The sequence below is a fragment of the Hemiscyllium ocellatum genome, chromosome 12 (assembly GCF_020745735.1).
Source record: "Hemiscyllium ocellatum isolate sHemOce1 chromosome 12, sHemOce1.pat.X.cur, whole genome shotgun sequence".
Taxonomy (NCBI): domain Eukaryota; kingdom Metazoa; phylum Chordata; class Chondrichthyes; order Orectolobiformes; family Hemiscylliidae; genus Hemiscyllium; species Hemiscyllium ocellatum.
The window spans coordinates 62,111,167-63,113,757 of record NC_083412.1 but is presented as its reverse complement, the minus strand read 5'-3'; the positions used below and the strand labels follow the sequence as shown (position 1 = coordinate 63,113,757).

The window sequence follows — 1,002,591 nt, the reverse complement described above, 5'->3', positions numbered from 1 at the left end:
GAGGCATATGGCAGTTATAGTCAGCTGGGGATTCAGTGAAAACCTTGGTACAAGGGAGGAGAAGTATACTTGAGGGAAATCAGGAGGGCAAAAGCTGGACTTGAGATAGATTTGGCAAATAGGGTTAAGGATAATCCAAAGAGATTCTTTAAATACATTATGGGCAAAAGAGTAAGTAGGGAGAGAATAAGGCTCCTTAAAGATCAACAAACCTGCCTAAGTGTCAAACCACAGGAAACAGTTGATATACTAGGAAGAATAAACAATGATATCTTGAAAAGTGTCCATACTGGAAAAGGAGGTGCTGGATGTCTTAAAATGCCTAAAGGTGGATTAATCCCCCTTACCCAATCAGGAGTACTCTAGAACTTTGTGGGAATCTAGGAAAGCGATTGCTATGTTCCTTGCTGAGATATTTGTATCATCGATAGCCATGGGAGAGGTGCCAGAAAACTGGAGGCCAATGTGGCGTCATTATTTAAGAAAAGTAGTAAGAAAAAAAAAACAGGGAATAAATAACCAGTGATGTCAGATGTAGGTAAATTATTTAATTTGAGGGACAGGATCGACATGCATTTGGAATGGCAAGGATTGATTCAAGATAGTTGACATGGCTTGAAACATGAGATATAATGTCTTGCTAACTTGATTGAATTTTTTGAAGAAATGCCAAAGAGGATTGAAGGCAGAGCAGTGGGCATTGTCTATATGAACTTGAGTAACGAGTTTGAGAACCATGATAGACTGGTTAGCAAGGTTTGATATAATGGAATCCAGCAGGAACTAGCCAATTGCTTTTCATCATTTATATAAATGATTTGAATATGAATATAGGAGGTATGGTGAGGAAGTTTGCAGATGACACTAAAATTGGTCATGTAGTGGACAATGAAGAAGATTATCGCAAAGTACAAAAGGACCTTGGTTAGATAGGCTGAGGAAGGGCAGGTAGGGTTTAATTTAGAAAAATGTGAGGTATTGCATTTTGGAAAAGCAAATCAGGGCAGGACTTATATATTTGTAGGGTTCAGGGGAGTGTTCCTGAACAAAGAGACCTAGGGATGCAGGGTGGTGAAGGTGTTTGGTACTCTTGCCTTCATTGAGTATAGGAGTTGGGATGGCATGTTACTGCTTTACAGGACATTGTTTTGGCTACTTTTAGAATACTGCATATAATTCCGATCTCCCTGCTATAGGAAGGATGCTGTGAAATTGAAAGTATTCAGAAAATATTTATAAGGATACTGCCAGGATTGGAGAGTTTGAACTATATGGACAGGCTGAATAGGGCTTTTTTTGCCAAGTGTGTCAGAGGCTGAGGGGTGGTTAACAGAGGTTTATAAAATTGTGAGGGGCATGGATAAGGTGAATAACCATGGTCTTTTTCCCAGAGTAGGGGAGTCCAAAACTAGAGGGCAAAAGTTTAAGGTGAGAGGGGAAAGATTTAAAGGGACACTGAGGGGCAACTGTTTCATGCAGAGGTTGGTTCATGTATGGAACAAGCTGCCAGAAGTAGTGATGGAGTTATAACATTTAAAAGACATCAGGATTGGTATACAAATAAGAATGGGAGGTGGGCCAAATGCTAGCAAATGGGACTAGATCAATTTAGGATGGCATGGACGAGTTGGACAGAAGCGTTTGTTTCCATGCTGTGCAACTCTGACTAAACAAAAGTTGTATTTGAAAGTACCGATGACTTCTCCATTTCTGTTTATCTAAGTGTATGTCATAGCTTCCTCCTTCTATTCCACAAAATATTGGTTTGCGATTCGAATAAGGATGCATGGACTATGGTGGTTCACAAGTCACAAGGAAAACTGTTACACTTTTAATTTATGGTTACTGATATAATAACTTTATATCTGAATTAATCTCTTTAATATTTTCCTTTCATGTTCCATCATCATCACCAACCGTGCCACAGCATGGAGGTGCAACAAAGTTAACAATCACACAACACCAGGTTATAGTCCAACGGGTTTATTTGGAAGCCTGATGAAGAAGCGGTGCTCCGAAAACTAGTTTCTTCCCCCAAATAAACCTATTGGTCAATAACCTGGTGTTGTGTGATTTTTTTTGTAAATATTTTTGAGTACAAAGATTTAAAATTTTTTACAATATTCCAAAATCACTACAAAATAGTATAATCACCTTATAATATAATGACAATAACAGAAAATAATACTACTACTCTATTCCAAAAACCACTGGGGGGAGAGAGAAAATAAAACCTACAAGAGCTACAATTCAATAAATAAGTAAGAAAAAAATTAAATTTAGGGCTCTTCCCTGCCCCCCCAGGTGCCCCCGACCACCAGACTCAGCCCTCATGTCTACACGAAGGCCCTGATCAGTATAGCTGACAAGTCTGCATCTTTATAATTTAGAAAGGGCTGGTTTAGCGCCCGGACACTGAAGCACGCTCCTCTCTATTTCCGATGTATAGGAGTCTTTTTCTGTATAAAATTCCTAACCTGAAGTAATGAAAGAGATCCTTCTTAGATAGCTCATATTTCTGACTCAGCTGCTCAAAACACATCATGACCTCTCCGTCAAATAGAACTATCAAACAGGAGACTCCTCTAGACTTCCAGAGCTTAAAGCTAGAGTCCATCAACCCTGGTCGAATCCTAACATTCCCACTAAGGGAGTGAAAGGGGAAGTATTTTTGTAAGTTGCCCTCACCTTTCCAAATCATTCTCCATGCTTTACCCGTGTTAAGGACGTTCGGATTTCTGCAATGGTCCATAACAGTCCTCCGTTGTCTGTAAACAACAAATTGATGAGGGGACATTTTGCTTGGGAGCTCTCGATGTCCAACCAAATTAATCGCGAGTCCTGGCAGGCCCAGTCAGCTACACAGTATAGTAAGGGACTCAATTGATATTTCTTAAAAGTCGGGAAATCCAAACCTCTCATCCCCTACAGAAGCTCAATTTGGCAAGGTTAATAAGAGGCTGCCTGTGATGCCAGATGAAAGATCCAAGTCAACTGTAAAGCCTCTGTAGTGCTCTGCCTAGCCAGCATCAAAGACAGCATTCCCATGGGATATCATAAATGAGGAAGAACATTGATTTTGGCCAGAGCTATTCTACCCAACCAGGATTTCAGAAGATCCTCCCAGTGCCGAAGGTCCTGCTTTATCTTCTCTAGCAACTGCACAAAATTAGCTTTATATATTTGATTGAAGGCAGGGTGATAAAAAAAGTCTAAATACAGGAAACCTCCCTGTGACCACCTGAAAGGAATACAGGTTCCATCTCAAAATCGGATATTCTAGTGAGGCTCCCTCACAGGCATGGCCTCCGGCTTCATAAAATTAATTTTATACCCTGAAAACAAACCAAATAATCACTTGTATAAAATGGGGCATAGATGTCATCGGATCAGTGTATAGAGGGTGATCTTATGCCTGCCTGACCCTACCTCTGGGGCAGTTATGTTGGTATCCCTCTGGATGGCCTCCACCAGTAGCTCAATCTAAATAATAGTGGTGAGAGAGGGCACCCTTGACAGCTGCCTCTGCCGATATTAAAATTATCCAATCGTATACCATTAGTGAGAACCGCTGCTTTAGGATCACTGTGTAACACTGCCACCCACCTGGCAAGAACCCCTCCAAGACCAAACCGCTCCAGCACGTAAAAGAGGTATGGCCACTCGACCCAGTCAAACACTTTCTCTGCATCCAGGGAGATGACCAAGCTTGGAATCAACCCTTGCTGGCACATCTGGACCATATTTAATACACTTCTAATATTATTAGTAGACCTATGACCCTTAATAAAAGCTGTCTGGTCCTCTTTTACAATGAAAGGCAAAACCCTCTCCAACCTTAACACCAGCATTTTCGACGGAAGTTTAAAATCCACGTTCAGTAACGATATGAGCCTGTACAAAGTGCAATCCTCTGGGGCTTTCTCTTTCTGAAGAATAAGAGAAATATTTGCTTCTCTCAAAGAGGATAGGAGGCAGTCCTGATGTACATTTCCAACAGTGGCCCAGCCAGCTTGCCTGTAAACTCCTTATAAAACTCACTTTGAAATCCATCTAGTCCGGGTGCTTTACTACTCTGGAGCTGCCTTACCACCTTCTGTATTTCTTGAATTGTCAGGGGGTCATTCAGAAAAGACGCCTGCTCTGAAATTACATCCAGAAGATCCAGGGTTTTAAAAAAGGATTCCATCTTCATCAATCTGTCCTCACAGTCCTCTGACAAGTACAGCTCAAAGTAAAACTTTCTAAATGCTGCATTAATCTTTTTGGCATTGCAAGTAACCAGCATTCTCTCTGATGGGTGTAATAGATTAGGAGGCAGTCTTCTTTCTGGCCAAGTAAGGTAGATATCTACCTGGTTTATCACCACACTCAAATAATCCCTTTCGGAAACAAAGATTTCCCTCCTTGCTGTCTGGATGTGTGCAGCATTCAAAGTAGCCCTGAGGTCTGTAATCTGCTGCAGTTTAGTTACAGACGGTCTGTCAAAGTATGCTAACTCAGCTGCAGGTGAGCCTCAAGCAAACGTTGCAGTTCTCCTCTCTGCCACTTCCGGGTCGCAGAGTAAGAAATAATCATATCCTCTGCATACGCCTTGACAGTCTCCCACAGCAGTGATGCTGTACCCAAATTAATGTCCCAAAAATTTTTAAATTTCCATGACAAATACTCTATAAACTTGCTATCCTTCAGGAGGAAAGCGTCCATGTGGCAGTGCTGCGAGCCGATCCTGTTACCACCGCCCTTGATCTCCATGTACACATGATCAGAAACGGCTATGGTCCCTATTCTGCAAGATAGCACCAAATTCAAAAAGGTCGATGGGACAAAAAACATGTCAGTTCCAGTGCAGCACTTATGTGGATTGGAGAAAAAGGTGAATCCCTACCTTAGGTTGAAGACATCTCCACACATCCTCCAACCCCAGCTCCCTTTTTAGGTCCATCGACTGCCTGGATTGCAGTGATGGACCCACAAAGCCCTTAGGTATCCTGTCCACTTGGGGGTCAATAATATGATTAAAGTCTCACCCCATAATTACATGTCACGCCACAAGGGCCATCAACCTGGAAAGCACATCCGTTAAAAATTTGAGGGGGTGTGCTGGGGGGCAATATACATTCAAAATCCCATATTCTTCTCCATGTATTAAAGTTTTAAAAATTATAAACCACCCATATTCATCCTTAATTTGGTCTAACATTTGAAATGGGACATTCTTCTGGATGAGTATAGCAACTCCTCTGCTTTTTGAACTAAAGGATGAGAAAAACACCCATCTGAACCCTCCCTGTTGTAACTTTAAGTGTTCCTTATCGCTTAAATGTGTTTCTTGCAGCAAGGCTACATCGCCCCTTTCCTTTCTAAGGCTTGAAAGTATCTTTTTTCTCTTAATTGGTGAATGACTCCCCCTTAACATTCCAGGTGCATCATTTATACGAATGGCTACCGTGATCGTCTGAAACAGTCCATGACCCCCCGGGAGAAAGAACCCCACTCATAGCACACCGAGTGAAAACCATAATCAGTTCATATAAATTTAAAAATACAACTTCCAAAACTACCAAATCGAAACAGCTACTTCCACAACATACCAACATATAACACAAATGAAACGATTCTTTCCCCCTTGTCCACGAGAAGAGGGGGTTAAAATACCAACAAACCCCTCCATGGCTCCTTCTATCTGAAGCCATGCCCCGCCCCAGACAACACAATGTAAGAAAAAATACAAACATCTTATAACAAGAAAATTATAAGTGGCCACTCAACCCTTCCCATCTATACTGTAATCCTAGGCACTCCTGGTAGAACAGAAATATATAATCTCCTCCCGCTTCCCCCCAACCGCTCCCCCCCATCCCATACCAGCAGAGAAAAACAAAAGGAAATGATAAGAAAAATTGAACAAAGGATGACGGGAGCGGGGTGAGAGAGAGAGAGAGAGAGACGGGAGAACAGAGAGAAAAAGAAAACAAGAATCAATTATGACCCCCACATATATTAAAAAACCGCCTCCGACAACCAGGTATCCTAGGCAAATTACAGGAAAAAAAACATTATTGTCCATATTATTCAAGTCAGCCAGTCTATTTTAAAGCATCCAGGAAGTCCTTTGCCTTTTCCGGTGAGTCAAAATTGAACACGGACCCTCCATGGTTAAAAGGTAATATTGCTGCATATCTAACGGAATACTGGATATTCAAGGCTTTTTATCTCATTGAAGACCGTTCTCTTATGAATCACGAACTGCAGAGAAGTCTTAGAAAAACATAATTCATGATCCTCTATATATCAGAGCCTGAGGATCCTTCCCCAGTGCTCTAGAAGCTTCCAGCATCACTTGTTTATCTCTATAACGCTGGAGTCACACTATGGCCAGGCGGGGGCACTGCAACCTGTTGGGCCCGCTTGACCCGCACCTGGCCCACCTTGACTTTCAGCTTCAGACACTGCAGGAGCCATTGCTCCAAAAAACTGACGAGCTGGCCTTCCTCTTCCTGTTCAGGAAGCCCTCACCAAACAGATGTTCTTCTGATCACCTCGATTTTCAAAGTCGTTGACCTGTTCCTCCATGGCCCACACTCGCCATTCCAGGGCCTGGACCCAACCCGTCGAGGATTCCACCACGGTCTCGGAAGCCATGGCCCGTTGCTGCACCTCCCCAACACGCTGCCCAAGGGGCTGGATCTCCTGGGCATGCCAAAATCACTTCAAGCCCGGCCTGAGTCTCCTTCATCACTGAATCAATCTTCTCTTGATGTTTCACAAACACCGAGATCAGGCTCGGAGTTTGCTGCATAGGTAAATCCCCTGGGGCGATTGCAAAAGCCTTCGCTGTGGCCACCGGCATGTCTGTAGCTGCAGGTGAGTGCCCTGCTTTCTGTGATCCTTGTGGTCCCTTCCTTTTGGTCATTTTCTTAACTATTTTTATCTAACACTGAACAATTCTAGGGGTCAAAAAATAACTATTTTTACCACATTGGGTAATAAAGGGAGGGTGAGTGCACCACTTTGCCTGGGCTCTAGTGCAAATCTCAACAGGGCAGATCTACTGGGTCGCCACCATCTTGAATCCCCCCCCCGTTCTGTGATTTTTAACCTTGCCACATGTAGCTTATTATGTTGTCATAAGAAACTAGTTAGAAGCAGCTCCCATATTTGCGTGATTATTCTCCATTCTCAGTCAGGTTGCAGACAGAGTATTCCATTTCCTGGGATGGGTTGGCTGGGGGAGGCTGTTCGTCTTCTCTCTCCAATCATCTCATTGCTGAAGTAATTGAAGATCATGGTGAATTGTGAGAAGAAAAAGACTTAAAAGGGACCAGAGGGACCAACTTTTTCACGCAGACGGTGATTTGTCTGCCTGATGAAGTGGTGGATGCAGGCACAGTGCCAACATTTAAAAGACATTTGGACAGGGACATAAAGAGGAAATGTTTCGAGGGATATGAGCCAGATGCAGGCAAATGGGACTTGTTTACTTTGAGAAACTTGATCAGCATGGGTGAATTGGACTAAAGGACCTATTTCTGTGTTGTGTGACTCTAAAACACATTTCATTGTTTCTATGGATGTATTTCAAAATGATTGTTAATCCATTTTTCAGAATTCTCTCGCAAAGTTGGACTAATTTGGACCAATTCAAACTTCCTTGGTCTGTGTAAATGTAGTATTATGGACATGTGTTTTGAATTGCTTTAATTTGAATAATATAACATACAAGTCAAATATATGAGTAACTATATGGTAGGAAACATATCATGACTTTGTATGAAATTCACTCTCTAATATATTGATTCTGTTTATTACTAACTTTAACTGAGTGGCTGGTGGAACAGTGTTTTTGGGGTTATATGTAGGCCATACTTCAAGTGGTTTGGAAACACTTGCCTGTATGCCATGAGCAAGACAGGTTGATTTTTTTTAAAAAACAGTCTGTTAGTACACAGATTACTGAATTCAATTCATTATCTTTTTAAAATTAGTTCCTGAAATGTGAGCATCCCCAGAATTTACAGCTTATCCCTAATTGCCCTTACAAAGATGGTGGTGTGCTGGGGGCAAATGCCACTGGATTAATATTCCTGATGTCCAGGCCATGGGACATAGATTCAGATCTCACCACACCAGCCAGTTAGTAAATTTGGAATATAGTCTCAGTAATGGTGACTGCAAAGTTATTGATTGCTGTCAAAACCCATTTGGTTCCCTTCTGTCCTTCAGAGAAGGAAAACTTACATGATCTGGTTTACGTGTGACACAAGACCAGCTACATTGTGGTTGACTGTTAACAGCTTTCTGAAGTGGCTCACCAACCACTCAGTTCAAGTGTAATTATGGATGAAGGACCAAATGGCAACCCAAGAAAGTTCACCCACAGTGATTTTGGATTTTGATCTTGTGACAGTGAAGGAATGGAAATATGGCTCCAAGCCAAGAGAGTGGGTGAACTGGACAGGAACATGCAGGTTGTGATGTTCCCATGCAACTACTGCTCATATTGTTCTAGCTGGTAAAGTTTGCAGGTTTGGAAGATACTGTTTTCTTGTGCAAATTTTATTTTTCTCAACATATTCTGTCATGCTTGTCACTTGTGGCTTAAAAGTTGTTGCTAGATCTCAGGAAGGAAATTGTTTGTCACTGAATTTTCAACCTTTGAATGGGTCTTGTCGCAATATTTATAGTTACTTTGTTATGACACACCTCTGGGGCAGGTGAGATTGGAACATAGTCTTTCTGACCCAGAGGTAGGAACACTACCACTATGTCACCAGAGTTCTTATAATGGTTGGTCCAGTTCTCTGCTCAGGATGCTAATAACAGGAAATCTGGTGACAATAATGCTGTTGAATAGCAAAAAAGAGATAGTCTTTGCCTAGTATTTCTGTGGTATAAACGTCATTTGAGACTTTTCAGGTGAAGCCTCAATATTGTCTCAGTCTTGCTGTAACATAGATAGTGATGCAATCCATTCCCATGTAACCTCTTTATCTTATCTTCACAGCCTATTTCTTCAACAAACTTGGAGATAAATCACTCAGAGACTTAATTTAAGTCAGAGGTTGGTGATAGAGACCCAAGCACAAATTCTTGCAGTGTTCCACTGGGTATAGCCTGCCATGTTAAAAAATGACCTGTTTGTTTCCTCAATGCTGGATCCTGCTAATGTAAGTCCTAATCCTATGTGCTCTGATCTTGTGTCATAGCATCAATATTTATAACATTCTTCTCCCACAACTTCACGAATAGTACAGAGAGAATGTATACTGCTTTTGACTAAATCATTGTATAAAATAGAAGCTGGAGGGGACAATTCTTGGAGGATATGAAATAGCTTAAACCTCAATCCACAGTTTACAGCCAGCAGAAACCACATGCCAAACTCCCTTGTAATCACATGATATTGGGAAATAGAAGGCCCCATGAAAAAATGATGGGAGTATTGACTGGAATAGAATAAATGCAGTGTGGCAGTTGCCAGATTCTACTTCTGATTGTCATATTTATGCTGGAGATGAAAGTATTGGAATAACTTCCAATTCAGAAGTGCCACAATTTCAGGTAAAGCCTACCTGGTTAAATAGATTCATTGATGTGGCCTTGTATTCTTGAGAAACCAGATTCTGAGAAGTGAAAGAATCTTTTCGTAGTGGTCACTTTGCCTTGAAAGTTATTTTTGCTGGGAATGTATCAGTGCCTATACCTAGATCTATATTTAATTCGTATTTTAAATCAGTCAGGTTTCAGATTGTGTATATTCCAACAATGGATTCATAGAAAGGTACTAGAAATAATTGACAGAAATTCAATCAGATGTTTATTGCCCATTAACTTTATCATTGTGCAGCACATCCTCAAGTAAAATTGAGAGTTTATTTCTATTACTAGGATATTGAACCAAACTGAATGGTGAAAATCCACGTGGGTGATTCTGCTAGCTGTTTATATGCAGCGTGTTAAATTACACGATTTCTAGATTTTTAGCCAGTAACTAGGCACCATCAAGACAATACTTTTTTCGGCTATAAAAAAACTTGGAACATTGTAACAGATTACCCTGGTACAGTTTTGTTTTACAAAGCTAGATCCACACAATGATTGTTTCCCAGCATATTTCCATGGAATTTTAATCTTCACATTTCGACTATTAATGCTGTTTTTCCAATGTATATTTTAAATGAGGTTTATTCCTCCAATATCTCATCTGAATAGAAAGCATCACCATTATGCACTAACAAACTTATACAACATATACATTACATATACAACATTGTTATGTACAACCATATACAGTTTTAATTCTAGAACCTACAGAAATGTCAGTTCATTGAAGTGCTTAAGTAACATTGAGGAAGCATTTTCAAATTAAAACACAGAAATAACTACATCAGGGTTAGCTATTGCGATTGTCACTGCTAGCTATTCCTGTTAGAATGCTGCCCTTTAAAACGTTACATGGAAACATCAACTTCTTGCTAAATCACAGACATGCCCGTATGGCTAAGAAATAGGGTAACTTTCTCTTCCTGAATTTCTAACAAAAACTTTCAAACTACCTTATTTCCATTTTTTGGCATTAATCTTTTTTAAAACTCATTTTTCAAACAGTTGTGTTATGTAATAATGTAAAAATGTTAATCAGCTATCCAAATATTTTGTAGAGCAGCTGAATTTGGTACTAATACACGTGTATTTTTTTAAAAAAATGCATGGTTTTAAGCAGCAACTCAAACAAAAAATTCTGAACGGTTGTTAAATATGTTTTAAAATTGTTTAGCAGTATTTCATACTGCTATGCCCATTTTTGCAATCCCAACCACTATTTCCATGCCTTGTAGGTTCACAGCCCTATCTTGACATAACTATGAGCATCCTTGAAGATCTAGATCAGTGAAAAGCTTATGTTGATACCACTACAAAGAACAAAACATTTGAACGTATCACATTGAAACCAATAGTTCTAGAATAAGCTTCACATTGCAAAAGTAAAGAACACCTTACAGTGATTCAGACAGCGGAATATTAAACAAATAAAACTCCTCCTTATTCCATACATTCAAAACTGTCAACGAGTACCATCATAATATCACATGCGTTTTGTAAAGGGAGTATAAGGACAAATCATGTATCATGAGTATAATGTAGGCTCATACCTTCGACAAGATACCAGTGTCTAATTAATTAAGTGTGTAAGAAATGATCATTTCAGAATTTCTGATGCCAAAGGTGACAAAATAGTGTCCAGTTTTATAAGAGTTGGTTAAAGTTGTAATCTGCACTATTTTGTGTTTGCGAATCACTTGTCATATTAAAGGATTGGATATTCAATTACTCATGAAAGAATTGCTGTTGTTCCACCTTTTTCCCTTCCAAAGGCATCACTAATGAAGTTTCTGTCCTTAATGTAACATTGTGATAGCTATTTATGGCTTCTGTTCTTTCTAACACAAATGTCATTGATACACAAATTCACAAATATTCAAATACAATCTAATAAAATGTAACACTAATACATTTTCTTTAAAGATAGTATTTGAATTTTTAAAATCTGATTGAAGATTTGTAGCTCGGGTATCCGTTGTTGTGGTTCTGCTCGCCGAGCTGGAAGTTTTTGCTGCAAACGTTTCGTTCCCTGGCTAGGGAACATCATCAGTGCTGTTGGAGCCTCGTGTGAAGCGCTGCTTTGATGTTTCTTCCGGTATTTATATTGGTTTGTTCTTGCCGCTTCCGGGTGTCAGTTTCAGCTGCAGTGATTTGTATGTGGGGTCCAGGTCGATGTGTCTGTTGATGGATGTTCTTGCCGTTTCCGGGTGTCAGTTTCAGCTGTAGTGGTTCTGCAAACTCCATCAACAGACACATTGACCTGGACACCATATACAAACCACTACAGCTGAAACTGACACCCGGAAACGGCAAGAACATCCATCAACAGACACATCGACCTGGACCCCACATACAAATCACTGCAGCTGAAACTGACACCTGGAAGCGGCAAGAACAAACCAATATAAATACCGGAAGAAACATCAAAGCAGCGCTTCACACGAGGCTCCAACAGCACTGATGATGTTCCCTAGCCAGGGAACGAAATGTTTGCAGCAAAAACTTCCAGCTCGGCGAGCAGAACCACAACAGTATTTTAATTTCCATGATGCATTAGATGAAATGATATGTATTTGAGATAGTGATCATTTTGTTATGTAAAGTTCACTTGAGTGATATGTTCTGATAATGACCCAGCTTTGCTGTGTTAATATCACCAAACTACCAGCTTTTTCTGTCATTTGCTCTATTGAAGCTAATAGCAGCTTGTCTTGTTACCTGCTGAGTAAAACCGAAATTCCAGAAGTTGCTGTCAGTGAGCACATATTCCTCTATAAAGGTGTGTTGCAGAAGGCTGACACATACTGCATTCTCTTTTGCTATTATGACTTGATGAAAAACTCCACCTCTACACTGTAAGCCTTGCTGTAAAAATCCTTGAAAAAGTTACAACTCATTCAACAAGGTGTGCCAGGATTTTTAACAATGTACTAACTTTATAATTACTGTTAGACATCTTCACTGGCCCCTGGAAAATATTTTTATATTTGTAGAATGTCAGATTGCCCCACAATGATAAAAAGATAATCCAATTTTTGAAAACTTTGTTCGTCTTTTTTATCTTTAGTTTATTGCTTATCTCACTATATTTGGACTGCCTGAAATTTTGAATTAAATGTCAAAGGATTTTAAATGCTTTCAACTTCCTGATCTTCAAAGGTTGACATTGCAGTTGCTGGATGCAAAGACATGCCTTTGAGTTGCTGCTAGATTGAAGTTGCCAACAGGAAATGCGAAATTCTTGCCCTGGATATTGCCAAGCTCTCAAGCTCTCTTCGAGGTCAGCGTTCAGTGGCAAATATCCTTGCTTTGCCACTGTCCACAAATCCCAGGCAAATGCAAACTGAAAAAAACGGTGCCATCCCATGTATTTTAAAATTTAAAATGTGACTTATCTCAATGGTATATATTAAGAGAAGGAAAATACAAGCACAAGGAGGTTTTATCAAACTTGACTAATACATATATGAGAATTGTTTAAAAGGTAACAAAGGCTCCTTTCAAGAGATATAAAGATTTTTTAAAAAATAAAGCTCTTGCATTTGACCAGTATGGAGAGAATTACCATCAGGCAGGGAAAAATCCACAGCTTAAATATTGACACATAGAGACATTCTTGAAATAATTATTTAATCACCAAAACCTTATGTTGAAAATAACTGACTAAAATATTTACACATAACAGAGCAGGAGACTTGCATACAACATCATTTTGGTGAGTTCTGTTTGACTCCACTATGAAACAGCAGGATGAAAGGTTATATACATAACTCCCCAACATATAACTTCCAGTTTCCTGGGGACGGGGGAGAAAAATTAGTAGGGAGGGAAATCTCCAATAATAGATTACACTCATGACAATTTTGTAAATTTCCTATCATTCAATTTTAGAGCCAAGTGCTACTCTTAATTATGCTAATACAAATGTCAAGAAATAATGAAGACAATTTGTATCATTGTTGCTCTAAAGTATTGGGCAGCAGAAGTTAAAAACCAGTTGGTGAGTAAGTCATGCCAAATTACTGCTGTGTTGACATTGCCTCTGAATTTTCCAGATGGTTACAGTTCTTGTCAGAAACACTTGGTGGCATTATACACATGCAAATAGTGGTCAAACAATTCAATAAAGAATCTAAGATTTTTAACCCAACAATTCCTGCTCCCCGCTCAATTAATCATGGATAAGCAGATCCTTGACTTCCGTCTGGGAAATTTGTTGGAATATTTAAAGGCAGTTGTTGTCGATTTGGGACCTCATGGACTTTGGAGTGTTATTTATCGGCTGCTGCAGGTCATTTTGTCTGTTGTTCAAAGTTTTAAAAATTTTTAAATCATATTTCAAATTCTAATGACCTTGCTATTTAATACGTTACGCAGGCCTTTCACAATAGCCCATTTAGTTTCCAACCTCTGGATTAGTGATCTGATTACTGGGGACTGCAGTTCATTCTGATGATTTACCAATTTGATTATAAAGAATTCTCATAATTCTTGCACCTATGATCTACAAAGTGTATACAACCAGTTGTAAAAGCCAGTTTCACAAATGCACAGGTGGATGTCAGAGAGGAAGGAGCTGCTTTAGGCCAAGGTGCTCGCAATCACCATCCACAATGGGATGAATTTTACAGTGGGGCACTGACTTTGTTTGCCTTGGATTAAAACCTTGGGTGGGAACTCCCTGACTTTAATGACCCAAAAGTGGGTCTTTGATCCTCAGACACCAGAGCTGGCAGGACGAGGTCATAGCCACTGACATAGTACTGCACACAGATTAAACAAAACAAGTACAATGGTCACCTGCAACCCAATCCGACCGAAATGCCTTTTATTAAACTCCAATCCAGTAGTGTTAGCTTTCCATATGAACAATGACACCTGATGGAAAAGAAATCTGCAGAAGGCAGTTTAACCATGCTTCCTATTCAAAATTCCTGTAATTCTGGATAGGTTTTCTACCAAATGGCTTCAATTCTTCAGTAATGAGCAAAAAGTGAAAAAACAGGCCAAACCTACTCAGGGAGCCTTCTCAAAAGACAGGAATGATTGTATTCAAGCAATTTGCACTGCAACAATTACCCTGTTGATTGCAAAATACAGCTCTGCCTTGTGCTGCTGCAGCTAAATGTAGGCAAGAGACCAGTGTTAGGGATGCTCAAGCTTACTTCAATAGAATGCTGAGTAATGTTGACCCACATTGGCCCAACGGCCATTCAGTTCTGAGAGATGGAAGAAAATCTTCAATAATACCAATATTCCCATTCACAAAGACTAAAAAGTCTCCCAAGGAAGTGATTTAAATCAAACCAACCATCCTGGGAAAGAACAGGTAATATTCATGCAGCTAGCATCAACCAGCTATTTAGATTGAAGAAATTATGAAACATATACAGCATTAAAACATTACTGAGCCAACATGAGAGGCTTTAATCTCCCTTGAAGACAGTGGACAATGCTCAATTGAATTCACAGAGCATTTGTAGCTACCTGGCCCACAAATAGAAAATAAGGGCAACTCAAAATAAAACTCTGACAATGAATTTCAGCCCATGAACACAATACAATACCGTGAATTGAAAATGAATTCCATGTATTGAATTTCTGTCCCAGATTGCACCTATAACACCATTGTTTAATTGCAGAACAGTTAAACAAATGTTGATAGATATGCCTTGTTATAATGCTTTATATTTCAGGGGTAAAGGGTATTGTTTTGGGCAATGATAACGATTAACAGTGACATTATAAATGTAGCAAATTGATCAACCATGTTGACAAGCAATTCTAATCTAACAAAGATTGCATGATGATCCAAAAGATTGATTGTTCACTTGCAGAGTACAAACATGATGAATAACAGCTGATAGTGATCGATAACCATTCTTTCACTTGTACAAGATATTCAAAACTCACTGCTACGGGGCTTTCGCATGCACAAAAGAATGCAAATAATGAGGTATTATCAGTAAGCTATTATCTAAGCCTTTGACAGTCAGTTAAATCACAAGAAAAATGTATTGGAGCTATGGGTCATTGTAATAAAGTGCTTTTCTTACTGGTTGTCATTTAGGAAACTATAACATTGGTTCATAGACCATTAAAAAGCTACGGAATGCTTTTAAGTAACCATGAACAGAAATGCCATTATCTGTGATTAAAATACAAAGATGAGTCTGATTTTATTCATCCTTTCTAAGAGCATGTCATTTAATCTGAGATCATAGTTTATTTGTGGAACAGCAAGCTACCATATCAGATTGTTTTCGCTTAGTCACCTAAAAGTGATTAACAGAGAACTGAGAAGGAAAAAATGTACACTTATAGAATACACTCCAGTGCAGTGACAATTATTGCAGAAAATATAAGATTGGAAAGGAATTATCGAAAGGAGCAGTTGCTAAAGGGTAGTTATAGTGGGGGACTTTTGGGCTATTACCCGTGGGATGCTACAGGGAGAAGACAGGTGAGTGACACACAGTGAATTACTCCTTCAGAGAACCAGCAGAGACAACAGGTTGAATGGCTCCCTCTCTGCTGAAACTATTTTGTGCTTCTATTTATAGACCGGGATTTCAATATACAAAGAATGGAGATGGGAATAAGTCCTGAGTTGTGTTTAGGTAAATTAAGATCAAAATCTTTCTTTTCCAATTAGGAAGGAGGCGTTGTTGGATCTAGTGAATGAGTTCAGTAGGAGAATATTTAAGATGCATGAAATTATGTTAGCAATGGAAAAGGAAAAGGAGAATTCTAGCGTATAAATAATTCCTGGGAGAGGTCCAATTTTACTTAGATGAAAATGAATGCAGCCCAGGTGTGTGGGGATAAAAGATTGGACTACCTTTAAAGAGGAAATATTTCAGTTACAGATGAGATACCTTCCCTCAAGCAGAAAAGGTAGAATAAATGAAGCTAGTGTTCTCTGGATTATAAAAAAGATAGAAAGCAAGAAATAGAAGACACAGATGCACATAACCAATATCATGTTGATAACTAGTGATAATCAGATTGTATCTAGAAAATTCAGAGAACAAATGCAAGAAGTAAGATAATCAAAGAGTATGAGAAGAAATAGCTAACCTAAAAGAAAGTCCAAACATTTTGTATAGGTATATAAATAGTAAAAAGGGTGGAGAAAGGAGAGGGATTACTTAGAGGCCAGGAACAGGATTTAGGTATGAAGGCAGAGGGCTAAAGTACTGAATAAATGCTTCCCATCAGTCTTTATCAAGGAAGATGCACTAGCAACCAGAATCAGTAAAATCATTGGATGACTAAAAATTGATTATAAAAAGAAAGTCTACTAGTATTTAAAGTTGGTAAGTCACCAAGATTGCATAAGATTCAGAAAATTCTGAGGTAATCAAAGGTAGAAATTACAGAAGCACTGGTCATTTTATTCCAATGCTCCTTGGATATGGAGGTGGTGCTGGAGAATTGGGGAATTGCAAATGTAATACCCTTGTATTACAGTAAAGGCTGCAAAGGATGAGCATATCAATGACGGACAAGTCAGCTTTCTTATATAAAGCAGTTTATAGCATTGACAGATGTCTTGAGAAAAGCCTCACCTGTCGGGATATAAAGGACTGAAGGGCTCTTGTGGTAAAGTGGTAGTTTCCCTATCTCTGAACCAGGGGACTTAATTCAAGTCCCACCTGTTCAAGATGTATATAATAACATCTGAACAGGTTGATTCAAATATACCTACAAACACCCATTGTTGGAAGAAACTAGTCAATGTTCATGTTATTCAGTGTATTATGTACAGGACTGTTTCAGTAACAATAATATGTAGTTATGTCCAAGCATAGTCAGTGGCCTTGCAAAGGAATCTCATCTACTCCAATGAAATATAACTAATTATTAAGTACAATGTAACAAACCCATTCTGTTTATCAAGACTGTGTGGACAGCTTTCCCCATTTGGCATCAGGAACTTAGACCAACCAATAAGAATGGAAGCAGTGAATAAGGTATCCCAGATGGTTCTGGTGGACACAGCCACAATATATAGTACATTAGAAAAGTAAGAGGCTGGAAGAACACAGCAAGCCAGGCAGCATCAAGAGGTAGAGAAGTCAACATTTTGGGTATTAACCCTTCTTCAGGACTCGAAAGGTCCTAAAATAGAGTTAATAACTGAAACTTCTCCACCTCCTGATGCTGCCTGACTTGCTGTGTTGTTCCAGCCTCCTGCCTGTCTACTTTGGATATCAGTATCTGCGGTTTTTTATTGTCTCTATATAGCACATCAGCCTTGCTAGTGGAAAAGCTTTTAGAAATTAGGGGCTTGATTTTTCAGTGGGGAGTGCTACAGTTGCACCACAGTAATATTACTCTGTGGCTGGCCTTAATAAACCAAGGGTCAACCTCTTCCACTCAGTGGAAGGAAGTCTTGCCCTTGAGAACTGGCAACCAATCTAACTGTTCAACAATTATTGCAGTCCCAGCAACATAAGAGGAAGACTAGTGGGTACTGCAAGGAGGCCCATAAAAGATAGAGGGTGGATACAAGAGACACTAGAAAGGGTGCTCTTGATGTGCACAGGGACATCACTATATACCTCAGACAGTGAGAAAAAATGCCTCCCCACTCTTATTCTCCTTATACTGCCCAGTATATTGTGACCTTAATGGACCCAAGGACAGATGCTCAATGGATGCCCTACCATTGCATTTTTTGAGGAATGGCCAAAATGTGATGTTAGCAGTTAAACATTTTTATGTGCCCTTAAGTAAAAACATGCTCGATAGTGGCCTAGCACTGGGATAATTGGAGCCGGACTATAAGCCACTTGGACAAAATTTGATGAATGAAGGAAAACTATAATGGATTTTTTCAACGGGCAAAAGTTAAGAGTTCAACAAAGTTGATTAAGTTTATTCATCAGATAACAGAGTGGGTTGAAGGAGGTAATCTGGTGCACATGAGCTTCCAAAAGTCATGATAATAAATGTCACAAAATGAGCTTTTCAGCAAAGTTAAAGTCCAGGGAATGAAAGTGGTGGGATGGATAAGATATTATACATTTGACAGGAAATAGAATAATGGTGTTGAGTTGTTTATCAGGATGGCGCAAGCTATATAGAATGGTATGCATTTAAGTGTTGGTATTAGGGTGACTGCCCTTTGATAATTATGAATGAACTCTACTTTGAATTGCACGATACAATTTCAAAACTTACGAGTGATACAAAACTTGAAAGTATTGTAAATTGCAGGAGGGATACTGCAAGCAAGATTTCAAGAGAACACATCAGGCTGGTTGAAAGATTGGACATGTGCAAGATGAATTTTAATGCAGAGAATTATAGAGTGGTACATTTGGTAGGAAGATAATGAAAGGCAATACAATTTTAAAGGGTGTTCAGGTGCAGAGGCCTAGAAATATATGTGGACAAATCACGAAGGTGCCAAGGCAGGTTGAGAAAACAGCAAAAAATATTACAGGATTTTGTGCTTTAAAAGTAGAGCCAGAGAGTACAAAAGCAAGGATTTAATGTTGAATCTTTAAAAGATTAAGTTAGGCCTCAACAGCAGTATTGCACTCATTTCAAATCTTATTTTAGGAAGATGATGAAGGATTTAGAGGAAGAGTGCAGAAAATATTGATTAGGATAGTTCCAGGAATGAGGGATTTCAATGGCTTGTATATATTTACCAGCTCTCTTTAGAAATGAAAAGATCTATAGAAGATTTGACATGCAAGTTCAAAAATCATGAGGTTACTGGACAGAGTAGATAGTGAAATAATATAATCATTGGTGGAAGGATTGAGAACCAGTGCACACTGATTTCAGGTGATTGGGAAAGAGACTTAAACATGAGAGAAGTGATAATAAATGACTACTCTATTCTATTGTACTCAGCAAGTGATTGGGTTCTGCTGGAGAGTGTGTTCTTAGTTCAATCATGGCTTCCAAAGAGGAATTGAATTACTAATTGAGGAGATCAAATTTTGGGAAAAAAGAGCAGGGAAATAAGAATAGATCTATGGACTGGTAGAGAGCTAGCGTGGGCACAACATGGCCAATAACCTCTTTATGTGCTGTGACCATTCTACAATTACAATTGCATGGTGACAATATAAGTATGAAGAAATATTCATAGTTATCTTATAAAATAAATAGATTTTGATTAAAAAAGGAAAATCCAACTAAGAAAATCAAGACAACTCAGTTGAATTTCTTGGCTCAAAAGATTATTTCATTAATGTCCATTTATTCTTGGATTTCTCAGAGACTGAATTAACAAAGGAATATTGTTCTTTATTTGTGAGACAATTAGACGTTATGGATATTAGTAAGATTTAGCACCAATATCTTCTAACCATAGAGCTATTAATAAAAGATTACAATTTGTGATCATTTCTTTAAATATGAAATTAAATATAAAAAAGTAAATTAGCAGGTTATTTTCTTATATAAAGATTATGGCAATAATGGAAGAACAAATTGAAAGCACAATTTGATTTAATTGATCATATCATTCATTTATTATTAATAATAAGCAGGGAGAAAAATGTTGCAGAAAAAGATCTAGTTTTGTTAAACTATCAATAAGGATTTTTCTTTACTTTGGGACTAAATGGCAAACTTTACAACTATTTATCTATGTACTTCCTAACATGAAGGAAAGAAAACTAACATTGTCTCCCACGTTCCACAAGTTCACCTAGAAGTGATTGCTTTTGGTGTGGCATTATGAGACACTCCATTGACAGCATTAACCTGTACTTTTAACAGAAGGGGTAAAGGTCCTTGAAGATTAAAATTTGACAGAATACAAACAACTGATTTACCTATAATGTTTGAACCTAATGCCTTTGACATGGACACATCGTTTTCAGTTTGCATCATCTTCTGCCTTCTTTGTAATCAGCAAATTGGATATATCTGGGGCAGGAGTACAGCATATCTGAAATCTTTGTGATTCACTCAAGAATTTTTATTTTTCAAACTTTTTAAAAACTCAATACAATATTTTTATAAAAATACTATAAACACTGAAATAAAAATGCAGAATTGAAATATTCATTATTTGTTGATGTATTCTAGAACTGAGCATTTTCACTAGTGTTGGAAGTAATGAGAAAATGCATAAAGTATTATTCCTACAACGCTTAAGACCCCACATGGTTAATTTCTAATATCAGAGATTCGAGGAGGAGTGGGGCATGGAGAAGGAGGAAAGAAAATGTCAAACAGCAAGTTAATGTTCAACAATTAAACAGAAAATGGTGTAAATCCTTCACACATCAGACATCGACTATAAATCAGAACTAAAGTTCCTGCTTGATTATCTTTCAGCACAACTGTTACTGTTCATACCACTTGCCAACAGAATTGAATGGTAAAAATATGAAGGAATGAAAAGGTAGATCTGACTGAGATAGAAGTACAGAAAATGCTGGAAATACTCAGCACATCAGGTAATATGTGTGGAGAGAAACAGCGATAACATTTATCTTAAACAAGGGCACAGATTTTTGCAGAATTGGCGAATCCATAAACTATCCATAATGCACCTTGACCCTCAATTCAACAGTCCTTCCCCCATTTATGCTTACAGGATATGGAGGTGCTAGTGTTGGACTGGGTTGGACAAGGTCAAAAATCACATGACACCATGTTATAGTCCAATGGGTTTATTTGAAAGCTAGTGTTTTCAAGTAAACCCAATGGACTAAAACCTGGTGTTGTGTGATTTTTGACCTTATGCTTACAGGGGAATGGAATAGTAAATGACTCATATGGAAGAAACTTGAATTCAGCAAGCCTTTTTGAAGTCAGTACTGAATTTTAACAGGCCTCATATGAGGCTAGCAGGCTCTTTTGGGAGCCAATACAGACATGATGGATTGAACGACTTCTTTCTGTACTGTAAATTTCTATGATTAATTTTCACCACAGCAATGTATTATCTCAGTGTGACAACTTTTTAAACAGGATATATAAAATGTTCATGAGAATCAGATAAGGTCTGTAGAGATTTTACATTGTAAATATCCTGTAATCTCTGAAAAAAATGCCTACCTGTGTCTGAGTTGGAAAGTTAGTAATTTCTGTTTCATTAGGCATTAGCAATATGTGAACTAACAATTATCATTACAGTATTACTGTTTGACTGGTTCATTATCATACTGTTGGGAAGGGGGAAGCTAGCAGTTCACAGAGCTCTATTGACAGATCAAAGAACTTATTCAGGAATTTTCTGTCTTTGGTGGGATATATATAAAAATAATTTATTTTTTTATAAATGAAGCGTTTAGGTACTTGAGGGTATATAAATGTATTGAATGGAATTTTATCAATGCAAGTTTAAAAGAAAATACAGAGCATATTGTATTTGATACTTCGAACTTGATTTTATTACATCTCAGAGTGCTTCCTGACAATTGGCTCATGGTGAATACTGGGCAAGTAGACATAGGCTTTTTAGGGGTAAAGTGTGATGGATGGGTAACATTGTTTGCCATGAGTTAGCATTAAGATGACATAGGAACTATAATGAGGTAATGAGGATGAGTGATAGGTCATGTGAGTACATGGTTACCTGAGATCACAGGGATGGATGGAAGAGCAGAGGTTGGTATGGAGAATATGGGGGCCATGGATTGGACATGGGGATTGATGAGAGGTCAGAGCTAGAGGGGCCTAATATTCAAACACACAACTGGGACAAGGCCTTTTAACCAGCTTTTTCACAATGAATGCAGACAGTTATCTCTGCTTCACTATCCACAGATACTGCCTGGCATGAATATTTTCAGTATTTTCTGCTTTTATTTCAGCTTTCCAGCATCTGCAATATTTTGTTTCTGTAGTAGTTATGATTGAACTTATATTAACCAGCAGCATTGGTCAGACTGGGATTATAGGTTAAAAAAACCCCCTTTGTGCTAGGAAAGCATGTTCCAATGTTCTAACACTGCATCTGCTCTCTCCATATTATATGCTTTGAATGCCCTACAAGAAATTAAAATTTGTGTGCTAGAGCACAATTTCTAACAAGTTTCATTTCATAATTAAAAGCTAAATGCAATGACTGTCTTCTCCGAGAAAAGTGATAATGGATGCTTCACAGAACATGGTCTTCCAACAATGGAATTATGCTGTTATACTGACCCTTCAATATCATCACAAGCACATAAGAATAAGACTTGTTGAAGTTATGCTCACAAATAAGGACATCTGTATTGCTGGTGGAAATGTTCATCTAAGAACTGGCAAAGATGGCTCAAAATTCCTTAAAGATAATTCTTAATTATTATTACAGAATTGAAATGATTGCTGTTTGCAAACCATGTACTAGAAATAAAGAGGTAAAATACTGTAATACATTGCTTCACCTGAAACACATGAACCACCATGATGTAAACTTACAGTTTATGCACTACAAGACACTGCAACATCCAACAAATAGGGCTCAATTGAGTATAGCCCAAACTTTCTACTTAAATATATATGTAGACTGTAATTTTCAAGATGTAGATCAAGTTGGAATGCATAATTTAATATTCAGTAAACAAAATCCCCATGTTCATGGCAGATAAATCATAACTCAGAATGCATAATCCTTATAATCAAACTCCTTTTGTCTCCAACTAACTGATGTTTGCACAGATTGTCATGTAAATAAAATATTAAGATTAGGAAAATATCAAACAATGCCACTGCACCTGATTAAAAAACAATATGGCAGCAAAATACCCTTATAATGCTTCAATCTCAAGGGTGCATTATATTACCAATTTAATACTAAAAGGAATACTGATCATGTGAACTCTGTTAAAACTTGTCCTTTGCAAGTGAAGTGACAGAGGTGGGGACTGTCCCATTCCAAAATGTGAAACTTAAGTTGATGGCTCGTTGGAAGATTGATATACTGGCAAGCAGTCAGAATTCTTGGCAGCAAAATGACAAACTATTCCAATTGTCACCATATCAATATTTATCTAGCAGTAATTAAAACAGAAAATGCTGGAAACATTCCAACCTTTTTCTGTTTTTATTTTAGCTTTCCAACAGCTGTAAAATGTTGCTTTTGTTTCTTTCATTAGTGTCACATTAGTCATAGCCATTAAAGTGGATAGTATTAGTTTCATTTTGGATATCTGAGAAATATGTGTGGCAAGCATGAAGCTATATTCATATTCTGATTTATTTAGATTTTGCATCCGTTTTTTCTTCTATTCACTCTATTTCAAAAAAAAGGTAAAAGTGAAATAAGTTGACACAGTATTACAGCAATTTAACAAACTGGATCAAAGAAATTGAGGATTCTACTGACTAAACCAAACATAATCACAGCAAGATAACACAGAATGTTTGGGCACCCAAAGTGCATTGTTCAACTCCTAAAAAAGTATACAATCTTCTGTAATCTGAATAATGATCGCTTCCCATAGAAATGCATGCAGAATAAGATATGAGCAAGTTTGGTTAGGTCCTCTGATTTTCACCAGTTCGTCTACATTCTGGTAAAGAAAGAACTGCATCAGTTACATTGTACAATCTGCTGGTCTGAGCTTCTGTTCAACTGCTATTAACATCAAATGTCCAGTGTATTATTTAACAATACCAGAGCAATATGCTAATACCGAGCAGACTGTGTGGCAAAGGGAATCTTTAATGCAAATGAAAGATTCATTGCCAGGTTATCAATTATTTGACATGGTTACCAGTTTGCCAAACAATACATTCAGTCAACCATTCAAATCAGCCCACTAATTAGTCAACCCTCTATTGTAGTCACATGTCCATTTTGGCTTTGCTATGCAGGTTTAAAAATAGAAGTATTTTTAATATTCTGTTTATGCTAGAAATTAACCCCCCCTCCTCCCCCCACTAGCATGCTTTTGTTTCTCATCATAAGGGTGGTGTTTCTTCATGCAAAGACGTGTTGAAGTAGGTCAATTCTATAGGAGCCTCTACCGGTTACTTCCAGGTTTCCTTTCCCCATTCTGTGTTACAAAGCTTTACTTAAACAAAATGTGTGTACTTTTGCAGTTCAGCAAACTAGAAACATAATGTTCTAGGATTAATTCCTAGTAAAATAAAAGAATAAGACCTCATGGTTGAGCTAAAGGCTTAACAGATGTTGAATTTGTGGACTTGATTTATTTTTCCAATCATATTTGAGAATGGGGATTTAAGAAGAAGTCATTTCCTTTTCAGTAACCAGTGGAAGAAGACAATGTCCATTTCCTGAATGGCATTATTGAATTAATACATTGTTAAGAGCTCTTGAAGTCTTCAGAACTGATACCATTTCTTATCTCTGCATTTCAGCATCAACTGGAAAGGAGAAATGAAAATTCCAAGTGAGAGGCTATCAGAAACAAAACAATGACATAAACAACCTCAGTAACATTGTTTGCACACAAAAACCTGGTTTCTGATACAGAGGTGTGTAGATCACGCCACAAACAATCAGTGTTCAATTTTGAATGTTAATAACTTAAGAGGAATGAATTTCTGTCATTTTCTGCCCAGATACATCAGGTTGAGCACGTTACCTAATTTGAGCTGAATCAAGTTATTTTTCTCTTTTTCTGGCAAGTACCGTTTTTGTAGCACAAGCCTAATTTAGAAACACCTATTGGCAGGAGCTTGTGCCTGAAGGAAGACAGTCAACCAGAACCTAAAAATATCAGCAATGGCTTTGAGCCCTAGAGGTCTCTTTCTCACTTGTTTACTGTGTGGGAAAACAACTTATTTTTCAGAAGCACCCAAAAACATTGCATCCAGTTATTATTAAATACTACTGTTGAGTATGCTGGAATTAGGGATAATGCCCCTTATTAATATAAGCTTATATGTTAGCCTTGAGAAATGGAGATCTAAGAAAATAAGGCAGGTTCCCTTGTGACATCACTTCCATCTGATTAGTGTAACACACTTCCAGCTGCTGCAGATATGCTGAACTCGCTGACGATTTCCAGAAGTATTGGAACAATATTCAGGGTTGGACGTTATGGAGGGCCACCTCATTTACCTCTACTTTGGTTGAGGAAATAGAAACTCCTCAAGTATAAAGGAAAGGACAACAATTTAAGGTAGGATATCCAGGATTGTAATGTGCTATTTAATCAGTGCCTCTTCCTCATGCAGGAATATGGCACTGTCTTCATTTAGATTTTTGTATTGGTTGCATTTTAAGTTTTCCCAGTTACCTTCTTTCATGCTGACAGTAACTGTTAGTATGCAGGATAGCTAATGTGCTCAATTCTAATTATATCATTTGATATTGACAAAAAGGGTATTAGTGAGATTTGTTACTTTTGAGAATATTCAACCTATACTACATACATAATTAGCCACCTGTTAGATCAGTTTAATGATGCTGCTTCAACATCTGCCTGTTTTACTGTACAATCTATTCCTTTAAATACAAGGATGCTTAACTGAGTATTGGAATTCATTTTTAGTGCTATTTTTACTATTAGTTACACTGTTTCATTAAAAATAATGGATAATTCATTTAAGGGAAAACATTGAATGATATAATGAAAAATTTGTTTCAGCAACATTTTACAGATGTTACATATGATTTGTCATAGTAAGACCAAAAGACATGGAACAAAAGTTAGCCATTTGGGCCATTGTGTCTGCTCTGTTATGCAGACCTAATAACTCTCAAATCCACTTTCCTGCTGTTTCCCCAACACCTTTGATTCCCTTACAAATTAAAAATCAGCTTGTCAATCTTTGTCATGAATGAACCGGCCTTTACCACAGAGGGCTGGTGAGAATTCCACAGATACACAACCCTCATAAGAGATGAAATACCTCCTCATATCTTTGCGATCCCTTATTCTCAGATTATGCCCTCTGGTCCTAGACACTTCACAAAGGGAAACAACCTTTCTGCATTTAAAACCTGTTAAGTCCCATAAAAATCTTGTATATTTCAAAACGGTTGACTCTGACTCTTCTACATAGCAATGAGTACAGGCCCATTCTACTCAACGTCTCCTCATAAGATATCTGGTATCAACCTAATGAACCTTTTGAGGTCTGTCTCCAGTGGAACGACACCTTTCCTTATCTTAAGGTCTGGAATATCATTGATTGAGGGTGTCTGCATATAGAACACAGAAATTACAGCGCAGTACAGGCCCTTCGACACTTGATGTTGCGCCGACCTGTGGAACCAATCTGAAGCTTATCTATCCTACACTATTCCATTTTCATCCATATGTTATCAAATGACCATTTAAACCCCCTTAAAGTTGGCGAGTCTATTACTGTTGTAGGTAGTGCATTCGATACCCCTACCACTCTTTGATTAAAGACACTACCTCTGACATCTGCCCTATATCTATCATTCCTCAATTTAAGGCTGTATCCCTTCATGCTTGCCATCGCCATCCGAGGAAAAAGGCTGTCAATGTCTACCCTATCTAACTCTCTGATTATCTTATATGTCTCAATTAAGTCACCTCTCAACCTTCTTCTCTCTAACGAAACCAGACTCAAGTCCCTCAGTCTTTCCTCATAAGACCTCTCCTCCATACCAGGCAACATCCTAGTAAATCTCCTCTGAATCCTTTCCAAAGCTTCCACATCATTCCTATAACACGGTGACTAGAATTGTATGCAAGACTCCAAGTGCGGCTGCACCAGAGTTTTTTTTACAGCTGCAGCATGACTTCTTGGCTCCAAAACTCAATCCCTCTACCAATAAAAGCTAACTCACTGAATGCCTTCTTAACAACCCTATCAACCTGGGTGGCAACTTTCAGGGATCTGTGTCCATGGACACCACAATCTCTCTGCTCATCTACACTATTAAGAATCTTACCATTAGCCCAGCACCCTTTATTCCTGTTGCTCCTTCCAAAGTGAATCACCTCACGTTTCCATCTTAAACTCCATTTGCCACCTCTCAGCCCAGCTCTGCAGCTTATCTGTGTCCCTCTGTAACCTGCAACATCTTTCAGCACTATCCATAACTCCACTAACCTTAGTGTCATCACAAATTTACTAACCCATCCTTCTTGCCCTCATCTAGGTCATTAATAAAAATGACAAACAACAGTGGACCCAAAACAGATCCTTGGGATACATCATCAGTAACTGAACTCCTGGATGAACATTTCCCATCAAAAACCAGTCTCTGTCTTCTTTCAGCTAGCCAATTTCTGATCCAAACCACTAAATCAACCTCAATCCCATGCCTCTATATTTTGTGCAATACTATGGGGAACTTTATCAAACGCATTACTAAAATCCATATACACCACATCAACCACTTTATCCTCATCCACCTGTTTGGTCACCTTCTTAAAGAACTCAATAATATTTGTGAGGCATGAACTAACTTTCATAAAACTGTGTTGACTATCCTGAATCAACTTATTCCTTTCTAGATGATTATAAATCCTATCTCTTATAACCTTTTCCAACACTTTACCCACAACTGAAGTAAGGCTCACTGGTCTATAATTACCAGGGTTGTCTCTACTCCCCTTATTGAACAAGAGGACATTTGCTATCCTCCAGCCTCCTGGCACTATTCCTGTAGACAATGATGACTTAAAGATCAAAACCAAAGACTCTGCAATCTCCTCCCTGGCTTCCCAGAGAATCCTAGGATAAAACCCATCTGGCCCAGGGGACTTATCTATTTTCACACTTTCCAGAATTGCTTACACCAACTCCTTGTGAAACTCAATCCAGTCTAGTCTAATAGCATGTAACTCATCTTTCTCCTCGACACCATAGTCTTTTTCCAGTGTGAATACTGACGAAAAATATTCATTTAACGCTTTCCCTATATCCTTGATTGGCACTGATCTTTCTCTCGTCATGCTTTTATTCCTGATATACCTACAGAAAGCTTCAGCGTTTTCCTTGATCCTATCTTCTAATGACTTCTCATGTCCCCTCCTGGCTCTTCTTAGTTCTCTCTTTTAGTCTTTCCTGGCTAACTTGTAATTCTCAACCACCTGAGGTGAGTCTTCATGTCTCATCCTAACATAAGCCTTTTTCCTCTTGACAAGAGATTCAACTTATTTAGTAAACCACGGCTCCCTCGCTTGACCACTTCCTCCCTGTCTGACAGGTACATATTTATCAAGGACGTGCAGAAGCTGTCCCTTGAACAAGCTCCACATTTCAATTGTGCTTGTACCCTGCAGCTTCCTTCCCCATCTAATGCATCCTAAATCTTGCCTAATCGCATCATAATTACTTTTACCCCAGCAATAACTCTTGCCGTTAGTACATACATATCCCTTTCCATCACTGAAGTAAACATAACTGAATTGTGATCAGTATCACCAAAATGCTCACCTATCTCCAAATCTAACACCTGACCAGGTTCATTACCCAATACCAAATCTAATGTGGCCTCGCCTCTTGTTGGCTTGTCTACGTACTGTGTCAGGAAGCCATCCTATACATATTGGACAAAGACTGACCCATCTAAAGTATACAAACTATAGTATTTTCAGTCATTATGCACTGTCTCTGAGGATGCTTGCTCCTTATCTTTAAGCAAGAGGTCCAAAACTTTGGTATTCTAGCTGTGGTCTGATTATTGCCTTGTATAGTTTTAGCAAAACTTCCCTATTTTAATACTCCATTTTCTTTGAAATAAAGACCAACATCCCATTTGCTTATTATCTACTGAACTTGGATACTAGCTTTCTGGGATTCATGGGCAATTTTGTCATTAATTGAAAAATTACATTTTTACTTGAAGGAAAATTGAGTTCTTTTTAACAAACTTGCTTGGATTTCTGGGGGATTTGGGGATTGATGATTTCCAGGTTAACAATGATGTTATGGTTGAGGAGATTTTGGAAATACTTTCTCCAGTGGATGTTTATTGCCTTGTTGCCCTTGAGCAGTTTCTGTCAACCTTCAAAGTGCAGAAGGTTTAGACCATGGAAGCTTGAGCTATATGGTGCATTGGTGGTGCTGAAGAAATCTCTTGTGTCACTGGGATCTGCCAGCTGCTCTTTTTCCAAGGCCTTATTAGTCGACCATTTGTTTTTGAGCTCCCTTACCCTCTTCTGAACATCTGCCTTAGCTTTGGCATTGGCCCCTCTTTTGGCCTTGCAGTTGATGTCATTCTGCCTCACAGAAGGCTGTCTTTTTCCTGGAGATAAGCTGTTCAATTTCTTCATTTGTAATTCTTGCCGAATCTGATCTTATGGTTTCTGGACTTGTACTGGAGGATGTTATTGCTGGTACTGAGAACGGTTGATTTAAGCAAACTCCAGTGTTCTTCCATGTCCTCTGGGTATTCCTGAGGTAGGTTTTTAGTAAGTGAGGCCTGTTGCATAGTGACTTTATCATCCAGACTCTTGATGTCAAATCTTGGCCAGGAGTCCTTCTTCTGAACCCTCCTCTTTCTGTGTAGTCTGATGAGCATCGTGGAATGGATAACATGGTGATCTGTCTAGCAATTTTCTGAGTCAATCATAACTTTGGTGACATTCACATCCCAACAGCCTGGAGCAAACAACAACATAATTAATGAGGTGCCATTGTTTTGATATGGGTGCCTCCAAAATGCTTTGAACTTGTTTTTCTACTGGAAGAAAGTGTTTGTGATGGTGAGGTTGTACACAGTGCATTTTGTGAGAAGAAGAACTCTACTGGAGTTGATGTTGCCAATACCTTCCTTTCCTATGTTGTCATTCTAAAAGGTTGTGGCATTGACCAACCCTGGCATTGAAGTCTTCAAGAAGTATTATCTTGTCTTCCTTGGAGATGCTTGACAACAGTGTCTCAAGGTTGACATAGAATGTCTCCTTTACTTGCTCCTCCAAGTCAAGGGTTGGGGCATTAGCTCTCACAACTGTAGCCATCTGGTTGTTGTTGAGCATCAGATGGATGATCATGTGCTGGTTGTTGATCCCCACAGCAAGTTCAGAGAGGTAACTGATAAGTTCATAAGCTGCCTTTCCTTTTCAGAAGAAGATGTAATTACCTTTCACCTCTTTCAGTTGCCCTTTGTCTGTAAGGTGGGTTTCGGAAAGAATAGCTAGGTCAATCTGGCATTTCTTCAGTTCTCTGGCTATGATCACAGTTCTTCTCTCAGTTCAGTCTCTGTAAGCTGGGTCCATTGGGTTCTTACATTCCAGGCTCCAAAGTTTATTATTCTTTGCTTCTGACCACATGTGGGTGATCCATCTGGATGTGGGAATTCAGTTAGAGGTTTTGAGGCAAGCTGTTGTTAGGGCACCTTTTCCAGTTGCCTATACTGGGCTGAGCAGAGCGGATCTTAAACTCCATTCTGCTGGAGTGTCACTGGACCTGAAACATTAACTCTGATTTCTCTCCACAGATGCTGCTGGTTCTGAGTTTATCCAGCAATTTCTGTTTTGCTTTAGATCCTAAGCAGGTAGCTCAGTCAAGGGCACAGCTGCTGAAAAGCTCTATCTGCCGCATCCAGGAGCAAGACGACTGAACCTGACACCCATCACCTAATGTATCAGTTTGTGACTGAGGGCTTCCAGATTTCACAATCCTGCCCAAAATACCACTATAACTTTTGTCTGGAATGTAACTAGGATTGGTACCTCTTGGGAGGATACCAGTGTGTGGAGAGGCTGGTGCACACTCAGCTGCCATACAGACTTTGACAGATAGGGGTCAAAACCAAGTGGCATGGAGACCAAGACAATTGCATCCCTTTGCTGTGTAGCCTTCATCTGCCTCACAATCAGTGTGTTGCTCTAACTTAAGTTCAGCCATCATCGTCTGTCTGATCCCCCATTGAGGTCTTCATGGACTGTGCTTTGTCTGGAATTTCCCCTTGGTCTTACTGTTATGGCTGACCCCACCAGGAGTTACATTTCAGAAGGTTTAGCTCTCGGGTGCATTGGTATGCACAAGCCTCTCCACCCCAAAAATGAGGTGATCCTCAGAGATGTTATGTAATAATATTATGTAATTATGTATTATGTAATAATTATGCCAAATCATCTATCTTTACCTGAGAAAATATTTTACAGATGGAATCTTATTCAAGAACATTAATGTTGCAGATTTTTAAACAAAAGTTAATTTTTTCTGCTTGTGTTTTTCCATTAATCCCATGTGTGTCTTTGTAAAAGAAGCTAAATAATAATTTAGAAGTATTTTATATTCACTTTTTATTTCCTGATCTTCTGTGTTCTTCAACAGATTTGTTGAATAGTCTCTTTGATTTTTCTGTCACAGAAGTGCTGAGATCAAGTAGATGTAGAGATTATTAGTAATCTATTTTGCTTTTATCTTGTGCTTTAAAGCAATTCTGCTTTCTGTACATTGAAAACTGTCTGGACTATCTTTGGCTGTGAGTGACTGCAATATGCATTGTAACTGAGGATGCTTGTTCCTTATCATTAAGCAAGGCTCTTCATCTGTTGACACTTTATTTGTATCTGCACATGGTTTATCAGGTACAGTTTTCTCTTCAAATGCTGATTCTAAACTGGTCTCTCTTACGGATGTTGGAGTCATGTGTTCAATTGCATCATGATGTACATGAATCACATTATACACACATCACTGACAAGTGTGCTATAGGTTTCTGGATGTGAAAGATGCACAGTGAAAGCTGTTCCTTCATTGCTAACTGCTAAATTCACTTCAGTGAGTTTCTGATGCAAAAATCCTATTTTGTGAATCTGAGTTACTGTCACTCTAAGTTATTTGCATCAACTGGATGTTTTATAGGATGTTGTCATTTTTAGCGCAAATTTGTCATCTCATCATGTTATCTATTGACTCATCTATACATGGATGACATCAGCATTTTCAACTCAGATCCACTGCCAATGCATAGATTCATGAACATTTGTGACTATTTTGAATTGTCTTTTGGGGGCAAGGTAAATCAAGGCAAGAGTGACACCATATACCTTGGCAGCTGGGCCAACCAATCCTTTAGATCCTACAGCGCCATGTCAGATTATCTGAAAGTGCTAGGTATATGATTTGGATGGGCCCAGGGACATGTGCAAAACTTGGGAGCAGTGTATCGCCAAAATGTGATGGAAACTGGACAGATGGGAGCACTGCTCCCTCTGATTGTGGGTAAAAAGCTGGTCATCAAGTGTGAGGCACTCTCTCTGCTATTGTACACGGTGCAGCTCTGGACTATTCCCCAAGCTTGAGCCATTGCAGTTACCCAAGCCATCTTCTACTTCATCTACTGGGAAACAGCTAGGAAATATTGGTAACAGTATGAAATAATTCACTCACACTGGATTGGAAGAACCTAACCTTTCATTTGTAATGTTAACCTGGGTGAGTTTGGGTTTGGCTGAGGGCTTAGATGTTAAAGCTTAAAAATTTCAAAACACATTTTGTCCAAGTAGTCACCTCCAAGTTTCACTGAGACATAGTAGTGGGGTGGGAATCCAACCCATTCCCAGGTGAGGGACTGCTACTTAAATATGCTAAAGAGGTTAAAAGCTTCAAGTTTAATAGTGGCCTATGGATTTCCAAATACTGGGGATTCCAGGGGGAAGTGAGGACTGTGGACGCTGGAGATCAGAGCTGAAAAATGTGTTGCTGAAAAAGCGCAACAGGTCAGGCAGCATCCAAGGAGCAGGAGAATCGATGTTTCGGGCATAAGCCCTTCTTCCAGGAGGACACAACAGCCTCAGAAAGAAGGTAAATCCCCCTGTCTTTGTGCAGGTGCGGGTGGGGGGAGGAGAAAGGAAAGAGAGAACGAGATCAGAACTGTTTTCTCTACAGGTCCTCAATATCTCCAGACAAACTCATAGTGAGGATTGGAATCTTTTGGACACTTAAACTGGGGACCACAGAACTGACATCCCATCCTCCTGGATCAGATCCTTTCCCCAATGTCAGAATGAGGCACCTCTGGAATTAAACGACAGCTTTGGGATCAGGACTTGGACTCTCCACATGAGTTAATGGCCAGATGACCTAGTCTTGTGTCGTCATTCAGGATTTTCTCTGTCCAGCAGGAAGCAAGCCCATTTATCAGTTAATGACTTCCCAGTGGAAAACCTGTTTGGGTCACATGACACACGGTAAGGTGTTGTAGGAAAACCCAAATTTGCGTTTTCTCATGTGCTATTGAATTTCATGAGCAAGTGAAAGTTTCATCAGTGCTTCAGCTCAGAGACTGACAATGAAAGATCAGGTCAAATTTTTCTCCTAGCTTTCCAACAGTTATTACAAGTATAAAGTTTATAAAATAGTTATGATTTGGAGCTCTTTAAGGTAAAATGGAAGGAGGAAGAAGTTCATATGACCTGGCCAAAGGTCTGCGGAACAATTCAGTGGTTTGGCTGCTGTGGAATTGAAAGGACCGTAAGTCAAGAGGTTTGTTGAGAAGGTACAAGATATTCACATCCATTGAAAAATGCAAGAGCAGCTCTGATGACTGAGGAGATTGTTCGTTTCCAAGTCTTACATGACAGTTTTAGGAATATTAGGCTTTATAAATGGTTAATTTAAAGTCTGTTTAATTTCAAGTTAGAATACAGTTGGAGTCTGGAAAATAGCTAATTAGCATTTATACCTGAATACAATGTCAGGTGTGATTCAAGTTGTCATAGAAATGGCTTTGAGAAGGAAAGAGAACTAAGAAAGTCATTATAGGATTGTCTTAGAGGTTTTCTTAACATAACACATCACTGAACCTCTCAGACAAAGTCAGTCTACAAAAAGCTGAAATAGAGGAATAGGGGATAGCAGGAATATTGAGACAGATGTTGTGTACCTGAAGCAGAGAAAAATGATGATTCTCTTATTCAATACACACTGCAAGTGGGAGCTTACATTCCGATTGAAGAGAATGCATCTGTGGGAACTTAAAAGGAGAATGGAAGATTTACATATTTTGGGTTAGCTAAGGAACCTCTAGTGTCAGCCTCAGAGTTGAAGATAGACTCTAATCCCAGAACTATCTGACTGATCCATTTAAAGGGAGTAAAATAATAACTGTGGTATGAGATTGTCAGTTGTGTTCAAAGTCAGAAGGAGAAATTCTCTTTATTGCAAGATTAAGACAAAGTTCCTTCTAGTTTGTTTGTCTTAGAACTTGAAATCTTGATATGTGATCTTACGTACGCAGTCCCTAGGAATTCAAATGTTTTGAACTTGTTCATGGGATATGAAAATTGGTGGCCAGGCCAGCATTTTTGCTGAACCCTAAATGCCTTGGGGCAGTTAAGAATCAATCTTCTTATTGTGGTCAAAGTCACATGTAGGCCAGACCAGATAAGGACAGCAAATGTCCTTTCTTAAAGAAAGGACCTCAATGACCAGATTGGCTGTTATGACAATTAACAATAGTTATGTGGTCACCATTGGGGTAGTTGTTTTGTTATTACAGATTGACAAAATTCAGATTTCACTGATTGTAGCAGGGGAATTTGAATCCATGACTCCAGATCATTAACCTGGGTTCTGGATTCCTATTCCCACCATATGACATTCCTGATATGTCACCACCTCTCCCTTTCACTTATTCTATTTGTTGCAAGGTGAAAATTCTTTAAGTAAGTGTTTTTACCTCATGTGCATGTTTAGAGAATGTCTCTGCACTCGCCATCATGGCTGCAGTTCGGTCTTCCAGTTCACCCAGTCTCTGTCCACGTTCATCCAAAGCAATCCGAGCACGGGCTAGATCTCCAACAACTCCGGATGCTGCACCCTTAACTCCCTCAATTCCACCAGGTCCAGGGATATGTTGGGCAAGAGTCCGAGATGCCTTGCCTGCTGAAGCTTCACCAACTAAAGAGTAGAAATATTAGGAAAATATATTTACTGGATGGTTTTCAATATCCCAAAAAACAAATGCCTACATTTATTTTGTCCAGAGAGTGGAAAAACATATAGCTGGACTTTATGATTTTCTTAATTTCTTCTGTAGTGTGTTTCAGCAGGACATTTAGGAAGCTATGCCAAAGGGATTAAACAATTAAATGGATATTGCATATGTTTTGAAAATTATTTTGATGTTGGAAACTGTAGCTAAAGCAAATTTGCAGGTTGATTCTAGGGTTTGTGATAATGGAGCATTTCTCGCAAGAAAAGGAGATGCTGGTTGTATAGTGCTAATATCACCAGATAGTAATTCAGAGGTCAAGGCAAATGCTATTGGAACACAAATTCATATCCCACTGCATTGGCTTAAATTCAATTAATAAATCTGGAAAAGAATGAAAATCATCACATACATTGTGATGGTAAAAATGAAAGTTATAATTCCAGTGTCAGGATGGGTGTGTGGCATGGAAAGTAACTTGCAAGAGTTGATGTTTTCAAACGAATGCTGCTCTTGTTTGTCATCGTGATGGAGGTTATGGGTTTTACAGATGCTGTGGAAAGAAATTTAGTGAGTTACCATAATGAATTTTGTAAACCATTATACTGCAGGCCTTGTGGATTGGTGGTGGAATGAATGAGTGTTTAAATATAAATTTAAGAGCTCTGTCAAAGAAGTAACAGCCTTCTTCAAAGAGTTACTGGACCTGAAACCTAACTCTGTTTTCCCTCCCCAAATGCTGCCAGAGCTGAGATTTTCTAGCAGGTTTTCGCTCGTTTCGGATTTCCATTATCTGCAGTTCTTTGGGTTTTTTTGGGTCAAGTAAAATGTGTTCACTGACAGGTAGGAAGTTATGAATGGTACCAGTGTCTTTGACCACCAAATGTATACAAACTGTCATCAACTGCAGAAACCCTGAGCTCCAGCATTGGCAAGAGGCACTGTGCCATGGGCTTGAGAGCCAGGTGGATAGCATGTTGGAGAGGTGATCACCCTACAGCTAAGATCTTGCAAGCAAAAAGGGATGGATGAGCCATCAGGCAGTCCAAAAGAATAAAATAGGTAGTGCAGAAGTTTCTCCCTCAGTCTAGTGTCCCAAATGTTAATCACTTTTTCATTGGTGAGGGCATGGTTCCTTGGAAGAGTGCTGTCAGAGCTATGTTTATGACTCAACAGTATAAGGGAAGAGAGGAAGAATAGAATAGATTATAATGCATGAATAAGAATATTAATCGGGGATTCATTAGTTACGGGAACGGCTAGAGTGTTTGTGGTCCTAAATGTGGCTCCAGGATGGAATATTGCCTCCCTGGTTCCATGTACAGTGATATCACAGAGTAGCTGCAGGACATTTTTCCAACAGATGAACAGCCAGGAGTGCCAAAGTGTTGGTCGTAGAGATATTCCATAGAGATTCAAGAAGGAGGGGTAACTTCATTTGAAACTTACAAAATTCTTACAAGGTAAATTAGAAAGGGTATGAAAATGTCTCCCTTGGCTGGGAGCCTAAAACCAGGGGACATTGTCTCAGGATAATGAGAACGCCATTTAAGATTGAGGGATTGCTTCATGCATGTGGTGACTGTTCCGAATTCTCTACCTCATTGGCTGTGGAAACTTAGTAATTGAGCAAGATCAAGACATAATTTGATATATTTCTAGAGACAATTGACATCAAGGGATTTTGAGACGGAAGACATCAAGGATATTGCAGGAAAGTGGCATTGAGGTAGATGGTCAGCCATGATCTAACTGAATGAAGGAGTAAGCTCAACAGACTATGGCCTACTCCTGTTCCGATGTTGTTATATGTCTGTTACTTTGAGTATGTGAGCAAGGGACCCAACAAAAATGAATGATTCACTCAACATCTCAGTACTTATCCTGTCAATCCCATGCATGATTTTAAATATTTCAATGAAAGGACTTCTCAATCTTCTAAGGTCTAGAGAACTTCGACCCAATTTACTCAATTCCTTATCATTGGTTCCAAGGATGTGTGTTGTTCCATCTGGTAAATCTTCACCATGTTACTTCTGAAGTAAGAATATCTTTTATTAAATATGGAGGCTTAATGTCTACATGTGTTTTCATTAAAATTCTGCACAATTATTGTTAGACTTATTTATTATACTTCAACATCCTTGCTATTTGCTTTCATAATTGTTTGCTGCACCTACATACAAACATTGTGTGTTCTTTGGAATTTGAATAGATATTGGAACATATTTACTTACTCCATAGCAACATGCATATATTATGAAAACACATAGCTCACTTAAAGAAAAGAAAAATAAATTTTTAATTTGAGAAGAGGGGAGGAAGGCAAATTGGTACAAAAAAAGTGAGGAAATTTGCCCTTGCATCATATTATGAAACATAAATTTGAACATAAACCTATCCTTATTTTACTTATCATATAAAATATTTTAATGTCAAAGTGTCTGACCAAAAACAGTGTAAAAGAATGTTTAAATGATGACAATTGGGAAATGTTGTGATGGAAATGTTGGATTCCTGAAGGAGGGCTTATGCCCGAAACGTTGATTCGCCTTCTTCTTTGATGCTGCCTGACCTGCTGCGCTTTTCCAGCAACACATTTTTAAGCGCTGATCCCCCGCATCTCACTTTCTCCTAAAGGTTGTGTTGACATGCTACAGCACCTCCTGACCAACTTACATAACTCTTCTCTGTCAAATGTTTGTCCACTTCCACCAAACAGCCCCTTTAAGAAGCCTCTGTTTTGGGCTTCTGGAGTTTCAATCGGGGTAAACAAATCTCCAAGCATTTCCTGAAAAAAGTGGAAATTAAGTGTCAATAACCACAAATTCATGAATAAAAAAGGCAGCTGAGAGAAATGTAGTTGACTAGTTGTAATTATTTAGCTATGACAATTAATTGTAGCAACAATAAGGAGACAATTCACCAGAATTGTTACTGTGCCTCTGGTTGCAAGGCTTGAGGCAGCCCCGTAATTAATCTTACTGCAATTACCAGTGAGCTCAGATACCTACTATAATACAGTGAACTAATTTTCTTCTATTCAATTTGGTCAGTAACCAAATGGTTTACAAACAGTGAAGCAATATAAATAGATTTAGATAAGCCACTTTCAATTAACATGAGTGATATATATTACAACTATACTTAAATTCATGGAGTTTTATTTGTTACATTTTGTTTTCAACAAGTTGTGGTCTTAAGCCAAAATAAGCAATTATTCCCAGAGCTGCTGCTGCTGCAATGCACAGAGTGTCATTCTAGCTGATATTAACTATTGAAACCATTCAATCATAATTTGGGTGAAGCCAGAAATAACTTTTTGATCTTGAATTTTCCACCAAGTTGATTAGTTTTTTTTTAAACATAGGGCAATCAAAAAGAAAGATGTCCAAGGAAAAGCATTTAATGTAATTTGTTCTGAAAAAAATGTTTTGTTAACTTTAACATTACTTTGTATATTATCTTATAGTACAAAGTACAAACTACTAATGTGATATTTTCTTTCAGTTTTGTGAGGTAGGTTTACTGACATTTCTATATAAAGAACAAAGAGAATTACAGCACAGAACCAGACCCTTTGGCCCTCCAAGTCGGTGCCAATCATCATGCCCTAACTAAACTAAAAAACAAACCTTCTTCTCTTATTCAGTTCTTATCCCTCAATTTCTTCCCTATTCATGTAACCATCCAGATGCTTTTTAAATGTCACCAATGTGCCTGCTTCCACCATCTCTTCTGGCAGTGTGTTCCAGGTTCCTACCACTCTCTATGTGAAAAACTTGTCTCATACATCTCCCTTAAACTTTCCCCCTCTCATAATGAAGCTTTGCCGCCTTGTAATTGAAACTTCAACCCTGGGAAAAGGCCTCTGACTATCCAACCTATCTATACCTCTCATAATTTTGTAGACCTCTAACAGGTTTCCTCTCAGCCGCCGTCCTTCCAGCGAAAACAATCCTACTCTTTTTAACCTTTCCTCCTAACCAATGTCGTTGAGACCAGGCAACATCCTGGTGAACCTGTTCTGCACTCTTTCCCAAGCTTTCATGTCCATCTGGTATTGCAGCGACCAAATCTGCACACAATACTCCAAATGTGGCCGAACAAGGGTTTTATCTTGCTGCAACATAGTTTGCCAACTCTTGTACTCCATGCCGTGGCTGATGAAGGCCTTCTTCATTACCTTGGCCAGAAGAAAGAGAGGACTGCAGATGCTGGAGATCAGAGTCAAGAGTATGTTGCTGGAAGCAACAGCGGGTCAGGGAGCATCTGAGGAGCAGGAGAATCAACATTTAGGGCATCAGACCTGATGAAGGGCTTATGCCTGATAGGTCGATTCTCATGCTCCTCAGATACTGCCTGACCTGCTGTGCTTTTCCAGCAACACGTTCTCGATTCATCACCTTGGCCAGTTGTGTTGCCACTTTAGGGAACTGTGGGTCTGCACGCCCAGATCTGTCTGTATGTTAATGTTCCTAAGGGTTCTGCCATTTACAGTATAATTCACACCTAAATGTGATCCTCCAAAATACAACAACTCGCATTTGTTTGGATTAAACTTCAGCAGAAACTTCAGAGTCCAAGTCGCCAATCTATCAATCTACATCCTGTTGTATTCTTTCACATTCGTCGGAACTATCAGCAACTCTACCAATCTTTGTGCTATCTGCAAAATTACTAATCAGACCATCTACATTTTCCTTCAGATCATTTATATATACAACACACAGAGGACCTAAGGCTGATCCCTGTGGATCACTAGTTAATGGTCTCCATTATGAAAAATACCCTTCCATTGCTACCCTTTGTCTTCTATGACCAAGCCAGTTTTGTACCATCTAGCCAGCCTATCCCCAATCCCATGTGAGTTTAGTTTTTGTACCAATCTGCCATGAAGGACTTTATCAAATGCCTTACTAAAGTCCATATAAACTACATCCACAGTCCCTCCCTCATCAATAGTCATAGAGTCACAGAAATGTACAGCACGGAAACAGACCCTTCAGTCCAACTTGTCCATGCCGATTAGATATCTCAATCCAATCTAGTTCCACCTGCCAGCATCTGGCCCATATCCCTCCAAACCCTTCCTATTCATATACCCATCCAGACACCTTTTAAATCTTGCAATCATACTAGCCTCCTCTGGCAGCTCATTCCATTCATGTACCACCCTCTGTGTGAAAAAGTTGTCCCTTTGGTCTCTTATATCTTTCCCCTCTCAGCCTAAACCTATGCCCTCTAGTTCTGGACTCCCCACCCCAGGGAAGAGACTTTGTCTATTTATCCTATCCATGCCCCTCATGATTTTATAAACCGCTACAAGGTCACCCCTCAGCCTCCAGAGAAAACAGCCCAAGTCTGTTCAGCCTCTCCTTGTAGCTCAAATCCTCCAACCCTGGCATCATCCTTGTAAATCCTTTCTGAACCCTTTCAAGTTTCACAACATCTTTCCAATAGGAAGGAGACCAGAATTGCACGCAATATTCCAACAGTGGCCTAACCAATGTCCTGTACAGCTGCAACATGGCCTCCCAACTTCTGTACTAAATACTCTGACCAATAAAGGAAAGTGTACCAAACACCTTCTTCACTATCCTTTCAAGGAGCTATGAACCTGCACTCCAAGGTGTCTTTGTTCAGCAACACTCCTGAGGACCTTACCATTAAGTGTGTAAGTCCTGCTAAGATTTGCTTTCCCAAAATGCAGTACCTCACATTTATCTAAATTAAACTCCATCTTCCACTTCTCAGCCCTTTGGCCTATCTGATCAATATTCCATTGTAATCTGAGGTAACCCTCTTCGCTGTCCACTACACTTCCACTTTTGGTGTCATCTGCAAATTTACTAACCACATCTCTTATGGTCACCTCCAAATCACTTATGTAAATGACAAAAAGTAGAGGGCCCAGCACCGATCCTTGTGGCACTCCACTGGTCACAGGCCTCCAGTCTGAAAAACAACCCTCCACCACCAACCTCTAACTTCTACCTTTGAGCCAGTTCTGTATCCAAATGGCTAGTTCAAAAATCTTCATCGCCTCTTCAAAAAATTTAATCCGATTGGTGAGACATGAACTTTCCCGTACAAATCCATGTACTTTCCCGTACTCGTCCAGTTTATTCCAAACTATCATACATCTTGTCCCTCGGCATTCCTGAAGAAGGGCTTATGCCCGAAACGTTGAATCTCCTGTTCCTTGGATGCTGCCTGACCTGCTGCACTTTTCCAGCAACACATTTTCACCTCAGCATCTTTTCCAAGAGTTTTCCCACCACAGACATCAGGCTCACCAGCTGATAATTTCCTGGATTATCCTTTTTTCATTTCTTAAACAAGGGAACAACATTGGCTAATTTCCAGTCCTCTGGAATCTTACCTGTGGTCAAAAAGGATTTGAAGATATCTGCTAATGCCCCAGGTACTTCTTCCCTTGCCTCTTGAAGTAACCTGGGATAGAATCCATCTGGCCCTTGGACTTCAAGATTAGAGTGTTGCTGGAAAAGCACAGCAGGTTAGGCAGCATCCAAGGAGCAGGATAATTTACTTTTCTGGCAAAAGCCCTTCATCATTCCCAATTTTCCTGCTCCTCGGATGCTGCCTGATCTGCTGTGCTTTTCCAGCACCACTCTAATCTCTTGACTCTAATCTCCAATATCTGCAGTACCTACTTCTATCTGCCCCTTGGACTTGTCCACCTTAATGCAATTTAGGATACCCAAAATTTTCTCCTTCAATATACTGACATTCTCACATACTCATCCCTGATCTCAACATCAGTCATGTCCTTCTCCTCGGTGAATACCAATACAAAGTATTCATTTAGGATCTCTCTCACTTTCTGTGGCTCCACAAATAACTTCCCAACTATGTCCTTGAGTGCTACCCTCTTTTTCTAATAAATGCATAAAAAGCCTGGGATTGTCCTTGAACCTGTTTGCTAAAGACATTTCATGGCTCCTTTCAGCTTTCCTAATTCTGCATTTAAATTTCTTCCTAATTTCTTTATATACCTCAAGGGCTTTATCAGTTTGTAGTTACCTAGACCAATTGTATGCTTTTTTTTAACCTTTTGACTAAGCTTTCAATTTTCTTGTCATCCACAGTTCCTAAGTCCTGCCATTCCTATCCTTCAGGTTTGCAGGGACATGCATGTCCTGCACTTTAATCAACTGGTCTTTAAAAGAACAAAGAAGAACAAAGAAAATTACAGCGCAGGAACAGGCCCTTCAGTCCTTCATGCCTGCACTGATCCAGATCCTATATCTAAACCTGTTGCCTATTTTCTAAGGGTCTGTATCCCTCTGCTCCCTGCCCATTCATGTATCTGTGTAGATACATCTTAAATGATGCTATTGTGCCTGACTCTACCACCTCCACTGGCAACGTGGTCCAGGCATCCACCACCGTATGCATGAAGAACATTCCACACATATCTCCCCTAAACTTTTCCTCTCTCAATATGAATTGTCTCCCACTCTGAAAAAAGCTTCTTGCTATCCACCTAGTGTATACCTCTCATGATTTTGTAGACCTCAATCAGGTGCCCCCCTCAACCTCCGTCTTTCTAATGAAAATAATCCTAAACTACTCAACTTCTCCTCAGTTAGAAACCTCCATACTAGGCAGCATCCTAGTGAACCTCCTCTGCACCCTCTCCAAAGCATCCATGTCCTTCTACTAATGTGGTGATCAGAACTGTAGGCAGTATTCCAAATGTGGCCAAACCAAACTCTTATACAACTGTAACATAACCTGCCATCTCCTGTAATCAATACCCCATCCAATGAAGGAAAGCATGTCTATGTCTTCTTGACCACGATATTCACCTGCATGCCACCTTCAGGGAACAATGGATCTGAACACCCAGATCTTTCTGTACATCAAATTTTACTCAGGACTTTTCCATTTACTGTAAAGTTTACTCTTGAATCAGATCTTCCCCAAAATGCATCACTTCGCATTTGCCTGGATTGAACTCCATCCGCCCAACTCTCCAATCTATCTATGTTCTGCTGTATACTCTGACAGTCCCCTATCTGCTACTCCACCAATCTCAGTGTCATCTGCAAACTTGCTAATCAGACCACCTATACCTTCCTCCAAATCATTTATGTATATCACAAACAACAGTGGTCCCAGCACAGATTCCTGTGGAACACCACTGGTCATGGTTCTCCATTTTGAGAAACTCCCTTCCACTACTACTCTCTGTCTCCTCTTGCCCTGCCAACATTTTTATCCATCTAGCTAGTTCACCCTGGAACCCATGTGACTTCACTTTCTCCATCAGCTTAACACGGGGAACCTTATCAAATGCCTTACTGAATCCATGTATATGATATCCATAGCCCTTCCCTCATGAATCAACTTTGTCACTTCCTCAAAGAATTCTATTAAGTTGGCAAGACATGACCTTCCCTGCACAAAACCTGTCTGCCTAACTGATCAGCCCATCTTCTTCCAAATGGGAATAGATCCAATTCCTCAGTATCTTCTCTAACAGCATCTCTCCAACTGATGTCAGGCTTACCAATCTACAATTACCTGGATTATCCTTGCACCCTTCTTAAACAAGGGGACAATTCTCCAGTCGTCTGGAACCTCACCCATGTTCAAGGATGCTGCAAAGATATTGCTAAGGCTCCAGCTATTTCCTCTCTCCCTTCCCTCAGTAACCTGTGGTAGATCCCATCTGGACCTGGTGACTTGTCCACCTTAATGCCTTTTAGAATACCCAACACTTCCTCCATCCTTATGCCAACTTGACCGAGAGTAATCAAACATCTATCCCTAAACTCAATGTCCGTCATGTCCCTCTCCTCAGTGAATACTGATGCAAAGGTCTCCCACATGCCAGATGTAGATTTGCCCTCAAATAACTACTCCCAATCAAAATCTCCAGTTTCTGTCTAACTTGAGTGTAATTGGCCCTTGTCCAATTAAGCACTCTCACCTGAGGGCCACTCTTGTCCTTGTCCATGACTACTTGAAATCTTATGGAATTATGGTCATTAAGCCCAAAATGCTCTTCAGCTGAAACAACACTCACCTGTCTTGGCTCATTTCCTAATACTAATGCTTGTATGGCATCCTCTCTTGTTGGATTGTCAACATATTGTCTCAAAAAGCCCCTTGAACACATCTAACAAATTGTTCTCCACCTGAGCTGTTGGTTTTGAGGGAGTCCCAGTCAATAACAGGAAAGTTGAAGTTACCCACCACAATTACCCTGCTTTATTCACATCTTTCCAGTATCTGACTATATACCTGCTCCTTTGTTACCTGGGAACAAAGTTTATAGAAAACGTCTAACATTGTGATTTCATCCGTCCTATTCCTGAGCTTCATCCAGAGTGCTTCACTGCAAAATCTCTCTGATAGGTCCTCCCTCAGCATAGCTGTGATGTGATCCCTAATCAGTGATGCAACTCTCCTAACACTTTTGTTTCCATTTTTGTCATAACTGAAACAGTGACATCTTGGATTGTTGAGCTGCCTGTTCTGTCCCTCCTTCAACCATGTCTTCATAATGGTAATATCATCACAATTTCATGCAGTAATCCATGCTATTAGTTCATTTCCCTTACCTGTTATACTTCTTGCATTGAAGTAAATGCACTTTAGACCTCCAGTCCCTCTGAGCCCCATGATCTCTCTCTACCTGTTCTTACTCTGCGCTATGCACATCTCAGTCTCACTTTTGTCCCCAGTTCCTGCACTTAATGGCCTGTTGTTCTTGTTCCCACTCCCCTGCCACACTCCCCTCCTGAACAGCTCTAGCAAATCTTCCGTCCAGGATGTTGGTGCCCCTCCAGTTCAGGTGCAACCTGTCCTTCTTGTACTGGTCCCAGCTTCCACTGAAGACATCTTAATGATCCACATATCTAAAGCCGTCCCTCCTACTCCAGCTCTGTGGTCACTTGTTCAACTGTATTCTCTCTCTGTTCCTAGCCTCACTAGCCATGGCACAGATAGTACTCCTGAGACTACTCCTGGTAGTCTTGCTGTTTAGCTCCCTACCTAACTCCCTAAATTGTCTTCACAGGACCTCTTTCTTCTTCCTATCTATGTCATTTGTGCCATCGTGGACAATAACTTCTGTCTGTTTTCCCTCCTGTTGAGGTTGTTCTGTGCCACTCAAAGACATCCAGGACCCTAGCACCAGGGAGGCAACATACTATTCCTAGAGTCTGATTCACAGCCACAGAAATGCCTACCTGTGCCTTTGTCTACTGAGTCACCTATTATTATTGCTCACCTGGACTTTGCCCCACCCTGCTCTACAGAAGAATCAGTTTCTTTCTGATATCTTTCTGATCAGAAAAAAGTTATTTTATGGCTGTTTATTTGACTGTGATATAAGAGTAAATCGTCGAGCACCATTTTGCACTAAATCATTGAATTTCAGTTAATATAAAATTCTTACCGACTATTTAACAACATATATTATACTATCTATCATGTTCTGGAAATATTCAAAATTCAGTACAATATTCATGCATACTAATGAATATATTCCAACGAGTGGTGATGTCCTTTTTTTCATTAAAATTCACCATGCTACTTTAGCTCGCTCAGCTCATAAATTATGAAATACTAAATTAGAATTCGCAACTTCTGGCAAGAATCCCCAAATGGAAGAGCAGCCATACCTGAAGGTTTTCACACATATCTTGGCTGTAGGTAATTCGCTGGATTTCAGTGGGGGAGCTTAGATACAGAGCTTGTCCACCATTTGTAAAACAGAAAGTTCGTGCTATTCTCATATCAGTTAAAGGCAAATAGTTTACATCCAACAATGGGCGAAGACTTGGCAAGCTATAGTTTAAATGTAAACAATGCTGAGAACATGTGTTGTAGAACATCAAAGAACACCTCCATTTTATACGGGCCGATAAACTTTAAAGAATTATTTTGTTTTTAATTTTTTTTTCACAAACTCAATATAATTTAAGGTAAACTAAAGATAATCTCATTCATAATATATTTGGTAAAATATTATAATGACCATTCACCAATTACATTTATTTTGCTGCTAATAAATGGAAAAGAGGAAAATATGGAAATGAATGGTAGTACGAAAAGGGAGGAAAATGTATGTGATAAGGAAGATAAAGCACTTAGAAAGAGATAGCAGTAGAAATGTTTCATAACAGCAGAAGCTACTGATTGTAATACTTTTAGTAAAGAATTAAGTGAATGCCATTTAGACATGAGGTTATCGTGAATAATGTATTAAAAGACTAAATCAAAGGCAAAGTAATTTCCACTCAGATACAAATACCTGTATTGTACAACTTGGCTTCAATTTAATAAGGAGTTGTAACTGAGCAAAAACAAAATTCATGACACATAATGTCATTAAATTGGTGGTAGCATTATTATCTGATTTTAAAAATTATCTTGGGATGCATGGTTGGAGCTCCAAATTGCAGCAACTTAGATTAGTGGTCTACCGGATCACTTAGTTCCTCATCCCATTAAATTAATTATGTCAATTATGCTGCTCAGGAAAAGTTAAACAGAGATCAGGAGTTGCCAGAAACAGGAGTAGCAAAGATTGTGTAAAAGATTTAAGGTAGGAATTGAAGAGAGTGTGAATGGCAAATTGTTATTGGCATTAGAGAGAGAATTGAGAAAAAGTATATAATGGATGTCTTGAACCATTGTCCCTGAGTTCTTATACATCTCAATTGTAGTTTCAAGAGATTTGAAAGGAATGAGAAAAATGGGAGTAATTACTTGAAAATATATAATACAGGTTTTTATGAAAAGGTTTCATAAATTTAAGTTTTTACAATATTAAATGGGAGAAATAAGAAAACTACAGTGGGGAATCAAGTGTACTACTTACAATACATAAAAGTTACCTTAGAGTCATAATATGTCCATTAGCACAGAAGCAGGCCAGGCAGATGCTGTTGCACAAAGTTACGACATCTGCTCGTAATACAAAAGATGTTTCAGTAATATTGTGTACGTAGAGACAGCTTTGAGAAGGGAGGGAATAGACTTTAGCCTGTTTCTCTGAGCAGAGCACTACATACTGGTGATCCCCCATCTCCTGAGAGGAAGGTGGTGAAAATGTCACAAGTTTCCTTTTCCGTCCTTTATCATCTTTATCTTCATTGTTTGGATCCCTCCACACTTCGTACGGAGGGTGTATTAGACTACCCAGAGAGTCCAAGAAGGAAAATGTTAGTAGAGCTCCTTTCAACATTAACACTGTTCCTGGAAAAGAGATAAATTAAACCTATATGTACTGTCTAGGAACTCCATTATCACTAGTAAAATTCATTACATCAGTATTTCAACAATATGAACATATTAACTTTCATATCCAATAATACCCCTGTCACACCTAATTTCAAATAAATGTTCTATTTGAAACATGTATATCAAATAGAAATTGGACAATGCCATAGATTGTATAAATTTTAACATTGCTTGTGTAAAAGTCATGGGTTTATTCTTCACAAAGATGTTGCCAAATTCAGTTCCTCTCAATGCAAGGAACCAGTGGCTGAAAGCATTAAATTGTGTGTGTGTATCCTGGTCCAAACATAAGCTACTTTCAGTTGCAGGTTTTTTCTTTTCTTGAAAGCTGTATATATGTAACTGAGTGATAAATATACATTGAAATAATAATTGTGGTCCTTCAGTAAATCTTCTTGCACTGCTGTAGGCTTCTGAGACTCTTTACAGATTCTTTACAGATTGGCACAATTCCAATGGAGATTGATTTCTCCATTTTAATATTCGAGGGCTTAGTGTCAGAATTGGGAAAATTCTGCTGCAGTTGAGTAGGTGGAAATGCACGCTTACCTGACTTCCATCTCTAGAATAGGTGAGAAGTCACTCAGTCTACAATGACCATGTTAATAATACTAAATGCAAGTTACATTTTGTCATTGTATAGCAGGATATATTGAACTTGCCCAAAATGCATTTTACCATAATAGGAAATTGGATAAGTACAAAGAAAATCTTACCACTGGGAGAGACCATAAGTGGTTCCGAATATCTTTGTTCCTCTGGAGGTAAATTCAAGGAGATGACGAGCACTGTACCCAAACTGGTACCAACCCATAGACAAGGTGAAAGGGTCGAGTCCATCTTTCGGCTGAAGGACTCCATAAAATACAGAGCAGTTATAGCCTCCTTTGATTCTTTGTCAATGCTGGAGACACTGGAACTTCGGGACCGGTTAAAAGAATTTTCTTTACTTTCTGCATAAAATCAGTGAACAATAAAATCACCTGAGGTTTAGGAATAATTGAAAAAATAGCTTATACAATACTTCTACATGATAATATTATTAACTGATGTAGGGTTTGATGAGCATAAAACTCCAGAATGATGTGCATATAACTCAGGTTCCTGAATTGTTTGTTAGTTATGTACTAGAATTCATTGTTATCAGATCAATTAAGAACATAAGAAATGAGCAGGAGTAGGTTCCCTCTAGCCTGTTCCATTATTCAATAAAATTAGAGATGATTTGGGTGTAGAATATACTCCTCAGACACATCCAAATTTCAACATTAAACAAGCAAATTTTCAAAGAGTTGTACAGCTTAAACTGTTTTATCAATATTCAGCTGACCATTAAGGAGAAACTCTATGTATACCCATGAAGTGTTCAGAATTTGCTTTATTCTGCTAAGCGTATGTCTGAACTAATTGTGATAGCATTATGAAGAAATTAAGAAATTACACTCTCTTCACTTCTTCCAAGTAAAACTGCCACATGGGGATGTAATACCAGCAAAAATAAGGGAAAGTAAGTAGATAAATTTAATGGCACAAGACTCATCTTGTGGTTTTATAAAAAAAATTAATGGGTCCCTCGTTAAAACCCAGTGCTTGAAAAGGAATCCTAAAATGTCCTTTTTATCTTGTTGTACCAGCATCCTGCTTTGCTTTCCAATTGACAGTAAATTAATCAAGCAATGGTTGAAAATAATTTTATAAGATCATTAGCACTACACTGCATTATGGATGAATGTTGGTTGAATTGGAAATCTTGAGTGGTTTGAATTTAGCCATTATTTGTCTGTTCACAGAGACCTGAGTTTGGTCTCAATCAAACATTTTATTTCAGAGAATGGTTTATAATAAGGATTGCCATCAAGGAAATGCTGAGCCATCAAGAAAGTCCCAATTTTGCCATAGGGTAAAGTGGCTAACTGCAGCCAAAGGCTCCTATTGCATTGGGGAACTCAAGGCAATATGGCCACCAGACTACTTTTCCACACTTCTAATAGCTCACTTGACAAAAGTTGTGGGGCAGTATTTCATATCCTGTTGTCTGGCAAACAGTGACTTAAGCATAAGTTTTTAAAAGAATTAAAATTTGAAGCTGAGAAGATACTGAGGGGGAAAAGTAACCCGAGTTATCTGGAAAAGGATAATCTATTGTTTTGCAGCATCAGGATAGATATGTGTCACAGCTCTTTTCTGGTTTCGAGTCTGGATGAGTTAGAAAGTTTTGGCATATTTCAATCTCTGACAATCTCACTGGCCTAGAGGTTTCTCTCAACATAATATTGACATTGTGGCAATTGCTCTTATAGATAATGCTCCAGCTCAAAGGACCCCATTCATGGTTAGAGGTTTCTGCCTCAGCTGCACTGTTCCGCTATTACAAAGAACAAAATGTTGATTTTTGTGTATTCATTAAATGCCACAAAGTTGCTATATTTTAGGGCAAACTAAATTTACTCCAGAATGTGAAGCATTATTACAAGTATAAATATGCCTTTTAAGGACATAATAAATTAAGTTAATGCTAATCAATTTCTCTGGCGCAGTATATTAACTATAAGTGGATCTCATTTCTTTAAGTACTAATTGGAAGTTTGAGAAATGACATTTTACTATGATAAAGGCAGTATACAAATGAAAGATATTATTAGGGAGATGCAGATAATTTCCGTTAGTTCAATTTCAGATTCCTCACTGCTTCTACTAAGATATTATCTGAGTCTGAATCCAGAAAAGAGCAGTGCAAAAGTATTAAAAGTTTAAATATTCACGGACAAGTCTAATTATTGGCATATGCCATTAGAAGCCCTGCTACCACAACATCTGGAACATTAATAATGTGTATGGGAAATGCTGTGGTTAAATGTTTGTAATGTGCATTTCACTTTTAAATCCAGAATAACAGAGCTATTAACAAATCTTGGATATGACTGGAAAAAAAGCGTTTTGTAAACGCTTCATCAGGACAACACTTGAAGTTTAAAGTAAAAGGAAACAAACATATCTTACTGTATGAGAAAAAGTGTGCACATCGGTAGCAAGTGGAGTCTGATTAGTAGTAGTATTATTTTGGAAAATACACTAGTTACTGCTGACTAACAGTTAACTGATGAAGAGCTTATGCTCGAAACGTCAACTCTCCTGCTCCTCGGACGCTGCCTGACAGGCTGTTCCTTTTCCAGCACTACGCTTTTTGATTCTGATCTCCAGCATCTGTCATCATCACTTTCTCCTAATTAACTGTTAAGCTTGGTTTAAATTTTAAACCAGGTGGCTTGATTCTGATTGGTCAAGACACTTCCCTGTGAAATGAATTAGAATGGCTGTCATCTATTGAATTGAAACAGGTGCAGTGTGTTTACGTTAATTCTGTTGCAAAGAATAGTGAGGCTCTTCTGGATTCATTCATTCCAACTGCTTTTCTTTCTTCTTCTCTTGCTTTGTTCCTAAGTGTTTTTTTAGTTTTGTTTTTTTCTCTACTTACCTTGTCTACTTTGTACCTCAGTCCATTGTACCTAAGATGGCACCATGAATGGCAACATTGCAACTTTTCATTGTTCAGTCAGTGTGTTCTTGTGCAACCCCATATTATAGAAATATCATGCTTTAGAAACAGTACTTAAAATGTTGGTGTTGTCATTGTGTTACCGCCAACACACATTTTAAAAGTCCGTGCTGTCGAAACAGTGCCCCCAATTTGTCAATCATGTTACAGCAAATTTGTGTTGACAAAATGTGCATTATAACAAAATACCTGAACTCTTGCGCCCCTGTCCTTGAGTATGCATGACAATAAATCCTAATCCTATTTCTAATTCTAATCTGATATATACACTGGGCACTTTAGCACCAAAAGTGATGATCTTAGGTGTGTTCGAGAGTTTGCCCAATATGCAAAAAGACATGATCAGATCATGGCAGCCCCGCTATCCAGAAGGATAGCTTTATTTATTTCAGCATTAAGCTTCCACAGTGAACAAATGGATAACTTGTATTTACAAAGTCACCAGTCATCTAGCTCATGGAATTCCAATGTGTATTTTGGCCAGTGAATGTAGGTTTGCAGGAGACAGTAGTAGCAAACCATCTGGGCAGTTTCTCAACTGGACATTAAGGAGAGAAAGTGCATTTGATTGCACAATTTCTAAGGTGAATTTGTGTGCAGATTGGGGCCCATTAGAATAGAATCATTACAGTGTGGAAATAAACCATTTAGTCTATTAAGTCCATACCAACCCTCTGAACAGAATCCCATCCAGGGGGCCCCCAGCCCCACCCTCACCCTGTATTTCCCATGGCCAATCCATCTAACCTGCACATAGAATCGTAGAGATGGTACAGCATGGAAACAGACCCTTCAGTCCAACTCGTCCATACCGAATCTAGTTCCATTTGCCAGCACTTGGCCCACATCCATCTAAACCCTTCCTATTCATATACCCATCCAGATGCCTTTTAAATGCTGCAATTGTACCAGCCTCCACCACTTCCTCTGGCAGCTCATTCCATACACCCACCACCTTCTGCATGAAAAGGTGAAAAGGTTGCCCCTTAGGTTCCTTTTATATCTTTCCCCTTTCATCCTGAACCTATGCCCGCTAGTTCTGGAATCGCCCACCCCAGAGAAAAGACTTTGTCTATTTATCCTATCCATGTTCCTCATGATTTTATAAACCTCTATGAGGTCATCCCTCGGCCTTCAACGCTCTAGGGGAACAACCCTAGCCTATTCAGCCTCTCCCTATAGCTCAAATCTTTCAACCCTGGCAATATCCTTGTAAATCGTTTCTGAACCCTTTCAAGTTTCACAACATCCTTCTGATTGGAAGGAGACCAGAACTGCACACAATATTCCGAAAGAGGCCTAACCAAAGTCCTGTACAGCCGCAACATGACCTCCCAACTCATACACTCAATGCTCTGAGAATAAAGGAAAGCATATCAAGCATCCTCTTCACTAACCTATCAGCAACTTGACCTACTCTTGGGAAATAAGGTAGGGCAGGTGACTGAGGTGTTAGTGGGGGTGCACTTTGGGGCCAGCGACCATAATTCTATTTGTTTTAAAATAGTAATGGAAAAGGATAGACCAGATCTAAAAGTTGAAGTCCTAAATTGGAGAAAGGCCAATTTTGACGTTATTAGGCAAGAACATTCAAAAGCTGATTGGAGGCAGATGTTTGCAGGTAAAGGGACAGCTGGAAAATGGGAAGCATTCAGAAATGAGATAACAAGAATCCAGAGAAAGTATATTCTCTGGATGTCAGGGTGAAAGGGAAGGCTGGTAGGTATAGGGAATGCTGGATGACTAAAGAAATTGAGGGTTTGGTTAAGAAAAAAAAGGAAGCATATGTCAGGTACAGACAGGATAGATCGAGTGAATCCTTAGGAGAGTATAAAGAAGGTAGGAGTATACCTAAGAGGGAAATCAGGAGGGCAAAATGGGGACATGAGATAGCTTGGGCAAATAGAATTAAGGAGAATCCAAAGGGTTTTTACAAATATGTTAAGGACAAAAGAGTAACTAGGGGGAGACCAGGGCCCCTCAAAGATCAGCAAGGTGGCCTTTGTGTGGAGCCACAGAAAATGGGGGAGATACTAAATGAATATTTTGCATCAGTATTTACTGTGGAAAAGGATATGGAAGATATAGACTGTAGGGAAATAGATGGTGACATCTTGCAAAATGTCCAGATTACAGAGGAGGAAGCGCTGGATGATTTGAAACAGTTAAAAGTGGATAAATCTTCAGGATCAGGTGTACCTGAGAACTCTATGGGAAGCTAGAGAAGTGATTGCTGGGCCTCTTGCTGAGATATTTGTACATCAATAATCACAGGTGAGGTGCCAGAAGACTGGAAATTGGCAAACGTGATGCTACTGTTTAAGAAGGGCGGTAAAGACAAGCCAGGGAACTATAGCCCGGTGAGCCTGACCTCGGTGGTGGGCAATTTGTTGGAGGGAATCCTGAGGGACAGGATGTGCATGTATTTGGAAAGGCAAGGACTGATTAGGGATAGTCAACATGGCTTTGTGCGTGGGAAATCATGTCTCACATACTTGATTGAGTTTTCTGAAGAAGTAACAAAGAAGATTGATGAGGGCAGAGCAGTAGATGTGATCTATATGGACTTCAGTAAGGTGTTTGACAAGGTTCCCCATGGGAGACTGATTAGCAAGGTTAGATCTCATGGAATACAGGGAGAACTAGTAATTTGGATACAGAACTGGCTCAAAGGTAGAAGACAGAGGGTGGTGGTGGAGGGTTGTTTTTCAGACTGGAGGCCTGTGACCAGTGGAGGGCCACAAGGATTGGTGCTGGGTCCTCTACTTTTTGTCATTTACATAAATGATTTGGATGTGAGCATAAGAGGTACAGTTAGTAAGTTTGAGGATGACACCAAAATTTGAGGTGTAGTGGACAGCGAAGAGGGTTACCTCAGAGTACAACTGGATCTGGACCAGATGGGCCAATGGGAGAAGTGGCAGATGGAGTTTAATTCAGATAAATGCGAGGTGCTGCATTTTGGGAAAGCAAATCTTAGCGGGACTTAATGGTAAGGTTCTAGGGAATGTTGCTGAACAAAGAGACCTTGGAGTGCAGGTTCATAGCTCCTTGAAAGTGGAGTCACAGGTAGATAGGATAGTGAAGAAGGCGTTTGGTATGCTTTCCTTTATTGGTCAGAGTATTGAGTACAGGAGTTGGGATATCATGTTATGTTTGTACAGGACATTGGTTAGGTCACTGTTGGAATATTGCATGCAATTCTGGTCTCCTTCCAATCAGAAAGATGTTGTGAAACTTGAAAAGGTTCAGAAAAGATTTACAAGGATGTTGCCAGGGTTGGTGGATTTGAGCTACAGGAAAAGGCTGAACAGGCTGGGGCTGTTTTCCCTGGAGTGTCGGAGGCTGAGGGGTGACCTTATAGAGGTTTACAAAATTATGAGGAGCATGGATAGGATAATTAGATAAAGTCTCTTCCCTTGGGGTGGGGGAGTCCAGAACTAGAGGACATAGGTTTAGGGTGAGAGGGGAAAGATATAAAAGTGACCTAAGGGGCAACTTTTTCACGCAGAGGGTGGTACGTGTATGGAATGAGCTGCGAGAAGATGTGGTGGAGGCTGATACAACTGCAATATTTAAGAGGAATTTGGATGGGTATATGAATAGGAAGGTTTTGGAGGGATATGGGCTGGGTGCTGGCAGGTGGGACTAGATTAGTTGGGATATCCGGTCGGCATGGATGGGTTGGACCAAAGGGTCTGTTTCCATGCTGTACATCTCTGTGACTCTATGACTCTAACCTGTGACTCCACTTTAAAGTATGTATGAACCTGCACTCCAAAATCTCTTTGTTCAGCAACACTCCCTAGGACCTTACCAATAAGTGTACAAGTCCTGCTAAGATTTGCTGTCCCAAAATGCAGCACTTCGCATTTATCTAAATTAAACTCCATCTGCCACTGCTCAGTCCATTGGCCCATCTGATCAAATCTTTAGACTGTAGGAGGAAACCAGAACACCCGGAGGAAACCCACGCAGGCATGGGTACAATGTGCAAACTCCACACAGATAGTTGTCTGATGGTGGAATCAAACCCAGGTCCCTGGCTCTGTGAGGCAGCATGCTAACCACTGAGCTACCATGCTGCATGTAAGGAAATTCTTGCAAGTAGCTGCCGATTCAAATATAGTAGATGTATCATTGGGGAATTGGTTTAGCTCAGTTGGCTGGATTGTTGGTTTGCAGAGCAGTGTGATACCAACAGTGTGGGTTCAATTCCCATCACTGGTTTGAGGTTACCATGAAGGAATCTCCTTCTCAACCTTTCTTCCCTTGCCTGAGCTCTGGTGGCTCTCAGATTAAATTGCCATCAGTCACCTCTCTAATGAGAGAGCAGCCCTATGGTCTGGTAAGACTATGGTGACACAATACACTACAAAAGAAAATGTATCATCCACGTACTTTAAACATGGAAGGTCAGGTGTCATTCCATTGAAGGCACATGATGGGAATACATCAATATTTTGGGATTATGCAGCTATGTGGGGCTAAAAAAGGAAGATATTGAAATTCAGATACTTCCTGCGCTAAAAACGATTGATTGCCAACAATTGCTGGGAAACTAATCTTTGGAAGAGACTACAGGACCTCTTTTTTGATGGTTACCGAGCGACCCTGGCTGGGTTTAACGTCTGCTTCAAACATTTGGGGCGGGGAGTCAGGAAAAACAGATACGTGGCAACAGGAAGCAGTAAGGCTGCCAGGATCATGTGCGCTCTTCCTGGTTGAGGTTAGTAGGAACCTGATAGCCTTATCTCAGCATTTTGTCTACTTTGTAAATCCCAAGGACCTGATCTATGACCACTTTGTAAAGTCTTGGAAATAGCTTCATTTCCTTCCAAATTAAAGCTTTCTTGGAAACTTTTCCATTAATACGCGACTATTAGGACTTAGATTTTGTCAATAAGAAGCTTGTAGGACTATAAGAATTCATTAACCTTTTATCTTTAGTTTACAGATGTCTCTTTACCATTTTTCTCTTTTTAAAATATCATCTATTTAGATTAAAAGGTTTTAATTTTGGATTAAGACATTAACCAGTTTTTCTATGTGATTTAAGAACATTTTGTGTCAAAATAAACTGGTATTTTGAATTTATTTAAGTCTCTCATTCTGAATAGCAGTTCCAAAGGGAAACAATTGACAATTTTAGTGATAGAATCTACACATTTATGCTAATGGGCTTTATTATCAGCCCATTCCTCCCATTATGTTTCTAATGGGACCCAATACAGAGGGTTTGCAAGAGTTGGGTTGAGTGGGGATCCCATGGCAATAGCATCTATTGGGGGATACACTGTCTTTAAACTGAAATTAACCTTGTGAGTTGCTGAGTTCATAAGTTCAATGGATACTAATTCATATAATACCCAACATCTCTGGATCACCATGAAAGAACATACAACATAGATACTGTATCAATACAATGTGTGACAGCTATTCTCTGTTTAATTTTTCCCAGCAGTATGTCTTGATTAATCAGAGTCAACTTGCTTCATTTAAATTTTAACAAAGCTTGACAATTGATCATTATTAGTATTAACTAGTGCATCCTCAAAGGCAATGCCTCTATCAATTTCCCAACCAATCAACATTCTCTTTGCATACATGTAAACATTACGCTTCCTTTTACTTCGGTAATTTAAAAAAAAATTGTCCTTGTTGAAAAGTGCCACTTTTTCAGCATTATTCGAGTGGTGTACTACCAAACAGCTACATTTCTGGATATCCTGCGGTGTGATTATTAGTTCTAATGCACTGGATTGCACCATCAACATATTATTCAAATTTCCAAATTTTGAAGTTCCAAAATGAAAAACTTAATATTTATCCCTTAAGTTCACTAATCGTAGGTCAATCATTTGTCACTTACTGATGCAATTTAGTCTTACCTTTTTCACTCCATGAATATGAGGAAGCATGGTGCTCATCGTGAGAGAAAATACTGATGCCATGCAATTGCTGAAGCATTGCCCGTCTGGAAGTGTGGCCTACTGTCCCAAAAGGCATGCAAAAGGGACATTCATTATACAGCAATCAGTCAAAGCAAAATTGCCTACAAATACATGCAAATTCCATTACAATCAAGAGATGCATTCAGGCATTGGAGGGAAATGTAAATTGTTTTAAGCTTGACTGATGAAAATGTGACATTGGTGCCTCCAGAACGTGCACAGTAAATTTCCTTGCAGCAACCCCTGTCACATTTTAGAAATCAGACTAATTTAGTCTGATCTCTGCTCACCATTGCTTAGAATAACGTGCAGACATGCACAATTAATATGTTTACTTTAGAAGCGAGTAACTGATATCATCAGTATGGATACAAATGCTGAGTAAGCAACTTCATTTTTTCTTATGGGAGAGTGCAATTTGTTTTTTTTATTAAAACTGATTAAAAACCAATTGCACATGTAATATCTTAGTATGGTAGATTCAATGATTCTTCACAGTAAAGGTTTTATTTGGATATTTTAGTTTGAGCAAATTTTAAAAAGTTGCAACTTGTTGTTTTTGACAATAATGGGATGAGGTAGTTTTGTGGTTTTGTTACTAATCTAGAAATTCAGAGGGCTCAAGGACTCTAGAGACATGCATTAAAATCCCATCACAGCAGCTAGGAAATTTAAATTCAATGACAAAATACATTTGGAACACAAAGCTAAAATCAATAATGCTGCCCATGGAACTACTTAGTCCTTCAGAGGAAGAAATTCTACCATCCTTACCTGGTCTGGTTTACATGTGACTCCTGGCCTACAGCAATGTAGTTGACTCTTAATGTTCCTCTGAAATAAAATATAGGAGCATAGGAAACAGAAGCAGGTGTAGGCTATTTGACCCATTGAGCCTGCTCTGCCATTGATCATGGCTGACCATCTACCATTAAACCAATTTCCTCCATTCCCATATTCCTCAGTGTATTTAGTGTCCACAAACCCTTGATTTATTTTGTGAACATGTTCAATGATTCAGATTCCACAGATCCTACTAGATACAGAATTCCAATGATTCATCATCTTAAGTGAAAAAATTCCTTCAATTTTTACCTTCTCCAATGCTTCACTATTTATTTTAATATGTAGAGAAAAATTTAGAACAGTATATCAACTGTGTTCTAACTAAGTTCCAATACAAAATTATTAAAACCTGTTCCAGCCAGGTGGAGACAGGGTTTGGTGTTTGCAGGGCAGAAAGTCTTGGAAAAGGACACTGAGTTAGCATTTTGACTTCTTCAAGCCCTTGTCTGGCTAGCCCCAGGATGCACTCAGGTTCCAGTGGGGAGTCCACTGATGGGAAAGCAATCCAGGTGATTAAAGAGGCAATTAAGAGCTTTTCAAAGAATTAAAAAAGGTTAAATCTTTACCCTTTTTTCTCAATATGTTATCCATACCCCATATCAGGTTGTGACCTCAACAAGGTCAATGAGGTGGCAGATGTACAAAAGGACTTCATCAGTGAAGCTGACAAGTCTTCAAATTGCAAAGTACAGTTTGTCTGGGCCCACTGTTCTAAGTTGGGGAGGTATGTGACTTGGAGGGGAATTTACAGGAGATGACATTTTCATGCATCTGCTGATTTTGTCCTTGTTGGTAGAGCTTGTGGATTTGGAAGGAACCTTGGAGAATGATTCCACTGCATCTTTCAGATGGTACACACTGCTGCTAATGTCGATTAGTGGGGGAGGGAGTGAATATTTGTTGATGTAGGTGAAGTGCCAATCCAATGGTCTGATTTGTTCTGAACAGGGTCAAGTTGTTTGAGTGTTGGAGCTGCTCTCATCCAGGTAAATGAAGTATATTCCATTACACTCCTGACTTGTACCTTGTAGATGGTGGTCAGGCAGTGGGGAGTCAGGAGTTGGGTTACTCCTTGCAGAATTTCTAGGCTTCTGTAGCCACAATATTTAGATTGTGGTCTGTTTTTTGTTAATGATATCCCTTTAAAATGTTGATAGTGGGGAATTTCAGTGATGGTAATGGCATTGAACATTGAAGGGAGAGATGGTCAGATTTTCACTTGCTGGAGAAGGTCAAGAAATTGGTGCATGAGCACAATATAAAAAAAATGACAGACTTTAAAACCTATGATAAGTAAATAAAGAAAACTAATTCTCAGTTGAAAGGCCAGTCAGCAGAAAAGCTGAATGAAATTCATTGCCTGTACTTGCAGTTTGGTTGATAATGGCAGAGCAATAATTACTGAATGAGTACCCTGATGTACCACAGGAAGTGAAAGGCTATAGGTTCATATTCATTACCTTCAAAGCAAAGGTAGTTGTATTTCAATTCAGTTGGATATGTGACCTTTTCTATGTGCAACATAATTAATAAAAATAACACTATTGGAGTGCTATTTTTCTAATCTCCAATGGCACGTTAACTTTGAATCATTCTGACTTTGGCTCCTTTTACATCTCCTTTCCTTCCAATGTCACTCTTGGTGGACATCATTTTAGTCCTTGTGCTTCAGAGTTCCTTCTGTAAACCTTCATAAGATCTATCTTTCCTTGGTTTCTCTTTGAAACTTATTTTGGCTTATTGTTCATTTAATGTCTGCCTGTCTCTAGGTTATTTTTTACATTAAAGATGCTACATAAACAAATTTTTATGAAAAAATGTGTTTATGTGTTTAATTACTCAGCATTTGTTTTTTGATAAAAGTTAAATTGGCATGATTCTTTTCAATCACTTAGAGTTCAGGATCAGTACTTCTGAAGACTTCAGAATGCAAAAGAAATGTTTCTATTTCTACTCCTATCACTATAGTCATTTGGAGATAAACGTAATAAATGTTTCCCCTAACAATACATACCAGGTTAACCAGACTAATCATCAACTGAGATTTTAAGAGCAGCTGAGTGTTTCATGGTGACGCAGAAAACAAAGAACAAGCCAACAGTTCAGATAGTTTCTAATTAACCTGTTCAGGGATGATGTTACTACACAAGAGGGTGACATGGTGGCCCATTGGTTAGCACTGCTGCCTCACAGCACCAGGCACCCAGGTTCGATTCCAGCCTCAGGTGACTGTCTGTGTGGAGTTTGCACATTCTCCCTGTGTCTGCAAGGATTTCCTCCAGGTGCTCTGGTTTCCTCCCGCAGTCAGAAAGATATGCAGGTTAGGTGAATCGGCTGTGCAAAATTGCCCATAGACTGCCATTGCCCACACTAGGTGAATTAGTAAGGGGTAAATATAGGGTAGGGAAATGGGTTTGGATGTGTTACTCTTTAGAGGGTTGGTGTGGATTTGTTGGGCCAAAGGGCCTGTTCCCACACTAGGGATTCTAAAAATAAATAACTCTGGAAGAGGTGGAACTTGAATTCAGACCTCTGGCTCTGAGGTAGGGACATTACCAGTGCACCACTGAGACCTAAGGTAACAGTATAAGGTTCAGCCTGATATACCTCTTACTCAGAAAGTAGCTTTCCTCACACACACTGGATCTCTTACTGGTTAATTGGATTACTTGTCAGTTGGCATAATAACTAATTAATCTGCTATGTACTTGTATTTTGTGAGCAATTTGAGTTTTGAGTCCCTTTTACAAAGTTGGGTTTGATCAGTTGAAGAGTTCACAGCATTAGCAACAGCTAATGCCAATATTAAAAGCATCATGTATTAACAGCATCTATAAGATCTAATATCCATCAAACAATAAAATAAATGCAAGCATTAGCACATGCTAGAATTGCTCACTTATGTATATTTGGTTTATGCCTGATGAGATGGAGTAAAATCCAAATACTAATAGAATTCAACACTAGCAAAAACATCAGCATCAACAACAGGTAATGCTTCAGTAACAGAGGTTTGCAGGGATAAGCAAAAGACATGCACACATTGAAGGAAGACTGTTTAAAGAGACAGAATCTCATCTTCCTGAACGAGTTTGATTAGCAATCTACAATTCACACTGAATGGAATCATTGGGCAATATCTTACTTTTTTTTGGCTATGTCTGAGTTGCATCAATTTTTTTTGAACTTGTCACTGCAAGGCTGAGCAAGGTCTCTTCCATCTTCCAAACTCACCTCATTAATTATCAATCATGCCCATAATTTGTCTGTCAAGTCCAACCTAATGGAAAATTAACATTTATGTGAAATCTATTAAGGCATAGGGGAACAAAGGAATAAGGGTCTGACTGGAACTAGGGGTATGGCGATTAAAAAGAAAACTGTAAAGGCAAACCGACCTAATAGAGGACTTACAAGGCTAGTTAAACTACCTTATCAGTAGTCAAGAAAGGAGAAAAACAACTCCATATATGGAAAGGAACGCACATGTTCCAGGCCTCTAGCCTTGCAGGTATTGATAAGGAAAAGCGAATTATAGTATAAAGAGAGTGTGTGATAGCTATCAAAAACCCCTTACATGAGGCGTCTTGCCAATGTCTTGGGTCCCTTTGCAAAGGTCTGAAATAAACTTTTTCTTTGCTCTTGCAAGCACTTGAGTTGAGTTGATTTAATTTCCACGACAGTAAACTTGGGGGCTTGCCTGGGACCCTGCGACTGGGGAAGATTCTGAAGGTTCCCAGGAGACGCAGGCACCACTGTCTTGAAAGAATTTCATTTCATCTCAAGCGCTGATTTGGCCCCTTTGCGCGAGAAGGCTGGGAATCTGTGGATGGCTCTGGCCTGGGATCCGAATCGAATACGGTTGGGGTAAGAGCCATGGCTTAAGTAATCCTACATAGAGACTCGTTCTAAGAGAATAAATAAATCAGGAGGAGGGTCCAGTGAACTCTCGTGCGGTATTTGATCAAAACTCAGGGAAAGGATTGCCATCTCTAAAGTGTTTAAGAGACAGCAAGTCTAAGGGTGGTTTTAGACTTGGAGCCACCACTGGCTGAGTTGGACTCGCCAAAGATGTACCGGGTGAATGGTTTCTTGGTGTACGAAAACCAAGGCATTGAGGCGGAACTGCCCAATGAGAGGGGACCTCTGGAGGTAAAAGCAAGTCATATTGGCAAAAAAGATAACAGTACCGTGAGGGAGAGAGAAAGCTGAACACTTTTCCAATAAAGCTGAAAGTGGGCTCCAGCAAGAGCAAACAAAAAGAGGATCCACAGAGGACTTGGAATGGACAACCAAAAATACAATTCATGCTAAATAATTACAGCCCAGAGTCAGTAAAGCAGCTAGAATTGTGGATCAAAGAATGTGGTTTTCCGGAGGGAAGAAGTTTTAGCAAAAGGCAGTTGGAAAAACTGAGGTCACAGTTGGAGGAGAAAGAGAAGGAGAGACGGAAAGGAAAAATAGAACCTGTGAATTGGAGTGTTTATAACATGTGGAAGGCTGAGGCTGATATCAGAGAAAGGAAATCTCAAGTAAAAGACAGATCAAATATACATGCAAACACCAGCGCACATGCAGACGCACACAGAAACCAACCTAATGAAGGTGTACAGTATCTTAAGTCTGTTCCAGATCCTGACCTTGAAGGCAGCCCTCCGAGACCAATAGCCCCCTACAAGATCTGCCTCCGTACAAGGAAGAAAGAGAGCAAATAGTGACAATATCTATACCTGAGGCCCGAAGATTCCAAGTCAGCGGCTGCCACCTCAGAGCCTGCTGAATCATCAGTAGCATCTCATACCAGCAACAGATCGAAGCAAGAATCCCAAAAGAAGGACGGCCACTCCAAGATGGAAAGGCATCCAGGGCCTGTCTGCGATCACCTCATGATGGGCGATGGGTTGGACGGTGAGAGTACTGACGCACGATCACCTAACCAGGTGGTTCTGCAAGCACCAATGGTTGAAGTTGCAAGTCCAGAAGGGTACCTGATGTTGGTCCACCGGCTATGGACCATGAAGGATTTGGAAAGTGCCTATGGGCAGTTGCCTGACCCATGCGAGGTTGGAGGTAGTAAGTTCGCTGAAGAAGTGACAAGGTTCTGTACCAAGTTCTGTCCCATGTTCGTCTCCTGGGACGAAACCTGGGTGCCGATGTCACCAAAATCAAGTATAACTGGCCAGCTGCAAACGTCCAGAGCAGCTGACCCGCAAATGGAGTAGAACAGAGACATTAATGATTTTGTCACAGCGCTGGCAACCGCCTATAGGGAGGCATTCCCAGTACGAATGGACATGACCAAATTTGCAATGTGTAAACAACAAGAAGGTGAGACAGTGTCCCAATATCTTACGCGCCTCACTGAAGTCCATAATGCCTACAGTGGACTGACGCCACCTGAGGACATAATGCCGGCAGAAATCACGGCGTATGAGGCACACCTGAGGAACAGCTTCATCAATGGAATGAAGAACAAAATAGCAAAAAAGGTAAAAGAGACATGTATTACTTGGGATACAAGAAAGCTGAATTTGATAGAACAACTCGTGATACATGCTGAAAAATTGCTGGCCCAAGAGAAGGATAAGCGGAAACTAAAGACGGAACAGTGAACACATCAAGCTCAGCTTACCATTACGCAAATGGTAGCCCAGCCATTGGAGGGAGGTGCTGCAGGAAAAGGGAGAGGCAGAGATGGAGGTCGCAGAAGAGGAAGACGAAGAGGGGTTGGCAGAGGTGGATCTGGCGGGTGCTTTGTTTGTGGAGCAATGGACCATAGGGTGAGGCAGCGCCCATACAGACAGCCTCAGTCAGCCCTGGAGGTTGGACAGCAGGGTGACAGATGGTGGAAGGCTAAGGTGGAGGTGGGCAGCCCACAAGGTACAGGTAAGCCTCCTTCCTTTATGCTTGGCAATGAAGACTCACTTTTGCTAATTTCTTCTACTAACCTTATGGGCACTGAAACATGTCCCACCTCCATATTGAGCACTGAAATTGCAGAGTGTGGACCATATGTTCAGTATTATGATGATGCGTATGAGTCAATGCCTACCTCTATGTTATATGTGGAAGGTACCTCAGTTAGCTTTTTGGTAGATACAGGGGCAATATATTCAGTCCTTAAATTAAGCCAGTTCAGAGAGTTGATGCAAATAAAGATGCATGGAAGGTTCCTGAACTCAATGGGTGCATCAGAAGTCGTGATACAAGAGAGATTTACCGCACCCCTGTTGTGTGAAACCAGTAATGGGGAAACATTCCAATTCTCATTTTTGTTATTGGAATTCTGTCCTTTAAATCTGATGGCTCAGGATTTCAGAGTGAGACTGGGGTTCGATTTACTCAGTACCCCAGCGGGTTTGCAGGAAATAGGAAAAGAAGATTTACCAGTGCAAGCTGTAAAATATGACTTGTACCCTGATGTATGTCTATGAGTGACGATTAAGCCAGAGAGCGATAAGTTCAGTGAGTGATTCACTTGCCCTGGAAGCAAGTAACCATGTTAATCCTATGAGAGGGACTGGTTTAGGAGACTGGTTAAATCAGATCAGTTGTTATTGTGCAAATTTTATTGGAATAATCACAGATGCGCAGTCAGTGTGAACTTATCTAAAATATCTGTGATGACAAGTAGATCCAATCTTTTTGATTAGATTAGATTACTAAGATTAGATTAGATTACTTACAGTGTGGAAACAGGCCCTTCGGCCCAACAAGTCCACACCGACCCGCCGAAGCGCAACCCACCCATACCCCTACATTTACCCCTTTTACCTAACACTACGGGCAATTTAGCATGGCCAATTCACCTGACCCGCACATCTTTGGAATGTGGGAGGAAACCGGAGCACCCGGAGGAAACCCACGCAGACACGGGGAGAACGTGCCAACTCCACACAGTCAGTCGCCTGAGTTGGGAATTGAACCCGGGTCTTTGGCGCTGTGAGGCAGCAGTGCTAACCACTGTGCCACCGTGCCGCCCACAAGGCTCTTTTCCTCACATGTCATTGGCGAAGGTGTCCAGCGACGGGTGGCAGGATTTGGGACCATGGGTACTAAAGGCACAAAAAACGAGAGATTGGGTCTTGAGGGATGATGTGGCTATCTGGTTCAGTGAAGATATGTGGATATATTGGAAGAAACTAAATTGGCTAACTCAGGCAGATAAGTCAGTCCAGGTAACCCCCGCTAGCCCTGAAGAGCCTAGGAAGGTAGCTTGGTGTTTTCCTAAGGTAGAAGTCTCGGACCCAAGACTGAGAAAGGCCCCTACTGAGATGTGGGAAAAAGGCAAACATGATGTGGGGCTCATTTGAGGCTGTGAACCCATAAGAATAACCCCAAAGTATGAGTATCGTCCTTGCAAAGCACAATATCCATTAAAACCTGACGCTATAGAAGGAATTACTCCAGTCTTTGAATCCCTCCTAAAGGCTGGAGTGATAATCCCCTGTGAAACCTCACCAGTGAGAACGCCATTTTTCTGGTCAAAAAGGCGAACCAGAAATGAACCAGGTGAACCGGAGAAATGGACGTTTGTTCAAGACCTGCAGGTAGTCAATAATGCTGTTGTTCCATGCCCCAAATGTTCCCAAGCCCTATACTTTATTGGCTCAAATTCTGCTGGACAGTAAATGGTTCTCTGTTTCTCTGGTTCTCTAGTACACCCAGATAGTCAATTCTGGTTCACTTTTTCGTTCAAAGGGAAATCGTATACCTTCACGTGACTTTGTCAAGGTTACTGTGAGTCCCCCACTATATATAATGAGGCCCTATGCAGGAGTCTGGAGACTCTTGTTTAACCCTGGGGTCAGTGCTTTTGCAGTATATAGATGATTGCTTAATAGCAGCACCAACAGAGGAACAATGTGAGAAAGATACCCTTGCGTTGCTCTGCCACCTAGTGAGGGAAGGGTACAAAACAGGTGAAATTCTTAGGACACTTAATATCTGAACAAGGGAAGGCCATTGGTCAAGACAGAGTCCAAGCAATTCAGCAAATTCCAAAGCCTCACACGAAGAAACAATTCCTATCCTTTTTGGGCATGTGCTCCTACTGTAGGATGTTTATACCACATAATGCAACCCTTGAATAGCCCTTAAGTGACATAGCCCATGGCAAAGGGTTGCAGAGCCAGACTCTGTTGCAGTGGACCCCAGAGACTGAGTGTGCCTTTGTTGAATTGAAAAAGGCGCTCCAAACCACACTTAGACTGGGATTCCACATCCAAACAAGCCTTTTGTACAAATGGTAGATGAGAAGCGTGGCTGCATGACATCTGTCCTGTTGCAGGATCATGGGGGAAAATTGAGGCCGGTAGCTTATTTTTCAGCAAAACTAGACCCCATAGCGGCAGGATTGCCTAAATGCCTGCGAGCGGTGGCTGCAGATGAAAAGGCTGTTGTAGTGTCCAGGGGCATAGTCGGCTATGTTGAATTAACCCTGCTGGTCCCACATGCAGTATGCTTACAGCTTTCTGACCATAATACAACACATGTCAGCAGCATGTTGGCTCAGATACAATACTATGTTATTGGAGATGCCTGACATTACAATAAAGTGATGTAACGTCCTTAACCCTGCTAGCCTTCTCCTCACAGAAGGAGACAGAGACCTACATGACTGTGTCACTGTAACTAATGACATTTGCAGCCCTAGACCAGACTTGCAAGATTCACCACTTCAGAATCCGGATATGGAGTTTTTTGTGGATGGATCAGCATTCAGGAGCAAAGAGACAGGCCAGAATTGTTTTGGATATGCTGTAGTAACTACCCATGAGGTAGTCAAAGCGGGATCACTCCCTTCTCATCTGTCTTGTGCAAACAGCGGAGCTGATTGCCTTGACTGAGGCATGTAAATTGGCTAAGGGAAGGACAGTGAGTATTTACATTGACAGCATATATGCATTCGGGGTTGTACATGATGTTGGAAACATGTGGAAACACAGGGGATTCTTGACTTCCACCAGAAAGCCCATCGCAACCGTGGCCTGATTTCTGACCTCCTGGAAGCGGTTCCATTGCCCAAATCAATCGCTGTGTGTAAATGTGAAGCCCACATGAAAAATAACGATTACATATCTCAAGGCAATGCAAAGGCAGACTCAGCGGCAAGGATGGCAGCTCAGCAGCTGTCAAGTGATCAGTTCGACATGTGTATGACAAAAAAATGTACCCCAACAGCAGACATACAGGAGTTACAGTCGCAGGCCATGCGTGAGTGTATAAGGGCAGGGTATAGCATGAGGGAAAGGGTGTGGTGTGGCCCCAATGGCAAGTCCTGTTTACCGCGATCATTATTCCCATTCTATGCCAAACTGACACACAGTAAGGAGCATGTGTCAAAAGGGGGGATGTACAACAGCATTTCGGCACATTGGTACACTAAGGGATTTGCTAACTATTCCCAGAAATATTGTGAACGATGTGTTATCTGTGCCACTAATAATGTGGGGAGGGGAATACAGGTGAGTCAGGCAGCACACTCCCAACCCCAAAGACCCTTTGAACATTTACAGATGGATTTTATTGAACTAACACCCAGCGAAGGTATTGCCTTGTAATAGTTGATATGTTTTCCAAATAGGTGGAAGTATTCCCCACGTCTAAACAGGATGCCAGTGCAGTAGCCAAGCCTTTGATAACTGAAATAATTCCGATATGGGGCATCCCTGAAAGGCTCAGTAGCGACAATGGAACACCATTCGTCAATAACGCCTGACAGCAGATCAGTGATTACTTGGGAATAAACATGAGACAACACTGTGCCTACTACTCAGTGAGCGGTGGGGCAGTGGAAAGAGAGAAGGCTACCCTAAAAAATAAAGTGACAAAATGCTGTGAGGAACTAGGGGTGACATGGACAAAGGCACTTCCAGTTGTGCTAATGTATATGAGATCTAGAACGAGAGGAAGAGCCAATCTTAGCCCGTTTGAGATTTTGTTTGGTAGGCCGCCCAACATAGGGATTGGCCCAAGACCTAAAGTTAGACAAATAATAGACCACTGTGAAGATGAGATGCTATGTTACTGTATAAAACTCTCTACACTTTTGTCTCAAATACAGAATCAAGTAATGGCAGCACTTCCCCAACCAGCAGAAGGGAAGCTGCATGATTTAGAACCTGGAGACTGGATAGTGGTCAAAGACTTCAGGAGGAAAAGCTGGAAGGCGAGAAGGTGGCTGGGACCGTTTCAAGTGCTCCTTACAACACAGACAGCTGTTAAGATCGCCGAGCCACGTGGACACACGCCAGCCATTGCAAACATGTAGCCGGACCTGAGGAGACATCAGACGACACTGGAACCAAATAAGTGCAAGTAGTGAAACTCCAATAACCAGACTGGACTTATATATACATAGGGATTTGTATGGTTGCTAGACACCTCATGCAAATATGGGGCTGCCCCAGCTCACACTGTTAGTAAGTGCCTCGGCAGGACTACTCGTAAAGGCAGGGGCATCTGGGATACAGCCACAGATGGTTATCTTAACCGAGGGTGCTAAAGGGACCTTTACATGCGACCCATGGCTGTTCAGTAACCGGGATGACTATAAATGGGACGATAAATACTTATGCAGGGATCCTTGTGGTCCCAGTGACTGGCACTTAGTAGTGGCCATCATGGCTACAGGGACACCTGACATGGGAAATAGGTATTCTATTATCAAGGAAGGAGGTGCCAGGGCACAGGTAACAATAACCAACACTCAGAAGAGTGATGATGGAGCCTGGTGGTGTGGAACAGATAGACCCTTCTCTGACATCTATAGAAAGGTGAATATAGTGGTACAGTCGCTCCCCCGAGAGGCAGTGCAGAGGTCCTACAGGAAATAGTAGCACTAGGGCACGGCAACCAACCAAACCAAATCATTGACCTAACCCCCAAGCAGGGCAGAGGGTATTAATGTCACGTCAGAACCTGGAGGCAGCCGGCCGGGGCTCGGGAGCAAGTCTAACTGGGTAGTGGAAATAGCCCTTCATGAGATAAATGGTGTAAATGCGATGCCAGTAGGTTGGGAGGTGCGAGGGGCCATCGCTAGATGTGAAGTGAACAGAGCTTGTGTCTTGGCCCTAATACAACACCAGAGATTAGAGGTTGGCTTCTCTTATTGGATATGTTTGCACACAGCCCAATGGCGGACTGCCGGACTAATTACAGAGAGCCTGGCAAGAAATGCTAGCGGTGACTACCCTGACCCTGATAGGGGGAGCAGTTAGGGCAAATCTCACGCCACCACCTGAACTCAAGGCTAACTGCAGTCCCAATGCTGACACGCTGCCGATCACAGCCTTCCATATAGTGGAAGGTAGGGGAGAAACGTGTATTTGCACAAATCAGGGGAGACTCCATTTGGGTATCTCCCAGTGTACTACGACGCTGTACTTGAATAATGACTCTTGCTCAGCAACCTACGCAAATGGTACGATCATCAATATTACTTGTTCTTTTATCAATAATCAGACTATAGTGGTGGGTATAATATGAGCCTGTGGAGAGAGAAGGTACCACCCCCCGGGATGGAAAGGGTGCTGCTACCCCGCGGTACTGTCTACTGGCACGACAGTGTTCGTCCCAAAGGTCAGAAACGGGTGAACCCGAAGGGATATCCCACGGCATTGGAATGGATACACACTCGCAGACACCTGGACTACACTCAGAGCGAACATTGGGTGGTCTATTCTCTTGGGAGCAGGGACAACGGTGACAATAAACAAGATTAATGGCCTGGCATATAGTGTATTACTGTTAGCAAATGAGACGGAGGAAGGTCTAACACTCATTAATACTGAGTTAGCGGCAATAAGGGAAGCAGTGATACAATATCAATTAGTACTAGACATACTGGCGGCAGAGAAAGGGAGCGGCTGCAAAATGTTATGGACCTCATTCTGTTTTAATATTCCTGAGGATATCCCAGAATATCACTAGTGTAATAAATCATATGAAGGCAGCAGTAAGACCGCCTCCCCCAGCAGATGACTTCTGGTTCCAGTGGAATACCTCCCTTTGGGGAGGATAGGGGTATTGGATCCTACATGCTCTACTAGTTGTGGGACTAGTCATACTCATAGTGCTGTGTATAGGACACTATTTGTGTACCTGCCTACGGCATTTGCTTGTGAGTGCAGCGGGATACCAAATGGTAAAACGATCAGAGGCCCCATAGCAGGAAGACCCGATTGCGTGGATCCCACCATACAGTAATGCTGAAGTGTGTGATGTGTGAAAATGGGCTGTGTACAGGGCACACCAGAGCAAGTGACGATACCGCCAGAAAGCTGTGTTATAGGTAGATGGTGTCTGAGGAAAGGCCTGGTGCTCCCTAAGCAGTTTGATGTATAGTTATCTGACTGTGTATATTTTTATGTCATTGTTGTCATGAAATAACCAAAAAGGAGGAAATGTAATGAGAAATTAACATTTATTGTGAAATCTATTAAAGGCATAGGGGAACAAAGAAGTAAGGGTCTGACTGGAACTAGGGGTATTGCAAATAAACAGAAAAATGTAAAGACAAATCAACCTAATAGCAGACTTACAAGGCTAGTTAAACTACCATATCAGCAGACAAGAAATGAGAAAAACAACTCCATATATGGAAAGGAATGCACATGTTCCAGGTCTCTAGCCTTGCAGGTGTTGATAAGGAAAAGCAAATTATAGTATAATGGGAGTGTGTGAAAGCTATTAAAAGCCCCTTACATGAGGCATCTTGTCACTGTATTGGATCCCTTTGCAAAGGTCTGAAATAAACCTTCCCTTTGCTCTTGCAAGCATTTGAGTCGAGTCAATTTAATTTCCACGACACCAATTTCCACTCCATCTTAGCACTAGCCATCCTCAGAACTACTTCCCATACAATGGATATCTGATGAAAGACCAGAATCCATCGTGCCCATGCCATCTTTGAAGGCTCATGGTGCTCATGGCAAACATTATCCGTTCAAAACTGGCTTGTGTGGTTGCTCACGTTTGCGTTGGACAGGGCACGTAGTAGAAAATTTATGCCCCTCTTTGCAGAGGGATGCAATGGAGTTCACGACACCAGACCATGCCATGCCTGGTTCGAGGTTCCCATCTGGGTTAGAACCATTTCAGCAGTCTACAGAAACGCATTGCACTGTAGGAAGAAGGCCAATATTTTCCTCCATTCCACCAGGGTAAATGCCACCACCTTCTCTCTGACACCTCACTTACTCGATCACTGTTCCTGTACCCACCTCTCAAAAAAGACTAATGCCTTACCACTCTCTATCAGATGCAACACCTTCCCTCGCTTGCTTTCACCCACCCCAACTCCAATACCATTCATCCTGCTTACCTCTGCACTGCCTCCTTACTTTCTCAGGACATCTCCCCACCTGCACCAAGAGTAATAGATGTGCCACACGTTTTCATCTCCTACAATACCTGCCACTCTATCTTTACAGGAACAAAACAATCCACAATATTGCAGAATGAATCAAGACAGAGGGTTTGCTGCTCAACATTCAGCTCCTCACCTTTTTATGAGGGCAGGATGTCCAACAGATCCTGGACTGGTAGTAGAAGCTGCCCTTAACTTAACTAAGAACTCCTGAGCAAAGATTATCTCCTTGACTTGACTGACTTCCTGACTTATGTTTGCATGGAGTGGCAAAGCAAAACAGCAGCATTCCAAACCTGGTATTTCTGGCTAAAGCAGCAAAGCACAGAAAGGCAAGGTGAGGCAGGGATGTTATGAGCATGTAGGTTAGAGGAAATGTTGTACTATGAAAATAAGTGCCCAGAGTGCTGGGTGCATGTCTCTGCGTGCAAAGTATCCTTGCTGTAGCGTTACAACAATTATAGTTGTTGGTGCAGCCTAAGATGGAGCATCAAATTGCAGAAGTATCCCGGAAGTTCTTAAAGTCTGTCACTATCTATAGATGAGGAGTGTGTGTGGTCGGTGTAAATAGAACGTGCCCTGAAATGTTGCTGATTCATTTTCAACATGGTTGTTCAGAGAAGGTGGTGAGCTGTAATCACCAGGTACTCACTCTGGTCTCCTTGTCAAGTTTTCCTGATGTTGAGCTTGTTTGCTAAGATGGGAAGCTGAGTATTAATGAGGTGAGCTGGGCTATTAATAAAGTGTTTAACAAGCAATAACCACTCCCAATTTGCAGCTTTCAGTTGCCTAGCATTAATCTAGTCATGTTGCTTGTCAAAAGCACTACAGATGGTGTAAGTTTGTCCCAATGTGTCTAAGATGGGCCTTGTTGCATTTGTTGTCCAATTCTGTCACATACCTTGTCATAGGACATGTTGCTCAGACCCTTGAGATTCTGCCCAATTTCTTGTCTCTCAAAGTTAAATAATTTTGTCAGACATGAATGTGAGTCTGAAAATTTTCAGAAATTAACTTGTTTTTCAATGTTTGAGGTACCAGAATAATACATTTTCATTGTAAATGTTAACAGTTGGCTGGTTCACCTTTATTCCTCAATTTTCAGATTGTTTATACAGTGAAGGAAAGTAATCATGTTGGATTAAAATGGCAAAGCAAAGTTTCCAGAAACTATAACTAAACCATCCTTCTTTAAGATTAGAATGTAAAATTCTGCTGTAAACTATTGTAGATTTTTTTTCCCTCTGAAAATAAAGTCCCAGTAAAACTATGTTATTGGTAACAATCAATACCCTCCAAATCTGACTCTAATAGTGATTTGCAACTTATATCCCTCAAAAACAAAATTACTTAGCAAAAAAGATTACTCCAGCCTTCTCTAAAATGTCCTCTGAAGAAAAAATGTACACTTCAAACACTTTTGATTTCTTTTTAACAGAACCAGTAGTTTTTGATAAATCTGTTACTATTTGGGTACATATCTTCAAATGACCAAATATTCCCTTTTTTGAAGGGTGGCAGATACTTTAAGATACTTGTTTCAAAAGGGCATGGAGAATATTTCTGCATATACTGTTCAAATAGAGTCTATACTTCAAATAACTAAAATTTGCAATGATTATATTGTTGTATATCAGTCCTTTTAACATGCATGTTTACAATGAGAGGTAGTCTCACTGAATCATATAGGATTCTTAACAGGCTTGACAGAGTAAATGCTGAGGGGATGTTTCACTTATGGGGGAGCCTTGGACCAGAAAGCATAGACTCAGAATAAAGAGTGTCAATTTAAGACTGGGGAGGAATTTGTCTCGGAAGTTGAGAGTCTATGAAACTTCTCAGCTTGGAGACAGAGTCCTAGTGTGTGTTTAAAGCTGAGATAGATTATTGAGCAGAAGGAAATTGAGGGTTACAGGGAAAAGGCAGGAAAGTGGATATGAAGAATATTGGATCAGCCATGATCCTAGTAAATGTTGGAACAGGCTCAAGGGATTGAACAATTTACTCCTGTTCCTTTTTCTTAAGGTTTTTTGTTTATTCAATAAAGAGATAGCATGAAAAGTGTAGGGCCCTACCCAGCTCTTTCCATCAAAATACACATTTACAGTCTGGTCCAATCTAGTGTTGCCTAATTAGTTTTCAGAAAAAGTGTGGAAAGCCTCATATCTGCTCAGCTAATTAATGAGTTGCATTATGGGAAGGTTTATCAAAGAAGCTTAATTTAACTTAAACACAAGCAATTTAGCATTATACAACAATATTTGTCATGTTTGGTGGGGGACATTACTGAAATGAGATCTCTTGCTTTGTACTTGAGATTACGTTGCGAGCTGATACAAGAAGTGATATAATTAACTAAGTGATTGGTAGGAGGACCAGGACTTGAATCTTCTCTTATACTGTATACAGAAATGGATGATGTATATTTTGTGTAGTATTACTAGTGTAGAATGACTAGGTACTGACCTACCTAACAATGTTGTATTGCAAGATTTCATTTCTGCTGTTAAGTACCACTATAAATAGTGTGGCAGCTACTTAGCTAAAAGTCGCTACTATAACAGAATCTCCTGTTCTTTTCTCTCATCTCTTTGTTTGTTTGTAAAGTGACATTTTCTACATGTCCAAGTGTTCAAAATTGTTCATTATTATTTTAAAAACTAGCTGTACAAACTTGCTTATTTTAGTCTAATTTTCTTTCAATATTTGTCATTGAGTGGTCCATGTACTTTTCTTGATGCTTTGATTAAGTGTATATATCTCAACTTTGTTCATTAAATTGTCATCTTCTGAAAAGCTGGATAACATTTAAATTAACTAATTACTGGAAATAATGTTTACAATTACAAAGTGGGTGGATCAATTGAGACTTTAAAAATACTACCAACAATGAAATTATCATACAAACTACTTCATAATCACACAATTCTGATGATATAAAAAACACTTCATATTTTCAAGACTGCACAAAACATTGGACTAACGTTAACAGAGATAATTTTAACACATACATAACAACAGAATTCTGCAAAAAGGATGGGCTGGATTGTGATAAATTTTAGGATTTGGATTTTAAAATGGAGGGAGATGGATGTGGGTCATTTATATGAAGGTTTTCTTTTAATAAAAACAAGATCAGAGATTATTTGGACAGTAACATAAATATTATTTGTAAGAAGGCATCTGACTTAGGTCAATTGCCTAGCAAGTTGATGATAATGAATGAAATGTTTATACTATTGAGATTATGGTAGAGTAGGCAGAGCAAAGCAAAAGAATCAATACAGTTCAAGGGAACAAGTCACGTCAGAGGAAGTGGTTTCTTGTTTGTGAAGTTGCCAAGCCAGTAGAGCTTGTACGAGACTTCCAAGTTGTTAGAACTGAGAAAATTTAGGCATCAGTTCATGCCAGTTGACTCAAAAGGAATTGTAAACAAAAGATGTTCTCAGCAGTCCTAGGGAAAGAAACTGGGAAGCATCAGTTATGTCAAGTTTAAAAAAGTTGAGATCCTAATGGTATTTCTCTGGGATTGATTCTCTGAACATATTTCTGGATTGTTATGGAAAACAGGTTGAAACTTTAAAATGGCTGTGTTAAGATAGTGTTTTTATATACATATTATGAACAGCATAAAATTTGGCTGTTCAAAATTTTGTCTTGGAATATAATCTCATGGTAAAAGTAACAAAGGCCAAACTTTCTTTCTGTGTATAGGAGAAAAGGCAATAAATTTTGATTTTTAAAATGCCTTCACAAAATTCATAGGCAATAATTTTAGACTGGTGTAGATGGACATCAAATATATTAGACATATACTTTCTTTTACATGGTCTTGCTTCTAATGTAATGGTTCTATTTCTTTATAATTACCCAAAACTCTTACCTGTTAAAAGGACATTTGGGAGCATTGGATTTATTACTGTACCTCAGTAATACATATTTTGGGCAGAATTGTGCAGAACTTACAATTTGCTGATCTTTTAACTAAGCTTCCCACATCAGGTTTAGTAATTGGGATAGTGAATTTGTTGTGAAATTGAACATAATTGGTACTTGACACTTTGCCGAACAGAAATCCTCTTTTTGGTACCATAATTGGTAACTGGCCAATTAAATTTCTTTTTACTCGAATTAGATACTCTGTCACTGTTAGGGATCCTACAGCCATCCTAAAAATGGAGACAACAAAATGATTTCCCTCCTGGGTAATGATTATATATTCTATGACTGAGCATAAAGTGGTATCGCAATTCTTGAAAACTGCAATATTTGCAGCTTTCTTTCGTGAATTAACAACACAATTGAGAGAATATTTTTCAAGGGAATAACAGACAACAAAATATATTTAACAGAAGGAAGGATAAGAGAAGAAATTCATTTCACATCTAATTTTTTCTCCCATGTAAAAGTGACATAAAATCTCTTAATGTTGCAGCACAATCATGTGCTTGGTTATACTTGCAGTTATATTGACTCATAACTCTACCTGTTTAAGCCATCCCTTCAAAATGTGATAAACTTCATAAATATACACATAAAGGTCCTGCATTAGTAATTTAAAGAATCTGAATGTGAAATTCAAATGTAAATAACCTGGATATGCTCAATCTAAGTGCACCAGGCATTATCAAGTCATTCAGCATGGAAACAAATCCTTCAGTCCAACTTGTCCATGCTGACCAAGTTTCCCAAACTAAAACTAGTTCCCTTTACTTGCATTTGGCCCATATCCCTCTAAACATTTTCCTATTCATGTACCGATACATGCTATTTATGGATGGCATAGTGGTTAGCGCTGCTGCCTTACGGCGCCAGGGACCTGGGTTTGATTCCAGCCTTGGGCGACTGTCTGTGTGGAGTTTGCACATTCTCCCTGTGTCTGCGTGGGTTTCCTCTGGGTGCTCCAGTTTCCTCCCACAATACAAAGATGCACAGATTAGGTGAATTGGTCATGCTACATTGCCCATGGTTTTCAGGGATGTGTAGGCTAGATGAATTAGTCAGGGATAAATGTAAAGTAATAGCGTAGGGGAATGGGTATGGGTAGGTTACGCTTTGGAGGGTCGCTGTGGACGTTTTAGGGCCAAATGGCCTGTTTCCACATTGTAGGGATTTTATGATTCTATGATACCTATCCAAATATCTTTTAAATTTTGATACCGTACTTGCATCTACTACTTCCTCTGGCAGTTCATTCCACATGCGAACCACTCTCTGTGTGAAAAAGCTGCCCTTCACGTCTCTTTTAAATCTTTTGTTTCTCATCTTAACAATATGTCCCCTAGTTTTGGAATCACTTACCCAAGGGAAAATACTTTTGCTATTCACCTTATCTAAGCCCCTCATGACTTTGTAAATATCACCCCTCAACTTTCTATGCTTCAGTGAAAAAGGTCCAAGCCTATACAACTTTTCCTTCTAACTCAAATCCTCCAGTCTCAGCAACACCTTGGTGAAATTTTTCTGAACCCTCTCCAATTAATAACATCCTTCCTACAGCAGAATGATGAGAACAGTACACAGTACTCCAAAAATGGCCTCAGTAATGTATTGTACAACCTCAACATGATGTCCCAACTCCTATACTCAATGGTCTGAGCAATGAAGGCAAGTGTGCTAACCATCTTCTTAATCACCCTGTCTGTCTGTAATGCAACTTTCAAAGAACTATATACCTTAACCCCTCAGTCTCTCTTATACAACACTATCTAGGCCCTACCATTAACTGTATAAAGCCTGCCATTGTTTATTTTACCAAAATGCAATATCTCACATTCATCCAAATTAACCTCCATCTGCCACTTCTCAGCCCATTGGCCCAATTTAATCAAGATCTCTTGGTAATCTTATATAACCTTCTTCCCTGTTGACTATGCCATCAATTTTGGTGTCTTCCACAAACTTACTAACCACGCCTCCTAAGTTTCCATCCAAATCATCTATATAAATTACAAACAAAACTGGACCCAGCATCAATCCCTGCAGAACACCGCTGGTCACAAGCGTCCAGTATGAAAACTAACTCTTCACCACCACCGTCTGTCTCCTACCATCCAGCCAATTTTGTATCCAATTGGCAAGCTGTCCCTGAATTCCTTGTGGCTTAACTTTACTAATGAGCATCCATGCAGAACCTTTCAAAGGCTTTATTAAAGTCCATGTAGACAAAGCATACTACCCTGCTCTCATTAACCTTTTTGATTACGTTTCCTAAAAATTCAATCAAGTTTATGAGGCATGATTTCCCATGCACAAAGCCATGCTAACTATCTTTAATCAGTCTTTGCTGCTCCAAATGCATGTAAATCAATTAACTTCAAAAGAACTGCTGGAGACTTGATGAAAAAAAGTCCAGAACATTTTCAGTTTTTATTTTGGTGGGCCTTCTGGATGCATTAAAAAAAATTCCAGGTATATTACTGGTACTCATTTCAAAATGATCTGACTTGCATTCAGGCAGAGTTGGAAGGGCATAAAGAAACATTATTCTGCCAATTGTACAGCCTGTTTTGGAAGCAAGTCAAATTTCTAGGCACCAAAAATTGTTTAGCAGTTCAAGAAATTCTGTTCTTGCTTCTGGGTGCAAGCAGTGTTTGCCAATTATGATTATTTTGTCGAAGTATGATAATTTAGTTTCTCAGGTTGGATGTTCAACAATGGCTGGGGGCATGTTGCATAAATACGCTGTATTCAAACATTGCCAAATTCCGTCACTTGAATTATAATTCCTGTCGGCCAAACAAAGAGGAAAACCATATTTACTGTCTGAATCATCTTCTGGCACTTGACTGTGCCAGTAGTATTGAAAAAAAACCTAAGTTACAATTGTACTATCAAAACAGCAAGTGTTTATCGTAATTGATTTCCTTGTTTCTCTTTCTGTGGTATCATTGTAAAGCCAACCTTTAATATCTCAACCTTTTATATGAAACCCTTGATAAAGAATGTGAGTATGCTGGTCACCACATCATAGTCAAACCTCATCATCTCACTCAACAGCTATAAAAATGGAAGTCTAGTAAAGGGTTGATTGTAAGTGATCTGGAATGGAAACATTGGCTGAAACTTCTTTCCCTAACACATGGTTGCTGGTGACATTTGGTTGGAATTAATTAAATAACTAGACTGAAAAGTAAACTTTGGATCTTTCTAGTCCAGATATTTAAATAACTTAATGGATAATTTGGTAAGTCCCAGGGGAGCCAAGAAGTGGCATTTAAACTAGAAGAGGTAAAACTGAAACAAATAGCTAATAGCATCTATTCTCAATTTCCAAAACTGCTATTAAAGGACGAGGACAGAAAATGAAGGTCATCCAATCAAGGCATTAATATATTGAAGACATTAGAAAGGAAAATTCTTAAACAGAACTTTTCAACAATCTATTTAGTTGCAGAAAATAAACAAGTAAGTCGTAAAATGTAGTAATGATCTTTTTAAGCTTGAAATTCAAATATAAATATATGATATAGCTTTGCAAGGCCACAAGTCCATTGAATCTTTCATTGCGTAAACTGTACATAGAAAAATGATGTTTTTCCTCATTTGGTATAAATGAAAGCCTGGATTGCGATACTTTTTCTGTCTCTTTTGTCAAGGTCAGCCTGGAGACTGCTGAAGGATGATAGCTACATTGTCTCGAAACATATGTAGTGCTGACCAATGTGGTCAAAAAATGTTTTTGTGTTATCTATGCATCAAACGTTACTTAGAATTTCCCACATTTCATTCATGATTTATCAATATTAGACACTCTTTTATTGGCTGAAATAGCCATTAAAGAATGCTGTTTATGGGTCCAAAGTGGCTACTACTGCATTGTAATATCAAATGAGCCTGTGGGGAGAACAGTTTAGGATCACAAAGGAATGAGAGCTAACATCTAGTCCTCCTCAAAGGTTCTGTAACTATGTCTAGTGTCTAACATATCAATAGTAAGCTGGAACTATTTGCTAACAAATGATTAACTATATTTTATAAACAGTAAGAGATTCTTTTAGTTAGACCAGGAAGTAGTTTTCCTCTGCCACACAAGATGAAACAGGCTTTGTGGTTTCCTAAAATTAAAAGAAGATGGTGGCAGCAACTTTATTCATGAACAGCAGCTCACAAAATGGCATCCCACACAACAAAGTTGCTTGACTATAAGAAGTACCTTTGGCCAGTATGCTGAGATACTGCCTGAAATAAATCAGGATTCAAACAAATAAATAAAGATTTGTTCTATTTTACATTGTAGAGTTTAATTCTCCTGTAAAATATTATCACATTACAAAATGTATTTGTATCATACTTACGTTTGATATGCAAAGAGATATAGTAAAGTTTTTCAAGCAAATATGGTGTAAACCTTGACAACTCATTTTAGTAAAAGTATCCGTTTAGAAGTACTTAAAACTGTCAAATTTGATAGAAGAGCTTCTTGACTATAGAAATTATGACACAAACTGCCTATAGAATTGGGAAATACTGAAAAAGAAAATCTCCATAAGTTAATGGTAGCAAAAGCTACTTTGAATATAAAATTAATAATGCATCTCAGAAGACACCAGTTACATTCACATTCGGAATGTGTGATAAAAGGGTAAAATGCAGAATAAATAGGGGCTCTGCCACCAGTAAAGCTTCCTAGGTAACAATACATCTGATTCAATGATTAAGAATAATCACCCTTTGAGAGGACAGCATCATTTCACATCTCCAAGAACGGAGGAGAGAGATAAAGCAGAGATGACAATTTGTCAGAAGTATTTTCATGTTTTTCAGAATTTGCCTTTTTCCATGCAAAGGTGCAAAAGAAAGCAAAAATACATGCAGTGACATTTACTACTTACATTTTAGAATTTAGAGAATTAATCTTGTTTAGAAATACTATAATGGTTTCTTCACCACAATCCCCTGATATACAATTTATCCATGTTGTGATTATTTTCAAATGTAATTCAGTGACGGCTTGTGAATATGAAATGAACCATTGTACACAAGTACAAGCTCTTTCCTTAACCCATCTATCCCTGCTGACATATTTTAATTTTAATCAAATTTACATTTCAATTGGCATTATATGATGAGTGAATCCTAGCTGGAACTATAAGTTACAAACCTAAACGGAATACAGAATTAGCCTGCATTTTTAACCTGCAGAGATACTTCCATTTTTTTCCAATAAAATAATATTGAAATTTTGACCTATTAATCAACTGTTTGCAATTAAATAGTATTCAGGTCCCAAAGGAATATAACTTTTGTGGATTACAACTCATTGAGCTGAATTTTATGCTGGGGACAGAATGCCTATCCCTGGGAATTGCTGCCATTTAACTGTGGTGACCATAGCTGAGTTTACAGATAGAATCTCAGGCAAATGAGGATCATTAGCACTATGTGAATGCAAGTTTGGCATATTGCCACTGCTGGGGTAGCCCATTGAGAAGTGTAGGAGGCCATGATTGATAGTAAGGAAGAGGTAAAACAGGGATGTGAGGAGTGCTATTGGGGAAAGAAGAAGCATCAATGTTCACAGGGATCCTGAAAAAGAGGCAATGCCCATGCTCATCCAAATTTCACGTGGCAAGTGGGTACTTAGTGCCTGTCTCCCCAACACACTCAATGGTGTTGAGGGCTCCTTAAGGGGCAATAATTGGGAATAGCAATGCTGAAATGTTCTATAATTTTACAAAATCCCTGCCTCCTATTCCAAACCTGGGGGACTGTAAAGTTTTGGTCATATACTTTGGTTTCAACATAATAATGATAACACTACTTAAGAGTTATATTAAAGGTCTCAGTGATTGGTTAAATATTTATTGTCTATGCAATTAAGAAATACTGACTGTTATTTCAATTTAAAATACTCTGATGCATCATACAGTACTTGGAATTTATGGTTTTATTTTTAAATTGATAAACACAACTAAGGATTTCATCTGATTTTTCTCAGTTAGAATGACTTTTCCCAAGATGAAAATTTATCATCTTAAAGTATAGATCCAAATAACTGGGGGAAAGAGAAATCTCTCACAAGAAAACCATGGTAGAGGATTATATTAATGAGTAAATTTTCTGAAAAATACATTTTGTAAATAAGGATGGGTTTTGTGGCAGAATTCCATTTGACGCATCATCTGGTGGCAGCAGAAAATGTTTTAACTTAAATCATTGTTCATCCATTGGTTTGAATTTTAATTGGAGTTATTTTGTTTGAATAAGGCAATTTTCACTGGTGGTATAACCTCCATATTCTACATTAAATGCACAAGACCAAGCAGAATCAGATTTTGGGCATGCAATACCTGATGGCCAGAGCATCTGTGCTGTAACCAAATGGCTAAATCATCAGTGTTAGGAGTCATATTGCTTCCAGTTGGTGGTTCCTATTTGATTGAACATATTTGCTGTTCCTGGATCTCACGTGACTAAAATCAATGGGAAAAATGAAGATGCATACACGTATATATAAACATACACACACTCACACACCTTCTGTGTGGGTGACAGGTAATGAGATTTCCATGCAGGCTGCTGATTGTGCTTTTCGAAATGGTGGTCGGCCTGGCCCTCGACGATTCAGCTTTGAAGTATCAGCAATGGAAAGACGCTTCCCGGTATTGCACGGTTGGGAAATAGGACTTGTGCAAACTCCATTGACGTGATCTGTAACAAATAGTTTAATTCACAATTAACTAATTGCATGTAAATAGCATTCCTTGATATGTCAGTGCTGTACTCGTTGTTCTCTGCTATATGTTTATGGTGAGATGCAGGGAATATAAGTATCAAAATTTAAATTATAGAATCATGCTGGAATTCCAGTGGTCTTTCCTGTGACTGAAGGTAATCTTATCACGAACAATATTCAATAATTTTCTGTAACTAAATTATTGAGCATTGGAGTAAAAAGCATTGTGACAAGAAAAACGTCAAACTGGTTAAAGTTTCGAGGGTCAAATTACCAATTCTTGCATCTACTTACTATGTTTCCGTGGCTTTCATGATGCTAGCAGTATTTCCGTGTGGAATAAACTTTCTGAGGAAGTGGTGGATGCAGGCAAAGTTACAATAGTTAGAAAACACTTAGCTAAGTTCATGAATAGGAAAGATGGGAGGGGGGTTGGGATGTGGGCCAGGAGCAGGTAGGTGGGACTAATTTAGGATTATGTTCAGCATGGACTGGTTGGACCAAAGGGTCTGTTTCCACACTGTATGATTCTATGACTGTCTTTAGTAAAACAACTTCAATTTTCTCAAACAGTGACTTCCCTCAAGGTTTCTAATTAAATGCTGTTTATAGATAAAAATGGAAATCCAGATTGAAAACCAAAACTGACTTAAAGTAGGTCAACTTGTCTAAAGTAAGAAAACTTACTTTGTTGAATGTAGTTTGTTTCTTTTGGATACCTAGAAACTTGAATTGATTTAAACTGCAGAATATTCATACTACAAAGGCAAAACACTACGATACTGTGAATTTGGGTTAAAGCAGAAAATACTAGAAATACCCAGGTTAAGCATCATCTATGGATTAAGATAGAAACAGAATTGATGTTTCAGATCAATAACCTATCATGATATAATAAGATGGTTTAAATATAATTTTAAAGAGAGCTGAAAGTCTATATTCTAAATGCAAACAATAATTTTGAATGCTTCATAATAGACATTTTCAGTAAGTTAACATCAGATTACTCATGATGAATTAAAATGCTTACTTTTGTGAAATAATATTGTATTAGCTGTGTCAATTAAACATAGCAAAGTTATCACACTAATACTTATTAAGCAATATTGTTTAAAGGAAGTCAGTATAAAATGTTTAAAATATTGCCTGATTCAAAGCAGATTTCATATTTTGCAATATGCAAACAGGTTTGAATGGAAATTCTGTGGGAACAATCACTTTGAAACAGTTTGCAATTTGTGATATAATTTCCAAAGTGGAAATTATTCTCTCATTATGTTTTTGAGGCATTTCAATTATTATGTTAACTTGAATATTAATGTTCTCAAGCATTAGTGAGGATAGTTCCTGCTCATTTCTCAATTTTTTTGGAAACCAAACTGACTAAAAAGAGAACGTACACCCCAGTCCAATACCAGCACCTCCAAATCATAAAAAAACAGAATATCAATGTTTACGGCAGTTATTCATGTTGCAAAAAGTGGAAAATCGTTTTCAACAGATATTGGTGTTAAGAAGACTTGTTCCCAAACTATATTAGTAAATTAAACTCAGAAATCCTTAAAATTTAGAAGTTTAGCAAATACAAAGGAAGTATTTGATGAAATACAAGAAAACATGAAAAAAAATCTGCAGAATGGATGTATAATTAAAATCAATTTCAATACATATGTGTAAGGGATATGTCTTGTTTGGAGAATAAGGAAGCCACATGCTGCTTTGCTGATGTGTTTAAATGGAATTGATGAGCAAAGAAATCTGACAGTACAGAAAAGGACATCACAAAGACTGCAGGAATATTTAAGGTCATAAGCAAAGGAAAACAAGAGTTTAGGGCTTATTTTGTAATTTATTTCTATAAGTATTGAACTGAATAGAAAAGGTGTTTTGTTTATCTAGTCAGATCAAATTTGGAGTACTGTGACAATTTTGGTAGCCATACTATAGCAAGGATAGAGAGGGATATGGAGTAAATGTAAATCACTTACTCCATAATTTTCTCCTTTCTTTTTGTGCAATTCCAGGGACCTGAGAATGTAGATATGCCATTATAATGGCATAGGTTTCTAGGAACTCTGGTTCAACATTGCCATCCCAGCTCAAAAGACATCAAGAATATCTCCTTTTTAAATCGTACATAGAACAATTCTGTAAAACATTGAGAAATTCTAGCTTTTCTGTCTAAGCTCCATCACTGACCAAAAGACTAATGGAATTCTGAGATGTACATGAGGAAGAAAATATTTGACTAGCTGAATTACGTTCAAAATGAAACCCCACCCAGTTTAGTGTGGTGGTCAAGAATGCATAAATTAAAAAGCTCCTTTAATATCTGCCTGTCACTGTTTTGGGAAATAAGTTCATCAATTTGTGACTCACAAATGCACAGAATGATTTCCGAGCATCCCATCCTTGAAGAAGTGTGGGAAAGGGAATTATTTCAGAATTTTTAAAAATCATGTTTTACTTGGACAATACTTAGAAACATAGAAATTCTCGGCACAGACATAGACCATTCAGCCCTTTGAGTCCCAATTAAATCTTTCATGGCTGTTTGCACACCAATTCTAGTTAGCTGCCTTTGTTGCCTATCACTTCTTGAATAAAAGTCAACCTATCTCAATTTTCAATGTCCAATTGTCTCAGCATCCACAATCTTGTGTGCAGAATTTCATTACTCAAGTTTATCCTGGTCTTTGGAAGATAATATTAAAAAGTAATAATGTATAGTAAATTACAGTGAACAAGTTGACCAGTGACAGATAATAGCATTTATGCATTCACCAATTTGTTCTAACTGGCACTTCTTCTTAATGATGTTTACATCTCATTCCTCTAGAAATGCTAACATTAAATTTTTTAACATTATATACAGCATTAATCAAAAACTTTCCAATATTTATTAGCTTAATGATTTTTAACTTCAATTGCTTTGTAAAGCTACTTTAAAAAATGACAGCATCAAGATTCAGACAATTATTTTAACAAACATTGTTAGGGTCTCAGGTAATGTTTTGGATCACCATTATTGCATCTTGTATTGTCACAAGACTTTACATCTTAACTGTTATTCATGATATGATTTTTAAAATACTTCAATGGGTTGGAACTGTTTTGAAAATTGGAGCAAACTGCTTAAAAATGCAAGGCCAGCTTCCCAGAAATATATCTTAGGTCTCAGGAATTCACTTAACAAATGCAAAGTATTGGGCATTAGACAAACCTACAATTGGACCTCTTGAAACCTGTGTTCAATCGGAGATTTCAGGATCATTTTGCCAGATAATTGGTGAGAAGCTGCTATCATCTTTTAATCTCTGTGAAGAAGTTAGCACCTGGTTCCCACAGAACCAGCTATAGACAGAGATCAGGGTGTCAGGGGGAGGTGGTTGAAGAGAGGAGACAATTCATCCCTTCTTGCCTGGCCTTAACATTGCAAAATAACAGCAAGGTTCAGTCTGCTCTGCTATTCAGTCTGATCATGGCTATTCTTTCATTGCATTGCCTTTTCTCCACACTATTCCTGCATGGTGGCTCAGTGGTTAGCACTGCTGCCTCACAGCACCAGGGTCCCAGGTTCAATTCCAGCCTTGGGTGACTGTCCGTGTGGAGTTTGCACATTCTCCCTACATCTGTGTGGGTTTCCTCCCATGATCCAAAGATGTGCAGGTCAGGTGAATTGTTCATGCTAAATTAGCCCATTGTGTTAGTCATAGAGGGTGGGTTACTCTTCGTTGGGCCAAACGGCCTGTTTCCATACTGTAAGGAATCTAATCTTTATTTGCTATGTATTTTATACCACACCATTTGGAATTTTCCATACTGGAAAATTTCATGAAAACAACCCATGAAAACTCAAACTGTATCAAATGGTGGAACCCAAATGATAAACACCATTAGGCTGAATGTTCCTTCTTTTTTGGCTGTTATTTTTTGGGAAGTTTCTTCACGTTTCCTGCCATGTCTCAAAGTCACGTTTCTAATGCAATCTTTCGCTGCTCACCTAATTAATATTGCCATGGAGCTCTATGGCATGCTTCTCATTTTAATCACAAGGCAGCAGAAGCTGAGGCTCACCATTATTAGGACCAGACACAATTCATGGCACTAGTGCCACATTTAAACACTCATCCATGCATTACGTAAGCTTGCAAACCAGAACTGTCCCATATATTCTGTTGCTCCAACAGTTTTGTCCCAGAAAGGGAAACTTGCAACCCATTTTGCAGAAAGGTAGAGTAGAAAGGAAGGCTTCCATTTTTCCTGCAGACAAGCAAAGTAGGCCATGGCGCCGGAAAAGCCAGCCTGGATGCAGAGAGTTGCCCAAGTGCACCAGAAAGTTCATGATCTGTGCAATGCAATGGTAAATACCACAATATTCTCTCTGCTACATCACATTCATTCTCACTCTAACTGTGCACCAAGGCTAATGGTCTTTTGCTGTTTCATGCAGCATCTCTTCTTAATGGCTCTGACCTACATCATACTGCCATACTACTAACCTTTCCCGTCACCACCAACAGTTCCACCAGCCACTTACATCTCTTCCATTCCCTCCTTTTGTCTCATTACAGGAGAAGATGTCACATAACTGGGCAGAGAGGGCCAAGATGGCTAGCACGATGATTGACATCATGTGCTCACGCACAATGAGAAGATCATCCCAAAGATGGCTGAAGAGGACTGTGACCACTTGTGATGCTGGGATCTCTATGTCCATGCAACCAAGACTGCTTTATTGCTCTGTTGTGCTGCCCTCCCATTATCGCCACTGAGAATGTTTTTTAAGATGCTCATGTTTCTACTCCTAATGCACAACTAATTGTCTCTCTTCTGTCATGCAGGCAGCCATGGCACCGAGATAACCTCCTCCCGAAGAGGTTAGCCTTGAGCCCATCAGCCTTTCTTCCACCTCTGAGGAAGATGCCACCAATCCCTCAGGATGTACTGGTGAGACTTTCTCCTGCACCCACCACCAGCTCAGAGATTTTCACCAGTGGTTTTTCTTTCTAGATTGGAGTCTGGATCACACCTAGAACATTTATTAGCACATCTCTGCATCTGATTGAGGGAGGAAACCCCCTTTTTTTGGCACTCAGAGGACTGCCAGAAATCAGGCATTTTCTCAGCCCCAGGCAGATGATGACCCCCATTGTGTCAGCCATTAATAACTTTAGGCAAGTGCACAGACAGTCACAGGAACAGCAGGCAAGTTTGTCAGAGACACTTAGTGAACCAGATGAAAGATTGGAAGAGCCCAACAACATTATCAATACTGGGTTCTGAAGAAAGATCACTGGACCTATAATGTTGACACTGATTTCTCTCCATTGATGCTGCTAGACCTCCTGAGTTATTCCAGCAATTTCTATTTGTGTTTATTATCAGTGCTGTGCTGGCTTTGTTTGACTGACTCCATGGACAGTTTGTCAATTGTCATGGAAAGCCAGATCCTGTGGAATGCACAGTGGCTGCTAGAAATGCTTGCAAACCAGCGATCTATGACTTTAGCCATTGGTGCTCAGCAAGAGGCCTCTGCCTCATTCTAGTTGCTTTTTTTTAAGAGACGTTCTCCCTTCATGTGAAGCCCAGCCCTACAGATGTTGGAGCTGAGGTGGCTAAGTGTGTAGCAGGAGAGGATAATCGCATAGCAAGTGTGGGCTTTCTAGCCACAAATGCCCAGATACTCAAATCTTCCAAGTCAGCAGGCTCCCTCCACCCAGCTATCCTGGACTGCACCCAGACACTGGGAGGGCAAGGAAAACAAAATTGTTCTAAAGCACACGTGTAGCGCAGGTAAAATAAATAAGTATTGAAATGTCTGGATTCTCATTTTAACTGTAGGTCCTATGCAAGTGATTACCTTGGTTAGAGTTATGAAGCTTCTTTACATCTCAAAGATGGCAGAAGTTCTTTTTTATTCTCTTATGAAATGTGGGCAGTACTGGCTGGCCAGCATTTATTGTCTGTCCCTAGTTGCCCTTGCGAGCAGATTTCCTATATGTGAACCAGATGGCAGTCTGGTTTGTATGACACTGCTTACATGGGCCATATACCATCAGGCTAGCTGTTAAGTCCACATTTTATTGAATTCAAATTTCACCACTGGCCATTGTGAGATTCAAATCCAGAACATTACCCTCCGGTTTAGGATGACTGGTCAAGTAACATGACCTTATGCCGCTGCCCCTCATAGGAGAACTTTTCCCATCGTGACTCTTCTAGGATCAGTTTGCAGATGTAGGACTCAGAACAGGTACAACAGGTAATACAGGATAAGCAAAAAATGCTGGTCTGGCCAGCGGGGCCCTCATTCAATAAGAAAAAGTCTTTAATCAATAATTCATTCATATTGAAGGAAAATGCTCTCTGTAATAGTCACTGTTAATTTGGTAGAGAAGAAAGCCTCCTCCTATGTCTGCTACTAAACTATAAAGTTCCAGCCTGTTTGCAACCACTCTAGATAATGCTAAAAGTGTAGGTGATTAGGAGAATGCACAATATTTTATGCAGATACAATGATACAACAATGTTGGGCCACAGATAACAAGCAATGATGGGAAGAAACCAATTTCATTGGCAAAGCATTGCTCATCATTGAGAAGCAGAGGAGAACAATGAGGTCAAAGGTAATGTGATGCCTTGCATACGTTACACACTTGTGGTTACATTTTAAGTGTGACTGCGCTCACTCCTGATTGCACATTTCTTGAGGGCAAGGATAATTGTGTCTTACAAAGGAATGCACACACATTCATAGATGTATGATATCCAATGTTACCTTAACATCTAATTCTACTTCTTAGTGCACGTTCTGGTGGGAAAAGATGCTGCAAGCAAAGCCTTTGTCACTTTAGATGTTGGAGTGATGTGTACTCACAAAGCTGAATGAGTGTGTAATGTTTATGCAAAATTGTAAATGCTGAAGGTTGAAGATAAAGAATATGTCTCAAAATGTCTCTGAAAATGATAATGGTGACAGGACAATTCACTATGAAGCTCTCAGATACAAGATCATGAATGAAGCCTCAGAGATTATCATTACCTAGTGTCGTACATTGCTATAACCCTGTTTGAATGACTGCTATTCTCTATCTGACACACATCAGAAGACACAAAGTCCTCATTCTTAAATGTTGTGAAGCATTCAGATAGTTGTTAACAATACTCAGTTGCAGAATAGAAAAGACAAAGAGATGGCAAACAAAAAGCTGCACTTACTTCTGACACTAAACTAGGGATAAAGTGAGGACTGCAGATGCTGGAGATCAGAGCTGAAAATGTGTTGCTGGAAAACCGCAGCAGGTCAGGCAGCATCCAAGGAGCAGGAGAATCGATGTTTCAGGCATGTTCCTGAAGAAGGGCTCATGCCCGAAACATTGATTCTCCTGCACCTTGGATGCTGCCTGACCTGCTGTGCTTTTCCAGCACTAAACTAGGAATGCCTGCATTTGCAATAACTTAAAAATATAACTAAACAGAATAATGTCTTCACTCAATTCATATATCTTGGAAGTAGATATAAGTTAAATTCTAAATAAAAACTGAAAGAACCGCAGATGCTGTAAATCAGAAACAAAAACAGAAATTGTTGAAACAGCTCAGCTGGTCTGGCAGCATCTGTGAAAAGAAATCAGAATTAATGATTCGGGTTCGATGATCCTTCCTCCGAGCTGACAGGAAAACTCATTATGAAGCTTTCAGATACGGGATCATGAATGAAGCCTCAGACGTTATCATTACTTAGCGCCAATACATTGCTATAATGCTGTCTGAATGACTGCTATTCTTTATCTGACACCCATTAGAACATAAAAAGTCCTCATTCTTAAATGTGGGAGTGATACCATGTTTTGAAGCATACAGATGAGTGTTAACAGTACTCATTGCAGAATAGAAAAGTCAGTACTAAGGAAGGGTCACTGAACCCGAAACATTAACTCTGATTTCTCTTCACAGATGCTGCCAGACCTGCTGAGCTTTCCCAGCAATTTCTGTTTTTGTTTCAGTTAAATTCCGTTTGTGCCTAATGATGTTCCTTCCAGTCAATATCCTCATCTTCATCCTCAGATGACTACTGCCACTCCCCCAGCTTCTCAGTGTTCATCACAACCCCTCTTTGCCTGCTCCAGTTGTGAAGAGCACAGTATGCTAAGATTATGTAGCACACTCTATCTCGAACATACTGCAAGGCACCACCAGTGTGATCAATGCATTTGAACCTCATCTCGAGAAGCCCCACCATCTGTTCCATGACAGCGCTGATGGCAGTCAGTTGCACTGTATGTGTTCCATCTCAATCAGTCGGTATTGTAAAGGAATAGTTTAGTACCTGTCTCCCACCAGTGATCCATGGTTAGCATTTGACTCTTGAATTAAGGTAGCAGTGAGTCATCAATTGCATCATGGCAGTTACCAGGATGTTACAAACTTCAAGGATGTGGCAATGGTATTGCAGATGTGTTGGGCATCTTTTCCTGTTATAATGAGGTACTTCCAAAGCAATTTGTTTAATCTGTAGCACCCTGCACCTGTGGAAGCCAGCAATGTTGGAACATTCTGTTGCTGGGGCTGTAGTACTGAGCTTGTGATGAGCTAAAGATGTGTTATCTTCCACAAATTACATTTGTAACATCCTTGATACATTTATGGGCTGAGGATTAGAAGTTTCCAGACAGTCTCCAGTGGATCCTTTGATTTGACTCTTAGAAGCTTAAAAATTAAGTGCACTTTGATGAGCATCCAGTCTTTCACAATTCAATTGCTGCTCCAGCAGATCACAATTCCATACATTGTCCTGGGATATTCACAGTCTGCACCTACACTTGGCTTCATTCATCTCTGCAGGAAATGACAGAAAGGACAGTAGATTCCACCTCTCCTCAACCTCCTCCACATCCTGAGGGGACCTTCTAATGCAAATACTCCCTTTGAAGTTGTGGGGGTGGTGGTGGTGGTGCTGCTGCTGTTGTTTCTCTACATGTTGTCACCTTTCTAACTCCTGACTTCTGGTTGTGTGGGGTTGCATCAGCAATATTAGAACCTGGCAGTGCTGGATTCATTCAGGATGGGTGCACTGATCCTATGTGGGAATGTCAGGCAAAGAACAGTTTCTCAGTGATGTGAATACTGACCAGTTATCACAAACAAAAATATGGCTTTATCATAGGTCACAACACACCATGGCATTAAAGGCTCCCAAACGGAAAGCAATATCATGCTTCTACACAAACCTCTGACTTATTTTATATCAACATGGTCCTTATCCAACACCTTCTAAGCCCTCAACCACTTCCACCTAGAAGGACAAAGGCAGCAGATACATTGGAACACCATCACCTGCAAGTTCCCCTGCAGGTCATACACCATTCTGACTTGGAAAAATATTGCCGTTCCATCACTGTTACTGGGGCAAAATCCTGAAATTTCCTTGCTAAGAGCATGGTAGGTCAACCCACAGCACATGGACAGCAGTGGTTCAAGGAACAACTCACCACGATCTTCTCAAGGACGACTAGGGGCAGGCAATAAATGCTGGCCAGTCAGCAGTACCCACGTCCCATGAATGATTTTTTTTTAAAAAATATATTTTTATGAAGAAAAAAATAGATTTTTAAACATTACAACAAATACAAAACAATGCAATTCAAAACAGTACAAAAAAAGTTCAAAACTAACCCCAAATAATAAATAAATTCCCCAACCCACCCTCCTATACGAATGTATAAACATATATAGAGAAGTATAAAATTTTTAAAAAGCCTAAACTAGCTATTTAACTAACTAAATAAATACCTAACAACAAACAAATAAATAGTAATAACTCAGGCCAGCCAAACAAAACACTCATACATTCACAGTTCCTCCTCCCTGGATATTGGACTCATGAAACACAATCGTTACAGCTATATAAAAGCCCTTGTTAGTGTGGCAGATAAATCTGTGTCCAGGTATTTCAAAAAGGGTTGCCATGTCTTGTAAAAATTCTCAGTTTTGTGGCGTATCACATTTGTGAGAAAATCCAAGGGAATATGCTCCATAACAATCATCCGCCAACTTGACAGGCCTGGGGGGTTTTCTGATATCCAACCCAGCAAGATATTCTTCCTTGCACAGAATGTAAGAATATTGAAAAGTTTTTCCTCATGCGAGTCTGCAGGAAATACAGTGGGTAGGCCCAAAAGAAGTGAAAGAGAGTCCTTCTCCACCCCTACACCTAAAAACCTCTCCACTGCAACCACCACAGCGCTCCAGTATGTTTGAAGCCTGTCACAAGACCAAAGACAATGGATAAGAGTACCCGTACAGACCTTGCACTTGGGACACGCTGAAGATACCCCTGGTTTAAATTTTGACAAACGGTCTGGGGCTAAGTGGACCCTGTGGAGAATCTTCAACTGTAAAGCATGGGTCCTATTGCAAATTGATATCTTCCTTGCATTCTCCCAAATATCCTCCCATGCCTCTGAAGAAACTTCAACACCCAGCTCTCTTTCCCACATCTTGCAGAGTCGATCAGACTCATCTGAGGTGGCACCCCCCAATTGGTGATATAGAGAACTGACAGAGAGTGTACTCTTAGCCCTTAGTATCCCTCTTTCTCTGTCAGATTTGTAGGGATCAGTCAAAAGTCCACACTTTTTTTGAATAAAATCCCTAACTTGAAAAAAAACGAAAGAGATCTCTATTAGGTAACTCGTACTTCCGTACTAACTGGTTGAAGGACATCATTACATCTCCCTCAAATAAATCACCCATGCAGGATATACTCTTAGCTGCCCAATGTTTAAATCCCGAATCTATCATACGTGGTTGAAAACTCGGCATACCCACTAAAGGTGTAAACAAAGATGTTTTGCCAATATTACCTTCCCTCTGCTGAATTGCCCTCCATGATTTAACAGTATTGAAGACTATTGGGTTATAGCAATATTCCCTAACTGTCCGCACTTTGTCCAAAAACAGCAAAGTGGTAAGGGGGCACCTTGCCTGGGAGGCTTTGATATCTAGCCATATTGAAAGAGGGTCCCCACAAACCCAATCACATACATAGGTCAAAAGTGAGCTTAATTGGTAATATTTAATGTCCGGAAGGTCTATTCCCCCCAATCTGTGAGGCAACTGCAGTTCGGCTAATTTACTGAGGGGCCATTTACGGTGCCAGATAAAGGAGCTGAACCAACTGTCAGTCTCCTGAGTGTTTGTTTATTGAAAATCAGGGGGAGCATCCGTATAGGGCATAGCAAATGAGGGAGAATATTCATCTTAATTTGCGCTATCCGACCCAACCATGAGACTGGAAGTGCCTCCCATCTTTGGAGATCTTGTTTAATTTTTTCAAATAATTGAGTAAAATTGGCTTTGAACAGCCAATCCAGAACTGGAGTAATGAAAATGCCCAAATACACAAAACCCCCCTGTGACCACCTAAATGGGAATCTATAGTCACTCTCAAGAGCCAACTCTTTCGTAAGACCACCCATGGGCATAGCCTCTGATTTAGCAAAATTAATCTTATACCCTGAAAAAGCGCCAAATGCGCAAATGCATTGTATCAGGCAAGGCACTGAGACTGTTGGATTTGTCAATAAAATTAGAACATCATCTGCATACAGCGAAATCTTATGTAATTTTGACCCCACTTCTGGAGCTGATATATTGAGATCCCCACGAATGGCCTCTGCCAACAGTTCAATCACCAACGTAAAAAGTAATGGTGAAAGGGGACAGCCCTGCTGGCTGCCCCTAGAAATATTAAAATTGCTTGATTGTACCCCGTTGGTAATGACCGCAGCGAGAGGTACACTGTAGAGAACCTTTATCCATCTTATGAAAACTTTGCCCAGACCAAACCGGTCTACAGTATAGAAAAGGTACGGCCACTCAACTCGGTCAAATGCCTTCTCTGCATCTAAAGAAATCACCAATCCCTGTATTGACTGCTGTTGGCATGCTTGAATTACGTTAAGCAGCCTCCTAACGTTATTGGACGATCTGCGACCCTTTATGAAGCCCGTCTGATCCTCTTTAATAATAGAGGGTAACACAGTCTCTAGCCTTAACGCAACAGCCTTAGAGAGGATCTTAAAGTCCACATTTAAGAGCGAGATGGGCCTGTATGAAGCACAGTCTTCCGGATCCTTCCCTTTTTTAAGGATAAGTGAAATATTGGCCTCTCTCAGAGATGGTGGGAGACATCATGACTGTATGAATCATTAAACATAATCAGCATCGGGCCTGACAGTATACTTATAAATTCCTTATAGAATTCACTGGGAAGTCCATCAGGACTGGACACCTTTCCACTCTGAAGCTGCCTCACAGCTTCCTGCACTTCTTGCTCTGATAATGGGGCATTGAGAAAGGACTGTTGTTCGGGAGTCACACCCAGGAGCTTCAGATCTCTAAAAAAGGATTCCATTTTGGCCTGCCGCTCCTCACAATTCTCAGACGGATATAACTTAGAGTAGCATCTCTGGAACGCCACATTAATCTTTTTAGAATCACATGTTAGGTTCCCAGACCCTTCCCTAATCGCTGTAATGGTTTGTGGGGCACTTCTCTTTCTGGCAAAGTATGCTAAGTATTTGCCTGGCTTGTCACCATGCTTGTATAACTTTTGCTTTGCAAAAGCCAGCTCCTTCTTTGCCGTCTGCGTGAGAACAGAATTTAGTGTAGACCACAGTGCCGTAATCCTCTGTGGTTTGACCAACGAGAGTCTGTCAAAATAGGCCTTGTCGGCTGCTTTCAACTGTTCTTCAAGGAGACGTTGCTGCTCACCCTTCTGCCGCTTCCTACTTGTGGAATATGAAATAACTAACCCTCTGGCATAAGCTTTGGCAGTTTCCCAGAGAACAGATGAGCTATCAACCGAGTCTATGTTGATGTCTAGGAATGCCCGAAATTCCCTAGAGAAATACTCTACAAACTTGCTGTCCATGAGAATAAAGGGGTCCATTCGCCAGTACCTTGAATCCACTGTAACATCCTTAATTTTAACCATGAGGTACACTGGAGCATGATCAGAGATGGCAATATTACCGATCGTACAGGATGCCACCAGATCCAGGGTTACCACAGGGGTCAGAAAAAAAATCAATCCTCGTGTGACATCTATGCGAATTGGAGAAAAATGTGAAATCCCTACCTGTAGGGTGGTGACACCTCCAGACGTTCACCAACCCTAATTTCCCACACAAACCCAATAACTTTAGTTTGTGCAAAGGCTATCGAGGGACCATTAGGCAACCTGTCTACTGTGGGGTCCATGAGGCAGTTAAAATCTCCCTCCATAATGATGTGCCAAGATCTTGAGACTTATCAGTTTAGAAAAAGCATCTACCAAGAATTTAAGAGGATGAGCTGGGGGACAGTAAACATTTAAAATGCCATATTCTTCCACTTTATCAAGGCTTTAAGAATTACAAACCTCACATATGTGTCTTTAACACATTCCAACAATTTAAATGAGAGATTTTTCCTAACCAATATAGCCACTCCCCTACTTCTGGTATTAAATGATGAAAAATAAACTCAGTCAAAGCCATTCTGCTGTAATTTCAGAAGCTCCGTGTCATTCACATGTGTCTCCTATAACAAAGCGATATCCACCTTCTCCTTTCTAAGACTCAAGAGTACCTTCTTCCTCTTAATTGGTGAGTGACTTCCCTTGATATTCCAGGTTACATTTAAATTCCAGAGAGGAGGAACCCGAACCACAAATTGCTGAGCCTTAGTATTGCATGGTCCACCAAATATAAAAACTACATAAACTAAAACCTCTACATTTAATAAACATACAAAATTATTAAAAATAAAAAACAACAAAAACCAGAAAACAAACCAACATATAAAGCGCCAATAGCACTAAGTAGGGGAACTCATCCCCTGCCTGGAGGGGGCAACTACCCATCCCAAACTGCCCATAAATAGGCATCTAACCATCTCAACCACCTTCACTTCTCCCAGCTAGAGCCGCATCGCAAGTACAAGCCCATAGAATATCAATATGAATAAAAAAACATTCTTTTATAAAAAAAAGGGGAATAAATACTCCACCCATCCTTTGGTAAATCCTAACTTAGAAATTTAAAATGTACATCTTAACCACCGCCAGACATAATTTGAACCAAATTATTATCGGTAGAGGAAAAAGAAAGGGGAAAAACAAAGCTCCAACCGGATTTCCTCCATTTTTTTTACAGAATGATAAACGCATACCCAAGCAACAATATTTATGCATACTACATTTGTTTAAATTAGGTTATTTTGTCCACAAAATCTCTTGCGTTCTCCAATGTGTCAAAGAGATGCATGGATCCATCTAAAGTGATCTGAAGCACTGCCAGATATCTCAGGGAGTACTGAATCCCAAGCTCCTTCAATCTTCTCTTGACTCCATCATACAATTTTCGTTTCTGGATCACCGCCACTGAAAAGTCCTGAAAAATCATGATCTTAGACCCCTCGTAAATTAGGGCCTTTGGATCCTTCCCCTGAAGTCAGTAAACCTTCATGACTCTCTCCTTATCCTAGTAATGATGAAACCACATCAGGAAAGGACAAGGGCGTTGACCCAGACCCGGCCTCCGTGCTGCGACCCGGTGAGCCCTATCTTCAATCCTCTCGTGCCAGTCTCCAAGTCAAGGAATTTCGGAAGCCAATCTTCAACAAATTCTGCAGGCTGCTCACCTTCCTTACCTTCAGGCAGATCGATGATCCGAATATTTTTTCTCCTGCTCCTGTTTTCAAGATCATCCACTTGGTCACGCAAATTACGAACCTGCGCCTTCAGGGCTTGGATCTCTTCCTTGAATGAACTGGCATCAGCTTCCACCACTGTGACCCTGCGCTCCACCTCATCCGTCCTCTTCTCCAGGTCTCCCAGCTGCTGCTCATGCTTCTGCAGCATGAGAGCGACTGGAGCCAGCTTTTCTTCAATCTGTTTCCCCAACATCTCGCGAGATTGCGAGAGCTGGTTCACCAGGTCCTGGAGAGTACGGCTCTGAGGCTGCTGCAGGCTGAGCTGCAGACCCAGCCTCAGATGCTCCTCCTCCCTTTTTAGGCATTTCTGGATAGCTGAAAATACAGGTAAGTCAATTTTTAAATGTTTCTTGGGGCTCCATAATCTTTCCAATGCCCCAAGAAATCCTGATGACCTGGGTTGGGTGGGTGAAAGGACCGTCCTGCTCCTGCTGCGATGCAAAGCTCTGCAGTGTGATCTTCTCAGATCGCCGCCATCTTAGATCCCCCCCACGAATGAATTTTTAACAAAAATCATGTCTAGAATTTAGAAACTTAAGGGTTGATCTGATCAAGATATTCAGAATATTAACACGAAAAGCCAGGGTAGATGAAGATAAATTATTTCCATAGGTTGGGCATTCTAAAACTAGGGGGTTTGTCTGAGAATTAGGGCCAGATTTTCATGAGAGATGTTAGGAAGTACTTCTACACATAAAGGTAGATGTTCGGAACTCTGTTCCACAAATGAGGTGGATGCTGGATCAGTTAATTCTTAATCTGAAATAGATACATTTTTGTTAAGCAAAAGTATTAAGAGACATGGGGCAAAGGCAGGTACATAAAGTTAGGCCTCAAATCAGCCATGGCCCAATTTAATGGTGGAACATATTTGAGGGGCTGAATGACCTGATCCTGATCCTGTGTAGATGTAAGCAGTACAAACCTCATTGCAAAACACCATTTGGATATTGGAATTGTGGCAGGGTTATTCTTTCATTGTCCCAGTTGTTAGTGCATCTAAGAAATACAACATTGAATATAAAAGCCCATGTTCACACACATTTGCAGTTCAATGTGAGAGTATAGCAGCTACTAGCCTTGAGCAGCAATGACATCTTAAAATATCCTTGAGATTTGGTGACTGACCATGATTAATGGAGTGATTATGATTACTTGTTGGTCAATGCATAAGCTGTATATAATGTGATGGCAAGTGTGTCTAATTAATGTAATTGCCCTTTGAAGGGCCTCACATTGCAAATATGTCCATCCCACTGCCACCACACAAAACAAACCAACATTACTACTATAAGTATACTGACAGCTATCTTTCATTATTATTGTGCTGTTGGGATTCGGTCGAAGATGGCATTTTATTCAGTTCACTGATGATCAGAATTATCAACCTCCACCCTCCCTGTTCCATTTTGTATTGTATTCCTGTTAAGCCTCTGTTTTTGAGCTTCTCCTGTTCAACCCTTTTATTTGACAGTAAATACTCTGACTTTCCCCCTCCACCATGCTTACTATTACAATTCACTGTCCCCCAGTTGAACCTTGGATGATGGTGACCTGTGAAAACCTCCTGCAATGTTCTGTGCCCTCTCATGTTGTATTGGATCTTACCTTTTACATTACCTTCACTGCTATTGCCCCTCAGTGTAATAGCATAATTCAACTTAAACCCAGACCTGAGTTCCCCACTTTTCACTGCATTGCATAGATTGACCCTTGATGTCTTCTGCCCTAGTTCCTAGGACTGACCATGGCTCACCATCTGGACTGACTTGAGGACAGCCTGATTGAACACAGCATAAGCCCCTGACTGATCTCCTTAGAGCTCCCAGAGTGGCTTACCTGTAATTTTCAGATTGGATAGAGTTGACCTGCAGGACTGATCTTCAGATCGTAATTGCACCAACTGTCTGACTATGGCCAAGTCCCTGGATTGACATTGGACAATGTCCTTGACTGAGTGTTGCAGACTCATCTGACTGATCATTATTTCCCTTTACTCCATGAAGAATTATTGCTGTAAGACTTTCAGGCATGGCATTTTGATTTAAGCACTTGTATTGTGTTGGCTATGCAAGTTGCTGGCATACATTGACATTGACGTATTACGCTGCTCTAAAGCATTATATCCATCCCTTTGACTGCTCAGTGTTAGTGACCTTGACAAGCTGCTTGGCTTTCTGTCTGTGCTAAGAAGCAAGTGAAGCCAGAGATGCTATGAGTCTTTAAGTTCTCATTGAAGCAGCAATGTACTATAAGGCAAGCAAGGATGCTGTGTACATTCAAGTGATTGAAAAGTGAGTAAGTAAAAAGAAAGAACCAAAAAATGCACCTTATGTAGATCCATAAGATGGGTGTGTTCCCCGGTTCACAGAATGATCTGACAGGAGCATTGCAAGGTGAGGTGTCAGTGAGTTTCAAAGTGCAGTACTGAATTCCTGAAGTCTATGATGAGTTAGACTGAGATCAACAATGGTGATATGCTGAGGCTGACATTTTGTTGATTCCAACTTCTGTGGTTGAACAGGAGAGGCAGACACTGCCCATGGAAACATGTAACAAGATGTCGATGAATGGAACTTAAAGTGGATACCCAGAGAACAAGCAGTAAACTGCATCTGCCAGGTAACCACCCTGACTCTCAAGTTGGGAATAGGCACCAACGAGTTTATCACCAGTGTTATAGGAGAATCTCAAACTGCATAGAAGTAAGGCAAGATTAGCTAATTATGAGATGCAAATAAATGGTTGCTATTTAGTAGCAAGATTCTCAGCCAGCTTTTTAAACTAAAAGGGGAAAATTGAAAGAAAAATTCCAATGTCGAAAACGACATTTTTTTTTATTCTTGCTCTATTTTCCCAAATTTCTCATCATTGCCAATAGCACTCAAATGCTGGGGAAATTCCATCGGATGTTCCAAATATGCATTCAAGCAATTTCTAAAGATTACACTCTGTGGAAACTTCAACAGCATTCTCTGCGAGAGCTGGTTCACCAGGTCCTGGAGAGTACGGCTCTGAGGCTGCTGCAGGCTGAGCTGCAGGCCCAGCCTCAGATGCTCCTCCTCCCTTTTTAGGCATTTCTGGACAGCTGAAAATACAGGTAAGTAAATTTTTAAATGTTTCTTGGGGCTCCATAATCTTTCCAATGCCCCAAGAAATCCTTTCTCCTCTCACCCTAAACCTATGCCCTCTAGTTCTGGACTCCCCCACCCCAGGGAAAAGACCTTGTCTATTTATCTTATCCATGCCCCTCAGAATTTTGTAAACCTCTATAAGATCACCCCTCAGCCTCTGGCGCTCCAGGGAAAACAGCCCCAGCCTGTTCATCCTCTCCCCATAATTCAAATCCTCCAACCCTGGCAACATCCTTGTAAATCTTTTCTGAACCCTTTCAAGTTTCACAACATCTTTCCAATAGGAAGGAGACCAGAATTGCACACAATATTCCAACAGTGGCCTAGCCAATGTCCTGTACAGCTGCAACATGACCTCCCAACTCCTGTACTCAAAACTCTGACCAATAAAAGAAAGTATACCAAACGCCTTCTTCACTATCCTATCTACCTGCGACTCCACTTTCCAGGAGCTATGAACCTGCACTCCAAGATCTCTGTTCAGCAACACTCCCTAGGACCTTACCATTAAGTGTATAAGTCCTGCTAAGATTTGCTTTTCCAAAATGCAGCACCTCACATTTATCTGAATTAAAGTCCATCTGCTACTTCTCGGCCCATTGGTCCACCTGGTCAAGATCCTGTTATAATCTGAGGTAACCTTTATTGCTGTCCACGACACCTCCAATTTTGGTGTCATCTGCAAACTTACTAACTGTACCTCTTATGCTCGCATCCAAATCATTTTTGTAAATGACAAAAAGTAGAGGACCCAGCACCGATCATTAATTGAGTTATTTCATGTTTCTACAGATTTGTTACTGTGAAACTTCAGAGCTGGAATTATTTTTTACTATATAAGGATAATATAGAATATCTAGTTTAGGTCACCTGTGAAAATCATTTTCATATAAAGATTTTGTTATTTCTATGCTTTGAAAATATTTTCTCTTGTGCCGTAAACTGGAACAATTGTCTTTGTCCTCATTTTGCATCTTGTGATCTTTCCTTTTCTCCTACTGTACTCTCCATGTTAATTTTGTTTGAGATGCACTTCTTGCTGTTCCGCTCCTATTTGCATCAAAATGCTGATCAATTCTTTTCTAGGTACTCTTGTTAGCTGATGTTGCTCATGTTCACCTTACTTGAGGTATTCCTCTCCACTGTTTCAAATCCATAGTCATCACTTTTCTTTTTCAAAACTACTCCAATAATACCCCTTGTCATTCCAACACTACTCTCAACTCCAATATCACTTTTCTCTCTGAAATCCTTAAACATATTGCTACATATTCAAGTCTGTGGCCAACTTCCCTGTAATTCCAAACCCGATTTACTCAATCATGTTTCTACTCTTGTCACAATACTGGAGTACAGGAACTACAATTGTATCGGGCCTTGGTGGGACTTGTCAACTCAGCCACATTATGGAGATTTAAACAATCCTTGGATAAGCACATGAATGATGATGGGATAGTGTAGGGGGACGAGCTGAGAATAGTTCACATGTCGGCGCAACATTGAGGGCCGAAGGGCCTGTTCTGCGCTGTATTGTTCTATGTTCTATCCCTGGGGTACTCTGTGCAGTTTTAGTCTCCTTATCTGAGAAAGGATGTTTACAGGAATGAATTAGATATTGTTCTTCGGGCTAAGGGGATCAAAAGTCATGGGGAGAGAGTGGGAATGGGGTTGAATGACCAGCCATGACCATATTGAAAGGCAGAATAAGCTCAAAGGTTGAATGGCCTTCTCTTGCTCCTATTTGCTGTTTGCTGTTCAATCTGCCTGCAGGCTTTCACACAGTTGACCTACATTATTCTCCTGCAATGTCTATCTTTTGTTGTCCAACTGGGAAGGATTATGTCTCACCCGTGTTCCACCTTATTCTTAAAACTAAATCAGAGAACTAATCAAATTTAGATCCCACCATCTCCTAAACTGGGATTTGAACTAATTCCCCCAGCACATTGAAGTGTTTCTGCTCAAAAGCTTGCTTCCACTCAGGCTAGATATCAGCTCCATCAGTGACAGATTTAAAGGCTGAGTGGGAGGGTGGTGACAAGTAAAATCTAGTGGATAACCAAACTGCAGGTGAAATTGATTTCAAGTGGTGGCCTGGCAGCATTTCCCTGTGCAACCTAGTGGAGGAAAGAGGTGTGTTCCTCCTTAATAAGTCCAGTGGGTCCATCAAGAACCTATCCATGCTGTAACAACACCAGGTTTCCCTCCCTAGGACTCTCAAATCTCTATTCTGATGACGATGGTGGAACCTGCCAACTTAGCATATGATGAGATCCCAAATGTTAAATCTGAGTTAGAATGTGTCAGAATGTTACACAGGAATGCATTAAGGACTGGAGAGTTTCTTGACATATCATGAAGTATCCTACCCTGTAATGCAGGATAAGAAGATCTTCAATTCCAAGAAGAAGGCCAAGACCAGACAAGTGGATGATTTCAAAGGACTAGTGGCTTTTAAGAGGAATCCCTGAAAACTATAGGTGAGCAAGGCACTTGTCCATTTGAAGCTGGCAAGACTGGACTAGCTAGCCAGAAGAATAAGGATGCCTTCAATATGGTGTTAAGACATCAGATTATTAGATGCATGTATAAATGTTTGGTTACCTGATTGGACTGAGCTTCTCCTTAAAGTCTGTCTAGTTGTTCAACACTGCAAGTCATTCCCATATGTGAGCAAGGCCAAAGCGCATACTAGAAACAATGATGAAGATGAAGAATACCCAGAGGATGCATAGTTGTTTGTCTCTCCTTCATCACCCTCTTATGCTCATGCACATTTCAGAGATTCCATGTATCAAATCAAATTACATGTTGGTGATCATGTTATGAACACAGCCTAGTAGCTGAGGAGGTTGTGTTAGTTGAGGTTCTTGACCGGGAAAGATGTTGGCAGTAAGATTCATGCTGAGCCCCAGGTAGATGATGGGTCTCTGGTCTCAGCCACAGTAAGTCTACTGAAATTACAGGCACAAAAATGAACAAATCTTGGAGGTTCCAGCAACAATGCAGAACCCTGCATGAATGGCAGAGGAGTTCAACAAGCCTCAACTTCTGTCATGATTCTGGCACATTAGTGCCTGTTTTCTATCACAGAGAGCTCAGCAACCACTATGGAGAAGTACATATATGATGGCGAACATTTGTGAGGACTTCCATTCTGACATTCTGGCCATTGACTCAGTAGACCATTGGCTATGTAAGGGGGACTGAGGCAATAGGACCTCCCTCCAAATACTACCCCCTTGTCCACTCCCCCACCCCACCCCCTCCTCCCCATTCGCTAGGACACAGGGAAATGTCATTGTTCACCAAGCAAGAGGAACAGATCCAGCCAAATTTATTGAAGCTTTCCTTACAGCCTCCAGTAAGAGAAGCCAAGGAGAGTGCCCCAGTTCCTGTGCAGTAGACGTCCAGTAGGCCAGGGCTCTCAAGGCCACTGGATGTTAATGGACATTTAACAAATGTATGGCAAGCAATGAAGCATCACTCTTACCAGCCTGCCTTATGAACAGATGATGTTAGCATCACAGCAAAGCATAATGTTGTAAGGAAACAATTAGGACCTTTTGAAGGCTCTAAGTCATGGCTAGTCTAACATCACTTTAATGCACAATGATGCAATGAGACATTGAGAAGTTATGTATTTGTGCATATATTTCACTTAACAATTGTTTCATGGCATATGGGTATTGCTGGCTGGGCCAGCATTTATTGCCCATGCCTAGTTACCCACGAGGACACGTTGGTGAGCTGCTTTCTTGAACTGCTGCAATCTATTTGATGTAGGTACACCAATAATTTGTAAGGGAGGGAGTTCCAGGATTTTGACCCAGTGACACTGAAGGGAAGTGATGTATTTCCAAGTCAAGGTGGTGAGTAGCTTGAAGGGAAAATTGCAGGTGATGGTGTTCTCATGTGTCTGTTGCTGTTGTCCTTCTAGATGGTGGTGGCCATGGGTTTGGAAGATGCTGTTTGAGAAGTTTCGTTGTAGTGATGTATCTTGTAGATAGTGTGTTGGAGCTGTTGTGCTAATGGTGGATGGAATGATTGTTTGTGGATTTGGAGCTAATCAGGCAGGTTAATGTTCCATTAGTGGAGAAAACTACTAATGTTGTAACTGCAAGTAACAGCCTCAATTGTCTAGCTTTACCTGTTGCTCAAATTGTTTGGGACATCTTACCCTTCCAGAGTAATTTTGGGTACAATGGACATTTTGGGCTTGTTCATGATTTTTCTGTGCTATATGGCAAGAAATGATTTGATAAGAATTGTTACTAAACTGCAAGATTCAGGTCCTTGACCCAGCTCTGCCATTCAGTAAAATCATAGCTTATTTGTTTGTTTTGTGTTTTTCATTCCATTCTATTCCCCATAATCTTTGATTCCCTAGTCTATCAAGAATCTACTTCCCACCATAAAAAAGACAAGAAAAAATAATTACCTCTCCCATCTCCACCAGCTTCTGAGACGGAGACTCCCAACTTGTACAACCATTCATGAAAACATTCTTCCCATCCCTGCCAGAAAAGGGTAACCCCTAAATTTTAAATGGTGTCCTCTACTTCTGGATTGAGTCACAAAAGGAAACATTCTTTTCAGGTTAATCTTATCAAGAGCATTGAAGGGCTTTCTTTCTTAAATTACACTCCCTCTCACTCCTTGAAATTCCAGTGAAAATAGTCCAGTCTATTTAACCTTTCCTTCTAAGACAACCTGCTCTTTCTAGGTATCAATATAGTAAACCTCCTCTGAATCACCTCCAATGCATTTTATCTTTTATTAACTAAGGAAACCAAAGCTGCACACAGTATTCAAGATATGGTCTCACCAATATCCTGTATCACTAAAGGATGACATCCTGACATATAAAGTTTAATTCCTCTTGTAATAGAAAGGATAGTATTCCATTGGTTTAATTACTTGCAGACTAACTTTTTATGATTCACATATTTGAACCTCTGGATCCCTCTGAATCTTGGAATTCTGCAGTCATTCTCTATTTTAAGTGATATACTTCTTTCATAGTCTTTCTGGCAGGTGAACAATGTCACAATTTCCCATATTATTCTTGAACTGCCAGATTTTTGCTCATTCAAACTTACCAACTTGTCAAGATCATTCTGCAACTTTTTATGGCCTCTACATAACATAGTTTCCAACATATCTTTGTGTCATAATCAAATTTAGCTACCATGCCTTCATTTTTCTCATCCAGGCAACTGAAAAAAATTGTAAAAAGTTGAAGCCTCAGGACAAAACGTGTGGGATTCCATTCATGATATGCTGCCAACCAGCCAGCAATCTTTTATCCATGTTAATGTTACTCTCTACACCAAGTGGTCTCATTTTGTGCAATAACTTTTATGTTGCACCTTGTCAAATGCCTTCTATAAATCCAAGTTCAGTACATATATAGGGTTCCCTTTATTTACAATGCATATCATTCCTTCAAAGAACATCAATAAATTAGTTAAACAGGATTTTGCTTTCACAGAACCATGCTGACTCTTCCCAATCACATTGAGCTTTCTTAAGTGCCTAGATATAACACACTTGATGACTGATTCTACATATCTTCCCATGACAAGCTAACTGGCCTAAAAATTTCTTGTTTTCTAATTCCCTGTCTTCTTGGACAGAGGAAATTTACTATTTACCAGTCTGGTGAAAGCTTTCCAACATCAAGAACATTTTCAAAAATTAACTCCAACACATCTATTACCTCATTAACCACTTATAAAAACCCTAAGATAAAGATGATTGAGATCTAGGGACTTGTCAGCCTGTAGGTCCATCAGTTTACTAAATACCACTTTCCCAGTGATTAAGTTCACCATGTTCTCCTCTCACCCCCTGATTTAGTGCCATTACTGCAAGATTTTGTATCCTCTGTATTGGGAAATATTTTTTATATGTCCAGTTAGCTACCTCTTATACTTCTAGTTCTTCCTGCTCAATCTTTAAGCAATTTTCTGCAATTCTTAGTATTCTGTCCAACTATTTGACCTTCCACTCATTTTCCACAATTATTTGCCCTTTCTTTAGATTTCATTTCTTTAATTACTTTTGGTAACCATGGATGGTGAGTCCTCCACCGAGAATTTTTCAAAAAAAAATTCGAATCTGGCCAATCAGTTTAAATTATATGCCAAAAATATCAAATTCCACTCAAGTTTGAATTGAGTATATTGACAATCTTATAAGTCAAAGACACAATCCAATGCTTTAGGGGTATAAGACAAGGGAACATTGAACAGTTGAGAGGAGAACAGCCAAGCTACCAGCATGTAAAGGCTGCCTGCAAAATTGCTGTATTAAAGGTACCTTTATCGATCAGCAACCTGTGAGACAGAATTCCCAAGAAGAAGAAAAGAAGGCAGAAATACAGAGAAGAACCAAAAGATGCCTGGCTTTGAGGTAAGAATGTTTGCTTTGTAAATCTTAATTGGGAGTTTTATCAGACTAGTATTATAGAAGGGAAAGTAAAAGATAGGTTAGAGGAAGGAGTTGTAAATAGTTATTAGTTAATTATTCTCTATTATTCTTTAAGAAATAATGTTGTTACTTTAACTAGTTCTTGGCCTCTCGAATTTTCTCAGATTACTGCATGGGACAAGTCTTCTCTGTGTTGCTGATTTTAAATTAGCAGAGGGGTTTATCCTGTGTCATAACAGTTTGGGAAACTAGGGGTATGATTTTCGTTTGGGGCACGAGAAGTCCCGGGTTCAAATCCTGGATGAGCCCCCAAACTGTTATGACATGGGGTAAACCCCTAATTTAAAACCAGCAACACAGAAAAGATGCATCCTGTGCAGTAATCTATGAAAATTCAATAGGCCAAGAACTGGTTAAAACAAAAGTAATAACTTTATTTCTTAAAGTATAACAGAGAATAATTAACGAACAACTATTTCCAACTCCTTCCTCCAACCTATCTTTTACTTTCCTGTCTATAAAAGGAGTTTGATAAAACTTCCAATTAAGATTTACAAAACAAACCTTCTTATCTCAAATCCAGGCAGCTTTTGGTTCTTCTCTGTATTCCTGTCTTCTCTTCTTCTTCTTGGGGATTCTGTTTCACAGATTACTGATCAATAAAGGTACCTTAAGACATATATTTTTCAGGCAGTCTTTACGCGCTGGTAGTTTGGCAGTTCTCCTCTCAACTGTTCAATTTCCCTGGTCTTATACACCCCCCTCCCCCCACCACCACCAACACAAAGCATCGGATTGTGTCATTGGCTCATAAGATTGTCAATATACTCAATTCAAACTTGATTGGAATTTGGCATTTTTGGGGTATAATTTAAACTGATTGGCCAAATTTGAATTTGTTTTTTTGTCTCATAGCATCTCAGCTAGTGCTATCTGTTCTGAACCAAATGTTACATTGTAAAGTTTCCAGCACTCAGTGTGCTTGTCAAGTTCTTCACTCTCTTAAAGGTACAGTACACGTCTACACTTCATAACAATATCAAGAATTAGCTGATGACAGTAGATTCTATAAAGGCTATGGGTCATGACAACTTTGCAGCCATGAAGACGTGCGATCTAGAACTTGATCCGTTCCTAGCCATGTTGTTCTAATACAACTACAAAATTGCCATTACCTAATTAATGTGGGACATTGCCCAGGTATGTTCTGTGCACAAATGCAATGAAAAACCAACCAAGCTGATTACCACCCATAATCTTTATTAGCCAGGTGATGGAATGAGTTATCTACATTGCTATTCCTCGGTTTATTCTCTCTGTCCCTTCCTGTCATTCTCTTTCCTTTGTTTCCTATTGTACTATCTTTTGCTCTCTAGCCTTGAATCCACTTGAAGTACTACATCTACATAAGCTTGATCTCTCACCATAATCTTTAGTTTTAGTGCTGTTCAGAGAATACACAAATATCTGGAGGTGGCGCATGGCTCAAAATAGAGTGACTAACTTCCACTTCCAACTTGTCGATCTTTGTTCAGAGGTAAAATTTTTGATCCTGAATCAAAAAGTTAAAGACTCAAACCCCATGTCAGAGACTTAAGCACATGACCTAGGCTGAAATGCCAAAGTGGTACTAACAGAGTGCAGATCTGGTTTTTGGATAAGATGCATTTAGGTTTGGGCCTTACTAAATACTACCAGTGCTCTGGTGCTGAACAGGTACCTCACAGAAAGGGTAGAAAATCAGTCAGTTCCCATGTTAAGCTGGTTCTTTGGGTGTGGTCTTGAATGGGCTGGTAATGAGCTAGGCTTTCTTGCTGTGAACCCAACAGGAGTTGTCCTGCTCCTCAGACTAAAATAAAATTTTGAATTATCTTCATTTGTTTATGAGTAGCGTACAGCAGTCATTTTTTGGGATCACCAGTTTGGCAGCTTAATGGTCTGTATTAAAAAAATGCATTCCTGAAATTTGTAATAAGATCCGAGAAACCAACTCAGAGCTATTGTTTGCATACTTAAGCAGTTTGTTTCAGTCGAGTGGGTTCCTATCCAGTTAAGGTCCACCTGACAGCTATAAGTTGTGTCTATCTAAGCAACACACTTGGGTTTCTACAGTTAAACAACTGTTTTCATGCAGGAAATGGGTAAAGTGCAGGTGATAACTACATATTTTGCAATTTTAGTGAATCATGTATGGCATTATATGATTCCTGAGATGCTACATTTTCTTTAGCAAAACACCTTTTCTAACAATGGGCAGAATTTCACATGGGTGAGTTGACTTATTTGAGTTCTTACATCAAGATCAACAATGCAAGAGTGAAAATTTTAGACAATTTATAAGCTTTCCCATTTTTGCAACATTGGAGTGCCTAAATATTGTACTCACCAGAGAATCAACTATGGCAATTCAAATTTTTATAATATTGTGTGTATAAGTGCACCCCTGAAATTGCTTATGGTTTTCACGGATAATTGTAGTGAATGCTAATCATTTCATCATAATTTCCACAAGACATTCCAGGTCATAGTTTACTATTATCAGAAAAAATGTTCTAAAAAACTAAGAATACACATGTGATATCTGCTCAAAACAATTACCATTGAATATTGAATAAGTTTGAACCAAAAACAATGAGTGATCTGGCTTTATCTTTGTTTCAAGTTCAAGTTAAAATCGGACTAATAAAATTAGTTCAAAATACATAATTTTGTAACAGTTTGAAATTTTATATTCATTTCTGATTTTACTTCAAATAGTTCAGATATAGCTAAATTTTTAGATTCTAAAGATATAAAAACATATGAGAATAGTGCATAAAAAAGGCATCTGTGATGACAGGTCAACTATGGTATTGTTGAATGGCCAAACAGGCTTTGGGGAATACTGAATGGCCTCCTCCTGCTCTGATTTCTTATCTTGCTAATTGTTTGTGTAAGATGAACTATTACCATTTTGCAGCAGACTTGCACAGTATAACCCATCCTAAAAGTTACAGATTAACTGATTTCTGTTTCAGACCTTGGTGCATTGCATAACTATAACAATTCCCAGTTTGTTAATTTTTTTTGATTTAATTGAAAAATATTATAAATCAATGCCTCATGACATACCTTCATAAATGGTTCTAGTCCTCTCAAAAGCTTTCACTGAGTTTCTTGAAATAGTTGCTTTTCCTTCTATACAGGAACTTTTCACAGATCCTAGAGAGCAAGATGGTAACTGATTCCTGAATTAAAACTATAATCTTTTGACTGAATTTGTTTTACTATAACATTTATGGTGTATTGAAGACAAAATATTTCCTCAGAGTCTTTTTGGTAAGCAGTAAATGCTGTTTTTCATTCCTAGTAGTTTCCCAGATTTGATTTTCTTCTCAATGGATATTTCACACTAGCAATGAATTATATTTCATCCATCCCTTGCTAAAGTCAGATGATGTGAAACGATACAGTTTTCCATAACTACCACAATTTTACTTTGCAAAAATGCCTTTTAATGGTTACTCAATGAGCAAGACATTTCAGGTTTTCCCTTTCCCATTCAAAATGGAACATGCCTCTCTCTGTCTACTGGGCTTCCTGAGAATTGGTGAAACTGTTAGTGGCAGATGGACTCAAGATTTTAGAGTGTTTTTTTTTTAGAATGGTTAATTTTTATTATTGAGTAGCCTACCAAGCTCTTATAATTATTATTAAATAAGATAACAGACAAAAATTAACATCGACAATAATAACACATTACTCAGTTGGACGGTGATATCTTATTACACACACAGCTTAAATCATTAAAGCTTTATTGTATTTGTGTTTCATTGTTCTGCACAAATCATACAACCATATTAATTAATGTTTAAACATGATGAAGCATGACATGAATGTCATGAAGCCTACTTTTTTTTTAACATGGATAACCATGCAAGCCCTGCTCAGGATGTCTGTGTTTGTGCTGAGAAATTAATGGAGTTGGAACACCCTTCCTCACTCCTTTGCCTCAACTCTGGTTGGCTGACATTCTACAAGCCCCAGTCCTCCTTGGCAGAATGATGGACAACTTGGGTTGATGAAGTAGAGGGAGAAGGGTGCTAGTTTTAGAATGGGAAGGTTGGGGTTGACAGTGGTCCTGTGAATAAGTGGTGAAATGAATGGAGTGCAGAATGAAAGTGGTCTGGAAGGCATAGAGTGTCTCTTTGAATTGGGACAATTGGATGTGACTGTTAATATTCAAAAATTGACCTCAATTCATAAATCATTATAATAGGCATACTATGCAAACACATTGTGCAGTCAAAACTATATGAATCATTAACGTAAGCTATATTTCACCTAAAATTAAATCTGTTATTAAGATGTCTCTGAATATCAGGACTAATTGAATATGATTCTTAAATGTTTCTAATAGCACAACATTGCAGTAAACCTATCCTTGGAAAATGTCAGACTTGTTGACAGCAAATAAAGTCAAGTCTAAGTTCCAATGATATGTAAATAAAAATTGCAGCAAATGCAATAACTAAACTATTAATGCAAAAATAAAATTGCATGCATGTTATCAGGCTCACTTTCAATTAACACAAATTGAGGGGCCAAGAGTTTTTGGTTAAACCACTTTTGGAATATTGCATGCAATTCTGGTCTCCTTTGTATCGGAAGGATGTTGTGAAATTTGAAAGGGTTCAGAAAAGATTTACAAGGATGTTGCAAGGCTTGGAGGATTTGAGCTGTGGGGGGAGGCTGAATAGGCTGGGGCTGTTTTCCCTGGAGCGTCGGAGGCTGAGGGATGACCTAATAGAGGTTTATAAAATTATGAGGGGCATGTATAGGATAAATTGACAATGTCTTTTCCCCGGGGTGGGGAGTCCAGAAATAGAGGGCATAGGTTCAGGGTGAGAGGGAAAATATATAAAAGGGACCTAAGGGGCAACATATTCAGAGTTGTGCGAGTATGGAATGAACTGCAAGTGGAAATGGTGAAGGCTGGTACAATTACAGCATTTAAAATGCATCTGGATGGGTAAATAAATAGGAAGGATTTGGAGGGATATGGGCCAAGTGCTCACAAATGGGACTAGATTAGGTTAGATCTGGTCAGCATGGACGAGTTGGACCAAAGGGTCTGTTTCTGTGCAGTATATCTCAATGACTCTAAGAGTTAGTTTCTACAATTTTGCTGAGAAGAATTCTGACTGAATTATGCAACCAATGAACTAGTTCCTATGAGTACCTTGCATTGTATTTGGACACCACAAGCATTTTTAGCATACAATATATTATTTTTCCTGTTAAATGTTAAATCGTAGCATAAAACACAATTAACTAAACTGTTCACAACTCCAGTGTCATATTTGACCATGATGATCTTACTCCTATATATATAGTAGTCTGATTACTAGTTTGTTTATTTCCATCTCAATAACTTGCAGAAAGCAGACTGTGGTATTAAAAGTGCCTTTTTCAGGAAGGCAGCTGGTGACTGGTGCACAGGTTCATGTTGGGATCATATCTATTCATGTTATATATTAATGATCTGGCGAAAAGAACTCGGGGCATTGTTGCAAAGTTTGCAGATGACACAAAGATCGGTGGAACGAGAGGTAGTGTTGAGGAAGCGGGGAGGCTGCAGAAGGACTTGGACATTCTTGGAGAGTGGGCAAAGAAATTACAAATGGAATACAATGTGGGAATGTGTGTGATTATGCATTTTGGGAGGAAGAATATAGGCATAAACTACTTTTTAAATGGGGAAAGGCTTCAGAAATCTGAAGCATAAAGGGATTTAGGTGTCCTAGTTCATAATTCTCTTAAGGTTTCCATACAGGTTCAGTTGGCAGTTAGGAAGGCAAATGCAAATGTTAGCATTCATTTCAAGAGGGCCAGAATACAAGAACAGAGATGTACTTCTGAGGCTGCACAAGGCTCTGGTCACACTGCAGTTGGAATATAGTGAGCAGTTTTGGGACCTATATCTAAGCAAGGATATGTAGGCAGTGGAAGGAATTCAGAGAAAGTTTACAAGAATCTCCCAGAACCAAGAGCTTGTCATATGAGGAGTTTAAAAGGTTGAGGGTGAATCTGATTTAAACTTCCAGAAGATGGGGAGGCCTGGGTAGAGTGGATGTGGAGAAGATGTTTCCACTTATTGGAGAGACCAGGGCCCAAGAGTACAGCCTCAGAATGAAGGAAAACCTTTAGAATTGAGATGAGGAAGAATTTCTTCAGTCAGAGGGTAGTGAATCTGTGGAACTTATTGTCATAGCAGGCTGTGAAGGCCAAGTCATCGAGTGTATTTAAGACAGAGAGAGGTTCTTGATTGGTAAGGGGATCAAGGGTGATGGGAAGGAGCAAGAGAATGGCCATGGCCATACACTGGTGGTGTAGACTCTATGGACCAAATGACCCAATTCTGCTTATATTTCTTATGATCTTATGGTCTAATAATTGGCCCCAATATCACCCTTTGCTAATTAGGTCTCTGAATTAGATGAATCTGCTTCTGAAGCCTCAACCAAACCTCTGTTACTCAAGACTTAATTATTCCAAAGCTTCCATCCTCCAAAACTAAAATTATCCAAAATTTTACCACCTATGTCCTAGCTCACACCAAGTCCCACTCCTCCAACAAACAAAAAACAAAACTTCTGAAGAAACATAGCAGGTCTGATAGCACCTGTGAGAGAAAACAAAGTTAGTATTTTGAATCCTGTTGTCCTTTTCAGAACACTTATCCATTATTCCTGTGTTTACTGGTCTCCTTTGCTCAAATACGAGCTTTAAATTTACGATTGTAATCCTAGTTTTCAAATCTCTTCATGGCATAATCCCGTCTTAATTACTATAACCACTCACCAGCCCCTAAACCCTCCAAAAACATCTGCATGCCTTCAATTCTTGATCATCAACTCCACCATTGGAAGCCATGCCTTCAATTGCCAATACCCTAAACTCTGGAATATATGTGTCCTGTTTCCCTTCAAGAGGTTAAATCTAGTACTTCGACCAAGCATTTCGTTGGCTGTCCTACTATCTTCTAATGTTATCTGGTGTCAAATTGTCCTATGAAGTGTTTTGGAATGTTTTACCATATTAAGCGTGTATCTAAACAGTTAATGTTTTTGGAAAATTGAAACGTGTTTCAAAATTTCAATTTCCCTCTACAGGGTTGTATATATGCAAACTTAAATATTAGCAAATCAATGTTCTACTGCACTTCTATTATATTTATTTTGTTTGCGACACTAAATCATTTGGCAGGATTTGATCAATAAAAACAAAAATGCAAACGTAATAGGAGGAGAATTCATTTATTTTCTCATCTTACTTTGTAATTATTAGTGATTGTGTTTTTCACTTGTAAATGTCAATTTGTATTGTCATCAGTGGGTCTCTCAACCTTTCACAGTATTTAGATTAGCATGACTGTAATGGCTGAATATGGAATACATAAGTTGCTACATGTATTGATAACCAGGCAACACAACATTCATTAGCAAATATTTACAACAACAATATTCTAAACATTATCTACTAGCATTTTACTGTGTAGTTGCAGCCTGTGTAATGAGATGCCAACTAGTGGCAATTCCAACTGAGTAGTGTATTACTGGATGTATGGTATATTGAGCTTTAACTCATGGCAAGTTTGACATGAAGCTTGTGTTGTTTGAAATTTGGTGTTGGGTGATGCAGTAATTTTCACTGTGGTTGGGTCTTCTTCACAGCAAGCAGGGTTTTCTGCCCAAAATGTGCTAAAAGCTGAAATTAACAGCAAAGCTGAAAATGCCTTGTTAACAGTTTAATTATTTCTAATTGATATAAACTTGCAAAGGATTTTTTAAAAATGTGGTTTTAATGAGAATAAATATTAGAATAAGACGGAAGGTTATCCTAATACTACTAAATAGGCCACAGATATGGTTTGACTACCACATTACAGGAAGAATATGACTGCACTAGAAAAGAGAAAATAGAGAACACTTAATTTTGTTGCCAGGACTGGAGAATTTTGGCTATGAGGAAAGATGAATAGACTGAGATTTTTTTTGGAACAGGTAAGACTGATTTGAGACGTATGAAATTGAGTCATGTAGGTAGAGTGAATTAGGAGGGACTTACTCCACTTGGCAGAGGTTGATAACTAGGGTGTATAGATTCAAAGAAATTAGTGAAACGATTGGCAGGGATGGTGGGAGGGTGTATGTTGAAGAGAATATTTTTCAAATTGAGGGTAGTGGTAATCTGGAGTTCAGTACTTCAAAGTATGTTTGGGACAGAAACCCTCATTCCATTTAAAAATACTCAGATAATCACTTGAAGTGCCAGAAGCTTTAATGATTGACGAAGTGCTGGAAATTGCAATTAAATGGGCCAACTCCTTCTCAGCTGAAGCTAATATATCGGCCTAAATCATCACCTTCTGGGTTTCAATGATTTGAAAGTGTAAACTAAATAATAATTCTTGTTTCTCATTTTCATAATGGTCTATGCCATTTCACCTGCATAAATAGGTAACTGACTCCCTGGTGTGAGTTTTATCATCAGCAGCTGATCAGATGCACCATGGTAATCCACGATATGATTTTCTGTCCTTTTGTTTGGGACTGCAAATATCCTCACCTGATATTTCTCTCCTCATCTAAGATTGGGTGTTCAGGGAGGAGAAAATGAGGACTGCAGATGTTGGAGAGTTGGAGTTGATAAAGCGTGGTGCTGGAAAAATCACTGCCCGAAATGTCAACTCTCTTGCTCCTTGGATGCTGCCTGACCGGCTGTGCTTTTTCCAGCTCCATGCAAGATTAGGTGTTTACTATGTGAGGGATATCATGTACACAAATCTGTATCATATTCCTCATAATGTGCAATGTATGTAACAGTTTGCATACAACTACACACAATTGCATCAATGAATTATAAGTGTGGCTAGGTACCTCTTTGAAAATTGTTGGATGTGAAGTCAGAAAGTTGACATATTATGAAATAGGAAGTGAAGTCAATTTGAGCATTTCATTTGCACAGGCTAGAAACCAGAATTAGTTTATAATTCTATAGACTAGAACTCAGTTGTCCAATCTTATTGCACAGGGCAGGGTGAGGAAGGGGTGAACATTTTGATTTTTCTCTTCCTTGGGAGGTGGAGAGTAAATTTCAGACATACATGTGTTGAGAAAGACGACAGTAAATATAAACTTCAAAAAAATCAAAGGAAATTAATTCATCATTTTAATTTCCCACACTCTTTTCCGTTGGTCCCTTTAACACCCTTCCCCCTCTCTCTTACCTCCTCAATCTGTATGTTTTACTCTGTCACTTTAACTTCAAGAAATAGTTGATGGGACAGTTCCTATAACACTATTATGCTACCCGCAAGATTTTGTGTTGAAATGAAAGTCGCCAATTTTTTTTTCCTTTAAAGAAACTTAAAGTATAATTTGGTAAAAGATGATTTTTTTTTAAAACAGGTAAGTTTTTCTGTGCAGAAATTCCCATTCTGTTATGTGCAGAGTTCAAATTGAATGTGCCTCTGAAAGTCTGATTGAGATAATTGGAGTGTCCTTACTGAATAATCAAAAGGAAAAACTACAAGGCTGACCAAATCGGGCCAGCACAAACCTGATCAATGCCAAAAGTATTTGGGAAAGATAAGTTCCTTTCTGCTATCCAACTTTCTTTGCCACTCATCTCCTTCCCTCCTCTTCATAGGGAACTATCTGAGTGAGCTACAAATTCAACAATCAGTAAAGCAGACATCAGGCTGTTTGAAATGCTCTGGCAGTCCATTTGTAAGACTAGAAGGAAACCTTGTAATGCTTGCCAATGTTAAACCAAAGAAAGTCAAAGATAGAAGACTGACAGAAAGAGACAAACAGACACACATGGTCCATTCCCCTAAGCTACATGTTTCTATTGATTGTAATTAAGGTTCATTATTACTGAAATAAGAGCCTCTTACAATCTTTATGTTTTTAAATCACCTGCTTAAAGAAAGGAAAATATTAGACTCATGAAAATTATGCTCAATAGAAACGGAACCCTTCCATCCATCCCACGCCTGACTAGAAGAGGGAATGTGTCCTGTTAAAATCCATACAATAAGTTACTCACCTCATTCGTACAATGTTCTTGCCTTTAGGTTTCGAAGGTTTTCTTGAGATGTTGGTGTAGACTCCTGTTCCTCCAGCCACTTAACTGACTGTTGGTGATCATTTCCACTCACCTGAACCCCGGTATAAATCTTAGGTTACTGAAATTATGAATTTAAATGAGGGCCAAGAGTAAAAGTAGTTCAGGTCTCATTGGCATGTAACTGCAAGACTGGTGTCCCTCCCACCCCCTCCAAACCCACACTTGCCCTACACTGATTGGTAGTTATCCAGGGATTCTTAAAAAAAGAGCATACAATCAAACACAATAAATCAGATCCTTATAAAGGGATTTTTTTTTCTAACCTGAAATAAAGGAAAATGAGAAACCAGAATTGTGAATATTATTAAGCATGTTGGATTGATTTTCCTGTTAGTGCTGAATGGAAAACAGCAGACCTGAAGTGTGCTCTGCCTGCTCAGACATGAATGCCTGAAAAGCTTACAATGTCCCGTAGTACAGTTTATTCCACCCCCTAAATAAAAAACAGTTGGAGTTTGACCCAGACAAGTAATTTCTGGAAAACAAATCAACAAGAAATTCTGTAAAGCAGCATCCTATTTGCTCCCAAGAGAAATAGCCTGCACTTCTGAGGGAAATATTTTCCTTTCCATGTGAAAACATATACTTTAAAACAAAGTTGAATGGATGGAATACATTATTTTACAAATTTTAAATTTGTTTGTTATAAATTCGGGTCTAAGGTGGCAAAATAAGTGACTTTTTAAATAAATGACATAAAACACAAAATTCAAGTAGATTAAAAAAATAAAGAGGGAAAAAAACAAAAATAGTTAGAGACGAGCAAAGTATTAGCTGACCATAAACAAAGTTGGCATGCAGCTCTAAGAAGATATTTTTGTTTATACTTATGAAATTAAACATATTTCAGTGTAATCTAGGCCTTTCCTGGAGCCCAAATAACCAGCAACTTTGTTTGGTTCAGTTTGGCTCACCTCAATTTGCTGGATTTGCTCATCCCTAACTTAAATAACCTGAATAAACAAACTGTCAGCTTTCGCCTACCGTACCGAGATCAGTCTTAAGATCTGTCGGCAGACTTAACTTTCTTGGTCCTTTTACTGAAACAACAGAAAGAAAAACAAAAGGTAACATTAATAATAGAAAACAAAATTTGCAAGAAAGCGTGGAAAAAAATTGTACAAAGATTGTAATGTTTGATAAAAGGGAAGCTGCACTGGACGACTGAGATCTCCAATACCTCATACATTTGCTGTTTTGCCCTTCAACAACACTTAGAAGCCAAATTATAAGGATTGATTTTTTTCATATGTTCAATCTATGGTTACTGTTTTATTTTTGTTATATTAGAAAAGCAACCCTTTTTCATTAAGAAAAATACACAATAAAGAACAGAAGTATTCAAATGACAGCTTCACAAAAGTAGAGCTATTTGATTTTATGAAACTGAGGGAGACAAAGAACGCAGTTCAATTCTGGTGGCCTTCAGATATTAAAAAAAAACAGAATTTGAGAAATGCATCATTGGACACCCTAAAGTACGTGTATTGAAGGTACTTTATTAGTCATTGGCATGACAAGTTATAAAAATTTGTATTTGGTGACTTTGAAACTGTGTGCCTCAAAAGGCAACGGAGATCGGTCACTGAATATTTTTAAGGTGGAGGTAGATAGATTCTTGATCGGAAAAGGAAATAAAAGTTTACCAGGGGAAGATGGGATTGTGGAAGTTGGAACACAAACCAATCAGCCATAACCTTTTTGCATGGTGCTGAAGTCTTGGAGGGCCAAATGGTCTACTTTTTCTCCTAATTCACGTCTTCATATGCATGTATGAGTGAACCATGTTCTAATAACAAAATATGATATTGAGCACTACCTTTTCCTCAAACAAATGCAAGCACTTGTGAGCACTGTGCAATAAATGGATCATAATAGATCCTCTTGTGATAAAGTCACAATTTTGAGAGTCATCAGTATGAAAATCATATTGTAAAATTAATGTGAAATCCTTCAACATTAAAATATGTTCCATATTCATGTAAATACATTTACAAACAAAAGATAATTTAGTTGTTTTCTTCAATAGACTTATTTGCAAAAGAGAGAGGAGTTGCAAACATGCCTCAGAAGCAAAGCATCTTGATGAAGGACTCCTGCCTGAAACATTAATTCTCCTGCTCCTAGGATGCTGCCTGACCTGCTGTGCATTTCTAGCACTACTCTAATCTTGACTCTAATCTCCAGCATCTGCAGTCCTCACTTTTGCCATCAGAAGCAATATGTTGAGAGACATACTGACACTTATGTATGATATTAAAGGTGCTGTCCACCATTACAAGACACATGTATAAACCAGGATGAATACTCTCCACTTGCCTGGATGAATACAGCACCAACAACACTTAGGAAGCTTTGCACCATCCAGGACAAAGCAATCCATTTAAATGGCACTACATCTACTACCTTCTATGTATACTACTTCATCACCAATGTACAGTGGCAATAATGTGTATTATCTACAAGGTGCACTGCAGCAACTCACCTATGTTCCTCAGATAGCACTTTGAAACTTACAACTAGATGGCCAAGGGCAACTGATGCATGGAAACACAATAACTTGCAAATCCCCTTCAAGCCACACAACATCCTGACCTGGAACGGTATTGCTGCTCCTTTACTGTAGCTGGGTCAAAATCCTAAAGCATTGAGAATACCAACATCCTTTGGACTGTAATGATTCAAGAGGTCAGCTTACCACTACCTACTCCAGGGCAATTAGAGTTGGACAATAAAAGCATGGCACTCAACATCCCATGAATGAACAGCTAAAAACAAACTCAACACAGAACACTGGTTGAATCAAATATTTCCATTGCACACTTCAGTATGAACACAACATTAAACAGGAAGATCAATGATAAGGTGTAAAAAAAAATCATTACCATTAAAACAAATCTATAAACTGCAGGTTTAATAATGGATTTTTACTGTTCATTTTCTTTATCTCTCTTCACTTGTTTCAATTGTTTAATAATCACATTTAGCTGGTGGACTAGGGAGTGAGGAGAACATTTTTTTTCTCAATTTCAATGGCAATGCCACTTACACCTCAGTTGTGCATCTCATAGGAATGAAAATGTATGATGTAGACTTTTCAGTCAGCAACAAAGCAATGACACTGATCATGAAAAAAAGTTGCTCACAAAGATCTGAAGATCTCTGTGGCAATGAGCTTCCCCTTCCCAAAGGCAGTTTAAAATTGTCACTAAATCAAAAAGATCTCTTTTCCTATGATGTTAGCAAGCGGTTAAACAACCAATTACTTTGAAGTATTCACAATACGTAAAACCGGAAGTTAAAAGCACTTAATCCTTCACTTTGATATTCAATTAAATGATTAAGCTTGGTTTAATACGGAAGTTAAACTAAAAGTAAAGTGTTTTGAAAATATAATTTATATTTTGAAATTTGCAATATTTAATCAATTTGGAGAAATTTGAAATGACACAAATATGAAATTGGCATTTTACGGCCAGTGAGTACTTTGAGAAGCAATTATGAATTCAGTTCTTAAAACCCAAGTTCCATCTCATTCAATAAATTGTAACTTGAGAATTTTATCAGTAAGACTAGCAATATAAGAGTAGAAGTTCTTTTCAACTGATTTAGATTGGGGGACAAAAACAAATAATATTTGAAAATGTACATATTGACTGTACTAGTCTTCAATTTTGAAGTTTCAAGATGGGTCAAGACGAAAATGTCTCATTTGTCAGTTTTATGGTGGTTTTTCTTTTGGCATCCTCTGGTAGGGCATAAAATGACCAACAGTAATCACACAATTTCTGTGTTACAGTAAATATGTTGTCTGTTTCAAAAGAGTAATGGCACTAAATATTGACAGTTTCATCTTGATTACCACTTTAAAATTTAAGTCAACATTGGGGGAGAAATGTATGCACACACAAGTACAAGTGACTTGGAGTTTCAGTGGAAAATCCCACAGAAACTAAAAGACAACACTTGTCCTTGTTTTATGTTTTATTGTTCTGCATGTCTCTTTTGCTTCCTTTCTTTTTTCTTCATAATTCTTTTCGTCTTTTGTTTTATTTGCTGCTTTTGGGTAGGAAATGATAGGTGGTGAGAAAGGAAATAAGCTGCTGGGCAGAAACAGGCCACATTTTCTCTGGACTTATCTGACATTCAAAACGTATAAGCATTGTCCTCATAAGCATTGCTGTCCTTCTTTCTTTGGGATCAATATTGACTTTCTTCCAGATTTGTGGGTGAGATGACAAGATAGTTCAACGTTGAATCTACATATCCAGCTGCAGGTGTTTAAATAGGTGGGTGGCTGGGATGCCTGGGTTTTTGCAAACTCCTATTTTTTGCCATTGACCTCCATTGGGGTCTGTCAGAGACACTCTCAATATAGCACTATTGCAAGGCTCAGACTAAACAGCTTGCAAAAACTGCCAACTATTTAGCATGACAGCTTCTATTTACATAGAACCTTTAAAATCATAGAATATCCCAAAGTGTTTCATATGAACATTATAAAACACAATACAACAGAGTCACATAAGGAGTTATTGGGTCAGATAATCAAAGGTTGGATCTAAGAAGTAGGTTTTGAAAGATTTTCTCAGAAAGCCAAAGACACATTGGCTTTTTTTGGAAGGAGATTGAAGTACTGCACAAAGATAGAAATTTCTTTCTACCACTGTAATGGGACTTTAGTACAATAACATCTGGAATATTGTGTGGCGTTTTGGTCTCCATATTTAAGATATACTTGCACAGGAGGTTTGTTAAATTGGTCCTTGAGATGAAGGGATTATCCTATGATGAGGCTGAATAAGCTAGTCCTGTATTCTCTGGTATTTAGAAGAATAAGAGGGTATTTCATTGAAACATCAAAGATTAAGAAGAAGCTTGAAAAGATAGAGATTCCTTGAAAATTAGGAATCCTACAGAACCATTTTTCATCAGAACCATTAATGATTGCCGAAACATTTAGATTTCAAAATCAGAATCTTTTATTTTCCAGTTCACAGGAAATACAGCCATTCTGACTCAAGATTGGGATACAGACAGACTCTAATCTCACTCCTCTAATGCACTGTCTGAGCTGAGATGTCACCAGTTTTTTATAAAACATTAAATTATCTTGAGAATGTGATAACTTGAAATTGGTTCTGGGATTTACATATTAATGAACCCAAACCTGCAACCCATTCTAAAAGATAAAAGACTTAACAGCAATCTAGATTTGTTCAATATATTGTATCAACTGCATGCATGACACTGTGATCTTTTGCTACAAATTCTGTGTCTTATGATCCTGCTCTACATCTACCTCCAAAAGCTAGTACTTCCAAATAAAGCTGTCCAATTTACATGGGAACCCTGATGGGCTCTCCAAGTTACTTCTACCAAAAGGACAGTCCTTACTTAGACATTTTCTATTTCAAACAAGTAGAGGACACTTTGGTTATAGCAGGACAAGTTAATAACTACCGTAGAAATGACCCACTACTATCGAAAGTGATGGATATGGTGCTTTGTGGTAAATTGGAAGCTAGAACTATCCATACATGCAGAATGTATCCCATGGGGAATGAGGGTCATCATTCCACCACAGCTAAAACATTGTATGTTAATTCAACTACATGAAGGTCACTGTGGCATTGTCAGAATGAAGGGTTCAATTTCGAAATTGAGAAGGCAGGAATATCTGCAGCTTGTAAAAGAGTTTTCAATCCATCTATTTTAGCATCATTACACCTATGGGAATAGACATAAAGAGGTATGAAGGCTGAGTTGATTTGTCTGTCTGTCTCTCTGTCATTATACTAGCTAAGAGTGAATCAATTCCAGAAGTAGAAAAGGCATGAGAGAAGATTTCATAGAACAGGCAAAATTGGACAGAGTTACGGAAGCAAAATAATTGTCTTTTTGGTAATGGCACTAATATGAAGTCAGAAGCTCTTCAGTGTCAAACATGATACTGAGTTGCAAACAAACTAGCTTAATCTTGGACTACTGCCAATCCTGGAACAGAATCAGCAGCTAAAGAAAGGAAGTTTGGGCAGAAACTAGAAACAATGGCTTCAACCATTCCTGATATTTAGTTGGGGGAAATTTCTGCCTGGACTACGGATTAGCAATTTTGTAATTTAACAATAGTACAGGAGTTGAAAGAGGTTGTGGTTGTGTGGTAGAGCTGGGTGTCATCAGCATCCAAGTGAAAACTAGTGCAGTGTTTTTAGATGATGCCAATGAAGGGCATCATGTTTTTGAAAAATAGAAGAGGGTCAAGGATAGATCTTGGGGACACCAGAGATAATGGTGTGTGAGAGCTGGAAGAAAAGTAATTTGAAATGGCTACGATTAGACAGATAAGAATAGACCCAGCTGGGAGCCGATTTATCCAGCTGCAGCTATAAACTTCTGTGAAACATTTGAAAATCTTGCAACATGTCCCATTTCATTGCTAGACACAACCAATTACATCAATCAACAGTGGGACCCAAGGACAATAGCCATTTTAAACAGGCTGTCTGCTGCAATGTTAATGTTGATCAAGGAATGACTCTTACAGCACAAAAATGCATACAGCCAAAATAGGTCTTCATTAAAAACATCTTCATCTACAAGTATAATGATGTGAATCCCCAAATACTCCTTTATAAAATGATATAAACCCCACCCCCAGCTTTTGTATAACACCCAAAACACACCTTTGGTAGGTACCCATGCCAGAATCCCTGTCTCTAACATTGGTAGGTTTGTCACTCATGACTATAACTTCGAGACTAAGAAAATAGCCTATGCCCTTCTTCTTCCTACCAAAGTGCATAACCTAACACTTTCCTATATTGTATTTCATCTGACACTTCTTTGTCCACTCTCCTAGCCTATTCAAGTCTTTCTGCAACCTCTGCACATCCTCAACATTAACTGTCCCTCCATCTTTGGTTGATCTGCAAACATAGCAATAAAGTCTTCTGTTCCTTCATCTAGATCATTAATCATGAAAAGTTTTTTGTCTCAAAGCAGACTCATGTGGAACTCTAGCTGTCATCCTGAAAAATACCACTTTATCTCTATTCTCTGCTTTCTGGTAGGCAGCCAATCCTCTATCTATGCCAGTGCATTGTCTCTAACACCATGGGCTCTTGTCTTATTTCTGGTAGGATTCAAACTCATGTCTACAGATTATTAACCTAGATATTATCACTGTACTACCACCCTCCCGAATCCTTGAGATTTCAATCACAATCAGGATGGTGGAACAAACCAGGACTGATGCAGCTGAATCAACTGAAGTTGAAAACATTCATGAGGTAGATCTGTTAGACTTTGGACAGAGCCAGTGTGAATAGCCGTAATACTAAACTCATCTCCATATAACTTAATACTGTCCAATCCCCCTCAGTTCAGGAATTCCCCACTTATGTTTGGGTGACCACCCCCATGCCTTCCACATCCTACATGACTTTTGTTTCCCTGGCCCCCAATGCCTCATATTCACCATGGACATCCAGTCCAGATACACTTCTATTCCCCAAGGCCTCCAAGCCCTCCGTTTTTTCCTCGCCTGGCGCCCCCACCAGTACCCTTCCACTGACTCTCTCATTCGTTTGGCTGAACTGGTCCTCCACCTCAATGATTTCTCCTTTGAATCCTCCCATTTCCTCCAGATCAAAGGGATAGCCATGAGCACTGGCATTGGCCCCAGATATGCCTGTCTTTTCATCGGGTATGTGGAACAGTCCATCTTCCACAGGTACACTGGCACCATTCCCCACCTTTACCTCCACTACATTGATGACTGTATTGGCGCCACCCTATGCTCCATGAAGAAGTTGAACAGTTTGTTAATTTCACCAACACGTTTCACCCTGATCTTAAGTTCACCTGGACTCTTGGACCTTCCTCCCCTTCCTGGACCTCTGCATCTCCATCAACGGTGACCAACTCAACACGGACATCTTCTATAAACCCACCGACTCCCACAGCTACCTGGGCTATATCTCCTCCTGTAAACATGCTATACCTTATTCCCAATTCCTCTGCCTCCTCCGCATCTGTTCCCAGGAGGACCAGTTCTACCACAGAACACACCAGATGGCCTCCTTCTCCAAAGACTTCAATTTCCCTTCCCATGTGGTCGATGATGCCCTCCAATAGATCTCATCAAATTTGGACACCTCTGCCCTTGAACGCTGCCCCTCCAACCACAACAAGTACAGAATCCTCCTGGTCTTCACCTTCCATCCCACCAACCTCCGGATACATCGCATCTTCCTCTACCATTTCTGCCACCTACAAACGGACCCCACCACCAGAGATATATTTTCCTCCCCACTCCTATCTGTATTCAGTAAAGACCATTCCCTCCACCACTCTCTTGTTAGGTCTACAACCCCCACCAACCCACCCTCCCCTCCCGGCACCTTTCACTGCCACTGCAAGAATTGCAAAACTTGTGTCCACATCTCCCCCCTCATCTCCCTCCAAGGCCCCAAAGGAGCCCTTCTCATCCATCACAGATTTACCTGAACTTCCACACATGCCATTTACTGTATCTGTTGCTTCCGATGCAGTCTCCTCTACACTGGGGAGACAGGACTCTTACTTGCAGAACATTTCAGAGAATATCTCCAAGACACATGCACGAAGCAACCCACCACCCAGTGGCTGAACACTTTAACTACCCCTCACACTCTGTCAAGGACATGCAGGTGCTGGGTCTCTTCCATCATCAAAACCTAACCATCCGATGCCTGGAGGGAGAACGCCTCATCTTCTGCCTTTGGACCCTCCAAACACATGGGATTAATGTGGATTTCACCAGTTTCCTCATTTCCCCTCACCCCACTTTATCCCAGATCCAATTTTCCAACTCGGCACCACCCTCATGACCTCTCCTACCTGTCCAGCTTCCTTCCTACCTATTCGCTCCACCCTCCTCTCTGACCTATCACCATTACATTCACCTCCATCTACCTATCGCACTCTCAGCTATCTTCCACCAGCCCAACTCCCTCCCATTTATCTCTCTACTCCCTTGTCTCATAAGCCTCATTCCTGATGAAGGACTTATGCCTGAAACGTTGATTCTCCTACTCCTCGGATGCTGCCTGACCTGCTGTGCTTTTCCACCCTCGACTCTGATCTCCAGCATCTGCAGACCTCGCTTTCTCCTGAATAGCTGTAATAGGTAACTTCTGTAGATGAGCAACTACAAGTCGCAAAAAATCATTATCAAGGATAGCCAGACAGTATTAAAGAAATTCATGGGAACATTAGGTCACTTTGGCAATATGCATATAAACTTGGTTTATCACAACAAGCCATTTTCAAGTAATTTACAAGTCCTAATCTAGAAAACAATATAGTGGAGTAACATGACCACTTTACAACAGGGATATATGGGTATTGAATGCACAAGAAAGCTAGCATGTGAATCTATGTTCTTACCAGGGATAAATCAGGATATTCAATAGCTCATGAAATACATGCGAGGCCTCGAAATGTACCAACCCCAGCAGTGGTGATGGGGGGGGGGGGGCTCTAAATCCACACTGTGACTCATCTATTCTTCGAACAAGACTGGAAACTGACTTATTCACATTGTGTAGGGAAGTTTACATCCTTGGTATAGATTACAGCTTCAAAATTCCTTAATTGTTCAATGACTTAGCAACATGTATGCTAATTCTTGCTGACACATGAATTCTATTTTCAAGTTAGTCAGTCCTACAATGGATAGCATTCACTGGCAAACCATTTTAAGACATGTGTGCTAAATGGGGAATTACCCACATCACATTGTCAACCCATTAGCCACACTCAAACTGGTTAGTAGAACACATGTTACTTACTATCAAATGTATACTCATCAAATGTTGAGTAACAAAACAAGAGTTTCATGCTGCATTGCTACATATTCATGCAATATCAATGAAGAAAGATTTACCATCCCCAGCACAATTTCTGCTTGAAAGGCAAGTGCAAATGACCTTCACCTGCAACCATTGTCTTATCATTCTGAGACACCAGATATTCTTCTTCAAAGATAGAGGAGAATGAATAAGATAAATGGCCAGTGAACAGTTTAGAACTATCGCAATTGCTCACTAGGCTGATAGTGTGAGTTAGAAATACAAATACATTTACTTGTATTACAGCAAAAATTTCTAATATGCAACCAGCTAAGATTGTACTAAGTAATTACTGATTATAATGCTACATTGCAAAGAAACAAAATGTAGCTCAGACCAATGTACAAAACACCATACATAAACAGAGTGAGGAAGGAATTCTCATCATGATGATTGAGCAATGATGTTGAGCAACAGCAGCCAGCAGCAAGGCAATCAAATTGTTTACCAAAAGCAATGAACTGTGAGCATGTGCAATCAACTCAAATGGGTCCACAACCATCAGATGAGGAGGAGTTATAGAATCACAGAGTCATACAGCATGGAGACAGACTCTTCGGTGCAACTAGTTCAAGCTGACCATGTTCCAAACTAAAACTAGTCCCACTTGCCTGTATTTGGTCCATTTCCCTCCAAACCTTTCCTATTCGTGTACTTAGCCAAATGTCTTTTAAATGTTATAACTGTACTTGATCAATCACTTCCTCTGGCAGTTTATTCCACAAACGAACCACTCTCTGTGTAAAAAAGTTGCCCTCATATCCTTTTTAAAACTTTCTCCTCTCACATTAAAAATATGCCCCCTAGTTTTGAACTCCTCCACCTAGGGAAAAGACCCTTTCTATTCACCTTATCTATGCACCTCATCATTTTATAAACCTTCATAAAGTCACCCTTCAACCTCTTACACTCCAAGTGAAAAACATCCCAGCCTGTGCAGCATATTTATAACTCAAGCCTCCTATTCCTGGCAACATTCTGATAAATCTTTTTCGAACCTTCTCCAATTTAATACTATCTTTCCTGTAGCAGGACGATCAGAACTGTACATAGTACTCCTGAAGAGACCTCACCAATGTCCTGTACAATCTCAACATGGCCTATACTTTGTCAAATCTTCAAAGGGTTACCTTGAAGATTACATGGTCAATCTAACAAATGTTTTATTTGTTTATATAATTAACAAATTGATCACATGCCTATGTATAACTATATGTATCAGCTTGTGAATTGTTATGTCTTTAAAAATAGTGTGATGTTGTGTTATAACCCACAGTTAATATGCGGATAGAACAGTCAAGAACAGAAATAACTGAAGAAATTCAACAGATCTGGCAACATCTGTAGATAGAAAAAAAGAGTTAACATTGAGTCCAGTGACCCTTCAGAAGAATCCATTCTACAGATGCTGCCACATCTGCTGAAGTTTTCCAGAATTTCTTGTTTATGTTCCAGATTTCCAGCATCTGTAGTTATTTGCTTTTATTGTAACATAAGAGACATGCTTGTGACATTATAACTATCTTAGCATTTGATGTCAGGGTATTAAGATCTTAATCTCCATATCAACTGGGACCACTTGAAGAATGACGCTGTGAAAGCTTACTGGTAACTGAATAGCTTAATACCAGCCCAGATACTGAAGTGCTTGTGTCACTCATATTTGTCTATATCAGGAGCAGTAATAAGTGTCTGTTATGTCTTTCAATACCACAATATCCACATCTAGTTCTTTTCTTACAGGAACTAATGTAAGCATTGCCACATCAGGTACAAATACATGCTGGAGGCAAGACCCACAGTGGTGACATTTTACTATTAATTACCCACAATAAGCAGCACCCTAATGCCATGAGCAAACACTGAACAGCACAGGGAGAGTCAGCAGTGTGTAACATTCATGCAACACGCAGTAGGAGTTTACTATGCAGAAATGAATCATGAATCTTAATTCCTAAACATATTTTCAGGGGTTAGACAATTTCTCCTTCATTACATTTAAAATTAATATGTTTTCTTTGAATTTGTTCAACATTAAATGTTTTGGATCCCAAGTTAAAATAATAATCTATCATTCTGAGTAACTGTTATTCCTCTTTTCCCTCTGGCACAGTTGACCTCACCACCGTTCTCAATGCCTTTGCTCAGCTGTGTCTCTCTGTTTCATTGGCCTCATATGGTTCCACTACTAATAAACTGATTTTAGTTACATCCTGCACTGTTAGCTTGAATAGTTCCAAGGACATACCTTTGGTCCACCCAGCTACGTGCAACACACAGATCCACTTTTCTATCAGTTCTCTCAACCTCATGTGCTTAAACCACTGTGCTGTCAAATAGCTTGTCTGACATCAGGTCATGGATAAGTGATAATATCTTCAAATAGGGGTGGGAGGAAAATACAATATGTAAATATAAACTGAGCAATATTATACAATAACTGTTTATTTCTGGTATGCAGAACTCCTATGAGCAATTATTCACCATAAAAATACTTGGACATCCTTTCTCTCCCTCACAAAGCATTTAAAAAGCAGTATGTACTGAAATGCAATATCAAATACCTTCTATGCATTGGAAAAGTGTCCAAAAGCACTTCAATAGTGTTAACAGATCCAAAAAACTGAAAATAAACAACAAATATATTGGAGATCACTTCATGCAGATCCATGTAATGAAAGCAAGATGGGCAGTTAAAGTTGGTGCATCGATCCTGCTGTTTCCTAGTTTGACTTGTTCTTCTGAGCAGGTAGCAATGATTTATTTTAAGCTGGTTGGAATCTTTTAATCAAGTGTGTAGATCAACATCCGATGACATTATTGAGCCTTCATTATTGAGTGCAGATTATGTTTTGGCATTTCAATCAGGAAAAGGTAGCAGGAAGAGGCATCAGCATTAGAACAGTACAGCCAGGCTTTTTTAACTTGTCTGTTGGGTTTCACTTGCCTTGAGCTTTTCTCCCCGACACTAGGAAAATCCCTCCCTATGACTTACCTTGGTGATAGTGACCATACTTTTACTGCTAATTGCCAGCTTCCTACCACCTGAGGATTCACTCCTGCCCACCAGCCTGCTGTCACTTTTCAGTTTGGGCAGGTAGCTGGCTGGTCGAATGTAGCTGAGTTCTAGGATTTAAACGTAAACTTAACCATACAACTCAGTAACATGTGTATTAACTAATCTAATCAAAACAAGTTGTCTGTTAATTGGGCCTTTTAAACTCTCCTGCATTTTACAACTGTACATATTAAATTATCCAATTTGATCTCTGTGGGGTATAAAAGAGCAGGAACAGATTAACTGCCTGTTATACATGCTGAACAATTTTCATTTGCGTTATGAAATGTCATTTAACAACAGTTGATCCACTGATGACTGTCATTTACCTTTGAGTTGGATTCTAATGTATAGAAAAAGGTAATTATGTGACGTGTACTCACCACAGGCTTTGTGCAAATTATAAAGTATTTATTCCACTGAAATGTTATGACTCCTCGCATACAAAGGAGTCTCCACGGGAAGTATCAGTGAGCATTATGTAAGACTTCCTTTTAACATCTAGCAATTTGAAAATGTTGAGAGATTATTTCTATTTAATCCTATTTGTATTAGCTTGCCTTGAATTTCTTATTTCATTAATCTTTTATATTTAATTTTAAATTCATTCTTGTGATATTGTTGGATAGGTTATCATTTAATGTCCATCCCTAACTGCCCGAGAAAAGGTGCTGGCTGATTGCATTCTTGAACTGCTGCAGTCCTTGGGATGCAGGGACATCCACATGCTGTTAAGGTGTTCCAGGAATGTCACCCAACAACACTGAAGGAATGACATTATATATCCAAGTCAGGATGGTAATTGGCTTGGAGAAGAACTTGCAGATGGTGGTGTTCCTTTGCATTTGCTTCTCTGGTCTTTCCAGGTTTGGGAGGTACTATTAGAGGAGCCTTATTGAGCTATTGCAGTGCATATTGTAGATGGTACTGACTGCTGCCACTGCACCAATCATGTAAGCTGCTTTGTCTTGGATAGTATCAATCTTTGAATGTTATTAAAGGTGCACTCATCCAAACAAGTGGAGAACATTCTATCAAACTTCTGACTTATGCCTTGGAACTGGGCAGGGAGACAGGAGGCATGTCAGTCTCTGCAGAATTTCTAGCCTCTGACTCGCTCTTGTAGCCACACTAATGTATGGCTAGTTCAGTTTCTGGTAGCCTCCAGGATTTTTAAAATATTCATTCATGGGATGTGGGTGTAGCTGCCTGGGCCAGTATTTATTGCCCATCCCTAATTTCTTTACTTGACTGGCTTGTTAGTGTCATTTCAGAGGGCAGTTACAAGTCTACCACACATCAGGAGTCACATGTAGGTAAGAATTACAAATTTCCTTCTGTAAATTACATTAATGAACAAGATGGTGTCTTTTTTATAACGATCAACAATGGATATGTGGTTGCCATTAGGTTTGCTTTTAATTCCAAAATAATAATTATCATTAATTAATTAAGAAAAAATTCATCATCTGCAATAATGGGATTCAAAGTCCCCAGATTATTAATCTAGTGACAAAATTACCACACTCTGTCTCCTCTTGGCTGAGTCTCAGTGATGTTAATGCCGTTGAATGGCAAGGGACAATGGTAAGATTCTCACTTCTCGGCAATAGTCATTGCCTGCTATTTGTGAAGCACAAATGTTACTTGCCACTATCAGAGCAAACCTGGATGTTCTCCATGTCTTGCTGGTGTTGGACACAATTGCTTCAGTATCAGAGTTGTCAGGAATGTGTAATGTTCATATGTGAATATCCCAATTCTGACCATATGATTGAGAGAAGATAATTAATGAAGCAACTGAAGATGATTGGGCCAAAACAACCACTTTGAAGAATCCCTGCAGAGATGTCCTGGGACTAAGGTGATTGCGCTCCTATGCCAAAACCCGAAGACAGCTCACTGGATCTGAAATATTAACTCTGCTTTTTCTCCACAGATGCTGTTAGACCCACTGAGATTTTCCAGCAATTTCTGTTTTTGTTTCTAATTTCCAGCATTTGCGGTTCTTTCGGCTTTTTGGTTAGTCAGTAACTATTTGTCTTTGTGCTAGGTATGTTTCCAACCAGAGGAGAGTTTCTTCCTGATTCCCACTGACTCCAGTTTTGCGAGGTCTACTTCATGTTTCACTCGCACAAATGTTGCCTTAATGTTACGGACAGGCATTTCCACCTCTGGACTTCAAGTTTTATGTCTATATTTGAAACATCGTTATAATAAAATCAGTGGCTGAATGTCTCTGGTGGAACCCAGACTGAGTGTCAATGAGTACATTTTTGTTTTGTAAGTGCTGCTTAACAGCATTATCAACAACTACTTCAATTACTTTGCTGAAATTGAGAGCAGACTGCTAGGGCATTAATCGGCCAGGTTGAAATGACCCTACTTTTGTGCACAGGTAAGAGCTGGGCAGTTTTCCATGTTAGTGGACAGCCAAACAGATCGAATGTTTTAAGTCTGACATGACTCACTATCATACTCAAAATATTAACTCTCACTCTTCTCCAGCAATTTCTGTTTTGATTTCAGATTTCCAGCAACCATAGTATTTTGCTTCAATTTTCCACATTGTTAGATCGATGCCAGTGTTGTAGGTATACTTGGCTAGAGGGGCAGGTAAATCTGGTACACAAGTCTTCAGTATTATTTTGGAATGCTATAAGGGTCTATAGCCCATGCAATAACCACTGTTTCTTCAATTTAATTGATTGAAGATAAGCATCTGTGATTCTGGGTCATCAGAAGAAACTCAAAATAGATCAAGCACTCAGCACTTCTGGCTGAAGATGGATGAAAATGTTTTGCATTTTGCACTAATGTGGAGGGGTCCTCCTGCATTGAGGATGGGGATATTTGTGGAGCTTCCTCTCCCTGTTAATTATTTAACTGCCCATGACAATTCACAATTGGTTATGCTTAGCCCTGGCAATCACATTTATATGAGTAGTCTTTTACTGTAGCTTCACCATTTGACCACTTCATTTTTAGGTAATATGATATTGTTTCTGGCATGCCTTCTTGTACTCATGAAACTACGGTTGATGTTAATGGTGGAGTGAGGGATATGCAAGATCATAAGCTTGTATATTATGGTTGAATACAAATCTGTTGCTGATGACCCTTAGAGTCTCATGGATGCTAATTGAGTTGCTAGATCTGTTTGAAATCTAATCCATTTAGCATAGTGATAGAGCTACACTACACTATCCTCAATGTGAAGATGAGACTTCATTTCCACAAGAGTTATGTGGTGATCACTTCTACAGATATCATTACTGGTGACTGATAAAAGTTTTGAGGATGAGATCAAATAGATATTTCTTTTTTGTTGGTTTTCACCCATCACAAATCCAGTCTAGCAGCTATGTCCTTTAGAACACAACCAGCTCATTCACTAGTGATACAACTGAGCCACACTTGATGGGAGATTGAGGCCCCTATCCTGAGTCCATTTTTTTACCTTTGCCACTCTCAGTACTTCTTGCAAGTGGTATTCATCATGGTGAAATAATGATTCATCAGCAAGGGTGCAGAAGGTGGAAAACAACAGAAGCCTTCCATAGTAGCAGATTTCATACAGTCTGGAGTAAATGCTGAGGACTTCCAGGACAATTACACCACTGTGCTGTTACCTTGGGTGGCTTTGACCTGCCGGTATGACAGATCATGCCCATGGACGGTGATGTTGGGTCTGGGATGTTGTCTGTGTGATATGACTCTGTAAATATGACTATGTTAAGCTGTTGCTTGGCTGGACTATAGGACAGTTTTCCCACTTCTTGCACAAGTTCCAAAGTTTTGATAAGGAAGATTTTGTAGGGTCAGCGTTGTATTTTCTGCTGCTGTGGTCCCTGCCAAGTTGTCGACCTGGTTTCATTATTTTTTTCAGATTTTGTAGTTTTGACTTTGAGTGGTTTACTGGGCTATTTTGGAAGGCAATTTAAGACTCAAACACATCACAGTGGATCTGGAGTCATATGTAGGCCAAACCAGGCAAGGCTTTTTCCAGTTTCATGTGGAATGTTGGCATTACTGGCTGGCCAGCATTTATTGACCATCCCTAGTTACCCTTGATAGCAGATTTCCTTCCCTTTAAAGGCATCTGTGAACTAAATGGCAGTCTAGTTTGTGTGACAATGTTTACATGGTCACCATTAGGCTAGCTTTTAATTCAAATTTCACGATTAGCCATAGTGGGATTCAAACTCAGACCATTAACCTCCAATTTAGGATTATTAGTCAAGTAACATGACCCTATGCCACTGCCTCCCTTAGGAGAACTTCTGCCCACTGTGACTTCTCTGAGATCAGTTTGAGAAATAAAACTCAGAACATGTTCAGTACATGGTGGTATAATGTCTTTAATCAATATTTCATTCATACCTATGGAAAATGTAATCTCTGCAAATTTAGTATAGAAGGGAACTTAGTCCTGTGTGTGCTACTAAATAATAAAAGTTCAGCCTATTTGCACCAACTCGACGACGCTAATTGTGAAGGTGACTTGTATCATGCACAATATCTCAAACAGATATAATGAGACAACAATGCAGGCCACAAACAACAAGTAATGATAGGTAGAAACCAATTACCTTTACCTGAAGTGGGAGATTTGCAGCGTTCAATCTCCAGTGATACAGGGTTATCGAGAAGTTCAGTCAAACCTAAAAACAGGAATAAATAAACAATTATCATGGTATTAGATTAAAGAATAATGTTCTTTAATTCCATAACTAATGCTGAAACATTATCGGAGGATGCTGAAACAATAATTCCAACTGAATAAGGCATTATTTAAAAGGTTATGTACTGTTACACATATTAAATGTACATAAGACTTGATGCTCCAAGCCAGAACTTTCAAATCTTTGCTTATATTACCTTTTCAAAAAACCAATGATTTTTCCAAACAAATGGTCTGTCTCCAGAGTAATTCAGAGAATTGGAAGATTAATAATTTTGATTCCTCTGCAACAATGTGACAAGAGTTTAATAAAAATGCAACAGTTCTGGCAGCATACATGGAGCAAGAAACAGAATTAATGATACAAGTCCAATTTGACACTTATTTAGAAAAAGAAAGATTTGCTTTTTTTGGGATGATTTACAGTTGCAGGAACATCAGACTGTCATGGAATAGTCATAAATTTTATGCAATGATTGAGCTTCGTATTTCACTAACATATTTTGATTAGACACTGCTAGAAAATGTTCCGGGTCTGTATTCATTAAATGCATCGGTCAGTCCAGAATACTAGGCGAAAGTGAGGACTGCAGATGCTGGAGATCGGTCGAGAGTGGTGTGCTGGAAAAGCACAGCAGGTTCAGGCAGCATCCGAGGAGCAGGAGAATAGATGTTTTGGGCAAGAGTCCTCATCAGGAATGAGGTTTGTGAGCTGAAGGATGCAGAGATAAATGAGAGGGGGATGGGGCTGGGGAGAAGGTAGCTGAGAGTATAATAAGTAGATGGAGGTGGGGGTGATAGGTCGGAGAGGAGGGTGGAGTGGATAGGTCAGTAGAGAGGTCGGAGAGGGGAGGGGAGTGGAGTGGATGGGTGGGAAAGATGATGGACAGGTAGATCAGGTCATGAGGGCGGTTGCTGAGTTGGAAGGTTGGAACTGCGATAAGGCGGGGTGAGGGGAAATGAGGAAACTGGTGAAATCCACATTGATGCCGTGTGGTTTGAGGTTCCCAAGGTGGAAGATGAAGTGGTTAGGGAGTGGCGATGTCTACCTCCACACAGCTCATGTCCTAAGTAAATGATTTTTAATGGTCTTCAACAAATCTACATCATTCTAACTGGTAGTTGTGGCAGAGATGACCAATTCCAATGAGCTTCAGAAGAGACCCAAGGTAACGTTAATGGCTCCCCACAACAGGACTTCTTTAATCTGAGCAAAGACTGACTCAGCTCAGAAAAGGTGAACCTACATGCAGTCCTGAAAGAACCTCCAAAACACAACTAATGGGTAAGTCTTCAAAATATACATAGCTGAATGCAAAACTGAGAGGAACAAGTGTTCCTCCTGATCAAAGATTTTTCTTGAAAGAAGATCTGGTAGCACTACCCACAGCTATACCCTAATGTAACTATCCACTCTTCTTAGCTGATTACCCATTCCTTCCATTTTAAATTAGCACCTTTCCTCGCTCAGTCACCCACTGTTCCTAGCCTTATTATCAACACTTTCCCATTTAGCGACCATTACTAATACTTTCCTGGTTATTCTACATGCCTGTACACAAATGATTTAATTTGATTTATTGTAGCCACATGTACCTAAGTAAAAAAAATTGTTTTGCAAACAGTGCAGGCTGATCATAGCAAACAGGACATACAAATTACAAGGTGCTGAGACAGACCAAGGCATACAAGATTATGGCAGCACAAGGAGGCAAAGCAAGCTCAACATTAGCAAGATCAACTATTTTAAGTTAGAGAGGTCCATTCAGCAGTCTAATAACAGATGCAAGAAGCTGTTTTTGAACCTTTTGGTGCATTTGTTCAAGCTTCTGTATCTTCTGCCTGAAGGAAGAGGTTGGAAGAGAGCATTACCAGGGTGGGATGTGTCTTTGCTGATGTGGGCAGCCTTTTCATGGCCATGAGAAGTGTAAATGGAGTCCACGGATGGGAGGTTGGCTTTTGTGAAGGTCTGGGCTGTGCACACAATTTTCAGTGATTTCTTAGGGTGGTCGTCAGACCAGTTGCTGATTCCTGATGAAGGGCTCTGGTCCGAAACGTCGAATTTCCTGTTCCTTGGATGCTGCCTGACCTGCTGTGCTTTAACCAGCAACACATTTTCAGCAGTTGCTGTACCAGGCTGTTATGAACCTAGATAAAATTGATGAAGGTCCTTATGGATATGCTGAGGTTCCTAAGCTGCCTGGGGAAGAAAAGGAGTTGTTGTGCATTCTTTACTGTCACATCTATGTGGGAGGTCCAGGACAGATTGTCAGTTATCATCTTTTCTTGACACTCTCGCTCCTGTCCACCTCAGCTCCATAGATGTGGATAGGGGCATGTCCTCCCCCTTTCCTTCTGAAATCAATGATCAGTTCTTTTGTTTTGCTGACATTGAGAGAGAGGTTATTATCAATGCACTATGACACCATGCACTCGATCTCCTTCCTGTGATTGAGTCACTAGGATATTAGAAACTCGATCATTTAGGTGCAGAGATTCTACATTGCTCCCAATGACATGCCCAAAAATAGTGCGCTTGAATCTTATACCAGTCTGTTAGAGCAATTTTCATTTGTTTTCCTTGAAGTAAATGTGAAACAGATTTGAATTAAAATTATAATGTGGATTATTTATTTTGACAAGAGAGGAAATCCTGACATCTCCTTCTAACATCTGCTTAAGCTGAAATAAGGCCAGATAGAAATCAAAGATTTTACAGGAGATGTATATAAGTATCACTGCATTCTGTCTGGACTCTTTAACAGAAACATGTATTATCTTTGTAAATGAGGTTTAAGATGTGATTTATGTGTGATATAGATACACTTTTTAAAAAATCATTAATGGGATATGGACATTGCAGACTGGGCCAGCACTGGTTACTCTTGAAGTGGTGGTGATGCTTAAACTGTTGCCTTCTTAAACTGCTACAGTCCATTTGGTGTAAGTACACCCACAGGCTATTAGGGAGGGAATTCTACGATTTTAACCAAGTGACATTGAAGGAACAGCAATGTATTTCCAAGTCATAATGGTGAGTGGATTGGTGGGAAAGTTGCAGAATATGCACTAATACATTAGTTATATTATTGTTTATAATCGGTCTTCTTCAAATAGTTCTTGTATAATGTCAGGCAGACAGTGATTGTTCTTTTTTGTGTGTAATAATTGGCAATCACATATAAATATGTTCAATCACTGAACACCATTATAAACAAATAGCAGAAATAAAACTTGAGGTTGATCCATCCAGATCTCACTCTGACATATGAAATGAGATAGCAGACACTTGAAGGTCTAACAGAAGTAGTTCTCCTATGGATTAGATGCTTGATGCGATTACTGAAGACCTATTTTGGAATTAAAATGATGAAAACCTGAAATTGATGTGTTACCACATTAATTAGCTGAGCTTCAGTTAGAAGTGAAAACAAACTTGAATTGGAAAGAAAAAAGCACGTAATGAATGAAAGGAGTAATGGAATGGGGAGAGAAAGAAAAAGGGCACTAGATTTAAGAAAACTTTAAATTGAAAGAGAAAGAAAAAGAAATGGAAGTAAAATTTTAAATAAACTTGAATTTTAAAGAGTTGGAAATCATGACTTTGCTGGAGAAAGTCTTCGTACAGGTAGACAACCCATTATCTGAAATCCCAAAATCCAAAAAGCTCCAAAATCCGAAGGTTTTGTGAAGTTTTATTTTCTCATTAAAAAGGCTGTTTGACGTGCAAACAGTTAACTCAACTCCACATCCACTTAATGCGTGTCATTCAGATGTGACGGGGGACAGCACCGGCAGGCCTCAGTTCTGCGTCAGGGCCCACAGTACTCACAGTGAGTCTGCTGTGCAGTAAGATTTTAAAAAATTTCATGGGATGTTGGCATTGCAAGCTCAGCCAGTATTTATAACCGATCCGTTATTGTCATGGGAAAGGTCATGAAGAGCTGCCTTCTTGAACTACTGCACTCCTTGAGGTGTAGGGATACCCATTAAGAAATGGTTCAAAGACTTTGACTCAGTGATATTGAAGAAAGGCAGCATATTTTAAAGTCAGAATAGTGTATGGCTTGTGGGGATTTGGCGGTGATTCCATGCAATTGCTACTCTTGTCTTTCTAAGAACAATGTTTGGAGGAGGCTTAGTGAATTACAGCAATAAATAATAGTCACTTCTGCCACTGTGCATCCATGAGAGGAATTAATGTTGAAGATAGTAATTGATATTTACTCAGGGAAGTGGAGTGCATTCAATTACACTGCTAAACTTATGTCAGAGTGCCTTTGACAACTTGAGAGCTGTATTGACTATTTGTATTTGAGCTACAATGAAATATGCTAAGCTATTTTAAACTGGCTGCTGATGCCAGCAGCATGTGATTGGATTTTATTGACTTATGCAAATGGTGAGGTAGCGATCAGTCAGTCAGTTTTTCTGATGCACACTGACAGCACCAATAGGAATATTCCACGATAGAAAAATAAAATTTGCATTTGGTACTGGCCTGAAACATTTTGAAGTTTACTCATCCAACTACTCGACAGAGGCTGTTATTTGTGTAATCGAAATTCTCTCGCTTTCCTTGAAAATTTTATAACAAAAATTTGAGGCTGGCGTTTAGTGCAACACCCATACAATTTGAAAATCATTCATATAGCAAGAAGAAACAATATCACAACACAACCTGTATTAAAAGCAAATATGAAGGAAAACAAATGTCATGATTAAAAGGGACTTGTGTTAGATAGAATTATCGAAATTAGGGAAAGATGTAAATATAGATTAATTTTTGATTTTTACCATGATTGATGACAGAGGGACTGAAGTTTGTTAATTCATGCATTTTAAATGTGGGCTATTTACTTAAGTTCTGCTCCAAGAGTGAATTGTTCAACGCATTAGAAACGAGGTTAGACAAGAAACAAGGTGTTTTATGAGACAGAAACACAGAATCACATAGATCAGGCAGAATAAAGAAGGTAGCATCAAAAGATTGTAGAAATCTACCAATAGGAAATCAATTACAACCATGCCCATTGAACAAGAAAACTTAAGTAGAGACTAAGTGACTCTTTCCTGAGCTTTGCATATCTATAAGATTGCTAAATCTTTCTTATTGATATATGTAATCATTCCATTGCAAGCAGTTCTTGTGCAGTAAGATAGTGTCTTCTTCCCCTTTTGCTTTGCTAAAATTACATTGACAGCCTCTTGTGAATATGTTCAGTGGCTGACCACCTGTGCTCCCTCTAAATCTTTTTTCCAATATTCTCATTATTGACAACATTAGGAACAAATGCCCACCTGGACACCAAAACTAGAAACCTGTTTCAACACAGTTATATACAATGTCATTAAATTACATGCTGTCTTTTAATCAACACTTAATATACAACTGTTGAACATCAATTGAAACACTAGAGAAAAACAGTTGGTATAAATTGACGATATGTTGAAAACACATGAACACAAAGGCTGAAGACTCAACATTTCAGCCTTATCTGTATTGTTAATAACTATTAAAAATACTGATCCAGCTTGCTGGTCTAACTTCCCTGAAAATTTATTAAATACTGAGCTGGTGAACAGGAGGAAGGCAAGCACAGCCCTGAGCACCTCTTGGAGAGAAATTCAGCTGCATATCTAAAAATCAAGATGAGCGGAGCATTCTTGGTGCATACTCCAGTTTTTCTTCTAAATTAGCAAAGTGGTTCTAAAATAGGCTTTAAATTCTCATTCTCATATTCAAATTATCCAATGTCTATTGCAGTGATTTCTAAAGGTCCATTGATTCAAAACGGCATGTATTAGAGTTTAGATGCAGATTGAGCCCAAATGATCTTGGTGTGTATTCCCCTTGAGTCATTGCTGATTACTGTGCAAAATGCTGAATTTTCTTTGTCATCATGAACACAATGCAAATTAACACAACTTAATATGCAGATGTATGCTTAATGGGGGGAAAAAAGTTACCTACACACAAAATATCAGAAAAGATAGCAAAATTAATTCATCTGTTGATTATTTTCAATAAACATTAAAACACCACTTGAAATGTCACACATGAAATGGTTTGTAACGTAGCTCTTCTTAAATAAATAATTTATTGTTAAAATAATGATAGTACTCACCATTATTTAACTGCAAATTGCCCAGCAAATTCAAGTGATGGCAGATGCAAAGTGGAAATTGTAGTCTGTCATGTGCCATTATACCATTAGTACCCTTTAAAAATGGCATCTCATTCTCTAGCACACCATTCAAATATATTGAACAGTGTAATGTATTATTACAAGTACATATGAATGAAAATCACCATAGGAAGTAAAGCTTGTCCTTTCCAATCTAAATAATCTTATTAGCAGCAAAATAAATCTTGTTTATTTCCGAACATCTCTGGTACTGAAACTTAAACTTTGCAAGCGCTGAGGTCTCATTCATTTAGTTTTTAATTATTTTGAGATTTTATTTGAGTTGCAATTTTATTTCATCACTCATTTTCTTCTTGTTAAGCTTTCTTTCTAATTCCAATGTTTCTCTCATTGTCTGAATTAAGTTTGAAACTATATTCGATACTTACACTTCCTTAAGACTGGATAATTCTTCAGTCTGATTTAGGGATATTCATTATTATTCATACAAATGCCTTGTACAGAACTCTGTGACTTTTCAATCTTTTATTTATCGTAACTAGTGCAAACATGCATGGAAATTAAATGGAAAAGGGCAAGTATGCGATTTGTCAGATTTGCTGTTGTTTGTAGATGTTCTGTCAGCTCCTGAATGAGAAGAATATGTCACGCAAACATCCCAAAAATGCTGTACTGAATGTGTAAGTTATTTCAAGTTTACTTTTTCCCTGAAAGCTTTTAAAACTCCACTCACTGATAAATAAAAAACAAGTGTAATGACAAATCACATCAAACGAATCAAAGACTTGGATTCACTTGCCATTTGTGAATTTGTGGTGGGTAATCTGAACTTCTGACAATGTGAAATTGCTGTTAAACATCTATTATTTCCCCCTTGGATCTACAGACACTCATGGAACAGAATGAAACGCAAAGTGTTTCATATGCATTTGTTGAGGTTTTGTTGGTGGATGATATAGTAAGGTGGGACTATCGTATAGGCATTGAAACTAGGGTTGAATAGGCTATCGAGTAAAAGGTGAGGTCTGCAGATGCTGGAGATCAGAGCTGAAAATGTGTTGCTGGTTAAAGCGCAGCAGGTCAGGCAGCATCCAAGGAACAGGAAATTCGACGTTTCGGGCACAAGCCCTTCATCGGGAATGAATAAGCTATCTAAAATTATGATATTGAATTCTCAATTTCACTAATGAATGCCCTATAGCTGGAGAATTGGTGTGACCCAGGTGATAGCATCATATTTAAGGAACATAAATTTAAAAAGAGTAAGATGTCTGTTTGTATTTGAATGTTAAAATTTTTATCCTTTTTTACATGCACACAAGCTATGAAAATGAGTTTAACTTTCAATTTGGCATTTGGAGAAACTGAATTCAGTTTTTGTTAAAAAGGGAAACAGAAAAAGAATTAGATTGTTGATTATTAACTTTCCACTTAAGTGCTCAGCAAGACACTAACTATAATTTTCCAAAGTTTATTTGATTTGGGAACTATTTCTTTAGATTGAAAAATTGCATACATCATTCCACCACTTCAGAAAGGTGACAAGAGAGAAAGAAGGGAATTATAATTATTAGCTAGCCTGATATCTGCCATCAGGAAATTTCTAGATGTATAATTAAGAATAGAGTGACAGAAAATCATGAAAATCTTCAGCTGATCAGTGGGTTCTAGCATGGATTTGTAAGAAGTAGGTCATACCTGATGAACCTCATTGAAGTTTTTGATGATAAAGTAGTAGACAGAGGAATGTCAATGCCTTAAATGATATGACTTTAAGCCACCAAGTTTGCTGATTATTACAAGCTTAATTATTTGATTACTCCAGTTGCTTTTATGTGTAAATGTTTGGTCAATGTAGTATAATCCACCATTTCAAATAGTTCTCAAGCAGGAGATTATAATGATTGCATTATGCATCAAGCACTCTGACAGTACAAGAACACAGACTGCAGTTTCTGGGTGCCATAGGTTAGTGATGCGCATAGATAAAGCGCTGTGTGATTATACATAAATGTGTTATGATTCCAATTTATATTCCTACTGGGCAAATCAGATTTCAGAGTGAAAGTTAGCCTGAGTAATTTGAAATAAAACTAAATATAAAATCGACCATGGTGATCTTCCACTGAATCATAGGCAGTCAAGGCTGTAGATTTGGTTTTAACAATAAAAGTTTATCACAAAAATAAATAATTTAAATAAAACAAACCAAGTTTGAAATATTTCAAAGTACATGGCAAAAAAAAATCCCATGTACTCTCCAACATCATCAATTTCAGTTTCTCAAAAATTCAGAACAATTCATTCTCTATCAAATTTGTACATTTGATTTAACAGCTTCTTCTTTGTTCCAGTCCTGAGATCTGTGAGACCCTTCTGTACCACTCATACAACTGAGTGCTTAGATTTCCTCAGTCTCAGCATTGTAGTCTCAGCAGGGCTCAAACCATCCACTCCTGATTTGGAAGCTTTATAAACTGTACTCTTTCACTGAGGAAACTTATTTCCTTAATTACTCTGAACAGGTTTGCTTTTCTGGGACAGGATATACTTGATTCTGACCCCAATCAGGTCACCTGCAAACGGGTCAAAAAGGGTTGAACTAAATTTTTAAAAAAATATTTATCTTCGATTTTGTTAAGCTAATGGCTTGAGGTTTACTTGTTATGGTTGTAAACCTGCACAGTATAAACAAAATTCCCTGAACACCAAATGGTTTAAAATTATGGTTCCAGAGAGATTGACCAGTTATTATTTAAACCCTTCCACAAAATAGACCAACAACCATACGCAACTAGTTTTAAATCCAAGACACAACAACAAATTATATCTTTATTTCTGTAATATTACTTCTGTAATGAAAGGTATGTCTACAAAATACAGAATCAAAATATGTACTTCTCCTGAGATATTTTGAGTGTACAGGGCTTTCATGGGACCACTGCAGAAGGATTGTATGCAGTTTTGATCTCCTTACCTAAGAAAGGATACACTTGTCATCGGGGGATGCACCAAACTTTATCCTGGGATGGCAGGTTGATTGTATGAGGAGAGATTAGGTTACCTAGGCCTATATTCAGAGTTTTGAAGAATGAGACAGAATCTCATTGAAACATATTACTTCTGATTCCATGAGAATTCAGGAGGTCCAGAGTCAATGTCGAATACTTTCAGGGTACCTCATGACTGTCTGCCGCTGTGCTGTCTGTTCTGATGGTGTAGGAGGATGGACAGACTGGATACAGAGGTTTTTTTTCCTGTTTGCATGGAGTTGAGAAAAGAGTGGGGTGGGGGGTGGTCACAGTCTCAGGATACAGACTGATCATTTTGGACTGAGATGACGAGAAAGTTCTTCATGAAGAGAGTGGTGAACCTGTCAAATTCTTTACCACAGAAGGCTGTGGAAGCCAAGTTACTGAAGATATGTAAGAAAGAAGTTGAAGATCTCTAGGCATCAAAGGTGTTGAGGGGTATATGCAGAGAATGGGAGTGTGGTATTGAGATAGAAGCTCATTCATAATTGTGTTGAATGATGGAGCAGGATCAAGAGGGAAAATGGTCTACATCTCTTCCTATTTTCTATACATTTATGTATTATTTATTTAATACTTGCTAAATTTAATAAATTCTGTAAGGTATGAATAATTATGAAGGCTGATAAAACTTTAGATTGGCTCACACAAAACTCAACCAAAATACATAATCATAACTTACATTGTCACAGCTAATATCATCACCATCCTTGGGTATGTCCTTCTATAAAAGCAGAACAAACAGTACAGCGGTAGACAGTCATGAGGTACCCTGAAAGTATTCGACATTGACTCTGGACCTCCTGAATTCTCATGGAATCAGGCCAAACATGAAATCAAAGAGATCTTACGGTTTTTCAGCCTTCAATAATTAATGCAGATTTCTAACCAAACACTTCTGGTCTGTAAATTGTCACTTTGTTCAGGTGATTTATTTTAACTACTTTGAATAATCAAAACGTCGAATTCTCTATTCCTGAGATGCTGCCTGGCCTGCTGTGCTTTGACCAGCAACACATTTTCAGCTGCAACAATTTAAGAAACTAGCTCACCATCAGCTTCTCAAGGGCAGTTAGGGATTAGCAACAAATGCTGGCCTAACTACTGAAGCCTAGACCTCTTGAATAAAAAGAAACAATAAACTAGCTGTACCTCTAGTTAACTTGCTCTTGTTCAGCTAAAAAAACTATCATTTATCCGTGAACAGAACAAATCCAATCTTTCAGTCTACTTTCAATCATCAGAAAATTGCTGGAGGATATTGATGACAGTGCTATTAAGTACCACTTATTCATCAATAACATGTCCACTGATGCTGCAATTGGATTCTGTCCTTTGCAGTCTTTGTTCCAGTTCAGCTAGAATACTATCAACTCTCCAAGAACGTGGAAATTGGAAGAAAACTCTCCACTGGATGGAGTCATACCTGGAACAAAGATGGTTGAATCTGTTGGAAGATCATCATCTCAATGTGACTGGAAAAGTTTCTCAGAACAGTGTCCTAGTTCCAACAACCATCACTTGCTTTATGGATGACCTTCCTTCCATCATAACTTGAGATGTGGGGATGAAGAACAATGATTATGGTGCTCAGTTCCATTTACAGCCCTTCAGATAATGTTCACATGTTCCTATGTTCACATCTAGCAAGGCCTGGTCAAATTCAAACTTGGGTTGTTTGGGTTGGTAAGAAGTGATCAAAGTGCTAGGTGGTGATCATCTCCAATGAGAAAGAAAAAAGCAAGGACTGTGGCTGCTGGAAATCAGACAAAAACAGAAATTGCTGGAAAACCTCAGCAGGTCTGACAGTATTTGTGGAAAGAAAGCAATATCAATGTTTTGGGTCCAGTGACTTCTTCAGAACAGTTCTGAACAGTAACTGTATCTGAAACAGTAATACTGCTATCTCTCCACAGATACTGCTGAGCTTGTTCAGCAATTTCTGTTTTGCTTCTGAAATAAATGCACAGAGACCAATATCCTATCACCAAGTCACTCTTTATTTACATGTGCATGGTACACTAGCTGTGGCCAGCCAGTTTGGAGTCAGTACCTGAAGCAAAGAGATTTTGAATCCCTTGTTTACATTAGTCACCAAGGGTCTTTGATTGGCCCAGAGTAATCAAGGATCTCATAGTCAATATGATCTACCTGGTTCCAATCACTTTAGTTTTAAATGAGAAAGAGTCTATTCGCCTCTGCTTGACATTCAAGGACAGTATCCTCACTGATGCTCTCTCCATTAACATCCTAAAAGACATCAATCATTAACAGCTTAATTGGAGCAACCACATTTATACTCCAGGACAGAGGTTCAGAATTATGTAACTCATGTTGTGACTCACTGAAGCCTTTGCACTTAGAGAGCAAACATAAGGCAAGAGGCCATACGCAGGTTGGATTTAAAAGAAAAGATTCATTCCAGCAGATGGGTACTCCTTAGTTTGTGGAAGTTATCAGACCATTAAAGCTGGGAATAAAAGTCTTAAGGTATTTTAGCTTGTATATATATCTCAAGGAGAGATAGTAATGAAGAGGATCATATCTGGAGAATGTCCAAAAAGTTGCTGAAAGGAAATGCTTCAGACCTGTGAAAATTTGTTAAAAATACATTGACAGCCTTGTGTGAACATGTTCAGTGGCTGACCACCATGGTAACTGAATTGCTAAAATAAAATGCATGGTCTATTAAGCTAGGTTTCCCTCTGGAATCTGACTTGTCCTGAATTACCATCAGCTGAGATCATAACAAGATGAATATCATATGTGTCAATTAATTATGTGTTACTTCTGCATATAGGACATGTTGAAAGTGAAGATTTTGTTTTCTCGAGTATTGCAATAAGACTTCAAAAATAGTTAGAACAGCTGTTATGCTATATTTGAGATTGATCCAGTTAATTTACTTCTAAACGACATTTTACTATTTCTGTGTAATTTAACTAAGTTGATACTGTATAAAAATTATAAAAAATGACAATCTATCATCTAACCTCTGAAATTATACAGCACAATAGAAATAAACTAAAATCATTTTCTATTAAACCATTTACTATTAAACTATTTACAATGCAATGAGACAAAAATGAAATGCAGCATTGCTATGATGTATAAAATTAAATACAAGATGAATTTGATACTGTGTTTTCAACACAGAGGATTGTGTTGTTTCTGAGATTTAATGTTTTAAATATGAACAGTTCAAAGATTCAATGTTGTGATCCTCATCCATTCCAACATGCATACTCAAGCAAATAATTAGAGGGAAGCAAATGTCAAACATACCTTCACAGCAGCCAAGGCTTAATGCTGTAACAGCAGCTTTTCAAATTGGATAGTGAAGGGAATGATGTAATTTAAAAAAAGAAAAACAAATATTAAAGATGATCTTTATTAAGCCATTCTTAGGTATATTATTTGTCCTTACCCCTAACAATGTCATACATGACTCCAAAGGCTAATGGAAACCTAAGAAACTTGGATTATGAATGACCATTGATAAATTACTTGCAAATTGACTGAGCTTTGGGAAGATTTAAACAATTTTTCTATTCATGATTTTGTCAAGTGAAAATGGGAATAATAAATAAATTATTTGACTGGAATTGAACTTTTCTGCCAAATACACTTAAAAACTTGATTACTGTTGCATAAAATACTATCAACTTATTATTTTCTCTAACAGGAGTTTCTAATTTCAACTGTAGACTTCACTGTTTATTCAAATAACAGAGATCACTCAAGGACACTGTCTGCATGATAGGAATGAGAGAACTTTGAAACAAACAGGGCCTTACAAATCATGAGATTAGTCGCAGGAAGCGCATACTGTAATTAATATTTGAAAATAATTTGAATTAGGATAATGCATAATTCCAAGCATTACAGTATGTCTATCAAGTTGCCTAAAACTTTGGCAATCTGCATTGCATAGCAAACTATTTTCTTTCACCTCATTATAAAACTGAAATGCTATATACTCTGGATATTTGAAATAAAAACAAAAAGAGTTGGAAATTCCAATTTATTTGTTTTAGATTGACAAACTTTAGTCAGAAATTTTTAAAGAAGCTACAGATATAATAGGTTTTAAGCAAGGGAGAGGGAAAAGAGCAAAAGGGAAGTTGTGTGATAGAATAGCAGGCAGGAGAGATTAAATGAAAAAAAAGGATGCAGGTTCAAGGGAAAAGGAATTTGTAATTGAGCAAGGAACAAAAGATGCTTCTAAAGATGCCAGAAAGGGAAAAGAAGATCTTCACGAATGGCTGCTGTATAAAAACAAAACAAAAATGAAAGACTTCTTCCAATTTAGTATTTTATATTTGCTACTCATGACGTAGTAACCTCTATACTGGGGAGATCAAATACAGATTGGATGACTCATCTTACACAGCCCTCCATTCATTCTGGAAGCATGACCCCAAGTTTTCAGTGACCTGTCATTTTAATTATTTTATTGTTTAATCTCTGCTGCCGATGTATACGGGTCTGAAAGGATTAATAATCCTTGGCATCATCTTTAGTGTTGGTGTCAAACAAACTTGTAACAGAATACCTTAAGATTTCATGGAGTAAGATTCAATATCGTATCCTCCTCTGTAACAGTGTCTTATCATATGAATATACCCTATAACTAGTTGCTAATGTGCAACAAACTATATCTTGTTATCTACAAGAAACTCTTCTATTTATACCAGAAAGTGGTTTTCCTCTACAACACTAGACCAAGCAGGCCCTGTAGTTCCCTATGCTTAAAGAAAATGGTCACAGAAACCTTCATCATGAGCAACAGCTCATACAGCATATTGAACTGGCATTCCATATCAATATTTTAGGATTTAATTTGATTTGAATCCAGCCAGTGTGGATTTGATTTGATTGCTCATACTGTACATGGTGACTAGCGATGTGACATCTTCAGCGTCCACTTTAAGTCGCCTGTTCATTACAGTCAGTCACAGGGAAAAGCTGAGGAATTAAGAACCCTACAGAAGAAACCCTCATAGCAATTCTCAACAATGAAGAATACTTTGATGAACGATAACCGCATTTCAAGCCTGCTGAAACAATAGAGTTAATAACTCCCTGGGGAAGAATAAGTTGCATAGTGGAATGAAGATCAGTCAGAGCAGTCCCAAGTCAAGTTGGTGAGTGAACAAACAGAGCCTCAGTGAATAAAACTCAAACTTCCTGGTGGGCCAGAAGAAACTTTAGAAACTCACAGTAATCTGGTTTGGAAATGCAAGTTATAAAATGACTTTCTACTGAACTCAGATTAATCACTGTCACCATAGGAATAGGCACAAACATGAGGCATAGCTGCAGAAATGGAAGTGTAGGTCTACTAAAAAACGTCAACCAGATCTAAGGAGATCACAAAACTAGTAATTAAAATGATAAGGTTAGGCAGTTTAAAAGCCTAAATATACCTGGACGAATGGAGAAGGTAACTTTGGGAGCATTTTATTAGGCCATCGAAAAAATGGGAGATTCTTCATAAATGCTATGATAAAGGCTGGTTACTGAAACTGTGAGGAGCAGGAATCAACCAGTAAAAGGGGAATTATTTATTAAAGCCACAGGCAGCGGGCATCTTTCAGCAAAATTGTTAATACAGAATCATTTATTAAGCCAGGAATGGCAGGATTCCTGCAGTGAAGCCACAGAAAAAAAAGCAGGAATCCTCCATTTACCCACAAAGGGTGAGAATCCTTCATTCTCCTGGTAAACCAAAGGAAAATACTTCAGTAGAACAGCAATGACCAGCAGAATTGCTCTTATTCTGAAATAAAAGTCTTGTAAGAAAACAAACTATTTAATAATATTAGGAAGATATAGTAGGGATAATATTGTCAGGAAGACTTAACTTCAGAGAGGGGCCAAATAGAACATCGAACTGGATATCCTCAAGAAAACAATTTCTGAGATGAGGAATAGCTTCTGAGTTGGATCCAAAAGCAGAGGCTGAACAAGTAAACATGCATTCATACAAAATTGCAAGTATAACTGATGACATTTTAGCTTTCCAAACGGTGAAAGAAGCAACAGATACTTTTGAAGAATTACTGAGTGCTTTTGGCAATTACTCTAACCTTGGAGCTAGTTTAAAAAAAACTGCAAAGAATAAGATTTAATATAAGAGTTCAGCATTCACGAGAATCCATAGATGATTTTGTTAATGAAATCTACAGGTTAGCACTGGAATGCAACAATGATTTCATCAACTTCAAATTCATAGGAGATATAATTATTGAAATGTAAAATCTTGAAATTGTTGATGTGCCATTGTCAGATTTATTGAATTCCAAAGAAGAGCCGATTCTCAAAAAGACATTCAGATAGTGAGTGAAACAGAACTCCAGAAGCTGGACCTAAGAGGAGAAATTCAACCTTGGCATGGTGATCAATCTTTTAAGCATAAAACCAAAAATAACTTGCCAGAAGCCAATACAGCAATTAGGATAGACACTAGACATTAAAAATCCTTTTCAGCATGGTGGAGCAAAGAAACCTCAGGTACAGTTAGTGCTCAGCTATCAAAACAAATATATCTGTCTCAAAGTAGGACACTTTCAGAAAATGCAAAAAAGGGGAAAAGAATTTCAGAAATGTGAGAAAGTAAATAGCAACCAACATAAAGTTCTTATTCAAGTGGAATTATCGAAACAAAAGGAAAGCCTAAATTGCTCCTAGAGGAAATAAGTGAATAAGACTTTACATTTTGGAGTGCTGATATTTAGATCAATGGTTATCTCACCAATTTTAAGTTAGATAGGGGTGGGTCTCATTGAAAGTCTCTCACCATATTATGAGTCATGATTAAAGAAATGTTCCAATGTACAAGAAGGCCACACAACAAAATACATATACATGCTTCATAATCAAGAATCATTATTCTGGAATAGGAAAGCATGCCTTGACCTCAATCTTTTTTTAAATGGCAGAATGAGTCAAACTAAATAAACTTGGAGATAGTGAGGACTGCAGATGCTGGAGAGTCAGAGTGGATTGGGGAACTATGTTTGAGGGCAGAGATGCGGGAGATGGAGAAGATGTGTTTGGGTGTATTGTTGATCACAGGAGAGGGGAAATTGCAATCCTTGAAGTAGGAGGACACCTGAGATGCTAATCCTGGCAGCAGATATGGCAGAGGCAGAGGAATTGGGAGTATAGGGTTGCATTGTTGCAGGGGGAGGTGGGAGTTAGTTGTGGGAGGCAGTGGGTTTGTAATAGATGTTGGTGTTGAATTGTTTGCTGGAGATGGATATGGAGAGGTCCAGGAAGGGGAGGAGGTGTCAGAGATGGTCCAGGTGAATATGAGGTCAGGGTGGAAGATCTGGATGACCTGCTCAAGCTCCTCATGGGAGCATGAAGTAGCGCCAATACAGCCATCGATGTATTGGAGGAAAAGATGGGGGATGGTGCCGATGTAACTGTGGAAGAGGGAGGATTGAAAGGAAAAGTTGTTAAGGGTGAGGACCAGTTTGGCCAGGCAAATGAGAGTGTCAGTGGAGGGGGACTGGATGGGTCTGCTGGAGAGGAAGAAATAGAGGACCTTGAGGAGAAGGTTAAAAATCACACAACACCAGGTTATAGTCCAACAGGTTTAATTGGAAGCACACTAGCTTTCGGAGCGCCACTCCTTCATCAGGTGATAGTGGAGGACACAATTGTAAGGCACAGAATGTTTAGCAAAAGCTTACAGTGTGATGTAACTGAAATTATACATTGAAAAATACCTTGACTGTCTGTTGAGTCTTTCATCTGTTCAAATACCACGATAGTTTCACTTCTTTCATGTGCAAATCACAAAACCTTTTTTTAAAAGTTGCATTCTCAGGCTAGCTGTAACAATTGATGTTAGCTAGACAATATGTTGAAGGTGTTAGCCCCCTGTGTTGTCTGTCTATGCCATGATGTTTAGATCGATTCTAATCTAAAAAGTGAGATAACAGAGTTTTACATGAATTCAGGCAGTTTTTGAGAAAAGTACAATGTAACTCTGAAAGTACCAATTCACCCCACAAAATATATGCGTGCATGTGGGTCTTTGTCTGTTTGTGCATGTGGTGTCTGTCTGGGTTGGGGGTTCTGAGTGTGAGAGAGTGTATGTGTGTGTGTAGTGAGTGTAGAGTGTCTTAAGTCTGTGAGGGGATGCATGTGTGAGTGTGGGAGTGTGTGTACGTGCCTGGAGTGGTGGGTTGTGAGTGTCTATGAGAGAGAGTGTGTATCTGTGTGCATGAGTGTAGAGCGGTCTAGGTATCTGAGAGGTGCCTGTGTGAATGTGGGAGTGTATGTGTTGGTAAGGGTGTGTGTGAGTGTCTGTGTGCGTGTCTGTGTGTATGTGTGTCCGTGTGTATAGGAGTGCCTGTGTTTGTGCGTGTGTATGTGAGTGTGTGTGTGTGTGTGTATAGGAGTGTCAATATGTGTATAGTGCAATAGTGGTCACCTGTAATGTGACATGAATCCAAGGTCCCGGTTGAGGCCCTCCCTATTGGTACCGAACTTAGTTATCAGCCTCTGCTTGGCCACTTTTCGCTGCTGCCTGTCCCGAAGTCAACCTTGGAGGATGGTCACCCGAAGGTCCAAAGTCAAATGTCCTGGGCCACTGAAGTGTTCCCCAACGGGGAGGGAACATTCCTGTCTGTTGATTGTTGTGCGGTGCCCATTCATTCGTTGTCGTAGCCTTTGCTCAGTTTCCCCAATATACCATGCCTCAGGGCATCCTTGCCTGTAACGTATAAATAGACAACATTGGCTGAGTCACATGAGTACCTGTCACGTACCAGATGGAAGGTGTTCCCACGTGTAATGGTGGTATCCATGTCCACACTCTGACATGTCTTGCAGAGCCTACTGTGACAGAGTTGTATGGAGTTGTCCTGAGAGCCGGGCAGCTTGCTACGAACAATGATCTGTTTGAGCTTTGGTGGTTGTTTAAAGGCAAGCGGTGGAGGTGTGGGGAAGGTCTTGGCGAGGTGCTCATCCTCATTGATAATGTGTTGCAGGTCACGAAGAACATGGCGTAGTTTTTCAGCTCCTGGGAAGCCCTGAACAATGAAGGGTATCCTGTCGGTTGCAGCATATGTCTGTCTCTGAGGAGGTCATTACTGTGGCACGTCGGAACTGGCGGTTGATGAGTTGAGCATCGTTCTTGTGAGGGCATCCCTGAGTACGTGCCCATCACGTTCCTCCTCATCTGAGCAGATCCGGTGTACGCATAGGGCTTCTCCATCGGGGATAGCTGATTTAAAATGTTTTGGGTGGAAGCTGGAGAAGTGTAGCTTTGTGAGGTTGTCTGTGGGTTTGCGGTAGAGTGTGGTTCTGAGGTGTCCATCCTTGATGGAAATGCATGTGTCCAAGAATGAAACAGACAGTCGATAGTAGTCCATGATGAGTTCGATGGTGGGATGAAACTTGTTGATATCACTGTGTAGCTTTATCAGTGACACCTCGTCGTGGGTCCAGAGGAAGAAAATGTCATCAATGTACCTGGTGTATAATGTTGGTTGGAGATCCTGTGGAGAGAAGAAGTCTTGTTCGAACCTGTGCATAAAGATGTTGGCATATTGGGGTGCAAATTTGGTCCCCATGGCTGTTCCATGTGTTTGGATGAAGAACTGGTTGTCAAAGGTGAAGACGTGATCTATGTTGGGAACGATGAGGTTGGAGGCTGTGGGTGGGAAACCCCCTAAGGCAATGAGGTTGTGGATGATCTTGGGGATGATGGTTTGGTGATGAGAGGTCGTGTTGTAGCAGGAGGTGTCAGCTAGTTTACGTTATCTTTGGCAAGGTAGAGGTCAGGGCTCTAAACTACCACTGTATCTCCCTTGTCAGATGGTTTGAGGTTGGGCCCTCTGCCACTCCTGCCACTTATAATCTGACCCCATCACCAAAATGGTATTTCCCTCCCAACCTTGTCTGCTTTTTGAAGGGACTGCTCCCTCCGTGACTCCCTCGTTAGGTCCACACTCCCCACCAACCCCTCCTCCACACATGGAATCTTCCCCTGTGGCCACAGGAGATGCAAGACCTGCCCCCACACTTCCCTTGTCACCTCCTACCAAGGTCCAAAGAATCATTACAAGTCTGGCAGAGATTCACGTGCATTTCCTCTAACCTGATTTATTGCATCTGGTGCTCCCGGTGTGGTCTCCTGTACATTGGAGAGACCAAGTTCAAACTCAGGAACTGGTTCAAGGAACATTTATGGTCTGTACACTCCAATCAGCCCCACCTTCCAATTGCAGCCATTTCAACACTCCTTCCCACTCCCCCAACAAAATGTCCATCCTCGGCCACCTCCACCGTCAACACTAGACCACTGGAGGAAGAACACCACATCTTCCACCTCAGGAGCTTACAATCATACTGTCTTAACATAGAATTCACCAGCTTCCAAATTTTCCTACCTTGTACCACATCCCAGGTCCAGCCCTTCCTCTCTACCCCACCCTCTCAATCTGTCCATTGTCCTTCTCACCTGTTCTTTGACCAATCACAGCCATCTCCTACCTGAATCCACCTATCACCATCTCACCCACCTTTAGCCAGCCCCGCCCCCCAAATTATTTCTCAGTCCTCTTCCCATCCCCCAGGCTTGATGAAAGGTTCTGACCTGAACTATTGACTCCCCCCCCACCCCCCCCCCCCCCCCACCCCCCTTCTCCTCTGATGCTGACTGATTTTCTGTGTTTTTTCCAGCACCACTCTTTATCCACTCAAACCATATCAAGTTAAGGATCTGATGGTCAAGGAACAATTTGTAGTATATATCATGGGTCTCCCTCGACTCATGGCTGAATAGAAGCCAAACAAGAATCAAATTAGTTTAGTTTTTAGGAATAAGTTGTATCATACTTTGAATAAAATAGGTACATGTGATTATTCTGAATTAACACAAATGTTTTCAAACTAAAAGAGCCAATAGGCTTGTGAGGATATATAACTGTTGAGGTAGTCAATGATCAGTGTACTCCATTTGAGCCAACGTACAAATTTATAATTGATGTACCTCAGAGTGCAACACAGCTTCTTGAATAAAATAGCTATGACTGATTCAACTCTGATGTTAGATGCTGAGGTGACTTGGGTGAGACAAGTTGGTGTAGTGGACAGCCAAGAAGGTTAACTCAGAGTACAACAAGGCCTGGTTCAGATGGGCCGATGGAGTGGCAGATGGAGTTTAATTTAACTAAATGTAAGGTGCTGCATTTTGGAAAGGCAAATCAGCGCAGGATTGGTACATTAATGATAAGGTTCTGGGGAGTGCTGCTGAACAGAGATCTTGGAGTACAGGTTCATAGTTCCTTGAAAGTAGAGTCACAGATAGACAGTATAGTGAAGAAAGTGCTTGATACGCTTACCTTTACTGGTCACAACATTGAGTATAAGGGTTGGAAGGTCATGTTGCAGCTGTACAGGACATTGGTTAGGATACTTGAGGAATGCTGTGTTCAGTTCTGGTCTCGCTGCTACACGCAAGATGTTATGACATTTGAAAGGGTTCAGAAAAGATTTATAAGAATGTTGCAAGGGTTAGAGGGTTTGAGCTATACAGAAAGGTTGAATAGACTGGGCTATTTTCCCTGGAGCATCAGAGACTGAGAAATGACTTTATAGGTGTTTGTAAAACCATGAGGGGCATAGATAGGGTGAATAGTCAAGGTCTTTTCCTCAGGGTAGCAGAGTCCAAAACTAGAGGACATAAGTTTAAGTGAAAAAGGGAAAGATCTAAAAGGGACCTAAGGGACAAATATTGCATGCAGAAGGTGGTGCATGCTTGGAATGAGCTGCCAGAGGAAGTGGTGGAGGCTGGTACAACTACAATATTTAAAAAAGCATTTGGAGATATATGTATATATATAAATGAGAATAAGAAGGGTTTAGAGGATGTGGGCCAAATGCTGGCAAATAGGATGAGATTAATTCAGGATATCTGGTTGGCATGGGTAAGTTGGACTGAAGGGTCTGTATCCCTGACTTAAAGCTCTGTGACTCTAAGTTCAAACAGAATATTGGACTTTCTTATCTTCCCAGGTAGAATCCTCAGTAATGTAACTGGTATCATGCCAAGTCAGAAGCAATTCTCAAATAGCAGAACTGAGGAATTAGACATGCTTGTTTCACCAATAATGTAATCACTGAGGAAAAATGAAGAAGTCCAAACTAATCAAATGTTTAAGTACATCATAACATGCTTTAGCATACTGTTATTGGAAGATTAAAAACCTGATTCTGATTGAAGATGTAGTTGTATAAATACATGGAGGCCACAACTTGGAAGGAACAACAAATGACATTCTAAGGATGAAGTTGCCTGTTCAGAGATTCAGGACCATGAAAGAGGCAATTACCTGTTTTAGCAATGAAGATATCCTCTGAAAAGGCAATCCAAGAGATTAAAGCTCTTCCAGGTGAAAGGAACCTACACTGTTGGGAAGAGAATCAAAGGCAATGGTCTTCTACCTAACAAACTATCTGTCTTCCAAGTCCAAAGTAAATACACACCAGCAGAATTGTGAAACATGCAGGTAGCTTGAATTTGTAAAGTCAGAGATTTGTCAGGGAGATGGAGGTAGAGATGGTGTAATTATATGCAAAAATGTAAATTAATGATGATAAAGCGTTGTGTGAGGAGATGTACATGGGTTTGAAAACACTTAATATTTGGAATGCTGTAAGCATATGATGACGTCATGAATTTTTGGGCAGAAGAGCTTAAGATCTCAAAGGAGTGAGATCTAACATTTTGTTTACAAGTCACAGTAACAATGTCTGTCATATCAATGTAACCTGGAACTAGTTATTGGCATGCAATAAATACTATCTTGCTAATTAAAACAGGTTCTTTGAGTTAATCTGTGATGTGAATTCCTTTTACCACACTAGACTTAGTCCCTACACTAAAAAGAGGATGGCCATGGTATTCTTTATCATTAATAGTAGCTCATACAGGATAGTGAGCTGGCCTCGTGAGACAATACTGCCTTCCACTTGATCATAAATCTTCCCATTTGTTCTTCATTACTTTCCTCTTCCCACCTCTGCTTGCTTAAAAGCTGTGTAATGCTAACATTTTCCAATTCCAAAATGTTCATTCTATTTTTCTCTCTAAATCTGCTGCTTGATCTGTTGAGGGTTTTCAGCATTTTCTGTTTTCCTTTAGCTCCATGCACTTGATTCACAACAAGGCATAACAAAAGCATGACTGCTTATCTATTTTATTCTGCAATAAAGTTGATCAATATTGCTGACCCAGTGGAACTCAATCTTTAGAGCTATCTAGGTAGAATGCAATAGAGCAACACATTTGGCAATTATCAGTTCAATAGGTCTCCTTATGTATATTTTTCAATCAACTTGTACAGAGATGTTATGGCACACCTCTGGAGCAAGTGGGACTTGAACTTAGCACTCTTAGTCTAGATAGCAGGACACTATCACTGCCCACCAGAGCTTACATTTCTTCCTTAAAACCATCTAATTGAAATTTGCAATCTGGTCTAAATCAGGCATCCGAAGTAACTATCGAAATTGGCATGACTTTCATTTCTGAACATAGGGTACTTAAGATGTCAAATGCAAACCACTCAAAAGAAAGCAGTTGTCCAGGATTTCTGGGGAATTGATTCTGGAGGTGGTTCACTTCATTGCTGCAATTAAAATATATGTAAATTTGTAAAGTTAATAAAAATTAAGGCCACTCTGGCTATTTTTCTTAATTATATTTATTTTATTATTCAGTTGGCACCTGGTCCTGTGGAAACCAGACCATAGCACTATCTACTACATACATTATAGATGCTAAAAGTACTGACCTAAATGCAAAGCCAAGTGGGTGAACAGTGCTCTGCCGTTTCCCATATTTAATAAAAAACTGCAGCTCATTCCCCAAACACATTCACTGCAATGCTCTAGCCTCTAAATTTTCCCACCACCATTTCCCCTCACATTGTTTCCAATATCTTGCCCCACCTTGCTTTCCAACCCCCACCCTCGAATTCCTTTCCTTGGCCTATGTCCCTCATTATTGTTTAGCTCAGATTTGAATTTGGCATTCTGTGCATCTCAAGTTTATACCAAACGAAATCACTCACAAAACTATAAAGATTTAAAGAGGAAAAAAAAATCAAATTTTAAACAGTTTGCATGAAATTATGCAGTCTTGGGACCTTGTGGCACAGTACATACCTCTGGGCCAGAACATCCAGCTTCAAGTTCCACCTTCCTTGAAGTTATGTCAGATAGGGCAAGTAAAAATGACTAAATATTGGGCTCAGAACTTGTTTAAGGGGGTCTTTTGGTGTCATGGCAATCTGTCTGCCTCTAGACCAGGAGATCCGAGTTCAACACCCACCTGATGCAGTCATGTATCTTAACATCTCTGAAGAGGTTGATTAACAATATCTACACAGCAATCTTCAGCGAATCTTTACATGTTATTCATTTGATTTGCTCCTTCTTTGTGATTGGCCTTGCTGGCCCTTCTCTCTCATCTTACAGCAGGGGAATAGAACTAATTAGGTAGCCCTTTTAAAGAGATAGCATGTGCAAGTTGGGATAAATAGCTCACTTATATGCTGTGAAGCTTCTGTGGCACAATTCTGAGAGTGGTAATTGTATATCAATTGGGAATTATATTCAGATGATGAACATCAACTGGAGGTCACTTGAACACCTATAAATATGAATAAACTGAAGCTGTTATTGGGTTTTGAGAGGTGTTTTCAAAATGTGTATATCTTCATTAAAAGCTTACAAGTGTAATGCCCAGGCTCCAGTTCTATCTTTCAGTGCCTGGATATCTATAGTGTGGAACAGGAAGAACCCACTAAATGGATTGACACAAACAGATCAATACAGTAATTTGTTGTAGTGGGGGAAGGAGATTCTAAAATAATTTAAACTAAGAACGATGGAAAATATAGTTTTGAATAAGTAAATAATTGTGCCAGTAGCATTAGTATAAGGGATATCTTAGCATACTGAGCAAAGTAGCTGAAACTGAAGAAAATTAAATAAGCATGTGAGTATGCTTCTAGTTATATCTATGTGTAGTGACTTTAATGCTTAGACTTAAGCTTGCATAAAGAAGGAAAAAGTTTTACTGAAGGGATTATATATAACTGCATTTAATTATGTTAATGACTGTTAGTCAGCTAAATATTCACCTAATATACTTTACATCAAATGAAATGTACCTATTCATAAAATTAGAAACTTTAAGTATCAGTTCAAGAGATAAACATAGTGGGGTGACTCAACAAAAGTATTGGTCAGGTCACCACTTGACTGACAGATTCAAATCATAATAAAGTTTTTTGATGAGTGTCTATGAAGATAAATATTTGTTTTCATAAGGGATTAAAAAAGTTAAATGTAGTGTAGTTAAAGAGTATTCTTTAAACAATGAAGTTATCAATTATAATTTCAAGCAGTATTTTATTTCATTTCAACATAGGTCATAAGGTCTGCCCTTGGTGGATATTGGGTGTATTGGCATAGAAGGTATAAGGGCAAAAGGTTGGGCACAGGCTGGCATGCATTGGCACAGAGCTAGCACACTGGCCATAAAGGGCCTTAGGTGGGTATAGGAGCACAGGTTGACATAAGATTTAGAGGCTATGGCAGGAGTTGATGACAGCATGAGATGGCTTCGGCTGACACACATAGGGTATAGAGAGTGTACGGGGTGAGGGGGATAAGGGTTTTTTTCTTAAAGCTAGGAAGAAGTGGTAGAGCACAGAAATGGGACTTTCCGTCTCTGTACATGGAGACCTGTGGCAGTCTCTAAACTGTTTCTGGGGATGACAGGTTTGACTCCAGTTATTAGCCAACTTTCTGGAATGAAAATTAGAACATCCGGTATACTTTCTCCCAAATCGGGAAATCTCTGCAAATTCAGGTCTAATAGTAAAATTAGACAATTCTTTGAAGGGATAAGGAGAAAGTATGCAAAAGTAGTACAGGAGTTGTCACAATATTGAATTTTCAAAGAGTCTTTGATATGGTTAATAATATCATGATAAAGACCAGGAACTGTGAAGCCAGAATAGCTGAATGGATATTAAATTCTCTAAAAAACACAAATCAGAAGAGGAGTAAAGGATAAAGGATAGAAAGTGGTGGGTACTGGGAATACTTTTATTTATATTTTACGATACTGATCAGAACTTAGGAATAAAAATCTTAAGACCAAAATTTGCCGATGATGCCAAGCTAGGTTTATACTTAACAGTGACAAAAAAGAGCATCACAATACAAAAAAGCATTAGTGAAATTGAAGACTGCACTATTCAGTAGCAATGAACTCAAATATTGATATATGTGGTTGAGTCAAATATTCTGTTTGAACTTATCTCTTCCAAGTCACCTCAGCAACTAACATCAGAGTTGAATCTGACATAGCGATTTGTTCAAGAAACTATGTTGCACTCTGAGGTTTATCAGTTATAGATTAGTCAACAGGCTCAAATGGGGTTTGCTGTTCATTGACTATCTCAACATTTATTTATCCTCACTTAGTCTGAGCTCTCTTCAGAGTTGATATAATAAATTTTTTTGTTAATCTAGTATAATCACAGGTACCTATTTTATTGAAAATATGAAACAATTTCTTATGCTAAAATAACTAAATGCAATTGATTTTTTAGTGGCTGTTCAGCCATGAATCTAGGAAGCCATATGATATTTTCTACGAGTTGTTCCTTGACCACAAGATCCTGGACTTTATATACTTTGATTCACTCTGCCATATGAAAAAAAAGTGGAAGTCAAGACATGCCTTCCTACTTCAGAGTGAGGATTCTCGATTGTGAAGTATGTATCGGTTTTCTTTTGCTATGTGGCACCCTGTACATGTAGATATCACTGAAGTCAGGAGCCAGAAATTGTCCTGATGTCTGGGAATCAGCATCTATACCTTAGAAAATGGGATTCTGAATTATGTTGTAAAGAAAAAGAATCTAGCAATATAAGTGAAAATAATAATTAAATACAGCACCACAGATTAGGAAAACAATTGAAAATGCAAACAAAGCACTGCGATTTATTTCTAGGGACATAGAATTCAGAAGCAGGGAACCTGGTGGTTAAACTTGTACAGGATACCAGGCAGGTCACATTTAGAATACTGTACATAATTCTGATCTCCACACATCAACAGGATATAGAAATATATAAGGAAGTACAATAAAGATTTGCAAGGATTAGAACTGAGATTACAGCTGTAATGCAAGATTTAACAGATTGAAGCTTTCTTCTTTAAAAAAGAGACTTAGGACGAAACCTGACAGACTTTTTGAAGTTCTGAATTAGATTAGATTACTTAGATTACTTACAGTGTGGAAACAGGCCCTTCGGCCCAACAAGTCCACACCGACACGCCGAAACGTAACCCACCCAGACCCATTCCCCTACATTTACCCCTTCACCTAACACCATGGGCAATTCAGCATGGCCAATTCACCTAACCTGCACATTGTTGGATTGTGGGAGGAAACCGGAGCACCCGGAGGAAACCCATGCAGACACGGGGAGACTGTGCAAACTCCACACAGTCAGTCGCCTGAGGCGGGAATTGAACCTGGGTCTCTGGTGCTGTGAGGCAACAGTGCTAACAGTGAATAGTTTAGGCAGAGTAGAATTGAGAAAATGTTTTCATATAAGAGAAATTACAGGCTTTGATTACAAGATTACTACCAATACATTCAATGGAAAAGTAAGCAAAATATGTTTAACTTGTGGGGTTGGAATGTAGGTGCTTTCAAATGGAAACTACATTTGTACATGAGTTAAAGGGAATAGAAAGATATGCAGAAAGGTTGAGATCGGCAGACGAAAGGTGACAAAACACATATAGAGAATAAACACTAGCACTGATTAATTGAGGTGAATTATCCAATTCTATGCTTTATATTCGATGTAAGGTAATTCAATGCTATGATTCTACTTCCATTTACAATTCAATTTTCCAATATGATGGAATATACACCTAAAATGTTAATAATCTGCTTGACACAGACTTGACAGATTTCTCAGATGTTTCAGCATTTTCTGTTTTTCCTTAATCAGGCACTTAGTTCTTGTCAAGATTAGTACATTAATAGCAATGACTGGAATTGAGTATTCATGAATGAAGATGGTAGGTCTGTCTACATTCGAAATTGACTGAGTTTTGCACTACAAAAGCATTTGGGCTTCCGCTAATACTGCATGTTGAAAACAGGTATTAGCATAATGCAAAATCAAAAACCTTACTGGGAGAGGAAATTAATACATTTGTCAGGGCATTCTCAAGTCACATCTGCCTAACAGCGCCAGGGACCTGAGTTTGATTCCAGCCTCGGGCAACTGTCTGTGTGGAGTTTGCACATTCTCTCCATGTCTGCGTGGGTTTCCTCCGGGTGCTCCGGTTTCCTCCCACAGTCCAAAGATGTGCTGGTTAGGTTAGTGTTAGTGTGCCCTTAGTGTTAGGTGTATTAGTCAGAGGAAAATGAGTCTGGGTGGGTTACTCTTTGGAGGATCGGTGTGGGCTTGTTGGGCTGAAGGACCTGTTTCCACATTGTAGGGAATCTAATCTGTATAATTTTGACAATAAATTAAATGTTAATATTTACTTAGTTTACTTTTTGCACTTTTCTTGATGCTTGTGTTTTGCTAAAACAAAACGTTTTATTGAGGCTGCTTGTCTTGCAGTCATCAGGATAATTCGCAAGAAAACTAATGAAGGGAAAACCAACATTTATTCTGAATGAGGGGAGTGACAATTAGTTGACACATTGATTCTGATTGGTAAAAGGACTACCACGGAGAAGACATCAGTTAACTACCAGGCTGTTTAAATTTTAAACGAAGAAGATTAACTCTGATTGATCAAGTCATTGTCCTGAGAAAAAAAACAGCAAATACCTGTCACCTATTTTATTGAGCTGAAACAGGCACAGTCTGTGTACATATTTTTTCTGTTTGCAAAAAACAGTATAAACATACGTAGCTTCCAGTGCATGTAAGTACACCACACTGTGAACTCAAATGGCAATCCTAAACTGGTTGCCAGCATAAGTTTTCATATACTTGGATTATCCATCAAATGTCTAATTGTAGAACTACAATCTCATTTTGTTAGTACTGTAGGTATGGACTGGTTGGATGTGATAAGTAGTTTCCTTGCTGTGAATAGCTGAAGAGTTTGCTGTTTAACATGACCCATCAAACTCTGGAGCACATGGTCTACAGATGTGGCACCACACTGAGACCGAAATTCATATATCTTATTATTTATTTGTATGATAGGCAGCACATCCTTTTGGCTTAATGGATCCAGTAGCAGCATGTCAGTATCAGTAGCAGCTTCACTGCTTGTTAAAACATCTGAGATATCTTAGTCTTACAGGTTAAGTTGAAGTGGACTGAGCACTTTTCAGGACAAAAGTTTGGGGATCTTAATGAATCTGCCTGATATGTAGGGAGAAAAGATCTGATCAGGGTAGCCATATCCTGCAGGATATTTTGATGATCCCTGTATTTGCACTAATTTTGCACAGTGGACAAATGGCTTGGGCTCTTTTTATGAAGTTGTCAATAAGGCCAATCTTGTAACATGTGAAATAGGAAACCTAGTGTGTATATTGACCAGTAAAATCGGTTTGCAGTAGATGGTACAACAAAATACTTATGGTTGATTTCCTAATCAGGAAATTGAGGCAAGGGAGCTCAATTGACTATTTCAAACATGAATTTGATGGCAGAATGGAGTCCATTAAAACATAAGTAAACTCTGACATACAATTGCAGATTCATTTATAGAAAAGTCTATCATCTACACATTGGAAATATGCAAGGAGTAAGAGTTTAGGTGCCATTCCATTGAAGATACATTTCTCATGGAATTCAATAAAGGTATTTGTGAAAGCTGAGTCTAGTGGGGATTCCGTATGTGGTGTTGTTAAAACGGATTCGACTGTGTGGGTTTATAAGTTCAAAGAATACTAATTCATACAATTGTGGTAAGCTTAGATAGCCAATGATCCTCTAAGACCATCACATCTGGTCTTGAAAAGTGCCTCAGATTACCCTAAAGGGTTGACCTGTCTATCACACAAATTAGCAACTTTGTGTATGAATTTCAGAACTGATGTGTTGCTAGATATGTATATCATATGACCTAAAGACAATGGGGTTGTATCAAACAGCATATCACTTCAGCTGCTTGTAACAGGTAAGGTAATGACCATACCCAACCAGCTGGCACTTATGAAGCCTGTATTATACCAAGCATTAGATATTATTCCACAATTGGACAATATTTGCTAGATAATCCTGAGTGTGCAAAGAATTATGTTGACTACAAATTTAGGATTGTCAGTTAGGCCTTTAGTGATACTTATTTGTTTGCATTGAAAGCTAAATGTCTTAATGCATAATGCCCTGTCTTTGCAGTGTGAAAGAACATGTAGACACACAGCACTTGTTTCAACTCAACAAAATAGGTGGCAGCCATTTGCTGGTCAAAGCAATACAATTAATCAACCTGTATGTTAAAATATTTAAACAAAGCCTGGCAATTAATCATCATTAACTTGTGCATTCTTTATGGTAACACTTCTACCGATTAGTCCACATGCCAACCACTCAGCTCAGCCCTCTCGTGTAGTATAAATGCTGATTTTTCCCTTAAATTGATATTCTCCTGAAATGTCTGGATAAGTTCCAGGTGTAAAGCTTTGACAAGGTATGTCTTTACAGAATTTTAGTATTGCTGAACTACCAAAGGACTATTATATTTTTATGTCTTACTGCCCAGCAACTGTCGAGAAGATAGTCAGGAAAACAATAAATTATAAGATGTAATACTAACAGTGGTGAGCAATTGGGCATTAATATAATTACAGAAGGACAGATGAAAATTCTAATTAAGTGATCAAAAAGAAAAAAGTCAGCTAATGACTATTACTGAACTAGTTTTATAGGTGAGCTGATACATATGCTACATTCTAAAATAAAATATAAAATAGTTATACATTAAATTAAAAGTCAAATATAGTATGTTCACTTTAGGTTGCAATACGTTCACATTTGTTTTTCCTTTGGTTCAGTTTGATTTCAGGTCCTCAATCTCATTGGATGGGATTATTTCCAAAAAGATACAGTCAGCCTGATCAGTTTTTGTTTCATTAGCATTACAGATCAAATAAAGTGCATCTGCTTCAGAGGAGTGAAGCCAAGAAGAACATATACTATTTTCTCCAATCCTAATTTAATTAATATATTTGCTGAATAACCCACTTAGCTATGTAAGTATTTACAGTAGATGAAATTGGAGAACTTTAATGCATCTATTTTCAGTGGTCTTCAAACAGATGCTCATTGTCAGACTTCTGACTGTCTCTGAACAATAATTACATTATGTGTGATTCACAAAGATCTTCCATAGATTAGGTGTATAAAATCCACAAATCATTTAATAATCACAAATATTTAGTTACACAATTGTATACTCCGACGTACATTCAGAAATGCTAAATTTATTGGCATCTGATTATATGCTTTGCTTCTTTTAATCTAAGTTAATTGGAGTTAATTTTGTTCTCTTCTTAGCACATTATGTATTTATATCATGCAAAATTTAAATTGCTGAAAACATTTCCAGTAGTAACTGAACAAATCCAACCTTGGCATGTTAAACCTGAATTGGCATGAAAAGAGCTGACCAATTAACTTAATTAAGATTATTTTGCACTTCAACTCTGATTGTATGTAGCATCTTCTATATTATCAATCACTATATCAATAAAAAGCCCCAGCTGACTATGAGAGCTGTAAAAGTTGGGAAACACTGGCAAGTCTGATACCATGCTCTGTACAGTGGATTCCGCTTGATGTCAACTTAAATTATGAAGTTCATCTGTAGTATTGTCATCTAAGTTATTTTAAAATTCACAATGGAATTTGTTTATTGTGACTTCATGTCTGCTGCTCTTTTAATACTGCAAGGATCTATTATAATTGTTAACCTATTAATGTCTCTCTATACTGGAATTATTACCTTTGCAAAGGACAGCAGCATTCGAGGCCTAAAGTAATTGATTCTGAATTTACAATGATTTTATCGTTTACCAAAATATCAGTTTTGCACATAATTCTTAATGAAAGATTTTCAACTGCCAAAGTGACAATTGCAAGAATCCAATGTACCAAATACTTCTCAACCTATTCAAAGTTTGGGCATATTATAGACCATACTTTTTTGTTTTAAGTTACTATATGGATAACTTGCCATATGGAAGAGTACTGGTTAACTGTCAATTATACATATGTGAAAAATAAAAAGAAATTCAAGATGCTGTGACAAGATATACCCAATGGCTTTATTTGGAAAGCAGGTTTTTATCCATGTTTTTTGAATGATCATTATGGTAAATTATGATCACTTTAAATTGGAAATATATCAAGGAGCAATATACACTATTTTCTTTTCAGTTGCAATTCAAATATTAATTCTGCCAGTTTGACCCCTGTGGCAAAATGATAGCAGTCATCCATTTAAAACAGAATAAAATATGGTCTACAGACATGCATGACTTACTCTGATAAGATGCACGGAGCCGTTTCAGTGAGTAAAAACTAGAGAGGCCACGCATGCAAAGACTTTCTGTCAGCATGCCAAACCATCACCAGCAGCAGGCAGGCAGAGGAGAGAAAAACAAACAAAGGCTAACGTGAAAGGAAGTGGCACCTAGCTGTCAAGTAGCAAGAAGCATATAGGAGAAACTGATAACTGAAAAGTAATGTGTTCATTGTATGCATATTGAAGATAAAGCCATTCACCAACAGTTAGGAACAGTGGTATGAAAGTGAAACCAAGCATTAAAATGACCAACACAGGTCCATACAAATAACTGGATATATTTATAAATATGTATATATCTGGATGAATCTACACATATATATTAGTTGAGAAAATGAGATCATTTGTAACATTCTTTACACATAAGTATCCTCAAAGCTCTAAAATGATTGCCCTGGAAGTTGTGCACACTTTTGGGTAAGTCATATTGGCTGTCATATTGGTGAAGGTGTTTGTGTGCATGCAGTAAATGGCTGCTGGAAGTATGATCAGTCATCAAGTCGCACTGATATGATGCAAGATCTGCCACTTGGTGCCCAACTCTACAGCTAATACCATCTCTTAAACTCACATAGTTGAATGTATATTCAGCAATAGGTTATCTCGCACACCACTGGCATTAGTAAAATGTATCATCAATATTTTTTCTTCATTCATGATATGGGCTACTAAGTGGTGGGCTACAAAATTTAATGCCCACTTCCAATTGTCCTGGAGAAATTGGTGAAATGTCTTCTCTATCCATTACCTTATGGTGTAGATAGACCCAGTAAAGTCAACCTAGCCACAGAGGTACAAAAGCACTGCTATCTCATTAGAGAGAAACAATTAGTGGTGAGTTTAACCTGAGGTTACCACACCACAGGTGAGGGGTGTGGTTAAAAGGGAGGAACATTCATTTTGATCTCAGCTGATACAGGAACTGAACCTGCACTGGTGGCCTCACTCTGCATTGCAAACTAGCTATTTAGCCAGCAGTTAGCTGGACAGCTAATTTCTGATACCCACAGTATGGGTTCAATTCCTGCTCCAGCTGAGGTTACCATGAAGGCCCTCACTTGGGGTGCGGTGACCCTTGGTTAAACTCACCACCAATAGTCTCCCTCCAATGAGTGAGCAGCCCTACACTCTTCTGAGCCAATGGTGACTTTTCCTTGGTGGGGTTTCTTGGCTCAGCTGGCTGGACAGCTGATTTATGTTGCAAAGTAATGTCAACAGTGTGGATTTAATTCTCGCACTTAATGAGGTTGCTATGAAGGACTCTCCTCAAGCTCTTTTCTTATCTGATATATGGTGATTCTCAGGTTACAAGTACTATCAGTCATTTCTCTCTAATGGGAGAACAGCCAATAGTCCAGCAGGACAATGGTGACTTTACCTTATTTTAGGTAGACTTGGGCTGTTATTAGTACATAATCATGATCAAGATTTTGACCTAGTGGTGATGAAGGAACCGTGATATGCATGGTGGGGTCTTGGAGGGGAACTTACAGCTGGTGGTGTTCCCATACACCTATTGCTCTTGATTTTTAGGTTGGTGAGTTTGAGAAGTGCTGCTGAAGAAATCATAGTAAGTCTGTGCATTATACCTTTCAGTTGGCACATATTTCAGCAATAGTACATTGGTGATGAAGAGCACAAATGCATAATATGATTCATTGGTTGTCAGACAAGCCAGATTTCAATGAACTTCGTGAGTATTTTTGGAATTGCACTCATTGAGACAAGTGCAAAACAATAAGTTATACCTCTGAATTTTGTTGTGTAGGTGGTCAACAGGCTTTAGTGATTGAGAGGTGCGTAACTTAGTGCAGAATCCCAGCAATGTATTTTCTTTCGTAGCAAGAATGTTAATGTGACCCATCCAATTAAATTTCTAGTCAATGCTGTTGCTAAGGAACCAAGCACTGTACAGTCATCTACACATATTGCTACTTCTAACTTTTAGGTGGAGGGAAGGCCATTGATGAATCATGATTGAAAATGGTTGTGGAACTTTGTGGAACTTCTGTAGCTACATCTTAGGGCTAATGCTTGGCTTCCAATAAACACAACCATATTTCTCTGTGCAAGCTATGACACCAGCCAGTGGAAGGAGCCCCTCAATCCCACTGACTTCACTTTTACTTGATCACACTTGGATAAATGTTGCCAAAAGGAGTCATTTTTGCTTCACCATTGGAATTCATCTCTTTTATTAATGTTTGGACCAAGGTTTTAGAACATAGAAGGATACAGCGCAGTACAGGCCCTTCGGCCCTCGATGTTGCGCCGACCGAATCCTACCTAACCTATACTAGCCCAATAACTTCCAAGTGCCTATCCAATGCCCGCTTAAATGACCATAAAGAAGGAGAGTTCACCACTGATACGGGCAGGGCATTCCATGAACTCACAACCCGCTGTGTGAAGAATCTACCCCTAACATCTGTCCTATACCTACCACCCCTTAATTTAAAGCTATGTCCCCTAGTAACACCTGACTCCATTAGCGGTAAAAGGTTCTTAGTATCTACCCTATCTAAACCCCTAATCATCTTATACACTTCTATCAGATCTCCCCTAAACCTTCTCTTCTCCAATGAGAACAGCCCCAAGTGCCTCAGCCTTTCCTCATAAGATTTTCCTACCATTCCAGGCAACATCCTGGTAAACCTCCTCTGCACTCGTTCTAAAGCTTCCACATCCTTCCTATAGTATGGCGACCAAAACTGCACACAATACTCCAGATGAGGCCTCACCAGAGTCTTATACAACTGCAACATGACCTCAGGACTCCGGAACTCAATTCCTCTGCCAATAAAGCCCAGTACACCATATGCCTTCCTCACAGCACTATTTACCTGGGTGGCAACTTTCAGAGATCTGTGTACATGGACACCAAGATCCCTCTGCTCATCCACACTACCAAGTAGCCTACCATTAGCCCAGTAATCCATCATCTTGTTATTCCTACCAAAGTGAACGACTTCGCACTTAGCTACATTGAATTCCATTTGCCACATTTCCACCCAGCTCTGCAACTTATCTATATCCCGCTGTAACCTACCACTTCCTTCCTCACTATCCACAACTCCACCGACTTTTGTGTCATCCGCAAACTTGCTTACCCAGCTTTCAAGTCCTTCCTCTAGATCATTTATAAAGATAACAAAAAGCAATGGTCCCAAAACAGATCCTTGTGGTACACCGCTAGTAACTGCGCTCCAAGATGAACATAATCCATCAACTACTACCCTCTGTCTCCTTCCAGCCAGCCAATTCCTAATCCAAACCTCTAATGTATCCTCAATGCCATACCTCCGAAGTTTTAGCATTAGCCTACCATGGGGAACCTTATCGAACGCCTTACTAAAATCCATATACACAACATCTACTGCTTTACCCTCATCCACTTCCTTAGTCACCTTCTCAAAGAACTCAATAAGGTTTGTGAGGCACGAGAAGACTGGAGATGAGCTGAGCCAGCAGAACGCAGGTCATTGCTGAATCAGTCCCAACACGTGACACCATTTTGCTGATGATTGAGAGCAGGCTAATGTTATTAATGGCTGCTTTTAATTTATTTATGTGCAGGATAGCTTTGGGCAATTTGCATACAGCTAAGTATAAATTGATGTTGCAGCTGTACAGAAAGTGTTTGGCTAGATATGCATCTAGTTTTTTAGTGCCAGAGTGGGATAGTGTCAGTGTCCAGAATTTTTATTGCACTCAATATCTTCTGTCATTTCCTAATATCAAAGTCAATTAATCACCTTGTGCATTATCTTGATTGTCTTCTATGTGTCAATGCTTATCTGATGCTTTTACAGAATGCTGTGCCGTTGGTTGCATGAAAGCTACTCATGTAGTTCTGGGCATAGATTATATATTTCAATGTCTGGCAATAGATTGAGCTGATTTCTGACAGTCATTGGCAGGGGAGTGGCAAAGGTGGAAGAATGAATGTTTCCCTCCTGAGAGATGAATAGAAAGGACCACATACCAGAGAGGCACTGTCAGTTTCTTGAGACAATCCCCTGCTGTTATACGGATGCCTGAAGCTGATAATTTGGCTTGTCAGGATTATCTTTGGATAGATTTGCTGTCACTTCCCCTTGTACTACTCATCCATGGGACTTAATAGTATTAAATACTAAAGGATTAACCACTTCAACAGAAGAGGCACTTACGTGAGTACCGAAGAGAAGTTTATTACTTATTGTTAAGTAACCAACCTGCTAATTACACTATCACTAGGTTGGAGACATTGCTATCTCTTAAGAGATAGAAAAAATAGGTCTGTGCCATATAGCTGTCATGTGTAGAACTGACTATCAACTAATAACAAACTTCTCCCACAGGCAGTTATTTATATATGAGTGGGTTGAGCTAGTCAAAAGATGTCAAGCTAACCCATTCAGGCCAATTGTCTTACACAACATGTACCTCTATCCACTCCTGCCTCCAAATAAGCTGTGTTTTACACATTACACAATTGAAAGTCAAAACATCAAGTTTTCAAGATTCCACCAAGTCCTTTTTACTAATTTAATTGATCTGGACGTTTGAGGATTCTTCCATACTGTGGATGTACTGGGTTAGAGAATTGGTATGTTCCTGTGTTGCAGTAAGTTCAATGACCTGTGTTCCACAACCGTAGGTGCTATCTCTTCTCTTTGTTACCTCACACTTCTTTCTATCTCTGTCTTTGCACACACCTACCAAGGCTATTGGTCTATCTTTCTCACTGTTGCATACAGCATCTTCCTTCAGCGGCTCTTTATTCATCTCATTCTCCCAAACTACTAAAACATTCTGCCCTGTGTACTTCCTACTCACTCACTGGGGTCACCTTGTCACATTTTCTGCTCTTGTGTTGCTGTTACCAGCTTTTCCAGCCACATTCATCTCACTCAATTCCTCCTTGTGATTCATTGGATGGAATGTTATGACATCGAGATGAGAGGGCGAAGACAGGTGGCTGACATTCATGCTCTCGATCCTCTTCAACCCCATACAAGGAGAAAATACTTGTTGCAGAAGACTAGGACTACTTGTGTAGATGTTGAGCCCTCCAAGTCAAAGCAACCAAATAGACTTCATTGTGTTATATTGTGTTACATTCTAGCCCTAATGAACAACTAATGGCCTCTTTTCTCTAGTGCAGGCATCAGCAGCACCCACACAGCCTCCACCCCAAAAAGATCAGCTCTTCATCCAATCAGCTCTGCCTTCACCTCTGAGGAAGAAGTCGCAGATCCCTCGGGGATGTATTGGCAAGGCTTTCTCCTACACCGTCCATTAGCTCAAAGTGCTCCTCACTGTTGGACTTCCTTTCTAGATTAGCAGCATAATCAGGTGAGGATGTCACTGGTATATCTCCTCAGCTGGTCAAGGAAGAACCACCTAGGTCACTGGCACTCAGAGGGCTGCTGGAGATCTGTTATCTGCTCAGCCCCAAGCAAAGGTGATTCCATAAAGTCAACCATTAATAACCTTTGTGCAATCGCATAACCACTTCCGCCCCCACCAACGCCACTCACCTGCATTCTGCTGACATGCCCCCCACATATCCCACTGTCACCATTCCCGGCCCCCAGAACCCTGAGGGGAGCACCACCCCTGCTCATGACTCCACCCCCATTCCCCCCACCATCACACTCACTCCAGTTACTGGCTCTGCCCCCACACCAGATCCCAGCTCCCAGTCCTGCCGAGTTTTCACCATCCTTCCAGACCTTCCCCTCACTGAGGATGAACGATCAGTCCTCAGCAAAGGACTCACCTTCATCCCCCTCCGTCCACACATCAATGAATTTAATACACGCCGTGACATCGAACACTTCTTCTGCCGCCTCCGCCTCCGAGCTTACTTTCACTATCAGGACTCCCGACCACCTTCTGAGGACCCCTTCGCCCACCTCCAACACACTGCATCCACCTGGACACCCCGTGCTGGCCTATTATCCGCCCTCGACCTCTTCATTTCTAACTGCCGCCGGGACATTAACCGCCTCAACCTGTCGACCCCCCCTCTCCCACTCCAACCTCTCACCCTCACAATGCACAGCCCTCCAATCCCTCTGCTCCAATCCCAACCTCACCATCAAGCCAGCGGATAAAGGGGGCGCAGTGGTAGTCTGGCGCATTGACCTCTACACCGCTGAAGCCAAACGCCAACTCGAGGACACCTCTTCCTACCGCCCCCTCGAATATGACCCCCCCCCCCCCCCCCCATCACCAAGTCATCATCTCCCAGACCATACAGAACCTCATCACCTCAAGAGACCTCCCACCCACAGCTTCCAACCTCATAGTCCGGGAACCCCACACTACCCGGTTCTACCTTCTTCCCAATATCCACAAGCCTGACCAACATGGCCGACCCATTGTCTCAGCATGCTCCTACCCCACTGAACTCATCTCTACCTACCTCGATACTGTCCTATCCCACCTAGTCCAGGAACTCCCCACATACGTTCGAGACACCACCCATACCCTCCACCTCCTCCAAGACTTCCGTTTCCCCGGCCCCCAATGCCTCATCTTCACCATGGATATCCAATCCCTCTACACCTCCATCCACCATGACCAGGGCCTCCAAGCCCTCTATTTTTTCCTCTCCCGATGTCCCCAATAGTACCCTTCCACTGACACTCTCATTCGTTTGGCCGAACTGGTCCTCACCCTTAACAATTTCTCCTTCGAATCCTTCCACTTCCTCCGGACCAAAGGGGTAGCCATGGGCACACGTATGGGCCCCAGTTATGCCTGTCTCTTTGTTGGCTACATAGAACAGTCGATCTTCCATAATTACACCGGCACCATTCCCCACCTCTTCCTCCGCTACATTGATGACTGCATTGGCGCCACCTCATGCTCCCGGGAGGAGGTTGAGCAATTCATCAACTTCACCAGCACATTCCACTCTGACCTTAAATTTACCTGGATCATCTCTGACACCTCCCTCCCCTTCCTGGACCTCTCCATCTCCATTAATGACGACCGACTTGACACTGACATTTTTTACAAATGCACCGATTCCCACAGCTACCTGGATTACACCTCTTCCCACCCTAACTCTTGCAAAAATGCCATCCCGTATTCCCAATTCCTCCGCATCCGCCGTATCTTCTCCCAGGAGGACCAGTTCCACCATAGAACACACCAGATGGCCTCCTTCTTTAGAGACCGCAATTTCCCTTCCCACGTGGTTAAAAATGTCCTCCAACGCATCTCGTCCACATCCCGCACCTCCACCCTCAGACCCCACCCCTCCAACTGTAACAAGGACAGAACGCCCCTGGTGCTCACCTTCCACCCTACCAACCTTCGCATAAACCAAGTCATCCGCCGACATTTCCGCCACCTCCAAAAAGACCCCACCACCAGGGATATATTTCCCTCCCCACCCCTTTCCGCCTTTCGCAAAGACCGTTCCCTCTGTGACTACCTGATCAGGTCCACACCCCCCTACAACCCACCCTCCCATCTTGGCACCTTCCCCTGCCACTGCAGAAACTGCAAAACCTGCACCCACACCTCCTCCCTCACCTCCATCCAAGGCCCTAAAGGAGCCTTCTACATCCATCAAAGTTTTACCTGCACATCCACTAATATCATTTATTGTATCCGTTGCTCCCGATACGGTCTCCTTTACATTGGGGAGACTGCCTCCTAGCAGAGCGCACTAGGGAACATCTCCGGGACACCTGCACCAATCAACCACACCGCCCTGTGGCCCAACATTTCAACTCCTGCTCCCACTCTGCCGAGGACATGGAGGTTCTGGGCCTCCTTCACCACCGCTCCCTCACCACCAGACGCCTGGAGGAAGAACGCCTCATCTTCTGCTTCGGAACATTTCAACCTCAAGGCATCAATGCGGACTTCAACAGTTTCCTCATTTCCCCTTCCCCCACCTCACCCTAGTTCCAACTCTGCACTGTCCCCATGACTTGTCTTACCTGCCTACCTTCTTTTCCATCTATCCACTCCACCCTCCTCCCTGACCTATCACCTTCACCCCCTCCCCACTCACCTATTGTACTCCATGCTACTTTCTCCCCACCCCCACCCTCCTCTAGCTTATCTCTCCACGCTTCAGGCTCTCTGCTTTTATTCCTGATGAAGGGCTTTTGCTGCTCCTCGGATGCTGCCTGAACTGCTGTGCTCTTCCAGCATCACTAATCCAGAAACAGGGATAGTAGGCAGCCTTGTCAAAGACTTGGTGGTGATATTGAAGGTTGAAGGAGTCCACAGACATTATCAGTAGCCTGCTGGCTGCAGCTTGCACATTTCTAGCTGGTTCCATTGACAGGTCAGTGGCCACCATAATAAGCCAAATGCAGCAGAGTACCCAGTGCTGTCAAAAATACCCTCAGACCTGCACTCCATTGTTTAACCCTCTGTGTTCAGGATTGACAGGGCAACAGGGGACTCCTCACTGAAGAACAGGAAGGAAATCAAAAATGCTCAGAAAGTATATGTGGCACTGTTGTCATTTCATTGTGCATACAAATATATATGCATTGTAAAATCATCACATCTGATTGACTGTCTTTTTAGCAACAGGACCAATTTAAATGATTGGTCTGTCAGAGTTAAGCAGCTTCTTCAGACATCTCCAGGAAAACAGGAGTGATAGTTGTCAGGCATTGCTTATCTCTAAGACATATCCTGATAGAAACAGATTTCAGACAACCTTAAGCGCTTACATTCATGACTGCAATCAAGACATCTCACTTGGGAAATTGTTGAATGCCAAATTAATGTCAACACTTTGTAATAAGTCCTTGCCACCAAAGAGTGACCTGAAACAGCATCACAATTGAAGTGTCAGCGAGCACCATAGTGCAGCATAAAGTGCTGTTGTCTTCTGACTTTTTCTGATACCAGCTACAAAGATGTGGTGAGGTGTTCAGCTGATGTTGACTTCCACAGACGAAAAGTGGAGACGATCACGAGATATTGATGAATGAAGATGAGCATGAAGTATCAGAGAAACAACTGATGTGCTTCATCCATCAGGTAATCACCTGACTTTCAAATAGGGGATTGGTGGCATCTAGTTTGTCAACAATGACTCAAAGAATCAGACACTGCATAGAAACGAGGCAAGATAAGCTAATAATTAGATGCAAAAATGACTGCCATCTAGCCATTGAAACCGCAAGGGAAAATCAGACTTTTTCCCTTGATAGCAAGAATCTGATATTTTCATTCTCACCATATTCTCACTGTTGCTCCTACTGCTGAAGGGCTATGAAAATTGTGCCCAATGTTTTCTCCTAAGATATGGGAACTGATCTATGTTCCTTGGATGTAGAATGTACAACTGACCAACAGCAACCTAGAACTTTTTCCTCCTTCCGAAGACAATAAGAGTTAACCAGGTTTCAGGGCAACAGCCTCATACAAGAGGAAAGCAATGGCTAGTGGTATTATATCTCACTGTTCGGCCTGAGACCCAGGAAATGTTCTGTAGACCGGGTTCAAATCCCACCACAACAGAAGGAGAATTTTAATTTAATAAAGATCTGGAATTAAGAGCCTAATGATGACCATGAATCCATTGTTGATTGTTGGGAAAAACCCAACTGGTTTTCTATTGCCCTATGCGTAAGGAATATGCCATCCTTGCCTGATCTGACCTACATGTGACTCCAGACGCCAGCAATGTGGTTGATTCTTAACTACCCTCTGGGCTATTAGGTATGGGCACTCATACATGAAATAAATTTTAAAAAGTGACATGAGCCAATGTTTGGTCATGGTTATTACTAGGTGAGTTCTGACAGTGTGGTAAATTCAATCGTGTATGAAGCTAATGGTTAGTTGAGCATGGACTTATTAACTTTGATTGCTCACGTGAAGTAATTGAACTTGTTGTGGCATTACATCCAGGAATCTTGGGCTCAATTGCTGGAACTGACCTGTATGACTCATTATTCCCAGTGCCTTATAAATATGTTTCTGGAGTGCTTCCTGTCCAAATCCTTCACCAAAGCCTCTACTGAAGTGTTGAAAGCCTTTGAGCTTGCCTTCTGCTTGTTTTGCTATTCTGCTATGTTTGCCAGACCAGAGTTGTTTCCGAAAGATAGTCACCACCTACTCCAGCCACAATGCATCATCCTATTAACAGATACATGCTAGCTTTAAGTACTATTAGTTACTCATAATATTACCCCCTGCTGATGGATCAAGTCAATCAACATCATGGTTGATGATAGCTGGCCTTTGAAAAGAGCATGTAGCTAAAAGGTAAGTATGTAGCCAGCAGTGCAATCAACAAGTTTGGTTTAATGGCACAACGAGATCCCCAGGTCTGATTTTGATTGCTATAAAATATAGCCCCTAGAATTTAAATCTACCCCATACCTCCCCTGATTTTTATTGAAAGTACATGTAATGCAAATAAACCAAAGATAAATGCAATCATGAAAAGTTCCCCGAGTTTTTTTTTTGGTTAACCAGTCATAATTTTCGTCGGGCTACATCTGCTGACCATTTGTAGTCAATATTTATGAAATCCAGCCAATGCAATTAAAACATAATAGATATGTTGCCTACTTGAATTGATCTTTTCTAGCCAAATACCTCAGCAAGTTTAGACTGGTCAATTGACCTTTTAAAGTTATTTAATGATTAAATAAAAACCGAAAAAACTGTGGATGCTGTAAATCAGAAACAATAACAGAAATTGAGTGTCACTCGAACCAAAACATTAACTATGACTTCTCCCAACTAATGCTGCGAGATGTGCTGAGCTCTTCCAGCAATGTCTATTTTTGTATCTAATGATTAATCTAGCTTTGTCTTGATATTTTCTGCTTGCCGTTCATAACTATCTTAAAGACATACAATATCCAGAATAAGTTATGATTCACTGGCTGTCCCTGTATTTGATGGACATGTAGAAAATGTTTGACTTTTTAAAATGCTCTCTCAACTGTCTTTTGAATTTTATTTTAATCTTGCAAACATAGTAATACCTTTAACACTGTATTTTTAATTTTAAAAATTGATTTAGAGCATCATGTGAATCATAAATTTTTATCATGTCAGTGCCATAATATTTACTATATTGCTTTCAAACAAGAAGTTGATGTTAATTTACTTCTTAGCCAGATGGTTATGTTTGGTTCTGAAAAATAGCTTACACCTATGTCTTTCTGATTCTATGGCAATTCATAAAAAGGGATGCACTTATGAAATTTAGCACAATCAAATTTGTGGTGCTTTTTTTAAAGGACACAATTCTTTGATAATTTCTGAATAGATTTAAATTTCATTTGGTGTTTCTGAACTTGATTTTAAAACAATGTAACTTTAAAACAAAAAATACTCAAGCGATCTTACTTGCTTCAAACATTTATGAGTGTTTATCCCTTTCCTAACAAGGTCACATGAGTCTTCATTCTTCTTCAATCAGGAGGGTTGGAGGTTCCAAAAAGCACATGCTTTTATGATCAACTTGATGCAACTTCATGATTAATCAAAATCAGTAGGTTTATTGTCAGCAGAAATATAGAGAGAAGTTAAATCAGCACTGCTTAACCAAAATAAGAAACTATACTGCTGAGGGAAAGGGTCCAATGACACTTTCAGTTGCAATGGATCACTTTATTAGAGTGAAATATGTTTTCACTATGCAAATAACAACATACTCATATTTAGAACTGATTCATAAACTAACTTTTTGGCTGATACATTTCAGTAAATAAATGAAGTAAACTTCTGTATCCAGATACAATGTGTGCCCAGTAATCTGGTTGAGTAATATGAGAATCAGACAGTTCAAAGGTGTGGCTGCAAAAATACCATGTTGCAAAACAACAATACTACTGTAATTCCATATTCACTATTAATTAGAACAACTGTTTACTTGCTTAAAACATTAAAAGATCAATTCAAAAACATTCTAAACATTCCAAAACTAATTCCTGTATATTCAAAAGACTGGAAATGCTAATTAGATATGGAAAAATTCTTAAAATTTGTACAAATAAATCACTGATTAAGTGAGGAAGGTTCAGTTAGGTACAGAACTTTGATTAAGTAAGATAGACAACATTGTGTGGTAGATGGCATTTAAAAAATAAAAGTAAAATGGAAATGTCATTATAAGCACAAAGTATAAATGGCAGGGGATGCTATCTCTGTAAATTCACGTAAAAGTTTCTACTATATGATTATTAGTAAATGTAGATTTAAAGTTGCATTTATAAATGCAGCAATATTAGCAAAACAATTGTGACGTCAATACAATGAATATACAAGACTGCAGTAGTATATTTCACTGATCAATTCTGTTCTGCTGTCTTCCTTCAGTATATCACTTCCTTTGAACAGGTGAGCAGATACCACTTTATGTGCACCAAGTGAAAGAGGAAATAAAATTATGTAAATAAGCATAAATTCATGCCATGTTCATTCAATCACAGCAAGTGACAGCCACTATAACCTAATATATTTGGATTTTACCTGCATTGAGCTGTTTGCTTTTTCGAGGTGATCTAAGATGCCGTTGAAATGGGTCATTTGTACCATAAAGTTCAATAGTTCCCATGCTGAGTAGAGTGGTCTTTTGCATAAAGTCCACAATTGCCAAACCATTACAATTTCCAAATGCCACACTGCAGGAGAGGTACAAAGAAAAATGGTAATATTTTCAAACTGCACAAATAAATTAATTTATTTAGGATGATGCAGGCTCCTACGCCACAAAGATCACAAGGTCATTACAAATTCCAATTAAAGCCACCCTCCGCCCAAAACCTTGAAGTTTAAATGATGTCAACTCATTGATTTTTGTTTTCTTTGCGAGAGCCCTTTTCATCTGAATTTTCCAGTATCAGGCCTACATTTGTCTTTTGCACTTTAAACCTATCAGCTCTTGTTCCACTGTTACAACTTGATTACATGTTATTTTCTGGATTTATCATTTCCAAACCATATATTACTTTGGATACTTGTGAATAATTCTCAGATGTCTTCATTAAAGGCTAAACAGTCCAAATTATTCTAATCATTCCTTTGCACTCTAAAAATGGCAATTAATCTTGAGACTCTTTTTAGTTTTCAGCTTTTTAATGATTTGTGTCTTCATGACTTGAAATGGACAGTGCTATGTCCAGAGCACTGTAAGATTTGACCACAAATTCTCTGACTTTCAATATACTGTTTTGAGAATTTGGGACAGAGTTGCATCTTTGAGACAGACAGCAGGAGCTAGGAAAATTTCCACTTTCATGGGAAGTGCTAGCTCTGGAGATTCCAAGCTTTTTAATGGGGTGGGGGGAATGATTGAGGACAGTTAAGCAGGACATGCAATTCTGGAAACATTTCAGACGCTGCCATGGGGTTTGTTGGATTTGTAGATGGATGACTAAAAGGAACTGCTGGGAATTTGTCCCAGCTGTAGTAAAGAATAGAAAGGCCCTGCAGCATTTATCATCAGATCACCTCAACCTTGACATATTCTCAATGCTGAAAATGTGTAGCTGGAAAAGCATAGCAGGTCAGGCAGCATCCAAGGAGCAGGAGATTCGATGTTTCGGGCATAAGCCCTTCTTGCGTATGCCCGAAACGTCGAATCTCCTGCTCCTTGGATGCTGCCTGACCTGCTGCGCTTTTCCAGCAACACATTTTCAGCTCTGATCTCCAGCATCTGCAGACCTCACTTTTTCCTCGAAGATATTCTCAATGCCCTTACATGCCTCCCAAATAACCCCAATATTCTTCATGACCCCATGCCAAGAAATGAACCTGTTCCCAATCCCATGGTTCATCATTCCTCTTTGTGCCAAAGTAAGCATCTCCAAACATTTTCCAAGGACCCTCAGGCCCCATGAAAGCTCTGTCATGCAAACAAACTCCATTATCCTTCATGCCCATTTACCAATACTCACTGATTCAAGGTGATGGAACCTATAGTCAGAGTTGTATACATAAATATAAGCTTCGGAAAAAAAATATAATTCATTCATAATTTTTCACTATGGTCAAACAAACTCCCTTCTATTAAGGGACAGTGAAAGTGTTAATCGTTCAGATCCTTTAAATTTCAACACCTGAAAGACATTTGCAACATTTGTAATCAAAATTATGGGCTTAGGTTCTTCAATATTCTAATGGCTGTCTGGGTGGGCAGTTAAGAATACATAACGAGAGCCCAGCCAAGCATTAGAATATTGAAACAGGTGGTCCCAGGTTGGCTGAAAATTCTGACTGTCTGATCTCTAACAATTCACAATGATTGTTTACATAAGTCTGTTGTTTCAAGTATTTTGAAACTGAAACGTTAAAGGATGACTGACACTTTAACTGCCCTTTGGAAGAATGAACATTTTAAAAAATATAGTGAAAAGTTATGAATAAGTAATAAGGGTTCAGTGTTTCTATACAGTTTATACTTAGTGAATGGACACAGAAGTCCCATATCTTGACAAGGGATCCATGGGGAAGAGTTTCTGAATTCAAAAATGTTTCATCATGCAGACAATAATTCACAATAACTCTTATGTTTCAAGAACCACACCCCTTTAAAAACCTTGCCCCAACTTCATGAAAATTGAAGACAATCATGCCATATCTTTCTCTGTAATGAAGCTGTCCACGTTGGGAATGCCAAGTGCAGATTTATGATGCAAGCCAGCCAACACCCTTAAATCCCCATTGCAAATCCCAAAGCCTGGAGAATGAGAAAGGCACACAAAAATTGCGTCTGAGCTGCCAATTGTGAAGAGCTTCTGAATCAACTCAATGTGGCAAAAATGTCAACATTTGATTGATTTAGTTAATTGCTTGCTTGGAAACCTGGATGCCCATAAAACTCCTAGGTTTCTGAACCGTTTAATTATTACATAATTATCTATTTTTCATCTGATCACATTTATAAATGGATGTCATATTTACGAAGTACTGCCTTCTTAGCATTTTGCTTACACACTTATACAATTACAGACAAATTACAAATGTCATTTTTACAACCTCCAAATTAGATATTTTAACTTGACAAAATGTCCCATTTTTATACATGACATGTTGAAATGAAGTCAGATTTAATTTAGCTTTACAGTCAATTTGATGGAAGAATTGATTGTAGTTATTAGCATTACAATACTGAAAGAGAGAGCGAAGTGAGGTACTACAGGTATGTGTATTATGAACATTGCTGTTCTTGGATTATTTATATATTTGTGAAGTTTATGAGTGACACAAAACTTAGTAATGTAGTAAATAGTGAGCAATATAGTAGCAGATTTCAGGAGGACATAGACAAATTATTAAAATGTAAGTTACATGACAGATGCAATTTAATATGAGTAAATGCAGGTTGATCTATTTTGGGAGAAGCCCAGGGATAGCTAGTAGCATTTAAATGCTATGATTTTGATGAGAGTGCAAAAGCAGAAGAATCTTGAGCTGCACATTCACAAATCTTGAAAAGTGGCAGGTAAGTCAATAATTCAGTTACGAAAGCATATTGCATACTTGGTTGCTAAATGAGAACATCAAATATAAAAGCAAGGAAGTCATGCTAAACCTTTAGAAATCATTTGCCAGATGTCATCTTGAGGACAATCTATAATTCTGGGTATGACACTTCTAAGGGACAATGTCAAGGCCTTGCAGAAGGCACAGAAGAGTTTCCCAGGAAGTTGCCAGAATTGACAGATGCTCCAATTTTGATTAGAATATCTACAGACATGCTTCTTTATAACAGGAGGGTTATAAGGAGATCTAATAAAAGTATTTAAAATCATGAATCGATTTGAAAGAATAAATAAGAAGATATTGCTTTCAGTTGCAGCAGGGTAGGTAACCAGAAGATACAAGACTTATGGTAATCGACAAAAGAATCAAAAGAGACATGAGGAAACAAGCAGTGATTTATCATAATTTAGAATGCATGCCTCAATGTATTAGAAGCAGATTCAATAACACTTTTCAAAAGGGAATCAGATAACCACTTGAATTTGGCAATTTTGCAAGTTTTTGAGGAAACAGTAGGAGAGTGGGACTAAAAAATAGCTGGCTCAGACAAGAATGGTCTCCTTCTGTGCTATATCACCATAAGATTTCCATCAAAATTTCTCTGCATTAATAGTAATAGAGTCCCTATTGGAATTTTAGATGATTACAACATCCACCAATTAGAAGTATTCTGTTTAATAGCTGTGGAATCTTAAAGAATAACAGAGTGCACAGTCACTTTGGTGAAAATCTAAGATCAGATTATCAAACTGAGGGAAAGTGGCATTATCTTCAAAACTTAAAAGAGGAACTCAGATATTGACTGGAGACCCACAGGCCAATAAAAAATTCCTGTCAGCCACTGATTTTTTGCTACTCATTGATCTTTCCTTTTAAATTTAGTCAAGGGTTGCGAATATTGTTGGCTGGGTCAGAATTTATTGCCCATTCCTAACTGTCCTTGAGCAGGCGCTAGTGAGCCACCTTCTTGAACCGTTGTGATCCAGGGGAGTTAAGTATACTCATAGCACAGTTCACAAAGGTGTATCAGAATTTCGAACTTGCAACAGTGAAGGAACTGCATTATACTTCCAGGCCAGGATGATGATTGGTTAGATAGGAATTTGCAGGTGGTCTTCCCGTGTATTCGTTGTCCTTGACTTGTAGCTCATTGAGATCTCGGTTTGGAAGATGCTGTCGACGGAGCTCTGGCAAGTTGCAAATGGTGCAGACCCACTACCATCACTGTATGTTGGTCATGGAAGGAGTCAGTGTTAAAGGTGGTGAATGGGAAGGCAATCATCTTTATCTTGGATGGAGTCAAATTTCTTGAGTGTTTTGAAACTCCCCTTTTCCTGGTAAGTGAAGAATATTCCATCATATTCCATACTTCAATTTTGTAGATGGTGGTCAGACTTTGTGGATTTAGGAGGTGAGTTATTTGTTGTGGATTTCCTTCCTTGAGCTTGCTGTTGTGGCCATGGAATTTAAACGGCTGGTCCAGTTAATTTGCTGTTCAATAGCGAGTCCCAAGCTGTTGATAGTGAGGGATTCAATGATGGTAATGCCATTGAATATCAAGGGGAGATGGTCACGTTTTCTCTTGTTGGAGATGGTTAATTATTTTAAAGATTAGGAATCTTTGCCTCTGGGAGTCTTGCTTAAGGAAATTAGTTTAGGTTTGAACAATTAAAATTGTTTGTATGCACAAGTTGCTGTTTTCATAAATGAGTGTTTAACAATGATATGTATTTTGCAGCAGTTTAAGTGCAGTTATGAAGGTATATGGTTTTCAATAGTTCAGAGGGCACAGAAAATAAATCTTGAAGCTGAAAAACCATTATTTACAACCTGGCTAAGCAGACTACTTGACATAGTTATTTTAAAAATCTGTTCTAAATCTTTGAAGAAGTATAAAGTGGTTTGGGTTTATGGAAAAATACAATTGTGAACTCAAGAAGAAGGTTAACTTAATAACATCATCCATTTTATGTGCATCTTATGGAATGTAGTAAAGTGAAGTTGGGCAAACAAGTGACACTTCTACTGTTCTTGCATAATGAAGTCAGAAGTCACATGACCCCAGGTTATTGTCCAACAGGTTTATATGAAATCACAAGCTTTCGGAGCATAGTCCCTTTATCAGGTGAAGTGACGAAGGGGCTACATTTCGAAAGCTTGTGATTTCACATAAACCTATTGTACTATAACCTGGTGTTGTGTGAATTCTGACTTTGTCCACCTCAGTCCAACACTGACATCTCCACATCATGGCGTTCATAATGAAGAAAATTAAAGTGTTGAACATTCTGAACAACACATAAGACACCTGTTAATACAGCCAAGATAGTAGTGTTAACCTGGAATGTGCATGAGCCAGAAGATTGTGTTCTGGTGTGTTTGATTGCCATTGGCAATGCTGAGCCTCTGTAGGAGCTTGGAAAGATGACAAAGCTCTGCAACACATGTCCTGCTGGGCTAAAACCTTTAGAAGCAGTAGTACTGTCTTATCGGCAGTTAACAAACAAAGCTTTCTTGACAGAGTTGGTGCCATGCCAGGTACAACAAATGTGGCTTAGATATCTCATTCCTTTAGAATTTCTTTCCTCATGTTTTCCTATTTTAACAATGAACTAATATATTTTGGGTATATCCAAATCAAACCTAAATTGACGTTACCTTCATTTGCTGTCCTCATTGGATTATGCAGCTTCTACAAAGAGGCCTTGTGGCTTTCTGAGCTCCTGTGAAAGATGGTAGAGGAAGAGCTCCATTTTCCCATCTGCTCCTGTCCTGCTGTAGCCCTGCAAATGATTTACTTACAGTCTGCTTTCCAGTGACTTAATGGGAAACAATGGTGTTTTCTTTATTTTGTTGGGGTATTTAAATCTAAGCTTACAACAATGAATTAATAAAAATTCTTCCCCATAAAATGAGTCCACAAAATACTCATGCAAAAATTAAAGCAAGTTTGATTAAAACATTACATGAAAATATTTGTTTAAATATTATATATTACATAGAATATACAGCACAGAAACAGGCCATTTGCCTCAACCAGCTCATGCTGGCATTTAGGGTCTAGTTAACAGTTCTCTCATCTTTCCTTTTCCAAATCAATCAGCACAACTTTCTATTACATTCTCTCTCATAAGCTTGTCTTATCTCCCCTTAAATGCATTTAGACAGGTTGTTCAACATATGGCCCTCAGGACAGAGTCTACTTTTTAAAATCTGACTTGACGACTTTTCATAAACCTGTGTTGACTGGTATAGAAAAATTAAGCTCAAGTAAATGTTAGATTTTTATTCTTCCTCGTTAAATCTAACTGCTGAGTTATCACGCTATAAATTTCAAAGTTCTTAATTTCAGCATCAATATATACCTGATGTTTATCCTCAACAGCGGCCCTCAATAATACTTACCTAAACAAAGATGCCAAATCCCTTGGTTATTGAAAAATGAAAATTAACATTGAATGTCAATTCTTCAAAGGCTATTGAACTGTTAATTTTTCAATTGAATTTCGTCATTTTTTTTCAGTTATTGAAACATATTGTGTCTGTTTTGTAAAAAGAACATAGCTGTTTTCAAGTGATATTACTCTATAACAGCCTAACAGGTGACTTAAGAATCAATTGAGCAAACTCGCTGAAACAAAACATTAGCGGGTAAGAATTTTTCTTCAAAGCTTCAAGCAACCAAGATAATATTTAAGAAATATATAAAACAACAGCCAAGAGAGAGAAATTGTTGTTGAATGAAGAATTTGTGAAAGATTACTTGGGCATATTTACATCTGTTCTGATAAAAAGTCAGTGATAGAGAAACCAGCTTTTTACGTCACATCATTGTTTGCATTCTTACAATCATATATGTTCAAAATTTAAAATTCACTGATCAAAAGACTGAATATCTGTCATTTTTAGCACCCAATGAAAGAGAAGAAATGAATGATACAGTTCAACTGGCAAATCTTGTACGAGAACATGTTCAAAACCGTTGAAGAAGTGTGACCAATCAAAGGCACAACAAAAGGACAAGACACTTTCAATGAATAAACTGAGTCTTGGTGAAATTCAGTCTTTTTGAGGACAAAGTTTATGAATTAACTAATGTTGGAGCTTCTGCGATGTGAAGTAAGCACAATGAACTTGCTCGTCCAATGCTTAGATCAATGCTTTGTAAGTCATCACACCTCACTACATCATTCACCTAGTACAGCTGTGAACAAAGGGCTTGGCATGAGACATAGGATAGAAAAGGCCATTTCTACATGCAAGTTCCAATTTAATAATGCCAGCAAGAATGCATGCTAAACCAATAAAAGTATTCTGCTTTGATTGACAGCTTGAGAGATGAACTCAAAAAATTGTAGATTTCTGGGAATGCTGTGATGAACTGAAACTATTTGGAATAATGACACTGATGCTCATGACATATTACAAATGGACCTTACTTGATCTGAAAGGACAGAGACATGAAGATAGCTTTTGTAGAGCATGATCTTCTAACATTTGATAGTCAACATCTTCTTTCAGAATCTTATGCAAATCTATCAAAACATACCTTTCAGTTCACAGCAATGTTTGGCAGCACAAAATGCTGTGAACAGCCTTTTTCAAGAATTTAAAACTGAAAAGCAAAATCAAGATCACCCAAGACAGATGGACATCAACTGGAATACTTTACATCACCATATAAAGTGTGTGAGCAGATGGATTACTGGTGCAAGCAAAACAATGCCAGCTATCTCACTAAATAAGTCCTCAGTATAATGATAAGAATGAAAGTTTATAATCTCTCTTGAAGGTTGTTCATAAAAATGTACATTTTTTCACTGTTTGATTAATAGCAAGATAAATTTATAATGCCTTATGTTTACAAAATTTGCTCACTAAGCCAATGAGTAAGAAAACTATTGAAATGCAAAACTGTTTGGACAGCTCTGATCTAGAATAGTCACTCTAGCCATCCTGTAGTAGGGAGTTTCACCTATTCACCACTCTTTGAATAAAGGTATTCTGAATATTTCCCCGTTGGATTTCTTGATTACTGCCTTATATTGATGGCCTGCAATTACATTTGATCTCACAAGTGGGCTCATTGTCTTTTGATACAGTGTATCAAAACTTTCACAGTTTTAAAGACTGTTATGGTCAGCCCACAGTCTTACTTTTTTTCATGAGAAGAGATGAGCTTATTTATTTAATTGTGTATATATACTCTCTCATTTCTGTTAATCTCCTTGTAAATGCACACTGCACCTTCTTCGGTATTTCTTTTGCCTTGTTATAACATGGCAACTGAATGAGAACAAAATAACCTTGATTTACAGAGGAACCTTGATTATCTGAATGACATAGGCAGGGAGTATTTTATAATTCAGATAATCAAATGTTTGGATAATCGGATGTGGATAACACAATTTAGCCAACCATGGGGACCTTGCGATCTTGCCAGATAATCCGAAATTTGGATAATTGAATGCTGGATAATCGAGGTTCCTCTGTATATGGTGCCTTTCCCAACTTTAGTATCAACAAAAATGTTTTGCATCTTTTTCTTAAAATTTGTGAAATGGATAAAACACAGCAGTCAAATCAGACAAATTCCACACATCAACATCCAGATAATAACCAGACAATGTGGTTTTAATGATAATGTTTAAGCAATAAGTATTGGCAGGGACAATATGGAAAACTACCCTGTCCTTCTTTGACACCTTCTATGGTGTCTTTAATATCCATCTGAGAGGGCAGAGAGTTTAATGTCTCATCCAAAGGACAGTACCTTCAGCGGTGCAACTCTTCCTCAGTATTGCATGTAAGTATCAGCCTTGACTATATGCTCAAATCTCTGGAGAAAATTCAAAGAACTCAATGGCTTCAAGTTTCCCTTGAAGTTATTCAAAAATAGACATTGTAAAAAGAATTGCAACTCCAGTGAAAAACCCAGAGAATTATGTAATGCATGCATTTATAATTCTGTATGAATTCTGACTTTAATAAGGCAAGGGTTGACATACAACCTTTTGACACACAAAATGCAGTGAGATGGAAAATTATGGGCATAAAAGCGTAAGTGTAATTGTCTAATTCTTCTGAATCAATAGAATTGGTGCCCTATAATGTCAAAGCTAACGTCAATTCAAGATATGCAAAATGTATTATATAAATAATAAAGTACAGTATTGCAAGCATCTGAAATATAGGGACCATGTCATAAACAAATCTGGATTTACTAAATACTGTATTTGATGAGATATATTAGCGTTGATTTAAATCCATTTTCTTATATATCACCGACTGTACAAACATTAATCTGTATAAGCCTTGAATACTGATGATGACAGAAGTTTCACTGAAGTACACATTTGTTCATACACTCTTGAAATTGTTTGTACAATTGTAAAACATGAACAAAAAAAGAATCGAATAAACAAAGAACTAGCAATCTTAATCTAATCAACTGAATATCTCCTTTTTTACCATTGTGCAAAAACTACATGAAAACTACATGTTTGAACACCTGGCCAAACATCTGGATTACTGTTGGTGAATGGTTATACTTTTCCAAAGGAAGAAGTCTGTGTTACTTACAGGCCATAGGCAGAGCTCACTGCTAAGCTGGTGATTTGTTGAGGTGGTTCTCCATCGACCCAGACCATCTGAATGACAAGATCAGCTTGGTACCCTGGAGCCATTCTGACAGGTCGGGTTTTGACCCTTTAATGAAAAATCAAGATTATAGTGTTATGGACCAGGCCAGATCACCTCAAAACATTTTAAGAAGGTAACCCATAACCTAGCTTTTCTAGTTGTTTTATGCAGATGTAAGGTGAATATTCCAGGAGCGATACAGGTGGTCAAACCACTAAGTTTTAAACAACACAGAATTTATTTACAAAGCACAAATCATGAGTGTAATAAAATTTGTGTGGACTTCCTAGAACACTTGTGAAGATCAATACCATCTAGGTCAAAGTACTTGATCAGCACTCCCTCCATCACTAATGGACTATCAGCAGTGTGTACTACATTCAAGAAGCAATGAAAGAACTCACAAGACTCCTTGCAGGCATCTACTAAATCTGAAGTAGGATTGGGATGAGAAGCAAAAGCATGTGATTCCCTGGCTACATGCGAATGGACAAAATCCATTCACTAGAATCTGATGAATGGGATGTCATCCAGTTTGTCAACAGCAGATAATCATTTGGGATTAAAGGTGTGATTCACTTTGTAAAGGGCTGTGGAGAAGGTAAGTAGAAACAACTTAGAATCATCGAAGACAAACAGAATACTATTTGTAAATAAAAACCCCAAAGAACTGCAGATGCTATAAATCAGAATCAAAAAAAAAGTTGCTGGAAAAGCTCAGCAGATCTGGCAGAACTTGTGAAGAGAAATCAGAGTAAACGTTTTGAGTCCAGTGAGGTTAAGTCCTGAGGAAGGGTCACTGGACCCAAAATGTTAACTCTGATTTCTCTTTAGAGATGCTGCCGGACCTGCTGAGTTTTTCCAGCAACTTCTGTTTTTTGTTTCAGAATACTATTTGTAACATTCATTCGGGCAGTTTTGATATTACAGCAGGGGCACAGGGATTCAAACAAAGATTTGAAAGAGTTGACGCAGAAACTGGCTGTTCAACCAATTAAGCCTGTAACAGAATGTTTTGAAGAGTAATCCAATTGGTTGACTCTTCTAAATTTTTTTCCCATATCTCTGCAACTATTTCTCCTTTAATTAAGTGTTCAGATCCATTTTGAAGGCTACTACTGTGCCTGTTAGGTTGACAAGTACAGTGTATTCCAATTTGCAACCATCCAGTGTGTGTATTTTGCATATCATCTCTGGTCCTTTTGCCACTGACAAGTGTTTTCTTGTCTACTGCATCACAGGGAACTCCTTTTGGCAGCAATTTCAATCTAGTTATCTTTGGTTATGAATGAACAAAATCAGCCATTTGTAACTCATCACAATGTGCATTGAACGAGCAATCTCATTCAGTCAAACTACAAACTTATTATGCTGCAAGATTGGCTGTTGAAGTTAAGGAGCAACGTGATTATACAAAAGGAACTATATCTTTTATCTAACCTATGGTGTCCTTAGTGTACTGTTTTTCACTGGGGCCCTAAAGCATCCAGATTAATGCATATAACAGTAGTAATATTTTATGCTCCAAAGTACAGCCACTTTTTTGACCTATATATGGGGTAAATGCTGCTAGCTCGAGTAATAAATTCACATGTAAAGGTGTAGCAACAGAGCATGTTACAGCAACTATGATTATAGGGGCATTCCAAGTAGAGTTTTCACCTCCATTACACAGGGTCTGGTGACCTATATGTCCTTCCATCATTTACATTGAGAGTATTGCAATGTTGAACCCCAACCCAACATGCAAATTGTGATTGAGGAAGCTCAATAATTTTATTGTTAGTTGTAAGCATTATCTGCAAATGTGTTGCTGGTCAAAGCACAGCAGGTTAGGCAGCATCTCAGGAATAGAGAATTCGACGTTTCGAGCATAAGCCCTTCATCAGGAATAAGAGAGAGAGAGCCAAGCCGGCTGAGATAAAAGGTAGGGAGGAGGGACTAGGGGGAGGGGCGATGGAGGTGGATAGGTGGAAGGAGGTCAAGGTGAGGGTGATAGGCCGGAGTGGGGTGGGGGCGGAGAGGTCAGGAAGAGGATTGCAGGTTAGGAGGGCGGTGCTGAGTTGAGGGAACCGACTGAGACAAGGTGGGGGGAGGGGAAATGAGGAAGCTGGAGAAATCTGAATTCATACCTTGTGGTTGGAGGGTTCCCAGGCGGAAGATGAGGCGCTCCTCCTCCAGCTGTCGTGTAGTTGTGTTCTGCCGGTGGAGGAGTCCAAGGACCTGCATGTCCTCGGTGGAGTGGGAGGGGGAGTTAAAGTGTTGAGCCACGGGGTGATTGGGTTGGTTGGTTCGGGCGGCCCAGAGGTGTTCTCTGAAGCGTTCCGCAAGTAAGCGGCCTGTCAGTAAGCATTATCTGACAAGCTGTATGCAGTTAGGTATCCAAGCTTAATAGTAGCAGTATGGTCAGTGCAGATAGGATGATGGACCGGTGATGCTGTCATGCAGATGCTGCATTGGTCTAAAACTTCTGGGGCAAATGTTTTCAAGCTGAAGTGGGGATGGGAACATGTCCAACTCACGCTGTGTGACATAAGATGGCCTGTTGCAGAAAATTCTGGACGTTTGTTCAATGTACAAGATTGATTTTGTAAAGGTGTAGCAACAGAGCATGTTGCAGCAACTGTGATTATAGGGGCATTCAAGTAGAGTTTTCACCTCCATTTCACAGGGTCTGGAGACCTATATGTTCTTCCATCATTTACACTGAGAGCATTGCAATGCTGAAACCCAACCCAACAAAGAAATTGTGATGAGTTACAAATGGCTGGAATAAACTTGATTTTGTTGTTCAAAGAACTTTTGGAGATAAATGGGAGGAGGGTGCACCTGGGGGAAGGTAGCTAGAAATGCAGTAAGTAAATGAAGGTGGGGGGGGGGGTGATTAGGCCGATTAACCTAACCTCGGTTATAGGTAAAGTTCTAGAATCTATTGTGAAGGATGAGATTTCTAAATTCTTGGAAGTGCAGGGTTGGATTAGAACAAGTCAGCATGGATTTAGTAAGGGGAGGCCATGCCTGACAAACCTGTTAGAATTCTTGAAGAAGTAACAAGTAGGTAAGACGAGGGAAACCTGATGGATGTTACCTACCTAGACTTTCAAAAGGTCCTTGATAAGGTGCCTCACGGGAGGCTGCTGAGTAAGGCGAGGGCCCATGGTGTTCAAGGTGAGCTATTGGCGTGGATTGAGGATTGGCTGTCTGACAGAAGGCAGAGAGTTGGGATCAAAGGTTCTTTTTCAGAATGGCAGCTAGTGACAAGTGGTGTCCTGCAGGGTTTAGTGTTGGGGCCACAGCTGTTCACTTTATATATTAATGATCTGGATGAAGGGACTGGGGCCATTCTTGTGAAGTTTGCCAATGATACAAAGTAGGCGGACAGGCAGGTAGTTCTGAGGAGGCGGGGAGGCTGCAGAAAGGTTTAGACAGTTTAGGAGAGTGGTCCAAGAAATGGCTGATGAAATTCCATGTGAGCAAATGCGAGGTCTCTCACTTCGGAAAAAAAATATACAGGGACGGACTATTTTCTAAACGGTGAGAAAATTCCTAAAGCCAAAATACAAAGTGATCTGGGAGTGCGAGAGCAAGATTCTCTAAAGATTGACATGCAGGTTGAGTCCATGGTTAAGAAAGCAAATGTAATGTTGTCATTTATCTCAAGAGGTTTGGAATGTAAAAGCAGTGATGTGCTACTGAGACTTTATAAAGCTCTGGTTAGGCCCCATTTAGAATAATGTGTCCAATTCTGGGCCCCACACCTCAGGAAGGACATACTGGCACTGGAGCATGTCTAGCAGAGATTCACATGGATGATCCCTGGAATGGTAAGCCTAACATATGATGAATGGCTGAAGATCCTGGCATTGTATTCATTAGAGTTTAGAAGATTGAGCAGAGATCTGATAGAAACTTACAAAATAATGCATGACTTAGAAAGGGTGGGCACTGGGAAATTGTTTCCGTTGGGTGGGGATATTAGGACTTGTGGGCACAGCCTTAGAATTACAGGGGGTCAATTTAGAACAGAAATGAGGAGACATTTCTTCAGCCAGAGAGTGGTGGGCCTGTGGAATTCATCACCACGAAGCGCAGTAGAGGCCAGGACATTAAATGACTTCAAGGTAGAGATTGATAAATTCTTAATCTCACAAGGAATTAAGGGATATGGGGAGAGCACAGGTAGATGGTGTTGAAATGCCCATTAGCCATGATTGAATGGTGGAGGGGACTTGATAGGCCAAATGGCCTTACTTCCACTCCAATGTCTTATAGTCTTATGGTCTTATGATAGTGATAGGTCAGAATGAAGGGTGGAGCAGAAAGGTGGGAAGGAAGATGGACAGGTAGGACAATTCAAGAAGGCGGTGCCAAGTTGGAAGGTTGGATCTGGGATAAGCTGGGGGAAAGGGCGATCAGGAAACTGGTGAAACATTCATGATGAAGAGCTTATGGTTGAAACGGCAACTCTCCTGCTCCTTGGATGCTGTCTGACCTGCTATGCTTTTCCAGCACCACACATTTTGACTCTGATCGCCAGCAACTGCACTTCCTCCCAACCGAGAAAGGAAACCATTCTACTTTTAATCATTTACTTGGACACAGAGATACTGAACATTCTACACCATTGTACGAAATGCAAACTTGTTTGCCTTGAATGGGAAGGCCTTCACACGATCAGCAACACCTTAACCTACACCCATCTAAGAGAAATAATGGACATTCAAAACTATTGGAAACTTACTCATTTTAATTGGAGAACCATTCACGTGTCATCTAATACTCAGGTAGCTCATTGAGCCCTGAGAGGAGGAATGACAGCTCAGTGATCAAATCCAGATTTGACAGGAGATAAGAGAAACCCACAGTCAGTATAACTGGGGGACCCTGATCTCTGGTTTATATTCAGCAAGCGATCCAGGCAGCATCAAGAGAATCAGCCACTGCCAGTGACAGACTCAGGAAAAGGAGAGCGAGCAATCTTCTCATCCATGAACCTCCATGTACTGATGTGAAGTGACTGGAAAGCTGAGGGACCAACTGGGGGCAGCACAAGCAACATCCACCACTGTCCAAGCCAACAGAAGCCACTTCAGGGGTGAACATAAAGTCATTAGGACCCTCTGTCCCAGCTCAGGAAGATAGGGTAGGAAGGGCAGGCTTCGGGGCCAACGGTGCAGAGCACTCCCCAGGGAAGGGAAACAGAGCAGGACCTCAAGATTCAGGTTTACTGTCTCTCTCTTCTCCCCTGTCACCCAATAATTAATAGCTCTCTGTAATTCAAAACTCTCTGTACCAAGTTGGCGCTGCAAGAGTTAACTGGGATGTTAGTAGCTGTCAGACAAGTCTCATTTCACTTGATACATATATTATTTTTTTCCCCAAAAACTCATTTTCTTGTCAGCAATTGTACATAGTCTCAATTTTACTTAATAAACTCAGAATTTTCTTTGCGTCTGAAGCATCTGCTTCCTGTGTTTTTCACCACATATATCTCACTACACAAGCCGAAAATCAGAACCAGGGAGCTTTTGTATAATAAGCCAACCAGCACTCCCTTTAGAATGGTGACCACAAAGGCAAGGGAGTGAATGTAGTGCTCGGGGGAGGCAGGAACAATGGTAGGTGGAAGAACGATTCATGGAAGTGGAGCAAGTGGGGGAGATCAACAGTTGCGATGATTATAGAAGTGGCCATGTTGCTCCTGTTCTCATTGGATAACAGACTATACAAGGCCCTGTCTGCGGACAGTAAATGGGGATGTAATACCTTGGCAGCTGTCCAGCAAGAAATTCTGCAGGCAATGGGATTAAACAATGGGAGTCCATTTTCCCGTGTGGAGAACATCTTACAGGTGACAGGAAAACGTCCGCAGGCCTTTACTGACAGGCTGTGGCCCTTATATGAGATTGCCTGCGGAGGGAACCTGGAAAGGGATAACCTTAGAGGCGATGGCTAGGCTCGTTGTCTCTGCACCCTGGTGGTCAACAGCTTACCGAGGTTGCGTGCCAAGGCTGAACTTTGGTTTGACCCTAAGGACCCTCAAATCACAAAGGAATCCTTGGAAAGACAGTTCGGGGAAGAGAAAAAGCCCAAGGGAATGATCTTTGAGATCAAGCCCTTCCAGGGTAAGAAGGAATGGCAACAGGAGAGAAGTAGCCCTCCCAATTGGAAGGGTATGTTTTGCGTGCAGAAAGGATTGCCTCAATCCCCAGAGGAAGAGGGAGGGACAGGATTCCTCAATGGCCACCTGAGAATCAAGTTCTGTCTCACAGAGACCCTCAGGCATTATGGAGGGGTTCATGGAAGCACTCAGGGCTGTCCTGGAGTGGGGGAGGGTGGAGTAGCAGTAGCAAAGGGCGTAGGAGCCCCAAGTGCCTCACTCAACAGCAACTCCGAGCTGGAAGGGTTCAGAGCTGAGGACCTGGCAGTCCTCAGTGAACTGGCTAACCAGAGGCTAACCAGAAGGTCAGATCAGGATGGTCTGATCCCTGGGGATGGGTGGCACTGTACAGTTTGAGTTGTGTATATAGAACTGTTTTGGAACTACCTTGCTTTTATTTGATGTGCCATGGTTTGGGCAAATTTTAGAGTTTCATGCCATTTTATAGGTTTAAGTTTGGGTAATGTTGAGCCGAGCCTGGGAAGGGCTGAAGGGTGAGGCAATGTTTGTGTTGTGTCTTACAGGATGGAACCTTCAGAAATGGAGCGAGTGCTGATGCTGGTCACTCTGATCGAAGTCAGCACAGGACACAGGACCAGGAGGAATCCCTGGTCTATGGATGCTCAGGGGGGATGGGAACCCAACGTCAGCACCAGCAGTAGCACACCTGGCACTGTCTCCTGCTCTTACCAGGGAATGAGGCCAGGGTGGCTTGGGTTGAATTTCATTCAGTACTTCAGTCCCACTGGGTTCACCTATGTTGGGGGAGTGGGGAAGGGCATCCATTCCATGCCTGAGGATAAAAATAGCAGCTTCCTGGGTTAGGGTGGCAGAAATTAAACAAGTATGTCTCAGTTGCATCTGGGATATTTTTCAGGTTGGCACTGGAGGCTCAGGAAACTGAGCAGAGATACTGACTGGGAGCGACTGGACCAATGATGCTTACCGGGTGATCATGGGGACCCAGGGAGGGGTGAGCATCTGCTGGGATAAATAGTGGGTGTCTGATCAGGGAATCTGTGTCTGTATGTGGGGGTCAGAAAGGATCTGTCCAGCAGGGGTGTCCATTGCTTTCAGCTGACAATGGCAGAACAACAGGGATGGTATCCCTTGGGATAAGGGAATGGACTCCTGCAGAGTCCCTAAACCCCTCTACCACCCTTAATGTCACTGAACTCAGTGTGCTTCCCAGGAAGCCCCTGCCTACCTGCCCTCCTATCCTAATTCACATAGACAGGTGTCCCCCCACCACCGAGACCCCCGGGAGCGGCCTAGTTCTAATCCCAACTGACAGATTGCTATATTGGGGCGTGCACTATGCCATTGTGTCAGTAATACTGAATTTAACAGAAGTCCACTTTCCCGAATGGTGCCCAAGGGAAACCGAGCAGCTGTACCAGGCCTTGCTCTGGGAAATGTTCTGTAGGTTTTCTGAACTTGATTTTGGGGAAACAGACCTATATGCTTTCACTAGAGAGAACATTGACCAGTTAGGTGTGGGAGGACAGAGAAGGGGGATCTGGAATGATTTGGCCACAGGATATAATACAGGGTCATCAGTCCTTAAAGGCATGAATGACATTTAGCTAGCCCTGCAGATTAAGGGTTTGAAGGACCAACTCTGCAAGATTTTGGTGGAGAAGAACACAATGGTGGGGACAGGACTCAAGGAGGACCAGGCCATGACAGTCCACCGAAAGGAGATTATTGCTGAGCTGGAGAAACACGCCAAGACAGTGAACACTCTAATTTGGGAGGACAGGAACAGTTCGAAAGAGGCTACTAGGAATGAGGCGTATGGGTGCTTGGTTGCTGGGTGAAGGCTACAGTAACCTGGAGGACCTGCAACAGAGCCAAGTTCCTTCCCAGATTAGCAACAGGTGCTCCATCCTTTCAGCAGTTTACTCAGCCCATGCAAGCTCTGCCTGGACTGGAGGCCTACCGTGTCCCTGTAGATTGCAGGGGATTTCACAACACTCTAATGGGGATAGCCGTGCAATTGCCAGTGATTACTGCAGCCTCACACCCCACACCCAATTTACAGGGTGGAGAATATTGGAGTCATTTGTGGAGGAAAACATGTCCATTTCAAGACGGTCCCACTCTATGTCATAAAGTGGGAGCATTCTATGACAGGGACTGATCTGTCAGAATGCTGGAGCCGGGCACATGCAATACTGTGTCACCAGTACTTGAACGCCTTCTCTCAACCCCAGTGAGGATTCTAAGCTGTGGAAAAGGAGCCTATAGCCTGCACTATGGAGATGATGGCATGGGACTGGATTCCTCCACAGGTGGCACACTTGACTGGTGGGATCTATTGTATCACCAGCAGCTCCGGTACAAGCAGCATCTGACATTTCCGGTAGTGACAGCAGTTTTTCTTTCAAATCACAAGCAGAAATTCAAGTGGCTCAAGTATACATTACCCTAATTTCCAAACCCTCCACGATTCATCCCGCTGTAAGGGACAACTTCACCAACCTGTTGGATTATGTGGCCCACTTTGGATACCTATTACCCCCACTCCCGGAATGCCTCATGTCCCTGTTCAGGGCAGTAGAAATGTTCCAAAAGCACTTCTATGCTATTGAACAAACTACAGGGAAGATGGGGAGGGAGACAACCAAATTGACGGCACAGTTATGGTGGGACATGGAGGTTAGATGTTGAAATCCCCACCTAGATCTGTGTGATCTCCCATGGTTTGGTTTAATGATAGTTGGGGCTGTATCTGTTATGGGCCAGCTATCGGCCAGGTGGAGAGCTCGCAGGTCCTGACACCACAAAATCTTCAAAAGACTTGACATTCCGGGAGGAGGGGTGTGGCAGAATTAAGAGACGTGGCCTTCTATGGGATACGTTTGTCTGGTATAAGACCCGATCAATGTAAACATTTACAATTAACTTTATGATTTCCTAATCCTGTTTGTTTTCTTCTTTTTGGGGGGGGGTGTGTGGTGCATCACTGTCTCTCGCCAGAGTAGTTTAGGTAATCTGGGAAGCTGGTTTTGAGGTCCTGATGATTTTTGCCCATCCAAAGTGATACTGTACCATGGAGCGTATCAAAGGGGGGATTATGAGGTGGGGCAAAAATTCCCATTAGTTAGTCTGGACTAAAACCCTTTAAACTTGGGACATGAGTTTGTGGAATTCATATTTGAACTAAGATTCACTGAGTTCTCTGGCTGAGACAAACTAGGCAATATGCTAGCCTAGGAGCAGCTGTCTGGAACAGGTTTAACTTGTAAAGCTAAAGAAAAGACCCCCAGGAATGCCTGAGCTAAAAGACAATGAACACCCGCCTGCAGAGCAAACAACCAAGACATTTTGGAGCCTACAAAAATATGAAACCATTCAACTTTTAATCATTTGTTTGGACACAGAGATACTGAACATTCCACAGCATTGTATAATATGCAATCCTGTTTGCCTTGAATTGGAAAGCCTTCACACTATCAGGTTAAAAATCACACAACACCAGGTTATAGTCCAACAGATTTATTTGGAAGCACTAGCTTTCAGAGCACTGCTCCTTCATCAGGTGATTGATGAAGAAGCACAACTACCTGATGAAGAAGCAGCGCTTCGAAAGCTAGTGCTTCCAAATAAACCTGTTGGACTGTAATCTGGTGCTGTGTGATTTTTAACTTTATCCACCTCAATCCAATACCAGCTCCTCCAAACTATTCACATTATCAGCAACACCTTAACCTACACCCATCTAAGAGAAATAACGGACATTCAAAACTATCCGAAATCCACTCTTTTTAATTGGAGAACCATTCGCACGTCATCTAATACTCAGGAAACTCATTCAGCTGAGAGAAGAAGCAAGAGCTCAGTGATCAAATCCACGTTTGGTGATAGAAAAAGGATACCGACGGGCTTATGCCTGAAACGTCGATTTTCCTGCTCCTTGGATGCTGCCTGACCTGCTGCGCTTTTCCGGCAACACATTTTTCAGCTCTTCAAAGGATACTGACAGTCAGTATAACTGGGAAATCCTGATCTCTGGTTTATATTCAGTAAAAGGTCCAACCAGCGTCAAGACTCAGGAAAAGATGGAGAGCGAACAATCTTCTCATCCACGAACCTCCACATACTGACAAGGAGTGACTGGAGAGCTGAGAGACTGACTGGAGGCAGAGTCAGTGACATCTGCCATTGTCCAAGACAAAAGAAACTCCTTTAGGGATCAACATAAGGTCATCAAGACCCTCTCCTCCAGCTCAGGAAGGTAGGGTAGGAAGGGTGGGCTTCGCGGCCAATGCAGGGCAGAGCACTCCCAGGGAAGGGAAACAGGACAGGACCCTGGGATTCATGCTTACACTCTCTCTCTCTCTCTTCAGTCACCCAGTAATTAACTGCACTCTCTAATACTAAACTCTCTGTACCAAATCGGGGCTGGAAGGGTAAACTGTGATGTTAGTAGCTGTCAGACAAGTCTGACTTCACTTAATGCATAGCATTGTTATTTTCCTAAAAATTAATTTTCTTGTCAGTGATTATATATATTCTCAACTTTATTTGTTTTAATAAAATCAAAGGTCCCTTTGCCTCAGGAGCATCTGCCTCCTGTCTTTTTCACGACACCACATCTCACTACATAAGCCTAAAGTCAGTACAATAAATTGACCAGCACTCCTTCAAGATGCAACTGCTCTTAGGTAAATTTCAGACCTGTATGTGCAAAGAGTAGCTTTCTTTTGAAGGCTGGACCCTGACAGCAGCATCTCTGTACTCTTCAACAGAACGAGAAGCTCTGCGTGACCTCCTCCCAGCTATTCTCTCACCATCCTGCCATTTGCCCCTGTTACTCTTCACGTGTACTGCATAATTCAGCAAGTACAGACTGCTCTAATTTCCTATTGTACACAAGTTGAAAGTTCCTGCTGGTGATTGTGAAGAATTGTTCAAGTGCCAAAATTTTGTCAAGAGGTTTTTGCTCTCCAAATATAATGTTCTACAAGCTGTCAGTCTTCAGATGACTAGCAAGAGGACAAAGGAAAAAAAGATTGGCATGGCATGGAAAGGTCAGATAGTGGCAAATGATTGGCAGCATAATGCAATATAACATTTTCACATTACCTGCATATGTAATTGTTTCAGGAAATTGTGAGGGAAAACATAATAGGTAGACACACTGCAGAATATGAGCTTAATTTTACCATTGCACCTCATGCCAATTGTCCTGAGTATACTTTTTCCTTCTAGCCCATTTGGGTGAGAGCTTGGACAAAATCTGCATTCTCTGTCAATTCTGCTCCCCTTCTTAGAGTCATACATTTAATGGAGATGTGCAGCACGGAAACAGACCCTATGGTCCAACTAGTCCATGCTGAACATATATTCTAACCTAATCTAAAGTCTGGTTGAAGATTTGTAGCTCGGGTGTCCGTTGTTGTGGTTCTGTTCACCGAGCTGGAAGTTTTTGCTGCAAACGTTTCGTTCCCTGGCTAGGGAACATCATCAGTGCTATTGGAGCCTCCTGTGAAGCGCTGCTTTGATGTTTCTTCCGGTATTTATAGTGGTTTGTTCTTGCCGCTTCTGGGTGTCAGTTTCAGCTGTAGTAGTTTGTATGTGGGATCCAGGTCAATGTGTCTGTTGATGGATGTTCTTGCCGTTTCCGGGTGTCAGTTTCAGCTGTAGTGGTTTGTATATTGGGTCCAGGTCCATGTGTCTGTTAATGGAGTTTGTGGATGAATGCCATGCCTCTAGGAATTCCCTGGCTGTTCTCTGTCTGGCTTGTCCTATGATGGTAGTGTTTTCCCAGTCAAATTCATGTTCCTGGTTGTCTGAGTGTATGGCTACTAGGGATAGCTGGTCGTGTCGTTTTGTGGCTAGCTGATATTCATGGATGCAGATTGTTAGCTGTCTTCCTGTTTGTCCTATATAGTGTTTTGTGCAGTCCTTGCATGGTATTTTATAAACTACATTAGTTTGGCTCGTGCTGGCTATTGGGTCCTTTGTTCTAGTGAGTTGTTGTCTGAGTGTGGAAGTTGGCTTGTGTGAGTCCTAAGGGTCGCAGTAGTCTGGCTGTCAGTTCTGAGACGCTCCTGACGTATGGTAGTGTGGCTAGTCCTTTTGGTTGTGGCATGTCCTCGTTCCGTGATCTATCTCTTAGGCATCTGTTGATAAAGTTGCGTGGGTATCCGTTTTTGGCGAATACCTTGTATAGGTGTTCCTCTTCCTCTTTTCGCAGTTCTGGTGTACTGCAGTATGTTGTGGCTCTTTTGAATAGTGTCCTGATGCAGCTTCGTTTGTGTGTGTTGGGGTGGTTACTTTCATAGTTTAGGATTTGGTCTGTGTGTGTTGGTTTCCTGTGTACCCTTGTGGTGAATTCTCCGTTGGGTGTTCTCTCTACTAACATGTCTAGGAATGGGAGTTGGCTATCCTTTTCCTCTTCTCTCGTGAATCGTATTCCTGTGAGTGTGACGTTGATGATTCGGTGTGTTTTTTCTATTTCTGTGTTTTTGATGATTACAAAGGTGTCATTTACGTATCTGATCCAGAGTTTGGGTTGGATTTGTGGTAGGGCTGTATGTTCTAACCTTTGCATAACTGCCTCTGCTATGAGTCCCGAGATTCTCCCGGAAGCGGCAAGAACAAACCACTATAAATACCGGAAGAAACATCAAAGCAGCGCTTCACAGGAGGCTCCAATAGCACTGATGATGTTCCCTAGCCAGGGAACGAAACGTTTGCAGCAAAAACTTCCAGCTCGGTGAACAGAATCTAACCTAATCTAGTCCAATTTGCCAGCACTTGGCCCATATCCCTTGAAATCCTTCCTATTCAACTATTCATTCAGCTGCCTTTTAAGTGTTGTAATTTTACCAGCCTCCACCACATCCTCTGGCGGCCCGTTCCATACATGTACCACCCTCTGAGTGAAAAAGTTGCCCCTTAGGTCCCTTTCATATCTTTCCCCTCTCATCCTAAAACTATGCCCTCTAGTGGAAGAGAAAAAGTTGCCATTGGTTGTATTGTATGTTGCACATGTTTCTGAATAGAATGAAGAAGTGATCCTTTGCAAAGGAGTAACCACACTGTAAAAGCAGCTTATGTGGTAAACCTGAGAAATATATCAAACTAATGAAAGGAGAAAGGAAGCGCAACTGTAACAGGAAAAAAGTGACTTGCTAAAGCAGATTAGTGATCTTCTAATGTCCCATTGATTCTGTGAGGAAAGTTTGAACTTCAATCCATTTTTGAACTACCAAGTTAGCAGAAGGTGCTGTGGGCAAGTGTAATCTATAAGGATGGAGATGGAAATGCTATATGCTCACCAGGCTTTTTGGTAACTCTTCTAGCACTGGATCCAAATTCTGGGGAATTATGGAATAGGTACTCACAATATCTTCCACATCACTTCTTCAATACACTGGTCCCCTGCTTGAGGACCAGGTCTTGCTTGCAATCCAACCAATCTAGTGGCATTGCACCACTATCAGAGCTACACCACAGCATCATTATCAGAGTCTACAGAACTCTTGCTTGAGGCATTTCAAATTTATTCTAGCAGCATCTTAATGGCAGCACCAAATCCAGGCAAGTACAATAAAACCTCACTTTAAAAAGTACATTCACTCTTTAACTCCGGAAATCCTGCCCTCAGATTTGGCAGACTGTTCATTACCGCTGAAGTTGTGTGGCTAGCCATCATTCTGATCCAAATGAGGCCAAACTTTGGATGGAAGGCTTGGTAGTTCAAAAATGGATTGAAGTTCAAACTTTCCTCACAGAATCAATGGGACATTAGTAGATCACTAATCTGCTTTAGCAAGTCACTTTTTTCCTGTTACAGTTGCGCTTCCTTTCTCCTTTCATTAGTTTGATATATTTCTCAGGTTTACCACATAAGCTGCTGAAAAATATATTTAGCTGTTGGTTATTGCTTACTGGTCTGTACATCTATACTTTCCAACTTTGGCCCTGTTGTTATCTATGATTTTCCTTCATTTTTACTTCAACATTTGTTTACCATTCCCATGATTTGCACATATTTCTTTCAATTGTTGTTCATTCAGTTTTGTGCTGTTTTTCTAAATAAGCCTTTCTTTTTTTCTTTTGCTTCTTTAGTTTATCCTCTTTGTCAACCAACTATTATTCCATCTTTTTCTGAGATATGCCATGCTTTTCAAACACATTAACCTTTACTACATTTACCAGTCTGGGGTGGATATTTAGTCAAGCAAGGATGATGAATGCAAACTAACTGCAATTTGAGAAACAAAAACTAAACATAAAGCATCATATAAGAGAATCATTTAAAGATAAACACACATTGAAAACAAAAGAGAACACATTAATGTGAGGAAACACCTCAGGTCTGTCAGAGGAATTATAAAAAATGAGCAAAGGAAATGGAGGGTCAAGAAACAAAATGTGTAAGGAAAACAGGATACATTTATATGATACCTTTCACTTTCAAGATATTTCAATGTGATTCACAGTTGTCACTATTGTATCTTGACTCCACAAACAACAAAATTAGATGACTTAATTTGTTGTGTCATGTCTCCCAGCCAATAGTACACATAAAGTCACAGAGGTGTACAGCTTGTCCATGCTGACCAGATATCTGAAAATAATCTAGTCCCATTTGGGCTATATCGCTCTAAACCCTTCTTATTTATGTACCATCTAGATGCCTTTTACATGTTGTAATTATACCAGACTCCACCATTTCCTCTAGCAGCTCATTCCATACATACACCACTTTCTGTGTGCAAAAGTTGACCCTCAGGTTCCTTTTAAGTCTTTCTCCTCTCATCATAAACCTATGACGTCTAGTTTTAGACTTAATACCCTCGGAATTAAAACCTTGATTAGTCATCCTTTTTATGCCCATCAGATTTCATAAACGTGTATAAGGTCATCCCTCAGCCTCTGACACTCAAGGGAAAATAGTTCTAACCCATTCAGCCTCTCCATATAGCTGAAACCCTCCAATCCTGGCCACATCCTTGTAAATCTTTTCTGCACTCTTTCAAGTTCAAGAACATCTTTCCTAAAGCAAGGAGACCAGAATTAAACACAATATTTAAAAGTGGCCTAACCAATGTCCTGTACAGCTGCAACATGACATCCCAACTCCTATACTCAATGCATTGATATACTAAGGTCAGGGAAGCAAACGCCATCTTCATTACCCTGTCAACCCACAACTCCATGTTCAAGGAACTACGAACCTGCACCCCAAGGTCTGTTTGTTTGGCAACACTCCCCAGGATCCTACTATTAAGTCCTGTTCTGATATTCCATACCAAAATGTAACACCTCACATTTTTCTAAGTTAAACTGCAGGCAGTACTCCAGGTGTGGCCTCACCAGTACCTTGCACCATTACCTCCCTGCTTTTAAACTCAATCCCTCAATTCTATTTGCCTTCTTAATTACCAGGTGCACCTGCAGACCAACCCTCTGTCATTCATGCACAAGGACACCCAGGTCCCTCTGCATAGCAGCATGCTGCAATTTTTTACCATTCAAATATTCTTATAGATTCTTATAAAATCATGAGGGGCTTGGATAGGGTGAATAGACAAGGCATACGATGTGTTAGCTTTCATTGGTAGAGGGATTGAGTTTCGGAGCCATGAGATCATGCTGCAGCTACAACACCCTGGTGTGGCCATTTTTGGAATATTGTGTCCAGTTCTGGCTATCGCATTATAGGACGGACGTGGAAGCTTTGGAAAGGATTCAAGAGAAGATTTAATAGGATGTTGCCTGGTATGGAGGGAAGGTCTTACGAGGAAAGGCTGAGGGACTTGAGGCTGTTTTCATTGGAGAGAAGAAGGTTGGGACGTGACTTAATTGAGACCTATAAGATAATCAGATGGTTAGATAGGTTGGACAGTAAGAGCCTTTTCCCTCAGACAGCAATGGCTAGCATGAGGGAACAACCTTAAATTGAGGAGTGATAGATATAGGAGAAAGTGAGGACTGCAGATGCTGGAGATTAGAGCTGAAAATGTGTTGCTGGAAAAACGCAACAGGTCAGGTAGCATCCAAGGTGCAGGAGAATCAATGTTTTGGGCACGAGCCTTTCTTCAGGAATGAGGAAAGTGTGCCAAGCAGGCTCAGACAAAAGGTAGGGAGGAGGGACTTGGGGGTGGTGGGTTGGAAGTGCGATAGATGGAAGGAGGATAAGGTGAGGGTGATAGGCCGGAGTGGGGGTAGGGGCAGAGAGGTCAGGAAGAAGATTGCAGGTTAGGAAGGTGGTGCTGAGATATAGGACAGATATCATAGATAGCTTCTTTACTCAGACAGTAGTAGGGGCATGGAATGCAGTGCCTGCAACAGTAGCAGAATCAGCAACTTTAAGGACATTTATATGGTCATTGGACAGACATATGAATGAGAATGGAATTGTGCAGGTTAGATGGGCTTCAGATTGGTTCCACAGGTTGGTGCAACATTGAGGGTGCCAAAGGGCCTGTACTGTTCTATGTTCTATGTAAATTCCATTTGCCACTCCTTGGCTCATTTATTCATTTAATTAAGGTTCCAGTGCAGTCTAAGATAACCTTCTTCATTGTCCACCACCCCATCAATTTTGGTGTCATCTGCAAACTTACTAACCATTTCTCCTGTTTTCACATCCAAAAGTTTATATGAATGACAAAAAGCAGTGGACCCAGATCTTCTGGCCCAGAGGTAAGAGCACTATTATGGCACCACAAAACTCCTCTGGATGATATGAGGTATATTGCCGTGCTGATTAAGTGAAAAATAAAGGCAAATGGATAACATTATGTAATCACTGCATTCTCAACTGCTGAAGTAAAACATGAAGTAGCCTCATTCACCACCCCGTAATTTCAAAAATTCTGTTACTTATTCTGGGTGCTGCTTTGTTAACATTGAAAGTGAATTTTCAGATTAATATGGTGATCCTTAGAAGTTATTTTTGTCGCAGTGACTTACAGGCTAATCCTAGACTTGCGCTGGCTGCAGGCTCCATGACATGATGGTTTGACTATTGAAAACTCCTGATTATGTGTGACACACCCCACTGATTGACAGGGCTAACCCCCTCCTCCTCCCTCCCCCCGACAGACTTGAAAGATGACTGTGACCAACCGACCAGTTTGACTTCCAGGACTGACTGTGACTGACTGATTGTGGTAATATACCCTGACTGACTTTTCATACTATGCATGCCCTTTCACATATTACCGTGCCTTTCATGTGCATGCAGTATTTGTGCCACATAAGCTGCAGGCACATGCAAAATCTCTGACATTCATGCAGCAATGTGACACACAGCGACATGCACTACACCTTTCATTTTGACATTTCACAGTTTCCTATAGCTACAGATTCCTTACATGACATAAAAAATAGCAGCAGGACTAGGCAATCAGCCTCTCAAGCTTTTCCTTTCATTCTATAAGATCATGGTTGATGTGTTCCAGACCTCAACTCTTCTATTGTGCCACTTCCTTATAACCCTCACTCTTAGATATTCAAAAATCCATCTGCCACCTTTTTAAATACTTAGTGATCTAGTCTCCATATCTCTCTGGGCTATAAAGTTCCAGACACTCACTACTCTTGGAGGGAAGAACTACTTTCACATCTCAGTTTTAAATGAATATTCCTTTATTCTGCAACTATGTCCCCTAGTTCAAGATTCTCTAACAGCTTCTCAACTTTTATCCTGTTGGGCCTTCTCAGAATCTTGTATGTTTTTATAAGATCACTCCTTGTTCTTCTAAAATCTAATGCAAAATGGCTGAACCTGGTTAGATGGTCTTTAAAAATTAATCCTTTCATCCCAGGAATCAGCCTAGTGAATCTCTCTCTCTCTTGATCTGCCTCCTATATAAAATGTTAATTCTGTTTGTCTCTCCATAGATGCACCAGACCTGCTGAATTTCTCCAGCACTTCCTAATTTTGTATCAATTCTCCAGAATCTGCAGTTCTTTGTTTTATTTTAGTAATCATTGTAATATGTGTATAGGTTCTCAGCATTTTTTTTATTATTAGTGGAACTTGGATGTCACTGACTGGCCAGCATTTATTGCTCATCCCTAGTTGCCCTTGAGAAGGTGGAGGTGAGTTGTCTTTTTGAACTGCTGCAGTCCACACACTGTAGGTTGACCCACAATGCGCTTATAGAGGGAATTTCAGGATTTTGACCCAGTGACAGTGAAGGAACAACAATATATTTCCAAGTCAGGATGGTGAGTGGATTGGAGGAGAACTTGCAGGTGCTCCCATTTATCTGTTGCCTTTATCCTTCTAGAAAGATGTGGCTGTGAGTTTGGAAAGTGCTGCCTCAGGATCTTTTTTGAACTTCTGCAGTGCATCTTGTAGATAGTACACACTGCTGTTACTGAGCATTGGTGGTGGAGGGAGTGGATGCTTGTGGATATGGTACCAATCAAGTAGACTATTTTGTCCTGGATGGTCTCAAGCTTCTTAAGTGCTGTTGGAGCTGCACCCATCCAGGCAAATGGCAAGTCTTCCATTACATTCCTGACTTGTGCCTTGCAGGTGGTGGACAGACATTGGGGGAGTTAGGAGGTGAGTTACTCGCTGCAGTCTTTTTAGCCTCTGACCTGCTCTTGTAGCCACTGTATGTAGCAAGTCAGTTGATTTTATGGTCAATGGTAACCCCCTGGATGTTGATTGTGGGAGTTTACTGATAGCAACACTGTTAAATGTCATGGGGCAACGGTAAGATTGTCTCTTATTGGAGATGGTCATTGACTTTTTTCTTGGCATGAGTCTACTCGTCAGTCCAAGCCTGGACATTGTCCAGATCTTGTTGCATTTAAACATGGACTGCTTCAATATCTGAAGAGTCACGAATGGTTGTACAATCATTGGAAAACATTTCCACTTCTGACCCTATGATGGAGCGAAGGTCATTGATTAAGCAGCTGAAGATGGTTGGGCCTAGGATGCTACCCTGAGGAACGATGGGCATAATCTCAGAATAAAGGAGTCACCCAGTCAAGAAACAAAAGAGAAAGAATTTCCTCTCATAATGTAGTCAATCTGTAGCATTTCCCACAGCTAAGAGCTTTTATGGCTGGACCATTAAGTATATTCAAGGCTGAAGAAGTTGATCCCTAATCAGCAAGGGGGTTGTGTTGTGGGTAAAAGCAGAGACAAGGATCCACCAGCTCAGCCATGATTCCACTGAATGGTGGAGGCAGACCCACTGGGACAAATGGCTCACTTCCGTACCTAGAAGAAACATTAACTCAAGAACCAATGATGAGAAAAGACAACTGTAATTGCAGCAGAACAGTCTTGATCTATCCATCACCATACACAGGCATAATACAGAAAAAAATTGTTCCACTGACTGGCGTAGACATTTGCCCCTCTTCCTCCAGGGTATACAGACGTAATTAACTTTGTGGTGCATCATAAATAAATCCAATACTAATATCACTCATTGTACTTGGGCATTTTGCAGTTGGGTGTCCCTGCTCCCACTGCAATTGGTGTTAAAGCTTGGATCTTACTAAAATTTACATTTAAAGGGGAAATACATTGTCTTGTATCTTACTGGACCATAAGGGAACCCGAATGATCACACTCCAAAAATAAAACTTCTGTAATTCTTGAAAGGTGGTGACATTAATATCATGTCATTGCCTCTTTTTCTCGACAAACGTGGCTTCCTGCTTGGATTTGATTGACTTAGGTGATGCAAAGTATTAACATTTATTATGTTTTTGAATTCTTGAGGAATATTTAAATACAACGTAGGAAGGTGATACTTTAAATAGAAAATACTGCAAATTTCATATAATTCATAATATTTGGCCTTGACAAATTAAAGAAATTCTTTTGTAGACTATAAAAAATTGGGCATTTTGAAAAAAAACATACAAAATATTCAGTGCACCAAAGATGAAATAAATATATGCAACTTTTGAAATAATTTCAAGTACCAACATGCATTGAATATTTTCAACCAGGTTTGCAATGTTCCAATTTTGATTCTACACATGAGTAAAAATATATTTTTCATAAAGGTAGTGATGCAGTAGAAAGCAGAAGGCTTTAGGGAGCCTTTCTTTCTGCAACATGATTATGAACTCCTGTTGATTCACTGCACAGAACATTTTTGTTTTTTCAAAACTTCCTTGCCACTTGAATACAGATATATCAGTGGGGAAATTAATCTCACACTCTTACTTGAGACATGGGATGTTGTCCTTTAATCCTTCTGATGTTAATGCATTTGCACTACCAGATAATGCAGAAGTCTTTGAAAAGGAAAGTTGTGAAGAAGTATCAGTGATTGGCTGTACAGACTCAGGTTCAGGGGTAACAATATCTTCAACATCATACTGTAATCGTAGTTCCAGAGCCTAAAAACACAAAGATTTCAGTAAAATATTAAGCCCAATTTCTTGCTTTATCAATTAAACTTTTTTTAACAAGTATACTTAAGCTGCAGTTTTCCCTTCAGTAATTTTCAGTTAAACATGGATGAGAGAACTGGCAGGAGGTTTGTTCTCAGGCCTCCTTATAAACACCACAGTGTGAGTAAACAAGGGACAAGTGCGAGAAACTGTCTGCCTCCAGCTGCCAAGTCTGCACAATACCATGGCTGAGTTGGCAAGACGAGCAGAAGTCTGATCTTTCTCTAGATTTTGATGGGAGGAGTCATGTTACACTAGTCTCATTATAATGAGATCTGAGGACCAACATCTGCTGAAATGTGAACTTCACCTCATTCTGTATCCCTGCACAGCCAAAAATAGCCAGTTTGGAATTTCTAACACTACACATTTTCTATCACTCTTCAAAATAAATGAATCGTTTTTACATGCAAAATTGAATGCATACTAAAGGGAGGATGAGGAAACCATGGTTCAGCATAGTCAGGGACAGCATAAAAGCAAAAGAGAAAGCATATAATGTGGCAAAGGGCAGTGGGAGGCCAGGTGATTGGGAAGCTTACAAAGACCAACAGAGGACAACAAAGAAAGAAATAAGGAGGGAGAAGATTAAATGTGAGGGCTGGCTAGCCAGTAATACTAAGAAAGGTTACAAGAACTTCTTTAAATATATAAAGGGCAAAAGAGAGGCTCAAGTGAACAACAGGCCACTGGAAAATGATACTGGGAATGGGAAACAAAGAAATGGCACAGGAACTGAATAAGTACATTGCGTCAGTCTTCACATTGGAAGACACGACTAATATTCAAAAAATTCAAGACAGTCAGGGGGCAGAGAGGAGTACAGTGGCCACCAACAAGGAGAAGGTGTTAGAAAAATCGAAAGGTCTGAAAGTGAATAAATCACCTGGACCAGATGGGCTACACCCTAGAGTTCTGAAGGAGATAGCTGAAGAGATATTGGAGGCTTTAGTAGTGATCTTTCAGGTATCATTAGAGTCAGGGAGGGTCCCAGAGGACTGGAAAACCCCTAATATAGCTCCTCTGTTTAAGAAGGGAGTAAGGCAAAAGACAGGAAATTATAGATTGATTAGCCTGACCTTTGTCATTGGTAAGATTTTGGAATCCATTGTGAAGGATGAAATTTCTGAATACTTGGGTGTGCATGGTTAAATAGGATAAAGTCAGCGTGGTTTCATCAAGAGGATGTAATGCCTGACAAATCTAATAGAATTCTTTGAGGCAGTAATGATAACCTATGGATGTTATCTATCTAGATTTTCAGAAGGTCTTTGATAAAGTACCGTACAGGAGGTTGCTGAGTAAGAGAGGCACCCATAGTGTTACAGGTAAGATAGTAGCATGAATAGAAGATTAGCTGTCTGGCAGAAGACAGAGAGTGGGGATAAAAGGGTCTTTCTCAGGATGAAAACCCGTGACCAGTGGTGTTCCACTGGTTGGGACCAATTTAAATATTAATGATTTGAAGGAATGTCATGAGGGCATTCTGGCTAAGTTTGCAGATGATACAAAGATAGGTAAAGAGGCAGGTAGTATGGAGGAGACAGGGATGTCGTAGAAAGATTTAGACAGGTTAGGAGAGTGGGCAATGAAGTGGCAGATGAAATACAATGTGGAAAAGTATGAGGTCATGCACTTTTGTAGGAAGAAGAGAGGCATGGACTATTTTCTAAATGGGGAGAAAATTCAGAAAACTGAAGTGCAAAGGTCCTGGTCAAAGTTTCTCTTAAAGTAAGTTGCAGGCTGAGTCAGTAGTTGGGAGGGCAAATACAATGTTGTCATTCATCTTGAGAGGACTAGAATATAAAAGCAGGGATATACTTCTGAGGCTTTATAAGGCTCTGGTCAGACAACAAATTTGGAGTATTGTGAGCAATTTTGGGCCCCATACTTCAGGAAGGATGTATTGGCCCTGCAGTGAGTCTCAGAAGGTTCACCATCACAGGAATGAAAGGCTTAACATATGAGGAACGTTTCAGGACTCTGGGATTATATTCGATGGAGTTTATAAGGATGAGATCTGATTGAAACTTACGGAATACTGAATGGCTGGGACAGAGTGGACATTGGGAAGATTCTTTGGAACAGAGATAAGGAGAAACTTCTTTAGCCAAAGTGTGGTGAATCTATGGAATTCATTGTCTCCAGGCTGTGGAGGCCAGGTCATTGTGTATATTTAAAACAGAGTTGGACAAGTTCTTGATTGCCAAGAGGATCAAAAGTCACGGGGAGAAAGAAGATCAAAAGTTATGGGGAGAAAGTGGGAAAATGGGGTTGAAAACCTTATTAGCCATGATTGAATGGTGAAACAGACTTGATGGGCTGAATGGCCTAATTTCTGCTGCTATGTCTTATGGTCTTATGGTCTAATTTTTAAATGCATGGTAACTGTGGGTGCTCTAGCAACACAAAATACTTTTGGACCTCACTCTCCGCTCTCTCAGAAATGTCAATTTCCACAGTTGTTGCCAGGCAATATAATGGCAAATAGGGCTTCTGCAGGCAATACGTAACTAGTTAACAAGAAGTTAATTTAATAAAATACTGAAAATTCAGGGAAATACTCAGCTGTGCAGGAGAGACAGAGTTAATGTTGTTGGTTTATAATCAACTAATCCGGTTATCAAAACTGGAAAAAGATAATGATAACAGATTTTAAGCAAGTATAGACACTGAAAAAGGAGAGATAGAGTGAAGAACAAAAGGGAACATATGTAATTGGGTGAGTGTGGGAGATAATAAAGGACAAAAGGAATTATGGTGAAAGGCAACAGGAACTGGTAATAAGAATAGAAAATACTGGAAATACTCAGCTGGTCAAGCAACATCTGTGCAGCGAGAAACAGAGTTAGTGTTTCAAGATGATGGAAAATATTAGAACAGAGAAAGTTAATGTAATAAAATACCTCAACATATTTAATAAAAAGTGGTGAAAAAAACAAAAGTTCATCAATAAGAGACACAGAAAGCCAAAAGCAAATATTGACAATAGAGGAGTAAAAAACACATGACATTTGTGCACAGAAAATCTTGCAAAATAAGAAAAGAACTTGAAAGTGAAGTAGATATGGAACAAAAAACAAAATACAAACAAAAAATGGCACATTCATTTGTCATAACAAGTAAAAAAAAAAGTTGGCATTGTTCAGTCACTGATGTATTCAGACAAAAGATTTTGGAACTAAGTTTCAACCTATCTCCCTATCCGGTAGACACTGTATACTGATAAATGTACTCCATATTGCATGTTCTCACTGCTGTGCAGGAAATGGAGAGTGTAGCTAAGATTTGTAGTAACCAAGGTCAGTGCTAAGATCAGAGCATTGCGAAAGAAACAAGCACTGTCTGAACAAAAGATACTGTCCAGAAACTTGTTCAGCTTCATTAAAAATGTAAGAAATACTGATAACAGCATGTGTTCATGTAGACTGTTTAAGGCAGAAATAACATCCCAAGGTAAGGTGCAAATTGTGAAAATAAAGGTCAGAGTAATCAGAACAGATTAGAGGGTGAAGTTAAAATAAAAATTCACACACCAACACTTGTTGAATGTAACCTGGTGTTGTGTAAATTTTTAACTTTGTCCACCCCAGTCCAACACCAGCACCCCCACATTGAAGTTAAAGTAGCAAGCAACTGGCAGATTGAGGTCATACCTACAGTCAGAAGAGAAATTTCAAGGAAGTCACCTAATCTGTAAATGATCTTCTCAGTTTATTAGTGATCACATGCCAGCAGATAAAATGGTGAACTTGAGTAGAAGCACTGAATTGCTGACTGTCATATAAGGCGTGTTTTAAGGCCCAAGGTAGTGGTGTAATATAATATAGAGAGCCTGGTTCACACAGGCCATAGGCATCTCTTTTCATTGGGGAGAGATTATTATTTATGTATAATGTAATGTAAACTGTATGATTTACATATAATGTTTAATGTTATTAGTGAGATTGAGTTTCTGTTTTTTGAGTTAGTAACTGGTGAGTTTTCTGTGTTTCTGAAGTTAACAAATAACTTGTAAATATTTATGTAGCTCTGATAATTTCTTTTTAAAACAGATTTTGAAGCCTGACTTTAATGGGTTTTTTGCATCAGACTTACGTTTATTTAGATTGTCTGCAACCCAACAAGATTAGGAATGGAGCCTCAAGATTTGTGGATAAGTTCTTAAACTTGGTTCTTTTTTGAAGGATGAAGGGAAACATTCATAGTTGAGAGAGAGATTTAGTTTCACTTTTGACATTGAGTGGGGCAATCATGTGAAGCTCTTGAAATAGGATGGCTATGTAGAAAAGTTCTTCTGAGAACAGAAGGATGTATTGGGAAATAGGTTACCTTTGAGTGAGGAATTGGTATTAGGCTCAGGCCAGAAGGATTGGGATAGAGCTGTAAAGAGGTCATTTAAAACTCAGGCAATTTAAGATTGTCCTCAGAAGAAGCTATTACAGTTCCAGTTTAAACAGCGAAGTCACAGGTGATTAAAATTTATAGAGGTGTCAGAGGCAGTGCAAGTTGAGAGTATTGTACGAGTGGTGCTTTGCATATTGTGTGAGTGGTATTTTGAGTACTACACAAAGCTATATATTTTCTTTTCAATTTATAAAACAATATTTTGGGATTAATGGGATTGTACTTCTATTGTGTATTTAAAATTGTTTGAATTGATACAAAAATGGTTAGTTTCATTTCTTTTGTTGTAAACTTTTTTATTGTAAAATCAAAGTCTGCAGAATTGCTAGCTTATGTTCCAATGAGAGATTACTATGTTAAAACAAAACCAAATTTAAAAAAAAATCTATCAAGCCAGGTTCCTGTCATGGATCTGACTTGTCCATCAATAACATCAGCTGGGATTATAGCAATAGCATGAGGATAGCCATTCCACAAGTGTAAAGTGAGGAAACAGCCATCCATGCACTTTCACAGCTGAGACAGGGATTGCACCCGTTCTGTTAGCTTCAGTCTTAGCTTTATTCTGCACTACACTTTAATCATCTAGTCAACTGAGTTAAAGATCCATGGATAGAGGTGCAGGCACAGATAAAATGTTGCATCGCCTATGTTTGCAGGGAAAGAAGTCAGGATAAGAAGAGTTGGAAATGGAGTGTTAGAAGAATGGACATGATATTATAGAGTGACCAAGGTCTCTGAAAAGCAGGAAGGAGAAAATATCTCTCTGCCTCCCCATAATGACTTATATCCTTTAGTCTTTCTGATACTTCTACACTATCTCATTGTTGCCTTCTGATTTGTATAAAATATCTACAATGCATAGTATTAAAAGTATAACTGAGGTCAATATACATCATAAATATTAAAAGTGCAGTGGATGCTGCCTGAACTGCTGTGCTATTCCAGCACCACTAATCCAGAATCTGGTTTCCAGCATCTGCAGTCATTGTTTTTACCATCATAAAAATTAAGCCATTTTCAGCTGTCTAGAAAATAGAAAAAATGTAACAATAGATACTGTTATCTATCTCCCCATTCATCAAATGTCACCTAATTAAATAAAATTCACTGTTGGACTAATTGAATATAATGATATATATGACTTCAAATAATTTGTATTTAGTAATTATCAGCTATAATTTACATCTGTCCATTAATGCATTTTTAATTTAAATTTGCAAATGCATAAAAATTACAGGAAAACTAAAATAGTATCTTATGAAAGTAGTATTTTAGTCTGTCAACAAAACAGAAGGATGAATAATACGTCTGTAACTTAGAGACTCACCACTAACTCAACAGTAATTTCATGTTTGCTGAATCGGTAAACAATCACATGTGCTGAAATGCCTGCGACACAGAACATTCTGCTCTCTGGACACCAACTGATCATTTGTATAGCATATGGATCCTCTTCTACAATCTCTGCAATCTGCTTTGCATCTTTCACTTTCTGCTTTTCAAATACTTTGGAGGTTTTCAGCTTGTATAATACTTGAAGAGTAACTAACAAAACACAGACAAAAATAATCAAATTAGTTATAAAAACAGCAGCAATAGTGAAACAAACAATTAAAAAGTCAAAGACAAATTGTATTTAATACTCATTGGTTAAAAAAAAGTACTTTCTTCTCAACCTTCTATTAAGGTTTTATATCACTGAACCAGATTTTCCTCATAGAAGTAGAAAATGGGAGGTGGGAGTATTTTCAAATCAAAAACCCACCCATGGTACAAAACTTATTAAGCTAAGATTTTTACCCAGATGAGCTCTTAATTGGCATTGTTTCTTATCTAATCAAGGACAGTAGCAGGTTCTGAAATCTAAAGGAGCAGTCATAGACCTTCCACTAGCATTGGAGAAACATTCAGCTGCAATACAAAGTAAGTAACTTTCAGTCAGTTTTAAAAATTATTAATAAATAGTGATTTAAAAAATACCAAAGGTGCTGTGGTATGGGCTTTTGTCTCCACCAGGATATTTGTACCTGAATAGGGAATATTCATGTTAGCTCCTGTAACATAAGAACTAGACATGGATGATGTCATAACAGAAGTTTACCACAGTTCTTGATATGCATGCATACTACGGTCACAGGCACTTTATTGACTGGGTAAATACTAGGTTATTTGGTCATGAGCAGCAGCACTTTTCCATCAGCAAATCATGCTTCAAGTGGCCCCAGTTAAAGTGGAATCAGAGACATTTAAAACCTTTGGTCATATGCTATAATATAGCAATGATATTGTGAGCACGTCCCTTAAAGGCATACTGTATACTTGCTGTAAGTTGGAAGACAACATTTCCATTTTTCCAAATAAAAATGAAATCTTAAACAGATATACACAGTGTTACGTTCAATAATTACACAAACAGGTAAAATAGTTTTTACATTTGATCTAGGGATTGTAGATTAGTCTGGAGAGATAAATGTGTTTGATTGCTCTTGGTTGACAACTTGGTTGTCGTCACTCGACTTCATTGTACAATCATTGTTAGTGCTCTTCTCCTCACTAGCTTTGTGCATCATTAGTGTATCACTATTATAAGTATACTTTTCCCCTGACTACCATCCCTGGCATAATATCAGTTTAAATGTTAACATGACACACTTGCTGATACCTTTCCTGCCTGGAGTACTCAATACATTATTCAGATCATTGAATTAAATTTTCATTTGATAAGGTTCAGTCAACTTGCTTTTAATTATTGCTCAGGGACAGGCAAAAACACTAACATCTTGTTTCAGGGATAAAATTTCAAACCTTGGTCTTTTGATCTGCTCTAATTTTCATTGAGCCAGATTTTAATTCTAATACCAAGCTATTTGATTACAAACAGCAGCAGGCTTCCATCAGTGTGTCATACTTCAACTGACCCCAGGTAAGATAGAGTTTGGAACTGTTATACCTTTAGGTAACATAGTACAATAATGTTTTAAGCTTGTCCATTAAGGGTATACTGCATACAATTTGTGAAACATTACTCCAGAATTGTGGAGACCGATCATTTGGGGTGAACACCTCCATGCAATGCAGCCTTTAGTTTGATTTGATTTGATTTATTGTAGTCACATGTACCTAAGTCCATGAAAAGATTTGCTTTGCGAGCAGTCCAGGTGGATCATAGCAAACAAGGACATATGGATCATAGGCAACTTAGACAGAGTGAGGCACACAGGTTACAACTGCACAGAAGGTGCACAAAGCAAAAATCAACATTAGAAAGATCAACGCTACTTTAAGTTAGATAGTCCTTTCATCAGTCTAATAATGGTAGGGAAGAAGCTGTTCTTGAATGTGTTGTCACACAGGTAGGCATGGGAGGGCCTGAAGGCCTATAGCAGTTGTTGTGAAGGTATAGAGGTGTACTATACTTTTAAGAGAGTTGTAGGACTTAGCAAGCACACAGAGTGCTGGAGAATTTCAACGTAACACTTGGTCCAGCAGCTAGAAGTACCTGAGTTGCCATGAGACAGACACAAATTCAAATTCGGCCAATCAGTTTAAAAAAAACAATGAAACAATCTGATGCTTTGGGGTATAAGACTGGGAAAAAGTGAACAGTTTGAGGAGAACTGCTAAGCCACCAACACATGCAGAATAGCTCTCTTAAAGGTACATTTTTCTATCAATGAAACAGAAACCCTAAGAAGAAAAAAAAGACTGAGGAAGATACAAAGAGAAGATTTGACAGCTGGCAGGTTTTGATTTTTGAATTTTTTGATAAATCTTAATCAGGCATTTTATCAGACCTGTACTATAGAAGGGAAAGTAAAAGATAGGTTAGAGAAATGAGTTGTAAATAATTGTTAGTTAATTATTCTCTATTAGACCTTAAAACAAAATAAAGTTGTTAATTTTTACTTTAAACAATGATCTTTGGGATAGTTCTTGGCCTCTCAAATTTTCACAGATTACCGCATGGGGATAAATCTTTTCCGTGTTGCTGGTTTAAATTAGCAGAATGAGTTTACCCTGTGTCATAACAATTTGAGTGCTTTCGTCCAGGATTTGAACTGGTTTAGACAGATTTGAATAGATTTGGGGTACAAAAAATCCCAGCAGATTTAAACACTTGCAGGATAGTATCCTACATCTTTAAATAAAGCGTAGGTGAAACAATTTGGTTTATTTTCATGACTTGTGGTTGATTAAATTAGAATTAAAAGAAATTATTCTAAAAATTGCTGAAGAGGTTCTGGGATTTGAAGATGATTCTCAAGTTTGCCAAGAAAGTTTAGAAGGAAAGAAAAAGGCCATACTTTTAGAATTAGTAAGGAAATTAAATTTGGGTTTAACCAAAGACAAAAGTAGAGCTGAAGTTGTCAGGGAGATACTCAAACACCTAGGTGTGTCAGAGAAATAGACAAGTGTAGTATAGGGAGAAAAACTTAAATTACAACTGAGGAGAATGGAGTTAGAAGATAAACAAAGAGAGATAGGGAGAGAGAAAGAGAGAGAGGATAGAGAGAGAGGAAAAAAGGGAGAGAGAAGAAACAGGGAGAGAAGAAAGGGAGAGATAAAGAAAAAGAGAAGAAAGGGAGCGACTAAAAGAGAGAGAATTTGAACTTGAGAAGTTGCAACTTAGTCAGCAAAGTCAAGTTAACAGGATGGAAATTTAAGGAGAAGGTAGTGATATGTACAAACATATCAAAACCTGAAGCCTTCTTTACTTCATTGGAAAAATTGATGAGGCAGATGGAGTGGTTCGAGGATTTATGGGTAATGTTAGTTTAGACTAAACTGGTAGGCAGAGCTAGTGAGGTATTTGCTGTGTTGCCAGATGAGGGGTCAAGAGATTATGAAGAGGCTAAACAGGCTATTTTAAGTGCTAATGAATTGGTACCAGAAGCATATGGACAGCAGTTCAGAAATACAAAGAAGAAACCAGGTCAGACCTATGTTGAGTTTGAAAGAATTAAAAATAGTCATTTTGATAGATGGGTGCTTGATTTAAAAATAGATAAGATCTTTGCGGCTCAAAGAAAGCTTATTCTGTTAGTAGAGTTTAAAAACTCACTTCCAGAGATGGTAAGAATTCACATGGAGGAACAGAAAGTTCAGGAAATGAGAAGGGCAGCAGAACTAGCAGATGAATATATGTTGATGCATAAGACAAGCTTACTGCCAGAAATTTGTCCTGTGAGGGATAGATATTGGGAGTAGAGGAGATCTTATACTATGAAAAAAATAGAGAACATTGGTAAGAGTTTAACACAGGTTGAAGAAGCCCAAGAGGGTGGGAAAGGAGGTTAAAAGACTCAGGTGTTTTGACTGTAATGGAGTGGGACACAGAACAATTACAGTGCTGGTGATTTCAGAAGGGCACTGGGAAAAGGTGTTTTCACTGCCAGAAAGTGGGACACATAAAGTCACAGTGCTGGTTGTTAAAGAAAAGGATTGTGGGAAAAGCTGTTTAAAAGAAGCTAAGTCATTGGCATTTGTGAAGGTAGTATAGGAGACCCCCAAAAAGAGCCGAGGAGTTGCGTGAGAGTGCAAAGCTTAGGTAGGGGCTGGGTATGGAGTCAGTACCTGATCTCTATAAAGCGTACACCCTTGTGGGTAAAGTTTACTCAGAAAGAACAGGGGAGAAGGACAATAAGATATAATTTTGAGAGACAAGGATCTAACTAGTTGCTGATAGTGAGAGATGAGCAAATATGCACGCTTTCTGATCTGTTACCCGAGAGTGTGATAATTTGTGGGATAGCTGGACAGAAATTTAGCATTCTCAGGTTGCACTGCCAACTCAGCACTGGGGAAGTAACGGTGGCAGTGATTGACAGAATGTCAGTTCCAGGAATTCAGTTTGTTCTTGGGAATGATTTGGCAGGATCCGAGGTGGGAGTGACACCCTTGTAGTAGAAAAGCCCAAGGAAGACCAAGAAATTGATGAGTTAAAACAGAAATATCCTGGTATTTTCCCAGACTGTGTAGTAACCAGATCTCACTATCATAAGCCACAGCATGAAACAAAAAGTAAAGAGAAAGATGAAGGAGTTGAGGTTCAGTTAGTGGACACCTTGTTTGACATAACAGTTCAGGAAAAACCTTTACAGGCGGAGGGTCAGACAGAAGTGTTCAGTCCTGAAAGGTTAAGGGACTTGCATCAGCAAGACAAGACAATAAAAAGTATATACGTAGATGCGTACTCTGAAAAGGAGGCAGAGAATATTCCGAAGGGTTATTACCTGAAAGAAAGAATCTTAAGACATAAATGGAGACCACAGCAGGTTAGTGCAGAGGAGAAGTGCTGAAATGCACCAGATTGTGTTGCCAGTAGCATACAGGTAGGTGGTGTCATGGGTAGAATGACCTGTAGGAGATCATCTAGGGGTATGAAAAACTCAGGCTAAGGTACAAAAACATTTTTATTGGCCTGGAATGCACAAGGATGTGGTTAACTTTTGCTGTACATGTCATACATGGCAAATGGTAGATAAGCAACAGGTAGTAATAAAACCAGCACAGTTGTTGCCAGTTCCCACACTTGAAGAACCTTTCACACAGGTTTTAATTGATTGTGTAGGTCCCTCCCGAGAACTAAAAGTGGGAACCAGTACTTACTTGTCAACCATAATGGATGTGTCTATCAGATTTTCGGAGACATATCCATTACGGAGTATAAAGGCAAAAACGGTAGTAGAGGAGTTAGGAGCTTTCTTCATATGGTATGGGCTACCCAAAGAGATCCAGTTGGACCAAGGGTCAAATTTTACTGCTAGGCTGTTTAAGGAGGTTATGGATAAATTAGGTATGCATCACTTTAAATCCAGCTTATGTCATCCTGAATCCCAGGGAGCTTCAGAAAGGTGGCATTAGACCTTGAAGTCCATGTTGATAGCATACTGTCAGGATTACATCAATGATTGGGATAAAGGTATCCAATTCATATTGTTTGCCATTAGAGATGCCCCAAACAAATCTACTCAGTTAATATTCGGTCTTGAAGTGAGAGGCCCTTTGAAATTAATTAAAGAAAAATTGTCAGGACTAAAGTCAGAGATCTCACACTTAGGTTATGTATTGGAGGTGAGGGAGAGACTAAATCAAGTAGGTGAGCTAACTAAACAGCACCTAAAGAGGGCACAGTATAGAATGGAACAGGTGGCTGATAAAAGCTCTGAGACTTGAACATTTTTCTGAGGGGATAACATGTTACTACTGTTACCAGTGACAGGGGATCCCTTCAAAGCAAGATCTAGTGGTCGCTATCAAATTGAGAAAACGTTAAGTCAGGTGAACTATCTAGTAAAGATACCAGATAGAAAAGAAAGGTATGTCATATGAATATGTTGAAACTGTACTATACTGGAGAGAAAGAACTGGATAAATGGGTGTTAGTTACTGCCCCGCAGAGTGAGGAATCAAATTCAGATGATGCAGAATTTGACCTGCATCAAACTAGATTAAAAAATGAAGAAGTCATCGATGAGTGGGATAGGTTAGTAAGCTATCTGTCTCATGAGCATAAAACACAGTTGAAAGATTTGTTACTGCAGTATAAGGACATATGTAAGAATCAGACGGGGAGGACTGATGCTATTGTACATGATGTAGACATAGGAAATACTGTTCCAATAAAACAAAACCCCTATTGGCTTAATCCTTTCAAAGCCAGACAGGTCCAGAAGGAGGTAGAAGACTTCTCGACGAGCACATCATCAAACCAAGCCAGAGCGAGTGGAGTTTGCCGATCGTCTTAGTTCCCTAACTGGACGTGACTCAACAATCCTGCATGGATTATCGGAAGGTCAACGTCATTACAAAATCAGACTCATATCCAATTCTTAGATTGACTACTGTGTCGAGAAAGTTGGACAAGGTAGTTACATCACCAAATTGGATTTATTGCGTGGTTACTGGCAGGTATCTTTATCGGAGACGGTGAAATAAATTTCTGCATTTGCAACCCCAAATGAGCTATATCAGTTTAAAGTGATGCGCTTTGGAATGAACAACACACTTGCCACATTCCAAAGCCCCATGAACAGTTGTGGCTGGGTTAATAAACCTTGCAGTCTATTTGGATGATGTAGTGATGTTTAGTAATTTCTAGAACGATCACATGGTACAATTGGCAGAGCTCTTTGAATGACTAAACTTTGAATGAATAAACAAAACTGAATTTGTGAAAGCAGAGGTGCTGTTCTTGGGACATAACATTGGGTCATGGAAGGTTGACCCCATGGAACACAAGATGAGGGCGATCGAGGAATGTCCACAATCAACCTTGAAGAAAGAGATGCTTTGATTCTTAGGAGTCAGTGTTGTCAGCAGTGTAGTGGCACTGTTAACTAATTTGCTGAAGAAGAACACAATGTTTCGGTGGACAGAACAATGTCAGGAGGCATTTGATCATTTGAAAGCAATATTAACCACCAAACCAGTTTTAGCACACCAAACCTTTCAAAATGTTTTAAAGTTGCCATTGATGCTAGTAACATAGGACTTGGAGCTGTACTGCTACAGGAAAATGAGGATGGGACAAGTCAGTTGGTTACTTTTCGAAGAAACTCAACATCCACCAAAAGAAATACTCCATGATCGAAAAAGAACTATCGAGTTTAGTACTGGCCTTATAACATTTTAATGTGTATGTCAAGAACAATGTGTCGGACAATGTACATGAATCACAATCTCCTTACCTTCTTAGAACACTTTAAAGACAAGAATATGAGACTATTCCATTGGATTCTTATGTTACAGACTTTCAATGTACATGTACATGTAGCGCATCATAAAAATGTAACTGCAGATGCGTTATCGCGGATTTAACTGATAAATTTTAGATGAGATTTGTATTTATCCAAAGTTACATATATATGAGAAGACATTAAGATGAACTTCGATTAAAGTTATCTGTACGTTATGGTAATGTGTTTAAAGAATAGAGAAAACATGAAGCCGTCTTTTCATTATGATGGTTCATTTGTTCTTAAGGTGGGAGGTGTTATGAAGGTATAGCGATATACTGTATATTTCAGAGAGTAAAGGACTTAGCAAGCACACAGAGTGCTGGAGAATTTACAATGTAACATTTGTTTCAGCAGCTAGCAGTACCTGGGTTGCTATGAGACGAAATCAAATCCAAATTCGGCTAATCAGTTTAAATTATGTCCCAAGATACTAAACTCCTATCAATTTTGAATTTGCTATTTTGACAATATTAAAACCAATGAAATGATCCAATGCTTTAGGGTATAAGAGCAAGAAAAATTGAGCAGTTGGAGAACAGCCAAGTCACCAACAATTGCAGACTGCCTACACAATAGCTCTCTTAAAGGTACCTTTTTTTTTATCTATCAAAGACCTGTGAAACAGAAACCCTCAGAAGAAGAAAAAAGACAGTCGAAGATACAAAGAGAAGATGTGACAGCTGGCTAGTTTTGAAATTTGAATTTTTTTGGTAAATCTTAATTGGGCGTTTTATCAGACCAGTATTATAGAAGGGAAAGTAAAAGATAGGTTAGAGAAAGGAGTTGTAAATAGTTGTTAGTTAATTATTCTCCGTTAGACTTAAAAAAAATAAAGTTGTTAACTTTTACTTTAAATAGTGACCTTTGGGTTAGATTAGATTAGACTTACAGTGTGGAAACAGGCCCTTCGGCCCAACAAGTCCACACCGACCCGCCGAAGCACAACCCACCCATATCCCTTACCTAACACTACGGGCAATTTTAGCATGGCCAATTCACCTGACCCGCACATCTTTGGACTGTGGGAGGAAACCGGAGCACCCGGAGGAAACCCACGCAGACACGGGGAGAACGTGCAAACTCCACACAGTCTGTCGCCTGAGTCGGGAATTGAACCCAGGTCTCAGGCGCTGTGAGGCAGCAGTGCTAACCACTGTGCCACCGTGCTGCCCTTGGCCTAGTTCTTGGCCTCTCCAATTTTCACAGATTATCATTCAGGAGTAAATCCTTTCTGTGTTGCTAGCTTAAATTAGCAGGGTGGGTTTTCCCCATGCCGTAACACAGTACCAGTACTACACCTGCCACTAGATTTCTGCCTTTGCACAATAAAAACTTGTTCTTTCTGCTGTCAAGTTGACCTTTATCTACATTTAACATGGTTTGTCACAAGTCCCTACTCAGGCCCTGAATCTGCTTTGGCCAAGATCGAGCAATTTGGTCTCATCATTTTTGTGTCCCATCCATCCCTATTCCTGATCTTAATGTGCTTGAAAATTCTGTCTTTGATCTTTGTATCAACATTGTATTCTTTATGTTAGCTTCCTGAGAACGTTCTTTGCAATTTTGATGACAAAAGACAATTTGATGGTAACTACTGTAAGTAAAGGCAATAAGACATTAATGATAAAAATAAAGTTCAAGTTTTAACTATAACTTTTTGTAAAGCACCACTAATTTTCCTTGTTCTGCTCTAATTTTCCTTGCTCTTTCCAGTTAGGAGAAACATCCTCTCAGCATCCAGCCTGTCAAGTACCTTCAAGATTTAATCTATTTTAATATGGTTACTTCTCACTCTTCTCAACTCTAATGGATAAAGGACCCATCTGTCCAACCATTTTTCATAAAATAATTCTTTAGCCTAGGAGTCAGTTAAATGAATCTTCTCCAAACCGCTCCAAGTATAATAATATCCTTCCTTGCATAAGGGACCAAAAGAAGTGTGGTTACAACAGAATCCTTAGAACTGTAGTAAAACTGTGTTTTATTTATTTATAGGGTATGGGTTTCACTGGAAGGCTAGCATTTTACCTTCAAGTAAGTTTCTGTAAATCTGGAGTTACCTGAAGACCAGACATCCATACTTCTATAGTCCACTCACCTTGTCATGAACAATAATTTGCCTTCCTCATCATTTGCTGTACCCATATCCCAACTTTGTGATTTGTGGTCCAGGGTACCTAAAGCCCTCTGCGCTTCAGAGTTCTGCAATTTCTCACAATTTAAATAATATGCTGATTTTCTATTCTTAAAGCCAAAATGCACAACCTCATAACTTTCCACTAATACTCCATCTGCCAAGTTTTTACTTAGACACTTAAGGTAATTTATTAGCTGAACATCAGCAGGACATTCTGAGGGCCAATGTTATTTGAAATATAGGTGAATTGTGTACCCAGAATAAAATATTGACCCACGAACAATGGTTAAACTTGAGCACTATTAAGAAGTTGGCAGCACTGATAAATGCATCTTATTTAAAGCAGCCATTGGAATTGATGGGAAAGTCTTATCCCACTCCCTTTGCAGAAGAAGAGACAACAACAGGGAAAAAGCTCGCACAGATAGAAGAATGTCCCAGCTCAGCACCCTTCTTAGTATGGAGGAGGTAGGACCATGCTCGCGCAAGGTGACATTACCTGAGGATGAGGATCATGAAAAATTGAAATATCTGTAGGAAAGGGTAATAGGACTGAATTGTGTAGAAAGGGACAGAGTGAGATCCTCCACATATGACAGCATGCGAAAAACATAGCTGTGTTGCAGGGAATCTTATCAAAGGCTTTTTTTGAGATTTCTCAAGGCTTAATTTTTGATGTGTGGACCACTGAATTTAATAAGCTTGTTAGCAGGCTTAACAGGTTATTGGAGGAGAAAATGAGGACTGCAGATGGTGGAGATTAGAGCTGAAAATGAGTTGCTGGAAAAGCGCAGCAGATCAGGCAGCATCCAAGGAGCAGGAGAGTCGACGTTTCGGGCATGAGCCCTTCTTCACTAACCCAACCTCCACTCCCGGCACTTTCCTCTGCAACCGCAAGAAATGCAAAACTTGTGCCCACACCTCCCCCCTTACTTCCCTCCAAGGCCCCAACGGATCCTTCCATATCCACCACAAATTCACCTGCACCTCCACACACATCATTTACTGCATCTGCTGCACCCGATGTGGCCTCCTCTATACTGGGGAGACAGGCCGCCTACTTGCGGAACGTTTCAGAGAACACCTCTGGGACACCCGGACCAACCAACCCAACCACCCCGTGGCTCAACACTTCAACTCCCCCTCCCACTCCACTAAGGACATGCAGGTCCTTGGACTCCTCCATCGCCAGACCATAGCAACATGACGGCTGGAGGAAGAGCGCCTCATCTTCCGCCTAGGAACCCTCCAACCAAAAGGGATAAACTCAGATTTCTCCAGTTTCCTCATTTCCCTCCCACCTTGTCTCAGTCAAATCCCTCGAACTCAGCACCGCCTTCCTAACCTGCAATCTTCTTCCTGACCTCTCCGCCCCCATCCCCTCTCTGGCCTATCACCCTCACCTTGACCTCCTTCCACCTATCGCATTTCCAACGCCCCTCCCCCAAGTCCCTCCTCCCTACCTTTTATCTTAGCCTGCTGGACACACTTTCCTCATTCCTGAAGAAGGGCTCATGCCCAAAACGTCGATTCTCCTGCTCCTTGGATGTTAACAGGTTATTGATCAGGATTAGGCCAGTTTCTGGATTTTGGCAACCCCTCTTCAGAAAAGCGATTGATCATTATATCAGCAGAAGGAAATTACCTGCCCATGCACTTCAGTTTCTGCCCAGGTTTCGCAACCCTCTGACCAAAAGGGAGAATATATTTTGCATCAGACACAGCAAGTTTAATAGCATTAAGAGTAATCCCTTTTCCCCCAAAACATGCCATTTTGAAATAAAGCTTTAGTTCCTGTATGTTACAAGTATGTATAAGCCAGTATTTTTTTACACAATTCTAAACAAAATCTAACTTTACACCACAAAGCTGAAGTGATCTTGCAGTATAGATTGCAGTGTTTCAGATGTGGGACAAGCCTGTCCTATCATTGCTCAATTGGCTCATATAAAACATGCAAAACAATAATAAAATGCTAGTTACATTTAATGTTAAATAAATTTATGAACAGGCCTCTAAGAATTTGAACATTCCCTGGAAAGGTTTGAGGTTAGATACTTACTGGCAGAAGCATCCCAAAATTTCAATGAGCCATCTGCATGCCTATGAAAAACGGAAGTTTTGTTACAAATGAAAACTAATTGACATCAGGATGTAAGCAAATGGATTAGATAACTGCAAGTGCAATAAATAAATTAGATGGTAGCTAAAAAATTGTGATGGGTGTAATAATTTACAAAAATTGGCTTTATTATCACAGAAATATTTTGTACATCGTTACTCTATAAGTGGACAAATGGACAGAACAAATAAATCCATCTGAAGAATCCAATAAACAAATGATAATATGAAAAAGCAATTTGCAATTCGATCTAATTCTTCTCAAAGATTTACTTAAGTAATGAAAAACTGTTACTGGCTGTCAAAAAAGTATGCCAGAGGAAAAGCACAACTGTACCATGCTAATATTTTGTTTGAACAGATGTGTAACTGCAAAATACTCCCCAGAGGATATGCAGACATAACCTATTCAATATAAGGAATTATACAGTTTTTAAATTGACTGAAAATAAATTTATATTTAACAATACAATTATTAAAGTCTGAACGATACAAACATTGAAGTAAAACTTCAATCTGTACCTGATCAGGATATTTTCTGCAAAATCTGAGCAACAACCTTTATTAATGACCACTTATACACAAAACTAGGATTACAGCATACAGTTTGCCATTCATACAGATTACAATTGTACCTTTAATCTACCCTCCTTGGTTCCACAACTGTCAATAACTGGCTTTGATTTGATTTATTGTTGTCACATGTACCGAGATACAGTGAAAAGCATTGTTTTTGCATACTCCACAGACAGATTGTACCATATAAAGTGCATCATATAGCAGAACAGAGTGCAGAATACAGTGTTACAGCTACAGAGAAGGTGCACAGAGAGAGATCAACATTAACATTTGAAAGGTCCATTCAAAAGTCTGATAACAGCAGGGAAGAAGCTGTTCTTGAATCTGTTCATATGTGAATTCAAGCTTTTATATCATTTGCCTGAAGGCAGAGTATTGAAGAGAGTATAAACGGGGTGGGAAGGGTAGTTGATTATGTTGGTTGATTTCCTGACGCAGAGGCAAGTATGGATGCAGTCAATGGATGAAGCCTGGTTTGTATGATGGACTGGGCTGTGTTCACAATTGTCTGTAGTTTCTTACAGTCTTGGGAACAGCAATTGCCATGCCAGACTCTGATGTATCCAGATAGGATGCTTTCTACGGTGCACCTATAAAAATTGATAAGGGTCTTTGTGGATATGACAAATTTTCCTTAGCCTCCTGAGGAAGTAGATATGGTATTGTGCTTTCTTGACTGTCATGTAGACATCCATGGTTCATGAATCTTACCTTTCCTATCCATTGCCTTCAACGAGACATGCCTATCCCGCACTATCTTTAACCTATCTTTAAAAGCATCCCACATATCAAATGTGGACTTCTCTTCAAATGGGTGAGATTCTGAATGATTACTTTGCATCAGTGTTCACTGAGGAGAGGAACATGATGAATGTTGAGATTAGAGATATAAGTTTGATTCGTGTTGGGTAGACCAGAGTTACTAAGGGGGACAAATCCCCAGGACCGAATGGGATCTATCCCAGGTTGCTGAGGGAGGCGAGAGAAAATATAGCTGGGCCCCTGACAGATATCTTTGTGACATCCTTAAACACAAGTGAGGTGCCGGATGCCTGGAAAGTTGCTCATGTTGTCCTCCTGTACAACAAGGGTAGTGGGGATATTCTGGGTAACTATAGACTAGTGAGCCTGATGTCAGTGGTGGGAAAGTTGCTGGAGAAGGTACTGAGGGATGGAATCTATTTATATTTAGAAAAGAATGGGTGTATCAGTGATAGGCAATGTGGTTTTGTGTGGGGGAGATCGTGCCTTATCAATTTAATAGAGTTCTTTGAGTGACCAAGTTGATAGATGAAGTAGCGGCTGTTGATGTCATATACACGGACTTTAGTAAGGCGTTTGATAAGGTTCCCCATGGTAAACTAATAGAGAAAGTGAAGTCACATGGTGTGCAGGGTGTTCTAGCTAGATGGATAAAGAACTGGTTGAGCAACAGGTGACACAGTGTAGTAGTTGAAGGAAGTTTCTCGAAAGGTGACCAGTGGTGTTCCACAGGGATCAGTGCTAGAGCCACTGTTGTTTGTGATATACATAAATGATCTGGAAGAGGGCACTGTTGGTATGATCAGCAAGTTTGTAGATGACACAAAGATTGGTGGAGTAGCAGAAAGCATAAGGGACTCTCAAAGAATACAGGAGAATATAGATAGACTGGAGAGTTGGGTGGAAAAGTGGCAGATGGAGTTCAATCCAGACAAATGTGAGGTGATGCATTTAGGCAAGTCTAATTCTAGAGCAAATTATACAGTAAAAGGAAGAGCCTTGGGAAAAGTTGATGAGCAGAGAGATCTGAGAGTGCAGGTCCATTATACCCTGAAAGTTGCTGCACAGGTGGATAGAGTGGTCAAGAAGGCATATGGTATGCTTGCTTTCATCGGACAGGGTATTGAATATAAGGGCAGTTCATGTTAAAATTGTACAAGACATTGGTTCGGCCGCATTTAGAATACTGTGTACAGTTCTGGTCGCCACATTACCAAAAGGATGTGGACACTTTGGAGAGGGTGCAGAGAAGGCTTACAAGGATGTTGCCTGGTATGGAAGGTGCTAGCTATGAAGAGAGGTTGAATAGGTTAGGTTTGTTTTCTTAGAAAAAAAGGAGATTGAGGGGGGAACCTGATGGAGGTTTTCAAAATCATGAAGAGTATAGACAGGGTAGATAGAAATAAGCTTTCCCCAGGGTGAAGAATTCAGTAACGAGAGGTCACACTTTCAAGATGAGAGGTGAAAAGTTTAAGAGGGATACATGCGGCAAGTACTTTATACAGAGGGTGGTGGGTGTCTAGAAAGCGTTGCCAGCAGAGGTGATAGAGGCAGGCACGATAGATTCATTTAAAATGCGTCTGGACAGATGCATGAGTAGGTGGGAGCAGAGGGATGCAGATGCTTAGGAATTGGGCGACAGGTTTAGACAGTAGATTTGGATCGGTTCAGGCTTGGAGGGCCAAAGGGCCTGTTCCTGGGCTGTAAATTTTCTTTGTAATTTGTTCTATGAGTGGACTTGGACAGATTATTGGTGATCAACATTCCGAGGGTCTTGATACTCTCAACCATTTTCACATCAGCACCATTGAGGCAGACAGCATGTGCCTTCACGCTGCTTCTTGAAGTCAATGACCAGCTCCTTCATTTTGCTAGAGAGATTGTTGATTTTACACTAAGCTGCTAAGCACTCGATCTCTTCCCTATACTCTGACTAGTAATTGTTTGAGTTTGACCTACAACAGTGATGTGGCTTGAGCAAACAATTAAATGGAGTTGGGGCGGAATTTGGCCACAGTCGTGATTGTATAAGGAGTACAGTAGGGAGTTGAGAGCAGCCTTGCAAGGCACCAATGCTGAGGATTATCATGCAGGAGGCATTGTTGCCTATTCTTACTGATTGCAGTCTATGGGTCAGGAAATCAAGGATCCAGTACAGAGTAGGGAGCCGAGACCTAGCTCCTGGAGTATTGAAATGAGTTGCTTGGAATTATGATGTTGAAGAAGAAGCTGTAGTCAATAATAAGGAGCCTGACATGGTATCCTTGTTATTCAGATGTTCCAGGGGCGAGTGTAGGGCCAGGGAGATGGCATCTACTGTGGGTCTGTTGTGTTGGTAAACAAATTGCAAAGGATCAAGGCAATTGGGTACGCTGGAGTTGATGTGAGCCATGACTAACTTGTCGAAATACTTCACAATTATGAGGTTGAAGCTACCGGCCACAGTCATTGAGGCATGCTGCATGAGTTTACTTTGTCACTGGGATGACGATGTCTTCTTGAAGTAGGAACATACTTCAGATCATAGTCAGCAGAGTTTAAAAATGTCAGCAAATACTCCCGCCAGCTGGTCTGCACAGCATCTGAGTGCACGGCATGGAACTCCATCTGGGCCACTCGCTTTCATGGGTTCACTCTCTAGAAGGCTGATCTAATGTCTGTAGCACTGACTGTGGGTACATGTATATCTGAGGCTGTTGGGACAGGGGATATTGTTACACTGACCTTCTGTTCAAAGTGAGCGTAGAATGCATTGAGCTCATTGGATAGGGATGTATTGGAGCATGTGATTTGGTTCAACTTCCCTTTGCAGCTCATTATATTTTATAAGCCTTGCCACAAATGACTGGTATCCATGTGGTTCGTCTGGATCTCAAACTTAGTCTGGAATGGACGATTGGTGTCTCTGATGGCCTTGTGAAGTTCGCACTTGGATTTTCTGTATAGGTCAAGGTTGCCTGACTCGAATGCCTCAGATCTGGACTTCAACAGGGAGTAGATCTCCGAGTTCATCCATGGCTTCCAGTTGGGGAACATGTGGATTAATTTCTTCAGCACGCAGTCTTCTACATACTTACAAATGAAGTCTGTAACGGTAGTGGCATACTCATTTAGGTTGGCCACTAAGGTTTATCTACCAATCTCAGTTTTCACATATTCAATTGACTTAGATATAACAGATTTTCGGGCACAGGTTTTCCGGTTTTCCACTTCCTATTGTCTGAAGAGGTTATAGAATCATAGCGTAACACAGCACGAAACAGACCCTTTGATCCAACTTGTCTATGCCAACCAGATTTCCCAAACTAAGGTAGTCCCATTTGCCTTTGTTTGGGACCATATCCCTCTAAACCTTTCCTATTCATGTACCGATCTAAGTGTCTTTTAAATGCTGAAATTGTACTTGTCTCCACCACTTCCTCTGACAGTTCGTTCCACATACGCACCACCCTCCAGATACACTCATTGTTCTAGAATCGTCTGCCAGAGGAAGTGATTTACTTAATTGGCCTAAAAAACAATTAATTACCTTGAGTCCTAAATTAGATCTCCTTTAATGTTCTCTATTCAAGGAGTGCAATTCTAGAATATGCAGTGGGAATTTATAATTTATATTTTATCTGGAACGCTTCACACTCAATTATAGTATTCTCTACCTCATTTGTTGAAGTGTTGCTGTTGATAGCAAGTCTGCGATGTAATTTGCTTCCCAAATTTGCATATCACATCCAGTATGGAAGTGGAGAAACATTCTTTCAAGGTGTTTTGTTGCAGATAGTAATGATTTGAGAAAATGCTTTGAAGTGGCGTGTGCTCAAAATCAATGAGCACTTTGTTCCTAAATGTTCATAAGCAAGGACAATGGCCAGGAACCCTTTCTCAATGTGAGCAAAGCTCACATCTGTTATAGACCAAGCCAGATCCCTCAAAAATGTTTCAAGAAGGTAGCCCACACACTAATTCTGCTAGTTGTTTTAAGCAGGTGTAAAGTGGATATTCCAAGAGAGAATCAGCTGGTGATTTAAACAAAACAGAATTTATTTACAAGATTACTGTAAAACAAACAAAAGAGAACAGAATACCGAATAACTTAACCTATTCGAAAATCCAACAGATCATCCCAACTTAATGATGCTGTTCCAAATACTTGCAACAAATGCTATAAACACCGCTTGGCATCAGAGGTAAAATCAAACACAGGTTCTTACAGGATAGAAGTCAGACAGAGAGTATACCAGCCTCCACCTATTTCTTTGGTTCTAGCAGCTGTTTCCACACTACTGCTAAAACCAAACCAAATCAGAGAAAAGCTGCGCTGGGACAATTGGTCACTCTCCTTTCATTATAGACATGTTTTTTTAAACCTGAAAGCCTTCTGCCTGAGGCAGTCTCTGTTGGCTATTATCAAATTGGCCCTAAAACCCTTCACCTCCAGACTTTTCGAAGTCTGCGTCTTTTATGACATCTCAGAACAAAAACAAAGGACAGTATAACCTTGTTAAAGCAGCAGCTTCATCACATATTTGTGGTGCATTTGTTTACATTAGTCATAACGCTGTGCATGCAAATGCAACCAAGTGTCCTAGATGCATTAGGGTTACTCTGGTTTGGTCCCAAAGTCCAACTCTTGGCTAAAACGATAAAGTAAAATTAAGTGCAGGTTTCAGTAATGAGAAAATGTAACAAAAGGGGTTAAAATGCAAAAGAAGCCTGTAATCAGTAAAGTTAGTTTTCTCTTTTATTATCCAAGCTTTCACTTGTACTTGTCTGCAGCGATGGTATCTTCCAAACGTTCGGCTGATATGAACATAAGTGACTTCTGTATGCATCAAATGTGCAGTTATGCAAATGACTGAATGGCTTTGAAAAAGCACTTAGCTTAAATGAAAAAGTAAGTCAAAACACTGAAAATTTCCTTGAACCTTTTAGCTTAATAATGGGGTAACTATGGTCCAAGTGCTAAACTCAATGAGGAAGCTCAAGGCTATTGTTTTTACATCCAGCAAGATATCGGAGACTTATCACATGATGTGAATGACCCTGGCATTCAAATAAATGTGAAATTCTTGCTATAATTGTGTCATTAACATATAGCTATTGGCTCACTTCATGTAAAGCAAATTTTCAGATCTCGGTCAACACACACACGATATAGAGCTTAAAAATGTGTTGCTGGAAAAGCTGACTGCGTGTGCTGTGCTTTTCCAGCAACACATTTTTAAGCTCTGATCCCCAGCATCTGCAGTCCTCACTTTCTCCACACATGATACAGAGTCATATAACATAGAAACAGATGCTTCAGTCCAGCCGGGCTATGCCAAACATAATCCCAAACTAAACTAGTCCCACCTGGCTGCTCCTGGGTCCATATCCCTCTAAACCCTTCCTCTTCATGTGTTTACCTAAATGTATTTTAAGAATTGTAACTATGCTGTTCAGCTTTTGCAAAATCCAATTCACAATCATATATTTGTTAGCTTCTACATGCAACACCAGTTTTGCATCATCCTTTCTTTTCAGGAAATATTATTTTAGGGGTTACATTAAAGCATTTCATAAAATATTGGTTCACAAATTATAATAAGCATTCTGTAATATAAATGTAAAATCACTCAAGAAAATTTGACTGCGCAGTTTTTTACAATATGCACCAAATAATTTCCAAATGAACAATGCAAAAGAGGAATAGTATTCAATTGAAATTCTAAACATAGTTTAACATTTATTCCGAAAGATGTTTTTTCAACTTCTATGCATTTGCACCAGTAAAATAAAACAATTAGCAATATCAAACTATTGATTCACACACTGTTTATGGTGTCCTTACCCAGTTATGATGACTTCAGGGTACGTTTGTGCACCCAAATTCCATGTGCCACCAGCAATTGGCCATTCCTAGCAAAATACAGAAGCATGAAATCTTAGACTGGTTGTAAAGGAAGATTTTCATTTTTAACAACAGACATTATTTCTTAAATTGTTAAGGTAACTTTCACATCGAACCAAAGCTGAATCATTAACTTTAATAGTCTGAATCTATTTCCCTGAACTTGGCATAATTTTTACCAACTCTCCTTTATTGCTTAGTGACGATTTCTGACTTTCCAGATCAGCAATTCTTTTTTATAGGTTACAAGCAATGCCCATGCTGGCTTAATTTTTAAAAATTAATTCACACGATGAGGGCATCTCTTACAGCATTTATTACCCATCCCAAATTGCCCAGAGGGCAGTTAAGAATCAACCACATTGCTGAGAGTCTGGAATCATATGTCAGCCAGTCCAGGTAAAGGTGGCAGTTTCCTTCCTTAAAGACATTAGTGAACCAGGTGGGTTTTTCTGACAATTGACAATGGATACATAAACATCTTTAGACTCTTAATTTCAGATATTTATTGATGTCAAATTTCAGAACATCAACAGGGCCACTGGATAAGTAGTCCAGTGATAATACCGCTAGGCCATTGCTTCCCCATAAATGTAAACTGAGTAAGGCGAATCAAATTCTGCCAACTATGTTGTGTCTTGGTTCTTTCAAAAACAAATAATGCTTTTCAGAAACCATGTTACAAAGACCCCCTTCACATGCTTCTCCATTTTCTTTCTGAAGCCACAATTAAGCCTGCCTCCACCATCCTTTTATGCAATGGATTCCAAATTGTAACTACTTGGTGTTCAAAACCTCTTTCCTCTTGCTCTCTTTGGTTCTGTTATCAATTTTCATTTAAATTAGTGTTCTCTGTTTCTTAACCATTTCTCATCTGGAGTAACAAAAAGAAGTGTTCTCAACATAGATCGATGAGTAAACACTCCATATTTTATATTGTTCAATAAGTACTTTAAGAAGTAAAAGCTAAAAAAGTTCTGCAAATAGGAGATGCACCAATGATGATTGCTGACCGCGTGCGCTCACCGGTAATGTTTTTCTATCTGTTCATGCATAATTATGTGCAATTTTAAGCTAATTTTTAAAAATTAAACTGAAAAATTAAAATAAAACTTCTAATTTGTTTAAAATTTTATTTTCTTAACTGATATCTGCTTTGATTTGTTTCATTGCATTATTAGATACTTGTCACTTTGTTTAATTATATTTATGGGAAATATAGCTTCTAGTGTGCATGCTCCAGGTATTTGCAAATGAACTATATTAATCCTCATAAATTAAAGATAAAACAAAATTATTGATCTATTTAGACTATCTCAAGGACTTAGAATGCATGTACAAGTCAATAAAGGAATTTATAAAAGAACTGAAGGAATTTAAGAGTCTATCGCCAATTACAAGGGAATATGAGAAACATTTATAATTCTATAACATTTTTTAAAGTGCATGACTTTCAAATGCATTTTAGAATCCCATTAAAACGTATCAAATGCTTAGATGGAAGACAGTTTGTAAGTAAATGAAGCATTGAATAAAAGAGATTTTGAGAATGTTCATTAGTGGAGAAAATCATTGACCTATAGACTGGTTACAACATACAATTTCAGCTCACCAAGCCTTTGCCTGCTCTCTAGAAGAGTAATTTAGTTAGTCCAACTTCCTGGCTTTATTCCAATAAGCTTGTCACTTCTTTCCCCTTCAGGTGCTTCTCCAATCTTCTTCTGAAGCCACAACTGAGCCTGCCTCCACTATCCTTTTTGGAGATGGTTTCCAAATTGTAACTATTTGGTGTGTAAAACATTTTTTTCTCGTGTTGCTTTTGGTTCTTTTGTCAATTTTCCTTTAAATAGATGTTTTCTGGTTCTCAATCATTTTCCTGATGAGATAAAGGGTTTTGAATAAATAGTGGGAGGAAAGGCTCTTGTGGTGCAGTGTAAGTGTACTTGCCTCTGGGCCAGGAGGCTTGGGTTCAAGCCTGCTCACAGTACTCCAGATGTGATCGCACCAGCACCCTGTACTGCTAGTTGCTCTAGTGTTATTATACACCATAACAACATCTATGAACAGGTTGATTATAAAAAGTGTTAAAAGGTGGGTCAAATGCTTCAGGGTAAACACTTGAAGGACGATAAAGGGGTAACTGAGAAGGAAGAGAGACTAAGTTGAAAGGGCTGTTACATATGTTACAACAATATCTTATAATTCAAGGGTTATAAAATGCTTGAAGTACTGAGATTGTGGAAAGTGTGGTATAAACTGTAAATTATTTCTTCTTTCTTTCATTATAACGAGCAAAAATAAGACGTTCTTTATCAGATTGACAACTTGAAAGCAATAAAGCTCCACGGGGATTAGTGCTGGGGCCATAACTGTTTATATTATATACTAATGATTTGGAGAAAGAAAGTGAATGTACTGCAGCCATATTGGCAGACAACACAAAAATAAGTGGAAAAGCAAGTTGTGAGAGGGATATAAATAATTTACAGGAAGATATAGATATGTTAAATAAGTATGCAAAATGTTGGAAGATGGAGTATAATGTGGAAAAATGAAAAATTGTTCATTCTAGAAGGTAGAACAAAAGATCAGAGCATTATTTAATTGGAGAAAAACTGCAGAAAACTGCAATACAAAGGGACTTGGAATACTTGTGCACAAAACACAGAAAGCTAGCATGTAGGTAACAGCAAGTAATCAGGATGCCTAATGGGATATTGGCCCTTATTCCAAAGGGAGAAGTATAAGAGTAGGGAAGTCTTACTGCAACTGGACAAGGTGCTGGTGAGATCACATCTGGAGTACTGTGAGCAAGCTTGGTCTTTCTATTTAAGGCAGTTTAAAGCATTGGAGATAGTGCAGAGAAAATTCACTAGGATGATCCCTATTTGGAGGGATTGCCTTATGAGCAAAAGCTAAACTCTACTCACTGGGGCTTAGAAGAATGAGAGGTTATCTCATTGAAACATAAAGGTTTTTTATAAATTAGATTCCCTACAGTGTGGAAACAGGCCCTTAAACCCAACAAGTCCACACCAATCCTCCGAAGAGTAACCCACCCAGACCCATTGCCCTACATTTACCTCTGACTAATGCGCCTAATATCATGGGCAAATTAGCATGGCCAGTTCACCTGATCTGCACACCTTTGGACTGTGGGAGGAAACCAGGGCACCTGAAGGAAACCCACACTCCACACAGACAGTCGCCTGAAGCAGGAATCAAACCCAGGTCCCAAGTGCTGTGAGACAGCAGTGCTAACCACTGAGCCACTAAGCCACCCTAACCTAAGGGGCTTGACAGGGTAAATGTTAAGAGGATGTTTCCCCTCGTAGGAGAGGCTAGAACTGCAACGCATAGTTCAGAATTAAGGTGCACCAATTTAAGATTGAGACAAGGAGAATTTTCTTCTCTCAGAGAGTTGTAAGTCTCTGGAACCCCTTGCCACAGATGTTATGAGGGAAGAATCCTTCTGTATATTTAAGGCTGAGATAGGAAAATTCTTGATCAGTTGGGGAATCAAGGATTAAAGGAAGCTGCAAGAAAGTGTATGTGAAAAATATCAGATCAGACATGATCCCATTGAATGGCGGAGCAGGCTTATGCGGCTGAACACACTACTCCTGTTCTTACTCTTATGGTCTTGATATTGCTGTCTACTTTTTAGATTCATGTCCAATGTCCTTAACCTAAGATGCATTTCTGTCTTTCCTGGTAATCTTTGATGTATATGTAAATTACCTTGTCTTTATATCTTTTAAATTCAAAAGCTTGATTGCTTCTTTGGATCTGAGCCCATTGCTTCTATTTTCCCACAGTTGCCCCTGAGTCCCATATTCATTCTCATCAGCCATTCCACTTTTCATTTCAGCCATTACCCTGCCTTCCATAATAATGTTGCTAATCACGATTTATGTCACAATATTAAAGGATAGGTCGATAGAGACATTTAAGGGGATATTTCAGAATACTCAGAAAACATACATTCCAGGGAGAAAGAAAGGTTCTACTGAAGTGGTGCATCATCCATGGCTAACTAAGACAATTAAGCATAATGTTATAAAGTTGAAGGTGTGTACTGTATCTTGAAGGGAGAGTGATTGCTGTTTTGAACTGAGAGCTTACATGCGCCTGTGATATGATTAGATGGCAGTTCCAGAGTTTACTGGAAAACTGAAAATATGTAACATTTGGCTGTGAAATTGATTCCTGAGTTGATTGCTGTTTTGATAACAATTCAAATTTAACCAATCAGTTTAAGTTGTGACGAGGATACTAAAACCCAGTCAAGTTTGAATTTATTGTTTTGCCAACATCGAACCATTGAGATGATCCGATATTGGGGATATAGAAATGCGAACATTTTGAAAATTGGAGCGAGCAACTGTCATTGAGACAGTCCCAAGAAATTGGGAACACTCTCCGTCAAAGGTACCTTTTCATATGAAACATATTCGCAGTAAAAAGCCAGGAGGCCACATTTAACACAACATAGTGTGGCATCAAGGAACCATTGCAAAACTATAGTCAATAGGAATCAGGAAAACTCTCTGTGGTTGAAGTCATATCTAGTACAAAAAAAGATGGCTGTAATGTTGGGGTCAGTCATCTCAGCTGCAAGACTGACATCATTGCAGGAGTTGCTCAGACTGGTGTCCTAGGCTAATCTCACCTTTTGGGTCCTGTATGAAAACTAGGATATGACAGAGCAATGCAACCCCTCAATACATTGATTGAATCTAAGCTCTGGAATCCTGCCACAAACGGCCATGAACTACGCTGGACAATTAAGCAACTAGCAGGAGGAAGAAGCTCTCCAGATATTTTCATTATAAATGACAAAGGTGAGAGCGACCCTTAACATCAAGACTCCATTTAATCTGGAAATGGAGGAATGATTCTCACATTTTGGGTCCTGTATAAAAGCAGAGAAATATTCTCCCCAGAAGGGCAGGGCTTTGTGAGATCAGGAATAGAGTCCATAAAAACAGGAAGAACACAGAGATTATATCCTCAGCATTAACCAAAGATGAAGCTGCCTGGGAAAGATTGAGAATGAATGCCATAGGAAACTGTGACTCTGAGGAGACAGACACAAGCATCTGTGCACTTGTCACCAAATACCTCACAAGTTTTGCTTTACTGGAAGCTGAATACCCAGACAACTGCACTAGGACTACTGGGTGGCAGCACGGGGAGTTGCACTCATCTGCTAGACTGTGACAAATGATGAAATTTCTTCCTATACTGGATGCACTTCAGTCTAACATACTCCTTCTGCTTAATGTGTCTCCATGCAGGGGTGTGTGGCCTCTTGCTACTTTCCCAAAAGCAGATCACCTTCCATTTCCTTAGAACCCCCAGGAGGACCTGCAGATCTCAATATTGAATTGAGACATTGTCTTTATCTCCCCACATGATTCTGATGAATTTGATTCAATTGTGTTCAAGTCTGGAGGCACTGCAGCATAACAGCAGCTACAGTAACACCTGACATGTTCTGCTTTAATTGGACCTGCACTTGAACACTCCCATATCCATTCCTGACCACGTGTTCACTAAATGCCACTGAATCCTTTTTTCGGTCAAGGGGTACTTTCCTGAGAATTTAGATCAATGACTGCTTTCTCTTGAGTGCAAAAGGAGATCTCAGTCATAATCCCATAGAATAAAGTGCAGTAAGTGCAAGTCAACAATATAGGTCGAATACTCTTGACAATTAAGTAAAAGTAACAGAGCAATCTTGGAACAGAACTAAAAGTGGAAGTCCTCATGATCAAGCTGCCAATAATAGTAATAATCAATTAATAAAGTTGACAAAACAATATTAATTGGATAGTTGCAGAAAATTTGAACTTTCTTCTGAGGTACCAGATAATGGGCAACTAGCTTTGTTACATTGTCGACACAAAAGGCAAAAATGGTTCTGGTTACTTGGAGCTTTGAAGAATCACTGGATGATGCAGATGTTAGATTGCAATCTCCCATGAATATTAGAAAATTAGGCAAGTAAACATGTGGCTAAGGGATTGGTGTGGGAAAGAGGGATTCCACTTCATGGGGCATTGGCATCAGTTTTGGATCGGGGGGATCTGTACCGTTGGGATGGTCTCCACCTGAACCGATTAGGTACCAATGTTCTAGCGAAGAGGATAAATAGGGTGGTCAGTAGGACTTTAAACTTCTGAGTTGGGGGGAGGGGAAAGTGAAAGCGACAGAGAGTATGGCGTTAAATGGAAAGATAAGCAGCAGGATAGCATGTGTCCAGGCGGATTTAAAATTGAGGCAGACTGGGAATGCAGAAAAAAGCACGGATAACTTAGGACATCATATGACTTCCAATATCTCTAATGATAAGAAAGTTAGTATTAAGGCACTTTACCTGAATGCTCGTAACATTCATAACAAAGCAGATGAACTAATGGCACAAATAACAGTGAATGATTATGATGTGGTAGGCATCACAGAGACTTGGTTACAGGGGGGTCAGGACTGGCAGTTAAACCTCCAAGGTTTTTCAACGTATTGAAAAGACAGGGAGGTGGGCAGAGGGGGTGGGGTTGCCTTGTTAGTTAAGAACAAAATTAAATCTATGGCATTGAATGACATAGCGTCGGATGATGTGGAGTCTGTGTGGGTGGAATTGAGGAATCACAAAGGCAAAAAAACCATAATTGGAGTTGTGTACAGACCTCCTAACAGTGGTCAGGACCAGGGGCGCAACATGTACCGGGAAATAGAGAAGGCATGTCAGAAAGGCAAGGTCACATTGATCATGGGAGACTTCAATATGCAGGTGGACTGGGTGAATAATGTTGCTCGTGGGTCCAAAGAAAGGGAATTCATGGAATGCTTACAGGATGGCTTTTTGGAACAGCTTGTCATGGAGCCCACAAGGGAGCAGGCTCTTCTGGACCTAGTGCTTTGCAATGAACCAGACTCTATAAAAGATCTTAAAGTAAGGGAACCCTTAGGAAGTAGTGATCATAATATGGTAGAGTTCGGTCTGGAGTTTGAAAGAGAGAAGGCAAAATCGGATGTAATGGTGTTACAGTTAAATAAAGGTAATTATGAGGACATGACAGAGGAACTGACAAAAATAGACTGGAAGCAGAGGCTAGCGGGGAAGTCAGTATAGCAAAAATGACAGGAGTTTGTGGGTATAATTGAGGACACTATACAGAGGTTCATCCCCAAGAAAAGAAAGATTATCCGGGGAGGGATTAGACAACCATGGCTGACAAAGGAAGTCAGGAAATGTATTAAAGAAAAAGAGAGATCCTATAAAGTGGCCAAAAACTGTGGGAAATCAGAAGATTGGGAAGGCTACAAAAACAAACAGAGGATAACAAAGAGTGTAATAAGAAATGAGAGGATCAAATATGAAGGTAGGCTAGCCAGTAATATTAGAAATGATAGTAAAAGTTTATTTCAGTACATAAGAAACAAATGACAGGCAAAAGTAGACATTGGGCCACTTCAAACTGATGCAGGAAGCCTAGTGATGGGAGATAAGGAAATAGCAGGAGAACTTAACAAGTACTTTGCGTCAGTTTTCACAGTGGAAGACATGAGTAATATCCCAACAATTAAAGGGAGTCAGGGGGCTGAGTTGAGTATGGTTGCCATTACAAAAGAGATAGTACTAGAAAAGTTAAAAAGTCTTAAAATTGATAAATCTCCTGGCCCCGATGGGATACACCCTAGAGTTCTGAGAGAGGTGGCTGAGGAAATAGCGGAGGCATTGGTTGAGATCTTTCAAGAGTCACTGGAGTCAGGAAAGGTCCCGGATTATTGGAAGATCGCTGTTGTAATCCTCTTGTTCAAGAAAGGATCAAGACAAAAGATGGAAAATTATAGGCCAATTAGCCTAACCTTGGTTGTTGGTAAAATTCTAGAATCCATCATTAAGGATGAGGTTTCTAAATTCTTAGAAGAGCAGAGTCTGATTAGAACAAGTCAACATGGATTTAGTAAGGGGAGGTCATACCTGACAAACCTGTTGGAATTCTTTGAAGAGGTGACAGGTAGGTTAGACCAGGGAAACCCAGTGGATGTGGTCTATCTAGACTTTCAAAAGGCCTTTGATAAGGTGCCACACGGGAGGCTGCTGAGCAAGGTGAGGGCCCATGGTGTTCGAGATGAGCTGCTGGGATGGATTGAGGATTGGCTGTCTGACAGAAGGCAGAGAGTTGGGATAAAAGGTTCGTTTCTGGAATGGCAGCCGGTGACGAGCGGTGTCCCGCAGGGTTCAGTGTTGGGGCCACAGCTGTTCGCATTTTATATTAATGATCTGGATGAAGGGACTGGGGGCATTCTAGCGAAGTTTGCAGATGATACGAAGTTAGGTGGACAGGCAGGTAGTACTGAGGAAGTGGGGAGGCTACAGAAGGATCTAGACAGTTTGGGAGAGTGGTCCAAGAAATGGCTGATGGAATTCAACGTGAGCAAATGTGAGGTCTTGCACTTTGGCAAAAAGAATAGAAGCATAGACTACTTTCTAAATGGTGAGAAAATTAGTAAAGCCAAAGTACAAAGGGATCTGGGAGTGCTAGTCAAGGATTCTCTAAAGGTAAACATGCAGGTTGAGTCCGTGATTAAGAAAGCGAATGCAATGTTGTCACTTATCTCAAGAGGGTTGGAATATAAAAGCAGAGATGTGCTACTGAGACTTTATAAAGCTCTGGTTAGGCCCCATTTGGAGTACTGTGTCCAGTTTTGGTCCCCTCACCTCAGGAAGGACATACTGGCACTGGAACGTGTCCAGCGGAGATTCACACGGATGATCCCTGGAATGGCAGGTCTAACATATGAGGAACGGCTGAGGATACTGGGATTGTATTCGTTGGAGTTTAGAAGATTAAGGGGAGACTTAATAGAGACGTACAAGGTAATACATGGCTTGGAAAGGGTGGACGCTAGGAAATTGTTTCCGTTAGGCGAGGAGACTAGGACCCGTGGACACAGCCTTAGGATTAGAGGGGGTCAATTCAGAACAGAAATGCGGAGACATTTCTTCAGCCAGAGGGTGGTGGGCCTGTGGAATTCATTGCCACGGAGTGCAGTGGAGGCTGGGACGCTAAATGTCTTCAAGGTAGAGATTGATAGATTCTTGTTGTCTCGAGGAATTAAGGGCTAGGGGGAGAACGCTGGTAAGTGGAGTTGAAATGCCCATCAGCCGTGATTGAATGACGGAGTGGACTCGATGGGCCGAATGGCCTTATTTCCACTCCTATGTCTTATGGTCTTATGGCCTTATGGAATAGAAAAGTAACCTTAAATCTTAAAATGATTTTGATTACATATTCATGGGAATGGCAGATCAATAAATGCAAAAGCTACATTTCTGGAAGGTGATACTTTTCTACATAGAAGTGTTTCTGAAATTGCCCCAAGGGTTAGCAAATGCTGAAGAAACTCTATGAAATCTAAATAAATGAATGAGGCATCCAGGGTGTAGTATTTCACATTGCCCTCTTTTGATGAACATAAATTATTTTTTAAAAAAAGCAGATCGCAAAATATTTTATTTGTATCATAAGGGAACATGTTTTGGCATCTTCATCATGCATTTTAATTTCTTATGGCGTCCTAACAGATCCTAATGAGATTCAAATAGCCATGCTATTGACAAAATGAGCATTACATACACTGGCCTACAGGGACTGAAACTACAAAAAAGTTAAGAGATTGAACTTTATGGCATGTGTATCTTAAGATAGTTGATTAGCATGCTAAAACATAATGGAAATTATTATTTTTGCAGTACCAGGCATTTATCCCAAAATAGGTCAATATAACAGGACACTTGGGAAACATTTAACAAATAAAATGCAATGGTACATTTGCCAGCAGTAGAATAGTCTTACTGCACCAGTATAAGCAAGAATAAAGTACAGTCCATTACCTTTGTGCTATATCCCTGTTTTTTTTGTTGTTTCGCTCCGACAGAATAAAGTGCAGGTATCAAATCAGGAGGACAATCGGCAAAATATGCAGAGCAAGTCACTGGAGACTCATGCAGATCCATTGAATATGGATTTTCAAAGATTGGAAAACTGACCAGAAAAACCAAAAATAGTAATATATTTTAAACAGTAAAGAAACTTTTATATTCAAACAATTAAATCATGATTGTGGTTAACATAAGACAGAAACGAAGGACGGAATTTGATAGAAAATGTGATATTAATTTGCTATTACTTCCATGAGTCCTACCCTGTACACCTCAATACTGAATCAGGTGAACACTGTTACTTAAGGATTTTATTCTTCTTCTGGATGAGTGGCAATAGTTGGAGCATCTGATTGGACATCCTGTCATCCAGGAAGGGTCACCCCATTGACAAATCAAATCCCTGTACTGACGCCTACTCCTTTCCAAGACTGGCTGTTTTGGTTTTAGTGAACCCCACAAACCCACCTTCTTCCAGGGCTTCTACGATCTCTACTGGTCCAGGTCTATTGCCGTCCTAGCAATGACTACCACCACTGGGACTAAAACACTGTGGCCCTCTGACTGATTTCAGCTTACTGGCCAAAGAGCTGTTGGCTTAATGATTAGTCAGCAGCCTTCCAGGTTAGGACTTCCACTCTTAAAGGGCCAGCATAGAACATATAACATAGAATATAGAACATAGAAAAGTACAGCACAGAACAGGCCCTTTGGCCCATGATGTTGTGCCGAGATTTAATTCTAACGTAAAATATAGTAACTTAACCTATGCACCCCTCAACTCACTATCCATGTGCATGTCCAGCAGTCGCTTAAAAGTCCCGAATGACTCTGCTTCCACCACTACATCTGGCAATGCTTTTGGAACACTTCAATAAATGTTGAGGCAATCATCAATTCTACTATCCACTCTAATAGCACTGCCTTTGAAAAAATTGCATTCATTGTCCCGTTTTACAGGATCTACTGATAAATAGATCTATTGATTTCTGTGGCTTTTGTCTGGAGGATATTAACTCTAGGTGATGAATTTTAAAACTGTCTCCCACATTCAGCTGATCTTCTAGTATTTTCATACCTTTGCAAGTTCATTCTGATTCTCTTTAGATATGCCTGAGATATTGACTCTGTTTAACTCACGTTATGGAGCATTGCTGGATCCTTTGATTAACAAGTTTGAACTCAGATAGAAGAACCAAGGCTTTCTGGTTCATTGTGGGGAATTTTGTCATCATTCTTCTGCTGTTCTTTTGTCTTTTCAATTTATATTTAATTTTATATTGAACTTTGTGCACCACTCCCTTGGTGCTTTCAGCACTAAACTTATATTTCCTTTTTTTTGGTTTGAAACTTGTTTCCATGTGCATTTTGACGACTCCACACTATCCCTTAATGCAGCCCACTTTTCCTTTCTTTGAATTTAGGCACACTTTCTTTTGGTTTGACATGGGCTGACTGGACATTCATTTAAATACAAAATAGTTTTTAGATAAGGTGGATTTGATTTCGCTGGCACCTGCATGAAACTGTCCAAGTTGGAGATACTTAGTTTGAAAAAAAAACTTATTTCCTTTTTTTTGTACTGTGGGATCTTCTGGATTGCTGTTACATTCTTTTTGCCCTGTTCCTTTTGGACTTCGAGTTGTAAGGCTGATTTATTCTTTGTTTTATTTTACTATATCTAAGCTGTGCACCGTATAACAATGAAGTTCATGAATTGCAGTTAGATCTCCAGTGGGTTTATTTACAGCTAAACTAATATATACCTAGTTTGATCCACAGACTTAGCCTATTCTGTGAGTGATGCAGAGCACAGAGCTTATTCTTATGTGAAAACATTTGGATAATTGGCTCATTTGTACGTTGAGCTCTTAAAGGGACATGACTCCAAATGATAACACAACAATGTTTGCAAATATAAAAGTAGGGCTCACTGATGTAAATATGTCTGTGTAAATATACTTACTTGCTTTGCGTCAGATCGACAACAATCAAATCTTTTTCAAGTAGCACAACAACTGCATAAGGTTCTTGAAATTCTGTTAAGCACAATTAAACAGAATCTAATTACATTGCAAAAAAAAACAGTATGTTGTAATTTGTACATGGAATACAGGTGTCACTGGCTACTTTTCATCCTTAATTGTCCAGAGAGCAATTAAGAGTCATTCAGGTTGCTGTAGGTTTGCAGTCACGCTTAGGCCAGATCAGGTAAGAATGGCAGATTTTCTTACCTGAACAGCATTCATGGAGCAAATGGGTTTTTAACAACAATTAACAGTGGTTACATGGTTGCCAGTAGGCTAGCTGTTTATTCCATACTTTTATTGAATTCAAATTTATTGTTCTATTATGGCAAGATTCAAACCCATGTCCCTGAACATTATTTTAGATTATTAGTTTAGAGGCATTACCACTAATGCAACCCCCTCCCTCTCTATACACAGAATGGAACTGAATGTCTATAGAATATACATTTCCACAAATTAAAACTACTTATTTATTATGTTGATAGACGTAGGGGTCTCTGACTGGGGTAAAGATTCAATGATGGCAAGATATTTTGTTAAATTTATCAATATTTATCACAATAAATCAAAATTAAATAACCAATTAAATGCGCATTTTAGTTGAGAGAGCATCAATACTTTTTCTCATTTTTTTTTCCTGAAGTGTGGACATTGCTGAGATGTATACACACTTCTTGAATTAATGGTTTGCTCTGCCATTTTAATCACAAGGCAGATTTCCCATCTTAAATTCCAACTCAAGATGGTGGCATAGTAGAGTTCCTGAGCCAGAGCCTGTCCGCTCCATCTCTTTTTTCTTCTTCTCTTCGTTACATGTTTATTTTCCTTATCTTCCTTTTTTTCTCTCTACTTAACTTCGATCCTCACACAGATACGATTGACTCCTGGCCTCATGGCGACCTGGCATGAATTAGATGGACTCCAGCATTGAGAAAGCCCAGTGCAGACTCAGTCTAGAGGAACCCAGAGCAGACATGTGGACTCCTGGGCTAGAGGTGAAGCCCAGTGCAGACGCATGGGCTCGACATGATGTCCTGTGTGGCCTCCTGCGCTCGAGGTGAAACCCAGTGCAGATTCTCGGCCTTGAGATGAAGCCCAGCATGCACTCCTGGGCTCAAGGTGAAGCCCAACATAGACTGCCTGCTTTAGAACCTCAGGACTGTAATGCTGAACTTTTATCTTTTTTTAATTTTACTAATTTATACTAGAGATAGTCAACATGGTTTTGTGCGTGGGAAATCATGTCTCACAAACTTGATTGAGTTTTTTGAGGAAGTGTCAAAGAGGATTGATGAGGGCAGAGAAGTAGATGTGATCTATATGGACTTCAGTAAGGCGTTCAGCAAGGTTCCCTATGGGAGACTGATCAGCAAGGTTAAATCTCACGGAATACAGAGAGAACTAGCCATTTGGATACAGAACTGGCTCAAAGGTAGTAGACAGAGAGTGGTGGTGGACAGTAGTTTTTCAGACTGGAGGCCTGTGACCAGTGGAATGCCACAAGGATCGGTGCTGGGTCCTCTACTTTTTGTCATTTACATAAATGATTTGGATGCAAGTATAAGAGGTACTGTTAATAAGTTTGCAGGTGACACCTAAATTGGAGGTGTAGTGGACAGCAAAGAGGGTTACCTCAGATTACAACAGGATCTTGACCAGATGGGCCAATGGGCTGAGAAGTGGCAAATGGAGTTTAATTACAGAAAAATGTGAAGTGCTGCATTTTGGGAAAGCAAATCTTAGGAGGACTTATACACTTAATGGTAAAGTCCTTAGGAGTGTTGCTGAACAAAGAGACCTTGGAGTGCAGGTTCATAGCTCCTTGAAAGTGGAGTCACAGGTAGATAGGATATGAAGAAGGCTTTTGGTATGCTTTCCTTTATTGGTCAGAGTATTGAGTACAGGAGTTGAGAGGTCATGTTGCGACTGTACAGGACATTGGTTAGGCCACTGTTGGAATATTGTGTGCAATTCTGGTCTCCTTCCAATTGGAAAGATGTTGTGAAACTTGAAAGGGTTCAGTTTAGATTTGCAAGGATGTTGCCAGGGTTGGAGGATTTGAGCTATAGGGAGACGCTGGACAGGCTGGGGCTGTTTTCCCTGGAGAGTCAGAGGCTGAGGGATGACCTTATAGAGGTTTACAAAATTATGAGGGGCATGGATAGGGTAAATAGGCCAAGTCTTTTCCCTGCGGTCAGAGAGTCCAGAATTAGAGGGCATAGGTTTAGGGTGAGGGGAAAGATATAAAAGAGACTTACGTGGCAACATTTTCACACAGAGGGTGGTACGTGTATAGAATGAGCTGCCAGAGATTGTGGTGGAGGTTGGTACAATTGCAACATTTAAGAGGCATTTGGATGGGTATATGATTAGGAAGGGTTTGGAGGGATATGGGCCGGGTGCTGGCAGGTGGGACTAGATTGGGTTGGGATATCTGCTCAGCAAGGACGGGTTGGACCAAAGGATCTGTTTCCATGCTGTACATCTCTATGAGCTGAAAGATGTGTTGCTGGAAAAGCGCAGCAGGTCAGGCAGCATCCAAGAAGCAGGAGAATCGACGTTTCGGGCATAAGCCCTTCTTCAGGAATATGCCCGAAACGTCGATTCTCTTGCTTCTTAGACGCTGCCTGACCTGTTGCGCTTTTCCAGCAACACATTTTTCAGCTCCGATCTCCAGCATCTGCAGTCCTCACTTTCTCCTAGTACATCTCTATGACTCTAATACTGATTTTTAAAACTGTATTACTTCTTTATTTTTATCTAATATTTTTGTACCTATGTATCTTTGTACCTAAAATGGTGCTGGAAATGGCAACTTTGTACACTTTTCGCTGTACTCATGTATCCCTGTACATGTGACAATAAAACTAACTCTAAACGTGTATCCCAGAGGTCATTAGTGATCCACACATTTTAATAACCATTAATCTTGCTTTGGTCACTGAGACTAGCTTTTATATTCCACATTTATTAATTGGTTTTGATTCCCCCAGCTAGTATGGTAGGATTTGAATATATGTTTCCACAGCTTTACTCTAGGCTTCTTTCTTACTAGTCCAGTGATTTTGTCACTATGCTATTGTTTCACCCCACTTGCTACTAATGCAAAATGAGGTGGACATGTAAGCTGCGAGGAAGACTCAAAGTGATCACAAAGAAATTACAGATAGGTTAATTGAGTGGACAACAGGGTGGGAGATGGAATACAATGTTACCTCCACGCCAAATCTTCTCTATAACTATGGCATGTAAAGCCCATATGTTTAGTCTTCATTTTATTTATTTTTGGCATTACACTATAAACCCAACATTGAATGTAAAGAGTAGTACAAGTTAATGGTATACAACTTCTTTCTCTGTCTTCTTCCATCTTCATTTTGCATTGTTTTGAACAGTTTGCAGTGTGAACAGTTGTACATTGCAATGGAAAACTTGACAATCACACCACGTTGAGGCAATTTAGTTTAGATACTCCTTGCAATTCTAGGTACACGAGGACCCAAAGTCATATCTGACTATTTTCAAAGCCATTTTTAATATATTTTGTCAGGGATGGCACTATAGTTTTACATCTTTGAAAACATTATTCTGGCATCTTGATGTGTTATACTGAAAACTGAAATGGTTCCATGTTTTTTTTAAATAGACTGGGCAGGAATTTCTAGGCATTGCACTGCTTTTCTCAGCACATTTTCCCAGAATTGGCTAAATCAGAACAAAAGATTGAGCAATTTAATGTGTGAGTTACATGCAGTACAAGTGCATGTTCTGTGGCCTTTTAGGCTTATTTAAAAATGTGTGTCAGATTGCAGCCATACCTCTAGACCAAATTAATCAATTCTGGTGATTGCATCTAATCAGGACTCATCGATGAGGCTTAAACTGGATGTTTTGACTGCAAATAATTAATTACTATGTTTTTAAACTACTTAAATAGTATTCAGCCAATGTAACTTGCAAATAGTTCAGAATGGTTTTTAAAATTGTTTTCAGTTATTTAACATTTGATGACTCACAGGTGTACCAAAAACTGATTAAAAAGTTAGTAAATAATAAATCATTTTAATATTAATCTATTAATAAAATGCAATATATTAATAAAGTTGAAACATATTCATAAAAGCACATCAATTTTTCACTTCTAATTAAATCAGGTAATAAAAATGTTGTAAAATAATTACTGGAAGATTTTACATGATGCAAAATCTCTATGACTCTAAATACATTTGAGGAGAAACTTGGGGGCAGAAAGCACTTTCCACACAAAAAAAGTGAATGCTTGAGTGTAATTTCCATCCCAGTTGCCAACTGTGTCCAGAGTCGAAACTCTTGGTTAGAGAGCTTAATGTGCACAGAGAACGGTTAGATCACTTTAAACTTTAACTTTTACAAATAAAAGGACAATGGAATTATTGTGAACTTTCCTTGGACCCAATTGTTTACACTGATTTCTCTTAACATTTATTTTTATCTTCCAGTGTATCCTCAATATATTTTGGTGTAAGCTGGTGACACCAAGATCAGCCTAAATTTCATTATATACCTTTAGATTTTATGCTGATTTGAGCAAATTCTGGGCTATTATTTCAAGCATAACTGCACATTCTTTTTAAAGAGTTCAGTAAAACTCGAACAGTTGACTTATTCTTACCATTTGGATACGGTGTTTCACAAAGAGCTAGGAAGTCCACTATTGGATAATCCATTTCCAGCACTGTAATAGATTTGCCATGCATAATTGTCAGGCTTGGTCTTCTGCACCCTTTATCATAGGAAAGTCCTCCAGAAAATATGATAAATGGTTCACTAGAAGGTGAAAATCATACAGCTTACAATTGATATTTACTTAATAAATTAAATATATACTTTTTTCAGTATTTGTAGGTATCACATTTTGTTGCAGGTAAAAAAAAAGTCTTAAAACTGGTTATTTCTAAAGTGTAACTTCAAGAAATGTTTGTCAGTTTTAAATGCCCCTGAACAAGCAACAATGTCAAGCTCTAATTACTCATAGCAAATAAACTTTTGTCTCTCAAAAGACTAGGCAAACTGAAAAACAGTTCCAGCTTCAGAGCAGATTAATACAGTCTATTGGGCATTACATAGTTTTTTAAAAAATATTCATTTTGTGGGATGTGAACGTCACTGGCTGGCCAGCATTTACTGCCTGTCCCTAGTTGCCCTGGAGAAGGTGGTGCTGAATTGCCTTCTTGAACGGCTGAAATCCACCTGTTGAAGTTGACTCACAATGCCATTTAGGGAGGGAATTCTAGGATTTTGACCCAACGACAGTGAAGGAATGGTGATATATTTCCAAGTCAAGATGGTGAATGACTTAAAGGTGGTGGTATTCCCATTTATCTGCTGCCCTGGTCTTCTAGAAGGAAGTGGTTATGAGTTTGGAAGGTTCTATCTGAGGATCTTTGGTGAATTTCTGCAGTGCATCTTGTAAGTAGTACACACTGTCACTACTTAGGGCCAATGGTAGAGGGAGTTGATGCTTGTGGATGTAATGCCAATCAAGTGGGCTATTTTGTCCTGGATGGTATCAAGCTTCTTGAGTATTGTTGAGGCTGCACTTATTCAAACAAGTGGAGAGTAGTCCATCATACTCCTGACTTGTAGATGATGCACAGCTTTAGGAGTCAGGAGGTAAGTTATTCGCTGTAGTATTCCTAGCCACTAACCTGCTCTAGTAACCACTGCATTTATGTGGTGAATCCAGTTGAGTTTCTGATGAATGATAACTCCCACGGTGCTGATAGTGGGGGATTCAGTGATGGCAACACCATTGAATGTCAAGGGTTCATAGTTAGATTGTTTCTTATTGGTGATCGTCACAGCTTGGCATTTGTATGGCATGAATGTTACTTGCTACTTCTCAGCCCAAGCCTGGAATTGTCCAGATCTTGTTGCATTTGGACACAGACTGCTTCTGTGTCTGAGGAGTTGCGAATGGTGCTGAACATTGTACAATCATTGCCAATCATCCCCATTTCTGATCTCATGGTGGAGGGAAGGTCATTGATGAAGCAGCTGAAGGTGGTTGAGCCTAGGACACTATCCTGAGGGACTCATGCAGAGATGTCCTGGAGTTAAGCTGACTGATCTCCAACAATCATGGCCATCTTCCTATGTGTCAAGTATGATTCTAACCACCAGAGGGTTTGCCCCCAATATCCACTGATACCAGTTTTGCTTGGGTTCTTTGATGCCACACTCAGTCAAATGCAGCCTGGACATCAAGGGCGTCACTCTCACCTCACCTCTGTAATTCAGCTCTTTTGTCCACGTTTGAATCAATGCTGTAATGAGGTCAGGAGCTGAGTGACCCTGGTAGAATCCAAACTGGGCATCACTGGGCAGCTTATTGCTGAGCAGGTAATGCTTGAATGCGCTATTGATAACACCTTCCATCACTTTACTGATGATCAAGAGTAGAGTGATGGGGTGGTAATTGGCCAGCTTGGATTTGTCCTACTAGTTATGTATAGGACATACTTGAACAATTACCGGAACAGCTTTGCTAGGGGAGTGGCAGATTCAGGAGCACGTCTTCAGTACTATTGTTGTCAGGGCCTATAGCCTTTGCAGTATCCAGCACCTCCATAGCTAATAGCAGGGATGTGATAAATCAGCCCAAAGCATCTCTTTGCTTGGGTGATCAATACCTGGGTATGGAAATGCTTCAATTTAGCTTAATTTTCAATTCCATCAATATGAATATAAATTGGCTGTTTCAAAAAGGTGTAGTCCATTCATACTGAATAATCTTAATGAACCAATTACCTGACTTCAGCTAATCCGACAAAAGCAACATCACAATGGAATTACAAATTTTCTTGCTTTTGTGAAAAAAACTTGTTCTTTGGACGTGGGCATCACTGGCTAGATCAGCATTTACTGCCCTCCCCAATTGCCCAGAAGGTAGTTAAGAATCAACTATCTTGCTGCGTTTCTGGAGGTACTTGAAGACCAGCCCAGGTAAAGATGACAGATTTCTTTCCCAGAAGGATGTTGGCTGTTTAATGAAAATTGACATTAAGTTTACTTTGTACTGAGAATTTTTATTGAATTCTAATTTCAGCATTTGTCACAGTGGGTTTTGAGCTGATGTCTGATGTTGTGAATGAGAACTTTGAGGAGCCGAATTACAGGTTTGAACAGATCAAGATTGATGAAGTTGATGCACTGGAAATTTTGGCAAACATTAAAATTGATAAGTCCCCAGGGCCAGACCATATTTATCCCAGGCTTCTCCAGGAAGCAAGCAAGGAGGTTGCTAAGCCTCTGGCGAAGATCTTTGCTTCCTCACTCTCCACGGGAGTCGTACCGGAAGATTGGAAGGAAGTGAATGTTGTTCCTCTTTACAAGAAAGGTAACAGGGAAATCCCTGGCAAATACAGACCAGTTAGTCTTACGTCTGTGGTCAGCAAGGTTTTGGAAAGAATTCTGAGGGATAGGATTTATAACTATCTGGAAAAGCATAGCATGATTAAAGGCAGACGGCATGGCTTTGTGAGGGCAGGTCATGCCTCACTAATCTTATTGAGTTCTTTGAGGAGGTGACAAGATAGGTCAACGAAGGTCAAGCAGTGGATGTGGTGCTTATGAACTTAAGCAGGGCATTTGATAAGGTTCCCCATGGTAGGCTCATTCATAAAGTCAGGAGGTATGGGATACAGGGAGATTTGGCTATCTGGATTCAGAATTGGTTGGCTGACAGAAGGCAGAGAGTGGTTGTAGATGGAAAGTATTCTCCCTGGAGGTCAGTGGTGAGTGGTGTCCCGCAGGCTCCATTCTTGGGCCTCTGCTCCTTGTAGATTTTATAAATGACTTGGATGGGGAGGTTGAGGGGTGGGTTAGTAAATTTGCTGATGACACAAAGGTTTGAGTTGCCGTTGATAGTATCGAGGGCTATTGCAGGTTGCAGCACGACATAGACAGAATGCAGAGCTGGGCTGAGAAATGGCAAATGGAATTCAACCTGGATAAATGCGAAGTGATGCACTTTGGAAGGTCGAACCTGAATGTTGAATATAGGATTAAAGACAGGATTCTTGGCAGTGTGGAGGAACAGAGGGATCTTGATGTTCAAGTACATAGATCCCTCAAAGTTGCCACCCAAGTGGATAGGGTTGTTAAGAAAGCATATGGTGTTTTGGCTTTCATTAAGGGGGGATCGGGTTTAAGAGCTGCGAGGTTTTGCCACAGCTCTACAAGTCCCTGGTGAGACCACATTTGGAATATTGTGTCCAGCTCTGATTGCTCTACTATAGGAAAGATACAGAGGCTTTCGAGAGGGTGCAAAGAAGGTTTACCAGGATGCTGCCTGGACTGGAGGGCTTGTCTTTTGAAGAGAGGTTGACTAAGCTCAGAATTTTCTTTCTGGAGAGAAGGATGAAGAGAGGTGACCTGATTGAGGTGTACAAGGTATTGAGAGACATGGGTAAAGTCAATAGCCAGAGACTTTTCCCCAGGGCTGGACTGCCTGGCATAGGGGTTCATAGTTTTAAGATATTAGTAGGAAGGTATAGAAGAGACATCAGAGGTAGATTCTTTACATAGAGAGTTATGAATGTATGGAATGTGTTGCTAGCGGTAGTGGTGGAAGCAGAGTCGTTAGGGACATTTAAGCGACTGCTGGACATGCACTTGGACAGCAGTGAATTGAGGGGTGCATAGCTTAGGTTGTTTTATTTTACATTCTGATTAATCCTCGGCACAAAATCATGGGCTGAAGGGCCTGTCTGTGCTGTACTTTTCTATGTTCTAATATCAGTTTTGGACACTGAATTGCCACCCTATTCTCATTCACACTACACCACTCCTGTTAATGCAACTCCTAAGCCAAACAATGGATTGCACAGTTTTTAGTTGGCTTATCCAAATTCTAAATATGATTAATGTACAAATGTAAAGCAGTCAGTTACAAACCTCCCTGACAAACACAACAATCAGGGATTAACGATAAGGAAAATTCCCCAATTAAAAATAGGACAACTTGTAGCAAGAAATGTCCACTGAAAACAAGAACATGCTGGAAGTACTTAACAGCTCTGTCAGCTTCTCTGGAAAAAGGGGTAAAGTTAACAACTGGATTTCACCTGCACTGTTCTCTCTCTGTCTTGCTCATTCTCTTCCTCAGAGGACATCACACCCCTCCATTGATCTAATAGTGATGGGAGGAGTTCAATTTCTCTTTGTAGTGTCACTTTTCCACTGGACACAACATAAATTCAATTGTTTGACCCAGTTCCTGATATGGCCAATTGTTTGTTTTCTTTATATTAGACTTAGAGTAAAAAAGATAAAGAAAATAGTTTTTTTTAATAAACACAAATTATTAATTTATTGTAAAACAAAACTTATTCGTGCAAGATGTAAAACTGATTAATACACATGGTGTATAATATGGAGAATGGGGAAAAATGGATACCTCTGTCGAGATTTGCTTTGGGAAAAATACTTTTAGCCAACAATACTTAATTCTTGAAGGATAAAAAGGATAAGATGTAGAATGTTCAGATGGCAGTCAATCTGGTATTCTGGCACAGTCAGACAGTCATTAGACACTTGCAGTTGTCTTTGTGATATTGCAGATGTAGCTTGCTCAGGAAATAGAGTATTGACAGGTCTTCCAAATGCTCTTCAAGGAAACAATAAAATTCCACACTGGAATCATATAACAATGGTGTTTCAGAAAGGCCAAGAGAAGAGCTGTGTTTTCCCCAACTAACATCCAAAACAATATCTAAACAAGACAGTCATCAAATCCAACCAGATTTTTGAGTCCAAGCAATTAATTGAAGTTATATGATTTCCCATAAGTATCTTTTAAAAATATCCAATGTGTTCTTGTATTGATATTTTTAAAATCAAAAGGTCCAAGAATTCATAGAACTTGAAGTAAAAGCCATTTTCCATAATGCTTCAAAATTCACATTTTCAAAAGAATATGAAGTGCTTGTAATAATAACTCATCTAGGGTTACTTTCCTTTGTTGGACTATGTTGTGCAAGATTATTTAAGAAACTTTGATAGGTAACTAATGAAGGACCTGTCCCAAGCAGTCAAATAATTAAAACATATTTTAAGCAGGTTGATACGTTAAAAATGATGTATCATTTTTTATTCTTTGGGGTGTAATCCATCGTGCATGAACAGTATTGAAGAGAATCAACTCAGAGCTTTTCCTCTGTACATCATGTTCATGTTCATGTTACAGTCTAAATACTGCCCCCTACTGTGGAAGACAATGTTGTTTTCTACCTTTCTCTGATCAGCAAATAATTTCAAATTCTGCCAGCAACACATCACAATCCTTCTACAAATTCTGCCTGACCACAAATATGTCAAAAGCTGAAACGTATAGATTGGCTCTTTACATAGTCTGTAAATAGCTTTAGTATAATCCATCTTATTTCATCATTTCTGCTGTTTCAGATCTTATGATCTAGTTAAAACCAATGGGATTTAAAGAAAGGTTCAAACATTCAATGTTAACTGAAATAAATTATCCATGGTTTAATACAAATAAATGTTACTATACAAGAAACAAGACACAGCTAAATAATCACTGTTTTAGGTAAATAGTTAGATTTAATACTCAAAAAAAAATAAACACATTCACATATGTTTCAGACTAAAATTCTCAATGGAACCTCTCTTTTCTCCTCATGGCTTACCCCAAATGGTCTTTGACTATTTATCCGGATTTTGAAGGTTTCTGCACTTCCTGGGGTTAAACCACAATGCCACAGTTCTCTGGAATTCATTTAGATTTCTCCTTAGTGTTCTTGCTATTCTCAAAGGTCTGAAATTTCATGGGGATCCTTGTATTAGATAATATCTGAGGAGTTCTTCAGTTTCTGTTGAAAACCTCTTTACTTTGGAATTCTTAGCTTAAATGTAGGCTTCACTGCATTTTTGCTTAATGCCTTGACCTCAGAAATATTTCTGATTTCTGATAGACCTTTTCCTTCTAGTTAACAGCTGCTTTTCAGCTCTTAGTGGATTCTTTGGTTTTCTGAACGCTGAACTCAGGTCTTACACAAAAGAACTCGGATGCTTTCAGCTCCAATACTAAAGGTTTTCTGGAAAAAAACTCCCATAGACAGCTTTCCACAATTCAAACTGAGATTCCACCCTTAGTTACTCATCTGAATGACAACAAAGGATATTTAAGCTGCCTGACAGATTTTTAGGTTAATTAACTTTTCAGAAGACATTTGGAAAATATGGCTTGTACACTAGTTGACCAACTTTTGCATTCTGGCACTGCAGCAGCATATTGATAGCAGTGTCTCCATGATCATGCATGTTCAGCAAGTTAGGGTGCATAAAGGGAATGAGCTATGTGGACCAATCTGGTTGATTAATATGCAGACTTTGCAAGATGCAGCAACCTCTGTTTCTTATACTGCACATTATCAGGTAGCCCTTCAGTACTGCTTGAAGCATTACGATTGAATTTCATAGTCAATTAGTTTTCATTGTGAATCTCTTTGTATTAAATTAGGGTATTTCTGCAGAATGAAGGAACAAGGGTTGTTTAGTTAAAAAATAACAATTTGTATTTAGATATAAATATTAATACTGTAAAACAAATGTAGTAAAACATTCCAAAATGCTTCATAGGAACATATACCAAAAAAAAAGAATAATATGCTTATTCTAACATCATAAAAGCAAGCAATCCCAATCCTTTATGCACCTTTTGGCGATATTACTAGTACATATGAACAAGCATACAAGGAACAATGGACACTCATCTGAGGTTGCTCTACCATACAATAAGATCATGGCTGATTTGATTTTAACCTCAACTCCACACTTCTGCAACTCCTGATAATCTTTCATCTCTTTGGTAATGAAGAATATCCCTACCTCTGACATAAAAAAATTTGAAGATTCTACATCCACTGGCATTTGAAGAAGAGAATTTCAAAGACTGAGAGAACTAAGGGTCATATTTAAAAATAAAAGGTTGCCCATTTAACCTTTTATTTTTAAATATGACCCCTAGTTCTAGATTCTTCCACAAGAGGAAACATGCATCCTCTTGAAGTCCATGCTGTTGGAAAGTTTTTTGTCCAATATGCCTACTACTATACAATATAGTTCCAATGCTAGAACTAATCTTTGAAGTCACTCTCCGACCTCCAATTTTCAGTTTTGTTCTAAAAATGTTGTCACTTCTTTTCATGCAATTCCAATACTTTCTTGCAATTCATAATTCTTCAATCAATGTTCTGCCTATTCCACACCTCTGAAATGGCCTAATTCAGTCTTGTGACTGAGGTGTAATGTTTCTCCTCAGTTTTCATACATTCTCTCCAGTCTTTTACACATTTAACTTGCTTTTCTGATGCTGTTTCTCCTTCCTTTGTGGAAAAAGGTGTAATGCCCTGACTTGGTTTCAGGCTTACCTATGCAGTAGGTAGACAGTTGGAGTCATACCTGCCACTTAGGAAAATGGTTGTAATTGTTGGAGGTCAGTCATCTCTGCTCCAGGATATCTCTACAAGATGAATGTACAATAGATCAGCACCACTGTGACTCCTCAGATACGAAGTAGTCCATTTTCAAATTCAACAAGTCCTGGATAATATCCAAGTTTAGGCTTAAAAGTGATAAATAACATTTGCAGCACAAAAACGCCAGGCACTGACCATCTCCAATAAAAGACAATCTAATTACCACCCTTTGACATTCAATGGCATTACCATCACTGAATCCCCCACTGTCAGCATCCTGGGGGTTATCATTGACCAGAAACTCAAATGGACTTGCCATATAAATACATTGGCTCCAACATCAGGTCGGATACTAAGAATACTGCAGTGAGTAATTCACTTCCTGACTCCCCAAAGCCAATCCATCATCTACATGGTACAAGTCAGGAGTGTGATGGAATACATCCCATTTGCCTGAATAAGTACAGCACCAATAACACTCAAGAAGGTTGACACCATCCAGGAAATGCAACCAGTTTGATTGGTTCTATGTTCACAAACATCTACTCCCACCATGACTAATGATCAGTAATACCAGTGTGCATTGTCTACCGGATGCACTACAGAAATTCACCCAAGATCTTTGGACATCACTTTCCAACTCCACAACCACAGACAAGGGCAGCAGATACATAGGAAAACCTCCACCTGTAAATACCCCTCCAAACCATTCACCATCCTGACTTGGAAACACAGAGGAATCTCGATTATCCGAACGAGTCGGGCAGGCAGTATTTCTTTCAGATAATTGATTATTTGGATAATCATTTTGACCTTAAACAAGTGAAGCCATACTGATCTAATGCTATGGTCTACCGGAAAGTTTGTTTAAATCTATAATTGTGATTCTACTATTTAAACAAACTAATCTTTGCATTCTGCAAATTGCAGGTTATGAAATCCCAGCATTAAGCAAGGTCCCAAACAGCTTTTACAATCACAAGAGCATTTGTCGGTTTCTGCTGAACTCAGTGTTGTGACAGAAAGACAGAAGCATCGTCTTGCGCATGTGTTTACTTTCTTTGCCATTTGTTTTCATGAACAGACTGATAAAGTGATGGAAATGAAGCACTTACTTTTGCAAAGGGCTGTGTGACTAACCCTTACGCTAAAAAAAGTGCAGTCGCTGTTGCTTGGAGTGCTTGTGTTTCTTTTTTTTTGCCAGTGTTTTCACATGTTCATCAGTACAGTTATTCTGAATTTACTGACCTCCTTGATGTAATGTTTTAATGGGTCCTTAAACTCTTGTTCAGATAATCCAAAATTTGGATAACCAAGGTTTCTCTGTATATTGCCACTCCTTCAGTGTGGCTGGGTCAAATACTCAAATTTCCTTCCTAAGGACATTATTGGTGAATCCACAACACTTGGGGCTGTATCAGTTTGGAAAACAGCTCATCACCACCTTTGCAAGGGTAACTCAGGTTGGACAATAAATGCTGGTCCAGCCAGCAATATCCACATCCCATGAGTGAATTAAAAAAAGGACAAAAAAATAACCTTCAATGGCTTCTTTATTGCTCCCACACCAATATCTCTCAAATCCCTGAAGGCATGAATTCTAGTCTCTTCTTATTTCTTATTTACATACTGCTCCTCAGTGATCAACAATATACATGTTCAAAATGTTTGCCAATGCCGTTGGGATCTGTCACACCACCCCTCCAATGCATCTGCATTATCAGACTGCATGCCAAATGTACAATCCTTGATGAATTTCAATTTCCTCCAGTTAATGAGACTGAATTGATTGAATTTGATTCCCACTGCAAGTTTCTTTTCCTCAATATCCATTTCATTTCTCTTCCTGACCATTGTTTGAGGCTGAACCAGACTATTCAGGTCTTTGAGTTCAACTTTTAATCTCATAACCTGCCCATCACAAAAATTGCTGAATGTGTCAATAATTTTGTCCACCTTTGTGGTCTCTAATGATTTGTCTGTTAAAATGCTTTGTTGGCTGGATTTACATCTTCCATAAAGTTGAACTCATCCAAAATTCTGCGATGGCATCCTTGCTAGCAGTAAATCTCAGCTATCACTCCTGTCTTCACTGACTTTCTCTAATTCCTATTCAACCAATACCATGTTTTTGAAATAAAAACAAAGTTCTGGGATTAAGTATAATACATCTGGCAGAGAAACAAGGCTGGATTAGAAAATTCCCAGCTCAGTTGCAAGCCTCAGGGAAAATGTGCCTGAATAGGCAAGATTTCATTCCAAAATAGCAGAAAGATGATTGAGTGCACACTGGAGTCAGGCCCACCATTCTGGGAGATAGTTTAGAGACAGTTACACTGCTTGCCAAGTGATGAGGACTGGTCAATAAATCCACCTTGGATTTGTCCCAGTTGTTTTATTTAATATCAGGCCTTGTAGCCTCCAACCTTGACAATCCAACACCAACCACAGATATTCCCTGCCAACTCATTCTTGGCCATGCCTCTCACTGATCTGGCCTCAGCATATGAACTCAGTTATTGACTTAATCTTTGGCTCATATCAGAAGGTAGATCAATGACACATTCTAACGTGTATAGTAAAATGCAGTATTTGCATACATCCCTGTATTATAATGATCATATACAATGTGGTTGCAGTCATTCCCTCCTAATCAGTACACCCAATCCTGTAAAGCACCTTATCAATAATGGGCATCCCCATGGTTAACCTCAGCTTCATATTGTTTAACAGGCACTATAGACTCATAGAATCTCTACAGTGTGGAAATAGGCCTTTTGGCCCAACAAATCCACACCGACCCTATGAAGAGTCACTGACCCTACCCTATTACTCTACATTTACTGCTAACCTACACACCCCTGAACATGATGGACAATTTAGTGTGGCCAATTCACTTAACCTGCACATCTTTGGACAGTGGGAGGAAACCAGAGCACCCAGAGGAAACCCACGCAGACATGGGGAGAATGCACAAACTCCACACAGACTGGCGAGGCTGGAATCGAATCTGGGTCCCTGGCACTGTGAGGCAGCAGTGCTAACCACTGAGCCACTGTGCTGCCCTGAAGTTCAAAGGGCAATTAGGGATGGGCAATACTTGCTCCCACAGCTAAAGATGCTCTTATTCCACGTATGAATAAAAGAAGTGCATAACCAAATTCAGAACTTCGCCTTCCCCAAATAGTTTCCCGACCACTTCCTCTACCCTATGTCCCACATAGTTCTACATGTCCAGCAGATAGAACACAACTGTGAAGAAGGCCTTGGAAGCTTTCTATGCATCATATTCAGTCACATTCAAGTTAATTGCTATACTCCATGGAGCCTCTCAGGCAGGCTTTATCTGGAAAGATAATTTGAATTCTGTTATTTATTTTATCTCAGGTGATGCCTTTATCAAATTCAATTATTCCTCTTATATTTCCCACTGTCCTAATTATGTGTGTAAAAATACAAAAGACATTTAATTCAAACTAGATGCTATAAGATTTGTAATATTGATTTCTGTTACAAGGTCAGTTATAAAGTGTTAAAGTCATACAACTATTTCTACTTCAGCAGTTTGTGGTTAATGGGCTGTGAACAATCTATTTTTTTTCAGGAAGTATATGACGATGCTGCTCCTTTAACAAATTTATGTTGTCTTTGGTTTTTTTGCAAATGGGTCGTAAAGGCAGAGATGTCGATACATCTGAATTGGCTACTTTAGTAATGGCTAACAGATATCGCCCAAGTCAACAGTCAGAGGAAGCCTTTAGGGTTTTAAAAACACAGTTGTGCAAAGAAAGGGAAGTGGCCAGTTGTCCCAGCTCAGGTTTTTTTTCTAGTTTGGTTTAATTTAAAACTGCTGGTCAAAGAAAGCTGCTGGGAAAAAAAGGTTCCCGGATTCAACAGAGATTTTCTGGCTGACTCTTTCTCTGGTATGTCTCCTGTAAGAAACTGTGTTTGATCTTTCCTTTTTTGACAAGGGGGTGTTTATGGGGATGTTGCAGGAAATTGGAATAGCATTATTAAGTTACAATAGAGTTGCTTTGGTTTTCAGATAGGTTAAGTTATTCTATAGGGCTTATTCCTGCTGATGGGCTTTTGCCCAAAACATCGATTTTCCTGCTCCTCGGATGCTGCCTGACCTGCTGTGCTTTTCTAGCCCCACACTCTCGACTCTAACCTCCAGCATCTGCAGTCCTCATTTTTGCCTCAGTTATTCCATATTCTGTTTTCTTTTGTTCGTGTTTCATTTGGTAGTCTGTAAACAAATGGCATTTTGCTAAAACTGAGTGGTCTGACCAACTGCATAACTCCTGGAATATCCACCTTAAACCTGCTTAAAACAACTAGAAATGTTAAGGTCTGGGCTACCTTCTTGAAATGTTTTGTGGGGGGGGGGGGCGGGGGGGGAGGGTTCGGGGTGCCTGGTCCATAAGACATAAACAAAGTCATTTTCCTAAAGCTAGTTAACTTCACATCTAGGTCTAAATGCTATATCTTTAATACTTTTATTAAGCATTGGTTATATGTATTTTTTTTATGTTGAAACCTAACCTTTTGATTCAGAAAGATCTTGAACTAGAACCTTTTTTTAATGTTCTAAGTAACTTTAAAGAAACACTATAATTTTAGCTGTCATTTTGATAGCTGCTTTGGGAATTACATTACATCTTGCACCTGGTGTTCATCTATTTACTGGGATAATTATCCTTTCATTAATGAAGTTTGGGGTTGGTCACCTGTCTGTATGCTAGCATACTCTTATTAAAAGCTGTCTGGAATTGCGTACTTATGGCCTTGGAGTAGGTTCATTCAAAGATGTTGTCATTTTGTTTAATTAAAGGCTGGAACAGACTACAGAGGAACCTTGATTATCCAAAGGACACAGGGTGGGAGTATTTCACTAGGTTAATCGAATACTGGATAATCGAATACCGGATAACACAGTTAGCTAAGCATTGGGACCTTGTGATCTTATTTGGATAATCTGAAAGATGGCTAATTGAATGCTTGATAATTGAGGTTCCTCTGTATTAGTCTTGTTTATCACCCCTTAGCCATCTTGTGTTTTAATTCCAAGACAGGCTGCCTCTTTTTGTTGTCAGCCATTTTGTATAAGGAAACATGGGCCAATTTGTTATAAGCAGGCACAGGTCATTCCCCCCAATGGGTGAATTCCATTCGCTGCACTCACGTTGATTATATTATTTTAGAGCATGTGCTCAATCTCTTTTTGAACCTGTGTTACCTTTAGAGGGTTAAGACTATAAGGATGTTGCTTAATTGTAATAACGTTTCCTATGTCTATGCCATGCATATTTAGATTAGATGATTAGTGTGGAAAAAGGGCCTTTGGCCCAACCAGTCCACACTGACCACCCGAAGAGTAACCCACCCAGACTAATGCATCTAACACTATGGGCAATTTACCTGACCTGCACATCTTTGGATTTTGGGAGAAAACCGGAGCACCCGGAGGAAACCCATGCAGACACGGGGAGTATGTGCAAACTCCACACAAACAGTTGCCCCAGGCCTGAATCGAACCTGGGACTAACCACTGAGCCACCGTGCCGCCCACTTTGATTAGTACTCCCCCGTTTATTCACACATATTTCCACATGTGATTGTAATAACTCTTTCAGGCCATTTCAATTTGCCTCTGAAAGGTAACTCAATAAGTTATCCCATTATTTTCAGAACTTCCTCATTGCCCAATTTAATTTGTGGAATGTCCAATTTAGAATTATCTGAACTTAGTTCTTTACCTTGTGTTGTAAAGTAAAGCATTCTCCGTTTGCTTTCCTTTCCTATCAAAATATCTTTTGAGCATGACATATTCTATGAGATTTGTTTTATCTGTTGTTCTTATCAAATAATTCACCTCATTCAATTGCCTTTCGATTTGAATAAATCTTTAAAGGTTCACTACCACTGGGAGTAACATTTTGCTCCACTCGCAAAATTATGAATTTTTGATTTCTTGACTGCTTCCTGTTTCATCACATCCTGTGTTACTTTTAAATACTGTCTAGCTAACTCATCCCCTCTATTTAATTTTTCCCTAAAATTTGACACATGTCATCTTTGAACTCTGACTTACCAATTTTCCTTTAATTAATTTCAGTGGTCCTCTCACCTCATGTCCAAAAACTAATTCAAAAGGACTGAATTTGGTTGATTCATTAGGCACATCCCTAATTGTAAAAAAAAGTACAAATGGAATTTATTTTTCCCAATCCTCTAGGTAGTCTTGAATATAAGACCTCAACATGGTCTTTAACGTCTATTGCCACTGTTAAAGCTCCCTGCAATTCTGGATGGTATGCCATGGAATTGAATTGTTTTATTCATAAACTATCCATAATTTCCATAAATAATTTTGATATAAAATGTGACTCTTGATCCAACTGTTTTTCTGTGGGTAGAAAAAGATTTTAGTAATGCTTCTGCAATTCTTTTAGCCATGATCATGCGTAATGGATAGGAGTCTGGAAACCTGGTAAACACATCCATTATGTAGAGTAAAAAGTGAGGACTGCAGATGCTGGAGATCAGAGCTGAAAATGTGTTGCTGGTTAAAGCACAGCAGGTCAGGAAATTCGATGTTTCGGGCCAGAGCCCTTCATCAGGAATGAGGAGAGTGTGCCAGGCAGGCTAAGATAAAAGGTAGGGAGGAGGGGCTTGGGGGAGGGGCGATGGAGATGTGATAGGTGGAAGGAGGTCAAGGTGAGGGTAATAGGCCGGAGTGGGGTGGGGGCGGAGAGGTCAGGAAGAAGATTGCAGGTTAGGAGGGCGGTGCTGAGTTCGAGGGAATCGACTGAGACAAGGTGGGGGGAGGGGAAATGAGGAAACTGGAGAAATCTGAGTTCATCCTTTATGGTCAAGCATAAGACGCTCTTAGAGAGACTATTATTTTGGAGGAGTTTAAAAAAATCACTTCCTGAAGTGGTGAGACCTCATGGAGAAGAGCAGAGCATTAAGACTGCAAAACTAGCAGCAGAAAGTTTAGCAATCTCAATTATTCTGATTACATTCCAGGCAATTGTAAATGTAGAGCTATTGCTGCAATTATTTGCCCTTTCTCACAGACACAGGCAACACCAACTTCAAGTTGCTTGCCAATCCTGAGAGCTTCTTCAACCCCCAGAAAACTCGTAGCAACTGAAAAAGTCATTATTACACAAGGTACACCTTGTTTAAACCAAACAAATGCAACAGCTGAAAAAAAACCAACACTCACCACTCACTGCCTTTGACTCAAATAATCCTAAACCCAATCTGGAATTAGAGATTTTGATCCCTACAAGAGCCTCCAGTTTGTTATGAACCTGAACAAACCCCTTCAAAATATATTAAGAAGGTAACCTTGACCCTAACTTTTTTTTAATTTTAGAGGCTAGTGTAAGGCATTGCATTCCAGATTAAATTCGAACTCAGCAAAAAGCACTTTATTTTTACATCACAGCTAAAATACTGACAAAATAAAAATAAAAGAACTGGCTAACCAAAATAATACATATATTAACTACTACTAATTAACTGTCTCAATATAGTAACAGCCCATAAACACATCCTTGGCAAAGGCAAATTCTGTACAAAAGATTGTCTCACATGTAATGCTTGCAGCAGGAAGCGAACCCCAGCTTTTACCTGTAACAGAGAGAGGAATAAGAGCTCCCGCATGCAGCTTCAAAGTCCCAGCAACTGCAGAAAGCTAAAACTAAAAATCTCGGTTCTGTGGGAGTTTGACTCTACTTTTCAGGCTGCTTCTGCTGTTCCAACTGTAAAATAAAAACCAAGTCTTCTCATGCTGTTTAACTTATTGGCTTTGAGCAGACTGCCTGTACCTCGGTCTCAACCTTTCTTCATTAAAAAAAAGGATAAAATACACCTCTTAAAACCATAGTATCATCACAGTCTCCACTTTCCCTTCTGACACCTCACAACTTGGCTTCTTTGTCTACCAAAAGACTATCAATTCAATCATCCAGCTACCACTGTATTTTCTCTATCTCTAGATGTCGCCTCCTACATATAGATGCAGTAAAGCCTCCTACTTTTATATTTCATTCCCATTGCAACAAATGTCAACATTTCCCTGACTTTCCTAATTATGTACCAGAACATCAAGTCCTGCAATCCTACTCTATTTTAAGTAATATACTGCCTTTCTCTTCCTCCTGCCAAAAAGGAAAAGTTCACATTTCCCACATTATATTCCACCTTCCAAATTTTGCCCATTCACTTAACCTATCTATATCACTTTGTAAACCTCCTCTTGATGGCTTACTTTCTTAATTATCTTGGTTTGATGATGAATTTAAGTCATTGATAAGGATTATAAATAATTGTGGTTGCAGCACTAATCCCTTTAACATTTCACAAGTTACAGTTTGACAACCTTAAAAAGATCCATTTATTCCTATTGTCTGCTTTCAGTCAGTAAAATAATCCTTTCTCCATGTTAATATGTTACATTATTCACTATATGTTATTGTGTAATGTAATATCTTTGAAATTGAACCTTATCAAAGGCCTCTTGCAAATCCAAGTACATTACAATCATCCACCTTGCTTGCTGGATCCTCAAAAATTCTAATAAATTTGTTAAACACAAAATTAAAGTTTAATGCCATTCAAGTATTTTATCCCCAATAAAATCAAACATTTCTATTCATGGACTAATATCAAAAACAGCTAATCCCTTAATAACCTTGAGGAAGTGTTGAACGGTGAGTTTACAGTAACCTCCCACCCCAGCCCTAATTGTAACAATGTCGTAGAAGCAGTTAAGCCCTCGTCTTTATGTTAACCAATGACTATTGAAATTCGAGGTACAAATTGACATTATCCAGCTTCTAGAGCATCTGTGTGTCCACCATGAAGTTGTAGAACACACTCTACTAGTTAAGGATATTCTTTGAATGAAAATGAATCTACTCATTCTGTGCACTGTGTTTAAATGGACCAGTTAGGATAGGCCTGTATGCATCATGCCTTGCCTGCTTTGGTGAAAATGGCAACTTTCAGAAACGGGACTTCCTGAGTCAGGCACTGCCTGCAATCTTTAAAGGAGAATTCTGCATTCTTGTGAAATCAACCCAACATTTCAAATTGAACATTACTTATCTTTTGTAACATTTGACTCAAAATGCAAACTCAATTTCTCTTACCACAATCACAACAGAGATTAGTAAACATTTTGTAAAAGTACAGAAATTAGACATGCCAGTTACTTGTTAAAAGAGCCACAAGCTCCAGTGGCATAATTGGTCAGTACACTGTACTTATATGACAGTGTAGAGGCTTGTGAAATGCTGAGGTTGTGAGTTCAAGCCTCAGATAGCACAGTTTTGAACCAGTAAGCTGTGCACTGTCAGAAAGGAGAGATCACATCAGGAGTAAGACAGTCTGAATGAGAACGTACTCAAGGGAATTTGGAGACAGAGTGGGAATTCGGTGCAGAAGGGAAGAGTCCTTTATTCTTCCTTTTTGTTTGGCTCATAGTTGGAAAGGTCATTTTACAGGATAAACTGAAGCCTGGGTTTGGCGCCGCAGCACAAAACAAAGAGTGATATCACAGGAAAACTGTAAGTTCATTGGTTAGTAATAGCTATTTATTTATTGTAAATTACTTTAAGATTGAAGATAAATAGGGGAAATATTTACAGGTTAAAAACTAAAAGACCATTATGAAATCTGTAAAACAAAATTAAGAACTAAGTAAATAAAATAAAGATGCAGGACCAGGCAATGTGCTGTAAGTGCATGATGTGGGAACTGGTGGTGGACTGCATTGTTTTTCATAGTGACCACATCTGTAGCAAGTTTTGGTTGCTTGAAGAACTTCTTTGATCACCCTTATTTTATCTTCTGAAGTGCGATCTGACTTATAGCCCAAGTAGGTCACTTTGGGCACGGGAACACACATTTTTCCCTCCTGAGGTGTACACTCACCTTGGAGAAACATTTATGTACTATGTCCAAGTTCTCTAAATGTTCTTTATTGGTCTTCCTGGTTATTGGTACGTCATCCAGATAAATGGCACCTTGAGATAGACCTTGTAAAATACTCTCCAATCTGCTGGAAATTGGCAGTCTCGTATATTGGTCCAAATCCAATTGGGCGGCACGGTGGCACAGTGGTTAGCACTGCTGCCTCACAGCGCCTGTAGACCCAGGTTCAATTCCCGACTCAGGCGACTGACTGTGTGGAGTTTGCACGTTCTCCCCGTGTCTGCGTGGGTTTCCTCCGGGTGCTCCGGTTTCCTCCCACAGTCACAAAGATGTGCGGGTCAGGTGAATTGGCCAAGCTAAATTGCCCGTAGTGTTAGGTAAGGGGTAAATGTAGGGGTATGGGTGGGTTGCGCTTCGGCGGGTTGGTGTGGACTTGTTGGGCCGAAGGGCCTGTTTCCACACTGTAAGTCTAATCTAATCTAATCCTTATGGATAGCAATTGTAGCATACTTCTGTGAATCCTCATCTAATCGCAAATGCAGGTATGCACAGCTCGCGTCCAGCTTTATGAAGGTAGCCCCACCTCCACCAGCTTTGTGTATGCCAAGGAGTCAGCAGCAAAAAGAAGTTTATCATTTGTTTGAAGTCCCCCCAAAGGCAAACCTACCCATTGGACTTCACATTAGTACAACTGGCACTGCCCATTCCACAAACTGGATGGATTTGATGATTCCTTCACTCTCTAGCTTTCTGATTTCTGCCTCTACATTTGCACATAAGGCAAATGGCACTGTGCAGGCCTTGCAGAATTGTGAATTTGCTTCCTGGTCCACATGCAAGGTGGCCTTGACCCCTTTGATAGTCCATAGACTTTCTGTAAAACTTCCAGATATTTAATTAGGACTTCACTCAGGCAGGTATTTTTTAATTCAAACATGCTAAGCCAATTAAGTTGAATCCTTCCTGACTAAATTCAAGGCATCTAGCTTGGGCCTGACCCTTTTACTATAACCAGAGGTAACTGAATCAGCTGCTTCTCAGAAAAGACTGGAACCAAAGTTGTACCCTTAATCGGTAGGGGTTCTCCCGTAAAGTTTTTTTAGCCTGGCTGAGGTCTTATGTAAACTTAAGGGTTGGAGTCCAGAACGAATTTTGCTAAAGACTGGTTCTGCAATCTGTGATATTGCCACACCAGTGTCGATCTCCATTAAAATGGGTGACCATTTAATCAGATTTTTATTTTGATTGGTTCTGATTTGGATGTTGCTAGGCAATTTAATTGTTCCAAACCAGCTGTAGGTGGACTTTCCAGGGTGTGCACTCTTGTGGATACTGCCCTATGAGTTCCCTTAGTCAATTCAGCCTTAATGGGACTCTTTTGCTGTCTTCAGTTCGCACACCGGCAGCAAGTATAATGGCATGCTGGCCTGGATCCTCAAGAAAATATTAACCATTCGGCCAAGGCTTGGGTTTGTTTTAGGATTTTGTTGTGGGCTGACCTAGAGCCCTCAGTTTAGAATATGTCTTGTGTGAGGTTATTCCTGCACTCAAATGGTGTTCCCAAGCTCAGTCGGAATTCTGTTGGATTACCCCATAATGCATAAGCTCCACTTCCGAATTTTCCAATGATAAAGACAGTTGTAATGTCTGACTAAAGTCCAATTGGTGCTGTTGCATGGTTACATCATTAATCCCACACATGAAATGATCTCTCAGTATCTTATTTAGGATTCAATCAAAATCACATGCCTCTGCCAGTGTCAAAAATCCCAACACAGAATACCCTAACTTTTGAACTGCTGAGTAAAACCAAAAGCATCTCAGAATTAAAGGAGGTTTGGTGGTGGTGGTGGTGGTGGGTGGTGGTGGTGGGTGGGGGTGGGGGGGGGGGGGAGGGTCATAACATTTCTTAGCTAACTCTTGAAGGGTTTTAGCATCTAGTGGCCTCACAGAAACTTAGGTTCCTAATAACTGAAGAAACTACGGATCCACAAGCTTTCAGGAGAATTACTCCTGAAGTTACTTACCGAGAAAAATTAATGTACTCTTCCCACAAACTGGGCCCAGTCTTTGGTGGTAGGATCAAATGAGTCAAGCTTCCCAAATAGTGGCTTGATGCCAAAAGTGCTTACCCCAACACAAAGACGGTTGTTGCTAGCGAATCTCTTCAGGAGCATATTTTTCTCTCATTGCCACTGAAATAACTCCATGAAGGCTGGCATCTTGTAATTAAGTCACCCTTTTTTTTCACATGTGCATAGTAAATGTCACTGACATAGTTGGCTCAGAGCTGGTTCCTTGAGTGAATGGAACTCCTCATGCTCCTATTTATATCTGTCAGTCAGAACTCCCTGACTGGACCAGATTTACAGCTCCAATTAGGGAACTCAGATTCTATGAGCTCCATCTGACTGACCTCATTCCAATCACTACATTTACAGTCCTGGAGACCTGCAAACTTCTGAGAGGATGCATTATTACCAACTGGGGAAGATTAAAAGAGAAAATAGAAAATAAAAAGTTTCAGAAACTAAATTTTATGAAGCATTTTTGGGTAAGATTGTTCTTTATGTGGCTGTTTCTGCACTCGCTGTAAGCAAGAGAATCCAGTAGTGTAACAAAATTAGAATTAAAAACTCAGCATGTCGAGTAATACCTGTGTAGAGAAAGCAGAGTTAATGTTTTGAGTCCAGTGACCCGACCTCAGTCCCTGGACTTGAAAAGTTAAGTCTGCTTTCTCTTCACAGATATTGCCAGATCTGCTGAGTTTCTCCAGCAATTTCTGATTTTATCTCAGATCTTTAGCATTCAGAGTTCGTTGTTTTCATATTGGTGCAGCAATGAATTGAAATGGTGCAATTGAAATCTCTTGAATTACCGGACATACAGATGAATTGAGGATAAGGATTGGACAAGGACAAAAATCATTGAAAATACTATGTAACATTCAGATAATAAAGTGCCATCGTTCACATAGCAGAGTTGCATTTCAACGTTAATGCACTATTTCAATCTCTGAAAACTATTTATCACATTGATTTTCCTTCTGTCATGCCAAATTAAGTTCCAAGATGATTGGTCCAAAGAGATAACAGCAGTAAGTATTGATAAAAAAAAGTACTGATGTGTCAGGAAATAATTGAAAGGCTGTGCAAAAAAAATTAAACAAACAAAAATAGCAATAGCAGCAGTTGAGAAGAATTACACCAAAGCAACCACAAAACCTGATCCAACCAAATTTAGCAAATTCGTTTGTGATTGTTGAAAAACTGTTTTTACAATAGTTAGTACTTTACACAGGTAGTCTTAAAGATGCAAATAAACACAAATGATGGGACTTACCTATATCTACACGTCTTATGATCTACTTTTAGGATTGGTTTACATGGTTCAGGCTTTTTTCCATCCCGTTGGACTTTTCCTATTCAACAAAAGATCAAGATACAAAAAACATACTATAACTATAAATAAATAAATAAGAAATATTTCTTCTTCTAGGGAGGCAGTCTTTCACAGAAACTAACATAATACTGGCATGGACACAAATAATTCTAGTATTTAGACCTGTTCAAATTGGCTGTTCTTGACATCTGATTTGAATTTGTTATTTTTATTTATTTTTGGGTTTATGCCCTATCTTTTCAAGGAGGAGGATGTGCTGTCGCTGGGAATAAGGCAACAACAGATCAGTACATAAAGCACATGATGAAGCAAAGCCCTACTTTGTATTTTCCTGTTACAAAATCCATCCAAAATCAATTAAACGTATGGTCTGAGGTAGTGGATGTGTAAACTGTAAGAGCAGACAAGATACTTGATCTTTGTTTTGTTTTCACTGCATGTTCACTTTGCTTGGCATTTTGTTACTGTTTAACAGCAAAATGAAAATGTACTATGTCTCAAGGAAATTGGAACTAAATTTAATTTAATATTGATTTCCATCCCTCTTCTTGGTTTACCATGCAAATGTTTAGTCCATAAGACAACTTTATCTTTATAATTTCACACAACATATCAATATTATCTATAATGCATGTGGAATTTTCTAAGTTAATAGTTGTGGCTATCTTGTAAGAAAGTATACACGAGTTAATAATCACAGTCCAAATCTGGCCTACCACTTTTAATTTTTACAGCTTCATGTAAACATTCCTTTTTGCATCAGTTCAATCTCTTTTCACATTTCCTTCTCTCTAAATATTAGATTCTCACCACCTTTCTTGGCTTCTTACTAATTCTTGCATTTGCTATCATCTTCATCATGCTCCCGAATTTATATAGTTCTCAAATGGATCCTTGCTTTATTTGTTGCAGTTCCTATCAGGTAATTCAGTTGATGGTTTTATATTTGCACCTTACCGTTAAGAGAATTCACATTTAAGGACTGCATGTGCTCTGTGTACAAAATCCTGAGACTCCAGTTGACATGTGGTTTGATTTGAGTCTACAAGCCGGGCACACACAAATCAATTGGTGCGCTGCAATTCCTGCATCATATCTTGTAACATGTTTTACTATTTTAAATATACTATTGACAGTGTTAATCAAACCCTGATGAAGAATTATTCATTTAAGTTTCTAAAATTCATTCACAGGACATGGGCATTGCTATTGCCTATCCCTAGTTGCTGTTCAGAAGATAGTGGTGAACTACCTTCTTGAACTGTTTCAGTCCATATGTTGTAATTATTAGACCATTAACACTAACATGATATGGTGAACACTAGTTGAAAACATCAATTCAATCAATCCTGTCATGCTTGAATGGTCAGTAAGCAAGTTAATCCACAGGTGAAACACATGGTTGTCAGTTTTAAATTGTGCTAAAGTGCACAAGATAATTCTTGATATTTTTGTTCATTACTGTGCCAGAGACCAATAGACAAATTCCTATGGAAAGGATAATTTAACTCACTTGAGAAAGGCAAGTGATCAGTGTGTAGATTGATAGTAAGCATGGAAAGAATTGTCAGAATGTCTACAAAATTCCCTCGTCTAAGGGACATTGAATTCTACTAAAATGCCTGCTAAGTGTTTAAGCTGCATTCAGGACTTTGGTTTGTAGATGTTGGTTAGTTGGTTTCTGAATGTCTGATACAGAAAAGAAAGCCATTAAAATCTGCTTTGCAAATGGTAATAAAGGTCTATATAAATGTATCACATTAGGGTGTTACAGCTGTTGAAAAGCTAAAAGATCCCAAACATATGAACAACATTAGAAGACTAAGTCAGAGTCAGATTAAAAATTCATATGACTAAAATTCATGTCATTTAGACAGAGGTCTGTAAAATCCGTAAACTACATTGTGAGCAGACGCAGAGAAAAGGGATCAAGGTGATTTTTCTGGTAGGGAACTAGCAAGCAAAGTTGTTAAGTTGATGACTGCATTCACCTATACAAAAGGTTTCCAGAAAGGCTTGCTCTTCAAATCGAAGACTTTTGGAGTCAAAAAACTACCAAGTCTGGACACAGGTGTGAAGCAAAGTTGACAGTTTAACAAAACTTACAGTCCAAAGCATGAATTCAACAGTTGTAACAATTACTAAGAATATCCAAAGTTACAAGATATGTGGAAAATATGGTCTTTTGCAATGTCCCAAGGAAATGCCCAGATAATAATCAGTTTTGCAAGGTATGTGACAGAACAGAACATTTGCAGAGGCATTGTGCAAGAGCAAAGAATTATGTTGTTACAAACAGCCATGCACTGACCGAAAGAAAGTGCACAAAGGAGATCTTCAAGTTACAATAAAGATCATTTGGATCCCACCGGGGCAGAAAATAGAGTCATCAATGATCTGGAATCCAAGAATATACACAATGAGAGAAATGGTGGTGAATACATGATTCATTGATTAACACTGCAAATCCCATGGAAACTAGCAATGTCATCACATTGTCTAAGTGTGTGAAAAATTTCAAATTGACTGTCCTCAGAAAATTATTTGCAATGGTTAAAATTGACATGGGGCATGGTTATATGCAAATTCATAAAACATGCACTCACAAAGATAGGAAGTGAGGACAAAATCTGCAAATATAAAACTTTTAGCATACTATGGTTCACCTATTTTAGTTGAAGGATAGAGTCATAGAGTCCTACAACACAAGGACAGGCCCTTTGGCCCAACCAAAATGCCCATCTACTGGCACCATCCCCCACCTTTTCCTCCGCTACATCAATGACTGTCTCGTCCTCCCACAAGGAGGTTGAACAGTTCATCCACTTTACTAACACCTTCCACCCCGATCTCAAATTTACCTGGACCATCTCAGGCTCCTCCCTCCCCTTCCTAGACCTCTCCATTTCTATCTCAGACGACCGACTCAACATGGACATTTACTATAAACCGACCGACTCCCACAGCTACATAGATTACACCTCCTCCCACCCTGCCCCCTATAAAAACGCCATCCCATATTCCCAATTTCTTCACCTCTGCCGCATCTGCTCCCAGGAGGACCAATTCCAATACCGAACAAGCCAGATGGCCTCCTTCTTCAAAGACCGCAATTTCCCCTTTGACGTGGTTGACGATGCTCTCCACCGCATCTCCTCCACTTCCCGCTCCTCTGCCCTTGAATCCCACCCATCTAATCACCACCAGACAGAACCCCACTGGTCCTCACCTACCATCCCACCAACCTCCAGATACATTGTATCATCCTTCGTCATTTCTGCCACCTCCAAACAGACCCCACCACCAAGGATATATTTCCCTCTCCTCCCCAATCAGCGTTCCGGAAAGACCACTCCCTCCGCGACTCCCTCGTCGGGTCCACACTCCCACCAACCCAACCTCCACTCCTGGCACCTTCTCCTGCAACCGCAAGAAATGCAAACCTTGCGCCCACACCTCCCCCCTCACTTCACTCCAAGGCCCCAAGGGATCCTTCCATATCTGTCACAAATTCACCTGCTCCTCCACACACATCATTTACTATATCCGCTGCACCCGATGTGGCCTCCTCTACATTGGGGAGACAGGCTGCCTACTTGCGGAACGTTTCAGAGAACACCTCTGGGACACCTGCACCAACCAACCCAAATTCCCCTTGGCTGAACACTTTAACTCCCCCTCCCACTCCGCCAAGGACATGCAGGTCCTTGGCCTCCTCCATTGTCAGACCATGGTAACACGACGCCTGAGGAAGAGCGCCTCATCTTCTGCCTAGGAACCCTCCAACCACGAGGGATGAATGCAGATTTCTCCAGCTTTCTCATTTCCCTTCCCCCCACCTTATCTCAGTCCCAACCCTTGGACTCAGCATGCCTTCTTGACCTGCAATCTTCTTCCTGACCTCTCCGCCCCCACCCCCTCTCTGGCCTATCACCCTCACCTTAACCTCCTTCCACCTATCGTATTCCTAACACCCCTCCCCCAAGTCCCTCCTCCCTACCTTTTATCTTAGCCTGCTTGGCACACCCTCATCATTTCTGAAGAAGGGCTTATGCCCGAAACATCGATTCTCCTGCTCCTTTGATGCTGCCTGACCTGCTGCGCTTTTCCAGCAACACATTTTTCAGCTCTGATCTCCAGCATCTGCAGTCCTCACTTTCTCCAAAATGTTCATCTACACTAACTCCATTTCCTTGCACTTGGCCCATATCCTTCTAAACCTTTCCTAAGCATGTATTTGTCCAAAAGCCTTTTACAAGTTGCTAATGTATCCATCTCAACTTCTACTGGCAGTTCATTCCATATGCGTACCACTCTCTGTGTAAAAAGGTTGCTCCTCAGGTTCTTTTTTTTATCTTTTCCTCTGTTATACTTATGCCCTCTAGTCCTCGATTCCCCAACCCTGGGAAAAAGACTGAGTGCACTGATCATATCCATGAGTTTTATGATCTTATACACTTCTATAAGATCCTCTCTCAGTCTCTTAAACTCTAAAGAAAAAAGTCCTAGCTTATACAGACTCTTTTGACAACTCAGACTATTAAGTCCTGGTAATATCCTTGTAAATTTCCTCTGCATTCTTTCTAGTTTAATAACATCCTTCCTATAGCAAGATGACCAAAACTGAACACAATATTCCAATGTGGCCTCACCAATGTCCTGTACAACTGCAACAGAACTTCCCAATGTCTATACTCAATGCCCTGACTGATGAAGGCCAATATGCCAAAAGCCTTCTTCACTGCCCTGTCTACCTGTGACTCTACTTTCAGAGAACCGTGCACCTGAACTTCAAGGTCCTTCTATTCCACTACACTATTTAAGGCCCTACCATTCACCATGAAACTCCTACCTTGATTTGACTTTCCAAAATGCAAGACCTCACACTTATCTATATTAAACTCCGTTTGCCATTTCTCAGCCCACTTCCCCAGTTGATCAAGGTACTAATGCAATTTCTGATAATCTTCATTAGCCATGACATTGCCTATTTCAGTGTCATATGCAAACTTACTAATCATGCCTTGTAGATTCTCATATAGATATAGATAACAAACAGCAATGGGCCCAGCACTGACCCCTGAGGCACTCCACTATTTCACAGGCCTCTATTCTGACAAGCATTCTTCCACTATGACCCTCTGCTTCCTACCAACAAGCCAATTGTGTATTTAATTTGCAAGCTCCCCCTGGATTCCATGCAATCTAACCAACCAGAGCAGCCTACCATGTGGAACCTTATCAAAGGCCTTACTGAAATCTATATAAACTACGTCTACTGTCCTGCCCTCATCAACCTTCCTGGTCATTTCGTCAAAGAACTCTAACAAATTTGTGGGGAATGATCTCCCACACACAAAGCCATTCTGACTACTTCTAATCAAATCCTGTCTTTCCAAATGCATGCATATCTTATCTCAGAATCTTCTCAAGTAATTTCCCTGCCACAGATGTTAGGTTTACTAATCTATAGATCCCAGTCTTTTCTCTGCAGCCCTTCTTAAATAAGGGCACAACATTCACTACCCTCCAGTCTTCCAGGACCTCACCCATGGCTAATGATGATGCAAAAATATCAGCCAGGGTCCCCAAAATTTCTTCTCTAGCTTTTTGCAGTATTCTTGGATATATCTGGTCAGGACCAGGATATTTATCCATCTTCACACATTTTAATACATCCAACACCTCCTCTACTGTGATATGGACTGTTCCCAAGATACGATTACTACCTTTGCCAAGTTCCCAAGTCTTCATGGCTTTCTCTACGGTAAATACAGAGGAGAAATATTCATTGAGGACCTTGACCATCTCCTGAATTTCTACACATAAATGTCCACTTTGGCCCTTTAGGGGTTGTATTCTCTTTCTATCCCCTACATTCCTCCAGGGATTCCCTTGATTTTAGCTGCCTGTACCAGAGCCATACCTCCTCCTATTTTCTGGTCAAAGACTCAATATCCCTTGTCATCCAGGGTTCCCTATTCCTGTCAACCATATCTTTCACCTCACAGGAATATATAGACCTTGAACTCTAGTTATCTTACTTTTAAAGACTTCTCACTTGCCGGAGGTCCCTTTTCCTGCAAACAAGCTACTTAAATTAAACTGTGCAAGCTTCTATCTAATTCCAACAAAATTTGCCTTGCCCCAATCTAGAACTTGAACCTGTGGACCAGTTTTGTCCTTCTCCATGAGTATTTTAAAATTAATAGAACTATTGTCACTGGTGCCAAAATGCTCCCCCACCTTTGTACACCCCGGTCCAACACCGGCATCTCCAAATCATGACTGTCACCTCAGTCAACTATCCTGCCCTATTTCCCAAGAGTAGGTCGAGTTTTGTCCCTTCCCGAGTAGGACCCTCTATATACTGCTTGAGGAAACTTTCCTGAACACACTTAACAAATTGCGCAATTAATAAATAGTTTGGTGGGCAAGTACAATCAATTCACTTGGATGTTGCATATGTTCTATGTGATAGACACAAATGGGCTAGCAATTACAGGTATATTGTGATAGACACAAATGGGCTAGCAATTACAGGTATATCAGTGTGGTGTGACCTTGTGCTAGTCACAATTCATGGAATCAGTCAAACATCAGTGTCACATCAGGAACTGCATCAGGAAACACTTGCAGAACTGAATACGACAGAAAAATGGAACCTTTTTTTCTGAATTCGTGGAGCTAACACCTCAGCTCTCTGTTGTGGTGAGAGAAATAGAAGTTCAAGAAGATAAAAAAGACTGAACATCTAGTTCAGGATAAATCCATACTTGACCAGCTCTGAGATGATGAAATCTTTAGGGGATATCTCCCCTCAGCCTACAAGCTGTACAAAATGTTGAAAAATGTGAGGGAGCAAGATAATCTATATTTATATCATTAATCCATTCTAAATATTGCCAGTTATGGGACACTGCCAGTTTAAAAGAGCAGGCTCAGTGGGAACAACTACATAAATGTCAGCTTAAACTCAGGCAATGCTAGGGAAAATACAGATCTGCAGAAACTGGTGGAAATGAATAGCATAAAGAAAAAGAAGCAGTAAATCACTTATGAGAGAGTCCTTTCAGAAATAAGTGACAACAAATTGATATTCTAGTAAAATAATTCAAGCAGGATGTAAAGGAAGTCACAGAACCATTTAAGTAGCCTGGGGAAATGATACTGGTTTAAAAAAACGAAAGCTATACAGAGAGACTGCATAGTTATTAGAGAAGGTTATGAAGGAGATGTATTGGACCTGGCTAAAACATAAATAGAATTAGAAAGTCTATTAGGGTGCAAAACCAAGTTTCAAAATGAACTAAAAGGTTTTAAGAAATAAACAGTAAATACCAAAAATGCTTGAACCACTCAAAAATAACTGATTAATCAATGGTTTGAATTAACCAGACACTAAAACATTCTGAGACAGCAGCTGCAGCTCATTAAAGATAAATTTGACAGGAGAAACAAGATGACAGATGACATCACTGATAATCAACTGCACTTCCATCATGAGGTCTGCATATACAAGCGGTCAGTATTTCGTTTAGTTAATCGAATGCTGGATAACATAGTTTAGCCAAACATCGGGACCTTGCAATCTTGCTGGATAATCAAAGTTCCTCTATTGCCTGTCCATGATTTTAAATTAGACAAGATTCCCTACAGTATGGAAACAGGCCAATTGGCCCAGCAAGTCCACACCGACCCTTCCAAGAGTAACCCACCCAGACCCATTCCCTGAACCTATATTTACCCCTGACTAACACTATGGGCAATTTAGCATGACCAGTTCACCTGACAATGGGTTTCAAGATGCTTTCAACATAGCCAGAGAGGTTCCCACACAGGGTCCCATTACCTGATATAATGGGACGTCCTGATGTGTTGGCTTTTGCATCTTCGGAAAGCATAGAAGTCCCCTACGCGAGAAGTACGTGGGATGAGAGCACGTAGGGAACCCTGAAGGACTGGATCTTGTTGAGATGATTAGATTCCCTACAGTGTGGAAACAGGCCCTTCGGCCCAACCAGTCCACACTGACCCTCTGAAGTGTAACCTACCCAGACCATTTCCCTCTGACTAATGCACCTAACACTATGGGCAATTTAGCAAGGCCAATTCACCTGACCTGCACATCTTTGGATTGTGGGAGGAAACCGGAGCACTCGGAGGAAACCCACGCAGACAAAGGGAGAACGTACAAACTCCACACAGACAGATTTGAACCTGGGACCCTGGTGCTGTGAGGCAGCAGTGCTAGCCACTGAGCCACCATGCCGAATCTTGATCAGTTTAGTTCATGGGTGTGTTCTTTGGTCAGATTGACCGATAGTTGCCTGTAGTGTTCCTGGTTCTTCAGTTGTTGGTACGCTTCTTTGCAGTGGTCCATTCTATTCTGAATGACAATGGCTCCTCCTTTGTCTGCTGGTTTGATGACAATGTTGCTATTGGTTTTGAGAGCATGGATGGCACTGAGTTGCGTTCGGGTGATGTTTTACTCTACCTTGTGGGTACGGCTCATGAATCTGGCATTCACACATTTCCTGACAGTTTGAGTATACATGTCAAGCCCAAGGCAGCGGCCCTCTGGATGGGTCCAAATTGACTCCTTCTTTGGTTGATCCTCTACGGATCTCTGGGATGACTGTTCCGGTTCATTGGTTGGCTCATTGGGATCACTATTGACATCTCGCAAGGTTGCCCTGAGGAATGATACATTGGCGGGACCAAGCAGATGTTATGCCAATGGCTGAATGGACACCGCACAACAATCACCAGACAGGGATGTTCCCTCCCAGTTGAGGAACACCTTAGTGGTCAGGATATTCAGTCTCAGATCTTCGGGACAGGCAACAATGCAAAGTGGCCAAGCGGAGTCTGATAGCCAAGTTTGGTACCCATGAGGATGGCTTTAACCGGGACCTTGTGTTCATGTCACACTACAGGTGACTCCACTGCACTACACTCTCGCATGTACACAAACACACACTCTTACATACTCACACAATCATGCAGACCTTCTCTCATACACATGCTCTCTCTCATATATACACACATACACCCCCACACCCACAACCATACATGCACCCTCTCACAGGCTTATACCCCATCACATTCACACACATGCTTTACCAAGCTTGCACACATGCAAACACACATTCTCTCATGTGCACTCACAAGCACACCCTCACTCTCTCTCCCCTGCACACGCACACATAAGTGTGTGGGGTTAATTTGTATTTACAGAATCATATTTGCAGATACATTCTATTTTGCTCAAAAAATGCACAACCTGTAGGCCATCAATGCAGGCAGTCAATCCATATAATATTTTGTAAATTCACTTTAGAAATAGAACCAGTGTAATTCAAGATTGAGATATAGACAGACTCTGATCTCACACCTTTAATGCATTGTCTGAGCTGAGATCTCATCTTTTTTTTATAAAACCTTAAGTTACCTTGAGAATGTGACTGTTGTTTTGTTCCTTGACATTTGGTGATCACTGATTTGAAATGTGTTCTGTTGTCAAACACTATTTGTTCTGGGATGCTGAATAATTAATCGTCATATCAGCAACTGCTGTACACATGTTGCTACATAATGAAACAATAGGAAATGAGGAGAAATAATCCAGCAGGGGGCTGTAAATCTTCCCCATGCAGTGCGATGAAGTCTGTTGTTACTTTTGTTCAAGAAATGGATCGAGCATCATTTGGATGTAGAAGCTCCCTCTGCTGCTATTGGTATGTTCAGCCAGCTTCTCATGCTTCACAAATTGTTGAATATCCTGATCATCCGAGGTTAGTACACAAATGCATGTGCTAGCTGTCTTGTGAGTTTAATATCCACATGTCCCTTGTTTAATATAATAGCTTAGTGCTGTGTTTTAGATATTTGAACTTGTGATATATCAAGTTTGTCTCTGTGTGGCCAAAATTAACTAATGTTCTCAGGCACTTGATTAATATTGTCATGTCATCCCTGAATAACGATCTTTTGCAGATCCTACAGATTATGTTCAGCAATTGCCAATTGCAACAGTTTACACTGGTCAAATTTAACAAATTAATGTTGGTAATGTTATCAACTTCATCATTAACAGTATCAACAAGTACATCAACAGAAACATTTTGGTCTTCCTGTGGATTTGGTAATCCATTCAACATGGCAAATGTAATCATCCTGGTACCTGGTTTGCATTCACTTCAAAGTCAGTCCTTTGACAAGTAGATGTTCAATGTGTAGTGGTGCATTTGTTAGTTACATTCAGCAGGTATAGCTTAGACTTCTACTGGCTTAGACCTCATTTACCAATGTTTTTTCACCAAATCAGGAGGTGTGAACTTGATGCTAAATGCAGGAGCTAATGACTCCATATTTGAATAGTTTGCTTGAGCAGATGACAGCGCTTTTGAAACAGACATTTTATGTTACAAACGACACATGCCTATGCTTTTTTTGATGCATCCATTTTGAGAATCATGTCTTTCCTGACGTCATAGGATTGCAGCAAGCATGAATTTACTGACCGAACCTGTTTGAAAGAATCACAAATGGTTGTCTTGCTGCCAATAGGGGATGTTTTTCCTGAGCAAATCTTGCAGTGGCGATTTCCATTGCATTGGAATATATAGAGAGAGAAAGTTGAAACATTGAGTCAACATCGCTGTTCCTATTTATTCTGTAGAGTTGGTATTTGTTTAACATCTTTGGTATTGCTTGAGGATAAGCTCTGAGTGCAGAGTACTGGAACCTCATAAAGTCTATTTGGCTGATATTGATCTGTCAGTTTGTGCCATTAAATACCAATTCATGTCATTGCACTATTATCACTTCTAGGTTATGGTGATGCTCTGCCTATGTTTTATCTTTCACTGCAAGTGATATTGTGAGCTATGCAACTGCAGGTACATTTTCAACAAACCAATCCATGTGTTGTTGGAACAGATCTTGGCTGGCTAATAGCTTACAATCCCTACATTGTGGAAGCAGGTCATTCGAACCATCGAGTTCACACCAACCCTCCGATGAGCATCCTGCCCAGACCCCCCCCCCCCCACACACACCCCTAACCCCATACTATCCCTGTAACCGTGCACTTCCCATGGCCAATCCACCTAGCCTCCACATCCCTGGACACTACAGGCAACTCAGCATAGCCAATCCACCTAACCAGCACATCATTGGACTGGTAATCGTCAGAAATAGTATATCAAAATATTCCAAAATACTGTAAGCACCTGATTCTTCAGCTACATGGACAAAGTTTGATAGCTTTGCTTCACATCCAGTTGGAGAATAATATTCCTCTGGAAAATTTAGGAATTAATTCTTCCAGCATCAGTATTTTATGTGGCCACTTTTTAACAGAAAGGTTAAGGTACCTTGGATCTAGGCATTATCTTAATGAATCACATTTCTTTAAAGCATATATGATGGACTTGTACCAATCTGTGTGATGGTCAAGCTTCCAAATTATACCATTTTGCTCCATCTCATTCAGTTCTGCTCAAAGATTCTCCTGAATGTGCACACTGCACATCCTCAGAGAGCTGATAAAAGCGGTTGCATTATTCTTAAGATGCAATATTGCACCACCTTTAAAACTGCCAATCATGTCAAAGTGGTCACGGTACAGGTGTCTAAAATCTGGTTTAAATGTGCCATGCCTGGTTTGAAGAGCTGCTGTGGTGTAGTGAAGTGTCCCACCTGCTCCAGAGATATGTTATAACATGTGTTAGAGGGCGGCACGGTGGCACAGTGGTTAGCACTGCTGCCTCACAGCGCCAGGGACCTGGGTTCAATTCCCACCTCAGGCGACTGACTGTGTGGAGTTTGCACGTTCTCCCCGTGTCTGCGTGGGTTTCCTCCGGGTGCTCCGGTTTCCTCCCACAGTCCAAAGATGTGCGGGTCAGGTGAATTGGCCATGCTAAATTGCCCGTAGTGTTAGGTCAGGGGTATATGTAGGGGTATGGGTGGGTTGCGCTTCGGCGGGTCGGTGTGGACTTGTTGGGCCGAAGGGCCTGTTTCCACACTGTAAATAATCTAATCTAATCTAATCTAATCTAATCTAATGTCTGAATAGGTTGGTTAGAAAATACCTCAGGCCGGCTCTGCTCCTGGCTTGTTTCAACACGATGTGTGTGGTTTGAGTATCATGAGTTGTGACTACATTGAATTCTGTGCATCCTGGTAGTCCTATCACTGTTTGCCTGTTGATATTCAACAGGTAAAAGATATTGGGAAGTCAAGGTAAGCTTGCACTTTGGCACTGCAGTGCGACTCTACCAATACAGAGTTGGTGATCTGTTACACATTGTGAGACAGTTGCTTATAGGTTGTACCATAGAGTGTCAGCTGCTGAGATACATGTCTTTATGGATGCATAGTAGAAGTATGTTGGCATTAACTCTCTTCTTGATGTTAATATAAAAGCTGTGTTCCCCTGCCTTTTCAGAACAAATAATGTTAATGGTTTTAAAAGCTTCAGAACACTTTATAACATTGACATGGTATGTGAGGTTAACGATATGGAAAACTTGATCATCTTCTGAAATTTACTTTTCATTTGGTTGGCTCATGGATGTATTTGTATTTGTGTATCTTCTGAACATTTTCCTCACTCCCAGTGTTGTGGAGTTGTACTGTCTTGCTAATCACCTGTGTTGCGTCCTTGGGTATGGTTTGGCCTTAGAAAGCAGAATTCCTGCACATATGGGGCCAATGTCCTTAAGTACCACATGCTTTACAATGTCAAACAGAGCTGGGCATCTTTTGAGGAGGTAGGATGAAATGCAAGTGTTACAAATTATTTTGGCATGCTGTGCATTGCTGACCTTAGCTATAGTGTTGGCTGCACCTAAAGCATGCAATTGAGTTGGTCTGCCACTAGAGTTTCACACTTGCATCCATGACGTGTCAATGGAATGGCATTTTCTTTGCTCTGAAGATCCTTTCCAAAGGCTTTTATTGCTATGGAGTCAGTTATTAATTTGATAAGCCTCTCTGAGAGTTGTTTTTTGGGAAAGTAACACTAAGGCCTTTGATTGGGCATTTGCCAACAAACAGGTGAATCAGTTCTTGGTGTTGCTGTCTGTATGACATGAGTTGGAGTTTGTTAATCTTGAAATTAATTCTTAGCTTGAGCTGGTGTTCAAGAATCTTCCAGATATTTTATGGATGTTTCTGATCATCCACAGAAAGATCAGATGTATTAATTCTGCAAAGTTCCTCTATACTGGTGGTAAACAAGATTGTCAGAGATTTTTTCTTGAGATCATCTATCATTTGATCTGTAAAAGTAAACTGCCTGTGGTGCTTGAATATATTTAATTAAGTAAAAGCATCAGTTGATATCTAATGTATAATTAGCGTATGCCTTCATTTCTTTTTGGAGTCTTTACTTTTAAATTAGTATGTAGTATTTAGTTTTTTTTACTAGTTTTGGCTTTCTGCCCTTTGTTTTTTTCCTCTTATTTCTGTATCCCTTTAGTTTTCTTGTTACTGCTCCTTTCATAGGTTTTGTCCCTTAAAGAGAGGTGCTTTTAGAACTGGAGGCTTGGAGGTTTTACATTGCTGATTTGTAATTCAGGTTTCAGATGCTGGGTGGCATTCATGCCAAATAAGGACTGATGACACCACAGGGTTTCGCTCTACCTTTGTGCCTATTTGGAGAGGTAAAGTGGTGAAACCACTTAGGATATAGGTGAATCTTATTAGTGTAGAAAAAAAACCTTCTTAGTGTTTTTTAGCTGTATTTTCTTTCAGAAAGTTTTATAGTTATAGCATTAGGAACATTTAACTGCCATTTCTTCCCTCAGAGTGGTAAGCACTTTTTTTTTAAAGAGCTAGGTCTTTCAACTTGAAAAACATTTATGTTAATCAGAAAGAATGTATTTGAGAAGTGATAAAAGATGGACTGAAATAGACAAAATCTGTAGCTGCAAGGTGGAAATAGAGATTGCATTGTGAGGCAGAGTTCTGTTGAAGCAGTGCCAAATCTAGGTTCAGCGAATTGGCATTGAAGATTGTATGAGTCAAAATTAAGAATCTCTGGTACAGAGTGAAAAATTAAAACTGTATAGCAGTTCAAGTTGAAAAGATGAGAATTTAAAAAAATAAGTAGTAACCCAAATTGCAAGTTGTATGCCATAGGACAAGGATGCCACAAGGTGTGGTCAAGCATAAAAATGAAACTAACAGGTTAAGAGAGAAAAATCACATAATCTGGGTGTGGGGGGAGATCTGGGGAAATCACAAACCCAGCTATTTAAAGCAGAGAAGCATTGAGTAATTTAAAGAAGTGAACTATTCTGGTCTCACATAGACATTTTTTGGGAGACTACATTAAAGTTGGGAAATCCTTCATTCAAGCCATGAAGGGTGGGAGAAACTTCTCTTGACATCCAGAAAAGGCAGGTAAAACTTACATTACTGCTGGTTAAATGTTGAATCATCTTCAAAGTTTGTGAGAAGATTTGTAGCTCGGTGCTCGTTGTTGTGGTTCTGTTCGCCGAGCTGGGAGTTATCTAAGAACAGCCAGGGAATTCCTAGAGGCATGGCACTCATCCACAAATTCTATCAACAAACACATCAACCTGGACCCAATATACCGGCCACTGCAGAGGACAGCAACTGACAACCAGAAACAGCAGAAACAAACCACTATAAATGCCGGAGGAATCAGCACAGAAGCGCTTCACAGGAGGCTCCCAAGCACTGAGGATGTCACCTAGAAAGGGGACGAAACGTTTGCAACAAAAGCTCCTAGCTCGGCGAACAGAACCAGTTGAATCATCTATTAAAGTCGTAAAGAGCCGGAAAAACCACTCGAATAGAAGGAAAGTACAGGAGAATTTCCATAAAATTAGAAATCCTTAAGGAAACAATGTTTGAGAAGAATAGCTTCTAAATTGGGTACTAAGTCAGAAGCTGAACAAATAAATGCATTTCTGTACATGGTTGCATGTACAATAGATGCTATATTGCTGGCCATGGGGTAAAAAATGCAATAATAAAATTCTTGTAAGAATAAGATTTAACAGAAGAATGCAGCATCCACAAGAATCCATAGATACTTTCATTACAGACTAGTGAACAGATGTAACTATGGTAACAAAATCAGCATTCATAAGAGAACATTTCCTAAAAGCATTATTGATAAATCCTTGTCAGATTTATTACAGTACAAAGAAGATGTTAATTTTGAAATCCATTCAGTCAATTAGTGAAGTGGAGGTCTCAAAACAACACAGACCAATTCTAAGAAGAAAAAATCAAGCTCGACATAAGGGGTCATCAAATTCTATTTAATTCTTCAGGTACAGAACTATAAATGACATATGTGATATGCCAATTCAGCAGTTAGGACAGACATCAGACTCTAAAAATCCTTCCCAATGTTGTGAAGCAAAGAAACCTCATAGATGTGAACAACACCCAGCTATCAAAAACAATTGCTTTTGCTATAAAACAAAAATCAGTCAGAATATGTGCTGAACCAGGACCTAGCTTCAGAAAAGCAAAAATATGAAAGAATTACCTATACAAATATCTGGAGGAGGAGACAAACCCAAAGTCTTTCTAGGGGAAATTGGTAACTCAGACCATACATCTTGGCAAACATATATCTATGTCAAAGGACGACTCACCAATTTCAAATTAAACATGGGACAAAGTGACACAATATTTTCAGATAGTGAGCCTTGGCTGATAAAACAAAGTTTACAGCTGGTAGAAGTTCAACTATATTATTTGGGGAATTGCATGTAATGTTAGAGGTATGCTATGGCTAGTCTTCAACCTAAAGAATGCCAAATTCTACAAAACTTTTATGCACTTCAAAACCAGGAATTGATGTCAATCTCACTTGAAAGCTGGAAGGGATTTAAAAAGTCAAGCAATAGCTGGTCAAGACACAACTGGTCAAGGAACAGCTAATGGAAGATCTTGCAGAATTCTCAAGATCATGGAGTAATCTAAACAAAAAGCAGAATCCAATGAGATTAATTAGTTAGAAGTACTTTTTAAAAATATTCTCAATAAGTTGGAAAGTTGTGACCATAATGATTTGGTGTAAATGTTTTCCAATGCTATCAAAACTGAAGGGTGTTCAGATTTGATAGATTTCATAGATCAGAGCTTTAGGGAAGTAGTTACTCTGAAAGTTCAAGATAGATGGGTGACAGTGAGGGGGAGTGGGAGGAGGAAGCCACTGCAGGGACCCCCTGCCGTCATTCCCCTCAAGAACAAGTATACCGTTTTGGATACTTGTGGGGGGGGATGACTTACCAGGGGCAAGCAACGAGGTTCAGGCCTCTGGCACGGAGCCTGGCCCCGTTGCTCAGAAGGGAAGGGTGGAGAAAGGTAGAGCGATAGTTCTTGGGGACTCGATAGTGAGGGGTACAGACAGACGGTTTTGTGGGGGCGACAGTGACTCACGTTTGGTATGTTGCCTCCCAGGTGCAAGGGTACGTGATGTCGCTGATCGTGTTTTCCGGGTCCTTAAGGGGGAGGGGGAGCAGCCCCAGATCGTGGTCCACGTTAGCACCAACGATATAGGTAGGAAGAGGGGTGAGGATGTCAGCCAGGCTTTTAGGGAGCTAGGTTGGAAGCTCAGAGTTAGAACAAACAGAGTTGTAGTCTCTGGTTTGTTACCCGTGCCACGTGATAGAGAGTCGAGGAATAGGGAGAGAGAGCAGTTAAATGCGTGGCTACAGGGATGGTGCAGGAGGGAGGGATTCTGGTTTCTGGACAACTGGGGTTCTTTCTGGGGAAGGTGGGACCTCTATAAAAAGGATGGTCTACACCTGAACCTGAGGGGCACCAGTATCCTTGGGGGGAGGTTTGCTAGTGCTCTTTGGGAGGGTTTAAACTAACTCCGCCGGGGCATGGGAACCTGGACTGTAGCTTTAGGGTACAGGACCTTGAGTGTAGGGAGGTTATGAATAATGCAGCGATCTCGAAGGAGGGTGCCTGTAAACAGAAGGGTGGATTGAAGTGTGTATACTTCAATGCCAGAAGTATAAGAAATAAGGTAGGTGAACTTGCAGCGTGGGTTGGTACCTGGGACTTCGATGTTGTGGCCATTACAGAGACGTGGGTAGAACAGGGACAAGAATGGCTGTTGCAGGTTCCAGGGTTTAAATGTTTTAGTAGGATCAGACATGGGGGTAAAAAAGGGGGAGGTGTGGCATTACTTGTCAAAGATAGTATTACAGCAGTGGAATGGACGATGGAAGAGGACTTGCCATCTGAGGTAGTTTGGGCTGAGGTTAGAAATAGGAAAGGTGAGGTCACCCTGTTAGGTGTTTTCTACAGGCCTCCTAATAGTCCTAGAGAAGTAGAGGATAATATTGCGAGGATGATTCAGGAAAAGAGTGAAGGTAGCAGGGTGGTTGTTATGGGGGACTTTAACTTCCCAGATATTGACTGGGAGAGCTATAGCTCGAGTTCATTAGATGGGTCGGTGTTTGTCCAATGTGTGCAGGAGGGTTTCCTGACACAATATGTAGACAGGCCAACAAGAGGTGAGGCTATACTGGATTTGGTTCTAGGTAATGAACCAGGCCAGGTGTTAGACTTGGAGGTAGGTGAGCACTTCGGGGACAGTGACCACAACTCGGTGACTTTTACTTTAGTGATGGAGAGGGATAAGTGTGCGCCGCAGGGCAAGAGTTATAGCTGGGGGCAGGGAAATTATGATGCAGTGAGGCATGACTTAGGATGTGTGGATTGGAAAAACAGGCTTCAAGAGAAGAACACTAATGAGATGTGGGGATTGTTCAAGGAGCAGCTACTACGTGTCCTCGATAAGTATGTACCAGTCAGGCATGGTGTAAAGGGCCTTGTGAGGCAGCCGTGGTTTAGTAAGGAATTGGAATCCCTTGTGAAAGGGAAGAAGGCGGCATATGTAAAGATGAGGCGTGAAGGTTCAGTTGGGGCGATAGAGAGTTATAAGGTAGCCAGGAAGGATCTAAAGAGAGAGCTAAGAGAAGCGAGAAGGGGACATGAAAAGTCTTTAGCTGGTAGGATTAGGGAAAACCCAAAGGCTTTCTATAGGTATGTCAGGAATAAAAGGATGACTAGGGTAGGTATCGGTCCAGTCAAGGATAGTAGTGGGAAGTTGTGTGTGGAGGCGGAGGAGATTGGAGAGACACTAAATCAATACTTTTCATCAGTATTCACTCAGGAACAGGACACTGTTGCTGATGTGAATATGGAGTCACAAATGATTAGAATGGATGCCCTGGAAATATGCAGGGAAGAGGTTCTGGGAATATTGGAGAGGATGAAAATAGATAAGTCTCCTGGGCCTGATGGCATTTACCCTAGGATCCTATGGGAAGCTAGGGAGGAGATAGCAGAGCCATTGGCCTGGATTTTTATATCGTCATTGTCAACGGGAATAGCACCAGAGGACTGGAGGATAGCGAATGTGGTCCCCTTGTTCAAGAAGGGGAGTAGGGATAGCCCTAGTAACTATAGGCCAGTGAGTCTGACTTCAGTGGTGGGCAAAGTCTTAGAGAGAATGGTAAGGGATAAGATTTATGAACATCTGGATAGGAATAACGTGATCAAGGATAGCCAGCATGGTTTTGTGAAGGGCAGGTCGTGCCTCACAAACCTTATTGAATTCTTTGAGAAGGTGACTAAGGAAGTGGACGAGGGTAAAGCAGTAGATGTTGTGTATATGGATTTTAGTAAGGCGTTCGATAAGGTTCCCCATGGTAGGCTAATGCTAAAACTACGGAGGAATGGCATTGAGGATACATTAGAGGTTTGGATTAGGAATTGGCTGGCTGGAAGGAGACAGAGGGTAGTAGTTGATGGACTATGTTCATCTTGGAGTGCAGTTACTAGCGGTGTACCACAAGGATCTGTTTTGGGACCATTGCTTTTTGTTATCTTTATAAATGATCTAGAGGAAGGGCTTGAAAGCTGGGTAAGCAAGTTTGCGGATGACACAAAAGTCGGTGGAGTTGTGGATAGTGAGGAAGGATGTGGTAGGTTACAGCGGGATATAGATAAGTTGCAGAGCTGGGCAGAAATGTGGCAAATGGAATTCAATGTAGCTAAGTGTGAAGTCATTCACTTTGGTAGGAGTAACAAGAAGATGGATTACTGGGCTAATGGTAGGCTACTTGGTAGTGTGGATGAGCAGAGGGATCTTGGTGTCCATGTACACAGATCTCTGAAAGTTGCTACCCAGGTAAATAGTGCTGTGAGGAAGGCATATGGTGTACTGGGCTTTATTGGTAGAGGAATTGAGTTCCGGAGTCCTGAGGTCATGTTGCAACTGTATAAGACTCTGGTGCGGCCTCATCTGGAGTATTGTGTGCAGTTTTGGTCGCCATACTATAGGAAGGATGTGGAGGCATTGGAACGAGTGCAGAGGAGGTTTACCAGGATGTTGCCTGGAATGGTAGGAAAATCTTATGAGGAAAGGCTGAGGCACTTGGGGCTGTTCTCATTGGAGAAGAGAAGGTTTAGGGGAGATTTGATAGAGGTGTATAAGATGATTAGGTGTTTAGATAGGGTCGACACTGAGAACCTTTTACCGCTAATGGAGTCAGGTGTTACTAGGGGACACAGCTTTAAATTAAGGGGTGGTAGGTATAGGACAGATGTTAGGGGTAGATTCTTTACACAGCGGGTTGTGAGTTCATGGAATGCCCTGCCAGTAGCAGTGGTGAACTCTCCTTCTTTATGGTCATTTAAGCGGGCATTGGATAGGCATTTGGAAGTTATTGGGCTAGTGTAGGTTAGGTAGGATTTGGTCGGCACAACATCGAGGGCCGAAGGGCCTGTACTGCGCTGTATCTTTCTATGTTCTATGTTCTATTTGAAAAGAAATGCAAAGAGGCTGTAATCGAACAGAATGCCCCACTTGCGACAATTAAAGCATCCACAACAAAATTGAGTCAAATTGCAACACAACATAATGTACAATTAATTATGACAAATTCAGTTCTGAAGAAGGGTTACTGGAGTCAAAATATTTACACTGCTTTATCTCTATAAGTGCTGCCAGATCTGCTGAATTCTGTGGCAATTTCTGTTTTTATGATAAATTCAGGCCGCACCTTGAAGGCTGAAGTGACTAGAAGTGGACATGTTTAAGCAGAACATCTGACCACCCTACCTTCTAAAGAAGAATCTTCAACAACAAGATGCATATTACACCAAGTATGAATGAATATTTAAAGAGCACAATTGAGCAAGTGATCAAATTTATTTTACCAAAATTCAATTGGTGAAGGTAAACAAATAAGAAATAAAAGGTCTACTATTTCAGCACATATCTACTGGCAAATTCAAAACAAACATCCACTGACACAAATTGAAGATGTGTTGCATAAAACCTCATAGAATACACACAGAGACGAAGAAACAAGCAATGAATGACTAAAAGTTCAAGATAATGTGCCGAAAAAAATGCCTATTATAGCAAGGATTGGATTGTCTGCAAATGAAAAACCAAGAAATTAAAGATCTTCCAGTTCCAAGAAAACTTAGAAACCTCAGCCTCTTAGGAAGATAGTCCAACACAACTACCTTCAGTGCAACAAACTTTCATTCTTCCAAGTCTAGGCGGATTACATTTGGGCAGAATAGTGAAATCTTCAGATTGCCTGAATTTGTATACTCAAAAGACTTGGGGTAGGTGGGGTAGTAGCAAATGTAAATATAGACAAAAGTATACAGTAATAGCTGTTAGAAAAAGCCGGGGGAGATGTTATTTATGGAACTGCAAGGTTCTGAAAGACTTAATACTTGACTGAGTGCAATAAGTATCACCCACAGTGAGGTTGTAAGGGTTTGGTGAGAGAGTAGACGAGGATTTCTTAGGAGGCAGACCTAAGGCTAAGTCCTGCTAACAGACTATAGTAATGTAGAGCCTAATCTTATAACCTGTAAATAGTCTCAGAGAAGAAACAAACTACGTCTTGTTTATATTTCAAGACTCTTCTTGTTAGGTCAAAAGGAGGCTACTTTCAAACACAGTAGACCACATAAGCTCCTAATGAACCCATATACTGAAAAAACATGGATGGCAGCACACACAACAAAGTTCAGTGGCTAGAAAGGGTAGGCGGGCAGGCTATTAGGAGAAAGTGAGGACTGCAGATGCTGGAGATCAGAGCTGAAAAATGTGTTGCTGGAAAAGCACAGCAGGTCAGGCAGCATCCAAGGAGCAGGAGAATCGACGTTTCCCCTGCTCCTTGGATGCCGCCTGACCTGTGCGATTTTCCAGCAAAACATTTTCAGGGCAGGCTATTAGGTTCATTCAGGGTCTTATTAAGAGTCTTCCAAAATTTCCATTCACCCCTAGTTCCCTGATATGATAAGAGGCAGATCAACTGGTGGTAGGCCAGGATGCCAGCACTACTTGCCGTCCTACAGGCCTTCTTCGCTTGCTCAAGGAGGAGTTTTCTCACAATCTAATGGAATAGCATTTTTTGTGGGTCTTATTGTTTTAAAAATGACTGAATGGGAACCTTCTTTTTTGAGATCCAATACCAGTTGCTTGTCTTGTACTGAAACTTAGATTTCCTTGAAGCTGGAGGCCTCTGATTGGCCCTCCAGCTTTGGACGTCTACCAACAACCCTTAATTGAATAGGGATTGATCTTCACACCAACTAAGGACACCCACTTGAAAATCTTAATGTTAATCAGTGTCCCCCTCAGAAGCCAGGTTTGATGCAACAACAAACTCAATTCCTTTTTCCCGCTTCACTGACAAAATGCAGTTCCTTAGGCATACTCATTTACAATATATGGGTGTACATGTCTGATAAATGAAGAAACACATTCCTATAATAAGCGGTGAGATGGAACAAGTGGTCTAATACTATATGCTGATTTGTACCTAACTCCATTTTCTTGTCTTTCCTTCAAATCCCCTGATACGCTTGCCAAACAAAAATTGATCAATTCCAATAGCTCTAATTATTCCAGCATCCACAGCCTTTTTGGAGGTAAAGTGTGGAAAAAGATTTCAAAATTGCTATTTTTTTGTGCAAAAGAAGTTTCCCGGTTTGGTTCTGAAATGGCCAAGCTCCAAGTTTAAATTTATGACTTAATTCTAAAACTTGGAAGAGGAATTTTGCAGAATTTTCATCACCAAAACTACATCTTTCTTCAGTTTTATTTTCTGCATCTCTTTGGCTGTTGCAGAGGATTGCCACTTATAAATTCTAATGTGGTGCTTAAGGGCAGACAAATTCTCAAATGCAGAAGATATCCACAACCTGCCCATGAGAATGGAATTAGAGGCATAACACCTGTTTGAAATCCCATTTACAAAATTGGGCTGTACTGAACACTGCTGGCATAGGCCAATGGTATTCAGAAAATGTGATATATTTGTGATATTTTTGGTAGTCCCTGAAGGATTCTTTGGAGGTTTCCAACAAAAAAAAGTTTGAAAAAAGCTCACTTAAAAATGGGGCCACAATGTGCACTGAACTATGGAATACTGTTGTCAGTCTCCACTCACAGCTGCCTCCTTTCACTCCATGTGCTCACCCCACTCTTTCCTAGTTATTTCCCTCATTATTTCTTTGTCACTTCTTCTAGTGCTCCCTACTTCTACAGGACTCTCCCTCGTACAACTTCTGAATGCTTCACGTCTCTCCCAGAACCTACCTACATGAGGTTGCTGATGATTTACTGAATGTAAATGAGGCCGACTTGGTCTGGCACTGGGATCACTCTTTATGTTCAGCTCAAGATTCAGTTCAACTCATAGGCCACCAGAAAGCATCTATTTTAGCAATATCCGAAGATACAGGAAAATACATATGTATGCTATGTCATTTTTTTCAAAAACATTATGCAAAGGTAGTATACACCTACACTTACCTATTAGCTTTCAGAAGTGCTTACCATGTGGTACTATGATCTGAAAAGGTTTGCTTGGGTTTTTCAAGTTCCAAAGGGTTAAACTACCATCTGAATGGCTACACATGAATTGCCTCCCTTCATGATGCCAGCTGACAGAATGGATGGCCTATAAGTAAAGTTATAGTGAGTATATTATATTCTTGTGAGTAATATATTATGCTTTATTGGTGTCTTTGAAGCAATATATTATTGATGTTACAGATCAATATACCCTTATACTTTACATTCATTAAATAATGGAAAAAAAAATAAATGTAATCTATTTATGCACATTACATTTGACACCCATGCATACTGATTGCTAAATAAGGCACTCCATTAAACTCTGATATGAAATTATATTGTGTGTGGAGATAACAATACAAAATCAATGCTTTATTGTCAAAACGTAGGACAAGCAATTGTACATAATCTAATCCTTACAGTTTATTATGATCAATCATCATGTTAGATATTCTCCAATTCATCTGCCCTCCAAATCTGTATCCAGGTCTTTTCTCAGCCTATCTCCTTCTGCTGAGGTACACCATCACATGCCATCAATTCATGATTCCATCTGCCGCACACTACTGTGCTTCTATTTGAAATAGTTGAACCATGCTGAGAACACCCTCCCCCTACTCCATTTGAATAGTTATGCTGAGACCATATTTATTGTAGGCACAAACCCAGTATCATCCATCTGGAAAATCTTAAAATAGCACAGGGGGCAGCGACTTGACCTAATGGATGGAAAACTAAATGCTTGAAAAACATTCATGGATTGGAGGCAGTTCAGAGGGTTTATTAAGTTATTTCTGGGATAAAAGCATTATGAGGAAAGATTGAGCAGTTTGGATCTACATTCAATACAGTTTAGCAGAATGAGAGACGATCTTCATGAACCATACATAATTTCGAAGGAGGTTGATAGGATATTTAATGAGAGAACATTTCCCTCATGGGGTAATCTAGAACTAGGAGAGCCATATCAGAGTAAGGGGACTCTCATTTACAATGAAAATGAGGAAGAACTTCTCTAACACAATTATTATCTTTGGAATTGTCCACCTCAAAAGCACTGGAGACTAATTTATTGAATATATTCAAAGGTATATCAGTCAAATGGTTAATGCATTCTGGAGTCAAGGATTTTGGGGCAGTGAGGAGTGAAAGGGGTAATAGGCCAGAGAATGCTGTTAAGGCCCCACTCAAATCAGGAATAAAAGGGCTTTTCTTACTCCTATGTATTATGTCTTATAGCGCTTCCAGGTTCCATTCCTGCCCTGGAAATCTTCCTGAAGACAGCCAATTAAGAGGCAACTTTTGTATCCAATGGGAGGATCCTTGAGGTTGCAAACCCATTTAAAGATCTACAGCTCTGGAAGAATGGCAGCCTCGTCAACAGAGCTGGGCATAACTGCAACTGAATGGGGGTTATCAGAATGGTCGACATTCTCTGAAGAAACTCAAATGATTTTAACAAGAAAATCTGGCCCCCTCTACCTTTTGGCAGAAATTCCCACCATAGGATGGCTATCATAACTTCTTCTATTTCTCTTAGAAGGTTTTCCTTTTGCTTTTTGAACTCCCCTTCACATGTGGACCTTGGAGCTTCCACCACCTGATGTTCTGACTATATTGTGTCTGCTAACATTTTGGGCTTTTTTTTGTAAACAGCCCTGCCATCAGCACTCTATGGTCAGCACCTTGTTTTGAAGATTTTCTGGTCCTTTTGTTTCCTCTGCATATTCTTAGTTCCTTTTCACATAAGGTGGTTTCTATGTTCTTGTTACTAAGTATTTAGCATTAGCAGTTGTTATAGATTAGATTAAATTACTTACAGTGCGGAAACAGGCCCTTCGGCCCAACAAGTCCACACTGACCTGCCGAAGCGCAACCCACCCAGACCCATTCCCCTACATTTACCCCTTCACCTAACACTACTGGCATTTTAGCATGGCCAATTCACCTAAACTGCACATTTTTAGATTGTGGGAGGAAACCCGAGCACCCAGAGGAAACCCACGCAGACACGGGGAGAATGTGCAAACTCCACACAGAGAGTCGCCTGAGGCAGGAACTGAACCCGGGTTCTGGCGCTGTGAGGCTCTTTCTTCATTTGCTTCTCTGAAATTATTCCCGCCATTGATAAGCAGACTTTCTCACACTTCCTCGCTTTATCCGTCCATTTAAGTCATCCACATCACAATCCTGTCATTGCGTAGTATTATTTAAATTACATTGTCCATCTGTTCTCAAAATTTCTCATCCTCTGCCAGTCCACATTCACACTGTGATGCATAACAGTTAATTATGCATCACATTTCCACCTGAAATTCTATCTTTCCTTTGATGATTCTGTTACTAATTTTGTTCGTCTTTAGCACACCCCTTGTCCTTCATTTCTATAGTAAGTGTGATTCCAACATCATTTCTACTTTCACCCAATCCATGATAGTCAAGTTTGTATCCACTATCAATTTCTCTTGCTTTACTAATCTTTCACGTTGTTTCTGCAGTCTCATGATGATTATTCCTTTTTTCAGTATTATGTCAATTATTTCAATACTTCTGACTACCAGGGTTACTGACTGTGGACTTGCTATTTTGAGTTTGGTTGTCTTTTCACCTCTCCAGCAATTATCACTGTAATTCTGCATAAAGGACACTTGCACTCACTGTACCACTGGGCTTTTGCTTGATCATTTACTTGATCATATACCTGGATGCTCACAACATCCATTATTTGCCTTTATGCACCTTGCCCCTCAATCAGAGATGCCACGCTCTCAATATTGCTGTATTGTAACGCCATTCAGCACAGATGAGATGTCAGGAAACTCATTATGGTTGTCAGCAATCCTTGGTTAAGTCAAGGGAGTTAGGTTTTACTAAGGGGTCCCAGCATAGTCAGTCAATATCAGTCCAGGAGCTTGGGCACAGTCAGTCAACCAATCAGAGCAGGATTCTCCTCATAATGGGTGTGGAGCTGAATGCCAGGCAGCCCACCACCTATTGTGACTCCTTCTGCCTGATCATGGGCTGAATTACTCCAAGGTATGAGACAGAGAGAGGTAAGTACTGAGAGACGTGAATGTGGCTGGCACCACTACCACTTTTAATGTAGGTGAGATGGTGTCCCAAGCAAGTGAATAGGCAGCAGACAGCATTCAGGTTTATTGAGTAATAAGAGTGGGTTGGTGACAGTGTGTTAGGGAAGACATTACAGGCAATAGTAAGTATACTGTTTCACTCATGGTTACATCCTCCTGTCCCTCACTGCTGACAAAAACAGATTATTCTGTTTTAAGAGGTGTGACTATCCTCAGTAAAATACGTTCTGATGTTTCTCCCCCTTTCTTATGTTATGCACTATCTGCAGTTCAGCTCTTAGATCAATAATCCTGAATTGGAACATCTTAGATGCTTAGGGCGGCATGGTGGCTCAGTGGTTCGCACTGCTACCTCACAGCACCAGGGTCCCAGGTTCGATTTCAGCCTTGGGTTCCAGTCTGCGTGGAGTTTGCACATTCCCTGTGTGGGTTTCCTCCAGGTACTCTGGCTTCCTCCCACAGTCCAAAGATGTGCAGGCCAGGTGAATTGGCCATGCTAAATTGCCCATGGGACATTAGTCAGAGGGAAATGGGTCTGGGTAGGTTACTTTCGGAGGATTGGTATGGACTGGTTGGGCCGAAGGTCCTATTTCCACACTGTAGGGAATCTAATCTAATCTAATATCTGCAAATATGTTTGTCCTGGAATGCTTTGGCATACAAAATCTCCCATTTCTACAGCTGCAACATAGCATTTGCTCTGCTGTTGCTACCTATCTTATTTAGTTAATTTCATTTTTTAATTAACTGAATAATTCCCAGGTAAATAAAATTTACTGTGCTTATTAAATGCTAGCACCACCTACAACTGAAACTGTACTATTCTTAATTACAAAGGTTAGTTTTCTAAATGTTTATTTTAACTATTTTATTTTATATTTTATTTATTTTAGTTTTAAACCAGTGTTATAACCCAATACGTGGTTGCAACACTGCATTGTGACTATGCTGATCACCCATCTAATGTTATTGCCTCAGGTGGGTTGAAGGTGAGTTCAATGCCTAATTAAAGGCATTGTGTTTCGTGAAATGGCAGATGATGTCCATTGCAGCAGAAACATCAGCTGCAGATTGCAGCCAAGTAAAGGGCCTGCCACTGCTTTGTACAAGGGAGTGCAGGTATTTGGAGTGTTAGGTGAATTGGCCATGCTAAATTGCCCATAGTGCTAGGTGCATTAATCAGAGGGAAATGGGTCTGGGTGGGTTACTCTTCAGAGGGTCGGTGTGGACTGGTTGAGCCGAAGGGCCTGTTTCCGCTTTATAGAAAATCTAACCTAATCGAAACCCTCAGCACTCAGCGAGTTGGCCAATTGGTCCATCAAATAGCATAATACTGTGCCTAATCATGCAGTAAAATTCCACATGTCAAAAATGATTCTGGTTCAAAAAATGCTGTATATTAATGTGAATGAGACTACTCATATTTGGCAATTTCCACTTTGAAAACTTCTTCCTGGCCTTTTTTAATCTATTAAATTTCACAAGGCGCTCAATAGGTCATTAAATGGAGGTTTTTGATTCACCTGTACTCCTGTGAAAATTGCATCATTGTATTCCAGCAGCACTGGCTTCCAGTGTTGCCCATCAGAAACAAACTTTCCACCTCACAAAATTCAGCCCATTTTTGGGCAAAGAGAAAAGGATTGATCTGACTATAATTTAAATGGTGAAAATATAGGAGAAATGGCAGCCCAAAGAGAATTATAGATCCCTACACATATAACACTAAAATATAGTGGTAAGATTCAAAGAAAGAATAAAAAAGGTTAATGGACCTTTATGTCAGAGGTTTATAATAGAAGGGATGGAGCTTTTTTTTACAGCTACAAAAAAACCTGAATGGATCACATCTGGAATTCTGTATGCAGTTTTAGTTATTGCATCAAGAAAGGCATTTTGGTCTTGAAAGAATTGCAGTAACGAGAATATTACAAGGTTCTAAAGGTTATATATTGAATAAAGCTGATATGAAGCAGCATGTACCTTTAGGAATATGTGAAATTTAGAAACAATTTGATTGAGGTTTCTAAGATTGAAAAAAAACAAGGACAAGGGAATATAATCTTGATATCAGAGCCAGAAGAGAAGTTAAGCCATTCTTGTTCATTTAAAAGGGGGAGAATCTTGGAACTCTTTCCTCCTAAAAATGTCAGGTTGCCGGCTCAGCTATTGTTTTAATTCTAAGATTGAAAGAAATTTTCTGAACAAGGATATTACAAGAAATTGACCAAGGCAGGTGGATAGAATTAAGATACAGACCAACCACCAACTCACCAAACAGGACAGGAATTAAAGTTTATTTCTGGTCCTCTGTTTCTAAATCAATAATAATCATAGATTTTACAACACAAATATGAGTTTATAAACCTGGTGAATTAAACTCCCTCTGGTTGCATACATTCAAAATATTGGAGTTTTTCCAGCAATTTCTGTTTCTGGTTAGGAATATAATTTTTTCTCTAGAACTAAAGGCCCCACCTGTCCTTGGTGGATTAAAACATTTAGTATTCAGTGTTAATAGTAAAGCAATTTATGAGTGTAATTGCTTTAGATTACACTGTAAATAGCTGAAAATACTGCTAAAGATGCATAACCCTGACTATGTCAGATCTTCTGGAATTAATCTCACTTGAATGTTTGTAGTGGTGCTCCCAGCTGTGTCTGCAGCAATATTGTTCTGAATGCTAAGGATGGAAGATTACTGTCATGAACTGGAGCAAAAGTCCATGGAAAATGTAATTTACTATAACTCTTTATTGTTTTCATCAGAAAAAATCGCATGTAACTAAGCTCAATGTGAAATAATTAATTTGAAAACAAATACTGGAGCAGCCTAGCATCTGTTTCACAGAGATTGATGTTGAGTTGATGTCTGAGGTAATCTCTTTACCATTTCAGGATATTGCCCTATTGAAATCTCTCACTATTCAGGAGAGCAAAATAAAATATTCAAAGTTTTTCACAAAGGAGGAGATCAATTTTTTAAAAATCTTTTGGTGCCTGAAGGCTACTCAGTTCCAATCCTCAGCTTTAACTCCAAAGGGTTCCTTTTAAATGGTTAGAATTGATATAGATGCATGGAAGCAAATGTGAGAAGATACAATTCTTCTACCACTTCAATGAAAAAGCAGTTGCAGCTGTTTCTCATTTTACATTGATCAGGACTTTGGGGAGATAATGGTTTGTAGTAACGTCAATGGACAAGTAATCCAGAACCCAGCTAAAGCTTTAAGACATGAGTTCAAATCCCTGGTGGAAGTTAAATTGAATTAATAAATTTGAAATATAAAGCTCATCTCAGTGATGATGACCATTAAACTATACTTGATTGTTGCAAAAACCCACAAGTTCATTAATGTTTTTTAGGGAAGGAATTCCGCTAAACCTATCCAGATCTACCTACATCTGACTCCAGACCTATTGCAATTGGGTTGCTTCTTAAATGCTGTCTGAAATTATACAAGAAGCCATTCTTTTCAAGGTCAATTATGTTAAGTAGCAAAATTTGGCACAGCTAGCAATATCTCCATCAGATCAAAAATCAAAAAGAATTCCAAATCTCAAAGGGAAGAAAAATTTATACCACATGAGCAAACATTACTGATTGGTTACCAAGTGGTTGCTGATTGGTTAGCTGATGGACTCTGATTGGTCAAAGCTTTGCTATGGGAAATGCATCACTGAACTGTTGACCCCATACAAATTCTTAATTGGAATTTTTTTAACCAAGATCTCTGTACTGTCATTTTATATTCACCTATTTACTACATATCTCTGAAGCAGGTGGGATGTGAATCCAGGCCTTCCTGTACAGGGTAGCACACTACCACCGTGCCACAAGATGGCCCTTAAGAAAGACACAGTAGTAGTGTGAAATTGCTAGCTTCACGTGTTGTCCAAATTGTTGACACACTTTACCTTCCAAGGTAATGTGAGGTGAACTAAGCATGTTGTAGGCAAAAAGTGTCAGCCTTAGGCACACAGTCTTGTACGAGGAGAATGTAGATAAACCAACCGAAAATTTTTAATCCACCTGTTTGGACAATTTATGGCACAGATCTGGGGTAGGTTGTACTCAACTCTAGACTTTCCAACCTCAAGTCCTTAACACCCTAAACCAACCATGTGATTGCACTACACCTTTGCCAATTGGAAAAATCATGGGGATTTTTCACTAGAGCATTCCCCAAGGCAGTTCCTGGAAAAAGTAGAATTAACTTGTCAACCAATCAGCAACTATTTGCTTGCAGTAAAAATTGTTATTCCCCTTGAGATTTGTCATTCTTTCTTCCGTTGTAATTAATGCAAGACAGAAAAAAAAATGATACTATGACTTATTTTCATCAAATGACCAATCCTGGTTCTGGGAAGGAGGAGACAGCATCACACAGAGTTGATCGAAATAAGACAGCCATAAAAGTAAGGCCATCTCACACTATTCTAAAACAGTGGCATTCCAATTCAAAGCATAGAACCTTATTTTTCTACAAGAAACTTTACAGCCTTCTGTTTCTGAGATTGAATTTAACAGGTTTAGATCAAAGTCACCACTCCTATTTCCTCTTGGAGAGCAGTTGTTAGCAATATGGATGGCTGCATCGTGGCAACTGGGAATGGAGGCGGTGTGCACAGTTATTGAAGGTAAGGATTCCATACGGACAGTGGGTGTTTTGTAACAACTTCATAATCAGTTTATTTTCTCTGGTGTTTTCGTAACTTTGCTATTTCATTACTTCAGTTCACTACCTAATGACACTGGGCTGGTGATCAATTTCCGAGCCAGGATGGTAAGTAGATTTGATGGAAACTTGCAGGTGGTGATGTTCCCAAATATCTGCTGTCCTTCTCTTTCTAATGGAAATGGTTCTGAATTTGGAAAGTATCGTCTACGATTCTTTGGTCAATTTCTGCAATACATCTTCTAGGTGGACACGCTGCTGCTACTGAGCATTGGCGGTGAAGAGAGTGGATGCTTAAGGATGCAAGCTGCTTTGTTTTGGATATTGTCAAGCTTCTTGCACTTTGTTAGAGCTGCACTCAAGCTGGAAAGTGGGGAGTAGTATTCCATCACATTCCTGTCTTGTGTCTTGTAAATGGTAAATAAGCTTTGGAGAGTCAGAAGATGACTTACTCAGTCACCACTCCTATTAAACGTCGATTCCTCCTGCCCCTCGGATGGTGTGTGACCTGCTCTGCTTTTTCAGCACCACTCTAATCTAGGAGGCTTATTCAGTTGAGCAAGATACAGCATTGCATCATAGAGCATGAAAAGCTAGAGTGAATCTAATGAAAATCTACTTCCAGGATGAATGATCTGGGTTTGCACTTTCTAAAAATGGCTTTACTTTCTGATGGCTATTTGGTCACTGCAAAGGATATGTGGACCTGTTTATTTTTTGAAATCTTTGAACTTTTCAGCTGCTGAGTGTTTTCATATCCATATGATTAAATACTTGGCATCTTCAGGGATCCTGATTTCAAATACCTGCACTTTATAGGTCCTCCTCACCATCAGAGAGAATCCAGCAGTCATTGAGACAGGGCACTGACATTGCGTGGCAGATTAGGTAGTTTTGAAGCTTCAGTTAGCATTTGATATCCAAATGTTCAGTGAATTTATTACTAAAATGCAACTGGTTGAGAACAATCCAGAGACACCTCTTTGTCATCTTTCCAACATATTTCAGTGTTTCAAAGTTCACATAGACTGCTAAACTGTCCTTAAGTGCTCGTGCATCCTCTTGGATAGCATTCTTCTCTTGGCAGCCTATTGCACTATGAAGAATAATGGACATGTGGACTGCCCATTGTATATTTCCTAGACTTGAATGGCAGCGCACTCTCTTGGTCACCACATTATAGGAAGGATTTTATTGCACTAATTAGGGTGCAGAGAAAATCTGCAAGAATATTAAATGGGTTGGAAGGTTTGAGATATGAGGAAAGATTGGAAAGGCTCTGGTTGTTTTCCTTGGAGTAGCAAAACCTGAGAGGCAACCTAGTAGAAATGTACAAGATTATGAAAGGCATAGATGGGATGGATAGGAAGGTTAATTTTCCACTAGTGGAAGGGTCTATCAGTTTATTGTATTGTCTTACTACAACAGAACTAGATATGAAACTACTCATCAGTTCTCAAAGAGAGAAACTCTGTTTAATCAGATGGATTATCAGATTAGCATTGATCTCATTGAATGGTGGAGCAAACTCAATGGACAAAATGGCCTAGTTCTACTCATAGATCTTATGGTCTTAAAGATGTTTGTTGCTTTGAAAAATTCCTGAAGAAACAGTCATTTCCTTCAGACTTCATAAAACAAATGGGATACTCTATGGTAAGACAAGAAAAAGAAGACTCAACAATTGCCAGGTTTTGATATAGTTTAAATAATAGATGCAAGCATCAATACAATGGAAAGATTAAAGACATGGGCTGGACGTAAATTGGGCAGGCTGCCTTCCTGCACAAACTATGAAGTCAGGTTAGTGATGAAACAATTCGCAAATTCTCATTAGTTAGTTGAACACTTTTTGAACTTGCAAGGCTTTCTGTTTTATTTTTCTTATCCAGAAGATTGGTTCCCTACTTTTTTAATATCGTCTGGTTGTAACTAACCACATTTAGGAATACTTATGGCAGATGCTGAAGGCAACAGAATGCCACCAGCAACTCCTTAAGCTCAAAGAACTTGAGTGCAAAGAATGGAAATATTTATTGCTTCTGTGATTATATGACTATACAAATAAAGCATCCAGCAGCTTGAAGTAGGCCTGAATTTTGAGTAAAAGTGCTACTTTGCTTGCAGCAATCAAAGTGAGACTGATAGAATCTGCTGACAACTCAAGTGATCCCCCTGCCCAGGGGTAAAGGTAAAGTTACGATAGTCCTACCCGGCTAGATGATGAGGGCTGAGGAAATAATAATGGTGAATCAGAAAATGGCAGGGGAGTTGAATAAACTTTGCATCAGTCTTCATTGCAGAAGACACTAATAATTCCAAAAATAATAAATAATCTAGGGCTAAATGGAGAGGTGGAAATAAACACAATGACCATCACTCAAGAAAAAGTAATATTACAACCTCCCTTAATTGATAATTCATAGCTGCCCATTGAGAAACTTGCCTTGCCACTTGACAGATACAAAAGAGATGCAGCTAGTTCCTCCTGATATTGAGATGGCCTCATTGGAGTTCTCACATGATTCTGCCACAAATTGCTCCATTGCCTTTTTTTCCCGGTTCCTTTAAGACTCTGCCTTAATATCTTCCAATATAGTAATCTTAATTCAACCTCTCCTCATAAGTTGGTGATGCTGGTGTTGGACTGGGTGTACAAAGTTAAAAATCACACAATACCAGATTATAGTCCAACAGGTCCAATTAAACCTGTTGGACTATAACCTGGTGTTGTGTGATTTTTAACTCTCCTCATAAGAAAATCCTGGAATAAACCTGGTGAACCTTCTCTGGCCTCCCATGCCAGTATATCATTCCTTAGATATGGAACCTAAAACTGTTCACAGTATAACTAGTACCATGTATAGTTTTATTTTTATACTCTATTCCCTTGAAATAAAGGCCAATGGTCTATTTCACTTCCCTATTACCTATCCAATTGAATGCCAGTTTCTGGGATTCAGACATGAGGCCCTAATCCCCTGATGTTGTGGCTTTAGGAGGTCTCTCCCTACTTAAATCAAATTCAAGTCTTGTGTTCTGCTCACTGAAATTTTCTCACATTATATTCCATCTGTTAAGTTTTTGTCTGAGTACCTAACCTGTTTATATCATTCTCTAGATTGTGACTTCTTTATGATTTGCCTTTCACATATATTGTGTCATCCAGAAACTTGGCGATATTACATTCACTTCTGTCATCCAAGTCATGAATAAATTATTCTATATAATGTGGCCCCAGAACTGATCACTGACACATTCCACTAGTTACAGGTTTCCATCCTAATAATGTTCCTTTCATCCCAGCTCTCTGTCTTTGATTAGTTAGCCAAATGTCTATCCATGTTAATACACAACCCCTCACACCATTGGCTTTTATCTTACTAAATAGCTTTAAGTGCAATACATTATCAAACACCTTTTGGTAATCCAAACATCTATTAGTTCCCCTGTATATGTCCTGCTTGTTACCTCCTCAGACAGCTCTAAAGAATTTTACAGGCACGATTTTTCCCTCACGATGCCATTTTGACTCTGCTTGATTATATTATGTATTCTAAACGCTCTACTTTACATTCTTTATAATGGATTCTAACACATTCCCTGTGAGAGATGTGAAGTTAATGGACCTATAGTTACCATTTTGTTCTCTCCCTCCCCTTTTGAATAAGAGTGTTACAATGACAGCTTTCTAATGTTTTCGGGCCTTTCCAGAATCTAAGGATTCTTGGAAGATTACTAACCAGTCCATGAACTATAATTCTGTAGACACTTCCTTTCAGATCATAAGATGTATTCTATCTGGTCCAGGGGATGTATGGGCTTTCAGCCATATTAGTTTCCCTAGCACTTTTCCTCCAGTGACAGTTATTGTGTTTATTTCCACATCCCCCTTCAGCCCCTTGATTATTTAGTATTTTTAGAATGCTGTTAGTGTCTTTTACTATGAAAACTGATGCAAAGTATTTATTCAATTCCTCTGCCATTTCTTTGTTCTCCATTATTATGTCCTCAGCCTCATCCACTAGATAGGCCTATGTTCATTTTAGCCTCCTTCTTTCTTTTTATACTTATAAAGAAACTCAATTTTCATTTTTATACTACTTGCTAATCTTCCCACATAATTTATTTTCTGCCCCTTTTATTTGGTAATTTTTTCATTGGCTTTTAAAACTTTACCAATTCTGTGGCTTACCACTAATCTTTGCTACATTGTATATTTTTCTTTGAGTTTTATTCTTGGTTAAACATGGTAATTTTGTCCCCTACCTAAAATTCTTCTTTCTCACTCTGATATATCTTTGCTGTCAGTCATGTTTTCTTAAATGTCTGCCATTGGTCCTCAACCATCATTTCTGCTAACCCCTTCTCAGCTCACTCCTGCCATTACCCCTATTTAGCATTAGATTCCCTACAGTCTGGAAACAGGCCCTTCGGCCCAACAAGCCCACACTGACCCATTTCCCTCTGACTAATGCACCTAACAGTATGGGCAATTTAACATGGCCAATTCATCTTTAGAGGAAACCGGAGCACCCAGAAGAAACCCATGCCGACATGGGGAGAACGTGCAATCTCTACACAGATAGTCACCCAAGGCTGGAATCGAACCTAGGACCCTGGTGCTGTTAGGCAGCAGTGCTTTCCACTGAGCCACTGTGCCATTCCAAGTTTAGCATAGTTATTTTCCAATGAAGTTTCTCAGTCTCAAATTGAATGCTAAATTCTACCATTATGGTCACAATTCATTAGGGATCTTTAACTTTGGCATAATTATTAATCCTACCTCATTACACATTACCAGATCCAAAACAATTTGGTCCCTATTTGAATCCACAATATACTTTTTCAGATATAAAAGAAAGTGAACAGTGACAAAAGCATCCATTCATTTATGAAACCATTGAGAGTGGTATGGGATGAATAGAGCATTGCTTCATCATATATTATGTAAATATGATGATGGACTCTAATGAATGCAATTAGAAATGGAATGATTGATGTAGGTCTGGGATGAGAAGGGATTTGTGGCGCAGCAGTCACTCCTTGTTTGATGTGATGTCTTGGACCCTCAGCTGACGAGGAAACTTCACTAAGTTGGAGTGCATGATGTGACCAGTATCATGGTGCAGTGGCTCTGCTGCTTGGACTGGTCTGGGGGGGTCCTCCACTATAGTTCAGACAGGTGATGTTGCATCATCTTGGCATGTTGTGCTCTGCAGCAGGCAGTAAAGCAATGCTGAGGAACTGTGGGAATGGAAGCAGTCTTCCAAGGAAAAACATGAGGACATTAGGGAGAAGGAAGCCCTCCTTTGCATGATGAAGCTCAGCTGGGTCAGGCCTTACAAGCCTGCCAGGACCAGAATGATTCCCACTTCCAGATAATGGGAGCTTGAGTAAAAGATACCATCAACGGATAATGGTTGTTAATCATCAAGCCAGTATTTGGCTTGCATTGTGAGAGCAAACTGCTGTATTCATTTAATCTGTGTTCACTTTTGCTGGCTGTAAATAAAAGCTCATGTTTGGAATTGTTTGATTGCTAACCTGAATGTGATCTTCCCCTGCTGTAATATCTTCAGATCTGGGTGTCCATTGGGCCATGGGGCAGAGCAGAGAGAGGTTGTTTTGACAAGATGTAGCTAAAGATTGTAAACTGTGTGGTCTGGTGTTTAAATAGCAATTAGAGTGAGAGAATGGCTTTCAATGTGCAACGGAGTGCCAACCATGCCGATTATTTATTGTAAACAGCGGGTTTTGTCGATCAGAAACAAAACAGAAATTGCTGGAAAAGCTTTGGCAGCATCTGTCAAGAGAAATCAGAGTTAATGTTTTGGGTCCAGTTCTGAGGAAGGGTCACTGGACCCACAAAATTAGCTCTGATTTCTTTTCACAGATACTGCCAAGCCTGCTGAGCTTTTCCAGCAATTTCTGTTTTTGTTTATGGTTGTTATGTTGCTGGTGAGGGGAACACTGGATTGCAAATGCTTGTCTGAGTGCACAGAAGCCTTTGAAAGGTGGAATGGGTGAAAAGGATGTCAGGTTTTTGGAGGATATTGCTGAGTGGCGAGTAGTTCCAGGATTAGTGCTTTGCAAAATTAAATGAAAAGAACATGATAGTGATGGGACAAGTAGTTAATGAGGAAAGCTTGGAAAGATACAACAAGAAATCTTGTGACCTTGCAGCAAAGTGCCCTCCAATAAAATTCAATGAAATTGGCACTTTGCCAAAAAGTCCTAAGAATAAGCCCCTAGAATCATAGGAGGATTGATAGCTTAAATGTGGAGACGTTGTTTCCCCATATGGGAGGGTTTAGGATCAGAGGGCTCAATATCAGAATAAGGAGTTGCCCACTTAAGACAGCGATGAGGAGGAATTGCTTCTCTCATATGGTTGTGTATCTGTGTATTCTTTAGCGCAAAGGACTGTCAAGGCTGGGTTGTTCAATATATTCGAGGCCTAGACAGAAAAATTGTTTAATTAGTAAAAGATTCTACTTCTATGACCTACTCCTTCTTCTATGAATTATGGTTTTTTCACATAAGCTCTTTTCAAGCACTACCAGTCAGGCAACAGATGTATCAAACAAGCATCAGAAACTACATTTGTAAATGGCAGTGTATTTGTTGCTTTCCCTGCAGAACACAGATATAACATCAACAAAACAGAAATGGCAGGGTTCACTAGCAGAACATCATAGATGGAATTCATGCATTATTGGGATCAATGATCATTAAGGTATAATCAGGAAGGGTACTAAGATGTCAGAATTCATTTCATGGAACAGTACACGGAAACAATCAACATTTGAATAACTTGTCACTTTGTCACTTATCCACAAACTGTCTAAAATATAGTGTGGTCAAACTGCTCATGGTATCAGAAGCTCAAATAATGCCAATAAGATTGGTGGTGACCAATCAAGCCAATGCATTATAGATGGTTCTGCAGAAACTAACATTTACAATATGCCCTTAGAATTGGTACAGTATACAACTTTATAACAACAACTTCATTAGATTTCACCTGACATTTATTTGCTTAATATATGCCCCTGTCTATATCTTCTTAAATTGGTTCCAATTTTCTTTGCTGTTAATTATGCGCAATATTGTTGTCTTATCTGCAAATCTTGATTGTTTGCCTTCTAAACCAGATTATTTAAATATTGGGAGAGAAACCAATGTCTCGCCATAACAGTCCAGTGATTTTCCCTTCTTAGATGTATTGCAGCAAAAATGGAAAATTCAGTGGAAGGGCAATTGAAACCACCTTACATCATTTCATGTTATTGTGTAGACGATTCTAAAGTGAATTGTTTAATAATTTCATTTTTAATGAATGAATGCTTAAGTTAGCTGGTATCCATTTATTTCATGTGAAATAAATGCTTCTTCCATTGTGTACATTTGATTTAGTCATGGAAATGGGTTAAATGCTTCTAGAATGCAGGACGCTGTGTTTGTGGCATATGCAATTAAGAACAACAATATAAATAAATGTAAATATTATTTTGATGTTAATAGCAAGCCAGTTAATATACATTTAATTTTGATAGCAGATAAAAACATTTGAAAATTACAAGATCTTTCCAAAAAAGCTTGAATTCAATAAGTTCTCAGAAATAGGTTGAAGTGTGAATAAAAGTTCACCAAGAAAAGATGAGGAATGTCTGAATTTCACATTTAGCAATTTTACTATATTCAAAATTCATCAGAGATCCATACATGAATTTAGAACATTTTTATACATTTCAATTAACTACTTCATTTTAGTACTAATTATTGATAGCTTATTAGACACAAGTTCTGACCATTTATTATAGTATGTAAATTCATATTTAATCTAATATTTTGAAGACTAGTTACTGTCAAAACCTGCAACTAATTGTGTGAATAATTACAGAAATATGAGATCCACAAAATTTCAATGCTATTAACATATTACCATTCTGGCCATATTTATACAGGTTCATAGCCTTCTAAATTGGATTCAGACAAGTGGATAGAAAACAGCCCACATTATTAATCCAAATGTGGATTCCTCAAATCAAAATTAGTTCAACAAATTCAATTGTCCATCTAAAATATGTCTGCAAATAGTTAAATGTTTTGCTTTTCTATTTGCATTTTAAAATGATCAGATTTACAAAACCTAAAGGAGATTATTCTGAAAATGTTGCCACTCTTACCTATTTCAATCTTACCTGTTCACTCTTACCTATGTCAGACCTCCACTGCTGCAATTAAAGCAACTGCTGCAATTATAGCACCATAAACTCATCACTATAAATTACTTTCTGTTTACTACTTAGTAAGTTGTCCATTAGGACTATTTAAAATTGGTATTTTCTCTTTAAACAATTTAGTACAGGCTGTAGTCTTTACTATAAAGCTACCAAATTCATACATAACCTGCAGTTCCCAAGCATTTCATTACATCACATGGAAAGTACTCATAAAATCAAGGTCCTGTGCAGCTCCACAAAATGAAAACTTCATAAAAGCTGATGTTTGACCCAATCTAAATATTATATAAAATTCATGCACTAAAGCTAGATCCACATTTTCCAAAAGTGAATCTTACATTCTTTAAAACATTAACATTTTACTCACCTCATCATAATAAAATCTGAAATCTGCTCTCTTTGACCTTATGTCCCACAGCACAACTGTTCCACTTTCAAATCCCATGAGCAGCTGCAACATGAAATTGAAGATATCAATTCCAAACAAATATATTTGTTTCACCTTCAAGTCTAATGCAGCAACAGAATGTGTTACATTTTTACATGTAAATTCTATGTTTATTAGCTGTGTACATCTTCGCAGTGTAGAAACTGCAAAACAATATTTTAGGACATAAAACATTATAGAGCAGTACAGGCCTTTCGGCACTTGATGTTGCATGAAGTGGAAATCTGACACAATGCATATACTGAGACCAAAAAGAGAAAATATGTTACAGCCACACAGAGTTACAGATGGACCATGAGAACAAAATATTATTTTTAAATAGCAAATCATGATTTAAATAAATGTTTACCTTTTCTGGACGTTATGAGACCTCTGAGTTATAAATAGGTTTGTAGTATTTTCTCACTCTATCAAATGCAAGCGTAAATTGCACACAATTAAGTGGATATGGTGAAGATTTCAAAAACACAGGATTGACTTCAATGGAGGATGAGCTAAAGAAAATTGTAGAAAATTGGCATGGACATGATGGGCCAAATGTCTTCCTGTGCTGTAACCATTCTAGCACTGGATTATTGTGTTCTTCTTGTGGGTTTGAAGGCAGGTGGAGCTTCGTACCAAGCGCTTAACCGTATGATCTAAGATTTTGATGACCACTTAATGGTCTCATTTCCTTGCCACCAGTATTTTACCCTTGACAGGGTGAGTCCAATGTCATATGGGAAGCCTGGTAAATCGAGCTGTGTTGGTTACTATCAATTAAGAAGGCCCCCCTTAAGGACACAGTGGAAAAACTGCTCACAAGGTCAGTGAACCACCCCCCGCTTTAAACCTCCACACTGGCTTCTTGAACCTGGTCCCTCCCATGTTGAATGAAGAGTCCCTGCTGCATGATCTTTGAGCTGTCCATTTGTGTAAAACTGTAATGGTACATTTCTGGTGTAGACAGAGACAGAGCCACCCCATGTGCATGGCCTTGATGAAATGATACTGCTGGTCAGGCACCCCACTTGCTGTTGAATGGAAGCTGGATTCATTCAGGGAAGACCAGAAACAGAGGTTAATCCAGTGATTGAAGACCAGATTGAAGGTACACCGCTAGTTATGGTGTCTAAGGACTTCAACTCGAGTAAGGTACTGGTATTTGTGCCAGGTTATTTGTGTGAACAAGCCCATCAGGAAATGCTGGGAAGAGGTACGAGTATTCAAAGATGTCCATAGCCCACCTTTGAGGTACTGACAGGTGTTTTTGTGGTCAGCAGTAATGTGACACAGTTACAACACAGGTTTTATGAATACAAGCAAGCTGAAGGAAAGGACCTGGTATCCCTGAAGGTGGTGAACTTGTTCAATTGCACTGTGCTCCTAGACCCCTCTTTCAAATCGATCAGGGATAGGCAATGGAAAGATCACCTGGTAGTAGCAATGAGGGATGGAAAAGTCCAGATAGAGTGGAGAAGACTAAATAGTGACAGTCTTAATTGCTTAATTCAATATGAAGGTCACTTCATCCAGATCATGAAGAATGATTGAACTCTTAAGACCAGAAAAGAGGCCACCATCAGCAAGTTAACTGTTAGAATGGATGGAGATATAAATGTCAGGTTGAAGAGGCAGGCAGAACAAATTCCTGCACAGATGCACCCTGGCTGGTCTACCTCTATGGTAAGCCTAACATAAGAGCATAAGAAATAGGAGTAGTAGGTTATTTCCAGCCTGTCCCTTCATTCTATAACACCATGGTTGATCTGCCTCATGCCTCAACTCTTCCACCAGTTCATCATAGCCCTCAGCTCACAGATAGTTCAAATAACTATCTACCTCCTCTTTCAAACTCTCTGGAGAAAAGCAGACATGCACCACCATCAGAGAAGAAATTCCTTTGCATCTCAGTTTTAAAAGACTGTCTCCTTATTCTATAACTAAGTTTTCTAGTTTGAGATTCCCCCAATGGTGGAAACAACTGGTTTGTCATGCCCCCTCAGAAACTGCTTCGTTTCAATAAGATCACACTTCATCTTTCTAAATTACAATTAATGAAGGCCCAACCTATTTTGCTGTTCTTGATAAGCCAGCACCTTCAGCCAAGCATCAGTCGAGTGAATCCTTTTTCAACTGACTCAATTGCTCTTCTATTTTCTCTTAAATACTGGGTCCAAAGCTGCATACGAACCCCTGGTGTGAACTTATCAATGTCCTTTACAGTTGTAACAAGACTCTATTATTTTTAAATTCCAACCCTCTAGCAAAAAAGGCCAAATTTTCATTTGCCTTTTTCATTACTTGCTGCACCTGCATCCTAACCTTTCATGTTACATGCAAAAAAATACACCTGGATCCCCCGTTCTGTAATGTTTTAGGAGGTTTTTCCCACTTAGATAATCATCTGTCTTTTGACTCTTCTGAGCAAAGTGCATGACTTCACACTCTCCTATATTAAACATCATCTCCCAAGTTTTTGCTAACTCACTCAACCTATCTATGTAATCTTGCAGATTCCTTATGTTCTCATCACAACATGCCCTTTTTTGTGTCATTAGCCAATTGGATACATTATACTCTGCCTCCTCGTTCAATTCATTAATACAGACGATAAATAATTGGGACTCTGGAATTTATCCTGCAGCACTGCACCAGTTATGTCTTTCCAACCTAAAAAAAATTAATTTCAATACTGTTACCCCCAATACTGTGAACTCTTACCTTGTGCCATAATCTTTATCAGGCACTTTGTTGAATGTCTTCTGTAAATCTAATTACACAACATCTATCAACTCCCCTTTATCAACTCGGTCTCTTTCCCTTCTTGAAAAGGTTGGAACCCTCTAGGAATCCAAAGAATTCTGGAATATTTTGATCAATGCCCCCACTATCTCTGTAGTTGCTTCCTTTAAAACACTTGGATGCAAGCCATTGGGTCCTGGCTAATAGTCTGTCCTTAGTCCCACTAGTTTATCAAATACTTTTTCCCCTTGTGACAGAGACTGTTACAAGAGTTTTCCTCCTACTTTGTTATCTGATATCTTTGGGATGGTTATAGTGTCCTCCTCCTTAAAATCAAATGCAAAATTTTTGTTCAAATTATCTACTATTTCCTTGCTCCCTAATGTGAATTCTTGAGTTGCTTTCCCTAAGGGTCTCATATTCACTTTAGCCACTCTTTTGCTTATACCTGTTGCCATTTGTTTTTAATATTTGCTGTTTTTTAAAAATATTTCTTACCAATTACTTTCAGAAACAATTTTCTCCCTCTTCAGAATTGCAGATTTATTATGGTGCAGAAGGTCATTCAGCCCATCATGCCTGCCGTGAGTCCATTATCTAATGCCAATCACCATCCAATGCCCTTGAATGCTTCAATTGAACCTGCCTCCACCACATTTCTAGGCAATGCATTCCATCCCCTAACAACTTGATGTGTGAAAATGCTTTCTATTTCTCATACCAGCTTTGCTTCATTTGCATATCACGTTGAGCCTATGTGCTTCAGCAGCATTTTAGTCATCAGTTACTGGTTCCAAAAAATTCCATATATTCTGGCCTACCACTGGATTTCACCACTTTATCTATTTTTTCCTTCAACCACCATTAGTGGTTCATCCATCTCATCATCTCCTATTTTTGCTCGAAATAAATTTTTAGTGAGTATAATGAAATAATTTGCTCAAATGATTGTCACTGCGCATCCAGTAAACTTCTCCTTAGTCAATTTTCCCAGCCCATTTTAGACAACTTTTTCATTATATTTATGTTATTGCTCTTGCTCAAGTTGAGGACACAGTTTAAAATCAGAGTTGCTCTGCCTCAAACTGAATTTGAAATTCTACTATGTTGTGATTGCTACCCCTAGAAGATCCTTAATTATAAGATCTCTTATTAATCCTAACTAATTTCACATAGTTAAATCTAAAATAGCCAATTCCAAGGTAGGTTCTGCAACATATGACTCTAAGAAATAATCCTTGATGCACTCACAAATTTCAATTCCATGTTACTTTTGCTCATCTGATTCAGCCAGTCAATTTGCAGATTAAAATCAACCGATTTACAATTGTAGTGTCATTCTATATGGCTCTACTGGTTCCTGATTTATATCTTGTTCTATTACAGTGAGATAGCTCTTTGGGGTTTATAGTAAAAAATGAGGTCTGCAGATGCTGGAGATCACAGCTGCAAATGTGTTGCTGGTCAAAGCACAGCAGGCCAGGCAGCATCTCAGGAATAGAGAATTCTCTATTCCTGAGATGCTGCCTGGCCTGCTGTGCTTTGACCAGCAACACATTTGCAGCTTTGGGGTTTATAGCCAACTCCCTTTGTTATTCTTTATTTCCATCCAAACTGATTGGCATGAACAACATGATCTATTGCACTGATATCACTATTCACTTTCACACTGATACCATCCTTTGTTTACAATGCTACCCCACCTTCTTTCCCATTTTGCCTATCTTTATGGAATATCAAAAACACCTTAATATTGAGTTCTCAATCCTGGTCACCCTGCAATGCACCTCTGTAATAAACTATCAAGTCGCATATATTTATTTCTACTTGTGCCATTAATCCATCAATCTAGTTAAAAATTCTGCATGCATTTATAGAAAGAGCTTCAAGCTTTGACTTTTTGCCATTATTACTTATTCTAGTTCTAATTTGTGCTGCTTATATTTTTTACCCCTTCCTGTGATACTTTGACTATTATTGCCCCTTCACCACCCTGCATGTCTGCTCTTTCATTTCTTTTTGATTATTTAAACTTACCCTCAAATGAACTTTCCCCTCAAATGATTAGTTTAAAGCCTTATCTACAACCTTATTTATACAATTTAGGACACTGGTCAAAGCATGGTTCAATTAAAGCCTGTGTGAAATGCACAGCTTTCTCTTTTCTCAGAACTAGTGCACATGAATTAGAATCCATTTCTCCCATACCAATCTTTGAGTTATTATTTTTAATATCTCTAATATTATTTACCTCATTATTATTATTATTATTTGTGTGTTGATGTTTTGTAATGTTCTGTTTCAAAGATGTAATTCTAGCAGTTTGTTCTGCAAATAAATTACCTTCCTCCAAAGCGTGAGATTTGTAGTATTTTCCTGATGTGCCTACTAAATACAAAGCTCCCATTATCAACAACCTTGTTTTCAAATATAGTTTTTATTGGAGCTATAATGTTATCAAAATGCCATGCTGTCAGTGTCCATGGAAGGCATCTTTAACAGACCAGAAATTGGTCGATCATATATTCCCTTTGTGAAAGGAAATGAGTAGTTAACAAAGAGTTTATGAATATACTGATGTGGAGAAAACCTAAAGTAGAAGCATTATGGATAGAAAATTAGGTTCTATAATGGCCATAATCTAGTGCAACCTGTACCAAATACCATCTTGGTGGAGGTGTTAGGTGGGCGATGAGAATATGTGCCGTAAGTATGCAGACTGAACAGATTATGATATCAGTCAGCATGTAGGACTAATGTAACATTAACATTGCTACATTCAATCTTGTAGCCATTTCAACCTGACACAACTGAATGTGCCTACAGCAGCTGGAGGGACTCCTCACACTTCTAGCTTCATAGAGCTTCATAACAAGATAAGATTACTTACAGTATGGAAACAGGCCCTTCGGCCCAACAAGTCCACACCGACCCGCTGAAGTGCAACCCACCCATACCCCTACATTTATCCCTTACCTAACACTACGGACAATTTAGCATGGCCAATTCACCTGACCTTTGGACTGTGGGAGGAAACCGGAACACCCGGAGGAAACCCATGCAGACACGGAGGGAACGTGCAAACTCCACACAGTCTGTCGCCTGAGTCGGGAATTGAACCCGGGTCTCAGGCGCTGTGAGGCAGCCGTGCCAACCACTGTGCCACCGTGCCGCCCACAACTTGCAGGTTAGTTGTTGCGGATGCTGGAACTCAGAAACAAAAACACAAAATGCTGCAGAAACTCAACAGGTCGAGAAGCATCTTTGAAGAGAAAAGCAGAGTTAATGTTTCAAATCCAGTGACTCGAAATATTAACTCTGTTTTCGCTCCATAGATGGTGCAAGACCTGCTGAGTTTATCCAATAACTTCTGTTTTTGTTTGTGAAAGAGGAGGACAAGCTGTTTGCAGATGGAACAAGAGTGAGAGTAGAATTTTCTTCAGGAGACTTTAGCAAATTAGGATTTTCTCTGAGCACCTCTTTTACTTTCAAATAAGCCAGAATGGTGCACGTATAGTCAGTGCTTTACAAAGAACGTGCTCATTAACCTCAACTACCTCTTGCAACCAGACCCGCACCCTCCAAGCAGCACAAAGTCAGGGCTGCCAATGGCTGTGAAGATAACAGTGGCCCTTAACTTCTTTGCATCAGGATTGTTGATAATTCTAACACCTCCCAGTTTACTATCCATTGTTGCAGAGATATGACTGACACTTTTAAATGTTGGGGGGAGGGAAGCCATGCGATTTTTCTGAGCAGAAGGACTAGGTGGAATGTATATGTGTTTTTGCCAGCTTGGCAGTAAATGTATATCATTTTGCAGGAACTGCATCCTATAAACAGCAAAGTTATTCACTCAGTACCTTAAGTGTTAATCAGCAGTAAGTTGGAGTATTTCTGCTATCTTGGAAGCAGTCATGATTATTTATTCTGCACCAATTCACTGTCCCATAATGTTTCAGCTGCCAGGTCAAAGCCAGAGATATGATTGTTGGGTGAAGCTTACTTTACATCTACCTAATAACTCCAATCTAATACATGACCATACATGACTAGTGTCGGCAAGGTATACCCTGTTGCCATGAGAAACAATGTAGGGTAGATTAGTGAGGTGCTAAGCAAAGATTTCATTCCCTGGACCTCTGTGGAGAATCCATCTTGTATTCAATGGGGTCAGTGTCCTGATCAAGATGGTCCAGTTTTCACTCCTATGATCTGGCCTACAAGAGATTGCAGCCTTTCCACTGAGGATATGGTAAACAGCTGAGGAGGAGGAAAAGGAGAAAGAGAAGAAGAAAGCAACCAATACTTCGTTATTCTAGCCAACCCCATGATTGCTTCATTCAAAGTAGTTGCCACAAGCACAAATCCCAAATCTCCAAAGTAAATATTCCGGAATCTTACCATTGCTATGGCAAGGCACGTCAAAATGTTCTTTTGACAGAAATACTGAAACAAAATCTATTGAGAAACAAGTCTTCCAAACCAACTTTATCTAACAAAATATTTGATATTCCATACAAAAATCAACTAATCACATTTCCTTGGCACATATCTTGATGGGACCTTTACATGACCTAGTGTACATCTGCAGTGCTACCTCAGTTTTGCAAGTCGAAGACTGCTGACTTTCAGTGGAAGAAACTACAGATGACCTTGCAGATTGACCTCAAGCAGCATTGGGCCTAGAAGGTCTTGCAGTCTGAGCCGGCTAACTAATTGGCAACAGCTGGGCCACAGGTGGATTGACAATGGTGGAAGCAGGAAAACTGTCATACTAAGACAGTACAGCAAGTGTGTGCACCACATAACCAGTGCTACTGCCAATATCACTGCCAATGCCTCAGCAAACCAAGTTGGAGCACAGCTGCTCGGCTAAATTCTAATCATTTACAGTATTCACGTAGGCCCTTGAGGACTGATCCAGTAAGTTCTACTGCCCTGCTTTCACACCATATCCCTGCAAGTTTACTTCCTCCTAGTGCCTATAAAATTTATTTTTGAGATCATTGATTGCCTCTGCTTCAACCATCCTCTTCAGCTGTGGATGATTTGAAACCCTGAAAGCCCCATTTGAACACTATTACCTTCAATGATGGAAATCTTTGAGATTGAGACTTCATTACCTCAGTTTGAGCATCCACTACATTGCGCAGATGGATGGTAGTTTTAGGAAGCTGAAACGTCAGTCTTCAGATGCAATATCATAGTTGAGTCCACGAGTCTTTTTGTAGAGATGGCAAGTATTTTCTTTTAGAAAGGACGTGTTTTAAGCTCTGCAAGAAGTCTTCGCCAAGTTAAAGCTGGACTCATCCTTGCTCCATGACAGGGACAGTAATTTTTCTGGCAAGCATGCCTTTTTCTGTGTATCACCCCCTCAAAGTTTTTAATTCTGCAGTCGGACTCATGTGTGACCACATCTTCTGTTGAATGAGAACCCGAGTGAGCTTTTCTCCATGCAATAACGTGTCATGAGCAGATATCACTCCAAGCTAATCTTTAAATTACATGCGCTGCAGTATCTCAACTGGAAGTTGCCAGTTTGCGATTGAGTGATGGTGTTTCTTCACCATTGCCTATGTTGCTAGCACTTTCATGCTTTTGCACAAGAAGTTCACCAGATGACAGTTCTTAAATATTTGAAAGGAGGAAAGCACAAGAATAGAATTGGAGTGAGGGACGTGAGAGGGTAGCAAGGGGTGGGGAAATAAAGGGTCTTTTTATACATTATCTGCAGCTTGTATATCAGAACAAATTGTAGATAAGGAAATGTAGGAAGTGAGAAAATGGATTAGAGAGGGAAAAAAGCAGTATTCTATGGTTTCAGTCTCACTACTGGCCACAGCCTCAACGATAATCATCTAATTATGGGGACCGCCATCAGCTCCATTGGTGGGGATCTGTATTCATGTTTGTGCTCACCAATTATCTCCTGCGATTTCTAGCTTGAGCCAACCTGTCCTGCAAAAAGAAGAGAATGCACCTGTGAGTGCAGTGCAATCTGCTTGGATGATGAGGTTGGAATGTCTGAATAATTGACAATATGTGGCAGTTGTGAGATGTATAGTTTACATGACAGCTACTGTTCATGTACAGGTCAATCATCTATTATAATTCCTGTGCCTATTTGAGAGTCTATCAATATTTTAGTCCTTATACTTGTGGTCATGAGCAGCTAAGACCAAGGATAATTTTAAGGTAAAGCGAGAGTAAACACAGGTGATGATTAGACTGGAGCTACATTTGATAGTATCTGAAACTTGGGCAAAAACATCTGGACACTAAGCCTTTTTTGCCAGATGAACGCATTAGAATGAACCTAGCAACTGTTGTGTCGCACAGTCACAAATATTCATCTATCTCACTGATTTGATTCTGTCTTGAATGGCAAATCAAGTCAGGGGTAAGCTAAAAACTGGGTGCGCAAGCAGGAACAGGGGTGGTGAGGAAGGCAATGGGGAGAATTTTGATGACAGCTTGAAGTGTTAATATGAATCTAGAAGAACAGAAAACATATTTTCTAATTTCTTTCATGGTTTTCAGTGGCCCCTTTAAGCACATCAGGAAATAAACAAGTCATATGTAAAGGCAATTGCTAACTTTGAGGTGCTTTGAGAAAGAAATAATCTTAATTGGTCCCATCGACACAAAAGATATGATAAAGACCTAGAAACAAAACTATGTCCCAAACATTGGAGCTGAATTCCTGTTTTTCTTCCCATTGCAGAATGGGTCAAAACCATGTTACTATCAATAGCAACCTTAAAATGAAGAATGAACAAGAGGATAACTCCATGAGAAAAAGGTCAGCTTCTCATGCCTCTTTAGTTCTTTTTTCAGTTGGATCCTTGTTTTAGTGAATCATGCACTCGAACACCCAAATCCTTTTGTTTCTCCATAATTGCTAGTCTCTCTCCATTAAAAAATTGTAATTTGCTTTTTTTTAATCCAATACAGATTATTTGAGGAACAGTTTTCAATGGTCCCTGATTACATCCTCCTGCCACAAGTTTTCTTGCCTATTGCAGGTAGCTGATCAGTCTATTGCTTGGCCAACTGGAAACAGAAGAAAATGCCTTGCCACATTTTCCTTGTGTGATCTCCCTCCTTCCTCACCTCCTTGTAAATGTCAGGGCCATTGTGTGTCTCACAGTGTTGGGTAAACAGAAATGAACTTTGCAGTTAAGACTCACATCCTGAAAACACACTGTAAAAATCGAACCAAGTGCCTTATTATTTGGCCAATCACTGAGATAAGTAATTTGAGCATTTCTTCTCAACTGCATTTACGTGTGTTGTTATGTCATGCAGAAATTTTTAAAAAGTTGACAAAATTATAAAAAAGAATGACAAGAATGAGAAAAGTGAGTACTATATCTTAATGAAAAAAAGGAAGTGGAGACTGAAAATACAGAAAAGTGAAAGAAGAGGAGAAAGTGTAGAAACTCCTGAAAAATGTAATTCCTGCTAATCCAGATGTTATATTGTGTGGTCTTTAGTGAAAGTCATGATGAAGTTTTAGTTATTATAATAAATTGCTGTTTGAAGCAATACATTTTTGGGCATGATTGATAATTGAACATTTGGGTATTTCACAGGGTCTTGGAGACGGTGCAGAGATGATTTACCAGAATGATACCAGAGGTGAGGAACTTCAGGTATGTAGAAGTACTGGGGAAGCTGGCGTTGTTGTTCTTAGAACAGAAAAACTTAATGTGAGATTTAATAGAGTTGTTCAGAAACATGGAGGATGTGTACATGAGTAAATAAAATGGCATGGCACAATATTCTATCCTGTGATTGTCCAAAGTGAACTCCACATGCTGTAGTTTTTCATTCTACAGTTCTTTGTATTATCCTATGCCCATGCAAACTCCAGGTACTGTGCCACCAAAGTACTGTCATTGGCAGATGCTATTTTAAAATAAGATTATACGAGGCATACTTTGGATTAAGTTAGGTGCTGCTATGTAACATTAGTTGCTTACTAGATATATTCAACTTGTCATGTAACCATTGCATACCACTACCAGAATCTTTAAAACATTCACAAGCGCAGAATTTGCTTTAGTGTTGTTATTGATGATGAACACCAGGAGCAAAGCCTGACCTTCCAAATTAGAATACACATCAAAATTTGCTCAAGTGTGTATATGACTACACCAAGAGAACACAATGAACAACATTAATGCCCAAAACTGATCTAATCTACCAGAAATTGCATTTGTGTTGTAAAGTTATTTACAGAAACGGGCATTTAGAAAAGTTTAATATGTTTCTTACCTCAGTCATTCACATTCACACTCTCTCTCTCTCTCTCTCTCACACACACACACGCGCGCGCGCATTCACACGAATATACAATTGAAGTATTCCTCTCATTACCACTGAAATCAGATCATTAGCATTTTGGACTGTATTTCTTAACATGCTTTGCAAAAATAAAGAAACTCCGAAGAACTTTGCAAGAGACTTCTGTATACGCGTTACCACAGTAGATACTGAGATTCAACTTCAGATTAATCCTCTTGAACACAACCGGTGGGATAATCTTCACTGCCTTTCCATAGGTAAAACAATAAAGAGGAAGGCAGAACATCATTCACAGATCATTTCTTGTTCAATCAATTTATCCTATCATGGACTAGCATAAAACGATACAGCACTGTACTGAATGAACCCTTTATAGATCTAGATATTGCTGAAAAATGGGACATTTTGCAGAAAGTTTTGGCAACATATTCAAGTATAGCACAATGAAGGCTGATTCAGATGTGCTTAAAACCTGTATGTTTCAAATGCTTTCCGAGCAAACTACTAACATATGGACCATTTTAACTTCTCTTCAAAATGAATGTGAAATTGACAGAGTTTCACCACTCACCAGCCATCTGTAGCTAGCAACAAGACACTCAACCACTTTTTAATTTTGGGCATAAGTAAGGAAAAGTGCTAAGTTGTTGATGGATGCTAGCTGACAGTTTGTCATATTCGATGTTTGGCAATCCAGCAGCTCCATGAATGAATTTAGCCAGAGACAGCCATTAAAACTTCATGAGGACCCAATGGTGGCAGAACTCTTGTGGGGCTGGGTAAAGCATTTATATTCATACTGGGTGCATGAATTGATCCACCATATTTCTACAGCAACGTCTAATAATGCACTCAAATGCAACTAGTTAGGCAGCTTACTGTCTGATATAAATAGATATTCTTATATATATGTATGTGTATATATTATATATATATATATATATATCTGAATGTATATTTACCTGAAAATGCACAGATGATCCTTGAACTGGTACTAATTTGCAGGCCTGCCAGAAAGAGTCATCATTGACAGACCAAGTATCCCTAACCACTTCCACCAACTCCTTCCAATTTTTAACCCTCAACCATTTATTTTTCAGATGAGAAACAGGTTAAGTGTAGTTGAAAGTTTCCAGCTAAATCCAGATTTGTTACGTTCAGCTTTTGCCCTGATGTTGTGACTGCATTCCATGCATAGAGTACTTGCTATTTGATTTACAGAAAATATGGAGAGTTGACTGGTAATTTACATTTTGATGTATAATATGACAGGACTAAATATAAAACTTTGTAACTTATGAATTGCTCATAGATGATGCAGATGCATTCTTTTTTTAATTGACAGAAAGATTTTCATCAAGGATGGATTTTACTTTTAATCACTTGCCACCATTTATATTCAGAAATTCAGGAAGAATTTCTTTAAAAGTCCTGGCAATCGTATTAACGTGTACTTTGAGGTATTTTGTTAGTTTATGAAAATGTCTGGTTTTAAAAAACGTAAAGCTTACAAACTTACTATTTGTTCAATAAAGGGTATATGTTGTGCCTTGGCATTCTGGACAATTCAGGGCAGAAACTTCCTGATTCGGTGGAATTGGGTTTGAAAATGGGACCTGGAGCAAAAAACAGAGAGTAGGAAATTTGGTCAACACTCCAATGTGCTCTCACCTCTGGACAATTTCAGTGAAGGCAGGTGCCCAGTGGCAGGAGTGGCAGGTAGACAGTTAAACCAACAAACTGTGGGTTTAACAAAGGGATGAAGACTCTGCTGGGATTCACCATGCTGGAACTGTCCCCTGCTGAGTGGTGGTGTCAAGCAGCTCTGTGAAAGTAACCTCCCAGCAGCAGACTGAGTGGCCATCAATGATGAGGCTATTGTGCTAGTGCAAACTTCAGAGCTTTAATAAACTGTTCACGATTGAAAAAAATCAAAGGGCAACAAATTATACAGCAATTGGAGCCAATTGGCTGTGCCTGAGTAAAAAAGGAATTGAAGCTATAATAACAAAACTGCTTTAACAACTGCTTGATAACTGGTTGCATTATGCCACAAAGCAGAAGAGTTGAAAGAGGTAACTGCAGGAAAGTTGTGTCTTCAAACAGACAGTCAATGTCAAAAATAGCAAGGAACAAGAAAGCTATTTCTGATAAGAAGGCAAACTGCAAACTTCATGGTTCCGGGAGTAGTAAGTACTGTGGGGGGACTGTATCTAAAGGATCATCAATCATACCAAATGATAAACTTGAAGTATAGAAAATACTACAAGAATTCAACTCCAGGATTCTTCAGTAGCAAACTGCAAACTTCATGGTTCCGGGAGTAGTAAGTACTGTGGGGGGACTGTATCTAAAGGATCATCAATCATACCAAATGATAAACTTGAAGTATAGAAAATACTACAAGAATTCAACTCCAGGATTCTTCAGTAGCAAAACTTAGAAGAACAACACTGTACAAGGATCAAAACTATGACACATCCAGAGACAGATGCCACAAAAACAGCAATTGCTGGAAAAGCTCAGCGGGTCTGACAGCATCTGTAAAGAGAAGTCAGAATTAACATTTCGGGTCAACTGATTCTTCCTCAGAACCTGACAGACAGATGCTGTTAGTTGGAATAGTAGCTAAATCCCACCATTAATTGGGTAATAGCCAAGCTGGGTTATGTAGGGGTGGCCTGTACGTGTTTATACCAAATTACCCATGACTGCTTACACAAAATGGCCAACAAATAAAGAAGGCAGCCTGTCCCAGCATTAAACCACTAATTGGCTGAAAAGAATTAAGCAGGACAAGCAGCCTATTTTAGGCAATTTTGTTAACAGCATGCTTACTAGATGGATAAGTGATTAATGCCAGCTTCATTAATGAAAGAATAATTGTTCTAGAAAACAAATAAACATCGAGTGTGAGATAAGCTGCAAGGACAACAGCTAAAGTTATCTTGAAGTAATTAGTTTTTGGAAATAGCTGAGAACATTAAAAACAATGTTCTAGTTAAAGATTCTTCAGAGAATCACAAGGGTAGTTTTCAACATAAAGATAGATACATATAACCAAAGCAAAATACAAGAATTAAGGAAAAAGCATTTAAATCTAGATGTTTGGATTAATTATCTTAAGAAAACAACTTCGCTTATGCAAATAAAATAGATTGTTCACAGTCCACTAATCACAAAGTGCTAAACTTTACACTTTATAACCAATATCATAACTGAAATCAATATTACAAGTCATATAGCCAGTAGTTAAAATTAACTGTCTCTTGTATTTTTACATCTATTATTAGAACAGTGGGAAATATAAGAGCAATAACTGAATTTCATAGCACATGGCAGCACATGGAATACGATGAATTCAAGCTGTCCTTAGAAATAAGTCAGCCTGAGACAGACCGGAAGGAGTATAGCTAGTAACGTTGGAATGTGAATGAATAAAATGCATAGGAAGATCCTGTGGCCTATAGATTATAGTGTCTGTTGAACACCATAAGATCATGGGAACCTGGAGCTTTCCAAGGAATGCCCTTCATTGATTAGGTGTCTCATAGAATTGGGTGCACAGAGCAAGAGGGAAGGACATAGTGACCATGTTCTATGTGATGATTGTAACTCAAAATGTATAAGACTACTGCTTTTTATTGTAAAATCAGAGCATGTGATTGATCTCTCTTCTGAGCTGAGCTAAAGATTAAGCAAATAATTGAGTTTGTACATCAAGGCCAGATTTGGGAAAGATCCTTTGGCCCTCGACTTGCTTTAACCAGTTTCTGCTTGATTAAACATCTCCACTTGCTTGAATCCTGCCTGCCTCCTGAATCTTTGTCCCCAGTCTGGGTCTGTAATCCTACAGGCTATGAGGCTTAACTTGCTTACTTAACTGGTCTTATTTTGGTTGCCAACTGCAATAAAATTGAAATAATTATTTTCAGTATTTGATTGTCTGTGAGATATTGTAATAAGTGGCTGAATTAAAGGTAGCTCTGATAGTTTACCCACAACATTCTATGGAGATGTAAGGCCGAAACCAGAGCCAAACAAATCCTAGAGGGTTTTCCTTCTGCTTTGACAGCCCTCTTCTATTGGCGATTTTTCATTTTCACAAATTTAATCATGTTTCTAAGAATGCCTCCATGCTGAGGTGTTCTCTTGCTTATATACCAATCTCAGCTACATTCACCTCTCTAAAATTCTACCCTCTTTGTCTGAAACTTGTGCATTACACCAATCTGTTGTTTTTGCTCCACTGGATTTGAAATGGTCAAGGCGTGTATCATGCTATTGAAGAGTTATTTTAGAATAACTAACAATAGAATGTCTCCATTGATCAGGAAGATGGTGATGAATGTTCATGAAGTTAGGCTAAGCTTAAAAATTACTAAAGGGTACATACTGTACTTGGAATGCCTTTTGTTTTATACACTCTTATTGAAATAGAGTTAATAAATTTTTTTAAAGCAAAATTAGTTATTTGACAATGGACAGGAAGCTGGAAAATTCAATTGGAACAATATTCTCAAATGGAGAAAAATACCAGAATAGACTGTTGCAACATTCCATGGATTCATTAGATAGAAAACAAGTTAGAAGTGATGTGCATCTATTTATTGCTTTGTAGGTCTAAACATCTGTTGAACTCACAAGCAAAGTAAAGGAAAATATTTAACACTATTGTAAGAGTGAAAACAATAAATCATTGTGAACTACTTGAATTGTTTTTTTTAAAAGAGGATTGCCCCTTTAGTTTAACCATTAAAGCAGAAATAAGTATTGTGACGCTATGAAGATTTAATGTTTAATGCAATAAATGTGAAAACAAACAGATATCATTAATGCATTTTGTTTATTTACCTTAATTTTTTTATTTGGTATTCAAAAGCCCAAATAACTCAGCTGAAGTTCCTGAACAACAGAAAAAAACATTAAAAAATGTTATTATTCTTTCTTACTTACTTTCCCCTCGTCCCTTGGACTGTCACTTAAATGAACAACAGGGCCAGGGTGAGTTTTTGTAGACCTGCAAGAAAATATATAATTTTCATAACAAAAAAAAATTGAAAAAATAAAACTTGATTTAAACAAAACAGACCAGCATTACTATGTGGTTTGCAAGATCTACAATTACTTATTGTATATTGTAGACCTTTCTACAAATAAGTTTTTCCTAAGCTGAAATGATTAAGAGAAAACATTCATTGAAAAATAAGTGGTGCAACAAAATCAGCTTAAAATGCAACAAATTTTCTGCACAGAGATTATGAAAATGAAGAAGGTAAAGTGCCCTTGACAGAATAAAAGCAAGGTGAGGCAAGTCAACCAAGGATACCCCTTCTCATTTCATAAGCACAACAGTGGTCAGCCAATGTCTGTTGTAGGTATTGGCACAAGGGAAGCTCCAGCAATAAAGGTGCAAAGTATTAAGGGTACAAACTAATATAATTTGTTACCTCTTTTTGTGTTTGATGCTGACAGAATAATGTAATTTGGGTACAAGGAGTATGTTTATGCCTGATCTTTCATAGAACTATGCTATCTTCATATGCTACTGTTTAAATACAATGTTATTTTGGTCATTCTTTTGGAATATGTTGGGATGAATTCTATACTTGACTAGAAATATACGAATATCAGGAATAGCATGAGTACACTATATAGCTCATCAAGCCTGCTTTGCCATACATTACCATCATGAATAATCTTCTGTTTCAATGCCACCGTCACACCATCTCAGAAGTAAATAAAATTCTATCTTCCCTAAATATTCAATGATGGAGTTTTCACAACCCTCTGGGATACAGAATTTCAAAGGCACACAACTATCTGAGCAAAAAAAACTTGTCCTCATTTCAGTTTCAAATGATTCCTCCACTTATCTTGAGGATGTGCTTTTGTGTTTAAGATTCTCTAGTAAGGGAAAACTACAGTCTACACTATCCAGCCTATCAGAATGTTGTTCGCTTCCATTAAATCACCTGTCTTTTTTCTAAAGTCCATGCAGTAAAAGACAAATCTACTTAGCCTCTCATCATGGAATGATCATCTCACCCTAGGAACCAAATTTGTTAACTTTCTCACATCTAAAGCAAGTGCATCCTTGCTTAAATATAGTACCCAAATGTCTCGTACTATAGGTACACTATACAACTAAAGCCAGATGTTTTCCAGTTCTTTTGCAATAAAAGGTGACTTGTAATTTGCCTTCCTAATTGTTTATTGTGCCTGCACGCTAACATTCAGTGCTTCTTACACAAGTACATTCAAGTGTGTCTGAGCATCAACATTTAACATCTTTGAAAATAGTATTCCATTTTTCTATTCTTATTGCTAAATATTGTTGAACTTTGCTACTGGTATTCCCGCATAATATTGCATTTGCCACCTTGTTGTCCACTCGCTTAACCTCTCTACATTTCTTTGTGATCTCTTTCAGCCATCCTGACAGCTTAAATGGGATTGAAATAGACACAAAATGGCAATGTTGCTTGTAATCCTCTGTTCAATCCCACCATAGCAGCTGATGGAATTCAACTTTTTTAAAAATGGGATTACATTCTCAGTAATAGTGACTACAAAGCCATCATTAATTGAAAAAAGTCATCAAGTTCACTAATGCCCTTTAGGGAAGGGAATCTGCTGGTCTTCCCTTGTGTGATCTACATGTGACGCTAAAGGCAGCAAATGCCATTGTCAGAGATGCCAATACTCTATGAAAAAGTAAATTAAAAACAAACCTGTATATATTACTCAGTTATTGTGTCCAAATCATTAATGTAAATTGTAAATAGCTGGCACTCCAGTGCTATTCATTGCAGCACTCAATTAGTTGCAGCCTCAAAATTTGAAAATGTTCCATTTATCCATTCTCTACATATTAATCAATTCTGCCTTCAAGCTAATGTATACAGAATTGCCACAGCGCAGAAGGAGGTCATTCGGCCCATCATGCCTGTGCCAGCTTTTCTAATGAGTATCGCACCTTGTGCCTTTCTCCCACCTTCTCCTTATTTATCCAGATCTTGTGATGATGATTTTGTTGGAAGGGTTATTTAGTTTCTCTTTCATGGACTGTAGTTACTGTGTAGAAATCCTTATCCCAATGCAATACAATTATGCTTACTCCTTAGGACCAGGTTTTAGACTCTGGATTCTTCTGATTTTATCAAAGGTTTAGCTTTCTGTTCATATCTCCTTCATAATCTGTATAAATAACTATTCAGCCTCTTCAACCATATTTTTCCTTCTGTTTTCTGTGAAGCTTAAACCTCTTGTTGTATCAATGCTTGTTTGAAACCTGGCTTGAGTCCTTTCACTATAGCATCACTCCTGGCATTGCTAACTAAAAGGACTGAGAAGCAAATCACAGCTCCTGTGCAACTCAACCTGTTTTTTCAGGTTTGTCATTCTCTTGAAACTTGCAAAACTTAAGCCAGTGCTTCTGTGGTTGCGCCTGTTTATTCTGATTTGTTTAACATAGATCCAAAACTCCATATAAGCTGGCATCTTTTCATTGAATTGATGATAAACAGCTTGTAGTTCATCCTGCTTCCTTTCTTTCTCTTGCAGCTCTTCATTTATCTATGTGAGCTGAGCAGAGGTCTCCCCTAAATCTTAGAGATGGGAGTCTCATGTTTGGATTTGTCCTGAACTGAATGTTCAGCTTTTCCTTCTTGAATCTTCCTTTGTTTCACCACAGCAGAGTTTTGTTTTTCGCTCCATTAATTCAGAAGCTAGTGAAATGCTCCATACCTTTTTTCATATTCAGCTCTTTCCATGTTTCTTGAATAGCTATTGCAGTTTCTGTTGTGTCTCTGATATCTAATTACTTCCCTTAATTGTGACTAGTATGAAATCACGCTATGCTGTTATACCAGAAATTGCTGGTTTATCATTGGCTTTGATATAGAACATCTATGATACGCTGGTGAATTGATTTGCACACCATCATTAATGATCCCGTAAGTGAAGTGGGTGAACTGTTGTATGCTGGAAGTTTTACTTTGGTCGGTTTTCATCATTGGCACATTTATTTTGCAGGAGTACGTCATTCACATTTTCTCCATGTCAATCTGACGCAATAATGAATAGTCACTAGTTTTCTGAGGACAGATAATTTGGAATTTTGCAAATGCTTCAGACAGTGCAATATTAGTGATGTTTATCCACGAGACTGACTGTGAAACATATGGTCATTATTTTTTGCTTAATTGTTTCCATCATCAGATTTTTGTTTGTCGATCACTTCATGTACACACCTCAGGTGGATAGCAGATGGTATTTACTGTAGCTAAAAGAAATTCTTTGTGCATGGTCATTTTAGGTCAGTGCATGGTTTTCAAATTTACATCATGTTTTGATGTAGACCACTGCCTCTGCTGTCACTGCTGATTGAAAGCTGGGCATTTCCTTGGTGTCTTATGAATGTGTCAACTGATAAGTTTGTACTGGGACCTGTTAACTTTGTTGTTCTCAGAATATTGCTTTGCACTTAAGTCCACCTTCTAGTAGCTACATGATGCTACAAGTTTTCAGTTTGCTTAGAAAATTTGCCTAAAAGTTAGAGACGGATGCAATTACCAACTAAATATTTAATGCCACATCTGAAAAATCACATAATTAGCACTTTTATCTGCATCTGCTCATAAAGTCATCTGTGAAATTTGTAGGGTTCTGTCTAAATGACTTGAATGTTAGTCAACAGATTTAGAAGTTCAATCTAACTCTGAATTAACCTTCTAATGTGGTCCATATCTCTTGTGGATCTTTTAGTTGTTTGGCCATTAATCCTAAAGTATTAAGTCTACACAGATCCGGGATTCTCATTTGCTAAGCAATTCTTTATGGCTTATTTTTCTGTAATGGACACACTTAAATCAGGAAATCATAACTCTAAGCACTTTAAAAGATTTCAAATTTTATTAGGAGGTCCCAATTTGTGGTGATTCTGATAATATGTCATTGACCTCCTGATCACTTGCCTTTGTTAGGGAATCTACACTTTGTTAGGGACTTGTCTGCTTACCTGTAAACTGTACTTTCAACACTCCAACACTATGTGGAACAAAGACATCAAGAACAATTCAAGACAGTTGACAAATTACAGCATATGGTGGAATCTGTCCCAAAAACAATAAATGCTGGTGATCACAGTGGGTCAGACAGCATCCATGGAGAGCGAGCAAGTTAATATTTCTATTCCAGGTGACTCTTCATCAGAGCTAAATTGAAGTGTGAAGTGGACAGCATTTATGCCATATCTTGGGGGGAGGGTGCGGGGCAGTGGGTGTAGAGTGCTAGTGGAGAAAAGATGTTGATAGTTCAGGTTAAGTAACAAAATGTCAGAATGGCAGAACATTCTGCCAAACTTGAAAAGAGAGTAACCGGGACAGTGGGGGTAGAGGAGGACTTGATAATAAGCTAAAAGAAAGGGAAGAAATGGGAGTTGGTTCACAATTTATACGTGTGAACTCACTAGTAAGTTCAGAAGGCTGTAAAGTGCCTAGTCTGAAGATAAGATGTTGTTCTTCCAGTTTTTGCTATGATTCATTGGAACACTCTAGCATGCTGAGGACAGACACATGGACAAGTAGGATGCTGTGCTAAAATAACCGGTTATGGGAAGGCTGGGGTCATGCTTGTGGACAGATTGGAGGTAATCCGCAGAGCTGTCACCCAGTTTGCATTTGATTTCTCCAGTGTAGAGTAGGACACATTGGATGCAGCAAATACAATACACTAGAATAGAGGAGGTATAGGTGAAATGTTGCTTCCCCCGGAAAGACTATTTTGCCCTTCGATGGTAAGCAAGGAAGAGGTGAAGGGCAGTTGTTGCACCTTCTGCGCTTCCATGGGAAGGTGCCATGAGGAAAGGGTGTGGTGGTAGTGGTTATGAAATGGATTAGGGTGTCCCGGAGGGAACAATCCCTGCGAAATGCAGACAGGGGGAATGAGGAGAAGATATGATTGGTGGTGGCATTCTGCTGGAGTTGTCTGAGATGGCAGAGAATGATCCTTTGAATGCGGAGGCTGGATGGATGAAAAGTGAGGATAAGGGGAACCCAATCCTGCTGTTGTGAGTGATGGGAAGGGCAAGGTTGGAATCACAGGTGATAGATTGGATGCAATTGAGGGCCCTGTCAACCACAGTGGGTGGGAAACCTCAGTCATGGAAGAAGTAAGCCATGTCAGCAGTGTTGTCATGGATGGTGACATCATGTAGGCAAAAGAACTGGGAGAATGGGATGGAGTCCATGCAGGACATGGGTTGTGACAAGCTGTAGTGAAAGCAGTTATAGGAGTCAGTGACTTTGTAGTAGATAGCAGTGGCTAGTTTATTCCCTGAAATAGAGACATAGAGGTCAAGGAAAGGAAGTGTTAGAAATGGATGACATGTATGTTATAGTGGGGGGGGAAATTGGAGGCAAAGTAAATGAATTTTTCAAGTTCCTGATGGGAGCATGAAGTGGCACCGAAACAGTAGTCGATGTACTGAGAAAGAGTTGCGGGAGGGGGCTAGTATAAGACTAGAACAAGGATAGCTCCACATACCTCATCAATAGGCAGGCATAAGTGGGACCCATGTGGATATGCATAGCCACTTCTACGACTTGGCAGAATTGAGATGAATTAGAGGGGAAATTGTTCAGTGAGAGAGCAAGTTCAGCCAGGCAGAGGACAGTAGTGGAGGATGGGTATTATTCAGGCCTCTGGTCAAGGAAGAAGCTGAGAGCTCTGAGACCATCATATTGGGGAATGGAGGTATGGAGGAATTGGACATCCATGGTGAACAGGAGGTGTTAGGGCCAGGGAAATGGAAATTGTCAATATGGTGGAGGGCATCGGGGAATCACGGGTGCAAGTGGGCAGAGTGTGGACAAGTGGAGAGAGGATGGAGTCAGGATAGGGGGAAATGAGCTCATTGTGGCTGGAACAGGCTAATATGAGATAAAGATGCAATCTTGTATGAACGTAGCACATGAAATGCTTAAAGGTGAAGTTTCTTAAAGGAAGGTACACATTCACCATTTACAAGTGGGAACGTTTTCATTCTGTTCAAATTGGAGCAATTCATATCCAAATGCAGTAAAACTTGGATAATATCTTGGCTTCAGCTGACATGTGGCAAGCATTATTTGTACCACAAAACTTCCAAACAATCATCATCTCCAATAAGAAAAAAAACTAACCATTCAAGGGCAATACCATTGCTGAATCCCTCATTTTTACCAACTAAGGGTTATCATTGACCGAAAATGAACTGGACTAGCCATATAGAGAATCATCAAGTCGTACAGCACAGAATCAGTAACTACTGAAGCTACAAAAACAGGCTACAGGCTAAGAATCCTGTTGTAAGTAACTCACCTCCTGACTCCACAAAGACTGAACACTACTCCTAATTGTCTGAATGAGTGCAGCTTCAACCATACTCAAAAAAGCTTTATAAAAATTATCCAACACAAAGTACTCCACTTGATTGGCACCAAATCCACAAAAATTAATTTGCTGTACCACCAATATACAGTAGTAGCAGTCTGTGCTATTTATAATATGCACTGCAGAAATTCACGAAGGCTCCTTCGACAGCATCCTCCAAACCCACGACTACTACCATCTTGAAGGATAAGTGCCGTAGACAGAAAGGGAAACCTATAAGTTCCTCTCTATAAAAAATGACTTCTCATGATTTTGAGTATTTCAATCAGATTTCCTCTCAGTCTTCTCTTATCCAAGAAAAACAGTCCAAGATTCTCAAATCTATCTTCATAACCGCAATTCTTGTAAACATCCTCTGCGCAAGACTTGGACAGCATCATGGCTTGGACTGATAAGTAGCAAGCAACATTCATGCCACTAGTTGCCAGGAAATGACCTCAAGAACTTGTGGTGTGAAATGGGTCTGGTTTCAGCAGACTTCTTTTATTATGTGCATCTTTCTGCAGCAATCTTGCATCTGTTTTTAACTTTTAGATTTCCTTGCTGGATGTTGTACACCAGCTATCTCTGCTGGCGGCCTCTTCCTTGTACACCTGTTGATCAATGACAACTAGCCTTTGAAATGTTTTTGAGGTGCACATTAGTCTTGCTTCCCAGAATCCTCTCTTTGAGAAGGGCAGATTGCCTTTAAGAACAGATGGTCAGCTGCATCAGCACCATATGTTCAGTTCCCTGTTGAATACAAAGACATCCAGCACAGTATTAGCCACTCAGTCAAAAATGTTATCATGCATATGCGATGGCAGCACCAAATCAGCATACTGTTCACCTCCACCAGAACCAGTGCTGGTATGTGGGCATGACAGGCATGTCCTCACACCTGAGAAATCAGGAAAATTAAGGTTAGCCTAGCACTGCTGCTGGCTTTTAGGTTTAATCTTCACTTTCATACCTGATTTCTATGTATATTATGTTCTCCATTGAATTGCCTCAATTCTAGAATCTGTCTTGTTCCTGCATTCGTTTTCAGTCCTCCGTAGAGATTTTGTCATGTTACTCAGTTACCTTTGATCAATTCTTTAAACTTCTCTTTCGATCCTGCTCTGTATTCAGCGCCAGTCACTGCTAAATATTTTGTTTGTTTCTCTACCTTTTAACAAGCTGGTTCGTACCAGCTTCTCAAATTCCAACTACAATTTCCATTCTTACATGCTCTATACATCACACAGCTGTTCCATTGGCCAACTAGGTTTCCATGAGAAGCTTCTTTACCTTAGGAGTTGTGGGTTTTGGAATTCATGGTGAGACAAGAAATATCAACATTCAAGATTAGATTAGAGAGGTAGACGAAGGAAAAGGGGTGAAGAGAACAGAGTGAGTAATTTTGATTAGAACCATTTGCTTAAGTAGAGGATGAATGCAAGCACAGAATGCTTAGGCTAAACAGCCTGTTTCTACTTTTTATCTTCTAAATATTTCTATGTACATGCCAATCATCAGTACTTCACACTAACAATCCACTTAATCACGTTGTGTCTGTGTCAGTATCTTTTGACCAAGATTAGGGCTATCTGCAATGCATTGGCAATTGCAAAGTCAACATAAAATGTTCTGCAATTTCTACATTTGAGCTTGTATGTTACATAATGAAATTACACCCAGTGATACACCAAAATGTCAGTTGGAAATATAACAGAGATTAATTCACAAACATTACTATATGAGTTCCTTGCCACCTGGTACGTCTTCTGATGTCTCCACAAAATTGAATGCAACTTTCCTCTGCACATATATATGCCAGGTACATTACCAGTGATAGGTGAAAGTGAGGACTGCAGATGCTGGAGATCAGAGTCAAAATTAGAGTGGTGCTGGAAAAATACAGCAGGTAAAGCAGCATCCGAGGAGCAGGATAATTGACCTTTTGGGCAAAAGTCCTTCATCAGTAGATTCATGACTGCTGGTATGTAGACTCAGATTATTACCAGGATAGATGCAGATTGCATAGGAGATGCAAACTCTCACAGTAGTCCACCAATCTTTGCTTCAGCAGATTATTAAAACTGCTGAGGTGCAATGCCACCATGGAGCCAAAGCTTACTGCCATCTCTGAGAATGGCAGCATTCATCCTTGTACTATTGCACACCCTTGCTATTGCTTGTCAGCCAGCCAGCTCAAATTACTCCTAGCAGTTTGGACCATCCACACCGAGGCAACAGTCAAGAAGGTACAACAATGCCTCTTCTTCCCCAAGAGGCTAAGAAAATTCAGCATGTCCATAAGGATCCTCACCAACTTTTATAGATGCACCACAGAAATCATTCCAACTGGATGCATAATGGCTTGGTACTGCAACTGTTGTGCCCAGGACTGTAAAAAAAACTACAGAATGTTGTGAACACAATCCAGACCATTACACAAGCCAACCTTCCATCTATGGACTGCATCTACACTTCTCGTTGCTGCAAAAAGGCAGCCAACATCATCAAAGACCTGTCCCACCCTGGTTATAATCTCTTCCAACCTTTCCATCAGGCATAAGACACAAAAGCTTACAGGTTCAAGAGCAGCTTCTTCCCCGCTGTTATTAGACTTCTAAATAGACCTCTTCAATTTCAAATCTAATGTTGCTCTTGCTTTTTGTACACATTTTTTGCAGCTGTAACTTTTTATTCCTCATTCTGTTGAATCACCCTATGATCATTGTATCTTTGTATGTTATGATCTGCTGTACTGCACGCAAAACAAAACTTTTCACTGTTCTTAGGTACAGGTGACAATAATACTTCAAATCAAATCAAAAGCCATGCCAGAGTGGTGCAATTCAGAGCCAGGTCTTCAAAGTTTAGCATTCTATAATGTCAACTGCTCTCTTTCCCATTGAAAGTCAGCACCATTCCACTAACCATATGACAATTAGAAACACTAAAGTGCCAAACTAGGCAAGACTGAATGCACATGGGTGGATAGTTTTATTTTTCTGTTATGATTAACATATTGCAGGATGAAGTTATAGAGTGATATTTTTGGAGTTGGCCTTTATTGAATGATGTTGGCCAGGGGATCGAATAATTGGGAGCTTGAAATGGATGTGCTGTTTGAAAATGATAAAACTATGTTGGGTGTGGTGATGTTTATTTCATCTGAAGCAAAACTCAGTCTGATCCCTCTCTCTCTGCTCAGTTATACATGGTGGATGTAGTTCCTTCCATTGCTCCAGGAGGCACTCTAACACTGGTTAGCCTTTCATTCCAAGGTTGTGAAGAATGCAAACTACCAAAAGTGTGAAAATCCTCCCAGACATGTGCTGCAGAGATCCTGCTGAATGATTTACTTTAGAGGATTGACAACTTGCTCTACATTATGCCTTTCATTGAAGGACCACTGACCTCATGACGTGTGTGAAGCCATAGGTAGCTCTTGCCAGCATGCAAGCAACCTGTGGTGTGACTTGCAGGCGAAAACACAGTTGCTATTTCTGCTTATTGCAGGCTAATAGCATAGTGGGTATTCAATGAAATGAACTCCTTCATTTGGTTACATGCCAAATGCATGCTGACAATGGTAAGCTCCTGTGGTATCAATCCCATTGAGATTGTGATCCCTCTATTTTCGTGAATCCATGGCTTTTCCATCTTGGAAACAGTAGGATAAAATCCCATCTCTTTCTCAATTGTGCCTCTGTTACTTTCCTGTTGCTTCTATGCATGGTGAACTGATGTCACCTGCTGCTACCTTTATACACCCAGTATGTAGAATATAAGGGAAACAATGATCTTCACAGCCATGAGGAGGATAGTCTTCACCTGGTTTACAGTTTCATGTCATTGTGAAAGAGACAGCACAACTCCATCACTATCCCCTTTGTGAAGTGTAACCTGTTGAGGCACTGCTCCAAGCTCACTGTGAGATAGAAATGGTGGTCAAGGAGACCCTTTTGGGATGAGCCCCTCTATGCACACCCTGACTTGTCTGTCCTTACAAAACTTCCCTTCTTTTCCTTCTTCTCTGCATATCTTGCTTATGTTTCAGTACACGTGATACTATAAATGCTTTCTCCGTGTCTGTGCAATGCTATGCTATTGTTGTCTATCGGCTATTACAAAAACCTTCAACTTGCTCCAGAAATGCATGACAGTGCGACCAAGTTGCAGATGAAGTTTATTTTACTTATGTGTGAACAGTTAATGTTTCTGAAAGCACTATGGTCCTTCATTAGCAGTATATCAGAACTAGTGCAATGTATGCATGTAGATATACTCCTTGAGCTCAAAGACATTAAAAGTCATGATCATGATCTGATTAATATGAATGGATTGAAACAAGGCCAGTATACTAAAAGTGTCAACATTTATGCATGCTACATTTTCCTTATTCACTACTCAAACAAGAAGTGTTGAGAAGCAAGATGTATCCTGTTCTGCTACTACTTTAAGAGTCACATCGCTTATAGCAAAGTCCTTCATTTGGTTACATGCCAAGGGTGCATGCTGTCAGACAATGGTAAGCATGTGTGGCATCAATCCCATTGATATTGTGGTCCCTCTATTTTCATGAATCCACATGCCTTTTAGTTCTGGCTTTTCCATCTTGCAAATAGTAGGATAAAGTCCCATCTCTTTCTCAATGGTGCGTCTGTTACTTTCCTGTTGTTTCTATGCATGGTGAACTGATGTCACCTGCTGCTACCTTTATACATCCAGTATGTAGAATATAAGGGAAACGGTGATCTTCACAGCCACGAGGAGGATAGTCTTCACCTGGTTTGCAGTTCCATGTCATTGTGAATATAATAAGTGCTTTTAATTTAGTTATGCTGGGAATGCATATTTATATAGCACATGAAAACACCTTTTTGTCCATCAAGTCTGCACTGGTCAAAAACAAGCACCTAAATATCCTAATCTCATTTTGTAGCACATGGCCCATAGCTTTGGATGAGGTAGCATCGCAAGTATACATCTAAATACTTCTTAAATGTTATGAGGGTTTCTGCCTCTATCACCCTTAAAGATAGTGAGTTCTGGATTCCCATCACCCTTTGGGTGAAAAGAAAATCCTCACATTTCCTCTAAACTTCCTGCCTTTATTTTAAATCTATGACAACTGTTCATTGATCTCTCCACCAAGAGGAAAGGTTGCTTTTTGTCTACCCTGTCTGTGTCCCGTGTACTTTTAGATTTATCAATCATGTACACCCACAGTTTACTCTGCTACAAAGAAAACAGCCACAGTCTATCCAAGCTGTCATCATAAACAAAATTGTCTAATCCTGGTAAATCTCCTCTGCATCCTCTCCAGTGCAAATATGGACTGCACACAATACACTATCTGCGGCCGAACCAACAGTTACACAGTTCCAGCATAATTTCACCGCTCTTAAACTCCATGCCTTGACTAATAAAGGCAAGTATCCCATATGTCTTCTTAATCACTTTATCTAGTGACTTTAAGAACTACCTGGGAAATACTGGAAGATATTAGACTATTGAACATTCTCTGGATTGTACACTTTTTTTGGATACTGAAATCATCTGTTTAATGTGTGCTGTAAGTCACCTATGTTTTACTATACATAAAATGACTTTGGAGAAAAAAATCCAAGCAAAATTTTCAAGGAGATAATGGATAGAATAAAACAAAGATCTAGAAGGTTTTGTGGGAACGAGAGAGACTCACGGTTGGTGGAGTGGGGGGGGGGGGAGGAGGGAGCAGCCCCAAGTTGTTGCTTCCAGAGGTGCTAGGGTTCATGATGTCTTAGATTGTGTTTTCCAGATTCTTGGGTGGTGGGGTGGGGGGGGGAGGGAGCAGCCCCAAGTCGTGGTCCACAGAGGCACTAACGGCATAGGTAGGAAAAGGGTTGGGGATTTAAGGCAGAACTTCAGGGAGCTATGGTGGAAGCTCAGAGCTAGAACAAACTGTGTTGTTATCTCTGGTTTGTTACCCATGTCAAGTGCTAGCGAGGCAAGGAATAGGGAAAGAGAGGAGTTGAACACATAGCTATGGAAATGTGCAGGAAGAAGAGTTTCAGATACCTGGATAATTAGAGCTCATTCTGGGGTGGGTGGGACCACTACAAAACAGGATGGTGTACACTTGAGCCAGAGGGGTACCAAATCCTGGGGAGGAGTGGGGGGTGGAGCAATTTGCTAATGCTCTTCGCAAGGATTTAAACTAACTCAGCAGGGGGATGGGAACCTAAATTGTAGTTTCAGTGTCCAGGAGGTGAGAGTTTTGAGGTCAGAAATAAGGTTTCAAGGTCGCAAGAGTGCACTGACAAGCAAGGAAATGGTTCAAAGTGTGTCTAATTCAACACTAGGAGCATCTGGAATAATGTGGGTGAAGTTGCAGCATGGGTTGGTACCTGGGACTTCAATGTTGTGGCCATTTCGGAGACATGGATAGAGCAGGGACAGAAATGGTTGTTGCAGATTCCGGAATTTAGATGGTTCAGCAAAAACAGAGAAGATGGTCAAAGAGGGGGAGATGTCACATTGTTAGTCAAGGACAGTGTTATGGTGGCAGAAAGGATGTTTGAGGACTCGTTTACTGGGGTAGAATGGGCTGAGGTTAGAAACAGGAAAGGAGAGGTCACCTTGTTGGGAGTTTTCTATAGGCCTCCAAATAGTTCCAAAGATGCAGAGGAAAGGATAGGAGTGTGAGTATCAGGGTAGTTGTTAGGGGGGAATTTAACTTTCCAAATATTGAATAGAAATACTGTAGTTCGAGTACTTTAGATGAGTCAGTTTTGTCCAATGTGTGGAGGAGGGTTTCCTGACACAGTATGTAGACAGGCCAACAAAGGGCGAGGCCACATTGGATTTGATACTGGATAATGAACCCTGCCAGGTGTTAGATTTGGAGATAGGTGAGCACTTTGGTGATAGTGATCACAATTCAGTTATGGTTACTTTAGCGATGGAAAGGGATAGGTATACACTGCAGGGCAGGAGTTATAGCTGGGGGAAAGGTAATTATGCTGCGATTAGGCAAGAGTTGGGATGCATAGGATGGGTAAAGAAACTGTAGGGAATAGGCACAATTGAAATGTGGAGTTTATTTACGGAACAGCCACTGCTTGTTCTTGATAAATATGTGCCTGTCAGGCAGGGAGGAAGTGGTCGAGCAAGGGAGCGGTGGTTACTAAAGAAATTAAAAATCTCTTGTCAAGAGGAAGAAGGCTTATGTCAGGATGAGACATGAAGGCTCAGTTAGAGCACTTGAGAATTACCAGTTAGTCAGGAAGGACCTAAACAGAGAGCTAAGAAAAGCCAGGAGGGGACACGAGAAGTTGTTGGCAGATAGGATCAAAGAAAACCTGAAGTTTTCTATAGGTATGTCAGGAATAAAAGAAGGACTAGAGTAAGATTACGGCCAATCAAAGATAGTAGTAGGAAGTTGTGTGTGAAGTCTGAGGAGATAGGAGAAGCACTAAATGAATATTTTTTGTCAGTATTCACACTTGAAAAAGACAATGTTGCAGAGTAGAAAACTGAGTGTATCTAGACTAGAAGGGATTGAGGTTCACAAGGAGGAGGTGTTAGCAATTCTGGAAAGTGTGAAAATAGATAAATCCCCTGGGCTGGATGGGATTTATCCTAAGATTCTCTGGGAAGCCAGGGAGGAGATTGCAGAGCCTTTGGCTTTGATCTTTATGTCGTCATTGTCTACAGAAATAGTGCCAGAAGGCTGGAGGATAGCAAATGTTGTCCCATTTTCAAGAAAAGGAGTAGAGACAACCCTGGGGATTATAGACCAGTGAGCCTTACTTCGGTTGTGGTTAAAATGTTGGAAAAGGATATAAGAGATAGGATTTATAATCATCTAAAAAGGTATAAGTTGATTAGCGATAGTCAACACGGTTTTGTGAAGGGTAGGTCTTGCCTCACAAATATTAATGATGTCTTTGAGAAGGTGACCAAACAGGTGGATGAGGGTAAAGCAGTTGATGTGATGTATATGGATTTCAGTTAGGCATTTGATGAAATTCCCCACAGGAGGCTATTGTACAAAATACAGAGGCATGGGATTGAGGGTGTTTTAGATGTTTGGATCAGAAATTGGCGAGCTGAAAGAAGACAGAGGGTTGTAGCTGATGGGAAATGTTCACCCTGGAGTTCAGATACTAGTGGTGTACCACAAGGATCTGTTTTGGGGCCACAGTTTTTTGTCATTGTTGTTAATGACCTGGATGAAGGCGTAGAAGAATGGGATGCGCAGCAATGTGAAAATTACGAGGTAATCTGTTTTTGGGAGAGGAACATAGGAACAGAAGTGAGCCATGCAGCCCATCAAGCCTTCTCCACCAATCAATTATCTCCATATCCCTTGATGCCATATGTCTTCAGACATCTACCTATTTCTTTCCTGAATATTCTTAATGATTGAATTTCCAAATTCCTCATGGGTAAAAACTTTGAAAGATTCACCACCTTTGGAGTGAGGAAATTCCTCCTTATCTCAGTCTTAAATGGTCTACTGTTTATGCTGAGATTCTGTCCTCTGGTTCTCGGCTCACCAGTCAGGGGTAACATCTAATCCATGTTCACCTTGTCATAGAGTTTAAGAATTTTGAAAGTTTAATAAGCTCACAACTCATTCTTCGAAACTGCAATGAATACAGATCAGGTTTCCTAAATCTCTTCTCAAAAGAAAATCCCGTCATCCCAAGGACTATTTTGGTTAGCTTTTGTTGTGCCCCATCATAGAAAATTATATTGGTTGAGTGATAAATAATACTAGGATACCAGAGAGAACTCCACTGCTTTACAAAAAAAATGCTGTGGGATCTTTTACACTAATCTGAACTGACAGAGGGGGCTCAATTTAAAATTCCATCCAAAAATTACACTTGCCATAGTATAGCATGGTCTCAGAACTGCACTGCAGTCTCAGCCTTGAATTTTGTGTACAGGACTGCAGGACTTCATCTTGGAACTTTGGAAGTCAGAGGTAGGGATGCTACCAACTAAGGCATGCCTGACAATGGTTTTAATGGAAGTAAGGGTGTAACTCAACAGATGTAGCTGCAGAAAGGTCATGTTGAATAGAAGGTCAATGGGGTACAACCACTAAAAATTTGAAAGTCCAGTCATAAGTGACTTGGGTGTAGAGTTTTTTTCATAGTTAAACACAGAAGGAAATGTGTTTAGGAAGGGAAAGGGCAATGTGGGTAGAAAAAGATAAGGAAGTGTTCAGGTATGGCCTTAACTATCATTAAACAGAGTGAGTAAAGATAGTGATGAGATCAAGGACGTAGCTCAGAGTAAGGGTAGGGGGGTTAACATGGAAGGAAAGATTTAAGTATGACAACTCCTGCTCATCTCTATGACAACCCAAAACTGTACTTCTAAACGCAGTTATCCTTTCCCATTTTTAGAAAATCTGCTCATCATAACTACCTAAAAAGTAGCAAGCAGCAACTAGAACCACATGTACCAGACAGATAATTTGAAGTGGACTGTTGCATTGAACTAAAAATTGACCGTATCTTAAATTTCATTTAATTATTACCACATCAAATACCTTTCCTAACCATACATTTGGAAGGAATTATGACTCCCTCAAAATCAACATGCAGTTCACTACATACTCCAACAAATTAAGTAATTCAAACCCACTTCTATGCAGAAGCAATCCTGTATCCCCACCACTGAGTCTCTAAAGTCCCCTTCTGAGAGCTCATTTATTCCGAGAAATCTGAACCTTTCCTTCCAGGGTCTAGTTGGGCCAGGTGGTCGGTGATGTGCAAATATGCCATGCTAAAATACCAAAGTCAAAGAGAACCTATTTATTGGATGAGGGGCATTTTTGTAGTAAATTGCCTGCCAACAAAGGAGCAAAGTAATGCTGCTGGAAGTGCTTCAGCTTTTCATCTCTCAAACTGCAGCTACCTGGGCATACATGAAAAAGTTAATCTGCATAGAAGACAATCATTAGTGCTTTACACAATGCTGTCTTGCTTGTTTCTTGATGTTCAAGAGTAGTGTCTGACAAATTAAATAAATGAATGATGGTGGAATAGTAAAATCTTTTTGGATTGCTGTTGGTCTTGATATTCTTAATTAACCACTTCTGACCCATGAAGTTGTACATATTAATAAGATTTAATGCTGGATTTAAGGACTGTATGAGATGATTACAAGTACTGTGCAGTGGTGACAGAAGGCCTGAACAATCTTAGGAAGAGGGATTCTTGAGCAGACTCTCTTCTGCTGCATTAAGAGCTCTATTCCGTGGCAACATTGCTGGTCCTTTCTTTCTCTGGACTTTCTGCTTCCTCATCTCAGTCCTGTAGCTCCTACTCCAGTCTCTTTCCACTGACTGATGAATAGGTCCTTTTGTGTTGCTAAATTGGAATTATCAGGCATCATGAGATTCACGCAATACTGTACTGAAAGGTGTAACCAAAATTATTGTAAGCCACAGTTTTGTTTAAGAGTTCAATGGTCTACTTTACCAGAAAACTTATTCTTGAATGACTTTTGTTACAATGTATTGATATTCCTAATAAGAAACATATATCTGATGTTGATCTATGCCTCTATGATCTATGAGGAAGAAAAAAATCAAGGTGGACTGGTGCACAAAGATGTGACTTTCTTTCCACAATAATGATCATTACTTAGTCATGGACAATACTTACAGTTCTATTGCTTTATTCCACATTATGACATATCCCGATAGGACAAATGACTCGATATTCACAACGTATGTATTTCCTCGCTCTGTGCCCACATACAACCACTTACTCTGGAAAGGGAGATGGCAGAAGGTAATCCTGGATTAACAGAAACATGAGTTATAACATAAAATACTTCAAAAACTCATTAAAATTTTACATGTTTACAAGAAAGAAAAATAATTTTCCCAGCGAGAAATTCATTTTATTTTAATCATGAAATGATTGGAAAACACAACTGTTCCAAACTTTTAATTTGAAAAAACTAGTTGAGCTTCTGTGATCATGCACACAGGAGTCAGGTATAAGTGGATCATTAAGGTTGAACAAGTGTATACGGCCAGGACCACTGAATTGGACGAAGAGTGGGAGAGCTCAATAAGGGCAAAAAGGATAAAGAGGAGAGAGACAGAGAGGATAAGATGCAGGAAGGAGTCAGAAGAGATGAGGGAGAAAGGGAAGAAGATGAAAAGAGAGAAACAGTATATAGGTAGAATTGAGAAGGATGATGGAAGAAGGGAGAAAGGAAGGCTAGTTAAATCAACAAATAGCACAAGGAAAAGGTCACCAGATTTGGTTTGGTAAGGAAGCTGCATTTAAGTCCTGAAAATTATGCTTAAGAGTAGAAAAGTTGTTCAGGAAGCTGAGGGATAGTTTGGATGAATTAATGATTCTCAGTACATTTAAAACTTCACTCTTAAAATCCCAACTATTTAGCACATGCCCATCTATTCATCACAATGTTCCTGCAGCTATTGACCTGCTCAATTGTGCCCTAACCGCCATCTTCACTGTCTTGATCCTTTCAAACCATTATTTCCTTTAAACTTGGCCATTAACCCTGTACAACCCACATCTCCACTCACTTAATTCCATAATTGACTATAAACAAATGCTGCCATTTACTACCACTTCGCGCCCTTCCCCTAGTCCACTAGGCTGAAGTTGTCTAAAGTTCTCTGTTGCTCCCGGTTTAAATTTGTATCTTTCTCTAGTTTCTCCCCCAACACATTTTTATCTCTTGGATTTCTATGTAAGAGAATTCCTGCTCTTCCTGGCCCCTCATCATCTCTGCTACTTGGTATTGCTGTGGTTTCCCAAAATAATAAATTGGACCTCAATAGACATTAATAAATTCTGAATTGATCTCAAGTGTTGAGTAATTAATAATTGTATCATTTTTCTTTATCTAATGTAATTGTATTTTGCATTACCCAAGTATATAGCTTCATTACTCAAAGCAAATTGTGAATCATAGGGATCCATAAAGTGGGTAACCCTAATTAAATAAAGTTTGTCAAAAAATTATCTTCAAAAAGAAATCAATTAACACTCCATGCAATGAAAAAGAAAACTTGACAAAGTTTAATGAAAGGAATGGATTGCAGAAGGGTAAAATCTATTGTGATAAATATAAGCTATATATCTGCCCAGAAAGCAGATATTGTCTTGGTTAGTGGAGCATTGAATTAAACAAATAAAATGCGAATAGTGTTACATTTCAAGTAGAAAGCAGCTCACTTCCAGATCTTCTGAAAGGTTTTGCTGCTGCCGAGGGGAAAGACCACCAGAGAAAGGAAACTATATGTCTGATTAAACAAATGATTCCATATGTTTCTCTGTTAATTATTTGACAAGACACATGTATCTATCAAACAATTTAACCAGGAAAAGGAAATGGAAATTTCATGTAGGTTTCTGTCTTTTCTGCTTTCTGATTCCTTTTACTAATATTACTATTAGTTAATCAATGTCCTATGATCATAATAGATTTGGAGATAACATTGTAATGGTACTGCTAACCTTCCAATATGGTAAAACTATTTAGTCAAATTTATTGTGAGTCTCAGTCCTCAATTCGGAGTGAATTTAAAACATTAAAAGAGATGGTCTACTACTAACAAAGTGCCAACTATGATGATCATGCTGAACTGTCCCTGGTAAGATCCTGAATGGAGTAGTTTGGCTGTCCACCGTTATGGAACTGATAGCCAATTTGCACCTGGCCTGTCACCTGCACATTGCTGGGAAATTTGCCCAGTGGTAGTTCTGTGCTGTTATTCCTGGCACTCAATGGCTGGTAGAATTCAAACCTTTGAGTCCACTGGTTTTCACCTTGAAGTATTGATAGGGTCTTAAAATAAATATCCTTCCTCCCAGGTATATTTAGGCTAAATATTTGCCAATAGTAGGATCTGCTTGGGTACCTATCTGGAGGCAACCTCTTAATTGGTTGCCCTCTGGCACACAGTGCCAATTAAGACAGTGAGAAGGCTCTTGATGCTGCTGGCTCAATCACTCGGCCAGTATGTATGATGCTTCAGCTGCCTAACAGAGATAGTGGGGCAGATTAGAGACTTCAACAAAACTTCACTCTCAGCCTACTAAATAGCAATGAAGTATTCAAGATGCCCAAGGACAAATGGTCACACCCATCAGACAGAAACCTGTCTAGTCGGATTTTTGGGGCAATGAGGACCTTTGTTTTCCACAGTACAACTCAAATCTTTGGCCATTTGACCCTTTGACCCTGATGACAGCCTGGGAAGCTGCAGGGAGGCAATGAAAATTGCTTTTACCTCACAGTAAGTTGGGGAGAGTGGGGAAGAGATGGTCTACTACTAACAAAGTGCCAACTATGATGATCATGCTGAACTGTCCCTGGTAAAATCCTGAATGGAGTAGTTTGACTGTTCACCGTTATGGAACTGATTGCCAATTTGCATTTGGCCTGTCACCTGCACATTGCTGGGAAATTTGCCCAGTGGTAGTTCTGTGCTATTATTCCTGGCACTCAGTGGCCGGTAGAATTCAAACCTTTGAGTCCACTGGTTTTCACCTTGAAGTAATGAAATTGGAACTCAAAGATGTGACTTGTGGGTTTATTTTCACTCCCATTTTAAATGATATGGTGGAAAAGAATTTGAAGCAAACCAAAACCTCAGAACAATTAAAAGATCTTGTTATAGTTCCCTCTCAGGATGTTTTCCCCTTAATTTATTATATGATAATTTGATTTGCCAACATAGTTAAAGATGGTAGCATTCAAAATTTCAAATGTTTCATCTGATAGAGTAACTGTGGAGCCATTTGGATAGATTCTAATAAGTTTAGTTCTGTAATTTTAGAACCAAATAAAATTAGAAAAAATGTAATAGCCATTTATAAGATGATTAAACCAAAATAAGAATTGGTACAACAATGTGCTTAAGAGAGATGCCTTTCCAGAACCACATATTCATCAATTTAACCTAAAAATCTACTATGACTGAATTTAACATAATAAAACATCCTGAGGAGCTTTCAATGTGAAATCAGTGACAGGGGATACCATATTTTGCAGAATTTCATAATTGATTTTGTTTCTCATGAAGTTTGTACAGCAATTGTACAAACAATTGTACAGTTTGTACAATTTGTACAGCAGCAGCATAACAATATCCACCAATACAATAATTTATATAAAAGGCTGGATTTGATACTCTAAGTTAAGATCCTATTTAATTCTATAGTTCAATTATTAAGGACATGGTACAAAATTAATCTGTTTCTGAAAGTGAATAGATATCAGTCAAGGAGAAACATGTAATAAAGTGTATGGGAATTCAGTCATAAGTGAGTTATGAAAATCTTTTCCATGATTTAAGTCAAACACCTGCAAATGGTTATTTGATTATTAAAGGTCATTTTTTCTTTGTTGAATGTTTCTTTTATCCAATTTCCCCCTGACATCTCTTGACTCCTAAAGCAATGACTTATTTTATGAATAGTGTCAGTGACAGCAGCTGCCAAGATGCAAAATGCATTTCTAAGTGTGAGAAACAAGCTGGAGTGACAGACCACGCAAGGTTCAAATCAAATTACCATCTGGTTATAAGTCAGGTGCTTATAGCTTGTCTTGCAGGGCCATGAAGGAAAACATATCCCACTAAAATCTTGTTACATAGTGATGAGTTCTTGTAGCTGCCACGCAGAAGGTAATTTGTCCAGTGTTAACATGATTCTCCTTTAAATAATTGAAAAAGATGACACGCCTGCAAGAATGACATCTCCACATTGACCTTTCTATTCAATAGCACACTTAGTTGAAATAAAAATGTTCTTCAGGAACCAAGTAATGATAAACCCCAATTATTTTGAATACTATTAACACTCCAAAAATTGAATAATTAGTCCTTAGGGACTCAGGGAAAGAAGTAAGTAAGGCTTTCAAAAATAGATAAAAAGGAAAAACAATTAGGATGGATACAATGGTTGGAGGTTTTTGTTTTGCATGCTAAATTCTTGGTGACACAACCCACTCAGGAAAGTGTGCTGATACTCACAGGCCCCTCAAAATTTAAAGATTTAATCAAACATCAAATCTCAATATCCCCAACTTATTTTTCGGCTGGTCTCAGATTAATAAACAATACTTTATAACTTCAATATTTAACACGAATCACTGCCTATTACAAATAAATCACACAACAATATGAATTATTGACCTAATACTCAACTAGCTGGAACTTTAACCCCTTATTAAACACCTGCATACAGATACAGACAGACACAGACAAACAAGTGTCCATGGATCAAACATAAAGAGTAGTGGAGAAACTCAGCAGGTCTGGTTGCATCTGTGTAGAGAAAATATTACTCATCTTCAGAATTTTTACTTTTAAATAAACATGATTGTTATGGATATTGGGAAGAATAATGTGGAAATGCAGTTCAATAGCAGTAGACCACAGAATTTAATGAGGTGTCCCGTTTTGATTCTTCCTAGTCATTCTTATTTCTGATCTTCTTATTCAAATCTTTTCAGTTCTTTGCTGAAGTCACTGGGTGGTTGTGGTGTAGACATATTAATTGCTCAATTTCTTAAATCACTGATTACAGCTAACAGCTTGTAGCATTGTAGCAACTGGTAGAAGACAATAGCCATATATCTTTCAGTTTTTGGTTGTTTCACTGCAAAAAGAGTAAAGGAGAGATGCTGTTTTGCAATGTGGAGATATCTATCTCTATGTTGTTCACATGCAAGCTGCCCAGGAGCCAGTTAGAGAGCTTGTATGCTGGTTATTTTGGCCCACACAACTGGTTCTACTTGAAAAACCAATCAGCAGCCTGTCTCTTAGTGATAACACACCCACTGTGCTACTGGGTCTCAGCTTAACCTCATTGCTTGAACAAAACAACAGTGTAAACACAACCCCAATGTGCTCCAGTAATTTGATTTTTCAAAAGAAAAGCAATTCCTTCCACAGTCCTTGGTTTAAAGCAGTCCTTTTCCCATCTTGGTACACAATTCAAAACAAGGAAAAGTAAAAGGTAATGTACTTCATACTGTATTCAATAATACTTGTCACTGAACCTATGAAAAGTGTGCATTTATCCGCCTAATGAAAAGATAAATAGGATAAGGACCTTGCAGTTGAACGAAAACAACCATCACTTCACTCCATTTTATGAGAATATTCCATGTGCACATGATCTCTTTCAATTTAATGGGTCAAAGAAAAAAACATCAGCTCTATATGTAATTTCATCAGATTCAGTAAAGCAATGTAAATTTATGATGCAGAAGGTGGTATCCTCTCAGCCCTGGATGACATGGACATTGGCCAGTCAGTTGGGAAAACAGAGTGAAATCCGCAGAAAATATTGATGTCAAGAGATGAAAAGTCAGATTCTGCAATCACATGTTGAACACAACAAGAACAGAACCTCAGCAGTAATCAGCAAGAAGTCTATTTGCAATTACTTTCATACATTAGCATTATCACCTCAAATAGTGTCATTGATATGCAGCTTTCTACTGTTCCACCCACCAGATAGAAATGAGATAACTGCAATTCCAAATATTAAAGAGAGTGCAGGTACTTGGCTACTACACATTCCCGGAGCAAGTGAGGACTGCAGATGCTGGAGATCAGAGCTGAAAATGTGTTGCTGGAAAAGCGCAGCAGGTCAGGCAGCATCCAAGGAACAGGAGAATCGACATTTCGGGCATGAGCCCTTCTTCAGGAAGAAGGGCTCATGCCTGAAACGTCGATTCTCCTGCTCCTTAGATGCAGCCTGACCTGATTTGCTTTTCCAGCAACACATTTTCAGCTACTACACATTCCCACTTGGTCCTCCAGACTTCCACTTTAGACAGTTGTCACCAACAACTCATGACTTGCTCTATGGGCAGAAGCTGCCTGCATCCATGGACATTGGTACTTGATACATACCAGCCTCTGCGCATCCTTAAGGCATAACTCAGCCTCACTTAAAATATAGATCTGCACTTCAATGATGAACTTTGGAGTGTGATGTAAGGTTTTGATTTATCTACATAGTTTATTTTATAATTTGGATTGAAACAAATGGCACATGAACTTTGTCTAAAGGGGCTTAATGATTAACTTGTAACCAATTCTGTAAACTTACTGATTTCTTTAAAAAAACAGTATGAGAGATATGGTTCCTGGAGGCAAATGAGAATTTGTTTACGTTGGGAGAGTTTTTTTAAAAAAGGAACAAAGTACAACGAACAAATGAACAGATGGCTCAGTGGTTAGCACTGCTGCCTCACAACACCAGGAACCTGGATTTGATTCCATCCTCAGGTTAACTGTCCATGTGTCTGTGTGGATTTCCTCTGGGTGTTCCGGTTTTCTCCCATGGTCCAAAAATGTGCATAACAGGTAGATTGGCCATGCTAAATTGTTGATAGTGTGCAAGCTAGGTGGATTTATCATGGAAAATGCAGTGTTATAGGGATGGGGTGGGTGTGGGCGGGATACTCTTTGGAGAGGCAATTTAACTTGATGGGCTGAATGGCCTGCTTCCACACTGTAAAGATTCTATGAAAGTAAACAGTTGCACTTTGGGTTTTCAGGTTAGAATGTCAGAGAATGATTTTTTTTTTACTTGCTTAGGAGAAACACCCATACCTTCAAAAATGTTTTTGGGTTACAGTTTGGTACTTTTGCAATAGGATTGGCTGAAGCTGGTTGTCAGAATCAGTTACTCTTAAAGAAACGAGATGACCTGGAATAGTTGAGAAATAGCTTACTTTAGTGTAAGGCATTAGTTTAAAACTTACAGAACACAAGTGCTTGGTGAAAGCCCTGAAGGGGTTACTTGAAGCTAGGAAAGTCTAAATTCTATTGCATGAAGACTCAAGGAAGAGGCTATCAGATTCTCAAGGCAGGGAGCAAATTAAACCCTGTATCTTTGATACAGAATGGAATTCTTTCTCACGCGATTACTGTAAAGGAGTACTTTTGTGATTAATGGGAAGGTACTTTACTGATTGTTGCAAAATCTTTAAATTTCTTTAACATTTAAATAATTTGGTTTATTTTATTTTGATTCTCATGTCTTGTGTGTAATTTTTTTTGTTAGAAGCTAATCTGCAGCATTGCATACTTGTTTTTTCAGTGATAGACCACCTCATTAAAACCAAGAACGATGTGATCTATATCGCCAGATTTCTATCTTGAAACTGACTTGCAGAGTGGTAATATCAGCTGGGATCACAACAGGAGTGCACCAGCACCCATCATTCTAATGCTGCTGCTCATGCACTTCGCACACAGAGTCAAGCTCGCATCTGATGGATTTAACCAGGAAGCATCTTATAGCTCCTCACTTGCTCTCTTAGTATTCATTCCCTTTACACCTATTTGAATGCTCTCAACAACTCTGCCCTACCTTGGCCTTTTTGTATTTTGCCACCTAAGGTAGAGCTTAAAAGTTTACTCTAATTCTGTCTTGCCTTGCCATTTAGTGTAGACACAGGGCCAGACAGCTTGTCATAGTTGTCAGCAGTGATCAGGCACATTGCTATATAGACACATTGCTTCATCAATCTCACACCTGCATTATTTGCCAGCAGAATACATGGCAAATACACAACAAAAATGGCGGTGCCTCAAAATATAAGGGGACTGAGTCACGGTCAGCTGTGCTGATTCACAGCAATCAGTTAAGACAGTCATGGTAAGTCAGTCAGGGAAATCCATCCAATTAGTCAAGAGTGTAGATCATGTTCAGTACTGGAGGGCTGTCCACTTAAAGTCAAGAGGAGGTTATCAGGGGTCACGCCAGTGGTTGAGAAGATAAAAAATTCAATTGTGGGGATTTGAGGCAGCATGCTGGGATGTAGCGAGGATAATAATTATGAAGGAGACAATTAAACATATCGGGGGAAATGACAGAGAATGACAGGAAAAGGAGTAATGTGGGAGTGAGAGGTTATCGACAGCATGTCCTTGGTTTTGATGGGTGGGCAATGCACAGCCTTGACTGGCATGATGACATGGTATTCCTGGGACACTGGGATAAAGTGTGGAGGTGAACTGTTAAGTAAAGAGGTAGGGTGAGAATGTGGGAAAGATCAAAGCAACATTACAGATCAATCCCACTAATGGTCATGAAGTCTCAGTCATGATTTGCGGACTGGAAAGATTCATTGTAGTTGCCAAAATAGCAATTAACTTGGAAGAATCCATGGAGCAGATGCTGCTTTATTCACACTTTGGCCGATCTACTCCAGGCATTAACTTCCCTTTTGTGCCAGGTTCTCATAGCCCTCAACACCTCAATATTTCAAAAATCTGTTTATCCCCTCCTGAAAAACTTTTACTGATCGGGCCTCCACAAATCTCTGATAAAGAGAATTCCAGATATTCACTAAACTCTAGGAGACAAAATTCATTTGCATTTCACTTTTAAAAAGAGTCTGTAACTATGTCCCCTAGTTCAAGATTCCCCATTAGTGGAAACAACGTCTCAACATCTACCCTGTTCAAGACTCTCAGAATCTTGTAAGATCACCCCCCATTTTTCTAAACTTTCATGAATAAAGGCCTAACCTGTTTAGTCATGCTAGACAGCCCCTTCATTCCAGGAGCCTAATAACTTAGTCTAGTTAAACCACTTTTGAATTGTCACAAATGCCTTGACTTAAATACATATCATTTCTTAAATACAAATGCCAAAACTGTACATGGTACTGCAGGTGCAGTCTTTCCACCATCCTACATAGTTATAACAAGACTTCCCCAACATTAAACCTCAACCTCCTGGCAATAAAGACCAAAATACCTTCTTATTGCTGCAAATTTATATTTACAACAGCATCATTGTGCCACCTATGTAAGCTCAGAAGGTCTTCTTCTTTCTTTCTTTTCCACAATGTCTAGGTGCAGTCTGGGCTCCAAAGCTAAGGGACAGGGGGCCTGCCGTGCAGTGGAGTTTGTTGGTCTCGATGTTTTGGTTGGATGCCCCCTTGGCGTTTGTAGCTAGAGGATCCAAACACAGAGTGTGCCTTGCCTAGATGCAGGTTCACTCTCCCCAGTTTGAATTCCAGAGGGTTGAAGTGTCCTGAGAGGGCAATTCTGGATATGTATATGGCTCTCCTCTGGTTGAGTGTCCATTGGCACTGCCCTGTCTCCTTGTTAGGAAGGAGCACATGGAGTGAGGTCAAGGTTCTTCGTCCCTGTCACCTTGCCATTGTTGCTGAACATCAATAAGCGTTCAGGTCTGTGTGTATATATATCCAGCAATCTTTGAGATACCTGAACTAGGTTCTCCATTGTGGCCACCAATCTGTCTATATAAGCAGCCAGATATTCTAGAAGTAGAACAGTACAAACAGTTTTGGTGGAGTCCGACAACCTTTGAGTCAGTTTGCCCAGTGTCTCCCAAAAACCTGCCTGTTGCTCCTCTGTCTTCTTGTGAATATGATGTTTTCAATTGCCAGCTGCATCGGATGCTCTCCAGCCTGGGGCTAAGCAAGTGCCTGGTCTCCAGCAGCCCTCAAAGTCCCACTGGCTTGGGACGTTTGCTAATTAAGCAGTTTCAGAGACATAGCAGTGATGTACTCACCAGCATGTGCCTTAATGCAGTTAAATATCCATGGAGGAGACAGTATCTGAGCTAGTGAAGGGTGCAAGAGACAGCCTTGCCAGTGCATGGCACTGAGAGATCTGTGGCTTCTTCCTCTGAGGTACAGGATAAAAACATAGAATATAGGAGCAGGTTAGGCCGTTTGGCCCTTTGAGACTGATCTGCCATTCAATATGATCATAGCTGATCATCCAACTCAATAGTCAGTTCCTGCTTTTTTTCCATGTATTTGATCTCTTCAACTCCATGCTATTTCTTGAAATCATACAATGTTTTAAAAGCAATTGTGGGTGCTGGAAATCTAAAACAAATAAAGAGAATGTTGGAGAAACAGAAGTTCTTGTTCTGTTCAGTTCTGTTCTGAAAAAATCATATCAGACTCAAAATGTTAACTCTATTTCCCACTCCATCGTTGCTGGCAGACCTGCTAAGTTTCTCCAGCATTCTCTGTTTATTCTACTATCAACATTGGCTCTACCTGTCCTATTGTGGGTTGTTATCTCCTGGAATAAGACAAAGGAAGAGGCTGGGTGATATGAAAGTGACTGGCACAGTTGTTAGTATGGTGCAGGTGGAGAAGGGTGAAGGGTATCCTGAATATGTGAGTAGGCAACATAGATGGCAAGCAGGGTTAGTAGTCTGGGTGGATTGGGTGGGTGAGAGCAAGTGAGTGAAAATGTAGCATGTAATTTGAGAGTGGTAGACCATGAACCTTGGCAAAATGATAACTTTGGACCAGGCTGGGAGGCTGGTGGTGGTCTTCTCTGTGGTCATAGGATTATGCTATTGTGCACAATCCCATCCAGTAGGTCCTCCAGATTCCTGTTGGCAAATTAGGGTGATTACTTGTCTCTATCTCCACCTTTAGGGCAATTCACAGTAACTGTGCATGGCAACTCCAGACTGAGAGTATGTAATCTGGTGGACAACTGTATTTCAATCTAGTGACGGTGCCAGGAATTCTGAGTGGTCCTGGTAGTCGTGAGTACTTCCACTTCTGATGAGAGGGAAGATAGGATCAGAAAGGTGCCATACAGGTATTGTGCATTTGTAATGAAGTGCATTTTAGTGAATAGTGTGAGGAAACTCACTAAGACTCATAGAGAGAAACCCTGAATGAAATTCCTGGAAGTTGACACTTGTCTGATATCTGTTAAAATTCAGCCCAGTATGTCAGTATGCCTTTTAGATACATGTTCATGAAATCATCATTGTATTATCGCGAAGAGTGCAACTATACCAGTCACCATTTAATTCAGGCCACTTGAAGCTCAACACTCTGACAGAAGGATGCTGCTCTTTGTATTTGAATAACTTAACAAACATATATATGCCTATGAATGTAATATTTGTAATTATTACTGAGTTGCAATACTGTTGGATATTTTAATATCCTATTGCCCACAGTCTAGTTTCTTTTGTTACAAGGGATAACATAAAGTTTGCTGCATCAGGCAAAAATACACTGCTGGAAGTAAAATACACATCTGACTCTGTCTCCTATTATCAACCATTAAGCATAAAGCAGATAAAATAACAACTTTCAGGACAAACAGCCCACCAGTAATACAAATTTTAATCAATCTTTCAAGCATTAGCACCTTTATGTTTGAAACTGGACAATGAAAAATTTTCAAACAGGTTTGTATTCCTGTTAGCATCAGATTAGGGTATTGAATGCAGAAGGGCCAATACAAATCCAGAAGTTGGAACACATGGTTATACAGTGTATATTAAAAGATCTTCCAAAAAAAGATGTGTGGCTCAGTTGCTCTCAAATCTGTCTGACTGACTGATAATTGCATCTGTGTTGACGATCAAATATATTACGTCAAAAAGGTTCACTGGAAAGTTTGAACTGAATGCTTAGAATTTGTTTCAGTTACTTTGAGCAGCCTGGTGTTACAGGAAATTAACGAATAACATATATTGCCACTCTTCAATTTTCTTTCCAAAATGCGTAACTTCACACATCTCTACTAACTCCATCTGCCATATGTCTGCCCATTATTCTAGTCTGGTAACATGCTCCTGAAATCTGTTATTTGTCTCACTGATGGTACATAATAATGTCTTTGACGAATATATTGCATCACCCTGTGGATGTTGTAATAATTAAAAACTTATTTGTCAGATTCATGGAAACAATTACAATAATAAAAAAGTAGAGAGTGGGCAAAAATCAACACAAGAAGTTATACTATTTATACAGATATGGAATCTTGCAGCACAGAAAGCAGCCATTCAGCCCAATGTGTTTGAGTCAGGAATTTGAAAGGGCCATCCAATTGATCCCATTCCTCTGCCCTTTCCCCACAGCTTTGAAAATGTTTCCCCTTCAAGCATTCATTCAGTTCCCTTTTTATAGCTTACTCTGCTTTCCTTCCCTTTCAGGCAATACATTCCAGTTTATAACAACTCACTATACACAACAGTTCACTTCACTGAAATGCTGACTCCTCTGTCAATTACCTTAAGTTGTTGGCCTTTGGTTACCAATCCCTTTGCCATTAAAGCCAACTTATTCATATTGTCAAAATTTTTAAAGATTTTCCTGAGCTTTTTAACATTTGCAACATTTGAAATTATGTTTTGTATACCCACTAATATATATCAACAAACTGATCTTGATATAGATCTCTGGACAACACCACTGTGTACTTCCTTCCAATTTGAAAAGAGCCATTGAAATTACTTCATGCTTTGCATATCTTAGATAATTTGGTAGCCACTTGGGAGTAAGCAGGGATTAGAGGAATCATGCTTCCATGCGAAGGAGACAATCAGTTTGAAGGGGGCAACTCAACATAGAAGAATGAGAGACATTAATCTGGAGGATATGGGTTACTGCAGGGCTGGGGATGGGATTATTTTGATGGTCACAACCGCCATGGCTTTGATGAGATGACAGTGTGCACAGTGGTTGAACTGACTAAGTTGTTGAGCCAGGACTTAAAAGTTAATTTTGGTAAATTAAGATGTAAATGAAAAAATAGGGTGTATGTGTGTGGAATCTCAATAATAATGGGGTCAACAGTGAGTGTTAGAAAGGAAGAAACATGAAGGTTTGGGAGCACCTTTTGATTATCAGGCTGAACATGTGATCTTGATCGGATGGGCCATTGGGCCGAGGAGTAGCAGATATAGAGTTTAATTTAGGTAAATGTGAGGTGCTATATTTTGGAAGGCCAAATCAGGGCAAGACTTACACTCTTAATGGTAAGGTCCGAGGGGGGGTTGCTGAATAAACAGACCTTGGAGTACAGGATCATAGTTCCTTGAAAGTGGAGTCACAGGTGGATAGGATAGTGCAGAAGGTGTTTGGTATGCTTGCCTTTATTGGTCAATGCATTGAGTATGGGAGTTGGGAGGTCATGTTGTGCCTTTCCAGGACATTGGTTAGGCCAATATTGGAATTCTGCATGCAGTTTCAGTATCCCTGCTATAGGAAAGATGTTATGAATCTTAAGAGGATTCAGAAAAGATTTACAAGGATGTTGCTAGGGTTGGAGGGTTTGAGCTTTGGGGAGAGGCTGAATAGACTGGGGTTATTTTCCCTGGAGTGTTGGAGGCTGAGGGGTGACTTTATAGAGATTTATAAGATCATGAGGGGCATGGACAGAGTAAATAGACAAGGTCTTTTCCCCAGGGTAAGGGCATCCAAAAGTATAGGATATAGGTTTAAGATGAGAGAGGAAATATTTAAAAGTGACCTCGGGGAAAACTTTCACACAGAGGGAGGTGCGTGTATGGAATTAGCTGCCAGAGAAAGTTTGGAAACAGGTACAATTACAGCATTTAAAAGGCATCTGAATGGGTCTATGAAAAGGAAGGGCTTCAAAGGATATGGGCTAAATGTTGGCAAATAGGACTAGATTTATTTAGGATATCTGGTCAGCATGGAAGAGTTGGACCAAAAAGGTCTGTTGCCATGCTGTATATCTCTATGACTCTATACTCTGATAAGCACAACCTGTCCTCCATCTCCATGTCAAATATTACTGTGCAATAAAAAATGGAGAATGGAAGCTACCAACAGTTGGAGTGAGCAGAGGAAGTGGATTTTATTTGCACTGAGAATGCAAGTTATACTTTTGAGTGATATGAGGCCCTTCAAGGGCAACTGCATTAATTAGACAATAGACAATAGGTGCAGGAGTAGGCCATTCAGCCCTTCGAGCCTGCACCGCCATTCAATATGATCATGGCTGATCATTCCTAATCAGTATCCGCTTCCTGCCTTATCTCCATAACCCTTGATTCCACTATCTTTGAGAGCTCTATCCAACTCTTTCTTAAATGAATCCAGAGACTGGGCCTCCACTGCTCTCTGGGGCAGAGCATTCCACACAACCACCACTCTCTGAATGAAGAAGTTTCTCCTCTAGGTTTAGGAACCTAGACAATACAGGCTGAAGACATCTGTAATCATAGAGCCTGAAATAACTCCACGCAGGCCAGTATCCAATCAAGTACCTTTTATTTACATGTGAAAACCCTTAACACTGAGCCTGTTCTCAGACGAACAGGATATCTAAGTCTGTTCATATCTGTTAGCCAGGATTCTCTGATTGGGGCTGTTAATGTGGTCCAATCGGAGATCTCATATGAGGGCCACCTGGCTGACCTCACTACAATCATTACATCCCTCCCCCTATGAGTCTGAGGACAAAGGACGGTTCTTTTTTTTGTAACTCCATTTGGGGCATTTTAGCACTGGGTCAGGCTCCTCCAGCTCTGCCTCTGATACATAGCTCCCCTCTTGCACCCAGAGCATCTTGGAAGAAATTCACTCTTTTCTTCAGTTGGAAACAGTGTTGAGACAGTGACATCTGCCGTGTCCATCTCGGATTCCGAGATATCATCAATGCTTGATGGACAGGAAGAACCCACGGATTCCAGAACAATCATAAAGGATATTGTGGAACCAGGTACATTTTGCTCCAGCTGCAAATGTGTTGCTGGTCAAAGCACAGCAGGCCAGGCAGCATCTCAGGAATAGAGAATTCGACGTTTCGAGCATAAGCCCATTTTGCTCCAGCACCATTTTCGAGCTTGCAGTTTTCATATGGACCATATGCACGTACAAGACCATCGCACCTACCCAAACTTCATACCTCAATGGACCTGACGTTGCGTTGACCATGCCTCTTACCATGCAGGGCCATTCCCATGGTTCCTACATGAAACTCTGTCCCCTGTGGTAAACTATCTTTCTCGCTTAGGCAGAGTCCTGTATTTGGCATTGGCCTCCCTGATGCTGTTCCCTCACTACCCCCACCACCAGGTCCAAGAAGATCAGATTTAACCTGATGTGTAGTCTTCTCCCTATAAGCAACTCAGCTGGAGCTGTCCCTCTAATTGCATGAGGGGTGGTCTTTTAATAGGAACAGAGACAGTCTGATATCTAGTGAAGCTGTAGGCTGTTTCTTTAAGTCTGCCTTCAAAGTTCAGACTGCTGTTTCTGCTAGATCATTGGATAATGAATGGTATGTAACTGTCCTCATATGTTGAATAACATTCCACTTTAGGAAATACTCAAATTCCCTGTTTGTAAACGATGGCCCATTATCTGTAACCAACACTTCCAACAGTTTGTGCAATGCAAAAGAAATGTGCAGTTTTTCTATTGTTGTCCCTGTGTTTGACTAATGAATTCTATGCAAGTCCAGCCACTTTGATTGGGTGCCCACAATGACCAAGAACATTGAGTCCATGAAAGGACCTGCCTTGTCAACAAGTAATGGAGTCCAGTGTTTACCTGACCATTCCCATGAATGTGGGGAAGTTGTTGGCAATAGTTAATGTCCTTGTGGCACTCTGAGCACAGTCCCAACAATGCAGCTATGTCTGCATCCAATCCTAGCCACCAGACATAACTTCTTGCCAACATCTTAAATTTGGAAATCCCTGGATGACCGTGGTGGAGTTGCTTGGGTCAATCACTTTTGCTTTCCATAATAATTTGCCATTCTCTACTATGATCTGGTCTCTCCAGGTACAAAAGAGGTTTAACTTCTGGTTGGGACAGCCCTCTGATTCCCCCATCACCACCAACTGTTTCAGTTTTGTCAGAACCGGGTCTTATGCATTCAATGTTTGATATTGTCAGCCATAACTGGAAGATTGTCCAGAAAAATGTAAAACCGTTTTGGACTCTTCCAGTGTCAGCACCACCAGTGTTGCATCTGCCAATGGGAAGCAGCTCAATGCACGCACATTTGCCACTTGGCCTCCCAGATGGTGTTCTAACTTGTAATTATGCACTTAATATTAGAGCCCACTGCTGAATTCAGCCTGAAGCTATGGGCAGCATTGCCTTGTACTCTTTAAGTTGACCTAGCAGGGGCTTGCGGTCTGTTATTTTTATAAATTTATGTCCAGCAAAGCATTGGTGGAACTACCTGACTCCAAATATGACTACCAAACCTTCCTTCTCTATCTGGGCTCTGCATTAAGCTCTGCACTAGCCAAATTCCTGGATGCATACGCTATTGGCATTTCCCTCCACTGGGTTACCAATGAGCTAATACTACCGTGATGCCATATGAGAAGGCATCACATGTCAATACCAGATCGTGCCTGGGATCACAGTGTGCCAACACCTTAACAGCTGATAGCTGTTTCTTCGCTTCCCTGAAAGCTATAGCTTGGCTACATGACCATTTCCAAGACTAACCCTTTTTTATGTTTTGATCTAAAAGTGCCAGGATGGAGGCCAGTTTATGGATAAACTTTCTGTAATAATTCACCAGCCCAAGGAAAGACTTAAGCTCCAGTACAGATGTGGGACTGCAGCACCTTTGATCACCCTCATTTTATCTTCCAATGGGTGTAGTCCAGTCTTGTTGATTCTATAGCCCAAGTAGGTCATTTGGAAGACATATTTTTCCTTTTTAAGGCATGCGCCTACCTGGGAGAAATGTCCAATGACTCCGTCCAGTTCTCTAAGTGCTTCTTATTGGTCTATCCTGTTATTAGCACGTCATCTAGATAAATGGCAATCTGGGATAGACCTTGTAAAATGTTCTTTATCATCCTATGGAAAATGGCACAGGCTGACAATGCCCGAATGGCAGTCTTGTATATTGGTACAAATTCTTACGCCTAATAACTTTAGCATACTTCTGGGAATCCTTATCTAATCACAATTGCAAGCACACATGGCTCATGTCCAGCTTTGTGTAGGACAGCCTCACAGCCATCTTTGTGTATAAATCTCTATGCGAGAGATTATGCAGTTATCGTTTGTTTAAAATCCCCACAAAGTCAAACTGATCTATCAGGCTTCACAACTGGTATGACCAGTGCTGTCCATTCTGCATATTGTAATGGTATGATGATTCATTCACTTTCCAGTCTTCTGAGTTCTGCCTCCACTTTTACGTATAGTGCAAATGACACTGGGCAGGCCTTGCCGAATCATGGAATTGCTTCCTGGTCAACATGCAAGATGAACTTAGCTAGTTTGATAGTCACTTAATCTTCCTGAAAATCTTCCAGGTATTTCATTAGAACATCAATCAGGCAGCCATTTTCTAATCAAGAAACATTGAGCCAATCTGGATGAATTTTTCTCAAACAATTTCACTCCATCAAGCTTGGGCCCGAACCTTTTACTACAATCAATGGTAACTGAAGCCGCTGCTTCTCATACAGAGTGGAACCAATGTTATACCCTTAATCTGTAAAAGCTCCCCGTATAGTTTCTCAGTCTAGCCAAGGTATTGTGCGAACTTAAGGGTTGGAGTCAGAACGAATTTTGTTAAAGACTGGTTCTGTCATCACTGAAATGGCTGCGCCGGTTTCGACTTCCATTTGAACTGGGAGAATGTTTAAACAGACATTTATTTTGATTGGCTCTGATTTGGATGTTGCTAAGCAACTTAACTGTTCCAAACTAGATGTAGTTGGACTTTCCAGATTGTGCACTGTCCTGGACACCAGCCTATGAGTTCTCTTACTCAATTTAGCTCTGGTGGGATGTTTTTGCTATCTTGCATCCACTTACCTGCAGCAACTACAATGGCTTGCCAGTCAGGATCCTGAAGAAAACTTTCATCATTTGGCATAGACTTGGCTTTGGCGTGGGCTGATCTGGAGTCCCTCAGTTCAGGATATATTCTGAGTGAAGCTATGCAATTGCCTTCACTAAGTGGTGCTCCCCTAGCTCAGTCAGACTGGGGAGGATGTCCATTTCCATTAGAATATCCTGCGACTTATAAGCCCCACTTGCCACATATTCCAATTGAAGTGGGAGATGGCACAGAGCAGAGTGATACTAGGAACACAGACACACAAGATGGCCACTGAGCCATAAGATGGCCACTTGACACACAAGATGGCTGCTGTACCACAATATGGAGAGACACAGCAGAGCAAACACAGATACTGCCTGGGGCCATCTCAATGCCAGTACAAAGCACTCACAACGTAGTTGGTTAGTTTAAGGCGGGTGGGTGAGAGAATACACATGAGTAGCGTATAATGCCCATCGAAGTGTCTGGGTCCAGCCAACACCTTTGATAGAAATGCTAACTGTTTGATACGGACTCAATACAAAGTGCTAATAGCCAGGGCTGCAGTAATTGTCCTTCTCATGAAGAGCAATCAGCACCCATTACTATAGTAATGGACTTCAGCGCAGATGTTGAAATTAACAAAGGCTGCACTGGAACTGACAATGACTGCACCAAAACTATCAATGATTCTGCAATGTTTACAATAAACAAACTATATTACAAAGACAATAACCTCATCACTGACCTATTATATTACAAAATGTATAAAAGTATCTTGACCATGTGCAATGGGTTGAGAGAAGACTCACAGCTGACCACTGTGCTGGTGGTGTCTTTCTCTCCCCGGAGCTCCAATATTTCCTTGTACAATAAACTCAGTCATTGAACCCCGACTCTGACTCCAAGGCTGGTGACTCCGAGGCTGGTACAGGAGTCCCGGAAGAGAGCACACCCTACTGAGACAGTATTCCCAGCCAACTGGTAGGTACCAACGAGTAGTTGGGGCTGGGGGGGCGGTGGTAGAGAAGTCCCACCTTGCTAGGAAGCTGCTATGGCCATACGGATGGTGCTGAGACAGTATTATTGGCCAGGGAGTAGAGAAGTCCTCATTGGTTAGGAACACTTTACTGTTAGTGGTATCTGAGGGGACACAATCTGCTAAATGGCGGGTCAAAGTTTCAAGGGGGATACTGCAGGTTCTCTAATTGAGAAACACAAGGCAGACAGACAAGGGTTGACAGAGCAAATGAAGAAAAATGTTTGAGAATCATCCCAGACATTAGTACAAAAGAGATAGTGGATAGGTAAACAGAAATGGAATAAAAGTAAAAAGATAGGGGTAATGTTTGTGTCCTAATTAGCAGGTCTAATTGAACAAGTGAGTGCCTCCGTGGATAGGTGAAGAAAGGACCAGGAACAAGCTAAAGAAGGATAGAATACAAGAGTTGGAGCAGGAGTTAAGAAGGGTGCACAAAAATTCAGATGTATATTTGCTTCCTCCTTACGAGACCGCCCAGCAGGGACCAACTACCCCTCTGTTGGACAAACTGTGCAAGAGTATAACTTAGCGCCAGTAACCAGAGGAGGAACAGACTTACAGCCCAAAGCAAATTATAAATCCTTCACCCCAGGGGAGTGGCAGAAAATTATGGCCTCCCTGGTCAAATTACAGCCCCTGAGTGCAAACACCAAGTTCTGGGAAGAGCTGGATAGTAGGGAATCAACTGAAATTGACAGAATGAGGTGGTGTTACTGCAAAATTAATCTTTTGGCATTAACATGGAAACATTTCTTTTCTATCATCAATTTGTGGGCGGTACGGTGGCACAGTGGTTAGCACTGCTGCCTCACAGCGCCTGAGACCCGGGTTCAATTCCCGACTCAGGCGACTGACTGTGTGGAGTTTGCACGTTCTCCCCGTGTCTGCGTGGGTTTCCTCCGGGTGCTCCGGTTTCCTCCCACAGTCCAAAGATGTGCGGGTCAGGTGAATTGGCCATGCTAAATTGCCCGTAGTGTTAGGTAAGGGGTAAATGTAGGGGTATGGGTGGGTTTCGCTTCGGCGGGTCGGTGTGGACTTGTTGGGCTGAAGGGCCTGTTTCCACACTGTAAGTCTAGTCTAATCTAATCTAATCTAATCTATACCTGAGAGACATAAACCAGTTGGTCTGGGCAGCTTGCCCAGCAGATAAGTGGAAACAGGCAGCTGGTGGACCTGATGCCACTGCAGCCCGAGACTTCAGGTGACGACAGTGGACACATGTTCTTCCCTTACAGCCAAGATAGATGCCCAGCAGGCCCCCTTGCCAATTTTAAAGAGGAAATCCAAAGGAAATGCTCCCATGAACTGGATTAAAATAATGACCACTAAGCAACTTAAAGGGGAAGGAGCCTCTGATTATGGGGAATGATTATTTAGGGTCTATCAGGAATACTCAGGGCGAGTGAACCCAAATCAGGGGGACCGGGCATTCATCCAGGCTTTTACAGATGGGCTCTCTAGCGCTGACCAAGCCATCCTAAAAATTGGAGTAATGATGTTCCAGGATTATGATGATCTAATTGAGTGGGCTAGCAGGGTGCAAGAGGCAGAAGCTCCGCAATAAAGGCAAGACCTGACAAAGCATCTTACCGCAATGGAGGTGAGAGTAGAATAAAACTATCCCGCCACAACTGTGGCCAACAAGGACACTTTGCTTGAGAATGTAGTGCCCCACGAGGAGGGAATAGAGCAGGGAACAATGTAAAATATTGCAGTCATTGCAACAGAATAGGACACATAGAAGCAGTATGCTGGGAAAAGCATGGGGCACACCCAAACACCACCCAGAACAACGCGGAACCATAGGAATCCCAAATTCAGCAGAGCAGACAACCAGCACACCACATTCATGAGGGTAAAGAAGAGGGAAGAATTTACATGCCCATTGCAATAGGAGGGAGGAAATGTGAAATGCTAGTAGACACAGGAGCGACCGTATCTATCACAAACCTACCCATAGTCCACACTTAACCGGGGTAGGAGGGAATAAAACACCCAGCTTACCTAAGCAAAACTACCCTCGTAGAAATAAACAATATATACATCCCCATGAAATTCTATGTATTCCAAAATAATGAGTTCACCGTAATGGGCAATGATCTCATGAAAGAATATAATATTCTAATCGATTGTGCAAAAGGGAAATTGATTTGGCCCAGACAGGACGGTTGAAAGACTGAGACTGGGAAACTTACAAGTCACCTTGAAGCTATTAAAGTGGCTACCGTAACCAGTAGGGACTGGAACCTCGAAAAGGGGGGAATTCAGAGCCATCTGCGCCTTCGACCCCGGAGCATGGGCAGAAACAAAGTTAGATACAGGTCTAGTTAACATAGACTCGATAAGGGTTCCCAGAGTAGAGCATAAGCCCCATTGGCAATATCCATTAAAACCCGAAGCAGAAAAAGCAATTGAGGAGATAGTGCAAGGACTAGTGAGACAGGGAATCCTGAAAGCAACTACATGTACAACTAATTCCCCAACGTGGCCAGTAATAAAGCCTGATGGGAGCCAGAGGCTCACCATTGATTATACAGAACTAAATAAGCTTACCCCCTTTGTAGCAGTCCCCTCCACTATTTTAAACAGCTTGGCCCCGAACACAAGATTTTTATTGTTTTAGACATAGCCAACGGGTTCTGGTCTATCCCATTACACTCTGAGTCCCAGAATAAATTCCCAGAATAATAATGTGGACAGGCAGTACACATGGACTCATCTGCCACAAGGGTTCCGCAACAGCCCCATTAATTTTCATAGGATGATGAGAGACATTCTAAAGAGAATAGATTGTAGCATGACCCTCCAATATGTAGATGCTATCCTAATTGCCTCAGAGTCCGAATTAGGACACCAGCAAGCTTTATGTCTAGTATTTCAGGACTTCGCAACCATAGGGTTAAAAGTTAGCCCCACAAAGGCACAAATTGACAAAACACAAGTCTTATACCCGGGACACCTTATATCCCAGGGACTCAAAGAAATGCCCAACGACCTTAAGAAAGCAATCAAACAGCTGCCATGACCTGCCAGTGTCAGGGGAGTCAGAAAGGTCTTGGGGCTACTCAACTACTGTCGGAGGTCAGTCTGCACAGTCTGCACAGGTAGCCGAACTGGTAGCACTTACCAAAGCACTTGAACTAGCAAAAGGAAAACTCGTGTATGTGTATATATATGGACAGTAAGTATACCTTCGATGTAATCCATGACTACATGGTAGCATGGGGTAGAAGAGGATCCATCACTGCAGGGTGAACCCCTATCGCACACCAATTAAGAATTCAGATACTACTGTGTGCCAGTGAACAGCCAAAAGAAGCTGCAGTAATAAAAATAAAAGCCCACCAAAAGGAGCCAGCAAAAGAGAGCCCAGGTTGGATAAAATTCAAAGGAAACCAGGCAGCAGACTGAGCAGCTTATAAAGTCCTAGAACAAAAAGCCATTGACAAGGTTATGATAGCCACTATTGAATTAGCAAAAGAAGTTGTCCAAATTCAACAGATACAGGAGGACATTCCGCAGGAAGAGAGAGAGAAATGGGAACTGCAGGGGACATTCAAAGGAGAGGATGGTGTCTGGAGGCAAGCAGACAAGGTGATAGTATCAGCGTGTACAGAGGAACCTTGATTATCCGAATATCAACTATCCGAACATTAGACTATTCGAAGGAGGTCTCAAGGTACCGATAGAAACATTACATCAAAGACGTGTTTCCAACACAGTTCGCGTCTTTTGTTTACAGCGATTAAAAGTGAACTCGGCTTACTGAAATGCTGCCGAGGACAGTCCTGGACATCGATAGGAGCCCAGGCACCATCTCCAAATGACTGACCTCCCACCCTCTCTCTCTCTCTTTCCACTACTTTCCCAAGAGCTCTATACAGGTATGTACCCTAAACCCCCTTCCTCAGATAATCTCTCCAACACTGTCCTGTACAGGGCAAAGGTGGAACCTGTCAAAACATGGCGGTAGAAAAGTGTGTGTGTGTGTGCGCGCGCCCCAAAAAGGAGGCAGCAGCAGCAGCAGTCTTGTTGTTGGTGTCCAGTCTGGCTGCCCCGGAAAGTGGTGGGGACAGACTGGGGGGAGATGGCGCATAGGGCCTGGGGGTGGGGATATTGTTGGAGAGAGTTCGGGGGTGGGAGGGGGTGGGGGGAAAGGGCACTGTTGGATAGAGTTGTGAGCGGGGGGAGGGGCAAGGTGTTGGATGGGTTGGGGAGTGGGTGGGAAGAGAGGCAGTGTTGGATGAGTTTGGGGGGAGGATGGAGGTGGGAATGGGGGTGGATGGGGGGTTGGTGTTCGATGGGTTTGGGGGAAGGGTGGGGTGGGGTGGAAGGGGGCAGAGTTGCACGGGTTTGGGGGCAGGCAGGGGCGGATGGTGGGGTGTTGGACAGGGTTGGGGTCAGACAGGAGCCGTGTTGGATAGGTTTGGGGGGAGGGCGGAGGTGGAGGTGGACAGGGGTGCGATGTTGGATGGGTTTGGGTGAAGGGCGGGGTGGGGTGGACGGGGGGCAATTTTGGATGGGTTTGGGGGCGGCAGGGGTGGACAGTGGGGTGTTGGATGGGGTTGGGGACAGGCATGGGTGGATAGAGGCGGATGGGGGGCAGTGTTGGACGGGGTTTGGGACAGGCAGGGGTGGACAGTGGGATGTTGGATGGGGTTGGGGACAGGCAGGGGCAGACGGGGGGCAGTGTTGGACAGGTTTGGGGGGGCGACAGGACGCACAGTGGGATGTTGGACTGGGTTGGGGTGGACAGTGGTGGGGTGGACAGTGGGATGTTGGACGGGGTTGGGGATGGGCGGGGCTGACAGTGGGATGTTGGACGGGGTTGGGGTTGGGCAGGGAAGGGCAGGGGGGACGGGGAACAGTGTTGGACGGGGTTGGGCAGGGGTGAGGTGGATGGGGGGGGCAGTGTTGGACAGGGTTGGGGACAGGCAGTGGCGGACGGGGGGGCAGTGTTGGACGGGGTTGGGGACAGGCAGGGGCGGCCGTGGGACAGTGTTGGATGGGGGGCAGTTTTGGACGGGGTTAGGGACGGGCAGGGGCAGATAGGGGACAATGTTGAACGGGATTGTGGGCTGGCAGGAGCGGACATTGGGATGTTGGACTCGGTTGGGGATGGGCAGTGTGGGACGGAGTTGGGGATGGGCGGGGCAGAAGGGGGGCAGTGTGGGACGGGCTTGGGGACGGGCAGGGACGGACAGTGTGATGTTGGACAGGGTTGGGGACGGACAGGGGTGGACGGGGACAGCAGTGTGAGATGAGATTGGGGGCAGGCAGGGGTGGTGTTGAACTGGTGTGGGAGGAGGGGGGAGGTGGGGTGGGGGCAGACGGGGGGTGGTTTTGGACGGGCTTGGAGGAAGGTCAGGGTGGGGGTGAACTGGGAGTAGTGTTGCCTGGGTTTGGGGGTGGGCGGAGGGGGGGGGGGCAGGTGGGGAATGTTGGACGGGGTTGGGGGCGGGCGGGGGCCTTGCATGCAGTGTGCTGCTGCCTAGCCTAGCCTCCTGAACAAGGAGTGGACTTAACAGAAGACTCCAAGCCCCAGATGAAAGGCACTGAAGCAATTAATCGAGTAATCAAGTACCTGAACGTAATAGTGCCCACCCATCTCGTTCGGATAATCAAGGTTCCTCTGTGTACAGAACACATTGCTTGAACTGCACCACAGGCTCTCTCCCATACAGGTGGCGAGGCCATGATAGCAAGCCTAGGGAGAGAGTGGTGATGGAAGTGAATGGGAAGAGACGTGGCCAAGTACTGCCGCAGATGCATGGTTTGTGCACAACATAACCCAGGGAGACTCATAAAAGTTAGGATGGGACACCAGCCCAGACATAGGGAACCCTGGGAACACCTTCAGATAGATTTTACAGGGCCACTACCACCTTCCTGTGGGAAAATGTACTGCCTGGTCATCAGAGACCAATTAACCTGGTGGGTCGAGGCATTCCCGACCAAAAGCTGCACTGTGACCACTGTGGCCAGAATATTAGCAGAGGAGGTAATCCCAAAGTTTGGGGTTGAGTATCCCTCCAGATCGATTCTGACCAAGGGACGCAAGGTCATGAAGACTGTCAGCAAATTATTCGGCATTAGACAAAAATTTCACATTCCCTATCACCCTGAGTTCAGGGATGGTAGAGAGAATGAATACAATGCTTAAAGATACATTGGATAAGGTTATGCAAGTCTTAGGCAGAACATGGGCTGAAGTGCTGCCAGCCATACTAATGAAATTAAGAGCCACCACAAATCAGACAACCGGGCTAACACCATATGAGTTACTGACCAGGCGAGTAATGCAATTGCCAGAGAAAATAATCATAGGTGGCACTGAAGTGGGTCCAATAAAAGACAAAATTCAGTGGTATGTGATAGAATTGAGCGCTCAATTGAAAGGGGTGAAGAAATTTGTAATTGATAAACAGGACAAAAAGGATAAGGCAGGGGAACTTGAAATCTTCCGAGGTCCCAGCAGTAGGCAGCCGTGTCCTGGTGCAAGCATTGCCTGACAAACCAGGCTTTTCCCCAAAATGGAATGGGCCATATGACGTGGTAATAAGTGGAGAGAGCTGTGCCTGTATAGATATTAAAGGCAAAGGCACATGGAAGCACTGGGCCCAACTAAAACCGGTTGAAGACTCCTATGACCAAACTAATGCCATTGACCATTCCCCAGGTGCAGTCAGGAACAGTGGACAAGACGGTCACACTGGGGCGGGGGGGGGGGGGGGGGGGTGGGTGGAGTATCGAAAACCCAACAGAACAAACCACACAGAAGCACGACTGCACATCCAAAACAAAGACTTTGACTGATGACTTTATTGAACTGCAAAAATGTATATACCTGTATGTATTTTACTGTATTTAAGTGTCACAACTGTCAGAAGCATGTCAGGATTTGAGGATAACCTCTTCTATAAAACCCACCTAAGCTTGCATGGGAACCAAACTGTCTGCTACCCACTGGCGCGATCAGTATAATCTCTATTTGTGGCAACCCCGGTGTGGACCCCTCGCGACCTGTATATAGTAGACACCTCGGGAGTGCCATGTAAGGGGCAGACAGGAAAATACAAATGGGGACTCCAGGGTAGATATGTGCAGCTAAGCAGGACTACTGGCCCACGGGGCCACGTACCCCAGCCTATAATTTGTGGTAATTACCCACTCTGTTTCACAGGGCAGGGATGGAGATGCGTTTATTCACTAGTTCCCAAATATGACTCGTGTCATGAAGACTGTCTGCCAATTACTCGGCATTAGACAAAAATTTTACATTCCCTTTCACCCTGAGCTCAGGGATGGTAGAGAGAATGAATACAGTGCACGTATTAGTACTGTACAGTCACCAGGGGACAGCTTACCTGCACCTGCAGTGAGCAGGTATGTTTCAATGTGACCGTGAGCAGATAATTCATATGTGGTCAGTGCAATAGCACCCATGTCAGCTCTGCCACATGGACATTCCCATTCCCATACTTACCAGCTACAGGGAGCACCCGGGGGTTCAGTGGTGACGTGGATGGACAGTCAGACGGAGGGACAGGACAATGTGTGTTACCCAGCAGCAAAGGGATTTGTTTCTCTATTTAAGGGGACTTAAGTGACCGCCACGCCAGACCCCAGGTAGGGACAATTGCACTCCTTACTGTACCATGCCACAGTGGGGGACATGTCTAGAGAAGGATAGTGACCCGCTCCATCAGCCAGGAGTTCTGAGCTGACTGGCAGATCCCCACCACCTTGGGGTCACGATTGTGATGTGGATTCTTGGTATCTCAATCTTTTGGGGGTGGGGGGTTGGGGGCAGCTGGGGTTGGCAGTGCTAAAAACCGAAATTACCTTGAATGTGGCTTGACTATCTTAGGCAATAATAACTGAACAGCTCTGGAAGCAATTAATACAGAGTTGGCTGATCTCATTATAATCACTGTAGTATCCTGCATGTGAAATGCATGCACTGTCCAACAATGTGAGATATAAATCCTGGTCAAAAGCAATCTTGACCTTGTCATTGGTCATTACAAATTGTTGTTGGTCATCTCTGTGAAGCTGAACTATTCACAGAAAATCTTAAAAGTGACACCTCCCAGCTACAATTCACAAAGACAAGTCAAGATCCCGTAAGCTGCACAAGGGGATGGAGTTGCTTTCTTCTCACATTAAAACGTAAGTATTTAATGTAATAAATGTAATCAGCATGCTTTTATATGCTGTCTTTCTTGGGTGATGTGGGGATTGGGGGCAGTGGTGGGGGACAAGGTATTAGTATTCATACAACACTTACAATCTTCTATTGAATTTGTGCAACGTGGTTTGTGCTGCATACATCAGAATAAGCTCCACTCTGTCAAATATCCATGTAGAAGCATTAAGTGGCCCTCCTTTTGGAGTCCTCCATGTCCGAATGCATGAAGGAGTATGTTAAAATCATAATTTGTGTGCGATGCAAATACTGATTGCTGATATTAGCAAGGATCTATTCTGTTTCAGCAATTCCTCACTTAGGTTTCTCACAGTTGGAATCATGACCAATGAATTCACCTATAAGTTGTTCAGCTACAACACACGTTTTGTTAATGCAAATTCACTATAACACAATTGACGAATTGTTTCTAAAGCGCAAACTTTTAATACGTGTGATGGCTGTAAGGTGATTACATCACCAACACTTTAAGCACTGTTTCTAAAGAGTGATTTTTCTATAACACGGGGCTGCACCAAGAACGTAACCATTGCGTTATTGAAGAACTACTTGTACTGGCGTGGTGCTTCAAAAGAATCTGTGTTAAATTGAATCTTGTTAATTTATTGGTTAGAACTTGCATAAGCAAAGATACAAAAATTGTTAAAATTTTAAAATTGCAAATTCAAAACTGATTCAGTAAAGTAAGGATGGAGGGTCATGTGATATCCACATGATGTGGGAGCTGGTGGACCCCATTGTGGTTCCCAGTGGCCCTGTCTGTAGTAAATGTGGATTGTTGGAAGAACTCTGGCTTATAGTTGATGAGCCAGAGTCTGAGCTTCAAACATTGTGACACATCAGGGAGAGGGAAGAGCTACTGAGATGCTGTGATTCAGGAGACAGTCACACCCCTTAGACTAGCTAACTTGAATTTGGCCAGTAGTCAGGGATAGGAGGATGTGGCTGTGAGTGGGGCAGGTTGAGGGATCCAGGAGGTACAATTACAGGAGCCTCACCTCCTGTCCTTGTCCAACAGGTTCAAGAGTTTTGCTCTCTGTGTGGACAGGAATGGGGACTGTAAGGAGGATGAGCCGGCTAACCACAGCACCGTGATGCAGGGAGCCATTCAAGTGTGGGGAGAGAAGAGAAATGTTGATGTAATTGGGGATAGTATAGGAAGAGGCACAGACACTGTTCTCTGTGACCAGAATTGATAGTCTTGGAGTTTGCGTTATCTGCCTGGTGTTCGGGTTTGGGATATGTCATCTGAGTTGCAGAGGAACTTGGGGTGGGAGGGTAAAGATCTAGTGACAGGTCCACCTAGGTACCAATGACATAGATAAAAGTAGAGCTGGGATTCTGCTAAGGGAGTATGAGCAGCTATGAGCTAAATAAAAAAGCAGATGGATAATCTCTGGATGACTAAGTGAGCCACAAGTTAATTGGAATAGGGTCAATAAGATTAAGCAGGTAAGTGCATGGCTCAAAGATTGGTGTGGGAGAAATGGGTTTGAATTCATGGGATATTAGAGAAGAAGGGACCTGTTCTGAGGGGATGGTCTTCGACTGAACCGTGCTGGGACCAGAGACCTAGCGAATTGCATAACTAAGGCGTTAAACTAAACAGAGGTGAAGGAGAGTTCAGTTGTAGGGGAAAGTAGAAAACCCAAATTAAAGGAAGAGGTAAGAGTGTAGAACTCAGGAGAAGTTGTTAAAATCTTCAGCACAGACACCGATAGGACAGTGTGTTTGGAAAGGGTTAGCTATCAAACTTGAAGCATGCTGGACAAACAAATGACAATGAGAAGAGAGACAGTTAATACTGGACTGAACGTGTTATATCTGAATGCATGCAATATAAGGAATAAGGTAAACGAGGTTGTGGCGCAGATCAAAATTGTATGGCGTGGTGGGCATCACAGGTACGTGGCTGCAAGGCAATCAGGATTGGGGGATGAATACTCAAGCATATACATCACATTGAAAAGAAGGGCAGGTGGGCAGAGGGGTGGGGTTGACTTATTAGCAAGAAATGAAATTAAATCAAAAGTATGAATCTGTGTGGGTAAAATTGAGGAACGGCAAGGGTGAAGAAAAATACAGTCAGGAGCTAGGGTGCAAGACACACCGGGAGACAGAAAAGATGTGCAGGAAAGGCAAAGTTATAGGGATCATGGGGGATTTCAATATGCAAGTGGACTTTGAAAATCAGGTTGGTAGTGGATTGCAAGAAAAGGAATTTGTGGAATGTTTACAAGATGGAACAGCTTGTGGTAATTCTGGGTTTAGTGTTGTGCAATGAGACAGACTTGGTAAGGGACCTTAAGGTGAAGGCATCTTTTGGAGGCAGTGATCATAGTATGATTGAATTTACTGTGCAATTTGAGAGGGAAAAGATAGAGTCAGAGGTAACAGTATTACAGCTGAATAAATGCAACTACAAAGGCGTGAGAAAGGAGCTGAGTAGAATTGACTGGGAGAGGACTTGCAGCAAAGACAGTGGAACAGTAATAGCAGGGTTTTCTGGGAGTAATTCAGGAGACACAGCAGAGATTCATCCTGAGGAAAAAGAAGCATGGTGCAGGGAGGATGAAGCAACCATGGCTGCTTAGGGAAGTCAGGAATAGCATAAAAGCAAAAGGTGAAGCTCAGTGGAAAACCAGAGAATTGGGAAGCTGACAAAGATCAACAGAGGGTAACAAACAAAGAGAAATAAGGAGTGAGAAGATTAAATATGAGGGTAAGCTAGGCAATAAAGGAAGACTGTAAGAGTTTCTTTACATACATAAAGGGCAAAAGAGAGGCAAAAGTGGGCATTGGGTTGCTGGTAAATGATGCTGGAGAGATAGTAGTGAGGAACAAGGAAATGATTGAGGAGCTGAATAATTACTTCATGTTAGGCTTCACAATGGAAGATGTGTAATATCCCAAATATTCAAGAGAATGAGGGGGCAGAGCTGAGTCTGGGAGCTATCACCAAGGAGAAGGTGCTGGAAAGACTGAATGGCCTGAAGGTGGATAAATGACCTGGATCAGATTGGCTACTCTAAGAGAGATAGCTGAAGAGATAATGGAGGCATTTGTGATGATCTTTCCGGAATTGACAAGAGTCAGGGAAGATCCCAGAGGACTGCAAAATCACTAACATCACACCCCTATTGAAAAAAGGAGTAAGGCAAAAGACAAAAAATTACAGACCGATTAGCCTAACCTCGGTCATGGGTAAAATCCTGGAATTCATTGGAAGTGTGTGATAAAATAGGGAAAAGTTAGCATGAATTCATCAAAGGCAGGTCATGCCTGACAAATTTGGTAGAATTGCTTGAGGAAGTAACAAATAGGTTAGACCAAGGAGAGCCAATGGATATTATCACCTGGACTTCAAGAAGGCCTTTGACAAGGAGGGTACTGAGCAAAATAAGGCACACGGTGTGAGAGGCAAAGTGCTAACTTGGATAGAAGCTTGGCTGTCTGGCAGAAAGCAGAGAGTGGAATGAATGAGTCCTTCTCAGGATGGCAGCCAATGACAAGTGATGTTCCACAAGGGTCAGTGTTGAGACGATAATTTTTCACTTTATACATTGATAATCTAGATGAAGGAACTGAGGGCATTCGAGGTAGGTTTGCAAATGATACAAAGATAAGTAGATGGATAGGTAGCATTGAGGAGATGGAGAGGCTGCAGAAGGATTTGGACATGTTAGGAGGACGGGCAAAAGAGTGGCAGATGGAGTACAACATTGGATAGTATTAGGTCATGCACTTTGGTAGGAAGAAAAAAGGTATGGACTATTTTCTAAATGGGGAGAAAATTTAGAAGTCTGAAGTGCAAAGAGACTTGGGATTTAATCAAAGATTCTCTCAAGTAAACCTGCAGGTTGAGTCAGTAGTCAGGAAGGCAAATACAATAATGACATTTATTTTGACAGGACTTATAAAAGCAAGGATATACTGCTGAGAATCTATAAGGCTCTGCACAGACCAAATTTGGAGTATTGTGTGCAGTTTTGGGCCCGATAACTCAGCAAGGACGTACTCGCCCTGGAGCATGTCCAGCAGAGGTTCATGAGGATAGTCCCAGGAGTGAAAAGTTTAACATATGAGGAACATTTGAGAACTCTGGGTCTATACTCGATGGAGTTTAGAATAAAGAGGGGGGGATATAAATGAAACATATAGAGTACTGAATGGCCTCTCCATTGGTAGGAAAGGCTAGGACCTGAAGACACAAGCTTAGAGTAAAGGGAAGACCTTTAGAATGGAGGTAAGGAGATAAGCCAGTGAGTGGTGAATCTACAGAATTCATTCCCACGGAAGGCTGTGAAGGCCAGATCACTGAATATAAGACTGAGGTAGATAGGTTTTTGAGTATCTAGGGGATCAAGAGTTATTGAGAGAAAGCGGAAGAATGGGGTTGAGAAACATATCAGCCATGATTGAACAACAGAGCAGACTCGATGGGCTAAATGGCCTAATTTCTTTTGGTCTTATGGGATACCAGTCTCCATGCAATTATTTCTTTAATCAGCGAAGCTTTAATTTTTAACATGATCAATATTTGTCATATGAATGAAAATGGAATAGCGTAGGATAGATGAGTTTCAAATTGGTTCCACGGGTCTGCACAACATCGAGGGCCGAAGGACCTGTACTAAGCTGTAGTGTTCTATGTTCTAAATTAAAGAGTAACAAATGTGCCAGAAAGCCCAAGTCCAGGAGTAAATACCAGCAGCTGCTGCAGCCTCCAAATGAAGCCATTGCAGCTGAAGTTCCACCTCAGGGCTCAGAGGAGGTACAGAAGATCCAGAGTTCTATCATCCATGGTGCCACTTCCTCTAGATGAGCAAGGTACATGGCCACCACAGAGGTTGCCCCAGGACACTGGCACAAATCTATGCCAAATGCTGGATTGGGACCTACCAACTGAAAGTGTGGACGGCCATTTTATCTCAACGGCTATTAGGGTGACAGCTGTGCTAAATATTTATCTAATTGGTTTCTTCCAAGGAAACTGGGAATTTGAATGGTGTATCACAAACCTTGTCCCAGAAATGTATCAAGGCTGTTACCAAAGCAAATTGTGCCAGATCATTCCACTTCACCTCATTTTCTTGTGATGAAGTCAATGTTGCAGATTAGGCAATGGGCTTTCCTAACTAATGACATTCTCCAGGAGTAGGTTGCTATAGACTGTACACATATCACATTAAAAGTGGCTTATCACTAAACAGCAAACTTCTTCAACAGAAAGTAACTCCATTACATCAATGTAAAAGTCAAATGTGATCCTCGGTACCCCATCCTACAGGTTTGACCCAAGTACCCTGAGAGCTATCATGATGCCTATATCCTTGAGAACTCCAACTTTTCTGTTTCATTTCAAGGGCCAGATTCCCTTTAATATGGATAATAAAAGCAAAAGTATTACAAAGAAAAGTCTTTGGACACAAAATGCTAATTGTTTTTCTCTCTCTAGATGCTGCCAGATTTATACAGCACTTTCTGTTTTAATTGCCATCCAAGGATGATTACTGGGAGACAAAGAATGCCCTCTATAACTATGGCTAATGATTATGTTCTACAACGTTCTGACAGAGGCTGAGCATAAATGCAATGCAGCCCATGCATCAACGACAGCCTTCATGGAGCAGATGTTAAGCGGGCTGAAGATGAGATTCCAATACTTGGCTTGGTCAGAGCAGTGCTGGTGTGGGTCTTGCAGTATACTTTAGACAGAATGTGCCATGTAATGCTAGCATTGTTGTCCTCTGCACAACTGGAGCAGGCAAAGAGGAGATGCGATTAATGCTTGAAGAACTGAGAGAGCACCAATAGTAGTCTTCCAAGGAGGATGCCACGTTCAGCATGATAGAGCACTGCAATGTGAGGCGCAACATGTCAGGTTGGGTCTAACAGATCCCTGTTTCTAATGGCTGTGAGATCAGTACAGTGATCATCCACTTACTTTGTTCTTTACCATATCTGTTCCCAGAAGAAAACATAGCTTTTCTTTGTTCTTTTCTTGAGATGCAATTAGGCAGTGATAAATTGATATTGAATAAAAATGATAGTTTTCAATTGTTTAATGGCTTTCCATTACTTGATATACCCACATCGAACAATGATATGTTGTATTTGCAATTAAATACCATCTATATTACTTATGTGCCTTTCAGACGCTTTTGTTTTTCATTCCTCTCCCACCATGTGCACTGTGAAGGGCAGCTCCTGGCTGTCAATGCTTCATCATGGTCGTGTTTTAAAAGTGGCTTGATACTGGAAATCTCTGGATGTTGCAGGGTTGGTGAATATTTCCGCTCTTCCTGAGTGCATAATTGTGCACAGGAACGTGGTGCATATCTAATAAGATGAACTGTGGAGATTTGCACAAGTAAACCTGCTAGAGCTCATGGACAGAAAGCTTCCTTGAATCTAACCAAAATTGAATCTAGTTGTTTTTTGATAAAATACAGCCTTATGGTAGAAACTTCATAACCCTGAACAGTGGGCCATGGCATGAAATTTGGGAAAATTATGTAAAATGTACAGTGAGGACCTTCCTGGAAAACAGCCCATTTTCCAACCAAGTGTTGGATGGTGAAACAAGATTCTTACTAGTAAGTGGAAAGAAGCCTATTTGCATGGATTGTTGCTCATTATTACCCTTATCACTGCCTAATTGCATCTCAATAATATGTAATTTCCCATTGTTCCTCCTTCTGAATAGAAACTCGACGCTGAGAAATCTCAACATCTAAGTCAGGACAGTTCCTGAAGACTCTTGCTTGCTGCTTGCGCCTCCAGAATGCTATCTTGGACATCCAGCACCAAACTCCCAGGACATACTCCATGGATAGCAGCCATATGCTCTCCAAGGACATTGATATCCAACAGATACCAGATACACCACAACATGACAGCACATCTGTGATCCACTTACAGTAGGCTTCTACACTTCAGTGCTGCTCTTTGAAGAGCACTGGCATACTGAATTGCAATATTGTTGCCAGGTCACTTTGCACACAGGAACTGGTACTCAGCTCATGGTGTGAACCAGGGTGCATTTCAGGGACGCTTGCCTACTCTCTTAGTGGTCACTCACAAGTCGTGGTACAATCAATCAAGAGCAGTGAATAAGTAGGGACATTTGGGACAATAGCATGAGAAAACTCTGGGCCTAATGGAGAGAAACCTTTCAGAAAATGGGACAAGGATGTCACTTAGCTTATTTCTTATAAGATTCAGCCCTATTTTTCTATGTCTACTTTGTGATGCTTTATCAATGCATGTTGAAAGTCAATGCACACAACAACTGCAACACCTTGATTAACCTTGTCCACTACTTCATCAGAGAACTCATTCAAGACAGTCAAATATGATTTGCTTTTAAGAAATCAATGCTATCATTGATTTTACCCAAGAGTTTACTATTGGAAGACATTTCTGTCACAGATTATTATCTTAATGGATAAGAGGCTTGTATTTGCCTACTTTATCTATCTCTTCTATTCAAACAGTAGCAAAATACATGCACTCTCTAGTTCTCTCACAGACTAGATGCAGATGAGTTATAGTGCATGTCTAAGAATAGTATTACACAGATGAATGTGATGTACCATGACAGCAGATGATAAATAGGACAAGGTAACTCCCGAGCACATTCCCATATCTATGTAACATTTAAGTTATGACCTTACATCATCTTTTCTTCATTAATTATGTATGCTCCAACTGAATGAGAGTAAACTTGTGAGGAACATAAAAGCTGACTGTAAAAGCTTCTAAAAATAAGAGAAAAAGATGAGTGAAAACTAATGTAGGCCCCTTACAGACAGAAATGGGGAAAATTATAATAGGGAACAAAGAATTGGAGGAAGAATTTAATCCTGTCTTTGCAAAAGAGGACAAAAAATATTTTCCAGAAATGTTAGGGAACCAAGAATTTAGTGAGAGAGAGGAATTGAAAAGAATAGTATTAACAAAATAAAATGGTGCTTAAGAAATTAATTGGATTAAAGGCTGACAAATCACAAGGGCCTAATAATCTGCATTGCAGAGAACTAAATGAAGTTGCCCTGGAAATATCAGTGGTCATCTTCAAAAATTCTATAGAGTCTACAGCAGGTTCTAAAGATTGGAGGGTGGCAAATGTAACCCCACCATTTAAAAAAGGGAGGGTGAGAAAAACAGAATTACAGACCAGTTAGCCTTACATTGGTAGTGGGGAAAATGCTATAGTTTATTATAAGAGTGTAAACAGTACACGTGGAAAGCCTCAGCAGGTTTACACAAAATCATCATTGGATTATGGAAGGGAAGTTATGCTTAACTTTGGATTTTTGTGAGCATCTAACTAGCAAAATAATTAAAGGAGAACCAATGGATAGTTATAGTTGTTGAGAAATAATCCTTCGGCCCATCAAGTCTACACCAGTCAAAATCAACCACCTAACTATTCTAATCCCATTTTCCAGTATTTGATCTCTAGCCTTGTATGCCTTGGCATCACAAGTGTATATTTAAATATTTCTTAAATGTTATGAGGGTTTCTGCCTCTTCTAGCCTTTCAGATAGTGAGTTCTAGATCCTCACCACCCTCTGGGTGAAAAAAGAATTCTCACATCCCCTCTAAAGCTCCTGCCCCTTACCTGAAATCTACAGTTGCAAGGGGAGAAGTTTTTCCCATCTATCCTGCCTGTGGTGTTTCTCATAATTTTATACTTCTCGATTCTATATTCTCCCACCCCTTCAGTAACCTCTGCTCCAAGGAAAATAACCCCTGTCTGTCCAAGCTCTCTTCTGCATTCTCCAGCCCAGCCAACATCCTAGTAAATCTCTCCTGTACCCTCTCCATTACAGTCACATCATTCCTATAATGTGGATTCCAGACTTATGCAAAATATTCTAGATGTGGGCTATCCAACGTTTTATATAGTTCCAGCATCACCTCGCTCCTGTTCAACCGTATGCCTTGGCGAATAAAGACAGGCATCGCATTTGCCTTCTTCAACACTTTATCTACCTGTCGTGACTTCTTAAGGAATTAGTAGATTCTCAGTGATCCCCAGAGTCCTATCTTTCATCATGTATTCCCTTGTACTGTTTGTCCTGCTCAAGTGAATCACCTCACACATCTGGATTGAATTGCATTTGCCACTGATCAGCCCATCTGACCAGCTCATCTATATCATCCTGTAGACAAAGGGTATCCTCCACACTATTTTGCACCCCATCAAATTTCATATCATCTGCAAACTTACTGATCATTTATATATACCATAAGCAACAATGATCCCTGCAGAATCCAATGTACATAAGCTCCCAGTCACAAAAGCACTCCTCAATCATCACCCAAAATTCCTTAGATCCCATTGGCTTCATCTTTGCTATCAATCTCCCATATGTGACCTTATATGAGTACTGTTTATAGTTCTAGTCGCCATGCTATAGGAAGGATATTATTAAATTGGAGAGGGTTCAGAAAAGATTTACAAGGACTTTGCTAGGACTGGAGGGTTTGAGAGGTTGGATAGGCTGTGACTTTTTACACTGGAACGTAGGCAGTTGTGGGATGACATTATAGAGGTTTATAAAATCATGAGGGGCGTGAATAACATGAATAGCAAAGGTCTTTTACCCTATGGTAGGAGAGTTCAACACTAGGAGATAGCGAGGACTGCAGATGCTGGTCAGTCAGAGTGGATAAAGAGTGGAGCTGGAAAAAGTATAACAGATCAAGCAGCATCAGAGGAGAAGGGGAGTCGATGTTTCAGGTTGGAACCTTTAATCAAAACTAGAAGGCATATTTTTAAGGTGAGAGGAGAAAGATTTAAAAGGGACCCAAGGGGCAACTTTTTCATACAGAGGGTGGTTCGTATGTGGAACAAACTGCCAAAGAAAGTGGTAGACGGAGGTGCAGTTACAACATTTAAAAGACATTTGGACAAGTACAAAAACAGGAAAGGCTGAGAGTGATATGGACCAAATGCAGACGAATGGGGCCACTTTAGTTTGGGAAACTTGGTCAGCATGGACGAATTGGACCATGTCATTTGACTCTATGAATCCAAGTAGATTGAATGCATTGGCCTGATTTACACACCTGGTCAACTTGTCAAAAGGTTCAACCAAGTTAGTCAGACATGGCTTCCCTTTAACAAAACCATGCTGATTATTCTTGATAATTCTCGCATCCCCAAGTACAGATTAATCCTGTCAGAAATGTTTCCAATGGTTTACCCACCACTGACTTTACAATAACTAGCCTCAAATTTCCTGGTCTTTCCTCCTTTCTTGAATAACGATGCTGTATTGGCTATTTTCAAGTCCTCTAGCACCATCCCTATGGCCAGAGAGGAAGTGAAGATTATTGCTAGTCCCAAGTTATTTCTTTCCTTACCTCACTCAACAGCCCGGTACACATTTCATTTGGTCCTGGAAAATTAACCATATTTAAACTTGCCAGATTACTCAGAACTGAAAATGTGTTGCTGGTTAAAGCGCAGCAGGTTAGGCAGCATCCAAGGAACAGGAAATTTGACGTTTCGGGCAATAGCTCTGCATCAGGAATGAGGAAAGTGTGTCCAGCAGGCTTTGCCTGACCTGCTGCGCTTTAACCAGCAACACATTTTCAGCTCTGATCTCCAGCATCTGCAGACCTCATTTTTTACTCGAAGATTACTCAGAACTTCCTAGATGTCTATGCTAATGTTTTAAAAGTATATCACAGTCCTATGGTCTGATTTCTGTACCCACATTGTCCCTCTTACTAGAAAACACTGACACAAAGTATTCATTTAGAACCCTACTCGCACAAATTATTACTGATTCCTAGTGAGCCATAATCTTTCCTAGTTATCCTTTTATCCATAGTACTTGTAAACTGACTTGGCTTTTTCCTTTATTTTACATGCCATTATCCTTTCACGCTCCTATTTGCTCTCCTAATTTCCTTTTTAAGTTACCCCTTGCATATTCTACATTGTTCTCGGGTTTCTGCTGTTATTGCAATCTGTTGGATTTCAAGAAGGCATTTGATAGGTTCTTCATAAGAGGCTAGTGTGCAAAGTAAAGCACAGGGGAGTGGGGTAATGTATTGGTATGGATTGACATTGGTTGATAGACAAAAAAAAGTGTGTGAATAAATGGAGTCTCTTTCTGGGTGGCATGCAGTGACGTGTGGTGTACCGCAGAGATCAGTGCTGGGGCCCCAACTATTCGTGACAAATATAAATTACTTGGATGAGGGAACCAAATGCAATATTTCCAAGTTTGCTGACAACACATGACTAGGTTGGATTGTGAGCTGTGAGGAGGATGCAAGCAGGCTTCAGGGCAATATAGACAAATTGAATGTATGCAAAAACACATGGCAAATGCAGTAAATTGTGGATAAATGGGAAGTTATACACTCTGGTTTAAAAAAGGAATGGCAAATTTTTATTCAAATGGTGATATATTGGGAAATATGGGTCTGGGCATCCTTGTACACCAGTCAGTAAAAGTAAACAGGCAAATTCAGCAAGCAATTAGGAAGACAAATGGTATAGTTGATATGCATTGCAAGAGGATTTAAGTTCAGAAAGAGGGATGTCTTACTGCAGTTAAATGGGGCATTGGTGAAACTGTATCTGGAAAATTACGTGAACATTTTGCCTTCCTAACTAAAACAGTATATATTTTCCACAGAGGGAGTGTAGCAGAGGTTCCCTGGGCTGATATTGGAGATGGCAAGACTGTTATATGAGGTGAGAGTGGTTCAACTGGGCCTGTATTCACCAGATTTTAGAAGAATGGGAGGGGATCTGATTGAAATGTAAAAAATTTGTACATATTAAATGCATAGAAAATCAGGCCTAACAGACTAGATGCAAAGATGTTTTCCATGGTTGGGGAGTCTGGATTGGAGTCAGTTTCTCAGAATGTTGGAACCATTCTTTCATTCTCAGCCTTGCCGTATTTTCACCATCCCTCCAGACCTCCCCCTCTCTGAGGATGAAAGATCAGTCCGCAGCAGAGGCCTCACTTTCATCCCCCTACGCTCCCGGATTAACGAGTTCGACACACGGCGAGACATCGAACAATTCTTCCGCCGCCTTCGCCTCTGCACCTACTTCTTCAACCAGGACTCCACCCACCCTCTGACGACCCCTTCTCCCACACCCAACACACCCCACCCACTTGAACACCCCGTGCTGGCCTCTAACCCGCCCTTGATCTCTTCATAGCCAACTGCTGCCGCGACATTGACCGCCTCAACCTGTCCACCCCTCTCACCCACTTCAACCTCTCACCCTCGCAACGTGCAGCCCTCCATTCCCTCCGCTCCAACTCCAACCTCACTATCAAACTGGCAGACAAGGGAAGCGCGGTGGTAGTTTGGCGCACCGATCTTTACATTGCTGAGGTTAAACGCCAGCTCGCGGTCACCTCCTCCTACTGCCCCCTTGACCATGACCCCACCTCCCACCACCATCATCATCTCCCAGACCATCCATAACCTCAACACCTCAGGGGATCTCCCATTCACCACCACCAACCTAATAGTCCCACAATCCCGCACCGCCCGTTTCTACCTCCTGCCTAAAATCCACAAACCTGACTGCCCCGGCCGACCCATTGTCTCAGCCTGCTCCTGCCCCACCAAACTCATCTCTGCATACCTTGACACGGTCCTGTCCACCTTAGTCAAAGAACTCCCCACCTACATTCGGGACACCACCCACACCCTCCACCTTCTCCATGATTTTCGCTTCCCCGGTCCCCAACGCCTTATCTTCACCATGGATATCCAGTCCCTATACACCTCCATCCCCCATCACGAAGGCCTCAAAGCCCGCTGCTTCTTCCTTTCCCGCCTAACCAACCAGTACCCTTCCACTGACACCCTCCTTCGACTGACTGAACTGGTCCTCACTCTGAACAACTTCTCTTTCCAAACCTCCCACTTCCTCCAAACTAAAGGAGTAACCATGGGCACCCACATGGGCTCCAGCTATGCCTGCCTCTTCGTCGATTATGTGAAACAGCCCATCTTCCGCAGCTACACTGGCACCACCCTCCACCTTTTCCTCCGCTACATCAATGACTGTATCGGCGCAACCTCGTGCTTGCACGAGGAGGTTGAACAGTTCATCCACATTATTAACACCTTCCACCCCGACCTCAAATTTACCTGGACCGTCTCAGACTCCTCCCTCCCCTTCCTAGACCTCTCCATTTCTATCTCGGACGACTGACTCAACACGGATGTTTACTTTAAAACGACTGACTCCCACAGCTACCTAGATTACACTTCCTCCCACCCTACCCCCTATAAAAAAGCCATCCCATATTCCCAATTCTCTCGCCTCCGCCGCATCTGCTCCTAGGAGGACCAGTTCCAATACTGAACAACCCAGATGGTCTCCTTCTTCAAAGACTGCAATTTCCTCTCACATGTGGTTGACGATGCTATCCACTGCATCTCCTCCACTTCCCGCTCCTCTGCCCTTGAACCCCGCCCCTCCAATCGCCACCAGGACAAAACACCACTGGTCCTCACCTACCACCCCACCAACCTCCAGATACATCGTATCATCCTTCGTCATTTCCGCCACCTCCAAACAGATCCCACCACCAAGCATATATTTCTCTCCCCCCCCCAACAGCGTTCCGGAAAGACCACTCCCTCCACGACTCCCTCATCAGGTTCACACCCCCCACCAACCCAACCTCCACTCCCGGCACCTTCCCCTGCAACCGCAAGAAATGCAAAACTTGCGCCCACACCTCAACCCTCACTTCCCTCCAAGGCCCAAGGGATCCTTCCATATCCGTCACAAATTCACCTGCACCTCCACACACATCATTTACTGCATCCGCTGCACCCGATGTGGCCTCCTATACATTAGTGAGACAGGCCGCCCACTTGCAGAACGTTTCAGAGAACACTTCTGGGACACCCGCACCAACCAACCCAAACGCCCCATGGCTGAACACTTTAACTCCCCTTCCCACTCCACCAAGGACATGCAGGTCCTTGGCCTCCTCCATCACCAGACCATGACAACACGACGCCTGGAGGAAAAGCACCTCATCTTCCGCCTAGGAACCCTCCAACCACAAAGGATGAATGCAGATTTCTCCAGCTTCCTCACTCCCCCTTCCGCCACCTTTTCTCAGTCCCAACCCTCGGACTCAGCACCGCCTTCTTGACCTGCAATCTTCTTCCTGACCTCTCCGCCCCCACCCCCTCTCTGGCCTATCACCCTCACCTTAACCTCCTTCTACCTATCACATTCCCAACGCTTCTCCCCTCAGTCCCTCCTCCCTACCTTTTATCGTAGCCTGCTTGGCACACTCTCCTCATTCCTGTAGAAGGGCTTAAGCCCGAAACGTCAATTCTCCTGCTCCTTTGATGCTGCCTGACCTGCTGCGCTTTTCCAGCAACACATTTTTCAGCTCTGATCTCCAGCATCTGCAGTCCTCACTTTCTCATCGATGTTCGGTAACTTTTTAGTTATGTGTGGTACTGCTCCTGCAGTCTCCATTGAACTATGGTTAATCCCCTGACTCGATGGTAATGGTTGAGTGGGGGAAATGTCAGACTGTGCTGAAGTGTAATTCTGTTGCTGTTGATGGCCCACAGCACCTCATGGATGTCCAGTCTTGAGTTGTTAGATCTGTTCGAAGCCTGTGTCATTTAGTATTGTGATAATGGCACAGAACATGATGGAGGATATTCTCATTGTGAAGGCAGGACTTCGTCTCCACAAGGACTATGCAATGGTCACTCTTGCCAATGCTGACATGGACAGATGCATCTACGACTGGCAGATTAGTAAGGATGAGGTCAAGTATCTTTTCCTGTCATTAGTTCCGTAACCAACTCGTGCAGTTTGGCAGCTATGTCCTTTAGGACCCAACCAGCTCAATTAATAATGCTGCTGCCAACTGAAATCCCCCACCCAGAGTACATTTTGTGCCCTTGCTACCCTCAGTGCTTCCTCCAAGTGTTCAGCATAAAGGAGTACTGATCCATTAGTAAGGTCAATTCCTGGAATGGAGGGACTACCTTACCCTGAAAGACTGGAGCGACTGGGCTTGTATACCCTTGAGTTCAGAAGACTGAGAGGGGATCTGATTGAGACATATAAGATTATTAAAGGATTGGATACTCTGGAGGCAGGAAACATGTTTCCGCTGATGGGTGAGTGCCGAACCAGAGGACACAGCTTAAAAATATGGGGTAGACCATTTAGGACAGAGAGGAGGAGAAACTTCTTCACCCAGAGAGTGGTGGCTGTGTGGAATGCTCAGTCCCAGAGAGTAGTGGAGGCCCAGTCTCTGGATTCATTTAAGAAAGAGTTGGATGGAGCTCAAGGGTTATGGAGATAAGGCAGGAACAGGATAATGGTTAAGGATGATCAGCCATGATCATATTGAATGGCGGTGCAGGCTCAAAGGGCAGAATGGCCTATTCCTGCACCTATTGTCTACTATCAGCAAAGGGAGGATGGTACATGGTAATCAGTAGGAGGTTTCCTTGCCCATGTTTAACTTGAAGCCATGAGACGTCAAGGGGTCCAGAGTCAATATTGGGAACTCTCAGGGCAGCTCCCTCCCAACTGTATAGCACTGTGCCGCCACTCCTGCGAGGTCTGTCCAATGGGAAAAGACATATCCAGGATAGTAGTGGTGCTTTCTGGGACACTATCATACTCATGGAATCATACCTTACAGAGTCTGACTAGTCTGTGAGACAGTTCTCCCAATTTTCATACCAGCCCCCAGATGTTAGTAAGGAGATTAGTAATATAGATTGGAAAAATCAAATTGATAGAGACGGCCATGAGGAAGAACTCATAGAATATATTCAGGACAATTTTCTTGAAAAATATCCGAGGGATCAGGCTATTTTCAAAGAATCCAAAGAATCTGTACAGTGAGAAAGCAAGCCATTCAGCCTATCGAGTCTACACCAACCCTCTGAAGAACATCCCACACAGACCCTCTTCCCTACTCTATCCCTGTAACCCTGTATTTCCCATGGCTAATCCACCTAGCTTGCACATCCCTGGACACTATGGGCAATTTAGCAAGGTCAATCCACCTAACTTGCACATCTTTGGACTACGGAAGGAAACCCATGCAGACATAGGGTGAATATGCAAACTCCACACAGAGTCACCCAAGGGTGGGATTGAACCTGGGTTCCTGGTGCTGTTATTAGCAGTGCTAACTATTGAGCCACCGTGCACTCCAGAGATGAATGCAGGGGGTGTTGGGGGTGATTCCTTCAAATCCTCTTTCCCGCAGTACCACAGAAAATGTCATCCTCTGCTCAGTTCATGTGTTGTGACAGTCCAGACTCGGCATTTCCTGGATCGCACCATTCTGATGTCAAGTGGCTTTGGGACAATGGAGGAACCTGGAAGTTGTGCCTGTCCCCAGGAAACCAGTGGGTCCTTAGTGGCCCAACCAAACATATTTTGAATCTGGTAATGTGAAATGTGGCTGGTTTAATAAATGAACTCAGAGTAAAAGATCTCCTAGAGAACAAAATCCATAATAACATTCAGTTTGGCAGTGAGAAACTTAGATCAGAAACAACTGTGCTAAATTTAAGACAGGTTAATTACATAGGAATAAGGGCAGAGTTGGCTGGAATGAACTGGGAAAGCAGTTCAGCAGAAAAGATGCTGAAGAATAATGGCAGATGTTTAAGAAAAATAGTTCACTATTCACATAAAAGATATATCCCAGTGAGGAAGAAGGATTCTAGGAAGGGTGGTTAAAGATGACATCAAATTGAAAGATGAAAATAATTAGTGGCAAACCAAATGATTTGGATTGTTTTAAAAGCCAACTTTTAAAAGATGACCAATAAAAAAGGAGAAAATAAACAGGCTAAACTAGTAAGCATTATAAAAATGGACAATATGAACTTCTCTCAATATATAAAATGAAAGTGAGAGATGAAAGTGAACATAGGCCTCTTAAGAGTATGAGGGTGGGGAAAAAATAATGGGGAGCCAGGAAATAACAATGAACACTTTGCAGCAATATCATGATGGAGGACATTAATAGCATTTGAAAAATACAAAATAATCAAGGGGCTAAAGGGGAAGTAAATAAAAGAAATAAAAAGGGGAAATTAATGGGGTGAAAGGCCAATTAGGCCCTGGACCTCATGTGTTGCATCCTAGGATTTTAAAAGAAAGTAGCTTCATGGATAGCAATGCCCCACTTATAATCTTCTAAGAATCCTTAGATTTAGGATAAGTCCCAGAAGATTCAAAATCTGCCACTTGACAACCCTTATTTAAAAAAGGAGACAAAAACAGGTAACCATAGGCCAGTTAGCTGAACATCGATGATTGGGAAAGTGCTAGACTCTATTATAAAGGATGTAATAGGAGAGCATTTAGAAATATGCAATATAATCAGGTAGAGTCAGTATGGATCCATGAAAGGAAAACCATGCATGGCAAATACTGTACATTCAAATTACTCAGTGCAAGATGGCGGCGGAGTAACAGGGCTGCATGCAGGCTTTTGCCCGGTGCCCAACTGCTCCCATCTGTTTTCCTTCTTTGTTTATTTTTGCTTCTGCTCTCTTCTTTCACTTTATTTTCCTTTCCTTTTGGTCTTTTTCTTTCTGCTTTTCTGTGGTGCTTTAGGCGGCAACACCGGTGTAGCAGTGCTATGGGGCCGCATGTGAAGTGCACACGTGACTTCTCCTGGCGATCAGAGGCTAGTGGCAGATGGGACCGTTGTCCTGGCACTCAGGGCCAGTGGCAGCAGCAACATGATTGTTCTCCTGGAATTTAGGGTCAGTGGCAGCAGCAGCAGGGTTGTTCTCCTAGAGTTCAGGGCCAGTGGCAGGCAGCAGGGATGTTCTTCTGGCGTTCAGGGCCGGTGGCAGGCAGCAGGGTTGTTCTCCTGGCATTCAGGGCTGGTGGCAGGCAGCAGGATTGTTCTCCTAGAGGTCAGGGCCAGTGGCAGGCAGCAAGGATGTTCTCCTGGTGTTCAAGGCCGGTGGCAGGCAACAGGGATGTTCTCCTGGCGTTCGGGGCCGGTGGCAGGCAGCAGGGACATTCTCCTAGAGTTCAGGCCCGGTGGCAGGCAGCAGGGATGTTCTCCTACAGTTCAGGCCCGGTGGCAGGCAGCAGGGATGTTCTCCTAGGGTTCAGGGCCCGTGGCAGGCAGCAGGGATGTTCTTCTAGAGTTCAGGCCCGGTGGCAGGCAGCAGGGATGTTCTCCTGGCATTCAGGGCCGGTGGCAGGCAGCAGGGTTGTTCTCCTAGAGTTCGGGGCCGGTGGCAGGCAGCAGGGATGTTCTCCTAGAGTTCAGGACTGGTGGCAGGCAGCAGGGATGTTCTTCTAGAGTTCAGGCCCGGTGGCAGGCAGCAGGGATGTTCCCCTGGCATTCAGGGCCGGTGGCAGGCAGCAGGGTTGTTCTTGTAGAGTTCGGGGCCAGTGGTAGACAGCAGCAGGGATGTTCTCCTGACAGTGGCTGTGGCAGCAATGTTCCTCAAGCAATTGATGACGGCAGCACCATCAGCAGTGGATTCTTTCAGATGGCAGCAGTAACAAGGCAACATCTGCAGCTGAAGAGGGACTTGTGGCCAGGTTGCGAAGCCAGGGACTCTTGGTTGTGGGGTGAGTGTGGCTTCAGCAGCGTCACTAAAGTGGGCCCAGAGGTGAAGAGGTGGTGCCTGAAGTGGGGCAACTCCTATATTGGTGGATCTGGCGCAGGCAGCAGTGAGGCAGTGTGGGCCTTCCTTGAGGCTAGGTAAATGAGGCATAGACTGGGTCAGAAAGACTGATATTCTGAACTTTCTATTTCTTTATTTTTCCAATTTATTTCTATGATCTCTAGGGCTGGACTATTTACTTTTTAATTTTTCTAATTTTTTTTTTGTTTCCTAAGAATTTGATCTGAAGTATCTGTACCTAGATATTTTTGTACCTAAGATGGTGCAGTAAAGGGGCAACTGTAAACTTTTCACTATACTCATTTGTAACAATGGAACTAATTCAGTTCAATTCAATTATTTTAAAAAGTACAAGCAGGTGTTATAGTCCAGACCAGACCGTCTTCAAATATTTTGAGGACATAGCCTAGGCCCTAATTTTTATCTTATTTAAAAGCAAGTGTAAGGTACTGTGTTCCAGATGTAATTCGATTAGTTTCACTACTCCGTTCTAAGCAAAACACATCATATTCTTACCCTATAATTAAAATACAAAAGAGGAAAGAGGAATTTGTATAACTTTAACTCTATTAAAAAATGTAACAGAATAATAGATTATTAAAATACCCTGGTAGCAGATTGAGAAAATTCTGGTAGAGAGGGGGTGAGTTTTGGCAGTTTCCACAGCAAACTTCAAAACCCCAACAGCTGCTGAAAGCTAAATTAAAACCCTAATTCTGTGACAGCCTGATTAAAATGTGCTTCTGTTATTCCAACTTTAAAAAAAGGCCTCACAAGCTGTTTACTTTATTGGCTTCGAATAGACAGTTTGATTCTTCTGTCTTAAAACCTCTCTTCAAAACAGATCAGGACAAAATACACCTCTTAAAGCCATAGTATTGTCACACAGGATAGATAACGTGCAGCATTATGTAGTATATTTGGATTGCCAAAAGGCATTTTTTAAAAGGTATTGCATACAAGGCTACTTAATAAAGTAAGAATCCATTGTAAAACAAAATTAACAGGAGATTTAGAATTTCCTCAGTTCAGGTGATGGACTCTGAGCTGGCTGGGTCACAATCAGTGTGCTCCTGGTACAACTGAGGAGGAGAAGAGTTTCTAAGAGCCCATTGTATTGGGAGTAGCTTATTAGCATGAATGGAGGATTGGCTAATAGAAGACAGAGTATTGGGATAAAGGTGGCATTTTCAGGATGGCAATCTGTAATTGGGTGGCATGGTGGCTCAGTGGTTAGCACTGCTGCCTCACAGAGCTAGGGACCCAGGCTTGATTCCAGCCTCAGGTGACTGTCTATGTGGAATTTGTACACTTGCCCCATGTCTGTGTGGGTTTCCTTCCACAGCCAAAGATGTGCAGGTTAGGTGGATTGGCTATGCTAAATTGCCCATAGTGTCCAGGGATGTGTAGGCTAGGTAGATTAGCCATGTGAAATATGGGGTCACAGTGATAGGATAGTAAGGTTGGTCTTGGTGGGATGCTCTTTGGAGGTTTAGTGTGGACTCAATGGGCTGAATGAATAGAAATTCCAAGATAATAAATGGAGTGCCACAGGGATCAGTGCTGAGACCACAATTATTAAAAGATATATATTCTTGATTTGAATAAGTGAAATTAATGTACCATCCCAAGTTTACAGAAGACACAAAATTAAGTGGGGGGGCAAGTAGTGAGAATGACACCAAGAGTCTGGAGGGGGATATAGTGTGTACCCAATAACTTTGCAGAGAATATAATGTGGAAAAATGTGAGATTATACACTTTGCCTCCAAAGCAATTATATCCTTCTTTAAGTAATGGGGCCAAATCTATACGCAGTACTCCATATGTGGACTCACCAATACCTTGTACCATTGCAACAGTACTTCCCTTTCCTTTTCCTTTGCAATAAATGCCAAATGAATGGCCGGCAACAATCCCAACAAGCACAGCAATCCTTCAATAATCCTGACTGTTTAAAAACAGTTCTTTTCCCATTTGAGTCCACAATCAAAAATACAGAAGTATAAAATGATAATGTTTTACATTTGTTAGAACACCTCTGAACAGTTGTGATCCCCTTATCTGAGGAAAGGTAATCCAGAGAAGGTCATTAGGTTGATCCCAGGTATGGGGGGATTTTCTTATGAGGTGATGTTAAGCAGGTTGGACTTGTATTCATTGGAATTTAAACGAATGAGAGGAAACCTTTATTAATTATATATTATTAGAGGCCTTTACTGGGTAAATGCATATGGTTGTTTCCCCAGAGGGCAACTGTAGGACCAGAGAGCCCAAACCCAGAATAAGCAGTCACCAACATAAGACAGAAATTATGAGAAATCTCTTCTCTCAAAGGGTAGTAGATCTGAGGAATTCTTTGCAGTAGGTTATCAAGGATGAGTTGTTGAACATATTCAAGTTGAGATACACAGACATTTTTATTCAGCAAGGGATTGAAAGAATATGGGGATACGGCAGCAAAGTGGAGTTGAGAATTATTAGATCAATTAAAATCTTGTTGAACAGCAGAGCAGACTCAATGGGCTGAATCACCTACTTCTTACAGTCCTATGTCTTATTATCTGGTCTAACAAATATTGAGTATTAAATTCTGTACAATTATTTCTGAGAGCCTATTTAACCTAATTAAAAGAAAAAGGACAAATGGAGTCTGTGAATTTTACACAAGAAACTCTATTGGAATACAACTGCATGCTTAAAAGTGATTGACTTCCAGAAATCTCAAATTTATGAAACAGATTTCCTCCCCTACAGAGCTTGTTGATACTCCCATCAAAATATTTTCTTGACTGATATTATTTAAATGTATTACTTGTGATGCTAATGACGGAATCTTATTTGCTGCGGTATGATGCCATCCACTGGGCATGCTGCCAACAAAATAGTGGTTCAACTATAGTTTTATCATTATGTGATTTGCAAATTCATATCTTGGCCACCATGCACATTTTGTGATGCAGTAAAATAGTTAAAATCATCAATCATTAAATTCTCAAGTACAGAAACATGATAGTTGACAAAATAAAATCTATTTCATTTGCACAATTTGAATAAAAAAAAGAAGTGGGACACGACCTTCAAAACTAGCTGTTTAATTGATGTGGATACAATTTGACAACTTCTGTGAAACATGGTAATGATTAGTATTGCCATTTTATTTAAAACAAACCAACAAAGCAGATTTATTAAAAATTCTCCAATGCCTCATTGCATTACATGGTTCTGCATACAAATAAGGCTTGTCTTATTTTGTTTCTAAGTACTGCAATGACAAGGACGTTTTATTACTTTGCTGCATGAATGCCATAATTCTATAAATACTGAATGTGATGTGGTACCTTCATTTGATTATCTTTTCTTTTACTGATAAGAATTTTAAATGTAAAAATCTGAAAAATAAACATCTGTTGAGAAGTTAATATATCCACAGGAATAAACGAACCCTGTTGTGTGACATCACGTATTGTGACACATCACATAAATCAGTTACAGCTTGGGTGTATTTTTTTTCATTCATGGGTTGTTGGCTTCACTGGCTAGGCCAGCATTTAGTGCCCATCCAGTAGTCAAATGAGAATCACATTGATGTGGGTCTGGAGTCATATGTAGGCCACACCAGGTAAGGATGGCAGTTCTTTCCCTAAAGGGCATTAGTGAACCAGATGGGTTTTGCCAACAATCAACAATGACTTTTTGTGGTCACCATTAGACTCCTAATGCCAGATTTATTTTATTGAATTCAAATTCCACCATCTGCTGTGCAGGATTTGAACCCAGGTCACCAGAACGTTACCATCGTCTCTGAATTAATAGTCCAGCAATAATACCACTAGGCCATTGCCTTCCGTTAACTCTCGATATGGTTGTGGATATCTAGTTCAGCATTCATATCTTTTGAATATAAGATTAGATTAGATTAGATTAGATTACTTACAGTGTGGAAACAGGCCCTTCAGCCCAACAAGTCCACACCGACCCGCCGAAGCGCAACCCACCCATACCCCTACATTTACCCCTTACCTAACTCTATGGGCAATTTAGCTTGGCCAATTCACCTGACCGCACATCTTTGGACTGTGGGACGAAACCGGAGCACCCAGAGGAAACCCACGCAGACACGGGGAGAACGTGCAAACTCCACACAGTCAGTCGCCTGAGTCAGGAATTGAACCCGGGTCTCTGGGAGGCAGCAGTGCTAACCACTGTGCCACCGTGCCGCCCACATAACTTTTAACGTTATAAATTTAAGTTTTAAACATTCACTCTCTCCAGTACTCAGTAGCAGCAGATGCACTGTGGAAACACAACAAAGCTCTTTAGACAGCATCTTCTAAACCCGGAACTACATCTATGTAGAAGCAGATACATGGGAATAGAATTAAGAAACTGATATGCACCCTATGTGAACGCAAATCAAAAAAGCCTGGTTGGAAGGTAAATCAATTAACTTGCATTACTGTTTCATGCATGACACGTATGTTATATTGTCATGGAGATGGACTGTGGTACTTAGAAAGCTCCTTTGTTTAATTTACTTGGCTGTTTATCACAGATGTTTGCAGCTTCGCACTTGTGAAAGCAGCAATCACTGAGACGGAGAACAAAAAGGGCTTTTAAAAGAAAGTCACCATAGGACATGGGCATCACCGGCTGGCCAGCATTTATTGCAAGCTCCTAGTTGCCCATGAGAAAGTGATAGTGAGCTGCCTTCTTGAACCGCTACAGTTCAGTTGTTGTGGGTTGACCCAAAATGCTGTTAAGGAGGTAATTCCAGGATTTTGACCCATCAACAGCTACATATTTCCAAGTTAGGATGCTGATGGCTTAATGGGAAATTGCAGGTGATGGTGTTCCCATGTATCTGCTGCCTTTTGTCCTTCTACATAGACATAATTGTGGGTTTGGAAAGTGCTTTCTAAGGAGCTTTAATGAATTTCTACAATGCATCTGCTGTTACTGAGTATTAGTGGTGGAGGGAGTGAATGTTTGTGGATGTGGTACCAATCAAACAGGCTGCTTTATCCTTGTGGTGTCAGGCTTCTTGAGTGTTGTTAGAGCTACACTTATCCAGGCTGGTGAGGAGCATTCCATCACACACCCAACTTGTGGCTTGTACATGATGGACAAGCTTTAGGGAGTCATGAGGAGAGTTACTCGCTGCAGTATTCCTAGCATCTGACTTGCTCTTGTAACCACTACATTTATACAGCTAGTCCAGTTCAGTTTCTGGTTAATGCTAACTACCAGGATGTTGATACTGGAGACTGAGTGATAGTAACACTATTAAATGTTAAGGGGTTGTGGTTAGATCATCTGTTATTGGTGATAATAATTGTCTGATGTTGAATGCTACTTGTTACATTCCAGTCCAAGTTTGGATTTTGTCCAGGTCTTGCTGAATTTGAAGACACACTGCATCAATATCTGAGGAGTCATGAACAGTGTGAATATTGTGCACTCATTCACACTTCAGACAATAGAATGGATATATGACCACATGCGGTCATTCATGAAACAGCTGAAGATATTTGGGCCTAGGTCACTACCTTGAGGAACTTCTGCAGAAAAGTCCTGGAACCGAGGTGACTGACCTCCAACAACCACAATGATCTTCCTGTGTGCCAGATAAAACCGCAACTGGCAAGAGGTTTCCCCGATTCCCATTGACTCTCATTTTGCTAGGGACGCCAGATATCATATTTGATCAAATGAGGCCTTGATGTCAAGATATGTTTGAACCAGGATTGTAATGAGGACAGGAACAGAGTGGCCCTAGCAAAACCCAAACATTGAGCAGTCAGTGAGCAGTAACTATATTTAAATATTAGCCAGGTCTATATCTTAAACAGAGAAAAAACAAGATTTATCATTTACCATTTGGAGTGCAGTTGGGGGTTCAAGATAATTTTGGAATTTGAGGATTTACCTTGCTTGGAGCTATGAAAAGAAATCTACTGTAATCCTCATAGTTAAAAGCAGCAGTTAAATGCAGTGAAGCTCAAGTTTGAGCTCAGATGTTCATAGTCATGAGGTTTTGAAAATAATTCTGACAATCTTTTAGCCGAAGTGTACTGCAAGGGTCACCGTGAAATTTCATACTTGTGGAGAAATCAAAGTGAATTCTGGAGAGCTGTGAAAAATCACTGGTAACAGGAAATTTGAGTAAATTATCAGGAGTCAAGTATGTAGCTAAAGATTTTCTGCAGGGGCTGTCATAAGGAGCAAAAGGGCAGTTCAGTTGAGAATTGTGGCTCAGAGTTATATGACTGTGTTTGAACAATTTCTTTGAGGAAACATGCAAGTACTTGCCTAAGGCAATAAACTTTATTTTACTCAGGCCTTCGACAACATTGGAAATGGAAAGAAATCTGGGAAAATATGGTTACAACGAAAAAGATCAGGTACATGATGTGGAGAAAAATTGTCCGACTTTTCTCTCAAGATCAAAGCAGCGAGATCTGAACCTTACTAACAAGTGACTCCTCCTTAGTTTCATGCACTTGCATCTCATTAACAATGTTTGATCCCAGTTGATGTTATTATTAGATAAGTGGAGTGCCACAAAGATCGGTGCTGGGTCCTCTACTTTTCATCATTCATATAAATGATTTGGATGCAAGCATAAGAGGTATAGTTAGTAAGTTTGCAGATGACACCAAAATTGGAGGTGTAGTGGACAGTGAAGAAGGTTACCTCAGATTACAACAGGATCTTGATCAGATGGGCCAATGGGCTGAGAAATGATGGTGTTTAATTCAGGTAAACGCGAGGTGCTGCATTTTTGGAAAGCAAATCTTAGCAGGACTAATACACTTAATGGTCAGGCCCTAGGGAATGTTGCTGAACAAAGAGACCTTGGAGTGCAGGTTCATAGCTCCTTGAAAGTAGAGTCGTGGGTGGATAGGATAGTGAAGGCGGCGTTTGGTATGCTTTCCTTTATTGGTCATAATTTTGAGTATAGGAGTTGGGAGGTCATGTTGCGGCTGTACAGGACATTGGTTATCCCACTGTTGGAATATTGCGCACAATTCTGGTCTCCTTCCTACCGTTATGAAACTTGAGAGGGTTCAGAAAAGATTTACAAGGATGTTGCCAGGGCTAGAGGATTTGAGCTATAGGGAGAGGTTGAACAGGCTGGGGCTGTTTTCCCTGTAGCGTCGAAGGCTGAGGGGTGACCTCATAGAGGTTTATGAAATCATGAGGGGCATGGATAGGATAAATAGACAAAGTCTTTTCCCTGGGGTCGGGGAGTCCAGAACTAGAGGGCATAGGTTTAGGGTGAGAGGGGAAAGATATAAAAGAGACCTTCAGGGCAACTTTTTCACACAGAGGGTGGTACATGTATGGAATGAGCTGCCAGAGGAAGTGATGGAGGCTAGTACTATTGCAATATTTAAAAGGCATTTGGTTGGGTATATGAATAGGAAGGGCTTGGAGGGATATGGGCCGGGTGCTGGCAGGTGGTACTAGATTGGGTTGGGATATCTGGTCGGTATGGATGGGTTAGATTGAAGGATCTGTTTCCATGCTGTACATCTCTATGACTCTAAGTCAGAATCCAGATTAAAATCTGGCTTGACGATCACTTCGTAAAATTTATTGAGACGGTCTTTCGCTAAAATACAAGAACGCAAGCTGCTGACTTGGTTTCATAATAGAACTACTATTAATAATAAAGAGAGTTTGGAACACATTGCAATAATACAATCTTATCTATTCCAACACCATCATGTTACAGTACTTAAATAGCCAGAGAGAGTTTGTGTCTCTACCAAATCTAGGTTTAACTTAACTGTGTTTTTTTAAATTCCTGGTCTTGAGAATATGGTAAACTCTTCCAAGATTACTCACACAACCAAGCTTTCATTTTTTTCAACTTCCAATAAATCTTTCAGGGTTCTAACCAACCACTTCTGGCCTGGAACTTTTAAGCTGAAACCATTACACAGGGGAACCTATTTTCTAACAGCTCGAAGCAATCACCTTTCTTTAGGAGCAACTGTCTCGCATATCTAACTTCTACCAGACACTCTGTGAACTGACAAGTAAAAGCTTTCCAAGTTGTAGATTTTTCCCCAAGCAAAAAAATTCCTGATTTGTCTAAACTGAAAGCAAGTTAATATTTCTCAAAATTTACTCTGGCCACTCATAAAAGTGTCTAAATGCAAACAGCAACTCACTCTCTCATATTACAAACCATGGCTTCAGAAACACTGACAAGCTAATCACTAAAACCCCCAAGCACATAGATCAAAATATACATGCCACTAGTTCAAAATCCAAACTCTAAAATAAATGATATTTACAAATATATAAATTACACACCTACATTAAGTGGCTAAATTCACTTTATTTCTACATAGTTCCCCATTCTCCCCTTTTTCAGTGAGAAATTTTGACATGAAAGTCAAAGCAATTACTTGGTGCCATAGCTTTCTGCTTGCTTCTTTGGGCATTCATCAAGTTGCATGGCCACCACCATTTCCTTGCATGCTCCAAGGCCACGATCCTTTTCCAACTTCCTCCATAGAACTGGATATTGGAAACCATCAGTCTCATGGCTGTTCTCAGACCAACTCACACACCACTTCAGCACTTCAGGATTTCATGTTGAAAATCATGGGATACTTATGCCTTACATGCTTCTGCCAGGTCATTTTGCTCACAGGGACACATATGCATCTCATGCGTCTGCATAAGATACCTCTGATGTTTATTACTTGCTTTCCTTACATTCACATTCTGCTGACTCTAAGGTTGCCAGTCTTTTAATGACATGCATTACCTTTCAGCACATTAGCTCTTCAATCCTAACATAGGATTCTAACCTCTCTGGCTTGCATTGCTGTTTAGCGCAGGCAGAGATGTAAATAACCTGTCACTGCTCTGAGTACTAACAATCAAAGGGGTTGATATGATTCATATTTGCTGTTTAGTGCCAAGTTTTGTCAATGTCATGCCTGCAGCACGTGCCATCAGTTTTTGTGGGAAACATATTGCATGTGTTTCAGACCAAAATTCAAAGGGTACAAGTCCTTTGTAAAGGGGTACTAAAATCAGTTAGGGGGTGCAGCCAAATTCCATCAAGGAGCTTGTCTGATCTCACTCCAGGTGTCTGGGCACAGTGAGTCAAGTAAATAAAAGCAAAATACTGATTTTGGAAATCTGTAATAAGAAAAAAGTGCTTGAGAAACTAACAAGTCTGGCAGAATTTGTTAGGAGTTAACATTTTGAGTCCAGTTGATGAGTACTACAACATTTCAAAGTTCACGTAGATTGGCATGTTGAGATGAAATACTTGACCACCTTGTAGGACTGCATTTATTCTGAGAGATTCAGCACATTGTGTAATTTTCCTCAGCAGACCAATGGGCCAAGAGGGAGAATGGAGTGCGAATTTCCCATTGTTAACCTCCCAGTGTGACAGTCATTCCCCTTGATTGACAGTGTGCTCTCTTATAAAGTAGAAAGACAGGATTGAATTGAATTTATTGTCACGTGTACTGAGACACAGTGAAAATCTTTGTCTTGCAAGCAATATAGGCAGATCACACTGTTAAGTAGCACAAATGAGTAAATAACAGGTAAACAGCGGCAAAAAACAAAAACACAGTTACAAATTAATGTTAAAACTTTGTGAGTCCATTCAGTATTCTAACAGCAGTAGGGTAGAAACTGTTGCGAAACCGACTGATGCGTGTGTTCAGGCTTCTGTACCTTTTCCCAAGTGGTAGAGGTTATAGAAAAACATTGCCAAGGTGGGATGGATCATTAAGAATGTTGGCAGTCTTTCCTTGACAGTGGGCCTCGTAGTTGGATTCTATAAATGAAAGGTTGCCCTTTGTGATTGTCTGGGCCAGGTTCACCACTCTCTGTAACTGCCTCCGATCTTGAATGGTATAGTTGCCATACCAGCTAGTGATATATCCAGACAGAATGCTCTCGATGGCGCACCTATAAAATGCTGGCAAGGGCATTTGCCGTCATGCCAAATTTCCTCAGCTGCCTGAGGAAAAAGAGATGTTGTTGGGCCTTTGTGACCAGTGCGTCCACGAAAGCTTGTTGTGGATGACCACTCCAGGAGCTTGACACTCTCCACTCGTTCCACCTCAGTGCTGTTAATGTGTGTTGGGGGGAGGGGGGACATGAGTAACATCCTGCCAAAAGTCAATAAGCCAAGTTCCTTGGTTTTGCTGGCATTGAGCGCTAGGCTCTCAGTGCACCGTTTTTCCAGGTCTTCCGCCTCCCATCTGTAGTCTGTTTTGTCACCATCTCAGATTCGACTGACTATGTCATCAGCGAACCTGTAAATGGCATTAGTCTGGTATTTGGCAATGCAGTCTTGGGTATACAGTGAGTACAGTAGGGGGTTGAGTACGCATTCCTGGGGGGCTCCAGTGTTGTGTGTTAGTGAAGATGAAATATTGTCCCTAATCTTCACTGATTGTGGCCTGTAGATCAGGAAACTGAGGATCCAATTGCAGAGAGTGGGACTTAGTCCGAGATCACTAAGTTTAGTGATCAGTTTCGATGAGATAATAGTGTTGAAGGCTGAATTGTAATCAATGAGTAGGATTCTTACGTAATTGTTCTTGGTGTCAAGATGTTCTAGGGAGAATGAAGGGCAAGTGATATGGCATCTGACAAGGTGGGATGGATCATTGGTCCGATAGGCAAATTGGAGTGGGTCAAGAGTAGTTGGGATGCAGGAATTGATCAATGCCATGACTGGCCTTTCAAAGCATTTCATGGCCACTAACAATAATGTGTTAGATCACAACAGATTCCATCCTTTCACTTATTGGGATGAACTGTCCACAGCAGCCCCTTATCTAACCCCTTCACCTTGCTTGTAGCCTCAGTAATATCTTGGCTGCAAACATCAACGTGATGGTTCAAAAATCCCTGATATATAATGGTTATCTGCAAGCCAAACAGTTGGTTTCTCACATGGTATGAGTATTGTTTGTCCATTACTTCTTGCATTTGGAATTCCTACAAAGCTGCTTATGTATCAAAAGCTGTGACTTCATGAGGTTCAGCAGTTACAAAAATACAAGAAAACATGATAAAAAGTGTTAGTGATCATATATTTGCACCACCACCTGTGGAGTGACCGGTCACATCTGGAATGTTCTGAGAGGAAGATTCTGGGGAGCCTGTGTGGGCTCTCTCTTTGATCCGGTGCCGCTGACATCACCCTGTTTCCCTGAGAAGAAGGGGCATTTGGAGTGGGGTTGAGATCTCTTGTTCCCCTCCAACCTTGAGCACCAACAGCTATAGAAATGGAGTGGAAGTTTGTGTACATTTCCAGTAGATACTATGTGCAGAACCTGGGTCTCCATGGCAGTAGCCAACTTGTTAGTGGCAACAGCCAGATGCACGCAGACAGAAACCATCAAGAAACTGATAATGTTGATGGACGCACCATCCTTCAATCCAGTTTATCAATGTCTTTGAAAAACCTGTCTGCTATTGCTAAGTCTCTGGTGAATTTTGATTACATCGGTAATGCATTCATCAGATCATGCTCCCAAGTCTAATTTAGAAGGAGAACCCACCTATACTGCCTTTAATTTTTCCTGCTGCTGTGTCCTCAGAGGTCTGCACATGGCAGAAACTCCTGTAACTAGAGATCAACGTATCCGCACACCGAATAGCATGCAGCTGTAGAGCTTAGAAGGAAGTTTGGAACCCAATGAGGTGGAAGTCTCGGAGTTGGTGAATGGTGTAGGAGAAAGCCTTGTCTGTGCATCCTCTGACAGTTGAATAGCTTCTTCCTTAGTGCTAGAGATTGGACACTTACAGGTCTCCATATCGTTTTAAGCCACTGGGTCCAACAAGCACCTGCATAAAAGATAGGGAACTACAGGAAGAAAGGCGTGAAGTTTGTTCAGGATAAGAATGAGTTAGCACTGTGTTAATGGGAAGAAGCACAGTTCAATGAGGCTCATTAGTTGGTTGAACACAGGGGTCTTGGCACTCCTAGAAGTGTTCCCCTTGTTCCACGATAAAGTCCTGCATTTTTCTTCATATAGGCTGAGCACCATAATGTCTGCCATCCCACCTCTTCCCTGCACAGTGACAGATTTGTTTCCCTGTGATATCACAAAGGAAGTTTTCAGTATGATGGAAATGGATGGGAGAGGCAATGATAGTGATGCAGGGGCACATGAAGAGGTTAGGTGTCCTGAGTGCATGAGTAGGAAGTACAGAGGTCAGAAAGGGTTGGTAGTTTTAAAAGAAAAATTAGGTAACAGCCTTTGAGGTGGCACGCTGCATGCAGTAATAAAAGGTGTAGTCTATGATTCTTGGTAAGGTATGTGCAATAGAAGAATCAAAGTGAGTCGCTTCAGCCCCAAATATTGGGGAGCAAGGGGAAAATGGTAGCATTTATCCGTGCAGAGCACAGAATGTCATTAACCTTCTTATGGCATTGGAGGGCATTACTTTTCACTCTAGAGACATCACTGACCCTGATGGCATATCCATTCTGGTTGACTGCATCTCGTGACATGGCCTCCTTTGGGAGTGTGAAGGAAAATTCATTTCCTCTCCTTCCCTTTTTTCACCATCCCATCCACCAAGACCTCCAGATTCCTGTCAAAGAAATGGAGTGTAGGTTCCTTTTCTGCACTATTTCTTTCAAGTATGGTTATGTAGGATCACAGAGTAATGGCCAGTGTCTGGTTTGCAACACCTGAAGTGACATTAAGTATGCCATCAATGGCGTGAAGGTCACAAAGTTCTGGCAGCAGCATGCACCTTTACATTTCTGTCATATGATTGTGAGAGCCGGGTGCCAAAGAGACCAGTTGCATAATTAATAAACGGAAGACGGAACAATCAAGTGAAAAAAGTTGATATGGGTCATTACGACTGCCTCTCATGAATCTGAGAATGATACTTCATCAAAACATGGAAAAATTAAGCCACTTTTGTTTATTTGGTAACATTTGCTTTACTTGTTTCTTGTGTAATAGAATTATTGTTTAACCATGAAAACTTCAGGTGCAATTTGTCTCAGTTAGTTAATCAGTGGGTGTCTGAGTTTCTCTTTAAACATTAGCAATCTCTGGAATTGTGACAACATGCATCAGCATTTTGTAAAGTCTGACATACTATTAGCCAGTCAATCAAAATATCTGAATGACATTGCAGAACTGCATTACTGTGCAGTTGCTTCATTCTGAACAATAGTGACTTTCATAGCTCCTTTATTGAAGAGAAATATTCCAAGGTCTTTTACAGAGAATAAAGCATTTTATGTATGGTGAGAGAATAAAAAAGTTTTTTTTAAATGATAGGTTTTTAAAAAAAGGCTTCTCCAAGAAAGAAAAGAAGTACAGGATCAGAAGATATTTAGAAAACAACTTGCTTCACTTGTAAATCCAAGAGAATAGGACAAGTGGAACATGTGAAGTTTAGGCTGAATGATATGGAACTACGGCTGTGGAACATTAAAAAAATGAATTAGGCCTATTAATATGCCATCTGACCTCCACAACTTGCTCAGCCTGTTGATAAGATCATGGCTCATCTGGGTGTGGCCAAAACTCAACATTCCAACCTATCCCAATAATCTCTGACTCTTTCTTTTAAATCAAGATATGAACATATGAGCAGTTGCAAAAACTGTTAAGCAACTATAATGGGGAGCTTTAATTATCAAATAGGCACTGTGATTGTAGTACTATAAAGGGCCGAGAGAAGGAAGAGTACCTAATGTGTGTTCAGAAAAATATTCTGCAATAGTATGTTTCCAGTCTAGTGTGAAAGGGGGCACTGCTGGACTTAATACATGGGAATTATGTAGGCCAAGTAGATTAGAGCTGATCTTTGGAAATATTCTGACAAATTGTCAATTTCAGGGATTTTCATGGACAGTTACCCTTCAGGAGCTCCGGCAACCTTTCCCTCCTAATTTCAAATACTCATCTCATTAGGTATCACCATGACCCCATGGCATTGCTTTCACAGTAATCTTGTGCTCAGCAGTGGCAAAATGCACCATGTTCTGATGCATTAACTGGATGCTTGTCCTTCGGTGCAAAGCAGCATAGCAGCAGCATGGCAATGAAAGGCAATGGTAAGCTTTAAAATGCTATGGTGATGTACTGAACTGTATTATAATTTAGTCCCAAATAGGCTATGGTGATGTGGTAACGCTGGTGGTTTGCTAAGCATAAACATGATCACTGCCCATGAGGTGTTGGAGAATGCTGGCTAAGCTGGAGGCCAGGAGAAGATGTCTTTGAGCTGTAGCCTCAAGATACCCATTCAGACTTTCATATCAGGAATTGTCACCATCTATCTTTTCTGCACTGCCTGGAAAAGGAGCAATCTGCATGGAAATGAGCTGTGATTAGGTAGCAATAAGATATTCATGCAAATAGATCCCTCACCATCATAATGTAAATTTTCATCTAGCCATTAAAAACTTGGTAGAAAATCTCATTTTTTTCTTGTGATGTCTCATTCATCTGACATCTCCATATTTTCCCTCTTGTTTCACTAATAGTCTATTGTTCAGGAAGACCCTGGGAAATTTCAGCTCTTAGTGTCACTTGGAGAACAGTCCAGAGACCATAATACTGAATCAAAAGATTTAGGGTGAATATGGAACAGAGCATTAAATAATCTAGGGTAAGACTAATGAACTGGAGAAAAGCCAAATTCAATGGGGTCAAAATGGATCTCTGCTGAGTAAACTGGAGCCAATGATTACAAAACAAAGGTTGCTGAACAGTAGGCCACCTTCAAATATGAGACAGCTTGGGAACAGTCAGGTTGTATTCCCTCAAAAGGAAAAGATAGGTCAAACAAATACCGAGCTTGCTGGATGATAGGAGAGGTATAAAGTAAGAAAAAGAAAACAATTGTGTATGGTTGATGTCAGGTGGAAAATACAATTCAGAACAAGGCTGAACATGGAAGGTTCAAAGCGAAGATGAGAAAGCAAAATGGGGGAGCAAAGAGGGAGTCTGAAAAGAGACTGACAACCAAAATAAAAGGGAACATCAACATCTTCTACAGGCTTATAAATAGGCAGAGTGGTAAAAGAAGGAATAGAGCCAGCTAGGACCAAAAATGAGATTTACACATGGGTGCAAGGGCATAGCTGAGGTGATGAATGAATATTTTACATCTGTCTTGACCAAGGAAGAAGCAGTTCTGCACGCCATAGAGAAGGACGAGACAATGCAGACACCTAGAAGAGTTTACATTTGATAAGATGTAGCCATTGGATAGACAGTTGTCTTAAAACTAATAAGGTACTGAGACTAGTTGAAATACATCCTGTGACATTGAGGAAATCGAGAGTGAAATTACAGAGATGTGGCCATAATTTGTGAGTCATCCTCAGATTCAGCAATGATGTCAGAAGACTGGATAATTGTCCAGTAATTATTGGTCAACCAATTTAACGTTAGTGGTGGGAATACTTCTAGAAACCAAAGGCCGGATTTTTTGATGGTTTGACAGTCGTTATTCCAGCATAGATGGGAGTTGTGTATGAAAACTGTACAGAATCTTCATCCCACCAGAAAATGAAAGAATTGCCAGGGAAATGTAAGGTTCTGCTGGACAAGCTCTCCACAGCTGGAACCCTAAAAGCGTTCATTTAAATCTGAGAATTCAGAGGAGTCCAATGAAATTACATAATAATTACTCAGGCAATCAACTCCATTCCACTCCTGCTGCTGGATCAAACCAGACTAGATGCCCTCTGTAGCCAGACTGGACTGGACCAGATACACATCCTTCCACTGCTGGACCTGACTCCAACCCCTCCACAAGACGATTGGACTGGACACCCCACTCTTTACTGCCAAGGCTGACAGATCCCAAGCCAACACCTACTCTTCCCTCCACCCTAGCAGACTCAACTTCTCCAACCCACTCTAACCTACCCTAAACACTACATCTATTTACATACCCACCTCACTCCCTGGCACTCTACCCTCTTGGTGCCCTACTCCCTCCTGTGCTAGCTTACCCACCTGACAAGCTGCCTACTACACAGTGGCACCCTCCTTGACAGGCACTCTACTCTCTACTCATCCTATGTCCAATTTACCTGCACCCCAGCTGGCATTGGACTTACTTGTCACACTCTAACTTCATGTTTACCTTAGTTACCTATTGTTTGGCAGCAACTGTCAAAGTGCCTAGACCTCTAAAGTTCAGAATATAGCAGTTGACTGCTTTGAAAAGGGATGTGGTGTAGCTTCCCCAGACAGCTCTGAACTATGAAAAAACTGTCAGAATGGAAGTAAGGCTCTGCATTTATGAAAAAGTCCACATCAGAATCTTCTCTTAGAAATACAAAGCTCCCTCTTTTCTTTATTAAAAAATGCACTACTGTTATTTTTGATGTCATTTATCTGAACAATAATGTCAAGGAAACAATACAATAGTTGTTAGTGTTCATAAGCTATGGCAGAGTGGGAATCCTGCTCTTTATGATTATCTAAGAATCCCGCTGCAAATTGTATAGTTTGCATAGCAGCAAGTGTATAAACATTCAACAGTAATATTCTTCGTGATTATATCACTCTGCAATACTCACTGCCTAGACTTACATGGAGAATAGCCACTTGATCAATGTATTGAAGGACTCAGACTACACTACTCCAATTCACCTCCGTGAGAGAAAAGAAATCAGCAGAAATACATAGACTTACAAGTAAGGAGTAGATAGACTGCTGGTTAAAGAGAAATAATTGATATGTTGACCTTGGAATGTGAAGAACATACATAGGCAGGTGAATATGATCGCCTCAATAACCAGAAACAAAATACATTTGTACATTGTATGATAAAGATTTTCTTGTCACACTACTTCAGAAAAGAATCAACATGAATGACTTTTTACCGCTCTCGATTGAATTTCAGTGAATGAAGGATTGCTGGACGCTTTTGGCGGAGGTTCCATAAATGAAGTGTGTCATCTGCGCAAGCACTTACTAAAGCTCCCTGCAGAGATATGAAAAAAGAAATTAGATGAATGTTCAAATTATCCTCATACTCCACAAGATAAAACAGTCCAGTTGCATGGAGAAACTGAAGAAACTATAGAACACAGACCATAAGAATTGATTGATGTCAAATCATGAAGGAAAGCATAAATATGGAGAAACTACTTGTAGTGACAGAGAAATCATTAACCACGGGACAGTAGGCAATTACAAAAGAGTGAGAAATAACAAGAAAATCCAATTCCATTTTATACAGCAGGTGTGATCTGGAATGTACTGGTTGAAAGGGTCATGGGAGCAGGTTTAACAACAACTTGGATTTATGTAATGCTTTTAAAGTAATAAACCAGCACACGGCATGTCATTGGTGCATTGTAAAGCAAAATTTGATACTAAATCATATTAAGAGGTATTAGGATAGATGATCAAAAGCCTTATCAGGGTTTCAAGAATTATTTAAAAGGCAGACAGCTTTAGGTAGGGAATTCCAAAGCTTATGTCCTTGGCAGCTAAAGAAAGAACCATCAGTGGAGGAGCAATTAAAACTGGAGATGCTTACAAGGCTGAGAAATGTAGATAGCTAGGAATGGCTGTTCAGCTTTAGATAATTATAGAAGAGGAAAAGGCAATGAAATAGCATAGATGGATCTGAAAACATGTATTTTAAAATTACGGTACTGTTTAACTAAAGGATGAAAAATGAGATTTAGCTCACATCAGGGCAGAAGCAATATAATATGAGATGATCCAAATTTTAGAGTGGGGAGAATGTAAAAGCTTCGCCAAAAACAAGTTAAAATAACCATGTTTAGAGATAACAAAGACATAAATGATTGTTTCAGTAGTATTTGAGCTGAGGTAGAGGTGAGTGGCAAGGTAGAGAGGTGAAAATACATGTCTCAAGACACTGCAGGAGGTTGTTAGAAATCATTTTGATTCAGCCTTAGAAAAGCTGTCATGGAAGAGACAGAATCAAAAATCAGGATACAGAATCATAAACTGAAGGTATTAACTTCAGTCTTCCCATTATTCAATAGCAAGAAATCTATGTTGATCTAGCATCCAATTGTAAGGTAATGTGACAACTTACATACAGTAAAATGCTTAAAGCAGAGCTGAGAGTGATCTGATATAGATGAAAACTGATGCTCTATTTTCAGATGTTATCACTTAGGGCCAACACACTGATGTCAAAAAAGGGGCGTCAAAGATAGATTCATGAGGATATCAGAATCTGGGATCCAAATTGAATTGTAACTTTCAAAAGGGAACTGAATAAATATTTTAAGGAGAAAGAATTGCAGGGCTATGTGGAAAAGGCTGGGGATTGGAGTTTTAAAAATTATTTCATGGGGCATGGGCATTGTTGGCTAGGCTAGCATTTATTACCCATTCCTGGTTGCAATCGAGAAAATAGTAGTGAGCTGCCTTCTTGAGCTGCTGAAGTTCATGCATTGTACAGAGGCTCACAATACCCTTAGTGGGTGAATTCCAAAATTTTGACCCAATGATAATGAAGGAACAGTGGTACATTTCCAAGTCCAGATGACGAGTGGCTTGGAGGGGAATGTTCAGGTGGTAGTGTTTCATGTATCCGCAGCCCTTGTCTTTCTAGATGGCAGTGGCTGAGTGTTCATAAGGTGCTGTCTAAGGATCTTTGTGAATTTCTGCAGTGCATCTTATAGATTGTACATACTTTCTGCTGAGCATTGGTGATGGTGGGAGTGAATGTTTGGAGATGTGGTGCCAATCAAGCAGGCTACTTTGTCCCAAATGATATCAAGATTCTTGAGTGTTGTTGGAGCTGCGCCCATTCAGCGAAGTGGGGAAAATTCCATTATACTCCTGACTTGTGCATTCTAGACGATGGACAGGTTTTGGGGAGTCAAGAGGCAAGCTACTTGCTGCAGTATTACCAGTCTCTGACCTGCTCTTATAGCCACTGTATTTATATGGCTAGTCCAATTCAGTTTGCAGTTAATGGTAACCCCCCAAGATGTAGAAGTGAGGGATTGAGTAACGTAACATTACTGAATGTCAAAGGGTGGTGGTTAGACTGTCTTTTATTGGAGATGCCAATTTTCTGGCATTTGTGATGTATAAATATTACTTATGCTGTGTTAATAGTATAATTCTTTCAAAGTGTTGCACAAGCACAGAGGAAACATGCCTTCTTCTATTCTGTATCACTTCCTTAAGTGGAAAGCCGAGGTAATTCAGTAAAATAATAAATATGTACAAGTGGTCAGGTGGAGGAGTATTTCATTCAGTGTTTATTTTGATCGTTATCAAAATACAGTTCCTTTAGTTTTTTTTCTGTACTTTTGACTGTGGACTGAAATTAGAAATGTTAGGGTGAAGTCGGCAAATCTTCACAAGAGCAGGAGTTGTCTCTTCTCTGCAGTAGCAAAAGAACTTTAAGCTTAAAGAAAACTAGTTTATTTTTCCCTCAGCGGTTTCTGAAAGTTGTGGCTCTTAAGCGATGTGCCAGTGATTTTATAAATGCGACCCGATCCACCTGGATGTTCTGCACACAAGTGAAAGTATCTGGAGAAGGAGAATCAAGTACCAACACACCCTGAAAAGCTAAAAAAGGCCATCTCAGAGAATCCTGTGAGCAGGGAGCATTGATCTGCCTTTCTAAATTTTCCCTCTGTCCATCATATCCATGTTTTTCTTTCCTCTCTGAAGCTGTTGCATTTGTCTATGCATGTAAAAATTAGCTGTTATAAGGGAAGTGAGAGAGTTAACTAGTATTGTTATATGTAAATAGTCTGTAATTGTTTATCTGTGGGTGAAATCTAAGCAGTTGTAAAAAAAAGTCATTCTTTCAAATACAGAAACATTTCCATGCTTTCTGACAATTTGGGATAAAAACACATGGACAATTGGGGAATTTTGCTTACTTTTATAAAATCTTTAACTTTTGTGATAACTCTGGGAGTAGGGAGGCTTTATTTAAAAGCAAATACTGTGGAAGCTTGAAATCTGAAACAACCACAGAGAATACTAGAGAAACTCAGCAAGGTTGGCAGTACCTGTTGAGAGAGAAACAGTTAACACTTCCAGTCGATATGACGTCTTCAGCATCTAACTCAGTAATACCCCAACACTTTATATGGAACAAGGTAATGGGACAGTCCAAATGTATACTTTAGCTAACCTCACATTATGGGCAAAGTCAGTTTGTACATTCTGTCTTTTGGATGAAACATTAAGCTGACATCCATCTCTTGGCACTGTTCATAAAAATCCATGGCACTATTTGGAAAAGAGTGATGTGTTATTCCTGGTGTACTGGCCAATGTTTACCCCTTAATATACAGCACACAAAACAAATTATTTGGTCATTATCACATTGCTATTTGTGGGAGTTTTCCAAGCATAAATTAGTTGTTTTTGTTTCCTGTATTACAATGATTATAAAGGACTTAATTAACTGGAAAGCTCTTTGAGATACCAGCTAGATGTGAAAAGCACAAAATAAATATGTCAATTTTTAAAATTATCCAGGAACCACATCCGATCTGTGAGAATACCTCATTTTGGTGTTGAATACTTATGATAAAATATACAAACTACTTCTGTTTGGGTTTAGAGTACTAAATCATAAAAGTGTTAGACAACCTTTACTGAATACAGCGTGACTAGATTGAGAGGCATATTTAACCTTTTGAGCGTGATGCGATAGACAGAAATGATTTCTTAATCATGAACTTAGTGTTACCTTAAACTTAACTGACTTAAAGCTTTACATAAGCTAATTCTGCAACCTTTCAAACAAAGCACCTTGGAACTCTAATCTTGCTTTGTTTACACCAATTTGCACGTGGAGCAAATAGCAATGCTGAGATTATGACCTTTTTGGTTCTGCTTCTTAATTCAGCAGAACCTCATTCCTAGTTCCATCTATTATGTTGTCCTACCTGCCCATCTTCTTTTCCACCTATCCACTCCACCCTCTCCTCCCTGACCTATCACCTTTTGTACTCCATGCTACTTTCTCCCCACCCCCACCCTCCTCTAGCTTATCTCTCCACGCTTCAGGCTCTCTACCTTTATTCCTGATGAAGGGCTTTTGCCCGAAACGTCGATTTTGCTGCTCCTCGGATGCTGCCCGAACTGCTGTGCTCTTCCAGCACCACTAATCCAAAATTTTCTGACAATCGTCAATGGATTCATGGTCATCATGAGACTCTTTAATACCAGATATTTATTGAATTCAAATGTTACCATCTGTCACAGGTCTCCAGAATGATATCTGGGTAATAGTCCAGTGATAATACCACAAGGCCATCACCTCCCTAGTTTACGACCTCAGTAATGCTGGAATTGAAAAAAAAAGTGTAGGATTTAAGGCCTTAGTTTCTTCACTAAGGAGAAAACTAAAGCTAGTAATGAGAAGTAGAAAAACAGGAAACAAAAATCGAAGACAGTAGGAAAAATACCAACATCAAATTAGGTCAAATACAGAAAAATGTTAAAAAGGCAAAATTGAAAACATGCTATCTGAAGGTGCACAACATTCGCAACAAGGGACAGAGGAACCTCGATTATTCAAATATCAGATTATCCGGCAAGATCACAAGTTCCTGATGCTTGACCAAACTATGTCATCCAGCATTTGATTATCCAGAATTCAATTAAGCAAATGAAATACTCCCCACCTGTGTCCTTCGGTTAATCGAGGTTCCTCTGTAAATGAATTGATGGCATGAAGAAAAGAGCTGAAGTGTGATCAAGATAGTGATCTGAGAATTCAAGAATGTTTGAGATTTAGGAAGGGCAGGCAAAAGAAAAAGGTAATGGTTAGTGCTATAAGTAAATGATGAGATTAGAATATTAGTGACAGATTGTTTGATCTGTCAGAAGAAACAGATATAGAATCTGTTTAGGTAGAGCTAAGAAATATTTAAAGATAGCAAAACCATTTGCAGTAGTTGTCTATTCATCAAAGAGTAATGGTTATGTAAAACATGACATAAATCAGGAAATTGCAGGTATATGTAATAAAGGTAATACAAAGAATATAGAGACTTCAATGTACATATAGACAGGGGAAATCTAATAAGCACCAATGCTGTGTGGTACAAATACCTGATATGCGAACAAGATGATTTTCTAAAGCAGCATATTGAGAAAAAAGTAAAGGGCAGGCCGATTTGGATCTAGTGTTTTACAATGGAAAAGGGTTACTTAATAATTTTGTTGTAAAGGAAATTTTGGGAAAGAATGACAGTAGTGTGTAGAATTATCCACAAAGTTTAAAAACAATGTAGTTCAATCTAAAACTCAGGTCTTAAATCTAAACAAAGCAAATTATGAATGTGTGAGTGGCAAGTTAGCTGTGGTAAACTGGGAAAATACTTGAAAAATATGATGTTACAAAGGCAATGGCTAGTATTTAGGTAGTTACTAAATGGTTTACAACCGGACTATGTTCTTTTGCAGAATACTCCATTAGGAAAAGTGAGCCAATTAATTGGCAAAGCAAATTAAAGATAATTTTAGATCAAAGCAGGAAGCTAATAAAGTTGCCAAAAATAATAGTAAATAGGATTAGATGCATTGAAGAATTCAGCAAAGAAAGGCTTAGAAACTGTTAAAGAAAAAGAGAAAAGATTATAAATGTAAAGCAGCAATAATGAACAGGAATAACTCCTACACATATGTAAAAAGAAAATGGTCAGCAAAGTCAAAATGTGAGTCCATTACAGACAGAGACAGAAGAATTTATAATGGGAAACAGTGAAATAACGAAACTAAATAATTATTTTGTGTCTGTCTTCATGAAGGAAAGATACAAAAGATTTGCCAGAAATAATTAGAAATCCAAGGGACAAGTCAGAATGAGAAATAGAAATCAGTAAAAATGTAGTATTAGAGAAATAAATGGGATTGAAAGTTGACAATCTCTAGGAGAAAGAGTCAAAAGGTGTGGCCTGAAAAAGCACAGCAGGTCTGGCAACATCTAAGGATCAGGACAGTCGACATTTTGTGCAAACGTCCTTTATCGGGAATGTGAATGAATTACGTCCCAGAGAGAGGAGGTTATAAAAATAGTGAAAACACCAGTGGTCATCTTGAAAATTAGATTCAGGAGCAGCATCTGCAGATTGGAATGTAACTCTATCATCTCAGAAAGGAGGGAGGAAGAAATAAAGGGATTCACAGGCCTGTTAGTTTAATGTCACTTGTAGGGCAGGGTTATTATTATCTATTATTAAAGATATGATAACTGAACACTTAGAAACAAATTTTCTTATTGGAAAGGGTCAACAATGAAATGAACATAATTCCAGGAATGAGGAATTTCAGGTATGTTTACAGATTTGAGAAGTGAGGACTGTTTTCCTTGGAGAGAGGAAGGCTAAAAGGAATTAATGAAAAATATTCAAAAGCAGGAGGGGGCTGGATGGAGTAACTATGGAGAAACTGTTCCTGCTGGTAAAAGAACAAAGGACCAAAGGATCAAGATTTTAAGTTATTTGCAAAAGAAGTAAACCTGATGTAGGAGAAAGCTATTCCACACAAATGGCTCGAATCTGGAATGCACTGTAGAACATAGAACATAGCACAGTACAGACCCCTACCTGTGAAACCAATCTGAAGCCTATCTAACCAACATGATTCCATTTTCATCCATATGTTTATCCAATGACCATGTGAATGCCCTTAAAGTTGGCAAGTCCACTACTGTTGCAGGCAGGCTGTTCCATGCCCTTACTAGTCTGAGTAAAGAAACGATCTCTGACATCTGTCCTATAACTATCACCCTCAATTTAAAGCTGTGACCCCTCATGCCAGCCATCACCATCTGAGTAAAAAATGCTCTCACTATCCACCCAATATAATCCTTTGATTATCTTATAATGTCTCAATTAAGTTACCTCTCAACCTTCTTCTCTCTAACAAAAACAGCCTCAAGTCCCTCAGTCTTTCCTTGTAAGACCTTCCTTCCATACCAGGTAACATCATAGTAAATCTCCTCTGAACCCTTTCCAAAGCTTCCACATCCTTCCCATTATGCAGTGACCAGAACTGTACACAGTACTCCAAGTGCGGCCCCATCAGAATTTTGTACAGCTGCAGCATGACCTCATGGCTCCGAAACTCAATCCTTCTACTAATAAAAGCTAACACACCGTATGCCATCTTAACAACCCTATCAACCTGGGTGGCAAGTTTCAGGGATCTATGTACACGGACACAGAGATCTCTGTTCATCTACACTACCAAGAATTGTACCATTAGCCCAGTACTCTTTATTCCTGTTGCTCCTTCTAAAGTGAATCACCTCACACTTTTCCACATTAAACTCTTTTTGCCACCTCTCAGCCTAGCTCTGCAGCTTATCTATGTCTCTCTGCAATCCACAACATCCTTCGGCAGTACTCACAACTCTACCGACCTTAGTGTTATCCACATGCTTCTACACTCTCATTCAGGTCATTTACGAACATGACAAATAGCAGTGGCCCCAAAGCAGATCCTTGTGGTACATTACAAGCAACTGAACTCCAGGATAAACATTTCCCATCAACCACCACCCTCTATCTTCTTTCAGCTAGCCAATTTTTGATCCAAACTGTTAAGTCACCCTCAATCCCATGTCTCTGTATTTTGTTCAATAGCCTACCATGGGGAACCTTATCAAACGCCTTACTGAAATCCATGTACACCACATCAACTGCTTTACCCTAATCCTCCTGTTTGGTCACCTTCTCAAATAACTCTATAAGGTTTGTGAGGCATGACCTACCCTTCACAAGACCGTGTTGACTATCCCTAATCAACTTATTCCTTTCTAGATGATTATAAATCCTATCTCATTACCTTTTCCAACACTTTACCCACAACTTAAATAAGACTCACTGGTCTATAATTATCGGGGCTATCTTTACTCCCCTCTTGTCTGGAAGTGTGGTGGAGGCAAGTTCAATTGAGGCATTCAAGAGAGCAAATGATAAATAGAAACAATGTGCAAGGGCATGGGGAAAAGAAGTAGGATGGAACTAAGCCATGCTGTTCATTTGGAGAGCTAGTGCAGACGTGATGGGTAGCCTCCTTCTGAACCATAAGACTTCTATGATTCTGTGATTTATGAAGGCAACTCAACATATTTTTAAGATGTTAACATCAGAGCAGATAAAGTGGGAATCAGTAGTCATGGTTTATTTTTATTTCCAAGTTTGATAAAGTCCTTTGATAAAGGGAAGGTGATGGCCTAGCGGTATTATTGTTAGACTATTAATCCAGAGACCCAGATAATCTTCTGGGTTCAAATCCCGATATGGCAGATGGTGGAACTTGAATTCAAGGGAAAAAAATGGAATTAAGAATCTACTGATGATCATGAAATCATTGCCAATTGTTGGAAAAATCCATCAGCTTCACTAATATCCTTCGTAGAAGGATATCTGCCATCCTTACCTGGTCTGGCCTACTTGTGACTCCAGACCCACAGCAATGTAGTTGACTCTCAATCACTCTCTGAAATGGCTAAGCATGCCATTCAGTTGCACCAGTTGCTACATAATCTCAAAGAAATAAAATGAGATGGATCACCTGGCATTGACTGAGGCATCAGAAAAGACAATGGCAGAAACAGCTCTGTCGATCTTGCAAAGTCCTCCTCACTAACATCTGGGGGCTAGTGTCAAAATTTGGACAACTGTCAAGCAACAGCCTGATACAGAAATACTCACGGAATCATACCTTACAATGTCCCAGACACGACCATCACCATCCTTGGATATGTCCTGTCTCACTGCCAGTGGCACAGTGGTTTACAGTCTGTTGATCTGTGAATCCTCAATATTGACTTCAGACCCAATGAAGTTTCATAGTTTCAGGGTAAACGTGAGCAAGAAAACCTCCAACTGATTACTACATACCATCCTCCCTAAGTTTCTGAATCAGTACTCCTCCATGTTGAACACCACTAGAGGAAGCACTGAGGATGGTAAGGACACAAAATAGGAGAGATTTGAATGTCCATCACCAAGAGTGGCTCAGCAGCAGTACTATTGATCAAGCTAGTCCAGTCCTAAAGGACATAGCTGCTAGAATGGTCTGCAGCAAGTGGTGATGGAACCAACAAGATGGCAAAAAATACTTTACCTCATCCGTACCAATCTGTCAGCTGCAGAAGCATTTGTCCATGACAGTATCGGTAAGAGTAATCACCGCACAGTCCTTGTGAAGACAAAGTCCTGCCTTCGCATTGAAAATAACCTTCAACGTGTTGTGTGGCATTATCACCATGCTAAATGGGACAGACTTTGAACAGATCTAACAACTCAAGAGTGGGCTTCCTTGAGACATTGTGGGCTATCAACAGCAGTAGAATTGTAGTCTAGCACAATCTGTAACCTCTATGCCCAGCATATCTACCCCACTCAACCATTACCATCAAGCCAGGGGATCAACCCTGGTTCAATGGAGAGTGCAGAAGGCTATGGTAGGAGCAGCATCAGGCATACCTGAAGATGAGGTGTAAACCTGGTAAAGCCATCAAACAGGACTACCTGCATGCCAAACAGCATAAGCGGCAGGTGATTGACAGAGCTAAGTGATCCCATAACCAACAGATCAGACCTAACCTCTGCAGTCCTGCCACATCCAGGATGATTAAACTCACTGGAGGAGGAGGCTCCACAAATATCCCCATCCACAAATGATGGAACAGTCCAGCACATTAGTGCAAAAGATAAGGCTGATAAATCTTCAGTCAGAAGTGTCGAGTGGATGATCCATCTCTGCCTCCTCCAGTGTTCCCAGCATTACAGATACCAGTCTTCAGCCCATTTGATTCACTATCAAGAAACAGTTGGAGTCACTGGATACTGAAAGGCCATGGGTCATGACAACATTCCAACAATAGTACTGAAGATTTATGCTCCAGGACTTGCTACTCCCCTAGCCAGGCTGTTCCAGTACAGTTACAACACTGGCATCTACCCGAACATGTGGAAAATTGCCCAAGTATGTCCTGCACATAAACAGGACAAATCCAAGCTGGTCAATTACCGACCCATCAGAATACCCTCAATCATCAGCAAAGTGATGGAAGGTGTAATCAACAGTGCTACAAAGCAGCACCTGCTTATCAATTTCCCGCACAGTGACAAACAGTTTGTGTTCTGCCAGAGCCACTCAGCTCCTGACCTCAGTACAGCCTTGGTTCAAACATGGACAAAAGAGCTGAATTCCTTCTGCAATTGCCTCTGTGAGGTGAGAATCACAGCCCTTGATATTAAGGCTGCATTCGACTGAGTGTGGCATCAAGGAGCCTGAGCAAAACTGAAATCAATGAGTACCAGGGGCAAACTCTCTAATAGTTAAAGTTATACCTGACACATAGGAAGATGTCAACATTAGAGTAGTGCTGGAAAAGCACAGCAGGTCAGGCAGCATTCGAGGAGCAGGAAAATAGATGTTTCGGGCAGGAGCCCTTCATCAGGAAATTGGTCATGGTTGTTGGAGGTCAGTCATCTCAGCTCCGCGACATCTCTGCAGGACTTCCTCAGGGTAGTGTTCTAAGCCTGACCATTTTCAGTTGCTTCATCAATGATGTTGCCTCCATCATAAGGTCAGAAGTAGGGATGTTCACCGACGATTGCACAATGTTCAGGACTACTCAAGATTCCTCAGACACTGAAGCAGTCCATGTCCAAATGCAATAAGATCTGGACAATATCTAGGCTTGGGCTGACAAGTGACCACACAAATGCTAAGCTATGTGTCATTTGCAGACTATTGTTTCCTGTATTAACCAATCGAAATCTAACCACCAGAATCACTATTGTCCCCTTGCATGATACTTTGTAATTCCTAGATTTGTACAATGAAGGCAAAGAGCTCTTGGAAATGTTAACCTCTTATTAAAAATTGTAGATCAATGACAATGATATGTTTATGTTGTTCAAAGTACTGACATAATATTGCATTTATAGATACACAATCTAGCCATCCTTCCAGACAATATTTCCAGACTTGCATACATTTTTAACCTTATTCCTGTGCTGCTCAAAGGTTTGCAAGGTTCCTTAGTAGCTGGTATGTGTTTCATAACTTTTGACATAGAGGCTTCAACCTGTCCAATGATGCCCACATCTGTTTGTTCTGCTGAACTCAATGGTTTCCTCACCACTGTCTGTTTAGTATTTCATCTGTATATATTCAGTTGTTGTCTGAGAGTCTCAATTTGAACTGATCAATTCCGGAAGCAACTTGGCTATTTCATTTGGATTCAGAAGAGTGACAAATGGATTTTGGTCAGTTTCAATCTTGAATTGGAACTCCATCACATAATCTGAAATACTTCACGCATTCCTGTTAAACAAACTTTTTCAACTGTGATAGAAGGCCGTTCTCTGTCTTTTAGAGATTGAATGGCATAATGGATTGGAATCTGTTTTCTATCTTTCTGCACCTGAGTGAGTCTTGTCCCCAGTTTTGTTGAAGATTCATTACCTGTTATCACAGGTAGTTAATGTGGATCACAGCATGCTAGGATTCTAAGGATATCAGGATTTGCTCAATTTGGCTCAGGTTTTTACTGATTGACATTCCGGCAGTTTTATTTTCTATCTTTATTTGATTTTGATTTATACTACTTTGGCATCCTTGTATTTGTTCTTTAATATTAGCACCTTTTTCATCTGCAAATTTTCTCTAATTTCCTTACGTAATCCTATGCAACCATCCAAATTTCCAAAGAACTCATTGGACTGAAAAAGGTTTCTTCAGCACTTTCTGCCCCTTTTAAATTTAATGAGCTGAAGTCTCAACAAGAGCTCACACTTTTCATGATCTCATCTAAGGCTACTACTGAACAAGTCAGATTCCAACGTGAAATATGTCTTGATTGGTCTTTTTAATTTAATATCAATCACTGAAGCCATAGGCATAGAATGCTCCAGAGTTTTCTTCAACAGTAAAAATAAAACAATTGTATTACATAAAAGAAAAATAAATCACAAAATATGAAATACAGTTTGAAATATCTTTAAACACAGCAAAATGAAGTCTCACCACCTATTCCCTAATACTTTTACAGCCTTTCAAATGCAGAAAAATTACCCTTTAACATTAAAACTTTAGCTTTGACCTAATTGCTTTATCCATTTCTGTCCTGTGAACTGTGAAGACATTTTGTTTGAATACACACAACACAGAGCTTAAACTTTTTCAGTCTTTTAACAGATTCACCAATTTCTAACCAAACACATTTAGTCTGGTAGCTTCATAAGCTCAACGTTTATATAAAAAATAACTGAGCTTTCCCCCTAACTGTCCTACATTTCTTTCTACAAGAGGAAGTGTATTTGTTTTATAACAATAATCCACTGTCTTCTGAAACAGCTCAAAAAACTTTCAATGTCTTTGAATGGTCTAAATAAAAAGCAAATAGATGTATTCAATGTTTAAACACCCTCTCAGTGATAAACCCCACAGTACAAACAATCTTGGCTTGACATTCCAAATGTTTGCAGTCACCTGCTTGCTGACTCATGCTAAAGTTGATCATAATTCTGGAAACAACTCTCAGATATTATTCTTTTTCTAAACTGTTCACAAAGGGAGCTAACACCCATGTATCACTAATTTAAAATCCAAACTCTAACAATGATATTACTATCTAAATGACTGACACACCATTCATTACACTATTCACTTACACTTTACACTATTCACTTACAGTTTTATACTTACCGAGTCTATCCTACCAATCATTATCTTTAAGCCTATTTACCATCTGAGCTATTCAATTAGCTAAAATACAGATCCCGTCTACCAAAGGACTAGCTCCCTTTTTACCCACCACTGATGAACAAAGACACCTTGGATTGCAGGTTCAAAGTTCCTTGAAAATAGAGTCTCGGTAGATAGAATAGTGAAGAAGGCATTTACTGGTCAGAACATTGAGTAGAGGAGTTGGGAGGTCATGTTGCGGCTGTACACGACATTGATTAGGCCACTTTTGGAATGTTGCGTATAGTTCTGGTCTACCTCCTATTGGAAGGACGTTGTAAAACTTGAGAGGGTTCAGAAAATATTTACAAGGATGTTGCCATGGTTGGAGGGTTTGAGCTATATGGAGATGCTGAAAAGGCTGGGCTGTTTTCCCTGGATCATCAGAGGCTGAGGGATAACCGTATAAAGATTTATAAAATCATGAGGGGCATGAATAAGGTAAATAGACAAGATCTTTTTCCTAGGTTAGGAGAGTCCAGAGCTAGAGGGCATACATTTAGGGTGAGAGGGGAACGATGTAAAAAGGGACCTAAAGGGCAACGTTTTCACCGCAAAGGGTGGCACATGTATGGAATAAGCTGCCAGAGGAGGTTATAGAGGCTGATACAATTACAACATTTAAAAGACATCTGGATGGGTATATGAATAGAGGGATATGGGCTAAGTGCTGGCAAATGGGACTAGATTAACTTAGCATATCTGGTTGGCATGGACGGTTGGACCAAAGGGTCTGTTTCTGTGACTATATGGTTTGAGTGCTCAGTGTTGAAATACCTGGCTCCTACACATTTCACTCACCAACAAATTTAAACTTAGCAATTTTTTCCATGCCAATTTATGCTGTAGTTCAGGTATCAATCTAGAGATTGTTACATTTAAACATCTGCATTTTAATTTGTACTTTATTTCCTCAAACTCCTTCTGAAAGACCTCATTTCTAGTTCCCCTTCCATTATAGATTCCTAACTAAATACTCAACAACAGTATACTTGGTTGCTTCTCCAAATCTTCACCAGTTGTATGATTGCTGCTGATTGACACCCTGTTTGCTTCTAATAATTTTTGTAATAATAATCAATGTGCCAGAAAATTACATTGGCTGATAATTTTTTTAATAGTGTTAATATTGCCTATTGTGACTTGCAACATACACAATTTATTTTAGGGGTTTTTGGCTTTTAAATTAGTAACTTGTGGGTTTTCAGTGAGTATGAGGTTATTCATTAGTAAATATTTTTGTAGTCATGGGTGATTTCTTTTAAAAAACAAATTTTGTGGGCTGGGTTTAGAAATAACGTTTTTTTTCTGTAAGTTTGTAGGGCTTTATAACAAGGTGAACAAGCTTCCATTTAGAATGTCAGAGAGCTTAAGGCAATATACATAGCTTAGAGACAGATGTGTTGTTTTGTGTTTTATTTTGAGTCTTGGACAGTCCGGTGTAGTCATTTGATGTAGACTTTGTATAGATCAATATTCTGGAGAAGTGAAGGATATACTGAAACTGGATTACCTAAGAATCTTGCGTTGGCGATAATTCCAAACAGAAGTGTTGGGATAAAGCCTTGAAGAGATTAGTTAAAACTGCAAACGTTTAAACTCAGGTGTCTAATTGATCCAGAAAGAAGCTCTCTGAAGTTTCAGTCTGTAAGTTAGTCAGAAGACGTTCAAAACTATCGATGGTATTAGAGACAGAGACTCTGGTATATAAGTACTGCTTTGGGTACTGTACAAGATGTGTTTTTAATTACTATACCAGGGTGTGTTTTTCATGCTATACAAAAGATACTGTTTCTCTTGTAAACGAGTGATTTGGGATTAATCAGATTATATTTCGACTGTGTTTAAACATCTTTGAAATTATCTTATAAATAGATGTTTTGGATTATTCTATTTTGTCATCATTTATTTTGTTAATAAACTTCTGTTCTATTATTAAAGCAAAATCTGCAGCATTGCATGCTTACATTTCACTGTGGAACCCTTTCTTTAAAACCGTAAAATAAATTATGACCTATCAAGCCAGGTTTCAGTCTAGGATCTGACTTGTCCTGTAATAATGTCAGCCAAGATCATTACATACCACATTCATCAACACATGAATATTTAGTGCAAAAGCCATCGGCAATCTGAATAATTTGAGAATATTTAGTCAATCATGAGTTGTTGAGATTTAAAAAGTACTTTGCAATAGTTCAATCATTTCACAACTTCTATTTGTATAAGACTGCTTGATTAACGATAGCAATCGGTATACAATAACCAGCATAAATTAAAGTCAACCATATTTTCATGACATAGTTGTAATTTAATCTGAGAAACTGAACAGTTTCTCTTGGAAATTACACGCAAATGAAATAAGAATGCTGGCCACATGCCATTGCAGTGGTGCAGAGCAATCACGGAGCTTATAGTTAAAGTTGGCCACAGTGGACTTTGTGATGTAGATGCATCATCTGTTTAGATAAAAAGGTTTATAAAGGTGAAAATAACAGACAGAAAAGATGCATAGAAAAGTGAAAGTTGGAAGAGGGAAAGAAAAGAGCAAATATCAAAAGCATTGTGTTTAAATATATGTTACTGAGTAAAGTCAACTGTAAATTTATTACTACAGCATTTTACTAAGAGAATAAACTTTACCAGAAAAACAAAAATCTTAAACTTGTAGCTTTCTTTTAACACAGGGTGTACTGAGTTATTCAGAGGTGTCTTATATTTTTACACATCTTTTGTAATTCTGTTACCCTTGGACTTATTTGAAATTGTACTTTAATTTTAAAAAATCAGGTTTTTGTTATTTTTAAACTTACTGTACATGACTGTTTCAGAAATTTTGAGTTATGTTGGATTCTTGAATTGAAAAATATTTCAGGAACTACTATTTTTGGCCAGAAGTGTCAATAGGCCCACAAAAATGCATGGATTTATGATAGAGATGCACACAATAACTTGCACCTCAAAAACATTCCTGTCATCTATGGTTGCTATTAGTAGCACACAGGCCAGGAAGGTAAGAAATTAAGCATTATGTGACTTGGAAATCCTAAACCATCAATTATCTTCTAACAGGTCACATGAAATGATAACAGATGCCCAGAGCCTGTGATAACCATTATCTATGAGGATTCCTACGGCGATCGAAGAGTCTGCCGAAATTATTTAAATTAACTGATCTTACAAATTGCCCAGGGTCAGCGTTGCATTCCCTAAGCAGGAGAATTTTCCATTGTACTAATCTCTACCAGCACATCCACAGTATTTGATCAATGATCTCTGCACACAAGTCATCTAGTATACATTGCACAGCACGTTTTAAATGTATACTATTACTTGACAATGATTTTCTGTATTTAACAGATGTGAGGCAATTGAGTATGATTACCTTACCTCATTGATTAGGAACTGAAGCTGCAGCACAGCTGCCCCACTTTCATGTTGACAGTAACAATCAACCCCAGGACGACCTAAACTGGTGGAATATGAGTTAAGGAATCTGCTATTCACATGAAAGATACAGTCAGCTTTAAAACAATATTTGTTTAATTTAGCTAATCACTTAAATTGATATTGGTTAAAAATTGCCTCCAATTACAGCTTGAGCTTTTGGATGTATATTTAGTCCATTGATTGAAATATGGAAAACAAAAGCAGGAATAAGCCAGTCCATTGAGCTCACTCCCACCTTCATCCAGATCACGGTTAATCTTCTATCTTAGCACAAAACTTCTACTCTAGAAATCTATTTACTTTCTCAAACGCATTTAGTGACTTGGCTTCACAGCATTCCATGGTACAGAATTCCACAGTTTAACCACCCTGAATGAAGAAATCTCTTATCAGTCCGAAATGGCCTCATGCATATTCTGAGACTGTGATCCATTGCTTTGGATGCCCCTGCCAATGGAAATGTCATGCCTGTATCCAGTCTATCCAGCTGTGTCAGAATTTTATACATGCCAATGAGATCCTCTTTCATTCTTCCAAACTCCAGTAAGTATCAGCCTAGTTAATCTAACATCTCTTCATGCAACCTGCCATCCCAGAAACTTTGCTGCACTCCCTTTAGGCAAACAAATATTTTCTTAGGTAAGGATTCATAAATCCACCAGTAGTAGTCTCACCAAGGCCCTGTATGACTGCAGTACATACTTGCACCAGAACACAAATCTTCCTGCAATGAATGCCACCATTTCCCATGCTTTCCTATCAAAGTGAATAAGTATATACTTTTTCATAATATATTGCATATGTCATTCACCTGCCCACTTAATCAATTTGTTTAAATAACCCCGAAGCCTCTTGATATCCTCCTCCCCACAAAAAAATCCACCTTGTTCTGTGTTATCAAAAACATAGAAATCTTACATTTGATCCCCTCATCCAAATTATTGATATATATTCATGGTGAATAGCTGGGGTCCAAGACCTGATTTCCCCTGGTCACATCTTTCACTCAATAAAAGACCTATTCCTTCCCAGTCTATTTTCAGTCTCCTCACCGATTCTCAATCCATGCTAGTACACTATTATAATCTTGTGTTTCTATTTTGCACAATAATATCTGAAATTGGACTTTTAAGTTTTCAGAAAATCAAATTACAATTACAATTCAGAGCTCTTTCATTCAAATATAATTTAGGACAACTGCCTAAGTCGATGTCAGAAATACTCACGAATGCAACAAAAAAAAACTTGCATGCAAAACCCAGTTCAAAAACAGATAGTAATCTTTCAACTTTGGGAGCTGAGATCAAGTCTAGTCCAGACAAATAACATTGCATTTTCTTTCCTAACTGCCAACTGAATCTGCATGTTAGTCTTAAGAGAATATTGAACTAAGACTCCCAAGTCCCTTTGAGTTTCAGAATTCCAAAGCCTTTCCCCATTTAGAAAATAATTGATGCCTCTATTATTCCTACCAAAGAGCATAACCTTACACTTTCCCACATTGTACTCCATCTTTGCCCACTTTTTTAGCCTGTTCAAGTACCTCTGCAGCTTTTCTGCTTCCGCAACACTACCTTTCTCCCCACCTTTCTTTGTGTCACCTGCAAACTTAGCAAAAATGCCCTCAGTTCCTTGGTCTTGATCGTAAATGTATCATATGAATAGTTGTGGTCCCAACACAGGTGCCTGTGGAACTTCACTAGTTAATGGCTGATCCTGAAAAATACCCCTTTTTACCCACTCTCTGCCTTCTGCCAGTCAGTCATTCCTCTATTCATGCCCCTAAAACCATGGGTTATCTTATTTAGCAGTCTCCTATCCGGCAACTTGTCAAAGGCCTTCTAGGAATTCAAAAGATCACATCACTGGCTCTCCATTGTTTAATTTGTTTGTTACCTCCTCAAAGAATTCTAACAGATTTGTCAAGCATTTTGACTTTGACAAAGTCATTGAGAAAGTGAGGACTGCAGATGCTGGAGATCAGAGTCAAAACATGTAGTATTGGAAAAGTACAGCCAATCAGGCAGCATTTGACAAAGCTATGCTGACTCACCCCTATTTTACCATACCGTTCAAAGTACTCAGCAATCTCATCCTTAATAATAACCTCTAAAATCTTACCAATGACCAAGATTAGGTTAACCTGTCTTCTATCTCCCTTCATTCTTAAACAGGGGTGTAATATTAGCCATTTGTTATTAGCTGTTGATACCTGAAGATAAGATTAAATACGAAAATATGAGCTGAAATTCTTTCTGACACAGAATTTCTAAAGACTTTGTGACGGAAATTAACAATTTATGCTAAATGGACAAGCCAGTAAATTCATAAGATCTGTCTTCATTGTGCATATCATTAAAATGTGGAATTTATGTTTTAAAAATTGACTAATTTATCTGTCAAGTGTTTAACTTATGATGATTCTGATTTTATGATAGAGTAGACATCGATGGCATATCATCTGTGAAGCAGAACTTTGATGCAAGGACTTCAATGATTAATTTATAAATGATCCCCTCCCTGGTAGGTACCCTGCTCACAAAATTTATGTTTTAAAAAAAGTCAATTTAACTAGGCTTTCTTGAGTGAACAGAAGAATGAATTTATTAGTTACTAAGCCAGAGAAGAAATAATAATACGACGCATCCACAGATTAGGAATATGTATGAGTTAAAACAGAAATAAAATAAAAAAGATATACAGCTCAGACTCAGTCATTTGTGGTAAGTAAGTGGAAGAACATTGCAGCTAATATCATGGTTATTGCTGGTACCACTGATACTGATAGTCAAATAATAGAATGAGAGATTTGTCACTTTGCAGACCAATTGAAATTAATTTGGCCTGGTACCTTTCAACAGTGGTTGGCTGGCAGCACTTAAGAGACTGACTGTCATTTTCTGTCCTTTACAAGTATTGCAGCAATGTTTAATAGATGTATTAAATGTGATGACTTTTACAGCAAACTAATCCACACATTCAGCATCAAGTCAATAACAGAGACCAGGTTTGAAGATTGCTTTGACTCATTTTTAATCCGTGCCATTGTGTATTCTTGAAAAAGGAAATCCAACTCTCTCTTGCTCAGACTGTTGTCTGATTTTAACCATTATTTTCACAATCTGAAATACTCAGGGAATTATGGTCTACTTTGCAGTGCATTCCTCTCTTTGTAGTCTTCTTGACAGCTGCAGATGCGACACTCTGGAGTTCATCTCAAGGAAACTAATCAGAATTACATTTGCAATCCCTTTGGCTGTATTAGTCCTCTTTTAAAAAACACTCGGAATTTAAAAGTTTGAGATATTCATAGGTGATACAAGGTTATGATCCATTGTCATACCAACATCTAGCTGTTTTTTATGTCAATAATAATTACCAAATATATTTTATTTATATTATGCTAATGCTTCAGAAAATGTTCCAAAAATCCAAGAAAAAGTATAGGACTTCAATTGTCCCAATTGACTAACTCGGGTAGTCAGTGTGTGAAAGATTTACAGGGAGAGGGATTCTTAAAATACTTCTAGAAGAGCTTTCCAACATGTAGAAGGTTATACAAGAGAGGAGCACTATCCTGCACTTAATTTTAGGTAATGAAGCTGGGCAAATGTTTGAGCTATCAGTGGGGGAATGTTTTGCAGACAGTGATCATAACTCCATTAGAATTAAGATTGTTATGGAAAGGACAAAGGTGGACCTGAAATCAAGGTTATAAACTGAGGAAGGTTGATTTTAATAAGATCAGATATGATTTGGCTATATTTGGCCATAGTAGAATGGGAACATTTACATTTGGGTAAATGTGACAGAGCAGTGGCATACATTCAAGAAGGGAATAGGGAAAGCATAAGGTCAACATGTTCCAGTAAGGACAAAGGGAGGAGCCAACAAATCCTGTGAACACTGACTGTCAAGGATACAGGATTGAATAGAGGAAAAAAGGGAGGCTTATCGCAGATACCATAGACTCAAAACAACAGAAGCCCCAGAACAGTACAGAATGTGCAAGAGATAATTAAAAAGGAAATCAAGAGAGCAAAAAGGGCACATGAAATAGTAATGGTAGGTAAAATAAAAGAAAATCCTAAATTATTTTACAGATACATAAGGACAAACTGATAACTAGGGAAATAATAGGGCCTATTAATGACAGTGTTAATTTGTGCATGGAGCCAGAGAACATTGGTAGGGTTCTAAATGGAAATTGTGTCAATATTCACTAATGAGAGGGCTAGACGAGAGCCAACGTGGTCCTGTTATTCAAGAAGGGAGCAAGAGATAAACTAGGAACTAGAACTTGTCAATCTAATGTCAGTGATAAGCAAAACTATTGAAAGCAATTCTGAAGGACAAAATGAACTTGTAAATGGGACAGGCAGGAATTATCAAGAATAGTCAGCATGGTTTTGTTAAAGGGAGATCATGCCTCACCAATTTGATTGATTTTTTTTTGAAGTGGTGACCAGGTATGTAGATGAGGGTACGCTTTCGACATAGTCCATTTGGACTTCAGGAGGACTTTTGATGAGCATGGAAGACTGGTAGCAAGGTAAGAGCCCATAGGATCCAGGAAAATTTGGCAAATTGGATCCAGAATGAGCAGCAGGAAGCATATGATGATGGGCAAGGTATTCTTGTGACTTAAAGCCTGTGTCCAGTAAGGTTCCACAGGGATCAGTCTGGGGTCCCTTGCTGTTTGTGGTATACATTAACAATTTAAACTTGAGTGTAGGCTGGTTGAGCAGTAAGTTTGCAAGTGATACAAAAATTGGTGCGGTGGTAAATAGTGAGGACGATGGCCTTAGGTTACAGAAGGATATAGATGAGTTGGTCAGATGGGCTGATCAGTGGCAAATAGAGTTCAATCTGGATAAATGTGAGGTGATGCAATCAGTGTAGACAAACAAATCAAGTGAATAAATGATAAATGGTAAGATGCTGAGAAGCACCAAGGATCAGAGGGACCTTGTTGTTCATGTCCACTGGTCCCATAAGATAGTGAGAGAAGTAGATAAAAATGACTAAGGTGGCATTTGGGATAGTTGCCTTAATCTGTCAAGGTGTAGAGTTTAAGTGATGTGATGCTGGAACTGAATGAAATGATTATTAGATCACAGCTAAAGTATCGTGTGTGGGTCTGGAATCCACATTAGAGGAGGGGAGTGATTGCGCTGGACAGTGCAGAGGAAATGTAAAAGAATGTTGCCTGGGCTCAAGAGTTTTATTATGAAGAAAGATTGGATAGGCTAGGGGCTGTTTTACTTCGAACAGAGGACACGATTGGGGGAATTGGGCGGAGGGCCAGACTGAGATACTTGAACATATTCTGGTCATAGACAAGGTAGACAAGAAGAAACCTTTGCCTTTGGTGGAAGGATCAATCACCAGGGATTTAGATTTAAGATAAGGAACAATGCTTATAGGAGATGTGGTGATTTTTTTCATCCAGACGTAATGAGAACCTGGAATATACTGCCTGTAAAAGTGATAGTGCTATTTAAGAAATATTTAGATTTAGAGGCAATAGCAATAGTTATTTACAGCAATAACAAAACTTTGGACCAAGTGCTGGGAAATAGGACTAGAATAGTTAGGTCTTTCTTTTGACTGGTGCAGACTTGATGTGCTGAAGGGCCTTTTACTGTGCTGTAAACCTCCTTGACTCTAATCAATATCGCACCTTATTGGCATCTTTAGCCTTCTGCTACTGTGTAAGCTTGATGCAAAATAGTTTGTATCAAAATTATCCTGCAAGATAATGGCTAAGCTTATTAAACCATCACTTGTTGTAAATCACCAAAACTTATGAAAGGGCATTAGGCCATCAGTTTTGGCCCAAAGGGTGCTCTGTTTTCCTCAGGGTCCTCTGAAAGAGGAATGTATCTTAAACAATTTAACAACAGGTTAAGTTAGCCATTTCACTGCTTATTTACTGTAAACATGAGTGGCATTCTACACTAACATTAGGAATCTTAGAAAATTACTTTTCACCATACAATTAGTAATATGCTCTATGGTTTGCTGACAGGTATTTAAGTCATTTGTCCCAGTGACTGATAGATCATATCAATCAACACATCCCTTCGATTGCCCTCAACCAGTAGCGTGACAAACACATTCAACAAGCCTATGTTTGCAATACTCAAAACAGTATGTCCAACAGTAGAAACGATTTTGCAATTGGACAAAAATAAAAATCCTGATACTGCTAAGGATTACATTGGAAATCAATTTCAGATTGTTTGTTAGGCTTGCAGTAAAATTTGAAACAAAACAGAAGTTGCTGGAAAAGCTCAGCAGGTCAGGCATCTTCTATGAAGAGAGTCAAAGTTAACATTTTCGTTCCTCAGAAGTAAGATTTGCAGTAAGATTCATTTGCTCATGCTAAAAGCTATATAAATTCACATACAGGCCAATGTCCTTTGCAGACAAAGGGATACGTTCATTAACAGTTGCACCTTTTTCAATGATCAAAGGGTTATAGAGAAACAAACAATCCCCATTGCATTCCTCATGCAATGCCCTGACCAGTCAGAGTCGACCTGCTTGGTTTGAGTGCAATCAGCTAATTAAGATTTGCTGTTAACAATTTCTGTTGCACTTACATGCCAACTGTGGTCTAATCAATCAGCACCCTTTCTATTGCTGTAGAAGTTATTGTACTCTTTTTAGGTTTTTTTTGCATCTCAATTCTGCAAGATGCAAAGCTTCAGCTTTGTCTCTTTTTCGTAATGTCTAACATTATACTTAATTCTTCATTATATTTGGATCCTTGAATCATGCTCCTAGCTTACTGTTCTCTCATTAAAATATTTTAAACTGTGTCAGAAGCAAATTATAATAATTTATTTACATTTGTTCAACAATATATCAGCATGCTTTCAGTTAGAAGCACTTATTCATCTCAATGGTCCAAAACATTCTATCAAAATAATGGGGGAGGGGTGAGCACAAAAGTTCTCTCTGTTATTTAAATGTAAATGGCATGGAGAATTAAAACAGGGTGGATGTTCAAAGAAATGCAGAAACCAAAATGTCGTGAGTTGAGATACGTCTTTCCATCTTCAGTTTTGTTGACAAAATGGCATAATAATTATTAACTACTGCCCGCTTAGTTCCCTGCAATGAAAATCATTACTTCATAATTCTCAGGTATAAACAGATTGAATATCTTTTACAAAACATTTTGTCTTCATTTCCTCATTCTTGATCCATTTTTCCCCTCTAATGTTCTTTCTGTACCAAATTTGATTTTTAAATTACTTAAAAATTATGCAGCCTTGTTCTGACTCTGCAGAGAATTTCAGAATCCTTCAATCACATTGGTCATGCAGATACAGAGAAGCTTGCCTATACCAGCAACACATTTCAGCTCTGATCTCCAGCATCTGCAGACCTCACTTTTTACTCGAAGATTTTAACCTACTGCGAATCCTCTTGCAAGGATGCCTTCCTTGAAGAAGCTCTCTTCCTCCCTCTACAAGGATTTCAGGGAGTCTCTCTCTCACTGCACCCCCCCAGGTCATCTCCTCTGCCATACCTTTTATCTTAGCCTGCTGGACACACTTTCCTCATTCCTGATGAAGGGCTTTTGCCCGAAACGTCGAATTTCCTGTTCCTTGGATGCTGCCTGACCTGCTGCGCTTTAACCAGCAACACATTTCAGCTATTCACTTACATTTCATAGCTTTGCTCCAATAGGTATGGTGGGGAATTAATAGTGAGCAGTTGTATTAAGTATGTACTACAGTTTTATAACATCTTTAGATCGTGACCTTATGACATTTCATAAAAATTGGTAACGAATCTTTGACACAATACAGACATAGAACATAGAACAGTACAGCACAGAACAGGCCCTTCAGCCCACGATGTTGTGCCAACCACTGATCCTCATGTATGCACCCTCAAATTTCTGTGACCGGATGCATGTCCAGTAGTCTCTTAAATGTCTCCAATGACCTTGCTTCCACAACTGCAGCTGGCAACACATTCCATGCTCTCATTTAAGTTTTCATTCCTCAGGCTATCTTGCTTCATCATCAGAAAAGCCAATTTGGGATGGTGGAGTACAATTTTGTTTTAAAAAACTTTTTGCCTTCAACAATATATATTCTCATCAAGGCTTTTCTAGACTGGAATAAATTTTTGCTGGGCATTAGATACATTTGGTAAAATATTTGCCAGTGCTCATCGACTAATTTCCCCGTTGGCCCATTTTCCCAGGCGGCTTTAGACAACTTTCTCTTCATACCTCTGTATTAACCTTATTTAAATTGAGGACACTGGTTTGAGATTCGAGTTGTTGTCACTCAAATTGAATTTGAAATTCCACTATATTCTGTTGCTACCTCCTAAATGATCCTTAGCTATGAAATCTCTTCTTATTAAACCTACCTCATTACATTTTACTAGATCTAAAAGATCCTGTTCCTGCTCAGAGAAACAAGCCATGGTGCAGTCTACAAATTCACCGTCCACTTTATCCTTGTTCATCAGATTTGTCCATTCAATATGCAGATTGGGGCACTCATGACAACTGTAGTGCCCTTCTAACATGCATCCATTATTTCCTGATGTACATTTTGTTCCATAGTAAGGCAACTCTTTGAGGGGCTATAGATGACTCTTACTCATGATTTCTTTCCTTTGTCATTCCTAATTTCTGCCAACCCTGATTCCACATACATCATGATGAAATGCACCTTTAGCATTCTAACCACCGTACTGGTATCTTCCTTTATTTAATAAAAATACTCCACCTCCTTTTCCTTTTTGCTTATTCTTCTAGAATATTTAATATTAAATTCTTAAGTTTTCACTTTTTATCATTATTATTTTCACTCTTTTGAATTTCTGGGGCATTCTTCTGCTCATACTTTCTGTCCCTTTCTGTCACATTTGACCTCTCAAAAACAAATTGCTGGAGAAACTCAGCAGGTCTGGCAGCATCTGTGGGGAGACAACAGAGTTAACGTTTCAAGTCCATTGACCCTTCTTCAGAACTAGAAGCAGCTAGGAAAAAATGATGTTTATAGAATGGCAGCTAACTGGAAATGTGATCTCATTTTTGCAGGCATAACATAGGTGTTCTGCAAAGCTGGCACCAGTCTGTGTTTAATCTCTTTAGTGTAGAGAAGACAATACTGTGAACAGTTTATACAGTAGAGTGGATTGAATGAAGTGCACGTAAATCAATGCTTCACCTAGAGGATGTGTCGGGGCCTTGGATGGTGAGGAGAGAGAGAGAGGAGTTAATGAGTAGGTGTTGCATCTTCTGCAATTGCATGAAAAGGTGATGTGGGGAGCTGTTGGGAGTGGAGGCGGAGTGAACCAGATTGTCCTAAAGGGAAAAGTCCTTGCAGAAGGCTGACTGGGGAATAGAGGGGAATGTGTGTTTGGTGGTGGCATCCCACTGCAGGTGGCAGAAATGATGGTTTATGGCCCTTTGGATGCAGAGGTTGGTGGGATGGAAAGTAAGGACAATGGGGACACTTTGTCCTTAGGAGGGAAGGAAAGGAGTGAGGACAGAATTGTTGGAAATGGGTCGGCCACAACTGAGGAACTGTAGACCATGGGGAATCCTTGGCTGAGGAAAAAAGTAGACATTTTTGAGATTCCCCTTGTAGAATGTAGAACCATCAGACCAAATCTATTGGAGATGGATAAATTGCAAGTATGGAATGGAGCTCTTAAAGCAAGCAGGATGCAAGAATATATAGTCAACGTAACTATCAGGGGGTTTGTAATGGATATCGGTGGCTAGCTTTTACCTGAAGAAAACAGAAATGTCAAGGAAAGGAAGAGTTAAGTCAGAAATGGACCAGGTGATGGTGAAGGAAGGATGGAAATTGAAAAAGGAGAAATTGTTCAAAGTGAGGATGAGCTTGGCCAGGTATGGGAGGGTAGTGATGGAGGATGGGGACAGCTCAGGTCTTCTTTCAAGGAAGAAGCAGAAAGCCCTCAAACCATTCTGATGAGGGATGTACAAACAGAGGAATTACATATCTATTTGTGAAGCGAAAGTGGCTGGTGCAAGCAAACTGAAAATTTTGAAACCGAGAAAGCGTCAGTAGAATCACAAATCTAAGTGGGAAGAAAAATTTCAAGTCACGGTAGAAAGAAATTAGTTTTCCATAGTTCTCACTACAGCTGCTGCCAGATTTGTATTTAAACTGAGAGGGTGCTGTTATGTGCACAGCAGAATGTAGGCGAATGTCACTTTTTCACATTAAAATGTTCCTACAATGAGAGCAAGTACATGGCTTAATGCTGTTGCTGACCTCATAGGTCACCCTGTCAGCCACACTTTCTTAGCAGCTAGGTCTTATTACTGAGGGGAAAAGGTCTCTTTCTGACTCCACAATGACTCCAACAAGAGACCAAGTGAGACACCATTGAAAGGAAGACTTGCACTTACATCACACATTTCACAGCCTCAGGTTGTCACAAATGCTTTCCTTTATTGGTCAGAGCATTGAGTATAGGAGTTGGGAGGTCACGTTGCAGCTGTGCAGGACATTGGTTAGGCTACTTTGGAATATTGCGTGCATTTCTGGTCTTCTTCCTATCGGAAGGATATTGTGAAACTTGAAAGGGTTCAGAAAAGATTTACAAGGATTTTGCCAGGTTGAAGAACTTGAACTATAGGGAGAGGCTGAATAGACTTGGGGCAGTTTTCCCTGGAGCATCTTGGCTGACGGGTCACCTCATAGCGGTTTACAAAATCATGAGGGGCATGGATAGGATAAATAGACAAAGTCTTTTCCCTGGGGTGGGAGAGTCCAGAACTGGAGGGCATAGATTTAGGGCGAGAGAGGAAAGATATAAAAGGTACCTAAGGGCAACTTTTTCATGCAGAGGGTGGTGCATGTATGTAATTAACTGCCAGAGGAAGTGGCAAAAGCTGGTACAATTGCAACATTTAAAATGCATCTGGATGGGTATATGAATAGGAAGGATTCAGAGGGATGTGGGCCAATTGCTGGCAAATGGGACTAGCTTAGGTTGGGATATCTGGTTGGCATGGACAAGTTGGACCGAAGGGTCTGTTTATATGCTGTACATCTCTATGACTCTATGACTAAGTACTTTACATTCATTTATATATTTTAAAACAAAATCACTTTTTCTAACAGAGAACAGTGGTCATATGGAATGACGAAGTAGCATTTAATCATTTTGATATCAATCTTATACTTGTGCCTTTCTTGGCAACTCACACTACCTGCAAATGTCAGAGTTTATCTTACTGGATATAAAGATTGTGTCATGCTAGTCCTTGTTCTGCTGCGCAAAAAAAAGACAGAATTTGAAAGATAATGAGTTAACTAAATTAAAAGACACTGATAGATGTACTGAATGTTCTTCTAGTTGTGGGATCCCTTTGTGTTTCCTGATTTATAGGGGGACAGAGCCTCTGTGTAAACCAGTAGGTTTTAATTCTGGAAATGGATCCCATAGCCTTATAACTCTGAAATTAGATAATTTCTGGTCTCTCTAAATTTCTAACTCATATCTATGTCCCCTCCTGACTCCTGGACTGCTAGAAACCACCATTCTTTCATAATTTTATGCACTTCTACAATAATATTCAACATTTTGCATATTTTAAGATTGTACACTGGTTGATCATTATCTATTTAATTTCCTATCTAACATGAGGTGCTCCCCTTAATGTTTAATGAATTCACAGTTCCAAATCCCTTGTGGTTACCAATCAGCGCTGTAACAGACTACTGCTGTTCAGAGGATAATTACTACTACTGTTTTTAGTAATCAAAATATACCACTTCATAGTTACATACATTAAATTCTGTCATTTATAAGTAAACACATTCTTATCAGTATTTCATTGTAGCTCCTTTTTGGTCTGCTAATGAATATTGCATATTTAGAAATCAGCTTCAAATTTCAACATACTTCCCACTAAAGGATCATATCCAAATCATTATCATGTGCAGTAAAAAGTAGCCCCTGTATTGAGCACTGAGACATCACTTGCTACTTCCAAACATTCTTTGAAAAAGTCATTAATTTCTATTTTGTTTTTTTTTCCACAATAGCCAAATTTTTTTTCACAGCCCCTCAATTCAGATTCTTGAACTCTACAATCTGTGACATGTTCCCCTCGTGCGTGTCTGGTATCTTCTCAAGGTAGACAAGCAGGAGGCTGTAAGAATGCAGCAAGCCAGACATCAGGAGGTGGATAAGTCGACATTTCGGGTGTAATCCTTCTTCAGGACTGGGGGTGGGTGTAAGAGGAGCTGCAGATAAAGGGGTTGGCGGGGCAGGGTGGTGAAGTGGGGATAGGTCAATACAGTCAGAGGGTAGGATCTGGTTGGTCAATGGGATGAATGAATCTGGTAGGTGGCTGCGAGGAGTGGAAAGGAGGGGGTGGAGCTGGGAAGGGAGTCAGGGTGAGGGAATGGAGGTTATTTGAAATTGGTGAATTCCATATTGAGTCTTCTGGGCTGGAGGCTGCCCAGGTGGAAGATGAAGTGTTGTTCCTCCAACCTGCAGTTTGGTTCGTTGTGGCAATGGAGGAGGCCAAGAATGGTCATGTAAGAAGGGGAGTGGAAAGAGGAATAAAAATGGACAGTGACTTGGAGGTCCAGTTGGCCCCTGCAGGCCTGGCTGAGATGCTCAGCGAACCATTCCCAAAGTTTACGCTCAGTCTCCCCGATGTAAACAACATCACATCAGGAGCACCAGATGCAGTAAACTAGGTTGGAAGAGAGGCAGGTGAATCTCTATCTCACCTGAAAGGACTGTTTGGGGCCCTGGATGGAGGTGAGGGGGATGGTGTGTCGGCAGGCTTTACATCTTTTGTGTCTGTAGAGGAAGGTACCTGGAGGTTCAGGTGAGGGGGTGGCACAAACCAAGGACTGGTGGAGGGAACCATCTTTACCGAAGGCAGGGAGGGGTGGGCAGGGCAAGATGTTCTTGGTGGTGGGGTCTAGTTGGAGTTGGCACAAATGTTTAAGGATGATGAGTTGGATGCGGAGTCTGGTAGGGTGGTAGGTGAGGACAAGGGGGACTCTGTCTTTATTGCATTTCGAGGGAGGGTTTAGGGCAGTGGAATGGGGAATGGAGGTGGTGCAGTGGAGGGATGTCTGGGTGTTCGAAATAGGTGGACATCTGATGCTTGGGAGTGAATGTCTCCTCGTCCGAGCAGATATGGCAGAGGTGCAGGAATTTGGAGAATAGGATGGAGTTCTTACAGGATATGTGGTGTTCTCTACATTGGGGAGACCAAACATAAACTTAGAGAGTGGTTTGCCAAGCATCTCAGCCAGGCCTGCAGGGACCAACTAGACCCTGCCCGCCCCCCAGCCCCGGCCATCGCCCATTTTAATTCCCCTTCCCACTCCCTTTCCAACATGACCATACTGGCATCCTGCATTGCCACAATGAACCAAACCACAAATTCGAGGAACAACACCTCCTCTTTGGCCTGGGCAGCCTACAGCCCAGAGGATTCAACATGGAGTTCTCCAATTTCGAATCACCTCCCTTCCCAGCCAACTACCCCTTCCATCCACCTACCAGATTCATTCCTCCCATTGACCAACCAGGTCGTACCCTCTGCCTGTCTTCACCTATCCCCACTTCACCACCCTTCCTCGCCACCCTGTTTATCTGCAGCTCCCCTTATACCCAACCCCAGTCCTGAAAAAGGATTACACCTGAAACATTGACTTGTCCACCTCCTGATGCCGTCTGGTTTACCGTATTCTTCCAGCCTCCTGCTTGTCTACTTTGGATTCCAGCATCTGCAGTTTTTTTTACTCTAATTCATCCTCAAAGCATCCTATGAGGTTGACCAAGTCAAATCTTTTCTTTTTGAAATCTATGCTTTCTACTTTTATCTACTTCTCTTCATTCACTTACATGGTATATCCATCCTTAATTAGGAACTCAATTTTACTCCAAAGATATTAAATTAATTGACCTGTAATTGTCTACATTAACTCTGACTCTCTTTTGAAAAATGTATATTACATTGGACACTCTCCAAATGCTCTGGCACACATCCATAGAGTCCTAAAAGTGTAATTGTTGGGACCTTGTCAAATTCTTCTTTCAATTTCTCTTAGGATTTTAGGATGTATTCAATTAAACTCTGGATTCCTTCAGCCTAATTAATCACAGCATCACAGAAGCACAGACTTGTTACAGCATTGAAGGAGGCCATTTAGCCCATTGCATCATCTCTGGCTTGTTAAATGAGCATCATTTCCTCGTGCCTTTTTCCTGCTTTCCCAATACCCTTGCATCTTATTTTTATCCAAATAATCATTAAATGCCTCAACTGAATCTGCCTTCAAAATATGCCCAACTTTTCATGTTATTTTCATAACACTGCTAATTGCAAAAATCTCTGGGAAATCTGTCAACCACGGTTCCACTTTCTATAACTCCAGTGTTGATTTTGGCCAATCATGTTAAAATTTTCGAAACATCCCATTACAACATCCCTAACGATAGATTTTGGCTTTCTCACTTTTCAGAATAGTAATATTTAAGATACACAGCCTGTCAATATTAGTACTGCATTACAAAGTGCATCACTTCATATCCTCTGTATGAAGTTCACGGTCACGATCTCCCCATTTCACCATCCTGAAGCATAAAATATCCTCATATGATCTATTACTTTGTCGAATTTCATAATGAATGCAAACTTATGCTATTTCCTGTATCCAAATCTGGCTTGTTTTTTAAAAACTGTAAAGAGCAATGAACAACAATTGACCCTTGAGAATGCCACTACAAATAACCAGTCTGAAAAACACACCGAGAATTATTCTCTGCTTTCTGAACCAATTTTGTATTCATACTGCCACTTTCCACTTATTCCATAGAATCATACAGTGCAGAAGAGGCCTATAGAGCGCACTAACAAAAAAATACTCTTAAATCGACACTTTCCAATTATGGCCCATAGTTTTGACTGTTATGATGTTTCAAGTGCTCATCCAAGTACTTTGTCCAAGTTTTGAGGTTTCCTATCTCAACTACCCTCCTAAATAATACATTCCAGACCCCCAACACTCTCTGGGTGAAAACAGTTTTTTTCCCACATCCCCTCTAAATGTCCTGCCTTTCATCTTCAAATTGTGCACCCTTGTTATTGACCCTTCAACTAAGGGGAACAGCTGCTTTCTACCCACCCTGTCTATGCTCCTAATAATCTTATACACCTCGTTCAGGTCCCCTCTCAGCTTTCTCTGTTCTAAATAAAACAACTTAAGCTTATCCAGCCTCTCTTCATAGAGAAACTGCTCTATATCAAACAACATCCTGGTGAATCTCCTTTGCATGTTCTCCAGTGTAATGACATCCTTCCCATGGTGCAATGACCAAAACTGCATGCAGTACTTAGGCTGTGGCCTAACCAAAATCCTATACAGCTCCAACACAGCCTCTCTCCTCTTATAATCTCTGTCATGACAGATAAAGGCAAGTGTCCTGTATGCCTTCTTAACTACCCTATTAATCTGAGTTGCTGCCTCAGGGGTCTGGACAAGCATCCCAAAATTGCACTGTTCCTCTGAGCTTCTTACTATCTTTCAATTCATTAAGTACTCCCTTGTCTTCTTACTTCTTCAAAAATGCATCATCTCACACTTGGTATTATATTCCATCTGTCCATCTAACCATTCCATTTATATCCTCCTGTAACCCAAGACTTTCTTACTGACCTGACCAATCTTTGTGTCATCTACCAAGTCAACTTGTGTCAGCTTGCCAAGAGATCCTTGATCCCATGTGTTTTTACCTTCTTTATCAGTCTCCCATGTGAGATCTTATTAAAGGCTGTGCTGAAATCCAGATAAGCTACATCAACTGAATTACATTATCTATATACCTGGTCACTTTGTTGAAAAGTTCAATCAAATTTGTTGGCCTGACGTCCCTCTGACAAAGCTGACTACCTCTGATCAAACCTAGCCTCTTCAAACGGAGATCAATTCTTTCCTTCAGAATTTTCTCCAATCATTTCCCTATCACTGATGTGAGACTCTGGTCTATAATTCCTTGGTTTATCTCTACCATCCTTCTTGAAAAGTAGAATCACATTTGCTGTCCTCTAGTGTTTTTGTCACCCATCTTGTGGCCAGAGGGGAATTGCAAATTTGTGTCAGGAACACTGCAATTTTTTTCCTTCATTTCCCACAGCAGCCTGGACCTGGGGATTTGTCCATTTTTAAGCCAGTTAAAACATCCAATACCTCCTCATTTCCAACAAGAACATCATTGACCCTCTTCTCGAATTCTGCACCCACATCTACCTTCTCCAAAATGAAAATAAAAGCAAAGTACTCATTTAACACCCTATCAATGTCCTCAGTTCCACACACAGATCACCCCCTTGCTCCCTATTGAGCTCTAATCTTTTCCTGATTATCCTCTTCCCCTTGATATACTTATAGAATAACTAGGAATTCTCCCTAATCTTAACCACCAGTACTTTTTCAAGGCCCCTTTCTCTCCAAATTGCTTTTTTTAGGTTTACCTCTGTACTTTCTATACCTCACTAAGGTTTGCAAAGATTTACTCCCTTTGCACTTATAAAAAGCTTCTCTTTTCCTTCTAATCATTCCTGAATATCTCAACACATCCAGGGTTCTCTGGGCCTGTTGCTCTACATTTCAACCTAAACAGAACATATTAGGTCTGTACTCCTACTAATTTCTTTTGAAAGCCCTGCACTGTTCTGCTGTAGATTTACACAGAAGTGTGTGGAGCTCACATTTTTGTAATTGGGAACACTTTCTGCATAGGTAGTCATCTAGGATGCTGATAAGGTTTGTGACTTCCCGTGTATGACGGGTCACACATTCCACTTGGGTGATCTCACCTTAAACTTAAATTTACTTCATCTTACTAACTTTTCTAATTACTTAATCTTAAAGACTTTTCCTTTAAACTTAACTTTAGTCAACTTTTCTTGTTCTCTGTAGACAAGCAGGAGGCTGGAAGAACATAGCAAGCCTGAAGAAGGGTTACACCTGAAATGTTGACTTCTCCATCTCCTGATGCTGTCTAGCTTGCTGTGTTCTTCATAGCAAGCCTGAAGAAGGGTTACACCTGAAATGTTGACTTCTCCATCTCCTGATGCTGTCTAGCTTGCTGTGTTCTTCCAGTCTCCTGCTTGTCTATCTTGGATTCCAGCATATGCAGTTTTTTTGTTGTCTCTTTTCTTATTCTCTGGCGTTTTTCAGTTAATCAGTTAATGATCTCCCAGCTCTTAGGCCTTGGACTGCTCCTGCCTCCACTGATCTGTGAAAGTACTTAGCACAACAAGACAGCAAAAAAAAATCCTTGCCCAATTCACCTCACTCCCAGACTTACCAAACTGCCACACTGGTGGGTGATAGTTGCAAGAGACCTTATTTAATACTCTCTGCCTCAGCCACTTCAGGAACTGGTTTAAAACCAGATTAATTAGTAGCCACCATTAACTATCCACGCTACAGAAGCCCCATTAGGAGAGATTGTTTTTACTTTCCTTAGCTCTAAAAGAGTTAACTATTTAGCCTTTAATTAAACGCTATGAAAATTGATACTATCAAAGAGGGAGCAGCAATCAGTACTTGAATCTTAAGCAAGAAAGTAACTCAAACTCCAACACTTTTGAAACTGCCACACTCCACTCACTACAGATTGCACTCTGATTTCCATGGGCTTTAATCTTCGTTGCAACTTTGTCTTTTGAGAAACCATAAATCTGAAATGTTAACTGGTTCTCTTGCCACAGAATCAGCCAACCCTGAGAGTTCACAGAATTTTCTGGTTTTGTTTCAGATTTCCAACATTTGTAGTATATTGCTTTCCACTGCACTGTCTTGAGTAATTTTACACGTTCCCATACCAAAGAATTCAAATCAAATTAATCTCAGAGGACTAATCTTTGATAAATCCAGGTTCTTCATGATCAATCCATATTTGTGCCCGATAATGGTTTCCAACAACATTCACCGCCTTCCCTAACCAAATATATAATTTGCTTGGTTTATCTTTTACATGTTTCTGAATATTGGTATGGCAACCCTCCATCCCCTAGCACTACCTTGCTTCCATTGAAAATGTAATGATTATGACTGATGCCTCTATTGTTTACTTTCAGCAGGCTTCTTTCAGCAACCTAGGATGCATTCCATCTACACCAGGCGACTTTTATGCCCAAAACATTATGAACATATCAACATACAAATGTGAAACAGAAATAGCCCATTGGCTTCAAGCCTGTTCCAACATTTAATAAGACCATGGTTGATCTGATTTTAATCTTAACTCCAGATTACTGACTACTCTGGATAAACTTTCACCTCTTCATTTATCAAGATCATATTTGCTTCTACCTTAAAAATATTCAAAAGTACTGTTCTCCATTGTGAGGTAGAGAGTGAGTAAGGAAACTCCAAAGACTCATTATCCTCAGAGGAAAAACAAATCCCTTTTTTTTCTCTCGAAAATGGCTGGCCCTTATTTTTAACCAGTGAACCAACATTCTAGATTCTCCTACCGAAGAAAATATCTTTTCCTTATCTACCCTGACAAATCTCCTCAGGATGTTGTATTGTCAATCAAGTCACCTTTTGCACTCTTAACTCCAAGGCCAAAAGCCTAGCCTATCTTGTGTTCCCTCATAAAACAACCTTCTTATTCCAAGTGTTTGCCTAGAGTACAAAATGCCTCCAACACATTTGCACTCTTCCTCAAAATTGGGGAAATCGAGACTGCACACAGTACTCCATGTATGCTCTCACTGTATCACTAAAGCGTAGCTTCTTTCATTTGTAACCAACACTCCGTGCAAAAAAAAACCAATAACACTATTTTTGGTTTCACAGCTACTTTTTGTACTTGTATACTATCCTCGTGCATTTCATGCACTTGGACACCAGCTTCCTCTGCATCGCGGAGCACTACAACCTATGAGTTTTTTTTATTCTTAATTAACAAATTTGACGTAACAAAGTATATTTTTCCTATAAATATTGTTGAGGGGGCGAAGGATGTCAGAGTTGCCATATTTTATAAGAAATATCGAATCAAGACCAGCTCTGACTGTAAAGGGGCTGTAAAAGATTCCACGGCACAACATGGATGACTCGAGAGCTATCCTACTGTATCCTACTAACTTTTATTCCTCAATCTATATTATAAAATAGATTCTCTGGTTATTTTAAAAAATAAATCTGGAATTAAGAATCTACTGATGACCGTGAAATCATTATCGATTGTCAGAAAAACCAATCAGCTTCACTAAAGTTCTTCAGGGAAAGAAATTTGCCATCCTCACCTGGTCTAGCCTACATGTGACTTCAGACACACAACTATGTGGTTGACTCTCAATTGCCCTCTGAAATTGCCTAGCAAACCAATCAGTTGTACCAATTGCTACAAAGTCTCAAAGGAACAAACGAGATGGATTATCTGGCAACTACCTAGGCACCAGAAAAAGCAACGGCAGAAACAGCTCTGTCGATTCTGCAAAGTCCTCCTCACGAGCATCTGGGGGCTAGTGCCAAAATTGGGAGAGCCGTCTTACACACTAGTCAAGCAAACGCTTGTCAAAGTCATACACACAAAATCATACCTTAGAGACAATATCCCAGACACCACCATCACTATCCCTGGATATGTCCTGTCTAACCAGCAGGACAGACCCAGTAAAGGTGGTGGTTCAGTGGTATACAGTCTGTTGCTCTGGTAGCCCTCAACATCGACTCCAAACCCCATGAAGTCTCATGGCTTCAGGTTAAATGTGGGCAAGGAAAGCTCCTGCTGATTATTATGTCCTGTCCCACCTCAGCTGATGAATCATGAATCCTCCATGTTGAACAGCACTTAGAGGAGGCACTGAGGATGGAAAGGACACAAAATGTTCTCTGGGTGGGGAATTTAAATATGGCTCGGCAGTAGTATTACTGACCAAGCTGGTTGGATCCTAAAGGACATTGCTGCTAGACTAGGTCTGCAGCAGGTGATGAGGGAACCAACAAGAGGGAAAAACATACTTGATCTCATTGTTACTAAGCCACCAGCTGCAGATGCATCTGTCCATGACAGTATCAGTAAGAGTAACCACCGCACAGTTGTTGTGAAGACAGAGTCCTGCCTTCACATTGAAAATAACCTCCACTATCACTGTGCAAAATGGGACAGATTTTGAATAGATCTAGCAACTTCAGACTGGGTATCCATGAGGCTTTGTGGGCCATCAACAGCAGAATTGCACTCCAGTACAATCTGTAACCTCATGGCCTAGCATATCCCCCACTCAATCATTACCATTAAGCCAAGGGATCAATCCTGGTTCAATGAAGAGTGAGGGAGGGCATGCCAAGAGCAGCACCAGACATACCTGATGAGGTGTTAACCTGGTGAAGCCACCAAATAGGACTACTTGCATGCCAAACAACATAAGCGGCATGTGATAGAGTTAAGCGATCCCACAACCAACAGATCAGACTGCAGTCCTGCCACATCCAGTCGTGAATGGTGGTGGGTGAATAAACAACTCACTGGAGGAGGAAGCTCCACAGATATCGCAATCCTCAATGATGGAACAGTCCAGCACATCAGTACAAAAGATAAGGCTGACGTTTTCATGGCAATCTTCAGCCAGAAGTGCCGAGTAGATCATCCATCTTGGTCTCCTCTAGTGGCTTCAGCATTGCAGATACCAGTCTTCAGCTAATTTAATTCACTCCACATGATATCAAGAAATGGTAGTAGGCACAGGATTCTGCAAAGACTATGGGTCCAAACAACATTCCAGCAATAGTAGAGTCATAGAATCATGGGATGTACAGCTAGGAAACTAGACCCTTTGGTCCAACTCGTCCATGCCAACCAGATATCTTGACCCAATCTAGTCCCTCCAAATTCTTTCTATTCATATACCTTTTAAATGTTGCAATTGTACTAGCCTCCATCACCACCTCTGGCAGTTCATTCCATACACGTACCACCCTCTGATGAAAATGTTGCCCCTTAGGTCTCTTTTATATCTTTCCCCTCTCACCCTAAATCTATGCCCTCTAGTTCTTGACTCCCCCACCCCAGGAAAAAGACTTTGTCTATTTATCCTATCCATGCCCATCATGACTCACCCCTAAGTCTCCGATGCTCCTGGGAACACAGCCCTAGCCTATTCAACCTCTCCCTATTGCTCAAATCCTCCAACCCAGGCAACATCCTTGTAAATCTTTTCTGAACCCTCTCACGTTTCACAACATCTTTCCAGAATTGCACACAATATTCCAACAGTGGCCTAACCAATGAGCTAGACAGCCGCAACATGACCTCCCAACTCCTGTACTCAATACTCTGACCAATAAAAGAAAGCATACCAAATGCCTTTTTCATTATTCTATCTACCTGCAACTCCACTTTCAAGCTATGAACCTGCACTCCAAGGTGTCTTTGTTCAGCAACATTCCCTAGAACCTTACCATTACTTCAGTTGTTGGTAAAATGTTGGAAAAGGTTATAAGAGATAGGATTTATACTCATCTCGAAAAGAATAATTTGATTAGGGACAGTCAGCACGGTTTTGTGAAGGGTAGGTCGTGCCTCACAAACCTTATTGATTGCTTTGAGAAGGTGACCAAACAGGTAGATGAGAGTAAACCGATTGATGTGGTGTACATGGATTTCAGCAAGGCGTTCAATAAGGTTCCCCACAGTAGGCTATTGTACAAAATGCGGAGGAATGGGATTGTGGGAGATATAGCAGTTGGATCAATAATTGGCTTGCTGAAAGAAGATAGAGGGCGTAGAAGGGTGGATTAGTAAATTTGCAGACAACACTAAGGTCGGTGGAGTTGTGGATAGTGACGAAGGATGTTGTAGGTTACAGAGAGACATAGATAAGCTGCAGAGCTGGGCTGAGAGGTGGTAAATGAAATTTAATGTGGACAAGTGTGAGGTGATTCACTTTGGTCAGAGTAACCGGAATGCAATGTACTGGGCTAATGGTAAGATTCTTGGTAGTGTAGATGAGTAGAGAGATCTCGGTGTCCATGTACACAGATCCTTAAAAGTTGCCACTCAGGTTGACAGGGTTGTTAAGAAGGCAAACAGTGTTTTAGTTTTTATTAATAGAGAGATCGAGCTCTGGAACCATGAGGTTATGCTGCAGCTGTACAAAACCCTGGTGCGGCCGCACTTGGAGTATTGTGCACAGTTTTGGTCACCGCATTATAAGAAGAATGTGGAAGCTTTGGAAAGGGTGCAGGGGAGATTTACTAGGATGTTGCCTAATATGGAGGGAAGGTCTTACGAGGAAAGGCTAAGGGTCTTGAGCCTGTTTTCGTTAGAGAGAAGAAGGTTGAAAGGTGACTTTGTAGAGACATATAAGATAATCAGAGGGTTAGATAGGGGGGACAGGGAGAGCCTTTTTCCAAGTATTAAATTACTTACAGTGTGGAAACAGGCCCTTCGGCCCAACAAGTCCACACCGACCCGCCGAAGCGCAACCCACCCATACCCCTACATTACCCCTTACCTAACACTACGAGCAATTTAGCATGGCCAATTCACCTGACTCGCACATCTTTGGACTGTGGGAGGAAACCGGAGCACCCGGAGGAAACCCACGCAGACACTGGGAGAACGTGCAAACTCCACACAGTCAGTTGCCTGAGTCGGGAATTGAACCCGGGTCTCAGGCGCTGTGAGGCAGCAGTGCTAACCACTGCGCCACCGTGCCGCCCATGGTATGATGATGGTGAGCATGAGGGGTCATAGCTTTAAATTGAAGGGTGATAAATATAGGACAGATGTCAGAGGTATTTCTTTACTCAGAGAATAGTAAGGGTATGGAATGCTTTGCCAGCAACGGTAGTAGATTCACCATCTTTAAGTACATTTAAGTCGTCATTGGACAAGCATTTGGATGTACATGGAATAGTGTAGGTTAGATGGGCTTCAGATTGGTATGACAGGTCAGCGCAACATCGAAGGCCGAAGGGCCTGTTCTGCACTGTAATGTTCTATGTTTTATGTTCTATGTGCTATGATTTGCTTTCCCAAAACATTGAATGTTTTCAAGAAAGATTTAGATATGGTTCTTTAGACTAAATAGATCAAAGGCAATGGGGATAAAGGTAGCTCAGGGTGCTGATTTGGATGATCAGCCATGATATAGAATGAAGGACCAGACCTTCAATTCCTATTTTCTATGTTTCTTTGCTGCTCCCACAACGTAAGAATAGTACTCCTTAACAGGGTTTTCATATGGTATTGCAGTACGAAAGACACCTCTGTAGCTTCATTATTGCAGCTGCATTTGATCAGAGACATGATGTACACTGGGTCATAGGAGAGGCAAATGAAATGTTGGCCTTTACTCCAAAAGGAATGGAGTATAAAAATAGAGAGGTTTTGCTAAAACCATTCAAGGTACTACTTGGATCACAACTGGGATACTGTGAACAGTCTTGGGCTCCTCATCTAAGGGACAATATACTGGCATTGGTGGCACCCCAGAGCAGTTCACTAGGCTGATACCAAGTATTGAAGGACTATCTTTATGATGAGAGGTTGAGTAAATTGGGAATGTACTTGGAATATAGAAGAATTACAGGCAAACTTATTGAAACATACAATAGTGAGTTGTCAGAGTATGCAATGCACAGCCTAGAAATGTGGGAGAGGCAGATTCAATTAAAGGTAGTCAAGAAGGCATTGGATGGATATTTTTAGATAGTAATGGTATACAAGGAGCTGGGGAGAAGGCAGGAAATTGACATTGGATAACAAATCCAGACTAGAAAATAGAGCTCTATGGCCTCCTTGTGCATCATGATAAGTTTTAATACCGTGATACAAGATTCTCAGAGGACTTTACGGTGTAGTTGGGGAAAGACCATTGCCTCTTGTGGGACATGTTGGGACCAGAGGGCATAATCTCAGAATAATGAGATGCACATTTAAGACAGAGATGAGGAGGAATTCTTCTTTCAGAGAATTGTGAATCTATGAAATTCTTTACTGCAAAGGGCTGTTGAGGCTGAGTCATTCAGTATATTCAAGGTTGAGATTAATAATCCATTTATCTATCAGTGGGGGAATCAAGAGTTCTGGGAAAAAGTCAGAAGAATAAAGTTGAGGATTTTCAGATCAACATTGAAATTTGGAATAGGCTTAATGGGCTGAATGGTTGATTTCTGCTTTTGTGTCTTTTGGTCTAACTGTTCTGTTTGCTTAGGCATGAGTGTGTGTGTACGCATAGGCTTGTTAATAATATTTATACTTCTGATTGTGTGAGTTCATAATAAAACTAACTCAAGTGCCATTACCACAAGAGGTCTGACTGCCTTGTTTTTTCATTGCTGAAAAAAAAATTACAAATTAAAAACACATCTACTTAAAAACTTTCAGAAATGGAAAGGGAGAAGTTAAATCATCCCATCAGACTTGACCGTAATAAAGACATTTAAAAGGCACAATAGCTCCTGGTAACTAGTTTCTTACGAGTAACATGATTTTCTTGACTGCTTTCTCAATGTTATGTGAGGTAAATACTGATGGATTTGAAATAAATTGTAAATTTAATCATAATAGCCTTGTGTGTGCTGAAGGTTGCAGTGTGTTACTTTGAAAGACAGTCTACTTTGCACATCTTGCTTTAGATTGAACAACATCAAAAGCAGTGGTACAGAATGCAGGACCTTTGTAATCAAAACTAAAATGTCTAAATATTCCCAAAAGGAATTGACTGTAATGTCAAAAGTTTTAACATTTTAAGGGTTAACATGTATTCTGTCTATTATGTTAAGTAGCCCATCAGCCTATGGTGACTAACAAAATGACAAATGAATGCCTCATCTTTCTCAGAATGAGTGACAGATTACATAATGTATACTGTACCTGTCAGAAAGGATAAGAGTCATTTCAGAGGAAGAACATTCAAATTAAATGTATTCTTCAGCCCACTGTATACAATTCATCTTTCTGAGAAAAGCCACATTAACATTCAATGAATTCACTCAGCTGACAATGAAGCTTTCTACAAAGTAGGCTAGCAAGAAAGTTTCCTTATTGAAATTTAACAATCTCCACATCAGCAATCAGCCATTTCACAGCTTATATAATAATGTTATATAAACATTTCAAAATGTATAGTTCTTCCGTGAGGTTATATGACATCAGTTTTGTTTCCCCCATAATAACAGGTTAAATATTCAAATAACAAATGAGTATGATTAGACAATAGGTGCAGGAGTAGGCCATTCAGCCCTTCGAGCCTGCACCGCCATTCAATATGATCATGGCTGATCATTCCTAATCAGTATCCTCTTCCTGCCTTATCTCCATAACCCTTGATTCTACTATCTTTGAGAGCTCTATCCAACTCTTTCTTAAATGAATCCAGAGACTGGGCCTCCACTGCCCTCTGGGGCAGAGCATTCCACACAGCCACCACCCTGTGGGTGAAGTAGTTTCTCCTCATCTCTGTCCTAAATGGTCTACCCCATATTTTTAAGCTGTGTCCTCTGGTTCAGCACTTACCCATCAGCGGAAACATGTTTCCTGCTGCCAGAGTGTCCAATCTTTTCATAATCTTATATGTCTCAATCAGATCCCCTCTCAGTCTTCTAAACTCAAGGGTATACACGCCCAGTTGCTTCAGTCTTTCAGTGTAAGGTAATCCCTCCATTCCAGGAATTGACCTCGTGAACCTACGCTGCACTCCTTCAATAGCCAGAATGTCTTTCCTCAAATTTGGAGATCAGAACTGCACATAGTACTCCAGGTGTGGTCTCACCAGGGCCCTGTACAGCTGCAGAAGCACCCCTTTGCTTCTATACTCAATTCCTCTTGTTATGAAGGCCAGCATGCTATTAGCCTTCTTCACTACCTGCTGTACCTGCATGCTTGCCTTCATTGACTGGTGTACAAGAACACCCAGATTTCTCTGTACTGCCCCTTTACCTAAATTGATTCCATTGAGGTAGTAATCTGCCTTCCTGTTCTTGCCACCAAAGTGGATAACCATACATTTATCCACATTAAACTGCATGTGCCATGCATCTACCCACTCACCTAACTTGTCCAGGTCACCCTGTAATCTTCTAACATCCTCATCACATTTCACCCTGCCACCCAGCTTTGTATCATCAGCAAATTTGCTAATGTTATTGCTGATACCATCTTCTATATCATTAACATATATTGTAAAAAGCTGCGGACCCAGCGCGGATCCCTGTGGTACCCCACTGGTCACTGCCTGCCATTCCGAAATGGAGCCGTTTATCACTACCCTTTGTTTCCTATCAGCCAACCAATTTTCAATCCAATCTAGTACTTTGCCCCCAATACCATGCGCCCTAATTTTACTCACTAACCTCCTGTGTGGGACTTTATCAAAAGCTTTCTGAAAGTCTAGGTACACTACATCTACTGGATCTCCCTCGTCCATCTTCAGAGTTACTGAGTTGGCTGAGATCCATGAAGTACTGATGTTAAACATCCCTTGCCCAATCTAAATGATCTGTTCTCAAACAAATGGCACTTAAACAATTAAAATGACGTATAAAGCATAGTCGGTGGTTTGTACTTTGAGCAGATAGTGTGGGTTTTTTTTTAAACCTCTATCTGCACAGCAAGAAAACTAAGAATTTCCTGTATCAGGTTTTCTTGCTAATAATTAGAACTAATTTAGACAGGGACTTCTTATACTGCATTTGACTGTAGTGTGAAACTTGGTATAACATGAGTCTACTTTGAACCTCAAAATGCTCATTTAAACACTTTGATTAGCAGTGTAAAGTCAAAATTAGATGCACCTAATCGGGTTGGCAGTCTCAAACAAGCCTGTCAGAATTAGGTAAAAATCTTTAAACTATTGTACTGAAAACAAAGTCTCTAGATCTTCAGAACTGGAAAGAATCATGTGTAAGAAATCTTAAACATTTAAGATAGAACTGATACTTCTCTGAGTCACTGTAAAGCGTATTGCTGGGAAAAGGGTTTTATTTTTCTTCTTGCTGTTTATGCTAAGATCTTTCTAAACTGTCATTTAGCTTTTTGTTTCTTTTAAGCATAAACTTACTGTTAAAAATTTGACTGCGTCATGTGACTATGTTCAGTGACTGACTGCCATGTTAACCAAATTGCAAAATTGAAACTTATCAAGAAAGTTTTCAATCTGAGATCTGATTTGCCCTGTAGGCCTATCGATTGGGATAATAACAAAGTGGTATGTCTTGGAAGGGCAGGAATTTATTGAATTTGAGAGGGATTTGCGAAAACTAAATAAATTAGTACATGTAGGAATGGGCATAAAACTATAGAGTCGTTGTTAAGTGCATTACAGAGATAGGGATTTTGAAATGGCTTTGAACTGTTGCTCAGACTGTTCTGAGAGTGGAAGAAATGCAACAGTGGTTTATTTGAAATCTTTGACTAAGACTACACAGAAAGTTAGCAGATAAATTGGCAGAATCAAAAGCAGGATCTCATAAGCATTAGATGCTGAAAAATAATTCCCCAACATTTACTGTTAAAATTAGGGAAACCTGATAGATAAAATTCACTAAAATTAGGTTAGAAATGAAAAACTTGAATTTGAAATTTTTAAAAAAGGAGAGAATGAGAAAAGAGTAATGGAAACTGAAGAAAGAAGAGAGAACTGGAAATATGTTAGAAATTAGAAAGTTTGAACTTCAAAGAGATAGGAAAATTCGATAACATTACTTAATTAGAGAAAGATTAGAATAAAGGAAGAATGAAGATTTGCTAGCTCTGAGGAGGATTCTGATTTGAGTGAGTGAATTGATTTAACTAGAAATCTGCGCTTAATATAAACTTAAATTTACAGAAGATAGAATTTAAAGATATTTCAGTTATCGGAAAAGGTTCTGGGAAAATGAAGTGGTCAAAATGATGTTTAGAACTTGATGTTACAGAGTTTCTGGATAGGTACACCTATGCATGATTATGCTGGTTTGTCAGAAGAATAACTTGCAGGTTATGAAACTATTAAAAGAACAAACTCAATGCTTATGAGCTTTTTCCTGAAGATTACCAATTCAAATTTTTAAAGAGGGATAAAAAATATCGAGGTATGGAAAAGGTATTAGTATTAGGGATCTGAAAGTATTATAAAGAAATTAATATGCTTCAATTTTAATGACGAGAAATACGGAAGCTAATTGCTGGTGGTTAAATGAGACATATTGCAATAATAAGAATGCCCAAATAAATGCTTAGGAAAAGGAAAACTGTAATAATGGTACAAGTGGAGCATGCTCATTCAGATCCTACTAGGAAAGGACAGATGACTCAGGACAGCAGAAAAAATTCTTCAGAGTTATTAGTAAAGAGAATCAGATCACTGGAAATTCTGAATATTTTATTTCAAAGACAGGAGTGCTTCCTTATCATGATTAAAAAGTATAAACTAATAAAGATATTAGAGACATTGGAACAAATCATGACTGATGACTGTCTTTCTGTCCATTAATGAAAGAAAAATTCTTATTTGGAGGTATAAATGGAGGTTACAAACTGGTCCCCTTAGATAGAGTTAGATTGAAGTGAGAAGTTCTAGCCTGACAGCTGTAACAAATTTTGATAAAATTCATTGACTTGGTTGGTTTAAAAATATTGTCTCGCCAAGCCAGGTGGACGAAAAGGTGAAAGTTTTAGAAACTTGAATGTTACAAGTGGAACATCTAGATTGTTGCATGACTGTTTTGTGACTAGATCTCAAGTCCATAGAATTAGACAAGAAGAGGCGTCATCTTTGGAAAATGGAGATGATTTGAAAATTCAGTCATCTGACACAATTTTTGAAACTTAAACAAAAAGGATGAAGGTAAAGAGAATGAAGACATCATGTTTAGCCCATTTTTTTAAATAGAAATGCCAAAGGCAGGTCCTAAATGTTTGATTAATCATTTTTGGGATGTAGCATCACTGATTGGCCAGCAGTTATTGCCTGACCCGAGTTGTCCTGAGAAGTTGGTAGTGAGCTGCCTTCTTGAACTGCTGTAGTTCATGTCCAGTTGGTTAACCCACAATGCTCTTAGGGAATGAATTCCAGGATTTCGACGGAGTGACAGTGAAAGAACGGCGATATATTTCTAAGTCAGGATGGTGTGCAGCTTGGAGGGGAACTTGCAGGCGCTGGTGTTTCCATGTATCTGCTGCCCTTGTCCTTCTCGGTATGTTCCAAAACCACGACTATTTCTAAGGATTTTTGGCGAATTTCAGTAGTGCATCTTGTAGAATGCTATTGATTGTTGATATCAGAGGGAGTGGAGGTTATCACTTTGAATCATTTCGGGTCTTCAAAATGAAGGGATTAAAGGATCAAATTACTGCCACTCCAGAATTTTAACAGCAATGCTTACAACAGGCCTGATCATGTTAAAATGCTGCATATTTCAATTCCCAATACAATGTAGTGCAATATAATTTTTTCCATAAATGCATGATATTTTGGAGTAACAATGCATAAAAGGTAATAGAAATAGAAAATATTTTTAAAAACTCAGTATCTCTGGCAGCATCTATGGAGAGAGAATTCATCTCTCATCAAAACTGGAAAGTATAATAGATTTTGAGCAAGTAAAAGGGGAAGGGTGGGAAAAACAAGAGGAAGGTCTGTGATAAGGTTTCACTTGCTTTTAGTTTAGATTTGCAGAAAATCCAGTATTTTATTTTTGAATCAATGCTGGCAACCATATCAGCCTCTTGTCCTTCATATATCATACAAATTGATAATTCCAAAGAAAAGCAAGTGGAGCACTCAGTAACTTCTACTTCTGTCAGAAATGCAATGGAACAAAAAACTATCCTTGCATGATTCTAGATAATTATTTCAGGCAATATTATTCTGTAACATTTTCACAAACCAATACAAAATTGTATGTGGTTCCAAATACTGCTAAATTTTGTCTGTTAACATGATTTACAGCAATAAAATTAAATCATTCAAATAGATTAATTTATTTTAGTTTTTACCACCACAGTCTTGAAGCACCCCTCAGAAAATATTGTAAATTAACTTGACAGCAGGTTTGCATTTGGTAATAATAGGTTATAAACATCTTTTCATCTGGTCACAACTCTGTCAACAGGTGAAGGTGACAAAACACCTACTCAATCATATTAGATATATTTCACAAAATGAAAACTTAGAACTCAAACGGTCATAAATGTATGCATTTTTTTTTCCAATTTATTTAAAGTGCTTGCATCTATCTGCTGGGAATTGGAAAAAGGCAACATTTGAGCACACAATTGAAATAGACCAGAAGTTTCCCTGATTACCTCAGACTACACTCAGGTTAGGGCAATTTGAGGACCCTGCACCCCAACCTGGCAGGGAAGTTGTCATGATTTCCTGGTCAAGAAACAAGTCTCCTTTCAGCCCCATCAAGAAGGCAGATAATTGGTGAATTAAAGCCCTGAAGTGACTTTAATTGGTCACAGAATAACAAAGTTTCCAATGCACCTTTTCTTCCAATTGGTGAGATGACAAGAATGCAACCAGCGTAGGTCCAATCTACCCAATTATTTGCCCTCCTCGCAACCTTACGCACCTCCTGCAGAGAAGGGAAATTTCCATCCAATGTTCCGTTTATCCACCAGCCCCATTAAAGTTGATCGAAATTAGTTCTTGGAAGAGCAGAATTTCAATATTAAAATTCTTATTGCTGTTTTCAAATCCCTTCACAGTCTTAGCCTTGCCTATCTCTGTATCCTCTTCCAGCCCTGGAGCCAGAGATATATGTACTCATACAAATCTGGCCTCCTCCACATTTACTGTTTTAATCTTTCCACCAATGATGGCCTTCAGCTGCACAGGCCCCAACTGTTGTCTCAATACTGCCTCACACAAAGCAAAACACATACAAATGAATTAGGAGTTGGAATAGGCCATTTAGACCACCTGGGTACTCCTCTATTCAATAAGAACATAGTTAATCGAATCCACTTTCCTGACTATTCCAATCCTTTTAAGACTCTTGACAAACAAGGGTGTAAATCTAGCTTTGTCTTAAAACATTTAATGACTAAGGGTGGCATGGTAGCTCACTGCTGCCTCACAATGCCAGGGACCTGGGTTCAAGTCCGCCCTCTGGTGACTGTGTGGAGATGGTTCTGGGTGAGATGCTCTTTGGAGGGTCGGTATTTGGACAGAATGGCTTGTTTCCGCACTGTAGGGATCCTATGGACTACATTTCCATTATTCCATGTGGAAGCGAGTTCCACAGATGCATAACCCTCAGAGAGAGAGAAAAGAACATGCATCTCCATCGTAAGTAGGAGATTCCTTATTTTTAAACTGTGTCCCCTAGTTATAGTCTCCTCCAGTAGGGGAAATATCTTTTAGCATCCACCTGTCAAGTCCCCTTAGGATTTTATCTGTTTAATAACATAAACTCTATTTTTTTTCTGCTGGATAAAAGCCTCATTCCAGAAATCAAATGATGAATCTTCACTGAGTTATTTCCAAATGTACACAGTGCTCCAAAGTGCACAACTGTAGTAAAATATCCCTCCTTTTATAGTTTATTTTCCTTGCAATTGTTCTATGTGATCCTAATCACTTGCCATTGTTGTATATTAATGTTTTGTGATTCATGTGCCAGGGAAAACGTGATTAGATCCATTTTGTTTTGTATCCAGCAAGCTATGGAAATTGCGACATTCAGGGAACTTGGATCTTCCCAGTAATAGGAATGGGTTTATTGCTGTGTTCAGTAGATCAGACAAAGGAAGGGCGGCCTCAAAATTTACATTGAACTGGAGTTGGTTAGAGAGAGCCAGACAGACAGGTACTGGCTCCACGCAGGATTCCTGATGGTTGTGTTGATGAAAAGGTGACTGCAGGCGAGTGTTTCTCCATAGTTAGGATGTAGGAAGATTTCCATAATTTGTTTGATACCTCGGTTCTGTTAGAGTTCAAGAAAATACCTAGAAGACAGCAGGTGCAGGTGTTGGGGTTATGACTCAGGAAAAGTCTTGGAAGTAGTGGAATGGTAGTGGTGGTTGTGGTGGGCAGTTGTTCAGAAGAAACCTGTGGACAATTAATAGCAGCAGTTGTCAGCAGAGTGTGGGATGAAAGAAGCTCACAAGGAGTATTTGTGCAGCTGAGAAACTTCAGAGCTCAGCAACATCCAGAAACAGTACTAGCTTGTTAAAGCTAGCTGTCTGTAAAAAAAGAGGTGGAGTTATGTCTGTGAATAGATGCTGGAGTAAATAGATGCTGGAACTTTCTGGCATTCCAGTTGTGAGTCCCATAGCTAAACTCTAATTCCAGCCCACTTCAAATGCTACTAGCCAGGAACTGTTCTTAATATATTAATGTACAACTGGAAAGGCCAAGGCTGAGAGAGGTACACTGGCAGTCCACTTTGCTGACAGGGACCTGAAGTTCTGGTGAATGGGAGTGGTGGAGAGGAAGGTCATCTTTTTTCCCAGGACCACCAAAGGAGACCACAGGAATAAAACATGCCAGCCTGGTCAGAAATAAGCACAGACATCAACGTGGTGACCATAGGCCAGGAAAACACACATCAATTCCATGAGAAAGCTAATGACCTTCTGTGTCCTCGAGGATAAGCATTGCAATCTTCTTTTTGCTAACACACACTCACTTAACTCTACCACTTCATCCACTTCGCACCAAGACTCATGGTCTACCGCTCTCATTATCACTTGCAGCATCTTCCCTCATGGCTCTCACACACCCATTCCTCCCAAACTACTAAGTCTCCCTGCCCTCTGCACTTCCTACTCAATCACTTGTGATAACTCACCAGTTTTCATGCTGCTGCGCTAAAAATAACAGTTTTGCCAGCCACTTTCATCTCACTCAGTTCTCCCTTTGCGGGATAAAATGTCTCATATTAGAGCTGAAAGGGCCCAAGACCAGGGCAGGTAGCTGACGTTTGCCTCTTTACCTCTATGAGGATAGAATCTTTGAGCACTTATGTGGGGAGCAATAACTTCCATGTCCCAGTGCCCAAACAAGGTTCATTGTGATTAAAGCGAAGAACTGCTTTAATGGTGAGCTTGCCCAGCATTTTCTATTTAAGATTCATCATGATGTGGTACACTGCTCTCTTATTATCGCCACTGTGAATATATTCTCAAGACACTCAGACTTCCACAAAATTGCACAACTCCTTCCTCCCTCATCCTTGCAGGCACAAGTGACATTCACACAGCCTCCACCTGATATTATTTCCTCCTCCAGTGAATGCACTAGCAAGGGTGCATTCCACCAGCTCAGATAGTTTCACCTTGGTAAGTAATCAGCTAGATTTACTTAGTTAGAAGACTTTAGTTAGAAGGCTATATATGTGGCACAGATGATAATAAAGTATCAATAGAACATAACTTTTGTAAATATGTTGGCACTTTAAATTATCAATCATCTGACTGACTGTCACTTTAGCTCATCTTGCCCTCATCTTTCTCATCAAAAGTCTGTTGCCACTCTCCCAACTCTTCAGTATCCAATACATTTCCTCTTTGTCTGTTCTAGCTGTGCAGAGTATAATAAACTAATAGCGTATTGCAAAGCACTTCCACCAGATCAATCAGACATTGGAACCTCATCTGGAGAAGATCTATCACCTGTTCCACCATGAAGAATGGGCTGCATTAAATCAACATCTGGCCTCAGTCAGGAGGCTGAAGTCATCAGCTATAGTTGGAAGAGTAGCTCTTATCTCACAGCTGCCATCCGACTAAGGTAACTATAAACAAAAGGGACTCTTCCATGAATGGCAGATAATGCTAGTTTAGTTGTTAATTTTAAGTCTGAGGCAGTTAAATGTATGCGAAGCCAAAGGTATTAACAGATATGGGCCAAACACAACGAGTTACCTGAAAACAAGAATACGATGGGAATCTACTTGCATTTGGTCCAGCAAATTTAATTTCTTCATTGTATATTTCAATTTTGTGGCAGAAGTAACTTAGCCATGACAGAGTGCTTCATGTAACGTGTAACTGTCTTTTTTAAAGAATTGTTTCAATATGTAACACAATGTTTCTTCTTTTCTTGATTTAATTAAATGAAAACATAACTATGATATACTTGCAATGGATGAACATTTTCAGCATCCAAGTTACTGTGCAGCAGCTGGAGATGCAGTGGGAGGCTTACATACATAATCTCAACGATAATTAACCTTCACAAAATTCTATTTTCAATGTTGAAGCCAATGTATGTTTTCATAAATGCACCATGAATACATCGACAAATAGAAAAACAGCTTCAATAACAACACTGAAAACACCATTAATTCATTATAATGGAATAGCAGAAAGGTAATTATCTTTCCTTATAAATTACAAGATACCAGGAGACCAATAATGGTTGCAGTGGCCTTTGAAAGCACATAATCGCAGTGATACTGTTTTTATTTATTCTATACTGCTATACAGTTCCATAATAAGCTGTTCTTCATTAATGCAGGGCTAATCACATCTGACAAAGCTTTCACAGACAGGATCATCAGCAAGACACACTTTTATGAACGCTTTCTCTCTTGGGTCAAATACATATAAGACAATTTGTAACTGGAAGGGTTAACAGGTATAACAAGATAATCTCTACTCCTCAGGATATAAATGACTTGGAACTCTTGTGTGCAGATCCATGAGCCAAGAGACCAGGTTCAGGTCCCACTTGCTCCAGAGGCATGTAATACCAATCAGGTTGGTTTAAAAACATGAAAGAAAATCTCTGAGCTGCTTGATTAGGAAAATATCTGGAGGGTTCTCTGTTTGGGAATCCTTCCTCTTTCCATCAAGAACCTGGGTAGAGGATGTTGCATGCAGATTGCAATAATTCACGGACTCCCAAGTCAACTGTTTATTTGTGGTGCTGTGGTGTCCGTGGGCTGTGCATATATTGGTAGTGGGTGGCTGCACCCCCTTTTTAGTTATTTACAAAAACCTTCCATTGTTCTTTCGGTTGCACTTCAACTCCACTTCCTGATCTTTGGCCACCCAGTGCGGAACAAGATGGGCAACTCAGAAGATGTCCTCCTGGGTCTGTTTCAGGGACTGGCCAGATAACCTGTAAAACCTAGGTCTTGATAGCAGACCATGGACAGACTCACAATTTCCAACTGCCTTCTTCTACAGATAAGTTTATGCTCAGGTTTCCTTGGAGAAGTAGCATGCAGTATCTACCAATATTCTTGATGCCTCTGCAGAGAGATGGAAGGCCTCATTCCCCCTTGCAACTCTATTTTGATTTAGTCCTCTCCCTCTCTAACTTGCCTTTAATTTTGTATTAGTTGCATGGCCACTGATGGGCTTTGTGTGTAAACTGTTTATTTAATTAGAAAAACTGGTTATTTAGTGGTAGAGTCAGAAGAGAATTAGAAGTAACATAGGTGATTTCATGGGGGGGGGGGGAGAAACGAATTTTCAATAGTATGTAAACAAATTTCTAAAAATAAAATGAAACATAAAAACAAGCAAAATAAAATGCATTCATATAGGGTCTTGTAGGGTAATAGCAATGTCCCAACCTCTGGGGCCTGAAGGTATAAGTTCAAGTTCCACCTGCTCCAGAGATGTGTCCTAATACATCTGTGCAGACTGACAGAAATATCAAAAATGGTTAATGCAGGCTGTAGAAAAGAGTTGGGCAAGATACTTCCAGGGTCTTATTGGCAGCATTTTCTTTGTCACAAAAGCTATTGGTACATTTGAGAATAATCATTTCCTTATAATTAATGTGACAAGCATATTTTGAGGGATTCCATTGTGTTCAGATAAGAGACCATGTCCAAACATAATCATATCCAATCACACTGATTATTAGCACATTATTAGCCAATTAGTATTTAACAATTTAAAATTTAGGGAGTGGTTAAGCCCAAAGCATTTAACAAATGTGAGTCATCTCAGGTCAGCTCAGCTTTTTTTAAGAGATGGACTGGTCAACAATAAATACAACCAACAAGCTTTGCATGAGCAGTGGGAAGATAGCACATCCTGGAATTAGGTATAAGTACATGTTTCTGGGAATTTAACGCAGAGAGGAAAGGTACCTTTGCCTTTTTAGTGGTTCATAGTTTTGTAATCACATATCGCATCTGTGCTTCAGAAAGGGAGGGGTAGATCCCATTGTCATGGCCCATTGTAGATGCCAACAATACATTTAGAATGTAGAAGAAAGTTCTGCTGAGGAAATATGAGCAGCTAGGAACTAAATTAGAAAGCAGCATCAAAAAGGTAATAATCTCCAGATTACTACCTGAGGCATAATCTAATTGGCACTGGGTCAATAAGATCAAAGAGGTAAATGCATGTCTTAAAGATTGGTGTGGGAGAAATGGGATTAAATTCATGGGGCCAGTACTGGGAAGGGGGGAACATCTGATCTATAGGCTCCTCCTATCTCCTGTGGGGACCAGCATCCAAGCAAGTTGGATAAGATTAGATTCCCTACAGTGTGGAAACAGGCCTTTGGCCCAACCAATACACACCAACCCTCCGAAGAGTAGCCCACCCAGACCCATTTCCCTCTGACTGATGCACCTAACGTTATGGGCAATTTAGCATGGCCAATTCACATGACCTACACATCTTTGGACTATGGGAAGAAACTGGAGCACCCAGAGGAAACCCATGCAGACATGGGGAGAATGTGCAAACTCCACACAGACAGTCGCCGGAGACTGGAATCAAACCTGGGACCCTGGTGCTGTGAGGCAGCAGTGCTAACCACTGAACCACCGTGCCACCCAATGACTATAGGTAGAGCTTTCAACTTGGGTGGTCTGTTGCATGGCGAATTAGATAATCAAAGTTAAAATTCAAGGCAGGAATGCAGGTTAGGCATGAGGCTGATTGTTACCAGAAAATAAAAAAGGACTGATGTGTGAATGTCATACTGCACCAAGGAATTGTTCAAAAGGAGGGAGTTTTGATAATAGACCAGATTTAAAGGCATTATATCTGAATGCACAAAGCATTAAAAACAAAATAATGAGCTAACAGTGCAAATAGAGACAAATGGGTATGACTTGGTGGTGATTATCGAAATGTGGTTGTAAGGTGACCAGTTTGGGAATGGAAGATCCAGGGGTACTTAGTTTCAGACGGATAGACAGGAAGAGAAAGTAGTGGTATAGATTTCCAGCATCTGCAGTCCTTGTTTTTACCTAGTGGTGTAGATTTGTTAGTGAAGGAGCAATTAGTACTGTCATGAGAAATGATATCAACACTGGAGGTGAAGATGTATAGTCAGTCTGGTTGAAATAAGAAAATGCAATCAAAAATGTCCCTGATAGAAGTAACCTATAGGTCCCCAAATAGTAGCCCCGCTGTGGGGACAGCATAAACCAAGAATCACTGGCAACTTATGTGAAAGATACAGCAATAACCATGGGTGATTTTAGTATGCATGTAGATTCGATTAATAAAATCGGAAAGGGTAGACTCAAGGGAGAATTTATTGAATGCATTTGAGATTGTTTCTTGGAAGCAATATATTGTGGAACCAACTTGGGAGTAGGACTTACTTGATTCTATGTAATGAGATGGGATTAATGAATAACTTCATAGTAAAGGATCCTCTAGGTAAGTGGTTGTAGCATACTAGAATTTCAAATTTAGTTGGAGAGTAAGAACCTAGAGTCCAACAATAGATTTCTGGAGGTATTATATAGGCATGAGGAAAGATTTTGCCAGAGTGGACTGGACAGGAAATCTATAAGTTAGGAAAGATGATGAGCAGTAGCAGATGTTTAAGAAGATACACAATTGCTCCCAACTAAAATATATTCCAGAAAAGAAGAATGATTGTAAGAGAGGGAGAAAACATCCATGGCTAAGCAAGGAAATTAAAGATAATATAAAAATAAAAACAAAAATGAAGACATACATAGTTGAATGGCAGACCACAAGATTGGGAAATGTTTAAAGTTCAACAACAGTTAATAAAAAGGTAATAAGAGCAAAAGTAAATTACATCTCTATGACTCTAGTGCAAAATATAAAAACAGATAGCAAAACCTTCCATAAGTATATAAAAGGGATGATTTGGACATGCTGGTATTGGACTGGGGTACACAAAGTTAAAAATCTCACAACACCAAGTTACAGTCCAACAGGTTTAATTGGAAGCACTAGCTTTCGGAGCACTGCTCCTTCTTCAGGTGGTTGTAGAGTACACAATTGTAAGATACAGAATTTATAGCAAAAGTTTACAGTGTGATGTAACTGAAATTATGCCATGAAAAATACCTTTATTGTTTGTTAAGTCTCTCAGCTGTTAGAATGACCATGTTAGTTTCACTTCTTTCATATGTAAATCACAAAACGTTTCTTAAAAGTTACATTCTCAGGTCAACTTTAACCATTGGTGTCAGCCCAGATAATGTCTTGAAGCCCTCTGTGTGCTGTTGTCTGTGCCATAATGTTCAGTCTGATTCTAATCTTAAAAAACGTTGACAGAGTCTTACATGGATTCATGCAGTTTTTTTGAGCAAAGTACAACGTAACTCTGCAAGTACAAATTCACCCCACAAACGTATGTGTGTGTGTGTGTGTGTGTGTGTGTCTGGGTGGGGGGTTGTGAGTTCCTATGAGAGAGTGTATATGTGTGTGTGTGTGTAAGTGTAAAGGGGTCAAGTCTGTCAGAAGGTGCATGTGAGTGTGGGAGTGTGTGTGTCTGTAGAAGTGTATGTGCGTGTCTGTGTATGGGGTGTGTGCGTGTGCGTGTGCATGTGTATAGTGGTCACCTGTAGTGTGACATGAACCCAAGGTCCTGGTTGAGGCCCTCCCTATGGTTACCAAATTTGACTATCAGCCTCTGCTCAGCCACATTTCGCTGCTGTCTGTCCCGAAGTCGGCCTTGGAGGATGGTCACCTGAAGATCCGAGGTCAAATGTCCTGGACCGCTGAAGTGTTCCCCAACTGTTGTTTGTTGTGTGGTGCCCATTCACCCATTGCCATAGTCTCTGCTCAGTTTCACCAATGAACCATTCCTCAGGGCATCCTTGCCTGCAGCGTATGAGAGAGACAACGCTGGCTGGGTTGCAGGAGTACCTGCTACTTACTTGGTGGGAGGCATCCCCACACGCAATGGTGGTATCCACGTCCACACTCTGATACGTCTTGCAGCTCCTACGTGACAGAGTTATATAGAGTTGTCCTGAAAGCTGGGCAGTTTGTTATGAACAATGATCTGTTTGAGGTTTGGTAGTTGTTTAAAGGCGAGCACTGAAGTGTGGGGAAGGTCTTGGTGAGGTGCCATCCTCATTGATAATGTGTTGCAGGATGCTAAGGACATGGTGTAGCTTTTCAGCTCTTGAGAAGTACTGGGCAACGAAAGGTATCCTGTCGGTTGCAGCACGTATCTGTCTCCTGAGGAGGTCATTACAGTTCCTTGTTGTGGCATGTCAGAACTGGTGGTCATGAGTTGAGCATCGTACCCCATTCTTATAAGGGCATGCCTGACTACTTCCAGGTGCCCATCATGTTCCTCCTCATCTGAACAGATCTGGTGTATGCATAGTGCTTGTCCATAGGGGATGGCTATTTTAATGTTTTGGGTGGAAGTGGAGAAGTGTAGCATTGTGAGGTTCTCTGTGGGTTTGCGGTAGAGTAAGTTGCTGCGGTGTCCATCCTTGATGGAGACGCATGTGTCTAAGAATGTGTCGTAGCAAACTGCCTGGACTTCAGGACAACTCCATACAACCCTGTCACAGTAGGCGCTACAAGACGTGTCAGAGTGTGGACATAAATACCACCATTGCATGTGGGGACACTTCCCATCATGTACGTGGCAGGTACTCATGCGACTCATCTTTAGATTAGATTACTTACAGCGTGGAAACAGGCCTTTCGGCCCAACAATCCACACCGACCCTCCGAAGCGCAACCCACCCATACCCGTACATTTACTCCTTACCTAACACTACGGACAATTTTGCATGGCTAATTCACCTGACCTGCACATCTTTGGACTGTGGGAGGAAACCGGAGGAAACCCACGCAGACACAGGGAGAACGTGCAAACTCCACACAGTCAGTCGCCTGAGGCGGGAATTGAACCCGGGTCTCCGGCGCTGTGAGGCAGCAGTGCTAACCACTGTGCCACCGTGCTGCCAACTCATTCAACGTTGTCTATCTCATGTGCTGCAGGCAAGGATATCCTGAGGTATGGTACATTGGTGAAACCTAGCAGAGGCTACGGCAATGGATGAATGGACACCACACAACAAGTGTTCCCTCCCAGTTGAAGAACATTTCAGCAGTCCGGGACATTTGACCTCAGACTTTCGGATGACCATCCTCCAAGGAGAACTTCGGGACAGGCAGCAGCGTAATGTGGCCGAGCAGAGGCTGATAGCTAAGTTCGGTACCCATAGTGAGGGCCTCAACTGGGACCTTGGGTTCATGTCACACTACAGGTGACCACCATTGCACTACACACTCACACACGTACCCTCTCACAGACTTCGACCCCTTTATACTCACACACACACATATATACTCTTTCTCAGACATTCACAAACCCCCAACCAGACACATGCACACACGCACACTTATACATATACGTTTGTGGGGTGAATTTGTAGTAACTAACATGGTCATTCTAACAGATGAGAGACTTAACAAAGGTATAATTTCAGTTACATCACACTGTAAACTTTTGTTATAAATTTGGTGTCTTACAATTGTGTACTCCACAATTGATGAAGGAGCAGCGCTCCGAAAGCTAGTGCTTCCAATTAAATCAGTTGGACTATAACCTGGTGTTGTGATTTTTAACTATATAAAAGGATACAGACTTGCAACACTGAACATTCCTCCCTTGGAGGAGGAGACTGAGGAGATAATAGTGGGGAACACAAATCATTAAATCAATATTGCTTCAGTTTTCATGGTGTAAGACACTGGTATCATTCAATAGTAACAGGTAATGCTGAGATAATAGAAAGGGAGTAACTTAGAACTATCATTACCACTAGGGAAAAATACTGGACAATGTATTGGGATTGAAAGAAGACAAGTCCTTAGGGGCTGATGGCTGACATCCTGGGATCTGAAAGGTTGCGGCAGCAGAGATAGTTCTAATTGGTTAGAATATTCCAAAATTCCCTGGATACAGGAAAAATTTTAGTGGGTTGCAAAAATGTTAATATAACACCTTTATTCACAAAAAGAAAGGAACCAGTTAGTTTAATATGTGTACTTGGGAGATTGTTAGAATCCATTAATAAGGAAGCAATAAAGCACTTCGGAAAGTTAAAATGCAATCCAGAGTCACATGGTTTCCTGAATTGAAAATCATTTTTGACTAATTCATTTGAGTTCTTCAAAGATGGCACAAGCAAGGTTGATTATGGGGATCCTACAGATATAGATCTTTCTGGACTTCCAGAAAAGCATCAATAAGATTAATACACAAGATAGGATCACATAGGATTACGAGTAATTTATCAATTAGATGATTGGATAATTCTGGAGCAGAGACTCTGGATAAGTGAATCTTTTTTTAGTTGGGAAAATGCAACTTGTGGGCTGTCTCAGGGTTCAGTCCTCAGGCCACAACTACTTAAAATCTATGTTACTGACTTGAATGCAGGGACAGAAAATACTATGGCAAATGTGTAGGTAACACTAAAATAAGTGTGAAAGTAAGCTGCAATGAAGCAATAAGAAATTTACAAATGGATATGGATAGGTTAAGTGAATGGGTCAAACTTTAGCAAATGAAATTTAACATGGACAAGCATGAGGTTATCCATTTTAGCTGGAGAAATAGAAATGGAGAAAACTTCAGTGAAAGTGATTTGCTATCCTTGTGCATTAAATGAATAAAACCAGTAAGCAGGTAATAAGAAGGCAAATGGAATTTTGGCATTTATTGCTAAACGAAGAAGAGCATAATAGTATGAAAATGTTGCTGTAACTATAGTAAACATTAGTGAGTCAGCACCTGGAATATTTTGATCCCTTTACTTGAGGAGAGATGTAGTTGCAGCGGAAGCAGTTCAGAGGTTCACTAGAATGATTCCAGAGAAGAGGGCGCTTTTGTTACATTCACCGTCACCATGTCCTCTCTCCCCTTCCCCCAAACCCAAACTGTCTGCTCTTTCAAATCTGGCAGTTAAACACACCATTGTTCTGCCAATCTCACATCCTGATCACTTAATCTGAACTATCAACATCTTGTCTTCACCAGCACCCTATACCCTGCCCAACCCATAGCATAAATGCTGCATCCTCCACACTTCACTTCAGCTCTGATGAAGAGTCATCTAGACTTGAAATGCTAGCTGGCTGTCTTGCCACAGAAGCTGTCTGATCCACTTGGATCTCCAGCATTTGTTGTTTTCACCAGAGAGATTCAACAGTTTAGGCCTACATTCTGAAGTTTGGAAAAATGAAGGGAGATCGAATTAAGATTGACACAGTAGACATGGAGAAGATGTTTCCTGATGTGGGGCAATCTAGAACAAGCGGTCATTGTTTTAGGATAAGGAGTATTTTGTTGTCATCTTCTTAGAAGACAATAGTGCTGTTCTCTCATTACAGAGACAACTAGTGGTGATTTAATCTGAGGATCAGCATACCTCAGGCTAGGGGCAAGGATGAGAAGGAAAGTTCTTCATAGTAACCTCAGCCGGTAATGGAAATTGAACCCACGCTATTGGCAGCATACTGCTTCGCAAACCAACAATCCAACCAAGCTAGACCAACCCCCAGCTAAGGAGTAGTGGATTAAGACAGAATGAGAAGAAATTACTTCTTTCTAAGGGTCGTGAGTCTGTCAAATTCATTACTCAAGAGTTTGGTGGACATTGGGATAGTGAATACATTTGAAGAAACAAATTTATAATTAGTAATGGATTGAAATGTTATGAAGAGTGGACAGGAAAGTGAAGTTGAAACAGAGGTGAGATCGGCCATGAACGTATTAAATGGTGAAGCAGGCTTGATGGGATGAATTACATACTCCTGCTCCTAGTTCTTATTTCCTTGCTTTCTACAATGGATACTAAAGAAGAGTTCTGAATTCTGTATATTCCAGATTTCAGAAGGCTGCCACAGGTTGCTATCCATTGCTCTCCCTCCAACCCACCTCTCCTGCTAGAAACAACACTCAAACCTCTGTCCAGCAGCAAATCTTCAGGAGTCTATGCCACTCTTAATGAGATGGTAAGTGCTGGAGGTCATTGCCTGTTCAAAAATAACCTGGAACTCTTTCAGTCCATGTCAAGGAACCATGCTGCAAGAATATAAAGACAGTGCCATTATCCACTTGTTCAATCATAAAGGAATTTGCCAATCTTGTGACAATCTTTAAGGAATTTCACTCATCTCTATCACTGGCAAAATCACCACCAAAATCCTGCTGACCCACTTAGAGCAATATCTGAATCAGAACCTGCTGTCAGAACATCACTACAGTTCAGAAAAGGTCGAAGAATAACTGATATGTTGTTTGCAGTTAGATAGTCGCCAAGAGAAATGCCAAGTAGAGAACAGGGACACCTTAACTATGGGTAGAATCTTACAGGGGCTTGAAGGAAGTGGCTATGGCGAGAAATGTGGCACAATCACATAAGAAGTTCGATAATGTCTCTCTCAACATCAGGAGCAACCTGTTGCATCTATTAGCAAAATTCAAGGTGCTGAACATTGAATTGCCTATTAAGGAGGGATCATTGCTCACTAACATACCCATGACTCATTAATATGCAGCATCCTATCCTACCATCTGCTGCAGGCATACTAGACATCAAGAATTCTCAACATGGAAATCAGAGTGGGCACCAAGTGAAAAGCCTCCATGTTGATCACCACATAACTACATCTTTGTCCACAAACATTGGCAACCAGTAATTTCCAACCCTCATGATCCTCAGGACACCTCAACAATCCATCTGCAGGATGCTTAGGAAGTTGAGGTCTGCATTGCAGTGCACACCAGAAAACTTTGAAAAGCTGCTACAAGGACACTTTGTGTGCACAGATACCCATCTCCAAATAGATCAGACTACATCTCAGGACTGCTGACTTTCTCTCTTAGCACTCACTCACTAAGTACCTACCTACAAGCTCACAGCATCCATGCCTTGCCTGGGCATGCTCTGCCATTAGGAGAAAGTGTGACTCTCCAGCATCTGTAGTCCTAAGTCAAATGTGTTGCTGGAAAAGCACAGGTCAGGCAGCATCCGAGGAACAGGAGAATCGGTGTTTCAGGTACAACTCCTTCATCAAGAATGTGGAGGGAGAAGGATACTGAGAGATAAATACAGGGATGGGACTGGGGGAAAGGTGGGTGGGATGATGATAGGTGGGAGGTAGTTGTGAAAAGTTGTTGGGGTGGGCGGAGCAGATAGTGAGAAGGAAGCTGGACAGCAGAACAGGTCAAGAGGGTGGTACCGAGTTGGAGGGTTAGATCTGAATTGAGATGGGGGGAGGCAAGATTTGGAAACTGATTAAATCAATGTTGATGCTGTGTGGTTGTTGGGTCCCAAGGCAGAAGATGAGGCATTCTTCCTCCAATTGGCAGGTGGCTTTGATTTGGTGGTGGAGGCGGTCCAGGATTAGCATGTCCTTGGGAGTATGAGGGGGAGATTAAGTAGTTGGCCTGGTGGAGTTTTTTGTCTCCTCCACGATGTAGAGGAGACCACATTGAATGCAACGGATGTAGTAAATGGGGTGGGTCTAAAGGCCCTAAGGGATCATTTCAAATCTGGCAGAGATTTTCCTGCACATTCATCCACCTCATTTACTGCATCCATTGCTCTCGAGGTCCATAGTTTAGAAAACCTGTATGAAACGCAACAAAATGAACACTTAGTCACAACTATGAAAATTTAGTTTGATGTTTTTGACCTGACCATGACCGTTGACAAAGTCAGTTGGAAAGCCTTTGGACGATTACAGAGAAATTTGGTTGCCTTGATAAGTTCTTCATAATGGTTCAAAAATCCTATAGCGGTTTGCCTGGTTGATGGTGAATCAGAACATTCCGGTCACTAATGGAGGTACACAGGGCTGTTCATGTCGATCGTCTTCAGCACACTTCCCACTGCCATAGTCTCCAGACCTTCTGTAATGGTAATCCTGGCATCAAAATCAAATATCAGATGGACAGGAAGCTGCTAAATCTGTGATGACTGACTGCAGGGACATAGTTTACAATTGTCTAGATTAGAGTGATGTTGGAAAAGCACAGCAGATCAGGCAGCATTCGAGGAGCAGGAAAATCGGTGTTTCAGGCAAAAGCCCTTCATTAAGAATGAAAAGAGTTTACAATTCTCTATTTGCCAGTTCAGAGTTAGGCATGTAATGGAGCATGAAATGTTCTCTAATGCATGCAAAACTTTAATTTTGCACAGGTGGAAACTGAAGTAACATCTCAGTCTTCTCCAGGGAAGTTAAATATTGAGCCCATGGTATCAGTTCATAACTGGAACCTGTCAGCCATGGATCTTCACTTATCTCATCAATGTGAGAGGAATTGTGCTGCTGATGAGACATATGCAAAAAGAGCCAAAGCAAAGTCAAAATGTAGTCTTCAACAAGCTTCGAACAACAGTCTGGGAATGAAGAGAAGCAAGTTTGCCTACTAAACTGCAAATCCATCAAGAATAGTATTGTTCATTAAATGCTCATCCGAGCTGGCATGCCAAGCATTTACACCATGTTAAGACAGTGATGACTGAAGTGACTGGTTTGGAGCCAGAATGCCTGACACTAACTCTCTGAAACAACAGTATATACATAGATAAAGATATAGTGGAGACACTTAAAGCTCTATGAAATGCACTTAAACAACACACACTTAACTATGAGAGATATCTCAATCATGTCTTTCTCTACCCTGATTTCTGTAACTAAACCTAAATGTCATTATCCGGAAGAGTCGACAGCTAGCCAGGCTGAAACTCTGCTTGACGTCTTTGCCACGCCTCCTGATGTAGGGTACTTCTTGCAACGTTAATCTTCGAAGTTATGCTAAACAAAAAGATTTCTTCAGGTTCCTTATTCAGGTCTCTGTACCAACTATATGCCTTATTTGGAATTATCCATGCACATAAGCAATCCTAAATGTTTTGTCCAACTATATGCCTTATTTGGTTAAGTCAGCGGTTACTGATTTCTTGCAGATTTAACTCTTAGCAGACCTGAATGACTCAGCATTATTCCATTCACATAACAGCCCATTGTAAAGCCTCTAATCGGTTCCTGTTATCTTCAGCCTTATCCAAAGTTAGCAAAACAATTTTATGAACAGTACAATTCTGGGCTGTGTGTTCATGGTAGTCAAAGAAAATCGTACAAGTATATTCTGAACGCTTCACTTAGAATTTTGATATTGACACTGAAATCTTGGAGACTCTTTCTTATGATTGCTGCACACTATGCAACCAAATAAAAAATGGTTCAACTTCCTTCGAAATTAAGTGCATCTTAGAAGATAAAAAGTATAAGCACAGAAAATTCTGATCCAGCAACATGTCCAAAACTCAACTAATTGCAGCATCCTTACCTGTTTGCAGCAGAACCTCTGAAGCAAATTGTGTTTCAAAAGTCACCTATGTGCCCACCAGAAACACCCCTGTGTTTCTCTTTCTGTCTCTGTTTTCTCTTCATGCTGCAACTGGGCCTTCACTCTTAGCTCTTTTGTTTACAGCTCTCTTTTTTTGTTTCTGGTCACACCACTTCTTTCTCAATTTCTTTCTTATGGGTACCACTTCAAGGTACAGGTAAAAAGCCGACAGGTATTATGGATCAATATTTCTTATCAGTAAAGAAAAGGATCCTTGATGCAAACTCTTTCAAATATACATAAAAACAATCAGATGTTCCAAGGACTTGTGAAATTACAAATTTTACTTACTGTGTTTGTTCTGGGTTAAGAGTCATCACAAGTCTAATAGTATAAACATTCTAAAAAGCCACCAATGAATGAAGAATTAAGGAACTTTGGGGTATTGATAGCTCTCGGATAAGTGCACCCAAGAGTTGGATCAACCACTGAGAGGCTGTTGATACATGGTCAAGGATCAAATTGGGTCAGGGGAAATTTGAACAAGTAATACAGTAGTTAGAACGATGATTGAGTCACAGAAACTTGAGATCAGTCAGGCTTGATGAGGACAATTTGGAGATTCAGTGATCTTGCGAGATAGAAGCATGTGAGATTTTTGCTTTCAGCCAAAATAATCCTGAAGAAGGAATTTTAAGCAGGTGATAGACTGGTTACCTGCATTTACATAAGGTCTTTTATTTTCATCAGGTGTGGTAAAGGATGTCTTTTGACTTTACTGTACATGGCAGTCAATACACTACTGGAATTTTGTGAAATTAGATGTTTGTATAGTATCCAAATAATGGGCATTATCAAATGTAATTTCTAGATGACCGAGTCATACAAAAAAAAAATCTGGTAAGGCGTTTGATAAATTTAAATTTATGTTGACTTTGGTTCTTTTTGGTGAGCCCAAATCCAAACAGAAAAATTCCAATTTCATAACACCTTCTAAAGTCTTAGGAGTACCAAAACAATGAAGTATTTTTGATGTCGCTTTGTTATCAAGTAAACACAGTAGCTAATATGACAAAGTATAATGCCCATGTATACAGTGTCTGCATAATTTGACTAGGTTCCCACAATATTTAACAGAGGAGGCAACTTTTTTACATAACCATTATTCAATACTCGGACAGCTGGGTGGCACGATAGCTAGGTGATTAGCACTGCTGCCTCACAATACCTAGGACCCAGGTTCAATTCTACCCATGGGTGACTATCTGTATGGAATTTGCACATTCTCCATGTGTCTGCATGGGTTTCACTCTAGTGCGACAGTTTCCTCCCACAGTCCAAAGATGTGTAGATGAAGTGGATTAGCCATAGGAAATGCAGGATTACAGGGTTAGGATAGGGGGTGGGTGTTGGTGCGGTGTTCTTCAGAAGATTGGTGTGGATTTGCTGCCTCAATGGGCCAAATGGTCTGCTTCCACGATATAGGCATACATGATTCTGTTGCAAATGTGATTAGCCAAATGTCCTTCTATTGCACCACAACAATCCTAGAGATCTGGTGATATTCACAAAAATGTTGCCAACACAACAGGTTGCTTTCAAGTGTTATTGGTAGATTGACTTAATGGACTTATTTTGGTGTTAATAAATGCATACAAAAATGTGCATATCACTGAAACATTGTTTATTCCATAAAAGAACGGGAAAGAGGAGTTACAGAAGAAAATTTGCCATTCTTATCTGGTCTGGTCTATCTGTAACTCCAGTCCAAAGCAATGTGGTTGACTTTAACTGCCATGAAAAAGCATTTAAGGATGAATAACAATCATTGGCCTTATCAATGATGTCTACATCATTGTTCCCTTTGAACTGTTTGGTTGCACTCCTGATGGGAGGTTTCATGTAATTCGATCAGTGTGCAAACACACTGGCTTCCACTTGTGGAAGCTGCTGCCACAATGAATTGATCTCCAGGCAGTATAGCAATAATTGGAATTTTGGCCCACATCCCATGAAAGAATAAAGAAAGGTAAAGCTAAATTTCATTGTCTACAATTCATAGAAATAGAGTCAATTGCAAATCGGAATGCACATAAAAAACTATGACTTAAATACTAAATGCTAACACTGCAAACCATTCAAAGTCATAGAATTGTACAGAATGGAAACAGACCCTTTGGTCCAACTCGTCCATGCTGACCAGATATTCTAAAGTAATCTAGTCCCATTTGCTAGCATTTGGTCCACATCCCTCTAAACCCTTCCTATATATATAGCCATCCAGATGTCTTTTAAATATTGTAATTGTACCAGCCTCCACCACTTCCATTGGCAGTTCATTTCATGCATGCACCATCCTCTGTGTGAAAAGGTTGCCTTTTTAGGCCTCTTTTAAATCTTTTCCCCTCTCATCTTAAACCTATGCCCTCTAGTTTTCGACTCACCTCCCTCAGAAAAAGACCTTGGCTATTCATCCTATAGTAAAAAGTGAGGTCTGCAGATGCTGGAGATCAGAGCTGAAAATGTGTTGCTGGTTAAAGCGCAGCAGGTCAGGCAGCATCCAAGGAACAGGAAATTTGACGTTTCGGGCACAAGCCCTTCATCAGGAATGAGGAAAATGTGTCCAGCAGGCTAAGATAAAAGGTAGGGACGAGGGTCTTGGGGGATGGGCGATGGAGATGTGATAGGTGGAAGGAGGTCAAGGTGAGGGTGATAGGCCGGAGTGGGGTGGGGGCGGAGAGGTCAGGAAGAAAATTGCAGGTTAGGAGAGCGGTGCTGAGTTCGAGGGAATCGACTGAGACAAGGTGGGGGGAGAGGAAATGAGGAAACTGGAGAAATCTGAGTTCATCCCTTGTGGTTGGAGGGTTCCCAGGCGGAAGATGAGGCGCTCTTCCTCCAACCGTCGTGTTGTTATGTTCTGGCAATGGAGGAGTCCAAGGACCTGCATGTCCTTGGTGGAGTGGGAGGGAGAGTTAAAGTGTTGAGCCACGGGGTAGTTGGGTTGGTTGGTCCGGGCGTCCCAGAGGTGTTCCCTGAAGCGTTCTGCAAGTAGGCGGCCTGTCTCCCCAATATAGATGAGGCCACATCGGGTGCAGTGGATGCAATAGATGATGTGTGTGGAGGTGCAGGTGAATTTGTGGCGGATATGGAAGGATCCCTTGGGGCCTTGGAGAGAGGTAAGGGAGGAGGTGCGGTGGAGGGCATCGTCGATCATGTCTGGGGGGAATCTGCGGTCTTTGAAGAAGGAGGCCATCTGGGCTGTACGGTATTGGAACTGGTCCTCCTGGGAGCAGATGCGGCGGAGACGAAGGAATTGGGAATATGGGATGGCGTTTTTACAGGGGGCAGGGCGGGAGTCAGTCGGTTTATAGTAGATGTCTGTGTTGATTCGGTCGCCCGGGATAGAAATGGAAAGGTCTAGGAAGGGGAGGGAGGAGTCTGAGACAGTCCAGGTGAATTTGAGGTCGGGATGGAAGGTGTTGGTAAAGTTGATGAACTGTTCAACCTCCTCGTGGGAGCACGAGGCAGCGCCGATACAGTCATCGATGTAGCGGAGGAAAAGGTGGGGGGGTGGTGCCAGTGTAGTTGCGGAGGATGGACTGTTCCACATATCCTACAAAGAGACAAGCATAGCTGGGGCCCATGCGGGTGCCCGTGGCAACTCCTTTAGTTTGGAGGAAGTGGGAGGATTAGAAAGAGAAGTTGTTCAGGGTGAGGACCAGTTCAGTCAGTCGAAGGAGGGTGTCAGTGAAGGGTACTGGTTGGTGCGGCGGGAAAGGAAGAAGCGGAGGGCTTTGAGTCCTTCATGATGGGGGATGGAGGTATACAGGGACTGGATGTCCATCGTGAAGATAAGGCGTTGGGGACCGGGGAAGCGAAAATCATGGAGGAGGTGGAGGCCGTGGGTGGTGTCCCGAACGTAGGTGGGGAGTTCTTGGACTAAGGGGGACAGAACCGTGTCGAGGTACGCGGAGATGAGTTCGGTGGGGCAGGAGCAGGCTGAGACAATGGGTCGGCTGGGGCAGTCAGGTTTGTGGATTTTGGGCAGGAGGTAGAAACGGGCGGTGCGGGGTTGTGGGACTATGAGGTTGGAGGCGGTGGATGGGAGATCCCCTGAGGTGATGAGGTTATGGATGGTCTGGGAGATGATGGTTTGATGGTGGGAGGTGGGGTCATGGTCAAGGGGGCAATAGGAGGAGGCGTCCGCGAGCTGGCGTTGGGCCTCAGTGGTATAAAGGTCGGTGCGCCAAACTACTACCACACCTCCCTTGTCTGCCGGTTTGATGGTGAGGTTGGGGTTGGAGCAGAGGGAGTGGAGGGCTGCATGTTCTGAGGGTGAGAGGTTGGAGTGGGTAAGAGGGGTGGACAGATTGAGTCGGTTAATGTTACAGCGGCAGTTGGCTATAAATAGATCGAGGGCGGGTAAGAGGCCAGCATGGAGTGTCCAGGTGGATGGGGTGTGTTGGAGGCGGGAGAAGGGATCGTCAGAGGGTGGTCGGGAGTCTTGGTTGTAAAAGTAGGCATGGAGGCAAAGGCGGCGGAAGAATTGTTCAATATCTCGCCGCGTGTTGAACTCATTAATCCGAGGGCGTAGGGGAATGAAGGTGAGGCCTCTGCTGAGGACTGATCTTTCATCCTCAGAGAGGGGGAGGTCTGAAGGCGGATGGTGAAGGATAGAGGGAGGTCTCAGACCTCAAATTCACCTGGACTGTCTCAGACTCCTCCCTCCCCTTCCTAGACCTTTCTATTTCTATCTCGGGTGACCGAATCAACACAGACATCTACTATAAACCGACTGACTCCCACAGCTACCTGCACTACACCTCCTCCCACCCTGCCCCCTGTAAAAACGCCATCCCATATTCCCAATTCCTTCGTCTCCGCCGCATCTGCTCCCAGGAGGACCAGTTCCAATACCGTACAGCACAGATGGCCTCCTTCTTCAAAGACCGCAGATTCACCCCAGATGTGATCGACGATGCCCTCCACCGCATCTCCTCCACTTCCCGCTCCTCCGCCCTTGAGCCCCGCCCCTCCAACCGCCACCAGTACAGAACCCCACTGGTTCTCACCTACCACCCCACCAACCTCCGTATACAGCGTATCATCCGCCGTCATTTCTGCCACCTCCAAACGGACCCCACCACCAGGGATATATTTCCCTCCCCTCCCCGATCAGCGTTCCGCAAAGACCACTCCCTTCGTGACTCCCTTGTCAGGTCCACACTCCCCACCAACCCAACCTCCACTCCTGGCACCTTCCCCTGCAACCGCAGGAAATGCAAAACTTGCGCCCACACCTCCTCCCTTACCTCTCTCCAAGACCCCAAGGGATCCTTCCATATCCGCCACAAATTCACCTGCACCTCCACACACATCATCTATTGCATCCGCTGCACCCGATGTGGCCTCCTCTATATTGGGGAGACGGGTGGCCTACTTGCAGAACGCTTCAGGGAACACCTCTGGGACGCCCGGACCAACCAACCCAATCACCCCGTGGCTCAACACTTTAACTCTCCCTCCCACTCCACCAAGGACATGCAGGTCCTTGGACTCCTCCATTGCCAGAATATAACAACACGACGGTTGGAGGAAGAGCGCTTCATCTTCCGCCTGGGAACTCTCAAACCACAAGGGATGAACTCAGATTTCTCCTGTTTCCTCATTTCCCCTCCCCCCACCTTGTCTCAGTCGATTCCCTCGAACTCAGCACCGCCCTCCTAACCTGCAATTTTCTTCCTGACCTCTCCGCCCCCACCCCACTCCGGCCTATCACCCTCACCTTGACCTCCTTCCACCTATCACATCTCCATCGCCCCTCCCCCAAGTCCCTCCTCCCTACCTTTTATCTTAGCCTGCTGGACACACTTTCCTCATTCCTGATGAAGGGCTTGTGCCCGAAAGGTCGAATTTCCTGTTCCTTGGATGCTGCCTGACCTGCTGCGCTTTAACCAGCAACACATTTTCAGCAGTATTCATCCTATACATGTCCTTCATGATTTTATGAACTTCTAGAATGTTACCACTCAGTGTCTGACACTCCAGGGAAAATAGCCCCAGCCTATTCAGCCTCTCCCTATTGCTAAAATTATTCAGTCTTGGCAACATCCTCGTAAATGTCCTCTGAATCTTTTCTAGTTTAACAACATCTTTCCTAAAGAAGAAAGACGAGAACTGAATTCACTATTCCAAAAGTGGCCTAACCAATGTCCTATACAGCTGCAACATGACCTCCCAACTTCTATATTCAATGCATTAACCAATAAAGGCAAGCGTACTAAATCTTCACTATCCTGTCTATCTGTGACTTTACTTTCAAGGAACTATGAACCTGTACTCCAAGGTCTCTTTGTTCCGCAGCACTCCCCAGGACCTTACCACTAAGTATATACGTCTAGACCTGGTTGGCCCTATCAAAACGCAGCACCTCCCGTTTGAGCTTCTCTTGCCATTCATGATGCAACTAAAACTGCTTAGTTTGATTACATCCTTGTATTCAAGATATTCATAATGCCTTATGAATAAGGGATCTACAACTGTAGTTGACAGAGAGCAGTTTCTATCTTGATGAGACTATATTGAAGACAACAAGGCAGTGAATAAGAATATTTTAGCACTGAAAACAGAAAATAAGTGTAACCCAATTATATAGCTTCTATTTTCCAACTCCCATTTCTGATACACACTACAAATATGACATCTCAAATGGGAGAAAATCTTTTCATGGATCCGTTTTCTAAATCAAGATTCTTTGTAATTTTAAAAGTAATCAACAATGTATAAGTAGAAGTTTACATTATTAAAGTCAGCACAAATATTACTTTTATTATCACTACCTGTTCTGTTTATCAATGGAAACTTCAATCCAAAGTACAAGTGGCAAATATTTAATAATTACAAGTGCTATATATTTGAAATGAGACTACATTCTTAAAATATTTGGCTAATCGGTCAGAATCCATGGAGAGAATGTAATAATATTTCAGCTGAAAGTCCATGGTTCAGAACTTAATCTTTTAACATCAACTTACCTATTCTCTTCCACAGATGCTGTTTAACTTGTTGATATGCTTCAATATTTGGAAACAAATTTTGCAGCATCCATTTTATTGGAAACAGATGATAACTTAAGGCCTCCATTAGAAAAAACAAATTCTACTACACAGTACATTTCTCCTCCTACTATGTGTTACATATTCCCAATGTGGTTTAATTCAGCATGAAATAGTTTTTAAATTGTAACAAATATATTACACATACTGACCAAACTATTAGCCTTACATTACTGCCCAAGAGATGTCAGTTTAAAGAGATGCCAATTTTAAAAAAGGTGTTTTTTTTTGAGCAAGTATTGAAACAAAAATTCTAAGATGCTTCATAAAAATCACAAAGTTTAGGTCTGAGTCTTCCTAAAAGCAACAAGTTAATCCCACTTTTCAGCATTATATCTATGATCCTGTAGATTACAGCAATTGAGTTGCATAAGCAGACACCTTTTAAAATGAGTTGAGGAGTTTTGCATCAACTTTTAAGCATTGAGTGCCAGAGCGCTCCCATCCTCTGGGTGAAAACATGTTTTCCTTATCTCTTCTTTGATCTTTCTACTAGTCATTTTAATTCTATGCCATCTAGTGACTGATCTCTCTGTTACAGTATATGTGCTAAAGAAACAAGGAGCAGGAATAGTCCTTTCAGCTTATCATGTCTGCTCTGCTGTTCAATAAAACATTGCTGATCTGATGGCAACTACAAATCCACATTCCCATCAATCATTGAAAATCTTTCCACCCCTTGTTTATCAAGACTATATCCACTTATACTATAAAAGTATTCAAGTACTCTGTTTCCACCACCAATCCTGGCAGAGAGTTCCAAAGATTCATAACTCTGAGAAAACAAAACCACCTCATTTCTGTTTTAAATGATGTGTAAATGCTGGTGTTGGACTGAGGTGGACAAAATCAGAAGTCAGACAACACCAGGTTATTGTCCAACTTTTACAAAAAATACTGGCTTACTATTTTTATTAATTTTCTGCTCAACAAGCCATGATTTATTTTCGGTATTAGCAGTCCTTTTACCTGAGCAAGGAGGCTATAAATTTAAGAATGAAGTCTAATGTTCTAATTTTGGACTGCTGGAATGCCATCCTTGGATCATAATGAACAAAGTCCCCATCTGCCTTTTTTAAGGAACATATGTCTCACCTAATTAACATGGAAGTTAAAGATTACATTACAATATTCAAGAAATATAAAGCACGTATGTTTTGAACAAATTCCTTAACTAACCACTGTCATTCTGTAGTGCTGCTAGTTGGATCTCACTGTGCACACAATGGCTGTCATATCGAAACACAACAGTCATTGTATTTTTGAAAATAGGACAGGTGACAGCAGTCATTCAACAGAAATATTTCTGAACAATTTCATAGTTTCCACACTAGCCAAATCCTTGATCTCACACTCCTATTTAATTTCTACCCCATCTTTAATGATCTTTTTCTCTCCGAGGGCCTTATATCAGTCAATGTACCTTGTACCATGCTGATTCCTTCCATCATTCACCATTCATTCACTCCAAAGAAAAGCCTTTTTGTGCAGCTCTATGTCGTGTTCAAGATGATAAACATACCCCTCTACTGTTTTCTATCTCCATTGTTCCTAACTATATGTCAAGGGTACTCAAATTGTAGGCTGCAAGCTCCCGAACACTCCTCCAAAAGGGGCCCCGAGGTCACATTTGGGGTTGCAAGCTCCCATCTTCTAAGCAGCAATAGTGAGTGTGGCGAGGGAATGAACTACAGAACAAAATCGGAAGAGACCGTATGGCCTGCCGAGCCTGTTCCACCATTCAAAACAATAATGGCTGGTCTTGGGTTACAACTCAACTCTCCTGTCACCTTCCTATATACAGTACCTTCATACCCTGAGATACCAAGCCCTAAATATATTCAGTAATGAAGACTCCATGACATACTGGGCTAGAGAATTCCAAAGATTTACAACTGTTTAAGTGAAGATTTTTTTATTTTATATCACTCCTAAATAATCAACAGTCTAGTCTGAGATTGTGTCCCATCACTTTAGATTCCTTGACCAGTGGAAACAATGTCTCAGTATCAACCCTATTAAGACCCTTTAGAATCTTGTGCATTTCAAGGTAGCACTCAAAATCATTCAATTTTGCCACATTTACTAAATAGATATTGTGCAAGTTATTTTTAAAAACAGAATTCCCAAAAAGGATGCACTTAATAGATGTCGAATGAGCAAAAAAAAGCAAACACATTTCATTATGTGCAATCTTCAAAATGAGATCACTTCATATTCTTCTAAACTCCAGAGAATAATACTCAGCCTCTCATCATACAACAATATCCTCATCCCAGGGACTAATTTAGTAATCCTTTGTTGTACTGACTTATTTATATGTGGAGAACAAAGCTGCACACAATCTTCACCAATCTACCTATCACAGCTGCATTTGTCCAAAACAGTATTAGTAGGGGGAAAGCTCCACACAGCTTTTTTTGGAGATTAGTTCCATCTTCATATTGAGGATTCTCTCCTCCTGCTGAATGGCACTACCACTGGGATAGGTGTCAAACAGATCTAGCAACTCAAAACTGGGCATCCTTGAATTGCTGTAGGCCATCAATAGCAGCAAAATTGTTATCAACCACAATCTGTAATCTCAAGGCTTTATACTTCCCCTAAATCTATCATTATCATCAAGTCAGAAAGTCATGCCTAATTCAATGAAGTATGCAGGAGGACATGCCAGTAGTAGCACGAGGTTTACCTAAAAATGAGGCGTTAGCCCAGTGTAGCTGCAACACAGGACTGCTTGCATGCCCAACAGCAGAACCCACCTGCAATAAATAGGACTGAGTGATATCCACCAAAGAATCAGATCTAACATCAGCAGTCCTGCCACATCCATTTGCAAATTATAATGAGCAATTAAATGACGAAAAAGAGATGGAATTATGGGGGAGCATATATATCATAGACAATAGGTGCGGGAGTAGGCCATTCAGCCCTTCGAGCCTGCACCACCAGCTGATCATTCCTAATCACAGTGAAAGACAAAGCTGATGTCTCTGTTCCATCTTCAGCCAGAAGGGCAGAGTGGACGATCTATGTCAGGCTTCTCATGAAGTGTTCAGCAGCGTGATGCCAGATTTTAACTAACTCAATTCACACCACATTAAGTCAGGAAATGGCTGAAGGCACTGGATATTGCAAATAACACAGGCCCTGACAACATTCAACAATAGTACTGAAGACATCCTCCAGAATTAGCCATGCTGTCCCAATACATTCACAACACTGGCAGTTACCTGTCAATGCATCAAATTGTCCAGGTATGGCCTGTGCACAAAAAAAAAGGGAAAATCCAACCTGAACAATTACCACCCTATCATCCTATTCTCGATCATCAATAAAGTGACAGAACGGGTGATTGACAGTGCTACCAAGCATCACCTATTTATGTCACAACACCATGAAAAAGTGCATTGTTACTTGAGTCCCACTAATCTAAGGGTTATCATAAAACTTAAAACTTTAATCAAATTACTAAACAAAAAACCCACTTCCTGTGCAGTGAACTCATCTTTACAAAAGAAGTTGACTAGGTTAATGTGCCCAACAAGAAACTCTTATTTATTACAAATAATTCAGCTCTAACCACAGGCAAACAAAATATGAATTATCAACTTTTTAACTCTCTTACTTAAATTTGACCCATTCTTAAACCTCTGCACATACATGTAGATAAACGTATAAAATCAAAAGCTATAGGTGGAGGCAGAAAATTAGGGAACACAGTTCATGAGCACCTGTCCACACTGTTCAATAAGATGCCTCTTTGCTTCTTCCAAGTCTTTCTGATCTTCTTTCCAAGTCACGTCAATTCTTTATTGAAGACACAGCATAGTGGGCACATAAATTGTTCAGTCTCTCAGTCACTGATTAGAGACAGCAATTTATGGCAAATGGTGAGACAGAATAGTTAGCTATTCCAATTCTTAACTGAGACAGGATGTTGTCTTTTAAAAGAGTCTGGAAAAATTCTGCCACTATATTGTGCACACATTGATAGGCTGTACACCTACGCCAAAGCCAGAGTTGTTATCATGCTGAGCACTCCTGACTCTCACAACTAATGTTGATTGCTTTTTCAGTCAACAAACTGTTTCTGGGCAAAACTGCCCTGAACTGACACTGTGTGCCAGTCGAGTATTCCTTCACACTGCTCCATACCCCCATCACTTGAACAAGGTACTGATATAAATACAACTCACAATGAGTTTCAGTAACTTTTTTTAAAACTGCAACATCTCTTTAAAACATTTTCCTTAATTTAAACCAGTATCTTTTTCCAATTTTGGACTTTAATCCAAAAATAAAGAAAAAATGAAAAGATGCAGTCTTTATAATCAATAACATATTCACTGGGACTCAATTTGAATTCTGCCAGGGCCACAAGCACACTCACATCTCTTTAATCATCAGCACTTACAAGTATAAACCTTTCACGTCTTATGACCAATGTCAGCTGAAGTATTGTATACAGTTCTGGGTGCAACACTTTTGGATGGATGCAAGTGCATTGTAGACTATTGAAGAAGTTTATGAGAACAGTTCCAGGTTGTGAAATTTCAGTTATGATGATAGATGGGAGAATTTGGGACTGTTTCCATGGAAATGCAAAAGGTGAGGAGAGTTTTGATGGAAGATCATACCTGGAGTATTGTGCACAGCTTTAGTCTACTTAACCGAGGAAAGATGTTCTGGCTGTTGAGGGAATGTAACAAAGGTTGACAGACTGATTCCAGGGATTGCAGGACTGTTGCATGGGGAAAGACTGGATCAGTTAGTACTATATACATTAGAATTTATAAAAATATGGGGCGATCTCATAGAATGCACAGGTTTCTGACAGGGTTGATGCAGGAAGGAGTGGGGAGTCCAGTACAAAGAGTCACAGTCTAAATATAAAGGATAAGCATTTTGGGACAAAGATGAGAAGAAATTTCTACCCCCAGAAAATGGTGAGCCTGTGGAATTCAGTTCCACCGGAAGCTTTGAGACAAACATTGAAGACTTTCAAGAAAGAGGTAGCTATAGCTCTTAGGAGTAAAAGGATCAAAGGATATGGGAAGAAAGCAGGAGCAGGATACTGAGTTGGATGATCACCATGATCATATTGAATTGCAGTGCAGCTCCAAGAACTGAATAGCCTACTCCTATTCCTGTATTTTAGCTTTCGCTTAGCCTCTGATTTTTCCTTATTATAAACTCTAGATTTATAATTTAATTTTTTATAATTTCTTGATATTCAATATCTGATTAATAATCTATATTCATTCATCAGCCAACAAATGCAGATTTTTTCAACTGTGCAATCAAGCAGCAAATACTCAGCATTAACCTGCTTACCATTTCATGATTTTGTTGGAATCTTCCTCGCATAAAAGAATAGGTTTTTGGTTGTTTCATCTCAGTTCCAATCATCTCAACCCCAGGATATCACTGCAGGAGTTCCTCAAGATAGTGTTATGACCCACAGTGAACCTAAATTAAGCCCCACTTTTCCCAGATCTGTCCAAATATTCAAGCTTGTTAAAAATACATACAGTACCCCAATTTACTTGACTTTCAGATCAAGGTTGATAAGAAGTATAGGCGAAGTTTCTGTACTGAACAAGGATTATTATTTATTGCAAGTGGACTATCACTACGAGTAAACAAATGTAAACCACTGACATAGATCACTACTAACAATCTCCTTTTAAACTCCTTTAAACATCTAATACAGACTAAACAGATAAACAAAATATCTTACTGGCAAAGGTAGGAAAAAAACTGGAAAGTCAGTTCAGTGGGCTTTGCATCCCAATTTAGATAGAGAGATGATAATTTGTCGCTAGCCAGTTCTTAGTGTTCAATTGTTTTCTCTGGAAGCTTTCACTAGTTTATAAGCAACTAACTTACTTGGAAATTGTTTCTGAATTATAAATTCAAAAGTCATAGCTCACAGCAATGAATGCAAAGAAGATAATTGGTTTTCTCCAATTTACTGCATTTTACTGCTAAGAACAGGTAGCTTCTGCTAGGGAGAACACTGGACAGCCTTCTAAGTCTTGCTCTCTTTCTCTCTCTCTCTCTCTCTCTCTCACTGTTTTAGTGACTTTGTAACTTGTTTCTAGTTCCAGTTAGCTTAGAATCAATCAACATCACTTGTAAACAATGTTATGGCCCCTGATTATCTGTCATTGCTGAAAACTGCCCCAAAAATAGAATTCACAATAGGCATTAAATTCCTTGATGTGAAATTATGCAGATATCCTGGTAAATCGATTTGTAAAACAGTTCTTTCTCATTGTAGTCACAGTTTTAATGATACAAAATACAAACACATAGATTTTACAATAGTACTAAGGCCAAACAACTTCATGCTTAAGGCTACAAATAGCAATCACATTCATGCCACACATGCATTAAGCAGTGATCATCTGTACAAGAGAGAATTCAAATATTATTTCCTTGATGTCCAACACTATCTGACCTCTTGGTAATTGGCATCCTATACTATATCACTAAATCTGAAGGCAAACAAGATACACCTTCCAAGTCCACAAGCACTTCCATCTAAGAAGAACAAGGGTAGTAGATACATGGGAACACCACCACCCACAGGTGTACAAGTTCTCCTCCAAGTGACTTACCATCCTGACTTGGAAATATATTGCTGCTCCTTCACTTTCATTGTGTCAAAATCCTGGAAATCCCTCCATTATGACTTTGTGGGTCTACCTACAGTGCATGGGCTGAGTGGTTCAAGAAGGCAGCTCACCACCACCACCACCATCTCCTCAAGGGGAAATTGGGACAGGCAATAAATGCTGGCCAGCCAGTGATGCCCACATCCCACAAAAGCAGAAAAGAAAACAACTCAAAGAACCCCAAAGTACATTTCTCTATGTACTTTGAAGCCCCTGGCATTAACATTAATTGTACCTACTTCACAGTATAATCTCTGACAGCAGACGCTTTTGATGTAAGAGGAATGTTTAACCCTTTCAGTGGAGATGTGGGCTGTTACATCACATGGGTACTTCTACATGGTCATTCAAGTGGTTGACACTCCAGTGTCTGTCTATCCTTTCCTTCCACCACATTCCCAGAACGTTAGAGTCTACTGCTTTTCCATGCTTCCACGCATTTTGCTATTCTGCTAAGAACATTTGCAAATCCAATAGGTCTTGTATGTATCTTTTATATCTCAAATATATCTCACTTTTTCTCTCCTTTTGTCCCATGTTACTATTACATTTTATATTTTATCATGTCCTGTACAATTAAATAATAGGTTTATAAACATTCATTTTCTTTTCCTCAAGCCCATTTAAGCTTAATCTACTTCTCCTTGTAACCTGTTCATCTGTACCACTCTCCAAATCTAATGAAGAATCAAGACCAGAAGCATCGACCTCAGAAATGGGTGTTGATTGGAGTTTGGAGCAAGAGTCAGTCATTAACAATGCATGACAGTGGAATGCATAAGAACCTACATTTTGTCAATGTCTCTCATGATTTTACTCTGACTGCATATTATGAAGTATGATACAAACCCATATGATGCACTTTCACTCATCAGTTGAAAAGTTGCACATTTGTCAATATAAAGGCAGGACTTCAGCTCCACAAAGTCTGTGCGGTGGTTGCTCTTCTCGATACTGTCATGGACAAATGCGTCTGCAGTTGCAAGTACAGTAAAGATGAGGTCCAGTATATTTTTACCTTCTTGTTGGTTCTCTCACCATCTGCTGCAGATCCAGTCTAGTATCTATGTCCCTTAGGACCTAATCAGCTCAATCTGTAGTACTGCTACCAAGGTGATGGACATTGAAATCCCCCACCCAAAGTACATCTTCTACCCTTGTCATCCTCAGTGCTTCCTCTACGTGTTGTTCAACATGGAGAAGCATCAGCTGAGGGAGGACAGTACATGGTAATCGGCAGGAGCTTTCCTTGCCCACGTTTAACCTGAAGCCGTGAGACTTCAGGGATCTGGAGTCAATGTTGAGGAGTCTGAAGGCAACTCCCTCCCAATTGTATATCACTATGCCACCACTGCTGCTGAGTCTGTACTACTGTTGGGGCATGGCATTTCCAGGAATGATGATGGTGACATTTGGAACATTGTCTGTAATGTATGATTCCATGAGTATGATTATGTGAGGATGTTGCTTGAATAGTCTGTGAAACAGCTCCCCCAGTTTTGGCACTAGCCCCAGATGTTGGTGAGGAGGACTTTGCAGGGTCAACAGGATGTTTCTGCGGTTGTCCTTTGCCGTGCTTAGGTCAATGACAGGTAATCCATCTAGTTTAATTTCTTTGAGACTTTGTAGCGATTGGTACAATTGAATGGCCTGCTGTTCATTTAGAGATCATTTTAGAGGGCAATTAAGAGTCAACTGCATTGCATAAAAGTATAAGGCAAGGAAGTGATGTTACAGTTCTATAAATCATTGGTCAGATCATATTTGGAGTATTTCTGGGCACCTTATTTAAGAAAGGATTGGAGAGAGTACAAAGGAGATTTATTAGAATGATAACAAGAATGAGAGATTTAGATACAAGGAAAGATTAAATAAATTGGGCTTATTCTCCTTAGAAAAGAGAAGATAAAGAGGTGACCTTATTGAGGTGTTAAAAATTATAAACAATTTTGCCAGGTAAAGAAAGATATTCTGTTTCCACAGGTTGGTATGTCAACAACAACAATTTTAACATTGTCAGGAGGAGAGATAGGAGTGAGATGAGGAGAAATGTCTTTACTCAGAGTGTTATTCAGATTTGGAATATGCTGCTTGGGAGAGTGATGGAGGCAAATTCCGTTGAAGGTCTCATAGGAGACCTGGATATATATTTGAGAATGATAAAGTGAGAAGGCTTTGCAGTTAGGGCTGGACAACAGGACTAGCTGGGTAGCTCTTTCAGGAGCTGGTACAGACACAATACGCCAAACAGCCTTCTTCTGTACCAACGGTTTGAAAACTGCTAATGTGACACCCCATTCAAAACGTGTGGGAGGCAAAAGGTCATTTAGCCTAACATTTACTGTTGGAAAAAATTTTGGAATCAGTTATTAAGTAATAGCAGAAAATTGGAAAATTGGAAAATAGCAGAGTCAGCACGACCTCAAGAAAGAAAAATCGTATCTGACTAATTTATTAGAGCTTTTGAAAGAAGTTTCAACCAGAGTAATAGATGGGAACCAGTAAATGTGTTGTATTTGGAGATCCAGAAGGTGTTTGATAAGGTATCTCACAGAAGGTCAAATCATAAGACATGAACCCACTATGTTGACAGCAGTGTATTGGCATGGATAGACAAGTGGCAGGAAATAGTTAGTAGGAGTAAAGGGGTTCTTTATCATTTGGTGACCTGTGACCAGCGGGGTTCCACATGGATCAGTGTCTACAATATATATTACTAAGTTGTAGAAAGTGAATTTACCGTAGCCAAATTTGCAGACAACACAAATATTTGGAAAGGTAGTTTATGAGGACACAAACCATTGAGAGAGATATTGATAGGTTAAATGAGTGGGCAAAAAGTTGGCAAATGGAGTATAATATGGGGAAATGCAAAGTGGTTCATTTTGGAAAGGAGGACAAAAGAATACAATATCATTCAAATGGAGAGAAGCTGCAGAAAGCTGCAATACAAAGGAATTTGGGGACATTGGTGTCTAAGACTAGAGAAGTCTTACTGCAATTGTACAAGGTGCTGGTGAGACCACGTCTGGAGTACTGTGAGCGGTTTTAGTCCTGTTATTTAAGGAAAAATATAACTTCTTTGGAGGCAGTTCAGAGAAGATTCACTAGGATAATCCCCTTGTATGGTGGGATTGTCTTATGCGCATAGATCTAACAGGTTGACCCGCTACTCACTATAGTTTATAAGAATAATAGCTGATCTCATTGAAACATGGAAGATTCTTAAGGGTCGAGAGTGTTTGTCAGGGTAAATGCTGAGAGGATGCTTCGCCTTATAGGAGAATCTAGGACCAGAGGCTGTCGTCTCAGAATAATGGGATGCCAATTGACTGAGGTGATGAGGAATTTTTTTCTGTAAGGGCTGTGGGTCTTTGGAACTCTTTGCGACAGAGAGCTGTGGGCGCAGAGTTCTTGTCTGTATTTAAGGCAGATAAATTCTTGATCAAATTTAAGATAGATAAATTCTTGATCAAGGATTACAGAGAAAAGACAGAAAAGCAGACATGAGGAATGTCAGATCAGCCATAATGGTGCAGCAAGCTCGAGGAACTGACAAACTTACTCCAGTTCCTAATTCTTATGGTTGTCTGATCTTATCCTTTCTGTCAAAAAGCATTACCCCTCAATTACTTGTATTAAATTAAATTTATTATTTGTATGTCCATCCTGCTAGCCTACAACCTACTGCAATGGATTAGTATCATCATGTTAGTCATACCGCTAGGTTTTGCATCATTGGCAAATTCTGAAATTTTATTTCCAATATGGAAGTTATAAGCAATCACATTAGCACTCGATTCTGCAAAACATCACTGTCGATCATCCGGTAGTCTGAAAATGAACTGTTTACCAGGTCTTGCACTTTTCTATTTCGGAGTTGTTTTTTAATTCAAACTGACACTGACTCTTTTGTTCATTGAAGCTTAGTTTTGTGAATCAGCCTTTTACAAGGCATTTCTTAAAATTTCTACAGACAAAATCTATTGTTTCTCCTTCAATAACCTTTTCAATTTCATCTAATAATGAGATTAGATCAGTCACGCTGATTTGTCTTTCAGAAATCTGTGCTGATTCTCCTTAATTAACTAAAAGTTGCTGTTGATTTTTTTCTGATTACCCACCATTATGTTTTGCAAATCATACTTCATTCATGTCACACCTTGCATTCATGAAATAATTTCTTCCTTCATTTCAATGCAATTCCTCATCCTCCTCCTCCATCCCCATTGTCACTCGCCCTAAAATGAAGCATTGCTCAGGTTATTTCGCATGCTTTTCAGAAATGAGACACAATATACTCTAGAATGAGATCTCTCTTTCGTTCCCGTGTCAATTATTCTCCATTCACATAATTTCTTACACCTATTAAGTTCCTGATTAAATCATACTTTTTGAATTTCAGAGTTAGGGAGATTTGTACTTCATTGCTGCAAACTGATAGAATTAATCTCCATTTCTCCTCTTCTAGAAGATTAAGTCATCTGACTTGCATTCAGCACTGAATGGAATATGATCATTTCAACATTCCCATGATTAAAGCATTTCCACTCTTTTGCTTTTTCTCAGCCAACATTTAAAGAACAACAAAATAAACCAAAGAACTTCAGATGCTAGACATCTGGAACATAAACAGAAATTTCCGAAGAAATTCAGTAGGTCTGGCAGCAGCTGTGTGAAGAAAACAGATAATATGCTGGGTCCAGGGGCTCTCAGAAATGTTAGGAGTGAGAAGCAAGTGGTGTTTATGCTGAAGCTAAAGTTGTTGGGTGGGGGAGGGGGAAGGGGGGGGGGGGCGGAGTTGTTGAGTGAATGGGTAGAGATGGAGCCCAGAGTGTAAGAGATGGATATGAAACAGTTAGGTAAATAAGGAGATTATGAAGGTGTTTGGCATGCTTGCCTTCATCAGTCAGAGCATTGAGAACAGGAGTTGGGAAATCATGCTACAACTGCACAAGACATTAGTGAGGTCACATTTGGAGTACTGCGTACAATTCTGGTTGCTCTGCTATCAAAAGGATGTTATTAGATCACAAGGATGAAGAAAATGTTTGCAAGAATGTTACCAAGATTGGAAGGTTTGAGTTATAAGGAGAAGCTGGAACTTTTATTCCTTGGAGCGTAGGAGGCTGATCTTACGGAGATTTATGAACGTGACAACGTGAATAGTCAAGGCCCTTTCAAAAGGATGGTGAGTCCAAAACTAGAGGGCATAGGTTTAAGGTTAGAGGAGAAAAGGGCAATCTTTTCACACAGAGGGTGGTGGGTATATGGAACAAGCTGCCAGAGGCAGTGGTAGAGGCAGGTACAATTACAATATTTAAAAGACATTTGGATAGAAACATGGATAGGAAAGATTTAGAGTGATAAGAGCCAAACACAGACAAATGGGGCTAGTTCAGGTTAGGAAACCTGGTCGGCATGGATACATTAGGTTGAAGGGCCTGTTTCCATGCTGTATGCCTCTATGACTATAACTTCTGAGTTCATTCATTGAGGATGCACCACCACAGGACCCATAAAACTTAACTTTACTTCCTAACCTACTCTCCACATTTTGATTTCTTGATGGGCCAAAACTCTATCTAACTTGGCCTCAAATATATTCAATGATCCATAATCCTGCGGCATAGAATTCCAAAGATTTACAACCCTATGAGTGAAAACAATGTCTCATCTCAGTCCTAAAGGGTCAGGCCCTTATCCTGAGACCATGTTCACAATGTTCAAAATTCCCCAGCCATGGGAAACAACCTCTTCAATCTATCCCTCAAGCCCCTTCAGAATCTTGTTAAGTTTCACGGACGTCACCTTCGCATTCTTCTAAACTCCAGAGAATTCAGACTGAATTTACATACCCTCTCACTATAGGACACCTCTTTCATCCCAGAAATGAATCTAATGAACCTTTGTGGCATGTCCACTGTAAGTATATCCTTCCTTAAAAATGAAATTGCACATAGTTCTCCAGTTATGGCATCATCATCATAGGTCTATGTAATCGTAGCAAGGCATTCTCATCCTTCTCCTCAATTTCCTTTAGATTAAAAATCAAGATATCATTTGTATTCCTAATTGCTTGTTGTACCTGGATGCTAATATTCTGTGTTCCTTGTATGAGTACACCAAAATTATTCTGAATATCATTTACATCCTTAAAAAATTCTGCTTTTCTATTCTTACTACTGAACTGAGTAACCTCATACTTCCCCATTACGACCTGTTCATTTAATCTTTTCATTTCTCTTTGCTGTATATCTGTATCCTCCTCATTGTTTACATTCCCACTTACATCCTCAAACTTAGATATGCTATTCTCAGTCTCCTCATACAAGTTATTAATGTAGATTGTAAAGAACTGATCCCTTAGCTAAAATATTACAGCAAACCATGGATCACTAGCTTGAAAATGTCCTATTCATCCCTGACAGATCTATTATTCTCAGTCTCCTCATACAAGTTATTAATGTAGATTGTAAAGAACTGATCCCTGAGCTAAAATATTACAGCAAACCATGGGTCACTAGCTTGAAAATGCCCTATTCATCCTTGACAGATATATTATTCTCAATCTCCTCATTCAAGTTATTAACGTAATTGTAAAGAACTGATCCCTTAGCTAAACTATTACAGCAAACCATGGGTCACTAGTTTGAAAATGCCCTATTCATCTCTGACTCCTGCCCATTAACTATTAAAATATTATATTCAAATAAGAGTCCTTATGTTATGTATTAACCTTTTAGTGATATTATATTTGAATGATTTCTGAAATCCAAATATACTATGTTTACTGGTTCTATTTTATCTACACTACTAATTACATTCTCAAAAAAATTAAAATGTTTCTCTTTTATAAAACTAGGTTGGACTATGTCTGACCATATTATGATTTTAAGTGCATTATTGAACCTTCCTTAATAAGAGATTCTAGCATTTTCCTAGTGAAGCTAACCAGCCTCTAGTTCCCAGTTTACTCCCTCCTTTCTTAACTGGCAATGTTACAATGCTAATTTCAATTCTGCTGAGATATTCTAGAATCTGGGGAATTTTGCAAAATCACAATTGTCACAACCACTACCTCAGCAGTTACTTTTCTTTGAGCTCTCAGACAAACCAACAGTCACGATATTTATTCGAGTTTAGTTCTTTCTGTTTCTCCAATACATTTTTTCTGTTTATTATCTCACTTTACTCACATTTTTTAGCACCATGTTGTTTTATTTCTGGTATACAATTTGAGACTTCTTCAAGAAGACAGACACAGTGTACTTGTTTGATGTGTCTGCCATTTTCCATGACGATTTTTCCGATCTCTACCTCTAGGGGATCAACACTTACTGTCTTTTTCGTATATTTATTTGACCAGGACAATGAACGAATTATGTATTTCTAAGTCAGGACATGTAATTTATACAAGAATTTTCAGGTGGCAGTGCTCTGTCTAGGTGGTAGCAATTGCAGGTTTGGAAGGCATTGTTAAAGGAATCCTGGTGAGTTATTGCAGTGCATCCTGCAGATGGCATATATTTCTGCTAGTGTGCACTGGTGGCAGAACAAGTGTAAGTTTAAGATTAAGGATGGTGTGGCAATCAAGCAGGGGCTTTGTCCTGAATATCTGCTGTCAGGTGTGTGACTGTTGTTGGAATTGAACACATCTAGCTAAGCAAAACTACTCCCTCACATCCTGAATTGTGAAACTAAATTGCTAAGTTGTTGCTAAACTGCTATTCAATTTTGCCTTGGTTTTGTTGCCAATCTTCCTGGACCTATGCAGCAGGCATTAAATTCAAATTATTAAATCACACGATGCATAGTCCACTTAAATATGCTAATAATAATTAGCTCCTCCAAAGGAGAATTCCCAGATTCCTCAACATCACCTACCAGTAAAGTGGCAACAGCCACAGGGCAAGTCACATTTTGTGATTTGACAATTTTATGTCCCAACCCTTGCCTTCTCCCACCAATCATCAACTAAGCCAACCATCCTTTCTCCATAGATATTGCGTAAGCTGCTACATACTTCTAGAATTTCTGTTCTTATTATGGCAATAAAATACTTTTCTTTATTAACTTTGCATAAGAAGTCTGGAATTGATTCCATTTACAGTTAGAGTTTCTGAACTCTATAATTTGTGAAGTATTTAGCCCATCTTGTTCAAAGGGTAAATCCTGAAGTGAGCAGATTGATTGGTGTAGCCTGTTACACAGAATTCTGAAATAAGCAACTCTGTTATTTTCAATGAAACTGTGACTGTTGAATATATTTTCTTTGATATATACCACATTTCAAACCACTTCTCTGTTATAAGTATAGTTATTGATCAACATTGTTGATGCTGAATGAACAAAATCAAGTTTTCTTTTAATACAACACATCCAGGGTAAAATCATAGTACCTCATCAAAATAGTGAAATTGGTCTTTTAATTTTATTACAGTTTCTGCTGGCTGCCCTTAGTAGCGTAACTTCCTCACAGATGGATTTTGTGAATGGTGAAAATTTATTCTGAAAGTCAAAAGGGGCTTCAACCTTAAAATAGCTGAAAAGCGTGCAACAAGTAAAACAATATCATAATGACAAGGAAATCAAAAACAATAAGTGAACGTTAATTTCAACCATGAGAGATCAAACCACCGTTAAACAAAATGGTAAGAGCATTACAGGCAGTTGTGCTAAGAGAAATCTGAGCTGGTTCTCTTTGTACCGTGTGGGTCAGTTTATGGCAAACCACAATATCAGCAAGGAAAAAGTGATAAAAGAAAATACCTTCCCAAATATCTGCAGTTGATCCAAAATGAATCACATTATCACTTTGCAACATAACCCTAGTCATATGAGTATAATACTGTCAGACAAGATTCATTTGAATAATATGTCAGGATAGGCAAAGCTTCAGGTAAATACACTCACCATAATGAGACAAGGCAATACGTTATCATTGACTGTGAATTCCAGATTCAATGTAGAAGAAAGCAATAGTCAGTATCTGAGACACTACAAGTATCCACTGCTACAAACCTTCTTGTAAACAAGCTAAAACCATTTTTTTAAAGGATACATTCGTAGTGCCCCTGTACGGCATCCAATAGCCAGGATTTTTTGCACTGGATCAAAAGCTAAGGCAGAAGGTTGACAGGGGAAGCCATGACGTACAGTCTGTGAAATAAAGGATACAAACAAATTAAACATTAAAACTGACATTCTACATATCTTCATAAAAAAATTACATGTTATTAATTAAAACGTTGGCTTCAATTGCCTGCATTTAAATCTGTACATTTCTACATGTTCAAAAATCCATTCATTTGGCATGAAACACACTGGGTGAATTTTTGTTTTCATTCAAAACCAGAAATAAATTCAATTCTATCAAATTTATACAAATAACCATGGTATCATCTAGTACTTACAGCTCAGAAACAGACCATTTGTATAACTGTTCCATGTTCATGCTTCTAATCACATCAGCCTTTTGTCTTTAACTATTGTTAAGAACAATGAGTTTAATTTTTATTCTGTATTTGCTCTTAAAGAACTGGTTTCATTTCATTTATTTTTGATTCATAAGTGGTACTGGGGAATCTGGAGATTTGTACTATTCAGTTGCATTTTAACGATTTTTTGATTTTGATTTTATTACTGCTACATGTACTGAGATACAATGAAAAGTATTGCTTTGTGTGCTATCCAAGCAAATCATACCAGACATAAGTACATCAGAGTAATAGAACAAAATGCAGAATATAGTATTGCAGCTACAGAGTAGATGCAGAGTAAGATTAACTTTAATATATGAAAGATCTATTCAGTAGTCTTATAATAGCTGTTCTTGAATCTGTTGCTTTCAAATTTTTGTATCTTCTGCCCAAGAGTGGGAGGGCTTTTTCATTATGTTGGTCGCTGTCCTGACAAGTGGAGACAGAGAAAATATAGATAGTGTCAATGAAAAGAACTGAAAATGTGTTGCTGGAAAAGCGCAGCAGGTCAGGCAGCATCCAAGGAGCAGGAGAATCAATGTTTCGGGCATGAGCCCTTCTTCAGGAATAAGAAGAGTGTGCCAAACAGGCTAAGATAAAAGGTAGGGAGAAGGGACTTGGGGGAGGGGCGTTGGAAATGCGATAGGTGGAAGGAGGTTAAGGTGAGGGTGATAGGCCGGAGAGGGGGTGGGGCAGAGAGGTCAGGAAGAAGATTGCAGGTTAGGAAGATGGTGCTGAGTTCGAGGGTTGGGACTGAGACAAGGTGGGGGGAGGGGAAATGAGGAAACTGGAGAAATCTGAGTTCATCCCTTGTGGTTGGAGGGTTCCTAGGCAGAAGATGAGGCGCTCTTCCTCCAGCCGTTGAGTTGCTATGGTCTGGCGATGGAGGAGTCCAAGGACCTGCATGTCCTTGGTGGAGTGGGAGGGGGAGTTGAAGTGTTGAGCCACAGGGTGGTTGGGTTGGTTGGTCCGGGTGTCCCAGAGGTGTTCTCTGAAATGTTCCGCAAGTAGGCGACCTGTCTCTCCAATATAGAGGAGGCCACATCGGGTGCAGCCGATGCAATAAATGATGTGTGTGGAGGTGCAGGTGAATTTTGGCGGATATGGAAGGATCCCTTGGGGCCTTGGAGGGAAGTAAGGGGGGAGGTGTGGGCACAAGTTTTGCATTTCTTGCGGTTGCAGGGGAAGGTGCCAGGAGTGAAGGTTGGGTTGGTGGGGGGTGTGGACCTGACAGGGAAGTCACAGAGAGACTGGTCTTTTCGGAATGCTGATAAGGGAGGGGAGGGAAATATATCCCTGGTGTTGGGGTCCGTTTGGAGGTGGCGGAAATGACGACGGATGATGTGATATATATGGAGGTTGGTGGGGTGGTAGGTGAGGACCAGTGGGGTTCTGTCCTGGTGGCGATTGGAGGGGCGGGGCTCAAGGGCGGAGCAGCGGGAAGTGGAGGAGATGCGGTGGAGAACATCGTTGATCACGTCTGGGGGAAATTGTGGTCTTTGAAGAAGGAGGCCATCTGGGTTGTTCGGTATTGGAACTGGTCCTCCTGGGAGCAGATGCGGCGGAGACGAAGGAATTGGGAATATGGAATGGCGTTTTTACAGGGGGCAGGGTGGGAGGAGGTATAGTCTAGGTAACTGTGGGAGTCGGTTGGTTTATAGTAAATGTCCGTGTTGATTCGGTCGCCCAAGATAGAAATGGAGAGGTCTAGGAAGGGGAGGGAGGAGTCTCATTCCTCAGTCCTAAAGAAAGGCTCATGCCCGAAATGTCGATTCTCCTGCTCCTTGGATGCTGCCTGACCTGCTGCGCTTTTCCAGCAACACATTTTCAGCTCTGATCTCCAGCATCTGCAGTCCTCACTTTCTCCTAGAAGATTTTCTTCAATGGAAGGAAAGCTTGTTTGCGTGATGGACTGGGCTGTGTTCACAAATCTGTTTATTCTTGCGGTTTTGGCAGAGCAGTTGCCAGCATAACCTGTGATGCATCCAGATTCTGTGGTAAGCGTTATTATGGACATGCTGAGTCTCCTTGGCCTTCTGAAGAAGTAGAGGCATTGGTGTGCGTTTTTGTGGACAGTGCAAGTTGGATTGACCAGGACAGATTATTAGTAAACTTTTAAAGCCTTGAGGTGAGCACTTCAAAGAGTCATAGAGGTTTACAGCATGGAAACAAGCCCTTTGGTCCAACTTGCCTACGCCACCCAGTTTTCACAATTAATCAAGTCCCCATTTGCCTGCTTTTGGTCCATCTCCCTCCATATCTATCCCATGCATGTACTTGTTCAAATGTTTGTTAAATGACAAAATTGTACTCCCCTTCACCACTGCATCTGACAGCTTGTGCCAGATACTCACCACCCGCTGTGTGAAAAAAATGCCCCTCTAGACCCTTTTGTGTCTCTCCCCTTTCACTTTAACCTATGCTCTCTAGTTTTAGACTCCCTGATCATGGAGAAAAGCTCTTAGCTATCTACCTGATCTATGCTTCTCATAGTTTAGTAGATTTCTATAAAGGTCACTCCTCAGTCTCCTACATTCCAATGAAAAAAAAAGTCCCAGCCTCTCCAACCACTCCTTATAACTCAAACCTTCCAATCCAGGTAGCATCCTAGTAAATCTTTTCTGCACTCTTTCCAGTTTAATTATATCCATTTTATGGCAGGGCAACCAGAATTGCATGCACTACTCCAAATGTGACCTAACTAACACCTTGTAGAACTGCAACATTGCATTGTATTTTAAACAAAAAGCAATAGGAATTCAGTGATACAGAGAAGCTACAAAGTAAGTAAGCCTGGGTGTTGATGTGTCAGAGGGTGAACTCAAAGCAGCTGGACAGCTAAGCTTAGGACAATAGTGGGTTTGCTCTTAAGTTTAAACAAAGTTTCGTTTACAGCTGGTTTCAAAGAACATTGAATGAGGCCACTTTTAGAATATTGCACACAATTCTGGTTCCCTGCTATAGCAAGGATGCTGTTAAACTTGAGAGAGTGCAAAAGAGATTTACAAAGATGTTGCCAGGACTAGAGAGTTTGAGTTATAGTGAGAGGCTGAGTAGACTGAGACTATTTTCCCTGGCGCGTCAGAGACTGAGGGTGACCTTGTAGAGGTTTATAAAATCATGAGGGGTATGTATACTGTGAAAACCAAGGTCTTTTTCCTAGGGTGGGAAAGTCCAAAACTAGAGGGCATAGTTTTAAGGTGAGAGGGGAAAGATTTAAGAAGGAACTGAGGGGCAAATTTTTCACACACACGGAGGTGAGTGTATGGAATGAGTTGCCAGTGGAAGTGGTGGAAGTTGGTAAAATTACAACATTTAAAAGGCATCTGGATGGGTGTGTGAATGGGAAAGGTTTAGAGGGATATATGGGCCAATTGCTGGTAAATCCTTGCTGACTTTGTCCAATCCTGTCACTTTTTTCCAAATGCTCAGCTCTTAATTCTTTTATAATGGACGCGAGCATTTTCCCCAATACCGATATCAGACTGACTGGTCTGCTAAGTCCATTCTTTTTTCCTCTGCCTCCCTTTTTAAATAGTGGGGTTACATTAGCTACCTTCCAATCTACAGGTACTATTCCAGAATCTATAGAATCTTGGAAGATAACTACCAATGCATCACCTATTTCTCGGATCACTTCCTCAGATATACTGGGATGTATATAATCGAGGCCTGGTGATTTAATGGCGTTCAATCCCATCAAATTCTCTAACACCATTTCCCTACTAATACTGATTTCCTTCAGTTCCTCCCTCTCACTAAACCCTGTGTTCTCCAGCATTTCTGATATGTTTTTTGTGGACACAGAATCAATGTATGTATTTAGATGGTGAGCCATTTCTTTATTTCCCATTATTAATTCCCCTGTTTCTACTGTAAGGGACCTTCACCAAACTTTTTCTTTTCCCATACCTATAAAAACTTTTACAATTAATTTTTGTGTTTCTGCAAACTCTATTTTCCCTTTCTTAATCAATCCCTTTGTTTTCCTTTGCAGAATTCTAGGCTGCTCCCACTCCTCAGATCTGCTGTTCTTTTTTCTGGCCAATTTGTATGCCTCTTCCTTAGATCCAATATAATCTCTTAATTAATCCATGGTTTGGCTACCTTTCCCATCTTTATTTTATACCAGATATGAATGAACAATTTTCTTACATAATAATGTAGTTTATTGCATGATATGAGTGGGTACAGTTTACATTAACTTGAGACATAATTACCAAGAACTGCTGTACTGATTCTACCTGCTCCCTTTGTGTATTCATGCAGAACTCAGATGTCTCCACCCAAAGTCTGTGTGACATTGTCAGAATAGGCAGAACTCACTATAACATGAACATTAATTCATTCAGAATCATTCCATTATGCAATGGCAGCTGGTTTGGGGCACAGCAGTTGAAACAAGCATTGCTGAGCTTGGGCCATAAAAATGAGCAATGCCTGGCTGAGGAGTGGGTTGGATGCTGGATGGGGGAAGAGGGAGACTATACAAAGAGAGGGACAAAAGGGGCAGGAAGAAGAGGAATATGATGTAAGGGAGGTTTAAGGATGGGGACAGAAAGAGAGATAGGAAGGGGAGAAATGGAGGATGCAAGTGGTTAAAAAGAGGCTGCAGAGTATAAAAGAAAACTGGGTTGCAAAGCAGGGAAGAGAGGTAGTCTGCAGGGAATGAAAGTGGGACACTGGAAGAGCGGTGAAAGAAGCACGCTAAAAGCCAAAGATGAAAGCAATGATGGTGTCGTGTAGTGCAGATGGAAACTGCAAAGCTATCGGAACAGTTTTAAACTGGTCAAAGAAATACTCAGTTAAGTGACATAAAAGAAATTTTAGAGTCATCAAAATAATGAATTTCTTGCAAATGAATGTGAAATCCTTATCTTAAAGTTGCATAAAATCAGGAGGTATTGTATGACAGGAAAGTGTAGTTGCTGCTATTGTCGTTAATGTTAATTCAAAATCTGAGATTGAGATCTGAGCTGCAGTAAAAGGGCTGTATCTGTCTGGTTAAAAATTCTAGCTTTGTGCATAAATGGTGGGAAAACAGGGCAGAGGTACCTCGATTATCCAAACGAGATGGGTGGGCACTATTTTGTTCAGATAACTGATTATTCGGTTAACTGATTAAATGTCTTTCCTCTGGGGCTCACAGTTTTCTGTTAAGTCCACTCCACATTCAGGAGACTAGACAACAGCACACTGCGTGCGAGCCCCCGCGCCCCCAACCCTGTCCAACCCCACCCCCCCTCCGCTCCCAAGCCCCGTTCAACCCCACCCCCCAAACCCGTCCAACCCCACCCCTGCCCACCCCCCAAACCCCATCCACCCCACCCCTGCCCTCCCCCAACCTCACCCAACACCGACACTTGTCCGCCCCCACCCTTCCCCCAAACCCGTCCAACACAGCCCTCATACCACTCCACTCCAGCCACTCCCAACCTGTCCAACACTGTCCCCACCCTCACACTCCGCCCACCCCCAACTCCTGTTCGGGGCAGCCAGACTGAACACCAACAAAACTGCTGCTACTGCCTTTTGGAGGGGGGGAGGTGAGTCTCAAAATAGCTCATGCGTACACACACACATGCACGCATGCACACACAACCTTTTACTGCAACTTCTTGACAGGTTTCACCTTTTGCCCTGTACAGGACAATGTTGTAGAGATTCTCTGCGCACGGGGAGCGGGGGTGGGGGTTTTGGGTACACGCCTGGGCTCCCATCAGTCCAGGACTGTTCTCGGCAGCATTTCAGTAAGCCAAGTTCACTTTCAATCAATGTAAACAAAAGATGCGGTCAGTGTTGGAAACACATCTTTGATATAATGTTTCTGTCGGGACTTCGATATCCCCTTCAGATAATCCGATATTAGAATAATTGATATTCGGATAATCGCGGTTCCTCTGTAAATTGATGTGTTTTTGTCACATGGCTTTAAAATTAATAGAAGGTGATGATTATTAAGTTTGATGATGCTGTTCCTTTAACAAGATTCTTCTGTCCTTGGCCCTTTCTTCAGAGATGTCGTAAAAGCAACAATTCCGAAAAGTCTAGGTTTGAAGGGTTTTAGGGCTAACTTGATTATAGCTAACAGATACTGCCTCAGGAAAAAGGCTTTCAAGTTTTATTAAAAAGAAACTCTTGTACAATGATATGGAATTGGTCAGTTCTCCCAGCCCAGCTTTTCTCTGGTTTGGTTTGATTTTTTTTAGCAGTCTGGCTGTTTCAAAGCAGTCAGTTTGAGACTGCTGGTCTAAGAAACAACTACATGGAAGAAGGTGTTCCATGCTAAATCCCTGTGCCATCTCTCTCTCTCTCCTCCAGGACCCTATGTTTGATTTTACCTTTTTTTGCCAAGGGGTGTTTATGGGAATTGTTGCAAATATTTGGAACAGCATCATTAAAAGTTGAGATAATCAGTTGGGCTATCGGATAGGTTAAGTTATTCTATATTCTATTCTCTTTTGTTTGTTTTTCATTCAATAATCTTGGAAATAAGTTCTGTTGTAAAACTAAGTGGCTTGACCAGTGTCATCACTCGTGGAATATCCACTGTATGCCTGCTTAAAACAACTAGCAAAGTTAGGGTCCAGGATACTTTCTTGAAATATTTTGCGGGGGTCTATTCTGGTCCATAACATGAAGATATTAATGAATCCTTCTAAATCTGATTCTCAGAGTCCAAGCACTTTATATGTCAAGTGAAACATAGAAGGTAATGTTTCCATTTGATAGCATCATCTAATACATGAGGCAATGAAAAAGAGCCCATTAAACCAAAACGTAGCCCCTGAAACGTCTAGCCCTCAAGGAAATCTCAAGAAGAGCACTCAAAAAGAAATATTTTGGCCTGTGTCCAATGGCTGAGTGATCACGAAAAGTGCTTAACAGATCCTAGTCTTTCTCTCTTCTTAACTTATCTTGAAATTTGTTATCCTCCTTACTCTTCCAACCATATTCCACCACCTTATACTTATTTATATTAAAGATTATTTGCCAATTACATATATATTCTACAGCATTTTTAAAGTGTTCCTGGATTTTTATGCAGTTCTCTTCTCTATTAATAGCAGCTCTAAATTTGACTGCAAACTTTGAAGCTGTATTTCTTGCAAAGATCAAATTATTTATGTAAATGGTGAACAATGTTCCCAATACAATCCATGTGCAAGATCACTCCTTTTCCTTCATTTGTGGGATGTGAGTGTTGCTGACTGGCCAGCCAATGTTTATTGGCTATCCCTAATTGTGCTTGAGAAGGTGGTGATGAGGTGCCTTCTTTTACTGCTGCAGATCAGTCACAATATCATTCAGGAGGGAATTCCAAGTTTTTAACCCAACAATTGTGAACGGATGGTAATATATTTCTAAGTCGGGATGCTGAGTGGCTTGGAGGGAAACTTGGAGGTGGTATTCCCATCTACCTGCTGTCCTTGTCCTTCTAGATGGAAATGGTTGAGAATTTGGAAGGTGCTGTCTGAGGATCTTTGGTGATTTTCTGCAGTGCATCTTTAGACAGAATACATTGTTGCTACGGAGCATTGGTGTCGGAGGGAGGGGATGTTTGTGGATATGGTGCCAGTTAAGCAGGCTACTTTGACCTGGATGGTGTCAAGCTTCTTGAGTGTTAGAACACAGAACATTACAGTGCAGTACAAGCCCTTTGGCCCTCGATGTTGTGCCGACCTGTGGAACTAATCTATCCTACACTATGCGACATTCATCCAAATATCTATCCAATGACCATTTAAATGCCCTTAAAGTTGGTGAGTCTACTACTGTTGCAGGCAGTGCATTCCATGCCCTTATTACTCTGAGTAAAGAAACTACCTCTGACATCTCCCCTATATCAATCACCCCTCAATGTAAAGCTATGTTCCTTCGTGCTAGCCATCACCATCCGAGGAAAAAGGCTTTCACTATCAATCCTGTCTAACCCTCTGATTATCTTAAGTGCCTCAATTAAATCACCTCTCAACCTTCTTCTCTCTAACGAAAACAGCCTCAGGTCCCTCAGCCTTCCCTCCATACCAGGCAACATCCTTGTAAATCTCCTCTCAACCCTTTCCAAAGCTTCCACATCCTTTCTATAATGTGGTGACCAGAACTGCACGCAATACTCCAAGCGGGGCCGCACCAGTCTTTTGTACAGCTGCAGCATGACCTCATGGCTCCAAAACTCCCTCTGTTAAAAAAGCTAAAGTTGCCTTCTTAACAACTCTATCAACCTGGGTGGCATCTTTCAGAGACCTATGTAGATAGACACTGTGATCTCTCTGCTCATCTACACTACCAAGAATCTTACCATTAACCCAGTACTCTCTTTCTGTTGCTCCTTCTAATGTGAATCACCTCACACTTTTCCGTTTTAAACTCCATTTGCCACCTCTCAGCTCAGCTCTGCAACTTATCTATGTCCCTCTGTAACCTGCAACATCCTTCAGCACTATCCATAACTCCACCAACCTTAGTGTCATTCGCAAATTTACTAAGCCATCCTTCTACGCTCTCATCTAGGTTATTTATAAAAATGACAAAGCGCAGCGGCCCCCAAACAGGTCCTTGTGGTACACGACTAGTAACTGAACTCCAGGATGAACATTTCCCATCAACCACCACCCTCTGCCTTCTTTTAGCTAGCCAATTTCTGATCCAAACCACTAAATCACCCTCAATCTCATGCCTCCGTATTTTGTGCAATAGCCTACTATGGGGAACCTTATCAACCGCCATATTGAAATCCATACACACTACATCAACCGCTTTACCCTCTTCCATCTGTTTGGTCACCATCTCAAACAATGTTGTTGGAATTGCACGCATCCAGACAAGTGGGGAGTATTCCATCACACTCCTGACTTGTGCCTTGTAGATTATGGACAGGGTTTGTGAAGTCAAGAAGTGAGTTACTCACTGCAGTATTCCTAGCCCCTGGACTGCTCATGAAGCCATTATGTTTATGTGGCAGTTCCAGTTGATCTCTGGTCAATGGTAACCCCAAGGATGTTGTGGGGGAATATAGTGATGGTAACACCATTAAGTGTTTAGGGACAGTGATTAGATTGTTTCTTATTGGTGATGATGGTCACAGCCTGGCATTTGTGTTGGCGCGAATGTTACTTGCAACTTATCAATCCAAGCCGGAAAACGTTTGGTTTTGTTGCATTTGAACATGGACTGCTTAAGTGTCTGAGGAATCATGAATGATAAACATTGTGCAATAATTGGCAAACATTCCCACTTCTGGTCATATAACAGAGGGAAGGTCATTGATGAAGCAGCTGAGGATGCCAAATTGAATAATTACCCTTAGCGCCTCCTGTGTTTTCCATTTTGTTACCAGCTATTTACCCCCTGACTCTGATCTTGGGAGTCTAATATCAAAGGACATTTGAACATACATTCTTTCCGTTATCTTAAACTGATGTACAGCACTCATTTTCAATATAAAGACTATTGAATACTGTTGTTAGGATTCTTAGAGCTAAACAGGGAATATTTTAACATATGATCATTTTAGTGTAATTCAATTCTCCTGCACAATTGACATAGTAGCCCTGGTGAATATTATTGTTGTTTGATCAAGTTAAGAATATTCTATCTCCAAGTTGCAGAGTCAAAATTTGCAATTCATTCTGCTCTCTTGCACCTGCATCATCAAATTGTGTTTTGCACTAAAGAGCTAATATACTCCATATTCCTCACTACTTCAAAGCATTCAGCTCATGTTAACCATCAGGATATATTTTTAAATGATGGTAACAACCAGGCACTGCAGTTTGATACTTATGACACAAAGAAAATGCTGCAGTAAAGAATATTCTTATTAGTTTGGTTTTAGATTGGAGGACAAATCAAACCATTTCCTTCAAGATACTTCTTTTATAGAAGATCAATCACAAAAACATAAATTATTAAATGAAAAAGGAAAACGTACATTGAATGGGAAAACTAAATTGAGTGTTTTCACCTATGTTTATCTTCCAGAATGTATAAACAACAAGATAACAAGGGTATGGTATCAGTGATCCAACACTTCAACCATACTGCAAAACATTTGTCCAGTCATCTGGTCTCTCTAAAGAATTAAATCCACATTTATGCAAAGATGTCCACGACAATATAAAAACCTGTTTCTAACTTCTAAAAATACTTGAAACATCTAGCATATACAGCAAAAATAAACTGTGTGTGTCAAGAGGTTAACACACCAAATTAATTATCCAAAATACAATACAACTGTCAAATATTTTAGCAGTTTGGGCTGTGTAGGAGAGGGGTTCAGTAAAGTGATGGAAGCAAAGATGAATGGGGGATTATAATTATCCCTGTATACATTTTCAAATCTGCAAATCTTTCCCAATTTGCAGTAACTTGACATGATAGGTTTTAGATCGATTTTCTAACATCAAGTTATAGAGTCAAAGTCCTATAGTAAGGAAGTTAGAAACCCACAAAGGGATAGACATTCCAATTGGAACTCTATCAACAAAGACATCGAGTTAAACTCCATCTATCACCCCCTGAGAAAAGGAACAGGAAGAGACTTCACCACAGGAAAGTACATCACTATAGGAAACGACATCACCAACCCAAACATATAAACAGAAAGCAGGAATTATCAGCAGTGCTTCACCTGAGGCCCACTGAAGATATTATCTAGTAGGATGACGAAATGTCTGGAAATGAATCTTCCAGCTCAGCGAGCAAACCTACATCGAAAACCTCAGCCTGAGCTACAAATCTTCTCAAAACTCAATATAGACTACGTTTTTATCTGACAAGAAAGTATCACTTGAATGTTTTCCCATGTAACACACATTCAGGAGTCAGCTCCCGATTTCAATGGAAAGTAATAGATCAGAAAAAACACAATCCAGTTTTTGAAAATGTTAAGTGGATTGAATCATGAAATGTTAAGGCCATAAACACAAATCATTTAGCTTAGTATGCTTGTCTTATACTGTAATTTCTGACATAAACCAAAGAATATAAGTATAACTAAAGCCCCTCACAAACATAGGAGATTAATAGGATCTAAGGTTCCCATCAAAAAACATTCCAAAGTTGAGTGAAGTAAACTGTTTGCAGGTAAGGGGATGACTGACAAGTGAGAGGCCTTCAAATAAAGTCTGAATACAAGAGTTTGGAAGTATTACATTCCTGTTAGAGTGAAAGGCGAGGCTAGTAAGATGAGGGAATAATGGAAGAATGAAGATATTTGAAGTTTTAGTCAAGAACTAAAAAGAATCATTTTAGATATAGACAACTGGGACTCACTGAATCGCAACAGTATAGAGTGTAGGTACATTCTTAAGATGAAAATCAAGAAGAGGGAATATGAGATAGCCTAGGCAGATAAGGTTAAAGATAATCCAAGAAGATTCTACAAATATATCAATAGCAAGATAGCAACTCGAGAAAGAGAGTAGAACCCTTAAAGATCAATGAGGTTGTCTTCACGTTGAACCTCAGGAGATGAGAGAGATATAAATGAATACTTTGTGTCAGCTTTTACTGGAGGTGAGGGAACTCAGGGAAATAAATATTGATGCTTTGAAAATAGTTACCTTAACAGAAGTGGAAGTAACAGAGGTATTAGAAAACATAAAGGAAGATAAATCTCCAGAACCTGATTAAGGGGTAATCCAAGATAGAGGATGGGAAAAATTTCTGGCTGTAACAGCTGCTTCTTTTTTGTGGTATTTTAGGTGTTGGAGGTGATTTCCTCAAATTCCAGCAGCAGCAATTACTGTTTTATATGCTATTGCATTGTTTTGGAACTTCAGAGAAAAAAAGTCAAAACAACAGTACTTCTAAAAGGGAGAAGAGCAGAAAAGGAAGCACATGGTGAGGTCAGTGCAGGAGAGAGCGAGAGAAAGAAACTCACATTGCGAACTGACAGAGTTAGCAGTTACTGCCTTTGCTGTTGAATTCATGTATCGCTAGACATCGGAATGCGTCTGGCAAAATTTTAAAAAAGTAAACTTCAGAATTGATCTTGGAGGAGCCTGTCTGGGACTGGTCACAGCACAGAAGCAGATAAGTGGATTTTACGTGCGAACTTAAAATGAGTCTGCAGTCGTGAGTAGAGTGGGTTCTTTCTTGATTGTATGTTTTATTGAGCTATGTCTTTAAAATAAACTTAAAAGATAAGCGATAAGGATTAATTTAACCTGCAGCAGTGTTGTAGAGGAATAAGACAGTGCTATTTTCTGGGTCTGTAGATTTAAAGAAGCAAAAATGGCCCTAAGTAGAGTGATATGCTCTTCTTGTTGGATATGGGAGTTTAGAGAGCTTTTACAGATTACTGAGGATTACATCTGCAATAAATGCCAGTGGTTGCAAATCCTATCAGATTGAATGGATCGGGTGGAGAGGCAGTTAAAGGCAATGAGGAATTTACAAGAGCATGTGGATGTGATGGATGGCAGTTATAAGAAGGGGAGTGGGGGGAGTCTCAGATACAGTCACATGGATGGGTTAACTCCAGGAAAGGTAAGAAAGGTAGGTAGGTAGTGCAGGAGTCTTCTGTGGCTATCCCCATTTCAAACAAATATGCCGTTTTGGAAAATGTAGGGGGTGATGGATTCTCAGGGGAATGTAGCATGAAGAGCCAGGTTTCTGGGATTGAGACTGGCTCTAACGTAATGAGAGGTATGTCAGGTTCCAAGTGAGCAATTGTATTGGGGACTCTCTAGTCTGAGGTACAGACAGATGCTTCTGCAGCCAGCAGCGTAAAATCAGAATGGTGTGTTGCTTCCCTGGTGCCAGGATCAAGGATGTCTCAGAGAAGGTGCAGAATTTTCTCAAGGGGGAGAAGGACCAGCAGGAGGTCATTGTACGCATTGGAACCAATGCCATAGGAAGGGAAAAGGTTGAGATTCTGCAGGGAGATTATAGAGAGCTAGACAGGAATTTAAAAAGGAGGTCCTCGAGAGTAGTAATATCTGGATTACTCCTGGTGCTACGAGCAAGTGAGGGCAGGAAGAGGAGCATAGAGCATAGAGCAGATGAATGCATGTCTGAGGAGCTGCTGTACAGGAGAAGGATTCACATTTTTGAATCATTGGAAGCTATTTTGGGGTAGAAGTAACCTGCACAAGGACGGATTGCACCTAAATTGGAAGGGGACTAATATACTGGCAGGGAGATTTGCTAGAACTGTGCAGGAGGATTTAAACTAGTAAGGTTGGGGGGGGAGGTGAAACCCAAGGAGATAGTGAGGAAAGATTTCAATCTGAAACTGGTACAGTTGAGAACAGAAGTGAGTCAGTCAGGGAAATGATTGCTGGGCCTCTTACTGAGATATTTCTATCATCAAAAGACACAGGTGAGGTGCTGGAAGACTGGAGGTTGGCTAACGTGGTGCCAATGTTTAAGAAAGGTGGTAAGGCCAAGCCAGGAAACTATAGACCAGTGAGCCTGACGTTGGTGGTGGGCAAGTTCTTGGAGGGAATCCTGAGGGACAGATGTACATGTATTTGGAAAGGCAAGGACTGATTAGGGATAGTCAACATAGCTTAATGCATGGGAAATCATGTTTCACAAACTTGATTGAGTTTTTTGAAGAAGTAACAAATAGGATTGATGAGGACAGAGCAGTGATCTATATGGACTTCAGTAAGGTGTTCGATAAGGTTCTCTATTGGAGGCTGATTAGCAAGGTTCGCTCTCATGGAATATAGGGAGAACTTGCCATTTGGATACAGAACTGGCTCAAAGGTAGAAGACACAGGGTGGCGGTGGAGCGCTGTTTTTCAGACTGGAGGCCTGTGAGCAGTAGAGTGCCACAAGAGTTGGTTCTGGGTCCATTACTTTTAATCATTTATATAAATGATTTGGATGTGAGCATAAGCGATACAGTTAGTAAGTTTGCTGATGACACCAAAATTGGAGGTGTGGTGGACAGCAAAAAAAGGTTACCTCAGATTACAACAGGATCTTGATCAGATGGGGCAATGGGCAGAGAAGTGGCAGATAGTGTTTAAATTAGGTAAATGTGAGGTGCTGCATTTTGGGAAGCAAATCTTAGCAGGACTTATACACTTAATGGTAAGGTCCTAGGGTGTGTTGCTGAACAAAGACACCTTGGAGTGCAGGTTCATTGCTCCTTGAAAGTGGAGTCGCAGGTAGATAGGATAGTGAAGAAGGCATTTGGTATGCTTTTCTTTATTGGTCAGAATACTGAGTACAGGAGCTGGGAGGTCATGTTGTGGCTGTACAGGACATTGGTTAGGCCACTATTGGAATATTGTTTGCAATTCTTGTCTCCTTTGTGAAACTTGACAGGGTTCAGAAAAAAATTTACAAGAATGTTGCCAGGGTTGGAGGATTTGAGCTATAGGGAGAGGGTGAGTAGGCTAGGGCTGTTTTCTCTGGAGCATCGGAGGCTGAGGGTATCATCTGTAAACATGGGTAAAATACTGGAGGACTGGAGGGTGGCTAATGTTGCGCCAATGCAGGAGAAAGGCTGTAAGGAGGAGCCTAGAAACTATAGATCGGTGAGTCTGACATCATCAGTGGTAGGTAAGTTGGAGGTGGTGTAGGAGAAAGATAGGATATGCATGCATTTGGAGAGGCAAGGGTTGATTACAGATAGACAGCATGGTTTTGTGCAAGGGAAACAGTGTCTCACAAATTTGATTGAGTTTTTTTAATGAAGTAACCAAAACAACCGATGAGGGCAGAGTAGGAGATATTGTTTACTTAGACTTTATTAAAGCCTTTGACAAGGTTCCGCATGGTAGACTAATTAAAGTTAAATCACATGGGATTCAGGGTGAGCTTGCCAATTGGATACAAAATTAGCTTTATGGTAAGAGACAGAGGGTGATGGTGAAGGGTTGTTTTTCGGACTGTTGGCCTGAGACCAGTAGTGTTCCACAGGGATTAGTACTGGGTCCTTTTTCGATTGTCATTTATATAAATGATTTGGATGAGAATATAGGAGGTATGGTTAAATAAGTTTGCAGATGACACCAAGATTGGTGGTGTAGTGGACAGTGAAGAAGGTTATCTGTGATTACAAAGAGATGTTGATCAACTGGGTCAATGGGCTGAGGAGCAGCAGATGAAGTTTAATTTGGAAAAATGTGTGGTATTGCATTTTGGTAATGCAAACAAGGACAGGACTTATACAATTAATGTTAGGTCCCTGGGTAGTCTGTTAGAACAGATGGACCTAGGGATTCAGATACATAATTCTTTGAAGTCTACATCACAGGTAGACAGGGTGGTTAAGAAAGCATTTAGCGCACTTGGTTTCATAGCTCAGACCTTTGTATAGGAGTTGGGATGTCTTGTGATTGTACAGGAGGTTGGTGAGGCTTCTTCTGGAGTACAGTGTGCAGTTCTGGTTGCCCAGTTTTCAGAAGAATATTATTAAACTGGATGGGGTCAGAAAGGATTTACCTGAATGTTGCTGGGAATGGAGGGTTTGAGATATAAAAATAGACTGGAAAGTTTTAGAGGTTGAGGATTGATATTATTGAGGTTTCTAAGATCATGAGAGGTGTGGATACGGTGAATGACATGGATCTTTTACCTAGTATGGGTGAGTTCAAAACTAGGGGACATATTTTTAAGGTGAGAGGAGAAAGATTTAAAAAGGACATGAGAGACAACTTTTAAAACAAAGCATGGTTCATGCATGGAATTAACTGCCAGAGAAAGTGGTGGGTGCAGGTACAGTTACAACATTTTTTAAAAAATTGGATAAGTTAATGAATAGGAAAGGCTTGGGCCAAGTGCAGGCAGGTGAGACTAGTTTAGCTTGGGAACATGGTCAGCATGGACCGGTTGGGCTGAAGGATCCATTTTCATGTTGTATGACTCTATGACCCTCAAATGCTGCACAGTTATGAATAATCAGAACAAAAACAAAAACAAATTGCCAGAGAAAGTGGTGGGTGCAGGTACAGTTACAACATTTTTTTAAAAATTGGATAAGTTAATGAATAGGAAAGGCTTGGGCCAAGTGCAGGCAGGTGAGACTAGTTTAGCTTGGGAACATGGTCAGCATGGACCGGTTGGGCTGAAGGATTCATTTTCATGCTGTATGACTCTATGACCCTCAAATGCTGCACAGTTATGAATAATCAGAACAAAAACAAAAACAAATTGCTGGAAAACCTCAGCAGATATGGCAGCACTTGGAGAGAAATTAAGGTTAGTGTTTTGGATTAGGGTTCCCAAATAGAAAATGCGATGCTGTTCTTCCAGCTTGCACCAAGCATCACTGGAGCACTGTAGCCTGAGTCAGAGATGTTAGCCAGGGAACATATTGAAATGGCAGCCAACCGGCTCCTCAGGGTCTTTTTTGCAGACAGAACATACGTGTTCTGCAAAGCAGTCACCCAATCTGTGCTTTGTTTCCCCAGTGTAGACAGACCATACTGTGAGCAGTGAATACAATACACTAGATTGATGAAGTGCAGGTAAATTGCTACTTCATTTGGAAGGTGTGTTTGAGGCCTTGGGGAGCAGGGAGGAAGTAAACAAGCAGGTGTTACACCTTCTGTGACTCCAGAGGAAGCTGCCGTGAGGCTGTAGGGACATGTTAGGAGTGAAGGAGGAGCAGACCAGGGTGTCTCGGAGGGAACAGTCCCTGCGCAAGGCTGTCAAGGCTGTGAATATTTGGAATTGGTTCCAGTTACAGCAATCAGTGATGCATCAGTTCACATCTTTAAGGACAAACAGTGGGATGAATATGTAGTTACATGCAAAGTGTTGGAAAGATGAAGACATTTTTTCTTAATTCAAAGCCACAATTCAAATAATTTGATCATCCAACTTCTGCTTTAAATTCTCACTCTAAGGATTATTTAGATTACTCATATCTTCAGTAATGACTCTCCGGAGAAATAGTCAGTCTGAATGTTCATGTGGATCACTTAATAATGTATACAAAATTTTAAAATGCCTACATCATCATCATCGACACCTAGATAACGCACATTTCAGTATATCATACTGAAGGTTAAAATATCATGGAATCATAGAATTCTTCAATATTCAAGGAGGCCATTTGACCAATCATGTCTGTACTAGCTCTTAAAAGAGCTAGTCCCACTCTCCAGCTCTATCTCTGTAGCCCTCTAAATTCATCACTTTCAAATATATATTCAGTTCTTTTTTGAAACCTATGGAATCTGCCTCCGCCCTCTCCCAGACAGCACATTCCAAATCCCGATAACTGTCTGAATAAAGAAGTTTCTCTTCATCTCACGCATGGCCTTCTTGCTGATAATCTTTAAATTGTAACCCCTGGTTGCTGGAAACAGAATATTATTCTTTACGCTATCAACATTTCATATAATTTTGGACACCTCAATAAGGTCATTTCTTAATCTGCTCTACTCCAAGGTGAATAAGTCTTTAATTTTTTAAAGCCTCTTTCATCTTTCCTTGGATCTGAAATTCTTCATTCCTGGTATCATTCTAATAAAGCTCCTTTGAATTCTCTCCATGACTTTAGAATCCTTCCTTAAATAAAGTGACCAGAACTGAACAGAAATGTGGGCGGACCAATGAGAAGTGTAGCATCAGTTTCTTGCTTTTTTCTCTCTGCCTCTCTTTATAAACCCAAGGATCCTATAAGCCTTTTCAGCATCTGTTTCAACTTGCCTTGTCACTTTCAGAGAATTATGTACATGAATCCTGAGGACTCTCTGGTCCTGTAATCCGCTCAAAGTTTTATCACTGTGCTTGTATTATCTCTCCATGTTTCTTCTACCAAAATGCATTATTTCACATTTTTCTGCATTTACGTTCATTTTCCAGATGTCTGCCTATTTGCTAAGTTGTCAATGGCCTTCAGTAGTCTCTCAGGCATCATCCTCACAATTCACTAATCTCTATAGCAAATTTACCGATTTTGCCCTCAACACCCAACTCCAAATCATAGAACATAGAACATAGAAAAATACAGCGCAGTACAGGCCCTTCGGCCCTCAATGTTGCGCCGACCGAATCCTACCTAACCTACACTAGCCCAATAACTTCCAAATGCCTATCCAATGCCCGCTTAAATGACCATAAAGAGGGAGAGTTCACCACTGCTACTGGCAGGGCATTCCATGAACTCACAACCCGTTGTGTAAAGAATCTACCCCTAACATTTGTCCTATACCTTCCACCCCTTAATTTAAAGCTGTGTCCCCTTGTAACAGCTGACTCCATTAGCGGTAAAAGGTTCTCAGTGTCTACCCTATCTAAACCCCTAATCATCTTGTACACCTCTATCAAATCTCCCCAAACCTTCTTTTCTCCAATGAGAACAGCCCCAAGTGCCTCAGTCTTTCCTCATACGATTTTCCTACCATACCAGGCAACATCCTGGTAAACCTCCTCTGCACTCGTTCCAATGCCTCCACATCCTTCCTATAGTATGGCGACCAAAACTGCACACAATACTCCAGATGAGGCCGCACCAGAGTCTTATACAACTGCAACATGACCTCAGGACTCCGGAACTCAATTCCTCTGCCAATAAAGCCCAGTACACCATATGCCTTCCTCACAACACTATTTACCTGGGTGGCAACTTTCAGAGATCTGTGTACATGGACACCAAGATCCCTCTGCTCATCCACACTACCAAGTAGCCTACCATTAGCCCAGTAATCCATCTTCTTGTTACTCCTACCAAAGTGAATGACTTCACACTTAGCTACATTGAATTCCATTTGCCACCTTTCTGCCCAGCTTTGCAACTTGTCTATATCCCGCTGTAACCTGCCACATCCTTCCTCACTATCCACAACTCCACCGACTTTTGTGTCATCCGCAAACTTACTCACCCAGCTTTCAAGCCCCTCCTCTAGATCATTTATAAAGATAACAAAAAGCAATGGTCCCAAAACAGATCCTTGTGGTACACCGCTAGTAACACCGCTAGTATAAATGATTTATATTAAATCATTTATATAAATCAGAAAAAGCAAAGGTTCCAACACTGAGCCCTGGGGAACACCACTTTCAACTCCAAGATGAGAAATACACATTTATACCTATCTGCTGTTTCTTATCTGTTAGCCAACTTCTCATCCGTGCTGCCAAGGATCCATCAATCCCAAACATTCCTAATTTGCTATCCAACCTGCTAAGTGGGGCTCTTTCAAATGCTTTCTGAAAGTCATGGAATTTAATCACTTACCTGATTTAATATAATTCACTGCAAACACAAGCAGTGAACAGTATTGAGAATGGCTTTAGCCACGGTACTGGTGATACAATTAATGTTTATTATGTCAAAAATCATCATACTTATGCATTATATTCAGAAATTTTCATGACTTGAAAAATTCTAAAACAAAATTCTAAATATTATGATGCATTTTAATCTTTGCTGTATTATCTAAAATTCAGATGCATTCAAGGCAGCTTTCAATATCCATTATGCGATCCATAATGACAGGTAAACCTTAAATCGAAACAGCAGCTCATGTGACAAATACACTTTCATTTAAATTTCCACTGATTAATAGGGCATAGAATCACATCAGCTCCTGTATATTTCACTGGCTGTTGAAGACCGAAGATTAGAGCTTTGTGATTCTACTTATGTATATATCTGCATCCGTAAATATCTTCTCCCCCTGCCACTCCAATCAATGCTAATCCAAGTGCACATTGTAACCCTAACTGCTGCTCACGCATGTCAGTTAACATCTCAACAACTACCTTTTCTTATGAAACTGAAGCGAGGGTTTAAAAAGAAACAGCACTTTCAAGATACTAACCTTTACATATCGATAACTGTTACAAACTGTCAAGAATTGAGGGGTAACCATGGTTCAGTTGGTAGCACTTATCCTTTGGAGGGTTGGGTGAACAAGTCCCATTCTAGGGCTTGAGCACAAAAAATAAGGATACACCCACAACAGGAAAAATTCTTTTCACATCAACCCTAAGATTATTTATGATCTTGTACACTTCAATAAAGTCACCACTCACTCTCCTAAACTTCGGTGGAAACAGCCCAGTCTGTCCAACCCATTTTCAATAGACAGAGAGAAAGTGTGGACTACAGATGTTGGAGAGCCAGAGTTGAAAAGTGCGGCATTGGTAAAGCACAGGTCAAGCAGGACTTGAGGAGCAGGAGAGCCAATATTTTGGACATAAGCCCTTTATCGGGAATGTGGAAGGGGGAAGGGGTTGAGAGATAGATGGAGGTGGATGGGGTGTGGTGGGGGGGAAGATAGCTAGGAAGATGATAGATGGATGCAGGCGGGGGTAATAGTTATGGGTCGGTGAGGAGGGTGGAGTGGATAGATGGGAGGGAAGATTTGACAGGTAGGACAGGTCAAGATGGTAATGCCGAGTTGGAGAGTTGGACCTGGGATGAGGTGTATGTGTGTGTGTGTGTGTGTGGGGGGGGGGTGATTTGAAAACGGATGAAGTCAATGTTGATGCTGTGTGTTGAAGGGTTCCAAGCCGGAAGATGAGGTGTTCTTCCTTCAGTTGTAGAGTGGTTTGGATTTGGCAGTGGAGGCAGCCCAGAACTTGCATGTTGTTGTGGGAGTTGAAATGGTCTGCCACAGTGCGGTGGAGTTGTTTGGTGCATGTGCCACAGAGATGTTCCCCGAAACGCTCCGCGAATTGGCGTCCTATCTCCCCGATGCAGAGGAGATTACATTGAGAGCAACGGACATAGTAGATGAGGCGGGTGGAAGTGCAAAAAAATCTACACCACGTGTGAAAAGATACTTTGGGGGCATGGATGGAGGTGAGAGAGGAGGTATGGCGCAGGGTTTACAGTTCCTGTGGCGGCAAGGGAAGGTGCCAGGTGTGGAGGGTGGGTTGGTGTGGTACATGGACTTAACAAGGAAGTCATGGAATGAATTAGACAACCAACTCACTCCAAGTATTAATCTAGTGAATCTCCTCTAAACAACACATTTACATCATTCTCAAAGAAGGAGATCAAAACTGCTCACATTATTCAAGATGTGGTGTCATTACTGCTCTTTATAACTGAATCATAAAATCTTTATTTTTATGTTAAATTCCTTTTGTGATAAAGGATAGCATCCCGTTAGTCTACTTTTATGCGCTGTACCAGCATTAACCTTTTGTAACTCATGCACTGGAATACCTAGATCTCTTCGCAGAATTCTACAATCACCCTTCATCAGTAAAACTCTTGATTTTTTATTCTTCCTGCCAAAATGAACAACTTCATATTTTCCAATAACATTATCCATCTGCCAGATGTTTACTTATTAATATATTCATTTGAAACTTCTTATATCTTAGAACATAGAATAGTATAGCACAGAACAGGCCCTTTGGCCCACAATGTTGTGCTGAGGTTTAATCCTAATGTAAAAAATAATAACTTAACCTACGCACCCCTCAACTCACTACTCTCCATGTGCCTGTCCAGCAGTCGCTTAAATGTCCCTAATGACTCTGCTTCCACCACCACCGCTGGCAACACATTCTATGCATTCACAACTCTCTGCGTAAGTAAAGAACCTATCTCTGACGTTTCCTCTAGACTTTTCCCCACATATCTTAAAACTATGACCCCTCGTACCTGTCAATCCTGCCCTGGGGAAAAGTCTCTGGCTATTGACTCAATCTATTCCTCTCATTATCTTCTTCACACATACCTTACTCTATCTCGATCTCAACTTCAAATTTATCTACCATACCTTCGCTCCCCTCATCTAAGTCAATGAAATAAACTGTAAAAGGTTGACGCCCCAGTACAGATCCCTCCACTTGACACATACTGCCAATCACACACAAAAATTTATTTTCTGCCATCTAGCCAACCAATTCTATATCCATGCCATTAGCTTTTATTTAACACAAGAATCTTTGATGTAGCATGCCTTGAAATCCAAGTCTACAGTATGTCTACAGGCTCCACTTTATCCATAACATATTATTTTAGTTTTATTCAGTCTGGGATGTGGGTATCACTGGCTGAGCCAGCATTTATTGCTCATCCTTGAGAAAGTGGTGGTGAGCTGCCTTCTGCAACCTCTGCAGTCCATACGCTATACACAGACACACAATGCAATTAAGGAGGGAGCTCCTAATTCCTTCAAAGAACTTGAAGAAATTGGTTGAATACAGTTTCTCTTTTGCAACATCTTGATGACCTTGAGCTTGTCTAAGTGCAGAGCTATAGACCCTTTAATGATGGATTTTAACACCTTCTTCAAAACAGATGTCAAGCTACCTAATCAATTATTTCCTGTTTTCTGCCTCCTTCCTTTCTTAAACAAAAGGGTTATATTTGCTACTTTCCAATCTGATGGAACCAAATCTGAATCTAGGGAATTGCATCTACCACCTCATTAAGCACCTCTTTTAAGGGCCTAGGATGAAATCGATCTGGATATGGAGACACTCAAATAAAAACAAAATATTGCGAATGCTGGAGAAACTCACCATGTCTGGCAGCATCTGTGGAGACAGAATCAAAGATTCCAGTATAACTCTTAACCTAACTCCAACGTTAACTATGCTCTCTCCACAGATGCTGCTAGATCTGTGGTATTCTCCAGCAATTGCAATGGTTGACCATGGAAGTATGTTAGTGTGCAGTTCCATCAGTTTGAACTATTCCCAATTGTAATTTCATTAAGTTCCCCTCTCTTTTCCACCTCCGTATAGCTATTACTAGATGGTATGTTTTGTATCCTGTACAGTGAAGATAGAAGCAAAATGTTTTTTTTTTCATTGTTATTTCCTCATTTTGGACTACTAATGTGTCATTCTCACTCACTAGAGGACCAACACTCACTCATTCTCTTCCTTTTTAACTAACTGTTAAATCTCTGGCCATCTGTTTTTACATTTCTAGCTAGCTTCCTCTCATATTCTAACTTCTTCCTGTCGATTAACCTTCTGGATATTCTCTTTCATTTTTATATTCTGGTTAGTCATCTAACCTGCAGTTGTACTCTGTTTCCTTAAGTTTAATGTTTTCCCTAACTTCTGTAGTTAATCATAAATGACACATTTTCGCTTGTTTTTAATTTGAAGAATCTACTTTCTCTCAGTATCTGAAATAGTGCTTTAAATGGCTGCCGCTATAGCTTTATTGATCTATCCTCTGGTCTAGTATGCCAGTTCACTTCAACTAGCACTGACTTTATTCCTACATAGTTGGCCTTATTTAAGTTTAAAATGCCTTCAACCCACTCTCTTCCCTTTCAAACTGGTTGTAAAATTCAATCATTCTGCTAATGTTACCTGGGGGTCTTTTATCTGAGATTTATTAATCCTATTACATTACATAATAACAACTTTAATATAACCTGCTCTCTGGTTAGTTCCAGAACACACTACTCTAAGAAACTATTGCAAAAAGCATTCTAAAATTCATCATTTAGGGTAGTAATGCCAAACTAATGTTTCCAGTTTATATACAGATTAAAGTCACACTTTTCTCACAAGCATCCACTTTCTACTACTGTTTTATTTCCCCTAATTTTCCTCATCTACACCCTGATTTCCTGAACCAAGGTCACCTCTAACTACTGCGCAAATTCCATGTTTGATTAACAATGCTATCCCACCACCTAGCTACCTATTCTGCTCAAATATCATATACCTCTCAGAGTTCAGGACCAAACCCTTGTCATCATGTTGTCACTTCTCCATCAGGTCATATTTTTGCAATATCGAGTCTTGATTGCTGGTGCATTCTTAGATTTTGAATTTCTCTCTATCCTTTCCTGCAGTTATCTGACCCTCATTTTTCCTCTTATTACATTCCTCTTATACCTCATCTGTACTCTTTTATGTATCATATCTTTCTACATTTGACCCCTGCCCCCTCTATTTCGTTTAAAATCTTCCTAGGTTATGCAGGTTGCAAGAACACCGACACCAGCACATTTCAAGTGTAGATTATCTCAATGTTCCTGCCTCCATTTTCACCAGTACTGTTACCAGCACCTCACAAACTGGAAAACATTTCTCCCACAGCAGCTTTTGGCTCATTTTATCTCTAATTTTATATACCCTATCCATTTCTGCACTTAGCTCAACTAATAATCCCAAGATTATAACCGTTGAAGTTTGTTTTTAAGTTAATGCCTAGCTCCATGCAGAAACTCTCTTTGTAGAGACTATTTCCTAGTGCTACCTGAATCTTTAATACCTACATGGACCATGCCAATTGAATCCTTACCTCTAATTGTAAATTCCTCTGTAGCTCTGAACAAATGTTCCAAAACTTGACATCAGGCAATACTGCCATCTGGACTTTTACTTACTACTGCAGAGGTGTCAATATCCTCATTATACAAGCCCCTATTATCGCAATATTCCTTTTGTTCCCTTCAATTGGATGGCATACTCAGTTGGTTCATTCACCCTGTAGCCCAGCTCCCATTCAAATGAGCTAGAGGACTTCCAACCTATTGGGCAACTGCGGATATTGGCATTTCGACCTCACTCATACTCATGACCTCCTCCCACGACCAAATTGCAAGACCCTATTTTAAGTGACGCAACTACTTCCTGGTATAAAGCATTCTGGCAACTTTTCCTTTCCTTGTTGTGTCATAGTTTCTGCAGCTCAGCCTCCAGCTCAATAATTCTGAGTTGAAGCTCCTCAACTGGAAAACACTTAGTAGAGATGTAGTCAAGCTGGATCATAATAGTATCCAGGAGCTCCCACATGCCACAGCACTGACATATCAATTGTCCTGCTGTTCTTAATTTTAATTAATTACTTAAATATATTAATTAATTAATTATGAAAAACAAAGAACTGCAGATGCTGGAAATCCAAAATAAAAACAGAAATTTCTAGTGAAATTCAGCAAGTCTGGCAGCACCTATGGGAAGGAAGCAGAATTAGCTGATGAAGAGGCACTACACTTTGAAATGTTAACTGTTTTCTTCGCACAGATGTCCCCAGACCTACTGAGTTTCACCATTAATTTCTATTTTTGATTCAATTAGTGGTGTTACTGACTTTACCATCAATTTGTCAATGGTTTAAAATTCTGAAAATAGAATAGATTCTGGCCATTTATTAAATCCTCACCGAACAACTGTCTCCTTTTTCTTCAGCCAAGCAAGAGCAAATTCCTACTGGTTGAGATGGGTAGAAAAACAAAAACAAACAACTCATTCCTCAAATTTCCCCACTCATCAAAAGCTCATGTTTCCTTAGCAGTATTAATTTTCTTCTGGCTGAACTATATTTTTTAGCCAACTGAACTGAGGCTTATTAACTACAGAGTACTCAGCTTTCACAGCAGCTTGCGTATATCCTATCTAAGTTGCAGTGAAATAAATTTAATCTACTTACAGATTAGATGAGATTTTTAAAAATCTAAGAACAATATTTAAACTTCCCCACTCACTAAACTCTCAGACTTGCATTCAATGTTCTCATTTGCACTCATTTGCCTTGATGTTCCTGTAGCCACCTCATAATTCATCATCTCCCCACTAACCTATGCCCCTGTACCCAGACACAAGGCCCTTCTGCAGCCATCATGTCAACCCCTTGTCCACCAACACTACCAGGTGAACTCACCCATATCTACCATGGGCAGACCTCAGAACGCATGCTTAGATGGAATAACATTTTACAGAATAAAGTTCTACATTTCTTACTGCAACCTTTAAAATATTGAAGAAAGCATTCTCATTTAGAAATAAAAAAAATTCAAGTATACATTCTCTTATAACAACAAGCAATGGAATTCATAGGTCCGCTTCAAAGAGTCTATAACCTGCAGTAGCAATCAATCAAACAGTGATACAGCAGGTACCTTACTATGATATTTTATAGAAGTGAAATTAGCAATGCAGCATTAATCCACCAATGAAAAGATTCAGGCTTAAGTCAACAGAGCAAAATAGCAAGCAATGAATTTCTTTTAACATTTAGGTATTTTTAAAAAATGATATCAAAGATTTTAAATTCTTGACAGATTGACGCTCTCTTTGACAGTTACCTTGGTCAGTACCTCTTGATAATTTTGACACACTCTTTTCAGAGTTGCTTCTTATTTTACAGATTTTACAATTGATTTTGACAAGTCTACTTGACATCTCCAATGAGCAAACAGTTAATGAGTTGATGTGCTATATACAGACATTTATGCCTATCTTTAACACTTCCACAGGACACTTCCCCCAAAGGATACCTGATCTCCATCAAGGTGCATGTAAGTCCAGAAACAACATGGCACATTTTCTCTCCAGAGGGGTACCATAGCTATCCAAAGAAATGTGCAATGTTCAGACCTGCTGTTACTAAGTCTATACAGTACACATTGGTTTTCACATCAGTGGCTTACTAAAATCTAACTTAAGTACAGACAATGGCTGATTTAAATGGTGAGTTGTCTCCGTTTTAGATATGGGGATAAAACTTGCAATCTTTGCCAAAGGTCCAGGCTTAATGACCAGCATTTTATTTCTGGCTTTTTTTTTGTGAAGTAGTCTAGCTACAGTGATGAACGTAAGGTCTAATAAAACCCATTTAACACAAAAAGCAGATTTTAAACATGTGAGGTACTGGCTGCAGACCTCAGTAGACAGATGAGTTTACCATCCACTAGAAACCAATAAAAACCATTTCAAACATGAAGGGTGTTCATAAAAGGTTTCCTAATGAAGGGCTTTTGCCCGAAACGTCGATTTCTCTGCACTTTGGATGCTGCCTGAACTGCTGTGCTCTTCCAGCACCACTAGTCCGGAATTATAGCTCAGATGCCAGTTGTCGTAGCCAGGCTAGGAAGTTGATTTGCATATATTTCCTAACCTTCTGGGTGGCATCAGTTATTAATTTGTTAATCAGCAATCTTCAACTGTTTTAAGGCCCTTTATGAAACTGATCTGTGCTACTTCTCAATCCCCTCAACAATGAGACAGAAGCAATAAGAAAGAAGGCTGCAAACATGCTATTTTAACAGAGTCCCTACAAGTTTAAGTAAGTCTCTATAAGAAGGGTTACACCCAAAACGTTTTCTTCTCTACCTTCTGATGCTGCCTGGCTTGCTGTGTTCTTCCAGTCTCCTGCTTGTCTACCTTGGAATCCACCATCTGCTGTTTTCTTTGTGTATAAATTTTAAACTGCTTGGTTAAGTCTGGGCCTGTTTCTGGGCTACTTTGTTTCCACTAGCAGTATCTAAAAATTTGTCTGAGAAAGACCTGGAGGAATCTTTCTTTCAGTACAATTATTTCCACATCAGTTGTTCTGCTAGATTTCCATTGCAGTTGAAGGATGAAAAGTAGCAGCACTAGCAAGGAAATGTGCAAAAACCAGGAGATGCTAGCCAATGATTAGTGGGGGGGAAAGGGTCTGGACGATCAAGTGCATTTTAGGAACTAGCTCTTCAATCTGAACTTGATTGATGAACCAAGTGTGAACAGGAATTATCAAATCTAGGTGGATGCACTGTAGGAGATTTTATCACGTTTTTTTCACCTTCAACGGCTTCTTTCTATATTTCCAACATATGTTGCCCATTATATCTATTGTTAGTCTTTTGAAAGCAAGCAGACTCTTCATTAGCCGGTTGAATGAATTTTGATTAGTAGTAGCTTTACTTTTTCATGTCTCAATATTTAAATCAACAAAAACAAAATGCGTCCAGTGAAAAAGGTTATATTTAATACACCTACATTCTTGCCTTCTGCATTGTGTGCAGTATTGGGCAAGAGTTAAATCTATAATAATCCGAAAGGCTGAAAATCCTCGTGTGATATACCTTTGGCTATCAAGGTAACTTTGGCCTTTAATGTTATAGGCTGACAGGTAATTCCAGCATGCAACAGATATACAACAAATGGTTGTTGCAGTTGATTATTGAATCAAGAATGTTAAGGAATCACTACTCCACCTCACAGGCACTTCATATATCATGGAGGCAGAGAAGCAAAGGAGGAACTTTTTTTTTAACCAGGTTTCCTACACATGCAAGCATTTTAGAATGCATGTATAATGCCTTGCATGCGACAGGTGAAGATCCAGTGATAATTGTGAATAGGGAGAGATTCTACTCAGTGAATCCCTGACTCATGTATCACTGCAGACACCACACTGTGCAGTCTTTGCCTGATTTCATAATGTCTTTTTGTTAGTCCTTGATCACACCTTTCTTCTATCTAAACTATCAGGATTAAGACACAGTTTAGCTTAACTCCTAGCCTTTGGCTTATGAATTTCATTAGGAATCCAAAATGTAGACTGAGGAATGCTCTAATTAGAGCCATCCATCTGCCAAAGCACTCATAGAACTAATATCTGGTATTCAGAAGCAGAGACTTTACTCCCTGGACAAGTCTGGCATCATTCTGCATTACAGACACAAGTGTCCAAATTCATCATTGCCCCAACAACTGAATCTCACGTTCTGTCTGACCTAACAAGTTATTAAAAATGAATATTTATGAATCCAGTAGAATTTAAAATACTGTATTTTAAAGAGTTAATGAAAGCAGTGATGGCACCTAGAAATATCTTAACCCTTGACCTATCTAGGATTCCTTGCCTATGCTGGCAGCAGCCCATGTGTCTCTTAAGTTATACTAAACTGTGTTAAAACTTTTAACTAACTCCTTTGTTTTCTAGTTTAAATAATAAAGACTTTAATGTTAACGATTATCTTATTTCATTATATTTCTACTTATTTAATTATGAGAGGGTTTTGAGAAGATTTCCAGCTCAGGTTAAGGTTCTGGATGTAAGTTTGCTCGCTGAGCTGGAAGGTTCATTTTCACACGTTTTGTCACCATACTAGGTAACATCATCAGTGAGCTTTCAGTGAAGCACTGGTGTTACTGACCTGCTTTCTATTCATGTGTTAAGGTTTCCTTAAGTTGGTGATGTAATTTCGTGTTCTTTTTCTCAGAGGGTGGTAAATGGGGTCCAAGTCAATGTCTTTGTTGATAGAGTTCTGGTTAGAACGCCATGCTTCGAGGAATTCTCTTGCATGGGTCTGTTTGGTTTGTCCTAGGATGGGTGTGTTGTCCATCGACTTATTCTATGAGGGTAATGTTTAACTTAGGTACAAAGTAGTAAGAGAAACAAAGTTCTTAACAAGGTAACTTTGAACCTAAGATGGTGCGATATTTGGCGACATTATACACTTTTCACTGTATTCCTGTACTTCAGTACATGTAACAATAAAATCTGAATCTAAAAGAATTACACCACAGATGAGTTTTGGAATTTTATCTCTAATTCTGACTGTCCCTAATCTCTCTTATTAGAAAATAGTCTGAACTAACTCCTTTCATTGGCTACAGGCAGAGGTCTTCTGGTGTGACCCCAACTCTTTAGAATCATGGAATTATTTTGAATGAATTTGCTCGGACATATTATGCTATACCTCTGGAGCAGGTGGGACAAGACTGAGATGAAAGATGTCCATCTCCAAATTACTTTAGGCCTAGGGAGTTACAAACCATGGTGGATAAATAACACACCCTTGTCATACAGTGTAGTTGTATAAAAATATTTCATCCTCTTATCAGTAATACAAACAATAGTAAAGATGTTACATAAACATACTAATCTAGTTTGATAGATGCTAAGGCTATTGAAAACAAATGTTCAAAACAATTTGTAGCAAAATATTTTGATTACCTATAGTCATTATGTCCTACAAAAATAGTCAATAGATTAATGATCATTTTGTAAGCAAAAATCTAATGAAAATAAATGGTTTTGTTTAAAGATAAAGGTGTCATGCTAAGTTCAAGCTGCTGAATCTTTTGCTAAATTCTTTAAAGCTGACAAGGAGAACTAAAATTGCACAGTGTAATTAAAACAAACACAACTGCTTGAACCTAGTCTGTTCAGCACCTTTAAAGTCATTTAGTTTTTCGAGAACAGTTTCCCCACAAATGACTGCCTTAACTTTAAGTATCTAACTAATGGATATTCAAGTGGAACTGTCTCAAAGGATGGTTAATTTTATTTCAGACCAATATAGAACCTTAAAGATTTATACAAGTATTATGCTGACAACTGGGGAGGAAGAATTATGGGAACAAGGAACAGAGATTTTGATACCAATAAGAAATGCCACCAATTCAGTCAGCTGCCAGAAGTCGACAGCAGCAACTCATCAATCTAAGGTTCACTTCAATCATCATTCTCAAATACATCAATAGTCCCTCCATTCAACTAACTGAAGTACCTGCTTCCACCACATTAATGCCTCCAAAGTGTAATAACCTCTATGTTGCACATACCAATGGCATAGATATTGCAATTAATTTCCCACCTCACTTATGAATCCAGCAACAAAGAAAATTTTCACAGAAATCACACCCTTTTTGCAGCAATGTGTCAGGTTTGGTGATTACATCAGCAGCACAGTCAGTCACTTTGATAGATTCTGTGAAAGGCTAAGTAAATTGTATAGGATTAGGATGACAACTTAATAAGGGTTAGGGTTCTAGCTGGGTAATGGCATGGGCATGCCAGGTGAGTGGGGTGCCAGGTAAGGAGAATAAAAGTTTAGGTGATTGGGGTATAAGTTCATAAATGTCTATAGAACTAAAGTCCGTTGAACCCATTGTGCTGGTTAAGAAAATTCTAACTACACTAAGCTCATGCACCATTGTCCTAGAAACCATAGCAGCTCAAGGGAATATACATTTTTTAAAAAATAGTCACTCATGGGATGTGGGCTTCATTGACTGGGCCAGCATTTATTGCTCATTCCTGGTGGCCCTTGGAAAGGTGGCAGTGAGCTGCCTTTTTGAACTACTGAAGCCCACATTCTGTAGTTAGACCCACAATACTGTTCAAGGAATTCTAGGATTTTGATCTAATGATACTGAAGGAACAACCATATTAAACATACAGTACGATGTACTGACATGGCCTCCAGGCTAATGGCCAAGAGCTAGAAAATCATATTAGTGTAATCAAAATGCTGTTGACTGGCACACAACACTGCTTAAATGTTATGACAGCTTGTGTGCACCATGGCTCACAGGAAAGTGGTGTGTATTGGATTCAGTGACCAGGGATAAGACAGGAAAGAGTGTCAGTAAATGGAATGGTGCATTAGAAAATATATAGTGTCAGGGTTGATCACCATTGAGAGATATTGGGTCCAACAGGTGGAAGGGGTGGTTATTGTCTGGCAGTGGGGGTGGGGGTGTGAGGCCGTGTATTAGGATCTGGGGTTGTCTGGTCCAGTAGGGAGGAGGGGAGAAGTGGGGGTGCTGGTCAGAGTAGGTTGAGGTGCAATCCAGGGTCAGGAGTGTTGGGTCCAACTGGTGGGAGGATATGTTTGATTGAGGGATATTCATCCAATGGAGGCATATAGGAACAAAAAAATGTTGGGATAGGGGTGTGGGAATGGAGTCAACTAACAGTGAAAAGGGGAGCTGTCAGATCTGTGGGAGTACAGCCAGTGGGAGTGGGGTAGAGTTCATCCCTACATGTTCTCATAGAATAATTCGTTGAATCCCTACAGTGTGGAAGCAGGTCCTTTGGCCCAACAAGTCCACACCAACCCTCCGAAGTTTAACCCAGACACATTCCCTTGACTCGATATTAAACCCTGACTAATGCACCTAAACCAAACATCCCTGAACAGTATGGGCGATTTATCATGGCTGATTCACCTAACCTGCACATCTTTGAACTGTGGGAGGAAACTGCAGCACACGGAGGAAACCCACGCAGACACAGGGAATATGCAAACTCCACTTAGACAATCTCCCAAGGCTGGAATCAAACTCAGGTCCTTGGTGCTGTGAGGCAGCAGTGTTAACCACTGAGCCACCTTGCCTTCATGCTCTCTGTGCTGCATCACTCGTTGGATTCACTTCACTACCTCTCCTGCTCACACATAACTGTTAACTGCTCTTGTACCCAATTGGGAAGTGCCAGAGGACTACAGGATAGCTTAATGTGGTTCCACTTTTCAAGAAGGGTGACAGTAAATCAGATAATTATGGTCCAATGAGTTCCACATCAATAGTAAGAAAACTACTGGAGAAAATTCTGAGGAGATAATTAATTGCTACATGGAGAGACAAGGCTTGATCAGGAATAGTAAGTATGGCTTTGTCACAGGGAGGTCATACCTAAAAAGTTCAACTGACTATTTTGAGGAGATGGCCATGTGTGTAGATGAGAGTAGTGCTGTGACATGGTTTTCAGCACAGCCTTTGACAAAATCCAACATTGGAAAACGGATAAGGTGAAAACACAAGGTATCCAGGGTAAATTAGATGCAAAATTGGATTGAGGGTAGGAGACATAAGAACAATGAGCAGGAGTAGACCAGTTGGCCCTTTGAGCCTGCTTTGCTATTTAATAAGATCATAGCTGATTTTATGGCCTCAGCTCCACTCACCCACCCTCTCACTATAACCCTTAATTCCTTTACTATTCAAAAAATTGTAGATTACATTAGATTCCCTACAGTGTGGAAACAGGCCCTTCGCCCAACAAGTCCACACCGACCCTTCAAAGAATTACCCACCGAGACCCATTTCCCTCTGACTAATGCACCTAACAGTATGGGCAATTTAGCACAGCCAATTCACCTGACCTGCACATCTTTGGATTGTGGGAGGAAACCGGAGCACCTGGAGGAAACCCACACAGACACGGGAAGAATGTGCAAACTCCACACAGACAGTCACCCAAGGTTGGAATCAAACCTGGGTCCCTGGCGCTATGAGGCAGTAGAGCTAACCACTGAGCCACTGTGCCGTCTATTGTCTGTCTTAGCTTTAAAAGCATTTACTGAGGAAGCCTCAACGACTTCACTGGGCAGGGAATTCCATAGATTCACAACCCTCTGGGTGAAGAAATTCCTTCTCAATTCAGTCCTAAATCTGCTCCTCCTATTTTGAGGGTATGCCCTCTTGTACTAGTTTCAGTGGAGATAAGCTCTCTACTTCTATCTTATCTATTCCCTTCATAATTTTGTTTCTATAAGATTCCCCTTCATTCTTCTAAATTCCAATGAATATAATCCCAGTCTATTCAGTCTCTCCTCATAAGCTAACTCCCTCAACTCCAGACAACTGAATGAACTTCCTCTCCACCCCTCTACTGCTAGTATAACCTTTCTTAAGTAAGGAGAGCAAAACTGCATGCAGTATTCCAGGTGTGGCCTCACCAGTATCCTATACAGCTGCAACATAACTTCCCTGTTTTTAAACTCAATCCCTTTAGCAATGAAGGACAAACTTCTATTTGCCTTCTTAATTACCTGTTGCAGCTGACCAACCTTCTGTAATTCATGCATAAGGACCCATGAGCCTCGGCACTGCAGCATGCTGCCATTTTTTACCATTCAAGTAAGAGTCCTTTTTACTGTTATCCCTACCAAAATGATGACTTCACGTTTATTAACATTGTACTCCCTCTGCCAAACCTTTGCCCACACACTTAAACTATCTATGTCCCTTTGCAAAGTTTCACATTCCTCTGCATATTTCGATCTACCACTCACTTTAGTGTCATCCGCAAACTTTGACACACCATACCTGGTCCCCAACTCCAAAACATTGATGTAAATTGTGAATAATTGTGATCCCAACACTGACCCCGAAGGCACTGATTGCCAACCAGAAAAGCACTTATTTACCCCACTTTTTGATTCCTGTTAGTTAAGCAATCCTCTATCCATGATAATACATTGCCAGTAACGCATTGCGCCTTTACCTTTCGTGTCAGCCTTCTGGGTGGCACCTTGTCAAAGGCCTTTTTGGAAATGTAGATACACCACATCTACTGGGTCCCCATTGTCCACAGTGCTCGTAATGTCTTCATAGAATTCCAGGTGACTAGTTAACGATGACCTGCCTTTAATAAGCCCACGCTGCATCTGCCCAACAGGGCAAATTCTATCCAAATGCCTTGCTATTTCTTCCTTGATAATAGATTCAAGCATTTTTCCACTACAGAAGTTAAGCTAACTGGTCTATAATTCCCTATCTTTTGTCTACCTCCTATCTTAAACAGTGGCATCACATTTGCTATTTTCCAAACAGCTGGAACTGCCCCAGAGTCTTCATCTACCTTTGTCGCTTTGTCAATTATTGGCATGCTATTCATTCTTCCATTGTGAAATCTTACACAAAATACCTGTTCAATGTCTTGTCCATTTCCTCATATCCCATTACTAAATCCCTTGTCTCATCCTCTAAAAGGACCAACATTTACTTTAGCCACTCTTTTTCATAATACATTTTATGGAAACTTTGCTATCTGTCTTTATATTCTGAGCTAATTTATTCTCAAAATCTATCTTACTTTTCATTACATTTTTTTATGGCTTTAAATTTTCTAGTTTCCTGCTGATCTTGGCCACTTTGTATGCCTCCTCTTTCAATTTGGGTTGTAAGTAATCTAATCTAATCTAATCTAATCATTCGATAACCTCCCTTATTTCCTTAGACACCCAGGGTAGGCTATCCCTTTTCTTACAGTCCTTCTTTATCATTGGTATATACTTGTGCTGAGCACTTTGAAAAATTGCTTTGAAAGTACTCCACTGTTTGTCAACTGTCCCACCAAAAAGTCTTTGCTTCTAGTCTACTTTAGCCAACACCTCCCTCATCCTATTGTAGTCTCCTTTGTTTAAGTACAGGACCCTGAGACTGGATTTTATCTTTGCACACTCCATCAATATTCTAAATTCAACCATACTATGACTGTTGCTACCAAAAGGATCCCTAACTATGACATCATTAATTATTCCTGTCTCATTACACAGGTCCAGACCTACAATAGCTTGCTCCCTTGTCGGATCTACTTATACTATTCAAGAAAACTATCACGGATACATTCAATGAACTCCTTCAAAGTTACCCTGACCGACCCAGTTCGACTAATCGACATGTAGATTAAAATCCTCCATGATAATTGCCATACCATTTTTACAGGCATTAGCTATTTTTTGAGACAGTGGATATTAGTAGAATACCATTTGTGCGGTTGGAAGTCGGTGTCCTATGGCATACCACAGAGATCAGTGCTGGATTCCTTAATGTTTGATATATATACATAAGCTATATAGAAGAAAATGTAGTTTGCAATAAGGCAAAGATTGGCTGGGTGAGGAAGAAAGTCTTAGGTTACAGGAGGATATAGACAGATTGGTCAGATAGAATTTAACAGTGGAACTTGAGGTAATGCACACTGGAAGTAGCATCAAGATGATGGAGTACTCAATGAATGGCAAGACACTAGGAAGCTCAGAGTACACAGTGATTAGATTAGATTACATTACAGTGTGGAAACAGGCCCTTCGGCCCAACAAGTCCACACCGACCCGCCGAAGCGCAACCCACCCATACCCCTACATTTACCCCTTACCTAACACTACGGGCAATTTAGCATGGCCAATTCACCTGACCTGCACATCTTTGGACTGTGGAAGGAAACCAGAGCACCCGGAGGAAACGCATGAATTGAACCCGGGTCTCAGGCACTGTGAAGCAGCAGTGCTAACCACTGTGCCACCGTGCCGCCCACTCGATTCTCAAGTGCTTACCCACAGATTCCTAAAGGCAGCAAGACCGGTTAATAGGGTAGTTAAGGCATCATTTGGAACATTTGGCTTTATCAGTCACGGCAGAGATTATAACAGCAGGGAAGTTATGTTGGAGCTGTATACAATTTTGGTTAGGCCATAGCTGGAGTACTGTGTGCAGTTCTGATCACCGCACTATAGGAAGAATATTGTTGCAATGGAGGGGATGCAGAGGAGATTCACCAAGATGTTGCCTCAGACAGAGCAGTTTAGCTGTGAAGAGAGATTAGATAAGCTCAGGTTGTTTTATTTAGAACAGAGACGGCTGAGAGGAGATCTGATTAAAGGTGTATAAGATTATAAGAGACATGGACAAGGTGGATAGGAAGTAGCTGTTCCCCTTAATTTAAAGATCAATAACAAGGAGGCATAATTGTAATTGAAAGGCAGGAGGTTTAGGAGGGGTTTGAAGAAACATTTTTCACCCATAGGGTGATAGGAATCTGGAATGCACCAATGGAAGGTTAATTGAGGCAGGAAACCTCACAACCTTCAACAGTACTTTGATGAGCACTTGAAATGTTTAAATGTTCAAAGCTATAGGACAATAACTGGAATATGGGACTAGTATAGATTTAGAGAAGTTTTGTCAGTGCAGTAAGCCCTCTTCTGTACGATATAATTCTATGATTTCATCACATTCAATCCTTCCCTTTGCCTGTTGCAGGAAAAGCTGTAATTACAATTTGCAAACTACCCACTTCCCAACTGATAGCTCAACAGTACCTGATTCACAAACAGCAATCTGTATCTATAATCCTCATGCTACTTGCACCTGACCTGACACTCTGCACTGACTGACACTAATGCCCTAACTGATTCTAGCTCCCCCTTCAGCCCAGTGAAGACCCATTCCCTTTGGCATTGATACGTTTTCATTTGCTTCAGAATGTTCAGTTTATATTCTGCATAAGCTACTTGCACATGCTGCAGTTCTGACACTGATGTACCATGGTGCCATACAGTGACAAATCCATCCTGTCTGACTGATAAATTGACTATTCAGTGCTCCCATCATTGCAAGCTATCTACCTTTCCATCTGCACTAAAAAGCTAAGTTGCAGAAGCTGTAATATGTACCATCATGCTGCAGTCAGTGAGCGCCTAAAGAAACAAGATAAGAGGCATTATGTACGTGTAAGTGCAAAAGCATTCTGTGTAGATACATGAGTTGCGTGGCTGTCACAGTGTGAAAGGGAATTGTTAAATGTGTTTGGAGGCACATCATTATGATAACTGTTTGACTCAGAGTTAGAGAGAATACTTGGAATAGTTTTATTCCATCAGTGGATAGTTGCAGACATGATGGACCAAATGGCCTTCTGCACTGTTACAAATTTAATAATTCTGAATTATGGTAACGGGTGGCACATTGGCACAGTGGTTAGCACTGCTGCCTCACAGCGCCAGAGACCTGGGTTCAATTCTCACCTCAGGCGACTGACTGTGTGGAGTTTGCATGTTCTCCCCGTGTCTGTGTGGGTTTCCTCCGGATGCTCCAGTTTCTTCCCACAATCCAAAGACGCGCGGGTCAGGCATTTTTAGCCATGCTAAATTGCCCGTAGTGTTAGGTAAGGGGCAAATGTGGGGGTATGGGTGGGCTGCGCTTCGGCGGACCGGTGTGGACTTGTTGGGCCGAAGGGCCTGTTTCCACACTGTAAGTAATCTAATCTAAGTAATCTAATCTAAATCGAGGCAGAAGCATGCAAATCATAGGTATCTGTCAGTTTCAAAGTGCTGAAAGCCTGAAGTAGTGGCTGAGCCAGCCCTAAGGCAGGCATGATGTCAATGAGCTGAATGGATGAAGGGTCATGGACATGGACATGGACAGGACAGGCATGAGGGAAGCTCCAGGCACCAGGTATCTACTCTATTTTATTGTTTAGAATTTACACTGTCTCACTTCTTGGTAGACAAATAGGATGTAAATATGGTGAGTTGGGGCTTTTTTGTGATGTAAATACATGGAACTAAGGTATTTGCTGCACAACGCAGAGATTGTGAAGCTTTCATTTAAGATTTAAGAGGAAAATGGGGAGAATTACTTCAATATCAGAAATCTGATTTTCTTTTTCATTTACATCCTATTTTGTTACATATTTGCCATTACTCCTCACACGACAGGAAGGGGAAATTCCACCCTTGTTTATAATATACAAATTTATGAATGGTCACAACTATCTGACACTCAAGATTATTAAAAAACAAGCAAATACAATACTTGGATTTATTACCAAGGTGATCAAATGCAGACAAAAATATCATAATTTTTATAAACCCTGTTTGAACCACATCAAGAATACCCTGTTTAGACTCTTCTTATGTTGCCTGATAATACACCCTAGAAAGAATTCAGAGGTTCACTATATTAACATCTATATTGAAATGACTAATGATGTATTTTAACTGCAACTAATGTGTGGGTCAAGCGTAATAAACCAATTTCTTCTTTGATATTTTAGTAATGTTCATATTTATCCCAGGTTAACAGGTAACAAATTAAATTCCATTGCATGTAATTGCTGTAGGGTCTTGTAAGTCGTTCCTCATTGATTTCCATGTGTTCAAATAGGTCACAGTACTGTCAATCTAAATTAGCACAAAATTTATGAGGTTACATTTTCAGATTTACAGCGATTGTCATTACTTTAAATTTAATCTTAATTGTCACCTCTGAGATCTTCATCATCACATCCTTATTATCTGCACACTTTCATCCATTTTCAACCCTGTCACCATAACTCAATCACAAAACTGTTACAGTGCAGAGGTCATTTGGCCCATAGTGTCTGCAGCTATCTACTGATGGAATAAAATTATTCCAGATATTCTCTCTAACTCCCACTCTGAATCCACCCTCTCCTCCCTGACCTATCACCTTCATCCCTCCCCCGCTCACCCATTGTACTCTATGCTACTTTCTCCCCACCCCCACCCTCCTCTAGCTTATCTCTCCACGCTTCAGGCTCACTGCCTTTATTGCTGATGAAGGGCTTTTGCCAGAAACGTCAATTTCGCTGCACTTTGGATGCTGCCTGAACTGCTGTGCTCTTCCAGCACCACTGATCCAGAATCTGGTTTCCAGCATCTGCAGTCATTGTTTTTACCTCTGAATCATAACACCTGCCTTTATAAATGCATTAACAATTCCCTGGCTTCTCTGAGGCTCATTTATCAGCATCAGGTCCTTTATAAGTTTCAACCAAAATACCTCTAACAAAAGCAACTTGCTCCAAAATTGGTCCATAACTATGGTAAATGACCTGCCTTGGTTATCATTGCCACACCTAAATCAACTACCTAATATTAAATGAAGAAAAGGAGATTTTGTGGAGCCCATAACAGGGAGAAACATGACATACAGCGTGACTTTATTAGGTAGATGCAAAATTGTCAATTCCCTGAAGGCATGTTGAAATGCAGAGATAAAATCAATGGAATATTTGCAGCATGTTGAGGCTCATATCAGCCTGTGGCAGGTTCATACTAACAATATATTTGCATGCTATTAATACTGACTAATATAAAATGTTTTGACATAGCTTCAAGACTGCCAGGCCTCTGCATGGCAGAGGACTCCTGTTGCTATGAGTAAAATACCTGCAGTAAGAGGATTAAGGTCCTTAATTGGTCATTGACTGGCATTTAGAGACCTCAATGGGCCCAAGCGCAGGAAAGCTACCCAATGCCTTCATATCTCATGAAAAATTCTAATCAGGTGTAAGCAGATCACCGAGTCTCATCGATCCCTATTTGCATATCTTCAATCCCAATGGCAGAGGATCCAAAAATCCAATCCAATGTGTTCAATTACATTTCTTATGATTGCAACTGCAGAGCTGTCTTTCTCAACCTTTTCCACTTTTCTCGCATCAATCCCACATTTTCCTCAATGTCCATCTCTGTGGAATTTCATGTCAGTGTCTTCATACATTTATGCCATAGCTTCTTTCCCTATGCCTAGGTGGTCAGCTCTGCTACAAGCAATGTTCTGTGCTTGACTTAATCACATTCCTCAGATATATTTTGTTATTGTTGTATAAAACATGAAAATTAGATGTGCTATTGTATGCACCAAAAAATTGCTAATTTCTGATCTCTATCAGCCCTCATTTACAAAACTGGCAATGTGCTTTCCAACCATCTGCTTGGCACCAAGTCAAGAAGGAACCATAGCTTTTTAATTTCAACATTAGGAGACCAAAAATATATTTTTACTGTCCCAGCCAAAACATTGAAATAAAGACATAAAACATTGAAATCCCCCTCCGCACCTTGATACCTACTTAAGCTCAATCAGACAACATATTATCTCAGTTTCTTGTTTGAGTTTTAAATCAATCCATAACCAAGATGATCTGCTTCCACCCCGAAATATCACCTATCTTCATATAACTTCATTACACTGCTAATAAAACTCTCATTTAGACTTCCTCAGCATCTTTCCAAACAAATCTTTTTAAATTCTATTGCATCCTGATAGTACATCTTGCATCCAAAGTACCACTTACCACCATTAATTTTGCCTAATTCCATGTGCTAGAGACAGTGAGCCAATCAGCTTTAAAATTGATGATTTCATTTACAGATTTGGCAATACCTCACTCATGCAAATTTCTACATTTTCCTCCAGTCTTATAACCCCACAACAAACTTCATGGTGGCAACTCTGGCTTTTACGTGCTTCTAAGCCACACTCCCAATAGTTTCATAGTGGAACCTCGACCTATATATTTTGAAATCATTTCTAAAATCCTCTATTCTACATATCTTCTCACCTTTAAAAACATTCTTTAAACTACCTCTTGCACTGTGACATTGAATACCTCACAGATTTCTCCCCAGTTCTATCTATGATAAAGATGCCACTGAAATGTACTTAAGATATAACTGTTGCAAACCTGTTAAAATGCATTAAAATTCTTACAATGAAAGCTAAGAATGGATAAGCTCATTAGCTTTCCTAAACCTAGCATCCATCACTTGGACACCTGTCACCAAAGTTTGTTTTAATTTGTTTTAGTTTCATAAATTACCAAATTGCATTGAAAGCACTCTTTAATCAAATATTAAAACAACAAAACTCTGTACTCTTGTTCTGAATCACCTTTTATAACTTAGAAAGTGTTAATTAAATCAGCCAACAACACGAAACAGAGAGCAAACTGCGCAAGAGCATTTTCTGCTTAGCCTTTTTTTTGCTGGTTTTCAAATTGTATTTATGATTGATTTTGATTTTATTTTCAACATGGTGGTTCAGTTCAAACAAAACATATTTTCTAAAAGCATTGCAGGAATCATAGATCATTTGTTTATCGAACTTGCATAATCAATATTAAGAGCAGAAAGTGTCTGGTAATACTCAGCAGGCCTAGCAATATCTGGGAAGAGAGAAATAGCTAAACTTCAGGGCTGTGACCATCTATCAGAATTCTAGAACTGCTCATGAAGCTGCAATTCTCTTTACTAGTTAATCTATCAAACTCAGAATGAAACACAGCAAAGCACAGATGTGTGTTCTATTCTTCATATCTACCACTAATAAGCAATATTTTCACAAAATTGTGGTTAAACATTAGAATTGAGTTAAAATGATTTGTTCATACACAAAGTCAGATGAGAATTTACTTTTTTTTAGAAAATATTAAGGAAATGAACTACATATTTTGCAGATCTTACACTGTGACTAATTTTGAAAAACATGTTTTTAAATGGATATCAGTAACTCAAGCACTTAATAATTTCAGCAAGGCATTCAACAAGGTTCTGCATGATAGACTGGTCAGCAAGATTAGATCACATGGAATCCAGGTCGGATGTAAATATATGAGGTATGGCTAGTAAGTATGCAGATGACCCCAAAATTGGTGTGCAGCGGACAGCAAGAAGATTATCTCAGAATGCAACAGAGCCTTGTTCTTTTGGGTCAATGGGCCAAGGAGTGGTAGATGGAGTTTAACTAAATATGTGGTGTTGCATTTTGTAAAGTAAAACAGGACAGGACTTAGATAGTCAATGGTAGGGCCCTGGGGATGTTGCTGAATAAAGAGACCTATGCAGGTGCACAGTACTTGAAGGTGGAGTCGCAGGTAGACAAGAGTGGAAAAGAATCATTGAGTAATAAGAATTGGAATATCATGTGGCTATACAGGATACTGGTGAAACCACTTTTAGAATACCGCATTCAATTTTCATCTCTCTGCTAAAGGAAAGGTGTTGTGAAACTTGAAAGGGTTCAGAAAAGATTTAGAAGAATGTTACTGGAATTGGAGGGTTTGTGCTGTCGGGAGAGGTTGAATAGGCTCGGGCTTTTTTCCTGGAGGCGGCCGCGGGGTGACGTTAGAGAGGTTTATCATAACAGGAATGGATAGGGTGAATAGCCAAGGTCTTTTACTTAGGGGAGGGGAGTCCAAAACTAGGGAGCATATGTTTAAGATGAGAAAGGAAATACTTAAAAAGGGACTTGAAGGGTGTCTTTTTCACATAGAGGGTGGTGTGTGTATAGAACAAACTGCCAGAAAAAGTGGTGGAGATGAGAAATAATTACAACCTTTAAAAGGCATTTGGATGGGTACATGAAGAGGAAGAGTTAAGACCGATATGGGCCAAATGCTGGCAAATGTAACTAGATCACGTTAGGATATCTGGTCGACATGGATAAGTTGGACTGAAGGGTCTGTTTCCATGCTGTATAACTCTATGACTGTAATTAAAATAAAATGGTTTCACTTGGTGTTGTGTTTATATTTAAATTCTAATTTGCTCTGAAGAAAGGCATTTTGTAATTTTTCATTACCTCAGGATATCCCAAAACGTTTCACAGCCAGAGGGCTACATTTGAAGTATAATCCCTTGTAATGCAACAAAAATATTGTACATTCATATCATGTTATATCATTATTACCCAATACAGTAATTTTAGATACACATTTTAGATCAGAAACAAGAGCAGCTCATTACAACTGTAAAACAAGTACACAAAAGTATAAGATCAATCTATTATAACTACTTCAATCAATATGCTTCATTCTTTGTTTTTACTCTCTTAATTGTTTGTAGCGTTTAATACCTGCAGTCAACAGGTTGGATATTTGGCCAAGTTCCTGATTCATATATGACACCTGCAGCCAGCTTTCTGAGCACAAAGATCAGCCTAACTTATTGCTTCTCCGAATTTCCCTTCATTTGTTGGAAGGAGCTGTATTCAACACACCACCTTCTTGTATTGTATACTCTACTCCACTACTCTCCATGGTTTCTTTTGTTAACTCCACATTAACCCACAGCCCAATGCTATACAATTTATTTCACAAAATAAAAATAATTGAGATTCTTCCTAACAGTACCATGTTAAATGATTGATTTTACAAGCTAATTAATAATATTCAATGACATGCAAAATAGAGCATTACTTCAACAGCATCACAGGAATTTCACAGCATGCTAAGGAATTAATGCCAAATCTCTTAAGTAAATACACATGTATTTATATAGCGTCTTTCATAGAGTTATACTCCATGGAAACAGACCCTTCCCAAACTAAATTAGTCCTACCTGCCTGCATTTGGCCCATATCCCTCCATATCTTTTCTATTCATGTACTTATCCAAATGTCACTTAAACATTCTTTTAATAAAATGCTGCAAAACACTTCATAGAATTCTCAAACAAAATTTGACACAATCCGATTTCAAGCAGCATTTTAAAGGAAGAATGCAAATTAGAGGTGAAAAGGTTGAGAATGGAAATTCCTGATCTTAGGGTTCTTGAGCTGAAGTCAGCCCAGCAATAGTAGGCCAATTAAAATCAGAGATTCAGAAAGATTAGTACTGAGGAATGCACATATTAAGGAGGCAGTAGGGCTAAAAGAATTTAGAGAGAGGGATGCAGTTGTGCAGGAGTTTGAAAACAGAAATGTGAATTATTAAAGTTTACAAAGTAAAATATAAGTCAATGGGCACGGGGTGATGGGTGACATAGACTTGGACACAGGTAACAGATTTGGCACTAGGAAAATTCATCTCATTGTTTACTTCCAAAGTTTAAACAATGAGGTGCTTCTCAAATTCAAGAATTTCATCATTCCATATATTCCTAATTGACTCTCCATTTCCTATTTTATTCAGGGACTGGGAAACTTCAGCCCCAGAAGTATAATGGAATAGTAAATGGAAACATAGAAGCTCTATAGTGTGAAAAGAGATTAGATTATTGATAGTATGGAACAGGCTCTTCGGCCCAACACGTCCACACTGACACTCCGAAGAGTAACCAACCCCACCTATCCCCCCACCCTATATTTACCCCTCACTAACAAAGCTAACACTAGGGGCAATTCAGCATGGCCAATTCACTTGACCTGCACATCTTTGGATTGTGGGAGGAAACCAGAGCACCCGGAGGAAACCCACGCAGACACGGGGAGGATGTGCAACCTCCACACAGACAGTCACCTGAGGTGCGAATCAAACTTGGGTCCTTGGCGCTGTGAGGCAGCAGTCTTACCACTGGCCATCATGCCGCCCCAATACTAGAAATAGTAGAGGCAACACCATATAAGCTACAGATGGTGGAACATTAGAACGGGAGTTGGCCATTGGCCTTTTGAGTCATTCAACAAAATGGATGGAGACATGCTATCGCATAGATGGAAATACCCTGTCTGAGTGATAACGTGAATATACGGTCAAGATTTTATCTCAGGGTAGAATATAACAGAGGTTGCAAACAGTCTGCTTCCGCCCCGATGCTTCCTACGACCAGAAATGAAGTCAGTGGGTGGGGAATGTTGTTTTGTAGCTTGGTGCAGACAGTGTAAAGTTTGCTTGCATTGCACCAGGTCAGGCCAGTAGTATTCTAATATAAAGTGATTTAGAGTACCTATTAATGATCTATACAGGAATGTGTGATCAGTAGGTTCACAGTTAAATATCGAGGAGGAAAGCCTTAGCCTACAGGATGTTTTGGACAGTGTGGTCACATGAGCTGAATAGTGGAAATGTAATCCTTAAATCCATCTTCCATGTTACTCTTGCTCGTCTGATTTGTCAGTCAATATATAGTTTAAAATCACCCATGATAATTGTAGCGACCTTCTTACAAGCCTTTATTATAGTCTGATTTATACTTTATCCTACCGTGAGGCAACTCTTCATCACACATGGACAAATCCCACCTTTGACTTCTTTCCTTTGCAATTCTTTATTTACACGCAAACGGTTTCCTTATCACAATCTACTACATTTATATCATTACTCACCATGATTTGGAGGTGCCAGTGTTGGACTGGGATGTACAAAGTTAAAAATCACAACACCAGGTTATAGTCCAACAGATTTATTTGGAAGCACTAGATTTTGCAGCGCATTCCTCACCACTGCACTGATATTTTCCTTTATATTAACAATGCTACCACATGCCATTTCCTTTACATCTGTTCTTCTGGAATGTCAAATTGAATATTGAGTTCCCAGCCCTAGTCACCCTGTAAAACTTTGAAGTCACTTCCATTTACTTTCATTCGTGTCGTCATTGACCTTGTTACAAATGCAGGCAAAACAACAATCTTTAGCTTTGACTTTTTACCATTATTGCTTATTCTGGTTCTAATTTCTGCTGCACTCTTATATTTTCTGTCTTTCCTATTTTTTTAAAAACGTATCTTCAATTGAACATACATGATCCATTAATTAATTTAAAGTTCTACCTATAACTCTAGTTATAAGATCCATGGGCATTTGTCCCAGGATGATTCAAACAGAACACATAACATAGAACATAGAAAAGTACTGCACAGAACAGGCCCTTCGGCCCATGATGTTGTGCCAAGGATTATTCCTAATCTAAAATAAAAATAACCTAACCTATGCACCCCTCAATTCACTGCTCTCCATGTGCATGTCCAGCAGTTGCTTAAATGTCCCTAATGACCCTGCTTCCACCACCGCAGCTGGCAGCACATTCCATGCATTCACAGCTCTGCATAAAGAACCTACCTCTGATGTCTCCTCTATACCTTTCTCTTACTATCTTAAAACTATGACCTCTCGTGCCAGTTAATCCTGCCCTGGGGAAAAGTCTCTGGCTATTGACTCGATCCATGCTTCTACCCATGCCTCTCATTACCTTGTATACCTTGATCAGGTTACCTCTCTCCTTGTCTCCAGAGAGAAAAGTCCAATCTTAGTCAACCTCTTCATAAGACAAGCCCTCCAGTCCAGGCAACATCCTGGTAAACCTTCTTTGCACTCTCTCCAAAGCCTCTGTATCTTTCCTATAATAGGACAACCAGAACTGGACACAACATTCAGAGTGTGGTCTCACCAAGGTCTTGTAGAGCTGCAGCAAAACCTCGTGGCTCTTAAACTCGATTCCCCTGTTAATGAAAGCCAAAACACCATTGGTTTCTAAACAACCCTATCCACTTGGGTGGAAACTTTGATGGATCTATGCACTTCGTGTTATAGAGATGTACAGCATGGAAACAGGCCCTTCGGTCCAACCTGTCCATGCCAACAAGATATCCCAACCCAATCATGTCCCACCTGCCAGCATCCAGCCCATACCCCTCCAAACCCTTCCTATTCATATACCAATCCAAATGCCTCTTAAATGTTGCAATTGTACCAGCCTCCACCACATCCTCTGGCAGCTCATTCCATATACGTACCACCCTCTGCGTGAAAAAGTTGCCCCTTAGGTCTCTTTTATATCTTTCCCCTCTCACCCTAAACCTATGCCCTCTAGTTCTGGACTCCCCGACCCCAGGGAAAAGACTGTCTATTTATCCTATCCATGCCCCTCATAATTTTGTAAACCTCTATATGGTCACCCCTCAGCCTCCGACCCTCCATGGAAAACAGCCCCAGCCTGTTCAGCCTCTCCCTATAGCTCAAATCCTCCAACCCTGGCAACATCCTTGTAAATCATTTCTGAACCCTTTCAAGTTTCACAACATCTTTCCACCAAGATCCTACTGTTACTCCACACTGCCAAGAATTCTGTCTTTAATCCTATATTCAGCATTCAAGTTCAACCTCCCAAAATGCATCACTTTGCATTTATCCAGATTGAACTCCATCTGCCATTTCTCAGCCCAGCTCTGCGTCATGTCTATGTAGCTCTGCAGCCTGCAATAGCCCTCGATACTATCAACAGCACCTCCAACCTTTGAATCATCGGCAAATTTATTAACTCACCTCTCAACCTCCTCATCCAAGTCATTTATAAAAACTACAAAGAGCAGAGGCTCAAGAACAGACCTCTGCAGGACACCACTCACCAATGACCTCCAGGCAGAATACTTTCCATCTACAACCATTCTCTGCCTTGTCAGCCAACCAATTCTGAATCCAGAAGCCAAATCTCCCTGTATCCCATACCTCCTAACTTTATGAATAAGCCTACCATGGGGAACCCTATCAAATGGCTTGCTGAAATCCATATGCACCACCTCCATAAAGAACTCAAAGATTTGTGAGGCATAACTGCCTCTCTCAAAGCCATGCTGCCTGACTTTAATCACTCTATGCTTTTCCAAATAGTCATAAAGCCTATCGCTAAGAGTTCTTTCCAAAACCTTGCTGACCACAGACTTAAGACTGACTGGTCTGTAATTTCCAGGTATTTCCCTATTCCCCTTCTTGAAAAGTGGAACAACATTTGCCTCCCTCCAATCCTCTGGTATGACTCCCGTGAAGAGTGAGGAAGCAAAGATCTTCGCCAGTGGCTTAGCAACCTCCTTTCTCACTTCCCCAAGCAACCTAGAATAAATTTGGTCTGGCCCTGGGGACTTATCAATCTTAATGTTTACCAAAATTTCCAGCACATTAACTTAATCAATCTTGATCTGTTCAAGCCCGTTTCCCAGCTCCTCAAAGTTCTCATTCACAATAAGGTCTCTTTCCTGAGTGAAAACTGAAGCATTTAGGGCTTCCCCTAACTTAAACTCCACACACAAGTTTCCTACGCTATACCTGACCGGCCCTATCTTCTCCCTGATCATCCTCTTATTCCTCATGTATGAGTAAAACTCCCTAATCCTTCCTGCCAAGCCTTTTTCATGTCCCTTCCTGGCTCTCCTCATTTCATTTCTGAGCTCCTTTCTAGCAAACCTGTAATCCTCTAAAGCTGTGCTAAATCTTTGCTTCCTCCACCTTACATAAGCTGCCTTCTTCCTTTTGATGAGAAGCTCCTCTGTTCTCATCATCCAAGTCTCCTTAATCTTACCCCTTTTTGCCTGTCTCAGAGGAACAAATTTGTGCATCACTCGCAACAGCTGCTCCTTAAATAGTCTCCACATGTCTCTTGTGCCCTTTCTGTGGAACAATTGCTCCCAATCTGTACTTGCCAACTCCTGTCTGATAACGTCATAGTTTCCTTTTCCCCAATTAAATATCTTCCCTTGGTAACTGCTTCTTTCCCTCTCCAAGGCTATGGTAAATGTGAGGCAGTTGTGGTCACTGTCACCAAAGTGTTCTCCCACCGCGAGATACGGCACCTTGTCCTGGCTCATTGCCAAGCACCAAATCCAAAATGGCCTCTCCCCTCATCGGCCTGTCTATGTACTGACTAAATGTAGCCCATCCCAATGGATCAGCCCTCTTTCCCCAGCATTGGTGCCAATACTTCATCAATTGGAATCCATTTCCCACACTAATCTTTGAGCTGTGGATTTACCTCTCTCAACTCAAATCACTGATCACCAATTTGCATGTGGTTCAGTTAGCAAATCAGGAGATTACCACCTTTGTGGTTCAGCTTTTTCATTTAGCCTTCAGCTGCCCATAATCCCTTAGCTGAAGCTTTCCTCATCCTATGTAAATGCTACTAACACAGACAACGACAAATGGTTCCATTCCAAGTTCCTCTCCAACCCAGAAGTGATGTCCTTAACCTTGACACTTGGTCAGCAACACAGCTTTCGGTACTCTGTCTTTGCTGCAGGGAACAGTATCTATTTCCCTAACTATGCTATCCCCATCAGTCTTCTCTCTTCTCATTTGAATGGTGCACTAAAGAAAGGTGCTTTGGACAGTTTGCTCATCCTTTCTGCAGTCTGTACCCTCATCTACATTAAAAACAAGAATCTCACACTTACATAAACTAAGGCACCACCTGAGGCTTTTCTAAACCTGGGTTTACACCATCCCGTCCCTGACCATAGATCAGTTCATACAAAAGTCAAACTACATCCCATGTGACTGTGACAATTATACACAACTGTTCTTAGCTTGGCTACAGCCATTGAGACAGTTGCACACATTGTACTCCTCCAAAGATTTTCGACCTTTACACAACTAGTTGGGATTTATACTCACTTGATTCAATGCTGAACTATCCCATTACAGACACAGAAGCACTTTCAAAGGCTTCCCTTTCTGCTCCCGTACTTTTACCTGTGTTATTTCCAAGGATCTAATTTTGGTATCCTCCTACTTCTCATGCCTCTCCCGACAACATAAGTTTCTGTCTGCACAATGAAACTATTCAGTTTTACCTCACTACGGTTTCTCTCAATCCTTTAATAATTTTTATTCAGGGAAACATTTACAACAGAGATTCTGCCCATTAAGTTGTTAAAATAGCAAAAACCTATGTGTTAGTTGTGCAGATCATTCAATACATATCATAGAGGGTTTTAAAACAGCATGGAAAGAGGTATTCTGATCCATACTTCTTGCACTGGTCATCAAACATCCAGATGTCCTAAGCCCATTTTCCAACAATTTGCAGATATCCTTGACTGCTATGGCTTTTCAAGTGTTCATCTAAATATGTCTTATTTGTCTTGAGGGTTCCTACCTTTACCATCCTTTTAAATGGTGAACTGTAGATCAGACAACCCTCTAGTCTAAAACCTTTTCCTTAGATCTCCTCTAAACTTCCTGCTCCTTACCTTAAGACTTTGTCCCCTGTTTATGGAAACATTTCTCCATATCCACACTGTCTAAATTTTGTATACCTGAATCAGATCCCCTCCCCAACCTTTTCTGCTCTAAGAGGAACAATCCTAGCTATCAAGTCACTCTTCATAGCTAAATCTTTCCAGCCCCGGTCATATCCTAGTGCATCTTCTCCAATGTAATAATATCTTGCTATAGAAGAACTGCAACCAGAACTGCACACAGTACTCTAGCTGTGGCCTAACTAACGTTACATATGGTTCCATCATAACCACCTCGTACTTTAATTCAGTGCTCTGACTAATAAAGGCAAATATCTCATATGCCTTTGAAACTACTTTATCTGTCTTGCTGCCTTCAATGATCTATGGACATGCATATAAAGTCCCTCTCATCATTTGTATTTCCCACTGTCTTAGCATTCAATGTGTACTCTCTTGGCTTGTTAGTGCTCCCAAAACCCTCCACCTCACACTTTTAACTTTTAAAAAATTGTTTTAATGGAGGCAAAGGCATCAAAAGTGAAGTTGAGAGTGCAATTAAACAGTCTGGTACCTGCAGAAGTATTGTAAATGGAGGATGAAAAGATAGGCAGTTGGGATTTTGAAGTGTAGTTAGAAGTGAGTGTGAATGCTTTATCCAGGGGATGGACAAAAGAAAATAGTGTTGGAAGAGAAAGAAGGATGTGAATGGAAAGCAATATAAAATGATCAAAAATTATCTTACCTATGATTAACAGAATGGGAACAAGAACGTCAGGTGAGGTAGCAAGATCAAGACATTGGCTGTAAGCATGAGCAAAGGGTTTATAAAGGTATATAAAGACAGGGAGGCTAGGAGAGCAGTGACTTGGGACAGAAATTATGATGGATAGCAATCCAAATCAAAATCAACAAGAATGAGAAGTCACTTATTGCAAAGGCTGTTTAAGCAGTTAAGATATCTAAGTGTCAACAACAATACCTGGGTCAGTAACTAAATATTAGGATTTTAAATGACAGGCGAGATGGTGGAACAAGATTCTATTTCTCCCTAGAACTTTGCAAATCAAAGGTAAAAAAGCGAATGCCTCATTTATCTTTACAAAACAACATAGTAAATATTAAAAGCATATTTTAACTTCAGCAACGTGTGGTTTTCACCTTCACATCATCAACAAATTTTATTTAGATGCTTGAATTAAGTTATTATGGCAACAGAAATACTCAGATGTCTTAAGTGACAATTACGCCTCTTATTCAATTAACTGCTGAATCAAAGTGGCAATGATAAAAGTTCACTCCTAGTGAGATTTCCATATCTGAGAATTTCTTCCAAACACTCTGGCATGTTGATCATATCTGCAGGGCACATGTGCAAATAGAAGAAATCTTAAATTATGATTACATAAACAGCACTTTCGAGAGCAAGATAATATTTTATAACATTGATACAAATGCCAGTGACATTTATGACTAAAATATTATTTTTTTTTGAGTATTCTACGATTGCTGCTTCCCCTAAGCAGATTAAGTTCCAAATAATGCATTGCAAGTTATACCAATGAATAAACAAGAGGATATTCAAACAGCAAATGAAAACTACCAGCTTCAAGGGTTAAATCAACATTTTAATTTCATTGAATTTATGTGAAAAGCCATTGTACATATCTATTCAAGTTTTATTCTATGAAGTGTATTTCAGCATTTACAGGAGTGGTTAATAAAGTGAAACTACAATTTTCCTCTTGCATATTTATAGATTTAAGTGGCTTAAAATCTTAAGTCCATGGATCATTTTTTAAAGAAAATTTGATAAGTCTATGTATTTTAATAAAAATGGTCATCTATGTCTCATGTAGATTGTCTCTCACTAGAACTTTGCAAATCCAAGGTAAACACATTGAATGCCCCATTTCAGAGAAATGTAAAGACATACATAGATACTTAAGGTTCTGTTAATCAACTAATTTGCATAAACTAACAGACCGACAACATCTTTTATTTATTTGCCATTTTTGATGTGATGGCCTGCAATCCCTCTCTTCTCTGTAGTTTTCCTTTTAATTTCTGTAAATAAAAATATGTTATATCTAAACAAATATTACACTAATGTTCACATGTATTTTTATTCAAAACTACAGTCTCAGATTGCTTACATAGTATTTGCATACATTATAACCAAGTGAACAAAGTGGTTTTGGAAAATTTAAAGAAGCAATGAATGAAGTAATTATTGGCTTCTGAATAATACAAAACTAGAGAGTTTGATATGATACGTAATGATTGATTTTAAACAGATCACACATTTCTCATATCTGCAGTGCTCTATGAGTTACGCATTCTCTCACTTTTGAATAACTCAATAAAAATCAATGTCTCTTTCCATAATCCAATACACTTCAGTTATTATTTTTAAAAATATTATACACAACAGGAATTAGGTAATTTTGAAAATGTCAACAGTGCTTTTAAAATTCAAAAGAGTATAAATGATTGAAAAAGGTATTTTACGTACAGAGATGATGATTACAACAGTTCTTCATCAGAACCACAAGTTCACGAGTGAGTGAAGGTACATTAGCAGCTCTCACTTCATCAAGTGCCAAACAATCTTTTGATGAGTTTCATCACATTCTGTACTTAGTCAAAACATGCTTCACAGGCTGAACTCTTTCTGCAAATGCACCAATTTTACATTTGAGATATTGAGTCGCCAAGTCGCCATGGATTGTGAAACAGTCAAAGGCACCAATGGCATAAAATGCTAATTAGTGATTTTTTTTTAAAAATCAATAGCAATTCTGCACTTTTGCATTCTGCCATTCTTCCCTACTTTGCCCCAACCTCACTCCACTCATCTTTTTTTCTCCTTTCTTGACATGAATCATTGTCTATCATATGTCCACTACTAAATAATGTTTTCAGATATCTTCTTCCATCGAAGGATTATTATAGAAATACAAATTGGTGTATTCAATACCTTTACAAAATATAGTCATTTTTAAAAAAAAATACAGCCAATTATACATGCAGATGTTATGACAGATACATGGATTTAACTGGTACGCTACTTAAAATATTACAGCACTGTTTATGTATTCATTTAATAAAACATGATTGATATCTTACCACAAATGCCTTTTTAAAATGACAGATATTAAAATATTACAGACATGCAAACTTCTGCAGCCCAATTTCCTGTACCACACCAAAAGTTTCCTATTTTGTTGAATCCACAGTTAAATGGCAATACTCAGAGATCATAGCTCTTTTCCATTGTGTTTAAACATCAGTAGGAGGAGATTTATTTTAAACTACATGTCAATCACTGCATAATACAATCTTCTTTCAAAAAACTGATTTTGTTCATGTACCAAATCTTGCCAAGGTCTTTTAAATATATTTTTCTGAATTGAGATAATTATCATGAAGATGGTTTAATTAGAATAGATCGCATTATAATTTGTAAACATTGTATTATACATTATGTCAATACTATTCATAAATTAATAGGAATTACAGTTATCTTATAGCGTAGAAATAGCTTTCTTATTCATTAATCTTTTTATTTATTCCATACTTGTATTATAAACATTTCAGCAATTTTAACGAATATAATAAATTTGAATCTGCATGTAAACATTCACTTCTTCTGAGTGTATAAAGTATGTCCAAAATTACAAAACAGTTCCAGCATTTCCATTAAAATATGTTCTCTGTTGATTTTTTCCACTCAAATTCTTTGTGATAGAATTATTTGATACATATTGCATTAAATATTAAATACAAAATAATTTCACTTATTTCACTGCCTGCCATTGGCTGTTCTGAATGCATTTCTAAAGATCACTTCTTAATCAAACACTATTACCTATTATATAGTTCATTTATAGAGCTTACTGATGCTCTTTAAGTGACAAGTTCTTTGCCAAGAGGATTTTATTTCCATGTCATTCATTGTGGAGATCATTTCAAACAATATTTTGGAGAATATTAAACTTTTAATTACCAACTAGTCTACATGAGTGGTAATTCTCGGGGTCCTATTAAGCATTGCCCTTCACACTAGAAAAAATACGTTGTAAATCATGAAAAACTATATCTTTTCACTTTCTCCTTGTCTTCTCTGTTTTGTGTTAACTCAAAAATTTATTTTTGGCATCTTAAAGTTCAGCTAATATGTCTAAAAGGTAATGCTGTTTAATATCAAACTGATTTTGGTAAGCTCTTGGATGTCCAATTTTAATTGCTACCAATTTAATATGTTATATATAACATTCTGACATAGGAGACATTGTCTAATTTTTTAAAAGACTTTGTAATCGGAGAACGCATATTTTGGCACCTTCACATCCTTGATACAATCCTCCTCTATTTATTATTTTGCAGGATTGACTCACTGAGTGCCAACATGTAAAGTTATCTTGCAGATTCTTAACTACAGTTTTTTAACCCGCCATGCAAATTCTATGTGAAGTCTTTATTTCCAACTGATTCTAAAAGAGACGTCAGTTAATTTACAACCATTTATTTAGTTAGCTCTGCGTTAATTTTGAGATTTACATTGTTCTTCACTGCAATCTCCGTTATTTCGGATCGAATAGATGAATTGTTTTAGTAAATAACTTGAATAAGACATTGATGCGATGACATCAAGTGTGTCTTTACAAGGTTATTTCAATATTAGACAAGCCTGTATTTATTATTGTGAGTCATTTAACCTATACAAACTAGCGTATTTGGATTACAATAATCGCAACATCCACGTTTAAATCCCTCACTATTACCTCTTGGCATGAGTGGATGATGGAAAATTCTCGACAGAGCTGTTAATGTAAAAGTTTTAATTTAAATACTGAACAAATCAGACACCGCTAACAGTTACACTGAGGTCTTGCACCTCATTATAATGTTTATCAACAAGAAGGCAAATGTGTTTATTTCGCTCGCCCCTCGATTTCATTTGCGGTTTGCTTAGTTCGTTTACCTTACAGATCTGAAAGTGTTCGGATGTGAGTGTCTCCGGTATCTCCGAGTCCCCAGCTCCTCCTCTCCCTCCTCCCATGGCACCGCCGCCACCGCCGCCGCTGGCAGCGCCACTGCCTCCGCTGACAGCGCCAGCACTGCTACCGCCACCGGCGCCTGTCCCAGATCCGAGCCCGCCGCCAGAATGAGCCGGGGAAGACGCTGCTGTCAAACCGTCCAACACCTTTCGGAAATTAAATTTCTTCATAATTAACCTGTTTTCAAAATAAAATCCTATCTTTCTTTTAAAAAAAAGCGTGCCGTCGCCCTATTTTTTTCCTTCAAGAACGAATATCTTCGCAAGAAAATGAAAAAGAATGCTTTCTCTAATACACATACATATTTAATTACAAAACGATATTTAGCGACATTATATATAGTTGTGTATGTCTGTTATGTGTCAGCTAACGGACACGGTGCCCCTCACACAGGTGCCATGTCTCGCTCGCGCTCACGATGCTCGCACTGGCGGAGAAATTGCGCTAACAGTAGGAGGCTCACTAACCGGAAGTCCCCCTGGACCTCCGCGTTTCATTGGGCCGTCCCCATCCCACATTGGCCAATTAACGGAAAGCTGCCCCGCAGCATTCTGGGGATTGTAGTCAACCGCACCGTGTCTGGATCCGATTGGATCAAAACCGCCGAAAACCTATTTGATTGACGGTCACCTTGCTTCGATGCTCCCCGCACTGGCCCGAACCCCCAGGAAATCGTGGAGCTGCCCAAGTCATGAAGCAATCAGAGAAGAGCAAAATCAACCTGCGGAGGAACAAGTCGCAGTTTCACATCAAAGATTAGCTCCGATGTAATAAACCAGTAGCTCCCTCAGGAAGCAATGTGTAAGATTACCCGTTCATTCATTTAAACTGCTGTGTCCCCTATCAGTATGTTTCACAGGAATTTGGGCAAACACTCAGTGTGTATTGCGGGAGCATCGCAATTGGGGTTGCAGCCTCCGTTGTGGATCATCTGACAATCAGAAACATAATCACACTCTCGGCTTTATATTTTGGGCTCAGTATAAATATATTTTGAAATATGTTTGCAATACCCCTGTCGGAGATAAAACGCCCCATTCCGACCACTTCCACCGCCAGATTGAGGAAGCATCATAGAGGGGTTTGTCCATGCATTCATAAAACCAGTAAAACATGGAAGCTATCGTTCCCATTAAAACATCCAGGTAAAGACTGCTAACCTTTTTACACCTTTGTAATGCTTCAATGGAACACATGTTTCAGCGACCTGTTACTTTATTTTCGTATTATAACATTGTCCTTTTTGTTCAGGTACTCGACTGAGGGGAGAGTTCCATTCTGCGGAAATTTGAAAAAAATCAGTATCTTGAATCAGAGCCAGATTGCAATCATTGTACTTGCAACTGCTACTTTTAGGAAATGTTTCCACTTTATTCATCATAGGTTTTAAAACATTAATTTTTTTTCACTTTTTGTAAACGTTTCTTGCGAACATATCACGAACATGTTCGTGATACATCTTTGATTACTTAATTAAAATAACAATGTTGAACAAGTGCTTCAGGAAAATAAATCGTAGCTAGTGTAATATTTATAATAAATATTTATGTAACCAGAATAATATATTGCTTTGTAACAAAGCAAACAGAATACATTCCGCCTTAGAGATATTTAATAAATTACTGTACCATATATAAATCTAACCATCCCACTTTCTTTTTGCATACATTAATCATTGTTAATGTTAGTTATAAATTACCATTAAATGAATACTTCACTGAACTAGTTACAAACTTACAACTTAAAGCTCCTTCGTCTTTAGAAACCAGTAATAAAATTCTCCTAAATGGCCATGAATTAAGTATAAAACGATATAAAACCTAACAAATGGAGGGGGGGAGGGGGGAACGATAATATCTATACTACTAATTCTGAGGCTCAACCTAATGCGTTCAGAGGCAGCTGGTGGAATTTAATTTCACTTAATAAATCTGAAACATAAAGCTAACTCACTAATTGTGACCATGAGAAATACTGTTGTAAACACATGTGGGGAGGTGGTGGAGTAGTGGTGTTATCATTAGACTACTAATCCAGAACCCCAGGTTAATAAACTAATTACATGAGTTTGAATCCCACCATGGCAGACGGTGAAATTTGAATTCAGTAAAAAGCTGGCATGAAGAGCTCACCTCATGGTGACTATGTAACCACTGTTGCTTGTCATAAAAACCCATCTGTTTGAACTGGTTTATTAAACCATTTCATCCTTAAATGGTCTGGCCTACATGTGACTCCAGACCCCCTGCAATGCAGTTGACACTTAACTGTCCTCAGGATAGGAAGTAAACGGCCTTGTCAGTGATCTCCTGTGAACAAATAGATAACTGATTCACTCATGTCCTTTAAGGAAAAACATTCTGCCATCTGCCCCCCATTCTATATATGAATGGCTCTGAAATACTTTAATATGCCACCCTGTTCAAGAACAATTAGGAATTGCCCAACATATGCTGATTTTCCCAGGAACACCAATTCCAATGAAAAGGTTTTTTAAAAAGTGGATCATGTGTTTCCTATGTCAGCATTGACCACAGAGCATGTGACTCAGTTTGGACCTTTTACTTTTTCTCTTTGTCTTTTTATGATGTGTTTGTATGGTTGTGAAGCTGTCTAATGTGGCATTCCACATCTCCCTTGGAAAGACCAGTTCTTGCTTGTGCTCTTTTATCCAGTTTTGGACATGAGGGTTTCCATATATGCAATTTGTTTCTACCTAATGTTTGGGTATGAACATAATAGTGTTGTAATGAATCCAAGTTTGTACTGCTGTGTTTATGTTACTAGTATTTACATACCATTCCCTAATGGCCATATATGCTTAAGTGTACCTCAATTAATTCAAGGTATTCTCCGGTGTCAGTGGTCCTGGATACTTTATACTTTAAGTCTACATAGCTTCCTACTAACACAATTAATATCAGAAGTTAACACATTTTGCAATTATACTTCATACTATGTTATAGTTCTAACCACACTTTGCCTCTGTGGTTTTTTTTTATGTAGGCATGAATAGAGTCATAGAGATGTACAGGAAAGAAACAGACACTTCGGTCCAACCTGTCCATGCTGACAAGATATCCCAACCCAATCATGTTCCACCTGCCAGCACCCAGCCCATATTCTTCCAAATCCTTCCTATCCATATACCCATCCAAATTCCTCTTAAATGTTGCAATTGTACCAGCCTCCACCACATCCTCTGGCAGCTTATTCCATACACATACCACCCTCTGCATGAAAAGGTTGCCCCTTAGGTCTCTATTATGTCTTTCCCCTCTCACCCTAAACCTATGCCCTCTAGTTCTGGACTCCCCAACCCCAGGGAAAAGACTTTGTCTATTTATCCTATCCATGCCCCTCATAATTTTGTAAACCTCTATAAGGTCACCCCTCAGCCTCCGACGCTCCAGGGAAAACAGCCCCAGCCTGTTCAGCCTCTCCCAGTAGCTCAAATCCACCTGGCAACATCCTTGTAAATCTTTTCTGAACACTTTCAAGTTTAACAACATCTTTCCGATAGAGAGGAGAACAGAATTGCACGCAATATTCCAACAGTGGCGTAACCAATATCCTGTACAGCCGCAACATTACCTCCTGGATCTTGTACTCAATACTCTGACCAATAAAGGAAAGCATACCAAATGTCTTTTTCACTATCCTATCTACCTGTGACTCCACTTTCAAGGAGCTATGAATCTGCACTCCAAGGTCTCTTTGTTCAGCAACACTCCCTAGGACCTTACCATTAAGTGTATAAGTCCTGGTAAGGCTTGCTTTCCCAAAATGTAGCACCTCACATTATCTGAATTAAACTCCATCTGCCACTTCTCAGCCCATTGGTCCATCTGGTTCAGATCCTGTTGTAATCTGAGGTAACCCTCTTCACTGTCCACTACACCTCCAATTTTGGTGTCATCTGAAAACTTACTAATTATACCTCTTATGTTCACACACAAATCATTTATGTAAATGACAAAACGTAGAGGACCTAGCACCAAATCTCGTGGCACTGCATTGGTCACAGGCCTCCAATCTGAAAAACAACCCTCCACCACCACCCTCTGTCTTCTACCTTTGAGCCAGTTCTGTATTCAAATGGCTAGTTCTCCCTGTATTCCATGAGACCTAACCTTGCTAGTAGTTTAAATGCAGAAAGTAAATCCTCCCTTGAGATCCTTTAGTGGTCTCAGGACTTAAAAATGAAATGTTAACATGATTCATATAATTGAATGACAATAATTTTAAATAACTCTTCTAATTGTTAAAGTAATTATTACAAATGAATTCCTGTTATTTTTACCCATCTAACTATGGTAAGAAAATGTTTTAATTTAAGAATCATTACCACTATCATTACAAATATGTAAGAAATGATCATAAAATGTAAATATTATAAATTGAATAATTTTATTGTAATTTATTTTTTGAATTATTATATTACCGGTGTCAGCACTGAGAAAAATTGAATTAATAAGATAAAGGCAATTTGTTGTGGACACAACAAAGGTAGCCATATTTTCTAGAAAGTAAGTCATTTTCACCCATTTATGTGGAGTGGTTTTACAGCAATAGTACATTTAAGACCTCATAGGATCTGGCTGATTCTCATGAAATCTTATGTACATGTGTTGCTTTTAGTTAATTCTGTGTGCTATCAGGAATGAGAGTAGAGCATTTCATAAAAAGGCTGCCGTAATGGCGGCAGGAATGTTCCACAGATCAAATCTGTGATCATCTAACTACTACAGTTTGCTTTACTTGATTTTTTTTAATGCAATGTAACCAGCATTTATTGTTCATCCCAATTGCTCAGAGGGCACTTAAGAGTCAACTACATTGCAGTGGATCTGGAATCACATGGAGGATATGAGGATGGCAGATTTCCTTCCCTAAAGGACATCAATGAACAAGATGTGTTTTTACATTCGTAATAGTTACTTTTGGTCAGATTTTTATTCCAGACTTTTTAAATTTAATTCAAATTTTGCTATCTTCTCTGGTGGGATTATAACCTATGTCTTCAAGACATTAGCTTTGGATTTTGGATTTTGGATTACTATGTACCCCACTGCTTCCCTCACACAATCTATACCAAATGTTGAAATGTATATTCTTCTAGACAAATGATTTGGACTAGAACTTTATTTGAATTTAAATGTTAATCATTTATGATAAACATTGTGCCCTGCTAATCTCTGCTACATAATAACTAACAGTCTAGACAGTAGTGACAGCAGTTGTTGCAGTACTAAGAATTTGACATTCTGCAGAACTGTCTATTTGTAATTTCCATAACAAGTCCAATTAGTTCTTGGAAATAAAGAAAAATAATTAAAATTATTGCTTCATTGCATGTTTGTCATGTCATGCATTTCTCTTTTTAATTCTTGTATCATTAGAAGCTTTTAATCCTATGTCAGTTACTAATTTTAGAAGGAATCTAGAGATCTGCCTAGTAGAGAATAAGACTGAAAAATAGTTATATGCATGGATAGCCAAATATGAAATGAGGTACCATGGTTATAATCCTGAAAGTAACACTGTGAACTGGAGCTGGTAGTGGTTATTGAATAAGGACAAAAAATAGGAGCGGGACTCAGCTATTTAATCATTTGAGACCGTTCTGCTCCTGAATGAGATTGTGGCTGATCCTTGATCCCAAATTCATTTTCCTTAGAATTGATTCCCTTGATTCACTTGTAATTCAAAAAATCTATTGATCTCAGCCTTGACTATACTCAATGATTGAACATCCACAAACCTCATGTTAATGTTAAGTCGATTACTAACTTTAGAAGGAAACTGGATGACTATCAAGTTGAGAATGAAACTGAATATTAGTTATAGGTGTAAATGGCATTGTGGATCTACCTACAGCACGTGGATTGCAGACATTCAAGAAGGTAGCTCACCACCAAGTTTAATTCAGATAAGTGCGAGGTGCTGCATTTTGGGGACGCAAATCTTAGCAGGACTTATACACTTAATGGTAAGGTCCTAGGGAGTGTTGCTGAACAAAGAGACCTTAGAGTGCAGGTTCATAGCTCCTTGAAAGTGGAGTCGCAGGTAGATAGAATAGTGAAGAAGGCATTTGGTATGCTTTTCTTTATTAGTCAGAGTATTGAATACAGGAGTTGGGAGGTCACGATGAAGCTGTACAGGACATTGGTTAGGCCACTGTTGGAATATTGCGTGCAATTCTGGTCTCCTCCCTATCGGAAAGATGTTATGAAACTTGAAAGGGTTCAGAAAAGACTTACAAGGATGTTGCCAGGATTGGAGGATTTGAGCTATAGGGAGAGGTTGAACAGGCTGGGGCTATTTTCCCTGGAGCATCGAAGGCTGAGGGGTGACCTCATAGAGGTTTACAAAATTATGAGGGGCATGAATAGGATAAATAGACAAAGTCTTTTCCCTGAGATTGGGGAGTCCAGAACTAGAGGGCATAGGTTTAGAGTGAGAGGGGAAAGATATAAAAGAGATCTAAGGGGCAACTGTTTCACGCAGAGGGTGGTACGTATAGTGAATGAGCTGCCAGTGGATGTGGGAGGCTGGTACAATTGCAACATTAAAGAGGCATTTGGATGGGTATATGAATAGGAAGGGTTTGGAGGGATATGGGCCGTGTGCTGGCAGGTAGGACTTGATTGGGTTGGGATATCTGGTCGGCATGGACAGGTTGGACCGAATGTCTGTTTCCATGCTGTACGTCTCTATGACTCTATAACAGCTTGTAATGGGCAATAAATGCTGTCCCAGTAAGTAAAACCCATGTCTCACAAGTGAATAATAAAAATAAAAAGATGGTGGGCCCATTACACTATGTTTTTGTTTAAGTCATTAAAATAGATTTTAAATGAATAAGTCCCCAAAGTGATTCTCACAAAAACCTGCCATCTTGCAAATGACCCATTCTTTCCTTGGGTAGGGCCTTACCGTGAGGTTCAAATATAGACTACACTGTGTCAGAATAGTCACATGTTTCTTATATTCCTCAAATCGGCCACTTAATGGCCAGAGGGTGATCTTGTTGCAATTAAGGATTCTGCACATTCTCCTGAAGCTGGATGGCTGATTAGAGTCCCAACAGATTTGGAGTAGCAGCAGTGTATTAACCTAAATAAGTGAGAATGCACCATGGATTGGGTGTGCCTTCTTTCCTCAGAATGAGTCAGAGCTGTGGTTGAAGTAAGACAGGCAAGATGGACTTGAAAAATAGGCCTCAGTAGGCCTATATTTGGTTGAATTGACCTCTTGTCACTTAGCGGCAGGTAGCCTTGCCATTGCCTTCCCCATCTTATTTGCAAGAAAATGGATAAGCTGCAGATGCAGCCATGGAATTGGCAGACTGGTGAGTGTGCAAAGTTCCAGACCTGCCTATGTCTTTGTGCACCCCTATCAGGGCTAAAAATTCAGAACTTTTTTCTCTCTTCCCATTCTTTAACCAATCCTCTGCTAGGTAGGCTGTTTTTAAAAATATATTCTTTCAGGGGATGTGGGATTCCTGCAAGGTGAGCATTTGTTACCTATCCCCAATTGCCTTCAACCTGAACAGACTGCTAAGCTTATTTCAGAGGGTAATTAATTATCAACCATATTGCAATGGGGAGTCACCTGCAAGGCAGATTGGGGAGGAATAGCAAACTTCATTTGTTCAAGGAGATTAGTGAACCAAATGGGTTCTTGCCACAATTTATTATATTTCTGTAGATTGCCATTTACAAATAGTGGCTTTATATTTCCAGATTTATGAATTAAATATAAATTTCATCTATAAGTTTAGCAGCATTTGAACCTTTCTCTACAGCATAAGCATGGGTCTTTAGGTTACTAGGCCCAGTGACATTATTGCTATCTCAACCCTTCCCCAAAAGTTATGAGATGTCACGTTGTGCAGCAACCTCTCATTGACATCTTATCAAAAGTGATTTGAAAAGCCAAATATGCAACATCCACTGGCTTTCCCTTACCCATCCTGTCAGTTATAGCCTCAAATAACTCCAATAGATCTGTTTTATGTAATTGCCTAATTATAAAATCATGTTTACCCTATTTAACCACATGATTTTTCCAAGTGCACTGTCACCACTTTGTGACTACTGAATTTGAGCATCCTCCTGACAACTGATGGAGTCATAGAGATGTACAGCATGGAAACAGTCCCTTCAGTCCAACCTGTCCATGCCAACCAGATATCCCAACGCAATCTAGTCCCACCTGCCAGCACCCGGCCCATATCCGTCCAAACTCTTCCTATTCATATACCCATCCGGATGCCTTTTAAATGTTCCAATTGTATCAGCCTCCACCACATCCTACGGCAGCTCATTCTACTTATCCACCTTTATGTGTTTCAAGACATCCAGCATTTCCTACTCTGTAACATGGACATTTTGCAAGGTGTCATCATCTGTTTCGCTACTCTCTATATCTTCCACATCCTTTTCCACAGTAAATACTGATGCAAAATACTCGTTTATTATCTCCCCCATTTTCTGCGGCTCCACACAAAGGTCGCCTTGCTGATCTTTGAGGGGCCCTATTCTCTCCCTAGTTATCCTTTTGTCCTTAATGTATTTGTAAAAACTTTTTGGATTCTCCTTAATTCTATTTGCTAAAGCTATTTCATGTCCCCTTTTTGCCCTCCTGATTTCCCTCTTAAGTACACTCCTACTGCCTTTATACTCATCTAAAAATTCACTCAATCTATCTTGTTTATACCTTACATATGCTTCCTTCTTTTTCTTAACCAAACCCTCAATTTCTTTAGTCATCCAGCATTCCCTATACCTATCAGCCTTTCCTTTCACCCTAACAGGAATATACTTTCTCTGGATTCTCGTTATCTCATTTCTGAAGGCTTCCCATTTTCCACCCGTCCCTTTACCTGCGAACATCTGCCTCCAATCAGCTTTTGAAAGTTCTTGCCTAATACCGTCAAAATTGGCCTTTCTCCAATTTAGAACTTTAACTTTTAGATCTGGTCTGTCCTTTTCCATCACTATTTTAAATCTAATAGAATTATTGTCGCTTGCCCCAAAGTGCTCCCCCATGGATACCTCAGTCACCTGCCCTGTCTTATTTCCTAAGAGTAGGTCAAGTTTTGCACCTTCTCTAGTAGGTATATCCACATACTGAATCAGAAAATTTTCTTGTACACACTTAACCAATTCCTCTCCATCTAAACCCTTAACATTATGGCAGTCCCAGTCGATGTTTGGAAAGTTAAAATCCCCAAGCATAACCACCCTATTATTCTTACAGATAGCTGAGATCCCCTTACAAGTTTGTTTCTCAATTTCCCTCTGACTATTAGATATTAGACTAACTGGCCTCTCTTTATTTCTCTTCTCTTTCATTAACTGCAGTGCTGGATTTTCTACCTTCCAAACAACTGAAAATATTTTACAATCTATGGAATTTTGGAAGGTCACAAATCACATCTGGTACCTCTGCAGCCAATACTTTTAAAACTCCAGGCCATAAGCCATCCAGTAAATGAGATTTGGATTTTGGAATGCTATCAGTGGCAGCATTAGCTAGATAGCCTACTTTTTTCACTTACAGCCCTTTGTGGATCAGGAAGAAATCTCAATCAGTTTAATAATCGTGGAGATCATTCATTGGTGAGAGTTCATGATGAATGCAAACTTAAATAACTTGATGAAGATGTGGTCATGGTGGGATAATTGTTTTGTTATAGATGCCCTCTCTCCTATGTTTTAGTGTTTTAATGCATGTCAAAATACCTTATCAATCTTACTCAAAACTCCAAAATTCCATTTTTAGCTGCACAACATTCTAACTTTGCATTGGCAAAAAAGTAATTTTGTATTAATGCTATTTCAGCATCTAAAGAAGGCAGCTGTAAGTTCCTTGAGTGCTGTTTGTATGTCTGTTTGGAAAATGGCCAACTTTTCTAATGACATGAAGCTCAAATTTACAGAACAAAAATATCAGTTGCACATGGTAATTCAAAATATAGAACAGTCCCGGGATACATTGCTGGAAAATTTTAATTATATTCAAAGAACTACCATAACTGAATTCATTCATCTATTATGACTGGATTAGAGTCCATAAGTTCCCATAGACAAAAGAGACCGATCAAGTCTTAATGTGAGTTCCTAATCATATACAAAATACAGCATTGGTATCACAGAAATCCTGCAGAAGTGCATATGATATTCTCTATTCAACTCTCATCATATCTTGAAGACATTTGTTTTGAAGCAAAAGCAGGTTGTAGAACGTGGGACTTTTAAAAAATCTATTCTTCGGATGTGGGTGTCACAATCTGGGCTCGGACTGATGCTGGTCCATAGTTGCTATTAAAAAGTTGATGGTCAGCTGCTTTTTTGAACCACTGTAATCTATTTGGTGTGGGTACACCTGTAATATCTTTACGGAGGGAGCTCCAGGATTTTGACCAATAAACATTGAAGAAATGGTAATGTTGTGTGTACGGGACAAATTACAATGGTGAGTGGTTTGAAGGGGACCTTTCAGGTGGGGTATTCCCATATATCTGCTGCCCTGATCTTCTATATTGTAGTGTTTGTGGGTTTGAAAAGTGCTGTCTAAGGAGCTTTGGTGAATTTCTGCAGTGCATTTTATGGATGGCGTATTGCTGCTATTGAGCTTTGATGGTGGACGGAGCGAATGTTTTTGGATGTGGTGGCAATCAAGTGGACTGCTTTGTTGTGGATGATATCAAGCTTCTTGAGTATTTTTGGAGCTGCACGCATCCTGGCAAGTGGGGACCTTCCATCACACTCCTGTCTTGTGCCTTGTAGATGGTGGACAGGTTTTGGAAAATTGGAGGCTGAGTTGCTTGCCACAGTATTCCTAGCCTCTGTTTGTGGGTACATAGTGTGTGTGTATATATATATATATATATATATATATAATGACCAGTCCAGTTCAGTTTCTGGTCAATGGTAATGGCCAGGATGTTGATAGGAGACCATGAGACCATACAATATAGGATCAGAATTAGGCCATTCAGTCCACCACATCCACCATTCAATCATGGCTGATATGTTTCTTAACCCCATGCTCTTGCCTTCTCCCTGTAAGCTTTGACTTCCTTGCAAATCAAGAACATATCCATCTCTGCCTTAAAGACATTCAATGACTTGAAAACCTAAATGTACTGCATATACTGGTCCTCTCTTACCCATCCCATAAATTACAGCCTCAAATAACTGCACTTGATTTGTCTTATGCAATTACCCAATTATTAAACTATTGCCGCGCCCCCCCCCCACCGCCCCCACACTCTGCTTAGTGTGGGATTCAGCAATTGAATGTCAAGGTTTAGATGTCAAGGTTCTCTTTTGATGTAGATATTCATTGCCTGGCACTTTGTGGCACAAATGTTACTGGCCACATGTCAGCTCAAACTTGGATGTTGTCCAGGTCTCGTTGCACGTGGACAAAGACCAGTTCAGTATTTCAGGAGTCACAAATAATGCTGAACATTGTGCAATCATCAGTGGACATCCCCATTTCACACCTTACAATAGAGGAAAGGACATTGATGAAGCAGATGAAAAGATGGTCAAACCTTGGATACCACCCCGAGGAACATCGTCAGTAATGTCCTGGAGCTGAGATGATTCACCTCCATCAATCACCGTCATCTTCCTTTGGGTCAGGTGCAACTCCAAACAGTGGAGAGTTTTTTGCTCTGATTCCTATTGATTCTAGTTTTGTTAGGGCTTCTGGATCACTCTCAGACAAATAGGTCTTGATGTCAATGGCAATCACTCTCATCTCACCTTTGGAATTCAGCTTTTTGTCTGTGTTTGCAAAAAGGCTGCAATGAAATCAGGAACTGAGTAATCTTGGTTGAAGTCAAACTGAGTGTTAATGAGCAGGTTATTGCTAATTAAGAAAAAAAAGCTGCTAGACAAATTCAATAGACTAGCATTATCTGTGGGAAGAAAACAGAGTGAATGTTTTGAGTCTGGTATCTCTTCATCAAAACATAATCATCAGACTTAAACGCTGCCAGACTTGCCGAGTTTCTCCAGCAATTTCTGTTTTTATTTCAAATCTCTGGCATCTGCATTTCTTTGTTTTACATTATTGCTAATTAAGTGCTACTTGATGGAACTGTTGAAATACCTTTCATCGCCTTACTATTGATCAAGAATAGACAGAGTTTGGAACTTTGTGCTTCAATAGGTGATAAAGATGGGGCTCATTGAATACTTTCAAGGTATAATTAGATTATTGCTAAGCAAGGAATCAAAGATAATCAGCGATAGATGAAATTTGGAATTCCAAACCAAAATTTATCATGCATGATTTTATTGACAGTTCAACAGACTGAATGGTCCATCTCTGCTTATTCATATGTTTGTATGACCGTATATTCTGAGACTGTGACCACATATACTACAGTCCCCAGTCAATACAAACATTTTCTTAGCATCTATCCTGTCAAATATCTTACAAATTTAATATGTTTCAATTAAATTACTTCCTATTCTTCTAATTCCCTGGGTTTTGTATTCCAGGTAATATACAATCCAGGAGACATAGAACTCATCAATTTAATTTTTCCTTATAGGACAATCCCTTCATCTCAGGAGTCGTAGAACATAGACATAGAACATAGAACAGTACAACACAGTACAGGCCCTTCAACCCTCGATGTTGTGCTGACCTTTTAACCTACTCTAAAATCAAACTAACCTACATTACCTTCATTTTACAATCATCCATTATCCTGCCCAAGAGTTGCTTAAATGTCCCTAATGTATCTGACTCTACTACCATCGAGGGCAGTGCATTCCATGCACCCACCACTCTCTGTGTGAAAAATTGACCTCTGACATCTCCCCTGAACCTTCCTCCAGTCACCGTAAAATTATGTCCCCTTGTGATAGCCATTTCTTCCCTGGGGAAAAAGTCTCTGGCTATTCACTCTATCTACGCCTCTCATCATTTTGTACACCTCTATCAAGTCACCCCTCATCCTTCTTCGCTCCAATGAGAAAAGCTCTGGTGCCCTCAACCTTTCTTCATAAGACATTCCCTCCAGTCCAGGCAGCATGCTGGTAAATTTCCTCTGCACCTTCCCTAAAGCTTCCAGATCCTTCCTATAATGAGATGGCCAGAACTGAACACAATATTCCAAGAGAGGTCTAACCAGGACTCTATAGAGCTGCAGCATAACCTCGCAGCTCTTAAGCTCAATCACCTGCTAATGAAAGCCAATATACCATACTCCATTTTACCAGAGTGGCGAGGTGAGAAGGAGTGGTGAAGCGAGGGCTGCCAGGAAGGGTGAGTTTTCCCGCATTAAAAGGGACATGGCTCGGGAGTCGGGCCTCCATTTTACCAGAGCGGTGAAGAGAGAAGGAGTGGTGAAGCAAGAGCTCTCGGGAAGGGTGAGTTTTCCCACATTAAAAGGGACTAACCTCAGGGGTCGGGGCTCCATTTTACCAGAGCAGTGAGGAGAGAAAGAGTGGTGAAGCGAGGGCTGTCGGGAAGGGTGGGTTTTCTCACATTAAAAGGAACTTACCTCGAGAGTCCAGCCTGCATTTTGCCAGAGTGGTGAAGAAGGAGCGAAGGACTTCTGGAAAGTCATATATTTGTGTGGTTGCCTAACCTGAAACACGGGTAGTGTCTCCCACCCATCCTCCTCTAATCAAAAAAAGGTTCTATTTGCCAGATTGGTAAGGTAACAAGTTTTTTTTAATTCGTTATTTTTTCAACTGTCTCTTTGGGAATTTAGAATAGTAGGAATAGAGGTTAGGGCAGTTGAATGTTCCTCCTGCAGAATGTGGGAGGTAAGGGTCACCACTAGTGTCCCTGCTGACTACATCTGCGGGAAGTGCACCCAACTCCAGCTCCTCGAAAACCGCATTAGGGAACTGGAGTTGGAGCTGGATGAACTTTGGATCATTCGGGAGGCAGAGGGAGTTATTGAGAGGAGTTACAAGGAGGTAGTCACTCCTAAGGCACAAGAAAAAGGCAGATGGGTTACGTGGGTGGCACGGTGGCACAGTTGTTAGCACTGCTGCCTCACAGCGCCTGAAGACCGGGTTCAATTCCCGACTCAGGCGACTGACTGTGTGGAGTTTGCACATTCTCCCCGTGTCTGCGTGGGTTTCCTCCGGGTGCTCCGGTTTCCTCCCACAGTCAGGTCAGGTGAATTGGCCATGCTAAATTGCCCGTAGTGTTAGGTAAGGGGTAAATATAAGGGTATGGGTGGGTTGCGCTTCGGCGGGTCGGTGTGGACTTGTTGGGCCGAAGGGCCTGTTTCCACACTGTAAGTAATCTAAGTAATCTAATCGGGACAGAAAGGGAACTGGCAGGCAGTGCAGGGATCCCCTGTGGCCTTTCCCCTCAACAATAAGTATACCACTTTGGATACTGTGGGAGGGGGGAATGACCTACCAGGGGAAAGCAGTGGGGCACAGGGCTCTGGCAGAGTCTGTCCCTGCTGCTCAGAAAGGAAGGGAGAAGAGGAGCAGAGCTGTGGTCATTGGGGACTCGATAGTTAGGGGGACAGATAGGAGGTTCTGTGGGGACAAGAGAGACTCACGGTTGGTGTGTTGCCTCCCAAATGCCATGATGTCTCTGATCGTGATGTCTCTGATCGTGTTTTTGGGATCCTTAAGGGCAAGGGGGAGCAGCCCCAAGTCGTGGTCCACATAGGCACCAACGACATAGGTAGGAAGAGAGATGGAGATTTAAGGCAGAAATTCAGGGAGCTAGGATGGAAGCTTAGAGGTAGGACGAACAGAGTTGTTGTCTCTGGTTTGTTGCCCGTGCCATGTGCTAGTGAGGCAAGGAATAGGGAGAGAGAGGAGTTGAACACGTGGCTACAGGGATGGCAGAAGGGAGGGTTTTGGATTCTTGGATAATTGGAGCTCTTTCTGGGGTAGGTGGGAACTCTACAAGCAGGATGGTCTTCATCTCAACCAGAGGGGTACCAATATCCTGGGGGGGAAATTTGCTAAGGCTATTGGGGTGGGTTTAAACTAATCCAGCAGTGGGATGGGAACCAAAATTGTAGTTCAAGTATAGAAAAGGTTGAGAGCAGGGAGGTTCGAAATCAAGTTTCAGAGACGCAAGATGGCACCGGCAAGCAAGAAGTTGGTTTCAAATGTGTCTACTTCAACACCAGGAGCATCCAGAATAAGGTGGGTGATCTTGCAGCATGGGTTGGTACCTGGGACTTCGATGTTGTGGCCATTTTGGAGACACGGATAGAGCTGGGTCAGGGGAATGGTTGTTGCAGGTTCCAGGATTTAGATATTTCAGTAAGAACAGAGAAGATCGTAAAAGAGGGGTGGGGGGTGGTGGCATTGTTGGTCAAGGACAGTATTATAGTTGCAGAAAGGATGTTTGGGGACTCGTCAACTGAGGTAGTATGGGCTGAGGTTAGAAACAGGAAAGGAGAGGTCACCCTGTTGGAAGTTTTCTATAGGCCTCTGAATAGTTCCAGAGATGTAGAGGAAAGGATAGCAAAGATGATTCTCAATAGGAGTGAGAGAGACGAGATAGTTGTCATGGGGGACTTCAACTTTCCAAATATTGACTGGGAACACTATAGTACGAGTACTATAAATGGATCAGTTTTTGTCCAGTGTGTGCAGGAAAGCTTCCTGACACAGTATGTAGACAGGCCAACAAGGGACGAAGCCACATTAGATTTGGTACTGGGTAATGAGCCCAACCAGGTGTTAGACTCACCCCAACCAGGGTGAGCACTTTGGTGATAGCGATCACAATTCTGTTATGTTTACCTTAGTGATAGAAAGGGATAGGTGTATACCACTGGGCAAGAGTTACAAATGGGTGAAAGGCAATTACGATGCCATTAGGCAAGATTTAGGAAGCATAGGACGGGGAAGGAAACTGCAGGGGACGGGCATATTAGAAATGTGGAGCTTAATCAAGGAAAAGCTACTGTGTGTCCTAGTTAAGTATGTACTTGTCAGGCAGGGAGGAAGCTGTAGAGCGCGGGAGCCGTGGTTTACAAAGGAAGTGGAATCTCTGGTTAAGAGGAAGAAGAAGGCTTATGTTAGGATAAGATGTGAAGGCTCAGTTAGGGCGCTTGAAGGTTACAAGGTAGCCAGGAAAGACCTAAAGAAAGAGCTCAGAAGAGCCAGGAGGAGACATGAGAAGTTGTTGGCAGATAGGATCAGGGAAAACCCTAAGGTTTTCTATAGGTATTTAAGGAATAAAAGAATGACGAGAGTAAGATTAGGGCCAATCAAGGATAGTAGAGGGAAGTTGTGTGTGGAGTCAGAGGAGATAGGAGAAGCACTTAATGAATATTTTTCGACAGTATTCACTCTAGAAAACGACAATGTTGTCGAGGAGAATACTGAGATACAGGCTACTAGATTAGGTGTGATTGAGGTTCACAAGGAAGAGGTATTAGAAATCCTGCAGAGTGTGAAAGTAGATAAGTCCCCTGGGCTGAATGGGATGTATCCTAGGATCCTCTGGGAAGCCAGATAGGAGACTGCCGAGTCTTTGGCATTGATCTTTAAATCATCATTGTCTACAGGAATAGTGCCAGAAGACTGGAGGATAGCAAATGTAGTTCCCCTGTTCAAGAAGGGGAGTAGAGACAACCCTGGTAATTATAAACCAGTGAGCCTAACTTCAGTTGTTGGAAAAGTTTAGAAAAGGTTATAAGAGATAGGATTTATAATCATCTAGAAAAGAATAATTTGATTAGGGATAATCAGCATAGTTTTGTGAAGGGTAGGTCGTGCCTCACAAATCTTACTGAGTTCTTTGAGAAGGTGACCAAACAGGTGGATGAGAATAAACCGGTTGACGTGGTGTATATGGATTTCAGCAAGACATTCGATAAAGTTCCCCACAGTAGGCTATTGTACAAAATGTGGAAGAATGGAATTGTAGGAGATATAGCAGTTTGGATCAGTAATTGGCTTGCTGAAAGAAGACAGAGGGTGGTGGTTGATGGGAAATGTTCATCCTGGAGTCCAGTTACCAGTGGTGTACCGCAAGGGTCGGTGTTGGGTCCACTACTGTTCGTCATTTCTATAAACGACCTGGATGAGGGTGTAGAAGGGTGGGTTAGTAAATTTGCAGACGACACCAAGGTCAGTGGAGTTGTGGGTAGTGACGCAGGATGTTGTAGGTTGCAGAGAAACATAGATAATCTGCAGAGCTGACATGAGAGGTGGCAAATGGAGTTTAATGCGGACAAGTGTGAGGTGATTCACTTTGGTCAGAGTAACCGGAATGCAAAGTACCGGGCTAATGGTAAGATTCTTGGTAGTGTAGATGAGCAGAGAGATCTCGGTGTCCATGTACACAGATCCTTGAAAGTTGCGACCCAGGTTGACAGGGTTGTTAAGAAGGCATACAGTGTTTTAGTTTTTATTAATAGAGGGATCGAGTTCCGGAACCATGAGGTTATGATACAGCTGTACAGAACTCTGGTACAGTTCTGGTCACCGCCTTATAAGAAGGATGTGGAAGCTTTGGAAAGGGTGCAGAGGAGATTTACTAGGATGTTGCCTGGTATGGAGAGAAGGTCTTAGAGGAAAGGCTGAGGGACTTGAGGCTGTTTTCGTTAGAGAGAAGAAGGTTGAGAGGTGACTTAATAGAGACATATATGATAATCAGAGGGTTAGATAGGGTGGACAGGGAGAACCTTTTTCCAAGTATGGTGATGGCGAGCAAGAGAGGGCATAGCTTTAAATTGAGGGGTGGTAGATATAGGACAGATGTCAGAGGTAGTTTCTTTACTCAGAGAGTAGTAAGGGTATAGAATGCTTTGCCAGCAACGGTAGTAGATTCGCCAACTTTAAGTACATTTAAGTCGTCATTGGACAAGCATATGGACATACATAGAATAGTGTAGGTCAGATGGGCTTCAGATTGGTATGACAGGTCGGCACAACATCGAGGGCCGAAGGGCCTATACTGCACTGTAATGTTCTATGTTCTATACTCCTTCTGGACAACCCTATCAACTTGGGTGGCGACTTTGAGGGATCTATGGACATGGACTCCAAGATCCCTCTGTTCTTCCACAGTGCCAAGAATCCTTCTTTTAACCCAGTATTCTGCACTCAAATTTGACCTTCCAAAGTGAATCATTTCATATCTTTCTAAGTTGAACTCCAAATGTCACTTATCAGCCCAGTTCTGCATCCTGTCAATGCTCTGTTTCAACCTACAACAGCCCTCCACACTATCCTCCACTTCCCCAACCTTCGTGTCATTAGCAACCTTACTAACCCACCCTTCCACTTCCTCATCCAAACCATTTGTAAAAATCATAAAGAGCAGGGATCCCAGAACCAATCTCTGCAGAACACCACTGGTCACCAAGCTCCAGGTTGAATACTTTCCATCTACCACCACCCTCTGTCTTCTATTGGCCAGCCAATTCTGTATCCAGACAGCCAAATTTCCCTGTATCCCATGCCTCCTTACTTTCTGAACGGGCCTTCCATGGGCAGCCTTATCAAACGCCTTGCTAAAATCCGTATACTCCATATCCACTGCTCTACCTCTGTTGATGTGTTTTGTCACATCCTCAAAGAATTCAATAAGGCTTATAAGGCATGATCTGTCCCTCACAAAGCCATGCTGACTATCTCTAATCAAACTATGGTTTTCCAAGTAATAAAATATCCTGTCTCTCAGAATCTTCTTCAATAATTTGCCCACCATAGACATAAGACTGACTGGTCTGTAATTCCCCAGATTATCTCTATTCCCTTTCTTGAACAAGGGAATAACATATACCACCCTCCAGTCATCTGGCACTACTGCAGTGGACAGTGAAGATGCAAAGGTCATCACCAAAGACACAGCAATCTCTTCTCTCACTTCCTGTGGTTAACCTAGGGTATACCCCGTTTGGCCCAGGACACTTATCTAACCTTATGTTTTTCAAAATTTTCAGTACATCCTCCTTCTCAACATCAACCTGTTCAAGCTTATCAGTCTGTTTCACGCTGCCCTCACAAATGACAAGGTCCTTCTCAGTAGTGAATACTGAAGCAAAATATTCATAAAGGACCTCTCCTACCTCCTCTGACTCTCGGCACAAGTTCCCTCCATTATCCCTAATTGGCCCTATCCTCACTCTGGCCATCCTCTTGTTCCTCAATCTGTAGAATGCCTTAAGGTTTTCCTTAATCCTACCCACTAAAGCTTTTTTATGCCCCCTTCTAGCCTTCCTAAGTCCATTCTTCAGTCCTTTCCTGGCTACTTTGTCACCCTCTAGAGCCCTATTTGATCCTTGCCTCCTTCTTCCTCTTGACTAGATGTTCCACATACTTTGTCACCCAAAGTTCCTTCACCATCCTTTACTTGACTCAGTAGCACAAACCTATCCAGCACTATCAGTAAGTGCTCCCTAAACAACCTCCGCATTTCAGTCGTGCATTTCCCTGAGAACATCTTCTCCCAATTTAGGTGCCCCAGTTCCTGCCTAATAGCATTGTAATTCCCCCTCCTCCAATTAAGTACTTTCACATACCGTCTGTTCCTATCCTGCTCCATGAGTATAGTAAAGATCAGGGAGTTGTGATCACTATCACTGAAATACTCTCCCACTGTGAGATCTGACATCTGGCCTGGTTCATTGCCAAGCACCAAATCCAATATGGCCTCCCCTCTCATCAGCCTATCTACATATTGAGACAGGAATCTTTCCTGGAAACACCTATCAAAAACTGCTCCATCCAAACTGTTTGAACTATGGAGGTTCCAAACAATATTATGGAAGTTAAAAATCTCCCATGACAATAACCCTGTTACTTCTGCACCTTTCCAAAATCTGCGCCTCTCTGCCTGTGTTGCTACTGGGGAGTCTGTAGAAAACTCCCAATAAAGTGACTGCTCCTTTCCTGTTTCTGACTTCCACTCCTACTGATCTGTAGACAAACCCTCCTTGACAACCTCCCTTTCTGCAGCTGTGATACTATCCCTGATTAGTAATGCCACTCCCCCACCTCTTTTACGTCCCCCACCCCACCACCATTCCTTTTGAAACACCTAAACCCTGGAACATCCAACAACCATTCCTGCCCGGTGATATCCATAATGCTCACAACATCATAGTTCCAAGTGGACAGCACAATGGCACAGTGGTTAGCACTATTGCCCCACAGCACCAGAGACCCGAGTTCAATTCCTGCCTCAGGCGACTCTCTGTGTGGAGTTTGCACATTCTCCCTGTGTCTGCGTGGGTTTCCTCCAGGTGCTTTGGTTTCCTCCCACAATCCAAAAATGTACAGGTTAGATGAATTGGCCATGCTAAATTGCCTGTAGTGTTAGGTAAAGGGGTATATGTAGGGGATTGGGTCTGGGTGGGTTGTGCTTTGGCGAGTCGGTGTGGACTTGTTGGGCCAAAGGGCCTGCTTCCATGCTGTAAGTAATCTACTGATCCATGCCCTAAGTTCATCACCTTTATTCCTGATACTTCTTGCATTATAATAGGTACACTTCAACCCATCACATGTCTGCAACTCCATGTCAGCTACACCAACTTTAGATGTGTAGCTCCGGTTCCCACCCCCAATGCCCCCCCCCCCCCCCCAACCACACGCCAAACTAATTTAAATCCTCCTGCATCCTCCTCCATTCCAATGATCCACATATTTGAGTCAATTAGTGAACTTGCATTGCACTTCTGCTAGAGCAAATAGTCCTTCCTTAATGAAGAAAACCAAAATTGTGCATGGTATTCCAAGCATGATGTTATCAGTAACATTTTAATTATAGTAAAGTTCCTTACTGCCATACTCCAATCTCTTTCTACTGAGAATTAACATGTCATTTTCCTTTCTAATTATTTTCTGTATCTTTCTGATAAACTATCTGCTATTATGTAATATATAAAAGTTAGGACATACTTCTGAATGCAACGTTTCCCACTATCTCACTATTCAAAAAATATTTTGCTTTCTTATTGTTCTACCAAAGTGGGTAACTTCACACCTCACCATGTTGTATACCATCCGCTATATGCTTACCCAGTCACCCAAACTGTTTGTATCTCTTTGTGTCCTCTTCATTGTCTATTTTTCCACCTAACTTTGTATCATCAAAGAACTTGGGTATGTTACACTTAGTCCCTTACGCTGAAAATATCCTATTTATTCTGTCATTAAGTAGTCTCAATACATGGAATATCATCATTAATCCATGAGTCCAAGTGTTATTAAGTAGTCTCTTGTGAATGAAGATATCTCACTCCCAATGAATTTTCTTCATGTCTATCATAGAGTCCAGGTACTCGGGTATTATTGTTGTCTATCTTATATGATGCAGGCAAGGATGCCTTGAGATGTGGTACATTGACAAGACCATGTAGGCCTGACAACAACTGGTGGTTGTGGAAGTTGTAATTTTGGAGGGGTCTGCCTCCAGTAGGGGAGCACTTCAGTAGTCCAGGACATTCAGCCTCGGATCTTCAAGTAAGCATCCTCTAAGATGGACTTCAAGATATGCAACAGAGGCTGATAGCTAAGTTCCGTACCCACGAGGACAATCTCAACTGTGATCTTGGATTCATATCACACTGCAAGTAACCCCACCACACTATATACTCTCATACACAGACTCACCCACACACACTCGTACGCTTACACAGAGTCCCTCACATTAACACTCACACATGCACACTCACATAGATACACACACACTCACTGTCTCAAATGCACACACTCACACTCTCTCAAATGCACACGTACACACACACACTCTCTCTCTCACACACAGAAGCACACATAACTACTCTCTCCCTCTCTCTCACACACACACTCTCTTTCTCTCTCTGTCACGTACACACGCACACAGCCATGGACACAAACACTCTCACTCTCTCTCTCCCTCTGTCTCTTTCACTCACTCTCTCTCACAGGAAGCGGGACATCTAAGGTGCCTTACACCTAAGGTGCATTGCCTAACTGAGATATCACCTTATATTTCATGTCACTTTTTTTCATAGAATCCTTACAGTGTGAAAACAGGTTCTTTGGCCCAATAAGTCCACACAACCTTTTAAAGAGCAACCCATCCAGACCGCTACCCTGTTATCCTATATTTACCCCTGACTAATGCAGCTAACTTACACCTCCCTGAAAACTACGGGCAATTTAGTATGACTAATTCACCTAAGCTGCACATCTTTGGATTATGGGAAGAAACTGGAGCACCCGGGGATACAGACATGGGGAGAATGTACAAACTCCACATAGTCAGTCGCCCGAAGCTGGGATCGAATCCAGGTCCCTGGCACTGTGAGAGAGCAGTGCTAACCACCAAGCCACCATGCCACCCTCTTATACATTGATAAAACCTTTAATTATCCAGTGACAAAACCTTGAATCTCGATTTTGCATTTTAATCCGCAGAATACCTCCCAACTGATTAAAGGATTCAAACAAGGGCAGCTACTCTTAAAGTTGTTAAATTTTTGCTTATAAATACTGTGTCTTATACCTAATGATCATACCACGCCTGAGGAAGGAGCAGACTCCAAAAGCTTTCAATTTCAAATAAATCTGTTGGACGATAATCTGGTGTCATTTGGTGTTTGACCTTGTCCATCCCCGTCAAACTCCAGCATCTCCATATCATACAGAAATAAAAGGATGCCAACAACAAAACTTCAAGTGCAAAAATCAGCTGCATCAGTTTTCACTGAGATATACTACATATTCAAAAATCTCCAACAGATTTGTCAACTATTTCCTTTCATAATACTGTGTTGATTTTACTTAATCATATTATTGTTATGCAAAGTGTCCAGTTAACACAGCCATAATGAGAAGCTCTAGCATTTTCCTCCTCACAGGTCATGGGCACGCTGGTCTTATAGTTTCCTGTTTTCCCTCGTTTTCTTATATTATGATCTTGGGTGGAGACCGGTGACTACAAAAATAATTTTAAATTTCTAATTATTGACTGAAGGGGTTGCTCCAAAATATATCATGGCTGAAACCAAAAAAAAAATTTACCGTGTAGAAGTTAATCAATGCAAGTTCTTCTAACTTAGGATTACACTTAAATCCAATATCTGAACAGACATATATTGTTCCCTTTCTTAAATGTAGAAATTCGTTATCCATCAGTCCTGTTGGACTACACATTTTTGTAATATATTATTAAATATGAGCAGTAATACCTCTGCTATCGCTTCCTTAGGTTCTTTTGAAGTACCTGGATATAATCCATCCAGAACAGGGAGCTTGACAATTTTTGAGTTTGTTTATTTAAAGTCATAGAGTCATAGGGATGTACAGCATGGAAACAGACCCTTCGGTCCAACTTGTCCATGCCGACCAGATATCCCAACCCAATCTAGTCCCACTTGCCAGCACCCAGCCCATATCCCTCCAAACCCTTCCTATTAATATACCCATCCGGATGCCTTTTAAATGTTGCAATTGTACCAGCCTCCACCACTTCCTCTGGCAGCTCATTCCATACTCATACCACCCTCTGCATGAAAAGGTTGCCCCTTAGGTCCCTTTTAAATCTTTCCACTCTCACCCTAAACCTATGCCCTCTCGTTCTAGACTCCCCATCTCAGGGTGGTAAAAACAATGACTGCAGATGCTGGAAACCAGATTCTCGATTAGAGTGGTACTGGAAAAGCACAGCAGTTCAGGCAGCATCCGAGGAGCTGGAAAATCGATGTTTCGGGCAAAAGCACTTCATCAGAAATACAGAGTGCCTGAAGGGTGGAGAGATAAATGAGAGGAGGGTGGGGGTGGGGAGAAAGTGCAGAGAGTACAATAGGTGAATGGGGGTGGGGATGAAGGTGATAGGTCAGGGAGGAGGATGGGGGAATGTAGCAAAGAGTACAATGGGTAGATGGGAGTGGGATGAAGGTGATAGGTCAGAGAGGAGGGCCAAGACATTGTCAATTTATCCTATACGTGCCCCTCATGATTTTATAAACCTCTGTACGGTCACCCCTCAGCCTCCGATACTCCAGGGAAAACACCCCTAGCCTATTCAACCTCTGACACTGGCAACATCCTTGTAGATCTTTTCTGAACACTTTCAAGTTTCACAACATCTTTCCGATAGGAAGGAGACCAGAATTGCACGCAATATTTCAACAGTGGCCTAACCAATGTCCTGTACAGCCACAACATGACATTCCAACTCCTGTACTCAATTTTCTGACCAATAAAGGGTAGCATAGCAAATGCCTTCTTCACTAACCTATCCACCTGCGACTCCACTTTCAAGGAGCTATGAACCTGCACTCCAAGGTCTATTTGTACAACAACACCCCCAGGACCTTACCATTAAGTGTATAAGATCTCCTAAGATTTGCTTTCCCAAAATGCAGCATTTCACTTTTATCTAAACTCCATCTGCCACTCCTCAGCTCATTGGCCCATCTGATCAAGATCCTGTTGTAATCTGAGGTAACCTTCTTCGCTGTCCACTACACCTCCAATTTTGGTGTCATCTGCAAACTTACTAACTATACCTTTTATGCTCACATCCAAATCATTTATATAAATGATGAATTGTGGTGGACCTAGCACCGACACTCCACTGGTTACAGGCCTCCAGTCTGAAAAACAACCCTCCACCAACATCTTCTATCTTCTACCTTTGAGCAAGTTCTGTAATCAAATGGCTAGTTCTCCCTGTATTCCGTGAGATCTAACCCTGCTAACCAGTCTCCCATGGAGTACCTTGTTGAACGCCTTACTGAAGTCCATATAGATCATATCCACTGCTGTGCCCTCATCAATCCTCTTTATTACTTCTTCAAAAAACTCAATCAAGTTTGTGAGACACGATTTCCCATGCACAAAGCCATGTTGACTATCCCTAATTAGGTAAAAACAAAGACCGCAGATGTTGGAAACCAGAGTCTAGGTTAGAGTGGTGCTGGAAAAGCACAGCAGGTCAGGAAATCCGAGGAGCAGGAAAATCGACATTTCAGGCAAAAGCCCTTCATCAGGAATAGAGGAAAGGTGCATGCAGAGTGGAGAGATAAATGAGAGGGGGTGGTGGTGGGGAGAAAATAGTATAGAGTACAATAGGTGAATGGGCGTGGGAATAGAGGTGATAGGTCAGAGAGGAGGGTGGAGGAAGGTAGCAAAGAGTACAATGGGTGAATGGGGGTGGGGATGAAGGTGATGGGTCAGAGAGGAGGGTGGAGTGGATAGGTGGAAAGGAAGATAGGCAGGTAGGACAGGTCATGGGGACGGTGCTGAGCTGGAAGGTTGGAACTGGGGTGAGGTGGGGGAAGGGGAAATGAGGAAACTGGTGAAGTACACGTTCCCTAATTAGTCCTTGCCTTTCCAAATAGCTGTACATCCTGTCTCTCAGGGTTCCCTCCAACAACTTGCATTTTTATTAAATTTAATTTTGAATACACTTGTCTCATACTAATTTTATTATACATTGCAATGTTTACCTGTCTTATTCCCATTGTAATCATCAAAATGAACTAGTTATTAAATATTTCTGAAATCTTTCTATCATTATTGATTGTCACAGGTGAGGTGCCAGAAGACTAGAGGTTGGCTAACATGAAACCATTATTTAAGAAAGGTGGTAAGGACAAGCCAGGGGACTGTAGACCGGTGAGCCTGATGTCGGTGGTGGGCAAGTTGTTGGAGAGAATTCTGGGAAACAGGATTATGGCTGTACTTGGGAGGATATTACTGGAAGATCATCCAGTGAAATTGTATAGGTGGAACTTAAAAAATTCCAACTTTGTTGGGATAGTATTATAGGTCCCCCGATTGAGGGAAATTGAAAAGCAAATATGTAAGGAATCTCAGATATCTGTAAGAAAAATAGGGTTGTAATGGTAGGGGATTTTAATTTTCTCAACAAAGACTGGAACTGCCATAGTGTTAAGAGCTTGAATGAGAAAGAATTTGTTAAGTCTTCACAAGAAGTCCAAAGATGTGCAGGTTAGGTGAATTGGCCAAACTAAATTGTCCATAGTATTCAGTGTAGGTTAGGCACATTAGTCAGGGGAAACTTAGGGTAATGGGTATGGGTGAGATACTTCGGAGGGGTTGTGTGGACTTGTTGGGCCGAAGGGCCTGTTTCCACCCTATAGGAATTCTAATTCTAATTACTTTAAAAAAATTAGATTCCCTACAGTATGTAAACAGGCCCTTCAGCCCAACCAGTCCACACCAATCCTCTGAAGAGTAACCCACCCAGACCCAGTTCTCCCTGAATGATGCACCTAACACTACAGGCAATTTACCATAGCCAATTCACCTGACCTACACATCTTTGGACTGTGGGAGGAAACCAGAGCATCTAGAAGAAACCCACGCAAACATGGGGAGAATGTGCAAACTCCACACAGACAGTCACCCAAGGCTGAAATTGAACTTGGGACCCTGGTGCTGTGAGGCAGCAGTGCTAACCACTGAGCCACACGTAGATGTACCTATTAGGGAAGGAGCAATACTTGACCATCTATTGAAAAATAAGGCAGGGTAAGTGACTGAGGTGTCAGTGGGGTAGCACTTTGGGGAAAGTTATCATAATTCTATTAGTTTTAAAATAGTTATGGAAATAGATAAAACTGATCAAAAAGTTAAAGTTCTGAACTGGAGTAAGGCCAATTTCTGGAATTAGACATGAACTTTCACGATTGGGGAGGCTATTTGCAGGGATGGTTGGGAAATGGGAGATGTTTAAGAATGAGATAATCAGAGTTCAGAGACAATATGTTAATGTGAAGGGCAAAGCTGGTAGCTGTAGGCAATGCTGGATGACTAGGGAAATTGAGACTGTGGTCAAGAAAAAGAAGGAAGCATATATCTAGTGTATACAGCTGGATTGAGTGAATCGCATAAAAGTATAAGCACAGTACAAGTATACTGAAGAGGGAAATCAGGAGGGCAAATAGGAGAATGAGATAGCCTTGGCAAATAGGGTTATGGGAAATCCAAAGAGATTTTATTAATTTGTTAAGGGCCAAAGAATAACAAGGGAGAGAATAGGGTCCTTTAAAAAGCAACGTGGCTATCTATTTGTGGAACCACAGGAGACGGGTGAGATACTAAACAAATATTTTGCTTCAGTGTTTATATCAGTGAGAAAATAAATAGTGATGTCTTGAAAAGAGTTCATATTACTGAAGAGGAGTTGCTGGAGGCATAAAATGCAAAAAAAGGTGGATAAATCTCCAGGAAAGGATCGTGTGTAACCTAGAACTCAGTGGGAAGCTAGGGAAGAGATTGCTTTGCCCCCTCGCTGAGATGTTTGTATCATCAATAGCCACAGTGAGGTGCCAGAAGACTGAAGGTTGGCTAATATGATGCCATTATTTAAGAAAGATGGTAAGGAAAAGCCAGGAAGCTATTGACCAATGAGCCTTACATCAGTGGTGGTAACTTACTGAAGGGGATTCTGAGGGACATGGTTTACGTACATTTGGAAAGGCAAGGACTCATTAGGTCAGACAGCATGGCTTTGTGTGTGGGAAATCGTGTCTCACTGACTTGAGTCTTTTGAAGAGGTGACAAAGAAGATTGGCGAAGGCAGAGTGGTAGACTTTGTCTATGTGGATTTCAGCAAAGCATTCAACAAGTTTCTGTATAGTAGCCTGGTTTATAAGGTTAGATCACATGGGATCCAGAGGGAGCTAACTAATTAGATACAAAATTGGCTTGAAGTTAGGAAACAGAGGGTGGTGGTAGAGAGTTGTTTTTTTTGGACTGGAAGCCACTAGTGTGTGCCACAAGGATTAGTGCCAGATCCAATGTTTTACATCATTTACGTAAGTGATTTGGATGTGAATATAGGAAGTATACTTAGTAAGTTGACAGATGACACCAAAATAGGTGGTGTAATGGACAGTGGAGAAGATTATCTCAGAGTATGATGGGACCTTGATCAGATGGGCCAATGGGCTGAGGAGTGGCAAGTGGAATTTAATATAAATAAATGTGATAGGGCAAAACAGCACAGAACTTATACAGTTAATGGTAGGGCAGTGCAGAGTGTTGCCGAACAAAGAGACTCAGGGGTGCAGGTACTTAATTCCTTGAAAGTGGAGTTGCAGGTCATGAAGATGGCATTTGGCACGCTTGCTTTCCTTGGTTATAATGTTGAGTATAGGAGTTGGGATGTCACATTGTGACTGTTCAGGACATTGGTGAGGCCACTTTTGGAATACTGCATACAATTCTGGTTACTCTTTTATAGGAAGGATATTGTTAAACCTGAGAAGGTAAAGAAAAGATTTGCAAGGATGTTGCTGAATCTAAAGGGTTTGAGCTATGCAGAGAGGCTGAATGGGCTGGGGCTTTTCTCTCTGGATAGATGGAGACTGAGGGATCACTTTTATATAGGTCTACAAAATCATGAGGAGCGTGGATGCAGTGAATAGCTGAGATCTTTGCCTAGGGTGAGGGAGTCCAAAACAACAGGACATGGGTTTAAAGTGAGAGGGAAAAGATTTTAAAAGGACCTGAGGGTAACTTTTTCATGCAGAAGGTAGGTGTTTGAATGGAACGAGCTGCAAAAGAAGTGGTAGAGATGGGTATAATTACAACATTTAAAAGGCACCTGGATGGGTATTTTAACAGGAAGGGTTTAGGGGCATGTGGGCCAAGTGGGACGAAGTCATATTGGGATATCTGGTCAGATAGCTGTCCACACTTGTGTCATTTTCTTTGTACTCATAGGTAGCAAGTTCATTGCGTCTGTTGAAGAGGAGACCTCCATCTCTACCTCTCCCAAATGTCTTTTACTTCATTACTTATGAGTCACATCTTCCCTTTCCTCAATCTGTATTTTCATCTGAGGTGTGATTATCTTTTGGATAAAACTCAGGGATTATAAATGGCAAGTAATAGTCACATCACAGAATTGCCAGGCAATGACCATCACCAACCAGAAATAATCTAAGCATCGTCACTTGACATACAATGACCATCACTGAGTCTCCAATTATCAGCACCCTAAGGGTCACCATTGATCAGAAACCGAACTGAACTTGAAATATAAATATTGTGGCTACAAAGGCGGGTTAGAGGACAGGAATCATGCAGTGAGTAACTCACCTCCTGACTCCTAAAAGTCTACCTAACATCTACAAAACACAAGTCAGGACTGTGATGGAATACTCCCCACTTTTCTGGATGAATGCAACTCCAACAAACTTCAAGAAGCTCAGTGCCTCCAGAACAAAGCAACCTGCTTGATTTGTACTCCATCTATCACCTTCAAAATTCTTTCCCTCTACCACTGACACATAGTAAGTATCCTCTCTATAAGTTTAACTGCAGTAAATTACTAAGAATTTTCCAACAGCACATTCCAATCTGCAATCTCTACATCTAGAAGAAGAAAGGCAGCAAATTTATGGAAACATGACAATCTGCAAATTCCCCAACAAGCCTACATTTTCCTATTGTGGAACTATATTGCTTTTCCTTTACAGTCACTTCATCAATATCCTGAAACTCTCTTCCGAACAATAGTGTGGGTATACCTACCCTCCCATGAATTGTAGCAGTTCAAGACAACAGCTGAGCACCATCTTCTCAACAGCAATTAGGGTTATGCAATGAATGCTGGCCTAAACAAAAAACTGCGCTGTCATATATTAGATGAGTCTTATTTTGTTTAGTTAATTAAATTCCTTCTTTGTATCAATAGTTAACAAATGAACAATAAACAAGGGCATGTGTTGATACAGGATGTAAGTTTGCTCGCTGAGCTGGAAGGTTCATTTTCAGACATTTCATCACCATAGTAGATAACATCTTCAGTGAGCATTTGGACGAAGGCTTCTTCTGGAGGGTCACTGAAGATCTTACCTTGTATGGTAATGAAACGTCTGAAAATGAACCTTCCAGTTCAGTGATCAAACCTACATCCAGACCTCAACCTGAGCTACAAATTTTCTCAAAACATGCATGATACAGTCGTGGCATTCCTATCTTAGGGCCAGAAGGTCTGGGTTCAAATCTCACCCCAGAATGTGATGGACAGGGAGGTATATTGTAACACATCCAATTAGAATGGCAAAAGAAAAATAAGTTAATACAGTACTTTACTGGTTCTGGTTTAAACAACAGCCCTAAGTTATTTAATAAAAAGTTAAAACTGACCTACTTACCTAATTAAGGAAGAGCAAATTACTTCAGATGCTCAAATCTGTACTGAAAACAGCAAACACTGGAGATCACAGCAGTTCAGGCAGCATCCGCAGAGAGAAAGAGCAAGTAATGTTTTGAGTATAGATGACTTTTCATCAAAGCTGAACTAAAGTGTGGAAGGGGCTGCATTAATGCAATAGTTGGGGGCTGGGAGATGGGGTGTAGAATGCAGGGGAAGAAAAGATGTTGATAGATCTAATTAATGCCTCTGGACTTCAGTACTCAGTCTTCTCTGTCTTCTATTTTCTCTGTCAGCGTGCACCTTATTTTGTAAAAGATTAGAACTGCACATAGCTACTCACTGCAAAATCTCCTCAATTAGCAAATTCCCTAAATTAGGTAAATACTGTATCAAAACAGTGTTCCATTGACCTGGACTTCATGATACTTGGTTCTCAACCTTGATCACTGTGTAATCACATTTCATAACTCCATTAAATCAAGGTTATTGCATTTGACTTTTTAGTTCATTTAATTTGTTGTGAAAACTTCATACAGTTTGTGCAGGATTTTAGCTTTTTTTTTCCTTTCAGCACTAATACCCAGTTCCCTTTGTAGCACTCATTGGTCCTTTCTGATTTGTTCTATTTGTTATTATCCAAAACACTGCTGTGCTCCATAGCCTTAGCATTTTCATTGCTGATTTCAAACTTCGTTAGTACTTTAAAAGTTCTGCCTGCTGCTCTATCATTTGATTCACCAGAACATTTGTCCCAATCCAATTTAAGGAGAAAGTGAGGTCTGCAGATGCTGGAGATCAGAGCTGAAAATGTGTTGTGGAAAAGCACAGCAGGTCAGGCAGCATCCAAGGAACAGGAAATTCGACGTTTTGGGCATAAGACCTGCTGCGCTTTTCCAGCAACACATTTCCATCCAATTTAAGTATTGCTTAAGTGCAAACTTATAGCTTAAGTGCCAACTCTTCCTAGTATTGTTGTCATTGGCCCACCAAACAATGGGCCAATGACAACAAATTTAAATTAAGCTTTTAACTATCTGAAGAAGAAAAAAACAAAGAACTGTGGATGCTGGAAGTCAGAAGCAAAAAACAAAAATTGCTGGAAAAACTCAACAAGTCTGGCAGCATCTGTGGAGAGAATGCAGAGTTCACGTTTTGGATCCAGTGTCCTGAAGGCATGAGCTCAGGAGAAGAGCCTAGCAGGAAAGACAGTGGAATAGCAATGGCAGGAGTTTCTGGGAGTAATTCAGGAGACACAGCAAAGATTCACCTGAAGGATAAAGAAGCATGGTACAAGGAGAATGAGGCAACTATGGCTAACTAGGGAAGTCAGGGATAGCAGAAAAGCAAAACAGAAAGCATATAATATGGCGAAAGGCAGTGGACTGGAAACTTACAAAGACCAACAGAGGGCAACAAAAAAAGAAATAAGGAGGGAGAAGATTAAATATGAGGGTAAGTTAGCCATTAATATAAAGGAAGACTGTAAGAGTTTTTTTAGATAAGTAAAGAGCAAAAAAGAGTCAAAAGTAGACATTGGGTCACTGGAAAATGATGCTGGAAAGATTAGATTAGATTACTTACAGTGTGGAAACAGGTCCCTTGGCCCAACAAGTCCACACGACCCGCCAAAGGGCAACCCACCCAGACCCATTCCCTTCCATTTACCTAACACTACAGGCAATTTAGCATGGCCAATTCACCTAACCTGCACATTTTTGGATTGTGGGACAAAACTGGAGCACCCAGAGGAAACCCATGCAGACACAGGGAGAATGTACAAACTCCACACAGAGAGTCACCTGAGGCAGGAATTGAACCCAGGTCTCTGGCACTGTGGGGCAGCATTGCTAACCACTGTGCCACCATGCCACCCACTGTAGTAAAGAACAAGGAAATTGCTGAGGAACTGAATAATTACTTTGTGTCAGTATTCATTGCGGAATATATGAGTAATAGCCCAAAGATTCAAGAGAGTGAGAGGGCAGAGCTGAGTATGGTGGCCATCACCAAGGAGAAGGTGCTAGATAAACCGGATAGCCTGCAGGTAGATAAATCACCTGGACCAGATGGACTATACCCCGGGTTTCCAAGCGAGATAGCTGAAGAGATAGTGGAGGCGTTAGTGGTGATTTTTCAGGGATCGCTAGAATCGTGAAGTGTCCCAGAGGACTGGAAAATCGCTAACATGACACACCTGTTGAAAAAGGGAGTAAGGCAAAAGATGGAAAATTATAGACCAATTAGCTTAACTCGGTCTTGGGTAAGGTCCTGCAATCCATTGTAAAGGATAAGATTTCTGTATACTTGGAAGTGTACGGCAAGCACAGTGGGCAGCACAGTGGCTCAATGGTTAGCACTGCTGCCTCATAGTGTCAGGGACCCACGTTCAATTCCAGCCTTGGGCATCTGTCTGTGTGAATTTTTTGGGGCGGCTCACTGGTTAGCACTGCAGCCTCACAGCAAGAGGGACCCAGGTTCGATTCTAGCCTTGAGTAATTGTCTGTGTGGAGTTTGTACATTCTCCCTGTGCCTGCATGGGTCTCCTTCACGTGTTCTGGTTTCCTCCCATAATCCAAAGATGTGCAGGTTAGGTGGATTGGCCGTGCTAAATTGCCCACAGTGTTAGATGCATTAGTCAGGGGAAACGTAGAGAAAAAAAGAGAGTGGGTCAGGGTGGGTAACTCTTCAGCGGGTCGGTGTGAACTTGCTGGGCCGAAGGACCTGTTTCCACACTGTAGGGATTATAAATTTCTAAGTTAAAAAATAGGACAAAGTCAGCATGGTTTCAGGAAGGGGAGGTCATGCCTGTGGGCGGCACAGTGGTTAGTACTGCTGCCTCACAGCGCCAGAGACCAGGGTTCAATTCCCACCTCTGGCAACTGTCTGTGTGGAGTTTGCACATTCCCTCCGTGTGTGTGGACTTGCTGGACCGAGGGGCCTGTTTCCGTGCTGTAAGTAATCTAATCTAAAAAAATCTTCTAGAATTCTTGGAGGAAGTAATAAGCAGGTTATACCAAAAGGAGAGCCAATGGATGCAATCTACCTGGACTTCAAGAAGGCCTGTCCAAGAGCAGAGGTGACGTTGAGGACCGGAAGATTGCCGGGAAGGTAAGGACTTAATATAGATTTGGGCAGTGGCTAAACCCAAGATACTACATGTGTGGTATTTCCCTCCCGCCCTCACCCGTCATCTAACTAGAAGAAAAGGACTCTGTATGGTAAGGTTTCTTTTCTTTTATACATTTAAGTGCATTGTTAGTTGAGTAAAAACTAAGGCTTATAATGGCAGTGGACTTCAGACCTGTGGCATGTGCCTCTTGTCTGATATGGGAGCTCAGGGACGTGGCTGACATCCCTGACTGTTATACTTGCGAGAAGTGTGTTCAAGCTGTAGCTCTTGTTTGACTGCATATGGCTCTGGAGCTGTGGATGGACTCACTGTGGAGCATCCGCAATGCTGAGGAGGTCGTGGATAGCATGTTTAGCGAATTGGTCACACTGCAGATTAGAATTTCTGAGGGAGACAGTGAATGGGTGGTCAAAAGACAGAAGAAGAGTAGGGAGGCAGTGCAGATGTCCCCTGCAGTCATCTCCCTTCAAAACAGGTATACTGTTTTGGATACTGTTGGGGGAGATGGCTCACCAGGGGAGGACAGCAGTTGCCAGGATCATGGGACCATGGCAGGCTCTGCTGTTCAGAAGGGCAGGAAAAAAGGCCATTGTCATAGGGGATTCTATTGTAAGGGGAGTAGATAGGCAATTCTGTGACCAAAAGTAAGACTCCTGAATGGTATGTTGCCTCCCAGGTGCTCGGGTCAGGGATGTCACCGATCGGCTGCAGAGCCTTCTGAAAGGGGAGGATGAACAACTAGTTGTCATGGTGCATATAGGCACCAATGACATAAGTAAAAAAATGAGATGAGGTCCTGAAGGCAGAATTCAGGGAGCTAGGAGAGAAGGTAAGTAGGAGGACCTCAAAGGTAGTGATCTCAGGATTGCTAGCCAGGGAAGAAATGAAAGAATAGGTAGGATGAACATGTGGCTTGAGGGATGATGTAGGAAAGAGGGGTTCAGATTTGCAGGACATTGGAACCAATTGTGGGGAAGGTGGGACTATTACAAGTTGGATGGTCTACACCTGAACCAGACTGGAACGAATGTCTTTGGTGGATTTTTGCTACTGCTGTTGGGGAGGGTTTAAACTAATGTGGCAGGGGGCTGGGAACCAGAAGAGAAGACCCAGTAGACAGTGAGGTGGAAACTAGAGACTGTAAGAGCCATAAAATTAGCACTATCAGGGGGATGAGTAGGCCGAGAACAGATAAACACAAAGGAACTGGTGATCTGAACTGCATATACTTTAATGAAGGAGTATAGTGGATAAGGCAGATGAACTTAGGGCTTGGATTGGTGCCTGGGAGCATGACATTATTGTGATAACAGAGACTTGGTTGAAGGAAGGGCATGATTGGCAACTAAAAGTTCCAGCATATAGATGCTTCAGACAGGACAGGGAGGGAAGTAAAAGAGAAGCAGTGTTGCACTGCTGGTCAGGGATAATATCATGGCTGTGCTAACGGAGGACACAATGAAGGGCTTGAGCAGTGAGGCATTGTGGGTAGAGCTGAGAAATAAAAAGGTTGCAGTTACATTGTTGGGCTGTACTACCAGCCTCCCAACAATGGGGCTGAGGTAGAAGAACAAATAGGTAAACAGATTATGGAAAAGTGTTGGGAATATGGAAAGATGTTGGTGATGGGAGATTTTAGTTTTCCCAACATTGACTGGGATACACTTAGTGTCAGAGGTCTGGATGGAGCAGAGTTTGTAAGGAGCATCCAGGAAAGTTTTCTAGAGCAGTATGTCAATAGTCCGATGAGGGAAGGGGCCATATTGGACCTGGTATTGGGGAATGAGCCAGGCCAGGTGGTAGAAGTTGCAGTGGGGGATTTATTTGAGAATAGTGACCACAATTCTGTAAGTTTTAGAATACTTGTGGACAAAAATGAGAGTAGTTCTAAGGGAAGAGTACTAAACTGGGCCAAGGCAAAATATATCAAATTTCGGCAGGAGCTGGAAAATGTGGATTAGAGGCAGCTATTTGAAGGGAAGTCCACATTTAATATGTAGGAGGCTTTCAAAGATAGGTTGGAGATAGTGCAGGATAGGCAAGTCTCTTTGAAACCAAGGGATAAGAAAGGCAAAATTTGTGAACCGTGGATGACAGAAGAAATCGTGTGACCAGCCAAGAGGAAAAGGGAAGCTTACATAAGGTCCAGGCAGCTAAGAACAAAGCTAAGGCTTTGGAAGAATATCGGGAGAGTAGGACCAATCTTAAACGAGGAATCAAGTGGGCGAAAGGGGGTCATGAAATAACTTTAGCGAGAATTAAGGAGAATCCCAAGGCCTTTTAATTCATATATAAAAGGCAAGAGGGTAAATAGAGAAAGGGTTGGTCCACTAAAGGATAAGCAAGGAAGGTTGTGTGTTGAACCTGAGAAAATGGGTGAGGTTCTGAATGATTACTTTGCATCAATGTTCACTGAGGAGAAGGGCATGATGAATGTTGAGGTTATAGAAGTTTGTTTACTCTGGATCACATTGACATAAGGAGGGAGGATGTGTTGGGTAGGCTAAAGGATATTAAGGTGGACAAATCCCAGATGGGATCTATCCCAGGTTGCTGAGGGAGGGGAGAGAGAAAATAGCTGGCGCCTTGACAGATGTCTTTGTAGCATCCTTAAACAGAGGCTAGAGGACTGGAGAGTTGCTCATGTTGTCCCTCTGTACAAGAAGGGTAGTAGGGACATTCCAGGTAACCACAGACCAGTGAGCCTGACGTCAGTGGTGGGAAAGTTGCTGGAGAAGGTACTGATGGATAGAATCTATTTATATTTGGAAGAGAATGGCCTTATCAGTAATAGGCAACATGGTTTTGTGCGTGGGAGATCATGCCTTACCAACTTAATTGAATTCTTTGAGGAAGTGACCAAGTTGGTAGGTGAAGGAAGGGCTGTAGATATCATATTTATGGCCTTTAGTAAGGCATTTGATAAGGTTCCCCATGGTAAACTAATGGAGAATGTGAAACGGTGTGCAGGGCATTCCAGCTAGATGGATAAAGAACTGGTTGAGCAACATGAGACAGAGAGTAGTAGTTGAAGGGAGTTTCTCAAAATGGAGTAAGGTGATCAGTGGTGTTCCACAGGGGTCAGTGTTGAGGCCACTGTTGTTTGTGATAAGCATAAATGATCTGGAAAAGGGCATTAGTGGTTTGATCAGTAAGTTTGTAGATGGCACAAAGATTGGTGGAGTAGCCGAAAGCATAGGGGACTGTCAAAGAATATAAGAGAATATAGATAGACTGGAGAGTTGGGTGGAAAAATGCCAGATGGAGTTCAATCCGGGCAAATGTGAGGTGATGAATTTTGGAAGGTCTAATTGAAGAGTGAACTATACTGTAAACGGAGAGCCTTGGGAAAAGTTGATGAGCAGAGAGGTTTGGGAGTTCAGGTCCATTGTGCCCTGAAGGTGGCTACACAGGTGGATAGAGTGGTCAAGAAGGCATATGGTATGCTTGCTTTCATTGGATGTAGTATTGAGTATAAGAGCTGGCAGGTCATGTTAAGCTTTTGCAAGACTTTGGTTCGGTGCATTTAGAATACAGTGTACAGTTCTGGTTGCCACAATACCAAAAGGATGTGGACGCTTTGAGTAAGGAGCAGAGATGGTTTACAAGGATGCTGCCTGGTAAGGAATGTGCTTGCTATGAAGAGAGTTTGAGTAGGTTAGAATTGTTTTCATTAGAAAAAGGAGATAGAGGGGGGACCTGATTGAGGACTACAAAATCATGAAGGGTATGGACAGGGTGGATAGAGATAAACTTTTTCCCAGGGTGAAGGATTCAATAATGAGAGGTCACGCATCCAAGGTGAGAGGAGAAAAGTTTAAGGGGGATACACGCTGAAAGTACTTTCCACAGAGGGTGATAGGTGCCTGGAACGTGTTGCCATCAGAGGTAGTAGAGGCAGGCACGATAGATTCATTTAAGGATAGATGTATGAGTAGGTGGGGAGCAGAGGGATCCAGATCCTTAGGACAGGTTTAGACAGTGGATTTGGATCGGCACAGGCTTGGAGAGCTGTAGGGCCCGATCCTGGGCTGTAAATTTTCTTTGTTCTAAGGCCTTCGACAAGGTGCTGCACAGGAGGCTACTGAGTAAGATAAGGGCCCATGATGTTAAAGGCAAGGTGCAAGCATCGATAGGTGTTTGGCTGTCTGGCAGAAAGGACAGAGTGGGGATAAAAGTGCCCTTTCAGGATGGCAGCCAGTGACAAGTGGTGTTCCGCAAGGCTCAGCGCTGGGTCCACAACTTTTCACTTTTTACATTAATGATGATGGGTATTCTGACTAAGTTTGCAGATGATACAAAGATAGGTAGAGGGACAATAAGCATTCAGAAGGCAGGGAGGCTGCAGAAGGATTTGGACAGGTTAGGAGGGTGGACAAAGAAGTGACAGATGGAGTACAATGTGGGAAAGCATGAAGTCATGCACTTTAGTAAAAAGTAGAGAAGCATGGACTATTTTCTAAATGGGGAAAAAATTCAGAAGTCTGAACTGCAAAGGCACTTGTGAGTTCTAGTCTAGGATTCTGTCAAGGTAAACCAGCAGGTTGAGTCAGTAGTAAGGAAGGCAAATGTAATGATGTCATTTATTTTGAGAGGATTTGAATATAAAAGCAGGGATGTACTTCTGAGACTCTATAAGGCTCTGGTCAGACCCCATTTGGAGTATTATGCATAGTTTTGGGAACCATTTCTCTGGAAGGAGATACTGGCCTTGGAACATGTTCACAGGAGGTTCATGAGAATGGTCCCAGGAAAGAAAAGCTTAACATATGAGGAAAGTTTGAGAACTCTGGGTCTATACTGAATGGAGTTTAGAAGGATGAAGGGTGATCTAATTGAAGCATACAAAATACTGAATGGCCTGGATAGAGTAGATTTAGGAAAGATATTTCCATTGTTATTAGAGACATGGACCCGAGGGCACAGCCTTAGCATAAAGAACATTTAGAACAGCGATAAGGGGAAACATCTTCAGCCAGAGAACAGTGAATCTATGGAATTCATTGCCATTGAAGGCTATTGAAAGCAGGTCTTTCAGTATACTTAAGACTGAGATTGACAAGTTCTTGAGTATCAAGGGGATCAAGGGTTACGGGGAGAAAGTAGGAGAATGGATTTGAGAAATATATCAGCCATGATTGAATAGCTGGGCAGACTCGATGGGCTGAATGGCCCAATTTGTGTTCCTATGTCCTATGGTCTTCTTCAGGACTCCAGAACTGCAGAACTCAGTTCTGAAGAAGGGCCACTGTGTTTAAAACATTAACTCTGCTCTTTAAGCCACAAATTCCAATACACCTGCTGAGGTTTTCCAGCAATTTTTGTTTTTTTTTAGCTATTAATTCTGCTTGACTGCGCCAATTTTAACATGGTTCATATAGCAATCTACAGATTTTACTTTTGAGCCACTTATTTTTTTTAATTTGGGTCCTAATTCCACAAATTTCTTCAGCAGAACATCATTCCCAGTTCTACCTATTTCATTGATTTCAACATCATCCATGACAACTGGATTTTTCTTTCTCCACTTCCAATTCTTTTTTAGTTAAAAAAGAAGATGTCTTTAATCCTGGCACCTGACAGGCAAACTAACCTTCAGAACTCACACTCATGGCTGCAGAAAACAGTACATATCACATTCACTATACTGACCTCTCTCACTATGATATTTCTTTTCACTCTCTCATCTATCCATCGTCACTCAAATGACTTCTTGCACATGGATGCTTTGGCTAATTTGTTCATCACCTTTCAGTCCTTTATTTCATCAACATTGGTAGCAAGTACCTCATACATGCGGACCATGTCTAAGACTTATCCTTCACCATAACAAGATTTCCAAACCTGTTTGACAGACAAACATCTTCCTGCCCCAGTCATTAACCAATTCCCATTTTTTACATAACCTAAGGGACGCACAGCAGGTATCTCCCCCTCCCTCGATGGTGTGCAATATATGCAGCTCTGACTTCAACTGTACAACTCCATATTGAAATTCTTTGAGCCACAGGAATTTGGCACGGATATGGTTGTCTGGGAATATAATGTACTCCTCAAATTTTCAGTAGGGCAATCAAAGGCTATGGGGAAAAGGCACGATAGCAGACGTGAGCAATGTCAGATCAACCATGATCCTGTTGTATGGCAGAGCAGGCTCGAGAGGCTCAATGGCCTACTCCTGCTCCTATTTCTTACCATCTTATGCTGCATAGAATCTGCCCTGCCTATTTCTGTCTGACCTTATATATTAATATAACTTATTCATTCACCAGTTGCTATTTTAAAGAAAGGAACAGTAATTACAGTTTTCTAGCTTAGAGACAAAAGGAAAATACTCATCAATTCTTACATGTTGAAAAAAAGGAATGAAAAGTAGCTTTTCCTCCGATCCCCTGCTTCATATTCGTTTTGGAGTGTTTGAGAAAACCCTACTGTCAGAATGTAAAATATTTACTAATATCTATATCTCGACACAGTTTGCTTGTATACTGAGTATTGACAGGAATTTTGTATCATCTACAAAAGGTGTTGTCATTTACGGTTACCTCAGTTTATCTTTTGTTGTTAATACAGAGGTTAACTCTCAGAGTTGCCTTTAAGGCCTCTACTACAAAGGAGATTTCAAAAGAAAACTCGATGTATGCTTGAAAGTGATGAATTTTGAGGGCAACGGAAATAGGGTTGAAGAATGGGACAAGCTGGATAGCTTATTTGGGAACTGGTACAAACACGATGGGCCAAATGTCCTCTTTCTGTACTGTAAAATTCTATGATTTTATAAAATGGAGGTTGGGTTAATACTATATTCTGCTAGAATCTTCTCAATATGTAACCTTACAAAGCTCTTTTGTTTTAAGTGAGTTGCAATAAGGAGTTAAGACAATATATCATTGTGAAGCTATCAATCCATCTAGTACAGGATACTCAAAGAGTTTCAACAAATCAATTTCTCTGACATGTTGCCAGAGACATGGTTGTCAATTAATTCAAGCTGTTTTTAAAATATCCTTAGATAAAGTAATGTCTCCAAACAAATGTCTGGCTACCTTACAATGTGCCTCTGTTGTGGAACAACCAAGGAAAGGTGTTCTGTGCTTTTAAAATCTCAGATTGAATGGTATACTGTCTGAAAACCTGCTCCCAGAATGCTTTCTTTTCATTGTGGAATACAGAAAATCTGTTATTGAATGCACACAGTCAGTTGGTATAATCTTTACCTCCTGATAACAAATTAAATTATGACCAGACAAAAGGCATTGACACATTCATGCCACCAGTATTAAATTTTATGTTAAAGCTTTCCTAAATGTCTGATAGCATTTTCAGGTTTGAATCCACATGAAGTCTAATTTGCCTTAAAGTATTTTCCTTTGTCAATGAGATGCAACCTGCACATCTGCCAGGAATTTGTGTAACTAAAGTAATATGCTGTGATATTTTGTAATCATCGGTTTCCTTCAGGTGTTAACTAAATTTGAATTCTATTATATATTGTTTCATTTGTTTTCATTGTCATTTTCATTTTTGGCATTTTGTATTGTTCCTTTTCCCCCAGGAAACACCTAAATATAAATATACGGCAGAATCCTATCGTGGTGTACAGTGGGCTACACCGGGATTTGTGGTAGAATCGGACAAATAGCCTTAGAAGCCTATTTCAATATCAGGAGTAATTCATTGCATCTTTTATGCAATTGTTGGATAGTGAAGTGATCTTCTCACCTGGCAATGAAGGTGGATTATCATCTCTTAAATACCTCAGTGGTATTGCAACTCACCATGTTAATAGAGTCTTACAGCATGAAAAGAGACCTTTCAGCACATTGTGTCTCTGCTAGTTATCAAGTACCTATCTAGACTAGTCACATTTTTCACCACTTGGTCCTTAGCCTTGTATACTATGGCATTTCAAGTGATTATCGAAACAATTCATAAATGTTGAAATGGTTCCCACCTCTATCACCATCTCAGGCAGTGATTTCCAGAAAACTTCTCAATCTCTTGCCCTTTACTGTAAATCTATGGCCCGGTTATTCACCCTTTTCAGCCATTCATGTTAAATGGCAACGCTGGCTTGAAGGGCTGAACCATCTACTCCCATTCCTTATTCCTATGTTTCTAAGAAATTACATTTCTTCTTATCTGCCCTGTTTTTGTCCCTTATAATTAGGAGCCCTTCTCAAACTTCTCTACTGTAAGGAAACCAAACACAGACTACCTGCTTTCTCTTCATAGCTGAATTACTCTTGTCCAAGAACCTTCTCAGTGAACTTCTTGTGCTCCCCCTCTAGAGCAATCACATCGTTCTGACAACATGGCAACCAGAACTGCATACAGTACTCCAGCTTGGCCTTTGTAACATTATATACAGCTCCATCATGACCCCCTTGCTCTTGTATTCAATGCCTTGAATCATAAAAGCAAGTATACCATATGCCTTCTTATTCATCTTATCGACTTGTACTAGTCCTGTCGTGGATCTGTGTGCATGCACACTAAATCCCTCTAATCCTCCATGTATTTCCTAGGGTCTTACCATTCATCGTGTGCTCACATGCCTTACTTATCTTCCCAAGATGCATCATTTCACACTATTCAGGATTAAATTCTGTTTGCCTTTATTTAGTCCTTCTGACAAGCCCATGTAGATTGCTCTGCACTTGAAGGCTTTCCTCCTCATTATTTACCACACTACCAATTTTTATGTCATCTACGAATTTACTGATCATATCTTTTGTCTAGATATGTCTAGACATTATATGTCTAGAATATTAATCTAAACTACAAATAGCAAGGGACCCAGCACCAAACCCTATGGTATGTTACTGAGCATGGCTTCCAGTAACCAAATTCAATCTTTGATCATCACCGTCAACCTCCATTGGACCAATTACAGATTCAACTTCACTGGATCTCAATGGGCTCCTTCTTAAGCAGTCTCCTATGCTGGATATTGTCAAAAGCCTTACTGCAGTCCGTCTAGACTACATCTACTGCACTACCCTCATCCACTCATCCAGTTATTCCTCGAAAATCTCAGTCAAACCTGAGAGATATGTTTTCTACTGATAAAGCTACGTTGATTGTTCTTGATTAATCCTTGCCCCTCAAAGTGGAGATTAACTCTGTGCCTTTGATGTTTTTCCATAGATTCCCTATCACTGACGTTGGACTCACTGGCCTAAAGTTCCTAGGTTTATCCCTATCACCCCTTATGAACATTAGTAACACATCAGCCATCGTCCTGTCCTCTGACACCTCTCCTATGTCCAGAGAGAATTTGATAATTAATGTCAGCATTCTGCAATCTCCTCCCTTGTCTCCCACATCAGCCTGGGATATGGCTCATCTGGGCCTGGGGCTGTACCTAATTTTAAGCTAAACTTGATAATACCTCTCTTCACTCGATTGTAATTTGTTTAAGTATATTAGAGTCCTCTTCCCTGATTGCTAAATTTGCATTGCTCTTATCCGTCATGAATACAGATATGAAGTACTCATTTAAGATCCCGTTTACATCTTCCGGTTCCACGCTCAGTTTATCACATAGGTCGCTAATAGCCTCACTCTTTCTCTGGTTATCCTCTTGCCCCTAATATACTTGGAACATGCTTTTGAATTTTCTTTTACTTTGTCTGCCAGTGTCCACCTTTTGCTTTTCTAATTCATTTTTTAAGCAATCCCCTGCACTTTTCAAACACTCCAGAGTTTTTGGTGTTCTGAATCCACAGTAGTTATCATAAACTTACTTTCTTTCCTCATCTAATCCAAGATATTCCTTGATATTCAGGGTTCTCTGGGATTTTTGGTCCTACTCTTCATCTTTTCAGTAACAAGTTGGCCCTGCATTCTCATTATTTCATTTTTGAAAGATTCCCACTTGTCCAATGTAGATTTTTCTACAAGTCATTGTTTCTAATATAGCTTCACCAGAATTGACTGATCATGTTAAAATTGGTCTTCCCCCTTTCAAAACTTTGTTTCTGATCCATCTTTTCTTGTGGCCACATTAAATCTTACTGAGTTATCATTTAAATGCTCTACCATTAACGCTTCTACCACTTGTTCAGCTTTGATTCCTAAACATAGGTCCAATACTGCTCAGTTTCTTTTAGGACTTCCTACATTCTGAGTTAAAAAGCTCTCCTAGATACATTTCTAAGCTTTTCTCAGTTTGCCTGTCCTAGTTAACATTGTGGAAGTTGAAATCATATTATTTTTACACCTTTTGTGAAATCTACCTGTGTATTTGTCATTCTAAGTCCCACTGACATGTTTAGGGGTCTATTGTATATACCCAATAACCTGATTGACCCCATTTTAAATTTCTAACTATATGGCTTCAATTCAGGAGCCTTCTAAATTATCATCCCTCCTTATTCTTTCACCAATATTGAACACCACCTCCTTTTTTACATTCCCCCGTCTTGTCTGAAGATTTTATATCCCAGAATATTGAGTTGTTGGTCCTGTCCCTCTCTCTACCATATCTCTGTGACAGCAATTATATCATATCCCCTCATGTTAATCAGCACCTTCAACTCCTCTGCCATACTTGCAAGATTCCTTGTATTAAAATAAATGCCAAACAATCTCATCAAGCTTCCTTGATGACATATGCTCTGCCTGCCTGACTGACTTGGCTCTTTTATATATTTTTCTGTCCATCACTACAATTGACCTCCACTCCATTTTCTATTCTTCCAACAAATTAGTTTAAACTCCACTAACAGCACTAGCAAACCCCCCTGAAAGAATGTTGGTCCTGTTGCAGTTCAGGTGCAACTGTTGGAAGTGTATAGGTCCTACCTTCCTCAAAACACACTCCCATGTTCAACTTTCTACCTCACTAAACATACTGTACAATCTAGACAGCAAGAATTCTCAACTTGGAAGTCAAAATGGTAACATGGCAACTTGAGCTCAACGCTGTGTGCAAGGAGTGTCCATGATGCTCAGCACCAAACGCCATCTTAGGGCATGATCCATAGCCAACAGGTGCATGAACACCTTATCCATATGCATTGGCATCCAATAGTTGCCAACTCCTCATGAGCATTATGACACCTCTCCAATCCCTTCACAGGTTACAACTGGTATTGAAAGATGGCTGCAAGGATATGTAGACAAGCTCCCAGCTTACAGACTAGACTTGTATACTTACAACATCCATGCCTTGCATTACTATCCCATGTCTGTGAGCTCATTGGCACCAGACAGAACCAAAGTCTATCAATACTGCATTATTCACTTGCTCTTTTAGACAGGCTCACAGACAGGTTGCTTGTTATTAGGGATCTGTCCAGTGTTAGAGGGAGGGGTTGGGAAATCTTGCTGTATGGCACCACTGAGATACCAATCTACCACTTACAGCATATGCCAACTGCCTGCACTCTGGATAATTATTCAGAGCACAGAAGGCACTCCCTTTTGGATGTAAAGTGTTGGTTACTCAGCCGGTGCAGTCTCTCCACTAAGGGATACACATGTTGTGATCAGGGTCATGGTGGAATAGACAAGAAGGTTCTAAGGGTTTTTTTCCATTGCTTGGAATGCTCTGAGGAGGTGCTCCATTACAGTCTAGATAGAATGGGCCACTCCTTCTTGACATACAATGCTCTGCATAATTTGACAGCAAGATGATGAGATGCATATTGAAGAACTTGGAGAATGGAAGCAGTCTTCCAGGAAGGGAGAGGCCATCCTTGTGCGTGCTAGAGCTCAAATGCGTCAAGCAGTGGAAGTCAGACAGGACCTAATTGATCTGGGTGCAGCAGCCAATCATGGAATGTAAAATAGTTACTGATCATAATGACGACAAATTGTTTGCATTGTGGGGGTTAATTTAAACTTTTATTAGTTTTGTTTGCATTTGCTTTTGATTGCTGTTAATAAACTCTCATGTTTAAAACCATTTGATTCTTGTCCATATATGATGTTCCTCTTCTGAACAATGACAGGCTGCGGGCCACCATTGAGCTCTGGGGATGGAGTGATGGTAACGTAGAGGTGTTGTTAAGGTAGGATATACCAAAGGACAGGTAAACTGTGGGTCTCACACTAAACAGTGAATATGTTGAGAGAATGGGGTTGCATGCACAACATAGCTCTGCCAGCTTTGAGCCATGAGCAACATGGCTTTGTGACTGTTGTGCCATTACATCACTAATGAAGGGCAACGTCATATTGCTGATACTTGTCTGGATTCACTTTTAAAGATGGTGTAGATGCCAGGGATGCCAGTCTTTTAGTGGTTATCCAGTAAGTGTTAAGTTGTTCACGAACAGTGCATGGTATGATTGGGGTAGAATTGGACATGAGGGACTGCATAGAGGTGTGATAGGATAATGTGAGTTTGGAAAAATACAGTAAAAAACCTAGCTAGACCTCACAGCAACATCTCCTTCAAACATCTCAATGCAACTTGCCCTTAGCCAAGAAAAGTGCAAGATCCAGCCCATAGTTCTTCAGAACCTGTAATCATTCAATTTGATCAGAGGGATTTAAGGCAATTCAACATATCTTTGTGGCATCATTCACTCCAATACCTGAACTGCAGAGTACATTCCAGATGCCATAGTAAGAAGTTAAACAGAACTACTTAGATCAACAGCCTCCCTTTCCCACCTTGGTATTATCTTTACAATATGGTAACCATATTAGGTACATAGATTATCTTCATCACAAGCATTTCACATTAAACTTCAGTAATTAAAGTACACATTTTAAAATTTGACAAAGTCATTTAGTATAAGGACGACATTTGAGTTTACGTTTGAGCAGTTAACAGTGTGAAAGTTACTTCAGGTAGGAAACAAAAGTAAATAACTTCTTGGCAAGGAAATTGATTAGGATTCTACCACTTAGAGTTTCTATCGGGAACATCTGAATTCTTGCTGTAATTTTAGCAAAACATGAGTAGAAACCCTGCAAAATCCATGCAAATTGCATCAATTCTCCACTCAGGATCTCTCTATCTTGTCCCTTATACTTATGTTGCTGGATAACTGCATTTTGAGTTTTGGAACTGTGATTTATGCCTGTGATCAGGTGCTTTTTGCTGGATCTCTGGAGCATCTACACTCTGCTTTGTCAATTCTTTGAAGTCATAAAGAGGAAGAAATATTCACCTAAGTGATTGTGTAGTACAAGGTTTCACCATCACCAGCATTTCTGGTACTTATTTATGGTGAAGATAATGGTTTCCCTGTTGAGTATAAACAGAGCCAAGGCCACAGGATGACAGGTTGCAAAGAGTGAAAAAAAAGTGAAGCAAAGTGTCAGGAAAGCAATGGTGATAGGGTATTCACAGCTGGGAAACAGAAAGGCATTCCTATAACTCAAGACATAGATTAGATTACTTACAGTGTGGAAACAGGCCCTTCGGCCCAACAAGTCCACACCGACCCGCCGAAGCGCAACCCACCCATACCCCTACATTTACCCCTTACCTAACACTACGGGCAATTTAGCATGGCCAATTCACCTGACCCGCACATCTTTGGACTGTGGGAGGAAACCGGAGCACCCGGAGGAAACCCACGCAGACACGGGGAGAACGTGCAAACTCCACACAGTCAGTCGCCTGAGTCGGGAATTGAACCCGGGTCTCAGGCGCTGTGAGGCAGCAGTGCTAACCACTGTGCCACCGTGCCACCCAGGATGGTACATTACTCCCTATTCCCAGTCAAAATGCTACATTGCAGCTGCGAAAATTCTGAAGGGGTGGGAAACAATTCAAAAGTTATGGATCATTTCAATACTGCGGCATAGGTAGAAAGAGGATGAAGACAGATAAATAGCGAAGAGGAAAGCCTCAAACTACAGGGTGATATTGACAGGCTGGTCAGATGGGATACACAATGGTAAAAGAAATTTAGTCTTTCAAATTGTGTGATGATGCATTTTTTGGGAGGTTTAATATAGCAAGAAATGGTAGGACGCTAGGAAGTACAGTAATTCAGAGGGACCTTGTGTTTATGTCCATAAATCATTCAATGCAGTAAGATAGGTAGATAAGGTGATTAAGAAGACATATTGAATACTTGCCTATATTAGTCAAGGAGAAAGTGAGGTCTGCAGATGCTGGAGATCAGAGCTGAAAATGTGTTGCTGGAAAAGCGCAGCAGGTCAGGTAGCATCCAAGGAACAGGAGATTTGATGTTTCAGGCATAAGCCCTGAAGAAGGGCTTATGCCCGAAACGTTGAATCTCCTGTTCCTTGGATGCTGCCTGACCTACTGTGCTTTTCCAGCAACACATTTTCAGCTTTATTAGTCAAGGCATTGAAAGAAGAGCAAGAAGATTAGGATGGAGCCATATATATCATTAATTAGGCCACATCTAAAAGAACTGTGTTCAGTTCTCATCATCACACAATAGGAAGGATGTGATTGCTTTACAGAAAGTGCAGAGGAGATTAACCAGAATGTTGACTGGGCTGGAATGATTAATCTATGAAGAGATGATATAGGGGATGATTGTTTTCCTATGAACAGAGAAGACCAACGGGTGATCTGATTGAGGTGTACAAAGTTCTGAGAAGCACAGACGGAGTAGATAGGGAGAAACTTTTCCCCTTGGTGGGGAAGTGGGGGGGGGGGGGTTCAATAACCAGGGGGCACATTTTTATGGTAAGGATCGGAGGTTTACAGGGGATTTGAGGAAAACAAATTTCACACAGAGAACTAAACATATCTGGAACTTGCTACCTGAAAGTGTCTTAGAGGCAGGAACCTTCACAGCATTTAAGAACTAATTAGCTGCGCCCTGAAAATGCCATAGTAGTGAAGGTTACAGGCAGTGTTGGGAAATTAGATTTGAATAGATGGATGTTTGCTCAACAGTGTAGACACAATGAGCTAAAGGGCCTCTTTCTATCCGGAAATAAAAACTCTATGACAGTCAACACAATGACCTGATTAGATGGCAATGCTAGGTCTTTGGTGATATTTTAACAGCCTACTAGGCAGAATATCTTTGTGGATACTTCCCTTAGTAAAATCTGCAGGATCAGAACACAAGACCCAGAAAGATAACACTATAACAAGCTTTCCCCTCCGTGAACATAATTCTGAGCAGGCGAGCCTTTTACGTGTCCAAGTCAGTCTCTGGCTGCCTGGTATGTTGAATACACCCAGAACCTGAAAGCCACATTAGTATGCCTGTTCAGAGAAGACATTGTCATGTATGGTGTGGCAATGCAAAGGAACGAATGAGTCAGTGAAGTGAATGAAAATTAAAAAGAAAGAAAGATTCTAATCATAAACAAAAGGTAGCAATTATTTGAGCTTCCTTGGACTACTCACTTTCTCCCTTACCTGCTCCCAGGTATTTAAAAAAATTATTTGTTGAAATGAGAGTATTGCTGGCAAGGAGAGCATTTATTGCTTTTTCCCTAATCGTGCATAAGATGGTGGTGAGTCACCCTCTTGAATTGTTGCATTCCACATGGTGTACTTGTATTAGTATTGTTAGGTAAGGAGTTCCAGGAATTCTATTCTGCAATATTGAAGGAACATTGATACAATTCCAAGTCAGGATGGTGAGTGACTGAGAGGGAGTTTCCCATGGTAGTGCTCCAATGTGTCTACTGCCCTTATTCTTCCAATTGCTAAAGATTACTGGTTTGTTGGGTGCTGCTGAAAAAAATCTTGGTGAATTACTGTAGTGCGTCTTGTTGAAGACACAGACTGCTATCACTGTGCACTGGTGCCAGAAAGAGTGAATGCTTGGGGTAATAAATGGGATGCTGATCAAGCAGGTTGCTTTCTTTTGGATGGTATTGAAGGAAAGTGGAAAGTATTCTGTCACATTTCTGATTTATGCCTTGTAGAAAGTGGCTGCTGTGTTGGGGAGTCAAAAGGTGAGTTACTTGATCCAGAATTCCCACCTCTGTTCTTGTAACCATAGTACCTGCATGGCTAGTCAACTTATGGTTTTGGTCAATGGTAATATCAATGGCAAATGACATGGAATTCAGTGAAGGTAATGCAGAGAAATGTTAAGAAATGTTAGTCTAGATTCTGTCATTGGACATAGTCATTGCTCAGCATTTATGTAGTCTGAGCACTGTTCGTCAATAATGTTACACTAAACTGTGTGGCTAAATGTGCACAGAGTGACTCCAAGATTCCACACATGATCATTGGCTTCAACATGCCAATCATGGCATTTTCTTCTCATTCCAGCAGTTGGCAAAAAAATTGGAGGGGCTACTGCTTGCCACTTATTTGTATATTACTGAACATTGTTCAGGAGTTTTGAATTTGGGAATGATCTGCTTCATAGATGTTACAGAGAGAAATAAAAAAGCATTTGACCTTCCTGCAAATGTTATCCTTCTTTTTTTGGCTTGCATGCTATTTTTCTTTGCGATCGGGCCCTCAGTTCAAAAGATAGACATTTTTCTTTCCAGGTGCTCCTGCAGCATCACGTCCAAAGCTGTTCAATTATCTTACTACAATCGTTTTTCTCTCAATGTAGTGGATGTGCTGAAAGTAAGCAACAACCCTTTATGTACTGCTTAACTTGGTATTTTAACATCTGTCCCTGATGAACTTAGACTGAGTCATATACCACAATTATTTACATTATTCTGTAAGGTCTGCTGAGTTCGCTATAATGGCACATGCAATAGTCCCTGTGTAACAGCAGCCATATTCCTAATCACTCCTAGGATGGAAAAGCTATCAGTGTTGCACATATTGTACATGCCATCCAAGAACTATTGTTTTATTTCCTCACGTGAGCATCTATCACTGAGCCAACATCTAGGAAATTTATACAAGATACACAAATCCTTTGTAATAAAGTCAATCAACAACTCTGCCTAAGATTCTTGACAAATGAATGCAGTCTTTCCATCACCAGCATTGCTCCTAATGCTCTCATATAATTGATATGCTGTGATAAATGTCAATTTATAGCTCTTGGTTATATAAGAGGTTCAAATTCCACCTCTTGTTGCAAAGGTCACGTTAAAAACTTTGAAATAGAGTGTAGTATGCTTTAATTATTGCTTGACTTTAGGATATATCTGAGTATACATCTTGTGTTGAATTTGTCCATTAGAAAAAGGCAGACATATGCAGATAAGTACATTAATGGTCAACTTAATTGTGTAGGAATGGTATGTTAGCTGAGACACCAGCATATTCCTGGAGATTAACTAGCTGAGAGAGAATGTTCTCCAGAGTTGAGTAAAGGTAGGGATAGAACTAAATTCAATTCGTTTCTGTCTGTCAAAAAGACTTCTGCCTTGCACATTATAATAGAAATGCATCTTGTTGCAATACAAAAAAAGAGATCCAGGGGAATGGTAAAATGTGTTATCTTAGACCTGGCAGTTGTCTGCAATCAATTGCATTGTTAAAGGCAGCCTTTTCAAATTTAAATCCCTCCTAATCTCATATCAACTGAAAGGTAGGGATCCAGAAATTTCCCTTCTGTTGTCAGTGTGAAAGTGACAGGAAGCATTTTAAATCATTACGAGACACAGAATCTTGAATGTTTCTCTAAATGGTTTTCTTCTCTGCCATCAATTTAGACTGTATTGAGTTACCCAATATTCTTGAAAATTAAATTCAAAGTGATGGAAATTTAAAGAAAGTATCTAGAATCAAAATTTTCTCTTCTGCTTAACTTAGATCAAATGTTGCAAATTTTATCAGTTTTCTGCAAAAGTTGACTGGTTCATAGCTCTGAACAAGTACTCATTGGCCTGGTTATTTACTCCAGACCCTGAAGATAGTCATTACAAATATCATGAGATGTGAATAGTCATTTGGTAGTACAGAATTTGCAAAAAAAAGGATACATTTTAACAAAGCTTTCTTCTTGCAGTCATCAAGACATTCACAAGAATACCACTCTAAAGTGAAATAAAATTTATTGCTGTATAAAAAGACATGGAGAATTCACTCTAGATAATGACGGGGACAGTTAACTACAAAGCTTTGAATACAGTAAAAGCAGGTAGGTTGACTCTAAATGGCCAATGTTTTGTCCTGAAAAATGAATGGGAGAATGCTCTCACCTATTTTGTTCAGCTGAAATAGGCATAATAGGTGTAAATGTGTTTTCCTATCTGCAAAGAGCAGAACCCTGTATTAATTAATATATGTAGTGTAATAACTTTTTATGGAGAAAATGAGGTCTGCAGATGCTGGAGATCAGAGCTGAAAATGTGTTGCTGGAAAAACGCAGCAGGTCAGGCAGAATCCAAGGAACAGGAAATTCGACGTTTTGGGCATAAGCCCTTCATCCTGTTCCTTGGATGCTGCCTGACCTGCTGCGCTTTTCCAGCAACACATTTTCAGCGCTAATAACTTTTTATGCTGTATGAGAAAGGTGTGCCCACTCCACCTCAGATTACCGTGGAATGGGTATGGTATTACTAAAATTTGAGAATTGAGTGAAGTTAGCTATTTCATGTTGTTACCATGCAGCAGAGGTAGAAGGAGGGTTGCCACAAGTAGATGCTGCCAACAAACTGACAAGGCATCCTGATATCACACAAATGAGTAATGTGGTATATGAATTTCAAAGCTGATGTAATGCTATATAAAGCATATATCCTAAAAACTGGCAGATTGCATCAAAGAGTGTGTCCATTCAGCTGTTCAGAACAAACCAATGCTTGGAAGACAAAGCAGGACCAAACATTACTTTCGATCCCATGTTTGGATAACATTTGTGAAATAATTCAAAGTATGCTAAGAATTATGCTAACAACCAATTATGATTATCAGTCGGGCTCCGTGTGCTGCACATGCACATAGTGGAAACTACAATTACAACCCACTGGGGTCGTGTGTTGGAAATTAAGTCCCAGTATTCCTGGTGTCATCACAAATGTGAAACTCTGATTAAATCACCTGATTACACAATTAAGAGAAGAGCAGCCAACATAATCAAAGACCTTTGCCACCTAGGTAACACAGTCTTCTACCCTTTTCCATTAGGCAGAAGATACAAAAGTTTGAAAACACATGCAAACAGATTCAAGAACAGCTTCTTCCCCACTGTTATCAGGCTTTCGAATGGACATTTCAAATATTAAAGTTGATCTTTCTCTGCACCTTCTCTGCAGCTATAACTCTATATTCTGCATTCTGTTCAATTACTCAAATGTATGTATGTAAGGTTTGATTTGTCTGGAAAGCACGCAAAAGAGATTTAGGTGCTTTCACTTTGTCCACATACAAAGCTGTGCCTACATTCCTAGAAGCCAATTATGAAATTGTTATTATGCAGAGCAATTCTGAGCTCTCACAACTCATCTAGATTGGAAAAAATAGCAATCAAAATACTCTGGGCAAAACTGCCTTGAACATATGCTCACAGACCAGATGCATCTAGCATTCTTATCTCCTTGGAGAAGACAACTCTCCAAATATAACTCACAATGAATTCCGATAACTCATTTCTAAAACAATAACATCTGCTTCCACAAACTCTTTAGTTTAAGGTAGTGTATTTTTCAAATGTTGTAGCTTATAGTCCAAAAATAAAAGTTATTTATTGGGATCAAAAGTAATGTTTGGTCCTGCTTTGTTTTCCAAGCATTGGTTTGTTGTGAACAGCTGAAAGGACACACTCTTTGATGCAATGTGCCAGTTTTTAGGATATATGGTCTATCTACTAGCATTTCATCAGCTTTGAAATTCACATACCACATTACTCATTTGTGTGATAGGCTGAATGGCTTGTCAGTTTGTTGGCAGCATCTACAAGTGGCGATCCTCCTTCTACCTCTGCTGCATGGTAACAACATGAAATGGCTAACTTTGCTCAATTCTCAAATTTTAGTAATACCTGATCCAACTAGGGTAATCTGAGGTAGAGTGGGCACTCCTTTCTCATATAGCATAAAAAGTTGTTCCATAAGACCATAAGACATAGGAGTGGAGGTAAGGCCATTCGGCCCATCGAGTCCACTCCACCATTCAATCATGGCTGAAGGGCATTTCAACTCCACTGACCAGCATTCTCCCCGTAGCCCTTAATTCCTTGTGACATCAAGAATCTATCAATCTCTTCCTTGAAGACATTTAGTGTCCTAGCTTCCACTGCACTCTGCGGCAATGAATTCCACAGGCCCACCACTCTCTGGCTGAAGAAATGTCTCCGCATTTCTGTTCTGAATTTACCCCCTCTAATTCTCAGGCTGTGTCCACAGGTCCTAGTCTCCTCGCCTAACGGAAACAATTTCCTAGCGTCCACCCTTTCCAAGCCATGTATTATCTTGTAAGTTTCTATTAGATCTCCCCTTAATCTTCTAAACTCCAATGAATACAATCCCAGGATCCTCAGCCGTTCCTCGTATGTTAGACCTACCATTCCAGGGATCATCCCTGTGAATCTCCGCTGGACACACTCCACTGCCAGTATGTCCTTCCTGAGGTGTGGGGACCAAAACTGACACAGTACTCCAAATGGGGCCTAACCAGAGCTTTGTAAAGTTTCAGTAGCACAGCGGTGCTTTTATATTCCAACCCTCTTGAGATAAATGACAACATTGCATTCGCTTTCTTAATCACGGAGTAAAAAGTGAGGTCTGCAGATGCTGCTGATCAGAGCTGAAAATGTGTTGCTGGTTAAAGCACAGCAGGTCAGGCAGCATCCAAGGAACAGGAAATTTGACATTTCGGGCCAGAGCCCTTCATCAGGACTCAACCTGCATGTTTACCTTTAAAGAATCCTCGACTAGCACTCGCAGATCCCTTTGTACTTTGGCTTTACGAATTTTCTCACCGTTTAGAAAGTAATCCATGCTTGTATTCTTTTTTCCAAAGTGCAAGACCTCGCATTTGCTCACATTGAATTCCAGCAGCCATTTCCTGGACCACTCTCCCAAACTGTCTAGATCCTTCTGCAGCCTCCCCACTTCCTCAGTACTACCTGCCTGTCCACCTAACTTTGTATCATCGGCAACCTTCGCTAGGATGCCCCCAGTCCCTTCATCCAAATCGTTAATATATAATGTGAACAGCTGCGGCCCCAACACTGAACCCTGCGGGACACCGCTTGTTCCCCTTTGCATTAGTATTTTGTGTAAATCTAGCTGAAGTCAAAACAAAAAAAGTTTTGATAGATGTGTCTTTTTTTTCAGCATTACATGCTAATTAGATTGGAAACCCATAAGTGGTATATTGAAATTAACCACAGATATGTTTTAACTTTTTTAATAAGTTTCCCACCTGTCTGTCAGTCTGGGTCCTGTTGAGCAGGGCAACAACAAGGATATATCTGACATTGACAGCCGTAGGGTTAATGAGGGAGGTGCTTAATTTGGACATTAGAGGAAGGAGGAATGAATGAAACATCATAGAGGGATAGATGGGGGGGATGATGAGTTAGATATTTTCTTGGGGCAGTGAATAGTGAGTTAAAGCAAGGTTAAAGGTTACATAATTTCATACAAATAAACTCTGGGGACTAGAAGAAACACTTCAGTCTCTTCTTATCCACAAGCAATGGAATATAGGATTGCACCTGTTCAGACTGATCCTTTCATAGCTTTTTTTCCTTGGATGGATATTCTTGCCTGAGTATCCATAATCTGTGAATTAGAAATCTTACTGATACAGAGATGTAAAACCTCCGCAACAGATATCAGCAATTGAGCCAACTATAAGAACAGACTGAAAGCTAAAGTGGGAAGGTTGGAGGAGATGGATTGGAAATTTTATTTTTCCCATCCACTACAGCACATCCATGTTTTAGAATTAAGATTCCCTGCATTGTGTTATATGTGAAGTTCTATGTATGACAACAAATTTTTCTCAAAATTGTGAACAAATATTCAAATTCAGAAATTTCCAATGCCTATTCTCAGAGATATTAAATGAAATGTATCTTGTACAGTCTGAGAGATTCATCATTGCTGAAATTGATCTTCAGGCAGCAGCACATCAGCATCTGTTAAGTTTATTTTCCATTGACTTCAATAGAATAGCAGTAAAGGAGGAATTGTAAAGTAGTCTAACAATTTGCACTGTTTCAAAGGGCCAATTACACCCACATATGAGTTGATTTGTCAAAATAACACTTGAAGAGTAGCCACCTTCATCTGAAGACTCAAGGATTGGGGAATTGTAAACAAGGCATCAATGCACTCAGAGCCATTCTTTCAGTTTCCCAGGAAAAAACATTTTTCAAGTTATATTGTGCTTGGTGCATGTATTAACCTCACTACAGGTTGTAGAATTATTTAAAATAAAGAAACTCTGCCCTGCTGAAGGTGTAATATTGTTCTGTTGTGCAGCTTTTCATTTACTGAGCACACAAAAAAAGGACACTTAAAGTCTTCAAAATCATTTGATTTAAAATTTTAGCACTTAAGGATAGGCTGCATTAATTGTGAGGCATTCATTTTAAATTGTTTAAACAAACCGTGTATTGTTACCATGCATTTATTTTCCTGCTGCTTACTGCAGTTTTTCTGCAATTTATTAATGCTTTGGTGAAACATTTTACCCATCACCTGTTTCCACCTGCAGCAATAAATAGAGTATCAGCCTGAGCTTACAAATGTCTGACCAGGATTTAGAGGATAAAGAGGAGCTCTTGCATCAGATATTAAATTGGCTGTGTTAGCACCTAGGCAGCTGATGCCTGTGAATTCAGTAATTCAATACAGACAATAACTGTGAGGTCATGTTAGAAGAGACCTGTCTTCATCATCTGAGGTAAGAAGGAAAAGGCCTGAAATTGAAATGTCTGATGATTGTTTTGACCAGGTGAGGAAAGGTGGATTGGTTCTACCACTTTAAAACCTCCCCATTTGGTTGCAATAAAGTTTTAAGTTTACTCAGTATTCTTCTTCAATAAAAATGTAGTTAAGAATTTTTTACCTTAGCAGCAATGATGAAATAACAAAGTTTTCTTGAATTAGGAAGAGCATATTTATTATAAAATATACAGCCTTCTAGTAATAGGGAAGAATTTAACCTGCGACCATGGCTGGTGTTTGATTTCTGGCACTGTGAACAATAGAGAATAGTGTTTTTATTTTAATCTTCTCTCGATTTCTTGGTATTTGCTTACAGTCAGTGTATAATGGGCATGTCTTCTTGAGTGGCATAGAGAGACAGAAATGGAGAGAGAGTAAGGGCCTTTCCCAGCTTGTTTCAGTTTGGCAGCCGAAAGTTCATTTTTGTTCTCTTCAACAACCAGTTTCTTGAAATACAAGCTTGCTGTGTGTTCCATTATGGTGAAGATTACATTTTTAGTTCTTTCTAATTGTAGATAAGGTTCAGTCTCCAGCATGCAAACATTCTCATAAATCTGTAACTTAAGATAGGAAATGACAGCCTTTTTACACATTCCAGGGGACTTACTAGTTGGTTTCATTGCCTTGGGGAACGTTAATTTCAGTCTAAACTCTGAATTTCCTTCCCCCAAATTCTTTGTCTCACAAATTTTATTTTGTCTTTTAAAATAATTCAAAAAAATTCAACTTTTTGAGCAAGGTTTTGCTCATTATCTCTTTATGTGCCTTAGTGTCAAATTTTCCTTGATAATGCTCCTGTGAAGCATTTAGAAGAATTTTGGGAAAGAAATTGAACTCGGGTCTCTAGTGCTATGAGGCAGCAGTGCTAACCACTGTGCCACCATGCCGCCCTGTCCTGACTGAAGCTTTGCAATTGCCTTCAGTCAAGTGGAGTTCCCCAAGTTCAGTCTGACTGATGAGGGTGCCCACTTCAATCAGAATACCCTGAAACTCATATACTTCACTTGCTGCATTTTCCAACGATAAAGCCAGTTGTGATGCAGCTAGTCGGTACTTTTGTATGGTTACATTATTAATTCGCATCCTAAAAGGTTTCTCAGTATCTCATGAAGAGTTAAACCACAGTCACATGCTTCTACTAGTTGTCTCAACCCAGTCAAAAATCCTGATGTGGATTCCCCTGGTTCTTAGATTGCCGAGTTAAACCAATAGCATTTCAGAATTAGAAGAGGCTTGGGGCTTTAATATTCCTCAACTAAATCCGTCAACTCTTCAAAGGTTTTAGCATCTGGTGCCTCAGGGAAAGTTAGGCCCCTAATAACTGAAAAAGCTGCAGATCCATAAACTGTCAGGAGAATTACTCGTTGCTTTTCATTTGCCCCAATGGCATTTACCTGGAAAAAATAACACATTCTTTCCACATACTGGGCCCAGTTTTCAATGGTACGATCAAATGAGTCAAGCTTCCTAAATAATGATATGATGCCAAAGATGCTTACCCCAACTCAAAGCTGACTGTTGCAAGTGAATTTCTTTAGGACTGTGCTTTACTCTTGCTGCCCACTGAAATAAGTCCATGGAGACTGACATCCTGTCACCAAGGTACCCCTTATTTACATGTGGAATGTCCTTGACACCAATCCAGCTTCCTCAGAGTGACAGAATGTCTTACACTTTTATTCTTATCTGTCAGCCAGGACTTCCTGAATAGACCAGATGAACTGACATTTTTACAATTACTACACTAGTAATTCCACTTATTTTCAATTCATGTTTACCAGTCATTTTTGATTGCTGAACAGGGGCTAGATAAGACAGACTTATCTTTTCTGCCTCTCTTTCTGAATTATTTTTGAAACACTTTCATGCATTGCATTGAAGTGCAGGAGTCAATTTGACTTAAAATAAAATTAACTATAATTTGATTTGATTTAATTTACTAGCATGTAAACAGATGCTTGACTAAAATTAATAAGCTAAAATTTAATTCATGTCACTGGATCATCCTGATTAAGTTGAATTATGCCTGCATATCAACATCTTTATGTGGTGGAAAAAACAATTTCTTCATTGAATTTCACAACAAGACTCATTTGTGAGTGCTTTGTGCTTTTTGCTGCCTAGTAACTGGGGACCTGCAAACGTGTGAACTTTGCGGGCACAGGGAACACAATCACGTCCAAATGATGTGGGTAGTAGGCAAACTTTGTGCTGCCTGCTCATCTCCATGAACAGTACATGCAGCCAATCATAAGCATTCTTCACAGTGACTGCATACTTAGCGAGAGGCCCAGGTTTGTGCAACATGGGCACAAGTTAAAGATTGGCTTGAAAAGTTGTATTCCATCTGCATTTTATTAAATGAGTTAAAACTTTCAATAGGATTGCTTTTTAATTTGCTTAAGGGGCTGAAAGTATTTGTGGAAGAGACTTTTCCAGAAAGAAGAATGAAGAACAATAGACCCACAGAGCAGACTGAAAGCTTTCAGGTTATTTGATGTAGCACTTGGAGGCCTTGGTGATGAGATAGAGATTTCATAGTTCTATTGAGGATGTGGAGGATCTCTAAGCATATATTTTAAAAGAATGAAGCAGGTAGCTATGCAGGTCAGCTCATGGAGCCTGGCCACAAGGATCTAGTTGAGTTGCTGGAAGATATGACACCTACATGATTGATCAAGGTCAGTGAACACTCTTTGCCAACCCATCTACTTCTCAATTCACCAAAAACATAGGAAATCTAGGAACTTTATAGAAATTACAATTTCTAAGAATCAGATCACACCTAACACTAAAATATTTCACCTCGTTTTCACACAACTGCTGTAAGCCTCATATCCACATCTTTTGGTTTCCAAAATATCAGAAGAATATAAGCAATATTGACATAATCAGCACATATTGTCTTTGAGCTCATTCTGCTGTTCAATAGGATGATGGCTGATCTTCTAGCTCAACCCCTCAACTCCACTTTTTCACTCATTCCCTCTATATTCCTAGATCCCACGAGAGATCAAAAATTCACTCAGCCAAACATTGAATTTGCTCAACAATGGAGTATTTGCAATCTGCTTGGGTAGAGAATTATTTACTCAGCCTGACACTATAAGCAGCCATCTGCATTCCACTAGTGCAGAAATTCAGTGACCTCGGGTGGTGCCATCCTCACCCTCACCACATTTCAGTGATTACCTCATCCTAGATGCTCTTAGGGGGGAAGGTTTTTAGGAGCTGCCATTTCTTTGTGCATTGAGCTTCTTCTCTCTGCTGCCTCTTTTCATTGTCCATGTAATGGTGCAGCCCAAGAGAGAATTGCTACCATCAGAAATGAGAGCAAATTTTCTGTTGCGAAGCTTCTATACTCTACTCTGTTAGGACCTGTGTGGGCTCCTCCAGCAACACAGCAGATAGTGCTTCTTTAATCTCTGAAGAAGATAAAGAAAGTTTTATTTTCACGGTGATGCCTTTAAGTAGTGCAGGGACAGAGACCATGTACATCCGAAAACATGCATGGCTGTATGTATTTAAAGGAAACATGAACAGGATTTGCAGGGAACAAAACAGCAGATCAAGTGTTTGCATAGCTTGAAACACTGATAGATTTTGCACTCTACCTGCAATCCAGCTCCTTCTCTGTGTCACTACTCCAACACAGGGATTACTGTGGGCTGTGCTTGAAGTCAATGGAGGAAACACTATGGTTTTGTTTTAATCCCGAACTCACCTTGGGCTGAAATCAGCAGGGTCATGCAGATGCATTTGCAACCATACAGTCTTCCAGCCCTGAATAAGAATATAACACCTATTGTCCCTGTGCCAAGTCTTTGAAAGCATGGTCCAAGTAGTCACCCTAATATATCCACATAGCCCTGTAAATCATTTCTGTTGGAATGATTATGTCAACCTACCATTGTATTGTTTTGTCTTCTCTTCATATGAATGAGGAAATGCAGCAATTCAAATTTAAGTCAACCCTTCCATGACATGTATATTTGGTGACTGCATCTTGCAATTGTTCATCCATTCTAAGTCATTTCACTAACACATTCCAGAGTGTCCCATGTATAATACAGGTAGTTCTTGGATAAAGCATGCTTCGGCAGCACAATTTGGCAATAATGTTGCTGAAGAATTAGGGAACGGTATTTTTGAGAATGCTTATCTCTGTTCGCAGTAGTGCACTTCCAGCAGGGATCGATTCACGTGCTTCGTTCTGTGCATGCACTGATGTCAGCACTGGTCTTTGTGACCTTCTGTGCATGTGCAATATAAGCTGCCGACAGAGCAGCTTTCTGTGAGAAATACTGTGCAGAGAGCAGCTTGTATAAAATTTACTTTTTTTTCATTAATAGATATGTTCAATCTTCATTCAGGCTGTGCTATATATTGTGTTAAGCTTTTGGGTGATTTTTGAGTGATCATGAGTGATATATTTTACTGGTCTGCCCAACCCCACTTTTCCCATAGGTCCCATTATTTATATTAATATTTTATACAAAGCAAAGTTCCGCTAGAACGAATTATGGTGTTACAGGAGAACTACCTGTACATAAATTTGGAGAATCATCACCAGCAGTTAGCCAGGAGGTATTACTTTTGTTCTGCACTCCTGAATGAGTATTTAATTGAACCACAAAAGTTTGTTTTGAAAACTCAAAATAAGTTCATGACTATTCTTCTTAATCTTCCCTTCAAAGACTTTATTCTTTTAAAATGTAATATAGAATTAACCTATCACCATATTTTTCTATTTATATTCTTTTTGTGCTGCCAGGTAGCATTGGATTTTTATCCAAGTTTGACCAACATTTTAAAATTTTTTCATCCACTTTTTGAAAAGACCATTTTATCTCATGACTAATAGTCCAATGTGAATTGTGTAAACTTATTCATACAGAGTGTTTTATATAATTAGAAGGAGGCCTTTATCCTCTCTCAAAATGTATTGCATTTGTATTCATGCATGTAAGGTAACATCACATAAATCTACCAATTCTTATTCATATTAATTGCCTTAGAACATAATTGCTGCAAAGACTGGCTGGATGTATTCCAAAAGGTAAAGAATGGGATAGTTTAAAAATTGCTTTTCAAATTGCACCTTTTTTGGGAGCAAATTTCCTGCAGTTTAGCCCCAATGCAAAATAAGGAGCAATCTGTATTATAGACTTTTTATGTGCCCACAAAACTCAAATTTAAACACATAATACTGAACAAAAATACAGTTTGATAAGTAGCAGAGTGGAATACCCTTTTAATAATCTACCGCAAGCATTGACACCAGAAGGTTAATCTTTATGTGCACACAATGTACTATTCTTAATTATATCCTATTCTCTCTGAGGAGTGACTTCAATACAAAATATTAACTGCTCCCACCCCCGCTGGGTCCTAAATAATATGGGAGGATTTGAACTCATTCTTTTCACAAAAAACAAAATGCATTTCGCTTTTGTACCACTGTACTTGAACGTCACTACAAGCTTCACATAACAACAAAAGTCCTTGAAGTCACAAACTCAAAAAGCATCAAAGAATTATCACAAAACTGGAGTCAGTGGGAAGCACGGGAAAATCTCTGCGCTGGTTGTAGACATCATTAACCCAAAGGAAGGTGGTTTCAGTAGTTGAAGGTTAGTAATCTCTGCTCCAGAGTATAACTACGAGTTCTACATGATAGTGTCCTTGACTCAACCAGCTTCAACAGCTTCACCAATCCTTCACACCGCCTCAAGGTCAGATGGAGGGATGTTCACTGATAAATGTGCACTGTTCAGCACCATTTGCGACTCTTCAAACACTGAAGAAGTCTCCGTCCAAATGCACCAATAAAAGGACAACATCCAGGGTTGGGCTGGCAAGTAACAGTCACATGACACAAATACCAGGCAATGACTGTATCCAACAAGAGAAAATCAAACTATTGCCACTTAACATGCTTAACATCCTGGGAGTTATCAATGACTAGAAGCTGAACTGGACCGGTCAAATAAATAAAGTGGCTCCAAGATCAGGTCAGGCTAGGAATCTTGTAATGAATTGCTCACCTTCTGATTCCCCAAATCATCGACAAGGCACAAGTCAGGAGTGTGATGAAATACTCCCCATCTGCCTGGGTAACTGCAGCACCAACAATATTCAATAAGTTTGACACTGTCTAGAAAAAAGTGGAGTGCTTGATTGACACCTCATCCACGAACATTCACTCACTCCATCAGTGTGTTCTGTCAACAAGCTGCTCTGCAGAAATTCATCAAAGTTCCTTAAACAACAGCTTTCAAACACTTGCCTACTTCCATCTAGAAGGTCAAGGGCAACAGACACATGGGAACAGCACCACCTGCAAGTTCCGTTCCAAACACTCACCATCCTGACTTGGAAATATATCACCATTTCTCTAGTGCCACTGGGTCAAAAACCCAGAATGCCCAACATAATGGCATTGTTGGTGTACCTACATTAAATGGACTGGGTGGTTTAAGAAGGCAGCTTACTTTCTCAATGGCAACAAGAGACAAGCAATAAATACTGGTCACATCCCATCAGTGAATGAAAAACAAATTGGAAGGAAAACATTTCTGATTGAAAGTGTAAGGAGAGATGCATTTATACATTGTGGTCTTCTGCTTTGTCATAGTCATGTGCTTCTGTTGTAACTATTTCCCATGTGTCTGTTGCCCTTGACCTTCTAGATGGAAGTAGGCAAGTGTTTGAAAGCTGTTGTTTAAGGAACTTTGATGAATTTCTGCAGAGCAGCTTGTTAACAGAACACACATTAGATAGAGTAGCCATAAAAGCATATTTCATGAAATATCATGCCAGAAATACCTAGCTGAAATTATTTTCTGAGCTGTAGAACAGGAAACAACAAGGAAAAGATTTGAACAGCAGTCTGCTACTTTGAATTATTGGGTGAATCAGGAAGGTTGTGAAAACTTCAGTGACTAGTGTTGTGACAATGAAAAGTGATACAAGGCAGAGTTGGAATTTTTTACAATCTCAGGGGCAAAGTTATGACATAGTTACAGAAAGAATTATCACAAAACTGGAGCTTGAACAAATAAGAGTAGCAAATTAGTTGCAAGTGTTGGGAAAAGAGTGCTATAAGGTGTATTGCACCCCAGATCTCACCGAGGAGCAGAAAGACTGACTGGAGAAATTTTGAAGGCCTTGAAGACACATCTTGAACTCCTTGTTAATGTTATTTAAAATAGTATAAGTTCAGCATCAGAGGTCAGTGAGAGAGGAAGAATATTGATCAGCTCTAAGATGGCACTGATATATCTTACTGATACTGTGATTTTAGGCAACTGAAATATGCCCTTATCAGAGACAATGTTGTCTTTGGCCTAAACGATCCTGCTGTGAGATCACATCTACTGAGAATAGAGAAACTTAGTCTTAAGATATCTATCAACCTGTGAAGAAGCTCTTAGGTAGTCAACATCAATAAGAGACTTTTAATGGGAGAACAGATCCAAAAGATATTCCAACCAAACAGAAAGAATACATTTTAAAAAGGGGGAATATTTGTGGAAGGACCAGCAGAAAGACAAGGCCACAGTATTGGTTGCAAATATTACATCACCATCTATACACATGACCTCTACAATTGGGCAACAGATGTGTGAGAACACCATCACCTGAAAGTTCCTCTTCAAGCCACACACTACCCTGACTTTTAACGACATTGCCATTCCTTCTCTGTCACTGGCTTAAAAACCTGAAACAGGATTGTATTCATACTATGATATTGTAGCTTTACATTAAGATGACTCACCACCACTTTCTCAAGGACATTAAATTCTAGTTGAGCCATTGATGCCCACACCTTGTGAAAAAAATAAAAAGCAGTATTAATAATTATGTAGGCATGTCATCTCAAGATTGAATATTGACATTGCAACTGCTAAAGTGTTGTCAGGCTCAGGCATTTGCCAGGAGAGTGACAGTGTTAATGGGTACGAAGGACAATTTAAGGGCTGGACAGAGACAATAACTAATGTGACCAACTGGATTGGTAATTGAATAGATCTCAGTTACAGTTTAGTTAATGAAGTAATTGACCTATTGATGGCAAGGTTAAAAAATATATGGTCATAGGATATCATGTAGTCTACAGTGTGACAGTAAGGCAGAAAATGTATGAAGTCAGATCTCCATTTAGATCTCACTATCTAAATGGAGTCAAGTTAGGTAAAGAGGAAGTACAACGAGATCTAGGTGTTCTTGTACATTAGTCAATGAAAGCAAGCATGCAGGTACAGCAGGCAGTGAAGAAAACTAATGGCATGCTGGTCTTCATAACAAAAGGAATTGAGTGTAGGAGCGAAGAGATCCTTCTGAAGTTGTACAGGGCACTGATGAAAGCACATCTAAAGTATTATGTGCAGTTTTGGTCTCTAAATTTGTGGAAGTACATTCTGGCTATTGAGGGAGTGCAGTGTAGGTTCATGAGTTCAGTGTTGAAAGATTGGAGTGACTGGGCTTGTATACACTTGAGTTTAGAAGGATGAGCGGGGATCTGATTGAGACATATAAGATTATTAAAGGATTGGACACTCTGGAGGCAGGAAGCATGTTTCCACTGATGGGTGAGTCCAGAACCAGAGGACACAGTTTAAAAATAAGGGATAGGGCCATTTAAAACAGAGTTGAGGTGGAATTTCTTCACCCAGAGAGTAGTGGATATGTGGAATGCTCTGCCCCAGAAGGAAATAGAGGCCAAGTCTCTGGATACTTTCAAGAAAGAGACCGAAAGAGTTCTTAAAGATAATGGAATCAAGGGTTATGGGGGTAAGGCAGGAGCAGGATACTGATTGTGGATTATCAGCCATGATCATAATGAATGGTGATGCTAGCTTGAAGGGCCGAATGGCCTACTGCAAAACCTATTGCCTATTGTCCTATCCGGGGAGTTCAATGCTTATCCTATATTAAAAGGAAAGAAGCCAAAAAATGTTTTTAAAGACTTTCTTAAGTTTTGTTCTAGTTGCTTGGTGCCCAGTTCTGGGTAGGAAACAGGAAAATTCCAAATCCTGATTTGTCTTATTCGGAATAAAAATTCACTGATTTATTCACCATTGCTCAGCTTCAAATGTCCTCACAGTGTTTATAACTCACCATGATCTTTCTGCCAGGATTTTGCAGTCACTATCCAGGTGATTAATTTTTAATTCCTAGAAGTCTGGAACAATCCAGGAAGACTGGCAAACCTAGTTGCTGTATTGATTCAGACTGCAAATCTTCGATAGGACAATGTTCCATTGCATTAATATTAATGGAGAAAGGTAAATAATAAAGCAAAAGAGAAAAGCTATCTGGGTTTCTGGACCAGACCAAATAAATGAGCTTTGTGCATCCCTAGACCAAAGCTAACAAAGGAGCTTGTCTGACTCCATGAACCAGAGAGTCTCTTCATTCCTTTTGGCACTTCTAGAACAGCTGGCTTATTTGGTTGAATTTACATAGCTGTCACATGACACCTCTTGGGTAACATTTATGATGGGCTAAAATAGCCTGCTGTGATTTGGAGGTCCATTGAAGCAGAGGATGGTGAAACATACTGCACATCTTTACACTTTATTCTTGGCCTAGTTAATATATGTTTTTAGTCAAAATGCAATTGGCATGAGTGCATCAGTTGAACATACAAACAAGGAACAAGAGTAGGACACTTGGCCCTTCGAGCCTGCTCCACAGTTCAATCAGATCATGGCTAATCTGATTTTAACCTCAACTTAGCTTCCCTGCATAACCCCAATAATCATCCCTTTGGTAATCAAGAATCTATCTATCTTTGCCTTAAAAAATTTAAAGTTATTGAATTCATTGCTTTCTGAGGAAGACCCATAATCCTCTGAGAGAAATTTCTTTTTTCCTCATCTCTGTCTTAAATGGATGACCACTTGTTTTTAAACTATGATTCCTCATAATGGGTTCTGCCACAAAAGGTAACAAACTTTCCACATCAACCGAATTAAATCCCCATATAGGTCAAGCTCATCTAGCATTTCCTCATAAGGTAGTCACTCATTCTAACTATTAGTCTAGTAAATGAAAATAGAAATTGCTGGTGAAACATGTCTGGCAGCATCTGTGGAGAGAAAGCAGAGACAACACCCTGGATTCAATGACCTTTCTTCAGAATCTGAAACAATAACTCTGCTTTCTCTCCACAGGTGCTGCCAGGCATGCTAGGTTTCTCTAGCAATTTTGATTTGACTATATGCATCTTGGTTTATTGCATATTTGCAATGGTAGATCAGTCCAGCTATCAATTAAATGTGTTCCTAAACTTTTCCACCTATTTGTTTCAGACAAGGGAGATGAAAGCATAAGAGATGCGAAAGGGTGGCATGGTGGCTCAGTAGTTAGCACTGCTGCCTCACAGTGCCAGGGACCCAGGCTCGATTCCACACTAGAGCGATGGTCTGTGTGGAGTTTGCACATTTTCCTTGCGTCTGCATAGATTACCTCAGAGTTCTGATTTCTTCACACAGTCCAAAAATATGCATGTAGGTAGACTAGATTAGAGTGGTGCTGGAAAATCTAGACTCTGGTTTCCAACATCTGCAATCATTGTTTTTGCCTATATAGGTAGACTAGCCACGGCAAATTGCCTGAAATGTTCAGGAATGTGTAGATTAGGTGCATGAGCCATGGGAAATGCAGGGTTACAGGGAAAAGAGTAGGGAAATGGTCTTTGGAGGTCAGTGTGGATGTGTTAGGCTAAATGGCCTCTTTCTCCACTGTAGGGACTGCATTCTATGGAACTTCCAAGAATGTCTTCTGCTCCATTATTGAATCACGGAATTGTTGAGGTGCTGATAGATGCCCTTTGGCTCTTCTACACCAGCTCTCTGAGCATTTTGATTAGTGCCACTCTTCTGCTTTATCCCCATAACACTGTTTCTATTTAAATAATCATCCAATGTTCTCTGAAATGTCTCAATCTGTCTCTGTTAATATTTCCATGCAGTGCATTCCAGATCTTAAAAAAAAATTTCATCTTGTCATTTGTTCCTTTTGTTAAACATTTTAAGATGTATATCTTGGTTCTTGATCCTCTTATAAATGGGAACAGTTTCTACTGATTCTGCCCAGACTCCTTATGAATTTGAAAACTTTCTTCAAAACTCTCCTTATCTATCTGGTCTCAGAGGAAATCATTCCCAAATTCTCCAATTTATCCTTAAAATTGAATATTCTCATTCCTGGAGCCATTCTCACAAACCTCTTCTGCATCCTCTCTAATGTATTTACATTCTTTCTAAAGTGTGGTGTCCAGATTGTACACATTAGTGCAGCTGAGGTCAAACCAGTATCTCACATAAGTTCAGTATAGCCTCCTTATCCTTGTACTCTGCCCAACTAATGAAGCCTGGAATACTGTATGAGTTATGAGCAGCTCTCTCTACCTGTTCTGCCACCAGCACATGTCCATCGATTGAGTGATTGATTTATTGCCACGTGTACTGAGGTATAGTGAAAAGCTTTGTTTACGAGCAGTATAAGCAGATCATAGTAAGTGAGGATGTACAGATCAAAAAGACTTAGAGGCATACAGATTACGTGGCACAGGGTGCGCTAGGTGAGATCAGCATTAGCAAAATCAGCATTATTTGAGGCTAGAGAGTCCATTCATCAGTCTAATAATGGCCGGGAAGAAGCTGTTCTTGAACCTGCTGATGCATGTTCAAGTTTCTGTATCTCTGCGTGATGGAAGTGTTTGTAGGAGAGCATTGCCGGGGTGCGATGGGTGTTTGATGATGTTGGCAGCCTTTCTGCAGCAGCGAGCCGTGTAAATAGAGTCAATGGATGGAAGGTTGGTGATAGTCCGAGCTTTGCACACAACCTTCTGTAGTTTCTTATAAGAACATAAGAACATAAAAACTAGGAGCAAGAGTAGGCCATTCAGCCCTTCAAGCCTGCTCCAAGAAAATGGCTAATGTTTTCGTGGACTCAGCTCTACTTTTCTGCATTTTCATCGTATCCCTTAATTCCTTAATATTTCAAAACGTATCTACCTTCGCTCTGAAAGCAATTACTGAAGTAGCGTCAACTACTTCCCTGGGCAGGAAATTCCACAGATTAACAACCCTCTGGGTGAAGATGTTCCTTCTCAGTTCAGTTCTAAAGCTACTTCCTCGATCTTGAGGCCATGCCCCCTTGTCCTGCTTTCACTTACTAGTGGAAACATCCTATCGATGCCTATTTTTTCAATTCCCTTCATAATTTTATGTTTCTATGAGGTTCCCCCTTCATCCTTCTGAATTCCAATGAATATAATCCCAATCTACTCAGCCTCTCCTCAGAAACCAACCCTCTCGACTACGGAATCAACCTGGTGAACCTCCTCTGCACCCCCTCCAGTGCCAATACTTCCTTTCTTAAGTAAGGAAACCAAATCTGCAGCAGTACTCCAGCTGTGGCCTCACCAGCACCAGCTGTAACATTTCCTCACTCCTTTTAAACTCCACCCCTTTAGCAATGAAGGACAAAATTCCATTTGCCTTCCTAATTACTTGTTGTACCTGCAGAACAACCTTCTGTGATTCATGCACAAGCTCACCCAGGTCCCTCTGCATAGCAGCATGCTGCAACTTCTTACCATTTAAATAGTAATCTATTTTGCTGTTACTCTTACCAAAATGTATGACTTCACATTTACTAAAATTGTATTCTATCTGCCAGACCTTTGCCCACTCACTCAATGTACCCATGTTCCTCTGCAAAGTTTCGCCGTCCTCTGCACACTTTACTCTGCCACTCATCTTAGTGCCATAGCAAATTTTGACACTGTACATGTGGTCTCCAACTCCAAATCATTTATATATATTGTAAATAATTTTGGTCCCAAGACTGAACCCAGAGGCACACCACCAGTCACTGATTGCAAGACTGAGTAGCACTCATTTATCTCCACTCTTTGCTTCCTGTCAGCCAACCAATCCTCTGTCCACGCTAATACTCCACCCCAACACCATGCAGCAGCCTCATGTGCAGCACTTTGTCAAAGATCTTTTGGAAATCTAGGTATACCACATCCACTGGGTCCCTGTTGTCTACCTTGCTTGAAATGTCTTCATAGAATTCCAAAAGATCTGGAAAGCATGACCTGCCCTTCATGAACCCATGCTGCATCTGTACAATTGGACAATTTCTTTCGAGATGTCCTGCTATTTCTTCCTTAATAATAGACTCAAACATCTTCCCCACTACAGAGGTTAAGCTTACTGGTCTATAATTCCCCATCTTTTGTCTACTTCCCTTTTTAAACAGAGGCATCACATTTGTTATTTTTCAATCTGCTGGGACTGCCCTAGAGTCTAGTGAACTTTGGAAAATTACTGCTAGTTCACTTGCTATTTCTCCTGCTATCTCTTTTAGTACCCTGGGATGCATTCCATCAGGGCCAGGAGACTTACCTATTCTTAGTTTACCCAACACTTGGGCAGAGCAGTTGCCCTTCCAGAGCATTATGGACCTGGACAGTATACTCTCAATGATGCATCTGTGGAAATTGGCAAGGGTCCTTTTGGACATGCAAAATTTCCAGAACCACCTGAGGAAAAAGAGGCGTTGTTATGCCTTCTTGACCATCGCATTTATGTGGGTACTCCAGGATGGGTTGTCGGTTATCATCACTCTGAGGAACTTAATACTCTCCACACTCTCAACTTCCATTCTGTTAATGGAGATGGAGGCATGTCCTCATTTCTTTCTGAAGTCAATGATCAGTTCAGTAAAGAACTGATGTTGAGAGAGGGGTTGCTCTCATTGCAACATGTCACCAAACCCTTTATCTCCTTTCTGTATTTTGACTTGTCCTTGTTAGACATCTGTCCTACTACAGTGGTGTTGTCAGCGAACTTGTAGATGGCATTCATACAGTATTTGGCAACACAGTCATGGGTGTACAGGGAGTACAGTATGGGGCTGAGGATGTATACTTGGCGGGGGGTGGGGTGGGGCTCCAGTGTTGAGTGTTACTGTGGAGGAGTTGCAGCTGTTTATCTTCACTGATTGCAGTCTGTGGGTCAGAAAGTTGAGAATGCAGTTGCAGTGGGCGCAACTGAGACCAAGGTCACATAGTTTTTAGATCAGTCTGGAGTGGATAATGGTGTTGGAGGCAGAGCTGTAGTCAATGGGCAGGAATCTGACTTAAGTGTCCTTCTTGTCTAGATGTTCCACGGATAAGTGCAGGACTAGGGATAGAGCATTTGCTGTCAACCTGTTATGTCGGTAAGTAAATCGTAGGGCATTGAGGCAGGCTGGGAGACTGGAGTTGATTCCTGATGAAGAGCTTTTGCCTGAAATGTCAATTTTCCTGCTCCTTGGATGCAGCCTGACCTGCTGTGCTTTTCCAGCACCACTCTAAGCTAGACTCTGGCTTCTAGCATCTGCAGTCCTCACTTTTGAGGAGTTGATGTCGGCCAAGACCAACCTCTCGAAGCACTTCATGATAATTAAGGTCAGAGCCACTGGTTGATAGTTATTATGGCACATTGCATGTGCTTTCTTAGTAAATGGGATGACATCCAGGTCTCTCTGGTTTTGCACACCTTTAGAATAATGTGCTTATTAGATACTGTTTCTCCATATTCTTTGAACCAATCTATCGTCTTGTCAATGTTCTTTTGAAGTTATAGAGTCATAGTTATAAGATATACAATATGGAAACAGACCCTTTGGTCCAACCCGTCCATGCCAACCATACATCCCAACCCAATCTAGTTCCACCTGCCAGCACCTGACCCATATCCCTCCAAACTCTTCCTATTAATATATCCATCAAAATGCCTCTTAAATGTTTCAATTGTACCAGCCTCCACCACTTCCTCTGGCAGCTCATTCCATACACGTACCACTCTGTGTGATAAAGTTGCCCCTTAGGTCTCTTTTATATCTTTCCCCTCTCACCCTAAACCTATGATCTCTAGTTCTGAACTCCCCCACCCCAGGGAAAAGACTTTGCCTATTTACCATATCCATGCCCCTCATAATTTTGTAAAGCTCTATAAGGTCACACCTCAGCCTCCGACGCTCCAGGGAAAACAGCCCCAGTCTGTTAAGTCGCTCCCTACAGCTCAAATCCTCCAACCCTGGCAACATCCTTGTAAATCTTTTCTGAACCATTTCAAGATGTCATCGGAAGACATCTTTCCGATAGGAAGGAGACCAGAACTGCATGCAATACCCCAACAGTGGCCTAACCAATGTCCTGTACAGTTGCAACATGACCTCCCAACTCCTGTAATCAATACTCTGACCAATAAAGGAAAGCATACCAAATGCCTTCTATACTGTCTCCTCACACTTCACAATACTCCCAAGTTTTGTCTCTGTGTACACTGTGAAATTGTCCCCTGCACACCGAAGAACAAAGAACAAAGAGCAATACAGCACAGGCCCTTTGGCCCTCCAAGCCACGCTGACACATTTTGCCCTTCCATACAAAAACTGTCTTGAAATTCTCTATTCCCTTCCTAACCATGTATGCGTCCAGGTGCTTCTTGAATACTGCAATTGAGTCTGCTTCCACCACCTCCTCTGGCAGCACATAACAGGCACTCACCCACTTTATGTGCAAAATTACTACTACATTTGTTTTAAACTCCACCTGTGTCCCCTAGTAAAAAAAGTTTCATACTTTTCACTGTATCCATGCCATTCACAGTCTTATAACTTTTATCAGGTCGCCTCTTAACCTTCTGCATTTTAGTGAAACAAACCCAGTCTATCCAATCTTTCTTCACAGCTAAATTCCCCATACCAGGCTTGTTAAACCTTTTCTGTACCATCTCCAAAGCAACCACATCCTTCTGGCAGTGCGGTGTCCAGAGCTAGACACAATATTCCAATTGTGTCCTAACTGAAGCTTTATAAAGCACTAGCATAACTTGCCTATCCTTATACTCAATGCCCCTTCTAATGAAGGCAAGCATACTATAGACCTTTCTTACTACCTTACCTACCACCAAAATTTAAGACATTTATATATTCCAGGAAAAGCAAGGGTTTGAATACTGATGTCTGAGGAACTCCACTCCAAAACTTCCTCAATCTCAAAAATTGCAGGCTAACACTTTGTTTCAGTTTCCTATCATTCAGCCAATTTCATATTCATGTTGATACTGCCCTTTTGATTCCATGATCTATAACTTTCCTCATAAGGCTATTGAGTGGTTTTATATCAAATAGTTTTTGGAAATCCACAAACACCACATCAACAGTTTGGGTCTTATCAAACCTCTGTTAGCTCTTCAAAAAACTTCTAGCAAATTATTTAGGCATGATTTTAGTTAAAAATTCATGTTTTCAAACAAGGGTGTCATGTGTCCAGTCCTTCAGTAACACCCGTGAATCCACAGAAGATTGAAAGAAAGTTGTCAGTTCACCCACAATTTTCACTCTTACTTCCTTCAATATCCTTGGATGCATTTCCTCTGGTACTGGTACCTTATCAACTTAAAATATCAGCAGCTCATCCAATACATCCTCCTTATCAATTTTATACCCTCTGATTGACTAAGCTTTCTCCTCTGTCACCATGGCCTGGGCAGCATGTGCAACTCGGTTAAAAATATATGCAGAAGTATTAATTTAACACCTCAGTCACGCTCCCCCGACTTCATAGCTAAATGCCCGTCTTTGTCCCTAATCTGTGCCACTACTCATTTTACCACACTTTTATTATCCAGCTGTTTTTTGGCACCAATTCCATTCAGAGCAAGGCACGAGTGTAGATACATTAGCATCCTGAGGGATAGCATAGGGTTTTAATTGATTGCCACTGTTACTAGGCTGTTGTTCAGCATTTCTAATGGTTTGGGAGAATAGCCTATAGGATATCTGTGATTTCACTGAAGGCCTGATCCATTTGGTCAACATATCACAGACAGTAGACAGAGCTGAACACACTGGTAGGTGCTAGAGATTCTTACATGACATTAATTGAAGTTATTATATGCTTCAGAGTTGACTGCAGAGTTTCATTGCTGCAGTGCAGAACATCACACAGAACATCACTCTGATATATTTCTGTCGTGTAGTAAAATGCATTAAGCATTTTTTTTCTTTTAAAGGCTAATCCTAATGTCTGAGTACATTTCCTCAGCCATGTTGCATGTGGTCTGGTCTCCAATTGAGCTTTTTGCCAAATTGTCTTCCACTGGCATCTGCTCCTGCTCACTCAGGCTTGATGAATCACTGATTGTTAATCCCTCAAACTCGCTGTCCATGCAGAGAATTGACTTCTGAGCTGTGCATCAGTGAATGAGTGGCTATACAATGCACCTCTAGATTGTTGTACTGAGCATGTGGGTGAAAGTTAAATAGCAAAGGAAAAGATGAGAGTATGTCAGCTACATTATTCTGAGTGGCTTCCAGCCTGGCCATATTCAATACTGTGCACCTTCTCTCTCTCCAATTACATTGCTGGCAGCATGCTCTATTTATAGAGGCTGTGACTCCTCTAGTGCTTTTACTCACCATCCTGTTTTGTGCTAGCTTCTCTTTATTACTGCAAAACCAAATGTAGGGTATGGAAATTATCTGTGCTGCTATGATGGTATAGTGTTCAGGATTAGAGGTAGCAGCAACAATAAGTCCAAGATGTGGAACTGATTGTGAGGGCAGCAGTAGGTCTTGAAGGTGTGAATACACACAGGAGTTGCAATGAGGAGCTCCCATTGTTTTTTAATCAACCTGTTCAGAGAAGTTGTTGCCCACTTCTGGAGAATATGGGACTTGAATCTGGGCTTCCTAGTTCAGAGATAGGACACTATCACATGCACCACCGGATCCTCAACATTGGTCTCGGACCATGGGTCTCGAATCACCAACTTTTCAGCAAATGACTGAACACACAGACCAATTCCACGATTAGAGAAAATACAAAAGATGATGGGGGTGAATAGAAAGTCGATTATGCTGGGGTGAAGTATGGTTTTGCAACCAAGCAGATAGTTAGAATGTAGGTTCTTGTGCAGCTAAAGAATTACCAACAATGGTTTCCCTTCTAGCTTCTGAATGACTATCTCTGTAGTCCACAAGACTTTGTCTCTTATCAACTCCTTCTTCTACCTTCACGCAGATCCTCAGTGATAGCATTCAGAAATACATCAGTTTGAACATGAATGGTGACAATGTTAGCTTTGCCTCACTATTGCCCCTCTGCTTCTCCACCATCTCTAAATTGTCAGTCTACTTGTCAAACATCTTAGACAGAATTTTATTGCTCCCTACCAGCAGAGGGACAGGCAAAGTTTCCCATGTTGCCTTTCTGCTGTCACCCCACCCACCCCTGACCTGTCAGCCATTTTGTGGGTGGGCTGATGGGAAAAGCTTGGGATGTCCTGCCTGTCCTCACCTTGGATTGACACTCTAATCAAGTGAGTAGATAAGCACTTTTTAAGGGCTGCTTCCTGTCTGGTCTCAATGTTGAGGCTGACAAGAGAAGGAGGGACACAAGGGACGGCAGGAAACTAAATCGATTCGCCCGCTTATGTCTCAGGTGGAAAATGCGTAACAGCTCCCTAGTGGGTTCCCCTTCCTAGATATTCTGTTCCCCAACCCTCTCCAAACTCTTAACCAAGAATCCAATCCTTTATCCCCTCAATGCCTTCTGTTCTGCCTCAGCAGCCAGTGTCAATCCAATAGTTTTTTTCATTCAGTCATGAGTTACTGGCTAGGTCCGCATTTATTTCCCATCCCTAATTGTCCTGTGGGCAGTTAAGAGTAAACCACATTGGAGTCACAAGTAAGCCAGACCAGGAAAGGATGGCAGATTTCCTTCCTTAAAGGGTATTAGTGAACCAGCTTAAGTTTTTCCTTACAATGGACAATGGTTTCATGGTCACCATTAGGCTCTTATTTCCAGATTATTATTTGAATTTAAAGTCTGCTTTCTGTTGTGGCAGGATATGAACCATGATCCCCAGATCATTACTAAGTTTCTGAATTAATAATCTTGTGATAATACTGCTAGGCCATTGCCTACCCTCAGTTTCATTGGGACACATTATTCAATGAGTATTGGCAAGCTTTTCAACTGGATAAAGTATTACAGTCAAATCCATTCATGTTGACAGCCAGCATTTACAATTATGCAGAATTACTAGATACCATCTGGGCATGCTTACCCGACTTCTCAAGCGGGGGCTTATACTGTGCCCTACCTACTAGTCCAGCTAAGACAACCCAGAATTATACCTTGTTAGTTTTTGGTATGTCATACTACATTCATCTTGACAGGCCAATGGGAGTACACTTTACTTTTCGTTCTGCTTTCTATTAGTTCTTTCTGTAATTCTTTACCTTAGTTGCATTTTTAAAATTGAATTATTGCTACCTCTGCTTTTTTTTTTATCAGCTATCCTTTTTCTTTCTTTCTCTTATTTCACTCTTCCCTGAACTCTGAACATTTCTACTATAAAATAAGTGCAGCCAATGTAACATTTTGATCAATCTGATGTGGACTAGTATCAATAAAGTACCGAGAGATTCAGAAGCTGCAAGATTTCTCAATTCAATTTTTATAGAATGAAATAAAGAAATGTAAACAATGAAGGTTCAAGTAAACTACACTTGTGAAAATTTGATAAAGGATCCTCAGATTTAAGAATGTGTTAATCATACCCTAGCTCTATTCAAATTCATTGCCACTAATTCCCACAATCTAAATCACAAACTGCTGAACAAGGCATACTAATTCTGGATAATGTTTGTGGTTTTAAGATTTTTTTAAAGATTGTTCTTTTGTTTCATACTAAGGAAGATATAAGATATTTACCCATCATGATTCACATGGATGCCATTGTGATTTCGTATCTAAGCAGCTTGTGCACCAGCACGACACAGTGTATTAGTATCCTTTATGCTTGTGTACATATATATGGTCATGGCTACTTGTTTAAATGTGTTATCATACTACACTTATGTCACATCCTCAACATTTTTATTTTTTCAGGGTAGAGAGCATATTAAATACAATAAAATGACCAGGAAAATATTTTTAAAAATCAAAAATGTAAAGTAATTTTAGGATTCTTTGTCTGAAGGATATTTCAGTAACAAATCTGATTATTCACAAGAATTTTACCAAAATAGGTGTGCAGAATTAACAGATTAATTTGCTATCTGATCAGGTTTCTTTTGCACAGAAATGATTGCTGCTGATAGCTGTGGATCCTTTATACAATTTAGTGAGTACTGTATCATGTGTGCCTTGCTAAAACTGTTTATGGTACTATGTGCATATCTGACATGCTATTCTACTGATTCTTCAATTTTTTAATGCACAGTTGAATCTACTGTGCATTGTCACAGACCTGGATAGAGATAGTATTGATGCCTTCGGGCACTACCTCAGAAAATGTTTTGCATTAGATGCTGCATTTGCTATGGCTGTAGTAAGGTATTTGAGCATAGAATAAGTGACAAATCAAGATTTTTATTAAATTTAACAGAAACATTTGCCTATACATTAAGAGTTCCAAACATCCTGAGTACCTTTTAAAATATAGCAATGAGATTTCGATTCTATCTCATCTTCATCGTCAGGGAAAATTGACTTTGTTTGTCAGATGAAACCATTTTCAGTCTAAGCCTGTGATAAAATTCTGCCATAGAACATATTTTCCAATGCTAATATACATAGAAAAAAGATCAATGTTTACATACAAGTAAAATAGGAGGAGAAAGTGAGTTCTGCAGATGCTGGAGTATCAGAGCTGAAAATGTGTTGCTGGAAAAGCGCAGCAGGTCAGGCAGCATCCAAGGAACAGGAAATTCGACGTTTCGGGCATAAGCCCTTCATCAGGAATGAGGAAATCTTAGCCTGCTGGACACACTTTCCTCATTCCTGATGAAGGGCTTATGCCCGAAACGTCGAATTTCCTGTTCCTTGGATGCTGCCTGACCTGCTACGCTTTTTCATACAAGTAAAATAACCATGGTATAACAATACTCACTAAATCCTGAACTTAGTATTGTTATTCTAAGTAACTTCCAGTGAAATGAAGCCTAGATTGTTGATTTATACCCTGGATTATCAGTTCAGATCAATTTCCAGCGTGCTTGCTCCTCTGATTGATCTAAGAACCCCAACAACTTCTCTTTGAGAATTTTTAGAGGTACTTTAGTTTTTTTTGGGCAGAAAACTCCTTAATTTCCATCTTTAGATTAACATGGCCGTTCTAAATACTGGTTAGCATTGACTCTTTATGCCATTAAATTCAAATAACGTAATTCCTTGTTAGGAATGATAATAAATCAGTTATTCAACATGTAGGTAATTTGCTTCTACCCTCACAGTTTACAATCACTAGATTTAGTCACTTGCATGAAAGTGAAGCATGTTATAGATGAGTTGTCTCAAGTAATTAAGGCTAATTTTAATTTAATAGGCAAATTCATTGTGACAGCCATGAACAACAGATTCAAAGAACTAATTGTATTTTTCAAAGAATCAAGGATCTTAAACAATATCTCATGTAGCTGTGCTGTGTACACAATTATACAGCAGCACACATCTTAGGTGCAGTTAGACACAGTTACAAAGATTTGTACAAGTGTTGTTCTCTAAAGAACTGAAGCTATAGTGTTTCAACATAGCATCACTGGGACTGATATAGGTAGATCTGGAAATACAGATAGAAGAATTTTATGCTGGCCAATTACCTAAGAAGGGAGCCATCATTTCTGTTTTGTCATGTTGGGCACCACTTGGGAGTAAAATGCTTTGGGAAGCAATACTGAGAAGTGTATGACTCCAAAGTAATAGGATTTTAGGCAATGATAATGCAGAAACACGAAAAAAAATTAAAATGGTAAAATATCACCACTGAAGAAATAAAAGAAGTAAAACAATAATGGTGTAATGGACAGACCTACAATTAATGTGGTTTTAAAAATCCACTTCGTGTAGTCAAAAAAACCTTTTATTTCCTTTTTTTCAATTGCCTGGCAACATCCACTACCTTTGAACTTGGAATAAAGATCTGAAGCCAAAGGTACTGGTGGGGAAATGTGATCTGCCAGGGAAACAAGCACACACATGAATGATATTTTATCTGACAGATCACTTGGATGTTGAGGGAATGGAAGCTCTCCCTGATGATGTGTCAATTGCTGGATGCCTTAATGCCCACATTGGTGCAATTAGTGATGCCCAGTTACATGTGAGGAGTCCAACAATGGAGACAAAACCCAGTGCCCTCAGTTACTTTGAGACCATGTCTGTTATTAAATGAATGTGCTGTCCAGATTTGGTGCAGAGGGTATCAATGTCCAGCAAGATTCAGAGGTGTGCAACTTTACCAATAAACTCTGCAGCTGATTCTTCCAAGGCACAGGAAAGGCAGTGGTGTAATGGTACTGTCACTGAGTTAGTAATCCAGAACCCTAGGCCAACAGTTTACAGGGAAATGTTCAAGTCTCATCATGGCACATCAAGTCTGGAATAAATTACTAGCCGAATAGCAACCATGTTCCGTCAATTATTGTGAAAACCTATCTGGTTCACTAATGTCCTTTAGAGAAGAAAATTTGCTGTCCTTACTTGGTCTAGCCTACATGTGACTCCAGACCAATAGCGGTCTAGCCTACATGTGACTCCAGACCAATAGCAATGTGCTTGACTCCTACCCGCCCTGTGGGTAGTTAAGGATGGGCAATAAATATTGGCCTAGCCAGTGACTCTCTCATCCCATGACCAAGTAAAAAAAAGTAAAGGAGTTTAAGATAGCGTAACTTTGCATGGCAACTGACAGAGAGTGGTAAGAGCTGTGCGGTGTAATGTCTTTGTCAGTAAGGCCATAAATGTCTGTGACACCTTCCTGAAGATTAATAGTCTCCTGTAACTCTGTTTCACACAGTCATCTCCATGTGCATCTACGATTAACGCTGGTTTGATCTCCAATGCCTACCTGTGTTTTTTTTCCTCTCCCATGCCCTCCTAATGCCTGGCCTTCTCTCCTTCCTGTAAATGCTATTGCTACTCATTGCCATAACGGGGCCCAGATTATGACATTCACACCCTTTTTCCAGCTGCAACCTTCCTTTTGGATAGGCGGTTGCCCCATTTTCCTGAGCAGCCTGTACCTTGCTCTTCTGCCCTCATGATACTGAGGAATGTAAACCCATTTAAATCCCAGATGCTGAGTTTGCATTCTCCTGGCAACCTGTGCTGAATTTCCTTATCGAGTCTCATTTGCCATACTGACTCACTTACAGGGCAAGAGTAAAGCCCCACACCAGCCACACATTTCCTACCTTCACTTGGTGAACTTCTGAAGGTGCAAGTGACGTGCCCAGCACTTTAAAAATCAGAACTGCAGCCCCTTAAATGTTCTTAATGAGCTTGTTATATATCTGAAGTGATTTGAATTAGAGTGAGAATAGGATTCCTGTCTGTGGTTCCCCCTATGCTGTTGATTACTGACATTGAGATTAATCTTGAAATTGACATGTCAGCCAGTGCCAGTATTTTCATGGGTGTTCCAGTCATTATTTTCATCATCAGAACATGCCAGAATTTCAGCCTTTAAAGTTGATTCTTTGGCGTCGCAGGGAGCATTATCAGATGCTGCAAATGGGCATCATTTTGTTCTGCTGTAAAGGCTTCATCTGCAGGGTGTGTGGCAATGAGCGTCTAATTTGTTACAGATGTGTGTTCTATCCCTGCACTGCCAGGGGCAAATTCTCAGTAGCAATACCAATTTAAATGTCTGCTTCTAGTGACATGAATCACCCAAGCCAGCTCAATTTCTGTACCTTCAGGTAACTAACACAATGAATTCTTCAAATTTTGTTAATGACGGTCGCAGTGTTCTTTTAAATTAGAAGGATGCAGGCAGCAACCGATGAACAGTTGTCCCACTGTGAGCTCCCACTCCTTTAGATAATTTATTTGATCATCATTGTAAATCTGGGAAAATGTTTGTCATAACCCTCTAACCATGGCAAAGTAACCATAGAGAACTTGTCACTGTGCTGGTCAATGAGTTTAGTCAAGATTCTGTTAAGTCAGGATGACACTATAACCTTCAGAATCCAAAATCAAAGTCCTGTAAAATTTGTCTCTCCTTCCGGAGGAATTTCATTTGCATTAGTGCTAATTATGTTTGTGCAGCAATTTCCCACTTAGCTGTATTCAAACAGTTCAACACAACTCCTTGTATTCTGCAAGATGTTGTGAAATCTAAGGTGTTTCTAAGCTTGTCTGCTGTTTCAACTGGCCTCTTATGGAACTATATGAAGACTAGAATGAAATGGGATATGAACAGACAGGAACGAGGGAAGTGGGTGAAATGGATGTGGTGAATTTATGAATGGACAATGTTTTTTCCATAACAAAATAATTCTTTCCTAAAACAGATGGGTGTTCAACTGTTATACTAAATGTTTGTCTATTTCCAATTTTCAGCATAGAATTATAGATTTAAAACACATTAAGGATGTTGGAATACAACTGATAATTAAATATGATTCACGTGGCCCATGCCTTCAGTTTAACAGGGTTGCTAATGCTATGAGAATTTACTTATGGAGCAAAATTGTCATAAAATTATCAAATTAAAACTATTTTCTTGTCTGATTTAATTTAATTATATGTAGCTTAACAGGGTCCCAAAGGTTTTATTTAAAATAATAATATAAATAACAACAGGGCATCAAAGGAAGAGTGGAATTGATTACAGACCAAATTGCTCTGCTTCTGGAGGCAAGGTATATGGCTAAGATGGAAAATGAGGACTTAACATCTGTATTCACTACAGGAAATAATGTCAAGCCATAATAGAAAATTTGGGATAGTAGACAAGTGTTGATACCCAAAAGATTGTCATCACTCGAAGTGGAAAAATCATTTGGCCCAGATGAGATATATCCAAGTTTGCTGTGGGAGTTAAAGGTGGAGGTAGCAGAACCCCTGAGTCAAAGCAAATTTTCTCATGCAATCCTCTGTTCTTCAACCCACAAACTGTGCAACAAGGCTCTTGGCTGCCCTTCTTAGGGAATCGTGTGACAAGAGAGACAGAAATGCTCATCACTGGTGAGACCTTTCAGTATGCATGTCACTGGCACCGTCTGTAAAGTAGAGCTGTGAGCCATTCCGGATGCTGCAAGCCAGGGAACAGTCCTCACACTCTAGTGCTTTGCCATTTTTAATTAACATTTTTGTAGTTTGCACAGAACTCAGAAGATTGATGTTTTCTACTGGTTTGTGGATGTTTTGACATTAGAGATTTAAATAATGCTGGGGATCAAGGATTGAAATTCCTTTCTCAGATCTGGCGATTTAAGAGATGACTGATAGAGGATTTGAGGAGGAGGCTTTATTTTTGCTTTCTGTGAGTTTCAACTAAGTACTGGATATTTAAGATTTTAACTCTTTTTCTCTTTTGCATGCTTAAAATTAAATCTGTGGCTAAGGGAAGGGTGGCTTCTTCTAGCAAAGGTTCTTTTTAGGATATCTTCCTTTATGTCTTACAGAATGTAGATTTGAAGTTCTCCCAAAATAGTGTGTTAGCAGGATTTGAGAAAAGTGTGGGCCTTTTTGAGGTAAATCTTAGTGATCAAATTTTAAGGAGTAAATATGGCAGTCAAGAGAGTTATATGCTCAGCCTGTCAAATGTGGGAGATAAGGGAACTGTTGACTGTCCCTTGAGACATTATTTGCAGGAGATGTATTTGGATCCTTCTCATATCAGACTGTTGGATTGGCTGCAGACGCACTTGGAATCACTGAGGAGCATGCCGGAGACGCAGAATGTGATGGTTAGTAGATTTAGAGAGGTGGTTACACTACAGGTTCAGTCAGATAGATGGGTGATTGTCAGGAGAGGTAGAGAAGTAGTGCAGGAGTCTCCTTTGGCTATTCGTCTCCCAACACATATACCATTTTGTGTATGGTTAAGGGGGTAATCTCTCAGAGGAAAATATAAGTGGCAACCAGATCTTGGGCTCCAAGAATGAATCTTATGTTAAGCAGGGTTTGTCAAGATGAAAAAGAGTAATTGTTATAGTGGACTGTACTGTCAGGGCAACGACAGGAGATTCTGAGGCTGTGAGCCTGAATTCAGGATTGTATGTTGCCTCCCTGATGCCAGGGTCAGGTACGTCTTAAAACATTTGCAGCATATTGTCAAAGGGGAGAGTGAGAGAGGGAAGTTGTTGTACACATTGGTAAGAATGGCATAATTAGGAAAAGGATTGAAGTTTTGCAGAGTAAATATAGGAAGTTAGGTAGAAGGTTAAAAAGCAGAACCTCAAAGATAATAACCTCTGGATTACTCCCGGTGCCACATGCTCGTGAGAGTAAGCATAGAGAGATAAGGCAGATAAATCAGTAGCTGAAGAGGTGGTGCAGTGGGCAAGGATTCAGATTTTTGGATCATTAGGAACTCTCGTGGGGCAGAAAAGACCTGTTCAAAGGGGACAGGTTTCACTTGAACTGGAAGGGGACCAATATCCTGATGGGGAGATTTGCTGCTGCTATTCAGGAGCCTTTAAATTCGTAGGAAGTGGAGGGGGGAGTCATAGAGCCATAGAGATGTACAGTACGGAAACAGACTCTTAGGTCCTACTCATCCATGCCGACCAGATATCCTAACCTAATAAAGTGCCATTTGCCAGCACTTGGCCCATTTCTCTCTAAACCCTTCCTATTCATATACCCATCCAGATGCCTTTTAAATGCTGACATTGTACCAGCCTCCACCACTTCCTCTGGCAGTTCATTCCATACACAAACCACACTCTGCATGAAAAGGTTGTCCCTTAGGTCCCTATTAAATTTTTCCTCCCTCATCCTAAATCTCTGGCATCTCCCCCACCCCAGGGAAAAGACCTTGTCTATTTATCCTATCGAGCCCCTCATGATTTTATAAACCTCTAAAAGGTCACACCTCAGCCTCCAATGCTCCAGGGAAAATAGCCCCAGCCTATTCAGCCTCTCCCTGTAGCTCAAACACTCCAACCCTTGTAAATCTTTTCTGACCCCTTTGTAGTTTCATTTTCCGAAGGAGGTGTCTTAAGTGGTAGTGAGAATAGAAAGCCAGATGAGGATGGTTCTGAATTTAAAACAAGCAAGAGCAAATCAGAAAACAAGGTAACTCCGATGAATTAAATTGCATTTGTTTCAATGCAAGAGGTCTTACAGGTAAGACAGATAAACTGAAGGCATGGATGGGAATATTGGCCAGGGACATCATAGCTATTACAGAAACATGGCTGATGGAGGGACAGAACTGGCAGCTCAATGTTCTGGGTTTAGATGCTATATGAAGGATAGAAAGTGAGGCAAGAAAGGAGAAAAAGTGGCATTTTTGATTAAGGTAAACATTACTGCTATAGTTAGTGAGGATAATTCTGAAGGGTCATCCAGTGAAGCCAAATGGGTGGAACTCAGAAATAAGAAGGGGATAATCACCGTGATGGGATTGTTCTATAAGCCTCCCCCAATAGCCAGAGAGAAATCGGGGAACAAATATAAAGACATATTTCAAATGTATCTAAGAGTAATAGTGTTTTAATAGTAGGGGATTTTAACTTGCCAAACATAGACTGGCAATGTTATATTGTTGAGAATTGGATGGTGAGGATTTGTTAAATATGTTCAAGAAAATTTTCTTTATCAATATGTAGCTGTACCTATTAGAGAAGGAGTAAAACTTGACCTTCTCTTGGGAAATAAGGCAGGGCAAGTAACTGAAGTCTTAATGGGGCCCAGTTATTATACTTCTATTAGTTTTAAAATTATTATGGAAAAGCAAAGCTCTTTTATAGAAATTAAATTTCTTAATTCGGGTAAGGTATGATGATATGAGACAGGAATCTTCAAGAGTTGATTAGAGTAGACTGTTCACAGGTACAGGGACGACTGGCAAGTGGAAGACTTTCAAAAGTGAGATAATGAGAATTCAGAGGCAATATATTCCTGGTAGAGTGAAGGGTAAGGCTGCTAAGAGTAGGGTACAAAGGATAAATAAAGATATTGAGGGTGTGGTAAAAAATAAGAAGGAGTCATTTACTAGGTGTAGACAACTGGGATCAAGTGAATCTCTTAAAGAGTATAATGGGTGTAGGGGCGTTCTTAAGAGGGAAATCGAGATGTCAAATAAGAAGGGATATGAGATAACCTTGGCAGATAGGCTTTAGGATAACCCAAAGAGATTCTAGAAGTACATTAAGAGCAAAAGAGCAACGAAGGAGGGAATATGTTGTCCATGTGTGGAACCACAGGAGATAGAAATTATACCAAACAAATATTACATGTTCATCTTTACAGTGGAGGCTAGGTAACTCAGGAAAATAATCTATGATGTCTTGAAAACAGTCATCATTACAGAAGAGGAAGTGCTGCAGGTCTTAAAAATCTGGTGCTCTAGTTTCCTTCCGTAGTCCAGAGATGTGCAGATTAGGTGGATTGATCATGTTAAATTGCCAATTGTGTCCAAGCTGTGGAGGCTAGGTGGATTAACCATGGGGATGGAGGTTGGGATGACAGAGACAGGGTAAGGGTGTGGACCAAAGTGGGATGCTCTTTAGAGTGATGTGTGGACTCAATGGACCAAATAGCTTGCTTCCACACTGTATGGATTCTATGATTCTAAGGACTGTGAGATACTGGTCTTTATTAGCCAAGGGATAGTGTTTAAGAGCAGTGAGGTTAAGTTGGAACTATATAAACTGTTAGGCCACAGCTAGAATATTGTGTGCAGTTCTGGAATCCATATTATAGGAGGAATGTAATTGCACTGGAAGGGGTGGAGAGGAAATTTACCAGGATGTAGGAGCAAATTACTGCACATGCTGGAATCCATACTGAAAACAACAGCGGGTCACACTGCACCCATGGAGAATAGTGCATGGGCTGGAGAGTTTTAGTAATGAAGAGAGATGAGTTTGTTTACCCTGCAGTAGGGGACACTGAGTGGAGAGATGATTGAGATGTATAAAGTTACAGGGGCATTGAAAGGGTAGATTGGAAGAGATGCCAAGGAATACACAGCTATGAACCAAGGGTGGGAAAATGGGATTGGAATAGTTACGTGGTTACTTTTGACGAGCACAGACTCGATGGTCTGTGCTGTAGAAGTCTATGGCTCTATAACCATGGTTATCCTGCATTTCATGACACCGTGAGGTCATCCACGGCTGGAAACTTTGCATTATGAGGCCACTCCACATCTGCTGGAAGTGATGGATTATGGTGGTCCTGGGCTTTCAGACACTTATGGACCTCATTCATTTCTGTGGACATTTTTAATGCAATGGCACAGAAATAACCATGGCTTCTATGTCTGAGTCCATATAGAATCGATACAATATGTTTGTGTGGGCAATATTGGATTTAAAACACACAATGCTCTAGCTCAGGCCTAGCCAACATTTTATATCATTCTAGCATAACCTCCATGCTCTTAAACTCTATGCCTCAGCTAATAAAGATGAGTATCCCATATTCCTTCTTAACCAATTTATCTAACTATATCACTACCAGAAGGGTCCAATGGACATACACATCAACGTTGCTCTGATTCTCAGTGATGAGATTATTTAGCATTCACAGAACGCATAATCAACATTTCTTAAGACATTAGAACATGGAGGCCTCTGACAAGGAGAGCAATGGGATTCCCTTACATGACCTTGTCAATCATTGACCTGATTCAGATGGATGTTGCTCAAGCCTTTTAGCATAACCACTGTGGGAAATTGAAAATGTGATAACAATAATGAGAACCTCGACTCTAATCTCCATATTACAAAGAGAGGTAACACTGCATATAGAATAATGGTGCACAAAATTTATAGTGCAAAATGTGAAATGAGTAGCTCCAGAATTTTGTGGAGGCTGTTGATCCTTAGAGATCATTACGAATTGTGGCACTTAGGTGACTCTTTATAGCTGACCTGACATTACTTGTGGTTCACAGTTATTAGTGAGAATAATTTGTAATATTGAGTGATATGGTCAAGTGTGCTCAATTTTTAGGTAACACAGTTGGTCAACGCATGAGGTCCACACACAGAATTACTTGATAACAGATGTCTTTAATCTGCACTGTGTTACTGTTTAATGCTGTTGACCTTTGACGGACATCACACAAAAGTAAAGTCTGCTTCCTCAGAGAAAAATAACACTAACCCTGCCCTCTCTGGGTGTGGTGGCAGCTATTTTCCATTTCAATGATTTGGAAAGACATCTCCAACTGATGAGAGACCAGGAACTCTTACTGATCTCTGTGCAGGTCCCAACTGACTTAGCACTTAACTCATGACTGATTTCTCTTGATCTGCAAGATTGTTCATAACCTACTCCCCAAACTGTAGCGATATAAATCCCCGACTCTGTTTGCCAAAAATGTCCAAATGACTGTGTCCAAGTCCTTCAGCTGAGCTCAGATGATGCCCTCAACTGACTATACCAGTACTCCTTGACTGAAAGCAGAACCTTTGACTTAATCAAAGACCAATACCCCTAGATTTTGAGACATGCCTATTTGATTGAAGTGTGTTGTCGTGTAAGTTGCTGGTTCTTTCTGTAGATATGACATTGATGTAGCCCAGTGCTGTGTAGCAACATGTTAACTCCCTTAGCTCATTACTGCTGATGACCATGACAAACTGCTTGGCTTTGTGTCTGCGTTAACTGGCAAGACAAGACAGCAGTATAGAAGGTCTGAATGAGGCAGCAAAGTGCAAACTGCCAAGACAAGGCAAGGCAGTAATAAGGCGAGCATCTAAAAGCTTGTGAAGTTACAGAGCATTAAGAAAACAAGTGAAGAGCCCTGAAATGCACTCTGCTTCAATCCTTGCCTTGTGTGCAAAGTGGCCCAACAATAGCATTGCAATGAAAGATGTTGGTGTGCTCCCAAGTGCAGCTTAGAGCTAGCAGCTATCTGTTCTGACTTTGGTGTCGGGGTTTGTTACTGTCTAGTTTTTCTATGCCACATTAGCGGGCAGTAACATACTAATGAGATGTGCAAACATGCCAATTGACTTCTTGCCAGTCATTAGTGAGAGTCACAATTCCTTGATCAAACCTTTGACAGAAAACCAGTTTTCTTTTTTTGTTGAGAAACTCATTTTGTGATTTTGCTATATTCTCCCAATTGACTGGTCACTCTCAGTGTAAGTTGGGACTAGGTACCCTCTGGCTACTGTTGGATGCAGGTCAAGCCAGGCAACCACCTGTACCCGCTTCGTTTTATGTTGGGAATTTGTAGCAGCAAGGTTCTCTGGAGAGGAGAAAAGAAGTGGAAGCTGTGTATAAATAAGGTGAGTTGGAGCATTAAGGAGATGAAAATGCATGGAAATTAAATGGAAGGTGCTCAATGGTAACATTCTGAAGCCATCATTTGAGGGGATAATTATAAAGTTTTCTTGATGTTGGCATTTTCATCCTTACAATTTCTCAGTATATTCCCACACCAGAGAGAATAAAATTCCACCATATGAATTCATTAACAGAAAGATGGAGAGGCATATATTACTGTTGTACTTTTCTTGGTCTCTTACTTCCTGAAACAAATTAAGTACTTCTGAAATTAAGCATATATTTTATAATATAGGAAAAGAAGCCATCATAGTTTGGTCAAAGAAAATTATATTTGACCAAGTTGCATGAGTTCCTTGATGAAGTAAAGGAGATATCAAATGAGCTAAGTTTACATCACATTATATACATATGAACTTCATAAAGGTGCTTGACAATCACTCTAAAACAGATGTATTAATAAAATTAAAGCCCATTGGATTAAAGGACAGTATGAATAGAAAATGCTGCAAGGGTCAGAATGATGGTGGTGAAATGTGCAGTAATATCTTCTAGGAATTGGTATTAAAACTACAGTACCTTTTGATATATTCATTACTTGGACTTCTGTGCTGAGAGCATGATTACAAAGTTTATAGATCACGTGAAACTTGGAAATGAATTAAACAGTGAGGGCAATAGGAACAAACTTCAGGAAGTGTGATGATGCTGCGCCTTTAAAAAGGTTATTCTGTCCTTGTTTTTTTCAGAGGGGTCGTAAAGGCAGAGGTTCCAATATGTCTGGAAATATCTACTTATAAAAAAACACTTAAAAACTTTTATGACACTTGTACATTGAAAGGGAGTGGCCATTTCTCCTAGTTCAGGCTGTGGTTTGCTTTGGTTTTAGCAAGCTGTTTTATTTGCAGCTGCTGGTCAAGGTTTAGCTGGGAACCCAGAGACACTACTGGGGACCCAAACAAGCAACTCCACGCTGCTCCTCTCTCTCTGTTTGATGTTTTCTTTTTATTTGCCAAAGGGGTGTTTAGGTGAATGCTGTAGGTATTTGGAATAGCATCATTAAGTTATGATAGAGTCGACTGGGTTTTCAGATAGATTAAGTTATTCTAAATTCAGTTCTCTTTTGATTTTATTTTGTTTAGTAGTCTGTAAATAAATTCTGTTTTGTTTAAAACTGAGTGGTTGGGCCAGCTGCATCACTCCTGAAATATCCACTCTACACCTGATTAAAACAACTAGAAAAGTTAGGGTCTAGACTTCCTTCTTGAAATATTTTGAGGGGATCTGGCCTGGTCCATAACAGAAGACTAATAAAATGGCATGACAGTTATCAGATTAAATTTAATGCAATGATGTACAAAGTTACATATTTATTTATTCATTTATGGGATGTGGGCTTTGCAGGCTAACTAACAATTTTTGCCCATCCCTAGTTGCCCTTGAGAAGGTGGTGGTGAGCTGTGTTCTTGAACCACTGCAGTCATTCTGCTGTGGGTTGACCCACAATGCTATTAGGGAGGGAATTCCAGGTTGGAGATTTGGTAGGAAGAATGAGGAGAGGCATTATAAAACAAAAGGCATAATTTTAAAGAAATTGCAGAAAATAGAGTCTCAGGATGTTAGTTCATAAATTCATGGACCAGTTGAAAAGGTTGCACAAAACAGATATGGAATTCTTGGTATTGTTGTGGTTCTGTTCGCTGAGCTGGGAATTTGTGTTGCAGACGTTTCATCCCCTGTCTAGGTGACATCCTCAGTGCTTGGGAGCCTCCTGTGAAGTGCTTCTGTGATATTCCTCCACCATTTGTAGTGGTTTGTCTCTGCCGCTTCCGGTTGTAAGTTCCAGCTGTCCGCTGCAGTGGCCGATATATTGGGTCCGGGTCGATGTGCTCATTGATTGAATCTGTGGATGAGTGCCACGTCTCTAGGAATTCCCTGACTGTTCTCTGTTTGGCTTGTCCTATAATAGTCGTGTTGCCCCAGTCGAACTCATGTTGCTTGTCATCTGAGTGGGTGGCTACTAAGGATAGCTGGTCATGCCAATATACCAGCCACTGCAGCGGACAACTAGAACTGACAACTGGAAGCGGCAGATACAAATCACTATAAATGCCGGAGGAAACATCACAGAAGCGCTTCACAGGAGGCTCCCAAGCACTGAGGATGTCACCTAGACAGGGGACGAAATGTCTGCAACACAAATTCCCAGCTTGGCGAACAGAACCACAACAACGAGCACCCGAGCTACAAATCTTCTCTTAAACTTTGAATTCTTGGTATTATTACGAGAAAGACAAAATACAAAAGAAAGAAAGTTATACTTCACTTTTATAAGTTATTCTAAATTCAGTTGAATTTCAGCTAGAATATTTTGTCTAGTTTTGGCCACTACAACCGAGGACAGATGTGAAAGTCTTGAAGAGTTTGCAGTTAATGCGTACTAGAATGGCACTAGAAATGTGGGACATTGCCTTTATGGGAAGATTAGAGAAACATGAGATTTTAGCCTGTATTTAGCACCTTTCACATGCTCAGAATATCCTAAAGTACTTTATAGATAATTAATTACTTTTGAACTATTGTTAGTGTTGTAAAGTGGGAGTTGTTTTTTTCAAGGATTATAATGGAAATACAGCAGACTTTGTTACAAGTGGCACATCATGAACAGGGACTGTTAATAAACTGGTGAAAATTATATACTTCAAATACCATGAAGTATATTGTATTATTCTGTTCAATTATTATAGTTATTTTAATTCATTTACCTCAATATAAATATACTTGTTGTACAATTGAATGGCTGCACAAAATACCAACAGTTGATTCAATTTCTCTTCAAATACCACAATCTCCCATGTTGTCCGAGTAGTCAGTTGAGGGTGTGAGTGAGAATGGTCTCTTGTGTTAAGTTTTATTTAAGGCAAAGTTGCACAATTATTTAAGTGATTAATGCTGTAAATAATGTAGAACAGCGAAACGTGAATGTTTCTATTACTTAATGTGTGTTTTTACATTGATGACGTGCACCCCTTGATTATCCAGAATATTTGATCAACTGCCACATTCCTCAACCCATAGGTGCTGGTTAACAAGATGTTTACTGTATTTAAAAACTCAATAGAATGAGATTCATTTGCATTTGGTCGTCTCTGCCTTGATTAGCCAATAGCGCCTGAGTTCCGGTTACACAAAGCTCAGCAATCACTTATTTTGAAATCAATCTCAGTTCTACACATTATTTCTGTCAGAAGGCAGGTGAAAGTCATAAAAAGTCACAAACCAAAAAAACAAACAAGTTCAAGTGACAAGTAATAACAGAACCAGAATGTACGGCCATCTGGTTGTAATTTTTTTTTCATAAACACTCAGACTGCAGCTGATGCAGTAGTTTCTTCTTGATTTCTGGGAGATCTGCTCAGATGACTAACCAAACAGAATTTAATCTCCCTCATGTTTAAATGGCATCTTTGTACTGACACATGCATTCAGCAGCAATCCATTAAAGACCAACAGACGAAAAGAAAGAATTCAGATAAGGAACATAATGAAATATTGTGAAATTGATTTTCTTGTTTAAAATAATCATATGATTAAAAGTAAAACTTTTAAAAGAATTTTCAAATTTAAATAAAAATTTTGACAACCTTCATGCACAATTGAATATGTAATTTGAAATGAGTTCTTCATCCACTGGGAGGAAACAATTGAGGGGGATTCTTGCAATGATATTCCCTCTGGATAACTGTCTGTAGTTCTTACAACTGATCTTGTCTCCTTGCCCAAAGATGGTTATAATTACATCATCTCTATGATTAACTTGCATGCTCTTGTCTTTCCAAATGAGAGGGTGAGGATGTGCATATAGACCAAGAGTGTTTTTCCACTATGTTTTGGTATTTCAGAGGACATTTCATCTGTACCAGCAGACTTGATGATTCTCAACTGTTGGGTGGCATCTTCACGTTTGACCAAGGTGGCAGATAGCATGATGTGGGATGAGACCAGAGGCACTCACATCCGGAACTGAGTCACAATTGAAGCGATCCTTGAATTGTTCCCTTCAATGATTATTGACTACTTCCCTGTCCTTGATGTGCACTCCATTCGTAGCTCTCAGAGGGGTAGGTCCTCCACAGACTCAGAATGGGGGCAAACTGAGGTCATGTAAGGCTATATCATTGCACAAATGCCCTTCTTCACCTTCTTCACTGCAATAGTCCACCCCTTATCCATGAAGCTCCTTGATGAAAAGGAGATAGTGTACAAGAAAAGTGGGAAAGTTTCCAATTGATGTCATCTCCAGGCCAGAACCAGGATCACTCTAACCTCTCATTGAGCTCGTGTACATGGACAAACTGAGGCCATGCTCCAACAATTCTTAAACTTTTGGAGCATTCTCTCAATGAGGGCAGACATTGACAATTAAACCCACCCTCACCTCCAGTGAGCCAGTGCAGCCTTTGGCCATCTGAGAAAAAGTTCATTTGATGACAAAGACCTTAAGTCTGGCACCAAGCTCATAGTCTTCAGGGCTACGGTGTTACCTGTTCTCCTATATGCACCAGAGACATAAACAATGCAAAGCAATCAACTTAAATTCTTGGAGAAATAACGTTAGCGATGCAAAATCCTTCATATTTAAGGACAGGGTAGGTGTTCCATATCATTGTCTTCTTTTAGGCACTGAGGCACTGATTATGGCCAATCAGCTGTGTTGGGGTGAGTCACATTATCTCCATGTCTGATACAACACTCCCAAACACAGCCTTCTACTTGGAGTTTTGTTACAGCAAGCACTTACCAGGGGAGCAGAAGAAATGCTTCAGAATGTCCTCAAAGCCTTGCTGAAAGAAATGTAACTTCACCACCAACTCTTGAAAACGTTTTGTTCAACCACCAAAATACCAAAGAAGCACCCACAAAAGGTGCTCACTGTTTTGCGCATCTCCGACAGGCCAAGCTCAAAACAGTAGAAGGGACAAACATCCCAACCAGCCGCCTTCTTCAATCATCACCTTTCCTACCTCTGGCAGCATGTGTGGTTCTAAGTATTAACTGGTTAATCACCTCATGACCTACATCTCTCGGATGAAAGGAAATCATCCCTGATGCTGAGGGAGGGCCTAATAAAAAGGCAGTAAATGTATTACTGATGATATTTGTTTCGCAACTAAACAAATACATGGTATAAAGGTATTTTCCCTAAGGCTGTAAATTTCATTGCTCTAAACAATTTGACATCAGTGTAATGCAGTTGGACTGTTAAAGCAAAAGCAACACTGGAGAAAATAAATGCTGTGTCATTGTCACAGTTATGACTAACCACACTCTCTAGATAGTGTTCTACTTTCCATTGGCAGTTTAACAGTAGGGTGACAACACGATCTACTAACATAAAGCCAGCACAAAGCTGTTAGTTTCTTCCTAACGCCCTTTTTGATTTTAAACAATGCGAGAAACATTCAGCAGATCTGGTAGAATCTGTGGGGAGGTACAGTTACTTCAGATCTGTGACTGTTCACCAGAACAGCCCTTATTGATCACTGGGTAATTTTGTATTGTAATATTGCACAGGTTTACCATTACTAAGGTGGGGGAGCAATATAGTCTTAGTGTTGTCTTTAATTTTTTCAGCCATTAAAAGGACCTTATCACTCTTTTTCAAGAATTGCTGAAGCAGCAGCAATCTTAAGGACATCAGCAATTGGAAAGGCTCCCAGATACTTGGACAAATCCATGGAGACTCTTTTGGCAGAATTCAGGTATAGAATAGGGAGATTGTTGGACTGTCAGTTCAGATAACCACAGAAGCAGCAGGAACAGATTGTCTGGAGAGAGTCAGTGATACTATCACCACCCCAGGAACTGTTCAGCAATGCCAAAAGAGGATCAATGATGTCAGAAAGATAGTCAAAATATGTCAACACATTCCATCCTGTATACATCCTTTACCACTCAGGCAGTTTTAAATTACCTTCTTGATATTAATACTCTTTTTTTTTCTCATCATTTCTGCACAAGGAATTTGTGCTAACATTTATACACTTACTTTACCCAAAACCACATTTCCAACTCAGATTGTCTAGCACAAGGTCTGCAGTCACTTATCACATGTTCTTGATTTAAAGGCACTGAGCACGTCCATGTCACATCATGATGGACAGATGTGTCAATATTAATCATTATGTCAAACATTTAATATTGTATACTTCCCCGTCATGGAAAAATATGACCTACAACCAGTGTGTAACTGAAATAAGTGTTGAATGGGCAAAAGCAATGACTGCCCGAAATACAAAAGACGAGGTTGCACTGCAAATTGTGTGCAAACAGACAGAATAATTTATGGAAAAGGGAATAGCTGAGGATGGGGCACTAACAGATCTAACAGAAATGCATATTACATATGAACTCAGATTATGTATCTTCTTAAAAGATTGTAAATGCCTTGCACTCATCAACTACTTCTTCAGGGGATATGTCACTGTGTGCACAGTTAAACAGGCCCATTAATATTTTACATGATATGGGTATAGTCTCAGGAGAAGGAGTTGACCATTTAGGACAAAAATGCAGAGAAACTACTCCTCTTAGAGTTGTGAATCTTTAAATTCGTCACCCAGTGGATGCTACATGTGCATATATTCAAGGCTGAGATAGCTGGGTCTCACAATTAATGGGGAATCAATGAAAAGGTGGACAGGAAGTGGAATGCAGCCAAAGAAATCGACCACAATTATGTTGAATGATGGAGCAGGCTTGAGGAATCATAAGGTTTACACTAGCTCCTGTTCCTTATATTCCTATCATAGGGGTCACCTTCAGAAAGAGGCTAGCCATGGTGACAGCACCAAGACACATTCATTGAAAGATGAGTTGCCAAAAATGCAGTCTCAACATTTGATCACTAATTGCATCACGAATTGTTGCTCGTACAATAACTTACCTAAAAATAGTTATTAAGCTGTCACTAGGTGAAGTGTTGAGCACTATTGAGAATAAGGTCCAGGACAGTGGAAAGGGAAACTGCAATTCTTCATTTGCAGATGGACAAATACCTTGCCCTTTTGTAAGAGGTTTTGGGCCCCAGACCTTAGGGCAACAGTCTTCAAAAGCTCTATAATTATTAAGAAGCTTTGATTTAATATGTAGCCAGTGAGAGTAGCTTCCATGCTTTTGGTTGAGTTAGTGGGCAAAGTTGTCACTTTGAAAGGTTATTTTATCCTGTTTTTTATAAACAGAGGTTGTAAGGCTGAGGTAACAAACTGGCTGCTGAAGATGACAACTAAACAGCTTGGGAGGCCTTGGGGTTTTTTTAACAGCCTGAATGGGAGTGGTCAGCTCTCACAAACCAGTCTTTCTAGGTTTTTTTTTAGCTGTCACTGTCAGTAGCTGTTTGGGGTTTCAGAAGAGTTGGCAGCTTCAATGAATGTTTTCTAGCTGCTACTTTCTTTGGAATTTCCCTTAATGTTGTTTCCTCCTGGATTGGAGAACTGCATGTAAGAATCTGTGTCTGAATTTGCCTTTTGGCAAGGGTGTGTTTTTAGGATGTTACTATATTGGAAAAGTTAATTAGTAATAAGTACTGTATCAATTATTCAATTAAGTTTTCCAATAGTTAAGGTATTCTAAATTCTTTCTTTTGTATTTTATCTATAGGTATTAAATGTATTGTGTTTTGCTTAACACTGAACAGTTTGACCAGTCACATCACATCTGGAACACAAACTTCACATCTACCTTTAAAATAAGAAGAAGTTAGGGTCTGGGCTACTTTCCTAACATATTTTCCTTAACAAAGGAAAGAATCACTTGTCCTGAAAATATACTGAAAATTGTACAGAGGTGAAGTGATTTTAGTAGCAATTAGAAATATGCATATGAGCAGCTGAGTTAGGAGAAGAGTAGGTCATTCAGCCATTCAAACCTACTCCACCATTTGACACTATTTTCATTTTTTTTATTTAACCATTGGACGTGACAGGGCCAGATTTGTTGCCCGTCCCTGGTTGTCTTTGAGAAGGTGATGATGAGCTGCCTTTTTCTGAAGAGAATTCACAGACTAATGACTGTCTGATAGAAAACATTTCTCCTCATCTCCATTTAAACAGGAGACAACTAATTTTAAATCTGTATTCCTCGTTCTAGTCTTTCCCATAAGGAGAAATATCCTCTCAGCATCCATTCTGTTAAGTCTCCTCAGGACTTTTATGCTTGAGTAAGATAATGTCTCATTTCTCTAAATTCCCAATGATTACAGGCCCAAACTATTTAATATTTCCTCATAAGATAATCCCTTCAGCCCAGCAATCAGGTGAGTGAACCTGCTTTCAATACAATGCTATCCATTCCTAAATAAGGAGACCGAAACTGTAAGCACTATTATAAAAATGGTCTCACTCCTGTATGTAGCTAAGTTTCCCTAGTATCATATTCCATTCCCCTTGCTATAATGAGAATATACCATTTTGTTCCCCAGTCATTTGCTGTGCCTGCATACTAACCTTCAGTGAAGCATGTACAAGGCATCACAGGGAAACCATAGAATGTTTGGTGAGTATTGCTATATAGGGAATAAGGCTATACGGCCAAGGGTTTTAAAAATGCTATAAATATTAACTATTCATAACAATTAATAAGTGAGTATATGCTGTATCCTATCTTGTATTTTTATATGAAGTATTACGTTAAGTATCAATCCAATGGACATTAAGTATCCGTAGGGTGAACCAGTAATTAGCATAGTTTATTAATAGTAGTAAGATTTATTATTATTGGGAAAGCATTAAGGTTTATTACCAGCAGTAATGTTTAATAGTGATAACAAGGCTATTAGTAAGCAAATAAAAGTAATGGCAAGGCACCTCCAATCTCAAGAGTGTGTGTGCTATACAATGTTGCCTGGCTGCCTCCCGTCAGTTGCAGCAGCTTGAGTCACTGCAGTGCATCCAACAGGTTGAGTGCTACATGGGTAACACACTGTATATGTGATCATCGCACAGCTTAGAGATTGACATGGAGCCAGGGAATGCATGCCCACCAGACAATTAAAAAGAAACAGGTATATAATGCAGGAGTCCACTGAGTGTATCCTACTCTCAACCTGCATTTAATTCTGACTACTGATATGGGCGAAGGTTTATGCATTTGTGTCATTGATAGATTGTAAATAATTGAGGCCCTACCATTGATCACTGAGGCATTTCACCAGCTTGCTAACCCAAAACTATCCATTTATTTGACTACTACCTGTGTGTGTGGATAAAGCATAGTTAGCTAATGTGTTACTGCCTAATGTGTCATAATATCTTATATGACCCTTTATGTAGCAATTGGAACCATGTGGGTCTCGTTGGCTATGAGGTTCTTCATTAGGGTTGTTAACTTGGGCCAATCAGGAAGCCCTGGCTGATCAATATAAACAGGAGATCGAAAGGTGTGTGAGGGTGGACCGAGAACTGGAAGGGGCACGGGGTGGACCAAGAACTGGAAGGTGGGTAGGGGCGGGCTGCCTTTAGAGTGGTCGGAAGGTGGGAGGGGTGGGAGCTTGCTGGGTCTGTATTGTCTGCACTTCTCTATGTAACCGTATTGTTTAATGTACAAATGTCATTGTCACTGTCTTGTTAAATGTGGAACTGGGATTTGAGGGTTGTCCTCATCTCCCTGTAAAATGGTTAAACGGTGGGGTTTGGGGCCTAGCTTTGCTGCTCCTCTCCCTTGTAAAATTGCTGTCTCTTGTACAGCTGTAAATGTTTTCTTGTGAACTGAACTATTTTGTAATTTGTTTAACAAAATAAAAAAAAAGAGATTCTGAGTCTGCTCAGTTTAGGAGACTGACTTTGTGCTGGCTGGTGTTACAGTCAGTATGTTACTGTTAGTTTCTGCTTCCTTTTTTTTTCTGGAAGGGGAAATCTGATTCCTAAACTGGCTGAATTATTTAGCCAGTTTGTTAACTGGCATTCCTTTTAGTGAGGACTGATTGTTAAACTCCTGATGCACAGAATGTGTTTCAGGTGTAACTCAGTTCTCATTAGGGGATTGTTGTTTCACTGGTTACAGCCTGTGTGTTACTCTTTTCACTTTTTTGAGAAAAGGATAATGTTACTTTTATGGTAGGGCTTAGCCCTTTGACTGTAGTTTTCTTTGCTTTTTGTATGTATTTTCACTTTTTAATTGGTGATTAGACAGAGCCTTTGTGGGAGACATCCATTCTACCAGAGGAGCTGTTCCTGTGGGGAGGCCTAGCCCTGGGACTGGGCCTCTGAAGATTGAACACCTGTGTGTGTGCTGGGAGGTGAGCAGCTGCTGTAACCTGGAGTTTGGGAGAACACCTTTTCCCTCAGGAGTGGACCAAACTGCTATAAGTGAACTGCACCTGTACAATGTACTGTTCCTGTGAGTGGGCCTGGCTCTCCAAGGCTGGACCAGGACTCTATGGAGACTGAACACCTGTGTGCTGTGGAATGTGCATCTGCTGCCTTCAGGAGTGGACTCTGCCCTTGGTTGTGGACTCTGTTTTTAGTAACTGACTCTGCAATTTGGAGTGGACTCACTTCTGACCATATACGTCGTATACTGGAGTGGACTCTTCCTGGCAATGGATTCTATATCTTGAAGACTCTAATGTATGAATTTGGACTGTGTACCAGAAAGGACTCTTATTTTTATTGTGGTGTTTCCTGTATCTATCACCTGCACTGTCTTGTGTCCCTGGGTCTGGCAGGCCTTGTCGTGAGTTGGGAGGCTCATGCGTCACCCTGAAAGCTGTCACCCCGAGAGCTGGAAGGTGGGTAGGCCATCCTGCAAACCTGAAGGTTGGTAGGCTGTCCTGAAAGCCAGAGGGTGGGTAGGCCACCCTGATGCCAGTCACCCCGAGAGCCAGATGGTGAGTAGGCCGTTCTGAGCGCTGTCGTCCCGATAAGGGGTAATCGGGACGGGCTGTCCTAGAGGTGGTTAAAGGTGTCAGAGCAGCCGAGAGCCAGAAGGCGCGTAGGGGCGGCTGAGATCCGGAAGGCTTGTGGGCTACCCTACACGCTGTCGTCCCAGGGAAGGGGACGGGCTGCCCTAGAGGTGGTCGAAAGGTGTGCTAGGATAGCCCACTGGTCAGAGGTGCAACGGGGTGGGTGAGAGCCCAATGGTACGTAGGGGCAGACCGAGAGCCAGAAGGCGGGTAGCTGTCCTCAGCGCTGTCACCCCGGGCAGGTACCGGGGCGGGCTGCCCCAGAGGTGGTCGAAAGGTGCAGAGGGTGGTTAGTGAAGCCGGAAGGTGGGGAGGCCGTCCAAACCGCTGTCACCCCGGGCGGGTACTGGGGTGGGCTGTCCTAGAGGTGGTTGAAAGGTGTGTGAGGGCGGACCGAGAACTGGAAGGGGCACGGGGTGGACCGAGAGCCAGAAGGTGGGTAGGGGCGGGCTGCCTTTAGAGTGGTCGGAAGGTGGGAGCTTGCTGGGTCTATATTGTCTGCACTTCTGTATGTAACAGTTTTGTTTAATGTACAAATGTCACTGTCTTGTGAAATGTGGAACTGGGATTTGAGGTTTATCCCTATCTCCCTGTAAACTGGTTGAACGGTAGGGTTTGGTGTCTAGCTTTGCTGCTCCTCTCCCTTGTAAAATTGCTGTCTCTTGTACAGCTGTAAATGTTTTCTTGTGAACTGAACTATTTTGTAATTTGTTTAATAAAATTAAAAATAAACAGGGGATTTACAGGCCAAAAAAAAAATAAATAAACAGGATATTTCCCTCCCCTTCACTGTTTTGATCACACAGCATTGCCCTTTGATGTGAAGGGCACTGCTTGTCACAGGCCACTCGGGTGTTTTCCTACTCTGCCTGGTGGTGGGAATTGAATAAAGATTTGTACACTTTGTGTGTCTCACACCTGCGCACACACACACCCCATGGGTGCTGGGGATAAAAATACGCACTACCGCAGTTAGGCGGTAGTGTGGGGGTTAAAAAAAAAATAAACAGGAAAGTTGCCACTCAGGTGTTTTCCTATCTTCCTGGTGGTGGAAATTGAATAAAGATTCGTACACCTTAAAAAAGAAAAAAAAATAAACAGGAGATTTTATGTTAGGGCCCGGGTGTCCTTGGAGAAGGAGCACGCAGTGTCCACCAACACCCTGGAGTTGTTCAGGGAGAGGTGGGCGCCGCAGGGAGTGGAGTGCATCATTTCCCCCTCCAACGCTATTTTGATTTAGTCCCTGCCCTTCACTGTTTGTTCACACAGCATTGCCCTTTGATGTGAAGGGCACTGCTTGTCACAGGCCACTCGGGTGTTTTCCTATTTTTCCTGGTGGTGGAAATTAAATAAAGATTTGTACACCTTGTGTCTCTCACTGTGTCTCACACCTGCTCACACACACCATGGGTGCTGGGGAAAATAAGCAAAAAAAATATAAACAGGGGATGGTGAAGGGCACTGCTTGTCACAGGCCACTCGGGTGTTTTCCTACTTTTTCTGGTGGTGGAAATTGAATAAAGATTTGTACACCTTGTCTCTCACTGTGTCTCACAGCTGCACACACACACCATGGGTGCTGGGGATAAAAAATACATTGGTGTGATAGGGCAAAAAAAAAATAAATAAATAAAAACAGGGGATAGCATTGCCCTTTGATGTGAAGGGCACTGCTTGTCACAGGCCACTCGGGTGTTTTCCTACTTTTCCTGGTGGTGGAAATTGAATAAAGATTTGTACACCTTGTCTCTCACTGTGTCTCACACCTGCGCACACACACACCATGGGTGCTGGGGTTAAAAATAATAAGCAAAGAAGAAAAAAAATAAACAGGAGATTTTACGTTAGAGCCCGGGTGTCTCTGGAGAAGGAGCACGCAGTGTCCACCAACACCCTGGAGTTGTTCAGGGACGGTGGGTGCCGTAGGGAGTGGAGTGCATCATTTCCCCCTTCAACTCTATTTTGATTTAATCCCTGCCCTCCCCTTCACTGTTTGATCACACAGCATTGCCCTTTGATGTGAAGGGCACTGCTTGTCACTAGCCACTCGGGTGTTTTCCTATTTTTCTGGTGGTGGAAATTGAATAAAGATTTGTGCACTTTGTGTCTTTCACTGTGTCTCACACCTGCACACAAACACCATGGGTGCTGGGGAGAAAATAAGCACTACTGTAGTTAGGCGGTAGTGTGGGGGAATATAAAAAAAAGGACCGAAGCAAAAAAGAAAAAAAAGTTAACAGGGGATTTCACAAAAAATTTAAAAAATAAACAGGGGATTTTACGTTAGAGCCCGGCTTTCTCTGGAGAAGGAGCACGCGGTGTCCACCAACACCCTGGAGTTGTTCAGGGAGAGTTGGGCACCGCAGGGAGTGGAGTGCATCATTTCCCCCTCCAACTCTATTTTGATTTAGTCCCTGCCCTTCCCTTCACTGTTTGATCACACAGCATTGCCCTTTGATGTGAAGGGCACTGCTTGTCACAGGCCACTCGGGTGTTTCCTATCTTCCTGGTGGTGGAAATTGAATAAAGATTTGTGCACTTTGTGTCTCTCACTGCATCTTACACCTGCACACACACATTATGGGTGCTGGGGAAAAAAATAAGCACTACCACAGTTAGGCGGTAGTGTGGGGGTTAAAAGAAAAAAAAGGAAAAGAAGAAAAAAAATACAGGGAATTAAATAAAAAAAAGAGAAAAGATATATATATATATAAAACTGGGGGAAGTATTGCCCTTTGATGTGAAGGGCACTGCTTGTCACTGGCCACTCGGGTGTTTCCTTTCTTCCTGGTGGTGGAAACTGAATAAAGATTTGTACACCCTGTGTCTCTCATTGTGTCTCACGCCTGCACACACACAACATGGGTGCTGGGAAAAAAACAAGCACTAACGCAGTTAGACGGTAGTGTGGGGAAAAAAAGACAAGAAAAAAGAAATTTTTTAAATAGAAAGAACAGGAGTGTTAGATATCCTGTTCACTCTGAGGGAGCTGGACGAGTGTTCAAAAAAAAGAAAAATATAGATATAAATAGGGGATTTTACGTTAGAGCCCGGGTGTCTCTGGAGAAGGAGCACGCGGTGTTCACCAACACCCTGGAGTTGTTCAGGCAGAGGTGGGCGCCGCAGGGAGTGAAGTGCATTATTTCCCCCTTCAACTCTATTTTGATTTAATCCCTGCCCTCCTCTTCACTGTTTGATCACACAGCATTGCCCTTTGATGTAAAGGACACTGCTTGTCACTGGCCATTTGGGTGTTTCTTTTCATGCTGGTGGTGGAAATAGAATAAAGATTTGTGCACCTTGTGTCTTTCACTGTATCTCACACCTGCACACACACAACATGAGTGCGGGGGAAAAATAAGCACTACCGCAGTTAGGCAGTTAGTGTTGGGGTAATTTTTTTTTAAAAATAAGTAAATAAACAAGGGATTTAGAATCTCCCAGTTCAGATGTCTGACTCCAAGCTGGCTAGTCACAGCCAGTACTGTGCATAAATAAATAAAGAACTCTGTGCAGTTACACTACTTTATGAAATGCCTTTTGCAAATCTGAGAATTGGACATCTTTAGGTTCCCCTTTATGCATGTTTCTGTTACTTCTTTGCAGAACCCTAATAAATTAGTCAAACATGATTTCCATTTCGTAGAACCTGCAGACTCTGCCTGATTGCATTAAGATTTTGATATAACTACCCTAATATCAGACTCTAGCATTTTCTCTGTTACAGATGTTAGACTAACTAGAAAGTTAATTGTTTTTAAGGGTTTCTGTGGCACTGGATCTAACACACAACATCTTGACTACAAGTGAGGCAGGTAGAGGGATCCTGAATTTAGCACTGGAGGAGCCCCAGCTCTTGACCTTGTCCAACAAGTCCATCCTCCCTACCTTTTATCTTAGCCTGCTTGGCACACTCTCCTTATTCCTGAAGAAGGGCTCATGCCCGATTCTCCTGCTCCTTGGATGCTGCCTGACCTGCTACGCTTTTCCAGCAACACATTTTCAGCTGTATATATGAATAGGAAGTGTTTAGGGCCAAGTGCTGGCTAATGGGACTAGATTCGGTTGGGATATCTGGTCAGCGTGGACGAGTTGGACTAAAGGGTCTGTTTCCATGCTGTATACCTCTATGACTCTATCAGATAGGAAGAATACAAAGGAAGCACATTATCAAAATCGTGAGAGATTTCAGAGCTCTGAGATGCAAAAGAACCTTGGTGTCCTAGTACATGAATCATAAAAAACTAGTACACAGGTAATTGAGAAAGCTGCTAGAATGATACAATTTATCCAGAGGGAAATTGAATACAAATGGAGGGGGGTTTAACTCCAGTTACACAGGGCACTGTGAGGCCACATCTGGAGCCATTTGTACAGTGTTGCTCACCTTCCTTACGGAAGAATCTGAAAGTGGTAGCCAGACTAATACTTGAAAATGAGTAGGACATACAACACAGAATATAGAATAGTACAGCACATGACAGGTTCTTCGGCCCACGACATTTATCTTAATCTAAAATCAATCTAACCTACACACGCCTCAATTTACTGTCATCCATGTGCTTGTCCATCAATTGCTTAAATGTCCCTGTGTCTCTGACTCTACATTCACTGCTGGCAGTGCACTCCACACACTCACCACTCTCTGCATAAGGAACATACGTTTGACATCTCCCCTATACCTTCCACCAATAACCTTGAAATTATGACCCCTTATGACAGTCATTTTTGCCCTAAGGAAAAAGCTCTGGCTATCTTCTCTATCTATGCCTCTCATTACCTTGTACACCTCCATCATATCATCTCATTTCCTTCTTCTCTTCAGTGTGAAAAGCCATAGCTCACTCAATCTTTCTTCATAAAAAATGCCCTCCAATCCAGGCAGCATCCTTGTAAATCTCGTCTGCACCCTTTCTAAAGCTTCTAGATGCTTTGTATAATGAGATGACCAGAACTGGACACAATATTCCAAGTGTGGACTAACTACAGTTTTATAGAGCTGTAGCAAAACCTCGTGGTTCTTAAACTTAATCCCTCTGTTAATGACAGTCAGACAACCATACAGCTATTAACAACCCTATCAGCTTGGGTGGCAACTTTAAGGGATTTATGTAAGTGGACTCCAAGATCTCACTGTTCCTCCACACTGCGAAGAATCCCTTTAACCCTGTACTCAGCATTCAAATTCGACTTTCCAAATAAATCTCTTCATACTTATCCAGGTTGAACTCCATTTGCTACTTCTCAGGACAGCTCTGCATCCAATGTCTTGTTGTAGCCTGCAACAGCCCTTGACACTATCTACAACACCACTGACCTTTGTATCATTGGCGAACTTACTAACCCACCTTTTCACTTCTTTATTCAAATCATTTATAAAAACTTCAAAGAGCAGAGGCCCAAGAATAGATCCCTGCAGGACACCACTGATCACTGGCCTCCAGGTGGAATACTTTCCATCTGCTAGCACTCTCTTCTTTTGGCCAGCCAACTCTGTATCCAGACAGCCAGATTTCCCTGTATCTCATACCTCCTAACTTTCTGAATGAGCCTACCATGGGGAACATTATCAAATGCCTTAATGAAATCCATACACAACACATCCACTGCTTGACCTTCATCAACTTGTCTCGTTACATCCTTTGTGAAGCATGACCTACCCCTCACAAAGTCATGCTGACTATTTTTAATCAAACTATGTTTCTCCAAATAGTCATAAATTCTATCTTTCAGAATCCTTTCCAGTACCTGCTAACCACAATAGGACTGACTGGTATGGAATTCCCAGGGATTCCCCTATTCTCTTTCTTGAACAGAGGAACAACATTCACCTCTCTCCAATCATCCAGTACTACTCCCTTGGAGAGTGAGGATGCAAGGATCATGACCAGAGGCACAGCAATCTCATTCCTCACTTCCCATAGTAGCTTTGGATATATCTGGTCCAGCCCTGGGGACTTAGCTATCTTGACATTTCCCAGAATTTCCAGCATATCCACTTTCTTAATATCAATCTGTTCAAGCTATTAACCTGGTCCGCGATGTTCTCACTATCAACAAGGTCCCTCTCTCTAATGAATATTGAAGCAAAGAACTCATTTAGGGCCTCCTCAACTTCTTCACGCTCCAGGCACAAGTCCCTCCACTATCCCTGATTGGCCCTACCTCTCTCTAATCATTCTCTTATTCCTCACATAACTGTAGAAGACCTTTGAGTTTTCCCTAATCCTTCCTGCTAAGGCTTTTTTGTGCCCTCTCCCAGCTCTCCTCAGTCCATTTTTTTATTCTTTTCTAGCTATCCTGTAATCCTCCAAAGCTGTGCCAGATCCTTGCTTCCTCAACCTTAAATAAGCTTCCATCTTCCTTATCATGGGAAGCTCCTCTGCTCTTGTCATCCAAGGCTCCTTCACCTTACCATTCCTTGCCTATCTTGGTGGGACAAAGCTATTCAACACTTGCAACAGGTGCTCCTTATTCAGCCTCTACTACTGTTGTATATTTCCTGTAGAACAATTGTTCCTAAGTTATACTCCACAACTCCTGTCTAATAGCAGTATAATTTCCCTCCCCTAATTAAATACCTTCCCATACTGTCTGTTTCTATCTCTCTCCATGGCTGTGGTAAAGGTGAGGGAGTTGTGGTCACTGTCACCGAAATGCTCTCCCACCGAGAAATCTAACATCTGGCCTAGCTCGTTGCCTAGCACCAAATCCAATATGGCCTCCCCCTAGCCGACCTATCCACATATTGAGTCAGGAATCCCTCCTGGACACGCCTGATAAAATTGGCGCCATCCAGATTCTCTGCACTAAGGATATTCTAATCAATATTGGGAAGTTGAAGTCACCCATAACAACAATTCTTGACATCTGGACCTTTCCAAAATCTGCTGTTCGTGGGGGAAGACACAAGCAATCTTGCAGAGGTAATCGTGGCTGAAGGACCTGAACTGATGGGAATTTATATTTGGCAGGAAATGGTGTTGGAGAGACTGTTAGGTCTGAAGGCTGATAAGTCCCCGGGACCTAATGGTCTACATCCCAGGGTACTGAAGGAGGTGGCTATAGAAATCGTGGATACATTGGTGATCATTTTCCAATGTTCTATAGATTCAGGATCAGTTCCTGCGGATTGGAGGGTGGCTAATGTTGTCCCACTTTTTAAGAAAGGAGGGAGAGAGGAAGCAGGGAATTATAGACCAGTTAGTCTGACCGCAGTGATGGGAAAGATGCTGGAATCAATTATAAAGGATGAAATTACAACACATCTGGATAGCAGTAACAGGATAGGTCAGAGTCAACATGGATTTATGAAGGGGAAATCATGGTTGACTAATTTCTGGAATTATTTGAGGATGTAACTCTGAAGATGGACAAAGGAGATCCAGTGGATGTAGTGTTCCTGGACTTTCAGAAAGCCTTTGATAAAGTCCCACATAGGAGGTTAGTGAGCAAAATTAGGGTGCATGGTATTGGGGGAAAAATACTGACTTGGATTGAAAATTGGTTGGCTGACAGGAAACAAAGACTAGTGATAAACGGCTCCCTTTCAGAATGGCAAGCGGTGACCAGTGGTGCGCCGCAGAGATCAGTGCTGGGACCGCAGCTTTTTACAATATACATTAATGATGTAGATGATAGTATTAAAAGTAATATTAGCAAATTTGCTGATGATACAAAGCTGGGTGGCAGGGTGAAATGTGAGGAGGATGTTAGGAGATTACAGGGTGACCTGGACAGGCTAGGTGAGTGGACAGATGCATGGCAAATGCAGTTTAATGTGGATAAATGTGTGGTTATCCATTTGGTGGCAGGAACAGGAAGGCAGATTACTATCTAAATGGAGTCAAGTTAGATAAAGGGGCAGTACAACGAGATCTAGGTGTTCTTGCATATCAGTCAATGAAAACAAGCATGCAGGTACAGCAGGCAGTGAAGAAAGCCAATAGCACGCTGGCCTTCATAACAAGAGGAATTGAGTATAGAACTAAAGAGGTTCTTCTGCAGCTGTACAGGGCCCTGGTGAGACCACACCTGGAATACTGTGTGCAGTTTTGGTCTCCAAATTTGAGGAAAGACATTCTGGCTATTGAGGGAGTGCAAGTAAAAAATGAGGTCTGCAGGTGCTGGAGATCACAGCTGAAAATGTGTTGCTGGTTAAAGCACAGCAGGTTAGGCAGCATCTCAGGAACAGGGAATTCGACGTTTCGAGCATAAGCCCTTCATGATGAAGGGCTTATGCTCGAAACATCAAATTCCCTGTTCCTGAGATGCTGCCTAACCTGCTGTGCTTTAACCAGCAACACATTTTCTATTGAGGGAGTGCAGCATAGGTTCACGAGGTCAATTCCTGAAATGGCGGGACTATCTTACATTAAAAGATTGGAGCGACTGGGCTTGAGTTGAGAAGGCTGAGAGGGGGTCTGATTGAGATATATAAGATTATTAAAGGATTGGACACTCTGGAGGCAGGAAGCATGTTTCCACTGATAGGTGAGTCCCGAACCAGAGGACACAATTTAAAAATAAGGGGTAAGCCATTTAGAACAGAGTTGAGGAGAAACTTCTTCACCCAGAGAGTGGTGGGTGTATGGAATGCTCTGCCCCAGAAGGCTGTGGAGGCCAAGTTTCTGGATACTTTCAAGAAAGAGTTGGATAGAGCTCTTAAAGATAGTGGAATTAAGGGTTATGGGATAAGGCAGGAACAGGATACTGATTGAGGATGATCAGCCATGATGATAATGAATGGTGGTGCTGGCTCAAAGGGCAGAATGGCCTACTTCTGCACCTATTGTCTATTGTCCAAGCTGCTCTTCCATCTCTCTGCTACTATTGGGAAGTTATAGAAAAAGCCCAGTAAGATGACTGCTTCTTTCCTGTTCCTGACTTGCACCCATACCGACTCAGTAGACAAATCCTCCTCAACAACCTCCTTTTCTGCAGCTGTGATGCACTCTCTAATTAACAATGCTACTCCCCCTCCTTTAACCCCCCCTCCCTGTTCTTTTTAAAAGATCTAACCTTGGATCATCCAGCAACCATTCCTGTCCCTGTGAAATCCTTGACTTCGTTATGGCCACAACATTGTAGTTCCAAGTCCGGATCCACACTCTAAGTTCATCACTGTTATTCCTGACACTCCTTGCATTGAAACACACACTTTAACCCATCCCTTTGCTCTATCAACTGTGTATCCTTCCTGACAGACTCTCTGCATATTCTATTTCTGCCCATTCAACAACTACCCTCTCCTCTAATCTGTAGGTCTGGTGCCCACCCCTCTGCCAAACTAGGTTAAACTCTCCAGAAGTGCTCTAGCAAATCTCCCATCCAAGAAATTGGTGCCCTCCAGTTTAAGTGCCTTCATGTGCAGGTCTCACCTTCCCCAGAAGGTACCCCAGTCATCTACATATCTGAAGCTCTCCAACCTGCGCCAGCCATGTAGCCACGTGTTTAACTGCACTCGCTCTCTGCTCCTCACCTCACTAGCATGCAGCACCGATTACTACACTGCTCGCTGTGCCTTTTAGCTTCCAACCTAACTTCAGAAATTCACTTTTTAGATCCTCAACCCTTTTCCTCACTGCGTAATTGGGGCCAATGTGCACCATGACTTCTGGCATCTCTCCCTCCCCCCTTCATAATCTTGGAGACTCGAGCAAAGACAGCCCGGACCCTGGCACCTTGGAGTCACGTTCACAACCACAGAATCTCCTGTACGTTCCTCTAACTATTGAGTCTCCTGTCATTAGTATTTTTCCTATTCTCCCCTTCCCTTCAGAACCACAGAGCCAGGCTCAGTGCCACAGACCTGGCCACTATGACTTTCCTGTGGTAGGTCATCCACCCCAACAGTATCCAAAATGTATACTTATTATTGAGGGGAATAGCCACAGGTGATCCCTGCTCTGTCTGCCTGTTTGCTTTCCATCCCATGACTGTAACCCATCTACCTTTTTCCTGTACCTGAGGTGAGACTACCTCCCTATAACTCCTCTTTATTACTCCCTCTGCCTCCTGAATGACCCAAAGTTCATCCAGCTCCAGCTCCAGTTTCCTAATAGGGTTTCCAATGACATGGAGTTGGGTGCACTTCCTGCAGATGAAGTCAGTGGGGACACTAATGTGACCCTTACCTCCCACCTTCTACAGGAGGACCATGCAGCTGCCCTAACATCCATTCCTACTGTACTGAAGCCCCAAAGAGACTATTGAAAAAATACCAAATCGGTGTACAGAACGTGCTTTTTTTTTGGTTAGTGGAGGAGAATGGATGGGAGACACTAAATATTGTTTTGGGTAAAGCAAACGCCCAAATATCGACTCACTGACTCAGCAGTCCCATGTCCACTCCTGCTCAGCATGTGCTCTGCCTATTCACGAGATAAGTTATGAAAGGAGGAATTTACCTTTCCAGCAGCCCCCTGGTCCTCACTCCCACCGCTCCAACTGCTCTTGCAAAATGGAGACTGTTGATTCCATTAGGTACGTTTTTAAAGTAGGTTGTATTATCAGAAAAGATTGGACAGGCTAGGCTTATATCTGTTGGAGGCTAGAAAACTAAGGTGTGACTTGATTGAAACATACAAAACCCAGAGGGGTCTTGAGAGGGTAAATGTCAAGAGGATGTCACCTCTCATGGGAGAATTTAGAGCAAAGGATCACTGTTTTAAAAAAAGGCTGGTCTTTTAAAAACGAGATTAGGCAGTTTTCTTGTTCTCAGCAAGTCATAAGTCTGTGGATGATTCTTCCTGAAAAGTGGTGTAGGCAGAGCCCTCCACTATCACCTGATGAAGGAGTGTCACTCTGAAAGCTAGTGGGCTTCCAATTTAATCTGTTGAACTATAACCTGGTGTTGTGTGATTTTTAACTTTGTACTCCCCAGTCCAACACCGGCATCTATAAGACCATAAGACATAGGAGTGGAAGTAAGGCCATTCGACCCATTGAGTCCACTCCGCCATTCAATTATGGCTGATGGGCATTTCAACTCCACTTATCAGCATTCTCCCTGTAGCCCTTAATTCCTCATGACATCAAGAATCTATCAATCTCTGCCTTGAAGACATTTAGCGTCCCAGCCTCCACTGCATTCTGTGGCAATGAATTCCACAGGCCCACCGCTCTCTGGCTGAAGAAATGTCTCCGCATTTCTGTTCTGAATTGACCCCCCTCTAATTCTAAGGCTGTGTCCACGGGTCCTAGTCTCCTCACCTAATGGAAACAATTTCCTAGCGTTCACCCTTTCCAAGCCATGTATTATCTTGTAAGTTTCTGTTAAGTCTCCCCTCAATCTTCTAAACTCATTAAGTCTCCCCTCAATCTCCAAATCATGTATATTTTTGAGGCAGATAAATAGATTCTTGCTAAGCTAGGTTGTCAGATGTGGTAGAAATGTGATTTGAAGTTACAATCAGAACAGTCATGATCTTATTAAATTGTGAAACAGACTCAAGGAGCATTTGGTGAGCATATTGATCATTATGTAAGGAATTGCTTTACAAAAAAGAAATCACTCATGCCATGGTAAAGATTCAATGGCAACATTTGAGGTGGAGCAGGCATTATAATCAGTATTCCTCCCTTCAATCAACGTATTAAAAATCATTGAATTATTTCATGACTTTTGTGGGGTATTACTGTGCATAAAATGACCCACACGTTTACTGACATAATTACAGTCAAAATTATAGTTCACATATGAGAGATATGACTCATGTTGGAATGTGTGAAAATGAGATAGGTAAAAAAAACAATTTCTAGTGAACAGACTACAGTGGAGATGGATTGTGCTTGGCCAATCCTATTGACTCAGTCTTGTACATCTGCTCCCTATTGCTTAAGCAGGTGAAACATGGGAAAATGGTTAACTGCGGTGGATGTTCTGCAGCATCTTCTGCACCAGAGCCAATAAACACTATAGAGTGATGATTTTAAGACCAGTAAGGGAATAGCAATACTATTTCCTCTCTTACACCAATCCAGGCTAAGTTAAAAATCGCACAACACCAGGTTATAGTCCAACAGGTTTATTTGGAAGCACTAGCTTTCGAGGCGCTGCCTCTTAATCAGGTGGTTGTGGAACATGACCATACGACACAGAATTTATAGCAAAAGGGTTACAGTGTTATGGAGTTGTAATGATATATTAAACAACTTTAGCTAAAAAAATCACACAACACCAGCTATAGTTCTTAAACAAATTTAGATTAAGTCTTTCATCTTTTAGAATGGGATATGGTGGTTTATGTTCTTTAATATGTAAATCCCAGAATGACATTCTCAAGGTGGCGTCAGCTTATCAAATAATAGGTGTCATCTCAGCTCAGACAATGCATTAAATGTGTGAAGATAAAGTCTGGACCAGTGTTGAGTCATTTCCATTTCTAAAGTGGGGCTTACAGAATCTTACATGGATTTATGCAGTTTTTGAGCAAAATAAAATGTAATTCTGCAAAGGCAAGTTCACCCCATTAACTTATGTCAGCATGCAGGAGAGACAGAGCGGGTGTGTGTATGAGAGTCTGTGTGTGTGTGGGTGTGAGTGCATATGTGTGTGTGTCAGCTTTGTCAAGTATGTGTATGAGTGTGATGGGGTATAAGCCTGTGAGACGATGGGTGTGTGGGGGTGAGTGCGGGATGGGGGGAAAGTGCATGTGTGTGCGTATGAGAGAGAGCTTGTGTATGAGAGAGGGTCTGCATAAGGGTGCAAGTATGTAGGAGAGTGTATGTGTGTGAGAGAGTGTGTACAGTGCTGTGGGGTCACCTGTAGTGTGACATGAACCCAATGTCCTGATTGAGGCCTTCCCCATGGGTATCCAACTTGGCTATCAGCCTCTGTTCAGCCACTTTGTATTATTGCTTGACCTGAAATCTGCCTTGGAAGATGGTCACCCAGAGGACTGAGGCCAAATGTTCCGGACTGCTGAAGTGTTCCCCAACTGGGGGGGAACAGTCCTGTCTGGTGATCGCTGCACGGTGTCCATTTATCTATTGCCACAGCATCTGTTCAGTCTTGCCAATATACCAAGCCTCAGGGCATCCTTGCCTGCAGTGTATGAGATACACAACATCGGCTGAGTCACATGAGTACCTGCTGCATATGGTGGGAGGTGACCCCGCATGTTATTTGTGTCGACACTCTGACATGTCTTGCGGCGTCTGCTGTGATAGGGTTGTACGCTGGTGTGGTCAATATTGCCCTGAAGGCTGGGCAGTTTGCTGCAAACGATGATCTGTTTGAGGTTTGGTGGTTGGTTAAAAGCGAGAAGTAGAGGTGAAGGGAAGGTCTTGGCAGGGTGCTCAACCTCATAGATAATGTGTTGCAGGCTGTGAAGAACATGGCATAGTCTTTCAGTTCCAGGCAAGTATTGGACAATGAAGAGTATCCTACTGATTGCTGTCCGTGTCTGTCTCCGATGAGATACCCTATCATCATATACTGTAGACAGAGATGCCCTGAGGCTTGGTACATTGGTTGGACTGAACAGACGCTACAACAATGGATGAATGGACACTGCACAATGACCACCAGACAGAACTGTTCCCTCCCAGTCGGGGAACACTTCAGCAGTCCAGGACATTCAGCCTTGGTCATCTGGGTGACCATCCTCCAAGGCAGATTTCAGGTCAAACAACAATGCAGAGTGGCTGAGCAGAGGCTGATAGCCAAGTTGGATACCCATGGGGAAGGCCTCAACTAGGACCTTGGGTTCATGTCACATGACGGGTGACCCTACTGCACTACATACGCTCTCTCCACACATAGACACACTCGCACTCCAACATACTTGCACTGTCATGCAAACCCTCTCTCATACAAAAGCTCTCTCTCATATGCACACATGCGTGCCCCCCCTGCACTCACACCCACACAAGCACCCTCTCACAGACTTATACCCTATCACACTCATACACATACTTGACTAAGCTTACACACACACACAGGGCTTCCTGATGAAGGGCTTATTCCCGAAACGTCGAATTTCCTGTTCCTTGGATGCTGCCTGACCTGCTGCGCTTTTCCAGCAACACATTTTCAGCTACACACACACACACACACACACACACACTCTGTCTCTCCTGCATGCTGACATATATAAGTTTATGGGGTGAACTTGTCTTTGCAGAATTACATTTTATTTTGCTCAAAAACTGCATAAATCCATGTAAGATTCTATAAGCCCCACTTTAAAAATGGAATTGATTCAACATTGGCACAAATTTTATCTTCACACATTTAATGCATTGTCTGAGCTGAGATGACACCTATTATTAGATAAGCTGACGCCACCTTGAGAATGTCATTCTGGGATTTACATATTAAAGAACATAAACCACCACATCCCATTCTAAAAGATGAAAGACTTAATCTAAATTTGTTTAAGAACTATAGCCTGGTGTTGTGTGATTTTTAACTAAAGTTGTTTAATATATCATTACAACTCCATAACACTGTAACCATTTTGCTATAAATTCTGTGTCGTATGGTCATGTTCCACAACCACCTGATTAAGAGACAGCGCCTCGAAAGCTAGTGCTTCCAAATAAACCTGTTGGACTATAACCTGGTGTTATGTGATTTTTAACTTTGTCCACCCCAGTCCCCACATCATGACCAATCCAGGTACCGGTTTTGTGCACTTGAGAAAGGTGGTAAGAGACAGTTTTCCTCCTCCACATGTGGAGATCAGCCTACATGCTATCTCACCAGGTTTGTACAAAGTTAAAAATCACACAACACCAGGTTATAGTCCAACAGGTTTAATTGGAAGCACACTAGCTTTCGGGGCGACGCTCCTTCATCAGGTGGCAGTGGAGGGCTCAATCCTAACACAGAATTTATAGCAAAAATTTGCAGTGTGATGTAACTGAAATTATACATTGAAAAATTGATTGTCTGTCCAGCCTCCAAATCATCACCAGGTTTGGAATGTAAACTGAGGCAGATAAAGGGGCTGCTGCCATGCACAAGCAACAATATGGAGGCATGGTGAAAGCTGGGTGAATGTTAGGGATCAAGCACAGTTGCCCATCTATTTTTGAAGTAGATTATGAATAAGGACTACCAAAGATGTGCAGGCTAGGTGAATTGGCCATGCTAAATTGCCCATAGTGTTAGGTGCATTAGTCTGAGGGAAATGTGTCTGGGTGGGTTACTCGTCGGAGGGTCGGTGTGGACTTGTTGGGCCGAAGGGCCTGTTTCCACACTGTAGAGAATCTGAAAAGAGTTCGACGAGCTGAGATGAAGAGCTCGACAGGGCCCATAGTTTGCTAAGGATTATGATACTTTATGAAAACACAAAAGTGATGAATGTAAGCTTTTTGAGGCAATATAAAGAAAATACATATTTATACTGTGATGGCGAGAACTTGGAATGCATTGCTTGAAAGAATAGTGGGAAGCAAGAAAGACGAGTTTCTATAGCTTTCTTTCTCTTAAGCACTATATATTTTGCAGATAATAAAGAACTTTTTGAAGTGTAGTTATTCTTTTAGTGCAGAAAACCGTGACTAATTTGCATTTAGCAACTCTGAAAACAATGTGATAATGGGTAGGTAATCTGTTTTCTTATTTAATTGAGGTATAGATATTGACCAAAACACGAGACAGATTTCTTTTTTTCAAAATAATACCATGCGATCTTTTACAGTCACTTGAGTAGACATATTGTATCATGTGGTTTAACAGCTCATCCAAAACATAGCACCAGCTTCAATAGTGTAATGCTCACTCAGTTTTAGAGCATCAGTCTTGAGTCTTGTGCTCAAGTCTTAGAGTAAGATTTGAAGCCAAGTCTTTGTGATTTAGAGGCACAGGGCTGCCAACTGAGCCACAGCTGACATATAAAGGGAGTAGATTCAATCGTAGCTTTTGAAAGGCAATTGGATATTTATCTGATGCCAAAAAGTCTTTTGGGCTTGAGGGAATGGCAAAGGTGTAGGAATAGCTGAGTAGCTCTTATGGTGGATAGCAGAGACATGACAGGTCAAATGGCCTCCTCTTTGCTGTTCCCACTCTTATGTTTCTCTGAATAGCAATTTTAACATGGAGGCATAACTTCAAGCCAAATGTTCTTGAAACTAAACGAAATGTTGAGAAAAAACTTGCATACAGCCAAAAGACAGCTGAAAGTTAAGGATGATAGATTGAAATCTTAAATAATTGGAAATCTTAAATAACAACTAGAAAATGCTGGAAATAATCAGCAGGTCAGAAAACACCTTTTGAGAGATTTAATGTTTCAGGTTCATGGACCTTTCATCAGAGGCTGTTTACTTTATTGCATTGGTCAGACAATAGAGATTGACAGGTAATCACAGTGAAGTAAGAAATAAAGGAAACCAAATGTACCAAAGCTCAAAGATACTACTTCATGAAATCGTGTGTATAATGCATAAAGTTAAAGATCTTAGATAATAGAGAAATAATCTAACAATGAGAAATTGAAAAACATACGTCTGTACTCAACTAAATAAAATAGAACAGATCCAATTCTATAAGGATGAGGAAAAAATAACAAATCCAATAACAGAGGCACTAGAAACACTGCTATGCGGAGATCTGGGAGAAAGGTTGGTAAATACTTTTGATGTTGGTAAACATTGCTTTCAATTTAAATATAGTAAATAGTAATTAAATCCAGGTCAAGACTTCATCTCTGCCACCGGATTGGGAGAGAGAACCAGCTAGTCGGCTATTCCTACACCTTTGCCATTCCTTTGAGCCCAGAAAACGTTTTGGTATCTGATAAATATCCAATTGCCTCTCAAAAGCTATGATCTAACATCATTTCCCAATTATGGTGTAGACAATCTCATTTAAATGTTAAAATTAACCCTTTAAAATGCATCTCCCCAAGTCTGATTGTACCCACATTCAGTATTCACACCCCCCGATCCTGCATCTATCCACAGTTCCCACCCTCACCACACCACCACCCCCCACCTGCCTTCCACCGTCATCACCACCTGATCCCATTCATCTCTGATTCACAGGGATAACAGCTATGGCAGTTCACCAGTCTGCTCAACCATGTTCTTAGCTTTCTTGGAGAAATTTGAGAATTCAAGCTCGTCATACTTTCTCTTCAACTCTCTTGAGCAGATTGACAATTAAGAGATGATTCTAGTTCACCTGTCAGACAATCTTTCAGGATTCCCAAATGACTGGTCAACTCTGTAAAATGGTACCTCCTTGTAGAAACTAATACCTTGCTGTTGCCATCCTTTTTTTGTCTCCACTGGATAGAATTATGGTTGTATTGTCTTCTTAAGAGGTAGGCCTTGATGATATTTTGACCATAAACTTACTCACCAGCCTGAAGTCTAATAGTTTACATATTCTGCAATAATTATTGTATTACTGTGTGATGTAGCAAAGGTGTACTTAGCTTGAAGTTGAATCCACAGCCTCTTTCTAACAGAAGCTCATACCTATCTTCTGACAGTAACAATAACTTAGAACTGCCTCATTAATATCATCATTCTTCCTTTAATAAAATATTTATAGTAAGTACTCCTCTTTTGACCTGGTCATTGGTTTGCATGTATCTCAGTGAGCTAGTGGTGCGAACAATTCTGTAAGATTCAGCAAAGTATTTTGAAACATTCATTAGCAAATTGCATGCCACTGCCCAAAATGATGAGTTATGGAATCCTGAGAGTGATAAAACTTTTTTTTCAACATTGCAGTTATAGCATCACAGGTACAACCAGACAGGCATTTTACTTCTTTCCATTTTGAATAGTGGTCAACCAGTTATCAGAAACATCTCCTCTCTGACCTCAAAAAGATCTATTCTGAGATGTTCTGGGGTCTGGATGGAAATGCAGATATTGCCAATGACCCCTTATGCTCCTGCCAATGGATGGTTCATTGATGCAATTAGATATAATTTCATCAAATGGTCTTCACTGCCATGACACCAAACAGAATTTGCACTCTGATTTGACACTTAGTGAAACCTTAATGACCCTGGTGTAACCTCTGAAGTATATTGAGTCAATACACTTGATATGACCACTGTCTCATCAATAATCAGCAAGTCACTGAGATGTCTTTGTTGCTCAAAATACTGCCTCAGCTTGGGTATACATTCTGTCCATGTTTTGATTCTGTACAGTCAGTTCTTCTACAACACATTAGTTGCGTTCTTGTGCAACCCTGTGTAAGAGGAATCGCACTTTAGAAACATTACTTAAAATGTTGGTGATGTAATCATGTTACAGCCAACACATGCTTTAAAGGTTCACACCTTAGACCCCAATTCATCAATCGCATTACAGCGAATTCACGTTGATGAAATGCACATTATAAGAGATTGACCTGTACTCAGATTTGAACACATTCTTTGCCTAACATATGCAGTTTAAACATTGTGTGGTTGCTGGTAAATACTTGGTCATTAATGAAGTAAAGGCCTCAAAGCCTTCAACCAAATTTATATCCCTTTGTTCAGGCCTTGCAACAGGTACCTGTGACAATATGTCTAATTCTTTTTTTGCACATATTCAGTTATATCATCGAATGTTATAAGCCCTAAACACGATCTCTGAATTTTTTTGACATCTTTGCATTCAACATTACATTCTTTAGCATTCAACTGAATAGTAGGATTTGTAGTCAGCCACAACTGTGAGTTGAAGACCGTGGGTATAGTCTGCAAACTTCTCACAAATCCAGATTGCAGCTTAGGCTTCTTTTTCAATAATAAATTTCATATTTACAGACATTTGGTCCCTCCACCACTGATGCCTACTAGCAGCAGAATTAAGTTTTTACACAATCCACTGCAACAGCTCACTAAAGATCTTTAGACAGTGCCTATCAAACCCACAACCACTTCTATCTGGAGGGACACGAGCAGCAGGTGAGTGGGATTACCATAACCTGCAGGTTCCCACGAGGCTGCTCACCATCCTGGTTTGGAAATGTGTCACCGTTCCTTCACTGTCACTGGGTGAGAATCCTGCAATTCCCTTCATAAGGGCATTGTGAGTTCACCTGCAGCATGTGAACTACAGCCATTCAAGATGGCAGCTCACCACCATCTTCACAGAAACAGACAATAAATGCTGGCCAAGCAGCAACACCTACATCTCATGACATACTTTCTGTTTCAGTCAAAGAACGTGATGCATTTTGCACAGTCTACTTTTAAAATCCCACTTAATCTGGATATGTATAGCTCCCAATCCAGTCATTGATGCATCTGCAGAGTGAAATGGGACCCTTGGGTCACATTAAAGAATTAAAGACCAGGACAATAGAGGTTCAAGATGAGTCTAAAAGTATCTAGCAATAACGACCAGAAATAATAATCAACTGGAGCAAGACACCGACACAGGTGTGTTAATGTTGTTACAAATAATTGAATTCAGTCATGCCCACTTGAGTAATATCAGGAAGACAATGCCTTGAGGTAACAGTTAAACAAGCTCTCTCTGCTTAGGGCCAGTGTTTGTATCAGCACAATAAAACTGATGAAACAACTAACAGGTACATACCAGCCATGGTCTCTAGCCATGCCACCACTGCTGGAACCGTGTTGCCACTCTTCAGTGCCATCTTGCCTCCACTCATGTAGTCGCTGCCATAGAACTAGGAATAGATGTAGATCATTTGGCTCCTTGAGCCCTGCTCTCACATTTAATAGGATTACAGCTGATCCAACAACCCTCATATCTCCTTTCCTGCATTTTTCCCATAACCCTTGATTCCCTTACTGGTCAAGAATTAATTTATCTCAGCATTAAATATAAACAAGGATTTTGCCCCACAGCTCTCAGGCATTTCCAAAGACTCACAACCCTTTGAGAGCAGAAATTCCTTCACATCTCAGTCTTACATTGGTGTCCCATTATTTCTGAAAGTATTGCTCTGGTCCTAGATTCACCCATAAGGGGAAATATGCTCTCAGGATTTACCCTGTCAAGCCCCTTAATAATCCTAGTCAATAAAGATGCGACGGCAGATGTTTAAGGAGATTTAAGAATACAGAGGACAGATTATTCCAAGGGTAAGAAAAATCCAAATGGACAAGTTCATCATCAGTTACAAAATAGAAATGTTAACGGTAGTATCAAATTTAAAGAGACAGTACATAATTATGCAAAGATAAGTGGCACATCTGAAGATTAATATAAAAATAACTGCAGAGTGGTCAAAGTATTAATGAGGGAAAGATTAGAATACAAGATCAAGTTAGCCAGTAATATAAAAAAAATTAAGAGTTTCTATAAATATGTGAAAAAGAAAAGTGTTAACAAAGTGAGCATTGGTCCTATAGAAGGTCAGACAAAAGAATTAATAATGGAAAATAAGGAAATGGCAGACTAATTGAATAAGCATTTTGCATTAGTTTTCACTGTATAAAATAAAAGTAACAACCTGGAAGCAGCGATAAGTTAGAGAGGAACTCAGGAAAGCCTCAATCATCAGAGAAGTGAAACTGAATCAATTATTTGGGGCTGACAAGTGCACAGGCCCTGACAGACCTAATTCGAGGATCTTCAAAGCTGTAAAAAGTGAGGTCTGCAGATGCTGGAGATCAGAGCTGAAAATGTGTTGCTGGTTAAAGCACAGCAGGTTAGGCAGCATCCAAGGAACAGGAAATTCGACGTTTCGGGCCAGAGCCCTTGATGAAGGGCTCTGGCCCGAAACGTCGAATTTCCTGTTCCTTGGATGCTGCCTAACCTGCTGTGCTTTAACCAGCAACACATTTTCAGCTCTTCAAAGCTGTGACAAGTAAGATAATTGATGCACTGGTTTTCATTCTTCAAAACTGCCTTGGTATTAGATTAGTAGATAGCAAATGTAACTCCTTCATTCAAAAAAGGAGGGAGACAAAGTGTCCTCTTTCCGTTATTGCTTTGCCATATGCAGTTTCTTCCTCATCAATCCATGGTCTGATGACAGTACCATCTACAGAACCTCTATTGCTTACAACAGATGTGGTTCAGCTGCTTGCTGGTTGCAATGTGTCGTACCTTTGTGAATTTACTATTCCAGTTCAGTCACAGTTCGGCCTGATATGTGTCTGCAACTTGTTTGAAGCTCTCTGGTAATGTTTAGAGTCATAGAATCATGGAGATATACATCATGGAAACAGACCCTTCGGTCCAACTGCTCCACACCGACCAGATATCCCAACCCAATCTAGTCCCATCTGCCAGCACCTGGCCCACATCCCTCCAAACCCTTCCTGTTCATATACCCATCCAGATGCCTTTTAAATGGTGCAATTGTACCAGCCTCCACCACTTCCTCTGGCAGCTCATTCCACACATGTACCACCCTCTGTGTGAAAAAATTGCCCCTTAGGTCTCTTTTATATCTTTCCCCTCTCACCCTAAACCTATGCCCTCTAATTCTGGACTCTCCACCCCAGGGAAAAGACTTTGTCTATTTATCCATGCCCCTCATGATTTTACCCCCCTCAGCCTCCGACACTCCAGGGAAAACAGCCCTAGCCTATTCAACCTCTCCCTATAGCTCAAATCCTCCAACTCTGGCAACATCCTTGTAAATCTTTTCTGAACACTTTCAAGTTTCACAACATCTTTCCGATAGGAAGGAGACTAGAATTGCACACAATATTCCAACAGTGGCCTAACCAATGTCCTCTTTATACTCTTCTAAGGATTCACTCGATCTATCCTGTCTATACTTGACATATTCTTCCTTCTTTTTCTTAATCAAACCCTCAATTTCTTTAGTCATCCAGCATTCCCTTTACCTACTAGCTTTTCCTTTCACCCTGACAGGAATATACTTTCTCTGGACCCTCATCATCTCATTTCTGAAGGTTTCCCATTTTCCAGCCGTCCCTTTACCTGAAACATTTGCTTCCAATCAGCTTTTGAAAGTTCTTGCCTAATTCCGTCAACATTGGCCTTTCTCCAATTTAGAACTTCATCTTTTAGATCAAGTTTATCCTTTTCCATCACTTTTGAAAAATTAATAGAATTATGGTCGCTGGCTCCAAAGTGCTCCCCCACTGACACCTCAGTCACCTGCCCTGCCTTATTTCTCAAATGTGGGTCAAGTTTTGCATCTTCTCTAGTAGGTACATCCAGATACTGAATCAGAAAATTTTCTTGTATACTCTGAACAAATTCCTCTCCATTTAAACTCTTAACAATATAGCAGTCCCAATCTATGTTTGGAAAGTAAAATCCCCTACCATAACCACCCTATTATTCTTACAGATAACTGAGATCTCCTTACAAATTTGTTTCTTAATTTCCCTCTGACTATTAGGGGATCTATAATGCAATCCCAATAAGGTGATCATCTCTTTCTTATTTCTCTGTTCCACTCAAGTAACTTCCCTGGATGTATTTCCGGGAATATCCTCCTTAAGTACAGCTGTCCCTTATCAAAAACGTCACTCCCCCTCCTCTCTTGCCTCCCTTTCTATCCTTCCTGTAGCACTTGTATCCTGGAACATTAAGCTGCCAGTCCTGCCCATCCCGGAGCCACGTTTCTCTAACTGCTATGATATCCCAGTGCCATGTTCCTAAACATACCCTGAGTTCATCTGCCTTCCCTGTTAGGCCTTTTGCATTCAAATAAATGCATTTTAAAATTTATCAGTCCTACCTTGTTCTCTGCTTTGTCCCTGCCTGCCCTGACTATTTGACTCACCTTTGTTTTCAACTGTACCAGTCTCAGATTGAATGAAATCTTTCCTCACTATCTCCTTGGTTCCCACCCCTCCCCCCCACCTTATTAATTTAAATCCTCCTGAGCAGCACTAGCAAATCTCCCTGCCAGTATATTAGTCCCCTTCCAATTTAGGTGCAATCCCTGTTTCTTGTATAGGTCACGTCTAACCCAAAACAGCTTTCAATGATCCAAAAATGTGAATCCTTCTCCCTTACACCAGCTCCTCAACCATGCATTTATCTGCTCTATCCTCCTGTTTCTGTTCTTACTAGCTCGTAGCACCGGGAGTAATCCAGATATTACTACTCTAGAGGACCTCCTTTTCAAATTCCTGCCTAACTCTCCGTAATCTCCCATCAGAATCTCAACCTTTTCCCTTCCTATGTCGTTGGTTCCAATGTGTACAATGACCCCCTTCTGGCCCCTCTCCCCTTTGAGAACATTCTGCACCCTCTCTGATACTGGCAGCATGGAAGCAACACATCATTCTAATTTTTCACTGCTGGCCACTGAAATGCCTGGGTGTACCTTCTCCACTCTTCCTTGTTACTGTGCTCCAAGTCCTCTTCAATTGCTGATAGTTCTTATAACAGTTACTGTTCATCTGTTGCCACCATCTACTATTCTGCTGTGGTTCCAAAAGCAAGTTTGGTAAATATTGTTGGACTCTTTTAATCGTGGCAAGTATTACATTTTCCTGAAGTATAGTAAATCCTAACTAGAGGTGAAGTAAAGGCTTCACCTCTACCACAAGGCTCTTAGGAGAACCACCATCTCGTAGTCATGTCATATGAGCTTATATCACTTCCAGTGATGATCTTATCTACATGTTCATATTAACAATTGAGACCATAGAACCAAAGGTAACAATGGGACACAGAAAATGCTGTTACAACCTGGAATCCATATTACAATCAAATTAAATGCTGTCAGAGACTAAATGTTACTTTCTTTGTTAACAATTGAGTAGTGCATTTCTGTTTTGGAAAGTCAAATTATGGTTAATTTTACAATTTATTTTAACATCTTTTGATGAAGTCAAATACAATGTTAACGTCTAAAAGCACTTTTACTTGTAGTGAGCATTCCCTGAAATGTTTTTCCTTGAGCAGGTGACAAAGACATCTTTCAAGAGCCAGTTAGACAGCAGTGTCACGAAATGTAGGCTTTCAGATAAGGATCAGCTAATCAGCTTGATGGACTCCATCATACATAAATAATATTTGAAAAAGAAAGGAAATAGAATTTGACGTTTTCTGATAGAATATGCTGGCTCTAGGCTTCATTTTAGTTAGCATGCTGTAAGGTGAGCATTGTAATAAAATTGGATTGAAATAGAACAGATGGAGTCTCACAGCTGGTAAATATTACGCTGCTGTGATGTAACATATCACAATTGCTACGCACAGCTGTAATTATGGCCAAGCTTGGCAACTCCCTAGGAATACAAAGTAGTTTATTTACAGCCAGTGGTTGTTCCGTATAGAATAATAACCAGCTTACTGAATTACTTGTGCACGGCTGGTTAGCTTTGTTGGCTAGATGTGTAGAGTGTAAAACAGGCCAAGACCGATGGCATGGGTTCAGTCCATATGCTGGCTGTGTCAATTGGCTTGAGTCCTTGCCATGCCCCATGTTTGTAGAATGGTGCCCCTAATATTATGTAGAACCAATTGTTTTTCTCTAATAGAGAGAGGTACCTATGGTTCTTTGTGAGCTATGGTTAATTGCCAATTTTATGAATTTGTGAATTATGTAATTAAAATGATAAAATCACGATTTAGCTAATATCCTTGTCTCTAACATTGGTACAATTTCTTACTATTTCTCAAATAAATCCTGAAAGCTAAAACAATATTTCACATCAAAAATTTGACTTTATTTTTCTTATCCTTATTATTTTCATGCAATAAAATATTGTTTATTCACGAATAATAAAACCACTTTTTCAGTTGCATATGATAAAGCTGGATTTGGAATTATTTCTTCTGATTACCCTTGATGCCCCAGAAGGATCAGTGTTAGGAATATTGTCTTTTACTGTCTTTATTAATGATCTAGGTGGAGGTGGTGGGAGCACAGTCTGCAGATTTGGAGATATTATAGAAATTTGTGTGAATGTATCAGACCACGGACAATGTTTGACTGTCTCAGGCAAATCTTTGTATGATGATGATTGTCAAATACATTTGATTTGGAAAAATGCAATTTTACACATATAGGCAAGGAAAATGCTCAACGTTCAAGTACGCATCTGGAAAAATCATTAAAAGCAAAATGAAACAAAGATATCTGGGAATTCTGGTACATAGATCTCTAAAGGGTTAGGAGCGATAAGCAACTATCATCTTTTGGTCATGGAAGCACTCTTGACTCTGCATGAAACAATTGTGCTTTAGATCATCCAAATCTTACCAGTTAGCAGTCTCAAGAGCTGAATGAGAAATGTAATTGTAATTGGGGATAGTATGGTCAAAGAATGTACATGATCCTAATTTCTATATTCACAGGTATCGAGATGTTCTTGTAGGAAGCCAAATGGAATATTCACTATTATTGCATGCATATTGGAGTATCAAAATAATTATCTGGATGCTGTGTTTCAGGAGGCAGATATACCCCTTAGATTAACTATCTCAAATTCTGTCAGTGCTCAGGGATAGGAGGATATGACTATGAGCGAGGTAGGTAGAGGGATCCAGGACATAGTGCTGAAAGAGCCTCAGCCCTAGAGTGTGTCTAACAGGTGGGATGACAGCAGGGTTTTTCGGGAGGATGAGCAAACCGACCATACCACCTTGGTACAAGATGTCATTCAAGAAGTCAAGAAAAGAGAAATGTAATTGTAATTGGGGATAGTATAGTCAAGGAATGGACTCTGTTTTCTGTGGCCAAAATCAAAAGAATCAAAATCTGTGAGTTTTGAGAAGATTTGTAGCTCAGGTTGAGGTTCTGGATGCGGAGATGGAAGGTTTGTTTTCAGACGTTTCGTCACCATACTAGGTAACACCATCAGTGAGTCTCCAGACGAAGCACTGGTGGTGTAACCCACTTTCTATTTCTGTGTTTGCGTTTCCTTGGGTCAGTGATGTCATTTCCTGTGATTATGCTATTTTCTATGGTGATGTAATTTCTTGTTCTTTTTCTCAGGGGGTGGTAAATGGGATCCAAGTCAATGTGTTTGTTGATAGAGTTCCAGTTGGAATGTCATGCTTCTAGGAATTCTCATGCATGTCTCTGTTTGGCTTGTCCTAGGATGGATGTGTTGTTCCAGTTGAAGTGGTGTCTGTCTTCATTCATATGGAAGGATACTAGTGAGAGAGGGTCATGTCTTTTTGTGGCCAGTTCATGTTCATGTATCCTGGTGGCTAGTTTTCTGCCTATTTGTCCAATGTAGTGTTTGTTACAGTTCTTGCAAGGTAATTTGTAAATTACATTATTTTTTGCTTATTGTCTGTATAGGATCTTTCAAGTTCATTAGCGCTGTTTTAGTGTGTTGGTGGGTTGTGGGCTACCATGATGCCAAAAGGCCTGAGTAGTCTGGCAGTCATTTCTGAGATGTCTTTGATGTAGGGGAAAGTGGCTAGGGTTTCTGGACACGTTTTGTCTGCTTGTTCGTGGACTGTGTTCATTGGGTACCTGTTTTTTTTAATACACTGTATAAGTGATTTTCCTCTGCTCTGCGTAGTTCCTCTGTGCTGCGGTGTGTGGTAGCTCATTGAAATAATGTTCTAATGCAGCTTTGTTTGTGGATGTTGGGATGATTGCTTCTGAACTTCAGTATTTGGTCCGTACGTGTTGTTTTCCTGTAGACGCTGATTTAAAATTCTGGATCAGTGGTGCTGGAAGAGCACAGCAGTTCAGGCAGCATCCAATGAGCAGCGAAATCGACGTTTCGGGCAAAAGCCCTTCATCAGGAATAAAACCTCGCTGATTTAAAGTTCCCCATTGGTTGTTTACTCTGCTGTGACATCTAGGATTGGCAGTTTGTTATTGTTTTCCTACTCTTTTGTGAATGTTATGCCAGTAAGGGAAAGAAGACATTGGTAGGAGTAGTATACTGACCTGCACATCCCTGGACACTATGGGCAATTTGGCATGGCCAATCCACATAACCTGCACATCTTTTGGGCTGTGGGAGAAAACTACAGCACATGGAGGAAACCCATGCAGACACGGAGAAAATGAAAACTCCAGACAGATGCCCAAAACTGGAGTCAAACCTGAGTCCCTGGTGCTGTGAGACAACAGTGCTAACCACTGAGCCACCACGCCATCCTAAATGATAATAGGAGCATGTTAAAAAAAAACATAATTATGGATGTCTTTAATCTTCATATTGAATGAGCTAATCAAATTAGAAAGGGTAGCTATGACAATGAATTCATAGTGTGCATTAAGGATAGTTTTCTCGAGCAATATTTTATGAAACCAAACAGGGAGCAGGTTATCTTGGATCTGGTAATGGGTAATGAGGCAGATTTAATAAGTGAATCCGAGTAAAAGATGCCCTAGGCAGTGGTGACCATACCATGATAGAATTTAATATGCAGTTCAAGAGTGAGAAATTTGGGTTGGAAACAGCTGTGTTTAGCTGAAATAAAGGGAGTTACAATGAAATCAGAATAGAATTAGCTAAAGTGGATAGATTAGCAGGAAAGTTAGTAAGCAAGCAGTGGCAAACATTTAAGAAGGTAATTCATGACTCTCAGCAAAAATATATCCCAATGAAGAAGAAAGATTCTAAGAAAGGGATAAACTAACTATTGGCTAACCAAGGATGTTAAGGGAAGTATTAATTTGAAAGAAAAATCAATTAAAGAGGCAAATGTCAGTGATAACACCAAAGACCTGGAAAAATTCAGAATCCAACAAAGGAGGACTAAAACAATAATAAACGCACAAAAAAAGTGAGGGCAAATTCGAGAGGAATATAAAAATTAACAATAAGAGCTTATTTAAATTCATAAAGAAGAAGGGAGTTAACATAGTTAACATAGGACTCTTAGAAAATGAACCTATGGAGACAATTTAGGGGAACAAGGAAATGGCAGAGAAGTTAAATACATATTTTGCATCAGTCTTTACATTGGAAGATATGTCAAACATCCCATTAATACTAAATATTACTAGGGAGGCAGTAAGTACCATCATCATCACTGAAGCAGTAGTACTAGTCAAACTAATGGGGCTAAAGGCAGATAAATCCCCTGTTCTGGATGGCTTGCATCCTAGGAGACTAAAAGAGATAGCTACAGAGACAACGGATACATTGGTTTCAATTTTCCAAAAATCATTGGACTTTGGAGAAGTATCAGACAATTGGAAACCTGCTAATGTGACACCCCTATGTGAAAAGGGAGGGAGGAAAAAAGTGGGCAACTATAGGCTGATTAGCCTAACATTAATTGTTGGAAAAGAATTGGAATCAATTATTAAGGAAGTAATATCAGAGCTTTTGAAAAACCATAATCTAATTAAGCAAAGTCAGCATAACTTCATGAAGGAAAATCATGCCTGATTAATTTATTCACTGTTTCAAGAAAGTCTCAACCAGAGTAGATAGAGGGGAACCAGTTGATGTTTTGTATTTGGAATTCTAGAACATGTTTGACAAGGTACCTCATAAAAGATTAAGTCGTAAGATGAGAACACAGTGTTGGAGGTAGTATATTGGCATGGATACAGAATTGGTTCTTGGGCAGGAAACAGTGAGTGGGGTAAGGGTTGTTTGTTCAAGTTGGCAACCTGTGACCAGTGGGGTTCCACAAGGATCAGTGCTGGGACCAAAACTGTTTACAGTATATAATACAGACGTGGAGGAAAGAAGAGAAGGTACTGTAGCCAAATTCGTAGACAGCACAAAAATAGGTGAAAAGGCAGGGTGTGACAGGGATACAAGTAGTTTACAGAGAGATATTAATAGTTCAAGTGAATGAACAAAAAGTTAGCAAATGTAGTATAGTGTGAGAAAATGCAAAGTTGTTCATTTTGGAAGGGAGAACCAAAGAGTAGAATATTAAACAAATGGAGAAAAACTGCAGAAAGTTGCAACACTTTCCTTCAATCCACATCACAGAAAATTGTAAATTGTTTGCTGCATTTACTGCACAATACAATATGCAATTCCTGAACTACTATAGTAATTGCTCTCCATTGGATGTGAGTTTGTTGGATATTTTTAATGTAAAGGTGGATAAATTCTGTGGCCCTTAAGTTATTACTATCTCAGGCTTCTTATCACTGCTGCTGTGATTTAACCCACACAGAATGAGAGGCCCAATGCCTGAAACCTTTAACTGCCCAAGCTCGTCGTCAAGGAAGTGAGTTGCCTCCTTTAGAGGTACCCTGCCTGTACTATGGGGGGAGGGGTCGCCCCTAGGGCTTTGCACACTTGTGTTTCCCCCCTATCCTCCCCCAAGATCACCCTGGCACTCCACCACCTTCACCGCCATGGGAACTAATTTGACCCTAGCAATACACACTCAATCTAGCTTCAAATTGACTCTGTTGATGATTACTGATGGAGACTGTGAAATTTTTGGGACCAAAGATCTACTGTTCATTTGATTTGATAGTAACTCTCTAAGACTTGACTTTCTCTCCAAATGGAGTAGAAGTCTCTGCACCATTGAATTAATGACCTGACACCTGTTAAACACTATGGAATAAGCAGGAAAAGCAGGGGTCTACTTCTCCTTGGCTTTAACACTGGACATCATTCCTCCCTATAAAATCCAGCTCAACAGTTGGACAAATTTGTTCAGACAGCATTTGTTGCCAAAAGCTAATTACCCTTGAAATAATGGCAGCGAACTGCTCCCTTGAACTTCTGCAGTGTATGTGATGTAAGCAAATCCACAGTAGTGTTAAGAATGGTGTTGCAGTGACTATGAAGGTGCAGCAATATATTTCAAGCCAGGGTAATATGTGTCTTGGAGGGAAACTTGCAGGTCCTGGTGTTCCCAGAAATCTGCTGCCATTGCTCTTAAGTGGTAAAAGCTGCATGCTTGCAAGGTGGTGCCAAAGGTTCCTTGGCAAGTTGCCATGGCATATCTTGTAGTCAATACACAATGCTGCCCAGAGATGGAGGGAGTAACTGCTGTATGCAATACCAAGAAAGTGGATAGCTTTGGCCTGGATGGTGTCTGGCTTCTTGCAGATTGTTGGAGACGCACTTATCTAGGCAAGTGGAGGGCATTTCATTACACTCCAGACTTATATCTTATTGATGACAGACAGGCTTTGAGAAGCCAAGACATGAGGAATGCCCAGCAACTGACCTGCTTATAGGTTTACAATCACTGGCAATAAATCTAGGGAGAGGCGGAACATTATTTTTACATAGAGTGTTTTCAGGAGTTAGAATGCTACATTTTTTAAAAAAAATCATAACTAATTTTAACTGGGAGTTGGAAATGTGGATGAGGATGAGGAATTTACGGAATTAAGGACACAAAGTAGTGAGGGACTAAACTCAAATATGCTCAAATAACCAGCAGAGCAGCAGGGGACCAATGGCATCCTTTTATGCTGCAAATCCTAATAAATCACCAATTGTGTGAATATTTAAAACGTTGTCTGATGATTTGTGCAAGTGTGATTGGGTGTAAAACGTCCGACCAGAATCTCAATTGCCACTTACCCATTTTGTGGGCCAGAAATGAACTGTGCACGTTTGAAAATTTACTCCATTGGTTTTTAACCCTTTTTGATTTTGAAAAAAACCTCATTTTTGAATTGCTTCATGGCTTTTTATGAAAGATCCTGATTATTTCAGACTTGCTCTGACTAGAATTGATTTAGTGACTCATCAACTGTCAGTAGCTATTCCTGCAGTTACTGGACTCTGACATGATCCCTTGACAGCCACTGAATCTCACAAAGAATGCCAATAAATCACTCCAATAATGTTACCTAACACACAAGTTAAACATCTAGGATGGAATTTTCATTTCAGGCTAAACGTGGAGGCAGGCGAAAAGTGGGAGGGTCTTCTGCTTGTGAGTGGGGTCAGTTAACCCATGTGATAGCGTTCTTATCAACTTATTCAATATTCACTAGCTGGTAAAACATCAAATTGTGGTTGGGGGGGGGAGGGGAAAGGGAAGCTGGAAGTTCCGATCCACATTAGGCCCTTCTGCACTCCAACTTCTGGGCACCACAGTTAAAGGAGCATGAACAGCACTTGGAGTTGTAGAGTCATAGGGATGTACAGCACGGAAACAAAGCCTATGGTCCATCTTATCCATGCAGACCAGTTATCCTAAATAAATCTTGTCCATTTGCAAGCATATCACTCTAAACCCTTGCTATTCATATACCTATCCAGATGCCTTTTAAATGCTGTAATTGTACCAGCCTTCACCACTTCCTCCACATGCACTAACCTCTGTGTGAAATAGTTACTCCTTAGGTCCCTTTTAAATATTTCCACTCTCACCCTAAACCTCTGGCCTCTAGTCCTGGACTCCCCCAATGCCAGGGAAGGTATCTTGTCTATTTACTCTATCATGATTTTATAAACTTCTGTAAGGTCACCCCTAAGCCCCCGATGCTCCAGGAAAACAGCCCCATCCTATTCAGCCTCTCCCTGTAGCTCAAATCCTCCAACTCTGGCAACATGCTTGTAAATCTTTTCTGAATCCTTCCAGGTTTCACAACATCCTTCTATAAGAGAGAGATCAAAATTGCACACAATATTCCAAAAGTGGTCAAATTCTGTATCCTGCACATGGCCTCCCAACTCCTGTACTCAATACTCTGACCAATAAAGCAAAGCATACCAAATGCCTTCTTCACTATCCTATCTACCTGCAACTCCATTTTCAAGGAACAATGAACCTGCACTCCAAGGGTCTCTTTTTCAGCAACATTCCACAGGACCTTACCATTAAGTGTATAAATCCTACCCTGATTTGCCTTTCCAAAATGCAGCACCTCACATAAATCAAAGTAACCTCCATCTGCCACTCCTCCATCCATTGGCCCATCTGATCAAGATCCCTTTGTACTCTGAGGTAATCTTCTTTGCTGTCCACTACACCTCCAATTTTGGTGTTAATAGACAATAGACAACGAGTGCAGGAGTAGGCCATTCTGCCCTTCGAGTCTGCACCAACATTCAATATGATCATGGCTGATCATCTTTAATCAGTATCCTGTTTCTGCCTTATCTCCATAACCCTTGATTCCACTATCCTTGAGAGCTCTATCCAACTCTTTCTTAAATTAATCCAGAGACTGGGCCTCCACTGCCCTCTGGGGCAGAGCATTCCACACATCCACCACTCTCTGGGTGAAGAAGTTTCTCCTTATCTCTGTCCTAAATGGTCTACCCCCTATTTTTAAGCTGCGTCCTCTGGTTCGGGACTCACCCATCAGCGGAAACATGGTTCCTGCCTCTAGAGTATCCAAACCTTTAATAATCTTATATGTCTCAATCAGATCCCCTCTCAGTCTTCTAAACTCAAGGGTATACAAGCCCAGTCGCTCCAGTCTTTTAGCGTAAGATAGTCCCGCTATTGCAGGAATTGACCTCGTGAACCTACGCTGCACTCCCTCAATAGCCAGAATGTCTTTCCTCAAATTTGGAGACCAGAATTGCACACAGTACTCTAGGTATGGTCTCACAAGGGTCTTGTACAGCTGCAGAAGAACCTCTTTGCTTACTGTTAGTACTCTGACCTTTCCTTACCACCTTTCTTAAATAGTGGCACCATGTTTGCCAACCTCTAATCTTCCAGCACCTCACCTGTGACTATTGATGATACAAATATCTCAGCAAGGGGTCCAGCAATCACTTCCTTAACTTCCCACAGAGTTCTAGGGTACATCTAATCAGGTCCTGGGGATTCACTCTGTGCAACCCAGAGGCAAGGCTCAACCTCTGCTCACTACCTGGAGATGATAAATACCAAGCCAAAAGTGTTGCCACAATTCTGTGATACCTCGTAGAGGTTCTCCTAAGGTTGTCCACAAGCAAAGTGAAGTTCTTTTGCCTTTGGATGGCAACAAAACACCATCCCGACTGACAAAGGCAGACCATACAGAGCTGGGGGGGGTGTAGGTGTCCATAGGTGGCTCAAGAGAACCTTGATTTCTGAACCTGTGAAGTAACTGGATCCTTTATGTGGAAGGTGTCCCAGCTGAGCTCACCCTCGTTCTTATATAATATAGATGTTCTAAGGACAAAGGGCAGATTCTTCATGAGGTCTGAGTGGCGAGGTGAAGGATGAAAGGTGTGGCAGGATCAGCTGAAAGGTGCAGCAAGGCTCATCTCAACATCACGATCATCTCCCATCATCCTTTCTATTTTTCACAAGTGGCATGCTGAGATTCCTGCCAGATGTCAATTGAGCTAGCAGAAAGTGAGGACTGCAGATGCTGGAGATCAGAGCTGAAACATATTTTGCTGGAAAAGCGCAGCAGGTCAGGCAGCATCAAAGGAGCAGGAGAATCAACGTTTCAGGCATAAGTCCTTCTTCAGGAATGAGGAGGGTGTGCCAAGCAGGCTAAGATAAAAGGTAGGGAGGAGGGACTTGGGGGAGGGGCGTTGGGAATGCGATAGGTGGAAGGAGGTTAAGCTGAGGGTGGTAGGCCGGAGAGGGAGCGGGAGCAAAGAGGTCGGGAAGAAGATTGCAGGTCAAGAAGGAAGTGCTGAGTTCCACCTATCGCATTCCCAACACCCCTCCCCCAAGTCCCTCCTTCCTATCTTTTATCTTAGCCTGCTTGGCATACCCTCCTCATTCCTGAAGAAGGGCTTATGCCTGAAACATCGATTCTCTGCTCCTTTGATGCTGCCTGACCTGCTGCGCTTTTTCAGCAACACATTTTTCAGATGTCAATTGAAGGCCATCTCATTAATATGCACACTTTCCAAATTAACGATTGAGAAATCTTGATAAGGAAACCAGTGAACAACAACTGGAAGATTCAGTCCCCCCCCTTGCACCTAGAAAGCTCCATGTAGGAAACCAGGCATCAACTTCTGTTGGAATGCTGGATGGTGCAGGACACACACACTTATTTGTGACAATAAAGCTAATTCAGTTCAATATCCAACGTGTGCCAATCTCCAGGAACCAACAAGGCACATTTCTGATTCATTTAGAGGTCATTTTTGCACTTTATTACAGTACCTTAGGTGCACTGGCAGCTATCTGCTGCAACGAGGATGTTATGTGCACAGACACATACCCACCTCACTGGACTAGACCAGGATGCACCTCCAGGCTCCTTGTTTGCTCTTATTGTGCTCACTCATTCTGAGCTTATCTCAGAGCTCACAGTATCCCTCCTTTCACCTGTCTTTGCCCCCTCAGCCAATGATATGAGGATCTTATTACTGCTGTCTGCCTTATCATTTAGCACAGGCACAAAGCCAAGAAACTTGTCATAATTGTCATCAGGCTTCAGTCAAGCCAAGGGCTATTCACTCAGGGGTTCCCAGTGAGTCAAGTTAATGGGTACAGAGCTGAATTATGGACAGCGCTCCAACCGTCTTTACTCTTTCTGCCCTATTGTGACCTGCTTTGCTCCTGGAATGAGAGAGCAGCAGATGTCACAGGGAGATGAAAGTAGGTGGCACAGCTACTACAGTTGGTGCAGAGATGCATCACAGAGGGCATGCAGGTTTCATGATGATGTAGACATACCGACGTTGGACTGGGGTGGACAAAGTCAAAAGTCACACGACCCCGGGTTATAGTCCAACAGGATTACTTGAAATCACAAACTTTCAGAGCGCTGCTCCTTCATCACTGAAAGTGTTCCGAAAACTTGCGAATTCAAATAAACCTGTTGGTCTGTAACCTGGTGTCATGTGACTTCTGACTGAAGTTTTGTGATGTCAGGGTTTGGGACGTTGAAGGGAGGTTGAGGATGATGCTACAGGCAGTAGTGAGAGTGGTAGAGCATAATGGGAGATTTATACAGTAGTAGAGTTAGTGAGTGTGTGGGAATGGAGACAAGATGGTGGACCTTAACTTGGCAGAGTGGAGAATGGCATTGACCTTCTTCCTCAAGGGCTGAAAATTCCTCCAGAGAATGAGACTGCTTTAACCCAAGTGGCAATCTCGACTCAGGCTGGCATGGCCTGGTGTTGAGGCCTCCTCTGCTGATCCTGGGGGAAGGATAAGGCCTGCCTCTCCACCACCCTATTTAACAGAATTGCCATGTATTTACCTGCACAGTGGCTGCTGCTAATTTCCTTCTGGGTAAATGTCAGGTACAATGCAGGGCTGTACCAGACTGGCAGTGCTTGTCTGGGTGCACAATGAGACTTTAAGATAGTGTGCATGCAAGGGATGGCACTTGAATCTGAGATTTCTGATGATGTGGAAGTTGGATGTGAGAGATGCCATGGGTTAAGGTAGGTAGTGAATGAGGTGAGTTTGTTCAGATAGGGCAACAGAACTACAAGGCCTCATGGTGACAAATCCTCGAAAGAAACTTGACCCAACTCAGAATTCACCAAAACAAAATGTAAGAAGATTCAGCTAGAAGATATCATGAAAGGCTTTGTGTCATATTCAGAAAGTTAAATACAGCAAGCAGGTTCTCTATTACATAATGATAAATTATCTATGCTGTGCGTGTATAAGAGGTGCACTCAAACGTGTGGAGAGTGAGAATTGGCTAATGGGAGCAGATATACAACATAGAACAGTACACCACAGGAACAGGCCATTTGATCCACCAACTCTGTGCTGACCATGATGCTATTCTAAACTAATCCTATCTGAATCCCTCTATTCTCTGCATGTTCATGTGTCTGTCTAAATGCCTCTTGAACTTTGTTATCATATCTGCTTCCACCACCACCATTGGCAGTGCATTCTAGGCACCTGAGTAAAAAACTTTCCTTGCACGTCTCCTTTAAACTTTCCCCCTCTCACCTCAAACCTATTCCCTGTTCTATTTGACTTTTCCACTCTGGGAAAGATACTCTGACTATCCATTCTATCTATGCATCTCTCAGGTTCCCCCCTCAGAACCCAACTCTCGAACAAAAACAATCCAAGTATATCCAACCTCTCCTTATGCAGAATATACCGCAATCCAGGCAATACTCTGGTAAACCTCTTCTGTGTCCTCTCTAAAGCCTCCACATACTTCCGATAGTGTGGGGCCAGTACTGCACACAATACTCCAAATGTACCTGACCAAGGTCCTATACAGTTGCAACATGACTTGCCAAGATTTATACTCATTGGCCTGACCAATGAAGGCAAGTATGCCATATGCCTTCTTTATCACCTTATCCACTTGTGTTAGCACTTTCAGGGAGCTATGGATTTGGACCACAAGATCTCTCAGTATATCAATGTTCCTAAGGGTCTGTCCCTTTACAGTATACGTTCCTCTTGGATTTGACTTCCAAAATGCAACACTTGTCTGGATTAAACTCTTTACCATTTCTCCACCCAACTTCCCAGCTGATCAATATCCTGCTGCATCCTTTAATATCCTTCCTCACTAACTATACCTCCATCAATTTTCATGTCATCCTCAAACTTACCATAAGACCATAAGACATAGGAGTGGAAGTAAGGCCATTCGGCCCATCAAGTCCACTCCGCCATTCAATCATGGCTGATGAGCATTTCAACTCCACTTACCAGCGTTCTCCCCATAGCCCTGAATTCCTCGAGACAACAAGAATCTATCAATCTCTGTCTTAAAGACATTTAGCATCCTGGCCTCCACTGCACTCCGCGGCAATGAATTCCACAGGCCCACCACCCTCTGGCTGAAGAAATGTCTCCGCATTTCTGTTCAGAATTTACCCCCTCTAATTCTAAGGCTGTGTCCACGGGTCCTAGTCTCCTCGCCTAATGGAAACAATTTCCTAGCGTCCACCCTTTCCAAGCCATGTATTATCTTGTATGTCTCTATTAAGTCTTCCCTTAATCTTCTAAACTCCAATGAATACAATCCCAAATTACCGATCAGACCACCGAAATGTTAATCTAAATATATTACAAATAGCACTAACCCATGCAGAACATCACTGGTCACAGTCCTCCAGCCAGAAAAATATCCCTCCACAACCACCCTTAGCCTTCTATAGCCAAACAAATCTTATATCCAACTTGCCAACTCACCAAGAATTCCATACAATTTCATTTCATAGACCAGCCTGCCATGAAGGACCTTGTCAAATGCCTTGCCAGTAGACAACATTGGCCCTTTTCAGTTATCTTCATCATTTCCTCAAATAACTCTATCAAGTTTGAGAGACAAGACTTCCCCAGTAAAATGCCATGCAGACTATCCCTAATAAGTCCATCCTTCTCCAATTCCTGTCCATAAGCATCTTCTCCTATAGTTTCCCTAACACTGATGTAAGGCACACGGGCCTATAAATTCCTGGATTAACCCTATTGCCTTTAGATTAGATTACTTACAGCATGGAAACAGGCCCTTCGGCCCAACAAGTCCACACCGACCCACCGAAGTGCCACCCACCCATACCCCTACATTTACCCCTTACTTAACACTACGGGCAATTTAGCATGGCCAATTCACCTGACCCGCACATCTTTGTGACTGTGGGAGGAAACCGGAGCACCCGGAGGAAACCCACGCAGACACGGGGAGAACGTGCAAACTCCACACAGTCAGTCACCTGAGGCAGGAATTGAACCCAGGTCCCTGGCGCTGTGAGGCAGCAGTGCTAACCACTGTGCCACCGTGCCGCCCACTATTTTAACAGAATAAGGCTTTCTTGAACAAAGAAACCTCAGTGGCTATTTTCCAATCTTCTGGGATCTCACCTGCGGCTAAAGAGGATACAATGATCTTTGTCAAGGCTTCAGAAATCTCTACCCTTGCCTCCATCAATATCTTGGGATAGATCTCATCAGGGAGGAGAAAGTGAGGACTGCAGACCCTGGCCACAGGATGCCTGGAGGAAGAGCGCCTCATCTTCCGCCTAGGAACCCTCCAACCACGCAGGATGAATGTAGATTTCTCCAGCTTTCTCATTTCCCCTCCCCCCACCTTATCTCAGTCCCAACCCCTGGATTTAGCACCGCCGTCTTGACCTGCAATCTTCTTCCCAACCTCTCCGCCCTCATCCACTCTCCGGCCTATCACCCTCACCTCCTTCCACCTATCGTATTCCCAGCACCCCTCCCCCAAATTCCCTCCCCCCTACCTTTTATCTCAGCCTGCTTGGCACACCAGCCTCATTCCTGAAGTAGGGCTTATCCCAAAACGTCGATTCTCCTGCTTCACAGATGCTGCCTGGCCTGCTGTGTTTTTCCAGTACCACACTTTTCAACATAAATCTCATCAGGCCCTGCAGACTTACTTTCTTTAAGGGCTTTCAAGATACCCAACACTTTCTCTTTCTTATTACGTACGTGCCAAAGAGTTTCAAAAAAAACTTATTTAAATTTACCATTGTCCATGTATTTCTCCTGGAAAACAGATACAAAGTATTCATTTAGGTCCTTGCCTACTTATTCTGCCTCCTCACATAAATAATCTCCTTTCTCCTTGAGTGGACCTACACTTTCCCTAGTTACCCTCTTCCTAGTTTACATATAAAATGCCTTGGGATTTTCTTTAATTCTACTTGCCAAGGACACTTCATGACACCTTCTAGCTCTGCTAATTTGTTTTAAGTTCTTTTCTGCTTCCTCTCTACTCAAGGGCCTTGTTTGATTTCTATTCTCTAAATGTTACATAAGCATTCTTTCTCTTGTTAGCTAAACTTACAACATCTCTCATTATCCAAAGTTCCTGAATCTTTCCATTCTTATCTTTCATCCTCACGGGAAAGTGCAGGTCCTGAACTCTGGCTGTTGAAAGACTCCCACATGTCAGATGTGGATTTACCTTCAAACAGCCACCCATCAATCCAATTTTTCCAGTTTTTGCCTAATGCTGCTATAATTAGCCTTCCCTCAATTTAGCACTTTCACCTGAGGACCAGTCTTATCCTTTTCCATAACCATCTTAAAACTTAGGGAATTATGATCACTGCTCCCAAATGCTCGCCAACTGAAAATTCAATCACCTGGCCAGGATCATTCCCCCTTACAAAGGCTAATATAGCTCCCAGGTAGATGGAGAGACAGGTAGTACTGAGGAGACAGGCAGACTGCAGAAGCTTTTGGACTGGTTAGGAGAGTGGGCAAAGAAGTGGCAGCTGGAGTACAATCTGGGAAAGTTTGAGGTCATGCACTTTAGTAAGAAGAATAGAAGCATGAACTATTTTCTAAATGGGGAGAAAATTCAGAAATCTGAAGTGCAATGGAACTTCGGAGTTCTAGTCCAAGATTCACTCAGGTAAACTTGCAGGTTCAGTCAGTAGTTAGGAAGGCAAATGCAATGTTGACTTTTATTTGAGAGAATTTGAAGCAGGGATGTACTTCTGAAGCTCTATAAGGCTCTGGTCAGGTCACATTTAGAGTATTTTGCACAGTTTTGGGCCCAATATCTCAGGAAGGATGTACTGGCCCTGGAGCCGGTTCAGAGGAGGTTCATGAGAATGGTCCCAGAAATGAAAAGCTTCACATAAGAGGAATGTTTGAGGAGTCTGGGTGTATACTGGATGGAGTTTAAAAGGATAAGGGGGGATCTAATTGAAACTTGCAGAATACTGAATGGCCTGGACAGAATGGACGTTGGGAAGATGTTTCCATTGGTAGGGGAGACTAGGACCGAGGGTGCAGCCTTTTAGTATGGAGGTAAGGAGAAACTTCTTCAGCCAGACAGTGGTGAATCTGTGGAATTCATTGCTACAGAAGGCTGTAGAGACCAGTTCATTGAGTATACTTAAGACAAAGATAGATAGATTCTTGATTGCCAAGGGGACCAAGGGTTGCAGGGAGAAAGCGGGAGAATGGGGTTGAGAAACTTATCAGCTATGATTGAATGGCAGATCAGACTCAATGGGCTGAATAGTCTAATTTCTGCTCCTTTGTCTTACGGTCTATCCTAGTTGGATGATCTACATGTTGTTTCAAGAATCCCTTTTTAATGCACCTAACAAATTCTGCCCAATTTAAGTAGCTGGCATTAAGAGAGTCCCAGTGAATATTGGGGAAATTAAAATCATCCACTATTACAACCCTGTTATTTTTATATCTTTCTATGATCTGTTTACATATCTTTTCCTCTATTTCCCAGGGAGGCCTATAGTATAACCCCATCATAGTGATTGCACCTTTCCTATTCCTAAGTTCTACCCATACTGCTTCACTGAATAAGTCCTCCAAGTTGTTTTCTCTTTGTACAGCTATGACATTCTTCTGAATCAGTAATGAAACTCCTTTATCTCTTTTACAGTCCTCTCCATTATTCCTGAAACATCTAAATCCTGGAAGGTTGAGCTGCCAGTCCTGCCCTTCTCTCAACCAGGTTTCTGTAATGGCTATAACATCATAGTACCACATACTAATCCAGGCTCTAAGTTCATTTGCCTTATACGTTATACTCCTTGCATTAAATTAAATACACTTCAGACTGCTAGTCCCACTGTGTTCATTAACCTGGCACTGCCTGTTCTTCCTACTAGATTTATTTATTTTAGCCTCTTTCTTCTCTTCAAACAATCTCCCTGCTGACCTACTGCTCTGCTGTACTGCTGTTGCTGCTCAGACCTTAGTATAAAGGATGACAGGAATGTCTAGTTACAGCCTAAAAGCACTCCAGAATTCACTGGCTTGCAAAAAACATGTATTTATCCATCTTACTCATTCTTTGTTGATCTCTCTCTCTATCTGTAGAATGTGAATCTTTAAGCCTCCTTACTTTATCGTTACTGCATTGTGCATCCTGTTATCTACATCAAAACATATCATTTTATTCCTGGAATAACTCCTTTTCTATTATTGGAGTTGTTAGCAATGGCTGTTGTAAATCTTTCCATTTTAAAAGGTCTGAAGGAACTTTTGATACACAGTTTAAGGTATTGTTAGTATACTGGTAAGGAACCTTTCCTAATTTGAAACTTTTTGATTTATCATCTGCAAACTAATATCTTAGCGTTTTCCACTCCAGAAGAATTATTCAAAGCTGTTAAGAACTGGAAATTATTACACAGATTAAGAAGTATATTTTTAGTATTAAATTGGAAACTTATTAAGTGGTTCTCATTAAAAATGATCTGTTAAATTATTCATCTATTTAAAATGTTGTATGAATATTAAACTGCAGACTGATTAATGACTTGTCAAAGATAATATATGTTGAGAACGCTTAAATTATTGAATATATTAATCTAGTGTGTCTATAATATTAAAGCATTAATTAAAGTTACCTATAAAATTTAAATTTTCTCTGAGCATATTTCCTCAATGAAATCATCAGTACTAATTCCTTAAATAAACACATCAGAAAAAAATCATTGAAATATCCAGAAAATAGATGTTGAAGTTAATTATTTGTAAGTCCATATTTGAAAGAGATGCTAGTTTTAAAACTCCCCCTTTCTAATAAACAAATGATATGATTGTTGTTTAATTTCCATGATTCATTTCAGGAATAATTTCCAAGGTGCAGGCAGTTTGTTTATTGTTGGTATAGTAAGAATGAAAAATGCCCAATGAAACGAGTGATTGATTCTGCTTCTATTTATTAATTCTTAATTGAATTGTAATCAACGTGTTGGCAATTTCCATAGAGCCTAGAAGACTGTGGATGTCATGGCTGAACTTCCAGTCAAAAGAGAGGGAGCACAGAAGAAAGATTGCCTACCAGGTAATTGAATTTGAGGTGGACAGATTAATTGTCCGAAATTCATCTAAGCAGCTGATAAGAAAATCTTCTATTCACACTTTTATCCTGCCAGGGAACTTTGGAAGGATTCCAATCAGTAAGCAGTCTCAATGTCCAGTGGCAAGCACACGTGAGCCAGAGTTTTACTGCACATACATACAAACATTAAAAAAAGCATATTAGCTTTTGTATTAGCCCACAACTTGTCCAAACAGTCACGATGCAATGAATCATCAGAACTGCTGACGAATCGTCCCATTTTTATCATGCAATGCTCTGTGAGAGATTTTTTTTTAAAACAAAGTTTTAATCAATTGAGGGAATGTGAACTGCAAACCTGCCTGACCAGTAACACTGAAGAAGAGTTCCAGGAGTTCATAGTGGCCACAAATTCTTTATTCAACATTTCACCTACTACTGGATGAAATATTTCAGCCCCAATAGGATCTGAACTCCTTTTTAGTTTCAGCAAATTTCCTCTTAGTGTTATTTTAGAATTTAATTTTGAAAAAAAAATTTAATTTCACTATACTAATTTGTATAGAATGTTCCCTTTCTTGCCATTTGTAGCTTTATTTGTTTAATTCTATGACTGTCAGAGTCATACAGTATGGAAGCAGACCCTTCGGTCCTATCAATTCATGCTGACTATCATCCCAAACGAAACCACTCCCACCTGCCTGTGCTTGGCAGATAAATAAGATTGAGGATTAGCTTTTGAAAAAATACAATACTTTGAATCACTGAATTGAAGCTTTTTAAGGTTGCAGATGAATACATGACATTGTTTATTTTGATAATAAGTTCAAGTAAGAGGAGGTATAAGTCTGAAAAACCAAGTGGCTAGAAAGAAAGAAAAAATTGCGTTTATATAACAAATCTGCAGCACTTCCCCAAGCACTTCACAGCTAATAGTTTTGCTTTTGAAGTCACTGTTAGGCAAATACAATAGCTAATATGCATGCTGCAAAATGGAGCAGCCGAGAGATTTGTTGTGTTTGCTATTTTGGTTTTAGTGGTTTTAGTTGAGATAAATTGTCACTTATCTCACCATTGGCCACACCACTCCTGCCCTTCAGCTTTAGAATATTAATAAGGGCATGATATAAAAACAAGACATGAAGGTTCCATGCATTTTGCAGGTTCGTATTTCAAGGATCTCTTGAGCCACCTCCAACACTCATTTCCACTCTCAGGCACCCTGCCTCTATTCCTGATGAAGGGCTTTTGCTCGAAACATCGATTTTCCTGCTCCTTGGATGCTGCCTGACCTGCTATGCTTTTCCAGCACCACTCTAATCTAGACTCTGGTTTCCAGCATCTGCAGTCCTTGTTTACCTCGTTTTTACCTTTTCCACAGTATCTCTGTCCATTCTGCTTCCATCAGGCAGGCTGGCCTCTTGTTGCCAACCAAAGGAAAAAGAACTTCACTTCTCTTGACATGATAGTACACAACTCTTCTTTGAGAAAGTCATTATTTGAACAGATAGCTTGATTTAGCATTTAAAAAAATGTCTCCATGAATGCTGTACTCCCCCAGTATTGTAGTGAAATGCCTAGATTTCCCTTTGTGCTCACAGTATATCTGGGTTCAAAGAGACCAAATGAGAAAAGATATTAATTTTCACCATTAGAGAATAGGCAGTAACATATGGGACCTCTTTTATATTTGTACTTGATTTACTTTTCCATTGAAGTTATTTGAATGCCTTGTTGTGGATGCTCCCAGTTGGGTTATTTCTGTAGTGAAAAGGGATTGATAAAGTAGGAGAGTAGAATTGTTCTGTAAATGTACAACAGATTTGTTGGACCTAATGGCATTTTCTTCTTTTTAGAATTATTGTCATGATTGGGATAGCTAAGGCTTAATGAACAAAAGAAATGAGGAATCTGTATGTAATTTAGTTTGCAACATATTGCTTTTTTTAACTATGTTGAAATAGAATGATTTTTAGGCATGTTGAAAAAATTTTGTGTTTGATACATGTGATTTCTTTATTGTTGAAATTTGCTAGATTGTTGTTTAGCCTTTCATTCTACACCATCCCAATTAAATTATTTGTGATTGTCATGTATATCAAATTTATTTTCAATATAAAAGTGATTAAGCTGTCAAGTTTGTTGTCTCAGTTAATTCATTCAGCAAATTTGTTGCATTCCTCATTGGTCAACTAATAAGGCCTTAATCCTTTTCTACTTTGCAATTTTTTAGTTTTCTAGTTTTGCAATTCACTAATCTAAAATCCTCCCAGCTAGTTTCTCTAGTTTCAATTTTGTGCTCAAACAGATTTCACGAATAAACATTCAACTCAATTAAATTCAAGAAAAGCACATCAAGCAGGAAACAATTCTCCATGGTACATCTGTATGATAGGCACCACCATAATATTTTCACATAAAACTTACCACACAGCTTTCAATCCAAATAAAACATGGGCATACAGGGTATACCATGGACTCCAGTGCATTATGCCCTTTTCTTTCAGAACACATGAATTATTATAGAGAAGCAGCAACATACTGGAGCATACTCCCAATAAAGAAACAATTCGTACAGCCGTCATGAAATCAATGATGTATTAGTGCACAGATTCCACATGAGAAAGGGAGCCTTTAAGTCAGTTCTTTTACATCATAATATGCAACACCCTACTGTAATCTTCACTTCCAGTCAATCCCTGCTCAGTGCAATTGAGTCAATGTAGTATGTTCAGTTAGTCAGTTATGTATATGTAATGTAACTGTAATAATAAGCACAAAAAAGACTGTATGTAGGGCTGAGTTATTATAACAATGCAAATCGTTGGCATTGTTAATGAACCTTAATACATAGGTGTCAAGTATAAGTTACATGAGCCAACATTTGATGGGCTTTCATTAGATTTGATTTATTTATTATATATGTATCTTGTTTCAAAATACAATGAAAAGTGTTATATAGTGTTATCACTCTGTCACCATCTTAAAACATAGAAAAATAAACCATGACATACAAAGTAAGGGCAGAAAAATGAAGAAATAGAGGAAGTGTCCAACTTGACAGTCCTTGTTAAGTGCTCTGTCATGGGCCAAGAGTCTGGTGCCCAAGCACAAGCTCCCTTCACCGCTGGCACTACCTTGCCATCTTGGTTACACACTTAATTACATAACTGAATTTTTCAAATGTCAGAAATAAAAGAAACAAAACCAAAAAGAATGGGAAACGTCTAGATATTAAAGTCTTATTTAAGCCTTACCATGCAGGCAGCTGGGCCAAGCCCCAGCCTGGAATCTCAGGAGGAGCTGAGTGCCTGCTGCTACTGCCTCCAATCTACTCCCGCTGCTGCCGCCACCATTGATTCTATAACTATAAGGCCACAACCGGGTCCTGGAACGTGCTTGGGCAGAGCCTGGTCACAGCCTCCAGCCACCAGGTTCTTTGCTGGATCTCTGAACATATAGGGAAGCACACAGACCATATCATACTGGTAGTGGTGTTTGACCCAAGAGATGATGTCATGGTGGCAGCAAGTGGGAATGAAAAGCTGGTGGCAGTTAATAGTGACAGCTATTTAGTGGAAGCTAGCTAATTTTCTTTCTTAATAAATCAATTTTCATCATCCATTTGAGTTCATGGCTGAAGGTTACAAATACAACAAAGATTGAAAGCTGAAGCACTGCAACCACAACTGAAGAACAATAATGAATACTCTCTCACACACACACAAAAGAGGGAGGCCGCAGCACCAGATTTCTTTTAAAAAATGCAATTTACAAGAGGGCCATTCATTTAAATGGAGTACAGCCCAAAATACAGATTGTTCAGTTACAACGCGGCAGGCGTGTTCCTCTGCAACTTTGCGCTACGGAAAACCTCGCTGTGAAAAACCACCATAGATAATCACTGCAATGTAAAAGATCACTAATAGAAATTCGCTATATCCATTTAGTAGAAAGTTCATGTCACAACGTCCACAATTTGTCAATCACATTATAGCCAATTTGTGCTGACAAAATGTGCGTCATAGCAGAACAACCTGTATTAACAAAACCATTCTATGTAATGTTAAGGTCTTTACTATACACAGTCTTTGGTTGATTCCACATTTTGCTTTATTGGCAATTTCTCTTTATGCATTTGTGGAATGTAGACATCACTAGTTGGCCAGCATTTATTGCCCATTCCAAGTTGCCCTTGAGAAGGTGGTTAGTGAGCTGCCTTCTTGAGCCACTGCAGTCCACACGATGTAGGTTGACCTACAGTACCATTGGGGAGGGAAATGGTACAAAAGCAGAAAAAAAGCACGCATGACTTCACTCCTACTTTTTTGCCACTAATGCTTTGCTATTTCTTTCAAAAAAAGACAGCATAAAAATAAAAAAAGCAGCAACTTCCTAACCACCAAAAAGGAGAGGTCTAAGAGAGGAGACAACAGAAAAAGAAAATGCATTATATTGTATTACAGATTATTATACTGGTATTTTAAAAATGATTTTGTTTTATTCACTCAAGTGGCAGGGGCTTCATTGGCTGGGCCAGCATTTATTGCTTGTCCCTATTTGCCCTTGAGAAGGTGGTGGTGAGTTGCTTTCTTGAACTGATGCAGTCTATGTTCTGTAAGTAGACCAACAATTTCAGGATTTGGACCCAACAAGAGGGAAGGAATGAGGATATATTTCCAACTCAGGATAATGAATGAACTTGGGGAACTTGCAGGTAATAGAGTTTCTATACATCTGCTGCCCTTGACCTCACAAATGGTAGTTGTCATGGATTTGAAAAACTCTGTTGAAGGAGCCTTGGTGAATTTCTACAGAGTATCTTGAATATGGTAGACACTGCTGTTCCTGTGTGTCAGTGATGGAAGGAGTTAATGTTTAAGGATGTGGTGCAAATCAAGCTGGCTGCTTTATCCTAGATGGTGTCAAGCTTCTTGAGCAGTGTTGATTTAACACCCATCCACGCAAATGGCAAGTAAACCATCACACTCCTGCCTTGTGCCTGGTGGATGGTGGACATGCTTTGGGAATCAGGAGGTGAGCTACTTGCTGTAGGATTCTTAACCTGCTCTTGTTGCCACTGTATTTATATCGCTAATCCAATTCAGTTTCTGGTCAAAAATCCCTCTTATTGGAGTTGGTTATAACCTGGCATTTGTGTGGTGTAAATGACTTGCTATCTGTCAACTCATCCTGAATATTGTCCAGGTCTTGCTGCTTTTCGACATGGACTGCTTCAGTATCCAAGGAGTGTGAATGGTGCTGAACATTGTGCAATCATCAGCAAACATCCTCACTTCTGATCCTAATAGTGGGAGAAACAGCTGAAGATGGTTGGGCCTAGGGCAATACCCTGAGGAATTCCTGCAGAGATGTCCTGGAGCTGAGATGACTGACCTCCAACAACCACAACCATTATGCCAGGTATGACTCCATCCAATGGAGAGATTTCATCCCGATTCCCATTAATTTCAGTTTTGCTAGGGTCCTTAATGTCAGACTCAGTCAGATGTAGCCTTGATGTCAAAAGCAATCTCTCTCACTTCACCACTGCAGCTCCGCTCCATTGTCTTTTTTTATTATTATTCATTCACAGGATGAGGACATCACTGGCTAGGCCAACACTTATTGCCCAGAAGCCAATTAAGATTCAACCACATTCCTGTGGATCTGGAGTCACATGTAGTCCAGACCAGGTAAAAATGGCAATTTCCTCCCTTAGAGGACACTAGTGAACCAGCTATTATTTTTCTTCCTGACGAATGGCAACAGTTTCATGATCATCATTAAACTCTTAATTCCAGATTTATTGAATTCAAATTCCACCATCTGCCCATTGTGGATTTGATTCCAGGCCTCTGAGCATTACCTGGATCTCTAGGTTAACTGTCCAGGAGTGATACCATTAGGCCATCACCTCCCCATCACTACCACATTGGTCTACATTTTAACCAAGAGTGTAATGATGTCAGAAGCTGAGTGGCCTTGGTGGAACCCAAACTGGGTGTCATTGAGCAGGTTAAGTGCTGCTTGATAGTACTGTTGGTGATACACTTCATTATTTTACTGATGTGCAAGAGTAGACTGGTAGGCATTAAATTGGATTTTTCCTGCTCTTGCACAGTACATACCTGGGCAATTTTCCACATTGTTGGATAGATGCTAGGATTGTAACTGTACTGGTACAGCTTGGCTAGGGGGTGTGGCAAGTTCTGGAGGACAAGTCTTCAGTACTATTGCCAGAATGTTGTCAGGGCTCTTGGTCTTTCAAATTTTCAATGCCTTTGGATATCATTTGGAGAGAATCATATTAGTTGGAAACCTGTAATTACTTCTGCTTCACAGAGGTGAACATGATCAATTTGTAATGACCAATGACATGGTCAAGGTTGCTTGTGATCAGGATTCCTATCCCACATAGTCAGTCATGAAATGCATTTTTAATGCAAAATTCTATGATTACAGGTATTTTAAATCTGTACTGTGTAAGTGCCTGATTAATTTGATTGCCCTTGAACAGCCTCATATTGCTTTCAACTAGAGCCTGTGTGCTCAGATTGAAGAAGTTCCACCCACTCCAGGTGCAGTGATAGAAATTTACTACTTCCATTCCACATTTGCAATTCAGATGTGTGTGGAAGGCAACACAGATCACACTTCACAGAGTGAGTCATAGGTTCAGTCAGGTAACCTTGTAAACCTTAAATCTTCATGTTCCTTTCTTCCTCAAATTCCCTGTCATTCACATCAGTTGTGAGGTTTGGCATCATCCCGCTCACTCTTCTGTTTAAATCTTCATCACCAAACATTGCCTCCACAGCCCTTACCCTACAGCTTAACTGTTGCCAATTCTCATGATGCACCATTATCTGATTGAAGTTAAAGCAGTAGTAACTGTAGAAGACCTCCCATCCTACTGTAATCCATGTTCTCCAGTGTACTATTGTCTCTCGCCTTATATTTTGAAATGTCCCCATTGTCAATTATTGTCCATTCTGCATGGCAGCATGATGCCTCTAATCCACACAAATGATCTTCTCAATTTGCCAACCCCATCAATGCCTCCTGGATACCACCTCCAACCCCTGACTTATTGTGAACTGAGCCCCAGGACTGACCATGGCCCACCCTTGATTGATTTGAAATAACAGATCTGACTGATGAGAGACCAGACTCCTGAGAGGTTGCTGCTGCTTTCCAACTCAATGCCCACTTATCCTGTGACTGGTGACACTTGGCCTCAGGACTGACTCAATAATAATGCTACAGTGGCACAAGCATTCAATCATGAAATATTTGACGCCTGTAAGAATGGAACGGCAGTAGTCATGGGGGATGCTAACATGCGCATTGTTTGGCCAAATCAAGTCAGTAGAGGCATCCCTGAAGATGAGTTCATAGAACTCACCTGTGATAACTTTCTTTAACAGCATTTACTGAACCTACAAGGGAGCATGCAATCTTAGATCTGTTTCTGATCTATGAGACAGATAAAATTAATGGTCTCATAGTTAAGGATCCTCTTGGAAGGAGTGATCACAGTATGATCGAATTTGGAGACAAATGGAGGGTGAAAGAGTATTATCTAAAAGCAGGTGTTATGCTTAAACAACGGTGATGATAATGGGATATGGAAGGGGTTGGCTAAGTAGACTGGGAACACAAGCTATATGGCCGAGCAGTGGAGGAACAGTGGAGGACTTTCAGACAAATTTTTATATCCTGGTCAAAAACAAGGATAGCAAGGGTAGAAACAGCCAGCCCTAGATAACCAAGAAAATAAAGGAAGACATCCAATTAAAAGTTTAGGCTTACACAGTAGCCAAGAGTAATAGGAAACAGGAAGATTGGGAAAACTTTAAAAAGCAACAAAAAAACCACGAAGCAAATCAATAAAGAAAGGAAAGATAGATTATGAATGCAAACTAGCACAGGGTATAAAAATAGGTAGGAAATTTTTTATAACTATATAAAATGGAAAAGGGTGGCTAAGGTGGGCATAGGTCCCTTTCAGGGTGAGAATGGGAAATTAATATTAGGTAGTGCTGAAATGGCCGAGGCCTTAAACAACTATTTTGTGTCAGTCTTCACAATGGAAGATGTGTCTAACATGCCAAAGAATGATGTTAAGGAAATGATGGGAGATGAGGATCTCAGTTCAATTATTATCACTAAAGGGGCAGTGTTGACCAAACTTGAGGGTTAAAAGTAGATAAGTCCCCTGGTCCTGATGGAATGCATCCCAGCGTGCTGAAAGAAATGGCAGAAGTTATAGTAGATGGGTTGGTGATAATTTACCAAAATTCACTGGTCTCTGGGCAGGTCCCGGTGGACTGGAAGACAGTGAATGTCACGCAGCTGTTTAAAAGGCAGGTAGCTATAGGCCAGTTAGCTTAACATCTGTAGCCAGGAAAATGCTGGAGGCTATCATTAAAACAGAAATAGTGAAATATCTGGATGGAAAGGGTTCCATCAGGCAGACACAGCATGGATTCAAGAAGGATAGGTCATATTTGACAAGTTTACTGCGTTCTTTGAGGATGAACAAGTGTATTGGATAGAAGGGAACAGATGGATGTTGTATGCTTGGATTTCCAGAAGGCATTCAATAAGGTGCTACATAAAAGACTCATCCATAAGATAAGGCAGTATGCAGTTGTGGGGTGTATACTAACATGGACAGAGGACTGATTAACCAATAGAAAGCAGAGAGTTAGGATAAATGGGTATTTCTCTGGTTGGAGATCAGTGGTGAGCAGGGTGCTGCAGGGGTCAGTATTGGGCCCGCAATTGTTCATGATATATATAAACTTTTTGGAAGAGGAAACCGAGTGTAACATATCCAAGTTTGCTGATGACACTAAATTGAGTGGAAAGGAAAATTGTGCAAAGAATGTGGAGGGTCTACAGAGAGATTTAGGTAGGTTAAATGAGTGGGCAGGTCTAGCAGATGGCATACAATGTTGGTAAATATGAGGTTATCCAGTTTGTAAGTAAAAATAGTGAAAGATTGCAGCATGCCGTGGTTCAGAGAGACTTTGAAGTGCTCATACATAAATCATTAAAAGTGGATTTGCAGGTGCAACAGGTATTCCTGAAGTAGGGCTTATGCCTGAAACGTCGATTCTCCTGCTCCTTGGATGCTGCCTGACCTGCTGCGCTTTTCCAGCAACACATTTTTCAGCTCTGATCGCCAGCATCTGCAGTCCTTGCTTTCTCCTAGGTGCAACAAGTAAGGCAAACAGAATGTTGGCTTTCATTGCTAGAGGAATTGAATTTAAGAGCAGAGAGGTTTTGCTGCAATTGTACAAGGTGTTGGTGAGGCTGCACCTGGACTATTGCATGAAGTTCTGGTGTCTTTAATTGAGGTAAGATATACTGGCTTTGGAGGCAGATCAGAGGGGGTTCACCAGGTTGATTCCAGAGATGAGCAGGTTACCTAGGAGGAGAGGTTGAGCTACCTGAAACTGTACTCACTAGAATTTAGAAGAATGAAAGGGAATGTTATAGAAATATGTAAAATTATGAAAGCAATAGATAAGGTAGAGACAGGCAAATTGTTCCCGCTGGTGGGTGAGTCTAGGGCTAGGGGACATGACCTCAAGATTATGGGGAGTAGATTTAGGACAGACATGAGGAGAAACTGCTTTTCCCAGAGAGTAGTGAATCTATAGAATTCTCTGCCCGAGGAAGCAGTAGACGCTACTTCATTAAATATACTGAAGACACAGTTGGATGCGTTTTTGCACGGTAGGGAATTAAAGGTTATGGGGATAATAGGTAGGAGGAGCTCAGATGATGGACAGATCAACCATGATCTTAATGAATGGCCAAATAGACTTGATGGGCCAAATTGCCTACTCCGGTTTCTATTACTATGAAACTCTGATCCACTATCTAGACTGTAATGATGCAAAAATCCTTGATCCAAGTGGACAATTGATTATTTCTAAGCCCATGGATTGAGATTGGATGATTCCCTTGACTGATTGTGTTGGCTCCCTCTAGCTGACAACAATTCCCTTTCACTTAGCTGAGGACAGTCCCCTTGGACATGGCCGTAATGGAAATACATGCAGTGTGTTCATCTGGTAAGCTGCTGGCACATGCTGTAAGTGTGACATTGATGTAGCATGATTCCATACAGTAACATGCTCACCCCATTAACTGATCGCCACTGGCAACTATGACAAGCTGTCTCACTTTGTGTCTGTGTTAAAAAACAAAGGTTAATAGAATTATTGTGATCCTTTAAGTTCCAAATAAAATGACAATGCATAAAAAGATGAGCCAGACAAGGGAAGGCAGTCATACTGTGAGCATCCAAGGAGGGGCAAAGAGGGTGAGCTTTAAAAGAACAGGCTATGGGCCCTGAACTGCACCCTGTTCTGATGCAAGAGCTGGGTGTCTGTCTCTACATGTAAAGTGGTCTGACAGCAGTATTGCAGTGAAAAATGTCAGTGAGCTCAAAATTGCTGTATCAAAACGGTGAACTTAATTGTATGTGAATCAGAGATGTGCAATGAGGCTGGTATATATCCAATGCCAATTCCTTTGGACAAAGAATACAGGCATTATCTGGCTATGCATCATGCCCTGAAATGGCATGGAATGCTGAAAAGGTGGAGGCCCTGGAAAAGCAAGTGGCAAGTTGATATGGCTAGATACCCGCTCCGATTTTCACAGCAGAAATATTTAGTGTCTAGTTTCTCACCATTGCCTGGGAAAATAGCAAACTGAAAAAAAAACAGGCAAGCTTAGAGAATAAACAGATGCTGATGCATGAAAGTGGGCCTCTTATGCTCACTGAGAGGAAGGTGATGACTTCATGGTATTATCACTTGACTATTAATACAGAGATTTAACCAGTGTTCTGGGGATGCTGGTTTAAATCTCACTACAGTATGGTAGAATTTGAATTGAATAAAAAAATTAAAAATCTACTGATTACCATGAAAGCATTGTTGATTGTTAGAAAAGCACACCTGGTTCACCAATGTCCTTCAGGGAAGGAAATCTGCAACCTCACCTGGTCTGACCTACATGTGACTCCAGACACACAGCAACGTGGTTTACCCCCAGCTGCCTTCTGAAATGGCAGAGCAAGCCACTCCATTGTATCAATCACAATCAATCAACAAAGAAATGAAACAGGACCGACCACCATCAACCTAGGTACTGGAAATGACTAAAGCAAAAACAGCCCTGTCGGTACTGCAAAGTCCTCTTTACTAACATCTGGGGGCCAGTGTCAAAAGTGAGAGAGCTGACTGACAGATTAGTTAAGCAACAGTCATACGCACAGAATTCTCTTTCTCGGCTAATGTCCCAGATACTGCTACCATCATCCCTGGATATGTCCTGTCACATCAGCAGGACAGACCCAATGGAGATGGCAGCATGCAGTGATATACACAGTCAGGAGGGAGCTGCCCGGGGAGTGCTCAACATTGACTCCAACCCCATGAAATCCTATGGCTTCAGGTTAAAAATAAGTGAAATCTCCTGGGTACCATATAACTTGACTGATGGATCAGTGCTCTTCTATCTTGAACAACACTTGAAGGAAGTAGTGAAGGTGGCAGAAAATGTACTCTAGGTGGATTATTTCAATATCAGCATGGACGGGTTGGACCGAAGGGTCTGTTTCCATTCTGTACATCTCTGACTCTATAAGAGTGGCTCAACAGCAGTAGTACCTGAGATTGTCAGGTCCTAAAGGACATAGCTGCTAGACTGAGTCTGTAGCAGATGGGGAGAGAACCAACAAGAGGGCAAAACATACTTGATCTCTCTTGTCACGATGGTATCAGTAAGAGTGACCACTGCACAGTCTTTGTGAGAATGAAGTCCATCTTCACATTGAGAATACCCTCATTGTGTTGTGTGGCACAATCACCGTGCTAAATGAGACAGACTTCGTACAGATCTAACAACTCACTTGGGCAATCATGAGGGGTTGAGAGTTATAAACAGCAGCAGAACTGTACTCCAGCATAATCTATAACCTATGGCCTGATATATCCCCCACTCAACCATTACCATCAAGACAGGGTATCAACCCTAGTTCAATGAAGAGGCAGAAGGGCATATCTAAAGAAAGAAGTGTCCTGGTGAAGTTGCCAATAGGATTATTTGCATGCCAAACAACATAAGTAGAAAGTGATAAACCAATCTAAGCGATCCCACAATCAATGAATCCGATCAGCTCTGCAGTCCTGCCACATCCAGTCATAAATGATGAATTAAACAGTTCAGTAGAAAAGGAGGCTCCACAAATATCTTCATCTTCAATGTTGGAAGAATCCTTCACAGCAATGCAAAAAGGTAAGGCTGAAACATTTGCAGCAATCTTCAACCAGAAGTGTCATGAGGCTGGTGTATATCCAATGCCAATCCCTGTGGACAAAGAATGCAGGCATTATCCAGCCATGGAGCATGCCCTGAAATGTAATCGAATGCTGACCAAGATGGAGGCCCTGGAGAAGCAAGCAGCAAATTGGTATAGCCAGGTATCCACTCCAACTTTCATGGCAGGAATATTCAGTGTCTAATCTCAGTCTCTTCCAGTGGTCCCCAGCATTATAGATGCCAATCTATTGCCAACTTCATTCACTCGACATGAAGCACTGGATACTGCAAAGGTTATGGACCCTGAAAACATTCCGGTCATAGTACCAAAGATTGATGCTCCTGAACTTACTGCTCCCCTAGCCAAGCTCTTCAAGTACAGTAACAACTCTGGCATCTACCCAACAATGTGGAACATTGTCCAGGTATGCTTTATACACAAAAGAAAAAGCAGGACAGATTCAACACAACCAATTATCTCTTCATCAGTCCACTTTCAATCATCAGTAAAGTGATTTGGAGATGCCAGTGTTGGACTGGGGTGTACAAAGTTAAAAATCAGACAACACCAGGTTATAGTCAACAGGTTTAATTGGAAGCACTAGCTTTCGGAGCGCTGCTCCTTCATCCACACTGCCACAACCACCTGATGAAGGAGCAGTGCTCCGAAAGCCATGCTTCCAATTAAACCTGTTGGACTATATCCTGGTGTTGTGTGATTTTTAAACCAATAAAGTGATGGAAGATGTCATCAACAGTGCTATCAAGCAGCAACTATTCAGCAATAATTTGCTCAGTGGCGCACAGTTTGGGTTCCACCAGCTCCTGTCCTCATTACAGCCTTGGTTCAAACATGGACAAAAGAGCTGAATTCCAGACATGAGGTAAAAGTGATAGAACATGACATCAAGGCTGCATTCGACTGGCTGTGGCTTCAAGGAGCCCTAGCAAAATTGGAATCAATGGAAATTGGAAGGTGCAAACCTGGCACACAAAAAGCTGATTAAAGGGATGTGTGCTAGGCCAAACCATTTTCAGCTGCTTCAATAACCTTCCATCCGTCATAAGGTCAGAAGTGGATATGATTGCACAATATTCAGCACCATTCGCAACTCCTCAGATACTAAAGCAGTCCATATTCAAATACAGCGAGATCTGGTGAAGTCCTTATCTTGTCCAAAAGTTTGTGATTGCAAATAAACCTATTGGACCACCTGGTGTCATATGTCTTCTGACTTTAACCACCTTAAAGGCACAAGTAGACATGGTTTCTTGGATCAAACACCATAGCAGTCCGATATGGTACATATCTATAACTGAAAATGTGTTGCTGGTTAAAGCACAGCAGGTTAGGCAGCATCCAAGATCTATATCTATATAGATATCCATACCTATTACCCATATCTATAACTGCCTGATTGAACACTTACACTGACTCCATTGCACTGAGCCAGGAGTCACTAAAAGTGAAGGAGTATAATGGAATATCCCCACTTGCCTGGATGGGTGCAGCTCCAACAACACTCAAGAAACTTGATACCTTCCATAGCAGCCTGCTTAATTGGCATCACATCCACAAAGATCCACTCGCTCTTTATACCAATGTTTAGTAGCAGCAGTGTATAAAAGAATGCACTCCCATCCAAGCTCTCTTCCTAGTCAATCACCATCCTGACTTGGAAATATCTTGCCATTCCTTCACTGTCGCTGAATCAAAATCCTGGAACTCTCTCGCTAAGGCCATTGTGGGTGTATCTACAGCAAGTGGACTACAGTGGTTCAAGAAGGCAGCTCACCACTACCATCTCAAGGGCAACAAGGGATAGGCAATAAATACTGGACTGTCAGCAAAGCCCATGTCTTACAAATGAATAAAAATTACTAAGATTCTCATCTCGCTGTTAAAATCTTGGGTATAAAATCTGAGCATTTTTCTTGACATTGAGAATGTCCTTTCTGTGATCTCACCATATAATCCCAATTGACATATTGTAACCCACTGCATTCAGGTCTGGGAAGATTCCATCCTTCATCATTGTGTCCAGCCAATCTGATGTTGTGATGAGTGATAGTCAAGTCCTGTGAAGATCCAGGCAGTCTATCCAGATTGCATACAATCAACCAGCCATCGCACAGCATGACAACTCAGATACTGAAGATACCATATCAGACTAGAATCACACATCTACAACAAATGTTACACATCGGTCCACAAATTGACAAATAACACACTGCAAAATGATACGACACAGCCAAGTTGTGTTAGGTGTATATGGTATAGATCTGTTTGCCAAGGCATTTTCTTGATATAGAGGGATGAACATATCCATATGCATTCATGTGCATATTTATTGGGGAAAGGTTGCCCTTCTTTCAAGGGAAAAATCAAATGTTGTAATATTGAATAAATTCCAGATGCGACAGTGCTTCAGGAAAAATGCCTTTGTTTTCAGTGACTCCTTGCTCAGTGCAATGGAGTCAGCCTAAATGTTCAATCAAGCATTTATAGATTTGTACCATATCAGACTGCTTATGGTTTTGATCCAAGAAACCATGTCAACCACGGTTCCAAAATGACTTAACAAAATCTGTTTCTATTGATGTTTCATTCCAATTTAGCCTGTTTAATCTGTGCTACTTTGTCTCATTCTCCTCGAGTTCTCTCAGTGCCTTATCTCCTCCCTGGATTTGGTCTTGCTTTGTTGCAGCCTGCTCCCCTGTAATTTCTCCACACTTTGTAGTGTTCTGTACCTTTCTAATCTGTTATTTTTCAGCGTTACAATTTCCTCCCAAGTGTAGTTCTCACCATCCCCCACCCCCAACAAGCTGTGGGAAATAATGGGACCAAAGGGGTTGCAGAAACAACCAACACAGAGGCAATCAAAACACAAGAGTAGCAAATGGATGAAAAACATTAAAGGAGAAGAGATGAGAGAGAATTATTAAATATGTGTGGAGAGTGAAAAGGAAACAACCCAGCAGAGGGCTGTGAGAATGAAAGGTTAAATAAACATGCAAAGAGAAATGAAGGAGGAATAGGGAAAGGGCGAGGAATAGGGAAAGGGCAAGGTAAAGGTGGCTGTTTTGGAATTACAAGTTCAAGTTTTATTAATTTCAACAATTGATAGAATGAGGCAGATATATTTTCAGTGTTGAATAATGAGAAAGGAAAGTTAACCAGAAGCTCTATGAGGCTGGCACTGTGAGTACCGAGCAGATAAACTACCTGCCTACACCTTTCATTGGAGGCATGGACCATTTTGACCTTTGCCTCATTTCAATCTTTTTGATGGGCTGAATAAATGATTTCACTCATGAAAGTCAGCCCACCCAACTGGAACATGAGATTTCTGGCAGGCATTTTGAAGTATGAATGCAGCTGCTGAAACAGGGCATCTTTCAGCTTAACTGAAATCATTTTTCTGCCACTGGGAATTGCAAAGTGTCAAAGGAGATGACAGGAAGCTATCCAAATAACTGCTTATAGCAGGTCTGGAAAGAGAAGGCAGACATTGTGAACGCCAATCCTCATGCCTGGACTTAGTGTGAGAACCGCTGAGCAGAACAGCAAAGACGAACAAGAGGTTATTGTCACTCCAATTCTCTGCTTTATACTGGTGAACACTTTCGCAAATCCCCCAACTTGACCCCTAGAATTCCAAATACTTCCTCCTTCACATCTTCCTCAGTATTCCATCAAATACATTGTAACACAAATTTCCATTCACATTTAGGTACATCATCACCTATTCTTTGTTGCTCTCACAATAAATATTAACAGCATCCTGCTTTTATCTGGTGATAACTGTGAAATCACATCCTATGCTACTGATTACTCACTGCACACTGCAGCCACGTTTCCATTTTACCACCTCCCCAGTGATTTGCAACTCACTGCTTTCTCACACTTAGCATGCACACTATATGGAGATGCTCCACATTCCTGCAGCCACTCACTAATTCTGACCTCCCTTTATGATGGCTTGAGTTACAGGCAATCATTTGTGCTGGGAGGTAGTACTTGTCCCTAGTGGCCATTTTCTGAGATGGCTAGATGCATGAAGTCAATGAGAATCTTCAATTTGCTATTTCAGCGAAGCCCAAAACTCTTTCCTGCTGTCTGCCTTATTATCTGCAGCTGTACAATGACAGCGTGCATGACTTACTTGATGCAGATATGGAATGCATTTGACAAATATCATCTGTTAAAACCTGCAAAGTGCCACAGAGAAAAAAATGATCAGTCATGGTCATTTTCACTGCATTGTACAGTACATGGAGATCTATGAAGGTCTTCTGGTAAGACTGCACAAGTCTGATTCAGTCTTTCAAAAGAAGTATTCCTCACTGTTCCTCAGATAGATAATTGTCGGTAAATTCCTCTAAGATACTGGACGGGCACTTCCATGAATAGAACCTCCAGTCTGCTCTTCTGAAAAACTGAACTGCAGCTCCTTTTGGTTCCTCAGCCTATTATCATTACTACTCTTTCATCTTCACCTCGCCATCTTCTTCCATCACACACGACTGCCCTGAATAATGCCTGTCTTCAGTGTTTGCTTTTTGGCGGTATGAAAAGCAAAATAAATGTGACATAATCCATTAGAAGTTTGTAGGAATTCAGCAATATAATTGCAAGCTAACAAGTCTGAATAAACACTCAAACTATTTATTGGCAAAATGGAACTTCTCTTCTCTAGACCTTCTAGAATGTTCCAACAAAAGGTAACAGAAAGAATGCAAATTGCATTACTTCCTCAGATGTGCATCTAGTATTAGAAAATATACAATTGGAAACAAAGAGGAATACCAAAGTTTTGGAAAGGAAATGAAAAACATAGAAGAGAAGCAAAAAGGGATTATGAGAACACACTGGTAGACAACATAACGGGGAATCCCAAAGTCTTCTTTAGGCACAAAAATAGTCATAATAAACAATTAGGGACCCTGGAGGCTAGGGGATAACAAAGGTATTAAAAAACTCATTTGCCAAGTAGTTAGATGCTACCAGTCCCATGGTGAAACAGGAAGAAGCTCTGACATTAGAAGGATGCAAAATTGATAAGAAGAAAGAGTAAGATAGATTATTGAAACTTAAAGTTGAAGTCAGTTTAACTTCAGTGGGAGGAAAGCTTCTAGAAACATTACTGAGGATAGAGGTAGTAGTCACATGGAAACAGATAGATAATTTAAGAAGAGCTAGCATGGGAATTCTAAAGAGGGAATTGTATTTGACTAAATTGTTGACATATCTTGAAGATGTAACAAAGGGTCAGGAAGGGTAATGTTGTTAATCTGATATAGCATGGAAATCCAAAAGCTTTTGACACAGTATCTCACAGCAGACATGTAAGAAAAGTTATAGTTCTAGAATAAAAAGGATGGTAGCACTATGGATACAAAATTGCTGAGTGATAGAAAACAGGCAGTAATGGTCAATGGTTATTTTTCAGGCTAGATGAAGGTTTATGGTGGAGTTTCCTCAGTGTAGGATTCCAAAAGGACATAGGCAAGTTGGTGGAATGGGTAAGTCGGTGGCAGATGAAGTCCAACATGGAGAAATATGAAGTGATGCATTTTAGTGGGAAGAACATGGACAGACACTTTAAACGAAGGCTACAACTCTAAAGGAAGTGCAAAAGCACAGATCATTGAAAGTAGCAGGACAGGTGGAAAGACGAATTCATAAAGCAAACAATGTTCTTGGCTTTATTAATAGGAGCGTAGAGTACTAGAGTAAGGAGGTTATACTGAACTTATACCAGATATTTACCAGATCTCAGCTGGAGTACTGTGTACAATTTCAGGCATCCTACTAGAGGAAAGATGTGAATGTGTTGGAGAGGATGAAGAAGAGATTTACAAAGATAGTTCTAGGAAGCAGAAGCTTCAGTTATAGGAGTAGCGTGGAGATGTTGAGTCTGTGTTCCTTGATGAGAAAAAAAACCCAAGAGGAGATTTGATAGAAGCTTTCAAAACCACGAGAGGTCTGGATAGAACAGAAGGGGAGAAACTGTTCCCACTCGTAAAAGAATGAGAACAAGGCAGCACAGATGTAATGTGATTTAACAACATAGCAACTGTGATATGAGAAAAAGTCTTTTTCATACAATAAGTGGTTTGAGTTTGGAATGTCCTCCCTAGAGATTTGGTTGAGACAGAGTCAATTCAAGCATTCAAGAAGGTATTGGATGATTATTTGATTAATTAGAATTCCAAAATTGATTAATTAATTAGAATTCCAAAAGGACATAGGTAAGTTGGTGGAATTGGTAGGTTGGCATTAGATGAAGTTCAATGTGAAAAAATATGAGGCACAAGGGTATAGGGAAAAGCAGGAAAATGACACTAAGTCTTGACACTTAATGAAGATCCAGGGCAGCCAAATTGTGTCATAGAGCTGTACAGCACATAAACAGATCCTTCGGTCCAACTCACCCATGCCGACTAGACGTCCTAAACTAATCCGTTCCTATTTGTCAGCATTTGGCCCATACCTCTTTAAACTCTTCCTATTCATATACCCATCCAGATGCCTTTTAAATGTTGTAATTGTACCAGCCTCCGTCACTATCTCTGGCAGCTCATTCCATACATGCACCACCCTCTGCATGAACAAGTTGTCCCTCAGGGCAATCTTTACTCTCTCAGCTTAAACCAATTGCCCTCTAGTTTTGGACTTCCCTACCCTGGGGAAAATGACCTTAGCTATTTATCCTATCCATCCTGCTCATGATTTTATAAACCTCTATAAGGTCAGTTGACTTCCAAACCACAATGTTTCTGTGAGTCTGTGTGTGGAGTGTGCTGTTCACTCTCTCCCTTCAGGGTGATCTGCAACTACTCAGTAACATCCTTGACCCTGACACCAGGCAGGCAACATTTCATCCTGGTTTCATGTCAGGGATTGCAAAAATGCCTCTCCATTCCCCCAACTACTGACAAACTTATGTTTTACAATCAGTATTGCTTTTTGGTCTTCCTTTTTCTCCCCCGATATAGCTAAGCCACTAATGTGCCACAATCTTAGCTCTGGCAAGCACTCTGAAGATGAATTCTCACTGTTGTTAGAACTTAGTTGTGAATACTGTTTGAAGAATGGGATGCAGTCAGGGCTCTCTCCAGTACTTGTCCGTTTCTGTCCAATTGCTCCCTCTTTTCCTCCACACTCCTTAACCGTGGTGTGACACCTCTCTCGACATGCTATTACGAGACACTCAACCTCACAGTTGCATTGCAGTGATGGTAACTACTGCTCAGTTTTTAAGATCCAATGCTCAGACTAGGCCAATTGATGATTATCCAAATTATAAGAAATGACCTGGAATTGTCACATAGCATAGAGATCAGAGCAGCTTTCTACTTTTTTCATTTATTCGTCAATCTTGCTACTGCTAATAAACCTCACCAACACTAACAAACCTTACTACTAGTGATACATCCTATTGCTATTAATTAACCTTACTAATACCTATAAGCCCTATAAATATTTAACACACCTTACTGAGAGGATCCTCACTGCTTTCCTGCTCAGATATCCACCATTATTGCTGTAAACTAAAAACAGAAAACACTGAGGAAAACAGAGCAGGTGAACAAGCATCTGTGGAGAGCACAGGAATGGCTGCATGCCAGGCCAGACTGTTTAAAAGGAATTTGAGTTTGTCCCAGTCATTTTATATTTTCTAATTATGTGTTCAGAGATATTACTGCCCACCTCTGGAGCAAGTGGGGACATAGCTTATATTTTAGGCCCTTCAGACCTCACCCTACATCCTACCTACTTCACATCCCAACTCATGCCCTCCACAATCCCACAATGATTCCTCATACCTTCCACCCCAAAGGTCTCTCATGCCCTCCTATTCTCCAAGTATATACATTGTCTAAACCAAGAAAGCCCTATAGTAACCTTTCTCACTGGTCCATGTTAAGTGATGTACTCTTCTCTCTACTACCTCACATAACTCTATCTCTGACACTCCACCCACCTTCCATCAAGGGTCATGCTCTGCCACTTCAACTATTGCCTGCAATCTTCCCTCACTCATTCCCCTTCTGCCAACTTCCCACACTACCACCAGTCACTGAACTCGAAATATTAACTCTGCTCTCTCTCCACAGATGCCGCCAGGCCTGCTAGGTTTCTCCAGCAGTTTCTGTTTTCATTTCAGATTTCCAGCATCTGCAGTTCTTTGTTTTATTATCCCACACTACGAACTTTGTACAGCTTCTGTGCTGCCAACTCACTATCTCTCAGCACCTCATCACTTTTCTGTCAACCCCACCAGCACTAACAATGGCGCCACCCTCTTTCAGCTCACTTGATCCCCTTCCTTACTCTCATTCCAGGAGAGGGCAGTCCATAATAGGGCAGAAAGGGCCCAGATAGGTGGAGGAGTGCTCAATAAACCTAAGAGGAGTGAATCATGCCCCTCACAGGGACTGCAACCACTTCTGCAACAGTCATATCCTACCAGTCAATTAAGTATCACTTTTCTCTCTACCCCAATTCTCCCATTAAATCTGCTGTCAATGTCATTCATTGCACACTTCTTCTATCTATTGGCTGTGACACTAGCTCTGTCTTGTGTCTTTCAGGTACCAGTGAGACACAGTGGAGAAATGGCCAGCTCCACCAGAAGCCATCTTCTCAACCAGTGAGGCCAAGAATATCGAAGAGGAAGCAATCGACTGGGCAGCCCTCACTAGCTCAGTTACTGACAGTCATGACGGAGCATCAGGTTTAGAGTTTGGGAGTACAAACTGGTGAGCACCTCGCTGTGAACAAAAAAAACCCAAAGATCCACAGATGTTGGAAATCAGAAACAAAATTATAAATCCACAGAGAAATTCAGCAAGTCAAGCAGCATCTATGGAGAGAAAGCAATGTTAACATTTCAGGTTTAACGACCCTTCTTCAGAACTGATGGTAGCACGGAAAATTTTGGGAATAAGCTAGAGAAGTGACTGGTTGGTGGGGGTGGGGGAGAGAGGAGGCGATGGAAGTAAGCATTAGATGGAAATGGAGCTCAGAGAGAGAGAAAAACAGTGGAGAAAGGACTGGGTAAAAGTTGGCCTAAGAGAATGAATAGCTGCTAATGCAGTCTATTAGTGACCGACAATGCGTTGTTTGTAGTAGCAGCCCATGCGATGACAAGCTCTGGTGTGTAGGGTTGGGGTAAGGAGATGGGAGAAGGTGCTTAACCCCTGAAATGATTGAACTCAGTATTGAGCCCAGAAGGTTGCAGAGTCCCCAAGTGGAAAATTAGATGTTGTTCTTCCAGCTTGTGCTGAGCTTTTGTGGGGCACTGTAACAAGACTAAGACAGAGGTGTTGGTCAGGGAACATGACAGTATGTTGAAGAAGCAGGCAACTGGAAATTCCAGGTCATTTTGGCAGACAAAACATTGATGTTCTGCAAAACGGTCACCCAGAAGGAACAGCCCCTGCAGAAAGTTGACAAGGTGGGGAGGGGAATATGTGTTTGGTGGTGTCATCCTGTTGGATGTAGCAGAAATGGCGGCTAATAATCCTTTGGATGTGGATACTGGTGGGATGGCAGGTGAGGACAAGGGAGACTCTATCACTGTTCTGAGAATGTGAGGAGGAAATGCTGATCCTCACAGGACCCTGTGGTGTCAGTAGGAGAAAGTGAAGATTGCAGATGCTGGAGATTAGAGTCGAGAATGTGGTTCTGGAAAAGCACAGCAGGTCAGGCAGCATCTGAGGAGCAGGAAAATTGACGTTTCAGGCATTAGCTCTTCCTGATGCTGCCTGACCTGCTGTGCTTTTTCAGCACTACACTCTTGACCCTATAGCGTCAGTAATCAGGAACTTCATCCACATGCTCCGGGAGGAAAAGGAGCAGTAAACAGGTAAGTGGGAAACATTGGGCACCATTACCCAGAGACTTCCAGAATGCAGTTACACTTTGGGGACTCAACTGCTGGAAGCATGCACATGTCCATCTGCCTCCATGGATACGTTGGCAACTGCCATGAATTCATGGTTTTGTTGATGGGGCATATAATTTCATTGCATAATATCATGAATTTGTGGACCAGGGTAACTGCATTTTGATTTGGTTTCCTTTTCTTTGCAGGATCCTGGATGTTCATACCAGGTGATTTCCTTTTTATCACCCAAGCCTGATTCAATGGACATTGATCTGACTTTCATGAAGTCACTTGTAGCTCATCTGTATTTTGTTTGAGCAAATCTTTACTCTCAATCTGTTAATACATTCGAGTTGAAGAACATAAACTCTTTACTTCAGCCTGTTTATTTGATTAGATGTCCTTGTTCATCTTCTGTGTTTGTTTTTCTAGTGAACTGGATACTTTCAGTTCTGACAAAGAGTCACCGGACTTAAAACATTAACTCTATTTTCTCTCTACAGATATTGCCAGGCCTGTATTTCTCCAGCACTTTTTGATTTTGTTTTAGATATTTTCCAATCCTCAATTGTGTCACTGGAGAATGGTTTCCCACTTGGCACTATCTTTGTTACCATCTCCAATAATTCTGATTTGAGATTCAATGGACTGCAGTGTTCTTCGGTGAAGACAGGAACCGTAAACATTTCTGTCAACCCTTTTAAGATCTGTAACTACCTTCTGGTTGTCATTATGAGACAATTCTCTAATGTTGGCAAAGGTAATCTCACTAGATTCTTTCTTCTTTTTCTATTCTGATTTTGGTCAATGAAATCTTCTCTCACTTGTGTTTTGTTTCTGAACTAATTGTTCTCTTCAAATTGCTGGAACGTGTTCTGCAAAGATGTTGAGGTCAAGACCTCCAGCAGGCTCAGAAGTGGTGATTATGAACTACATATACATTTTCTATACTCTTTCTGTTGCACTGTCACTTGTAATCTCACAAATTATTCCAGATGGACCATATTGTTTCATTTTTTTAGGCAATCATTCTGTTTCTTTCGCCATGTTACCTGATCTCACAGGGTAGTGACACTAATTTCTGTTTCAAACTTAAATGTAACATGAAGCCCTTTGAATTCAATAAGATTTGTGTGTGTTGAATCAACTGAAACACTGTTTTGGTTTAAATCAGTAATTTCTCCTCAGAATGCTATTGATATCACAGGCTGACAGTACTGCCATTTTGAGTTACTGTTTAGCAAGTAAACAACCAAGCTGCTAGTAATATTGTCATTAGGAATCAGATAGGGGTGGACATGTTGCTTTATGGCACAGTGAGGCATCAATCTGACACTTACAGCGTGTACCAGCTGCCTATGCAACAAGCACGCTACAGATTTTTAAACAGAATGGTTGTCTCTCAAAGTATATGAGGAGTGGATAGTCCTCCATCAAGTCAAAGGGGGTCAGCTGTCTCTCAGGGATTCTGAATATCATCAGTAATGGTGGAGTCTGCACACAGTCCAGGACCTGAGCGTGCACATAGTCATCCACTTGGGATGATCTCAATCAGGGGATACATCCAAGTAAACTCTAGGGAATAGATAATAGTTAGTGTTAGAGAGCCAAAGGCAATCAAGGGAGTAGCATACCATGAGTAAGGGAGCTGCAAGGACAGAGGTCAGGGGTCTGGTTGGTCCTTTCCTGGGCTGTCCATCAAAATTGGTCATGGAGCTCAACAGCAATCAGTCCTGAGGTCTGTACCCGGAATGTCTGAGTGGTGGAGGGGGATGTCGGAGGCCGTAGGGAGTGGAAACATTCAAGGCTGCCAGGATACAAGAAGCAAGTGTTCATGTGTTGAAGAACAAGGATGATGACAGGGCGAAAGCCAAGGTACAACTTAGGTAAGCAGAGCTTAAAGGGATGGTGTGGAAGCCAATGGGAGAGGGGTTGTTAGTAGTGATCGATACTGTGGCCTCCACTGTAGGGAATGTACTGGAGTTCGGTGCTGTACTCTGCACATTTTGAACAGGCTAGGTGCTGGATGCTGAGGAACTAGGCAAATGGAAACAGTCTTCTGAGGAGCAAGGTACAGACATGGGGAAAGAGGAAACTCTCTTTGTCCATGACTGAGATCAGCTGCGTCAGGCATTACAAATCAAACAGCACCTGATTGACATCCAGATCCAATAGACAGTCACTGGAGCAGAGGGAGTACATATGCTCGGAAGTGTCAGCCATTTATCAGAGCATCCTGATCTTCTAAAAGTCTCATGTGCCATGAATCGTCTGTGCCTGGGACTGCTATGCAATTATGTTGTTTGAGTAGTGCAACTCCACAATGCCAGTCCTTGGGTAGATAATCAGCTCAAGTTTAAAACTAGCACAAGCCCTAGGGATGTCAGTCTCACCAGGGATATGGCAAGGTGGTAGATTCAAACTTGCATCAGTCAAGAGGGGCACCATAGGGGTGGGATGGTTAGTTAATGAGACATATTTGAAATGATATGGTGAGAAATCTCAGTCAGCCTGTTGGAGAGAAACCATCTGTGAAATTCAACAAAATGTGCACTTATCCAAAACATCATAAGATTTAGCAGGTTTACTTTCAATGTAGTTCTTCAGAAGAGTTATCCTCTAAGGTATCCAATCCCGATTTCTGTGAGCTCATCTCTGACATTAAGTGGTTTTAGAAGCATTATTTCTCCTTCCACATCATCATAATGTGGTTGTTAATGCTTATATTATAATTTGTATCATTTCAAAGGTGTTTGTAGTTTGCAGTCTTCAAGCTTGTATTCTTACATTAAATCGATGCTGTTTATAATTCTGTTGTCTTAAGTATCTTCAGACTAATAAACTCTGTATTCAAATTTAAATTCTGTTCTACAGCAATTTTGTATGCTATTCTTCTTTCAGTGTTAATTATAGTACATAACAATACTGCATTATGTTACATCTTTACAGTTTCAAATCATATTAAATGACAACACAATATCTCTGTATTGTTTGTTGAGGGGTTTTCCACCTTGCTTAATGATTAAACAGTAGTTCCTGCCTTTTGCATGGTGGGTTTGTTGGAAATTAGTCAGCTCAGTTAGCTGTACACCTGGTTTATGATGTACAGTGATGCCAACACTATGGGTTCAGTTCATGCACAACCTGAAGGACTTTCTTCCTCAGTGTCTCCTCTTGCCTGAGACATGATGACCGTCAGGTTAAACCACCACCAGTCATCTTTCACTAATAAAAAAGAGCAGCCCTAGGATCTGGTAAAACTATCGCGATTTTATTTTTATCCTGACCCTTACAGCCAAGGTGAAAGTTTTGTTGCTTTCTTCCACTTAAAATGGATATTTTCCATTTCACACCAAAACATAAACACATCTCTTTGGACAACTTTTGAAATACAGTAGTTTGGCTGCAACATTACTGAATCAGTAAGCTGCACGTGGTCAGGAAGGAGAGGTCACATCAAGAGTGAGACACAGCCCGAGTAGGTATAGTTCGTGGAATTTGGAGGCAGCATGGGAATTTCAGGCAGAGGGGGAAGAGGTGCTTTATGCTTGCTTTTTTTTGGGCTTATGGTTGGTAAGTTTTATTTTAAATCATAAATTGAAGCCCAGGATCAAGAGCCCAGCTCACAAAAGGCATCGCAGGAAAGCTGCAAGTTCATTGTATGGTAATAGCTATTAATTTCTCCATCTATTATAGGTTACTTTTAGATAAAAGGTAAATAGGAGAAATACTTATAGAATACAAGCTAAAAGGCTACAAATTAAGGACTAAAAGAGATCGCAGGCCAGACAATGTATTCTAACTGCACGATGTTGGAGCTGGAGCCCCTATTGTGGTTCTGAGAGTCATAGGGATGTACAGCATGGAAACAGACCCTTCGGTCCAACTTGTCCATGCCGACCAGATATCCCAACCCAATCTAGTCTCCCCTGCCAGCACCCAGCCCATATCCCTCCAAACCCTTTCTACTCATATACCCATCCAAATGCTTCTTATGTGTTGCAATTCTACCAGCCTCCAGCACTTCCTCTGGCAGCTCATTCCATATACGTACCACCCTCTGCATGAAATAGTTGCCCCTTAGGTCTCTTTTATATTTTTTCACTCTCACCCTAAACCTATGCCCTCTAGTTCTGGACTCCCCCACCCCAAGGAAAAGACTTTACCTATTTGCCTGATACATGCCCCTCATAATTTTGTAAACCTCTATAAGGTCACCCCTCAGCCTCCGTGCTCCAGGGAAAACAGCTCCAGCGTGTTCAGCCTCTCCCTATAACTCAAATCCTCCAACCCTGGCAACATCCTTGTAAATCTTTTCTGAACCCTTTCAAGTTTCACAATATCTTTCCGATAGGAAAGAGACCAGAATTGCACACAATATTCCAACAGTGGCCTAACCAATGTCCTGTACAGCGGCAACATGACCTCCCAACTCCTGTACTCAATACTCTGACCAATAAACAAAAGCATACCAAACGCCTTCTTCACTATCCTATCTACCTGCAACTCCACTTTCAAGGAGGTATGAACCTGCACTCCCAGGTCTCTTTGTTCAGCAACACTCCCTAGGACCTTACCATTAAGTTTATGAGTCCTGCTAAGATTTGCTTTCCCAAAATGCATCAACTCGCGTTTATCTGAATTAAACTCCATCTGCCACTTCTCAGCCCATTGGCCCATCTGCTCCAGATCCTGTTGTAATCTTAGGTAACCCTCTTCACTGTCCACTACACCTCCAATTTGGGTGTCATCTGACAAACTTACTAACTGTACCTCTTATGCTCGCACCCAAATCAATTATATAAATGTCAAAACATAGAGGGCCCAGCACCGATCCTTGTGGCACTCCACTGGTCACAGGCCTCCAGTCTGAAAAACAACCCTCCACCAACACCCTCTGTCTTCTACCTTTGAGCCAGTTCTGTATCCAAATGGCGAGTTCTCCCTGTAATCCATGAGATCTAACCTTGCTAATCAGTCTCCCAAGGGGAACCTTGTTGTCTGCCTTACTGAAGTCCATATGGATCACATCTACCACTCTGCCCTCATCAATCATCTTTGTTACTTCTTCAAAAAACTCAATCAAGTTTGTGAGACATGATTTCCCACGCACAAAGCCATGTTGACTATCCCTAATCAGTCCTTGCCTTTCCAAATACATGTACATCCTGTCCCTCAGGATTCCCTCCAACAACTTGCACTGGGTGTATTTTTTTTTCTCTCTGGCCTTCTTGTAGTTGTTCTTCAAGAAGCATACTAGTGATGGCAATAATACTCTTTTTGGGTGTTGACAAATCTCTTCTCTCCTTGTTTTTTTGTGCCATTTTTATCATTTTTTTTCCCTTTTTCAGTCAGGCATCTCTAAAATTACTTCAGGAGCGTTAAAACTCTCTCCAAACTCTCTTCTCCTGCATCTCCACCTCTTCCAAGTGTGGCTAGCTTTGATTTCTTATCCTAGCCAACATTGTTTTCTCTGTGCCTCAGCTCGGAGGTAAAAATTTCCTTCCTGAGTACTGATTTCACTTTGTTGTTGATCACATAGCTATTGATGATTTGTTGTCAGCTTTCACCTTTTGCTCCTGACTGTATTCTCTGAAAACAATACATTTCTGTCAGTCACTTACCTTCAAAGATCTTTTCTTCTTTTATTCAAGTTGAAAGGATTCTCTCTGTGTATTGCTGATGACTGTGTTGTACTTTCAGATACCACTATAGTCAGAACATCATATTTTCCGGTTACCAACTATTGGTGGCTTATGACTAGAGTCATTCCCTACCATCAATCCTCCTTTCTAAACTGATTCTAATGCCCTGTCTATTTATCAGTGACAGAGATAGACAATTATAAAATCTTAATAAGAAGAGGCATTTGTCTTATATAACAAGCTATAGTTTATTCCAAGATAGCAGTAGCTACAATTAACATGAACTAGTTAGGCATAATTACAACTGTGAGGAGCTTGGTATGTAACACCTTTGTCCATCAGGACTTCATGCAAAAACTAACTGTTTCTGCACTCAAAGACCGTGTGACATAATCAGATTGGATCAACCTAATACAACATTAACCCTTGCAGAACCACTGTCTTATGCCATACTCGTGTCAATCTCTTTTGGAATTTCAACACGTTTTCTTCTTTTCCAGTACATTAAAGAATGATTACCATTGTCCAAGAGAGTCAGACATTCCCAACTGCAGCCAAGCCGTCACACATTCAAAACTCACTTGCTTATTGAGAATACAAATATTGCCTGAAAAGTACGGTCTGGTATCTTCACTATCTTCTTCTGGCAAGCTGAATATCATACAGGTCTCTTGTTACAATTATCCTCTCAGCCAAGAAATGACATGTGTTTTCTTTCATATTGATTTGATAAAGCTCAGATTCAATTTCTATCTCCATCAGCACAAAAACAAACTGCATGGATTGCTGAGATACACATGGCCAGCCATTGCATTTGATATCATGTGGACTTTTGCCTGGAAGTTCTGTTCGGGTCTTCCCAATCTTCCATTCTAATGACAGCAGAATCTTTTGGAAAAAATCAGTACACACCTAAATACAGCCATTTTTGCTGCCTCTCCAGAGTTTCTACCAATTTCCTCAAGACCTATGGTGGGAATTTGGGGAAAATGTATGAATAATTACCTATTTTTCCAGTGTCAACAACTACTCTTTGATGTTTTGTTCCTTTTTGTGGTCTATCTTCACTGCCTGTGAAAAAACAGAAGGATAAAGAGCATCTGCTTGAGAAAACCTTTCTCGTTTTCATTTATCATGTGTTTATTTCAGACAATTTGTCATCTATATTGTGCTGTGAACTATTGGGCTGAATGGTCTCCTTCTGCATTGTAGCAATTCTGCAGTTGTGAAGTTAATCAGAGGCTTGTTTTCTCCTATATTTCCTCACACAAATAGAAGAGTTTATAAATGAATTTTACAAGTGATTATAATGACAAATATCAAGTGGATAAAATCCCACCCCACATCCCTATAGTATCTTCCAGATTTTAGACATCCAGTCATGGGCCAAGCCCAAGCAGTTCTTGTATGGGTAACAAGTTGTCAAGAGGAAGAAGAAAGCTTATGCAAGGATGAGATGTGATGGCTCAGTCAGGGCATTTGAGAGTTGCAAGTTAGCCAGAAAACATCTGAAGAGAGAGCTAAGAAGAGCCAGGAGGGGACATGAGAAGGCAGGTTGGATCAAGAACAACCCTAAGGCTTTGGCAGGTTGGATCAAGAACAACCCTAAGGCTTTCTATAGGTATATCAGGAATAAAAGAATAACTACAGTAAGATTAGGTCCAATCAAGGATAGTAGTGGAAAGTTGTGCGTGGAGTCAGAGGAGAAAGGGGAAATGCTAAGTGAATACTTTTTGTCAGTATTCACACTAGAAAAAAGAAAATGTGGTGGAGGAGAAAACTGAGATACAGGCTACTAGACTAGATGGGATTGAGGTTCATAAGGAGGAGGTGTTACCTATTTTTACACTTTCCAGAATTGCTAAGTCCCCTGGGCCAGATGGGATTTACCCTATGATTCTCTGTGAAGCCAGGGAGGAGATTGCCAAGTCTTTGGCTTTGATCTTTATGTTTTCATTGTCTACAGGAATAGTGCCAGAACACTGGAGGATAGCAAATGTTGTTCCCATGTTCAAGAAGGGGAATAGGGACCATCCTGGGAATTATAGACCTGTGAGCCTTATTTCAGTTGTGGGAAAAATTTTGGAAAGAGTTATAAGAGATAGGACTTACAATCATCTGGAAACGAATAAGTTGATTAGGGATAGTGAACACGGTTTTGTGTAGGGTAGGTCGTGCCTCACAAACCTTAATGAGTTCTTTGAGAAGGCGAAACAGATGGATAGGGTGTTATGAAGATTTGGGTGTACTATACCTTTAAGAAAGCTAAAAGCTAGCAGAACTACCTGATACAGCACCAAGTGTACTGAACAAGATATAATGTAACCTTTTGATCCAGCAGTTAGTGTAGCTAGAGACAAAAACAAATTCAAATTCGGCCAATCAGTTTAAATTATACCCCAAAATACCAACCTCCAATCAAGTTTGAATTTAGTATATTGACAATATTGAAAAGCAATGAAATAATCTGATGCTTTAGAGTATAAAACTGGGGAAAATTAAACAATTGGAAGAGAACTGCCACAAGACTAATAGATGTAGACTGCTAGTCAGAACTGTCTGAAAGCTATTTGTCTAGAGAGGGAATTTGCACAGAGAAAACATTAACACTGACCTGGAGAGCAAATCTGCAAGGAGAAGATTCAACAGCTGGCTGGTTTTGAAATTTGAATTATTCGGTCAATCTTAATTGAGTGTATTATAGAAGGAAAGTAAAAGATAGGTTAGAGGAAGGAGTTGTAAATAGTCGTTAGTTAATAATTCTCTGTTATACTTCAAGAAATAAAGTTGTTAATTTTTACTTTAAATAGTTCTTGGCCTCTCAGATTTTCACAGATTACTGCATGGGATAAATCCTTTCAGCATTGCTGGTTTAAATTAAGTAGGAGGGTAACAGAGGGTAAAGCAGTTGGTATGGTGTATATAGATTTCAGTAAGGTATTTGATAAGGTTCCCCACACTAGGCTATTGCACAAAATACAGAGGCATGGGATTAAGGGTAGTTCAGTGGTTTTGATCAGAACTTGGCTAGCTGAAAGAAGACAGAGGATGGTGGTTGGTGGGAAATATTCATCCTGGAGTTCAGTTACTAGCAGTGTACCACAAGGATCAGTTTTGGGGCCGGTTTTGTTTGTCATTTTTATAAATGACCTGGGTGAGTGCATAGAAGGATGGCTTAGTAAATTTGTGGATGATGCTAAGGTCAATAGAGTTGTGGATAGTGCCGAAGTTACAGGTTACAGAGGGACAGAGATAAGCTACAGAGCTGCGCTGAGAAGTGGCAAATGGAGTTTAATGCGGAAAAGTGTGAGGTGATTCACTTTGAAAGAAGTAACAAGAATACAGAGTACTGGGCTAATGGTAAGATACTTAGTAGTGTAGATGAGCAGAAAGATCTCGGTGTCCAGATACATAGATCCTTGAAAGTTGCCACCCAGTTTGATAGAGTTGTTAAGAAGGCATACGATGTGTTAGCTTTTATTGATTAAGGGATTGAGTTTTGGAACCAGGAGGTCATGCTGCAGCTATACAAAACTCTTGTGCAGCCACCCTTGGAGTATTGTGTACAGTTCTGGTCACCACATTATAGGCAGGATGTGGAAACGTTGGAAAGCGTTCAAAGAAGATTTACTCGGATGTTCCCTGGTATGGAGAGAAGGTCTTACGAGAGAAGGCTGAGGGACTTGAGGCTGTATTCATTAGAGAGAAGAAGGTTGAGAAGTGACTTAATTGAGGCAAATAAGATGATAAGAAGTAAGATAGGTTGAATGCTGAGAGCCATTTTCCTTGGATGGCGATGGCTAGCGCAAGGGGACATAGCTTTAAGTTGAGGGGTAATAGAGAAAGGACAGATGTCAGAGATAGTTGCTTTACTCAGAGGAGTAGGGGCGTGGAATGCATTGCCTGCAACAGTAGTAGACTCGTCAATTCTAAGAGCTTTAAATGGTCATTGGATGGGCAAATGGATGAGAATGGAATAGTGTAGTCTAGATGGGCTTCAGATTGATTCCACAGATCAGTGCAACATTGAGGGCTGAAGGGCCTGTACTGCATGGTAATGTTCTAAGTTCCAATGTGAGATTCAGCTGTTCAACATTCAATAACATTTACATCAAAACTAAATCACAGAAGACTGTCCTGTTTATGGGCATTAAGCTTTAATATTTTAGAAGGCAGTCATAAAGTTTGGTCAAAGTGTTTCTTTTTTGTATTGTAAGATCTCCCATGAGAGGCTCAACTATAGTAAGGCTTTTGACAAGTTCCCTCATGGTAGGCCTATTCAGCATATTAAATTGGATGGGAGCCATGGTGTCTTGGCTACGTGGATTCAGAATTAGCTTGCTCATAGAAGGCAGAGGATCATGGTGAAAGAATGTTTTTCAGACTAGAGGTCCGTGACTGGGCTCCATACTGGGACCTCTGCTGTTTGTGATACATGTAAATGACTTCGATAAAAATGTAGATGATTGGGTTAGTAAGTTTGCAGATGACACAAAGGTCAGTGGAGCTGTGGATGGTGTAGAAGGTTGTCAAAGGATACAGCGGGATTTAGATCAGTTGCAGACATAGGCGGAGAAATGGCAGATAAAGTTTAATCTGAGTAAGAGTGAGGTGCTGCAGTTTGGGACATCAAATACTAAGGAAAAGTGTACAGTTAATGGCAGGACTCTGAACAGCGCTGATGTACAGAGGGATCTTGGAGTTCAAGTGCATAGCTCCCTGAAAGTGCCCACGCAAGTAGATAAGGTGGTAAAAAAGGTGCATGGCATGCTTGACTTTATTGGTTGGGGGATTGAGGCATTCCTGATGAAGGGCTCTTGCCTGAAACATCGATTCTGTTGCTCCTCGGATGATGCCTGTCCTGCTGTGCTTTTCCAGCACCACACTCTTGACAATTGAGTACAAGAGTCAGGATACCATGCTGCAGCTTTATAAGACTTTGGTTAGGCCACACTTAGAGCATTGCTTTCACTTCTGGTCACTGCATTACAGGGAGGATATGGAGGCTTTGGAGAGAGTGCAGAAGAGGTTTACCAGGATGCTGCCTGGATTAGTGGATATAAGCTATAAGGAGAGGCTTGAAAAGCTTGGATTGTTTTCTCTGGAGTAGCGGAGGTTGAGGGGAGACTTGATAGAAGTCTATAAAATTATGAGATAAATAGATATGATTGATGGTTAGAATCTTTCTCCCACCGTTGAAATATGTAGTACAAGGGGCCGCGCATTTAACATGAAAGGGGGAAAGTTCAAAGGAGATGTGAGGGGCAGGTCTTTTACACAGAGAATGGTAGGAGTCTGGAATGCACTACCAGGGATGGTGGTAGAGGCAGATAGAATAGGGGCATTTAAGCGTCTTTTACATAAGCATATGAGCATGTAAGAAACGGAGAGATATGGACCAAGGGCTGGCAGAATGGATTAGTTTAATTTGTCATCATGCTCAGCACAACACCCTGTGCTGTACTATTCTACTTTCTATGCTCTATAAGAGGTTAATGGCTGTTACAGTCATAGCTACGGAGCTTCATCAGTGATGTCAGAAAATGTCCGACCCAATGGAAAGTGAATCTGAAACAAGAAAGCTCAAATACAGTCTTGCTAAATGGCGTCTCTGTCTTTCATGAAAATAGTCAATAAATGTTGATGAATTTATATTAGTATGGTTTCCAGCCCTGATACATCAAAAGCATCTAGAGCCCAATACTAATATTGATGGAGTTATAAAACATGAGGGAGAGACAGACACATTTACCAAAAGTATTCTAAGTTTGGAAAATGAAGTTTAATTGCTCCCAAATGAACAGAAACTTGAATCCTTTTAATCCATGAAATATTGTGAGTGCAAGAGCCTTAGGAGAAGAGGCAAGGTACAAAGTTGAATAAAAATACATCTGTTAAGTCATTTATAACTGGCTAAGGTCAGAAATTATTTTTAACCACATAAACAACTATGTTCTTAAGATATAATAAAACAGAAATGACTGCAGATGCTGGAAATCAGAAACAAAAATAGAAATTGCTGTAAAAGCTCGGCAGGTCTGGCAGTATCTGTGGAGAGAAATTTGAGTTACTGTTCTTAAGGTATATTCAGGTTCATCAATACATGTCCAGGACAACAATTGAGTTGCAATTTAGTTGTGTTTTAATCCATCAACGAAATTTCCTCTCCCAGCCTCTATAACCTCCTGTGATTTAACCTTCCCTGTTCACCTGATTCATTCCAAATCAAAGTTGGTCAAGTCTTCAGCTATGGCTCTATGACCTTTATCTCTCCAAATTCCTGTCATCCTTTAAGACCGATCTTGACACCTACCTTTTTGATCAAGCTTTAGGCTACCACTCCTAATATATCCTTGGGATATTTTTCAATATTAAACTAAATCCAAGTTGCTGTTATTTCATGTCTTTTAATGTCTTCATTACAATTTTTACTTGAGGCTTTCAGCCTTTCCTGAACAATTTGTCATGACTGTAATATTTTTACAGAGTTGTAACTCTAAGCAGAATTTAGATTGTACACTTGGAGCATGTGCCAGGATGAATTTTCCAGCAGGATTGATTAGTACTGTTTAGAGCTGCGTAGGTGGAGTATTTCTCTCTTAGTTTCTAAGATATTCTGAATCATTTTAAAAGCTTTATTGAGATATATACACACAAAGCAAAAATAACAAACAAGCATGCAGCAATAGCAATAGCATGCGCCAGAACACTTGACAGACGTAAGGTCAGGAAAAGTATTGGCTTCCCTGAGAGCTCTGAGTTTTATATAATATGCAAAACAATTTTTCACAAGGGTGTTCAATGTTCACAGCCCACAGTGATACCTGATATATGTTGCTTTCAGTTACACTATGTCTTTTCCAGTTGATATTTCAGATTTGGCTTAGCACAGACATAGCCCTAAGTCAGCTACTCAAGTCTCCCTCCAGAGAGGGAGCAACAGTACTGAAGTACACTTCAAAGGCTATGTTCTTTGGATTTGTTTTTTGAATTGACACTGGTACAAGTGCAAATCATTACAAAACAAAATTCATATCAAGATAATTTTTTTTAAATCCTTTTCATTAGTAGCTTCCAGCAGTCCCATTAAATGGTCTGCGGAGGTACTGCCAAATTTGAAAGCAAAGAACTAAAATCTTGATACCATGATTAATACTTTGAAGCAATCTAATGCCCATTTCAGGAGGTGTCCTGGGTGCTCAGAAGCTGCCTGTTTATAATTAGCAGCTCATGCACATAACAGAGGGATATGTTGTTGGATGCTGCCACCTGAAATTTATTACCCACATACTCATTCAGTGGTTTCTAATTGCTCAAGCCCAATTTCTCCCCCTGCCCCTCCATCTACAAATCACTCTTGCTGCTGCTTTTGCTCGAGGTAATTAAACAAGACCAGGTTTCATCACACATTCCTTGACTAATGCATGCTCAAACATTACTCCATAAGTTACATTTTGTAAAAGATTTAAAGAAATGCATAGTCTTTATGTGAATGATCAGAAATATAGATTTATCATTGTATTTTGTTTTGATGAGCAGTTTCCTGGTGGCTCAGTGGTTAACAATGCTGCCTCACAGCACCAGGGACCTGGGTTTAATTCCACCCTCAGCAACTGTCTGTGTGGAGTTTGCACATTTGCCCCATGTCTGTGTACATTTCTTCTGGGTGGTCTATTTTCCTCCCGTAGTCAAAGATGTGCAGGTTAGGTGGATTGCCCATGGTATGCAGGCTGGGTGGGTTAGCTATGGGAAATGCAGGGTTATAGGGCTGGGTCTGAATGGGATGCTCCTCTGAGGGACTTGATGGGCCAAAGAGCTGTTTCCAGACTGTAAGGATTCTATGAGTTGTGAAAGCATGTTTTATAGGTGCTCATTTTGAAAGTTTCATGAAGCATTCATGTGGTTCGGGAGGGTTTAAACTAGTTTGGGGGTGGGAAACAGAGCTACATATCTGAGAGGGGGGGTTGTTGTAGATGGGGCATTAACAGAATGTCTATTGGATCTATTGGAATCTATTGGAAAGCGTTTTCACGTGATGAAACAAAGGGATCGGCTAAAGTGTGTCTGCTTTAACACAAGGAGTGTCAGAAATAAGAGTGATAGACAAAGTCCCAAGTACTGATCCATGCTCTATGATGGTGTGGCCATAACGGAGACATGGGTTTCATGGGGGCAGGAACGGTTGCTAGATGTTCTAGGGTTTAGAATGTTAAAAAAGAATAGGGAGGGTCAAAAAAGAAGAAGAGGTGTAGCATTGCTAATCAGAGAGGACATCACAGCTACAGAAACAAAGGTTGTTGAGGTAGGTTTGTCTACTGAGTCAGTATGGGGTGGAAGTTAGGAACAGCAAGGGAGCATCCACCTCATTGGGGGTATTCTACAGACCCCCTAATATCAGGAGGGAGATTGAAGAACTCATAGGCTGGCAGATTTTGGAAAAATGCAGATGTAGCAGGGTTGTTGTTTTGGGTGACTTCAACTTTCCCAATATTGACTGGAATCTCCTTAGTGCAGATGGTTTGGATTTTGTTAGGTGTGTTCAGGAGGGTTTCCTTACTCAGTATATAGACAGGCCGAAGAGAGGAGAGGCCATTTTGGATTTGGTGCTTAGCATGAGCCAGGACAGGTGTCAGGCCTCAAGGAGGGAGAACACTTGGGTGACAGTGACTGCAACATTTACCTTAGCCTTGGAGAGGGAAAGGAGCAGTTACCAATGGAAGATATTTAATTGGGGAAAAGGAAATTTTGATGCTACCAGACAGAATTTGGGAAGTACAGATTGGGAGCAATTGTTCCACAGAAAGGGCATAAGAGACATGTGGAGACTGTTTAAGGAGCAGTTATTGCAAGTGATGCACAAATTTGTTCCTCTGAGACAGGCATTAAGGAGCCTTGGATGATGAGAACAGACGAGCTTATCATATGGAAGAAGGCAGCTTATGTAAAGTGGAGGGAGCAAGGTTCTAGCACAGCTTTAGAGGATTACAGGTTTATTAGAAAGGAGCTCAGAAATGGACTGTGGAGAGCCAGGAGGGGGCAAGAAAAAGGCTTGGCAAGAAGGATTATGGAGAACCCAAAGGCATTTTACTCAAACGTGAGGAATAAGAGAATGATCAGGGAGAAGGTAGGGCTGGTCAGGGATAGCTTAGGGAACTTGTGCGTGGAGTCTGAGCAGATAGGGGAAGCCCGAAATGAGGTTTTTTTTGCTTCAGTTTTCAATCATGAAAGGGACCTTGTTGTGAATGAGAACTTTGAAGAGCTGGGAAACAGGCTTGAACAGATCAAGGTTGATAAAGTTGATGTGCTGGAAAGTTTGGCAAACATTAAGATTGATAAGTCCCCAGAGCCAGACCAGATTTATCCTAGATTGCTCCAGAAAGCAAGAACAGAGGTTGCTAAGCTGCTGGCGAAGATTTTTGCTTCCTTTCTCTCCATGGGAGTCATACTGGAGGATTGGAGGGAGGCGATTGTTGTTCCTCTTTTCAAGAAGGGGAATAGGGAAATCCCTGGCAATTACAGACCAGTCAGTCTTACGTCTGTGGTCAGCAAGATTTTGGAAAGAATTCTGAGGGATAGGATTTATGACTAAGAGTGCTTAATGTCAATCAGCATGGCTTTGAGAGAGGCAGGTCATGCCTCACAAATCGTATTGAGTTCTTTGAGGTGATGACAAGGCAGGTCGATGAAGAACAAGAAGTGGATGTGGTGTATATGGACTTCAGCAAGGCATTTGATAAGGTTTCCCATGGTAAGCTCATTCATAAAGTCAGGAGGTATGGGATACAGGGAGATTTGGCTATCTGAATTTAGAATGGCTTGGCTGACAGAAGGCAGAGAGTGGTTGTACATGGAAAGAATTCTGCCTGGAGGTCAGTGTTGAGTGGGGTCCAGCAGGGCTGTTCTTGGGCCTCTGCTCTTTTTAGTTTTAATAAATGACTTGGATGAGCAGGTTGAGGGGTGGATGAGTAAATTTGTCGATGACACAAAGGATGGAAGTGCCGTTGATAGTATTGAGGGCTATTGCAGGTTGCAGCACGACATTGACAAGATGCAGAGCTGGGCTGAGAAATGGCAGACCGAGTCCAACCTGGATAAATGTGAAGCGATGCATTTTGGAAGGTCAAACTTGATTGTTGAATATAGGATGGGATTCTTGGCACTGTGGAGGAACAGAGGGATTTTGGCATTCAAATGCCGAGATCCCTCAAAGTTGTGACCCAAGTGGATAGGGTTGTTGAGAAAATATATAGTGCTTTGGCTTTCATTAACAAGGTGATCAAGTTTAAGAGCAATGAGGTTTTGCTAAAGCTCTACAAGACCGTGGGGAGACCACACTTGGAATATTGTGTCCAGTTCTGGCTGCCCTAATATAGAAAAGATACAGAAGCTTTGGAGAGAATGCAAAGAAGGTTTACCAGGATGCTGCCTGGAGGACTTGCCTTATGAAGAGAGGTTCACTAAGCTCAGACTTTTCTCTCTGGAGAGGGGGAAAGAGAGGTGACTTGATCGAGGTGAACATGGTAATGAGAGGTATGGATAGAGTCAATAGCCAGAGACATTTCCCCAGGGCAGGATTGACTGGCACGAGGGATCATAGTTTTAAGATAGTAGGAGGAAGGTATACAGGAGGTAGGTTCTTTACACAGATAGTTGTGAATGCATGGAATACATTGCCAGTGGTGGAAATAGAGTCATTAGGAACATTTAAGCGACTCCTGGACATGCACATGGACAGCAGTGAATTGAAGGATGCGTAGGTTAGGTTATTTTATATTAGATTAGGCGTAATCCTCAGCACAACGTTATGAGCCAAAGGGTCTGTTCTGTGCTATACTTTTTTAATGTTCTAACATGGGTATATATTACCAATCCCATTTGCCCACTATGACCTCATATTTTGGAGCCAGGGTGCAGTGGAATGTAATGGACACTGCACTCAGTTGTGCTGGGTGCACACAAGCCTCACAATGAGTCTCACAAAATCTACATGCAAAAGTACCATCCAGACAACTTTATACTGATTTAGCTAGGAAGGTGTTGAATTATTTTTCTATGAAAAATTGGTCTGCACACTCATTTAATTGCTTACATATGGAGAACACCCACTGGGATAAGCTATTAAAAGTACAAGCATCCTTGAAACTTTGCCTAAGCATGAGGACATGCTTGGGAGAGCAAGGCAGGACTTTGCTTATGATTTATTCTAAAGCAAAACATCTGTTTGCTTAACTACTTCATCCATCAGGAAAGTGACAATTTCTTTCACAAAAAGATCATCAAGCAAGGATGGAAAATAATAACCACAAAAGTCAGCCCTGTTATTCTAGAATTTTGGCACAATGGGTTGATATCTAAACATGGCAGCAGATCTCAATTATTTTCACATAAAATCTATCACCAGTGAGGGAAATATCATGGGTATACTAGAACTACATGTAATAGGCAGATCAACTAAACTTACAAAAAATTCCCACCATCCTGATTGATGAAGTGACTAAGGAAACAGCTTTAGAATAAACTGTGACTAAAGTCCTTCATTCTCCCAAGAATATGATAGTAGTGAACATCTATTATTGGCTTGACTCACAACCTATCATTTTGGACCTCTACATTGATCCTAATACCCTCTCTTAAACAAGCACAGTTGAATGTAGAGTCATAACACTATACAGCATGGAAACAGGCCCTTTGGCCCAACACATACATCCTGACCAGGTTTCTTAAATTGAACTAGTCCCAATTGCTTGCACCTGGTCCATGTTCCTCTAAACCTTCCCTATCCAGAGTTAACTAACAACTGCACAGGGACTGGTATCCCATCACCAAGTCACTCTTTATTTATTAGTGCATAGTACACTGGCTGTGGCCAACCAGCTCAGAGTCAGACTTCAACAGAGGAGATTCTAATCTCCTGGTTATATATTGTTTTTCTCACCTGAGGAGATTCTAATCTGCTGGCTATATTTTTAAAATTTTATTAAACAGTACAAAATACAGTTAACAATAAACAGAAAGCAGCAGTTCACCAAAAACCTCACTACATACAAGAAACAGGGCAACAAAGCCAAACTCCACCATTCAACCAGTTCCAGGGAGATGAGATATCTTAAATTTTCCTGGTTGTATTGGTCAGCCAAGGCTTTCCTGATTGCCCTCGTTAACAACCCCAATCATAGTTAACGGGGTCCATCTGGTTCAAATCACTACACGTACCTATCCAAATGTCTTTTAAATGTTGTAATTTCACCCTTCTGTACCACCGCCGCTGATAGCACATTCCATAGATAATCTACTCTTGGTGTATAAGTGTAACTCTCAGGTCCCTTTTAAATATTTCCCCTCTTAAAAAAACCCACGCCCTCTCGTTTTGGGCTCCCCTACTATGGGGAAAGACTTTAGCTATTCATCTTATCTATGTCCCTCATGATTTTCTAAGGTCACCCCTCAGTCTCCAACACTCCAGGGAAAAGGTCCCATCGCCATAGCCTTAAAAGTGACTAAGGCCCTGAATTCATCTATCCATGGATCCCCATTTGAAAAAGGATGTACTGGTACTGGAAGGAGTGCAAAAGAGGTTTATTAGATTGATTCTGGAACTGAGAAGATTGGCTTATGAGGACAGATTGAGTAGTCTGGGACTGTACTCATTGGAATTTCAAAGATTGGGGGGGGGGGAATCGTATATAAAACACATAAAATTATGAATGGAATAATAAGATAGAAGCAGGGAGGTTGTCTCCACTGTCAGGTGAAACTAGAACTAGGGGCATAGCCTCAAAATAAGGGGGAGCAGATTTAGGACTGAGTTAAGGAAGAACCTCTTCACCCAAAGGGTTATGAACCTGTGGAATTCCCTATCCAATGAAGCAGTTGAGGCTACCTATTAAATGATTTTAAGGCAACGATAGATAGATTTTTTAAACCGCAAAGGAGTTAAGGGTTATCGTGAGTGGGTGGATAAGTGGAGATTAATCCATGAAAAAATTAGCCATGATCTTATTGAATGGCGGAGAAGGCTCAATGGGCCAGATGGCCTACTCCTGGTCCTATTCTTATGTTCTTATGTTGGTGATGCAGCAAAAGAAATTGCATGACATTCCCAGGAATAACAGGCTTCATCATGGAATAGGGGAGTGTATCCCTATGGGGAAGGCCCAGTTGACATGTAACGACAGCCAATGCATTATAGGAGTGAATAGTCATTATCCTAGCAGTAGACATGATACATTGATCCTAAGCAGGTTTGCTCTACCAGCAACCCTTTGGCCACCAGTTTAAACCCAAGGGTGCCTGCTGGGTATTAATGATCAAGATTTTGGTGTGCAGGGGAAAAATGTCAAAGTTCGTAGATGAAATAAAATTTGAGAGAACTGAAAAACTCTGAGCGGGACAGTGTAGAACTTCAAAAGAACATTGGCAGATTGGTGGAGTTGGCAAATGATTGACAGATTAATTCAATGCAGAGAAATGTGAAGTGATATTGTTTGGTACAAATAACATGGAGAGACAGTAGAATACTATTTTGAAAGATTTGCTGATGCAGAGAGACTCGGGTGTTTATGTGCATCCACCATTAAATGCAGCAGGGCAAGTAGAAAGAGCTAGTAAGAAAACGTCTTGTATTCTAGACTTCATTAATTGGGGCATAGAGTACAAAAGCAGGAAGGTTAGGCTGAACATAATAGGTCACTGGTGGAGTACTGTGTACTGTTCTGGGCACCACACTTAGGAAAGAGGTGAACATATTTGAGGAAGCTTTGAAGAGGTTTACAAGAATAGTTTCAGGGATAAAAATGTCAGTGATGATTGGAATTTTCATTGGTGAGGAGAATGCTGAGGGGACACTTGATTGAAGATTTCAAAATCTTAAGGAGTCTGGAGAAAATGGATAGGGCGAAACTGTTCCCACTCCAAAGTGGATTGAGGACCAGAGGGTGCTGTTTTAAACTGTTTTTTTGCAAAATAAGCAAATGCAAGGTGAGAAAGAATTTCTTCACACAGCAAGTAGTTAGGGTCTGGAATGCCCTGCCTGGAATATGGCAGGAGCAGGTTTATTGGGGCATTCAAGAAGGTATTGGATGATTATTTAAGTAGAAACAATGTGCAGTGTTATGGGGAAAAGGCAGGAATTTGCCACTATTCTAATGTTCAGAGAACTAATAGACCCAATGGGCCAAATGGCCTCCTTCTGAACATACAGTTCTGTAATTCTGAGTGACAAGAACTATGTACCCTATGTAATTCTAACCTCCATCCACAACTTACTTGCATATGGCCAACACTCATGTAATGGGAGACCTTTTGCCGCAAGGAACATCTTCATTCAGACCATTGGGGTGTAGAAGCACAGATTCTGTTATATGGATCTCTTTGAGGAGTCCTTCTTTCTGGTAGGCACCAGAATGGATGCCCCAATTTGAGTTTTATTGCACCTTTCACAATCTGGTCCTCATGGGGACACTGCCCTCATCACCACGGGTTCAGTGAGAACATGAAGAGGAAGAAGAGGATGAGGAAGAGGAAGATAAGGAGTTAGGCAGCATACCCACTTTACAGATAGGCCAATCTCCCTGAAGGAACTGCTCAATTCCTGTTGCTCAATTAATCCCCTTACTCAGCTGCAGTGACCAGACGACACTCAAGTTTCACCTTTCACTGGTTTATTCAAGAATATGCAGGGGAAGGGATTGGTGTCACAACATATCCAAGGATGATGTATCCTTAGTTAGACTTTGTTATTATTATACACTTCTGATGGTTATTCTTCATTTGCAGCTGCCAATCACAAATTAATATGAGTTATTACTGCCCCATGATTATATAATCAACTTCATAGACACATAAAATAATTGCGCTACCTTATTACAAAGGAACATGTCCATCAGATATTAGGAATTCATTCTAAAAGAAGCAGCTTGTGGTTTATCACAAGCTCCCACTCTGTTTGTTCTGTACTTTCGTTTGACAACTGACTCTGCTTTTAAGAACATATTTGAGCCATTTTTCCTGCCTCCTAGTCTAGTTCCCCTCCATTTAACATTTTTCCATCTTATCAGTAGTCTGTGACAGAATAATCATGTTCTGCTCTTGGCTATAAACCTAAAATAGGTTGATAAAGTTTAAAAATCACACAAATTTCAAATTACGTCAATGCCTATTGGACAATAACCTGGTGTTGTGTGATTTTTAACTTTGTACACCTCAGTCCAACACCAGCACCTCCAAATCATGCCTAAAATAGGAGATACCAATTTTAAAAAATCATTCCAAACCAACTTCATCCAATAACACAGCCATTACACCAGACAAAGCTCAAGAATCAACCTGTTTATTCCCTTAGTGTCTGTCTTGCACTGTGTCCCAGTGCTCCTACACAGTAATACCCAGTGACTGTAGCATGGCTGCTGAAAGGCTGCTGACCTTCACGAGGGGAGTTCACAGATTGCCTTACAGGACAACCTCAAGCAGTTCTGGTCCTAGAAGGCCTGGCTTTGGATTGGGCTAGTTAGCGTTGTGGCAGCTATCCAGACTGAATATCTGCCAGGCAGCGATAGGGGCACTGATAAAATGGCAGGTGGTGATGACAGCACAAATGCTGTTATCCTGAGAGAGGCCAACAAATTTGTGCTTCACAGCAGTCACCTCAGCAATCCTGCTGCTGGAGCACAGACTGTGGGAATGCTGCAACGGCCTGTATATGTCTTTAAGCACTGGGATCACTGCCACGCTCGCAGCAGTCAGAGCTTGCACAGCACCAAGTTAACCTTTCATTGCACCAAGCAAGGATTTCACCACCTCAGTTTAATCTTCCACTGCAGCACTCTAACTGTGTCTTCTGTAAGAGAGCTGAAATATTGGCGACCAGGTCAGGCTGACTCCACAAGTGTTCTCACAAAGTTGACTGCCACTTCCAAGTGGAAGGATGGGCCTTAAGGTACACATTAAGTCCTGTGATATGCTGGAGCTGGACACCTGCATGTCCCTGTACTAAATATGAGGATGGGTTCCCTATCAGACCTACCAATGGACCAAGCATGTCAGCATGGATTCTCATCAGCCTTCTTCAGTATGATGTCCCATCAAGATCCCCACCTGGGTACTCCACAGCAGAACTCATTAGCTGTAACACCTTCTGTACAACTCTGGCACACTTTTTGTTTCTGTGGCCTGGCTGCAATCTAGTTATGTCCAGTAACTCACCGAGTCCAGATCCTGTCTCTGTGCTACCCTCTAAGGTCCACACAGTGCCTGTACCTGATCAGCTGGTTCTTGTTGTCAGACCATGTGATGGCCATCTCTTTCTTCAAAATCTGAGCTTTCTGTCTTAGAGGCCTTTTGCTGGTTATGTAGCAGTTCTTGGCTGTCTGAGAGCATAAGTGAAGAAGGTTTGGTAGAGGGTCTGCTGTTGGGTAGGTGAAGGGATGGGGAAGAAAAGGTGCTACACCATTTACAGCTTGTCAATCCTAACCGTTTGTAGGATGAGGACGAAGTGAGATTTGACAAGGTGCATTCAGCATGAAGAGATGTTTACTCTGCACAGATTCAGTGATGCTTCTGACTAGCTCCTCACTGATGGCCAGTCTAATTATCTCTAACACCTTCTCCTTCATGAGGATCAGCACATGCAACTATTTTTGTCCCCTGCCATTCAGCTGGTTGTGCATCTATTATTGCCCATTTTGTCCCACAAACCATAAAAAGGGGTATCAATGGGTATGAGGCTATGGTGTCCAGCTGATCTGCCTGTCAGGGTTTAATAACTGGCAGCATATCGAAACTGTGAGATATCTGTGCATACACTAACAGTAGTGTTACATTTTTGAGGGTGAACTGAAGATATGAATGGGAAGTTTGAGCCATGGTTGACAGAGATTGATAGGAAGTGAATAAACCTCTTGAATGGAGAATTATGTGAGGCTAGTATTTCAGTGTAGGGATTGAGATACAATAATACTTTTACTGACCATGATCACTCATGAGATGGCTATGCTGCCTGACTTGTTGTGCTCTTCCAGCCTCCTGCGTGTCCACTTAAAAGTCTTGCTGAACTATGTCTTGCTTTTTAGCTCCGGAATGTTGCCAATGACCACCATAGCCAATGATGTCTGAGCATTTGTCTTGAGTGTCTCCTAGCACGCTGAAGCAAAAAAACCTCTAACATTCCATCTCCAGAATGTTCCGAATCAAAAATCTAACTTCTAACAGTCTTTCCTGGAGTTCTCCAATGCTGCCCCCAGGCATTCAGCCCTTCCTGCAGCTCTTAAAGTTACTGTCTGGCTTTATTTAGTGCAGGTTATCTCTAAGTTGCACAGGCTTCACAAGTCTGGGCCCTTTAAGAGATGTAGCTTTTCATCAGTGCTTTAAACTCGGGAAAGCACATCACAACCATGAAACTACGTGGGGAGCATAACTTCTCCTTGATCAGTCACAAGTGATCACACATTGTGATCCTCACACCTAAATTTGGGGGATGACTGATTTAACCCTCAGGATATCTGCTCTATTTTTGTTAATCCAGGCTCTATTTACTTCCATTACATTCACTATCTACTTCCATCTCTCATTCTCTTTCATTTTCTTTCCAATTTGCTTCATCCATCAGGAGCCTCCTCCTTAAATCTGTTTCTGTCTCATACTTCCACAAAGCTACTTTGTGTTTCTGTATTAATATGTCTCTCATTCTTTTTAAAAAAAATTGCCTCCTGACATATGTTGCAGCTGAACAGACAGGTGTTCAGGTTTTGAATAGTGACGGAAGCCATTTCCATCAGTTGCTCAGTGTTATTATTAGCTTTTTAATATTTAAACTATTTGCATTAATGTTATCGTTATGTCTATATTTACTTATAAAAGTTAAGATTTCCAACCAGAGTACTGACTTTTCAATTGATTAAAGATATAGTCTATGAGAGGAAATAAGCCTTAATTCGGGACCATTTTCTCAGAATATTCAGGTGTAAGGCAAATCAGGGAAATTAATCCTTTGGTGCCAAGCTGCCCGAGCCACTTTCAGTGTAAACTGTTCAGATTTTCTTTCATCTTTACTCAAAAATAGATTTTAAAAATTCCTCACCCCCTTGAAAGAATCTTAATAGTTAATTGTCATGTCTATTTTACAGTAACAAGTGCTAACAATAAAATGGAATTTGGAAATGCTGATAACAAGGACAGTAACTATTTCACCATGCAATGATAACAACATGTTCTTCAGCAAAATTCTGCCGTGGTTGTCAAGGCTGTTTGAATGCAAACATTGTTTATACCTTGAGGGGATCTGACCTGAACAACAAAAACTGTCATTAATCATTCCCATCAAATACTCTCATGTGCTTCTGTCAGTGTGATTGCTCTGAATGCCATATAACTACTATTTTGTTTGCTTTAGTGTTGATTTCATATTGCTGCCAAAATCTCATGAGAAAGAAAACTAATATAAGTACTCAGTTAAAGGAAAGAGCACGTGCCTTGACTGCGTCTTGCCTAGTTTATATTTATTAAGAGCTTGTAATGGGATACATCTATCAATGACCGCAGACAGAAAGAACTATTTGAAGCCCTATCATGATTTGCTTACTTGCCTTTTAATCACAGCAGTATCACAGCTTATATTTTGATCCAAAAGAATTCATTTTAATGTTTGAGTTACTGGTAGAAAGATGTTAGCATTGTTTTGTTATGAATCAGGTGGATGCACATGAATAAATTCAAATTGTTTATAACACATTGCATAAATACAAAAGCAGCTATGATTAACTCACCTGGGAAAATGCTGCAGTTCAGAATGGTTCTGTTTGAGTAAATGGAAGACCCACTTTTGACTTTCTTCTTGAGCAGAGCATCTCGATTCATAATGCACCTATAATGGAGTAGCAAAATAAGAAGGAAGTTCTCAACATTTTTTGCCAGTCTGTCAGCTATTTTTGACCTTCAAAATTATTTTGTATGAATGTACCCATGCCACTCATCTAACTACTTTATTCCAAATTGTATTCAGTCATTCTCTAACCAAAGTCAGGGTTTCAGGAGCTCAACAGGAAAGGGAAGTGGGAGATAAGGCTTTAACTCTCTGATTCTTGCAGCAATTTCATGTTGGATGGTCAATTAATGGCCTTCAGGAAGGATGGTCAACTACCCAGAAATCATGGGAAGATGTGAAAGTGGTGTCTACCTTGTCACCTAAAGTGAAACATGCGTTGGTGCTATGTTGAAATGCCACCAGGATCCAAGTCCTGATTCAAAGCACCATCTTCTGAACCATAAGGCTTACAAATATTCTCTAAAACCTGAATCCTTCCTAAACCTTCCAACATCCTCCAAGCACTGAACTCTCCATTATCCTCATTTAATGTCCATCCCTAGTTGCCCTTGAGAAGGTGATATTGAGCTGCCTTCTTGAATCACTGCACTCTATTTATTGAAGGTAAACACACAATGTTGTTAGGGAGGGAATTTCAGCATTTTGATCCAATGACATTGAAGGAATAGCAATGTATTTCCTGAGTTGGCTTAATGTGTGGCTTGGAGGGAACATGCAAGTGGTGGTGTTCCCATGTACTGCTGTCCTTGTCTGTTAGATTGAAGTGGTCATGGATTTGGAAGGTTCTGCCTCAGAACCTCTGTTGAATCTTGCAATGCATTTTGTAGATAGTACACACTGCTGATACTGGTGGTAGAGAAAGTGAATGTATGTGGATGCGGTGCTGATCAAGTGGGCTGCTTTGTCCTGGATGGTGTCAAGCTTCTTGAGTGTTGTTGGAGTTGCACCCATCCAGGCAAATGGGGAGTGTTCCCTCACACTCCTGACTCATACCTTGTAGGTGATGGACAGGGTTCAGAGAGTCAGGAGGTTAGCTGCACTGCAGGATTCCTGTCATCCGACCTGCTCTTCTGGTCTCTGTATATGGCTGGTCCAGTTCAGTTTCTGGTCAGTAACCTCTCCATAATGTTGATACTGGGCATCCAGTAATGAATGCTGCAACCTTCCTCTTGTTTATGCATATAGCATTGAGAGATTAACCCACTCTTGTGGAAAACTACATCAAAAGTACTGGTAAGTGGGTACAACATGCCACCACATTGATCATTAATTTAAAGGAGCTGTGATAAGGCAAGTGAGGAGTTTGGGTGGGGCCGGGGATGGTGGGCGGGGTATGTGTAAGGATCCCAAGGCTCTGCTCACTCCTTATCTACTTTTTGTAGGGAGGTATAGTTGAGCTGTATAAAAGAGGAAGAAGGGAACAGCTGGCTTCTACATTGAGTTTTCCCCTCAGGGTGCCTGGAGTGTGGGCATTTGCTTCTGCCAGTGATGGGACCACTTCAAGTTGGCATGGTGCCACACCTCTGCATCAGCCCTTCAACATCGGGTTCCTTCAGGGAGTCAGAGGACAACTGCCCAGGTCATCACAGGCCAAAGGTCAGCTGCCTGCTCCAAGCCACACCCTCGGAGGCAGTGAAGAGGATTGAGCTAAGATAAAAGAACCAAGAAAGAACACTGAATGTAGTTGAGTTTTACAGGCAATAGTTAATGTTCTCTGCTTCTGTACAATGATTTGCTATCTCTCAGCTTCCATCCATTACAGGATAATCCTTTTGCAGGGCAAGAGTGATATTGGATTCAAGCCAGGGCTGTGTTCAAGTTTACATATCCTCTAAATATTTGCTCATATTTAATATATATGAACTTTTATTCATGTTTACATATTGCAGAAGCACCTTGTGCTAATGGGTGAGGGCATTCTGGTTAATGAAGGTTGCAGGCTCTCCTGTGGAATCCTTGATCACCGGCATGCAGTCTCTGAAATCTTGTGCCTGGTGGTGTCTGGTGATGGCTCAGAACCCTCAGGCTCCCTTTGCCTGGCTGTTTATATCAATATTGTAGTGCACTAACTGGTTGGCCTTCCTCAAGATGGCATCAATTATTACCTTCATGCCGTGAGGCATAAAAGTCCAGGACCTTGGTAACCTTAATGGCTACTGACTTCAGGTGACCATTATTACAACTGGAGATCACCTCTCCGATGGTTACAACACACAGATCATTGACAGCCTCTCAGGAGAAGCATAGCCTTTGGCAACATTTCATCTGCAGGTAGCTCTGTCTTTCTTTGTTCACCTTGGTCACAGGATGCTTTTGTCTCAATGTTGTGTCTAATTGTGGTCCCCTCAGTGACCTTTTGTTGTCTCCCTGTTGCCAATCTGCCTCTGTGGATGTATAGGTTAGAACAACAAGAATTACCAAGTTAGGTGGATAGGCAGGTAGTACTGGGGAGGTGGGGAGGCTACAGAAAGATTTAGACTGTTTAGGAGAGTGGTCCAAGAAGTGACTGTTGAAATTCAATGCGAGCAAATGGGAGGTCTTGCACTTTGGAAAAAAGAACATAGGCATGGACTATTTACTAAACGGTGAGAAAATTCATAAAGCCAGGGGACAAAGGGATCTGGGAGTGCTAGTACAGGATTCTCTAAAAGTTGACTTGCCGGTTGAGTCCGTGGTTAAGAAAGCTAATGTAATGTTGTCATTTATCTCAAGATGATTGGAATGTAAAAGCAGTGATGTGCTACTAAGACTTTATAAAGCTCTGGTTAGGCCCCATTTGGAGTACTGTGTCCAGTTTTGGGCCCACACCTCAGGAAGGACATACTGCCACTGGAGCGTGTCTAGCGGAGATTCACACAGATGATCCCTGGAATGATAGGCCTAACATATGATGAACGGTTGAGGATCCTGGGATTGTATTTATTAGAGTTTAGAATATTGAGGGGAGATCTAATAGAAACTTACAAGATAATTCATGGCTTAGAAAAGGTGGACACTGGGAAATTGTTTCCATCAGGCGGGGATACTAGGACCCGTGGGCACAACCTTAGAGTTAGAGGGGGTCAATTTAGAACCACAGTGAGGAGACACTTCTTCAGCTAGAGAGTGGTGGGCTTGTGGAATTCATTGCTGGAAAAGCGCAGCAGGTCAGGCAGCATCCAAGGAACAGGAAATTCGGCGTTTCGGGCATAAGCCCCCTGAGGAAAGGCTTATGCCCGAAACGTCAAATTTCCTGCTCCTTGGATGCTGCCTGACCTGCTGCGCTTTTCCAGCAACATATTTTCAGCTCTGGTCTCCAGCATCTGCAGACCTCACTTTCTCCTGTAGAATTCATTGCCATGGATCGTTAAATATTCTCAAGGGAGAGATTGATAAATTCTTAATCTCGCATGAAATTAAGGGATGCAGGGAGAATGCAGGTAAGTGGCATTGAAATGCCCATCAGCCATGATTGAATGGCGGAGTGGACTTGATGGGCCAAATGGCCTTACTTCCACTCCTATTTCTTATGGTCTTCTTATGGTCTTGTGTATCAACAGGAAGAGTGTTGGCCAACCAGGAGAGAAGATGTTAGGCAAAAGATCACCTCAAAGCAAGCCATGATTACCTCAGTTTAAACTGTATAATTTATGCAAAACTGGTTTGGCTAACATTCAAAATAAAGGTGTCAAATTTAAAGTCAGACTGCGTCAGTTGTAATTCCTGGTCTCCAAACTTAAGGAAGAGTTAAAATCATATATAAGAGTTCTACATTAACCAGGTCACTGCAGGAGGGTGGTTGGGGAGCTTTTCTACAGTTCTTCAAATCATTGCATGAGATCCTTATGTCGACTTGAGAAGGTAAATGGAGTCTTGGGTTATTATCTCGGGTAAAAGCATCATACTCCCTCCAGGCTGACATTAGTCCTAGTGTAAAAAATGAGGTCTGCAGATGCTGGAGATCACAGCTGCAAATGTGTTGCTGGTCAAAGCACAGCAGGCCAGGCAGCATCTCAGGAATAGAGAATTCGACGTTTCGAGCATAAGCCCTTCATCAGGAATAAGAGAGAGAGAGCCAAGCAGGCTAAGATAAAAGGTAGGGAGGAGGGACTAGGGGGAGGGGCGATGGAGGTGGGATAGGTGGAAGGAGGTCAAGGTGAGGGTGATAGGCCGGAGTGGGGTGGGGGCGGAGAGGTCAGGAAGAGGATTGCAGGTTAGGAGGGCGGTGCTGAGTTGAGGGAACCGACTGAGACAAGGTGGGGGGAGGGGAAATGAGGAAACTGGAGAAATCTGAATTCATACCTTGTGGTTGGAGGGTTCCCAGGCGGAAGATGAGGCGCTCCTCCTCCAGCCGTCGTGTAGTTGTGTTCTGCCGGTGGAGGAGTCCAAGGACCTGCATGTCCTCGGTGGAGTGGGAGGGAGAGTTAAAGTGTTGAGCCACGGGGTGATTGGGTTGGTTGGTTTGGGCGGCCCGGAGGTGTTCTCTGAAGCGTTCCGCAAGTAAGCGGCCTGTCTCACCAATATAGAGGAGGCCACATCGGGTGCAGCGGATGCAATAGATGATGTGTGTGGAGGTACAGGTGAACTTGTGGCGGATATGGAAGGATCCCTTGGGGCCTTGGAGGGAAGTGAGTGTGGAGGTGTGGGCGCAAGTTTTACATTTCCTGCGGTTGCAGGGGAAGGTGCCGGGGGTGGAGGTTGGGTTGGTGGGGGGTGTGGATCTGACGAGGGAGTCACGAAGGGAGTGGTCCTTGCGGAACGCTGATAGAGGAGGGGAGGGAAATATATCCTTGGTGGTGGGGTCCGTTTGGAGGTGGCGGAAATGGCGGCGGATGATACGTTGTATGCGGAGGTTGGTGGGGTGGTAGGTGAGAACCAGTGGGGTTCTGTCTTGGTGGCGGTTGGAGGAGCGGGGCTCAAGGGCGGAGGAGCGGGAAGTGGAGGAGATGCGGTGGAGGGCATCGTCGATCACGTCTGGGGGGAATCTGCGGTCCTTGAAGAAGGAGGCCATCTGGGCTGTGCGGTGTTGGAATTGGTCCTCCTGGGAGCAGATGCGGCGGAGACGAAGGAATTGGGAATATGGTATGGCGTTTTTACAGGGGGCAGGGTGGGAGGAGGTGTAGTCCAGGTAGCTGTGGGAGTCAGTCGGTTTATAATAGATGTCTGTGTTGAGTCGGTCGCCCGAGATAGAAATGGAAAGGTCTAGGAAGGGGAGGGAGGAGTCTGAGACAGTCCAGGTGAATTTCAGGTCGGGGTGGAAGGTGTTAGTAAAGTTGATGAACTGTTCAACCTCCTCGTGGGAGCACGAGGCAGCGCCGATACAGTCATCGATGTAGCAGAGGAAAAGGTGGGGGGTGGTGCCAGTGTAGTTGCGGAAGATGGACTGTTCCACATATCCTACGAAGAGGCAGGCATAGCTGGGGCCCATGCGGGTGCCCATGGCAACTCCTTTAGTTTGGAGGAAGTGGGAGGATTGAAAAGAGAAGTTATTCAGGGTGAGGACCAGTTCAGTCAGTCGAAGGAGGGTGTCAGTGGAAGGGTACTGGTTGGTGCGGCGGGAAAGGAAGAAGCGGAGGGCTTTGAGTCCTTCGTGATGGGGGATGGAGGTGTACAGGGACTGGATGTCCATAGTGAAAATAAGGCGTTGGGGACCGGGGAAGCGAAAATCCTGGAGGAGGTGGAGGGCGTGGGTGGTGTCCTGAACGTAGGTGGGGAGTTCTTGGACTAAAGGGGACAGGACCGTGTCGAGGTATTGGGAGATGAGTTCGGTGGGGCAGGAGCAGGCTGAGACAATGGGTCGGCCGGGGCAGGCAGGTTTGTGGATTTTGGGCAGGAGGTAGAAACGGGCGGTGCGGGGTTGTGGGACTATGAGGTTGGAGGCGGTGGATGGGAGATCCCCTGAGGTGATGAGGTCCTGGATGGTCTGGGAGATGATGGTTTGGTGGTGGGAGGTGGGGTCGTGGTCAAGGGGGCGATAACGTCCGCGAGCTGGCGTTTGGCTTCAGCGGTATACAGGTCAGTGCGCCAAACTACCACCGCGCCTCCCTTGTCTGCGGGTTTGATGGTGAGGTTGGGATTGGAGCAGAGGGAGTGGAGGGCTGCACGTTCTGAGGGTGAGAGGTTGGAGTGGGTGAGTCGGTTAATGTCACGGCGGCAGTTGGCTATAAAGAGGTCGAGGGCGGGTAGGAGGCCAGCACGGGGTGTCCAGGTGGATGGGGTGTGTTGGAGGCGGGAGAAGGGGTCGTCAGAGGGTGGGCGGGAGTCTTGGTTGTGGAAGTAGGCACGGAGGTGAAGGCGGCGGAAGAATTGTTCAATATCTCGCCGCGTGTTGAACTCATTAATCCGAGGGCATAGGGGAATGAAGGTGAGGCCCCTGCTGAGGACTGATCTTTCATCCTCAGAGAGGGGGAGATCTGGAGGGATGGTGAAAATCCGGCAAGGCTGGGAGCTAGGACCTGGTGTGGGACTTGAGCTGGAGCTGGGGCTGGGGGCGGGGTTAGGGGCGGGGACAGAGATCGAAGTAGGGGCGGAGTTAGACGTGGTGACATTGCTCGATGTGGGGGCGGGGTCATGCGTCGTGACGGAAATAAGCGTGGGGGCGGGGTTACGTGAAGCGACGAAAGACGGCGTGGGGGCGGGGTTATGTGTAGTGACGAAAGACGGCGTGGGGGCGGGGAAACCTGAGGATTTGTGCTCCTGCAGGTTAGTGATGTCAGTGGGGGCGGAAGTGGCTGCGCCGACGGCAACCGGAGGGGCGGAAATGGTTGCGGCGACGGAGGAGTGGTGGTCATTCCCGGTGGCCGCGTGGGTCGCGGGTCCGTCGGCGATCGTGGAAGCGGTTGTGTGTGTGGTGGTCACCGGGGCAGTTGTTGGAGCGGCGATCGTGTAGTCCTAGTGTGTCAATCTAAATTCTGTGCTCAGGTTCCTGATATGTTTCTGGCACTGGAACGTGTCCAGCGGAGATTCACACGGATGATCCCTGGAATGGTTGGTCTAACATATAGGAAGGGCTGAGGATCCTGGGATTGTATTCATTGGAGTTTAGAAGATTAAGGGGTGACTTAATAGGAACGTACAAGATAATATATGGCTTGGAAAGGGTGGACACTAGGAAATTTTTTCCGTTAGGCGAGGAGACTAGGACCCGTGGATACAGTCTTAAAATTAGAGGGAGTAAATTCAGAACAGAAATGCGGAGACATTTCTTCAGCCAGAGAGTGGTGGGCCTGTGGAATTCATTGCCACAGAGTGCAGTGGAAGCCGGGACACTAAATGTCATCAAGGCAGAGATTGATAAATTCTTGATGTTTCGAGGAATTAAGAATGCGGGTAAGTGGAGTTGAAATGCCCATCAGCCATGATTGAATGGCGGAGTGGACTTGATGGGCCGAATGGCCTTACTCCCACTCCTATGTCTTATGGTCTTATGGTCTTATGAGAATTGAATTTACAAACTTCTGAGTCAGGAAACTGAGCCTTGTCTGACATTTTAAGAAATTCAGACATGCCTGCATCAGAAACATGAATCTAAATAATGGGCCGATTGTATAACTTGGACCCCAATACAATTTTACCTGGGGGAGTCAGGGCTGGCTATATTTCACATTGCTTTTGTGTATTAAGGAAAATGTTGCAATATTTTGTATGTCATTCATTAGTGATATTGATAGTATTTTTATTAGAGATATAAAATGAGACAGCAATTGCTAAAAGGCAGGAAAAAAATTGAGGTGTGAAAAAAAAATAAGAATGATTAGTTACAAATTAACAAATAAGCTTAAACTGTTGACGAAATAATTCCAACTACAAACATATAAGTTATCAAATAAAACATTAGTCAATTTCCTAGGTAACTCAAATTACAGGCTTCAGCTTATCCTTTTAAATCCTTTATCATTGACATTTTACTTTTTTATCTTCCCTTTTCAAATAATTCTGTGACCAACAGCGTATAACCCATTTTCAATGTCTTTCGTGAACAATACTCCCTGTCGAGAAACCTTTAAGAATTACGTGCTGAAAGAGTACAAGTCCCAGCAGGCACTGTTGCTCATGTAAAAAGAAGCTGTCTCTCAGGAGGAGTGAGAGACAAGCCAATTTATTTTAGAATACCTGTGGATAAATCTTTCCTGTGGGAATTTTTTCTCTTGCACTTTGTTTCCTTTGGGGCATTAGCACAATATGTTGGCACCTCGCCTTTCGACCCAATAGCAGGATCTGTCATTAATGGCCTTTGTTTCAGCACAAAGGTCAAAGTAATTATTCAGTAGATAGCTGTCTGATTTAAAAATCTAAGCATTGCAACAACACAATTCACAGTATGAAAAGTTATAATACTCATGCTTATTCACAACAATTTTGAGAGTTAAGATGGTCTTTGTGGAGTTTGCACATTCTCCCCGTGTCTGCGTGGGTTTCCTCCTGGTGCTCTGGTTTCCTCCCACAATCCAAAAGATGTGCAGGCCAGGTGAATTGGCCATGCTAAATTGCCCAGAGTGTTGGGTGTTTTAGTCAGAGAGAAATGGGTCTGGGTGTGTTACTCTTTGGAGGGTCGGTGTGGACTGGTTGGGCTGAAGGGCCTGTTTCCACACCATAGGGAAACTAATTTTAAAAAAAAATTCTCTCAACTGGTTTGCAAAGGTGTAATGATTTAAGTGTACAGATCATTATTTTGAAGACATTTTATTGAAACACATCATTTGAAATGCTGGAGAAGTTTTCCAGCAAACAAATTGCCAGTCCAAGCAAAAAGGAAATATTTCTCTCGATATACATTATTCTTGTGACCCCCAAGGTCTCCTTTCTGGACTATTGGTCAGGTCCAAAGCTGCAGTTAAAAACAAAATTACTCTTGTGCCTTTCAGAACAATTTCATCAGCTTGTGAAACAATATACTTCTTACTGAAATTTTGAAAAATGATTTGAGAGAACTGATTTCAAGATTTGATCAGTAATGTTCGCCCGTTTACCTGCTCTGATTACTGGGATCAAACTTTGCAGAGTATGTATGATTTGGTATGTAACTCTACTTCACAATTCTGGACTTGTCAATAAAAAAAAATACATTGTTCTTTAGAGATCTTGGTAGAGCTATGGAACAACATGACTCCTTCCCATGTTTGTCAGAGTTTAAAACTTTGGGTAGGATCTTCCCGTCTCAGAGAAGGCAAGACGAATGACAAGCACAGGAACTTGATTGGGAGATTCAAACATTCCAGATTCTCACTTCTAGGGTAAATTTTTGAAATTAACTTCTCCAATATTAAAAGCTGGGTCAACCATCCCAACCGCAGGTGTTGGGATGCCTATCTGCCTGCATTTGAAACTGATTAAAAACACAATTCATAGAATTAAGTGATTATTCCCAATTAAGTTCTATCCCATTAAGAAATTCATCCCAAAAGATGCCTGTTGGCCTTCACTTCTTCGTGGGCTTTGAAATACCCATTTGCTGTTTTGTCCTTATGGTTTTAAAATATTGCACTGAGTTGTCAATGTAAGATGTCTGAGTTTAGTTGAAGCTGCAAAGGGGAGGGGTTTGGGGTGACCATATCTGCAGGGCAGGATAGAGTGAAAGTGGTGGAGAGGGGAGAGAGAGTCAGTGAGGCCATTTGGGATGGAGACTGAGAGCTTTATGCCAAAAGGTCTTATGCTATGATGTAGTGCTGACAGTAGCAAAATAACAGACTTTTTTTTCATTGTTTTGTAAGTTTAGTTATATTGTATATTCATTTGTTATACACCATTGTTACTACATTTTTCTTTAGTCATGTTGTATATTAATATTTCTCATCAAACATCTTGCTTAGTATTTCTACAATTTGTTTTATTGCACAGCTTGTTCAGTCATATTTATATGACATTTTATCAGTTAGTTTTGAATGTTCCTTTCACATTTTACATTTCAGTATTATATATTTCAACATTAATTTTTACAGCATTTCATCAGGCATCTTGTTTTCCATTCTATTCTTTCTTTCATCAGTTGTATTGTACAGTGGGTGGCACAGTGGGTGGGCGGCACAGTGGAACAGTGGCTAGCACTGCTGCCTCCCAGAGACCCGGGTTCATTTCCCGACTCAGGCGACTGACTGTGTGGAGTTTGCACATTCTCCCCGTGTCTGCGTGGGTTTCTTCCGGGTGCTCCGGTTTCCTCCCACAGTCCAAAGATGTGCGGGTCAGGTGAAGTGACCATGCTAAATTGCCTGTAGTGTTAGGTAAAGGGTAAATGTAGGGGTATGGGTGGGTTGTGGGTCGGTGTGGACTTGTTGAGCCGAAGGCCCTGTTTCCACACTGTAAGTAATGTAAGCAGTCTTTTCTTTCTTTTCAATACCAATTTCTTTTATCAATTGTTTCATAATGAACTTTGTCTCTAATTAGCTATTTCACACACTATCTAATGATCATCATATCTAAATCCATTCAGTGTGGCATCTTTGTCATGCTTTAGCTTATTATTTTTCCTTTGTGTAATGATACAGTGATGCAGTAATCACAGTATTTCAAACAATCCTAACCATTCTTCTAGTGCCGATTGTTTTGATATTCTTGTTACAAGTTAATTGTCTAGTCACAATAATCCAGTGAAATCTTTGCTGAAAATGGATAGTAAAATTACTGGAATATCGATTTGAAAATGAAACCTTATAAATATGGGTATCTCCTGCCATGATATAAAACAAATTAAACTGCAGAAAGATATACCTTCAGAGGTCCTTATCATGAAACATGAACTCTATGGTATGAATCTTATGTTTGTTGAAATCTGAATTGCAACGATTTTTTTGGAGGGCTTCTTGCATTGAGGCCCAGTGAGATTCCCATCCTATCTTACCAAACTCACTTCATTAATTACCTACCACTTCCCTCTGGAATCTCTCAAATTCAATTTCCACCCCAACTTTCCATGCAACATTCCAACGTGGTACTCACCAAAATATTAACATCCATTGCAATCTGTTTTTGTTTGTCAGGCATTCCAAAACTGACCTAGCCAGTCAAGGACAGAGTCTGAACATGTTGAAGAATATGAGGATGGCACTGTGATTCTCTGACAGGAGGTGGAGGTCCTGATACACAGGGTGGTCCAGACAGGCATCTTTATCCCAGAAGCCTGTCAGAGGAGCACCCACTAATCTGGCCAGAGGTCATCATCTCCGGAGTGTAGAGGAATAATCAACAATGCAGAAAGAAGGTCGATGATCTTCTCCATTGTTTAGGTGCGATATTCCTCTTTCTATCACACCACATTGACTCCATCTCTGCTACTGCACTCATCATCAAACAAGTGACATGCTCTCCCACTCAGTTTTGCATAGAACACCTTCCCTCATTCGTTCTTGATTTGTCTCTCCAACCCCCCACACCACCAATCCCATATATTCTCCATGTTGGCCTCTTCAGTCTCTTGGTACATGTCAAAAACCTTACTTCCATATGGCCAGCCACCCATTGTAATCACATTTATTTCCTCCTTTTTGCTGATTTATTGGGGAATACAGTCCAGATAGAGAGAGTCTGTACAATAAGAAGGGTGACCAACATTCATGTCTTCATCTTCTAAGAGAAGAGAATCTTGATCTTCACAGGAGAAGACCAAACTGCTCCCATGGGAATGCAGAAAAATCCATGTTCCCTCCAATTAAGTAAGCCCCACTCCTCATTCCACGTCAACTTACATTAATTCCTCCATCCATTTCAATCATTACCATCTCTAACTATTTGCTATGAGGCCTTCTCTCTGTCTCTCTTGTCTTTCATGTTTCACTGGTCTGTCCATTACATCTACAGATAAATATTCAGCTTCCCCAGAAGTGCCAACCTTGAAGTCTGAGGATGGGAACTCATATGCCTCAACGGAAGATTCTGCACCTGCCTCTTGCCACAGATGTTGCCAGATCTGCTCCTTTTATTTTAAGTTTATAGCATCGTGATTTTACTTTTGTTTTATTGTATACCCCGTCAGAGGGATGGAGGAAGCACAATGAATGAAGTGTGAAGCTCTGGCCTCCAGATGGGCACAGGTGAATCTGTGGACTCTCAGGACAATTGTGAATGTGGAGTATTTAAGGGGAAAGCTACCCTTCTTAATGGCAGACAGGTACGAAGAGTACTGGTTGAGGTGGGCACACAGTGGTTTCTGTAATGGCCCACATAACTGGTATCTTCATACAAGTTAAGGTGCCTCCTATAGAATAAAGTAGCCAGTACTGGCTGGCAACGCTGAGTGTGGTCTTTGTGGCCACTAGATCTTCAGGATAATTTGCCTTCTTTATTTACTGAACTTAATGCCCCCTGCTGACAGCATCTGTGGGCATGGTATTAGATTCAAATGTCCATCGATGATGTCCAGCTCAACTTCTCCACATCCTTTCAATCTCCTTCTGTATTCCCAAATAATCTGATATACAGTCTTAAATATGGCACAGTTTCTCCCAGTTAAACAATGGGAAGATTAAAATCTTTGGCCCTTGCTGGACTTTTGTACCTTCATTGGTTACGTATCCTCCACAATGTAATCATCTCAATTGGAAACAAACTTGGTAGTCTTTTGACAGCTAAGTGCCAGATCCCATATACTCTCCATTACAAAAACTACCATTTCCCATTTCTGTAGTTTGGTCTGTCATTGTTCCTATCTTAATCTATGTCATAGAGTCATAGAGATGTACAGCATGGAAACAGACCCTTCGGTCCAACCTGTCCATGCCGACCAGATATCCGAACCCAATCTAGTCCCACCAGTCAGCACCCAGCCCATATCCCTCCAAACCCTTCCTATTCATATACCCATCCAAATGCCTCTTAAATGTTGCAATTGTACCAGCCTTCACCACATCCTCTGGCAGCTCATTCCATACATTTACCACCCTCTGCGTGAAAAGGTTGCCCCGTAGGTCTCTTTTATATCTTTCCCCTCTCACCCTAAACCTATGCCCTCTAGTTCTGGACTCCCTGACCCCAGGGAAAACAAAATTGTCTATTTATCCTATCTATGCCCCTCATAATTTTGTAAACTTCTATAAGGTCACCCCTCAGCCTCCAATGCTGCAGGAAAAACAGCCCCAGCCTGTTCAGCCTCTCCCTATAGCTCAAAGCTCCAATTCTAGCTTCTCCCACCACCAGATGTGACTAGCTCAGTTCTCTCCTGGACAATGTTCCACTCCCCATTTTCATTAAGCTTCAGCTCATTCAGAATTCTGCTTCCCTTTTTATTCATGAAGTAATACTTCATCCATAAAGTCTAACTAAATTTTCAGGAAGCGTTTTGTCATATTTTTTCAACACGAAAGGAACTACCTAAATGTAGGCAAATAAAAGCAAGATACTATGGATGCTGGAATTCTGAAATAAAAACAGAAACTTAGCATATCTGGCAGTGTCTGTGGAAAAAGAAACAGAATTACTGCTTTGAGTCTAAGATGAATTTTCTTCAGAACTAAAAGGGACTGGAAAATTGTGTTGTTTCATGCTGTTGACAGAGGGGCAGAGGAGAGAGTGCACCAGATGGTAAGCGTGCCTAAAGAAAAAGGAGGTGTAAAAGAGGAATGGAGATGTAAAACAGATGTAAATGATGTAAGTCTAAAGGAAGAATTGAGTCCACTCTTCATGAAAGCAAAGCTAACAAGACAGAAATAAGACACTTCATCTATTTTAACACTTCCTCAGCCCACTGTGGCACATTCCCACGAAATCAGAAAAGGATGCCCATTTACCGCCACTGTTCTCACTATGAAAGGCCCCAAATACATATTCCAAGTGAAACAGCATTTTCCTTTAACCTTTTTCAGTCTAGTCTACTGTACTCGCTGCTCACAGTGCTGTCTCCTTTACTGGTGAGAGCAAAAAGGGATTGGATGACTGTTTTGTGGAACATATTTTTCAGTGTGAACAAATGACCCCAAGCAGCCAGTTACTCACCATTTCAATAAACCACTAAAGAAGAGTCATATCTGACACAAAACATTACCTGTGCTTCTCTCTCCACCAATATTGCCAGACCTGCTGAGTTTCTCCAATATTTTCTACATAATGGATATTGTTTTGGTATTATAAATTCAGAAGCATCTTGATTTAAAGTTAAGAAATTTGAAGTAAATATTAAATAATTAGTAATAATTTTACTTCCAGCTATAACTATTTGAAACAAAAATATAATTGAAAATGTTTTCTTTAACATTTGTAATAACAGAAAAATTTTTGAGTTGTTTTTTAGCTTGGGAATAAATGTATCATTCTGTTCACTTGTATTAATCAGTTTTCTTCAAATCCATTCAATAAATGATCCAAGTGCAGATGAATAATAGTAATGTTCTATTTTCCTGAGTGGTCCCTGGTCATTTCAGATAAAAGCTGTTCAATCAGGGCAATGTACTCAGAAGGAAGATGGCTGTATTTGTTACATCTTGTACTAGTAACATAAAATTACACCTTTATAATATCAGCTCTGCCACTGGGACAAATGCAGACTTTTATGACCAAGTGAAGCAGTTGTTGATCTGCTTTGTCAATTTATTGTTGTCTAAATTCTATGCTACATCCTGAATATTTTATACCTCCCTACTTGCACTGAAAGGGTGGCACAGCTTGATGTGGTGTGTTCTCTCAATAGGATTTAACACAGATTTTTCCTGGCTTAGTTTTAAAGCCTAAGCAAAGTGAGAATGAATCAGTCAGTTCCAGACCCACTGACACAGGATTTTCCAATGAATAAATAATTCTAACTACAATTTGAGGGAGCTCCATCTAAATTTCTCTGATGGCAGTTCCTGTCCTAAAGCAAATGGAACATGTAATGAGCATTCACTTCGGTTATTGGTAGCTGAAGAAACCAATTTGCGTGCTTGGAGCTAAGAGCTTATTTTTTTAAAGCTAAAGCTGATTTGCTGAACTTAATTCCATTATATATCTATAAATAGTTCTGAGCCAATCCTGGTTACTGTGCATTACCTTTGAATGAAATGTTTTTAATGAACTCTGCTTGATGGTGGGTCAGCAACTTTTTCAAATGTTTTTCTATTGAAATTCCTCTACCCTTGTCTGCCTGAAGACAGGTCCTAAGTGATTACCTAAACATGGCAAATTATCATGTTTTTTAGCTCCACATCAGGTGAAGAGGTAGGCCTTGAGCCTAACCTCAGCTAGAAAAGAGATTGAACTTCATGTACTATTGCTGTTATATTTTATCTGATATAAATAAATATTTTAGTTTATATTTATTGGGCTCACACACTAGCTATCTAGCTAACTGAGCTAACCATCACACCCCATCCTTCCACGATCAGAATACAAAAACTAACCAAAATCTTTAATACAGGTTGAGATCTAACTGGCACAGTCAGAGGTGTCTTTAATTGTTTTGCAGGTTACTGTGATTGCAACAGTGGCCTTCAATTTTATCTTTAGAAGGTTTTATGCAGTAATTCTCAATAAATTTCATTATATCTTTGTGTGTATGGTTTCTGTGATTTAGTGGCTAAGCCTTGGAGAAAGCTCCAGATTGTTTTCTAGCTCTGTGCTGAATTTGTTGATCTCTGTGGAATGTTAATGAGGGTATTATGAGAGAGACAGTTTCCATCTAGTTCCAATTCCTGGGTACTATTCTATGACTTCATCCAATACATAAATGTTGAATAGGAGCAAGATCAGCATCATCTTTAATTTCCTTGAATACCCTGCAACAATCAAGAGAGCTGAAGAAATGCCAGTTCCCTTATGTGACTCTGGGTGAAGGCACCCTATCAGTTGTCTGTCATCTGCCTTCACTTTTGGGATTTCACCTAGAAATTCCATTTTTCTATTCAATATATCTGTCAAACTGTGCATCTAGCACTGATATCAAGTGTGAAATCCAGCAATATATTGTAGTTTGACTCCTCAGTGCAGTACTGAAGATATATTGTATAATTAGATTTGTTGTACTTAAGTCATGTCCAACTACTGCCTCAGATTGGCATTAAGATGGGTTGGAAGAAATTCTATAACTTCTTGGTGCACAGCATTGCTACAACATTTATTCATTTTGCTCTAGATACCACAGTAAAAGAAAACTTACATTTTCTCCAATGAACAAATACACCTTTGGCAGCTCCCAGTCTCAATAAAACCAAATCTCGCTGAGACTTGGCACCTACAAGAGAGGGAAAAGAATGTTTTAAAAGAAAATTATTTGTGGTCAGATTTAACTGTGTTAATATATCTGTTGATATAATCAGTAATTGATCTGTGTGCAGGCTCAGCTCAATTTTATCTCTCTATTAAAAGGCTATGTGTTCAATCTCCATTATAAACTAAAGTGCTAAGTCTTGATTCCTTGGTGCAGTACTAAAGACTTATTGTATTGTTAGATCCACTATACTTAAATCATATCCATCCACATCATCAGATTGACATTAGGATTTAATTGTATTATTCATAATTTTTTTAAAATTCATCCTGCAAGCAGCAGCATCTAGAAACAAATGTGATGCCTCATTTGAATTGGACTGTTTGACTCCTTTGGATACTGTTTCATGACCAAAATCACAATTGTGGCATCTGTCCATATGACCAGGACTTACAAATGCACCATGCATACACACCTGCTTCCTTCTTTACATTATTACATTGAGCCTAAGTCCTCTTCGTCAGAATATGCATGAAGTTGTCCTTCAGTAAACTGTCATCTGTGGTGGCCATTCTTGCCTGGTATCTCCCCATATGCAGACCTCACTTTTATACTTTCTTCTGGGTTGCTCATAGCCTCCAGAGTGGATCTCCCATAATGGCTAACACTGTCTCTTCCATGGAGGTGCAGATATGCAGGTACACTTCACCACTTCCAGTTAGTGCCCACTACTCTGGATGTATGTCATCTTGTCCAGAGAGAGGATAAAGTGTCGGTATGTAGAGTATTCTGTTTCTGTGATGAGGCAATCATAGATGAAAAGTTAACAGTGTTGATCCCTTCTTCAGGAAAGGGCTTCTTTGGGCTCATGCCCGAAACGTCGATTCTCCTGCTCCCTGGATGCTGCCTGACCTGCTGCGCTTTTTCAGCAACACATTTATAGCTCTGATCTCCAGCATCTGCAGTCCTCACTTTCTCCTAGTTAACAGTGTGTCAAGCTTACAGGTGTGGGTATGAAAATGTGAAGTGTTTTAAGCTGAAAATAATTGTCAGGTAGGAACATTGAGTTAAAGAGATTGTCGTTAAATCAGAGGTAAATTTAAAAGTTACTAAGGCTAATATTGCAGTTATTACAATATGAGAATTGAAGGTGCATTCATTAAATTTGACTATTCGTGTGAAGTCATTGAACTTCTTATGGCATTGCATTGAGATCATTGAGGTTTGATTTCCAACCTTGATCTCATTGCCATCTGCTCCCAGAGCCTGCTGGATATGTGACTTGGTCAGAACTCTTCCAAATAAAAGATGTTTCTTCTCCTTTTCACCTTCCCCACCAAGGTTTTATTTGCAATCTCCAAAAACTTTGGAACTCTCTTACTCTCATGTTTTGTAATTTAAGAGATGCTGGCTAATTTAAACAGTAGCAGTAGCTTTAACTGGTCCAAGCTACTCATGATATTTTCCCCCTATTCAAGTATCTGCCCAAATAACAGCTTGGTTAGATAGTTTGCTGTCTAGATTGTACTTAATGGGGCACTGTTTAATCACACATTGTGATTCTGAGATATCAAAGACTGTACAAATAAACGCTAGTTGTTTACTATTATGTTGAACCTTGTTGTATGCACATTGGCCAATGTGTTGACTGACAAAATAAAACTGATTGTACATCAAAAGTGGAATAAGTCCTTTGGGATGTGATTAGTTTGTGATTCTCCACTATAACTACAAGCAGAAAAAAAGTCCTATCATACCATAATTTTACAAATGTGTCAAATTGACAGCTCCAATGACGTAAAGGCCACTTAATGATCCCAGATCTTAAAAACAAATGCCAAAAGGCTCTAGGTTTCAGTTCTGAATCAATGGGCAGGTGTTTAATTCACAACACTGACCACTCAACCAAAACCAGTCTGGAGGTAAAATCAGAACTAAAGTTTTTATAATATTTGTGGATACATTTAAACATATGCCTATTTCTTGATTTTATTTTCTGGACCAGGTATTCTTTTTCCATCCTTTGGCAATAGTTCCATCACCTTGAGTATGAACTGTAAGCATTCCACATTAACATAAACCTATTAGCTAATCCCATATTATTAAACGTAAATTCCTCATTCACCTTGTTGTGGGGAAAATCACCAGTCTCAAAGTCAGAGTCGGGATTCGACGACAGAGTTTGTTGTACAAAGAAATCGGAGCTCCAGGGAGAGAGAGAGAGAGAGAGACATCTGCCAGCAAGGCTGTCAATCTGACCAGAGCCTTATACATCCTCAGAAGTACATCTCTACTCTTGTATTCTAACCCTCTAGAAATGAATGTTAGCATTGCATTTGCCTTCTTAACTGCCCATTGAATCTGCATATTATCCTTCTAAAAATCCTGAACTAGGACTTCTAAGTCCCTTTGTGTTTCAGATTTCCAAAGCCTTTCACATGAAGAAACTTGTCTATTCCTCTATTCTCCCCAACACATTGCATAACCTCACACTTTTCGGTAATCCATTCCATCTGCCCATTCTTTGCCCACTCTCCTAGTCTGTCCAAATCCTTCTGCAGCCTCCCTGCTTCCTCAACACTGCATGTCTCTCCAAATATCTTTGTGTCACCTGCAAACGTAGCAACAATGCCCTCAATTTCTTCATCCAGATCATTGATGTCTAACGTGAATACAATAGGAATGACAATATTTCACAGGTCCACACACTCACTAAAAGGAAATGCTAGTTCTATCTCCTATCTTATTTGTTCAATGCATTTGGAGATTCAGGCTAAGGCTGTCTTCATTATTAAAAACATGTCCAGCACATCCCTGGACCTGATAGGATTAGTTGCAGATCCCTCAATGTAGTAAATTATTCAATTGAATTTGATGTAAAATCTGTTATGCATGATTATAATTTAGATATCACCAACAAAATTCTGTTGGTAAATATTTCTCTAAAGATAAAGATCTAATGGACTGTATATAGATGGAATGGTGGTAAAGGGAAAGTTTTAATTTGCGAGGTGTCACTACCTCTGTTTGACGTTTCCACACCCCCAATTCCGACTCCACCACCTGCCTTTAACTTCGATAAGAGTGCTGCCAAGTCTAACCTAATCTTGTTTTAAATTCTGGGATTCAAACTGATTAAAGTGACTCTCTTCAAAAAGCTTAATCAATTGAGACAATCATTTTTAAAATTATGCTGGGAGTATTTTTAATTTTTATTCAGACAAAACTTCCCAACATGCATCTGCACATTGAAATCACTCTGGTAAATTTAGCCAGTGAGTTATCATTCCAGAGACTTCATTGCTCTATTTGGTGCATGTGGTTAGAGGATAGGAAGTTCACTCCTGCTGCTGGGCTGACAGGTCAGATTTTGCATACACGATGTTAAAACTTTGGTCTGTCAGCTAATGGCTGATATATACTGTGATGTCTGGATTATGGTTTTATCAATACTTCAGAGAAAGCTCCATTCCAGGAAGTATTTCGCCTTCATTTACCATTGCACCAAATGTGGATGAAATTAATACTCTACACAGCATTCCCTGGAATGAATTTAATATTTCAGGAGACTAGTCTGGCTTTGTGATCATATTCAAACTAAGTGCAGCCCTACAAGATTGTTTGCAACATTTACCTCACAGGCAGTTCAGAAATTATGATTAAAGGTGTGCAACTGGATAAGTACTACCAAAGGCAGGACAGTGGCTTCCTGATTTATGAATGCTCGTACAAATGCCATCTCATACAGGGGTGTAATTTTAAAGACCAAACATATGGACATTTTATGTACTTACGAATGGCTCCTTTATGTTCTCCTGCATCATGTTCTGACTTGTGCTCAAATTGACTTGCGAAAGGTCTCTAGAGTGGAACCTGTTCGCAACCTAGGGACTGCCTGTATATGCAAATCTGCCTATCTGTTGAATAAATGACTCTAAATTTTCTACAGTTTATCAACTTCATGTAAATTCTACTTCTGACCCACATCTTCATGCTTCTTCCCTTGGCAGAATTTCAACAGATTCAAACTTAACATAAATTGGTGACAGCAAACCTTTTATTGTCTCATAACAGAGCTCAACTCCTATAGAAGTGCAACTTACTGCCGAGACAGGCAGATAAAATGTCGCACATTACTGGATAGAATAACCTGTGTCGTCTACTCATTGTTCAGCTCCTTTAGCCAGAAGGAATTAAGCTCTTACCAGCCTAGCATCCACCCATCCAAACTAATGTGTTTTCTCCCTGACTTCTACTCTGTACTGACTGTCCATTGCTTCTTTTACGTCCCAAAGTATCAGCTGCCTGACTCAATAAGTCCAATTATTTTTGTCCATACCATTTCAAACTCTGTTTTATCTGCTTGCCCATCAAATATACACTTCAAGGTCAATTCAATTTGGGCATTATCTGCTCCTAGTCAATATGACCAAGGTCATTTCCGCCACCTCCAAACAGACCCCACCACCAGGAATATACTTCCCTCCCCACCCCTTTCTGCCTTCCGCAAAGACCGTTCCCCCTGTGACTACCTGGTCAGGTCCATGCCCCCCTACAACCCACCCTCCCATCCTGGCACCTTCCTCTGCCACCGCAGGAACTGCAAAACCTGCGCCCACACCTCCTCCCTCACCTCCATCCAAGGCCCCAAAGGAGCCTTCCACATCCATCAAGGTTTTACCTGCACATCCACTAATATCATTTATTGCATCCGTTGTTCCCGATGCGGTCTCCTCTACATTGGGGAGACTGGACGCCTCCTAGTAGAGCGCTTTAGGGAACATCTCCGGGACACCTCCATCAATCAACCACACCGTCCTGTGGCCCAACATTTCAACTCCCCCTCCCACTCTGCCGAGGTCATGGAGGTCCTGGGCATCCTTCACCCCCGCTCCGTCACCACCAGACACCTGGAGGACGAACGCCTCATCTTCCGCCTCGGAACACTTCAACAACAGGTCATCAATGTGGACTTCAACAGTTTCCTCATTTCCTCTTCCCCCTACCCTACTTCCAAACTTCCAGCTCAGCACTGTCCCCATGACTTGTCCTACCTGCCTATCTTCTTTTCCACCTATCCACTCCACCCTCCTCCCTGACCTATCACCTTCATCCCCTCCCCCACTCACCAATTGCACTATATGCTACTTTCTCCCCACCCCCACCCTCCTCTAGCTTATCTCTCCACGCTTCAGGCTCTCTGCCTTTATTCCTGATGAAGGGCTTTTGCCCAAAATGTCAATTTTGCTGCTCATTGGATGCTGCCTGAACTGCTGTGCTCTTCCAGCACCACTAATCCAAAATCTGGTTTCCAGCATCTGCACTCATTGTTTTTACCTCGTTGATTTTAACCCTACTGCGAATCCTCTTGCAAGAATGTCTGCCTTGAAGGAGAGAAAGACTGCCTGTGAATACAACGACTCGACACATTACCATGTTCAAGTCTTCAGACTGAAATTGGAGGCTGACCTTCTAACTGAAGTGTGCACCTCTGGATGTGATTGAGGGCTACTCCTCTTAGGTTTGGAGACTTAGCTGCTTGCTTGCAGCACATGCATAAGCTGCTGTGGTTGCCATTGACCAGAAACCCAACTCACAATATAAATACAGTTACTACAAAACCAGAACAGAGACTAGCAATCCTGCAGTGAGTAACTTACCTACTCACTCCCCACAGCCTGTCCAACATCATCTCACAAGTCAAGAGTGAGATGGAATACTCCTCACTTGCCTGGATGAGTGGTGTTCCAACCAGGCTCAAGAAACTTGACACTTTCCAGGACAAAGCAGTCTGCTTAATTGACACCATATCTGCAAATATTCACTCCCTCCATCACCAATGTACAGTAGCAGCATTGTGTACCATCTACAAGATGCAGTACAGAAATTCAACAAGATTCCTCCAAAAACACTTAACAAATTCATGAACACAGTAATCTAGAAGGTCAAGGGCAGGAGATACATGGAAACATTACCACTTGCAAGTTCCAGTCTTAGCCACTGACTCCCTAGTTTGGAAATACATCACCATTCCTTCAGTGTCACTTGGCCAAAGTCATGGAACACCCCTCCTTAATGGCATTGTGAGTCTACCTATGCCAAATAGACTGCAGTAGTTCAATTATGTAGCTCACCAATACCTTCTCAAGGGCAACTAAGGATGGGCAATTAATGCTGACCCAACTAGAGACTCCCACATCCCATCAATGAATTTAAAAATTATTGCAGGTAATAAATTAACAGATCAATATGTCATACAGCAAGTGTTCTCCCCTTGACTGATGACTGTTGAGAAGCATGATAAACCACCTGACTCTGTATCTAAATTAAACTATAAGGCAATACAGCAGTCCTGTGAGCCAGTACATGGAGGTGAAAGAGCAAAAAGGTAAGGCAAGGCAGAGATGCTGTGAACATCCAGGTAGATTTTTTAAAAAATATATTCAATCGTGGGACAAGGCTGTCGTTGGTTGATCAGTATTTATTGTCCATCCTTGTTGATACAAGTGAATGAGTGCTAAGAGAACCAAGACAGTAGCTCTGAGATGCAGTTAGGTCTAGTCCATGAGCTGAATGCCTCTCCCTGTAGCAGGATTTTAATGACAGGTATAGCTGAGCTCCACCAGGCAGTGTTAAAGTGCAGAAGCATACTGTAAGTGGATCACAGATGTGTCATGATGATGCAGGGAGACTGGCAAGTATCAGATCCATGGTCATGGGGTACCTGCAGATACTGCACAAGTAGGATTTCCTGAACGTTAAGGACTGTTGTCCAAGCTGGAAGCCTGGAGGAGAAGGCAATGCATTGGTGTTCCAGGTACCTGGTTTGATTTCAATGCCAGAAATTCTAGGCATCCAGTTCCTATGCAGTAGCTGGTAGAATCGTAGACTATGCGCACTAATGATGCGAAATAAAATACTAACGAAGATGCTAAGGTCCAATAATGCATGTTAATAGACCTCTCATGGCTCACTTGCAAGAATTCTGTCTCAAAGTCCAGAACTTAGTTGGTAAATGCTCCTGACATTGAGAAAGACCTCACTTGATTTCTCACATGACTCTCTTAAATTTTATACCATTTCAAACATGTTCAGAGCCTGGGAAAATACCCCAAAACATTTGAGGTGACAATAAAATTTCTTTTAGTGCCTTAACCCAAGTCAGTAAAGGAATTTGGGTGACAGGTAGTTCTACTTAGGATATCCAGCTAAATTTAAAATTTAGTTCTGAGAAAATATTGTTTTCAGTAAGTTGGTTAGGTAACTGGGAATATCAGCAAATTGGAATAAAGCCAAGGCCACATTCGTAAATAGGAATAATGCAGTCACAGGCAGCTACAGGTCCATAGGTCTCACTTCCATTCCATGTAACTTGAACAAAATAAGAATGTAGAAAATAACTGGTAGATGAGATTTAATACAGACAAGCACTAAGTATTACCAATAGGATGGGAAAATAAACACCACACATAATGAATAGTGTTCAATGAGCAAAGGATGAATTTTCAGTTTTACCAGAATCAATGCATAACACACCCAAATAATTCTGAGCAGCAATCAATATAGCTGACAGAATGTGTAAATACACTGGTATAATAGTTGAATAGAAATCCTTGGAATTGTGATTAAATTCAACAGCCAGACCACACTGAGTACAATGACCAGCTGTAGTTACTGAGGCATGAGAGAGAAATTCAAACATTGGAAGAAGTGCAGAGAGAAGCCATGTGGCTTCTCATGTCGGTGAGCTGACTTAAGAGAAAACATTGCAACAGCTCTGAATTTTCAATCTCAGAAAGATAATAAATGATATGGGAAAGATATTACTTTGAATTAAACAGTGGGAGTAGGATTAGGTGATCTCAGTTTAAAATAGTAATATTTAGCTTTAATACAGATATCAAAAGTTCTTATTCACACAGAAAGTGATCAACACTTGGCATCAACTTACAGATCAGTAAATTGGAAATCTTGAATGCCATTGAGAAACTTTTTGATAGCCCAATGGGGAACTATATGCTGCTTTTGGATGGACGAACTGATACAGGTTAATTTTTTTTAAAAATTCTTTCGTAGGATACGGACATCATTGGCTTTGGCAGCATTTGTTGTCCATCTGTAATTGCCATTGAGAGGGTGGTGGACTACCTTTGAACAGCTGCAGTCCATGTGGTATATATACTCTCACAACGGTGAGAGGAAGTAAATTCCAGACTTATAACTTCTAGACTCATTTGGTTTTGCCGATGTATTTTCAGGAGGTAAATCTGCCATCCTTACCTGGATCTGGCATATTGGTGACTTCAGACTCAGAGCAATGAGGCTGCCTCTTAACTGCACTCTGAAATGGCCTAGCAAGCATCTCAATTTTAACAATTGCTAGAAAGTTTCAAAAAAGAAATGAAACTGGAAGGATCACCTGGCATCAATCTAAGCACCATGAAAGACAAAGCCAAACATAGCCATGTCATCTCTGCAAAGTCCTCCTCACAAACGTCTGGGGGCTAGTGCCAAAATTGGGAGAGCTATTCCCCGGCCAATCAAGCAACAGCCTGTCATAGTCATACCCACAGAATCATATCTTACAATATCCCAGACACCACCATCCCCATCCCTGGGTTTATCTTGTCCCACAGGCAGGACAAACTGAAAAGGTCACCCAATGTGGTAGTGGAGTTTAATTTGTTCTCCAACACATTTGGGGAGTTTGTGAGTTGTGAGCAAAGGCTTGTCAGGAGACAAGTGACAGGAACGTAGGGGTGGAGTGGTTGGAGACAAGAGATTAAATGTGATGAAACTTGCAAAAAAACATGTAAACTGAATTGGTAATGCAAGCACCATTCCACTTTAGTCACGTCCTCTCACTGGAGAAAATATTTGTTTAGAATCAACCTCCCATCTATGGAATCCATCTACCAGGCTCACTGTCAAGAAAAGACCGCCAGCATTCTCAAAGATCCATCCCACCCTGGCAAAGTTTTTCTACAACCTCTACCATCGGGGAGAAGGTATAGAAGCCTGAACACACGCACCAGCCGGTTTCGAAACAGTTTCTACCTTACTGTTGTTAGAATACTGAATGGAGTCACAAACATTCGCCTGGACCTGTGTTTTGTCTTTGCTGCTGTTTACCTATTATTTACTTATCTATCCTACTTAACGCTGGGATCTGCCTGTATTGCTCGCAAGACAAAGTTTTCACTGTGCCTCGGTACACATGACAATAAATTCAACATAATTCAATTCAATTCATAATCGCACAATGATGCACATTAGAATTTGCTCAATAAGTATTATAACAATAACATTTTACAACAAACTGGTGAATTAAGTTTTGTTCCTACTTTGTGAGCATAACTCCCAAACAACTCATAAATAAACTGGTATTTTACATAAGAGAAGAAAATTGCTCACTATTTTTGAAGGAACTGCCTGGGCTTTCCGGTGGCTGGATAATTGTCTCTGAATCAAAGATGGGAGTTGCGCTTGAGGAAGCTGCAGCATTGTAGCACTCTCTGAACAAATTGTCCTGGAAATTAAAGATTCTACTTAGCAATTCCTCTGTGCCTGGAGACTCTAAAAATATCCATTTAAATGGACAAATTCAGTGGGTTCCACTGAAGTAAAGTCAACAGTTACTCAGGAATTAGACTATTAAATACTTAGTCTAATTCCTTAATAGCTATTAAACTTATCCAACTTACCTCACATACCCCAACTACACCTCCCCAAGACCCCTTACATTCTCACACCTTGACACGACACCATCTGCCACTTTACCCAACAGCCCATTTTACACCCCAGACCCAACATTTCCTCTCCCCCTAGGATCCAAAATTGCCAGCCACCAGACCTGTTATCCCTCTTGTACCCCCAGGCTATAAGATTCCTCTTCAATGCCCAGAACCAGACACTCCTTCCACTAGACTCAACATCCCCCTTTCGCCCAGGCCCTGAACCCCTAACCCCAATGAACACACTAGTTTTCACGAGAGAGATGAATCTTGTTGATAGTGAGAACACTACAGACCAGGTTAATAAGCTTGAAAAGATTGATATTAAGAAAGTGGATGTGCTGGAAATTCTGGGAAGCATCAAGATAGATACGCTCCCAGGGCCAGATCAGATATATCCAAGGTTACTACAGGAAACAAGGAATAGGATTACTGCGCACCTGGCAATGATATTTGCATTCTTATTCTCTACGGGAGTAGTACCGGATGATTGGAGGGAGGCAAATGTTGTTCTTCTGTCCAAGAAAGGGAATAGGGAAATCTCTGTGAATTACAGACCCAAGATGAAGGACAGGAAAAATTTCTGGCTGTAACAACTGCTCCTTTTTTGAGGTATTTTAGGTGCTGGAGGGGAGTTTCTTGAAATCCAGGAACAGTAATTACTGTTTTATATGCTGTTGCATTGTTTTGGAACTTTGGGGAAAAAAAAAGTCAAAACAACAGCAGTTTTAAAAGGGAGAAGAACAGACAAAGGAAGCACATGGTGAGGACAGTGCAGGAGGGAGAGAGAGACAGACAGACAGACAGAACCTGCACAGTTACTGCCTATGCTGTTTTTGAACTCGCTGGACATCAGAGTGAGTCTGGAAAAATTAAGAAACAGTGCATTTCACAACTAATCTTGGAGGAACCTGTTGGGCGAAGTTCACAACACAGAATCAGTTAAGTTAACTGTTGTTTTAAGTCTGTGCAATAGAAAGGGTGCAGTAGTGAGTACAGTGGGTCCTTTCTTGATTTAATGTTTTTGGAGATAGGTCTCTTGATTAAACTTAAAATATAAGCCATAACTTTTAATTTAACCTGGTGCAGTGTTTTGTAGAGAAATAAGACGGTGATATTTTCTGGGTCTGTAGATTGTGAAGGAGCAAAAATGGCCTTTGCAGTGATATATACTTCTTGTCAGATGTGGGAGTTGAAAGAGAGTTTAAGGGTTACTGCAGATTTTATCTGCCATAAATGCTGTTAGATGCAAATCTTATCAGATCGAATGGATCAGTTGGAGAGACAGTTGGAAGCGATGAGGAATTTGCAACAGTAACAGTATGTGATGGATGGCAGTTATAGGAAGGGGGGAAAGTCTCAGATACAGTCACATAGATGGGTAAACTCCAGGAAGGGGAAGAGAGGTAGACACCTAGGGCAGGAGTCTTTTGTGGATATACCCATTTCAAACAGGTATACTGTTTTGGAAAATGTAGGGGGTGATGGGGAATGTAGCACGAACAGCCAAGTTTCTGGTATTGACTGGCTCTAATGCAACGAGAGGTACATCGGCTTCAAAGAGATCAATTGTGTTAGGGGATTCTGTAGTCTGAGGAACAGACATTTCTGCGGCCAGCAGTGAAAAAGCAGAATGGTGTGTTGCTTCCCTGGTGCCAGGATCAAGGATGTCACAGAGAGGGTGCACAATGTTCTCACTGGGGAGAGGGGCCAGCAAGAGGTCATTGTCCACATTGGAACTAACAATATAGGAAGTGAAAAGATTGAGAGTCTGAAGGGAGATTACAGAGAGTTAGGCAGAAATTTTAAAAAGAGGTCCTCAAGGGTAGTAATATCTGGATTACGCCCAGTGCTATGAGCTAGTGAGAGCAGGAATAGGAGGATAGAGCAGATGAATGCATGGCTCAGGAGCTGGTGTATCGGAAAAGGATTGACCTTTTTGGATCATTGGAACTTCTTTTGGGGTAGAAGTGACCTGTACAAGAAGGACGGATTACACCTAAATTGGAAGGGGGACTAATATATTGGCAGGGAGATTTGCTACAACTGCTTGGGAGGATTTAAACTAGTAAGGTGGTGGTTGGCAAGGTGGGGGGGGCGGTGGGGAGGGAACCCAGGAGATAGTGAGGAAGGAGATCAATCTGAGACAGGTACAGTTAAGAACAGAAGTGATTCAAACAGTCAGGGCAGGCAGGGACAAGGTGGGACTAATAAATAAACTGTATTTATTTCCATGCAAGGACCCTAACAGGGAAGGCAGATGAACTCAGGGCATGGTTAGGAACATGGGACTGGGATATCATAGCAATTACAGAAACATGGCTCAGGGATGGGCAGGACTGGCAGCTCAATGTTCCAGGATACAATTGCTACAGGAAGGATAGAAAGGGAGGCAAGAGAGGAGGGGGAGTGGCATTTTTGATAAGGGATGGAATTACAGCTGTGTTGAGGGAGGATATTCCGGGAAATACATCCAGGGAAGTTATTTGGGTGGAACTGAGAAATAAGAAAGGGATGATCAGCTTATTGGGATTGTATTATAGACCCCCTAATAGTCAGAGGGAAATTGAAAAACAAACTTGTAAGGAGATCTCAGCTATCTGTAAGAATAATAGGGTGGTTATGGTGGGGAATTTTAACTTTCCAAACTTTGACTGGGACTGCCATACTGTTAAAGGTTTAGATGGAGAGGAATTTCTTAAGTGCATACAAGGCAATTTTCTGATTCATTATGTGGATGTACTACTAGAGAAGGTGCAAAACTTGATTAACTCTTGGGAAATAAGGCAGGGCAGGTGACTGAGGTGTCAGTGGGGGAGCACTTTGGGGTCAGTGACCATAATTCTATTTGTTTTAAAATAGTGATGGAAAAGGATAGACCAGATCTAAAAGTTAAAGTTTTAAATTGGAGAAAGGCCAATTTTGACGGTATTAGGCATGAACTTTCGAAAGCTGATTGGAGGCAGATGTTCGCAGGTAAAGGAACGGCTGGAAAATGGGAAGCCTTCAGAAATGAGATAACAAGAATCTAGAGAAAGTATATTCCTGTCAGGGTGAAAGGAAAGGCTGGTAGGTATAGGGAATGCTGAATGACTAAAGAAATTGAGGGTTTGGTTAAGAAAAAGAAGGAAGCATATGACAGGTATAGACAGGATAGATTGAGTGAATCCTCAGAAGAGTATAAAGGCAGTAGGAGTATACTTTAGAGGGAAATCAGTAAGGCAAAAAGGGGACATGAGATAGCTTTGGTAAATAGAATTAAGGAGAATCCAAAGGACGTTTATAAATATATTAAGGACAAAATGGTAACTAGGGAGAGAATAGGGTCCCTCAAAGTTCAGCATGGTGGCCTTTGTGTGGAGCTACAGAAAATGGGGGAGATACTAAATGAATATTTAGCTTCAGTATTTACTGTGGAAAAGGATATGGACTATATAGACTGTAGGGAAATAAATGGTGATATCTTGCAAAATGTCCAGATTACAGAGGAGGAAGTGCTAGATGTCTTGAAATGGGTAAAGGTGGATAAATCGCCTGGACCTGTTCAGGTATACCTGAGAACTCTGTGGGAAGCCAGAGAAGTGATTGCTGGGCCTCTTGCTGAGATATTTGTATCATCTATAGTCACAGGTGAGGTGCCGGAAGACTGGAAGTTGGCTAATGTGGTACCACTCTTTGAGAAGGGTGGTAAAGACAAGCCAGGGAACTATAGACCGGTGAGCCTGACCTCGGTGGTGGGCAAGTTGTTGGAGGGAATCCTGAGAGACAGGATGTACATGTATTTGGAAAAGCAAGGACTGATTAAAGATAATCAACATGGCTTTGTGCATGGGAAATCATGTCTCACAAACTTGATTGAGTTTTTTGAAGAAGTAACAAAGAGGATTGATGAGGGCAGAGCAGTAGATGTGATCCATATGGACTTCAGTAAGGCGTTTGACAAGGTTCATCATGGGAGACTGATTAGGAAGGTTAGATTTCATGGAATACAGGGAGAACTAGCCATTTTGGATACAGAACTAGCTCAAAGGTAGAAGACAGAGGATAGTGGTCGAAGGTTGCTTTTCAGACTGGAGGCCTGTGACCAGTGGAGTGCCACAAGGATTAGTTGCTAGGTCCTTTACATAAATGATTTGGATGCAAGCATAAGAGGTACAGTTAGTAAGTTTGCAGATGACACCAAAATTGGAGGTGTAGTGGACAGCGAAGAGGGTTACCTCAGATTACAACAGGATCTGGACCAGATGGGCCAGTGGGCTGAGAGGTGGCAGATGGAGTTTAATTCAAATAAATGCAAGGTGATGCATTTTGGAAAAGCAAATCTTAGCAGGACTTATACACTTAATGGTAAGGCCCTAGGAAGTGCTGCTGAACAAAGAGATCTTGGAGTGTAGGTTCATAGCTCCTTGAAAGTGGAGTTGCAGGTAGATAGGATAGTGAAGAAGGTGTTTGGTATGCTTTCCTGTGTTGGTCAGAGTATTGAGTACAGGAGTTGGGAGGTCATGTTGCGGCTGTACAGGACATTGGTTAGGCCACTGTCGGAATATTGCATGCAATTCTGGTCTCCTTCCTATCAGAAAGATGTTGTGAAACTTGAAAGGGTTCAGAAAAGATTTACAAGGATGTTGCCAGGGTTGGAGGATCTGGGCTACAGGGAGAGGCTGAACAGGCTGGGGCTGTTTTCCCTGTAGCGTTGGAGGCTGAAGGGTGACCTTATAGAGGTTTACAAAATTATGAGGGGCTTGGATAAGATAAATAGGCAAAGTCTTTTCCCTGGGGTCAGGGAGTCCAGAATTAGAGGGCATAGGTTTAGGGTGAGAGGGGAAAGATATAAAAGAGACCTAAGGGGCAACATTTTAACGCAGAGGGTGGTGCGTGTATGGAATGAGCTGCCAGAGGAAGTGGTGGAGGCTGGTACAATTGCAACGTTTAAGAGGCATTTGGATGGGTATATGAATACGAAGGGTTTGGAGGGATATGGACCGGGTGCTGGCAGGTGGGACTAGATTGGGTTGGGATATCTGGTCGGCATGGACAGGTTGGACCGAAGGGTCTGTTTCCATGCTGTACATCTCTATGACTCTCTGACTCTATGACCAGCCAGTCTTACTGATGTAAGCAAGGTACTAGAAAGGATTCTGAGAGATAGGATTTATGACTATTTGGAAAAACATAGTTTGATTAAAGATAGTTAGCATGGCTTTGTGACGGGCAGGTCATACCTCACAAGCCTTATTGAGTTCTTTGAGGATGCGACGAGAAATGTTGACAAAAGTCAAGCAGTGGATGTGGTGTACATAGACTTCAGTAAAGCATTTGACAAGGTTCTCCACAGTAGGCATATCCAGAAAGCTAGGAGGTATGTGATACAGGGAAATTTGGCTGTCTGGATACAGAATTGGCTGGCCAAAAGAAGGCAGTGAGTGGTAGTGGATGGGGAGTATTCCGTCTGGAAGTTGGTGACCAGTGGTGTCCCACAGGGATCTGTGCTTGGGCTTCTGCTCTTTGTAGTTTTTATAAATGACTTGGATGAAGAAGTGGAAGGGTGGGTTAGTATGTTTGCTGATGACACAAAGGTTGGTGGTGTTGTAGATCGTGTCGAGTTCTGTTGCAGGCTACAAAATGTCATTGACATAATGCAGAGCTTGGCTGAGAAATGGCAGATGGAGTTCAACCTGGATAAATGCAGCGATTCATTTTGGAAGGTTGAATTTGAATGCTGATTCTTGGCAATGTGGAGGAACGGTGGGATCTTGGGATCCACATACTTAGATCCCTCAAAGTTGCCATCCAAGTTGATACAGTTGTTAAGAAGGCTTATGGTGTTTTGTCTTTTATTAACAGGGAGATTGCATTTAAAGCTGTGAGGTTTTGCTGTAGCTCTATAAAACTCTGGTTTGACCACACTTGGAATATTTTGTCCAGTTCTGGTCTCCTCATTATAGGAAGAATGTAGCTGCATTGGAGGGGGTGCAGAGGAGATTTACCAGGATGCTGCCTGGATTGGTGGGCTTGTCTTATGAAGAGACATTGAGTGTGCTTGGGCTTTTCACACTGGAGAGAAGAAGGAAGGGAGGTGCCGTGTTTGAGGTATACAAGATAATGATAGGCATAGATAGAGTAGATAGTCAGAGACATTTCTCCAGGGCAGAAATGGTTGCCACAAGGGTTCATAATTTTAAGGTGATTGGATGAATGGATAGGAGAGATGCCAGAGATAGGTTCTTTACACAGACAGTGGTGGGTGCATGGAATGCTATCAGTGGTAGTAGAGTCAGAGACATTAGGAATATTTAAGCAACTGCTGGACAAGCACATGGATGGCAGTAAATTGCAGGGTATATGGGTTAAGTTGATCTTAGATTAAGATAAATGCTTGGCACAACATGGTGGGTCAAAGGGCCTGTATGGTGCTGTACTGTTCTATGTTCTATGTTATAACCTGCTTCACTGTGAAACTCAGCAGATGCTCCCACTCTGAGCCCAACATACCCTCACCTCCAGACCCAACATTCCCACACCCCACCCCAAGGATCTGGCATCAACCAACTTTCACCCCCTCTGGGCCTGATATTTCCCACCTATTTGGTCTACCCTAAACTGTCCATCACTTACCTGGCCTACTTGCCCCTGACAACCTATTTATATAACTGACACTCGATCCATTTAGCACCTTGCCCGCTACTTACTTGGCATCCTGACCATATGGCAGTCTAGCCCCTACGAAACTGGCCCCTTACCCCCGTCTCCCTAACCTCACGCTTGCCTTATGTGCTTACCCTTTGGCAGCAAATGTCAAAGTAGCTGTCTGTGATTCTGGACCTTTGAAGTTCAGAATACGGCAACTGACTGCTGCGAAAAAATAGACATAGCTTGGTTTCCACTGACCGTTCAACATTATAATGCTATCAGAATGGGAGTACAGCTCCATATTTCTGAAGGTAAGTTGATGAGAATATCCTGTCAGAAAAGTAACGTGCTTGTGTTTTGTAAATGTACAGCATAAAATTGGCCCTTCTCAGAAAACTCAGTCCTATTTTCTTATATTATCACCCATTAAAGAAGAAGTAAACTGACTTCTTTCTTGGTCCCATTTCTCCACTGGTCACAACAAAATATGAATCTTAAAAAGAAAGTAATAGTTCCTATAATGTACATTACACACTACAGTTCAGTATCAGAAGCAAGTCAGCTAGGTTCCTTAAGTCATAAACAGCAAATTATCTTATTGCAATAAAATATTTCTCTAGCAAAGATGTAGAAGATTAAAATGTGTAATATGTCCAACTACCCTTCTCAAAGAATAACACAGAACCCCTCTCAGCCTGGATAACATGCAAAACTCCACATATTGTTATCTTAAGAGCACTTTGATCAAATTAAATCCATAAAAAATAATTGGTCCCAGAACACACAAATGCAGGTCTGCAGCCAAAGTCACTTTCAACACAAGCTATTGACACTGCCATTCTCATGTAAATCAGCTATGGCTATTTGAATTTCTGTTTGGAGACAGGGACCTCCACTTACACTGATGAGACTTTCCAATGGGTACTCAACTCTCACATTTTGCTGCGAGCTGTTCCAGAGAAAGGGTGAAAAGGTAAAAGTGGTTTTGCCTGTGGCAAGGTTTCTCAGGCTCAGTGAGTCTGGTCAAGCAGCTTGTGTTTTTTTTGCAAATGCAACATTTTTGTTGCTATAGCCAATGTCCTTTCCACTGAGGTTTTTTTCAAAGATGATAAAGGTATATATGTCCAGCTCATGGTATTATAAATTGATATTTCAGATAACATGTCTTCATAACCCTTATAATAAGTTGAACACGAGGAAATGCTGCCTCCATAGTCTCATCAGGAGGTGTGATATTCATAGACAGATTTTGTCCCTCATGACAAAGTGCAGAGGAAAGATAAATCCCAATTCAATAAAAACCTTGCACCTACTGAGATTGTTATTAGTTTGATTGATAGGTTTGAGCTCCAAGACAAATACATCTCTTTTGGTAACACTAAGCTGTTTTGAAATAAGACTAGGACTGCACAATCATATTTTTTGATATGTGTTATTTTCCCTTCATGGTTATAAAAGTATAGGATGAATAGATGCTGACCAAGTATCCTAACTTAATCTAGTCCCATTTGCTAGCATTTGGCCCATATCCCTCTAAACTCTTCTTATGCATATACCCATCCAAATGTCTTTACAATGTTGTAATTGTACCAGCCTCCACCACTTCCTCTGGTAGCTCATTCCATACTCACATCATCTTCAGTGCGAAAAAAATGCCTCTTAGCTCCCTTTTAATTCTTTCCCCTCTCACCCTAAACCTATGCACTCTAGTTTTGAACACCCCACCCCAGAGAAAAGACCATGTCCAATCACCCTATCCATGCTCCTCATGATTTTATAAACCTTTATGAGCACAATTTCCAATGCTCCAAGGAAAGCAGCCCCAGCCTATTCAACCTCTCACTATATCTCAAACCCTTCAACCCTGGAAATATCCTTGTAAATTTTTTCTATATTCTTTCAAGTTTAACAACTGAATTAAGAGTTCAGGCTAGAAAAGACATTGAGATGAATCTTACATCTTTTTTGGTAAAGTGTCAGTTTTGTCAAGTATCCTGCAGGGTTTCTCACCATGAGGCTCAGTGACATTTCTTGCCGTATTGTACCAATATGTCTCATTAACTAAATTCAAAGAATTGCAGATACTGAAAATCAGAAACAAAAACAGAAATTGTTGGAAAACTCATCTTTGGAGAAAAAGCAGATTTAACAGAATTGTTGCTCTACCTGTTGGGTTTTTCTAGGAATTTCTGTTTTTGTTTCATTAATTACGAGCATAAACTAATGCTGCTCCTCTTGTTCAATTGTTGCTCCATTTTACCACGCCTGACTCTATTTGACAGCAAGGCTGGTTCCTATTGGGACAGTAAGGTCCAGCATAAATTACTGGAAAGAAGATGCAGGATCACTTGTGGGCAATGTAAGGGCATTTGTGAATAACTCTAGATCAACTGTAAATCCCTGTATCTCAAAGGGGGATGCCAAGAAAGTCTGATTTTGTAAATAATTATACTATAAACTGTCTATTCAATTCCATGATAGGATGGATTAGGGAGTTTAGAAGATAGTTAATCAGCACTTCTACCAGGATACATGTCTCATGTGATTCACATTGATTTGGAGGAAGATGAGAGGGGAAAAGACCATAGAAAGTCATTGTAATATTAATTTAGAGGGTTTTCTTAAGATATATCTTAATCTCTCAGACATGTCATCCTCGAAGAATCTGAGAAAGAGAGTGTGAGTGAAAGAGATAGAGTGTGAGTGTGAGAAAAAAGAAATTAGAAGCAAATGATCCCTGTTGTTCATCATACAGAATTCTGGGAGGAGTTTATGCTTGCATTGAAAATCTAAGGGTTGGATTTCGTGAGAAAGTCAATTGATTACCACCTTTCCTCCAGCCCACCAAACTGGAAGAAAAGTCCCGGAAAAAGGGCTACCCACATCCATAACACATTGGAGACTACCTAACCTCCCATGTGCAGCTCTTGGGAGATCAAAGAATGGAAAAATAACTTATAATATATTACTGCCTTTATCTAAGTGAACTATAAAGGTGACCATGATTGACAAGTTCAAAAATCAACTAAAAAGCCATCATCTACACCTATGGAATAATGCACTGTGAAAGACAATTAAGTAATCTTAAGCCAATTTTGTTATTTTTATTTCCCTTAAATGTGTTTGTTTGTCTGTCTGTCTGTCTTTTGTGTGAATAGGGCTGAAAACAAAGGTGTTTTTGGCATAGACTAATTAGATTACTTCATTCTGAAAACCAAAATTGAGCTCAAAACATTATCTCTGCTTTCGCTCCACAGATGCTGCTTCTGTGTTCCTCTCTACATGTTAGTTCCTTCAGTCATTTCTGTTTTTGTTTCAGATTTCCAGCGTCTGAAGTTTTTGTTTTAATTTACTTTGTTGTTTGATTTTATTCTGCAGAAGTTACTATATTGTTCATAAATTGCTCAGACCTTTGTTTACGTTACACAATAGACTGGAATTGTTTATTTGCAAAATCTAAGTTAGTTATTCAAAAAAGTCTGATTATGAACAATCAGGGTCCATTTTGAGGATCTTTGAAGGTATTAATTTCCCAGCTTTGTGAATACAGAGGTAGACAGGCTGATTTGGTTCAGTTGTCTGACTCTGTGTTATGGCAGTAGGGTAATGATAGGGTTGAAGTACATTGAGCAGTCTGAGGTTAGTGGTGCAGTTAGTAGGATATGGTATTGAAGAGCACTCACTGATTGAGGCTACTTTTGTGAAGTCATTGAAATTCTTGTAGCACTGCATCCAACTCATTGGGGCTTTACATTTGGTGTTGACCAACATGACTATCTATTCCCATTGCCTTTGTACCTTTTGACTGGAAAATCTCCAGGGTCATACTCCTCACCGCCTGCAGATAGGCTCAAGTGCTTCATGGTGAAGGGCTTATGTCCAAAATGTCAATTCTCCTGCTCCTCAGATGTTGCCTGGCATGCTGTGCTTTTTCTAGCGCCACACTTTTCAACTCTGACTCTTCAGCATATGCAGGCCTCACTTTCTTTAAGTAGCAAAGGCCTTGTGTCAACTTCTCACAACATCACAACTCAGATATTTTTTGACAACAACGGTTTGCTGCTAACTGATCCGTACAATTATTTATGTTCACAGACAATATAATTTGTTTGCTGCCTGCATTGGACACTGGTTAATTGCATGTTGCAATTGATCCCTGTGGGATTATAAAATTTCATAGCGTTGGTTTTCAATTTTGGATGTGTTTATTCATAAACATAAAGCTGGAAACATAAAACCTTGGAATAAAAATTTTCATTTATCTATGAATTTATAAGTTGTCCTCGACTTCTTTCCAATTTCAGAATACATCCCTTCCTTCATAAAAAATAGAACTGTTGATGTGTGTGTAAAACATCTTGTTTATCTAATTTTGTATTTACTTTTGGGATATGTTATTAATTTTCCTATCTACTATGAGTGAAATTCAGCTACATAAAAGCTGAGTTTGCATTTCAGTGGGCCCTGCTTAAGAATTACAAAAGAGGTTTTGCAACACAGCGTGTATTTTGGGACATAATTAACTTGCTAACAGACCTTGTTGACAGACTGAATTTTCTTGGTCACATGAGAAGGCCTGGACCTTTGCTTCTGGGTTGGGAGCACAGAAGTGAGGCATTTCTCAGTTCTACAAACCCAATACAGGAAAAGCTGCCTTTAAATGTCAGAGTTTCATTCCTGGATGGGGGTTCCCTTTAGATTGAGCTGAGTGACTCCAGGACAAGTGTGGGGGCTAACATGTGTGGTGGCAGGCAATGTGTCACGTGTCAGCACTATGTTGCACTTCCTAACATAAGAGATTAAAACTAAAAAAACTCTCGAGCCTTCATTGCTCAGACCACATCAACCCTTTCACACTCCCCATATCTCATCCATGATAATCTGTCACCTTATGCCACCACAATCAGCCACACAGCCTCATACACCCTTGACAGCTCATGCTTCTTTATCCACATGCCCATGGATGCTCATCCTTGTGTACCAAGCATGCCCTCTTCGCATCTCCATGGCCCTTTATAAGTCTAGGCCAAACTTATGTCACACTTCCCATGCACAACCCATTTTCCCTTATGCCCACATGCCAACTCACCTAGCATCAACCTTAGCAGACCTCAGGAACCATGACAACATAAATAAAATTTATACATACATTAAAGATGTCACTATTTAAAAACACTGTCATAATTCCTTCAAGTGATCACTTTGAAAACAAAGATTTCTATTCTATAAACACTTGAAACAGTCAATCAAACTGTTCACTGAACAGGCACACTGCTGTGATAGTGTTAAATTGTAAAATCAGCCATGTTTCACAATCTTTAATGATATCCCATGAGTGAAATAGAAAACATCTTCTTGACTCCGCACAACTTACAAAAAAAGCTAAAGTCCCTTGTCAACTTTGGCAGTTCCAATGAATTGAGACAATTCTGAATATCCTGACAGTTCTTTGACAGTTCCAATTTGTTTATCATTTTTATGAATGTCCACATCATAACCTTAACAACCCCAAAGGACACCTGACATCTCCCAGCAATATCCCTGGACCATATCCAAATGGGTAGCTCAGCTCTCCAAAGGGGATACTCGCTATCCAAAAAGATCTACAAAGATCAGGCCTGCTCTACTTGGTCTACTTCAGCACAATGACATGAGTGGAGGTAGCTAATGGTTAATATGGATAGCAGGCAAAAAGTGAGGACTGCAGGTGCTGGAAATCAGAGTCTAGATTAGAGTAGTGCTGGAAAAGTACAGCCATTCAGGCAGCATCCAAGGAGCAGGAAAATTGACAGTTTGGGCAAAGGCCCTTCGTCAGGACTGAAGGCAAGGAGCCTCCAGAGTGGAGAGATAACTGGGAGGGAGGTGGGGCTGGGGAGAAGGTAGCAAAGAGTACAAGAGGTGGATGGGGATGGGGATGAAGTTGATAGGTCAGAGAGGAGGGTGGAGTGGATAGGTGGGAAGGAAGATTGGCAGGTAGAACTGGTCATGGGGACGGTGCTGAGCTGGAAGGTTGGAACTTGGGTATGGTGGGGGGGAGGGGAAATGAGGAAACTGGTGAAGTCCACATTGATGCCCTGGGGTTGAAGTGTTCCGAGGTGGAAGATGAGGTGTTCTTCCTCCAGACAGTCTCCTGGAACCAGGCATGTGCAATTTCAATACTGGCCCATTTGAATCCTTCCATGTGATTATGGTGGAAGCTGTAGAAGTACACGGGTGGGATCTCTAGATTTATGCCTTGGCTGATATTTTCACAAAAAAGCCTCATTGTCTTCTATGAAAATTTTCCTAAATTTGCACTTTGATCAACAGGTACCACATGTCATCAAAAGTGTGGTGCTGGAAAAGTACAGCCGGTTGGGCAGCATCTGAGGAGCAGGAGAGTTGATGTTTTGAGCATAAGCTGTTCATCAGGAACGTGGGGGTGGTGGGTGGGGATGGGAAGAGGGGCAAGGGGCTGAGGGATTGACTCTGATCTCCAGCATCTGTAGTCCTCACTTTCTCTGAGTACCAAACGTAGCAAATCCAAGCATAAACTATTACTGCTGAGGACATTATCACCCATTCTCTACAAATTGCTAAACTCGCACACTTCAAGCTCTTCTATGGAAACTTACACAATGTTTCCTATCAAATTCGAGTGGAATTACTCTGGTGAAGATGAAATGTAGTTGAAAATTACATTTCCACTCAGCACAGATCATCATAAAAAGTTGAGAATTGTCTTACTGCAATCATTTACCACTTTAAAAATCAATATAGTAAACATTAGTGGCTTATTTTTCATGGTGAAATTATTAGAATCATACAATATAATCCCCACAATACTGGCAAGAACTTATGTACTATTATATATTAACAATTAAATTTGATTATTCCAGTTACCATAAAACAGTCTCTACACTTATAAAAAGATGAATGTACGGACTGCAACCTTCAAATCACTAATTAAATATCCTACATAAAAATGATGGAATTTGCCCAGTTCAGGCAGTATAAATCAATAGTCCTGATTATAGATCGGTTTTCAAAGAACATGCAAGTGGTCTAAGCATATCAGGTCAGCAACAGTAACTTGTAAATTAACAACAGTACTGACAATTCTACATCAGCTACACACAGTTCCTGCTTACGTCATTCTAGTTTCACCCTGCAGATCTCATACGTTACCTTACCATTTAGATTTACGTGCTGCAGCATCCAGTGTGGTAGTATATTACTATGGAAACAGAAAGAGGGCTTTGAACTGTTGAGTGGAAATCAATATAGAACAACAGTACAGGAGATTTCTGAAAGCATGCACACTGTGGTTAGAAAGTCCAGTAGAAACTAATTAGGTCAATAGAAGCAGAGCAGTGAGTGGAACTATAGTCAATAGCCTAAACAATCACACATTCAGAAATTAAGATCGAAGTCAGAGTTATGTAGTCATTATGGCACGAGGGATGCAATTCAGTGCATTGAGCCCATGCCAGCCCTCTGTAGGACAGTCCAACCCAGGCCATTGATCCATAAGGAGGATGCAATTTTTCCACTTGGCGAAGGAAGCAATGACTAAGTGACATGATTTAAGGGAAGAGGCACGATGTTTAGAGGGAGAGTGAGGACATTTTTTTTTCACCCAGAGAGTGATGGGAATCTGTAATTCACTGCATTTGAAGATGGTATATGCAGAACTCATAACATTTAAGAAGCACTTAGATGTGCAGTTGAGATGCCAAGGCATAAAATGCCATAGACCAGACGCTGGAAAATGGGATTGGAATAATTAGGTGGTTGTCTTTCCCTGAGGTGACTCTATGGGCTGAAGGATCATTTTTCTTTCTTCAAATGTCTATCCAATTTCTTTATTGAAGTAATAGATTATTTCCACTTCCACCACCCTCATAGGCAGGGTTCCATCATCACTCACTGCCTAAAACATGCTTCCTCACAGCTCCCTTGTATTCTGTGCCCAACAGCATTTTCTTGTTCAAGCTTTTGTATTACTCCATCCAAAACTTGATTCAATTAATCAAACATGATTCAGCTTTTTACAAATTCAGTAAGGCCTCCCTTAATAAACTCAAACCTCCCCAAGGGCCTGTTAACCTTTCTACCTGATTATTGATTCTGAAGCCCTAGCTACCACTGGAGTTATACTAACAGATTTGTAGTTATTAAGAATGCCATTACACACTTTCTTCAACAAAGGTGACTTATGTGCCAGTTTTCATTCCCCAGGCATCTCTCCCCTACTCCGCACCAAGAGATGTTGGCAAACACTTCCAATACCTTCACCTCCAGTTTCCTCACCAAGCTAAAATACAAGCCATCTGGACCAAATGACTTATCCACTCCTGTTATAGCCAGTCTACCAGTTTTTACTTTACACATTGTCTCTGCCACCTTGACTTTGGATATTTTGTCAATGTTCTCTTGTTTAGTAAATGCCAGTGCAAAATAGTCATTAATTTCTGTTTTCGCCCTGTGTCTGTAAGCACTTATCAGCTTCTTTGTCCTTAATAGGCACAATCCCATACCACACATCTATTATTTACTTGTCGCCAACAGTTTTGGACTGCATTTTACCTTCTATTCTCATTGGGAAATAGGAACAGGAACAGATTAATCAGTCCTTCAAGTATGTTCTGCCACCCAATATGATCATGGCTGATCTGGTTGTGGTCTCAACTCCATTTTCTTGTCTGCTTTGCCCAAAACTTTCGACTCCCCTGTCTAATAAAAATCGAGTTGCTAACTTTTCATATTGCTATGAATGAGTGGTTTGGGTGCAATGTGACATTAGTCTTTATACTGCCCCTGGTAAATGTGTTTTTCCACTCAAGGATTGCCATAAATATATCTATGTGGGGTTTGTTCCATTTCTTTGGCAATTTTCATTGCCACAACAGCCTTTCCATTTAACTGGGGGTAGTGTGAAGATAATGCGTACTGTTGAATTTGCCAGTTGCTTATGAACTGACTGAAACGTTCACTGGTGAGCTGAAGGCCATTGTTATTTGTGACAACATTGTGAATGTAGTAACAGTTGAAATGTACTTTCAGATATTTGGTCATCTCACTGATAGTCATTGAAGTCAATTTTCGGGTAAAAAATGAGGTCTGCAGATGCTGGAGATCACAGTTGAAAATGTGTTGCTGGTTAAAGCACAGCAGGTTAGGCAGCATCCAAGGAATAGGAAATTCGACGTTTCCTGATGAAGGGCTTATGCCCGAAACGCCGAATTTCCTATTCCTAACCAGCAACACATTTTCAATTGAAGTCAATTTGTCCAACTTCCAGCTGTCAAAACAGTAGTCTATGATAATAAGACAAACAGTTTCTATAAGTGTGAAGAGGCTACTCCCAGCTTCATCAATGGACTGCCAGGGGTGACGTGCATCAACAGCTCTCGAGCTTGCTTAGTTTGTATTCACTACAGTGGCTGATGTGCTCCTTAATTTTAATTGCCCACATTTAGCCCGTACAGTACACCTATTGCCTTCCTCAGATTTGATTAAATCCCTCAGTGGTTTGCATGGATGAGCTAAAGCATCTTTCCTCTCAACTTATTCAGGATAATAACTCTATTTCCATTGCATAATATGCCATCTTGGGCAGTTGATTCATTTCTGAATGCCCAGCATTTTCCTATAACAACAGATGTATCATTTTACTACTACTTTTTGCAACATTGGAAGGTGTATATCACAGAAAACTGGTATGCAGATACAGCAGGTAATAAGGAAGGCAAATTGAATTTTGGCATTTGTTGCTAAAGAAATAAAGTATAAATGTAGGGTGGTTGCAACTGTACTCGGCATTGGTGAGATTGCAGCTGGAGTTTCGGTCCCCTTACTCGAGGAGAGATGTATTTGCATTGGAGGCAGTTGACAGGATGTTCACTGAACACAGTTGAGTGGTTTGTCTTATGAAGAGAGATTGAGCAGTTAAGAAGAATGAGAGGAGATCTAATTGAAGTATATAGCATGTTAAGGAGGATTGACAAAATAGGATAAGGTGTAGCAAATTTTACACAGAGAAGAGGAGAAATTATTTCTCTGAAAGGGTTGTGAATCTGTGAAATTTGTTACTCCAGAGTATAGGGGACACTGTGACACTGAATAATTTTAAAGAGTAGACTGATTTTTAATTAGTAATAGATTAAAGGATTATGGTGAGCAGGCAGAAAAGTGACGTTGAAGCGAAGATTAAATCAGTCATGATTGTGTTGAATGACAGAGTAGGCTCGAGGGACTGAAATGTCTACTCCAGCTCTTGGTTCTTACGTTATAATGTTGTGTGGTATCTTGTTGAGTTGTTTGCTTGATTTGAGCATGATGCTTCTCTCTTGTATTCAATGTATTTGCTGGATTGATGATCTCCAGGTTATAATGAGTTGCTGTTTCACATTAAATCTGGAAGAGTTTGCATTCTGTTGTAATTTCCTCCACTTTCTCCATTGGAAGTGCTACTCCAAACAGAGTGTCTGTAATACGCATCTGCTTTCCTTGCTTGTAAGTCACACCCAGATAATATCTCTATAAATAGAGTTCATCTTTGAAGCAGATTTACAAATCACACAGCATCAGGTTATAGTCCAACAGGTTTAATTGGAAGCACTAGCTTTTGGAGCACCACTCTGGTGGTTGTGGAGGACACAATTGTAAGACACAGCAATTGAAGCAGATAGCAGTGGCTTGAGGGAGACACTTTGAAGTAGCTTGTAGTCAGAGCCCAGATTGTCATTTTATGTTTTCCAAGCAGGTAATGAAGAAAGTGTTGATAAGCAAAGGCAGGCCAACCCGAGTGTTGCCCAACCAGAAACCTTGAATGAACCAGGAAATCCACTCCCTCCTGAAGATCAGGTGTGCAGCATTCCAGTTGGATGACTTAAATCTATATAGGAGACCCAGATTCTTTTTTTTTATTTTTTTAACAGGATGAGAGCGTCGCTGGCTAGGAAGCATTTATTGCCCATTCCTAATTGCCAAAGGGCAGTTGAGAGTCAACCACTTTGTGTGGGTCTGGAGTCACATATAAGTCAGACCAGGTAAGGATGGCAACTCCCTTCCCTAAAGGGCATCAGTGAACCAGATTAATTGGCAATAGATTTATAGTAGTCATTAGATGCTTAATTCCAGATATCTATTGAATTCAAATTCCATCATCTGCCATGGTGGGACTTGAACCCAGGTCCCCAGAACATTACCTGCGTCTCTGGATTGACAGTCCAGTGATAATACCACTAAGCCATTGCCTCCCCCAATATGGCCTCCGCAAAGCCATCAGGGATACCAAAGGGCAGTAACGGCTGAAGTTAGAGGCCCAAATGAACCAAACAGACTCCCACCGCCTGTGGCAAGGCCGAAACAACGTTACGGGATACAAAATAAAGCAGAGCAAGATAGACAAAGACACTTTCCTCCCTGATGCACTCAATGCTCTCTGTGCTCAGTTCAAGCAGAATGTCAGGCATGGTGTCACTTGCCCCAACAGGCCAGACACACCTGTGCCAGCTGTCACCACTGCAGATGTCAGATTGGTCTTCCTGGGAGTCAATCTGAGGAAAGCAATGGGTCTGGGTGGTGTCCCTGGTCGAGCACTCAGATTCTGTGCAAAGCCAGCTGGCAGAGGTATTCACTGACATCTTCAATCTCTTCCTCCTACAAGCCAAAGTCCCATCCTGCTTCAAGAAGACCATCATCATCCCAATTCCTAAGAAAGCACGTGCTATGTGTCTTAATGCTTTACGCCCAGAAGCTCTGACCTCAATAATCAAGAAGTGCTTCAAGAGGCTGGTCATGGCCCACATCAGCTGCCTCATATCTGTGTAATAAGTACAGAAACTGTTAAGGGAAATCTTGCTGCCATTTTCCCTTCGACAGCATTTTAACTGTAGATGACTTCATTGTTCTACATTATTTTTAGTTGTAGTTCACAGCTCTGTGCTTATCTATGTCTCTGTCTTTAGCTGTGCTTTCTTACAGCTCTGCAACACTTAGCTTTGTGACCTTTCTGACACTATGTTGCCTGTTTACAATGCAACAATATGTCCAGAATGAGGTCTTTACTGATATGAGCTTTAAGATACCTGTCCACTCTGTGTGCACCGCATGGTAGAGGTCACATGACTACGACCGACAAGGAACGGCGTTTGTGCATTATGGCATTTCAACGTAAACAGGCTCACTTTGCTGAAGGCAGGGTTGGAACAGTTTTGGCTCTCCGTAGACTAGTAGCACGTAATGAATGGTCAGCAATTAGGTGCCCACTCACAGCAAACTGGCAATGCTGCCAGTGTCTTTCCAATAATTGATACACATCCCCATCCACTTTGACCAATTCTTAATTGGGCTGGCTCAGAGAAAATTCTGTGGGTGGCAGACCTCAGAAATGATCAGGCCAGAACCAGAAAGGCAGCCCTGGTCTGTATCTAAATTTGATGGGAATGAAATGCCACCTATTGAGACCCAAATCATTTCACTTTCAATCACTTTACATTTCTGGTCAGCATTGATTATTTCTCCTATTTTTCTTTCTGCTGCATGCGTGGCTCTTAGCCATGATTCATTGGGTTTCCAAGGAATACATTATATCATCCTGCGATCAATAATGTCCAGAAAATAAAACTGAATGGAATGGTTGCCAGTATTATGACTGTCATCTAATATTATGATTATGTTCTGCCAAAAAGAACCTGGCCTGTTTGACTGGGTAGCAGGAAGTTTGATTGATTATTGTACTGTACTTGGCAAGTCACACGGAACATCAATAGACTCTTTGATTTTGTGAGTCCAGAAGTGATCACAAAATTGCAACTCCTCCTTTTAATCATTTTCAGGATCAGGAACATTTTTTTATTCTTAATGGCTGTAAATGTTACATACATAAGTATCAACAATGGCCCTCATTTTCAAAGAACATAGCTTTTCTCACATTCATTTTCTTAAATTCTATACAATCTTAGCATTAATTCTGCAGCGTTTTAAGTACCAGCCATATTATACTGTGTTGTGATTCTTCATGCTCGGGATGCATCAGTTAACAGCAAACACTTTGGCTGTCTGTTGATTGTTAAGAAAACTTGCCAAGCATTTGAGATAGAATAATCTTTGAACCTGTCTGTGAGCTACGAGGTTACATCCTGCTGAAAGTGGTGCCCCTACCTTTTGTGACTTATTTGATCTGCACACTGGCTGTTGATAGTCCCTTGTTTGGGTACAGAAGAATTCTGTGGTATAAAATATTTAAAATGTTGCAGCAAACTCAGAGAATGCTGGAGAAACTCAGCAGGTCTGGCAGCATCTGTGGAGAGAGAAAAGGAGTTACCATTTGGAGGTTAATATTACTTCTTCTGAACTTAGATGTTGCATACTTCACAATTATACAAACAATGACTCTGGGGAAAATATAACATCCCCCATGATGTATTTCCTTATTTGGAGGTATGGGGGCGATGTAGGAGGAACAGCAGCATCAGTAGCTCAGAAGATATCATACGTCATGAGTTAACTCCCAGAAATTGGTAGATAATTGTCCTTTAGCTCAAAGCAGATGCAATTCAAAAATGAGAAAGCAATGCCTCAGTTATGCAGATCCCATCTGATATACTACAATCAAGTTTAAGCTTTGTGTCTCAGGACAGATATATTGTCTTTGAAAATCAATATTTCTCCAAAATTATAGCTCAGTCTTAAAGAGTTCAATATTGAAGACAAATTGCATTTACCTGGGTAACATTCTTTAGCTTCAATGAATGAGGGTCATCCAAACATTTTGCTTAAAATGATGAAGAGATTTGATATGTTAGCTACAAAGGAACTATTGTAGGAATTCAGAACAAAAGGGAGTATTCTTTAAAATATTTGGTCCATTTAGGTGTTTTTCTTTCATAGGGCAGTGGAAATATGGAATTCTTCTCCTGCAAAAGTCATAGGTCAAGGGATTTTTTCATACTGAGGTAAATTACCTTCTTTTGGCTTAAGGCATCAAAGGATACTGAATAAAGGCAACTAGTGAAGTTGTATGGATCTATTATGATAGCTGAATGGTGGAAAAGCTCAAGGACTGAATGGCCTAGAATTTCCATGTTGTTACATCTTAGATTGAGATTTTATGAAAATTATTTATTCAAAAGTTTTCTTTTATTTCAAATTATAATTATTTGAATTTTTATTTTTACATTTATCAATAACAAGATTAATTAATTCAACATTTGAAATCTGGTATAAAGATTATTCCTAATACGTTTTGTGTACAGCTTAGCACCAAGCTGTGATAATTCACTATATTTGATAGCAATTGGTCAGCAAACGATAGGTTCCTGTTTTATACTTGATATGCAAGCCATTGATTACAGTGCAGACTCCATCCATGCATATTAAAAAGCAAGTAATTATTTTTTTCAGGTTTGAAGATAAAGGTCTTTTTGGGATCAATAATTATAGATACAGTGGACTTTCAACAGTGCCTGCTGTGCAGGTTAATCACCATAATTTTCATCGTTACTGTTTGTCGGTGATTTGTCTGTGATGTTCCTCCCATGCAGTTCTGAACTTTCTGGTTCACTGAAATTGCTTCAGTTACATCTAGTGAGATACTCAGTGCATTAATCAATCTCTTAACGCATTTACAGCTTTTCACCAGCACTTTTATTATATGAAATATACTGCGGGTAACTTTGACATTCGATAGTGGGATAAACCAAATGATGTCAGGCTGGTCAATTTTACTTTACATTGACTCCTTCTGCATGAGGTTGACCCAGTCCTGATGCAAAAAGCTGCTAGTTCAAGGAGAACAACACTTTTTTACAAGATTGGTTGAAATGGTTGAGTGGGCGTATTTACAAATTCATTCATGTACTTGTACAGATCCTCTTGGGCCAGCAATGCAAGATTGTCAATAAGAGCAAGAAGTTCTACTACAAGATAACATAGCTTTAACAAGAGGGGCTGCTGAAGGAATACCATCACAAGGATTTCTCATTTATCACATCAGAGTATCTAAGGTAAGTTTAAATTGTGGCACCAACACTTCCTCTATCATTCTGAACGTCTTCACCTAAATCTCTCTGAACATACGTGAGATAGACAAAGTGCATGCTTTACAAAAACATATACACATTCTTTACTCTACACCATTCATATAATTTGTGGTCTATAGCTAGTCCTCAAGTACTCTATATTTAAAGATACCAAATTTGTCCATATTCTTATAGGATGCTCACAAAGACCAAATATTTCTTTACCACTCATTTGCTCTTGCTGTCAACTTCTTTTTCAGACAAGCAAGCATCAATAAACAGACATTTTACATGACCAAGATGTCAGATGGAAGTAGTGTAATTCTATAAAAGTTTGGATGTTGGTTTGCTCGCTGAGCTTCAAGGTTCATTTCCAGATGTTTCATCACCCTACTAGGTAACATCTTCAGTGGGCCTCAAGCAAAGCACTGGTGAAAATTCCTGCTTTATATTTATATGTTTGGGTTTCTTAGATGGAGTCTAACTCGATGTGTACCATTCCCAAGAAAAGGAACAGGAAGTGACTGCACCATAGGAAATAGCATCACCACAGGAAATGACATCACCAACCCAAAGAAACCCAAACATATAAATAGAAAGCAGTAATTTTCAGCTGTGCTTCGCCTGAGGCACACTGAAGATGTTACCTAGTCAGGTGATGGAACATCTGGAAATGAACCTTCAAGTTCAATGAGCAAACCCTACATCCAAAACCTCAACCTGAGCTACAAATCTTCTCAAAACTCTCTATAAAACATGTAATACATGTCAAATGGTAGGAAGACTTCAACATGTAGTTAAACCAGCAAATTTAATACTTATGCAAGTTATTGAAGAACCAATTTGTGTAGGGCCATAGCCAAAACTGAAAGTAAAACATCAGTATATTCTTATCTTTATGGCTTTAACAACCTGAGAAACTATTGCATTAAAGAAAATTACAGCTAATGTAGCAGTGGAAAAGCTAACTCAGTTTCTCACTTATTATGGCCTACCAATTGAAATGCAGTCTGATCAAGATACAAATCTTATATCTAAAGGTATTTTCAGCAGTTTGGGTATAAGACAATTGAAGTGAATTGCATATAATCTGCAAACACAAGGAGCTTTGGAGAGATACCATCAGACTCTCAACACCATGATTAAGACCTACTGTCATGAATATCCACAGGATAATGCTGACAGAGATTCTCCACATCTGCTAGATTGGCTGCATTTGATTTGATCTAAGGCCATGAGATAAGAAGTCCATTAAAATTACTGAAAGAAAAGTCCTTAAGACAAAAAGACAAATTTCAATGTTGGATTATGAAGTCCATATTTCTATAAAGACTTGTGGGAGCATGTCAACTAGCACAAGAGCAACAATGAAAGAATGGGTGGATAAATATTCAGCAATTAGAAATTTCAAGCAGAAGACAAAATATTGGTATCATTGCCTTTACAAGGTGAACCTGTAAAAGTGAGTTAGGTGAGTTATTAAAATGACATTTCTGATAAATATTCATAATTGTAGGAAGAAGAATCAGTTACGTCACATAATTATGTTGAAGTCATATTGTAGGGAAGATGATAAGGAGGAATACGTGTGCCAGGTGGTAAGAATAACGAAGGATAAAAGAGACAATAAGATTGTAATAGAAGCAGTATATAGTTCACAAAGTGAATCTATTATGACCTCATCAGCTATATGGAAATATTGGGATAGTTAGACATTGTGTTCTCATATTTAGAGGAAGGCAAATGGGAAGATCTTCTAAGATTACTTAGATAGTATAAGGAATTCAATAGAGATATGCTTGGATATTTTATAGAGTTGAGACAAGAATCAAAGGCAAGCCAGTACTGAAAAACAACATCCTTATCAGCTGAGTTCAGAAAAACAAACTCAGAATGGAAACAGAGATTCAATAGATGCTGAAAAGTCACTTGATTGAATTTAGCCAAAGTAATCAGAGTTCACCGGTCATGTTGGTTCTTAAATTGGATGGATCTATTAGATTCTGTATAGTCTGTAGAAAAATAGTCACAAAAATAGATTGGTATCCAAATGCTTGGTTGGAAAATTGTATTGATAGGTTTGGCAGTATCTCAAAGATCTATCTACTTTGTCTCACCAAATGAGTTTACCAATGTCAAGTCATGTTATTTGGGTTATAAACTAACTGAGCCACATTTCAACCACTTATGAATCAAGTCACAGTTGAAGTATCTAACTATGTACTTTATTTAGATCATGTTGTAATATACAGTAATATGTGCATATAAGGTAATTTAAGGACCTGTTTATGGAACTACAGTTAGCTGACTTCACAATAAATTTGGTAAAAATGTAAATATCACAAAGAGCAGCATAAGTGAAGGATTTCATAGAACTCTCTAAAATTAAAAACCACACAACACCGGATTATAGTCCAACAGGTTTCTTTGGAAGCACTAACTATTGGAGCACCGCTCCTTCATCAGGTGGTTGTGTAGTATAAGACCATGATCACAGAATTTATAGCTAAAGGCACCCAGAGCATGGAGATGTGATGCATTAAACAATTTTAGATTAAATCTTGCATCTTTTGAAATTGGATATATTGGTTTCTGTTCTTTGATATGTAAATTCCAGAACTTCTTTTAAATTACATTCTCAAGATAGTTCATCTTTTCGAACAATAGATGTGAAGTCTGTTTGTGTCCCAATGTTATTTCAGACTGACAAACCCATCTGCATAGTTTTACAGAATTTTACATGGATTCATGCAGTTTTTGAGCAAAATAAAATGCAATTCTGCAAAAACAAATTCACCCTATAAGCTTATATGTGTGCACATGTAGGAGTTATAGAGTCAGTGTGCATGTGAGGGTGTATATGTGGGTGTGAGTGCACCTGATAGAGTGTGTATACGTGTGTGCGTGTAAACATGGTTAAGTGCGTGTGAGAGTGTGATGGGATATGTGTCTGTGAGAGGGTGCATGTGTGGGTGTGAGTGCAGCTGGTGTATGTGTGTGCATATGAGAGAGAGACCTTGTGAAAGAGAGAAGATCTGCATGGGTGTGTGAGTATATAGAAGTGTGTGTGTGTGTTTGTGTATCGTCAGTCGGGGTCACCTGTAGTGTGACATGAACCCAAAGCTCCAGTTGAGGTTATTCCCCTGGATACTGAACTTTGCTATCAGCTTCTGCTCAGCCACTCTGCGTGATTGCTCATCCTGAAATCTGCCTAGGCAGATGGTCAGCCAAAGTTCCGAGGCCAAATGCCCTGGACCATTGGGAGGGAACACACCTGCCTGGCGATTGTTGCATGGTGCCCATTCATCTGTTGTCATAGTATCTTCTCGACCTTGCCAATGTACCATGCCTCAGGGCATTCTTGCCTGCAGCGTATGAGATAGACCACGTTGCCCTAGTCACATGAGTACCTGCCGCATACATGGTGGGAGGTGTCCCCACGTGTAATGGTGTTATCATTGTTCATACTTTGAGACATCTTGCAGTGGCTGCCGTGATAGGGTCTACAGTGTTGTTCTGAAGGCTGGGCAGTTTGCTGCGCACAATGATCTGTTTAAGGTTTGTTTAAAGGCAAGAAGTGGAGGCATGGGGAAGGTCTTGGCGAGGTGCTCATCCTCATCGATAATGTGTTGAAGGCTGCGAAGAACATGGCATAGTCGTTCAACTCCTGGGAAGTACTGGACAACGAGGGGTATCTTATCTGTTGCAGTCAGTGTCTGTCTCCTGAGGAGGTCATTATGGTTTCTCACTGTGGCATGTTGGAACTGGCAGTCAATGAGTTGAGCATCGTACCCTGTTCTTATGAGGACATCCTTGTGTGAGAATCTTGAAAATCATTGTGCACAAGCAATATTCATTGCATAAATATTTTATAAAGATATCTGCTCCAAAGATTCCAATCCTATACATTGTCATAACCCAATTGGGTTGTGTGATTTTTAACTTTGTCTACTCCAACACTGGCACCTCCAAGTCATGGTTAAAATTAAATAAGAAGTTCTGAGATTTTTATGAACATGTGGGTTTAACCAGAAATGTATGCCTAATTTCAGCATGATAGCTGCGCTTTTTAAAAAATTGTTATGAAAACAAAAGAGTGGTATGGTCAGCAGAATATCAAGCAGACTTTGAGAAGCTGAAGAAATGAACCAGTGTTGGCCCCCTGATTTTTAAAAAACCTTTAAAATGAGATTGAGGCTTGTGAATTGGGGGCAGACACAGTCATGTCACAAGATGATGAGTCACAAATTGAGATGGGTTGTGTGGGTTTGGAGTTCTCAACATAACAACAACTCTCTAATTGGCTCCTAGACAGGGGGACCATCTGTGTGTGAAACCCTTCAGACACTGAAAACTCCAGCCTCTCTCTCTCTTTGTAGAGAAGTCGCAAAGAATTGAACAATAGCTAGCTAATCTTGCTCTTGGTTGGCCTATAAAAAAACTGCTGTCTCTAGCTGACAGGCTGAACATTTAATGTGCCAAATTCCATGAGTTGACAGTAAAGAACTGAAATGATTTGGAAGGAAGAAGGACAGAAATCAAAAGGACTCAGAAGATGCAAAAGGACATCTCAATGTATTCTGTGAACTGGCATTATTAAAATGGGTTCCCTTAACGTTTGTTCTCCAACCAGAAAAGCTTTGCTCTTTTTAAAATTTATCCTTATCTGTGTGCATGGGTGTGTTAAGGTTTAAAAAAAGATAGCCTTTAAGTTCATTTTATAATTTTAGCAGAAATATTTTGTTTGCTTGTAGTTAGAAATGATTAATTTGTAAAGAGCAGTAGTTTCTTGTTAATTACAGAAACTGGTCAATGTTTTCTATCATGCTGGATTTGCCAGGCAGGTAAATTGGGGATTTTGAGTAATTTAATGAAGCCTTTAATTCCTGTGACAGCCCCAGCAATAGCAGAGCTCAAGTATCAATGTGTTGTCCCAAGTGGGTTATGACAATGTGTAGGAGAATTGGAATTTTTGGAACAGATATCTTTATAAAATATTTATGTAATGAATATTGCTTGTGCACAATAATTTTTAAGATTCTCACTGTGAGCCTCCACCAGATTTATCCCATTTGTGCTGAAATGCTTTTTGCTGTATCTGTCTGTGGGGTGCTGAAAATATCCCTAATTGTCAATTACTCATTAAAATACATGACTTCAAGATTCAATGGTTAACATTGCAGGATTGCTATCTAACAAAGCTTCCTCCTAAATGGCATTAACGTTTTGAATAAGGTTAATGCCTTTGCACAATAGCTGGGTATTGTGTAGCAGAGTCCAAAACTAGAGAGCAAAGATTTAATGTGAGAGGGGAAAGATTTAAAAGGGACCTAAGGGGTAATATTTTCACAGAGAGGTGGTGCGTATATAGAATGATTTGCCAGAGGAAATGGTGGAGACTGATACAATTACAACATTTAAAAGGCATCTGGATGGGTATATCCAGGAAGGGTTCAGAGGGCCAAATATTGGCAAATGGGACTTGACTAATTCGGCATGGACAAGTTGGACTGAAGAATCTGTTTCCGTGCTGTACATCTCTATGACTCTAAGTGTCTTACAAAAGTTCAACATCACATTCTTGCTCTTCCATTCTATGCTCCAATTAATAAAGCCAAGATACTGTATTACCGCTTCCTCTACCGCCACTTTCCATGACCTGTATACATATATACCAGGTCCCTCTGTTCCTCCATCCCTGTAGAATTTAATGCTGTACTTTATATTGTCTACCAATGTTCTTCCTACCAAAATGAGTCACCTCACACTTCTCTTGGTTGAAACTCTTTGAAATGCACCTGACACCTGTCCAATCATTCTTTCAGGAGTTCTTTACTGCCCCCATCACAGTTTACAATCCTTCCAACTTTTGTGCCATCTGAAACTTTGAAAATGCCCTCACACACCAAGATCTTGCTATTAATGAAGATCAGAAAATGCAAGATCCTGAAGCTTAGGGGACCCCATTACAAATTTCCTCCAGCCAACAATAAATCAGTGGACCAGCACTCTCTGTTTCCCATTTCCGCTAATTCTGTATCTGTGTTGCTACTGACCCTTTTATTCCATGACCCATAGCTTTCCTGACAAGTTGTTGTTTGGCACTGTGTCAAATTTCTTATAGAAGTTCAAGTATACCACATCAACAGTGTTACCATTATCAAGCCTCTATTCAACCTCTTCAAAATCTCCAGCCAGTTACTTGGGAATTCCATGCTAACTCCTCTAAATAAACCCACCTTTTTCCATGTAGCTACTAATTCCATGCTGAATTATCATCTCTAAAAGCTTCCCCACCACTGAAGTTAAACTGATTGGTCTATAATTGCTGGGCTCATTCTTACAACATTCCTTGAACAAGACTGCAATGTTTACAATTTTCCAGTTTTTTGGCATGTTCACCTAAGCTAGGAAGACTGCAAGATTGTGGACCGTGGCCCTGCAATTTCCACTCTCACTTCCTTCGAAATTATTCAAAATGCATTCTCACCTGGTCCCAGTGCCTTGACAACTTTAGGTATCAATAGTCTATCCAACATTTCTGCCATTTCAATTTTGAATCCTTCTAGTGACTTGAGGTGCCTCCTCTGTCAGCATGGCCTGGGTAATATCTCTCTTTTTGGTAAAAATGGATCCAAAATGTCCATTTAACACCTCGACCATGCTTCCTGCCTCCAGGTGTAAATCCTTTTTTTTGTCCCTAATTGGAGCCACGCTTTCTTTTACTGTTTAGATGGCCACAGAAGATTTTGGGACACCTTTCTATGTTAGGTGCCAGTCTTTTCTCTTAATTGTTCTTTGCTTCTCCAATATACGTTTTCATGTCAGGGTTTGAGCTACAAGGAGACAATAAATAGGCTGGTTTTCCTGAAGTGTCAGAGGCTAAGGGGTGACCTTATTGAGGTTTAGAAAATCATGAGGGGCATGGATAAGGTAAATAGACAAAGTCTTCTCCCTGGAGTGAGGGAGTCCAGAACTTGAGGGTTAAGGTTTAGGGTGAGAGGGGAAAGATTTAAAAAGGACCCAAAGGGCAATGTTTACACAGTGACTGGTGCATGTAGGGAATGAGCTGCCAGAGAAAGTGATGGAGGCTGGTACAATTACAACATTTAAAAGGCATCTGGATGGATATATGAATAAGAAGGGTTTGGAGGCATGTGGGCTATGTACTGGCAAATGAGACTAGATTAATTTTGGATATCTGGTCAGCATGGACGAGTTGGACTGAAGGGTCTGTTCTGTGCTGTACATCTCAATGACTCCATAACCCCATGACTCTGAACGTTCAATTTTCTTCTTGCCTCTTAATTTTATTTCCCACTGAACATCTGTCATAAGCACACTTTTCCTTCTTTATTTTAATTACTATGTTCTTTATCATCCAGGGAAATCAGGATATGTTTCTTTATCTTTCCCATTAAAGGGAATAAGTTGCAGCAGGTAGATAGAAAGAAGATGTTTTCTTTAGTGGGGGATCCAGAACAATGGAGACAAAACTTAAAATTAGATATTTCGGAATTAAATCAGGAAACAGTTTTCACACATAAGGCTATGATTCGAATTATTGCCCTCAAGCTGCAGTGGTGTTAAGTTAATTAAAATTCTGAAGACTGAGATCGATAGATTTTTGTTGAGGAAGTAAATGTATATGGAGGAAGGAGAGGAAATGGAGTTCACATACAAATCTGATAGAATACAGAATACACTTGAAAGCTGAGTGGCCTACTTTTGTCTCTATGCTTCCAGTTTATAAAAGCACAGTTAGTAGTCATGGTAAATTAAAAGTACAATGACACATAAAGGCATGGGATTTATTTCTATGGGATCACGATCCTTTCAACTCACTAGGTTTAACATCTGATTTAATACAGTTATTGACATTTTGGAACCCACTGTAATTGTAAGTGTAACTTTCTGTGCAAATGCTTTTAATTAACTGAAATGCGTCATCATTTCAACTCCACTCTCTATTTAATTTCGAAACCCTGGCAACTTCACAGAGGTTTTCAGACAAAAATAGCTAATGCATTCACACCAAGGAACATTTCCCTTATCTCAAACGTGCAGCTGCAAATGGACTTGGAGCAAATACATTTTCACATGAAACAACTGCTGGGCATGCCCTAGAAATTTCCTTTGAGGAAAATAAGACAAAGTTATTAAAACATTTTTGCAGCTTATTGGTTATAGATAACATATTTAGAAATAAACACTAAATAAACTCTTCTGTGACTTATAAAGGAGTACTTTTCAACTTATGACGTACTGCTCATTTTAAATTTTTCTCTTTAAGATAATTTCAAAATGAAAGGAAATCTGATGGATAGCAGCATTGTGTACTACAGCCAAATTGTAGTACACAATCTCCGATTTGTGAGATTGAGTGACAATTTCTAAACCCAGTGTTCATTGTTCTGGCGAATTTCAGGCAAACTAACACTTGAGTTAAGATACTGACATCAAGTTTTAAATGCCAATGATTGGAATATTTGGGATTATGTAATTCAGTCTTGTATGTGCTGTTAGTTGGACTTTCAGGAACTCCTTAGAATCTGGTGCATCTAGAATGTCCTCTTTGTCAGGAAATTATTTCTTTTTAAAGGAGCGCTTTCTTCAAAGGTGAGGATGTGTTACTGACCTGAACTTCACCTTCAGTCAGAACCTGTCATGTCCTAACTCACTGTGCTCCATTGAGACAGTTACTTCTTGGACTGCAGCACTTTCTGCATGGCCTGAATTTCCTCCTCCATGGTATTGCAGAGATGGTGAATGAACTCTTCCAAAAAATCTGTCACATGTATAACTGTCATGAAGACTATCTCCAATGCCTGGATCGGTTTTCTCTTGAAAATCTGGCCTAGAAATGCAGAATCCCTAACCTTGCTAACCAAGCAAAAATGCTCCTCTTCTGCGGCATTGTAAACCCTCCTCTTTACCATCACCCAGAGATCCCCATATATAATGGAGGAAATTGCTTCAGCAATAGTATTTCCCCCCTCACTCCAGAAATGTATCCCCAGGATATGTGTTCATGGAGCTGAAGCTCAAGTGACAAATCTGAGATATGAGTAGATAAACTATATTATACTTGAACTGATCTTCAGGTTGAGAATCACTTTTAGGAGGAACTAAATGTTCATCTTTGGAAAGTGAACTTTTGCACATAAGGTTGGCATGGAAACATCATTGATTGGAGCCCATGAAATCAGGTTGAATGTTGAAGACTGTCCCAGTACAGCGTACTGTGAATTATCTTTTTACTTCCTAATTCCTCCTAACAACTGTGATCTCGTTTTCCATTTTCCACTACCTCCCCACAGTGTGTGCTGAAGAGATGACAAATTTTCCCTTCCTGTGCACAAAGTGGTCCCAATGATAGATTTTCCTCCCTCTGCAGCAATTTTGTTGCTGATTGTAGGCAACATTTTCCTTTACAAGGAGAATTCAAATTGAGGAAGGCATGGGATCAATATTTCATTAAACTTAAGTGACTGCAGCCATTCCATGTTTAGATTTCTTAAGATGAAAAATATAATACAGTCTCTTCAATCTAAGTTTATCATGATCATCCCTGATGTTGGTCACTGGGCCCTCTGTTTCTGCAGGGACAGAAGGGAGCCACTGATTTAGCCAAAATGGTGAACTCCAATCCTTGAACATGGCCCTCAGTATTTTCACTGGAATGGGAAAATATCTCAGGTTGTAGTTTGCACGAGTGGTTCACAGAGGCAGTTCCTTGTGTAGAAATGTAAATGCCTCCAAACAAATGTAATTTCTATTAGTGAACTGTGTAAAACATGACTCCTGGCCTTTGGACATTTGAGCAAAGCTTTAAATGTACCAAAGTGACTTGGAAAGGTCGGACACTCTTTTGGATAGGTCCAGGGACTGTTAATTGGAGAGATCAAGTCCACATGGGAGAAATTAAGTGCCCTTTGGAACTGTTTAAAGTAAACATGAATAAGCATAAAAATGATTCAGTGGAACTGTCAAGACATTTAAGTCCCCAGGCTCTTTATTTTTTTTAAAAGCAATTGCGGTTGAGAAAAATCAGTGTTTGCAATTTAATTCAGCAGTTTAAGAACAAAAACCTAAGGGCTATCATTATTGGATTGGTGCTGCATGGCTGATCTGTTAAGGAGCAGGCCAGACCCCATCAAAACATCTCAAGAAGGTAGCCCAGACCCTTACCTTACTGGTTATTTTGAACAGGTGTAAAATGGATATTCCAGGAGTGCTGTAGCTGGTCAAACCCCTTGATTTTAAACAAAACAGAATTTATTTACAGAGTACCGAATGAAGGACAAACAAAAAAGAACAGAACACATTATAACATAACCTATCCTCAAACCCAACAGGCAATCCCAACTTAATGATGCTGTTCCAAATTGCAATGGTCCTCATAAATACCCCTTGGCAAAAAAGGTAAAATCAAACAGAAGGTCCCACAGCAGAGAGCAATGGCAAAAAAGATTCAGTTGTAGCTGTTTCTTTGACCAGCAGCAGCTAAAAATTTACTGCTTGCTAAAACCAAATGAAACCAAACCAGAGAAAAGCTGAGCTGGGAGAACTGGCCACTTCCCTTTCATTGTACAAGTGTTTGTTTAAAAGCTTCTTCAGGTAGATAGACCCAGCCATTTCAGAATCTATGTGTTTACAACCCCTCTGAAGAAAAAGCCAAGGACAACGTAACCTTGTTAAAGGAGCATCATCGTCACAGATCTCACAAACTATTATTTGCTTGGATTTTCAGCTCAGGCCCTGAGTGCAGAGTCAGTGAAATTCCTGAAGCCACAAACTTGTCTCAGGGTAAAGAACCCTGGATTTATAATTTTCATTCTGAGATATGTGTTAATAAGAATCAGGCCCATCCCCTGAAAGCAGTATGGAGACAACAACAGGATCCAGATGTGGAGGCAGGCTATGTAAAAGGATCACCTGGGTGCTCATGACTTGGATGAAAGAAACAAAAATGAAAATGAGCCCATTATTTCTCATCCCTCATCTTCTTGCAGGCTCACATGCTGCACTCATGACCTACGCCAACATCTAAAAGCTGAAAGAACTGCACTTACTGGAAATTGGAAACAAAAACAGAAATTGCCAGAAAAGCTCAGCAGGTCTGGCAGCATCTGTGGACAGAAATCAATTTACATTGTGGGTCCAGCGAGCCTTCTTCAGAACTGATGGGAGCTGGGTAAATTTTTTTATGCAGAGGATAGGGTGGGGGAAAGATATAAGGAGTAAATGATAGGTGGGGACAGAGCCCAAAGAGAAAGAAAAACAGTTGGATCAACAAGGAGTGGATAACGCTCAGACTGGGTGAATGAACAGCTACTAATGGGGACAATTAATTGCTAACAATGAGTTGTGTGTAGTAGCAGACCATGTGATAACAAGGCCTGATGTGTGGGGGTTGGAGTAAAGACAAGGGAGAAAGTGCCTCTGGCCCCAAAATCGATGAATTCAGTTTTGAGTCTAGAAGGCTGTTGAGTTCCCAAGTTAAAAATGAGATGCTGTTCTTCCAGCTTGCACTGAGCTCTGCTGAAGCACTGAAGCAAGCCTGAGACAGAGAGGTTGGCCAGTGAACATGGTGGTGTGTTGAAGTGGTCATCAGAACATAGAACACAAACATAAACATAGGTATAGATTTTAAAATAGGGAGATTGGCCAGTTTAAAAAGGAAAAAGTGAGGACTGCTGGAGATCAGAGCTGAAAATGTGTTGCTGGAAAAGCGCAGCAGGTCAGGCAGCATCCAAGGAGCAGGAGATTCGACGTTTCGGCTCATGCCCGAAACGTCGATTCTCCAGCTCCTGGATGCTGCCTAACCTGCTGCGCTTTTCCAGCAACACATTTTCAGCAGTTTAAAAAGGAAGACTAGATAAGCCAGGGTTATTTTCTTTCGAGCCAGGAAGGCTTCGGGGGGATGGGATCAGGCATGATCAGATTGAATGATAGAGCAGGCTCGAAGGACCAAATGGCCTACTCCCACATCTATTCTCTATCTTTCCATGTTTCTTAGTAGAGGGGTCATTAACCACAGTTTTTAAGGTAAAGAGCAGGAATTTAGACCAGATCAAAAGGTTTTTCACCCAGAGGCTTATGAGTATCTGGGTTTCACTGCTTAAAATGATGGCTGAGGTGAGAATCCTCAGGCATGTCCTCAAGTTGAAACACCATAACACACAAGGCTAAGGGCCAACTGCTGGAAAATAGGATTACAATAGATGGATGCTTGATGACCAGCAGATTCATGATGGGCTAATGGGCCTCTTGCCGTGCTGTAAGAACTGAATGACTTTATTGCTCTAAGGTCACAAATATGCAGTTTAAAAGAGTTCTTTCAGTCCTTGCTGCGTTAAGTTTTAACCCGTGACCTTGGCTGTTTAATTAATGACTTGCATTCTCAGCAATAGCAAAATTAATAGAATACTTTTGCATCCCCATTGATTGGATATTTTTTCCAAATTGACTTTCACTGAATGTTGTCTTCTGAGAGGTGAGGAGGAAAAATAGAGATTATCTGATTTTATTGTCAAAAATCTATTTTCCCTTCTTTTTCTGCTCAAACATTGTAGCCCGAAATACATATCATTTGTATATTTCCATGCCTGGCCTCATTGTTTTTCAAGCTATTTAATTTGTGGGGAAATATCATCCTCATATGTGAAATTTCCAGAAGCATACTCATCAGCCTTGAGGTATAGGTCTGAGTTTCAATGCCTTTTAATAATGATGATTCTTTTTTATTGAAAATTTAATGAACTTGGCTCAAACTGGTCAGACAACCAAATTGCTGGAAAAACTCAAAAGATCTAGCAGCATCTATGGACAAAAATCAGAATTAATATTTCAGGTCAGTTACCCTTCTTCAGAATTGATTATAGCTAGGAAATGTTTAAAATATATGCTAAAGATAGGGTGGACAGAGGGGAAAGGAGTTAGTGATATGTGAAGATAGAGCCCAGAGAGAGACATGTGGGCAGACAAAGGAATGGGTAGAAGTCAGCCTAGCAGAATGAATAGCTGCTAATGGGGCCATTAGTGGTTGACAATGGAATGGTTGTTGTTGTAGCCCATGTGATGACAAGGCCTGGTGTGTGAGGGTTGGATAAAGGAGATGGGAGAAGGTGCTCCGTTTCTAAAATTGTTGAACTCAATATTGAATCCAAAGCTCCCAAGTGGAAAAATGAGGTGTGGTTCTTCCAGCTTGCACTGAGCTTCACTGGAACTCTGCGACAGGCCTGAGACAGAGGTGTTGGCCAGGGAACAAGGTAGTGTATTGAAGAAGCTCAGGGTCATTTTTGTGGACAGAATGTAAGTGTTCTGCAAAGTGGTCACCCAGTCTGTGTTTCTTTTCCCCAGTTTAGAGGAAACCACATTGTGAGCAGCAAATACAGTAGACTAAATTGAGTGAAGTGCTGTTAATTCACTGCTTCACCTGGAAGATGTTTGGGGTCTTTGATACTGAAGAGGGAGAAGGTAAATAGTGAGGAGTTACACCTTCTGTGATTGCAGGGGAAAGATGCGTTGCGAACGTGGGGAGGTGTTGGATTTAGAGAAAGAGTGGTCCAGGGTGTCCCAAAGGGAACAGTACCTGCAGAAGACTGACAAGGGAGGGGAGAGGAATATATGTTGGTGGCATCCTGCTGCAGGTAGCAGAAATGGCAAGTCATGATCCTTTGGAATTGGATGTTGGTAAATGAGATGGTAAATGAGAACCAGGGATCCCTATCACAATTTGGGAGAGAAGAGAAGACATAAGAGCTGAAGTGTGGGAGACATGTCAGACACGACTGAGGGGCCTGTCAACCACTTGATGGGGAATCCTCGCTTGAGGAAGGAGGTGGACATTTTGGAGGCCCCCGTGGAGAAGATGGCATCATCAGAATAAATGAGATGGAGACAGAAAAAGTAGAAGAATAGAATGGAGTCTTTATAGGAAGCAGGGTGCGAGGATGTATGGTCAAGGTAACTGTAGGAATCAGTGAGTTTGCAATGGATATTGGGTGGCCAGCCTATCCCCAGAAATGGAAAGAGAAATGTCAAGGAAAGGAAGAGAGGAGTCAGAGATGGATGTGGGGTAAGAACAATAGGTCTGTCCAGGCAGTCCTGTTTGTGGATTGAGGAAGAAGGTAGAAAGGGCTGTGTGAGATTGGGGAACTATAACCTTGAAGGCATTGGAGGGGAGATCTCCAAATGAAATAAGATCAGTGACTGGTTAATAACCCAACCCTGCATGGCCCACTGCATAGAATGGGTTGAAGTAGGTTTCTGTAACTATTTCTACAAACCACGGGCAATACACATTCAAGTTTTTTTTATACCAGGTGTTACTGTACATTGGAGGCTATTCTGCTGGATCAAAAACAATTAGGTCAAATGAGAGTATATCTATTGTTACCTAACTGACCAAAGGTGTCACCTGATAGAACGAATGTTAATTTCCTGAAGTCGTACAAAGTAAATATCAATGAAAATAGTACAAAGTAGTCAGTATTTTATACAGTAGATTGCAGAACCCTTTATAGCATCAACATACAGAGGGATTTAGGCATATAGGTCCACAGTTCCCTGAAGGTGGCAATGTAAGTCGATAAGATGGTCAAGAAGGCATATGGCATGCTTGCCTTCATCGTTCGGGCCATAGAGTATAAGCCTAAGTGACAAATCATGTTACAGCTTCAGTTAGGACACATTTGCAATGAAAGCTGTGTAGAGTTTTGGTCGTCACACTACCAAAAAGATGTAGAGATTTTGGAGAGGGTGCAGAAACTGTTTACCAGGATATTGCCTGATTTACAAGGTATTAGCTATGAGGGGAGATTGGATAAACTGGGTTTGTTTTTGGTTTAACATCGAAAGATAAAGGGCAACCTGGCAGAAGTTTATAGCATTATGAGAGGTGCGGAGTAGAAATGTTAATTAGGAGGAGATATAGGTTTAAGGTAAAAGGGGATAAGCTTAAAGATGTGAGAGGCAAAGTCTTTAAACAGATATTGGTAAGTGGCTGGAATATGCTGCCAAAGGAGGTGGTGGAGGCTGATACAATAGCAACTTTTAATAGGCATCTTGGCAAATATAAGTATAGAGATGGAATAGAGGGATATGGACTGCATAGATGAAAAAGTTTTTAGTTTAGAGAGGCACAGTTTTGGATGACCTAAGAGCCTGTTCCTATGCCACACTGTTCTTTCTTCTTCTTTGTTCCTTTTTCTTTGAATTTAAGTGAATGAACGCTTATAACTTGGGTGTGGCTCAAAGACTGAAAATCCATAATATCTGTGATGTGGAATGTACTGTAAACAGAGTGGAAACGTTACAAATTTGGGAAGAATGGGAATTTAGTATCAAGAATGAAGGAGATGCAAAATTTTACTCTAATATGTATCATAGATCATGTAGATTTCAGGCAGTAAGTATTTAACATTTTGTCTGTTGTTTTAGTGCTTAGTGCACATTAAGTGTGCAGAAATGACATATACAATAAACTTCTTTTTCTTCTTGCATGAAGCATTTTGCAACTTTAAAAATCCAATCTGAGGGCGAACAACCATGTCAAAGCTCTGTATGTTGTCAGGTAGATTGTCTTGAATTCTGAGATAAATTTATATTCATTTGCTGTGCAGTGACCAGTCTGATCTGGGTAACCACAGTCCCATAATGGACTGTGTTTAATATTCCATACAGAAACAGCCTAAAATGATTGCATTCAATTAATATGGAGAGAAGTAACATGAGTTCTCTGTTCAAGCTCTGAATTCCATCATATTCTTTCTATGGAAAGAGACAAGTAAAAGCACATTCTCCATCAACCACTAGCTTCTCCTTAATATTTAAAAAAAAGCAGCTGTCTGATCCTAGAAGAATACATTTACTACCATTTAATTAGCAGGGATCAAACAGAGATTTGTCTTGCGTCATAATATATTCATTTCTGGATGCCCAGGGTATTATCTGTAGCTCTATCTGCTTTGGATGAACAATCTGAAACAATGAATTACTATAATGATAATCATGATGACAATTAGTATTATTAATGAGGAAGTAAAAGAATGATATGCACGTGTGATTTGCCAAACTAAGATGAACAGAGGGAGTGAAGGACAAAATTGAAGGTTGAATCTGTCAATCCATCAACCAGTCTCAGTTTGACAGGACAGTGCTCCTCCTGTTGAATAATAAGAGATGACGTTTTTTTTTCTAAAATGATTTTCCAGTATTTGTATGTTATGTTTACAGTTTGAACATGATCAATTGGATACTATTCAATCCATTGTGATAAAATTTGAAATGTTGATGATATATCTTTCCACAAAAATGCTGCATTTGTAAAAGTAATAAGCCACCCAAAATAATTCATGTAGCACTTATATAATCCTTAGAGAATATTCATTGAGTTTAAAATGCAATTATGGATACCAATGAAGTTCACAGCAATTACCTAGGAAATTAGTTCATGTATAATGTAGCTCTGTAATTTTTAAAATACAGTATATTTTAATATGGTATAAACATGGTATATAGCTGGAATAAAAATACAACCGTGCTGGAAATAGCAGTTCATCAAAGTAAAATGACCACACAAAGAAACATAAATCACTTAATTTATTTGAAAATCATTTTACTAATAACCATGCTGCTGATGACGTCAATTCCAACCTTCCTTCCCATCCCTCCAGTCTAACCAATAATATTATGTAGTAGCAGGGAGTATGACATTGGCATATTAATCAGTATGGAGTCTTCATATACATTCAAACTAAAAGAATTAGATGTAATAATAAAAAAGGTAGCAATGTTGTGAGAAACTTGACATCGTATGCTAAAGTTGATGGATCTAAGATGGTTTTATTTTGCTAGGAAAATATGTTAAGGTGCATCGAAATTCATTCGGTTCATTTGGGCATTCTTCTAACTGCAAAACGTCAGCAAACTAAAATTTGAATGAATCATTTCACCACGCCATTGATTTTTTTTAAAAAATACATTATTAGCATAATCCTGTATTCTCTGCATCACACTTAGGTCAAAATTAAATCAAATAGATATGCTCTCACTCTGCTCTTTTAGTTTATTTCTTATTAGATTAATAATAGTAACACACTCCTATATAACAGATAAATGGCATTGAGGATTAGTTTGGAGCATAAAAATAGAAAGTAAAACAAACTTAAAATAGACTTCAGACTAAGTAATTCGTAAATAAAACAAATCATTTTTAAACGTTTGCATTTCAAATGAATACCCCTTCATTTTACAAATGTACGAAGATGAAATTAATCAGGTTTCAGTTTTAGTGGTTGATTGTCAAGTATAATTAAAGCATTTCTTGAAACACCATTTAATTTCTTCATCATGTCAATTTTTTTGCTGACTACACATATATACATATATGCATGCACACAGACAAACACACACAGCCAGATACACACACAGACACATTCTTACGTACGTTATAGTTGTTCATCCTTCCTTAACAGTAGACTAATTTCATAATCACTGCTGAACACCCTGGCCATCCCTCAGGACCTAATTTGATACTTGTGGAAGATCAAGTTTCTTCATTTTGCTATATTTATCAAATAATATTAGTAAATTATTTTGTCTATATTTTAGCTTCTTTCTTATTCAAATAAAATCTCAGAAATTAGATTAAAAATTGCTTTTAACTTCCAGGTTTGCTGTCTGTAAAAATACTTCAACATGATTGGCGGCTTGTCCTGCTCAATGCTGATGCCAACCAGGAGACTTCCTCGAGATGGCACCAGATTTAAACTGCTGTTATGAAAGGGAAGTGCATGCCACAGGGATCACTACATTATTGTGGGCAATATTCTTACATACCAGCAACAAGTCTTATTGTTTTAATAAAAGCAAAATTCTGCAGGTGCAGCAATTTGGAAATAAAAACAGAAAATCATGGATAAACTTAGCAGGTCTGGCAGCACCTGTGGAGGAGAATACAGAGTTAATGATTCTTCGAAGGAACTTTTGAAGAAGAGTCATTTTGGACTCAAAATACTGGCCCAGAATAGCATATGGCCAGGAAGTCTTTATGTCAGTGTAAATAGAAGATGCACATAGGGACCCTGAGGAAACCTCATCATAGCAGAATCCGAAGGAATCATCTGAGAAATTCATTTTTCCACTGTCAATTCCCCTAAGCCTGGAATCCTCCAAAAGTCTCCATTTCAATCAGGCAATTCAGAAGATTGCAAAGAAATTAAATAAAACAGTTACTTTGGAAAAGTTAGGCTAATATTCCTAACACATATTCCAACACTGCATAACTATTCAAAGACCCTATGCTTACCTCACACACCCAAAATTAAACCACCCTCACATCCCTTACACCCTCCAGACCCCGACACAACATACTGCAGAACTTGGCCCCATTCTGCCCTACCCCTTTCCCCTGCTAGTACGCTCAACCCAACACCCCTTCTCCCACTTCCTGATACACTCCCATTCTGGACCGATTCCCCTTCTCTCCTACCAGAGCCAACCATCCCTTTCCTCCACTGAACTGGGCCAGATCACTGCTTCCAGCTGGGCCTCCACGCCATTCCCCAACCCCCACCGAACTGACCCAACTCAAACCTTCTCAGCATGTTGTCTTCAATTGCTACAGTTGACTTCCCCAAGGTGGTCACTGCCCACGAAGTGTACACTAAGATGCTTGTGGCAGCTGTCCACGATAAAGGAACAGGGAACAAGCAGAGTCTCCTAGTCCCTGCTCAGACCTTCATGCTAGGAATCGGTACTGTCTCTTTTTTAATTCTCCAGCCTAGTAAAATAGGAAACAGCAGAGAAGTAAAGTGAGATTAGAAATTAATCAGATGTTGATGCAAATTAGCCCCTTGATTTGTTCTTCTATATTATTTCCACTAGCAGGTAGCACGTGGACGACACCAAGCAATTTTTATTGTTCCTTAACTCTAGCCAAATTAATTCTGTTCTTGAACCTTCCAAAGCATCCTCTTTCTCCAGTATTGCAATGCTCTTCTTAACCAATAACATTATTCTTGTCTTCCTTTGCTGAACGCCCTGTAACCAGGAATATTTAACATCCAGTCCTGCCATTCTTTCAGCATAGAATTAAAGCTGGAGTCATGCAAAAGACTTATTTCTAGTAAACTAGATATTAAATATCTTCCCGCTGCAGATGTTAAGTAGTAATTGAATGCATATAAATATAATCTAGATATGACAGATTCCAATTTGAAGGAATCGGGCTTGAAAAGATATATTTATTAATCTCATAGAGGGTAACCTTAACTAAACTAATGTGACAGTTGAACGACTACTGCTCTTTTCACAGCCAAACAGTATCTTGAATGGCTTCCAAAATCCATTGTATCTTTTTTTGTGGAGAATTTCTTCGTGTTTTCCTTTGTAGCAATTTATCTGTAATAAGATTGCTGCAGTGAAATAAATCATTCTTGTCAACCCTAAGATAAGATTTGTTAAATTTTAAAATTAAACCCAAGGAAAAAAATAAGGAGAAAATAACAATGTTGTACAATTTTCCAAAAAGAAAGCATAAAATATGATGCTAGTGACTGTGCATTATAGGCTTGATAGATTCACAATCATAAAATCTAGATTATGTTCTGTAATCTTCTCAATTTTTTTATCTAACATATATTGCAGCATTATCAGGTTATATTTCATGTTCAGTTTTGTTTATAGGATTATTTTGACTTCATTTACAATCAAGGCCTGGTGCAAATAATAAAAAAACTAGTTCATCCCGTTTGAACAGTTTTAAACATTTTGATTTTATTTAAATTTAAAGAAAGCTTGTTAATTTGAAATAAAGCATGAGCGCAAATTAGGAAATATTTGTTAGTTATTCATAAATTATTTCTGAAATATTTGTAAACAAAGGAAAATGTTGCCCTCTTCGTTGTGCTTACATTTAAATCCTACAGGCTAATTCATACCAGAAATTGGCTGTCATTTTTGGTGAGTTTCATAAAGAGTTTTCACTACGGAGCCTGGCAAGTTTTCTTACACTATCTTCCCAGACTCTCCTAATCGAATTCTCCCACACACCACAGGCAGAAATATTGACCCTTGCCAAAACCTCCCAGGTTTCTGGCACATCTGTTATCTTTAATGGCCAGCCACACACTTGGTCAAGCTCTGGCAGTCTGCAGTTATCCTTCACAGTTCCTGTCAATTCCCCCAGAAATATCAGAGGGAAACTGGCACCATGCTTTGCTGATGGGGTCCTGGAGGTTTTGGTGGATGGGAATTGCATGCAGTCACTACCCATAGAGCGTGCCCTGAAATGTTTGTGCCCGGTGTCTAAGGTGAAGAGCCAGAGGAGGAAGCAGTGAGCTGGAGCTGCCAGGTACCTGCTCTGACCATCATGTTGGGAATTGTCACTGTTTAATAGGTGGGATATTGGGGAAACTGGATATAAATAAGGAGAGTTGACATAATAATGAGGGCATTCATGCCTACAGATAGGTCTCTCTCCGTTCACTAGGAAGAGCCTTGCTACGTCATTCAACACTTGATTGGAAAATGGGACGATTTGTTCTCAATATCAGGAACCTCCTTAATCTGATCTCACATGATTCTCCCAACATTGACATCATTTCCCATATTGTACAGTGGCTTGGAAGATGCTATCCTACGTAACCAAGCATATATCAATCTAAGTGTCCTGGCCTAGATTTTCCTGCATATTTGCTCTTGCAGACTTGTGTAATTGGATCACAAAGCAAATTCATGTCTAAAAGACTACTAAAACTTTGGCCAACATAATTTATGTGCAAAACCAAAACATGCCCCAGTCTCCTTGATCTCTTCTGTTGTCACATGGCAGCTCTCTTGCCTCTTTGTTAGATCATGGAGGATTTAAGTCACACTCCAGACCCTTGAGCATGAAATTTATGATGGAACCATATTGTGGTACTGTTGACAAATTGTATGTTTAACTGACGCCCTACCCACTCCCGTAGGATGTTAAAAAGATCGCATGCCACTATTTTGAAGAAGATGAGGGTAGTTTTTCTTGGTGTCATGGCCAATAATTATCCCTGAATCAATCTCACAAAGAACCAGATTATCTAATCATTACTATTTTCAATTTGTGTAAGCCTGATATACCTGTAGACAAATTAGTTGCTGTTGTTTTCCTACATTATGCCAATATCTAAACTTATTTGTCTGTAAAGCACTTTGAGATTGCAAAAGGCACTTCGTAAATGAAAGGCTTATTCCTTTTAAATTTATCATTATCATATTCATCATTTCCACTCCCTGAATACATCTCTGCTGATAATAATAGTCCCACCCCCAAGGTAAGACCTTTTCTAGGCAGATTTCCTGCAGCTGCACTTGCCCAGTGGTATGCTTCAAGTTACAACCACATTTTCAACAACAAAATGAATGTCACCATGACCTCAACTTTTATGGTCAGGATCACTTCAGGAATCCAAGCAGAATTAATTAAGGAGCAGTGATGGGCTACATTTATCAGATAATTAATATTCTTTTTCATAGGCTTGGGGATATCATCAGGTTTAAAAAGCCTGCAATGAGAAAAAAAGCACCTCCTTGAACCTAAATTGTTGCCCCCACCAATTTGTACAACAGTATGTGCTTCCAAATGGAGGATTTTCATGTACTCACTGGTGAATTGCCCATGACCTTGCTGACAATTAATCAGAGGAAATAGTTTGTCCTCTGTGTTGTTCTCAAAGGCTGAGGGAGTTAACAATGCCAAATAAAATAATAGTGTCTTCCTGTAGAGCACTGCCCATTGATATAAATGTACAGGGGTGTTGCAGTATCACGAACTCAAGGATTTTAATACATATAATTCTGTATAATTGCTGTGGGTGAGTCAGCAGACATGCTGTTTCATAATAATGGGACAATTGAGGAGATATGTCACAAAATGCAAAATGATTTATTGATTATGGTGATTGAATACATCAAATTCTGCTGTTGTAACATGGACTGCCAAGATTTCTATTGATATTTTGGGCAATTAGTTTGTCAACTGCTCATTGTTGTCTTTTCTGCCCTTTACTCTGCTGAAAGGTGATGGGTGCCTTCATGATGTGGCCAGGAAAGAAGCCACTGAAGGCTACAATGAATTGTGGGGAAATGAATGACTCATCTGCCTTGTTTCAAATCATCCCTTAGTCCCATTGCTTTCCTTACTCCTTCAAGTTTACACTCATTCCTCACATTCCTACCAATACACTACATTTTTGCTACATTTTCTAAATCCCATCATTAACCAACATTTTCCCCTTTGATCTACCCACTATTTTCTTCTCAGAATCACTGAATTGTTATACTGCAGAAGGAGGCCATTTAGTCCACCATATATGCAACTACGAATGAGCACTCTGACTTCATACCATTCTCCTGCCTTTTCCCCATAAATCTGAATACTGTTTCTATTTAGATAATTATCTCATACCCTCTTGAATGCCTCAATTGAACTTGCCTCCACCACACCTCCAGCAGTGTGCTCTAGATCCTGACTACTCTGTGTGAAAAAGATGTTCTCATATCATGTTTGCTTCTTTCACAAGTTACTATGGATTTGGGCCTTCTCAATCTATCATTTCAAGAGGGAACAGTATCGCCCTGGCAGTGTAGATTCGAATCTAATCTAATCTACACTGTCCAGCATCCTCATAATTTTGAAAACTTTTGTTCATGGGATGTGTATTTATTACCTATCCCTAATTGCCATAAGGCAGAGTCAACCAAATAGCTGTAGGTCTGGAGTCACATTAAGACCAATCCAGGTAAGAACAGCATTTTTCCTTCCCTAAAGGATATTAGTGAACCAGGTGAGTTCTTTAATAACGAACAATAATGTTTTTATGGTCGTCAGTAGATTTTTATTAATTTCAAATTTCATCATCTGCCATGTAGGATTCAAAGCCATCTTTTCAGAACATTAACCAGGGGTTCTGGGTTAATAGTCCAATGACTATGCCACTGCCTCCCCCAAAATCTACCTTCATAACTGATGTTTTTCATCCCTGGAATTTTGTTTCATTGTCATTCATCTCACCCTTAGCTTTTCAGTTACCAATCCAGCTACAATAATGAATTGTAAGTCTCTGCCAAGACCTGCAGTTTCATCCATTTTAAGTAGTCAATTTTTGTTATTGTTCTGAGTTCTGGACTTTGGTCACTGCACAAAGATGTAGGTAAGGGAGGGCGGTGATAGGGTGTTATTTTGTTAGACTTACTCCAACTGTCCTGCCAAACCTTCAGTGAGGGTTTGCTTTTGCAATAAGCAGGCTTCCTGCCAAAGTTAGAGCAGTGGAGTATAAGGTCCAAGCAATTTCAACCAGCAAAAGGATGAAACTCTAATTATCTTTAGCTGGCCTGACCTCATTCCACCATTTGAGTTAATTCAAATACTCAGGCTGTCAGAATTTGTAGATTTTGTTAGTTTCTCCAGTGTAGAATTGATCGATCTTAACAAGAGCAAGTATTAGCGGGTTTTGAGAAGATTCATACCTCAGGTTGAGGTTTTGGATGTGGGTTTGCTCGCTGAGCTTGAGGGTTCATTTCCAGACATTTCGTCACCCTACTAGGTAACATCTTCAGTGGGCCTCAGGCGAAGCATTGCTGAAAATTCCTGCTTTCTATTTATATGTTTGGGTTTCTTTGGGTTGGCGATGTCATTTCCTGTGGTGGAAGAGTGTCTCATCTTCCACCTAGGAACTCTCCAACCACACAGGATGAATGTAGATTTCTCCAGCTTCCTCATTTCCCCTCCCCCACCTTATCTCAGTCCCAAACCCCGGATTCAGCACCGCCCTCTTGACCTTCAATCTTCTTCCCGACCTCTCCACCTCCACCCCCTCTCCGGCCTATCACCCTCACCTCCTTCCACCTATCGTATTTCGAGCGCCCCGCCTCCAAATCCCCTCCCCCTTACCTTTTACCTCTGCCTGCCTGCCACACCAGCCTCATTCCTGAAGAAGGGATTATGCCCAAAACATCGATTCACCTGCTCCTCGGATGCTGCCTGGCCTGCTGTGTTTTTCCAGCATTACATTTTTCAACCTAAGACAAAGAGTCTTGTCCTACTCCTTTTAAAAAAATCTTCTTCTGTTTTATGTCAATCCTCTATTCATCTACTCACACTAGAGACCATTAAGTATTTTTCTATCTCTGCCATTGTAAGCGATGATTTGCAATCTCATTATACCAAATTCTTTCTTCAAACTATTCACCATCATACTTGATAATCTGCCATCTAGTTTTGCTAGGAATGATGCACATTATGTATTAATATTACCACTTCTACTACCCTAGCATATTTATTAAGGCTGGTGAGGAACAAATTAGAATGCATGAATTGTTGTTTAATGGTCAGTCAATATTCGATAACCATCCTAATTTTACAAGAAGGAACCAGCATGTCAATCTCTTCTATTTAACAACAGATTCAATGTGACATGAGAATTGGATCACCGGGGATTAAAAGACCTGAAAACAGATCACACTATGCTCCAATGTCATTGGAAAGGTGTCTTCAGAAACATGCAAAACAGATGGATAAATTTAGAAATTAAAAATAAAATGTTCACCCTAAAAGTATATTAGAGATGAGAACTGACTTGTATACAGAGGAACCTCGATTATCCGAACAACATGATCAAGCACTATTTTGTTTGAATAATTGATTATTCGGTCAATCGATTCAATGCCTTTCCTCTGGGGTTCGGAGTTTTCTATTAAGTCTGCTCCCCGTTCAGGACACTAGCAGCAGCACAGCGCACGTGAGACACCGTCCCCCGCCCACCCCCAAAACCACCTCCATCTACCCCCACCCCCATCTTCTTCGACTCCGCTCCCTCTCCAGTACAGCTGAACTGGACACCAAGACTGCTGCTGCTGCTACCTTTTGGGGGGAATGAGTTTCCAAATAGTGCACACGCACCCACACACAACGTTTTACTGCAATTGTTTGACGTGCCACCTTTGCCCTGTACAGGAAAATGTTGGACAGATTATCTGGGGAAGGGCTTTTAGGGTACATGCTTGTGTAGAACTCCAGGGAAAGTGTGGGGGGAGAGGGAAAGAGTGAGCAAGAGCGAGTGTGTGTGTGTGCGCGCGCGCGCGCGTGCGTGCGGTCAGGTCAGTCATTTAGAGACAGTGTCTGTGCTCCCATCAGTCCAGGACTGTTCTTGGCAGCACTTTTAATCACTGTGAACAAAAGACGCGACCAGTGTTGGACACACATCTTTAATGTAATGTTTCTGGCGGGACCTCAAGATCTCCTTTGGATAATCCAATTTTAGGATAATTGGTATTTGGATAATCGAGGTTCTTCTGTACTTCAAACAATAAAAGGAATAGATATAGTGATTAATCTAAAACAGAATGGCAACATCAAACTACAACTCAGCAATCAAAGGAATTTTTGCACTCCGAATTATCAAATGGAATAACTGATCATTCTTTAAGTTATTTCCTTTCTAGCATGGAAGATCTGCTGCCAAGAAACTACTGAACTCAAAGATTGCTTGCTGTTCCCTCGATGGAAGCTTTACCAACCTAAAAAGTGTCTTTGTGTTCAACAGTGTAAATGTATGTAAAACAATAATGAACAAAACCTTGGAAGATAGTAAAAGCTTACAACTGTCAGAGCTTACAACCTATAGAGGGATCACACCATCATTAGCTGCAGCAGATCAATTAATGACATTTGCCATCAATTGTACTTGCTTTTCTGTTTTTGGACTATGTAACTTTCTGCATAGCAAATTTTTGGAAGTGCAGTATTTAACATGAATACATTGTTAAAATGGTTCTTAGAAAACAATATTTGCTATTTCAATCTATGTTGATTTTAGTTCAGATTGATGGCGCAAATGTAGCAACTTCATATTTTCAATGCACGGTGATGGAAGACGCAATTTTAATCAAGCTGATGGGGGAGTGGTGCATCTCAGTCAGAAACTTTTAGATATTCGAATTTAAATAGACATTTGGCCGGTTAAGATTCATTAGTGTTTTGAGAGCAAATTATGACCTATTATATTCTTGTTCTAATCACTGAATGCTGTATCCTAAATTCAGACAAATTTCAAAGTCTAAAAGCTTTCTAACTGAAGCTAACTTAATTTAATTTGCAAGGTTTTACATTTTCAGGGTATAGTAAGAATGATCTGTTCGTCATCTGTACTGCCAGTGACCCCAGTAGGCAAAAATCATGGTTAATTTCCTACTACTTCCTCACAAACTACTTTCAGTTGTTGAACTGCATCTCATTTGATCCTGAGCATTTCAATTACCTTCCCATTAATAGTTTCCTCAGTAAAGCTTTTATTAGTCGAGTTCTTTCTTTTGCATACAAAAGTCACTCAAGATTTCTTTCTCATGCCTATCAATACAGAGCCAAAGAATTTGCTTTTGCTCCACATATGTTGCCAAACCACACAGTTTTTCTAGCACTTTATTATACTGCTTTTTTTCTTTTCTACCATATCAATCTCACTAAATTTATTTTCAACACACCAAGTCTCTTTAAAAAGATTTCTTATATCATTACTTTGTCTAAGATTCTCCCCCCTCATGCAGGATCTCCCTACTCCTACTTGTATATTATGAAACTTGTCAAAACTCTTTTTGTATTACTTGAAAACAGTTTTAATTCAGCAAAAAAAGACAGGTGAAATGAGATTTTATCCAAAATAATTACTGACACAATAACATAATGCAAAACTTTTATTTCCAAATAAAACTGAACAGAAAGCACCAAGTATAATACACTGGTTATGGTTTTGGTTCCAAAAGGATATTTTCTTAAATAGAACAATTTTATTTCTAACTGTGGATAATTCACCACTTTTGAGAGACAATGTTAAACTGAGTATGAATTTATTAATGATATTGGACACAAGGCGAAGTTAGGCAGTCTTTTTCAAATGAGTCCTTTACTTATAAGCATGAGAATGCACAGTGTTTTAGTATGTATCCTTTCCTCCATAATCTAGTATACTTGAAACAATGATTTTGTATATAGAGGAAGCTAGATAACAGAACAAATCTTCTGGCTTACACATCAAGAAAAAAAACCACACACCTGAATTTCTAAATAAATTTTCAATACTCGTGGATCCATGTACATCTATAATGGTAAATCATCTTTATGCACAGGACTAAGCACAACTGATTGATTTGTGCTCTAATGCTGGTTGAGAAAAATAGAGAAGTCACGTTTGAGAGAATCTGAAACCCTAATTCTAGTTCCATCTCCATTGATGCAGCTAGACCTGTTGAGTATTTCCAACATTCTTTCTGTCAGGATGCACGTCCAGTGATGGAGGCCAAGTGCTTTTCATTTTTTATATCAGGAAGGAAGTCAAAAATATGCCTTTATGATTTTAAAACCAGCTTGCATTTATTCATTTGATAGTATGGTACAATCTAAAATTGTAATAAGTGATATTTGTACACTGTATGCAGAGTATTAGGGATAATTTTTATTGGAATGAGACTAAGGCATTCAATTTGGCCGCATAAAAAAAATTCAATTGATTTTGTGACGTGTATTTAATTTGTGTAAAATCCACGACTGCAGTAAAAAGCAGCAATTGACTTTGTCATTGCAGTACTTGATATTTGCCACTGGATGCTGCTAGTAGGTTATTTACCTACTCCAGCACAAATTTTCCAGTGCCCATCAGACCTGCCTGGATTCTTGATTCTTGCCTGGTCTAAATTCCTTTCCCTCAAGAATGTAGACCTGAGGCATTGATCAATTAATTGAATAACTGCTATGATCAGCAATTCTTATTACAGTTTATATTCCCTTTACGCATTAAGGTCATAATTAGAATAGCACTAAAGGACTATTTCAAGTACTTTTGCACACCAGTGACAGAAACATAGAAAATTCGCAATGGAGGCGATTAGTCCATAGATGTCAATAGTGGAAAACTAACTCCAAAAAGTAATTTCTGTGAGAAAGAATGAGTAATTCAGTCATATCCAATTAAATACAAATATACGACACAAAAGGGTTATTTAATTCAAAACAAATTTAATCATAAGTGAATTTGACTTAAGCTGTTGAATTAACAGGATAATTACCACCCTTCATATCTAAAATTTATGACAAATGGAAACAATAACTGTTGTCCGCAAATCAGACTGTAGACACCCGTACAATAAATATTGCATTGCTAACAGCACTTAACAGTGGCTAGTTCATGCATGAAAAGAACATACAGTTCACTGCACAGGTGTAACATTTCATAAGATCAGAAAAGAATGTTCCCTTGCCATCAAGCGAGAGTTTCTTCAAAATTGGCAGAAATGGCATCAATGCCTTTTTATGACTGTCATACGTCATAAGACAAAGTGCATTACCAGCTTCAGAAAATGACCTAATATTACACAGAAATTAAATTGTGTAGAATAAATGATACAAAAACAGATAGTAGGGTGCTAATTTGAAGATTCAGGTTACATCACTACTCCAGGATTTAAAAAAGTTTAGTTTTAACCTGAACCTTCTAAATTAGATTACAGCATTGGAATCTATCTTACGTATTCACTGGGCTGACAAACAGTAATAAAAATACACTGCATGATAAGACAATACTCTTTATGATACGTCATCTCCTCCCCGTTAGAAAAGCTTTTTTAAATGTTAATGAAACAGTTATGACTTGGCAAATACATCCTCTAGTTTTCCATTGTGTATATTTCCATTATCCTCATTTGTTTCACTCAAACCAGTGTAGATTTCTAGAGATGGAAGGTTAAGAGTTGATGAGATTTCCTTTCATTTTTAATAGGCTGTCACACTAACCTGGCTGCAGGACCAAAATGCAGATCTGCAATTACAATATCTGTCTGATATTCAAAAAGATTTCCCAGGAACATGGTACGTGTAGCTATGGGCTATAATGAGTTTTGAAAGGACTTGTGTTACATTGACTCCGATTTAAATGAAAACAAGAGGGAACACACAAATGAAGGTTAAGGCTACATTTCACTCTCTGTAACAGAAAAATTAGAATAGCTAAAACAATAGCAAAATACTGCAGGTGTTGGAAATCTGAAATTAAATGCATAAAATGCTGATAACGCTCAGTAGGTTAGACAGCAAAGAGAAAAACAAAGTTAATGTGCGAGATTTATTTCTTTTCTCCAAAGATGCTGCCTGATCAGAGTATTTCCAGCATTGCGTTTACAGTATTTAAATCTGTTAAAACTATTTTAAAAATTAACTTTACACTAATCATCTGCTGCATAGATACCAAGAGAATAAAACTGAACTATTTTCAAACATAAAATGAAGTTCTGCCGCTGGAGCTTGAGAAAGCAAAACACATTTAAGACTACTTTCTCACAGACTAAGAATTTAAACTTTGTCCCTGATACTTATGACAGAGTCATAATGGTTTGGCACTTGTCCAGCTGATTTTAAACTGCACTACTCTATACTTATTACACTTAAAATATTTTCGTTTCAAATAAAAGCTACTAATTTCACTAAGATTCAAACAAAATCATGTGATCAATTCTTTTTTTGAAGGTGATAACTTCTAGTGGTAACATTTCACTAGAAGTTCACTAAGTATCCGCACCTTGACACTGAATACTTGCAGCTGTCTGACCACAGAGGACATTTCAACTGGTAGTAATCCTCACCTGTCACCTAGATGTACACACTTTGAGTAGAGACAACTGAGTAGGGATCAGAAGCAAAAGCGTTAGCTGGTTTTCAGATAATTAAGCTGGGGCTCTGCAGCTAATTAAGCATCTTACCTACTGTTCCAGCTGAGATCAACTAACTCAGCAACAGGTGACAATTCAATCTGGAACATTTCTGTTCTGCATGGCAAGAGGATACTGAACCACAGGAGCAACTAGATTTAATGAAATATTTTATAAATTCAATCTATATTTGCTTTACCTGCAAATATCAGAAATACAACTAACTTACAGTTCCTCTGCAGTGATATAGTTCACCCAGTTTTTACAAGTCTCTATGTTTTTAACATTTGCAATAAGCAAGACTAAGAGCAAAGTATTCTTTAAAAAGAACCAAACACAAATCTTGTACCATGGGACACATATTTCATTTGATTCTATGATTTACTGCTGTGTTTGGTAGTTCAAGCTACTGATTTCTAACCAACAGGTTCCAAGCTTGAATCCCATTGCTGCTCAACATTTATAATTTGCCCGTTGTCACAGATGGACAAGTTCTATTGGTAATTATTCATAAAGCTTGATGAAGCACAAGGGGGGCATGTTTCCACCTGGCAAGGGCCAGTCCACTATCCAACAAAACATTTTTTGTTAGTTGAACAGGACATATCATTGCCTCATTCAATTATTTTAGCTCAAATGGGTTTCATTAATTTAAGTGTCACCTAGAAAGGAGGGAACAATGCAATAAAAACAAGAATCCTGTGAAATCCATAGCTTTAAAAATTATCAGGCACTGCGGCCTTTTAATCTCTTAAAAATAATACTTATGATTTGAAATACTTCCAAAATCCAGCCTGTAATTTTGTTTGGAAAGCAATGCTATCTCATAACAATTTGGCAGATACAATTAAACTTATTGAAACACTGACTAGTAAAACCTTAAAATCTACAATGATGATTTTAAAAATGTTATTGTATTATGACAATGGTCAGTCATACATCTCCTGGAACATTCTTTGCCCCATGGCAATATATACCTCTTTCTCTTCAGCAGTCATCTGTGTCACTAGCTCAACGCACTGGCTGACCTGACTATATGAATATGGCTGACCTGCTACCATCACAATTGGCTCATCCTCCACTTCTTCAAATTCTTCATCCTCTTCTGCTGCTGCCGCTGGGAATGACACTGTAGGTGCCTGTGGTCGAGGTGATTCATCCTCTGATTCACTAGTATCACTCTCTGAATCACTGGCATTTGAAGTTGGGATTGCAGCAGTTGCAGCCACAGTTGCAGACGTACTCTTCTTTTCATGGATGAGCAAGGTTTGCATGACTTCTTCGTTTGCTTCCAATGGATTCCCTTTTCCCTCACGGTCATGGTATGACTCAACATCGTTATTACCTACAATACACATAGCAGTGAAAAAGTGTTTATAAAAATGGCTTTCCAAAAAGGTAATTCCACACAGTTCATTTACACCTTTAGCAACAGTCCAAATATGAATAGCATGACTACAGCTGCTTATAAACTTTAAAGATAACGACAGGGCAAATATGTAGCATTAATGAGCTGGCAGTCTTTTCTTTCTCATTTAGATAGTTCTGGCTTAATCTCTCCCAGGGTGGTCCAAAGTGCTGCTCTATTAAAGTCAATGAGCTGCTCCAAAATGTTCACGTCCTCACCAACACACTGCTTTACCAGAGCAGTGAGATGACAGAGAGAAAAGAACAGCTACACCAGTGTCGATGATAAAAATAAAGTTGACAAAAATCAATAGAAGGTAATAAATAGAAAATAAATTACTTATTTTTAAAAGGAGAATTTCAATCTTCCTCTCAAACATATTTTCTAATCAATCTTTTCAGACATGTTATGATGCACTGCTGGAGCAGATGGGACTTGGGCCCAGAGTAGGGCCACAATCGTTGTGCCACAAGACCACTCTTCCCCTGCCTAGTTTAGCTATTTTCTAATCAGGCTGAAGAGATGCTATTACCCGCCTATGCAGCAGGTGACTCAGCTGCTATATTCAAGAGTATTCTACATATGGCTATAATTTTAAACAATTTTGGGCAAACTGATCATGTTCAGCATAATTTATTAGCAAATGCAAATCTTAGGAGCTAAACAATAGCCTCAACATTTGCGGAGTGCAAAATGATGAGTCTACCACTTAGAAATGGGAACACAGCTTAGTAATGTGCAGCATTGTTTGTATCTCCACAAGGTCAGAAATCTCACAACACCAGGTTATAGTCCAACAGGCTTATTTGAAATCACAAGCTTTCGGAGCACTGTTCCTTTGTCAGGTAGTGAAGAAAAGCACACAGACACAGAATTTATAGGCAGAGAGATCAGTGTCAACAGCTGAATAGCAAGTGAAGGGATGACCGTAATCCGATTAATTAAGGCAGCGAGATAATTACTAAAAATTAAAAATAAGGCGGTGCTGGAGACAAACCAAATGGCTGGAATAACATGATAGGCATAAGAGTTGTATACCGATGGTCTAGCCAAAATAATAAGTAATCCAAACAAACTGTATAAACTGAATAAGGCAGGGAGATAAGTTATCAAGGTGATGGTGTCAAAACAGGACAGTAAGGAAGATTTTACAGATACAGAACAGTATGGTGGGGTTACATGTAGCCAGACATGAACCCAAGATTACAACTGAGTGGGCTCATAGGTATGGATCTTAGCTATCGGTTTCTGCTTGGCAATTCTACGTTGTTGTGTATCTCAAAGGCTGCCTCAGAGGAGACTGACCCAAAGAACAGAGGCTGCATAGCCTTGAATGCTGAAGTGCTCCCTAACTGGAAGAGAACATCCCTGTCTGGTGATTGTTGTGCGGTGTCCATTCATCTGTTGTCACAGCATCTGCATGGCCTTAGGGTATCCTTGCCTGCAGCGCATGACGTAGACAACACTGGCTGAGTCACTTGAGTATCTGCTGTGTATGTGGTGGGTGGTGTTCCCACATGTTATGGCAGTATCCGTATTGATGATCTGACGTCTTGCGGAGATTGCCGTGGCAGGGTTGCTTGGTGTTGTGGTCAATGTTGTCCTGAAGGCTGGGTAGTTTGCTATGAACAATAGTCTGTTTAAGTTTAGCGGCTGTTTGAGGATGAGAAGTGGAGATGCATGGATGCTCTTGGAGAGATATTCATAGTCGTCAATAATATATTGAAAGCAGCGAAGAAAATGGCATAGTTTATCTGCTGTGAGGGAATACTGGACGGTCATGTCCTGTGTCTGTCTTCTGAGGAGGTAGTGCAGTTTTTCGCTATGGCATGTCGGAACAGTCAACTGATGAGTTGAGCATCATATCTTGATCTTATGACAGTGCCTTTCAGCATCTTTAGGTGTCCATCGCGTTCCTCCTTGTCTGAGCAGATTCTGTGTACCTCCAGGACTTGACAGGAGGGGATGGCTTCTTTAACATGTTTAGGATGGAAGCTGGAGAAGTGCAACATCGTGAGGTTATCTGTTGGCTTACGGGCATCCTGGGACCCTGTGTGAGAACCTCTCTGGCTGTGTTGAGGGCATCTTGAAACCCACAGTACAAGGAAACTGCAGCTTCTATCATGACCCTACAGACTTCTTAGAGAAACTCAGTACCAATAGACCAGTTGAACCAGGCACATTCCTCATCCCAATGAACGTTTCTCCACTCTACACCAGCAAACGTCATGATGATGGCATTGTTGCAAGAGCCTCAGTACTCAACACCAACAACTGCCAATTTCCAGGCACCATCCTACAACTCATCTGCTTGATCCTCGACCACAACGTCTTCACCTTCAACAACCAGCTCTTCATCCAGACACAGAACAACCATGGGGTTCAAATGTGGCTTTCAGGCATAGGTGGGAATGCAGATTTGAATTTACTATCAGATTACTGAATGGCAGAGCAGGACCGAGTGGCTGAATGGCCAGTAAGTGCTCTTAACTCGTTTGCTGCTAAATATGTGCAAATATATACCAGAAGATGAAATTCCAAAAGAAAATGAAAGCACTCTGAATTACTGCTTTGAGCAATCCCAGTCACCCTGAATCACCGGTCTCAACATTGAGCAACTCATTGCTTTTATGGTAATTTAATGTTGAGGGCCTATCAACCCCAGACAAAACTTCACTGGATGCCTTGCCACCCAACATCACCACCATTGGTTTACAAGACACCCATATTGAAACTGAAGAAGCTGTTTACTATCATAGGTGGCACAGCAGCTCAGTGGTTAGAACTGCTGCCTCACATCACCAGGGTCCCGGGTTCGATTCCTGCCTTGGGTGACTGTCTGTGTTGAGTTTGCACATTCTCCCTGTGTCTGCATGGGTTTCCTCCCACAATCCAAAGATGTGCAGGTTAGGCGAATTGGCTATCTAAATTGTCCATAGTCTTAGGTGCATTAGTCAGGAGTAAATGTAGGGGAATGGGTCTGGGTAGGTTACTCTTTGGAGGGTTGGTGTGGACTTGTTGGGCTGAAGGGCCTGTTTCCACACTGTAGGGAATCTAATCTAATCTAAACATCAAAGGCTTTAGCCTGCTGTACTACTCCCCTTATGATAAACGCAGCCACACCAACTAGACTTAATCCAACATTGCTGATGCTGCCACCTTATCAACACGGCTTTGAAAGTTAAAATTTGATGATTCAAGCTAATACTGATCAAGCTAATACTAATGCAATTAGTTCATTTTTTAAAAGTCTTTCAGTGTCAGCTATGATTCGGTTGATAGCATTCTCACCTCAGAGTCAAAAGGTTGAGAGTTTAAAGTCCCACTTCAAAAGACTTCAACATCAAAATCTAAGTGGACACTTTAGTACAGTACTACAGGAGTGTTGTGCTAATGGAAGTATGTATTACAAATGAAATTTTAACCTCTCAGATGTATATAAAAGATCCCATTAATATTTTAAAGAGGAGAGTTTCCATCAGTATCCTGCCTAATATTTATCAATATTTATTCCTCTGTTGATAAAACTAAAACAATTAGTAATCAATTAAAACAATGTCCATTTGCATATTGCAGTTTGTGGGAGCTTGGTATGCACAAATTAGTTTTCATGCCTCCTATAGATTATAGTGACTGCATTTCATAGGTTATAAAATGCTTTCAGACATTGAGAGGTTATGCTGCCCCTTACGTATTATTTCAATGTTCTTAAGTTTGGAGGACTGGGGATACCTTGATTTGTTTTTATTTTAAAATGAGGTCAACACAGCACATTGGAATTCTTTTGATCAAGACATTTTTCTTCTGATAGCCACTTTTTTTTCAAATAGAAATCACACACTCAGACTCTTACTACTGGGTCCCACTTTCTGCTTTGATGATTTAATGGTGTAGTTGGTGAAAAGCCAATAGTGAAAGAAAGCTTCTTAGTTCAGCTCTCCTGTTTCTAGACCCCTTCATTGTGGGTCTAGCGTGATAATTGGTAGCCTGGTTCTGCTGCTCTTGCATTAGAAGCCTCTGAAAGTGTTCACCCCTATTTCCTGAATAAAGTTTGCAAAGGTCCATTTTGAAAACTGCATGTTTTAGAGACATTGGTCTTTGTGTACCATAAGATCAGACTGACAGCCATCTAAACATCTCAAACTGTATACTTCTTGTATCCAAGGACTAAGATTTATTGGACAAAAGTGTTCTGTATAAGTGAAGTGGCTTACATTTTCCCATTAGAAATTAAGTGTGATAAAACCAATTTTGCATTTGAGTGAAATAAGTCTTGTTTTACGATAAATTAGTTTTTTAAACGGTTGATGGACTTTTTCATTCTAAGTTTAAAGAAAGCAGATGATTAGCCATAACAGGAATTGAGCAAAACAATTAAACATGCATTGAGGCTTTCAGAGTAGTGGGATTAGAGTGAGACATAGAGCAGTCCATCAATCTCTGTGATAACTGTTATAATGTAGGAAATGCAGCAGTTAATTCCACAAAGTATTTTCCTTGTGTTGAAAATTTTGCCACATAGAGTCACGGAGATGTACAGCAAGGAAACAGACCCTTTGGTCTAACTCGTCCATATCGACCAGGTATCCTACATTAATCTTGTCCCATTTGCCAGCAAGTGCCCATATCCCTCTAAACCTGTCCTATTCATATACATATCCAGATGCCTTTTAACAATTGCAATTGTACCAGCTTTCACCATTTCCACTGGCAGCTCATTTCATATATGCACCATCCTTAGCGTAGATAGTTGCCTTTAGGTCCCTTTTAAATTTTTCTCCCTCATCCTAAACCTATGTCTTCCCCCCACCTCATGGAAAAGACTTTGTCCCTCATGATTTTATAAACCTGTAAGGTTACCCCTCAGCCTCTGACATGCCAGGGATTTCAAAAGCAACACTCTGACGGTGTAGCGCTCTCTCAGTACTGCACTAGAGCATGAGCCTTGAACTCTCAACCTCTGATAAAGAGACAGGAGTGCCAACACTGAGCCATGTTTGACTTCACTACATAAAATAGTACAATTTATGGAGCGCCATTTTCCAGGCCATTATGTTTTATCCAATGGATAAAAGCAAATTACTGCAGATGCTGGAATCTGAAACCAAAAAATAGAAAATGCTGGAAAATCTCAGTAAGTCTGGCAGCATCTGTAGGGAGAAAAAAAAGAGCTGTCAGGAGAGAAAAGAAACTTCAGCTCTTTTCTCTCCTTACAGATGCTGCCAGACTTGCTGAGATTTTCCAGCATTTTCTCTTTTATGTTTTATCCAATGAATGACTATAATTATAAACAAAGCTGCTGGTTTCCTATTTATCATTAACTTTTGTAACACAATACTGAAGACTCTTAGCTTTGAATAACTTACACACTTTTTGAAAATTAATACAGAAGTTTAAAAAATTGGCTAACAAAGCATAATCTTTACACTGAATAGCTAAAACAAGCTAAAAATTCCATGCTTCAGTACAGTCAGTACTCACCGATAAATTTGCAAACAAATCAGAAGAAAAGACAAAGTCAAACAGATATCTCACCTTCCACTTCTTCTAAATCTTTAAAGCTTCCTCGGACAGTGCTCTCCCTCATCCAGATTGGTCTCTCTTTAGCTGGCTTGCCATCAGATACAATTTTATGCTGAGCATCATGTTCTTCCATATTAATGATGACATTTTGAGTGTAGAGATCCTCATACGTAGGTCCTTTGTTTGCCCACGATTCTTTTTGAAGGTGTGTAGCTCCACTGCCAGCACCAAGTGCTCGTTGGCTGAAACGAAAGTCAGTAAATATTACCAATTATAAATATACAACAAACAGTCCAAGGAAATGTATCAACAAAGAATGAAAAACAAATGGAAAAACATGTTATGCTGCTGCACCTGTGTCCACATTTATTAGTGTCATGTTGCAAGAAATTGAGCCTAGAAAAAAAGACTCCATATATAGAATTTTTAAACAGTTCTTGCTGAAAAATGCATGCCTTTAACAATCAGGCTATTTTCTGACTTCTGCTCATTTTCACTTTATATGTTCAATCATGAACTGATTAAAAAAAAATTAAATTGCATTTATTTTTACCTGGATTTGAATTAAAATGCTGTTCTGACTGTCTTAACAGTGACTAAGGTAAGGGAAATGCATGTGCTTCAGTTGCACATGATTCATTAGAATTAATATTGATAATACATACAGGTTTTTAACTAAATTACCAAAAATCAGATAAAACCTGAATATTTTTCCTCTTTTGGTTAAAAATTCTTGTGGATTCTTACACTTTCCTGATCAAATTGGAAGAAAGGTTCCCATAACATTTTAATGAAAGTTTAGAAGAATAATTCATATTACATGTTCAAATCTTAAGAGTGAAGAGTGAACTGTGGCTTCTTGATTCAGGGTTAAGTATGCTATTCATTAAGCCAAGCCAACAAGTAAATAGCACAAAGAAGAACAATGGACATTTAAGGAAAGGGGGAAATATCAATAAATAGATTGATAAACAGAAGTGCTAAAAACTTACACAGTGGAATACAAGAGGCAAAGTTAAGGTGAAGGGCATATACAGAATTAGATATGATAATAGGTAACATGAAATTGTGAAATGCAAAAGACCTGCTAAAAATTCAGAAACATAAGATACTGAAGACATATTGAAATACAAAATTATTTACCTGGAACATATCTGCCTTAGGTTTATAAAACATTCAAATTTTTGCAATGAGCAGATCAACAAGATAAAAGATTTTACAGAACTTCCATAAATCTTTGGTTGGATAATTTTAAGATGATAATCTCTAACAGAGGGATGAAAATGCTGGGTAGATTGAAGAAAGCAAATTAGGTTGCTCTCTAAACCTTAACTTGAAAATCTATAAAGGCAACTAATGCAGTGATTGACAAAATCAAATCAACAGAAAAATGATTTTTAAGAAAATGAAGGAAAGTGGTAAGTAGATGTTCTTCAAGTTGAAACAGAACAAATAAAATATGATGATTTACAAAAGCAACATCAAGCAAAGTAGAACTCCTAAATACTTCATATTGAACTATTAAAAAAAATCCCAATTTTCAATTCAATTCTTTTATGGGAATGTCTGTCTCACTGGCAAGTCCAAAATTTCCCTTAATTTTCCATGAAAAGGTCGTAGTAAGCCACCTTCTTGAAGTGCTGCATGTGGTAGACTCTCAGCGCTGTCAGGAAGGGAGTATATAGCATTACTATAATAGTTTTAAGTTTCTACAGATGTCTCACATCTACATTCTACTCTGACAGACTTGTCTGCACTACCTATGAACTGAAGCAAAATTGTGTGCAAAGCATAAAGTTCATACTAGATTTGATGGGCCAAATGGTCTTTTTTTCCATTTTTTGATAGCTGGCAGACAAGAACTCAAAGACACATTATTTACATAATAGGTGTCATGGAATGATTAGATAAAACTTATCAGCCTATATAATGCCTCGTGGGCGGCACGGTGGCACAGTGGTTAGCACTGCTGCCTCACAGCGCCTGTAGACCCGGGTTCAATTCCCGACTCAGGCGACTGACTGTGTGGAGTTTGCACGTTCTCCCCGTGTCTGCGTGGGTTTCCTCCGGGTGCTCCGGTTTCCTCCCACAGTCCAAAGATGTGCGGGTCAGGTGAATTGGCCAAGCTAAATTGCCCGTAGTGTTAGGTAGGGGGTAAATGTAGGGGTATGGGTGGGTTGCGCTTCGGCGGGTCGGTGTGGACTTGTTGGGCCGAAGGGCCTGTTTCCACACTGTAAGTCTAATCTAATCTAATAATCAAAGAAAGAAATAACTGCATTTGTATAGCACTTTTCATGACCACTGGAGAAGAAACAAACGACAGGCAAAAGTAGATATTGGGCTACTTCAAACTGATACTGGAAGCCTAGTGATGGGAGATAAGGAAATAGCAGGAGAACTTAACAAGTGCTTTGTGTCAGTCTTCACAGTGAAAGACATGAGTAATACCCCAACTAAAGGGAGTCAGGGGGCTGAGTTGAGTATGATTGCCATTACAAAAGAGAAAGTGCTAGAAAAGCTAAAAGGTCTTAAAATTGATAAATCTCCTGGCCCAGATGGGATACATCCTAGAGTTCTGAGAGAGCTGGCTGAGGAAATAGCGGAAGCATTGGTTGAGACCTTTCAAAAGTCACTGGAGTCAGGGAAAGTCCCAGATGATTGGAAAATCGCTGTTGTAACCCCCTTGTTCAAGGAAGGTTCAAGACAAAAGATGGAAAATTATAGCCAATTAGCCTAACTTCAGTTGTTGGTAAAATTCTAGAATCCATCATTAAGGATGAGGTTTCTAAATTCTAGGAAGAGCAGAGTCTGATTAGAACAAGTCAATATGGATTTAGTAAGGGGAGGTCGTATCTGACAAACCTGTTGGAATTCTTTGAAGAGGTGACAAGTAGGTTAGACCAGGGAAACCCAGTGCATGTAGTCTATCTAGACTTCCTAAAGGCCTTTGATAAGGTGCCACACGGGAGGCTGCTGAGCAAGGTGAGGGCCCATGGTGTTCGAGGTGAGCTACTAGTATGGATTGAGGATTGACTGTCTGACAGAAGGCACAGAGTTGGGATAAAAGGTTCTTTTTCGGAATGGCAGCCGGTACAAGCGGTGTCCCGCAGGGTTCACTGTTGGGGCCGCAGCTGTTCACATTATATATTAATGATCTGGATGAAGGAACTCGGGGCATTCCAGCGAAGTTTGCTAATGATACAAAGTTAGGTGGACAGGCAGGTAATACTGAGGAAGTGGGGAGGCTGCAGAAGGATCTAGACAGTTTGGGAGAGTGGTCCAGGAAATGGCTGATGGAATTCAACATGAGCAAATGCGAGGTCTTGCACTTTGGAAAAAAGAATAAGAGCAGACTACTTTCTAAATGGTGAGAAAATTAGTAAAGCCAAAGTACAAAGGGATCTGGGAGTGCTAGTTGAGGATTCTCTAAAGGTAAACATGCAGGTTGAGTCCGTGATTAAGAAAGCGAATGCAATGTTGTCATTTATCTCAAGAGGGTTGGAATATAAAAGCACCGTTGTGCTACTGAGACTTTATAAAGCTCTGGTTAGGCCCCATTTGGAGTACTGTGCCCAGTTTTGGTCTCCACACCTCAGGAAGGACATACCGGCACTGGAACGTGTCTAGCGGAGATTCACACGGATGATCCCTGGAATGGTTGGTCTAACATACGAGGCTGAGGATCCTGGGATTGTATTCATTGGAGTTTAGAAGATTAAGGGGAGATTTAATAGAAACTTACAAGATAATACATGGCTTGGAAAGGGTGGATGCTAGGAAATTGTTTCCGTTAGGCGAGGAGACTAGCACCCGTGGACACATCCTTAGAATTAGAGGGGGTCAATTCAGAACAGAAATGCGGAGACATTTCTCAGCCAGAGAGTGGTTGGCCTGTAGAATTCATTGCTGCAGAGTGCAGTGGAGGCTAGGACGCTAAATGTCTTCAAGGCAGAGATTGATAGATTCTTGATGTCACAAGGAATTAAGGGCTACGGGGAGAATGCTGGTAAGTGGAGTTGAAATACCCATCAGCCATGATTGAATGGCGGAGTGGACTCGATGGGCCGAATGGCCTTACTTCCACTCCTATGTCTTATGGTCTCATGGTCTTATGGAGGTCTCAAATAATTTACAGTCAATGAAATATTTTAAACAGCGATCACTTTTGTAAGCAGTTCTTCAGTCCTTTGCACACAGCAAATCCATACAAACAGATATGTATTAATAAACAGCTAATATGCTTTCGAATATGGGTCAGAACACCAGGGACAACTCCCATGCTCTTATTCGAAATACTGCCATGGGATCATTTACACCAGAACAGACTGATGAGGCCTCAGATTAACACTTTACCTGAAAGATGGCACCTCTAGTAATGCAGCACTATCTCAGAACTGCACTGGAAGTTTAGCACTGGTGTGTGTTAAACCCTGGAATGGAATTTGAACCCAGAACTAACCAAATTAAAGTGACTAAACACAAGATTCTATTTAAAAATCTTGCCACCTAGCACTTTGAACATACGGAAACATTCAAATAAAAATTAATATATAATTTAAAAAGAAATACTAAACCAGGATGATGATGATAGCTACTAAAGTCAGTCTTATACACGCACTTTCAGCTGAATTACTTCCCTCATTTTTAACCTAATGATATTCATATACTGCGCTATGAATATAATAGATTTATAGTACAGAGAGTCTGATTATGTGGGGAGATGAGTCAAAAGTACAGTCTTCATAAGTAAAAGCTGCTTAAAGTTCAACCTTTACAAGATTTATAAATCACTTTTATTTTGATAAAATAAAACTATAAAGAAAATTTAAATCCCAAGCTAACCTTGCCCGAAGCGATGGAATTTCTGTTGGTTCTGGCTCCAGGATTTCATAGGCCAAATTAACATCTTCAGTTTCTCGCAGTAGAGCATAGATTGGTTCAATCTGTTCATTAAATCTTGCCAACAGTGTTCTGGCATCCTTCTTTGGTAATGCAGATTCATCCTCTTCCACCTCAGTGTGACAGAAGGTGCATCGGAATGTTCCTACAAGGACAGAAAATAATTTGCTATTAACATTCACCACATTATGAATGCCATGATGTCAGTGAATTATTAAAAATGTAACTCTAAAAATTTCAGTACAACCTGTTTATCTGCTTCTGATAGTTATGCTGAAATTCATCAATGGGAAACAGTGGATCCAGTGACATTGTTCACAGATCAAGAGAACATGATTTTACAAATAAATCAGGAGAGTCAAGACACATAAAATGATATCAAGTCAGCAGTCTTGAAGGCATCAAGAGTTGAGGTGTGCTCCATGAGTGGTTCTTCTTTTGAAAGCCATAAAAATATAGATGGCTAATTACTCAAAAACTAAACCCTGCAGTTTCCTCTTTTTCATACTGCTTTCCTTATTTTTACTTAATGTTTGACTTCTTTATATCTGCACCTAAGGTTTTAGTTGATTTTATTCCATAATAATTCCATTATTTCCAAAAAGATAATCTGCAAGCTCAGGAAGAAACAAGCAATACAGAAGTATTTGATGTGTATGCCACATTCAATAGTTTCTCAATACTGGAGACTGCTGCAAAGGAATGACGACATGTTGAAGCATTGCAGTTGAAACCATGCAACCAAAGGTCAAAGAATTCAACAGAAAATAATTACAAAGATTAGAAATGTAGCTGTCATAGTCAGGCTGACTCCAGCATGTGTGTTGCTTTCCTGGTGCCAGAATAAAGGATATCATGAAGAGAATATAGAATATGCTGCAGGAGGAAAGGAGTGAACTAGAAGTTGTAGAACATGTCGGTACAGAGGACAGCAATTGAGGATCGACAGTCAAACTTTCAGAATCTACACTGGAACTTAAAAATTAGGACCCCTATGTTAGTAATCACTAACTTACTGCCAGTGACATGCACTAGCAAGAGTAGGAACAGGAAGATGGAGAGGATCAATACATGGCTACAGCATAGTGCAAGAGATGGGGCTCCAATTCTTAGGACTTTAAGAGAGGAGACTTTGCTTAGAATGTTATTAGAGAACATTTGTGACATAATCTGGAATGAGAGAAGAATTATGCTGACAACAATACAGAATTGTCAGTGGGTTCACATTGTCACACTTGCGTAAATTGGGCGCTCAATAAAGATGCTTAAAGCAAGAAATTGGATTCTGGGTATTCTAAGATGGAGGAAAGGAAAAAATTGTGCCTGTAAGAGCTTCTCCTTTTTGAGGTCTTTTCAGAGTTGGAGACGATTTCCTCGAATTCTAAGAGCAGCAATTACTATTTTATATGTTGTTGCATTGTTTTGGAACTTTGAGGAAAAAAGGTCAAAACAATGGCACTTTTATGGAATGAGCTGCCAGAGGAAGTGGTGGAGGCTGGTGCAATTACAGCATTTAAAAGGCATCTGGATGAATATATGAATAGGAATGTTTCATAGGGATATTGGCCAGGTGCTAGCAAATGGGATTAGATAAGGTTAGGAAGGTCGGTATGCATGAACAAGTTGGACCAAAAGGTCTGTTTCCTACTGTGAACCTCTATGACTCTAACAGACATATTAGTACTAGATATCCTGTTCTCTGCAGTGAGAAAGATGATGCACTGTATATACATTTCATCTGTTTCAAGTCAACAAAATAGGTGATATATATTCTCATTCATCTCTCAAGGAAATATCTTAACCAGAGTCAACCTGCCTTCTTTACTTTTTTAAATTTAGCAATTAACCGTCAGGTGTCATTAACTGGTGCATTTTCTATGGCAACACCTCAACCTGTCCTGACAAGTGCAAGACGAAAGCTTCAACAGAACATGTCTTTTTTCAGCAATGCTCAAACTCCATACTAGTAAGTGACTATTTGTATACTCTTGAATTTTTAAAACACACGTCGTTTTAATTGTTGTATCTGTTACTATAGGATATACTCATGTAAAGTCTTCTAGCAGCTGGTACTGTTGAGCTTTGTCACACAACAGTTCATTTCAAGCCTATTAGAGTTACCAGCCACTGATTGAAACATCAGTGGAGGGAGGTATGGGGTGTGGAGGTGACGATCAAAGTTTCAAAGATTTCAAAACCTTGGTTACTGCTCAAGGTGTACCTAAAATTTAGGACGTGGCTCTACAGTCAGATGTTGCTACTCACAATCTTGAAGGTACAAAACATTCCTCTCCCCACCTCTTACTGGAATGTGACACTAGTTCAAGTTAAAAAAAATCTATGTTTAAACTTGATAAATAAACATAAATCACAATACACTTCAGTTTAGAATTATAAAGCAATGCAAAATAGCCTCAAAAGGAAACAAAGGCATGGTCAAAAGCTTAGTCAAACAGGTAAGTTCTTGAGAGCTCTTGTGGTATGATTGTTGTATTCCTACCTCTGGGCCAGGACACTTGGGTTCAAGTACAACTATTACAGATCTGCATGTGCCTGAACAGTCTATTTTAAATACCTAGATGTATGGAATATGGAGGCCACAAGTTCAATCTTCACCTAAGAAATATCTAAAAGGAAGGAAGCAAAATGGAGAGGTTTAAGAGATGCGATTCCAGACCTTAAGACCTATGGAGCAAAAGACCTAGCTGCTAATATTGGAGAAAGCAAGATATTCCATAGCAAGAATGAAAAGAGTGCAGATATCTCAGAGAAATGTAGAGTTGGACATTTACTGAACTAGGGAGGGGCAACATTGTGGATAGATTTATAAAGAGAGATCAGAATTTTAAAATTAAGCCATTGCTAGACAGGCAACGTAAACACAGTTAGTCTCCTCTATGTTTGTGGGTTTACTGAATCCTAAACAGCAGTCTCAAGAAGCACTGCAAGAGGACACAGAAAAATAGGAAACTTTGTTCATCTTATTTTCCCATATTCTAGAATAATATTGTGGTCTATTGATGAAACATTTACATTCTTCTTGTCACATGAATCAGAGCAGATACAGTTATTAAGAAATACTGCATCTACTGAAATATATCCAAATTGTGTAATTATAATATTAATTGGCTGTTGACAGTGAACAGAACTTTTTGTTGACATCATTGAAGTAAACAATTTCAGCACTACCAAATTTATTAGCAAATTTCTGGAGAACTTAAATATGGAAAACAGAACAATACAAAACAGCAGCTTTTTGCACATTGACATGAAGTGCAGTGAAACTACAAAGCAGGATGGAAATAATACATTCATGGTGAAAGCTGAAAATGGCTTTCAGTTAAGAGGAAAAATAGAATATTTTTCTCAATCAGCCTTTTAAAGCTCTTAGAATGTATAACATTATACTTAAGACCAGCAGATAACAGGTCACATTAGTCTGTCAGGATGTGAGTTATACACTTTGCCATCTGTCTTTCATTTATTTTAGGACAGAGCCAGAATTTGTCAAATGAAGACACTGCACGTACTAGAGCTCCCCTTGATGCTGCTCTCCGCAGGAATGAAAGCATCAGTCCTTCTCATGTGCATAACAAAGTGAGAGGGACGGAAAACAGATGGTACAAACCCCAAGACATGCAACCCAGACTGCCGAGAATCCTGCTTCTTTCCCATCTGGAGAGTCTCAGCATAAAGAATAAACTGCAGTAAGCTACAACTCTAACAGTATCTCTAAAATAATAAGAATCTGAAATATCTATCAGCTTGCATTAAACATGCTTATACACATGCACAATGAGATATGCATATACATTCCATTTAGATAGTGGAATCAGACAACAAACTCATATAGCAATTTTAATTTAAGTGCAAACGAAACTTGAATTTCACAAGATCCAGTAACAGTACTTTCAAGTATTGCTGAAAAAAATGTTTCGTCAAAGCTTTTCATCATTTTCATCATGCATTCACTAGGACAATTTGAAAGAATACCAGCAGATAGGGGCGTTTGATGATTTTAGCAACAGAGGGCCAGTACTTCAGTGCTCAACATTAATGAGTCTTAAAGCTTTTGTCTGCAGACAACATAGGGCAGAAAATCCTCTGGACCACCTACAAGTCCTACTACATTCACTTCTGTTTGTCACCACAAAATTGTCTCGCTGCAATTAGTGAGAAGAATATTCTTCCTAAGAGAAACAATGCGGTGGTTTCTAGTTCCAAGCTAAAGAGTTTTGGTCTCATTTTGGATTCCATGTTCAGCCAGTTTTCTTTGTTTCCAGCCCCATCAGTATGGAAAATCTGATCAACTGTTCCATGTATCTTGCTTATTAAAACAATATTATTGCTACTCAAACTTATGACAGGTCATGCTGTGCATGTGAGTGTCAGTCTGGCTGTTTGATATTAGGAAAGTGGTGAGGTGAGAGTTTTCTCCTCTCTAGTATGGTCTTGTTGCTGCACATCAGTGACATTCATTTTGGACAAACCAGCAGTAGCCTATTTCAGTCTCTCAAATACAAAACAAACTTCTTATAGTATAATAACAAAATTTTCAGAGAACATTGAAATGTTCAACATTAATGGAGATAGAATCCCTTAAAAATGCTAATTGGTATCCTTAAAATGAAATTTCTAGCAAACCCAACTTCTGGAAAAATGGAAAGAGTATACCTCAAAACCTTGGATACTTCAAGGCAGCTTTGTTTATGACAAGAAAAAGGATCTCAGCTGCTTCCATTAAACAAATTCAATCGAAAACACTCAGCTTGGGGACTCTTGTGATACAGTGGTAACAGAAGGTCTGGGTTCAAGGTTTACCTGTTCCAAAGGGGTGTAATAACATCTCTGAACAGGCTGATTAGAAAATAGTTTTTAAGACACTCACCTTCATAACAACTTTGGAAAAGCTGATTGGAAAACACCCAGGAGGTTAGAGATTATAAAACTCTCATCGTGGGCTCTTGTGGCACAAAGGTAGAGTCATTACTGCTGAGCCAAGACATCTAAGTTTAAGTCCCACCAACTTCAGAGGTGGATGACATGACTGGATAGTTTAATTTTTTTAAAAGAATCGAGAAGTACCACTCTGAACCTGTGTAGAGCTACAATTATGCAGAAAACGTTTGTAAATAGAATGTTGTTAGGCTTTATCAGGCTTTGCATGTAAATTGATCATTTGGAAACACCAGTGATTTGCGCTTTTTGAAAATAGATAAAAAGTACTACAGGTGATTTAGTGGTGGGAAAGAAGCCCTTTAGTTGTGTGTGAGAGCATTTTTGAATATAAATAGATACAGTATGAGTTCTTGTGGCATATTGATAATATCCCTACCTCGGAGCCAGAGGTCCAGATTCAATTCCACATAGCCCAGAGATGTATATCAACATTAGAAAATTTCTAAAACACTCATCCTGTGTGGTTCTTGAGGCACAGTGATAGTGTCCCCATCTCTGAGCTGAAAGGCCTGAGTACTTGAACCCAGTCCAAAGGTGTGTCATAATCTGACTGAACAGGTAGATTAAAAATATTTAAAAATTTGTCCTAGGGTTCTTGTATAGCAGTGGTAGTATCACTATTTCTGGGTCAGAAGGTGTGGGTCTCATCTATTCCAGAAGAGTGTCTAAATATCTCTGAACACATTGATCAGAAAATATGTAACTATACCTATCATGTTATGCACCGATATAAATCAGTAATATAGCCTCTAATAAACTCATCCGATTGACAGATCTTGTAGCACTGTGGTAATGTTCTTATCTCTAAGTTTAAGTCCCACCTGCTGCTTGATTAGAAAATAGATGAAACAGATTGATTAGAAAATACATAAAACACTCCTCATTGCCAGGGATTGATGGATGAACACAGAACAGTCATCCTTTATTTTGTCCTGCTTCTCTGTAGTGATTTAGTATCATTAAAGTAAAGGATCTTTGTATGAAGAGCTAAGATGATGTTGGTCAAGAAATTCAGCTTCCAAATTCATGCTTCTTGCTGGGAGTTGTGTTGTGTGGACACCATATTTTGCTTAATCAACGAGTTTGGATAGGTTATGACATCTCTAGCAGGTGAGACTGAACTCAGACCTTCTGGTTCAGAGGTAGGAATACTACCATGAAGCCACAAGACCCTTTGCTCATGTGGACATGGTGACAAATTCCAATTCAATCACAAAATACAATGCAACATTACAGAAATTGAATTTAGACAAGTTTGATGTAGCCTGAATCGGGCTCCAGTACAACTGTAAATAAAAAAAAATAACTGTGTAAAACTATGTACTCTCATTTGGCAAAGGAATGGAGAAAACCAATAAGATGTGCTATTTGATTTTCGAAAGGCTGATATGTTTAAATGATAAATAGGGATGTTCAGTTTCAGCAAATGAAGAACTGCTCCATAACATTTTAATGCCACATAATTAGAACATTTTAGTTATTATAATTAAATAAATTTATTCAACATGCCATAAACAAAACAAGGTAACAATTATTTCAATAAGTTCTAGAGCTCAAGTCTAATACCCGGTGTTCAATCTTAAGCATTTCAGCTGAGCTATGCTGCATTTTCAAATACTTGTGAATGGTAAGGACTCAATGACATCAGCTCAGATAGAAAATTAGATTTTACTGGTCTGTTGTTACTGCAGAGCAAGTGCAGACAAATAAGCAATTTCTAAATGCAGAATGGCTGTCGCATCAGCAACAGGGGTATGTTTTATCACCTTCTAATTTTATTTACTCTACAGAGCAAGTAACAAATTATCTAATATTGCCTATCACATGTTCCCGAATAGAAACAGAAACCTTAATTTTTCAGTGTAGCTTCAAAATATGTGATTTTTTTGGCAGCTTGCTGACATCCGCAGTCAGCACCTGCCTACCAATTAGATGCAAGGATTCAATTCTGAGGTTGTCATCTGTTTCCATCTGCCACCACAAGGAAAGGTTTTTGTCTGCTTTCTGCAAGACTAATGGAACAAATTCCATGGTCACTTTACAATGGCAGGAGTGGAATTAACTCTTTCCTGAATCAAGCATACCTTTTACCCTTTCATCTCCCCGAGGCCATTTAGCCCCTTGAACTGTCTGTTATTCAATAGGATCACGGATGATCTGTGGCCTAATCCCATATATCTGCCTTTAGCCCATATCGCTTACTACCTTTGTTTAACAGAAGTGTATCTATCTCCGATTTCAAATTAATAATTGATTCAGCATCCACTGCCATTTGTGCAAGAGGTGTTCCAAACCTCTAATACTCTGTGTGCAGGAGTTGGAGGTCAAGAGGAAAATTGAACACCTACTCAGCTTTAAAAGCAATGGTAGAAAATATGGGCTGTGAAAACTTTGCGGAATGAGTGATGAGCAATTTCTACAGAGAAGATGAGGAATAAATTTTAGTCATATTTCCAGTGGGAGTTCAAAATCGTTCCACATTTCAGTTATATTTTTCCTATAGTCATAAGGCCATAAGACATGTGACCATAAGACAGAGTGGAAGTAAAGGTCATTCAGCCCATTGAGTCCAATCGCCATTAAAATCATTAAACCTTAAGCAAAACTACACAGTTTTAAAGGATTTGACCAAATCTCTGCTCTTTGCATGTTATATATTCTCCAAATTATATTGAATTGTATGTTCTGTAATTGATTTGTCATCCTTAGAGCATAGATTGTGAAGGGAAGCTTGAAAACAGAGTTTTGATAGTTGCTCCCTTTTCACTGTTTCCACTGGGTCAGCAAGCAGCTGATACAAAATTAAAGCAATTATCAAGAACTAGAGGTGGGAGAGTAAATGCTATTACATTAGGTACTCCAATTTGGAATACATTCTCTGAAAAGGTAATGCTAGTAAATTCAATTGTAACATTTAAAAGGGAACCAGCTAAATGAAGAGGAATGGAACTGTTTGAACATGAGGTATTTAGCTATTCTGCTAAAATGTTGGTTCTTTCAGAAATGCAAGGTTCTATAACTTTGACATATTTGCCTGGATACTTTATTCATAGTCAGCTAAGACTTTGTTTTAACACTCTTTCACTAAGGTGATAATTTACTTGTGTCAAGATGAAGCATTAAAGGATTTTTTTTTATTGCGACAGTGTATTATTCAATATCCAATTGGACAGTATGATTACACCAGCATGTCATGGCATCTCAGAACCAGTATGTGCAACATGGATACTGAAATGTCAGGATTGCCAGGGAAATAGCAAACTGAACCAAATAATCCAAGTAGAGCTACTATTCCATCAATAGGACAAACAGTTCAGTAAGACTGCAAGACTCTTGCACACAAACCAGTTTTGAAAGTCTGCATGAAGTTGGCAAAGATATGGGCAAAATTTTGAAAAAAGGAATATTTGTAGTAATGGAATACGTGTAACAGTTGCTTATCCCTTTACAAACAGACAGTAAAATGTGCTAGGGTAAATAATATGCAAAAGATTATGAAAGATTAACGATTCAATTTAAACATTAATAGGACTGTGTGGGACAGGTCAATGTAATGAAAAGGTTAATTAGAGGTTCCCTCCTACTCTTCAGACTTACAAAACTAGTTTCTGGTCTGTTTATGGAATTACTGCGAGAGAGGAGAAAAATACCTTCAGGCTTAGGTGAAGCCCAACTGTGGAAATCATTTCAGATATTCCTAAGGGGCTCTGGAGGTCTACATTCTTGATCAATAAGCAAGAAGGTTATTCAGACTCCAAGTGTGTCTGCTCAATCACATAATGCTGTACATAGAAACATAGAAAGTAGGACACAACCACCTGATGAAGGAACAGTGCTCCGAAAGTTAATGTTTCTAAATAAACCTGTTGGACTATAACCTGGTGTTGTGCGATTTTTAAACTCTGTACACCCCAGTTCAACACCTCCCACCACCTAACAAATCTAGAAAATAGGAGAGGTCCTTAGAGCCTGCTCTATCATTCAATATGGTTGTGGCTAATTATCTACCAGTACACTGTTCCAGCTTTCTCCCCACACTCTTTAATCTCTTTAATCCCTTTAACTCTTATGAATTATATTTAACTACTAAACGAAATTCTGGTGTGGCTAGATTCCCCGTTTGAAAAGATGAGTCTTATGAGAATTTCAAGAACAAGGAGTTGCCAGAAAATTACTTGCTACTGAAATCTATTTCAAAGAGTCAGAGATGTACAGCATGGAAACAAACCCTTTGGTCCAACCCGTCCATACCGACCAGATATCCCAATCTAGTCCCACCTGCCAGCACCTGGGTATATTCATATACCCATCTAAATGCCTCTTAAATGTTGCAATTGTACCAGCCTCCACCACTTCCTCTGGCAGCTCATTCCATACACGTACAACCCTCTGCATGAAAAGGTTTCCCCTTAGGTCTCTTTTATATCTTTCCCCTCTCACCCTAAATCTATGCCCTCTAGTTCGGGACTCCCTGACCCCAGGGAAAAGACTTTGTATATTTATCCTATCCATGCCCCTCACAATTTTGTAAACCTCTATAAGGTCACCCCTCAGCCGCCGACGTTCCAGGAAAACAGCCCCAGCCTGTGCAGCTTCTCCCTGTAGCTCAGATCCTCCAACCCTGGCAACATCCTTGTAAATCTTTTTTGAACCATTTCAAGTTTGACAGTGTTCAGAAGACTGAAGAAGCTTTGCCACACCCCCCACCTCCCTCCAGAAAGGACAATGGAAGATTCAGTCTGGTGGAAGAGGGGGACGGCAAACTTGAGGGGACACAACTTTAAAGTGAGGGAGATAGGTATAAGACAGATGTCAGAGGGAGAACAGCTTCAAGAAGCATGGAATATTTCATATATAAGCATACATTCTTAATGAGATACAGCTTAATCTATAGCTATCAAATGGGGTTTTTGGCAGCATATAGTCATCAATCAACTACTTTTCTGTAGTTTATCGTATGAAAACTTAAATAATATTTAACTGATGTTAACTTTAGTTTGTTTAGAACATAGAACATAACAGCACAGTACAGGCCCTTCAGCCCTCGATGTTGCGCCCCCCTGTCATACTAATCTGAAGCCCATCCCACCTACACTATTCTATGTACGTCCATATGCCTGTCCAATGACTACTTAAATGCACTTAAACTTGGCGAATCTATTACCGTTGCAGGCAAAGCATTCCATACCCTTACTACTCTGAGTAAAGAAACTACCTCTGACATCTGTCTTATACCTATCTCCCCTCACTTTAAAGTTGTGTCCCCTCAAGTTTGCCGTCCCCATACTTGGAAAAAGGCTCTCCCTGTCCACCCTATCTAACCCTCTGATTATCTTGTATGTTTCTATAAAGTAATCTCTCAACCTTCTTCTCTCTAACGAGAACAGCCTCAAGGCCCTCAGCCTTTCTTCATACCAGGCAACATCCTAGTAAATCTCCTATGCATCCTTTCCAAAGCTTCCACATCCTTCTTATAATGTGGTGACCAGAACTGCACACAATCCTCCAAGTGTGGCTGCACCAGAGCTTTGTACAGCTGCAGCATAACCCACTGGTTCCGGAACTCAATCCCTCTATTAATAAAGGCCAAAACACCATATGCCTTCTTAACAACCCTGTCAATCTGGGTGGCAACTTTCAGGGATCTGTGTACATGGACACCAAGATCTCTCTGCTCATCTGAACTCCCAAGAATCTTACCATTAGCCCAGTATTTTATATTCCAATTACTCCATCCAAAGTGTAACACCTCACACTTGTCCACATTAAACTCCATTTGCCACCTCTCAGCCCAGCTGTGCATCCTATCTACGTCTCTCTGCAACCTACTACATCCTTCGTCACTATCCACAACTCCACCGACCTTAGTGTCGTCCGCAAATTTACTAACCCACCCTTCTAAGCCCTCATCCAGCTCATTTATTAAAATGACAAAAAGCAGTGGATCCAACACCTACCGTTTTGCGGTACCCTGCTAGTAACTGGACACTAAGATGAACATGTTCCATCAACTACAACCCTCTGTTTTCTTTCAGCAAGCCAATTACTGATCCAAACTGCTATGTCTCCCACAATCCCATTCCTTCGCATTTTGTATAATAGCCTACTGTGGGGAACCTTATTGAACGCCTTGCTGAAATCCATATACAACACATCAACTGGTTTACTCTCACCTACCCACTTGGCCACTTTGTCAAAAAACTCAATAAGATTCGTTAGGCATGACCTACCCTTCACAAAACTGTACTGACTATCCCTGATCAGATTATTCTTTTCTAGATGGTTATAAATCCTATCTCTTACAACCTTTTCCAACACTTTATCAACAACTGAAGTGAGACTTACTGGTCTGTAATTACCAGGGTTGTCTCTACTACCCTTTTTGAACAAGGGAACCACATTTGCTATCCTCCACTCCTCTTCAGGCACTATTCCTGCAGACAATGAGGATTTGAAGATCAGTGTCAAAGGCTCGGCAATCTCTTCCCTTGCTTCCCAGAGGATCCTAGGATAGATTCCATTCGGCCCAGGGGACTTGTCAATTTTCACACTCTGCAGTATTTCTAATACCTCTTCCTTGGGAACCTCAATCTCTTCTAGTCTAGATGCAAGTATCTCTGTATCTTCCTCACCAACATTTTTATCTTTTATAGTGAACACGGTCGAAAAATATTTATTTAGCGCTTTCCCTATCTCCTCTGACTCCACACACAACTTCCCACTATTATCCTTGATTGGCCCTAATTTAACTCTCATCATTCTTTTATTCCTGATATACCTATGGAAAGCCTTAGGGATAACCCTGATCCTTTTAGAAAGCCTTGGGGTTAACCCTAAAATTCTTAAAATGCAAATAATCAAGAAGGACACGGATAGGACAAGTACACAAGGCATTTTCCTTGCGTGGGGAAGTCCAGAACTAGAGGGCATAGATATAGAGTGAGAGGGGAAAGATATAAACAGACTTAAGGGGCAACATTTTCCCGCAGAGGGTGACACGTGTATGGAATGAGCTGCCAGAGGAAGTGATGGAGGCTGGTACGATTGCAACATTCAAAAGGCATCTGGATGGGTATATGAATAGGAAGGGTTTGGAGGGATATGGGCCAGGTGCTGGCAGGTGGGACTAGACTGTGTTGGGATATCTGATCGGCATGGACGGGTTGGACCGAAGGGTCTGTTTCCGTGTTGTACATCTCTATGACTCTATAACTGACATGATCCTTTACGGAGCCACTAGGAATTAAGGATATTGTCGCTTTTGTCTGGGGGATGGCGGAAGACAGGAAGGGTAACAATAGGGATGAACAGTTTACGAAAGAAAGGACAATTAAATTGCAATTATTGTTTATCTCTTGAAGTCTAATTAAATCAGCAGCCACGTTCTCCATAAGATATGCTTCAATGGAAATAACCAGAGATGATCCTACCAATTGTCTCCTTGTGCCACCTAGAAAGCTTCTCCCAATTCATGTGGCAGCTGGTACCGGATGGATTTGACATTTAAATTTATCATACAGGAGGGTAAACTTGCAGTGTTTTAAACTAAATCATGGTTAGTTAAAGTGCGCTAATTAGTAGCTAATGATATCAAAATGTTAAGATTACCTACTGTGTTTTCATCTACGTTATCCTTTTGAAAATTTGTTCAAAGAAAGGTACAGATGGTCATCAGCCAAATAAGAGGAGGGAAAACTATTACGGCACTTATTTGCAGAGCTTGGTGATTTTTAGGAGCTCTGCATGTTGACAATTATAATCCTGTGCAAATGCCCAGCTCTGAAACATATCTTGAATTTCAAAAAGAAATTACAGCAGTGGGGCTAAGCTACAGCAAAGAAAAAGATTACCCATAAATTTCAGAAATGATAAACATTTTCACATTAAAACTAGGCCATAACACAGCCATTGTCAAAATTTGTCACATTTTACGGTCATAAAAATTAGTGAACATGTATGTTTAAATACCATTGAGAAGTCCATGACATTCTGTGCTCATTTTAGTTACTTCATATTAGCATGTGGTTTACTTTTTCTTATAGTTTTTGACAAGCCATTGGAGGCTGAGGGGTGACCTTATAGAGGTTTATAAAATCATGAGGGGCATATATAGGATAAATTGACAAAGTCTTTTCCCTGTGGGGGAGTCCAGAACTACAGGGCATAGGTTTAGGGTGAGGGGAAAGAAATAAAAGAGACCTAAGGGGCAACCTTTTCATGCAGAGGATGGGACGTGTATAGAATGAGCTGCCAGAGGAAGTGGTGGAGGCTGGTACAATTGTAACATTTAAAAGGCATCTGGATGGGTATATGAATAGGGGGGCTTGGAGGGATATGGGCCGGGTGTAAGCAGGTTTGACTAGATTGGATTGGGATATCTGGTCAGCAAGGACGAGTTGGACCGAAGAGCCTGTTTCCATGCTGTACATCTATCTGACTCTATATATATTTTACAGTCCTTTCGTCGACACAGTTAAGAGACAATCTTCCATAATTTTATTACTGAATCAAGATTTTTTAACTAAGTATGTCTGTGTGGAGTTTGCACATTCTCCCCGTGTCTGCATGGGTTTCCTCCAGGTGCTCCGGTTTCCTCTCACAGTTCAAAGATGTGCAGGTTAGGTGAATTGGCCATGCTAAATTGCCCGTAGTGTTAGGTGAAGGGGCAAATGTAGGGGAATGGGTCTGGGTGGGTCGCTCTTCAGAGGATCGGTGTGGACTTGTTGGGCCGAAGGGCCTGTTTCAACACTAAGTAATCTAATCTAATCTAACCTAACTGTTAAGATATAATGCAATGACCTAAATGTTGACTACAGCAGATTCCATGAGTGGAAGGGTTTTGTTTGGAAAGCCAGAAGTACAGATTTCCCTGCATGCTGTTGGTTTCCACAACATGAAACTTTTTGTTCCAGCAGACATCTGCCTATGTTATCAGACTGGGTTATCAGGTGCTGTGGGGGTTCTGCACAGAAGGTGCAACATTTGCTCATTTATCTCCTCCCTCCTCACCAACCAGAACACTAGACATACCTTCCAAGTGAAGCAGCAATTTAGCTGCACTTCAATCAGAACTCACATTTTCTGCTTAGAATAGAATCCCTAGTATTGACAGAGGCCATTTAGCCCATTGAGTCTGCACCGAGCCTCCAAACAGCATCTCACCCAGACCACTATCTTTCCTGTAACCCTGCATTTACCATGGTTACCCCACCTAGCCTCTATATCCCTGGACATGATAGACAATTTAGCATGGCCAATCAATTTAATCTGCACAGCTCTGGACGTAGAGGATATCAGAGCATCCAACAGAAACTCACTTAGACATGGGGAAAACGTGTAAACCTCATCCAGTCACCCAAACGCTGGGACAGAACCTGGATTCTTGGTGCTATGAGGCAGCAGTGCTAACCACTGAGCTACTGGACAATGTCATTTTCTCAACACTGGAGAGACAAACCACAAATATGTGTTTTATACAGCTATCACTGTGTTCTGTCTGTAAAATTGACCCCAAGCTTCCAGTTACCTGCCACGTTAATACAGTCCGGTGTTCCCACATTTCTGTCCCAGGCTGACTGCAGTGCTCCAGCAAAACTCAGTGTAAGCTGGAGCAACAACACCTCATCTTTTGTTTCCAGCCTTGAGGGGTCAATGCCAAATTTAACAACTTTAGAGCATGAACACCTTTTTCCATGTCGATTACCTACGTCCATGACCCCAGGTCCTGTCATGAAACAGGTTGCTTCCAGCACACCAACCCATTTTCAACTACTCATAGTCCCCATCATCACCTATAGGTTCTCTTCTTCCCTAGCTTACAACACACAATCCCTTTGTTGGCATACCCTTTTCTCCCTCTCTCTAGGCTCTATGTCCACCTATCCACTTGCTCTTTTTCTCCACGCCCTCATTGGCTATAGTACTATCTTCTGCTAGCTGCTTCCAGTTCTGAAAAAGGATGACTGGACTTGAAACATTAACTTTGATTCCACTACCTGACCCAATGAGGTTCTCCAGCAATTTCTGTTTTCTTTTTGTTTCAGATCTCCACTTTCTGCAATTCTTTGATGTAACAGTTAATGGATGTTTTTGTAAGTGGAGAGTAGATTCCAGTGGCATTCTACTGGCTCAGTGTTGGGTTACTTGCTGTTTGTTGTACAAGTTCACGATTTCTAAAAAACTGATAACAGCGAAAAGGATGGCTGTCAACTCCAGAAATTATATCAATGGCTTGGTTGAACATGATGTGGAGGTGCCAGTGCTGGATTGGTGGGGGGTGCCAAAGTTAAAAATCACACAACACCAGGTTTTAGTCCAACAGATTTATTTGAAAGTACAAGCTACCTGCTGAATGAGCAGCGCTCAGAAAGCTTGTACTTCCAAATAAACATGTTGAACTATAACCTGCTGTTGTGCAATTTTTAATTTGGTTGAACAGACAGAAGTGTGAAGTTAGCATTTGGTTAGGGCAAACAAAGTCAGGGAATACACAATTAAGACGAGGCTAACAAAAAGGGTGAAGGAGGTGAGACCCATGAAGTGTATGTCCACAGGTCTTTGAAGGAGGCAGGATAGGTAGTTGAGATGGTTAAAAAAAAACATGTAGAATGCTTGCCTTCAGAGGGCAAGATATAGAAGGGAGCATTAGGAGGATTAGAGGGGACATGAGGGAAAACCTGTCACTCAGACGATCTTTGCAACCTGGAATTTGCTGCCCAAGTCAGCAGAGGTAGAAATGCTCATCGAATTTAAATGTAACTGTAACTTCCAAGGTACAAGATCAGCTGCTGGAAAGTGGGAGGCTTTTGCCCCTTCAACCAGTTTAGATGGGTTGAATGGCATCTTTTTATGCCATAGCTTTTCCACGGTTGTGTGTGTGTGTGTGTGTGTGTGTGTGTGTGTGTGTGTGTGTGTGCGCGCGCTCTCAGAAAAATAAACAATTATCTGAAGAGTGGTAGGAGGAGTCTCTTGTGGAACATAAAAGAAGGCTATTTGAAGCAAATGGTCTACTTCTGTGCTGCATCTTTTATGTAGTTGCATGTAGATTGTACATATTAATCCACATAATGTTTATATAACCCTGATCTGAAGATGTAATAAAAACTGCTGCAATGCCTGTCCTTTGTAAATGAAGTAATGGCCCACTCCCCAGGACAATTGGTTCTAGTTTAACAAGAGTATCACTGTGAATTTGGGGGAGTGAGGTAATAGACGCCAGAGTGACCTGGAGAAGGAGAAGATAATTAACAAGAACAGAGAGTAAGATATGTACCTTCACATTTATTCACATTATAATTTCACCTGCTACACTCATGCCCATTCACTCCGCCTGTCAAAAACCCCTTTTGCATACTCAACTCTCATTCTCATCAGGTTTTGAACATTGCAAGCTTGGAAACATTACAGTTAGCCCCCAAATCCAAATCACCGACATATATTGTGATTGGCTGGGACCAAAATTCTTTATGTCAATACTGCCACCCCCATGGTGACAAATGAGGAACCCTGATAACACTACTAGGCACAACATCCCTGTTGTTACAAAACCTCTGACTCACTGAACACCCCCACAAAAGATCTGTTAGTGCACAGAATTATGCAGCACAGAAAAAAAATCATTCAATCGTGACTGTAGGAGTCTATGAAAGAGCTGTCAAATTAGTCCCATTCCCTCCTCTTCACTAATAACCCTGCAAATTTCTCTCTTCAAAGTATAAATGAGTTAAATGTCAAGAATGCAGATAAGTGATTCAATGAGTTAAATATTTTTTACTTAGTTGAGTAACTGCATAAGTTATTTTGCTAATGTAGGTTCTGACAAGAAATTCCAGAATACTTTCTAACCAGCAGTGTGGTATTGCCCTCTATTGGCTATTCAAAGTAACAACAATTTCCAAAGCATTCTGCTGTAGAAACCAAAACGTTCTAGAAAGAATAAGAGAACGAAAAGAGAAATGAGTTCAAACTGAGTTCCACTTCTGAATTGCAGCACTAAGAAATCTCCTTTTTAAATCAACAAAAAAAAACAAACTGAAAGCCATCATTGTAATATTCCATTTAATCACCTCTTTGCTTACTGAAACATTGCCCAAGGAAGCCATGCACAAGGAACGGAAACTCAAAAATTAAGCTTTAAAATAAAAATGCAACTATAATAGAGGTGTACTGCCTGAATTTTCCACATCTATCATGTCTTTCGGTATTTTCCACTTCATTTTTCTTTCTTACTTTCATTGAGGTTCATTTACGTTGCTGTTTAATTGAAGACGTTTTATTTTAACAGCATTGTTTTTCTCTTTTTCCAATTGGTTTTCTTCCTAAATTAAGGTTATTTTTGTTGTGATTTGCTATGTCTTTGAGGCAGGTGAAATGAGCTTAAATTATTTAAGGATGACACGGTGGCTCAGTTGTTAGCATGGCAGCCTCTCAGCACAAAAGACCTGGTTTGATTCAAGCCTCAAGTGACAGTCTTTGTGGAGTTTGCCTGTCTTCCATGTCTGCATGGGTTTCTTCTGTGTCCTCGGATTTCCACCTACAGTCCAAAGATGTGCAGATTAGGCTGATTGGCCAGACTAAACTGCCCACAGTGTCCATGGATGCGCAGGTTAGGTGAATTAGCCATGGGAAATGCAGAGTTACAGTGAATAAGATGGGGTGGGTCTGGGTTGGATGCTCTTTGGACGGCAGTGTGGACTCAATGGGCCGAATGGCTTGCTTCCACATTATAGGGATTCTATTATTCTATTGATTACCACCTCAAGAATTCAAAATATTGTGCATCGGTATCCACTATTCAAAACAAAATGTATCATTTCAACTGTAGTTTGCAGAAAAAAAAATTCAATTGTATCTTGAGAAGTCAAGAAATGGCTAGAGCAAAAAGGAGACTTTGATAGACTACTGCAGACACTGGACGAAGCACAATTCTTCTGGGTCAACTCTATTTCTGAACTACCCAAAGCAGTGGTAACTGAATTATGAACACTGATTTTCATCTCTGTATATTTCTCATGAACAAGTCCTGAACAATCTTCCAATCTTCTAGGTTTTTTCAGTATACAATATCTGGATCTGAACATAATTTATTTTCTATATAACCTCATTAAGGATGCTAGCATTCCCTCATACTTAATTTTAATATACTGTATCAAATACCTCAAAAATATTACTCTGCTCCAAAGAACACATTGCAGTTAAAGAATGGTCACTATTTAAAAAGTAGGCACATTGCTACAATTGCAGAATGTCATGTATAATTAAGAGTCTAATACTCGAATGCACTATATTTGAGATACATCTCATAGTAAATTTTCAATCATTTACAGGCATTGAATTCAAATCATAAGCAATGTTATTTCATAACCAGACTAAATATACGTGATGGATAAAATGTCGAGTCAACCAATTCCAACAATTAACATTATTTTTCTATCTACATCATCTTCAAAGACAGTTCCCTTCGAGATCGCAGATGACTTTCTTCCATCTAGCAAGGTGACAAAATAGTCTCATGCTGGATCCTCACAGACTCTAACCAGGTTTCCTCATATATTTTACATTGCTTGTGTGTGGCGTCTCCAGCGTATTAGAGATGACTGACATCTTTTCTCCAGACTGGGTGGCCACTTGGAACCAGATTAATATTGATAAGGATACTTTCTTTTCATGGAATCTTTGAGGACGTCCTTGAAACATCTTCCTTGCCCTCTGCAACAATGGATGCGTGTGCATGTATGCGTCAGTGAGACAGCAGGTGTGTGAGGGAATATGTGGGAGTGTGTGTGTGAGAGGGACTGTGTGTGTGCGTGAGTGTGTGTGAGTGAGTGAGTGAGTGAGTGAGTGAGTGAGAGAACGTGTGTGAGAGTGAGGGAGTGTGTGAGAGAGAGTAAGAGAGAGAGAGAGACACTGTGTGAGAGAGAAAAAGAGACACAGACAGACAATGTGAAAGTGGGAGAGAGGGAAAAAGAAAAATTATGTTGCAAACCATTATCCTACGGTCTGATCAGTGATGAATCCTTTTTTAGCGCAAAAAAAATTAACTCTGAAGAAACCCTGTGGGTTAGTTTTTAAATTGGACTTCACAATAAAAGTTTCAGTCAACATCACCATCACACTTTAAAATGGAAAAACAAAATAATGGAAAAATTCTGTCCTAACATGGACTGAAAAGATCAACGGGAAAATAATTCAATTCACGACTCCTTCTTGTGCACAGTAGATCTAAAAGCAAATGCTAAGGCGAGGCCATTGGAAAAACGTGCCTTATTAGCAGAGCATCTATTCAGAACTTGGTTTCAACCATTTAATAAAGTAACATGTGCAGTGTCCCAAAAACACTCACTTCCATGTGATTGGTGTCAAAGAACTCTAAAATAATAAAACAAATCAGCTTTTAACTCCAGTCTGAATTAGCATTATATCTTCACATCATGCAATCGTTATTTTAAAGTACACTTCAGGAACTTGCCTAACAATGATTATAGTGTTGTGTATGCACATCAACATTCTGCATTTCTACAATGGTGTTGAGTGTCAGTGGTAACCTCCAGGATGTTGTTAGTAGAGAATTTAGCAATGGTAATGTCACTGAATATCAAGCTGAGATGATTGGATTCTGTTTTGTTCAAAATAGTCATTATGTGGAACTTGCATTGTCCAAATGTTACTTGTCACGTACTAGCCCAATCTACGTCAGCAAGTGAGCAAACACAAATGGCCCTGAACATTGCACATCATTAATGAACAGCTCCATCTGCTGGCATTAAGAATGGAAGGAAGGTCATTGACAAAGCAAATAAAGATGTCATAGAGTGAGTTAAACTAACATCTGTGATGCCGGGGTCCTCATGAGGTGGCCAAGATTGATCATTCACTGGGTATCTCTGGCTTTGATGCACTGACGTGCTGGGATTCCCCATCAGTGACCATGGGGGAGAGATGTGGAGTCATCGCTTCCTGTTATTTGGCTAATTGTTCAAGGTAGATGCAGTGTGTTGGAGGTGGGCAAAGGGGTCCTCGGAAGGTGGGCGGGAATCCTGATTGTGAAAGTAAGCTCGGAGGCGGGGGCGATGGAAGAATTGTTCGACGTCACGGCGTGTATTAAGTTCATTGATGCGTGGACGGAGGGGGATGAAGGTGAGTCCTTTGTTGAGGACTGATCATTCGTCCTCAGTGACGGGGGGGTCTGGAGGGATAGTGAAAACTCGGCAGGGCAGGGAGCTGGGGTCTGGTGTGGGTGTGGAGCTGGGAGTGGGGGCAGAACCTGCAAAAGTCCATCCACAACTGAATAGGCAGGACTACAGGTTTTGGTTGTGGGACAGCTTAGTTCTGCCATTTCTGTTTGCTGCTTGGCAAGCAAGTACTCCCATGCAACCTCACCAGGTTGACAACTTATTTTTAGGTATCTCTGGCGCTGGACATGCCCTCCTACAATTTTATAGTAATGGTAGAGCAGGGAATATACTTGGCAATGAGGTTACAAATGCTGCAAAATACAATACTGCTGCTGTAGACAATACACAATAACATATAGATGCTCAGGTTTGAGTTGCTAGATGGTGTTTAAAATCTATGCCATTCAGCACTGTGATAGCACCATAAACAGAGGTATTATCAATCGAAGTCAATACCATTAAATACAGGCAAAAATGGGTACTGCAGATGCTGGAGATTAGAGTCAAGATTAGAGTGGTGCTGGAAAAGCACAGCAGGTCAGGCAGCATCCGAGGAGCAAGAAAATTGATGTTTCCGGTAAAGGCCCTTCATCAGGAATCCAGCACAGCTGCAATGTTCTTCAGATCCAACCTTCCTGGTTAGTAGTGATGTTACCACAATACTCTTGGTGATGAACACCGAAATCTCCCACCCACAGGGCATCTTGCATTTTCTACTCTTAGTTCTTCCAAGTATTGTTTAACATGGAGAAAAATGCTGAGTCATCAGTTAAGGGAGCAGTAGGTGTAATCAATTGGGATGTTTCTTTGCCCTTGTTTGACCTGACATGAGGCTTCAAGTGGACACTGAGCATTTCCTGAGCAATTCCTGCCCGACTATGAATAAGTGAGCATGTGAGTGAGGAGGGAAATTGAGGATGACAGGAGGGAGCAGGAACAGGTGAGGGCAGCCCCATATGAATGAGTGCAATATGGGGCAGATAAGGTAACACTATGGTGAGTGCCCACACACAAGGTTCCACAAACAACAAAGCCAATATTACAGTTACAGAAATTAGTCTCATTTGAAAGTGGCAAATAAAAATTTACTGTGTTTTAATAATAGTGACATAAATTTATATGTCTTATTTTTCCAAAGCTTGCTCACCTCCCTTCAATGAGGAAAAAAATTGAAATGAGGCTACTCACATGAAAAGGCTGGATAACTCTGACCTAACTGAAAGGGTAGGCAGGTTTGAGGAGCTCGAAAGCCTTCCCTTGTTCCTTAAATGGTTTATTAAATTAAGTAAGATCAAGACTGACAGTTCACCAAAAAAATCAGAAATATTCATCTAAAATCCAAAACGTACTTGAGTCTAACAACGAAATGTTCAACATTTAAAATCATCAAATTCAGTACACAATACACCTTATTAGAATTGATCACTTTCCTTCCTCCATTGTGGGCGGCACGGTGGCACAGTGGTTAGCACTGCTGCCTCACAGCGCCTGTAGACCCGGGTTCAATTCCCGACTCAGGCGACTGACTGTGTGGAGTTTGCACGTTCTCCCCGTGTCTGCGTGGGTTTCCTCCGGGTGCTCCGGTTTCCTCCCACAGTCACAAAGATGTGCGGGTCAGGTAAATTGGCCAAGCTAAATTGCCCATAGTGTTAGGTAAGGGGTAAATGTAGGGGTCTGGGTGGGTTGCGCTTCGGCGGGTCGGTGTGGACTTGTTGGGCCGAAGGGCCTGTTTCCACACTGTAAGTCTAATCAAAATTACCCAACATTGCTTTCCCTCTCTTCTTTAAGTGATCATCATTGAAGCATGAAATGCGATTATTTTCTCTTTTGTTCTGAAGTGCTTCAGAGGCCAACTTAATCTTGTTCAAAGATAAGTATTTCAACCAGACTTCAAGAATCTGAGCTGGTTTTCCCTCCAGAACCTAAAATATTCATACTAATTCTCAGCATTGCTCTGATGTTCAGTGAACTCAACATACAATGGGAATTAATATCGGAACTTCCTTGTTTGTGACAGTCAGCTACTCATTAGTCAGAGAAGTCTCGATACCCTAAACTACTTGCTTAAAAAAAACGACAGAATGTTGAACAATTAAATACAAAACTGTTTCTGTACCTGTCATTGGGTCAAATAGTTGATTTGCCTCCAGATCTGTGAATGTGTTGAAACAGGTGGGACATTTAAAAGAGGCTCTGTTGGTGGAATCGCGTTCATCAGTTTCAATCCTACGCCTCATGTGGTCAAGTTTATACTTCACCACATTGACCAGAAGGCGGTAGTTTATGAAGTAATAATTATGCCTTGTAGTTTTACCATCTGGAGCAGTTTCAACTCGCATTCTACTTTTAATAAATTTGTCATTTTTCAGTGTGTTCAAGACTGCTCGCAATTGTTTGCGGTCGAATTTCAGCAGCTCCAGCATGTCCTCCTCTTTGACACAAGGGTTTCTAATGAGAATGTCCAAGGCCAATGCATGTTCCAGCCCATAAAATCCCCTCACAACATATTTGGCAAGTCGTTTCAAAGCTGCAGGGACCTCAGTCACAACATCTGGATCAGTCATCTTTGACCTTTGGGTTTACAAAAAGAAAATTAATTTAAAATTAGGAACTCACACATTTTAAGTACACATACAAACACAAATTCTATTACTGTGAGGTAGCCTGGTATACAGACAATAAGTCTGACCAAACTATACCATCAGATTGTTAACTACATTATTAAGAAAATCAAATTGCAAGGTTTGCATTACTGTTGTCAGAACTAGTCATCTGCAATGATGATTACGTTAAAAATCACACAACACCAGGTTATAGTCCAGGTTGTCACCACCTGATGAAGGAGCCGCACTCTGAAAGCTAGTGCTTCCAATTAAACCTGTTGGACTACAACCTGTGATGGTTCAAATTTTTAAAATTATACTCAATTTTGTAACCAGTAAATTAATTGAAAGCCACAACACTGACTTTCAGTGGTGAAAGTCATGGTGAAGGATAGAAACCTTTGGGGGAGGCATGGCTGAGTGATATTACTACTGGTATTACCCAGAAACCCAGATAATATTCTGGGGACCTGGATTGGAATACCACCACAGCAGGTAGTGGAATTTGAATTCGATAAAAAACAAAACTCGAATCAAGATGGAACTAATGATGACCATTGTCGATTGTTGGAAAAACCCATTTGCTTCACTCATGTCCTTTAGGGAAGGAAACTGCTGTTCTTACCTGATCTGGCCTACATGTGATTCCAGACCTACAGCAACATGGTTGACTCTTAACTGTCCTTTGGGCAATAAGGGATGGGCAACAAATGCTGACCTAGCCAGTGATGCCTTCATCCCGTGAATGGATAAAAAAAAGCAAAATCAAATACGCAAGGATATGCATTATTCTCTAGAAAACATTGGACGTCTCAAATAGTTTTGAATGCTGTGAAAGGGACTAGGTACATGTAGTGGTTTTTCATGAGAAGCTGGTGCTAGTCAGAGTTGTAGAGTTCATGTTGGGCAATGGGTATAGAAGGAAAATACTTTAGCGAGTTTTGAGGAGATTTGTAGCTCAGGATGTAGGTTTGCTCGCTGAGCTGAAAGGTTCATTTTCAGATGTTTCATCACCATACTAGGTAATATCTTCAGTGCTTCTGGATGAAGCACTGCTGATGTTTCCTGCTTTGTATTATAGGTTTGGGTTTCCTTGGGTTAGTGATGTCATTTTTTGTGGTGAAGTCATTTCCTGTTCTTTTTCTCAGTTGGTGGTAAATAGGGTCCAAGTCAGTCAAATGTGTTTGTTGATAGAGCTCCAGTTGGAATGCCATGCTTCTAGGAATTCTCGTGTGTGTCCCTGTTTGGCATGACCTAGGATGGATCTGTTATCCTTCCTTATCTGTATGTAAGGATACTAGTGAGAGGGTCATATCGTTTTGTGGCTAGCTGATGTTCATGTAGCCTGGTGGCTAGTTTTCTGCCTGTTTGTCCAATGTAGTGTTTGTTACAGTTCTTGCATGGTATTTTGTAAATGTTGTTTGTCAAGCAAAATTAATGTCATTTAGCCACCAGGATACATGAACATCAACTAGCCACAAAATGACATGAACCTCTCTCACTGGTATCCTTATATACAGATAAGGAAGGACACCACTTTGACTGCAACAACACATCCATTCTAGGACAAGCCAGACACGCACGAGAATTCCTAGAAGACAGACATTACAATCGGAACTCTTATCAACAAACACATTGACTTGGACACCGTTTACCACTCCCTGAGAAAAAGAACAGGAAATGACATCACCAACCCAAGGAAACTCAAAAATATAAATACAAAGCAGGAAACATCTGCAGTGCTTCGTCCAGAGGCTCACTGAAGATGTTACCTAGTATGGTGACGAAACGTCTGAAAATGAACCTTCCAGCTCAGATGTTACAGATGTAAAAAATGATAATATCACTCCTAAATCTATCAAACTGAGGTAGCAAGCATTCATTTTGGAAAAAGAAAGGATTCTTCTATCGCAAAACATATGTGAAGCATTTTCTTCTCATTTGGGTATTATGAACACAGTTTATAAATAACAGAATAAACTGCCTGGGGTGCTTGGCTCCACAATTGTGTTAACTCTCAAACTTCCATTGATGGCTAAAAATCAGTCTCCAGGATGCCCTTACTTAAAATCAGGGCTGCAATTCTGAAAACCACGTGTTTATTAGAAACTTCCTTAACAGTGAAGCAGAATTAAAACATTATACTCTTGCCCTTGAAGTTGAAATTACAATGCCATCTGTACTTTGAACTGCTAAATCCTTATACTAGCAAATGAAATAACTTGAAATGTAAAAATATAAAAAGAAAAGAATTAATATTCTACAGAGTACAATTGCAGCATTTATTAGGCATCTGGACGGGTATATGAATAGGAAGGGTTTAGATGGATACGGGCCAAGTGCTGGCAAATAGGACTAGATTAGATTAGGATATCTGGGCAGCATGGACGAGTTGGACCAAAGGGTCTGTTTCTGTGCTGTACTTCCCAATGACTATGAGTACTGTTAGGACGAAGCTGGTTTCATCTGATGGCACTGGGATTGCCTGCAGTGACTAACCAATACCAATAGATGGAGTCTTATTTTTGAATTCAAGAAAGAGGCAACCACCGGGCGTGAAACCAGCAGCAAAACGGAGACCAGACCTGAAGCCTAAAGTAAAAACAAAGGTCAGGAAGGCAAGGCTGGGCAAAGCAGTACCAAGAAGATGAAGCATGATGGGTCCTGACAGACAGAACAAAGCTGATATCCAAAGCCAGAGCACAAGCAAGCCAGGAAACATGACAAAGGAGGAGGCAAGACTACTTATAGAGATGTACAGCGTGGAAACAGACCCTTCGGTCCAACTCGTCCATGCCGACCAGATATCCCAACCCAATCTAGTCCCACCTGTCAGCACCCAGCCCATATCCCTCCAAACCCTTCCTATTCATATACTCATCCAAATGTCCCTTAAATATTGCAATTGTACCAGCCTCCGCCACATCCTCTGGCAACTCATTCCATACACGTACCACCCTCTGTGTGAAAAAGTTGCCCCTTAGGTCTCTTTTATATCTTTTCCCTCTCACCCTAAACCTATGCCCTCTAGTTCTGGACCTCCTGACCCCAGGGAAAAGACTTTGCCCATTTACCCTATCCATGCCCCTCATAATTTTGTAAACGTCTGTAAGGTCGCCCCTCAGCCTCCGAAGCTCCAGGGAAAACAGCCTCTCCCTGTAGCTCAAATCCTCCAACCCTGGCAAGGGACCATGACGGAAGTGTATGCCTGTGTGGGATACAGGATACAGTACTGGATTCTGATTTGTGGACGCAAACACAGCATGCAAATAGCACTAAAACAAAATCATTTTGCAAAAATGAAAAACAGGTTCCAAAGAATAAATGGTGTTCAAATGAAACAATGCTACGCAAGACAACATTAAAAATGGACTGTATTAAAAGAAGAATTTCATTTACACAGCCCTTTTCAGGACCAATGGACAGCTCAAAGTACTTTACAGATAATTAAGTACTCTCTACACACAAATCACTGGTATAATGTAGGAAATGTGGCAACCAATGTGCACATAGCATATTCCCACTAAAAGCAGATGATAATGACTAGATAATCTATTTGAGAGATATTGATTAACTGACCAGGGGTACTGGAGATTTATGTCTCTTCTGCTTATTTCTTATAATGCCACACAAGCAAGACGACTCCATCCCAGTTTAATATCCCACCAAGGAATGACACTGCTTTGATTTTTGTGCTCAAGCACTGGAATGGAACTTTGGCTCCTGGCTTAGAGACAAGAATGCTATCAACTATGTCATAGCTATTAAAGGGATGGTAGCATCTTGGCTAAATTATTGGTAACGCTGAAAATGTGTTGCTGGAAAAGCGCAGGAGGTCAGGCAGCATCCAAGGAACAGGAGAATCGACGTTTCAGGCACAAGCCCTTCTTCAGGAATGAGGAAAGTGCGTCCAGCAGGCTAAGATAAAAGGTAGGGAGGAGGGACTTGGGGGAGGGGCATTGGAGATGCGATAGGTGGAAGGAGGTCAAGGTGAGGGTGATAGGCCGGAGTTGGATGGGGGCAGACTAAATTATTGGTAAACTAGACTAGTAATCCAGAGGGTCAGACTAATAACAAACAACAAGAATTCAGATCCAAGTTTTGGAATAAAACAGGACTGACCATTCATTTTGAATTTTGCATCAGATATGACAAAGGTACTCATTGCCCAGTCAACCTACAAAGTCCTCCTTAACATAATTTGGGGATGTGCTAAAAATTGGGAGAGTTACCCAACAGGCTAGACAAGCAACAGCCTGACAGTAATCCCTCAATCTCCCAGACTCCTACATCAACATCCTTAGAGAGTGTCCTGTCCCACTGACAGGAGCAGCAACAGTCAGGATGGAGTGGCCCTGAAAATCCACAGCCACAATTCTTAACTACATTAAGTTTCAAGGATTTAGATCAAAAGTGGATTAGGAAATCTCCTGCTGAAACCTACCATACTCCCTCAACTAATGAATATGGACTCATCCACAGTGAACACTACTTGGAAAAGGCACTTGCAGTAGCAAGGCCACAAAATGTACTATGGGTGAGGGAATTTCAATCTCTATCACCAAGAGTGGTCCAGCAGAATCATAAATGATTGAACTAGTCAAGTCTTAAATAAAACATTACCAAATGCTGAGGCAGAAGGTGAGAGATCCAGTACAAAGGAAAGTCTACTTGAACACATCTTTATCAATCTGTCACAAATGCATTTATCTTTGACAGTACTGGTAGGAGTTTATGTATTGCTGCTTTAACAGCTGAGTAGATAATTTGAATCAACCTGTTTTGACATGATGCAACACTAATCTGGACAGATGGGATTAGAACTTTCTGGCCCAAGAATAGGGATATTATCACTGTACCACAAGAACGTATTCTTTACAGCTGAGTACGTTTCTGAACCAAGCACCAGATGACTAATAACCTTTGAATCCAAAGAGCAACACGCTAGACTAAGGATGCATATAAAAGTTATCCTGTAATGCAAGTTGTCAGTTTACGTAAAGTTAATTTTGAGATTTTCATGAACTGAACCTATGCTACTTACCAATTCAATATAATTGTAGCAATTCTGTGTTAAGAAACACAAGAATTGACATGATGATCAGTGGCGATCTTTCTCAAAAAAATGAAGACAGCGATGAAAACTTGAAGACCACAGGAAAAATACTCAGGCAAGGCTTGAAATTACATTTACACCAGGACCCCAGGAAAGCAAGTCACTATTTAAACAGTGAATACTTGATTTTGAACTGGCCACATCAGTGGTCTGTGTAGAAGCAAATCAGTTCCAAGCTGAGTTGTAGAAGCTGCAGGGCCATTGAGGCAACCTTGGGGTTTTATTCCTGTGCAAAAACAGAAAGCGCACAAAACAAAAAATGCTTGAGCCACAGGTGAAAACAGTATAGGGAAAGATACTACAAAAAAAAGCACAGCAGCTGAGTTGTTGAATCATCACACAAATTAAGCTTTTAGTCTTGCTACTATAAATCCCCAAATATCTCTAACTTTGGTAAAACACAGGGATTATCAGGAAGGGGACAACCAAATTTCTAGCATGAATTAGAGCATTAGATATCCTTTCAGAACTTGTGTTTTTAAGCAAAAGGAGGACCTTTGCTTTTTAGATTTAGCTGTTGCAAAACCCGATAAGCAACAGGGATAAAAATAAGGATCACCACTGAAAACAACAGGCTTTAGAGTCAACATTTCAAGTCTCTGATGGTTACCTGAGACCCCCTTCTGGGAGAAATGCTGGAGGATCAGCTTTGTGTATAAGTGAATATTAGATTTCACCATCTAAAACTGATGTCTTGCAGTCAACAGTTATAAGAATCAATTGATTCATCTGTCAGTGGTGCTGTGACAGAGACAAGGATGACTATTTCTTAAAGGTTGCGCTATCCAAGCAGCTAATGGACCTGGTCATAATTCTTCATGTAAGCATCAAAGTTAACTGGAGAGAGAAGATGATATTGACAGACTGCTAAAAGATGGCAAAAATAAGGAAGCCAGTGTAGCCAGACATCATCATCCACAAGCATTAGGTACAGTTACTGGTACTGGCTTAGCAGCCAAGATGCCGAAAGCAGGTTACGTGCTTTACACCCACTGAAAAACTGCTGTGTTCCAAGATCTTTTCAAGTCAGATAGTTCAAAATGATACTGGTCTCAGCTAACCAAAAACTTTGATTCTAAAAGCACTACCATAGGTTACAGTAGGGTACAAGCAAATAAAAGCATGTGCAGCATACTGGCAGCCACAACAGGGAGTGCACTGGAGACCTGCAATAAAGGCAAACACATATACAAGGTTAGCAGCAAGACTGATCAGGTAAAGACTCAGAGCGAAAGGTAAACATGCTTTCCACATACTGAATATAACAATTTCATCCCAGAAGCACATCACTATGCAAGTTCCCCTTCAAGTCACACAACAACCTACTTTGAAACAATAATCACCATTCCTTTCACTGTTGCAGGGTCAAAGAACTGGAACACTGACCGTAACATCTGTGATTGTCCCTATAGACAAAGGACAGCAACAGGTCAAGTAGATAGCCCACCACTACCTTCTTCAGGGCAGATAGGGAGAAGCAAGATATGCGGGCCCAGCCTATCAGACTGCATAGTTGTGGGTATGTGGGTAGAATTGCAACTACCTCTAATAAAAGAAAATGGACAAAGTCAAACATATTGAAGCTTTTGCCACTATATCGGTATAAGAAAATTGGTGAACGTATGCTCTCAAAGTTGAGAGCTAATGAAAACATCCCACCAGACAGTCAGCATTTAAGGATATGTAGATGGATTATTGGAAGTCAACTATACAATCAACAACAGCAAAATGACTACATATAATGGGTCACTGCACAGAATGCATTGGTACAGTGCAGTTACCACACATGGAAATCATAAGTATTCTATCTAATGGACGCAAATGAATCACCAATAGTAGGACCATCATTGTGTATGGAACTTAACATTGTGAAGATACAGCACAACAGGACAGAAATAATTGCATTGAGCTTGTCAGATCTTGCAACAATACATTCATGCCATAGGAAATGTTAAAGTCGATGCTATTGTGCACTTCAAAAAAATGCAATTGCAATAATCGTTCTAGAAAGCACAGGGCTGAGATAAAAAAAACTCGAGTGAGTTGGACAATCTGGAACATTAAAACAATATCCAATGTGTACATCAGTACAGACTGGTGCAGTTAAATTACAGGAGTGCTAAAGAAAATGGCACAATCTAGCCAACAGAAGGCATCTTCATCTTTAGAGAAAGCAATGCCCAAACAAAATTCCAACTTTGAAGAACCGAATGCCAAATTCACAAAAGCCAAGTTACTTTCTACACTGGATGTCATGCACAGATATTGGTTGGTTCATTTTGCAAAGAAACCTCAAGAAATCATTATTAAAACACCATATTCATTCCAGAGACAAACCTTCAGACTGTCAGTCAACATTTCTTCCAGAGCATACGGATGGCATGATAAAAAAAATTCCTAGAAATGTCTGTATTGGTGATGATATTGCCGTGATGGATAAACTAAAAAAGGGAAATCTACACTCAATAATGATAGTCATTCACCATAAAGGACTTACTTTGTTTGTTGAAGTTATCAGGTGAACGTAGGCCAGATCTACTCAGGTTATGGTAACTGTCCTGAACCAGGCAAAGGTTCAGGACATCACATAGCTACTCAAAAAAAAACTCAAAATATCTCTTGTTTTTAACTTCCAAGGCCATGCCCACCAAACTTTCCCTAAAAAGTTTAGTTGTTAAGACAACTCTTAAGGAAAACACACTATGTGTATGGCAGCAGGACAATCAGCACATGCTCAAATCACTGAAAGAAACATTGTCAGCAGAACTTGCATCTTACACTTCTCTGACCTCTAAAAGATGACTATCCTGGAAGTTATGTATCTCAAAGAAATTACAGCATGCATTGTCAAAATAGCAAATCTAGATTGAATAGTCTACCACATGTAAAACCAAATTATTCCAACATAAAGCATGAAACACTTGTTCTGGCAATCGGTATCATACGTTTCCATACCAGTCTGGTAAGCAATTCACAACAGAAACTGATCATAAACCACTGAAAATGATTTGATACAAACCACTGACAAGTGCAACACTAGACTGCAACAACCTCTTTAAAAAAAAGTATGGGCCAAGACTTCATGGCTGTTACAAACTTGGTACAAAGATCCTTATTTTTGATACAGTGAGCAGATTACTAACTCCAAATATGAATGCAGAAATTTCGCAAGATTTACAAATAGACATTATGGATATCAAATTGGAGGGTGTACTTAAAGTCAACAAATTTCAGAAAGCAGATAATGATCCACGACTGTATCACAATGGAAAATTAACATCGAAGGATGATGTGACATGATATAAGAGATGCCAGTCACACACACATTTTTAGCCATATAGAACTAGATATTTCAAAAGGTTTAATTAAATGCATCAAGCTCTTTGCTAGGAAGTATCATCAGAGCAATATCAGGTACATACTGGCATGGAGCAATTTAGACTGCCTTCCACAGGATACCATGTATTGGCCAGGGATCAACAATGCCATCAAGACGACAAAGAGAATGTGCAAGGAATTTCTCCAAGTCACCAACGACGTTTCAAAATTTCCAACTGTCAGACAACAATCTTTTGATCAGCTTCCTCAGAGACCAGGAACCATTAAATAGATTTTGATTAACTTATGTCTTAAATTTACTATTATTGTTATTTATGAATTTACTTATGACTTCTGTCATTAATATAGGCACCACAGTAGAGTGACTTATAACACTTTTCATTTTATTTTTCTTGTAAAAGTACACATGACAATAGATTCAGTGAATAAATAAATAGATAAAAGATCACTTCAAGTGCATCCATGGAAGACACAATGAGTGCAATATCAGTGTATTTGGTATACCAAGAAGGTTATACCATCCTGAAGGATTATCAAGCCATCACAGGAAGTACCCAATTTATAAACCCTGATGCTTATGAGCACAATCCCATACAGGGATGTATTTTTAAAGACTGACATATGAACATTTCCTGTACTGATGAATGACTCCTTTATATTGTCCTCTATTATATTGACTTAAAAGTTGACTTGCAAATGGAATCAAGAACGTAACCCGTTCTCAACCCAAGGACTGCCTGTAAACCTTATACAGATTCTTAATAATGAAATTCAAATTGTTTAATTCTTGTTTCTGTGTAGTTTTCAAAAACAACATAGACATAATCCCACTTATAGTGTACATAATTTTATCCTGGAAATATTGGATTAAGAGTCTAATGGTGACCAGGCAACCAGAAGCACAACAATGTGGATGAGTCTCAACTGCCCTCTGGGCATTTAGGGATAGGCAATAAATATTGTGACATCCATGTCTCATGAATGATTTTTAAAACTTAACAGCTACTATACTAATGAACGAAGCATCAGAATTGTACCACATGACAGCAGCCATGTTATTGCTTGGATTGTGTACATAAGGTTCTCTGCAACTGCACAAAATAAGTTTGTCGGTTCAGCAAAACTATTCAAGATTTCCAAATATATTAAACTTTCACTACTTAGCAATCCAGCATGACACTGATAATTCTGTGTTAAAAAAAACACAACAAAGGAATATAATTACCAGTCCTTGAGGATAGTCCCAGCTTCACATGGAGGACACCCTCCAACATGTTGACACCATACGATTGCTCAGTTGTATTATTGTCTATTAATCCACATATCCATGTGATGTTCTGGACACTCAGGTTCAAATCTCACATTTGTCAAATTCATATTCCATGATTTGCCAAAGAAAATCTGGAATTTAACAGTCTAATAATGATTAAGAACTGATTGCTGATTGTTGGAAAAACGTATTTGTTTTATTAATGCCCTTTAGGGAAGGAACCTGCTGTCCTTACCTGTTGTGGCCTACATCTGATTCTTAACTACTATCTGGGCAATTAAGGATGAGGAATAAATGCTAGCCTAGCCAGCAACACCTACATCCAAGAATGAATATAATGAGGTTATCTGCATAACCAACAACTGAAGTCTTGAGCTCCACAACCTTTTTCACTATTAGCCAAGTTGTAGCAATGGCGCCTACCCACTCAAGTGGTAAATTGCATATGCACACTCAGACCACAAAAAGCTTAGCAAATCCAACCCAGTCAAATATCACACAATCAGATTACTCTCAATTATCAGTTAAGAAATACATGTTAAAATTGATAGTGCTGTCAAGCACACTTATGCAACAAGTTCATTTTGAGTTCTGCCTGGACTACCTGATTGCAGAACTTATTACATACTTCATTTAGACAACTGCGATTATCTTTGAAACCAAGGCAACTTTTGACCAAGAGTATCATGAGTCTTAGGAGAACAAAATTCAATGGGAATTGGGGAAAACATTGCATTGGTTGGAGCCATATCAGTCTGTGGATATCGGAGGCCAATCATCTCAGTCTAGCAGCATCACAACAAAATACTGAGGTGCCTAACTTCCTCCCTGATGGCCCACAATCTGACCACCATCTCCAAGGTTCAAGTCAGGAATATGATATAATAATCTCACTTGCTTGGATGTGTACTGTTCTGAAAATTCTCAAGAAGCTCAACGCTGTATTCAGTTGATATTACATCCACAAACATTCATTCCATCCACTACCGACACATAGTAGTAGCAGGGTGTATCAACCTCAAGATGTACTGTTGAAATTCATGAAAAGTCCTTTGACAGTAACCTCCCAAACCACCATCAGCGAGAGAGTCAAGGACAGCAGATATGTGGGAACACTGCTCACTACCCTAATTTGGAAATATATTGCCGTTCCTTCAGAGTTGCTGGGTCAAACTCCCAGAACTTCCTATCTAACAGCGTTGTGGATCTACTTATTCCAAATGAACTGCAGTGGTTCAAGAAGCAGCTCACCAACACGTTCGCAGAGGCGACAGAGATGGGCAATAAATGATTGCCCAGCCAGCAAAACCATCATTCAAGAAAGGGGGACTTTTTTTAAAAATGCAAAAGTAAAGTCAGAAATATTGAATGGACTCTTGCTAGGTGTTGGGAGACTCACAAGGTCCTGGAAAGCCAGCAAGAAACCTGCACTATCACTTTCAAGGAAGGTCCACTGAATCATGGACTCACCATGCAATGATCAGAAGCAACAGTTGAGTGTGACGCTCAGCAAGCAGTCCCTTGCCAGACCTCCACTCCTTTGACCAGACAATGATTGTCTTTGATCAAAAGACCCCTCCCAGAGGCGACGAACTGCCCACAGCAACCCAAAAGCAGGATGACAAAGGGAACACTGTGCCCGAGTTAATTCATGCAGTAGTGGGTTAAGGCTTTTAAGTGGTTCTTACCTGGTCACCAAAACATCTCAACTGATGGTGAGGCAGGAGCTAGATCATGAACCCCCTGTCCAAAATTGAATTCTGGTCAAAGGATTTGAGATATGCCAAACTGTGCTTAAGTGCAATTTTCATTTTCAAGCTCAACGCCATCAGGAGCAGAAAATCCACCTAAAAACAAACTAAAATCAGGATGCCAAAGCCATCAGGGAAGACAAACCCCTAGAAATAACAGAGACTGCTTTGAAAGCTATAAGGGATTGAACATCCTTGGGCAGACACTTCTTCAGTACTCAACACAAAAAATAATTATTAGAAGATAAAAATGCCTTACTTCTCAGCCATCAATAAAATTATTTCCAGGGGAGCAATGTAGCAAATGTCAATACATATAGTAATATGTAGAATAACAGCTAATTTTACACAGATCTAATCAAGGCATGCCACAGATTCTAAATTTTAAAAACAAAGTTCATCAATACTTAACCACAAAATACAATTCCTATAAACACAATTAAATTTTGATTATTATTAAAATGTGGCATAATTAATTTAGAATGAGTTTATACAGCATATGGGTGCATTAGTAACAGGGTTTCCTCTCCATATGTATACCATATTAGTTTGGAATCATTTCATAAAATGTGGGTGTCACTGGCATTTATAGCCCATCCCTGAGGGCAGTTAAGATTCAACCAAATTGCTGTTGAGTCACATGTACACCAGATCAGGTAAAATTACTGTCCAGCGGAGATTCACACAGATGATCCCTGGAATGGTAGGCCTAACATACGATAAATGGCTGAGGATCCTGGGATTGCAATCATTAGAGTTTCGAAGGTTGAGGAGAGATCTAACAGAAACTTACAAGATAATACAAGGCTTAGAAAGGATGGATGCTGAGAATTTCTTTCCATTAGGCAGGAATACTAGGAACTGTGGGCACAACCTTAGAATTAGAGGGGGTCAATTTAGAATGGAAATGAGAAGACACTTCTTTAGCCCAAGAGTGGTGGGCCTGTGGAATTCATCACCATGGAGCGCAGTAGAGGCCAGGATGTTAAATGTCTTCAAGACAGCAATTGATAAATTCTTGACCTCACAAGGAATTAAGGGCTATGGGGAGAGTGTGGGTAAGTGGCATTGAAATGTCATCAGCCATGATTGAATAGTGGAGTGGACTCGATGGGCCCAATGGCCTTACTTCCACCCCTATGTCTAATGGTCTAAAATGGTGGCTTCCTTTCCTAAAGGACATCAGTGAACCAGATGGCCTTTCTGACAATCAACAATGTTTCATGGTCATCATTAGACACTTGAATCCAGACTTTTACTGAATTCAAATGCCACTTTCTGTCAAACCCGGATCGCAAACATTACCTGGGGTCTTTGGGTTAATAGTCTTCTGATAATACCGCAAGGTCTTCACCTCCCCCTAAATATAATCAACAAACTTTCAATGCATCATAACAATGTATTTATCTAAATGGACATACATAAAAAATTGTAAATGGTACAAAGTCAAATGCAGTCCAACAAAATCCATAACAAGATAAACAGCGGATAATGCAGATTCTATCGACTTAGATTGTATATTCCAGAGAAAGTTCATGCAAGGCTTTGGCAACAGATGAAGGTTCATCCCATTATCAACATGTGGACATAGGAGGACTTCTTTCAACCCAAAGTCTATTTCTTATCTGTAGCAAACGGACAATCTTTTATGTAATGTTTGCAACAAATAACGAAAGGAAGAAATTATCCTTCAACCCACCCCTGTTTTGGGGCCGTGCCACTTCAGATTGGTGCAATTTTCAGACAAAGGGTTGCATCAAGGATTGATCCAACAGACCAGCACAATGTTAATTCACCTGAGGAATTAAGATAATATTGTTCCTTTGACAATACTGAAAAGCAAAAATTTTAGAAATACTTTAAAAAATACAAAAGCAGAGGCACAAAATACATAATTGAAGAATTGTTAATTTCTATACATGTAAGACCACCTTAATAGAGTTTTATGACTTTAGAACCCATTATTATTTTGTATAGTAATAAAGAAGTTAGCATTTATTTTTAGTTAAACTACAACACAGGATAATAAAATGTGAGGTTTGCCACACTAATAAGAAGCTACCATCTCTTTTTGTCAAATAAACTAAACCAAATGCAAGTATTGCACTGGAACTAGTTAAATTTACTTTTATGGGGCTTAAATGGTCAAAAGCATCATAGCAGTAGTCTTGCAGACTATGTGGAATTGAAGTGCTTAGCAAATTAACAATTCATGTAAATGTGTATTTTTCTACTTTACATAATTGATTCATTTTCAGAAACTCAAGGGGTTGCATTAATTTTGCATAGGTCAAGTAATGCTTTAAAACTTTAGGACCTGTGTGTGAAATAAGAATATTTTGTAAGTTGTCTTCTCTTTCCTCTCATCTCACTTTAGGAATACACAAAAACTGTCTCCCTTCAGAGGTAACCTTGAAAGCTCAATTACAATAGGACTCTTTCTCTACTTTAACTTTTAAGATTTTATAAAAGGACTTTACAGCTTGCATTAAATTCTCAGCTCTCGTGCTCTTAATTGCCTTTTTAAATTGCTTTGAACTTAAATAAACAGATGGTCTTCTCCTACTCTTGAAATGACTGGACAATTTCAATATTTCTTTCTCAAATTGTATAAACAAATTTTGACATTTTAGGCAAAAATTGTGACAGTTGCAATTTCAAGCATCCTACTTTAGGAAAAGTAATAAAGCAGTTCCAAAAATGTACTGTCAGTTCAATGAAAAGTTAATAGGGATCGTGGAGGTTATATTTGAGACTTCAGTGGAAATGGAAAAGAGTAAGGGAGAATCAGAGAGATAGAATGAACTGTTAGTATATGATTGATCAGAACTGGTCTACAAGTCATTAGATCAAGAAACATAAATATAAGGTAAATGCTTTAAAAAAAACTTAAAATTTAATAAAGTCCTAATAAAAGAGAAAAGAACAGAAATTCTCAATAGGTTAAACAGCAACTGTGGAAGAGAAACTGAGTTACCATTTGTGGCCTTTAATCAGAATCTTCCATCCATGTTGACCTGAAATAATATCTATTTTTCTCCACAGAGGCAGCTAGTTATTTCTCCATGAAGCCATGCTGACTCTGCTTGATCATTTTGTGCATTTCTAAATGCTCTGTTACCACATCCTTCATAATAAATTCTAACATTTTCACAATAACAGACATTAAGCTAGCTGGCCTACAGTTACCTGGTTTTGACTCCTTCCCTTTCTAGATAAAGATGCTACATTGGCAGTTTCCTAATCCTCTGGGACTTCTCTAGTATGTAAATTTCCTGGACATTTACTATCAAATATATCCACTATCTCTGTAGCTATTTCCTTTAATATCTGAGGATCTATCCTGTCAGATTCAGGATGCTTATCACTCTTTAGTCCCATGGGTTTTCCTAACACTTTTTCTTCTAGTGGTAGTTATTGTATTTATTCTCTCTCCTCCTTTTGTCCCTTGAATATTTAATGATGTTGGAATGCTATTTGTACTGGGAAGATTAATGCAAAGTATTTATGGAAAGTTGGCCCCAATCACCACACATCAGAATTAATACTACTCCAGAACAACCTAGAACTACACTTTGAAAACTTTGTTAATATAAGGTAGAATTTACTCCCTCCCGACCATTTAAATCAGGCACATTCAGAACAGATCTCTGCACGTACATGAAGATTACAAATGATTTGGAGGCGCCAGTATGGGACTTAAAAATACACAACACCAGGTTATAATCCAACAGGTTTATTGGAAAGCACTCGCTTTCGGAGTGCTGCTCCTTAATCAGGTGGTTGTGGAGTATAAGATCATAAGACACAAGACTACAAAGTGATTCCTACTGTGTTTGTCTACTTTAACGTAAATAGAGACATTCAAATTTACTTTAAGTTCCAGGTGTGTTGCACTCAAGGTTCATTCAAAAGCTGTATAATCCACTGGGTATTTGCTGTGGTTGTTTAGGAGATCTTCCAGCACCCCCCGAGTGTTCCATACTTTATAAATAGTTTACTCCCAGTAATTACTGTATACCACAGCCATCTCATCCAAGTCCAAATTGAAACTTGTATAAATATCAATGCCTTAACAGTATCTCACATTACAGAATCGTCTCCAGTACAGTGCCCTCACGTAAAAAAATTAAATTTATGAAATAAATAAAACCAGTATCTTTTCACAAACCTGAATGACCAATAATGGAGGTCAACTAAAGTAACCACACATTGACCGTTCACAGTGGTGTGAACGAAGCAGAGCAATTCTGACGGTCACATTACAATATGTTAATAACAGTAACTATTAAAAATAGTTTTAATATTTAAATAAATACTCACTGCCGGTTACAAACAGACACTCTCGAGCATTACCACATTAACCGGCTCACGCTACACAGCAGGAAAGGCCTGCGTCAACACGTACCACGGTCCCGGATGATACGTCACCGCGTAGGGCACTGTGCGTGATGACGCCAGTACGCAGGGCTCGTTGTGAGCCGAGGTTAGTCGGTGATTGGCTCCGGTTGGAGCTCCGTTGTCAGGTTCAGGTGGCGGCTGGCGAAAGCTGAACGATTACCCTCTGCTCCAGAGATACCCCAGCGAGTATTTATTTAAAGATTTTAACGGTAACCTGAGGGTTGGTCTGGGTTGAACGTGTTTGTGCGATGGCGTCCTTGGAGCGGGTGAAGGTGCTGGTGTTAGGGGATTCAGGTAAAGGTTTACACTCCATTAACTCTCTAACAGTGGCCTGGATCTGGACTCGACGTGGCACATCCTCAAACAAAGCAATAAACACGTTTAATGAAAACAAAAAGTGCTGGAGAAACTCCGATCTGGCAGCAACTGTGGAGAGAGAAACGTCTCCAGTGTGACTCAAAATGCTTTCCTTATTCTTTAATCAAAGATTCCTCGCTCCTGGGTGACAGGCCCTGAGCTGTTTCTGGCTTAGAGTGGTGCTGGAAGAGCACAGCTGTTCAGGCAGCATCCGAGGGGCAGTAAAATCAACGTTTCGGGCAAAAGCCCTTCATCAGGAATAAATGTCCAATCTGTCTCCCGCAGTTTTGCTTCCACCCCTCCCCCTCACTCCCAAAACAAGCAGATTTCCCTTGTCCTAACTTTCCACTTCCTACCACCCATCACTTCTGCATGAAAAGCATCATCCTCTGCTATATCCGTCACCTCTGATGAGATGCTTCTACCAAAAACATCTTTGTTTCCCCTCTTTTGTCAGCATTCACTCTGAACACTTCTTAACGACCCCTTTTGCATGTAATTGCAGATGTAACACTAATTCCTTTACCTCTTCCTTCCTCACTATCGAAGTCCTGAAACACACTTTGCCAGTGGAACAGTGATTTATTTGTACTTGCTTTGAACCTGTTTACTGTAATGACTTTTTACATTGCTGTCTCCTTTACAATTGTGAGACCAAGAATGGACCAGGTAACTTTTTAAAACGCCTCCATCTTTTCAACAAGAATGGTCCTACCATTCTGGTTGCTTGTTTTTCAATGCAGCACTGCCCCCTCAAGCTAAAATTTCTGTCCTAGTTTTGCTGCAGTGTTCTGGTAAGACCTAACACAAGTTGAAAGAATAGCACCATATTTTCCACTTGAGCACTTTGGAGCCTTCAGGACTCAACATTGAATGCAACAATTTCAGACCATGAACTTTACCTTCCGTTTTGATTTACCATTCCCAAGTCTGCTCTGGCATGGATTTGCTCTAAATAGATCTGACCTGTTTTCTGCTATTAACCTTGACCATCAATGCGTACTGTTCATCTATAAATCGTCTCTACCATTAGCACTCCCTTTGTCTTTTACCCTGGGGCACCTTTACTATTTATTCCACTGGCTCTTCCTTGCTCCTTTTTTCTGCAGCATACCACCTGACTCTTTTCCAGTTTCCTTCAATTCTGAAGCAATACATTGGACTCAAAATGTTAACTGTTTCTCTCTTCACACATGTTGGCAGACCAGCTAAGATTCTCCAATATTTTCTGTTTTATTATCTAATCTGTAATGTGAAAGCACTCTTAATAAAGTGTGGTGTTTCCAGTTATCAAGAAAGACTCTGTTATGTTATCAATATATCAGAACTGCTTGTTAAACCCTTCATACCGTTGCTGGAATATTAATATTGTGAATGATATCTCATTGCTGCAAATGTGTTGCTGGTCAAAGCACAGCAGGTTAGGCAGCATCTCAGGAATAGAGAATTCGACGTTTTGAGCATAAGCCCTTCATCAGGAATAAGGGCTTATGCTCGAAACGTCGAATTCTCTATTCCTGAGATGCTGCCTAACCTGCTGTGCTTTGACCAGCAACACATTTGCAGCTGTGATCTCCAGCATCTGCAGACCTCATTTTTAACTCAATGATATCTCATTTACAAGTCTTTCAAATATATCCTAGGAGCCGTGCTCTCTCACTTTGTTTTAGAAGTAGAATTGACTCTTCAATAAATACAATTTCATTTTTAAATGAATTTCTGATCTTCATGATCCACAAAGATTGACCATATTCTTTTCTGTGTTTGAGATCTTCTACATTAGGTTCAACTCTAATGACACTAGCTCTATAACCTGATCTATTTTGTGCAATTCTATGTCCGATATGGAAATATTTAAATCTAACGAATATACACATTAGGAGTAGGAGTAGGCCATACATCTTTCAAGTCAAGAAGGCACAGCAGGTTGGGTAGCATCCAAGGAGCAGGAAAATCAACACTTTGGGCAAAAGCCCTTCATCAGGAATGTTCATCTTTCGAGCATTCTCTGATTTACTTAAATTACATACTTGTACTGCACAGTCAGTTAAGAATGGTTGTACAATGTTTCAAATTGCTTAACTGGGTTACGCAATGGAAGCTGATTTTTATTTGTTTAATCTGGAACCAAAGAGAAAATAATTGCATTTATGTACCTCCTGACATCCCAAAACATTTACAACATATGGCATTCTGAACTGTGCTCAGTGCTGTACTGTAAGAGAAGCTGAGTTTAATTTGTTTACAATTGAATAATCTAATAGTAAGGATTTAAGAATTCTTGAACACCATGGAAGTTGATAAATCTTGAAGTATTCTGAAGCAACAGTAAAATCCAGTATCTCTTACCAGTGCAGTGTTCTATGGTGTTCAAATTCAGTACCTTTTCAACAAACTAAAATAACTAAACCCTGATATCAGTCTTGGCCAAATCCTGGCGCACACATCATGAATAGAAAATCAAAGATTCAAGTCCAACTTCAAAAACCTGAGTAGAAAACCTCAGACGAGATTGTGGTATTGATAGAACTTTAGACTTTCAATTGAAACCTTCACGCTTCTCTACTGCTATACATCAACATAGGAAAATCCACTGTTGAAGAAAGAATTAGGAGCTTTTCCTTGTGCTGTGGCCAAAACTTATTGCTCAATCAATATCATTCATTCATGTGTGCTCAGCCAGTAGGCAGGTGTATGGTTCAGTGTCTCCTAATTGTTCATTCTTGGTAGTTTTTGTAAGTGATTGTCTCTGCCTTCCACTCTGAGACAGTTCCCACCTCTACTTCAGCCAAAAACAAAATCAAAATTATGCTGTTGACACTGTCCAGAACAACATGCTATATCTGGTCCACTGAGATAACCAGTCGTCTTAAATGCCACCAAAAATGTTACTTAGTCATTATAATGTTTGAGAGCCCTTGCTTTGATGTAATTGAGGAGAAACATGAGCACAATAACTACATTCCAGTTTTAGAACAGTGAGATTTTGGGGCTAATGTAATCTGACATCCTTCCCTGATCTGGCCTACATGTGGCAACACAGTGATGGGCGGGAGATGCTGTGGGAATCCTCAAAAGCAAGACCAGACCCCTATGAAGTCTTATGGTATTAGGTCAAACATGGGAAAGAAACCTCCTGCCAATTAAACCTCTCCCTGCCAATCTAAGTCCTTCATGTGGGAGGCATAAGCATAGACTTCTGACGGAGGATTGCTGGACCTGAAACATTGACACGGCTTTCTCTCCACAGATGCTACCTGATGGTGTTGAGTTTTTCAAGCAATTTCTGTTATTGCTTCAGGTTTCCATCATCTACATTTTTTTTGTTTTAATATTTGCACTTTGCGTACCTGTCAACAAGAGTGATTCAGCAGCACCAATACAAAGTGATCTGATTAAATCCTAGAGGATATAACTGCAAAACTAGGTCTGCAGCTGGTGGTGAGGGAAAAGCTTACTTGATCTCATCTGCATTAAATTACCTGTCACAGATGTATTTTCCATGGCAGTCTTGGTATGAGCAACTAATACACAGTCCTAAAGGAGACAAAAGTCTTTTATGTTGACAATACCTTTTGTTTAATACTGGCTCGTTAAGTCGGATGGATTTTGAACAGATTTAGCAACACAAAACAGGGCAACCGATTGAGTTATCAACATTAGGGCAGTATTCAACTCCACAATCTGTGGCGGAGTGGCCTAGAATATTCCCCCCCCCCCAACCACCATTATTGTCAAGCTAAGAGGGGTCAATCCTTCTTCAATAAATAATGGAGGATGACGTGCAAGGAACAGCTTCAAGTATACCTCAAAGTGGGACTTCAACCCTGGTGAAGTTATAGAACTACTTATGTGCCAAACAGCGTAAGCAACATGCAATAACAGATCTGATCTAAGCTCTGCAGCCCTCCCACATCAAGCCTTAAATGTTAGTGAACAATTAAGCACCTAACGAGACGGGGTTTTGGACGGGGGAACTCCAGAAACATACCCATTCCATGACTGGTGGGGTACCAAGATCAACACTTGGACACGATCTGTGCACCATCCAAAACAATAATTTTGAATGTAATATTTCCAAATGTGATGAGACAGCTAGATGGAATGTGACAGGATACAAAGAGGTGCAAAATTAATTTCAACATTAAATGAGTGGGCAAACTATGTCCAATTGAATATAGTGCAGGAAAATGCGAAGTTATTCATTTTTGTGGGAAAAGCAGAAATGCAGAATATTTTTAACTGGCAAGAGATCGGAGAGTGCTGATGTCTGAAGGGACCAGGGTGTTCTTATTCTCAAGACGTTGAAAGTAAACATGCAGGTGAAGCAAACAATAAGGATTGTTGATTGCTTTTTCTAAAAGACGATAAAAGATACTTTTTCCTTATTCAAGGAATTTGGTGTCACTGGCTGGGTCAGCAATTATTGCCTGTCTCTTGTTGCCCTTGAGAAAGTGGTAGTGAATTGCCTTCTGAACTACTGCAGTCCTTGTGTATAGGTACCCCCATAATGCCACTGGGGAATAAATTCCAGGATTAGCGATATATTTCCACGTCAGGATGGTGAGTGGCATAGAGATGGTAATGGTGTTCCCATTGGTTTAGTTGGCTCGACATCTGGTTTGTGACACCAACAGCACAGGTTTAATTCCTATACTGGCTGAGGTCACCATGAAAATCTCATCTTCTCAACCTCCCCTGAAGCATGGTGTCACCAGGTTAAACTCACCACGACTCATCTATCTATAAAGAAGAGAGCAGCCTATGATCCATTAGGACAATGTTGACTTTATCTTTCCCTATCTATCTGCTGTTCTAGTCTTTCTAGATGGTTGTGGTCATAAACCTGGAATGTGCTGTCTAAGAATCCTTGGTTAATTACCCCTATTTTTAAGAAATAAAACTATTCATAATTGTTTTATTTGGAGATAGTGTCTGTTCTACACCTTTAACTGCATTTGTCAGTAAAAGTTTTCACTTGATTGAAGTGTGGGTGGAGTATTACCTAGCACTATTGTTAAACATAACTCTGACCACCGTAGATTGAACTATTTGACTTCTGATTTCAGTTTTAACTCTGTTAATTTTTCAGGAGTTGGAAAGTCATCTCTTGTCCATTTATTGTGCCACAACCAGGTGTTGGGAAATCCATCATGGACAGTTGGATGCTCAGTTGACGTGAGGGTACGTGTGAGAGAGGACAGAGTTTGCTCATAAATTTGAAAGTTGATTTTTTTTTCAAGTAAGTTATTGGTTCACAGGCTTAACTTTTTTTAAGAAAGAAAGCTGCCTTGATTCACGTGTCCTGGATGTAGCTGTGTATTCTCACTGACTGACTGACTGACTGATTGCATAAGACGAGGCAGTGGCCTAGTGGACTGTTAAACTAGAGACTCAGATAATGTTTAAATCCTGCCATGCCAGTTGGTAGAATTTGAATTTGAGTTTGTTTTAAAACATCTGGAATTAAAAGTGTAATGATAACCATGAATCCATTATCGGAAAAACCTATCTGGTTCACTAATGTCCTTTTTAAGGAAGGAAACTGCCATCCTTAGGTTGACTCACAACTGAGCGAAAGATGCTGCAGATTAGAGTGGTGCAGGAAAAAGCAGGTCAAGCAGCATTCGAGAAGCAGAAAAATCGACTTTTCTGTCAGGAGCCAGACCCCTGGGCAATAAATGCTGGCCTGACCAGAGATCCTCTCATCCCGTGAATGAAGAGAGAAAGAAAACATTTATAGTGGGAATATTCTTGGCTAAGGTTTCGTATGCCAACTTGGAGTAAAAGTGTGGATGAATGTTGGAAACATTCCCTAACATGACTAATTCTCAGTTTGCATTCAGAAATTAGATTATTTAGAAGGCAGTAAACGTAAGTGAAGGGTTTTGTTGCTGTCAAGGTCCAACAAATCTTACTCACATAAAACAGCTTACATTTAATTATCTAGAAAACAATGGAAGAAAAGCTAGACTTGAGATACAAAACTAGTTTAGAAAGATAAAGAAGCACATTCTTCTAAAAATAGTTGAAACAATGAAACGTGGCATACGCAGAATGTATGCATACCTGAATACTACAGAGAGAAATATCTTTTAAACTAATCTAGTAGTTAATGTTTGAGTAGCAGTTTGTTGAACTTGGAAGTATCTCAATACATAACACTTGGTGGTGGAGACTGTCAAAAGCTAGCATTCAGAAGGAATGACTTGGAGAGAAGGACTAAAAGAACAAAGAAAGAGAGCTGTTACAAATTCAAAGTTTTCTGTTTTGTTGTAATGTTTTGGGGCTGTCTTTAACTCAGGGTAAATTGGAGGAATGAAAGAGGCCATGTAACTTGTTCTGAACTCTGCTAACAAGAAGCCTGGTGGCTTATTTGTTAAAGATTAAATGGGGGACTAGGTTGTTTTACTAGGAAGAAGGTACAATGACCTGAGCTCCTCTACTGTTTTGCTGAAGGCAGATAGATTTTTGGTCTCCAAGATACATGGAAACATGGATATTATTTAGAATGTCAGGTGTCATAGGTGATTATACTTTAAATTATCTATTTAATTCTAACATCAAATAGAGTTGAGGTCCATAAGATAGTTACTTAGCATGTCTACTTCGACACAAGATCCATATGATTCACTTTCCCATGAAGATGGACTTCAGAGGATTAGATTAGATCCCCTACAGTATGGAAACAGGCCCTTCGGCCCAACAAGTCCACACCGACCCTCCGAAAAGTAACCCACCCAGACCCATTCCCCCACTCTATATTTGCCCCAACTAATGCACCTAACACAGTGGGCAATTTAGCATGGCCGATTCACCTTTGGATTGTGGGAGGAAACTGGAGCACCCAGAGGAAACCCACGCAGACATGGCGAGAATGTGCAAACTCCACACAGATAGTCTCCCAAGGCTTGAATCAAACCTGGTGCCTGGTGCTGTGAAGCAGCAGTGCTAACCATTGAGCCACATGCCGCCTCCTGAGAGGGGAAGAGTCCTTTGGAAACCATTGTAGGATTGGGTGGCAGATTCTCCCTAAGTATCACTGAACCTCTCAAAGATGGTCAGTCTGCAAAGATCCAAGAAAGGGAAAAGAGAGGCAGCATGTTGTTATTGTTCACCGCACAAAATGCAGAAGGAGCTCATGTTCAAATTGAGAAGACCACGATCATGACAGGTTAAAAAAAGTTGTAAGATTTGCTTAGTTTTGGCTAAAGGGAGGGATCTCCAGGGAAACCCATATTTTGAAAGTCAGTTGCAGAATTAGAAGTGAAGACAGACATTTTGTACGCTAATCTTTGATATATCAACAAAAATTTGTTGAAAGCCCATTTATACAATATTAACTTCACTTGCTTTATTTATCCTCTCTGTTATCTTCACAAGGATACTAATTTAGTCAGTCAGACATATCTTGTCCTTTGTGATGGAGCTCCTTCATAATTCCACCTGAACAAGCATGGATTAAACTTAATCCTGGATACTTTTAAAGTTTCCCTACCATCAATTGTTAATCTGGCCCATAATAGCCAAGTTTGTTCTTCTCCCCTATTTTGAATAAGTGTACGTAACATTTGCAATCCTCCAATCCTTTGCCAGCTCTGTATTTAAGGACAGATGTTTGTCAAATTTTTCAAAATCTGCTAAGATTTTTGTATAATTATTTTACTGTCATTTCTAAAGAATTATTTCCTCAGAATGGTGACCAATTTTCAAATGTTACTATACCTGGACTGTATCATGTTTTCATTGAATATTCATTAAAAAGTCTTTTGTGGTTATGAAGCTAGTTATATTAGCTGATTTTAGCGAATTCTTTTCAGATTTAGAAATTGGTGACTTTTATGGAGTATGTATACATTTTATTCTCTTTCTTTAACTCAGGTTCATGATTATAAAGAAGGCACTCCAGCTGAGAAAACCTATTACATTGAACTTTGGGATGTTGGTGGATCTGTGGGCAGTGCCAGCAGTATTAAAAGCACTAGAGCTGTGTTTTACAACTCTGTAAATGGTATGGAAGCAACTTTTGCTTTTTGTACTTTTGTCTGTAATTATGTGTAACCTCAATCCTCTATTAATCTGCATTATGTTACATAAACTGTTTGTCTTAAAATGATAGAATATTCACCAAAGAAACAATATTGTCCATCAAATCCTTGATGTTATCTTTAACTGAAAATGTTTAAATTAATATGTGGATTCTGCTGGACCAATTGTATTTTGGACCAAAAGTTTCCATCAATACCAGATGGAAACTCTAATTTGTTACATTTCAGTCCTATTGTACAAATCCTTTTGTGATGCAATTATTTTGTTATTTTGAAATTGGCTATAAATGGACCTTTACTATATATTTTGGAGTCAAATCTGTTTTAGATGTTGGTTCAAATTAGGATTGCATCCTTTTGTCCTGAAATACATTATGAACCATTTAATTATATCAATGTTTTGAAATATTTTCATCTAACTCCAACCTTGCCCTTTGTTATTGTTATGAAGTTGAAGGCATGTGCTGTACCTGTGAGAGAGTGAAAGCTGGCAAGCATCTGTCATGTGACTAACTAGCAGTCTCAGAGTATGCTGGATAATTGAAAGATGTAATATTTCGCTGTAACTTAGATACCTCAGTTGTTTTCACAGCAGTTCGAATTTAACCAATCAGTTAAATTATGCCCCAAGATACCACAACCCAGTTGAATTTGAGTTTTACTGTTTTGACAGCATCGAACAAATGAGACAATCTGATATTGGGGTATAACAACAGCAGGATTTTGGACAGTTAGCTAGAAAGAGCACCAATTGCCATTGAAAGACTGCTATTCACCACACTCTGTCAAAGGTACCTTTCTCATATGAAACATCTTTGCAACAGAAGATCGAAGACAACCCAGGGAGATTTATAAACAGAGGAAGATTGACACCAGAGACGACAGCCGCTGTCTGGTTTTGAAACCTGCTGTCCGGTTTTGAAAATTAAGTTGCTGTAAATTTTAATAGGGGTTTTATTGGATTAGGATCTTGTTATAGAGTGGGAGGTGGATAATAAACCTTAAAGAGAAAGGACACTTAGAGTTGTAAATACTTGTTAATTAATGTTCACTTTTAGAGTTAAAGAATAAATTGATATTTTTTGTTAAATAGTCATACTTTAACAGATTAAAAGGTGAGGTGTGTTTTTCTGTGTGTTTGGTTTAATTAGCAGAACGGTTTACTGCCGTGTTGTAAAATTATATATCAAAGATGACCTTTTTTTAAGAGATTTAAAGTGAAAGAATGACAGCTATTTCCCACAGTTTTTTTTTCTGATTAAGCCAACTGATTTAAGGCTTTCCTTAGGTTTCCAAAATGTTTTTGCATCTGTGTAACTTTTGATTTGCTGTTACTGTAATTAACCTCAACTTTCCCTGGGGGCAGCTTAGCAATTAAACAATGTGATGTCAAAAGAACAGAACAGCTTACACATGTTGTACAATGCACCATGTATTACCTTGTATGCTCTTGAAACAGTACATTTTCCAACAGTGTCAATTCCACAGGAATTCTAGTCACATTATTAATGTTCTCTCCAAATCTATTCACATTTGAATTTTTTTTTTGAAATTCAGTTTCACTGCATTCCTGTTATTCAATTGATGTTTTTTGACAAAAAAATGATTTGTTTGGAATGTGTAAATATTCCCTAATCGAGCATTAATTGTTGCACTGTACTCACCATGAGTATATATGATTATTACGTATATAAAGGGCTCTACGAAGTTTTGTAATAAAATTATGTAGAAAAGGTATTGAAAAACTTTGCACTGCCAACAAACAACTGGAACTAGGTGTTTTTGACACAACTTTAAAAACACTGACAACTTAGTGCAATTAATGACATTCTCATTTTTAAGGCAGCAAATTGAGAGCTTGAGCCCCTCGCCAGTATCAGGAAATACAACCTTGACTGACAATCACTGAGTACCTTGTTCTCAGAGCCACAGAATTTTTGCATTAGATATTAAGAACAAAGAACAATACAGTGCAGGAACCAGCTGTTCAGCCCTCCACGCCTGCGCTGACACGTTCCTTCCATAGTAAAACTGTCTTCACTTACAGAATCCATATCCATCAATTCCCTTCCTATTTGTGTATACGTCCAAGCTTCTGGAATGCTGCTATTGTCTGCTTCTCCCAGCATCTCTGGCAGCATGTCCTAGGCACTCACCATCCTTAAATCTTCAGTAACCTATTTAGTCAGCAATGTCAATGCAAAGATGTTTAATACTAGGTCAGACTGGCAACAGCTTTAAATGATTTGGAATTTGTTGTTCACCCCAGTTGGCATTGTGAAGGTCGTGATGAGGTTGCTTTTTATCTGGCGTACCTTCAATTCAGTGCTGTTAGGAAAGAAATTCCAGGTTTTTGGCCCAGTGACATTGAAGGAACCATGATATACAACCAAGTCATGATGATGTTTGGTTTGAAGCACTTACTTGTCATGGTATGCCCATGCATCTGCAGTAAAGGTTGTCAGTTTGTAAATGCTATCTAAAAAAAACTTGGCAGTTTGCTGAATTGATTCTTTATATGGTACACGCAGCTGCCAACTATTATTTAAAGAGGTAGATAAGGTGTCGAACAAGCAGGCTGCTATGTCCTTAGTGCTGTTGAGCTTGAGTATTGTTGGATCCCCACGCATATCCAGGCTGGTGAAGAGTACACCATCACAATCCTGATCTCTTCCTTATAGATGATAGACAGACTTTGGAATTGTTTTTTTGTATTTACTTTTCTGTTGCAATATTGGTGAGATCTACATGGGTTCATATAATAAAGTCCCATCCCTTGTATATTTAGTTCAACAACAGCATTGTAATTGGAAGATTGGGCCAGTCCAAGGTTTTGTCCTCCTTCTTATGATTTTGATGTTTTATCTTTTTTGGTTTTTGTAGGTGTAATATTAGTGCACGACTGTACAAACAAAAAGTCATCCCAGAATCTCTACAGATGGTCATTAGAAGCTTTAAATAAGGATTCCTCTCCTACTGGAGTTATAGTGACGAATGGGTAGGTTGCTATTTCTGTTATGATCTCTCTCTGTTCTTCAAGCAAAATCAGTAGATCTACTGAAATAATTCTTTTTGATGACTTTAAGAGTTTAAGTGTACTGTTGAATTAAACTACAGCTTAATAAGGAGTAAGCAGGAGTAATACCTAATAAATCCTAGGTTGATCTTGTTCTGCATATAGAAAATCATGATTACATTAGTTTTTTTCAGGTCAGTTGGATTTGGGGGAATCTGGAATCTGTTTGAGGGGAGAGGTTGGGAAGGTAGAATGGATTTGAGGATATGGAATCGGGGAAAAAGGGAAGCATGAGTAGGAGGAGGAAGAAACATGGAATGGAGAGAGGACAGTGCAGGGGTTAATAAGGGAATTACATCCCTTGCCTAGGAAATCCTGCAAAAGGATAAGGATTGCCAATGATAAGAAAATTCAGACAACTGAGCAAAAGATGACAGAAGTGAATTCTGATCAGTGGAGCTATGGAGGTTGAGGCATGGAAACTATTTATTATTGCAAATACTAATGAGTGGATGGAAGAGACAAGATTGGAAGGTGCTTTGTGTTGAAGGGGGACATAAAGTGAGTAACCATAACCAAGAGGAAACTACAGCCGGTGCAGAGTATTGGAAGAAGGGACTTGTCGTCAGCTGGCAAATTAATATAAGAAATGCAATAATTGGAAAGATAAAGTGCACTCAGTTATATATGAAAGTAAAGTTGAACCAGTGTGGGATGTGGGAAAAGCTGAATGTAATCCTTTCCCAGATTTTACTCAGCATCAAATTAGTTTTTTTTAATTTTGTAGTTTCAAGTTTACATGAGTTTATAAAAGTCAAAATTCAACCTTTTGTTTTCAAAGGGACTATGATCGTGAACAGTTTGCAGATAATCAGATTCCATTATTGGTCATTGGTACTAAGTTGGACCAAATTCATGAAACTAAGAGGAATGAAGTTTTGACAAGGACTGCATTCTTGGCAGAAGATTTCAATGCTGAAGAAATTAATCTGGTGTGTCCTTTTTATGCTTTTGATTCAGATTCTTATAGGAGTAAAGATAAAAATGTATTCCATGATTCTATGTTTAACAAAATCATGTAATTATGATATAGTAACGGATGGACTAGATTAAATTGGATTGCTGACATTGTGTCCAAGAAAGCTGTAAATTGTTGTTAGGTCTTCAGTTAAGAAATTGGAATGAGAGTGCTCTGATACGGTGTAAAGATTAGAGTTGCGTTTGGTTTCATAATAATGGCTTTCGTTACAGTAAATAATTTCAAATCTAAAATTTATAACACTAATAAAATAAAAATGCATTTCAAGGAAGTGTCATAGGGTCATACAGCACAGAAACATACAGTTTGATCCAACTGGTTCATGCCAAACATAATCCCAAACTAAACTAGTCCCACCTGCCTGCTCCTGGCCATCTATATATTTCCCAGCATTGTGTTTTGTATTAGATACCCTGCTTGATTTTGTTTACCCTTCCTCTGACTGAGGCCAACTTTACAGACCTTGCTGTTGTCCCAGTTGAAATCAGCTAACTGTAGACCTATATCATTCAAGAAAACTCAGTATCACATGCTGGATTGCATCAGGACATTGTGGTTGTGAGCAATTTCATATAGAAATGTGTTTTTGCATCTGTTGAATTAATATACTATGATCAAAATAGTTTTTTTAAAAAGAAGTGACAAAGAACTATAGCTACTCTCTAAGTGCTCCTGAAAAAAAATAGTGTTATTGATGTGAGAAGTGAGAATATAATGTAAACTAACTTGCATAAAGTTGGATAATTAATTGCTGGCAGAATCAGTGGAGACAAAAAAACAGAGTTAATGTTTCGGGTCTGTTAACCTTGCATGAGAAGCTTGATTAAAGGTCGCTGACTTGAAACATTATGGTTTCTCTCTCCACAGATGTTGCTAAGCCTGTCATGTTTTACTTTGTTTTGTTTTTACTTTAAATTTCTAGCATCCAAAGTATTTGGTTTTACTTAAATTATTACTGTTGGACTGCTGTCTTATTCATGTATTTCCTACTATTTGTTTTAGGATTGTACCAATCCACGGTATTTGGCTGCAGGTTCTTCTAATGCTGTGAAACTGAGCCGATTTTTTGATAAAGTAGGTTTCTTTCCCAGTTCTTGCTGGAACTAATTTTATAATTCCTATTTAATGCATCAATGCTTGTTGAGCCGTTGTTATTTGCTGGACATTCCAATGAAATCATTCATATTCTTTAGGAAGTCTCAGCCCTAAGAACCACATTTTCTTCCTTCATGATGTAGGTGCTTCTGTCAGGGTAAACCTTTCTTAGCCATCCCTAGTTGCTCTTGAGAAGATGGTCACAAATTGCCTTGAACTACTGCAGACCATTTGTTGTAGGCAGTCACGGTGCTATGATGGTGGGGTTTCCAGAACTGATTCAGTGATATGGACGAATAAAGATATATTTCCAAGTCAAGATGGTGAGTGGCTTGGAAGGGCACTTGCTGTGATGGTGTTCCCATCATTACCACTTCTAGATGGTAGTGGTTGTAAGTTTGGAAAGTGCTGTCAGAAGACTCTTTGTGAATTTCTGCAGTGCATCTTGCAGTTAGCACATACCACTAGTACTAAATGTCAATGTCAATGATGGAGACAGTAAATGTTGTGAATGTGGTACCTGTCAAGCAGGCTGTTTTGACCTGGATGGTGTCAAATTCTTGAGTATTGTTGAAGCTGCACACATCAGATAACTGCAGAGTATTCCATCACACTCCTGACTTGTGCTTTGTAAATGATGAACAGGCTTTAGAAATTTATGAGGTGAGTTACTTGTAAGATTGAAATAACCTAATGGGAGCTTCCCACATTGTGCAAACTATAATTGATAAGGTTCTAATTTATGGATGTGGAGCCACTGACCACAACCAAAGTCTAGCATAACTGCTAGCCATAGGTGCCAGGTGAGTCTGAAGTTAAACGAGAAAAATTTGCAAATGAAGTCTAGTACATAGCTCATATACTGACAGTGAAAGATCTTCACTCAAATTCCAAAACAGTGAGAGCTCTAGTAATAATGCTGCAACCAACAGATGTAATAGCACTGCAATAGTTTGTCTTAATCAGCTATTTACCAATATTCTTACCTAACTTGTCATCTGAGTGTGAACCATCATGCAAACTCACTGCCAGTAGTGTTAGGACATAGAAGTTGTTTTCACTAATATCAAACAATTAAAGGTGACTGTGCCAGTCTTGAAATTCTATAATCTAAATGAAGAAGTCATCCTGCAATGTTGCACCAGTGAGACAGGAGTCGAATTGTCCCAAAGCAGCAACAACTGGTTGCATTTGCTTAGAGGATGTTAACACAAACGGAATGATACTACGCTGTGATCAAGAGTGTCATTCTCTTTTGTTTGTGAACATTTTCATGAAAACCTGTTTGGGAGACAGAATGAGTTAAGCCCAACCATAAGCTATTTCAAATCATTTTTCTCATGTTACTACTGCCTGCAAAGTATCTGCAAAGAATACTACTCCTATTTCAGAAATATCATCTCGATGTTACATATAAGCAAAGGAAACAGTTGTACATTGCTGTGTTAATAAGATATGTTGCCAAGAGCAGCACTCAGTATGGAAAAAGCAAAGGATGCAGCCACACATTGTGAACTATCCATTCGCCAAGTACGACTAGATATAATGATGAAATGGTGATCATCAAGGGCACTCCTGTGGTGATAGGAATATCATTGGGCATAAACCGATAACTGATAACTCAAAACTGTGTATAAAGGAATCCTAAGGAGTTGAAAGAAGACGTTATAAAGTGCATCCATGCAAGCCACCAAGGAATTGAGTCAAGAAATGTACACTATTAGCCAAACATAAGCAATTAAATCCAGCACTACATCAGCCAGTGAACTGTCTACACTCAGTACCGAGCTAAATATAGTATAGAGCAGTTGATGTCATAGGACATCTCAGACAAATGATAGATGAAGCTGGGAGTCGATTTGTTTACTCTTACAGAGACTGATTATCTATGATCTTTATACAGCTGTTCTGACAACTGGGAGGTGGGCCACTTGACTTTAACAACCATTGGTAAGATTATAGAATACCTGAAAGCATCTTTAGCTGTTGCAACATTCCTAACATTGTGATGAACAACAGGAGACCTCAGTTCACAAATGAAGAATTCAGCAACTTCATAATGGGTTGGGAAATTCATCAGGATATTTCATCGCCACACCATCCCAAGTCATTTGGAAAGGCAGTAATGAAACCACCAAATGAATCAAAGAAATTGAGCAAATCCAGCACAAATGTATACAAGGCAATCCTCAAGTTGAAAAACATAACTACTGAAAGCATGTAAAATAATTCAGTATAAAGATTATTGTCACATAGCATCTCAATTGCTCTTTCAATAGCATTAAATCTACTGGGACCAGAATGAGTAACAAATGTGAGTGACAAAATCAAGGTGAAACAGCAAAAAGCCACATTTCATTTTAACAAAATCATGATCAGATTTGAGCATAAGGGAGCCAGTTTTCAAACCTTCAATACTCTCAACAAGAGTAAGCTCCAGTGGCAGTTTGGGCCAGTGTAGAGTATTGCCGCCACAGTTGTACTTGATGGAAGTGAATGACCAGGTATACTAGAAACTGCAGATGCATATGCAAAACCTGAGCAGCTGTACCTTGAATGCAGGTGATCATTCAGGAACATATATTTGTCCTTGAGGTCCATATAACCCCATCAACAGGAAATGCAACAACAGGCCCAATGGCAATAACATTCTGAAAGCTTTTTTGTTGTATGAGAACACTGCTTTGCTGGTAACTTGGGTAACTATAAATGCAAATGATGATACATCCAAATGGTTTGTTATATGAAAAGGGTGGTGTTTGGATAGATGAGTATATTATACCAATGTACCTCCTGCCTTACAGTAGCCATGCGATCATGTATGACTGGGAACATCTATCTTGCAGCCCGTTGCAATAAATACATAGAATAGGCAATGTGTCATTGGATTAACCATGCAGCAATTTCATTTAATTTTAGGTTTTCAGCTCGTGAAACAAATGATTTGATTAGGTTAAGATGGAAGCAAAATATTTTTCAAAAGTAAAAGTTTGATTTTTAATAGCTGTATGAAATTCCTTTCATTACATTTATGGAAATCGCTCCATCCAAATGCCCCATTTTGTATTAATATTATGGATGTTAATGATTATGATAAGTGATCTGTTATTATTCCTGTCTCTGAATTTCACTGCTGCAATGATGTAATGTTAAAATGAATATGCAAATTTGTAGGATTTGTTACAATTTGTAATTGCATCAAATCATTTGCGGTGTTCGATGCACTGTAATGAAAAATGTTTCTTTCTGGGAGAAACAGTATCATGAGGATAAGTGTCTATATAAGTAATGAATAATTTAATCACACACTGCAAACAATTTTCTAAAGCTGTCACGTGATGCTGCATCTCTTTTTCTCAAGTGATTGAAGTACATTATTACCTCCATTTCATATTTCCATTTATCAGTGTCATGTGTAATTTTAATTGCTGTGTTTCATATTTTCAGGTAATAGAAAGGAGATATTTTTCACGTGACGGTAACCAGGTTTGTACACCTTTTAAGGTTTATACTGTATTCTCTGCCAAGCCAGACTCTACCTGCTTTGTTTTCTCCCCAGTATAGTGGTTCAGCCAAATAAGTAATTCTAGCAAATAAAATACAGGAATTTGAAAAATAATCAGTACCAACCCCAGGATCAAACTAATCTGCTCAGCATAGTCTTTTAGAGCAAGCTTCAGCAGTGTACCTCAGTTTCTGAATAGCATCCAGTGGTAGGTCACGTTTATGCTTTGGCATGCCCAGTCACGTATTTACCTACGTGCTAGAATATTGTTGATTCAGTGCATGATTCAGATTTTGAGCATATAATCTACACTTACATTTCAGTGCTTAATGAAGGTTGCACTCTTAAAGTAACTTCTGTCAGTTAAGGTATGAATCCAAGTCTACCTGTTCAAGTGCATGAAAAGACCCTGTGCCACTTTTCAAATAAAATCTATGTTTTAGGTATACTAGCTATCATCCATTTTATTCAAGTAATTGGTCACTCTTCTCATTTGCCATTTGCAGAATCTTACATGCAGATTGGCAGCTGGTTTTAAATACACCGTAGTACTTGTCAAGTAATTTACTTGTGAAGCACTTTTGAAACTCCTGATGAGGATAAGGTGCTATACAAATGCAAGTTCTGTCTATGTTTCCTGATACTTTATCAGCTCTTCTGTTATTTACTTGATTAAAGTCAGTAAATAGTTTTGCCTGTGCCCAGCAGTAACTTGGGGAATCCTGCAATTACAGGTGATTGTCAGTCCATCTGGCTGGATATGAATGCAAGTCTGAAAAACAAAGAGCCAGAAAGCAATACTATGCAAAGGAATTTTGAAAGCTAAAAGAAAATAATTTATTTTAGGTTTTTCTTTGTTTTAAACTCAACAATAGAGCACCATTCTTTCCCAGTCGTTCTTACCTTCATCCCCTCCCCCATCTCTCTCCCTACTTCCTACCAATATGAAATTGTTTGTTAGATGAAAATTCCTGAAACTTAAATTGGAACATTATAGAACTATAGTACAGTACTGCTAGTGCGGCACTCACAGGTTAGATGCAAAGCAGACAGTCCTATGCCAGCTGTGCCCCAGCAATATTCCTAAACTCCTGTATCAGAGTATTCTTTCTTGCAACAGTTTATGATTTTTCTGCTTTGTATAATAAGCTTACCTTAATATAACTAAGTTTTGCTGTAATCATGAGCAGTGTTGAAAAGTGTGGCGCTGGAAAAGCACAACAGGTCAGACAGCATCCGAGGAGCAGGAGAATCAGCATTTCGGGCACAAGCCCTTGATCAAGAATGAAGGGCTTATGCCTGAAATGTCAATTCTCCTGCTCCTCAGATGCTGCCTGACCTGCTGTGCCTTTCCCGCACCACACTTTTTGACTCTGACTCTCCAGCATCTGCAGTCCTCACTTTCCTCTATAATTATGAGCAGCTCAGCAATGCTTTTGTTGATAATTAACTTGATAAGAGTGGTAATCACAAATGTTTAATCAACAGCTCAGGAAAGCTACAATTTCTTCAGTAAATTAGCCCTCCAACCTTCTCAGCAACTAAACCAATATATTACTTATGTATGTGATTGATTTGATCATAATCAAACAATTATTAACTTTCAACAATGGTGATTTGGTTTTTTTTGTCCTATTTTTATGGCGTTTTCTGCATCTTGGCCCTTTTAATTCAGCAAAACGTTACTTACTTTATTACATAAGATTTTGCTTCTATCTGGACAGGCAAATAATGTGTTTTTTTTATATATATACTGTCCTTGGGTAATCAGCAAAATTCCCAGTAAAGGAAGCCAGAGCTGAGGGATTCTGCATAGAAACCACTGGCAAGGTTCATTGAACTTAATTGAAAGCTTCCTCATGATTTGAGGAATTTGGCTTGAATTTAATTAGATTGATCACTCCTGTGAACCAGCATATACTTTCACATGTCCAATAGCTTGCTGAATGTATCAAGATGCAAGTATTTATCAGGAAACCCTTGACATGTTGCTCTGTCTTACTGAATGCTGTACTGACTGCAGAAAATATGAAGTACTTTATCAGATCAAAGGTTAAACTATGAAGGAAAGTGTGTTGAATATTAATCATGGGTATAATTACTCTAATTACTGTGTTTTTCTTTTTGACATTTGTGCCCAGGAAATTTGCCTGTTTGCTGCCATAGTACTGTAGTGACAATCTTCCTTAGGAGCAGGAGACTTCTGTTTGATGCCCTTGCCTATATCTCTCAATCATAATCATTTAAACAAAGATGGGCATTAGGGGAGATTGTCGTATATAAATTGATGCTACATTCTCTGCATCAGTTACTTCATGTAAAGTGCATCAAGATGTCCTGAGGTCATGAAAGGCAGTGTTTAAATGCAGTGATTTTCTTCCCACTCATGCTTCCTACACCTTCCCTCAGTGGAAAAGCAGACAATACTCAAAAATCAGCCTTTTTTTGTGTTTCACTTCCCATTCTGCTGGTGTTCCTGGTTTATCATGAAAATGTCTTGACTTATCAGACAAGTTCAGCTCATTCTTGCACTGGTGTGGTTCACACTCGAACAGTGCCAGTGCCTCACCAGAGCTGAATTATTCAACCTAAAGTTACTTAAAAAGAAAATCTTTCTTTGCCAATAGATAAGATTGCATGAAACAGAAGCCTCTGAACCACTGAATGTTTGTTTCTTCTTGGTCATGTCAGAGGAAATTCAGTTTTAATAATTAAAATTGGCAACTGAATTCAAAGTGGACAGAAACCAGGAGAGTACTGCAATTGTAATTTGTTTTTTAAAAAATGTATTTTTTTCAGATTCCTGGTTTTGCAGACAGAAAGCGATTTGGAACAGCAGGCACATTGAAGACTCTTCATTACGATTGAGCAGAATTGTCAGTAATTTGCAAGTGTAACAGCAAATGCCTTCTGATCAGCTCCTAACATCTCTCACTGATTGTACAGTTAAATATTTGGGAGAGAGAATTTTCTTTAAGGAACGGTTTACTACTTTTGCTTTTTATAAAAGACAATGAAAATTAGGTAAAATGAGGATAGTTGAAACATAAATATGCTTTCATACATTTGTTGGCACAGAAATCAGGTCTTGCTGAAAGAAGGCATTTTTGAAGCTTTTTGTCATTGCCCTGGGACAGCAATGCATTGACCAGAATCAAACTGCCTGATATAAATATAAACAAGGTTTGATAGTTAACTGTCAATCATCATCTAATGCATGCATCTCCATGGCACAACCTCTACCAATCAATTGGTAGTTTCTGCTAATTCAGTATAATGTATTATCCCCTCTTTCTCTCTCCCCCCCCCCCCCCCCCCCCCCATACATTGGTGATCTTGTGAATATTCTGATGAGTGCAGGATGAAAAGCATTGACAATTGTTATGTTTTTTAGCAAAATTTGCATTATTTGAATTCTTCATTACATTGCTAAAATGGTGCATGTTTCAAGTATCCCCTTCAATCTGTAAGTTACACTTGTTCTTGAAATATTGTATGTTTTGATATGGTGAAAACACTTTAACAATCAAATGAACAGCAGTATGAAATTATATGCAGTATAAAGGTCGTATTCAAATTAGTCAAGTTAAATTGAGCTCTGGAAGCTTTTATGAAGTTACACAAAGTTAACTGTTCCGATCCTTTTCACGTATAGCTACCTTCAGTTAAATTTGCAAAAATTAATGCGGCTCTGGAAGTATCTGCCTGAACGTGTTTCTGTATTTATCCAGAATTGTCTTGAGACCTCTTCAGTCATAATTCCCAGGGACCAGTGACACTCAAAATACATGTTCCTCAGGTGTTTGTAGGCTGAAAAAGGGGTAAACATTTATTAGAGATCTCTAATAAGCAACCAAAGCTTTTTAGAGTGGTGGATTCAATATTATTTGAAGCATGCTGTATGTAAACATGTGCACAAATATAGTTTTAAATCTTGCCTTGGGCAATAGACAATCACTTAATCAGCTAACTACCTTCTTAGACACAGAGCACAGCATCATCTGGAGTAATTGCTCTTCCTGAGTAACAATGTCTTCAATATTATGTTTACAAATTGTCAGTGATTAAATGGCCTGTAGGTTAGTATCTTTAGCCATTATTTAGCATTTTGAAAATTTCAAAAACAAAGGAAAAACCATTGAATTTCTTTGAACTTTGTAATTGTCTATTTTCAGCTGCTTTTCCCAATTACAGTACCTTCATCATTGCCTAAAGGTATTTGGAGGATGCATATTATCCCAATCCCCATCAGAACTGAATTGTTAGTATGGTACTGTTGAAGCATCTTTTCCATGCTTGTCATTATTTCTTTCTCAAAACTACCTTCGACTGATTTTAACTATCTATTCTTGTGACTAAAACTGGTGGAGAAATATATTGACAATAGAATTGTTATACCACACAAGGACTCCACCTGGCCTGTTGTGTCTATGCAGGTTCTCCTTTACTTTGTGATATTAGACACTGGACAATTAAAGTTATTCAAACTCCAAAACATCTTGTAGTGGCTGCTTAAGTATAGAAGTAATATTTGGATGCCTATGTTTTGAAGTTCGTACCAACAATTCAAAGTTTAAGAGATCCTGTGTTTCTGTCGTAATTAGAGAAAGTGATGGCGCAGTTCTTTTTTTGTTGACTATGTATGGTTTCTAAAGTTTTCCCTTTCTCTTATAAAACCAGGCATAAATATATATCGTAATTTTGTTTATAATACCTCTAGAAATCTCTTTGAATGCACACAGTGTGGAATTGAGATTTATTCTATTTATAAAGCTGGAGTATGATTTTTGAGTTATGGTTTATAGAAAAGAAAATTAAAACTTGATGCCTGTTTTCTAACAGCACATTGTCAGAAAATTATTTATTAACTATTGTTTGGTAATGCACATTCTGGAGTTCTATAATTAAACTTTTTGAAAAGCTAAGTTGCTAACTTGAAATTTATATGGTTTTAAATCCGCAAAATATACTAATTTGAAACAAATCAGATTCATTTCTCCAACAAATAGCTAGAGTGTTTGTGTGTATTTATACACTGGGGGATGAATCATTTTCCATTTCAGCTACCCAGTTATTAGTATCAAACATTCCTAGGTCAGCCAGCAGGACAAAGAAACTGCCATACAGCTTTGAATATTCTTTAGGAATGATCAGATATTAATATGGTGCTCCCCATGTTTCTCCTTCATGCCCTCGGCTTTACTTGTGACTAGACGGGAAAGTGAATTTTAATCATGTCTACGTTAACAGTTGAGAGAGCATTGCCAACAGAAGCATGAAATGACTGCTTTGTTCTTACAGCATTATATTTTTGTTGAACCTGGTATTCTCAGAGGAATGAGTCCAAAGCAGCTGCAAAACACCAGTTCGTTGGTATCAGAACAAACATTAAAATTAAACTTACTAAACTCAACTATGAACTAGATAAGTCATTTGTATTTTTATTATTTCTAATATACTAGATGCAAACCAGTATTGATAAATTGATTAGCCACTTTTCTGAAATCGGATTTGACAGAAAGTGATAAACAATGAATGAAGACTACTGGAAGCTGATTTGGGCCGTACTAATTTGGTCTGAGTTGAGTATGGTGCTGGAAAAGCACAGCAGGTCAGACAACATCCGAGGAGCATGAGAATCGAGCATAAGCTCTTAATCATTTCTGATGAATGGCTTATGCCCGAAACGTCAATTCTCCTGCTCCTTGGATGCTGCCTGACCAGCTGTGCTTCTCCAGCACCATACCCGACTCTCTGATCTCCAGCATCTGCAGTCCTCACTTTCTCCTAATTTAGTCTGAACCAATCTTAGAAGATTTGCATGCAACAAAAGCAGCTAGTTCTCAAAGCAGTGTACAAACAGATCATAGTTAAATCTAGAGACACTAATAATATGAGAACTTCAAAATCACCTAAAGGATGAAGGTGCCTAGATCTCATTTGGGGTAGATCTGCAAGGAAGTCCAGCGCTAAGGGATAGGAAAGTGGAATTAAGCCACAGTCAGATCAGCCATAATCTTATTGAATGGTCAACCAGACTAAATGGGCTGAATGAAGTCTTCCTGCTCCGATTTCTTAATAAAAATCCTGATTTAAATAAGAGAGCTATTTCAATCACTGGCAAGAAAATAAACCAAAAAAAGCTATTTAAAAGCCTGAAAGCAATTTTATATCTAAGAATGATCTTGAAATAAACATCTTCAACCATGTCCTGAAACAGACTCACCAGCTCAGCACTGTCCCCATGACCTGTCCTACCTGCCTATCTTCTTTTCCACCTATCTACTCCACCCATCCCCCGACCTATCACCTTCATCCCCTCCGCCATTCACCTATTGTACTCTATGCTACTTTCTCCCCACCCCCACCCTCCTCTCATTTATCTCTCCACCCATCAGGCACTCTGCCTGTATTCCTGATTAAGGGCTTTTGCCTGAAACGTTGATTTTACTGCTCCTCGAATGCTGCCTGAACTGCTGTGCTTTTCCAGAACCACTCTAATCTAGCCCCTTGAAATAAACTTAACAAAATGAAAAATTCTTACCTGTGTCTCTTCCAGTCATGACAACAATGTACATGGAGACCATTGTTTAAGCCCCTCTTGCTGACATGTTAAATATCCACTCCCATCTGTGACCCTACTTTTTCACATTTCCCCCTATCTGCTTCTGCTGTCTGAGCCCACCTCCTTAAGAAACACCACCTGCTCTTAAATCTATCACTAAGTTGCTAACCATTCAAAATTCATTCCTTGTGCTGATAATAGTTTACACTGTAAAGAGTGAACTATTCTCTTTTTGCTTCTCACATACCCTTAAATATTGCTATCAACATCTTTACCCTAAGGTATAATTTCCACCTTTTTCCTTTGTTCCTTGCCAAATCCACAAATTTTATTGACAGTCACCAAAGTCATCGTACAATGGCTGCAGTATTGGTACACTGTTCCTCCTCCTCTTGTTTCCAACCTTTTAAGGAAAGCCAGAGTGGTCTTGCCGTGTTGCAGGAATAGAGGCTGTAAGGGAGAGAGCTGACTGGTAAGTAGTCGATAAGGTCAACTAAATATTTGCAACTTTTATCACTACTAGTTTGTAAGGTCTTTTTTGGGGTTTATAATTTCTAAGAGTTACATTCCGTGGTAATGAAGAACAGGATCGAAAGGCCCTTGAGAAACTGATATTGAGCATCTTCTCAAATAGTTAATTGAAAGGGGTAAGTCATGGCAGGAGAGCTGAAAGTCATGGTATGCTCTTTCTGGTCCATGTGGAAAGCCAGAAATATTTCCAGTGTCGCCAGTTGCAGGTCCTGGAAGCCTAGGTTTCAGAGCTGGAGCAGCAACTGGATCACTGGAACATCCACAAAGCTGTAAGAATTATGGATAGCATGTATACTGAGGTGGTCACGGCACAGTTTGTGGGCGGCACGGTGGCACAGTAGTTAGCACTGCTGCCTCACAGCGCCTGAGACCCGGGTTCAATTCCCGACTCAGGCGACTGTGTGGAGTTTGCACGTTCTCCCCGTGTCTGTGTATGTTTCCTCCGGGTGCTCCGGTTTCCTCCCACAGTCCAAAGATGTGCGGGTCAGGTGAATTGGCCATGCTAAATTGCCCGTAGCATTAGATAATGGGGTAAATGTAGGGGTATGGGTAGGTTGCGCTTCAGCGGGTCGCTGTGGACTTGTTGGGCCGAAGGGCCTGTTTCCACACTGTAAATAATCTAATCTAATCTAATCTAATTCAAGAAAAGACTCCACAGGCAGAAAGGGAATGGGTGACCACCAGGTAGAGTACGAGAATTAAACAGTCATTGCAAGAATTCCCTGTGGTCATTCCCCTGAAAAACCAATCTATCACTTTGGATACTGTTGAGGGGAGTGGCCTCTTGGGGAAATTAGCAACAACCAAATTGGCTGGCTCTGCTGCACAGTACAGGAGCAACAAATATGGGAATGCAGTAATCTTAGGGAATTCAATTTTAGGGGAACACATTGATGGTGCTGTGGCAACAGATGAGGCTCCAGGATGGTATGTTGCCTCTCTAGTGCTAGGGTCCAGTGATTACATTTTGAAGGAGGTTGGCGAACAGCCAGCAGCCATGGTACGCATTGGTACCAGTGATATAGGTAAAACAGGAGTGAGGTTCGAAAAGCCCCATATAGGGAGTTAGGGAACAAGGTCACTTGAGAAGGGAACATTAAAAAGGTAAGCCTTTAGGCTTTGTGGCTGACACATGAAGAGTTCAACAAAAAGTGAATGAATCATGCACACAAAGGGGATGCATGGAGGCTCACCGTGTCAGGATTCTGGTTCAATTCCAGCCTTGGGTGCATTTGTCGATTCTGCACATTCTCCCCATGCCTATGTAGGTTTCTACTGGGTGGTCAAGAGTCTTCTCACAGTCCAAACATGAGCAGCTTATGTGGATTGGCCATGATAAATTGTCTGTAGGAATGTGCAGGCTAGGCAGACCAGCCTTGGGAAATACAGGGCATACAGAGGTAGGTTAGGGGGCTGGGTTTGGGTGGGATGTTCTTTGCAGGGTTGATGCAGAGTTGATCAGCTGAATAGTGTCTTTCAGCACTGTAGGGATTCAATTATTCTAAATAGATGTAAACAGGTATGAGTTGGGATTATAGAGATGCAGAGTGACCAGGGATGGAAACTGAACATTCAATATTAAGGAAGGAGAAACAAAAAGGAAAAGGGGGTGGAGTTGCATTATTGGCTAAAGAAAATATAAATATTGAGGCATTAGCTCAGACAATGTAGAATTGAGATATGCTAAGGAGTTAAAAAAATAGTAGGGGTAATATATAGAGAATCAAACTGTATTGGTGATATTGGGAATGGCACTAAATGGGAAATCGGATGCATAAGGTAAAAGAATGTTTGTAATTATGTGAGACTTTAATCTGCATATAACTTGAGTGAATCAGATTAATCGTAATACGGTAGAGGAGGAATTTCTAGAGTGCATTTAGGATGCTTTTCTGGACCAATGTATCAAGAACAGTCCATCTCTGGTTATTATATGCAATGAGAAAGGAATAATTGGTAACATAGTTGTGAGTGACCCCTTGTGGATGAGCAGCCATAAAATGAGAGAATTCTTCATCAAGATGGAGAATGAGGTCGTTGATTCTGAAACTAGGGACATGAATCTTAATACAGGAAACAACAATGGTATGAGGAATGAGTTGGCTGAAGTGTGTTTGAAAATAGGAACAGGAATAGGCCATTCAGCCCCTCAAGCCTGCAATGCCACTCAATAAGATCGTTGCTGATCTGTGGTCTAGTTCTATATGGCTGCCTTGGGCCCAAATACCTTGATGTCCTTGCTTAATAAAAATTTGTCTATCTCGGATTTAAATCTAACAATTGAATTTGCATCAACTGTCATTTAAGGAAGATTGTTCTAAACCTTCAGTATTCTTTCAATGCAGAACTGCTTTCTAACATCTTTCCTGTATAACCTGGCCCTAATTCTTAGTCTATATCTATTGGTTCCACAACCAGTGGAAACAGTTTGTCTTTATCTACCCTGTCTTTCCCTATTAATATCCTGAAGGCCTTGAGTAGATCATCCATTAATCTTTGAAATCTACAGAATGAAGGCTTAATTCTTCTATTTTTACAACATAATTTAAAGTTTACTGAAAGGAATGACAGTAGTTGTAAATGGCAGCATTCAAACAGTGAATGAGTGAACTTATATGGATTATTCCTGTCCAGTGAGCGAGTGCATAGGGAGCAATAGCCAAGCCATGGCTTAGGAGGGTAGTGTTAGATCCAAAAGAAAGGCATATAAATTGGCAAGATAGGCCTGAGGATTGGGAACAGTTTAGAAATCAGCAAAGAAGGACCAAGGAATTGATTGAGAAGGGGAAAATAGAGTATGAGCGTAAGCTTGTAGTGAATGAAAGAACTGACTGTAAAAGTTTCTATAGGAATGTAAAGAGAAAAAGATTGATATCTGTATCAGTAAAGTAACGATGCTGGAGAAATTGATGCATTGAAAGCTGACAAATCCCCAGGTCCTGATAATCTACCAGACTACTTAAGCAAATGGCCCTAGAAATAGTGGATGTGCTGGTGCTAACCATCCAAGGTTCTTTAGAACAGTTCCTACAGATTGGAGGACAGCTAATGTAACCCCACTATTTAAGTAAACAGAGAGAAAATGGGGAATTATAGACCAATGAGACTGACATCAGTAGTGGAGCAAATGCTGGAGTCCATTATCAAGGGTTTTCTAGCATGGCACTTCAAAAACAGTGGGAGAATCAGACACAGTCAACATGGATTTACAAAAACAAAGAAGATTGATGAGGACAGAGCAGTAGATGTGATCTATATGGACTTCAGTAGGGCGTTCAACAAGGTTCCCCATGGGAGACTGATTAGCAAGCTTAGATCTCATGGAATACAGGGAGAACTAGCCATTTGGATACAGAACTGGCTCAAAGGTAGAAGACAGAGGATAGTGGTGGAGGGTTGTTTTTCAGACTGGAGGACTGTGACCAGTGGAGTGCCACAAGGATTGGTGCTGGGCCCTTTACTTTTTGTCATTAACATAAATGATTTGGATGTGAGCATAAGAGGTACAGTTAGTAAGTTTGCAGATGACACCAAAATTGGAGGTGTGGTGGCCAGTGAAGAGGGGTACCTCAGATTACAACAGGATCTGGACCAGATGGGCCAATGGGCTGAGAAATGGCAGATGAAGTTTAATTCAGATAAATGCGAGGTGCTGCATTTTGGGAAAGCAAATCTTAACAGGACTTATACACTTAATGGTAAGGTCCTAGGGAGTGTTGCTCAACAAAGAGACCTTGGAATGCAGGTTCATAGCTCCTTGAAAGTGGAGTCACAGGTAGATAGGATAGTGAAGAAGATGTTTGGTATGCTTTGGTATGGTCAGAGTAATGAGTACAAGAGCTGAGAGGTCATGTGGCTGTACAGGACATTGATTAGGCCACTGTTGGAATATTGTGTGCAATTCTGGTCTCCTTCCTATTGGAAAGATGTTGTGAAACTTGAAAGGGTTCAGAAAAGATTTTCAAGGATGTTGCCAGGGTTGGAGGATTTGAGCTACAGGGAGAGGCTGAACAGGCTGGGGCTGTTTTCCCTGGAGCGTCAGAGGCTGAGGGGTGACCTTATGGAGGTTTACAGAATTATGAGGGGCATGGATAGGATAAATAGACAAAGTCTTTTCCCTGGGGAGTTTGCACGTTCTCCCCGTGTCTGCGTGGGTTTCCTCCAGGTGCTCCGGTTTCCTCCCAGAGTCCAAAGATGTACGGGTCAGGTGAATTGGCCATGCTAAATTGCCCGTAGTATTCGGTAAGGGGTAAATGTAGGAGTATGGGTGGGTTGCGCTTCAGCGGGTCGGTGTGGACTTGTTGGGCCAAAGGGCCTGTTTCCACACTGTAAGTAATCTAATCTAATCTAATTAGAAAGTGACTGAGACCAAAACATTATGTACTTTCAAGAAGGAGGCAGATACAGCTCTTGCAACTCAAGTGCGATGGGGGGAGGGCAGGAATAGGGCATTGCACTCAATGAGCAGCCATGATCATAATGAATGATGGAGCGGGTTCAAAGGGTTGAATAGCCTTGTCCTGTACCTAACTTCAGCGTTTCTATGATGCAATTGATCTCCAGCTGATTGAGACTGCCCTGACTGGTTCAAGTCTTAGCTATCCAATTCTGGCATAAGAATATCAACAATGAGCTATTTCCTGCTCTGACACCTTTGTTCCCAGAACATCATTGGTTTTTCCTCAATGGTTCCTCTCTCTGCCCATCTCGTTGAAACAAGAGATTGCTAATTAAAGGATTCAATTACCCATTCAGTGAATGCTTCAGTGCTGTGAAAATGACACCAGTATTCTTCTAATGTTTACACATAAAGGAATATTATTTATTGTAGTTAACACCTGATTAATAAATGTAATAATTGCTCTAACTCATACCAGTATTCAACAGTTCCAAAACACAGAAGAAAGTCAGAAATACAGAATAATTTAAGCATCCCTAAAGAACATGAATCATATACAGATCCTGAAAGTTGATGACTCGGACAATTTCATGCTGGTTTCTTCGAGATTCTGACTTGAGACAATTTAAAATGTCAGTAGATGATCTCCAACTTTATGCTTCAGCAAGTGCTTGGTTTATATTGAAGGCGCTGCCTGGTGTTTGTGCAGTAAGGTTAGAATCAACTAGGAGAAAGTGAGGATTGCAGATGCTGGAGATCAGAGTCGAGAGTGTGATGCTGGAAAAGCACAGCAGGTCAGGCAGCATCTAAGGAGCAGGAGAAACGAAGTTTCGGACAAGAGCCCTTCATCAAGTGTTTGTGCAGGCAAGGTAAAAAAATTGTTGGAGAGAAACAAGGAATGTGCTCTCTCCTCACTCAGGCACCTGCACATTCTTTCTGCCTCTGGCTCTGGAAAAGCAGATTTATAACACAACATATAAACTTGCTGTCTCATTACCTTGCTTCACAAACTGGCCACTTGCCAAACATAGTCTGCATGAATTCATTCTGGTTTATTGTTTGTAAAGGAAGTAGATAAAAATAATTGATCACCCACTTCTCAGTTGGTGTCCATTGCCTAACATGATTGAGTACAACATGTTGGTCTTTGTCCACCTTAATAATCAGGTTGTGTCTGAATACCTTTGAAAAGACATCTTCCCACTAGGAGACTGTAAGCACATGATAGACTCAGTCATCACTCTCATAAGGTGCACAATAGACAATCCAGGCCCTAGCTCCCCATTAGTCCTTATTGCTAACCCCAATGTCCTTAATATTTATCTGTAGTGCCTTGACACAATCTGCAACTTCTACATGTGCATGGTACCCTGACAGATGAGGTTACCTCCAGTCTGTCCATTCGCTGGTTGAAGATGCTTCATAGCTTTCATTTCAGATAATCTTCTCCAGTCCCATTGAAACAATAACACCAGTACAGACAGCTTAGATGGATAATGGCCTATTGGATGTGTGCAAGGTAGGGAATGACCAAAAAACTACAGTCAGAGGATAGAAATGGTGATATAGAGGGTAGGGAGAAGATTTAAACAAAAGGTTGAGAATTTAAAATGTGAGGAGCTTGGGAAAATTGAACCATTGCAGGTTTATGAACACAAGGGTACTGTGTGACATAGGATGAGTTTGCAGAGGGTGAAAAATAAGATCCTATATAGCAAGGAATTGACCATGTGTGAATGTAGAAGACATGGTATAGATTTCAGCTGCAGATGGTATAAGGTTGGTTCATAGAAGAATAATTTACAGGGATTGTTTTAGACAGTTTCTGTAAAGACAATGTATGCACCTGAAGATCAGTTTGGCATCAAATGGAATACTGAGGCAGTGATTTTGTCAGAGATTGTGGTTAGGGAGTGTGATGAGATTAGTGCTAAGTGTTCAGAGTTTATGGTGGATGCTGTACTATGAAAGGTAGATGGAAGGGACACAAATTAATAATTAAACTCTCTCAAGTCTAACAAACTCTCTCCGGTCTTCACTTCGCATTCTGGGACTTAGTTTTTTTTAATCAATGTGTTGCATCAGTTATGGAGCATGCCTAATGCAGCCCTTGCTGTGTAAAGTTTGTTGCCCTCCAACTACAGGTTCTGTTTCATTTAGGAGCTCAATTGCTTTGGTTCAGTTGCAGCTTAAATCTGCTGTTCATTTTTTGAACAAAAGAAAAGAAGCATAGAAATGGCGTCACTCAAGGTAAGAATGAGAAATAAATCTGTATTAGACATGCATGTATTTTATTCATTACAGAAATAAAATTTCATAAGCATTATCCTTTACAGTTTTTTGTTCATCAATATTGAAATAATTATTGATATATTTGTTGGTTCCACTTTACTAAAAGGTAATACCAAATTCATGATATATATTCTGCTTTCTATTCTCTCCCAATTAATTGTATTTCTAACTTTCTTTGGCCAGTTTGATTAACTATAAAAGTCCTTTCCTTCTAAACACTGTCAGCATTCGATTGATCTGTTTAGTCAATATTTACTTATGTGAGCTATTATCAATTGTTATTATCTTATTGTTGAAATTCTACATTTTTATTATTCTCTTTTAAATACATACTTTTCTCTAATATGTCTGTCACAGTATACATTGTTTCCATTAGTGAAAAGTTGCTCATTTTTGGGAAGAAATACATAGCGGTGTGTTTTTGGTTAAGGATCAGGAGACTGTGACTGTCGACTGCACAACTTGCAGACTTTGATCACAAACATATTTTGAAATTTAGGTGTTGCAGGAACAAGAGCCAATAAGCGGGAGATTGAATGTAGCTGCCTACTGACAGAAGGTCACAGATGTAATGGGGTTATTTCATATGTCTTATGATTATAGGATATATTGAGGCCTACTTAAGCAGTAGTGCTGCCTGTTTCAAACTTCATACCTTTAAGCACACCATTTTCAATTATATAAATACTTCTGTCTTAATCAGATCTTAATTTCCATATAAATATTTAGCAAAGGAGTATAATTTACCAAAAGAATTGAAGAGGCGAGTAACAAATGGCAGCATGCTATATGTACAATATTCCTACTTCCATGAGTAGTCAGGGATCCTTCCAGAAAAGGTAGGTAGTATCTAAATTATATAATTAGCAACAAACTTCCAAGGATTAAACACTGTCAAACAATTAAACAGATTGTAGAAGATAGCCACTGAGCTGATATTTACTCAAAACCTGAGAGATTCTTATGAACTGGAGACATTGAATAATCAAATTATGGAGATTATAGGAAGAGCGATTTTGTAAGAACTGCAGGTGTTGAAGAGCTGAAACAAAAACAGAAACTGCTGGAGAAACTCAGCAGATCTGGCAGCATCTGTCCAGAGAAAGCAATGTTCGTGTTTCAAGTCCAGTGACCCTTCTTCAGAATGAATCATACTGTTGGGTAACTATCTTGTGCATTTGCTTAGTGGTTATGTTATGGACTAATAAACCTGAGGTTAAGGGCAATGTTAAAAAGAACATAATTCAAATCTCACTACAGCAGATCCAAATTTTGAATCAAGTTTAAAACTATCATCTGGAAATAAAACCTTATGTTTGCAAAATAAATACACTGAGAAAAATCAAGTGATATAGACATCTTGCAGGTGCTTCATGACTGAATACAGTGAAAAAGCTACAGGATCTGGCATTTCTTAATAACCTGATCAATGTAAGTGAAACACATCATAGCAACACTTCAATGGAAGATAAATGAAACACTATTAAGAGAACAAGGACATGGATGAAAGTTAAAATCAACAATCTTAACTTAAGAAAATATTGACCTAAGTGGATTAGCAAAGGTGAGACAGAAAATATGTTTTTTCTGAATCTGGCAGTGACAAACAGGGAAGGACTTAATATGAAGAATAATAAAGTCAGAGACACTTTAAAAGGATGATCAGAGAGGATAGGAAAGCCTGGAAATGGGAATCATAGCTGAGGCTAAGAATAACAGTAGAAATTCTTTCAGACTATAATTATGGACAAGCAGTCAGGGAAGAAGTGAAAACTGTACATGATGCAAATGAGCTTGTACCTCACAGGAATAATCACAGCCTTTCCAGACAATCAATGATTTTATTGTAAATCAGATAGAAACATGAAACAGGTTGAATGGCCTCAAAACAAATAGATCACAAAGGTGTATGATAGTATACAGTATAAAAAGGGAATAGGAAGGAGACTTGTAATATAATAACAATCATATGGACATGAAAAGGTAGCAGTATTTTTGAAACAGGCCAATACGGTATCTATATCCAAAAAAAAAAGGCAAAAAAGACCCAGTCTTCTTACTTTAATTCTTTGTAAAATAATGGAGTTGATTACCAGGAAGAAACTGTGAATGATAGCTTATTTAATTACAGCCACTGTGGATTGAAGGTAATGCCTGGGCATTTTTAAAAAGGTTTCCATATGGACTGTTATGCCCAATAACTTAATCTCCCAAAGACTTTGGATATGTTTCCACAAAGTCTATCAACTAAATTCATCTTTGTGAGTCTAACCCAGAAAAAGTACCACTGAGGTGCCAGCCTCTGTGCACTGGAGGGTGCAGGAGAAAGCCTTGATGTTGTACCCTGTCAGGGGGTTTCTCTCCACAGAGATGGAGGTGAACCTGAGAGTCTGGGTTTCTTCCTGGCCAATATTTGTTGAGTATCACAACTGTCTGCATAAAGGGAAGGAATTGTTGAAGATGCAGAAAGGCTTCTGCAGATTAAGAATGAGTTGATGCTGAGGGTAATTGGAGAGCAGCACAGTTGGGCACAATGAGACTTACAAGGTGGATTGGCAATTGATGTTTCTCTATTCCCACATATGCAGTCATGCCTGGATTATTTCCTCCTCCTGATGTCCAGCATTCCCTGCCAGTCTTGGATCTCTCAGTCTGGCTGTGGGTCAATTTTTCCTGCCTTGGGGAAAACTGAGAGAATGAAAAGGTGGAAGTAGATGGAAAAGCAATTATTGGAGATGTGGGAGCAGGGCAGGTGATAAGAGGTCCCTGATGAACAAGTAGGAAGTGCAGAAGGCAGGAAGGGTTTGTAGTTTGGGAGGATGAGGTGGATAATAGAAACAGTCTGCATGCAATTCTGAGATTTGTAGTCCTTGAGCCTTGGTCAGACATGTGCATAGTGGCAGGTAAGAGTGTGCGCAGGTCCTATAGATATGAGCTAGCAGAAAGAAGATGGTGGCATTTACCCCTGTGGAGCACTGGTTCAAAAAAGACCATCTTCCTTTTTTTCCACCATCCCATCCACCAGCATCTCCTGATCCCTGTTTGTGAAGCAGAGGGGTGAGGTTTCTTTTGCCCTGACCCATGTATTTGGTAGTAATGATTGAGCACCAGACTGGGCCAGTCTGAACTTTCAACCTCTAAAATAGCAAACAGCTAAGCTTTAAGTATGGCACCAGCAGTTTGAACATTGTAAAGTCCCATCAGTGGCAACTACATCTGCCTCTCCTGCTGCGCAAAGCCAGCAGAAAAGCCCAGGAGCCCTATTCCATTGTCTAATTGATAACATGAAGAGCCAAGTCAGAAAAACAGATAAGTAACTATGAAACACTAGCAGGCCAGACTGTCACTTGACAAAACTCTGTCTTAGCTTAATTCTAGTCCTTTGAATAGTTCAGAGTAGTCTTCATAGTAATCTTATGTTACAGTGTCACAGAGGTTTTTCAGTCCATTGTCGTAAACATCGATCTAACCCCATAGTCCAGCACTTAGCCTGTAGCTTTGTATGCTGTGGCATTTCAGGTGTTCATCTAAATAATTCTTAAATGTCTTGAGGGTTCTCACCTCTACCACCCCTTTAGGCTGTAAGTTCCAAACACCCAGATATTTCTGGGTGAAATTATTTCTACAAATCTCCTCTAACCCTCCTGTTTTTCTTAAACTGATACCCCCTGGTTATAGACCCCTTACTAAGGGGAAAAGTCTCTCCCTATCTACCTTGTTTTATGCCCCTTATAGTTTTGTATACTTCATTCAAATTCCCCCCTTAGCCTTCCCTGCTCTAGGGAAAACAACTCCACCCATTCTAGGTCTCCCTTTGTAGCTGAGTTCTTCCAGCCGAGGGAATATCCTGCTCAATTGCGTGTTTCCAGTTCATGAGAATGTGAAAAAACACTTTAAACAGCCTAAGCCGAATATATTGAACTACTTCCCAAAAACAGGCCATTTAATCCAGCTGGGTGACGCAGATATTTATATTCCACACATGCCTCCTCTGACCCAACACCACCAGCATAACTGTCTCTTCCTTTCTCCCTTGTGTGTTGATGTAGCCTCATCTTAAATGCAGTCCACATTCTAAAGATTGTCTGGGCTAAGCTATTTCTTTTGAATGCCTTATTGGATTTATTAATGACTATCGCATACTCTTGGTTTTTAAAGTTGGACTCATCCCAACTCCAGAATTGGAAACACTTTCTCTGCATTTGCCCGAAAAAATACAATCAATAATTTTAAAGTTATTCAGGCCTTCTGCCTTAATTTTTTCAAAAATAGAATCACTTATTCAAATGTCCTTGATTAGTAAATACTTTCAATAGACAATAGGTGCAGGAGTCGGCCCTTCTGCCCTTCGAGCCTACACCACCATTCATTATGATTATGGCTGATCACCCTCAATCAGTATCCTGTTCTTGCCTTATCTCCCTAACCCTTGATTCCACTATCCTTGAGAGCTCTATCCAACTCTTTCTTAAACAAATCCAGAGACTGGGCCTCCATTGCCTTCTGGGGCAGAGTATTCCACACACCCACCACTCTATGGGCAAAGAAGTTTCTCCTCATTTCTGTCCTAAGTGGCCTACCCCTGATATCTGATATCATTATTGTACATCTTTTATTTGGTAGAAAAGGAGAGGAGATCCATACTTTGAGCTTATCCTTACTCAGGAATGACAGGGAGCAGTGCTTTGAAAGCTTGTGATTTCAAATAAACCTGTTGGACTATAACCTGGTAATGTGTGACTCCTGACTCAGGCAGAATAATAATCAGAATCTGTGGAAAAATACTTTTGAATTGCCATTGCCACAAACCTGTATTTCCAGATAAATATACACACCTTCCAAAATAAATATTTGTGCTCAGAAATTTAAAGCATCATTATGAAATATTAAAAGGCACTTTAAGTAATGTAACTGTTAAGTCAGGTGTTTGCACAAAAAATATCCAACAACAAATAAGTATATTTTCGAATCAGAAATACAACTTGGTGCAAGTTAACTATTTTCATCAGTTGTGTACAAAAGTACTGAAATAACACATTAATTACTCACTGTCTATTCTTTTCCAGTATATGACAGGATTTGGCAATGAATTTTCTTCAGAGGATCCAAGCTGCCCAGGATCCTTACCAAAGGGTCAGGTATTGTACAATTCTCCCATTTGTTTTGTGCGTGTGGTAAGTTTAATGGGAGCAGGTGTAGCTCACAGGCCTGCTGATTCACTGGCATTTTTCACTCAGTTCTGACAGTTATCCAATGATTCAAGCCCTACCTGTAGGCTTGATCTTATTAAAAATAACACTTCAGTGCATTTTGCAAGACCCTGCTGAGGCACCAACCCATCTTTCAGTGGTCGAAATGATCTCACAGTGCTACAAGTATATGTGTTTGAAATATGACTTTTTCTTTGAGCTGTCCACAGAATGACCCACAACATGTATCATTTTCTGTTTTTATTTCAGATTTTTAACATTTGAATGTTTTTCATTTTAATTTTCACTGCCATACTCTTCAGAATAAAAGTGATAATGCTGTTGCTGCAGTGATGATGATTAATGTTGTTACCTTATAAGACTGCTATGTCGTTGTTCTCTTTTGTCTCCTTATTATGGTGTATCACTGGCCCATATTAATCATAGAATTCTATAAATGATGACCATACATGCTTTCTTTAACTTCAGAACTTTTTTTTTCCCCCAAGATTCCTTCCCATTCACTAGATCTGCAACTAATAAGAAATAGGAACAATTCATGCAATACACAATATTTTGCACACTTGAATCTCCAATAGAGAATTTCATGATGCATTTTGTAAACTGGACTAGATGCTTCTCATGTTTTTCCAATAAAATCAAACTCAGAAAATAATAAGCAATCAATTTGAAAATGCGACCACAATAAAAAAAATTATTGTTCAGATTGGATGATGGAAGCAAGTTAACACTAGCTTCGAGATGTTGAAGAAGTGTTTCAACAGATGTTCCATCAAACCTAAGATCCCCTTTGCAATAAGTGACCTGCTGGGCCAGGGAAAATGCTGTCATCATTATCTCTCTTCCTCAGGAAAGTGAGAAAAGCTGCAAACCAAATGGCTAATGTCAAACATATTTTGCTATCACTGATTAACATAGCATTTTTAAATATGTGATAGTCTTCAGAAATCAGGTAATATCAAAGTAAAAAAGGGTGGATATCTGAAATGAAAAGAAACAAAAAAAAATACTTGAAATATTCAGCAGGTCTAAATATTCAGTGTTTATTGAGAAAGCAATGGAGTTAAGGATCTGGGTATCCCCAGGGCTGTACAGGTGGATTTGGAGGTGGGGTGCAAGGTCATTTGGAAAAATGAGCATTAGATCAGCTGCCCAATACTTCCATGTCTCCAAGTATTTTTCCCAGTGGTACACCAGCAGGTCTAACAGCTTGGAAGCAGCAGGAAGCCAATCAAGGATGTTATCTTCAAGCTTATCTTCACTTCGCCAGGCAGCAAGAGATTTTCCTGACAGCACATGAGCTGTGTCAAGATCTGAAAATGGACCGGAGCCAATTTCAAAAGTGTTTTTGAGGGTTTAAATTTATTTTCTGGCATTAATTCACCAAAGGAGATTGATTCCCAGAGCCACCCTGGCTACTACTTCAAGGAGACTTGAGTCTCTGCACCCAACCCAGCCTATCCCCAACCCACAATGTCTCTCTCATCTGACTCTATCCCCATCTTCCCATGTGCCATTCCTGGAAGGACTTGCCGCTCACCAGGTATCGACTGAAAGACCAGCACCCTTGGCCATTGCACCATCTTTAAAAGGCTGCTACACACCAGAATTAGCACTGGCATTCCAAAGCTGCCCTGCTTAGTGATGAACAATCATTCAGAAGATATCAGGGAAGAGGGAAAAGGAGATACAGTACTTCAACAGTGACTTAGAGGTCCAGGTGGACAGAATGTTGTGAACGAGGAACATTCTTTTCCAGAAGGACTGGCAGAGGAGGCCACACCACTAGAAGCTGGCATCCAGGTCCAAGGATGCCACCTAGGTCTATGTGGCTGCCTCAATCTGGAGGAATGGCAAGCAGTGCCACAAACAAGTCAATGAGCATTCCACTCTGTCAGGGTAAGTGCCACACTCTTCTTTCTCTGCTACCTTATACTCACTCTACAACAGTTACTGTACCCACCTTCCACTAAGGCCCATGCTCTGGCAATGTCACTATTGCCTGCATCAGCAGCTCTCACTCATTGTCATGCACCTCCCATACCAATAACTCCACATAACCTCAGTACTGCTGACTCACTGCTACAGAACACTTCACTACCTTCTGAGCACAAGCACCATCGTTAGTAGCCAAGATATCTCACAATATCAGATGGACAGGTGCCAACATTCTGCTTCTCACCCACAAGAGACACCAGAACCTCCTGTGAGGTTGCCGAGTGATCCATGTCCTGCCAACTGAGTAAGTACCATTCTTCATTCCACTGTAATTCTCACAATAACCCAGCTGTCAGTGTCATTCAGTGCACTTATCTTCTAAACAATGACCATCATGCCTTCTCTCTCTCTCTTTGTATCATGCAGGGACCAGCAGGATGTCCATGGTCCTAGGGGTGAAACAGGCTGCGCCTCCAGAGACTACCTCCTAACCTCAGAGAATGAGTTTATGGCAGCATCAGCAAGCCTGCTTCCTGCACCCCCACCAGCTGAGATAGCGACCCCTCGGTGCAAATGTCAGACTTGGAAAAAGTGGGAGCACAATTTGTTGAACATCTCACTCTGACCTCTCTGCATAAGACAAGGAAAAAATCCCCCAGGCACTTGGAGGTCTGTTGGAAACCATACTGCTCCACTTCAGGCAGGAGACGGCACTATGGTGTTGACAATCAGGAACTTTACCCACATTCACAGGGAGGAACAAGAACGACAGATGCATTGTACATGAGTTACAATGACCATCTTAGGCCAGAGGTTACAGCAACTGCAGCTACCTTGTGGGGACCTAGCTATTCCCAAGCATTTGATCATTGGTTGGTTTTGTAAGACCATAAGAATTAGAAACAGGTTTAAGCCATTTGGCCCCTCAAGCATGCGCCACCATTTAATAGAATCATGGCTGATCTCATCTCAGCCTCAACTCCACTTTCCTGCCTTTTCCTCATAATCCTTCAGATCCCAACTGATTAAGATTCTATACATTTATCTCAGCCTTAAATATACACAAGTACTCTGCCACCATAGCTCTCTGTGGCAAGAGGTTCTAAAGACTTAGAATCTTGTGAGAAAAGAAATTCCTCCTTATCTCAGTCTTACACTGGTGTCCCTTTATACTGAGACTCTGCCCTCAGGTCTTAGATTCTCCCATGAGGGGAGATGTCTTCTTAACATGTAGACTGTCAAGCCCCTTAAAAGTTCTTTGTGTTTAAATGAGATCACCTCTCATTCTTCTAAACTCCGATGAGTAGGGTCCCAACCTTTTTAGTCTTTGCTCTTAATACAGTTCCTCCAAACAGATTATCCTAGTGAATCTTCCTTGAATTTACTCCAATGAAATAATATTCTATCTTAAGGGACCAAAACCATTTACAGTATTCCAGATGTGGTCTCACCAGCACCTTGTACAGTTACGGTAAGACTTCCTCACTCTTATACTCCAACTCCCTTGAAAATATGGGCAAACATTTCATTAGCCTACCTGATTACCTGATCTAGTAGGACAGCTGCAGACAGGAAGTGTCCAGACTCCAGATGGCTGTATATTTCCCTGAGTGCATTAGCCCTACTGCCTGGCCTGGGCATTATGGAGCCACAGGACTGACTGCAGCTCACTCCCTAGGCAGCAGAGGCACAGACCACCTGACCAAGAACAGCCCAACTGGACTTCTGAACGTGTTTACTCCATAGGTGCTGGCACGCGGTGCAGATGTGAGATTGACATAACATGATGCATTACAGCAAGATGTGTACTCCCATGACTGAGGATTGTTGACTTGCAAGGCGAGAACCACGGCTATGTGACTGCACTAATAAGCACGGCAAGGCAAGACATAACAAAGAACAAAGATATCAGTGCTATCAACATGCAGTGTGCTCTAACTGAATGACTGCTAAGACATCAAGTGAGCAGCCCTGAGATGCAGCCTGATCCAATCCGTGAGCTGGATTGGATCCATGTCCCTGCGTACAGAATTATCTTGCATCAACCTTTTCAATACTAGTTATTGGTGTACCTTGCAATAGGATACTTCCAATTATCCTACAAGTTGGTCAGAGAGGTGCCATGAGGATCCTGAAAGATTGGCAAAAATTGGATGCTAATGCGCATAGATGAGGGGTGCATGTGACTGGTGTCCATGGATCATGTCCTGAGATGCTGTTGTGTGGTGACCAATATGGAGGCTCCACACAGCAGCAGGCAGCTGAGGTTGCCAGTTACCTGTTCTGACTTTCATGTTGAGAATACTTAATGTCTAGATTGTTCATGGTGGGGTGGCAAAATTAGAAACTACATGTTAATGAGGTGAGATCTGCAGTTAATAAGATGATTAAGTTGGCAATATAGATGCTATGGGCCATAGGGCCTCTTCTGTACTGTATGACTTTATGATTCTCAATAATAATCCCTCATAGTAGGCAAATCACCACCTCCTCGTGAGAATCATATCTCAACACCCAGTATTGAGTTAAAAAGTGCAGCACGTTGGTCCCATTGTCAAGCTAGGTATTGCAGGACCTCTATTGTAATTCTGCCACAACTTTTTCCATAGCCCCTATCCCATAAGATTCTGTTTTTGATGCCCAAATACCAACACCATTTTCATTTTTTTTGGCATGTACTGCAACACAACTAAACCTTTACTCCTCAATGGAATCTTTTGAGATCAAACAGAAACCAACCAAATTGATGAAACATACCTTTAAAATTCAGAACAATCTGGAGTGTGCTGGTGTGAATGATGGAGGCTATCCATATTTATTGACAATGAGCGTTTGTATATGAAATGATGCAGATTTTCAATTGTTAATAACAGCCACAAAGGGAATAATCTTTCAAGTGAATAATTAAATAATGACATTTCAGTTTTTTTTTAATATTTCAGAATAATCCACAGGTTTGTCCTTATGGTTTGTATACTGAACAGCTCTCTGGTTCAGCCTTCACCTGTCCAAGATACAACAATAAGAGGAGGTAACATTGATGTTAGGGTATAGTTAAGAATATTACATACTTGTCATATGGTGACATTAATTTTCTTATGTAATCTCATAAAACTATTATAAATAGTTGTTTAGTAGTACAGAACTTAAGTACTGCCAAAAAAGGCACGCGTTGTAGAAACTTTTCATATTGCACCCATCAAGTCCGTTTACAAGAAATGCCAATTTAAGGGAAAACAACATTAATGAGATATGAGTGAAGACAGCTGATCAGTCAGCCCCTAGACACTGGTTGATAAGTGTATTGACAATGTGAATGATGATTGAGAGTTAACTGCTAGGCTTGTTTAAATTTTAAATGAGGCAGGTTGACTCTGATTGGTCAATGTCCTTTCCTGATTAATGAAACAGAGTAAGATTGACATCTATTTTGTTGAGTTGAAACATGTTTTGTGTTTGTTTCAGCTCAACAAACTAGATGAATGTCATTCAATTCTTTGTTTTGTCAACTGTCATTAATTGGTGCATTCTCTATGGTTAATACCTCTATTAGGCAGAGTCCACCAGTCAACCAATCAGCATTATCCTGTCATACCATATTAATATTGTTTTTCTCCCTTAAATTGGTATTCTTGTGAATTGTCCTGATTAGTGCTAGACAAAAAAAATCAACAAGATGTGTTTTTTTTTCAAAAAGTCTATTATGATTTTACAAATGTTTTAATAAGCAGATTCTAATATTCCAATTATTCAAATAGTTAAAAACTCCATTGATCATGCAAATGCAGCACATCAATTTAGTGAAGCTTCCAAAGCAAGTAATAGATCCTCACAAGAGACCTGAAAGATGTAAAAGAAATTATTATGATTTTATGATCCATTGTAATTACAAAATTATATTTGTGCTTTGTTGTGTTAAAAATATTGCCTCACTCCCAATGAGTGGGAGTTTGGTTGTACGTTCAGGAACAGAGCCAAAAATAAGGCAGCAAGGTAACTTAATGCCTAATCACTTTAATTTAATTTAATTAAAGAAACATGTTGATGAAATTTATCAAAAGGAAATTAATTATGAAAAGGAACAAAATAGATTTTTGGCAAATACTTAATGGCTGCAATAAAGTAATGCTTGTATTAATCGAACAGCTTTTTCAGCATTTTTAAAAATAAAAAAAAATTAGGGTGATGACTCTTTGGAGATCTTTGACAATCCTCTGCATTAATGGCTAATGATCCTATTGAGAAACCTGTTAATCTCAGAGAAGAGATTCAAACTTATTCCATGGCCACCACTCCCAATGGCTGAAAAGGATACTATCCAGTTTAAACAACACAAGATCTGTGTTAATCCATACTTGATACTTTAACAATAACTCACAAAACATATGGGAGCTTTCATTCTGGGTGTGTGTCAGTTCCCGTGGGTTTAACTGGAAAAATGTGTATGTTAGGGAGAGAATTTGTGTTCTCCTGTTCCTTCACCAGTAAGCCTTTTGATCATTTGAAGTCAGTTACAGGGACCCAATATGACTGCACTTGCCTGTGCCCAGCTTGCAACTATGCTTTAAGTGCAGACAGGAGTTCAGCTGCAGATATGGCTGCATTTCTTTGGTATCCACTTTGGGAGATTTTCAATTTTTACCTTGAGCTGAAGTATTATTGCTCAGATTTTATGCACAGTTAAATAACTTTTCCTCCACCTGTAGAAGTTGCTCTAGAGTGAAGTATGTGAGCCTTTTAAACACTGCTCTTCACTGGTGCTTAAACTCTTCCACATAGTGCAGAACAAATTAAATTTTCTTGACTTACTTCCATGTCCCAGTCAAATACTCAAATTAACTAGAGACAGTCCCATTGCAAATTTGGCTTACCTGCCATCCAGGTGAAGCTACCTATAGATCACATTAACTTCATTTTGACCATATTTGGCAATACGGGTATTAATCAACTGCGCATTGATTCAATTTTAATTAGTTTCTTTCTGTTCTTTTCTTTGTAGTTGGTTTTATCGCATTGTACCTTCAGTTCTTCACAAGCCCTTCACTTCCATACCCCAGGGAAATCTGTCCTACAATTGGGATGAAATCAACCCTGATCCCAACCAGGTAACAATATTTCTTCAGCAAGTTTCAATAATCCACTCATAAGAATATTTGGACCACATTTTTAAACGATTTCAGCCTTTCTATAAAAGGCACAATTTATCTTATAAATTAAACAGTCTTGGGCGTTGCACATCGTAGCGAAATATTGGCAAAGATGTATGTTCAATCTTTTCAACATAACTTTGGGCTAAAACCATGTTTGTTTGTACTGGTAACTCAGCTATGAGCTGAACATTTTATGTTACTAATATCTTAATGAAGGGAGACAAATTTGCTGAGGACAGACCAGTTAATAACAGGTAATTGCAATGCCATTTAGATTAATGCCACCAAAACCAATTCATTTTTCCACTTGATATGTTTAATACGACATTGGGGAACTGATTTGTTAAATAGAAGCTCCTGGTATTTACTAAACGCAGAAATTTCTCGTGCTTTTAATAACTATAAATTGGAAGATTTTATTTGATTTTGCAGAACACATTTTGATTCTTTTGATCTTGGCAGAACTTCAAAGTGTTCTAAGAAATGTCTGAAAAAGTGGTAGGTCACCTGTAGTGTACAGCCTCAGCTTTGAAATAAAATCTGTCTCATGCAATTTCTTTTATCTTGCTTCTAGCTTAGATGGCTTCCATTTAAAATTCACAAAGCATCAGAGAAGATGGTTGACTTTGTAACAGTAAGACTGCTTTTATTTTGCTTTTGATTGTCTCTTCACCTGCAAATTTACATAATGTTGAGGGAAATATCATTAATAGACTGGAAACTGGAACATGCTGGACTGCCAACGTGGACTGGGAATGGAGCAAATGCTACTCAGGTTGCTGAGTTCTGGTTAGAATTGGGTCTTGAGCTTTATTTGAATCATACCAGTGAGCTGCAAATGCCTGCTGTGTAACTTCAAGCGGATTTCAGCAAGGTTACCACAGCAGTGGTCAAACAGATCTTTGAGTATAGACCAGACAGATATAAGTATGTATGTAAATAGAATCCTGTGAATTATTGCACACTCATGTCTCTCAATTTATTAAAGACAATGCACTTTAATTAAAGAATACATGTGATGGCAGTTCTTATTTATGTTCTTTGGAGCAAATTAAAGTGAATATGTTTTGGGAAACTACTAGTTGTTAATTTTATTTCAGCACAAACAAATCCTCCACATTGATTTTATCATTCAGTCAGTTATGAGTTTGTCCTTAGACCAGGAATAAACTGTCCATTCCAGTGTACCATCTATTTCCTTTTGGCAGCACAGCTATTGAATGATATTTTTTTTCACCAGGGATTACATACATTATGTGGAGCTGGAGATGTCAGATCCCGAAATGGGTTGGCTATTCACATCTATGCTTGCAACACATCAATGGAGAATAAGTATGTTACTACCTTTCTGAACATTTTCTGTCATATACCTTGTTTTCTACCTTTTTCTGTGATATTAAAGGAAATGAATCCTTGTTTTTGTTATTGCTCACGTTTAACTGTTGTTTGCTACCATGCCACCTTTGTGGATTTCATTTGAGGCTTAGGTCCTGATTTTGACTACGAGTTTTTCACCAAAATACCAGACCAAAAATTTGGTCTACCAGTGAATATAATTTTTTTGTCCCAATCTCATTTTAAGCTATTAAAGCCTTGTATTTCAATGTAATTTCCTACTTAAATTTATGAAATTCTGAAGTCCTCTAATGTTTATATTTTGTATTTCAGGTCTTTTTATAATTCAGATGGAGATTTCCTTCTAGGTAGGTAAGACCCTTTGAAAAGTCAGTTCATTCACTTTGCCAAATTATCTTAACTTGCAAGAAATTATTTTGCCATGGATTCCAATGACATTCCCTTCAAAACTTAATATTAAAGCATCCGCATAGAAGGTAGGATCAGTCATTCCATGAATTTGCGCCTTCTACTGGTGGGACCATAGAATAAAATCAATGTTACAAAGCAGCGTTGCTTGAGAGTGCATGGAATGTATTTAAGTGGCAGCTTTTCTGTTGATGTGTAGCAGAATATGAATCTAAGAAATTAATCAAACAAGGCATGCATGTACCATTTTGTTGAGGACCAAGTAACTAATTTCAGACTCCAACATCCATCCTGGATTCACTGTAGAAATTACTGTAGAATTAGCTCTGCCCCCTTTACCATTAACACATGGATTCATATTTAGCCTGCAGGGGAAAGGAAATTTCTCAGTAACGATCAAAGCTGGTACAATGTTTCAGAGAAGTGTTCCTTCAATTTTGAAATCAGACCTAACACTCCAATCTGAAGAATTGATTAAAAACTCGGCAGAATCATATAAATAAAGTGAGAATACTTTTATCAAGGAAAATTGAACAAAGAAGTATAAAAGATGATAATAAAGTGGCCATTGGTACAAAACAGAGACAGCCAAGTCCTATCCTTGTATTTGCAATACAATAAAATTCAATCAGATTTTAAATAAAATTAAAGCTTTAATGTTCATCACCAAGACTGGCTCAGCAGCACCAATACAGATCAAGCTGGCCAAGTTGATGTGAAGGACTTTGCTGTTAAATTGGGTCTATGGCTTGTGGTGAGAGAACCGAGAGGGGAGAAACACATTTGATCTCAATCTCACCAATCTGTCTGCCATAGATGCATCCATCCTCCATCCATGACAGTGTTAGTAAGGGTGATCATCGCACAGTCCTTGTGGAGACAAAGTTCTGAGACACATTGAGAAAACCCTCCAATGTGTTGTGGCGCAATCACCATGTTAAATGGGATAAACTTTGAACAAATCTAGCAGAGCGTTTGAAGTGCTCTGGTCATCACCAGCAGCAGAATCCTACTCCAGCGCAATTTGCAACCTCGTGGCCCAGCATGTGAAGCTTTGCACTTTGGCAGAAACTTATGGAGCTGATTATTACTTAAATGGAGAAAGACTGCAGAAAGCTAAGGAACAGAAGAATTTGGGAGTCCTTATCCATGACATCACAAAATAGTTAGCATCCAAGTTCAGCAGATAGTAGGGAGGACAAATTGAATGTTGTCCTTAATTATAAACTCATTGGCAACAAGAGCTGGTCAGAGGTTAGGAATATCGTGGCAAGTAACTCACCTCCTGACTCTTCAAAGTCTGTTCAGCATCTACAAGGCACAAGTCAGGAGTGTGATGGAATACTGCTAGGTTGCCTGGATGGGCAGCTCCAACAACAATGAGCTTGACAGCATCCAGGACAAAGCAGTCCTCTTGACTGGCATCATGTTCACAAACATTTACTCCATCAACATCCGACACTCAGTAGTGGCAGTGTGTACTACCCATAAGATGCACTGCAGAAATTTACCATGGCTCCTCAGACAGCACCTTTCAAACCCGCGTACACTACCATCAGAAGGTCAAGGGCAGAAAATAAAGGGGACCTGTAAGTTCCCCTCCAAGCCACTCACCATTCAGCCTTGGAAATATATTGATGTTCTTTCAGTGCCACTGCATCAAAATCCTGGAACTGCCTCACAAACAATATTGTGGATTTACCTACAGCGCATAGACTGCAGCAGTTCAAGAACGCAACTCACCACCATCTTCTCAAAGGCAACTAGGGATGGGCAATAAATGCTGGCCAGCCAGGACTGCCAATATTGCATGACTAGGTAAAATGAAAAGTAAGTCAGTGGACCCCTTGAGCCTTTTTCTCCACTCACTAATATCATGGTTGATCCGATTACTCCACATTCCTACCTACTCTTAATAAATTTCCACCTCTTTGCTTACCAAGAATTTATGTCTGTCCAACAACATTCAAAGTCTCTGCTTCTACTGCTTTAGAGGAAGTGAATTCCAAACATCTATGATCTTTCTGAGAAAGTAATTCTCCTTGTCACTCTTATTTTTAAGTAGTGGTCCTCAGTTCTAGATTCTTTTACAAGAGGAAACATTCTTTCCATATGGACCCTGTCAAAATCTCTCAGGAGTTTCTATGTTCTAGTCAAGCTGTCCCTTACCCTTTTAAACTCCAGTGGATACAGGCCTACAGCTTGTCCAACTTCTCTTCATGAGATAAGCTGCCCATTCCAGGTTTCAGACCAGTAAATACTCTCTGAACTGCTTCCCAGGTCCTAATGGACTGCATCCTAAGATTTTAGGATTATCATTCCAAACTCAAGTAAAAATGGATCCAAGTCAAACCAACTTATCATCATAAGACAGTTCTGCTACCACCAGTATCAGCCTGGTGAACTTCTGCTACACTGCCTATACGACAAGTTCTACCAAAGAACAATACCTTTTACACCTCTCATTAATTTATTTTGTCATCTCCAATCTTTATTAAATGCCTTTTTGAGCTCATGATTATTATTCCATGGAACCTCAGTGTTCACATTTTATTTTATTCCAAGTCAGATCATATTTAATTGCTAATTTATCAACCCAGCATATAAATAATTTTCACATCTAGTCTAATGTTTTCTTCCCATCTTTCCCTCATGTTAACCTTGTGCTCGTTTAACTTAGCCCAATGAGCTTTATCCCTTTTCATCCCAAAGAATGTAGCAAATGTTCAGTCTATTTTTGTCTGTGATGACTCTACACAATGATAAAAGGGAGAAATTATAGCAAAGTTGTAATAAGCCAGATGCCTAATCTAATCCTCTGGGGAATATAAAGTTAGTCTTGATGACCATGACAGCTACCACTGTAAAAACCCATATGGTTCACTAAGGTTCTTTAGAAGAAATCTGCGTTCTTTATCTGGTCTGGGCTACATGTCACTGCATGTCCACAGCAATGTAGTTGACTCTTCCTAGAAATGGCCAAATAAGCCACTGAAGGGGAAATAAAGATGGCTGCAGATTCTGGCCTTGCTAGTTTTCCCTACATTACATTATAAAATAAAGAGCAAAAGTTTAGTTTTTGTAAACATTTTCCAGGTGTAATCCCACATTTCGCCCTGGCACAGAATATTAATCATCTCTGTGTTTACTGGACAGAATGGCATGACAGAGAATGACAATTACAAGAAAATATGAAAGCCTTACCATGCCACCTTGCTGATTTCAGTTTTTTTTTAAACAATTTTTCATTTTTTGATGATTGCTGAATGATACACAGTAAAAGAAAAATGGGAGAGTTGAGGAGTAAAATAATACTGATTCTAAAATTAGGGACCACCCTTTAAGACAGAGATGAGGAGAATTCTTTACCCTGAGGGTTATGCAACTTTGGAACTCTGTGCCTTCAGAGGATGGTGGAGAGAGGGTCATCAAATATTTTTAAGATAAAGGTGGATAGATTCTGTTCAAGCAGGGCACTCGAGGGCTATCAAAGGTAAATGTGAATATGGAATTTGGAATACAAATAGACCAGCTACGAACTTATTGAGGTACTGATTGATGTGACAACCACCTGATGAAGGAGCAGCGCTCCGAAAGCTAGTGCTTCCAAATAAACCTGTTAGACTGTCACCTGGTATTGTGTGATTTTTTTAACGCTGATTGATGTACATCTGCTCCTAAATTCATATGTTCATAGTTCTCCAAAACTGACAACAGGAAATATAACATAGGCTTTAAAGAAAAAGCCTGTTGATTTTAATTAGATTCCTGTTTGATTGCAGTGCCCCAGAAAGGGAACCTGCTGATTACAACGGAGTTTGGAAAGATGCTGGTTGAACCTAATGAGATTTGTGTGATTCAGGTAAGAGAGGCCAGAAGTTGACACCTAGATGATTCTCAGCCCAACCCCATGCCACTGCTGTATCACTCGGACAACACCATTTTAAAATGTACATGCCTTAATGGCTAGAGCTCATTTCATGATGCTGAGAATCTCCAGGAGATAGGAACTGCCTGCAGAATGTAACTAGCAAAGCCAGCTGTAATGGTGAGAGTAGGTGGTGCCTTGGAGTCCCAGCAGAATCAATGCTCATAAAAGTGGAAAAGCAGGGCAAAGTGAGAGGTGCTTCAAACAATCTAGCACAAGATTCACCAGGTCCCAATGCAATCGTTGCATTAAAAACACTTCCATTTTTTCCCTGTTTGGAACCCAACAGCTAAGCACAAACTGTATGAGTTCACTTTTAAAAGCTGCACTCTTATGCTCCCAGACCTGTTAACAACAGGAGCTAAAAGGGCCATTTAATACAGGTGAGTGTGTTTCTCATTCCCTATCTCCTGCCCTTTGTAAATCAGAGTCCATTCTAAAATTCGTGGAATTCTGAGATGCCCTTACTCCCAACTTAGTTGGGAGTTGAAAATCTACTCCATATTGGTATTCCACACCAGGACAGCATTCAGCTCATCAAGATCATCAGTTCCACTCTCCCTGATATTCCCAAAGTCCTGCAGGTTATTTCCCTCAAATATTGTTTCAATCTCTATTTGAAATCACTGATCATCTCTGCTTCCACTAGTCTTACAAGCACAAGTTTGAAGTAGTGACCAATCTCTGCATAAAAGACATTCTTCTTCACATGCCCCTGCACTTCTTACCCAAAATCTTAGATCTTTATCCTGTCAAAATCTTTTTTTATCTCTGTCAGAGCTCCCCTTTGTTCCAAGGGGACTAACTATACCTTCACCAACCTACCTCATAGTTAAACATCTCATCACTGTAACCAATCTGTGCACCTTCTCAAAAACTTGTATATACTTCCTAAAATATGTTGATACTAACTAAATCCAAAAGTACAGTTGTAGCCAAATCGTATGTTTTCAAGGCTCAGAATAGCGTGCCTACTTTTGTATTCTGTACTTTTACTTGTGAATACCAAGATTCCACCAATCTTGCTAACTGCTCTCTCAGCATGTCCTGTCACCCCATAGGTCTAGGTACATGAATCCCCACTCCCTGTGTCATTTAGCTTGTATTGTACTTCTCCACCTTTCTGCCAAAATGCATCACCTCAGACTTCTTCCCATTAAATTCCACATTGCCCATTTTTCTAGCCTATCAATACCCTATTGCACTTGACTGACATCACCTTCACTGATTGCCACACCTCCATGTTTGGTATCTTTGGCAATTTTTTAAATGTTCAAGTCCATGTTGTTTTTATATATATATAAAAAAAGCAGATGTACCATTGAATCTTCAGGAATAACATTGTCCATGATCCTCCAGTCTGAGAAAGAAAATTTAATTTTTAAAAGATATGAATTGACAACAAATGGTTGCATTTAAATCCAATATAATTTAAAAGACCTAATAGGAGAAGTAGCATCCTTCAAGAATGTGGTGCTTTTATCTCTAAAATTATGGAGCTAGCTTCAGGTGCTGTTCACCCTACATATAGAAACTAGTTAGAAACATAAAGGTTAAAAAGGTCACATTTCACACACTATTCTAATTTTAATACAATTAGTTCAGTTGCACACAATGACAATCTCCTTTTGTAACTTTTTCTGTTTTCAGAAAGATTATTGATTTTTTTTAATTAGAAAAGTTTATCTGCATGACATGCATTATAATAGCTTGTATGAAAACTAATCACTAACATCTAGAAAATATAGTGACACATTTCTGATTTTTTTTCTTTCAGCAAGGGATGCATTTCAGTGTGCAGGTTTTTGAAGAGACACGAGGTTACATCTTGGAGATATTTGCAAGCCATTTTGAGTTGCCTGATCTTGGACCAATCGGTGAAGATTTTACATGGCAATATATCCTAGCCTTTAACAAAACCCATTCTCAGTGACATTGTGGCACATGTATGTAGGGCAAACATATCAGGGTTGTAGGTAGAAGAATTGGAAATACTCAGCAAATTAGGCATCACCAGGTAGTCCATTCACTTAAAATATTAATCAAAAACTGGAAATGCTGGAGAAACTCAGCATTTGTGGAGAGAAAACAGAGTTAACATTTTGAGTTTGATAACTCTTCTTCAGAACAGGTCTGAAATGTTAACTTTGCTATAAATGTTATACAGTCTACAGTAAATGGAAGAGCATGGGGAAAAGTTGATGAGCAGAGAGATCTGGGAGTTCAGGTCCATTGTACCCTGAAGGTTGATGCACAGGTGAATAGAGTGGTCAAGAAGGCATATGGTATGCTTACCTTCATTGGACGGGATATTGAGTATAAGAGCTGGCAGGTCATGTTAAAATTGTACAAGACATTGGTTTGGCCACATTTAGAATATTGTGTATTTCTGGTCGCCACATTATCAAAAGGATGTGGATGCTTTAGAGAGGGTGCAGAGAAGGTTTGCGAGGATGTTGCCTGGTATGGAAGGTGCTAGCTATGAAGAGAGGTTGAGTAGGTTATGATTGTTTTCATTGGAAAAAAGGAGATTGAGGGGGGACCTGATTGAGGTCTACAAAATCATGAAGGGTATAGACATAGTGGATAGAGATAAGATTTTTCCCAGGGTGAAGGATTCAATGACGAGAGGTCACACTTTCAAGGTGAAAGGTGAAATGTTTAAGGAGGATACACGTGGCAAGTACTTTACACAGAAGATGGTAGGTGTCTGGAATGTGTTGCCAGCAGACACAGTAGAGGCAGACACGGTAGATTCATTTAAGGTACGTCTGGACATATGCATGGTGGGGAGCAAAGGGACACAGATGTGGCCGACATGTTTAGACAGTGCATTTGCATCAGCTCAGGCTTGGAGGGCTGAAGGCCTGTTCCTAGGTTGTAAATTTTCTTTGTTCTTTGCTTCTCTCCACAGATGTTGCCGAGTATTTCCAGCATTTCTGTTTCTATTTCAAATGCCAGCATCCACAGTATTACACTTTTGTTTAGATAGAATTCATTGGTTTCATTGACTGATTTCAAAAATCTTTATAAGTGACTTTTACAGATTTCCAATCATTTATTCCTGGACTTTTCAATGATAGTGGGTTATTTAAATGTTTCTAACTGTTCCTTATCTGCCAGGAACCAGATTTTTCCCTGTCCTTAGAAAAAATTGAAGGTACTGTGAATGCTGGAAATCAAATACAAAAACAGAATTGTTGGAATGAAATCAGAGTTAGTGTTTCAGGTACAATTACCTTTCTTCAGAACGGTTTTGAGGAAATGTCACTGGAGCCGATTTCTCTCCACAGATGCTTCCAGACCTGCTCAGCTTTTCCAGCAATTTCTATTTTCTCTATCCTTAATGAATCTTGAGACAAACAAATCCTAAGACAAACAAATACTGTGCTAATAATATCATCAGCGTTACAAAAAAAGTTTGAATTTAATCTGCTTGAAGTACATCCTCCATCAATTATAGTGGGGTATCACATGTCGTCTTTCTGATGAGTTGAGGAAATAGAATTTGTCTTTAAAATAGAAGAAAATATTTACATTCTCAAAGATCCATGACATTAATCCTATAAACTCATTTAATTTGCTTTATTAGGAGCCAATGGTCTTGCCAATCCCAGGGATTTTAAGGTTCCTGTTGCATGGTATGAGAACCGAAAGGTTCCGACTGGATTCACTGTCATTAGCAAGTTCCAGGGCAAGTTATTTGCTGCCCAGCAGGTAAATGAGTGTCTTATTCTTGGTGATAAATACTGAATGTGTAATAAGATTACACAGAAACAGAACAAACTAAACGTGAAGCACAAACTAGATTAGTGAAATAGTGGAAATTTGTCTTCCCATTGTTAAGTTGAACTGTTTGGAGCAGGAAAAGTCAATGTTCACTAACTTCTCTGTGGTGTATCTAGTGGATGTGGTTAATTTGACGTTTTGATAAGGTGATGCACACAAGAGGTAAATAAATGAAACTCAAGCACATAGGATATTGGTTATTATATTGGCATGGATTGACGATTGATTCAAGGACAGAAACATGGAGTAGAAATATGTTCACTCTGAAGTTGCCAAACTGTGACCTATGGAGTATCACAATGTTTAATGCTTGGGCTGGAGCTATTCACAATTTATAGGATTGATTTGGATTGGGGAGCAAATGTAATATTTTCAGTTTTGCTCATGATGCTCATAAGTGAGTTATTAGGATGATGAAAAGTGGTTTCAGGGGGATTTGAACAGGCTAATAGAATGGTCAAGCATGTGGCAGATGGAAAACATAAATGCAGTACATTCTTTAAATAGGGAGAGATTAGGAAATGTTCATGTTCAAAGGGACCTGGGTATCCTTGTTCACAATGAACTGAAAGGTAACGTGTTGGTATATTAATTAGGAAGGCAAATAGTATTTTAGCCTTTATTCCAAGAGGATTTGAGTAAAGGAGTAAAACTGCCTTGTTGCAATTGTATCACAAGTAGGTGAGACTGCATTTGGGGTGTTGTGTACATTTTTGATTTCCTACATACCCTGTAGTACAACAAAATTTCACCAGACTGATTCTGGAGATGGCGGGATTGTATTAAGAGGAGAAATTGAGCCTAATTCTTGATTCGTAAGGGTATCAAAGGTTACAGGGAGAAAGATTCTGAAACCTATCAGCGATGATCAAATGTGGAGCAGACTTAATGAGCCAAAAGGCCTAATTCTGCTCCTATATCTTATGGTCTAAGTATTCTCTAAAGGTAAGAAGAAAGAGAGGTGATATTATGAAACATTCAAAATTCTTAAAGGACTCGGCAGGGTAAATGCAACAAAACGATATTTTCCCTAAAAGCTGGGGGATTTATAACAAGGGCACACTGTCTTAGGATAAGGGGCATGCCATTTCGGACTGAGATGGGAAGAAATCTATTCATTCAGACGATGGTGAATCTTTGGGATTCAGTACCCCAGAAGCCTGTGGTTCCTCAGTCAGTATATATACTCAAGACAGAGACTGATAAGTATCCAGATGTTAAAGACATCAAAGGACATAGGGATAATGTGGTTAAAAGGCCCTAAGGTAGAAGGTCGACCATTGGGCTAGATTTAAATGTGCTCACTGGGTGCATTTATGATGGGGGAGCATGTAAAATTGATCATGTGAATAGTTGAAGGGTTTTAGGGCCAATTTGATTATAGCTAACTGATACTTCAGGGAGAAGGCTTTTAAGTTCAAAAAATTCTTGTACAATGAAAGGGGAATGGCCAGTTCTCTCAGCTCAGTTTTTCTCTGGTTTGATTTGGGTTTTTGGCAGTCTGACTGTTCATTGGAGGCAGTCAGGCAGTTTTGAAGTTGCTGGATCTAAAGAAGCAGGTCCATGCTGGTACACTCTCTCTGGCATCTCTCCTGTAAGCCCCTGTGTTTGATTTTACCTTTTATGCCAATGGGGTGTTTATGGGGATTGTTGCAGGTATTTGGAACACCGTCATCAAATTAGGATATTCTGTTGGGTTTTTGGAAGATTACGTTATTTGGTACTCTGTTCTCTTTTGTTTGCATTTCATTCAGTCATCTTGTAAATAAATTCTGTTTTGTTTGAAACCAATTACATCCCCCCAGAAATATCCGTGTTACATCTGCTTAAAACACCTAGCAAAGTTAGGGTCTGGGTTACTTTCTTGAAATGTTTTGAGGGGTCTGGCCTGGTCCATAACAAATAATTGGAGCCAGGTAGATCTAGTTGACTACGAGATCCTTGATTGGGGTTGTCAGCTGGGGCCAATCAAAAGACACTGGCTGACCAATCAGCACTACTGCAGTTAGGCAGTAGTGTGGGGGTAAAAATCAAAGAAGAAAAATATAAATAACTAAAAGGAGTATCAGAGATGTTCACTCTGTAAACTGGCTCGGAGGAAGCTGAATCCAGGCCAAAAATAAAAATTAACAAGGGATATGGGGATTTGGCAAAGTTAGCAAGTGAAGCTAAGATGTGTGTTTGTTTACAGGATTCTAGAATGAATTGTAAGCTGTGTAAACCCATTTTCACAAAAGTATTAAATATTATCAGACTGTGAAAAGAAAATTAACAAGGGATTTAGAATCCCCTCAGTTCAGGGGGCTGATTCCGAGTTGACTGGTCACAGTTGGTGTGCTGTGCACATGTAAATAAAGGGTGACTTGGTGATGGGATACTGGCCTCTGCAGTTATCTCAGCAGTCATCCAGCTGGGATCTGACCAACTGAAGCATCACCTTCTCATTTTTACTTTCTAAATCACTTGAAGTAAAGGCAAGTGTACTTTAATAATTCTTAATTACTATATAATAATAGGGCAATAGATTCTCGAATCAGATTACTCAGAATCTCAAATATAATTCAGCAATTTCTAATTTTGTAGCAGATTAAGAAATTCAATCTATTATTTTCAGGCCTTTTCGCCATTTAATGTTGTGGCCTGGCATGGAAACTATACACCTTACAAATACAATCTGCAAGACTTCATGGTCATTAATTCTGTTTCATTTGATCACGCAGTGAGTATTTTTCTTCTTTTTTTGGTACATAAAATACAAGTAGTATATCAATTGTTCTGTCTTCTTACCAATGCCCAGTATAACTGAAACATAACATCTCAATTTATGTCCAATTCCTCTCATAATAAAGGATAGCATGCCATTAGCCTCCTTGATTACTGTAGCTGCACACTAAGCTTTTGTGCCTCATTCTCCAGCACACCTAAATCCCTCTCCACCTTGGAATTCTGCAGTTGTTCTCCATTTAATAAATACTCTGCTTTCATATGCTTCCTGCCAAACTGAACAACTACACATCATTCCATATTATAATCCATCTGCCAGATGTTTGCTCACTCCCTCAATTTATCTCTATCTGTCTGCAACTTCCTATGTCTTCTTCACAACATACTTTCCTACCTATCTTGGTGTCATCAGCAAATTTAGCTATCATATGCCTTCATTCCCCTCACCTAATTCATTGATATAAATGGTGAAAAGTTGTGGCCTCAGCACAAACCCTTGTAGGACCCCACAAGGTAGGACTAATACATTAAACTGCATTTATTTCAATGCAAGGGGCCTAACAGGGAAGGCAGATGAACTCGGCATGGGGGTTAGGAACATGGGACTGGGATATCATAGCAATTACAGAAACATGGCTCAAGGATGGGCTGGAATGGCAGTCTAATGTTCCAGGATACAAATGCTACAGGAAGGATAGAAAGGGAGGCAAGAGAGGAGGGGGAGTAGCATTTTTGATAAGGGATAGCATTTACAGCTGTGCTGAGGGAGGATATTCCTGGAAATGCATCCAGTGAAGTTATTTGGGTGGAACTGAGAAATAAGAAAGGGATGATCACCTTATTGGGATTGTATTATAGATCCCCCAATAGTCAGGGGGAAATTGAGAAACAAACTTGTAAGGAGATCTCAGCTATCTGTAAGAATAATAGGGTGGTTACGGTAGGGGGTTTTAACTATCCGAACATAGACTAGGACTGCCATAGTGTTAAAGGTTTAGATGGAGAGGAATTTAAGTGTGTACAAGACAATTTTCTGATTCAGTATGCGGACGTACCTACTAGAGAAAGTACAAAACTTGACCTACTCTTGGGAAATAAGGCAGGGTGGATGACTGAGGTGTCAGTGGGGGAGCACTTTGGGGCCAGCGACCATAACTCTATATTAGATTTTAAATAGTGATGGAAAAGGATACGCCAGATCTAAAATGAAGTTCTAAATTTTTACAGTATTAGGCAAGAACGTTCAAAAGCTGATTGAGAGCAGATGTTCGCAGGTAAAGGAACGGCTGGAAAATGGGAAGTCTTCAGAAATGAGACGAGAGTCCAGAGAAAGTATATTCCTGTTAGGGTGAAAGGAAAGGCTGGTAGGTATAGGGAATGCTGGATGACGAAAGAAATTGAGGGTTTGGTTAAGAAAAAGAAGGAAGTATATGTAAGGTGTAGACAGGATAGATCGAGTGAATCTTTAGAAGAGTATAAAGGCAGTAGGAGTATACTTAAGAGGGAAATCAGGAGGGCAAAAGGGGACATGAGATAGCTTTGGAAAATAGAGTTAAGGAGAGTCCAAAGGATTTTTACAAATACATTAAGGACAAAAGGATAACTAGGGAGAGAATAGAGTCCCTCAAAGTTCAGCAAAGTGGCCTTTGTGTGGAAACACAGAAAATGGGAGAGATACTAAACGAGTATTTTGCATCAGTATTTACTGTGGAAAAGGATATGAAAGATATAGAAAGAAGGGAAATAGATAGTGACCCCATGCAAGATTTCCATATTACAGAGGAGGAAGTGCTGCATGTCTTGAAATGCATAAAGGTGAATAAATCTCCAGGACCTGATCAGGTGTACCCGAGAACTCTGTGGGAAGCTAGAGAAGTGATTGCTGGGTCTCTTGCTGAGATATTTGTGTCATCGATAATCATAGGTGAGGTGCCGGAGACTGGAGGGTGGCTAACATGGTGCCACTGTTTAAGAAGGGTGGTAAGGACAAGCCAGGGAACTATAGACCAGTAAGCCTGATGTCGGTGGTGGGCAAGTTGTTGGAGGGAGTCCTGAGGGACAGGATATATGTGTATTTGGAAAGAAAAGGACTAATTAGGGATAGTTAACATGGCTTTGTGCATGGGAAATCATGTCTCACAAACTTAATGAGTTTTTCAAAGAAGTAACAAAGAGGTTTGATGAGGGCAGATTGGTAGATGTGATCTATATGGACTTCAGTAAGGCGTTCGACAAGGTTCCCATGTGAGACTGGTTAGCAAGGTTAGGTCTCATGGAATAAAGGGAGAACTAGCCATTTGGATACAGAACTGGCTCAAAGGTAGAAGACAGAGGCTGGTGGTGGAGGGTTGCTTTTCAGACTGGAGGCCTGTAACCAGTGGAGTGCCACAAGGATCGGTGCTGGGTCCACTATTTTTCATCATTTATATAAATGATTTGGATGCAAGCATAAGAGGTACAGTTAGTAAGTTTGCAGATGAAACCAAAATTGGAGGTGTAGTGGACAGCGAAGAAGGTTACCTCAGATTACAACAGAAAATGATCTGGCCCATCTCAGATAAATGCGAGGAGCTGCATTTTGGGAAAACAAATCTTAGCAGGACTTATACACTTAATGATAAGGTCCTAGGGAGTGTTGCTGAACAAAGAGACCTTGGAGTGCAGGTTCATAGCTCCTTGAAAGTGGAGTCGCAGGTAGATAGGATAGTGAAGAAGGTGTTTGGTCTGCTTTCTTTTCTTTTATTGGTCAGAGTGTTGAGTACAGGAGTTGGGAGGTCATGTTGCAGCTGTACAGGACATTGGTTAGGCCACTGTTGAAATTTGCGTGCAATTCTGATCTCCTTCCTATCGGAAAGATGTTGTGAAACTTGAAAGGGTTCAGAAACGATTTACAATGATATTGCCAGGACTGGAGGATTTGAGCTACAGGGAGAGGCTGAACAGGCTGGGGCTGTTTTCCCTGGAGCGTCGGAGGCTGAGGGGTGACCTTATAGAGGTTTACAAAATTATGAGGGGCATGGATAGGATAAATAGACAGTCTTTTCCCTGGGGTCAGGGAGTCCAGAACTAGAGGGCATAGGTTTAGGCTAAGAGGGGAAAGATATAAAAGGGGCAACTTTTTCATGTCGAGGGTGGTACGTGTATGGAATGAGCTGCCAGAGGAAGTGGTGGGGACTGGTACAATTGCAATACTTAAAAGGTATTTGGATGAGTATCTGAATAGGAAGGGTTTGGAGGGATATGGGCCAGGTGCTGGCAGGTGGGACTAGATTGGGTTGGGATATCTGGTCGGCATGGACGGGTTGGACCGAAGGGTCTGTTTCCATGCTGTACACATCTCTATGACATCATATCCTGTCAATCAGATAAAGGGCAATTTACATATACTCTGTTTTCTGCTAGATGGATATTTTTCTATCCACTCTAATACATCACCCACTACATAATGAGTTTTATCCTCCTAAAGAACCTTTGATACAATATCTTATGGAAATTTTCTAGCCTTCTGGAAATCCAAGTATGGTATATCTAGATTCTTCCCTCAATCCCCAGCACTTGTTTCTCATTCAAAGAATTACAGTAAGTTGATTAAATATGATTTCCCTTTGATAAAATCATACTGATTTTTCCTAATTACCTTGAGTTTTTCTAACTATAATTACTTTATTGATCAATTCTAAGACCGTCCTCATCAAGCTAATGTTTCCAGTTTTCTGCCTTACTCCTTTCCTAAATAGAGGACTTATATTTGTTACTTTCCAATCCTATGGAACCTTTTTTGGATCTAGGAATTTTTGGAAAATTAACACCAATACATCTACTACATCATTAAGAACCTTTTTTAAAGATCCAAGACCCAGAGATTTGCCTGCCCAAAGGTCCCAGCATTTTGCCTAGTACCACTTGCCTCATGATTGTAATTTCACTGAATGCCTCACTTCCTTCTGCCTTCTGATTTAGAACCATTAGTTGATTTTTTTTTTGTATCTTCTGTAGTGAAGATAGAAACAAAATATTTAATTTCATCTGCTATTTCCTTATTATCTACTGTTAATGGCCTATTCTCATCTCTAGAGGACCCACATTCACTTTATTTACACTTTTTAAAATAATTATGCAAACACTTGCCATGCATTTTTACATTCCTATCTACCTTCCTCTCATACTTTAAATTCTTTCTGTTGAGTAATGTTTTAATCATTCTCTGCCATTCTTTATATTCTGACTAATCAGCTGATCATCTTTGCAGCATTATATTTTTTTCTTAGGGATGATGTTTACCTCAACTTAGTTAACTGTGGACAATGGGTCGCCCTGTTAGAACTTTTCTCTTTGATATCCCACATGTTTCTATATTCGATCCCTTGCCCCACTGTTGAGTTTAAAACCCTTTCTACTCTCCTAGTTATATGGTTCACAAGAACATTGGCCTGAGCACAGTTCAGGTGTAGACCATCCCAATGATACAGTCTCTATTTTCCTTAGTTTGAATGCTGGCGATCCATTAACCAGAACTTCTCCCACAACTCTTTCAGCCATGTATTCATCTCCCTAATTTTATCTATCCTATGCAATTTGCAGACAGTCTCCTGAATTCTCGCTCTTTGCTGTTTAGAATGGTGTAAATCTCCACAGTATACAATCACCCACTACAATTACAACATTCCTTGTTAGTCTTCCCCCACATATATGGCAGCCTGTATCACAGTCAATTTACACATTCAGCCTGCAGACCCTGAGTTCATCCAAACAGACTAAACAAACCTCAAGCCTACAGAACAAATGCAGAGGAATGCTCCAGTTTCAATTATTTAATTATGTTATTCACTTACTTGTGTTGCCAATTTTCATATTTCACTAATTTCCCAATTTGTAAACTATGTTAAAATTTAAGAATAGTAAACACCTTAACCACTTACCAGAAACTCACCAGGTGGGTCCTTTCCCCATGGTAGAGGGAGAACTAATTCCAATCGAGCTGTCTGAGTGTTACAGCTGTATTGTTTTCTCACCTACTCCTGCCTATTTCAGGATTCGCCATTGATCTGCTCATCTTGACAAAATGTGTCATTTTCATTTCATTGTAGCTCTGTAATACTAAATAACTATTTTGCTTTTGGTTTGAGCAGATTAAAGCTCATTAAAATTCATTTGTTGGAACAAGGAATCATTGAAATAAAAGGAATCCTCTTCAGGGTCAGGCATTTCACTTTAAATATGTAAATCTACAAAACAGATATTATATAAACACTAAAGTATCAAGGAATTCAAAATACATTTGAAGAATCCTGCACTCTAAAATTTAAATGTGAAGTTAAAAACAAAGTTTGCATACAACAGATTCTAATGTAAGGAGAAATTACAATATGAGAAACCAAATCATGACAACTTTGTATGATGATTGTGATTTAGAACATCAGTGTAATGATAACCCTATGTGTCTTCAGGATCCTTCGATTTTCACAGTGTTAACTGCTAAATCAACTCGTCCAGGTGTGGCTATCGCAGACTTTGTGATCTTTCCACCACGCTGGGGAGTGGCTGATCACACATTCAGACCTCCATACTACCATCGTAAGATAAGAAAAATCCATTGTGTCTTTTAGACTTATATAATGTTAAAGAAGCCAAATACACCATAGCAATAAATTCTATCTAGCCTTTGACACTGATTTGAAAAGATCTTGGCCCAGTGATATAAAATATTAAAAATTAATCCATATTAATCTCCAGCGAGCTGGGAGGGATATTGTGACTTATATGTTTTTAAATTGGACCAATTATTTATGTTCCATCTTGCTTCTGCACATAGAAATATAGGACACTATAGGTCATTGCTCGTGTATGAATATGCAATTGTATTTCCTATAATGAAGTCGTAGCCATTTGCAGTATAATTTAATGCAGGGTCACAGGGACAGGGTAGGGGGATGGCTCCTGGTGGGATGGTGTGGACTCATTGGACCACATGGCCTGTTCCACACTGCAGGGATTCCAATGAGGCTCTGTGTAAAGAAAGGTCCTTTACCACTAGTGTGATGATGCAGGCTTATAAACTTTAAAACAGATGTCACTGCACCAGAAGGGTAAATCATCCAATGTGCATTTCCCAAGTCTTCAACCATTGATTCTGAGTTTTACCAAGAGGGCAACAAACTAATAATGGAAAAGAGACTTAATAACACTGAGCTATTTCAGAACTGAGCCTTAGTTTTAAACTCCAATGTGTCTCTACTAAATAGGTTAAAAAACAAACAGAAAATGTAAACACTGGAAAAAGTAGGATCTGTAGTTTGCAAAATAAAGGGTTTTCACACTCCTTTTTTTCATCACCAGGCAACTGCATGAGTGAATTTATGGGGTTGATTAAAGGTCATTATGAGGCAAAAGAGGAAGGCTTTCTACCTGGTGGAGGTAGTCTGCATAGCATTATGACTCCACATGGGCCAGATGCAGAATGCTTTGAGAAAGCAAGCAAGGCAGACCTCAAACCAGAACGAGTGGCTGATAAAACCATGGTAAGTCAAAAAGGATTGTCAAGACAGTGAGGTGCACTTGCTATCCAAGGAAACACATTTTCTTGATCATCAGCTACACATCCTGAGCAATGCCTTTACTCCTAAACACCGTATTCTATTGGAATAGGAATTATTTGTTGATAAACTGGCAGATGAATAAAAAGAAAGTAGATGTTGTGGCTATAAATTACCTAAATGTATATTATTGGGCAAGATAAAAATATGGTCACTGCCAGCAAATAACAAGCTTATGAAAATACTATTTGATATTCTTGTCTCAATATTTTGTCCTGCACACTTTTTGATCTCCACATCAAAATTAATATGGTCCATTAAAATTAGATGCAACAGGAAGAGCAACCAGTAGGTGGAAACCAGAAATGTTACCTGAAAGGACTGATTGAGTATGAAGTTAGCTTTATAAAGTACTTTTCACAATAAATTCCATAGCACGTTTTAGCCTCTGAAGTGATTTTGTGAAGTGTAATCACTGTTGTAATGTAGCAAAATGTGAAAGCCAATTCCTCCATGATCAAGTTCCAAAGGTAGCATTGAGGGAATGATCTGATAATCTTGTTTTTTGGTTATTTGGTTGAGGGAAAAATACCAGCCATGCAGAGTTCACCTGATCTTCATCAAATTGTGTCATAGGTCCTTTTGCATCACTTGTGAAGCAGACAGAACCACAGTTTGATGCTTCACCCGAGAGATGGGATCTTTGATAATGCAGTACTAACCCAGTAGTACATCGGAGGGAGAGCACTGACTATGTGTTCAAGTCTCTGGAATGAGACTTGAACCGAAAAACTTCTGTCTCAGAGTTGATAGTACAACTACTAACCTAAGGATCTGATACATAATACACCAACATGACCAATTTTTAAAATTCAGAATAAACAATGCTCACCCAGAAATTGTACAAAAAAAATTTTCACCACTGATAAGTTTGGGGGAGTAACTTATACACCTAACATCACCACATTTCAAAAGCTCAGCATGATCAGGTTAATTCATCCAAATTCAGTCATCATCTCTTATCTCAACTGAACAAACCATTCTCAAAGTGGTTAGATGAAGAAACAAAAGACACAAAATACTAGTGTAGAACTAAGAACTAAACTATTAAAAACATAACTTTTCGTCAAAAGGTTCTTGAGTTACCAAGTGAAAAGGCTAAATATAAAAAGGAGAAAGCATTTCCAAAAAAGCCCTGTCTTCATGTTGCAATCGTAACTGCCTTGCTGAAACTCAACTAATTAGAATTCTGCTACTGTACAGTAAGAATGAACATGGAAGCCATATAGCCTTATTCATTCATATTCATACTGAATTGATTGCTCAGCACTTTTTTTACTTAGTGTAATGAGTGAAGATACGAAGAACATTAAGGGACTAATCATGGAATGATATGTAGTAGCCATGTATTATCAGGCATAAATATGCTCAAATGTGCTCATCAATTCCTAATGCAGCCATTCAGGTAGTACTGAAGGACTTATTGAGGGCATGCATTTTGTTAATATTGGAGTGGGCTGTAAGAATCTGAATGACAAAAGCACCCTCCTGCGATAGGATTCCAGAGGAACTACAGCTACTGGGTGGCTCTTTCTCGATTATGAGGTCATCTTTCCTTGTTACTGTTATTGTTTTCAACAGTTCAAAGAGGGCAAATCCCCTGGGGAAAACAGATACAAAAAGTGCAGCATGTTTTTGAGTAACTTTTAGCCCTTCACTAGGTCCACATTCTGGCCCCCAACTCCTGTGGTCCTGCCAATGCAATATGTTGTGTGTGTTGGAATGACTCCTGAAATATTCGTATCAGTGGACTTTGCATTAAAGGATTAGGTCAACTCTCTCGGGCACAGGAACAGCAAATACCCAAGGAGTGAAGATGATGACAAAGCAGGCATAGACAGGTTACTATCATTTCACTTTTTCTGTATTGTGACTAATGAAAATTTCCAAAGGATATGAATATCCCATTAGTTTTTGCAATTACCCAAAATAATATTTTACATAATAAACATTTGCAGAAAAATTACAATTCACCGATGGGTATTTATTGACAGGGGAAATGAAAAGTGTTATGTGATATCAATACACTAATGTCAGAGATTGGTTCTGGAAGATTTGCAAAGTCTTTGGCATAATCTTATTCATTTAAAACAGCTTATGAAACCTATTCAGTCAAGAGTATTGGAAATCAAACACTCCAAATCACAAACTTCTCAACAAACATTAATAGAGTTAAATTAAAATAGATGAAAATAAATGTTTTCAAAGTGTGATATGACAGTGCTAGTTCTCATGATAAGTATATGCAGCAACACCTCAAATTAGTTACAAATGCATGAGCAGTCTATTATTGACAAGTACTTCAGAACTGTAGACTACATCATAAGACATGATTGCTCAAGGCTCAGAGTACTCCTGGACAACATGCATCATCCAACTGAACACCATTGCCAAGTTTGTACAGACTGAGAAATGTGCTGGTTCTGGAACATACTCATGTTATGCGACTTATCTCAGTTGGATTCAGTGTTCACTTCTTTCTATTCAAAACTGCATTACACTCCATTCGTTGTTAAGCTAATCCACTTACTATTTCATTTTCTATTTCATTTGACAGGCATTTATGTTTGAGTCTTCGTTTAACATGGCTGTCACCAAATGGGGCCTGGAAACCTGCAATTGCCTGGACAAGAACTACACAAAGTGTTGGCAGCCATTGAAAAATAATTTCAATCCCAACTGGAAGCCAAATGCCAAATGAACATGGCATCCAAGATTCCTACAACAGGGTGAGATGGTCCAGGAAACCCAATCAATTCAGGTGTTAAAAGAGGAAAGATACTTTGAAAGAAAGAGTATTGAAAAGATATGGATGATGTAAGAAGTTGGGATTAAAGACACGAGAGTCACTAATAAAACAAAAGTTCCTTTCATTGGCCTTCATGTGTATACTACTGCAGGCTTTACCCTGCATTTCGTGTTACTATGTACAAATATAAATAAACCAAGTTTTCCAGAAAGACAGATCCCTCAAGTCAGCTGAAACACTGCATTAATGTTTTGAAATTGCTGCCATAAACAAAGCATGCTCATGGAGAAACATGTTAAGAGAGCATCTATGAAGGAATATAAAATTTCAAAAGTTCATGAATTGATAGTTCTTCAGAATTGTAAGATGAAGGACCATTTAAAATTTGAGTTCATAATACAGAACATTCCAATGGAATGTTAAAAGATACCATGACACAATAGGTATAGGTAACAAGATATATTGTTTCTAACCTATCAGCGCACTGTCATATATGAGCAAGCTGAGAATGTTAGAACTGTTCACATTAGAGATCCATACCTGATAGCATTCTCTTCCAGGTGTAACCATCAAACACTGGAATTCCCAGCTGTCACAATTTGGTGGGTGCCAAGATGAACCTAGTGGTGTAGGTGCCTTTCCGAACATAGAAATGGCAATCTATCTCACATGCTGTGAATTTGGCAAGGTCATTAGCAGACTTCCCAGGCAGAAGCAATCTGGATTTTCAGGGCAATGATCCAAAACCAAATCTTAAAATTTTTGACATATGTCACCTTTCTAGACCAGCAATCCTCAGGATATCTGACTAGCTTATTGATTTTGAATTAGGAACAGTTTAGTTTGTGGTAAATTGTTTGTATCTAATTTTGTAAAGCCAGTCATCAGGTGCAGTTCAAAGAATCAAATTATGAAGCTTGTTTCTATCACATTAACTGCACTACAACAATTAATTTTTAATACTTGTTCCAAGGTAATGTTTAGATTTCTATTTCCAATTGATGCTATCCAATGAATTTATTTTTGTACTGTAATTTCAGATCAGACCTTTAACCATTGGGAAGAAAGCGTGATATTTCCAAAAAACACCTATTGGACAGATGTTTGGTCACTGCCGAAACGTGATGTTAATTTCTACTGAAGATAGATTGATGGCAGTAAAACATGCATAATTTCAATTATCTAAATTACTGCATTTTAACCGTGGGTTTAATCATGTAAAAAAAATTAAGTTTACTGGTAAGGCTTATTGACCTGTTTTTCTGAAAACAATAAAGAATATGATGCTTCACAACATGAATAAAATTATGTTTAGACCAACTTGCTAAACCTTTGGACATTCTACCCCATATGGAAAACTGGAACCAAATTTTTGCTTAACAAGAAACAACCCATCTTTGCTTTAAAAAATTCAATGATTTTCACAAGTAGGGTTTGAAAATTTATTTGATTTGCAAATCACTGCTTGACCTTCCCCCTTCCATTGTAAGTGCTTAATGTGTTGACACCTCCCAAATCTGTGAGCATTCTTCCTTTTAATTCCATGATATAATTTCTCCAACTATGTTTCATGCCTCTGCACCAGAACACCAATGTCAAAATAAAAAAACCTAAAATCATGAGAAAGACAAACCATCCTTTCTCATTCTTCCTACAGGAAATATTTAGTCTTTGATAGTTGATCACACCGTCTTTCCCCAACACTTCTCCACTGCCATCCTCTTTGGTGGGATTGCAGTAATCCAGTTACATTCCCTTCTAATTGCAGCCAGACAAAATCAACAACATTTCTTCCCACTACCCCACCATTAAATTATAGTGTCCATAAGTACAAGTTCTTAACCATCTAATTTCTCATCCACTTGTCCCAAAACAACATCAGTAAAGTGTCAATTCTCATACACACAGACTATGCATGACTCCAATGCCTCAATGATCAGACTGTTCTTATTCATCTGATACTCAATGCAGAATGACTTTTTGCCCCCAGTATTTGAAAGAGAACCAAAAGTTATTATTTTCCATTCCCCCAAAAAATTGTCCTTTTACTATAGACTCCTTTCCTCTCCTTAGCAATTGTCAAGGCTGAAATAGACAACTTACAATCATGTCATCTGATCCAAGATGAGCTTCCAACCATATATCCACACCATTGAGTTTGTAAAATTATGCAGCCCAGCTGCTAATTTGTATGTCATTTCTATCTCTACACACAGAATCATAGATGTACAGCAAGGAATCAGACCCTTCAGTCCAACCTATCCATACTAACCAGATATCCCAACCCAATCTAGTCCCACCTGCCAGCACCTGGCAAATATCCCTCCAAACGCTTCCTATTCATATACTCATCCAGATGCTTTTTAAATGCCGCAACTAGCCTCCACCACTTCCTCTGGCAGCTCATACCATACAAATACCACCCTCTGTATGGAAAAGTTGCCCCTTAGGTCTCTTTTATATCTTTCCCCTCTTGCCCTAAACCTATACCCTCTAGTTCTCGACTCCCCCACCCCAGGAAAAAGTCCTTGTCTATTTATCCTACCCATGCCCCTCATGATTTTATAAACCTCTGTAAGGTCACCCTCGGCCTCTGACACTCCAAGGAAAACAACCCCAGCCTATTCAACCTCTCTCTGTAGCTCAAATCCTCCAACCCTGGGAACATCCTTGTAAATCTTTTCTGAACCCGACAATACACACAGAGCTCTCATTCTACTTTCCATAAATTTTGAAGTCATCCAAAATTCTGCTACCTCTGTCCTAACTTGCTCTAAGACCTGCTCATATTTTTATATGCTTGTTCTCAATCCTTTATGGCCTCATGCCACCTAATCTTTATAATCTCCGTCAGCCTACAAGCAAGAAATTAGTGAACCTCGAATTCTGGCCTCATGTGTATTGAGAGTTCAAAAATTGATACACTTTCAATAGCTTTGCCTTTAGCTGTCAATGCCCTAACTCCAGAATTTCCTCTTGAAAGCTACTTTTCTAGCCCTTAAGTCTGACCTCTTTATCCAAGATTTTGGTTATTTGGCATATCTCCTTATGTGACTCAGTACCAAATTTTGTTTGGTCACGATGGCAAAGCATGTTAAGATATTTGATATTAAAAAGGCACAATGTAAATACAAGTAGTTGTTGAGGTATTCAACGTTCCACTTCAGCAAAATATCTTGAGCAGAGTAAAACCTGAAGAACCTTTCATGACCTGTTCCAGAACCAGACAGAAACAATGCAAAAAATATAGCAGCACTCCCCTTCCTTATCCATATAGAGGGAAATTGCAAAGAAAATAGAATTTAAATCATTTATTGAAGCACAAGGACGTTTTACAATTTTTGCATCACATACTGTACATTTACTACTCATATCTGTTGTCACTGCTTTGAGCACTCATGATGTTAGACTAAATGGTCGCTCCATTCCCTCTTTAATAAGTTTTTCTTTGCGGTCCTTGAAAGAAAACAGAATCCACAAATTAGGTAAGATTTCAAATGGAAATGAAACTGCATCAAAATGATTGTTCGCAGTTTAGATGAATTATATCAGACGTACAGCATGGAATCAGGCAATCTAGCCATAACTAAACTTTTCAGCAGATTCTTTATTAGTTATTTGTCCTTCATCTTACATCGTTAGAAGGATTTCAACAATTATCTTCGAGGATGTAACAAACAAGGTGGATAAAGGTGAACTGGTAGTTGCAGTGCATTTGGATTTCCAAAAGGCAATTGATAAGATACCACATAGAAAAGGTTCCTTCTGGGCACTGGACAGACCACTGCACAGAGTTCTGGTATCTATGCTTGAGGATGGATAAACTAGCTTGGAGACAATTCAGAGAAGGTTCACTAGCGATTCTGAAGAAGATTTGCAGCTCAGGTTGTGAATCAGGCTGTAAGTTTGCTCGCTGAGCTGGTAAATTTGTTCACCGATGTTTCATCACCACGCTAGGTAGAATCATCAGTGAGCCTCCGATGAAGCGCTGGTGTCCTGTTCCGCTTGTTATTCATCTGCACTAGTCTGTTGTATTGGGGGATATCACTTCCGGTTCTGTTTGTGAGAGGTTGGTAAATGGGGTCCAAATCAATAGGTGTTAATGGAGTTCCAGTTTGAATGCCAGGCCTTCAGGAATCCCATGTGTGTCTTTGGACAAAGTGAGACACCAATTCGACTGGGAAAATGTGCTAAATTGTGTTATCCAGAATTCGATTATTCAAACGACATACTCCTCACCCATGTCTTTCAGACAATCAAGTTTCCTCTGTACATCCATGCTGCGACAGGCTAAACCACTAACCAACCCCACTGCCTCGTGGCCGAACACTTCAACTCCCCCCTCCCCCCCGCCACTCTGCCATGGATATGCAGATCCTGGGCCTCCTCCATTGCTATGCCCTTACCACCTGGAGAAAGAATGCCTCATCTTCTACCTTGGGACCCTCCAATCGCATGGCATCAATTGTGGATTTCACCAGTTTCCTCATTTTCCCTTCCCCACCTTACTAGACTTCCAGCTCAGCTCCATCCTCATAACCTGTCCCTGTTCTTTCCCACCTATCACCTTTACTCCACCTCCATCCACCTATTGCACTTAGTTACCTTCCCCTCAGCCCCACCCCCCGACCATTGATATTTCCACCCCATAGGCTCCCAGCCTCATTCCTGATGAAGGGCTTTTGCCCAAAAAGTCAATTCTCCTGCTCCTCCAATGTTGCCTGACCTGCTATGCTTTTCCAGCATCACATTCTGATCTCCAGCATCAGCAGTACTCACTTTCACCCAGGCTAAACAAAGACAGGACTTCTTGGAGGCCTGGCATTCAAACCGGAACTCCATTAACAAACATAATCAATTTGGACCCCATTTACCAACTTAACAAACAAAAATAGTGATATTACCCACCACAACACACCAAGACACATAAATAGCAAGCAGGACAGAACACCAACACTTCATCAGAGGCTCACTGATGATGTTATCTCGCACGGTGATGAAACTTCCGAGAACAAATCTACCAAATCGGATAGCAAACTTACAACCTGAAGTTCACTAGGTTGGCTCCTGAGATGAAGCATTTGTCTTTCGTGGAATAGATGAGCAGATCTAGTTCCATTCTTACCTAACTAATCACTGACAGAGAATCATCTGCAATGCTTCCCTTTCTGCTCTCAATCTACTTACCTGATATCCAGCATTGAGAAGATTGCTTCTAGAAAATAATGTTAAGACAGAAGTACTTGCTTCAATCTCTGCTCCAAACTGTTCACTAGTTACCAGCTCACCTCTGACCCTTGACAACAGTCTGAGGTCAAGTTCCTGATGAAGGGCTTTTGCTCGAAATGTCGATTTTCCTGCTCCTCTGATGCTGCCTGACCTGCTGTGCTTTTCAGCACCACTCTGATCTAAACTGAGGTCAAGTCAGTCTGCATTCAACTTTACTGTCATACTTGAGACCAAGATGAGCCTCTAAGTTCATAGTTGCACCAAGATTTATTTTCACCTTCATTGCATGGCTTGATTTTACCTTGCCTCAACTCACCTGTTGTTAAAAATCATCTTTCAAGCCTGTGTCAACTACAGACCTAACTATTCCTCCACTGCATAGCTTGGAAAGGGTGGACGCTAGGAAATTGTTTCCGTTAGGCGAGGAGACTAGGACCCGTGGACACAGTCTTAGAATTAGAGGGGGTCAATTCAGAACAGAAATGCAAAGACATTTCTTCAGCCAGAGAGTGGTGGGCCTGTGGAATTCATTGCCGCAGAGTGCAGTGGAGGCCAGGATGCTAAATGTCTTCAAGGCAGAGATTGATAAATTCTTGATGTCACAAGGAATTAAGGGCTACGGGGAGAATGCTGGTAAGTGGAGTTGAAATGCCCATCAGCCATGATTGAATGGCGGAGTGGACTCGATGGGCCGAATGGCCTTACTTCCACTCCTATGTCTTATGGTCTTATAGTGCATTCCCATTGATTTCCTACATGATGCCCATAATGCAACCAAGTCTCATTCCACTATTGCTCCTGTGCTTATTGGCCTATATTTCTTCCCTGAAGAGATATTACCGAGATTAATGGATGGATTGCTTGAGAAGGAAAGGTTGGACAGGCTAGAGTTGGATCTGCTACTGTTTAGAAGAAAATGAGGTGATTTTATTGAAAGTTTTAACATCCTGAGCAGTCTGAACAGGATCCATGTGGAATGGATGTTTCGTCTTATGGATGAATCTAAAAGTAGGGGTCACAATTTGAAAATAGGGGATCACCCATTTAAGGCAGAGAAACTTTTTAAAAATTCTTACTCAAGGATTGTGGAACTCTTCCTAAAAACGGAGTGAAAGAGCCTTTTAATATTTTTAAGGAAGAGGTACATAGATTCTTGATAAGCAAGGGAGTGAAAGATTATTGTGGGTAGAGGGAATATAAAATAAACAGATCAGCAAGGATTTTATTGAATGACAAGAAGGCACAAGGGCCAGAATGGCCAACTCCTGTTCCCAATTCATAGGCTTGTAAAAAAATGTCAATTTAAAAATTCTCACCCTGATTTTCAAATCTCTTCTGCTCCATATTCCAATGAAATATATGTGCTCCTCTAAACCTAGTTTCTTGATATCTTTGATTTTAAATTACTCCACCAGTGGTACATGCTTTCACTGACTTGGCCTTAAATTTTGAAATACACCTCCAACTCACTTTCCTCCTGTAAAAGGCCAGGTTTGTAAAAAGCTTTTGTTCATGATCCTCAGTATGTTCTTTTGTGATTTGTTGTTATTATTACTTTATTCATAATATATTCCTGTAAAGTGCCTTGAATGTTTTATTATATTAAAGGCAAACGTTGCCAGTGATGCCAACCGCAAAGGATAACCACAGCCACCACCATTGCTGCTACAGAATGCAAAAGGTTTAAGAAGCATTGCTTTACTGAGAAGCTGAAAATGTATTGCTGGAAAAGCAGAGCAGGTCAGGCAGCATCCAAGGAGCAAGAGAATTGACGTTTCGGGCATGAGCCCTTCTTCAGAAATCATGCCCGAAATGTCGATTCTCCTGCTCCTTGGATGCTGCCTGACCTGCTGCGCTTTTCCAGCAACACATTTTCACCTCTGATCTCCAGCATCTGCAGTCCTCACTTTCTCCTTTACTGAGATAGGCTAAGATCATGTTCCTCATGGGTCTGTGTTTCTGAATCCTCCTGTGTCATATTACAATCTTCAAATGAAGTGTCTTTAAATTGGTGAGCTCTGTCTCCTGAAGATGCACCAACCTCACTGAGCCACATTGTTAAATATATGAAACCACAGCCCAACCCTCTTGTTGCTGCTGCAGAGGTGGGCTACCTACAGGGCTCAAGGATTGCCCCTAATTCACAACACAATTTAACAAAAGACAATTGAAGAATATTGAGTCAAGTCTCCACAGTAAAATACTGGCAGATGGAAGTAAAGTTCCAGTTCCTAACTGGTGAGAATTTTGTCAGTTATGAATTACAAACCTGAAGTCACACATTCTTTACTTTTGCATCAAGTTTCATATAGTTATTGCTTAATTTTACTTCATTCATTTATTCTCACTCTTCTTACCCTATCTGTTTTGAAGACATAGTACAATACAAATAGAGGCACTACTCCACAGACAAATCCTAACAGTGACGTCTTCGGACTTGGGCGAAAGTTGGGATAGATGTGGTTCAGATTGCGAGCATATGACCAACGAGTGAGGGCTGGGTCTTCCTGTAAAATCCAAATACATTGCATCAAATTATTTGTTAGAAAGGACTAGGAGCAAAGTTAGAACAAGTTAAAATATAAACAAGATTATGGTGAATTTTGAGCAATAAGTTATCAAAACATGTACATGAATTTCAAATAAAAGCACTCATTAAACACTGTAAAGCACTGATCAAATTAAACATCAATGCCAACAATTTCTATAGTTACCCTGAAGAACATAGCAAGATGCAGAGTTACAACCTTATTCGTGCTCTAATTCAAAGTACATCATGTAGAGATGTGGTTTAATGAACAGGTAGGTGAGCTAAGGGAAGCTAAAATGTCACCGTGACCTCAGTAATCATTGTTAGCAGTTCTGCTAAGAAAGTAAGATCCTGAACATCCCCATCATGTATTGTGTCACCATAAAAAGTGTCTTAACAGTAATAAAGTCTAGGACCCAATAAATCTATATCCGAACCTAATTCCACTTAACACTACAATTTCTCACACTAATTAGGTTCACCACTTGTAAAAAGCGGAGCAGTTTCATGATCTGCATACATTAAAATTTAGATTAAACTATTCAAACAAGTTTCATGCTGAATAAGGAAATTCTTAAACAGCTTCTCATTAGATTAATTAGATTCCCTACAGTGTGTAAAAGAGGCCATTTGGCCCAACAAGTCCACAATGACCATCCGAACAGTAACCCACCCAGACCCATTCCCCTACCTTATATTTATCCCTGACTAATGCACCTAACACTATGGGCAATTTAGCATAGCCAATTCACCTAACTGCACATTTTTGGACTGTGGGAGGAAACCAGAGCACTCGGAGGAAACACACACAGACACAGGGACAACATGCAAACTCCACACAGACAGTTGCCCAAGGCAGGAACTGAACAGGGGTCCCTAGCGCTGTGAGGTAGCAGTGCTAACCACTGAGACACTGCACTGCAGGGTTCTAATCTTGGTGCCCAAAACATTTCCTGGGTCTCTGGGTTAACAGTCCATCCCCTAGGCCATTGCTTTCCCTTTATCAAGAGTTCACAGATGACAAAAAAAATTGATATCCTCCTCATTATTTACCAGCCAAACAATGAGTGATCAGATAGGTGCATAGAGCAGTGGCAAATGGAACTCAATCTGGAAAATAAAGAGGAATGCAACAGGGAAAGGCTAACAAGGCAGGCAAGTATATTATAAATATTAGGACCCGGAAAGTACTAAACATGAGAGGGACCTTGGTGTGCATGTTCACAGATCCCTGTAGTTATGCTGGAACTGTGAAAAAAAAACACTGCTGGTCAGGCCATAATTGCATGCAGTTCTAATCACAACCTTACAAGGAGGATGTGACTACATTAAAGAGAATGCAGTCTAGATTAACAAACATGCTGCCTGGGCTGGAAGGTCTGAGGTTTAAGGAATTCTTAGATAGGCTGGGATTGTTTTCCGTAGATCAATGAAGGTTGAAAGGGAACCTGATTATAAGGGTCAAAGCTGGATGGATAGAAAGGCACATTTTCCGTTGGTAGAGTGGTCAATAACCAGAGAGCATGGATTCAAGATGAGGGAGGTTTACGAGAATTTTCACTAAAAGGATAGTTGGAATCAGGAACTCACTGCTTAAAAGGGTGGTCTTGACTGTGAAGTATTGTGTGCAGTTTTGGGCTCCTTGTTTGAGGAAGGGTGACCTGGCTAAATATTTACCAGACTGATTCCTGGGAGGGCAGGACTGGCATATGAGAACAGGCTAGATGAGGTAGGACTATCATCACCGGAGTTTAGAAGAATGAGGGGTGATCTTAAGGAAACCCATAAAATCCTAACAGGACTAGACAGGGTAAACACAGAAAGCAGTTCAGTAAACAGGGTAGGCCATTCAAGATTAAGTTAAGAAATTTGACCTTGGCTCAAAGGGAATAGTGAGCCTGTAGACCTTTCTGCTACTAAAAACGGTGGAGGCCAAAACATTGAATGTTTTCAAGGAGCCTGATGTAGTTCTCAGGGATGGGGAGAAAGAGGGAACAGGTGGATGGTCAACCATGATTACACTGGAATGTTGGAGCTGCCTCCAGGGGCCGAATGGCCTACTTCAGCTCTTATTTTCTATGCTATGAAACTCTCGAAACAGTTAAGTATTTAGACATTCACTTGCGTTACCATAGCCCCCAGGGCGATGGGCCAAAAGCTTGAACTGACACAGATCAGATCTGACTGGTGTGCACACAATGGGCTGAATGCGCTGTAACCATTTAAATCAAACGCCCAAGCCTCCCACTGCCAACCCTCCATTACCCTCACCCTCCCACTCTAACCTCCCTCACTCACTATCAGCTCAGTCCGATGCGGGTCATTGAGCTGGCTCAGATACTGCAGCTTGAGGCGGGCCCGGATGGCGAGCCTTTCCTCCTGGGCCCGGCGCTCCTCGGGACTCAGCTCCAGGTACTCGCGGGGATCAAGAGTTTGAGGCCGGGAGGCAAGGGGCGCCTCTTTATAGTCCGCCATGGCTTCAACAAAACCTTTATTGACACCACCAAAACGGTCAGGCGTCCTTCAAATATAACTTTATTGACAGCTCGGTACAGACACTGAGCATGCGCATCGCCTGCAACATCTCTACCTGCAGCGACCCCCAGGGGCCGGAGGTGAAATGGGAGACAGAGAGAGAGAGAGAGAGAGAGCAGAACCTTTAACATGGCAGTGAGAGATACATGGGGTTTGGGGAGGATAGTGGAAAGGTATTTAGAGGCTTTGTTAAAAACACAAAAGTGCTGAAAATGTGTTGCTGGTTAAAGCACAGCAGGTTAGGCAGCATCCAAGGAACAGGAAATTCAAAGTTTTGGGCCAGAGCCCTTCATCAGGAATGAGGAGAGTGTGCCAAGCAGGCTAAGATAAAAGTTAGGGAGGAGGGACTTGGGGGAGGGGCGATGGAGGTGGGATAGGTGGAAGGAGGTCAAGGTGAGGGTGATTGGCCGGAGTGGGGTGGGGACGGAGAGGTCAGGAAGAAGATTGCAGGTTAGGAGGGCGGTGCTGAGTTCAAGGGATTCGACTGAGACAAGGTGGGGGGAGGGGAAATGAGGAAACTGGAGAAATCTGAGTTCATCCCTTGTGGTTGGAGGGTTCCTAGGCAGAAGATGAGGTGCTCTTCCTCCAACCGTCGTGTTGTTATGTTCTGGCGATGGAGGAATCCAAGGACCTGCATGTCCTTGGTGGAGTGGGAGGGGGAGTTAAAGTGTTGAGCCACGGGATGGTTGGGTTGGTTGGTCCGGGTGTCCCAGAGGTGTTCTCTGAAACGTTCCGCAAGTAGGCGGCCTGTCTCCCCAATATAGATGATGTGCGTGGAGGTGCAGGTGAATTTGTGGCGGATATGGAAGTATCCCTTGGGGCCTTGGAGAGAAGTGAGGGAGAAGGTGTGGCGCAAGTTTTGCATTTCTTGCGGTTGCAGGGGAAGGTGCCGGGAGTGGAGGTTGGGTTGGTGGGGGGTGTGGACCTGACGAGGGAGTCACGGAGAGACTGGTCTTTTCGGAACGCTGATAGGAGAGGGGAGGGAAATATATCCCTGGTGGTGGGGTCTGTTTGGAGGTGACGGAAATGACGGCGGATGATACGCTGTATATGGAGGTTGGTGGGGTGGTAGGTGAGAACCAGTGGGGTTCTGTCCTGGTGGCGGTTGGAGGGGGCAGGGCTCAAGGGCGGAGGAGCGGGAAGTGGAGCAGATGCGGTAGAGGGCATCGTCGATCACGTCTGGGGGGAATCTGCGGTCCTTGAAGAAGGAGGCCATCTGGGCTGTACGGTATTGGAACTGGTCCTCCTGGGAGCAGATGTGGCGGAGACGAAGGAATTGGGAATATGGGATGGCGTTTTTACAGGGGGCAAGGTGGGAGGAGGTGTAGTATGGGTAGCTGTGGGAGTCAGTCAGTTTATAGTAGATGTCTGTGTTGATTCGGTCACCCAAGATAGAAATGGAAAGGTCTAGGAAGGGGAGGGAGGAGTCTGAGATGGCCCAGGTGAATTTGAGGTCGGGGTGGAAGGTGTTAGTAAAGTGGATGAACTGTTGAACTTCCTCGTGGGAGCACGAGGCAGCGCTGATACAGTCATCAATGTAGCAGAGGAAAAGGTGAGGGGTCGTGCCAGTGTAGTTGCGGAAGATGGATGGTCTAGGAAGGGGAGGGAGGAGACTGTATCAGTGCTGCCTCTCACTCCACTCACTCCCCCTCCCACTCTACCAAGGACATGCAGGTCCTTGGACTCCTCCATCGCCAGACCATAACAACACGACGGTTGGAGGAAGAGTGCCTCATCTTCCGCCTGGGAACCCTCCAGCCACAAGGGATGAACTCAGATTTCTCCAGTTTCCTCATTTCCCCTCCCCCCACCTCGTCTCATTCGAATCCCTCAAACTCAGCACCGCCCTCCTAACCTGCAATCTTCTTCCTGACCTCTCCGCCCCCATCCCACTCCGGCCTATCACCCTCACCTTGACCTCCTTCCACCTATCACATCTCCATCGCCCCTCCTCCCTACCTTTTATCTTAGCCTGCTGGACACACTTTCCTCATTCCTGATGAAGGGCTTATGCCCGAAACGTCAAATCTCCTGTTCCTTGGATGCTGCCTGACCTGCTGCGCTTTTCCAGCAACACATTTTCAGCTCTGATCTCCAGCATCTGCAGACCTCACTTTCTCCTCGAAGATAAAAACACAAAAGTGCTGTGTCAGTGCTTATCTCCTTGTCCCTGAAATTCACCAATTTCATTTAGGACAACAAAAAAAGAAACATAACCAGATAGCTGTAGAATTTGCATGGTAACAAAAAAAGAAATGCTATGTAATCAGTGGTTTCAGTCACTAAAGTTTGAGGAAAAACTTTGAGTACATGAGTGAAATCGCAAGTATGGAAGAATTTCAAAATAGTATTATTTTAACACTCAAGACTCATTCAGATTAATATCAAGAACCAAACATCCAAGAATTGGCAGTTCAGACAGTTACTATGATACTTCACACATACAGTTTCATGTAGGGAAATAAATATATTGGAATCAATAAGAAACATGGCATAGAAAATCTGAGGATGGAAGTAGTATTAGTTTTAGGTACGGAAGAACAAAAGGCCTAGAACCTAATAATTATATAAAGAATATAATATGCTTCCATTGTAATTAGTGAACGGATTGCTGCATGTTAAATTGGGTGATTTATTAGGGAATCCACAGAAAATGTGGAAAATAAATGAATTTGAAAGCTAAATCAGTAGCACAGATAGTGTAGTTCCCTCAGGATCTTCAGCAAAGGAGAGACAACTCAGGACAGCCAGAAAAGTTCATCCACAATTATTGCTAGAGTCAAATCCCTGCAGGTTCTGAATACTTTATATCAAAAGAAGAGGTATTTCCTTAATCTTTTAATCAATAAGACAAGCTTTAAAAAGATATGAGTTATTGGTTTAAGTCCGATGCTGGCTGATAAGACTTGTGTTCCAGAGATATTTATGAAGGAAAAAATAATAATTGTAGCTTACAAACCAGACTCATTTCATAGAGTTAGGCAAAAGACTGACTTTGTAAGTGAGGTTGTATCAATAAAATATAGACAAAATCAATTTAATCTTCGATAATGACCTGGCTGGTTCAAAAAGAGTGGCCTCATCAAGTGTGCTGTACCAGTGGAAGTGAAAGCAACTGAAATGCCACAGGAGGAACATTCTGGATTACTTCCTGACTGTGTAGTGTTATGATTTCATGCTCACAAATACTTCCTCTTTCTTTCTAGTCTATCAAAAAGGGAGACAAATGTAGAAATAATGTTATTTGACACTATTTTCAAAATCATAAGTAAAAAGGGAGAAGGTAAAGAGAATGAGACTGACATATTTAGCCCATCTTCTTTCATAGAAATATAACAGATGAATCCTGATGAAAGTGACCTCTTGAAATTTTGTGAGCTGCTCATAAAATACTCAGATGGAGCTTTTTTCTTTTTTCCCAGCACCCATGGTGTGTGTGTGCAGGTGTGAGACACAGTGAAAGACACAAAGTGTACAAATCTTTATTCAATTTCCACCACCAGGAAGATAGGAAAACACTCAGGTGGCCAGTGACAAGCAGTGCCCTTCACATCAAAAGGGCAATGCTGTGTGATCAAACAGTGAAGGGGAGGGCAGGGATTAAATCAAAATAGAGTTGGAGGGGACTCAGATGGAGCTTTTTTTTTTCTTTTTTTTTCTTTGTGAGACGCAGTGAGAGACACAAAGTGCACAAATCTTTATTTACTTTCCACCACCAGGAAGAAAGGAAAACACCCGAGTGGCCAGTGACAAGCAGTGCCCCTCACATCAAAGGGCATTGCTGTGTGATCAAAACAGTTCAGGGGAGGACAGGGATTAAATCAAAATAGAGTTGGGGGGGGGGGGGTGAATGATGCACTCCACTCCCTGTGGCGCCCACCTCTCCCTGAACAACTCCAGGGTGTTGGTGGAACTCAGATGGAGCTATCACCTGATGTACCTCTGCCCATCGGCTGGTATTTGAAGTGCTCTCCATTTACTCATTAACACATTGTCTTCTAAACATTAATATCCACGGATACACAATATCCCATGCAAGGACTGCACAAAACACTACATAGGACAAACAGGAAGACAGCTAACGATCCGCATCCATGAACACCAACTAGCCATGAAACGACACGATCAGCTATCCTTCATAGCCACACACACAGATGACAAGCAACATGATTTCAACTGGGACAACACTACTATTATAGGACAAGCCAAACAGAGAACAGCCAGGGAATTCCTAGAGGCATGGCACTCATCCACAGATTCAATCAATAAGCACATCGACCTGGACCCAATATACTGACCATTGCAATGGACAGCTGGAACTGATAACTGGAGGAAACATCACAGAAGCACTTCATAGGAGGCTCCCAAGCACTGAGGATGTCTCCTAGACAGGGGACGAAATGTCTGCAACACAAATTCCCAGCTCAGCGAACAGAACCACAACATTTGTAACCTCAATGTAAAGTCATGTTCTTTACAATTAAAAATGCATCAGAAACATTTTTGCAAATAACCAACGTGAGGAGCACTTAGAACACTTGAACAAATTGTTCGATTGATTACCAACAGCCAATTTTATCATAAATATCATGAAATGTAAATTTGCCAAAGTAAGGGAAGAAAAAGGAGGCTGAGGAAATAGAGAATTTCTTTTCACCCAGGATGTACTGGGAGTTTGGAACTTAACACCAGAACAAATGATTGAGTCAGAAACTTTTTGCGATATTTAGATATTCACTTCAATTGCTATTACCTCCAAAACTATGGGCCAAGACCTGGAAAATGGGATTATTGTAGTCATATCTTTGTTGTCTGGTGCAAACATGGGCCAAATGTCCTTTCTCTGTGCTATAAAAGTCTATGAGTTTCTAGAAGTGGATTATTTGGGCTATGATGCAGGAACAGACCAAGTTGCACCCAGAAAAGCAAAAATAAGTGCCATCTTGGATTTCTGCTCTCAACATCAAGCTCTTCACCAGTAATCCCTTGGGATTTTCCTAACTTTGTCAATGCACACATTGTTCAGTGACTGGGAAGACTGCATCCATTATTTATTTTCAGTTCACATTTTGAATTTCAAAATTGGTATCAGATTGTCTGGACTTTATTCATTTGCATTTTAGTAAGACCTTTGTTTTTAAAATAAGCCTGTAGCTGAATAGTTCAATGCTTTTAAAGTTAAGGGTGGAAGACAGAAAGAAATATTTTGAAACTTGAATTGTGTTTTCCCTTTTATACAGTGTCATGTTCTTTAACTAAAGTACAAATTGCAAAGTAAAATTTATGCACTATCACTCCAGTCGGTGACTTGTAATGCTATAAGCTGGGATCATAATGTTTGTGTGGAAAGTGATGTTATTGCAGGGTTGTGTAATCAAGATGGTGACCACTCTCAGATCTGTTCACACTAATTTAAGCTGAAGCATTTTTTTAAGCCATAAGTATTCGGCCTCCATTTGGTCTTTAATCATAGAAATCATGGAATCCCGACAGTATGGAAAGAGGCCATTTGGCCCATCAAGTGTGCACCAACCCTCTAAAGAGCATCCCACCTAAACTCTACCCTCTACCTTATCCTCTGCAACCTTGCATTTGCCATGGCTAAGCCACCAAGCCTACACATCCTGGACACAATGGAGCAGTTTAGCATAGCTGAAAACGTGTTGCTGGAAAAGCGCAGCAGGTCAGGCAGCGTCCAAGAAGCAGGAGAATCAACGTTTCGGACATGACGGCTCATGCCCAAAATGTCGATTCTCCTGCCCCTTGGATGCTGCCTGACCTGCTGCACTTTTCCAGCAACACATTTTCAGCTCTGATCTCCAGCATTTGTAGTCCTCACTTTCTCCTAGCAGTTTAGCATAGCCAATCCACCTAACTTGCACCATCCTTGGATTGTGGGAGGAAACGAGAGCGCCCAGAGGAAACCCACGCAGACATGGGCGACTTTGTGGAGTTTGCATGTTCTACCCGAGGTTGTGTCTAGGATCCCTGTCTAGTGCTAGAACTTCTGACAAGCACCAATAGAACGGAGATCACCACATGGAATCTCCAAATCTTTCTTCTTCAAGAGAGACTATAATGCCAAGGTAAGCAGTCAACAGAGACTGAAAGAGGGTGAAATTAATGCACAACTATAAAGACATGGATTAATCAAGGGTTTGCTATGAACTTATAAAGAAAAGATTCTGCTAGAGTTACTTCAGTGATTTGGAAAAATTATAATTAATGTTGACTACATGGATTTTTGGAAGAAATTTTAAACATTTCACAAGATATTTAGGCACATGATATTAAAAGTATAACAAGTAAATTGATGGATGGATAGTTGTCGACAAAACTAAATGGTAGAACTAAATCAGAAAGATTGGAGGGATGCACACTCTATTAGGTCCAGGTATCTCTTCTTTTTCCACTCATGAAAGATTTGTGAAATATTTGGACATAACACAAGAAAAATTACAATTTTTACTGATACCAAATTAGGAACACTACAAACAGACATCAAAGCTTAAAGTCTGGTTGAAGATTTGTAGCTCGGGTGTCCGTTGTTGTGGTTCTGTTCGCCAAGCTGGAAGTTTTTGCTGCAAACGTTTCGTTCCCTGGCTAGGGAACATCATCAGTGCTATTGGAGCCTCCTGTGAAGCGCTGCTTTGATGTTTCTTCCGGTATTTATAGTGGTTTGTTCTTGCTGCTTCCGGGTGTCAGTTTCAGCTGTAGTAGTTTGTATGTGGGGTTTAGGTTGATGTGTCTGTTGATGGATCTTCTTGCCGTTTCCGGGTGTCAGTTTCAGCTGTAGTGGTTTGTATATGGGGTCCAGGTCTATGTGTCTGTTAATGGAGTTTGTGGATGAATGCCATGCCTCTAGGAATTCCCTGGCTGTTCTCTGTCTGGCTTGTCCTATGATGGTAGTGTTTTCCCAGTCAAATTCATGTCAAATACGTCAGGAGCGTCTCAGAACTGACAGCCAGACTACTGCGACCCTTAGGACTCATAACAGCACACAAGCCAACTTCCACACTCAGACAACAACTCACTAGAACAAAGGACAATAGCCAGCACGAGCCAAACTAACATAGTTTACAAAATACCATGCAAGGACTGCACAAAACACTATATAGGACAAACAGGAAGACAGCTAACAATCCACATCCATGAACATCAGCTAGCCACAAAACGACACAACCAGCTATCCCTAGTAGCCATACACTCAGACAACCAGGAACATGAATTTGACTGGGAAAACACTACCATCATAGGACAAGCCAGACAGAGAACAGCCAGGGAATTCCTAGAGGCATGGCATTCATCCACAAACTCCATTAACAGACACATAGACCTGGACCCCATATACAAACCACTACAGCTGAAACTGACACCCGGAAGCGGCAAGAACATCCATCAACAGACACATCGACCTGGACCCCACATACAAACTACTACAGCTGAAACTGACACCCGGAAGCGGCAAGAACAAACCACTATAAATACCGGAAGAAACATCAAAGCAGCGCTTCACAGGAGGCTCCAATAGCACTGATGATGTTCCCTAGCCAGGGAACGAAACGTTTGCAGCAAAAACTTCCAGTTCGGCGAACAGAACCACAACAGACATCAAAGCTTCTGCTCCAATCCAGTGCTTAGATGATCAAGGAGATGAAGTAGGCCATTCAGCATCAAGTTTGCTCCACCATTCAATAGGAACATGACTATTCTGACTATTCTAGTAAAGAGACTGAGGTGCAAATATAATTGTTACCAAGAAGTGTAAATGCTAGAAGAGCCCAGAAAATTATATACATAGACACATCAATTAGAAAAGCAAGAAAATTATGTTGACCGATCATGGACTCCATCCATCAAAATGCCTTCTTCATGCCCCAAGATCAAATTGAAGTTGGTGAAGACTGCTTTAAGTAGGGTTCTATCACAGCATTTACTTATGCAGTAAATTACTGAAACCCTGTCATGATCATTTTGTTCATTTACTTCTTATGGAATATAGATAAAGCAGTGTTGCTGCTGCAGCTATAATAGCTTCCTCAAGGTGATGAACTAACTTAGACAATTATATAATTGTTTCAGCAAAGAGCTGAAGTTAGCTAAAACTTGCATACAAAGATGAAACTATATGAAGGGAATACATAATTGCTTCTGCAAGGTGATGAACTAACTTACACAATTGTATAATTGTTTCAGCAAAGAGCTGAGTTAGCTAAAACTTGCATTCAAAAGTTATGATTATGACGAGCAACAATGGAATATGTTATGGACAAGTAGATAAGGAGGAAAAAGAACACTGAGCCATGTCAGCTCAGCAGATTGCCCTCCCGTAGGCACCAGAACGAGCCAAGTTAGTTGCAAATAAGGGATAAAACAAACAAGATTAAGGGGCGCCAGGCTTAGAGTAGTGGGAGAAGTAAACAAGGGTGGAGTGCAGCTAGACAGGGGCAGAATACAATAGGAATAGTGATAGGTTTGACAGGTAATATGCTAGGTCAATGAAGTAAATGGGGAAGTACTGAGAGAGACTCAATTAAACTGTATAAATTGTGAAGTAATTCTTGGATCGGTGTGCCTACTTGTTAGCCACTGGTCTTGCAAGTACGTTTCAATAAAATTCGCTGCTTCAGAATTTGACTTTGACTGAAATTTATTGATATGTGAACTTTGTTTCTCATAATCTCAAATTCCAATTTTATCATGTTTAAAAATACAGGACTTCTAAACGGTTTTGCTAAATGATAGTAACCTTATTCAGCTCTGATGTTGAAAAGATCTTTTATTAAAACCGAAACATTTCAAAGTTACAGTTGCTGAATATATACAAAATGCTGATGGGATCCATCACATTCATTTGAAACATTCAATTGAATAAAGCATCCAATGGAGGAGATTCTTATGTGCTGTGCAATCAAGTAGTTGGTCACTCATGACACAATTGTACAACTGCAATTGTTAAAAACACAAATCATCAACAAGAATTACAGGAGCAATACAGGAATTTCTATTTAATCAAATATTTAACAAAAAATTACTTATCTTCAATGTTCGGCAACGCTCACTGGAGTTTTCAATTTCAGCGTTAGTGTAGAATGGGCGATAACAGATTAATCACCTGGTAGATGCCCCATTTGATTTTTTTCTTGATTTTAATATCAATGAAAAGGAAAACTGGGCAAGGTGTGTAATAGACAATCAGACTAATAACATTCATTCCACCCCCATCAAAACTAGAAGTTTGAGGAAATTTCTTCAAAATTATCTGAACAATTCAGTATGATAATTATACAATTTAAAATGCAAGACAATGAAGGAAGACATGCGATTCAATGTTTTAATCAATTAAACTTAAATGGCTTGTCAGAAAGCCTTGATATTGGTTACAAAATTAAATTTCATGTTAAATATTTATAATGCCTGTTCAATATATTATGAATTTAGATCTCACTTTTGGGGACAGAACATTAATAGTTTCTCCCTCTGACAGACAAAAATCAAATCCCCGATGGCTTAGTAACATCAGGTTGGCAAAACTATCAGAAACATTGGAAATGTGGTTACTTAAGATGAACAAAAACAGCAAATAATTTTCTACCTGATGGCAGTTAGCCAAGTTGTGATGCAACAAGAAGAATTTAAATAAAAACTAGTTTTTTTTAATGCTTGTTGCACAGTCCTGAAAATTCCGGGTCATTTCCAGGCTAATTTTATCTGGAAAGAAAGTTTCATGTGCACCTTTCTGCAGTCAAAACATTAATTTGTGTGCTTCCTCAGATGCTGACTAGCTCACTTTCTGTTTGTAGCACTTTCTGATTTACATTTCATTTCTTTTATGTGCCAAGTTTCAACTTTGCAATAACTTACTTGTAAATGAAAGCAGAAGCATTCATTTACAATCCAAAATCCCAAATTGTATATTTGAATTGATCCAAATTCAGAAAGCCACTAGTAGTTCAGTGTGATTGTTAAATTTAATGATTAAGTTCCTCAATGACCATCATCAAAAATTGAATTAACAGGCGCAGAAGATCAGTATGTTGACATTTAATTAGGTAGCTTCTAATTTAGAATTAAATTCCTCCTGGAATTAGATTTTGTTTCTTAAGGCATGCACCTACTCTCAGTTCCTTTAAAATGTTAACACTCCACGATTTGCATTGGTTCATTTATTATGCACATGTAAATATACCATATACCATCTTAATTTTGCATTATTCTCAACAGCCAGCAGCCTGCAGGTAATCTGTAAAAGGGAAGAAGAGAAAAAAAGAAGAAAGCTGTTCTCTCAGCAGGAGGGCTGACAAGTAGTATAACAAAGAGAAATGAATAAGGACGAATACACAGTCACACAGATGGGGATAACTTAATGCTTCACTGCAGAAGATCATAATAAATCTGAGGTTTCTTTGTTTCAGTTCGGAATTGTTCCACCTTCATTCCAACCCGGAAAAGAATTGCTTCATCCCACCATTTACCCATAATCTGAAAGGAAACATTAAGAGTAATTAAAGTGCCAATTTCTTTTTATGGCAGACAATGTGATTAAAGTGTAGTAGTGTGGCAATTGCAGAGCACAAAAGGCTGGGAACACAAGATAGAGTTGGATATGGTCATCACATTATCTAGCAATCAAAGGCCTCTGTTAACAATTAATGGATACAAATACGATGCAGAATAAGGAAAAAAAAATCACTTGTACTGATTTCAACCATTTCATAGATTGTATTGTAGTTTTCAGCTAATGTTAATACAGAGTCTGTCTCAATTCACACCGATTGACCCCAATTACAGCGTATTCTAAATCATTCTGGCTCATTACATTTCATGTACTACAGATTATAGCTTCACTTTTGCATAATGGAGTCTTCCACAATTGTTCAGCAACTAGTCATATCATGTATCTATAATTTAATCAAAGCATTGCCTTCAAATCAGACATAATGAGAAATGTTTACCTCATTCGTTCACAATAAAATTTCTGGGTATCTGCATTAACTGACAGAATTCAGCATTACCTGAAGGCTTATGGGTAGCCTGGAGGAGCTGTATCCAACAGGGACTACAAGAGAAGGAATTCCTGTCAAATTTGCAAGCTGCATATATCTGAGATGAAAATAAAAAAATCAACCAGTTAGGTTAAGAATTTTCACAGCTAAAACTAATGTTTATCTGATTCTGGTATGTTTGTTTATCCAGTCATGAAGGCCTCCTACTTATTTATCTTCCTGTTGGTACATCAGCAACTTTATTACCCAGTGTTCCCTAATATCTCCCTATATACATCTCTAGGGCAGCATGGTGGCCTCACAGCACCAGGGACTCAAGTTCAATTCCAGCCTTGGGTGACTGTCTGCGTGGAATTTGCACATTCTCCCTGAGTTTGCATGGGTTTCCTCTTCTCTCGTCCAAAGATGTGCAGAATTGGCCATACTAAAAAAAAATTGCCCCATCGTATCCAGGGAGACTTAGGCTCATTGGATTGGCCACAGTAAACGTGGAGTTACAGGGATAGAAGGGGATGCTCTTTCGAGGGTTACTACAGACCGAATGGGCCAAATGGTCTCTATCTGCACTGTAGGGATTCTCTGATTATTTGGTTGACTGTCACAGTCCATTATTTTAATTATTCTGTGAAGTGCCTTGTGATGTTCTATTACTTTAAAAGGCACATACAAATCCAAAATTGTTGTGGAAAAAAAAGAAGATTCTGCCATGAACAAAGACTTCAAAGGTACAGGTACTGTTGAAGATGATTAGTAAATGCAGAGGTACCATCCTGAATTAAACATTTGAGGATAGGAAGTCTTGAGTTTGAAAGTGTCATATTTATTTACTTGAAATCAGCAATAGGGAAATGTTCCAGTGGAAAGGAAGAAGGTAACAGGGAATGAAGAACATGTGGGTGATGTGGGAAGTTAGAGCTAGCCTGGAGGGGAATCTGCTATAGTTGAGAGAATTCAAATGGAAAGTGGATCTTAGGGATGTCAATTAATTTAGAAAAAAGTGAGAGCACAAGGGGAACTGAATTAGAAATTGTCGGATGAGGAATCATTCAGTATAGAGGCTGAGGTGGGTGGCAGGGAGTGGGGAAAGGAAAAAAAATGGGAAGAAGCTTACTGACAAGTAAATGTTAAATGTTTACACAAATTCAGATCTCACTATTTGATGTTTAGGAAGCACAATAACAATATTGGAAGCTGGGCTACTGAGCTGAAAATGTGTTGCTGGAAAAGCACAGCAGAGGTCAGGCAGCATCCAAGTAGTAGGAGAATCGACGTTTTGGGCATGAGCCCTTCTTCAGATATTGTAATTATATCTTTCATAATGACACTGTCCTTTCCAAAGTTCCTGTAGCCTTAAATATGTATCTCTAAATTCTACGCAGTTTGTAACCTGCTGTTTGTACAGGCCATCAGGAATGCACTACCTGGGAAGGTAGTGGAGACTGGAAACGTTAAAACTTTAAAAAAATATTTGGATCAATACTTCAAATATCATAACATTCAAAGATATGGGACAAGTGCAGGAAATTGGCATTAGCCCACTTTTAACGGTAGTTATGTCAGTGTAAACTTGACAGGCTGAAGGTCCTTTTCCACACTGTATGAATCTATAAAAGCAGGCCTCCCGCCAGCCCGCTTCTGCAGTTACATTACTCCTACATTGCACCACAGTTTGCAAAACTGAACCTATCTTGTTCACGTCTCTCAAAGACAAAAACATGGTGTGAATGTGGGTTGAAGGTTGGCTCAAATGCTCCAAGCCGTAAGACAAGCCAATCTGTGTCTTCCCAGTCTGAAGCAAAAAAAAATCATGCCCATATTTTCAATTTTTTATTTAAATACAGCCAGTATTTCATTGTAGAACATGGCAGGATCAAGAGACCATTTGATGTTCTTGTGTTTTACTTGATATTCCTCACTCAAAAATAAGAGAAATGAAACATCCTCATTCTTACCTTACTGTGCGGAACATGGATCGAAAATCACTGCACCCTGTGACGAAGTCAGAAGGTTCAGAATGTAGAGCAGTACAGGCTATAGCTAGAGGCATAAATAAGAACAATATAAACATATAGCACTGAACGCATCAGGCTACACACTAAATCACATGGAGACTGGATGCTATACAATTGGTGGCAATTTTGCTATTACTTCTTATTATGTACACATTTTCAGCAAATCTTTAGCTATGTTTGCTGAGTATAAATATTCACTCAATTTTAGTCCAGGGATTAGCCTCATTCACCTGAATAGATAAAATGCCTGTGATTGATATTATCAAGTAATTCAGGACACCATCAAAATGAAAACTCCTGCCTTGGATATCACACTGAAGTTCAGCTGCTATTTTACATCTCCAAAATCACCAAAGTAATAATTAAACACAATAGTTGCTAATGTTGCCTGTGCTGACTTTCTCACACACAGCACCCCCCTCATTCCCTTTGACAAATGCATACATATTCAAAGATCAACCCACAGCATTCTTCTATATTTTTGAGACTGTGATAATCATAGTCTCACTCTACTGAACACAATGTCTATTCCTAAAATATTAAAGAATGTTTATTTTGTTCCACTAGAACACTATAATTAAATACACGATCTATCATGAATTTACTCCTTTGTTGATGGAATTTGAATCAGAATGAACAACCAGATGAGTTAAGACCATAAGAAATAGGAACAGGAGTTCGGCCCCTCATGCCTGCTCTGCCATTCAACAGGATCATGGCTGATCGGACATTCCTCACATCCACTGTGCTGCATTTTTCCTGTTGCCAAACACTTATTTTTTCTTTCTTAATTCTTTTATTTGTTCTTAATCTAGATTATTTCAGCTCTCATTTTAGACCATGGCCACATCCCAATGTTTCAGTATTTGGAAAGGATCTATCCCAAAAATTAAAATCACAATGGCTTCTCTTCATTTTCCCCGAGAGTGATCTCTGGTCATCCCACAGATCCATTCATCATCACGTTCTGTTTTCTTGTCTAAATGCTGTCCCCGTTGGTGACATCATCCAAAAGTAGAGTGTTAGCTTCCATGTAGATGCTGATGACACCCAGGTCTAACTCATCATCGCTACATCGTTCAACTCCTGCACTGTCAGTAAATTAAGTCTGCTTATCTGACATCCTATGCTAAATGAACACAAGTAATTAATTAGCCATAGTCCAAAAAGGACCATAGCATATTGTAAATATCCTCCAATTAAATATTGGAAAGAATTAAAGCCATTGTTTTCAGTCCCCACACTAAAATATGATCAGCAGCCACCAATTCCATCCCTCCCTGGCAACAGATTGAGATTAATCTAGTCTATTTACAACCTCAGTATCGCATTTGATCCCAAGATGAGGTTTGTATCTGATACTTCTGCAATCACCAAGACTGTCTTTCTCTATGTCAGCAATATTATTCAATTCTTCCCCTCTTCAGGTTCACAACTTCCTCTATATTATTTGAATTTAGAGAAGAACATGGCAAATGCTATTAAATTCATCCTAAACACTTCAGCCTTTTGTCTGTGTCTTTTAAAATATAAAGTCAGAATGGAAATCCTCCACTGTGCTCGTTATGTCCATCTTAATTAACAATATGTAAATTAGTATTTCAAAATTCCACACAACTCAAAAAAGATTGTAACCAGAAAATTATAGCATCTTAGAATCCAGACTAAGAGATGTAGGTAATTAAACAATCATTAATGTAATAGATATTACAGGTTCATTCCAATTAATAACTTGTAAACATTGTTAAAAATTGATTATAAAATAAATATGTGCTATTCGGAAGGGCTGCTCTGAATGCACTTAATTTATTAGTTGATAAATCAGGAGACTAAGATCTGTTGGTGATGACAGGATGAAAGAATCACAAGTTAACAGAAACATTGATTTCAACTTCACTTGAGGTGCCCCCGTTTGAATACTGCGTGTCAAAATGGCTCATGAAGACAAATTTGGATATTTGTGGATTACAGAATCTATATTAAAATAACCAGCACATTCCTAATTTAGAACATTAATTTGTTTAACACTGCATTAGACAAAAGTATAATTTTACCTGGTGTGACGATGCATTCCACATCATTAAAGATTTCTTTTAAGAACTGCATAGTCCGTGATCGCTGCCGATTAGCCTGTGTAGACACAAGAAGAAATTTGAAGCTTAAGAGAACGTCCTTTTCCAAAAGTGAAAATGCCCATCAGAAAGCTGCAGGAGGAATAAGTAGATGTGGTATGATGTGAACAGAGAGCACCCCTTATTCCTCTTTCACACATTTCCAATCCATTCTGAAAAGTATTACGCACTCCAATTATATAATTCTCTGGTGTTATAGCTGCATTGTAAGGTTTTCATGCAGATGCAAGGATGTGAGCTTTTTAAATATGAAGTTATGTCAGCAAAGGAACTGAGCAGACATTGATTAAGTGATTGTTACTTAGTAGCCAGAAAGAGAAAAATGGACATCTCATCATTCAAAAGGACCAACCCCAACAGCAGAAAGCAAGCAGTGGATGTAGTTGCAATTACATACTTCAGGGAAACGGCTCCCTCAAAGAAAAAAAATGGATGGGGGAGGAGGAAGTGGAAATAAGCAAAATATTAATTATGTAAGCAAGATGTATATTCTGCATGGTGCCATACCTGTATGTAATCCAGTACAGAGAAGTTAGAAGCAAGAGCTAAAGTTGCTCGGGTGTCCAGATTCTGTCAAAGAAAATATTAATGATATGGTTTAAGAAAAAAAACATGATATGCACTGAGCATCAAAAAATGAAATTGGTACTACAGTATATAGTTGCAACAAGGAAATAACAAGGAAATTTAATGCTTTTCAAGTATTAACAGAGAGGATTGGTCAAGAAAACTCAAACCAGGATAATCTTTCAATATGTAGTGAGAACAGAAGTTGCATGCAGAAATGCAGACAAAGTGACAAGTACCAAATCTGTGGCATAGAATGAAGGTTTTCAGCTTTATTTTTACTATCTATTATTTTGCTTCTCAGCTATTATATTTTGACCAGACGTTTTAAAAATAAAACCTTTTATAAGCAGCAGAAACATTTTTAAAGACAACCAGATGTAACCTCACATTGACAACACAAGGAATTCTCTGTCTTGCTTCAGAACTGTCAAGTGTTAGGCAAATAATTCAATGAAAACAGCTACAAAAATCCTCAGACTACCCATCAAAACACAGGAAATCTCTCTTAAGGTATAAATGATCATTAACTAGTAAACAAAGTTACTAATAAATGGCAAATGAATACATTTTTTCTGTCTTCAGCACAGAAGGTACAAACAAAAATCTCAGCAATACCAAGAATTTGAAGGAAGAGAGGAGCTTGATGAGATTACAATCAGTACGGAAGTGATGCCAAGCAAATTGCTACAGCCATGGTTTAATGAGATCTGGGTTCATCCATACTCATAAAAGCAGCAGCTAATGAGATAGTAGATATGCTGGTGTTAATTTCCCAAAATTTGTTGAGATTATGGAAAGATCCCATCAGACTGTAACATAATAAATAAAACCCTTTTATTCGGGAAGGAAAGGAAGCAGAAAACAGGAAATTGTTTCCTGGTTGACATCTGTCATGGAGAAGGCGTTTGAATTGATCATTAAGGAGATTATAAGTCAATGCTTGGGAGAAAAAAACTAAGATAATGGAAAAGCGTCAGCTGGTTATGTTAAAGGGAACTTATGTTTAACCAATTTATTGGAATTCATTGAAGGTTAAGGGATGACCTTATGGAGATGTACAAAATCATGAGGGGCATAGATAAGATGAATAGCAACGGTCTTTTCCCTCAGGTGGGGATGTTCAAAACTAAAGGGCAAATTTTGAATGTGAGAGGAGAAAGATTTAAAAGGGACCTGAGGGGCAACTTTTTCACACAGTTTATATGTGGAATGATCTGCCAAAGGAAGTGATAGATGCAGGTACAGTTATAACATTTAAAAGACATTTAATTAGGAAATGTTTAGAGGCATATGGGCCAAACACAGGCAAGTGGAACCAGTTTAGTTTGCAATTATGTTTGGCATGGACAAATTGGAACGAAGGGTCTGTTTCCATGCTGTACAATTCAATGAATAACATGCTGTGGATAAAGGGAATTGCACGGGCGAACTGTATTTGCATTTCCAGAAAGCAAGTGACAAGGCATCACATAAATGGTTGTTGAACAAAATAGGTAAGGAGTAATACACTAACATGAATGAAAAATAGAGTGAAAACAGCGCTTGCATAAAATGGTCTTCTTCAAATTGATGGGATGTGACAAATGGTTTGCCCCAAGCACTTGGGCTGGGCTATCCTGTACTAGTCCTCAACTTCTTACAATTTATAACAATGACTTAGGTGAGGGGAACAAATGCCAGGGGCTAAACCTGCAGATGATATAAAGATGATTAGAAAAGTATTTTGTGAAGGTGGCATAACAAGGTTGTAGACCTATCTAGGTGAAGTGAGCAGGCAAAACATCTGGCAGATGGAGCACAGTATGTGAAAATGGAAATATGAGAAAAACTGAACATAAAGGACATTGGTGAGACCACATCTCAAGGACTGGGTATAGTTTTGGTCGCATTAGTTAGGGAAGGATATAAATATATTGAAGGTGGTTTAGAGGTGGTGTACAAAGTTGATTCCTGAATGAATCAGTCATGTTATTATTAGAGATTTGACAGGCTAGGCTTGATTTCATTGGAGTTTAGAAGAATTACAGGTGACTTAATTGAAGTTTATAATATCCTGAATGTATTTAACAGGGTGGTGTGGAAAGAGTTATTTCTGAGGCACTGCTTAAAGTTAGGGATTGGTCACCCTTTCCAGAAAGAGATGAGGTGAAACATTTTCATTCAGAGGACAGTGTGACTTTAGAACTCTCTGCTTTAGAAGGTGCTGGATGTGGGGTCATCGAATATTTTTAAGGTGAAGACAGATTCTCTTGCCTAACAAGAATTTATCTAAGGTTAACAAGGGTCAATGGGAATAAGGAATTTAGAAAGCAAACAGATCAGTCAGGATCTTACTGAATGCCAGAGCAGGTTTGAAAGACTAAATGGTCTAATTCTGCTCCTAATTTCTAAGTTTGTAAATCAGATGAATTAATCAGTAGTGTGAATTAAGAAATGAAGTGCATCTCTTTTCACTTAATGTAAGCTTTTGGCTTGTTCGCACCCAAATCCAATTATTTCCTTACCATCTTGTTGTATTGAGTATTAAAATCCAGGTGCAAGGCCTGCTGTATCTCACTCAGTATGCAAATAGTGTGGGAAACTTTTATCTCCTCCAGTTCTGGGATGTGTAGGTCTACCAGTGTTGCACCAAAACCTTTTAGGTACTGCACCGCTACACAGAAGGGATAAAAACTAACAATGTTGAATCCAAAAATAGTGAAATCGTTAAATTTATACTTTATGCTTTTAGCTCCCATTTTAAAATATCGGTTTCAATTCCTCTGCACGACAATGGGATGTTACATGGTGAGAGGTCTCTCACAGTTAGCATATGCTACAATGGTACAGGTGGCAATGACAGTGTTTACATTCCTCTTCTCCCTTTCACGAATACTATATTGCTGAAAAGCATCCAAATGCAGCCTAGGTGATATATCAAACGTCAGTTCAGGATGGTACATCTGACTGAATTTTGAATTTTTATTGTTTAGCACTAAAAGTTGATTAGAATTGAAAACAATTTTGTCAAACATTTTCATCTGTCACTCATCAGGACACTCTCAAAAATACCAATGCAAAGAGGAACAACGTTTTCATGCTGTATACAAACAGCATGCCGATTGATTGGCAATTGGTAGAGGCAAGTTTTCAGGTCAATACCTTGGCCAAAGTCAACCTGTCTACTTTAAACTTAAACAAAGTTTGGTAATTAAATGTTAGTTATTATCTCACTGTTGCATTTTCCATCACAACATTTCTACCAATCACAATCAGCACGTCCCTCACACACAAATCTAAAAATGCTGTTCTCTTACATTCATACCCTTGATTAGTGCAAGGTAATAAAAGGTATCTTTTAAGGAATACTCAAGTTCTTTACTCCCAAGAGAAACGTTCCAAATACTTAAAGACTTTCTTGATTATACTATTTTTAAAAAAAGCATTTTACTGTGTTCCTAATTTAATCTCTTCAATTTATTTTGTTTTCTCATAAAACTCTACATCCATATACGAAGCAAGAAGCTAAATTGCTTCTCTGTCAATGAAATTTAATTGGGCTATTAACCACTTGGAGGAATTTTCTTCTTTTTCTTCCTTTTGCTGGGTTGTGAATGGCTGCAAATAAGAATTGACCATTTAGGAAGCCACTGTTGTAAAACTGGATTACTAACACACTGAAACTGGAGTGAAGTTTGCACTGACACTGCTATCAAACTCAGTAGGGACATCGTACAGTTGCCCAGAATCTGACTCTGAAAGGGCTCTTATATTAAAAAGGTGAACTTTCCAGTGCTCTGCTCTTCGCAATTTTTTTTGCCAAGAAACACAGATCAGGAAATCTCTCAGGTACAGGCTGTGATTTTCTGTTCATTAAAAATTAAATGGATAGCAACAGGGGTTTATCCCTCCACTCTCCTGTGCTAGATTCTCTTCTCTCTCCTCACCCGTCTAAAGGTAGCAGATTAGCTTGCAATACTATAAGCTAAAACTCTTCCAGTCTATTGGGGTCTAGGATGTCCTGGTAGATAATTGGCAGAAGCTCTCCTGTTGATTTTCAGCCCTATTATACACGGTAAAAAACTTAGAAAGGCAATTTTCAGTATCCATACCTTCCTGACAAACATCCAAGACTTCAGTATCACAATCCTGTTAAAATTCAAGACAAGGTGGAAATTTAGAACAGCACAGAATTTCAAGGAGCAAAACCATTAATCATAATGACAGGAAAACAGTGTCGTGAGTTGCCCATGGCTGAATATGACAAAATGGTTATTAGGAGTTTTCTTTTAAACTGACACAATCAAAAGGAAACTTTAGCTGGTGTAGCATTTCATATTGGTCAAATCATGGTCATCACAGACAGACAACAAAATGTCTCTGAGTCTTAGTGAGATAGGACTAGAATGCAAACAATAACACTCTGATAAGGCAGCTCAGATGTAGACCATCTGTTTTGAGATTTCTGATTTTTAAATTAAATAGAAAGGGAAACTTTGACTGACCTGAGACGAGGTTTTATAAAGTAAATATAATTAGATATTAGAATAGACACATATTCATTCAAGAATGGAAATTTAAATTTATTAGACATTGGTGAGTTAAATTTCTGAAGGGGGTTAGCCTTGGATGCAGAGACTAGTTTTGATGAATATCCTTGAAGAAACTTCTCTGTCAGCAAGAAAATTAGAACAACGAAAAGGAATAAACAAGGTAACCCCATAGAGTACCAGAAGACAAATAATGTAGCAATGGGAGCAGAAACAATTTTGAAACAGGGTCACTATGATTTCAAGATAATAACAACTGCTGCTTCGCAAGTCAGATAAGAGGGAAGCTACTCCCAAAATTGTTAGCTTTGTCACAGAGTCGACAGAGTAGTGCTGCTGGGAAAGCACGGCAGGTCAGGCAGCATCCGAGGAGCAGAAGAATCGACATTTCGGGCATAAGCCCTTCATCAGAAATCCTGATAAACATTGATTCGCCTGCTCCTTGGACGCTACCTGATCTGCTGTGCTTTTCCAGCGTCACACTCTCTACTCTGATCTCCAGCATCTGCAGTCCTTACTTTCTCCTAGCTTTGTCACAGAATTATAGTATTAGCTTTAACTATGTATAACTTTATATTAGAGCTGATATTACAAATATTATAACAATTTTTAGAAATTAGCATCCTTTTTAATGTTCTGTACTAAGATCAGCAAAGAATATGAATTGCATGACCAAATTTGAAAAGTAATAAGCAAGTATGCGATGCAGCTGGCAATTGTCCAGGAAGGGCAATAATAATCTATGTTAGAATGTGGTCAATAATCATAACAGCCCAAGGACAGGAGATAGGAGGTCTGGCAAACATCACAAGCTAATGGGAGGCCCAAAGGTTGAACATGAAGATGTGCATCATTGATTGCGTATTCACAGAATTGGATGTGTAGGTTACTGGGGATGTGGCAAGTATACATGTCAATGTTGCATTTAACCATTGTAATGTAGTGTGTATAAATATCCTGTACTTTATTGTAACTGACTTCCAATCTTGAGCTTTAATTAAGAGGGCAACTCTTAAACATGGGAAAGCCAGATACAGAGCTCTCTCTGGTCTCTCCCATGCTTTTGGTAAAGGAGATCAATAAAGATTGATTTGCACTAGTGAAACCGGGACTCAGACTCCTCTTTAAAATGCCTCTCCAACAACAGGAATCTGAAAATACAGATGCTGCAAACCTTTAGGTCCCAGAGCTGGAGATGGAGGAATTGCAGCTTGATTCCAGTCAAGATGGTGAAGTGGCAAACTGTAGGAGAACCCCAACTCTCAGAGCTTATGACTTGTGTGTCTTCCCCTTGATATTCATTTCTTGCAAAGAAAGACACTTCATTCATCATGTGCCACTTTTGAGACCTGGCTGGAATTCCGCCCAGTGCATTATCCCACCAACCAAGCAGTTCAGAGACTGACTAAAATTATGTTTAGCTTTCCTGATGCATCTTCAAGATCTCAATATGTGTAATAAATGAGCCCTTTAAATGATTCCTTCCCTCCTCGCCCCACCACTCATAAGATTTAGCAACTTGAGAGGCTCTGCTGCCCTCTCTATGGCAGATGAAATATTCAGATACTTGCATAGTCACATCCTCCTTGACAGGGGAATCACCAGCAAGTTAAAATGGTATATGAAAGTATTGCCTTGACTAACTATCATTGTGCACATTTTTGCATATAGATTTACATTTCCATACAACCTCATTCTGTCACAGACCAGGCTTGGCTTTACCTTGAAGAACTTCCAATCTATCCCAATTCTTATGTTCTTCAGATCAGGACTTCCAATATTATGGAAATTTACTGCAGGTTGATGAAGACCTAAAAGAGGAATAGGAATATGACACCAACTTATATTCCACCTGCTCTGCGACAGTCACCAAGAGTATTATCGATTTGAAAGTAACATTTGCATTTGGACCAGGCAGGTGAAACAGAACAATCTTGGAACACCAGACGACATTTTTTAAAAATAGTAACTTCTCTACAAATAGAATTAGCCATTTTTATAATGCCTCTCGTTAAAAGTGAGCAATGTTTTGAGAAAGTTAACGTCACTAGTTTTGCAGTCTGGGAAATCATTTACAAGAGTTTTCTCGCAGATTATTCCAACAGATTTGAGCTTTCCTTTGCATTGGCAGAGATTTTCAAAACATTACATTTCTACATCTTGTAAATTTGTAGCATTATTTAACCTATCGTTAAAACCAAATTTCACATGCCAGATGAAAAGCAATAAAATCTAAAGCAAACATTCAGTTAACTTGCAGCGAAAATACGCAGAGGCACAAAAGGTGACTCAACTCAAGCCAGAGTATTTTTTGAAGCTGTGAAGGGAGATTGTGGAAATAAATTTAACATTACTTTATTCTGTCAGCCTGGAATTTGAATCACCAACAGCCAAGAAATGAAACATGTGCACTTCTCTCAGAGTATTGCTTACACTGTCAAGTACAGACAACAACTCTCGAGTTTCTCATTCTTCAGCAGTATGCATTGCTATAGTGTGCAAATGAGCCTTCACGATCTCCTCTGGCTTTAAAACATACACGCAAAAAGCCTTTATTTCTTCATACCAGAAAAATGGCAATGCACAAGGTCTGAATCTGTTTTACAAAATGTTCATTAAACTTTAGGCTTGAATTTTACATAATTTTTCCAAAACAGCTGGAAGTACCTTTAAAATGTACAGAAACAAACAACAAGTTACTCATATGTTACCATACTGTAATGGTGCTACTTCTACACACTTATTACCCAATCTCTTCTGGGAAGGGCACAGAAAGAAGAAATAATTTCCTTAGTTTAGATTGAGAAAAAATTCTGAAAAATCCAGCTTTGACTGCTAAGGGCAGTTAGGCCTGTTCCAGGAAACAATAGCAACCGAGGTACACATATTAATGCAAAACCTCCCATCATACGGAGGCTACACTTTAGTTCCTTGCTAAACATTAGCAGCAAATCCCATTGACTACATGTTCCAGCAATCTATTCCAGATGTCGGTAACTTTTGAAGGAGGAGAATGTTTCAACATCACTATATTTTTTTGCTCCCTTGTCCTTTCCAGTTTACTTAACATAAATAGCCATCTTGGGACTATGATCATTTCCTTGCTTTAAAAACTTAAAATCAGATCCCTCCAGTGTAGAAGGAGGAAATTTAGATAAGTGTACACTTCTCTAAAATATGAAACACCATGTCTCTAAGTTAATTAAGGTCTACTTAAAGTTAGTTAATATGTACCCAAGTCAAATGGCCTCCCTTATTAGGCTCCCATCCTGGAAGATATAATGATCATCTCCTCCACAGAAAAGACCAATGCTTTTGATAAAAAATATTACAATTGTACTAACTGCATCTTTCTCGGATGTAAAATAATCTCATTCTTTGTTCATTGAATCATAGTTACTGATGCCAACAATTATTCAAGATCTATATATGTAAAAATTGCTGCCAATATATTACAAAACGTACCATATGGATAATCAGGATCTGGACCTGCCAGAATTGCATAAGATATAGCTGCATCTTTTACAGATGTACAAATTGGACCTGCCAACACAAACAAGTATTATTCAGAATATTCAGCTTTGTTGAATACAAAGTTAAACAGCTCATTTCTACTAACTCCAGAGACAAATGAATAAGAGTGGAGTTTCAGCTATTTTGTTACAATTTTCTGCACCGTTATCATATATGAGGGGTCAGTTAGCTCAGTTGGTTGGGCAGAGTGATCCCAACAGTATGGTTTCAATTCCTGCACCAATTGATGTTACCATGAAGGATTCTCCTTCTCCACCTCTCCCCTCCTCGGTGACCGTCAGATTGAACCACCACCAGTTATAACCCTTTCTAATGAGAGACTAACCCCTTTAACAAGTGAGTAGAAAAGATCCCCAGCTTTTGGAAAACAAAGTTAGATAAACTGGAAAGTGACTCGATTGAATATTGCGGTTTTACACAGTAGTTTCTTCTGATGGACAGGATGTACATGCATTTGGAAAGGCAAGGACTGATTAGGGATAGTCAACATGGCTTTATGCATAGGAAATCATATCTCACAAACTCAATCGAGTTTTTTGAAGAAGTAACAAAGAGGATTGATGAGGGCAGAGTGGTAGATGTGATCTATATGGATTTCAGTAAGGCATTCAACAAAGTTCCCCATGGGAGAATGGTGAGCAAGGTTAGATCTCATGGAATACAGGGAGAACTCACTATTTCGATATAGAACTAGGTCAAAAGGTAGAAAACAGAGGGTGGTGGTGACAGGGTTGTTTGTTAGACTGGAGGCTTGTGACCAGTGGAGTGCCACAAGGATCGGTGCTGGGTCCACTATTTTTCATCATTTATATAAATGATTTTGGTGTGAGCATAGGAGGTATAGTTGGTAAGTTTGCAGATGACACCAAAATTGGAGATATAGTGGACAGTGAAGAGGGTTACCTCAGATTACAACAGAATCTTGATCAGATGAGCCAACGGGGCTGAGAAGTGGCAGATGGAGTTTAATTTAGATAAATGTGAGGTGCTGCATTTTGGGAAAGCAAATCTTAGCAGGACTTATACATTTAATGGTAAGGTCCTAGGGAGTGTTGATGAACAAAGGGACCTTGGAGTGCAGGGTCATAGCTCCTTGAAAGTGGAGTCACAGGTAGATAGGGGAGTGAAGAAGGCGTTTGGTATGCTTTCCTTTAATGGTCAGAGTATTGAGTACAGGAGTTGGGAGGTCATGTTGCAGCTTACAGGACATTTGTTAGGCCACTGTTGGAATATTGCGTGCAATTCTGGTCTCCTTATTGGGAAGATGTTGTGAAGCTTGAAAGGGTTCAGAAAAGATTTACAAAGATGTTGCCAGGGTTGGAGGATTTGAGCTATAGGGAGAGGTTGAATAGGCTAGGGCTGTTTTCCCTGCAGCGTCGGAGGCTAAGGGATGACATTATAGAGGTTTACAAAATCATGAGGGGCATGGATAGGATAAACAGACAAAGTCTTTTCCCTGGGGTGGAGGAGTCCAGAACTTGAGGGCATAGGTTTAGGGTGAGAGAGGAAAGATATAAGCGGGACCTAAGGGGCAACTTTTTCACCCAGAGGGTGGTACGTGTATGGACTGAGCTGCCAGAGGAAGTGGTGGAGGCTAGTACCATTACAACATTTAAAAGGCATCTGGATGGGTATATGAATAGGAAAGGTTTGGAGGGATATGGGCAAGGTGCTGGCAAGTGGGACAAATTGGGTTGGGATATCTGGTCGGCATGGACGTGTTGGACCAAAGGGTCTGTTTCTGTGTTGTACATCCTTATGACTCTATGACTCAAGTGAATTTATATATGATAGACCAGGTAAATCTTGCATTATCATTTTTGTATTGTATTGTAGTAGGAATCTGGAAGCACAACATCACTTAAATTCTTTGAAAACTTAGACCTTGTTTAGCACTCAAAGCAGTAAACTTCAACCATAATCGGTATTTATAGAATGCATTGATTTTTGAAGACATTATTTCGTGGAATACTGGAATCAATGTAAAACACAGCATTTGTTGCCCAGCCATCAAGATTTGCTATTTTGAACCATTACAGTCCATCTGGTGTAGGTACACACACAGTGCTATTACAAAGAAATTTCCAGGATTTTGAACAAACAAGGAACAAAATACAGTGCTAAGTCAGGACAGTTGGTGATTTGAAGGGAACTTGCAGGTGGTTGGGCTCCCATATGTCTGCTGCCCTTGGGCTTCTATGTGGTAGAGGTTGCTGATTTGGGAGGCGTTATTGAAGGCGGCTTGGCGTTTACCAGCTTTTTATATAAGTTACATATATCGCTTGCAGATCAATAAAATGGGACAGGAAATTGTGTATGTTACTTAATGAAGCGCAGCAAAATCTTGTCTTACCCAAACTGACAGTAGAGTAGGAAAGAGGATATGACCCAATGGTGCTGATTCGACCAAAGGTAACTGAAAGAAATAGAAACAAACAAGTTAACAGACTTTGTGTCTAGCAATAATTAAACTGACAAATATCCAGACCATGTGACATCAGATGTTCCACAGCCAAAGTCCATAATTTTCTGACCATTTACACATAGTACATATGCCCAAAATTATACTGTGCAAGGAGCCTCACTGGGAGGACAATGTAAGAAACGATCCTTTTACAGCCCATTTTTGTAGCTGTGGAGTGAATGGCCTGAATTTTAGCACAATGAGAGAGTGGGAGATTTGGGCTACAGCTGTGAGTAAGGAAACCAGAAAAAAAGGCCTCTCTCTGAACAAAGTGGTAGGTTTCATTTTCACAGTCTGCTTGACCAACAGCCTGGGAGGTCAGTCAGTCAAGACATTGGCTTACAGACCTGAAGAATGAGAGATTCAGATAATTGGAGGAGTAGCAGACTGAACTCCAGGAAAATTGGAGCTAGATCTTGGCAGCATGTTCTTCCTAGTTCAAAGGGACTTACTTTAGCACCTTCACATCTTTTAAACATCTCTGTTTTCCAAATTCCAGTTGCATGTGGTTAAAAACAAAATGATTACTAAAACGACAGCACTCCCACCATCACATTTAATAGAGCAACCTGCTTCCCACAACTTGAATTGGGAGTGAGCTGGTACTAGGTGGATTGCTTCCTGTACCAGAAAGTTTGCATTTTTATCCTATGACATTAACCAAAATCGCTTGTTCTAGAGAATTATTACTCAACAGACTACGAGGTAATTTCACATGACCTAGTTCTAGAGCAAAGCAGACAGAATTCCTCCAAGTATTTTAGGGTGTCTGCAGTTTTTACCATCAGATTTTAACCTGCAACATAGATGTCAATTATCTGAGTCATCTCCATAAAGGAACTCTGATCTAAACTGGCAAGTAAATGCACAAAGACCTACAAAAAGCAGAAGTCAGGCTCAACACTGGTTCTCAAACATTGCAAAAAACTTTGCTTCGCAAAAATGTTTATCAAAATAAAACTACCTTTCAATCCCACCGCACCACAGAATGCTGCTGGAATTCTTACAGACCCTCCTCCATCGCTCCCAATTGCCAACGGGCAAAGACCTTCAAGGAAAATGTTACTACGGTTAAATCCACCGTTAAAAATTATAGTGTAGAATTATAACAGAGCACCAATAATAAATAATTTAGTTATTTACACAGTCTTTTCCTTCTAGATAATATATTTTAATTCAGGATATCCAGACAAGGACTTCTGATAGTTCAGCAATTACACGGGCAAGTAGCTAAGCTACAGTGTCACAAAGTTGGTTCCTTTTTTCTAAAAGCTGTTCCTTTTCTCAAGGATACTGTCTCCTTGGTTTTTCACAGAGGAGTCGTAAATGCTCCCAGTGCCGATTAGACTGATCTGGTACAGAGATTAAAGGGTATTGAGAGGCCTTTTTATTTATATGTAATCAGATGAGACTTCGGGCCAAAGAAGTCAAGTTTTAGAAGTGACCTGTATAATGAAAAGGGGAGTGGTCAGCTCTCTAGCTGAACAGTTCAGTCCAGAAGTAGTTGGGAGTTCAACAGAGCGCAATGTGGAAACACTCTCTTTCCTCCTGCTCTTCTAACTTCAAACTGTAAGCATTTATTCCATTTATACTGTTTTTCAAGAGGGTGATTGATGGGACAGTTGTGTATATTTGGAACAGCATAATTAAATCTAGTTTGGATAGACTGAGTTCTGTAGAGGTTCTTTATTCTGTCCTTCATGTTTCATTGTGTAATTTTGTGAATAAATCTTTGTCTGTTTTAAAACCTGGTAGTCAACCTAGCTAGCTCACTCCAGGTAATTTTCACTGTACACTTACTGCACCAAATTGCAAACTTATGATCTGGGCTGCCTGCTCAAGAATGTTTTGAGTGGTCTGGCCTAGTCCATAACAACAGACTAGACAAATCTCAAGTTTGTCCTGTACATGGTGAACTAGTTTATCTGGATGGTGATGGGATGCTCCAAATAATTTTAAGACTTGTTAATTATAAAGGTGAAAGTTCAGCCAAGGTCGCTGCTCTTAATTGCCATTAGGTAATGCATTCTGGAATATCAGGTCAGTGCAGAACTGGGTTGGTTACACTCCTACAACCTCTGACAAGTGTTGTCACTTGCTAAGTATTGGACAGCACCCAGCATAAATAGTTGCAAAGACATTAGGAAGACAGAGGAGGAACAATAAAGTACACATTTGGCTTTCAAGCAATTCTTCACTGTAACCAAACTGAACTGGAGGGATGGCAGTACCTTTATGTGTGTCGGCATATATTTTGCCGTTTTCTGGTTCCTTCTGATCTGTACTAGCTATAGCTAACTGAACAATTCACATATTTTCCAGGAGCTCCATGTGTTCTCGATAACCAAGGTACCTGAATTTGTGGTAGTCACCATGAATTAAGGCCATTTGCCACTGATGAAGAAAGTTGCATTGAAAGATTAAGAGATCCAGGGATGAAACGATCAACTTTCTTAATGTAGAATGGACTGGACTTTAGTTCAATGAATCTCCCAATGTGAAACTGCAAATGATGTCAACAAGCTGCTCAAACAGCAAATCACATGAAAAGAAAATTCTTTCAGCATTCTCCCAGAATTCCAACAAGGAAATGGAAAGCACCAAAATCAAATCACATTTACAAAGTGAAGGGAAAAAGTTGAAATATCATGAATGATTTTTTAACATGTAATTTTTTAAAAATTTAGTAATTAATCATAGTGGAGTCATTTAACAGCATTCCGCAAAAATAAAATGATGCTCTGTGCCAAATCAGGTGCTGAACAATAGTTGTCACCCAGATCAACATCAAAGACTCAGTTGCACTTCATTGGACAAAGCATAACTTTTGTTTGGGGGAATGTTCTAATGGTGATTCAAGATATGAAAGAGCAAGTTCTAACCAGATTAGCTAATTTTATTAATTGCTGGTACTTGTTAGGTTTTGAGGGGGTTGTGACTCTCACATGACAACTGCAGGATTTCTACTTCATTATATATCTGTAGTAAATCCTGAAGTTAGTCTCAGTGCCAAAGGGAGAATGCCAGCAGCTTGCAGTCAAAAAGCCCATAGAACTTCCAGGCAATTATATTTACTTAGCTTCCTTTAAATGCAGATGTAATCAGCTCATTACCTCTACAACTAGCTCTGTGAGCTCTTCCTTCAATATAAACAGATGTTACTACCAGAAAACGTAATTATTTCTACATTCTTCAATAAGTGGTTTTCAAAAAACAAGATTCACTTTATAACCTGATACCAGACAGTTAGAGGAACAGGTAAAGTCACCATAGTCCCAGTAGACAATGAGGCTGCTCTCTCATTAGAGAGAGATGACTGTTGGTGGTTTAACCTGAGGATCACAACACATCAGGAAGGGGAGAAGTCGAGAAGGTAGGAGCTACATGGCATTTCAGCTAGTACAGGAATTGAACCCATACTGTTGATGTCATTCTCCACTGCAAAATGGCCATACAGCCAATGGAGCTAATCTACCCTCTGCCAGACAGTGCCATATTCTTGAAAGATTTAAATTCTTACCAGATGCTACAGCTGCCCCTGAACCGCTGGAGCTCCCTCCAGTAAAACAGCGAAGATTGTAAGGATTTCTGGGAACGCCATGGAATCTGTAATGACAGGAGAGTTTGCCATAAAATGCTTCCTAGTAGCAGACCACTTTAATGTGCAATTCCATTTTCTCACAAATACACTCTTTGCTAGGTTTCATGCTGTTATCTTCCAATACAGATCTTCCTAATTCTATAAATCTGCTGATTTAGAATGTATTAAAAGCAGAAAGTGCTGGGGAAACTCAGCAGCTCCTGCTGAAGCTATGGATAAGATAAACACAGTTAATCCCGCAAGTCCAATATGACTGCCAAATTTTATCAGGCAATTATATTTACTTAGCTTCCTTTAAATGCAGATGTAATCAGCTCATTACCTCTACAACTAGCTCTGTGAGCTCTTCCTTCAATATAAACAGATGTTACTACCAGAAAACGTAATTATTTCTACATTCTTCAATAAGTGGTTTTCAAAAAACAAGATTCACTTTATAACCTGATACCAGACAGTTAGAGGAACAGGTAAAGTCACCATAGTCCCAGTAGACAATGAGGCTGCTCTCTCATTAGAGAGAGATGACTGTTGGTGGTTTAACCTGAGGATCACAACACATCAGGAAGGGGAGAAGTCATGTTTCCATTTTAGGCTTCAAACATTACAGGTTGTGCTCTTATCATCATGCTGATATAGATCTCATTGCAGTACTAGTTCTTGTCCCTGTTTTGCTCTGTCATGTCCATATACCCGTATGACAAAAAGGAAATATTCAAATGTTTATCCACTTTCCACTTAAACACTGCTATGGACTGAGAATCTACTCCTGCTTAGATTTTCTAACTAACTGATTTGAATGTTCAAATATCTCAAGGGCTGCAAAGGCACCGAAAGCACCAAGGAGTCAGTCATGCTGGAACAAGCCGCTAGAAATGCCTTCACACGTCTCAGCAAATTGATCTGCAGGGACCCACTTGGACAGTTTGCCTAACACTTAAACTGGTTATTTACATATTTACTGAGGGTTTCTCCTAGAAACCAGGGAGGAGCACATCTCTGCAAATCAAAAAGCATATTAAAACATGTCAATTGTTCCCAACCTTACCACACTCGAACAGCATCGCTAACCTCTTTTCACCTTCCAGAGGGGTTTATTCCTATGAGTGAAGGGAATGTGGGAGGGGTGAACAGTACTTGAGAAGCGAAGGGGACTTTTCAGTGTATTGCAGAAGAGGGGAGCAGCAACAAAATTAAATCTTGGAAACACTTGTACTTGTTTAACAACTGACTTCAGATGCAAAGCTGCTATTTGAAATGGCCTATCAAGCCATTTCAGTCATACCTGACTGGTAAAAGTCTCAATAAAGGAATGAAATCTGATGAACCATTGGATGGTGACCTAGGCAATGGAAATGATAAATTTAGCCCTGTTGACCTGCAAATTCCTCCTAACTAACCATTTCGGAGGATTAGTGCTGAAATTGAGAGTTATCATACAGTCTGACCAAGCAACATTCTGACATCATAATCTCCAGCTGCATCATCAACAATTATTCCTCCATAAGCTCAGAAGTGGGAACTTCCACTGATGATTGCAGAATATTCAGTATCATTTGCAACTTTTCAGATACTGAAGCAATCCTTGTCCAAGTGCAGCAAGACCTGGACAATATACAGGTTTGGGCTGACAAGATAAGCACGTTGTGTCACACAAGCACCAGGCAATGAGACAAGAGAGGGTGTAACCAATGCCTCTTGACATTCAAATGGCATTACCATTACTGAATCCCCCATTATCAACATCTTTGGGGATATCATTAATCAGAAATTCAACTCGACTAGCCATATACACATTGTGGCTACAAGGACAAGTCAGAGGCTAAGAATCCTGCAGCAAGTAACTCACTGCCTGACTCCCTAAAGCCTGTCTACTGTCCACAAGGCACAAGTGAGGAATGTGATAGAATACTCCCCACTTGCCTGGATGGGTTCAGCTCCAACAATATTTAAGAAGTTTGACACTATCCAGGACAAAGCAGCCGGTTTGATTGGCACCACATCCACCTGCTTTACCACACTGGCAACAGTATGTACCATCTACAAGATGCACTGCAGAAATTCATCATGATTTCTTAGGCAAGACCTTCCAAACCCATGACTTCTGCTATCTGGAAGAAAAAGTGCAGCAGATACATGGGAGCACCAGTAAGTCCCCTCACAGTCTCACACCTTTCCAATTTGGAAATACAATTGCCATTCATTCAGTGTCACTGGATCAAAATCAGTGAACTCTGTCCCGAACACTATCATGATAGCACCCATCCCAAAGCAGCAGTTCAAGAAGATAGCCCATCACCACCTTCTGAAGGCCAGCAGTGGACGGACAATAGATGCAAGCCTAACTGGTGACACTCACATCCCGTGAATTAATTTTTAAAAAGTTATTGAGGTCTGCAGAGGGATACAGCCAGATTATGTGACTGGGCAAAAACACGGTGAGAAGAATTTCACGTGAGAAAATGGGAGGTTTTGCAACATGACAGGAAAATAAGAGGAACTGAATCGTATGTAAATGGGTAAAGACTGCAAAAACAAAAAAGCTATAGTGAAGATGGATTTGGGGATCTTGTGTATGAATCACAAAAAGCTACCATCCAAGTTCAGTAGGTAATAGGAAGGTAAATAGAATGTTGGCCTTTATTTCAAAAGGAATGGAATATACAACTACTTCACACGGCACTAGTCAGACCTCAGTTAGAACACAGTGAACATCTTAGTTCCTTTATCTGAGGAAAGGCATTCCGACATTAGAGGCAGTTCAGAGAAGGTTGACTGGGCTGATCCCAGGTAGAGGGATTTTCTGACGAGGAGAGGCGAAGTAGATTGGGCCTGTACTCATTGGAGTTTAGAAGAATGAGAGGAGAGCTTACTGAAAAATACAAGATTCTTAAGAGGCTTGACAAGGTAGATGTGGAGAGATTGTTTCACAATGGGAAACAGTCTTGGATCAGAGGGCACATCTCAGAGTAAGGAGTTGCCCAGTCAAGACAGAGAAGAAAATGATTATTTTCTCTCAGAGGATGGTGAATCTATGGAATTCTTTAGTGCAGAGGGCTGTCAAAGTTGAGTCGTTAAGTTATCAAGGCTCAGATTAACAGATTTTTAAACAGCAAGGGAATCCAGGGTTATGGGGATAAGGCAGGAAAGTGGAGTTGAAGATTAGCCATGATCTCATTGAAAGGAAGAACAGACTTGTTGGGTTGAAAAGCCAACTTCAGCCCCTAAGTCTTACGGAATTATGGCCTAACTGAAGACGAAACACACAAAGCCAAGTTTTCAGTCACAACAAAGGGCCAGGGCTTCAGCAGAATTACACTGCACCTCGAGCTTTCCATACTGACCCTGCTGATTGATTGATGCAAATAAATTCCTGCTGACAGGATAGACAGGGGTGTAATTTAAAATGCAATCAATCAGTAACTTATAGCACAATTTCACTGCCGACAAAAAGATCGGCCATCTTCTCTACAGACCTTCATTCAACAAAACTCAAATAATCCACAAAACTTGAAAATATCATAGGGAGTTTTGAAAAATTTGTAGCTGACGTTGAGGTTTTGGATGAACCTTTGTCTGGAAGGTTCACTTCCAGACGTTCCGTCACCCTACTAGGTAACATCTTCAGTGGGCCTCAGGCGAAGCACTTCTCAAAATTCCTGCTTTCTATCTTCAGGTTTCTTTGGGTTGGTGATGTCATTTCCTGTGGTGAAGTCACTTCCTGTTCCTTTTCTCAGGGGTTGGTAGACGGGGACTAACTCAATGTGTTTGTTGATAGATCTATCAATAAACCCATCGAGTTTAGACCCCATCTACCACCCCCTGAGAAAAGGAAGTGACTTCACCACAGGAAATGACATCGCCAACCCAAAGATAGAAAGCATGAATTTTGAGTAGTGCTTCGCCTGAGGCCCACTGAAGATGTTACCTAGTAGGGTGATGAAACGTCTGGAAATGAAAATGTTATTTTCTATCAAAAAAGTAAAAAAATGCACCTCGAGTCATTGGAACAAAGCAGTTTTTTTTTACTGTAGTCACTTTATAACATGCTCAAAAGTGTGTGTCAGTAATGTGAAAAAAAATTGTATTATACTTTTTGATAAAATATAGCAGCCATGATTTCAGCTGCCCTGGCCTAAACCACTGGAATTTCCCCCTAATCTTCTGAAGTTCTTTTTCATCTTTTAAAATCTACTCCTTTGATGAAGCTTTTGATCATCTGCCCTGGCCTGCCTTCCTGTAATGTGCATTGAGACACTTTATCACATTCTATATATGTGAGTGATTAGTGTTTTTGTTGATTCTGGACATTATAGCATATGGCCCATAGGAAACAAAATTATAAAATAATCTGCCTTTTCCATATGGAGTTAAAACCAATAAAGATAGAAGTTAAGGATATCATTGCTTCACCTGTTGACGTTGCAGCCAGTGACACCTAACCCAAGCTCATGCATGTTGGATACACCAATAATAATTGCTCCAGCCTCCCGTAACTTTCTTGTGATTGTAGCATCCTCTGTTTCTTGCTCTTCACCAAGATAAAGAGTTCCTACTCGATGATGAAATGGAACCTATGTAGACATAAATAATGTGAGCAAAGAACTTTCTTTAGCAAAAAGAGCTCCTCTTTGTTATTCAGCAATAGCAAACACATTAAGACTGTGATTGCACTGGAGCTTCGAATATAAGAGTCAACGGGTAACAATGAGCATCTGAAATCTCCTTTAAATTTCAACAGCAAAATGATCTATAGCAATTCCCAAATGGCTCAATTGTACAGTACAGAAAAATGAAACCCTTGGATGGTTATTTGGACTGTATCTGGAATCAAATCCAGATCTCCAACCATGAACAGGTATGGGTTATTCACTAATGTTGAGTTGACTTCAACAAAATGAACTTCCAAAGAAATAACCCACTGCACAATATCAAATTTGTTTAATAACTAAATTCATTAAACATGACAAAGTCATAGAGATGTACAGCACGGAAACAGACCCTTCGGTCCAACTCGTCCATGCCGACCAGGTATCCTAACCCAATCTAGTCCCACCTGTCAGCACCTGGCCCATATCCCTCCAAACTCTCCCTATTTATATACCCATTCAGATGCCTTTTAAAATTTCACTTATTCGCTAGTTACATGTCCTTATATAGATGAGTTAGTTCACAAGCACTAAAACTTCAGGATAGTAGTGTAATCTGCAAAGTATGACACAAACCTCCAGACTCAGAAACATCAGTTGTCTGCAAATATTCTGAGCAAACCCAAGCAACACAGATTCACCACTTGATTTTTCAGGCATTACAACAAATCAAGAAGACAATGATCTTTGGGATCAGGGTGGAAAAAAATGGAGGGTGATGGAGAAACAGCAGGGTTTGGCAAGAGCATGGTGACTATTTAGCCAAATGATTACAAATTATATATAGCATGGTAAAACGTCGCACAAGTTTACAAGGCCACTTGATTTCTCTTGCTATGCAGTCTCCCACTGCATTACAATGTAGCACTTCTGTAAAGAGCAATTTTATCAATATTTGAAAGGCAAAACCCTACAAATTATACACATTGTCGTGCTTTTTGCCAGCCAAGTATCTTCTCAAATACAATAAAATTTTAAAAAATCACAATTGTGAAATTAAAAATGGAAAAAAACCCAACATTTTTGGAGGTATCATGACAATGATGATCTTTGAAGTAACAAAAGTAAGACCTCTGGTACCTGGAAGTGTCATGTCAAAACCTTTAATGGCAATATGTCTTTAAGAAAACAACACAGCCTAACATTACAGCTTTTAGATTTTATTTTAATTGACCTGAAGTTTTGCAATAACGTGTGAAGATTGTGCTGTTCCACCATCTCTCAAGGCCAACCTCGGTGACCTCAATACCTCTATAATAAAGCAGCCTCTTAACCTCTGGTTGCAAATTGAACCTAGAACAGTCCTTCTGCCCCTAAATCCTCTTAAACACCAGGATTGGGTTCTCTTGTGAGATGTTTCATTCACTTCAAACAAGACCCTGAAATGCCATTAAACAAAAAATTTACTTCTAAATATCTCATCCTTTGGAAATAATTTTCCATATCATAACATCAACATGGAATAAATATGTTCTTGTAGTTTTGCTTTTCTCCCTTCATGCACATCCAAATGCCTGTTAATTTCCTACGAATATCTAAAAGTGTCAGCTACACAAAAACTATTAAAGTTTAAGGAGGAGTCCTGCCATAATCATTTTAAAGCAACTACAAATGAGCAATTACTGCAATATTGAAAGCACCTCTCAGTCTGAGAGCAAATGGAAATTAAATACTAAATTTGCCACTAGACAAAGAACACACTGCCAAAATATAAAACGCAGACCTAAACTAAAAACAAAATAGATTTTCAATATATAATTTAAGGCTTTTTAGGCATTAAAGAAAATCATCAGTCAGATTAAGAATTAACTTAATTTGTTCTGATATTTTAAATTATTCAGGATCAAAAATAACAAAATCACTTCATGACAGTGCCAATTCGGAACAGGTGGTATCAAACTGAGTCATTATGTACATGGATCGTACACATCAAAATCAGTGGGCCAGAAACAAATAGAGATCATGCAAAGGTCAGTGGGCTCAGTATTTGAGGCACATCTAAATTAAGCGCCAATATTTTAAAACTACTCTATAAGGCTTAGGCATAATAAATAAAGAATTTTCATAGAATGACAGAAATTAAAGAAAGAGGTCTTTCAATCCCCTGGTGCTTGTGCCGGTGCTGACAGTGTATTCTGTGATCCCATTCCCTAGATCATGTCACAGTTCTTCTTTTCAGCTATACGCCCCACTCCCATTTAAATATTATTATTGTTTCTGCCTCAATAGCCAATTTATTCACTGGCTCTTTCAGTATTATCAGTTTCAGTCTCCTTGGACTGTTTCTTGCCAATTTTGTCTAAACCCCAATTCTGAGCTCAGTTTCAAAAAATTGGGAATCCAAAAGTGACCACGGCAAGTTGTTGGGCGCAAGTTGGCCAAGGAAGGAGAAGGAGAAGGTGAAAAGCCGTTTTTGGCCACAGTCAGGCTTTGACCTCAACAGGAAGCCCTTTCAAAAGCTAATGATGGCATCATCAATAACTATCCATGATTTCCCAACATTTGACTTACGAACATTCATATTTACAAACGCAATCCCCTACAGTGGTGTATTATTAACATGTGAACATTTCTATGTACTTATGACCATCTATTTTATATCGTCCTGCTCTGTGTTCTGACTTGTGCACAAATCAACTGGTGAACGGACTTAAGAATGGAGACTGTTTCCAACCTGTGCCTGTTATTAGCCACCTGGCACAGCAGTGACTGATACCAGTCATGTCCCCATGGTTCACCCCATCTTACTTGCTGCATCTCTTAATCTACTCATACTCAAAAACTTATGCTGTTCCCAGCTCTGCAGGCGACACCTAATCTATTTTTGTTCATGTCAAAATATAGGGACAAATTGTAATTTCATTTCCTCAAGGATCACCCTCTTATCCCATTTGCATTTACTTCCTGACCCCCTCCCCCAACCCAAAATCTCCTCTAACCTGCCTCCCAATACTTTCAGGAAGAAAATCTTCTGCCCTTACCTGCTCTGGACCACGTGTGACTCCAAATCCGTAGCAATGTGACTGACTCTTGCCCTTCAAATGTCTACTCGTGTTATCCAACAGCTAGAGAGAATTAACACTGGGTATCCCTACACACGGGTGGCATTAGTTTAAAGAGGCAGCTAACCAAAGATAAGGCGGCAACAAATGGTGGAATTGTAGCAACATGCATATCCCATGAACAAGTGAAATAAAGTCTTCCTTCCTTTACATCAGCTGTGCTTTACTTGGTAGCACCCTCACTTCTGAGCTAAAAAGGCTATGTATTCAAATCCCATTCTAGGACATGAGCACAAAATTACAGGCATCCTGGTGTAGTATTGAGGAAGTGCTGTACTATTAGGAGCTGCTAGCTTTGAAATGAGACATCAAACTGATGTCAGCTCCATCTGCTCTCTTGAGCAAATGTAAAAGATCAGATGGTACTATTTAGAAGATTAGCAGTGTGTCCTGGCCAATATTTATCCTTCAATCAAAAAGCTCAGAAGGATTTTCTGGTCTCAATCAAAATGCTATTTGTGCTTGCCATACACAAACAGGCTACTACATTTTCTACATTACAGAGACTAAGTTTAAAAAAAAATGCTTAATAAACCACAAAGCACTTCGGCACATCCTGTGATTGTGAAAGACACTGCATAAATGAATGGTTCTCTTTCCTGTCTCACTCTTATTATAAACAGCATCTTATTCTCATGCATCTTTAATGCAGTCAATTCCTTTCCGTAAACTTACAAGCCATAAGGGTAGGAATCAGGTGTAATAATACAAAGGAGAAGCAAAGTTCAGAAAAAGGGACTGAGAAGAACAGATCGTGTGATAGCAAATAAGGCATCAATAAGGTCCAGATTGGTTTTACAGTGCAAAAACTCACAGACTATGATAAATAAAATTGGTAAGCTGCAGACACTGGTAGACATGAAGGATATAATGTCACGGCGGTAATGGAGATCTGGCTCAAAAAGAAAAGTGTAGGATTGGATATTATATAGTCCTGGAAAGGATGTGTTCAGGAAATTTATTTGGTTAGATAAAAGAGGTACAATTAGATTAGATTAGATTACTTACAGTGTGGAAACAGGCCCTTCGGCCCAACAAGTCCACACCAACCCGCCGAAGCGCAACCCATACCCTTACATTTACCCCCTACCTAACACTACGGGCAATTTGGCATGGCCAATTCACCTGACCCGCACATCTTTGTGACTGTGGGAGGAAACCGGAGCACCCGGAGGAAACCCACGCAGACACGGGGAGAACGTGCAAACTCCACACAGTCAGTCGCCTGAGGCGGGAATTGAACCCGGGTCTCTGGTGCTGTGAGGCAGCAGTGCTAACCACTGTGCCACCGTGCCGCCCACTATTACTAACTGTATTCGATAGGCAACAATTAGTAAGAAATATAAAGGGACAAATTTGCAACAAAATGACAGGGAGATGCAAAAACTAGAGATTTTTGGCCATCAGGGAGTTTAATTATCCTAATTATATTGAAAAAGCACCAGTCTACAGGGCAGAGAAGAGAAAGAGTTTCCAAAGCGTAAAGGTTCAAGAAGGCAGCTCGCCACACCTTCTCAAGGGATGGGCAACAAATTCTGGCCTAGGTAGCAATGCCTACATCCCATGAATTAAATTAATAAAAATAAACTTCAGTTATGTTGACAGATTGGAGAAGTTGGAGCTTCTTGAAGAGGAGATGAGGACATTTTGTAGTGGTGTTCACAAGTCACGATCTGTTTAGACAAAGAAGAAAGGGAGAAATTCTTTCCATTAGCTGAAGAATCAGAGCGCACCGACTTAATTTAGTGGCAAAAGAACCAAAGAAAACATGCCAGCGGTCAGGATCTGAAATGCACAGCTGGAGAATGTGATTCACTCATGACTTTGAAACAAAAATTGGATAAGTAACTCAATGGAGAAGGGAAACTGTAGGAAATCAGGAAATGGCAGGGGAGTGGGACTGGCTGAACTGATGTTACAAATATAGGCAAACAGGACTGATTAGCCTTTTTCCATGAGAAGGCCACAATCAATCTACTCAAATGGTGTTATACTCACTACTTTTATTTCCTCCTTCAAGCAGACAGGAATTCCATCCAGAGGGGACAGAGGCTCATTAGCTTGATATCGAGCAGTGGAGGCTTCTGCCATCTACACATAGGAACAGAAAGTCTGTGTTGAAATGTAGAAGCATACTTGGGCTGACATAATCTTATTTCATTTCAAACATTTTTCTGGCATTGCCAATTTCAGTGACGCATCAGACAAGAATTGCTGATGAACAAAGATCAAAAGTCTATGACACTGAAGCAGAAGTAGGCCATTCAGCCCATCGTGTCTGCTCCACCATTCAATGAGATCATGGTCTGAAAATCCACAAATCCATGTTCATTCCTTGTCGCCATAACCTTTGATTTCCTTAACGATTAAAAACCTACATTTTCTCACCATTGAATACACTTGACAACCTTCTGCAGTGAAGGCCTCCACAGATTCACTATTCTCAGAAATGAAATTCCTCCTTTTCTGTTTTAAATGGGTGACCCCTTAATCTGAGATTATGCCTTCTGGTCTTAGAAGAGGTTGATTCACTTGTGGGAGAATCTAACAAGTCCCCTAAGCATCTTATATGTTTTATGCTTCTAAACTCCAGTGAGTAGAAGCCAAACCTACTAAACTCCCCTCATAAGAAAATACCTTCATATCTCGAATTAATGTCATAAACCTTCTCTGGATTTCCTCCAATGCCAGCATATTTTTCCTTTAGGTAAGGGGACCAGAACTGTTCAGTTTTCCAGATGCAAGCTTACTAGTGCTGTGCATAATTTTAGCAAGGCGTCCCTACTTTTATACTGTATTCCATTCCCTTAGAAATGAAGGCCAACAGTCCATCTGCCTTCCCTGTTACCTGCTGATTTTAGATGCTAGCCTTTTGTGATTCATGCGTGAGGACTCCCTAATCCCTCTGTGCTGTAGCTTTCAGGCATCACTTATTACATATTTATTATTCTCCATAACAAAAATGTATTCACATAGATAAAATGGTAACATGAAGGATAGAGCGAAAACTAAATGTAATAGGATCCACTGACAGGGGAAGGAGGGTGCTGCACCAAAGGTGGGTAAGCACAGGGTGAACAGATTAGAGAAAGTGGATAGCTACATAGAAATAAATTGCTGGGAGAGTAAATCAGAAATAAACGTCCATTAAAAGATCACCACGACGCAGCTTAGCATTCAATTGCACAGAGCCTGTTTATGCAATGTTTCCCTCTGACTGTTGGATTGGTTTCTAGTATTTTCATTTACATTCATTAATTATGTTATACTGTACATCAGATATTGACCTGCTGTACATTGTGCATTTGCTTTTAACTAATATCTCAGGCAATTGTTTTTGTTACTACTATTTGAAAGTACAGCAGGTATTGTTCTCAGGAACATGTGAGGTAGAACAGTGTGTGATCTGGAGAATTTGCTACAGTATTTATCCTTGCAGTGAAGTACGAGAGAAAGCTCTTTATTTCACTTGGAATTATTCTTCTTCTGGCTTTGAAAGGTATACCATTGTACAGCGTTTGGCAAGCTTACAAGTAGCATATTAGAAGAATTCCTGACCGTGTGCTGATAAATTAGAGTTGCTGCTAAATTCTTACAAGACTTATTCTTTTCAATCAAGTTGATGTAATTCTTTTCTGCAGCCAATCTATTATTAATCTGTTTCAAAATAACTGTTAGTACAGGCCCCATTAAGTGATCATTGTTTGCCACTCTATCCCAACCAACAATTGCAATCAAGTATGTTCTGTGAAGTACACACAGATTAGCTTTACACTCCCACAAAATAAAAACCAACTCCGAAATCGATTTTGCCCATCTCTTACCCCAACAGTAAAAAAAAAAATAGCATTTCTGAGAGTCGGGAGGGGTGCCAATTCCAGTGAGCATGTAAAATGATGAATTGTGTACCTACAATTTCCTGAGTTTTTTCCATTTGGAACACCAAATTATTGAATTACTCACCCTTTTTACCCATCGTGTTCTAAAACCATATATATATTTTTTAAAGAAATGGAGTACAGAATGAAAAATGAAAGAACACAAAAGTTGTATGTGGAGAGGAGAATGGGTGATTAGTGGATGCACAGCACCTGCAATAATTTAAAGCAAAATATAACTGAGATACAGATTCAATTCCTAACTGTGCTACATTAAAGGATAAGAAGAGATTGCTACAATCAGCACCTCTTTATTAGTGAGAATAGCCATTAGAAAGAGCACTTTTAGGCTTGTTCTGGCTTAGGTGGTGTGTTATTCTATCAATGTCAGTCTTTTGCCAATCTTGCCAACCATGATTGGTTGGACTTATAAATTTAACAAACATTTTAAACAAGGCTTAGGCAAAATTTTCACATCTATGAAAACTCCGCTAGCAGGAACCAAGTGAGAAGCAGAAGACAGAGATAAGGAAAGAAATCCTGAACATAGAAAGAATAATGCAGGGACTGAAGAATGAAGAGAAATTCAGATGTGCAGTGAACAATGCAAGAGAAATTTGCAGACAAGACGTATAGCGATCATTTTGATCCATTAATTCTTCAATGAAAATGTCCAGCTTTTTACATCAACAGAAATACATGTGTGTACTGAGACAATCATTGAGTAAAATGGATAAAATCAAGATGCTAAGTTGTTTAATAAAATGAAAGAAAAATGCTTCAGAGTACCAGTATTTAAAGTAAAACCAAAGTACTAGAAAGCTCAACAGGTACAACAGAATTGTTGGGGAGAGAAAGAGGTATCCTCCAGACTCACATAGTTTCTCTAGCACTTTCAGTTTTTACTACTACATTTTTATCCATATCACTCAAAAGTCCATCACACAGTCTAACCATTAAAACCTTCAGTAAACACTGAAGGTTCCATAGTGGATGTAAGAAGGATTACTATTACTTTTGATAAGTACAGTATGCTACAAACCTTCATTATTAGGTGACCCTCATATTGCACAATAGCACGCAATGGAATAACTGCTTCATCAGCATCTTCTAGAGCACTTATTACATTCGTAGCAACTTGGGTTGGAGTTATCTTACCTGATCTGTATAAATGCAAAATTGAATGGGTTAGAATGGTTTATTTAAACATATTGTTAATGAACAGACCAACTGATTAACTAAGAACAATATACTAAACATTACAGTCAAATTACTCAACATATTACTTCTTTACCTGATACTAGTAAAAGGAAAGTACATGTTGCTGACAACGGGGTGTAGCCAACAATGTTTAAAAATATTGTCATGTTGTTAACGGGGTGGAATAAACAGTTTCATCTTCACTGCATGGGTGAATACACTGCATGCCAATAGAATGAAAATTGGAATTTCAGCTGTGCTAGCTTACTATCCGTTTATAAGGGTGTCTTATATAGTTTATCCATTAGCTGCTGAACTAGAAATAAAACATCCAAAGATTGGTATTTTATAAAAGTACATAACATACAGATTTCAGTTACAGAATAAAACAAACTCCAGAACATGAAAAGGCTCTTTGACTCAGTGAGCCTGTTTTATGTAATGTTCTACAATGGGCTTCCTCTCCCACACCATCTGTTAATCCCAAACATTTCCTTGAAAGAAAAATCAAAAGTTATTAAATATTGCTTTAATTCTAAATCGCCACAGTTATTAAAACATTTATTTTCAAATCACTCAAGTCTACTTCAAATTCCTCAGGACTTGTTCGACAAATCCACTAGCTTGATGGAACAAAAAAGATTTTTCCAAACTAAGCTATGAAAAGGTTTTTTTTGGTGGGAGTGGAAAAAGACATTAAGGAAATAATTAAATTGCATTTTACGTTTACATACTTACTTGTATCCTTCTAGAAAGTCAGAGATAGTGTTGAAGTTAAATCCAAGCCTCTCTTCAGTCATACTGCAAATTGTATATATAAAGATGTCACTCAGCAAATTAAAATCAACTTATACTAAAAAAAAATTAGAACTTTTAAATACCCTGACAGATCCTTTTGACAATTGTTTCTGACAGGTACGTTGATAACTACAATGACTTTGACAGTACTGTACGCTATGAAATTGCTGGAAGTAGACAAAAAAAAGGGCATATCACCTCCACCAAACGGTGTCCTGGAAACAGATTCAAGGAGTACCAAATGAATCCACAAAGTTCAAACCTGCTCTTACCAAGTTTAATCTGTACAAGGTTAACACAATTCCACTTCAAGAGAGACAGTCAATCATTAAAATGGATAGCGACATCCTAAGATATGCATGTGTGAAATCCAAACCTGCCAAAATGGGAGTTTCTTGGGAGTGGGACTTATAACCATTGGCCATTTCTACCATTATGGTGATAATCTAGGTATTAATTTCAGAAATGAAAGTCCCATGTCTTTAATATATATTATGATATTGAAGGCTACTGATCAGGTCTGTGCACCTTCCCTGGACTGCCTCCTGTGCATCAATATTGTCCTTTAATCTCCAATACTACTAACTTTCTGATCCCAAAAGCATGGTTCATAGCTTTTTAAAAAAAACTTCTAAAAATGTAGTCACTGGCAGTATTTATTTTTATTCCTGAGAAAATGGCAATTTGTCTCATCAGAATACTGTACAAATTTAAATACAATTTCCTCTTTCTGACATTGTGGTTCAACGTTTTGTTGAATCTGCTGTGTTGCATTGGTTCATCATGTTTAAAAGAAACATAGGCCTGGACTCTCCACACAATACCCATTATTGCTGGACTGCAGATTCAAATGTTTCTGGGCCCATATTCTATTTTCTATTTCTATATTTCAGGCCAAGTCTTCAAAGCTCAGCTTCTTCAGAAATGCAGAGGAATCGTTTATAGGAGGGTCTCAATGCAGCATTGTGGTGTTAGGAAGGGTAGGTCTGGATAGGTCTTTTTTTTTTTACAAGTCTACCTGCTCTAATGCAAGTTTGAACATTTGTGTGAAGGTATGAGTGGATTTGTGAATGTAGATTGGATGAGTAGGGTAGACAAGGGTCTTTGAGTCCGATTAAACTCCTTCAGATTTATTTGATGGTGGGGGAGCAGTCAGGTCAAGTAGGAAACTAATAAGAGTTAATCAGGGTCAGGTTAAGAGGCTGGTCAGGAATGTAACAAAAACAGAAACCCAGTAGGACTGGTAGGATCTTGGAAATAAAGCTGAATTGGCATCAAGACCAGCAATTCTTGTTGAAAACTGTTTTTCCCTCCAATTTCTGTTTTTGTGTCAGATCTCTGCATCTTCAGTTCTTTGTTTTATTATAGCAAGGGATGTAGCTGTGTGGTTGGGGGGTATTGTAATCTGGAGTTGAAAGGGAATTAGGGTGGGCTCAGTGAATGCGACAAGGACAATGTCAGTTCTGTAGCTACCCAAGAGTTAGACTACATTCTAATCTAACGTTTCCCACACTACTAACCAGATAGTATGTTACAGTTGGCCGAAGACATGGGATTTTCCTGCAAGAAATTCATACTTCCAAGACATTTCCAGCTTAGGTCAGTTCATCGGGACATTCACAGTATCTCAACATGCATGCAGAGTTATGCGTCCCATCCTGGATGATCTAGAGACTGGAAAATCTGGTTATGAAGTTAGCCTCAAAATCCTAGAGAAACTCTGACAAGCTAACTAAGATAATGGGTGACAGTAATCACATGGATATAGCTTGCCTGTAATTTAATAAAGATTAATTTAGTACACAAGTACTTGAGAAGGTTAATACTCATGAAATTAAAGGAAAATTAGGTACCTTGTTTAACATTTGTTTGGCAGAGAAGGACAAAAAGAGAAAATTTTTAAAAAGCTTACAAAAGGGTGAGGAAAGATTTTGCTATACAATGCATGTTACAGATACTGAAAATGCCGATTACATGACTTGCTAAAGGGAAATTAACTGCATGCAAAAGAAGTGAGGGAAAAAAAAATCAATAAATATAGAAAATTAACAAATGATAAGATAACGTTTAACGATCAGAAATACAAGGATATACCAAGAATGTGTCCTTTTTGACAAGAGGGCATAGAATTGAGATATCATGTTGGACATATAGTCACATCAATTATAAGACTGTGGCAAGACAGATACAGCAACAGGAAATCTCTGCTGCCTTCTCATATTTTATGTGATGTATACACCTAGGCAGAGTTTGATTCAGGCCAGCACCTTTTACCAATTCCAACACTGGTTCCTGCATTAATCTCATGTGGAGCTGCCAGTGTCAGACTGGGGTGGATAATGTCAGAAGTCACACAACACCAGGTTATAGTCCAACATGCTTATTTGAAATCACGAGCTTCACAAATCACAAGTAACTTCACCTGACGAAGGAGCAACACCCTGAAAGTTTGTAATTTCAAACAAACCTATTGGACTATAACCTGGTGTTGTATGACTTCTGACTTTGCAATAATATAGCTTGTAGTGTGTGATAAAGTTTGAGTTATCTCATTAATCACTTGCATCTCATCCATCGTGGAGTATTAGGCAAACTATTTTGAAAAAGATTTAAAAATAGAGACTCAAATTTTCTGAAAATTGAACTTGTAATTCCCTTGCTTTACTAGGTTTATAAACCAGGCATTAGAGTGCTACCCTTCTTTGCAACTTAATTATACTATCAAGCAATTCAAATTTAAATTGCATTGTAGATTATAAAAACATGTGCATTGTACAATTATGATTCATGAAATACTCTAGTAAGAAACTTAATTTGCAATTCATTCATTAAAATTCACTGGTTCTCTGGCAACTGTCTCAAAATAAAAGCAAATGATCAAAATTAGTAATTTCTGGTTTAAGGTTTTTAAATATGCACATCACTTTAGAAACAAAACAACAATTGAAAACGTTTGTGGCTAAACCTTACCCAGCCCTGAATACCCACCTCAATTGTAGAACTTCATTTAGAATACTGTCACTTGTTCTATCTCTTGGTGGTTCACTGTTTCCATCAGGAACAACAATAGGAATGAACACCGGGTCTTCTGGAATAACTAGGTGCCGCAACAAGGTAAGATTGGTTATCCTAGAAACAGGAGCACATTTCTTTTTAAATTGACGTTAAATTGCTGTTCAATTCTTGTATTTCCCCCCTTTCTCTCTCTTGGCTAGCATCCAAAGGTCATTTTCAACAGAGTCGTTGAGCCAAGTGATTGCTCTCAGAAGTACTATCACTCACTTTGTCTAACACAAGGCTTTTCTCAAGTTCCTTGTTCAAATTTAGTTGCTTTCAAATACAACTAAGCAGCATTAAGTTTCTGAATCTAGGTTGCAAATGTAAATTAGGTCAGTTGCATCAACATTAAATCTACTTTGGACACTCAGTATAAACAGAATGCTAAGGCCTGAATAGAATCCTAACTCAAGAGAAGTTTACTCAAAGAAAGAGGCGAGTGTGAATGACTACTAAAACCACAGGATGGGCCCAATCTTGATCCTTCAGACTCCCAGCAGCTGAATAGACATCATCAAAATTAACGCCAAAATATACTAGATGATCTTTCCACTATTTCTTGAATGTCAAGGTGGAGATGGCAGGGACGGGAGTTAGTACACAACAAATCAGGCCAGCAGAGGTGCAATTACTTTAACCATCTAGCTGTGCAGTGAACCAATGGCACTCATCGCTGATCTCAAGGAAAGAGACACAAAAAGGTCTCACAATTTCTGTGGCTCGGATTTAATCATCGCCAACTTCAATTCAGCTCAAATAATCCACTCCCAAAATCTCGAGCACCTAATAACACTGACGTCAAGCAGCCAGTCATATTGAATAATTCTCATTGACAGCAAACCAGGAGATTAAAGTACTGATTATCCTGCACTTCTTAATCATTTTACAGGGAATGAAATGAAGATTGTTTCATACAGGAGCTTAATGTAGAAGATGAAGTATCAAACTTTAAAAAGAAAACATTGGAGAAATTCAGCATCACATAAATATATAGAGTCAGTTTTTCAAGATGAGAAAGGTTGCTCAGTCTCTCAGGCCCAGACAAACTAATTTCATATTGACTCAGCAAACCATTTCACATCTAGCTACCCCATTCAAAGAAGGTGCAGCTTTTTAAAATGTTTCCTACAGCAATCATAGTGGAAGCTTACATGAAATGACATTATTTCTAAGTTTTCCACCCATAGGGACCTTAGCAATGTATCATGTAGGGGATGCAGAATAAATGTCAGCAACTTCTAGATTTTCACGTTAGTCTTTGCATATTACACCAGCTGCTGCTCATCATTGTTGCACTTTAATAAGCACAATTTCACTTTGATGGGGGCACTTTAAGACTAAACAAGATGTAACCTCTTCATTATAGTTTCCATGGCACATTTAGATGATATGTTTGGAAAACTGTGGTCTCCTGTTAACTTGCCAATGTGGTGGTGTCAGCAAACTCAGCCTTCTTTTAAACTGTGCCATCATGTAGCACCATTAATGCAGTTATTGTATTAAGATTGCCCTTTATCCTGTACAAAGGATTTTATAAAACTAAAACATTTGGATGTATTCAACTAATGTTGATTTTTGGTATAGCTGATGGCACAGTTAATTGTTTGATCTGCAAACACATGATGGACCTAGTTTGATTGTCAAAGTAACAACGAGACCAACAAAGCTGGTACTTAATTATCATTGCATCCAGCCAATAAATCTATTAATGATCATCATTCCAACATATTGAACATGAAGCTGGCTTGTAATAGTGGTAGGGTTCTCACCTACCATGCATGGGGCCTGACTTTCAATTCCTGACCAATACATGGCAAGTCTTTTCTTCTCTTAATGGTGCAGTGTCTCTACCTCTGGGCCAGGAGACCTGGGTTCAAGTCCAACCTGCTCCAGCAGTGTATCATTATACCTATGATATGTGTATACGAATACGTAAAGTAAAATCTTAACAAGGAGTTGAACATCTGATGTTCCTGAGAACTCAGCTTATCAGTTATGGATAGATCTCTAGTTAAAATGCAAAGGTCCAGAAGGTGCTTTCCGAGATGTCCTGATCCAACATGACCTTCCCAAAACTGGTACTTTGCTAAAAGCTCACCAAGCAAACACACTGAATCGGAGCAGGTTATAAGAAACTTAAACTCACCCACAGACAGTTTAGCGTATCCATGTCAGTTTAATTACTCTTTTTTAATAGCATGATAAGACTTAGCTACTGCTAAACAATCTCTCTGGCAGTAAAAATTAACTTCTACACGAGCGTACTGCACTCTTTCCAGTTTTACTTACTGTTATATAGTCTGGAAAAATAAATTTTTAAAACTTTTACTTCCGATACTTTTCTCTCTCAATCTACTCTTGCCTTCCCTCTATTTAGCTTTGTGACTTGATACTTCATTCAACCACCTGATGAAGGAGCAGTGCTCCGAAAGCTAGTGCTTCCAATTAAACCTGTTGGACTGTCACCTGGTGTTGTGTGATTTTTTTAACTTTGTACATCCCAGTCCAACACCGGCATCTCCATATCATTCAATTTGAGTACAGAACAGAGGATTCTTGCTTTAATTTAAGGAACACTGGAGGGTCAGCCTCTGCAGTATTGTGTGCAGTTCTAGTCCCTTGTCAAGAAACAATGGACCTTCCAGAGAGGGAATGCAGTGGAGGTTCACCAGATTGATTCCTGGAATTATGGACTGTCTGACAGGAATGACAGAGAGGAGATTGGGCCTGAATTCTGTTGTGTTCAGAAGAATGAGTGGCAATCTCATAGAAACCAACAATTTTTCAATTGATCCCCAGCTGTGAGATCTAGAATTAGGAGACACTGTTTCAATAAAAGGCAAGCCACTTGAGATGGAGATGAGAAGGTACTTCTTCACCTGAGGGTCCCAAACATTTGCAAGTCTCTACAGGGCTATAGAATCTCAGTCATTTAATTAAGTCAAGGCAATAGGATCAGGAAATATAGGAATGTTATGGGAATATGATATTGCGTAGATGATCAGCATGATCCAAAGTCATAGAACAGGCTTGAGGGGCTGAATCACCTGCTCTGCTCCTATGTGTGCATTAACAGTTCTTAAATTTAGTTGCTTAAGGAAACACACAATTGCTTAGCATATTCAAGCAGGTCTGAAGTGCCCTATACTGCACTTTTTTGATATCCCACTTACAATAACTGATGGTGAAAAGTTAATTAAAATGAGCAAGGGCGAGCCAAAGGAACAGCAGATGACATCATATGCCGGCACAGTGAATTCTAGCCAAATTTCAGTGATCTCAGTGATTAGACCTTATAATTTCACGTGATTTCATTCTTACTGAAGAATTAAAACATTTGCAAATACTATACCTCATGATCAGTGGAATTAAAATCAGCTGTCCAAAGATCTGAAAAATAACCATAAAATACCAGATTACAGCAATGATAAATAGCTTCATTCACACAAGGTTGAAGTTTGTTTTTAAAAGGAAATCAAATGTAAACAAGCACTTTTGGATGAAACACCCATGGTTTAGGTGCGTTTGCTTAATACAGTGTGACAACCACCACACAGATACTGGGCGGACTACTACAATAACATCTACTCAAACAAGGTTATTATTTTTTATGACAAAGAACAGCAAACCACTCCATAAAGATACTATTCATTAACAGTGCAACAAAGCCTCACCTGAAAGTAATTTAACACATGACCAATGTGGAAAAAGTATGTTTATTACCTTATAGTGCTCCTGCAACAATGCTCATACCTTGAAAGCAGTTGTCTGATGCAAAATAGGGGATAGTTTAAGGGAAAGCTAGTATCAGACATTATCCTATAATGTAAATGGACTATGTTTTAAGAAATGTTATTTTAATTGTCTTAAAATGAAATAAACTAGAAAATGAGAAAATCACACTCGAATGTTTGCTAGTTTACAACGACTTCAACTACTGTCAGAGGAAAAAAATCCCAACTGGTATGTTATTATGTTGCAGTTCTTATTTCTCAACAAGTCTGCCCTAAAACAAAACTGAAAGAATAAGACTAAATTTTGTTAGCTGCTTGCTCTGGAGGTAGTTACAGGAGGGAATACAAACCTGCCTAGTGATCCATCTCTCTTGTTTAACATATATATTGCAGAAAGCACAGTCAAAACCACCTTGCCACTTAAGAAAGCACATCTGAAATTATTTTTTGATGGCAGAATTTAATTTTACTCTAATTGTTTAATCATTGTCACAACAGGTGCAGCTCTCAAAGATCTAAGACTCAGAACCACCTGCTTGCTTTTCTTTGACCAGTCAGAAGGACAAATACAAAATATCACATTAATTTGAAGCAAGAACTGTGATTGGGTTTCAAAAGCTGCTCAATCCAGTTTGATTTACTTTAAACTGGAAATGGCACTTTACAGAAGAGTTGTTTAATCTAGATTATAGACGTATAAGTAATAGGTAGTTTAATTGCTTTAATTCATATCTTTTTACCGCTAAATCTGGCTTCAAATGTACTGCAGACTGGAGAGTTGAGAGCACTTTCTTTTTTGTTGAGGTCTTGGGTTAAAGTATCTACAGTTCAAAATTTGTCCTTAATCAGAAGCTGTAGTTCAATAATTACGTACTATTTATGCAATATCCAAAGGACTTGAATAAGGAAAATTACAGTGATTGGTATAGTGGGCTCAGAATCCACCTCAAGGAATTCCTATAGAGAAAAAAGAAAGTTGAAATTCTAATGGAATACTGGCCTTGAGATCAACAGGACTAGAATACAAGGATATAGGTCACCCTTCAGCTATACAAAGCCTTAGTTAGGTCCTATGTCATGTAATGTCTTCAATATCTTGGTCAATCCCTTTTTGCACACCCTCCAATGCAATCACATGCTTCCTATAGTGTGGTGACCAGAAATGCATACAGTAATCCAGCTGTAGCCTACGCAAAGTTTTGTACAGCCCCAACATGACCTCCCTGTTCTTATCAATAAAGGCTACTAAAAACAAGCACACTGTATGCCTTAATTACGCTATTAACCCGTCCTGCCATCTTCAAGAATCTGGGGACAAGCATCCGAAGATCCCCTGAGCTTCCTAGTGTCTTATAATTCGTTGAGTACTCCCTTGTTTGGTTTTTTTCTTCCAAAGTGTATCACCTTATATTCATCAGGCTTAAATTCTACCTGCCATTGACCTACCCATCTGCCTGATCCATTTATATCTTACTGTAACTAACACCTTCCTCCTCATTGTCAACCATGTGGCCAATCTTTGTGTCATTCAAACATATTTATCACCATCCCTACATTCTCATCTACATCATTCATGAAAATCACAAACAATAATAGACCCACCACTGATCTCTGTGGTATTACACTACTCACCAGGCTCCAGTCACTTAACCAGCCTTCTATCAACAGCCTCAATGTTCTACCACTTTTGAGCCAATTTTGGATTGAACTTGCCAAGTTATCCTGGATCCCATGAGCTTCTGTTGTCTTGACAAGTTTCCCATGTGGGACCTTGTCAAATGCCTTGCTGAATCTTAAAACCTACATTAACTGCCCCACCCTCATCTAAACATATGTCACCTCCTCAAAAAATTCCACTAGATTTGTTAGGCACGATCTGCCTCAAACAATGTCCTGTTGACTACTCCAGCTTAAACCTTGCTTCTCTAAATGGAGATTAATTTTCTCCTTCATTATTTCCACCAATAGTTTCTCCACGACCGATGTTACAGTCACCAGTCTACAGTTTTCTGGTCTCTCTCTACAACCCTTCTTGTAAAGTGGAACTACATTAGCTCTTCTCCAGTACTCTGGCACCATGCCTGCGGCCCCTACATTTCCTCCTTCGTCTACTACAACAGTCGTGGATGCAACTCATCTGGACCTGGGAATTTGTCCCCTTATGAATACATACAAGCCTCTAATACCTCCTCGCTTCTAAGATCAGTATGCTCAAGAACTTTATAGGCCATCTTTTCAAAGTCTATAATTACATCTTCCTTTTCCCGAGTAATGAAAGATGTCAAATACTCATGCACATTGCAGGTTGGTTAGCAAGTTAGAAATGTTTGTGATTTATAGGTCCACAGCAGCATAAATTAGAATTGGCCAAAAGATAGGAAACAGCAGATAAGTATAGATGGGCATTTCTCAAAATGGAATTGAGTTGAAAATGATATTCCCCAGAGATCAGCGTTTGGATCCTTGCTTTTTCTGATTTATTACAACAGGCTGTGGACCAGATGGGCCAAGTGGCAAAAGAAGTTTAATTTAGATAACTGCGAGATGCTGCATTTTGGGAAAGCAAATCTTCGCAGGACTTATACACTTAATGGTAAGGTCCTAGGGAGTGTTGCTGAACAAAGAGACCTTGGAGTGCAGGTTCATAGCTCCTTGAAAGTGGAGTCGCTGGTAGATAGGATAGTAAAGAAGGCATTTGGTATGCTTTCCTTTGTTGATCAGAGTATTGAGTACAGGAGTTGGGAGGTCATGTTGCCGCTGTACAGGACATTGGTTAGGCCACTGTTGGAATCTCGCATGCAATTCTGGTCTCCTTCCTATCGGAAAGATATTGCGAAACTTGAAAGGGTTCAGAAAAGATTTACAAGGATGTTGCCAGGGTTGGAGGATTTGAGCTACAGGGAGAGGTTTAACAGGCTCGTGTCCAGCGGAGATTCACACGGATGATCCCTGGAATGGCAGGTCTAACATATAAGGAACGGCTGAGGATCCTGGGATTGTATTCATTGGAGTTTAGAAGATTAAGGGGAGACTTAATAGAGACGTACAAGATAATACATGGCTTGGAAAGAGTGGACGCTAGGAATTTTTTTCCGTTAGGCGAGGAAACTAGGACCCATGGACACCGCCTTAGAATGAGAGGGGGTCAATTCAGAACAGAAATGCGGAGACATTTCTTCAGCCAGAGGGCGGTGAGCCTGTGGAATTCATTGCCACAGAGTGCAGTGGAGGCCGGGACGCTAAATGTCTTCAAGGCAGAGATTGATAGATTCTTGTTGTCTCGAGGAATTAAGGGCTACGGGGAGAACGCTGGTAAGTGGAGTTGAAATGCCCATCAGCCATGATTGAATGGCGGAGTGGACTCGATGGGCCGAATGGCCTTACTTCCACTCCTATGTCTTATGGTCTTAGGCTGCGGCTGTTTTCCCTGAAGTGTCAGAGGGTGAGGGGTGACCTTATAGAGGTTTACAAAATTATGAGGGGCATGGATAGGATAAATAGACAAAGTATTTTCCCTGGGATTGGCGAGTCCAGAACTAGAGGGCATAGGTTTAGGGTGAGAGGGGAAAGATACAAAAGAGACCTAAGGGGCAACTTTTTCATGCAGAGGGTGGTATGTGTATGGAATGAGCTGCCAGAGGATATGGTGGAGGCTGGTACAATTACCACATTTAAGAGGCATTTGGGTGGGTATATGAAGAGGAAGGGTTCGGAGGGATATGGGCCGGGTGCTGGCAGGTGGGACTAGATTGGGGCTGGGATATCTGGTCGGCGTGGACAGGTTGGACTGAAGGGTCTGTTTCCATGTTGTACATCTCTATGGCTCTATGGGTGTTGAGGGCAAAATCTCTAAATTTTGATAATAAGCTAGGGAGAATACTTAATTGTGGATGATACCAAATGAATTCTGAGAGATATTGACAAGTTAGCCAAATGGACCAGACCCCTAGCAAATGAAATTCAATGCAGTGAAATGTGAGTGTTAATGTATTTTGGTAGACCAGTCATGGGGAGATAATATAGATTCAGTGGTATAATTTTAAGGGAAGAACAGGAACCAAGGGACTATTTCAAGTGTAAAATTCTCTGAAGATAACCAAGCAAATTGAAACAGTTGTTAAGGAAGCTTGTAGGATCCTTAGGTTTATAAATAGAGGCATACCCCATAAGGAAGTGATGCTACATTTCTCCAAATCATTGGCACATTTGGAGTAGTGTGTTCAGTTCTGGGCAACTAATTTAAAGGAAGGTTGTTGAGAAGATCAAGAAGTGATCTTACTGAGATGTTCACATTTATGAACAATTTTGACAGGGTAACGAAGGATATTCTGTTTCCACTAGTTGGTAAATTAGTAACCAGGGGTCACAATTTCGAGATTATCAGCAGGAGAGCTGGGAGTGAGATGAGATAACTCTTTACTCAGAGTTATAAGGATTTGGACTGCACTGCCTGAGAGTCTAGTGAAGGCGGTTTCAAAAAAAAGAGTTGGATATATATTTGAAGGTGATGACTTTCAAGGCCTATGGAGATGGACTGGAGAATGGGACTAGGTGGGTTGCACTTTGGGGACCCAGTACAGACACGAAGGGTCAAATGGCCTCCTTCTGTGTTGTAAAATTCTATGATTCAATATTCTACCAATGTTGTCCAACTTCACACACCTATTGGCCCCTCAGTGCCAGTACTCTTCCCCTGGTTATTCTCCTTCCTTTGATATATTTCAAGAACAGCTTGGGATTCTCCCTAATGTTGTCTGCCAGTGTGCTCTCTTGTCTCTCCTTTGCTCTTCTAATTGGTTTATTTGAGATCCACCGCAGCACTTCTTACACGCTCTACAGCCTCCATAGTTTTGGTCTCTTTGTATCTGTTGTACACCTCTCTGTTTCTTTTTATCCAGTCCTGAATATTCCTAGACATCCATGGCTCTCTGGGCTTGTTGCTCCAAACTTTCACTCGAAAGGAAACTTGTCGGCCCTGTACCTTTTTGAACACCTTCCACAGTTCTGCTATAATTATCCTCATGTAGCTGTTCCCAATCTATTTTGGCCAGATCCCACCTTACTTTAATAAAATCAGCCTTACACCAATCCAAAATCCTTTTCTGCAGACAATCTTTCTCCTTTTCTTTTGGAAAATGCATCACTGCTGTTGATATTATTAATAACTCTCTAGATAGAAAAATGGGAAAACTGTTCTGTGACAAAGTGCATCAGGACAGTGCATCTTTGGAACTATTATATCCTCACACCTTTACTGTATATTTAGAGTTACCGATAACTGAAAATGCAGGTTTGTCTGATGTTTCACTGAAGAGATTATTATCACATTTTTAACTCCCCTACATAAATACAAGAATAAGCATAAAAATCAATAATGCTTTCAGAAACAAATCTTTCTTGTTCCACAATAGTCACATGGCCAGAAAAGTAAAGGTACAAAGTTCATCTTGAATAATCATTTCTTTCAAAGATCAATTCCAAAATTAAAAATCACACAACACTAGGTTATAGTTCAACAGGTTTATTTGGACGGACTAGCTTTCAGAGTGCTGCTCCTTCATCAGCAGAGCCACCTGATAAAGGTGCAGTGCTCCAAAAGCTAGTGCTTCCAAATAAACCTGCTGGACTATAACCTGACGTTGAGTGATTTTTAACTTTGTCCACCCCATTCCAACATCGGCATCTCCAAATCATGAATTCCAAGATATTCACTTACCGTGTTTGACAGATGTGCCATTATTTTCAATGAAAGGCCAGACAGACGTATTGCTGGCTGTAAAATAGTACGAAAATACCATTTAATAGCTTTAAACGTTTATTTCTTCTTTCTACTTAATTCATAAGATGATCAATGAATGACTGTTGGATCACAAAAGAATTACTTAGTAAAAATCAACTTCTAATCAATTCCACCCAAGAAGAAACAGGATAATTGTATCGCTTTTTTGTGTTTTGAGTCATTCTGTTGAATTTTTATTAAATTGAATATAACCACTGACTGAACTTTGAATCACTCACTTTTGGCCTAGTTCCTTTTTATTGGCATGCATCCATTTGGCAATCAATCAGTCGGAGTACATCATTATCCCTCATAGAATAAACTACATAGTTTGTCAACTGGTAAGCAACTTGTTCTGTACCTTATCTACACTGTCATATCTAATCTAATGTTATAAAAAAACTGAAAGAAATGTAACTTCAAATAAAGTTGAAAAAGTTAGCATGCCTTAGTAGCAGACGGGAATCAAAAATATTTGGCAGGAAAAACAGTTAAAGCTTTAAAAGACAAACAGAATTCTCAGTTTGCACTAGAATTCAGTTCAAACGTGTACATTATCTTAATTTGTAATTGCAGTAGTTTTGGGCACCTCATTCTAGAAAATGTATAAAAGCAACAGAGAAGTGCAGGTCAAATTCACGAGGATGTAACTAGCAATGAAGGAATAGCTAGAAGAGAAATGGGACAAGTCCACTGGAGCAGAAAGGAAGGTTTTCTGTTCAACAATACATATTGGAAAACTCAGCAGGTCTGGCAGCATCTCTGGAGAGAAATCAAAGTAAACCTTTCACTTGCAGTGACCCTTCTTGAGACCTATTGAGCTTTTCCTTCAATTTCTGTTTTTGTTTTGGATTTCATGCATTCTCAGTTCTGTTGGTTTTTTTTTAAATGGTCAAATCTGATTTCTGTCAGATTCTGGCCTATGGGAAGGATTTTCTTTGTTTTTGATGGACTCAATAAAGCAGCCAGGCTGCACGAGGACTCCTTAACAGAAGTTGTGTGAGTGTAAAAAATGAGGTCTGCAGATGCTGGAGATCAGAGCTGAAAATGTGTTGCTGGTTAAAGCACAGCAGGTCAGGCAGCATCCAAGGAATAGGAAATTCGACGTTTCGGGCATAAGCCCTTCATCAGGAATCTAATGTTGTTTCATTTAATACTTATGAAGTCATCACTATGTAAACTATTAAAGGATATTCAGAATCAAATTCAACAGGAGAAACGACTTGATTTATGTTCAAGTGCGGAAATGTGTGTGAAATTGCCAGTGGAGTCAAACTGAACCAGATATTGTACCTTATTATAGGATCAATTTGACCCATTTTTGGATCGGCAATGAAGATTTCACACTTATTTCTAGCACTCGCTGTTATTGACTTTGGTTCATTTTGATTGTCTTAGCAACGTTTATTCACCTAATTCTACAAACCTCATAATTTATGAGACAGCAACAAGAAATGAAACCTAACCGGCTTGTGTGGTTATCTATTTTTATAGTTTCGTGTGTATGCACTGGAGGGGGAGGAGATGTTGACATTTGAATATGTCCTAGCAAGAAAAACTGAACCCTGCAAAGGAGAAAGGACACTTGGAGGTTGGGCGGGATAAATAAAAAGGGAGACGATTGTAGAAATAATGCATACTGTGGAAACGGCAAAAGTTGAAAAATCTACAGGGAGAGGAAAAAGAATTACAAGCACGCAAGAAGTGAATGTAGGGATTGGCCAGTCACACTCAGTTGGGATATTTGTCTTGGCCCAAAGCGGCTAGACTCGGGTCACTTACCATGTCCTTCAGCCCATACTGGAGCGAGCAATCCGCTTTCCCCTTCTCCCGAACCACAGCCTTTGTCCAAGCGCCGGTGAAACGGTAAAGAAATGCAACATAGAACACAACCAGCAGGAGCAGCAACCAAGCCAACTCCATGGCCGCACAGGGGGAGACAAAAGGAAGCAGATTGCCAGCGATGTGCGAGCGGAGCCGGGACGGTCAAGCTGCGATGTGTCCGCAGCTCCCGCACGGAATGATCGCCCCAATCGATCCGCCCCGGGTTTTCCGCTCCCGCAGATTTCCTGGACCTGCACCGACTGCTGTCATTAAAGGGGAAGGTCACATATCCGCATTTACCCGGTCAAAAATTTACACATGAAAGTGCGAGTAAAGGCATGAGTAGCAAGGGGTTTCGTTGACAACACAAATTGGCGAAAGAATGCCAGCAGGTCTAGCAGCATCTGTGCAGAGAAAGCAGAATTAACGTTTCGGGTCCAGTGACCTTCATTTTTATTTGTTTCTGAGTTCCAGTATTCGCAATTCTTTGTTTTTGTTTTGTTTAGACGTTTTTATTAGGCTATTTTGCTGATGATGTTCAGGCAATGCAGGGTCTCCTTGAGGGTTTTAATAAAAGATGTTGCATAATAATATCTCTGAATATCTTCTTTAGGAAATATATACGTTGGCATTGAGGGAAGACACTCACTAGTCATTGCGAGGCCAAGGTTAATGCTCCAAAAGGCTTTATTGGTACAGTGTAGTGTCTGCCAGTGTACACTCCATAAGCATCTAATAAGTAAGTTAAAAAATGTACAAGTTGGTATTGAGCCTCCAGAACAGTACATTGTTTTGATCACATGAAGACACCACATTCACAAATCACTTAATCTCCATTTTCTTCAACCGCTTACTTTATTCTCGATAAAGTTTCTGTTAAAACCAAACTTGAGGGAGTTCAACTCAGAGGGCTATTGTGCAGTGGTAATGTCTCTACCCCTGACCTCTTGCACATATCCAAATTTTATCTCATTGGTGACTAAGCCTTAAGATGCCTAGGCCCACAGCTCTGGCGTACTTTACCTAAACCTTTCTTTGTCTATCACTCTTCTTCCTTTAAAATACTCAATAAAACCTATTTGACAAAGTTTTTGATCATCTGCTGAAACATGTTCCCTGTTTAATTTGTTTGCTAACAATCACTGGAAGTGCTTGGGGATGTTTAACTACTTTGACTTGTATTTATATATCACACTCAATGTTGTGGTCCTAAAACTTTAGTCTTGACTTTTCTGGTGGGGGTGGGGTTTGATAGAATGTGAGTCTGGTACAGTGGGAACTTGATCATAGGTAGTAACTCAGGTAAGTTGGAGAATGTGGTGAGCTTTCCAATCTTATTAGGTAAAAACAATGACTGCAGATGCTGGAAACCAGATTCTGGATTAGTGATGCTGGAAAAGCACAGCAGTACAGGCAGCATCTGAGGAGCAGTAAAATTGATGTTTCGGGTAAAAGCCCTTCATCAGGAATACATCTTATTACCAGGGCTTGATTTGAGTAGACCTTTTCACTGTTCCTATCTGACAATAGTCAGATTGACCACGGATGTGATGAGCTGGAATGTAAGTTTTGCAGCAGGAGTCAGTGGAGAATGCATTGGGCATGATAGTAGCTGAACCTCCAGCAATAATTGGGGAGGTTGGGAAAGCCTTTGATAACCATTAGACAGGTTGCAACCAAAGCTCATCTATCAACGGATCCTCAGCATCCAATTGCATGGCTATCATCCTCCTCCCTTGCAACCCATCTTTCAACTCCTGTCCTCTGATTCTCTACCCACACCCACTGGTTTCCTTCTCCCTCCAGCATGTTATCCACATCTTTGTACTCTGATCATACGAAATTGGAGTAGGAGTAGGCTATTCGGAACATCAAATGTGCTCCACTATTTCATAAGATAATGGCTGATCTAATTGTGGCTTTAACACTCCTTAATGGCTTACCCTCTGAACCTTGACTCCCTTGTAGATTAAAATTCTGTCTAATTCACTCTTAAAAATATTTAATGATTCAACTTTCAGTGCTCTCTGGTGAAGAGAATTCTAAAGACTAAAAACCCTGAGAAAATAATTTTTTTCTCATCTCATTGGAATACCCCTGATTTATGTTTTATATTCTCCCAGGAGAGGAAACAACCTTCGACATCTGCACTGTCAAGTCCCCTCAGACTCTTGTGTGCTTCATTAAAATAATTTTTTTCCAAATTTCAATGAGGACGAACCTAATCAGCTCAACCGTTTTTCATGAGTTAACACCTTCTTCACAATGATGAGCTAAGTGATCCTTTTCTGAACTGACACCAATAGAAGCATATCCCTCTTAAGTAAGGAGACCAACACCTCACAATGCTCTAAGTATGGTCTCATCAATGTCTGCAACATCTACAGAAACACTTCACTTCTTTTATACTCTATTCTGCATTGCAAGAAGTTCAACATTTCATTTACCTTCCTAATTAGTTAACTCTCTCAGTTGTTGTGACTGTGGGTTAACGGTTTGTGATTTATGAACAAGGATATCCCTACATCTCAGTATTGTACAGTAACTTTCCTTCCTGCTTGTATAGTTACCTTGCCTAAATAGACAAATTTTCCTACATTACTCCATTTTACAAAATTTTAGGCTATTCACTTGATCTATTTACATCCTTTTATGGACTGTTTATTCTCCTCTTACTTTTGTATATATCTTTGTATTGGCAGCAAATTTGACAGTAATACAGTCAGTCTCTTCCTTTAGGTGATTAATATAGATTGTAAATGAGAATGTGCATTAGTGTGATGCTGCAGTAGTTACAGTTTGTCAAGTTGAATGTGATTCATTCATCCCAACACTTTTTCCTGTTAGTTGACCAATTTATTAATTTGAACAGCATTTAAATTTGTCCAAAAATTAACATTAATGAGACAATTTCTTTCACTGAATTCTTTTTAAAAATCACTTATTCTCTAAATGTGAAGGAAGCATTATTATCCACTTGTGGTTGTCCTGAGGTAAATAGTGTATTCAGCCTACTACACTTTTTCTGATTTTGCTTCGCATTATGTACAAAACTATTAAAATATAATACTGTACTCCAATAACGTTTAGTGAAGCAGTTCTTGAAAAATAGGCTGCTTTAATTAGATTTTTTAAAATGTGTTTTCAAGGTCACTTTATATAAATTAAGCAAAACCATTATTTTCTAACTTAAGTGACAGAGATTAAAAAAATGTTTCTTTCTCGCCTAAAAATAAGTTAGTTTCTTCCCTTCACAATAATGGATTTAATTCGGAAGAACAGCAGTGAAGATGAATCTTGTCTCAGGAGATTGTAAAATAGAATTATAGACTAGAAATGAAACAGTCAGAAACCGTGCTATTCACCTTAATGGCAGGTTACTGCACAGCTAACAACATACGACACTGTTTACCATCCACCTAATGGCATTTTTTTATCATTGGGCCGAGCATTAACAAATAAATTATTAGAGCATGTAAAAAGGCATTGTAATAATTTTTGATAGTTTTCTCAAGCGCTATGTTTTGGACCCAACCAGGAATAAAGTTAGTTCAAGTTAGTTATATGCAATGAAACATGACTCATGATCCAATAAGAAATCACATAGTAAATTGTTGTGGTTCTGTTCGCCGAGCTGGAAGTTTTTGCTGCAAACGTTTCGTTCCCTGGCTAGGGAACATCATCAGTGCTATTGGAGCCTCCTGTGAAGCGCTATTCAAAAGAGCCACAACACACTGCAGTACACCAGAACTGCAAAAAGAGGAAGAGGAACACCTATACAAGGTATTCGCCAAAAACGATACCCACGCAACTTTATCACCAGATGCCTAAGAGATAGACCACGGAATGAGGACATGCCACAACCAAAAGGACTAGCCACACTACCATACGTCAGGAGCGTCTCAGAACTGACAGCCAGACTACTGCGACCCTTAGGACTCATAACAGCACACAAGCCAACTTCCACACTCAGACAACAACTCACTAGAACAAAGGACCCAATAGCCAGCACGAGCCAAACTAACGTAGTTTACAAAATACCATGCAAGGACTGCACAAAACACTATATAGGACAAACAGGAAGACAGCTAACAATCCGCATCCACGAACATCAGCTAGCCACAAAACGACACGACCAGCTATCCCTAGTAGCCATACACTCAGACAACCAGGAACATGAATTTGACTGGGAAAACACTACCATCATAGGACAAGCCAGACAGAGAACAGCCAGGGAATTCCTAGAGGCATGGCATTCATCCACAAACTCCATTAACAGACACATAGACCTGGACCCCATATGCAAACCACTACAGCTGAAACTGACACCCGGAAACGGCAAGAACATCCATCAACAGACACATCGACCTGGACCCCACATACAAACTACTACAGCTGAAACTGACACCCGGAAGCGGCAAGAACAAACCACTATAAATACCGGAAGAAACATCAAAGCAGCGCTTCACAGGAGGCTCCAATAGCACTGATGATGTTCCCTAGCCGGGGAACGAAACGTTTGCAGCAAAAACTTCCAGTTCGGCGAACAGAACCACAACAACGGACACCCGAGCTACAAATCTTCAACCAGACTTTAAACATAGTAAATTGCCCACTGGGAATTAGTGATCATAATAAAACTGAATTCCATGCTAAGATTGAAAGTGAGTTACTCCAATTACAAGTAAGAATTTCAAAGTTAAACAAAGCCAATTACATACCTATGATTGCATAAATGGCTAAGGTTGCTTGTGTAAGTTAACTATAAGTTACAATAGTGAATAAACAGTGGGAAGCCTTTAAAGAAATAATGTGGACCATTAAGCAAAAGTATTTTCTATTGATAAAAGGTCAGCTAAAAACCTCTGTCTGTGACTTATTCAGAAAATGGGTGTTAGATTAAAGTAAGAATCTTACAACTATGCAAATAAAGGTTCCAAATTTGAGGATTGGGAATGTTTAAGTTACCAGCAAAGGCCCACCATAAAGTTGATGAGAGGGGGAAAGAGTAGAATACAACAGTAACCTAACAAGGCTTATAAAAAAAGAGCATTTACCCAAAAGGGCCATCCAACATTTTCAAATGGCAGAGGGAAGGGATATTTCAATTTTTCTCTCACTTTATTTAGAAATAAATATTCAAAAGAATAGTAAAAATGAATTTCATAAAATTCCAAAGCAATATATTGATATTTTAAATATATGGGTAATCAATAAAATTGGCTATTAAAAACTGCCAAGCAGCATAGCCTACTCATAACATTTATCTTTTCCATTAAAAAGCAGAATTAAAGAGAGATGGTATAAGCCCCAAGTCCTGTTCACCACGGAAAAGATGGAGACATGGGCCAAGCTAAGGAGTTAGATCAAACTAACAATGACCAGATGCTTGTCTTTGGTGACATATACTTTGAGCTTATTTTAGTGGAGTTTATACAAAAGTGGAGCTCAGATTTCAGTTGCTTTCACCCTCTGTGTTTTCCCTCCTGCCGCCTAATTTATACATAGTTTTTTTTGTGGAGGGAAGGGAAGAAGGTGGGTTTATATCCCAACCCTTCTTTGTTTCAGGGTTGCTCACATTGTCTCCCTCAATCACAGACTCCTTTCACATGCTTGTTCCCTCACTTGGTGCCTCACAACCCTCACTCCCTCACACTCACTCCCTCCATCCCTCGTAATAACTAACTCTCTCCATTGCATTCACTTCATCCCTCCCTGAATCTCTCAGTCTCCATCCATCCCCCACTCTCTCACACACACACACACACTTACTGACTCACTCACGCACTCCCTTCCTTCCTTCCTCACAGACTCACTCTCTCTCTCACACACACAAACACTCCTTTTCTCTCACCTAGGGCCCTGCTGGCTCAATAGCCTGTTCTGCCATCTTGATTGCAGTCCTTTGGAGGACTAGCACATGTGAGGGAAGGAGGGAAGCACTTCCTCTGCTGTCTTCCATGACTTGGTTCTTTTTCCTACATCCACAGGGAAGGCATTCCAAGCCTTACAGTGTCTCCCACAACATCCTCAGCTCCTCCCTCCCCTAGCCATTGGTGTTCCTGGTGCACAGGCATCAATAAAAGGCATGAATAGGCAGGAATAAAACTAGCCATGTTTACATAGCTCACTGCTCCTCCAGTCAGAGACAGTTTCGCTCTCATTGCTGTGATGGGCTCATGAGTGAACCTCTCAGCAGTCAATGTGGAAGAGAAACAGTGTCTGAAGAAAGGACCATCTGCTGGTTACATCTTCCAGCTGTCCCTGTGGTGTGTAGGACTCTACCATTGAAGGCCCAACAGGCCCCTGTCGGACAGACTTAGTTTACTTTTTGCTTCTATTTCTCTTCATTTTCCATTGTAAAATTGGAGGAACAGGTTGTCCAGCTACAGAAAGACTGGATTGGTGTACTGTAATTCATAAGAACTCCACCTGTAGATGGTACAAGGAGTGCACAGGTCGAAACTTTACCTGGCTTGACTACATCACCACAAAGCAAGACATGCAGCTACTTTCTAGCCTGAAGAATGGACTATTTAGCCAGCCTTTGGTGTTCAGGGAAATGGTGACTGCTGAGTCCCTGGTGGAAGTGGGAAAGTCCTCACTCCTGTCCTCACCACCAAGTTCAAATTAAACCTAGAGACCTAATCAAAAGTTTGAGATTGCCAAAGACAAGCTTAGGTTTTAGGGACATATCACTCAAGACATTGGAATCACAATTGATTCACAATAAAAAAACAAAAATGATTTTACCAGGAACGCCACATAAGCCTTATTGAAGAAGAACAAAGACAATCTTCCTCTATTGAGTTATCAGTCTTCACCTCTACAGAGCAAGTTATTTAGAGTCATAGAGATGGACACCATGGAAACAGACCCTTCGGTCCAACCTGTCCATGCCGACCAGATATTAGATTAGATTACTTATAGTGTGGAAACAGGCCCCTCGGCCCAACAAGTCCACATCAACCCTCCGAAGAGCATCCCACCCAGACCCATTCCCCTACATTTACTCCTTCACCTAACACTACAGTCAATTTAGCATGGCCAATTACCTGCACTAACCTGCACATTTTTGGACTGTGGGAGGAAACCGGAGCACCTGGAGGAAACCCATGCAGACACGGGGAGAATGTGCAAACTCCACACAGACAGTTGCCTGAGGTGAGAATTAAACCCAGATCTCTGACGCTGTGAGGCAGCAGTACTAACCACTGTGCCACCCAACCCAATCTAGTACCACCTGCCAGCACCCAGCCCATTTCCCTCCAAACCCTTCCTATTCATATACCAATCGAGATGCCTTTTAAATGTTGCAATAGTACCAGCCTCCACCACTTCCTCTGGCAGCTCATTCCATACACTCTCTGTGTGAAAAAGACCCTTACGTCTCTTTTATATCTTTTCCCTCTCACCCTAAACCTATGCCCCTCTAGTTCTGGACTCCCCCACCCCAGGAAAAAGACTTTGCCTATTTACCCTATCCATGCCCCTCATAATTTTGCAAACCTCTATAAGGTCACCCTTCAACCTCTGACGCTCCAGGGAAAACAATCCCAGCCTGTTCAGCCTGTCCCTATAGCTCAAATCCTCCAACCCTGGCAACATCCTTGTAAATCTTTTCTGAACCCTTTCAAGTTTCACAACATCTTTCTGCTAGGAAGGAGACCAGAATTGCATGCAATATTCCAACAATGTCCTGTATAGCTGCAACATGACCTCCCAGCTCCTGAACTCAATACTCTGACCAATAAAAGAAAGCATATAAAAAGCCTTCTTCACTATCCTATCTGCCTGTGACTCCACTTTCAAGGAGCTATGAACCTGCACTCCAAGGTCTCTTTGTTTAGCAACACTCCTTAGGACCTTACCATTAAGTGTATAAGTCCTACTAAGATTTGCTTTCCCAAAATGCAACACCTCACATTTATCTGAATTAAACTCCATCTGCCACTTCTCAGCCCATTGGCCCATCTGGTCAAGATCCTGTTGTAATCTAAGGTAACCCTCTTTGCTGTCCACTACACCTCCAATTTTGGTGTCATCTGCAAACTTACTAACTGTACCTCTTATGCTCGCATCCAAATCATTTACATGAAGGACCCAGCACCGATCCTTGTGGCACTCCACTGGTCACAGGCCTCCAGTCTGAAAAACAACCTTCCACCACCACCCTCTGTCTTCTACCTTTGAGCCAGTTCTGTATCCAAATGGCTGGTTCTCCCTTTATTCTGTGAGATCTAACCTTGCTAATCAGTCTCCCATGGAGTATCTTGTTGAACGCCTTACTGAAGTCCATATAGATCACATCTACTGTTCTGCCCTCATCAATCTTCTTTGTTACTTCCTCAAAAAATTCAATCAAGTTTGAGAGACATGATTCCCCACACACAAAGCCATGTTGACTATCCCTAATCAGTCCTTTTCTTTCCAAATACATACAAATCCTGTCCCTTAGGATTTCCTCCAACAACTTGCCCACCACTGACGTCAGGCTCACTGGTCTATAGTTCCCTGGCTTGTCCTTACCACCCTTCTTTAGCAGTGGCACCATGTTAGCCAACCTCCAGGCTTCCGGCACCTCATCTGTGACTATTGATGATACAAATATCTCAGCAAGAGGTCCAGCAATCACTTCTCTAGCTTCCCACAGAGTTCTAGGGTACACCTGATCAGGTCCTGGGGATTTATTCACCTTTATGCATTTCAAGACATCCAGCACTTCCTCCTCTGTAATCTGGACATTTTGCAAGATGTCACCATCTATTTCCCTACATTCTATATTTTCCATATCCTTTTCCACAATAAATACAG

At 40.2% G+C, this 1,002,591-nt stretch overlaps 6 protein-coding genes across 11 annotated transcripts; 2 read left to right on the top strand and 4 right to left on the bottom strand.

Moving 5' to 3' along the window:
• Positions 1 to 35,092: 35,092 nt before the first annotated feature.
• stxbp5l (syntaxin binding protein 5L) lies at positions 35,093 to 547,168 on the bottom strand. The gene is made up of 26 exons (XM_060832791.1): positions 546,923 to 547,168; positions 492,117 to 492,214; positions 422,658 to 422,739; positions 406,409 to 406,509; positions 343,655 to 343,789; positions 326,529 to 326,592; positions 310,455 to 310,538; positions 294,047 to 294,170; positions 271,099 to 271,177; positions 249,978 to 250,132; positions 245,263 to 245,335; positions 243,249 to 243,399; positions 233,282 to 233,349; positions 226,055 to 226,095; positions 214,442 to 214,659; positions 208,475 to 208,650; positions 188,079 to 188,204; positions 178,482 to 178,633; positions 165,972 to 166,037; positions 134,117 to 134,182; positions 81,858 to 82,031; positions 48,367 to 48,603; positions 47,245 to 47,605; positions 46,027 to 46,192; positions 38,045 to 38,156; positions 35,093 to 35,331 (listed from the first exon to the last, which is right to left on the bottom strand). Exons 1-26 carry the CDS (start codon positions 547,166 to 547,168, stop codon positions 35,093 to 35,095), a joined length of 3,594 nt encoding a protein of 1,197 aa, XP_060688774.1.
• A 260,401-nt stretch (positions 547,169 to 807,569) lies between these two features.
• Positions 807,570 to 860,974, bottom strand: gtf2e1 (general transcription factor IIE, polypeptide 1, alpha). Of its 6 annotated transcripts, none has more exons than XM_060833609.1 (8): positions 860,888 to 860,974; positions 857,870 to 857,924; positions 856,502 to 856,660; positions 850,133 to 850,430; positions 844,602 to 845,056; positions 822,297 to 822,498; positions 817,467 to 817,696; positions 807,570 to 811,868 (listed from the first exon to the last, which is right to left on the bottom strand). In XM_060833609.1, the coding sequence occupies exons 5-8, from the start codon at positions 845,047 to 845,049 to the stop codon at positions 811,453 to 811,455; spliced, it is 1,296 nt and encodes a 431-aa protein (XP_060689592.1). In that variant the 5' UTR covers positions 845,050 to 845,056; positions 850,133 to 850,430; positions 856,502 to 856,660; positions 857,870 to 857,924; positions 860,888 to 860,974; the 3' UTR covers positions 807,570 to 811,452. The 6 variants fall into 6 exon arrangements, with proteins under 6 accessions (XP_060689592.1, XP_060689594.1, XP_060689593.1 ...); XM_060833611.1 differs by lacking the exon at positions 860,888 to 860,974 and adding an exon at positions 858,264 to 858,312; XM_060833610.1 differs by lacking the exon at positions 856,502 to 856,660.
• Positions 860,975 to 861,055: 81 nt separating this feature from the next.
• On the top strand, positions 861,056 to 881,334 carry rabl3 (RAB, member of RAS oncogene family-like 3). The gene is made up of 8 exons (XM_060833102.1): positions 861,056 to 861,259; positions 866,415 to 866,506; positions 869,204 to 869,333; positions 872,254 to 872,368; positions 873,228 to 873,378; positions 874,428 to 874,499; positions 877,968 to 878,006; positions 880,825 to 881,334. The coding sequence occupies exons 1-8, from the start codon at positions 861,214 to 861,216 to the stop codon at positions 880,891 to 880,893; spliced, it is 714 nt and encodes a 237-aa protein (XP_060689085.1). The 5' UTR covers positions 861,056 to 861,213; the 3' UTR covers positions 880,894 to 881,334.
• Positions 881,335 to 891,755: 10,421 nt separating this feature from the next.
• On the top strand, positions 891,756 to 925,609 carry hgd (homogentisate 1,2-dioxygenase). Its single transcript, XM_060833101.1, has 14 exons — positions 891,756 to 891,770; positions 896,879 to 896,950; positions 901,903 to 901,991; positions 903,960 to 904,065; positions 904,685 to 904,744; positions 905,351 to 905,442; positions 905,779 to 905,813; positions 909,657 to 909,736; positions 911,580 to 911,679; positions 913,395 to 913,519; positions 916,206 to 916,310; positions 921,763 to 921,889; positions 922,652 to 922,833; positions 925,466 to 925,609. Exons 1-14 carry the CDS (start codon positions 891,756 to 891,758, stop codon positions 925,607 to 925,609), a joined length of 1,332 nt encoding a protein of 443 aa, XP_060689084.1.
• A 3,344-nt stretch (positions 925,610 to 928,953) lies between these two features.
• ndufb4 (NADH:ubiquinone oxidoreductase subunit B4) lies at positions 928,954 to 935,952 on the bottom strand. The gene is made up of 3 exons (XM_060833100.1): positions 935,715 to 935,952; positions 933,244 to 933,393; positions 928,954 to 929,113 (listed from the first exon to the last, which is right to left on the bottom strand). The coding sequence occupies exons 1-3, from the start codon at positions 935,889 to 935,891 to the stop codon at positions 929,054 to 929,056; spliced, it is 387 nt and encodes a 128-aa protein (XP_060689083.1). The 5' UTR covers positions 935,892 to 935,952; the 3' UTR covers positions 928,954 to 929,053.
• An 8,770-nt stretch (positions 935,953 to 944,722) lies between these two features.
• Positions 944,723 to 994,100, bottom strand: LOC132821089 (uncharacterized). Its single transcript, XM_060833608.1, has 20 exons — positions 993,736 to 994,100; positions 991,891 to 991,947; positions 985,793 to 985,830; positions 982,372 to 982,512; positions 979,324 to 979,386; positions 978,428 to 978,548; positions 975,506 to 975,598; positions 970,210 to 970,370; positions 965,719 to 965,804; positions 963,163 to 963,246; positions 962,088 to 962,150; positions 959,666 to 959,743; positions 957,923 to 958,011; positions 955,763 to 955,799; positions 954,176 to 954,324; positions 951,609 to 951,671; positions 951,024 to 951,099; positions 948,910 to 948,994; positions 946,967 to 947,054; positions 944,723 to 946,433 (listed from the first exon to the last, which is right to left on the bottom strand). The coding sequence occupies exons 1-20, from the start codon at positions 993,874 to 993,876 to the stop codon at positions 946,323 to 946,325; spliced, it is 1,824 nt and encodes a 607-aa protein (XP_060689591.1). The 5' UTR covers positions 993,877 to 994,100; the 3' UTR covers positions 944,723 to 946,322.
• Between the last annotated feature and the right edge of the window lie 8,491 nt (positions 994,101 to 1,002,591).

Bases quoted from the DNA above. Each gene is read 5' to 3' on its own strand.
- stxbp5l (XM_060832791.1), bottom strand. From the start codon at position 547,168: ATGAAGAAATTTAATTTCCGAAAGGTGTTGGACGGTTTGACAGCAGCG. The intron at 245,336-249,977 runs GTAAGAATAAGT...TGTGCTTAACAG, and splicing joins TGAAACACCGTATCCAAATG to AATTTCAAGAACCTTATGCA. The intron at 214,660-226,054 runs GTAAGTATCTAA...GTGTTTTGTTAG, and splicing joins ATTTTGGGATGCTTCTGCCA to TTACTCTTCAAGTATTATAC.
- gtf2e1 (XM_060833609.1), bottom strand. From the start codon at position 845,049: ATGACTGATCCAGATGTTGTGACTGAGGTCCCTGCAGCTTTGAAACGA. The intron at 822,499-844,601 runs GTACAGAAACAG...CTGTCCTTGTAG, and splicing joins ACTATTTGACCCAATGACAG to GAACATTCCGATGCACCTTC. The intron at 817,697-822,296 runs GTTAGCTTGGGA...CTTTCGTTTCAG, and splicing joins ATTCCATCGCTTCGGGCAAG to CCAACGAGCACTTGGTGCTG.
- rabl3 (XM_060833102.1), top strand. From the start codon at position 861,214: ATGGCGTCCTTGGAGCGGGTGAAGGTGCTGGTGTTAGGGGATTCAG. The intron at 861,260-866,414 runs GTAAAGGTTTAC...TTAATTTTTCAG, and splicing joins GCTGGTGTTAGGGGATTCAG to GAGTTGGAAAGTCATCTCTT. The intron at 873,379-874,427 runs GTGTGTCCTTTT...TATTTGTTTTAG, and splicing joins ATGCTGAAGAAATTAATCTG to GATTGTACCAATCCACGGTA.
- hgd (XM_060833101.1), top strand. The intron at 913,520-916,205 runs GTAAATGAGTGT...TATTATTTTCAG, and splicing joins AGTTATTTGCTGCCCAGCAG to GCCTTTTCGCCATTTAATGT. The intron at 916,311-921,762 runs GTGAGTATTTTT...ATGTGTCTTCAG, and splicing joins CTGTTTCATTTGATCACGCA to GATCCTTCGATTTTCACAGT.
- ndufb4 (XM_060833100.1), bottom strand. From the start codon at position 935,891: ATGGCGGACTATAAAGAGGCGCCCCTTGCCTCCCGGCCTCAAACTCTT. The intron at 933,394-935,714 runs GTGAGTGAGGGA...TGGATTTTACAG, and splicing joins CGCATCGGACTGAGCTGATA to GAAGACCCAGCCCTCACTCG. The intron at 929,114-933,243 runs GTAAGAAGAGTG...TTTTCTTTCAAG, and splicing joins ATGTCTTCAAAACAGATAGG to GACCGCAAAGAAAAACTTAT.
- LOC132821089 (XM_060833608.1), bottom strand. From the start codon at position 993,876: ATGGAGTTGGCTTGGTTGCTGCTCCTGCTGGTTGTGTTCTATGTTGCA. The intron at 978,549-979,323 runs GTAAGTATGTAA...GCATTTATACAG, and splicing joins GACTTTCTAGAAGGATACAA to ATCAGGTAAGATAACTCCAA. The intron at 975,599-978,427 runs GTTTGTAGCATA...TCCTATGTGTAG, and splicing joins AGGGTCACCTAATAATGAAG to ATGGCAGAAGCCTCCACTGC.